General features: G+C 46.3%; 6 protein-coding genes across 15 annotated transcripts; 1 reads left to right on the top strand and 5 right to left on the bottom strand.

Moving 5' to 3' along the window:
• The first annotated feature begins 12349 nt into the window (after window positions 1-12349).
• sqstm1 (sequestosome 1) lies at window positions 12350-33156 on the top strand. Of its 3 annotated transcripts, none has more exons than XM_073067073.1 (8): window positions 12353-12648; window positions 17888-17983; window positions 19175-19389; window positions 20293-20488; window positions 21182-21271; window positions 26292-26536; window positions 28135-28312; window positions 31218-33156. In XM_073067073.1, exons 1-8 carry the CDS (start codon window positions 12480-12482, stop codon window positions 31373-31375), a joined length of 1347 nt encoding a protein of 448 aa, XP_072923174.1. In that variant the 5' UTR covers window positions 12353-12479; the 3' UTR covers window positions 31376-33156. The 3 variants fall into 3 exon arrangements, with proteins under 3 accessions (XP_072923176.1, XP_072923174.1, XP_072923175.1); XM_073067074.1 differs by having other exon boundaries at window positions 12358-12648; window positions 20341-20488; XM_073067075.1 differs by lacking the exon at window positions 21182-21271 and having other exon boundaries at window positions 12350-12648.
• Window positions 33157-36742: 3586 nt separating this feature from the next.
• Window positions 36743-106484, bottom strand: mrnip (MRN complex interacting protein). Of its 3 annotated transcripts, none has more exons than XM_073067079.1 (7): window positions 106384-106484; window positions 91330-91389; window positions 59462-59559; window positions 57474-57543; window positions 40226-40371; window positions 39513-39609; window positions 36743-37993 (listed from the first exon to the last, which is right to left on the bottom strand). In XM_073067079.1, the coding sequence occupies exons 1-7, from the start codon at window positions 106384-106386 to the stop codon at window positions 37268-37270; spliced, it is 1200 nt and encodes a 399-aa protein (XP_072923180.1). In that variant the 5' UTR covers window positions 106387-106484; the 3' UTR covers window positions 36743-37267. The 3 variants fall into 3 exon arrangements, with proteins under 3 accessions (XP_072923180.1, XP_072923177.1, XP_072923179.1); XM_073067076.1 differs by lacking the exon at window positions 106384-106484 and adding an exon at window positions 103202-103374; XM_073067078.1 differs by lacking the exon at window positions 106384-106484 and adding an exon at window positions 103202-103373 and having other exon boundaries at window positions 36743-37990.
• A 104-nt stretch (window positions 106485-106588) lies between these two features.
• On the bottom strand, window positions 106589-211971 carry tbc1d9b (TBC1 domain family member 9b). Its single transcript, XM_073067072.1, has 20 exons — window positions 211758-211971; window positions 201145-201255; window positions 198574-198692; window positions 197835-198063; window positions 194260-194518; window positions 180494-180701; window positions 171453-171644; window positions 170162-170332; window positions 166343-166493; window positions 164002-164216; window positions 163035-163152; window positions 157375-157660; window positions 155944-156073; window positions 152272-152370; window positions 150108-150176; window positions 144298-144538; window positions 123280-123345; window positions 119432-119509; window positions 113840-113943; window positions 106589-109042 (listed from the first exon to the last, which is right to left on the bottom strand). Exons 1-20 carry the CDS (start codon window positions 211873-211875, stop codon window positions 108371-108373), a joined length of 3636 nt encoding a protein of 1211 aa, XP_072923173.1. The 5' UTR covers window positions 211876-211971; the 3' UTR covers window positions 106589-108370.
• A 22648-nt stretch (window positions 211972-234619) lies between these two features.
• rnf130 (ring finger protein 130) lies at window positions 234620-469429 on the bottom strand. 6 transcript variants are annotated; one of them, XM_073067069.1, is made up of 9 exons: window positions 468686-469427; window positions 431828-432075; window positions 346699-346770; window positions 336494-336576; window positions 327942-328038; window positions 321439-321643; window positions 305855-305945; window positions 303171-303227; window positions 246386-246554 (listed from the first exon to the last, which is right to left on the bottom strand). In XM_073067069.1, the coding sequence occupies exons 1-8, from the start codon at window positions 469200-469202 to the stop codon at window positions 303206-303208; spliced, it is 1335 nt and encodes a 444-aa protein (XP_072923170.1). In that variant the 5' UTR covers window positions 469203-469427; the 3' UTR covers window positions 246386-246554; window positions 303171-303205. The 6 variants fall into 6 exon arrangements, 5 of the variants coding, with proteins under 5 accessions (XP_072923167.1, XP_072923170.1, XP_072923168.1 ...); XM_073067067.1 differs by having other exon boundaries at window positions 305855-305948; window positions 468686-469426; XR_012101564.1 differs by lacking the exon at window positions 321439-321643 and having other exon boundaries at window positions 305855-305948; window positions 468686-469429.
• A 6522-nt stretch (window positions 469430-475951) lies between these two features.
• flt4 (fms related receptor tyrosine kinase 4) lies at window positions 475952-757476 on the bottom strand. The gene is made up of 30 exons (XM_073067065.1): window positions 757347-757476; window positions 654980-655076; window positions 620603-620865; window positions 595313-595443; window positions 593233-593401; window positions 585742-585878; window positions 580356-580536; window positions 570772-570898; window positions 569464-569627; window positions 565490-565655; window positions 553454-553595; window positions 552413-552521; window positions 551593-551952; window positions 549413-549559; window positions 543889-544020; window positions 538897-539018; window positions 533993-534128; window positions 533811-533915; window positions 529864-529977; window positions 529079-529167; window positions 521453-521609; window positions 516874-516968; window positions 509498-509620; window positions 506592-506703; window positions 505751-505850; window positions 501788-501893; window positions 501089-501228; window positions 486576-486696; window positions 485446-485531; window positions 475952-484290 (listed from the first exon to the last, which is right to left on the bottom strand). The coding sequence occupies exons 1-30, from the start codon at window positions 757402-757404 to the stop codon at window positions 484101-484103; spliced, it is 4179 nt and encodes a 1392-aa protein (XP_072923166.1). The 5' UTR covers window positions 757405-757476; the 3' UTR covers window positions 475952-484100.
• Window positions 757477-763666: 6190 nt separating this feature from the next.
• trim105 (tripartite motif containing 105) lies at window positions 763667-799731 on the bottom strand. The gene is made up of 6 exons (XM_073067064.1): window positions 799432-799731; window positions 784065-784160; window positions 783226-783459; window positions 781755-781774; window positions 766448-766557; window positions 763667-764923 (listed from the first exon to the last, which is right to left on the bottom strand). Exons 1-6 carry the CDS (start codon window positions 799681-799683, stop codon window positions 764379-764381), a joined length of 1257 nt encoding a protein of 418 aa, XP_072923165.1. The 5' UTR covers window positions 799684-799731; the 3' UTR covers window positions 763667-764378.
• Between the last annotated feature and the right edge of the window lie 58023 nt (window positions 799732-857754).

Genomic DNA, 857754 nt, shown 5'->3' with positions numbered 1-857754 from the left:
CCACTGTATATGGCGGTCTTTTTTTAAACCTTTGGCGCACTACGTCACGCGCCTGCACAGTCTAGCTTCTTTGCCTCGATCAGTTAAGAAAAAATGGCTTCTCTCTGAGATGACTTTACTTCTTCACTCTCCGCCTCCTTGCTTCGATTTAGGATAGGATAAGGGAGAAGTCAGAAGTGCCTGCCTAAAGGTGATTACTATTTGCAATGAATGAGGATCGAGGCCCAGTGGTTGAAGTGCAAGCCCAGAAGTCAAGGACCTTTGGCCAGAACTGAGTCTGGAATCTCCATGAGTAAACTGAGGAGGTAGAAGCTGGGTCTGTGTCCACTAGAGGTCTGTCCTGGGATTAAAGAAGTGTGTGTGTGTGTGTGTGGGGGGGGGGGACCTGCTGTCTGCTGAACATCGTGGACATGCTATGTTGGCCTCCAACACATCCTTACATTGTGTTGGTTTTAATGCAAATGACACATTTCACTGTGTGCTTCGATGTACATGAAGAAACTAGGAAGTGGAATCTTCACAAGCTACAGAGAATAGAGGACTTAGCCCAATACATCACGGAAACATCCCTCCCCACCATCGGTAGCATCTGCAGGAGGAACTCCCTCAAGAAGGCAACATCTACCTTCAAAGATCCCCATCAACTTCTCGCTGCTCCCATCGGGCAGGAGGTACAGAAGCCCGAAGCCACACCAGTAGGTTCAGGGAGAGCTACTTCCCTTCCAACCATTTAGTTCTTGAACCAACCAGCATTCTCAGTGGCCACTGTAACCACTCTGATCACTGACTAAAATTGACATTATTTTGTGTGACATTATTAAGTGTGTTCTTTCATGTAAGAGTTGTGAATAGTTTGTTTTTTCTTGTGACGGCTGATGCTTTGTGCCTGGACTTGTGAAGATGATAATTGTCTCCACTTGAAATAGGGCCTACAGTGAATCAGCAGTAGTGTGTCAGCAGTGATTCAGAATGTACTGGGGACCTGAAACCCCCTAAAGGGCCCCCATCACATCATCTGTTTTCAAAGCAACACAGGCACACTGTTTGCAAAGACTCACCAAATCAGCTGACACTGAGTCACAAGGTCATGTGACTACAGTACTTTTTGAGTTAATTATTTTCACTTACATCATAAATGCAAACTCATCGAACTTTAGCTACCTTAAGAAAGTGATTCAGAAAAGTCTGGAAAACTGACTTAAGGAAAATTTGTCGCAACTGCCCATAAGCTACGTAGAAGGTTGTCGTAGGTTACAATGGGAGTGATAGGATGCAGAGCAGGGTTGATATGTGGCAGACAGAGTTCAATCTGGACAAGTCTGAAGTAATACGCTTTGGAAGGTCGAACTTGGAGGAAGTACAGAGTTAATGGCAGGATTCTGAGCAGTGTAGAGGAACAGTGGGATCTTGGGTGTCCAGGTCCATAAATCCCTCAAAATTGCTGGGCAAAGTTGTTAGGGTGTTTAAGGGGGTGTATGTTGTGTTGGCCTCATTAGTCAGGAAATTGAGTTCAAGAGCTGTGAGGTAACGTTACAGCTCTATAAAACCCTGGTTAGGCCACACTTGGAATATTATGTTCACCTCACTGTAGGAAGGATGTGGAAGCATTAGAGAGAGTGCAAAGGAGATTTACCATGATGCTGCCTGGATTAGAGAGCATGTCTTATGAGGAAAGGTTGAGTGAGCTAGGGATTTTCTTTCTGGAGTGAAGAAGGATGAGAATTGTACAAGATAATATGAGATGCAAATAGAGTGGACAGCCAGAGACTTTTTCCCAGGGTGGAACTGGCTAGTACGACGGGGCATAATTTTATGGTGTTTGGAGGAAAGTATAGGGGGATGTCTGAGGTAGATGTTTTACACAGAGAGTGGTGGGTATGTGCAACTCCCTGCCAGGGATGGTGGTAGAGGCAGGTACGTTACGGACATTTAAGAGACTGATAGGCACGAGGATGATAGAAAAATGGAGGGCTATGTGGGAGAGAAGGGTTAGGATGATTTTAGAAAAGGTTAAAATTTCAGCACAACATCATGCTGGTGGGCTTTTATTATGCTGTAATGGTCTAATTTTTGACTCTTCCACAAATGGGAACAGATTTCCTCTATTTTCCCTTCAGAACCCATTGGAATATCTCTTTCCTTTCTCTGTTGATAAAAGTCCAGCTTTTGCTATCCAAACCTTACAGATGCAACCACTCACTATTCCAGTGAAGAGAACAATTTCTGATTTTTTTGGACATTTTCCTCTCCTATTTCTGATGTCTCTCTCATCGATAGCAAGACCGACTGCATCTCACTCTGTTTTGTTGTTCAATTTGGAACACTCACTGTGAACATGCTCAAACAGACACCTTCATACTGGTAAAATATTACATGATGCTGCTGTAGGTGGGGTTTCATTGCACCAGTGCATAAGACGATAAAGCGACTTTGTCTTCAACAACACTGAACTACACGAACAAAGTTCAAAGTAAATTTATTATCAAAGTACATATATATAACCATACACTACCCTGAGATTCATTTTTTTGCGAGCATTCACAGTAAAACAGAAAAATACAATAGAATCAATGAAAAGCTATAAAGACTGACAAAAAAACCGGTAATATGCACATACAAAAAAGTAAATAAATAATGCTGAGAACATGAGTTAGACAATAAGATATAAGAGCAGACTTAGGCCATTTGGCCCGTTGAGTTGGCTCTACCATTCCATCATGGCTAATCCAATTTTCCTCTCAGCCCCAATCTCCTGTCTTCTCCCCATTTCCCTTGATGCCTTGACTAATCAACAATATATCAACCTTCCGCTTCTACCTCCTACCAAAGAGATCTCCCATCTGCTGCCACCAACTTCACAGTTTCCTCATCCACGGCTTCCATTTCTACCTCCTACACAAGATCCACAAACCTGCCTGTCCAGGTAGACCCATTGTTACTGTTTGCTCCTGACCCACTGAGCTCATATCTATTAACCTCGACTCAATTTTATTCCTCCGGTTCAGTCCCTTCCTACCTATATCTGTGACACTTCACACGCTCTTGATCTTTTCAACGTTTTCAAGTTCCCTGGCCCCGAGCATCTTATTTTCACCATGTCCAGTCCCTATACAACTCCACCTCCATCAGGAAGGCCTCAAGGCTCCCAGGACACCGGACCTTAAGCTCTATCTGCCAGAAGAAGCAGGATCTCCCAGTGGCCACCCATTTTAATTCCACTTCCCATTCCAACATGTCAGTCCATGGCCTCCTCTACTGTCACAATGAGGCCACACTCAGGTTGGAGGAGCAGCACCTTATATTCCATCTGGGTAGCCTCCAACCTGATATCATGAACACCTATTTCTCAAACTTCCAGTAATGCCCCCTCTTTCACCATTCCCCATTCCCTTTTCCCTCTCTCATCTTATCTCCTTATCTTTCCACCACCTCCTTCTGGTGCTCCTCCCCCTTTTCCTTCTCCCATGGCCTCTCCAATCAAATTCCCCCTTCTCCAGGCCTGTATCTCTTCCACCAATCAACTTCCCAGCTCTTTACTTCATACCTCCCATCCTCCTGGTTTCACCCATCACCTTGTGTTTCTTCTTCCCCTCCCCCCACCTTCTGACTCCTCATCTTTTTTTCTCCGATCTGGATGAAAGGTCTCGGCCCAAAACATCGGCTGTACTCTTTTCAATAGACAATAGACAATAGGTGCAGAAGTAGACCATTCAGCCCTTCGAGCCTGCACCACCATTTTGAGATCATGGCTGATCAATTCCTATCAATACCCAGTTCCTGCCTTGTCCCCATATCCTTTGATTCCCCTATCCATAAGATACCTATCTAGCTCTTTCTTGAAAGCATCCAGAGAATTGGCCTCCACTACCTTCCGAGGCAGTGCATTCCAGACCCCCACAACTCTCTGGGAGAAGAAGTTTTTCCTTAACTCTGTCCTAAATGACCTACCCCTTATTCTCAAACCATGCCCTCTGGTACTGGACTCTCCCAGCATCTGGAACATATTTCCTGCCTCTATCTTGTCCAATCCCTTAATAATCTTATATGTTTCAATCAGATCCCCTCTCAATCTCCTTAATTCCAGCGTGTACAAGCCCAGTCTCTCTAACCTCTCTGCGTAAGACAGTCCAGACATCCCAGGAATTAACCTCGTGAATCTACGCTGCACTTCCTCTACAGCCAGGATGTCCTTCCTTAACCCTGGAGACCAAAACTGTACACAATACTCCAGGTGTGGTCTCACCAGGGCTCTGTACAAATGCAAGAGGATTTCCTTGCTCTTGTACTCAATTCCCTTTGTAATAAAGGCCAACATTCCATTAGCCTTCTTCACTGCCTGCTGCACTTGCTCATTCACCTTCAGTGACTGATGAACAAGGACTCCGAGATCTCTTTGTATTAATCCCTTACCCAACTCTATACCGTTCAGATAATAATCTGCCTTCCTGTTCTTACTCCCAAAGTGGATAACCTCACACTTATTCACATTAAACGCCATCTGCCAAGTATCTGCCCACTCACCCATAGATGTTGCCTGGCCTGCTGAGTTCCTGCAGCATTTTGTGTGTGTTGCTCGGATTTCCAGCATCTGCAGATTTTCTTGTGTTTGTGATCTATCAACCACTGACTTAAATACACATAAAGACTTGGCCTTCACAGCTGCCTGTAGCAAAGAATTGCAGAGATTCTCCACTCTCTGGCTAAAGAAATCCCTCCTCATTTCCATTCTAAAACAACACCCCTCTTTTCTGTGTCCTATAGTCTTACACTCTCCTACCATAAGAAACATCCTCTCCACATCCACTGTATCAAGGGCTTTCACCATTTGATGGGTTTCAAAGAGGTCACCCCCTCATTCTTCTGAATTCCAGTGAATACAGGGCTAGAGCCATTAAACGTTCCTCATATGACAAGCCATTCAATCCTGCAATCATCTTCATGAACCTCCTTTGAACCTTCTCCAGTTTCAGCACATCCTTTCTAAGATAAGGGGCAGAAACTTCCAAGTGAGGCCTCACCAGTGCTTTATAAGTTTCAACATTATATGCTTGCTTTTATATTATAGTCCTCTTGAAATGAGTGCTAACATTGCATTTTCCTTCCTCACCAGTCTCAACCTGCAAATGAACATTTAGGGACTCCTGCACAAGGTCTCCCAGTTTTTTTGTATTTTCTCTCCATTTAGAAAATAATCAACCCTTTCAACTCTTTTACCTAAGTGCATGACCATACACTTCCCGACACTGTATTCCATCTGCCATTTCTTTGCCAATTCTCTTTATCTAAGTCCTTCGATGGCTTCTCTACTTCTGCCGAACTACCTGCCCTTCCACCTTCTTCATATCATCTTCAAACTTTGCAATGAATTCATCAATTTCATCTTCCAAATTATTGACATATAACGCAAAAAGAATTGGTCCAAATAAAGACCCCTGTGGTCATGGGCAGCCAACCAGAAAAGGTTCCCTTTATTCTTACTCTTTGCCTCCTGCCAATCAGTCACTGCTTTACCCATGCTAGAATCTTTCCCGTTATACCATGGGCTCATAGCTTGTTAAGCAGCCTCATGTGTGGCACCTTGTCAAAGGCCTTCTGAAAATCCAAGTACACAACATCAACTGATTATCCTTTGTCTATCCTGCTTGTTATTTCTTCAAAGAATTACAATAGATTAGTCAGTCAAGATATTCCCTTGGGGAAACCATGCTGACTACGGCCTATTTTATCATCTGCCTCCAAGTACCTTGAGACCTCGTCCTTAATTTTCCAACCACTGAGATCAGGCTAACTGGCCTGTAGTTTCTTTTCTACTGCCTCTCTCCCTTCTTGAAGAGTGGAGTGCCATTTGCAATTTTCCAGTCTTCCAAAACCATTCCAGAATCCAGTGATTCTTGAAGGATCATTACTAATGCTTCCACAATCTCTTCAGCCACCTCTTTCAGAACTCTGGGGTGCACACTATCTGGTCCAGGTGACTTATCCACCTTCAGAACTTTCAGTTTCCCAAGAACCTTCTCTCTACTTATGATAACTTCACACACTTCATGACCTGACACCTGGAACATTCACTATCCTGCTAGGGTCTTCCATAGTGAAGACTGATGCAAAATACTTATTCAGTTTGTCTGCCATTTCATTGTCCCCCATTACTACCTCTCCAACATCGTTTTAGCTTCTCCTTTTCAAATTCTAGGATGAATTTGATCATATTATGATCACTTTCCCCTAAGGGTTCTTTTACCTTAAGGTCTCTAATCAAGTCTGGTTTATTGCACAACATCCAATCCAGAATAGCTGATCTCCTGGTGGGCTCAACCATAAACTGCTCTAAAAAGCCATTTTGTAGGCATTCTAGAAATTCACTCTCCTGGAATCCAGCACCAACCTGATTTTCCCAATCTACCTGCATATTGAAATCCCCCATGACTATTGTAACATTGCCCTTTTGGCATGCATTTTCTATCTCCCGTTGTAATTTGTAGTCCACATCCTTACTACTCTTTGGGGGTCTGTGTTCAATTTTCATCAGGGTCTTTTTGTCCTTGCAGTTCCTTAGCTCTCTCCACAATGATTCAACATCTTCAGACCCTATGTCACCTCTTTCTCATGATTTGATTTCATTTTTTACCAACAGAGCAATGCCACCCCCTCTGTCTTCCTGCCTGTCCTTTCAATTCAATGCGTATCCTTGGACATTAAGCTCCCAGCTATAATCTTCTTTCACCCATGATTCAGTGATGCTCACAACATCATACCTGCCAATCTGAAACTGTGCTGCAAGTTCATCTACCTTATTCCGTATACTGCGCACATTCAAATATAATGTGATAGGGTAGTTAAGAAAGCTTATGGGGTGTTAGCTTTCATAAGTCGAGGGATAGAGTTTAAGAGATGCGATGTAATGATGCAGCTCTATAAAACTCTGGTTAGGCCACACTTGTAGTACTGTGTCCAGTTGTGGTCACCTCACTATAGGAAGGATGTGGAAGCATTGGAAAGGGTACAGAGGAGATTTACCAGGATGGTGCCTGGTTTAGAGAGTATGGATTATGATCAGAGATTAAGGGAGCTAGGGATTTACTCTTTGGAGAGAAGGAGGATGAGAGGAGACATGATAGAGGTATACAAGCTATTAAGAGGAATAGACAGAGTGGACAGCCAGCGCCTCTTCCCCAGGGCACCACTGCTCAGTACAAGAGGACATGGCTTTAAGGTAAGGGGAGGGAAGTTCAAGGGGGATATTAGAGGAAGGTTTTTCACTCAGAGAGTGGTTGGTGCGTGGAATGCACTGCCTGAGTCAGTGGTGGAGGGAGATACACCAGTGAAATTTAAGAGACTACTAGACAGGTATATGGAGGAATTTAAGGTGGGGGGTTATATGGGAGGCAGGTTTTGAGGGTCGGCACAACATTGTGGGCCGAAGGGCCTGTAATGTGCTGTACTATTCTATGTTCTATAACACCTTCAGTCCTGTATTCACCCTTTTTGATTTTGTCTGCCTTTTACGTTGCAACTCATCCTGTTAACTAAAATTTTGCCCGATCAATAGCCTCTCCTCACTACACATTGCCTCTGTTTGTAAACCTGGCTGGGAGACAGGAGTCAGAGTGGTGACAATGGGTAGTGAGTTCAATTGGGAAGATGTGATTAGGGAGTACCACAGGAAACTCAGTAATGTGCAACCACTCCCCATACCTTATAAAGCAAGATGATGAGATATAAAGACATGTAACCCTGTTTGTCAATAACACAAAAGTAGCCAGTTCAACACATACAACAAGCTGGAGGAACTCAGCAGGTCGGGCAGCATCCGTGGAAACGAACAGTCAACGTTTCGGGCCGAGACCCTTCATCAGCACTGAAGAGGGAGGGGGCAAGGGCCCTATAAAGATGGTGGGGGGAGGGTGGGAAGGAGAAGGCTGGTGGGTGTCAGGTTAAAAACCAATCAGAGGAAAGATCAAGGGGTGGGGGAGGGGAAGCAGGGAGGGGATAGGCAGGAAAGGTGAAGAAGGAATGTAAGGGGAAAGCACTATGGGTAGTAGAAGAAGGCAGAATCATGAGAGAGGTGATAGGCAGCTGGAGGAGGAAGCAGAGTGAAAGTGGGATGGGGGAAGGGAGAGGGAGGGAATTACCGGAAGTTGGAGAATTCGATGTTCATGCCAAGGGGCTGGAGACTACCCAGATGGTATATGAGGTGTTGCTCCTCCAACCTGAGTTTGGCCTCATCATGGCAGTAGAAGAGGCCATGTATGGACATATCCGAATGGGAATGTGAAGCAGAGTTGAAGTGGGTGGCAACCGGGAGATCCTGTCTGTTGTGGCGGACAGAGCGGAGGTGCTCGACGAAGCGGTCCCTCAATCTGCGTCAGGTCTCGCCGATGTAGAGGAGGCTGCACCAGGAGCACCGGATGCAACAGACAACCCCAACAGACTCACAAGTGAAGTGTTGCCTCACCTGGAAAGAGTGTTTGGGGCCCTGGATGGTGCTAAGAGAGGAGGTGTAGGGACAGGTGTAGCAATTATGTTTGCAGGGATAAGTGCCAGGTGGAAGATCCGTGGGGAGGGATGTGTGGACCAGGGAGTCGCGGAGGGAATGATCCCTGCGGAAAGCAGAGAGGGGTAGAGAGGGAAAGTAGCCAGTAAGTGTTGGATTGCAAAAAGATATTAATAGACTAATGAAGAAGCAGAATTAGTGCCAGCTGGATTTTCTTTGTGGGTAAATCTGAGGTCATGCACTTAGGACCTCTTCAGGATGGAACAGAATACCTTTTAACCTGTGAAAAGATAAAAGATACCCAGGGTTTTGGTGACTGGGTTCGAAAGGAAATCATATGTACCTTGATTCTATCACAGGCACAGCACTGAGACGATGGAATGACTTGGTCCTTCATGGTGAGTTCTACCTTACTGAGGTCCTTCGCAACATCCAGGATTAGGGTGATGGCTAGAGGTAATGCCTTAAGAAGGCGGCATCTATCACGTAGGACCCTCACCACCTAGGATATGTAATCTTCTCATTGCTACCCTCAGGGAGGAGGTACAGGAGCCTGAAGCCCCACGCTCAACATTTAGGAACAGCTTCCAATGCCATCAGATTTCTGAATGGCCCATGAACCGATGAACACTACCTCCTACGTACTGTTTAGTTTTAATAACCTATGGTTTAAATTATGTATTGCACTGTACTGTTGCAACAAAATGATACATTTCACAACATACAATAATTCAGCCATAATAAACCTGATTCTGATTCTAACCTTTAAAATAGTTAGGCTGGTTTTGGGAAAAGAGCGCTGATGAAGGATCTCGACCCAAAATGTCGACTCTTTACTCCCCTCCATATTTGCTACCCGACCTGCTGAGTACCTCCAACACTGTGAGTGTTACGAATGGAGTTATGGGTCAGGTTGGGGATTATAGACATGGACGTGGGGGAAGAATCTAAGCTTCCACTCCGCATTCAAAGGCTAGCAACATGGACGGGGTTGTCCATGGGGGAGGGGATAGATGGAAGTAGTAAAGGGCTAAAGAAGAAGGAAAAGAAGGAATCTGGTAGGACAGGAGAGTGGACCACCACTCTCTTTCCCAGAGTAGAAAGGTCAAGTACCAGAGGACATATTTTAAGGACAGCTTCTTTCCCCCCGCCATCAGATTTCTGAACAGACAATGAACCCATGTACTCTACCTCACTACTTTTGTTTTCTTTTTGCACCGTTTATCTTTTATTATAATTTTATATTACATATTACATTCTATAGTATTTTTATGTATTGCATTGTACTGCTGCTGCAAAACAACAAATTTCATGACATACGATTCTGATTCTGACATATAGTTCAGGTGAGAGGAGAAAAGTTTAAAGGAGATGTGAGGGGCAAGGTTTTTTTTACACAGAGAGCGGTGGGTGTCTGGAATGTGCTACCCAGGTGGTGGTAGGGGCAGATATGATAGAGGTCATTAAAAGACACATGATAAGGCAGGGAATGGAGTGATATGGACTGTGTGGCGGCAGAAGAAATTTAGTTTAATTTCAAGTATCAAGTTCAAGTTATTGTCATTTCCAGGATTCTTAGACAAGGGAGCTGATTATTGATTTCATGAGGAGAAAACCTGAGGTCCATGAGTCAGTTCTCATCAGGGGAGTCAGAGGTGGAAAGGGTCATTAACTATAATTTCCTCAGTGTTGTTGTTTCAAAGGATCTGTCCTGGGTTTAGTATGGGACATAACAAAGAAAACACAGCTGCTTTACTTTCTTAGAAGTTAGCAAAGAAGCAGGAAGTCATCTAAAGCTTTGACAAACTTCTATAGATGTGTGGTGGAGAATATACTGACTGGCTACATTACAGCCTGGTATGGAAACACCAGAAACAGCAGCCCTGTAACAGAAAATCCAACACAGTCCATCAAAGCCCTCCTCACTATTGAGCACACCTACATGGAGCACGGTCGCAGGAAAGCAGCATCCATCATCGGGGTCACCCATCATCCAGCTATTACCCTTCAACCATCAGGCTCCCGAGCCAAAGAGGATAACTTAACTTAGCTTCACTCACCCCAACACTGATCCAACAATCTATGTTCAAATTTTAAAGTGCAAAGTAAATTTATTACCGAAGTACATATAGTCACCACATACAACCCTGAGATTCATTTGCATAATAGAATAATAACCAAAACAGAATCAATGAAAGACCGCACCAACTTGGGCGTTCAACCAGTGTGCAAAAGACAACAAACTGTGCAGATACAAAAAGAAAGAAATAATAATAATAAATAAATATCAAGAACATGAGATGAAGAGTCCTTGAAAGTGAGTCCATCAGTCAGCGAACAGTTCTGCGTTAGGTGAGTGAAATTGAGTGAAGTTAGCCCCTTTTGTTCAGGAGCTTGATGACTGAGGGGTAATAACTGTTCCTGAACCTGATGGTGTGGGTTCTGAAGCTCCTGTACCACCTTCTGACAGCGAGAAGAAAGCATGATGTAGATGTCAGTCTAGACTCTGAGTATTGAGGAGTCTGATGGCTTGGGGGAAGAAATTGTCAGATTCCCCCTCATTCTTCTAAATTCCAGTAAGTACAGGTCCAGAACCTCAAATGCTCCACATACGTTAACCCTTTCATTCATTGAATCATTCTCATGAACCTCCTCTTAACTATCTCCAGTGCCAGCTGATCAACTGGCTGGAGTGTTCACCAATATCTTTAATCTCTCACTTTGGCAGTCGAGGTACCCACAGCTTCAATTATACCAGTGCCTGAGAAGAACGTAGTAATCTGCCTCGATGACAATCATCCAGTAGCATTTACATCAATCCCCTGAGCCATCAGACTCCTCATTACCCAGTCTAGACTGACATCTACATCATTTATTATATTGAAATTGTCCTCTACTGTGCCTATTGTCTTGTTTATTAATTATTGCACTGCCCTGCACTGTTTTGTGCACTTTATGTAGTCCTGTGCAGGTCTGTAGTCTAGTGCCGTTTATATGTTTTTTACATAGTCTAGTGTAGCCTTGTGCTGTCTCACATAGTCTAGTGTAGTTTTGTGCTGTTTCATGTAGCACCATGGTCCTGGAGGAAAGTTGTTTCGTTTTTACTGTGTACTGTACCAGCAGTTCATGGTCGAAATGACAATAAACTTGACTTGACTGAAACCTATCAAATGTTGAAAGGCCTAGACAGAGTGAATGTGGAGAGGGTGTTTCCTGTAGTGGGGAAGTCTAGGACCAGAGGGTGCAGCTTCAGAATAGAGGGATATCCATTTATAACAGAGACTAGGAGGAAATACTTTAGCCAGAGGGTAGTGAATCTGTGGAGGCCAAGTTATTGAGTATATTTAAAGCAGAGGTTGATCGGTTCTTGATCAGTAAGGGTGTCAAAGGTTGCAGGGAGAAAGCAGGAGAAATCAGGATGAGAGGGATAATAAACCAGCCATGATGGAATGGCAGAGCATAGTCGATGGGCTGAACGGTCTAATTTTGCTCCTACGTTTTATATATGTACTCTGAACATTGAATAATCTACCTCGTTATGACCCTGCACTGCACTTTCTCTGTAACTGTGACACTTTATTCTGCATTCTGTTAGTGTTTTACCTTGCTCTAAAATACACTGTGTAATGATGTAACAGTGGGCAAGACAAGCTTTTCAGTGCAGTCAGTATAAAGAGACTCATCGCAGGTCGTGGGGCCGAGGTGAAGCGACGGTCGTTACTCGGGTTACCCCCGGCTGGTTCCCGGCGGGCGGGGACCGGGTCGGGCCCTCGGCACACGGAAGCCGCGGCTCCAGAGGGGCGGGGGAGGTGGAGGTTGGAGGTTGGAAGTTGGGAGTTGAGGGAAGGACGGACGGAGGGAGGGAGGGGCGAGAGGATATAAGGACACCACCCGGCCCTGCCTCTCCATTACGCTCCGGAGCGGTCGCGCAGTTTCACAATCGTTGTCTGAGTCTCTGCAATCTCTCACTGCGTCAGCGGGCCCGATGGCTCTCACCGTCAAGGCCTATCTGCTCGGCAAGGAAGAGAACAACCGTGAGATCCGGCGCTTCGCCGTCGACCATGGTGTCTCGGCCAGCTTCGCGCACCTTTACCAAAAGGTGGGCAGCGTCTTCCAGACTCTCCGCTCCGACACCTTCCAGATGTATTACAAAGGTAATGGAGGCTCCCCTCTCCACTTTCTCTATCGGTCCCCTCATAACCCGCACTCCTTTCCTGTTTTGCCCCCTCTCTCCATCCCGTTACTTTTCTCGCTCAACAATTACCTCTATCATAAAGCAAGCGTCCCTAGCAAAGAGCGAGAACGCAGCACCCGCTAGTGTTCCGCCCCAGAAGGGAGAGCACAGGTCACAAGAAGCAGGCCATTCGGCCCCTCGAGCCTGCTGTACCAGTTAACAAACCCGATGGATTTCCGGAGTGTAGACCAGTGTGAGTCGATCTTGCTTAAACGTTTAAGGTTCTGGCAGGTCGGATGTTTTCCCCCCTGGCTGCGGTGTCTAGGACTGGTAAACGGTCCTGCCGAGGGTTTTCGGTCCGAAACGTCAACTACTTTTTTCCATTGATGCTGCTGAGTTTCTCCAGCATTTTATGTGTTGTTTGGATTTCCAGCATCTGCAGATCTTCTCTTGTTTCAGGTTTAATATCACTCTTGTTTTGTGGCAACAGTGCCGTGCAGTACATAACGAACTATAATTAACAACACGAAATGTTTGTGACGTAATAAGTAGTATAAAAAGAAAGCAAAAAAACTGAGTTATTTTGGATGTGGGTTCATTGTCTATTCAGTAACCTGACAGCGGTCGTGGTACAGCACAGAAACTGGACCCCTTGTGTTGAAGTGAGCTAATCTCAAATGCATTGTTTGTGTTAACGACCAGCACAGTTTGTGGGATGTGCTGGGGGCAACTGGCAGGTATCACTGTGCTTCCAGCACCAACGTAGCATGCCTGCAACCTATTAACCAGAACCTGAATGTCTTTGTAATGGGGGAGGAAACCCACTGGGAGAATGTACAGACAGCGGTGGGAATCGAACCGGGTCATTGGCACTGTAAAGTGTTAAGCGCTCTGCCTAGCTTCTGCCCACTAAGCATTGAAACTAAGGCTTAAATTTTAAAATCACTGCTGGTGATGGTAACTGTGATCAAAATTGAACCCTGTACTGCCAGCATGATGTTCCACTCTTGCTGGACTTCAGAAAAATTGAATACCTGCCAATATTTTCATGGTTAAACAATGTGTATGTGTTCTAGAGTACACCTTGTGGGCTAGACTTGATGGGCCAAATGGCCTAATTCTGCTACTATGTCTAAGGATCTAAGGTACATAGGACTGTGCACTCGCCATTGTAAGCTGATTTCGGAATCCAAATCAGGTTTATTATCACTGACATATGTCATGAAATTTTTTGGTTGCGCAGCAGCAGTACAAGAGATTGTTTGCTCTTAAGACCTATGGAGGGCCATCTTATCTGGATTTCTTATACAGCACTGGTCTTGTATCTAGCCTTCAGCAAACTGAATCTCATGGTTCATACATGACTTCTGGTTTGGGTATGTCGGATGTGTTGTGGATATATTATCAACATAGGTCTTCGAACACACCAGACATTCCCAAAGCAGAAGCTTTAGATCAATTTGAGGTTTTTCCACTGTTCCAGGTGGAGTGAAGGAGGATGAGAGGTGAGTTTATATGTACAAGAGGTATAGATCAGGTGGATGGCCAGAGAGATTTTTATTCCCGGGGGGAAATGGCTAATACGAGGGGGCATAACTTTAAGGTAGTCGGAGGAAAGTATAGTGGAGTTGGATATCAGAGGCAGGTATTTTGCACAGAGTGGTGGATGCGTAGAACACCCTGCCAGGGTGGCAGTAGAGGCAGATATATTGGGACATTTAAGAGACTCTTACTCACGTGGATGATAGAAAAATGAAGGGCTGTGTGTGTTTGTTTTTGCAGCTATTAATGACCTTTGTAATGTCCAGCCCTTTGGATTGAGAATGGTTCCTTGTGGCGAGGGAGAGGACCACACTTCCACCCTTGTTGATAAATCACTTTCTGATTTGCTACATACTCTTGAGTTTCATTTCTCTTCTTGAGGGAATGTTTTTTTTGGTGCTACTGTGCTGCATTTGAGGGTGGCATCTGGGGGAAAATTACAATCATAGTGTAACAAAGTTCACTTGCTTTCAAAATTTGTACTTTGCCAGCCGAAGTGACATCTGTTTTGGGTTGGGACATAAAAGGGAATTTCCGCATTGTTCTGTAAATAAATGTCTAGTCTTGGCTCCCATCCAGATGGCTTTCTGTTTAAATTTCTAGCTCAACAGGACAAATAATGCAGAATGGTTTGAGGAATTGGCAACTTGTTTTTTTACTTTCTAGTCTTTTACGTTAAATATGGCGATATTCCCCACGTTCCCATTACTCTCCTCAAGACAAGGGCCATACAGCTCAGAAAACTTACCCATGTTATTTTTTCTCTTGTATTTGCATAGTTGGTCTTAATTTGCATATTGGTTGTTTGTGCGGTTTTCCATTGATTCCTTTGTGTTTCTTTGTTCTACTGTGGATGCCTACACGAGAGTGATCCTCAGGGTTGTATATGGTGACATACATCATTTGATAATCAGTTTACTTTGAAACAGGCTATTCTACCCAACTTATCAGTGCTGACCAAGATGGCCACTAATCTAGTCCTGTTTACCTGTATTTGACCTGTTCCCAACCTGGGGTCCACATCCACTCAGTTAAGGCTGAATATTGTCAATATTAAACTGGTCCGTGGTGCAAAAAAGGTTGGTGACCCCTGGTTTAAGTAAATAAATTTGTTGCCCAACTGGTTTGTGAACTGGGTTCACAAACAACTGGGTTCCAGAGATTTACAGCCAACCATATCAGTAAATTTCTTCACATCTTGGTATGAGCCAATCCCTGAAACCAAGTTCAAGGTTATTTTCTTGGTGTAATGAAAATATCTTAGAATTCTTTCTATGTTCAGTAGGGGAGATGTCCACAGACAAAGGAAACACTGTATATGTGTTAATGGTTAAACCCCATCACCACTACTCTTATAATTTCTTGTCAATTACCTTGTGTAAGGGCATTCCTGTGTCGAGGTATATAAGCTATCTCGTGCATTTATATTTATTGAGGATTTGTTTATTGTTGTGTTCTTTTTTGTGCTGCATCGGATCTGGAGTAACAATTATTTTGTCCTCCTTTACACTTGTGTACTGGAAATGAAATTAAACAATCTTAACTCTTGAAGAAATTACTTTTGGAGTTGTATAAAGAATAAAACTTAGAGAAATAGGTTTAATAAAGTAGTATAAGAAAGAAAACATACTTGTCAACAAACACTAAATCTTGCTCCTTTGCCCAAGGGAATCGCAAGTACCAACAGCCCGCTATCCACCCCCCATCTCTCTCTCTCTCTCTCTCTCCAGATCTTACCACCAGTTATGACCCAGCCATGAGAAAGTTTCCACTCTCAAAAAGAATTGCCCTTTCTTTTATGTCCTTCAAGATCTTTCTGCCAGTGACTAGTGTAGTGTTCATCGGGTCAGTATAGTGACCACTACTTTTCAAATTATTTGTCAGTGATTTGGATAATGGAATTGATGGCTTTGTGGCAAATTTTATGGATGATACGAAGGTAGGTGGAGAGTTAGGTAGTGTTAAGGAAGCAATGTGATTGCAGCAGGACTTTAACAAATTGGAAGAATGGACAAAAAAGTGGCAGATGGAATACAATGTTGGGAAATGTATGAGAACAATAGTGCAGACTGTTAGCTAAATGGAAATGAGGTTCAAACATCAGATGTGCAGAGGGACTTGGGAGTCCTCATACAAGACTCCCAGAAGGTTAATTTACAGCTGGAGTCTGTGGTAAAGAAGGCAAATGTAATGTTGGCATTTATTTCAAGGAGAATAGAGCATAAAAACAAGGAGATGATGCTGAGCCTTTAAGACACAAGTCAGGCTGCACTTGGAGGATTATCAACAGTCTTGGGCCCCATATCTCAGAAAGGATGTGTTCTCAATGGAGAGAGTCCAGAGGAGGTTCACAAGCATGATTCTGGGAATATAAGGGGTTAACAAATGAGTATTTGGCAGCTATGTTCCTGTACTCACTGGAATTTAGAAGAATGTATGGGGATCACATTGAAACCTACTGAATGTTGAAAGGACTAGATAGTGTGGACGTGGAGAGGATGTTTCCTCTGGTGGGGGTCTCCAGAACTAGAGAGCACGGCCTCAGAATTGAGGGGCAATCTTTTAGAACAGAGGTAAGGAGGATTTTTTTTTTAGATAGTGGTGAATCTATGGAATGCTGTGCCACAGACTGCAGTAGAGGCAAAGTCTGTGGGTATATTCAAAGTGGAAGTTGATTGATTACTGGTTGGTTAGGGTATCAAAGGATAGGGTGTTGGGGCAGTTGTATGAGGTTGAATGGGATCCAAGATCAGCCATGGTGAAATGGCAGAGTGGACTCGATGGGCTGAATGGCCTCATTCTGCTCCTGTCTTGTCTTTCCTCTAATACTTCTCCAGATGTTTTTCACCATTATCTACTCTTGAGGCTGTAGACTAGAACTTGAAGTTGTTGAAACATGGCAGTGGATTGATCCCTTGTACATTCCCACATCCCACACTAACACCATTCTGCCTTACAAACTTCCATTTTGTATTGCAAGGAATCAAATATAACACACACACACAATGCTGGAGGGACTCAGCAGATTGGGCGGTATCTAAGGGGGGGGGGATTAAATAGTCAACAATTCAGGCAGAGGCCCTTCATCAGATTTAACCTTTTCTTGCACATGGGCACACATACACAGGGCATTTTTTTTAAAGCATCATGAAAATTTAGGTTTTTCCAGCTGTTCAAGATGAAGACAAACAAATTAACATAAATGAATGTCGGTTACTCTGCATGAATGTGTGTCCAGTGTAAACAGTAGAAGAAAGAATGGCACAGGGAGGGGGAAACCAGTCTGAGTGCATTCACAGTACATGGACAGGTTTGTCAGATAATCACACACAAAGTGCTGGAGAAACTCAGCAAGTCAGCTCACGTCTATGGAGGGTTATATGCAGTCAGCGTTTTGGGCCAAGACTCTTGATGTGCTGGTTCTCAGGACTGAGGAGAGGAGATAGCTGCCTCCCTGTTAAGACCTCAAAGGAGCCTGTTGGTTGAGTGGTAATAACTATTCCTGAACCTGGTGGGGTGGGACCTGAGGCTTCTGTACTTCCAAGTTCAGTTTAATCAAGCCTAATTTAGCAAGACTTCTAGTCCTCTCATTCAATCCCTTTCATTTTAAAGAGCAGTGTACTACAAAATGAATCTGCAAGGTGATTTTTAAATTCTTCTCCTCTATTTTCCCTCAGATGAGGAAGGGGACATGATTGCTTTCTCCAGTGACGAAGAGCTGTCCATGGCCCTGTCCTACCTGCAGGATACAACTTTTCGCATCTACATTAAAGGTAAGAACACCCAGCTCTTACATTGGATACATTTCTGGTTGTCCCATTATAGGAGGTTTGTAGAACCTTCAGAGAGGGTACAGAAGGGTGGACAAACTTGGGCTTCTCTGGAGCAGAGGAGAGTTTGTTTTTACAGCATGGTGGCTGCCTGGGATGGTGGTAGAGGCAGATACATTTTAAGAGACATTTCAATAGGCACATGAATGTGAGGAAAATGGAAGGATATGGACATTGTGCAGATAGGAGGGATTAGTTTAGTTATAGCCAATTCATTTCTAATTTAACTGGTTTAGCACAATATTGAGGCCAAAGGACCTGTTCTTGTGTTGTACTGTTATGTTCCATTAAGCTTCCTGAGCACCTTCTCAGTTATAATTTTCACAGCACAAACTTCACTTCCCTGACACTCTTGAATGTCTAGTATACTGCAGATGTCTTCCACTGTGAACACTGATGCAAAATACGCATTCAGTTCCTCTGCCATCCTTGCATCTCTCATTACAATATCTCCAGCGGCATTTTGTATTAGATAGATAGATAGATAGATAGATACTTTATTCATCCCCATGGGGAAATTCAACTTTTTTTCCAATGTCCCATACGTATATCTACACTCATCTCTTTTACCCTCTATAAACTTAAAGCTTTTAGTACCTTCATTGATATTAGTCGCCAGCTTCCTTTCATATTTCATCTTCTCCTTCCGAATGAGCTTCCTTCTGCAAGTTTTTAAAAGCTTCCCAATCCTCTATCTTCCCACTCACTCTGGTTTCTGTGTATGCTCTCTTTTTTGCTTTTACTTTGGCTCTAACTTCGTTTGTCAGCCACGGTAGTGTCCTTCTTCCCTTGTCATCTTCTTATTTGGAATATATCTGTCTTGCACTTCTCTCATTTTTCGCAGCAACTCCAGCCATTGCTGCTCTGCTGTCCTTCCTGCTAGTGTCCCTTTCCAGTAAACACTGGCCAGTTCCCCTCTCATGCCATTGTAATTTCCTTTATTCCACTGAAATACTGACACATTGGAAGTTAGTTTCTCCTTCTCAAATTTCAGTGTGAACTTGATCATATTGTGATCACTGTTCCCTAAGGGTTTCTTAACCTTAAGCTCTCTTATCACTTCCAGATTTATTTTATGAACATTAGTAAATCAACTGGAAAGTTTGCAATCCCTTTGCTCTTTTCCCAATGTAGAAAAGAAGGAGTACAAACACGGACAGGACAAGTCCGCTGGTGTAGTCCATCCAAACATCATCTGTAATGCCTGCAATGGCCCCGTGATTGGCCCTCGTTACAAGTGCTCCGTCTGCTCCGACTACGATCTGTGTGGCAGCTGCAAGGGCAAGGGCTTCCACAAGGAACATGAGATGATTCTCTTGCAGACTCCGCAGTGCTTCCATCCATTTGAGGTGAGAGTACCAACTTGGTCAGGCCACTTCTTGAACTGTGAGTCTTTTACTTAATGTTGTGTTAAATTCTAGACACAAACAGAAAATCTAGAGATGCTGAAAATCCAAGCAATGCGCATAAAATGCTGAGTAACTCAGCAGGTCAGGCAGCATCAATGGAAAAGAGTACAGTCGACATTTCAGGCCTGATGAAGGGTTTTGGCCCAAAACGTCAGTTGTACTCTTTTTTTTTTCTCATAGATTTTGCCTGGCCTGGTGAATTTCTCCAGCATTTTATATGTGTTGGCAAATTCCAGAGCGAGGTTGTAATGGGAGTGAATTCGAGTACTAAACAGCCCCACCTTGGAAAGTAGCAGGCATGGATAATGGGTCAACCTCACCTGGATTATTAGATCATAAAGGCAGAATCAGGCTGTTAGGCCCATCGAGTCTGTTCCAGCATTCAATCATCACTAACCTGGCACAGCTTGAGTAAAATTTGCAAGAAGGAATGGACAAATCTTGTTCTGTCATGTTGTGCAAAGCTAATGGAGACTTATCCAGAAAGACTACTGGCGATTAAAAGCTTGGTGGTTCAACTAAGTACTGGGCAAAGGGGGATCATACATTTCAGTTTCTGAATTTTTAGTTTTTCATGGTTTACAATTCTCCCTTTTGGTTGTACTGTGAAAAAAGGAGCATGTGATCCACAAATAGAAATTCTCGGTCAAGTTGATCAAAATCCCTGGTTGTAATACTCATTTATGTGAACAAATGTTCCTGAGTACCTTTACAAGGCACTTGAAGGAATGGCAGAGCAGACTCAATGGCTTGATTTGGCTCCTATGTCATGGTTTGTGTAATATATGGCATCTTAAACCAGTTGGTCTGAGAGCCTCCTTGCACTGAATGATTTCCTTTTAGACTCTGGATTTTAAAAATTGTTCAATGTGTACCTGTGGCTTTGGACAGCGGATTCCCAGGGGAATGTGGTTTCACAAGAGGAGGAATGGAGGTCCATGTCGCTGGGCTATGGCACAACAAGATCCCTTTGCCCAGGTTGCATCGTGCATCAGCAAACAGCAGTCAGCAGCAGCGGAGCCAACCCCAGCTGAGCAAGGTACGTTAGTTAATGTGGAGAGAATGACTCTTCCTACCCCAGGCACCTGCTGTAACAGAGAAAGGGCTCTGTTTTAAACCAGAGATGCAAGGGACGGCAGGTTGGGCAGTGTCTGCGGAGGGGAATGTATAATTGATGTTTCAGATTGAGACTGTAAGGAGTGTGGAGAGAGCAGCATGGTAGCATAGCAGTTAGCAGAATGCTATTACAGTGTCAGCAACCTGAGTTCAATTCTAGCCACTGTTTGCAAGGGATCTATGTGTTCTCCCTGTGACCATGCTCTGGCTTCCTCCCACAGTCCAAAGATGTACGGATTAGTAGGTTAATTGGACCAGAAGAGCCTGTTACTGTGCTGTCTCTTAATAAATAAAATAGCTGGTGAAAAAGGTTGGGGAGTGGGTAGGGATGGAGCAAGTGCTGGGGGGGGGGGGGTGGTGAGTGGGAATAATGTGAATTGGCAGGTGACAGGTGAAATTGACAAAGGGTTGAAGAAGATGGAATCTGACAGAAGACTGGGATCCATGGAATAACAGGAGGGAGGTGGGAGGGGAATTGGTCCGAGGAATATATGGGTGATGGGCAGATGGAGGGGGTGGAGAAGAAGAAAGAGTTGGGAGTGATAACAGGAGAAATTGTAGCAGGCTGTGTGTGAGGAATGTCCCCATTGCATGTTCTCTCTCCTCTATATATAAGGTGCAGCTACTGAGTCCATGAACCAGGACAGGCATGTCAGTTATCTGCAGGGTGTGGGCCGAAACGTGGCTGCAATGTTGAACCCCCTGGGTAAGTTTGGCAACTTTTGAACCTCTGTCACCTGATAATAGCCCTGGTTCCCACTTAGCCCTGAGGCAGCTTTAAGTACCTGAGCAACCATTGAAATGGCGAGGGGGTGGAGAAGGAAGGAGCATCTTAGATGTGCACCAGTGACTAGTGTGACCCTTCCACACACCTCCCCCACCCCCAAAGCCTCAATTCACTGCTTGGATTAGAAGTGCTAACTAGAACATAGAGCATTACAGCATAGTACAGGCCCTTCAGCCCATTATGAGGTGCTGACCTTTTAATTGACTAAGATCAATCTAAACTTTCCCTCTCACATAACACTCAATTTTTCTATCATCCTTTTGCCAATCTAAGTCTCTTATATGTCAGTAATGTATCTGTCTCTACCACCATCCTTAGGATGTTCCATACACCCACCACTTTAATAAAATAGAACAACTTGCCCCTGACATCTCCCTTATACTTTAACTCCAATCACCTTAAAACATCCTCTTGTATTAGCCATTTTTGCTCTAGCTGTCCACTGTATCTATGCCTCTTGACTTGTACATTTCTATCAAGTCAATTCTCAACCTCCTTCACTGTAAAGAAAAAAAGTCCTAGCTCTCTGTTGGAATCTGATGTTTTAATCCAAGGTTCTTTCAGATGTCAGGAAAGAGGCACAAAATTTGTTGCTTCACGATTGTTTTATTAATCAAATTGAATTTATTCATCATTCAAACCATACATGAATATAGCCGAACAAGATGGGGCTAAGGTGCAGAAACATGTATGCACATTCAAAATGGGGAGGGGGGTAAAAGAACATAGTCACATAAGAAAACACATTTTTAGTCCAAGACCCTGAGCAACAAATCCTGCAAGTTGATGGTTCCTGGAAGTCCAGCCTGAAATTCCACTATTCCAACCCTAGAGGGCGACCCGATGGGGAGAGGCCACTTGCCAACTGGGCACTGATGCCACGCTACACTGCCTCTCTAATAGAGCAAAGAGAAACTGAAATGGACTGTGATAGAAGTCTAGTAGTTGAAGAAGATAGAGAAAAACTAAAGATAACACCTAGCATAAAACAGCTTTTTAGATTTGTTTTTACAAGACTGTTCAATGTCTTTTTCACAGTTGATGGATAAATATGATATCCCCAATACACATTTTTTCAGATATTTACAGGTTAGGAATTTTTTACGTGATTTTTTACCGAATTACCCCTCGGCCTGCTCCTCAAATTTGGCTTGTGCTATTTTTCAGTTTAAACCTTTTCAAAAACGATTAATAGCTATCATTTATAAACAGTTAATGAATGCTCGCATGTCGCCTAATGATAGGGTTCAACGCATCTGGGAAGTAAACTTCAACATTCACTTTCAGACAATCAATGGAGTAAAATTTATTATTTAGTCAATAATTCATCTATCTGTGCACGCCATATCTTAATTCAGTTTAACATGGTACACAGGGCCCATATGTCCAAAGATAAATTGGTGCATATTTTTCCTAATATAAGACCTATTTGTGACAGATGTAATGCAGAAGTGGCTACTCTAACTCATATGTTTTGGTCATGCGTAAGTTTAATTTTTGGAGGGATGTGTTTGGAATATTATCTAAAGTTATAGATGTGGATGTTCAACCTAATCCACTTACAGCAATTTTTGGGATTATTCCAGAGGGAGCAAGCAAAGTGTCTGCTTCCGCCCAACATGTGATAGCCTTTTCAACTTTACTGGCTAGGAGAGCTATTTTGCTACACTGGAAAGAATCTAATCTGCCTACTGTTTTTTATTGGCTCTCCTCCATTATGTCATGTCTAAGCTTGGAGAAAATTAGAAGCCGGACATTTGATACATCTTTTAATTTTGAACAAGTCTGGCGACCCTTTATTCAATATTTTCACATGATTTAATTTTAAATTTTTCTTTGGGGAAAATCCTTATCCATGAAGGTTCGGAGATGACTGGAAGGATGTTTCTTCTCTCTTTTTAAAATTTTATCCTCAATTGGACTGCCCAATCTTTCTTTTTTTTCCTTTCTCTCTTTTTTTTCCTTTCTCTCTTTTTTTTCCTTTCTCTCTTTTTTTTACTATAGGTTAGTTAGTGTTTTTTTCTTTTATCAATATAATTTCCAATTTTTTTATGATTCCTATGAGGAGTTGTAGTTTTTTTTTACCATTGTATATATAACAGCGTAATATTTTACCTATTTGATTTTGACATTATATACCATTATTGCTGTTTATATGTCTTTTATATTATCTGTTTGTTAAACTCCTCTGATTTGTATATTCTTTATTTGAAAATCAATAAAAAGATTGAAAAATGAAATGAAATTAAACAGCTATTTTTATACTACTGAGATTAGGCAAAATTCCATACAAATCTACAGATAAAAACTAACCAATTAGAAAACACTCAATACTGCAATACCACTTTAACCAATGAGAAAACATTTTCACTTAATGCAGAGCAAAGATTCCAGAGCTTTCCGGAATTATACTTTGCATAGCTACTACTAGTCAATTTAAACTGCTATCTGCTTGTAAGAACTACTTTAAAATGCAGTACAAGCAGATATTTGTTAGACTAGACTGTTTTACTTTTTTTGCAGTTTAACAATTAAACAGTCAGATCCAATATTGCTTAACCTATCTTCATAGACATGCTCACTAATACAGGCCCCAACTAACAGGCTAGCTCAGTATAAGTACAGTAGGTGAAAACTCCATTTCAAGTAAACAGATCAGTCTTATTACACTGCTACTCTTCCCCCCCCACCCCGTATTTATCTGTTTCCTGTGCAAATGCATTCCATGTCCCCTCTGCCAACTCTTTTGCATTCCCTATTAAATCTATTAGCGATCATCTTGTGAAGGAACAAACTTTACAACATATTGATGGCTCCCTTGTTCTCCTGCTCTTCACACTGTCTGTCCATTCTCCATATCTATGTAAAGACCACCATTCAGTTTACCTCATCCTTTGGCTACTGTGGAAACCTGGACTGGCCATTCATAGAGACAGAAAGTTCAGTAGGGCAGGAGCAGACACAAACCACGAGGCTACTGGGAGGACAGTTTGATTAGTCAACCTTGCATAGGAGGTAGGATTGGGCATTGTGAGGTGGGGGGGGGGATTTTTTTTTCAGTGGTGTTTATACCATCTTCCTTTCTGTTCAGTGCTGATGAACCCATCACTCACCCCTCCATAGCTGCCTGACCCACTGGGTATTGGAATATTGTCACAGGTACCAAGATAGAGTGAAAAGCTGTATTATGGCCATGTGGTTTTAAAAGCTTCCCTTGCAAACTGTTCATACAGATCAGGTAATTACACAGTGCATTGAGCTAGGATGAGTTAAACAATAACTATGTTGAACAGTGTAACAGTTACCAAGAAAGTTCAGTGCAGGTAGACAATAAGGTGCAAGCTCATGCTCAAGTAGAATGTGAGGTCAAGAGTCTATTTAATTGTACTTGGGAACCATTTATTAGTCTGAGGACAGCAGGGTAGAAGCTGTCCTTGAGCCTGATGGTATGTACTTTTAGGCTTTTGTATCTTCTACCCAAGGGGAGAGGAGAGAATGTCTGGGGTGGGTGGGGTCTTTGATTATGCTAGCTGCTTCACTGAGGAGGCAGGAAATATAAAAAAAACCTCCAGTTTTTCCTGCACTGGTCAATACTGTTGTTGCCGTTTGATTTCACTGTAACTCTGATTTGTTAAGGATGAGGTTATGGAGTACTTGGTGACACGGCAAGATGGGACAAAGGTTTCCTTAAGGAAAAATTTTGCCTGACAAACCTGTTGGAATTCTTTGAGGAGATAAAGGGGATGTAGTGGATGTTGTATATTTGGACTTTCAGAAGTCCTTTGACAAGGTGCCACACAAGGCTGTTTACCAAATTAAGAGTCCAGATATTACAGGAAAGTTACTAGCATGGTTAAAGCATTGGCTGATTGGTAGGAGGCAGCAAGTGATCCTTTTCTGGTTGGCTGCCAGTGACTCGTGGTGTTCTGCAGGGGTCAGTATTGGGACCGCTTCTTTATGCTGTATGTCAATATTTTATAGATGGATTGGATGGCTTTGTTGCCAAGTTTGCAGATGATAATGAAGATTGGAGGGGCAGGAAATGTTGAGGAAACAGGTAAGATGCAGAAGGAATTAAGACGGATTAGGAGAATGGGCAAGAGAGTGACAAATGAAATACAATGTTGGAAAATACATGGTTATACACTTTGGTGGTAGAAATAAATAGACTATTTTCTAAACAGAGAGAAAATTCAAAAAACTGAGATGCGTAGAGACTTGGAAGTCCTTGTGCAGAACACCCTAAAGATTAACTTGCAGGTAGAGTCAGTGGTGAAGAAGGCAAAAGTAATGTTGGCTTTCATTTCAAGAGGTCTAGAATATAAGACCAGGGAGATGCGATGCTAAGGCTTTATAAGGCACTGGTAAGGCCTCACCTTGAGTATTGTGAATAGTTTTGGGCTTCTCATCTAAGAAAGATGTGCTGGCATTGGAGAGGGTTCAGAGGACGTTCACAAGGATGATTCCAGGAAGGAAAGTGTTATCACATAAGGAATGTTTGATGGCTCTGAGTCTGTATTCACTGGAATTTGGAAAGATGATGGGGAATCTCATTGAAACTTTTCAAATGTTGAAAGTCCTAGACAGAGTAGACGTGGAAAGGATGTTTCCCATGGTGGGGGAGTCTAGGACAAGAGGGCATAGCCTCAGGATAGAGGGGCATCCATTTAAAACAGGTGTGGAGAAATTTCTTTAGGCAGAGGGTGGTGAATTTGTGGAATTTATTACCACAGGCAACTATGGAGGCCAGGTCATTGGGTATGTTTAAGGCGGATGGGTTCTTGATTGGACACGGCATCAAAGGTTACGAGAAGGCCGGGGAGTGGGGCTGAGGAGGGGACTAAAGGATCAGCTGTGATTGAATGGCAGAGAAGACTCAATGGACAAATGGCCTGATTCTGCGCCTGTGTTCTAAGAGGAGAATGTGTTTGGTTTGCAGGTATTGATGTCGACATTGATGTGGAACACGGGGGCCAGCGGTTTAAAGCTACTGGATACTCCATTAACAGCCAGGCTGAGCCTGCAGACAGTGGCTCCTGCCCTGATCTACTGACTGCCAACCAGGGCAAGGCAAGGGGGACCTCCAGCCTGGAGCAGAGTGAAGCAGCTCTAATGGACATAGAACAGTCTGCCCTAAATCCACATTCCCCGGTGGATCTTAACTCAATACAGGGGGAGTCCAAGGTAAAGGGAATGGCTGAGCAGACAATTTACTGTAGTGCAGCTGTGAAACTTTGGATATCTGCTGACCATGAGCTCACTTGGAGTATTGTGTTCAGTTCTGGTTGCCTCGTTATAGGAAGGATACAGAAGCTTTAGAGAGGGTGCAGAGGAGATTGACCAGGATGCTGCCTGGATTAGAGAGGATGCAGAGGAGATTGACCAGGATGCTGCCTGGATTAGAGAGGGTGCAGAGGAGATTGACCAGGATGCTGCCTGGATTAGAGAGGATGCAGAGGAGATTGACCAGGATGCTGCCTGGATTAGAGAGGGTGCAGAGGAGATTTACCAGGATGCTGCCTGGATTAGAGAGGGTGCAGAGATTTACCAGGATGCTGCCTGGATTAGAGAGGGAGCAGAGATTTACCAGGATGCTGCCTGGATTAGAGAGGGTGCAGAGGAGATTCACCAGGATGCTGCCTGGATTAGAGAGGGTGCAGAGGAGATTCACCAGGATGCTGCCTGGATTAGAGAGTGTGCAGAGGAGATTCACCAGGATGCTGCCTGGATTAGAGAGGGGGCAGAGGAGATTTACCAGGATGCTGCCTGGATTAGAGAGGGTGCAGAGGAGATCTACCAGGAAGCTGCCTGGATTAGAGAGGGTGCAGAGGAGATCTACCAGGATGCTGCCTGGATTAGAGAGGGTGCAGAGGAGATTTACCAGGATGCTGCCTGGATTAGAGAGGGTGCAGAGGAGATTCACCAGGATGCTGCCTGGATTAGAGAGGGTGCAGAGGAGATTTACCAGGATGCTGCCTGGATTAGAGAGCATTTTATGAAGAAAGGTTGAGCAAGCTGGAGCTTTTCTCTTTGGCATGAAGGAGGACGAGAGGTGACTTACAAGAGATAAAGGACAGATTGGACAGTCAAAGACTTAATACCAGGTTTGAAATGGCTAATATGAGGGGACAGATTTAAAGTGTTGGGAGGATGTCAGGGGTAGGATTTTTACACGGAATGGTGTAAAATTGAACACCCTGCCAGGGGTGGTGGTAGAGGCAGGTATATTAGGGACATTAAGACACTCTTAGGCGCACATGGATTAAAGAATAGGATGAAGGATCAATTTTATTCACTATAGTTTTGCATGTGATAGGAATTTGTTGTGTGTTGGTCAGGGCATGACATGCAAAAAATAAGGCAACATTTGAGGTATAAAGAATTACATAAAAACATAGGGATTAAAGTATGGGTATGGAGTGTGTATAAATACCAGCACGGATTTACAATGTAAACGTCATTACAAACAGTGGTTTAAAGTGTTGGGGGTGATAGAGGGGATGGGCGTGGGAGGGGCCAACTAGAATGTTGATTAGGTTAACTGTGGAGAAGACGACTTAATGTCATCTTAGAAATTCTATTTTAATAGCCCTGTAGTGCTTTCCAGAAGGAGCTTTTGGAAAATTGAGGGCTCTGTAGGAGGGAAGGGTTGGATTGATCATAGAGTAAGTTAGCGGTGTTGTAAAGAAACAAAATAGTGGAATAGTTTTGCTGGTTACTGCTAATCAGTGTAATTTTTAAATACTGTGTATAAAACCAGTTGAACTTCTTCTTCGTGACAGTCTGCCAGTGTCGACAGCAACAGTGAAGAGGAATGGACTCATCTGTCACCCAAAGGGGTTGATCCATCTACTGGAGAGTTGCTGTCCATGCAGCATCTTCATCTGAAGGAAGTGGAGTCCTGTGAGCAGGTATCCATTGGACTGAGGGAGGCAGCTGAGTACCCTCACCTTCCACAGGGTAAGTATGGTCTGTGTACCAATTGTATCAGTCTCTCTGAGATTCCACTGACCAAATAGAAATGGCTAATACCAGGGGGCGTAATTTTAATGTGATTGGAGCAAAGTATGGGGGGGGGAGATGTCAGAGAGAGGTAGTTTTTAAAGACTGAGTGGTGGGTACGTAGAATGGGCTGTCTGGGCTGGAGATAGAGGCAGATCATTAGGGACATTTAAGAGACTCAGATATGTTTTGCCTGCTGGATTCACTTAGTTTTTCTTCAATATTGGACTGTATCTTTCCCTACCCTAACAGTACATCTACACTTGACCTCAGGTGAATCAAGGTCAAGGTGTAAAAGGTCAGCACAGCATTGTGGACTGAAGGGCCTGTACTGTGTACACCTTGTGGCTGGCGAACATTCAGCCTATTGGTGGGATTAGTCATACAGCACTACACCACAGAAACAGGCTCTTCAGCCCATCTAGTTCATACTGACACATTATTCTGCCTAATCCATCTACCTGCACCTGGGCCTTGGCCCTCTATATCCCCTCCCATCCATATACCTATCCAAAATTGAATGTTGAATCCGTATCTACCACTTCTGTAGGTATCTTGTTCCACACCCGCACCACCCTCTGAGTGAAGAAGTTTGCCCTTGGGTTTCTCTTAAACATTTCACCTCTCACCCTTGACCTATGACTTCTAGTTCTATCCTCATCCAACCTCAGTGGAAAAAGCCTTTCACCTTATCTGTATGAAACCCCTACCTCTAGAGACATGGCTGGTTAGTCTCTCACTAACAAGCCAATGGACTCAGCAATGAGAAAACCACCTTTCTCAAACTTTGTATGTTTAGGGTCGATATGACTTGGGTCCCACCAGACGGGGGGAGCTGAGATGTTTCAGCCACTTGCACCCCAATCTGAGTGAATACTGTGTAAATGCTGCCCACTTGCAGTTACCCATTGGAAGAAATGACATATTGTAACTACATAGAATTATAAAGAAATATTTGCAAATTTCAGCTTTATCAAACAGTAGGAAAAAGAAAAGAAAGGCCCATTAAAGTTAACCCAGTCCAAATGTGCATATATGTTGGAACTCATCTTGAGATTCTCTTTGAGGTTCGACCCACGGTCCGTGGGAAAGCACACACCTCCTTCTGAAAGTTGCTCAAAATCCATCTCGAACAAACAGGCTCCTCTCTGGAGTATTGGTTCTTCCTCCATAAAGCTGCTCATCTGAACAGAGCACCTTGTGCAACAGGGACAGCAACCTCAACCATCTTCCCTCCTGTCTTCTAGTTCCTGCCAAAAAGACCTTGACCCAGAACAGTGTCCAAAACTTAGATTTCTCTGCCCAGCATTCTCTAGAACATTCTCCCAATTCCACCATCCTCTTTGGCTGACACAACATTCCTAAGTTGAACAACATAGTCCCTTATCTTTAGCTCAAACTCAAACATGCTAAAAGCAAAATAGACTGCTCTTGCATAACTGCTAAAATGAAATATCTACAGCATAGCAGTAAAAATCTTAACCAGGAGGACATTACATGTACCCCTCATTTCTTATACTTTTATAAGATCTCCCCTCTTTCTACTCTGCAGGGAATAAAGTTTAAACCTAGTCAACCTTTCCCTATAAACTTGGTTTCTCAAGTCCTGGTAACAACCTTGTAAATGTTCTCTGTACTCTTTCAACATTATTGATATCTTTCACGCAGGTAGTTGACCAGAACAGCACACAATTGTGCCATATGAAAGACATGCATTCCAGTATAGACCACTCAGAATAAATGCCCTCACGTACCTTTTCCCAGCCCTCCTATCTCCTCAAGAACATAAGAATATTCGTAGGAGTCATCTGGCCCATCAAGCCTGCTCCACCATTCAATAAGAATCGAGTTATTATAACTGGCATGTGATGTGAAATTTGTTTCAGCAGTTCAATGCAATACATAATCTAGCAGAGAAAAAAATTAAAATAAAAATAATAAACAAGTAAATCAATTACAGTATATGTATATTGAATAATTTTTAAAAAGTGCAAAAACAGAAATACTGTCTATTTTAAAAAGTGAGGTAGTGTCCAAGGGTTCAATGTCCATTTAGGAATTGGATGGCAGAGGGGAAGAAGCTGTTCCTGAATCGCTGAGTGTGCGCCTTCAGGCTCCTGTACCTCCTGCCTGATGGTAACAGTGAGAAGAGGGCATGCTCTGGGTGCTGGAGGTCTTTTATAATGGATGCTGCCTTTCTGAGACACCGCTCCCTGAAGATGTCCATGGACTCAGCTCCCTGCCTGATCCCCATAACTCTTAATTGCCTTGCTATGCAATAAAATGTTGAACTGTGTCTTAAATGTATTTAATGAGGTCACCTCATATATAATGCAAAATAGTGAGGACAGTTCATGGACAGTTCAGAAATCTGATAGTGGAGGGGAAGAAGCTGTCCCTAAATTGTTGAGTGTGTGTCTAGACTCCTGTAATGCCACTTTTTTGAGCATCGCCTTTTGAAGATGTCCTTGATGGTGGGGAGGCCAGTGCTAAGATGGAACTGGCTGAGATAACAACTTCCTGCAGCTTTTAATCTGATGCTGTACAGTAGCCTGCCCATACCAGATGATGTGCTGTGGAAAGCATTCTAATCAGTTACATCTGTAGAAATTTGCTAATCTCAAACTCTCAATGAAATATAGCCTCTGACATGCATTCTTTGAGTATGTTTGGCCCAGGACAGACCTTCAGAGATGTTGACACTCATGAATTTGAAGCTGCTCACCCTTTCCACTCAATGAGGACTAGTGGGATTTTCCAACTTCCTCTTCCTGAAGTTCACAACTGCCTCCTTGGTTTTACTAATGGTGAGTATGAGGTGAGATGAGCTTGGAATCTCATAGCAATACGTTTTCTCTTTCAGACGCTGAACCTCGGCTGATAGAAGCCCTTTCTCAGATGTTGTCCATGGGTTTCCATGATGACGAAGGCTGGTTGACCCGGCTTCTGCAAGCCAAGCAGTGTGACATCGGTGCAGCTCTCGATGCAATGCAGCCCGCAAAGGGATCGGCTCACCAGTGAGGCAGAAAAGATGCACGCGCAGCAACATTAAATCCTTGTGCTGCTGCTGCAATATTATTCAGGCTGTTGCACTTTCTTTTATGGATTGTAATACTCATGCTTAAACCATTCTGCTTTGGGGAATCTCTTGGCAGGGCTGAGCAGGGACTTAGTCAACATTTAATTAGGTGCCTGGAACTTTACCACTTTCAGATACCTTCTTGGATTTTTTTTTAGTTATACAACTTAAGGTCACCCAAACCGTCTGTACTGTGGATAATAATAATAAAAAAAATCTCCTTGTATGGGAGAAATTCAAATGGTTGGTTTTATATCTTTATAACTTCACCCTACTATTCCCAATAGTGTGTTCTGTCCACTCTCCTCTCCCATCAGATTCCTTCTTCAGCCCTCCAACCCCTCCCAGCTTCCCTTTCACCTATCACCCCCAGCTTGTACTCCTTCCCTTCCCCTCATCTTATTGTCTTCCTCCACTGACTGTTTATTTCCCCTCCTGACCCGTTCCGAGTTGCTCCAGCATTTTGTTTGTGTTTGTTCTGTACTGTGGGGCCAGTTGCTTTGTTGTGTATTAGGGGACATATACACAACAAAGTAACTGATTCCTCCATTACTGAAAGCAACTATTCACAATTCAGTAGCTGCTATGGTTAACGGCTGTGATGCAGATTCCATGGAAACAGTTGCTTACTGGTAAACGGTAGCACTGATGTACAGGAATTTTTTTGATTTGTTTCTTTGATTGATTGTCAGCACCACAATCTCAAAATAAGAGGGACCAGTCTCCAAGGGAAGAGAGAAACATGTTTGGATAGCATTCAAGCTTGAAGCAAGGTGTATTAGGGGAACAATGTGAATTGAATCACTGCTGTGTAATTGCAGGCAGGTTCAATACAGCAGTGTCGCTGTCCTGTCACGGCTACAAACCAGAGGAGGGAGAGAGCTTGATAAACAATGGCTGGAACAGTTAAATAGTACTTTCCCTCTGCAACAATCAGAGTCAGGTTATCACTGTGATGTGTTGTGATATTTATTGTCTTGTGGCAGTAGTACAGTGTAATACATAGACTATAAATTACAATAAGAATTATACATTTTGCAAGACTACCCAAAGTGCTTCCCAATACAAACATCAAACAATAGTTGACAATAAACCACATGGAGACATTAAGGAATTAACTGGAGCTCAGAGCTGGGCTGTCAAGAACAAGGTAGATGGGATAATTTCAGAGTTTGGAATTTTAGCAACTCAAGTCGCAGCTACAATTTAAAACCAGGAGAGTAAGAAGCCAGAAAGGAGTGAATCCTCAAAATTGGAATGGCTAAGGAGCATGAAAGGGTGTGAAACAAGGACCATAAGTTTAAAACATTTTTTGGTGAAATGAGCTGTGGCCACCAAAGGAGTAAGCACGAGAGAGAAAAATGGAGGACTATGGGAAAGAAAGGGGTAGACTGATCTTGCAGTAGGTTAAAATATCAATCTAACATTGTGGGACAAAGTGTACTGTTCTAGGTTCCACAGTCTTGATGTGAGGCAGATCCATGTATAACCTCCAGAAATGTCAGGGCAGGTACCTGCAAGCTACAGAGAAGAGGTTAACTACAGTGTGGGCACTATTGATGGTCTTCTCACTCAATGTGGTCTAAAACAACTGGTGTACGCCCTCTCTTTCCCTTTACATTTCCTGCATCTTTCTTAAGCCCTGCTCAGCCTAATTCAGCATCAGAAACTCTGTATTTGTTTTCTTGTTCCTAGCAATAAAATGCATTTTAAAAAGCAAAAAGGAGAGTTAAAGTTTGTAAATTGGTTTATTATTGTTAAACGTGTACTGAGATAGTGGAAAAACTTGCATGCAGACAATAAGGTAGATTGCGAGATTAAAAGTTCCTGATTGTACTATACAACTGTTCAATAGTCTTAACAGAATAGAAGCTGTTCTTGAGCCTGGTGGTATGTGCTTTCAGGCTAAAGTGACTGAAAGACACACAGGCCATCTCTAGGTCCCCAGTCCTTGGCCCCAGACACTCACAATCACAGGAAAGGTTGCCTCTGGCCCTCTAGTCCTTGGCCCTGAACTCTTAAGTGGCAAACATTGGGCATCCAACTTCAGACTTTGTCCCAGGCCTCACCAATTATAGGTTTGACCTTTGAGATGAGACCTCTTGTCTATCACATGTTTAACCTTCGGCATCAGCTTTCAGACTTGTGTACCTTTGACCCCAGTGACCTGGGGAGGAAGGGTCACTGGCCCTCGTGACTCGTGCACTTATCCAAAATGGATCTCCGTTCTGGGGCAGGAGAATGGCAGGTTTCCTTAGTGGTTACCGACTTGATTTCTGCAATGACTGATGTTTGGCCATGGAGCAGAGTGACCAGAACAAACTCATGTACACTCTTCATTTACTGCCCTGACCTCTAACTTGGTCTTGTCTCTGAGTGCTAACCATCCCTATGAATCTAAAATAAACCAAATCTGAGCCACAACATCAACATATTTCCGTTAAAAGAATATAATGAAAGTTAAAATCTGTTATCCATACACACAACCTCATTGAGCTTCAAACCATCTGTTACAGCAGCTGAATCCTTTTAAAACCAGTCAGGAACCTCTGTTATGTCTGCTACACTAATTACCTCTGATGAACTGTCATTATTCACTCAGTCGTGGTTTTGCTTGGCAATATTTACCTCCTGATAATACACACCCCAGCTAATGAACAGGTTCAGCCTTTGCAGATGTCTATTGGTCAGAACATGCACATTAATTGCACGAAAAGGTAGTGTGTGGCATAATAACTAACTTTATGCTTAATCATGCCAGCAATTATGGGTTCAAATTCTGCTGCTGTGCATAAAATGTTGGTCCTTTCTCCCCATGACCACGTGAGGTTCCTCCCACATTCCAAAGGCATATGGATGAGGGTTAGTGAGTTGTGGACATGCTATGCTTCCAGTGCTAACATAGCATCACTTGTAGGCTGTCCTCAGACTTAGTTATTGATGCAAATGATGCAGTTCCCTGTATGTTTTGATGGACAAATAACTATATAACCATATAACAATTACAGCACGGAAACAAGCCATCTCGGCCCTTCTAGTCCGTGCCAAATGCTTACTCTCACCTAGTCCCACCGACCTGCACTCAGCCCATAACCGTCCATTCCTTTCCTGTCCATATACCTATCCAATTTTTTTAAAATGACTATCAAACCTGCCTGTACCACTTCTCGTTCCACACAGCTACCACTCTCTGAGTAAAGAAGTTTCCCCTAAACTTTTGCCCCCTCTCAACTCATGTCCTCGTTTGAATCTCCCCTACTCTCAATGGAAAAAGCCTATCCACGTCAACTCGATCTATCCCCCTCATAATTCTAAATACCTCTTACCAAGTCCCCCCTCAACCTTCTACGCTCCAAAGAATAAAGACCTAACTCATTCAACCTTTCTCTGTAACTTAGGTGCTGAAACCCAGGTAACATTCTAGTAAATCTCCTCTGTACTCTATTTTGTTGATATCTTTCCTATAATTCATTGACCAGAACTGTACACAATACTCCAAATTTGGCCTCACCAATGCCTTGTACAATTTTAACACTACATCCCAACTCCTGTACTCAATGCTCTGATTTATAAAGGCCAACATACCAAAAGCTTTCTTCACCAGCCTATCCACATGAGATTCCATCTTCAGGGAACTATGCACCATTATTCCTAAATCACTCTGTTCTACTGCATTCTTCAATGCCCTACCATTTACCATGTATGTCCTACTTTGATTAGTCCTACCAAAATGTAGCACCTCACACTTATCAGCATTAAAACTCCATCTGCCATCTTTCAGCCCAGTCTTCTAACTGGCCCAAATCTCTCTGCAAGCTTTGAAATCCTACTTCATTATCCACAACGCCACCTATCTATCATCTGCATACTTACTAATCCAATTTACCACCCCATCATCCAGATAATTAATGTATATGACAAACAACATTAGACCCAATACAGATCCCTGAGGCACACCACTAGTCACCGGCCTCCAACCTGACAAACAGTTATCCACCACTACTCTCTGGCATCTCCCATCCAGCCACTGTTGAATCCATTTTACTACTACTTCCACGGCGCCACCCAACTCAGCCTCACAGACGCAGCACACACCGAAAGCAACCTGACCACAGTGGACTCCGAGTCCGTCGAACCTCTGAGCCGACGACCATCCCCTCCGGCACAAATTCTCCGAGCACTATCCTCTGCTGAGCGTATTAAGACGGCCCCGCCAACGGCCATCGGCAACGCGACCCTGAGGACTGGGGGCCTGTTCTTCCCAGCAGAGTCCTGGACCTCACAGCAGCAGCAGCAACGAAGAAGGTCTTCCTGGAGATTTCCCAATGTTCCTCCGTGCTCCCAGATCCGTTTTCAATTGATTATGATTGCGCACGGCACCCCACTTCACAAATAACAGATAATCAGCTCCGGGGTGGCCACTGCAAGCTGCGCCACGCCACCATCTTGGATCAGAATTAGGTTATTCCATCCATCGAGTCTGCTCCACCATTCCATCATGGCTGGTTTATTGTCCCACTCAACCCTATTCTCCTGCTTTTCCCACATAACCGTTTGAAGCCTCTGGTGGTTGGGATTGACCACAAAAGTTGCATCCTAACTCTCTATGTATATGTAAGCCAGGGAGATACAATATGGAGAGCATGCTGTTGCCCATGCAGAAGGCTCCCCCCTCATCACAGCTGATGAATCCAAAGAAACTGCAGCAACCTTAACCTTTGAAGCCATTACCTATCAATCTCTGCTTCAAATATACCCAATGACTTGGCTACCTGTGACAACGAATATCACAGATTCATCACTCTGGCTAAAGAAATTCCTCATCTGTTCTAAAAGGATGTCCTTGTATTCTTAGGTTGTGCCCTCTGGTCCGACACTCTCCCACTATTAGAAACATTCTCTCCATGTGCACACAATGTAGGCCTTTCAATATTCGGTAGGTTTATGTGAGTAACTGGAGAGGTAGGGAACATGATCCCTGGACAAGACTACATTACCAGGAGATTGGCAATATCCCATCAGCCATATCCGGAGTGAATAGGCTCTCATGGCATTTCAGCTTAGCTCATGAGGGCTTGGGCCACACGGTTCCAGATGCCCTACTGCCATGATGAGGCTCTTCTCACATTGGATCAATACCTCAACTTCTGTCTGGAGAGCCTCCAAACTGATGGCATGAACCTCTATTTCTTTAACTTGCTGTAATCCCCCCCCCCCCATTCCCTCCTGTTCCATTCTCCATTCTGGTTCCTTTCTTCTCATCACCAGCCTCTGGTCCCCCCCCTCCTTCCCCTTCAGCTCTACTTTTTCCACCTATCCCCACCCAGACCCACCTTTCCCCCTCACCTGGTCCAGTCTATCATCTGCCAGCTTGTACTCTTCCCCCCCCTCCATCTTCTTATTCTGGTCTCTACTTTCTTCGTTGTCAGTCCTGATGAATGATCTGGACCTGAAACATTGACTGTTTATTTCCATTTTTATGAAATCAGAAATGCAAATATGGATGTTTTTATATATTTTGCATATAATACAATAAAAGTGACAAACAGAGCAGAATATATTAGAATCAGACAATCTGTAAGATGGTATAGGTTTGACACCAGCATTTCAAGAGATTCACTTCAAGGGATTATCAAAAGGGATTTTTAGTGGCTTCACATAAACTATCCACTTACCTTGTGAAAAATAGCTTCAGGTCAACCTCAGTACTTAAAACACACAGTGGCTTCAGACAGAGTGCGTGAAACTTGTGTAGCAACACAAAAGTGCCGGCCCTAAAGGTGTATTACTAAATGACATAATTCTAAAAATGTCCTTAACAACAAAAATAAAAATCACAGATCATCAAAGTCCTCACCCGTCTGAAAGAGTGATGTAAAAGAATAGGGCTGCTTGGTGGTTAGCCCAGGGGCTACTCCTGGTGATCGTCTGACTGATGGTGGATGCGGAGTTAAAGCCGGCAAGGACAAGGAAGTCACTGGTTTAAGGTTGCATGAGTCTTCAGTAGTGCAGTGTAGAAATTCAAGGAAAGATTCTTGTGGCTGGCTGTCTTTCCCAACTCCACATGCATTATTGCTCACTCCTGCAGAGTCACTAAGTTCAGGTGAATCCACCAATCCACTAGCTTCCTCAAAAAGTTCCATGGAGGCAGCGTTGAGTGGTCTAGTCATTACCTTCTCCATAGCTGTTTCTGTCCCAAGTGAACCATGCGGCCAAGTGTTGCTAGACAGCACCAAACTGGTAGAAAGCACAGAACGATCCACATCATCATCTTGATCTTCGAGGACTGAACATTCCAAGGGAAAGCGAGTGGAAGAAGAATCCTGCAGCCACATGTGCTGTGTGGGACAGACAGGGTGCTCACTACCTGTTGTGTGGCTGTGAGGCAGGAATCTATCCCACTTCGAAGGCTGTTTGGGTAGGAAAGCTTCATCACTTCGGCTTTTCTCACCCTGTTGAACTGGAGAGCTGTATTCCAATTTGGACTTGTTTAAGATATCACTCCCTTCTCCAAGTTCTGGGTTCCAGTTTTTGCCCCTATTTATTTTGGAAATCAGCTGCTTTTGAAACAAAAATTAATATCTGCATTAAGATTATTCAAGATTCAAGCTTGTTCAATGTCCTTTCCAGTACACAAGGACATTTTCCAACAAAGGAAAACAAAGTAATTGCTATTCTAGATCCAAAGGAGCACAAAAAACACAATAATACAGTAATAACAATAAATACAAATATGTAAGATACCTTATATACATAGATTGATTGTCCATAAAGTGATGTTAAAGTGACTGTACATAAGCTGACTGACAGTAAGTGATAAAAGTAATGGCAGGTGGGGGTGTGGAGGGGTGGATTAATGGGTGGTGGTATCAGCTTTACTGCTTGAGAAAATTAACTGTTTTTGAGACTGGTGATCCTGGTGTAGATGCTATGTTGTCTCCTCCCTAATGGGCAGAACCACAGGCAATAGTAAGAAAGTCCCATTCAGTCAACTGTAGCCAATTCCTTTGGAGAAGCATTCCCATCAAAGCCCATTCCTGTGGCATCCTGATCCAACAAATCAGGTCCCTTGATCACGTGAACACTGAAATGACTGGTACAAAATTGGCTCCCACAAACAGGAAGGTACCAAATTTAAGCAAACTGGTAAAGAAAGGAGAAAAAAGAAAATGAGAATGTGCCCTAAAAGCCCACATAATAGTCTTTACAGATTAAACAAAGATTGGTGGAGTTGTGGTTAATGTAGAGGTGTGGTAGAGTTATACTGTAGGACGTTGGCAAAATGCCGAGCTGGGCTGAGACGTGGCAGATAAAGTTCAATCCAGAAAAGTGTGAGGAAATTCTCTTTGGAAAGTGGAATTTAAAGGCAGAATACAGGGTTAATGGCCGGATTCTTAGCAGTGTGAAGGAACAGAGAGATCTTGGGGTCCAAAGTTGTCATGTAAGTTAATATGGTAAGAAAGCATGGAGCGTGCTGGCCTTCATCAGTCTGAGGATGGGAGTTCAGCGTCAGGTAATATTACAGTTCTATAAAACCCTGGTTAGACCTCAATAACTGGTGTTCAGTTCTGATCACCTCATTATAGGAAGGATTTGGAAATGTTAGAGAGGGTGCAGAGGAGATTTACCAGGATGGTACCTGGATTAGAAAGTGTGTCTTATGTAGATAGGTTGAGTATGCTAGGGCTTTTTTCTTTGGAGCAAAAGAGGATGAGAGGCAACTTGAGTGGATAGCCAGAGACCTATTAGAGCAGAAATGGCTAATACAAGGGAGCATAACTTTAAGGCGATTGGAGGTACAGGTGGGCTATCAGTGGTAAGTTCTTTATACAGAGCGATGGGTGCATGAAATGCCCTATCAGGGGTAGTAGTAGAGGCAGTTATATTAGGGGCATTTAAGAAATTCTTTGATAGCCATATAGATGATAAAAAAATCAAGGGCTATGCAGGAAGGAAGGGTTAGATTAATCTTAGGGTATATTAAAAGGTTGGCACAACAGCGTGGGCCGAAGGGCCGATACTGTGCTGTACTGTTATGTTCCATCTGGTAACCTGTTATGTTCTTATCAGATAACGCACCATTTTCTTTTTAGCAGTCTCCTTCCAATTGCTATGAGTGCAATGTCCACGTGTATCCAGCTTCTCAGAGTCAAGATGTGATCCTCTTTTACGTTTACTGTGAATAAAAATATTTAAAAAGTCCAATACAGATGGGTTTCATATTCTGCCCGAGTCATGAAACTGAACAATTCTTCAGTAACTCCAACTCCTCTGCCCAGGGACCCAGTGTCTTAGCCTGAATCTGTCTTTTCCTGATGTTAATAAACTCTCAGCAATAGGGTTTTCCTCATTGGTCTTAGCAAATTACTTTCCCTAGGGCCTCAAAAAGGCAGCATTCATCATTAAGGACCCTGACACCTAGGATATGCTCCCTTCTCATGGCTAGTATCAAGCTGGTGGTACAGGAGCCTGAAGGCACACACTCAACGTTTCAGGAAAGCTTCTTCCCCTCCACCAACAGATTTCTGAATGGATGATGAATCTATTTTTCTTCCCTCTTTTTGCACTACTGATTTATTTTTAAATATATCTTATTGTAATTTATAGGCTTTTAAAATTATATATTGCCAAGTACTGCTGCCACAACAGTGATATTTAACCTAATTCTGGTTGGGCTGTGTGACAATACCCCCAGCATCTCCATCACACTAGGAAGAACGCGTGACCCACAGGGTAAATAATGCCCTCTGAAACACCACCACTAATTTGATGTTGCATCCTGCAACTCTGACCTTCGTTTACTGATGGCATTCTTCATATCTGTCTGGAACTGCTGTCTGTCTGTGTACACAATCTTGTCATCTCCTCCTTCCTGCTCGACTGGTTCTTCCACGTGCTTCTGGTCCAAATAAACACACCAGCGACTGGTTGCTTGATTCTGAACTCATCAGAAAGCAATTTGTAAGGGACACATTTCAAAAAAATTATACATGAGGTTACAAATACTTTCATTTTAAAGTAAAATTTTATACCCCCTCAGTTTAACAAAGTTTACTTTAAAAAGCAAGATCTTTCAGGATATTGGAGAAGGTCCAGAGGAGGTTCACGAGAATGATCCTGGGAATGAAAGGGTTAGCACAGTGTTTCCCAACCTTTTTAAGCCGAATGCCTCCCTAAAGCACTTGCATTCTTGCCAATGTCTCCTGATGCACCTTCATACTTCTGAACGCCCCTCTTCGGCACAATATACTTTCCGGCACACCCATAGTGTAAAAACATGACTGTCATAATGCTAACATGAGAAAAATGATTCTGCTTTAATTTTTTATTTGTCTTTAAACCTAGCTTACACAGTACTTGTGCACTGTACAGCAGTTTCAATATCAATGTGATCCTTGAGCTTGATGGTTTTTAGCAAGAGTTGAAATATCTGGTTTAAGCTGTGATAGCAAAAGCCTTCCCCCGTGAGTAACAATGTCCAAGCGAATTCTGTTTTTTGTGCATATGTGCTTCACTGCACTGAAGGTAGGAGGATGGAAATACAATGAAGAGCAGTTTGAGCAAAGACCAGGAAACTTCGTATGACAGTGTAGACACATACCACAAAAGCCGATATTTTTGAAAAGTATTTTTGCTTCTTCATATTCTGAATTTTGATAATTTCTTCTTGCAAGTTCTCTTCCTGTTCTTCCACCTAGCAAGGAAATGTGTTAATTACCCAATATAGAATTTCCACATTGTTCAAATTCTTGAATCGATTCTGGAAATCTTTCTTCAGTGATTACAGGTGTAAGCAGTACTCTTGCAAATCACTGTCTGTGAAAGAGAGTGCCATTCTTTCCATGCAGGGAATCTGTGAGAACATTCTTCTCCCAATGTTTTGTTTATACATTTCCAATCCGAAAAAGGGTTTTTTGTACCTCTGTGCATAATTGATACTCTGACTTCACTCATTTTGTCAACACGCCAAGCTACAGAGTTATTACTCAGAGGAATTGATTTTAAAATACTGGGATCCAATTTGAGAATAGTGGTGAGCATTTCTGATAACAGCAGACATTATTAATCTTTAACCAATTGCATGAGATTTTCCACACTTTGTTATCATTTTGGAAATGTTATAAGCAGCAATGAGAACATTATCATGTCACTTTTAGCTTTCTTGGCAAATTACTCGAGTGTGCAAATGATTCTTCCATCGTTTGGAACTGAGTAATACCATAAGTAGCTTTCTCAGGGTGCTCCTGCAATCTTGATGTTTTCTTGGCTTCATTAGACAGTTTCTTAGCAGGATTAGAATTCAAGGTTTCAATGCCTTCAGACTCGAAGACTGCATCTCATATGTATTTATCCATCGTTAACAGAGCTAAATTAAAATGAAAAATTAACACAAACTGGGATGCCTATCAGATGTTGACAACGGCAGCTAGTTAACACAGGTGGAACAATGGTGGCCCGCAAATGAACAGTGAAGCGTGGATAAAGACTTTAAGACCTGGCAGCAGAATTAGGCATTAGGCTATTGAGTCTGCTCCACCTTTTAATAATGGCTGATCCTTTTTGCTCCTCCTCAGCCCCACTCCCAGCCTTCTCTTGTAACCTTTGATGCCCTGTCCAATCAAGAACCTATCAATCTCCACCTTAAATACAAGCAATGTATTTAATGACCTGGCCTCCACAGCTGCCTGTCTTAACAAATTCCACAAATTCATCACCTTCCAGCTAAAGAAATTTCTCTGCACCTCTGTTTTAAATGGACACCCCTCCAACCTGAGGTTGTGCCCTCTTGTCTTAGACTTCCCCAACATAGGAAATATCCTTTCCACATCTACTCTGTACAAGTCTTTCAACATTCGAAAGGTTTCAATGAGATCCCCCCATCCTTCTAAATTCCAGCGAGTACAGGCCGAGAGCTACCAAATGTTCCTCATATGATAATGCCTTTATTCCCAGGATCATCATTGTGAACCTCCTCTGAACTCTCTCCAATGCCAGCACATCTTTTCTTAGGAGCCCAAAACTGTTCATAATACTCAATGTGAGACCGCACCAAAGCCTTATAAGGCCTCAGCACCACATCCCTGCTCTTATATTCTAGACCTCTTGAAATATAATGCCAACATTGCATTTGCCTTTCTCATCGGTGACTCTACATGCAAGTTAACCTTTAGTGTTCTACACAAGGATTCGCAAATACCTTTGCATCTAAGGTTTTTGGAATTTCTCCCCGTTTAGAAAATAGTCCGCACATTTATTTCTTTTTTTTAAAAACATTTTTTAAAATTAGTTTTTCAAAACATTTTACAAATTAAAAACCCCAAATCCCAATGAGGAGCATTAATACAGTGCAAAATTAAGTGTACAATAACAATATGCTACAAAGGAAGAGAATTTAACAAAAAAGCACCTAAATTAAAGACAGGTAAGCTTAGTGTCCTCCCCAAGCCCCAAAACACAAGATAAAAAACAACAACTCCAGACCGACCACAACACAGTATAAAGAGTATAGGTCAGGACAGTCAAACTCCCAGACTGTGAATACACTTAGCAGCAGAGGATAATAATGCCTACTACCAGAAAAAAAAGGGAGCTGAAAGCAAGGGACCGAAAAGAAGAAAAAAAAACCCTAGTCAGGAGGAAGGTTATGAAAGTACTCGATAAAAGGTCCCCAGACCTTATGGAACTTTAGATCCGAATTACGAACTGAATAATGAATTTTTTCGAGGTCCAAGCAGGCCATAATGTCATTAAGCCATTGCGCATGAGTGGGCGGGGCAACATCTCTCCATCTAAGGAGGATCAAGCATCTAGCCAGGAGAGAGGCAAAGGATAGTATTCGGCATTTGGTCGGACCCAGACATAAATCTGTCTCGCCCCAAAAACCGAATAGAGCAATTAAGGGGTTAGGTTCTAGGTGCTGATTCAGAATACCCGATAATGTAGTGAAGACATCTTTCCAGAATTTCTCCAAGCTAGGACAGAGCCAGTACATATGGATGAGAGAGGCAACGCCCCTCTTGCATTTATCACAGAGTGGGCTACTGCCAGGGTAGAATCGAGATAGTTTAGATTTAGACATATGGGCTCTGTGAACAATCTTAAACTGTAAAAGGCAATGGCGAGCACAAAGAGAGGTTGAGTTAACCGATTTGAGAACTGAGTCCCAGCTCTCCTCGGATAAGGAGATATTTAAATCCTGCTCCCAGGCCATTTAAATTTTATCCACAGGGGCCCGTCGTAAGGCTGCTAGTTTATCTCGGATAATTGATATTAAACCTTTACCTAGTGGATTAATGGAAAGAAATAGGTCCATAGCATTTTTCGCAGGCATTTCAGGAAAGTTAGGAATTAAAGGAGCAATAAAGTGTCGGATTTGGAGATATCTGAAAAAGTGAGCGTTAAGCAGGTTGAACTTTATAGAGAGCTGCTGAAAAGAAGCGAAGCGATTATCGATGAAAAGATCTTCAAAATGTCTAATGCCCTTCCTATACCAAACATGGAATGCTGAATCGTACGTAGTAGGTAAAAAAAGGTGATTGTGTGCGACAGGGCTAGAAACGGAAAACCCCTGGAAACCATAGCATTTCCTAAACTAAGCCCATATACGCAAAGTGTGTCTAACCAGAGGATTAGCTATTGATCTGGGCAGACTGCTAGGGAGTGCAGAGCCAAGAAGTGCAGATATAGATAATTCTTTAGTGGAGCTCAACTCCATTGCCACCCAGTTAGGGCACTCGGGTTGGCCGTGGAAGAAAGACCAGAAGGTAGCACAACATATATTAGCTGCCCAATAATATAAGCGAAAGTTAGGTAAAGCCATGCCACCCTCTTTTTTAGATTTTTGGAGGTGGATTTTATTAATTCTAGAGCGCTTATTCTGCCACAGATATGGCAAAATAATAGAGTCTAAGGAATCAAAAAAAGATTTAGGAATAAAAATTGGGATAGATTGAAATAGGTATAAAAATTGGGGGAGAACATACATTTTAACAACATTAATACGACCTACCAAAGACATAGATAGAGGTGACCATTGTACCAGACTCTGTTTTATAGCATATGAAAGGTTGACAAAGTTTTCACGAAAGAGATCTTTAAGCTTCCTTGAGACTGTAATTCCAAGATAAGTAAATTGATTATGGACTACTTTAAAAGGGAGATCACAAAATATTAGTTCTTGTGCTTCTTTATTTATTGGGAAAAGTTCACTCTTATGTAAATTAAGTTTATAGCCAGAGATCTGGCTAAACTGGTCAAGAAGTGAAAACATTAGAGGTAAGGATGTAGACGGATTTGAGAGAAAGAGTAATAAGTCATCAGCATAGAGAGAAACTTTATGCTCAACACCCCCTCTCCAAATCCCGGTCAATTCAGGACAGTTTCGAAATGCTATCGCCAGAGGTTCTATAGCCAAATCAAAGAGAAAGGGACTTAAGGGGCATCCCTGACGGGTGCCACGTTTGAGATTAAATACTTGGGATTTCTGAAAATTAGTTAAAACAGAAGCAGTAGGACACAGGTACAGCAATTGGATCCAAGAGATGAAACTTTGGCCGAGGTCAAATTTTTCTAAGACTGCAAAGAGGTAGTTCCACTCTATACGATCAAATGCTTTCTCCGCATCGAGGGAAATAACACATTCAGGAGTCCCAGTTGGAGCTGAGTATAAAATATTAAATAGACGCCGAATGTTAAAAAAAGGTAGACGGTTTTTAATAAAGCTTGTTTGGTCATCAGAGATAATGGAGGGAATAACAGTTTCTAATCTATGAGCCAACACTTTAGCTAAGATCTTTACATCAACATTGAGCAGAGAGATCGGCCTGTACGAGGAACACTCTGTTGGGTCTTTGCCCTTTTTTAAAAGAAGAATAATAGATGCCTCATTGAAAGAGGGTGGCAATTTGCCATAATTAAACAAGTCAGATAATACTGAAAGTAACTGAGGAGAAAGAAGTGAGGAAAATGATTTATAAAATTCTACAGGGAACCCATCAGGTCCAGGAGATTTCCCTGAGGACAGTGCAGAAATTGCAAAAGATAATTCTTCTGATGATATAGGCGCATTGAGTTTGGCTTTGAAATCAGATGAGAGTGAGGGGATATTCAGATTATGTAAAAATTGATCAACAAAGATATTGTCATTCAGAGATTCAGAGGAATAAAGCCGAGAATAAAAATTTTTAAATGCGTCATTAATTTCTAAATGATCCGATGTAAAGTCTCCGTTCTCCTTCCGGATCTTTGTAATATGTTGTTTGGCTTTGGAGCGCCTCAGCTGATTGGCTAGGAATTTACCAGACTTATCCCCATGAATGTAAAAGCGACTCTTGCTTTCGAGAAGTTGGCGTTCGACAGGTTGAGTGGACAGAAGGTTAAATTTAGTTTGGAGTTCACCGCGCTTCTTGTATAATTCAGGGTTCTTAGTTTGGGCATATATTTGATCCAAATCTTTAATCTGGTTAATGAGGTCTGATCGATCTGCACGGGATCTTCTGTTGAGATTTGCTGTGTAAGAGATTATTTGACCCCTCAGATATGCTTTCATGGCATCCCAGACAATCTGGGATGGCACTTCAGGTGATGTATTAGTGTTAAAATAAAAGGTTATCTGATCCTTAATAAATTTTACAAAATCATCATCCGATAATAAAGTTGAATCAAACCACCAGTGTTTATTCCTCTGAGGGAGACCAGGAAAGTTCAGAGAGAGGGTAATTGGGACATGGTCAGAAATCAGTTTACTCTGATAGTCACAAGAGTGGGCAAATGGGATAAGTTGGTTATCGAGTAAGAAATAGTCAATACTAGTGAAGGTATGGTGAACATGTGAGAAAAAAGAATAATCTCTCTCCGTAGGATGGAGGAAACGCCATATATCAGAGATGCCAAAATTAGAGAGAAACAATTGGATAGCTAAGGCAGATTTAGTAGGTGATCTGGTAACAGAGGACGATCGATCCAGTTTAGGATCCAACCAACAGTTGAAGTCACCACCCAGTATAAGAGAGTATGAGTTTAAGTCTGGTAGTGAGGAAAAAAACCGTTCAAAAAAGTTAACATCGTCAAAGTTGGGAGCATACAAGTTTGCTAGTGCAACTTTAGTGTTATATAGTTTACCAGAAACAATAATAAAACGGCCATTTGTATCAGATATTTTATTATGGAGTTCAAAAGGAATACTTGAGTTAATAAGAATGGAGACTCCCCTAGCTTTAGCGGCAAAGGATGAATGAAAATGCTGACCCACCCACTTTGACAAAAGCCGGGAGTTATCAAAACAACGAATATGAGTTTCTTGGAGGAAAGCAATGTCAGCTTTGAGTTGTTTGATATGTGAGAATACCTTCCTCCTTTTAACAGGGTGATTCAATCCCTTTACATTCCAGCTCACGAATTTAAGTGCACTAGCCATTATCAATTACTAATGCATAAAAGGCAGCAGGCATATAAAAAGTCAAGCAGTACACTACCAGTCTGGGAGCAGAGATGTAAACATAGATTCGTAAAATCAAAACATATACATGTCCTGAGCAATAAAGAGAAACAATAAATACAGTGAGTGATGTTGGAACTGGAAAACCCATCCCACCCACACAACCCAAAACTAGACGGCTACCAAAACAAGTAGCTAGCTCTACCAAAAAAATTAACCCAAATACAACTTCCAGATCTGTGTCATTGACAACAGTTCCGTATAAATACTATAGCAAATAGTGACTAGTTTATGCACTGGAAAACATAACTACAGATTAGAACACCTTCTGCAGAAATATAAAACTTAATACAGAGAAAATCGGAAGAAAACCAAAACTAACCTACCCGCGAAAAATTATAGAAGAATAAAGTAAGAGAAAGGGGGAAAAAAGGTAAAAAAAGGAGAGGAAGGGGAAAATTATAAATTCAAGACGAGTATTTAACCATTTACAGAGGAGAAAAAAATTCAGAGATTAGAAAAAAAGGGATGAAGAAAGGAAAAAAAATAAAATAAGTAAATATTAAAAAAAGGGGAAAAATAAATCAGCAATTAAACTGTCAACCAACAAACAGGGAGGCCTTCACTAAAAACTTCGAACCTCCAAAACAAGTTAGAGTCAGTTGTAAAACTGTAGATAAGGTTATACAAGAGTAAAAATAGATTACACACACACCAAATCCCGGGAGAGATTGTCAACAGCCCTTAGAGTTTCAATGAATAGTGTCTGAGTGATTCAAGTGAAATCTGAGTCCAGAAAAAGTAATTTTGCTACGAGGAGTACTTATCCACCATTTTAGGAGGTCCGATCAGATTCCGATAGCCGGAAGACTTGCCACAAATGCCTCAGCTTCCTTCACCGACCTGAGCCATTTGTATTTTCCAGTATTAAGCTTGATTCGTAGATCAGCAGGGTTGCGAAGGGAAGGTTTAAAACCACGATCAAACAGCACTTTCATTACGCCTTTAAACTCAGCGCGCATCTTTAAGGTCTGGGGTGCAAAATCTTCCACAAAGCGAATGGTTGTATCCTTGAAAGGAAGAGACCCCCTGCGACGCACCTCTACAATCAGACTGTGTTTTACCTGGTATTGATGGAAACACAAGATTACTGGTCGTGGACAGGAGCCCAGAATTTCGGGGGGAACGTAAACTCTGTGTGCTCGTTCGAGCTCGGGCGGGTTCGGAAGCAAATCTTTCCCGAATATCTCACAGAGAAACTCGGCGAAAAACTTCATGGTTGATCCCTGTTCAGTCGCCTCTGGCAATCCAAGAATTCTAAGATTGCAGCGTCTGCTGCGATTTTCGAGATCCACCATTTTGGAAAGGAGTTTGTTAGATTTTTCCTCTAGGCTGGAACAGAGAGTCTCCAAGTATCGAACACGACTTTCTAAATCTTCAGAAGTCGAATCGATGCGAGATAAGTGTTCAGCATGCTTGTTCACTTTATCGTTGATCCGATCCAATTTGTCTTCCAAATGTTTGAAAGCGGTTTTAAATTCCTTTAAAATTTCGCCTCTGAGTTTTCAGAGCGCAGCCAAAGTCTCGTCCGAAGGAGCGATAGCCTCCTTTCTCCCGGATTTAGAACTCTTGCTAGACATTGTAAGTTAGATATGTTCACAGGCAAGTAAGAGATACCAAAAAAATTCCTAAGGTTTAAAAAATGGAGACATTTAGTGCAAAGATAGCGACATTAGTGGAACAAAAGTTCGGAGCAGCTAAACAATCGCCATCTCACCGGAAGTTCCGCACATTTATTTCTTCCGCCAAAGTACATGACCATGTATTTTCTAACATTGTATTTCATTTGCCACTTTCTTGCCTATTCTCCTAATCTGCCTAAGCACATTCTGCAGCCTTCCTGTTTCCTTAACACCACCTGCCTCTTCACCAATCTTTGCATCATCTGCAAACTTGGCAGTAAAGTTATCTATTCCATCATCTAAATCATTGGTAAAGTATACAGCATCAAAAGAAGTGGTACCAACACCAACCCCTGCGGAACTCCACTAGTCACTGGCAGCCAACCAGACAAGGGCCCTTTTGTTCCTACTCATTGCCTCCTACCAATCAGCCAATGCTCTAATCATGCTAGTAACTTTCCTGTAATACCGTGGGTTCTCAATTTGGTGAGCAGCCTCATGTATGGCACCTTATCAAAGGCCTTCTGAAAATCCAAATATACAACATCCACTACATCCCCTTTATCTATCCTACTTGTAATCTCAAAGAATTACTACAGGTTCATTTAAGGAAACCATACCAACTTTGTTCTATCTTGTCCTATGTCACCAAGTACTCCATAACTTCATTCTTAACAATTGACTCCAACATCTTTCCAAACACTGAGGTCAGGCTAATCAGTCTATAATTTCCTTTCTGCTGCCTCCCTCCTTTCTTAAAGAGTGGAGTGACATTTGCAATTTTCCAATCCTCTGGCGCCTTGCCAGAGTCCAATAGTTCTTCAAAGATCATTATCAATGCCTCCACAATCTCTACCGCTACCTCTTTCAGAACCCTAGGGTGCAGTTCATCTGGTCCAGGTGACTTACGCATTTTTAGGTCTTTCAGCTTTTTGAGCACCTTCTCCCTTTTAGTAATAACTGCACTCCTCTTTCCTCACACCCTTCAACACCTGGCATACTGCTAGTGTCTTCTACAGTGAAGACAGATGCAAAACACACATTTAGTTCATCTGCCACCTCCTCCTCCCTCTTTATTATTTCTCCAGCCTCTTTCTAGTGGTCCTATATCCTCTCCAATCTCTCTTTTTTTTTATATACTAGTAAAAGTTTTTTCTATCCACCTTGATATTGCTTGCTAGCTTGCTTTCATATTTCGTCTTTTCCTTCCTAATGATTTAGTTGCTTTCTGTAGGTTTTTTAAAAGCTTCCCAATGCTTTATCTTCCTGCTAATTTTTGCTAAGCATATCTTCTCTTTTGCTTTTACATTACCCTTGACTTCCCTTGCAGCCACAGTTGTACTAGTTTGCCATTTGAGTTTCCTGTTTCTGGAATTCATCTATCCTGCACCGTCCTAATTTTTCTCAGAAAAACACACCATTGCTGCTCTGCTGTCATCCCTGCCAATTAACTCTCATACCACAGTAGTTTCCTTTACTGCACTGAAAGACTGCTACGTCTGACTTTACTTTCTCCCTGTTAAATTTAAAGTTGAACTCAATCATATTGTAATCATTAGCTCCCAAGGGCTCTTTTACCTTAAGCTCCCGAATTACCTCCGGTTCATTACTTAACACCCAATCCACTATATCTGGTCCCCTAGTAGGCTCAATGCCAAGCAGCTCTAAAAAGCCAGCTCATGGGCATTGAACAAACTAAACCCACTCTCGAGATCCATTACCAACCTGATTTTCCCAATTTACCTGCATGTTAAAATCTGCCATATCATAACATTGCCCTTTTGACACGCCTTTTCTAATTCCCATTGCAATCTGTGGTCCACATCCCACCTACTGTTGGGAGGCCTGTATATAACTGCCATCAAGGTTCTTTCACCCTTGCAGTTCCTTAACCCAACCACAAGGATTCAAACCTTCCGATCCTATGTCACATATTTCTACTGATTTGATGCCATTTTTCACCAGCAGAGCTTATTGGAGTATAAAAGTTGCAACTTGCTATTTGCTAGAGAATGAAATCTTAGGAATGTAGAAGACAATGGTGTGTTAATAAGAGGAAGCTAAGAGATGTAGATTATGTAGTCTGTTTGCTATTTGCTATGCATGTACCCAATTTAGTAGGAGAATGAAATCTTAAGAATGTAGAAGACAATGGTGTGTTAATGAGAGGTAGCTAAGAGATGTAGCTTACAACATGATTAAGTCAATGGGTAGAAACAATAGTGGCGGATGTACTTGTGATACGCAACTATAGACCGATTGGATATGCTAATGCAACTAAATCAGGAGATTGCTATAAAAAATGCTATGTCCAAGGATCGGTGGGCAATGCAACTAGCTCAATGACTGTCTCAGCCTTGATTTGCAAATTAAAGTTTAACCCTTCTTGAAGAATCTTCTGCGTCTCCTGGTTTGATGCCATTTTTCACCAGCAGAGCTATGCCACCTCTTCTGCGTACCTTCTTATCTCTCCTATACAAAGTGTAACCTTGGACATTCAGCTCCCAACTCCAACCATCATTCAGTGATGGCCACAACATCATGCCTGACAATCTCTAATAGTGCAACAAGATCATCCACCTTATTTCTTATACTCCATACATTGAGATATCACACTTTGAGTACTGTATTTGCTACCATTTTTGATTCTGCATCTCTAATGCACTGATACACCCTGCTGGCTGCAATTTTGTCCTGCCTGCTCTTCCTGACAGTCTGACTGCACACTATCTTTGTTATTTTTTAACCATCCATCCTGAGACCCGTCACTCTGGTTCCCACCCCAAGGCCAAATTAATTTAAACGCTCCCCAACAGCACAAACAAACCTGCCCATGAGAATATTGGTCCCCCTCGGGTTCAGGTGCAGCCCATCCTTTTTATACAGGCCAGATCTCCCCCAGATAGTATGATCTGTGATCCCAATGATCCAAGAGCTTGAGGACCTGCCCCTGCACCAGCTTCTAGGTCACACATTTATCTGCCAAATCATCCTGTTTCTACCCTCATAGCACATGGCACAGGTAGCAATCCAAAAATTACTGCCCTGGAGGTCCTGCTTCTGATGGTTAGTCAAGTCTCAAGTTAGGGTGCTGCTTATTGCCGACCACCTCCCCACCCCCCAGAATCTTGAATGCCCCGCAACGACTTCTATTTCCCCTAACACCCTCTTAGGACACGTAATCACCCCCATTGGATATCAATGGATTAATGTATGAGGAGCATTTGGTGGTTCTGGGCCTGTACTCACTAGTATTTAGAAGAATGAGGGGGGATTTCATTGAAGCCTACTGAATATTCAAAGGCCTAAATTGAGTGGATGAGGAGAGGATGTTTCCCATACTGGGTGAGTCTAGGACTAGAGACCACAGCCTCAGAATGGAAGGACATCCCTTTAGAATGGAGATGAGCAGGACGAGAAAATCTGCAGATGCTGTAAATCCAAGCAACACACAAAAAATGCTGGAGGAACTCAGCAGGCCAGGCAGCATCTGTGAAAAAGAGTAAAGAGTTAACATTTCTGGCCAAGATGTTTTTTTTCCAGTCCTGATGAAATGTCTCAGCCCAAAATGTCAACTGTTTACTCTTTTCCATAGATGTTGTCTGACCTACTTGAGAGATGTGGAGGAATTTCTTTAGCCAGGTGGTGACAAATCTGTGGAATTCAATGCCACAGACAGCTGTGAAGGCCAAGTCATTGGGTATATTTAAAGCAGAGGCTGATAGGTACTTGATCAGTCAAGGTGTCAAAGGTTACAGGGAGAGTGAGTTTGAAAGAGATAATAAATCAGCCATGATGGAAAGGTGGAGCAGACTTGATGGGCTGAATGGCCATGGGTAGATGGGTTGTTGGCTAATAGCAGTCTCTCTGCGTTCAGAATTCCAACAACAGCCAGGATGAAGGGACAGTAACCTCGTCACTATTGAAGGGACCATCGGCTGGTTCCGATAAGTCCAATGCATCCAAGCATGTCACCATTTTACCAGAATCATTTTCTATTGCATAGAACATACAACAGTACAGCACAGGCACAGGCTACTCAGCCCACAATTTTGTGCTGAACCAGCTGAAAGCTGTTAGGTACCCCGTAACTGGGTGTCTTACCAGCAAAAATAGAAGTATCCGTTGAAGTCTGGTGGTAATATTTTCAAGTGTTTATTAGTAAAATATACAAATCAATATCAATGCAAATACACAGATAATACACGTTAGCAATGCTAAACCTAAAAGTGTGGGTATAATAATAATCAATAATAAACAAGCTCTATCGTTGTCTAGGGGATAATGAATTATTATGGGAAAGTATAAAGTTCAGTTCAGTTCATGCAGGCTGAGGTAGTTGCTGGTCGATGTGTTGTAATTGTTGGAGAGAGAGAGGGAGGGCGATCAAACAGCGACAGCTATTGTCTTGCAAACCTTCCTTTACGATCTTGATCCGTCGATGTGTTGTTGTGGCCATTCAAGCATGACCCCTCTGTCCTTTAGCTAGACCGTTCTTCCGTGGCAGACTCGTCACCCACGCAAGGGTGGACACACACACAAGCCCCCACCAGCCTTGCTATAACCACTGATAGATAGATAGATAGATAGATAGATTCTTTATTCATCCCCATGGGGAAATTCAACTTTTTTCCAATGTCCCATACACTTGTTGTAGCAAAACTAATTACATACAATACTTAACTCAGTAAAAAAAAATATGATATGCATCTAAATCACTATCTCAAAAAGCATTAATAATAGCTTTTAAAAAGTTCTTAAGTCCTGGTGGTAGAATTGTAAAGCCTAATGGCATTGGGGAGTATTGACCTCTTCATCCTGTCTGAGGAGCATTGCATCGATAGTAACCTGTCGCTGAAACTGCTTCTCTGTCTCTGGATGGTGCTATGTAGAGGATGTTCAGAGTTATCCATAATTGACCGTAGCCTACTCAGCGCCCTTCGCTCAGCTACCGATGTTAAACTCTCCAGTACTTTGTCCACGACAGAGCCCGCCTTCCTTACCAGCCTATTAAGACATGAGGCGTCCCTCTTCTTAATGCTTCCTCCCCAACACGCCACCACAAAGAAGAGGGCGCTCTCCACAACTGACCTATAGAACATCTTCAGCATCTCACTACAGACATTGAATGACGCCAACCTTCTTAGGAAGTACAGTCGACTCTGTGCCTTCCTGCACAAGGCATCTGTGTTGGCAGTCCAGTCTAGCTTCTCGTCTAACTGTACTCCCAGATACTTGTAGGTCTTAACCTGCTCCACACATTCTCCATTAATGATCACTGGCTCCATATGAGGCCTAGATCTCCTAAAGTCCACCACCATCTCCTTGGTCTTGGTGATATTGAGACGCAGGTAGTTTGAGTTGCACCATATCACAAAGTCCTGTATCAGTTTCCTATACTCCTCCTCCTGTCCATTTCTGACACACCCCACTATGGCCGTGTCATCAGCGAACTTCTGCACATGGCAGGACTCCGAGTTATATTGGAAGTCTGATGTGTACAGGGTGAACAGGACCGGAGAGAGTACGGTTCCCTGCGGCGCCCCTGTGCTGCTGACCACCGTGTCAGACCTACAGTCTCCCAACCGCACATACTGAGGTCTATCTGTCAAGTAGTCCACTATCCAATCCACCATGTGAGAGTCTACTCCCATCTCCGTTAGTTTGTGCCTTAAGATCTTGGGCTGGATGGTGTTAAAGGCACTAGAGAAGTCAAGGAATGTAATCCTCACAGCACAACTGACCCCCTCTAGGTGAGAGAGTGATTTGTGCAGCAAATACGTGATAGCATCCTCCACTCCCACCTTCTCCTTATACGCAAACTGAAGAGGATCCTGGGCGTGCCTGGTTTGTGGCCTCAGATTCTGTATTATCAGCCGCTCCATGGTCTTCATAACGTGCGACGTCAAGGCAACAGGTCTGAAGTCATTCAACTCCTTTGGTTGTGGTTTCTTCGGTACCGGGACAATACAGGATGTTTTCCACTGTCTGGGTACTCTTCTCTGCTCCAGGCTCATGTTGAAGATGCGCTGTAGTGGTTCTCCCAGCTCAGTCGCACAGGCCCTCAGTAATCGTGGGGAAACTCCATCCGGTCCAGCCGCCTTGCTGGTACAGATCTTCCTCAGTTGACCTTCCACCTGTGCAGCCGTAATCCTGGGCGTGGGCAAGGTCTCCTGTGAGTGGCTATTTTCCTGTGAGGGAAGTAAGCCTGGTGTGGATTTCTGCGGTGAGGATGAGATTGAGCTGTCGAACCTGTTGAAGAAGTTGTTCAGCTGGTTCGCTTTCTCCACATCTCCACTTATGTTCGCCCCCCGCTTTGCACCGCATCCGGTGATGATCTTCATCCCATCCCACACCTCCTTCATGCTTTTTTTCTGCAGCTTTTGTTCTAGCTTCCTCCTATACTGCTCCTTTGCCCCCCTTATCTGTACTCTGAGTTCCTTCTGAACTCTTTTAAGCTCCAACCGATCACCATCTTTAAAGGCCCTCTTCTTCTGGTTTAGGAGGCCTTTGATGTGACTAGTGATCCAGGGCTTATTATTGGGATAGCAGCGAACAGTTCTAACAGGGACAACTGCATCCACACAAAAGTTAATATAGTCCGTTGTGCATTCAGTGACCTCCTCAACGCCCCCACAGAGCCCCCCTTGCAGTACATCCCAGTTAGTAGTACCGAAGCAGTCTCTCAGGGCCTGTTCAGCTTCAGGAGTCCACTTCCTAAAAGAGCGTGTGGTCGTGGGATGCCTCATCACAATTGATTTATATCTGGGCTGTAACAAAACCAGGTTGTGATCAGCTTTCCCCAATGAAGCAGTGGGGATGCACTATATGCCTCCTCTACGTTTGCATACAGTAGGTCAATAGTCCTATTACCCCTGGTGTAGCAATCCACGTACTGGGAGAAAGCAGGTAGTGTCTTGTCCAAAGTCACATGGTTGAAGTCCCCTGTAATTATCACCAGTGCCTCAGGGTGCTGTGTCTGCAGCCTAGCAACAGCGGAGCTGATGACGTCACACGCTACCGTTGCGTCGGCACGCGGCGGGACATACACATTCACCACAATGACGCTTGCGTCATTCACCACAATGACTGTGAGTGAAATTGACCGATCCGTTCGGTCCCCGATGCCCCACACTTTCTCGTGGGTTTCTGATGCTCACTAGTGTGTCTCCTGGTGCGTCTGAGGGGTGTCACCCCAGACCTCACTTTTATCCCCACTCACGGGGTCTCAGGTGTCAATCAGGTTTGAATGACTTAACCCATCAAACCAGCCCACTCTGGCTGTCCACTGAGGAATTTTAATGAGCAGGATGGTACCACGTAAACAGCCCTCTCCGCAGCCATAAGCCTTTCGGGAGTCATAACATGGTGGATAAACATAACTCTCTCTCAGGCTGTTATCTCGCCCTTGTCTGAAGCAAATGTTCCAGTCCCAATATGTTTTTGTTCCATCTCTTTCTCTCTCATTAACAGCCTGGCAACAGTAACAGTTTGTGATTCTCCCAGGGGAGGGACATGGGCAACTCTGCACCCTTCTGCCCATCAGAGTTGTTCATCCTTCGTAACAAAGCAAATCAAAAACTCCCAAACACTAATCCTTCCTACCTACACCATGTCCATATCTTTCCATTTTCTTTACATTCATGTGCCTATCCAAACATCACTTAAAAGCCCCCCATTCCCCCTCTGAACCAGTTCTGAATCCAAACGGTCAATTTGCCATGGTCTCCATGCATCTTAATCATCTGGATTAGCCTCCCATAAGGGACTTTGCCAAATGCCTTACTAAAATCCATATGGACAATATCCACTACCCTACCCTCATCAATCTCTCTTGTCACCTTATCAAAAACTCAATCAATTTGGTAAGACACGACCTGCCACACACAAAGCCATGCTGGTTCTCGCTAATCAGTCCTTGGGTTTCCAAATGCTCATATATTCTATCCCTGAGCATTTTCTCCAGCAATTTCCCTACAACTGACACAAAACTCGCCAGTCTATAGTTCCCAGGATTTCCCCTTGTTCCTTTCTTAAATAGTTAACACTGCTATCTTTCACAAAATGCTGGTCCTGCTGAAGGATCTTGGCCGAAAACATCAACTGTACTCTTTTCCATAGATGCTGCCTGGCTTGCTGAGTTCCTCCAGCATTTTGTGTGTTACTTGGATTGCCAGCATTTGATTTGTTAACTTTATTCTTTTTGAAATATATAGAAACATTTTATTTTTATAATTCAGATTATATTCTAATTTGTTTCCTTATTAATCTTTTAGTAAAGTGGTGCTGTTAATAAATTCAGTCCAATTTTCTGACCTATCACCCACCCTTGTGCAACGTTATGCTTTAAACTCAATACTATCTTTAACTTCTCTAAATAGCCAGAGGTACTCAGTCTTTCCCTTAGAACTTTTCTCTCTCATTGGAATTCTAATATTCTGCTTATTCAAAAGACTGGCATCTGTGGCATTTTCCTTTCGCATCATGTATGGATAACAATCTACCCACCATCAGACAGAAGGCACAGGAGGCCTTAGGTTCTAAACACTATGGTCAGGGACAGTTATTACCCCTCAACCGTCAGGCTCCTGAAGCAGTGTGGATAACTTCACTCGCTCCATCACTGAACTGATTCTACAGCCTGTGGAATAACTTTCAAAGACTTTACAACTCACATTTGCAGTTTCTTTCTATCCTTTTGTTTGTTTATTTATCTATCTATCTACGCACACACTGGTTGCCTTCTTTTACACACTGGTTGTTTGTCAGTCTTTGTGTGTAGTTTTTCATCAATTCTATTGTATTTCTTTGTTCTACTGTAAATGCTTGAAAGGAAATGAATCGCAGGGTAGTATATGGCGGCACATATGTACTTTGATAATAAATTTACTTTGAACTTTGAATAATTTTGATTTTTCTCACCGGTTCATTCACCACACAATATTTCTCGGGTCGGCAGTCATTGCCGGAATATCCTGGCTCCTCAGTCGGCCTTATTGAAAGAAAAGAAATCACATGTATTATAATGAAAAAATACACACAAAGTATATGAACAAGTCTAGTCTAAACCCCAAAGTTCAAAGGGGGGGGGGGGGGCGGCAAGAGATGGAGATCTATATATTTATATCTCTCTCTATGTATGTATATAATTTCCCTACCACATAGCCCTCTACTTTTCTAAGCTCCATTTATTGAAGTCTCTTAAAAGACCCCATTGTATCCACTTTCACCACCATCATTGGCAGTGCATTCCACGCATCCACTGCTCTGTGTGAAAAACTTACTTCTGACATCCCCCTTGTACCTACTTCCAAGCACCTTAAAACTATGCCCCGCCGTGTTAACCATTTCAGCCCTGGGGAAAAAACCTCTGGCGATCCACAAGCTCAATACCTGTCATCATCTTGAACACCTCTATCAGGTCACCTCTTATCCTCCATTGCTTCAAGGAGAAAGAGCCAAGTTCACTCAACTTATTCTCATAAGGCATGCTCCCCAATCCAGGCAATATCCTTGTAAATCTCCTCTACTCCCTCTCTATAGTATCCACATCCTTCCTGTAGTGAGGTGACCAGAACTGAACACAGTACTCCAAGTGGGGTCTAAGGTCTTATATAGCCATAAGGTTACCTCGCGGCTCTTGAACTCAGTCCCATGGTTGATGAAGGCCAACACACCATACACTTTCTTAACAACACTGCCAACTTGTGCAGCAGCTTTGAGTGTCCTATGGACATGGTCACCAAGATCTCGCTGATCCACCACACTGCCAAGAGTCTTACCATTAATATTATATTCTGTCTTCAAATTTGACTTACCAAAATGAAGCACTCCACTCTTATCTGGGTTGAACTGCTTCTTCTCAGCCCAGTTCTGCATCCTATCAATATCGCGCTGTAACCCGACAACCCTCCAGACTATCCACAACACCCCCAACTTTTCTGTCATCAGCAAACTTAATAACCCACCCTTCTACTTCCTTCTCCAGGTCATTTATAAAAATCCACAAACAGGAGAGGTCCCAGAACAGATCCCTGTGGAACACCACTGGTCACCGACCTCCATGCAGAATGCGAACCATCTACAACCACCCTTTGCCTTCTGTGGGCAAGCCAATTCTGGCTCCACAAAGCAAAGTCTCCCTGGATCCCAGGCCTCATTACTTTCTGAATAAGCCTCGCATGGGGAACCTTATCAGATGTCTTACTGAAATTGATAAACACCACCATCACTTTTCTACCTTCAATGTGTTTTGTTGCATTCTCAAAGAAATCAATCAGGTTCGTAAGACATGACCTGCCCTTGACAAAGCCATACTGACAATCCTTAATCAGATTATGTCTCTCCAAATGCTCATAATTCCCACCTCATAGGATCTTCTCCAAAAATTTGCCCACCACTGAAGTAAGACTCACTGGTCTATAATTTCCTGGGCTATCTTTACTCTCTTTCTTGAACAAAGGAACAATATCTGCAACCTTCCAATCCTCTGGTACTTCTCCCATCCCTATTGATGATGCAAAGATCATCACCCAAGGCTCAGCAACCTCCTCCTTCGCTTCCCAGAGTAGCCTAGGGTATACCTTGCCCGATCCCAGTGACTTATCTAATTTAATACCTTTCAAAAGCTCCAGCACATCCTCTTTTTTTACTGTCTATAAACTCCAGCATTTCAGTCTGCTGTAAGTCATCCCCACAACTGCCAAGGTCCTTTCCACTAGTGAATATGGAAGCAAAGTATTCATTAAGTGTCTGTCTCTGTCTCTCTCTATATATCTGTATCTAGATACATACATACACACACCCCTAAGATTTTTGCATAGTGCTGTGTACGTTGATAACAAATTTACTTTGAACTTTGCACCTCTACAGATAACATAATTATCCCCACACAAAAAGATATACATTACCAAGTAGTGGCTTCCATTGCCTGCATCTTCATCCCTCTCAGCAGGTTTAGCTTCTGCACGTGCTTTCGGCAATCAGACCCTGAGCCCTGGCCGTATACCTGACAAGATTGTTACATGAAATTATTAAGCACGAGGAAAAAGAATTAGAGAAACAAAACCTGCACTTTTTAAGGCAGGCTCCTGTTAAATTCAGATGTTTAAATCCAAGATTCTTTCAGAAATCAGGAAAGAGGCACAAAACTTGTTGCTTCATGATCATTTTATTAAGCATTGATAGAACAAAGCACAGTAAAAGAAGCAGAAGGCTTAAAGACATAGACACTAAGATATTAAGTTCAATTCAAATTTGTAGCTAACAGTCAATGAGATAGTTCTTATTCAATTAATACAGCACCAGGAGAAGCTTCCAGAATCATACTAAGCAGTTACTTGTATATAAGTAATCACATAAAATACAGGCAGACCGATTAGGGATAGTCAGCATGGCTTTGTGTGTAATAAGTTATGTCTAACCAATCTTATAAAGTTTTTCAAGGAAGTTACCAGGAAAGTTGATGAAGGCAAGATATTGTCTATATTGACTTTAGCAAGGCATTTGACAAGGTCCCGCATAGAAGGTTGGTCAAGAAGGTTCAGTCGTTAAGCATTCAAGATGAGGCAGCAAATTGGATTAGACATTGGCTTTGAGAGAGAAGTCAGATAGCGGTTGTAATCTCTGACTGGAGACCTGTGACTAGTGGAAGCCATTTGGCCCATCAAGTATGCTGTGCCATTTCATCATGGCTGATCCAATTTTCCTTTTAACCCCAATCTCCTGCCTTCTCCCCATATCCTTTCATGCCCTGACAAATCAAGAATCTACCAAGCTCTGTATTAAATATACATAAAGATTAGGCCTCCACAGCTGGCCGGTGGCAAAGAATTCCAGATTCACCACTCTCTGGCTAAAGAAATTTTTCCTTATTTCCATTCTAAAAGGATGCCCCTCTATTCTGAGGCTGTATCCTCTGGTTTTAAAACTCTCCCACCATAGGAAACATCCACTCATTCTTGGAATCATTTTCCTGAAACTCGTTTGAACCCTCTCCAGTTTCAGCAAACCCTTTCTAAGATAAAGGGCCCAAAACTGCTCACAATACTCCAAGTGAGGCCTCACTAGTTCTTTATAAAGTCTCAACATTATATTCTTACTTTTATATTCTAGTCTTCTTGAAATGAATGCTACCATTGCATTTGCCTTCCTCACCACAGATTCAACCTGCAAATTAACCTTTAGGGAATCCTGCACAAGGATTCCAAAGCCCCTTTGCACCTCAGATTTTTGTGTTTTTTTTTCTCCATCTAGGAAATAGTCAACCTTTTCATTCTTCCACCAAAGTGCACAACCGTACATTTTCCTACACTGTTCCATCTACCATTTCTTTGCCCATTACCTAATCTACGTATTTCCACAGCTTCTTCGAAACTCCCTGCCCCCCCCCCACCTTCATATCACCTGCAAACTTGGCAATAACATCATTAATTCCATCACCCAAATCAATGATGTGCAACATAAAAAGAATCAATCCCAACACAGAGCCCTGTGGAACACTACTAGTCACCGGCAACCAACCAGAAAAGGCTTTTATTCACACTCTTTGCCTCCTGCCAATCAGCCATTGCTTAATCTGTGAGAACCATAGAATCATTCCTCTCATACCTTGCACTCATAGCTTGTTAAGCAACCTCAAGTGTGGCAACTTGTCAAAGGCCTTCTGAAAAAATCCAAGTACACAACATCCACCGATTCTCTTTTGTCTATCCTGCTTATTATTTCTTCAAAGAATTCCAACAGAATTGTCAGGTAAGATTTTCCCTTGAGGAAAACATGTGACCTATTTTGACATGTGACCTGTGACCTATTTTATCATGTGCTTCTGTACTGTGAGGCCTCATCTTAATAGTAGCCTCCAACATCTTCCCAACCACTGATAATAGACAATAGACAGTAGGTGCAGGAGTAGGCCATTCGGCCCTTCTAGCCAGCACTGCCATTCACTGTGATAATGGCTGATCATACACAATCAGTACCCCGTTCCTGCCCTCTCCCCATATCCCTTGACCCCGCTATCTATAAGAACTCTATCTAACTCTCCCTTGAATGCATCCAGAGACTTGGCCTCCACTGCCTTCTGGGGCAGAGCATTCCACATATCCACCACTCTCTGGGTGAAAAAGTTTTTCCGTCTCTCTGTTCTAAATGACCTACCCCTTATTCTTAAACTGTGGCCTCTAGTTCTGGACTCACCCATCAGCGGGAACATGCTTCCTGCCTCCAGTGTGTCCAATCCCTTAATAATCTTATATGTTTCAATCAGATCCCCTCTCATCCTTCTAAATTCCAGTGTATACAAGCCCAGTTGCTCCAATCTTTCAACATATAACAGTCCCATCATTCTGGGAATTAACCTTGTGAACTTACGCTGCACTCCTTCAATAGCAAGAATGTCCTTCCTCAAATTTGGAGACCAAAACTACACACAATACCCCAGGTGGGTCTCACCAGGGCCCTGTACAGCTGCAGAAGGACCTCTTTACTCCTATACTCAATTCCTCTTGTTATAAAGGCCAGCATGCCATTAGCTTTCTTCACTGCCTGCTGTACCTGCATGCTTGCTTTCATTGACTGACGTACAAGAACACCTAGATCTTGTTGTACTTCCCCTTTTCCTAACTTGACTCCATTTAGATAGTAATCTGCCTTCCTGTTCTTGCCACCAAAGTGGATAACCTCACGCTTATCCACATTAAACTGCATCTGCCATACATTTGCCCACTCACTCAACCTGTCCAAGTCACCCTGCATTCTCATAACATCCTCCTGACATTTCACACTGCCACCCAGCTTTGTGTCATCAGCAAATTTGCTAATGTTACTTTTAATCCCTTCATCTAAATCATTAATGTATATTGTAAACAGCTGCGGTCCCAACACCAAACCTTGCGGTACCCCACTGGTCACAGCCTGCCATTCCGAAAGGGACCCGTTAATCGCTACTCTGTTTCCTGTCAGCCAGCCAATTTTCAATCCATGTCAGTACTTTGCCCCCAATACCATGTGCCCTAATTTTGCCCACTAATCTCCTATGTGGGACTTTATCAAAAGCTTTCTGGAAGTCCAGGTACACTACATCCACTGGCTCTCCCTTATCCATTTTCATAGTTACATCCTCAAAAAACTCCAGAAGATTAGTCAAGCATGATTTTCCCTTCATAAATCCATGCTGACTCAGACTGATCCTTCTACTGCTATCCAAATGTGTCATAATTTCCTCTTTTATAATTGACTCCAGCATCTTTCCCACCACTGACGTCAGGCTGACTGGTCTATAATTCCGTTTTCTCTCTCCCTCCTTTCTTGAAAAGTGGGACAACATTAGCTACCCTCCAATCAGCAGGAACTGTTCCTGAATCTATAGAACATTGGAAAATGATTACCAATGCATCCACGATTTCTAGAGCCACCTCTTTAAGTACCCTGGGATGCAGACCATCAGGTCCCGGGGACTTATCAGCCTTCAGACTCAACAGTCTATCCAACACAGTTTCTTGCCTAAAATAAATTTCCTTCAGTTCATCCTTTACCCTAGTTCCTTTGGCCACTATTACATCTGAGAGATTGTTTGTGTCTTCCCTAGTGAAGATAGACCCAAAGTACCTGTTCAACTCGTTTGCCATTTCCTTGTTCCCCATAATAAATTCACCCGTCTCTGTCTTCAATGGCCCTATTTTGGTCTTAACTATTTTTTTGCTACTCACATACCTAAAGCTTTTACTATCCTCCTTTAATATTCTTGGCTAGTTTACCTTCGTACCTCATTTTTTCTTGGCGTATTGCCTTTTTTGTTATCTTCTGTTGCTCTTTAAAAGCTTCCCAGTTTTCCGGTTTCCCGCTCATCTTTGCTATGTTACACTTCTTCTCTTTTATTTTTATACTGCCCTTTACTTCCCTCGTCAGCCAAGGCCGCCTTACTCCCCTTAGGATCTTTCTTCCTCTTTGAAATGAACCGATCCTGCACCTTTTGCATTATTCCCAGAAATACCTGCCATTGTTGTTCCACTGTCTTCCCTGCTAGGGTATTGTTCCATTGAACTCTGGCCAGCTCCTCCCTCATAGCTCCATAGTTCCCTTTGTTCAACTGTAATACTGACACATCTGATTTTCCCTTCCCCTTCTCTAATTGTAGGTCAAAACATATCATATTATGGTCACTACCTCCTAATGGTTCCTTTACCTCGAGGTCCCTGATCAAATCCGGTTCATTGCACAACACTAAATCTAGAATTGCCTTCTCCCTTGTAGGCTCCAGTACAAGCTGTTCTAAGAATACATCTCAGAGGTACTCCACAAACTCCCTTTCTTGGGGTCCAGTACCATTCTGATTCTCCCAGTCTACCTGCATGTTTAAATCCCCCATGACAACTGTATCATTACCTTTGCGATATGCCAATTTTAACTCTTCATTCAACTTACACCCTACATCCAGACTGCTGTTTAGGGGCCTGTAGATAACTCACATTAGGGTCTTTCTACCCTTAGAATTTCTCAGTTCTATCCATACTGACTCTACATCCCCTGATTCTATGTCCCCCCTCGCAACGGACTGAGTATCTATTCCTCACCAACAGAGCCACCCCACCCCCTCTGCCAGTCAGTCTGTCCTTTCGATAAGATGAATATCCTTGAATATTCATTTCCCAGGCCCTGTCCGCTTGAAGCCATGTCTCTGTTATTCCCACAACATTGTACTTGCCAATTTCCAACTGAGCCTCAAGCTCATCTACTTTATTCCTTATACTTGGTGCATTTGTATATACTTTTAATTCGTTACTCCCCTCTCCTTTCATATCAATTCCTACTTCACTTGGCCATATTGTATGATCTCTTCTTGAGCTTTCTACTCCAATGATTCTGTTGTCCTTTTTAACTTTTCTTGTTTTCACTTTCCCTTTAACTTCATCCTTATATTTCCAGTTCATCCCCTCCCCCCCACTACTTAGTTTAAACACATCCGTGTTGCAGTGGCAAACCTGTCTGCCAGAATGCTGGTTCCCTGCCTATTAAGGTGCAACCCGTCCCTTTTCTACAATTCATCCTTACCCCAAAACAGATCCCAGTGGTCCAAGAATGTAAATCCTTGCTTCCTGCACCAGTTCCTCGGCCACACATTCAGATCCATTATCTCCCTGTTCCTGCCCTCTCCAGCATGAAGAACTGGAAGCAAACCAGAGGTAACCACCCTGGAAGTCCTGCTTTTCAGCCTTCTTCCAAGTTCTCTGAAGTCCCGCTGCAGAATGTCCTTCCTCTTCTTCCCGATGTCATTTGTGCCGACGTGCACTACAACTTCCAGCTGTTCACCTTTACCCTTGAGGATTCCCTGCAATCGGTCCATGATGTCCTGGATCCTAGCACCAGGGAGGCAACACACCATCCTTAAATCTCGCCTGTTGCCACAGAAACCCCTTTCCGTACCTCTTACTATTATTGGAGTATAATTGTTTGCTGTGTAACCAAAACTATGTAGTCAGCTTTGAGTTTGCTATTTGCTATGCATGTATCCAATTTAGTAGGAGAATGAAATCTTAAGAATGTAGAAGATAATGGGGTGTTAATGAGAGGTAGCTAAGAGATGTAGATTAGAACATGATTAAGTCAATGGGTAGAAACAATAGTGGCGGGTGTACTTGCGATACGCAACTGTAGACCGATTGGATATGCTAATGCAACTAAACCAGGAGATTGCTATGTACAAGGATCAGTGGGCAATCAGCGACTAGCTCAATGACTGTCTCAGCTTTGATGTGCAAATTAAAGTTTAATACTTCTTGAAGAATCTTCTGCGTCTCCTGGTCGTTTGTGGGGCATGAGAAACCACGACAAAATTGGCGACCGCAGCAGGACCGGAAAGAGACCCACAGAAAGGAAACGGCAGATTGGGGACGCTTCCCAGTCCTCTAGGGACCCCCACAAGGCTAACAGAGTTAAGGGTGCACCCAAATAAAAGATAAGCGCTTTTTACGACAATTTGGACTAAGAATTCTGTTGGTTTTGGGGAGGTCTTGGAGTCTCAGAAGTGTGGAACCACTGCCGAAGGGTCTCTCCAGTCCAAAGAATCTGGCAGAATTGGGGGTTAACAGGAGGCTCAGAGGATTGATCAAGAACACTGCAGTGAGGGTAAGTACAAATAAGCTAATAAGAAGTTAAGTGAAGAAAAATTCCACGTGGTGGTGTTAAGTCCCTGTGGACACCGCTTTGTATGAAACGAAGGTCTGAACGGGCAGGGAAAGGAAAATAGAGAAAATCCTCGAGGATACCGCCTTAAGAGATAAGGGTCTGAATAGACGAGGTGCAAAGAGAAAGTTCTGTGGATACCACTCCGAGTAGAGGTCTGTACAGGCAGAACAGAATAGGAAACAAGGACAGTCCAATATATAGTTTAAAGCGCTGGTAGATAGATGATAGACTAGGCATAGAATTAGAGTAAATAATATCATCCAGTAAACGAACTGTGAATCTCTGAAATCCCTTAAAAAGAGAGAACAACATGACAGGTAAAGGAACGGCAGTAGAGATTCTGAGCAAAAAAATCCCGGTAAAAAAATATGAGATCACAAAAACTTCAGAAAAATGGGAAAAAAGAACCAAAAACCTGGTCACAAAATGGCCAAGAGAAGGAACGCTTGATGTAAGCTTGTGCGAAGAAATGCAGGCACTAATTAAAAATTACAAACCAAAAGATAAATCTAAGAAGAGGGCAAAAAAGAGAACGAGAAATGGAAGTGCTAAAACTCTTCAGAACAGAGGGAGAAAGGCTGAGAAGAACAGGTAGAATATTGATTACAAGCGAGGAAGACACTAAGGTGCTGGAGAAACAGCCTGTTAGAGAGAGAGAGAGAGAGAGAGAGGTACAGTGAGAAGCTGGCTTCAGCTCCGACCCGGATGTGAAAGAAACAGAAAAGCCCCTTCCCTATAATGAGGAAGGAATCCCTAAGCAGTGGCCCCTGCTGACGGGAACAGTAAACATGCAGAGAGAAGTACAAGTTTAGGATAATGAGGAGGAAAAAAGACAATACGAGAAGGAAAAAGCGGCGATATGGAAGGAGATACAGGCAGAAAGGATAAAGGTGGAACAGGCAAAGAGAGAAATGAAAGAAGAGATTGAACGGATGAAATACTTGAGCGAGGAAAAGGAGTTTGAGGAGTATCGGTTACACCATAGAAATAAACAGACTAGAAAAGAAAGTGGCTCATCAGGGCAGGAAGAGATGAGGCATTCAAGAGGAAGTGGAAAAAAGATAGGAGATGAGAGTCTTGGAGAAACACAAGAGAGAAGGGAATCAAGCACGAGTAAGGATTATGAGGAGTCCCTGCCACAGGTGTACAGACACGGACAGGAAGAAAGAGAAGCTGACTCATTGGAGGAGCAAGAGTTGTGGAGAGAGAGAGGATGCGAGAATTTGTGGGGAAGAGGTAGGAGGCAGAAGCCTAGAAGAGTAGAAGGAGGCGGTAGGGAAGCGACTTGCGGAAGTAGAGAGAGAGCTAGATAAGTTACTGAGAGGGGATTGCCAGAGGAGATGTGAAAAATACTCCAGGGGCCAACCAAGTATTGAATCAGGACAGAAAGGAAGGACTCCACAGGGAGACCGAGGGAAGAAGAGGACCCCGGAGAAATTTGTGTGGGAGGCAGTAAAGACATACCCTGAGACAGATGGGGAGTCAGGCGAGGAGGAGAGCCAGGGCAGGTGGGAAGAAGGAGGAAGAATGATGCCGTTGTTAGTTAAAGGATCAGGACAAGTGCAATATATCCCTTGGGGATCCCAGGACCTAGAAGGGCTGAAAAACACTCTGCCCAATCTACATGAAGGAGCAGGGAAATGGATTAGAGCCTTTGAAGAAGAAACGGCAGGACGATTATTGGCTATGGGAGATTTGAAGGCACTATTGATAAGGTTAATGGGAACCTCCAAATTTAACGAACTAATGTAAATGGCTGGCATAGTAAACTCGAACGACCCGAGAACTGATGGAGACGGGTTTGACAGAGTGAGGCAGAGGGTTTGGCAGGCCCTCAGGAAGCTTTATCCACCCAAAGTGGACCCCAAAGCCTTAAAGGGGGATCCACTGGGAGACACGGAAAACCCAGCAGCCTACGTAGAAAACCAGTTGAAAAGGTGGAGACTGGAGATTGAGCAAGAGGTGGAAAATAGCTTATTTATCACCACACTGTTCCGACATAGCATTTTGGATGCAATGCCTCCACAAGTAAAATCCAAACTGGAGGAAGTGGTTGGGCTGACGTCAATGACCCCACAAGAATTTAGAGACCACGTAGTCCATGCGGTTGAGAAATACCGGAAAGACAAACGAAGGTTGGCTGAGCAGCAGGAAGAGGTGCAAAGAAAGTTAATACAAATGCAGCTCGAAGAACTCAAAAAGAAGGAAAAAGAGAAAAGCAAAAAGATGCTGCCAGCAGCCACCGGTCCGAGTACAGCCATCGAACTGGATGAAGCACCACTATATGGAGGAACCGATCATACTGTAAGACAAGGGCCGGAAAACCCCATGCCAATTATCAACGTCTTTGGAGGAGCATTCCCACAAATGCCCTATCAGGAACAGACTAAATTCAAACAGCCCAGACAGGACTGGAAGTCCCAAGGAGGGGGACAGAGGAGCTATGGGCAGAGGGGACCAGTGAGGAAACAGGGGGAAAGAGAGGTAGAGAGATTGTGCTGGGGATGTAATCAGCCAAGTCACATGAGAAGAGATTGTCCGTTTACACCATGGCCTGTCACACACCAGCTGGAACCGATAAGAAAGGAACTAAAGTTTAGCCAAGGACCAGCCCCCACAGGCCCAAGCAGACCTGTGAACCCCTATGCGAGGTATTAGGGGTGCCCCGAGAACTCGAGTGGGAAGGGACATTACCCAATGATAACAAGGGAGGCAGACGAGGAACCTATTGTTCAGGTTATGTTAGAAGGGCAACTGACACCAATGATGATAGATACTGGAGCCAGGTACACTTGCGAACAGCCACAGTATGCCCTTCACCTTCCCATGTCAGGAAAGTTTATTAAGACGGTAAGGTTCTCGGGGAAAACACAGTTGACACAGTGCACGGCTCCAGTGCAGTTGAGAATGGGAAATAAAGGAATTGTTTTGCCGGTGCTAGAATTTAAAGGAACTCCGATTAATTTGTTAGGCAGAGATGCCTTATTGAAACTGGAATTAAAATTAGAATGCACCAGAAATGGGCTGAGTGTGGAAAGAGCAGGGGCTCAACTGATAGTGCGAGAAGACGACAAGAAGGCTAATGTCTTTTGGATAGGAGACATCGCAGATCAGATTCAGGAAACCTGGGAAAAATGGAAAAAGGGCGTGCAGGCTATATTACCCAGGGCTGTAATGCCCAAATCTGAGCTACATTGTACAGTGATTTTTGATGAGACTCAGAACAGGGAGTTAGAGGAGAGATGGCACTTGGAGGCATGTACCCAACAGCACCTGGAAGGGGAGGCTGTGATAATTGGAAAGCAAGGGGCAGCTTTACAAGTTAAATGGAACACCTTTTTAGAAAAATGGTACAGGATACCGGAGGCTGCGCCCCACGTAACGTTGTTGGTAAACAAAGGATATCAGTCTAAAGACTTTGGACCCTTAGTTAAGAGTGCTGAAACCGTAACAGTGTGGAGGAAAATCACGGCAGAGGTGTGGATATCAGAAGACAACAATTGCATTAAAATAATGGTAAGTGTAGATATGGTAGGGACAGTGAGAGAGGTCGAAATAACTCCCCAACCACACATGCCATTGCTGGGAAAGGAAAGAGGCCAGCAGAAAGATAGAAGGTTAGATGAGTTGCCAACTATTCTGTGGTCACAGCATGACACGGACGTAGGGAAAATAAAAACAGCTAGTCCGGTGGAAATAAGGCTGAAAAGGGGAGCAATTCCAGCCAGGAGACCACAATACCCTCTAAGACCAGAAGCAGAAGAGGGAATAGCATCGGCAGTGCAGGGGTTGCTTGAAATAGGAGTGCTTAAAAGAACAAACAGTCCATGCAATACCCCGTTGCTGCCGGTCTTAAAAGCAGATAAATCTAAGTGGAGATTGGTGCATGATTTGCGAGCGGTAAATGATGTGGTAGAGGACTGGCCAGCGGTAGTCCCCAACCCACACACGCTTTTGACTAATGTTCCACCAGAAGCAAGTTACTTTTCAGTGATTGATTTGTGTTCGGCTTTCTTCAGCATTCCTCTGGCCGACCAGTGTCAGTATCTGTTTGCATTTACTTACAGAGGTGCTCAGTATACCTAAACCAGAATGCCGCAAGGGTTTAAACATTCACCACATGTTTTCAATCAGGTGTTGAAGGCAGACCTAGAGGGCATACCATTGGAAAGTACATTGTTACAGTATGTGGATGACCTGTTGATTTGCTCCCACAGCAAGGAACAGTGTGAGCAGGACACTATAACTCTGTTAGAGAAGCTGGCGCACGGAGGACATAAAGTATTCAAAAAGAAACTGCAATTTTGCACGCAGCAAGTGGAATACTTAGGCAGGGTAATATCCAAGGGAGTGAAGGCCATAGATCAGATCAGATTGAGGCAATAACTAAGGCCCCAAAACCCCAGACTGTAGGGCAGATGATGACGTTTTTGGGAATGGCAGGGTACAGCTCAGATTGGATAGGAGAATATGCTGAGATTGTGGCACCTTTGAGAAAGATAATGAAAGAAGCAGGACATACCAATTTGAAGAACGGCTTACAGTGGAATGGAGAGGCGGAGATAGCTTTCAATACTATTAAGCAGGAATTGCAGTCAGCACCAGCATTAGCTTTGCCTGACTACGAGAAGGTTTTTCATTTGTATGTATCCAACCGACAGGAGGGTTATGTCACAGCGGTTTTAACACAAGAGAAAGGCACAGGAAAAGCAAAGCAGCCAATAGCATACTATAGTACGAGACTAGATGAGGTGGCTCAGGGGTATCCACCCTGTTATCAGGGATTGGCGGCGCTGTACTATGCATATGAAAAGGCATCATCTGTAACCCTGGGCTATCCTGTGACTCTGTACACACACCACAAAGTAGCAGAATTGCTGGAAAGAGGGAAATTTGTGCTGACGCCAGCCAGGATAGCAGCGTATCAGATGCTATTGACATTTCCATACATAACTATACAGAGATGCACTACCAGTAATATAGCCGATTTTGTCCCTTTGGGCTATGAAGGGGAACCCTATGATTGTGTAGGGAAGACGATGGCATTTGCCAAATTGAGAGCAGATTTACGGTCAGAACCCTAGAGGATGCAGATAAAAAGGTTCTGTTCGTAGATGGCTCTTGTTATAGGGATCATGATGGAAATCATGCAGGGTTCTCAGTAGTGCAGCAGGATCAGTCGAGCTATAAGATTATTAGGATGGAGTCCTGTCCCTAACCGTGTTCCGCCCAACTAGCGGAAATCAAAGCCCTGACAGCTGTGTGTGAAATGATGGAAGGTGAGAAAGTAGACATCTATACTGATTCAGCATATGCTCATGGAGTATGCCATTTGTTCGGGGCAGTGTGGAAACAGAGAGGTTTTTAAAAAAGTAGTGGAGATCCCATACAACATTGTCAGCAAATTCTAGACTTAATAAAAGCCATAATGAAACCTAAAGCATTGGCTATAGTAAAATGCCAGGCACATAAAAAGGGAAATGATGTAATAAAGGGAAATCAAGCTGCGGACGAGGCAGCCAGAAAAGCGTCTGGATGTACATCAGCTGTCTTACATTGCCCCCCAGGTAAGCCTAGCTCCAGAACCTGTGGTAGGAGGACCTAACTGAAATACAAGGTCAGGCAACTTTGGCAGAACAGACAATGTGGAGACGAAGGGGGGCCAAGCAGAACCCGGAAGGCTTGTGGAGCATGGAAGACGGTTTGTTAGTAGCACCCACCCCTCTACTGACGATTCTGATTTCAGAAGCGCATGGGATTGACCATTGTGCAAGGGGGGAAGTGATAAAGAAAATAAAGGAGGATGGTTTTAGGTCGCCTTATTTACAGGCTTCAGTGGACTTTGTCTTGTCACAGTGCGAGGTATGCGCACAGAATAATGTTCGGAAGGGAATTACAACCCCAATAGATCACATTCCTGTACCTGAAGGACCATTTAAACATCTAGTGATCGATTACGTAGACATGATAAAGACAGTGAGAGGGAAAAGATACATGCTGGTAGTAATTGATCGATTTAGTAGCGGTACCTTCAAGAGATCAAGGGGTAAAGACAGTGGTAAAATTTCTGACAAATGAAGTGATCCCAAGGTTTGGAATACCTACAGAAGTTAGCTCAGACAATGGTTCAGCTTTTATCCAGAAAGCGGTCAAATTGGTACTACAAGCGCTGAGGATAAAGCAAAGATTTGGATGTGTATACCACCCTCAGTCGCAGGGCATGGTAGAGAGAATTAATGGAACCCCGAAAGCCAAACTGAACAAAATTTGTGCAGACACTAAACTTAATTGGGTCGATGCTTTACCGTTAGCATTGATGAGTTACCGCATGCAAACTAATCGAATGACATGCCTGACACCACATGAGATGCTCACTGGGAGGCCCATGCCCCAGTGGAGAGGGCCGTATAAAGGACCTAGTTTGGAACAATTGGAAATAGAATTGAAACAATACATGCAGCAGCTAACTATGATACATAGGTCTATTTATGCACAGGAAAAACAGAAAGAGCCGGAGACCGTACAAGGGGAAGGACCGATCAAACCAGGAGACCAGGTTTACGTGCGAGTTTTTCGGAGAAAGTGGAACGAGCCAAGAAGGGAAGGACCCTTTACGGTGACCAAGGCATCACCCACCGCAGTTCAGGTAGAAGGACGCTCCACCTGGTACCATCTGAACCACTGCACGAGGGCGGTCCCGCAAGGACAATCAGGTGAGGTGTCCGAGGTAAGTGATGCAGAAGAGCAGTTAGCAGGAGACTGACAGGAGGAACAAGAAGCTGACACTGCACCGCAGGAGTTTGATCAATTAGTAAGGGAAACTTTTGATTCTGAGGACAGGCCTGAAGACCCTCAGGATGTGGTGGTGGATAGTAGGGCTTCTTCAGATAATGGGGATGAGCTGGGAATGACCAGTCGTGCCCCTGGGGACAAAGCACCCACATACTCCAGCGCAGACTTGGAAACCATTAGTGTGGCAGATATGGAAATGGGACTGTTAAGTCCCCACAGAACCTACTGAAAAGAAGTAAGAGGAGCACAACACTTACCTCCTCGCCATGGTTACAGACACGTACTAATCAGTGGTATCAATGGGCAACTTACACAGCAGGAATGATGAAGAGACAGAATTGTTACCTGTGCTCAAGGGAAAGCCCCATTCAGCATGTAGTTCCCATGCCTTATAACTCCTCCACTTGCACGCGGTGGCAAAGAGAGTATAGGGAGCAATGTGAACGACAGTGCTCAGGTCCGATTAAGGCTTGCTTCCTGAAGCTTTGTGTTATAACAGATCCCTGCTATCAAAGCTGTATGAGAAACGCACCAATGTGCCCATATTGGTGTATGTTATATCAGGCTTCCTCGCAGTTTGATCAACGCAAGCTTGCCTCTGACTGCAACTACAACAGACCATGGGCTGTAAACAAAAGGAGCAAGACACCTACACTGGAACAGCTTATAATGCAGTATCAGTTGAGCTATGAATGTTTTACGAGGAAAGATGCTCATCCAGTGGGTCATTTCAGAGGTAGCTGCACTCAGATGTGGGATGTAACCCCAGGCGAAAGACACATAGTAGGTTCCCCTCCACCCGAAGGTGCATTGGACGCACAGACCATCCCCTTAGCGGACACCTGGTGGCTGTGTGGTAAGGAAGGTATGCTACTTCAAGAAGTTATAGTATCCCCTGAAGTACACTTCAACACTGATATCTCTGAACAGCAGACACTATTGCGGAAAAGGAGAAAATATGAACCCGACTCGACGATCTGGATAGATAGTATAGGACAGCCGAGAGGTATACCTAACGAATTTAATAGTATAGGACAGCTGAGAGGTATACCTAACGAATTTAAGGCGAGAAATGAGATTGCTGCAGGCTTCGAAACATTTCTACCCTTGATAAGAACTATTAAGAATGTTGAATGGATAAATTCTATATATTACAATCAGCAAAGATTCATCAACTACACCAATGATGCACTGGAGGCCTTGGGAGAACAGTTAGATGCAACTAGCAAAATGGCGTGGCAGAACAGACAAACATTGGACTGGCTGTTGGCAGAAAAAGGAGGAGTTTGTGTGATGTTTGGAGAGAAGTGCTGTACTTTTATACCAAATAACACTAGTCCAGAAGGATCGTTTACTAAGGCAATGTATAAGTTGAAAAGTCTAAGAAAGGAAGGTAAACAGAATGCAGGGTCCGGACATCAGTTATTTGACTGGTTAGAAAGTAGACTCGGAGGATGGAGAGCATGGCTGACTAAAATGGCAATAACTGTCAGTATTGTATTGTTGAGCTGTGCGCTTGTGCTGTGCTGTTTTTCTTCCTTGTCTCAAGTCTCTTGTAGTGTGTGCTGCAACCAAACAATTTCCGATGCTCATGGCAATGACTGAAGCAAGCTTAGTGGAGAAACACCGAAAATGTATCGTTACAGCCTACAACACCTGCAGGATGAACAAGAGCAAAATAACAGTGTGGAAGTAGATTGTAAGGGCTTCTGAGTTTTTTTTTCCCTGTCTCAGGTACAAAGGGACAGGGTTTTGGCTCAGTGGCCCAGGGAGAGAATACTTTGAGGTCTTGGCACAGAAAATTATAGTTTAACCCAAGATTTGGGAATAAGTGCTTGAGTTTACTGGGGCTTTTGTGAGCGGACTCAGTCTTCTTTCTCTGTGTGAGACCCTATGGGTCTCAAAAGGGGGGATATATTGGAGTATAAAAGTTGCATTGTTTGCTGTGTAACCAAAACTATGTAGTCAGCTTTGAGTTTGCTATTTGCTATGCATGTATCCAATTTAGTAGGAGAATGAAATCTTAAGAATGTAGAAGATAATGGGGTGTTAATGAGAGGTAGCTAAGAGATGTAGATTAGAACATGATTAAGTCAATAGGTAGAAACAATAGTGGCGGATGTACTTGTGATACGCAACTGTAGACCGATTGGATATGCTAATGCAACTAAACCAGGAGATTGCTATAAAAAAATGCTATGTACAAGGATCGGTGGGCAATCGGCGACTAGCTCAATGACTGTCTCAGCTTTGATTTGCAAATTAAAGTTTAATACTTCTTGAAGAATCTTCTGCGTCTCCTGGTCATTTGTGGGGCATGAGAAACCACGACACTATGGAGTCCCCTACTACTACGGCTCTTCCTGATGTCTGACTCCTCGGTTCTGCTTCTGCACCAACTTTTGGCTCGCAGACCTGTCCGCCTCTCAGACTGGCAGTATCTTCTGTCCTGACAGCTTCCAAGAAGGTGAACCTGTTTACGAGAGGTACATCCCCTGGGGTCTCCTGTACTTCAAGCATCTTTGCCTTCCTCATCATCGCCCCCTTTCTCTCTTCTGGTATCCTTGGTGTAACGACCTCACTGTAGGTCCTGTCCAGAAAACTCTCATTTTCGCGGATAAACCTGAGGTCATCCAGTTCGTTCTTCAGTGCTGCAACATGCTCCTTCAGAAGCTGAATCTGGACACACTTTCCACAGCTGTAGCAGCCAGGGGCACAATCAGTGTCCCTGACCTCCCACATCATGCACATAGCACACTGAATCAGCTTAGCAGTCATGTCTTCACCCTCTCCAATTGTGGCGTATTCTCCTCCCTCAGCCTCCTCGCCGAAGACTCTCGAGCCAAAGACTAGCTCTTTTCACACCAGGCACTTTCCTCGACCAGGCCGCTTCCCGACAGGCTAATGCTGATGTCAGACTAACTGGCCTATAGTTTCCTTTCTTCTGCCTCTCTCCCTTCTTGAAGTGACATTTGCAAATTTCCAGTCTTTCAGAACCATCCAATGATTCTTGTAAGATCATTACTATTGCCTCCATGATCTCTTCATCGACCTCTTTCGGAACCCAAGGATGTACACCATCTAGTCCAGGTGACCAGTCTACCACTTCCCAAGAACCTCCTATCTAGTAATGGTAACTTCACATGACCCCCAACACCTAGAACTTCCATCAAAAACACTAGTGTCTTCCACAGTGAAGACTGACGAAAAATATTTCAGTTTGTCCGCCATTTTGTTGTACCTCATTCCTACCTCTCCAGCATTGGTTTCCAGTAGTCCAATACAGGTAGTCCCCGAGTTACAAACATCCGACTTATGGACAACTCATAGTTACGAACCAAGGAAGGAGTATACCATCTGCCATTTTAAGTCAGAACGCAACGCTGTCCGCCATTTTAAGTCAGATCGCAATTTTAAGTCGTTGCCGTTGACACTGTGTTGAGTGTTTAACTTTGTATTTGGCTTAAATTTTTCTTAGTAAGATTCACCCTGACCCCGCCCTCTCCCCGATCTGGTCGGCTGGTGGCGCAGTGAGATCAGCGCCGTGCTCGAGTTCAATCCAGTGACAGACCACTCCCGTGCCGGGTTGATGTCAATCCAGTGACTCCCGTACCATCCGTGCCGGGTTGATGTCGAGGTCGCAACTCAACCTCATAAAAAAAAAACACTGTCACCTCCGGTTTAAATTCCCATGCGGAATATTGTGGAGGATCAAATACCCAAACCCAGCACAGCCCCCACTTGTCCCATTTAGCCTGTATCAGTGCGGTGGAGTTTAGGACCCGGGGAATTCAGTGCGGTGGTCCTTAGGACCCAACAGACCTCGGGAGCCGGCGCAGCTCGGGACCCGCCGCCCGCAGTGTTTCTGTTCCATTGACGGGAAGTGATCGCAATTGAAAATAAAGTGGAAATAATAAAGCGTTTGGAAAGAGGTGAAACACCACTGGTCATTGGAAAATCGTTAGGCTACAGTCAGTCAACGATTGGAACAATTTTAAAGGGTAACGGATACAGTGAGAATAATGGAGCATGTGAAAGGCCCTGCCCCGATGAAAGCTACAATTATTACTAAGGAACGCAGTGGTTTAATTATTGGAATACATACATTTCTTAAGTGTTTTATATGCATAGAAAGATAAAATATATATTATATACTAAGACAAACATTTGACTAACTGACGCTAAATAATACCAGATGTACTTGTTCCGACTTACGTATAAATCCGACTTAAAGATGGACTCAGGTACGGAACTTGTACTTAACCCGGGGACTACCTGTATCCACTCTTGTCTCTCTTTTACACTTTATGGTATCTGAAGAAACTTTTGTTATCTTCTTTAATATTATTAGCTAGCTACTTTTGTATTCCATCTTGGGGTACAAATGCAGACAGAACAAAGAGTCAAATTATGCCATAGGCAAAATTCAAAAGGATGAAAAGTGCAGGACTGAAGGTGCTGTATTTAAATGCACGCAAGCATTCGGAATAAGGTGGACAAACTCATGGCGCAATTAGAGACTGGTTGGTGTGACGTTGTGGGCATCATTGAGTATTGGCTGAAATAAGATACAGGATATTAAGTGGAATAGACAGAGTGGACAGCCAGCGCCTCTTCCCCCGGGCACCACTGCTCTGTACAAGAGGACATGGCTTTAATGTAAGGGGAGGGAAGTTCAAGGGGGATATTAGAGTGTACAATGTCCTGTGTATGTTACTAAAAAGGGCTTCTTTGGTTTGTTATGAGTAGGAATGCTTCTTTGTCTGTTAAAAGTTTCTCTTGCCGTTGTTTCGCTTTAGAATGGCTGATATGGTAATTGTATTCATTTGTTAATCAATGGGGAATGTTATTGTGTTTTGTGAGGCTGGGAACTTGGGGGAGGGGTTGCGCGGGCTTGGGGTGTGAGGGAGTCGGGAGGAAGACGCCGAGGAAGGAGGACGTGCGCTCGGACGACCACCGGGAAGTCCGAAGTGGGAGTTTCGGGAGGACGACCACCGAGGAGTCGAATGGTTCGCTGGATGAGCTCCACCGATGTGCACTAAACTGACTGAACTTTGATAAGCTGGCGCCTTTTGTTTTTTACTTGTATATATATATTGTATTGCCTAATACTCTTTTAATTTTAGTAAACTCTTTAAAGTGTATTTCATACCGGTATTTGTTGTGGGTTTGATACAGTTGGCGGGCGCGAGGCATAAACGCGATTCTCACAGCACCTGCGTGTACGGGAGGTGGGTTGGTGTGTGGCTGGATCTCTTTTTCCCCTAGACATATACCAGCCTGTTGGGTAAGTGTTACATTTGTGGGGGCTCCACCCCTTCTCCGAGGATGAGGCTGAGGAGACATCGGAGGAGGAGCTAGAGCTAGAGGAAAACCCCGGAGAGGTGGCCGGCACTAGCAAAGGGAGGAGGGAGGAGGGAGTCGTGACTAGGCCCCGCCCCCCAGGTAGGGTGGAAGCCTCCGAGCTGGCAGCCGCACTTAACTCCCTGGTGGGAGTGGCCGAGAGGCCACGGCCGAAGCTGGGGGTGTTCTCCGGAGCCAAGCCTACTCCGGACGGGGAGGTGGACTATGAGACCTGGATCGAGCATACGTCCTTGATGTTAGAGGAGTGGCCAGGCTCGGAGGAGGAGAAGCGGCAGCGATTGGTGGGAAGTTTGAGGGGTTTAGCAGCCAAAACAGTTCCGGAGTGGAAAGCTGAAAAGTCTGGGGCCTCAGTGGAGGAATGTATAGAAGTTTTGGAGGGAGCGTTTGGGTTGTCAGGGGAACCCTGGCTGCTTTTAGCAGAGTTCCAACGCCTGGAACAATGGAGAGGGGAAAAGCTCTCCGATTACGTATTTAGGATGGAGGGGATGCTCTCGGGGCTGCGGCGCCGGAGGGTAGTGAAGGCGCCGGACGTGGCTAGCGTGAGGATGAGTCAGTTATTCAGTGGCTCTCTGGAGGAGGACAAGGTGGCGTGGACTATTAGGCAGGCTTATAGGAAAGGCCCCCCTCCATCATTCTGGCAACTGATTAGAGAGGTGCGGGAGGAAGAGAGAGCGTTGGGGCGGAAAAGGGGCGCAGGCCTACGGGAGCGATCCTCAGCATACAGGAAGTGGTGGCTGGGTGGAGGAATGACAACCCACCGAGGGGTAGAGAATCCCCTCTGGAGGGGAGGGACGGGGGAGGTACCCACTCTCAGGGGCGACCAGTGCCGTGGGTTGGGAGTGGGAGTCGTCCTGGGAGAGGAGGGGCAGCAGGCAGCGTGTGCTTTAACTGTGGGAAAGAGGGGCATTTCAGGCGGGACTGTGGGCGGCCGAGGGTGTGCTATAGCTGTGGAGAGGAGGGACACTTTAGGTGGGATTGTGAGAGACAAGGAGTTCCGCGGAGGACAAGTCCCCCTGCGACTAAGAAGGGGGAGGTGTCGGGAAACTTAGGAGAGGCTCAGTGAGGGAACGGACTGGAGCCTCTGGAGGAACACGTTCCCAGAGATCAGCCAGGGGACCACCGGGTGCCCACCCCTCTATTCCAGATGGGCTGGTAGGACCCCGTGCCAGTGTGGGTCTACGGATAGAGGGAGTTTACGCAAAAGCCGTTCTGGATACGGGATCGCAGGTGACCTTATTGTACCGGTCTTTCTACAACCAATATCTAAAGCATTTGCCCGTAACCCCATTTGACGCCCTGCAGATTTGGGGTGTGAGCGAGGGTGACTACCCGTACGATGGGTACCTATCGGTGAGATTGGAGTTCTCGGAGGGCGATGTGGGAGTGTCCGAAGCTATTGAGACGTTGGTGTTGGTGTGTCCTGACCCGGTGGAAACTGGTGGTGCTGCCCTCCTGGTGGGGACTAATTCCCCCGTTGTGCGACGGCTCCTGGGAGCTTGTAAGGAGAAAGCGGGGGAAGACTTTCTGGAGACCCTCTCGGTGCATCCAGTGTTTCGAGCAGTGTTTGAAGAAGGGGTTGCCTCACTAGGACTGGACCCGGAGTGTAAACGAGGGACGGTGTGGTGTACGCAGGCGAGGCCCAAGGTGATCCAACCCGGGGAGGTAGCACTAGTGATGGGGACCCCCAGATTCCCAGGAGTGCCGACGGGCAAAGCCCTGTTAGTAGATGCCCCGGACGATCTTGAAGGGGAGACACGATTTCCGGCGGGGGCGCTGGTGAGGCCCGAAGTGCAGAGACCAGGGGTGGTACATGCGAGGCGTATAACTATAAGTGTCAGGAACACCACGGCAAGAGAAATCACCTTTAAGAGGGGAATGCCGCTGGCACATCTGTTCCCGGTGACGGTAATGTCTAGCGCACCAGTGAGGACCCCTAACGGGGAGGGATTGGAGCATCGAAGGGAGCTGACCGCTGAAGTCTTTAACTTCGGGGATTCCCCTGTGTCGCCAGAGTGGAAACACAGGCTAGTGGAGAAGATGCTGAAGATGGAAGCTGTTTTTTCTCGGGGCGAGTTTGATGTTGGCTGCTCCAAAAGCACTCGCCACACCATCCGGGTGACGGAGGACACCCCGTTCCGAGAGAGATCCCGGCGGCTGGCTCCGGCAGATGTTGAGGACGTGCGGCAGCACTTGTGCAAGTTGAAGGAGGCCGGAATCATAGCTGAGTCCCGAAGTCCTTATGCATCCCCAATAGTGGTGGCACGGAAGAAGAATGGGCGAGTGCGCATGTGTGTTGACTACAGGACGTTGAATCGGCGAACTGTCCCTGATCAGTATACAGTCCTAAGAGTCGAGGATGAGCTGGCCTGCCTGAGCGGTGCAAAGTGGTTCAGTGTGCTGGATTTAAGAAGTGGGTATTACCAGATCCCAATGAGTGCGGGCGATAAAGAGAAGACCGCTTTTATCTGCCCGCTGGGGTTCTTTCAGTTCGAACGAATGCCCCAAGGCATATCGGGAGCCCCAGCCACCTTCCAGAGGCTCATGGAGAGAACTGTGGGGGATATGAATCTGTTAGAGGTGCTGGTGTACCTGGACGATTTGATAGTGTTTGGATCGACTTTGGAGGAACATGAGGAGAGGCTGTTGAAGGTGTTGGGCCAGCTTAATGAAGAAGGGTTGAAGCTTTCCCTGGACAAATGCCAGTTCTGCAAGTCGTTGGTTAGCTACGTTGGTCATATCATTTCGCGTGAGGGAGTGGCTACTGATCCAACCAAGATAGAGGCCGTGACCACCTGGCCGAGACCCCAGAAAGTGGGCGCTCTGCGCTCATTTTTGGGGTTCTGTGGGTATTACTGGCGATTTGTGAAAGGATACGCCAAAGTGTGTCACCCGTTGACTCAGCTGACCCGTTGACTCAGCTGTTGTGTGGCTACCCCCCGGTGGGAAAGAAAAGGACGGGGGACCAGAGGCAGGACGCTGGAGGATACTGGAACCCGGCGGAACCTTTTGGCTCGAGATGGGATGATCAATGTGAAGAGGCGTTCCGATCTTTGAAAAGGGCGCTGACCCAGGCCCCGGTGTTGGCTTTTGCCGATCCCCAGAAGCCGTATGTGCTGCACACGGATGCCAGTCGAGAGGGTCTCGGGGCTGTTCTGTACCAGGAGCATGGCAAAGCATTGAGGCCGGTAGCCTTTGTCAGCCGAAGCTTGTCGCCATCGGAGAGAAACTATCCCACTCACAAGTTGGAGTTCCTGGCGCTGAAGTGGGCGTTGGTGGACAAGTTGGGCGATTACCTGTACGGAGCCAAGTTTGAGGTGCGAACGGATAACAATCCGCTCACTTATATTTTGACTTCGGCAAAGCTGGATGCCACAGGACATCGGTGGCTGGTGGCCTTGTCGGTATATGATTTCAGCCTGAGGTACCGGCCCGGAAGCAAGAATGTCGATGCGGATGCTTTGTCTCGTCGGGAGCCGGGGGAACAGGAGAGGGATGAGGAGTGGGAGAGTGTCCCTGCCCCTGGAGTGAAGGCGATGTGCCAGTTTGCTATCACCGTGAAGGCCGAGGGAAGAGGGAGGCTGGAACGCGCCGTGGACCATTTGGGGGGTTTTGACGACGCCATACCCCTAGCTTACTGTGACCTGACCGCACTACGGACTAAACAGTTGCCGGAACTGAGTCCGGGGGAAGTGGCAGCTGCTCAGCAAAATGACCCAGGCATTGGCACAGTGTGGAGAGCGGTCGAGAGGGGGGGATGGGGCATTGGCTGAGAAGGCGAAACATCCATTCGTGCCCCTGTTGTTGAAGGAGTGGTCTCGGTTGAGGTTAAAGAACAAAATCTTGTACCGGGTAACGGCGCCTCCGGACCAACCCCACTGTTGGCAACTGGTCCTGCCGGAGGAGTATCGGCAGGCTGTACTCCAGGCCCTACATGATGATTCTGGACACTTGGGGGTGGAAAAGACCTATGGATTACTCAAAGACCGGTCCTACTGGCCCCGGATGAGGGGGGAAGTCGAAGCAGACTGTAGGGGCTACAGTCGTTGCATCCGGAGGAAGACCCTGCCCGCGTTGGAGGCTCCACTGTCGCACTTGCAGAGTGTGGGACCTCTGGACCTGGTATGTATGGATTTTCTGTCGATTGAACCTGACACCAGCAACACCGCGAATGTCTTAGTCATCACCGATCATTACACTCGCTATGCTCAGGCATTTCCCACTAAGGATCAGAAGGCGATGACCGTGGCGAAGGTGTTATGGGAGAAGTATTTTGTTCATTACGGCCTTCCCAGGCGAATCCATAGCGATCAGGGGCAGGACTTTGAGAGCCGCCTTATCCATGAATTACTGACTATGCTTGGGGTTGAGAAATCCAGGACTATCCCGTATCACCCACAGGGAGATCCGCAGCCAGAGAGGTTCAACCGGACCCTGTTGGATATGCTCGGGACGCTGGAGATTGGGCAGAAAAGCAGGTGGAGTCGTCATATTGGACAATTGGTTCACTGTTACAATTGTACTCGCAATGATGCTACAGGATATTCGCCCTATTATCTGATGTTCGGGCGGGAAGCGAGGTTGCCCATTGACTTGTGTTTTGGGGGTGAAGTGGGTGAATTACCCGGGAAGTCCCATCTAAAGTATGTGTCCGACATGAAGAGGGAGTTACAGCAGGCGTACGAGTTGGCCGAGGCGGCGGCTACCAAACAAAATCGGTGGAATGAGATGCGGTATGATCGAAAGGTGAAGTTTGTTCAATTATTGCCGGGCGACCGGGTCCTTTTACGGAATTTGGGACTCCCTGGTAAGCACAAGTTGGCAGACCGATGGGCGGCCAGCCCCTATGTAATAGAGAGCCAGATGCCGAACCTGCCAGTTTACCGGGTGAAACCTGAGGATGGGAAAGGGCCTATCAAGGTACTCCATCGGAATCACCTGCTGCCGCTGGGTCAAGCTGTGCAGGTGGATACGGAGCCAGAGTGGGAGGTTACGCCCAGTACAAGGACTCTGCGAAGGTGCAGAGAAAGGGAAGAGACCGCTGCTGAAGAGCGGGGACGGGTCCCTCGCCCGGAAATGGCTACTGATTCGGAAGAGGACGACTCAGATGAGTGGCCCCTGTTCCCATTCGCTGGTGCTCCAGTACTCGGAGAGGAGGCTCCTGGCCCTTCCCGTAGTGAATTGGGTGAGAGAAGGGAAGGTCTTGAGGGTCAGATGGAGAGGCAGCCAACAGTGGTGGGAGAGAGGGTGGAGCCCGAGCGTGAGCCGGAGAGATCTCAGGTGAGGGAGGACCCCCGTGAGGAAGGGGGTGAGGGCCTGTCAGGAAGACCTGGGGTGTCCGAGACAGTGGGTTCGCAGGTGGAGAGGGAGCCCAGGGGGGCAGAAGGGGTATGGAGATCTCAGAGGATTAGGCGCCCCCCAGAGCGGTTGACATATGTGGTACCAGGAGAACCGAGTGTGATTTCTACTGCTCTGGGTAGTTATGTCACTGCTTTCTGCACCTGGGTTGGGTTTTGTGTATTGCAAGAAGCTTTGGGGAACTCTAGTAATGCCATGAGGGCATGACATTTGCTGGTGGGGAGAGAATGTACAATGTCCTGTGGATGTTACTAAAAAGGGCTTCTTTGGTTTGTTACGAGTAGGAATGCTTCTTTGTCTGTTAAAAGTTTCTCTTGCTGTTGTTTCGCTTTAGAATGGCTGATATGGTAATTGTATTCATTTGTTAATCAATGGGGAATGTTATTGTGTTTTGTGAGGCTGGGAACTTGGGGGAGGGGTTGCGCGGGCTTGGGGTGTGAGGGAGTCGGGAGGAAGGCGCCGAGGAAGGAGGACGTGCGCTCGGATGACCACCGGGAAGTCCGAAGTGGGAGTTTCGGGAGGACGACCACCGAGGAGTCGAATGGTTCGCTGGATGAGCTCCACCGATGTGCACTAAACTGACTGAACTTTGATAAGTTGGCGCCTTTTGTTTTTTTCTTGTATATATATATTGTATTGCCTAATACTCTTTTAATTTTAGTAAACTCTTTAAAGTGTATTTCATACCGGTATTTGTTGTGGGTTTGATACTGTTGGCGGGCGCGAGGCATAAACGCGATTCTCACAGCACCTGCGTGTACGGGAGGTGGGTTGGTGTGTGGCTGGATCTCTTTTTCCCCTAGACATATACCAGCCTGTTGGGTAAGTGTTACAAGAGGAAGGTTTTTCACTCAGAGAGTGGTTGGTGCGTGGAATGCACTGCCTGAGTCAGTGGTGGAGGCAGACACACTAGTGAAGTTTAAGAGACTACTAGACAAGTATATGGAGGAATTTAAGGTGAGGAGTTATATGTGAGGCAGGGTTTGAGGGTCAGCACAACATTGTGCGCCGAAGGGCCTGTAATGTGTTGTACTGTTCTATGTTCTGTATAAGACCATAGCTGGGAGCTCAACATCAAAGGATATACTTCATATCAAAAGGACAGGCAGGAAGGCATAGGCAGTGGTGTGGCTCTGTTGGTAAGAGAAGAAATTACGTCTTTAGAAAGAGGTGACAGGGACAAAGAATGTTGAATCTTTGTGGATGGAGTTAAGAAAAACATTATGGGAATCATATATAGGCCTCCAAATAGTGGCCAAGATGTGGGTTTAAGATTGAAAAGGAAGCTGGAAAAGGCAAGTAATAATGGAGGTCACACAACTGCACTGGGAGACTTCAATATGAAAGGGGATTGGGAAAATCTGGCCAGTGTCAGATTGTAAGAGAGGGAATTTGTTGAATGACTACGAGCTGGCTTTTTAAAGCAACTTGTGCATGAGCCTACTTGGGGAAAGGCTATCTTAGATCGGGTATTGTGTAATAACCCAGATCTTATTAGGGTGCTTAAAATAAAGGAACCCTTAGGAGGCAGTGATCATAATATGATTGAATTCATCATGCACTTTGAGAAGGAGAAGCACAACACACATGTATCAGTATCACAATGGAGTAAAGGTCATGGACCCTATTCAGTGGAATAAAGGGAATTACAGAGGCATGAGAGAGGAACTTGCCCGAGTGGATTGGAGAGGGATATTTGTGGGAATGACAGCAGAGCAGAGATGCTTGAAGTTTCTGGGAATAGTTCACAAGGTGCAGGATAGATATGTCCCACAGAGGAAGAAGTTCTCAAATGGCCAGGGTAGGTAACCGTGGCTGACAAGGGAAGTTAAGGAATGCATAAAAGCCAAGGAAAGGGCATATAAGGTAGCAAAAGTGAGTGGGAAGTTGAATGATTGGGAAGCTTTTAAAATCCAACAAAAGGCAACTAAAAAAGCAATAAGGGAAAAGATGAAATATGAGGGCAGACTAGCCAATAATATGAGGGTAAGTTGATGGAGAAGATCCTGAGAGGCAGGATTTATGAACATTTGGAGAGGCATAATATGATTAGGAATAGTCAGCATGGCTTTGTCAAAGGCAGGTCACGCCTTATAAGCCTGATTGAATTTTTTGAGGATGTGACTAAACACATTGATGAAGGAAGAGCAGTAGATGTAGTGTATATGGATTTCAGCAAGGCATTTGACAAGGTACCCCATGCAGGCTTATTGAGAAAGTAAGGAGGCATGGGATCCATGGGACATTGCTTTGTGGAATTAGAAAAGGCTTGCCCACAGATGGCAAAGAGTGGTTGTAAATGGGTCATATTCTGCATGGAGGTCGGTCACCAGTGGTGTGCCTCAGGGATCTGTTTTGGAACCCCTGCTCTTCGTGATTTTTATAAATGACCTGGATGAAGAAATGGAGGACTGGGTTAGTAAATTTTCTGAGGACACAAAGGCTGGGGGTGTTGTGTATAGTGTGGAGGGCTGTCAGAGGTTACAGCAGGACATTGATATGATGCAACACTGGGCTGAGGGCTGAGAAGTGGCAGATGGAGTTCAACCCAGATAAGTGTGAGGTGGTTCATTTTGGTAGGTCAAATATGATGGCAGAATGGTAAGACTCTTGGCAGTCTGGAGGATGAGAGGGATCTTGGGGTCCGAGTCCATAGGACACTCAAAGCTGCTGCGCAGGTTGACTGTGTAGTTAAGAAAGCATACAGTGCATTGGCCTTCATTAATCTTTGGATTGAGTTTAGGAGCCGAAAGGTAATGTTGCAGCTATATAGGACCATGGTCAGACCCCACTTGGAGTACTGTGCTCAGTTCTGGTCGCCTCACTATAGGAAGGATGTGGAAACCATAGAAAGGGTGCAGAGGAGATTTACAAGGATGTTGTCTGGATTGGGGAGCATGCCTTATAAGAATAGGTTGAGTGAACTCGGCCTTTTTTCCTTGCAGCGACAGAGGATGAAAGGTGACCTGATAGAGGTGTATAAAATGATGAGAGACATTGATTGTGTGGATAGTCAGAGGCTTTTTCCCAGGGCTGAAGTGGCTAACTCGGAAGGGCACAGTTTTAAGGTGCTTGGAAGTAGGTACAGAGGAAATGTCAGGGGTAAGTGTTTTTTTTAAAAACGCAGAGAACAGTGAGTGTGTGAAAAGGGCTGCCAGCGACGGAGGTGGAGGCCGATGCAATAGGGTCTTTTAAGAGACTCCTGGACAGGTGCATGGAGCTCAGAAAAATAGAAGGCTATGGGTAGCCCTAGGTAATTTCTAAGGTAAGGACATGTTTGGCACAGCTTTGTGGGCCAAAGGGCCTGAATTGTGCTGTATATTCTAATAATGTAAAGCAGGATACCAAATGTTTTTTCGGTTATATAAAGAGTAAAAGCGAGGTGAAAGTTGATATTAGACCATTGGAAAATAACATTGGTGAGGTAGTAATGGGGGACAAAGAATTGGCAGATAAATCTATCTTCACTGTGGAAGACACTAGCAGTATGCCTGAGGTCCATGAGCATCAGGGAGCAGGAGTGAGCGCCATTGCTATTACAAAGGAAAAAGTGCTGGGCAGACTCAAAGGTCTTAAGGTGGATAAGTCAGATGGACTACGTCCCAGAGGTTGCTGAAGAGATAATGGATGCATTGGTCATAATCTTTGAATCAATTGATTTGTCGTGTCCTGGAGGACTGGAAGATTGCAGATGTCACTCCTCTCTAAGGGAAGAAGTCAAAAGAAAGGAAATTATAGGCCAGTTAGCCTAACCTCAGTGGTTGGGAAAGTGCAGTTTATTATTAAGGATCAGGTTTTGAGGTACTTGGAGACGATTGATGAAATAAGTCAAAGTCAGCATGGTTTCTGTAAAGGGAAATCTTGCCTGACAAATCTGTTAAGAGTTCTTCGAGGAAGTAACAAGCAGGGTGGACAAAGGAGAGGCAGCGGATATCATCTAATTGGATTTTCAGAAGGCATTTGATAAGGTGCCACACGAGGCTGCTTAACAAGATAAAATCTTATGTCATTACAGGAAAGATACAAGCAGAATGGATGACAGGCAAGAGGCAGCGAGTGGGAATAAAGGGGGCCTTTTCTGGTTGGCTGCTGGTGATTAAAGAGTCACTGTTCGAACCACTGCTTCTCAAATTGTTTGTCAATGATTTAGATAATGGAATTGATGACTTTGTGGCAAAGTTTGCGGATGATATGAAGATAGGTGGAGGGGTCGGTAGTGCTGAGGAAGCAATACGATTGCAGCAGGTCTTAGACAAATTGGAAAATGGGCAAAATGAGTCCTCGTGAAAAGCTCCCAGAAGGTTAATTTACAGGTTGAGTCTGTGGTAAAGAAGGCAAATGCAATGTTGGCATTTATTTCAAGGGGAATAGAATACAAAAGCAAGAAGATAATGTCGACCCTTTATAAGACACAAGTCAGGCTGCACTTGGAGTATTGTCAACAGTTTTGAGCCCCTTATCTCAGAAAGGATGTGTTGTCATTGGAGAGAGTCCAGAGGAGCTTCATGAGGATGATTCTGGGAATAAAGGGGTTAACACATGAGGAACATTTGGTAGCTTTGGGCCTGAACTCACTGGAACCTAAATTGCATTGAAACCTACCAAATATCAATAGGACTAAATAGGGTGGATGTGGAGAGGATGTTTCCTATGGTGGGGGTATCCAGAACTAGATGGCACAGCCTCAAAATTGAGAGGTAACCCTTTTGAACAGAGATAAGGAGGAAGTTTTTTTAGCCAGAGAGTAGTAAATCTATGGAATTCTCTGCCACAGACTGCAATGGCAGCCAAGACCGTGGGTATATTTAAGGCAGAAGTTGATTGTTTCCTGATTGGTCAGGGCATCAAAGGATATGGCGAGAAGATAGAGATATGGGGTTGAGTGGGATCCGTGATCAGCCACGATGGAATGGTGGAGCAGACTCGATGGACTGAATGACCCACTTGTAAAGGTCATACCTTTTCCAGATCTCAATGACCCATAAATGTGAACCCTTGCTTCATACATCTGTTCATCAGCCACACATTCACCTGCAAATCATCCGATTCTTGCCATGGCTGTGGCCTGTAGCCATCGGGCTCCTGAACTGGCTGCAGTGCTGAACTGGGTCCATGACTGTGGCCATCGGGCTCCTGAACTGGGTCCGTGGCTGTGGCCTGTAGCTATTGGGCTCCTGAACTGGGTCCGTGACTGTGCCCTGTAGCCATCGGGCTCCTGAACTGGGTCCGTGACTGTGCCCTGTAGACATCGGGCTCCTGAACTGGTTGCAGTGCTGAACTGGGTCCGTGGCTGTGGCCTGTAGCCATCGGGCTCCTGAACCCGCTGCAGTGCTGAACTGGGTCCATGGCTGTGCCCTGTAGCCATCGGGCTCCTGAACCCGCTGCAGTGCTGAAATGGGTCCGTGGCTGTGGCCTGTAGCCATCGGGCTCCTGAACTGGGTCCGTGACTGTGGCCTGTAGCCATCGGGCTCCTGAACCCGCTGCAGTGCTGAACTGGGTCCGTGGCTGTGCCCTGTAGCCATTGGGCTCCTGAACCCGCTGCAGTGCTGAACTGGGTCCGTGGCTGTGGCCTGTAGCCATCGGGCTCCTGAACTGGGTCCGTGGCTGTGGCCTGTAGCCATCGGGCTCCTGAACTGGGTCCGTGGCTGTGGCCTGTAGCCATCGGGCTCCTGAACCAGCTGCAGTGCTGAACTGGGTCCCTGGCTGTGCCCTGTAGCCATCGGGCTCCTGAACTGGGTCCGTGGCTGTGGCCTGTAGCCATCGGGCTCCTGAACCCGCTGCAGTGCTGAACTGGGTCCCTGGCTGTGCTGTAGCCATCGGGCTCCTGAACTGGGTCCGTGACTGTGGCCTGTAGCCATCGGGCTCCTGAACTGGGTCCGTGACTGTGGCCATCGGGCTCCTGAACTGGGTCCGTGGCTGTGGCCTGTAGCTATTGGGCTCCTGAACTGGGTCCGTGACTGTGCCCTGTAGCCATCGGGCTCCTGAACTGGGTCCGTGACTGTGCCCTGTAGCCATCGGGCTCCTGAACTGGGTCCGTGGCTGTGGCCTGTAGCCATCGGGCTCCTGAACTGGGTCCGTGACTGTGGCCTGTAGCCATCGGGCTCCTGAACCAGCTGCAGTGCTGAACTGGGTCCGTGGCTGTGCCCTGTAGCCATCGGGCTCCTGAACTGGGTCCGTGACTGTGGCCTGTAGCCATCGGGCTCCTGAACTGGGTCCGTGACTGTGGCCATCGGGCTCCTGAACTGGGTCCGTGGCTGTGGCCTGTAGCTATTGGGCTCCTGAACTGGGTCCGTGACTGTGCCCTGTAGCCATCGGGCTCCTGAACTGGGTCCGTGACTGTGCCCTGTAGCCATCGGGCTCCTGAACTGGGTCCGTGGCTGTGGCCTGTAGCCATCGGGCTCCTGAACTGGGTCCGTGACTGTGGCCTGTAGCCATCGGGCTCCTGAACCAGCTGCAGTGCTGAACTGGGTCCGTGGCTGTGCCCTGTAGCCATCGGGCTCCTGAACCCGCTGCAGTGCTGAACTGGGTCCGTGGCTGTGGCCTGTAGCCATCGGGCTCCTGAACCCGCTGCAGTGCTGAACTGGGTCCGTGGCTGTGGCCTGTAGCCATCGGGCTCCTGAACCGGCTGCAGTGCTGAACTGGGTCCGTGGCTGTGGCCTGTAGCCATCGGGCTCCTGAACCCGCTGCAGTGCTGAACTGGGTCCGTGACTGTGCCCTGTAGCCATCGGGCTCCTGAACTGGGTCCGTGGCTGTGGCCTGTAGCCATCGGGCTCCTGAACTGGGTCCGTGGCTGTGGCCTGTAGCCATCGGGCTCCTGAACTGGGTCCGTGGCTGTGGCCTGTAGCCATCGGGCTCCTGAACCAGCTGCAGTGCTGAACTGGGTCCCTGGCTGTGCCCTGTAGCCATCGGGCTCCTGAACTGGGTCCGTGGCTGTGGCCTGTAGCCATCGGGCTCCTGAACCCGCTGCAGTGCTGAATTGGGTCCCTGGCTGTGCTGTAGCCATCGGGCTCCTGAACTGGGTCCGTGACTGTGGCCTGTAGCCATCGGGCTCCTGAACTGGGTCCGTGACTGTGGCCATCGGGCTCCTGAACTGGGTCCGTGGCTGTGGCCTGTAGCTATTGGGCTCCTGAACTGGGTCCGTGACTGTGCCCTGTAGCCATCGGGCTCCTGAACTGGGTCCGTGACTGTGCCCTGTAGCCATCGGGCTCCTGAACTGGGTCCGTGACTGTGGCCTGTAGCCATCGGGCTCCTGAACCCGCTGCAGTGCTGAACTGGGTCCGTGGCTGTGGCCTGTAGCCATCGGGCTCCTGAACTGGGTCCGTGACTGTGGCCTGTAGCCATCGGGCTCCTGAACCCGCTGCAGTGCTGAACTGGGTCCGTGGCTGTGGCCTGTAGCCATCGGGCTCCTGAACCCGCTGCAGTGCTGAACTGGGTCCGTGGCTGTGCCCTGTAGCCATCGGGCTCCTGAACCCGCTGCAGTGCTGAACTGGGTCCGTGGCTGTGGCCTGTAGCCATCGGGCTCCTGAACTGGGTCCGTGGCTGTGGCCTGTAGCCATCGGGCTCCTGAACTGGGTCCGTGGCTGTGGCCTGTAGCCATCGGGCTCCTGAACTGGGTCCGTGGCTGTGGCCTGTAGCCATCGGGCTCCTGAACCCGCTGCAGTGCTGAACTGGGTCCGTGGCTGTGGCCTGTAGCCATCGGGCTCCTGAACCCGCTGCAGTGCTGAACTGGGTCCGTGGCTGTGGCCTGTAGCCATCGGGCTCCTGAACCAGCTGCAGTGCTGAACTGGGTCCATGGCTGTGGCCTGTAGCCATCGGGCTCCTGAACTGGGTCCGTGGCTGTACCCTGTAGCCATCGGGCTCCTGAACTGGGTCCGTGGCTGTGGACTCACTTTTGAAGGCTCTGCAGTTTATGTTATGTGTATTATTTACTTTTTTATTCTTTGTAAGATTTGGGTTTTTTTGCACATATTAGATGTTTGTCAGTCTTTGAGGTGTATCTTTGTTTTGTGGCTGCCTGCAAGAAACAATCTCAAGGTTGTATATGGTATACATACTTTGAGAATAATCATACTTTGAAGCTTACCTTCAGCACTGACTGTTTCTCTCCACATAATTTGCAGTTCCATTTCTTGCTCTTTTTAACCTAAAATGGAAAAAAAACTTAATTAAATGTCATTAAAATTGTATAAGTTTCTTACAAAAATATGATAGAGACATAGAGTGGATAGCTGGGGGGTTTTCCCCCAGGGCAGAAATGGCTAATACAAGGTGGCATAATTTTCAGGTGATTAGAGGAATGTATGGGGGGGGGGGGGGAGGAGAAATGTCTGCGGTTAGTTGTGTTTTGTCTTTACAGAGTGGTGGGTGCCTTAAACACCCTGCCAGGGGTGGTGGCAGAGGCAGATACATTAGAGACATTTAAGAACCTGTCAGAAAGGCACATGATAGAAAACATGGAGGATTATGTGGGAGGGAATGGTTAGATTGATCTTAAGAGTTGGTTAAAAGATCGGCACAATATCGTGGGCATAATAGCCTGTGATACTTTATGTTCGAATGACAGTTACTTGAACAAAATAGTGGAATAGATTTCCTGGTTACTGCTAATCAGTGTAATTTTTTAAAACTGGAGCTAATGAATCTGAGATAATCTGCGGAACAGATTATCCTACAAAAAGTAGTGAAAATGGCCCAGTCCATCACAGGTAAAGCCCTCTCCACCACTGAGCACACCTACACAGAGCACTGTCACAGGAAAGCAGCATCCATCATCAGGGACCCCCACCACCCGGGCCATGTTTTCTTCTCACTGCTGCCATCAGGAAGGAGCCTCAGGACCCACATCATCAGGTTCAGGAACACTCATTACCCCCCCCCCCCCCCCCAAAACATCAGGCTCTTGAACCAGAACGGATAACTTCGCTCAACTTCTACTGCACTCTGGTTGAACACCCAGTCCGTGCAGTCTTTCAAATGTAAGGAGACTGTACACTGTTAAAGACAAGACCCTTAACAGTGTTGCTGAGCAGAGATCCTGGGGTCCAAGTTCATAGCTCCTTGAAAGTGGCTACAGCAATCGATTGTGTGGTTCAGTAGGCTTACGGATTGCTTGCTTTAATTAGTCACGGCACTGAGTTCAAAATCAGGAAGTTGTGTTGCAGCTTCATAAAACTCTGGTTTATTGAGTACAATTCTGGTCACCCCATTAGAGAAGGACGTCAAGGCTTTGGAGAAGGTGCTGACATTTTTTCCCAAGATGCTGCCTGGTTTGGAGGGCATGTGCTATCACAACAGACTGGATAAACTTGGGTTGTTTTCTCTGGAGTGCTGGAGGGTGAGGGGAGATCTGAGAGAGGGTTTCAAGGCCATAAGACATAGGAGCAGAATTAGGCCATTTGGCCCGTTGAGCCTGCTCCACCATTCAATCATGGCTGATCCTTTTTTCCCCTCCTCAGCTCCACTCCCTGGCCTTCTCCCCATAACCTTTGATACCGTGGCCAATCAAGAACCTATTCAGCTCTGCCTTAAATAAACCAATGTCCTGGCCTCCAGAGCTGCCTGTGATAATAAATTCCACAAATTCACCACCCTCTGGTTAAAAAAATTTCTCCGCAGCTGTTTTAAATGGACGCCCCTCTATCCTGAGGCTGTGCCCTCTTGTCCTAGACCATGGGAAAACATCTTTTCCACATCTACTCTGTCTAGGCCTTTCAACATTAGAAAGGTTTCACTGAGATCCACCCCCCACCCATCCATCCAAATTCCACGACTCAGAGCCGTGAAGCATTCCTTGTATGATAAACACATAAAGAAGTGGTCCCATCATCGTCCCCTGTGGAACACCACCGATCACCGGCAGCCAACCAGAAAAGGATCATTTTATTCCTAGAGCAAACACGAGGAAATCTGCAGATGCTGGAAATTAAAACAACAACACACACAAAATGTTGGTGGAACACAGCAAGCCAGGCAGCATCTATAGGGAGAAGTGCTGTCGACGTTTCGGGCCGAGACCCTTCGTCAGGACTAACCGAAAGGAAAGATAGTAAGAGATTTGAAAGTAGTGGGAAATGCGAAATGATAGGAGAAGACCGGAGGGGGGTGGGATGAAGCTAAGAGCTGGAAAGGTGATTGGCGAAAGTGATACAGAGCTGGAGAAGGGAAAGGATCATGGGACGGGAGGCCTCGGGAGAAAGAAAGGGGGGGAAGCACCAGAGGGAGATGGAGAACAGGCAGGGTGATGGGCAGAGAGAGAGAAAAAAAACTAACAACTAAATATGTCAGGGATGGGGTAAGAAGGGGAGGAGGGGCTTAAACAGAAGTTAGAGGTCAATGTTCATGCCATCAGGTTGGAGGCTACCCAGTCGGTATATAAGGTGTTGTTCCTCCAACCTGAGTTTGGATTCATTTTGACAATAGAGGAGGCCATGGATAGACATATCAGAATGGGAATGGGACGTGGAATTGAAATGTGTGGCCACTGGGAGATCCAGCTTTTTCTGGCGGACCAAGCATAGGTGTTCAGCGAAACGGTCTCTCAGTCTGCGTCGGGTCTCACCAATATATAAAAGGCCACACCGGGAGCACCGGACACAGTATACCACATCAGCCGACTCACAGGTGAAGTGTCGCCTCACCTGGAAGGACTGTCTGGGGCCCTGAATGGTGGTGAGGGAGGAAGTGTAAGGGCAGGTGTGGCACTTGTTCCGTTTACAAGGATAAGTGCCAGGAGGGAGATCGGTGGGAAGGGATGGAGGGGACAAGTGGACAAGGGAGTGATCCCTGTGAAAAGCAGAAGGGGGGGGAGGGAAAAATGTGTTTGGTAGTGGGATCCTGTTGGAGGTGGCGGAAGATACAGAGAATTATACGTTGGACCTGGAGGCTGGTGGGGTGGTAGGTAAGGACAAGGGGAACCCTATTCCGAGTGGGGTGGCGGGTGGATGGGGTGAGGGCAGATGTGCGGGAAATGGGAGAGATGTGTTTGAGAGCAGAGTTGATGGTGGACGAAGGGAAGCCCCTTTGTTTAAAAAAGGAAGACATCTCCTTCATCCTGGAATGAAAAGCCTCATCCTGAGAGCAGATGCAGCAGAGACGGAGGAATTGTGAGAAGGGGATAGCCTTTTTGCAAGAGACAGGGTGGGAAGAGGAATAGTCCAGGTAGCTGTGAGAGTCTGTAGGTTTATAGTAGATATCAGTAGATAGGCCATCTCCAGAGATGGAGACAGAAAGATCAAGAAAGGGGAGGGAGGTGTCGGAAATGGACCAGGTAAATTTGAGGGCAGGGTGAAAGTTGGAGGCAAAGTTAATGAAGTCGACGAGCTCAGCATGCGTGCAAGAGGCAGCGCTAATGCAGTCGTTGATGTAGCGAAGGAAAAGAGGGGGATGGATACCGGTATAGACTTGGAACATGGACTGTTCCACAAAGCCAACAAAAAGGCAGGCATAACTGGGACCCATACGGGTGCCCATGGCTACACCCTTGGTTTGGAGAAAGTGGGAGGAGCCAAAGGAGAAATTATTGAGAGTAAGAACTAATTCCACTAAACGGAGGAGAGTGGTGGTAGAGGGGAATTGATTAGGTCTGGAATCCAAAAAAAAGCGAAGAGCTTCGAGACCATCTCGGTGGGGGATGGAGGTATATAGGGACTGGACATCCATGGTGAAAATAAGACGGTGGGGGCCAGGGAACTTAAAATCATTCAAAAAATTCAAAGCTTGAGAAGTGTCACGAACATAGGTGGGAAGAGATTGAACAAGTGGGGGATAAGACAGTGTCAAGGTATGCAGAAATGAGTTCAGTGGGGCAGGAGCAAGCTGAGACAATAGGTCTACTTGGACAGGCAGGTTTGTGGATCTTGGGTAGGAGGTAGAAACAGGAAGTGCGGGGTGTGGGAACTATGAGGTTGGTGGCAGTGGATGGGAGATCCCCAGAGCTGATAAGGTTGGTGATGGTATAGGAGACAATGGCCTGGTGCTCCTTAGCTCCATTTTATTCCTAGTAACTGCCTCCTACCAATCCAGTCAATGCTCTAACCATGTTAGTAGCTTTACTGTAATACCATGGGCTCTTAACTTGGTAAACAGCCTCATGTGGCACCTTGTTAAAGGCCTTCTGAAAGTCCAAAATTACAACATCCACTGCATCTCCTTTATTTATCCTACTTGTAATATCCTCAAAGAATTCCAACACGCTTGTCAGGCAGGAGTTTCCCTGAAGGAAACCACGCTTACTTTGTCCTAGCTTGTCCTATGTCACCAAGTACTCCATAACCACAACTCACTCCAACATCTTCCCAACCACTGAGGTCAGGCTAACAGGTCTTTAAATTTCCTTTCACTGCTGCCTTCCTCCTTTCTTAAAGGGTGAAGTGACAATTGCAATTTCCAGTCCTCTGGTACCATGACAGGGTTCAATGATTTTTGAAAGATCATTACTAATGCCTCCACAATCTCTCACGCTACCTCTTTCAGAATCCTAGGGCACAGTTCCTCTTGTCTGGGTGACTTATGTACCCTATGTATTATGTACACTTATGTCTTCCAGTTTTTTGAGCACCTTCTCTCTTGTAATAGTAACCTCACTCACTTCTCTTCCTTCACGCACTACAACATCAGGTATACTGCGAGTGTCTTCCACTAGCAAAATACTCATTAGTTCATCAGCCATTTCCTTGTCCCCCATTATTACTTCTCCGGCCTCATTTTCTAACAGTCCTATATCCATTCGCATCTCTCCTTTATTTTTTACATACTTGAAAACGCTTTTATGATCCACATTGCCATTGTTTACTAGCTTGCTTTCATTTTTCATCTTTTCCCTTCTGATAATTCTTTTAGTTGCGCTCTGTAGGTTTTTAAAAGCTTCCCAATCTCCAATCTTCCTGTTAATTTTTGCTTTATTGTACGCTCTCTCCTTTGTTTTTACATTAGCTTCGGCTTCCCTTGTCAGCCACAGTTCAACTATTTTGCCATTTGAGTATTTCTCAATTTTTGGAATACAGCAGTCCTGCACCTTCCTCACTTTTCCCAGAAACTCACGTCATTGCTGCTCTGCCGACATCCCTGCCAGCATCTCCTTCCAATTTACTTTGGCAACTCCGCTCTCATACCACTGTAATTTCCCTTACTCCACTGAAGTACTGCTACATCAGACTTTAGTTTCTCTCCATCAAATTTCAAGTTGAACACAATCATATTGTGATCATTGGCTCCCAAGGGCTCTTTTATCTGAAGCTCCTTAATAGTCTGTTTATTTCATAACACCCAATCCAGTACAGCTGATGCCCTAGTAAGTTCATTGACAAGTTGCTCTAAAAAGCCACCTCACAAGCATTCAATAAACTAACTCTCTTGAGATCCAATACCAGTCTGATTTTCCCCAATTGATGTGAAAGTAAAAATCTCGCAACACTATCGTAACTTGGCCCTTCTGACTTATTTTCTATATCTTGCTGTAATCTGCGGCTGGATTGCTCGACGAATGTCCTGTCCCCGGGCTGGACTGTTCTACGAACGGCCCGTCCCCGGGCTGGACTGTTCTATGAACGGCCCGTCCCCGGGCTGGACTGTTCTATGTTCTACGAACGGCCCGTCCCCGGGCTGGACCGTTCTATGATCTACGAACGGCCTGTCCCCGGGCTGGACTGTTCTATGTTCTACGAACGGCCTGTCCCCGGGCTGGACTGTTCTACGAACGGCCCGTCCCCGGGCTGGACTGTCCTACGAACGGCCCGTCCCCGGGCTGGACTGTTCTATGTTCTACGAACGGCCCGTCCCCGGGCTGGACTGTTCTATGTTCTACGAACGGCCCGTCCCCGGGCTGGACTGTTCTATGTTCTAAGAACGGCCTGTCCCCGGGCTGGACTGTTCTATGTTCTACGAACGGCCCGTTCCCGGGCTGGACTGTTCTATGTTCTACGAACGGCCCGTCCCCGGGCTGGACTGTTCTATGTTCTACGAACGGCCCGTCCCCGGGCTGGACTGTTCTATGTTCTACGAACGGCCTGTCCCCGGGCTGGACTGTTCTATGTTCTACGAACGGCCCGTCCCCGGGCTGGACTGTTCTATGTTCTACGAACGGCCCGTTCCCGGGCTGGACTGTTCTATGTTCTACGAACGGCCTGTCCCCGGGCTGGACTGTTCTATGTTCTACGAACGGCCCGTCCCCGGGCTGGACTGTTCTATGTTCTACGAACGGCCCGTCCCCGGGCTGGACTGTTCTATGTTCTAAGAACGGCCTGTCCCCGGGCTGGACTGTTCTATGTTCTACGAACGGCCCGTTCCCGGGCTGGACTGTTCTATGTTCTACGAACGGCCCGTCCCCGGGCTGGACTGTTCTATGTTCTACGAACGGCCCGTCCCCGGGCTGGACTGTTCTATGTTCTACGAACGGCCCGTCCCCGGGCTGGACTGTTCTATGTTCTACGAACGGCCTGTCCCCGGGCTGGACTGTTCTATGTTCTACGAACGGCCCGTCCCCGGGCTGGACTGTTCTATGTTCTACGAACGGCCTGTCCCCGGGCTGGACTGTTCTACGAACGGCCCGTCCCCGGGCTGGACTGTTCTACGAACGGCCCGTCCCCGGGCTGGACTGTTCTATGAACGGCCCGTCCCCGGGCTGGACTGTTCTATGTTCTACGAACGGCCTGTCCCCGGGCTGGACTGTTCTATGTTCTACGAACGGCCCGTCCCTGGGCTGGACCGTTCTATGATCTACGAACGGCCTGTCCCCGGGCTGGACTGTTCTACGAACAGCCTGTCCCCGGGCTGGACTGTTCTATGTTCTACGAACGGCCCGTCCCCGGGCTGGACTGTTCTATGTTCTACGAACGGCCTGTCCCCGGGCTGGACTGTTCTATGTTCTAAGAACGGCCTGTCCCCGGGCTGGACTGTTCTATGTTCTACGAACGGCCCGTTCCCGGGCTGGACTGTTCTATGTTCTACGAACGGCCCGTCCCCGGGCTGGACTGTTCTATGTTCTACGAACGGCCCGTCCCCGGGCTGGACTGTTCTATGTTCTACGAACGGCCCGTCCCCGGGCTGGACTGTTCTATGTTCTACGAACGGCCCGTCCCCGGGCTGGACTGTTCTATGTTATACGAACGGCCTGTCCCCGGGCTGGACTGTTCTATGTTCTACGAACGGCCCGTCCCCGGGCTGGACTGTTCTATGTTCTACGAACGGCCTGTCCCCGGGCTGGACTGTTCTACGAACGGCCCGTCCCCGGGCTGGACTGTTCTACGAACGGCCCGTCCCCGGGCTGGACTGTTCTATGAACGGCCCGTCCCCGGGCTGGACTGTTCTATGTTCTACGAACGGCCTGTCCCCGGGCTGGACTGTTCTATGTTCTATGAACGGCCCGTCCCCGGGCTGGACTGTTCTATGTTCTACGAACGGCCTGTCCCCGGGCTGGACTGTTCTATGTTCTACGAACGGCCTGTCCCCGGGCTGGACTGTTCTATGTTCTACGAACGGCCCGTCCCTGGGCTGGACCGTTCTATGATCTACGAACGGCCTGTCCCCGGGCTGGACTGTTCTACGAACAGCCTGTCCCCGGGCTGGACTGTTCTATGTTCTACGAACGGCCCGTCCCCGGGCTGGACTGTTCTATGTTCTACGAACGGCCTGTCCCCGGGCTGGACTGTTCTATGTTCTACGAACGGCCTGTCCCCGGGCTGGACTGTTCTATGTTCTACGAAAGGCCCGTCCCCGGGCTGGACTGTTCTATGTTCTACGAACGGCCTGTCCCCGGGCTGGACTGTTCTATGTTCTACGAACGGCCCGTCCCCGGGCTGGACTGTTCTACGAACGGCCCGTCCCCGGGCTGGACTGTTCTACGAACGGCCCGTCCCCGGGCTGGACTGTTCTATGTTCTACGAACGGCCTGTCCCCGGGCTGGACTGTTCTACGAACGGCCCGTCCCCGGGCTGGACTGTTCTATGTTATACGAACGGCCTGTCCCCGGGCTGGACTGTTCTATGTTCTACGAACGGCCTGTCCCCGGGCTGGACTGTTCTACGAATGGCCCGTCCCCGGGCTGGACTGTTCTACGAACGGCCCGTCCCCGGGCTGGACTGTTCTACGAACGGCCCGTCCCCGGGCTGGACTGTTCTACGAACGGCCCGTCCCCGGGCTGGACTGTTCTACGAACGGCCCGTCCCCGGGCTGGACTGTTCTATGTTCTACGAACGGCCTGTCCCCGGGCTGGACTGTTCTACGAACGGCCCGTCCCCGGGCTGGACTGTTCTATGTTCTACGAACGGCCCGTCCCCGGGCTGGACTGTTCTACGAACGGCCCGTCCCCGGGCTGGACTGTTCTACGAACGGCCCGTCCCCGGGCTGGACTGTTCTACGAACGGCCCGTCCCCAGGCTGGACTGTTCTATGTTCTACGAACGGCCCGTCCCCGGGCTGGACTGTTCTATGTTCTACGAACGGCCCGTCCCCGGGCTGGACTGTTCTATGTTCTACGAACGGCCCGTCCCCGGGCTGGACTGTTCTATGTTCTACGAACGGCCCGTCCCCGGGCTGGACTGTTCTACGAACGGCCCGTCCCCGGGCTGGACTGTTCTATGTTCTACGAACGGCCCGTCCCCGGGCTGGACTGTTCTACGAACGGCCCGTCCCCGGGCTGGACTGTTCTACGAACGGCCCGTCCCCGGGCTGGACTGTTCTATGTTCTACGAACGGCCCGTCCCCGGGCTGGACTGTTCTATGTTCTACGAACGGCCCGTCCCCGGGCTGGACTGTTCTATGTTCTACGAACGGCCCGTCCCCGGGCTGGACTGTTCTATGTTCTACGAACGGCCCGTCCCCGGGCTGGACTGTTCTATGTTCTACGAACGGCCCGTCCCCGGGCTGGACTGTTCTATGTTCTACGAACGGCCCGTCCCCGGGCTGGACTGTTCTACGAACGGCCCGTCCCCGGGCTGGACTGTTCTACGAACGGCCCGTCCCCGGGCTGGACTGTTCTACGAACGGCCCGTCCCCGGGCTGGACTGTTCTATGTTCTACGAACGGCCCGTCCCCGGGCTGGACTGTTCTATGTTCTACGAACGGCCTGTCCCCGGGCTGGACTGTTCTATGTTCTACGAACGGCCCGTCCCCGGGCTGGACTGTTCTATGTTCTACGAACGGCCTGTCCCCGGGCTGGACTGTTCTATGTTCTACGAACGGCCCGTCCCCGGGCTGGACTGTTCTATGTTCTACGAACGGCCCGTCCCCGGGCTGGACTGTTATACGAACGGCCCGTCCCCGGGCTGGACTGTTATACGAACGGCCCGTCCCCGGGCTGGACTGTTCTACGAACGGCCCGTCCCCGGGCTGGACTGTTCTATGTTCTACGAACGGCCTGTCCCCGGGCTGGACTGTTCTATGTTCTACGAACGGCCCGTTCCCGGGCTGGACTGTTCTATGTTCTACGAACGGCCTGTCCCCGGGCTGGACTGTTCTATGTTCTACGAACGGCCCGTCCCCGGGCTGGACTGTTCTATGTTCTACGAACGGCCCGTCCCCGGGCTGGACTGTTCTATGTTCTACGAACGGCCCGTCCCCGGGCTGGACTGTTCTATGTTCTACGAACGGCCCGTCCCCGGGCTGGACTGTTCTATGTTCTACGAACGGCCCGTCCCCGGGCTGGACTGTTCTATGTTCTACGAACGGCCCGTCCCCGGGCTGGACTGTTCTATGTTCTACGAACGGCCCGTCCCCGGGCTGGACTGTTCTATGTTCTACGAACGGCCCGTCCCCGGGCTGGACTGTTCTATGTTCTACGAACGGCCTGTCCCCGGGCTGGACTGTTCTATGTTCTACGAACGGCCCGTCCCCGGGCTGGACTGTTCTATGTTCTACGAACGGCCCGTCCCCGGGCTGGACTGTTCTATGTTCTACGAACGGCCTGTCCCCGGGCTGGACTGTTCTATGTTCTACGAACGGCCTGTCCCCGGGCTGGACTGTTCTATGTTCTACGAACGGCCTGTCCCCGGGCTGGACTGTTCTATGTTCTACGAACGGCCCGTCCCCGGGCTGGACTGTTCTATGTTCTACGAACGGCCTGTCCCCGGGCTGGACTGTTCTATGTTCTACGAACGGCCTGTCCCCGGGCTGGACTGTTCTATGTTCTACGAACGGCCCGTCCCCGGGCTGGACTGTTCTATGTTATACGAACGGCCTGGACTGTTCTATGTTATACGAACGGCCTGTCCCCTGGCTGGACTGTTCTATGTTCTACGAACGGCCTGTCCCCGGGCTGGACTGTTCTATGTTATACGAACGGCCTGTCCCCTGGCTGGACTGTTCTATGTTCTACGAACGGCCTGTCCCCGGGCTGGACTGTTCTATGTTATACGAACGGCCTGTCCCCGGGCTGGACTGTTCTATGTTATACGAACGGCCTGTCCCCGGGCTGGACTGTTCTATGTTCTACGAACGGCCTGTCCCCGGGCTGGACTGTTCTATGTTATACGAACGGCCTGTCCCCTGGCTGGACTGTTCTATGTTCTACGAACGGCCTGTCCCCGGGCTGGACTGTTCTATGTTCTACGAACGGCCTGTCCCCTGGCTGGACTGTTCTATGTTCTACGAACGGCCTGTCCCCGGGCTGGACTGTTCTATGTTCTACGAACGGCCTGTCCCCGGGCTGGACTGTTCTATGTTATACGAACGGCCTGTCCCCTGGCTGGACTGTTCTATGTTCTACGAACGGCCTGTCCCCGGGCTGGACTGTTCTATGTTCTACGAACGGCCCGTCCCCGGGCTGGACTGTTCTATGTTCTACGAACGGCCTGTCCCCGGGCTGGACTGTTCTATGTTATACGAACGGCCTGTCCCCTGGCTGGACTGTTCTATGTTATACGAACGGCCTGTCCCCGGGCTGGACTGTTCTATGTTCTACGAACGGCCCGTCCCCGGGCTGGACTGTTCTATGTTATACGAACGGCCTGGACTGTTCTATGTTATACGAACGGCCTGTCCCCTGGCTGGACTGTTCTATGTTCTACGAACGGCCTGTCCCCGGGCTGGACTGTTCTATGTTATACGAACGGCCTGTCCCCTGGCTGGACTGTTCTATGTTCTACGAACGGCCTGTCCCCGGGCTGGACTGTTCTACGAACGGCCCGTCCCCGGGCTGGACTGTTCTATGTTCTACGAACGGCCCGTCCCCGGGCTGGACTGTTCTATGTTATACGAACGGCCTGTCCCCGGGCTGGACTGTTCTATGTTCTACGAACGGCCTGTCCCCGGGCTGGACTGTTCTATGTTATACGAACGGCCTGTCCCCGGGCTGGACTGTTCTATGTTATACGAACGGCCTGTCCCCGGGCTGGACTGTTATACGAACGGCCTGTCCCCGGGCTGGACTGTTCTATGTTCTACGAACGGCCTGTCCCCGGGCTGGACTGTTCTATGTTATACGAACGGCCTGTCCCCGGGCTGGACTGTTCTATGTTATACGAACGGCCTGTCCCCGGGCTGGACTGTTATACGAACGGCCTGTCCCCGGGCTGGACTGTTATACGAACGGCCTGTCCCCGGGCTGGACTGTTATACGAACGGCCTGTCCCCGGGCTGGACTGTTCTATGTTCTACGAACGGCCTGTCCCCGGGCTGGACTGTTCTATGTTCTACGAACGGCCTGTCCCCGGGCTGGACTGTTATACGAACGGCCTGTCCCCTGGCTGGACTGTTCTATGTTCTACGAACGGCCTGTCCCCGGGCTGGACTGTTCTACGAACGGCCCGTCCCCGGGCTGGACTGTTCTACGAACGGCCCGTCCCCGGACTGGACTGTTCTACGAACGGCCCGTCCCCGGACTGGACTGTTCTAATCCTAACCCTAATTGTCCAGAATGTCAATTCTTTATTCGCCTATTCTTGCATACCCATTTAACCAGTCCATACCGCTTTGCAGAGCTCTGATTGCCGTCCTGACGGCCACTGAACCCCGATGGCTCCCTACCTGCTGCACCTGGTACGTCTGGCAAGAACAACACCTCAGCGCCTGGAACCGCTGCGCCATCGCCGCTGCCTCAGGCCTCCCGCCCTAAGCCATTTCCATGGAAACCGCAGCTGCCGCCAATCGACGACGTCTTCCAGCCCCGCCAGAAACCAATCGCAACACGCACGCGTAAAACCTCCCTTTCCGCGTGCGGCGTTCCTCCCTCCCCGATCAAAGAACCACAACACACATGCGCCTCCTTCCTCCCAATGGCAGCACAAGACGCATGCGCGGTACCTGCTGCCGGTCGGCGTGGAGCGCCACCTATCGGTGGGAGTCCGCGCACCAGCAGCCGCAGAAAAACCATCGAGTTGCATTACGGCCTTTGGGCTGCAGGTTCTGAAATGGTTGATAATAGTTTGTAATTTATAGTAATCCTGTCTTTGCACTGTACTGCGACGCAAAACAACAAATTTCACGTCACTGATTTATAAATCTGATTGAAATAAATCATCTACCCCAATTTAATTGATTCTACGAGAGTCAACATAAAAGCCAGTCTCACTGCTATGGACAGTGACCTGGAGACATAGGGTTAAGGCAAAAGGGGTACCTACAGCCTGAGGTGGGTGTAGGCAGCAGGTGACAATGGCGACCAGACAGTGGGTATGGAAAGAAAAGGTCGAGGGACTGCTTGGATAGCTGGAGCAGAACGTGGTGGTAGAGGTAGCTGAGATTGAAATAGGTACCAAATAACACCATAAACCTTGGGAGCAGGATTAGGCAATTCAACCCATCGAGTCTACTCCACCAATTCATCATGGCTGATCCATTTCCCTCTCAACCCTTTTTCCTGTAACCATTGGCACACTAACCAACCAACCTCCAGGTTAAATACACCCAATAACTTGGCCTCTGTAGCTGTCTGTGGCAATAAATTCCACAGATTCACTACCCTCTGGCTGAAGAAATTCCTTATCTCTGTTCTAAATGGATGTACCTCAGTCCTAAGGCTGTGCCCTCTGGTCCTAAACTCCCTCACCAGCCAAGATCCTCTCTACATCCACTCTATCCGAACCTTTCAAACAGAATTCTTAAGAACAGACCCAGAGCCATCAACTACTCCTCATGTCACCTTTCATTCCTGCAATCATTCTTGCTAACCTCCTCTGGACTCTCTCAAATGTCAGCACATCGTTTCGTCAATAAGGGGCATTAAACTACTCACAATACCCACCAGTGCCTTATATAGCCTCAGCATTCGATCCTGGGTTTCAGAATTTTACATCAAATGGAAGGAATGGTTTAGATCTATTTTCGAGTAAGTTAAAGGGACAGAACAATCATAATATGTTGAAGTTATATAAGACATTGGTGAGGCCTAATTTGGAGTATTGTGTTCAGTTTTGCAAAGATGTACGTGGGGTTGAAAAAATGCAGAGAACATTTACAAGGATGTTGCTGGGACTGGAGGACCTGAGTTGTAACAAATTATTGAATAGATTCAGACTTGTAAGGTGGGAGATTGAGAGGAGATTTGATAGAGGTATGCAAAATTATGAGGGGTATAGATAGGGTAAATGCAAGCATGCTTTTCCCCCTGTGGTTAGTTGGGTGGAACTACAACCAGAAACCATGGGTTAAGGGCAAAAGGCAAAATATTTAAGGGCGACTTCAGACAGCAGTGAAGGTGCGTAACAAGCTGCCAGCACAAGTGGTGCGTGAGAACTTGATTTTAGATACGTTTGTATAGGAACATGGATATTCGGGATATGGTCCCAGTGCAGGTTTATGTTAGTAGGCAGTTCAGCACAGACTAGATAAGCCAGCGTGCTTGTTTCTGTGCTGTCACTTTACGACGACTGATCAATCGATGTATATAAGCTATCTATCTATACTTTATAATTGTGTTCCTGGTTTTATCGTGTTTTTTTGTGCTGCATCAAATCCGGAGTAACAATTATTGTCATCTCCTTTACACTGGTGTACTGGGATTAAAGTCTTGAATCTTGCTTCCATCAAAGTGCAGAACGTCTCCCTCTACCGGTGGTGAGCATGAACTCCCATCAAAGTGCAGAATGTCTCCCTCTAGCGGTGGTGAGCATCAACTCCCATCAAAGTGCAGAACGTCTCCCTCTACCGGTGGCGACAAGGTTCCGGCTCTTTTGAGGATTGCAAAAGGTTAAAGGTTGAATAATAACTGCACTAAATTAATAGGACTGAAGCAGGAATCTGAAGGAGAGGAGATTGGACCATGAGAGAAACGGAGGAGGAGAACCAGAGGGAGGTGATGGGCAGGTGAGGACAAGGGTTGAGTGGGGAGCCAGAATGGGGAATAGAAAAAGCGAGGGGGGGGGGGTGAGAAATTACCACAAGTTGGATAAATCGAAGTTCATGCCATCAGGTTGGAGGTTACCCAGACAGAAAATGAGGTGTTACTCCTCCAACCTGAGAGTGGCCCTACCCGGCAGTAGGAAGGGCAATGGAGAGACATGACATTATGGGAATGGAGAGTGAAATTGAACTAGCTCGCCACCAGGAATTCCTGCCTTTTGTGGCAGGTGCAACAAAGGTGCTCGACAAAGCGATCCCCAATCGACATTAGGCCTTACCGATGTAGAGAAGGTCTCACCAGGAGCCCTGGTGTCTGAACTCAAACCTGGAGAAGGAAACCTGATCTAATTGTTGTTCATGGTGAGGGGGTCTCTTCAGTCCCGAATCGGAATCCGAATCAAGTTTAATATCACCTGCCATATGTCGTGAAATGTGTTTTGTGGCAGCAGTACATTGCAATATATAATTTTTAAATAACTATAAATTACAATAAGAAATATATATAAAATTAATAAAGCAACACAAAAGCAGAGCAAAAAGTTAATGGTGAGGAAGTGTTCATGGATGGGTTCACTGTCCAGCAGAAATCTGATGGTGGAGAAGCTGTCCCTAAAATGTTGAGTGTACCACAGCAATCAGAAGAGGGTATTTCCTGGTGATGGGGGGGGGGGGGGTCCCCCCATGATGGGTGTCACTTTCTTGAGGCATCACCATTTCAAGGTGTCCTGGATGCTGGGGAGGCTGGTGTCCATGAAGGAGCTGGGGGAGTTCACAATTTCTGCAGCTTTTTGCAGTGGCCCCTCCACACCAGACAGTGGTGCAGCCAGTTACAATGATCTGTAGAAACCTGCGAGTCTTCAGTGACTTACCATGTCTTCTCAAACTCCTGATGAAATATAGCTGCCGTCATGACTCAATACACTGGGTGCAGGATCGATCTTCAGAGATGTTGACACTCATGAACTTCCACATCGCTGCACTGTCTGACCCAGTTTTCCAGTCCAACGGCCTTGGGAATGAAATGGCTCAAACTAATCAGACACTACGGTAAAATAACGGCACAAAGCCTCTGAATTTGATTAGCCAAGGATTATAATTTATGAATATATTTACAAATCAGAAGGAATCAATTTCTCAATCATTCTCTCCACGAGGCACAGGTAAGGTGGGCCATGCAGTCCCCTGGGTTGTGTCATATTACGAGAACTGAGGCAGTAAGTGTGGAGTCTATGAATGAGATGGACACAGCAGGGCAAAACAGGCATGGGTGAGTAGTAAAAGGGAGAGGAAGAGAGAAAGACGGGGGGAAGAGAGACAGAGGTGGTGGCAGAGAGAGAAAGAGAGAGAGAGAGAGAGAAGGGGAAAGAAAGGGGAGAAAGTGAGAGAGAGATGAGGTGAGAGAATGTGTGTAGGGTGAAGGGGGAAGATACAAAGGGTTGGGATGTGTGCATGTCTGTGGGGGGGGTGCATATGGGTGGGTGTGTGTATATGGGTGGGTTTGTGTGGGATGTGTGTGTGTATAGTGTGTATATGGGTGGGTTTGTGTGGGATGTGTGTGTGTATAGTGTGTATATGGGTGGGTTTGTGTGGGATGTGTGTGTGTATAGTGTGTATATGGGTGGGTTTGTGTGGGATGTGTGTGTGTATAGTGTGTATATGGGTGGGTTTGTGTGGGATGTGTGTGTGTATAGTGTGTATATGGGTGGGTTTGTGTGGGGGGTGTGTATGTGTGTTGAGGGGTGTGCATATGGGTGGGTGTGTATGTATATGGGTGGGTTTGTGTGGGGGGTGTGTATGTGTTGAGGGGTGTGCATATGGGTGGGTGTGTATGTATATGGGTGGGTTTGTGTGGGGGTGTGTGTGTGTTGAGGGGTGTGCATATGGGTGGGTGTGTATGTATATGGGTGGGTTTGTGTGGGGGGTGTGTATGTATTGGTGGGTGTGTGGAGATCTTTTTGGGTGGGTGTGGGGGAGTTGCTCATGAAATCTTGAACCTAATTACAATGTTGGATGTGTGTCATCCCCACAGTTAATTGTCTTCACTCATTACTGGGCACGGGTCACTCAAAGGTCACAGACACACAGCCCGCATTAATCCTTCGCTCACCCACAATCACCATGATTACATCTAAAGGGTTATAACTGCAGAAATGTTCTGGTCACAATTGTTCCCTGAAGACACAGTTTGCCTCTCTCTGAGGCACACCTCACTAACTTGAGCCTGTTTAACACTGACAAGTTAATACCGATCCCCAACTCAACTCCCACAATACTGAGACGGTCCTTCCTTCACTGGTTTCTGGATCTGTGGACGTCTGGTTAATCCAGAGCTGGCTCTCCTCTGGAGTAATTCGGCCGTGTGTCGTGTCCCTGCTTCGTAGCTCACTGAGTTGTCTGAGATTTAACAGTCCCTGCCGACGCACGTTGGTACATTCAAAAGCTGTACTAGTTATAGTCAGAAGGAATCTTCCAGAACACTGCTATAACAGAGGGATTAATATAAACAGATATAAATTGCTTTCTTTCATTGCATTCAACTTTGAGAGATAGAATACTGTCTTGAAGCTCCAAAATCAGATCTCCAGGTGATTTTGTTGAGGAGTAAGGGTGCATTTTAAGTTCAGATGGATGTGGAGGGAATTCACCAACCAAGGTGAGATCAGTACTTTGCTAAGGATCATTACATTCGCGCCTTTGACCCAAGCGGAAACAGCCACAACTAACTGGCTGATGGATTCTGATGAAGACCCGAGGAGGGAACCTCGAGGATGACAATGATCCCAGGAAACGGGGCTCCGGTGCAGATTTGGGTCTCAGGATGGCAGGCAGATCCTCCTGGATGGGAGAGGGGCTGATTCAGCTAGCCGACAGCCCCAGCTCCTGCTCACTGGACGAGCTAACCTGCCGCTCCACCGCCCTTTGGCTTTTGCAGGCCGCGATCTTTGGCCCAATGTCCACCCGCTTCTCAAAGAACTGGACCAGGCCCGGCTCCGTTAGCACCGAGGCCAGGATCTGCTCGAAGGAAATGGACCAGTCGGCCTCCGCCACACCCTGTGGTGGCCCCGGTAGCCCAGCCGGCCGCTCGCAGCTAACCAGCACGGTGTCATCAGAGAGTTCCTCGCAGGGCAGGGAGCCCGAGCTCACCACAGAGTAGGAGGACATGGACGTGTCATCCCTCGCCTCCTCCTCGGACGGCAGTGGCGCGAAACTGGCCTCCTTCGCGTTAGCTGCGACTTCAGTAAGTTCCACCTGCTCCCTCAGGGCATCACTCAAGATGTCCGCCTGGACGTCCATCCTGGGCCCCGCCCGTTCAGGGGTGCAGATCCGCTCCTTGCCCTGGGCTACGCACGGAGTGTTGCCCCCATTTCCAGGAGTTCTCCTGGGCACAGGGTTGCTGAACTGCTTGCCGACCTCTCCAATCTGCAGCAGCAGCGTAGCAACAGTTGCGATGGCATGGTAGAGCTCACTCTCGGCCGGGTCCTCGCTGAACATGTTGTAAAGAGTTTTGCACATCTCTATGAACTGCTCCTGAGCGAAAACCAACACAAATCAAACATTAGCTTTATTTGTCACAAGTTCAGCAAAACACACAATCAAACGTACCATCTGCATCACAACACAGCACGTCCACAGCTATCTAACCCTAACCCAAACCCTAAACCACAACACAGCACGTCCACAGCTATCTAACCCTAACCCAAACCCTAAACCACAACACAGCACGTCCACAGCTATCTAACCCTAACCCAAACCCTAAACCACAAAACAGCATGTCCACAACTCTCTAACCCAAACCCTAAACCACAACACAGCACGTCCACAGCTATCTAACCCTAACCCAAACCCTAACCCAAACCCTAAACCACAACTCACTAACACAAACCCTAAACCACAACACAGCACGTCCACAGCTATCTAACCCTAACCCAAACCCTAACCCAAACCCTAAACCACAACTCACTAACCCAAACCCTAAACCACAACACAGCACGTCCACAGCTATCTAACCCTAACCCAAACCCTAAACCACAAAACAGCATGTCCACAACTCTCTAACCCAAACCCTAAACCACAACACAGCACGTCCACAGCTATCTAACCCTAACCCAAACCCTAACCCAAACCCTAAACCACAACTCACTAACACAAACCCTAAACCACAACTCTCTAACCCAAACCCTAAACCACAACACAGCACGTCCACAGCTATCTAACCCTAACCCAAACCCTAAACCACAACTCACTAACACAAACCCTAAACCACAACACAGCATGCCCACAACTCTCTAACCCAAACCCTAAACCACAACACAGCATGCCCATAACTCTCTAACCCAAACCCTAAACCACAACACAGCATGCTCACAACTCTCTAACCCAAACCCTAAACCACAGCTCACTAACACAAACCCTAAACCACAGCTCATTAACCCAAACCCTAAACCACAACACAGCATGCCCACAACTCTCTAACCCAAACCCTAAACCACAACACAGCATGCCCACAACTCTCTAACCCAAACCCTAAACCACAACACAGCAAGTCCACAACTCTCTAACCCAAACCCTAAACCACAACACAGCACGCCCACAACTCTCTAACCCAAACCCTAAACCACAACACAGCACGCCCACAACTCTCTAACCCAAACCCTAAACCACAACACAGCACGCCCACAGCTATCTAACCCTAACCCTAATGCGAGCGAAAACCAACACAAATCAAACATTAGCTTTATTTGTCACAAGTTCAGTAAAACACACAATCAAACGTACCATCTGCATCACAACTCAGCACGTCCACAGCTATCTAACCCTAAGCCTAACTCAAACCCTAAACCACAACTCTCTAACCCAAACCCTAAACCACAACTCACTAACACAAACCCTAAACCACAACACAGCAGGCCCACAACTCTCTAACCCAAACCCACAACTCATTAACCCTAAACCACAACTCACTAACCATAAACCACAAATCACTACCCCTAAACCACAACTCACTAACCTAAACCCACAACTCACTACCCCTAAACCACAACTCACTAACCCAAACCCACAACTCACTACCCCTAAACCACAACTCACTAACCCAAACCCACAACTCACTAACCCAAACCCACAACTCACTAACCCTAAACCACAACTCACTAACCCAAACCCACAACTTACTAACCCTAACCCACAACTCACTAACCCAAACCCTAAACCACAACTCACTAACCCAAACCCACAACTCACTAACCCAAACCCACAACTCACTAACCCTAACCCACAACTCACTAACCCAAACCCTAACCCACAACTCACTAACCCAAACCCACAACTCACTAACCCTAAACCACAACTCACTAACCCAAATCCACAACTCACTAACCCTGAAGCACAACTCACTGACCCAAACCCGCAACTCAAACCCTAACCAACAACTCACTAACCCAAACCCACAACTCACTAACCCTAAACCACAACTCACTAACCCAAACCTTAAACCACAACTCACTAACCCAAACCTTAAACCACAACTCACTAACTCAAACCAACAACTCACTAACCCTAACCCACAACTCACTAACCCTAACCCACAACTCACTAACCCTAAACCACAACTCACTAACCCAAATCCACAACTCACTAACCCTAAACCACAACTCACTAACCCAAACCTTAAACCACAACTCACTAACCCAAACCTTAAACCACAACTCACTAACTCAAACCAACAACTCACTAACCCTAACCCACAACTCACTAACCCTAAACCACAACTCACTAACCCTAACCCACAACTCACTAACCCTGAACCACAACTCACTAACCCAAACCCACAACTCACTAACCCTAACCCACAACTCACTAACCGAAACCCACAACTCACTAACCCTAAACCACAACTCACTAACCCTGAACCACAACTCACTAACCCAAACCCACAACTCACTAACCCAAACCCACAACTCACTAACCCTAAACCACAACTCACTAACCCAAACCCACAACTCACTAACCCAAACCCACAACTCACTAACCCTGAACCACAACTCACTAACCCAAACCCACAACTCACTAACCCTGAACCACAACTCACTAACCCAAACCTTTTTGGAGAGTGGAAGGAAACGTTATCATCCAAAGGAAGGCTGTGAAATCACAGTGAGATTTACAGACAGTGGTATGAATGGAAGATCGATTACTGACACTGTGAAGTGTTACGCTAACCACTACATTGCTGGGATGCCCCATTTTAAGACTAGGAGGAAGAGATACCCTCCTGTTGTAACACTGAACGGCTGCCTGGTATGATAAGATGGACATCTCAAACAGGATACCGGAGGAGCTCAGTAGGCCAGGCAGCATCTATGGAAGGGAATAAACAGTCGACTTTTCCGGCCGAGACCCTTCATCAGGACTGGAAAGTAAGGGAGCAGATATCAGAATCAGAAGGTAGGAGAGGGGGAGGAGTATGAGCAGGCAGGTGTTAGGTGAGACCAGATGAGGGGGAAGCAGAATGATTTATTTCCAGGTGAGGGTAACTAGCAGGCCTTGTACCCCGGTGAGATATGGATATGCCTGTCCCAGCTCTGCCAGACTGGGTAGATGAGATCTACAGTGAGATCCAACGGCCAGGAAGGTGGTTCTGCAGTGCCTCATGAAAAGCAAAGGGCACGACTGGGCACAGGCGAAGTCATGGCCATCCACGGCAACCGAGGAAGATCCCAGTTGTGACAACTCCTCCTACCACTGGACCCGGACTTCTGAGGCTCGGAGAGTGGAACTGCCCACCACTTTAAAAACTCTCCTGCACAGGTTTCCTGTCATCATTGAATTTGGCAGACAACCAATCAGTTATTTCCCTCCATGGGTGCTGCTCGACCCGCTGAATTCCTTCAACACATTGTGTGTGTTGCTTAAGATTTCCAGCATCTGTCGAAAGAATCTCATGTGTAGGGAAACATGGACCCTCGACCTCACAGTGACCTTGCACCTCATTGTCTACCACGCTGTACTTTCTCTGCGTTCGGCAATTGTTTTACCTAATGAATTAATCCGTACGAACACAAGTTTTGCAAGGTAGCACGGTGTGGTGGTTGCCTGTTGATGACAGGGAAGCTGTGTGGGAGAGTTTTTAAAGTGAACAAGCTTTTGCACTGGGGCGGTTCCACTCTATCTCGGAAGTCTCGGCCCGGTGGTGTGAGTAATCTTTCTCGGTTGCAGTGGACGGCCATGACCACCTGTGCCTGGACCTGCCCTTCGCTCTCCATGAAGCATTGCAGAACTGCCTTCCTAACCTGTTGGATCTCATCCGCCCAGTCCACCAGAGCAGGCTAGAACAGGCATGTCCCTATCCCACCGGGGTACCAGCCCCACTGGCAACCCTCACCTGGTCTAGCCCGGCTGTCGAAGTGCTGTACCGGGGTGTGGCCGCTGTCACATGCAGACAGCTACCTGGAGCCACAGGTGAGAGCTGAGCGTCTGGTGGGGCCCAAAGGTGAGTGAGCTGCCCCAGAATGGACACGATAAGCCCCTTCACCAGAGGGGCTACCCCTCCCTGGAAACCCCAAACACCCCATTCCTGATGAAGGGTCTCGGCCCGAAACATTGGCTACTCTTTTCTCACGGATGCTGCCTGACCTGCTGAGTTCTTCCAGCGTTGTGTACATATTCTTTGATCCACAGCATCTGCAGTTGTATTTTTGTGTTTTGACCCCATAGCTCAGTACATGCAACAATAACAAATTAATTCCAATTCTGGATGTTTTATATTAAGGAACTGAGTGAATACAGGGTATCTGTGAGATCTTACAATGTGAAGTTCCCAGCTGCACGTCTGTACTGACAGCTGGTGCTTCACTCACAAGCAGCCTTTTCCTTTGGCAGGAACACAAGAGATTCTGTAGCTGTTGGACATTCAGAGCAACACCCACAAAATGGTGGAGGAACTCTGCAGGTCAGGCAGCATCTACGGAGGGAATTAAACAATCGCAATTTCGAGCTGAGATCTTCCATTATCAAACAGCCTTTGGCAGAGTCTTGGCCCTAAGCCTCCATAATTTCCCTTTCTTCTGCCTCCTTCCCTTCTTAGAAGTGGAATAAGAACGTGGGGGGAGGGGAAGGAGTACGTCGTCAGGTGCTGGGTGGAAGAACGGCTGCAGAAGAGAGGGCAGTAGAGAAAGGAGGGAGGGGGTACCCACCTTCCCCCTCACTTGGTCTCACCTCTCCCCCCACCTTATTCTGGCTTCCGCCCCCTTCCTTCCCAGTCCTGATGCAGTGTCTCGATCCAGCATTTTGTGTGCGCTCCACAGGCACGCTGTCTGGTCTGTTTACCTGGTTCATCTTGGTTAAGTCTTTCACGTTTTCCTTGGGCTTCTCCCTCTCTTGTGCCCACAGATTCAGGTGGTATCGGTAATCCTGAGGACCGCTCTTCTCATCTACACACAGAGAAGAGAAGGGACCATGGCTGTCAGCACGAGCACTGAGCTCTCCCCGAGGCATGTCCAGGAACATGGCTCAGAGGGACTTATAGGAGCACCAAGTTTCTGGGAGTGTGCATAATGGATGATCTCACCTGGTCCCTCAACACCATCTCTTTAGTCAAGAAAACAGAGCAGCATCTGCACTTCCTGAGGAGACTGAGGTGTGTGAGGGACACGAGGCTCCCCGCCTCCTCCCTCCACCATTCTAACAAATGTTTACAAGTGTCCTGGCCAGATACATCACCGTCGGAACAGGAAAATCAAGGCACCGAGTCCCAATGAAGAATTGTGAGAATTGGGTCTCTCTTCCACCCAGAGACATTTATCAGAAAGAGTGCTGCATATACCAGGACCTTAGCATTGTCAGTGATCCCTCCCATCTGTCCAACAATCTCCTTGACCCCCTAACGTCAGGCAGGAGGCACTGAAGCATGAGGACCAGGACTGTTCGGATGGGGAACAGTGTGAGAGTACTGAACTCCCAGCCACCACCCAGCTCTTCCACACAAGGAGTGTCATTAACATTATACTGTTTAATCTGTATCGTATATGTACCTTATTATTTATCAATTAATTTATTTATGGTAACATTACTTCATGTATTGTGCACCTCGGTCCGGAGGAACTTGCTTCGTTTGGTGATATACACGTGTACAGTTGTATGACAATAAACTAAACTTGAACGTGAACCCTCACCGAGGCACGTCCAGGAACCACGGAGAGGTTGTGAACTAGGCAGTTTGGCAGACAGGCTGCTCATAGAGAGGGCTGCTTTGTTCTGGATGGTGTTAATTTTTGGAGTGGTAGTGGCTGTAGTATATTGAGGCAGCATGGTAGCGTATAGCGTGACGCTATTAAAGCTTGGGGCGTTGGATTTCAGAGTTCAATTCCAACACCATCTTTAAGAAGTTTGTGTGTTCTCCCCTTAAGCATGTGGGTGGCCTCCAGGTGCTCCAGTTTCCTCCCACAGTGTAAAGAAGTCCTGTTTAGTAGGTTAGTTGGTCATTGTAAATTGTTTTGTGTTTAGGTTAGGATTAAAATAGGTGGGTTACTGGGTGGCGTAGATCTTCAGACCGGAAAGGCCTGTTCTGTGCTGTATATCTAACCAACTAATCAAATTCATTCATTCATTGGTTCTGCCTGGAGATCGGTGACCAGTAGTGTCACCAGGGATCTGTTCTGGGACCTCTGCTCTTTGTCCTTATAAATAATTAGGATGAGGAAGTGGAAGGGTGGGTTAGTAAATTTGCAGATCAGACAAAGGTTGGTGGAGTTGTAGATCATGTCGAGGTGATTGTAGGTTACAACAGAACATTGAGAGGATGTGGAGCTGGGCTGAGATGTGGCAGATGGAGTTTAATTCAGAAAAGTGTGAAGTGAATCACTCTGGAAGGTCAACTTTACAGGGTTTAAATGCAAAGTTCTTAGCAGCATGGAGGAAAACAGGAATCTTGGGGTCCCTGTCCATAGATTCCTCAAAGTTGCTGCGCAAGTTGACAAGGTGGTTAGGAAAGTGTATGGGTATGTTGGCCCTCATTAGTCCGGCTGTGAGGTAACGTTACAGCTCCATAAAATCCTGGTTAGACCACACTTGGAATTTTGTGTTCAGTTCTGGTCACCCCATTTTAGGAAGGATCTGGAAGTTTTAGAGAGGGTGCAGAGGAGATTCACCAGGATGCTGCCTGGATTAGAGAGGGTGCAGAGGGAAAGTTCAGCAAGGGAAAGGGGAGACTGCCTTTTGATCACTGGGGGATCACTCTGCTATTGGAGAGGGGAGACTGCCTTTTGATCACTGGTGGGATCACTCTGCGATTGGAGAGGGGAGACTGCCTTTTGATCACTGGTGGGATCACTCTGCTATTGGAGAGGGCAGACTGCCTTTTGATCACTGGTGGGATCACTCTGCGATTGGAGAGGGGAGACTGCCTTTTGATCACTGGGGGGGATCACTCTGCTATTGGAGAGGGGAGACTGCCTTTTGATCACTGGTGGGATCACTCTGTTACTGGAGAGGGGAGACTGCCTTTTGATCACTGGTGGGATCACTCTGCTACAGAGAGGGGATTCTGCCTTTTGATCACTGGTGGGATCACTCTGCTATTGGAGAGGGGAGACTGCCTTTTGATCACTGGTGGGATCACTCTGTTACTGGAGAGGGGAGACTGCCTTTTGATCACTGGTGGGATCACTCTGTTACTGGAGAGGGGAGACTGCCTTTTGATCACTGGTGGGATCACTCTGCTACAGAGAGGGGAGACTGCCTTTTGATCACTGGTGGGATCACTCTGCTATTGGACAGGGGAGACTGCCTTTTGATCACTGGTGGGATCACTCTGCTATTGGAGAGGGGAGACTGCCTTTTGATCACTGGTGGGATCACTCTGCTACAGAGAGGGGAGACTGCCTTTTGATCACTGGTGGGATCACTCTGCTATTGGACAGGGGAGACTGCCTTTTGATCACTGGTGGGATCACTCTGCGATTGGAGAGGGGAGACTGCCTTTTGATCACTGGTGGGATCACTCTGCTACAGAGAGGGGAGACTTCCTTTTGATCACTGGTGGGATCACTCTGCTATTGGAGAGGGGAGACTGCCTTTTGATCACTGGTGGGATCACTCTGCTATTGGAGAGGGCAGACTGCCTTTTGATCACTGGTGGGATCACTCTGCGATTGGAGAGGGGAGACTGCCTTTTGATCACTGGGGGGGATCACTCTGCTATTGGAGAGGGGAGACTTCCTTTTGATCACTGGTGGGATCACTCTGCTATTGGAGAGGGGAGACTGCCTTTTGATCACTGGTGGGATCACTCTGCTATTGGAGAGGGGAGACTTCCTTTTGATCACTGGTGGGATCACTCTGCTATTGGAGAGGGGAGACTGCCTTTTGATCACTGGTGGGATCACTCTGCTATTGGAGAGGGGAGACTGCCTTTTGATCACTGGTGGGATCACTCTGTTACTGGAGAGGGGAGACTGCCTTTTGATCACTGGTGGGATCACTCTGTTACTGGAGAGGGGAGACTGCCTTTTGATCACTGGTGGGATCACTCTGCTACAGAGAGGGGATTCTGCCTTTTGATCACTGGTGGGATCACTCTGCGATTGGAGAGAGGAGACTGCCTTTTGATCACTGGTGGGATCACTCTGCTACGGAGAGGGGAGACTGCCTTTTGATCACTGGTGGGATCACTCTGCTATTGGACAGGGGAGACTGCCTTTTGATCACTGGTGGGATCACTCTGCGATTGGAGAGGGGAGACTGCCTTTTGATCACTGGTGGGATCACTCTGCGATTGGAGAGGGGAGACTGCCTTTTGATCACTGGTGGGATCACTCTGCTATTGGAGAGGGGAGACTGCCTTTTGATCGCTGGGGGATCACTCTGCTATTGGAGAGGGGAGACTGCCTTTTGATCACTGGTGGGATCACTCTGTTACTGGAGAGGGGAGACTGCCTTTTGATCACTGGTGGGATCACTCTGTTACTGGAGAGGGGAGACTGCCTTTTGATCACTGGTGGGATCACTCTGCTACGGAGAGGGGAGACTGCCTTTTGATCACTGGTGGGATCACTCTGCGATTGGAGAGGGGAGACTGCCTTTTGATCACTGGGGGATCACTCTGTTACTGGAGAGGGGAGACTGCCTTTTGATCGCTGGGGGATCACTCTGCGATTGGAGAGGGGAGACTGCCTTTTGATCGTCGGTGGGATCACTCTGCGATTGGAGAGGGGAGACTGCCTTTTGATCACTGGGGGGATCACTCTGCGATTGGAGAGGGGAGACTGCCTTTTGATCGTTGGTGGGATCACTCTGCGATTGGAGAGGGGAGACTGCCTTTTGATCACTGGGGGGATCACTCTGCGATTGGAGAGGGGAGACTGCCTTTTGATCACTGGTGGGATCACTCTGCGATTGGAGAGGGGAGACTGCCTTTTGATCACTGGTGGGATCACTCTGCTATTGGAGAGGGGAGACTGCCTTTTGATCACTGGTGGGATCACTCTGCTACAGAGAGGGGAGACTGCCTTTTGATCACTGGTGGGATCACTCTAGTGCCACAAGCAGGGGAGGCTGCCACTGTGCCCAGAGAATGTTACCCAGGTTTTCTAAATTTTGTGTTGGGATATGAATATGGACTTGGACTACGGATATGGATTTTTTCTCATTCTTATAGAATTTTTTAATAATCTGTTTTTATCCAAATTTTCTCTTTTTTTGTGAGAAGAGGGGGATTTGGGGGAGGGGTTTAATGTGCTGGTTCCATTTTTGTGCAGGGAGGTGGGGATTTGGGATTCTTTCTTGGTCTTGTGGCTAACTGGAGAAGAAGAATTTCAGAGTTCTATACTTCGGTAATAAATGAGCCTTTGACCTTGAAACTAGGCCTTTTTTCTTCAGAGCGAAGGAGGATGTGAGGTGACTTCATACGATGATGAAGTAGTACAGTACAGGCCCTTCAGCCCATGATGTATTCACCTTTTAATGTACTCCAAGATCAAAATAACCCTTCCCGCCCACATAACCCTGCATTTTTCATTCATCCATTGTGCCTAACCAAGAGTCTTTTAAATGTCCTACTGTATATGTCTCCAACATAACCCCTGGCATTGTGTTCCATGACCCAACACACTCGGTGTAAAAAAAACTATCACTGACATCTCCCCTATGCCTTCTTCCCATCGTTCTTAAAATTATGCCCCCGATTAGTTATTTCTGCCCTGGGAAAAAGTCACTGGCTCAACCTATGTCTTTTATCATCTTGTAAACCTCTATCAAGTCACTTCTCATCCTCATAAAACAGGAGGTTGGAACTAATCAGAGTCACTTTTCCTGGTGAGGAAGATCTAACCATTTGGTTCTTGAAGCAACTGACCAGCACAGTTCAGCCACACTGGAACCACACTCCACTCCAATGGACTGCCTTTTTTAATGTTCTACAACATGGAACATTACAGGCCCTTCGGCCCACAATATCGTGCCGACCTTTTAACCTACTCTAAGATCAATCTAGCCCTTCCCTCTCACAGAGCCCTCCAGTTTTCTATCATCCACGTGCCTGTCTGAGAGTCTCTTAAATGTCCCTAATGTACCTGCCTCTATCAGCACCCCTGGCAGGGTGTTCCACACACCCACCACTCTCTGTTGATATCCCTCCTATACTTTCCTCCACCAGCTTGGTATTAGCCACTGGGAAAAATGTCTCTGTCTGTCCACTCAACCAATGCCTTTTATCTTATACACCTCTATCACCTCCAAAGAGAAAAGCCTTAGCTCAGGCAGTCTATCCTCATAAGACATAATTCTACACCAGCTGATAAATCTCTGCAGCTTCTCTGAAGTTTCCGTGTCCTTCCTGTAATGAACTGAACTCAATTCTCCAGGTGTGCTGTGACTGGCGTTTTACACGGAGATGGGAGCAACGGAGAGGGTGGGTACACGTACCGTATGGTCTATTGCTCTGTGCCTCCTCGGTGAAGAACCGTGTGGCCTCCAGCGCCGACTCCTCTTCCGGCCAAATAGCTGCCAAAACACAAGAGGGGCTTGTAACATGGAGGGGCACACAGCGAGTGGCAGAGAGGGAGTCTGGAGGGAACACAAGAGGGGATTGTAACATGGAGGGGCACACAGCGAGTGGCAGAGGGGGAGTCTGGAGGGAACACAAGAGGGGATTGTAACATGGAGGGGCACACAGCGAGTGGCAGAGAGGGAGTCTGGAGGGAACACAAGAGGGGATTTTAACATGGAGGGGCACACAGCGAGTGGCAGAGAGGGAGTCTGGAGGGAACACAAGAGGGGATTGTAACATGGAGGGGCACACAGCGAGTGGCAGAGAGGGAGTCTGGAGGGAACACAAGAGGGGATTTTAACATGGAGGGGCACACAGCGAGTGGCAGAGAGGGAGTCTGAAGGGAACACAAGAGGGGATTGTAACATGGAGGGGCACACAGCGAGTGGCAGAGAGGGAGTCTGGAGGGAACACAAGAGGGGATTTTAACATGGAGGGGCACACAGCGAGTGGCAGAGAGGGAGTCTGGAGGGAACACAAGAGGGGATTTTAACATGGAGGGGCACACAGCGAGTGGCAGAGGGGGAGTCTGGAGGGAACACAAGAGGGGATTTTAACATGGAGGGGCACACAGGGAGTGGCAGAGAGGGAGTCTGGAGGGAACACAAGAGGGGCTTGTAACATGGAGGAGCACACAGCGAGTGGCAGAGGGGGAGTCTGGAGGGAACACAAGAGGGGATTGTAATATGGAGGGGCACACAGCGAGTGGCAGAGAGGGAGTCTGGAGGGAACACAAGAGGGGCTTGTAACATGGAGGAGCACACAGCGAGTGGCAGAGGGGGAGTCTGGAGGGAACACAAGAGGGGCTTGTAACATGGAGGGGCACACAGCGAGTGGCAGAGAGGGAGTCTGGAGGGAACACAAGAGGGGCTTGTAACATGGAGGGGCACACAGCGAGTGGCAGAGAGGGAGTCTGGAGGGAACACAAGAGGGGATTGTAACATGGAGGGGCACACAGCGAGTGGCAGAGGGGGAGTCTGGAGGGAACACAAGAGGGGATTGTAACATGGAGGGGCACACAGCGAGTGGCAGAGGGGGAGTCTGGAGGGAACACAAGAGGGGATTGTAACATGGAGGGGCACACAGCGAGTGGCAGAGAGGGAGTCTGGAGGGAACACAAGAGGGGATTGTAACATGGAGGGGCACACAGCGAGTGGCAGAGGGGGAGTCTGGAGGGAACACAAGAGGGGATTGTAACATGGAGGGGCACACAGCGAGTGGCAGAGAGGGAGTCTGGAGGGAACACAAGAGGGGATTGTAACATGGAGGGGCACACAGCGAGTGGCAGAGAGGGAGTCTGGAGGGAACACAAGAGGGGATTGTAACATGGAGGGGCACACAGCGAGTGGCAGAGGGGGAGTCTGGAGGGAACACAAGAGGGGATTGTAACATGGAGGGGCACACAGCGAGTGGCAGAGAGGGAGTCTGGAGGGAACACAAGAGGGGATTGTAACATGGAGGGGCACACAGCGAGTGGCAGAGAGGGAGTCTGGAGGGAATGCAGTGTCCTGGGGGGGGAGGGGGGGGGAGTTGGATGATCCTGGGATTAAACATTTATCCTCTCTCCTGATTAGTGCAACTAAAGGCATTTCCATTAGTAGTTCACAAATTGTTTGCAAACCTTTGTGCAATAAGATCCTAACATCTATGTTAGGGAGTGTTATTCAACCCCTACACCCTGGTGCAAAGCATTGAAACCTACTGAATATCAAAAGGCCCAGATATAATGGAGTGGAGAGGATATTTCCTACACTGGGGAGTCTAGGACCAGAGGGTGCAGCCTCAGAATAGAGGGATGTCCATTTAGAATGGAGATGAGGGGGAATTTCTTTAGCCAGAGAGTGGTGAATCAGTGGAATTATTTGCCCCAGTCATCGGGTATATTTGACACAGAAGTGGATAGGCTCTTGATTAGTCAAAATGACCAAGGTTACAGGGAGGAGGCAGGAGTATGGGGTTGAGAGGGATAATAAATCAGCTGTGATTGAATGATTTAGCCCGATGGGCTAAATGGTCTAATTCTGCTTAGTCTTGATCTTAATCTCCCCCTCCCCTGTTCATGGCCTTGCAGTTTGTCCTCTCTCCACCAATCTAACTCCAGCAGGAAACTGATGCATCTGACCCGGTTGACACTGGTCAAAAGTCAAAAATTCCAAGTAAACATTATTAAAGTATGTATATGTCACCGTTTACAACCCTGAGATTCATTTTCTTGCAGGCATTCGCAGGAAAATAGAGAAATACCGGAGAATGGATGAAAAATTATAAATAACAAAGACTGATAAATTGAGCACATAATAAATATATATAAATAACACTGAGAACATGAGTTGTAAAGGGTTAGTCCACAGGTTGTGTTCAGGATCAGTTCAGTGTTGTGGTGAGTGAAGTGAATCACCCAGGACATTCCCTCTTCCCGGTGTTACTGTCGGCAAGGAGTTACAGAGCTTGAAGGCACACTCCGTGATTCAGGAATAACTTCTCCCCCCTGCCATCTGATTTCTAAATGGACATTGAACCAGTGAACACTACCGCACCATTTCTTTATTTCTGTTATTTTGAACTACTTATTTTAACTTCAAGACAAATATGTCTTTACTGTAATTCAGTTTTTTTTCTCTTTATCATTGTACTGTCATTACGTTAACACATTTCATGATATATGCCGGTGATATGAAGCCTGATTCTGATTCAGGAGCCTGACGGTTATTGGGTTAATAGCTGTTCCTGAACCTGCTGGTGTGGGTCCTGCCCGATGGTAGTAGTGAAAAGATATTAGATATTCGATAGAGAAGGTCAGACAATTTTGGGAGCTGATCAGACTCAGCAAGCTGTGAATGAACATCAGCCTATTCATTCAAATAAATTGGTCTAAAGTCTGTTTTAGGCTCCTCTTTTAAAATGTCTTTGCATTCAGTAGAAAGTCTTGCTTGATCAAAGGCAATTTTGTTCTAATAGTGTTCCTTCTTGTGGGACTTGTGGCTGTCTGTGGATTTATGTGGGTTTCCTCCGGGTGCTCTGGTTTCCTCCCAGAGTCCAAAAATACACAGCTGAGGGTTAGCAAGTTTTGGACATACTACATTGCTACATTGTGACCCTTGTGGGCTGCGGCCTTGAACCAAATGTGTCATTTGGACTTTGACGCAAATGACACATTTCACTGTGTGTTTCAACGTGACAATTAAAACTAATTTTAACCTCTATGTAGTGCACAATCTGTGTGTAGAATGTGTACTTTATGTTTTGAGTTATATACTTGTGAATGCTGATCATCCTGCTGTATGTAAGTTTTTCAATGTACCTGGGCACACGTGGACCTGTGTGTATGAAAATAAAAAGCACACACATGAAATGCTGCAGGGACTCAGCAGGTCAGGTAGCATCCATGGAGAGGAATAAACAGTTGACATTTTGGGCCACGAGCCTTCTTCGGTCCTGAAAGTTTAACCCTTCCACAGATACTGCCTCACCTGATGAGTTCCTCCAGCATTGTGTGTGTGTGTGTGTGTGTGTGTGTGTGTGTGTGTGTGTGTGTGTGTGTGTGTGTGTGTGTGTGTGTGTGTGTGTGTGTGTGTGTGTGTGTGTGTGTGTGTGTGTGTGTGTGTGTGTGTGTGTGTGTGTGTGTGAGAGAGAGAGTGAGTGTGCATGTGTGTGTGTACGCGCGTGCCAGTGAGAGAGAGAAATAAACTGCGGCATGTCGTGGGATACACTTTGTTTGTCCTACCTGGTGGCTGGTGTAGTCTGTACAACACTCTCAGTTTCTCCACCAGGTCACCGTGGTACATTCCACCTGTCAGAAAGACATGTTATCGATGCAGGGCTCACAGACGTCCGTCGCCAACCCTCTCCCATAAAGAACACCATGACAGGCAAGGAATCCCAACTGATACGCGTGGAACCATGTTGGAACGCACTGCCTGTCCAAGGGCAGTGCTGAGGGAGTGGCCTGTCCAAGAACCATGGGTAAGGGTCAGTGTCCTGTGCAAGAACCATGGGTAAGGGTCAGTGTCCTGTCCAAGGGTCATGGGTAAGGGTCAGTGTCCTGTCCAAGGGTCATGGGTAAGGGTCAGTGTCCTGTCCAAGGGTCATGGGTAAGGGTCAGTGTCCTGTCCAAGAACCATGGGTAAGGGTCAGTGTCCTGTCCAAGGGTCATGGGTAAGGGTCAGTGTCCTGTGCAAGGGCCATGGGTAAGGGTCAGTGTCCTGTCCAAGGGTCATGGGTAAGGGTCAGTGTCCTGTCCAAGGGTCATGGGTAAGGGTCAGTGTCCTGTCCAAGGGTCATGGGTAAGGGTCAGTGTCCTGTCCAAGGGTCATGGGTAAGGGTCAGTGTCCTGTCCAAGAACCATGGGTAAGGGTCAGTGTCCTGTGCAAGGGTCATGGGTAAGGGTCAGTGTCCTGTCCAAGGGTCATGGGTAAGGGTCAGTGTCCTGTCCAAGAGTCATGGGTAAGGGTCAGTGTCCTGTCCAAGGGCCATGGGTAAGGGTCAGTGTCCTGTCCAAGGGCCATGGGTAAGGGTCAGTGTCCTGTGCAAGAGTCATGGGTAAGGGTCAGTGTCCTGTGCAAGGGTCATGGGTAAGGGTCAGTGTCCTGTGCAAGGGCCATGGGTAAGGGTCAGTGTCCTGTCCAAGGGTCATGGGTAAGGGTCAGTGTCCTGTCCAAGGGTCATGGGTAAGGGTCAGTGTCCTGTCCAAGGGTCATGGGTAAGGGTCAGTGTCCTGTCCAAGGGCCATGGGTAAGGGTCAGTGTCCTGTGCAAGAGTCATGGGTAAGGGTCAGTGTCCTGTGCAAGGGTCATGGGTAAGGGTCAGTGTCCTGTGCAAGGGCCATGGGTAAGGGTCAGTGTCCTGTCCAAGGGTCATGGGTAAGGGTCAGTGTCCTGTCCAAGGGTCATGGGTAAGGGTCAGTGTCCTGTCCAAGGGTCATGGGTAAGGGTCAGTGTCCTGTGCAAGGGTCATGGGTAAGGGTCAGTGTCCTGTCCAAGGGTCATGGGTAAGGGTCAGTGTCCTGTCCAAGGGTCATGGGTAAGGGTCAGTGTCCTGTCCAAGGGCCATGGGTAAGGGTCAGTGTCCTGTCCAAGGGTCATGGGTAAGGGTCAGTGTCCTGTCCAAGGGTCATGGGTAAGGGTCAGTGTCCTGTCCAAGGGTCATGGGTAAGGGTCAGTGTCCTGTCCAAGGGTCATGGGTAAGGGTCAGTGTCCTGTCCAAGAGTCATGGGTAAGGGTCAGTGTCCTGTCCAAGGGCCATGGGTAAGGGTCAGTGTCCTGTGCAAGAGTCATGGGTAAGGGTCAGTGTCCTGTGCAAGGGTCATGGGTAAGGGTCAGTGTCCTGTGCAAGGGCCATGGGTAAGGGTCAGTGTCCTGTCCAAGGGTCATGGGTAAGGGTCAGTGTCCTGTCCAAGGGTCATGGGTAAGGGTCAGTGTCCTGTCCAAGGGTCATGGGTAAGGGTCAGTGTCCTGTCCAAGGGTCATGGGTAAGGGTCAGTGTCCTGTCCAAGGGTCATGGGTAAGGGTCAGTGTCCTGTCCAAGGGCCATGGGTAAGGGTCAGTGTCCTGTCCAAGGGTCAAGGGTAAGGGTCAGTGTCCTGTCCAAGGGTCATGGGTAAGGGTCAGTGTCCTGTCCAAGGGTCATGGGTAAGGGTCAGTGTCCTGTCCAAGAACCATGGGTAAGGGTCAGTGTCCTGTGCAAGGGTCATGGGTAAGGGTCAGTGTCCTGTCCAAGGGTCATGGGTAAGGGTCAGTGTCCTGTCCAAGAGTCATGGGTAAGGGTCAGTGTCCTGTGCAAGGGTCATGGGTAAGGGTCAGTGTCCTGTGCAAGAACCATGGGTAAGGGTCAGTGTCCTGTCCAAGGGTCATGGGTAAGGGTCAGTGTCCTGTCCAAGGGTCATGGGTAAGGGTCAGTGTCCTGTCCAAGGGTCATGGGTAAGGGTCAGTGTCCTGTCCAAGGGCCATGGGTAAGGGTCAGTGTCCTGTCCAAGGGCCATGGGTAAGGGTCAGTGTCCTGTCCAAGAACCATGGGTAAGGGTCAGTGTCCTGTGCAAGGGTCATGGGTAAGGGTCAGTGTCCTGTCCAAGGGTCATGGGTAAGGGTCAGTGTCCTGTCCAAGAGTCATGGGTAAGGGTCAGTGTCCTGTGCAAGGGTCATGGGTAAGGGTCAGTGTCCTGTGCAAGGGCCATGGGTAAGGGTCAGTGTCCTGTCCACGGGTCATGGGTAAGGGTCAGTGTCCTGTCCACGGGTCATGGGTAAGGGTCAGTGTCCTGTCCACGGGTCATGGGTAAGGGTCAGTGTCCTGTCCAAGGGCCATGGGTAAGGGTCAGTGTCCTGTCCAAGGGCCATGGGTAAGGGTCAGTGTCCTGTGCAAGAGTCATGGGTAAGGGTCAGTGTCCTGTGCAAGGGCCATGGGTAAGGGTCAGTGTCCTGTCCAAGGGTCATGGGTAAGGGTCAGTGTCCTGTCCACGGGTCATGGGTAAGGGTCAGTGTCCTGTCCACGGGTCATGGGTAAGGGTCAGTGTCCTGTCCACGGGTCATGGGTAAGGGTCAGTGTCCTGTCCAAGGGTCATGGGTAAGGGTCAGTGTCCTGTCCAAGAGTCATGGGTAAGGGTCAGTGTCCTGTCCAAGGGCCATGGGTAAGGGTCAGTGTCCTGTGCAAGAGTCATGGGTAAGGGTCAGTGTCCTGTCCAAGGGTCATGGGTAAGGGTCAGTGTCCTGTCCAAGGGCCATGGGTAAGGGTCAGTGTCCTGTCCAAGAGTCATGGGTAAGGGTCAGTGTCCTGTGCAAGGGTCATGGGTAAGGGTCAGTGTCCTGTCCACGGGTCATGGGTAAGGGTCAGTGTCCTGTGCAAGAGTCATGGGTAAGGGTCAGTGTCCTGTGCAAGGGTCATGGGTAAGGGTCAGTGTCCTGTGCAAGGGTCATGGGTAAGGGTCAGTGTCCTGTGCAAGAGTCATGGGTAAGGGTCAGTGTCCTGTCCAAGAGTCATGGGTAAGGGTCAGTGTCCTGTCCACGGGTCATGGGTAAGGGTCAGTGTCCTGTCCAAGAGTCATGGGTAAGGGTCAGTGTCCTGTCCACGGGTCATGGGTAAGGGTCAGTGTCCTGTCCAAGAACCATGGGTAAGGGTCAGTGTCCTGTCCAAGAGTCATGGGTAAGGGTCAGTGTCCTGTCCACGGGTCATGGGTAAGGGTCAGTGTCCTGTGCAAGAGTCATGGGTAAGGGTCAGTGTCCTGTGCAAGGGTCATGGGTAAGGGTCAGTGTCCTGTGCAAGGGTCATTGGTAAGGGTCAGTGTCCTGTGCAAGAGTCATGGGTAAGGGTCAGTGTCCTGTGCAAGAGTCATGGGTAAGGGTCAGTGTCCTGTCCAAGAGTCATGGGTAAGGGTCAGTGTCCTGTCCAAGAGCCATGGGTAAGGGTCAGTGTCCTGTCCAAGAGTCATGGGTAAGGGTCAGTGTCCTGTCCAAGGGCCATGGGTAAGGGTCAGTGTCCTGTCCACGGGTCATGGGTAAGGGTCAGTGTCCTGTGCAAGAGTCATGGGTAAGGGTCAGTGTCCTGTGCAAGAGTCATGGGTAAGGGTCAGTGTCCTGTCCAAGAGTCATGGGTAAGGGTCAGTGTCCTGTCCAAGAGCCATGGGTAAGGGTCAGTGTCCTGTCCAAGAGTCATGGGTAAGGGTCAGTGTCCTGTCCAAGGGTCATGGGTAAGGGTCAGTGTCCTGTCCAAGAGTCATGGGTAAGGGTCAGTGTCCTGTCCAAGAGCCATGGGTAAGGGTCAGTGTCCTGTCCAAGGGTCATGGGTAAGGGTCAGTGTCCTGTGCAAGGGCCATGGGTAAGGGTCAGTGTCCTGTGCAAGGGTCATGGGTAAGGGTCAGTGTCCTGTCCACGGGTCATGGGTAAGGGTCAGTGTCCTGTCCAAGAGTCATGGGTAAGGGTCAGTGTCCTGTCCACGGGTCATGGGTAAGGGTCAGTGTCCTGTGCAAGGGTCATGGGTAAGGGTCAGTGTCCTGTGCAAGAGTCATGGGTAAGGGTCAGTGTCCTGTGCAAGAGTCATGGGTAAGGGTCAGTGTCCTGTCCAAGAGTCATGGGTAAGGGTCAGTGTCCTGTCCAAGAGCCATGGGTAAGGGTCAGTGTCCTGTCCAAGAGTCATGGGTAAGGGTCAGTGTCCTGTCCAAGGGTCATGGGTAAGGGTCAGTGTCCTGTCCAAGAGTCATGGGTAAGGGTCAGTGTCCTGTCCAAGAGCCATGGGTAAGGGTCAGTGTCCTGTCCAAGGGTCATGGGTAAGGGTCAGTGTCCTGTGCAAGGGCCATGGGTAAGGGTCAGTGTCCTGTGCAAGGGTCATGGGTAAGGGTCAGTGTCCTGTCCACGGGTCATGGGTAAGGGTCAGTGTCCTGTCCAAGAGTCATGGGTAAGGGTCAGTGTCCTGTCCACGGGTCATGGGTAAGGGTCAGTGTCCTGTGCAAGGGTCATGGGTAAGGGTCAGTGTCCTGTGCAAGAGTCATGGGTAAGGGTCAGTGTCCTGTCCAAGAGTCATGGGTAAGGGTCAGTGTCCTGTGCAAGAGTCATGGGTAAGGGTCAGTGTCCTGTGCAAGGGTCATGGGTAAGGGTCAGTGTCCTGTCCAAGGGCCATGGGTAAGGGTCAGTGTCCTGTCCAAGAGTCATGGGTAAGGGTCAGTGTCCTGTGCAAGGGTCATGGGTAAGGGTCAGTGTCCTGTCCAAGGGTCATGGGTAAGGGTCAGTGTCCTGTCCAAGAGTCATGGGTAAGGGTCGGTGTCCTGTCCAAGAGTCATGGGTAAGGGTCAGTGTCCTGTCCAAGAGTCATGGGTAAGGGTCAGTGTCCTGTCCAAGAGTCATGGGTAAGGGTCAGTGTCCTGTGCAAGAGTCATGGGTAAGGGTCAGTGTCCTGTCCAAGAGTCATGGGTAAGGGTCAGTGTCCTGTCCAAGAGTCATGGGTAAGGGTCAGTGTCCTGTCCAAGGGTCATGGGTAAGGGTCAGTGTCCTGTGCAAGAGTCATGGGTAAGGGTCAGTGTCCTGTCCAAGGGCCATGGGTAAGGGTCAGTGTCCTGTGCAAGAGTCATGGGTAAGGGTCAGTGTCCTGTCCAAGAGTCATGGGTAAGGGTCAGTGTCCTGTCCAAGAGTCATGGGTAAGGGTCAGTGTCCTGTCCACGGGTCATGGGTAAGGGTCAGTGTCCTGTGCAAGAGTCATGGGTAAGGGTCAGTGTCCTGTCCAAGAGTCATGGGTAAGGGTCAGTGTCCTGTCCAAGAGTCATGGGTAAGGGTCAGTGTCCTGTCCAAGGGCCATGGGTAAGGGTCAGTGTCCTGTCCACGGGTCATGGGTAAGGGTCAGTGTCCTGTGCAAGAGTCATGGGTAAGGGTCAGTGTCCTGTCCAAGGGTCGTGGGTAAGGGTCAGTGTCCTGTCCAAGAGTCATGGGTAAGGGTCAGTGTCCTGTCCAAGAGTCATGGGTAAGGGTCAGTGTCCTGTCCAAGGGCCATGGGTAAGGGTCAGTGTCCTGTCCACGGGTCATGGGTAAGGGTCAGTGTCCTGTGCAAGAGTCATGGGTAAGGGTCAGTGTCCTGTCCAAGGGTCATGGGTAAGGGTCAGTGTCCTGTGCAAGAGTCATGGGTAAGGGTCAGTGTCCTGTCCACGGGTCATGGGTAAGGGTCAGTGTCCTGTCCAAGGGCCATGGGTAAGGGTCAGTGTCCTGTGCAAGAGTCATGGGTAAGGGTCAGTGTCCTGTCCACGGGTCATGGGTAAGGGTCAGTGTCCTGTCCACGGGTCATGGGTAAGGGTCAGTGTCCTGTCCAAGGGTCATGGGTAAGGGTCAGTGTCCTGTGCAAGGGTCATGGGTAAGGGTCAGTGTCCTGTGCAAGAGTCATGGGTAAGGGTCAGTGTCCTGTGCAAGGGTCATGGGTAAGGGTCAGTGTCCTGTCCAAGAGTCATGGGTAAGGGTCAGTGTCCTGTGCAAGGGTCATGGGTAAGGGTCAGTGTCCTGTGCAAGGGTCATGGGTAAGGGTCAGTGTCCTGTCCACGGGTCATGGGTAAGGGTCAGTGTCCTGTGCAAGAGTCATGGGTAAGGGTCAGTGTCCTGTGCAAGAGTCATGGGTAAGGGTCAGTGTCCTGTCCAAGAGTCATGGGTAAGGGTCAGTGTCCTGTCCAAGAGTCATGGGTAAGGGTCAGTGTCCTGTCCAAGGGCCATGGGTAAGGGTCAGTGTCCTGTGCAAGGGCCATGGGTAAGGGTCAGTGTCCTGTCCAAGGGCCATGGGTAAGGGTCAGTGTCCTGTCCACGGGTCATGGGTAAGGGTCAGTGTCCTGTGCAAGAGTCATGGGTAAGGGTCAGTGTCCTGTGCAAGAGTCATGGGTAAGGGTCAGTGTCCTGTCCAAGGGTCATGGGTAAGGGTCAGTGTCCTGTGCAAGGGCCATGGGTAAGGGTCAGTGTCCTGTCCAAGAGTCATGGGTAAGGGTCAGTGTCCTGTGCAAGAGTCATGGGTAAGGGTCAGTGTCCTGTCCAAGGGCCATGGGTAAGGGTCAGTGTCCTGTGCAAGGGCCATGGGTAAGGGTCAGTGTCCTGTGCAAGGGCCATGGGTAAGGGTCAGTGTCCTGTCCACGGGTCATGGGTAAGGGTCAGTGTCCTGTGCAAGAGTCATGGGTAAGGGTCAGTGTCCTGTCCAAGGGTCATGGGTAAGGGTCAGTGTCCTGTCCACGGGTCATGGGTAAGGGTCAGTGTCCTGTCCAAGAACCATGGGTAAGGGTCAGTGTCCTGTCCAAGAGTCATGGGTAAGGGTCAGTGTCCTGTCCAAGGGTCATGGGTAAGGGTCAGTGTCCTGTGCAAGGGTCATGGGTAAGGGTCAGTGTCCTGTCCAAGGGTCATGGGTAAGGGTCAGTGTCCTGTGCAAGGGTCATGGGTAAGGGTCAGTGTCCTGTCCACGGGTCATGGGTAAGGGTCAGTGTCCTGTCCAAGGGCCATGGGTAAGGGTCAGTGTCCTGTCCAAGGGCCATGGGTAAGGGTCAGTGTCCTGTCCAAGGGCCATGGGTAAGGGTCAGTGTCCTGTGCAAGAGTCATGGGTAAGGGTCAGTGTCCTGTCCAAGGGCCATGGGTAAGGGTCAGTGTCCTGTCCAAGAGTCATGGGTAAGGGTCAGTGTCCTGTCCAAGGGCCATGGGTAAGGGTCAGTGTCCTGTGCAAGAGTCATGGGTAAGGGTCAGTGTCCTGTCCAAGGGCCATGGGTAAGGGTCAGTGTCCTGTGCAAGAGTCATGGGTAAGGGTCAGTGTCCTGTCCAAGGGCCATGGGTAAGGGTCAGTGTCCTGTCCAAGAGTCATGGGTAAGGGTCAGTGTCCTGTGCAAGAGTCATGGGTAAGGGTCAGTGTCCTGTCCAAGGGTCATGGGTAAGGGTCAGTGTCCTGTCCAAGAGTCATGGGTAAGGGTCAGTGTCCTGTCCAAGGGTCATGGGTAAGGGTCAGTGTCCTGTCCAAGGGCCATGGGTAAGGGTCAGTGTCCTGTCCAAGGGCCATGGGTAAGGGTCAGTGTCCTGTCCAAGGGCCATGGGTAAGGGTCAGTGTCCTGTCCAAGGGTCATGGGTAAGGGTCAGTGTCCTGTCCAAGGGTCATGGGTAAGGGTCAGTGTCCTGTCCACGGGTCATGGGTAAGGGTCAGTGTCCTGTCCAAGAACCATGGGTAAGGGTCAGTGTCCTGTCCAAGAGTCATGGGTAAGGGTCAGTGTCCTGTGCAAGAGTCATGGGTAAGGGTCAGTGTCCTGTGCAAGAGTCATGGGTAAGGGTCAGTGTCCTGTCCACGGGTCATGGGTAAGGGTCAGTGTCCTGTCCAAGAGTCATGGGTAAGGGTCAGTGTCCTGTCCAAGAGTCATGGGTAAGGGTCAGTGTCCTGTGCAAGAGTCATGGGTAAGGGTCAGTGTCCTGTCCACGGGTCATGGGTAAGGGTCAGTGTCCTGTCCAAGAGTCATGGGTAAGGGTCAGTGTCCTGTCCAAGAGTCATGGGTAAGGGTCAGTGTCCTGTCCAAGAGTCATGGGTAAGGGTCAGTGTCCTGTCCAAGAGTCATGGGTAAGGGTCAGTGTCCTGTCCAAGGGTCATGGGTAAGGGTCAGTGTCCTGTCCAAGAACCATGGGTAAGGGTCAGTGTCCTGTCCAAGAGTCATGGGTAAGGGTCAGTGTCCTGTCCAAGAGTCATGGGTAAGGGTCAGTGTCCTGTCCAAGGGTCATGGGTAAGGGTCAGTGTCCTGTCCAAGAACCATGGGTAAGGGTCAGTGTCCTGTCCAAGAGTCATGGGTAAGGGTCAGTGTCCTGTCCAAGAGTCATGGGTAAGGGTCAGTGTCCTGTCCAAGGGTCATGGGTAAGGGTCAGTGTCCTGTCCAAGAGTCATGGGTAAGGGTCAGTGTCCTGTCCAAGAGTCATGGGTAAGGGTCAGTGTCCTGTCCAAGAGTCATGGGTAAGGGTCAGTGTCCTGTCCAAGGGCCATGGGTAAGGGTCAGTGTCCTGTCCAAGGGCCATGGGTAAGGGTCAGTGTCCTGTCCAAGGGTCATGGGTAAGGGTCAGTGTCCTGTCCAAGGGCCATGGGTAAGGGTCAGTGTCCTGTCCAAGGGCCATGGGTAAGGGTCAGTGTCCTGTCCAAGAGTCATGGGTAAGGGTCAGTGTCCTGTCCAAGGGCCATGGGTAAGGGTCAGTGTCCTGTGCAAGGGCCATGGGTAAGGGTCAGTGTCCTGTCCACGGGTCATGGGTAAGGGTCAGTGTCCTGTCCAAGGGCCATGGGTAAGGGTCAGTGTCCTGTCCAAGGGTCATGGGTAAGGGTCAGTGTCCTGTGCAAGGGCCATGGGTAAGGGTCAGTGTCCTGTCCAAGGGCCATGGGTAAGGGTCAGTGTCCTGTCCAAGAGTCATGGGTAAGGGTCAGTGTCCTGTGCAAGGGTCATGGGTAAGGGTCAGTGTCCTGTCCAAGGGTCATGGGTAAGGGTCAGTGTCCTGTCCAAGAGTCATGGGTAAGGGTCAGTGTCCTGTCCAAGGGTCATGGGTAAGGGTCAGTGTCCTGTCCAAGAGTCATGGGTAAGGGTCAGTGTCCTGTGCAAGGGTCATGGGTAAGGGTCAGTGTCCTGTCCAAGGGTCATGGGTAAGGGTCAGTGTCCTGTCCAAGAGTCATGGGTAAGGGTCAGTGTCCTGTGCAAGAGTCATGGGTAAGGGTCAGTGTCCTGTGCAAGGGTCATGGGTAAGGGTCAGTGTCCTGTCCAAGGGTCATGGGTAAGGGTCAGTGTCCTGTCCAAGGGTCATGGGTAAGGGTCAGTGTCCTGTCCAAGGGCCATGGGTAAGGGTCAGTGTCCTGTCCAAGGGCCATGGGTAAGGGTCAGTGTCCTGTCCAAGGGCCATGGGTAAGGGTCAGTGTCCTGTCCAAGGGTCATGGGTAAGGGTCAGTGTCCTGTGCAAGGGCCATGGGTAAGGGTCAGTGTCCTGTCCAAGGGCCATGGGTAAGGGTCAGTGTCCTGTCCAAGAGTCATGGGTAAGGGTCAGTGTCCTGTGCAAGGGTCATGGGTAAGGGTCAGTGTCCTGTCCAAGGGTCATGGGTAAGGGTCAGTGTCCTGTCCAAGGGTCATGGGTAAGGGTCAGTGTCCTGTCCAAGGGTCATGGGTAAGGGTCAGTGTCCTGTCCAAGAGTCATGGGTAAGGGTCAGTGTCCTGTGCAAGGGTCATGGGTAAGGGTCAGTGTCCTGTCCAAGGGTCATGGGTAAGGGTCAGTGTCCTGTCCAAGAGTCATGGGTAAGGGTCAGTGTCCTGTGCAAGGGCCATGGGTAAGGGTCAGTGTCCTGTGCAAGAGTCATGGGTAAGGGTCAGTGTCCTGTGCAAGGGTCATGGGTAAGGGTCAGTGTCCTGTCCAAGGGTCATGGGTAAGGGTCAGTGTCCTGTGCAAGGGCCATGGGTAAGGGTCAGTGTCCTGTCCAAGGGTCATGGGTAAGGGTCAGTGTCCTGTCCAAGAGTCATGGGTAAGGGTCAGTGTCCTGTCCAAGGGTCATGGGTAAGGGTCAGTGTCCTGTCCAAGGGTCATGGGTAAGGGTCAGTGTCCTGTCCAAGGGTCATGGGTAAGGGTCAGTGTCCTGTCCAAGAGTCATGGGTAAGGGTCAGTGTCCTGTCCAAGGGCCATGGGTAAGGGTCAGTGTCCTGTCCAAGAGTCATGGGTAAGGGTCAGTGTCCTGTCCAAGAGTCATGGGTAAGGGTCAGTGTCCTGTCCAAGAGTCATGGGTAAGGGTCAGTGTCCTGTGCAAGAGTCATGGGTAAGGGTCAGTGTCCTGTCCAAGGGTCATGGGTAAGGGTCAGTGTCCTGTGCAAGAGTCATGGGTAAGGGTCAGTGTCCTGTGCAAGAGTCATGGGTAAGGGTCAGTGTCCTGTGCAAGGGCCATGGGTAAGGGTCAGTGTCCTGTCCAAGAACCATGGGTAAGGGTCAGTGTCCTGTGCAAGAGTCATGGGTAAGGGTCAGTGTCCTGTGCAAGAGTCATGGGTAAGGGTCAGTGTCCTGTCCAAGGGCCATGGGTAAGGGTCAGTGTCCTGTGCAAGGGTCATGGGTAAGGGTCAGTGTCCTGTCCAAGGGTCATGGGTAAGGGTCAGTGTCCTGTGCAAGAGTCATGGGTAAGGGTCAGTGTCCTGTGCAAGGGCCATGGGTAAGGGTCAGTGTCCTGTCCAAGGGCCATGGGTAAGGGTCAGTGTCCTGTGCAAGAGTCATGGGTAAGGGTCAGTGTCCTGTCCAAGGGTCATGGGTAAGGGTCAGTGTCCTGTCCAAGGGTCATGGGTAAGGGTCAGTGTCCTGTGCAAGGGCCATGGGTAAGGGTCAGTGTCCTGTCCAAGGGTCATGGGTAAGGGTCAGTGTCCTGTCCAAGGGTCATGGGTAAGGGTCAGTGTCCTGTGCAAGAGTCATGGGAAAGGGTCAGTGTCCTGTGCAAGGGCCATGGGTAAGGGTCAGTGTCCTGTCCACGGGTCATGGGTAAGGGTCAGTGTCCTGTGCAAGAGTCATGGGTAAGGGTCAGTGTCCTGTGCAAGGGCCATGGGTAAGGGTCAGTGTCCTGTCCACGGGTCATGGGTAAGGGTCAGTGTCCTGTGCAAGAGTCATGGGTAAGGGTCAGTGTCCTGTGCAAGGGCCATGGGTAAGGGTCAGTGTCCTGTCCACGGGTCATGGGTAAGGGTCAGTGTCCTGTGCAAGGGCCATGGGTAAGGGTCAGTGTCCTGTCCAAGGGTCATGGGTAAGGGTCAGTGTCCTGTCCAAGGGTCATGGGTAAGGGTCAGTGTCCTGTGCAAGAGTCATGGGTAAGGGTCAGTGTCCTGTGCAAGGGCCATGGGTAAGGGTCAGTGTCCTGTCCACGGGTCATGGGTAAGGGTCAGTGTCCTGTGCAAGGGTCATGGGTAAGGGTCAGTGTCCTGTCCAAGAGTCATGGGTAAGGGTCAGTGTCCTGTGCAAGAGTCATGGGTAAGGGTCAGTGTCCTGTGCAAGGGCCATGGGTAAGGGTCAGTGTCCTGTCCAAGGGCCATGGGTAAGGGTCAGTGTCCTGTGCAAGGGCCATGGGTAAGGGTCAGTGTCCTGTGCAAGAGTCATGGGTAAGGGTCAGTGTCCTGTGCAAGGGCCATGGGTAAGGGTCAGTGTCCTGTCCAAGGGCCATGGGTAAGGGTCAGTGTCCTGTCCAAGGGCCATGGGTAAGGGTCAGTGTCCTGTCCAAGGGCCATGGGTAAGGGTCAGTGTCCTGTCCAAGGGCCATGGGTAAGGGTCAGTGTCCTGTGCAAGGGCCATGGGTAAGGGTCAGTGTCCTGTCCAAGGGCCATGGGTAAGGGTCAGTGTCCTGTGCAAGGGCCATGGGTAAGGGTCAGTGTCCTGTGCAAGGGCCATGGGTAAGGGTCAGTGTCCTGTCCAAGGGCCATGGGTAAGGGTCAGTGTCCTGTGCAAGGGCCATGGGTAAGGGTCAGTGTCCTGTCCACGGGTCATGGGTAAGGGTCAGTGTCCTGTGCAAGAGTCATGGGTAAGGGTCAGTGTCCTGTGCAAGGGTCATGGGTAAGGGTCAGTGTCCTGTCCACGGGTCATGGGTAAGGGTCAGTGTCCTGTCCACGGGTCATGGGTAAGGGTCAGTGTCCTGTCCACGGGTCATGGGTAAGGGTCAGTGTCCTGTGCAAGGGTCATGGGTAAGGGTCAGTGTCCTGTGCAAGAGTCATGGGTAAGGGTCAGTGTCCTGTCCACGGGTCATGGGTAAGGGTCAGTGTCCTGTCCACGGGTCATGGGTAAGGGTCAGTGTCCTGTGCAAGGGTCATGGGTAAGGGTCAGTGTCCTGTGCAAGGGTCATGGGTAAGGGTCAGTGTCCTGTGCAAGAGTCATGGGTAAGGGTCAGTGTCCTGTGCAAGAGTCATGGGTAAGGGTCAGTGTCCTGTCCACGGGTCATGGGTAAGGGTCAGTGTCCTGTCCACGGGTCATGGGTAAGGGTCAGTGTCCTGTGCAAGGGTCAGTGTCCTGTGCAAGGGTCATGGGTAAGGGTCAGTGTCCTGTGCAAGAGTCATGGGTAAGGGTCAGTGTCCTGTCCACGGGTCATGGGTAAGGGTCAGTGTCCTGTCCACGGGTCATGGGTAAGGGTCAGTGTCCTGTCCACGGGTCATGGGTAAGGGTCAGTGTCCTGTCCACGGGTCATGGGTAAGGGTCAGTGTGCTGTGCAAGAGTCATGGGTAAGGGTCAGTGTCCTGTCCACGGGTCATGGGTAAGGGTCAGTGTCCTGTCCACGGGTCATGGGTAAGGGTCAGTGTCCTGTCCAAGGGTCATGGGTAAGGGTCAGTGTCCTGTCCACGGGTCATGGGTAAGGGTCAGTGTCCTGTCCACGGGTCATGGGTAAGGGTCAGTGTCCTGTCCACGGGTCATGGGTAAGGGTCAGTGTCCTGTCCACGGGTCATGGGTAAGGGTCAGTGTCCTGTCCACGGGTCATGGGTAAGGGTCAGTGTCCTGTCCAAGGGCCATGGGTAAGGGTCAGTGTCCTGTCCAAGAGTCATGGGTAAGGGTCAGTGTCCTGTGCAAGGGTCATGGGTAAGGGTCAGTGTCCTGTCCAAGGGCCATGGGTAAGGGTCAGTGTCCTGTCCAAGGGCCATGGGTAAGGGTCAGTGTCCTGTCCAAGGGCCATGGGTAAGGGTCAGTGTCCTGTCCACGGGTCATGGGTAAGGGTCAGTGTCCTGTCCAAGGGCCATGGGTAAGGGTCAGTGTCCTGTCCACGGGTCATGGGTAAGGGTCAGTGTCCTGTCCAAGGGCCATGGGTAAGGGTCAGTGTCCTGTCCAAGGGCCATGGGTAAGGGTCAGTGTCCTGTCCACGGGTCATGGGTAAGGGTCAGTGTCCTGTCCAAGGGCCATGGGTAAGGGTCAGTGTCCTGTCCACGGGTCATGGGTAAGGGTCAGTGTCCTGTCCAAGGGTCATGGGTAAGGGTCAGTGTCCTGTGCAAGGGTCATGGGTAAGGGTCAGTGTCCTGTGCAAGAGTCATGGGTAAGGGTCAGTGTCCTGTGCAAGAGTCATGGGTAAGGGTCAGTGTCCTGTGCAAGGGTCATGGGTAAGGGTCAGTGTCCTGTCCAAGGGTCATGGGTAAGGGTCAGTGTCCTGTGCAAGGGTCATGGGTAAGGGTCAGTGTCCTGTGCAAGAGTCATGGGTAAGGGTCAGTGTCCTGTGCAAGGGTCATGGGTAAGGGTCAGTGTCCTGTGCAAGAGTCATGGGTAAGGGTCAGTGTCCTGTCCAAGGGTCATGGGTAAGGGTCAGTGTCCTGTGCAAGAGTCATGGGTAAGGGTCAGTGTCCTGTCCACGGGTCATGGGTAAGGGTCAGTGTCCTGTCCAAGAACCATGGGTAAGGGTCAGTGTCCTGTCCAAGAGTCATGGGTAAGGGTCAGTGTCCTGTCCAAGGGCCATGGGTAAGGGTCAGTGTCCTGTCCAAGGGCCATGGGTAAGGGTCAGTGTCCTGTCCAAGGGTCATGGGTAAGGGTCAGTGTCCTGTCCAAGGGCCATGGGTAAGGGTCAGTGTCCTGTCCAAGGGCCATGGGTAAGGGTCAGTGTCCTGTCCAAGAGTCATGGGTAAGGGTCAGTGTCCTGTGCAAGAGTCATGGGTAAGGGTCAGTGTCCTGTCCAAGGGTCATGGGTAAGGGTCAGTGTCCTGTGCAAGAGTCATGGGTAAGGGTCAGTGTCCTGTCCAAGGGCCATGGGTAAGGGTCAGTGTCCTGTCCAAGGGCCATGGGTAAGGGTCAGTGTCCTGTCCAAGGGCCATGGGTAAGGGTCAGTGTCCTGTCCACGGGTCATGGGTAAGGGTCAGTGTCCTGTCCACGGGTCATGGGTAAGGGTCAGTGTCCTGTCCAAGGGCCATGGGTAAGGGTCAGTGTCCTGTCCACGGGTCATGGTTAAGGGTCAGTGTCCTGTCCAAGAACCATGGGTAAGGGTCAGTGTCCTGTCCAAGGGCCATGGGTAAGGGTCAGTGTCCTGTCCAAGGGTCATGGGTAAGGGTCAGTGTCCTGTCCAAGGGCCATGGGTAAGGGTCAGTGTCCTGTCCAAGGGCCATGGGTAAGGGTCAGTGTCCTGTCCAAGAGTCATGGGTAAGGGTCAGTGTCCTGTGCAAGAGTCATGGGTAAGGGTCAGTGTCCTGTCCACGGGTCATGGGTAAGGGTCAGTGTCCTGTCCAAGAGTCATGGGTAAGGGTCAGTGTCCTGTGCAAGGGTCATGGGTAAGGGTCAGTGTCCTGTGCAAGGGCCATGGGTAAGGGTCAGTGTCCTGTGCAAGGGTCATGGGTAAGGGTCAGTGTCCTGTCCAAGAGTCATGGGTAAGGGTCAGTGTCCTGTCCAAGAGTCATGGGTAAGGGTCAGTGTCCTGTGCAAGGGCCATGGGTAAGGGTCAGTGTCCTGTGCAAGGGTCATGGGTAAGGGTCAGTGTCCTGTCCAAGGGCCATGGGTAAGGGTCAGTGTCCTGTGCAAGAGTCATGGGTAAGGGTCAGTGTCCTGTCCAAGGGCCATGGGTAAGGGTCAGTGTCCTGTCCACGGGTCATGGGTAAGGGTCAGTGTCCTGTCCACGGGTCATGGGTAAGGGTCAGTGTCCTGTGCAAGAGTCATGGGTAAGGGTCAGTGTCCTGTCCACGGGTCATGGGTAAGGGTCAGTGTCCTGTCCAAGAACCATGGGTAAGGGTCAGTGTCCTGTCCAAGAGTCATGGGTAAGGGTCAGTGTCCTGTCCAAGGGTCATGGGTAAGGGTCAGTGTCCTGTCCAAGAGTCATGGGTAAGGGTCAGTGTCCTGTCCAAGGGCCATGGGTAAGGGTCAGTGTCCTGTGCAAGGGTCATGGGTAAGGGTCAGTGTCCTGTCCAAGAGTCATGGGTAAGGGTCAGTGTCCTGTCCAAGAGTCATGGGTAAGGGTCAGTGTCCTGTCCAAGGGCCATGGGTAAGGGTCAGTGTCCTGTCCAAGGGTCATGGGTAAGGGTCAGTGTCCTGTCCAAGGGTCATGGGTAAGGGTCAGTGTCCTGTGCAAGGGTCATGGGTAAGGGTCAGTGTCCTGTGCAAGGGTCATGGGTAAGGGTCAGTGTCCTGTGCAAGAGTCATGGGTAAGGGTCAGTGTCCTGTGCAAGGGTCATGGGTAAGGGTCAGTGTCCTGTCCAAGGGTCATGGGTAAGGGTCAGTGTCCTGTCCAAGAGTCATGGGTAAGGGTCAGTGTCCTGTCCAAGAACCATGGGTAAGGGTCAGTGTCCTGTCCAAGAACCATGAGTAAGGGTCAGTGTCCTGTCCAAGAGTCATGGGTAAGGGTCAGTGTCCTGTCCAAGGGTCATGGGTAAGGGTCAGTGTCCTGTCCAAGAGTCATGGGTAAGGGTCAGTGTCCTGTCCAAGGGTCATGGGTAAGGGTCAGTGTCCTGTCCAAGGGTCATGGGTAAGGGTCAGTGTCCTGTCCAAGAGTCATGGGTAAGGGTCAGTGTCCTGTCCAAGAGTCATGGGTAAGGGTCAGTGTCCTGTCCAAGGGTCATGGGTAAGGGTCAGTGTCCTGTCCAAGGGTCATGGGTAAGGGTCAGTGTCCTGTCCAAGAGTCATGGGTAAGGGTCAGTGTCCTGTCCAAGAGTCATGGGTAAGGGTCAGTGTCCTGTCCAAGAACCATGGGTAAGGGTCAGTGTCCTGTCCAAGGGTCATGGGTAAGGGTCAGTGTCCTGTCCAAGGGTCATGGGTAAGGGTCAGTGTCCTGTCCAAGGGTCATGGGTAAGGGTCAGTGTCCTGTCCAAGAGTCATGGGTAAGGGTCAGTGTCCTGTCCAAGGGTCATGGGTAAGGGTCAGTGTCCTGTCCAAGAACCATGGGTAAGGGTCAGTGTCCTGTCCAAGGGTCATGGGTAAGGGTCAGTGTCCTGTCCAAGAGTCATGGGTAAGGGTCAGTGTCCTGTGCAAGAGTCATGGGTAAGGGTCAGTGTCCTGTCCAAGGGTCATGGGTAAGGGTCAGTGTCCTGTCCAAGGGTCATGGGTAAGGGTCAGTGTCCTGTGCAAGGGCCATGGGTAAGGGTCAGTGTCCTGTCCAAGGGTCATGGGTAAGGGTCAGTGTCCTGTGCAAGAGTCATGGGTAAGGGTCAGTGTCCTGTCCAAGGGCCATGGGTAAGGGTCAGTGTCCTGTCCAAGGGTCATGGGTAAGGGTCAGTGTCCTGTCCACGGGTCATGGGTAAGGGTCAGTGTCCTGTCCAAGGGTCATGGGTAAGGGTCAGTGTCCTGTGCAAGGGCCATGGGTAAGGGTCAGTGTCCTGTCCAAGGGTCATGGGTAAGGGTCAGTGTCCTGTGCAAGGGCCATGGGTAAGGGTCAGTGTCCTGTGCAAGGGTCATGGGTAAGGGTCAGTGTCCTGTGCAAGGGTCATGGGTAAGGGTCAGTGTCCTGTCCAAGGGTCATGGGTAAGGGTCAGTGTCCTGTCCAAGGGTCATGGGTAAGGGTCAGTGTCCTGTCCAAGGGTCATGGGTAAGGGTCAGTGTCCTGTGCAAGGGCCATGGGTAAGGGTCAGTGTCCTGTCCAAGGGTCATGGGTAAGGGTCAGTGTCCTGTCCAAGAGTCATGGGTAAGGGTCAGTGTCCTGTGCAAGAGTCATGGGTAAGGGTCAGTGTCCTGTCCAAGGGCCATGGGTAAGGGTCAGTGTCCTGTGCAAGGGTCATGGGTAAGGGTCAGTGTCCTGTCCAAGGGCCATGGGTAAGGGTCAGTGTCCTGTGCAAGGGCCATGGGTAAGGGTCAGTGTCCTGTGCAAGGGCCATGGGTAAGGGTCAGTGTCCTGTCCAAGGGCCATGGGTAAGGGTCAGTGTCCTGTGCAAGGGTCATGGGTAAGGGTCAGTGTCCTGTGCAAGGGTCATGGGTAAGGGTCAGTGTCCTGTCCAAGGGCCATGGGTAAGGGTCAGTGTCCTGTGCAAGGGCCATGGGTAACGGTCAGTGTCCTGTGCAAGGGCCATGGGTAAGGGTCAGTGTCCTGTCCAAGGGCCATGGGTAAGGGTCAGTGTCCTGTGCAAGAGTCATGGGTAAGGGTCAGTGTCCTGTCCAAGGGCCATGGGTAAGGGTCAGTGTCCTGTGCAAGGGTCATGGGTAAGGGTCAGTGTCCTGTCCAAGGGCCATGGGTAAGGGTCAGTGTCCTGTCCAAGAGTCATGGGTAAGGGTCAGTGTCCTGTCCACGGGTCATGGGTAAGGGTCAGTGTCCTGTGCAAGGGCCATGGGTAAGGGTCAGTGTCCTGTCCACGGGTCATGGGTAAGGGTCAGTGTCCTGTCCACGGGTCATGGGTAAGGGTCAGTGTCCTGTCCAAGGGTCATGGGTAAGGGTCAGTGTCCTGTCCAAGAACCATGGGTAAGGGTCAGTGTCCTGTCCAAGAGTCATGGGTAAGGGTCAGTGTCCTGTCCAAGGGTCATGGGTAAGGGTCAGTGTCCTGTCCAAGAGTCATGGGTAAGGGTCAGTGTCCTGTCCAAGAGTCATGGGTAAGGGTCAGTGTCCTGTCCAAGGGCCATGGGTAAGGGTCAGTGTCCTGTCCAAGGGTCATGGGTAAGGGTCAGTGTCCTGTCCAAGGGCCATGGGTAAGGGTCAGTGTCCTGTGCAAGAGTCATGGGTAAGGGTCAGTGTCCTGTGCAAGGGTCATGGGTAAGGGTCAGTGTCCTGTCCAAGGGCCATGGGTAAGGGTCAGTGTCCTGTGCAAGAGTCATGGGTAAGGGTCAGTGTCCTGTGCAAGGGTCATGGGTAAGGGTCAGTGTCCTGTCCAAGAGTCATGGGTAAGGGTCAGTGTCCTGTCCAAGGGTCATGGGTAAGGGTCAGTGTCCTGTCCAAGGGTCATGGGTAAGGGTCAGTGTCCTGTGCAAGAGTCATGGGTAAGGGTCAGTGTCCTGTGCAAGAGTCATGGGTAAGGGTCAGTGTCCTGTGCAAGGGCCATGGGTAAGGGTCAGTGTCCTGTGCAAGGGTCATGGGTAAGGGTCAGTGTCCTGTCCAAGAACCATGGGTAAGGGTCAGTGTCCTGTGCAAGAGTCATGGGTAAGGGTCAGTGTCCTGTCCAAGGGTCATGGGTAAGGGTCAGTGTCCTGTGCAAGGGTCATGGGTAAGGGTCAGTGTCCTGTGCAAGGGCCATGGGTAAGGGTCAGTGTCCTGTCCAAGGGTCATGGGTAAGGGTCAGTGTCCTGTCCAAGGGTCATGGGTAAGGGTCAGTGTCCTGTCCAAGGGTCATGGGTAAGGGTCAGTGTCCTGTGCAAGGGTCATGGGTAAGGGTCAGTGTCCTGTGCAAGGGCCATGGGTAAGGGTCAGTGTCCTGTCCAAGGGTCATGGGTAAGGGTCAGTGTCCTGTGCAAGGGTCATGGGTAAGGGTCAGTGTCCTGTCCAAGGGCCATGGGTAAGGGTCAGTGTCCTGTCCAAGGGCCATGGGTAAGGGTCAGTGTCCTGTGCAAGAGTCATGGGTAAGGGTCAGTGTCCTGTGCAAGGGCCATGGGTAAGGGTCAGTGTCCTGTCCACGGGTCATGGGTAAGGGTCAGTGTCCTGTCCAAGAGTCATGGGTAAGGGTCAGTGTCCTGTCCAAGAACCATGGGTAAGGGTCAGTGTCCTGTGCAAGGGTCATGGGTAAGGGTCAGTGTCCTGTCCACGGGTCATGGGTAAGGGTCAGTGTCCTGTGCAAGAGTCATGGGTAAGGGTCAGTGTCCTGTGCAAGGGTCATGGGTAAGGGTCAGTGTCCTGTGCAAGAGTCATGGGTAAGGGTCAGTGTCCTGTGCAAGGGTCATGGGTAAGGGTCAGTGTCCTGTCCACGGGTCATGGGTAAGGGTCAGTGTCCTGTGCAAGAGTCATGGGTAAGGGTCAGTGTCCTGTGCAAGGGTCATGGGTAAGGGTCAGTGTCCTGTCCACGGGTCATGGGTAACGGTCAGTGTCCTGTGCAAGGGCCATGGGTAAGGGTCAGTGTCCTGTCCAAGGGCCATGGGTAAGGGTCAGTGTCCTGTGCAAGGGTCATGGGTAAGGGTCAGTGTCCTGTCCACGGGTCATGGGTAAGGGTCAGTGTCCTGTCCAAGGGTCATGGGTAAGGGTCAGTGTCCTGTGCAAGAGTCATGGGTAAGGGTCAGTGTCCTGTCCAAGGGTCATGGGTAAGGGTCAGTGTCCTGTGCAAGGGTCATGGGTAAGGGTCAGTGTCCTGTCCAAGGGTCATGGGTAAGGGTCAGTGTCCTGTGCAAGGGCCATGGGTAAGGGTCAGTGTCCTGTCCAAGGGTCATGGGTAAGGGTCAGTGTCCTGTCCAAGGGTCATGGGTAAGGGTCAGTGTCCTGTCCAAGGGTCATGGGTAAGGGTCAGTGTCCTGTGCAAGGGTCATGGGTAAGGGTCAGTGTCCTGTGCAAGGGCCATGGGTAAGGGTCAGTGTCCTGTGCAAGGGTCATGGGTAAGGGTCAGTGTCCTGTCCAAGGGCCATGGGTAAGGGTCAGTGTCCTGTGCAAGGGTCATGGGTAAGGGTCAGTGTCCTGTCCAAGGGTCATGGGTAAGGGTCAGTGTCCTGTCCAAGAGTCATGGGTAAGGGTCAGTGTCCTGTCCAAGGGTCATGGGTAAGGGTCAGTGTCCTGTGCAAGGGCCATGGGTAAGGGTCAGTGTCCTGTCCAAGAGTCATGGGTAAGGGTCAGTGTCCTGTCCAAGGGTCATGGGTAAGGGTCAGTGTCCTGTCCAAGGGTCATGGGTAAGGGTCAGTGTCCTGTCCAAGGGTCATGGGTAAGGGTCAGTGTCCTGTCCAAGAGTCATGGGTAAGGGTCAGTGTCCTGTCCAAGGGTCATGGGTAAGGGTCAGTGTCCTGTGCAAGGGCCATGGGTAAGGGTCAGTGTCCTGTCCAAGGGTCATGGGTAAGGGTCAGTGTCCTGTGCAAGGGCCATGGGTAAGGGTCAGTGTCCTGTCCAAGGGTCATGGGTAAGGGTCAGTGTCCTGTCCAAGAGTCATGGGTAAGGGTCAGTGTCCTGTCCAAGAGTCATGGGTAAGGGTCAGTGTCCTGTCCAAGGGTCATGGGTAAGGGTCAGTGTCCTGTCCAAGGGTCATGGGTAAGGGTCAGTGTCCTGTGCAAGGGCCATGGGTAAGGGTCAGTGTCCTGTCCAAGGGTCATGGGTAAGGGTCAGTGTCCTGTGCAAGGGTCATGGGTAAGGGTCAGTGTCCTGTGCAAGGGTCATGGGTAAGGGTCAGTGTCCTGTCCAAGGGCCATGGGTAAGGGTCAGTGTCCTGTGCAAGGGTCTGCAGTGAGAGAAGGTTTCTCAGCTGGAAGGGCCACCCTGACCATGCCACCTGGAGCAAGCTTTGACACAGACACACACACAAAACACCTACTCAGGCCCGTGACAAACTCCTTGAAGCTGATGAGCGAATCCCTGTTTCGGTCCAGGAGACGAAACATGCGAGCGGCTAGCACCTGGGAGTGTTGGCCACAGGCCCAGGGGGAGACGGCCAGGAAGAGGTCAGTGAACTGCTCGCAGTCGAGGCGGTACTGCTCCAGGTACGGCTGGCTAAGGTCGTGCCTCTCGGCCGCAGTGCTGCTGCCACCCCAGTAACAACTCGCCATGTGCTTGGCCTAAGGAAGAGCAGGAGAAACAAAACTCCATCAGCTAAAGGGCCAGTAAGGATCCCACCCACCTGCTTGTCCCACTCCCATCCAGGAAGAGGCTACGTAACACCCACGCCAGGAATGACTATAATCAAACTTAAATCCTGAAGCTAAAAAATCTTGAAACATAGCAGGTCTCTGCTGCCTTGAAAGTGGGAAAATGTCAGAATCAGAATGTCAGATGTTCTGAAATTTGTTGTTTCTTACAATACATAATAACAAGAAAACAAAATATTCAATCAGAAATATATTTAAAAATTAAACAAGTCGTACAAAAAGAGAGCATAAATAGGGGAAAAATTGTGAGGAGGGGTACATTCCTCCAAGAGGACCACAACCTTGTCGTAGGGTTTGCAGGCTTGTGTGCCTCGATGACCCGAGAGTTATATTGGCTGGAGTCAAGGCTTTATGTTTGGCTCTCGATAGGGTCACCCATGCCAAACAGGTCAAAGGGTAGAGGCCAAACTATGAGTGGTCTACCCGATCCTCCCGGTTCAAGGTTCAAGCTTAGGGCTAACAATCCTGACTAGTGGGGGGACGTCACGTGATGACGTAGGATCGAGACGTTGGGAATCCAGCTCCCTCGTAAAAAGTAATGAAATAGGGTTTAAATGAAGAAGAGTTAACAAATACCTACTAGAAACTATTTATAAGCAACTCAGGATTATCTTTTGATATGGCTCCTAAACCGTAACAGAAGAAAGCTACTACTTCGAAGACTGCGCAAATCGGCGGGAAAAAGGCCTAACCGTCTCGGCGAAGCCTGGGACTCAAGTTGGATCTCCTCCCGGCGAAGTGCATGGCACTTCTGATGATGCGGGACAGGAAGTTGCAGTAATGTCGGCGGTCTCTAAGAAGAAACGGCAAGAACAACGCATGCGCGAAGGTATGCATGAACAGATATTACCAAATCTACAAATCCCAACTACGGCTGGAAGTGAAATTGGAAGTGAATCGGAAGTAGAACCAGACTCTTTGGGAAGTTCAGAGGAAGAAGAAAAAGAAAAGAAGGAAGAGATTAAAGGAGACATAAAAGATATCCTGATATATATGATGAATGAATTAAAAGCTATAAGAACAGATATAAGAAGGATGCAGAATACACTCAATAATGTGGTGGAAAAACAAAAGAAGATGGATAATAAAGTTAAAGAGATGGAAGTAAAAGTGGAAGAAAACACTGAAAGAATAGATAAGATAGAAGACAATAATCTTGCCTGGACAATAGAAAGAAAACGGATGTTGGAAAAAATGGATGCGCTTGAGAACTCTAGTAGACGAAATAATATTAAAATTGTTGGTCTTATGGAAGGTACAGAGGGAGAAAATCCAATAAAATTCTTTCAAGAATGGATTCCAAAAATTTTGGAAATGAAAGAAGGAAGTCAAGTAATTGAAATTGAAAGAGCACACAGAGCTTTAAGACCAAGACCTCAACAAGATCAAAATCCAAGATCAATTTTGATAAAATGCTTAAGGTACCAAGATAAAGAAATGATCTTGAAGGCGGCTACTCAAGGTGCTAAAATGAGAAATGGACCATTGATAATAGAAGGGAAAAGAGTTTTTTTTAATCCAGACATAAGTTACGATCTTCTGAAGAGGCGGAAGGAATTTAATCCAGTGAAAAAATCTTTATGGGAAAAGGGCTATAAATTTTTATTGAGCTACCCAGCAAAATTGATAATTTTCCTGGATAACGAAGCAAGAAGTTTTTTCGTTGACTATCGGAAAGCGGAGAAATTTGTACAAGAATTACCTGATGTGCATGAAGAGGAGTAAAGAATTAGAGAATTGAAATGGACTAATGATGAAGATTGAAACAAGGTTGGACTTGATGGACATTTATAAGGGAAAAAATAGTCGAGGAGTATTAATTGGGAGTAGAGACATTAATTATTTTCTTTTTTTTTCTTCATTAATATATTTTCTTTTTTTTTGCGGGGGAGCTGGAGGAGCTCCTGATCGATGGCTGCGAGTTTCATGTGTACAATCATGGCGATTGCCATGACCCGTAAAATGGGGGGGGGGGGGGGGTAATGTTGTGTTCTTTTTAATCGCAACATTAGTGGGGGGTATTTTGTTTTTTTTTATATATTAGCTATCTTTCTTCTATTTTTCTTCTTTTTTTGCCTGGATGGTTGGGGAGAGACTCATAGCAACATGGAGAATTTTAAAGAGTTCCCAAGGTATTATGAATGATTAATTTAATTATTTTTTTGAGTTTTGATGTTAATGGAATTAATGGACCTGTGAAAAGAAAGAGTTTTAACATATATTAAGAAAATGAAAGGAGATATAGCTTTTTTACAAGAAACACATTTAACAGAAACAGAACATAAGAAATTAAAGAGAGATTGGGTTGGAAATGTCATTGCAGCTTCATTTAATTCAAAATCGAGAGGAGTTGCAATTTTGGTTAATAAATCTTTACCAATTAAAATACAAAATGTAATAATTGATTCTGTGGGGAGATATGTGATTATACATTGTCAAATTTTTTCAGAATTATGGACTTTTATGAACATTTATGCACCAAATGAAAATGATGCAAAATTCATACAAGAAGTTTTTTTTTTAACTTGGCTGACGCACATGATAAAATATTAATAGGTGGAGATTTTAATTTTTGTTTAGATCCAGTTTTGGATAGGTCAACTAAAGTTTTTACAAAATCAAAAGTAACAAAACTAACTTTATCATTAATGAAAGATTTAAACCTGATTGATATATGGAGAAAAATTAATCCGAAAGAGATTATTCATTTTATTCAAATAGACATAAAACTTACTCAAGGATTGATTTTTTTTTATTATCAAAAAATATTCAAGGTAGAGTGAAAAGTGTGGAATATAAAGCAATTACGTACAATCTAAGAAATGAATATGATATATTTTTGAAAATATGGTTCCCATACTTACAAAAGATAGGATTAAATACATAGGTCCTTTGAAGATAAAATTATAAAGTAATGGGGGAAAGTAAAAATAAATATTAAAATTATTTTGAACTCCATGGAGCATGTGGGGATCCTCCGATATCCAGGCAATCTTTCTCTTCTTTCCTTTTTTTTTCTTTCTTTAGGTAAGAGTTAAGGGGGGGGAGGGTTAAGGGGAGGGGGGAGGGTTAATATTATTTTTCTTACTATTTTATATCACATTTATTCTTTGTAATTTCTAAAATTTAATAAATAAATAAATAAATAGATAGATAGATAGATAGATAGATAGATAGATAAAAAAATTTTAAAAAAACAATCCTGACTAGTGAAACAAAATTGTTCTGGAAACAGCAATGAAGAATCCTTCTACATTGGAGTGTGACGGTATTCCTGAGTCTCCACCCGGGACTTGCATGGCTGACAGTAGTGAAAACCGAGACGAAGCTACAGACATGATGAAGGAAGCCCTGAACACCGGCAGAGATGGAGAACCTTCATTGCTGCCTTAAACACCAGCGGCGTAACAGGCAGTAACTAAGTGTCAACGGGTTCAGCGTCTATTCAGAAATCTGATGGTGGAGGGGAAAGAAATTGTTCCTAAAATGTTGAGTGTGTGTCTTTGGCTCCTGTACCTCCTCCTCAATGGTAGCAATGAGAAGAGGCCATTTCCTGGGTAAGGGGGGTCCTTAATGATAGATGCTGCCTTTTTGAGGCATTGCTCCTGGAAGATGTCCTCGATGGTGGAGAGTCTGGTGGAGCTGGCCAAGTCCACGACCCTCTGTAGTGCTGTTGTGCCTTCTTTGTAGTTGCGTCAATGTGTTGGGCCCAGGACAGGTCCTCAGATGCTGACATCCAGAAAGGGTGCTGACCCCTCGATGAGGACTCGGCTGCCCCTCCCTGAACTCCAGAGTGAGCCAGTGAGAAGAGGTTGCTGCCTACGCTCCGTCCACAAGAAAAAGCGGGATCACCCAATTCCCATTCTGACGTGTCCATCCATGGCCTCCTCTACTGTCGCAATGAGGCCACACAGGTGGAGGAGCAAACCTTATATTCCATCTGGCTGAACTTCTGGTAATGTTCCTCTCCCACCCTTCTCTATTCCCCATTCCCTTTCCCTCTCTCACCTTATCTGCTTCCCCCTTTTCTTTCTTCCATGGCCTTCTGTCCTCTCCTATCAGACTCCCCCTTCTCCAGCCCTCTATTTCCTTCGCCAATCAACTGCCCAGCTCTTTACTCACCCCTCCCCTCCCTCCCGGTTTCACCCATCACCTTATGCTTCTTCCTCCCTTCTATATCTGACTCCTCACCTCTTCTCTCCAGTTTGGCCGAAGGGTTTCCAGCCAAAACGTTGACTGTACTTTTTTCTCAGATGCTGCCTGGCCTGCTGAGATCCTCCAGCTTCGATTTCCAGAATTTCTCTCATTTCTGAAAGCTGGAAATGTTTGACACTGCAATCTGAGCCCACCACAGGAAGGGCTGGGTGAGGAGGGGCAGTTTTTCCAAAGCATTTGGAGACTATGCCATACTTGCTGGTGACACCATGTTTGTCGGCAGAACTTCAGATGGTGATGAGGAGGCATACAGGAGTGAGATCGATCCGCTGATTGCATTCAACATCAATAAGACCAAGGGATTGATTGTGGACTTCAGGAACAGGACGTGAAGAAAACACATGCCAGTTCTCATCAAGGGGTCTGCAGTGGAAAGGGTAAGCAGTTTCAAATTACTGGGTGTCACCATCTCTGAGGATCTATCCTGGACCCAACATATCGATGCAACTACAAAGAAGGCATGACAGCGGCTATATTTCATTAGCGGTTTGAGGAGAATCTTGCAGGTTTCTAGATGTACCGTGGAGAGCATTCTAACAGATTGCATCCCTGTCTGGTGTGGAGAGCTCACTGCACAGGATCGGAAAAAGCTGAAGAGGGTTGTAAACTCAGTCAGTTCCATCGTGGGTGCTATCCTCCCCACCATCGTTGACATCTTCAAAAGGCAGCACTCGTCATTAAAGCCCCTTTCCAACTGGGACATTCCCTCGTCTTATTACTACTATCAGGGAGGAGGCGCAGGTGGCTGAAAAGTTCAAAGTAAATATATGTCACCATATACAACCCTGAGATTCATTTTCTTGTGGGCATATTCAATGAATCTATAGAATAGTAACCACAACACACTCAATGTTTTAGGAACAGCTTCTGCTCCATCATCAGATTTCCAAATAGACAGTGAACCCATGAACACTACCTCGTTCCTCCAGCATTTTGAGTGTGTTGCTTGCTGCAGATAATCTGCTTGTAATTGGCTCACTATTTCGCTGTTTTTGCACTACTTGCTTATGTCTTGTATTTCTTATTGTAACTTAGTTTTCCTTATGTACTGTACTGCTGCAGCAAAACAACAAATTTCACAACATACATCAGAGATAATAAACCTGACTCTGATTCTGAGTAGTCTTGACTTTAGCCACCTCTTCTCATGCCAGGATCTCCTCTGTACCATCTGGAGACTTTTCCTGATCCATCCACATCAGCTGCTGCTTCCGGGTGACCCGACTGGACTGACCATTAATGTGTAATTCACGACAGCTCTAACCTTGAAAAGCACGTAGAGTTCCTCCAGTTCCTCGATGCTGAAGGCAGTGTCCGTCAGAATGGCACGCACCTGAAACAGACGGCGCAAATTCAGGAAGCAGAAATCAACAGAGGTGATGATGTGACCCGCGATGATGACCATCACGTTGGGGCACTTTAAAAACTCTTTTATGTTGTAAACTGAGCCAGCTCCATCACAGGATCAACCCTCCACACCATCGAGGGCATCTTCAAAAGGCAACGCCTCAAGAAGGACCCCCATCACCCAGGACATGCCCTCTTCTCAATGCTACCAACCGGGAGGAGGAGGTGTGAAGTCTGAAGACACACAATCGGAATGTTTCAGGAACAGTTTCTTCCCCTCCATCATCAGATTTCTGAACAGTCTATGAACATCACATCACTATTCCTTTATTTTTGCACTATTTATTTTGTAATTCATAGTAATTTTATTTCACTACACCGTACTGCTGCCACAAAGCAACTCACTTCTCACCGCCTAAGAGAGTGGTGAAGGACCTCAGGCTGTAACCTTGACCATTTATTCCTCTCCATAGACGCCGCCTGACCTGCTGAGTGTCACCAGCATTTTGTTTGTGTTACTCTGGATTTCTAGCATCTGCAGGATCTCTCATGTCTGATAATAAAAGTGATTCAGATTTTTTTTAAATCTGTATCAGAACTGTCAAATTCCACTGCAGGTCACCCACGGGTACCATTACCCTCCGTAAAGATGCTACCTGGGCTATCCAGAATCTGCTCTGAGTTTCCGGGCCTGGCCCAACATTTGCTGCATTTCCGAACTCCTACAAGGGTCTTTTGCCCGTCTCCACCTTCCTCTATCAACACATTAACACCAAAACCATCTCAGCAACCCATGTCTCACCTAAGAGACATTCCCACGCCTACTGACCCTCACATACTTGCCCTTCCAACTTACTCCCCAACTCGCCCTCTCCCACTCGCCCCCTCCCCAACCTTCTCTATGGCTCTCGGCTGTTGATGATTCAGGCAGAAGATACAAATGCCTGAAAGCACATACCACCAGGCTGAAAGACCACCTCTACCCCACTGTTATAAAAGTTCCTTAGTACGATAAAATGGACTTTGACCTCACAATCTACCTTGTTATGATCTTGCCCCTGATTGTCTGCCTGCACTGCACTTTCTCTGTAACTGTGACACTTTATTCTGCATTCTGTTATTGTTTTACCTTGCTCTACCTCAATGTACTGTGTAATGATCTGATCTGTGCAAGACAAGCTTTCCACTGTATCTCAGTACGTGTGACAGTAATAACCAATTCCAATGCAGAATTTGTTATCTGAAATGTTAACTCTTGGTCCCAGACACTGCCTGAACTGCCAAGTGTTACCACAATTTTATAAAGGAACATAGATGATAAAAAGTGAGGGTTATGTAGGAGGGACCTCCAAAAGGACCACAACCTTGTCACGGTTTGAAGGTCTGTGTGCCTCAGTGAATTAGAGAGCTATGCTGGCTGGGGACAGGGCTTTGTGCTTTGGGTCTTGGTGGGGTCACCCATGCCACACAGGTCAAAGGGTAGAGGGCAGACTAAGAGTGGTACACTGGTCCTCCAGGTTCAAGGGGAGAGGTTTCATCTCAGGGTAACAACCCAGACTGGTCAAACAAAACTGCTGGAAACAACAATGAAGAACCCTTCTCCATTTGTGTGCTACGGTATTCCCGAGTTTCCACACAAGACTTGCATGGTTGACAGCAGTGAAATCTGAGAGGACGCATCTGGCACGATGAAGGAAGCCAAGACCGAGACACAAAGTGATTTTGGACAAGGACAGACAGAGATGGAGGACCTTTACTGCTGTCAGCAGGCATAACGGGCAGAAAGTAAGTAGGTAAGTATGTGTGAGAGAAGGGCTAGAATGATCTTAAAGCATGTTACAAGGACAGCACAACACTGTGGGCCGAAGGGCCTGTACTGTGCTGTAATGTTCTAAGTAAATAAAGTGCTTTCCCTGCTTCAATCAAGAGTGTACCTTCCCTGCACTGCCAGATTTCCGCCCTTCCCAACTCCAGAGTACAGGAGTCCATCTCTTCCGAACGTTGTCGTTCCTGTCCCATGCGCCACCCCCTTTCTTCTACGTCCATGGAGACTGCTAGCCATCCCCGTGCGTGTCCCTTACCACACTCCGCTTGGCCGAGTCCTCCAGGGTTTGAATCACCTTCAGTCTCTGCTTGAAACGCATCTGCTCAATCGCCTCTGCTCGGATCGAGCCGAACTTCTAAAGAGAGAAGAACGAAGCAGTCCTTAGGGAGGAGATCTCAGCCCACGGTTCCCACCCTTTCAGCTCCAACCTCAATGGCTCTCCAGACCAGCATTACACACCAATGTCCCTCAAACGTCAGAGAAGGACGGTGCTACTGAGGGGCAGCAAGTCAGAGCGTGGTGGGGGTGTGGAAGTTGCAACAAGACTAGAGTTAGTGCACTTTCTCCTTGCAGCTGCCAATCCTGCCACTACAGTGGCAAGGTATTCTACCAGCCTACTGGTGTGAGAGAGTGTGAGCGAGAAAGTGTGTGTGAAAGGATAAGTGAGTGAGTGAGTGGTGTGTGTGTGTGTGTGTGTGTGTGTGTGTGTGTGTGTGTGTGTGTGTGTGTGTGTGTGTGTGTGTGTGTGTGTGTGTGTGTGTGTGTGTGTGTGTGTGTGTGTGTGAGAGAGAGAGAGAGAGAAATGGATAGACAGACATTCAGACAGACTCGATGAGTGTTCGTGCATGTGTGACTGTGTGTGTAACTTGGGTCCCACAGGCTTGAATATGTTGAAGGTGGCGATAATCGTGTTTTACTTTGATACTGTCCTGTGCTTGGAGCCATATTTGTGTGCGTGAGTGGGGTGGATATCTGGGAGGACGGGATGCTGGGAAAGGGGTTTGTTTCGCACCATCTTTTATTCTTGTGTTGCTCTGTAGAACGCTCTGGACATGTTGCGTTGATGCTGGAATGTGTGGTGAAATTTGTGGGCTGCCCCCAGCACATCCTTAGGTTGTTGATTAAAGGAAACGATGCATTTCACTGTATGTTTCAATATACATGTGCTAAATAAATCTGAATTTGAAATAGTTTATTTTTGAGCAGCACAGCAGTGTAGAGGTTAATGTAACACTATTGCAGCATCAGCAAGCTGGCTGTAATCCCCATCACTGTCTGCCCATTCTCCCCATGACTGTGTGTATTTTCTCCAGGTGCTCCAGCTTCCTCCCAAATTCCAAAGATGCTGGTTACTGCTGGATTCTAGGAGGGGAATTTCTATTGTGTCTATGAGATGACTTTTTAGAAAAGCTCGTGGTTGAGCCCACTAGGGGATCAGCTATTCTGGATTGGGTGTTGTGCAATGAACCAGAATTGATTAGAGAGCTTAAGGTAAAAGAACCTTTAGGGAAAGTGATTATAATATGATTGAACTCACCCTGAAATCTGAGAAGGAGAAGCTGAAGTCAGATGTATCAGTATTACAGAGGAGTAAAGGAAATTATAGGGGAATGAGAGAGGAGTTGGCCAGAATTGATTGGAAAAGAACACTGGCAGGGATGACAGCAGAACAGCAATGGCTGGAATTTCTAGAAGCAATTCAGAAGGATAAATACATCCCAAAGAGGAAGGAATGTTCTAAAGGAAAGATGATGGCACAACTGTGGCTAACAAGAGAAGTCAAAACCAACATAAAAGTCAAAGGGAGGGCATATAACAGAGCAAAAATTAGCGGATGGTTAGAGGATTGGGAAGCTTTTAAAAATTAAACTAAAAAGGTCATTAAAAAGGTAAAGAAAGCTAGGCAATGATGTTAAAGAGGATGACAGATACATAAAGTGTAAAAGAGAGGTGAGAGTGGATATCGGACTGCTGGAAGACGATGCTGGGAGGTCGTAATGGGAGACAATGAAATGCGGGACAAATTGAAGTATTTTGCATCAGTCTTCATGGTGGAAGACACGAGCAGTATGGTGGGAGTGTCAGAGGGCATGAAGTGTGTGAAGTTACCAACACTAGAGAGAAGGTTCTTGGGAAACTGAAAGGTCTGAAGGTAGATAAGTCACCTGGACCAGATGGTGTACATCCCAGAGTACTGAAAGAGGGGGCTGAAGGGATTGTGGAGGCATTAGCAATGATCTTTCAAGAAACACTAAATTCTGGGATGATTCTGTAAGACTGAAAGATTGCAAATGTCACTCCACTCTTCAAAAAGGGAGAGAGGCAGAAGAAAGGAAACTGTAGGCCAGTTAGTCTGACATCAGTGGTTAAGAAGATGTTGGAGTTGATTATTAAGGATGAGGTTTCAGGGTACTTGGAGGCACATGATAAAATAGGCCGTAGTCGGCATGGTTTCCTCAAGGGAATATCTTGCATGACATATCTGTTGGAATTCTTTGAAGAAACAATTAGCATGACAGACAATGGAAACCGGTTGATGTTGTGTACTTGGATTTTCAGAAGGCCTCTGACAAGGTGCCACACATGAGGCTGTTTAACAAGCTACAAGCCCATGGTGTTACAGGAAACATTCTAGCAGATAAAGCAGTGGCTGATTGGCAGGATGCAAAGAGTGGGAATAAAGGGAGCCTTTTCTGGCTGGCTGCCGGTGACCAGTGGTGTTCCACAAGGGTCTTTGTTGGGATTGATTCTATTTATGTTTTATGTCAATGATTTGGTGATAGAATTGATGGCTTTATTGCAAAGTTTGCCGATGATATGAAGATCGGTGGAGAGGCAGGTAGCTTTGAGGAAGTAGAGAGGCCACAGAAGGACTTTGACAAATTAGCAGAATGGGCACAGAAATGGCAGCTGGAGTACAGTGTCGGGAAGTGTACGGTCACGCACTTTGACAGCAGAAATGAAAGGGTTGACTATCTTCTAAGTTACAAAAATCTAAGGTGCAAACGGACTTGGGAGTCCTTGTGCAGGATTCTCTAAAGGTGAATTTGCAGGTTGAGTCGGTGGTGAGGAAGGTAAACGTGATGTCAGCATTCATTTCCCGAGGACTAGAATACAAAAGCAAGAATGTTCAGCGGAGGCTTTATACAGCATTGGTCAGACCGCACTTGGGAGTACTGTGAGCAGTTTTGGGGCCCTTACCTAAGAAAAGACATGCTGGCATTGGAGAGGATCCAGAGGAGATTCACTGGAATTATTCCAGGAATGAAGGGTTAACGTATAAGGAGCGTTTGGCAGCTTTGGGGCTGTACTTGTTGGAGTTTAGAAGAATGAGAGGGGATCTCATACTGAAAGGCCTGGATAGAGTTGGTGTGGAGAGGATGTTTCCTATCGAGTGAGTCTAGGACCAACCAGAGGGCACAGCCTCAGAACAGAGGGATGTCCATTTAGAATGGAGATGAGGAGGAGTTCTTTCTCTGGTAGAAGGTAGTGAATCTGAGAAATTCATTGTCACAGGCGACTGTGGAGGCCAAGACACTGGGTATATTTCAGTGGAGGTTGATAGATTCTTGATTACTAAAAGTGTCAAAGGTTACAGGGAGAAGACAGGAGAATGAGGTTAAAAGGGATAATAAATCAGCCATGCTAGAATGGTGCAGCAGGTTCAATGGGCCAAATGGACTACATCTACTCCTATGACCTATGGTCTTAGGGTCTAAAAATAAATAAGATGATTGTGTAGTGTTTTGCTGGTGAATAGACTTGTAAATAGAACAAAAAGTAGGGGTAGCCTCCTTCTCTATAGGCACACAGACAGAACAATTGCCACACTTCTGCAGAACCCCTGTCTGTAAGCAGAAGAGCGCTGGGTTGGGTTGGGTTGAGTTGGGGAAGGGCAAGAGAGGTGCTGATGCCCGCCCATGCTTACCTCGTATGATGCCTTAATCAGTTCAAAGATGTCAACCTGTGATGGCAGGTCATCGCCACCGGTGAGTATCGCGTGCAGGTGTGGGATAGGAGGGGAAGCAGACTGCGCGTTGCAGACATTGTCCAAGTATCTGAGGAAAAGGCAGAGTCAGTTTATTCCGCATAGCCGCCAGAGCAAACACTCGGGGAAATGATAATCGAACAATCACATTAACTTAAGTTCACACTGAGGAAAGTTCACATCGGGCAGAAGATGCAAATACCTGAAAGCACGTCCCACCAGGCTCAATGACAGCTCCTAACCCACTAATGACCAGTCCCGGAGAATAAGAGAGACCTCATTATCCACTGCCTTATGACCCCTCACCTTATTGTCGGCCTGCATTGCACTTTCCTCTGGGAGCTCCGGTTTCCTCCCACATTCTAAAGTGAGCTGTGGGCATGCTACGTTGGCACGCTACGTTGGCACGCTACGCTACGTTGGCGCCGGAAACATGGCGACACTTGCGGGCTGCCCAGCACAATCTTTGCTGATTTGATACGACTTCACACAAACCCCATTTCACTGTTACTTTTGACGTGCATGTGACTATTGACACAAACCTCTCTCCTCTGTAGCTGTTACACTTTATCCTACATTCTGTTATTGTTGGACCATAAGACATAGGAGAAGAATTAGGCCATTCGGTCCATCGAGTCTGCTCTACCATTCCATCGTGGCTGATTTATTATCTCTCAACCCCGTTCTCCTACCTTCTCCCCGTAACCTTTGAAGCCCTTAGTAATCAAGAACCCATCAACCTCTGCTTGAAGTATACCCAATGACTTGGCCGTTTGATCTATACTGGGCCCAACATATTGATGCAGTTATGAAGAAGACACACTAAAGGCTTAAATTCATTAGGAGTCTGGGGAGATTTGGTGAGTCACCGAAATGTATGCAGAGCATTCTATCTATTTGCATCACTGGGCAGGATTTAAAAAGCCACAGACGACTGTAAACTCAGCCAGCTCCATCCTTGGGCACTCACCTCCCCACCATCAAAGACACCTTCAAAAGGAGATGTTTCAAAAAGGCAGCAATCATTAACTACACCCACCATCCAGGACATGGCTTCCTCTTCTTACAACCATCAGGGAGGAGGCACAGAAGCCCGAGGAAGCACACACAACGTTTCAGGAACAGCCTCTTCCCCTCCATCGTCAGATTCCTGAATGGTCCATGAAGCCATTCACACTACCCCACTGTTTCTGCACTAATTATTTAATGTTTTTATATATATATATATCTATTTCTTAATGCAATTTATAGTACATTTTACACTGTACTGCTGCCATAAAACAAAAGATTTCACGACATCAATGAAATAAACTGGAGTCTGAATTCTCCTAACCCCAGCGAGTACAGGTCCTGAATGAGACTGCCAATCACCTGCCAAGTATGGTCATGGCTTCCCCCTCGTCCGAGCAGTTCAACAGCCTCTCCATGTTGGCCTCCAGCACCGCCAGGGACACCTGGAAAATGACCTTGATGCCGTCATAGAAGAAGCAGTCGACGACGACGACGGCGCTCTCGAAGGGCATGACGCTGAGGAAGAGGGTGAGGAACCAGGAGAGAGAGATGGTGCTGATGACGCCCAGTTCCTGCATCCAATCGTACAGGTGGGGGAGATGATCCCGCGTGAGGTCCTCAAACACGCCCTGATCCACCAGAGCACCTGAAACAGCAGTCACAGAAAGGCATACAACCAACGGCTGAAATCACAAGGTCGTTAGCATGTCAGGCTTAGGAGAGAGTGGAGAAGAGGTTTACCAGGATGTTACCTGGATTAGAGGACATGTGATATAACGAGAGCTTGGACAGGCTTGGTTGTCTCTGGAGGCTGAGGAGAGAGCTGACAGAGGTTTATAAGATCATGAGGGGCATAGGTAAAGTAGACAGACAGTATTTTTTCCCCCTTGGGTTGAAATGTCTAATACCAGAGGGCATGCATTTAAGGAGGGGGGAGGTAATTTCAAAGGGGATGTGAGGGGAAAGCCTTTTTTTTTTTTTACACAGAGTGTGGTGGATGTCTGGAATGGCGTTAGAGGCAGACACATCAGAGACTTTTAAGAGATGTATAGCTAGGCACATGAATGGGAGGAAAATGGAAGGGTATGGACTTGTGTAGGCATAAGGGATTGGGTTTAGTTAGGCATTTGATTGCTAATTTAATTCGTTTGGGACAACATCAAGGGCCGAAAGGACAGTTCACATTCTACGTTAGTGATTACACATTAAGACCAGCAGGCTCAGGGCAGCCTCTGCCCCACTGTTACAAAACTCTTGAGTGGACATCCGGTATGAAAAGGAGCTTCTGGTCTCTCAACGTACACTGTCATGGCTCCTACACTTTTGATGTTATTGATGCTCTGTGCCTGTGAGGCTGCAAGTCAGCTTTTTATTGCACCTGTGCACATAAAGTCATAGAATACAGCCCATCTAGACTGTGCCAAACCATTTAAATTGCCTACTCCCATCGACCTGCACCAGGACCCTAGCCCTCCATACCCCTACCATCCATGTACCTAACCAGACTTCTCTTGAACGTTGAAATCGAGCTCGCCTGCACCACTTGGCGCTGGCAAGCTCTTCCACGCGCCCATGACCCTTTGAGTGAAGACTTTTCACCTTTCACCCTTAACCCCATGACCTCTAGTCGTAGTTCCACCCAACCTCAGTGGAAAAAACCTATTTGCATTTACCATAACTATATCTCTCATAATTTTGTATACCTCTATCAAATCTCCTCTCAATCTTCTACATTGCAGGGAATAAAGTCCTAACCTATTCAACCTTTCCCTATAACTCAGGTGTCCCAGACCTGGCAACATCCTTGTAAATTTTCTCTGTACTCTTTCAACCTTATTTACATCTTTCCTGTCGGTAGGTGACCAAAACTGCACACAATACTCCAAATCAGGCCTCACTAATGTCTTATACAATTTCAGAATAACTTGTACATGGCCTTGTGCAGATGACAATGAACCCGACTTTGACCACCTTTGCACTTTCTCTATGACTGTGGCACTACATCCGTCTATCCATTTCCTTGTACTGCCTCGATGTATATGTATGGAATGATCCGTGTGGATATTTTCTGTAATTCGGTACCTGTGACAGTAATAATCCGGTTCACTGGAACCTCAATTGCAAAATGTCACAGCAAACCTCTCCCTTCAGTTTCCATGGATACAACTGAGATCATTTAATCAATCAATACACTGGACTGGAATTGCAAGAATCTCTCTTTGCAGCCATTTTCTGTTTCCAGATCGTACTTTCACAGCTTGATAGATGCAATATACTTAAAACATAGAACACAACTGCACGACACAGACCCTTCAGCCCACAATGTTGTGCTGACCCTTTAATCTGCTGTAAGATCAACCTAACCCTTCCCTCCCACATAACCCTCCATTCTTCTATCATCCATGTGCCTATCTAAGCCTCGTCAATGTCCCTAATATACCTGCCTCTACCACTACCCCTGGTGTTTCACACACCCACCACTCTGTGTAAATAAAACCCTAACCACTACAGTTTAGCAGCACTATGATCATTTTGATCTAAAATGGGTGTTTCTAAATCTGCTCTTTCTTGTAAAAATAGTGTTTAATTGTGTGTATATGGAGAGCATTGTCACAGGCAAGCAGCATCCAGCGACAATGAACCCCAACACCCAGGACATGCTCTCCACTCACTGCTGCCAATAGGAAGAGGGTACAGGAGCCTCACCACCAGGTTCAGAATCAGTTATTCCCCTCGATCATCGGACTACTGAACCAGTGCAGATAATTTCACTCAACTTCACTTGTCCCATCATTGAAATGTTCCCACAACCTATGGACTCACTTTCAAGGACTCTTCATATCATGTTCTCAATATTTATAGCTTATTTAGTATTATTATTATTTTCTTTTTGCAATTGCACAGCTTGTCTTTTGCACATTGGTTGTTTATCTGTCTTGCTTGTGTGCACTGATCCTACTGTGTTCTTTGTATTTACAGTGGCTGGGTAGTGTATGGTGAGATAAGTGTTCTTTGATAATTCATTTCCTCCGAACTTTTCACTTATGATTAATGAGTGATTGCTGTTTATCTGATGCTCTGTATCCGTGATGTTGCTGCACGCAAGTTTTTAATTGCAAATGACAATAAACTCCACTTTGACTACTCAGAATATCGTGGTAAATCTCTAAGAGATTACAAAAAAACAGGAGGGCAGAAATGTAAGGTGAGAGGAAGGTGGTTTAAAGAGGATCTGAGGGGTGAGTCTTTCACACACACAGTGGATGAAATGTGAAACTCACTGCCAGAGCAGGTGGTGGAATCAGAAACGGTTATTAGGTTTACAAGGAATTTAGACAAACATTGAAGTAGGCGAGGTGTAGAAGGATATGGCCCAAATGCAGGCAAATAGCATTGGCACAGATGGACAAAACAGGAGCTAGCATTGAAATGATGGACCAAATGGCCTGATTCTGTGCTGTCCCACTCTGTGAGTTCGTATCCACCTCTAATAGGGCCCAATGAGGGGAGGCAGGCAGCAAGTCAAACTTGGTATGTCACCAAAGACTCACAGGTGTACCATGGAGAGCATTCTAACTGCTTGCATCACCATCTGATATGGAGGGGCCACTGCACAGGATCGGAAAAAACTGCAAAAAGCTGTAAACGCAGCCAGCTCCACCATGGGGACTCGTCTCCCCAGCATCGAGGTCACCTTTAAAAGACAATGGCTAAAAAGGTGGCATCCATCATTAAAAACCCTGACCCACCCTCTTCTCATTACTACCATCGTGGAGGAGCTCAACATTTTAGGAACACTTCCCCTCCACCATCAGATTTCTGAATAGTCCATAAACCCATGAACACCAGTGCTGATGAAGGGTCTCGGCCTGAAAAGGCGACTGTTTATTCCTCTCCATAGATGCTGCCTGAGCCGCTGAGTTCCTTCAGCATCTTGTGTGTTGCTCAATATTTCCAGTATCTGCAAAATCTCGAGTATAAAAACCCATTAACAGTAAATACTTTCCTCTCTTTTTGCCCTTTTTAAAATATATTTTAATAATAATTTATAGTACTGTAAATTCCGGTGTATAAGCCGAGAATTTGGCCCTAAATTTTGGTCCTAAAATTAGGGGGTCGGCTTATACAGAGGGTGCCAACTTTGGAAAACGAATACACAGAAGACAGGTCGTATTTATTGGCTGTTTTTTGAGTCAAATACAAAAGAAAATATAAACACTTATGAAATCTACACAAAAGATCTACAAAACACATTGTTTCTCTATCTACTTGTACACGCTGTTGTCGTCAAACGTTCAGAGTTTGTTTAAACTCACATCTAGTGGTTGGAGCACGGCCATCAAACCACCGGTGTTGACTGCAAAGTCCGTAGTTTCAGCTTTCAGTGCTGCTTTTGTCTCACCTGACAGTGCGCTTTGAACATGTCCCAGACAAGTAGCGACTTTCCCTTCCTGAAACCTTTGGGATGTCGACGCCACACCTCTTTAACCCACTTCAAGCAACCCACTTCGTCCATCCAGCAGCGTTCTTGAACGTAAACAACACCCCGTGGGAATTTTTCTTTCTGTGGGAATGTTTCCCTTTTAAAAATCACCATCGGTGCTAGTTTGGTCCCATCAGCCATACACGTTAACACGACAGTAAAATGTTGCTTCTCGTGTCTAGTTGTTTTGACAAGGATTGCTTTCTCCCCCTTCTGATTGACAGTGCAGTTGCCAGCAAAATCAAAGAACATTGGTGTCTCATCCAGTGAGAGCGGGTAGGAATGTGCCTTTCATTGCTTGATTACAAACGATTGGAAGGCCATAACCTTATTCTCAAGGTCGCTCAGCAACTTCTGAGCAATCTTTGCATTTTTTTGTCTCAGCACAAGATCACGTCTATTCATAAATCGGGTGCACCAACTTCACGTAGCTTTGAAATTTTCACTGACCTCACGGTGTTTTCCGGCCCATTTCAACGCTTGAACTCGAATCATTTCTCTGGTAACAATGTATCCGGACGATCGCTGGTGATTCACCCACTCTAAAACTTTTTCTTCCAGTTCTGGCCACTGGCATGTTTTCCTGCAGTTTGCACCTTTCGTCTTTGGCATTTCCCTCAGCGTGTCCTCTGCCTTTCTCCACTCTCTCACTTGTTTCTCGTTTTACACTAAACTTCTTAGCAGCTGCAGAATTATTCATTCATTTAGCAAAATCAACAACCTTAAGCTTGAAGCCAGCATCATATCGTATTCGTTTTAATCTTTTGTACCTGGTGGCCGCAAACTCGATATTGAGTAGACGTACTGATCCCACCACCCTGTGTTATGTTTTAACGAGATTGCAATGGGCGCTAAATGGTTTCACGGGGTTATATTTCAGAGGATTCTTTACCATTTGGAACTCAATCCAAAACTTCCCTCCCTGATTTATTTATTAAGAATTCGCTTTATAACGCTCTACAATGTGTAGGCCTGTTTTCTTAGCAGGTACCAGTTCACAAAATTTCCCGGTTCCGGATCTGGCACAGCTGAGTACCGGCATGTGAGATCTTGTGATCTTTTCTGGTTAAATCAAAAACCTCTACAAAAGGGGTCGGCTTATACAAAGGTAACATGAAAAAGTCACTTTTTTAACCTTGAAAATGAGGGGTCGGCTTATACACTGGAATTTACGGTAATTTTTATGGATTGCACTGTACAACAACTGATCAGCCCCTCCACACCCACACTTCATCATTTCCTGCCAGCCACCCCTAAGCCCAGTGTCACTTTGTGGACATAAAATCAATATTGTGCCTGCTTATCTTTATTTATATTTATACTTATGCATTTATATTTATTGTGGCTTTTTTTGTGCTGCGTTGGATATACAGTAGCAATTATTTTGTTCTCCTTCATGGAAATGACATGAAACTATCTTTAATCTTCAATCTTGTACTACAGTCACAAAACAACAAATTTCATGGCATGTCAGTGACTCTATGGTCAGCTCGAACCAGGAACTGCTGAGGGGAAGTAGGCAGCTAGTCAAACTCACCGACCACCCTGGTGTTGTAGTAATCCGGAAGCATTCGCTCGCAAAGCGCGACCAAGAGCCAGAACGCTTCTTCTTCATTGCAGTACAGGAGGAGAACCGACGTGACGATGTTCATGGCCTGTGCGCAGGAAGTCAAGAGATCTGAGCCAGGTCAGAGAAAGCTGCACCCAGGAGCAATACCCCAACAGTGCACGCAGGTCCCACAGAGAGGTAAAAACTAAACAACATCATTAAAACCATACAACATAGGAGCCGAATTAGGCCATTCAGTCCATCTGGTTTACTCCACCATTCTGTCACCTTCCCTCTCAACCTCACTCCTGCCTTCTCCCTGTAACCTCGGATGCCCTGACTAATCAAGAACCTATCAACCTCTGCTTTAAGTAGACATCCCCTCCGCAGCCGTCCATTACAATGAATTCCACAGATTCACCACAATCTGGCTAAAGAAATTCCTCATCTCTGTTCTAAATGGATGCCCCTCTACACTGAGGCTGAATAATCTGCTCTTAGACTCTCCATGTCCACTCTATCAAGGCCTTTCAATATCCGGTTTCGCTGAAAACTGCCTTCTTGAACTGAAGGGCGGGAGGATGAGAGTGGGGTGAGAAGGGGGGAGGGGGGGGGCAGAAGGGGCAGCTGGGGAGGGGGAAGGGGAGAAGGGGCAGCTGGGGGAGGGGGAAGGTGGAGAAGGGGGAGCTGGGGAGGGGAGAAGGGGGAGCTGGGAAGGGGAAGGGGAGCTGGGGAGGGGGGAGGGGGGAAGCTGGGGAGGGGGGAAGGTGGAGAAGGGGGAGCTGGGAAGGGGAGGGGTAAGGAGAGAGTGGGAGGTGGGGGAGGGAGGCTCAGAGGGAGAGGTTAGGGAGGGAGTGGGGGTGGTAAGGTGAGTAGGGGAGAGGGGATGGGGAAGGGGTTTTTAATGGAGAGACGAGGGTGTGTTGGTGTGGTTGGAGAGAGTAGAAGGTCTCACCTGGCAGTAGCCGATGTTGGGGTTACGGAAGGCGTAGGCTGTCAGGACCCTGCGTAGGGCTGCGATGCCCAGCTCATTCTGAAAGGCCGGGTGTTCAGGCATTGAGCGGTGCAGGTCTCTCTCAATCTCCTCAGTAGCCAGGGTGTTCCTGCCCATGGACTCAGTCACCAGCCTGGTGTAATACCCAGGATGTGTTAGCATCTCGTTCAGGGCCCCTACGAGAGACCAACAAACACTGGCTGTAATCTGCTAACGTGGATTTTTAGTGTCTCATGCAGAGGAACGGCATGGTAGTGCAACCCTTTCCAAAGCCAGCGAGCCGTTCCCATTCCCATTCCCATGCCTGTCTGTACGTTCTCCCTATGACTGTGTGGGTTTCCTCCAGCAGTCCGGATTCAGGTTAGTAAGTTGTGGGCATGCTGTGTTGGCACCCCAAGTGTGGTGTTTCAGTCACTGACATTAAAAGATGTGTTTCACTACTTTGATGTACATATGACAAATGAAGCCAATGTTGAAGATGTTTGGATAGGCGCTGTGCATGGACAGGAAAGGGTCAGAGGGACATGGGCCAAATAGAACAGCTTATCACCACGTCCAGCATGGATGAATAGAACTGAAGGGTCTGTCTGCACGCTGTGTGACTCTGTGGAAGAAAGGCGATAGAAAGGAGGTGGGTGGCAGGCCACTACGATCAGACCAAATGGCAGAACATCTTTCAATGGTTCAGCAGTCTCTCACTGCTCTTCCCTGCCACTGCACCGGGTATCTAATTGTAAAGGGTGTTTCCCAGCCAAGCGTCACAGCAGAGCAAGTGAGACCATAAGACATATATGTCAAACTCAAGGCCCGCGGGCCAAATCCGGCCCGCGGTGGAATTATCTTTGGCCCGCGAGATAATATCTAATTACTATTAAAGCTGGCCCCAGTAATCGAAGCGCCTATGGCGTATGATATGGCTAATGCTGAGTTTATTCAGGTACCAGGTTTTCAGGGTTTTTAGTGTTTATTCGGCAGTCTTGCTCGGCAGTCTTCTTCATAAGAAACGGAATTTGTAAAGTGAAACACTTTGTCGTTATAGCAGAGACTGAGACACATGAGAGCAGGCTGAAAAAACGGAGGCCACGAAAGCTGCGTTCGCACGCGTCCAACTGATCCGGCCCGCATGAAGCTGCATTTTGCTCAATCCGGCCCGTGACCTAAAATGAGTTTGACACCCCTGCCATAAGACATCGGAGAGTGAGGCCAATTGGCCCAGCGTGTCTGCTCCACCATTCTACCATGGGTGATTTTTTTTTCTTTTCAACCCCATTAGGTTACACAATCATAAGGATGTCCAAATAGTGACAATGAACAAAGACCACAGGAGCAGAATTAGGCCATTCAGCCCATAAGTCTGCTCCGCCATTCTATCATGGCTGATTTATTATCTCTCTCAATCCCATTTTTCTGCCTCCTCCCCCCCCCCGGAACCTTTGACACCCTGACTAATCAAGAACCTATCAATCTCCACTTTAAACATACCCAGTGACTTGGCTTCCACCAGCCATCTGTAGCAATGAATTCCCCAGATTCACCACCCTCTGGCTAAAGAAATTCTTCCTCATCTCTGCTCGGAGACTGTGCCCACTATAGGAAGCATCTTCTCCACATCCAATCCGACTAGGCCTTTCAATATTCGATAGGTTTCAATGGAATCCCTGCTCATTCTTCTAAACTCCAGGAGATTCAGGCCCAGAGACATCAAACTCTCCTCACATGTTAACCTTTTCATTCCTGAGATAATGCTCATGAACTTTCTCTGGAGCCTCTCCAATGCCAGCTCATTGTTTCTTAGATAAGGGGCCCAAAACTGCTCACAATACTCCAAATGCAGTCTGACCAGTGCCTGTAAAGTCTCAACATTATGCCCTTGCTCCTCGTGGGTTAACTCTTTTGGTGCTTGTGACATGCAACGGACAAGGCTGGAGGAGGTCACCTGAATCTCTGCCCCACCTGGGAGAGCTGATATTCAGTAGGCTTCAGCGTCGTTCAAGCTTGTGTTGGATCTTGCTGTAACAGTGGAGGAAGTCACAGGCAAATAGCTTAGTGTAAGAGTGGGATGGGAACATCCTCCTCAGCCCTGTTCAAAAGGGACATCCCTGTACGCTGAGGCTGTTTCCCTCTTGTCCTGGACTCCCCCACTATACAAAACATTCTCCTACATCCACTCTACCCAGGCCTTTCAGTATCTGGTAGGAGGTCCACCTTCATTCTTCTGCACTCCACAGACTACATCAAACGACATGGCTCCCACCCCGAGTGCACCCTCTCAGTCGGTTCTCTGGTTTCAGCAGTGCAGTACCTGAGAACTGGAGCCAGAGTTCTCCCCTCAGGGACTCGGGCAGCCCTTTCAGCACCAGGTCCTGTGTCTTGCTCGTACGATACATGCACACCCCTCGGCCAAATTCGAAGAAGTGTATGTTCCAGGATTCCTCCTTCATCTTCTCCTTGGCCTGTGCAGGCAAACGGGGACATCAGTACAAACGACAAGGTGCACTGCCACATCTTCGCTGCATCAATCCAAGGAGGCTAACAGAATCATTTGGTATGGTTAGACATCCCCGTAATAGCTGTCTAACACCCTGGCCATTTTCTTTTCCCTCTTCCACCTTCTAGGAGCAGATACAGATAATGTCTACTACAAGGAATATATACAAGGAAATGTTGGACCAACTTGGGTTGTTTTATCTGGAGCGGCAGAGGGTGAAGAGATCTGATAGTCTTATCATTCAGATTGAATGGACAGCCAGAGACTTTTTCCCAGAGCTAACACCAAAGGGCATAATTTTAAGGTGTTTGGAGGAAAGCTTAAGGGATATCAGAGGTGGTTGTTGTGGTTTTTTATATGGAGAGTGGGGAGTGGGTGGAACTCGCTGCCAGCGTGGTGATAGAGGCAGATACATTAGAGACATGGGCCTTAGGTAGGCACATGGATGATAGAAACATGGAGGGTTTCGTAGGAGTGAAGGGTTAGATTGATATTGGAGTAGGTTAAAAGGCCTGTACTGTGCTGTAATGTTCTATGTCCTACAAGAGGTACACACAGATAGCATCTTTTTCCCAGTACTAAAATGTCTAACAACACCAGCAGATACAGGAGCAGAATTAGGACATTCGGCCCATCGACTCTGCTCCTCCATTCGATCTTGGCTGATCCATTTTCCCTCTCCAAAGGGACTACATTTAATGTCAGACGGGGTACGTTTGAAGATTTGCGGAATAAGCTTTTTTCACTCAGAGAGTGGTGGGTGCCTGGAATTCACTGCCTGAGGTGGGGGTGGAGGCAGATACACTGGAGACTGTTAAGAGACATTTAGATGAGCACATGATTGTGAGGAAAATGGAAGAATGAGGCCATTATTTAGAGCAGAAGAGATTAGTTTAGTCAGATATTTGATTAGTTCAGCACGACATTGTGGACTGAAGGGCATAAGAACAAAAGATGGAAGGTTAGAGCAGACTCGATGGGCCAAACTGCCATATTCTGTTTTTATGCCTTATGATCTAACTGGTCTGTAAACTGCTCCCATTTGGGAGAATCTGGGTGGGGCACTAAGAAGGGGGAGGTTGACAGGAATGAGAGCGGATCATAGAACACTACAGCACAGAAAACAGGCCATTCAGCCCTTCTAGTCTGTGCCGAAACTTTATTCTGCTAGTCCCATCGACCTGCACTCAGTCCATAACCCTCCAGACCTCTCCCATCCATGTATCTGTCCAATTTATTCTTTAAACTTGAGAGAGCCCACATTTACCACGTCAGATGGCAGCTCGTTCCACACTCCCACCACTCTCTGAGTGAAGAAGTTCCCCCTAATGTTCCCCCAAACCTTTCCCCTTTCACCCTAAAGCCATTGTCCTCTCGTATTTATCTCTCCTAATCTAAGTGGAAAGAGCCTACTCGCATTTACTCTGTCTATACCTCAATTTTGTAAACCTCTGTCAAATCCCCCCTCATTCTTCTACGCTCCAAGTAATAAAGTCCTAACCTGTTCAATCTTTCCCTGTAACTCAACTTCTGAAGACCCGGCAACATCCTAGTAAATCTTCTCTGCACTCTTTCAATCTTACTGATATCCTTCCTACAGGTAGGTGACCAGAACTGCACACGATACTCCAGATATGGCCTCACCAATGTCTTAGACAACCTCACCACAACATCCCAACTCCTATACTCAATACTTTGATTTATGAATGCCAGGATGCCAAAAGCCGTCTTTACAACCCCGTCTACCTGTGACACCACTTTCAAGGAATTACGTATCTGAACTCACAGATCCCTTTGTTTCTCCGCACTCCTCAGTGTCCTACCATTTACTGTGTATGTCCTACCTTGATTTGTCCTTCCAAAATGCAACACCTCACACTTGTCTGCCATTTTCTGGCCCATTTTTCCAGTTGGTCCAGATCCCTCTGCAGGCTTTGAAGGCCTTCCTCACAGTCCACAACGTCTCCAATCTTAGTGTCATCAGCAAACTTGCTGATCCAATTTACCACATTATCATCTAGATCATTGATTTAGACAACAAATAACGATGGTCTCAGCACAGATCCCTGAGCACACCACTAGTCACAGGCCTCCAGTCTGAGAAGCAACCATCCACTACCACTCTCTGTCTTCTCCCATACAACCAATTTTGAATCCAGTTTACAACCTCTCCATGGACACCTAGTGTCTGAACCTTCTGAACTAACCTCCCATGTTGGACCTTGTCAAATACCTTACTAAAGTCCATGTAGACAACGTCCACAGCTTTTCCTTCATCTTTCTTGGTAACCTCCTCGAAAAGCTCTACAAGATTCGTTAAACACGATCTGCCATGCACAAAGCCATGCTGACTATCCTTAATCAGCCCTTGGCTGTCCAAATACTTGCATATCTGATCTTTCAGAACACCTTCCAATAATTTACCTACTACTGATGTCAGGCTCACGAGCCTGTAATTACCTGGTTTACTTTTGGAGCCTTTCTTAAACAACAGAACAACATGAGCTACCCTCCAATCCTCCGGCACCACACCCACGGCTAAGGCCATTTTAAATATTTCTGTCAGGGCCCCTGCAATTTCTACATTAGTCTCTCTCAAGATCCAAGGAAATATCATGTCAGGCCCGGGGGATTTATCTACCTTTATTCGCTGTAAGGCAGCAAGCACCTCCTCCTCTTTAATCTCTATATGTTCCATGACACTACTGCTTATTTCCCTTCCTTCCATATACACTCTGCCAGTTTCCTGAGTAAATCCTGATGCAAACAAAAACTGTTTAAGATCTCCCCCCTCGTGCGGCTCCACACATAGACGACCACTCCGATCTTCTAGGGGAGTAATTTTGTCCCTTACTATCCTTTTAATATACCTGTAGAAACCCTTTGGGTTTACCTTCACATTATCTGCCAAAGCAACCTCATGTCTTCTTTTTGCCTTCCTAATTTCCTTCTTTAGAATTTTCTTACATTTTCTATACTCTTAAAGTACCTCATGGGAGAAACATGATGGGGAATGGGACTGCTCTGTGAGCTGGCACAGATCCAATGGGCCAAAAGGCCTCCTCAGTGGCCACTTTATTAGATACACCCTTATGTTAATGCAAGTATCTAATCAGCCAATTATGTGACAGCAACTCAATGCATAAAAGCATGGTTAAGAGGTTCAGCTGTTGTTCAGAATGGGGAAGAGGTATAATCAAAGTGACTTTGAGCATGGAATGATTGTTGGTGAGCGGCAGTTCTGTGGGCAAGAACACCTCGTTAATGAGAGAAGTCGGAGGAGAATTCAAGCTGGCAGGAAGCAACAGCAACTCTAATTTCCATGTGTTACAACAGTGTTGTGCAGAAGAGCACAGCACATCGAAGACTGAAGTGGACGAACATCCACTCATTACGTTATCGGGTACAGGAGATAGCTAATAAAGTGGCCACTGAGCATACAATTCCCAAGGAAACTGCGCCTGTGAGACCAAGGATCTCTTCAAGATCTCCTGACCACAGCCGAACAAACTACCCCTGGTTTACAACCCTGTCACTGTCAAAATTCACCCCTATGATTGGCTGCTTTGGTCACCGATCTTCCCCCCCCCCCCCCAGGTGATTCTCCTGACAGAAGGTCCAGAAGCACCATACCATCTTGGAATTAAACTCCTCTGGGGACTCCTGGCGGAAGATCGACATCAGTGGCCGGCTGGCGGTGGGAGTATCCCCGTCACCGAAAGGAATCTGCTTGATGCCCAGTGCCAACCCTGGACTCGACGTCAGGGAACAAGGGGAAGAAGCCTCCTCCAGCCCCGGAGAAACCTAAAACAAGGGAACAGATTCAAAAAAAGATTAGCTTTGTCACACACATCAGAAAATATGCAGTGAAAGCATTGTTTACATCAAATCAAATCAGTGAGGATGTGCTGGGGCTGGCCACAAATGTCACCATGCTTCTGACAGCTACATTACATGACCACATCTTACTTGTACTAACTGGTGTGCCTTTGGACTGGGGAGGAAACCCGAATACCCGGAGGGAATCTACACACATACAGGAAGGAACAGAATTGAAGACAGAACTCCAACCTCCTGAGCTTTGCACTAATTGTTCAGCGGATTTTCCAGTCGTCACACTTGCCTCCGTATTCCTCTTCTTTCAGCGGCAGGGTGTCACATTACTTGAATCCGGCTTTCTTATTGGTCAACTGTTATCAATGGAAGGATATGGATATTGTGTAGACAGGAACGATTAGTTTAGTTAACCATTTGACTAATTTTAATTGATTCAGCACAACATTGTGGGCCAAGGGTCTGTTCACGTGCTGTACTGTGTTCTGGGCTCTGATCGGATTTTCTGTTATCAGTAGACTGGTATGAGGAGTTGATGGCTACTTGAAATCCATCTCCTTCCTTTGCTGTCTCTCCTCACGCCTCTTCTCCTTTGCTCTTATAACTCTTCATAAAATGATCATAAGCCACAAAAACCTACAAAAAGTCATGGATGTGGCCCAGTCCATCATGGGTAAAGACCTCCACACCATTGAGTATACCTACACGGGGCGTTTTCGCAGAAAAGCAGCGTCCATCATCAGGGACCCCACCACCACATTACCCCTCAACCATCAGGCTCTTGAACCAGAGGGAATAACTTCACTGACCCCTCACTGAACTGTTCCCACATCCTTCAAGAACTCTACAACTCATGTCTTGATCTTTTTTGCTATTTACTTATTAGTATTATTTTGCTTTTTTTGTTGTTTACTTGTATTTGAGAATGCCCGGAAGAAAATGAATCTCAGGGTTGTAGCTGGTGACATATGTGTACTTTAATCATAAGTTTACTTTGAACTTCTGAAGTTTATTATCTCAATCTTGACTTCTAAAGAACCTTTGAATCACAAACGCGTTGGGATCCACAGGGGGTCGGAAAGCTGGTTACCTGAGCCCCTGGGCTACTGGGGCTGCGGGCTAGCTTCCCGGACGGGGTTCGCTGCAGGAAGTCGGAGATTCTCTGCACGAGGAAATCCCGGTCCCTCAGGTTGGCAAAGAGGAAGGTCATTTTGCTTTTGGTGCTGATGGAGAGAGGGCTGGGAAGGACACTGGAACTGTCGGCTTTCTCAACAACGGTCACCTGCAAACACAGAACACCAGGGGTCAGGAGCCAAGGGAGTCACCACCTCTTATTCTCCTATCCCACAAAGCTGACAACCAAGAAGTCTGTACACACACACAGTACCATCAATCGCTTCACACTCAAGCTGAAGTTTATTGTCATCTGACTGTACGGAACAATGCTCCTCCAGACCACAGTGCCCCCACAAAACTTACATCACACACAGCACATAAAACACAATATTACCATAAATAAGTTAACAAATAAAATTCAAAATGTTTGTAGTGAGCAGCACAGCTCGCTCTCCTAGTGATGAGACCCCGGTGGTGGCAGGGTATTCATCAGTCACACAGCCCGGGGGAAGAAGCTGTTACCCAGTCTGGCAGTCCTAGTCCTGATGCTCCTGTACCTCCTTCCTGACGGTTTTGGGTCAAAGAGACTGTGGAACGGGTGGAGAGGATCCTCAACAATGCTTTGGGCCCTTCATCTGCAACGCTCCAGTAAAAACACACAAATGGGGGTAGGGAGAGCCCGATGATCCTCTGGGCAATTTTTACGATCTGGATGAAATTGATAAATTGGTTTATTATTCTCACATGTATAGCGTGACAAATTCATACTTGGGGACCTTTCAACAGTCTGATAACAGTGGGGTAGAAGCTGTCCTTGAGCCTGGTGGGACGTGCTTTCACTGATAACAGTGGGGTAGAAGCTGTCCTTGGGCCTGGTGCCCATGTTTTCACTGATAACAGTGGGATAGAAACTGTCCTTGGGCCTGGTGCCCATGTTTTCACTGATAACAGTGGGGTAGAAGCTGTCCTTGAGCCTGGTGGGACGTGCTTTCACTGATAACAGTGGGGTAGAAGCTGTCCTTGGGCCTGGTGCCCATGTTTTCACTGATAACAGTGGGATAGAAGCTGACCTTGGGCCTGGTGCCCATGTTTTCACTGATAACAGTGGGATAGAAGCTGTCCTTGGGCCTGGTGCCCATGTTTTCACTGATAACAGTGGGATAGAAGCTGTCCTTGGGCCTGGTGCCCATGTTTTCACTGATAACAGTGGGGTAGAAGCTGTCCTTGGGCCTGGTGCCCATGTTTTCACTGATAACAGTGGGGTAGAAGCTGTCCTTGGGCCTGGTGCCCATGTTTTCACTGATAACAGTGGGGTAGAAGCTGTCCTTGGGCCTGTGCCCATGGTTTCACTGATAACAGTGGGGTAGAAGCTGTCCTTGGGCCTGGTGCCCATGTTTTCACTGATAACAGTGGGGTAGAAGCTGTCCTTGGGCCTGGTGCCCATGGTTTCACTGATAACAGTGGGGTAGAAGCTGTCCTTGGGCCTGGTGCCCATGTTTTCACTGATAACAGTGGGGTAGAAGCTGTCCTTGGGCCTGGTGCCCATGTTTTCACTGATAACAGTGGGGTAGAAGCTGTCCTTGGGCCTGGTGCCCATGGTTTCACTGATAACAGTGGGATAGAAGCTGTCCTTGGGCCTGGTGGGACGTGCTTTCACTGATAACAGTGGGGTAGAAGCTGTCCTTGGGCCTGGTGCCCATGTTTTCACTGATAACAGTGGGATAGTAACTGTCCTTGGGCCTGGTGCCCATGTTTTCACTGATAACAGTGGTGTAGAAGCTGTCCTTGAGCCTGGTGGGACGTGCTTTCACTGATAACAGTGGGGTAGAAGCTGTCCTTGGGCCTGGTGCCCATGTTTTCACTGATAACAGTGGGATAGAAGCTGTCCTTGGGCCTGGTGTCCATGTTTTCACTGATAACAGTGGGAAAGAAGCTGTCCTTGGGCCTGGTGTCCATGTTTTCACTGATAACAGTGGGGTAGAAGCTGTCCTTGTGCCTGGTGCCCATGTTTTCACTGATAACAGTGGGATAGAAACTGTCCTTGGGCTTGGTGCCCATGTTTTCACTGATAACAGTGGGGTAGAAGCTGTCCTTGTGCCTGGTTCCCATGTTTTCACTGATAACAGTGGGATAGAAACTGTCCTTGGGCCTGGTGCCCATGTTTTCACTGATAACAGTGCGGTAGAAGCTGTCCTTGGGCCTGGTGCCCATGTTTTCACTGATAACAGTGGGATAGAAGCTGTCCTTGGGCCTGGTGCCCATGTTTTCACTGATAACAGTGGGATAGAAGCTGTCCTTGGGCCTGGTGCCCATGTTTTCACTGATAACAGTGGGGTAGAAGCTGTCCTTGGGCCTGGTGCCCATGTTTTCACTGATAACAGTGGGGTAGAAGCTGTCCTTAGGCCTGTGCCCATGGTTTCACTGATAGCAGTGGGGTAGAAGCTGTCCTTGGGCCTGGTGCCCATGTTTTCACTGATAACAGTGGGGTAGAAGCTGTCCTTGGGCCTGGTGCCCATGGTTTCACTGATAACAGTGGGGTAGAAGCTGTCCTTGGGCCTGGTGCCCATGTTTTCACTGATAACAGTGGGGTAGAAGCTGTCCTTGGGCCTGGTGCCCATGTTTTCACTGATAACAGTGGGGTAGAAGCTGTCCTTGGGCCTGGTGCCCATGGTTTCACTGATAACAGTGGGATAGAAGCTGTCCTTGGGCCTGGTGCCCATGGTTTCACTGATAACAGTGGGATAGAAGCTGTCCTTGGGCCTGGTGCCCATGTTTTCACTGATAACAGTGCGGTAGAAGCTGTCCTTGGGCCTGTTGCCCATGTTTTCACTGATAACAGTGGGGGTAGAAGCTGTCCTTGGGCCTGGTGCCCATGTTTTCACTGATAACAGTGGGGTAGAAGCTGTCCTTGGGCCTGGTGCCCATGTTTTCACCAATAACTGGGGTAGAAGCTGTCCTTGGGCCTGGTGCCCATGTTTTCACTGATAACAGTGGGATAGAAGCTGTCCTTGTGCCTGGTGCCCATGTTTTCACTGATAACAGTGGAGTAGAAACTGTCCTTGGGCCTGGTGGGACGTGCTTTCACTGATAACAGTGGGGTAGAAGCTGTCCTTGGGTCTGGTGGGACGTGCTTTCACTGATAGCAGTGGGGTAGAAGCTGTCCTTGGGCCTGGTGGGACGTGCTTTCACTGATAGCAGTGGGGTAGAAGCTATCCTTGGGCCTGGTGGGACGTGCTTTCACTGATAGCAGTGGGGGTAGAAGCTGTCCTTGGGCCTGGTGGGACGTGCTTTCACTGATAACAGTGGGGTAGAAGCTGTCCTTGGGCCTGGTGCCCATGTTTTCACTGATAACAGTGGGGTAGAAGCTGTCCTTGGGCCTGGTGCCCATGGTTTCACTGATAACAGTGGGATAGAAGCTGTCCTTGGGCCTGGTGCCCATGGTTTCACTGATAACAGTGGGGTAGAAGCTGTCCTTGGGCCTGGTGCCCATGTTTTCACTGATAACAGTGGGGTAGAAGCTGTCCTTGGGCCTGGTGCCCATGGTTTCACTGATAACAGTGGGATAGAAGCTGTCCTTGGGCCTGGTGCCCATGGTTTCACTGATAACAGTGGGATAGAAGCTGTCCTTGGGCCTGGTGCCCATGTTTTCACTGATAACAGTGGGATAGAAGCTGTCCTTGTGCCTGGTGCCCATGTTTTCACTGATAACAGTGGGGTAGAAACTGTCCTTGGGCCTGGTGTCCATGCTTTCACTGATAACAGTGGGGTAGAAGCTGTCCTTGGGCCTGGTGGGACGTGCTTTCACTGATAACAGTGGGGTAGAAGCTGTCCTTGGGTCTGGTGGGACGTGCTTTCACTGATAGCAGTGGGGTAGAAGCTGTCCTTGGGCCTGGTGGGACGTGCTTTCACTGATAGCAGTGGGGTAGAAGCTATCCTTGGGCCTGGTGGGACGTGCTTTCACTGATAGCAGTGGGGTAGAAGCTGTCCTTGGGCCTGGTGGGACGTGCTTTCACTGATAACAGTGGGGTAGAAGCTGTCCTTGGGCCTGGTGGGACGTGCTTTCACTGATAACAGTGGGGTAGAAGCTGTCCTTGGTCCTGGTGGGACGTGTTTTCACTGATAACAGTGGGGTAGAAGCTGTCCTTGAGCCTGGTGGTATGAGCTTTCAGGCTTTTGTATCTTCTGCCTGATGGGAGAGGGGGAGAGAGATTTCAGGGGTGGATGGGGTCTTTGATTCTGCTGGCTGTTTTACTGAGGCAGTGAGTTGTGTAGAGAGAGTCCGGGAGGGGAGGCTGGTTTCTGTGATGTGTCTACACTTCTCTGCAGTTTTTTGCAGTCACGGACATAGCCCTTGTCGTTGAGTCCACATTTCAGCCAGTTTTCGGAAAAACGGGTGTCAAGTTCTCCATGCCAAAGATGAAAACGATCATCCTGATTGTTATCAGCGAAAGGTGCAAAAGCCAGCTTCTGTGATGGTATGGGTGTGCATCAGTGCCCACGGCATGGGTGAGTTGCATGTATATGAAGGTACCATTGACTCTGAGGTGTATATTAGGATTTTAGAGAGACATATGTTGCCATCAAGGCGATGTCTTTTCCCGGGACGTCCATGCTTATTTCAGCAGGACAATGCCAGACCACATTCTGCACGGGATACAACAGCTTGGCTTTGTAGACACAGAGTGCGTGCGCTTGACTGGCCTGTTGCCAGTTCAGATCTATCTCCTATTGAAAATGTATGGCGCATCATGAAGAGGAGAATCAGACAACGGAGACCACGGACTGTTGAGCAGCTGAAGTCTTATATCAAGCAAGAATGGACAAAATTTCCAATTGCAAATCTACTATAATTAGTATCCTCAGTTCCAAAACGATTAAAAAGTGTTATTAAAAGGAAAGGTGATGTAACACAATGGTATACATGCCTCTGTCCCAACTTTTGTTTAGTGTGTTGCAGCCATCAAATTCTAAATTTGTGTATATTTACAAAATACAATTAAGTTGGTCAGTAAAACTATTGAAAATCTTTTCTTTGTACTTTTGTCAGTTAAATAAAGGTTCACGTGAATTAACATATCACAGATTTTTGTTTTTATTGCATTTTGGAAAATATCCCAACTTTTCTGGAAATGGGGTTTGTAGATTATGGAGGCATTAGTAATGATCTTTGAAAAATCACTGGACTCTGGCATGGTGCCAGAGGACTAGAAAATTGCAAATGTCACTGTAGATGTTGAAAGACCTAAATTCTCTGCAATCTTGCGTTAGGAAATGTTCCTTTTGAACTGACTAACAATTCAATAACTATAAAGTTATTGACCATCAATACTGACTATCAATTCAATAAAGTAACTATACCGCTACATCCTTCGGAACCCTAGGGTGCAGTTCATCTGGTCCGGGTGACTGATGTACCTTTAGGTCTTTCAGCTTTTTGATCACCTTCTCCACTGTAACAGTAACTGCACTCACTTCTCTTCCCTCGCACCCTTCAACATCTGGCACACTGCCAGTGTCTTCCACAGTGAAGACTGACGTAAAATACTCATTTAGTTCATCTGCCATCTCCTTGTCCCCCGTTGTTATTTCTCCAGCCTCATTTTCTGGTGGTCCTATATTCACTCTCATCTCTCTTTAATTTTTTTATATACTTGAAAAAGGTTTTTCTATCCACCTTAATATTGTTTTGAAGCTTGCTTTCATATTTCATCTTTTCCCTCCTAATAATTATTTTAGTTGCTCTCTGTAGGTTTTTAAAAACTTTCCAATCCTCTACCTTCCTGCTAATTTTTGCTTTATTGTATGCCCTCTCTTTTGCTTTTACATTAGCTTTGACTTCCCTTGCCAGCCACGGTTGTACCATTTTGCCAGTTCAGCATTTTTTTTTTGTTTTGGAAAAAAACTATCCTGTACCTTCCTTACTTCTCCCAGAAACTCACACCACTGTTGCTCTGCTGAAATCCCTGCCAGCATCTCCTTCCAATTTACTTTGGCCAACTCCTCTCTCATTCCACTGTAATTTCCTTCACTCCACTGAAATACTGTTAAGTTAGACTTTACTTTCTCCTTGTCAAATTTCACATTGAACTCATTCATATTACGATCACTGCCTCCTCCTAAGGGTTCCTTTACCTTAAGCTCCTTATTTACTTCCGGTTCATTACGTAACACCCAATTCTGCTGTAATCTGTGGTCCACATCGCAGCTACTGTTTGGAGATCTGTTTATAACTGCCAGCAGGGTCCTTTTACCCTTGCACATCTCCCGATCCTATGTCACATCTTTCTACTGATTTGATGGCATTCTTTACGAGCACAGCCATGCCACCCCCTCTGCCTACCTTCCTATCCCTCCCCAAAAGCTCTAACAAACCTGCCCGTAAGAATATTGGTCCCCCTTGGCTTCAGGTGCAACCCGTCACTGTTGAACAGGTCATACCTCCTCCAGAAGAGATCCCAATGATCCAAGACAGAAGATACTCTGCAGATGCTGGGGTCAAAGCAGGACTGACGAAGGGTCTTGGCCCAAAATGTTGACTGCTCGTTTCCACAGATGCTGCCCAAACTGCTGAGTTCCTCCAGCTTGTTTGAACTGGGAGATCCCATCTGTTGTTGCAGACGGAGCAGAGATGTTCAACGAAGCAATCCCCAATCTGCGTCGGGTCTCGCCAATGTAGAGGAGGCCACACCGAGAGCACCGGATGCAACAGACAACCCCAACAGACTCAGAAGTGAAGCGTTGTCCATCCTCCCATCACCACAACAGGGACCGAGCTCCCCCTGTCCTCACCTACCACCTCACCAGCCTCCGGATCCAGCACATTATCCTCTGCAACTTCCGCTACCATCAACAGGACCCCACCACTAAGCACATCTTTCCCTCTCTACTTTCCGCAGGGATCGTTCCCTCCGCGACTCCCTGGTCCACACGTCCCTCCCCACGGATCTCCCACCTGGCACTTATCCCTGCAAGTGTAAGTGCTATACCTGTCCCTACACCTCCTCTCTTAGCACCATTCAGGGCCCCAGACAGTCCTTCCAGGTGAGGCAACACTTCACTTGTGGGTCTGCTGGGGTCATCTATTGCATCCAGTGCTCCCTCATCTACATTGGTGAGACCAACGCAGATTGGAGGACTGATTTGTCGAGCACCTCCACTCTGTCTGCCACAACAGACAGGATCTCCCGGTTGCCACCCACTTCAACTCTGCTTCACATTCCCATCTAGATATGTCCATACACGGTCTCCTCTACTGCCATGATGAGGCCAAAGTCAGGTTGGAGGAGCAACACCTCATCTACCGTCTGGGTAGTCTCCAGCCCCTTGGCATGAACATTGAATTCTCCAACTTCCGGTAATTCCCTCCCTCTCCCTTCTCCCATCCCACTTTCCCTCTGCCTCCTCCTCCAGCTGCCTATCACCTCTCTCATGGTTCCATCTCCATCTACTACCCATAGTGCTTTCCCCTTACATTCCTTCTTCACCTCTCCTGCCTATCCCCTCCCTGCTTCCCCTGCCCCACCCCTTGATCTTTCCCCTCACTGGTTTTTCACCTGGCACCTACCAGCCTTCTCCTTCCCACCCTCCCCCCACCTTCTTTATAGGGCCCTTGCCCCCTCCCTCTTCAGTCCTGATGAAGGGTCTCGGCCCGAAACATTGACTGTTCATTTCCACGGATGCTGCCCGACCTGCTGAGTTCCTCCAGTTCCAATGATCCAAGAACCTGAAGCCCTGCCCCCTGCATCAGCTTCTCAGCCACACATTTATCTGTCGAATAATCCTGTTTCTACCCTCATTGGCACGTGGCACAGGCAGCAATCCAGAAATTACAACTCTAGTTGTCTTGCTTCTCAGCTTTCAGCCTAGCTCTCTAAATTCTCTCTTCAGAACCTCTTTGCTTTTCCTTCTTATGTCACTGGTACCAATACATCTGGCTGCTCTCCCTCCCCCTCCAAAACGCTGTGTCCCTGACCCTGGCTGGATCAAAGTGAGGTGACGGAGGAGGAGTGGGGATGATACAAGAAGATGGGAGGTGATAGGTGGAAGCAGTAAAGGGCTGAAGAAGAAGGAATCTGATTGGAGAGGAGACTGGACCATGTGAGAAAGCAAGGGAGGAGGAGAACCAGAGGGAGTGATGGGCAGGTGAGTAGAAGGGGTAAGAGGAGAACTAGAATGGGGAATGGAAAAAGACAGAAGGGAGGGGGGCGAAATTACAGGAAGTTAGAGAATTGATCTTCATGCCATCAGATTGGAGGCTACCCAGATGGAGAATGTGTGGGTGATGGGCAGATGGGGGGAGGGTAGAGAGTAAAGGTAATGCGGGGGGTGGATGCTGAAAGGGTAACACGATTGCATTAATCCGTTTTTCCCATTGTCATTTAGCTCTATAATTTATAATTTTATGTCACTGCATTGCAGATGGAAAGCAGCATCAGTGACGACAAAACCTGGCCCTGCGAACAAGAAAGGATAGTCGTTTCTAAAAAATGAATTACAATTCTGAACATAAACACGCGATTCTGTAGATTCTGGGTATCCAGAGCAACACACACAAAATGATGGAGGAACTCAGCATCTATGGAGAGCAATAAACAGTCGACGTTTCAAGCCGACACCCTTCGCCAACATGATAATTATGAAATTACATGGGACACAATTTGAGCTCTAATTTCTAGCCTGCGAACACAGTTATCACATTGTTAGAGACCCATCACAGTGATGGTAACAGGCCCTCCCGGCCCAACAAGACACACCACCCAACTGCATCCACATAACCAATTAACCCACTGATGCACACGTCTTTGAAATGAGGGAGGAACCGGACCACCTGGACAAAACCCACAGGGCCACAAGGAGAATGTACAAACTCTTTACAGACAGCAGCAGAACTGAAAAGCATTACGCAAACCTCCACTTTACAGTTCCACTCAGTGCAAAGACATTGAGAAATAAAGATAATATTCAAATATTTAAGGCTTGCGTGCATAGCTCCGGGTGGCAGAATGATAGATTTACCTCCCGCAGGGGAATGATCAAGTTACAGGCATCCTCCTCCTTACTAGCAAAGCAGATGTAGTTATTGGAGACGAACATCTGTCCCATGATGTGCATCTTATCGAAGGGGGTCCAGAGGGTGCACTCGGTGTGGCCGTCCAACCGCTCGTCCCGTGGCAGGCGGAACGTGGATCGGTAACGCTCGTTCTTCGCCCGTGCATCCAGGTCCCTACACACAGACAGGAGTCAGTGTTCACAATTAACTAATTTATCAAAATACATATATGTCACCAAATACCACTGAGATGCACCTTCTTGCAGGCGTTCACAGCAAATACACAGAAACACGACAGAATCAATGAAAGACCGCATACAAGATGGACAAACGACCAATAGACAAATGAAGACAAAGTGTGCAAATACAGAAAGAAAAAACATTATATATAAATAATTAATAAATAGGACTAAGACCATGAGTTGTAGCGTCCTTGAAAGTGAATCTATAGGTTAAGGAATCAATTCAGTGATGGGACAAATTAAGTTATCCCCTCTGGTTCAGGTTCCTGATGGTTGAGGGGTAATAATTGTTCCTGAAGCTGGTGGTGAGAGTCCTAAGGGCCCTGTACCTCCTTCCTGACGGGAGCAGCAAGTAGAGAGAATGGCCTGGGTGGTGGGGTTCCTGAAGGGAGCAGCAAGTAGAGAGAATGGCCTGGGTGGTGGGGTTCCTGATGGGAGCAGCAAGTGGAGAGAATGGCCTGGGTGGTGGGGTTCCTGATGGGAGCAGCAAGTGGAGAGAATGGCCTGGGTGGTGGGGTCCCTGACGGGAGCAGTGAGTAGAAGAGAATGGCCTGGGTGGTGGGGTCCCTGACGGGAGCAGCAAGTGGAGAGAATGGCCTGGGTGGTGGGGTTCATGACAGGAGCAGCGAGTAGAGAGAATGGCCTGGGTGGTGGGGTCCCTGACGGGAGCAGCGAGTAGAGAGAATGGCCTGGGTGGTGGGGTCCCTGACGGGAGCAGGGAGTAGAGAGAATGGCCTGGATGGTGGGGTCCCTGACGGGAGCAGCAAGTGGAGAGAATGGCCTGGGTGGTGGGGTCCCTGATGGGAGCAGCAAGTAGAGAGAATGGCCTGGGTGGTGGGGTCCCTGACGGGAGCAGCAAGTAGAGAGAATGGCCTGGGTGGTGGGGTCCCTGACGGGAGCAGCGAGTAGAGAGAATGGCCTGGGTGGTGGGGTCCCTGACGGGAGCAGCGAGTAGAGAGAATGGCCTGGGTGGTGGGGTCCCTGAAGGGAGCAGCGAGTAGAGAGAATGGCCTGGGTGGTGGGGTCCCTGACGGGAGCAGTGAGTAGAGAGAATGGCCTGGGTGGTGGGGTCCCTGACGGGAGCAGTGAGTAGAGAGAATGGCCTGGGTGGTGGGGTCCCTGAAGGGAGCAGCAAGTAGAGAGAATGGCCTGGGTGGTGGGGTCCCTGACGGGAGCAGCGAGTGGAGAGAATGGCCTGGGTGATGGGGGGTCCCTGACGGGAGCAGCAAGTAGAGAGAATGGCCTGGGTGGTGGGGTTCCTGACGGGAGCAGTGAGTAGAGAGAATGGCCTGGGTGGTGGGGTCCCTGACGGGAACAGCAAGTAGAGAGAATGGCCTGGGTGGTGGGGTCCCTGACGGGAGCAGCAAGTACAGAGAATGGCCTGGGTGGTGGGGTCACTGACGGGAGCAGTGAGTGGAGAGAATGGCCTGGGTGGTGGGGTCCCTGACGGGAGCAGCAAGTAGAGAGAATGGCCTGGGTGGTTGGGGTCCCTGACGGGAACAGCATGTAGAGAGAATGGCCTGTGTGGTGGGGTTCCTGACGGGAGCAGCAAGTAGAGAGAATGGCCTGGGTGGTGGGGTCCCTGACGGGAGCAGCAAGTAGAGAGAATGGCCTGGGTGGTGGGGTCCCTGACGGAAGCAGTGAGAAGAGAGAATGGCCTGGGTGGTGGGGGTCCTGACGGGAGCAGTGAGAAGAGAGAATGGCCTGGTGGTGGGGGAGCAGCAAGTGGAGAGAATGACCTGGGTGGTGGGGTTCCTGACGGGAGCAGTGAGTAGAGAGAATGGCCTGGGTGGTGGGGTCCCTGACGGGAGCAGTGAGAAGAAAGAATGGCCTGGGTGGTGGGGTTCCTGACGGGAGCAGTGAGTAGAGAGAATGGCCTGGGTGGTGGGGTCCCTGACGGGAGCAGTGAGTAGAAAGAATGGCCTGGGTGGTGGGGTTCCTGACGGGAGCAGCAAATAGAGAGAATGGCCTGGGTGGTGGGGTTCCTGACGGGAGCAGCAAGTAAAGAGAATGGCCTGGGTGGTGGGGTTCCTGACAGGAGCAGCAAGTAGAGAGAATGGCCTGGGTGGTGGGGTCCCTGACGGGAGCAGCAAGTAGAGAGAATGGCCTGGGTGGTGGGGTTCCTGACGGGAGCAGCAAGTAGAGAGAATGGCCTGGGTGGTGGGGTTCCTGACGGGAGCAGCAAGTAGAGAGAATGGCCTGGGTGGTGGGGTCCCTGACGGGAGCAGCAAGTAAAGAGAATGGCCTGGGTGGTGGGGTTCCTGATGGGAGCAGTGAGTAGAGAAAATGGCCTGGGTGGTGGGGTTCCTGACGGGAGCAGCAAGTAGAGAGAATGGCCTGGGTGGTGGGGTCCCTGACGGGAGCAGCAAGTAAAGAGAATGGCCTGGGTGGTGGGGTTCCTGATGGGAGCAGTGAGTAGAGAGAATGGCCTGGGTGGTGGGGTTCCTGACGGGAGCAGTGAGAAGAGAGAATGGCCTGGGTGGTGGGGTTCCTGAAGGGAGCAGCAAGTAGAGAGAATGGCCTGGGTGGTGGGGTCCCTGACGGGAGCAGTGAGTAGAGAGAATGGCCTGGGTGGTGGGGTTCCTGACGGGAGCAGCAAGTAGAGAGAATGGCCTGGGTGGTGGGGTCCCTGACGGGAGCAGCAAGTAGAGAGAATGGCCTGGGTGGTGGGGTCCCTGACGGGAGCAGCAAGTAAAGAGAATGGCCTGGGTGGTGGGTTTCCTGATGGGAGCAGTGAGTAGAGAGAATGGCCTGGGTGGTGGGGTTCCTGACGGGAGCAGCAAGTAGAGAGAATGGCCTGGGTGGTGGGGTCCCTGACGGGAGCAGCAAGTAGAGAGAATGGCCTGGGTGGTGGGGTCCCTGACGGGAACAGCAAGTAGAGAGAATGGCCTGGGTGGTGGGGTCCCTGACGGGAACAGCAAGTAGAGAGAATGGCCTGGGTGGTGGGGTCCCTGACGGGAGCAGCAAGTAGAGAGAATGGCCTGGGTGGTGGGGGAGCAGCAAGTAGAGAGAATGGCCTGGGTGGTGGGGGAGCAGCAAGTAGAGAGAATGGCCTGGGTGGTGGGGTCCCTGACGGGAGCAGTGAGAAGAGGGAATGGTCTGGGTGGTGGGGTCACTGACGGGAGCAGCAAGTAGAGAGAATGGCCTGGGTGGTGGGGTTCCTGACGGGAGCAGCAAGTGGAGAGAATGGCCTGGGTGGTGGGGTTCCTGACGGGAGCAGCAAGTAGAGAGAATAGCCTGGGTGGTGGGGTCCCTGACGGGAGCAGTGAGAAGAGAGAATGGTCTGGGTGGTGGGGTCACTGACGGGAGCAGCAAGTAGAGAGAATGGCCTGGGTGGTGGGGTTCCTGACGGGAGCAGCAAGTGGAGAGAATGGCCTGGGTGGTGGGGTCCCTGACGGGAGCAGCAAGTGGAGAGAATGGCCTGGGTGGTGGGGTTCATGATGGGAGCAGCAAGTAGAGAGAATAGCCTGGGTGGTGGGGTCCCTGACGGGAGCAGTGAGAAGAGAGAATGGTCTGGGTGGTGGGGTCCCTGACGGGAGCAGCAAGTAGAGAGAATGGCCTGGGTGGTGGGGTTCCTGAAGGGAGCAGCAAGTAGAGAGAATGGCCTGGGTGGTGGGGTTCCTGATGGGAGCAGCAAGTGGAGAGAATGGCCTGGGTGGTGGGGTTCCTGATGGGAGCAGCAAGTGGAGAGAATGGCCTGGGTGGTGGGGTCCCTGACGGGAGCAGTGAGTAGAAGAGAATGGCCTGGGTGGTGGGGTCCCTGACGGGAGCAGCAAGTGGAGAGAATGGCCTGGGTGGTGGGGTTCATGACAGGAGCAGCGAGTAGAGAGAATGGCCTGGGTGGTGGGGTCCCTGACGGGAGCAGCGAGTAGAGAGAATGGCCTGGGTGGTGGGGTCCCTGACGGGAGCAGGGAGTAGAGAGAATGGCCTGGATGGTGGGGTCCCTGACGGGAGCAGCAAGTGGAGAGAATGGCCTGGGTGGTGGGGTCCCTGATGGGAGCAGCAAGTAGAGAGAATGGCCTGGGTGGTGGGGTCCCTGACGGGAGCAGCAAGTAGAGAGAATGGCCTGGGTGGTGGGGTCCCTGACGGGAGCAGCGAGTAGAGAGAATGGCCTGGGTGGTGGGGTCCCTGACGGGAGCAGCGAGTAGAGAGAATGGCCTGGGTGGTGGGGTCCCTGAAGGGAGCAGCGAGTAGAGAGAATGGCCTGGGTGGTGGGGTCCCTGACGGGAGCAGTGAGTAGAGAGAATGGCCTGGGTGGTGGGGTCCCTGACGGGAGCAGTGAGTAGAGAGAATGGCCTGGGTGGTGGGGTCCCTGAAGGGAGCAGCAAGTAGAGAGAATGGCCTGGGTGGTGGGGTCCCTGACGGGAGCAGCGAGTGGAGAGAATGGCCTGGGTGATGGGGGGTCCCTGACGGGAGCAGCAAGTAGAGAGAATGGCCTGGGTGGTGGGGTTCCTGACGGGAGCAGTGAGTAGAGAGAATGGCCTGGGTGGTGGGGTCCCTGACGGGAACAGCAAGTAGAGAGAATGGCCTGGGTGGTGGGGTCCCTGACGGGAGCAGCAAGTACAGAGAATGGCCTGGGTGGTGGGGTCACTGACGGGAGCAGTGAGTGGAGAGAATGGCCTGGGTGGTGGGGTCCCTGACGGGAGCAGCAAGTAGAGAGAATGGCCTGGGTGGTTGGGGTCCCTGACGGGAACAGCATGTAGAGAGAATGGCCTGTGTGGTGGGGTTCCTGACGGGAGCAGCAAGTAGAGAGAATGGCCTGGGTGGTGGGGTCCCTGACGGGAGCAGCAAGTAGAGAGAATGGCCTGGGTGGTGGGGTCCCTGACGGAAGCAGTGAGAAGAGAGAATGGCCTGGGTGGTGGGGGTCCTGACGGGAGCAGTGAGAAGAGAGAATGGCCTGGTGGTGGGGGAGCAGCAAGTGGAGAGAATGACCTGGGTGGTGGGGTTCCTGACGGGAGCAGTGAGTAGAGAGAATGGCCTGGGTGGTGGGGTCCCTGACGGGAGCAGTGAGAAGAAAGAATGGCCTGGGTGGTGGGGTTCCTGACGGGAGCAGTGAGTAGAGAGAATGGCCTGGGTGGTGGGGTCCCTGACGGGAGCAGTGAGTAGAAAGAATGGCCTGGGTGGTGGGGTTCCTGACGGGAGCAGCAAATAGAGAGAATGGCCTGGGTGGTGGGGTTCCTGACGGGAGCAGCAAGTAAAGAGAATGGCCTGGGTGGTGGGGTTCCTGACAGGAGCAGCAAGTAGAGAGAATGGCCTGGGTGGTGGGGTCCCTGACGGGAGCAGCAAGTAGAGAGAATGGCCTGGGTGGTGGGGTTCCTGACGGGAGCAGCAAGTAGAGAGAATGGCCTGGGTGGTGGGGTTCCTGACGGGAGCAGCAAGTAGAGAGAATGGCCTGGGTGGTGGGGTCCCTGACGGGAGCAGCAAGTAAAGAGAATGGCCTGGGTGGTGGGGTTCCTGATGGGAGCAGTGAGTAGAGAAAATGGCCTGGGTGGTGGGGTTCCTGACGGGAGCAGCAAGTAGAGAGAATGGCCTGGGTGGTGGGGTCCCTGACGGGAGCAGCAAGTAAAGAGAATGGCCTGGGTGGTGGGGTTCCTGATGGGAGCAGTGAGTAGAGAGAATGGCCTGGGTGGTGGGGTTCCTGACGGGAGCAGTGAGAAGAGAGAATGGCCTGGGTGGTGGGGTTCCTGAAGGGAGCAGCAAGTAGAGAGAATGGCCTGGGTGGTGGGGTCCCTGACGGGAGCAGTGAGTAGAGAGAATGGCCTGGGTGGTGGGGTTCCTGACGGGAGCAGCAAGTAGAGAGAATGGCCTGGGTGGTGGGGTCCCTGACGGGAGCAGCAAGTAGAGAGAATGGCCTGGGTGGTGGGGTCCCTGACGGGAGCAGCAAGTAAAGAGAATGGCCTGGGTGGTGGGTTTCCTGATGGGAGCAGTGAGTAGAGAGAATGGCCTGGGTGGTGGGGTTCCTGACGGGAGCAGCAAGTAGAGAGAATGGCCTGGGTGGTGGGGTCCCTGACGGGAGCAGCAAGTAGAGAGAATGGCCTGGGTGGTGGGGTCCCTGACGGGAACAGCAAGTAGAGAGAATGGCCTGGGTGGTGGGGTCCCTGACGGGAACAGCAAGTAGAGAGAATGGCCTGGGTGGTGGGGTCCCTGACGGGAGCAGCAAGTAGAGAGAATGGCCTGGGTGGTGGGGGAGCAGCAAGTAGAGAGAATGGCCTGGGTGGTGGGGGAGCAGCAAGTAGAGAGAATGGCCTGGGTGGTGGGGTCCCTGACGGGAGCAGTGAGAAGAGGGAATGGTCTGGGTGGTGGGGTCACTGACGGGAGCAGCAAGTAGAGAGAATGGCCTGGGTGGTGGGGTTCCTGACGGGAGCAGCAAGTGGAGAGAATGGCCTGGGTGGTGGGGTTCCTGACGGGAGCAGCAAGTAGAGAGAATAGCCTGGGTGGTGGGGTCCCTGACGGGAGCAGTGAGAAGAGAGAATGGTCTGGGTGGTGGGGTCACTGACGGGAGCAGCAAGTAGAGAGAATGGCCTGGGTGGTGGGGTTCCTGACGGGAGCAGCAAGTGGAGAGAATGGCCTGGGTGGTGGGGTCCCTGACGGGAGCAGCAAGTGGAGAGAATGGCCTGGGTGGTGGGGTTCATGATGGGAGCAGCAAGTAGAGAGAATAGCCTGGGTGGTGGGGTCCCTGACGGGAGCAGTGAGAAGAGAGAATGGTCTGGGTGGTGGGGTCCCTGACGGGAGCAGCAAGTAGAGAGAATGGCCTGGGTGGTGGGGTCCCTGACGGGAGCAGTGAGTAGAGAGAATGGCCTGGGTGGTGGGGTCCCTGACAGGAGCAGCAAGGAGAGAGAATGGCCTGTGTGGTGGGGTTCCTGACGGGAACAGCAAGTGGAGAGAATGGCCTGTGTGGTGGGGTTCCTGACGGGAACAGCAAGTGGAGAGAATGGCCTGGGTGGTGGGGTTCCTGACGGGAGCAGCAAGTAGAGAGAATGGCCTGTGTGGTGGGGTTCCTGACGGGAGCAGCAAGTAGAGAGAATGGCCTGGGTGTTGGGGTCCCTGATGGGAGCAGCAAGTAGAGAGAATGGCCTGGGTGGTGAGGGTCCCTGACGGGAGCAGTGAGTAGAGAGAATGGCCTGGGTGGTGGGGTCACTGACGGGAGCAGCAAGTAGAGAGAATGGCCTGTGTGGTGGGGTCCCTGACGGGAGCAGTGAGAAGAGAGAATGGTCTGGGTGGTGGGGTCACTGATGGGAGCAGCAAGTAGAGAGAATGGCCTGAGTGGTGGGGTCCCTGACGGGAACAGCAAGTAGAGAGAATGGCCTGGGTGGTGGGGGTCCCTGATGGGAGCAGCAAGTAGAGAGAATGGCCTGGGTGGTGGGGGTCCCTGACGGGAGCAGCAAGTAGAGAGAATGGCCTGAGTGGTGGGGACCCTGACGGGAGCAGCAAGTAGAGAGAATGGCCTGAGTGGTGGGGTCCCTGACGGGAGCAGCAAGTAGAGAGAATGGTCTGGGTGGTGGGGTCCCTGACGGGAGCAGTGAGTAGAGAGAATGGCCTGAGTGGTGGGGTCCCTGATGGGAGCAGCGAGTAGAGAGAATGGCCTGAGTGGTGGGGTCCCTGACGGGAGCAGTGAGAAGAGAGAATGGTCTGGGTGGTGGGGTCCCTGACGGGAGCAGCAAGTAGAGAGAATGGCCTGGGTGGTGGGGTCCCTGACGGGAGCAGCAAGTAGAGAGAATGGCCTGGGTGGTGGGGGTCCCTGACGGGAGCAGCAAGTAGAGAGAATGGCCTGGGTGGTGGGGTCCCTGACGGGAGCAGCAAGTAGAGAGAATGGCCTGGGTGGTGGGGGTCCCTGACGGGAGCAGCAAGTAGAGAGAATGGCCTGAGTGGTGGGGTCCCTGACGGGAGCAGCAAGTAGAGAGAATGGCCTGAGTGGTGGGGTCCCTGACGGGAGCAGCAAGTAGAGAGAATGGCCTGGGTGGTGGGGTCCCTGACGGGAGCAGTGAGAAGAGAGAATGGCCTGAGTGGTGGGGTCCCTAACGGGAGCAGTGAGTAGAGAGAATGGCCTGGGTGGTGGGGTCCCTGACGGGAGCAGCAAGTGGAGAGAATGGCCTGAGTGGTGGGGTCCCTGACGGGAGCAGTGAGTAGAGAGAATGGCCTGGGTGGTGGGGTCCCTGACGGGAGCAGTGAGTAGAGAGAATGGCCTGGGTGGTGGGGTCCCTGACGGGAGCAGCAAGTAGAGAGAATGGCCTGAGTGTTGGGGTCCCTGACGGGAGCAGTGAGTAGAGAGAATGGCCTGGGTGGTGGTGTCCCTGACGGGAGCAGTGAGTAGAGAGAATGGCCTGGGTGGTGGGGTCCCTGACGGGAGCAGTGAGAAGAGAGAATGGCCTGGGTGGTGGGGTCCCTGATGGGAGCAGCAAGTGGAGAGAATGGCCTGGGTGGTGGGGTCCCTGACGGGAGCAGCAAGTGGAGAGAATGGCCTGGGTGGTTGGGGTCCCTGACGGGAGCAGCAAGTAGAGAGAATGGCCTGGGTGGTGGGGTTCCTGATGGGAGCAGCAAGTGGAGAGAATGGCCTGAGTGGTGGGGTCCCTGACGGGAGCAGCAAGTAGAGAGAATGGCCTGAGTGGTGGGGTCCCTGATGGGAGCAGTGAGTAGAGAGAATGGCCTGGGTGGTGGGGTTCCTGACGGGAGCAGCAAGTGGAGAGAATGGCCTGGGTGGTGGGGTTCCTGACGGGAGCAGCAAGTAGAGAGAATGGCCTGGGTGGTGGGGTCCCTGACGGGAGCAGTGAGAAGAGAGAATGGTCTGGGTGGTGGGGTCACTGACGGGAGCAGCAAGTAGAGAGAATGGCCTGGGTGGTGGGGTTCCTGACGGGAGCAGCAAGTAGAGAGAATGGCCTGGGTGGTGGGGTCCCTGACGGGAGCAGTGAGAAGAGAGAATGGTCTGGGTGGTGGGGTCACTGACGGGAGCAGCAAGTAGAGAGAATGGCCTGGGTGGTGGGGTTCCTGACGGGAGCAGCAAGTAGAGAGAATGGCCTGAGTGGTGGGGTCCCTGACGGGAGCAGCAAGTAGAGAGAATGGCCTGGGTGGTGGGGTCCCTGACGGGAGCAGTGAGTAGAGAGAATGGCCTGGGTGGTGGGGTCCCTGACAGAAGCAGCAAGTAGAGAGAATGGCCTGTGTGGTGGGGTTCCTGACGGGAACAGCAAGTGGAGAGAATGGCCTGGGTGGTGGGGTTCCTGACGGGAGCAGCAAGTAGAGAGAATGGCCTGTGTGGTGGGGTTCCTGACGGGAACAGCAAGTGGAGAGAATGGCCTGGGTGGTGGGGTTCCTGACGGGAGCAGCAAGTAGAGAGAATGGCCTGGGTGTTGGGGTCCCTGATGGGAGCAGCAAGTAGAGAGAATGGCCTGGGTGGTGAGGGTCCCTGACGGGAGCAGTGAGTAGAGAGAATGGCCTGGGTGGTGGGGTCACTGATGGGAGCAGCAAGTAGAGAGAATGGCCTGGGTGGTGGGGTCCCTGATGGGAGCAGTGAGAAGAGAGAATGGTCTGGGTGGTGGGGTCACTGACGGGAGCAGCAAGTGGAGAGAATGGCCTGGGTTGTGGGGTTCCTGATGGGAGCAGTGAGAAGAGAGAATGGCCTGGGTGGTGGGGTTCCTGACGGGAGCAGCAAGTAGAGAGAATGGCCTGTGTGGTGGGGTTCCTGACGGGAACAGCAAGTGGAGAGAATGGCCTGGGTGGTGGGATCCCTGACGGGAGCAGCAAGTGGAGAGAATGGCCTGGGTGGTTGAGGTCCCTGACGGGAGCAGCAAGTGGAGAGAATGGCCTGGGTGGTGGGGTTCCTGATGGGAGCAGCAAGTGGAGAGAATGGCCTGGGTGGTGGGGTCCCTGATGATGGACAATATTTTCCAGTTACAGTGCTCCATGGTGAGCACCTCTGACCAGACCCAGTGCTAACAGCGGAGTGGAACAGATTCTGGGGAAAACGGCAGCTGACCAAGATATTCACGGGTTTGGACAAAGATCTGATAGCTGTACAAACTGTGCTCTGGGAGACAAAATGAAGTCCCTTGTTGAGTCAGCATCTGATCTTGTTAACAATTCTGGATAATCCTGAGCTCTGTACAACAGTGAGATCTTTCTGAAGTACAGATTCTACTGAAAGAGACCTATACACAAGTACAGCACAGAAACAGGCCCATCTAGTCCATACCAACTTGTTTTTCTGTCTAGTCCCATCAACCCACACCAAGACCATAGCCCTCCATTCCCCTCCCATCCATGTACCGATCCAAACTTCTCTTAAATGTTGAAATAGACAATAGACAATAGGTGCAGAAGTAGACCATTCTGCCCTTCGAGCCTGCACCGCCATTTTGAGATCATGGCTGATCAATTACTATCAATACCCGGTTCCTGCCTTGTCCCCATATCCCTTGATTCCCCTATCCATAAGATACCTATCTAGCTCCTTCTTGAAAGCATCCAGAGAATTGGCCTCCACTACCTTCCGAGGCAGTGCATTCCAGACCCCCACAACTCTCTGGGAGAAGAAGTTTTTCCTTAACTCTGTCCTAAATGACCTACCCCTTATTCTCAAACCATGCCCTCTGGTACTGGACTCTCCCAGCATCTGGAACATATTTCCTGCCTCTATCTTGTCCAATCCCTTAATAATCTTATATGTTTCAATCAGATCCCCTCTCAATCTCCTTAATTCCAGCGTGTACAAGCCCAGTCTCTCTAACCTCTCTGCGTAAGACAGTCCAGACATCCCAGGAATTAACCTCGTGAATCTACGCTGCACTTCCTCTACAGCCAGGATGTCCTTCCTTAACCCTGGAGACCAAAACTGTTCACAATACTCCAGGTGTGGTCTCACCAGGGCCCTGTACAAATGCAAGAGGATTTCCTTGCTCTTGTACTCAATTCCCTTTGTAATAAAGGCCAACATTCCATTAGCCTTCTTCACTGCCTGCTGCACTTGCTCATTCACCTTCAGTGACTGATGAACAAGGACTCCGAGATCTCTTTGTATTACTCCCTTACCTAACTCTATACCGTTCAGATAATAATCTGCCTTCCTGTTCTTACTCCCAAAGTGGATAACCTCACAGTTATTCACATTAAACGCCATCTGCCAAGTATCTGCCCACTCACCCAGCCTATCCAAGTCACCCTGAATTCTCCTAACATCCTCATCACATGTCACACTGCCACCCAGCTTAGTATCATCAGCAAACTTGCTGATGTTATTCTCAATGCCTTCATCTGAATCGTTAACGTAAATGGTAAACAGCTGTGGTCCCAATACCGAGCCCTGTGGCACCCCACTAGTCACCACCTGCCATTCCGAGAAACACCCATTCACCGCTACCCTTTGCTTTCTATCTGCCAACCAGTTTTCTATCCATGTCAATGCCTTCCCCCCGATGCCCTGAGCTTTGATTTTACCCACCAATCTTCTATGTGGGACCTTATCAAATGCCTTCTGAAAATCGAGGTACACTACATCCACTGGATCTCCCCCATCTAACTTCCTGGTTACATCCTCGAAAAACTCCAACAGATTAGTCAAGCATGATTTGCCCTTGGTAAATCCATGCTGGCTCGGCCCAATCCTATCACTGCTATCTAGATATGCCACTATTTCATCCTTAATAATGGACTCTAGCATCTTTCCCACCACCGATGTCAGGCTGACAGGTCGATAGTTCTGTTTTCTCCCTCCCTCCTTTCTTAAAAAGTGGGATAACATTAGCCATTCTCCAATCCTCAGGAACTGATCCTGAATCTAAGGAACATCGGAAAATGATTACCAATGCATCCACAATTTCCAGGGCCACCTCCTTTAGTACCCTAGGGTGCAGACCATCTGGACCTGGGGATTTGTCAGCCTTCAGTCCCATCAGTCTTCTCATCACCGTTTCCTTCCGAATGTCAATCTGTTTCATTTCCTCTGATACCCTATGTCCTTGGCCCATCCATACATCTGGGAGATTGCTTGTGTCTTCCAAATCAAACCCACTTCCACTGACAGCTCATTCCACGCTCTCAACCGAACGGCTCACGATCCTGTTCGGGCTGACAAAGGCCTCAGAAAGTCCCAACTACATAAAGAGGAGAGCATTACACTTTTGCTTTGCATTCTCCTCGAGAATGTATTTGCCTTTCCTTCCTTCCATTGTTACAGGGACAATTGAACAGTCCCCTACTATGATAAGATGGACTCTTGACCTCTCAATCTATCTCGTTCAGACCTTGCACCTTACCGTCTGCCTACACTGCACTTTCTCTGTAACTGTGACACCTTATTCTGCATTCTCTTATTGTTCTACCTTGTTCTACCTCAATGCACTGTGTAATGATCTGATCTGTATGTACAGTGTACAAGACTCTGTACATCAGTACACTTGGGAGTACAGTGTTCAGTTTCGGTCACCTCATTATAGGAAGGATGTGGAAATTTTAGAGCACCCCCCACTTCCTGAGCAGATTGAGACAAGCAAGGCTCCCCATTCCCATTCGAACCACGTTGTAGTGCAGCTCCATTCAGGGTGGTCTGACAGTATTAAACGGGAATTGCCAGGCATCTGACCACAAGATCGTGCAACGGATCATGACGACTACTGAAAGAATCATCAGGGTCTCCCTCCAACCCATACAGAAGCTCTGCATTTGGATCCCACTATCACTTGACCTCCTACTGCCAGACAGAAGCACCTGTGTATAAGAACAAGGATTGTTAGGCTGGGAGGCTGGTGAACACACAGCGCCAGCTGCAGTAATACTCCTGAATATTTAACTATGTGATGTATATGCACTTTACGTCAACTTGTGTATCTACAGAATATTCTCATTATCTGTTAATATTATTTGACGTGCTATATGTGAGATATGCAGTGTTTTACACCTTGGTCCCAGAGGAGTGATGTTTCATTTAGCTGTAAACACATATATGGTTAAATGACAATAAACGAGAGATTTACCAGGGTGCTACCTCAATTGGAGAGGATGTCTTATCAAAATAGATTGAGCGAGCTAGGCCTTTTCTCTTTAGAGTGAAGGAGGATGAGAGGTGATGGAGGTGTACAAGATGGTTTACCAGGCAGGAGATAGCTAAACACAAGAAGCATAGCTGGAAGGTGATTGGAGGAAAGTATAGATGGGGATGTCAGAGAAAGGTTTTTTTTAAACAACAAATTTCACCACATATGCTGGTGATATTAAACCTGATTCTGATTCTACCGTAGGGAGAGGAAGGTTTTAGAGAACTGAAGAACAGTACAGCACAGTACAGGCCCTTCAGCCCACTATGTTGTGCCGACCTTTTAACTCCATCAACTCCAGCCTGAAAATCTGCTCCCATCTTCCCGTCAAATTTTTGAATGAACAATGAACCCACATACATAACCTCAATTTTTTTTTGCTCTTTATGTATGAGTTGTTCAATTTAACTTTTTAAAAATACATTTCCTGAAGCTGATTCTGGTGCTGAACCTCGTGGGGATGGAACGAACCTCTTGAGCACAGAGACGTGCTTGAGCGCGCTCTTGGGCTTGGGTAGGCACTTGTCCTCGGAGAAGCCCTCATTGTCCAGCAGCTGCCGCATGGCAATGTTGGCCAGCTGCTCCATCAGCTTGAAGGTCTCACTGACGTTCAGGAACATGGAGAGATAATGCTCCTGGTCTCTGGTGCTGACCTTAATGCACTCGGGGAAGAGCAGCGTGGCGTTCCGCTCTAGCTGCGTGACGTCCACCCACCTGATCACCAGCTTCACTGAAACCAGAAGAGACGCGTTAAACCTCCACCCTCTGTCATTCCCTCAGCCTTTACCTCCCCAAATGATCCAACTGAGCACCTGGAAAGAAGACATTTTCCATACGATGTCCCAAGTGGTGTTCCTCAGGGATCCAGCCTTCCGCTGGTTAGGGTCAGAGCAGCAGAACTAGGCCCTTGGAGTCTGTCCTGCCATTCCATCATGGCTGACCAACTCCATTGTCCCTCTAACCTTTGACGCCCTGGTCAATGAGATGTGGGAACGCTACGTTGGCGTTGGAAGCACAACAACACTTGCGTGCTGACCCCAGCACTACATGAGGAGCACTTGATGGCTCTGGGTACTCACTGGAGTTTAGAAGAATTGGGGGGGGGGGGGCACCTCACTAAAACCTACTGAATATTGAATGGACTGGATAGAGTGGATGTGGAGAGGATGTTTCCTATAGTGGGGGAGTCTAGGACCAGAGGGGACAGATAGAGTGGCTGTGGAGAGGATGTTTCCTATAATGGGGAGTCTAGGACCAGAGGACACAGATAGAGTGGATGTGGAGAGGATGTTTCCTATAGTGGGGGAGTCTATGACCAGAGGACACAGATGGAATGGATGTGGAGAGGATGTTTCCTATAGTGGGGGAGTCTAGGACCAGAGGACACAGATGGAATGGATGTGGAGAGGATGTTTCCTATAGTGGGGGAGTCTAGGACCAGAGGACACAGATAGAGTGGCTGTGGAGAGGATGTTTCCTATAATGGGGAGTCTAGGACCAGAGGACACAGAGTGGATTTGGAGAGGATGTTTCCTATAGTGGGGGAGTCTAGGACCAGAGGACACAGATAGAGTGGATGTGCAGAGGATGTTTCCTATAATGGGGAGTATAGGACCAGAGGGCACAGATAGAGTGGATGTGGAGAGGATGTTTCCTATAATGGGGAGTCTAGGACCAGAGGGCACAAATAGAGTGGATGTGGAGAGGATGTTTCCTATAATGGGGAGTCTAGGACCAGAGGGCACAGATAGAGTGGATATGGAGAGGATGTTTCCTATAGTGGGGGAGTCTAGGACCAGAGGGCACAGATAGAGTGGATGTGGAGAGGATGTTTCCTATAGTGGGGGAGTCTAGGATCAGAGGACACAGATAGAGTGGATGTGGAGAGGATGTTTCCTATGGTGGGGGAGTCTAGGACCAGAGGGCACAGGCTCAGAATAGAGGGAGATCACTTAGAACAGAGATGAAGAGGAATTTCTTTAGCCAGAGGGTGCTGAATCTGTGGAACTCATTGCCAGTTGGCTGTGGAGGTCAAGTCACTGGGCATATTTCAGGCAGAGCTCAACAAGTTCTTGATTATCCGGGACGTCAAAGGTTATGGGGAGAAGGCAGGAGAATGGGGTTGAGAGGGACAATAAATCAGCCATGATGCAGACTCAGTGGGCCGAATGGTGCTCCTATGTTGTATGGTCTGTGGCCCTTGAGCCTGCTGATACGTGCTTTCAGGCTTCTGCCCAAGTGGGGGGGTGGGAGGGGCAGAGAAGCAGGAATGTCTGAGGGAGGTGAGGTCTGTGATTATGCTGTTTGATTTAACGAGGTAGCGAGAAGTATAGACAAGTCCATAGAGGGATTGAAAGAGTGTGGAGGAAATTTACAAGTATGTTGGTGGTACTTGAGGACCTGAGTTATAGAAAAAGTTTGAATAGTTTAGGAGTTGATTCCCTGGAGTGTAGGATAATGAGAGCAGATTTGACAGAGGTATACAAAATTATGAGGGGCATAGATAGGATATATTCAAGCAGGCTTTTATGCCTGTGATTGGATGAGGCCAGAGGTCATGGGTTAAGGGAAAAAGGTGAAATGTTTAAGGAGAACATGTGGGGAAATTTCTTCACCCAGTGGGTGTTGGAAGTGTGGAATGAGCTGCCGGTCGAAGTGGGTTTGATTTCAACATTTAAGTTTGGATAGGTACATGGATGGGAGGGGTATGTAGGGCTATGGTCCAGGTGTGGGTTGATGGGACTAGGCAGAATAACAGGTTGGCATGGACTAGATGGGCCAAACATCCTGTTTCTGTGCTGTACCTCTCTCACATCCTTACTGGGTTGGTGTGACGGAAACAGCATATTTCACTGTATGACCTGGTGTACACACGACAAAGTTCATTTTGCCTGTACAACACAACAGCACAACAGTTCCACAGGGTCCGTCCTGGGGCCCCTGCCTTTGTAATGAGTGACTTGGATGAGGCAGTGGAAGGGCAGATGACATGAAGGTTGGTGGCGTTGTGGACAGTGTGGAGAGTTGTAGGTTACAACCACCCACTTTCAAGAACTGTTCCTCTCATGTTCTCGATATTTATTGCTTATTTATTACTTTTTCTCTTTCTTTTTGTATTTGTAGTTTGTTAGTTTTTTGCACACTGGTTGTTTGTCCGTCCTGTCGTGTGAGGTCTTTCATTGACTCTGTCGTGTTTCTTGTGTTTACTGTGAATGCCCACAGGAAAATGAACCTCAGGGTTGTTTATCACTTTGGTAATAAATTTACTTTGAACAACGAGACGTTGACCAGATGCAGAAGTGGGCGGAGAAGTGGCAGATGAAGTTCAACCAAGAAAAGTGTTAAGTGATTTACTTTGTAAGTGTAAGGTTGAATCTGAGGCAGAATACAGGGTTAATGGCAGAATTCTTAACGGCATGGTGGAAGACAAGATCTTGGGGTGCATAGATCCCTCAAATTGCCGGACAAGTTGACAGGGTGGTTAACAATCTGTATCAAGTGTTGACCTTCATTTGTCAGGGGATTGTGTTGAAGAGCAGCGAGGTAATGTTGCAGCTCTATAAAACCCTGTTTAGACCACACTGGAAATATTGTGTCCAGTTCTGGTCACCTCGTTATAGGAAGGATGTGGAAGATTTAGAGAGGGTGCAGAGGAGATTTACCAGGATGTTGCCTGGATTAGAAGCACCCCCTCTATCCCAGTAGCAGGGAGGACCAATGGAACCAGGCAGAATAGTTCAGCATTGTCTAGATGGGCCAAAGGGCCTGTTTCTGAGCCGTTGTGCTCCATGACACTATGTCCACACCAGCAACACAGAGACCAACACGGTCCCCAGAGACCAGAGTGGCTCTGGCAATGTTTGACAGGAAGTTAGGACAGTCCCCGGTGCCCAGTCACAGTCTCTGATGGTCAAATCCCCAGTGATCAGTGAGGAGCTGGTAACCTTAGGCACAAGGTTAAGACGCAGCATATTCTCATGCTTGCTTTCACCGTCCGGTTGAGCACACTACGACGCGGTGAGCCCGCCAGCAAGCTGTATTCTCACCTTCCTTCCCCAGCAGGAAAGAGTAGAAACAGAGGTGGTTCACGCTGAGGTACAGCCAGCCCTGCCAGGGGACCCTGCCCTTCCAGTAACTGCACGAGTAATAATTCACCAACTTCTCCACCTCCGGCATTCCAAAGAGCTTCTGCATTTTCAACTCCGCTTCCTTGAACTTTCCAGAATCTTCCTCCTCTTTGGCCTCCTTGTTTTTGTTTTCCTCTGCAAGGATTCCCTGGAACAGAAAATGGGCCGTGGGTATCACAGCCAGGAATATGACTGTGTGTTTAAGATGCAGGTATTTTTTAGTCAGGGCATGAAGGGATAGGGGGAGAAGGCAGGAGATTGGGGCTGAGAGGGAAATGGATCAGCCATGATGAAATAGCAGAGCAGATGATGGGCCAAATGGCCTAATTCTGCTCCTATATCTTATGGTCTAATCCACTTTATCCTAAAACACAGAGCAGAGGTAGGCCATTCAGCCCATTGAGCCTGCTCTGCCATTGCTTCAAGGCTGGTTCTGCTGTCTTTTCCCTGTACCCTTTGATGCTTTCACTACACCTCTGCTTTAAATATACCCCAATGATGTCCCTTTACCCTGAGGCTGGGCCCTCTGCTCCCAGACTCTCTCACTCACTCTGGGACTTCCAATATTCGACTGGATTCTGTATTCCACCTGCAGCAGCACAGTTCCCTGTGAGAGTCGCTACTCTAGTTCACGTCTGCTCACGGTTCTGTCACTGACCTGGACTTTGCCTTTGACGAACGTGGTCACATCCTCCTCGTTCTCGAAGATGGATAGCGTCTGCAGGAGATTGGCCTCCAGCCATTCCCAGTGCTGCGTGATCTCCTTCCTGGAGCTGCCTGCAGCGGAGAGGATTCAGATGAATTACCGGGTCAGCTCAGTGAAGCAGCGGGTGCTACTGCTGCCTCGCCAGCACAGTGTTCAATCCCACCCTCAGATGTGGCCGTCTAGAATTCCCACAGGAATCCCCATCCACATCATAAAGCTGAAGTTCCATAAGGTACAGGCCAGACCACACTTAAAATACTGTGAGAAGTTTTGGGCCCCTTTATCTCAGAAAAGATGTGGTGGCATGACGGAGGGTCCAGTGGAGGCTTGGAGGAGTGATCCCAGAAATGAAGAGGAAAAGTGTTTGACAGCCCCAGACCTGTACTTACTGGAGACTGTGCTGGAGGGGGATCTCATTGAAACCTACCAAATATTAAAAGGCTAAGATAGAGTGGACATGGAGAGGATGTTTCCTGTAGTGGGGAGTCTAAGATCAGAGGCACAGCCTCAGAATAGAGGAACGTCCATTTAGAATAGAGATGAGGAGGGATTTCTTTACCCAGAGGGTGGTGAATCTGTGGAATTCATTGCCACAGATGGCTGTGGAGACCAAGTCATTGGGTACATTTAAAGCAGAAGTTGATAGGTTCTTGATTATTCAGGGCATCACAGGTTATGGGGAGAAGGCAGGAGAATGGGGTTGAGAGGGATAATAAATCAGCCATGATGGAATGGCAGAGTAGACACGATGGGCTGAATGGCCTCATTCTGCTCCTATGTCTTGGATGTGGAGATGACACTATAAGACACAGGAGCAGAATTAGGCCATTCAGCCCATCGAGTCTGCTCTACCATTCCATCATAACTGATCCTGGATCACACTCAATCGCATACACTTGCCTTACTGAGTGATCAGGAAATGATCAACTTCTGCCTTAAATACACCCACACACTTGACCTCAACCGCAGTCAGTGGCAGAGCATTCCAGAGATTCCCACTGTCTGGTGAAGAACGTTCCTCCCTACCTCTGTTCTAAAAGGTTGCCGCTCAATGTTGAGGCTGTGCCCTCTAGTTCTGAATACCCCCACCAGAGGGAACATCCTCTCCACATCCACCCATCTTCTGGGAGAACTCAGTGGGTCAAACTGGGGAGGTGATAGGCAAGTGAGGTAAAGAGGTAAGAGGAGAGGGTGGGGAATAGAAGGAGGGGGGATATAAAATTGCTGGAAGTTGGAGAAATCCATGTTAATTGACACTCCCACAGAAGCTGCTCCATCCACTGATCAGGTAGTAGATCCAGGATCCGGATTATTGCAGCATCTCTGATCTCCTGTGGCTCCATGTCCTCAGCCTCCACTGCCAGTTTATAATAGACAACAGTGGATAAGCTGTCTCTGGAGATAGAGACAGTGAGATCAAGAAAGTGTTGGAAATGAATTCATTACTGTAGGTGTTGGAAATGGACCAGGTGAATTTGAGGAGAGGGTGGGAGTTGGAGGCAGAGTGGGTGAAGTCGACGAGTTCAGCATGGGTGCAGGAAGGAACACCAATGTAGCCATCAGTGTAGCGAAGGAAAAGTGCGGGACGGTCATCAGTGTAGACTTGGTTCCACGTAGTCGGCAAAACGGCAGGCATAGCTGGGACCCACGCAAGTGCCCATGGCTACACCTTTTGTTTGAAGGTAGTGGGAGGACCCAAAGGAGTGATTTTTTTTAGAGCTCACTTAGATTGATTATTTAGTGTGAGGACAAGTTGAAGGAGAGTGGTGGTAGAAGGAACAGGTAGTGTCTAGTGTCCACAAAGAAACAGAACTTTGAGGCCTTCCTGGTGGGCAATGGAGGTGTTCAGGGACTGGACATCCATAGTAAAAATAAGGTGATGGGGTCTAGCGAACTTGAAATCATTGAAAAGATCAAGAGCGTGTGAAGTGTTGTGGATGAAGGTCGGAAGGGACTGAACCGGGGGGATAAAACTCCGTTGAGGTATGCAGATATGAATTCAGTGAGGCAGGAACATTGGGTCTACCTGGATAAGCGGCAGGAAGTAGAAACAGGAGGTGCGGGGTGTGGGAACTATGAGGTTGGTGGCAGTGGATGGGAGATCCCCAGTCAATAAGGTTGGTGATGGTGTGGGAGAGAATGGCCTGGTGCTCCTTAGTGGAGTCCTGTTCGAGGGGTAAGTAAGAGGAGCTGTCTGAGAGCTGGCACTGGGCCTCAGCAAGGTACAGGTCAGACTACTACACCTCCCTTATCTGCGGGTTAGAACGCTAGTAAGTTGTGGGTATGTTATGTTGGTTTCAGAAATATGGTAACACTGGTGGGCTGTCGTCAGCACGTGCTCGGACTGTGTTGGTCATGAACACAAATGACATATTTCTCTGTACGTTTCAATGTACACGTGACAGATAAAGCTAAACACAATCCAAAGCTTACTTCCCAGATAATGTGCATCTCCATGGTTACAGAACCTTTCTTTGCTTTCGTTCAGACCCTGGGGAGAGATGTGTTTCACTCTGTACCTACCACACGCTATGTTCCAGTACACCTGGGACTCCTGGGTCTGATGCAGGATCCGATACGGAGCAACGCGCGCACTCGAGTCCAACACCACATCCAGCGTCCCCACCAGAAGCCCTGTCGGAAAAAATGAACATGATCAGTGACCTGCGAAGATACAGATCAGCTTTTTTTTGTCATGTGTACATTGAAATATACAGTAAAAGGCATCAATGACAACATGGCCCGAGGATGTGCTGCTGGGGGCAGTCTGTAAGTGTCACCACACTTCCAGTACCAACAAAGCATGCTCACAACTCACTAACCCTGACCCGTACGTCTTTGGACTGTGGGAGGAAAGCAGAGCCCACGGGGAACAGACAACTTCCTTAGGGACAGCAGTGGGAATGGAACCCCGATCGCTGGCACAGTAAAGCCCACGGGGAACAGACAACTTCCTTAGGGACAGCAGTGGGAATGGAACCCCGATCGCTGGCACAGTAAAGCCCACGGGGAACAGACAACCTCCTTAGGGACAGCAGTGGGAATGGAACCCCGATCGCTGGCACAGTAAAGCCCACGGGGAACAGGCAACTTCCTTAGGGACAGCAGTGAGAATGGAACCCCGATCGCTGGCACAGTAAAGCCCACGGGGAACAGACAACTTCCTTAGGGACAGCAGTGGGAATGGAACCCCGATCGCTGGCACAGTAAAGCCCACGGGGAACAGACAACTTCCTTAGGGACAGCAGTGGGAATGGAACCCCGATCGCTGGCACAGTAAAACATTGCACTAATCACTACACTACCATTTTGACCCGACAACTGACAGAGTGCAGGTGGCTTATTACTGTCACATGTACTGAGAAACAGTGAAAATCTTGTCTTGCACGCTGTTCGTACAGATTGGATCATTACACCGTGCATTGAGGTAGAACAATAACAGAATGCAGAATAAAGTGTCACAGTTACAGAGAAAGTACAGTGCAGGCAGACAATAAGGTGCATCAAACAATCCTCATACGTTAACCCTTTCATTCCTACAATAATTCTCGTGAACCTCCTCTGCACCCTATCCAATGCCAGCTCATCTTTACTTGGATAAGGGGCCCAAAGCAGCGCAGACACTCAGTGTCTTACAAAGCCTCACCAATACATCCTTGTTCTTGTACTCCAGACCCCTCGAAACGAAAGCTAACATTGCATTTGCCTTCCTTACTGCCAACTCAACCTGCAAGTTAACTCTTTAGCTCCTCAGTTACACCAGTCTGTGGGAGCTTACTGTGCAGAGATGCGTCAGCCATGTTCCCTACGATTTCCACACCTCATAAATCATCGGCTGTGTTGTGCACAGCTGCTCAGCAGTCACAGACTGTGTGGTCAAATTCAGTCTCCTTTCTTGAGTCAGCAATCTTCAGCATAGCCACACTAACGACTGGTAGGTCTCATTTCTCGTCGAGTCCATTTCCTTCCATGAGTTAACATCCCAACTGTCAGCACAGACACGCTAATGGACTGCCAGGTCTTGTGACTGTTTCCACAGCAATACTGCAGAAGGAACCCATTGTAGGGCGGACTGCCACACGGGCAGCTTTCCTCATCGCCTGGCTCCGTGAAGGATGGCGATTCAGTTCAACAGAAACTCCTTCCCATCTCCAAGTAACAAAGATACTGATACTGGAAGAGACCAGCCTAGGGAACATGATTAGGAGAGTCTTGCTAGAGAGCCCTGACATCATGAAAGGTGTTGGGAAGATCTTTGGATTCTGGCTGGGTCCTGAAATCGGCCCATTAACATCAGTCATCAATAAATCTATTCAGGAACCCGAGACCAAAAGGCACAGCCTCAGAATAGAGGGACGTCCATTTAGAACAGAGATAAGCAAGGAATTTCTTTAGCCAGAGGGTGGTGAATCTGTGGAATTCACTGCCACAGACGGCTGTGGAACTCACTGGATATAGTTAAAGCAGAGTTTGATAGGTTCTTGATTAGTCAGGGTGTCAAAGGTTACAGGGAGAAGGCAGGAGAATGGGGTTAAGCAGGTTAAAGGGTCAGCACAACGTTATATTCCGCACTGCAGATGTGTTCTATACAGGGAAAGTAGATCAGCCATGATCAAATGGGGCTGAATGGACTTGCTCTGCTCCTACGTCTTGTGGTCAGCGGGGTGGATAGGGAAGCAGAGCCAAGATAAATTCCAAATCGAAAGAAAGCCCCACCGACACTAGAAAGCTGAAATCAAAACCAGTAATTGTTGGAAGCATTCGACAGGTCAGGCAGCATCTGAAAGAAAAAACAAGCAGCTCTTCTCAACAGAGCTGAGAAACGATTCCACTCTCCACAGTGGCCGCCTGCCCTGCTGAGCAAACCTGACATTTCTTGAGCAACACACACAAACTCCACAGTAGTTTGCAGATCAGGGTTAGCGACATCGGTTAAATCCCAATATCCCCTGTAAGGAGGTTGCACGTTCTCCCATAAACACTCGGCTTTCTGCTGGGGCTCCGTTTTCCAAAAAAGTACCAGGTAGGGCAATTGGTCATTGTAAACTGACCCATGATGAGGTTAGGGTCAAAGTGGGGGTTGTCAGGGGTTGCTCGGAGGCCCAGTTCGAAGGCCAGGAAGAGCCTGCTCCACACTGGGCACATTCACTAAATTAAACATTCTAAATGCTGGAGGACTCAGCAGGTCAGGCAGCATCTACAGACGGGAACGAACAGTTGACGTTTCATCAGGACTCAAAATGGGGCAGAAGCAGGATATGAAAATGGGGGAGGGGAAGGATGACCAACCAGTAACTGATAGGTGAGACCAGGTGAGGGGGAAGGTGGGTGGGAGGTGGAGAGGGATGAAGTGAGACACTGGGAGGTGATAGGTGAGACCAGGTGAGGGGGAAGGTGGGTGGGGAGGGGAATGAAGTGAGACACTGGGAGGTGATAGGTGAGACCAGGTGAGGGGGAAGGTGGGTGGGGAGGGGGATGAAGTGAGACACTGGGAGGTGATAGGTGAGACCAGGTGAGAGGGAAGGTGGGTGGGGGTGAGGGGGGATGAAGTGAGACACTGGGAGGTGATAGGTGAGACCAGGTGAGGGGGAAGGTGGGTGTGTGGGGAGGGGATGAAGTGAGACACTGGGAGGTGATAGGTGAGACCAGGTGAGGGGGAAGGTGGGTGAGTGGGGGAAGGTGATGAAGTGAGACACTGGGAGGTGATAGGTGAGACCAGGTGAGGGGGAAGGTGGGTGTGTGGGGAGGGGATGAAGTGAGACACTGGGAAGTGATAGGTGAGACCAGTTGAGGGGGACGGTGGGTGATGAAGTGAGACACTGGGAGGTGACAGGTGAGACCAGGTAAAGGGGAGGGTGGGTGATGAAGTGAGACACTGGGAGGTGACAGGTGAGGGGGAAGGTGGGTGGGTGGGGGAGGAGGATGAAGTGAGACACTGGGAGGTGATAGGTGAGACCAGGTGAGAGGGAAGGTGGGTGGGTGGGGGAGAGGGTGGATGAAGTGAGACACTGAGAGGTGATAGGTGCGACCAGGTGAGGGGGAGGAGGAGGAGGAGGAGGAACTTGAGGAGGTTCAATGGGAGGAATGTGGACAGTGTAAGGGGAAGAGGTGATAAGTCAGAGTTGTACAGGAGGAAAACAAGCCCATCAGCCCGAGTCCACACATCATGAATCTTCGCATTTATACTGAACTCATTATATTCTCCTCACATTCCCCTTACCTGCCCTTATATCTGACCCTTCACCCTCTGTGAGGAAGAATTCACCCAAACAACCCGAATGTCATTGAGATGTAGGACAGAACTGGAGCACCCAGAGGAAGAAAAAGTTCCTGATTATTCAGAGTGCCAAGGGTTACAGGGAAAAGGCAGGGGAATGGGATAATAAATCAGCCATGATGGAATGGTGCAGCAGACTCAGTGAGCCAATGTCCAATGGTTATGGTCTGACCCACGTGATCACATGCAAACTGCACACCGACAACACTGGAGCTCAGTTTCGAACCCAGGTCTCCAGTGCAGGAAGGCAGCAGCTCTCCCCACCGTGCTACTGTGGCTCTGCCTTCTGATTGGCCCCAGTTATGTCTCCCAAACAGATCAGGCTGGTGGAGGCAGACAATCCCACTTGCATCAGGCTGAGAGTTCCACAGACACACCACTCCAACTCGGACTCTTGCCTCCACTGTAACTGTTTCCGGAGAAACTGGACACCAGCATTTATCGCCCATCCCTAATTGCCCCTAGAGAAGGTACAGAGGGAGAGTCACCCTTCTTCTTTGACAACATGCTACATGTGAGGCTGCTTAACAAGCCCATGGTATTACAGGAAAGATTCTAGCATGGATAAAGCAGTGGCTGATTGGCAGGAGGCAAGGAGCGGGAATAAAGGGAACTTTTTCTGACAGGCTGCGGTTACTATGGTGTTCCACAGGGGTCAATGTTGGGACCAAATCTTTTTACATGTTAATAATTTGGATGATGGAATTGATGGCTTTGTTGCAAAGTTTGCAGCTGATATGAAGATAGGTGGAGGGGCAGGTAGTGTTGAAGAAGTAGAGAGGCTACACAAAGACAGACAGATTAGGAGAATGGGAAAGAAATAGATGGAATACAGTGTTGGGAAGTGTACGGTTATGCACTTTAGCAGAAGAAATGAAAGGACTATTTTCTAAATGGAGAGAAAATACAAAACTCTGAGTTGCACAAGAACTTGGGAGTCCTTGGCAGGATCCTAAAGGTTAATTTGCAGGTTGAGGCTGTGATGAGGAAGGCAAATGCAATGTTAGCATTCATTTCAAGGGGTCTAGAATATAAAAGCAAGGATATAATGTTGAGACTTTATAAAGCACTGGTGAACAGTTTTGGGACGCTTATCTTTGAAACTAGAGAGGATTCAAAGGAGATTCATGAAAATTATTCCAGGAATGAATGGCTTGTCATACAAAGAGCGTTTTAAAGCTCTGGGCCTGTACTCACAAGAATTCAGAAGAATGAGGTGAAATCTCATTTTACACCTATTGAACGGTGAAAGGCCTTGATAGAGTGGATGTGGAGAGGATGTTTCCTATGGTAAGAGAGTCTAAAACCAGAGGACACAGCCTCAGAATAGAGTGGTGTCCTTTTAGAGCGGAGATGAAGAATTTCTTTAGCCAGAGAGTGCTGAATCTGTGAAATTCTTTGCTACAGGCAACTGTGGAGGCCAAGTCTTTCTGTATGTTTAAGGCAGAGCTTGATAAGATTCTTGATTGATCGGGGCATGAAGGGATATGGGGAGGAGGCAGGAGATTGGGACTGAGAGGAAACACTGAGGGACCATGATAAAATAGTGGAGTAGACTCAAAGGGCCAAATGGCCTAATTCTGTTTGTATATCTCATCCATCTTCTTAAACCCCTACCCACTAGTGGAAAGGAGTCTCTTTATCCAGAGGGTGGTGAATCTGTGGAAGCCAAGTCATTGGGTATATTTAAAGTTCTTGATTAGTCAGGGTGTCAAATGTTACAGGGAGAAGGCAGGGGAATGGGGTTGAGAGGAACAAAAACTACAGCCATGATGAAATAGCAGAGCAGACTTGATGGGCTGAATGGTCTAATTCTGCTCCTATGTCTTATGGATTTAGATTGAGGGTCAGAGATAGTTTCCAAGCCAGGATAGTGCACAACTCGGAGGGGAATCTGCAAGTGACGGTGCTGCCTTCAGTCATCTGACAGAACAGGACAGTACGCAACTTGCCCAGGGATTTACCACGCAGGGGCAAAAACCATTAGGCCAACTTAAATAAAAATTCTCCACTCAGAGAAACTTCCTTCAGATGCTGCCTGGATTAAAGGACAAGAGGATGGACAAACTTGGGTTGTTTTCTCCAGAGCAGTGGAGGCTGAGGGGAGATCTGATAGAGGTTTATAGATGGAGTAGAAAGACCAGGGGAAGAAATGTCCAATAGCAGAGGGCGTGCATTTCTGGTGAGAGGGGGCAATTTCAACTGGGAATGTGAAGGGCAAGATTTTTTACAGTGGTGGGTGCCTGGAATGGGCTGCTAGGGGTGGTGATAAAGGCTGATATATTAGGGATTTCTAAAATATGTTTAGATAGGCAGATGGATGTGAGAAAATGGAAGGGTTTGGACATTTTGCAGGCAGAAGGGATTAAGTCAGATGGCTGTCTGAATACTAATTTAATTGGCTTGGAACAACACTGTGGGCTGAAGCGTCTGTTCCTGTGTTGTACTGTTCGATGTTCTATTTCTGATGTAAACTGTCAGCATTGTCAACTGTTTTTAAACATACATGTTACCAAACATTGTTCTGAAAATGTCCATCACTTACACCCCTCCACTGATTGTGAAAATGTCCATCGTTCACACCCCTCCACAGTCGATTGTGAAAATGTCTATCGCTCACACCCCTCCACAGTCGATTGTGAAAATGTCTATCGCTTACACCCCTCCACAGTCGATTGTGAAAATGTCTATCGCTTACACCCCTCCACAGTCGATTGTGAAAATGTCTATCGCTCACACCCCTCCACAGTCGATTGTGAAAATGTCTATCGCTCACACCCCTCCACTGATTGTGAAAATGTCCATCGCTCACACCCCTCCAGTCAACGATTGTGAAAATGTCCATCGCTCACACCCCTCCACTATCAACGATTGTGAAAATGACCATCACTCACACCCCTCCACTGTCAATGATTGTGAAAATGACCATCACTCACACCCGTCCACTATCAACGATTGTGAAAATATCCATCGCTCACACCCGTCCACTATCAACGACTGTGAAAATGTCCATCGCTCACACCCGTCCACTATCAACGATTGTGAAAATGTCCATCGCTCACACCCCTCCACTGTCAACGACTGTGAAAATGTCCATTGCTAACACCCCTCCACTGTCAACGATTGTGAAAATGACCATCACTTACACCCCTCCACTGTCAACGATAGTGAAAATGTCCATCGCTCACACCCCTCCACTGACGATTGTGAAAATGTCCATCGCTCACACCCCTCCACTGTCAACAATAGTGAAAATGTTCATCGCTCACACCCCTCCACTGACGATTGTGAAAATGTCCATCGCTCACACCCCTCCACAGTCAACGATAGTGAAAATGTCCATCGCTCACACCCCTCCACTGACGATTGTGAAAATGTCCATCGCTCACACCCCTCCACTGTCAACAATAGTGAAAATGTTCATCGCTCACACCCCTCCACTGACGATTGTGAAAATGTCCATCGCTCACACCCCTCCACTGTCAACAATAGTGAAAATGTCCATCACTTACACCCCTCCACTGACGATTGTGAAAATGTCCATCGTTCACACCCCTCCACTGTCAAGGGCCTCAGAAGCACCTCTCTGGAGTTGTTGCACTTTAATTCTGGTTATAAATTCCTGCTATCATTCTGGCTCAATACAGTGTTTGTATTGAATTGAGCTGTACAGTTGGCTGGCAGTTTTTCACTGGGTTACCCTGTGTCTCCTACGAACATTGGAAACTTTTCTTGTGCAAAATTACGGAAATAAGTCTCATCCCCTGGACCTTGCCTACATTTCTCGCTACCTTGGAGAAGCAGACAACAGCTCCCTCATCTTGACATGTACTACCGAACTCACAGACAGCCTCTACCCCACTGTTATCAGACCCCTAGAACGACAAGATGGACTAACTACCTCTCAATCTACCTCATTATGACCTTGCACCTTATTGTCTGCCTGCACTGCACTTTCACTGTAACTGTGACACTTTATTCTGCATTCTGTTATTGTTTTCCCTTGTTCTACCTCAATGCATGGTGTAATGATCTGATCTGTAGGAACTGTGTGCAAGACAAACTTTTCACTGTACTCAGTACTGTCAATAGAAAAACAATTCCAATTCCCTCCATGAGAGAGCTCTGCTCCTTCAGCGGACATGACACACAGACATGCTCCCACACAAACTGAGACAGTCACACGCACCCTCACATGTTCAACTCCATTTTGCCGTGGAAAGCATCGAGGAAGATTGAGACAATTGCAGAGGGTGAGCAGGAGTTTCAGTGCCGACTACTTTCCTCTGATTGCTGCTAGAGAAGGATCCTGTGAATGGCCTTTCGCTGTGTGGCTTGCTATGGTAGGCAGATACAGTGCCTATATAAAGTACTCATCCCAACATGGAAATTTTCATGTTTCATTGTTTTAAAACATCAAATTACAGTAGGCCGTGTTTTTTGACACTGATCAACAGAGAAAGATTATTTCATGTCAAAGTGAAAACAGATCTCTACAAAGTGATCTAAATTAATTAAAAATATAAAACACAAAATAATTGATTGCATATTCACCTTCTTTAATGTGACACACCAAATCATCACGGATGCAGCCAATTGGTTTTAGAATTTACATAATTATTTAAATGGAGATCACCATGTGCAGTCTAGGTGTTTCAACTGATTGTAGTAAAAACACTCCTGTATCTGGAAAGTCCAACTGCTGGTGAGTCAGTATCCTGGCAAAAACTACACCATGAAGACAAAAGAACACTCCAAGCAACTCCATGAAAAGGTTACAAGAACATTTCCAAGTCACTGAATATCCCTTGTAGTAGTTAATTCAATTATCAAGAAATGGAAAGAATATAGCACAGCTGTAAATCTGCCATCCTCAAATACTGAGTGACCGTGCAAGAAGGGGACTAGTGAGGGAGGCCACCAAGAGACCTGTGACAACTCTGGAGGAGTTTCCAGCTTCAGTGGCTGAGATGGGAGAGACTGCACATACAACAACTGTTACCCAGGTGCTTCACCAGTCGCAGCTTTATGGGAGAGTGGCAAAGAGAAAGCCACTGTTGGAAAAAACTCTCAGACTCTTGGCTGGAATTTGCCAGAAGGCAAGTGGGAGACTCTGAAGTCAGCTGGAAAAAGGTTCCACGGCCTGATGAAACCAAAATTGAGCTTCTTGGCCATCAGACTAAACCTATGTTTGGTGTAAGCCAAGCACCACACAACATCAAAAACACACCATCCCGACCGTGAAGCATGGTGTGGAGATGCTTCACTGCAGCATGCCCTAGAAGGCTTGAGAAGGCAGAGGATAAAATGAATGCAGCAAAATACGGGGAAATTCTGAAGGAAAACCTAATGCAGTCTGCAACAGAACTGCAACTTGGGTGATTTTTTCCCCCCCACAAGGCAATGAAGCTGAAGCTGCACAGGAATGGCTTAAAAACAACAAAGTTAATGTCCTGTCGTGGCCAAGTCAGAGTCCAGACCTCAATCCAATTTAGAATTTGTGTTGTGGCTGGACTTGAAAAGGGCTGTTCACTCACGATCCCCATGCAATCTGACAGAGCTTGAGCAGTTTTGTAAAGAATGGGGAAAAATTGCAGAGTCCAGATGTGCAAAGCTGATAGAGACCTATCCACACAGACTCAAGGCTGTAATTGCTGCCAAAGGTGCATCTACTAAATACTGACTTGAAGGGGGTGAGTAATTATGCAATCAATTATTGTTTAATAATCAATTAATTTCAATCACTTTGTAGAGATCGGTTTTCACTTTGACACGAAAAAGTATTTTTCTGTTCATCAGTATAAAAAAAGCCAAATTAAATCCAGTGTGATTCAATGTTGTAAAACATATAAACTTTCAAAAGGGCTGAAAACTTTATTTACAGGCACTGTAGGCCTCTCTGCCTCATGTGGTAACCCTCTCTTTTGATGAATGTCAGTGATATCATAGAATGGTGTGATGGTTCTGGTTTACAGATTAGACTATGGACCATAGGCTTTTTCACACATTTTTATATTGTGTTTATTGTCAATAGCTCATTCCTTTTCCATTTTGTTGTGCAACGGGAGGGTGTTCAGTTGTGTTAGGTTTTTTGTGCAGGGGAGCGGTTGGACTGTATTTTGGGGTCAATGTTCCTTTGTGGGGGGAAGAGACGGAGTTTTGGGAGCATTGATGATTGGGATGTCATTTTTTTTCTTGTGCAGTGGGTTTGATGTTTATCTATGAATTTTCCTTTGATACGTGGCTATCCGGAGAAGACAAATTTCAGGGTTGTACATGGATACATGTTTTGATAATAAATGAACCTTTGAACACTGCCACATTGACACCCGCTCTCTCACACCCACGTTGCCACACACTGACACATAATGACGCAGACACATACAAAGCTTTTAAATTGATAATGAACAGGGTGCTGAATGCAGATCGATATGAAAACATGGACAAACCGTCCAATACCAGGACAAGTGCAAGAACAGGCAAAAACTGCCAATGCGGAGACCGGGAGCAACTCGTGGACTCTCGGAAAGTCAGAAAACATCCCAACACCTTTACTGATGGGAAAGAACATTAAAGCCTGCAGACAATGGTTAAATTAATTAGTTAGCAATTAACCTGCAAAAGAGTCATATGCAGAGGACAGCAGAATTTGCAATGACTCCGCAATTCCGTGCAAAAACACCCGAAGACGCGAAAACACTAGGACGAAATGTTTTCCGAGGAAAACGTATCAAAACTGAATGTGGGTCCCGCCCCACGCACAAAGCCATTCGCCAGCTGTGGCGATCCTTGAAAGGGGATTGGCGAGCCGCGGCTGTCAATCAGGCGCGACGCGAAACCTCGGGATGCAGTTGCTCACCGGCGAGTCCGCCGCCGCGGCCGTGGCCCTTCCGCCGCTGCAGGACGAAGAACGGGTTGGCCCGCTCGGTCACCCACAGCGCGTTCGCCAGCAGCACCTCCTCGGGGCTCAGCCACATCCTGCCGGGGAGCCGGGAGCCGGGAGCCGGGCGAGACGAGGGCGGCAGGGCGGGACGGCAGCTCGGCGCCTGACTGCTCGCTCCCCGGGCCGCCCGCAGTCTGCGGGGCGGAGACAGTGCGCTGCGCATGTCCGGGAGTGGACGGAGGGCGAGTGACGTCGGGGAGGGGGCAAGGGAGGAAAGGGGGTTGTAGTTGGTTTGTGACTTGGAAGCTGCTCATACAGATCAAATCGTTACACAGCGCATTCACGGTTGTTTAGTATAATTTCTAAGTACGGATATATCACCATTTATAACGGACATTCAATTTCTTGGGGGCATTGATAGTAAATAGAAGGAAAAATAATAAAATCAATGGAAAACCAATGTGCAAAAGGCAAACTCTGCAAATTCAAAAAAGAACAATAAATAAATAAGCAATATATAAAGAATGTGAGATGAAGAGTCATTGATAGTGAGTGCACAGGTTGTGGGAACAGTTCAGTGATGGGCGAGTGGGTTATTCCCTCTGGTTCAGGAGCCTGATGGTTGAGGGGTAATAACTGTTCGCAAACCTGGTGGTGAAAGTCCTGAGGCTCCTGAATCTTCTCCCTGATGGCAGCAGTGAGAAGAGAGCATGGCCTGGGTGGTGGGGTTCCTTATGAACTCTTGGTGCACAAATATATCAGTGCTGTCCCAATTCAGCTCACCAGACCTGGAATATGTGGCAGTGAAGTGCCTTCCATTTTACTTACCACGGGAGTTCTCCGGGGTCATTCTGGTAGTGGTGTACATTCCACAGGCCAATGTCAATCAGGCTTTAGATTATCTGAGCAATGGGATCAACACGCACAAAACAGCGCACCCTAATGCCTTCACCATCGTTTTGGGGATTTTAACCAGGCCAGTCTGTAAACAATCACGAAGCAACTACCATCACTGGCAATACCAGAGGAAACAACACACTGGACCATTGTTACACCACCATCAAGAATGCCTACCGTGCTATTCCACACCCTCACTTCGGGAAGTCTGATCACCTGGCTGTACTTATACTCCCTGAGTATAGGCAGAGACTGAAGACTGCAGCACCAGCAGTGAGGACCAAGAAGGTATGGACAAGGGAAGCACAGGAGCACCTACAGCATTGCTCTGAATCGGTGGACTGGATTGTATTCAGGGATTCATCTTCGAACCTGGATGAGTATGCTGCAGTTGTTACCGACTTCATTAAAACCTGTGTGGATGAGTGTGTGTCCACAAAGACTTACTGTACATTCCCAAACCAAAAGCCATGGATGAACCAGGAGGTACGTCGTCTGCTGAAGGCTAGATCTGTGGCTTTCAAATCTGGCTACCAGACCTGTACCAGAGAACCAGGTATGATTTGCAGAGGGCTATTTCGAGGGTGAAGAGACAATTTCAAATGAGGTTGGAGGCAACATTGGATGTACCACAACTCTGGCAGTGTCTGCAAGACATTACTTCCTATGAAGCGAAACCCAATAGCATGAATGACAGCGATGCTTCACTACCAGATTAGCTCAACGCCTTCTATGCACACTTTGAAAGGGAGAACACAACTACAGCTGTGAAGATCCCTGCTGCACCTGATGACCCTGTGATCTCTGTCTCAGAGGCCGATATTAGGCTGTCTTTAAAGAGAGTGAAGGCAGAAGGTCCCGATGGAGTATCTGGTAAGGCTCTGAAAACCTGTGCCAACCAACTAGCAGGAGTATTCAAGGACATTTTCAACCTCTCACTGCTATGGGCAGAAGTTCCCACTTGCTTCAAAAAGGCAACAGTCATACCAGTGCCTAAGAAGAATAATGTGGGCTGCCTTAATGACGATCGCCCGGTAGCACTCACATCGACAGTGATGAAATGCTTTGAGAGGTTGGTCATGACTAGACTGAACTCCTGCCTCAGCAAGGACCTGGACCCATTGCAAGTTGCCTATCGCCACAATAGGTCAATGGTGGATGCAATCTCAATGGGTCTCCACACGGCTTTAGACCACCTGGACAGCACAAACACCTACGTCAGGATGCTGTTCATCAACTATAGCTCAACATTTAATACCATCATTCCCACAATCCCGATTGAGAAGTTGCAGAAGCTGGGCCTCTGTACCTCCCTCTGCAATTGGATCCTCGACCTCCTAACCGGAAGACCACAATCTGTGTGGATTGGTGATAACAATTCCTCCTTGCTGGCGATCAACACTGGTGCACCTCAGGGGTGTGTGCTTAGCCCACTGCTCTAGTCTCTGTATACCCATGTGTGGCTGGGCATAGTTCAAATATTGTGTGGCCTCCACTGGTCGTGGTCGACCACGGGTACTGCACCCCTGGTAGTCACTGGGGAGAGGCCTCTCCAGGGCACAAGCCAGGGCAGAGTTGATATGGAGATCCATCTGTTGCCCATGCAGTGGGACGCTGTTATGAGTGATGAACAGACCTGATGGACAATGGGGTACAGAGTTAACCATTCCCCCCCTGAGAAACACAAACTATTACTGTTGTTATGTTGACCATGAGAAAGAGACGAAAACCAGGCAAGAACATCTGCAACAGATAAGAGAGAGGGAAATTGCTGATTAACCGTATTGTGACTCCTTTTTTTGAATTATTTACTGTTTCGCTGCAAGGACAATAGTTTGCTCATAAACATTCCTCAGTGGACTGAAGGAGTGGCCTTATTTGATGGACACAGTCATTCAGGAGTGATGGATAGCTGAGTCCCCATTAATAGGGATAAAAAGACAGGTCTGGAGAGACACCCTTCAGACACACCAGTGGACACTGATTGAGTGTTGGGAACCCACAGAAAGGTGAGGGCTTCGGAGACCGAACCAGGAGATCGGTCAGTAAAGCTCACATTGTTACAGCAGGGCCGGTGGGGACTTGTGTGTGTGTGTCCACTCATGCCAGAGTGACGAGTCCACCACAGAAGAACGGTCTAGCTGAAGACCAGAGGGGTCATGACTGAATGGCCACAACGACACAACGGATTAAGAAAGCCACAAAAGGTTGGCCTGCTGTAGCTGTTACCTCTCGCTCGCTCTCGCTCTCTCTAATGATTTCAATACAACAACCATAACCACCTGAGCATTTATGAACTGAACTCTATACTTTCCTATGACAATTCATTTAACCCTAGACATCAATAGAGCTTGTTTATTATTGATTATTATTATTCCTACACTTTTAGGTTTATTACTGCTAACTTGTTTTATATGTATATTTGCATTTTTGATATTGTATTGTGTAGTTTACTAATAAACACCTTTAGTTTGGTACCACTAGACTCCAACGGATTCTTCTTTCTCTGCTGGTCAGACATCCAGTTACGGGGTATGTAACACTTCTATATTATGTATTGCATTGGACTGCTACTACTAAGTTTACAAATTTCATGACACATGCTAGTGATAGTATATCTGATTATGATGGATGCTTTTTTAGTCCTGTGACGACACTCTGTGCAGATGATGACAAGGGATTTACCAGTGATGAACACGGTGCATTGAAGTCTCAAGATAGTTTGATATTGTTTCTAGCACATAAGTGTACAGGAGAACAAAGGAATTGTTACTCCGGACCTGATGCAGCAGCAAACACATTGAATTAAAGACTAACTTTGAGTTAGAATAAGGGAAAACATTAACAAAGCAGAATAAAGTGTAACACCTACGGGGTCCAGGTAGACAAGAAGGTACAAGGTCAAAATTTTAAGGTGATTGGACGAAAGTATGGGGGGGGGGGGGAATGTCAAAGGTAGGTTTTTTTACACAGACTGGAGGGCGTGTGGAACATACTGCCAGGGGTGGTGGTAGAGGCAGGCACACTAGGAACATTTAAAAGACTCTTAGATGGGCTTATAGATGATAGAAGAAGAAAGGGCTTTTCGTGAGGGAAGGGATAGATTGATCTTGGAGTAGATTAACAGGTCAGCACAAAGCAATGGATCAAAGGGCCTTTACTGTGCTGTAATGTTCCATGTTCTTACAGAGCGAGTTACGTTGTGGAGTCCATCTTATTTACTCAGGGACCGTTCAATACTAAGGAACTGTTCAATAGTCTGACTGAAGGGAAGTAGCTATTCTTGACCAACACACAGAAAAAGCTGGAGGAACTCAGCTTCTATGGAGAAGCAGAATCTATGGAGGGGAATAAACAGTTGATGTTTCATCAGGACTAGAAAGGAAAGGGATGAAGCCAGGGAGGATGAGCACAGACTGGCAGGGGACGAGTGAGACTAGGTGAGGGTGGGGGGATGAAGTGAGAAGCTGGCAGGTGATTGGGGGGGGGGGGGAGGAAGGGAAGGAGGAGTATCACCAGACAGGTGACAGGCAGGCGAGGAGAAGAGAAGAGGTGAGAGGAGACCCAGAATGGGGAATGGAAAGAGAGAAAGGGAGAGGAGAGTACCAGTTTGTACTCCTTCCTCATCCCCCACCTTTTTACTCTGGCTTCTGTCCCCTTCCTTTCCAGTCCTAATGAAACATTGATTCTTCAGTCCTGTCCGTAGATGCTGCCTGACCTACTGTGTTCCTCCAGCACTTTGTGTGCATTGGTCAAGAACAACTACTTCCCTTCAGTAAGGACTATTGAACCGACTCCTCATTATGACCTTGCACCTTATTATCTACCTACACTAACGTGAAAATTTGCGGACGCTGGAAATCCAAGCAACACACACAGAATGCTAGAGGAACTCCACCCCACCCCACCCCTCTCCATTTCCCACCCCTTTTTTCTCTGTCACCTAGTGCTCCTCTCCTCCCCTCTCTTCTTTCCTCCAGGGTCTTCTGTCTCTTTCACTAATTAACTTCCCAGTTCACCTTGTGTTTCTCTCTCTCCACTCCCCACCTTTTAAATCTACTCCAGCTTTTTTTCTCTGGTCCTGCCAAAGGGTCTCGGCCCGAAACGTCGACTGTACTCTTTTCCATAGATGCTGCCTGGCCTGCTGAGTTCCTCCAGCATTTTGTGTGTTGCTCGTCTGCCTGCACTTCACTTTCTCTGTAACTGTGACACTTTATTCTGCATTCTGTTACTGTTTTCCCTAGTCCTACCTCAATGCACTGAGTAATGATCCGATCTGTACGACAGTGTGAAAAGCCAGTTTTTCATTGTACTCAGTACATGTGACAGTGATAAACCAGATCTGAGTTTCAACCAACTTGCACAACCCTGATCCATATCTCAGTGTAGCAAGGCTGTGACCACTTTAATCACTGAGCATTAAGTAGATTTTTGTTCTAATTCTGTTCTTTCTTTTAAAACAAAGTGTAAAATTCATGTTTTTCTTGTGACTGCTGTTCCAGAGCGCTTATGAGGATGTTCCTACCCTCGGCCATTAGGTTCTGTAATGAGTCAATCTATAGCCGGAAAAGTGATGACCCCTCCTGTTAGACTGGTGGTAACTTATTTTTTATTTTTGCTACTTCTCTTCTATTATTTATATCTGTGCACTTGTAATGGTACAGTGACACTGTAATTTCCTTTGGGATCAATGAAGTATCTGTCTGTCTAATGGTCTGTTTCCATGCTGCTGCTACAAGGAGGGTTTTCATTGCACCTGTGCACACGTGGACTTGTGCAGATGACAATACACGCCACTTTAACTTTGGCCTCAGGTGTCACAGGAAGATCCGCATAGACTCTATGCTGGAAACTCAAAATGTTCTGCTCTGGTTCCTAGCCAGTGGGTCACAGCAAATCCTCCGATATTGAAGAGTTCACAATGATATACTTTAAAGAGAGCACCACGAGTGCACACAGCAAGTGCGGTATCGTAGAATCATAGGATACTGCAGCAAAGATCAGGCCTTTCAGCCCATCTAATCCATGTTGAACTGCTACTCTGCTTAGTCCCATTTAACTACTGCTGGACCGCACCAAGCCCTTATGTTCCCCTGCCATCCACATAACTACTTCAACTTCTCCCAGATGTTGAAATCAAACCCACATCCACCACTTTTGCAGCTCATCTCACACACTCAACACCCTCTGAGTGAGGAAGTTCCTCCTAACATTTCACCTTTCACCCTTAACCCATGACCTCTAATCTAGTCTCACCCAACAGAAGAAGCTTGCTTGCATTTACCCTAAATATACCTCTCATAATCTTTACAGTTCTATCAACTCTCCCTTCAATCTTCTACATTCCAAGGAATAAAGTCCTAACCTATTCTTGCAGTATCTTCTTGATTGGTCAGGGCATGAAGGGATACAGGGAGAAGGCAGGAGTTTAGAGCTGAGGAGGAAAATGGATCAAACATGATGAAATGGTGGAGCAGACTCGATGGGCCAAATAGCCTAATGCTTCTGTATATAATGGTCTAACCTGGGTACTCAGTCCCTTGCAACAGCCTTGTAAATTTTCTCTGTGTTCTTTCAATCTTATTTATAGCTTTCCTGTAGGTAGGCGAACAAAACAGCACACCGTACTCCAAGTTAGGGCTCACTGACGTATTATACAACTTCAACATAACATCCCAGCTCCTGTACTCAGTACTTTGATCTATGAAGTTAAATGTGCCATAAGCCCTCTTTACTACCCTATCTACCTGTGACGCCACTTTCAAGGAATTATAATCCTTTATCCACTATGATGACTCTATTCACTATGCACTAAAATTGATTTTTTTCATTCTTGACAGAATTGTGTATAGTGTATTGTGTATATTTGAAACTCAAACTTTATGACTCTATTCCTGCCCAGTGGGTCACAACTAACACACAGGTGTTTAAGAATCACTTAATCTGCTTTAAAGGGATCACAGCCCTCAGCATCACCTGTGTAATTTTTCTCAAGATCTTCCTCAGTAGCCACTGCTTTCATTGTTCGCTGTGTACAGATGTGGGGCATATTTCAGTGAGTCTGGAGCCCCCAAAAGACTTTTTTTTTTCCTGAGGCCATTCACAGCTGTGCAACATTCTCATTTTCACCTCAGCTGTCTGGCATGCTCCCAGCTGGGCAATGGGACGCCACCATTCGCACTTCACTTCTCCATCACACTAGCTCAAATTTATTTCTAAATACAAGAGATTCTGCAGATGCTGGAAATTCAGAACTGCATACAAAATGCTGCAGGAACTCAGCAGGCCAGGCATATTCTATGGAAATGAATAAACAGTCTATGTTTCAGGCCGAGTACCTTCGCTAGGTGAGGTGAAGGGGTGAGAAGGGATCCAGAATGGAGAATAGAAAGGGGGGGGAGGGGACAATCAGTTTGTACTCCTCCACCATCTCATCCTGGCTCCTGCCCACTTGCTTTCCAGTCCCGTGTTACCTTTTAAAGCAATGAGCTGGGTGATGGGGATCTTTAATAATGTATGCCATCTTCTTAAGGCATCGCCGTCTGATGTGTTCTTGATGCTGGTGAGGCCAGTGCCCATGACGAAGCTGGCTGAGTTTACAACTTTCTGCAGCCTTTTCTGATCCTGTGCAGTGGCCCCTCCACACCAGACGGGGATGCAACCGGTTAGAATGCTCTCCATGGGACATCTGTAGAAACTCGCCAGTGTCTATGCGATGTACCAACTCTCCCAAATTCCTAATGAAATATAATCACTGTCATGCCGCCTTTGTAGTTGCATCGATATGTTGGGTTCAGGATAGATCCTGAGAGATGTTGACACCCAGGAACTTAAAACCGCTCACCCGTTCCACTTCTCATCTCTCAATGAAGACTGGTGTGTGTTGCCTCAACTTCCCGTTTCTGAACACCACAATCAACGCCTTGGTCTTGCTGACAAGTTTGTCACTGAAACACCTCTCAACCAGCTGATCTACCTCACTCATCAGCATCTGAAATTCTGTGAACAATAGTTGTGTCATCAGCAAACTTGTAGATGGTATTTGAGCTGTGCTGAGCCACACTGTTGTGGGTGTAGAGAGAGAGTAGAGCAGTGGGCTAGGCTCACAGCCCTGAGGTGCAGCAGCGTTCATCGTCAGGATGTGTCACCATATTCGGACATGGCCCAAGTGTGGAGTGGGAGACACTGAAGCAGGTTGATAGTTCACAGACTTTAATGAGAACGGTGCTAAAGGGAAATGAAAACAATAAACGCTCGGCCAAACAGGGCAGTTAACTAAAACTCTCAAATGGAAAATGAAGCCTACACTGCAGCTGAAAAGAAATACCAAGATTAAAATGAATACCACTAGTCTTCAGATGACTTGATAGTCCAATTTCTCAGGCAAGACTGAATGCAAAACAGACAGCGAAGCATTGCCGTGTCTGAGTCTCGATAAATACCATGACAGAATGAATAGAGTTAAATACTATCACAATGAAATGATAATTAGCTGACGTGTGCATGTTCACCAGCGCAATTGCCGAATCTGCTGCACTACTGAATGCGTGGTTGTGACAGGAGGAGATGTTATTTTCAAACTGCACAGACTGTGGTCTCCCTGTGAGGATCCAGTTGCAGAGGGAGGTATAGAGGCCCAGGCTTTGGAGCTGTTTGATTAGAACTGAGGGTGTGATTATGTTGAACACTGAGCTGTAATCAATAAACAGCTGCCTGACATGAGTATTGATATCAGTATTGGGCTCTCACGACCAGACTATGTAACAGTTTCTTCCCCCAAGCTATCAGACTCCTCAATACCCAGAGCCTGGACAGACACCAATTTACTGCCTTCTACTGTGCCTATTGTCTTGTTTATTATTTATTGTAATGCCTGCACTGTTTTGTGCACTTTATGCAGTCCTGGGTAGGTCTGTAGTCTAGTGTAGTTTTTTTCTGTGTTGTTTTCACGTAGTTTCAGTGTAGTTTCTGTACTGTTTCATGTAGCACCATGGTCCTGAAAAATGTTGTCTCGTTTTTACTATGTACTGTACCAGTGGTTATGGTTGAAATGACAATAAAAAGTGACTTGACTTGTATTGCTGTTGTCCAGGCCAAATAGAGAGCCAGTGAGATTGCATCCAATGTAGAGGTGGATAGGTTCTTCAAAGTTCAAAGTAAATTTAATATGAAAATGCATTCATGTCTCTATATACAAACCTGGGATTCATTTTCTTGCAGGAAAGACTGCACCAACTTGGTATTCAACCAGTTTGCAAAAGACAAAAAACTGTGTAAACAGAAATAAACAAATAAATAATAAACATTGAGAACATTGAGATGAAGAGTCCTTGAAAGTGAGTCCATGGATTGTGAGAACATTTCAACGCTGGCAGCAAACAAAACAAGCAAAACCTATCGATTACTGTATTAATCACACGTTTTTGTCAGATACGATCCCTGTAATCAATAGCCTGTAACTTCCCTTTCGGAGCTGAGCTTCTGAATCACCCGAACGACCTGGCATATTCGCCGTGTGAACTGAAGTTTCGAAGGTGCAGGGCGGTTATGCCGTGGTGTTTACAGGATAAGTTGAGGTAGTGGGGCCATTGCTGGAGCAGACTTGGAGGCAGAACCGAAGCAAGGTCACGGGGCTCAGGCCCTGGCCCGGGAGCAGGGGAAGTGGTGAGAATGGGAGTGTCAAGCTTTGGTTCAAAGGATGATTCAAAAGATAGCTGGATGATTGTCAGGAGAAATGGAAATGTGAATAGGCAGTTAGCGCAGAGCACCCCTGCGGCCATTCCCCTCAATAACAAGTATACCATTTTGGATACTGTTGTGGGGGATGACCTCCCGGGGGAATGCCATGGAGACCAGGTTACTGGCACTGAGTGTGAGTTGGTGGTGGAGAAGGGAAAGAGGGAGAAAGGGGAGCGGTCATGATAGGGGACTCAATAGTCAAGGGAATAGACAGGAAATTCTGTGGACATAAATGGGGCACCCAGATGGTTTGTTGCCTCCCAGGTGCCAAGATCAGGGATGTCTCAGATTGTATCCACTGCATTTTGGAGGGGTGAGGGGAGGGGGAGCAGCCAGATGTCTTGGTACATATGGATACCAATGACATAGGAAGGAAAAGCAAAGAGGTCCTGAAAAGAGAATTTGGAGAGCTAGGTAGAAAGCTGAGAAGCGGAACCTCCAGGGTAGTAATTTCTGGATTGCTGCCTGTGCCACATGCCAGTGAGGGTAAAAACAGGATGATTTGGAAGATTAATACGTGGCTGGGAAGCTGGAGCAAGGGGCAGGGCTTCTAGTTCTTGGATCATTGGCATCTCTTCTGGAGGAGGTATGGCCCGTCCAAAAGTGACAAGTTGCATCTGAACATGAGGGAAACCAATATTCTTGCGGGTGAGTTTGTTAGAGCTGTTGGCGAGGGTTTAAACGAATTTGGCAGGGAGTGAAAACTGGAGTGAAGGGACTCAGGATAGGATGGATGGTAAAAAAGCAGAGATCGTGTGCATTCAGACTATCAGGAAGGGCAGGCAGATGAAAGGACATAGTTGCAGCCAGCAGGGCATTAAGGACACAGAATCAAAACGGATAGCAAATACAGTACTCAAAGAGTTATATCTCAATGCATGGAGTACACGAAATAAGGTGGGTGATCTTGTTACACTATTAGAGTTTGTCAGGTATGATGTTGTGGCCATCACTGAATTGTGGCTGAAGGATGGTTGTTGCTGGGAGCTGAATGTCCAAGCTCACACTTGTATTAGAGGGATAAGAAGGTTGGCAGAGGTGGTGATGTGGCTCTGCTGGTAAAGAATGGTGGCATCAAATCAGTAGAAAGATGTGACATAGGATCAGAAGATGTTGAATCCTTGTGGGTTGAGTTGAGTAACTGCAAGGTGAAAGGATCCTGATGGGTGTTATATACAGGCCTCCCAACAGAAGCTGGGATGTGGACCACAGATTACAAAGGGAACTAGAAAAGGTGCGTCAAAAGGGCAATGTTATGGTGGTCACAGGAAATTTCAACATGCAGGTCCATTGGGAAAATCAGGTTGGTAATGGATCTCGAGAGTGAATTTGTTGAATATCTACAAGATGGCTTTTTTGAGCAGTTTGTTGTTGAGCCTACTAGGGTTGCCAGCTATACTGGAATGGGTGTTATGTCATGAACCAGAGGAGATTACGGAGCTTAAGGTAAAAGAACCCTTAGGAGGCTGTGATCACCATATGATTGAGTTCAACTTGAAATTTGATAGGGAGAAAATAAAGTCTGACATAGCAGTATTTCAGTGGATTAGGGAAATTACAGTGGTATGAGAGAGGAGTTGGTGAAAGTAAATTGGAAGGAGATGCTGGCAGGGATGACAGCAGAGCAGCAATGGTGTGAGTTTCTGGGGAAGATGAGGAAGGTGCAAGATAGATGTATTCCAATAATGAAGAAATATTCAAATAGCAAAAATAGTTCAACTGTGGTTGACAAGGGAAGTCAAAGCTGATGTAAAAACAAAAGAGAGGGCATAGAACAAAGCAAAAATTAATGAGAAGATAGAGGATTGGAAAGCTTTAAAAACCTTACAGACAGTAACTAAAATAATTATTGGGAGGAAAAAGATGAAATAGAACACAAGCTAGTAAATAATATCAAGGTGGATAGAAAAAGCTTTTTCAAAGAAATAAAAAATAAAAGAGAGATGAGACCAGATATAGGACCACTAGAAAATGAGGCTGGAGAAATAATAATGAGGGACAAGGAGATGACAGACGAACAAAATGAATATTTTGCATCAGTCTTCTCTGTGCACGACACTAAAAGTGTGCCAGGCATTGAAGGGTGTGTGGAAAGAGAAGTGAGTACAGTTGCTATTACAGGGAAGAAAGTGCTTGAAAAGCTGAAAGACTTAAGGGTACACAAATCACCAAGACCAGATGAACTGAACCTTAGGGTTCTGAAAGAGGCAGCAGTAGAGATTGTAGAGGCAATAATGATCTTTCAAGAATTATTGAACTCTGGCATGGTGCCAGAGGACTGGAAACTCTGCTCTTTAAGAAAGGAGGGAGGCAACAGAAAGGAAATTATAGACCAGTTAGCCTGACTTCAGTGGTTGGGGAGATGTTAGAGTCAATTGTTAAGGACGAGGTTATGGAGTACTTGGTGATCCAGAACAGGATAGGACAAAGTCAGCATGGTTTCCTTCAGGGAAAATCCTGCCTGGTGAACCTGTTGGAATTCTTTGAGAAGATTACAAGTAGGATAGATAAAGGAGATGCAGTGGATGTTGTACTGGATTTTCGGAAGGGCTTTGACACACATGATGCTGCTTACCAAGTTAAGAGACTCTGGTATTACAGGAAAGTTACTGGCATGGTTAAAGCATTGGCTGATTGGTAGGTGACAGCGAGTGGGAATAAAAGGATCCTTGTCTCGTTGGCTGCCCCTGACTAGTGGTGTTCCACAAAGGTCGGTGTTGGAACCACTTCTTTTTATGCTGTATATCAATGATTTAGATGATGGAATAGATGGCTTTGTTGCCAAGCTTGTAGATGATATGAAGATTGGTGGAGGGGCAGGTAGTGTTGAGGAAACGGGTGGGCTGCAAAAGGACTTGGACAGATTAGGAAAATGGGCAAGAAAATGGCAAATGAAATATGATGATGGAAAATGTATGGTCATGCACTTTTGATAGAAGGAATCAATACTATTTTCTAAACGGAGAAAATCTAAAAATCTGAGATGTAGAGGGAGTTGGGAGTCCTTGTGCAGAACACTCTGAAGGTTAACTTGCAGGTAGAGTCTGTGGTGAGGAAGACAAAAGCCATGTTAGTATTCATTTCAAGAGGTCTAGAATACAAGTGGAGGGATGTGATGCTGAGGGCTTTATAAGGCACTGGTGAGACCTCACCTTGAGTATTGTGAACAATTTTGGGCCCCTCATCTTAGAAGAGATGTGCTGGCATTGGAGAGGGTCCAGAGGAGGTTCACAAGGATGATTCCAGGAAAGAAAGAGTTATCATATGAGGAACTTTTGATAGCTCTGGGTCTGTACTCGCTGATATTTAGGATGGGGGGAGGGCGTCTCATTGAAACCTTTTGAATGTTGAAAGGCCTAGATAGAGTAGATGTAGAAAGGATGTTTCCCATGGTGGGAGAGTCTAAGACAGCCTCAGGATAGAGGGATGTCTATTTAAAACAGATGCAGAGAAATTTCTTTAGCCAAAGGGTGGTGAATTTGTTGCCACATGTAGCTGTGGAGGCCAGGTCATTGGGTGTATTTAAGGCAGAGATTGATATGTTCTTGATTTGACATAGTATCAAAGGTTATGGAGAGAAGGCTGGGGAGTGGAGCTGTGGAGGGGAAAAAAGGATCAGCTGTGATTGAATGGCGGAGGAGACTCAAGGGGCCAAATGGTCTAGTTCTGCTCCTATGTCTTAAAGTCTAGATTTAACACCAAACCAAATTGGAAAGTCAGGATAAGGCTGATTCGAGGTGATGGAGACTAGGCCGGAAAGCATATCGAAGCAGCAGGACCTGGGTCTGAGAATGACTCAAGATCTGGCTGATTTGAGTGCCAGGCCTGATTGAAAAGGTCAGGATATCAGAGCCGGAGGTGAGGGACTTGTTGGCATTCAGCTCGCTGCTCTCTGGGGTCTGGTTTACGTTTCTCTGAGCTGAACTGAGGCAGTGACCTGCAACCAATGGGCTCCTGAATGGCTATAGTGGTGACCGACTTCGTGGCTGTGGAATCGCTTTTGTGAACTTCAGTCTGAATGTTATTAGGTTACATTTTGTTGTTTATATGATTTGTGCTTTTTTCCTGCACATCTGGTGTTTGACTGTCATCTTTTTTTAATAGATTCTATTGGGTTTCTTGTTCTGTGTCTGTCTGTAAGGAGAAGAATCTCAAGGTTGTATATGGTATTCATACTTGAATAATAAATGTACTTTGAAACTACATAGAGAAGTACATGTACTTTGAAACACACAGTTCTGGGCAGATCTATTATTAAATGGAGCCATTTCTCAACACTCTAACAGAAGAGGTGTATTTTGGAACAGACATGTATTAAAAGTATTAAAAGCTCCTTTTGAAAAACTTAGAAAATTTCTTCCCCCCGTCAGATAATCTAGTCAATCGTTCTGGTTAACCCCTCCTCTTATTGCCCCGTCACTTCACTTACTGTTTATAATACTGTTTACATTGTAAATGTACACTGGTGTTTATGTATTTTTGTACATTTTATTCTATATCTGGTTCTTTAATGTTCTCAAAGCTGGGGGTGGTAATGGGGCAAGTTCCCACTACCTATTAAATGTGCCCAGTGGCGTGCACCTCAAATACCCTCTGACAACCAAGTGCAGCGCCTGGTTTTCACGTGTGGCTTAGCTACAAAGATCGGCAGAACTGTTTCTACTGATGCCTTAAAACCAGTCACTTCAGGCAGATGGGCTCGTCAGCCACGGCTGGCAGCTCTGATCTCAAACCCATTACCTTGCGGCTATATGCGCTCATGGGGAAGGCTTTGGGAGTAAACCCTGGGGGTAAAATCCGGAGCTGCAGTCCTACACTGAGTTCAATGCTGACTGGCAACTCCTGCGACGTCACTGGTGCCAAACTGTATCGGTCTCTGCAGTTCCTTTAGGTTCATCAACTGTATGGAGAGGGGGAGCTAGCTGTCCATATTGTTCTGCCCTAGCTTGTTGGGATGCAACATCCATGGTTGACCCCAGAAAATGGAGGGCCTTATTACATCCGTACTTCAACCTCTGACTTTTTAAATGAATAATCCTTTATAATTTCTCTTTGGAGCGAAGGAGGATGAGAGGTGACCTGATAGAGGTGTTTAAGATGATGAGAGGCATTGATCGTGTGGATATTCAGAGGCTTTTTCCCAGGGCTGAAATGGTTGTCACAAGAGGACACAGGTTTAAGGTGCTGGGGAGTAGGTACAGAGGAGATGTCAGGGCTAAGTTTTTTTACTCAGAGTGGTGACTGCGTGGAATGGGCTGCCAGCAATGGTGGTGGAGGCGGATACGATAGGGTCTTTTAAGAGACTTTAGATAGGTATGTGGAGCTCAGAAAAATAGAGGGCTATGGGTAAGTCTAGTAATTTCTAAGGTAGGGACATGCTTGGCACAACTTTGTGGGCCTGAGGGCCTGTATTGGGCTGTAGGTTTTCTATGTTTCTAATTGTTGAATGTTGTATTTTGTTGAATGTCACCCTGACCAGCGCACCACAGCAAATTCCTAATACATGGAAATGTATATGGTAAATAAAGTTGATTCTTGATTATTCAAAGCAGTTCTGCTAGTTGCAATGTGCTACCATGATAAATATAATTCTGTAAAGTTACCTGACTACCTGCAAATGTTGAAGTTGTGATTATAGCAATTGAGACTGTAGTTCATAATTTATTATCTTTGTGTTGAAGAAAATGTCAACTTTTGCATCTACAGAATTTTATTTTATTATTTGTTAATATTTGATGTGCTGTATGTGATACATGTACTATGTTTTACACCTTAGTCCTTCATTTTGTTGTGTACATGTTGAATACAATAAACTCGAATGTGAATGAGTACAATTCTCCTGGACTCACTCTCTCCTGGAGGTTCGCTGTGTGAATAAAGACTTTTATATTTCCCAGTTACAGCTTCCACACAACTCTGTCAGTCACAACATTACTAAACAAAACAAATGATGGATACACATCACATGAGGAGATACTGGCTGGGATCAAAAAGCTTGCTCAAGTTGAGGGCAGGTCTAAAGTTTCACTGGGATCATCCCTGCATGAGATCATTGAGTGCATTTGATCTATATTCTTTGGAGTTTAGTGGTGACCAAGATGTCTATCTAACATAATTCCTTTTGCCAGTGTTTGGCTCTTACCCCTCCAAAATTTTTCATGAACCTGTCCAAATATTTTTTAACCATTGTAATGTAGCCACCTCTGGCAGCTCATTCCATATACCCTCCACCTTCTGTGTGAACTTACCCATCAGGTCTCCTCTCAGCTTAAACTTATCCCCTGTAGTTTTAGAATCCCCTACTCTGTGGGAAAAGACCATGACTGCCCACCTTATCTGTGCCACTCATGATTTTATAAAGCTCTATGGTCACCATTCATTCTCCTTCAGCCTGTCCAATCTCTCCTTATAACTCAAACCTTCCAGTCTCAGTAATGTTCCAGTGAATCTTTTCTGCACCCTCTCCAGTTTAATCATATTGATGCAATTTAGTTCTGTTGCCACAGTAAAAGATCGGCTTTATTCATCACATGTACATCAAAACATACAGTGAAATGTGTCATTTGTGTCAATGACCAAGATTGTCCAAGGATGTGCGGGGGGCAGCCTGCAAGTCTTGCCATGCTTCCGGCCCACAATTTACTAACCATAACTCAGACATCTTTGGACTGTGGGAGAAAATTGGAGAACACGAAGGAAATCCACATGGTCACTGGGAGAACATACAGATCCCTTACAGACAGCAGCAGGAATTGAATTGATTGCTGCCGCTGTAAAGCATTATGCTAGCCACTATGTTACTGTGCTGTTGAAAGATAAATTAGGATTTGTGGAGCTTAGAGATCAAAAGCATTGAACTTCTGTGGAAGTCAGTGAGTGAGAGGATGATCGACAAGTAGCCGGAATCTGAAGAAGTGCGTTCAGAGATGCTCTTCTGCACATCATGTATAGCAAGTACGTAATTAGTGTGGTCATTGAGAGTAAGTACATGATAATAAATGTGGTTGTATAACTTGTTCATACTTTAATCCTTTAAGAGTGATAGAATACAATGTTTATATTGTCTCCTTCTCTGCACTTTCTCTGTGGCTGTTAAACTGCTTTCTGTTACTGTTTTCCCTTGTTCCCTAGCCCTGTGTCATCACCTGATCTGTATGAACAGTTTTCTGCACCTCAGGAATCTGATAATAATAAACTGATATACTAATTTAAGAATTAGTATACTAATTTGTTGCTGAGGATGGACAATTGAAATGTGTTCTAGATTCCAGATTGTTTAATGTCATTACCAGTACACTTTTGTAAAGGAGAACAAAATAACTGTTACTGCAGATCTGATGCAGAGCATCTGTTTGTAAGGTGACTCTGGCAGGAAATGATAATGTAGTGAAGATTCTGCAGATGCTGGAAATCCAGAGCAACACACATACAATACTGGAGGGGCTCATTAGGTCAGCAGTTTCTATGGAGGACAATAAAGAGTTGACAATTTGGGCCAAGAATTGAGCCATCATGTTTGATGAAGCATTTCAGCCCAAAACATTGATTGTTTATTTCCCTCCATAGATGCTGCTTGACCTACTGAGTTCCTCCAGCATTTTGAGTGTGTTATTTTTCATTTTTCCTTAACCTGATGAAAATCATCATCAAAGATCGATAGTCACAGATGCATTGCATAAACAACCCCTTCACTGACCATAAACTGCCCGTTTACAGAAATTGTACATTAACCCTGGACATTCTCTCTCTCCCCCCTCTCCCATTGAGTGGAAGATACAAAAGGCTGAAAACACGTAACACCAGGCTCAAGGTCAGCTTCTGCCCCACTGTTATTAGACTATTGAATGGTTCGCTAGTACAATGATATGGACTCTTGATCTCACAGTCTAACTTGTTCTGACCTTGCAGCTCATTGTCTACCTGCATTGTGCTTTTTCTGTACCTAACACTTTATTCTGCATTCTGTTACAAAGGTGCCAGAAAAGGGCCAGTAACATTAGACTGTAAGGCCATAAGACATAGAATCAAAATTAGGTCTTTTGATCCATTGAGTCTGCTCCGCCATTTCTTCAGGGCTGTTCCATTTTCCCTCTCAGCCCCAATCTCCAGCCTTCTCCCTGTATCTCTTCATGCCCTGACTAATCAAGAATCTATCAACTTCTGTCTTACATATGCCCAATGAATATACCCAGTATACTCAATAAATATACCCACAGCTGTATGTGGCAATGAACTCCACAGATTTACCACTCTCTAGCCAAAGAAATTCCTCCTCATCTCCGTTCTAAAAGGACATCCCTCTATTATGAGGCTGCATCCTATGATCTTAGACTCCTCCACTTTAGGAAATATCCTCTCCACATCCACTCTATTGAGATCTTTCAACATTCGATCAGTTTCGATGAGGTCACCCTTCATTCCACTGAAATCCAGTGGGTACTACAGCCAGAGCCATCAAACGCTCTTCATATGACAAGCCATTCAATTCTGGAACCATTTTCGTGAGCCTCCTTTGAATCCTCTCCAGTGACAGCTCATCCTTCTTTAAGGGGCACAAAACTGCTCGCAATACTCCAAGTGAGGCCTCACCAGTGCTTTATACAGCCTCAGCATTACATCCTTGCTTTTATATTCTAGTCCTCTTGAAATGAATGCAAATATCGCATTTGCCTTCCTCACCACAGACTCAACCTGCAAATTAACCTTTAGGAAATCCTGCACAAGGGCTACCAAGTCCCCTTTGCAACTCAGATTTTTGAATTTGCTCTCCATTTATAGTCTACCCTTGTATTTCTTTACCAAAATGCATGACCGTACACTTCCTGACACTGTATTCCATCTGCCACTTCTTTGCTCATTCTCCTAAGTTCTTCTGTAGCCTCACTAGTTCTTCAAAACTACCCGTCCCTCCAGCTATCTTTGTTTTATCTGCAAACTTTGTCACAGAGCTATCAATTCCATCATTCATGCTATTGACATATAACATAAAAAGAAGTGGTCCCAGCACAGACCCCTGTGGAACATCACTGGTTACTGGTAGCCAAACAGAAACAGCTCCTTTTATTCCCACTCTTTGCTTCCTGCCAATCAACTAATGCTTTATCCATTCTAGAACCTTTCCTATGGCTCCAAAGGTAGTGGGGACGAGCTCCCACTGCTAAACAAATGCTCTTCATGGCGTGCATCTCAAACAGCCATGTCCAGCTCCTGGCCTTCACATGTGGCATAGTTCTTATGCCCGGCAGAGCTGTTCTCACAGACAGGAGAAGGGGCAAAGGCGAGCCACTGGCGCCTTAAAACCAGTTGCTCCAGGCAGATGAGGCTCATTAACCACAGATGGTAGCTCATCTAGGAGGGAAAACTCCGATTTCAAACCTCCACTGTCTTGCGACTATACCCGCTCATGGGAAAGGCTTTGGGAGTAAACCCCAAGGAAAAATCCGGAGTTGGAGTCCCAAAGGCGGTTGACTGCTGTACCCAGCACCGGCACGGCAACTCCTGCGATGCTGCTGGCACCAAACTGTATCGACTTTCATCGTTCCTTTGGACCTGTCATCAGCATGGAGAGGGGGGTCCCACTGCATGGGCAACAGACGGATCTCCATATCAACTCTGCCCTGGCTTGGGCCCCGGAGAAGCCACTCCCAGTGACTACCAGAGGTGCAGTACCCATGGTCGACCATGAACAACGGAGGCTACACACACTCACACCTTTCCTATAATACCATGGGCTCTTAACTTGTTAAGCACCTTGTCAAAGGCCTTCTGAGAATCCAAGTACACAACATCTACCAATTCTCCTTTGTCTATCTTGCTTGTTATTTCTTCAAATAATTCCAACAGATTTGTCAGGCAAGATTTCCCCTAGAGGAAACCATGCTGTCTTTGGCCCATTTTATCATATGGCAAGTACCCTAAAACCACATCCTTAACAATTGACTCCAACATCTTCCCAACTATTGAGGTCGGAATAACTGGTCTCTAGTATCCTTTCTTCCACCTCTCTCCATTCTTGAAGAATGCAGTGACATTATGTAATGAACAGGATTTGATAAGCGATCTCGCAGTAAAGGAGCCATTAGGAGGTAGTGATCACAATATGATAAGCTTTTATCTGCAATTTGAGAAGGATAAGGGCAGCTCGGAGGTGTCAGTGTTGCAGATGAACAGGGGAAACTATGGAGCCATGAGGGAGGAGTTGGCCAAAGTAGTTGACTGGACGGATAGCCTAGCAGAAAAGACAGTGGAACAGCAATGGCAGGTATTCTTGGGAATAATGCACAAGGTGCAAAATCAGTTCATCCCCCAGAGAAGGAAGGATTCAAAGGGGGGAAAGGGGCCACAGTGGTTGACAAAGGAAGTCAGAGTTTGCATAGCATTAAAAAAAAGGAAATATGACAGAGCTAAGGTGAGTGGGAGGTCAGATGATTGGGAAGTGTTTAAGGAACAACAGAACTTAACTAAAAAGACAATACGGGGAGAAAAAATGAGGTACAAACGCAAGCTAGCCAGGAATATAAAGGAAGATAGCAAAAGCTTTTTTAGGTATGTGAAGAGAAAGAAGATAGTTAAGAACAATGTTGGGCCCTTGAAGAATGAATTGGGTGAAATTGTTATGGGAAACAGAGAAATGGCAGAAGAATTTAATGAGTACTTTAGATCTGTTTTCACTAAGGAAGACACAAGCAATCTCCCAGATGTATGGATGGGCCAAGGACATAGGGTAACAGAGGAAATGAAACAGATTGACATTCGGAAGGAAACGGTGATGAGAAGACTGATGGGACTGAAGGCTGACAAATCCCCAGGTCCAGATGGTCTGCACCCTAGGGTACTAAAGGAGGTGGCCCTGGAAATTGTGGATGCATTGGTAATCATTTTCCGATGTTCCTTAGATTCAGGATCAGTTCCTGAGGATTGGAGAATGGCTAATGTTATCCCACTTTTTAAGAAAGGAGGGAGGGAGAAAACAGAACTATCGACCTGTCAGCCTGACATCGGTGGTGGGAAAGATGCTAGAGTCCATTATTAAGGATGAAATAGTGGCATATCTAGATAGCAGTGATAGGATTGGGCCGAGCCAGCATGGATTTACCAAGGGCAAATCATGCTTGACTAATCTGTTGGAGTTTTTCGAGGATGTAACCAGGAAGTTAGATGGGGGAGATCCAGTGGATGTAGTGTACCTCGATTTTCAGAAGGCATTTGATAAGGTCCCACATAGAAGATTGGTGGGTAAAATCAAAGCTCAGGGCATCAGGGGGAAGGCATTGACATGGATAGAAAACTGGTTGGCAGATAGAAAGCAAAGGGTAGCGGTGAATGGGTGTTTCTCGGAATGGCAGGTGATGACTAGTGGGGTGCCACAGGGCTCGGTATTGGGACCACAGCTGTTTACCATTTACATTAACGATTTGGATGAAGGCATAGAAAATAACATCAGCAAATTTGCTGATGATACTAAGCTGGGTGGCAGTGTGACATGTGATGAGGATGTTAGGAGAATTCAGGGTGACTTGGATAGCTTGGGTGAGTGGGCAGATACTTGGCAGATGGCGTTTAATGTGAATAACTGTGAGGTTATCCACTTTGGGAGTAAGAACAGGAAGGCAGATTATTATCTGAACGGTGTAGAGTTAGGTAAGGGAGAAATACAAAGAGATCTCGGAGTCCTTGTTCATCAGTCACTGAAGGTGAATGAGCAAGTGCAGCAGGCAGTGAAGAAGGCTAATGGAATGTTGGCCTTTATTACAAAGGGAATTGAGTACAAGAGCAAGGAAATCCTCTTGCATTTGTACAGAGCCCTGGTGAGACCACATCTGGAGTATTGTGTACAGTTTTGGTCTCCAGGGTTAAAGAAGGACATCCTGGCTGTAGAGGAAGTGCAGCGTAGATTCACGAGGTTAATTCCTGGGATGTCTGGACTGTCTTACGCAGAGAGGTTAGAGAGACTGGGCTTGTACACGCTGGAATTAAGGAGATTGAGAGGGGATCTGATTGAAACATATAAGATTATTAGGGATTGGACAAGATAGAGGCAGGAAATATGTTCCAGATGCTGGGAGAGTCCAGTACCAGAGGGCATGGTTTGAGAATAAGGGGTAGGTCATTTAGGACAGAGTTAAGGAAAAACTTCTTCTCCCAGAGAGTTGTGGGGGTCTGGAATGCACTGCCTCGGAAGGTAGTGGAGGCCAATTCTCTGGATTCTTTCAAGAAGGAGCTAGATAGGTATCTTATGGATAGGGTAATCAAGGGATATGGGAACAAGGCAGGAACCGGGTATTGATAGTAATTGATCAGCCATGATCTCAAAATGGCGGTGCAGGCTTGAAGGGCTGAATGGTCTACTTCTGCACCTATTGTCTATTTGCAATTTTCCATTCCTCCAGAACAATGCCAGAATCAATTGATTCTTAAAAGTTCATAATTATTGCCTCCACAATCTCTTCAACCACCTCTTTCAGAACCCTGAGATGTACACCATCTGGTCCAGGTGACTTATCTACCTTCAGACCTTTCAGTTTCCCATGAACCGACTCTCTAGTAACGGTAACTTCACACACTTCATGCCTTCTGACTGCTGGAACTTCCCCCAAACTGCTAGTGGCTTCCACAGTGAAGAATAATGCAAAATACTTACTATCTCTCCAGCATTGTTTACCAATGGTCTGATATCCACTCTCACCTCTCTTTTACATTTTATGTATCTGAAGAAACTTTTGGTATCCTCTTTAATCATCATGAAGGATCTCATCAACTCTGTTCATGGACTGTTTGTCCCACTCCCATTGGGGAGGAGGCTATGTAGCATCTACACCAGGACCACCAGACTCAAAAACAGTGACCCTCCCCAAGAAGGAAAGCTGATCAACATCTGCACCCACTAACCCACCCCTCCACACCCCCAACCACCACTACTTTATCATTTCCTGCCAGTCACCTTATGTACAGACACTCCTGTGCCTAGTGTCACTTTATGGACATGCAATCAATCTATGTATATAAGCTATATTATGTATTTATATTTATTGTGTTTTAATTATTATTATTGGTTCTTTATTGTATTGTGCTTTGGATCCAGAGTAACAATTATTTTGTTCTCCTTTACACTTGTGTACTGGAAATCATGTTAAACAATCTTGAATCTTTTACCTCGTGCTACCTCAATGCACAGTGTAATGATCTTATCCGTAGAAACAATATGCAAGATAGGTTTTTTACTGTATCTCGGTACATTTGACAATAATAAGCCAATTCCAACTCCATGTCTCTTGCTGAAAATGTTAGTTCTGTCTAATGTCAGTACAGCATCAGCTGCAAAATAAAATCCTTCCAACGCAGAGAGAAGTACAACTAGGTAATGAAACTTGTCCTGATTTAACCATCTATCTCCTACTATCATTCTGGTTTGCTAAATCCAAATGCATGATAAAGACTAAACATAAGAGATTCTGCAAATGCTGGAAATCCAGAGCAACACACACAAAATGCTGGAGGAACTCAGCAGGTTGGGCAGCATCTATGGAGGGAAATAAAAAAGTTTACCATAAGATCATAAGTTTAAGACCAATGTGGAATCCAAGAGCAGCGAGGCTAACTTTGTCCTGCTCGGGGTGGAGCAGAATTAGGTCATTAGCCTATTGAGTCTGTTCCGCTATTTCATCATGGCTGATTTATTATCCCTCTCATCCCCATTCTCCTGCCTTCTCTCCATAATGTTTAATGCCCTGACCAATCAAGAACCTCCACTTCAAACATACCCAATGACTTGTACCTTCTGGGTAAAAAAAACCCTTCTCATCTCTTCTAGACGGATGTCCCTCTATTCTGCGACTGTGTCCTCTGGTCCTAGACTCTCCCACTATTGGAAACATCCTCTCCACATCCACTCTATCTAGTCCTTTCAATATTCAATAGGTTTCAATGAGATCCCACCTCATCTAAACTCCTTTGAGTACTGGTCCAGAGCCATCAAACACTCCTCATATATTAACCCTTACATTTCTGGAATCATTCTTGTGAACATCCTTGAGACCCTCTCCAATGCCAGCATATATATTCATAGTCGTAATGAATGCTCTTGGCCTGAAACATTGATTACTTATTCGTCTCCATAGCTACTGCCTGACCTGCTGAATTCCTCCAGTATTTTGCGTGTGTTGCTCTGGATTTCCAGCACCTGCAGATCTCATGTTTACATCTTAGGTAAATATATATTTGGAGAAAAGGTCAGACAGTCACTTGGTGTCGATAGAAGGAGTCTGAGAGCATGAAGGTGCGTTTTGCTCTGGTGTTCATGTTGACAGCTGAGCTCTGTAGTCCTAATGTCTCCTGTTCACAACAAAAAATAAACAGAAGCTGGTCAGGAAACTAGGTGGATCTCTCGACCGGAATTTTCTTCTTGTCAGCTGATTAAAGACAATGATGCTTGTAACAGTAATCTTTGCAGGATGGGGTCAATTTAATCCTTCCAACCCTGCGTATTAATTTTGTTTGGTGACATCACGAGGAAGAGTAACAAGAAGAAAGCTGATGCGAGGACAGGCAGTGTGTGGTACCTCTGCGCTTTGCTACATTAGATTACAACCCACAAGACAAGATAAAGGTTTGCAGCTTTAGATTTTGTGCGCAGTACATTTAAGACCAGTGTGGAATCCAAGCAGTGAGGCTAGTTTTGCCCTGTTCGGGCTGGTCACGGGAAGGCTGGATTTCTGTCAGCTTGATCTCGTATGTGGTCTGTTGAGGACTTACATCAGAGGTCTCAGTCCAGCCATCTGGAAAAGACAGAGAAAAACGTGGTGGGTTGGGGTTTGTTTTTGTACCTCAGACAAAGAGCAAGAGTGTAAAACAAAGGACCTAAAAGCTTTCTGAAGAATAAGTAATAAGTACTTTATTGATCCTGAGTGGGAAATTCTTTCGTTACAGCAGCAACATTTAAAAACACACTTAGCAGTGTGCAAAATTAACTAATGATAATGCACACAATAATAATGTATCGGAGTGTAATAATAATGTACAAAATAATGAAACAGAGACTATTGTACTATGATGTGTGCCTGCCTGTTGCACAGAGATGAACTGTTGTGTATGCTTATTGCATTTGTTAGGAACAATTTTCTGTAACGACCCTTGTGACAGTGGAGTTGAATGAGCCTGTTTGAAATGGTGCTCCGCTGCTTATTCAGTAGGTCATGGAGAGGATGTGCCTGTTTGTCCATATGGATAACAGGTTTAGTGATCTCCTCTCCACTATCTCAAAAGACTGTGTTGTGGCCAAGGACGTATCCAGCCTTTTTGATGAGTCTATTTAGTCTTTTTGCATCACCAGCACCGACACTGCTCCCCAACATAAAGTCGCAAAGAAGACTGCACTTGCTACAACAGACTGGCCTAAGATTTCCAACATCCTGCTGTGCACATTGAAGGATCTCAGCTTCCTTAGAAAATAGAGTCTGCTCATCCCCTTCTTGTAAACAGCCTTGGTGTTGGTTTTTCAGTCAAGTCTGTTGTCAGGTGAACACTCAAGTATTTGTACTCTTCCACTGCCTCAACTTCTCCCAGAATGTATGCAGGACTCGTCACAGTCCTCTTCCTCCTAAAATCAATCACCATCTCCCTATTTTTTTTTGCTATTTTGATTAATTTTTGTACCAGAAAAAAGCTAATTATTAAGGACTAATGAAGGGTCTTGGCCTGAAGCGCTAGCTGATTAATCATTTCCATAGATGCTGCCTGACCTGCTGAGTTCCTCCAGCATTCTGTGTGTGTTGCTCTGGAATTCCGGCATCTACAGAATCTCTTGTGGTTACTACTTTAGCCAAGTTTTCTGTAGCCAAAGGGTGATGAATCTGTGGAATTCATTCCCATGGACGACTGTGGAGGCCAAGTCATTGGGTATGCTTAAAATGAAGGTTGATAGGTTCCTGATTAGTCAGGGTTTAAAGGTTTCAGAAGGCAGGAGGATGGAGTTGAGATGGAAAACAAATCAGCCATGATGGAATGGCGGCCTAATTCAGCTCCTATGCCTGATGTTCTTATGGTCTATACTAATAAATACTTGAATACATGTGAGGGGTTAGATTTACAACACATTATGTCTGTACTGCTCAGAGGTAATTAAGGAAAGTTGATAGAAACTGATTCAGATTCCGTTTAATTTATTGTCATGATGTAATGAAATTTCTTGGTGGCATGAAATTCACAGAGTAAACAGTGTACACAGTGATAATAAATATAACAATAAATACAGTGATGAGCACAAACTATGTATATATAACTTACAGTAATTTTTATGTCTTGTCAAAGTAAATTTATTATCAAAGTACGTATATGTACCTACCCAAATTTCTCTTAAATGTTGAAATCGAACCTGCATCCACCACTTGTGCTGGTAGCTTGTTCCACACTCTCACCACCCTCTGAGTGAAGAAGCTTCAACTCAGGTTCCCCTTAAACATTTCGCCTTTCACCCTTAACCCATGACCTCTGGTTGTAGTCCCACCCAACCCCAGTGGAAAATGCCTGTTTGCTTTTACCTTATCAATATCCCTCATAATTTTGTATACCTCTATCAAAACTCCTCTTTGGCTTTAATTGAAAACTGTATTTTTTCTAGTGTGATTAGAACCCTTTCAAGGTCACTTTGCTTCATTTAGACACTTCCTGACACAGAATCAGCATTGTACAACTGCTGAGCCAGCTACACCTGGGATAATAACATGAATCTCTCCACCATACTTATCCTTCTGGAGAATCGCTGGCAACTGAGTTGCCCTGGGAGCTGTCACAGTCAGTTATTCCCAATGCAGTCAAGCTCTGGAAATACAATGGATTCCAGTTAATTGGGATACATTGGGATCAGTATATTTGGCTCAATTAAGCAGCTGCTCCAATTTGCCGAAGTTTCATGGAAATAGCTAAAAAATATAAAAAAAGATAAACTACTATTTAATTGACTACCAAATGATGTATTTAAATAAAACACAGAACAAATTGGAACACTATCAATACTACTACAGAACTATAAAACTGTGCCACAATTTTCAAGGTGGCAACCATCATTCCAGTACCAAAGAAGGCAACAGAAACCTGCCTAAATGACTATCGTCTGGTGGCATTATCATCAACTATTATGAAATGCTTTGAGCAACTGGTCATGGAGCATATTAAAGCCTTTCTCCTGGCTACACTGGATCCTTTCCAGTTCACTTATCACTCAAATTGATCTGTTGATGATGCAATTGCCTCTGCTCTCCACTCTGTCCTGTCCCACCTGGAAAATGGGGTCTCATATGTTAGACTGCTGTTTATAGACTTCAGTTCAGCACTTAACACTATCATACCCCAGAAACTGGTGGGGAAACTATCCTCAGTGGGTCTGAACATCTGCAATTGGATACTGGATTTCTTAACAGTAAGGCCACAGTCAGTTCATGTGGGCAGTAATGTCTCTCGTCCCATTACGCTGAGCACTGGCGTTCCCCGAGGCTGTGTGCTCAGCCCGCTGCGGTTCACACAGCTGACGCATGATTGTGTCGCAGGATCCAGCTCAAACCAGGTCATCAAGTTTGCAGATGACACAACAGTCAAGAACGATGAGACAGAGTATAGAGAGGGAGTGGAGCGACTGGTGGATTGGTGTGAGAAGAACAACCCAAGCCTGAACATGGCGAAGACAAAGGAAATCATTGTGGACTTCAGGAAGGTGCAAAGCAAACCACCCCCCTTTGCGAATACATGGCTCCTCTGTAGAGAGAGTTAAGTGCGCCAGGTTCCTGGGAGTTCACATCACGATGGCTTCACCTGGTCCCTTAATATCACCTCCCTGAACAAGACACAGCACTGCCTCTACTTCCTAAGAAGACTGAGGCAAGAAAAGCTCCCCTGCCCCCATCTTCACATCATTTTACAGGAACACCATTGACAGCATCTCCATCTGGTATGGGAGCAGTCAGGCATCAGACTAAAGTCCCTACAAAGGACTGTGAGAACAGCGGAGAAGATCATAGGGTCTCCCTACCACCCACTGGGGACATTTGTCAGCAGCGCTGCATATGCAGGGTCCTTAGTATTATTAAGAATCCCACCCATCCATCCAGCATCCTCTTTGACTTTCTACCATCAGGCGGGAGACTATGATGATAAAAACAAGAATGTTCAGGATTAGAAAGTTTCTTCCCCCAGGCCATTAGGCTTCTGAACACTTGGCCACATCATATTCAAAGTGTCACTGGTTAATTTGTTCCGTATCTTTTTTTTTAAACAAAATATACTTTATTCAAAAATAAATTTAGGTACAATAAACCATTCAATAACTCTCAGTCCTTTACAAATGTTTCCATTACAGTCTTTACATTCCCACTTTTGCAACCCAGGTGGCACTCTGTTATTCCATATTTACATACAGTGGTTTCGGGGTATACACCCCGCCACCCACCCCTCAACTCCCACGGGAGAAGGACCCTAGACTGTGGTCCTTCCCCACCGGGCCTTTGCGGTGGCTGCACCGAGTTTGAGTGCGTCCCTCAGCACGTACTCCTGCAGCCGAGAATGTGCCAGTCGGCAGCATTCCCTCACGGACATCTCCGTGTGCTGGTAGACCATCAAGTTTCGGGCCGACCAAAGAGTGTCCTTGACCGAGTTGATGATCTGCCAGCTGCACCGGATGTTGGTCTCGGTGTGCGTCCCCAGGAACAGCCCATAGATCAGAGAGTCCTCTGTTATGCAGCTGCTGGGGTTGAACCTCGACACAGCCCCTTCCATCCCCCTCCACACCTTCCTCGCGAACCCACAGTTCCGTATCTTACAATATTTAATATTAATGCACTTCAGTTTGTTATTTATGTGTGATTCATCTGTAGATTTTATCCTTACCTTCATAAGTTACCACTTATTATGTATGGTATGTGTATACTGTGCTTTACAATCTGGCTCGAAGAAACGCCTTATTTCTTTATGCATTATACACTTATATATATTATATGCATGCATATAGTTAAATAACAATAAGTTTGACTTGATTAGCTCCTAATGGTTATCAATGGAGGAACTCATCCAGTGTGTACTGCCATGTTCTTTTGACTGACTGTAAATGAACAAAATCAGCAGACCCACCTAGTGCAGATGGTGGTCTGCCTTCATACAATGCTTCGGATGAATGCATCCTCCAAATCTTCATTTTCATTGTAACATTCAAGACGATTGTTGATATACCTTCAAATTCTTCATAGTTCCTAACTTTATGAAGTACTGAAATTGTTTCATTTTCACTCCCGCCCATTTCAGGATCTCTAACCCTGAACGTTTGAAACCGCAGTTAGCAAAACAATTCTGAATTATTTTACTGCTTATTTGTCACCAACTATCAGTGACAAAAGTTACTGCTGTTTGAACAGAAGTATATGCAACTAATGTTATTTTAAAACTGTTCGCTGTAAGCACAACGCAGTGTCTATCAGCCACACGTGCGTGTGACTGACGCTAGTTAGAAACTGTTTGATTAGTACCTGCCCCAATTGAGCGCCATAGTGTCTCAAATATATGAAGGGAATCCTGGCTATTTTCTTGATTAGTTTTTGCTCCTTAACAGTTGTTCCATGTAAGTGCTGCCCCGATAAACCAATGGCCTAATTAACCGCAATCCACTCTATACAGAACTGAGACTCGAGTAACCCAATTTGTTTCATTAGCATCTGAGTTTGTTTTATTTCCTCTGACCAGCCACATGAACTTTGCTCACAGCCTCCCTTCAAATTCAAGGCACCAACTCTCTGACCTCAGGATGCTCCCAATCCTCTTTCTTCACTTTCCAATTGGTTTAGTTGTTGCATGGCCAAACCGTTTCTACTCGATGGGCTAAATGGCCTAATTCTGCTCCTATATCTTATGTTCTTACTGACAGGAGAAGTGGCAAAGGTGTGTTACTGGTGCCACTTCGGGCCAATAGGGCTCATCAACTGTGGTTGGCAACTCATCTAGGAGAAGGAAAACTCTGATCTCAAACCCTATACCCACTCATGGGGAAGGCTTCGGGAGTAAACCCTGGGAATAATTCCAGAGCTGGAATCCCTAAGGCAACACTTACTGGCAACTCCTGCAACACTGCTGTTGCCAAACTGTATTGGTCTCGGCTGTTCCTTTGGATTCAGTTGCATGGAGAAGGGGAGCCAGCGACATGGGCAACAGCTTGCTCTCCATGTTGTACTGCCCTGGCTTGTGTATCACATAGACAGCTGGGACACAACATCCATGGTCAACCCCGAGAAATGGAGGGCCTTCAATGGTAATATACATACAATACAGACAATAAAACAACAGTAACAAAACAAGCTCCTCCCTTCCACTCACCCACCCATACATATGGACAGTTCTCTAACCCCAGCATTCCAGTCTCCTGTCTCCAGGCTTTGGCCAAGGGCCTTCAACTTCTAGACTTCCAATTGATCTATAGGCTTCAGTCTTTGGTATCAACCCCCAGACTAGCTGATGGTGGGAGCCCGAAGTGCAAGCTTGAATTCTGGGCTCACAGACAGATTGCCCCTCATGTGTTCTGCTCATAGATACATTTGATGATCTTCATGAGAATCAGAATCAGGTTTAATATCACTGATATATGTTGTGAAATTTGTTAACTTTGTGGCAGCAGTACAATGCAATATATATATATAATAGTTGAATTAAAATAAATAGTCCAAAGACAGAAATAAAAAAAGAAGTGAGGTAGTGTTCATGGGTTCAATGTCCATATCATCCACATCGCAGGCCTTTGAGTGCAGAGTGGAGGCCAAGACTCTGGATGTCCTTCATCACCTTGCCATGTCATTAGTCTTCAAATTCTAATCCGGCCTGACCTCGAACCCTCCACATCCCAGTCCTCACACCCTTACCTAACCTTTAACTCCCCCATATCCCTGTTTCCAAGACCGAATGCTTAAACACAGTGAGATTGAACACGGCTATCTCACTGTTGGTTTAAGCTCAGTGGGGTTGAACAAGTATGCGCATGATGAGCTGGGTAGTTTTGACTACCCGTAGTCAGGCCTTCCGGTTCCAAGGTTGTCAAGCCGAGGAGTGGTAGTGGGGACAAGCTCCCACTACCTATAAGTGCTCCTCACGGCATGCCCCTCAAATAGCCTCTGACAACCAAGTCCAACTCCTGGCCTTCTCATGTGGCTTAGCCTCTAAGCCCAGCGAAATTGTTTTTACTGACAGGAGAAGGGGTGAAGGCAGGTCAACCTGGGAAGGCAGTCCATCTAAGAGAGGGAAAACTCTGATTTCAAACCTCCGTTGCCTTATGCTTATGGGAAAGGCTTCAGGAGTAAACCCTGAGGACAAATCCGGAGCTGGAGTCCCTAAGGCAGTCAGACGTTGCCTTCAACCTCGCTCTGGCAACTCCTGCAACGTCACTGGTGCCAAGCTGTATCAACCTTGCCCTTCCCTTGGACAACATTGGTGGTGTGGAGAGGGGAGGCTTGCTGCTTGGGCAACTGCCGGTCTCCATACAGCCTTGCTCAGGCCTGCACCCTGGTTCCAGGCGCAGATCCATGGTCTTGCGAGACTAACAGATGCCATCACAGGTCAGGCCTTCCAGTTCGCTGTAGTTTCCATACCATGCAGTGATGCTCTCTACTGCACATCAGTAGAATGATGTCAATATAGATGTGTAAAGTCCAGCTTTCTTCAGCCTCCTCAGAAAATACAGGAGTTGACTGTGTCAAGATTGTTGTGGCAGCATGCAAGGTTGTGCATGATGTGCAGTCCCAGGAGTTTGAAACTACTTGCAGTTCCCCTGCTGTGCTGCTGATGGAAAGTGGGGTGGGAGTGGTGCGAATTTTCCTGAAGTTGATTATCATCTCCTTTGTCTTGTTGACATCAAGGAAGAGGTTATTTGCTTGGCACCAGGCCTTGAGCTCTTCCACCTCCTTTCTGTAGGCGGTCTCATTGTTGTTGCTGATGAGCCCCAGCACTGTCGTGTCATCAGTGAACTTGATGATATGACCATTTGGGTGTTTGGCCGTACAGTCATAAGTGAGCAGAGTGTACAGCATTGGGCTCAGCACACAGCTCTGGGGGGCAAATGTGTTGAGGATGATGGGAGAGAGGAGCAGTTGTGCATCCTGACTATCTGAGGTCTGTTGGTTCGGAACTTTCCTGTGTTCTGTGTTGTTTTGTTGAACATTGTGGGCATGCTATGTTGGTCCTGGAATGTGCAGCAACAGTTCTGGGCTATATCCTTAGGTTGTGTTGGTTGTTATCACAAACAATGCACTTCACTGAATGTTTCAATGTTTAGTTGATAAATAAATCCATCAGCGGTCGGTCTTGTTTCCTATTTGACGGCGCATTGTATCTAAGCTTATGTCATAGCACATGGATGAAATTAAGCCCAGGTGGGTTGTTGGTAAGCTGGCTGTGGACACAGAGATCTCACCTATGCCTTACTACCATGGTCAGATACAGATGCAGAAGAATCCCCAGGCTATGATCATTGAAAAGGAAAGTCAGTGGTAAAGCTCTCCCATGGCAATATATACAGATGTCTGAAAGGAGTTTGTATGTTCTCTCCGTGACTGCTTGGGTTTCCTCCCACGTCCCAAAGATGTACTGGTTAGAATTAGTGAGTTGGAGATATGCTATGTTGGTGCCAGAAGCATGACGACACTTGCGAGCTGCCCTCAGCATATCCTCTGACTCTTGGTCGTTAGCAAAAATGTTGCCTTTCACCATATGCTTCGATATAAATATGACACATAAAGTTAAATCTCTTATTAATACAACTTAACTGAATTACACAATTAAAGATAATTTGAAAGATACAAATTTACTCCTTGCACTTGCATTTACATTCCTGTTTGTGAACCTTCTGTGGCTCATCTCAAAGTACAAAGTTCAAAGGAAATTTATTATCAAAGTACAGTCTGAACTGACTGGGTTCTACAAGTGAGGAAATAGAGGATCCAATTGCACAAGGAGCTATTCAGGCTAAAGTGTTGAAAATTATTGATTGAGGGGATGAAAGTATTGAACTTCAAGCTATATTTGATAATCAGCATCCTAAGGTATCGACCTTTGCTGTCCAGATGTCCTAGGTTGAGTGAAGAGCTAATGATATGGCATTTGCTGTGGACCTGTTGTGCCAGCAGGCAAATTGTTATTGATGCAAGTCACTTCTCAGGCAGGAGTTGGTAAGTCTAATCACCAGCCTCTCAAAACACTTCATCACAGTAGATAAGTACTACTGGATGATAGTCATTGAGTTAGGAAACCACGTTCTTCTTGGTCATCGGTACCTCAGCTGGTACCTTAGGCGGTACCCCAGACTGCCAAAGTGAGAGATTAGAGATCTCAATGAACACTCCTGCCAGTTGGTCAGTTACTCCATCTGGGCCAGATGAGTTCTGTGGGTTCACCCTCCTGAAGAATGCTGTCATGCTGATCTCAGAGAATGAAATCATCGGATCACTGGAGGACTGTGGGAATTTGTGGTTTCCTCCATGGTTTGATGGTCAAAATGAGCATATAAAGCATTGAGCTCACCTGGGAGTGAAGCCCTGTTGTCACCAATGTCGCCTGGTTTCTCTTTGTAAGATGTAATTACATTCAAGCCCTGCCATAGCTATTGAGCATCCTTCAGTGATTCGTTTGGTCTGGAATTGTCACTTTCATGTGAGATGGCTTTCCAGAGATTGTACCTGAACCTCTTGTAACTTTGCTTGCCAAATCTGAAAGCCACTGAGCCATCCCTCAGCAGGTTGTAGATCTCATAGTTCATCTAGAGCTTTTGGCTGGGAAGACTCTGAATGATTTTGTCGGGACAAACTCGACTATGACTGTTTTTATAAAGTGACAACCATTCTGTCTGATCCCCTGATGAATTATTGAACATGGCCTAGTCCACCAACTTGGAGCAATCCTGTATCCATCGTACAGGGGTTCATACAATTTACTGGACCAAGTGATAATAAAATATCAGGGATCTGTAGAAACACACTGGCTATTAGTGTCACTGTGGGAAATAAAACAGTTCTTCCTGATGAGTTGACACAGTATCTGTATAAATCCTAATTAAAATTTTAAAATGATCATTGTCCAGGAATATGCACATATAATATTTCCTGAAGATTAATAAACTTGGTCAGATTGCGCTCAGTTAGAACCAATGGATGCTTAATCCAATGTGTCATATTTAATCATTTAATATACTCCATTGATTGGCCTCATCTCTCTGACACAGTGGTGTCAAGAAAACAACCTCTCCCTCAATGTTGCAAAAACAAAGGAGCTGGTTGTGGACTACAGGAGGAATGAAGACGGGCTAACCCTTATTGACGTCAATGGATCTGGGGTTGAGAGGGTGAACAGCTTCAAGTTCTTCAGCACCACATCACCGAAGGCCTCACGTGGTTGTACACACCAGCTGTGTGGTGAAAAAGGCACAACAGCACCTCTTTCATCTCAGACGGTTGAGGAAGTTTGGTATGGGCCTCCAAATCCCAAGAACTTTCTACAGGGGCACAATTGAGCGCATCCTCACTGGTTGTATCACTGCCTGGTATGGGAACTGTACCTCCCTTAATCGCAGGACTCTGCAGAGAGTGGTGCGGACAGCCCAGTGCATTTGTAGTTGTAAACTTCCCATGATTCAGGACATTTACAAGGACAGGTGTGTAAAAAGGGCCCATAGAATCATTGGGACCCAAGGCATCCAAACCACAATCTATTCCAGCTGCTACCACCCGAGAAGCTGTACCGCAGCATAAAAGCCAAGACCAACAGGCTCTGGGACAGCTTCTTCCACCAGCCCATCAGACTGCTGAACTCATGCTGATTTGAGTGTACTCTATATTACACTGACTATTCTATTTGTTATAAATTACTATGATTGTACATGGCACATTTAGATGGAGCCATAACATAAAAGATTTTACTCTTCATGTATGTGAAGGATGTAAGAAATAAAGTCAATTCAATTCAGTTCAATTTGGTTTTATTGAAAGATGATTCTAACAAAGCTTTGGCGCAGAATGTGGAAAAATAACATAAAAAAATAGACTTAGGTTCAGCAGAACTTCTAGTAACAGAAAATCAGATCCAGGTGCTCTGTTGTTACAGCAGGACTGAATTCAGCACCATTGAAGCCTGTGAATAGAAGGGAAGTTTTATTAATTTGAGCAATAAAAGTATTTATTCTTATGTTTTGTGGTGCTTTAAAATATATTCAGGTTTGGTTTAGATGAACTGATTATAAAACAGTGAAATTGTACATTCAGTTGTAAGTGAAAAGTATTCACAGTGCTCATAATATTCACAACCATTATTCCTTTCTACTGCATGGTAGTTTTAATAAAGAATCACACACCATTTTACAAGACTTGGTAGTGTCACCTCTGTAAGGGAAGCGAGCCTGGAATTTAGGTTAAGGGGTAACTTGTGTATATTGTGGAGGACTTTAGTAGACAGGGAGAATTCATTTCCACTGGGGCAAAATTTAACTTTAGGTTAACTTAAACACCACCCATTAACCCATCTCTCCACAACCCCAACCACCACTATTTTATCATTTCCTGTCAGAGTCATCTTATGTACAGACACTCCTGTGTCTAGTGTCACTTTATGGACATACAAACAACCTCTCTATATAAGCTATCTTATGTATTTATATTTATTATGTTGTTATTATTTTTATTATTGTCTCCTTTGTGTTTTTTTGTTGCCTCGGTGTAACAATTATTTTGTTCTCCTTTACACTTGTGCACTAGAAATTACATTAAACAATCTTGAGATGTTTAAAAGGTTAGAGTCAAGCCTTTCAACCATAGTGCCAGTAAACAATTGAACAAAGAGATGATGATATGAGTTTGAAATGTGCTTTACAAATGTTCACTGATGCATGGGTCACCAGCTTTATCGCCACTGGTGCTAGGTTCTTAATCTGACTGGAAAAGTTCTAACGCTACCTGAGACTACACTTGTGTTTCTCTCTCTCAACTTGCACTAGTGTCTTTCTGGTGTAAGCTATGTGATTTACTCTATCTTAACTTAAATTGATGCTAACTTATGCTTGTCATGCTTCTAATGTACCATACCTTGGGCTTGTGTGCCCAACGTCAATAAACCTTAACTTTAAAATTCAAGACTGGGAAAATTTTGTGAATCAAAGATATTAAAGGTGTACAGTGCAAATGAAGGTGCATGGAGCGAGGTCACATCTCAGCCTTAATCTTACTGAATGATAAAAACAGGCTCAGATGACTGAATATTACTTCCAGTTTTTCTGTTCAACATAATCTAAACTGATACTTATACAACTGAGTCTTGACATTTAACAGTCCAGCTTTCAATTCACATAGGGCAAAGCTTTACAGCACCAGTGAACCAGGTTCAATTCTGCCACTGCCTGTAAGGAGATTGTATGTTCTCCCCATGACCATGTGGGTTTCCTGAGGGAGTATCAGTTTTTACCCAGAGTCCAAAGGTTAATTGGTCACATGGGTGTAATTGAGCTGTGTGCGTTTGCTGGCACAGAAGGGTCCGCTCCATGCTGTATCTCTAAAAAAAATAAGAACATAAGAACTAGGAGCAGAGTTGGCCATTTGGCCCATCCAGCTGATCTGGTCATGACTCAGGTCTACCTACCTGCCTTTTTCCCACAACCCTTAGTTCAATTTTCTACTGCGGAGCTCTGGATCTCAAAGTTGCACCATTTATTTCCCCTCTTTCTGCTCATTCATTACCTTGTGTCATCTGAGAGAGGAAAATCATAGACAACTGAGGGAAGGGAGCTATGGACAACCAAGAGACGGGAGCTATGGACAACCGAGAGAGGGAAGTTGTGGACATCAGAGAGAAGGAAGTTGTGGACCACAGAGGGAAGGAAGTTGTGGACAACAGAGGGAAGGAAGTTGTGGACAACAGAGAGAGGAAGTTGTGGACATCAGAGAGAAGGAAGTTGTGGACCACAGAGGGAAGGAAGTTGTGGACTACAGAAAGAGGGAAGTTGTGGACAACAGAGAGAGGAAGTTGTGGACCACAGAAAGAGGGAAGTTGTGGACAACAGAGAGAGGAAGTTGTGGACCACAGAAAGAGGGAAGTTGTGGACCACAGAAAGAGGAAAGTTGTGGACCACAGAAAGAGGGAAGTTGTGGACCACAGAAAGAGGGAAGTTGTGGACAACAGAGAGAAGTTGTGGACATTAGAGATAAGGAAGTTGTGGACCACAGAGAGAAAGAAGTTGTGGACAACAGAGAAAAGGAAGTTGTGGACAACAGAAAGAGGGAAGTTGTGGACAACAGAAAGAGGGAAGTTGTGGACAACAGAAAGAGGGAAGTTGTGGACAACAGTGAGAAGGAAGTTGTGGAGAACAGAGAGAGGAAGTGGTGGACAACAGTGAGAAAGAAGTTGTAGACAACAGAGAGAAGTTGAGGACAACAGAAAGAGGGAAGTTGTGGACATCAGAGAGAAGGAAGTTGTGGACCACAGAGAGAAGGAAGTTGTGGACAACAGTGAGAAGGAAGTTGTGGACAACAGAGAGAAGTTGTGGACATCAGAGAGAAGGAAGTTGTGGACAACAGAAAGAGGGAAGTTGAGGACAACAGAGGGAAGTTGTGGAGAACAGAGAGAGGAAGTTGTGGACAACAGTGAGAAGGAAGTTGTGGACAACAGAGAGAAGGAAGTTGTGGACAACAGAGAGAAGGAAGTTGTGGACCACAGAAAGAGGGAAGTTGTGGACAACAGAGAGAAGGAAGTTGTGGATAACAGTGAGAAGGAAGTGGAGAACAGAGAGTGGAAGTTGTGGACAACAGTGAGAAGGAAGTTGTGGAGAACAGAGAGAGGAAGTTGTGGACAACAGTGAGAAGGAAGTGGAGAACAGAGAGTGGAAGTTGTGGACAACAGTGAGAAGGAAGTTGTGGACAACAGTGAGAAGGAAGTTGTGGACAACAGAGAGAAGGAAGTTGTGGACAACAGTGAGAAGGAAGTTGTGGACAACAGTGAGAAGGCAGTGCTGGACAACAGAGAGAAGTTGTGGACAACAGAGGGGAGGAAGTTGTGGACCACAGAAAGAAGGAAGTTGTGGACAACAGAAAGAGGGAAGTTGTGGACAACAGAGGGAAGGAAGTTGTGGACCACAGAAAGAGGGAAGTTTCTGGACAACAGAGAGAGGAAGTTATGGACAACAGAGGGAAGTTGTGGACAACAGGGAAGTTGTGGACAACAGAGGGAAGTTGTGGACAATAGAGGGAAGTTGTGGACAACAGAAAGAGGGAAGTTGTGGACAACAGTGAGAAGGAAGTTGTGGACAACAGAGAGAAGGAAGTTGTGGACAACAGTGAGAAGGAAGTTGTGGACAACAGAGAGAAGGAAGTTGTGGACCACAGAACGAGGGAAGTTGTGGACCACAGAGAGAAGGAAGTTGTGGACATCAGAGATAAGGAAGTTGTGGACCACAGAGAGAAGGAAGTTGTGGACAACAGAGGGAAGTTGTGGACAACAGAGAGAGGAAGTTGTGGACCACAGAAAGAGGGAAGTTGTGGACCACAGAGAGAAGGAAGTTGTGGACATCAGAGAGAAGGAAGTTGTGGACATCAGAGAGAAGGAAGTTGTGGACAATGGAGAGAAGTTGTGGACAACAGAGAGAGGAAGTTGTGGACAACAGAAAGAGGGAAGTCGTGGACAACAGAGTGAAGGAAGTTGTGGACAACAGAAAGAGGGAAGTTGTGGACAACAGAGGGAAGTTGTGGACAACAGAGAGAGGAAGTTGTGGACAACAGTGAGAAGGAAGTTGTGGACAACAGAGAGAAGTTGTGGACATCAGAGAGAAGGAAGTTGTGGAGAACAGAGGGAAGTTGTGGACAACAGTGAGAAGGAAGTTGTGGACAACAGAGAGAAGGAAGTTGTGGACAACAGTGAGAAGGAAGTTGTGGACAACAGAGAGAAGTTGTGGAGAACAGAGGGAAGGAAGTTGTGGAGAACAGAGGGAAGTTGTGGACAACAGAGAGAGGAAGTTGTGGACAACAGAGAGAGGAAGTTGTGGACAACAGAGGGAGGAAGTTGTGGAGAACAGTGAGAAGGAAGTTGTGGACAGCAGAGGGAAGTTGTGGAGAACAGAGAGAGGAAGTTGTGGACAACAGAGGGAAGTTGTAGACAACAGAGAGAGGAAGTTGTGGACAACAGAGAGAGGAAGTTGTGGACAACAGAGGGAAGGAAGTTGTGGACCACAGAAAGAGGGAAGTTGTGGACAACAGTGAGAAGGAAGTTGTGGATAACAGTGAGAAGGAAGTTGTGGACAACAGAGAGAAGGAAGTGGAGAACAGAGAGTGGAAGTTGTGGACAACAGTGAGAAGGAAGTTGTGGACAACAGTGAGAAGGAAGTTGTGGACAACAGAGAGAAGGATGTTGTGGACAACAGTGAGAAGGAAGTTGTGGACACCAGTGAGAAGGAAGTTGTGGACAACAGAGAGAAGTTGTGGACAACAGAGAGAGGAAGTTGTGGACAACAGAGAGAGGAAGTTGTGGACAACAGAGAGAAGGAAGTTGTGGACCACAGAAAGAGGGAAGTTGTGGACAACAGAGAGAGGAAGTTATGGACAACAGAGGGAAGGAAGTTGTGGACAACAGAGGGAAGTTGTGGACAACAGAAAGAGGGAAGTTGTGGACAACAGTGAGAAGGAAGTTGTGGACAACAGAGAGAAGGAAGTTGTGGACAACAGTGTGAAGGAAGTTGTGGACAACAGAGAGAAGGAAGTTGTGGACCACAGAACGAGGGAAGTTGTGGACCACAGAGAGAAGGAAGTTGTGGACATCAGAGATAAGGAAGTTGTGGACCACAGAGAGAAGGAAGTTGTGGACAACAGAGGGAAGTTGTGGACAACAGAGAGAGGAAGTTGTGGACCACAGAAAGAGGGAAGTTGTGGACAACAGAGAGAGGAAGTTGTAAACCACAGAAAGAGGGAAGTAGGGGACAACAGAGGGAAGGAAGTTGTGGACAACAGAAAGAGGGAAGTTGTGGACAACAGAGGGAAGGAAGTTGTGGACCACAGAGAGAAGTTGTGGACATCAGAGAGAGGGAAGTTGTGGACAACAGAGGGAAGGAAGTTGTGGACCACAGAGGGAAGTTGTGGAGAACAGAGAGAGGAAGTTGTGGACAACAGTGAGAAGGAAGTTGTGGACAACAGAGAGAGGAAGTTGTGGACAACAGAAAGAGGGAAGTTGTGGACAACAGAGGGAAGTTGTGGACAACAGTGAGAAGGAAGTTGTGGACAACAGTGAGAAGGAAGTTGTGGACAATGGAGAGAAGTTGTGGACAACAGAGAGAGGAAGTTGTGGACAACAGAAAGAGGGAAGTCGTGGACAACAGTGAGAAGGAAGTTGTGGACAACAGAGAGAAGTTGTGGACATCAGAGAGAAGGAAGTTGTGGACAACAGAAAGAGGGAAGTTGTGGACAACAGAGGGAAGTTGTGGAGAACAGAGAGAGGAAGTTGTGGACAACAGTGAGAAGGAAGTTGTGGACAACAGAAAGAGGGAAGTTGTGGAGAACAGAGAGAGGAAGTTGTGGACAACAGTGAGAAGGAAGTTGTGGACAGCAGAGGGAAGTTGTGGACAACAGAGAGAGGAAGTTGTGGACAACAGAAAGAGGGAAGTCGTGGACAACAGTGAGAAGGAAGTTGTGGACAACAGAGAGAAGTTGTGGACATCAGAGAGAAGGAAGTTGTGGACAACAGAAAGATGGAAGTTGTGGACAACAGAGGGAAGTTGTGGAGAACAGAGAGAGGAAGTTGTGGACAACAGTGAGAAGGAAGTTGTGGACAACCGAAAGAGAGAAGTTGTGGAGAACAGAGAGAGGAAGTTGTGGACAACAGTGAGAAGGAAGTTGTGGACAGCAGAGGGAAGTTGTGGACAACAGAGAGAGGAAGTTGTGGACAACAGAGAGAGGAAGTTGTGGACAACAGAGGGAAAAAGTTGTGGACAACAGAGAGAAGGAAGTTGTGGACAACAGAGAGAAGGAAGTTGTGGACAACAGAGAGAAGTTGTGGAGAACAGAGAGAAGGAAGTTGTGGACCACAGAAAGAGGGAAGTTGTGGACAACAGAGAGAGGAAGTTGTGGACAACAGAAAGAGGAAGTTGTGGACAACAGAGGGAAGGAAGTTGTGGACCACAGAAAGAGGGAAGTTGTGGACAACAGTGAGAAGGAAGTTGTGGATAAAAGTGAGAAGGAAGTTGTGGACAACAGAGAGAAGGAAGTGGAGAACAGAGAGTGGAAGTTGTGGACAACAGTGAGAAGGAAGTTGTGGACAACAGAGAGAAGGATGTTGTGAACAACAGTGAGAAGGAAGTTGTGGACACCAGTGAGAAGGAAGTTGTGGACAACAGAGAGAAGTTGTGGACAACAGAGAGAGGAAGTTGTGGACAACAGAGAGAGGAAGTTGTGGACAACAGAGGGAAGGAAGTTGTGGACCACAGAAAGAAGGAAGTTGTGGACCACAGAAAGAGGGAAGTTGTGGACAAGAGAGAGAGGAAGTTATGGACAACAGAGGGAAGGAAGTTGTGGACAACAGTGTGAAGGAAGTTGTGGACAACAGAGAGAAGGAAGTTGTGGACCACAGAACGAGGGAAGTTGTGGACCACAGCGAGAAGGAAGTTGTGGACATCAGAGATAAGGAAGTTGTGGACCACAGAGAGAAGGAAGTTGTGGACAACAGAGGGAAGTTGTGGAGAACAGAGAGAGGAAGTTGTGGACAACAGTGAGAAGGAAGTTGTGGACAACAGAAAGAGGGAAGTTGTGGAGAACAGAGAGAGGAAGTTGTGGACAACAGTGAGAAGGAAGTTGTGGACAGCAGAGGGAAGTTGTGGACAACAGAGAGAGGAAGTTGTGGACAACACAGAGAGGAAGTTGTGGACAACAGAGGGAAAAAGTTGTGAACAACAGAGAGAAGGAAGTTGTGGACAACAGAGAGAAGTTGTGGAGAACAGAGAGAAGGAAGTTGTGGACCACAGAAAGAGGGAAGTTGTGGACAACAGAGAGAGGAAGTTGTGGACAACAGAGAGAGGAAGTTGTGGACAACAGAGGGAAGGAAGTTGTGGACCACAGAAAGAGGGAAGTTGTGGACAACAGTGAGAAGGAAGTTGTGGATAACAGTGAGAAGGAAGTTGTGGACAACAGAGAGAAGGAAGTGGAGAACAGAGAGTGGAAGTTGTGGACAACAGTGAGAAGGAAGTTGTGGACAACAGAGAGAGGAAGTTGTGGACCACAGAAAGAGGGAAGTAGGGGACAACAGAGGGAAGGAGGTTGTGGACAACAGAGGGAAGGAAGTTGTGGACCACAGAGAGAAGTTGTGGACATCAGAGAGAGGGAAGTTGTGGACAACAGAGGGAAGGAAGTTGTGGACCACAGAGAGAAGTTGTGGACATCAGAGAGAAGTTGTGGACATCAGAGAGAAGGAAGTTGTGGACAACAGAAAGAGGGAAGTTGTGGACAACAGAAGGAAGGAAGTTGTGGACCACAGAGAGAAGTTGTGGACATCAGAGAGAAAGAAGTTGTGGACAACAGAAAGAGGGAAGTTGTGGACAACAGAGGGAAGTTGTGGAGAACAGAGAGAGGAAGTTGTGGACAACAGTGAGAAGGAGGTTGTGGACAACAGAGAGAGGAAGTTGTGGACAACAGAAAGAGGGAAGTTGTGGACAACACAGGGAAGTTGTGGACAACAGTGAGAAGGAAGTTGTGGACAACAGTGAGAAGGAAGTTGTGGACAATGGAGAGAAGTTGTGGACAACAGAGAGAGGAAGTTGTGGACAACAGAAAGAGGGAAGTCGTGGACAACAGTGAGAAGGAAGTTGTGGACATCAGAGAGAAGGAAGTTGTGGACAACAGAAAGAGGGAAGTTGTGGACAACAGAGGGAAGTTGTGGACAACAGAGGGAAGTTGTGGAGAACAGAGAGAGGAAGTTGTGGACAACAGTGAGAAGGAAGTTGTGGACAACAGAAAGAGGGAAGTTGTGGAGAACAGTGAGAAGGAAGTTGTGGACAGCAGAGGGAAGTTGTGGAGAACAGAGAGAGGAAGTTGTGGAGAACAGAGGGAAGGAAGTTGTGGACCACAGAGGGAAGTTGTGGAGAACAGAGAGAGGAAGTTGTGGACAACAGTGAGAAGGAAGTTGTGGACAACAGAGAGAGGAAGTTGTGGACAACAGAAAGAGGGAAGTTGTGGACAACAGAGGGAAGTTGTGGACAACAGTGAGAAGGAAGTTGTGGACAACAGTGAGAAGGAAGTTGTGGACAATGGAGAGAAGTTGTGGACAACAGAGAGAGGAAGTTGTGGACAACAGAAAGAGGGAAGTCGTGGACAACAGTGAGAAGGAAGTTGTGGACAACAGAGAGAAGTTGTGGACATCAGAGAGAAGGAAGTTGTGGACAACAGAGGGAAGTTGTGGAGAACAGAGAGAGGAAGTTGTGGACAACAGTGAGAAGGAAGTTGTGGACAACAGAAAGAGGGAAGTTGTGGAGAACAGAGAGAGGAAGTTGTGGACAACAGTGAGAAGGAAGTTGTGGACAGCAGAGGGAAGTTGTGGACCACAGAAAGAGGGAAGTTGTGGACAACAGTGAGAAGGAAGTTGTGGATAAAAGTGAGAAGGGAGTGGTGGACAACAGAGAGAAGGAAGTGGAGAACAGAGAGTGGAAGTTGTGGACAACAGTGAGAAGGAAGTTGTGGACAACAGAGAGAAGGATGTTGTGGACAACAGTGAGAAGGAAGTTGTGGACACCAGTGAGAAGGAAGTTGTGGACAACAGAGAGAAGTTGTGGACAACAGAGAGAGGAAGTTGTGGACAACAGAGAGAGGAAGTTGTGGACAACAGAGGGAAGGAAGTTGTGGACCACAGAAAGAAGGAAGTTGTGGACCACAGAAAGAGGGAAGTTGTGGACAAGAGAGAGAGGAAGTTATGGACAACAGAGGGAAGGAAGTTGTGGACAACAGTGTGAAGGAAGTTGTGGACAACAGAGAGAAGGAAGTTGTGGACCACAGAACGAGGGAAGTTGTGGACCACAGAGAGAAGGAAGTTGTGGACATCAGAGATAAGGAAGTTGTGGACCACAGAGAGAAGGAAGTTGTGGACAACAGAGGGAAGTTGTGGACAACAGAGAGAGGAAGTTGTGGACCACAGAAAGAGGGAAGTTGTGGACAACAGAGAGAGGAAGTTGTGGACCACAGAAAGAGGGAAGTAGGGGACAACAGAGGGAAGGAAGTTGTGGACAACAGAGGGAAGGAAGTTGTGGACCACAGAGAGAAGTTGTGGACATCAGAGAGAGGGAAGTTGTGGACAACAGAGGGAAGGAAGTTGTGGACCACAGAGAGAAGTTGTGGACATCAGAGAGAAAGAAGTTGTGGACAACAGAAAGAGGGAAGTTGTGGACAACAGAGGGAAGTTGTGGAGAACAGAGGGAAGTTGTGGAGAACAGAGAGAGGAAGTTGTGGACAACAGTGAGAAGGAGGTTGTGGACAACAGAGAGAGGAAGTTGTGGACAACAGAAAGAGGGAAGTTGTGGAGAACAGAGGGAAGTTGTGGACAACAGTGAGAAGGAAGTTGTGGACAATGGAGAGAAGTTGTGGACAACAGAGAGAGGAAGTTGTGGACAACAGAAAGAGGGAAGTCGTGGACAACAGTGAGAAGGAAGTTGTGGACATCAGAGAGAAGGAAGTTGTGGACAACAGAAAGAGGGAAGTTGTGGACAACAGAGGGAAGTTGTGGACAACAGAGGGAAGTTGTGGAGAACAGAGAGAGGAATTTGTGGACAACAGTGAGAAGGAAGTTGTGGACAACAGAAAGAGGGAAGTTGTGGAGAACAGTGAGAAGGAAGTTGTGGACAGCAGAGGGAAGTTGTGGAGAACAGAGAGAGGAAGTTGTGGAGAACAGAGGGAAGTTGTGGACAACAGAGAGAGGAAGTTGTGGACAACAGAGAGAGCAAGTTGTGGACAACAGAGGGAAGGAAGTTGTGGACCACAGAAAGAGGGAAGTTGTGGACAACAGTGAGAAGGAAGTTGTGGATAACAGTGAGAAGGAAGTTGTGGACAACAGAGAGTGGAAGTTGTGGACAACAGTGAGAAGGAAGTTGTGGACAACAGTGAGAAGGAAGTTGTGGACAACAGAGAGAAGGATGTTGTGGACAACAGAGAGAAGTTGTGGACAACAGAGAGAGGAAGTTGTGGACAACAGAGAGAGGAAGTTGTGGACAACAGAGAGAAGGAAGTTGTGGACCACAGAAAGAAGGAAGTTGTGGACAACAGAGGGAAGGAAGTTGTGGACCACAGAAAGAGGGAAGTTGTGGACAACAGTGAGAAGGAAGTTGTGGACAACAGAGAGAAGGAAGTTGTGGACAACAGTGTGAAGGAAGTTGTGGACAACAGAGAGAGGAAGTTGTGGACAACAGAGAGAAGGAAGTTGTGGACCACAGAAAGAAGGAAGTTGTGGACAACAGAGGGAAGGAAGTTGTGGACCACAGAAAGAGGGAAGTTGTGGACAACAGTGAGAAGGAAGTTGTGGACATCAGAGATAAGGAAGTTGTGGACCACAGAGAGAAGGAAGTTGTGGACAACAGAGGGAAGTTGTGGACAACAGAGAGAGGAAGTTGTGGACCACAGAAAGAGGGAAGTTGTGGACAACAGAGAGAGGAAGTTGTGGACCACAGAAAGAGGGAAGTAGGGGACAACAGAGGGAAGGAAGTTGTGGACAACAGAAAGAGGGAAGTTGTGGACAACAGAGGGAAGGAAGTAGTGGACCACAGAGAGAAGTTGTGGACATCAGAGAGAGGGAAGTTGTGGACAACAGAGGGAAGGAAGTTGTGGACCACAGAGGGAAGTTGTGGAGAACAGAGAGAGGAAGTTGTGGACAACAGTGAGAAGGAAGTTGTGGACAACAGAGAGAGGAAGTTGTGGACAACAGAAAGAGGGAAGTTGTGGACAACAGAGGGAAGTTGTGGACAACAGTGAGAAGGAAGTTGTGGACAACAGTGAGAAGGAAGTTGTGGACAATGGAGAGAAGTTGTGGACAACAGAGAGAGGAAGTTGTGGACAACAGAAAGAGGGAAGTCGTGGACAACAGTGAGAAGGAAGTTGTGGACAACAGAGAGAAGTTGTGGACATCAGAGAGAAGGAAGTTGTGGACAACAGAAAGAGGGAAGTTGTGGACAACAGAGGGAAGTTGTGGAGAACAGAGAGAGGAAGTTGTGGACAACAGTGAGAAGGAAGTTGTGGACAACAGAAAGAGGGAAGTTGTGGAGAACAGAGAGAGGAAGTTGTGGACAACAGTGAGAAGGAAGTTGTGGACAGCAGAGGGAAGTTGTGGACAACAGAGAGAGGAAGTTGTGGACAACACAGAGAGGAAGTTGTGGACAACAGAGGGAAAAAGTTGTGAACAACAGAGAGAAGGAAGTTGTGGACAACAGCGAGAAGTTGTGGAGAACAGAGAGAAGGAAGTTGTGGACCACAGAAAGAGGGAAGTTGTGGACAACAGAGAGAGGAAGTTGTGGACAACAGAGAGAGGAAGTTGTGGACAACAGAGGGAAAGAAGTTGTGGACCACAGAAAGAGGGAAGTTGTGGACAACAGTGAGAAGGAAGTTGTGGATAACAGTGAGAAGGAAGTTGTGGACAACAGAGAGAAGGAAGTGGAGAACAGAGAGTGGAAGTTGTGGACAACAGTGAGAAGGAAGTTGTGGACAACAGAGAGAGGAAGTTGTGGACCACAGAAAGAGGGAAGTAGGGGACAACAGAGGGAAGGAGGTTGTGGACAACAGAGGGAAGGAAGTTGTGGACCACAGAGAGAAGTTGTGGACATCAGAGAGAGGGAAGTTGTGGACAACAGAGGGAAGGAAGTTGTGGACCACAGAGAGAAGTTGTGGACATCAGAGAGAAGTTGTGGACATCAGAGAGAAGGAAGTTGTGGACAACAGAAAGAGGGAAGTTGTGGACAACAGAAGGAAGGAAGTTGTGGACCACAGAGAGAAGTTGTGGACATCAGAGAGAAAGAAGTTGTGGACAACAGAAAGAGGGAAGTTGTGGACAACAGAGGGAAGTTGTGGAGAACAGAGAGAGGAAGTTGTGGACAACAGTGAGAAGGAGGTTGTGGACAACAGAGAGAGGAAGTTGTGGACAACAGAAAGAGGGAAGTTGTGGACAACACAGGGAAGTTGTGGACAACAGTGAGAAGGAAGTTGTGGACAACAGTGAGAAGGAAGTTGTGGACAATGGAGAGAAGTTGTGGACAACAGAGAGAGGAAGTTGTGGACAACAGAAAGAGGGAAGTCGTGGACAACAGTGAGAAGGAAGTTGTGGACATCAGAGAGAAGGAAGTTGTGGACAACAGAAAGAGGGAAGTTGTGGACAACAGAGGGAAGTTGTGGACAACAGAGGGAAGTTGTGGAGAACAGAGAGAGGAAGTTGTGGACAACAGTGAGAAGGAAGTTGTGGACAACAGAAAGAGGGAAGTTGTGGACAACAGTGAGAAGGAAGTTGTGGACAGCAGAGGGAAGTTGTGGAGAACAGAGAGAGGAAGTTGTGGAGAACAGAGGGAAGGAAGTTGTGGACCACAGAGGGAAGTTGTGGAGAACAGAGAGAGGAAGTTGTGGACAACAGTGAGAAGGAAGTTGTGGACAACAGAGAGAGGAAGTTGTGGACAACAGAAAGAGGGAAGTTGTGGACAACAGAGGGAAGTTGTGGACAACAGTGAGAAGGAAGTTGTGGACAACAGTGAGAAGGAAGTTGTGGACAATGGAGAGAAGTTGTGGACAACAGAGAGAGGAAGTTGTGGACAACAGAAAGAGGGAAGTCGTGGACAACAGTGAGAAGGAAGTTGTGGACAACAGAGAGAAGTTGTGGACATCAGAGAGAAGGAAGTTGTGGACAACAGAAAGAGGGAAGTTGTGGACAACAGAGGGAAGTTGTGGAGAACAGAGAGAGGAAGTTGTGGACAACAGTGAGAAGGAAGTTGTGGACAACAGAAAGAGGGAAGTTGTGGAGAACAGAGAGAGGAAGTTGTGGACAACAGTGAGAAGGAAGTTGTGGACAGCAGAGGGAAGTTGTGGACCACAGAAAGAGGGAAGTTGTGGACAACAGTGAGAAGGAAGTTGTGGATAAAAGTGAGAAGGGAGTTGTGGACAACAGAGAGAAGGAAGTGGAGAACAGAGAGTGGAAGTTGTGGACAACAGTGAGAAGGAAGTTGTGGACAACAGAGAGAAGGATGTTGTGGACAACAGTGAGAAGGAAGTTGTGGACAGCAGTGAGAAGGAAGTTGTGGACAACAGAGAGAAGTTGTGGACAACAGAGAGAGGAAGTTGTGGACAACAGAGAGAGGAAGTTGTGGACAACAGAGGGAAGGAAGTTGTGGACCACAGAAAGAAGGAAGTTGTGGACCACAGAAAGAGGGAAGTTGTGGACAAGAGAGAGAGGAAGTTATGGACAACAGAGGGAAGGAAGTTGTGGACAACAGTGTGAAGGAAGTTGTGGACAACAGAGAGAAGGAAGTTGTGGACCACAGAACGAGGGAAGTTGTGGACCACAGAGAGAAGGAAGTTGTGGACATCAGAGATAAGGAAGTTGTGGACCACAGAGAGAAGGAAGTTGTGGACAACAGAGGGAAGTTGTGGACAACAGAGAGAGGAAGTTGTGGACCACAGAAAGAGGGAAGTTGTGGACAACAGAGAGAGGAAGTTGTGGACCACAGAAAGAGGGAAGTAGGGGACAACAGAGGGAAGGAAGTTGTGGACAACAGAGGGAAGGAAGTTGTGGACCACAGAGAGAAGTTGTGGACATCAGAGAGAGGGAAGTTGTGGACAACAGAGGGAAGGAAGTTGTGGACCACAGAGAGAAGTTGTGGACATCAGAGAGAAAGAAGTTGTGGACAACAGAAAGAGGGAAGTTGTGGACAACAGAGGGAAGTTGTGGAGAACAGAGAGAGGAAGTTGTGGACAACAGTGAGAAGGAGGTTGTGGACAACAGAGAGAGGAAGTTGTGGACAACAGAAAGAGGGAAGTTGTGGACAACAGAGGGAAGTTGTGGACAACAGTGAGAAGGAAGTTGTGGACAATGGAGAGAAGTTGTGGACAACAGAGAGAGGAAGTTGTGGACAACAGAAAGAGGGAAGTCGTGGACAACAGTGAGAAGGAAGTTGTGGACATCAGAGAGAAGGAAGTTGTGGACAACAGAAACAGGGAAGTTGTGGACAACAGAGGGAAGTTGTGGACAACAGAGGGAAGTTGTGGAGAACAGAGAGAGGAAGTTGTGGACAGCAGAGGGAAGTTGTGGAGAACAGTGAGAAGGAAGTTGTGGACAGCAGAGGGAAGTTGTGGAGAACAGAGAGAGGAAGTTGTGGAGAACAGAGGGAAGTTGTGGACAACAGAGAGAGGAAGTTGTGGACAACAGAGAGAGCAAGTTGTGGACAACAGTGAGAAGGAAGTTGTGGATAACAGTGAGAAGGAAGTTGTGGACAACAGAGAGAAGGAAGTGGAGAACAGAGAGTGGAAGTTGTGGACAACAGTGAGAAGGAAGTTGTGGACAACAGTGAGAAGGAAGTTGTGGACAACAGAGAGAAGGATGTTGTGGACAACAGAGAGAAGTTGTGGACAACAGAGAGAGGAAGTTGTGGACAACAGAGAGAGGAAGTTGTGGACAACAGAGAGAAGGAAGTTGTGGACCACAGAAAGAAGGAAGTTGTGGACAACAGAGGGAAGGAAGTTGTGGACCACAGAAAGAGGGAAGTTGTGGACAACAGTGAGAAGGAAGTTGTGGACAACAGAGAGAAGGAAGTTGTGGACAACAGTGTGAAGGAAGTTGTGGACAACAGAGAGAGGAAGTTGTGGACAACAGAGAGAAGGAAGTTGTGGACCACAGAAAGAAGGAAGTTGTGGACAACAGAGGGAAGGAAGTTGTGGACCACAGAAAGAGGGAAGTTGTGGACAACAGTGAGAAGGAAGTTGTGGACATCAGAGATAAGGAAGTTGTGGACCACAGAGAGAAGGAAGTTGTGGACAACAGAGGGAAGTTGCGGACAACAGAGAGAGGAAGTTGTGGACCACAGAAAGAGGGAAGTTGTGGACAACAGAGAGAGGAAGTTGTGGACCACAGAAAGAGGGAAGTAGGGGACAACAGAGGGAAGGAAGTTGTGGACAACAGAAAGAGGGAAGTTGTGGACAACAGAGGGAAGGAAGTTGTGGACCACAGAGAGAAGTTGTGGACATCAGAGAGAGGGAAGTTGTGGACAACAGAGGGAAGGAAGTTGTGGACCACAGAGGGAAGTTGTGGAGAACAGAGAGAGGAAGTTGTGGACAACAGTGAGAAGGAAGTTGTGGACAACAGAGAGAGGAAGTTGTGGACAACAGAAAGAGGGAAGTTGTGGACAACAGAGGGAAGTTGTGGACAACAGTGAGAAGGAAGTTGTGGACAACAGTGAGAAGGAAGTTGTGGACAATGGAGAGAAGTTGTGGACAACAGAGAGAGGAAGTTGTGGACAACAGAAAGAGGGAAGTCGTGGACAACAGTGAGAAGGAAGTTGTGGACAACAGAGAGAAGTTGTGGACATCAGAGAGAAGGAAGTTGTGGACAACAGAAAGAGGGAAGTTGTGGACAACAGAGGGAAGTTGTGGAGAACAGAGAGAGGAAGTTGTGGACAACAGTGAGAAGGAAGTTGTGGACAACAGAAAGAGGGAAGTTGTGGAGAACAGAGAGAGGAAGTTGTGGACAACAGTGAGAAGGAAGTTGTGGACAGCAGAGGGAAGTTGTGGACAACAGAGAGAGGAAGTTGTGGACAACACAGAGAGGAAGTTGTGGACAACAGAGGGAAAAAGTTGTGAACAACAGAGAGAAGGAAGTTGTGGACAACAGAGAGAAGTTGTCGAGAACAGAGAGAAGGAAGTTGTGGACCACAGAAAGAGGGAAGTTGTGGACAACAGAGAGAGGAAGTTGTGGACAACAGAGAGAGGAAGTTGTGGACAACAGAGGGAAGGAAGTTGTGGACCACAGAAAGAGGGAAGTTGTGGACAACAGTGAGAAGGAAGTTGTGGATAACAGTGAGAAGGAAGTTGTGGACAACAGAGAGAAGGAAGTGGAGAACAGAGAGTGGAAGTTGTGGACAACAGTGAGAAGGAAGTTGTGGACAACAGAGAGAGGAAGTTGTGGACCACAGAAAGAGGGAAGTAGGGGACAACAGAGGGAAGGAGGTTGTGGACAACAGAGGGAAGGAAGTTGTGGACCACAGAGAGAAGTTGTGGACATCAGAGAGAGGGAAGTTGTGGACAACAGAGGGAAGGAAGTTGTGGACCACAGAGAGAAGTTGTGGACATCAGAGAGAAGTTGTGGACATCAGAGAGAAGGAAGTTGTGGACAACAGAAAGAGGGAAGTTGTGGACAACAGAAGGAAGGAAGTTGTGGACCACAGAGAGAAGTTGTGGACATCAGAGAGAAAGAAGTTGTGGACAACAGAAAGAGGGAAGTTGTGGACAACAGAGGGAAGTTGTGGAGAACAGAGAGAGGAAGTTGTGGACAACAGTGAGAAGGAGGTTGTGGACAACAGAGAGAGGAAGTTGTGGACAACAGAAAGAGGGAAGTTGTGGACAACAGAGGGAAGTTGTGGACAACAGTGAGAAGGAAGTTGTGGACAACAGTGAGAAGGAAGTTGTGGACAATGGAGAGAAGTTGTGGACAACAGAGAGAGGAAGTTGTGGACAACAGAAAGAGGGAAGTCGTGGACAACAGTGAGAAGGAAGTTGTGGACATCAGAGAGAAGGAAGTTGTGGACAACAGAAAGAGGGAAGTTGTGGACAACAGAGGGAAGTTGTGGACAACAGAGGGAAGTTGTGGAGAACAGAGAGAGGAAGTTGTGGACAACAGTGAGAAGGAAGTTGTGGACAACAGAAAGAGGGAAGTTGTGGAGAACAGTGAGAAGGAAGTTGTGGACAGCAGAGGGAAGTTGTGGAGAACAGAGAGAGGAAGTTGTGGAGAACAGAGGGAAGGAAGTTGTGGACCACAGAGGGAAGTTGTGGAGAACAGAGAGAGGAAGTTGTGGACAACAGTGAGAAGGAAGTTGTGGACAACAGAGAGAGGAAGTTGTGGACAACAGAAAGAGGGAAGTTGTGGACAACAGAGGGAAGTTGTGGACAACAGTGAGAAGGAAGTTGTGGACAACAGTGAGAAGGAAGTTGTGGACAATGGAGAGAAGTTGTGGACAACAGAGAGAGGAAGTTGTGGACAACAGAAAGAGGGAAGTCGTGGACAACAGTGAGAAGGAAGTTGTGGACAACAGAGAGAAGTTGTGGATATCAGAGAGAAGGAAGTTGTGGACAACAGAAAGAGGGAAGTTGTGGACAACAGAGGGAAGTTGTGGAGAACAGAGAGAGGAAGTTGTGGACAACAGAGAGAAGGAAGTTGTGGACCACAGAAAGAAGGAAGTTGTGGACAACAGAGGGAAGGAAGTTGTGGACCACAGAAAGAGGGAAGTTGTGGACAACAGTGAGAAGGAAGTTGTGGACAACAGAGAGAAGGAAGTTGTGGACAACAGTGTGAAGGAAGTTGTGGACAACAGAGAGAGGAAGTTGTGGACAACAGAGAGAAGGAAGTTGTGGACCACAGAAAGAAGGAAGTTGTGGACAACAGAGGGAAGGAAGTTGTGGACCACAGAAAGAGGGAAGTTGTGGACAACAGTGAGAAGGAAGTTGTGGACATCAGAGATAAGGAAGTTGTGGACCACAGAGAGAAGGAAGTTGTGGACAACAGAGGGAAGTTGTGGACAACAGAGAGAGGAAGTTGTGGACCACAGAAAGAGGGAAGTTGTGGACAACAGAGAGAGGAAGTTGTGGACCACAGAAAGAGGGAAGTAGGGGACAACAGAGGGAAGGAAGTTGTGGACAACAGAAAGAGGGAAGTTGTGGACAACAGAGGGAAGGAAGTTGTGGACCACAGAGAGAAGTTGTGGACATCAGAGAGAGGGAAGTTGTGGACAACAGAGGGAAGGAAGTTGTGGACCACAGAGGGAAGTTGTGGAGAATAGAGAGAGGAAGTTGTGAACAACAGTGAGAAGGAAGTTGTGGACAACAGAGAGAGGAAGTTGTGGACAACAGAAAGAGGGAAGTTGTGGACAACAGAGGGAAGTTGTGGACAACAGTGAGAAGGAAGTTGTGGACAACAGTGAGAAGGAAGTTGTGGACAATGGAGAGAAGTTGTGGACAACAGAGAGAGGAAGTTGTGGACAACAGAAAGAGGGAAGTCGTGGACAACAGTGAGAAGGAAGTTGTGGACAACAGAGAGAAGTTGTGGACATCAGAGAGAAGGAAGTTGTGGACAACAGAAAGAGGGAAGTTGTGGACAACAGAGGGAAGTTGTGGAGAACAGAGAGAGGAAGTTGTGGACAACAGTGAGAAGGAAGTTGTGGACAACAGAAAGAGGGAAGTTGTGGAGAACAGAGAGAGGAAGTTGTGGACAACAGTGAGAAGGAAGTTGTGGACAGCAGAGGGAAGTTGTGGACAACAGAGAGAGGAAGTTGTGGACAACACAGAGAGGAAGTTGTGGACAACAGAGGGAAAAAGTTGTGAACAACAGAGAGAAGGAAGTTGTGGACAACAGAGAGAAGTTGTCGAGAACAGAGAGAAGGAAGTTGTGGACCACAGAAAGAGGGAAGTTGTGGACAACAGAGAGAGGAAGTTGTGGACAACAGAGAGAGGAAGTTGTGGACAACAGAGGGAAGGAAGTTGTGGACCACAGAAAGAGGGAAGTTGTGGACAACAGTGAGAAGGAAGTTGTGGATAACAGTGAGAAGGAAGTTGTGGACAACAGAGAGAAGGAAGTGGAGAACAGAGAGTGGAAGTTGTGGACAACAGTGAGAAGGAAGTTGTGGACAACAGAGAGAGGAAGTTGTGGACCACAGAAAGAGGGAAGTAGGGGACAACAGAGGGAAGGAGGTTGTGGACAACAGAGGGAAGGAAGTTGTGGACCACAGAGAGAAGTTGTGGACATCAGAGAGAGGGAAGTTGTGGACAACAGAGGGAAGGAAGTTGTGGACCACAGAGAGAAGTTGTGGACATCAGAGAGAAGTTGTGGACATCAGAGAGAAGGAAGTTGTGGACAACAGAAAGAGGGAAGTTGTGGACAACAGAAGGAAGGAAGTTGTGGACCACAGAGAGAAGTTGTGGACATCAGAGAGAAAGAAGTTGTGGACAACAGAAAGAGGGAAGTTGTGGACAACAGAGGGAAGTTGTGGAGAACAGAGAGAGGAAGTTGTGGACAACAGTGAGAAGGAGGTTGTGGACAACAGAGAGAGGAAGTTGTGGACAACAGAAAGAGGGAAGTTGTGGACAACAGAGGGAAGTTGTGGACAACAGTGAGAAGGAAGTTGTGGACAACAGTGAGAAGGAAGTTGTGGACAATGGAGAGAAGTTGTGGACAACAGAGAGAGGAAGTTGTGGACAACAGAAAGAGGGAAGTCGTGGACAACAGTGAGAAGGAAGTTGTGGACATCAGAGAGAAGGAAGTTGTGGACAACAGAAAGAGGGAAGTTGTGGACAACAGAGGGAAGTTGTGGACAACAGAGGGAAGTTGTGGAGAACAGAGAGAGGAAGTTGTGGACAACAGTGAGAAGGAAGTTGTGGACAACAGAAAGAGGGAAGTTGTGGAGAACAGTGAGAAGGAAGTTGTGGACAGCAGAGGGAAGTTGTGGAGAACAGAGAGAGGAAGTTGTGGAGAACAGAGGGAAGGAAGTTGTGGACCACAGAGGGAAGTTGTGGAGAACAGAGAGAGGAAGTTGTGGACAACAGTGAGAAGGAAGTTGTGGACAACAGAGAGAGGAAGTTGTGGACAACAGAAAGAGGGAAGTTGTGGACAACAGAGGGAAGTTGTGGACAACAGTGAGAAGGAAGTTGTGGACAACAGTGAGAAGGAAGTTGTGGACAATGGAGAGAAGTTGTGGACAACAGAGAGAGGAAGTTGTGGACAACAGAAAGAGGGAAGTCGTGGACAACAGTGAGAAGGAAGTTGTGGACAACAGAGAGAAGTTGTGGATATCAGAGAGAAGGAAGTTGTGGACAACAGAAAGAGGGAAGTTGTGGACAACAGAGGGAAGTTGTGGAGAACAGAGAGAGGAAGTTGTGGACAACAGTGAGAAGGAAGTTGTGGACAACAGAAAGAGGGAAGTTGTGGAGAACAGAGAGAGGAAGTTGTGGACAACAGTGAGAAGGAAGTTGTGGACAGCAGAGGGAAGTTGTGGACAACAGAGAGAGGAAGTTGTGGACAACACAGAGAGGAAGTTGTGGACAACAGAGGGAAAAAGTTGTGAACAACAGAGAGAAGGAAGTTGTGGACAACAGAGAGAAGTTGTGGAGAACAGAGAGAAGGAAGTTGTGGACCACAGAAAGAGGGAAGTTGTGGACAACAGAGAGAGGAAGTTGTGGACAACAGAGAGAGGAAGTTGTGGACAACAGAGGGAAGGAAGTTGTGGACCACAGAAAGAGGGAAGTTGTGGACAACAGTGAGAAGGAAGTTGTGGATAACAGTGAGAAGGAAGTTGTGGACAACAGTGAGAAGGAAGTTGTGGACAACAGAGAGAGGAAGTTGTGGACCACAGAAAGAGGGAAGTAGGGGACAACAGAGGGAAGGAGGTTGTGGACAACAGAGGGAAGGAAGTTGTGGACCACAGAGAGAAGTTGTGGACAACAGAGGGAAGGAAGTTGTGGACCACAGAGAGAAGTTGTGGACATCAGAGAGAAGTTGTGGACATCAGAGAGAAGGAAGTTGTGGACAACAGAAAGAGGGAAGTTGTGGACAACAGAAGGAAGGAAGTTGTGGACCACAGAGAGAAGTTGTGGACATCAGAGAGAAAGAAGTTGTGGACAACAGAAAGAGGGAAGTTGTGGACAACAGAGGGAAGTTGTGGAGAACAGAGAGAGGAAGTTGTGGACAACAGTGAGAAGGAGGTTGTGGACAACAGAGAGAGGAAGTTGTGGACAACAGAAAGAGGGAAGTTGTGGACAACAGAGGGAAGTTGTGGACAACAGTGAGAAGGAAGTTGTGGACAACAGTGAGAAGGAAGTTGTGGACAATGGAGAGAAGTTGTGGACAACAGAGAGAGGAAGTTGTGGACAACAGAAAGAGGGAAGTCGTGGACAACAGTGAGAAGGAAGTTGTGGACATCAGAGAGAAGGAAGTTGTGGACAACAGAAAGAGGGAAGTTGTGGACAACAGAGGGAAGTTGTGGACAACAGAGGGAAGTTGTGGAGAACAGAGAGAGGAAGTTGTGGACAACAGTGAGAAGGAAGTTGTGGACAACAGAAAGAGGGAAGTTGTGGAGAACAGTGAGAAGGAAGTTGTGGACAGCAGAGGGAAGTTGTGGAGAACAGAGAGAGGAAGTTGTGGAGAACAGAGGGAAGTTGTGGACAACAGAGAGAGGAAGTTGTGGACAACAGAGAGAGCAAGTTGTGGACAACAGAGGGAAGGAAGTTGTGGACCACAGAAAGAGGGAAGTTGTGGACAACAGTGAGAAGGAAGTTGTGGATAACAGTGAGAAGGAAGTTGTGGACAACAGAGAGAAGGAAGTGGAGAACAGAGAGTGGAAGTTGTGGACAACAGTGAGAAGGAAGTTGTGGACAACAGTGAGAAGGAAGTTGTGGACAACAGAGAGAAGGATGTTGTGGACAACAGAGAGAAGTTGTGGACAACAGAGAGAGGAAGTTGTGGACAACAGAGAGAGGAAGTTGTGGACAACAGAGAGAAGGAAGTTGTGGACCACAGAAAGAAGGAAGTTGTGGACAACAGAGGGAAGGAAGTTGTGGACCACAGAAAGAGGGAAGTTGTGGACAACAGTGAGAAGGAAGTTGTGGACAACAGAGAGAAGGAAGTTGTGGACAACAGTGTGAAGGAAGTTGTGGACAACAGAGAGAGGAAGTTGTGGACAACAGAGAGAAGGAAGTTGTGGACCACAGAAAGAAGGAAGTTGTGGACAACAGAGGGAAGGAAGTTGTGGACCACAGAAAGAGGGAAGTTGTGGACAACAGTGAGAAGGAAGTTGTGGACATCAGAGATAAGGAAGTTGTGGACCACAGAGAGAAGGAAGTTGTGGACAACAGAGGGAAGTTGTGGACAACAGAGAGAGGAAGTTGTGGACCACAGAAAGAGGGAAGTTGTGGACAACAGAGAGAGGAAGTTGTGGACCACAGAAAGAGCGAAGTAGGGGACAACAGAGGGAAGGAAGTTGTGGACAACAGAAAGAGGGAAGTTGTGGACAACAGAGGGAAGGAAGTTGTGGACCACAGAGAGAAGTTGTGGACATCAGAGAGAGGGAAGTTGTGGACAACAGAGGGAAGGAAGTTGTGGACCACAGAGGGAAGTTGTGGAGAACAGAGAGAGGAAGTTGTGGACAACAGTGAGAAGGAAGTTGTGGACAACAGAGAGAGGAAGTTGTGGACAACAGAAAGAGGGAAGTTGTGGACAACAGAGGGAAGTTGTGGACAACAGTGAGAAGGAAGTTGTGGACCACAGAAAGAAGGAAGTTGTGGACAACAGAGGGAAGGAAGTTGTGGACCACAGAAAGAGGGAAGTTGTGGACAACAGTGAGAAGGAAGTTGTGGACATCAGAGATAAGGAAGTTGTGGACCACAGAGAGAAGGAAGTTGTGGACAACAGAGGGAAGTTGTGGACAACAGAGAGAGGAAGTTGTGGACCACAGAAAGAGGGAAGTTGTGGACAACAGAGAGAGGAAGTTGTGGACCACAGAAAGAGGGAAGTAGGGGACAACAGAGGGAAGGAAGTTGTGGACAACAGAAAGAGGGAAGTTGTGGACAACAGAGGGAAGGAAGTTGTGGACCACAGAGAGAAGTTGTGGACATCAGAGAGAGGGAAGTTGTGGACAACAGAGGGAAGGAAGTTGTGGACCACAGAGGGAAGTTGTGGAGAACAGAGAGAGGAAGTTGTGGACAACAGTGAGAAGGAAGTTGTGGACAACAGAGAGAGGAAGTTGTGGACAACAGAAAGAGGGAAGTTGTGGACAACAGAGGGAAGTTGTGGACAACAGTGAGAAGGAAGTTGTGGACAACAGTGAGAAGGAAGTTGTGGACAATGGAGAGAAGTTGTGGACAACAGAGAGAGGAAGTTGTGGACAACAGAAAGAGGGAAGTCGTGGACAACAGTGAGAAGGAAGTTGTGGACAACAGAGAGAAGTTGTGGACATCAGAGAGAAGGAAGTTGTGGACAACAGAAAGAGGGAAGTTGTGGACAACAGAGGGAAGTTGTGGAGAACAGAGAGAGGAAGTTGTGGACAACAGTGAGAAGGAAGTTGTGGACAACAGAAAGAGGGAAGTTGTGGAGAACAGAGAGAGGAAGTTGTGGACAACAGTGAGAAGGAAGTTGTGGACAGCAGAGGGAAGTTGTGGACAACAGAGAGAGGAAGTTGTGGACAACACAGAGAGGAAGTTGTGGACAACAGAGGGAAAAAGTTGTGAACAACAGAGAGAAGGAAGTTGTGGACAACAGAGAGAAGTTGTGGAGAACAGAGGGAAGGAAGTTGTGGACCACAGAAAGAGGGAAGTTGTGGACAACAGAGAGAGGAAGTTGTGGACAACAGAGAGAGGAAGTTGTGGACAACAGAGGGAAGGAAGTTGTGGACCACAGAAAGAGGGAAGTTGTGGACAACAGTGAGAAGGAAGTTGTGGATAACAGTGAGAAGGAAGTTGTGGACAACAGAGAGAAGGAAGTGGAGAACAGAGAGTGGAAGTTGTGGACAACAGTGAGAAGGAAGTTGTGGACAACAGAGAGAGGAAGTTGTGGACCACAGAAAGAGGGAAGTAGGGGACAACAGAGAGAGGAAGTTGTGGACAACACAGAGAGGAAGTTGTGGACAACAGAGGGAAAAAGTTGTGAACAACAGAGAGAAGGAAGTTGTGGACAACAGAGAGAAGTTGTGGAGAACAGAGAGAAGGAAGTTGTGGACCACAGAAAGAGGGAAGTTGTGGACAACAGAGAGAGGAAGTTGTGGACAACAGAGAGAGGAAGTTGTGGACAACAGAGGGAAGGAAGTTGTGGACCACAGAAAGAGGGAAGTTGTGGACAACAGTGAGAAGGAAGTTGTGGATAACAGTGAGAAGGAAGTTGTGGACAACAGAGAGAAGGAAGTGGAGAACAGAGAGTGGAAGTTGTGGACAACAGTGAGAAGGAAGTTGTGGACAACAGAGAGAGGAAGTTGTGGACCACAGAAAGAGGGAAGTAGGGGACAACAGAGGGAAGGAGGTTGTGGACAACAGAGGGAAGGAAGTTGTGGACCACAGAGAGAAGTTGTGGACATCAGAGAGAGGGAAGTTGTGGACAACAGAGGGAAGGAAGTTGTGGACCACAGAGAGAAGTTGTGGACATCAGAGAGAAGTTGTGGACATCAGAGAGAAGGAAGTTGTGGACAACAGAAAGAGGGAAGTAGGGGACAACAGAGGGAAGGAAGTTGTGGACAACAGAAAGAGGGAAGTTGTGGACAACAGAGGGAAGGAAGTTGTGGACCACAGAGAGAAGTTGTGGACATCAGAGAGAGGGAAGTTGTGGACAACAGAGGGAAGGAAGTTGTGGACCACAGAGGGAAGTTGTGGAGAACAGAGAGAGGAAGTTGTGGACAACAGTGAGAAGGAAGTTGTGGACAACAGAGAGAGGAAGTTGTGGACAACAGAAAGAGGGAAGTTGTGGACAACAGAGGGAAGTTGTGGACAACAGTGAGAAGGAAGTTGTGGACAACAGTGAGAAGGAAGTTGTGGACAATGGAGAGAAGTTGTGGACAACAGAGAGAGGAAGTTGTGGACAACAGAAAGAGGGAAGTCGTGGACAACAGTGAGAAGGAAGTTGTGGACAACAGAGAGAAGTTGTGGACATCAGAGAGAAGGAAGTTGTGGACAACAGAAAGAGGGAAGTTGTGGACAACAGAGGGAAGTTGTGGAGAACAGAGAGAGGAAGTTGTGGACAACAGTGAGAAGGAAGTTGTGGACAACAGAAAGAGGGAAGTTGTGGAGAACAGAGAGAGGAAGTTGTGGACAACAGTGAGAAGGAAGTTGTGGACAGCAGAGGGAAGTTGTGGACAACAGAGAGAGGAAGTTGTGGACAACACAGAGAGGAAGTTGTGGACAACAGAGGGAAAAAGTTGTGAACAACAGAGAGAAGGAAGTTGTGGACAACAGAGAGAAGTTGTGGAGAACAGAGGGAAGGAAGTTGTGGACCACAGAAAGAGGGAAGTTGTGGACAACAGAGAGAGGAAGTTGTGGACAACAGAGAGAGGAAGTTGTGGACAACAGAGGGAAGGAAGTTGTGGACCACAGAAAGAGGGAAGTTGTGGACAACAGTGAGAAGGAAGTTGTGGATAACAGTGAGAAGGAAGTTGTGGACAACAGAGAGAAGGAAGTGGAGAACAGAGAGTGGAAGTTGTGGACAACAGTGAGAAGGAAGTTGTGGACAACAGAGAGAGGAAGTTGTGGACCACAGAAAGAGGGAAGTAGGGGACAACAGAGAGAGGAAGTTGTGGACAACACAGAGAGGAAGTTGTGGACAACAGAGGGAAAAAGTTGTGAACAACAGAGAGAAGGAAGTTGTGGACAACAGAGAGAAGTTGTGGAGAACAGAGAGAAGGAAGTTGTGGACCACAGAAAGAGGGAAGTTGTGGACAACAGAGAGAGGAAGTTGTGGACAACAGAGAGAGGAAGTTGTGGACAACAGAGGGAAGGAAGTTGTGGACCACAGAAAGAGGGAAGTTGTGGACAACAGTGAGAAGGAAGTTGTGGATAACAGTGAGAAGGAAGTTGTGGACAACAGAGAGAAGGAAGTGGAGAACAGAGAGTGGAAGTTGTGGACAACAGTGAGAAGGAAGTTGTGGACAACAGAGAGAGGAAGTTGTGGACCACAGAAAGAGGGAAGTAGGGGACAACAGAGGGAAGGAGGTTGTGGACAACAGAGGGAAGGAAGTTGTGGACCACAGAGAGAAGTTGTGGACATCAGAGAGAGGGAAGTTGTGGACAACAGAGGGAAGGAAGTTGTGGACCACAGAGAGAAGTTGTGGACATCAGAGAGAAGTTGTGGACATCAGAGAGAAGGAAGTTGTGGACAACAGAAAGAGGGAAGTTGTGGACAACAGAAGGAAGGAAGTTGTGGACCACAGAGAGAAGTTGTGGACATCAGAGAGAAAGAAGTTGTGGACAACAGAAAGAGGGAAGTTGTGGACAACAGAGGGAAGTTGTGGAGAACAGAGAGAGGAAGTTGTGGACAACAGTGAGAAGGAGGTTGTGGACAACAGAGAGAGGAAGTTGTGGACAACAGAAAGAGGGAAGTTGTGGACAACAGAGGGAAGTTGTGGACAACAGTGAGAAGGAAGTTGTGGACAACAGTGAGAAGGAAGTTGTGGACAATGGAGAGAAGTTGTGGACAACAGAGGGAGGAAGTTGTGGACAACAGAAAGAGGGAAGTCGTGGACAACAGTGAGAAGGAAGTTGTGGACATCAGAGAGAAGGAAGTTGTGGACAACAGAAAGAGGGAAGTTGTGGACAACAGAGGGAAGTTGTGGACAACAGAGGGAAGTTGTGGAGAACAGAGAGAGGAAGTTGTGGACAACAGTGAGAAGGAAGTTGTGGACAACAGAAAGAGGGAAGTTGTGGAGAACAGTGGGAAGGAAGTTGTGGACAGCAGAGGGAAGTTGTGGAGAACAGAGAGAGGAAGTTGTGGAGAACAGAGGGAAGTTGTGGACAACAGAGAGAGGAAGTTGTGGACAACAGAGAGAGCAAGTTGTGGACAACAGAGGGAAGGAAGTTGTGGACCACAGAAAGAGGGAAGTTGTGGACAACAGTGAGAAGGAAGTTGTGGATAACAGTGAGAAGGAAGTTGTGGACAACAGAGAGAAGGAAGTGGAGAACAGAGAGTGGAAGTTGTGGACAACAGTGAGAAGGAAGTTGTGGACAACAGTGAGAAGGAAGTTGTGGACAACAGAGAGAAGGATGTTGTGGACAACAGAGAGAAGTTGTGGACAACAGAGAGAGGAAGTTGTGGACAACAGAGAGAGGAAGTTGTGGACAACAGAGAGAAGGAAGTTGTGGACCACAGAAAGAAGGAAGTTGTGGACAACAGAGGGAAGGAAGTTGTGGACCACAGAAAGAGGGAAGTTGTGGACAACAGTGAGAAGGAAGTTGTGGACAACAGAGAGAAGGAAGTTGTGGACAACAGTGTGAAGGAAGTTGTGGACAACAGAGAGAGGAAGTTGTGGACAACAGAGAGAAGGAAGTTGTGGACCACAGAAAGAAGGAAGTTGTGGACAACAGAGGGAAGGAAGTTGTGGACCACAGAAAGAGGGAAGTTGTGGACAACAGTGAGAAGGAAGTTGTGGACATCAGAGATAAGGAAGTTGTGGACCACAGAGAGAAGGAAGTTGTGGACAACAGAGGGAAGTTGTGGACAACAGAGAGAGGAAGTTGTGGACCACAGAAAGAGGGAAGTTGTGGACAACAGAGAGAGGAAGTTGTGGACCACAGAAAGAGCGAAGTAGGGGACAACAGAGGGAAGGAAGTTGTGGACAACAGAAAGAGGGAAGTTGTGGACAACAGAGGGAAGGAAGTTGTGGACCACAGAGAGAAGTTGTGGACATCAGAGAGAGGGAAGTTGTGGACAACAGAGGGAAGGAAGTTGTGGACCACAGAGGGAAGTTGTGGAGAACAGAGAGAGGAAGTTGTGGACAACAGTGAGAAGGAAGTTGTGGACAACAGAGAGAGGAAGTTGTGGACAACAGAAAGAGGGAAGTTGTGGACAACAGAGGGAAGTTGTGGACAACAGTGAGAAGGAAGTTGTGGACAACAGTGAGAAGGAAGTTGTGGACAATGGAGAGAAGTTGTGGACAACAGAGAGAGGAAGTTGTGGACAACAGAAAGAGGGAAGTCGTGGACAACAGTGAGAAGGAAGTTGTGGACAACAGAGAGAAGTTGTGGACATCAGAGAGAAGGAAGTTGTGGACAACAGAAAGAGGGAAGTTGTGGACAGCAGAGGGACGTTGTGGAGAACAGAGAGAGGAAGTTGTGGACAACAGAGGGAAGTTGTGGACAACAGAGAGAGGAAGTTGTGGACAACAGAAAGAGGGAAGTTGTGGACAACAGAAAGAGGGAAGTTGTGGACAACAGAGGGAAGGAAGTTGTGGACCACAGAAAGAGGGAAGTTGTGGACAACAGAGGGAAGTTGTGGACAACAGAGGGAAGGAAGTTGTGGACCACAGAGAGAAGTTGTGGACATCAGAGAGAAGTTGTGGACATCAGAGAGAAGGAACTAGTGGACAACAGAGGGAAGTTGTGGACAACAGTGAGAGGAAGTTGTGGACAACAGTGAGAAGGAAGTTTTGGACAACAGAGAGAGGAAGTTCTGGACAACAGAAAGAGGGAAGTTGTGGACAACAGAGGAAACTTGTGGACAACAGTGAGAAGGAAGTTGTGGACAACAGTGAGAAGGAAGTTGTGGACAACAGAGAGAAGTTGTGGACAACAGAGAGAGGAAGTTGTGGACAACAGAAAGAGGGAAGTTGTGGACAACAGAGGGAAGATGTGGACAACAGTGAGAGGAAGTTGTGGACAACAGTGAGAAGGAAGTTGTGGACAACAGAGAGAGGAAGTTCTGGACAACAGTGAGAAGGAAGTTGTGGACAACAGAAAGAGGGATGTTGTGGAGAACAGTGAGAAGGAAGTTGTGGACAGCAGAGGGAAGTTGTGGAGAACAGAGAGAGGAAGTTGTGGACAACAGAGGGAAGTTGTGGACAACAGAGAGAGGAAGTTGTGGACAACAGAAAGAGGTAAGTTGTGGACAACAGAAAGAGGGAAGTAGGGGACAACAGAGGGAAGGAAGTTGTGGACCACAGAAAGAGGGAAGTTGTGGACAACAGAGTGAAGGAAGTTGTGGACAACAGAGAGAAGTTGTGGAGAACAGAGAGAGGAAGTTGAGGACAACAGAGAGAGGAAGTTGTGGACAACAGTGAGAAGGAAGTTGTGGACAACAGAAAGAGGGAAGTTGTGGACAGCAGAGGGAAGTTGTGGAGAACAGAGAGAGGAAGTTGTGGACAACAGAGGGAAGTTGTGGACAACAGAGAGAGGAAGTTGTGGACAACAGAAAGAGGGAAGTTGTGGACAACAGAAAGAGGGAAGTTGTGGACAACAGAGGGAAGGAAGTTGTGGACCACAGAAAGAGGGAAGTTGTGGACAACAGAGTGAAGTTGTGGACAACAGAGGGAAGGAAGTTGTGGACCACAGAGAGAAGTTGTGGACATCAGAGAGAAGTTGTGGACATCAGAGAGAAGGAAGTTGTGGACAACAGAAAGAGGGAAGTTGTGGACAACAGAAAGAAGGAAGTTGTGGACAACAGAAAGAGGGAAGTTGTGGACCACAGAAAGAGGGAAGTTGTGGACCACAGAAAGAGGGAAGTTGTGGACAACAGAGTGAAGGAAGTTGTGGACAACAGAGAGAAGTTGTGGAGAACAGTGAGAAGGAAGTTGTGGACAGCAGAGGGAGGTTGTGGAGAACAGAGAGAGGAAGTTGTGGACAACAGAGGGAAGTTGTGGACAACAGAGAGAGGAAGTTGTGGACAACAGAATGAGGGAAGTTGTGGACCACAGAAAGAGGGAAGTTGTGGACCACAGAAAGAGGGAAGTTGTGGACAACAGAGTGAAGGAAGTTGTGGACAACAGAGAGAAGTTGTGGAGAACAGAGAGAGGAAGTTGTGGACAACAGTGAGAAGGAAGTTGTGGACAACAGAAAGAGGGAAGTTGTGGAGAACAGAGAGAGGAAGTTGTGGACAACAGTGAGAAGGAAGTTGTGGACAACAGAGAGAAGTTGTGGACATCAGAGAGAAGGAAGTTGTGGACAACAGAAAGAGGGAAGTTGTGGACAACAGAGGGAAGTTGTGGAGAACAGAGAGAGGAAGTTGTGGACAACAGTGAGAAGGAAGTTGTGGACAACAGTGAGAAGGAAGTTGTGGACAACAGAAAGAGGGAAGTTGTGGACAGCAGAGGGAAGTTGTGGAGAACAGAGAGAGGAAGTTGTGGACAACAGAGGGAAGTTGTGGACAACAGAGAGAGGAAGTTGTGGACAACAGAAAGAGGGAAGTTGTGGACAACAGAAAGAGGGAAGTTGTGGACAACAGAAGGAGGGAAGTTGTGGACAACAGAGGGAAGTTGTGGACAACAGAAAGAGGGAAGTTGTGGACAACAGAAAGAGGGAAGTTGTGGACAACAGTGAGAAGGAAGTTGTGGATAACAGTGAGAAGGAAGTTGTGGACAACAGAGAGAGGAAGTTGTGGACAACAGAGAGAGGAAGTTGTGGACAACAGAAAGAGGGAAGTTGTGGACAAAAGAAAGAGGGAAGTAGGGGACAACAGAGGGAAGGAAGTTGTGGACCACAGAAAGAGGGAAGTTGTGGACAACAGAGTGAAGGAAGTTGTGGACAACAGAGAGAAGTTGTGGAGAACAGAGAGAGGAAGTTGTGGACAACAGTGAGAAGGAAGTTGTGGACAACAGAAAGAGGGAAGTTGTGGACAGCAGAGGGAAGTTGTGGAGAACAGAGAGAGGAAGTTGTGGACAACAGAGGGAAGTTGTGGACAACAGAGAGAGGAAGTTGTGGACAACAGAAAGAGGGAAGTTGTGGACAACAGAAAGAGGGAAGTTGTGGACAACAGAGGGAAGGAAGTTGTGGACCACAGAAAGAGGGAAGTTGTGGACAACAGAGGGAAGTTGTGGACAACAGAGGGAAGGAAGTTGTGGACCACAGAGAGAAGTTGTGGACATCAGAGAGAAGTTGTGGACATCAGAGAGAAGGAAGTTGTGGACAACAGAAAGAGGGAAGTTGTGGACAACAGAGGGAAGTTGTGGACAACAGAGAGAAGGAAGTTGTGGACAACAGAAAGAGGGAAGTTGTGGAGAACAGTGAGAAGGAAGTTGTGGACAGCAGAGGGAAGTTGTGGAGAACAGAGAGAGGAAGTTGTGGACAACAGAGGGAAGTTGTGGACAACAGAGAGAGGAAGTTGTGGACAACAGAATGAGGGAAGTTGTGGACCACAGAAAGAGGGAAGTTGTGGACAACAGAGTGAAGGAAGTTGTGGACAACAGAGAGAAGTTGTGGAGAACAGAGAGAGGAAGTTGTGGACAACAGTGAGAAGGAAGTTGTGGACAACAGAAAGAGGGAAGTTGTGGAGAACAGAGAGAGGAAGTTGTGGACAACAGTGAGAAGGAAGTTGTGGACAACTGAAAGAGGGAAGTTGTGGACAGCAGAGGGAAGTTGTGGAGAACAGAGAGAGGAAGTTGTGGACAACAGAGGGAAGTTGTGGTCAACAGAGAGAGGAAGTTGTGGACAACAGAAAGAGGGAAGTTGTGGACAACAGAAAGAGGGAAGTTGTGGACAACAGAGGGAAGGAAGTTGTGGACCACAGAGAGAAGTTGTGGACATCAGAGAGAAGGAAGTTGTGGACAACAGAAAGAGGGAAGTTGTGGACAACAGAGGGAAGTTGTGGACAACAGAGGGAAGTTGTGGACAACAGAGAGAAGGAAGTTGTGGACCACAGAAAGAGGGAAGTTGTGGACAACAGAGGGAAGTTGTGGAGAACAGAGAGAGGAAGTTGTGGACAACAGTGAGAAGGAAGTTGTGGACAACAGAGAGAAGTTGTGGACAACAGAGAGAGGAAGTTGTGGACAACAGAAAGAGGGAAATTGTGGACAACAGAGGGAAGTTGTGGACAACAGTGAGAAGGAAGTTGTGGACAACAGTGAGAAGGAAGTTGTGGACAACGGAGAGAAGTTGTGGACAACAGAGAGAGGAAGTTGTGGACAACAGAAAGAGGGAAGTCGTGGACAACAAAGTGAAGGAAGTTGTGGACAACAGAAAGAGGGAAGTTGTGGACAACAGAGGGAAGGAAGTTGTGGACCACAGAGAGAAGTTGTGGACATCAGAGAGAAGTTGTGGACATCAGAGAGAAGGAACTTGTGGACAACAGAAAGAGGGAAGTTGTGGACAACAGAGGGAAGGAAGTTGTGGACCACAGAGAGAAGTTGTGGACATCAGAGAGAAGGAAGTTGTGGACAACAGGAAGAGGGAAGTTGTGGAGAACAGAGAGAGGAAGTTGTGGACAACAGTGAGAAGGAAGTTGTGGACAACAGAGAGAAGTTGTGGACAACAGAGAGAGGAAGTTGTGGACAACAGAAAGAGGGAAGTTGTGGACAACAGAGGGAAGTTGTGGACAACAGTGAGAAGGAAGTTGTGGACAACGGAGAGAAGTTGTGGACAACAGAGGGAAGTTGTGGACAACAGTGAGAAGGAAGTTGTGGACAACGGAGAGAAGTTGTGGACAACAGAGGGAAGGAAGTTGTGGACCACAGAAAGAGGGAAGTTGTGGACAACAGAGGGAAGTTGTGGACAACAGAGGGAAGGAAGTTGTGGACCACAGAGAGAAGTTGTGGACATCAGAGAGAAGTTGTGGACATCAGAGAGAAGGAAGTTGTGGACAACAGAAAGAGGGAAGTTGTGGACAACAGAGGGAAGGAAGTTGTGGACCACAGAGAGAAGTTGTGGACATCAGAGAGAAGGAAGTTGTGGACAACAGAAAGAGGGAAGTTGTGGAGAACAGAGAGAGGAAGTTGTGGACAACAGTGAGAAGGAAGTTGTGGACAACAGAGAGAAGTTGTGGACAACAGAGAGAGGAAGTTGCGGACAACAGAAAGAGGGAAGTTGTGGACAACAGAAAGAGGGAAGTTGTGGACAACAGAGGGAAGTTGTGCACAACAGTGAGAAGGAAGTTGTGGACAACAGTGAGAAGGAAGTTGTGGACAACGGAGAGAAGTTGTGGACAACAGAGAGAGGAAGTTGTGGACAACAGAAAGAGGGAAGTCGTGGACAACAAAGTGAAGGAAGTTGTGGACAACAGAAAGAGGGAAGTTGTGGACAACAGAGGGAAGTTGTGGACAACAGAGGGAAGGAAGTTGTGGACCACAGAGAGAGGAAGTTGTGGACAACAGAGAGAGGAAGTTGTGGACAACAGAAAGAGGGAAGTTGTGGACAAAAGAAAGAGGGAAGTAGGGGACAACAGAGGGAAGGAAGTTGTGGACCACAGAAAGAGGGAAGTTGTGGACAACAGAGTGAAGGAAGTTGTGGACAACAGAGAGAAGTTGTGGAGAACAGAGAGAGGAAGTTGTGGACAACAGTGAGAAGGAAGTTGTGGACAACAGAAAGAGGGAAGTTGTGGACAGCAGAGGGAAGTTGTGGAGAACAGAGAGAGGAAGTTGTGGACAACAGAGGGAAGTTGTGGACAACAGAGAGAGGAAGTTGTGGACAACAGAAAGAGGGAAGTTGTGGACAACAGAAAGAGGGAAGTTGTGGACAACAGAGGGAAGGAAGTTGTGGACCACAGAAAGAGGGAAGTTGTGGACAACAGAGGGAAGTTGTGGACAACAGAGGGAAGGAAGTTGTGGACCACAGAGAGAAGTTGTGGACATCAGAGAGAAGTTGTGGACATCAGAGAGAAGGAAGTTGTGGACAACAGAAAGAGGGAAGTTGTGGACAACAGAGGGAAGTTGTGGACAACAGAGAGAAGGAAGTTGTGGACAACAGAAAGAGGGAAGTTGTGGAGAACAGTGAGAAGGAAGTTGTGGACAGCAGAGGGAAGTTGTGGAGAACAGAGAGAGGAAGTTGTGGACAACAGAGGGAAGTTGTGGACAACAGAGAGAGGAAGTTGTGGACAACAGAATGAGGGAAGTTGTGGACCACAGAAAGAGGGAAGTTGTGGACAACAGAGTGAAGGAAGTTGTGGACAACAGAGAGAAGTTGTGGAGAACAGAGAGAGGAAGTTGTGGACAACAGTGAGAAGGAAGTTGTGGACAACAGAAAGAGGGAAGTTGTGGAGAACAGAGAGAGGAAGTTGTGGACAACAGTGAGAAGGAAGTTGTGGACAACAGAAAGAGGGAAGTTGTGGACAGCAGAGGGAAGTTGTGGAGAACAGAGAGAGGAAGTTGTGGACAACAGAGGGAAGTTGTGGTCAACAGAGAGAGGAAGTTGTGGACAACAGAAAGAGGGAAGTTGTGGACAACAGAGGGAAGGAAGTTGTGGACCACAGAGAGAAGTTGTGGACATCAGAGAGAAGGAAGTTGTGGACAACAGAAAGAGGGAAGTTGTGGACAACAGAGGGAAGTTGTGGACAACAGAGGGAAGTTGTGGACAACAGAGAGAAGGAAGTTGTGGACCACAGAAAGAGGGAAGTTGTGGACAACAGAGGGAAGTTGTGGAGAACAGAGAGAGGAAGTTGTGGACAACAGTGAGAAGGAAGTTGTGGACAACAGAGAGAAGTTGTGGACAACAGAGAGAGGAAGTTGTGGACAACAGAAAGAGGGAAATTGTGGACAACAGAGGGAAGTTGTGGACAACAGTGAGAAGGAAGTTGTGGACAACAGTGAGAAGGAAGTTGTGGACAACGGAGAGAAGTTGTGGACAACAGAGAGAGGAAGTTGTGGACAACAGAAAGAGGGAAGTCGTGGACAACAAAGTGAAGGAAGTTGTGGACAACAGAAAGAGGGAAGTTGTGGACAACAGAGGGAAGGAAGTTGTGGACCACAGAGAGAAGTTGTGGACATCAGAGAGAAGTTGTGGACATCAGAGAGAAGGAACTTGTGGACAACAGAAAGAGGGAAGTTGTGGACAACAGAGGGAAGGAAGTTGTGGACCACAGAGAGAAGTTGTGGACATCAGAGAGAAGTAAGTTGTGGACAACAGAAAGAGGGAAGTTGTGGAGAACAGAGAGAGGAAGTTGTGGACAACAGTGAGAAGGAAGTTGTGGACAACAGAGAGAAGTTGTGGACAACAGAGAGAGGAAGTTGTGGACAACAGAAAGAGGGAAGTTGTGGACAACAGAGGGAAGTTGTGGACAACAGTGAGAAGGAAGTTGTGGACAACGGAGAGAAGTTGTGGACAACAGAGGGAAGTTGTGGACAACAGTGAGAAGGAAGTTGTGGACAACGGAGAGAAGTTGTGGACAACAGAGGGAAGGAAGTTGTGGACCACAGAAAGAGGGAAGTTGTGGACAACAGAGGGAAGTTGTGGACAACAGAGGGAAGGAAGTTGTGGACCACAGAGAGAAGTTGTGGACATCAGAGAGAAGTTGTGGACATCAGAGAGAAGGAAGTTGTGGACAACAGAAAGAGGGAAGTTGTGGACAACAGAGGGAAGGAAGTTGTGGACCACAGAGAGAAGTTGTGGACATCAGAGAGAAGGAAGTTGTGGACAACAGAAAGAGGGAAGTTGTGGAGAACAGAGAGAGGAAGTTGTGGACAACAGTGAGAAGGAAGTTGTGGACAACAGAGAGAAGTTGTGGACAACAGAGAGAGGAAGTTGCGGACAACAGAAAGAGGGAAGTTGTGGACAACAGAAAGAGGGAAGTTGTGGACAACAGAGGGAAGTTGTGCATAACAGTGAGAAGGAAGTTGTGGACAACAGTGAGAAGGAAGTTGTGGACAACGAAGAGAAGTTGTGGACAACAGAGAGAGGAAGTTGTGGACAACAGAAAGAGGGAAGTCGTGGACAACAAAGTGAAGGAAGTTGTGGACAACAGAAAGAGGGAAGTTGTGGACAACAGAGGGAAGTTGTGGACAACAGAGAGAGGAAGTTGTGGACAACAGTGAGAAGGAAGTTGTGGACAACAGAGAGAAGTTGTGGACATCAGAGAGAAGGAAGTTGTGGACAACAGAAAGAGGGAAGTTGTGGACAACAGAGGGAAGTTGTGGATAACAGAGAGAGGAAGTTGTGGACAACAGTGAGAAGGAAGTTGTGGACAACAGAAAGAGGGAAGTTGTGGAGAACAGAGAGAGGAAGTTGTGGACAACAGTGAGAAGGAAGTTGTGGACAACAGAAAGAGGGAAGTTGTGGACAGCAGAGGGAAGTTGTGGAGAACAGAGAGAGGAAGTTGTGGACAACAGAGGGAAGTTGTGGACAACAGAGAGAGGAAGTTGTGGACAACAGACAGAGGGAAGTTGTGGACAACAGAAAGAGGGAAGTTGTGGACAACAGAAGGAGGGAAGTTGTGGAGAACAGAGGGAAGTTGTGGACAACAGAAAGAGGGAAGTTGTGGACAACAGAAAGAGGGAAGTTGTGCACAACAGTGAGAAGGAAGTTGTGGATAACAGTGAGAAGGAAGTTCTGGACAACAGAGAGAAGTTGTGGAGAATAGAGGGAAGGAAGTTGTGGACCACAGAAAGAGGGAAGTTGTGGACAACAGAAAGAGGGAAGTTGTGGAGAACAGAGAAGGAAGTTGTGGACAACAGTGAGAAGGAAGTTCTGGACAACAGAGAGAAGTTGTGGACAACAGAGAGAGGAAGTTGTGGACAACAGAAAGAGGGAAGTTGTGGACAACAGAGGGAAGTTGTGGACAACAGTGAGAAGGAAGTTGTGGACAACGGAGAGAAGTTGTGGACAACAGAGGGAAGTTGTGGACAACAGTGAGAAGGAAGTTGTGGACAACGGAGAGAAGTTGTGGACAACAGAGGGAAGGAAGTTGTGGACCACAGAAAGAGGGAAGTTGTGGACAACAGAGGGAAGTTGTGGACAACAGAGGGAAGGAAGTTGTGGACCACAGAGAGAAGTTGTGGCCATCAGAGAGAAGTTGTGGACATCAGAGAGAAGGAAGTTGTGGACAACAGAAAGAGGGAAGTTGTGGACAACAGAGGGAAGGAAGTTGTGGACCACAGAGAGAAGTTGTGGACATCAGAGAGAAGGAAGTTGTGGACAACAGAAAGAGGGAAGTTGTGGAGAACAGAGAGAGGAAGTTGTGGACAACAGTGAGAAGGAAGTTGTGGACAACAGAGGGAAGTTGTGGACAACAGAAAGAGGGAAGTTGTGGACAACAGAAAGAGGGAAGTTGTGGACAACAGAGAGAGGAAGTTGTGGACAACAGAAAGAGGGAAGTTGTGGACAACAGAAAGAGGGAAGTTGTGGACAACAGAGGGAAGGAAGTTGTGGACCACAGAGAGAAGTTGTGGACATCAGAGAGAAGGAAGTTGTGGACAACAGAGAGAAGTTGTGGAGAACAGAGAGAGGAAGTTGTGGACAACAGTGAGAAGGAAGTTGTGGACAACAGAAAGAGGGAAGTTGTGGACAGCAGAGGGAAGTTGTGGAGAACAGAGAGAGGAAGTTGTGGACAACAGAGGGAAGTTGTGGACAACAGAGAGAGGAAGTTGTGGACAACAGAAAGAGGGAAGTTGTGGACAACAGAAAGAGGGAAGTTGTGGACAACAGAGGGAAGGAAGTTGTGGACCACAGAAAGAGGGAAGTTGTGGACAACAGAGGGAAGTTGTGGACAACAGAGGGAAGGAAGTTGTGGACCACAGAGAGAAGTTGTGGACATCAGAGAGAAGTTGTGGACATCAGAGAGAAGGAAGTTGTGGACAACAGAAAGAGGGAAGTTGTGGACAACAGAGGGAAGTTGTGGACAACAGAGGGAAGTTGTGGACAACAGAGAGAAGGAAGTTGTGGACAACAGAAAGAGGGAAGTTGTGGAGAACAGTGAGAAGGAAGTTGTGGACAGCAGAGGGAAGTTGTGGAGAACAGAGAGAGGAAGTTGTGGACAACAGAGGGAAGTTGTGGACAACAGAGAGAGGAAGTTGTGGACAACAGAATGAGGGAAGTTGTGGACCACAGAAAGAGGGAAGTTGTGGACAACAGAGTGAAGGAAGTTGTGGACAACAGAGGGAAGTTGTGGAGAACAGAGAGAGGAAGTTGTGGACAACAGTGAGAAGGAAGTTGTGGACAACAGAAAGAGGGAAGTTGTGGAGAACAGAGAGAGGAAGTTGTGGACAACAGTGAGAAGGAAGTTGTGGACAACAGAAAGAGGGAAGTTGTGGACAGCAGAGGGAAGTTGTGGAGAACAGAGAGAGGAAGTTGAGGACAACAGAGGGAAGTTGTGGTCAACAGAGAGAGGAAGTTGTGGACAACAGAAAGAGGGAAGTTGTGGACAACAGAAAGAGGGAAGTTGTGGACAACAGAGGGAAGGAAGTTGTGGACCACAGAGAGAAGTTGTGGACATCAGAGAGAAGGAAGTTGTGGACAACAGAAAGAGGGAAGTTGTGGACAACAGAGGGAAGTTGTGGACAACAGAGAGAAGGAAGTTGTGGACCACAGAAAGAGGGAAGTTGTGGACAACAGAGGGAAGTTGTGGAGAACAGAGAGAGGAAGTTGTGGACAACAGTGAGAAGGAAGTTGTGGACAACAGAGAGAAGTTGTGGACAACAGAGAGAGGAAGTTGTGGACAACAGAAAGAGGGAAATTGTGGACAACAGAGGGAAGTTGTGGACAACAGTGAGAAGGAAGTTGTGGACAACAGTGAGAAGGAAGTTGTGGACAACGGAGAGAAGTTGTGGACAACAGAGAGAGGAAGTTGTGGACAACAGAAAGAGGGAAGTCGTGGACAACAAAGTGAAGGAAGTTGTGGACAACAGAAAGAGGGAAGTTGTGGACAACAGAGGGAAGGAAGTTGTGGACCACAGAGAGAAGTTGTGGACATCAGAGAGAAGTTGTGGACATCAGAGAGAAGGAACTTGTGGACAACAGAAAGAGGGAAGTTGTGGACAACAGAGGGAAGGAAGTTGTGGACCACAGAGAGAAGTTGTGGACATCAGAGAGAAGGAAGTTGTGGACAACAGAAAGAGGGAAGTTGTGGAGAACAGAGAGAGGAAGTTGTGGACAACAGTGAGAAGGAAGTTGTGGACAACAGAGAGAAGTTGTGGACAACAGAGAGAGGAAGTTGTGGACAACAGAAAGAGGGAAGTTGTGGACAACAGAGGGAAGTTGTGGACAACAGTGAGAAGGAAGTTGTGGACAACGGAGAGAAGTTGTGGACAACAGAGGGAAGTTGTGGACAACAGTGAGAAGGAAGTTGTGGACAACGGAGAGAAGTTGTGGACAACAGAGGGAAGGAAGTTGTGGACCACAGAAAGAGGGAAGTTGTGGACAACAGAGGGAAGTTGTGGACAACAGAGGGAAGGAAGTTGTGGACCACAGAGAGAAGTTGTGGACATCAGAGAGAAGTTGTGGACATCAGAGAGAAGGAAGTTGTGGACAACAGAAAGAGGGAAGTTGTGGACAACAGAGGGAAGGAAGTTGTGGACCACAGAGAGAAGTTGTGGACATCAGAGAGAAGGAAGTTGTGGACAACAGAAAGAGGGAAGTTGTGGAGAACAGAGAGAGGAAGTTGTGGACAACAGTGAGAAGGAAGTTGTGGACAACAGAGAGAAGTTGTGGACAACAGAGAGAGGAAGTTGCGGACAACAGAAAGAGGGAAGTTGTGGACAACAGAAAGAGGGAAGTTGTGGACAACAGAGGGAAGTTGTGCACAACAGTGAGAAGGAAGTTGTGGACAACAGTGAGAAGGAAGTTGTGGACAACGGAGAGAAGTTGTGGACAACAGAGAGAGGAAGTTGTGGACAACAGAAAGAGGGAAGTCGTGGACAACAAAGTGAAGGAAGTTGTGGACAACAGAAAGAGGGAAGTTGTGGACAACAGAGGGAAGTTGTGGACAACAGAGAGAGGAAGTTGTGGACAACAGTGAGAAGGAAGTTGTGGACAACAGAGAGAAGTTGTGGACATCAGAGAGAAGGAAGTTGTGGACAACAGAAAGAGGGAAGTTGTGGACAACAGAGGGAAGTTGTGGATAACAGAGAGAGGAAGTTGTGGACAACAGTGAGAAGGAAGTTGTGGACAACAGAAAGAGGGAAGTTGTGGAGAACAGAGAGAGGAAGTTGTGGACAACAGTGAGAAGGAAGTTGTGGACAACAGAAAGAGGGAAGTTGTGGACAGCAGAGGGAAGTTGTGGAGAACAGAGAGAGGAAGTTGTGGACAACAGAGGGAAGTTGTGGACAACAGAGAGAGGAAGTTGTGGACAACAGAAAGAGGGAAGTTGTGGACAACAGAAAGAGGGAAGTTGTGGAGAACAGAGAAGGAAGTTGTGGACAACAGTGAGAAGGAAGTTGTGGACAACAGAGAGAAGTTGTGGACAACAGAGAGAGGAAGTTGTGGACAACAGAAAGAGGGAAGTTGTGGACAACAGAGGGAAGTTGTGGACAACAGTGAGAAGGAAGTTGTGGACAACGGAGAGAAGTTGTGGACAACAGAGGGAAGTTGTGGACAACAGTGAGAAGGAAGTTGTGGACAACGGAGAGAAGTTGTGGACAACAGAGGGAAGGAAGTTGTGGACCACAGAAAGAGGGAAGTTGTGGACAACAGAGGGAAGTTGTGGACAACAGAGGGAAGGAAGTTGTGGACCACAGAGAGAAGTTGTGGCCATCAGAGAGAAGTTGTGGACATCAGAGAGAAGGAAGTTGTGGACAACAGAAAGAGGGAAGTTGTGGACAACAGAGGGAAGGAAGTTGTGGACCACAGAGAGAAGTTGTGGACATCAGAGAGAAGGAAGTTGTGGACAACAGAAAGAGGGAAGTTGTGGAGAACAGAGAGAGGAAGTTGTGGACAACAGTGAGAAGGAAGTTGTGGACAACAGAGGGAAGTTGTGGACAACAGAAAGAGGGAAGTTGTGGACAACAGAAAGAGGGAAGTTGTGGACAACAGAGAGAGGAAGTTGTGGACAACAGAAAGAGGGAAGTTGTGGACAACAGAAAGAGGGAAGTTGTGGACAACAGAGGGAAGGAAGTTGTGGACCACAGAGAGAAGTTGTGGACATCAGAGAGAAGGAAGTTGTGGACAACAGAAAGAGGGAAGTTGTGGACAACAGAGGGAAGTTGTGGACAACAGAGAGAAGGAAGTTGTGGACCACAGAAAGAGGGAAGTTGTGGACAACAGAGGGAAGTTGTGGAGAACAGAGAGAGGAAGTTGTGGACAACAGTGAGAAGGAAGTTGTGGACAACAGAGAGAAGTTGTGGACAACAGAGAGAGGAAGTTGTGGACAACAGAAAGAGGGAAATTGTGGACAACAGAGGGAAGTTGTGGACAACAGTGAGAAGGAAGTTGTGGACAACAGTGAGAAGGAAGTTGTGGACAACGGAGAGAAGTTGTGGACAACAGAGAGAGGAAGTTGTGGACAACAGAAAGAGGGAAGTCGTGGACAACAAAGTGAAGGAAGTTGTGGACAACAGAAAGAGGGAAGTTGTGGACAACAGAGGGAAGGAAGTTGTGGACCACAGAGAGAAGTTGTGGACATCAGAGAGAAGTTGTGGACATCAGAGAGAAGGAACTTGTGGACAACAGAAAGAGGGAAGTTGTGGACAACAGAGGGAAGGAAGTTGTGGACCACAGAGAGAAGTTGTGGACATCAGAGAGAAGGAAGTTGTGGACAACAGAAAGAGGGAAGTTGTGGAGAACAGAGAGAGGAAGTTGTGGACAACAGTGAGAAGGAAGTTGTGGACAACAGAGAGAAGTTGTGGACAACAGAGAGAGGAAGTTGTGGACAACAGAAAGAGGGAAGTTGTGGACAACAGAGGGAAGTTGTGGACAACAGTGAGAAGGAAGTTGTGGACAACGGAGAGAAGTTGTGGACAACAGAGGGAAGTTGTGGACAACAGTGAGAAGGAAGTTGTGGACAACAGAGGGAAGGAAGTTGTGGACCACAGAAAGAGGGAAGTTGTGGACAACAGAGGGAAGTTGTGGACAACAGAGGGAAGGAAGTTGTGGACCACAGAGAGAAGTTGTGGACATCAGAGAGAAGTTGTGGACATCAGAGAGAAGGAAGTTGTGGACAACAGAAAGAGGGAAGTTGTGGACAACAGAGGGAAGGAAGTTGTGGACCACAGAGAGAAGTTGTGGACATCAGAGAGAAGGAAGTTGTGGACAACAGAAAGAGGGAAGTTGTGGAGAACAGAGAGAGGAAGTTGTGGACAACAGTGAGAAGGAAGTTGTGGACAACAGAGAGAAGTTGTGGACAACAGAGAGAGGAAGTTGCGGACAACAGAAAGAGGGAAGTTGTGGACAACAGAAAGAGGGAAGTTGTGGACAACAGAGGGAAGTTGTGCACAACAGTGAGAAGGAAGTTGTGGACAACAGTGAGAAGGAAGTTGTGGACAACGGAGAGAAGTTGTGGACAACAGAGAGAGGAAGTTGTGGACAACAGAAAGAGGGAAGTCGTGGACAACAAAGTGAAGGAAGTTGTGGACAACAGAAAGAGGGAAGTTGTGGACAACAGAGGGAAGTTGTGGACAACAGAGAGAGGAAGTTGTGGACAACAGTGAGAAGGAAGTTGTGGACAACAGAGAGAAGTTGTGGACATCAGAGAGAAGGAAGTTGTGGACAACAGAAAGAGGGAAGTTGTGGACAACAGAGGGAAGTTGTGGATAACAGAGAGAGGAAGTTGTGGACAACAGTGAGAAGGAAGTTGTGGACAACAGAAAGAGGGAAGTTGTGGAGAACAGAGAGAGGAAGTTGTGGACAACAGTGAGAAGGAAGTTGTGGACAACAGAAAGAGGGAAGTTGTGGACAGCAGAGGGAAGTTGTGGAGAACAGAGAGAGGAAGTTGTGGACAACAGAGGGAAGTTGTGGACAACAGAGAGAGGAAGTTGTGGACAACAGAAAGAGGGAAGTTGTGGACAACAGAAAGAGGGAAGTTGTGGACAACAGAAGGAGGGAAGTTGTGGACAACAGAGGGAAGTTGTGGACAACAGAAAGAGGGAAGTTGTGGACAACAGAAAGAGGGAAGTTGTGCACAACAAAGTGAAGGAAGTTGTGGACAACAGAAAGAGGGAAGTTGTGGACAACAGAGGGAAGGAAGTTGTGGACCACAGAGAGAAGTTGTGGACATCAGAGAGAAGTTGTGGACATCAGAGAGAAGGAACTTGTGGACAACAGAAAGAGGGAAGTTGTGGACAACAGAGGGAAGGAAGTTGTGGACCACAGAGAGAAGTTGTGGACATCAGAGAGAAGGAAGTTGTGGACAACAGAAAGAGGGAAGTTGTGGAGAACAGAGAGAGGAAGTTGTGGACAACAGTGAGAAGGAAGTTGTGGACAACAGAGAGAAGTTGTGGACAACAGAGAGAGGAAGTTGTGGACAACAGAAAGAGGGAAGTTGTGGACAACAGAGGGAAGTTGTGGACAACAGTGAGAAGGAAGTTGTGGACAACGGAGAGAAGTTGTGGACAACAGAGGGAAGTTGTGGACAACAGTGAGAAGGAAGTTGTGGACAACGGAGAGAAGTTGTGGACAACAGAGGGAAGGAAGTTGTGGACCACAGAAAGAGGGAAGTTGTGGACAACAGAGGGAAGTTGTGGACAACAGAGGGAAGGAAGTTGTGGACCACAGAGAGAAGTTGTGGACATCAGAGAGAAGTTGTGGACATCAGAGAGAAGGAAGTTGTGGACAACAGAAAGAGGGAAGTTGTGGACAACAGAGGGAAGGAAGTTGTGGACCACAGAGAGAAGTTGTGGACATCAGAGAGAAGGAAGTTGTGGACAGCAGAGGGAAGTTGTGGAGAACAGAGAGAGGAAGTTGTGGACAACAGAGGGAAGTTGTGGACAACAGAGAGAGGAAGTTGTGGACAACAGAAAGAGGGAAGTTGTGGACAACAGAAAGAGGGAAGTTGTGGACAACAGAAGGAGGGAAGTTGTGGACAACAGAGGGAAGTTGTGGACAACAGAAAGAGGGAAGTTGTGGACAACAGAAAGAGGGAAGTTGTGGACAACAGAAGGAGGGAAGTTGTGGACAACAGAGGGAAGTTGTGGACAACAGAAAGAGGGAAGTTGTGGACAACAGAAAGAGGGAAGTTGTGCACAACAAAGTGAAGGAAGTTGTGGACAACAGAAAGAGGGAAGTTGTGGACAACAGAGGGAAGGAAGTTGTGGACCACAGAGAGAAGTTGTGGACATCAGAGAGAAGGAAGTTGTGGACAACAGAAAGAGGGAAGTTGTGGAGAACAGAGAGAGGAAGTTGTGGACAACAGTGAGAAGGAAGTTGTGGACAACAGAGAGAAGTTGTGGACAACAGAGAGAGGAAGTTGCGGACAACAGAAAGAGGGAAGTTGTGGACAACAGAAAGAGGGAAGTTGTGGACAACAGAGGGAAGTTGTGCACAACAGTGAGAAGGAAGTTGTGGACAACAGTGAGAAGGAAGTTGTGGACAACGGAGAGAAGTTGTGGACAACAGAGAGAGGAAGTTGTGGACAACAGAAAGAGGGAAGTCGTGGACAACAAAGTGAAGGAAGTTGTGGACAACAGAAAGAGGGAAGTTGTGGACAACAGAGGGAAGTTGTGGACAACAGAGAGAGGAAGTTGTGGACAACAGTGAGAAGGAAGTTGTGGACAACAGAGAGAAGTTGTGGACATCAGAGAGAAGGAAGTTGTGGACAACAGAAAGAGGGAAGTTGTGGACAACAGAGGGAAGTTGTGGATAACAGAGAGAGGAAGTTGTGGACAACAGTGAGAAGGAAGTTGTGGACAACAGAAAGAGGGAAGTTGTGGAGAACAGAGAGAGGAAGTTGTGGACAACAGTGAGAAGGAAGTTGTGGACAACAGAAAGAGGGAAGTTGTGGACAGCAGAGGGAAGTTGTGGAGAACAGAGAGAGGAAGTTGTGGACAACAGAGGGAAGTTGTGGACAACAGAGAGAGGAAGTTGTGGACAACAGAAAGAGGGAAGTTGTGGACAACAGAAAGAGGGAAGTTGTGGAGAACAGAAGGAAGTTGTGGACAACAGAAAGAGGGAAGTTGTGGACAACAGAAAGAGGGAAGTTGTGCACAACAGTGAGAAGGAAGTTGTGGATAACAGTGAGAAGGAAGTTGTGGACAACAGAGAGAAGTTGTGGAGAATAGAGGGAAGGAAGTTGTGGACCACAGAAAGAGGGAAGTTGTGGACAACAGAAAGAGGGAAGTTGTGGAGAACAGAGAAGGAAGTTGTGGACAACAGTGAGAAGGAAGTTGTGGACAACAGAGAGAAGTTGTGGACAACAGAGAGAGGAAGTTGTGGACAACAGAAAGAGGGAAGTTGTGGACAACAGAGGGAAGTTGTGGACAACAGTGAGAAGGAAGTTGTGGACAACGGAGAGAAGTTGTGGACAACAGAGGGAAGTTGTGGACAACAGTGAGAAGGAAGTTGTGGACAACGGAGAGAAGTTGTGGACAACAGAGGGAAGGAAGTTGTGGACCACAGAAAGAGGGAAGTTGTGGACAACAGAGGGAAGTTGTGGACAACAGAGGGAAGGAAGTTGTGGACCACAGAGAGAAGTTGTGGCCATCAGAGAGAAGTTGTGGACATCAGAGAGAAGGAAGTTGTGGACAACAGAAAGAGGGAAGTTGTGGACAACAGAGGGAAGGAAGTTGTGGACCACAGAGAGAAGTTGTGGACATCAGAGAGAAGGAAGTTGTGGACAACAGAAAGAGGGAAGTTGTGGAGAACAGAGAGAGGAAGTTGTGGACAACAGTGAGAAGGAAGTTGTGGACAACAGAGGGAAGTTGTGGACAACAGAAAGAGGGAAGTTGTGGACAACAGAAAGAGGGAAGTTGTGGACAACAGAGAGAGGAAGTTGTGGACAACAGAAAGAGGGAAGTTGTGGACAACAGAAAGAGGGAAGTTGTGGACAACAGAGGGAAGGAAGTTGTGGACCACAGAGAGAAGTTGTGGACATCAGAGAGAAGGAAGTTGTGGACAACAGAAAGAGGGAAGTTGTGGACAACAGAGGGAAGTTGTGGACAACAGAGAGAAGGAAGTTGTGGACCACAGAAAGAGGGAAGTTGTGGACAACAGAGGGAAGTTGTGGAGAACAGAGAGAGGAAGTTGTGGACAACAGTGAGAAGGAAGTTGTGGACAACAGAGAGAAGTTGTGGACAACAGAGAGAGGAAGTTGTGGACAACAGAAAGAGGGAAATTGTGGACAACAGAGGGAAGTTGTGGACAACAGTGAGAAGGAAGTTGTGGACAACAGTGAGAAGGAAGTTGTGGACAACGGAGAGAAGTTGTGGACAACAGAGAGAGGAAGTTGTGGACAACAGAAAGAGGGAAGTCGTGGACAACAAAGTGAAGGAAGTTGTGGACAACAGAAAGAGGGAAGTTGTGGACAACAGAGGGAAGGAAGTTGTGGACCACAGAGAGAAGTTGTGGACATCAGAGAGAAGTTGTGGACATCAGAGAGAAGGAACTTGTGGACAACAGAAAGAGGGAAGTTGTGGACAACAGAGGGAAGGAAGTTGTGGACCACAGAGAGAAGTTGTGGACATCAGAGAGAAGGAAGTTGTGGACAACAGAAAGAGGGAAGTTGTGGAGAACAGAGAGAGGAAGTTGTGGACAACAGTGAGAAGGAAGTTGTGGACAACAGAGAGAAGTTGTGGACAACAGAGAGAGGAAGTTGTGGACAACAGAAAGAGGGAAGTTGTGGACAACAGAGGGAAGTTGTGGACAACAGTGAGAAGGAAGTTGTGGACAACGGAGAGAAGTTGTGGACAACAGAGGGAAGTTGTGGACAACAGTGAGAAGGAAGTTGTGGACAACAGAGGGAAGGAAGTTGTGGACCACAGAAAGAGGGAAGTTGTGGACAACAGAGGGAAGTTGTGGACAACAGAGGGAAGGAAGTTGTGGACCACAGAGAGAAGTTGTGGACATCAGAGAGAAGTTGTGGACATCAGAGAGAAGGAAGTTGTGGACAACAGAAAGAGGGAAGTTGTGGACAACAGAGGGAAGGAAGTTGTGGACCACAGAGAGAAGTTGTGGACATCAGAGAGAAGGAAGTTGTGGACAACAGAAAGAGGGAAGTTGTGGAGAACAGAGAGAGGAAGTTGTGGACAACAGTGAGAAGGAAGTTGTGGACAACAGAGAGAAGTTGTGGACAACAGAGAGAGGAAGTTGCGGACAACAGAAAGAGGGAAGTTGTGGACAACAGAAAGAGGGAAGTTGTGGACAACAGAGGGAAGTTGTGCACAACAGTGAGAAGGAAGTTGTGGACAACAGTGAGAAGGAAGTTGTGGACAACGGAGAGAAGTTGTGGACAACAGAGAGAGGAAGTTGTGGACAACAGAAAGAGGGAAGTCGTGGACAACAAAGTGAAGGAAGTTGTGGACAACAGAAAGAGGGAAGTTGTGGACAACAGAGGGAAGTTGTGGACAACAGAGAGAGGAAGTTGTGGACAACAGTGAGAAGGAAGTTGTGGACAACAGAGAGAAGTTGTGGACATCAGAGAGAAGGAAGTTGTGGACAACAGAAAGAGGGAAGTTGTGGACAACAGAGGGAAGTTGTGGATAACAGAGAGAGGAAGTTGTGGACAACAGTGAGAAGGAAGTTGTGGACAACAGAAAGAGGGAAGTTGTGGAGAACAGAGAGAGGAAGTTGTGGACAACAGTGAGAAGGAAGTTGTGGACAACAGAAAGAGGGAAGTTGTGGACAGCAGAGGGAAGTTGTGGAGAACAGAGAGAGGAAGTTGTGGACAACAGAGGGAAGTTGTGGACAACAGAGAGAGGAAGTTGTGGACAACAGAAAGAGGGAAGTTGTGGACAACAGAAAGAGGGAAGTTGTGGACAACAGAAGGAGGGAAGTTGTGGACAACAGAGGGAAGTTGTGGACAACAGAAAGAGGGAAGTTGTGGACAACAGAAAGAGGGAAGTTGTGCACAACAGTGAGAAGGAAGTTGTGGATAACAGTGAGAAGGAAGTTGTGGACAACAGAGAGAAGTTGTGGAGAATAGAGGGAAGGAAGTTGTGGACCACAGAAAGAGGGAAGTTGTGGACAACAGAAAGAGGGAAGTTGTGGAGAACAGAGAAGGAAGTTGTGGACAACAGTGAGAAGGAAGTTGTGGACAACAGAGAGAAGTTGTGGACAACAGAGAGAGGAAGTTGTGGACAACAGAAAGAGGGAAGTTGTGGACAACAGAGGGAAGTTGTGGAGAACAGTGAGAAGGAAGTTGTGGACAACGGAGAGAAGTTGTGGACAACAGAGGGAAGTTGTGGACAACAGTGAGAAGGAAGTTGTGGACAACGGAGAGAAGTTGTGGACAACAGAGGGAAGGAAGTTGTGGACCACAGAAAGAGGGAAGTTGTGGACAACAGAGGGAAGTTGTGGACAACAGAGGGAAGGAAGTTGTGGACCACAGAGAGAAGTTGTGGCCATCAGAGAGAAGTTGTGGACATCAGAGAGAAGGAAGTTGTGGACAACAGAAAGAGGGAAGTTGTGGACAACAGAGGGAAGGAAGTTGTGGACCACAGAGAGAAGTTGTGGACATCAGAGAGAAGGAAGTTGTGGACAACAGAAAGAGGGAAGTTGTGGAGAACAGAGAGAGGAAGTTGTGGACAACAGTGAGAAGGAAGTTGTGGACAACAGAGGGAAGTTGTGGACAACAGAAAGAGGGAAGTTGTGGACAACAGAAAGAGGGAAGTTGTGGACAACAGAGAGAGGAAGTTGTGGACAACAGAAAGAGGGAAGTTGTGGACAACAGAAAGAGGGAAGTTGTGGACAACAGAGGGAAGGAAGTTGTGGACCACAGAGAGAAGTTGTGGACATCAGAGAGAAGGAAGTTGTGGACAACAGAAAGAGGGAAGTTGTGGACAACAGAGGGAAGTTGTGGACAACAGAGAGAAGGAAGTTGTGGACCACAGAAAGAGGGAAGTTGTGGACAACAGAGGGAAGTTGTGGAGAACAGAGAGAGGAAGTTGTGGACAACAGTGAGAAGGAAGTTGTGGACAACAGAGAGAAGTTGTGGACAACAGAGAGAGGAAGTTGTGGACAACAGAAAGAGGGAAATTGTGGACAACAGAGGGAAGTTGTGGACAACAGTGAGAAGGAAGTTGTGGACAACAGTGAGAAGGAAGTTGTGGACAACGGAGAGAAGTTGTGGACAACAGAGAGAGGAAGTTGTGGACAACAGAAAGAGGGAAGTCGTGGACAACAAAGTGAAGGAAGTTGTGGACAACAGAAAGAGGGAAGTTGTGGACAACAGAGGGAAGGAAGTTGTGGACCACAGAGAGAAGTTGTGGACATCAGAGAGAAGTTGTGGACATCAGAGAGAAGGAACTTGTGGACAACAGAAAGAGGGAAGTTGTGGACAACAGAGGGAAGGAAGTTGTGGACCACAGAGAGAAGTTGTGGACATCAGAGAGAAGGAAGTTGTGTACAACAGAAAGAGGGAAGTTGTGGAGAACAGAGAGAGGAAGTTGTGGACAACAGTGAGAAGGAAGTTGTGGACAACAGAGAGAAGTTGTGGACAACAGAGAGAGGAAGTTGTGGACAACAGAAAGAGGGAAGTTGTGGACAACAGAGGGAAGTTGTGGACAACAGTGAGAAGGAAGTTGTGGACAACGGAGAGTTGTGGACAACAGAGGGAAGTTGTGGACAACAGTGAGAAGGAAGTTGTGGACAACGGAGAGAAGTTGTGGACAACAGAGGGAAGGAAGTTGTGGACCACAGAAAGAGGGAAGTTGTGGACAACAGAGGGAAGTTGTGGACAACAGAGGGAAGGAAGTTGTGGACCACAGAGAGAAGTTGTGGACATCAGAGAGAAGTTGTGGACATCAGAGAGAAGGAAGTTGTGGACAACAGAAAGAGGGAAGTTGTGGACAACAGAGGGAAGGAAGTTGTGGACCACAGAGAGAAGTTGTGGACATCAGAGAGAAGGAAGTTGTGGACAACAGAAAGAGGGAAGTTGTGGAGAACAGAGAGAGGAAGTTGTGGACAACAGTGAGAAGGAAGTTGTGGACAACAGAGAGAAGTTGTGGACAACAGAGAGAGAAAGTTGCGGACAACAGAAAGAGGGAAGTTGTGGACAACAGAAAGAGGGAAGTTGTGGACAACAGAGGGAAGTTGTGCACAACAGTGAGAAGGACGTTGTGGACAACAGTGAGAAGGAAGTTGTGGACAACAGTGAGAAGGAAGTTGTGGACAACGGAGAGAAGTTGTGGACAACAGAGAGAGGAAGTTGTGGACAACAGAAAGAGGGAAGTCGTGGACAACAAAGTGAAGGAAGTTGTGGACAACAGAAAGAGGGAAGTTGTGGACAACAGAGGGAAGTTGTGGACAACAGAGAGAGGAAGTTGTGGACAACAGTGAGAAGGAAGTTGTGGACAACAGAGAGAAGTTGTGGACATCAGAGAGAAGGAAGTTGTGGACAACAGAAAGAGGGAAGTTGTGGACAACAGAGGGAAGTTGTGGAGAACAGAGAGAGGAAGTTGTGGACAACAGTGAGAAGGAAGTTGTGGACAACAGAAAGAGGGAAGTTGTGGAGAACAGAGAGAGGAAGTTGTGGACAACAGTGAGAAGGAAGTTGTGGACAACAGAAAGAGGGAAGTTGTGGAGAACAGAGAGAGGAAGTTGTGGACAACAGAGGGAAGTTGTGGACAACAGAGAGAGGAAGTTGTGGACAACAGAAAGAGGGAAGTTGTGGACAACAGAAAGAGGGAAGTTGTGGACAACAGAAGGAGGGAAGTTGTGGACAACAGAGGGAAGTTGTGGACAACAGAAAGAGGGAAGTTGTGGACAACAGAAAGAGGGAAGTTGTGGACAACAGTGAGAAGGAAGTTGTGGATAACAGTGAGAAGGAAGTTGTGGACAACAGAGAGAAGTTGTGGAGAATAGAGGGAAGGAAGTTGTGGACCACAGAAAGAGGGAAGTTGTGGACAACAGAAAGTGGGAAGTTGTGGAGAACAGAGAGAGGAAGTTGTGGACAACAGTGAGAAGGAAGTTGTGGACAACAGAGAGAAGTTGTGGACAACAGAGAGAGGAAGTTGTGGACAACAGAAAGAGGGAAGTTGTGGACAACAGAGGGAAGTTGTGGACAACAGTGAGAAGGAAGTTGTGGACAACGGAGAGAAGTTGTGGACAACAGAGGGAAGTTGTGGACAACAGTGAGAAGGAAGTTGTGGACAACGGAGAGAAGTTGTGGACAACAGAGGGAAGGAGGTTGTGGACCACAGAAAGAGGGAAGTTGTGGACAACAGAGGGAAGTTGTGGACAACAGAGGGAAGGAAGTTGTGGACCACAGAGAGAAGTTGTGGACATCAGAGAGAAGTTGTGGACATCAGAGAGAAGGAAGTTGTGGACAACAGAAAGAGGGAAGTTGTGGACAACAGAGGGAAGGAAGTTGTGGACCACAGAGAGAAGTTGTGGACATCAGAGAGAAGGAAGTTGTGGACAACAGAAAGAGGGAAGTTGTGGAGAACAGAGAGAGGAAGTTGTGGACAACAGTGAGAAGGAAGTTGTGGACAACAGAGAGAAGTTGTGGACAACAGAGAGAGGAAGTTGCGGACAACAGAAAGAGGGAAGTTGTGGACAACAGAAAGAGGGAAGTTGTGGACAACAGAGGGAAGTTGTGCACAACAGTGAGAAGGAAGTTGTGGACAACAGTGAGAAGGAAGTTGTGGACAACGGAGAGAAGTTGTGGACAACAGAGAGAGGAAGTTGTGGACAACAGAAAGAGGGAAGTCGTGGACAACAAAGTGAAGGAAGTTGTGGACAACAGAAAGAGGGAAGTTGTGGACAACAGAGGGAAGTTGTGGACAACAGAGAGAGGAAGTTGTGGACAACAGTGAGAAGGAAGTTGTGGACAACAGAGAGAAGTTGTGGACATCAGAGAGAAGGAAGTTGTGGACAACAGAAAGAGGGAAGTTGTGGACAACAGAGGGAAGTTGTGGAGAACAGAGAGAGGAAGTTGTGGACAACAGTGAGAAGGAAGTTGTGGACAACAGAAAGAGGGAAGTTGTGGACAGCAGAGGGAAGTTGTGGACAACAGTGAGAAGGAAGTTGTGGACAACGGAGAGAAGTTGTGGACAACAGAGGGAAGGAAGTTGTGGACCACAGAAAGAGGGAAGTTGTGGACAACAGAGGGAAGTTGTGGACAACAGAGGGAAGGAAGTTGTGGACCACAGAGAGAAGTTGTGGACATCAGAGAGAAGTTGTGGACATCAGAGAGAAGGAAGTTGTGGACAACAGAGAGAAGTTGTGGACATCAGAGAGAAGGAAGTTGTGGACAACAGAAAGAGGGAAGTTGTGGAGAACAGAGAGAGGAAGTTGTGGACAACAGTGAGAAGGAAGTTGTGGACAACAGAGAGAAGTTGTGGAGAACAGAGAGAGGAAGTTGTGGACAACAGTGAGAAGGAAGTTGTGGACAACAGAAAGAGGGAAGTTGTGGACAGCAGAGGGAAGTTGTGGACAACAGTGAGAAGGAAGTTGTGGACAACGGAGAGAAGTTGTGGACAACAGAGGGAAGGAAGTTGTGGACCACAGAAAGAGGGAAGTTGTGGACAACAGAGGGAAGTTGTGGACAACAGAGGGAAGGAAGTTGTGGACCACAGAGAGAAGTTGTGGACATCAGAGAGAAGTTGTGGACATCAGAGAGAAGGAAGTTGTGGACAACAGAAAGAGGGAAGTTGTGGACAACAGAGGGAAGGAAGTTGTGGACCACAGAGAGAAGTTGTGGACATCAGAGAGAAGGAAGTTGTGGACAACAGAAAGAGGGAAGTTGTGGAGAACAGAGAGAGGAAGTTGTGGACAACAGTGAGAAGGAAGTTGTGGACAACAGAGAGAAGTTGTGGACAACAGAGAGAGGAAGTTGCGGACAACAGAAAGAGGGAAGTTGTGGACAACAGAAAGAGGGAAGTTGTGGACAACAGAGGGAAGTTGTGCACAACAGTGAGAAGGAAGTTGTGGACAACAGTGAGAAGAAGTTGTGGACAACGGAGAGAAGTTGTGGACAACAGAGAGAGGAAGTTGTGGACAACAGAAAGAGGGAAGTCGTGGACAACAAAGTGAAGGAAGTTGTGGACAACAGAAAGAGGGAAGTTGTGGACAACAGAGGGAAGTTGTGGACAACAGAGAGAGGAAGTTGTGGACAACAGTGAGAAGGAAGTTGTGGACAACAGAGAGAAGTTGTGGACATCAGAGAGAAGGAAGTTGTGGACAACAGAAAGAGGGAAGTTGTGGACAACAGAGGGAAGTTGTGGAGAACAGAGAGAGGAAGTTGTGGACAACAGTGAGAAGGAAGTTGTGGACAACAGAAAGAGGGAAGTTGTGGACAGCAGAGGGAAGTTGTGGACAACAGTGAGAAGGAAGTTGTGGACAACGGAGAGAAGTTGTGGACAACAGAGGGAAGGAAGTTGTGGACCACAGAAAGAGGGAAGTTGTGGACAACAGAGGGAAGTTGTGGACAACAGAGGGAAGGAAGTTGTGGACAACAGAAAGAGGGAAGTTGTGGACAACAGAAAGAGGGAAGTTGTGGACAACAGAGGGAAGTTGTGCACAACAGTGAGAAGGAAGTTGTGGACAGCAGAGAGAAGTTGTGGACATCAGAGAGAAGGAAGTTGTGGACAACAGAAAGAGGGAAGTTGTGGACAACAGAGGGAAGTTGTGGAGAACAGAGAGAGGAAGTTGTGGACAACAGTGAGAAGGAAGTTGTGGACAACAGAAAGAGGGAAGTTGTGGAGAACAGAGAGAGGAAGTTGTGGACAACAGTGAGAAGGAAGTTGTGGACAACAGAAAGAGGGAAGTTGTGGACAGCAGAGGGAAGTTGTGGACAACAGTGAGAAGGAAGTTGTGGACAACGGAGAGAAGTTGTGGACAACAGAGGGAAGGAAGTTGTGGACCACAGAAAGAGGGAAGTTGTGGACAACAGAGGGAAGTTGTGGACAACAGAGGGAAGGAAGTTGTGGACCACAGAGAGAAGTTGTGGACATCAGAGAGAAGTTGTGGACATCAGAGAGAAGGAAGTTGTGGACAACAGAAAGAGGGAAGTTGTGGACAACAGAGGGAAGGAAGTTGTGGACCACAGAGAGAAGTTGTGGACATCAGAGAGAAGGAAGTTGTGGACAACAGAAAGAGGGAAGTTGTGGAGAACAGAGAGAGGAAGTTGTGGACAACAGTGAGAAGGAAGTTGTGGACAACAGAGAGAAGTTGTGGACAACAGAGAGAGGAAGTTGCGGACAACAGAAAGAGGGAAGTTGTGGACAACAGAAAGAGGGAAGTTGTGGACAACAGAGGGAAGTTGTGCACAACAGTGAGAAGGAAGTTGTGGACAACAGTGAGAAGGAAGTTGTGGACAACGGAGAGAAGTTGTGGACAACAGAGAGAGGAAGTTGTGGACAACAGAAAGAGGGAAGTCGTGGACAACAAAGTGAAGGAAGTTGTGGACAACAGAAAGAGGGAAGTTGTGGACAACAGAGGGAAGTTGTGGACAACAGAGAGAGGAAGTTGTGGACAACAGTGAGAAGGAAGTTGTGGACAACAGAGAGAAGTTGTGGACATCAGAGAGAAGGAAGTTGTGGACAACAGAAAGAGGGAAGTTGTGGACAACAGAGGGAAGTTGTGGAGAACAGACAGAGGAAGTTGTGGACAACAGTGAGAAGGAAGTTGTGGACAACAGAAAGAGGGAAGTTGTGGAGAACAGAGAGAGGAAGTTGTGGACAACAGTGAGAAGGAAGTTGTGGACAACAGAAAGAGGGAAGTTGTGGACAGCAGAGGGAAGTTGTGGAGAACAGAGAGAGGAAGTTGTGGACAACAGAGGGAAGTTGTGGACAACAGAGAGAGGAAGTTGTGGACAACAGAAAGAGGGAAGTTGTGGACAACAGAAAGAGGGAAGTTGTGGACAACAGAAGGAGGGAAGTTGTGGACAACAGAGGGAAGTTGTGGACAACAGAAAGAGGGAAGTTGTGGACAACAGAAAGAGGGAAGTTGTGCACAACAGTGAGAAGGAAGTTGTGGATAACAGTGAGAAGGAAGTTGTGGACAACAGAGAGAAGTTGTGGAGAATAGAGGGAAGGAAGTTGTGGACCACAGAAAGAGGGAAGTTGTGGACAACAGAAAGAGGGAAGTTGTGGAGAACAGAGAGAGGAAGTTGTGGACAACAGTGAGAAGGAAGTTGTGGACAACAGAGAGAAGTTGTGGACAACAGAGAGAGGAAGTTGTGGACAACAGAAAGAGGGAAGTTGTGGACAACAGAGGGAAGTTGTGGACAACAGTGAGAAGGAAGTTGTGGACAACGGAGAGAAGTTGTGGACAACAGAGGGAAGTTGTGGACAACAGTGAGAAGGAAGTTGTGGACAATGGAGAGAAGTTGTGGACAACAGAGGGAAGGAAGTTGTGGACCACAGAAAGAGGGAAGTTGTGGACAACAGAGGGAAGTTGTGGACAACAGAGGGAAGGAAGTTGTGGACCACAGAGAGAAGTTGTGGCCATCAGAGAGAAGTTGTGGACATCAGAGAGAAGGAAGTTGTGGACAACAGAAAGAGGGAAGTTGTGGACAACAGAGGGAAGGAAGTTGTGGACCACAGAGAGAAGTTGTGGACATCAGAGAGAAGGAAGTTGTGGACAACAGAAAGAGGGAAGTTGTGGAGAACAGAGAGAGGAAGTTGTGGACAACAGTGAGAAGGAAGTTGTGGACAACAGAGAGAAGTTGTGGACAACAGAGAGAGGAAGTTGCGGACAACAGAAAGAGGGAAGTTGTGGACAACAGAAAGAGGGAAGTTGTGGACAACAGAGGGAAGTTGTGCACAACAGTGAGAAGGAAGTTGTGGACAACGGAGAGAAGTTGTGGACAACAGAGAGAGGAAGTTGTGGACAACAGAAAGAGGGAAGTCGTGGACAACAAAGTGAAGGAAGTTGTGGACAACAGAAAGAGGGAAGTTGTGGACAACAGAGGGAAGTTGTGGACAATAGAGAGAGGAAGTTGTGGACAACAGTGAGAAGGAAGTTGTGGACAACAGAGAGAAGTTGTGGACATCAGAGAGAAGGAAGTTGTGGACAACAGAAAGAGGGAAGTTGTGGACAACAGAGGGAAGTTGTGGAGAACAGAGAGAGGAAGTTGTGGACAACAGTGAGAAGGAAGTTGTGGACAACAGAAAGAGGGAAGTTGTGGAGAACAGAGAGAGGAAGTTGTGGACAACTGTGAGAAGGAAGTTGTGGACAACAGAAAGAGGGAAGTTGTGGACAGCAGAGGGAAGTTGTGGAGAACAGAGAGAGGAAGTTGTGGACAACAGAGGGAAGTTGTGGACAACAGAGAGAGGAAGTTGTGGACAACAGAGGGAAGTTGTGGACAACAGAGAGAGGAAGTTGTGGACAACAGAAAGAGGGAAGTTGTGGACAACAGAAAGAGGGAAGTTGTGGACAACAGAGGGAAGTTGTGGAGAACAGAAAGAGGGAAGTTGTGGACAACAGAAAGAGGGAAGTTGTGGACAACAGTGAGAAGGAAGTTGTGGATAACAGTGAGAAGGAAGTTGTGGACAACAGAGAGAAGTTGTGGAGAATAGAGGGAAGGAAGTTGTGGACCACAGAAAGAGGGAAGTTGTGGACAACAGAAAGAGGGAAGTTGTGGAGAACAGAAAGAGGAAGTTGTGGACAACAGAGGGAAGGAAGTTGTGGACCACAGAAAGAGGGAAGTTGTGGACAACAGTGAGAAGGAAGTTGTGGATAACAGTGAGAAGGAAGTTGTGGACAACAGAGAGAAGGAAGTTGTGGAGAACAGAGAGGAAGTTGTGGATAACAGTGAGAAGAAAGTTGAGGACAACTAAGAGACAGAAATCATTGAAAACTGAGAGAGGGAAATCGTGGACAACAGAAAGAAGGAAGTCATGGACGACCGAGAGAGGGAAGCCATGGACAACCTGCCTAATCACAGTGACTCTTTTGTTTGCTTCACCAATTTCCCTTGCTGCAAAATAATACATGTTTTGTTCTCAGTTTTTCAGTGTGGATGAAAGATCAGCAGAATGACACATTAGCTCTGATTCCTCCTCTAAAGATGCTTCTGAGGATTCAGATATAGATTCATTTATTTATCACATGTACATCGAAACATACAGTGAAATGCATCATTTGTGTTATGATGGAAATTTCTTGTTAAAGTACTTACATGTACAATTATCTTCTTTCATATCCGTTCTTTCACTACTGTGTTTGAGTTTCAGCTCTAAAATGGGAATCATACTGTTTGTTTAACAAAACATTCTTAACTTTGTTAAATATAGTTTAGAATGTTAATCAGATTGTTGTGTTAGTACATGATATAAGTCCATATTCCCTGCAGTGAACTCTGTAATGATCAAAATTGCATAAACACATGAGCTTCTGCAGATGCTGGAAATCCAGAGCAACACACACAAAATGCTGGAGGAACTCAGCAGGTTAGACTGAATCTATGGAAAGGAATAAACAGTCGAATTTTTGGGGCTGAGATCCTTCATCAGGACTGGAAAGAAAGGAGGAAGATGAGAAAATAAGAAGGTAGTGGGAGGGGAAGGAGTACAAGTTAGAAGGTGATGGGTGAGACCAGGTGGATGAGGGAGGAGGGTAAAGTCAGAAGCTGGGAGGTGATAGATCAAAAAGGTAAAGGTTTGGAGAAGAAGGAAGTTTATAGGAGTGGACCACAGGGGATAAAGAGGGCCACCAGGCCTGAAACATTTACTGATTATTAATTTCCATTAATGCTGCCTGACCTACTGAGTTCCTCTAGCATTTTGTGTGTGTAATTTTATATCATCACTTATAAACATGTAACTGTTCAGTAATTTTTCTATTTTTCTAGCAACATAGTAGCAGGTGTCATCCCTTGTGAGGCTCTTTGGATTAAAGATATTATTCCGTTAGCTTGTTACCTATCTTTGTATGATGGAACAACTGTTGTCTAAGTTCTCATACAGCACAGAGAAATCTGATAATGTACCCACTATGAAGTCCGAATTATAAGCCGTGATGATTTGATTAAAAATGTTTCAGGATTAAATATGAAAGCACTGTGTTAGCTTCACTGATCCAAGATCAGTTTGGCTTGACTGCATCCTCACAAGCTGTATCACTGATTGTATGGAAACTGCACTATGGTGGACAGAAAGGCTCTACAACGGGCAGTCAGAACTGCCCAATGCACCACTAGCACCAGTCTACCTGCCATCAACAACATATATACAGAAAGGTGCCAGGAAAGGGCCAGTAACATAAGACTATAAGATATAGGAGCAGAAGTAGGCCATTTGGCTCATTGAGTCTGCTCCGCCATTTAATCATGGGCTGATCCAATTCTTCCAATCATCCCCACTCTCCTGCCTTCTCCCCATACCCTTTGATGCCTTGGCTAATCAAGAACCTATCTACCTCTACCTTAAATGCACCCAAAGACTTGGCGCCCATAGTTGCTCGTGGCAACAAATTCCACAGATTTACCACCCTCTGACTAAAGTAATTTCTCCACATCTCTGCTCTAAATGGACGTCCTTCAATCCTGAAGTCGTGCCCTCCTGTCCTAGACCCCCTACTATGGGAAATAACTTTGCCATATCTAATCTGTTCAGGCCTTTTAAAATTCGGAATGTTTCAATGAGATCCCCCCTCATTTTCCTGAACTCTAGGGAATACAGCCCAAAAGCAGCCAGACGTTCCTCAAAAGGTAACCCTTTTATTCTTGGAATCATTCTTGTGAATCTTATCTGAACCCTCTCCAATGTCAGTATATCCTTTCTAAAATAAGGAGCCCAAGTGTGGTTTCACAAGTACCTTATAGAGCCTCAACATCACATCTCTGCTTTTATATTCGATACCTCCAGAAATGAATGCCAACATCATGAAGTATCCCACCCACCCTGCTCATGGACTGTTTTGTCCCACTCCCATCAGGGATGAGGCTACACTGCTCTAAAATTGTTAATTTTCCCATGCAGTAAGGCTAATCAACACTTCCATCCACTAACACACCCCTCCACACCCCCAACCACTACTTTATCATTTCCTGTCAGTCACCTTATGTACATACACTCCTGTGCCAAGTGTCACTTTTTGGACATACAATTAATCCATAAGCTATATTATGTATTTATATTTATTGCATCTTTTATTATTGAGTTCTTTATCTTATTGTGTTTATTGTGCTGCACTGGATCTGGAGTAACAGTTATTTCATTCTTCTTTACACTTGTGTATTGGAAATGAGATGAAACAATCCGGAATAAACAACTTCATCACTGTGTATATTTGGTCATTGCAAAAGGTAAAAATGTGATTCATCCTTAATTAATTTACATTTTCCCTGGTGAGATTTGAACACTGAAATCTGGTTGGGTTCAGTAGACATGTAGTTAAAGTAGTGAAATTCTTTCTCATATAACTCATGTCACTGGTTATCTTCTTAGAGCAGTACAGTACAGGAACATGTCCCTTGGCCAAATAAACTAATCTGCCTGCATAATGTCCATATCCTTCCATTTTCCTCCCATTCGTGGGTCTATCTCAACATCACTTAAAAGTCCCTAATGCATTGGCCTCTGCCGCCACCCTTGGCAGTGCATTCCAGGTACCCACCACTCTGTGTAAAAAAACTTGTCCCTTACATCTCCTTTGAAATTACCCCCTCTCACCTTAAATGCATGCCCACTGGCATTAGACATTTCAACCCTGGGAAAAAGATACTGTCTGCCTACTCTCTCTATGTTTCTTATTGTCTTGTAAACCTCTATCAGATCTTCAAATAGTAACTATTTGAAATGATGGCTAGAAAGTAGAATAATTTATGAAACAGAACAAAATGGAAAAGTTCGATGTACTTACTCATCCGCTGTGGAAGCTGCTGTTGCTTTGATTACCATGTAGAACAGAGTGAGGGCACTAAGCACTCCAAAACTTGCAATAATAAGCCATTCTTCTGTTAACAAAGGAAAGGTCAATCATTCCGGGAACAGCAAGTAAAAAATGAGGAGATTCGTCTACACAGAAGCAGTGGCTGCAGCACAAGAAAGTGATTGATTGAAGAGAAAGAAAGAGAAAGCATCTGGAAACAAGTGCTGAAGCAGAATCAACAAGAATGCAGTGTGAGGATGCAGACAGAGGGTCATTAGGCAAATTTCTACAGATGTACTATGGAGACCATTCTAACTGGTTGCGCCACTGTCTGGTATGGAGGGGCCACTGCACAGGATCAGAAAAAGCTGCAGGAAGTTGTAAGCTCCACCAGCTCCATCATGGGCACTAGCCTCCCCAGCATCCAGTACACCTTCAAAATGCAATGCCCCAAAAAGGTGGCATCCATCACTATGGACCTTCATCACCCAGGGTATGTCCTCTTCTCATTGCTACCATCAAGAAAGTGGTACAGGAACTTGAAGACACACATTCAGTGTTTCAGGAACAGCTTCCACCATCAGATTTCTGAATGGACAATGAATCCATGAACACTATCTCAGCATAGAGTTAGAGTTGACCGACTGCACAACTCTAAATAACATATTATAATAGGAATAGTTATGTAATCCTTTCAAGGGAAGTGTGGATAAGTACATGAGGTATGCAGGGCTATCGTCCAGGTATGAGTCAATGGAATTATACGGAATAGCAGTCAGCACTGACTAGATGGGCCCAAGGGCCTGAATCTGTGCTGTAGAGTCAGCTCTATATTTTCTTCCACAGAAATCCATGGCAACTCAGCCCAGCCTGATATTCCTAGGTGTCCTGTTTTAGATATAGTCAAAGAACAAGGATGGGACTAGGCAGAATAATTGTTTGGCATGGACTAGATAGGCCGAAGGGTCTATTTCTGCACCAAAGTGCTCTATGACTCTAAAACCATTTAAAATTATTCCCAAGTCTACACATTTCCCAAAGTGTGATAAATTTTAAAAAGATAGTAAAATCCAGCATTACTAGTTAACTCCTCTGATACACAATATAATTCTGTTCTGCTAGCATTAATCAACAAATCGTCATTTGATTTTCTCAGAAAGAGATCAACTGGGATTTCTTCATGTCCTTGTTGGTAACAGTATCTTTGGTTCCTTTTTCCACTGGTGCCAAAGGAGATGATCACAGTCAGGATGGTCTTACTGCCAATATAAATGTAGGTGCATAAGGGATGGAAAAAAGATTACTAATCCTGAACATTAATGAATCCCACTGGAAAGCTACAACACGTGTCTACATCGACATGAGATTAGTTACCATTCCACATGTTAGTTGATATTCATTTTCTATGTTCAAATGTGAAGAACATTGGAAGATTGTCATAGCTTGTAAATGCTCTAAGTAATACTACTTGCCACCAAGCAACTTGGTCAAAGCTTTCTTTTAAAAATTAAAAAGAAAAGTTTGTCAGAGAATACAGGATGTTTCATATTGAACAATCATATGTATTTAATCATTGTCAAAGACTGACTTAGACCACAGGATATAGGAGCAGAATTAAACCATTCAGCCCATCAAGTCTGTTCTGCCATTCCATCACAGCTGATTTATTATCCCTCTTGACCCCATTCTCCTGCCTTTTCCCATAACCTTTGATGCCCTGATTATCAAGAACCTAAATATACCCAATGTCTTGGGCTCCACAGCTGTCTGTGGCAATGAATTCCACAGATTCACCACTCTCTGGCTAAAGAAGTTCCTCCTTGTTTCTTTTCTAAATGGACATCCCTCGATTCTGAGGCTGTGCCCTCTGATCCTAGACTTCTCCACTATAGGAAGCATCCTCTCCACACCCACTCTATCTACGCCTTTCAAAATTTGATAGATTTCAATGAGATCTCCCCTGATTCTTCTAAGCTACAGTGAGTGAGCTATATATGTTATATGTTAACCCTTTTACTCCCAGAATAAAAATTTAAATATTAGCTTTATTTGTCACATATACATCAAAATACACAGTGAAATGTGTTACTTGCATCAAATCAAATCAGCGAGGATTGTGCTGGGCACAAGTTGAAGGGAAATTAAATTAAGAGGTGTAAAATTAGGAGGTTTAAGCAGGGTTGTAGGAAGAACTGCTGCAGAAAGGTAATTAACTAGGGGCACGAATTTATGATAATTTGGAAGAAGTTGGGTATGAGATCAAAGAAAAGTCTTTTCATCTCCAACATTTTTTCAAGTTTGGAATTCAATGCCTGAGAATGTGTTGGGCGCAGAGACTCTAAACGCTAATATGACAGGTATAACAATAATACAAATACAAAGGGGTGCAATTCTAATACAAGAGGTCCGAACTGCTTGTCATATGAAGAGCATTTGATGGCTCTGCCTCTGTATTTGCTAGAATTCAGATAATGAGAGGTGACCTCATTTGAACCTATCGAATGATGAAAGGCCTTGATAGAGTGTATGTGGAAAAGATGTGGAGGAGTCTAGGATCAGAGGGAACAGCCTCAGAATAGAGTAACATCCATTTCGACAACAGATGAGGAGGAATTTCTTTAGTCAGAGGGTACTGAATCTGTGGAATTCATTGCCACAGACCATAAGACCATTACATATAGGAGCAGAATTAGGCCAATTGGCTTATCAAGTCTGTTCCACCATTTAATCATGGCTGATCCATTTTCCCTCTCAGCCCCAATCTCCTGTCTTCCCCCCATATACCTTCATGCCCTGACAAACCAAGAATCTATCAATTGCTGACTTAAATATACAAAAAGACGGCCTCTACCACTGCCTGTGGCAATTAATTCCACAGATTCACCACTCTCTGGCTAAAGAAATTCCTCCTCAACTCTGTTCTAAAAGGATGCTTCTTTATTCTGAGGCTGTGTACTCTAGTATACTCTCCCACCACAGGAACTACTCTCTCTCCACATCCACTTTATTAAGGCCTTTCACCGTTCGATAGATTTCAATGAGGTTACCCTTAATTCTTCTGAAATCTAGTGAATACAGGTCCAGAGACTTCAAACACTCTTCACATGACAAGCTGTTCAGGAGGATGTAGAAGTTAAGGTATTAGATATATTTAAGGCGGAGGTAGATTGGTTCTTGATTAGTGAGGATGTACAGAGAGTCCCTACAGAGGACACTGGCATTGAACAAAATGAAAACTTTTGTCAGGATGTTGTTTATTGACTACAGCTCAGTGTTTAACACCATCATTCCTACAGCCTTGATTGAAAAGTTGCAGAACCTGGGCCTTTGTACCTCCCTCTGCAACTGGAAGACCACAATCTGTGTGGATTGGAAATAACATCTTCACCTTGCTGGCAATCAACACTGGTGCATCTCAGGGAGGTGTGCTTAGCCCACTGTTCTACTCCCTACACCCATGATTCTGTGGCTAGGCACAGCTCAAATGCCATCTATAAAACTGCTGATGAAACAATCATTGTTGGAAGAATCTCAGATGGTGATGAGAGGACATACAGGAGCAAGATATACCAGCTAGTTGAGTGGTGTTGCAGTAACAATTTTACACTCTATGTCTGTAACATCAAAGAACTGGTTGTGAGTTTCAGAAAAGGTAAGAAGAGGGAACACACACCAGTCCTTATCGAGGGATCAGAAGTGGAGAGAATGAGCAATTTCAAGTTCTTGGGTGTCGATATCTCTGAAGATCTAACCTGGTCCCAACGTATCAATGAAGCTATGAAGAAAGCAAGACAGCTGCTATATTTCATTAGGAATTTGAGGAGATTTGGTATGTCACCTAAAACACTTGCAAATTTCTACAGATGTACCTTGGAGGGCATTCTAACTAGTTGCATCACCAACTGGTATGCAGGGGAGGGAGTGCTACTAAACTGAACAGAGTTGTAAAATTAACTCCATCATGGGCACTAGCCTCTGTAGTATCCAAGACATCTTCAAGGAGCAGACCCTCAAAAAGGCGGCGTCCATCATTAAGGACTGCACAACTCTGGACGCACCCTCTTCTTATTGTTACCATCAGGAAGGAGGTACAGAAACCTGAAGGCACACACTCAATGATTCAGGAACAGTTTCTTCCCCTCTGCCATCCAATTTCTGAATGGACATTGAACCCATGAACACTACCTCACTCCTTTTATTTTTTTTTTGTACTACCTATTTAACATGTATGGTGATGATAATGCTGGCTGGTTCCTCTCTTGTGAAGATCAGAAGGAAATATCTCCATTGTTGTAGGACTTTACTCCTCCCCTGCGCTGCGTAGGTTTATAGTGAGGTTTGGTGCACATAGACTGACTCCACTCTTTAGGGTGGGAGACTTTCCACAATGGCACAGCGAGCTGCAACAGCTGTGGCGACCACAAGGCTGTAGGTTGAGTTGTCCTTCCCACAGACCGACTGCCTGGCAGGGCTAATGAGTCCCATCTACCTGGGTTTGGAATTGGAGTTGTCCTTCTCCTTGGCTGGCTGCCAACCAAGGCTAGTGAGCCCAACCTGCCCGCACAGTTATACCGCTGAGCACTCAGTCATGACATGACATAGCAAACTTAGTAATTCTAGGGACGCCATGTGAAGGTATTGCTGTGGGCACAATAGTGTAGGAGAGGCCAAATGCGAGAGATTTTCTGCATGGCAAGCAAAACAGTGGTCCTACAGTGATCACTACACCTGGAAAGAAGAGACTTCACCTTCCTTAAGTGAGCAGAATGTTCATCCCAGGAACCAGCCATCCCCTTAAATATATATACTTACTGTAATTCACAGTTTTTTTCTATATTATTATGGACTGTATTGTACATGCTGATAACAAATTTCACGATATATGTTGGTGATATTCAACCTGATTCTGATACTGAACTCTGATACCAAGCTGCAAAAGCGTCGTGCTATCTGTTATGCTATTGTGGTGCCCAAATATCAGAGGTCAGCTGCTTCTAGTAATGAGAAATACTTAAAAATACCAGAGGTAGAAAATGAACAAAAAAATTAAAAACAGAATTATGTCTTCTAAAGGAAATTAGAAGCAATTATTCAAAATCTGTTGATATTGTGGTTGAATTGTAGATTATCCCAATGAGAGAGTGTGTGATACTTGGTCTGCTATTAGGGAATGAGACAGGGCAAGTGAAAGAAGTTTGCAGCACATAGATGAGAAAATCTGTAGATGCTGTAGATCCAAGCCACATAAAATGCTGGAGGAACTCAGTAGACCAGGCAGCATCTATGGATCATCATTGGTGAAGAGTCTTGGCCATAAAAGTCACCTATTTACTCTCCTCCATAGATGCTGCCTGGCCTGCTAAGTTCCTCCAGCATTTTGTGTGTGTTAACAGAAGTTTGTGTAGGGGAACACTTTGCATCTAGCAATCACAATGCCATTAGTTTCAAAGTAAATATGTAGTAAGATAGGTCTGGTCTGCGGGTTGAGATTCTAAACTTCTAAACTGGAGAAAGGCCAATTTTGATGGCATCAAAAAGGATTTGGCAAGTGTGGTTTGGGACAGGCTGTTTTATGGCAAAGGTGTAAGTGGTAAGTGAGAAGGGCTTCAGAAGTGAAAATTTGAGAGTACAAAGCTTGTACGTGCTTGTCAGAATAAAAAGTAAAGATAACAAGTGCAGGGAACCTTGGTTTTCAAGAGGTATTGAAACCCTGGTTAAGAAAAACAGGGGTGGCACAGTAGCATAGTAGTTAGCACAACGCTTTACAGTATCAGCAACCAGAGTTTAATTCCCGCTACTGCCTGTCAGGAGTTTATATGTTCTGCTATGACATTCTTTTTGGGTGCTCCAGTTTCCTCCACATTCCAAAGACATACCAGTTGGTAGGTTAATTGGTCATTGTAACTTGTCCCATCATTAGGCTAGGATTAAACTGGGAGACTGCTTGGTGGCGTGGCTCAAAGGACCATAATGGCCTACTCGGCATTGTATGACAATAAATAAATAAGGGAGTACATAGCAGGTATAGACAGGTAGGAACAAATGAGGTGCTTATGGAATACAAGAAATGCAAGAGAACACTTAAGAAGGAAGTCAGGATGGCTAAAAGATGGCATGAGATTTCCCTAGCAGACAAGATGAAGGAAGATTCTACAGATATGTTAAGAGCAAAAAGATTTCAAGGGACAAAATTGATCTTCTGGAAGTTAAGAATCATAATGCATATGTTGAGCCAAAATAGATGAGGGAGATGTCTGGTCATGGTGCAGGTTAATGGGAGTAGGCAGTTTAAATGGTTTCAGCACAGACTAGATGGGTTAAAGTGCTTGCTTTTGTGCTGTACTTTTCTATGAATCACAGTTGGAGTCTGGAGATATCAGCACAGCAAACCTTTATTTGAATAATTTGAAACAAGCACATCCTTGGACAGTATTGTAAGATAAAGATTAGCTTCATAAAGTAAAGGACAGAGATTAGCTTTATTTGTCACATGTACATCATTACAGCGAAATGTGTCATTTACATCAAATGAAATCAGCAAGGATTGGGCTGGGCAGCTACATAAGTTGCCATCAGAATCAAAATCAGGTTTATCATCACTGTAATATGTTATGAAATCTGTTGTTTTGTTGCAGTAGTACCATGCAATACATAAAAAAACATTATAAATTACAGTAAGAAATGATGAGCCATGCTTCTGGCACCAACACTGCATGACCACAACTCACTATCTCGAACCAGTATGTCTTTGGAATGTGGGAGGAAACTAGAGCACCCAGAGGAAGCCCACGCTATCACTTGGAGAATGTACTGTAAAACTTAATGGAGATCTGAGGGTAGGTTTATTTCACTAGAGGAATGAACTGCCAGGAAATGGAAGAGGTAGTTACAATGACAATTATTTATGTAGTGGAATACAGGTCCAATGCATGTTTTAGTGTATATAGGCATCAGAGTCAGTATGGATGAGTTGGGCCAGAAGGCCCATTTCTGTACTCTACAGCTCTATGACTCTTTGGAAAAAATAAAAGAAGATTTGAGAAACAGATACAAACTTGAAGAAGTTGAAAAGATAAAGGGAAATAGGATTCAGATTCACATTCATTTATTTATCATATGCACATGAGCCTTAACAGCGTTGATGAACAGAGGGATCTTAGGGTCCAAGTTCCCTGAAAGTGGCTACACAGGTTGATAGGGCGATTAAGAAGGCATATGTCATGCTTGCCTCGAGACATTGAGTTCAAAAGTCAGGAAGTTTTGTTGCAACTTTATAAAACTCCAGTTAGACAGCATCTGGAGCATTGCATACAATTCTAGAAACGTAGAAAACCTTCAGCACAATACAGGCCCTTCGGCCCACATGCCTTTACCCGAGAAATTACGTAGAGTTACCCATAGCCCTCTATTTTTCTAAGCTCCATATACCTGTCCAAGAGTCTCTTAAAAGACCCTATCATACCAGCCTCCACCACTGTCACTGGCAGCCCATTCCATGCACTCACCACTTTCTGCATAAAAAACTTACCCCTGATATGTCCTCTGTACCTACTTCCAAGCACCTTAAAACTGTGCCCTCTTGTGCTAGCCATTGCAGCCCTGGGAAAAAGCCTCTGACTCTCCTGATCAATGCCTCTCATCATCTTGTACACCTCTATCAGGTCACCTTTCATCCTCTGTCACTCAAAGGGAAAAACCTATTCTTAACCTATTCTCATGCCATGCTCCCCAATCCAGGTAATATCCTTGTAACTCTCCTCTGCACCTTTTCTATGGTTTCCACATCCTTCTTATAGTGAGGCAACCAGAACTGAGCACAGTACTCCAAGTGGGGTCTGACCAGGGTCCTATATAGCTACAACATTACCTCTCGGCTCCTAAACTCATCTCACAATTGATGAAGGCCAATGCACCGTATGCTTTCTTAACCAGAGTCAACCTGCGCAGCAGCCTTGAGTGTCCTATGGACTCTGACCTCAAGATCCCTATGATCCTCCACACTGCCAAGAGTCTTACCATTAATACTATATTCTGTCATCATATTTGACCTACCAAAATGAACCACCTCACACTTATCTGGGTTGAACTCCATCTGACACTTCTCAGCCCAGTTTTTCATCCTATCAATGTCCCACTGTAATCTCTGACAGCTCTCCACACTATCCACAACATCTCCAACCTTTGTGTTATCAGCAAATTTACTAATCCATCCCTCCACTTCTTCATCCAGGTCATTTATAAAAATCATGAACAGTAGGGGTCCCAGGACAGATCCCTGAGGCACACACTGGTGACCGACCTCCATGCAGAATATGACCCGTCTACAACCACTCTTTGCCTTCTGTGGGCAAGCCAGTTTTGAATCCACAAAGCAATGTCCCCTTGGATCCCACGCCTCCTTACTTTCTCAGTAAGCCTTGCATGGGTTACCTTCTCAAATGCCTTGCTGAAATCCATATACACCACATCTACTGCTCTACCATCATCAACGTGTTTAGTCACATCCTCAAAAAATTCAATCAGGCTCGTAAGGCATGACCTGCCTTTGACAAAGCCATGCTGACTATTCCTAATCATATTATGTCTCTCCAAATGTTCATATATCCTGCCTCTCAGGATCTTCTCCATCAAAGTGCCAACCACTGAAGTAAGACTCACTGGTCTATAATTTCCTGGGCTATCTCTACTCCCTTTCTTAAGTAAGGGAACAACACCTGCAACCCTCCAATCTTCCAGAACCTCTCCCGTCCCCATTGATGATGCAAAGATCATTGCCAGAGGTTCAACAATCTCTTCCCTCGCCTCTCACAGTAGCTTGGGGGTATATCTTGTCCAGTCCCAATGACTTATCCAACTTGATGCTTTCCAAAAGCTCCAGCATATCCTCTTTCTTAATGTTTATATGCTCAAGCTTTTCAGTCCACTGTAAGTCATCCCCACAATCGCCAAATTCCTATTCCTTAGTGAATACTGAAGCAAAGTATTCATTAAATATCTCTGCTATCTCCTCCAGTTCCATACACACTTTTCCACTGTCACACTTGATTGGTCCTATTCTCTCACATCTTATCCTCTTGCTCTTCACATACTTGTAGAATGCCTTGGGGTTTTCCTTAATCCTGCTAGCCAAGGCCTTCTCATGGCGCCTTCTGGTTCTTCTAATTTCATTCTTCAGCTCCTACTGCTGGCCTAATAATTTTCTAGATTTCTTTCACCACCTAGTTTTTTGAACCTTTAGTAAGCTTTTCTTTTCTTCTTGGCTAGATTTTCAACAGCCTTTGTACACCACGGTTCATGTACCTTACCATTCTTTCCCTGTCTCATTGGAACTTAACTATGCAGAACGCCACACAAATATCCCTTGAACATTTGCCACATTTCTGCCATGCATTTCCCTGAGAACATCTGTTCCTAATTTATGCTTCGAAGTTCCTGCCTGATATCTTCATATTTCCCCTTACCACAATTAAACACTTTTCTAACTTGTCTTTTTCTATTCCAATGCTACAGTAAAGGAGATAGAATTGTGATCACTATCTCCAAAATACTTTCCCACTGAGAGATCTGACACCTGACCAGGTTCATTTCCCAATAACAGATCATATACAGCCTCTCCTCTTGTAGGCTTATCTACATATTGTGTCAGAAAATCTTCCTGAACACACCTAACAAACTCCACACCATCTAAACCCCTTGCTCTAGGGAGATGCCAATCAATATTTGGGAAATTAAAATCTCCCACCATGACAACTCTGTTATTATTACACCTTTCCAGAATCTGTCTCCCTATCTGCTCCTCGATATCCCTGTTACTATTGGGTGGTCTATAAAAAAAAACACCCAGTAGAGTTTTTGATCCCCTTCTGTTTCTAATTTCCACCCACAGGGACTCCGTAGACAATCCCTCCATGTCTTCCTCCTTTCTGCATCCGTGACACTATCTCTGATCAGCAGTGCCATGCCCCCACCTCTTTTGCCTCCCCTCCCTGTCCTTTCTGAAACATCTAAAGCCTGGCACTCGAAGTAACCATTCCTGCCCCTGCACCATCCAAGTCTCTATAATGGCAATGACATCATAGCTCCAAGTACTGATCCATGCTCCAAGCTCATCCGCTTTGTTCACAATACTCCTTGCATTAAAATAGACACATCTCAAACCATCGGCCTGAGTGCACTTTTCAATCACCTGCCTATCCTATCATCGCAGTCTCTCTAAGCTTTCTCTATTTGTGAGCCAACAACATCTCCTCTGACTCTTTAGTTTGTTTCTCACCCACCAGCAATTCTAGTTTAAACTCTCCCCAATAGCCTTAGCAAACATCCCCACCAGGATATTGGCCCCCTGGGATTCAAGTACAACCCATTCTTTTTGTACAGGTCACTCCTGCCCCCAAAAAGGTCCCAATGATCCAGAAATCTGAATCCCTGCCCCCTGCTTCAATCCCTCAGCCACGCATTTATCCTCCACCTCACTCTATTCCTGTACTCACTGTCGCGTGGCACAGGCAGTAATCCCAAGATGATTACCTTGGTGGTCCTACTTCTCAACTTCCTCCTTAATCCCCAGTAGTCTGCTTTCAGGACCTCCTCCCTTTTCCTGCCTGTGTCATTGGTACCAAGATGTACCACAACTTCTGACTGTTCTTCCCACCTCAGGATATCTTGGACGTGATTATAGCTGTGAGTCTCCTGGCACCTGGGAGGCAAATTATCATCCGTGCTTCTTTCCTGCATCCACACAATCACCTGTCTGACCCCCTAACTATAAAGTCCTCTATCACTGCTGCCATCCTCTTCCTTTCTCTACCCTTCTGAGCAACAGGGCCAGACGCTGTGCCAGAGGCGCAGCCACAGTTGCTTCCCCCAAGTAGGCTGTCCCCCCCCAAACAGTATTCAAGCAGGAATACTTATTGTCAAGGGGTACAGCCACAGGGGTGCTCTCTAGCCTCTGTCTCCTGCTCTTCCCCCTCCTGACTCTTACCCACTTATCTGTATCCCCAGACCCCGGTGTGACTACCTGCTTATAGCTCCGATCTATCACCTCTTCACTCTCCCTAACCAGACGGAGGTTATTGAGCTGCATCTCCAGTTCATTAACACGGTCCCTAAGGAGCTGCAGCTTGACGCAGATATGGACGTCCGGGAGGCTAGGAGTCTCCCGGACCTCCCACATCTGACACTGAGCACAGAAAAACGGCTTCACTCATGTACTTCCTATCTGTATTCTACACAGGCAACTTACCTCGCCTCGACCTGTTAACGCCGAAGCCCCATTGAGCCAAAGCCTTCCTACTCTGGAAGTTCTGGTTTCCCCATTATAGGAAGGATGTTAAGGCTTTGGAGAGAGAGAAAAAAAGAGGTTTGCTGGGATGTTGCCTGGATTAGAGGGCATGTATCTTAACGAGAGGTTGGACAGACTTGGGTTGTTTTCTGTGGAATGGTGGAGGCTAAGGGGAGATATGACAGAGGTTTATAAGATTATGAGAGGCATAGATAGAGTAGACAGCCAGTATCTTTTTCCCGGGTTGAAATGTCTGATACCAGAAGGCAAGCATCTACAGCGAGAGGGGATAATTTCAAAGGAGATGTGAAGGACAAGCTTTTTTTTCTACAGAGAGTGGTGGGTGCCTGGAATGTGCTGCCTGGGGTGGCGGTAGAGGCAGATACATTAGTCATTTTTAAGTGGTGTTTAGATAGGCACATAAATGTAAAGAAAATTGAAGGATATGGACATTGTGTAGGCAAAAAAGGTTAGTTTATTCAGCCAGTTAATTGGTTTGGCACGACGTTGTGGGCTGAAGGGCCTGTTCCTATGTTGTACTGTTCTATGTACATTAAAATGTGTCACTTGTGTTAACACACCTAAATATGTGCTGGTGTCTGCCCACAAGTATGATTAACAGAATTGCTTCATGGGGTTGGCATGGATTCAATGGACCACATGGCCTCCTCCAGCTTTGCTGTAAGCATAACATGTATGAATGAAAACGTTAAAGGACGGATTTGGAGAAGTAGAGAAACTTAAAACTAGGGATATCATATGCAACTAGAGCACTTCCACTCGTGGGAGTTGATCATAGATATTGCATCCTAGCTGTGTATATTGTATACGCAAGCCACCAGGGCAGTATGATATGGAGAGCAAGCTGTTGCCCATGCAGCAGGCTTCCACTCTCCATGCCGTCAATGAATTTAAAGAATTGGCGGAGTTTGGCACAAGCCGGAGTTGCCAGTCAGCAATGAACAACTTAGGACTGCCTTAGGGACTCCAGCTCCTGATTTTTCCTCAGGGTTTATTCCCAAAGCCTTCCCCACGAATGGGTATAGTTGCAAGGCAGCGGAGGTTTCAGATTGGAGTTTTCCTTCTCCAAGACGAGCTGCAAACTATGGCTGATGAGTCCCACCTGCCTGGAGCGAATGGTTTTAAGGTACCAGATACCAGCCTTTGCCCCTTCTCCTGTCAGCAGAAATGGTTATGCAATGTTTAGTAGCTAAGCCACATGTGAAGGCCAGGAGCGAGACTTGGTTGTCAGAGTCTATTTGAGACCCATGCCATTGGGAGCATTTAATAGGTAGTGGTAGCTTATCCCAACTACCACCCCTGGCAATGACAACCTTAAGGAACACAGATGTAACTACTAAGGCTGGAAGAGTGCATTTTCACAGACTGCATAAAATAGATGCCTCTTACTGAAACTGCTTCATGGAAAAACACCTAGACAGAAGTTGGAAAATGTTTTATAAATATAATGTCCTGGTTCATATTTTTTTTACAGTTATGCTGCTCTGTATTTGATTTTTGTGCTGTTCCCTGCAAGCTGCTTGTTTGGGTTACTGTTTCAAAATAACAGATAGGAGAACTGTGTGCCATTCAATTAGGATGGCTTGATTAAGTGAGGGACGCTAAGGTTGGGCTTGGGGCTTTTGTTAAAGAAATGAAGAGAGAAGATGCTGGAGAGAACAGGTCGTAGGATATGACCTGGAGCGGGATTGTGATATCTCAAAGGCTGGGGTGAGATCGAAGGAGGATCAGCGAAGGAGAAACCAGGAGCTCCAATTTGTGCACATTAGACTGTTTCATTTAAATGGGTGCTTTTCTATTTTTGTTCTTTCCTTACTAACCATTTAGTCAAATTAAGAATTATAAAGCTAAATTTTAAAATTGTATGAGGTGTACTGTCTGTTATTTCGTGGCACTTATTTGTAATAGGGTAACGAATCACACAGCGGTGGGCTTGTGCCTCAATCTCCCAGGTTTAGCAGGGCTGGAGATGGTCTTCCCTAGACTTACGCAGCCGATGGAACCAGAGTGCTTCATAAACATCATGTGTTTTATGTTTATGCCTGCTCTTTGAATTACCCGCATGGTCTCTGCTGCTTGCTGATATCCAACTTAAAAGATCAAAGATCAACTTAACTCAGAATGTGCATTTGCTGTGGTGTGTTGGTCAGTGCTCGACATGCAACAAAATACAACATTCAACAATTAGAAAAAATGGAGAATTTTATAAACAATAATAAATACACCATATATAAAATGAATAAAATTAGAGGTTAAAGCATGGATTTGAAATAAAATGTACATAAATACAGAGATACCTGCATGTATTTAGAACGCAAACCGTTGTATAAAAAGTGGTTTATAGTGTTTACACTACAGTGCAGTAACAGGGGTAATAGATAGAGGGGGGTTGGTGGGGGGAGCTAACTAGAATTGTTGATCAGGTTAACTGCCTGGAAGAAGAAATTTTTAAGATATGTGAAGTTTTATTCTAATAGCCCTATAGTCTTTTCCAGAAGGGGATCGTTGGAAAAGGTAATCTGCAGGATTAGTAGCGTGAACAATGATTTTTCCTGCCTGCTTCTTTGTCCTAGTGATGGTAGACTTTTCTGCTGACCTGACAGTTCACCGTAGTTTTCGAATATTGTGAGAGGTCACTGCATCAAACCAGACAGTAATAGTTAATGGTAATCATATTTTTAGAGATCTGCTTTTGCCGTCTTTTCAGGCAATATATTTCAAATAATAATAAATCACTTTATTTTAAAAAGTCTCTTCATTAATTTATGATTACTTTTTGTAAACTATCATCTTAAATCTGCCCTCTGAATGTAATGTGAGGACATTAAGCAATTCAGTGACTTACAGGAGCCAGACATTAATTTATTTTAGAAGAAAAACCTAGTCAGTCACATGAATGGCAATATTTCTCACATTCTGTATTGATATTTGACCAATGAAACAAGCAAGATATTATTCAGCAAAACAGGCATTATGTTAGAGCAGCAAGAAGATTGTTGAGTAAGTCTTGTGACATAAAAGCTCAGAAGTACACCGACGTTATTACAAATTGCTTTCAGTGATTGATAATACATCAGAAAGTGTTGCACAATTATCAGATCAATACACCTCAGTCTTATTGAAGATGTATGCTTCAAAGAAAACCATGCAACAATCCATAACTCCATCCGCTAGTCCAGTCATTTAAAAAAGTTTCACGGAAAGCAGCAGAAAGATTTTAATATGACATGACAAGAATAAAGAAGACATTGGAATTATTGGAATCTTATGTTTTTTAATGTTTCAAATGAAACAATTTTTTTTGAAAAATACTTACATTTTCATTAAAAGCTCATAGAATGAACAATTTTGGGAGGGGAGGATGGGGAGGGAGAGGGTTGGGGGGGAATGAGAGAAGCTGAAGTACACTAAGACAAATGAAAAGCAGATAAGGTTGAATGTGGACTAGCACCAAATCCTGACCTCCCAGGACCAAGCAACTGTAAGTATGAAGTGAGAAATATTTTCTGCCACTTGGTGGCACCAATCTTCAAAGCAACCAGCATTTTAAAAGAGGGAAGTAGCTTTTTAGTCAGCGAGTCTCACACCAGCAGTCTACGGATGGCTGGACAGGGCTCCCTCGCAATTAGGCCGATGAAACCTGTTAGCCTAAAACAATAGGTGGTAAAGTAATTTTTTCTATAAAGCATATCATAAATGAAGTTCATGTTACTTATAAAGAGATTGTTGCACAGTACAGAATGGGGATAGCTATAATATAAACACAAGAGATTCTGCAGATGCCGGAAACCTGGAGCACCACACAGAAAAGGCTGGAGAAACTCAACAGGTCAGGCAGCATCTATGGAAATTAATAGTTGATGTTTGAGGCCAAAACCGTTCATCAGGATTAGAATGGAATGGGGAAGAAGCTAGAATAAGAAGGTTGGGGGAGGGGAGCATTACAAACTGTCAGGTGACAGTTGAAACCAGGTGAGGGGTTTTATTCTGGCTTTTGTCCCCTTAGTTTCGAGTCCTAGTGAAGGGTCTCGGCCCAAAATGTTAACTGTTTATTCCCCTCCATTGACCCACCGACCTGCCTGACCCACTGAGTTCCTCCAGCAATTTGTGTAGCTATAATATAATTCTGGCATATCGTACATGTATTCAAAGTTTAAGAATAAGAAATAATTTAAAGATATAATTTGGGGATAGTTAGTTAGATTGCAAGAGGTAAAGAAAATGTGAAGCAGGTGTTTCTTGTCTTAACAACACTGGCTACAGAGCATCTTACTGGTTATGGTGATATTCATTTCCCTGGTTCGTGGTACAAATTCTTCTTCCTGACCCATCTGCGAACTCCCCAAGAATCGTAGTGGCTCGAGACTGATGGAACCATCACTAGTGACATCAGTAGGCATAAATCTCTGGTTGGCAAGTGATCCCCTAGCCGTTCTATCGATGTCAAATGCTGAATTCTCTGCACATTGCAATTCCGGCTGTAAGAGATCAAACAGCCACTGAATTATGTGAGTATGTCATTAACCGAAACCACTTCAACAAACGTTATCAACTGAGGTAAGGGCATCAGATTAATTCAAACAAGACCATAAGACATAAGAGCACAATTAGACTATTCAGCCCATCAAGTCTGCTCTGCCATTCCATCACGGCTGATTTATTATCCCTCTCAACCCCACTCTCCTGTCTTCTCCCTGTGACCTTGGAAGTCCTCAATAATCAAGAACCTATCAAGCTCTTGATTATTTGTGCTTTTTGGCTGTGAGATTTTGACAATGAATTGCACAATGGATTGCAAACAGACTTGGAATTTGTTTTATCGCAAATGCCACTAAACCAGCATGGCGACCTATCATATATGGTGCTCAAACCAAAAACAAGAGAAAATCTGCAGAAGCCGGAAATCCGAGCAACACAATCAAAATGCTGGAGGAACTCAACAGGCCAGGCAGCACCTATGGAAAAATGTACAGCTGACGTTTCAGGCTGAAACCCTTCAGCAGGACTCATATGGCGCTCCATCTGTTGCACAAAAAATTGACTGGAACTAAATTGATTAATGGCTTGTTAGGGAAAATGGCTACAGGAGACACATAAATGGGTGAATGTCAGGAAAAGGTAAGTAGAGTGTCAGATGGTGGAGAGCACCCCTGTGACCGTTCCCTTCAATAATAAGAACTCTGTTTTGAGTACTGTTGAGGGGGTGGTCGATCTGCATAGGGAAGCACCAGCAGCTGTGCCTCTGGTACTGAGTCTGGCCCTGTAGCTCAGAAGGGTAGGGAACTGAAGAAGATAGCAGCAGTAATAGGGGACTCTATAGTCAGGGGGACAGACAGGCAATTCTGTAGACACAAAAAGAACACACGATGGTAGTTTGCCTCCCAGGTGGTTGGGTCCACCATGTTTCTGAACGCATCCACAATATCTTGAACAGGGAAGGTGAGCAGCCAGAAGTCGTGGTACATATCGGTACCAATGACAGAGGTAGAAAAAGGGAGGAGGTCCTGAGAAAGAATACAGGGAGTTAGGAAGGAAGCTGAGAAGCAGGACCTCAAGGATAATAATCCCAGGATTGCTGCCTGTGCCACGTGACAGTGAGGATAGGAACAGAATGAGGCGGCAGATAAATATGTAACTGAAGAATTGGAGCAGGGGGCAAGAATTCAGATTTCTGAATAATTGGAACCTCTTAAGAGGCAGGTGAGGCCTGTACGAAAGGGATGAACGGGTTTACTAGAACTGTTGGGAGTGGTTTAAACTAATATGGCAAGGGGATGGGAACCAGAATGATAGAGCTGAAGATGAACCAGCAGGTTTACAAGTAGATGATGGATGTAACATGAAAGTAAGGAAGGACAAGTCCACCTTGGGTACAAATGCAGACAGAGCAAAGAGTTAAATTACCACAATTCAAAAGGCACAAGGCGGCAGGTCCTGACCTGAGCTCCGCTGGGTCCTAAAGTCCACCCACACTGAGACAGGTTAAATGGGACAAGTGGGGATGGTGCTGACTGGGAAAAGGGGGGTGTCAGGGTGAATCTTGCTAACAAAAATTTAAGTCAAATACAAAGTTACACACTCAACACAGCGTTAATGGCAATGACTTAAAATGGCGGACGGCGTTCTCCTTCCTCCATTCGTAAGTACGAGTTGTTCGTAAGTCAGACGTTTGTAACTCGGGGACTGCCTGTACTTTGTATCGAAAAGACAGGCAGGAGGGCACAGGCGGTGGTGTGGCTCTGTTGGTAGGAGATGGAATTACATCTTTAGAAACAGCTGACATAGGGAATGCTGAATCTTTGTAGGTGGATGTTAGAGTGATTTTGGGTTTAGGTCATTTACATTTAGTAAATGGCTTTGGCTACCAGTCTTCTGTTCCTTGAAAATCTATTGTGGATTTAATCTGGAACAATAGATTCCTAAAAGCTGTGAATCCCAGTCCACAGATGCTGCTGGTGTCTGTGGGATGGATACGAATCAGAAGGTGTAAAGTTTGTATGTAGCTTCAAAAGAAAGCATTGTCCATACTTTGTAATTATGGAATTGTCCTTTGTGTTTAGCAAATAAATATCGAGCCCTACATTGGGCCAGCAGACCTTTCCACTGAAAGCATTTCCATATGATGCCTGCTGTACCTTGTTTTGTCGAATAAAGAAGCTGCTTTGTATCTACCAGTAACTCTCTCCAGCAATTTCATTCACGCAACAGTGGAGCTAAGAAACTAAAAGGGTAAAAAAACATAATTGGGATCATATATAGGCCTCCAAATAGTAGCCAAGATGTGGGGTTGAGATTGCAAAGGGAGCTGGAAAATACATGTAATAAGGGTAATGACAAGATTGTAATGTGGGACTTCAATATACAAGGGGATTGGAAAAATCAGGTTGGTGTTGGATTGCAAGAGAGGGAATTGGTTGAATGCCAACAAGATGGCATTTTAGAGTAGCTTGTACTTGAGTCTACTCAGGGGAAGGCCATCTTATACTGGGTGTTGTGTAATAACAGATCTTATTAGGGAGCTTAATGTACAGGGATCCTTAGGAGACAGTGATCATAATATGATTGAATTCATACTGCGATTGGAGAGGGAGAAGCACAATTCACATGTATCAGTATCGCAATGGAATAAAGTACTGTAAAGGAATTACAGAGGCACGAGAGAGGAGCTTGCCCACGTGGATTGGAGGAGGATACTGGCAGGGATGACGGCAGAGTAGAGATGGCTGAAGTTTCTGGGTATAGTTCACAAGGCGCGTTAGATACTGTATGTCCCACAGAAGAAGCTGTTTTCAAATGCTGGGACAGACAACTGTGGCTGACAAGGAAAATTGAGGACTGCATAAAAGCCAAGGAAAGGGCATATAAGGCAGCAACAGTGAGTGGGAAGTTAGATGATTAGGAAGCTTTTAAAGCCCGACAAAAGGCAACTAAAAAAGCTATAAGAAGGGAAAAGATTAAATATGAGGGCAAACTAGCCAATAATATAAAGCAGAATACTACACATTTTTTCAGTTATATAAAGAGAAAAAGGAAGATAAGGATTGATATAGGACCACTGGAAAATGATGCTGGTGAGGTAGTAATGGGGGACAAAGAAATGGCAGATGAACTTCATGGGCACTTTGCATCTATCTTCACTGTGGAAGACATTAGCAGTCTGCCTGGGGTCTGTGAGTGTCAGGGAGCAGGAGTGAGTGCCATTGCTATTACAAAGGAAAAAATGCTAGGCAAACTCAAAGGTCTTAAGGTGGATAAGTCACCTGGACTAGATGGACAACGTCCTTTGAGAGAGATTGCTGAAGAGATAACAGATGCATTGGTCATGATCTTTCAAAATTGCTTGATTCTGGCATGATCCTAGAGGACAAAAAATGTCAGTCCACTCTTTAAGAAGGGAGGAAGGGAAAAGTTCTAGGCCAGTCAGCCTAACCTCAGTGGTTGGGAAAGTGTTGGAGTCTATTAAGGATGAAGTTTTGGGTTACTTGGAGACTAATGATAGAATAAATCAGCATGGATTTTGTAAAGGGAAATCTTCTTTGATAAGTCTGTTAGAGTTCTTTGAGGAAGTAACAAGCAAGGTGGACAAAGGAGATGCAGTAGATATCATTTACTTGGATTTTCAGAAGGCATTTGATAAGGTGCCACACATGAGGCTGCTTAACAAGACAAAATCCTATGGCATTACAGGAAAGGTACTGACATGGATAGAGGAATGGCTGACAGGCAGGGGGCAGCGATTGGGAATAAAAGGCGCCTTTTCTGGTTTGCTGCCAGTGACCAGTGGTGTTCCTCAGGGGTCAGTATTGAGACCACTACTTTTCACATTGTTTGTCAATGATTTGGATAATGGAATTTATAGCTTTGTAGGAAAGATTGTGGATGATATGAAGAAAGGTGGAAGGGCAGGTACTGCTGAGGAAGCTATGTGATTGCAGCAGGACTTGGACAAATTGGAAGAAAGGCAAAAAAGTAGCAGATGGAATACAGTGTTGGGAATTGTATGATACTGAATTTTGGTAAAAGGAACTATAGTGCAGACTTAAATCTAAATGAGGAGAAGCTTCAAACGTCAGAGGTGCAGAGGGACTTAGGAGTCCTTGTGCAAGATTCTCAGAAGGTTAATTTACAGGTTGAGTCTGTGATAAAGAAGGCAAATGCACTCTTGGCATTTATTTCAAGGAGAATAGAATATACAAGCAAAGTGATAATGTTGAGGCTTTATATGACACTAGTCAGGCAGCATTTGGAGTATTGTAAACAGTTTCGGGCCCTATATCTCAGAAAGGATGTGTTGTCATTGAAGAGTGTCCAGAGGAGGTTGACGAGGATGATACCAGGAATGAAAGGGTTAACGTATGGGCCTGTGCTCACTGGAATTTAGAAGAATGCAGGGGGATCACATTGAAACCTACCAAAGGTTGAAAGGACTTGATAAGGTGGTTGTGGAAAGGATGTTTCCTTCAGTGGGGGTATCCAGAACTAGAGAGCACAGCCTTAAAGTTGAGGGGAGACCTTTTAGAACAAAGGTAAGGAGCAATTTTTTAAGCCAGAGAGTAGTGAATCTGTGGAATACTCTGACACAGACTGGTGGAGGTGAAGTTTATGGGTATATTTATGGCAGAAGTTGATCATTTCCTGATTGGTCAAGGCATCAAAGGATATAGAGAGAAGGCAGGTGTATGGATTTGAGTGGGATCCAGGATCAGCCATGGAATGGTGGAGCAGACTCAATGGGCTGAATCGCCTAATTCTGTTCCTATGTTTTATGGTCTTATGGTCCATAACCCTTCATACCCCTCCCATCCATTCACATCCAAACTTTTAGCATCCTCACCTTCTGATGGCAGCTCATTCCACCCTCGCCTCACCCTTCCCCATAAATACTTCACCCTTCACCTATAACCTTTAGTTGTAGAAGAAGAATAGCTCTTAACTTGGCAGTGGAGTTATCGGGGCACCGTCATGACTGTGTTTCTGTAGCAAGCTATCCTTGTTTTTACAAGGCCGAGTTGCTAGCTCGACACTCAATCCGACCTGGATTTGAACTCGGGAACCTTTGCTCCGGAGTCCGGCATTGATGTTATTGCGCCAGCGAGCGGGACTACCTCTAGTTGTAGTCTCACCCAACCGCAGTGGAAAAGCCTGCTTGCATTTACCCTATCTATACCCCTCATGATTTTGTATACCTCTAGAAATCTCCCCTCATTCTCCTTTGTGCCAAGGAATAAAGTGCAAACCAATTCAATCTTTCTCTGTAGCTCAGGTCCTCAAGTCCAGGCAACATCCTTGTTAATTTTCTCTGCACCATTTCAAGCTACACAAACTGTAGCTTCAAGACAAAGGAAGTTCTATAAGTTCTTGAAATCCAAACTAGAGTGGAGTGTGGAGTGTTGAATATATTTCTGAAGACAGAGACTGGGTGAGGAAGGGAACGAGGCTAAGGATCAGCCACAACTTTAACTGCGTTCCATTTTCTTTCAGTACTCCACGATGCCAACTAGAACTGGCAGTCAGCATCCTGTTTACCTGGATTTGAGGACATGTACTTTAACAAGAGGTTAGACTAACTGGAAAGTGGGGGCTGGGGGGAGATCTGATAGAGATTTGTAAGATTATAAGAGGCATTGATAGAGTCGACAGACAATATCTTTTTTCCATGAGTTGAAATGTCTAATACCAGAGGATATTTATGCAAGGTGAGAGGGAATAATTTCAAAGGAGACGTGAGGGGCAAGTTTTTCTACACAGAGAGTGGTGGGTGCCTGGAATGCACTGCCTTGGGTGCTGGTAGAGGTGCTACATTAGGAACTTTTAAGGGACATTTAGGTGGGCACATGAATATGAGGAAAATGGGGGGATGTGGACATTGTGTTGGCAAAGGGAATTAGTTTAGTTGGCTACTTGATTACTAATTTAATTGAGAGGGGCTGTTCCTGCACTGTATTGTTCTATTTCCTATCAAATTCCACAAGTCATGGAATTTTGAAATAATTTTCTTTCCAAATTAACTAACAGAAGAGCTTTAACCAACTGCAAAAGTAGTGAAGTTTTTTTGTCAACTGTATTCAACAGACTGTTCAACATCAACAGAGAGTAGAAAAAATCCCCAAAAGAATTACATTTAGAGAATACTAATATTTTTAAGATTGCTGTTTCAGTTGTATCTTGCAATGTGGCAGTTTGCACTTAAGCTGTTGAAAGCAACATAGCATAAGGCCATCCACTTGAACAGAAAATGCAAACAGATGATTTATTCAAATAGCAGTTTGATCTTACCAGAATTCCCAGTGCCTTCAGTATGTTTAGTTTGCAGATGGGGCAAGTACAGTGTTCATTTAGCCAGGGATCAACACACTGTTTGTGGAAGACATGCCTGAAACAGTTCACAATACAAACTGGTTTAAAATGCATGAACCATTTTAGTAGAAGTACTAGAACGTAGTTGTACAACAAGTTTATCAGGACTGGAAGGAATAATGAATCAGCCCTGATGGAATGGCAGAGCAGATTCAATCGGCTGAATGGCCTAATTCTGCTCATATGTCTTTTGACTTATGTATTATTTATGTAACAATAATAAACCAATTCCCAATCTGATGGGGCATTGACCATTGTCAGGTTGTGACACTGTATCAGATATTTCTTACATTTACAAAACCTCTTCGAACTCGAATTATTGGTTCTTGGTACAGCAAGGATATTCCAGCAACCTTTCATGAATGTACCATTTTCCTCATATACACAAAGATTCCAAAACAGACTAACAATCAACATAGAACATAAAACAGGACAGCATAAGAAGAGGCCCTTTGTCTCAGTCTATGCTAAACAAATTCAAACTAATCCCATCTGCCTGCATACAATCCATGTCCTTCCATATCCTGTACTTTTGAAAGGTGCCTGTCTAAGTATCTCGCAACATCACTATAACTGCTTACTTCACTAGCACCAACACCCAGTTTGTTAACCCTTGCACATTCCATTAACCTAACACTCTTGTGTGTAAAAAGACTTGCCTCGCACATCTCCTCTTAACTTTCCCCACCCTCACTTTACTTTCCACAAGTGGCAAGGCTGATCAACACCTCCACCCACTAATCCACCCCACCACACTACAGTTTCATTTCCTGTCAGTTACCTTAAGTACAACCTAGTGTCACTATATGCATATATATCGTATGTATTTATATTTATTGCAATAGTGGTAGAGGTGGATAAAATAGGGTCTTTTAAAAGCCTCTTAGATAGGTACATGGAGCTTATAAAAACAGAGGGTTATGGGTAATTCAGCAGGTCAGGCAGCATCAGTAGAAACCAACAGACAACATTTCGAGCCAAGACCCTTCATCAGGACTGAAGAGGAAGGGGGAAGGGGCCCTATAAAGAAGGTGGGGGGAGGGTGGGAAGGAGAAGGCTGGTAGGTGCCAGGTGAAAAACCAGTGAGGGGAAAGATCAAGGGGTGGGGGAGGGGAAGCAGGGAGGGGATAGGCAGAAAAGGTGAAGAAGGAATGTAAGGGGAAAGCACTATGGGTAGTAGACGGAGGCGGAATCATGAGGGAGGTGATAGGCAGCTGGAGGAGCAGGCAGAGTGAAATTGGGATGAGGGAAGGGTGGGGGGAGAGAATTCAATGTTCATGCCAAGGGGCTGGAGACTACCCAGACTCCTCCAGCCTGAGTTGGGCCTCATCATGGCAGTAGAGGAGGCCATGTATGGACATATTCGAATGGGAATGTGAAGCAGAGTTGAAGTGGGTGGCAACAGGGAGATCCTGTCTGTTGTGGCGGATGGAGCGTAGGTGCTCGACGAAGCAGTCCCTCAATCTGTGTTGGGTCTCGCCGATGTAGAGGAGGCCGCACCGGGAGCACCGGATGCAGTAGATGACCCCAACAGCTCACAAGTGAAGTGTTGCCTCATCTGGAAGGACTGTTTGAGGCCCTGAATGGTGTAAGAGAGGAGGTGTAGGGACAGGTGTCTGCCACAACAGAAGGGATACCGCTTCGTCGAGCACCTCTGCTCCGTCCGCCACAACAGACAGGATGTGAGACCTGACGCAGATTGGGGGACCACTTTGTCAGGCACCTTCGCTCCATCTGCCACAACAGACAGGATCCCCAATCAGTCCTTCCAGGTGAGGCAACACTTCACTTGTGAGTCTGTTGGGGTAATCTAATGCATCCGGTGCTCCTGGTGTGGCCTCCTCTACATTGGTGAGACCTGACATAGATTGGGGGACCGCTTCATCGAGCACCTCCGCTCCATCTGTCACAACAGACAGGATCTCCCGGTTGCCACCCACTTCAAGTCTGCTTCACATTCCCATTCAGATATGTCCATACATGGCCTCCTCTACTGCTACGATGAGGCCAAACTCAGGGTGGAGGAGCAACATCTCATATATCGTCTGGGTAGTCTCCAGCCCCTTGGCCTGAACATTGAATTCTCCAACTTCCGGTAATTCCCTCCTTCTCCCTTTCCCCATCCCAGTTTCACTCTGCCTCCTCCTCCAGCTGCCTATCACCTCTCTCATGGTTCCGCCTCCGTCTACTACCCATAGTGCTTTCCCCTTACATTCCTTCACCTTTCCTGCCTAACCCCTCCCTGCTTCCCCTCCCTACCCCTTGATCTTTCCCCTCACTGGTTTTTCACCTGGCACCTACCAGCCTTCTTCTTCCCCCATCCCCACCTTCTTTATAGGGCCCCTTCCCCCTCCCTCTTCAGTCCTGATGAAGGGTCTCGGCCCGAAACATTGACTGTTCGTTTCCACGGATGCTGCCCGACCTGCTGAGTTCCTCCAGCGTGTTGCTTTGACCCCAGCATCTGCAGAGTATTTTGTGTTTACGAGGGCTAGGGTAACCCTAGGTAATTTCTAAAGTAAGTACATATTCGGCACAGCATTGAGGGTCAAAAAGTCTGTATTGTGCTGTAGGTTTTCTATGTTTCTTCTATGCTAACATTGTGGGCTGAAGGGCCTGTAATGTACTGTAGTCTTCTAAGTTCTATAACTAAAGCCCTCAAATCCAGGCAATATCATGATAAGTCTGCTCTGCATTCTCACCATTGCAATCTCATCCTTCCTGTAGTGTTATAGACAGAAATTTCAGGGAGATAGTCACTCCACAGGTTGAGTCAGACAGATGGGTGACTGCCAGGAGGGGAAGTCAGGTGTCCTCTGTGGCTATTGACCTCTTAAGAATAATATTGTGTTGGAATAGTCTGTTTGATTGTTATTTTCTTTGCATCTTAATAATTAATTGTTTGCTTGGATTTTAAGTGGCTCTTACATACATATATTTGTTTAGTATGCTTCTTAGTGGTATATGCAAATCGTCTGTATGTCTCTAGTGGTTACATTTGTATGATTCTGGAAAGTTCTGGAAGCTTCTCTTGGTATTGCATTATTTCTGATTGATTTCTTTAGGCTTTCTGATTGATTTATCTGTAATCTGAATGGAATGTTTCTTATCTATGGGTCTAAAAAGAGTTGACCATGCAGTGGTGTCATCTTTTTCTTTCTGTTTTTATCTTTCTTCACTTAATAGATCTCTATCACTGTCCGTTTTCAGCTTTCTCTGTTCTATTAACACTGAATAAAACAACTGGCAAGCAACAGGTTTTGTGCCTCTTTCCTGACTTCTGAAAGAAACCTATATTCAAACATTAGAATCTAACAATTGTATGAATACCTTTGTGGACTGTAAGACCATAAGAGGTTGAAGCAGAATTAAGGCATTCAGCCCATTGCTGAGTAAGGTTGTGCAGAGAAAAACACCAGACTGATCAGCCAATGAGATGTATGTATAGATGGACTCATTGAAATATATAGGATATTGAGAGGTCTTGACAGGATAGAGGATATATCTGATAGTGGGTGAGTCTAGGAACAGAGGACACAGCCTCAGAATTGAGGGATGTCCATTTAGATCAGAGATGAGGAGGAGTTTCTTTAGCCATAGGGTAGTGAATCTGTGGAATTCATTACCACAGACAGCTGTGTAGATCAAGAAATTAGGTTTATTTAAAACAGAGATTGATAGGTTCTTAGAGCAAACACGAGGAAATCTGCAGATGCTGGAAATTCAAACCACAACACACACAAAATGCTGGTGGAACACAGCAGGCCAGGCAGCATCTATAGGGAGAAGTGCTGTCGACGTTTCGGGCCGAGATCCTTCGTCAGGAGTCCTGGCCTAGATGTTGTCCTAGGAGTCCTAGATGCTGCTTGGCCTGCTGTGTTCCACCAGCATTTTGTGTGTGTTGTTGATAGGTTCTTAGTCAGGGCGTCAGGGGTTATGGGGAGAAGGCAGAAGAATGGTGTTGAGATGGATAATAAATCAGCCATGAAGGAATGGCGGAGCAGACTCATGGGTAGAGGGGCTAAATTCTGCTTCTATGTCTTATGGACTCTTGACCTCACAACCTACTTCACAGCCTTCTCATGTTACTGATATTCATTATCTATCTATCCTTTGTGTTTGCACAGTTTGTTGTCTTTGCAGATTGGTTGTTTGCCTGTCCTGCTGGGTGTGGTCTTTCATTTATTCTATGGTGTTTCTTGGATTTACTGTGTATGCCCACAAGAAAATGAAACTCAGGGTAGTACTTAAATAATAAATGTACTTTGAACTTTGTTTACCTGCACTGCATTTTCTGTCACTGTTACATTTTATTCTGCATTGCTATGATTTTATCTTGTAATACCTCAACGTACTGTGTACTGATCTGATCTGTATGAACAATATGAAAGACAAGCTTTTCACTGTATCTCAGTTCATGTGACAATAATAAACCAATTCCAACCTAAGACATAGGAAGCTGAAATCTTAAAAGCAGAGTCAAAATTCAAAGTAAATTTATTATCAGAGTACGTATATTTCACCATATACAACTCTTGAGATTCATTTTCTTCTAGGTATTTACAGGGAAATAAAGAAATACAATAGAATTTAAGAAAAGCTATACATAATCAAAGACAGACAAGCAACCAATGCAAAATTGTGCAAATAAAATAACACTGAGAGCATGAGTTGTAGAGGATTTGAATGTGAGTCTGTAGATTGTGGAATCAGTTCAGACTTGAGGTTAGTGATGTTATCCACACTGTTTCAGGAACCTGCTGGTTGTGGGGAACTAGAGGAATGGAATTGAGAAAGTACTTACATTTTCAAGGTATTACAGCTTAAAGAGGCCATAGAATGTCCTTGAGATGTAGGATTAAGGAAAGACCAAAAGTATTTTATACATAAAGTTGAGAGGGTATGTAGAGAGAAGGTAGGATTCTTGAGTAGTAATTCAAGGAACACCACTGGACACACTCCTGAGTACAAGCAATTCATAGGCAAAGGAAGGGGTTAAGCTTGGAGCCAGTGGCAGTGAATGGGCACTTTATATTGGTTTTCACCAAAGAGGATACGGATATGTAACAAAATGATGATAAATAAGACTGTAATAATAGGAGCACAATTAGGACATTTGGCCTATTGAGTCTGCTCCAGCATTCCATCATGCCAATTTATTAACCCCATTCAGCCCCATTCTCTTGCCTTCTCCCAGTAACTATTGATGCCCTGATAAATCAGGAACCAATCAACTCAGCATTAAATACACCCAATGACCTGGCCTCCACAACCACCTGTGGCAATGAATTCCACAATTCACCATCCACTGGCTAAACAAATTCCTTTCATCTGTTTTAAATGGGCATCCCTCTGTTCCTAGACTCCCTGACTATAGGAAACATTCTCTCCACATCCACTATCCAGGCCTTTCAAAATTTGATATAATTATGCACATTTTATTTCATATCTGTATTTAACTTCTAATTTTATTTTTAAATTATTATTCTTTGTAATTGTTGAATGTTGTATTTTGTTGCATGTCAGGCCCTGACCAACACACCACAGTAAATTCCTAATACATGTAAATATATATAGTGAATAAAGTTGATTTCTGATCCTGATTTGTGCTACTCTAATTGATGGTTCATAAATTGACTGGATATAATTGATGGTTCACACCCCACTCTGAAACTGACACAATCATTTCACTGTCACCAAAGTTAAACTCATTTGCTTCTAACTGCCTTATTCATCCTCCTTTTCTTTTTAAAGGATACATCATCTCCAGTATTCCAAAGTTCTATTCAGGGAAGATTGAGAAATTGTAATTGGAGCATATGCCATTGGCTCCTTGCTTTTTTTAGCAAGCTGGAGTGTGAGTGAGTGAGTGAGTGTGAGTGTGTGTATGTGTGTTTGTGTGAGAGAGAGAAGGGCAATGAATATTTTTCTCACATGCCTTACAATTACTCTTTTTTGGCCTTTTGTATATATTAAGTATTACTTCATTGGTATTTCAGATATAGGAATTCTGCAGGTTAGGCAACATCTAGGGAAATGAATAAACAGTCAATGTTTTGGGCCAAGATACTTCAGGAGATAAGTCCTGATGAAGAGTTTCATCCCAAAACATTGACTATTTATTCCTTTCCATAGATGCTGCTTGACCTGCTGAGTTCTTCTAGCATTTTGTGTGTGCTACTCTGGATTTCCAGCATCTGCAGAATCTCTTAAGCTTAAGATCTTTGATAAAGTGTCCAAAAAGCATATAAAACTGTAAACAACTTTTCAGTTCCAACTGAAAGGTCTGTGTAACTTGATAGTGGAGAGGGATGTATTCTAAATGAGATCACTTCCATCAATAAAACATAAATGTATCTGAATGTGTAATACAATAAGATCTTGAAAAAAGGTCATTATGCTGATAGAATTACTAAAACACAAAACGGATGCACATAAACATATTCATTCCCTGGAGGGAGAATGCAACCTAGTATTGATTTTTTTAAACATTTATTTCTAAAATTAAATTTCAGGAATTTGCTCATTTTTAATCAGGGCAATTAAAAACAGTAAACCATACTGCGAAAAAAATTTCAAATTTGATGAATTCCCTTCAGCCTTACCACACAAGTACAAATATTTTGTATCTTCATGCACCAAGCTCCAGGCAATCTATACATTTTGTCTTCACCAGTACAGCCTCCTTCACCTTAATGATACAATGCATAACTATCCTGCTTTGGCCTCAGTTTCATCATCTCCATCATCTAAAATTCTGACCAAACCACACTTCCGGGGGCTTCTAACTACAGTTACACTTTGATATTTCTATTGCATTGGGACACTTTTCACAAAGCTGTTTCAAGATTTATCTGGATCTACCTGGATTAGAGAGCATGTGCTGTAATGTTCTATGTTTTAAAACATACACATACACTGTAGCAGGAATGTCACAAAATTATTAATGTACTAGTTATTATTAAAATTTCCAGCATATACATGTACAGTGTCTATAAGAAGTATTTAACCCCTTGGAAGTTTTCATGTTTTATCGTTTACAACATTGAATCACAGTGGATTTAATTTGGCTTTTTTGACACTGATCAACAGTGTCAAAAGACTCTTTCATGTCAAAGTGAAAACAAATTTCTACAAAGTGATCTAACTTAATTACAAACATAAGGCACAAAATAATTGATTGCCTCAAGTACTTACCCCTATAATATGACACAACAAATAATTACTGGGGCAGCCAATTGGTTTTAGAAGTCACATAATTAGTTAAATAGAGATCACCGTGTGCAGTCAAGGTGTTTCAATAGATTGTAGTAAAAATACACCTGTATCTGGAAGGTTCATATGTTGGTGAGTCAGTATCCTGGCAAAGACTACACCATTAAGACAAAAGAACACTCCAAGCAACTTCACAAAAAAGGTTATTGAAAAACACAAGTCAGGAGATAGATCCAAGAAAACTTCCAAGTCACTGAAATCATCAAGAAATGGAAAGAATATAGCACAACTGTAAATCTGCCTACAGCAGGCAGTCCCCAAAAACTGAGTGTCTGTACAGACAGGGACTAGCAAGGGACGCTACCAAGTGACCTATGACAGCTCTGGAGGAGTTACAAGCTTCAGTGGCTGAGATGGGAGAGTGGCAAAGAGAAAGCCATTGTTGGAAAAAAAGTCATATGAAATCTTGGCTAGAGTTTGCCAAAAGGCATGTGGGAGACTCTGAAGTCAGCTAGAAGAAAGGAGGATACAACTTTTTGACCATCAGACTAAATACTATGTCACCATCCCTACTGTGAAGCACACTGGTAGTTACATCATGCTGTGGAAGGCTTGTGAAGGTAGAGGGTAAAATGAATGCAGCAAAATACAGGGAAATCCTGGAGGAAAACCTGATGCAGTCTGCAAGGGAACTGTGACTTGGGAGAAGATTTGTTTTCCAGCAAGACAATGACCCCAGGCATAAAGCCAAAGCTACACAGGAATGTCTTAAAAAATAACAAAGTTAATGTCCTGGAGTGGCCAAGCCAGAGTCCAGACTTCAATCCAATTAAGAATTTGTAGCCGGACTTGAAAAGGGCTGTTCATTCATGATCCCTGTACAATCTGACAGAGCTTGAGCAGTTTTGTAAAGAAAAATGGGGAAACATTGCAGTGTCCATATGTGCAAAGCTGATAGAGACCTATCCACGCAGACTCGAGGCTGTAATTGCTGCCAAAGGTGCATCTGCTAAATACTGACTTGAAGGGGGTGAGTAATAATGCAATCACTTGTTTTGTGTTTAATAATTGTAATAAATTTAGACCAATTTGTAGAAATTTGTTTTCACTTTGACACTAAAGACTGTTGATCAGTGTCAAAAAAGCCAAATTAAATCCACTGTGATTCAAATTTGTAAAACAATAAAACATGAAAACTTCCAAAGTGGGTGAATACTTTTTATAGGCACTATATATTAAAACAAGGTAAAGAGGCTTACTTGCATGGCAGAATTCTGACCACATCGTTAGATTTGTATCCCTCGATACAGACTGCACAGTGATCGAATTCTGGATCTGTTTCCTGAAAAATGCAGTAAGATATAATTCAGTTAACACATATTTAGAAAGGAGGATTCTAACAGAATTTTTTCTTGCAATAATTTTCATCTACATAATGATACACCACAATAAAACATTAAAATTCCTGCCAGAACCCCTGTCAGTAAGCCCAGCTTGCACATTTATCGGTGTGAGTGATGACAATTGTAAATTAATAGTTTGTGCTTTATTGTTATGGCTTAAAAGATATTGTACAGCACAGGAAAAGGCCTTTTGGTCCATCTTTTCTATGCTGGCTCTGATGCCTAATCTCATTTGCCCTCATTATGTGCCATCAGTGCAGAGATGAGTAAACCTCGTGGAGCAGCGAGCTAAATCAGCCTGTCCCTCTCCTCCGGCCTTGACACCCTGACCTTTTCAATCTGGCCGAATGCTTAAAACATCCAAACCTCAGGTTGTTCCTTGCTCTTGGTCCCAGGCCCTGCCACTTCAATAAACTCTTGGGTCCAAGCCCTGCAGCCTCAATTTTGGCTTGTGCTCTAATTTTGCAATTCAGTTGGGCCATTAAATCAATGAAATCTTGGGTCTTTCCTTGCTCTCGGGCCCGAGCTCTGTCTCATTGAACTTCCTCCAAGTCTGCTGCAGCAATGGCCAAACATTGGCTCATTCCTCACACTCTGACCTGGACCCTACTACCTAGATTTGGCCCATAGATGCATCTGTCCTGCACCTTCCAGACTTCAGTTCAAACTGCAAAAATGCCAGTGCCCTATATGTTACTACATATAGGACACAATGGCTTGCATCTCAAAGTCCCACTGTACATCAATGCTTCGAAAGTCTCTGCCATTTACAGTACATGCTTCAGCAGAACTTGACTTCTCAATTGATTGTGGACTTCATTAAGGACATTCACCAACCAGCATATGCCCTCTTCTCATTACTACCATCAGGGAAGAGGTACAAGAGCCTGAAGACATACACTCCACATTCAGGAACAGCTTCTTCCCCTCCGCCATCAGTTTTCTGCATGGTATGTAGCTCACTATTTTGCTCTCCTTTTGTACTATTTATTTATGTTATTGTAATTTTAATTTTTGTGTATTGCACTGTACTAAAACAGCAAAACAACAAATTTCACAACATACGTCAGTGATGATAAACCTGATTCCTACAAAAAGTAGTGGATATGGCCCAGACCATCAGTGGTAAAGCTTCCTACAATTGAGCAGGATCGATCATCACATCCCTCCACCATCTAGGTCATGCTCTCTTCCTGATGCTGCCATCAGGAAAAAGGTACAGGAGCCTCAGGACCCAAACCACCAGGTCCAGGAACAGTTATTACCCCTCAACTATCAGGCCCTTGAACCAAAGAGGATAATTTCATTCACCCCAACCCTGAAATTTTCCCACAATCTATGGACTCGTTTTCAAGGACTCTTCATCTTATTTTCTTGATATTGATTACTTTTTTATTTATTACTACTATTTCTTTTTTTCTTTTGTATTTGCACAATTTGTTGTGTCTTGCACATTGGTTGTTTGTCCATCCTGTTGTGTGCAGACTTTTATTTATTATTATTATTTCTTTCTGTATTTGCAGTTGGATGTCTTGCACACTGACTGAATGTCCAAGCTGATGCGGTCTTTCATTGATTCTATTATGGTTATTCTATTATGAAATTGTGTAGACCCACAAGAAAATGAATCTTGGAGTCGTAAATGACATGTATGTACTTTGATAATAAATTTGCCTTGAAATTTGGACTTTGAAACATTGGCTGTTTTTTTCCCTTCCATATGAAGAGAGCCACTGAAGAAAGATTAGCTTTATTTGTCACATGTACATCAAAATATTGTAACAGCCAGTTACAGTTACAGTCAAACAAGAGAAAATCTGCAGATTCTGGAAATCTGAGTAACACACACAAAATGCTGGAGGAACTCAGCAGGCCAGGCAACATCAATGGAAAAACGTACAGTTGATGTTTTAGGCCGAAACCCTTTCTAAAACGCTGACCGCACTTTTTTTCCATAGATGCTGCCTGGCCTGCTGAGTTCTCCAGCATTTTGTGTGTGTTGCCCAGTAAAAATGCATTGCTTTGTGTCAACAAACAGCTTAAGGATGTGTTTTGTGCAGCCTGCAAGCGTCGCCACACTTCTGGTGTCAACACAGCATGACTTACTAACCCTAAACTGTACATCTTTGAGATGTGGGAGGAAACTGGAGCACCAGAGGAAACCAATATGGTTGTGGGGAAGAATGTATAAACTCTTTAAAGATAGTGGTGGGAATTGAATCCCGGTTGCTGGCACTGTACCGTGTCACAGTGAATGTAGAAAGGAGAATTAACATGACAGTCAACTGAAAGCTCAGGGATGCCTTTGTGAAGAGGTTACTCAATCTGAATTTGATTTGTAGAGGAGACCATACAGTGAGAAGTGAACTGAGACTGAAGTTGCCTTGGTGGATGGAGGCAAATGGTTGTATTGGAATGGTGCTGATCAGACTGGAAGCTTGTAACAAGTGTTGTACCCCAGGGAGCATTTCTCTCACCTTTGTTGTTTGTAGTGCATGTCTTGGATGAGAATGTAGGTGGTTTGATGAGTAAGTTTGCTGAGATGAAGATTGATGGAGTCATAAATAGCGAGGAAGGTTATGCGGGACAGATAGCTGGGTGCAGCAGTAGCAGATGGAATTTAATCTGGACAAGAGTGAGGTAATGCACGATCAGGATTAAAGTTCAAAGTAAACTTATTATCGAAGTACATAAATGTCACCATATATAATCCTGAGATTCATTTTCTTGCAGCCATACTCAGTAAATCCATGAAACATAATACAATTAGCATCAGCATATAACCTGTAGCATCAGAGGTCCCAAAACACTAGACCAATGTTGTACTAATATATGGAATGCTACCATTCCATGCCCAGACTGCATTTCAGTAAATTGGGCAGGGTTCACTTCAACCAAGCCTGGTTGAAGTCCCCAACTATGCTTTTCAATGCGTCAAAATGGACTTGTTTATTGTTTAGGGCTGGAACCCTACCTCTTCTCAAATCATCAACAGTTCCAATACAAACAAAAGAGAATTATTTCCACTGATATACGGCCTGCTACCAGAAATTTGTAGCTATTTTGTTGTGAGATAGATCAAGGGCTTGAAAAACAAACCAGGAGAACACAAGTGAATATAAAGGAAAATCGTAGTTGGTTATTCATCTTGCACTGATTCCTTATCAATTTATGATTTCACTGGATAAGTGAATCACTCTCATTCAAAGGATTCAAACACTCACCATGCACAAATTATAAACATTTTGTAAGCTGTAATGATAACTATTGATAGAGCACTTTTCATACAGATAATGCAACTCAAAGTGTTTTACAATGGGATACAGTGCAAATGTGAAAATAAAAAAATGAAAAACAAGATTAAATAGGTTTTGAGCTGGTGTTTAAAGTGTGTATCCCTTTTAGTTTTGGATATTGAATTCCACAGTTTTGGAGTGTAGTTCAAAAAAGCTGACCGGACCATCTTTTGAGGGAGATTTAAGAAACAAGCAGAAGGAGACCTAAGAGCTCAAGTAGGATTATAAAATGAAAACATTCTGTAATGTACTCCGGTCCCAGACCATAAGGAGCTTTAAAATCAAGTAAGAGAACTTCTAAAAGATAAAGGAAGCCAATGCAGGGTAGCTAGTATGGGACTGATATCTTCCCTCATCCTGGTTTTGGTTAAAAGATTAGCAGTGGTGTTCTGAATAAACTGAAGTTTGTAAATACTGTTTTGTAAGGCCAGTAAAAAGTACATTGTAGTAATCTAGTCTATTGGATTTAAAGGTGTGAATTAGTCTTTCAGCATCATTATGTGAAAGAAACAAATGTACCTTTGCAATATTTCGAGTGTAGAAATGCTGTTCTGGTCACTTTCTAGCACTTAACCACAGTTCCAAGTTCCAACAAAATGTTGTGAAGTGCAATGATGTTTGCAAACAGATGAAGAATACCACAAATTACGTTAGCCTTGTGTCGCAGCATAAACACAAGTCAGAAAGTCATGGGTTATGTACTACTCCAGAAAGAAGCACAGAATACAGGTGACACAACACTGTATAATCTGCAGATGAAATGTGAAACTAGGCTCTGTCATGGAAGACAAGACATTGGGTATATTTATAGTGGAGGTTGATGGGTTCTTGATTAGTCAGGGCATTAAAGGTTATGGGGAGAAGGCAGGAGAATGGGGTTGAGAGAGATAATAAATCACCTGTGATGGAATGGTAGAACAGACTTGATGGTCTGAATGGCCTAATTCTGCTCCTCTGTCTAATGGTCTCTTAAGTCTGACAAACTTTGAAGGGACGAGGAAGGAACTAGCGAGAGTAAATTGGAAACAGATGTTCAAAGGGGAAAGCACAGAAGTAATATGGGAGAAGTTTAGGGACCACTTGGGCTGAGTTCAGGATAGGTTTGTCCCACTGAGGCAAGGGAAAAACTGGTAGGAAAAGGGAGCCGTGGCTAACAAAACATGTGAGGCAACTTGTCAAGAGGAAAAAGGAAGCAGATGTTAGATATAAGAAGCAGGAAGTAGAAGGGGCTTATGAGAAATATAGGGTAGCCAGGAAGGAGCTAAAGAAAGGACTTGGGAGAACTCAAAGGGGGTATGAGAAGGCCTTGGCATGTAGGATTAAGGAGAACCCCAAGGCATTCTATGCGTACTTGAAGAATAGGAGGATGACGAGAACGAAGGTGGGACCGCTATCGGATAAAGAGGGCAACATGTGCCTGGAAGCGGAGGAGGATGGAGAGGTCCTAACTGAATACTTTGCTTCAGTATTCACAAGTGAAAAGGATCTTGATCAGGATGAGGTTGAAGTAGAGCAGGCCTGTGTGCTGGACAATGTGGAGATAAAGGAAGAAGTGCTGGATCTTCTTAAAAACATTAAGATTGATAAATCCCCAGGGCCGGATATGATACACCCCAGGTTGTTGTGGGAATTGAGAGAAGAGATCGCTGGAGCATTAGCTATGATCTTTGAATCCTCTTTGGCTGCAGGGGAAGTGCCGGAGGACTGGAAAATGGCAAATGTAGTTCCCTTGTTTAAAAAAGGTAATAGGGAAAAACCTGGGAACTATAGACCGGTGAGTTTTACGTCAGTGGTATGCAAACTACTGGAAAGGATTCTTAAGGATAGGATCTACGAGATTTTGGAGAAGTACAGTCTACTCATGGATAGTCAACATAGCTTTGTGAAGGGAAGATCGTGCCTCACGAGCCTGATTGAGTTTTTTGAAGAGGTAACAAAAGAAATTGATGAGGGTAGGGCAGTGGATATGGTCTACATGGACTTTAGCATAGCATTTGACAAGGTCCCTCATGAGACTCATCCAGAAAGTCATGATAAGTGGAACCTTGGCTGTTTGGATAAAAAATTGGCTTAAAGGAAGAAAGCAGAGGGTAGTTGTGGAAGGCAAGTATTCTGCCTGGAGGTTGGTGACTAGTGGAGTGCCACAGGGCTCTGTCCTGGGACCCCTGCCTTTGTGATTTTTATAAATGACCTGGATGCAGAGGTGGAAGGATGGGTGAGTAAGTTTGCGGATGACACAAAGATTGGAGGAGTTGTGGATGGAGCTGTAGGTTGTCGAAGGTTACAAGAGGATATAGACAGGCTGCAGAATTGGGCAGAAAAATGGCAGTTCAATCTGGACAAGTGTGAGGTGATGTGTTTTGGAAGGACAAACCAGAAGTCTGAGTACAGGATTAATGGTCAGTTACTTAAGAGTGTGGATGAACAAAGGGACCTTGGGGTTCAAATCCATACATCCCTCAAGGTCGCTGCAAAGGTTGATAGGGTAGTTAAGAAGGCCTATGGGATGCTAGGCTTCATTAACAGGGGGATTGAGTTCAAGAGTAGAGAGGTCATGTTGCAACTCTACAAATCTCTGGTGAGACCACACTTAAAGAGTATTGTGTTCAATTCTGGTCACCTCAATATAGGAAGGATGTGGAAGCTATGGAGAGGGTGTAGAGGAGATTTACCAGGATGTTGCCTGGTTTGGAGAACAAGTCATATGAAGCAAGGTTAGCAGAGCTGGGACTTTTCTCTTTAGAGCATAGAAGAATGAGAGGGGACTTGATAGAGGTCTACAAGATTACAAGAGGCATAGATAGGGTGGATAGTCAGTACCTGTTTCCCAGGGCATCAATAGCAAACATCAGAGGGCATATGTACAAAATTAAGGGAGGGAAGTTTAGGGGAGACATCAGGGGTAAGTTTTTTACACAGAGGGTTGTGAGTGCCTGGAATGACTTGCCAGGGATGGTGGTGGAGGCTAAAACATTAGAGGTATTTGAGAGCCTCTTGGACAGGCACATGGATAAAAGGAAAATGGAGGATTATGGGGTAGTGTTGGTTTAGTACTTTTTTTAAAGGATTATATGGGTCGGCACAACATGGAGGGCTGGAGGGCTGAAGGGCCTGTACTGTGCTGTAGTGTTCTATGGTTCTAAGTCAGCAATAATAAACTTGATTATGGAAACCATAGAAGCATGAGGGTGGGGCAACGAGGGAGAGGATGAGGAAGGGGGTAAAAGGGAGGAGACAGACCAGGACCAGAGGGCACAGCCTCAGAACAGAGGGACATCCATTTAGAACAGATGAGAAGGAATTTCTTTAGCCAGAAGGTGGTGAATCTGTGGAATTGTTTGCCATAGATGGCTGTGGAGGCCAAGTTGTTTGGTATATATAAAGTGGAGGCTGACAGGTTCTTGATTTGAGAGAGTGTTAAATGTTATGGGGAAAAGGCAGGTGAATGGTGTTGAGAGAGATATTAAATCAGCCATGATGGAATGGTGCAACAGATTTGATGGGCTGAATAGCCCAATTCTGCTCCAATGTCTTTATGGTCCGACCTTGCAGAGGGGTATGAAAGTTTGAATGACACTATTTGAAATAGAGTTAGTATCTACAGTACCATTTTCTTCTACTCAGTCAATGCCTGAAATATATTATTTGGAGATTTATTACTATTTAAGTGGTCTAGCTCTGCAAACTGCCTACCACGTTTCCTCCATTAAAACACTTCAGAAGTACTTTATTGCTTCAAAGTTCAAAGTAAATTTATTATTAAAGTATGTATGTTACCACATACAACCTTAAGATTCATTTTTTTACAGGCATTCACTGTAGAATATAAAATACAATAGAATTAATGAAAAGCTACACACAAACATGGACTGATAAGCAACTAATGTGCAAAAGAAAACAAACTGTGCAAATATACAAATAAACAAATAATAAATGAATAAAATAAAACTGTGAATATAAGCTGTAGAGTACTAGACAGTCAGACCAAAGGTTGTGTTCAATGATCTGTTCAAAGTTGAGGTGGGTGAAGTTATCCCTTCTGGTCCAGAAGCTTGATTGTTGAGGGGTAATAACTGTTCCTGAACCTGGTGGTGTAAGTCCTGAGGCTCCTGTACCTCCTGTCTGATGGCAGAAGCGAAATGAGAGGATGGCCTGGGTGATGGGGGTCCATGATGACGGATGGGTAAGATCTACAGTGAGATTCAAAGGCCAGGAAGGCAGTTCTGCAATGCTTTGTGGAGAGCAAAGGGGATGATGAAGCACAGGAGGAGTCATGGTCATCCATTGAAACCAAAAGAAACCCCATTTCTGATGACTACTACTAGACCCAGACCTCCTGAGGTCAAGAGAGTGGAAATACCCCAGTGCAACAGCTTTTCTACTTTTTAAAAACTCTCCTGCACAGACTCCCTGTCATTGTCAGATGTGGCAGAAAACCACCATTCTGCATTACCAAAGTGTGGTGTGTTTTCTCAGGGACAGACTGAGCTGGCATTTACTCACATTTACACACAGCTTCATCACATCTCTTTAAAGTTACAAAGCATTGACTTAATTGATTCTTCTGAAGTGCAATGAGTTTGAGGCAAACAGTAATGAGGTAATTTCAATAGCGCTGGTTTGGGAAAGTTGGCCATTCATTACAGGAATCTCCCTTCTCTGTGCGATAGGGTTGCTACCATCCAACCAAACTAACATCTGGAGTCCTGATTTAAGACCACATCTGGTAATGCAGTACTTAAGTACTGCAATGCAGATTGTAACACTTTTTACACCAACAAAATGTGACTATAAATGAGGCTGTTCTAGAATGCTCCTTATTAGTAGCAGAAGTGCCTATTCTGTGGATACTAAGACCTCTATGCTAAATTTAAACTTGTAACACTGACGTAAGTTTCAAACTCCTGGGATTGCACCTCTGGCACAACCTCTCGTGATCCCAGAAAATATCCTATACAATGCGGAAAGCTCACCAATGCCTCTACTTTCTGAGGAGGTTGAAGAGAGCTGGACTATTTGCATCTATACTTGTGTAATTCAACAGCTGCACAGTAGAGAGCATTCTGACAAGTTGCATCACTGCTTGGTATGGAAACTGTACCGCAGTGGATAGGAAGGCTCTATAATGGGTAGTTGAAACTGCGCAATGCATTACTGGCACCAGCCTACCCACCATCAAGAACATGTAGCTACACAGCATCCACGTCAGGACCACCAGACTCAAAAACAGTTACTTTCCCCAAGCAGTATGGCTGAACAACACCTTCATCCACAACCCCACACCCCCAACCACCACCATTTTATCATTTCCTGTCAGAGTCACCTTATGTACAGACACTCCTGTGTCTAGCATCACTTTATGAATATACAATCAATGTGTCTAAGTTATCTTATGTAATTATATTTCCTGTTTATTATTATTATTGTGTTCTTATTGTGTATGTTCTTTATTGTGCTGCATCGGATCCGGAATAACAATTATTTTGTTCTTCTTTACACATGTATACAGGAAATTACATTAAACAATCTGGACTCTTGAAAGAACAGCTGAAGTGCCTTTTAACAATGCTTGACTGTTTCCAGTAGAACAAATACCATCTGGACAAAACAATATTATTTTTTCCTTTGCAATGCCAAGAAACAAAACGTCTGCACAAGTATGACAGTTTAAAGTTTTCATAATTCAGTTTTAATAAATGGGGTTGTTCACGGAAGTATGTTGTAAGTCCCCAACACAGAACATTACAGCACAGTGTAGGCTCTTCGGCCTATCATGTTTTAAAGAATCTTAGATAAGACCATAAGATAAGACATAGGAGCAGAATTAGTCCATTCAGCCCATCAAGTCTTATTTATTATCCCTCTCAATCCCATTCTCCTGACTTCTCCCTGTAACCTTTGATACCCTATCTAATCACAAAACTATCATTCCACTTTAAATATACCCAATGACTTGGTCTCCTCAGCCATCTGAGGTAAGTAATTCCAAAGACTCACTGCACTCTGGCTAATGAAATTGCTCCTAATCTCTGTTCTGACTGGACATCCCTCTATTCTAAGAGTGTGGTTACTGGTCCTAGACTCTCCCATTACAGGAAACATCCTCTCCACATCCACTTTATCTAGACCTTTCAATATTCGATAGGTTTCAATGAGACACCCCACCCCTCCCCCACTTCTAAACTGCAAAGCTATCAAATGCTCCTCATACTTTAACCCTTTCATTCCCCAAGTGGCTCATGTATGAAGGAAAAATGGAGGGTTATGTAGGAGGGAAGGGTTTGATTGATATTCGAGTAGGTTAAAAGGTTGACACAACATCATCGGCTGAAGGGCCTGTACCATGCTGTAATGTTTTAATTTAAATGCTTCTTCCCAAATTTTATCTTATGCAATCATTAGCACTCGGTTTCCTCTTGTATGAACCAGAATTGCAGATATACCCGTACATAGCAAACCCAAGTACCAAGCACGAGGAAATCTGCAGATGCTGGAAATTCAAACAACAGACACAAAATGCTGGTGGAACACAGCAGGCCAGGCAGCACCTATAAGGAGAAGCACTGTCGACGTTTCGGGCCGAGACTGATGAAGGGTCTTAGCCTGAAACGTCGACAGTGCTTCTCCTTATAGATGCTGCTTAGCCTGCTGTGTTCCACCAGCATTTTGTGTGTGTTGTTCCAAGTACCAAGCCTTGGTTTACTTCAGCAGAACTGATAAACACAATTCAGCCATGGATATCGAGTATCAATTATCATCACTTACCTTATCTCCCCTTTTAACTGTCCTTGTGGTTAACTTCTTGATGGCTTTGTTGGCAACATCTCCCAAATGACGCTAGATTTGTGAAAGAAAGAAAATTAACATTAATACCATGTTTAATTTGAAAATAAAACTGCAAGGCTAAAAACATATAACAGATTTTTGATAAATATATCTGATTTTATCTTAAAAGAAAATGATTAATTTAATCATTCAATTGGGGCAGCAGAATCAACACTCAATTCCAAGGATCTACATTTTAGACAGTGCTAAGCTAAATTAGAGAATCTTAATCAGGATGGTGCTACAGGTCCTCCAACCTACCAGCCTCTGGTTTAGGCAGCCAGAAACTGTCAAGGACATCTGTGACCCTCTGCTAGAAGCAGATGACTACTTAGTTGAGAAATGCTTCACTAGTTAAAGACTTGTAGAGGTATAGAATCTTAGAAACAGGCCATTTGGCCCATCTAGTCTGTACTGAACTTGCTCCATCAACCTGCACCTGGACCATAGCCATCCATACCCCTCTCATCCATGTACTTATCAAAATTTCTCTTAAATATCACAATCAAATCCCCATCACTTCCGCTGGCAGCTCATTCCACACTCTCACCACCCTCTGAGTGAAGAGGTTCCGGCTCAGGTTCACCTTAAACATTTCACCTTTCACTCTTAATCCATACCTTCTAGTTCTAGTCTCACCCAACCTCAGTGGAGAAAGCCTGCTTGCATTTACACTATCTATACTCCTCCTTTCTGAACTAAAAGGGAACCCATATTCTACTTTTTTAATACTCTGTAAATATTTTGCTATCTTAAATGCCACTAAGGTCACAGACACTCCTGTGCCTAGTGTCACTTTATGGACATACAATTGTGGTATATAAGCTACCTTGTCTATTTATATTTATTGTATTTTTTTATTGAGTTCTTTATCTTTTTGTGTTTTTTGTGCTGCATTGGATCCGGAGTAACAACTATTTTGTTCTCCTTTACACTTGTGTGCTGGAAATGACATCAACGATTTAAAATCTTACCAAATTTCAATGCAATTCCCTGATGGGAACATAATTCAAATGTTCCTTAAAATAATACAATAATATTCAGAATGGTGTTTCCAAATTCACTGTTGAGAGAACAAAGTGTTGAAGGCAGGGGACTGAGGGCGAGAGTGATAATAAATCAGCCGTGATGAAATGGCAGAGCAGACTCGATGGGCTGAATGGCTAAATTCTGCCCCTATGTCTTATGGACATACAGCATCCTGTAACTGCACATGCAGAGATAACAAACAGCCTAGTTACACCAGAGATTTTATGCAGGAATTTATTCTAACCTGAAAAATCTTAACTCTTTGCTTTACTCTTCATAACACACCGTGCAGTTTTGCTCAGTATGATTATCCAACAATGAATCATTCTCTGATATCAGGTGTAAAGTTACAAACAAATAACCTCTGAAATCTTATATTAGAACATTCACAGTTAATGTGCTCAAATACTTGATAAAGTACCATGTATTTCAGCACTCTACATTACTTTGCTGGACGTTTACACAAATATGATGATACCTCTTTTCCCCACACAATTATCTGTCCAAGTTGCAATGTAAATACTATATTAACATGAGATTCTGCAGATGCTGGAAATTCAGAGCAACACACAAAATGCTGGAGGAACTCAGCAGGTCAGGCAGCATCATTTAAGGGGAATTAATGATCGACGTTTTGGGCTGAGACTCTTCATCGGTACTCTCCAAAGATGCTGCATGACCTGCTGAGTTCCTCCAGTATTGTGTGTGATACTTTAAGCACTAAATTCATTTTGGTTAGTTTTCAGAATAATCAAGACATTTTACCAGTTCAAATCCAGTTTATGAGGAAAGATTAGAGAAACTTGGGACATGTTATCTTAAATGTTTGAGAGTTTAGAGAGCTCTCTACAAATAATTTTTAAAACAGGAATACAAAGTGAGAAGCTGAGTTGTTGATAAGAACTCGGGGGGGGGGGATAGGATTGGGTGTAATTGAACAATAGATAATTTTCAAGTTCAAGTTTAATTGTCATTCAACAAAACAGCATTCCTCCACAAATTTCTGGCATCAGAAATTTTTCATTTAGTTTGATGAATGTGTGGAATAAACAGATGATGAATTCTGAGAAATGCAGATATAAATTTCGGAATCAATCACAATATAATAAGATGTAATGAGAAGACTGGATGAAGCAAGAAGGATCAAATACCCTTCCTCAGTTACAATTATCCTGTGAATGTGTACAGCATTTAGACAAGATATAATGACACAGGAACATGATAGGATTTACAACACAGAATGCAAGTATGCTTTTTTTGTTCTTTGACTTTGTACTGGGAAAATTACAGCCCATAACGTTCATTGACTCTTCTTTTAAAAAGAGTGATAACAATTTAACCCAATGGGGTGATTCTTTTCCATCAAAATTACATATCTTTCTAAAACTATACTTCGTTAGGAGCCTGAAGAGATTTGGCATGTCAACAAATACACTCAAAAACTTCTATAAATGTACCGAGGAGAGCATTCTGACAGGTTGCATCATTGTATGGTTGGGGGAGGGGTGTTGCTGCACAGGACCAAAAGAAGCTGCAGAGGGTTGTAAATCTAGTCAGCTCCATCTTGGGAACTAGCCTACAAAAAACCCAGGACATCTTCAAGGAGTGGTGTCTCAGAAAGACAGGATCCCTTATAAGGACCTCCAGCACCCAGGGCATGCCCTCTTCTCACTGTTATCATCAGGTAGGAGGTACAGAAGCCTGAAGGCACACACTCAGCAATTCAGGAACAGCTTCTTCCCCTCCTAAATGGACATTGAACCCTTGAGCACTACCTCACTTTTTTAATATATATTAACCATATAACCATATAACAATCACAGCACGGAAACAGGCCATTCCGGCCCTCCTAGTCCGTGCCGAACTCTTAATCTCACCTAGTCCCACCTACCCGCACTCAGCCCATAACCCTCCACTCCTTTCCTGTCCATATACCTATCCAATTTTACCTTAAATGACACAACTGAACTGGCCTCTACTACTTCTACAGGAAGCTCATTCCACACAGCTATCACTCTCTGAGTAAAGAAATACCCCCTCGTGTTTCCCTTAAACTTTTGCCCCCTAACTCTCAAATCATGTCCTCTCGTTTGAATCTCCCCTACTCTCAATGGAAACAGCCTATTCACGTCAACTCTATCTATCCCTCTCAACATTTTAAATACCTCGATCAAATCCCCCCTCAACCTTCTATGCTCCAATGAATAGAGACCTAACTTGTTCAACCTTTCTCTGTAACTTAAGTGCTGAAACCCAGGTAACATCCTAGTAAATCGTCTCTGCACTCTCTCTAATTTATTGATATCTTTCCTATAATTCGGTGACCAGAACTGTACACAATATTCCAAATTTGGCCTTACCAATGCCTTGTACAATTTTAACATTACATCCCAACTTCTGTACTCAATGCTCTGATTTATAAAGGCCAGCGTTCCAAAAGCCTTCTTCACCACCCTATCTACATGAGACTCCACCTTCAGGGAACTATGCACTGTTATTCCTAGATCTCTCTGTTCCACTGCATTCCTCAATGCCCTACCATTTATCCTGTATGTTCTATTTGGATTATTCCTGCCAAAATGTAGAACCTCACACTTCTCAGCATTAAACTCCATCTGCCAACGTTCAGCCCATTCTTCTAACCGGCATAAATCTCCCTGCAAGCTTTGAAAACCCACCTCATTATCCACAACACCTCCTACCTTAGTATCATCGGCATACTTACTAATCCAATTTACCACCCCATCATCCAGATCATTTATGTATATTACAAACAACATTGGGCCCAAAACAGATCCCTGAGGCACCCCGCTAGTCACCGGCCTCCATCCCGATAAACAATTATCCACCACTACTCTCTGGCATCTCCCATCTAGCCACTGTTGAATCCATTTTATTACTCCAGCATTAATACCTAACGACTGAACCTTCTTAACTAACCTTCCATGTGGAACTTTGTCAAAGGCCTTGCTGAAGTCCATATAGACTACATCCACTGCCTTACCCTCGTCAACATTCCTCATAACTACTTCAAAAAATTCAATAAGGTTTGTCAAACATGACCTTCCATGCACAAATCCATGCTGGCTACTCCTAATCAGATCCTGTCTATCCAGATAATTATAAATACTATCTCTAAGAATACTTTCCATTAATTTACCCACCACTGATGTCAAACTGACAGGTCTATAATTGCCAGGCTTACTTCTAGAACCCTTTTTAAACAATGGAACCACATGAGCAATACGCCAATCCTCCGGCACAATCCCCGTTTCTAATGACATCTGAAAGATCTCCGTCAGAGCTCCTGCTATCTCTACACAAACTTCCCTCAAGGTCCTGGGGAATATCCGGTCAGGACCCGGAGATTTATCCACTTTTAAATTTCTTAAAAGCGCCAGTACTTCCACCTCTTTAATTGTCATAGGTTCCATAACTTCCTTACTTGTTTCCCACACCTTACACCATTCAATATCCTTCTCCTTAGTGAATACCGAAGAGAAGAAATCGTTCAAAATCTCTCCCATCTCCCTCGGCTCCACACATAGCTGACCACCCTGATTCTCTAAGGGACCAATTTTATCCCTCACTATCCTCTTGCTTTTAATATAACTGTAGAAGCCTTTCGGATTTACTTCCACCTTATTTGCCAAACCAAACTCGTAACTTCTTTTAGCTTTTCTAATCTCTTTCTTAAGTTTCCTTTTACATTCTTTATATTCCTCGAGCAATTCCTTTACTCCATGCTGCCTATATCTATTGTAGACATCCCTCTTTTTTCGAACCAAGTTTCTAATATCCCTTGAAAACCATGGCGCTTTCAAACCTTTAACCTTTCCTTTCAACCGAACAGGAACATAAAGATTCTGTACCCTCATAATTTCACCCTTAAATGACCTCCATTTCTCTATTTCATCCTTCCCATAAAACAACTTGACCCAATCCACTCTCTCTAAATCCCTGCGCATCTCCTCAAAGTTAGCCTTTCTCCAATCAAAAATCTCAACTCTAGGTCCAGTCCTGTCCTTCTCCATAATTATATTGAAGCTAATGCTATTGTGATCACTGGACCTGAAGTGCTCCACAACACATACATCTGTCAGCTGACCTATCGCATTCCCTAACAGGAGATCCAATACTGCCCCATCTCTAGTCGGTACTTCTATGTATTGTTGCAAAAAACTATCCTGCACACATTTCACAAACTCTAAACCATCCAGCCCTTTTACAGAATGAGCTTCCCAATCTATGTGTGGAAAATTAAAATCTCCCACAATCACCACCTTGTGTTTACTACAAATATCTGCTATCTCCTTACACATTTGCTCTTCCAACTCACGCTCCCCATTAGGTGGCCTATAATACACTCCTATCAGTGTTACTACACCTTTCCCATTCCTCAATTCCACCCAAATAGCCTCCCTAGAGGAGCTCTCTAATCTATCCTTCCAAAGCACTGCCATTTTCTCGGACAAGCAATGCAACACCTCCTCCTCTGGCCCCTCCTACTCTATCACACCTGAAGCAACTAAATCCAGGAATATTTAGTTGCCAATCACACCCTTCCTGCAACCATGTTTCACTAATAGCTACAACATCATAATTCCAGGTATCAATCCACACTTTAAGCTCATCCACCTTTCTTACAATGCTCCTAGCATTAAAATAGATACATTTAAGATACTCTCCACCTCCTCCTCTCTTTTCATCCCTAGCAATGCATTCAAATTTATTATCCTTTTCTTTCTTCTCCCCTACAACTTCGGGCTGAGCGCATCCCTTCTCCATCACCTGCCTTTCCTCCCCCACACACTGTCTACTTACTTGCTCTACTGGTGAACTAACCTCCTCTCTCATAGTTTCCTCAAATTGATTTCCGCCCCCCCCATCTTACTAGTTTAAAGTCTGCCCTGTAGCCCTAGCAAACCTCCCCGCTAGGATATTGGTCCCCCCAGGATTCAAGTGTAACCCGTCCTTCTTGAACAGGTCACGCCTGCCCCAGAAGAGGTCCCAATGATCCAGAAACTTGAATCCCTGCCCCCTGCTCCAATCCCTCAACCACGCATTCATCCTCCACCTAATTCCATTCCTACTCTCAATGTCGCGTGGCACAGGCAGTAATCCCGAGATTACTACCTTTGCGGTCCTTCTTCTTAACTGCCTTCCTAACTCCCTATACTCTCGTTTCAGGACCTCTTCCCCTTTCCTACCTATGTCATTGGTACCTACATGTACCACAACCTCTGGCTCCTCACCCTCCCACTTCAGGATATCTTGGACGCGATCAGAAACATCCTGGACCCTGGCACCAGGGAGGCAAACTACCATCCGGGACTCCCAATCACCTCCACAGAATCGCCTGTCTGAACCCCTGACTATCGAGTCCCCTATTACTATGTTATTTCTATATTATTTCTGTTTTTGTATGATTTTTAATCTATTCAATACAAGTAATTGATCTACTCATTCATTTATTTATTTTTTTCTTTTATATTACGTATTGCATAGAGCTGTTGTTGCTACATTACAAATTTCATGACACATGCAGGTGATAGTAAACCTGATTCTGAATCTGAATTACAAAATTCTGTTGTGACAATTTGTCAGTTAGAATGTTATGCTTTTAAGACAGAAAAGTTGGTCTTTAGGTACAATTGAACTTCTTAAAATTCTCTTTAAAAACATGCTGGGAAATATGTTATTGTTTATCAGGGAAGATTTCTTGGATCATAAGCAGTTACAGACTGCTGAGTTGCTTTTCAGCTTTCTGTGGGGGAAAATCCTCCCCCGCCCCTTCCTACCTCTGCATTGCCAGATAAGATTTAAAGGCTAAATAGGGCTTGGAGAAAATCTCTTGCAGCTGTTGAAATTTATGTGAATAAAGGATTACAGTGAACGTGACAAACTTTCAAAGATCAAACTTAAAGGTGGAGCACAAGGTCAATGGCAGTATTCTTAGCAGTCTAGAGGAAGAAGAGTCCAAGTTCATAGATTCCTTAAAGTCACCACGCAAGTTGACAGGATGGTTAACAGGTGTATGGTGTGTTGGAGGATTGAGTTCAAGAGCCATGAGGTAATGTTGCAATTCTATAAAACCCTGGTTAGACCACACCTGGAATATTGTGTTAATTTCTGATCACCTCCCTTATAGGATGTGGAAGCATTAGGGAGGGTGCAGAGGAGATTTACCAGGATTTTGCCTGGATTAGAGAGTATGTCTTATGAGAATAGGTTGAGTGAGCTCCGGCTTTTCTCTGTGCATTGAATGAGGATAAGAAGTGACTTGATGATAAGAGACATAGATTGAGTGGACAGCCAGGGTCTTTTATCCAGGGCAAAAATGACCAATACAGGGGCATAGCTGTAAGATGATTGGAAGAAAGCATAGGGCGGATGTCAGATATTTTTTTAAATTTACTGTATACAGAGAATGGTGGTTTCTTATAGTTATTATAGCCAGGGGTGGTAAAGGGATTAAATGCTCCCAATGGTGTGCATCTCAAATAGCCTCTGACAACCAAGTCCAGCTCCTGGCCTTCATACGTGCCTTAAATACTAAACCCCGCATAATAGTTCCTACTGATGGGAGAAAGGGCAAAGGTGGATTACTGGCACCTTAAAACCAGTCGCTTTGGGCAGAAGGGACTCATCAACCATAGTTGACGGTTCATGACGGAGAAGGGCTGTATTTTATATTGGTCTCCTTCAGGTTTTTCAGCATTTTCTTTCTTGTGGCAGGTGGATGATCTGTTAGTTCTTTATGTGTGAGTGGGGAAGGGGGCAGAAGGGGGAGCATTTTTCTGATGCTACTGTTGGTGATGTTTTTTGCAAGTCAGTTTTATTTCTGCGGGAAGGGGTTAGAGGTGTGTTGCTATTGTTGCTGTCTTTTTTCTGCAGGTGAGGAGGTCAGGGACTGTTATTGTCACTTTTTCTGCAGGAGAGGGTTTGGGAAATACTAGGTTCTGCAAATTTTGTTTCTTTTTCTTTTTGTGTGTATTTCATAGCTATCTACAGTTGTATCGTACATGCATACTTTGACAATAAAATGAACCTTTGAAAATCCTAATCTCAAACCTCCATTGGCTTGCTGCTGTGCTCATTTATGGGGAAGGCTTCAGGTGTAAATCCCGAGGGGAAATTTCCAGAGCTGGAGTCCCTAAGGCAGTCCTATGTTGAGTTCAATGCTGACTGGCAACTCCTGCGATGTTTTAGTGCCAAACTGTATCAGCCTCTGCCATTCCTTTGGGTTCATCAGATGTGTGGAGAGGGGGAGCTTTTGCTACAAGGGCAACAGCTTGTTCTGCATATTGTACTACTCAGGCTTGTGTATCTAGACAGCTAGGCTGCAACATCCATGGTCAACCCTGACCAATGGAGGTCTCACAGCTCCCAGAGAACGGTGAGTGCCTGGAATTACTGCCAGGGGTGGATGGCAGAGGCAGACATATAAGGGCCATTTAAGAATATCTTAGGTAAGTATGAGGAAGAGTTAGATTGTGGAGTATGTTTACTTAGGCCAAACAGTGCTTAATGTGCTTTACTGTTCGATGTTTAACTGCACTATTTCCAGATCTCCATGTTACCTCTGTATGTACCAAAGAGGCAAGAGCAAATGAAATCAAAGAGTAATTCTGTATCCTTTGTTTCTCTTTTTCTCCCATAAGGTCGTTGGTGCTGTGTATTTAATATTTCAGTAAGGTTTGAGTAATATTGTAAATATATTGCTTGATTAAGTATTCTTTGTTATTTACATAATGCATTGTGGGTTATATTGAATGTAAATAGCATAGGTTATAGGTTTGCTTCCTCATTTAAAGTAAAAACAAAACTAAGAACCATTCTGTCGGGCTCCTCTCTTTTCTTGCAATTACTTTAATGTTTTGCAGTTACAAAACAATACAGATGCAACTGTCCCTCCACTCTTTAAGAAGAGAGGAAGACAAAAGAGGGGAAATTATAGGCCAGTCAGCCTAACCTTAGTGGTTGGGAAAATGTTGGAATCCATTACTAAGGACAAGGTTTCAGGGTACTTGGTGACTAATGATAAAGTAAGTCAAAGTCAGCATGGTTCTGTAGAGGGAAATCTTGCCTGACAAATCTGTTAAATTCTTTGAAGAAGTAACAAGCAGGGTGGACAAAGGAGAGACAGTGGATGTCACTTACTTAGACTTTCAGAAAGCATTTGATAAGGTGCCTGACATGAGACTGCATAACAAGAAATATACTGGCATGGACAGAGAGATGGCTGACAGGCAGGAGGCAGTGAGTCGGAATAAAGGGGGCCTTTTCTGGTAGGCTGCCGGTGAATAGTAGTGTTCCATAGGGGTCAGTATTGGGACCGCTACTTTTCACTTTGTTTCTCAGTGATTTAGATAGTGGAATTGATGGCTTTGTATCAAAGTTTGTGAATGATATGAAGATAGGTGGAGGGGTAGGTAGTGCTGACGAAGCAATGGGATTGCAGCAGGACTTGGACAAATGACTGAAGAATGGTCATAGTTGGGAGCTGAATGTCCAAGGTTACATGTTGTATGAGAGGGATAGGAAGGTTGGCAGAGGGGGTAGTGTGGCTCTGCTGTAAAGAATGGCATCCAATTCGGAGCAAGAAGGCTGCGAGTGAACGGCTAAGGATTTCTGGAGTGAAGGCAGTTTTAACTACTCGGTAAAAGAGAGGCAAGACTGCGCAGGCGTGTGATGTCAGCCAGTAGAGTGGGAAAAGTTTAAAAAGACAGCCATATCCAGCAGGCAGTGTTTGGAGTGGCCAGCAGAGCAAGAGGTGGCAGAGTGATAGGGCTTTGGCTCAATGGGCTTAGGCGGTAACGAGGCGAGGTAGGTTTACCTGTGTTAATTGCGGAAAGGAAGTAGTATGTGCGCGAGGCCGGTTTTCTGTGCTCGGTGTCAGATGTGGGAGGTCTTGGAGTCTCCCAGCCTCCTGGACAGCCATATCTGCACCCAGTGTGCCAAGCTGCAGCTCCTGAGGGACTGTGTTAGGGAACTGGAGATGCAGCTCGATGACCTTCATCTGGTCAGGGAGAGCGAGGGGGAGATAAGAGTTATAGGCAGGTGGTCACACCGGGGCCACGGGAGACAGACAAGTGGGTAACAGTCAGGAGAGGGAAGGGGAAGAGTCAGGCACTGGAGAGTACCCCTGTGGCTGTGCCCCTTGACAATAAGTACTCTTGTTTGAGTACTGCTGGGGGGGGGGGGGGGGGGGCAAATGGGAGAAGCAACAGAGGCCACGTCTCTGGCACAGAGTCCGGCCCTGTGGCTCAGAAGGGTAGGGAAAGGAAGAGGAAGGCAGTAGTGATAGGGGACTCCATAGTTAGGGGGTCAGACATGTGATTCTGTGGACGCAGGAAAGAAACTCGGATGGTAGTTTGCCTCCCAGGTGCCAAGGTCTGGGATGTTTCAGATCATGTCCAAGATATCCTGCAGTGGAAGGGAGAACAGCTAGAGGTCATTGCACATATTGCTACCAACGACATAGATAGGAAAAGGAAAGAGGTCCTGAAAAAAAGACTAGAGGGTTAGGAAGGAAGTTGAGAAGCAGGACCACAAAGGTAGTAATCTCAGGATTACTGCTTGTGCCACGCGACAGTGAGAATAGGAATAGAATGAGGTGGAGGATAAATGCGTGGCTGAGGGATTGGTGCAGGGGGCAGGGATTCAGATTTCTGGATCATTGGGACCTCTTTTGGGGCAGGTGTGACCGATACAAAAAGGACGGGTTGCACTTGAATCCCATGGGAACCAATATCCTGGCGGAGAGGTTTGCTAAGGCTACGGGGGAGAGTTTAAACTAGAATTGTTGGGGTGTGGGAACCGAACTGAAGAGACAGGGGAAGAGGCGGTTGGCTCACAAATAGAGAAAGCTAGGAGACAGTGTGTGAGGGAGGATAGTCAGGTGATAGAGAAGGGACGTGCTCAGATGGACAGTATTTTAACTCGAGGAGTATTGTGAACAAAGCAGATGAGCTTAGTGCATGGATCAGTACTTGGAGCTAAGATGTGGTGGCCATTACAGAGACTTGGATGGCTCAGGGACAGGAATGGTTACCTCAAGTGCCGGGTTTTAGATGTTTCAGAAAGGACAGGGAGGGAGGCAAAAGAGGTGGGGGCATGGCACTGTTGATCAGAGATAGTGTCACGGCTGCACAAAAGGTGGACGTCATGGAGGGATTGTCTACGGAGTCTCTGTGGTGGAGGTTAGGAACAGGAAGGGGTCAATAACTTTACTGGGTGTTTTTTATAGGCTGCCCAATAGTAACAGGGATATCGAGGAGCAGATAGGGAAACAGATCCTGGAAAGGTGTAATAATAACAGAGTTGTCGCAATAATTTCCCAAATATCGACTGACATCTCCCTAGAGCAAGGGGTTTAGATGGGGTGGAGTTTGTTAGATGTGTTCAGGAAGGTTTCTTGACACAATGTGTAGATAAGCCTACATGAGGAGAGACTGTACTTGATTTGGTATTGGGAAATGAACCTGGTCAGGTGTCAGATCTCACAGTGGGAGAGTATTTTGGAGATAGTGATCATAATTCTATCTCCTTTACAATAGAATTGGAGAAAGATAGGAACAGACAAGTTAGAAAAGCGTTTAATTGGAGTAAGGGGAATTATGAGGTTATTAGACAGGAAATTGGAAGCTTAAATTGGGAACAGATATTCTCAGGGAAAGTTATGGAAGAAATGTGGCAAATGTTCAGGGGATATTTGTGTGGAGTTCTGCATAGGTACGTTCCAATGAGACAGGGAAGTTATGGTAGGGTATAGGAACTGTGGTGAACAAAGGCTGTAATAAATCTAGTCAAGATGAAAAGAAAAGCTTACAAAAGGTTCAGAGAGCTAGGTAATGTTAGGGATCTAGATGATTATAAGGCTAACAGGAAGGAGCTTAAAAAGGAAATTAGGAGAGCCAGAAGGGGCCATGAGAAGGCCTTGGCGGGCAGGATTAAGGAAAACTCCAAGGCATTCTACAAGTATGTGAAGAGCAACAGGATAAGACATTAAAGAATAGGACCTATCAAGTGTGACAGTGCGAAATTGTGTATGGAACCGGAGGAAATAGCAGGGGTACTTAATGAATACTTTACTTCAGTATTCACTATGGAAAAGGTTCTTGGTGATTGTAGTGATGACTTGCAGCAGACTGAAAAGCTTGAGCACGTAGATATTAAGAAAGAGGATGTGCTGGAGCTTTTGGAAAGCATCAAATTGGATAAGTCACTGGGACCGATTGATATGTACTCCAGGCTACTGTGGGAGGTGAGGAAGGAGATTGCTGAGCCTCTGGCGATACTCTTTGAAACATCAATGCAGATGTGAAAGGTTCCAGGGGATTGGAGGGTTGCGGATGTTGATCCTTTATTCAAGAAAGGGAGTAGAGATAGCCCAGGAAATTATAGACCAGTGAGTCTTACTTCAGTGGTTGGTAAGTTGATGGAGAAGATCCTGAGAGACAGGATTTATGAACATTTGGAGAGGTACAGTATGATTAGGAATAGTCAGCATGGCTTTGTAAAGGGCAGGACGTGCATTATGAGCCTGACTGAAATTTTTGAGGATTTGACTAAACACATTGATGAAGGAAGAGCAATAGATGTAGTGTATATGGATTTCAGCAAGGTATTTGATAAGGTACCTCATGCAAGGCTTATTGAGAAAGTAAGGAGGCATGAGATCTAAGGGGACATTGCTTTGTGGATCCAGAACTCGCTTGCTCACAGAAGGCAAAGAGTGGTTGTAAATGGGTCATGTTCTGCATAGAGGTCAGTGACCAGTGGAGTGCCTCAGGGATCTGTTCTGGGACCCTTACTCTTCATGATTTTTATAAATGACCTGGATGAGGAAGTGGAGGGGTGGGTTAGTAAGTTTGCTGAATACACAAAGGTTGGAAGTGTTGTGGATAGTGTGGAGGGCTGTCAGAGGTTACAGCGGGACATTGATAGGATACAAAACTGGGCTGAGAAATGGCAGATGGAGTTCAACCCAGATAAGTGTGAAATGGTTAATTTTGGTAGGTCAAATATGATGGCAGAATATAGTATTAATGGTAAGACTTTTGGCAATGTGGAGGATCAGAGGGATCTTGGGGTCTGGGTCCATAGGACGCACACAGCAGCTGCGCAGGTTGACGCTGTGGTTAAGAAGGCATACGGTGTACTGGCCTTCATTAATCGTGGAATTGAATTTAAGAGCCAAGAGGTAATGTTGCAGCTATATAGGACCCTGGTCAGACTCCATTCGGAGTACTGTGCTTGGTTCTGATCACCTCACTACAGGAAGGATGTGGAAGCCATACAAAGGGTGCAGAGGTGATTTTCAAGGATGTTGCCTGGATTGGGGAGCATGCCTTAAGAAAACAGGTTGAGTGAACTCAGCCTTTTCTCCTTGGAGCGATGGAGGATGAGAGGTGACCTGATAGAGGTATCAAAGATGATGAGAGGCATTGATCATGTGGATAGTCAGAGGTCTTTTCCCAGGGCTGAAATGGTTGCCACTAGAGGACACAGGTTTAAGGTGCTGGGGAGTAGGTACAGAGGAGATGTCAGGGGTAAATCTTTTTACTCAGAGAGTGGTGAGTGCGAGGAATGGGCTGCCAGCAACGGTGGTGAAGGCAGATACGATAGGGTCTTTTAAGAGACTTTTAGATAGGTACATAGAGCTTAGTAAAATAGAGGGCTATGGGTAAGCCTAGTAATTTCTAAGGTAGGTACATGTTCAGCACAACTTTGTGGGCCGAAGGGGCTTTATTGTGCTGTAGGTTTTCAATGTTTCTTCTATATTTCTAAGTTCATGTTACTGAATCCTCTCTCACACTCAGCAGTACTAATAGGAATAACTTGTGAACAGCTCAGTAATGGGCGTAAATGTTGGGGGATGCAGCATCCACGATCCTCCACATAATCTCTGAAGGCACTTATTACTGAGGAAGAAGAAAGCTTAAACCTCTTTCAGAGATGATATTGCAGCTTCTCCATAATTAGCTGGTATTTCAGCATCTTTATCAAGGACACACATTTCATATAGCAGGGATTTATACATACTTTGATGTTTAGAAGTTTGAGAACATTTCAAGGATGTTGCCATGAACATACAGTGCTGCTAATTGTTTATAAGTCTAGTAAGAAACTGTATATAATTAATGGAGACAATTTTGTTGTTGCTTATTAAGGTCATTTCTCCAAACTTCCGCTTTTCAACTGCCTCTTGAGCTTCTAGAGTTTTTGTACCAGGTTCCTCTTTCAGTCCATGCAGTGATCTTATGCTCCATTGGATCAGTTTGTCTGCATAAACAATCGTAGTAGCGCGTTTCTGTAAACACCCTGACAGTAAACCAAGTTCATGCAATATGTCATACATTAGAGCTAAGTCCAACAGAAACTGTTCTGAAGAGAGTCTGTTGAACAGTTGTTCTGTCACTCCCAGATCTTGTTTCATCCTTCATTGCTTTTTCAAAATGAAAACACAGTGCTTCATCATTTTGCCGCACTGCTGAAACTGTTCAAAGCGAGCTAGGTTTTCTATTTTTCTATGTTTCAAATCAATAGGAAGATGTGACATAGGAGCTAAAGTGTTGAATTTTTATGGATTGAGTTTAGAAACTGTAAGTGTAAAAGGACACTGATGGCAGTTATATACAGGCCTCCCAACAGTGACTGGGATGTGGACCACAGATTACAGCAGGAAACAGAAAAGGCATGTCAAAAGGGAAATGTTATGATAGTCATGGGAGCTTTCAACATGCAGGTCAATTGGGAAAATCAGGCTGGAAATAGACCTCAAGAGAATGAGTTTGTTGAATGCCTATGAGATGGGTTTTTAGAGCAGTTGTGTACTATGGGGTCAGATATACTGGACTGGATAATATACAATAAACAGAGGCAGTTAGGGAGCTTAAGGTAAAGGAGTCCTTAGGAGGCAGTTATCACAATATAATTGAGTTCAGTTTGAAATTTGATAAGAGAGAAAGTAAAGCCTGATGTAGCAGTATTTCAGTGAAGTAAAGGAAATTATGGTGATATGAGAGGAGTTAGCAAAAGTAAATTGGAAGGAGATGCTGGCAAGGATGACATCAGAGCAGCAATGGTGTCAGTTTTTGGCGAAAATAAGGAAGATATATTCCAAAAGCAAAGAAATACTCAAATGGCAAAATAGTACAACTGTAGCTGACAAGGGAAGTCAAAGCTAATGTAAAAGCAAAAGAGAGGGTATACAACTAAGCAAATATTAGTGGAAGACAGAGAATTGGGAAGCTTTTAAAACCCTACAGAGGGCAAATAAAAGAATCATTAGGAGGGAAAAGATGAAATATGAAAGCAAACTAGCAAACAATATCTAAGTGGGTAGTAAAAGCTTTTACAAGTATGTGGAAAAAAATTGAGAGATGAGAATGGATTTTCGGCCAGTAGGAAATGAGGCTGGTGAAATAAGAATGGGGGACAAGGAGATGGCAGATGAACTAAATGAGTATTTTGCAGCAGAGTTCACCATGGAAGTCACTAGCAGTGTGTCAGATGTTGAAGGGTGTGAGGGAAGAGAAGTGAGTATGGTTACTATTACAAAAGAGAAGGTGCTCAAAAAGCTGAAAGACTTAAGGGTAAATAAGTTACACAGACCAGATGAATTGCACCCTAGGGTTCTGAATGAGGCAGTAGCAGAGATTGTGGGGGCATTAGAAATTATCTATCAAAAATCATTAGACTCTGACATGGTGCCAAAAGACTGGAACATTGCAAGTGTCACTCCATTCTTTAAGAAAGGAGGGAGGCAGCAGGAAGGAAATTATAGACCAGTCAGCCTGATCTCAGAGGTTTGGGAAGATGTTGGAGTCAATAGTTAAGGATGAGGTTATGGAGTACTTGGTGACAGGATAAGATAGGACAAAGTCAGCATGGTTTCCTTAAGGGAAAATCTTGCCTGATGAACCTGTTGTAATTCTTTGAGATTACACGTAGGATAAAGGGGATGCAGTAGATGTTGTATATTTGGACTTTCAGAAAGGGTGCCACACTTTGAATTGAATTTCAGTTTATTGTCATTTAGAAACCACAACTGCAATGCGGTTAAAAGATAAAACAACGTTCCTCCAGAATGATATCATAAAAGCACACGACGAAGCAGACTACACCAGAAAATCCACATAACGTTTGGCAATCCCCAAATCCACAGTCTGGAGAGGCTGCTGCATATTAATATCGCGCTACCATCTTAGCACATTCCCCGGAAAGGAGCTCCAAACCCACCAGACAAATCAAGACTACCCAGACACACCAAGTCAAGAGACCAACTCTACCACCCAACAAACCAAAAACTAAAGCTACAAGACCTACACAAAACCACATAGTTACAACAGTGCAAACAATACCATAATTGATAAAAAAAAAAACAGAGCATGGGCACAGTAAAAATAGTCCAAAGATGTTAAAAGACTATAAGTTCGAAAGAAACCACCACACAGTTTCCACAAGTCCTCAGGGTCCCGATAGACTCGTCATCCCACGCAGGCGGCAGAAGGGAATACCCCCACTATGGACTTCCACGGCGCTGCCAGACTCAGCCTCACAGACGCAGCACACAATGAAAGCGCCCCGACCACAGTGGACCGGACTCGTTGAACCTCCGAGCCTCTCTGAGCACCATCCTCTGCTGAGTGCACTATGACACCCCCACCACTGGCTACCGGCAATGTGACCTCGAGGATTGGGGGCCTGTTCTTCCCAACAGAGACCCGGACCTCACAACAGCAGCAGCAACGAAGAAGGCCTTCCTGGAGATTTCCAGATGCTCCCATGTCCGTTTTTCATCAGATTAGGATTGTGCATGGCACCCCGCTTGACAAATAACAGATATCAACTCCGGAGAGGCCGCCGCAAACTATGTCGCACTGCCATCTTAACCAACATCATCAGGCAGTGGGCGATTCAGCCCTCTTGTGCTTTTTGATCTCATCACTTGAGATTCAGTTTCACGCAACCCTGCCACTTTGATCTGGCCCACGCCTTCATTAACCAGGTCCAACACTTGCCTTTGTTGGATCTTGCCCTTCCTGACACAGGACATTGGGTTTGTGGGGGTTTGGCCAGGGTTAATCGGGGTGTGCTTAGGGTTTGTGGGGCTGTAGCTAGAGTTAATCAGGATGTGCCTAGGGTTTGTGGGGATGTGTCCCCTTTGGACCGTGGGCCGCTGGATGTATATGTTTGGCTGGGAGAGGTAAGGCTGCGGAGTTTTGAGTGGTGAGGTATAAGGTGCTATGGCAGTTTGGATCATATGGTGAAGCCAGGTTAATCTGGCCCATGCCTTTCATTATCGTGGTCCGACACCACTTGGTTCAACGAACCGGGTGTGCACTGGGTCACATCATCAGTAATGCATCCTCGGATCGTCAGGTGTTTCAGGCCTTTAATTATTAGATACCCTCCCTGAGGTGGCCCAACCACGGCTGATCAGACCCAGCTTGTGTTTTTCCCATGGACCAGGATAATGTAATTCTGAGGGTAATAATATTCTTAAACATCATTACCTGGCATTTGTATGCCTGGGATTGCATGGGTTAAATTGACCGTGTTTACTGGGCATTCAGTATCACTGCACCTGAGTATAGTAGTGATTTGTTTTCTGGGTTTAACTGACTGGCTCCCTCTCGCCTTTTGGGTGTCTGGGCTTTTTTATTGGCATTTCATGGGCCAGGAGAATGAAGAGCGTGTCACTGTAAGGTTAGGTTGAGAGTATTCGGGCAATGGCCGAATCAGCCCTCTTGTGCTTTTTGATCTCGTCACTTGAGATTCAGTTTCACACAACCCTGCCACTTTGATCTGGCCCACACCTTCATTAACGACCTGACATGACATGAGGCTGCTTACCAAGTTAAGAGCCCATGGTATTACAGGAAAATTATTAACATGGTAATAACTTCGGTAGGAGGCAGCAAGTGGGAATAAAAAGATCCTTTTCTGGTTGGCTGCCAGTGACTAGTGGTGTTCTGCAGGGGTCAATGTTGGGACCACTTCTTTTTGTTCTGTATATCAATGATTTAGATGATGGAATAAATAGATGGCTTTGTTGTCAAGTATGCAGATGATGCAAAGATCGGTGGAGGGGCAGATGGTGTTGAGGAAACAGGTAGGCTACAGAAGGTAAACAGATTGGAAGAATGGGCAAGAAAGTGGCAAATGAAATACATTGTTGGAAAATGCATGGTTGTAGAAATAGATGTTCAGACTATTTTCTTGATAGGGAGAAAATCTAAAAATCTGAGATGCAAAGGGACTTGGAAGTCCTTGTGCAGCACACCATAAAGATTAACATAGGTAGAGTTGGTAGTGAGGAAGGCAAATGCAATGTTAGCATTCATTTCAAGAGGTCGAGAATGCAAGAGCAGGGATGTTTTGTTGAGGCTTTATAAGGCACTGGTGAGGCCTCACCTTGTGTATTGTGAACAGTTTTGGGCTCCTCATCTAAGAAAAGGTGTGCTGGCATTTGGAATGGGTTCAGAGGAGGTTTACAAGGATGTTTCCAGGAATGAAAGGGTTATCATACGAAGTATGTTTGATAGCTCTGGGTCTGTACTAGCTGGATTTCAGAAGGATAAAGGGGGGGGGGCGGGTCTCGCTGAAAGGCCTAGACAGAGTAGATGTGGACAGAATATTTCCCATGGCGGGATGTCTAGGACAAGAGGGCACTGCCTCAAAATAGAGGGGCATCCATTTAAAACAGGTGTGGAGAATTTTTTTTTCAGCCAGAGGGTGGTGAATTTGTGGAATTTATTACCACAATCAGCTGTTGGAGGCCAAGTCGTTGGGTGTATTTAAGGCAGAGCTTTATTCTTTGGAGTGTAGAAGGTTGAGAGGGGGACTTGATAGAGGTATTTAAAATAATGAGGGGGATAGATAGAGTTGACGTGGATAGGGTTTTTCCATTCGAACAGAGGAGATTCGAACAAGAGGACATGATTTGAGAGTTAGGGGGCAAAAGTTTAAGGGTATCACGAGGGGGAATTTCTTTACTCAGAGTGGTAGCTATGTGGAACGAGCTTCCAGTAGAAGTAGTAGAGGCAGGTTTGGTATTGTCATTTAAAGTAAAATTGGCTAGGTATATGGATAGGAAAGGAATGGAGGGTTATGGGCTGAGTGCAGGCCAGTGGGACTAGGTGAGTGTAAGCGTCGGCAAGGACTAGAAGGGCCGAGATGGCCTGTTTCCGTGCTGTAATTGTTATATGGTTATAACTGCAGCAGACAGCATCTATGGAGGGGAATAAAGAGTTGATGTTTCAGACCAAGACCCTTCTGCAGGAACCTAAAACCTTGACTGTTTATTCCTCTCCATAGATTATGCCTGACCCCCCTAATTTCCTCAACATTTTCTCTGTTGCACTCTGAATTCCAACATCTGCAAAATCTCTTGTGTCTACCCTTGATTTTGAGCTCTCAATCGAGACAGCCACAGATTCTGGTGCCTTGCCCATAGGCTCTGCACTTTCCAGCTTAAAATTCATTCATTCTCCCTCTCCTTCACATCTGAAACTTCAGTAATGTTATATTTTTGTAATGCAGATATGGTCAAGAGGTTCCGTGGTTGTTTGGACCAACATCATAATCGAGAATAAATGTGATCTAAGCGACTTTGATCGTGGAATAATTATTGATGCCAGATGGGGTGATTTGAGTATCTCCAAAACCATGATGATCTGGGAATTTTGCATTACCAGTCTCTGGAATTTAAAGAGAATGGTGCAAAAAACAAGAAGTGTCAGAGAGATGCCTTCTTCCTTGTAGGCCACCTCATTATTGTTTGAGATAAGGCCAATCAATGTAGTGTCATTGGCAAATTTAATTAGCAGATTGGAGTTGTGGGTGACGATACAGTCATGGGTATACAGGGAGTAAAGGAGGGGACTCAATACGCAGCCCTGAGAGGCTCCTGTATTGAGAGTCAGAAGGTTGGAGGTGAGGGAGCCCACTCTTACAACCTGCTGGCAATCTGACAGGAAGTCCAGGATCCAGCTGCACAAGGCAGGGACAAGGTCAAGGTCTCTGAGCTTCTTGTTGGGCCTGGTTGGAACTATGGTGTTGAATGCTGAACTTTAGAATGTTTAATCAAGCAATATATTTACAATATTACTGAAATATTAAATGCACAACATCATCCCTGCTTAACTATAAACTCCCAACTCAATTTAGAATGCAACTCTGAAACAATCTCAGGTTCTGGGGCCTCCTCTATGGTGATTGTAAGCATTGATTCTGGAACTGCAAAAAGTGATTCTGACAGCTCTTCACATCTTTCTTCTCTAACACTTGGTTCTGTTCTCCTCAACTGATCAATGTGTCGTATTCTCCCTAATGCAAATCAAAAGACTCCCTATCACAGTAGAGATGATCCAAAAAGAAACCAGAAAACACCTCACACTGTCTCAGGTCTACATGGCCATTTAAAATGGTTGGAATATGCAGCAGAAGCTCCAGTTCCCCCATTTTTACCAGTGCTGAGATGAACTTGACAGGGTTTGCCTTCTGTGGGGATTGAGAATTATTGTAGCTTCCAAGCTAAGAGTTAAAGTGTTGGAGGAGCTACATACCAGTCTTTGTCTGGTGGCCTGGGATAGATCAACAGATCCAGCGGCTTGCCATGCACTGTTCGGGTTGCCAAAGTGTCCAGAAGATGCCAAGAGCAGTGCCTTTCCATCCATGGGAATGGTCTGCATTGCTCTGGCAGCAGATTAATGTGGATTTTGCCAGACCATTCATGGACACAAATTTCTTGTTAGTAGTGGATACAGCTACAAAGTGGCCAGCAGTTTTCCCAATAGCCTCCACGACAGCCTCTCACACTGATGTGTTGAGAGTCCTCTTCTCGAGGACTGGTGTTCCAGAACACTTAGTCAGTGTTCTCTTCTGTAAATTTTTTTTAGTTATTTCCTTTTCCAATGGTATCACAGGACAATCCATCAGTATTTTCACGATTAGTTGTCCCCTTAAATTCAATCATGTAATTCTGTCCTTCAAGAAACAGAGCGCATCTCTGCATTCATGCTACTGCTGTTGGTGGAATACCCTTCTGTGGATTGAAAATGGACACTAGTGGTTGATGATCTGTGATGAGAGTCAGGTCCCTCTTATACAAGTACTGGTTAAGATGTTTTGTACCCCAAACTAGACTCAAGGCCTCCCTGTCAATCTGTGTGTAATTTTTCTCTGTAGAGGTAAGGGAATGTGATACAAAGGCGCTAACTTCCATAACTCAGAACACGTGACATGACTGCATCTATACCATAAGGCGAGGCATCACAGGAAAGCTTCACTGAACAATGTGGATCATGATGTGAGTACAGTGTCTGACATCACTGTTTCTTTCATCTTTTGGAAAGCCACCTCACACTGCTTTGTCCATTCCCATTTCTTCCCAATCTGTAGTAATGAATCCAAGGGGTGGAGCGCAGATGCTTGGTTTAAAGATTTCACACTTGTTATGGCATGCGCCGAGCCCATAATCTTCTAATCTTTTTAACACTATCTTGAGATTTTGGAGATGTTCCTTGTCATCCTTACTGGTAATAATTATGTCATTCAGGTAACATTTAAGTGCCTGGTCAGCCTTGCAGCATCTGGTCCATTGCTTTCTGTCAGAGTGCAGGTGCAGATACTACTCCATAGTGATAAGGCCCTCTCTGTGTGTTTATGTTGAGAAACACTTTGGACTCTTCTTTATCTGTAGGTAGGCCTCAGCTAAGTCCACTAGCGTTTTCCTCCAGAAAGGTTTGCAAAGATATTCTCTATCCCAGGTATTTATTTTCAGTGCTGGGTTGATGGTGACCTTAAAATCACCACAGATCCTGATAGACACATTATTCTTAGCTACTAGGAGCACTAGCACTGCCCATGGGCTCCGTTCAACCTTGGAAAGAATTCCTTCAGCCTCCATGCAATCGAGCTCATTGGCTACTTTATCACGGATGGTATAAGGAACTGGAGGGGCTTTGTAAAAGTTGGGTGTAGCCTTTTCATTTAACACTATTTTACCCTTCATATGTTTGAGTTTTCCAGTACCATCCTTGAACACTGCTGAGGCATTATCCAGTACCTTTCTTAATTCACTTTCAGTTGACTCCATTACTGGGGATGTAGCATGGAAGTAATAGATGGCTCTCCAATAAAGTTGTTGTTTTCTCAGCCAATCTTAACCCCACAATGCTGGTCCTCTGGTTTTTACCATATTCAAGCCAAATGTGACTTGTTGGTTGCTGTATTTAACTATTATGAATGTTATTCCCACAAAGTGATCTTTCCTCCAGTATAAACTCTTAGTTGGATATTGGCACGCTTCAGTTCAGTATCTTTGAAATGGCATTCAAATTCATTATGTGGAATAACTGAAACGATGTCCAATCCCACTTTAGTTAATTTGCCATTCACTTCTGGTGTAAACCATATTGCTTGTCTCCAGGCTTGTGCCTGGCCTGCTGCGTTCCACCAGCATTTTATGTGTGTTGCTTGTCTCCTATTATTTTTCACATTGTAAATTTCAAGGCTATTCAGTCCTGTGTCACTCTCATCACTATCAGATTTTTCATCAACAGCATGTAGATTAGTGCTCTTTTTGAAACTGTAAATAGACTTTTTAAATCTCTCTTCCCTGTGCAGTCCACTTAGTTTTGTCTGCCCAACGTGCCCTTTGTATAAGGCCTACTTTGTTGCATTTTCTGCAAGTTTCACCTTTAAACTTACATTGGTCAGGTGAATGTGAGCACCTACCACAACGGTAACACAATTTGTTCTACCTGGCAGGTTTCTGCTTAGGTGTTGCAATTTTGTTCACACTCACTTCCATTCTTGATTGCAACTCAATTGCGCCTCTGTCTACTGCTTCCATCGGTACAGCGATTTCAACTGCTCTTTCAAATGTGAGTTGTGCTTCAGTTAGGAGCCATTATTGAATGCTTTCTTGTATGATTCTACAAACTCTCAATGCATCATTAAGCCTATCACTGAACCGACAATGTTTAGCCAACTTCTTCATTTCAGCCACATACTGCATGCTGAAATGGACTCCCCTTCCTTTTGATTCCGCTTACGAAACCTAAAGAATTCTGCAATCAACAACAGTTTTGGTTCTAAATCTTCCTGCATTACTTTTAAGATAACACAAAGTTCATCTTGGCTGTTTAGTTGGAGCAGTTAAACTTCTCAGCAAACTATATGCCTCTCTACCTATTACACTTAATAAAACTGGCTTTTCATTTGCTTCAAAATACTGCTCACTATATATATTCCATTTATCTCTTGTGCAATCGAACATATCTATCCTTCCGATGTAGCCAGTAATTACTGCTTTTCTTTTGTATTTAAGATTATCACCCACTACTCACTGTTTATGAACCCATTAATTTGTCCGTTTCGTGGCTTTTTATAAAAACTCAAACATCTTTCCCCCCTTGTAAAGAAAGCACACTAAGCTTTTAAAAAAAACCTCAAACGTCTCACTGTACTTCAACAGGTATGCTCATTTTATGTCTTACTCATCACTACTGTTACGTTTTGTAACTTTAGAACTTAAAACTAACTGAAAGAAAAACACAGATCTGGAAGATGCATGCCCTAGTTTCATTTTTACTTTAGCGAGGCACATATTTATGACGTGGTGGTGTGATAACGTAGGCCATTCATGTACATTTACATATATACTGCAATGCCATATGTAAACTACAAAGAATGCTTAAACAATATATTTATATATTGGAGGGGAGGGTTTAAACTAGATTTGCAGGGGGGTGGGAACCAAAGTGAAGTGGCAGAGGATGGGGAGGTTGGAGCGCAGGTATAGACAGCTTGCAGAGAGCTTGTGAGGAAGGATAGGCACCAGATGTTAGTGCAAAGATGCACTCAGCCTGATGGTTTGAGAGGTGTCTATTTTAATGCAAGGAGTATCATAAACAAGGCAGGTGAAACTGTGACGTTGTGGCCATTACAGAGACTTGGTTGTCTCAGGAGCAGGAATGGCTGCTAAGAGTGCACCGGCTTTAGATGTTTCAAAAAGAACAGAGAGGAAGGCAAAAGAGGTGGGAGAATGGTGTTGCTAATCAGAGATAGTATCATGGCTGCAGAAAAGGAGGAAGTCATGGAGGGATGGTCTACGGAGTCAGTGTGGGTGGAAGTCAGAAACAGGAAAGGGGCAATAATTCTACTGAGTGTTTTTTATAGACCCCCAATAGTAACAGGGATATTGAGGAGCAGATAGGGAGGTAGATTCTGGAACAATGCAATAATAATACGGTTGTTGTGATGGGAGATTTTAACTTTCCTAATATTACTTGGCATCTCCTTAGAGCAAGTGGTTTAGATGGGGTGGAGTTTGTTAGGTGTGTTCAGGAAGGTTTTCTGATGCAATATATAGATAAGCCAACCAGAGGAGAAGCTGTACTTGATCTGGTATTGGGAAATGAACATGGTCAGGTGTCAGATCTCTCAGTGGGAGAGTATTTTGGAGGTATTGATCACAACTCTATCTCCTTTACCATAGTGCTAGAGAGGGATAGGAGCAGACAATTCGGAAAACATTTAATTGGGGTAGGGGGAAATATGTATGATACCATTAGGCAAGAACTTAGGAACATAAATTGGGAGCAGATGTTCTCAGGGAAATGCATGGAAATGCAATGTTCTCAGGGAACATTTGCACAGAGTTCTGCATAGGTTATGTTCCATTCAGGCAGGGAAAGGATAGTAGAGTTAAAGAACCATGATGTACAAGGTATGTAGTTACGAAGAAAAGAAAAGCTTACAAAAAGTTCAAGAAACCAAGTACCATTAGAGCTCTAGAAAATTACAAGATTGCTAGGAAGGAGCTTAAGAATTAGGAATTCTGGAATTAGGAAGCCAGAAGGGGTCATCAGAAGGCCTTGGTAAGCAGGATTAGGAAAACCCCAAGGCATTTTACAAGTTGTGAAGAGCAAGAGGATGAGTCATGTGAGAATAGGGCCAATCGGTTCAAAAATGGAAACGTGTGCATGGAGTTGGAGGAAGTAGCAGAGGTACTTGATGAATACTTCATTTCAGTATTCACCGGGGAAAAGACTTTCGTAATTGTGGGAATGACTTACAGCGGACTGAAATGTTTGCACATATAGACATTAAAAAAGATGTGCTGGAGCTTTTGAAAAAGATAGATAAGTTACCGGGACCAGATGAGATATACCCCAGGTTACTGTAGGAAGTGAGGGAGGAGATTGCTGAGCCTCTTGTGAAGATCTTTGCATCATTAATAGGGACAGGAGAAGTACCAGAGGATTGGATGGTTGCAAATATTGTTCCCTTGTTCAAGAAAGGTTGTAGAGATAACCCAGGAAATTTATAGACCAGTGAGTCTGAATTCAGTGGTGGGCAAGGTGTTGGAGAAGATCCTGAGAAGCAGGATTTATGAGCATTTGGAGAGACATAATCTGATTAGGGATAGTCAGCATGGTTTTGTCAAGGGCAAGTCATGCCTTACGAGCTTCATTGAATTGTTTGAGGATATAGCAAAACACACAGATGAAAGTAGAACGATGAATGTAATGTATATGGATTTCAGTAAGGCATTTGATAAGGATCCCCATGCAAAGGTCCTTCAGAAAGTAAGGAGGTATGGGATCCAAGGAGGCCTTGCTTTGTGGATCCAGAATTGGCTTGCCCACAAAAGGTGGATGTAGATGGTTCATATTCTGCATAGAGGATGGTGACCAGTGGTGTTCCGCAGGGATCTGTTCTGGGACCCCTCCTCTTTGTGATTTTTATAAATGACCTGGATGAAGAAGTAGAAGGATGGGTTTATTAAGTTTGCTGAAGACACAAAGGTTGGGGGTGTTGTGGATAGTCTGGAGGGGTGTCAGTAGTTACAGCAGGACATTGATAGGATGCAGAACTGGGCTGAGAAGTGGCAGATGGACTTCAACCCAGATAAGTGTACAGTGGTTCATTTTGGTAGGTCCAATTTGAGAACAGAATATAATATAAATGGTAAGACTCCTGGCAGTGTGGAGGACTTGGGATCCATGTCGATAGGACACTCAAATCTGCTGCACAGGTTGACGATGCTGTTAAGGCATATGGTGTGTTGGCCTTTATCAACCATGGGATTGAGTTCAAGTGCCATGAGGTAAGGTTACAGCTATATAACACCTCGATCAGACCCTACTTGGAGTACTGTGTTCAGTGCTGGTCACATCACTACAGGAAGGATATGGATACTATAGAGAGAGTGCAGAGGAGATTTACAAGGATGTTGTCTGGATTGGAGGGCATACTTTATGAGAGTAAGTTGAGTGTACTCAGCCTTTTCTCCTTGGAGTGATGGAAGATGAGCGGTGACCTGATAGAGGTGTACAAGATGATGAGGGGCATTGATCGCGTGAATAGCCAGAGGCTTTTTCCCAGGGTTGAAATGGCTAACACAAGGGGCATGGTTTTAAGGTGCTTGGAAATAGATACTGATGGGATGTCAGGGGTATGTTTTTCCACACAGAGTGGTGGGTGCGTGGAATGTACTGCCAGTGGTGGTGGTGGAAGTGGATACAACAGGGTCTATTAAGAGACTTAGATAGGTACATGGAGCTTAGAAAAAATAGATGGCTATGCACTAGGGAAATTCTATTCAGTCTCAAGAGTAGTTACATGGTTGGCACAACATTGAAGGGCCTGTAAACACAAAGTACACTGCAGATGCTGTGGTCAAATCAACATGTACAAACAAGCTGGATGAACTCAGCAGGTCGGGCCGCATCCGTTGAAATGAGCAGTCAATGTTTCGGGCCAAGACCCTTCATCAGGACTGTAATATGCTGTAATTTCTATGTTCTATGTTTTACAATATTACTGAAATACTAAATACACAGCATGAATACCCACACTTTACAACAATGGTGTGTAGAACAGCATCTTGATCGCACAGCATGTTGAACCTTTAAGTAGGTGGGTGATAGCAGCAAAAGACCACGAACACACTGTAAATGTAAATCGTTACTATACAAACATCACCACCACAGGGCTTGTTCCTGCACTGTACTTTTCTGTGATATAAGACTCACTTCAAGCAAATCTTTTGTTTTCTTTTATCATTGTTCACCTTTAGCTGAGGAGTAAGTGATTGAAAATTGCTTTTTGATGGAAAATGTATTCTGTCCACCCAGCAGAAATATCATTTAGTGGAGGGAAAGAAGATAGAATCAGCACATTTTCACTTCCTCTAACTCAAGATAATTCAAGTTCACAAGCAATACACTTTTATAGTTAGACCAAAAGTTAACAATAAATGGCATGCACTGGAACTATCTACCAGTCAGCCATTTAATCCAAACAGTTATCAAACGGTACTTTAAAATATTAGATCACATCCACCTCCACAGAGAACATAAACATGAGATTCTGCAGATTCTGGAAATCCAGATTAACATTACAAAATACTGGAGGAACTCAGCAGGGTAGGCAGCATCTATGGACAGAATACACAGTCGACGTTCCTCTGCCATACTTCTCTACATCTACAAATATAATTTTCATTAAAAAGCTTTAAATTGAAGTGCTTGCAATTTTCTTCTGTTTAAAAATGTTTATTCAATACTTTCAAACTTATCTTTTGCAAAGATTATTGTCAAACCAGTTCATCTTCACGCATCTGAGGACTTCCATGCAACTGTTAGATTCATTGAGATTGTTTAGAATAAAAAAGGGAGAAAGACTGATCACCTTCACTAGAATATTTGAATTACTGAGTTTATAACGGTGTTCTCATGGCATGCATGTATATTCATTGAACAGCTGCAAACATTGCCTACAAGAAAAAAAAAGGGAAAATCTGCAGATGCTGGAAATCCAAATCCAGGTCCTGATGAAGGGTCTCAGCCCGAAATGTCAACTATACTCTTTTCATAGATACTGCCTGGCCTGCTGAGTTCCTCCAGCATTTTGTGTGTGTTGTCAACAGGAAAATTTTTATTTACCATCTATTTTCGGTTAATCAGATCAAATGTCACTGTAATAAACCAAAAAGGACCGTCTATTTTAGACAGAAATATTTAAATTGTTAGCTTCAAAAGAACCGCTTGCTAATATGCAGAAATAATATTAATATACCTTATTACTTATGCAACTGTATTGTAAACAATCTGTATAATAGCTGACGAAGGAAGCACTAACAAAGGAGAAAATGAAGAACTGCTTTTGTGATTTTGTATGCTGCTTAAAAGAATGGAAAAATTGAAGTCAGATTAAAAAGGTAACATTTAATGGATTTCCCCAAGCAGAACTGATACGTAAAATAGTAACTGCTGACACATTACTAATATAAAGCAATAAGTAGTCAAGGAAATGTACATACTTTTTGGTACAAAAGACAGCGGTTGCAGAATATTCTTGAAGGGGAGGGTGAGCAGCTGAAGATCATGGTACATGTTAGTACCAATGACATAGGCAGGAGTGGGGTAGAGGTCCTGCGCAGTAAGTTTAGGGCATTATAAGGAGGCTTAAGAGCAGGACCTCCAAGGTGGTAATCTCTGGATTACTCCTGGGGCCACAAGCTAGGGGAAGTCAGAACAGGGAGATAGCACAGATGAATAAGAGGCTGAGGAAATGGTGGAAGGGGCAAGGTTTCAAGTTCTTGGATCACTGGAACCTTTTCTGGGGAAGGTGTGACATGAACAAATGGGACAGGTTGCACCTGAATTGGAGGGGAACCAACATCCTGGGAGGGAGGTTTGCAAATGCCATTGGGGAGGGTTTAAACTAGATTTGCAGGGGGGTTGGAACCTAAGTGAAGAGGCCTTCTTCACAAAGTGGATTTTCAGAAGGCCTTTGACAATGTGCCACATATGAGGCTGCTTAGCGAGGTAACAGCCTATGGAATTACAGTAAAGTTACTTGCACAGGTGGCGCATTGGCTGGTCAGCAGAAAACAGAGTGGGAATAAAAGAATCCTAGTCTGGCTGGCTGCTGGTTACCGGTGGAGTTCCACAGGGACTACTACTGATTTGGACTACGGTATTAATGGATTTGTGGCTAAATTTGCTGATGATACGAAGATAGGTAGAGCAGGTAGTGTTGAGGAAACAGAAAGCCTGCAGAAAGACTTAGATAGTTCAGGGGAATGGGCAAAGAAGTGGCAAATAAAATACAATGTTGGAAAGTGTATGGTCATGCACTTTGGTGGAAGAAATAAACAGGCAGACAATTATTTAGATGGGGAGAGAATTCAAAATGCAAAGATGCAAAGGGACTTGGGAGTCCTTGTGCAAGATACTCCAGGTTGAATCGGTTGTGAAGAAGGCGACTGCAATGTTGGCATTCATTTCTAGAGGTATAGAATATAAGAGCAGGGATGTGATGTTGAGGCTCTATAAGGCACTCGTGAAACCACACTTGGAGTATTGTGTGCAGTTTTAGGCTCCTTATTTTAGAAAGGATATACTGACATTGGAGAGGGTTCAGAGAAGATTCATGAGAATGATTCCAGGAATGAGGGGGGATCTCATAGAAATATTCCGAATGTTAAAAGACCTGAACAGTTTAGATATGGCATTTATTTATTTCCCATGGTAGGGGATTCTAGGACAAGAGGGCACGACTTCAGGATTGAAGGACATGCACTTAGAACTGAGATGGGGAGAAATTACTTTAGTCAGAGGGTGGTAAATCTGTGGAATTTATTGTCATGAGTGGCTCAGGAGACCAAGTCAGTGGGTGTATTTAAGGCAGAGATAGATAGGTTCTTGATAGCCAGGGCATCAAAGGGTATGGGGTGAAGGCAGGGGAGTGGGGATTGAATGGCAGGGCATACTCGATGGGCTGAATGGCCCACTTCTGCTCCTATATCTTATGGTCTTATGGCAAAGGTTGGGGTGTTTAGCGCACAATTAGAGACAGCTTGGAGGGAGTTTGTGATGAAGGATTAGCAGATGATAGAGCAAAGATGAACTCAGCAAGGTGGTTTGAGATGTGTCTATTTTAATGCAAGGAGTATCATAAACGAAGTGGATGAACTTAAGAGTGTGGATTGATACACTGGAACTGTGACGTTGTGGCCATTACAGAGACCTGGATGTCTCAGGAGCAGGAATGGCTGTTAAGAGTGCCAGCTTTAGATGTTTCAAAAAGAACAGAGAGGAAGGCAAAAGAGGTGGGAGCATGGTGTTGCTAATCAGGGATAGTATCATGGTTGCAGAAAACGAGGAAGTCATGGAGGGATGGTCTACGGAGTCAGTGTGGGTGGAAGTCAGAAACAGGAAAGGGGCAATAATTCTACTGAGAGTTTTTTATAGACCCCCAATAGTGACAGTGATATCGAGGAGCAGATAGGGAGGCAGATTCTGGAACAGTGCAATAATAGGGTTGTTGTGATGGGCGATTTTAACTTTCCTAATATTGACTGGCATCCTTAGAGCAAGTGGTTTAGATGGGGTGGAGTTTGTTAGGTGTGTTCAGCAAGGTTTTCTGATGCAATATGTAGATAAGCCAACCAGAGGAGAAGCTGTACTTGGTCTGGTATTGGGAAATGTACATGGTCAGGTGTCAGATCTCTCAGTGGGAGAGTATTTTGGAGGTAGTGATCACAACTCTATCTCCTTTACAATAGCGCTGGAGAGGGATAGGAGCAGACAATTTGGAAAACATTTAATTGGGGTGGGGGAAATACGTATGATACTATTAGGCAGGAACTTAGGAACATAAATTGGGAGGAGATGTTCCAGGGAAATGCATGGCAGAAATATGGCAAATTTTCAGGGAACATCTGCATGGCGTTCTACATAGGTATGTTCCATTGTGGCAGGGAAAGATGGTAGGGTAAAAGAACCATGGTGTACAAAGCACGTAGAAAATCTAGTCAAGACAAGCTTATGAAAGGTTCAAGAAACTTGGTACTGTTAGAACTTTAGAAAATTACAAGGGTGCCAGGAAAGAGCTCAAGAATGAAATTAGGAGAGCTAGAAGGGGCTATGAGAAGGCTTTGGTGAGCAGGATTAAGGAAAACCCCAAGGCATTCTACAGGTATGTGAAGAGCAAGAGGATGAGCCATGTGAGTATAGGACCAATCAGGAGTGAGAGTAGAAACATGTGCATGGTGTCAGAGGAGGTAGTGGAGGTACTTAGTGAATACTTTACTTCAGTATTCACCAGTTTGAAGGACCTTGGCAACTATGGGGATGACTTACAGTGGACTGAAATGCTGGAGCATATAGACATTAAGAAAGCGGGTATGCTAGAGTTTTTGAAAGGTATTAAGTTAGTTAAGTTGCCAGGACTGGACGAGATGTACCCCAGGCTACTGTGGGAAGTGAGAAAGGAGATTGCTGAGCCTCTAGCTATGATCTTTGCATCATCAACATAAATGGGACAAGTACCAGAGGACTGGTTGGTTGCAAAAGTTGTTCCCTTGTTAAAGAAAGGGAGTAAAGATAACCTAGGAAATTATAGACCAGCGAGTCTTATTTCAGTGGTGAGCAATTTAGAAACATAGAAAACCTACAGCACAATACAGGCCCTTCAGCCCACAATGATGTGCCGAACATGTACTTACTTTGGAAATTACCTAGGGTTACCCATAGCCCTTTACTTTTCTAAGCTGCAGGTACCATGTTGTTGGAGAGGATCTTGAGAGGCAGGATTTATGAGCATTTGGAGAGACATAAACTGTTTAGGAAGTCAGCATAGCTTTGTCAAGGGCAGGTGATGTCTTACAAGCCTGATTGAATTCTTTGAGGATGTAACAAAACACATTGATGAAGATAGAGCAGTAGATGTAGTGTATATGGATTTCAGTAAGGCATTTGATAAGGTTCTCATTGTAAGGCTCATTCAGAAAGCAAGGAGGCATGGGATCCAAGGAGACCTGGCTTTGTGGATCCAGAACTGGTTTGCCCACAGAAGGCAAACGGTGGTTGCAGATGGTTTGTAACCTGCATAGAGGATGGTAATCAGTGGTGTTCCACAGGGATCTGTTCTGGCATCCCTCCTCTTTGTGATTTTTATAAATGATCTGGATGAGGAAGTAGAAAGGTGGGTTAGTAAGTTTGCTGATGACAGAAAAGTTAGGGGTGTCATGGATTGACTGGAGGGTTGTCAGGTTACAGCGGGACATCGAACCACTTCAACCCAGGTAAGTGTGAAGTGGTTCATTTCGGTAGGTCATATTTGAAGATAGAATATAATATTAATGGTAAGACTCTTGGCACTGTGGAAGGTCAGAGATAGCTTGGAGTCCATGTCCCTAGGACACTCAAAGCTGCTGCGCAGGTTGACAGTGTTAAGGTGTAAGGTGTGATGGCCTTCATCAACAGTGGGACTGAGTTCCAGAGCCATGAGGTAATGTTACCGCTGTATAAAACCTTGATCAGACCCCACTTGGAGTACTCTGTTCAGTTCTAGTCACCTCACTACAGGAAGGATGTGGATACTATAGAGAGTGCAGAGGAGATTTACAAGGATATAGCCTGGATTGGAGAGCATGCCTTATAAGAATAGGTTGAGTGAATTTGGCCTTTTCTCCTTGGAGCGCTGGAGGATGAGAGGTGATCTGATAGAGGTGTATAAGATGATGAGAGGCATTGATTGTGTGGATAGTCAGAGGCTTTTTCCCAAGGCTAAAATGGCTAGCACGAGAGGACACAGTTTTAAGGTGCTTGGAAATAGGTACGGAGGAGATTCAGGGGTGTTTTTTTTTTACTCAGAGGGTGGTGAGTGCGTGGAATGGGTTGGAGGCAGATACATTCGGGTCTTTCAAGAGACTCCTGGATAGGTACTTAGAAAAATAGAGTGCTATGGGTAACCCTAGGTAATTTCTAAGGTAGGGACATGTTCGGCACAGCTTTGTGGGCCAAAAGGCCTGTATTTTGCTGTTTCTATTACATAAAATGCAGTATAGCTGATCCCCTGGTAGGCTGAATGACAAACTGCTCTAAAAAGTCATCTCTTAGGGATTCAACAAACTCACTCTCTTGAGATCTGTTACCAACCCAATTTTCCCAATCAACCTGCATGTTAAAATCTCCCATGATTATCATAACACTGCCCTTTTAACACACCTTTTCTATTTTCTGTCCATCTATATATAACTGCCAACAGGGTCCTTTTACCCTTGCAGTTTCTTTACTCAACCCAGAAGGATTCAATATCTTACGATGCTATGTCACATCTTTCTACTGATTTGATGCCATTCTTTACCAGTAGAGCCACGCCACCCCTCTGCCTATCTTCCTATCCCTCTGTTACAATGTGTAACCTTGGACATTCAGCTCCCAACTACAGTCATCCTTCAGCCATGATTCAGTAATGGCCACAACATCATAACTGGCAATCTGTAATAGTTCAACAAGATCATCCACCTTATTTTTTATACTCTGCGCACTGAGATACAACACCTTGAGTACCGTATTTGCTACCCGTTTTGATTTTTGCATCCCTCATGCACTGATACTCACCCTGTTGGCTGTGATTATGTCCCATCACCTGCCAGCCTTCCTGACAGTCTGACTGCATACCATCTTTACTTTTTTACCATCCGTCCTATCCTGAGTCCCATCACTCTGGTTCCCACCCCCTTGTCAAATTAGTTTAAACCCTCCCCAATAGCTCCAACAAACCTGCCCGTGAGAATATCGGTCCTCCTTGGGTTCACTTTTGAACAGGTCATAGCTCCCCCAGAAGAGATCCCAATGATCCAAGAACCTGAAGCCCTGAGCCCTGCAGCAGATTCTCAGCCATGTATTTATCTGCCTAATCATCCTGTTTCTACCCTCACTGGCACATGGCACAGGCAGCAATCCAGAAATTACTACTCTTGGACATCCTGCTGCTCAGCTTTCTACCTAGCTCTCTAAAATCTCATTAGCCACATGGAATGTGAGAGCACTTGCCCAAGCAGGAAACTGCAGGAGCTTGCTATGAGCTAGAGAGGTATACCTGGCACATTGTGGGACTTTGTGAAGTCAGGTAGAAAAACCTCAGATGTTGGAATGCTCCTCTTGCAGGATATGGTAAGTCAGGGAGACCTCTGGTGTCCCTGACAACAACACCTGCAAGAAATGCATCCAGCTGCAGCTCCTAACAAACCGTGTTAGGGAACTGGAGCAGGAGCCGGATAACCTCCAGATCATTCGGGAGAATGAGGAGTTTATAGATAATAGTTTCAGGGAGGTAGCTATGCCAAGGAGCAGGGTACAGGTAATTGGGTTACTGTCAGGCAAGGGAAGGGGAAAGGGCAGGCAGAGCAGGGATCCCCTGTGGCCATTTCCCTCAACAACAAATATACCGATTTGGATACTGTTGGGGGGTGGGGTGGGGGATGACTTACCTGGGACAAGCTGCAGCAGCCAGATCTCTGGCACTGAGTCTGGTTCTGCAGTGCAGAAGGGAGGGTGGAAGAAGAGAAGAGCGGTCGTGATAGGGGACTCGATAGTTAGAGGTAGAGACAGGAGGTTCTGTGGTTGCGACAGAGACTCCCGGATGGTTTGTTGCCTCCTGGGTGCCAGGGTCAGGGATGTCTCTGATCGCGTGCACAGCATTCTGAAGTGGGAGGGTGAGCAGCTAGATGTCATGGTACACAACGGTACCAATGACGTAGGAAGAAAGAGTGAGGAGGTCCTGAAGAATGAGCGTGGTAGGAAGTTAAAAAGCAGGACCTCGAAGGTGGTAATCTCAGGATTGCTACCTGTGCCACATGCCAGTGAGGGTAAGTATAGGATGCTCTGGAGGATGAACATGTGGCTGAGGAACTGGTGTATGGGGAAGGGTTTCAGATTTCAGGATCACTGGGACCTCTTCTGGGGCAGGTGGGACCTGTACAAGAGAGGCGGGTTACGCCTGAACGACAGGGGGACCAATATCCTTGCAGGGAGGTTTGCTAGTGCTGTTGGGGAGGGTTTAAACTAGATTTGCAGGGGGATGGGAACCAGAGTGCCAGAGTAGATAGTGGAGTGGGAGTGAAAATAAATTATGCTATAAGTTCATGTAAAGTCAGAAAGAGAAGGGTTGTGGGTGGTGGTAATAATCTTCTGAGGTGTGTCTATTTCAATGCCAGGAGTATTGTGGGGAAGGCAGACGAGCTGAGGGCGTGGATTGAAACATGGAATTACGACATTATTAGCCATTAGTGAAACTTGGCTACAGGAGGGGCAGGACTGGCAGCTTAATGTTCCAGGGTTCTGATGTTTCAGACATGATAGAGGAAGAGGGATGAAGAGTGGGGGGGGGGGGGTGGCATTGCTAGTCAGGGAAAATGTTACAGCAGTGCTCAGGCAGACAGATTAGAGGGTGTGTTTACTGAGGCCATATGGGTAGAGCTGAGAAACAGGAAAGGTATGACCACATTAATGGGGTTGTATTATAGACCACCCAATAGTCAGCGAGAATTGGAGGAGCAAATCTGCAGAGAGATAGGATAGCAGACAACTGCAGGAAACATAAAGTTGTGATAGTAGGGGATTTTAATTTTCCACATATTGATTGGGACTCCCATACTGTTAAAGGTCTAGACGGGTTAGAGATTGTAAAATGTGTTCAGGAAAGTTTTCTAAATCAATATATAGAGATACCAACTAGAGAGGATGCAATATTAGATGTCCTATTAGGAAATGAGTTATGACATGTGACGGAAGAGTGTGTAGGGAACACTTTGGTTCCAGTGATCGTAACACCATTAGTTTCAACTTGATCATGGATAAAGATAGATCTGGTCCTCGGGTTGAGGTTCTAAACTGGAAAAAGGCCAAATTTGAAGAAATGAGGAAGTATCTAAAAAGCGTGGATTGGGACAGGTTGTTCTCTGCCAAGGATGTGATTGGTAAATGGGAGACCTTCAAAGGAGAAATTTTGAGAGTGCAGAATTTGTACGTTCCTGTCAGGATTAAAGGCAAAGTGAATAAGAATAAGGACCCTTGGTTTTCGAGGGATATTGGAAATCTGATAAAGAAGAAGAGAGAGATGTATGACAGGTATAGGCAACAAGGAGCAAATAAGATGCCTGAGGAGTATAAGAAGTGCAAGAAATACTTAAATAAATCAGGAGGACTAAAAGGAGACATGAGGTTGCTTTGGCAGTCAAGGTGAAGGATAATCCAAAGAGCTTCTACAGGTATATTAAAAGCAAAAGGATAGTAAGGGATAAAATTGGTCCTCTTGAAGATCAGAGTGGTTGGCTATGTATGGAACCAAAAGAAATGGAGAAGATCTTAAATCAGTTTTTTGCATCTGTATTTACTAAGGAAACTGGCAAGGAGTCTATGGAAATAAGGTAAACAAGTAGTGAGGTCATGGAATCTATACAGATTGAAGAAGAGGAGGTGCTTGCTGTCTTGAGGCAAATCAGAGTAGATAAATCCCAGGACCTGATAGGGTATTCCCTCGGACCTTGAAGGAGACTAGTGTTGAAATTGCAGGGGCCCTGGCAGATATATTAAAAATGTCGGTATCCACAAGTAAGGTGCCAGAGGATTGGAGGATAGCTCATGTTGTTCCGTTGTTTAAAAAAGGCTCTAAAAGTAATCCGGGAAATTATAGGCCGGTATGTTTGACATCAGTAGTAGGTAAATTATTGGAAGGAGTACTAGAAGATAGGGTCTACAAGTATTTGGATAAACAGGGACTTATTAGAGAGAGTCAACATGGCGTTGTGCGTGGTAGGTCATGTTTAACCAATCTATTAGAGTTTTTCGAGGAAGTTACCAGGAAAGTGGATGAAAGGAAGGTAGTGGATGTTGTCTACATGGACTTCAGTAAGGCCTTTGACAAGGTCCCGCATGGGAGGTTAGTTAGGAAGACTCAGTTGCTAGGTATACATGGTGAGGTGGTAAATTGGATTAGACATTGGCTCAATGGGAGAAGCCAGAGAGTGGTAGTGGAGGATTGCTTCTCTGGCCATCAAACTTTACAACTCCTCCCTCGGAGTGTCAGACACCCTGAGCCAATAGGCTGGTCCTGGACTAATTTCCACTTGGCATAATTTACTTATTATTATTTAATTATTTATGGTTTTTATATTGCTATATTTCTACCTATTCTTGGTTGGTGCGACTGTAACAAAACCCAATTTCCCTTGGGCTCAATAAAGTATGTCTGTCTGTCTGAGTGGAGGCCTGTGATTAGTGGTGTGCCACAGAGATCAGTGCTGGGTCCATTGTTATTTGTCATCTATATCAATGATCTGGATGATAATGTGGTAAACTGGATTTGCTAAATTTGCTGATGATACAAAGATTGGAGGTGTAGTGGACAGTGAGGAAGGTTTTCAAAGCTTGCAGAGGGATTTGGACCAGCTGGAAAAATGGGCTGACAAATGGCAGATGGAGTTTAATGCGGACAAGTGTGAGGTATTGCACTTTGGAAGGTCAAACCAAGGTAAGTGGTAGGACACTGAGCAATGCAGTAGAACAGAGGGATCTGGGAATACAGGTACATAATTCCGTAAAAGTGGTGTCACAGGTAGATAGGATCATAAAGAGAGCTATTGGCACATTGGCCTTTATAAATCAAAGCACTGAGTATGAGAGTTGGAATGTTATGGTGAGGTTGTATAAGACATTGGTGAGGCTGAATTTGGAGTATTATGTGCAGTTTTGGTCACCTAATTACAGGAAAGATATTAATAAGGTTAAAAGAGTGCAGAGAAGGTTTACAAGGATGTTGCTGGAAACTGAGTTACAGAGAAAGGTTGAATAGGTTAGGAATTTATTCCCTCGAGCGTAGAAGAATGAGGGGAGATTTGATAGAGGTGTAGAAAATTATGATGGGTATAGATAGAACGCAAGCAAGCTTTTTCCACTGAGGCTATGAGAGAAAAAAACCAGAGGACATGAGTTAAGGGTGAAAAGGGAAAAGTTTAAAGGGAACATTAGGGGAAACCTCTTCACACAGAGTAGAGGGAGTGTGGAATGAGCTGCCAGTTGAAGTGGTGAACGCAGGCTCACTTTTAACATTTAATTAGAACTTGGACAGGTACATGGATGAGAGGTGTATGGAGGGATATGGTCTGGGTGCAAATCAGTGGGACTAGGCAGAAAAATGGCTTGGCACAGCCAAGAAGGGCCAAAAGGCCTTTTTCTGTGCTGTAATGTTCTATGGTTCTGTGGTTCTAATTGGTCTATGGCAGATGCAATCTCATTGGCTCTTCATGTGGCCTTTGATCTCCTGTACAATTAAACAGGATTACAGCTCAGTGTTTAACACAATCATTCCTACAGTTCTGAACAAAAAGCTCCAGAACCTGGGCCTCTGTACCTCCCTCTGCAACTGGATCCTTGATTTCCTAACTGGAAGACCACAATCTGTGCGGATCAAAAATAACATCTCCACCTCGCTGACAATCAACACTGGTGCACCTCAGGAATGTGTGCTTAGCCCACTGCTCTACTCTCTCTGTACCTATGACTGTGTGGCTAGGCACCACTCAAATACTGTCTATAAATTGCTGATGCTATAACTATTGTTGGCAGATTTCAGACGGTGACTAGAGGGCATACAGGAACGAGATATATCAGCTAGTTGAATGGTGTCACAACAACAACATTACACTTAACGTCAGTAAGACCTTACAAGCACCAGTCCTTACAAAGGGATCTGAACTGGAAAGAGTGAGCTATTTCAAGTTCCTGGGTGTCAATATCTAGCAGTTTAAGGAGATGTGGTATGTCATCAAAGATACTCACAAATTTCTACAGATGTACTGTGGAGAGCTTACTGACCGGCTGCATCACCGTCTGGTATTGGGGGGGGGGGGGGGGGGGCGGGGTTGTGTGGGGAGCTACTGCACAGGATCGAAGTAAGCTGCAGAGAGTTGTAAACTTAGTCAGCTCCATCATGGGCACTAACCTCCATAGTATCCAGGACATCATCAAGAATCAATGCATCAAAAAAGGTGATATCCATGATTAAGGATCCCCATCACCCAAGTCATGCCTTGTTCTCATTGCTACCATCAAGGAGGTACAGAAGCCTGAAGGCACACACTGAACGATTTGGGGTCAGCTTCTTCCCCTCTGCTGTCTGGTTTCTGAATGGACATTGAACCTGTGAACACTACCTCAATATTTCTATTTTTGCACTACTTATTTAACTATCTTCTATATAACACATATATATTTACTATAATTCATGTTTTTTCTATTGTAAGTTGCATTGTACTGCTACTGCAAAAACAACAAATTTTAGGACATGTGCCAGTGATATTAAATCTGATTCTGATGTATCTACTGTATATCTATCTATATCTATAGTACTGTGCAAAGCCTTAGGCACATATTTAGTTAGGGTACCTAAGATTTTTTCACAGTACTGTAGTAATTTTATGTATTGCACTGTACTGCTGTTGAAAAAAACAAATTTAATTACATATGTGAGTGATAATAAACCTGATTCTGAAATGGGTCTCTATTGTGGACTGAGGCTGGGAAGGCGACAAGGAGAAGGGAATCTTGGTTGGGAAAAGACAAAGGGTAAAGGGAGGGAGTGGGAAACACCAGCAAGACATTCTGTAATGATCAATAAACCAATTGTTTGGAATCAAATGGCCTTGCCTGGGTTTCTCAGGGCTGGGTGTGTCTGCACTAATGCCACCCCTCACCCCGGCATTCCTTTTCTGCCATCTGTCCCATGCCCCTCCTGTGGCACTCCACCCTTACGATTCCCAACATCCTATACTCCTGTAAGATTTACAAGCTAGCTTTCCACTCTACACTGATAAGTACAGTACTGTATAAAAGTCTTAGGTCATCCTCAGGGTGGAGGAGCAACACTCTATATTTCACCTGAAAGCTTCCAACCTGATCGTATGAAAATCAATTTCTCCTTCCAGTAAAAAAAATCCCTCCCTTTACCTCTTCTATTCCCCATTCTGGCCTCTTATGTCTTCTTACCTGCCACTGGGATGACGACTCCTTCCCTTTCTCCTAGGTTCCACTCTCCTATCAGATTCATAGAAACATAGAAAAAATACAGCACAATACAGGCCCTTCTGCCTGCAAAGCTGTGCCTAACATGTCCCTACCTTAGAACTACCTAGGCTTTACCCATAGCCCTCTATTTTTCTAAGCTCCATGTAGCCATCCTGGAGTCTCTTAAAAGACCCTATCGTTTCCACCTCCACCACCGCTGCCAGCAGCCCTTTCCACGCACTCACCACTGTCTGCGTAAAAAACCCACCCCTGACATCTCCTCTGTACCTACTTCCAGGCACCTTAAAACTATGCCCTCTTGTGCTAGCCAATTCAACCCTGGGGAAAAGTCTCTGACTATCCACACAGTCAATGCCTCTCATTATCTTGTACACCTCTATCAAGTTACCTCTCATCCTCTGTCACTCCAAGGAAATAAAGGCTGAGTTCACTCAACCTATTCTCATAAGGCATGCTCCCCAATCCAGGCAACATCCTTGTAAATCTCCTCTGCACCCTTTCTATGGTTTCCACGTCCTTCCTACAGAGAGGCAACCAGAATTGAGCACAGTTCTCCAAGTGGGGTCTGACCAGGGTCCTATATAACTGCAACATTACCTCTTGGCTCTTAAACAATCCCACGATTGATGAAGGCCAGTCTTACGCCTACTTAACCAGAGTCAACCTGCGTAGCAGTTTTGAGTGTCCTATGGACTCAGACCCCAAGATCCCTCTGACCCTTCACACTGCCAAGAGTCTTATCATTAATAATATATTCTGCCATCATATTTGACCTACCAAAATGAACCACCTCACACTTCTCTGGGTTGAACTCCATCTGCCACTTCTCAGCCCAGTTTTGCATCCTATCAATGTCCCACTGTAACCTCTGACAGCCCTCCACACTATCCACAACACACACCACCTTTGTGTCATCAGCAAATTTACTAACACATCCCTCCACTTTCTCATCTAGGTCATTTATAAAAATCATAAAGAGTAGGGGTCCCAGAACAAATCCCTGAGGCACACCCCTTCTTCAGCCCTTTACCTTTCCTATTCACCGGGCTTCACCTATACCTTTTAGCTATTCTCTTTCCCCTCCCCCAACAGCATTTTGTGTGTGTTACTTAGGTACCCTAGTTATATATACATGCTTGTCCTAAGACTTTTGCACAGTACTGTATCTATATCTCAAAGCAGTTAGCAAAGTCCATCATAATAGGCTGATCCAGAATGTAGGGAAAGGAACTGTGAAAGCTAATAACTGGTAAATAGGATACGGTTCATGTGCAAACAGGGAACCACAGGTAAAGCGGAATGCTGCAGTGACGTCATTCAAGTTTCAACAACTTCAGTAGATATGTTACAGTGTGCACCTTTTGTAGGGCACAGCCTGCCTAAGTCAGCTGCATGTTGGAGATGGTGCTCATCATTTATGGTAGGATTGCAGAAGTATGTGGCCACAGTACCACCACCCATTCCACACTTTACAGCTGACTGGAAAAAGATCATCAGGGAAGTTACGGCAGTCATCAGGCAATGGGATGCAGAGTCGAAAAGGACAATGGATCGTGAGAATGGGGTTGACATGGCTCAGGAGAACCCCCTCCTTTTGGGACGATATTTGGAACTGAAGTTTAGATGTACAAATCCATCCCTGGATTCGACCTCTTTTTCATGTTATTGTTGCTGTACAGCCGATAGTTTTAATGACTGTTATTATATAAGTGTGTGTACTGTGGCAACAGATAAACCGTTAGCATTAGAGGTACGGATACTTAGAAGGCAGTGGAACAAAATTTTAATTCTGCTTACGAGCAGCAGTGTAGTAAATGAGGCTGGGAAAATTGACAGAATATCACCTTAAGGAACTTTAATATAGTAGAAATATCAAAGATTTAGCTCAAACAAGGTTCATGGCTTCAGCACATTCTGGGAAGATTGGGAGGAGGGGTGAATGCAGAAAAGAGAAGTGTGCAGTGACGATATTGACTGAATAAACTACTATGGCACTGAGAATGGTTATTAACTCAATTATTTTGAGTGAAAGGCAAATAAAAGAACTATTATGCTTCTAAGTATTCATTAATGCCACTAAATAGTGAAAAGGAGATGGCAAGAGTAAGTCTGCAGCTGTATTACAGAAAGATGCAGAATAACCAATGAGTTCAATTATATAAATACAGATTGGAATAGCAGCCTTGTAATTAGCATTTTAAAAACAAAATCCTGAAACATATCTGAACAGTGCCAGAGTTGAAGACATAGTCTGGCTACAGACTGTAAGCATTCCCATGACAAGGAAAGACAAGACATGGAAAGTTGGAGCAGAGCTTCCTGCATGACTTGAGATATAAATAGAAACATAACGAATGCAAAATTCATAAATGCAGGAAACCACCAAGTATAGAAGCTGTAACAAAAAGGGTGAATAATCAGAATTAGGTTTCATATCACTGACACATGTTGTGTAATTTGTTATTTTCTGGCGGTAGTATAGTGCAATACATAATAATTACAAAAATGTAAATTACATTAAGAAATATATAGTAAAAATTTAAGTAGTGCAAAAAAAAAGTGACGTGGTGTTCATGGGTTCATTGTCTATTCAGATATCTGTTGGTGGAGGGGAAGAAGCTGTTCCTGAAACACTGAGTGTGCATAAACAGGCTCCTGTACCTCATTCCTAATAGTAGTAATGAGCAGAGGGTATGTCCTGGGAGATGAATATAGTATTTATGGTAAGACTCTTGGCAGTCTGGAGGATCAGAGGGATCTTGGGGTCCGAGTCCATAGGACGCTCAAAGCAGCTGCGCAGGTTGACTCTGTGGTTAAGAAGGCATATGGTGTATTGGCCTTCATTAATTGTGGAATTGAATTTAGGAGCTGAGCAGTAATGTTGCAGCTATATAGGACCCTGGTCAGACCCCACTTGGAGTACTGAGCACAGTTCTGGTCACCTCACTACAGGAAGGATTGGAAGCCATAGAAAGAGTGCAGAGGAGATTGACAAGGATGTTGCCTGGATCGGGGAGCATGTCTTATGAGAACAGGTTGAGTGAACTCGGCCTTTTCTCCTTGGAGCAAAGGAGGATGAGAGGTAACTTGATAGAGGTGTACAAGATGATGAGAGGCATTGATTGTGTGGATAGTCAGAGGCTTTTCCCAGGGCTGAAATGGTTGCCACAAAAGGACACAGGTTTAAGGTGCTGGGGAGTAGGTACAGAGGAGATGTCAGGGGTATTTTTTTTTTTAATTTTTAAAAATCTATTTATTTATTTATTTATTTACACAGAGAGTGGTGAGTGTGTGGAATGGGCTGCCAGCAACGGTGGTGCAGGCAGATACAATAGGGTCTTTTAAGAGACTTTTAGATAGGTATATGGAGCTTAGAAAAGTATAACAAAACATATCGTGGCTGTTGCAACATTGGCGCAACAATTTGCTATCACAAATACTCCTGAAAATACAATTACTTTATTACAATGAGTATAAACAATAGGCAATGCACGTAGAGCATGCTCATCAACGTGATTGCAAACTGAAATGCATGTAAACGCAATGCATAGAGCTGTGTGCATGATTCTTTTATAGCCTTTCTAAAACCTGTCCTGCCATGCAGCATCGCCCTGCCTAAGTGGGCCCAGGCATGCCTGGACAAGATAGAAACACTTTCAGCTCACATTGTGGGCAACTTTTTTATTTATTTGTTTACTTACTTCTTTATTGAGATACAGCATGGAATAGGCTGTACTGGTCCTTTGAGCCACGCCGCCCAACAATGCCCTAAATAAACCTTAGGACAATTTACAATGACCTATTAACCTACCAAGTGGTATGTCTTTGAACTGTGGGAGGAAACCTTACAAGAAACTCCTTACAGATAGTGGCCTGGATCATCTGTACTGCGCTATTATGCTGTGACTTCTAGGAACTGAAATAACAAATATAGGTGATTTCAAAAAATCACAGAAGGAAATTTTATGATAAGGTAGTTAATATTCACTCATTGAAAATATGTATCTTTGTTGGATTGCATCACAACAGCAAGCTGGGCTATTGTGAAGTGTCCTATATTCTTGGCTGGTTACACAGATTCAAGAATTCCTTGCCTAGTTCTGAATCAGTTGATATGCCCTACTGACGTAGAAGATTGAAGCCTGGTAAGATGTTAATTCTGCCTGCATTGGATGGGTTGCAGACTGTTTCCATAGTCTCCTCAGTCATTTTATGATTAGCAGTCTCAAGCATTACGAGTGTTTTGAGAAAAGATGTGCAGCTGCTGTGTTGATATAGGATATATAAAGACTAAAAAGGCCATTTGGCTTAATGCTAGTTTAAAAGGGCTTCAAATAGGAATAAATATGCATTGATATGCACAGTCTCATGCAGACGGACAGAAGGAATCTTTTTCCTAATCAAGGGGAGAGCAGGTTGACTCAAAACTGAGAGCCTAGAAAGAGGAGTTGATAGAAGAGTTCCGAGCATGAACACTGTTGTTGAGCTAAGTTGCACATTTACAAAGTCAGTATAGACTGACCAGCTCCACAGTGAGACTCAGTACTCTGTTGCCCAGTGCAAGAGAGCAAAGGGCTGAGGAATCTGATTCCTGTGTATACTTCTCAGCAGGCTGAGGTGCATCAAATTATATATGTATTTGTTCAGTTACAGTGTGGAACAGGCCCTTTCGGCCCATCAAGCTGCTCCTATGTCTTATGGTCTTATTTTTATGCTCAGCAGCCCAAAATCCATAAGACACACTGAAAAGTATTCAAGAAGTAAAGCCTTTGTTGTCTTGTGTAGTTGATTAACCCAGCTCCTAGTGAGGTAGCTGTTGTTGAGCATCCTGTCACAGCCTTCTAGTCTTCCTTGGGGGGAAAATCCCAGATGATCAAACTTGGGGAGGGAGACAAACTTAGCAGTTATAGTTAGCTGAACATTTATGGGGAAATAATATCTATGACTTGGATAAGACTTGGGGGAATCTCATTGACACCTATCAAATATTGAAAGGCCAAGATAGAGTGGACGTGGAGAGGATGTTTCCTATAGTCTGGGAGTACAGGACCAGAGGGCACAGCTTCAGAAAAGAAGGCTGTGCCTTTAGAACAGAGCTGTGGAGGCCAATTTTTGGGTATATTCAAAGCAGAGGCTGATAGGTTCTTGTTTAGACAGGGAGTCAAAGTTTACAGGGAGATGGGAGAATGGGATTGAGGGGGATAATAAATCACCTATGATGGAATGGCTTAATTCTGCTCCTATGTTCTATGGTCTCAATACAAGGAGTATTACATTCAGAAAATATATATTAGCCTATTAATTTAACAAATTCCTTTATTTGACTATACAAAAAAGGGCAGGAAAGAGGGATTAAGAATTCTTTCAAAAACTGGCACATGGACTTAATGGTTTCTTATGTGCTATAGCAATCTATAATGTTCAGGGCATTTCTGCTCAGTGGACATCAGAGAGTCAGAGTACAGTGTAGTCAATTGATGCTTAAGATAAGTAAAAAAATTGCAGCGCTCCATTCACTAAGCACTGACATCAATTTTGTTATCAAACCCTCCAAAAAAATGTTGGTGTTCCTGTGGATCAACAAACTGACTTCCATTCTCATACCTTCTCTGAACCACAACCCTATCATCAAACATCCATGGTCTCCAGTTGTAGAAGCCCAGCCCAGCACAGATCATTTCTGGCCAAAAGGAGTCACAGAGCAGACGCAATGTTTCAGCCTCTCTCCATTTTGACTGCATTTCTGTTTTTATTACAAGAAGAATATTTTTCCTAAACCAGTTCCTACCAGTAAATTCTTAATGCCTCCAGTAACAACTCCATTCCCCTTGACAGGTAACATACAAAATGTTGGAGGAACTTAGCAGGTCAGGTAGCATCAATGGAAAGGAATAAAGCATCAATATTTCAGGCTGAACCCCTTTATCAGGGCTGGAAAGAAAGGGGAAGGAAGTCAGATAAGAAGGTGGTGGGGGGGGGGTGGAGGGAAGGAAGGAGTACAAGTTAGATGGTAAGATGGCAGTACACTTGGTGGCAGCAGCCTCTCCAGGTCCAAAAAAAAAGTGCAAATGTTAGTCTTAGATGTTTTTCTTGTGATCGTAAGACTCTGTTGGACATTGGTAATACAAAATACAGCCGGTTCATTGGCAAGACTGACAGCATGGCCCTGGTTGTTGTTGGGACTAGGCTCTCACGCTGTGATATCACCTGCTACAACACCCAGGGGAGGAGGTGCTCGAGGCAGTGTGGGAGAGAACAGAGGTTTGGTGGGTGCATTGGAATCTGTGCTGGGTTGAGGGCTGGCTCTCCTGTTGGAGTTGATCTCCAGTGTTCGCTCCCTGGAAGACAAGCTAGATTGCCTTCGTCTGCGACTAACCCAGCACGAGATGAGGAACGGCCGCATGCTTCTTCTTGCAAAAACATGGCTACAGATCAACATCCCATGCATCATCAATCTTCAGGCAATGCCACGCAGGGATCTGAGCTAATATTATGTTGTGACTGTATGTACTATCACAACTATATTTGCTGTGTGCTACGTGTGACTGTATTCACTGTGTTTTGCACCTAGGCCCCAGAGGAACGCTGCTTCATTTAGGTGTACACATGTGTATGGCTGAATGATAATTAAAGCTGAACTTGAGGTGGCAGTTGAAGCCATGTAAGTTGGGGAGCAAGTGAAGTGAGTAGCTGGGAGATGATAGGTGGAACACACACAAAATGCTGGAGGAACTCAGCAGGCTAGACCGCATCTTGTGAACTACGATTTAGCGCCCCAAACAATTCTTCCAGGTGAGATGACACTTCACCTATGAGTCTGTTGGGATCATATACTGTGTTCAATGTGGCCTCCTGTATATCAATGTAGACTGGGAGACCGCTCTGCCAAGCAACCCAATGGCATAAACATCAATTTCTCAAAAGTCCAGTAATGCCCCCCCCCACCTTCACCATTTCCCAGCCCCTTTTCCTCCCCCTCATGTTATCCCCTTGCCTGTTCATCGCCTCCCTCTAGTGCTCCCCCCCACACCCCCCTTCTTTCTTCCTTGGCCTTTTGTCTCTTTCACCAACCAATTTCCTAGCTCTTTGCTTCATATACCTAATTACAACTGTCTATGTAAATAGATACCACAGTTTCACTATCCTCTGGCTAAAGAAATGTTTTCTTATCTCTGTTCTAAATGGATGTCCCTCTATTCTGAGGCTGTGCCCGCTGGTCCTGGACTTCCCCACTATCTCTCCGCATCCAGTCTATCTAGGCCTTCAGATATTTGATAGGCTTTAATGAGTGGTATATTCCCTCATCCAGGTTTTGGTTAAAAGTCTAGAAGCAGTGTTCTGAATGAGTTGAATTTTGTCAATAGATTGCTTTGTAAAAAGTGCATTACAGTAATCTACTCTTTTGCATACAAGACCAAGAAGAACAAAGACTGGTTTGATGAAAATGACAATGAAACAGAAGAGCCAATTAACAACAAAAGAAATACTTTCTGTGCCTGGCAGAAGGACATCAATTGCAAGGCGAAAAGAGAAACCCACTCCAAGTCATGGGCATATTTAAAGCTGAAGTTGATAGATTTCCGATTGGTTGGGGCATTAAGGGATATGGTGAGAGAGCAGGTAAGGTGGCTGAATGGGATCAGGGATCAGCCATGATGAAATGGTGAAGTGGACTCAATGGGCTGAATGGCCTAATTATGCTCCTAAGTCTTATGGTCTAATATCAAGACCCAACTGAGGAGGTGCCACCTCAACCTGAATGGATGAGAGAAATTTCCCGATAGGAAAAATTAGAGAAGGACTGTCTATGCAGGGACTGCACAGCTCAAACAATACCTTCAGTGAGCCACTGACACTAAGCGGCTTCAACATAAAGAGAGACTGGAAAAGACCCAAACAGCTACATCCACCACCACTTCAATGACCTACACCTGCTAACACTGCAATGGATTATGGATCGCACTCTTAGATCATTTGAAGACCTACAAGTGACCAGATCAACCACTGGAGAAGAATCATACTCGACAGCGAGTGATCACTGATGAAGATGATGAATTTCTTGTTTAATTTTATTTTATTTTTATGTTTGCACTTTTTTTCCATTGGAAAACGCTTTGAACCACATCATCTGTGTGAAAAGTGCTTTATAAATAAGTTACTTTATTTTCAAAAAGTGAATATTCCTCCAGCATTTTGTGTGTTGCAAAGATTGTTTGTTATTCTGTCTTCAGTCTTGCCTTGATAACAGACTGAAAGTGACCCAAGGTGCAGGACAAACCTCAGATAATGAGCTGCACCCTTCTGTGAAATCACCTCTACAATCATTATGATCTAAAAAAGAATCAAACAGAGTCATTTAGAAAAGCATCTGCATGAGGCCATATACTAGTCTTGACTCAGTGCTTAAAATATTTATGAATTATGTACTTTGCCACATAAAATTTTCATGGTTTTTAAAAACTGAAATGACAACAACCAGGCACTAGAAGAGACATTAAAGCCTACATTCTAATCAATGTTTCAGCTTTTAAAATGTGTTCTTTTAGAACAGATAGATGGAATTCTTTCAGATGTATTCATGTAGAAATGTGTTAAGGTGTTTGTCCCACTCCCATCAATTAGAGGCTACGTAGCACCACACCAGGACCAGAAGACACAAAACCAGTTACTTTCCCCAATCTGTAAGGCTGATCAACATCTCCACCCACTAACCCATCCCTCCACTGCCTCTACCACCACTACTTCATCATTTCCTGTCAGTCACCATATGTGCAGAGACTCCTGTGCCTAGCATCACTTTATGGACATACAATCAATGTACATAAGATAGCTTATGTATTTGTATTTATTGTGTATATTTCATGTTCTTTATGTATTGTCTTTTATTGTGCTGCATCAAATCTGGAGTAACAATTATTTCATTCTCCCTTACACTCGTATACTGGAAATAACATTATGTAATCTTGAATCTTGAAAATGCACCAGTTTGATTAAAGTTTTAACTAGACATCATAGATTCAAATAGCAGTTAACATTGATTTTTACTGCCAATCATTTTAAATTGTAAAACACATTCAGGAAACCAAATCAATCAAAATAGAATACTGAATTTAATTTGTCAGTTAGAGAACTTTAGACCATAAGACATAGGAGCAGAATTAGACCATTCAGCCATTCAAGTCTGTTCCACCATTCCATCATGGCTGATTTATTATCCTTCTTCACATGTGGTACTTCGTTTTTTATAGGGTCAGAGTTACAAAGCACAGGACAGGCTCTTCAATCATCATGTTGATACTGACCATCAAGTACTTATCTCTATGAATTCCATCACCATTTTGTTTGTAGTTCTCTACACACTGCGGATTCAAGTGTTTATTTAAGTACCTTTTAAATATTCAAGTTGAAGTTGACTGTACACACACGCATTGCCAAATGAAAGTTTCCTCCAAATCCAAGTGCACAACGCAGTACATACAGGTCACAAAGTAATATTACCACAATAAATTAACAAATAATAAAATATATTCCAGAAGATTGACCTTAGCATAAAGTGCATTTACAGCACAAGTTAAAAAGTGAGCAGTATAATGCTACTGGCACTTTGGTAAAACCTGGGTGGTGGCAGGGAGTTCAGTAGGTTTAAGAGCACCAGCCTTAACCACTCACAAATGCTTTCCAGATTCCAAATAGGAGACAAAGTCTTCCTCAGAATACTTCATAGTCTCTTACTCCTTTCAACCTCCCACTATGTGCGGAAGTTCCCACTTGCTTCAAAAAGGCAACAATTATACCAGTGCCCAAGAAGAATAATGTGAGTTACCTTAATGACTATCGCCCGATAGCATTCACATCTACAATGATGAAATGCTTTGAGAGGTTGGTCATGACTAGACTGAACTCCTGCCTCAGCAAGGACCTGGACTCATTGTAATTTGCCTATCACCACAATAGGTCATCAGCAGATGCAATCTCAATAGCTCCCCACACAGCCTTAGACCACCTGGACAACACAAACACCCATGTCAGGATGCTTTTCATCGATTATAACTCAGCATTTAATACCATCATTCCCACAATCCTGACCAAGAAGTTACAGAACGTGGGCCTCTGTACCTCCCACTGCAATTGGATCCTCAACTTCCTAACCGAAAGATCACAATCTGTGAGGATTGGTGATATCTTCTCCTTGCTTACGATCAACACTGGTGCACCTCAGGGGTGTATGCTCAGCCCACTGCTCTACTCTCTCTACACCCATGACTATGTAGCTGGGCATAGCTCAAATACCATCAAAAAAATCTGCTGATGATACAACCACTGTTGGTAGATTTCAGATGGAGAGAGGGTGTATAGGAGCAAGATATGCTAACTGGTGGAGTGGGGTTGCAGCAACAACTTTGCACAACATCAGTAAGGGAAAGTGCTGACTGTGGACTTCAGGAAGGGTAAAAAGGAGGAACACCTACCAATCCTCAGAGGGATCAGCAGTGGAGAGAGTGAGCAGCTTCAAGTTCTTGGGTGTCAAAATCTCTGAGGATCTAAGCTGGTCCCAACATATTAATGCAGTTATAAATGCAGGACAGCGACTATACTTCATTAGGAGTTTGAAGAGATTTGGTATGTTACCAAATACACTCAAAAACTTCTATAGATGCACCGTGGAGAGCATTCTGATGGGCTGCATCACTGTCTGGTATGGGAGGGCTGCTGCACAGGACCGAAAGAAGCTGCAGGGGGTTGTAAATCTAGTCAGCTCCTTCTTGGATACTGGCCTACAAAGTACCCAGGACATCTTCAAGGATTGGTGTCTCGGAAAGGCAGCATCCATTATTAAGGACCTCCAGCACCCAGGGCATGCCCTCTATTCACTGTTACCATCAAGTAAGAGGTATAGATGCCTAAAGGCACACACCCAGTGATTCAGGAACAGCTTTTTCCCCTCCACCATCCGATTCCTAAATGGACATTGAACCCATATATTTTTTAAAATATATATTATTTCTGTTTTTGCAAGATTTTTATCTATTCAATATACATATACTGTAATTGATTTACTTATTATTTTATTTTGTTTTTCTTCTTCTATATTATGTATTACATTGAACTGCTGCTGCTAAGTTAACAAATTTCATGAGACATGCCGAGGATAATAAACCTGATTTTGATTCTGATTCCTAAACCTATGCCCTCTAGCTTTAGACATCTCTGCTGTTGGAGTGGGGGGGGGGGGGGGCAGAAGTTTCCTTCTACTTATCCCTACTTCTCTCACTCATTAGTTTGTGTATCCTTTGCCTGCGCTACATCAAGGAAAACAAATCCAACTTTTTGAGTCTCTCCTCATAACTGAAATAATGTTCAAAGTAAATTTACTATCAAACTACATATATGTCACTATTTACAATCCTGAGATTCATTTTCTTATGGGTATTCACAGTAAATACAAAGAATCACAATAGAATTAATAACAACCCACACAGGACTGGGATGGACAACCAACTGCAAAAGATAACAAACTGCAAATACAAATAAAAAAAACAAATAAATAAGCAACAAATATTGATAACAGAGATGAAGAGTCCTTGAAAGCTAGTCCATAAGTAGTCAGAACATTTCAGAGATAGTTTGAGTGAAGTTATTATCTCTGGTTCAAGACCCTGATGGTTAAATGGTAATAACATTCCTGAACTGCTGGTGTGGGTCCTGAGGATCCTGTACCACTATTCACAGTGCAGACTCTTTTTATTAAACACTTTGTCAAACATGTTCTCAATCTTTACTCAAGAAAGAACAATTCTACCTATCTGCACTGCAATACTTTATTCTGCATTCTGTTATTGTTTTCCCTTGTTCTACCTTAAAGCATGATGTAATGATCTGATCTGTGTGAACAGTATGCAAGAGAAGTTTTTCACAATAGTCAGTACATGTGGCAATAAAAAAACAATTTACCAGATTCCTGTGCCACCATGTGTTACTCCGACAGAATCTTGCTAAAAGGTCCACAAAAACACCAACAACTGCAGCTCCCCAAGTCACATGCTGAACTAACATGAAAATGCACTCGGTGGCCACTTTATTAGGTACACCTGCTTGTTAATGCAAATATCTAATCAGCCAATCACATGGCAGCAACTTAATATATAAAAACATGCAGACATGATCAAGCAGTTCAGTTGTTCAGACTAAACATCAGAAAAGGGGGATGAAATGTGATCTAAGTGACTTTGACTGTGGAATGACTGTTTATGCTGGACAGGTGGTTTGAGTATCTCAGAAACAGCTGATTTCCTGGCATTTTCACATACAACAGTCTCTTAGAGTTCACAGAGAGTGGTGTGAGAACTAAAAAGCATCCAATGAGAGACAGTTCTGTGGCAAAAACACCTTGGTTATGAAAGATATCAGACGAGAATGGCCAGACTGGTTCAAGCTGTCATGAAGGTGACAGTAATTCAATTACAACAGTGGTTTTCCGCCCACAATGTTGTGCTGACCATGTAACCTACTCTAGAAACTGCCTAGAATTTCCCAAGCGCATAGCCCTCTATTTTTCTAATCAACATTTACCTATCTAAGAGGCACTTAAAAGACCCTGCTGTGTACGCCTCCACCACAGTTGCCACCTTTTCCATGTAACCCAAATGGATACACCTCCTGTGCTCTTTGATGCGGGTTTCCAACGTGCGTCCCAACTGGCTGATATATACTGCTCCGCTTTCACAAGGAATCCAGTAAACGCCAGCCGACCTGAGTCCCAGGTCATCTTTGACCCACACAAGCTGTGACTTGAGCTTCCTTATGTGTGTAACACACTGAGAAAGGTTTCACTGCTAATGTAATGGTCTTTCTGTAGAAGCAGTGTTTGGGTTATGGTTAGAGATAATGGGCGCTTTGGAATGTATGCCATCCAATGACAGGAGGGTGTTTTAATGCCGTGTGCCTGAAACCAGGGTGATCTGGGTCTTTTGTTCAGTGGGAGAGGAAGAGAGAAGATGGCGGAGCACAGCCATGATCCAAAGCCAGGGTGACCGAAGGAGGATTAGCAAAGGGGAAACCGTGAGCTCCAACTTGTGCATATTAGACTGTTTCATTAAAATGGGCCCCTTTTTTTTTGTTATTTCTTCACTAACCCTGTAGTCAAATTATAAAGCTAAGTCATTTAACTGTATGCAGTGTACTGTCTGTAATTTCATGGTACTGATTTGTAACGGTAACAAATCACGCAGCATCCACACAAACGGGGGTTTCAGGGTGGACTCGCATTTAGTCTCACCTGTTTGGCAGGCTAGAGGTAGTCTTCCCTAGACTTACGCAGCTGACAGAATCTGAAGGTTACACGTGTTTGTAGATGGTATTCATCCGGCATTTCGTCAGGATCTGGGCAATTCTTCCAGCTTCCATGAAAATATAAGTAATAAAGGTGGTAGCGACTCGTTCCTCCTCGTTGTTTGAATTCCTTTTAAGGGACTGATTATTTCCTTCACTTTGTAGCCATTCTGTAGGAATGTTGTGCATAATTATTTTATTTCCTCAGGGAGACTCTTGGGGTCCGAAACAGTTTTCACACAGTTAATCAAAGAAAGAACTGCTCTATGTTGAGAGATGTGATAGTGGCTGTTATTGTTGAGGTACAATAATGATGGAGCGGGCGACAGAGTAGAGGGAGACAGAGTAGGAAGGCTTTGTCTCGAGAGGCTTTGGCGAGCAGACGCTGAGGACAAGTTTAACTCCAAGTGAGGTACAGCCAGGTAAGTTCCTTTAAAAGGAGAAAGTTACAAAAGTTGAGGCAATGTATTGTGTAGGTCATGACAGCTTAAATCGGCCCCGTGGTTTGCTCATCCTGCAGCATGTGGGAAATCAGGGATACTTCCCGTGTCCCTGACGACTATGTGTGCAGGAAGTGTGTCCAGCTGCAGCTTCTGGCAGACCGCATTGAGCGGCTGGAGCTGCGATTGGATTCATACTGGAGCATCCGCGATGCTGAGAAAGTCATGAATAGCACGTTCAGTGAGTTGGCCACACCGCAGGTAAAGGCTACACAGGCAGAAAGGGAATGGGTGGCCACTAGACAGCGTCGCAGTAGGCAGGTGGTGCAGGAGTCCCCTGAGGTCATCTCCCTCCTAAACAGATATACTGTTTTGGATACTGTTGGGGGAGATGTCTCATCAGGGGAAGGCAGCAGCAGCCAAGTTCATGGCACCACGGGTGGCTCTGCGGTACAGGAGGGAAGGAAACGGAGTGGGGGAGCTATAGTGATGGGGGTTCGATTGTGAGGGGAATAGACAGGTGTTTCTGCGGCCATAAACGAGACTCCAGGATGGTATGTTGCCTCCCTGGTGCAATGGTCAAGGATGTCTCTGAGCGGCTGCAGGACATTCTGGAGTGGGAGGGTGAACAGCCAGTGGTCGTGGTGCACATAGGTACCAACGATATAGGTAAAAAAATGGGATGAGGTCTTACAAGGTGAATTTAGGGAGTTAGGAGATAAACTAAAATGTAGGACCACAAAGGTAATAATCTCTGGATTACTACCAGTGCCACGTGCTAGTCAGAGTAGAAATAGGAGGATATTTCAGATGAATACGTGGCTTGAAAAATGGTGCAAAGGGGAGGGATTCAAATTTCTGGGACACTGGAACCAGTTCTGGGGGAGATGGGACCGGTACAAATAGGAAAGTCTGCACCTGGGCTGGACTGGGACCAATGTCCTAGGGGGAGCATTTGCTACTGCTGTTCAAGAGGATTTAAACTAATGTGGCAGGGGGATGGGAACAAGTGCCGAGAGACAGAGGGGTATAAAATGAGGGTAGAAACAAAAAGTGGTAATGTGAAAAGTAAAAGTGGCAGGCAGGCAAATCCAGGGCAAAAAGCAAGAAGGGCCACTTTTCAACATAATTGTATAAGGGCTAAGAGTGTTGTAAAAACAAACCTGAAGGTTTTGTATGTCAATGCGAGGAGCATTCGTAACAAGGTGAATGAATTGAATGTGCAGATAGTTATTAATGAATATGATATAGTTGGGATCACAGAGACATGGCTCCAGGGTGACCAAGGATGGGAGCTCAACATCCAGGGATATTCAATATTCAGGAGGGATAGACAGGAAAGAAAAGGAGGTGGGGTAGCATTGCTGGTTAGAGAGGAGATTAACGCAATAGAAAGGAAGGACATTAGCCTGGAGGATGTGGAATCGATATGGGTAGAGCTGCATAACACTAAGGGGCAGAAAACGCTGGTGGGAGTTGTGTACAGGCCACCTAACAGTAGTAGTGAGGTTGGAGATGGCATTAAACAGGAAATAGTAGTCATAATGGGTGACTTCAATCTACATATAGATTGGGTGAACCAAATTGGTAAGGGTGCTGAGGAAGAGGATTTCTTGGAATGTATGCGGGATGGTTTTCTGAACCAACATGTTGAGGAACCAACTAGAGAAACATACAAATTAGCCAGAAAAAGCGGCACACCCGAGGACTGGGAGAAATTCAGAGTCCAGTAGAGGAGGACAAAGGGCTTAATTAGGAAAAGGAAAAAAGATTATGAGAGAAAGCTGGCAGGGAACATAAAAACTGACTGTTAAAGCTTTTATAGATATGTGAAAAGAAAAGTTTGGTTAAGACAAATGTAGGTCCCTTATAGTCAGAAACAGGTGAATTGATCATGGGGAACAAGGACATGGCAGACCAATTGAATAACTACTTTGGTTCTGTCTTTACTAAGGAGGACATAAATAATCTTCCGGAAATAGTAGGAGACTGAGGGTCTATTGAGATGGAGGAACTGCGGGAAATACATGTTAGTGGAGAAGTGGTGTTAGGTAAATTGAAGGGATTAAAGGCAGATAAATCCCCAGGGCCAGATGGTCTGCATCCCAGAGTGCTTAAGGAAGTAGCCCAAGAAATAGTGGATGTATTAGTGATAATTTTTCAAAACTCATTAGATTCTGGATTAGGTCCTGAGGATTGGAGGGTGGCTAATGTAATCCCACTTTTTAAAAAAGGAGGGAGAGAAAAACCGGGGAATTATAGACCAGTTAGTCTGACATCGGTGGTGGGGAAAATGCTAGAGTCAGTTATCAAAGATGTGATAACAGCACATTCGGAAAGCGGTGAAATCATCGGACAAAGTCAGCATGAATTTGTGAAAGGAAAATCATGTCTGACGAATCTTAAAGAATTTTTTGAAGATGTAACTAGTAGAGTGGATAGGGGAGAACCAGTGGATGTGGTATATTTGGATTTACAAAAGGCTTTTGACAAGGTCCCACACAGGAGATTAGTGTGCAAACTTAAAGCACACGGTATTGAGGCTATGGTATTGATGTGGATAGAGAACTGGTTGGCAGACAGGAAGCAAAGAGTGGGAATAAACGGGACCTTTTCAGAATGGCAGGCAGCGACTAGTGGGGTACCGCAAGGCTCAGTGCTGGGACCCCAGTTGTTTACAATATATATTAATGATTTAGACGAGGGAATTAAATGCAGCATCTCCAAATTTGCGGATGACACGAAGCTGGGCGGCAGTGTTAGCTGTGAGGAGGATGCTAAGAGGATACAGGGTGACTTGGATAGGTTAGGTGAGTGGGCAAATTCATGGCAGATGCAATTTAATGCGGATAAATGTGAGGTTATCCACTTTGGTTGCAAGAACAGGAAAACTGATTACTATCTGAATGGTGGCCGATTAGGAAAAAGGGAGGTGCAACGAGACCTGGGTGTCATTGTACACCAGTCATTGAAAGTGGGCATGCAGGTACAACAGGCGGTGAAAAAGGCAAATGGTATGTTGGCATTCATAGCAAAAGGATTTGAGTACAGGAGCAGAGAGGTTCTACTGCAGTTGTACAAGGCCTTGGTGAGACCACACCTGGAGTATTGTGTGTAGTTTTGGTCCCCTAATCTGAGGAAAGACATTCTTGCCATAGAGGGAGTACAAAGAAGGTTCACCAGATTGATTCCTGGGATGGCAGGACTTTCATATTAAGAAAGACTGGATCGACTAGGCTTATACTCACTGGAACTTAGAAGATTGAGGGGAGATTTTATTGAAACGTATAAAATTCCAAAGGGATTGGACAGGCTAGATGCAGGAAGATTGTTTCCGATGTTGAGGGAGTCCAGAACGAGGGGTCACAGTTTAAGCATAAAGGGGAAGCCTTTTAGGACCGAGATGAGGAAAAACTTCTTCACACAGAGAGTGGTGAATCTGTGGAATTCTCTGCCACAGGAAACAGTTGAGGCCAGTTCATTGGCTATATTTAAGAGGGAGTTAGATATGGCCCTTGTAGCTAAAGGGATCGGGGGTATGGAGAGAAAGCAGGTACAGGGTTCTGAGTTGGATGATCAGCCATGATCATACTGAATGGTGGTGCAGGCTTGAAAGGCCGAATGGCCTACTCCTGCACCTATTTTCTATGTTTTTATGTTTCTACAAGTCCATAAGACCATAAGATATAGGAGCAGAAGTAGGCCATTCGGCTTATCGAGTCTGCTCCACCATTCAATCATGGGCTGATCTAATTGTTCCAATCATCCTCACTCCCCTGCTTTCACCCCATACCCTTTGATGTCCCAGCTAATCAAGAACATATCTATCTCTGCCTTAAATACACACAATGACTTAGCCTCCACAGCCCCTCGTGGCAACAAATTCCACAGATTTACCACCCTCTGACTAAGGTAATTTCTCCGCATCTCTGTTCTAAATTGACATAATTCAATCATGAAGTTGTACCCTCTTGTCCTCTGGGTACTCCAGTTTCCCCTCCCGTTCTAAAGACATAATAGTTAATAGGTTAATTGGTTATTGTTAATTGTCCTACGATTAGGCTAGGGTTAAATTGTTGGGTTGCTGGGTGGAGCAGCTTGATGGGCCGGAAGGGCCTGTTCCACACTGTAACTGAACAAATACATATATAATTTGATGCACCTCAGCCTGCTGAGAAGTATACACAGGAATCAGATTCCTCAGCCCTTTGCTCTCTTGCACTGGGCAACAGAGTACTGAGTCTCACTGTGGAGCTGGTCAGTCTATACTGACTTTGTAAATGTGCAACTTAGCTCAACAACAGTGTTCATGCTCGGAACTCTTCTATCAACTCCTCTTTCTAGGCTCTCAGTTTTGAGTCAACCTGCTCTCCCCTTGATTAGGAAAAAGATTGCTACTGACCGTCTGCATGAGACTGTGCATATCAATGCATATTTATTCCTATTTGAAGCCCTTTTAAACCAGCATTGAGCCAAATGGCCTTTTTAGTCTTTATACATCCTGTATCAACACAGCAACTGCACATCTTTCCTCAAAACTATTGTAATACTTGAGTCTGCTAATCAAAAAATGACTGAGGAGACCCTATGGAAACAGTTTGCAACCCATTCCAATGCAGGCAGAACTAACATCCTCAATCTTCTACATCAGTAGGGCATATCAACTGTTTCAGAACTGGGCAAGGAATTCTTGAATCTGTGTGACCAGCCAAGAATAAAGGACACTTGACAATAGCCCAGCCTGCTGTTGTGATGTGATCCAACAAAGATATATATTTTCAATGAGCAAATATTGACTACCTGTAGGTTTAGTGATGGCCTCTAAGAGCATTGTGGACAAACCTGGGGTAGGAGCACATTGGTAGTGTAGCAGTGAGCATGACACTATTACAGATTGAGGTGTTGGAATTTGGAGTTCAATCCCAGTGCCGTCTGCAAGCAAGGTTGTATGTTCTTTCCAGTGTACATGTGGGTTTCCTCCAGGTGCTCCAGTTTCCTCCCACAGTCCAAAGATGTACCAGTTAGTAGGTTAACTGGTCATTGTAAATTGTCCTGTGATTTGACTAAGATTAAATATTGATGGGTTGCTGGACAGCATGGCTCATTGGGTTGAAAGGGGCTGGCTTTGGACTTGGTGAGGTATCTTTGCAGTCATCCATGACTACAGGACACTGCAATAACCATCCTGCTGTTGTGGTGTGATCCAATAATGGTGCACATTGTCAAGAAGTAAATATTGACTAAATTCAGTGATGGGCTCCATGACCTCTACTTGGCCTCTAAGAGTATTATGACCTGGCCTAGCAAATACTAAATAATAGATGCTTAGTATTTTATGGAGCAAGGCCAGAGAATATTCAGCAATACATTCTCCTGCAATCACAATTTCCCCCCAAATTTCTTTAATGACCAATACTTGATCCCTACCATTTTAATATTGCTTGGCAACATTACCTGCTGATGTGGCTTTTGCTTCTGTATTCATAGTACTAATTCCTAATCTAACTCAAAATAAACACAGAGAAGGCTTAGGCCGCAGGAGGGAAGTTGCAAAGCATTTGACTGCAAGAACCTATGGAGGATAGTAAAAATAGCTGAGAGGATCACTGGGGTCTCTCACCCCCCTCCCATCCCATTTATGACCTTTACTGGGAGCATTGTAGACAAAGGGCCCAAAACATTGTTGAGAATCCCTATCACCCAACCCACGATCTCTTTGACCCACTACCGTCAGGAAGGAGATACAGAAGCATCAGGGCCAGGTCTGCCAGACTAGGTAGAAGCTTCTTCCTTTAAGCTGTGAGACTAATGAATACCCTGCCATCACTGAGGTCTCGTCACTAGGACAACGAGCTGTTTACTGTATTGTTTACCTGTGCTGTGCACTATATACATTTTCAATTATATTTTATTAACTTTCTTATGGTAATATTTTGTTTTATGTGCTGTATGTGATATGTTTTGTGGGTGCACTATGGTCCGGAGGAACATTGTTTCATTTGGTCATATATGTGTACAGTCAGATGGCAATAAATCTGAAAATGAACTTGGAAGGAAAACAGAATTAACATTTCAGGTCTGAGAATTTGCAGCACTTTAGATTTACAGTATCTGCAGTTTTTGGGAAAAAAAATTCACAGCTCAAACTCTCCTGACCCCTCTACTGCAACAATACTCTTACACAGCATGTATGTTGGTTCCAAACGAGCTAGAATTGCCACTAGTTACACACCTAAAAGACATTTTCAACATCTGAAGCCACTGCCTTCAGGCCCAACTAAAAATTCCATGAAATGCTGTTGCAGGAAAGTAGCACCCATTATCAACGGCCCACACCATCCAGGCCATGCTCTCTTCTTGCCACTGCTATCAGGAAGGAGGTACAGGAGCCTCAGAACCCACATCACCAGATTCAGGAATACTTGTTACCCTTCAACTATCAGGGTCTTGAGCCAGAAGGGGTAACTTCACTCACCTCAGTATTAGACTGACTTCAAAAGCTACAGACTAAATTTCAACCATAGGACAACTCATATTCTTAGTATTATTTATTTTTTAATTTCACAATTTGTCTTCTTTGGCACATTGGTTGTTTTTCAGTCTTACTGTGTAGCTTTTTATAAATTCCACTGTACTTCCTGTAAATGCCTACAAAATTAAATCTAAGGTCAAATATAGTGACATATACATACTTTGATGATAAATTTACTTCGACTTCTCCCACCGTTCAAAATTTCATCATATACTGGCAAACTTAGCTTTTCTATTTAACCACACTGACCCAATTACTTTATTGAAATATTTTTCACTTTGCTGGTATGAGTCACTTCCATCTCAGCTCAGCCAATTTGCAGCTGCAAATTTTATTCAAGCCTTGAGTTGATTATTTCGAAGCTTGATACTCATCTTCCACTAGATTTCAATGCAAATTAACCCTGCTACTGTACATACTCAGCAGTGATGCTGCTAACCGACTGACAATCCAAAGCCTGTAGAAGCTGGAAATCGGAAATAAAAACAGCAGATCCATGAAAACATAGAAACATAGAAAATAGGTGCAGGAGTAGGCCATTCGGCCCTTCGAGCCTGCACCACCATTCAGTATGATCATGGCTGATCATCCAACTCAGAATCCTGTACCTGCTTTCCCTCCATACCCCCTGATCCCTTTAGCTACAAGGGCCATATCTAACTCCCTCTTAAATATAGCCAATGTACTGGCCTCAACTGTTTCCTGTGGCAGAGAATTCCACAGATTCACCACTCTCTGTGTGAAGAAGTTTTTCCTCATCTTGGTACTAAAAGACTTCCCCTTTATCCTTAAACTGTGACCCCTCGTTCTGGACTTCCCCAACATCGGAAACAATCTTCCTGCATCTAGCCTGTCCAATCCCTTTAGAATTTTATATGTTTCAATAGGATCCCCCCTCAATCTTCTAAATTCCAGTCAGTATAAGCCTAGTCGATCCAGTCTTTCTTCATATGAAAGTCCTGCCATCCCAGGAATCAATCTGGTGAACCTTCTTTATACTCCCTCTATGGCAAGAACGTCTTTCCTCAGATTAGGGGACCAAAACTGCACACAATATTCTAGGTGCGGTCTCACCAAGGCCTTGTACAACTGCAGTAGAACCTCCCTGCTCCTGTACTCAAATCCTTTTGCTATGAATGCCAACATACCATTTGCCTTTTTCACTGCCTGCTGTACCTGTGTGCCCACGTTCAATGACTGGTGTACAATGACACCCAGGTCTCGTTGCACATCCCCTTTTCCTAATCGGCCACCGTTCAGATAATAATCTGTTTCCCTGTTCTTGCAACCAAAGTGGATAACCTCACATTTATCCACATTAAATTGCATCTGCCATGAATTTGCCCACTCACCTAACCTATCCAAGTCACCCTGCATCCTCCTCACAGCGAACAACGCTGCCCAGCTTCGTATCATCCGCAAACTTGGAGATGCTGCATTTAATTCCCTCGTCTAAATCATTAATATATATTGTAAATAACTGGGGTCCCAGCACTGAGCCTTGCAGTACCCCACTAGTCACTGCCTGCCATTCTGAAAAGGTCCCGTTTACTCCCACTCTTTGCTTCCTGTCTGCCAACCAATTCTCTATCCACATCAATACCATACCCCCAATACAGTGTGCTTTAAGTTTGCACACTAATCTCTTGTGTGGGACCTTGTCAAAAGCCTTTTGAAAATCTAATTAGACCACATCCACTGGCTCTCCCCATCCACTCTACTAGTTACATCTTCAAAAAATTCTATAAGATTCGTCAGACATGATTTTCCTTTCACAAATCCATGCTGACTTTGTCCGATGATTTCACCTCTTTCCAAATGTGCTGTTATCACATCTTTGATAACTGACTCTAGCATTTTCCCCACCACTGATGTCAGACTAACCGGTCTATAATTCCCCGGTTTCTCTCTCCCTCCTTTTTTAAAAAGTGGGGTTACATTAGCCACCCTCCAATCCTCAGGAACTAATCCAGAATCTAAGGAGTTTTGAAAAATTATCACTAATGCATCCACTATTTCTTGGGCTACTTCCTTAAGCACTCTGGGATGCAGACCATCTGGCCCTGGGGATTTATCTGCCTTTAATCCCTTCAATTTACCTAACACCACTTCCCTACTAACATGTATTTCCCTCAGTTCCTCCATCTCACTAGACCCTCAGTTCCTTACTATTTCTGGAAGATTATTTATGTTCTCCTTAGTGAAGACAGAACCAAAGTAGTTATTCAATTGGTCTGCCATGTCTTTGTTCCCTATGATCAATTCACCTGTTTCTGACTGTAAGGGACCTATATTTGTCTTGACCAATCTTTTTCTTTTCATATATCTATAAAAGTTTTTACAGTCAGTTTTTATGTTCCCTGCCAGCTTTCTCTCAATCTTTTTTCCCTTTCCTAATTAAGCCCTTTGTCCTCCTCTGCTGGACTCTGAATTTCTCCCAGTCGTCAGGTGTGCTGCTTTTTTTTTGCTAATTTATATGTTTCTTCTTTGGACTTGATACTATTCCTAATTTCCCTTATCAGCCACAGGTGCACTACCTTCCCTGGTTTATTCTTTTGCCAAACTGGGATGAACAATTGTTGTAGTTCCTCCATGCGATCTTTAAATGCTTGCCATTGCATATCCACCGTCAACCCTTTAAGTATCATTTGCCAGTCTATATTAGCTAATTCACGTCTCATACCTTCAAAGTTCCCCTTCTTTAAGTTCAGAATCTTTGTTTCTGAATTATCTATGTCACTCTCCATCTTAATGAAGAATTCCACCATATTATGGTCACTCTTACCCAAGGGGCCTCACACGACAAGATTGCTAACTAACCCTTCCTCATTGCTCAATACCCAATCTAGAATGGCCAGCTCTCTAGTTGGTTCCTCGACATGTTGGTTCAGAAAACCATCCTGCATACATGCCAAGAAATCCTCTTCCTCAGCACCCTTACCAATTTGGTTCACCCAATCTATATGTAGATTGCAGTCACCCATTATAACTACTGTTCCTTTATTGCACGCATTTCTAATTTCCTGTTTAATGCCATCCCCAACCTCACTACTACTGTTAGGTGGCCTGTACACAACTCCCACCAGCGTTTTCTGCCCCTTACTGTTATGCAACTCTACCCATATCGATTCCACATCCTCCAGGCTAATGTCCTTCCTTTCTATTGCGTTAATCTTCTCTCTAACCAGCAATGCTACCCTACCTCCTTTTCTTTCCTGTCTATCTCTCCTGAATATTGAATAACCCTGGATGTTGAGCTCCCATCCTTGGTCACCCTGGAGCCATGTCTCTGTGATCCCAACTATATCATATTCATTAATAACTATCTGCACATTCAATTCATTCACCTTGTTACGAATGCTCCTCGCATTGACACACAAAGCCTTCAGGCTTGTTTTTACAACACTCTTAGCCCTTATACAATTATGCTGAAAAGTGGCCCGTTTTGTTTTTTGCCCTGGATTTGCCTGCCTGCCACTTTTACTTTTCACCTTACTACTTTTTGCTTCTACCCTCATTTTACACCCCTCTGTCTCTCTGCACTTGTTCCCATCCCCCTGCCACATTACTTTAAATCCTCCTGAACAGCAGTAGCAAACCCTCCCCCTAGGACATTGGTTCCAGTCCAGCCCAGGTGCAGACCGTCCTGTTTATAACGGTCCCACCTCCCCCAGAACTGGTTCCAATGCCCCAGAAATTTGAATCCCTCCCCCTTGCACCATTTTTCAAGCCACATATTCATCTGAAATATCCTCCTATTTCTACTCTGACTAGCACGTGGCACTGGTAGTAATCCAGAGATTATTACCTTTGTGGTCCTACATTTTAGTTTATCTCCTAACTCCCTAAATTCACCTTGTAGGACCTCATCCCATTTTTTACCTATATCGTTGGTACCTATGTGCACCACGACTACTGGCTGTTCACCCTCCTATTCCAGAATGTCCTGCAGCTGCTCAGAGACATCCTTGACCCTTGCACCAGGGAGGCAACATACCATCCTGGAGTCTCGTTTGCGGCCGCAGAAACACCTATCTATTCCCCTTACAATCGAATCCCCTATCACTATAGCTCTCCCACTCCTTTTCCTTCCCTCCTGTGCCACAGAGCCACCCATAGTGCAATGAATTCGGCTGCTGCTGCCTTCCCCTGTTGAGACATCTCCCCAACAGTATCCAAAACAGTATATCTGTTTAGGAGGGAGATGACCTCAGGGGACTCCTGCACTACCTGCCTACTGCGACGCTGTCTAGTGGCCACCCCTTCCCTTTCTGCCTGTGTAGCCTTTACCTGCGCTGTGGCAACTCACTGAACGTGCTATTCACGACTTTCTCAGCATCGCGGATGCTCCAGTATGAATCCAATCGCAGCTCCAGACGCTCAATGCGGTCTGCCAGAAGCTGCAGTTGGATACACTTCCTGCACACATAGTCGTCAGGGACACGGGAAGTATCCCTGATTTCCCACATGCTGCAGGATGAACAAACCATGGGGCCGATCTCAGCTGCCATGACCTACCCAATACTTGCCTCAACTTTTGAAACTTTCTCCTTTGAAAGGAACTTACCCGGCCTTACCTCACTTGGAGTGAAGCTCCTCCTCAGCCTCTGCTCGCCGAAACCTCTCGAGTCAAAGCCTCAAATCTCCACTCCTTCACTGCCCACTCACTCACTGGCCACTTTCCACAGGCCACTCCGCTTGAGGTAACCCTCTATTTATTTGTTTGAGCTTTTCAAACTGCTTGGTCACCTGACCTTGATTGCCCAATCAGCTGCTTTCTGCTGAGTCTGAGCTATTCAAATCTTGATTGTCTAATCAATGGCTTTCTGCTGAGCTTTTCAAATCTTGATTGACTTGATTGCACAGTCCAACTGCCAAAACTGCCAGAATCTCTCGAGTCAAAGCCTCAAATCTCCACTCCTTCACTGGCCCACTCACTCACTGGCCACTTTCCACATTCAGCAGATCAGGCAGCAACTGAGTAGAGAAGGAGAATTACTTTTTCAAATCCATGATACTTTATCAGAATGTGGTTCTGGTCAGGAGAAAAAGAGGTAAAAATCAGATTTATGCAACTGGGATCAAAGTGACACCTTGAAAAGGATAAGGAAAGTAGGAGTATCTTAAGGTGCCAAAAGGAAAATGTGAAATATCACTGGTGGATAATGTGAAGGAGAGAATCCCAAAGGATTCTACAAGTAGATTACGAACTAAAGGGTAACTAAGGAGTGAGTGGAAGAGTTCTAGGACCAGAGGGCACAGCCTCAGAACAGAGGGATGTCCATTTAGAACAGAGATGAGGAGGAATTTCTTTAGCCAGACGGTGCTGAATTTGGGTACATTCAAAGCAGCGGTTGATAGGTTCTTGATTAGTTAGGGTGTCAAAGGTTATGGAGAGAAAGCAAGAAAATGGGGTTGAGGGAATAATAAATCAGCCATAATGGAATGGTGGAGCAGAATTGATGGGTCAAATGGCTTAATTCTGCCAATATGTTTTATGGTCCTTGAGAATGTGGAGCTTGAGAATGTGGAGCACAGGAGAATGAAAAGTCTTAAATAAATACTTTCCATTAACTGTAGAGAACAGCACAGAAGAGAATGAGTTCAGGAAGAGAATGCTATTATATTGAAACACATTGATGGTGGTGATCTAAAGGTGGATAAATCCCCAGGTCCTAATCAGGACATTATAGGGACCAAAGAAAGAAACTAATGGGGCCCTGACAGAGATTTCTGTATCTTCATTGGCTACAGGTGAGGTCCCAGGAAACTGAGGATGGCTGATGTAAGGCCTTTATTTTGGAAGGGCTGCAAGAACAAGAGTGATACAAGTGCATAGCCTAGCAAAGACGGCCTTTAGCCTGTTTGGCTTCATTTGCTATGGAACTAAATACAAGAGTTGGTACATCATATTACAGTTATACAAAGTACTCATTTGACTCCACTTGACAATTGTGAGCATTTCTGGTTTTGGCATGAATGGGAGGATGTGATTAAGTTAGAAAGGGTAAAATAGAAGACTTAAGAGGATGTTGCTGGAACTGGTGGGCTTGAGTAAGGAGGAGAGATTGGATACGCTGGAACTTATTTCCTTGGAGTGAAAGAGACTGAGCGGTGACCTTGTGAAGGTTTGTAAATTGATGCTAGACATAAAATCTAACAATAAATGGCCAAGGTTTAAGGTGAGAAGGGAAAGATTTAAAACGTGGAATTCCATCTAGGTAGCCTCCAACCTGATGGTATGAACACCGATTTTTCTAACTTCCAGTAATTTTTCCTTCCCCTCCCCTTTCTTCAGTTCCCCTGTCTGGACATTTACCTCTTCCCCTTACCTGCCTATTATCTCCCTCTGGTGTCCCTCCTCCTTCCCTTTCTCCCATGGTCCAGTCTATTCTCCTATCAGATTCCTTTTCCTTTAGCCCTTTACTTCTTCCACCTTTCACCTCTAAGTTTCTCACTTCTTCATCCCTCTACCACTCACCCGCTTCTTCTATAAGCTTCTAGCTTGTACTCTTTCTGCTCCTCCCACCTTCTTATTCTGGCATCTTTCCAGTCCTGAATAACAGCCCGAAACATTGACTGTTTATTCCTCTCCATAGAGGGGAACAAACTTCCACAGACCTGGTGAGTTCCTCCAGCATTTTGTGTGTATTGCCCTGGATTTCCTGCATCTGCAGAATACCTTGTGTTGAAAAAGAGGAGCTGGGGGGCAATCTTTTTCACACGGAGGATGGTGTGAAACAAGCTGCCACAGGCTGTGTAGAGGCAGAACAGTCACAAGATTTAAAAGACATTTGGACAGGAATATGGATAAGACGGGTTTAAAAGCAACTGGTGAAAATGCAGGCAAATTGCTTTGGTAAGCATCTTGGTCAGCATGCTCTGGTTGGGCCAAAGGGGCCAGTTACTTGCCATAAAGATGAAGGCATTGAGAATAACATCAGCAAGTTTGCTGATGATACTAAGCTGGGTGGCAGTGTGACATGTGATGAGGATGTTAGGAGAATTCAGGGTGACTTGGATAGGCTGAGTGAGTGGGCATATACTTGGCAGATGACGTTTAATGTGAATAAGTGTGAGGTTATCCACTTTGGGAGTAAGAACAGGAAGGCAGATTATTATCTGAACGATGTAGAGTTAGGTAAGGGAGAAATACAAAGAGATCTAGGAGTCCTTATTCATCAGTCACTGAAGGTGAATGAGCAAGTGCAGCAGGCAGTGAAGAAGGCTAATGGAATGTTAGCCTTTATTACAAAGGGAATTGAGTACAAGAGCAAGGAAATCCTTTTGCATTTGTACAGGGCCCTGGTGAGAGCACACCTGGAGTATTGTGTACAGTTTTGGTCTCCAAGGTTAAGGAAAGACATCTTGGCTGTAGAGGAAGTGCAGCGTAGATTCACGAGGTTAATTCCTGGGATGTCTGGACTGTCTTATGCAGAGAGGAGAGACTGGGCTTGTACATGCTGGAATTAAGGAGATTGAGAGGGGATCTGATTGCAACATATAAGATTATTAAGGGATTGGACAAGATAGAGGCAGGAAATATGTTCCAGATGCTGGGAGAGTCCAGTACCAGAGGGCATGGTTTGAGAATAAGGGGTAGGTCATTTAGGACAGAGTTAAGGAAAAACTTCTCCCAGAGAGTTGTGGGGGTCTGGAATGCACTGCCTCGGAAGGTAGTGGAGGCCAATTCTCTGGATGCTTTCAAGAAGGAGCTAGATAGGTATCTTATGGATAGGGGAATCAAGGGATATGGGGACAAGGCAGGAACCGGGTATTGATAGTAGATGATCAGCCATGATCTCAGAATGGCGGTGCAGGCTCGAAGGGCCGAATGGTCTACTTCTGCGTCTATTGTCTATTGTCTATAAAACTCTACGAAGCTAATATCCCAATTCTTACCACAAACAAGAGAAAATCTGCAGATGCTGGAAATTCAAGCAACACACACAAAATGCCGGAGGAACTCAGCAGGCCAGGCATCTATGGAAAAAGTACACTCTCAGATTGAGGAACAACCTCCAACCTTTTGACAAGAATATCGATTTCTCAAACTTCAGATAATGCCTCCACCTCTCCTTCACCATTCCCCACCCCCTTTTCCATCTGTCATCTCATCTCCTTGCCTGCCCATCGCCTCCCTCTGGTGCTCCTTCCCCTTTTTCCTTCTTCCATGGCCTTCAGTTCTCTCCTATCAGACTCCCCCTTCTCCAGCCCCATAACCTCTTTCACCAATCAACCTCTCAGCTCTTTACTTCATCCCTCCCCCTCACAGTTTCACTTATCACCTTGTGTTTCTCTCTCCCCTCCCCTACCTTTTAATTTCTCCTCATCTTTTTTTCTCCAGTCTTGCTGAAGGGTCTTGGTCTGAAACGTCAACTGTACTTTTTTCCATATAGATGCTGCCTGGCCTGCTGAGATCCTCCAGCATTTTTCTGTCCCACTTTTACTCAGTGGCTTGGATTATCAAGGTAAACAGTTTACATGCTTTCTTCACTACCCTATCTATGTCAATATTTTTAGGGAACTATGAACTTGCACTCTTAGTTCCCTGCCATATAATCGCATTTTACCAGTATTTCAACCGAAATGCATTACCTCACACTTGACAAAATTCATCTGCCACCACGTTGCCCAACTTTCCAGCTATCCATGCTTCTCTGTACTCTTAAACAACTTTCTTCACCATCTACAACTCCACCACTTCAGTATTGTCTGAATACTTACAAATACAATCATCCACATTTTTACCGAGGCCAATTATAATGAACAGGAGTTGCAGCACCAATCCCTGTGGTACTCAAATGGTTATAGACTTCCAGTCAGATAAAGACCCTTCCACCATTACTCTTTGCTTCCTATCAACAAGTCAAATTCGGACCCAGTTTGCCAACATCTCAGATCACTTCAGATTTACTTGGGAGGCAGACACTCTGAGGCAATGCAGTAGAGAAGTCATGGACCCTATACAGATCATAGAGGAGGTGTTTGCTGTCTTGAGGCAAATCAGGATGAACATTATCCTTCAGACCCTGTGGGAAGCTAGTGCAGAAACTGCAGGGGCCGTAACAGAGATATTTAAATCAACAAGAAGTGAGATATCAGAGGACTGGAGGATAGCTAATGTTGTTCTGCTGTTTAAGAAAGGCTCTAAGAATAAACCAGGAACCAAGAGAGGGAATAAATGGAGCCTTTTCTGGTTGGCTAATGGAGGCTAGTGGTGCTCCACACGGGTCTGTATAGGGACAGATTCTATTTTATCCACTAATAATTTGGTTGATGGAAAGTTGTTGTAAAGTTTGCAAACGATATTGAATCGAAGCAACACACACAAAATGCTGGTGGAACGCAGCAGGCCAGGCAGCATCTACAAGGAGAAGCACTGTCGACGTTTCAGGCCGAGGTAGATGCTGCCTGGCCTGCTGCGTTCCACCAGCATTTTGTGTGTGTTGCTTGAATTTCCAGCATCTGCAGATTTTCTCTTGTTTGTGGTAAGAATTGGGATATTAGATTCATAGAGTTTTATGGCAAGTAACTGGCCCAACCAGCATCTTGACTGGTTGCATCACTGTCTGGTACGAGAACTATAATGCCTTGGTGCGGACAGCCCAGCCCATCTGTAGTTGTGATCTTCTCATGATTCAGGACATTTACAAAGACAGGTGTGTAAAAAGGGCCCGTAGGATCATAGGGGGCCCGAGTTACCCCAACCACGATCTATTCCAGCTGCTATCATCCGGGAAACGGCACTGCAGCATAAAAGCCAGGACCAACAAGATACAGACATCTTCTTCTACCAGGCCATCAGACTGATTAACTCATGCTGATGAGTGTCCTCTATAGAAACATAAAAAATAGGTGCAGGAGTAGGCCATTCAGCTCTTCGAGCCTGCACCACCATTCAGTATGATCATGGCTGATCATCCAACTCAAAACCCTGTACCTGCTTTCTCTCCATACCCCCTGATCCCTTTAGTCACAAGGGCCATATCTAACTTCCTCTTAAATATAGCCAATGTACTGGCCTCAACTGTTTCCTGTGACAGAGAATTCCACAGATTCACCATTCTCTGTGTGAAGAAGTTTTTCCTCACCTCGGTCTTAAAAGGCTTCCCCTTTATCCTTAAACTGTGACCCTTCGTTCTGGACTCCCCCAACATTGGAAACAATCTTCCTGCATCTAGCCTGTCCAATCCCTTTAGAATTTTATACGTTTCAATAAGATCCCCCCTCAATCTTCTAAATTCCAGTGAGTATAAACCTAGTCGATCCAGTCTTTCATCATATGAAAGTCCTGCCATCCCAGGAATCAATCTGGTGAACCTTCTTTGTACTCCCTCTATGGCAAGAATGTCTTTCCTCAGATTAGGGGACCAAAACTGCACACAATACTCTAGGTGTGGTCTCACCAAGGCCTTGTACAACTGCAGTAAAACCTCCCTGCTCCTGTACTCAAATCCCTTTGCTATGAATGCCAACATACCATTTGCCTTTTTCACCGCCTGCTGTACCTGCATGCCCACCTTCAATGACTGGTGTACAATGACACCCAGGTCTCGTTGCACCTCCCCTTTTCCTAATTGGTCACCATTCAGATAATAATCTGTTTTCCTGTTCTTGCAACCAAAGTTAACACATTAAGTTGCATCTGCCATGAATTTGCCCACTCACCTAACCTATCCAAGTCACCCTGCATCCTCTTAGCATCCTCCTCACAGCTAACACCGCCACCCAGCTTCGTGTCATCCGCAAACTTGGAGATGCTGCATTTAATTCCCTCGTCTAAATCATTAATATATATTGTAAACAACTGGGGTCCCAGCACTGAGCCTTGCGGTACCCCACTAGTCACTGCCTGCCATTCTGAAAAGGTCCCGTTTACTCCCACTCTTTGATTCCTGTCTGCCAACCAATTCTCTATCCACATCAATACCATACCCTCAATACCGTGTGCTTTAAGTTTGCACACTACCATCTCCTGTGTGGGACCTTGTCAAAAGCCTTTTGAAAATCTAAATATACCACATCCACTGGCTCTCCCCATCCACTCTACTAGTTACATCTTCAAAAAATTCTGTAAGATTCGTCAGACATGATTTTCCTTTCACAAATCCATGCTGACTTTGTCCGATGATTTCACCTCTTTCCAAATGTGCTGTTATCACATCTTTGATAACCGACTCCAGCATTTTCCCCACTACCGATGACAGACTAACCGGTCTATAATTCCCCGGTTTCTCTCTCCCTCCTTTTTTAAAAAGTGGGGTTACATTAGCCACCCTCCAATCCTCAGGAACTAATCCAGAATCTAAGGAGTTTTGAAAAATTATCACTAATGCATCCACTATTTCTTGGGCTACTTCCTTAAGCACTCTGGGATGCAGACCATCTGGCCCTGGGGATTTATCTGCCTTTAATCCCTTCAATTTACCTAACACCACTTCCCTACTAACATGCATTTCCCTCAGTTCCTCCATCTCACTAGACCCTCGGTCCCTTACTATTTCCAGAAGATTATTTATGTCCTCCTTAGTGAAGACAGAACCAAAGTAGTTATTCAATTGGTTTGCCATGTCTTTGTTCCCTATGATCAATTCACCTGTTTCTGACTGTAAAGGACCTACATTTGTCTTGACCAATCTTTTTCTTTTCACGTATCTATAAAAGCTTTTACAGTCAGTTTTTATGTTCCCCGCCAGTTTTCTCTCATAATCTTTTTTCCCCTTTCCTAATTAAGCTCTTTGTCCTCCTCTGCTGACTGTTCAATTTATTATAAATTAATAAATTATAAAATTATAATTAATAAATTATAAAATTATAATTAATAAATTATAAACATTGACCATTCAATTTATTATAAATTACTATGATTGCACATGGTATACTTAGACAGAGGTGTAACATAAAGCTTTTTACTCCTCATGCATGTGAAGGATGTAATTAATAAAGTCATTAAAGTCAATTCATATCCAATGGCTTCCCACAGAGATTTCCCTGCTGATCCTTGATGTAACCTAGTCTTTCCCTTGCTAAGCTCTGCTTCTAATACGTATTTCGAGCACTTTCTGTTCTTAATCCAGCTAACCAATATTTCCTTCATAGAATCAGAGCTGTACAATACAGAAACAGGCTATTCAGCCCATCCAGTCTGTGCCAAATCATTACTCTGCCTAGTCTCATCGACCTGCACCCAGACACCAGCCCTCCATACACTTCCCATCTATGTACCTATCCAAATTTCTGTTAAATATAGAAATTGAACCCACGTCCACCACTTTCCTCAATAATCTTTTAAACTGGTTTGCTAAACTGGTTTGCTGCATATCCACCAATTCCACTCGCTTCACCATTAGCACCTGTGCTTTCAACCACATTGCTCATAAATTCCAGAGCACGGAATCTAAATAATTCAAGAATTTCTGACCTTCCTATTTCCACCTTGCTTTTAAGATAACACATCAAATCTATCTCAGAATTAGCTCCAGTTTTGATACAGTCAATGTTACATAAATGTAAGATGTGATTATGTAAACCAAGCCTGGCATTATTGTTAATTCTTCCTGTGGCCCCATTATCTTCCACTGCATCAAGTATTTCAACACTTTAATGGGTTTCTCTGATAAGGAGCTACAGCCCATGCCTAAACCATTCTCTACAACTGTTTGGGAAGAAATTCTCCTCAACCTACTCCTCATTCTCCACAGGGATAATAAATTGGTAATTTTACAATATTGTTCCTCATGAAAGAAAATAGCCACTCAGCCTATCAAACAAGGTCATAACTTTTTAAATTGAATGTTTTAATGTAAATAGTCCCAGACTCACAGCTCTTCCAAAGAAAGCACCAACTAAACTTGGAAGTAGGTACAGAGATGTCAGGGTTAAGTTTTTTTATGCACAGAGTGGTGAGTGCATGGCATGGGCTGCTGGTGGCGGTGGTGGAAGCGGAAACGATTGGTCTTTTAAGAGACTCCTGGATGGATACATGGAGCTTAGAAAAATAGAGAGCTATGGGTTAGCCTAGGTATTTCTAAGTTAAGGACATGTTTGGCACAGCTTTGTGGGCTGAAGGGCCTGTATTGTGCTGTTGGTTTTCTATGTTTCTATGTTAACAGTTTGCCTCTAGATCCTGCCTGACGCAATGAGTTCATTTAGCAACTTACTTCTTGCTTTTCTTTGGCACTTCCAGTTGCTATATGCATTACTCAAGTTAACCAATCTTTTTGCACAATGTATTTTATTTTTCAATGTATTCTTATTGTAATTTATAGTTTTTAATGTGTGGCACTGTACTACTGCCATAAAAATCACGAACTTAACAACATAGAGTATAATATTAAATCTAATTCTATCATAAACATAAGCAATACTGGAAATCCATAGCAGCACACACAAAAGGAACTTAGCAGATCACGCAGTATCTATGGAGAGGAAAACAGGCATCATTTTGGGCCTGGAAAGGAAGTATGGAAGAAGCCAGAATAAGAAGGTGAGGGAAAGGAAGGAGTACAAACTAGTAGGTGACAGGTGAGAACAGGTGAGGGGGAAGATGGGTGGATGTGGTAGCAGGAATGATGTAAGAAGCTGGGAGGTGGCATGTAGAAAAGGTATAAAATGCTGAAGGAGGAATCTGATAGAAGAGGAAAGTGACCATGAGAGAAAGGGAAATGTCTGATTCGATCCTACATGCTTTCTATAGACTTTTTGTTCTTTCTATGATGGGATACACAAAACAGAATATATTGCTTCATCAACATCCAAAGGACTTTCTACAGTGGCACGATTGAGAGCATCCTAATTGGCTGCATCACTGCCTGGTATGGGAACTGTACTTCCCTCAATCGCAGGACTCTGCAGAGAGTGGAGTGAACAGTCCAGCACAATTGTAGATGTGAACTTCCCACTATTCAAGACATTCATAAAGACAGGTGTGTAAAAAGAGTGGGAAGGATCATTGGGGACCCGAGTCACCCAACCCCAAACTGTTCCAGCTGCTACCATCCAGGAAACGGTGAGGAAGAAGAAGAAAGCCTGTAACTCCAAGTGGAGTCATCAGGATGCCGTCGTGATGGATTTTTTAAGCAGGCTTTCTTGTTTTTACGAGGTTGAGCTGCTAGCTCAACGCTCAACCCCGCACAGATGGAAAGCGTGCAAGGGAGCCGGGTGGATCGAGCTTGGGAGCCTTCGCTCTGAAGTCTGGCACTGATGCCACTATGCCACCAGCCAGCAATCCAGAAAATGGCACCGCAGCATAAAAGTCAGGACCAACAGGCTCCTGGACAGCTTCTTCCATCAGGCCATCAGACTGATTAATTCACTATGACACAATTGTATTTCTAAGTTATATTGACTATTTTGTTGTATATTTTATTGTACATACTATTTATTACAAATTACTATAATTTATGCAATGCACATTCAGACGTAAACTTACATAACAAAAGGATTTTTACTCCTCATGTACGTAAAGGATGTAAGAAATAAAGTCAATTCAAACCGCGATTTAGGTGGGTGAGACATCCCAATCTCACAGATTTGGCAGGACAAAAATTGTATACACTCTCAACGTATGAAGTCGGAGAAAGGTGAATTTCTCACCAGAGTCCGAGGCTGTTAGCAAGGGACTAACGAGCTGATTCTGGAGAGACTCAGTAATAAGGGGTTTCACTGTGGGGGTATCGTCCTGGGATTGATTTCATTGGATGCTGTGTGATTGCCCTAAGAATTAATAAGTGGTTTTGTGTTTAAGCCTGTGTTAAGTTATTGTCTAGGAAAGTGTTTAAGATAAGTGGTTATGGATGCTGCAGGGATTAAGCGTTGGTGCGATTCAAAGAGATTACCTGTAGCTAATGCTTGTGTTCTGAGTTGGGTGGATATCTGAAGCCCAGATGAGTTGTTGATTAGGCTTTTAAGTACCATTCAAGCATTACGAAAGGATAAAGTTTGTCCAAAGGGCAGGCAAAGATTTCATTTTAGCTCAGACTAGTGCTGGCGTAATGGGGGTTGGTCTGCCAGGTACCATTGGAGTACCTGGAGAGGATGGGCCATGGGCTGTCCATAGTTTCCAAGAAGAGTGGAGTGTAGGCGAAGGTGCCGAATTGGAAGCCGTGTTTCCTGTAACTGAGGCCGGAGACTTTAAAGACAAGCTACTCTTGTTTCTGCTGAGTGAGAGGAAGGAGTGGTCTGATGCGGAAGGTCTAATGAGTCTTCCAGTGAAGGGTGAAAGTTCTGGGTCGATATCGGCCCTTACGTCTCTGGCCAATAGATGGCAAAGTGCACTGGCGGACTGTCAAAGTTATCGTAGGCCGAGAATGTTCTCAGGAGTGCAGCGCACCCCCATGGGGGAGGATGAATATGAGACTTGGGCAGAGCAGACCTCTCAGATGCTGGATGAGTGACAGTGCTCTGATAATGTGAAAAGACAGTGGCTAGAGGAGAGTTTAAAAAGGTCCGGCTGCTGAAGTAGTGAGATCCTGAAAGGCAGAGAACCACTTAGCTACTTCCGCAGGCTACGTGCAAGCACGAGAAAGCATTTTTGACAAAACGGGAAGCCCAATGGAGCTTATGACGGGGTTTTAGATGCATGTTTCAGGAGAAAGGAGAGAAACTTTCTACCTATATTTTTCAGCTAGAGAAAACTGCGTTGCTTGTGGTGTAAAGCAGCTATTGAACTAGCTGAGGAGAATCAATTAAGAATGGACCAATTGCACACAGTGTGCAATCTGCTATTTCATGCTGACAGGCTATTGCAGAAGCAGGAAATCACACAGCATTCACACAAACCGCGGGTTGGGTGGGCGACTGAGGGGCGAACATGTCATATTTAGAGACACCCTGTAAAACAGAGTTTTACAAATCTCACCCAACCTCAGTGCTTGCATTTATCCTATCTATACATAGAACATAGAAATCTATAGCACATTACAGGCCATTTGGCCCATAATGTTATGCTGACCATGTAACCCACTCTAGAAACAGCCTAGAATTTCCCTACAGCATAAGGAATAAAGTAGATGAGCTTGAGGCTCAGTTGGAAATTGGCAAGTACGATGTTGTGGGAATAACAGAGACATGGCTTCAAGCGGACAGGGCCTGGGAAATGAATATTCAAGGATATACATCTTATCGAAAGGACTGACTGACTGGCAGAGGGGGTGGGGTGGCTCTGTTGGTGAGGAATGATATTCAGTCCCTTGTGAGGGGGGACACAGAATCTGGGGATGTAGAGTCAGTATGGATAGAACTGAGAAATTCTAAGGGTAGAAAGACCCTAATGGGAGTTATCTACAGGCCCCCAAATAGCAGTCTGGATGTAGGGTGTAAGTTGAATGAAGAGTTAAAATTGGCATGTCACAAAGGTAATGATACAGTTGTCATGGGGGATTTCAACATGCAGGTAGACTGGGAGAATCAGAATGGTACTGGACCCAAGAAAGGGAGTTTGTGGAGTGCCTCCGAGATGGATTCTTAGAACAGCTTGTAATGGAGCCTACCAGGGAGAAGGCAATTCTAGATTTAGTGTTGTGCAATGAACCGGATTTAATCAGGGACCTCGAGGTAAAGGAACCATTAGGAGGTTTAGGGGTCATTAGGAGTGACCATAATATGATATGTTTTAACCTACAATTTGAGAGGGAGAAGGGAAAATTGGATGTGTCAGTATTACAGTTGAACAAAGGGAACTATGGAGCTATGAGGGAGGAGCTGGCCAAAGTTCAATGGAACAATACCCTAGCAGGGAAGACAGTGGAACAAAAATGGCAGGTATTTCTGGGAATAATGCAGAAGGTGCAGGATCAGTTCATTCCAAAGAGGAAGAAAGATCCTAAGGGGAGTAAGGGGCGGCCGTGGCTGATGAGGGAAGTAAAGGGCAGTATAAAAATAAAAGAGAAGTATAACATAGCAAAGGATGAGCGGGAAACCGGAGGACTAGGAAGCTTTTAAAGAGCAACAGAAGATAACAAAAAAGGCAACACGCCAAGAAAAAAATGAGGTACAAAGGTAAACTAGCCAAGAATATAAAGGAGGATAGTAAAAGCTTCTTTAGGTATGTGAATAGCAAAAAAATAGTTAAGACCAAAATTGGGCCATTGAAGACAGAAAAGGGTGAATTTATTATGGGGAACAAGGAAATGGCAGACGAGTTGAACAGGTACTTTGGATCTGTCTTCACTAGAGAAGACACAAACAATCTCCCAGATGTAATAGTGGCCAAAGGAACTAGGGTAAAGGATGAACTGAAGGAAATTTATATTAGGCAAGAAACGGTGTTGGATAGACTGTTGAGTCTGAAGGCTGATAAGTCCCCGGGACCTGATGGTCTGCATCCCAGGGTACTTGAAGAGGTGGCTCTAGAAATTATGGACGCATTGGTAATCATTTTCCAATGTTCTATAGATTCAGGAACAGTTCCTGCTGATTGGAGGGTGGCTAATGTTGTCCCACTTTTCAAGAAAGGAGGGAGAGAGAAAACAGGGAATTATAGACCGGTTAGCCTGACGTCAGTGGTGGGAAAGATGCTGGAGTCAATTATAAAAGAGGAAATTACGACACATTTGGATAGCAGTAGAAGGATCGGTCTGAGTCAGCATGGATTTATGAAGGGAAAATCACACTTGACTAATCTTCTGGAGTTTTTTGAGGATGTAACTATGAAAATGGACAAGGGAGAGCCAGTGGATGTAGTGTACCTGGACTTCCAGAAAGCTTTTGATAAAGTCCCACATAGGAGATTAGTGGGCAAAATTAGGGCACATGGTATTGGGGGCAAAGTACTGACATGGATTGAAAATTGACTGGCTGACAGGAAACAAAGAGTAGCGATTAACGGGTCCCTTTCAGAATGGCAGGCTGTGACCAGTGGGGTACCGCAAGATTTGGTGCTGGGACCGCAGCTGTTTACAATATACACTAATGATTTAGATGAAGGGATTAAAAGTAACATTAGCAAATTTGCTGATGACACAAAGCTGGGTGGCAGTGTGAAATGTCAGGAGGATGTTATGAGAATGCAGGGTGACTTGGACAGGTTGAGTGAGTGGGCAAATGTATGGCAGATGCAGTTTAATGTGGATGAATGTGAGGTTATCCACTTTGGTGGCAAGAACAGGAAGGCAGATTACTATCTAAATGGAGTCAAGTTAGGAAAAGGGGAAGTACAACGAGATCTAGGTGTTCTTGTACATCAGTCAATGAAAGCAAGCATGCAGGTACAGCAGGCAGTGACGAAAACTAATGGCATGCTGGCTTTTATAACAAGAGGAATTGAGTATAGGAGTAAAGAGGTCCTTCTGCAGCTGCGCAGGGCCCTGGTGAGACCACACCTGGAGTATTGTGTGCAGTTTTGGTCTCCAAATTTGAGGAAGGACATTCTTGCTATTGAGGGAGTGCAGCGTAGGTTCACAAGGTTAATTCCCGGAATGGCAGGACTGTCATATGTTGAAAGATTGGAGCGACTGGGCTTGTATACACTGGAATTTAGAAGGATGAGAGGGGATCTGATTGAAACATATAAGATTATTAAGGGATTGGACACAGTGGAGGCAGGAAGCATGTTCCTGCTGATGGGTGAGTCCAGAACTAGAGGCCACAGTTTAAGAATAAGGGGTAGACCATTTAGAAAAGAGATGCGGAAAAACTTTTTCACTCAGAGAGTGGTGGATATGTGGAATGCTCTGCCTCAGAAGGCAGTGGAGGCCAAGTCTCTGGATGCATTCGAGAGAGTTAGATAGAGCTCTTATAGATAGCAGGGTCAAGGGATATGGGGAGAGGGCAGGAATGGGGTACTGATTGTGTATGATCAGCCATGATCACAGTGAATGGCGGTGCTGGTTAGAAGGGCCGAATGGCCTACTCCTGCACCTATTGTCTATTATAACCCTCTATTTTTCTAAGTTCCATGTACCTATCTAAGAGGCTCTTAAAAGACTCTGTTGCATCCGCTTCCACCACCGCCACCAGCAGTGCATTCCAGTCTCTGTGTGGAAAAACTTACCCCTGACATCCCCTCAGTACATAGTTCCAAGCACATGTCCCCTTATGTTAGCCATTTCAGCCCTGGGAAAAAGCCTCAGGCTATCCACACGATCACTGCCCCTCATCATCTTATACACCTCTATCAGGTCATCTGTTATCCTCTGTCACTCCAAGGGAGAAAAGGCTAAGTTCACTCAACCCATTCTCATAAGGTACACCCTCCAATCCAGGCAACATCCTTGTAAATCTCCTCTGCACCCTCACTATAGAATCCACATCCTTCTTGTAGTGAGGTTACTAGAACTGAACACAGTACTCCAAGTGGGGTCTGACCAAGGTCTTATATAGCTGTAACATTATCTCACGGCTCTTGAACTTAATCTCACGGTTGATGAAGGCCAACACATCACACGCCTTCTTAACAGCACAGTCAACCTGTGTAGCAGTTTTGAATGTCCTAAGCACATGAACCCCAAAATCTCTCAGATCCTTCACACTGCCAAGAGCCTGGCGGTGCAGGCTCAAAGGGCCGAATGGTCTACTTCTACACCTATTGTCTATTGTCTTACCATTAATATTATATTCTGTCTTCGAATTTGAACCACTTCACACTTATCTGGGTTGAACGCCATCTGCCACTTCTCAGCCCAGTTCTACATCCTATCAATATCCCACTGTAACCTGTGCCAACTCTCCAGACTATCCACAACACCCCCAACCTCTGTGTCATCAGCAAACTTATTAGCCCACCCTTTTACTTCTTCACCCAAGTCATTTATAAAAATCACAAAGAGGAGGGGTCCCAGAACAGATCTCTGTGGAACATCACTGGTCACCGACCTGCATGCAGATTCTGGATCCACAAAGCAATGTCTCCTTGGATCCCATGCCTTCCTGAAGGAGTCGTGCATGGGGAACCTTATCAAATGTCATACTGAAATCCATATACAGTACATCCACCGTTCTAGCTTTATCAACGTGCTTTGTTATATCCTCAAATAATTCAATTAGGCTCATAAGGCATGACCTGCCCTTGACAAAGCCATACTGACTAGCCCTAATCAGATTATGTCTCTCCAAATGCTCATGAATCTGTCTCTCAAGATCTTCTCCAAAAACTTGCCCACCACTGAAGTCAGACTCACTGGTCTATAATTTCCTGCGTTATCTCTACTCCCTTTCTTGAACAAGGGGACAATGTTTGTAACCCTCCAATCCTCCGGTACTTTCCCTTCCCTACTGATGATGCAAAGGTCATCGCCAGAGGCTCAGCAATCTCCTCCCTCACTTCCCACTGTTGTATATCTCATCCGGTCCTGGTGACTTATCTAACTTAATGCTTTTCAAAAGCTCCAGCACATCCTCTTTCTTAATGTCTATATACCACTACAGCGCATCTTCAACATGAGCCTGGAGCAGAGAAGAGTACCCAGACAGTGGAAAACATCCTGTATTGTCCCGGTACCGAAGAAACCACAACCAAAGGAGTTGAATGACTTCAGACCTGTTGCCTTGACGTCGCACGTGATGAAGACCATGGAGCGGCTGATAATACAGAATCTGAGGCCACAAACCAGGCACGCCCAGGATCCTCTTCAGTTTGCGTATAAGGAGAAGGTGGGAGTGGAGGATGCTATCACGTATTTGCTGCACAAATCACTCTCTCACCTAGATGGGGTCAGTTGTGCTGTGAGGATTACATTCCTTGACTTCTCTAGTGCCTTTAACACCATCCAGCCCAAGATCTTAAGGCACAAACTAACGGAGATGGGAGTAGACTCTCACATGGTGGATTGGATAGTGGACTACTTGACAGATAGACCTCAGTATGTGCGGTTGGGAGACTGTAGGTCTGACACGGTGGTCAGCAGCACAGGAGCGCCGCAGGGAACCGTACTCTCTCCGGTCCTGTTCACCCTGTACACATCAGACTTCCAATATAACTCGGAGTCCTGCCATGTGCAGAAGTTCGCTGATGACACGGCCATAGTGGGGTGTGTCAGGAATGGACAGGAGGAGGAGTATAGGAAACTGATACAGGACTTTGTGATATGGTGCAACTCAAACTACCTGCGTCTCAATATCACCAAGACCAAGGAGATGGTGGTGGACTTTAGGAGATCTAGGCCTCATATGGAGCCAGTGATCATTAATGGAGAATGTGTGGAGCAGGTTAAGACCTACAAGTATCTGGGAGTACAGTTAGACGAGAAGCTAGACTGGACTGCCAACACAGATGCCTTGTGCAGGAAGGCACAGAGTCAACTGTACTTCCTTAGAAGGTTGGCGTCATTCAATGTCTGTAGTGAGATGCTGAAGATGTTCTATAGGTCAGTTGTGGAGAGCGCCCTCTTCTTTGTGGTGGCGTGTTGGGGAGGAAGCATTAAGAAGAGGGACGCCTCACGTCTTAATAAGCTGGTAAGGAAGGCGGGCTTTGTCGTGGGCAAAGTACTGGAGAGTTTAACATCGGTAGCTGAGCGAAGGGCGCTGAGTAGGCTACGGTCAATTATGGAAAACTCTGAACATCCTCTACATAGCACCATCCAGAGACAGAGAAGCAATTTCAGCGACAGGTTACTATCGATGCAATGCTCCTCAGACAGGATGAAGAGGTCAATACTCCCCAATGCCATTAGGCTTTACAATTCAACCGCCAGGATTTAAGAACTTTTTAAAAGCTATTATTAATGCTTTTTGAGATAGTGATTTAGATGCATATCATATTTTTTACTGAGTTAAGTATTGTATGTAATTAGTTTTGCTACAACAAGTGTATGGGACATTGGAAAAAAAGTTGAATTTCCCCATGGGGATGAATAAAGTATCTATCTATCTATCTATCTATCAAGTGTTTCAGTCTGCTGTGAGTCATCCCCACAATTGCCAAGGTCTTTTTCCCTGGTGAATGTTGAAACAAAGTACTCATTAAGTACCTTTGCTACCTCATCCGACTCCATGCACACATTTCCACTATTGCACTATCTAGAGCTCTAATGATACCTAGTTTCTTGAATCTTTTATTTTCTTCTTAAATAGATTTTCTACATCCTTTGTACACCATGGTTCTCTAACCATACCATTCTTTCCCCGCCTCGATGGAACATACCTATGCAGAACTCCATGCAAATGTTCTTTGAACATTTGCCACATTTCTGCCGTGCATTTCCCTGAGAACATCTGCTCTCAATTTATGCTCCCAAGTTTCTGCCAATAGCCTATTTCCCCCTACCCCAACTAAATGTTTTCCCAAATTGTCTGCTCCTATCCCTCTCCAGCGCTATGGTGAAGGAGATAGAATTGCAGTCACTACTTCTAAAATGTTCTCCACTGAGAGATCCGACACCTGACCAGGTTCATTTCCCAATACCAGATCAAGTACAGCCTCTCCTCTAGTTGGCCTATCTACATATTTTGTCAGGAAACGTTGCTGAACACACCTAACAAACTCCACCCCATTTAAACCCCTTTGCTAAGGAGATTCCAGTCAATATTAGGAAAGTTAAAATCTCCCATCACAGCAACCTTATTATTATTGCATTCTATCTACTCCTCAATATCCCTGTTACTATTGGAGGGTCTATAAAAAACACCCAGTAGAGTTATTGCCTCCTTCATGTTTCTGACTTCCACCCATACTGACTGTGTAGACCATCCCTCCATGACTTCCTCCTTTTCTGCAGCCATGATACTATCCCTGATTAGCAACATCATGCCCCCACCTCTTTTACCTCCCTCCCTGTCCTTTTTGAAACATCTAAAGCCTGGCACACTCAGCAGCCATTCCTGTTCCTGAGACATCCAAGTCTCTGTAATGGCCACAACATCATTGTTCCATGTTTTGATCCATGCTCTGTTCATCCACCTTGTTTGTGAAACATATAAAATTAAAACAGACACATCTCAAACCATCAGGTTGAGTGCATCTTTGCTCTAACATTTGCCTATTCTTCCTCACAAACTCTCTACAAGCTGTCTCTACTTGTGCTCCAACCTCCCTATCCTCTTGCCTCTTCACTTCGGTTCCCACCCCCTGTAAATCTAGTTTAAACCCTTCCCACCAGGATATTGGTCTCCCTTCAGATTCAAGTGCAATCCACCCTTTTTGTATAGATCACATCTGCCCCAGAAGAGGTCACAATGATCCAAAAAGCAGGGGAATCCCTGCCCCCTTCTCTAATCCTTTGGCCAGACATTTATCCTCCACCTCATTCTATTCCTATCCTCACTGTTGCATGGCACCGGCAGCAATCCCAAGGTGACTACCTTTGAGGTACTGCTTCTCAGCTTTCTTCCCAACTCCCTATATTCTGCTTTCAGGACCTCCATCCTTTTTCTACCAATGTCATTGGTACCAATATGTACCACGACCTCTGGCTGCTCACCCACCCATTTCAGGATATTGTGCACATGCTCAGAAACATCACAAACCTTGGCACTTGGGAGGCAAACTACCATCCTTGTTTCTTTTTCACACCCACAGAATCGCCTAGCTGTACCCCTAACTATAGAGTACCCTTTTACCGCTGCCATCCTCTTCCATTCTTTACCCTTCTGAGCCACAGGGCCAGACTCAGTGCCAAAGGCTTCACCCAGTTAGGTTATTCCCCCCCCCCCCCCGCAAACAGCACTCAAAATGGAGTACTTAATTGTTAAGGGGGACAGCCACAGGGGTACTCTCCACTACCTGACGCCCTCCCTTCCCTCTCCTGACGGTCACCCCTCATAATTTTGTATACCTCTATAGGTAGGGATCTTAGTTGGTTAGTTGTAAATTATTTCTCTTGCTACTCAAAGCACCAGAGAACTTATACTCAGGAACTAAAGCAATTAATCTCCAAAGTTAATTCATAATATCTGAGAAAAAGTCCTAGATTCAAAATGCCACCTTGTTCATTAAAGCTCTTTGTCAGTGTCCTTCTACGTATCAAATTTTCACCTAAAATGTCAAAAGCCCTTCTGCTTTGCACACCTTGGAAATAAATTATTCTTTAATATCAGATTATTTCAAATATTTATAATTGACTGAACATTTATTGAAAATTTACACTTTCTGATTTAACCTATGTTCTGTTCTTTGTTTTTACATTTCTCAGTTACTGAGAAATTAGATTCACATTTTACTTAATTCATATTTATTACTTAACAAGCCAACATTAAATCATTGAAATATATAAAGTGTCAACAAGATTATTTTTTTTTTAAATAACTGGAAGATTGAGACAGACTTGCAAACAATATCAGGAATTTGGTCCCTGGAGTTACAGAATGATCAGAAATTCAATAACATTTTGGAGAACTAAACTGAGCAGTTTGCAATTTTCAACTTTCATAAATACATGAAATGTTCCCCAATGCTATATTCTTCTGAGGAAAAAGGTTGATGGGCTCTTGATTAGTCGAGATGTCAAAGGTTACGGGGAGAAGGCAGGAGAATGGGGTTGAGAGGGATCAGCCACGATGAAATGGCAAAGCAGACTCGATAGGCTGAGTGGCCTAATTCTGCTCCTATGTTTTATGGTCTTCCTCAAATGTCAACTCTATTTTTCTCTGTTTTCCTGCATTCAACTTCAAGCAAGCAACTTTTTTCATGTGCCTATCAAAGTTCTTTTTACTTTGAACAAACTTCACTCAAGAACTTAATGTACCCAATGGCTTGGCCATCACAGATGTCTGTGGCAATGAATTCCACAGATTCAACACCCTGTAGCTAAAGAAATTCCTCCTCATCTGTGTTCTAAATGGATGTCCCTCTATTTTGAGTCTCAACAGACATTTGACAAAATTATTTTCAGTTTGCATTCTACAATCACAATGAGCATTGAATGTAAAACAAGTATTTACAATATCAAGCTACTGACCTGATTGCGCCCACGTAGGTTTGCATATCTGAATTTCTGGATGAAATAAAAGATCAGCCAAGCCAGTGATGTGATCATCAGTACAATAAAAGATATGGAGACGAAGACCAGAGAGCCACGGCTATACTTCGAAGAATGTGATGATCCAACTGCGATGGACATCAACACAGTGAAGTTTTTTTCCACATAGTGCAGAATCTCACGACCCCTCTGCTCAGAAATCATGATGGCCACTATGTTACCAGTTCCTGAAAGAAACAAAAATATTGCACTTAATCTCGAGAGAGACCTACTGGATTTAAAGTTCCAAACTGTCTGAAAGTTGAAGGATGTGGAGGGTGGAGAGTTAGGAAGGGGTAAACTGGTAATTGTGAAACATGTTTATATCTGGAAGAAAGCAGTGTTAAAGATTTGGTATTTCCATTTTATCCTGCAACTGTCCTCACATCCTCAGATACCAGATGTTTAAATAACTAATCAGGCACAGGGTCCAGTAACATTTCAGATATTGTTTAACCTTCAATCACAGCATGCCTAGCATTCCCAACATTTCCTCTAGCCCAACAAAAATAGATATCCAGTTTTCTACACAATTCAGAAGTCTGAGTTATTGAACCAGAGACACACATTTAAAGATTAGCTTTGTCACATGAACATCAAAACATATAGTTTCTTAATATCCCCAATGCACCTGCCTCTACCAGTACCCCTAGCACCAACCATGCTGTATATTAAAAAAACTATCTCCGACATCCCTCCTATATTTTCCTCCAATTACCTTAAAATTATGCCACCCGCTCCCACCCCACCCCATATTAGCCAGTTCTGCCCTGGGAAAAAGTCTCTGGCTATCCTCTGGATCTATGCCTCTTATCATCTTACACACCTCAATTAATTCACCTCTCATCCTCTTCCACTCTAAACAGAAAAGCCCTAGCTTACTCAACCTATCCTCATAAGACATGCTCTCTAATCCAGGCAGCATCCTGGTAAATCTTTTGGTGCACTCTCTGAAGTTTCCACATCCTTCCTATAATGAGATGATCAGAACTGAACACAATACTCCAAGTGTGGTTTAACCAAAGTTTTATAGAGCTGTAATATTACCTCATGGCTCTTGAACTTAATCCCCAACAAACCATGGTTAATTATGGTTTAACCACCATATCAAGCTGTGCAGCAACTTTGAGGGATGTATGGTCGCAAATCCCAAGATCTCCATGTTCCCTGTTTCAGAGTGAATCATCAAATTCAATCTAAGGGGTCCCATGGTTTAGTGCGATGCTATTATAGCTCCGAGCGTTGGAGTTCAGAGCTCAATTCTAGGGTTCTCTGTAAGAAAGGTTGTACGTTCTTCCCGTTTGCTTGGGGTTTTCTGATAGTCCAAAGATGTACTGGTTAGTAGATTCGGCTGTGATTAGGCTCAGGTTTAATATGGTGAGTTGCTGGGCTGGAAGGGCCTGTCCTACACGGTCTCAGTAAGTAAGTAAATAAATAAATTCCACATGCCAACAATCTTTTTTTCACATACTTATTATCCTTCAAATCATAATCGGAACATTAAGTAGGTATCTCATCAGTAGCAATAGCATCCTCTTTGCTCAAAATAATTATTTTTCAGCTCTTTAATGACAAATTACTATATTTATGTTTGATTTTATTTGCTCCTAAATAAAGCAGCTTTTATCAACATATAGGAGGCAGAATGAAAATCTGGCTGAGTGGTGCCATAAGAACAACCCCCTAACTCAAGGTCAGCAAGGCCAAGGAGCTGATTATTAACTTCAGGAGGAGGAAACCAGAGGTCCACAAGCCAGTCTTCATCAGAGGATCAGAGCTGGAGAGGGTCAACAACTTTAAATTCCTCGGTGTTAACATTTCAGAGGACTTTTCCTGGGCCCAGCATGCAAGTGCCATTATGAAGAAAGCACAGCAGCATCTCAACTTCTTTAGCAGCTTGAGAAGATTCAGCATGACATCTAAAATTTTGACAAACTTCTAGATATGTGCGGTAGAAAATCTATTGACTGGTTGCATCATGGCTTGGTATGGAAACACCAATGCCCTTGAATGGAAAATCCATTAAAAATTAATGGATATGGCCTGGTCCATCATGGGTAAATCCCTCTCCACCACTGAGCACATCTACACAGAACAATGTCACAGGAATGCAGCATCCATCGTCAAGGACCGCCACCATCCAGGCCACGCTCTCTTCTGACTGCTGCCAACAGGAAGATAGAACATAGAACAATACAACACAGTACAGGCCCTTCAACCCTGCCTCCCATATAACCCTCCACCTTAAATTCCTCCATATAACTGTCTAGTAGTCTCTTAAATTTCATTAGTGTATCTGCCTCCACCACTGACTCAGGCAGTGCATTCCACGCACCAACCACACTCTGAGTAAAAATATCTTCCTCTAATATCCCCCTTGAACTTTTCTCCCCTTACCTTAAAGCCATGTCCTCTTGCAATGAGCAGTGGTGCCCTGGGGAAGAGGAGCTGGCTGTCCACTCTGTCTATTCCTCTTAATATCTTGTATACCTCTATCATGTCTCCCCTCATCCTCCTTCTCTCCAGAGAGTAAAGACCTAGCTCCCTTAATCTCTGATCATAATCCATACTCTCTAAACCAGGCAGCATCCTGGTAAATCTCCTCTGTACCCTTTCCAATGCTTCCACATCCTTCCTATAGTGAGGCGACCAGAACTGGACACAGTACTCCAAGTGTGGCCTAACCAGAGTTTTATAGAGCTGCATCATTACCCCGCAACTCTTAAAACTCTTTCCCTCGACTTATGAAAGCTAACACTCTATAAGCTTTCTTAACTACCCTATCTACCTGTGAGACAACTTTCAGGGATCTGTGGACATGTACCCACCAGATCCCTCTGCTCCTCCACACTCTCAAGTATCCTACCATTTACTTTGTACTCTGCCTTGGAGTTTGTCCTTCCAAAGTGTACCACCTCACACTTCTTTGGGTTGAACTCCATCTGCCACTTCTCAGCCCACTTCTGCATCCTATCAATGTCTCTCTGCAATCTTAGACAATCCTCAACACTATTCACAACACCACCAACCTTTGTGTCATCTGCAAACTTGCCAACCCACCCTTCTACCCCCAAGTCCAGGTCATTAATAAAAATCATGAAAAGCAGAGGTCCCAGAACCGATCCTTGTGGGACACCACTAGTCACAACCCTCCAATCTGAATGTACTCCATCCACCACGACCCTCTGCTTTCTGCAGGCAAGCCAATTCTGAATCCACCTGGCCAAACTTCCCTGGATCCTATGCCTTCTGACTTTCTGAATAAGCCTACCGTGTGGTACCTTGTCAAATGGTACAGAAGCCTCAGGATTCACACCACCAGATTCAGGAAAGTTATTACCCTTTAACCATTAGGCTCTTGAACCAGTGGGGATAACTTCACTCCCCCCATCACTGAACTGTTCCCACAATCTATGGACTCATTTTCAAGGACTCTTCATCTCATGTTTTTGATATTTATTGCTTATTTATTTATTACTTTTTTTTGTATTTGTTGTCAGTTTTTTGACTTTTGCACATTGATTGGATGCACAGTTGGTGTGGTCTTTCATTGATTCTATTATAATTACCATGCCATTATAGAGTTATTGAGTTTGCCCAGGTTATATGTGGTGACATAAATGTACTTTGATAATAAATTTACTTTGAACTTTGATTTACCAGACAACAATGATTCCCACTCTCTAGTCTGCTTCAGAGAGGACAACTCTCAGTTCGCATGACAAAGTGTTAGAGAAGTCCTGTCACAACACTTTCTGTAGATTCCTCCAAATCTTTGTCAGGACGATGATGATGATAATAATAATAATAATAACAACAACAACAATAACTATTACTTTAATCATAACGCCATTCTCATACAGATGATATAGTTAAAGAGCTTTACAATGGGATAAAAGCTCAAGTATGAAAATAAAACAAAAATATGGTGGTGTGGGGCCTGAAGCTGCCATAAGTTCCTTCCTAATGACAGCAATCAGAAGAGGGCATGGCCTGTGTGGTTGGGGATGCTGATGATGGATGTTACTTTCCTGTGACAGCGCTCTGTGTAGATGTGCTCAATGGTGGGGATGACTTCACCCCAATGAAATAGACTTTACCCACAACTTTTTGTAGGATTTTCTATTCAAGGACATTGCTGTTCAAGAGCTTAATATTAGACCTGACTCCTTGATCTTTATGTATTCTTTTCTTCAGATGACCAAAGACTATGGTGACCCATGATGGAGTGTATTAACTATCAGCGGTACAATGGAAACTGTGAGCAGTTTCAAACTCCTGGGAGTGCACATAACACACAACATCTCACGGTCCCAGAACACATCCTATGCAATCAGGAAACCTCACCAATGCTCACTTTCTGAGGAGACTTAAGACAGCTGGATTCTGTACATCTATACTACCCAACATGGCAGGAGGCAAAGAGTGGGAATAAAGGGAGCCTTTTCTGGTTGACCGACAGTGACCAGAGATGTTCCATAGGTGTTGGGACGATTTCTTTTTATGTTATATGTCAATTAATTGGATGATGACATTGATGGCTTTGTGGCTAAGTTTACAGATGACAGGAGAATAGATGGGGGGCAGGCGGTGTTGAGGAAGCAGGGACTTAGACATTAGGAGAATGGGCAAAGAAATGGCAGATGGAATACAGTGTCAGGAAGTGTATGGTCATGTACTTTGGTAGAAAGAACAAAAGCGTAGACTATTTTCTAACCAGGGAGAAAATTCAAAAATTAGAGATGGAAAGGGAATTGGGAGTCCTCATGCAGAATTTCCTAAAGGTTAACTTGCATGTTGAGTCGATGGTGAGGAAGGTAAATGCAATGTTAGTATTCATTTCGAGAAGACTAGAATATAAAAGCAAGAATGTAATGCTGAGGCTTCACAAGGCACTGGTGAGGTCTCACTTGCAATATCGTGAGCAGCTTTGACTCCAACATCTTCCCAACCACTGAAGTCAGGTTAACTGGTCTATAATTTCCTTCCTGCAGTCTACCTCCATTCTTAAAGAGTGGAGTGACAATTCCAATTTTTCAGTCCTCTGGAACCATGCCAGAGCCCAATGATTCTTGAAAGATCATTATTAATGCCTCCACAATCTCGACTGCTACCTGTATCAGAAGCCTAAGGTGCAGTTCATCTGATCTGGATGATTTATGTACCTTTAGGTCTCAGTTTTTTTGAGTACCTTCTCCCTTGTAATAGTAACTGCACTCATTTCTCTTCCCTCACACCCTTCAACACCTGGTACACTGCTAATGTCTTCCACAGTGAAGATTGATGCAAAATACTCATTTAGTTCATCTGCCACCTCCTTGACCCCTGTTATTATTTCTCTGGTCTCATTTTCCGGCAGTCCTACATCCACTCCCAACTCTCTTTTTACATACCTGAAAAATCTTTTTCTATCCACCTTGATATCATTTGCTAGCTTGCTTTCAGATTTCATCTTTTCCCTCCTAATGATTCTTTTAGTTCTTTCTGTAGGTTTTTAAAAACTTCCCAATTCTCTATGTTACTACTAATTTTTGCTTGGTTGTATGCCCTCTCTTTTGCTTTTATATTAGTTTTGACTTCCTTTGTCAGCCATGGTTGTACTATTTTGCCATTTAAGTATTTCTTTGTTTTTGGAATACATCTACCCTGCACCTTCCTCATTTTCTCCCCAGAAACTCAAGCCATTGCTGCTCTGCTGTCATCTCTGTCAGCATCTCTTTCCAGTTTATTTTGGCCATCTCCTCTCTCATACCGCTGTAATTTCCTTTACTCCACTGAAATACTGCTACATCAGACTTTACTATCTCCCTCTCAAATTTCAAATTGAACTCAATCATATTGTGATTACTGCCTCCTAAAGGTTCCTTAACCTTGAACACCCTAATCGCCTACAGTTCATTACATAACACCCAATCCAGTATAGCTGATCCCATAGTAGGCTCAATGACAAATTGCTCTAAACACGCACCTCACAGGCATTCAAAAAACTCTCTCTCTTGAGATCCATTACCAAGCTGACTTTTCCAATCTACCTGCATGCTAAAATCTCCCATCTATTATAACCTGTGGTCCACATCCCAGCTACTACTTGGAGGCCAGTATATAACTGCCATCAGGGTCTTTTTACCCTTGCAGTTCTTAACCCAACCCACAACATCTTCCAATCCTATGTCATATCTTTCTAATGATTTGATGCCATTCTTTACCACTAGTGCCATGCCACCCCTTGTGCCTACTTCTTATTCCTTCGATACAATGTGTAACCTTGGACATTCAGCTCCCAACTACAACCATTTTTCAGTTACGATTCACTGTTGGGCACAACATCGTACTGGGCAAACTGTAAAAGTGCAACAAGATAATCCACCTTATTTCTTATATTCTGTGCATTGAGATATAACACATTGAATAATGTATGTGCTACCATTTTTGATTCTGCATCCCTAATGCACAGATGGCTGCAACTATGTCCTATCACCTGCCTGCCCTTCCTGATAGTCTGACTGCACACTACCTTTGCTTTTTTACCATCCATCCTATCCCGAGACCTTACACTCTGGTTCCCATCCCTCTGCCCAATTAACTTAAACCCTCCCCAACATCTCTAACAAACCTGCCTGCGAGAATATTGGTCCCCCTTAGGTTCAGGTGCAACCAGTCCCTTTTGAACAGGTCATACTTCCCCCAGCAGAGAGCTCAATGATCCAAGAACCTTAAGTCCTACCACCTGCACCAGCTTCTCCGCCACGCATTTATCTGCCAAAACATGCTGTTCCTATCTTCACTGCGCATGGCATAGATAGCAATCCAGAAATTACTTAACGTGGAAGTTGGGTTGTTGATTAGCCAGAGTGTTAAAGGTTAAGGGGAGAAAGCAGGAAAATGGGGTTGAGAGGGAAAATTGATCAGCCACGATGAAATGGCAGAGCAGATTCAATGGCCCGAATAGCCCAATTCTGATCCCATCTCTAGTGTACAGATCACAATGTAACACAAACAAAATGGAAACCAAGTTTTGATGGGAACCAAATTTGAGAAAGCTCTCCATTTTTTTAAGCTTTTATGAGATGGTTGATGCCGTTATCTTAACTTTTGTTGAAATTGTCTTGTGAAGTTCATTTGTATTTTGACAAACAGAATCCATGCAGTGACTCGGAAATCAGAAGAGATGGCCAAGAAGGACTCTAGTGATTATTCAAGTTCAGTTTATTGTCAAATGTACACATCTATGCCACCAAACAAAACAACATTCCTCTAGACTGAGTTGTACAACACAGTACAGGTAACTCATAACATAAAGTAATATTACCACAACTAAATTAACAAATAATAAAATGCATATATGACACAAGCTAAAAAGTAAAGAACAGAACACTACTGGTGCTTCATGTCTAATGAGACATAGGTGGTGGCCTGTGGAAAGAAGCCGTTTCCCATCCTAAAAGTTCTTGTCCTAATGCTATTATACTTCCTGCATTATATACGATGCCACACATTGGTTCAGAAACATCTCAAGACTTTACCTCTGGAATTGTTTTGGTTAGTCTTTCCAAAACAACAGTCAATTCTGTTTGCTAGATGAAGGTTCATGGATGATGTACATGGCTTTAACTTGGAGGCACGATTATTCTGAGGCAGAACAAAAAAGACTTGCAATCCAAGAATATCTATGCCTTACATTTCTATACAAGCCATCTTCTCAGTTGGTTCCTTGTTGCCCTTAATCTTTTCATAAGAATCCAATCTAACAGTATTCAGCATGAGGAAAATGCAAAGAGAAATTCTGCTTAATCTAAAACTTTTTCAAATAAACAAAACATGCATACTACTGGGACTCTTACTATTCCATGAAATATTTTCAAGCCAGGATTTGCATACACAGATCCTGGTGAAATGTAATCTTTACAATTTTCTTCTATGGCTATTGAAGCACTGAACCCAAAGGAATTTCCCAATATTTAACATTCTAGATTTTTCAGATTTCCACACTTGCCTGTGGCCTCTGTACTTTAATCAGTTTTATAAAACTCTGGTTAGGCTACATCTGGAGTATTGCATTCAATTCTGGTCGCCCCATTATAGGAAGGATATAGAGGCTTTGGAGAGGCTGCAGAAGTATTTCATCAAAGTGCTGCCTGGATTAGAGGGCACATGCTCAAAGGAGAGGTTGGACAAACTTGAGTTGTTGTCTCTGGAGCGATGTAGGCTGAGGTCTATAGGATGAGAGACAGAGTAGACAGCCAGCATCTTTCTCTCCGTGTTGAATGTCTAATGCCATAGGGCACATATTTAAGGTGAGGGCCAGGGTAAGTTTAAAAGAGATGTATGGGGCAAGTTTTTTTAAAGTAATGGGTGCCTGGACTGTGCTGTCAGGGATGGTGAAGAAGGCAGATATGAGACAGGTGTTCAAAAACCCCTTAGGTAGTCAGAAAGCATTGGTTTAGTTAGGCATTTGATAACTAAAGTAGTTTGGCACAACAATGTTCTTTGTTATTGCTGAAGAATCTGGGAAAAGACAATTGCAGCATTTTGTTTGTTTGCTTGTTAATTAATTGATTGATTAGGGTGTGAACAACCTAACATTCAATGACCAAGGAATTGATTGTGGACTTCAGGAGATAAAAGTCGAGAGAATAAACACCAGTCCTCATTGAGGGATCAGAAGTGAAAAGGGTGCACAGTTTCAGGTTCCTGGGTCTCAACATCTCTGAAGATCTGATCTGGTCCCAACATATTGATATAATTATAAAGAAGGCATGACAGCAGCTATATTGCATTAAGAGTTTTGAGGAAATTTGGTACATTACCAAAGGCACTCGCATATTTCTACAGATGTACAATGGAGAGCATTCTGATTGATTGCATTACCATCTGGTCTGGAGGCTTCAAAGCACAGGATCATAAAAAAAATGCATTAAGTTGTAAACTCAATCAGTTCTGTCATGGGCATTAGCCTCCCCAGCATCAAGGCCATCTTCAAAAGACAATGCTTTAAAAAGACAGCATTCAACATAAAGGACCCCCAATCACCCATGACATGCCCTCTTCTCATTGCTACCATCAAGGTGGCAGTACAGGAACTCAATGACACACACTCAACACTTCAGGAAGAACTTCATCCCCACCACCATCAGATTTCCAAATGGACAATGAACCCATGAACACTTCCTCAGTATTTTTCCCCTTTTGTTTGCACTACTTATTTAACACATGTTAAATATATACTGTACTTCTTACTGTAATTTATTGTTTTTGTTACTGTGATTTGCAATGTACTGCTGCTGCAAAACAAATTTCACAACAAATGCTGGCAATATTAAACCTGATGTTGATTATTGCCCAGGTTAACTATGCTGGACCTGTACACCAATATATAGTACAGAACCATCACTACACAAGTCAACATTGGAGGTTGCTAGTTTTGAGTTTATAGTCATTTCTTAAGGTACAGCACCTTTCTAATGGCCGCTTACACCAGTCATTTTTAGTTTAACCTCAGGGCATGAATAACAATGAACTGTGACATTTATATCTACAAATCAGTGTCAGATTTAGCCCATGACTTATTTACTGTGTTACACCTGCTGGTGTTTGAGGCAGCAATGAAGGTTCTCCATCGCTGTCTGTCCATACTGCCGCACACAGATGCAGAGGGATTAATTATTTCTGTTTTATTTGACCAGTCACAGTTGCTAGCCCTAAACTGAAGCCCGGAACCTGGAGAGCCACTCTTAGTCCGGTCTCTATACCCTTTAACTTTTATTTGACCAGTCACAATTGCTAGCCCTGAACTGAAGCCCAGAACCAGGAGAGCCACTCTTAGTCCAGTCTCTACCCTTTCACTTTTTTGGCATGGGTGATCCTACCAAAAGCCAAAGCACAAAACCCTGACTTCAGCCAGCATAGCTCTCTGGGTCATTGAGGCACGCAAGCCTCAAAACCCTAGAAGGTTGTGATCTTTTTGGATGATTTAGCTCATGACTAATCCAGAAATCATCAAAATAGAGTAGCACAAACACAAGAAAATCTGCAGATACTGGAAATCCAGACCAACACACACAAAATGCTGGAGGAATTCAGCAGGCCAGGCAACATCAATGGAGAAGAGTAAACAGTCGACGTTTCAGGCCTTCGTCATCCTGTTTACTCTTTTCCATAGATGTTACCTGGCCTCCTGAGTTCCTCCAGCATTTTGTGTGCTGCTTTGGAGTGGCACAAACAATGTTTAGTTACACTATTGAAGCTATTGCTGTTCAACCAGAGAAATACAATACAGGGAGATAAAAATTTACCCTAAACCCTGGGTTGGATTATCAAGTTGCAGAGTCCCTTTTATACTTCCATTAGTGGAAAGTGGAAAAAAAAAGTAGCAGTTGGAAATTAGCAGTGAATCAAACTGATGAAAATACTTGGCCAGTAAAGAACAGAGGAAGAAACAGTTAACATTTTAGGCCATTAACCTTGCATCAAAACAAGGGAAAGTCAGAAATAAAAGATATTCCAAGCTGCACAGAGAGGGAAAGGGGTGAAGAGGATGTCTGCCAACACCAAGAGACAGTGGATGATATAAATAGTGATAATAACAACACAGAGCAGATGGGACTTGTTCCCAGCAGATCTGTCTGGTGGAGGAATAAACAAAGATGAATGAAAACAGAGGAGAGAACAACACAGCGTTGAGATGGTAATAACTCACTGCAGATATGGGAAATCTGAAGTCAAAGAGTATGCTGGTAAAACTCAGCTCTTTATGCGGCATCTACAGATACAAAATAAACCCAGTTATAGGGTGATGACCCTTCATCAGAAATGGCCTCAATCACAAACAACAGAAAAATTGGCAGATGCTAGAAATCCAAGCAACACACACAAAATGCTGGAGGAACTCAGCAGGCCAGGTAGTATCTACGGAAAAGAGTACAGTTGATGTTTCAGACCAAGACATTTTGGCAAGACAGGAGAAAAAAAAAGATGAGGAGTAGATTTAAACGGTAGAGGAGGGGGAGAGAGAAACACAAGGTGATAGGTGAAACTGGGAGGGGGAAGGGATGAAATAAAGAGCTGAGAAGTTGATTGGTGAAAGGTACAGGGCTGGAGAAGGGGGAGTCTGAAAGGAGAGAACAGAAGGCCATGGAATAAAGAAAAGGGGGGAGGAACACCAGAGGGAGGCGATGGGCAGGCAAGGAGATGAGATGACAGATGGAAAAGGGGGTGGGGAATGGTGAAGGAGAGGTGGGGGCAATACCGGAATTTCGAGAAATCGATGTTCGTGTCAAAAGGTTGGAGGTTGTTCCTCAACCTGAGAGTGTACTTTTTTTCCATAGATGCTGCCTGGCCTGCTGAGTTCCTTTGGCCCAACCTGAGCATGCTGACCAAGATGCCTACCAAAGCAATTTGTCTGCATTTTCACCAATTGCTTTTAAACCTGCCTTATCCATATTCCTGTCCAAATGTCATATAAATCTGCAACTGTATACAGCCTGTGGCAGCTTGTTTCGGCCAACTTTGACTTTACTCTGTTCCCTAGATGAGTTCCTCCAGCATTTTGTATGTGTTGATTAGAAGTGGCCTGTTCTAACACAAACTGCAAGGACTGATTTTCTGAAAATATTGTGTTCCTGAGCATTAGAAATGCAGTTCATTCCAATGTTAGGCTTGGTTAGAGTAGTATACAAGGTCAAAAACAGATTTGAAGGGGAAAGTAACAGAAAGGTATATTAGGCAACCTGAGATTAAGATTAACAAAGGGAAATAAACATTGATCTCCCTCCTACCACTCATTCCGGCGACCATGACAAGTGCTACACCTGCCCTACACCTTTTCCCTCACCTCAATTCACAGCCCCGAACTGTCCTCCCAGGTGAGGTGAAATTTTACCTGTGAGTCTGTCAGAGTCTTTTATTGTATCCAATGCTCCTGGTGCTGCCTCCTCTATAATTGGTGAGACCCAGTTCAGAGTGGGGTACTGCTTCGCCACACAGGCAGGATCTTCTGGTGGTTACCCATCTCAATTTGACTTCCCACTGTTCCTCTACTGTCACATTGAGGCCAAACTCAGGTTGGAGAAGCAACACCTCATATTCTGACTGGATAGTCTCCAACCTGATGGTATAAACATCAATTTCTTTTAACTTCTAATCATCATTCCCCTCAGTTCTTCATCACTCCCTCACTTCTCCTTTTCCATTCCCCATTCTGGCTTCCCTCTTACTCCTTCTCACCTGTTCATCACTTCCCTCTGGTTCCCCCACCCCCTTCCCTTTATTGCATGGCCCACTCCTTTCTAACTAAATTCCTCCTTCTTCAGCACTTTACCTCTTCCAACTATCCACTCCCAGCTTCTTACTTCATCCCATCTCACCCACCTTCCCCCCACCATGTCTCACCTATCACCTGCCAAATGTACTCCTCCCACTCCCTGCCTTCTTATTCTGACCTCTTCCCCCTTCCTTTCCAGTCCTGATGAAGGGTCTCAGCTTGAAGTGTAAACTGTTTATTCCTCTCATAGATGCTGCCTGGCTTGCTGATTTCCTCCAGCATTTTGTGTGTGTTCTCAAGATTTCCAGTATCCACAGAATCTCTTGTGGTTATGCTTTACTTTGGGCATGTTCTCTGTTTTATGAAGACTTATAATTTCCTAAAATAATGTAACTTGCATTATGGGTCACGTATTTTAAGTCAATTTGAGGTAGAGTTAAATATTTTCTCATGGACTGATTTCACTATTTTGAGTAGTTTGACAACAGTGAAATCTAATACTTGGCACAGCAATGTTAGATCAGCACAGTGGCAGAGACCAGAGCTGTGATTGTTTTCTGGTTGATGGAGATAAGAGTATAACATCATTCACAGGCATGGTATCCAGAGAAAAGGGAAGTTAAGTAAAGAGATGAATAATCAATAGGTCTGACATTATCTGTTGAAAAGGAAGCTGTTACGTGGATCAGATTATCTGATCATCTCCAATGGTACCTCTCTCCTTCCTGTGAAAGTGTAGGAGTTACAACACTTACTCATGTATCTCTTTCTTTCCCCACCATCCAGTGACCCCAAATATTTTTGCAGATGAATCACTTGAACTTTTTCCAATGTAATATCCATTCATTGCTCACAATGTAGTGTGAAACTAAGCACTTTCATTCAATTTAAAAGGTTAACTTTAGGGACACAGGACTTTCTGCAGATGACGGAAACCCAAAGAAATTTGTGCAAAACTACAGTTTAGGGCATTGGAATTCAGAGTTTAATCCCACCATCCTCTGAAGGAGTCTCTGTATATTCTCCCTGTGGAATGCATGGGGTTTCTTCCAGTCCTCTGGTTTCCTCCCATAGTCCAAAAGACATACCGGGTAGGTTAACTGGTCAGTGTAATTGTCCCATGATTGGACTAGGGTTAAATCAGGGTTGTCAGCGGTTGCTGGGCAGTGAGTCTCAAAGGGTTGCAAGAGTGTATTCCATGCCGTATCTCTAAATACTTGGAGGAACTCAGCAAATCAGGCAGCATCTATGGACAGGAGTAAACAATTGATGTTTCGGGCTGAGATCCTTTATCAAGACTGGAAAGGAAGCAGGAAAAAGCCAGAATAGGGTGGTGGGGAAGGAGCACAAGCTGGCAGGTGACAGGTATCAAGAATGGGGAATGGAGCCCCTCTTCCTTCCCTTTACTGCATGGTGCACTGTCCCTTTTTTAGATTCCTTCTTCTTCAGCCCTTTACCTCTTCCACCTATCCCCTTCTGGGTTCTCACTCATCTTCCTCTCTCTCAGCCACCCACACTTCCCCCTCACCTGATCTCACCTATCACCTTGTTCTCCTACTTCTCCCCCCATCTTATTCTGTTTTCCCCTTCCTTTCCCGTCTTGATGAAAGGTTTCAGACCGAAACATTGACTGTTTATTCCCCTCCATATATGCTGCTGAGTTCCTCCAGTATTTTGTGTGTTGGCCAAGGTAAAACACGCCATTGAATAAATATCCTGCATGCCAGTAAGGCATAACAGTCAGCAGCAAAGTGAATAAGCTTCATGCTGACCAGGAACTATACTTCTATAAAAACTTAGTGACCTCTGTAGCAAGAATTTCCCTTTTAAAATGTCTGCCTGCAGCTTTTAGCTAAGTATTCAAAGGTATGCCTATATTATAACAGCTGCAATGGCAGTAACATCATGAAGGATCCCATTCTCTCTGCTCACAAACTTTCTGTCCTACTCCCATCAGGGAGGGGGCTACGTAGTATCCACGCCAGGGCCATCTGACTCAAAAACAGTTACTTTCCCCAAGCAGTAATACTGATCAACACCTCCACCTACTAACCTACCCTTCCACACCCCCAACCACCACTACTTTATCATTTCCTGTCAGTCACCTTATGTACAGACACTCCTGTGCCTAGTGTCACTTTATGGATATACAATCAATGCATACAAGCTATCATATATATTTATATTTATTGTGTATTTTATCCTGTGTTCTTTATCTTATTGTGTTTTTTGTGCTGCATCAGATCTGGAGTAACAATTATTTTGTTCTCCTTTAAATGTTTACTGGAAATATCATTAAACAATCTTACAGTCATAGAATCATAGAAAAGTACAGCACAGAAACAGGCCCTTCCACCCTATCTAGTCCCTAACCATTTGAACTGCCTACTCTATTCTCCTGCACCGGGACAAAGAGCCTCTATACCCCTACCATCCATGTACCTATCCAAACTTATCTTAAACATTGATTCAAGATTCATGCAAGCTTGCTTTCAGATACATGAAAATCCAATGATTAAAAGGATGTTAAGTAACATTTTAAACATTGCACGGAGACTAGAACATTCGTAAGTGTGTGTTGGAAACATTTTGACAAGATTTTGTATCGGTATTGCACTAGATATTAAGGCTTGATCTTTGAGTCTCTGTCTGCTTTTGAGGAGAGAATGCTGCCGAGGTAGGGAAAGTGGTCTACATTTTCAAGGAAAATGGCAGGTTGGATAGTGGCTGATTTTGACCTGTGTTTTTTTTTCAAGACAGGACTCAGGTCCTATGTGGCTTTTCAAAGGCATTCAGGATATATTGGAGCTTCAAAGATTCATTTATTATCGAAGTATATAACTCTGAAATTCTTCTCCAGTTAGCTATGAAACCAAGAAAAGAACAGCAGCATGATTATCAACCCAACCCCCAAAGCTCTCCTTCCAGCACAAAAAAGGAACAAGCACATTGACCCCCAAATCCACCCCCCCGCTACAAAAAAAAATTAGAACGATTGGGTGAAAAAGACAGAATATAAAACAATATGACTGAAAAAAAGACTGTAGTCCTAGTGCATATCCAAAACATAGAAAACGTGGGTAACATTATCCAGGCACAGCAGTAGTCCTTTCCCTCTGCAGCAGTACAGCACTCCTACCAGCAATCAAAAGCTAGTCTCTCTCCTCTCCGGCAGCAAATCCATCTCACCAGCAATCAAAAAGTAGTCTTCCCTCTCTGGCAGCAGAGCTATCGCACCCGGAATCAAAAGGCAGGCAGCTGGCGCTCACCTTCCACATTTGCCTTGATGTTTCAATCTCCCTCATCGCCTTTACAGGCGAACAATGGAATCGAACAGCAGCTTGTGCCTTGTCCTGCAGCCTTCTCCCCGCGAGGTTCGCGCATACTGCCTCTGCCTCCCGGAATCCTCTCAGGGACTACAGAGCATTGGAACATCCAAATGATCTCCAAATTCTAAATCACAGACTCCAATAATTCCAGAATCACATTCAATACGAAAAATAAACATAAAAGATGTGAAATATATGGTTTCATGACCTATCAAGAAGATGTCAACCAAAGGAGCATTGTGCACAGGTGGCAACTGGACCAGAAGGTCTTCTTCAGAGTGTGCTGCGATGGCATTGTCACCCACATACTGACACTCCATGATAGTGGTGGTACTGACCTCGTTCTTGGCCTTGAACCGGTTAAGGTTGAAAAGCCTGTTGGCCATTCTATACACGATTGGGATTCCCTGTGGCAGCCCTTGGTCATTGAGGTGAAAGATGTCAGCAATCAAGATGGCAAATATGCTGAGTGCAATGATACAGCCCTGTTTGACTCCTGTCCTGACAGTGAAGGATTCTGATTCAGCGCCACTGTTGCTGAGCACTGTGGCTGACATGCCACCATACAGCAGCCTCAGTATTCGTAAGTTCTTGTCAGGGCATCAATGCCTTGATAGTATACGCCTTAGATTATCTCTTTTTGGGGGGTTATCATTGTGCACAGCAGTTGTTTAGCACAAGTGTTACTTACAATGTAACAGCCTAGACCTGAATTCTGTCTATACCCATGTCTGAGCTGCTGCTTATTTGAAGAACAAAAATGTTCGGCAAACTACTTACTCTTCTGAAAGCCCTTATTTACACAGACACTGTTTACAACATCTTTTGGAATGAGATTACAGTGTTTTAAAGAAAAATCTTTCTGGATTCTGGTGGATTCTTCTAGTTATGGCCTAAGCAGTGCTTAAAATTAATGAGTATATGAGGGAGTTTCTAGGGAGGTGGAGATTGGGATTAATGGAATAGCTCTGAGAACTGACATAGATTCAGTGAGTCAACTAAAACTTCCAAAAGAGTAAATGATTTGCTGAGTACTACGTTACCTCAAATAAGGAGCAATTGATGCTTGCATGCAACAAGACCTGAGCATGGACAGCTTTCAGGCAGAGACTGAGAAGCAGCAAATAACACCTGTGCTAAACAAGTGCTGTGCTATAACATTCCCTGAGAAACAACCTGGGCGCCTCAGCCCTTGCCACACCATCAGGCACCTCCCAATCTTTAATTATGCACGAACTATTATAACAGAAAATATAGGAGATACTGAATGGGTCAGGCAGCATCTATGGAGAGGTGAACAGAGGTAATGAACCACCAAACATGTCAAGACCCATGTTGTACTGTCTCAGTACTTTTATATTTGTATGCTGTATCACTTTTTAATTTGCAGTTGTTTTGTAAGTAACACTATTCTTTGCATTTCTGGTTAGATGCTATCTGCATTTCATTGGCTTTGTATTTGTACTTGGCACAATGACAATAAAGTTGAATCTAATCTAATCTAATCTTTCTGAACATTTCAATTCATTATTTAAATAACCTTTGCCAAAAAGATTTAACAATAGAGTCTATATTGGAAATTACTCAGATGTTTTAGACAATAGACAGTAGGTGCAGGAGTAGGCCATTCTGCCCTTTTAGCCAGCACCGCCATTCACTGTGATCATGGCTGATCATACACAATCAATTTTATTCACTTCCCTTTGGCGCCCCAATATTTTCACAACTGAGATTACTCACCAACACAACAGCACGTGTTCAAGAGTCAGTACTTCAGGAAGGAAGCATTCATCACGAAGGAGCCTCACCATCCGAGACATCCCTTCTTCTCATTGCTACCATCAAGGAAGAGATACAGGAGCCTGAAGACCCGCTTTGGAGCCTGAACCCAAAGTGATTCATGAATAGCTTTTTCTCTGCTATCAGATTTCTGAACAGTCCGTGAACCCATGACCACAATTATTCCATTTTTTTGCACTATTTTGTAACTTACAGTAATTTACGTCTTTACATTGTACTGTTGCTGCATAACAAAAGTCACGTCATTCAAGTCAGTGATTATAAACACACTCCCAATGTGCACAGGCAATATGTGAAATAGAATCAAACATAAGTGATGCTATTTCATATATTGGACATGAAAATAAACAAAATACCTCAAAGGCCAGATACATGGAACTAAACTGGAAGACGCAAACACGAGGAAATCTGCAGATGCTGGAAATTCAAGCAACACACACAAAATGCTGGTGGAACGCAGCAGGCCAGGCAACATCTATAGGAAAAAGTACAGTCGAAATTTCGGGCCGAGACCCTTCGTTAGGACTAACGGAAAGAAGAGATAGTAAGAGATTTGAAAGTGGGAGGGGGAAGGGGAGATCTGAAATGATAGAAGACAGGAGGGGGAGGGGTGAAGCTAAGAGCTCAAAAGTAGATTGGCAAAAGGGATACAGAGCTGTTTGTATGTTTCAAGCTATTCTCATCTTTTCTCTTCTCAATTTAGCTCACATAGGATCCACAGTGACTTGTGAAATTGGGTTCAAAATTGTCTTGATCACAGAAGACAAAGGGTGGTGATAGAGGGGTACTTTTCTTACTGGAGGTCTGTGACTAGTGTTTTCTGTGGGGAACACTGTTGGATCTTCTGTTCGTTATATTAATGGTTTGGTTGAAAACTTAGGTTTAAGGTGGTGCTACTGAAGATGGTCGACAGCTTACTGGTGGTTCATAAAGGAAAAATACAACTAAATACCTTATTAATAACAGTTTTCTGTGGAAAATTGTGGCAAACTATCATTGCACACAATAAAGAGGCAAGTGAAGGCAAAGCTGACTCAAGAGTTAAGGCGAGAGAATGTGATACAAAATCGGAGCGTGGTTGGGGGAAGTGGCCAAAGCAAGGCAAGTTTGAGACAGAGTCAGAGTCGAAGACCAGAATTGGAGTGAGTTAAGTGGAGAAAAATTGGAGCAAAGAAGTTTTGGAGCTCATCCACCTAACCGGTTGTGAGGTTGGATTGATCTAAGCACCGGGCTAATTTGGAAAGGGCAGGTATGGCCCGGAACTGGGCAGCAGGGTCCAGGCCCAAAGTGTATCAATGCAGCCAGGTCCTAGTGCGGGGGATGACTTGGTATTTGGACAATTTAAATGCTGGGCCAGATGGACTGAAAAGGGAGGGTGCCGGGACCAGAGACGAGGGTCTCTTCATGGCGCAGAGGCTGAGTCCTACTCTGGCTTTACGACAATTTGCCCCACTCTGTGATAAACTGAGGCTGAGGTTACGGGCCTGCACCAGGACGAAATCACCTGTGGACTCACTTTAATTCTGAATGCTGTTGCTTGCTTTTATTGTTCATTTTATTTTTTTTCTCCTCTCTCTGCACGTTGGGCATTGGTCTTCTTTTAATTGGGTTCTTTTGGGTTTTTTGCTTTGTAGTTGCCTGTAAGCAGAAAATCTCAAGGTTGTATAATTTATACATACTTTGATAGTAAATGTACTTTGAATCTTTGAATTTGAGGTGGGCTGATTAATAACTTTGTAGACAAAATGAAGGTAGATCACATAGTGAGAAAGGTTATCAGCAGGACCAGCTAGAGGTACGAGTGAAAAAAATAGCAGATGGAGTTTAAACCAGACAAGTGCAAGGTGTCGCATTTTGGGAAGTGAAGTAAAAGGAATTTTGTTTTTTTGAGATACAGCACAGTAACTGGCCCTTCTGGTCCAACAAGCCTGTCAATGTGTATATCTTTGGAATACGGGAGGATACAAGAGCAGCTGGAAGAAACCCACATGGTACATGCAACAAATGTCAGGACCCTTAAGGACACCGATGTACAGGGGGATTTGGGGGTGCAAAAGGCCTAAGCTCCCCAAAAGTGGCAACACAATTAAGTAGGGCGGTAAAGAAACCACATGACATCAGGGCATTAGGAATAAAAGTTGCAGCGGCACAAGATTTGTTCGGCCACATTTAGAGTGCGTATTATGTGCAGTTCTGGTTGTTGCATTATAGGAAGGATGTGGGAGGCTTTGGAGAGTGTGTAGGAGAAGCTTCAGGACGTTGCCTGGGTTGGAGTGTGTTAGCTATAAGGAGAGATTGGACAAACCTTGATTGTTTTCTCTGGAGCGTAAAGCGTAATCCGATATAGGTATATAAACTGATCAAAAGGTACAGAAAAGGTCAATAGAACACAGAACATACAGCACATGAACAGGCCCTCAGCCCACCATGTCTATGTTGCAAATCAGCCATCACATAGTCATATCCCTCCATTCTCTGCTTTTTCTGGTGTCTATCTAAAACGCAATATTGAGCCTGTTTTCAGCACCTCCAATGGCAGTGCCTTCCAGGAATCCATCACTCACTAATTTCTTTAAACTTTTTACCCTTCATGTACACTCTAGTATTTAATATTTCCACCCTGAAAACAGGACATCGACTATCTACCCCATCTATGCCGCTCATAATCTTACATACTTCTATCAGGTCGCCCCTCGAGCAAGGAGGGTTGAACCCATTATTGGAAAGAACTCTAAACGTTGATATTGGTTACAAAATTCAACCTCTGCTCAATTATATGTTCTATTGATGTACACATCTCTAATTTCATTCCATTTAGAATGAACGTTAATAGGTTAGAAAGTTATTTCCCTCTTGATTCTCTAGATTCATGAAAGGGGAACACACACAAAATGCTGGAGGATTTCAGTGGGTCAGGCAGCATGTATGGAAAGGAATAAATGTGACATATCGGACTGAGACCCTTCACCAGTACTCGTCTATCTGTCCTGTCTATGCTCTCATCATTTCATTGGTGGGGGAGCCTTTGGCAGTTTCATCTGTACTCTTGATAAGTTGCACATCTTCCAGATCTTTGATAATACACAAGGTTCCATAACCAGTATATCCTGTGTGTGATTCATCAAGTCTCAGGCTTCTAAGGACATTGTTAAATAACCATGACAAATTTCCATTCTGACATCCCAATTAGTGACTAATTCAGGTAGAGTTCATTTTCATCTGCACAAGTACATGGATGCATAGGTTCAATGAAAAACAGGCATAGAGCAATCTTTTACAGTAAAAGCTTGATCACTTATCTGCTTTGGTTCTATGCTGATAGATTTATCTCAGATGCTCATCTTTATTTGGTCTCAGAAACTCCTGCAGCTGTGATTGTATAGTCATCTGCTAACTATAAAGTAAAAATAGTGTGTTCTATACAAGCAGTGATCCGAATACAGAAACAGCCTGAACAGTAAACACATTTCTGTAATCACCACACTATTATTGGCAAGACCCTGAACAGTTTTGATGTGCAGAGGGATCTTGGGACCCAAGGATGAGCACCATGGGAGCATTGTGGTTAGTGGGACACTATTACAGCTCAGGATGTTGGTGTTTGGAGTTCAATTCCAACATCCTCTGTAAGAAGTTTGTCCATCCTTCCTGTCAGCATGTGGATGTTCACTGGGTGCTGCGATTTCCTCCCACAGTCCAACGACGTACCAGTTAGTAGGTCAATTGGTCGCTGTAAATGCACCACAGTGCAGCTTGTTGGGCTGGAAGGGCCTGTTCTGCACTGAATCTCTAAATAAATACATAAAATCAAAAATAAAGTCCATAGCTTTCTGACCAGTATTAAACACTGGTCACCCGATTGTGGAGAGGATGTGAAGACTTTGGATAGGTGCAGAGAGATTTACCAGGATGTACTATGTGGAGCGATTGGATTCAAGTTTTCTTTGGAGGCTGACGACAGATCCAATAGAGGCTTAAGCTGAGGAGAGTTAAAAGATAGACGGTAAGCATCTTTTTCAAAATGTCTGATGCCAGAGAGGAGAAGTTCAAAGAAGGATAAGTTCAATCGAGTAATTTTATTTTTATAGAGAGTGGTGGATGCCTGGAATGCATACCTGATGATGGTAGGAGTAAATATGATAGAGCATACAAGAGGCTCTTGGATAAGCACATGAATGTGCAGAAAATAGACATTTTGTATGTCTAAGAAATTAGTCTATTTGGGTATTTGATTACTAACGTTGTAGATCAAAAGGCCTGTTCCTATGCTGTACTGTAGTATGTTCTAATCAGCCTCTGGTTTCCTTGCTGAATCTGAGTGTAGTAATGTTAATTGTTTTATGCAGTCTGCTCTGACTGTTGATCCTCCAAGAGGACCACAATCTTCTCATAATTTGGAGGTTTGCGTGCCTCAATGACCCAGAGAGCTATGTTGGATAGACAGGGCCTTGTGCTTTGACTCTGATAGGGTCACCCATTCCAAACAGGTCAAAGGGTAAAGGCCAGACTAAGGGTCATCTACCAGTCCTCCAGGTTCAGGGGTTCAGCTCAGGGCCAACAATTTTGACTGATGAAACAAAATTGTTATGGAAACAGCAATGAAGAATCCTTCTATATCTGTGTGTGGAGAAGATGGCCAAAGCCAGGCAGAGATGAAGAACTTTTATTGCTGCCCTACATGCCAGCAGGTGTATGGGCAGCAAATCTAGGCCTGAAATATCTAGCAGTTAAGTGCCATCCTTTTTACCTACCACGGGAGTTCTCTGGGATCATTTTGGTAACAGTACACATTCCACCTCAGGCCAATGTCAGTCAGGCTTTAGATAATCTGAGCAATAGAATCAACATGCATGAAACAATGCACCCCAATGCCTTCTCCATCGTTTTGGGAGATCTTAACCAGGCCAGTCTGAAAATAAAATCACTAAGCAATTACCATCAACAGATCACGTGCAACACTAAAGGAAACAACACACTGGACCCTTGTTACACCACTATCAAGAATGCCTACTGTGCTATTCCACACCCTCCCTTCGGGAAGACTGATCAGCTGTCTTTACTTCTACTCCCTGAATACAGGCAGAGACTGAAGACTGCAACACCAGTAGGGAGGACCAAAAAGGTATGGGTAAGGGAAGTACCTACAGTACTGCTTTGAATTGGTGGACTGGTCTGTATTCAAGGATTCATCTTTGAACCTGGATGAGTATGCTGCAGTTGCTACTGACTTCATTGAAACCTGTGTGGATGAGTGTGTGCCTACAAAGACTGACTGTACATTCCCAAACCAAAATCAGTGGATGAACCAGGAGGTACGTAGTCTGCTGAAGGCTAGATCTGTGCCATTCAAGTCTGGCGACCCATGCCTGTACCAGAAAGCCAGGTATGATTTGCGGAGGGCTATTTCAAGGGCAAAGAGACAATTTCGAACAAGATTGGAGGTAATATCAGATGCATGGTAACTCTGGCAGGGTTTGTAAGTCATTACTTCCTACAGAGTGAAGCACAATAGCATGAATGGCAGCAATGCTTCACTACCAGATGAACTCAATGCCTTCTATGCCCACTTTGAAAGGGAGAATATAACTACAGCTGTGAAGATCTCTGTCTCAGAGGCTGATGTTAGGTTGTCTTTAAAGAGAGTGAACCCTTGCAAGGCATAAGGTTCCGATGGAGTACCTGGTAAGGCTCTGAAAACCTGTGCCAACCAACTAGCGAGAGTATTCAAGGACATTTTCAACCTCGCACTGCTTCAAAAAGGCAACAATTGTACCAGTGCCCGAGAAGAATACTGTAACGTGAACTGCCTTAATGACTATCGCCCGGTAGCACTCATATCGACAGTGATGAAATGCTTTGAGAGGTTGGTCCTGACTAGATTGAAGTTCTGCCTCAGCAATGACCTGGACCCATTGTAATTTGCCTATTGCCACAATAGATCAACAGCAGACGTAATCTCAATGGCTCTTCACACGGTTTTAGACCAACTGGACAACACAAACACCGACACACACAAAATGTTGGTGGAACACAGCAGGCCAGGCAGCATCTATAGGGGAAGCACTGTCGATGTTTCGGGCCGAGACCCTTCATCAGGACTAACCGAAAGGAAAGATAGTAACACAAACACCTATGTCAGGATGCTGCTCATCATCTATAGTTCAGCATTTAATACCATCATTCCCACAATCCTGATTGAGAAGTTGCAAAACCTGGGCCTCTGTACCTCCCTCTGTAATTAGATCCTCGACTTCCTAACCAAAAGACCATAGTCTGTGCAAATTGGTGACAATAGACAATAGGTGCAGGAGTAGGCAATTCGGCCCTTCAAGCCAGCACCGTCATTCACTGTGATCATGACTGATCATCCACAATCAGTACCCCGTCCCTGCCTTCTCCCCATATCCCTTAACTCTGCTATCTTTATCTAACTCTTTCTTGAAAGCATCCAGAGAATTGGCCTCCATTGCCTTCTGCGGCAAAGCATTCCACAGATCCACAACTCTCTGGGTGAAAAAGTTTTTCCTCAACTCCATTCTAAATGACCTACCCCTTATTCTTAAACTGTGGCCTCTGGTTCTGGAGTCTCCCAACATCGGGAACATTTTTCCTGCCTCTAGCGTGTCCAATCCCTTAATAATCTTATAGGTTTCAATCAGATCCCCTCTCATCCTTCTAAATTCCAGTGTATACAAGCCCAGTCGCTCCAACCTTTCAACATATGACATCCACCATCCCGGGAATTAAGTTCACGAACCTACGCTGCACTCCCTCAATAGCAAAAATGTCCTTCCTCAAATTTGGAGACCAAAACTGCACACAATACTCCAGGTGTGGTCTCACCAGGGCCCTGTACACCTGCAGAAGGACCTCTTTGCTTCTATACTCAACTCCCCTTGTTAATGGCAAACATGGTACTGCCTGCTGTACCTGCATGCTTACTTTCAGTGACTGATGAACAAGGACACCTAGATCTCGTTGTACTTCCCCTTTTCCTAACTTGACACCACCTCCTCCTCACTGACAATCAACACTGGTACAGCTCAGGGATGTGTGTCTAGTCTAGTCCACTACTCTACTCTCTATATACCCATGACTGTGTGGCTAGGCACAGCTCAAATACCATCTATAAATTTGATGATGACACAAAAATTGTTGGTAGAATCTCAGATGGTGATGAGAGGGCATACAGGAGCAAGATAAATGCCAACTGATGGAGTGGTGTTGCAGCAATAACCTGGCATTCAATGTCAGTTGGATGAAAGAGCTGATCGCGGACTTCAGGAAGGGTAAGACGAAAGAACACATACCAATCCTCATAGAGGGATCAGAAGTGGAGAGAGTGAGCAGTTTCACGTTCCTGGGTGTCAAGATTTCTGAGGATCTAACCTGGTCCCAACATATCGATGTAGTTATAAAGAAGGCAAGTCTGCGACTATACTTCATTAGGAGTTTGAGGAGATTTGGTGTGTCAACAAATACACTCAAAAATTTCTATAGATGTACCATGGAGAGCATTCTAACAGGCTGCATCACTGTCAGGTATGTGTCTGTCATACTGTCTGGTATGATGGGGCTATTGTACAGGACTGAAAGAAGCTGCAGAGGGTTGTAAATGTAGTCGGCTCCATCTTGGATACTAGCCTACAGAGTACCCAGGACATCTTTAAGAAGCGGTGTCTCAAAAAGGCAGCGTCCATTATTAAGGACCTCCTGCATGCAGGGCATGCCCTTTTCTCACTGGTACCATCAGGTAGGAGATACAGAAGCCTGAAGGCACACACTCAGCAATTCAGGAACAGTTTCTTCCCCTCTGCCATCCAATTCCCAATTGGACATTGAATCTTTGGACACTACCTCACTTTTTAAAATATATATTATTTGCTTTTTTACATGATTTTTAATCTATTCAATATACACATAATATAATTGATTTATTATTATTATTTGAGTTTGTTTTTTGTTCTAGATTATGTATTGCATTGAACTGCTGTAAGTAAACAAATTTCATGACACATGCAGGTGATAATAAACCTGATTCTGATTGTGAAGTCTGATTGTTGGTAGAAACATAAAAGTCACAATTGTACAGCATAGAAACAGCCCTTCACCCCATCTTGATTCTGCTAATCATAAAGTTGATCCGTACTAATCCTATTCGCTTGCATTAATTCCATATCCTTCTACGCCCTGTTCATTCAAATGCCTATTCAGAAACCTCTTAAATTTACTGTTCCTGCCTCTGCCCTCTCCTGTCACTTATTCTAGACACCATCTAACTCTGTGTGAAAGGTTTATCCCTCAGATGGCTTTTTAAACACCTGCCTCTCAACTGTCACCATAATACAACCCTGAGATCCAAAAAAAATCTATGTTTCTAGTTTTCAACACTCCTATCATAGGAAACAGATTCTGTCACTAAAAATTTTATATAGATTTATCACATTACCTCTTGGCTTTCTTCACTCCAGGGAAAACAGACACAGCCTATCCAATCACTCCTTATAACTCAAGCTCTTCAATCCAGGCATCACCCTTGTTAGTCTTTTCAACACCCTCTCCAACTTAATCACATTCCTTCTATAGAGAAGTGACCAGAACTGAACAGAATACTCCAAGAGCGGATTAATAAATATTTTGTATAACTGTAACATGACATCCCAAGTGTTATACCTTAGCCAGTGAAGGTAAGCATGTCATGTGCCTTCCTCACCACAGTCCAGTTTGACAGCTTCAAGGAACTTGTACCTGTAACTTCTCTCCATTCAACACCAACTCCCAGAGCCTCGTCATTCACTGTGCAAGTCCTCAGCTGGTTTAACAACCCAAACTGCATCATTTTGCATTTGTCAGAATTAAATTAGGGGCAGCACAGTAGCGTAGTGGTTAGTGTACTACTATTACAGTGCCAGCAAACAGGTTCAATTCCTGCTGCTGTCTGCAAGGAGTTTGTATGTTCTCCCTGTGACCACGTGGTTTCCCACGGGGTGCTCCGGTTTCCTCCCACTGCCCAAAGACGTACGGGTCAGTAGGTTAACTGGTCATATGGATGTAATTGGGTGGCAAGGGTTCATTGGGCAAGAAATATATGTTACCATGCTGTGTATAATATATATATATAAATAAACATTCCACCTGCCATTCCCTTGCCCACTTTCCCAGTTGATCTACACCCATTGTAATCTAGAAAATCTTCATTATCCACAAGATCTTCAACATTGGTGTCATCCACAAATTTACTTAACATGACACCCACATTCCCATCCAAATCATCAACATAGATGATAAAGAAAAAAAGACCCTGCGACAATCCCAAAAGCATACCAATGCTCACAGGCCTGTCAGATGGCGCAAGTTCTATCACTACTTCTCTTTAGTTACGCTATGCAGACAGCCAAGCACATTTCCCATGATAGTCATGCAGAAGTTAACAAGTTTAACTCGCCCAAGATATTTACATTTAGATTAAAAGATTTGCATCTATGTAACATGTTTACAGGAACAACTTTCTAGTGGTTGGTATCTTTGTCATTTGGCATCAATTTAAAAAAATACAAATTCTCAAGAAAATAGATCTTGAAGCTTCATTTCTGTTTCATTTACTTACTTAAAAATACAGCACAAAGCAGGCCTTTCCTGTCCACCAATTTAACCCCGGCCTAATCACAGGGCAATTTACAACGCCCTACTAACCGGGACATCTTTGGACTGTGGAGGAAACTGCAGCACCCAGAGGAAACCCATACACACTCAGGAAGGAACATACAAACTTGATTCCAGGGGATGCCGGAATTAAATTCCAAAATCCAATGGCTCAAGCTGCAATAGCATCGCGTTAATGGCAATACTACCATCATGCCATTTTGAAGCTGATACACCCTAACAGAAGTTACTTAGTGCTTTTTAATTAAATTGAACTCTCTAGAAACAACGGCGGCCAGGAAGCACACATTAATAACGTTTTTTAAAATTTTACCATTAAGTGTTGGCATCCTACCAGCCTGCCAATTAACTTTGGCTCACCAAATGATGCAGTGTAACATGATACTTTGCCAATCAGCTCCTACAGAACATAGAATAGTACAGCAGAGGAACAGGCTCTATGGTCCACGATGTTATGCCAAGTCAACTAAATTAGTAATCAAACTAATCCCTTCTTCATCCACAGAACCCATACCTTTACATTTTCTGCACATTCACATGCTTGTCTAAAAGCCTCTTGAATGCCCCTATCATAATTGCCTTCACCACCATCCCAGACAGGCACCCACCACACACACTGTAAAAAAACTAACCCCCTCTTATCTTAAATGCATGCTGTCTTCTATTATACATTCCAACTTTGCGAAAATTATATTGGTTGTCTACTCTAACTTGTCTTTCAACCTTATAAACCTCTATCAGCTCTCCTCTTGGCCGCTACCACTCCAGAGAAAATAACACAAGTTTGTCTAACATTTCCTTAATATTGCATGTCCTCTAATCCAGGTAGCATCCTCAACATCCTTTCTACAATAGGGCAACCAGAACTGAATGCAATACTCCAGATGTGGCCGAACTAGAGTTAGAGTTTTATAAAGCTGCAACATAACAACCAAACTCTTGAACTCAATTCCTCAACTAATAAAAGAAAGCATGCCATGTGGCTTCTTTACCATATTAACCCATGTAGCCACTTTCTGGGAGGAATGGACTTGGAGAACAAGATCCCCTTTCTTATCAGCCCTGTCAAGGGTCTCTTCACATTTGATCTTCCTAAGTGCAACTTCACATTTGGCTGAGGGCTAAATTCCATCAGCATTTCTCTGCTCATGTCTACAACTTATCTACATCCTGCTGCTTTCTTTGTCAGTCTTCTGTGGTATCCACCATACAACCAGTACAGATCCCTGTGGAACACCACTAATCACAGACTCCAGCCAGAATAGATCCCAATGACCACTAGAACAGTACAACACAGAAACAGGCGCTTCAACCCACAATGTTGCACCAAACCAATTAAACCAATCTTTTCTGCCAACACAATGTCCATATCCTTCCATTTTCCTTATTTACCTATCCAAACATCTCTCATGTACCTTCCTCTACCACCACCTCAAGCAGCACATTCCAGGTACTCACAATTCCATGTAAAAAACTTGCCCCTTGCATCTCCTTTGAAATTATTCCCCTCACCCTTTAAATAATGCATGCCCTCTGGTATTAGACATTTCAACCCTGGGGAAAAGATATTGTCTGTTTACTCTATTGATATCTCTCATAATCTTATAAGCCTCAGCCTTTACCACTCCAGAGAAAACAACCCAAGTTTGTCCAGTCTCTTGTTATAGCAAATGCCCTCTAATCCAGTCAACACTCTGGTGAACCACTTCTGCACCCTCTCCAAAGCCTTGACATCATATAATGGGGCAACCAGAACTGTATGCAATACTCCAGATGTGGTCTAACTAGAGTTTTATAAAGCTGCAAAGTAACTTCCTGACTCTTAAGCTCAATGCCTTGACTGGTAAAGGCAAGCACATCATACACCTGCATAACCACACTATCAACCTGTGTAGCCACTTTCAGGGAGCTATGAACGTGGACCCCAAGATCCCTCAGCTCATCAACACTGTTATGGGCGACTATAACAAGATCTAACGGCAAGTGCATTGTCTCTTTACATTTAATCTTCCAACGTGCAATACCACATACGGCTGCGTTAACTCCACTTGTTATTTCTTTGCCCATATTTACAACTGATCTATATCTTGTTGTATCCTTTATGGTATCTACAATACAGTCTTCATGTCATTTGCAAAAGTACTAACCACCCACCTATGTTTTCATCCAGGTTATTTACATATATCAATCAGCAGAGGCCCTAGTACAGATTCCTGTGAACACCAACAGTCACAGACCACCAGGCAGAATGTCCCTTTGACCACAACTTTCTGCATTATTATTTTACTTAGAGATATATAGTGCAGAATGGACCCTTCCAGTCCAACGAGCCAAATCACCCAGCAACCCACCTATTTAACCCTAGCCTAATCATGGGGCAATTTACAATGACCAATTAACCTACTAACCTGTATGTCTTTGGACCGTTGGAGGCAACTGGAGTACCCAGAGGAAACCCCATATTGTTCCTGGGAAGAACATACAAACACCTTACAGACAGTGCTGGAATTGAACTCTGAACTCTGGAACACCCCATGCTAACCACTATTGCCGTTCATGACTAGATTCTAAAAATACAGTGAATTAGAATGTGCCTATCATACAAAAACTGCATGCAATCCCTCGTTCAATCAGACACTAGCTGCAATGATACCATCTACCAATATCTGTTAAAGGGACTTTTGCACGAGCAAACCGACAGGAACTTCATCACATTTTCCTCCGCCTGTTCTGGATAAGAGTTAGTGTAAATAATTTCCAAAAGCTACACACTACTGGATATGACTCAAACATTACTATCACTGTTTGAAATATAATCACAATTTAGGGGATTATATTTCCCAATGATACGGCTGGTATCTGATAGTAGAAATGATCTCATCTGTCATTTCCCCCTTGGCTCACATACTACTACAGCTGTCATTTAGACGAGCTGATCAAATGGAACATTGTAAGCTTTCTGTGATGATACAATAGCAGGTGGGAATCCAAGTTGTGATAAGATGCAAAGAGCCTTCAAAAGGATAGAAATAGTCAAAAGGAGCAGATTAACTGTATGGCCGAGGGATAGAATGTAGAAAGAAAATGTGAGTCACTATGAGAGTTCAATTGGTAAAAGATTTGGGAGGTGTTGATGTTTAAGGGGACTTTGATGTCAAACAATCATTTGACCTGTTCCACAACCTTGGAACATAGAAGATTAAGGGGAGATTTGATAGAAGTATACAAAATTATGAGGGGTATAAATAGAGTAAATGCAAGCAGGCTTTTTTCTTTTTCTTTTATGTAGTTTGCTGTCTTTAGCATGTTGGTTTTTAGTCTGTCTTTGTTGTATGCATGTTTGCATTGATTTTATTGGGTGTCTTTGTATTTATTGTGAATGCCCACAAGAAAATGAATCTCATATATGGTTACATACTGTATATGTACTTTGATAATAAATTTACTTTGAACTTTATGCATGTTAACTTTTGGAAACTTGCAGGAGCAGCAGGTGGAAAAAAGGCAAACAGCCCTATTATTTATAGAGTTATAAAACCCTGCAGCACAAAAACAGGTCCTTCAGCCCATCTAGTCAATACTGAACCATTTAAACTGCCTATTCCCATTGACCTGCATCTGGACCATATCCCTCCACACCCCTCCCATCCATGTACTGATCCAAACTTCTCTTCAATGTTGAAATCAAACCCCATCCAACACTTCCACCAGCAGCTCATTCCACACTCTCACCCTCAGATTCCCCTTAAATGTTTCACTGTTCACCCTTAAGCCATTACCTCTAGTTGTAGTCCCACCTAACCACTGTTGGAAAAGCCTGCTTGCATTTACCCTTTCTATACCCCTCATAATTTTGTATACCTCTATCAAATCTCCCCCCAATCTTCTACACTCCAGTTACAATTTATGCAACTGCTACAATTTAAGTTGGTAAAAATATCTTACCATAATTTGACCGAGATGTTGCAGTGTTGGGATGGACTGTAGTTTTTGATGGACTCTAGATCATGGTCCCTAGGGAGCTTGCAAGCCCACTGATCTCCCTCTTGGCACTTATTCATGCAAGTGGAACAAGTGCTACAACTGCCCCTACACCTCCTCCCTCACTACTCAAACAGTCCTGACATTTCACCTGTGAGTCTGTCTGTTGGAGTCATTTATTGTATCCGGTGCTCCCAGTGTGGCCTCCTGTATATCAGTGAGACCTGACATAGATTGGGAGATCACTTCGATGAGCACCTACACTCCATCTGCCAGAAAAAGCAGTATCTCCCAGCAGCCACCCGTTTCAATTCCACTTCCCATTCCTGTTCTGACATGTCAGATAATGGCCTCTTTTACTGCTGTGATGAGGCCACGCTCAGGTTGGAGGAACAACACCTTATATTTCATCTAGGTAGCCACCAACCTGATGGCTTGAACTCCATTTCTCAAACTTCTGGTAATGACCCCCACCCTTTATCATTCCCCATTCCCATTTCCCTCTCTTATCACTTCCCTCTGGTGCTCCTCCACCTTTTCTTTCTTCCATGGCCTTCTGTCCTCTCCTAACAGATACCCACTTCTCTAGCCCTGTATCTCTTTTGCCAATCAACTTCACAGCTCTTTACTTTACCAACCCCCTTTCCTGATTTCATCTATCACCTTACGCTTCTTCTTCCCCTCCCCTCCCCTTACCTTCTAACTCTGACTCCTCATCTTTTTGCTCCAGTCCAGATGAAGGGTCTTGGCTGAAATGTCAACCGTACTCTTTTCCATAAATGCCTGGCCTGCTGAGTTCCTCCAGCATTTTGTATATGTTGCTTGGATATCCAACATCTGTAGATTTTCTTTTTTGGTATGGAGGGGAGGGTTGATAATTTTGCATGGGAGGAGGGAGAAAGGCTTTGAGGTTCTAATGTTTTCTGTCATTCATTCTTTGTTTTTTCCTGTTTCATGGATGTCTGTGAAGAGTAAGGATTTCAAGTTGTATACTGTACACATGCTCGCTTATTAAATTAAACTATTGTAGGGTTTGGCAAGAACACATGGGATATTGTTAATAAGTCTGATCTCCATATCTAAAATAGAGACGACAGTAAAACTGACCAGATGAGTTCAGGCAGAATCAGTGGAGAGGGGCCAAGACCTTCATCAGGATTGGAAAGAAAGACAGCAGAGATCAGAATTCCTGCTTCTGAATTTGAATCTGGCTTCTTCCTCCTTCCTTTCCAGTACTGATGAGGGGTCTCAGCCCAAAACATCAACTGTTTCTTCCTCTCTATACATTGTGATCATTGGTATTAGTAATATTATTAGTAGTTAGTATTGGAGATACGAAGGGCTGAATACTCTAATTCTGCTTGTATTGCTTATGGCTTATTTACAAGGATCCCAAAGAAGATTGGAATGGTTGGAGGTAGAGGCAGAGACTCTCAGAACATGTAGAGGAGCAATTGAATCATTAAGCAGAGAATGCTTCAGGCTGGGAAATTGAATTGGCAACTTTATAGTAAGCATAAATATGGTGAACCTAAGGGGCTATTTCTTGCTGTATGGTTAAAAATCTATGGTACATCATACACACAAGATGAGATTTAAGCACGTTAGGCCTTAATTCTCCAGATTTCTGGAGAACCAAAGACAAACTCCATCGAAATGTAAAAAATTCTTGGAGGGAGACATTACAGTAGATGAGAGAAAATTGTTTCCCCAACTGAGGGCTTTGTCACCAGAGGTCAGAGTCTTGAAATAAGAAGTAGGCCATCTAGGATTAACATTAAGAAGTTCAGAGGTGGATTCTTCTCCGAGGATCATTGCCTTGTGATGGCAAGGCTTGTGAATTCCTGAAATTCTGAATGCGTTGCCATCAGGAGGTGAGCTCCTGGTAATGATCACCCATGGTGTTTGGGTCAAGAGGGAGGTTCCAGATAAAGAGCAATCCAACCAAGACCTCAATAGTGGAACTAACAGAAGATGGTCACAACAGCAGTGAAGATGGAGGAAGGCTGCAGCAGTGAAGGATCCCCAGGTGTCAAAGACCTTCTGGCGGATGCCTGTACATCAGCTTTCTCTAAACATAGTCACATACAGGCACTCTTCATCGAAAGAATCACCCCTTGGGAAAACATCATACTTAACTTGAGTGATCGCACTACTCATGGATTTTTATTAGAATTGTGATGGATTAATGTCCAGGATAGGAGAGGCAATCTATGGGCACCATGGTAGCATAACAGTTAGCGCAATGCTAATACAGCTCAGGACATCAGAGTTCAGAGTTCAATTCTGTTGCTGGCTGTAAGGAGCTCGTACTGTTTGAACATGGGTGGGTTCCTCCCACATTCCAAACACATCCTGGTTAATAGGTCTTTGTAAATTGTTTTCTGACTAGACTAGAGTTAAATCGGTGGGTTGCTGGGTGGTGAGGCTTGTTGGGCTGGAAGGGCCTGTTCCACATTGTATCTCTAAATAACACAAATAGCATTTCAGTAGAGGATCAGCTATGATCTTGTTGACAGGTAAAGGAGCACAGGGGGCTAAATGACTCACTCCTGTTTCAATTTCTTATGTTAGTTATAGTGAGAGAGCATGGAAGTAGGCTCTTCAGCCCACTAAGTCGACACTGCCCAGCAATACCCATCTTTACATGAATCTGATCCATTTATCCTCTCCACATTCTCACCCATACTCTCCACACTGCCACTCACTAACAAATTCGGCCCAAACGATAGTGGCCAATTAACCCACAACCCACACACCTTTGACTGAGGGAGAAGGGTGGCGCAGGGGTGTGGTTCTACTGGCTGCACCTGTGTGCCACCCTAAGCAGCTGCACAAAAACATGTCATACAAGTCTTCCTTATTACCATTAAGCGCTGCAAGTAATTTGGTTATCTGATTGTCTTTTTCTAAAATGTATTTATTTATTTAGTGATACAGTATGGAGTATGCCCTTCTGCCTTTCAAGCTACGCAGCCCCAACAACCCCACAGCCCCGATTAATCCTAACCTAATCACGGGACAATTTACAATGACCAATTAACCTACCCAGTGCATCTTTGGATTGTGGGAGGAAATTGGAGCACCGAGAGAAAACCCATGCATTCCACGGAGAGGCCTTACAGAACACTGTCAAAATTGAGCTCTAGAACACACTGAGCTGTAATAGCATCGTGCTAACTGCTACACTGCTGTGGTGCGCAAGTCTTTGGAACCTTCAATCTACCGGCAGAACAAACAAGGCCACCTTTTACCATATAGACAATTCCATGAACATGGCATCACTATTTATGCTCTCTTCTTTACATATATTATACATAAATATACAATTACATTAATATATGCATTTGTATGCAAAGGGACCAAAGCATCGTTGAGGGTCTCTACCACCATCCCACAAGTTCTTTGACCCACTACCATCAGAAAGGAGGTACAGGAGCATCAGGACTAGTACTGCCAGACTGAGTAACAGTTTCTTCCCTCAGGCTGTGAGACTGATGAATACCCGGTCACCACCTAGGTCTCATCACTCGGACAGCGAGCTGTTCACTGTTTACCTGTGCTATGCACTGCATGCATTTTGAAATATATTTTATTAACTTATTTTATGTTTTTAATGTTTTGTGGGTGTACTGTGTTCCAGTTGGGTTGTATACATGTACAATCAAATGTCAATAACTCAATACATGTTATTGTAATTTGTAGTACAATTTATGTTTTGCATTGTACTGTTGCCATAAAACAACAAATTTCACATTCATGATAATAAACCTGATTCTGATGCAGCACAGACTGATCATAGTAATCCAACCTCTCAATTAAACTCCAGACTAAGAAAATACAAGTGGAAAGGCCATTAGGGAACCAGACCCAAATTCCCCCTGCTCTCAGACTCCAAAATAATTTGCAGTATTTATTGGAAAAGAGACTTTTAGAAAGCAAAATATGTAGTTAATTTTAAGATACAGACATACTGCACACTTAGAGGTGAATGCCAGCAGTCTGGAAGGACTTGCGCCTTCTCCAACAGATGGGCTCAATATTGTACTGTTACTTATTGTGCCAGTGAATCTACTAACCGTGGGCAAACCAAACTGACAGTAAACCTTGCAGCTGAAACAAGTAAATAACCATAATGTCAACGATCCTTTTGCAAAACTACACACTTCAATAGCACAGCTGTACAGTCACCCATTGCTACAAAGTGCTTTCATCTTTGCAATATTCGGTAATTTAACACAAAAATTGCTAAACGCAAAGTGAAATCTTGCGCAAGCTAACCATTACTTAATTTATTTCAATTTTTCAATCTGCTGGTGTTCTGCTTATAACTGTTGGAATTTTCATTTTAAGTTTCTCTATTTAAAAGAGCAACTAATATTCCTGTGGCATTTAAAATTGAAAACAAGTTACCCAATGAATATAGAAAACAGCTAACCTTAAAGGCCCTTGTTGGTTACCAAATGACTACAAGAGTTATTTTGTAGCTAATATTAGGAGTTTCACAATGATCTATATGAATTTACTGTATGTTTCTTTGCAATCGTAATGATATGGGCTACGTGGTGTGCCTTCGGTAATGTAATTTGCACTTTGGTCCTGGAGGAACATTGTATCATTTGGCTATATTCATGTATGATTGAATGATAATTAAACTTGAACTTGGGCATTAAGGAAAAATTGCATAAATGTCACTTTTATCCAAACAACATGGAGCAAATTTGGTTTGGAAAACTACACACATTAAAAGAAATGGCACAAGAAATGCAGAATTAGACAAAATCATAAGCAGCTGGTACACATGGCCAGTTTATTGTGCAGTGGAAAAGCAATGAGGAGACTGACATGAGATGTAAGGAATGATCTCTGTCTAAAATGTTGACTTATTTTTTGTTATTCATTTCAACCTATTTTTAAAAAAATTTCCATATTTGAAACATCTCAAATGTTATGAAGAATAATCTCATAGTTTATGTTGTGATGCGAAACATTTCTAAATGTAGTGGACAGTCCCTTCACTTGACATTTTAAATTCCCAGGGATTAATCATCCTATTTTTCCCTTGCTAGTTTACAAGTTCATCTTTCACAGGGCCTCCAGTGCCTTAACCTCACCTCAAATAGATTCATAAAGCATTACAGCACAGAGACAGCCCCCTTCGGCCCATCTAGACAATGCCAAACTGTTGGATATTCTTCCAGCTTGTTTCCAGATCACTCACTAGTGTGGACTCAAGAACCTCCTGGTAATGTTCACCCAACGCCTCCATTTATTTCATCTATTTAGAGATATAGCTTGGACCAGGCCCTTATGACCCATCGATTTAACCCTCATCTATCACAGGTACAATTTGCTATGACCAATTAATTGGTACGTCTTTGGACTGCGGGAGGAAACCGGAGATCCCAAAGAAAACCCGGTTCTTGATGCTCCACTCCTCCCCACAGCACTCTCCACCACTTCACACACCATGGTCTACCATGAACCCCTCCTAGCAGCGTGTTCCACCATTTCACGCAGTTCACAAGCTACACCCTCCATTAATAACCCTTCCCACCCCCTCCCCCAACACACACACGCCTCCTTCTCTACCAATGCTCCCCTGGCCATTTCCATCTCCTAATCCCCATTTCTGTGCGATCTTCCCCACACACAATCAACAGAATGTCCCTCCTCCATCAGTTCGTCACCGTCTCATTGTCACAGCGTGGTCCACCCTGCTCCCAAGCCCACCACTCCAGGCCCGGCCCCCGGGTCTCCGCTCACCTTTGTGTGCCATGGTGACGAGGTTCTCTTCGCTCGAGTTGTTGTAGATGACCACGGCGGTGGCCTTGTGCGCCGCCGCCCGCAGGATCTTCTCCTTGAAGGTGCAGTTTCCGCGGCGGAGCAGCGCGATCCAGCGCCGGGTGTTGGGCGGCACGACGAAGCGAGTGTGCGGCTCGCAGCCCTGGCGATCGCGGGCCGGGGCGAGCACCATGCCGCCCGGCACGTCCTCCTTGGGCGAGTCGCGTCCGTAGCGGCCGCCGTCAGCTCGGCCCAGCACCGGCTGCAGCTGCCCGCTCTCCGGCTCCACGTACGACACGTTCACCGCCGCCTCCACCGGCTCCTCCACGTTCATCTGCTCCGAGATCACGGCGGCCGCCTGGCCCGCCAGCAGCAGCAGCAAGTAGGCGGCCGAGAAGGCGACGGGCGGCGTCGGCACCCGCCTCATCAAGTAGGCGGCGGTCGGTGGCGGCACCCGCCTCATCAAGTAGGCGGCGGTCGGTGGCGGCACCCGCCTCATCTTCGCTTCAAGGGTTAATAGGGTTTTCCCCTTCCCCTAGTTTGGTCGTTGCCGCTCCCCCGGATTGAAACCGGACCCACTTCACTTCAACTTTCCCATTTCCCGCGACCCGCACCGACTGCTCGCCCTCCCGTGCCCGCCGCGTGTCCGTTAAAAACATCCACCTCGCAGCGTTTGACAGCTGAACCCAGGCGGGCGGGCGGGCCGGCCGGCCGAGCATGCGCAGCACCTATTCTTCACCCGCACCCCCGCCCTGGCATGTGCGCGGCGACGGCAACACACACGCGCAGTCCAGTCACCTGCACGGCACCGTGAAACAAGGCGACGACTGCGCATGCGAAGTGAGTGACCGAAGGAGAGACTGGTCTCCCCCTCTCTTTCTCGCTGTAAACGTTGCAGCGGTTTGTATTGAACTAGAAACTACATTTATTGCCGCACTTCTAATGCCATGCTTGGTCCCCAACATAAACCAATCAGATTCTGCAGTTGCTGGAAATCCCAAGCAGCACACAATGCTGAAAGAACTCAGCAAGTCAGGGAACATCTATAGAGAGCAATAAACAGTCAACGATACGACCTGAGGAAGGGTCTCAGGTTTATTGACTTGTTTATGCCCCTCCATATATGTTGTTTGACCTGCTGAGTTCCCCCAGCATTTTGTGTGTATTATTGAATTTGTCATTGGCTCAAGTGACTCCAGATGATGGGTAAATTAGGTTTCAGTTTCTTATTGTCACATGTAATGAGATACAACGGAAAGCTCTTCTTCCATACTGTTTATACAGATCAGATCATTACACAGTGCATTAAGGAATAACAAGGGAAAATAATAACAGAATGCAGAATAAAGTGTTACAGGTACAGTGAAAGTGCAGTACAGGCAGACAATAAGGTGCAAGGTCATAACGAAGTAGATTGTGAGGTCTTATCGTACTAGGGAAATATTCAGTAGTCTTAGAATGGGATAGAAGCTGTCCTTGAGCCTGGGTGTAGGTGCTTTCAGGATTTTATATCTTCAGATCTTGGAGTAGGTTAAAGGATCGTCACAACATCATGAGCTGAAAGGCCTGTTGTACTGTGTTTTGATGTTTGATGTTCTGACGGATGGGAGGGCGGGGAAGAGAATGTCCGGGGTGGGTGGGGTCTGAGGAAGTGCTGTACTGACTGAGCAGCAGTTCTGAGGGAGTGCTGTGCTGTAGAAGGGGTAGTACTGAGATGGGTGTTTTGGGGGTCTATCTCACCTCTCGAAAGAACATAAAACATAGCAACACACACAAAATGCTGGCGGAACGCAGCAGGCCAGGCAGCATCTATAGGAACGATAAAACATATGGTTGCTCTAGGGCCTGGTCTCCTCCTTATGTAGCATCTCCCTCTGGTGGTAGCCGGTGCAACAGCAGAGCCCATGACGATATCACAGATAACAGGAACAGACACACCACCACTCAATGCCCCCATGTGGGGGAAAGGAATTGTCAACGTTTCGTGCCTCAAATATTGGTTCCTTTGCCCAGGTTCGTGTCTTTTACAAAGCAGTTGTCAGAAACACGATAAAATCTGCAGATGCTGATATCACACAGAAACACACTTGGAGAAATACAGCAGGTCAGGCAGCATCCGTGGGGAAAAAAGTAAACAGTCGACGTTTCGGACTTAGACCCTTCTTCAAGACTGGGACGGAAGGGCCGAGATGCCGGAATTAAAAGTTGGGGGAGGGGAAAGAAGATAGCCGGAAGGTGATCGGCGGAGGCAAGTGGGTGGGAAAGGTCATGGGCTGAAAAGGAAAGAATCTGATAAGAGAGGAGAATGAACCATAGGAGAACGGGAAGCAGGAGTGAACTCGAGGAATGTAATAGGCAAGTGAGAAGAAGGAAAAGGTCAGTGTGGGGAATAGAAGAAGATGGGAGGTGGGTGTTGTTCACTGGAAGGAGAAATTAGAATCAGAATCAGGTTTATTATCACCGGCATGTGACGTGAAATTTGTTAACTTAGCAGCAGCAGTTCAATGTAATACATAATCTAACAGAGAAAAAACAATAAATAAAATAAAAATAATAATAAACGAGTAAATCAATTACGTATATTTAATAGATTTTAAAAACGCGCAAAAACAGAAATACTGTATACTGTACTAAAAAAAAAGTGAGGTAGTGTCAAAAGATTCAATGTCCATCTAGGAATCGGATGGCAGAGGGGAAGAAGCTGTTCCTGAGTTGCTGAGTGTGTGCCTGTACCTCCTACCTGATGGTAACAGTGAGAAAAGGGCATGCCCTGGGTGCTGGAGGTCCTTAATAATGGACGCTGTCTTTCTGAGACACCACTCCCCAAAGATGTCCTGGGTACTTTGTAGGCTAGTGCCCAAGATGGAGCTGACTAGATTTACAACCTTCTGCAACTTCTTTCGGTCCTGTGCAGTAGCCCCTCCATACCAGACAGCAATGTAGCCTGTCAGAATGCTCTCCGCGGTATAACTCTAGAAGTTTTTGAGTGTATTTGTTGACATGCCAAATCTCTTCAAACTCCTAATGAAGTATAGCCACTCTCTTGCCTTCTTTATAACTACATTGATATGTTGGCACCAGGTTAGATCCTCAGAGATCTTGAAACCTGGGAACTTGACACTGCCCACTGTCTCCGCTTCTGATCCCTCTATGAGGATTGGTATGAGTTCCTTTGTCTTACCCTGCCTGAAGTCCACAATCAGCTCTTTCGTCTTACTGATGTTGAGTGCCAGGTTGTTGCTGTGATACCACTCCACTAGTTGGCATATCTCACTCCTGTATGTCCTCTCGTCACCAGGTTGTATCGTCAGCAAATTTATAGATGACAATTGAGCTATGCCATAGAGTAGAGCAGTGGGCTAAGCTCACACCCCTGAGGTGCACACACCAGTGTTGATCGTCAGTGAGGAGAATATGTTATCAGAAATCTGCAGATTGTGGTCTTCTGGTTAGGAAGTTGAGGGAATCGATATTCATACCGTCAGATTAGGGGATACCTGGACAGAATATAAGGGTTGCTACTCCACCCTGAGGGTGACCTCATCTTACCACAAGTGTCAGTGAGCCATGGATTGACACGTCGGAACAGGAATGGGAATTAAAATGTTTGGCCACCAGGAAGTCCCCCTTTTGGTGGATGGAGTGGAGGGGCTCAGCAAAGCGGTCCTCCAACTTATGACAGATCTCACCAGCGTAGAGGAGGCTGCATTGGACACAATAAGCAGATCCGCGGGTGAAGTGTAAGGATTGTTTGGTGCCCTGAGTGGAGGTGAGGGAGGCAATAAATGGGTGGATGTAGCACTTAGGTCACTGGCAGGGATCAGTGCCTGGAGGAAGATTAGTGGGGATGAACAAATGGACAAGGGAATTGTGGAGGTAGTGATCCCTCACTGAAAGCGGAGGAAGAAAGGTAAAGATATGTTTAGTGGTAGGGTCTCTTTGGAGATGGTGGAAGTTGCGGAGGATAATGTGTTGGATGCGGAGGCAGAACCTGGTTCCTACCTGCTTCAAAAAGGCAACAATTATACCAGTGCCCAAGAAGAGTTGTGAGCTGCCTTAATGACTATCACCCATCAGCAGTCATATCTATGGTGATGAAATGCTTTAAGAGGTTGGTCATGGCTAGAATGAACTCCTTCCTCAGCAAGGACCTGGACCCACTGCAACTTGCTTAATGCCACAATAGGTCAATGGCAGACGCAATCTCAATGGTTTTTCACGTGGCCTTAGACCACCTGGACTATACAAACACCTATGTCAGGATGCTGTTAGTTGACTGTAGCTCAATGTTTAACATCATCATTCCCACAATCCTGATTGAGAAGTTACTGGACCTGGGACTAGGTACCTCCCTCTGCAATTGGATCCTTGACTTCCTAAACGGAACTTTGCAATTTTCTGTGGTCATGAGCCGTGATATGTCTGAACAGGATGCATATGGGACATTGTACATGGGACATTACCACACAGTACAGGCTCTTCAGCAACCATGTTGTGCCAACCCTTTAAACCACTCTAAGATTAATCTAACCCTTCCCTCCCACAACATAGCCCTCCAGTTTTCTATTATCCATGTGCCTATCTAAGAGTGTTTTAAATGGTCCTAATGTATCTACCCAATGTGGAGGTGGGTGGTGGAATCTGGGGGAAGTTGATGGCATAAAGATAAAGCACAGTGAAATGTATTGTTTGCGTCAATGACCGACACACACCGAGGATGTGCTGGGGGAATTCCGCAAGTGTCACCTCACTTCCCACAACCCACTAACCCAAACCAGTATGTCTTTGGAACAAAGCACCGAGCACCCAGAGGAAACTTATGCGGGCATGGGGAGAATATACAGACTCCTTACAGACAGCAGCGGCAATTGAAATATTGCCATGCCACCTATTGTGCATTGGGCGGGAGGTGGAAGCAGTGGGTTTAAGGTAAATGGGTCATGGTTGATAAGGATCTGTCAGGCAACATGTTCTTTAATTGTTTTTCAACCAGTCCGAGCAATTGATGTGCTTTGAGGTATCTGTTGGTTTACAATGATAAAAAGTGTACCTATGAGCTGTATCAACGTGATACAGTTAACAAGGAGCATTGTCCCAGGAAAACAGCATCCATTAGGACGAAAGTACAGGAGCCTCAGGACTCACACCACCAGGTTCAGGAACAGTTATTACCCCTCAGCCATCAGGCTCTTGAACCAGAGGGGATAACTTCACTCACACCATCAATGAACTGTTCCCACAACCTATGGATTCATTTTCAAGTACTCTACAACTCATGTTCTCCACATTATTTATTTATTTATTTATTTATTATATTTGCAGATTGTCTTCTTTTGCACCGATTGTTTGTTAGTCTTTTTGTATAGTTTTTCATTGATTCTATTGCATTTCCTTGTTCTACTGTGAATTCCTGCAAAAAAAATGGAGGCCAGGGAGTGACACACTTAGTGCGATGCTATTACAGGTCGGGGCATCGGAGTTTGGTGTTTAATTCTGGCATCATCTGTAAGGTGTTTGTATGTTCTCCCTGGAGAATATTTGGGTTTCCTCCCATAATCCAAAGGCATAACAGATAGGTTAATTGGTGGCTGCAAATTGTTAAGTGATTAGGTTAGGGTTATAAATGGGGGTAGTCGGCCGTTGCTGGGACAGTGTGGTTTGAAGGGCTGCAAAGGCCTATTCTGTGCTGTATCTCTAAATAAAATTTTAAAAAGTGAACCTCAGGGTTGTTTATAGTGACATATATGTATTTTGATAATAAATTTACTTTGAATTTTGTAGGGTTGTTCTAGAAGTATCTGTTTAATGAATTTTATTTAAATCTCTTGTTATGTGAGAGAACAGACCATGAACAACAGTCATCCACTCCCTTCTCTAGATCAAAAGTTCAGAAAATAGAGACCCACTCATCGATTTTCAGCTTGCGTTACCGTATGATGTTGCAATCAATAACAGAATGTGTGCTGTTCTTTGGAGAGGCCTTCACAATGAACTGTAAGTAAAGATTGAAGAAAACCTTGTTATTCACTTCATTAAGCAGATATCGATTGGAGATGACCATTTGAAAGACATAGTAAATCTTCCAAGAAAATGACACAGTAACAAATACCAATTTGAGAAATGTAAAATAATTAATAGATGAGGTAACTTACCATCCACACAGCTGAAGCGACACCAATATTCATCAGAGAGATGATCAATACAGAGTAAACATGAGGAATTTGAGATGTGACAATATATCATGACAATCCTATTTCCATTCCCCCATCGATTCTCCTCCCACAGCCCACACACACTCTCCCCCTCACTGACTCTCCCTACCCACCAATTCCCCTCCCACAGGCCATAGACACTCTCCCCATCACTGATTCTTCCCACCCACTGAATCCCCTCCCACAGGCCACACACACACTCCCCTCACTGACTCTTCCCACCCACTGAATCCCCTCCCACAGGCCACACACACACTCCCCTCACTGACTCTCCCCACCCACTGAATCCCCTCCCACAGGCCACACACACACTCCCCTCACTGACTCTCCCCACCCACAGGCCATAGACACTCTCCCCATCACTGACTCTCCCCACCGAATCCCCTCCCACAGGCCATAGACACTCTCCCCATCACTGACTCTCCCCACCCACTGAATCCCCTCCCACAGGCCATAGACACTCTCCCCATCACTGATTCTTCCCACCCACCAAAACCCTTCTCACAGCCAATAGACACTCTCCCCCGTCACCGACTTTCCCCAGCTCCAAATCTCCTCCCAGCATTCCTGTTCATGTAGAAACTGCCTCCAGCTTAAGCACAGAACAGTACAGGCCCTTCAGCCCAAAATATTGTTACAACATTTTAACCTACTCTAAGACCAATCTAACCCTTTCCTCCCATATAGCCCTCCACTTTTCCATCACCCATGTGCCTATCTAAGATACTTAAGTGTCCCTAATGTATCTGCCTCTCCCATCACCCCTGTTCCACTCTGTGTAAAAAACCCACCTCCCTACAAACACCTTAAAATTATGCCGCCTCTTATTAGCCATTTCCACCCTGGGAAAAAGTCTCTGGCTGTGGACTTGATCTATACCTCTTATCATCTTGTATACCTCTATCAAGAGATATGGCATCTTGGCTCTAAGATCATTCAGAACAATCAGACAGAGATGTAAGAGGTAATACAGGAATGCAGAGCTTTTAATTTCTCCCTGCAGGAATTAAATGAGGGGAGCTATTTCCTTAGAGCGTTGCAATCCAAAGTTGTGTTTTATTTGTGTTATACATGCCTCGGAAATATTCCGTATCCTGTTGCCCACAATATGCTATGTACAATATACATCAGACATACAGAGAATGTTTATTATGTTGCATATCGTTAAATGTAGATAAAAACTTAGTGTAGTTTTAGCAATTCCTTCTATAAGTGAGATATTGTCCCCTCCCACCCCACATACAATGATCTGTGATTATTTAATCCCCATTATTATTAATGGAACTGTAAACAATTGCCAACAGCTATTCTCAAACACAATAAATGTGCGTGGCTTCACACCACGTAACATGTTGAGGATGGAGGTAACATACACAGCTCTGCTGCAGTGACTTCAGACAAGGCATCAGTGGGTCCAGCCGCTGGCTTCTCCCAACTAACAGCTCCTCTGGTTTAAGAGAGTGAGGGTGGAGTAGCACCTCAGTTTGGCCAGGACAGAGTGTTGGGGGTACATGTTTCTGAATTGAAGAAGAATAGTCCCTCAGACTGAGGGGAGTGTGAAGGCAATTTGAATTTGGAGGGACCTAGGAAGGGGAAGATTTCCATGGGTAAGAAGTCCACGTCCCTGGGATGTCTATAAGAAAAATAGTACAGAAGCAGAATTAGTCCTTTCGGACCATTGGGTTTACTCTGCCATTCCATCATGGCTGATTTTTTTTTCCATGTCAGCCCCTTTCTCCTGCTTCACCATCCAGAACATGGCAAGTCTAGAGGTTGAAGCCTGAAGGGCAAAGGCTGAAGTTGGCAAGACAGGAGGTAGTCACCTCAAGGTCAAAGACCGAAGTTGGTGAGTCCAGACATAGACACCCAAAGCTCAAAGTCTAAAGATAGTCTTGTCTGTAGATTCACAGCCATTGGGTCAGGAAATTGGGACTGGAGGTAGGAAGCCTAGTGTTTGAGAATTGGGCCAAGGAATGGAGGCCCAGATATAGCCCATCCTAGGGTTAGAGGCCTTTCTGTTTGTGAGTGAGGGGATGGGTAAAGGACTTGTTTTGCTGTTGTTGTTGTTGTGTTGTTCTGTCAAACACTGTGGACACGCTTTGTTGGTGCTGGAATGTGTGGAGACTCTTGCGGGCTGCCCCCAGCACATCCATATGTTGCCATAAACACAGGAGATTCTGAAGATGCTGGAAATCCAGAGCAATGCACACAAAATGCTGGAGGAATTCAGCAGGTAGGGCAGCATCTATGGAAATGAATAAACAGTTGACCTTTCAGGCTGAGGTCCAACATGTCAGCTGTTTTCATGCCTGACCTTCTGAGTACATCCTTAGGTCATGTTGAGTGTTAATGCAAACAACACATTTCACTGTATGTTTTGATAAATAAATCTGAATGTGAATCTGGCATCAGGAATGACAGACGCTGGACATCCAGAGCAGGTGTGGTCTCAGGAGTTTGGAGAGGGGTATTAACGAGTGGGAGGGGCAAGATGGCGTCCACTGGATGTGTAAAGCTGGAGTTGGGCTTAGTACTTTGGTGAGGGGAAGGAGGGAAAAATATTGGTAAGGAGTTGTTGGGGGGCGGGGGGAGAGATGAGTCAAACTTTAGCTGTGGCTGTGAATGTTACCTCCATAGCCTCTTTACACCGTCACATCTTTACAAAATACAGAATACTCATTGAGAGCAGGCCCCTCCCAGGAAGGATTTCCAGTTTCTATGTGAGGCTGTATGATAGCAACCAAGAGATATCATTAAATAGGTCAGCAGCAACTCAACAGTCAAGACGGGCAAAAGGATCTGCTCAACTATTGGAAAGCCAGTCATTAAAACAATTGAGGTGCCCAAAAGTAGGAAGGTCTCAGTGGAACCCAGAGCAGTGAGTGGAGAGTGAAGTGAAAGATAAACACAGGAGAATCTGCAGATGCTGGAAAGCCATGCAACACACACAAAATGCTGGAGGAACTCAGCAGGCCAGGCACCATCTATGGAGAGGAATAAAGAGTTGACATTTTGGGTCAAGACCCTTCAGGGAAGGTTAAGCCCTGACTGACACCAAAACACCACTCACTCTGGGAGATCTGGGCAAAGGTGGGATGAATGGAGCTTAGGGGATAGGCATTTTGGGATAATTTGGGAGTTAAAAGTGTTGGGATGGGGAGTTTGATTTTCTTGGAGCATTGACATGGGACAGTATTTTGGACAACAGTGTCATGGATTACAGGGTCATTGAGTCACACAGAACAGAAACGGGCCCTTCAGCCCAGTCCCATCTGTCTGTGTTTGGCCCATAGCACGCTACACTTCTTCTGTCCATGTACAGTACATTCCTAGACAGCTTTTAAACATTGCTAATATGTTCACTTCAACCACTTTTCTGGAAGCTCATACCAAGTACACACCACCCTTTGTGTGAAGAAGCTGCCCCTGATATCCTTTTAAATCTTTCACCCTCTGATGCTAAACCCCTTTGGCTTCAGCATGCTCATCCCTCCCCACCTTCAAGGATCTCCTTGAAGGCCACTTTCTCCCCAGCCAGCATCTTGTCCCTTGGCCTAGTGGCTCCACCAACTGAGTGTAACATTGCTGTGGACTGGCTTGGTTCCCTTCACCGAGCTAGAAGTGGTGTTGGTTCATAACAGTGAATAATTTGTGATATCTCAGAGTATCACATACCTCCACAGTGCAGACACCTGCCTGGTCAATGACAACACAATCAACTTCAAAGTGTTACAGTCACTCAATCTTAGTCAGTAGCATTTCTCAGAATCTAAAAAGCCATCAAAAGCTGAAAATACAGATTGTAAAAAAAAAAGTGCCAGAAATGTAGTATCCCCTTGAGGGTCAATCTGCCCACTGTGCCTGAGAGGAGTCCTGATCCGAGTCCCTCAGGGTGGGAAGGCAGGGCAGAGGCAGAAAGTGAAGGCAGGTCACTTGCTGAGTGTCTCTGATCACGGCCTCAACAGAGGTTCCGTGTGGTGATATTTAAAGTGGAGGTTGATAGGATCTTGATTAGTAAGGATGTCAAACATTATGGGAACAAGGCAGAATGGTGTTGAGAGGGATAATAAATCAGCCATGATGAAATGGTGGAAGAGACTTGATGGGCTGAATGGTCTAATTCTGCTCCTATTTCTTATGGTCTTATTTATGAACTACCACTATGCTTCCAAATTACTGCCTGGGTCTAATGTTCCAGTATATCCAGATCTCTTACGGTCACCTACCTACTGTAAAGATATAAATAAGACTGAAAGTGTGCAGTGGAAGTTTACAAGGATGCCAGGACTTGAGAACCTGAGTTACAGGGAAAAGTTGAATAGGTTAAGCTTTATTCCCTAGAGCATATATGTCAAACTCAAGGCCGGCGGGCCAAATCCGGCCCGCGGTGGAATTATCTTATGGCCCGCGAGATAATAACTAATTACTATTAAAGTGGCCCCAGTAATCGAAGCGCCTATGGCGTATGATATGGCTAATGCTGAGTTTATTCAGGTACCAGGTTTTCAGGGTTTTTAGTGTTTATTCGGCAGTCTTCTTCATAAGAAACGGAATTTGTAAAGTGAAACATTTTGTAGTTATAGCAGAGACTGAGACACATGACAGCAGGCTGAAAAAACAGAGGCAACGAAAGCTGCGTTCGCACGCGTCCGACTGATCCGGCCCGCATGAAGCTGCATTTTGCTCAATCTGGCCCGTGACCTAAAATGAGTTTGACACCCCTGCCCTAGAGCGTAGGAGAATGAGGAGAAATTTGACAGAGGCATACAAAATTATGAGGAGTATAAATAGGGTAAATGCAAGCAGGCTGTATTGGGTGAGGTGGCAGGTGATAGGGTGGGACCACTGAGGTTAGGTAAGATTACAACTAGAGGTCATGCATTAAGGGTGAAAAGTGAAATATTTAAGGGGAACTTGAGGGGGATGTCTTCACTCAGAGAGTGGTGAGCGTGTGGAAGAGCTGCCAGAGGAAGTGGAGAATGTGGGTTTGATTTCAACATTTAAGAGATGTTTTGATAGGTAAATGGATGGGAGAGTATGTAGGGCTATGGTGTGGGTGCGAATCAATGGAACTAGGCAGAACAGCAGTTCTGCATGGGTAAGATGGGCTGAAGGGCCTGGTTTTGTGCTGTAGTGCTCTATAACTCTAGGTCACTGGGCAACACAGATCCAAGGAGTGAGGTAGAATGGGGAATTATGAAAGAGTTAGTGGAGAAGACAGCAATATTTCCAAACAGATCTGACCTCTAGAGTGCTTCAGAAAGGAAACCCCTTCAACCTTCTCAGAGGGTATGTGACATATGTATTGTAAGTGCACTGTGGTCTGGTAGAATATTTTGTTTGGTTGTATATGTGTACAGTCAGACAGATGCCAATAAACTTGATCTGGAAGCTTAAAGGGAGGGGAGCTGATCAGTATTGAGGTAGGATGGACATTCCTGGTCAAGCCATGATCTCTTCAATATATAGAGAGGTAGTTACACCCAAGGTGCAGGACACAGGATACTGGGTGACAGCCAGGAAGGGGAAAGGGGTTAAGGAGCCTGTGCAAGAGTACCCCTGTGGCCACCCCCCTCAACAACAGGTATACCATTTTGGATAATATTGGGGTGAGGGAAGGGGTGGAGGCCTAGAAGAGGAAAGTCACAGTGGTCAGGTCTCTGGCACTGAGCCTGCCCCTGTGACTCAGAAGGAAAGCGGGAAGAAGAGGCACTCTATGCTGATAGGGGATTTGTTAGTTAGGGGAACTAACTAGAAGTCATGGTTCGTGTAGGTACCAATGACAGGATAGGACAAATGGCAAGGTTTTGCATAGGGAGTTCAGGAAAATAGGTGCGAAGTTAAATGGAAGGACCTCCAGGGTTGTGATCTCAGGATCGCTACCCGAGCTAGTGAGGCCAGAACTAGGAAGATTATACAGTTTAATACATGGCTAAGGAGCTGGTGTAGGAGGGACAGCATAAGATTTTTGGATCATTGGGCTCTCTTCCTGGAAAGGTGGGATCTGTACAGAAGGGACGGTTGCACCTGAACTGGAGGACTAAAATCCTAGCGGGAAGGTTTGTTAATGCAGGACAGCAAGGTTTAAACTAAGAGTTGCAGGGGAATGGGAACCAGAGTAAGGAGCAAGGAGTAAGGGTGTGGCCTACAAATTAGTAAGGGAAATAGAAAATGCATGCCAAAAGGGCAATGTTAGCCATGGTGGACTTCAATATGCAGGTAGATTGGAAAAATCATGTTGGTGTTGGATTGCAGGAGGGAGAATTTGTAGAATGCCTACAAGATGGCCTTTTAGAGCAGCTCGTGGTTGAGATCACAGGAGGATCAGCTATTCTGGATTGGATGCTGCACAATGAACCAGAATTGTTTATTGAGCTTAAGGTAAAATGACCCTAAGGGGCAAGTGATCATAATTTGATCAAATTCAGCCTGAAATTTGAGAGGAGAAGCTAAAGTTAGATGTATCAGTATTACAGAGGGAATTACAGAGGTTCAAGAGAGGAGTTGGCCAGAAATGATTGGAAAAAAACACTGGCAGGTATGACAGCAGAGCAGCAATGGCTGGAATTTCTGGCAGCAATTCGGAAGGCACAGGATATATATGTTCCACAGAGAAAGAAGTTTTCTAAAGGAAAGATGACTTCAAGAGAAGTCAAAGCCAACAAAAAAGCCAAAGAGAGGGCATACAATAGAGCTAAAATTAGTGAACAGTTAGAGGATTAGAAAGTTTTAAAAAACCAACAGAAGGCAATTAAATAAGACATTAGGACGGCAAAGATTGAATACCAAAGTAAACTACCCAATATACCCAAAAGAAGGGAGAGAGGCAGAAGAAAGGAAACTATAGGCCAGTTAGTCTGACTTCTGTGGTTGGGAAGATGATGTAGTCGATTATTAAGGATGAGAACTCAGGGTACTTGGAGACTTCTGATAAAATAGGCATTATCAGCATGGTGTCCTCAAGAAATAAGAAGCAGAACAGACAAAGGAGAATTAGTTGATGTTGCGTACTTGGACTTCAAGAAGGCCTTTAACACATGAGGCTGCTTAACAAGCTAGAAGCCATGGTATCACAGGAAAGATTCTAGCATGGATAAAGCAGTGGCCGATTGGCAGGAGGCAATAGTGAGAATAAAGGGAGCCTTTTCTGACTGGCTGCCAGTGACTAGTGGTGTTCCACAGGGTTCTATGTTGGGATTGATTCTTTTTACGTTATATATCAATGATTTGGATGACAGAATTGATGGCTTTGTTGCAAAGTTTGCAGACAATATGAAGATAGGTGGAGGGGCAGGTAGTTTTGAGTAGTAGACAGACTACAGAAGGATTTAGACAGATTAGGAGAATTTGCAAAGAAATGGCAGATGGAATACAGTGTTAGGAAGTGTATGGTTATGCACTTTGGTAGAAGAAATGAAACGGTCGACTATTTTCTAAATGGAGAGAAGAGCAGAGGTGCAAAGGGACTTGGGAATCCTTATGCAGGATTCCCTAAAGGTTAATTTGAGGGTTGAGTCTGTGATGAGGAAGGCAAATGCAATGTTAGCATTCATTTCAAGAGGACTAGGATATTAAAGCAAGGATATAACGTTGAGACTTCATAAAGTTCTGGTGAGGTCTCAGTTGGAGTATAGTGAGCAGGTTTGGGCCCATTATCTTAGAAAAGATGTGCTTACATTGGATAGTGTTCAAAGGAGGTTCACGAAAATGATTCCAGGATAGAATGGCTTGTCATATGAAGAACATTTCATGGCTCTGGGCCTGTATTCACTAGAATTCAGAAGAATGAGGGATGATCTCATTGAAACCTATCGAATGGTGAAAGGCCTTGATAGAGAAAATGAGGAGAGGATCTTTCCTATGGTGGGAGAGTCTAAGACCAAAGGACACAACCTCAGAATATAGGGGCGTTCTTTTAGAATGGAGATGAGGAGGAATTTCTTTTGCCAGAGAGTTCTGAATCTGTGAAGGCCAAGTTTTTACAAATATTTAAGGCAGAGGTTGACAGATTCTTGATTTATCAGGGCACGAAGGGATATGGGGAGAAGGGAGGAGATTGGGGCCGAGAGGAAAATTGAATCAGTCATGATGAAATGGTGGAGATGATGTGATGGGCCAAATGGCCTAATTCTGCTCCTATAACGAACAATCGCACTCCTCATCCCAGAATGGAGGACCACCTAGAAGGAACTCCAACAGTTCAAAGTTTAAAACTTCTTAAAAACTCCTATGATCTGAGTTTAAGAATACTGGTACTATGAAAAAATATAAACCAAAACAAAAGCAAAAGGGATTCAGCAGATGCTGAAACTCCTGAGCATCACACCACAAAATGCTGAAGGAACTCAGCAAGGCAGGCAGCATCTACAGAGATAAATAAGCAGTCAACATGTTGGGATGAGACCCTTCACTGGGGCTGGAAAAGAAGTTTGGAAGAAGCCAGACAAAGAAGGTGGGGGCAAGCATGACCACAGGAGTGACTTCCCTCATCCCTGGGAACTCTCCCCATCCCTTTCCTCTCCGAACTATGATACCTTTCGGCAGAGGGTCATAAACAAAACCGAAAACACAAGTGATTTCTGCACATACTGGAAAGCCAGAGCACGACACCACAAACAGCTGGGAGAACGCAGAAGGGTAGGCAGCATCTATGGACAGTCGTTTTTCTGGCTGTCAGGTCTGGAATGCAAGGGGGCAGAACCTAGAATAAGAAGGTGGGGAAGGGGAAGGAGTACAAGCTGGCAGGTGATAGGGTGAGACCAGGTGAGCGGGAAAGTGGGTGGGTGGTTGAGGGAATGAAGAGAGAAGCTGGGAGGGGATAGGTGGAAGAGGTAAAAGGCTGAAAAAGAAGGAATCAGATAGGAGAGGAGAGTGGACAATGGGAGAAATGGAAGGAGAAAAGAAGGACTTTTTGCTTGAGAGTTACTGACTAACTTGTTGTTTGGGGAAGCGAATATTTGTCAGCAGAGATTATAGTCCAGTTACAGATACCAGCCGATGGAATAATTGGAACAGTATCCGGGTGGTTTGCAGAGTTCAGAACCTTAGAAGATACTGGAATTCCATTCTGCAGTTGCCATGGCGAGTGTCCGCGACCAATTCAGAGGCAGAGTGCTGAGAGCGAGCAGGGAATCCTCTGAGTGCTGAGACAGGTTCCTGCGGTGAACACCCGTGGCAGACGAGTCCTAGAAGGGGGAACTGGTGTCCAGAACAACAGGTTCCAGGGACAGGTCCCCCCGAATGTCGCACTCCCATCCCACCTGTGACAGGTGCCCACAGTCACTGCCGTGAATGGTCGGCCCCCCAACTCCAGAATACCAGACTGATCCACATCGACACCGGTCAGGTTGTCTGCACACTCGATTCGAGGCTTTACTGTTGAGAGAGAAGAGGGGAAACAGGAGTTAGCAGCAAGGAAGTTGGAAACGAGACAGAAGCTCTGTTTAGATATGGAGACAATTAACACAGAGCATAGAGCAGGCTTAAGTTAAATTCCTGGACTGCCCCTTCCCTAAGTGTGTGGTGGAACAGTGTAGAGGAAGCTTCACTGTGTCCGACCCCAGGTGTGCATTATGGGACAGTATGCAGGGAGCTTCACTCTGTGTCTGACCCTGTTGGTATATGAATAGGTGTTGCTGAAAGACCTTCACTCTGTGTCTGATCCTGGGAGTGTGTGTTGGGACGGTGCAAAGGGAGCTTCACTCTGTGTCTGACCCCGGGAGTGTATGACGGGATGGTGTGGAGGGAGCTTCATTCTGTGTCTGTCCCCGGGAGTGTGTGACGGGATGGTGTGGAGGGAGCTTCATTCTGTGTCTGTCCCCGGGAGTGTGTGACGGGATGGTGTGGAGGGAGCTTCATTCTGTGTCTGTCCCCGGGAGTGTGTGATGGGACGGTGTGGAGGGAGCTTCATTCTGTGTCTGTCCCCGGGAGTGTGTGAGGGGACGGTGTGGAGGGAGCTTCATTCTGTGTCTGACCCCGGGAGTGTGTGATGGGATGGTATGGAGGGAGATTCATTCTGTGTCTGACCCCGGGAGTGTGTGGTGAGATGGTGTGGAGGGAGCTTCAATGTCTGACCCCGGGAGTGTGTGATGGGACGGTGTGGAGGGAGCTTCACTCTGTGTCTGACCCCGGGAGTGTGGAGGGAGCTTCACTCTGTGTCTGACCCCGGGAGTGTGTGATGGGACAGTGTGGAATGAGCTTCACTCTGTGTCTGACCCCAGGAGAGTGTGACAGGTCGGTGTGGAGGGAGCTTCACTCTGTGTCTGACCCCGGGAGAGTGTGACAGGTCAGTGTGGAGGGAACTTCACTCTGTGTCTGACACTGGGTGTGTGTGATAGGACATGTTACAGGGATCTTTATGACGTATGATCTGCCCTGACCCCCTGAATTCTGTAATTGGAACTGTTCTGTTTGTCTGGAGTGTGCATTTCTTAATTTCATCAGCAGCTGAATGAGGAGGACTGACATTTTATGAAGTAACTAACCACTACAGTAGCAGCTGTTGTCTCCGAGAGATTAGACCCCTCTCACCTGAAGACTACCTGATGCTGGTGTGAGCCCTGCAACTTCTCCAGTTCCTCAGGTGCCAGCACCATCCCACTGTCCGTCTGGTTGTCCTGAAGGGAAGACCAGCACAGATTAGAAATCGATAAGGAAGTTAGATTGCAAAAATAACCCTAGGGACGGCAAACACTTTCCAAATCATAGAATCAACAGTGTTAATGGATGAAAACAGGAATTTAGCCCAACAATTTCTCTGGAATATTCATCATGTCCCACGATTCACCATGTTATTCACGATGGGTTGGTAAATTTCAATGTCACGAGTTCATGACTATTTTTGATGGGAAGAGAGTAAAGCACTGGTTGAGATTTTACTGCTAATGTATAGGGTAATTCATTTAATGGCTTTCTGTAGAAGCAGTGTGTTCTGCTGGTAGCGTTTGAGTTACCATTAAAAATAAGGGATTGTGATGTTCAGCTGAGGAATGTTGAGTTAGCCAATTAGGATGATGAAATTGGCTAAAGATCCTCGAGAAAACTGCACAGAGAGGTTTTGTGATGGACATTGGGGTGGGTTGAGGTCTTTTTGGAGGGAGATGGAGAGAGAAGAAGCATGAGAGAACTGGCTGTGGGACTTGATCCAACTGGAATGTGTGATTCAATGGAGGCCAAGATGGGAAATTCTACCGGTGATCGGTGAATAGGAGTTGGCGATGTGAGTAAAACGGACCCATCCAGCTTTTGGAAGATCTGTACTCCAAACTTGTGCACATTTGACTGTTTTAGTTATAACAGGACCTTTTTGGCTTTTTTTCTTTCTTCTTTAGTAACGGTTTGGTTAAGCTGATATTCATAAATATACTTTCTTTATAATTGTATACATTGACATGATCGTTATTTCTTGCCGACAGCTAATTGAATGGTGGCAGTATTTACAACATTCGCACAATCAGGGTTCAGATGGTCAAGACATCCCAACTTCCCAGTTTTGTGGGACCCATTTCATAATATCCATAAATGTATGGAGTTTGAAAAAGATTATATCCTCAGCTGAGTTCAGTGGCTGTTAGCGAGGGGCTAATGAGCCACCTTTCCAGAGACACACAGCAAAAAGGGGTTTCATGTTTATCTGGACATGGAAGATAAGGATTACTTACACTTTGCATGGGGTTCCCAGCCTCCTCCATTGCGATATCTTCAAATGTTTTCACCCTTGTTGCAAACCTCATCCGATTCCCCTCATTTACAAGACTCGGCAAAGATACACAGTTATAATATCTAAGAAGAAATAAGTTCCATTCAGACAGAGACAGACATTGATGATCAAAGCCCACATCCCAACACCAACCCAACACAACCCACATTCCAACACCAACCCAGAACAACCCATATCCCAACACCAACCCAATACAACCCACATCCCATCACCAACCCAACACAGCCCACGTCCCAACACCAACCCAACACAACCCACATCCGAACACCAACCCAACACAACCCAATACAGTCCACATCCCAACACCAACCCAATACAGCCCACATTCCATCACCAACCCAACACAACCCACATCCCATCACCAACCTAACACAGCCCACGTCCCAACACCAACCCAACACAACCCACATCCCATCACCAACCCAATACAACCCACATCCCATCACCAACCCAACACAACCCACATCCCAACACCAACCGAATACAGCCCACATCCCATCACCAACCCAATACAACCCACATCCCATCACCAACCCAACACAACCCACATTCCAACACCAACCGAATACAGCCCACATCCCAACACCATCCCAACACAACCCACATCCCAACAGCAAACCCAACACAACCCACATCCCAACACCAACCCAATACAGCCCACATCCCATCACCAACCCAACACAACCCACATCCCATCACCAACCCAACACAACCCACATCCCAACACCAACCGAATACAGCCCACATCCCATCACCAATCCAATACAACCCACATCCCATCACCAACCCAACACAACCCACATCCCAACACCAACCGAATACAGCCCACATCCCAACACCATCCCAACACAACCCACATCCCAACACCATCCCAACAAAACCCACATCCCAACAGCAAACCCAACACAACCCACATCCCTACACCAACCCACACCCCAACAGCAAACCCAACACAACCCACATCCCAACACCAACCCAATACAGTCCACATCCCAACACCAACCCAATACAGCCCACATCCCATCACCAACCCAACACAACCCACATCCCATCACCAACCCAACACAGCCCACGTCCCAACACCAACCCAACACAACCCACATCCCAACACCAACCCAACACAACCCACATCCCAACACCAACCCAACACAACCCACATCCCTACACCAACCCACATCCCAACAGAAAACCCAACACAACACACATCCCAACACCATCCCAACAAAACCCACATCCCTACACCAACCCACATCCCAACAGCAAACCCAACACAACCCACATCCCATCACCAACCCAATACAACCCACATCCCATCACCAACCCAACACAACCCACATCCCAACACCAACCCAACACAGCCCACGTCCCATCACCAACCCACATCCCAACAGCAAACCCAACACAACCCACATCCCATCACCAACCCAACACAACCCACATCCCATCACCAACCCAACACAGCCCATGTCCCAACACCAACCCAACACAGCCCACATCCCAACACCATCCCACATCCCAACAGCAAACCCAACACAACCCACATCCCAACAGCAAACCCAACACAACCCACATCCCAATACAACCCACATCCCATCACCAACCCAACAAAACCCACATCCCAACACCAACCGAATATAGCCCACATCCCAACACCATCCCAACACAACCCACATCCCAACACCATCCCACATCCCAACAGCAAACCCAACACAACCCACATCCCTACACCAACCCACATCCCAACAGCAAACCCAACACAACCCACATCCCATCACCAACCCAACACAACCCACATCCCATCACCAACCCAACACAACCCACATCCCATCACCAACCCAACACAATCCACATCCCATCACCAACCCAACACAGCCCACGTCCCAACACCAACCCAACACAACCCACATCCCATCACCAACCCAATACAACCCACATCCCATCATTAACCCAACACAACCCACATCCCATCACCAACCCAACACAACCCACATCCCAACAGCAAACCCAACACAACCCACATCCCAACACCATCCCAACAAAACCCACATCCCATCACCAACCCAATACAACCCACATCCCAACAGCAAACCCAACACAAGCCACATCCCAACACCATCCCAACAAAACCCCCATCCCTACACCAACCCACATCCCAACAGCAAACCCAACACAACCCACATCCCAACACCATCCCAATACAACCCACATCCCAATACCAACCCAACACAGTCCACGTCCCAATACCAACCCAACTTAGCCCACGTCCCATCACCAACCCAACGCAGCCCACGTCCCATCACCAACCCAACACAAACCACATCCCAACACAAACCCAACACAACCCACATCCCAACACCAACCCAACACAGCCCACGTCCCATCACCAACCCAACACAGCCCACATCCCATCACCAACCCAACACAACCCACGTCCCTACACCAACCCACATCCCAACACCAACCCAAAACAACCCACATCCCAATACCAACCCAACACAGTCCACGTCCCAATACCAACCCAACACAACCCACGTCCCAACACCAACCCACATCCCAAAACCATCCCAACACAACCCTCAATACAGCCCACATCCCAATACCAACAAAACACAACCCACATCCCAACACCAACCCAACACAGTCCATATCCCAATACCAACCCAACACAACACACATCCCAACACCAACCCACATCACAACACAACCCACATCCCAACACCAACTCAGCACAACCCACATCCCAACACCAACCCAACACAGCCCACATCCTAATACCAACAAAACACAACCCACATCCCAACACCAACCCACATCCCAACAGCAACCCAACACAATCAATATCCCAACATCAAGCCAACACAACCCACATCCCAACACCAACCCAACACAACCCACATCCCAACACCAAGCCAACACAGCCCACATCCGAACACCAACCCAACACAACCCACATCCCAACACCAACCCAACACAACCCACATCCCAACACCAAGCCAACACAGCCCACATCCGAACACCAACCCAGCACAACCCATATCCCAACACCAACCCACATCCCAACACCAACCCAACACAGTCCATATCCCAATACCAACCCATCACAACACACATCCCAACACCAACCCACATCACAACAGAACCCACATCCCAACAGCAACCCAACACAATCCACATCCCAACACCAAGCCAACACAGCCCACATCCGAACACCAACTCAACACAACCCATATCCCAACACCAACCCAACACAGCCCACATCCCAACACCAACCCAACACAACCCACATCCCAACATCAACCCACATCTGAACACCAACCTAACACAACACACATCCCAACACCACCCCAACACAGCCCACATCCCAATACCAACAAAACACAACCCACATCCCAACAGCAACCCAACACAATCAACATCCCAACATCAAGCCAACACAACCCACATCCCAACACCAACCCAGCACAACCCACATCCCAACACCAACCCAACACAACCCACATCCCAACACCAAGCCAACACAGCCCACATCCGAACACCAACCCAACACAACCCATATCCCAACACCAACCCACATCCCAACACCACCCCAACACAACCCACATCCCAACACCAACCCAACACAACCCACATCCCAACACCAAGCCAATGCAGCCCACATCCCAACACCAACCCAACACAGCCCACATCCCAACACCAACCCAACACAACACACATCCCAATACCAACCCAGCATAGACCACATCCACTTCCTGTGTAATACAAACAACTCCTAAGACCAATTCTCAACATTCTGTGATACAGCTGCCAACCCAGCAATCGCAGAGAATGCCAACTCAACATAAACTGCAAATCACTCCAGCTCTCCCCCCCAAATAAGTTAATTATCAACACTCAAATACCCAACATGCATTGAGGTGACTTGAATGAGGAGTACAAGAGGAGGTGTAGATAGAGTGAACAGCCAAGTACTTCCTCCCAGCGTAGAAATAGCTAATATCAGAGGGCATAAGGAGAGTATAGGGTGGGGGGGATGTCACAGGTAGGTTTTTTTTTGCAGAGCGCTGTGGTGTGTGCAGTGCAACACTCTGCCAGGGGTAGTGGTAGGGACATTTAAGAAACTCCTAGGCATGTGGATGACAGAAAACTCACATCCCCCTGGGAACTTGATGACGCTGAGGACAATATGAGTGAAGTTCTGGAGCATGTTGATATTAAGGAGAGGAGGTGTTGGAGTTGTTAAAATACATTAGGATGGACAAGTCCCCGGGGCCTCACGGAATATTCTCCAGGCTGCTCCACGAGGCAAGGGAAGAGATTGCTGAGCTTCTGGCTAGGATCTTTATGTCCTTGTTGTCCATGGGAATGGTTCTGGAGGATTGGAAGGACACGAATGTTGTCCCCTTGTTCAAAAAAGGTAGTAGGGATAGTCCGGGTAATTATAGACCAGTGAGCCTTACGTCTGTGGTGGGAAAGCTGTTGGAAAAGATTCTTAGAGATAGGATCTATGGGCATTTAGAGAATCATGGTCTGATCAGAGACGGTCAGCATGGCTTTGTGAAGGGCAGATCATGCCTAACACGCCTGATAGAGTACTTTGAGGAGGTGACCAGGCATATAGATGAGGGTAGTGTAGTGGATGTGATCTATATGGATTTTAGTAAGGCATTTGACAAGTTTCCACACGGTAGGCTTATTCAGAAAGTCAGAAGGCATGGGATCCAGGGAAGTTTGGCCAGGTGGATTCAGAATTGGCTTGCCTGCAGAAGGCAGAGGGTCGTGGTGGAGGGAGTACATTCAGATTGGAGGGTTGTGACTAGTGGTGTCCCACAAGGATCTGTTCTGGGACCTCTACTTTGTGTGATTTTTATTAACGACCTGGATGTTGGGGTAGAAGGGTGGGTTGGCAAGTTTGCAGACGACACAAAGGTTGGTGGTGTTGTAGATAGTGTAGAGGATTGTCGAACATTGCAGAGAGACATTGATAGGATGCAGAAGTGGGCTGAGAAGTGGCAGATGGAGTTCAACCCAGAGAAGTGTGAGGTGGTACACTTTGGAAGGACAAACTCCAAGGCAGAGTACAAAGTAAATGGCAGGATACTTGGTAGTGTGGAGGAGCAGAGGGATCTGGAGGTACATATCCACAGATCCCTGAAAGTTGCTTCACAGGTAGATAGGGTAGTTAAGAAAGCTTATGAGATGGTAGCTTTCATAAGTCAAGGGATAGAGTTTAAGAGTCGCGAGGTAATGATGCAGCTCTATAAAATTCTAGTTAGGCCACACTTGGAGTACTGTGTCCAGTTCTGGTCGCCTCACTATAGGAAGGATGTGGAAGCATTGGAAAAGGTACAGAGGAGACTTACCAGGATGCTGCCTGGTTTAGAGAGTATGGATTATGATTAGAGATTAAGGGAGCTAGGGCTTTACTCTTTAGAGAGAAGTTGGATGAGTGGAGACATGATAGGGGTATACAAGATATTAAGAGGAATACATAGAGTGGACAGCAAGCGCCTCTTCCCCAGGGCACCACTGCTCAGTACAAGAGGACATGGCTTTAAGGTAAGGGGTGGGAAGTTCAAGGGGGATATTAGAGGAAGGTTTTTCACTCAGAGAGTGGTTGGTGCGTGGAATGCACTGCCTGAGTCTGTGGTGGAGGCAGATACACTAGTGAAATTTAAGAGACAACTAGACAGGTATATGGAGGAATTTAAGGTGGGGGGGATATATGGGAGGCAGGGTTTAAGGGTCGGCACAACATTGTGGGCCGAAGGGCCTGTAATGTGCTGTACTATTCTATGTTCTATACCAACATAAGAAATAGGAGCAGAAGTCAGCCATCTGGCCCATCGAGCCTGCTCTGCCATTCAATAAGATCACGGCTGATCTAGCTATGGACTCATCTCCACCTACCTGTCTTTTCCCCATAACCCTTAATTCCCCTACTATGCAAATATCTATCCAACCTTGTCTTAAATATATTTACTGAGGTAGCCTCTATTGTTTCATTGGGCAGAGAATTCTATAGATTCACTACTCCCTGGGAAAAGCAATTCCTCTTCATCTTCATCCTAAATCTACTTCCCCAAATCTTGAATCTATGTCCCCTAGTTCTAGTCTCACCTACCAGTGGAAACAACTTTCCTGCCTCTATCTTACCTATCCCTTTCATAATTTTATGTTTCTCTCATTCTTCTGAATTCTTGTGAGTACAATCCCAGGTGATCCAATCTCTCCTCATATTCTAACCCTCTGATCTCTGGAATCAACCTGGTGAATCTCCTCTGCACAGCCTCCGAAGCCAGTATATCCTTGCTCAAGTAAGGAGACCAGAACTGCACACAGTACTCCAGATGCAGCCTCACCAGTACCCTGTACAGTTGCAGCATAACCTCCCTGCTCTTAAATTCAATCCCTCTAACAATGAAGGCCAACATTCCATTTGCCTTCTTGATAGCCTGCTGCACCTGCAAACCAACCTTTTGTGATTCATGCACGAGCACTCCCAAGTCCTTCTGCTCAGCAGCATGCTGCAATAATTTTACCATTTAAATAATAATCTGCTCTTTAATTTTTCCTTCCAAAGTGGATGACCTCGTATTTACCAACATTGTACTCCATCTGCCAGACCCATGTCCACTCTCTTAACCTATCTATATCTCTCCGTATCTTCTGCACAATTTGCTTTTCCACTCAATTTAGTAACAGAGCAAACTTAGATACACTACGCTCAGTCCCCTCTTCCTGATCGTCACTGTATATCGTGAATAGTTGCAGGCCCAGCACCGACCCCTGCGGCACCCCACTCACCACTGATTGCCAGCCAGAGTAAGGCCCGTGTATCCCAACTCTCTGCTTTCTATTAGTTAACCAATCCTCTATCCATGCTAATACATCACCCCCAACTCTATGCATCCTTATCCTGTGGCACCTTATCAAATACCTCCTGGAAATGAACTAGCATTCATTTCGAGAGGACTGGAAAATAAAAAACAAAGATATAACGCTGAGGCTTTGTAAGGCATGGGTTACACCACATGTATTCTGGGCAGTAGTGAGCCCCATATCTAAGAAAGGATGTGCAGGCATTGGAGAAGATCCAGATGTGGTTCATTAGAATGATTCTGGGAATGAAACATAGATAGACAGATAGATAGATACTTTATTGGAGCCAAAAGAGATTACAGTGTCACAGTAGCATTACGAGTGCAGATACATAAATATAAAAATATTAGAAAGGAAGTAAGAAAGAATAAAAAGTAAGTTACTTCAATCAGTCTAAGAGGAAGGGGTCATCAATACTAATAGTGCTCCTCTGTTCAGCCAAGGTGGCACGCAGAGGGTGAGAAACGTTGTCCAGAATTGCTTGGATTTTCCTTAAGTTCCTTTGTTCTACCACAGCCTCCAGTGTGTCCAGTTTGACTCCGATAACAGAGCCATCGTTTCTAATCAGTTTACTGAGCGTGCTGACATCTGCCATCTCCAGTGCTGATGCCATTACCCCAACACACAAGATTGTACTGGTGACAAGACTGGTAGAACATGTGAAGGAGAGGCCTGCATATTCCAAAGGACCTCAGTCTCCTCTGGAAGTGGAGGTGACTCTGACTCTTCTTGCACACAGCCTCTGTGTTGGTGCTACACTCAAGCCTGTCATTCAGGTGCCCCTCCTATTCTATGCCACATCCACATCCTCACCATCAATAGTAACAGGGAGCAATACAGGCTTAGTCTTCCTAAAGTCCATCACCATTCTCCATTGTCTTACTGATGTTGAGCTGCAGATGTTTCAGCTTGCACCAACTGACAAAGTCCTCCCTGTATTCATCCTCCTGTCCTCCCTTTATGCACCCAACTATTGCTGAGTCATCAGAGAATGTCCACAGATGACATGACTCAGTGATAGACAATAGACAGTAGGTGCAGGAGTAGGCCATTCGGCCCTTCTAGCCAGCACCACCATTCACTGTGATCATGGCTGATCATACACAATCAGTACCCTGTTCCTGTCCTCTCCCCATATCCCTTGACCCCACTATCTATAAGAGCTCTATCTAACTCTCTCTTGAAAGCATCCAGACACTTGGCCTCCACTGCCTTCTGGGGCAGAGCATTCCACATATCCACCACTCTCTGGGTGAAAAAGTTTTTCCGCATCTCTGTTCTGAAAGGCCTACCCCTTATTCTTAAACTGTGGCCTCTAGTTCTGGACTCACCCATCAGCGGGAACATGCTTCCTGCCTCCAGCGTGTCCAATCCCTTAATAATCTTATATGTTTCAATCAGATCCCCTCTCATCCTTCTAAATTCCAGTGTATACAAACTCAGTCGCTCCAATCTTTCAACATATGACAGTCCAGCCATTCCGGGAATTAACCTTGTGAACCTACGCTGCACTCCCTCAATAGCAAGAATGTCCTTCCTCAAATTTGGAGAACAAAACTGCACACAATACTCCAGGTGGGGTCTCACCAGGGCCCTGTACAGCTGCAGAAGGACCTCTTTACTCCTATACTCAATTCCTCTTGTTATAAAGGCCAGCATGCCATTAGCTTTCTTCACTGCCTGTTTGCTTTCATTGACTGATGTACAAGAACACCTAGATCTCGTTATACTTCCCCTTTTCCTAACTTGACTCCATTTAGATAGTAATCTGCCTTCTTGTTCTTGCGCCAAAGTGGATAACCTCACATTTATCCACATTAAACTGCATCTGCTATACATTTGCCCACTCACAGACAGACAGACATTCTTTATTGATCCCAAGGGAAATTGGGTTTCATTACAGTCGCACCAACCAAGAATAGTGTAGAAATATAGCAATATAAAACCATAAATAATTAAATAATAATAAGTAAATTATTCCAAGTGGAAATAAGTCCAGGACCAGCCTATTGGCTCAGGGTGTCTGACACTCCGAGGGAGGAGTTGTAAAGTTTGATGGCCACAGGCAGGAATGACTTCCTATGATACTCAGTGTTGCATCTCGGTGGAATGAGTCTCTGGCTGAACATACTCCTGTGCCTAACCAGTACATTATGAAGTGGATGGGAGACATTGTCCAAGATGGCATGCAACTTGGACAGCATCCTCTTTTCATACACCACCGTCAGAGAGTCCAGTTCCACCCCCACAACATCACTGGCCTTACGAATGAGTTTGTTGATTCTGTTGGTGTCTGCTACCCTCAGCCTGCTGCCCCAGCACACAACAGCAAACATGATAGCACTGGCCACCAGACTCGTAGAACATACTCAGCTTCGTCCGGCAGATGTTAAAGGACCTCAGTCTCCTCAGGAAATAGAGACGGCTCTGACCCTTCTTGTAGACAGCCTCAGTGTTCTTTGACCAGTCCAGTTTATTGTCCATTCATATCCCCAGGTATTTGTTATCCTCCACCATGTCCACACTGACACCTTGGATGGAAACAGGGGTCACCGTTGCCTTAGCCCTCCTCAGGTCCACCACCAGCTCCTTAGTCTTTTTCACATTAAGCTGCAGATGATTCTGCTCGCATCATGTGACAAAGTTTCCCACCGTCGCCCTGTACTCAGCCTCATCTCCCTTGCTGATGCATCCAACTATGGCAGAGTCATCAGAAAACTTCTGAAGATGGCAAGACTCTGTGTTGTAGCTGAAGTCCGAGGTGTAGATGGTGAAGAGAAAGGGAGACAGGACAGTCCCCTGTGGAGCCCCAGTGCTGCTGACCACTCTGTCTGACACACAGTGTTGCAAGCGAATGTACTGTGGTCTGCCAGTCAGGTAATCAATAATCCATGACACCAGGGAAGCATCCACCTGCATCACTGTCAGCTTCTCACCCAGCAGAGCAAGGCGGATGGTGTTGAACGCACTAGAGAAGTCAAAAAACATGACCCTCACCTAGCCTGTCCAAGTCACCCTGCATTCTCATAACATCCTCCTGACATTTCACACTGCCACCCAGCTTTGTGTTATCGGCAAATTTGCTAATGTTACTTTTAATCCCTTCATCTAAATCATTAATGTATATTGTAAACAGCTGCGGTCCCAGCACCGAACCTTGTGGTATCCCACTGGTGGAATCTTGTGGTACACTACATCCACTGGCTCTCCCTTGTCCATTTTCATAGTTACATTTTTAAAAAACACCAGAAGATTAGTCAAGCATGATTTTCCCTTCGTAGATCCATGCTGACTCAGACTGATCCTTCTATTGCTATCCAAATGTGTCATAATTTCCTCTTTTATAATTGACTCCAGCATCTTTCCCACCACTGACGTTAGGCTGAACGGTCTATAATTCCCTGTTTTCTCTCTTCCTCCTTTCTTGAAAAGTGGGACAACATTAGCCATCCTCCAATCAGCAGGAACTGATCCTGAATCTATAGAACATTGGAAAATGATTACCAATGCGTCCATGATTTCTAGAGCCACCTCCTTAAGTACCCTGGGATGCAGACCATCAGGTCCTGGAGACCTACCAGCCTTCAGACTCAACAGTCTATCCAACACCGTTTCTTGCCTAATATAAATTTCCTTCAGTTCCTCTGTTACCCTAGTTCCTTTGACTACTATTACATCTGGGAGATTATTTGTGTCTTCCTAGTGAAGACAGATCCAAAGTACCTGTTCAACTCATCTGCCATTTCTTTGTTCCCCATAGTAAATTCACCCGTTTCTGTCTTCAATGGCCCAATTTTGGTCTTAACTTTTTTTTTGCTATTCACATACCTAAAGAAGCTTTTACTATCCTCCTTTATATTCTTGGCTAGTTTACCTTTGTACCTCATTTTTTCTTGGCGTATTGCCTTTTTTGTTATCTTCTGTTGCTCTTTAAAAGCTTCCCAGTACTCCGGCTTCCCGCTCATCTTTGCTATGTTATACTTCTCTTTTATTTTTATACTGTCCTTTACTTCCCTCGTCAGCCACGGCCACCCCTTACTCCCCTTAGTATCTTTCTTCCTCTTTGGAATGAACCGATCCTGCACCTTCTGCATTATTCCCAGAAATACCTGCCATTGTTGTTCCACTGTCTTCCCTGCTAGGGTATTGTTCCATTGAACTCTGGCCAGCTCCTCCCTCATAGCTCCATAGTTCCCTTTGTTCAACTGTAATACTGACACATCTGATTTTCCCTTCTCCTTCTCAAATTGTAGGTTAAAACATATCATATTATGGTCACTAGCTCCTAATGGTTCCTTTACCTCGAGGTCCCTGATCATATCTGGTTCATTGCACAACACTAAATCTAGAATTGCCTCCTCCCTGGTAGGCTCCAGTACAAGCTGTTCAAAGAATACATCTTGGAGGCACTCCACAAACTCCCTTTCTTGGGGTCCAGTACCATCCTGATTCTCCCAGTCTACCTGCATGTTGAAATCCCCCATGACAACTGTATCATTACCTTTGCAACATGCCAATTTTAACTCTTCATTCAACTTACACCCTACATCCAGACTGCTGTTTGAGGGCCTGTAGATAACTCCCATTAGGGTCTTTCTACCCTTAGAATTTCTCAGTTCTATCCATACTGACTCTACATCCCCTGATTCTATGTCCCCCCTTGCAAGGGACTGAATATCATTCCTCACCAGCAGAGCCACCCCACTCCCTCTGCCAGTCAGTTTGTCCTTTCGATAAGATGTATATCTTTGAATATTCATTTCCCAGGCCCTGTCCGCTTGAAGCCATGTCTCTGTTATTCCCACAACATCGTACTTGCCAATTTCCAACTGAGCCTCAAGCTCATCTACTTTATTCCTTATACTTCGTGCATTGATATATAATACTTTTAATTCGGTACTCCCCTCTCCTTTCATATCAATTCCTATTTCACTTGGCCATACTGTACGATCTCTTCTTGAGCTTTCTGCTCCATTGATTCTGTTGTCCTTTTTAACTTTTCTTATTTTCACTTTCCCTTTAACTCCATCTTTATATTTCCAGTTCATCCCCTCCCCCCCACTACTTAGTTTAACACATTTGTGTTGCAGTGGCAAACCTGTCTGCCAGAATGCTGGTCCCCCGCCTATTAATGTGCAACCTGTCCCTTTTGTACAATTCATCCCTACCCCAAAACAGATCCCAGTGGTCCAAGAATGTAAATCCTTGCTTCCTGCACCGGTTCCTCAGCCACACATTCAGATCCATTATCTCCCTGTTCCTGCCCTCTCCAGCACGAGGAACTGGAAGCAAACCAGAGATAACCACCCTGGAAGTCCTGCTTTTCAGCCTTCTTCCGAGTTCTCTGAAGTCCCGCTGCAGAATGTCCTTCCTCTTCTTCCCGATGTCATTTGTGCCGACATGCACTACCACTTCCAGCTGTTCACCTTCACCCTTGAGGATTCCCTGCAATCGGTCCGTGATGTCCTGGATCCTAGCACCAGGGAGGCAACACACCATCCTTAAATCTCGCCTGTTGCCGCAGAAATCCTTTCCCGTACCTCTTAATATGGAGTCCCCTACTACCACGGCTCTTCCTGATGTCTGACTCCTCAGCTCTGCTTCTGCATCAATTTTTGACTCGCAGACCTGTCCGCCTCTCAGACTGGCAGTATCTTCTGTTCTGACAGCTTCCAAGAGGGTGAATCTGTTTACGAGAGGTACATCCCTTGGGGTCTCCTGTACTTCAAGCATCCTTTCCTTCCTCATCGTCGCCCCCCCTTCTCTCTTCCGGTATCCTCGGTGTAACGACCTCACTGAAGGTCCTGTCCAGAAAACCCTCGTTTTCGCGGATAAACCTGAGGTCATCCAGTTCTTTCTTCAGTGCTGCAACATGCTCCTTCAGAAGCTGAATCTGGACACACGTTCCACAGCTGTAGCAGCCGGGGTCACCGTCAGTGTCCCTGACCTCCCACATCATGCACGTAGCACACTGAATCAGCTTAGCGGTCATGTCTTCACCCTCTCCAATTGTGGCGTAGTCTCCTTGCCGAAGACTCTCGAGCCAAAGACTAGCACTTTTCACACCAGGCACTTCCCTCGACCAGGCTGCTTCCCTGGTGATGTATCAAAGTCCAAGGATTAACATATCCGGAGCATTCGATGGATTTGGCCTGTACTCATTGGAGTTTAGAAGAATCAGAGGGGATCTCATGAAACCTAAGGAATATTGAAAGGCCTAGATAGAGTGGATGTGGAGAGGGTGTTTCCTATAGTGGGGGAGTCTAGCACTAGACAGCACAAGCTCAGAATAGAGGGATGAACATTTAGAACAGAGATGAGGAGGTATTTCTTTAGCTGAATGTAGTGAATTTGTGGAATTCATAGAACACAGAAAACCTACAGCACAATACAGGCCCTTCAGCCCCCAAAGCTTTGTCGAACATGGACTGTACTTACCTTAGAACTACCTAGGCTTAACCATAGCCATCTAATTTTCTAAGATAATTCATTGCCGCAGATGGCTGTAGAAGCCAAATCATTGGGTATACTTGAAAGTTGTTAGGTTTTTGGTTAGTCAGGGCATCAAATGTTACAGGGAGGAGGCAAGAGAATGGGGTTGAGAGGGAAAATAAATAAGCCATGATGGAATGGCAGAGCAGACTCAGTAAGACTCGGACTCTTATAACCATATTTTGATATGAAACTGTAAACAGTGTGTTTTATGAAGTCCTGTATACTGTCTAATAGTGTATCACTGTGATATTACACAGAACAGTACAGCACAGTACAAACCCTTTGGCCACAATTATATTGATATTGTCATTATCTGAATACATTTTTGTATACAGTAGTGTGATGGCTCGAATTGAGTACGCTGTTCTCACAAGGGGTTATTCCCTCAATGAAGAACGCCTGTGCGTAACTTTGTTTAACATGGGGAGGCTGATGCACAAGTCCTTAACTGAGAATGGTGAACCTGTGGAATTCTTTGCCACAGGCAACTGTGGAGGATAAGTCTTTATGTATACTTAAGGCAGAGGTTGGTAGATTCTTGATTGGTCAGGGCATGAAGGGATACAAGAAGGCAGGAGATTGGGGCTGAGAGGAAAATTGGACGAGCCATGATGAAATGGTGACACAGACTCGATGGGCCAAATGGTCTAGTTCTGCTGCTATATCTTATGGCCTTATGGATAGATCAAGGTCAGGGTCCAGTGGCATGGAACGTAAGATGACAAGGGACCCTTCACTACTACAGGCTTCCTCCACCTGCACTGTAGTTGTGATGTGTCATCATCTTCCACCAGCTCCACTGATGATGTCTTGGTTTGATTGATCTTTGTATGGAACCTCCCTTTGACCTTATCACTATGGGTGACCCTATCAGGAGCTAAGCTCCAGATGGCATCACATTTAGGATCTCAGGAACTCACAAGCCTCTCCACCATGACAAGTGACGACACTTGGAAAAGTTTTGCATATAAAAAAAATGTGGGAATGGCTGAGACTGCTCTGGGAGAGGAACTGAGTGGACTGACGGTGGACAGGGAGATGTCCGAAACAGAAGAAAGTGCAAACTTCACGATTGCTTACCGTGGTCTTATACTGTCACATCGTATCCTGGATTCAGACACCTCGGCAGCCCCTCGAGCCAGGGATGAATGGAAATGGGAGAAGGCCAGATCTCCTTCGGTGGCCTGCAGCACACTGAGGGGAATGTAATCCTTACCATCCTGGAGAAACAGACACCCTTGAGTACACATGGCACCCCTCACAGTCACAGAACCCTTTCAGTATAAGGTGCAGGATGCAGTGAAAAGCTAGTCTTGCATGCTGTTCATACAGATCAGATCATTCAAGATCCAAGATTAATTATTGCCATTCTTCAGTACACAAGTGTAAAGGAGAACAATTGTTATTCTGGATCTAATTCAGCACACAAAAACGCAATAAGATAAAGAACACAATGAATATAATACATTAGATAACTTATATGTCCATAAAATGACACTAGGTACTGGAGTGTCTGTACATAAAGTTGATGATAGGAAATTATAAAATAGTGGTGGTGAGAGTGGGGGGAGGTTTTGATCAGGTGGTCCTGGTGTGGACGCTACGTAGCCTCCTTCCTGATGGGGGTGGAGCAAACAGTCCATCAGCAGGGTGGGTGAGATCCTTCATGATGTCACTAGCCCTTTTCAGGCACCTTTCTGTATATATGACTTGCAATTACTTCAGGAGCTGATGGTGCAGTGTATGTTGGGCTGAGCTCGTACAAGCCCAGGGTCTCACCTGTTGCACGTTAGCTTGCAGCAGGTCCCCAAGTATCTCCACCAGGTCAGAGAAGGTTGGTCTGTCCTTTGGATCTCCTTGCCAGCTGTTCAGCATGATGCGATAGCTAGGGGACAAGAAGATTATCATCAGTTGGTCATCTGCTGATTAAAGAGTTTCGAGAAAGTTAAACTTTCTGGTCAGTGAACTAACAGGTGATGGTTTACAGTTAATGTATGCAGTAATAGTTATAGGGAAAGGCTAGAAAGAGTGGATGTGGAGAGGATCTTTCCTGAAGTAGGGGAGTCTAGGACCAGAGGGCACAGCTTCAAAATAGAGGGATGTCCATTTAAAACAGAGATGAGGAGTAATTTATTTCGCCAGATGGTGGTGAATCTGTGGAATTCATTGCCACAGATGCCTGTGTAGGCCAAGTCATTGGGTATATTTAATCGAGGAGGTTAACAGGTTCTTGATTAGTCAGGGTGTCAAAGGTTACTGGGAGAAGGCACGAGAATGACGTTGAAAGGGATAATAAATCAGCCATGATAGAATAGCAGAGCAGATTCGACAGGCCAAATGGCTTAACTCTGCTCCTATGTCTTATATCTTATGGACTAAGGTTCTGAGTACAGGAGTTGTGATGTTCTGTTGAAATTGTATAAGACATTAGTGAGACCAAATTTGGAGTATTATGTGCAGCTGTAATCACCTACCTACAAGAAAGATATCAATAAGATTGACAGGGTATGGAGAAAATTACAAGGATGTTTTGGGGACTTGAGGACCTGATTATAGGAAAAGGTTGAATAAATTAGAACTTTATTCCCTAGAGTGTAAGAGAATGAGAGGAGATCTAGTAGAGATCTAATTTATATCAATAAATTAGAGAGAGTGCAGAGACGATTTACTAGGATGTTACCAGGGTTTCAGCACTTAAGTTACAGAGAAAGGTTGAACAAGTTAGGTCTCTATTCATTGGAGCGTAGAAGGTTGAGGGGGGATTTGATCGAGGTATTTAAAATGTTGAGAGGGATAGATAGAGTTGACGTGAATAGGCTGTTTCCATTGAGAGTAGGGGAGATTCAAACGAGAGGACATGATTTGAGAGTTAGGGGGCAAAAGTTTAAGGGAAACACGAGGGGGTATTTCTTTACTCAGAGAGTGATAGCTGTGTGGAATGAGCTTCCTGTAGAAGTAGTAGAGGCCAGTTCAGTTGTGTCATTTAAGGTTAAATTGGATAGGTATATGGATAGGAAAGGAGTGGAGGGTTATGGGCTGAGTGCGGGTAGGTGGGACTAGGTGAGATTAAGAGTTCGGCACGGACTAGGAGGGCCGGAATGGCCTGTTTCCGTGCTGTGATTGTTATATGGTTATATGGTTAGAGGTACACAATATTATGAAGGGTATAGACAGGGTAAATGCAAGGTTTTTTTCCCCACTGAGGTTGGGTGAACTAGAGGCCTTAGGTTAAGTGTTGTCAGAGAGGAGGATGCTGTGGGCAGCTTGGTCCCTGTGATTACACTGCACACGCCGGCCGTCAATCATCACTCAGTGCAGAATAGAACTAGAGGTGATTGGTGAAGTATGAAAGGTGAAATGTTGAAGGGGAACCTGAGGGGGTGCTTCTTCACTCAGAGGGTGGTGAGAGTGTGGTACGAGTGAGCTCGATTTCAACAGCCAAGAGAAGTTTGGATAGGTACATGGATGGCAGGGGTGTGGATCAGGTGCAAATTGATGGGAGTAGACAGATTAAATGGTTTGGCACAGATCAGATGGGCCAAATGGCCTGTTTCTGTGCAGTACCTTTTTATGACTCTATGCTGGATTTTACATAGTACTCAATGTTATTCCTATAAATAACACTACACACATCAAATTCCCCTTTAATAATCTGGCAGTCGCGACTGATGGATTTTACACAGTACTCAACGTTATTCCTATTAATAGCACAACACACTTCCACCTTTGCCACATGACCTGCTGGGTTCCTCCACTGTTCTCAAGGTTTTCAGCATCCACAAAATCTCATGTTCTATTTGTATGTCAGCAAAGACTCTCGGGTGGACAGCATTCTAACTGGTTGCATATGTACAGGATTGGAAAAAGCTGCAACTCAGCTAGCTCCATCTTGGGCATTAGGCTCCCCAGCATCTTCAAAAGGTGATGACTCAAAAAAGTGATAACTGTCATTAAGGAATCCCATCACCCAGGGCAAGCCCTCTTTTCATTGCTACCATCAGAGAAAGGTACAGGAGCCCGAAGACCCACACTCAATGACCTAGAACAACTTCCCGTCTGCTGTCAGATTTCTGAACAGACAATAAACCCTGAACACTACCTCACTTTTTTGTTCCCTTGTCACACTCCCTCTTTTCTTCTTTTTTTTCATTCATTCATCAGGGAATGAGATAGGCAGGTGATTGAAGTTTGTGTAGTGAAACACTTTGCATCTGATGATTAAAATCCCATTAGTTTCAAGGTAATTGTGGAAAAGGATAGGTCTGGTCTGTGGGTTGAAATTCTAAATTGGAGAAAGGACAATTTTGATGGTATCAGAAAAGATCTGACAAGTGTTGATTGGGACAAACACAAAACACTCTACAGATGCTGGAAATCCAAAGCAACAGTCACAAACTATTTTGTGTGTGTTAATTAGATCAGCATATTTGCAGATGACACTAAGATTGGGGGTGTAGTGGACAGCGAAGAAGACCATCAAAGCGGTATCTAGACCAACTGCTGAAATGGGTTAAAATGGCAGATGGAATTTAATGCAGACAGGTGTGAGGTGTTGCATTTTGGGAGGGCCACCAGGGTAGGTCTTACAAGGTGTGCGGTAGGGTTTTGAGGACTGCGGTTGAACAGAGGGATCTGGGAATACAGGTCCATAATTCCTTAAAAGTTGGTAACACAGATAGATTGGGTCGTAAAGAAAGCCTTCTTACAGTGGCCTTCAGAAATCAATGTACAGGAGCCGGGATGTTATGTTGAAATTGTGTAAGACACTGGTGTGGCCTAATTTGGAGTTCAGCAGTTTTACCATCAGAAAAGATATCAATAAGATTGAAAGAATACAGAGAAAATTTACAAGGATGTTACTGGGACTTGAGGACCTGAGTTATAGCAAAAGGCTGAATAGGTTAGGACTTTATTCCCTGGAGCATAACAGACTGAGAGGAGATTTGATAAGAGGTATACAAAATTATGAGGGGTATAGATAGAGTAGATGTAAGCAGACTTTTTCCACTGAGATTGGGTGAATCTACAACTAGAGTCATGGGTCAAGGGTGAAAGGTGAAATATTTAAGGGAAACATGAGCGGGAACTTCTTCACTCAGAGGGTGGTGGGAGTGTGGAACGAGCTGCTCGCACAAATGATGGATGCAAGGTTGATTTCAACATAAGAGAAATCTGGATAGGTATGGTCGACTATGGGTTGATGGGACTAGACAGAGTAATGTATTTGCACAGACCAGATGGGCTAAAGAGCCTGTTTCTGTGCTGGAGTTTCTATGACTCAATCTATTTGATGTTGATGAAAATATATAATATATTCTTATTGCAATTTATAGTAGTCTTTCAGCAAAACAGTGACATACATCAGTAAAATAAACCTGATTCTGTGAGGTGTTAAACAATTGCTGTCTGTACGGAGTTTGTACTTTCATTCCGTGACTTCCATGTGCTCCGGTTTCCTCCCACATCCCAAGATGTGCAGGTTAGGGTTAGTAAGTTGTGGCATACTGTGTTGGCACCACAAACATGGCAACACTTATGGCTGCCCCAGCACATCCTCAGATGCAACAACACATTTCACTTTATGTTTCAATGTGACAAATAAAACTAACATTTAATCACCTCAGTAAATGTCACATTAAACCACTAAACCCCTGAGAGTGTTCATGGGTAAACCTGGACAAAACACCATTGGAATTTAACTCTTGGCTGCAGGATCACGGGGGTGGGGAAGAGACATCTTACATTTCTTCTGTTGCATATTCTGGAGCCCTCATCCTAGTTCCTTCCCTCAGCCGCTGGCAGAACTCCTCATTGATCTGGACTCCAGGATAGGGAGAGACACCTGCAATGAGAGGGGTGATCAGTCTGGTACTAACAAGGTAAACAGGAGGGGAAGATTCAAGTTCAAGTTTAATTATCATTGAACCATACATGAATATCTTTCATGAGGACCACAATCCTGTTGTAGTTTGGAGGCTCACGTGCCTCAATGACCTGGAGAGGCTTGCGTGCCTCAATGCTGGCTGGTTTTATGCTTTGGCTCTTGATAGGGTTACCCATGCTAAACAGGTCAGAGGGTAGAGCCCTGATGAAGAGTGGTCCACTGGTCCTCCAGGTTCGGGGGTTCAGCTCCAGGCTAACAATCCTGACTAGTAAGACAAAACTGTTATGGAAACAGCAATATGTGATGGTATTACTGAGTCTCTATCCAGAACTTGCATGGCTGACATTAGTGAAAACTGAGAGGAAGCTACTGACACAATAAAGGAAGCCATGAACACCGCCAGAGATGGAGGACCTTCATTGCTGCTCTAAGCACCTACGGCGTAATGACCAAAAGCAAGTTGCATGAATATAGTCAAACAAAACAGCATTCCTCTGGGACCAAGGTGCAACATACATTACCAACAGCACAATGCACATATGGTTAAGATTTCAGCAAAAAATACAGTCACAAAGGAAAAAATAGATAAAAATAATACAGCCCAAGTCCCTGAGTGGCATGACTGTTCCAGCTTATTCCTCCACCGAGCAAACATTGGAGAGCAGCACCGAGAGCAGAGCGGCAGGACGGCCCCCTCACCTAAAGAGAAGATTTCCCACAGGAGCACGCCAAACGACCATACGTCGCTCTGGGTGGTATAGACTTTATCAAAGATGCTTTCCGGAGCCATCCACTTTAGCGGGAGACGAGCCTTGAGCAAAGGAGGGAAAGTGGGAGTTACAACCAGCCATTCACTCTTGAGCACATCCCAAACTAACGAAAAAGCCAAAAAGAATTTGAGCTGAACTTGACTTTGAGAATTTGAAACTGAAATTGATTTATATCATTATGAGAGGCAGAAATAGGATCAGGATCTTTTCCCCATGGTAGAAATGTCACAAACTAGAGGATATGCTTTTTAAGGTTAGAGAAGGTAAGCTTAAAGATGAAATGAGGCATAAATGTTTTTTTTACACAGAGAGCGGTAGGTGCCTGGAATGGTTACCGGGACTAGTAGTGGAAGCAAACAGTTTGATTGAGATGATGTGACATTTAGATAAACAGCTGAAAATGAAAGGAATTCACTTAATCTCCAGATTCCCTTAAACACCATGGAACGTTCAATACAAAGCACAGAATAAAAGGACAGAGATGAGGAGGAATATCTTTTGCCAGAGAGTGCTGAATCTGTGGAATTAATTGCCATGGATGGCTTGTGGCCATACTATTGAGTACATTTAAAGCAGAGATTGATAGATTCTTCATTCGTCAGGGCATTAAAGATTACAGGGAGAAGGCAGGAGAATGGGGTTGATAGGGATAATAAATCAGGCATGATGAAATGATGGAGAAGACTCGATGGGCCAAATGGCATAATTCTGCTGCTGTGTCTTATGGTCTTAGACCATAAGATATAGGAGTAGAACTGGACCATTTGCCCCATTGAGTCTGCTCCGCCATCTCATCGTGGTTGATCCAATTTTCCTCTCAGCCCTAATCTCCTACCTATATCCTTTTATTCTTATGGAATGGAGGTATGTGAATGATACACAGGAGGTATAAATTTATAGACAAAAGGTTTGTACATTCTCCCAATGACAGTGTGGGTTTCCTTAGGTGCTCCAGTTTCATCCACATTCCATACATGTTCAGGTTCGGGTCAGTGGGTTGTGGGCATGTTATGTTGGCGCCAGAATCCTGGTGACACTTGCGGGCTGCCCCCAGCACAACCACAGACTGCAATGGTTTTTGACACAAATGATACATTTCACTGTATGTTTTGATGTACATGTGACAAATAAAGATAAGCTTTTAAAAATGTTTGAATAACCGTTACTCAGAATTGGGAACTTCACTGCTCTGTATACATTTTAGAACTATTTTTATTAATACAGTATACTTAGAAATTAAAAAAAATGAGTTCAATAGTTTCTTCTTATCTATGCCGTTGAATGTTTACATCTTGAACTTCTCAGTTAGAGTTATACAGAGTAAAGCCCATCCTGCTCTCTCCCACCACACAGGAATCACAGGTAAACTCTCCTCAGTTAACGTTATAGAGTAAAGCCCACCCTGCTCTCTCCAACCATACAAAATAGCTCAGGTAAAACTTAAACATTGTACATAAGGAAAGAAGCAGGACAAGGCCATTCGGCTGTTTTGTGCCTGCTCTCCCATTCAGTAATCTGGGGTAGCATGGTCACATAGTGGTAAGCGTAATGCTATTACAGTGACAGCAACCCAGATTCAATTCCCAGTGCTGTCCGTAAGGAGTTTGTACAAGGTAGAGTTTGCAACCGCGAGTGAGGATCTGAGGTGTTCTGGTTATACTGAACCCTGTCATTTTTTTAATGACCAGAGAGGGGTTTTTTACATCAGTATGTGGTGTGAGTTACTTGTTACCCAAGCAAGGGCTGACCTGTGACATCAATAGAGGGAAACCCGGAAAATTGGTTTACAGTTATAACAAAGGATCGGAAAGATTACGAGAGGCATGGAGAACATAGATAGTGAATTATTTTTTTCCATGCTACAGATTTGAAAAACATGAGGGTAGGAGATTGTAAGGGGAACTTGGGGGTAACTGAGAAGGTGATAGCTGGAACTTGCTGCCAGAGGAGACCATGAAGTCAGATACTGTCACTGTGTTTTAGCATTTAGAGACTGACGTACAGAGGGATGCGGCCCTAATATGGGCCAATGGCACAGAGTCATAGAACGCTGCAGCAGAGAAACAGGCTTTGGCTCATCTGGTCCTTGCCAAACTGTTAATGTGCCCACAGACCTGCTCCTGGACTACAGCCTTCCATACCCTTCCCATCCATGTACCTATCCAAATTTCCCTTAAATGTTGAAATTGATCCCACGTCCACAACTTAGATGAGAAAAAAATGTCAGTATGAAGGTGATAGTCCAAAGGGCCTGTTTCTGTGCTGTACCCCCATCCGGCTCTGTCTATTAGGCCAAGGTCAGTGGGGTGGGCTGGTCACCAGTGCAACTGGATGTGAGCTGTGGGCTAAAAATCATGGATTGACCTTCATGGGATTCTCCTGTGTAAGGTGACCTCCGACATCTGGCTAAAGAAATTCTAAATGGATGTCCCTCTATTCTGAGGTTGTGCCCACTGGTCCTAGATTTCCTCACTTTAGGAAACATCCTATAACATAAACCTTAACCCCTCACCAAGGTTTAAGAGACACTTAGACACAGAAATTGACAAGGTTTCCGACCTGGGGCTCACAGACCCTCGGTTCATGGTAAGGTTCACTGCCATAAGGTAGGGACATGTTCAGCACAGCTTTGTGGGTCGAAGGGCCTGTAATGTGCTGTATGTTTTCTATGTTTCTATAAAAAAGATTGGGGTAGAGGAATACAACTCCAATGTGGGCAGAGGGATTGGTATAGATGGGAAAAAGGCCAGATGGATGTGTTGGACTATTTCTGCTGTCTCCACTCTGTGGCCCCATCGGAAGGAGCAGCTGGCTATGTCAGGTTTGAGAACTCACATTGCCCTTCCTCACGTAGTCAGGGTCCTTGTAGATGTCTCTCGCGAGGCCAAAGTCACAGATCTTCACCACGTTGTTGTCAGAGAGGAGGATGTTGCGAGCAGCTAGGTCCCTGTGAATACACTGCACACACCGGCCATCGATCAGCACCCAGCACCCACCTAAAACCATTACCCACCCAATCCCCATCACCCAGCACTCAACCACCCAGGTACCTGTGAATACAGTTCACACACCAGCCATCACCCAGCACCCACCCAGTCCCCATCACCCAGCCCCCCAGCACCCAGCACTCAACCACCCAGGTCCCTGTGAATACAGTTCACACACCAGCCATCACCCAGCACCCACCCAGTCCCCATCACCCACCCAGCACCCATCACCCAGCCATCCAGGTCCCTGTGAATACACTGCAAACAATGGCTGTCACTCAGCCCAGTCTTCACGGCCACTGGGAATTCTGATCATGGAACCCCACCCCTGACCTAGTGCCAGCACACATCACCAACGCAGACTCTGTCACTCACCCACGTAGCACCCTCCTACCACCTAACCAGCACTCATGATCACCTACTTATCACCCCAGCCACTCAGTCCCCATCATTACTCACCCAGCATCTATCACCCACACCCCACCCATCCCAACAATGACAGGTATGCCACCCATGGATCCACCTTCACCTCCAGTAACCCTGGGAAGTCGTATGTTAGGAACAGGAAGTCAGCTGGGCTGAAAGGGTCACCAGACTAGAGACTGTCTTCCCACAGATGCTGCCTGTGCTCTCCGCTCCACTGTGCAAAAGTCTTAGGCTCCCCAGCTATACCTATGTGCCTAAGACTTCTGCACTGTACTATAATTCTTCTCCCATGTCTTATGGCTCATGGTCTGCAGCAGCAGTCCAGTCAAATACATAATAATTACTATAAATTACAATAAGAATATAGTTAGATATTAAATATTGCAAAACGAGAACAAAAATAGTGAGGTGGTCTTCATGGTTTTGGTATCTGTTTCGAAATCTGATGGATATTTTATTTAGAGATCCAGCATGGAACAGACTCATCTGACCTAACGAGCGCTCCGTCAGCAACCAAATCATGGGGCTATTTACAATTAACCTACTAACGGGCACATCTGTAGACTGTTGGAGGAAACCAGGGCACCCGGCAGAAACCCATGCAATCACGGGGAGATGAACAGATTCCTTACAGAGTACGCCGGGACTGACACCCCAAGCTGCAACAGTGTCACACTATGGTACCGTGGCGCCCATGTCACTGCTGCTACCAAACCACAGATTTCACAATGCAAGTCAGTGATAATAAACCTGATTCTGATTTTGATTCTGGGCAGTTGGGATCTGATGCACCAATGCTGCTGCCCACCACTCTCTCTGTCCCTGTCCCTCTCTGTCCGTCAGCCTGCCTGGATCCCAGTGTCCAGACTCCACTGCAGCGCAGTGCAACCAGCAGCAGGGGGCAGTGCAGAGCCAATGTGGGGCGGGCGCAGCCCTGAGACTAAGGAACACACAGAGCTCAGGATCCCTCCCAGAACAACAGGAAAGAAGAGGAAAGGAAGAAGAGGTTGAAAGGAAGATTATCTTTAGCACCTTTCATGGCCTCAGGACATCCCAAAGCACTTTTTGAAGTGTTGTCGCAGCGGTGGAGTGGGAAACACATTTCATATTCCCTTCCTGTGTTAGGAACACTCTTTCCCGCTGCCAATGGATTCTGCGTGTCTGTGAGATCACACGGACAGAATGAAATCATTCCATATCCAGAATGAGACTGTTCAGCCCAGTATCTGTGCCAACCCATTGAAAGGCTCTGATTTATTACAGAAAACTTCAGCAGCGCAAAGGGAGTAACTTCACTCAACCTATCACTGAACTGTTCCCACAACCCCTTTTCAAGGACACTTCATCTCATGTTCGCGATATTTATTGATAATTTATTTACTATTATTTTGCTTGCTTTTTTTGTTTCTTAGTATTTACTGTGAATGCCTGCAAGAAAATGAATCTCAGGGTTGGACATAAATGCACAATAAATTTACCTTGAACCTTGAACACAAAACACTGGAGGAACTCAGAGCAGGAGCATCTCTGGGGGAACAACACACGCAAAATTCTGGAGGAACTCAGCAGATCAGGCAGCACCTACAGGAAAGCAATAAACAGCCGACATTTCGGGCCTTCCTTTCCAGTCTTGATGAAGGGTTTCAGCCCCAAACATTGACTGTTTATTCCTCTCCATAGATGCTGCTTGACCTGCTGAGTTCCTCCAGCATTTTGTGTGTGTCGCTCTGGATTTCCAGCATCTGCAGACCCTCGTGTGTTACAGTCTGTGGGGGTGGGGGAAATGGCCAGCTGATGTTTCAGATTGAGATGGGTTCTCTGGACTGAAGAAGGAAGAGCAGATTGGCGTTATGAAGAGGGAGGGAGAGAAGCAAGATCAAGCAGGATCCAGATTGAGAAAGGGTGATAGGCAGATGGAGGAGAGAGTGGAAATGCTGATGGGTGGAAGAGGCAAAGGGCTGAGAAGGATGGAATCTGATAGGAGAAGACAGTGGACCACGAAATAAGGGGAAGAAGATGGGAGGGGAATTGGAGGGAGGAATATGTGGGTGATGGGTGTGAGTGGGAAAGAGGTTTGGCAGCATGGCAGCGTAACAGTTAATGTAATGCTTTTCGGCACCAGCGGCCCGGGTTCAATTCCTGCCTCTGTAAGGAGCTTGTTCAGATCTCTGAATGGACAATGACCCACAATCACCACACTCAGTATTTTTTCCACTCTTCTTGCAATACTTACTTAATTCAATTTTCCTTTTTTATTTATATTTTTGTTGTAATTTCAAGTTTTTTTATTGTCAAAAACAGCCAAACACTAATCCTTTCTACCTACACCATGTCCATACCCCTCCATCTTCCTTACAGACCTCTAGCTCATTATATCCTATTCCTAAGAATTTCCCTACAACTGACGTGAGACTCACCAGTCTATAGCTCTCAGGAGCTCTCTTCCTTTGTTCCCCTCTTAAATTAGCCACTTGCCAGTCCCCGTGGCTAGAGAGGACACAAAGATACTGGTCAAGGGCCCAGCAATCTCGTCCCTTGCCTCCTGTAATAACCTCTCTTTACATTCAAGGTTTCTCCCTATTCCTGTCCTTCCTTCCTTCTAACAAGAACATAACTTTCAGTGTAATTGTCTCTAAACATCTTCCACACGTCTGATGTGGACTTGCCAATGAAAAGGTGTTCCCAATTAACGCTTCTTAGATCCTGCCTATTGCCCTTGTAATTTGCCCTACTCCAATTTAAATTCTCCCACAAGGACCACACCTATCCTTCTCGATAGCTATCTTGAAAGTTGAGGAGTTGTGGTCACTGTTCCCTAACTGTCCACCCACTGAAAGGTCAGTCACCTGGCCAGACTCATCACCCAACACCAGGTCCAGTACAGACTCTCCTCTCATTGCTCAGTCCACATATTGACTTAAGAAACCTTCCTGGATACACTTAACAAATTCAGCCCCATCTAAATCCCTTACACTAAGAAGGTCCCAGTTTATGTTAGGGAAGTTGAAATCCGCCATGACAACAACCCTGTTATTTTTACACATTTCCTGAATCTGATTAAATATCTGTTCCTCAATGTCCCAGTGGCTATTAGGGGGTCTGTAGTACCACCCATCAGTGTGATTGTACCCTCCCCATTCCTGAGATCCACCCAAATGGACTCAGTGTCTGACCCCTCCACTACGTCTCCCCTGAGTGCAGCTGTGATATTGTCCCTGAGTAGTAGTGAAACTCCACCCCCTCTTTTACCTCCTCTATCGTTTCTAAAACTGTGAAAGCCTGATACATTAATCACTTGTTCCTGCCCCTCTCTCAACCAAGTTTCAGTAATGGCTACAACATTGTAATTCCATGTACTGATCCATGCTCTAAATTCATCACCCTTACCCATAATACTCCTAGCATTAAAATACACACCCTTCAAACTATCTGACCCATCATAACTGTTAATTTGATTTTGCTGTCAATACCTTCCCTGCCATCTACCTTCTGGTCCAATCCTTCCCTTCCTGACCTGGTGCTCTGGTTCCCAGCCCCCTAGTTTAAACTCTCCTGAGCAGCATCAGCAAACTTTCCAGCCAGGATACTGGTTCCCCTTCAGTTCACGTGCAACCCATCCTTCCTCAGAAAAGGTTCCAATGATCAAAGAACTTGAAACCCTGCCCCCTGCACCATCTCCTCAGCCACTCATTCATCCATGCTATCAGCCCATTTCTACCTGCTCGGGCCCGTGGCAGTGGGAGTAATCTGGAGATTACTACCTAGGAGGTCTTTCTCTTCAGCCTCTTTCCTAACTCCATATACTCACTATGCAGGACCTCTTCCCATTTTCTGCCAAAGTCATTGGTGCCAATATGCACCACAACCCCTGGCTGATCCCCTCCCCCTTGAGAATATCCTGCAGCCCCTCTGATACATCGTGGGCCCTAGCACCCAGGAGGCAACACACCATCCTGGTGTCTCCTTTATGACCAGAGAATCTCCTTTGTATCCCCCTAACCATCAAGTCTGCTATAACTACTGCACTCTCTCAAGTTACCCTTCCCTGTCGGGCCACCAGCCTGGCACTGCTGCTGTGATTTGATGGGTCATCCCCTCAGCAGTATCCAAAGGGGTAAACGTTGTGTAGAATGGCCACAGGGGAACCCTGCCCTAACCTTTTAATTCCCTTACCTCTCCCGGTGGTCACACATCTACTGTACAAAGCCTGTACTCTGGCTGTGAACACCTCTTCAAAAGTCTCCTCTATAATATCTTCAGCGTCCCAAATGGTCTTGAGTATATCCAACACCAGCTCTAACTCCTTGACCTGGTCAGTCAGGTGCAGAAGTAGGATGCATTTCCACAGATGTAGTCATCAGGGAAACCATCAGGTATCCTGAATTCCCACATCTGACAGGAGGAACATTCCACCCCAACAACTCTATCAAAAAAAAGGGTTGCCCCTTCTTAACTGTTCCTTCAGTAGTTCATGCTGAAGCCTGATACGTCAAAGCCTTCACACTCTATCACTGGCACACTCAAACAATGGCTGCTCCGCCCGTGCCTACCCTCGTTTGATTTGCAGCTGAGGTTAGGCCTCTGATGCTGACATTTGATGTGTCTGCACAGTCGAAAAAGATCAGACTTGTCCAAATCTATTCCTTTCATCTTCTCTCTCCTGGCTTCTATAGGGCTCTGACACTGACAAACACTCCTCTCACCTGAGGCTTTAAACAAGTCTTATACTCACACTCCCAGCTTCAGAAGACCTCTAACACAGGTACTCCGTTTTCTAAATATGTACGGATTAGGTTTGGCAAGTTGTGGGAATGCTATTTGGCACCAGAAGCCTTGGTCTCCTAATGAGTATAAAGGTGGATAAATCACCAGGTCCTGATGGGATTTACCCCAGGTTATTGAAAAAGGGAAGAGATGAGATTGCTGGGCCCTTGACCAGTATCTTCATGTCCTCTGAGGTCCCAGAGGACGGATGAGTAGCTAAGGTATACTTAAAAAGGGAACAAGGGAAAATCCAAGGACTATAGGCTGGTGAGTATCAGATCAGTGTAGGGAAATTGCTGGAGAACATTCTTCGGGATAGGATATACGAACATTTGGAAACCCATGGCCTAATTAGAGAGAGCCAGCATGGCTTTGTGCGTGGCAGGTCGTGCCTTACCAACTTGATTCGAGTATTTTGAGAAGGTGACGAGAGAGATTGATGACGGTAAGGCAGTGGATAATTCCTACTTGGATTTTAAGGCAATTGACAAAGTCCCTCATGGTAGACTAATCCAGAAGATTAATATGCATGGGATCTGTGGCAAATTGGCTGTTTGGATTCAGAACTGGCTTGCAGGTAGAAGACAGAGATAATGGTTGAAGGGACTTATTTGAGCTGGAAGTCTGTAGTTAGTGGAGTTCCGCAGGAATCTGTGCTGAAACCTCTGCTGTTTGTAATGTTTATAAATGACCTGGATGATGTAGAAGATGGGTTGGTAAGTTTGTGGGTGATACCAAGACTGATGGAGTTGTGAATGGTGAAGAAGCCTGGCAAAGAATTCAACACGATATAGATCAGTTGCAGATATGACCTGAGAAATGGCAGATGGAGTTTAACCCAGATAAACGTGAGGTGTTGCACCTCGATAGGGAAATGCAGGGAGACAGTACACTGATAAGGGTAAATCCTTAACAGTGTTGCTGAGCTGAGAGATCTTGGGATCCAAGTTCATAACTCCTTGAAAGTGGCGACACAGGTCAACAAGGTGCTTAAGAAGGCTTATGGAATGCTTGCTCTTATTAGTTGAAGCACTGAGTTCAAAAGTCAGGAGGTTCTGTTGCAACTTTATAAAACTCTGGTTAGGCCACGTATGCAGTATTGTGTAGAGTTCTGGTTGCCCCACTATCAGAAGGATGTTGAGGTTTTGGTAAGGGTGAAGAAGAGTTTACCAGGATGCTGTCTGGGTTAGAGGGCATGTGCTATCGTGAGAGGCTGGATAAACTTGGGTTGTTTTCTCTGGAGCATCAGAGGCTGAGGGGAGGTCAGATAGAGGTTTACAAAATTATGAGGGGCATGGATATAGATGGCGTACAGAGAGTATCTGTTTCCTAGGGGTGAAATGTCTTTTACCAGAGAGTATGCATTGAACGTGAGGGGGGATGTGAGGGGTAAGTTCTTTACTCAGAGAGTGGTGGATGCCTGGAATGTGCTGCCTGGTATGGTGGTAAGGGCAAATACATTTGAGGCTTTTAAGAGACGTTTGGATAGGCACATGGATGTGAGGAAGATGGAGGGATATGGACATGGTGCAGGTAGGAGGGAGTAGTATTTCGGAGTTTTCGATTTACTTTTTAGCTGCTTCAGCACAACGCTGTGGACTGAGTGGCCTGTTCCTGTACTGTACTGTTCTACCTTCTAACACTTGCGGGCTGTGCCCGCACATCCTCGGACTGTGTTGGTTGTTGACGCAAACAACACATTTCACTGTATTGATGTACATGTGAGAAATAAAGCTAATCTTTAAAATCTTCTCATTACTACCATTGAGTAGGAGGTACAGGATCCTGAAGACATACACTCAATAATTCAGGAACAGCATCTTCCCCTCTGCCATTAGATTGCTGAACAGCCCATGGACACTACCTCTTTATTCCTCCTTTTTTGGCACTATTTATTTATTTTCCCATGCCTCCGGGGAGAGGAAGGATCTCCTACACCATTTCCTTTTACCCTGGCCACCAGTGCTCACTAGAGGGAGGGGGTTACAAACCCTTCCAAGCTCCCAGCTTCCCGCCACCCTGCAGAGGACTCACCTTCCTGGAGGCAAGGAACTCCATCCCACGAGCAACTTGGAAGCTGAAGCAGATCAGATCAACGAGGGTCAGGGGGCACTGCCACAGGTCATCAACTGTCAGGAGGGAATGGAATGGTAGGTTCAGGTGGGAGTGGTGTGCTCGTGATGCTGAGCCTCTACTTCCTGAAACATCCCACATAGGACACACCCTTGCTTTGGGCAGCTAATGACTCCACCCCATGCTCCATCTCAGCTGACCCTACCTGAACCGACAACCACCCACCCACCCCAAACCACCTCCCCATCTCCTCCCCCAACCAACTCTTACGCACCCAATCCAAAACCATGACTACACAACCCGTCATCTCTAACATCCACTCACCCCAAACTCATGGCATCCAGCTTCCCATCCCTTCCCCCAACCACTTCACAGAACACAGAACATTACGGCACAGTACAGGCCCTTCGGCCAGCAATGCTGTGCTAACTTTTTAACCTACTCTAAAATCAATCTAACCCTTCCCTCCTTGTTTCTATCATCCGTGTGCCTGAGTTGCATAGATCTCCCTAATGTCTCTACCTCTACCACCCCCCGCCATAAAAAAAACTACCTCTAACATTCCCCTATGCTTTCCTCCAGTCACCTTAAATTGATGCCATCCTGTATTAGTCATTTTCACCTTGGGAATAAGTCCCTGGCTGTCCACTTAATCCACTTCAACAACAACCCTCACCCAACACCTACCAATCACTCCAAATCTCTATCCACTTGACCTGCCCTACATTTCCATCACTGAAACTCAGACAAAGAGTACAGAAGTAGGGAGATTATGTCGCAGTTGTACAGGACACCATTAATGATGCTATGAAGCTGGGAAGAGTGCAGAGCAGATTTACAACAATGTTGCTGGGACTCAAGAGACTGAGTTATGGAGCAACATTAGACAGGTTGAACCTTTCTTCATTGGAGTGCAGGAGAATGTGGGGCAAAATTCTAGAGGTGTGACACCTCGTAGTGCCAATGGCCAGATTCCCGGCAGTGCAGAGGAACAGAGGGATCTTAGGATTGAAGTCCATAGACAGTGATTAAAGTTACCATGCAAGTTGATAAGGTGGTTAAGAAGTCTTATGGTGATTTCAAACGCTTATGAGGAAATGCGTCTTATGGTAATGTTGCAGCTCTATAAAACACTTGCAATATTATGTTCAGTTCTGGTCACTTCATTGTAGGAAGGATGTGGAATCTTTAGAGAGAATGCAGAGGAGATTTACCAGGATGCTGCTGGATTCGAGTGCATGTCTTATGAAGACAGACTGAGTGAGCTATGGCTTTTCTCTTTGGAGTGAAGGAGGATGATAGATGTATTGATAGAGGTGTAAAGATGATAAGAGGCAGAGATGAGTGGATAGCCAGCACCTTTCCCAGGGTAAAAATGGTTAATGTGACAGGGCCATAATTTTAAGGTGACTGGATAAAATACTGGGATATTTTCCACACAGAGATTGGTGGATGTGTGGAACGCACAAATGGGGTGGTGGTAGAGGAAGATACATAGAACATAGAATAGTACAGCACAGTACTAGCCCTTCGGCCCACAATGTTGTGCCAAGCCTTAAACCCTGCCTCCCATATAACCCCCCACCTTAAATTCCTCCATATACCTGTCTAGTAGTCACTAGTTACTTAATACTTTGTACTTTGCTTTGTACTCTGCCTTGGAGTTTGTCCTTCCAAAGTGTACCACCTCACACTTCTCTGGGTTGAACTCCATCTGCCACTTGTCAGCCCACTTCTGCATCCTATCAATCTTCGACAATCCTCTACACTATCCACAAAACCACCAACCTTTGTGTCATCTGCAAACTTGCCAACCCACCCTTCTACCCCCATATCCAGGTGGTTAATAAAAATCACAAAAAGTAGAGGTCCTAGAACTGATCCTTGTGGGACACCACTAGTCACAACCCTCCAATCCGAATGTACTCCCTCCAACACGACCCTCTGCTTTCCGCAGGCAAGCCAATTCTGAATCCATCTGGCCAAACTTCCCTGGATCCCATGCCTTCTGACTTTCTGAATAAGCCTACTGTGTAGAACCTTGTCAAATATCTTACTGAAATCCATGTAGATCAATTCCACTGCACTACCCTCATCTATATGCAGGTAGTATATAGATATATACTATCTATATACTATATAGATATACTATATATAACATATAGTATACTACTGTATATGTGTGTGTGTGTGTGTAATATAGGCCTTTTCCAACAGCTTTCCCACCACAGACGTAAGGCTCACTGGTCTATAATTACCCAGACTATCCCTACTACCTTTATTGAACAAGGGGACAACATTTGCCTCCCTCCAATCCTCCGGTACCATTCCTGTGGACAACGAGGACATAAAGATCCTAGCCAGAGGCTCAGCAATCTCTTCCCTCACCTCGTGGAGCAGCCTGGGGAATATTCCGTCAGGCCCCGGGGACTTAACCATCCTAATGTATTTTAACAACTCCAACACCTCCTCTCCCTTAATATCAACATGCTCCAGAACATCAACCTCACTCATATTGTCCTCACCGTCTTCAAGTTCCCTCTCATTGGTCAATACCGAAGAGAAGTATCCATTGAGGACCTCGCTCACTTCCACAGCCTCCAGGCACATCTTCCCACTTTTATCTCTAATCGGTCCGACCTTCACTCCTGTCATCCTTTTGCTTCACATAACTGAAGAATGCCTTGGGGTTTTCCTTTACCCTACTCGCCAAGGCCTTCTCATGCCCCCTTCTTGCTCTTCTCAGCCCCCTCTTAAGCTCCTTTCTTGCTACCCTATATTCCTCAATAGACCCATCTGATCCTTGCTTCCTAAACCCCATGTATGCTGCCTTCTTCCATCTGACTAGATTCTCCACTTCACTTGTCACCCATGGTTCCTTCACTCTACCATTCTTTATATTCCTCACCGGGACAAATTTATCCCTAACATCCCGCAAGAGATCCGTAAACGTCGACCACATGTCCATAGTAGATTTCCCTGCAAAAACATCTTCCAATTCACACCTGCAAGTTCTAGCCTTATAGCTTCATAATTTGCCCTTCCCCAATTAAAAATTTTCCTGTCCTCTCTGATTCTATCCTTTTCCATGATAATGTTAAAGGCCAGGGAGCGGTGATCACTGTCCCCCAGATGCTCACCCACTGACAGATCTGTGACCTGACCTGGTTCGTTACCAAATACTAGATCTAATTATAATTATAGTATTATACCTAATACTAATAATAGTATGGCACTCCCACTAGTTGGCCCATCAACATACTGTGACAGGAATCCTTCCTGGACACATTTAACAAGCTCTGCCCCATCTAAACCATTGGAACTAATCAAGTGCCAATCAATATTAGGGAAGTCAAAGTCACCCATGATAACAACCCTATTATTTTTGCACCTTTCCAAAATCTGCCTCCCAATCTGCTCCTCGGTATCTCTGCTGCTTCCAGGGGGCCGAAAGAATGCCCCCAGTAGAGTAACTGCTCCCTTCCTGTTCCTGACTTCCACCCATACTGACTCAAAAGAGGATCCTGCTACATTACCCACCCTTTCTGTAGCTGTAATAGTATCCCTGACCAGTAATGCCACCCCTCCTCCCCTTTTCACCCTTCCCCCCCCCCCCCCCCCATCCCTTTTAAAGCATTGAAATCCAGGAATATTGAGGATCCATTCCTGCCCTGGTGCCAGCCAAGTCTCTGTAATGGCCACTACATCATAATTTCATGTATGTATCCAAGCTCTCAGTTCATCACCTTTGTTCCTGATGCTTCTTGCATGAAGTACACACACTTTAGCCCTTCTACCTTACTTCCTTTACACACTTTATTCTGCTTCTCTTTCCTCAAAGCCTCTTTATATGTTAGATCTGGCTTTACTCCATGCACTATACTTGCAGTTCTCGCATGACCTTTATCCTCCTCCACCTCACTATCTGCTCTAACACTCTGGTTCCCCTCCTCCTGCATATCTAGTTTAAACCCCCCGGAGCAGCACTAGCAAACCTTCCCGCAAGGATGTTAGTCTCCCTCCAGTTCAGGTGCAACCCATCCTGTTCGAACAGGTCCCACCTTCCCTGGAACAAGGCCCAATTGTCCAGAAACATGAAGCCCACCCTCCTGCACCAACTCCTTAGCCACGTATTTAGCTGCATTATCTTCCTATTTCCAGCCTCAGTAGCTCGTGGCACAGGGAGCAATCCTGATACATTAGGAACATTTAAGAAACTCTTAGACAGGCACATGGATAACAGAGAAAAGGAGGGCTATGTGGGAGTGAAGGGTTAAAATGATCTTGAAGTAGATTGAAATATCGGCACATCATGGGCTGAATAGCCTCCATTGTTCTATGTTCTATGACTCTAAACTCATGAACCCCACCTCAAAATCACACCAGCCTCTACATCAGTCAACCACACAGCATCTACACAACTCCCTCCCACAGAACCCTCCTGCCCACGATCCCACCACTTGCCCTCCGCACAGCTCGTTTCCCGATCGGGGTGGGCTGTATTTGAAGCACTAACACAGGGATCAAGGGTAGTCCTCACCTTCCACCAGGGCCTTGGGGTGACCGAGCATCCTGTCCATGGCGGTGCGGACACAGATTGGGTGTTCGGCTATGCTGCCTCGATTCCTGTCCTCCAGCCCTTTCACCACCTCCACCATGGAAATCACATGGCTGCTTACCTTCAGTGCCCGTTCCTGCTGAACAACACGCACAACACAGAGTCAGCGTACAGCATTAGGATCCCTCCGCCCTGTCCCATCACACACCTTCAAGTCAGACACAGAGTGAGCTCCCTCCACACCATCCCATCACAAATTCCCGGGGCCAGATACAGAGTGAAACTCCCTCCACACTGTCTGATCACACACTCTCACAGTTAGACAGCGTGAAGCCCCCTCCACACCATCCCATCACACACTCCCGGGGTCAGACACAGAGTGAAGCTCCACACTGTCCCATCACACACACTCAGGAAAGATGACACAACCATGGCTAACAAGAGAAGTCAAAGCCAACATAAAAGCCAGAGAGAGTATATAATAGAGCAAAAATGAGTGGGAACTTAGAGTATTGTGAAGCGTTTAAAAACCAACAGAATCCAACTAAAAAAAACATTAAGAAGGTAAAGATGGAATACGAAGGTAAGCAAGCCAATAATATTAAAGAGGAAAACAAAAGTTTCTTAAAATATAAAAGTGTAAAAGAGAGGCGGTGGAAAGAGTACGGTGGAAGTTGCTGGTGCTAGAGGGCATGAAGTGTGTGAAGTTACCATAACTAGAGAGAAGGTTCTTGAGAAACTAAAAGGTCTGAAAGTAGGTAAGTAACTTGGACCAGATGGTGTACATCCCAGAGTTCTGAAAGAGGAGGTTGAAGAGATTGTGGAGACATTAGTCATACTCTTTCAAGAATCACTAGATTCTACAGTGGTCCTGGAAACTGGGAAAATTGCAAATGTCTCTCGATTTTCAAGAAGGGAGTGAGGCAGATAAAAAGAAACTATAGGCCACTTAGCCTGACCTCAGTGGTTGGGAAGATGCTGGAGTCAATTATTAAAGATGAGGTCTCAGTGTACTTGGAAGCACATGATAAAATAGGTCATAGTCAGCATGGTTTCCTCAAGGGAATATCTTGCCTGACAAATCTGTTGGAATTCTTTGAAGAAGTAACAATCAGGATAAATAAAAGAGAATGGGTTGATGATTTTCAGAAGGCCTTTGACAAGGTGCCACACACAAGGCTGCTTAACAAGCTATGAGCCCATGGAAAGATTCTAACATGGATAAAGTATTGGCTGATTGGCAGGATGCAAAGAGTGGGAATAAAGGGAACCTTTTCTGGCTGGCTGTCAGTGACTAGTGGTGTCCCACAGGTGTCTGTTTTGTGATCAATTCTTTTTACATTATATGTCAAGTATTTGGATGATGGAATTAATTGCTTTATTGCAAAGTTTCCAGACGTTATGAAGATAGGTGAAGGGACAGGTAGTTTTAAACAGAGAGGCTACAGAATGACTTAGATTAGTTGAATGGCAAAGAAATGGCAGATGGAGTACAATGTCAGGAAGTGTAGGTTCATGCACTTTAGTAGAAGAAATGAAAGGATAGACTATTTTCTAAATGGAGAAAAAATACAAAAAACAGAGACGTAAAGGGACTTGGGAGGCCTTGTGCAGGATTTCCTAAAGGCTAATTTGCAGGTCGAGTTTGTGGTGAGAAAGGTAAATGCAATGTTAGCATTCATTTTAAAAGGACTAGAATGTAAAAGCAAGGATGTAATGTTGAGACTTTATAAAACACTGGTGAGGCCTCACTTGGAGTACCGTGAACATGATTGGGTCCCTTATCTTAGAAAGGGTGCTCTGAAACTGGACAGGGTTCAAAGGAGGTTCATAAACTTGATTCCAGGATTGAATGGCTTGTCATATGAAGAGCGTTTGATGGCTCTGGGCCTGTATTCACTAGTATTCAGAAGAATGAGGGGTGTCCTCATTGAAACCAGTCGAATGGTGAAAGGCCTTGATAAAGTGGATGTGGAGAGGATGTTTCCTATGGTGAAAGAGTCCAAGGCAGAGGACACAGTCTCAGAATAGAGGGGCATCCTTTTAGAACAGAGATGAAGGGGCATTTCTTTCACCAGAGAGTGGTGAATCTGTGGAATTCTTTGCCACAGGCAGCTGTGGAGGCCAAGTCTTTATGTATATTTAAAGCAGAGGTTGATAGATTCTTGATTGGTCAGGGCAGGAGGCAGGAGACTGGGGCTGAGAGGAAAATTGGATCAGCCATGATGAAATGGCAGAGCAGACTCAATGGGTTCAATGGCCTAATTCTGCTCCAATGTCTTATGACACTATTTTCTCAGAGAAGGAGGTGAGTCTTTGCAACTCTCTCTCAAAGGCCACTGGGGGAATGGGAGTGTAATGTTGAGGCCTAATCAGATCAGACGCCGTAGTGAGTTGGGCTGAAGAGGTTGAGCGGTTCCTCCTGCTAATGGTTTGTGTATAACTGGTTTTACCATTACACAATAGGTCAATGAACTTCCAGCTCATGTCCCTGCTGTCCCTCTGCATCCCTCCCTTCTTCTTGTGAGGGGGTCCCGTCAGTGGGGCTGGGGGGGGGGGGGTCAGCAAGATGTTCCATCAGGTGGAGCTAAGATCACATATACACTGCCTGTCACATGATCAGCAAGTCCCCAGCTGAAAGCCTAAAGGTCGAAGAGCCTGAGTTGGCATGTTTGGAGGTGAGAAGCTTGTAGTCTGTGAGTCTGCAAAGTCTAGAGCCAAAGACTGGAGGCTGGAGGCTTGGTGATTGCCTGTTCTGAGGTTGGAGGCCCGTCTATGTGTATGAGTGTGGCAAAGGAGCTTGTTTTGTTGTTGTTGTTGTGTTGTTCTGTCAAACATTGTGGACATGTTATGTTGGTGCTGGAATGTGTGCTGACACTTGTGGGCTTCCCTCAGCACACCTTTAAGCTGTGTTGGTGGTTAAGGCAAACGACATGTTTCATTGTACACGTGATAAATAAATGAATCTGAATCTGGACGTGAGAGATGATTGTGTCCTGGGCTAGTAACTGTTGAACTGGTCACTGTTTACAGCTGCAAAACTGCACACAACTCACTTTAGAATCATAGAGAGAGGCAGAACAGAAACAGGCTCTTCAACCCAACTGGTCCATTCTAACCACAATGCCTATCTACTGTAAGTCAGTCCACAGCAGTTAGTGCAGCATTCCAGGGTTTGGAGTTCAATTCCAGTGCCACCTGTAAGGGGTCTCTCTGTGTCCTCCCCATGGAAGACGTGGGTTTTCCCTTGGTGCTCCGGTTCCCTCCCACGTTCCAAAACAGCAGGTAGGTTAAGAGGTCATTGTAAATTGTCCTGTGATTAGTTTAGGGATAATGGGGTTATGGGTTGCTGATGCACCATCAATAACTCTCGAAGACGTGAGGCAAGATATAGGCTTTTATTGGCTGGAAGAAAGAACAAGCAGCAATTGACCACCACACAGCATCCTGGAGACTGAGGCCGGGGCGGTGTCTCCAATCGCCTTTATACCGGGGTCCTTGGGAGGAGCCACGGTCAGTGGGAGGAGCTACAGGAGCAGTCAGCGGGTGGGGCGTGTCCAGACAGGTATATGTAGTTCACCACAGTTGCTACAGTGGCATGTCTCAAGGGGCAGGAAGGCCTATTCCGTGCTGTACCCCTAAATAAATAAAGAGATTTGCCTGCATTTTGGCACATATCCTTCTAAACCTTACCTATCCAAGCACTTGTCTAAGTGCCATTTAAATTTTGTTAATGTACCTGCCTCAAGCACTTTCTCTGGCATCTCCTTCCATAGACAGATCACTCATTGGGTGATAAAATTGCCCCAGGTTCCTGTTAAATCTTTTCCCTCTCACTTTAAATCTGTGCCCTCTAGTTTTTGATTCCACAACCCTAGGTAAAAGATTATATGCATTCACAGTCTGCCCCTGACGATTTTACACACTCTGTAAGGTCACCCCTCAATCTCCTATACTCCATGGAATAAAGTCCCAACCTGCTCAACCTTGCTCCATAACTCAGTACCCCAACACCCAGCAACATCCTCATTAATCTCCTCTGCACTTTACTGCTTAATTACATCCTCCCGGTAGCAGGGTGACCAAAACGGAACATAATCTTCCAAGTGCAGCCTCACCAATATCTTGTACAACTGCAACACGACATCCCATCTTCAGCATTCACTGACTCTGACTGATGAAGGCCAGTGTGCCAAACACCTCTCACCACCGTCTGCCATGACACCAGTTTCAGATTCAGATGTATTACATGTACATCGAAACATACCGTGAAATGAACACAGAACACAACAAAACAAACCCCTTCCCTGCCTCCACCCACATACATAGTTCTCTAGCCCCAGAACAGTCTGTGCTTGGCATCATGGAAATCAGACAGGGTTCCTTTGACATTCCCAATGGACTGGTAGAGACTTGCAGATTCAGGGCTCCAGCCATCAGCTGTTGATTTCTAGACTTTGATCCGGTCTTCTGCCTGACCACTTTCGGCGAATCATGCATTTGTACTTACAAATATTTCCTTACAGTATTTGTCAGGGTTTGGGAGTATTTTGTTAGCTGTGAAGCTCTCTGCCTGTCCCAAGATTGCGAAAGGAGACAAAGGAAATGTTAATGGATTGTTTTGAATCTCTGAGTTGGTGCTGGGGACAGTTACTCGAGAACGGTGTCTGCAATCCCTTGGCACGTTTCTGCAGCGTTGTTAGGACCACTGTTCCCCTTCCAAACACTCAGAAAGCCTTTTATTCTCTGCAGGGTTTCTCCTACAGAGGAGGATATCATTTCAGAAGCCAGGCCACCCCCAGGAAAATGAAGGAAGGGGAAACAAGCCAATTTAGCCAGCCAAACCTTGTGTTTCTTCATTTACATCCACATGTAAAGGCTTCATAAATAATAATGAGGGCCCTGGGAGGGAGTCAATCAGGAGAAATTGTTTCTAGTGGCAGGAGGGGTCACTGGCCAAAGGACATGGAGTGAAGGGGGGCCCGGAGAAGAATTTTAATGATAAAAGTGGCTGGAATCTGTGTTGTGGGAAAAGATTTAACTGGAATTTGAGAAGAGAATTAAATATACTTTATTTTATCATGTGTAGATCGAAGCATACAGAAAAGTGTGCTGTTTGCATCAAATCAAATCAGCAATTTGTGCTTGGTAGCCTGAAAATGTCACTATGCTCTCAGCGCCAACATAACACAAACCTAACAAAGTTAACCTATTTACTAACTACTACTGCTACTAACCCTACTTATTATCCTAACCCGTGAACATCGGAGAAACTGGAACACTCGGAGGATACCCACGTGTTCATAGGGAGAATGTACAAACTCCTTACAGACAGCTTTGGGAATTGAACCCCAATCTTACAGATGGCATTGTAAAGCGTTATGTTAACCGTAATATTACTCACAATTCCAATTATTATTCATGGAACTGGAAACTGTGGGGCTGTGAGGTAAAAAAGCACAGGAGGGGACTGATTGGGCAGCTTTTTGGAACAGACCACAATGGCTAGTTGGATTTCTGATGTCCTACAAGATAGAGTCATATAACACCACAGCAAAGTAACAGGACCTTCAGCCCAACTAGACTGTGCCAAACTCTCATTCTGCTTTGTTCCATCAACCCACACATGGACCACAGTCCTTCATATGCCTCCCATCCATGTAGTTATCGAATCCTCTTTAAACGGTGTGCATCCACCACCTCAGCTGGCAGCTCGTTCCACACTCTCACCATCTTCGGAGTGAAGAAGTTCACTCTCATGATCCCCTAAACATTTCACCTTTCATTCTTAACCTATGACCTCTAGTTCTAGTCTCACCTAACTTCAATAGAAAAGCTGCTTGCATTTACCCTATCTATACCCCTCATAATTTTGTATACCTCCATCAAATCTCCCCTCAATCTCCTATGCTCCACAGAATAAAGGCCCAACCTATTCAAACTTTCCCTGTAACTCAGGTCCTCAAGTCCTGGCAACATCCTTGTAAACTTTCTCTGCACTCTTTCAATTTTATTGACATCTTGCCTGTCGGTAGATGACCAGAACTGCACACAATACTCCAAATCAGGCTTCACCGATGTCTTATAGAACTTCAATATAACATCCCAATTCCTGTACTCAACACTTTGATTTACCAAGGCCAATGTGCTCTCTTTATGACCCTCTTTACGATCTGATGTTCCAGATGCGTTCTCCTCCATTTTTAGAGGGTGGCAATGCATCAGGGAGGGCAAATGGAGGACGTACATTTTCAGATGCTGTACAGCCACGCCATCCTGTACAGTTCCAGGATCTGATGGCTGTGAAACTTGGGATTCTCTGGGTAGGATGGAGGCCTGAAGTTTGTGAGGAGTCTGAAGCCAAGGGGAGGTCTGGAGCAGCCTGCCTTGGAGTCAGAGTTAGAGAGAGAGAGGTGTGTGTGTGTGTGTGTGTGTGTGTGTGTTTTTTTTGTGTGTGTGTGTGTGTGTGTGTGTGTGAGAGAGAGAGAGAGATGGGGAGAGAGAGAAAGGGGAGAGGGAGAGAGAGAAAGGGGAGAGGGAGAGAGAGAGAGAAAGTGGCAGGGAGAGAGAGAGAAGGTGAGAGGGAGAGGGAGGGAGAGAGAGAGAGATAGGGAGGGAGAGAGATAGGGAGGGGGAGAGAGATAGGGAGGGGGAGAGAGAGAGATGGGGAGAGAGAGGGGAGAGAGGGAGATGGAGAGAGAGAGAAAGGGGAAGAGAGGGAGAGGGAGAGAGAGAGAGAGGGAGAGAGAGAGAAAGAGGCAGGGAGAGAGAGAGAAGGTGAGAGGGAGAGAGAGAGATAGGGAGGGAGGGAGAGAGATAGGGAGGGGGAGAGAGAGATAGGGAGGGGGAGAGAGAGGGGGAGAGAGAAAGAGGCAGGGAGAGAGAGAGGGTGAGAGGGAGAGAGAGAGGGAGGGCAGGGAGGGAGGAACAGGGCTCGGTGTGTGTGTGTTAAAGAAGGTGGGAAAGTGGCTTGTTTTATTGTTTATTGTGGCTGTTTCTGTTGTCCTGCTGAACACAGAACATCGAACACTGCAGCACAGTAAAGGCCCTTCAGCTCAGAATGCTGTATCAACCTTTTAACCTGCTCTAAGATCAATCTAACCCTTCTCTCCCACATAGCCCTCCATTTTTCTATCATCCACGTGCCTATCTAACAGTCTTTTAAATATCTCTAATGTATCTGCCTCTACCAGCACCCCTGGCAGGGTGTTCCACACACCCACCACTCTCCAAGTAAAAAAACTGAGCTCTGACATCCCCTTTTATACTTTCCTCCACTCACCTAAAAAATTATGCGTTCTTATATTAGCTGTTGTGGGAGTGAATGGTGCAATGGCTCTGGAATGTGTGGAGATACTTGCAGACCGTCCTTGGGTTGTGTAGGTGGTTTACACACGTCTTGAATTTCACTGCGTGTTTCAATGTATACGTGATCAGTAAATGTAAATCTGAATCCCGTATGGTTCCAGCATTTGGAATCTCGCCAGGGCTGGTGGTAGAGGCAGTGAGGGTTGGGATTCTGTGGGAAAGGTGGGAGGGCTGGATAAACTGAACATATTCAACATCTGGCAACACAGCGAAAAGACAAAGTGTAAAGGCAGGTGTTACCCGGCAGGGGATGAAGTCTTCCCGCTTGTTCCTCAGGTAGTTGGAGAGGTTTCCGTATTTGCAGTATTCCACGATTACCATCAGGGGCCCTGCAGCGGATAAGGACAGGCTGGTTACAAGAGAAACATCACCCACAATTACAACTCTTATGAAGGAGCCTCACTTGTTCAGAAAACACACGGTTCAGGAAGACAGCTCACCACCTTCTTCTCTAGGGCATTTAAATGTGAAGATCACATCTCTTTAAAAATCATGCCATTTGGCACCTATCAATCTGTGAGGTTCACTGGGAACTGTCAGGTGTAATAAGATGGGTCAAGGAGCTGAGGGAGATGGACAAAAGGTGCGGAGGGGGAAGGGGAGAGCCTAACTAAATACTTTGAGGATATGATGAAACAAATTGGCGAAGGCAGAGCAGTGGATGAGGAGAATTTGGGTGTTAAACAAGGTGCCCCATGGTAGGCTCATTCAGACATGGGAACCTATAGTGTAGGACCAGAGGGCACAGCCATGGATGTCCATTCAAAACAAAGATGAGGAGGAAATTCTTTATCAAGAGGGTGATGAATCTGTGGAATTCACTGCTACAGACGGCTGTGGACGTCAAGTCATTAAGAATATTTAAAGCAGAGGTTGACAGGTTCTTCATTAGCCAGGGCGTCAAAGGTTATGGGGAGAAGGCAGGAGAATGGGGTTGAGAGGGATAATACATCGGCCGTGATGGAATAATAGAGTGGACTCGATGTGCTGAATGGCCTAAATCTACTCCTGTGGTGTTACTATACCATTTGCTTTGGTGCAGGCTCCCAGCAGGTTAACAACATTGAGGTGGTTTCCAATGTGGATGAGGATCTTCAGTTCAGACATCAGGGCTTTGTGCTCATTGGCTGTGGCTCCATCTAAACAACAAAGAATCACAGCACATTAACCCTTGTTAGTATTGTCACTGCTCTCCACGGATACCAGTCCTCACATTTCCACCAATGGCAGCATGGCGTCAGTCTCAAATTTACGCGTGATTGGGAGGGGAGTTGGGGGACTTTGGGGTTCTAACATTTAACTGTCATTCATTCTTTATGGGCACTCCTCTGTTTTAGTGGATGGTTGCAAAGAAAAAGCATTTTAGGATGTACATTGTACACATTTCTCTAGTATTAAATGTACCTTTGATTTTGCCCCCCTCATGTTAGCTATTTCCCACCTGGGGAAAAGACTCTAGCTGTCAACTCACCTAAGCCTCTTATCATCTTGTACACCTATATCAAGTCATCTCTCATTCTCCTTCGCTCCAAAGAGAAAAGCCCTAGCTTGTTGAATCGTTCCTCATAAGACATGGTCTCTAATCCAGGCAGCATCCTGGTAAATCTCCTCTGCATCCTCTCTAATCCAGGCAGCATCCTGGTAAATCTCCTCTGCACCCTATCTAATCCAGGCAGCATCCTGGTAAATCTCCTCTGCACCCTCTCTAATCCAGGCAGCATCCTGGTAAATCTCCTCTGCATCCTCTCTAAAACTTCTCCAATTTTAATGTTTTAATGGGATTCACAACCCACTGAACCCACCAGCCTCTGCACAAGTGCCACGGGTAGGATTGGTATTCAATGGGTATCCTTGTAACCATAAACACAGGAGATTCTGCAGGTGCTGGAACTCCAGAGCAACACAAGATGCTGGAGGAATTCAGCAGATCAGGCAGCATCCAAGGAAATGGTCAACATTTCAGGTTGAGGCCTTTCATCAGGACTGGAAAAGAAGGGGCATGCTGAACTTCCCTTCTAGTCCTGATGAAGGGTCTTGGCCCAAAATGTCGACTGCTTATTCCTCTTCATAGATGCTACCTGACCTGCTGACTTCCCCCAGCATTTTGTGTGAGGTTATTGGTTCCTCAAGGTTGTTATAGCTAGGGGTGGTGATGGGGACAAGCTCCTACTACCTATTAAATGCTCCTGTAAGCAACTCAAACAGCCTCTGACAACCAAGTTCAGCTCCTGGCCTTCACGTGTGCCTTAGCTACTAAGCCCAGTGAAACCATTTCTTCTAACAGAAGAAGGGGCAAAGGCAGGCTACTGGCACCTTAAAACCCTGATCTCAAACCTACACTACCTTGTGGCTATGCCCACACATGGGGAAGGCATCAGAAGTAAATCCCAGAGGAAATCTCTGGAGCTGGAGACCCCACGGTAGACCCGAACCGACGGAAGCCTCAATGATGTTGTAGCCACATAGCCTTTTACGTCAGGATAACACTGTGGGAAGTGACTGGCAGCAGACATTTATGGTGTCATAGATTACTGGATGTAGGTCTGACGTCAACTGAGGATCTGACTGGATCACTTGGTCAGTGTCGACCACATCAGTACGAGGTTGTGCAAGTGCAGCAAGGGAGGGGTTAAAATGGTGTGCTGACATGGTAGCACTGTGAGGTGTCACAGCATGAAGTGACTATCGTAATGCTTAACAGAACCAGTGATCGGGGTTCAATTCCTGCTGCTGTCTGTAAAGAGCTAGTACTTTATCCCCATGACCATGTGGATTTCCTCCAAGTGCTCTGGTCTCCCCCCATATTCCACAGATGTACAGGTTAGGGTGAGTAAGTTGTGGATATACTATGTTAGCGCCAGGAGCACTGCAACACTTGCGGGCTGCACCCAGCACATCCTCCGACTGCATTGGTCGCAGAAACAACGCGTTTCACTGTCTGTTTTGATGTGCGTGTGACAAATAAAGCTAATCTTTACTTGAACGTTGAGATGGGGAGAGGGAGAGGGTGTGTAGGTGGTGGGGGGAGCACAGGAAAAGCTGTGGTGGTTGAGCAGAAGGATTAGGAAGGGATGATTCAAGATTTAAGATTGTCATACTTCAGTACACCAGTGTGAAGGAGAACAAAATGATCATTTCACTGGATGCTGCATAAAAAACAATAAGCATAAAGAATATTAAAAAATTAAAAACAACACAATAAATATAACTCCATAAAAGCATCCTATAAAACACAGGTAACACAGACTGATTGTGTTACAGGTGATGTGTACTTGATGGTGACTGGGGGTGTGCATGGTGGGTGGGATCCTTCATGATGTTACAGCCCTTTCCCGACACCTCTCTGTATGGATGCTCTTGACGGCGGGCAGGCTCAAGTGGTGTTGTAGAGGCTTCCTGTTCACCACAGCGCAGTGTCTGTAACCAATGCTGAATATGGTGATGAGGAAAGAGGTCAGGGAAGGGTAGATGAGGTAGGGAGGGGGGTGAAAGCTTGGCTGATGGGTGTTCGGCACTGAGAGTGTGCGTACACACACCCACACACACCACCCCCCTGGTGAGGGTGTGAACTGCTGACGGGTGTTCGGCACTGAGAGAGTGTGTACACACACACACACACACACACACACACACACACACACACACACACACACACACACACACACACACACACACACACACACACACACACACACACACACACACACACACACACACACACACCGTGAGGGGGTGAATGGCTGACGGGTGTTCGGCACTGAGAGAGTGTGTACACACACACACACCCTGGTGAGGAAGTGAAAGCTTGTCTGACGGGTGTTCGGCACTGAGAGAGTGTGTACACACACACACACACCCCCTGGTGAGGAAGTGAAAGCTTGTCTGATGGGTGTTTGGCACTGAGAGAGTGTGTACACACACACACACACACACACACACACCCTGGTGAGGAAGTGAAAGCTTGTCTGACGGGTGTTCGGCACTGAGAGAGTGTGTACACACACACACACACACACACACACACACACCCCCTGGTGAGGAAGTGAAAGCTTGTCTGATGGGTGTTTGGCACTGAGAGAGTGTGTACACACACACACACACACACACACACACCCTGGTGAGGAAGTGAAAGCTTGTCTGACGGGTGTTCGGCACTGAGAGAGTGTGTACACACACACACACACACACCCCCTGGTGAGGAAGTGAAAGCTTGTCTGATGGGTGTTCGGCACTGACAGAGTGTGTACACACACACACACCCCCCCTGGTGAGGGGGTGAACTGCTGACGGGTGTTCGGCACTGACAGAGTGTGTACACACACACACACACACCCCCCCGGTGAGGAAGTGAAAGCTTGTCTGACGGGTGTTCGGCACTGAGAGAGTGTGTACACACACACACACACCCCCCCTGGTGAGGAAGTGAAAGCTTGTCTGATGGGTGTTTGGCACTGAGAGAGTGTGTACACACACACACACACCCCCTGGTGAGGAAGTGAAAGCTTGTCTGACGGGTGTTCGGCACTGAGAGAGTGTGTACACACACACACACACACCCTGGTGAGGAAGTGAAAGCTTGTCTGAAGGGTGTTCGGCACTGACAGTGTACACACACACACACACACACACACACACACACACACACACACACACACACACACACACACACACACACACACACACACACACACACACACACACACACACACACACACACACACACACACACACACACACAGAGCCTGGTGAGGAAGTGAAAGCTTGTCTGACAGGTGTTTGGCACTGACAGAGTGTGTACACACACACACACACACACACCCCCTGGTGAGGAAGTGAAAGCTTGTCTGACGGGTGTTTGGCACTGAGAGAGTGTGTACACACACACACACACACACACACACACACACACCCTGGTGAGGAAGTGAAAGCTTGTCTGACGGGTGTTCGGCACTGAGAATTCACTCAGACTCACCTTTCAGCATCTTCACAGCTACAGTCCTGCAGCTGCTGCTCTTGTCGATTCCGAAGGCCGAAGCCTCTACCACCTTCCCGAAGGCTCCATGACCCAGCGTCTTTCCTGAGGGAACACATGCGTGAGCAGTGAAGAAACAGGCCGAACAAGTTGTGCTGACAACCAGAGGGAAGGACACTCACCTAACCGAAGTCGGTCCCGAGGAAACTCCCACTTGCTGGAGTCGTAGGGCAGGTACTCACTCTGTTCATCCAGAGGTACCTCACCTGGATCCATGATAATGGACAGGTATCCGGTTTTGATGTCGGCTGGATTGGTCTGCAACAAGAAACATTGTCAGGCTCAGCTGCTATCTGAACAAATACTGTATGTTTGATGATATCTCTCCCCAGAAGGGTTTGACAATTGTCTAAGAGAAGAGTAGCTTTGTCACATCTACAATGAAACATCAAAGCATAGTGAGGGTGTCATTTGCATCATATACAAAGAGTGTTGTCACAGGAAAGCAGCATCCATCGTCAGGGACCCCCACCACCCAGGCCACGCTCTCTTCTCACTGCTGCCATCCATCGTCAGGGACCCCCACCACCCGGGCCACACTCTCTTCTCACTGCTGCCATCAGGGACCCCCACCACCCGGGCCACGCTCTCTTCTCACTGCTGCCATCAGGGACCCCCACCACCCGGGCCACGCTCTCTTCTCACTGCTGCCATCAGGGACCCCCACCACCCGGGCCACGCTCTCTTCTCACTGCTGACATCCATCGTCAGGGACCCCCACCACCCGGGCCACGCTCTCTTCTCACTGCTGCCATCCATCGTCAGGGACCCCCACCACCCAGGCCATGCTCTCTTCTCACTGCTGCCATCAGGAAGAAGGTACAAGAGCCTCACATCAGAAGGTTCAGAAACAGTTATTACCCCTCAACCATCAGACTCCTGAACCAGAGGGGATAACTTCACTCACCCCAACATTGCACTGTTCCCACAACCTATGGACTCACTTTCAAGGACTCTTCATCTCATATTATTTATTTATTTAATGAGATTCGGCATGGGGTCAGCCCTTCCAGCTTTCGAGCTGTGCCACCCAGTAACCCCGTTCTCGACACTTATTGTTTTTTTCTGTATTTGCAGTTTGCTGTCTTTTGGTTGTTTTCCCATCTTTGTTGTGCGCGGCTTTTCATTGAGTCTATTGTGTTTCTTTATATTTACTGTGAAAGCCCGCAAGAAAATGAATTTCAGGGTTGTACACGGTGACGTATACAATATGCAGTTTTATAATAAACTTATTTTGAACTTTGAACACAGCCCAAGGATGTCCTGGGGGCAGACTACAAAAGTCACTATGCTTTTGGCTCCAACACAGCTTGCCCCAAACCTACTACTGAAGGGCACAAAGCCCTTCATACCCCTCCCATCCATATGGTTATCCAAACTTCTCTAAAATGCTGCAATCAAACCGGCATCCACCACTTGTGCTGGCAGCCCATTCCACACTCACACCACCCTCTGAGTGAAAAAGTTCCCCATCAAGCTCCTCTTAAGCATTTCACCTTTCACCCTTAACCCATGACCTCTATTTCTAGTCTCACCCAACCTCAGTGCAAAAAGCCTGCTTGCACAGACCCCATCAACACTCCTCATAGTTTTGTACATTCTATCAAATCTCCCCTAATTCGCCTATGCTCCAGGGAATAAAGTGCTAAGCCATTCAACCTTTCCCTGAAACTCAGGAGGGTGGAATTACACACTGCACAGGGAGATGGAACTGGAACTGGCTTATTAACGTCACATGCACTGAGATAACAGAGAAAAGATTCTGCACGTGATCCAAGCAGATAATTCCATACATAAGTGTATCAAGGAGGTAAACTGGAAAACAGAATGAAGAACCTACACTCCGTGGCTACGTAATTAGGTACACCAGCTCATTAATGCAAATATCTAATCAGCCAATCATGTGACCATTAGACATAGAAGCAGAATTCGGCTATTCAGCCCATTGAGTCTGTTCTGCCATTCCATCATGGCTGATCCTGGATCCCACTAACCTCCATACGCCTGCTTTCTCACCATGTACTTTGATGCCCTGACCGATCAGTAAACTATCAACTTCTGCCTTAAATATACCCATGGACTTGGCCTCCACTGCAGTCTGTGGCAGAGCATTCTACAGGTTCACTGCTCTCTGACTAAAAAAATTAATTCCTCTGTTCTAAAAGGTCACTGCTCAATTTTGAGTTCTGGATAGCTCCACCTTAAGAAGCCTCCTCTCCACATCCACCTCTGCACTCATCCTTTCTGAGATATGGGCCCAAAACTATTGACAATACTCCAAGTGTCTTATAAAGGCTCAGCATTATCTCCTTGCTTTTATATTCCATTCCCCTTCAAATGAATGCCAACGTTGCATTTGGCTTCTCTACCACAGACTCAATCTGTAAATTAACCTTCTGGAAGTCTTGCACACATACTCCTAAGTCCCTCTGCTCCTCTGATGTTTGAACCGTCTCCCCATTTAGATAACATTTCGCAATATTGTTCCTTCTATCAAAATCATACATTTCCCAACACTCTATTCAATTGCCACTTTTTTGCCCATTTTTCCAATTTGTCTAAGTCCTTCTGCAATTGCATTGCTTCCTCAGCACTACCTCCCCCTCAACCTATCTTCATATCATCTGCAAACTTTGCCACAAACCCATCAATTCCATTATCTAAATCATTGATAAACAATGTGAAAAGTAGCAGTCCCAGTATTGACCCTTGAGGAACACCACTAGTCACTGGCAGCCAACCAGAAAAGGCCCCCTTTATTCTGACTTGCTGCCTCTTGCCTGTCAGCCACCCCGCTATCATGTCAGTATCTTTCCTATAATGGCATAGGATTTTATCTTGTTAAATAGACTTGTGTGTAGCATCTTATCAAACGCCTTCTGAAAATCCATGTAAATGACATCCACTGCCTCTCCTTTGTCCATCCTGCTTGTTACTTCCTTGAAGAACTCTAACAGATTTGTCAGGCAAGATTTCTCTTCACAGAAACCATGACGACTTTGACTTATGTTATTATTAGTCTCCAAGTACCCTGAAACCACAACCTTAATAACAGACTCCAACACTTTCCCAACCACTGAGGTTCGGCTAACTGGCCTCTAATTTCCTTCCTTTTGCCTTCCTCCCTTCTTAAAGAGTGGAGTGACATGTGCCAGCAACCCAGTGCATAAAAGCATCTAGACATGGTCAAGAGGTTCAGTTGTAGTTCAGACTAAACATCAGAATAGAGAAGAAATGTGATCTAAGTGATTTTGACCGTGGAATGATTGTTGGTGCCAGACGGGGTGGTTTGAGTATCCCAGAAACTGCTGATCACCTGAGATTTTCAAACTCAACAGTCTAGATTTTTCAGAGTATGGTGAGAAAAAACAAAAAAATACCCAGTGAGCAGCAGTTCTGTGGGCAAAGACACCTTGTTAATGAGAGGGGTCAGAGGGGAATGGCCAGACGGGTTCAAACTGACAGGAAGGTGACAGCAACTCAACTAATCATGCGTTACAACAGTGGTGTGCAGAAGAGCATCTCAGAATGCACAACACATCAAATCTTGAAGTGGATGGGCTGCAGCAGTAGAATACCATAAACTTTCACTCAGTAGCAACTTTATTATTTACAGGAGGTACCTAATAAAGTGGTCATTGGGTGTAATGTCACAGTTTCAGAGAAAGTGCAGTGAGGGTAGAGAAAGTGCAAAGGTCACTACAAGCTAGACAGTGAAATCAGGAGTCTATCTTTTTGTTTTTGGGAGGTCCATTCAAGAGACACTGGAGCCCCTGAGGGCACTTCTGGAGTTGGAGGACTGTTCATGTGAATGGGTGGGATGGAGGAAAGGGACCTGTTTTTCTGTTGTTGTTTTGATGTTTGTGTTCTGTGTTGTTCTGCTGAGCATTGTGGGTATGCTATGTTGGCAAAGGATTGTATGGCAACACTTGCAAGCTGCCCCCGGCACATCGTTGGATTGGCTGTAAATGCAAATGACGTATGTTTTGATGTACATGTGATCAATAAATCTGAATCCCAACAGCGGCATAGAAGCTGACTTGAGCCTGGCAGTAGGTACCTTCTACCAGATGGTATTGGTTGGTATTGATTTATTATTTAATACACGTACTGAGGTTCAGTGACAAGCTTGTCTCGCATACTGTTCACACAGATCAGATCATTACACCGTGCATTGAGGTAGAACAAGGGAAAACAATAACAGAATGAAGAATGAAGTGTCACAGTTACAGAGAAAGTGCAGTGCAGGCAGACAATAAGGTGCAAGGTCATAAGAGGCAGATTGTGAGGACAAGAGCCCATCCGTCATCATATAGAGGCCTTGATCGTGTGAATAGTCAGAGGCTTTTCCCCAGGGCTGAAATGGCTAGCATGAGAGGGCACAGTTTTAAGGTGCTGGGGAGTAGGTACAGAGGAGATGTCAGGGCTAAGTTTTTTTACACAGAGAGTGGTGAGTGTGTGGAATGGGCTGCCGGTGACGGTGGTGGAGGTGGAAACGATAGGGTCTTTTAAGGGACTCCTGGATGGCTACATGGAGCTTAGAAAAATAGAGGGCTATGGGTAAAGCCTAGGTAGTTCTAAGGTAGGGACATGTTCGGCACAGCTTTGTGGGCCGAAGGGCCTGTATTGTGCGAAGGTTTTCTATGTTTCTAACACTGGGATAGAAGCTTCTTTGAGCCTGATGGTATGAGCTTTCAGGCTTTTGTATGTTCTGTCTGATGGGAGAAGGAAGAATGTCTGGGGTGCTGGGGTCTTTGATTCTGCTGGCTGCTTTACCGAGGCAGCAAGGTGTAGACAGAGTCCATGGAGGAGAGGCTGGTTTGCTTATTTTGAAGGGAGGGATTAGATTTGGAGGTCCTTCATATTGTCATTTTGGAGGTCCCACATTTTAGAAGGGGACTGAGGCCGGTAGAAAGCAATGGGGAGGAAGTTTCACAAACCTGAGGTTTTATAACGTATTAACAGTGTGGAAGCATGCAGAAGTTCTGAGATTTGAATAAATTAAGTGCCAGTCTGAGCTACTTACCCCCAGGAATCTTACCCGCTTGACGTTACAGAAGATGAGGATGAGCAGAATCCAGAAGAAAACGGCGATGACTCCTGTCCCAACTAAGATCACAATCTCGATGTTTGATTTGTCACCACCACCTGTTGTAAGACCATAATATATGGAAGCAGAATTAGGCTATTTGACCCATCGAGTCTACTCCACCATTTCATCATGGTTGATCCAATTTACCTCTCAGCCCCAATCTCCTGCCTTCTCCCTGTATCCCTTCATGCCCTGACAAATCAAGAATCCATCAACATCTGCCTTAACTATACATAAAGACTTGGCCTCCACAGCTGCCTGTGGCAAAGAATTCCTCAGATTCACCACTCTCTGGCTAAAGAAATTCATCCTCATCTCAGTTCAAAATGAACACCCTTCTTTTCTGAGGCTGTGTCCTTTGGTCCTAGACACTCCCACCATAGGAAACATCCTCTTCACATTCACTCTTTCAAGGCCTTTCACCATTCATAGGGTCACCCCTCAGTCTTCTGAATTTCAGCGAGTACAGGCCATCAAACACTCTACATATGACAAGCCGTTCAATCCTGGAATCATTTTCGTGAATCTCCTTTGAACCCTCTCCAGTTTCATCACATCCTTTCTAAGATAAGGAGCACAAAACTGCTCACAATACTCCAAGTGAAGCCTCACCAGTGCTTTATAAAGTCTCAACATAACATCCTTGCTTTTATATTCTAGACCTCTTGAAGTGAACGCTAACATCGCATTTGCCTTCCTCACCACAGACTCAACCTGCAAATGAACCTTTAGGGAATCCTGCACAAAGACTCCCAAGTCTCTTTGTAATTCAGTTTTTAAAATTTTAGAAACATAGAAAACCTACAACACAATACAGGCCCTTCGGCCAACAAAGTTGCGCCGAACATTCACTACCTCAGAAATTACTAGGCTTACCTATAGCCCTCTATTTTACTAAGCTCCATGTACTTATCTAAAAGCCTCTTAAAAGACCCTATCATATCCGCCTCCACCACTGTTGCCGGCAGCCCATTCCACGCACTCACCACTCTCTGAGTAAAAAACTTACCCCTGACATCTCCTCTGTACCTACTCCCCAGCACCTTAAACTTATGTCCTCTTGTGGCAACCATTTCAGCCCTGGGAAAAAGCCTCTATCCACACGATCAATGCCTCTCATCATCATTTTCTTTCCATTTTAAAAATAGTCAACCCTTTCATTTCTTCTACCTAAGTGCATGACCATACACTTCCTGACACTGTATTCCATCTGCCATTTCTTTGCCTATTTTCCTAATCTGTCTAAGTCCTTCTGCGTTCTCTCCACTTCCTCAAAACTACCTGCCCCTCCACCTATCTTCATATTGTCTGCAAACTTTGCAACAAAGCCATCAATTCCATCATCCAAATCATTGACATATAACGTAAAAAGAATCGGTCCCAACCCTGTGGAACACCACTAGTCACCGGCAGCCAATCAAAACAGGCTCCCTGTAATCCCATTCTTTGCCTCCTGCCAAACTGCCACTGCTTTATCCATGCTAGAACCTTTCCTGTAATACTATGGACTCGTAGCTTGTTAAACAGCCTCATGTGTGGCACCTTGTCAAAGGCCTTCTGAAAATTGAAGTACACAACATCAACTGATTCTCCCATGTCCACCCTGCTTGTTATTTCTTCAAAAAATTCCAACAGATTTGTCAGGCAAAGATTTCCCTTGGGGAAACCATGCTGACTACGGCCTATTTTACCTTGTGCCTCCAAGTACCCTGAGACCTCATCCTTAATAATTGACTCCAACATCTCTCAACCATTGAAGTCAGACTAACTGGCCTATAGTTTCCTTTCTTCTGCCTCTCTCCCTTCTTGAAGAGTGGAGGGATATTGGCAATATTCCAGTCTTGCGAAACCACTCCAGAATCTAGTGATTCTTTAAAGATAATTTCTAATGCCTCCACTATCTCTTCAGCCACCTCTTTCAGAACTCTGGGGTGTACATCATCTGGTCCAGGTGACGGATCTACCTTCAGACCTTTCAGTTTCCCAAAAATCTTCTGTCTAATGGTAACCACACACTCATTTCATGCATCCTGACACCTAGAATTTTCACCATACTGCAAGTATCTGCCACAGTGAAGACTGATGCAAAATACTTCTTCAGTTCGTCCACCATTTAATTGCCCCCTTTATGACCTCTCCAGCATCGTCTTCCAGCAGTCCGAAATCCAGTCTCGCCTCTCTTCTACACTTCATGCATCTGAAGAAACTTTTGGTATCCTCTTTAATATTATTGGCTAGCTTACTTTCGTATTCCATCTTTACCATCTTAATGTTGACTTTTAAAAGCCTCACAATGCTCTAAGTTCCCACTAATTTTTACTCTATTAAATGCCCTCTCTCTGGCTTTTATGTTGGCTTTGACTTCTCTTGTCAGCCATGGTTGTGTCATCTTTCCTTTAAACTACATCTTTCTCTTTGTGGGGAAGGGTAGGGAGGGGGCAAATCTTCATCACTTCTTATGTCCAGTCCATGATCACACCAGAAACTGTAATTCATTGGAGCAGCATTCCGTCCATCGAGTCTGCATTCAATAATCTACATACATGTGTTTTTTTGAAGAGATTTTGAGGAGCCTTGGTATGTTACCAATGACTTTAGCAAATTTCTACACATGTACCATGGAGAGCATTCTAACTGGTTGCATCAGTCTGGTATGGAAGCTCCAGTGCACGGGACTAGAAGCGGCAGAAAATTGTAAACTCAGCCTGCTCCATCATGGCCTCACTAGCATCAAGGGCATCTTCAAAAGGCGAGGCCTCAAAAAGGTGGCCTCATTAAGAACCTCCATCACCCTCTTCTCATTGCCACCATCACAGAGAGATACAGCAGCCAAAAGACATACACTATACGTTTTAATAACGGCTTCTTGACCAGCACTATCATATCTCTCAATGGACGATTAATCCATGTACACTACCTCTAGACGCTTTTTTTCTTTATTTTGCTCTTTTTTCATTCCTTATAAAGTTATATCTATATAATTTAATAATTATATTAGTTTTAATTTATAGTTTTATATATATAAATAAATAAATAGGCCCTTTTACCCACGATGTTGTACTGACCTTTTAACCTACTCTTAAGATCAATCTAACCCTTTCCTCCTATATAGAGAACTCCTTTTCCTTTTAATTCAAAAAGAATTAGTCAGTGATAGTTTGGGGAGAGAAGGTGAATTGCAATCACTCCAAAGGGTGCTGGGTCCAGGAATAGTGACCTGGGAATGGTGGTGGGAAACCATTTCACCTGTCAGGGGAGGGGCTTGACAGAACTGGAGGACATGATGGTCATGACAGGCCCAGATCCACAGCTCACCCATATCCAGTCCAGGTGCAGGAACACAAATGGGGACACCATTTGGGATTTAGAGGTTGTACTGCACTGTGGGAGGGGTGGTACCGAGGGTGGGGGGGGGGGGGTCACATTGTGGGAGGAGTGTTGCATCGGCCAGTACCATACAACAAGTTCTTGAGCAGGTTCACTGACACCCCGTCCACCTGTCCATTCTGTGGGCAGGAGGAGTCAATGCACCATGCTTTCATGGAATGTGAGAGGTTGCAGACCCTCCTTCTCAAGAGGCTGCTTCTGAGTTTCTGGCTGCACCCTGGTCCTGAGCTCCTCATATGCGGACACCCAGTTCTGAAGGGGGTGGGTCATGAGGACGATCTCCTAGGCCTGGCCAAGATGGCCATTCACGGGTCTAGGTGGCAGAAAATGGAGTGTGCTGCCCAGGCCGACTACCTGCTCCTTTTCCGCGGGTATGTTCATACCCGGTTGTCCTTGAAGAGGGAGCGTGCAGTTGCAGCGGGCGCACTGGGGGAATTCTGGGAGCGGTGCCCCCCCCAAGGGTATTGATTGTTATATAGACGGTAGTAACCATATTTTGAGTATACTTACTGTCTTGTAAATATTGACTATCTGTGCCTTGTGTATATGTGATGTAAATAAACTTTTATAGTTTTGTTAAAAAAAGGAATGGTACTAAGGGAGGGTCACACTGAAGGAGGGGCGGTACTGAGGGAGGGTCACACTGAGGGAGGGGCGGTGCTGAGGGAGGGTCACACTGAGGGGGGGGAAGTACTGAGGGAGAGTCACACTGAGGGAGGGGTGCTACTGAGGGAGGGTCACACTGTATTGGGGGTTACTGAAGGAGGGTCACACTGTGGGAGGGGCGGTACTGAGGGAGGGTCACACTTTGAGAGGGGAAACACTGAGGGAGAATTACAGTTAATATGGATAGAAATACTTGCAATATGCTCAGCTCTGGTTGCCTCATTATAGGAAGGATGTGGACATTTTAGAGATGGTGCAGAGGAGATTCACCAGGATGCTGCCTGGTTTAGAGAGCCTGTCTTATGAGGATAGGTTGAGTGCGGTAGGGATTTTCTCTCTGGAGTGAAGGAGGATGAAAGCTGACTTGATAGAGGTGTACAAGACAATAAGAGGCATAGATCGAGTGGATAGCCAGAGACTTTTTCCAGGGGTAGAAATGGCTCAGACGAAGGGGCACAATTTTTAGAGTAACTGGAGGAAAGTCTAGTGGGGTTATCAGGGGTAGGTCTTTTACACAGAGTGTGTTGGGTGTGTGGAAAGCCCTGCCAGGGTGGTGGTCTGTAATTTTATATGTTCTCTGAAATGGCATGAAGAGCAGGGAGACTTCTATCGCAACTTCTGCAGAAGACTGAGGTATTTTATCGCTTCTCTCACATGGACGTTGACCAGACCTTGACAGACCCTCTTCCGCCCGCAGGTCAGCTCACTGCCCACTCTCCTGGAAACATTCATTGGGTGGGGTGGTGAACAGCAAGCCCTGGGGTGAGGGAAGGTGCTACAGAAATGCAGTGAATTCTTGCTGAGGCAGGTCTGGACCTGGCTCTCCATGGAGAGGCTCTATGTGATCGTTGGTGTGTGCGGACGTTCACTGACCTTGCACAGAGACGAATGCGCTGGAGTTGACACAGCCTTTGGAGTTGCAAGCGACGCAGCGGTACAGTCCAGAATCGTCTTCCTGTGCCCGTGGGATGGTGAGGGTCTGGTTGTGCTCACTGAGGACCACCCCTGTGTTCAAGCACACACTCTGTTAGGTGGGTTGTTCTGAGTGGGTCACAGACCAAAAGAACATATGATACAGGAGCAGAATTATACTACTCAGCCAGCATGGCTGATTTGTCATCTCTCTCAACCCATCCTCCTGCCTTCTCCCTGTAACACTGACACACTGACTAACATATTAACCTCCACTTTAAATATTGCCAATGACATGGCCTCCACAGCCATCTGTGGCAATGAATTCCACAGATCCGTCACCCTCTGGCTAAAGAAATTCTTCATCATAGAGTCATAGAAGAGCACAGCACAGAAATAGGCCCATAGGCCCTTCTAGTCCATGCTTACTCTTATCGACCTGTACCAGAAGTATAGCCCTCCATATGCCTACCATCCATGTACCTATCCAAACTTCTCATAAGCATTGAAATCGAGCTTGCCTGCACTACATGCGCTTGCAGCTTGTTCCACACTCACAACCGAGTGAAGAAATTTCCCCTCATGTTCCCCTTAAACTTTTCACCTTTCACCCTTAACCCATGGCCTCTGGTTGTAGTCCCACCCAACCTCAATGGAAATAACTTGTTTGCATTTACCCTATCTATATCCTTTATAATTTTGTACACCTCTATCAAATCTCCCCTCAATTTTCTATGTTCTATAAAGTCCTAATGTATTCAGTCTTTCCTTATAACTCAGGTCCTCCAGTCCTTGCAATATTCTTGTAAATTTTCTCTGTACTCTTTCAAACTTGTTTAAATCTTTCCTGTAGGTAGGTGACCAAAACTGAACACAACACTCCAAATTAGGCCTCATCAATGTCTTATACAACTTGAACACAAAATCCCAACTCCTGTACTCAATGGTTTGATGTATGAATGCCAATGTGCCAAAAGCCTTCTTTGTGATCCTCCCTAACTGTAATGTCATTTTCAATGAATCTTGGACCTGTATTCCCAGATCCCTTTGTTCTACTGCACTTCTTAGCACCCGACCGTTCACTGTGTCAGACCTACCCTGGTTGGTCCTCTAGAAGTGCAAAACCCCGCACTTGTCTGCGTTAAATTCTATCTGCCATTTTTCAGCTGTTCAGATCCCGCTGCAAGATCTAATTCCTCGCTGTCCACCAACCTTGATGTTAACCTCATTATCATCCAGATCGTTGATATAAATGACAAACGGACCCAGCACTGATCTCTGTGGCACTGGACTAGTCACAGGTCTCCAGTCAGAGAGGCAACCATCTACTACCACTCTCTGGCTTCTCCCACAAAGCCAAAGTCTAATCCAATTTACTACCTCATCTTGAATGCCGAGTGGCTAAAACTTCTTGACCAACCTCTCATGCAGGACCTTATCAAATGCCTTCCTAAAATCCATGTCAACAACATCCACTGCCTTGCCTTCTTCAAATTTCCTGGTAACTTCCTTGAAAAACTCTTTAAGATTGGTTCATACCACATATGAAGCCATGCTGACTGTCCTGAAATCAGTCCAAGTCTATCCAAATACTCATATATCCAGTTGTTTAGAATACCTTCCAGTAACTTTCCCACTACTGACGTCAGACTCACCGGCCTATAATTTCCTGGTTTATTCTTAGAGCCTTTCTTAAACAGTGGAACAACATTGGCTATCCTCCAATCTTCCGGTACCTCACCTTCATTAAGGATGATTTAAATATCTCTGCTAGGGCCCCTGCAATTTCTGCACTTGCCTTCTACAGGTCCGAGGGACCATATTGTCAGGCCCTGGGGATTTACCAAACCTGCTTCACCTTAAGTCAGCAAACACTTCCTCTGTAATCTGTACAGGCTCCATGAAGTCAATACCACTTTCATCTCTGTTTTAAAGGGACACCTTTGTATTCTGAGGCTGGGCCCCCAATATAAGAAACACCCTCTCCACATTCACTCTGTCAATGCCTTTCAAAATTTGATAGGTTTCAATGAGATCTCCCTCCACCCTCATTCTTCTAAACTCCAGTGAGTACAGGCCCAGAGGCCGGCAACATGTCCACAGCCCTGAATGCATCCCAACCTGTATATCTTCAGAATGTGTGAGGGAACTGGAGGTAACCCATGCAGCAACGGGGATTGAACCAGAATCCTACAGCCACCACTGTAAAGTATTATGCTAACTGCTCTGCTAATGTGGTGCCCAATACCTACTTCATTCACAGGAAGGTTCCCATTTGTATCACCGTCTGGTACGGCAATTCAAATGCACAGGAATGCAAGAAGCTGCAGAGAGTAGTGGACATCCCTGCCATTGACTGTATCTACAGGAGATACTACCCACCGTCCATCCCGTGCCATCTCCTCACAGCTACTACTGGGCAGGAGGTACACCACAATGTTCAGGAAGAGCTCCTTTCCTTTGACCATTCGGTTCTTGAGCCACCTGGCAACACGAAGACCACTTGGACTACAATGGATTTAAATCCTTTTTTTTTTGCTCTACTTGTGTATTATGTTTGATTTAGATTTATCTTGTAATTGTTGTTTATATGATGTATGTGCCTGTGATGGTGCTACAACTTAATTTTTATTGCACCTGTGCAGATATGTACCAGCGTAATTGCGGATAAACTCCACTTTGCCTAAAGAACATTACAGCACAGTACAGAGCCTTCAGCACATGATTTTGAGCCGGCTTTTTAAGCTACCCTATGATCAATCCAAGCCTTCCCTCCTACGTAGGCCTCCATTTTTCCATCAGCCATGTGCCAAGAGTTTCTTAAATATCCCTAACGTATCTGTCTCTGCCACCACCCGTGGCAGTGTGTACCACATACCTACCAGTCTCTGTGTAAATAAACATCCGACATCCCCCCTATAGTTTCCTCAAATCACCTTAAAATAATGCCCTCTCATATTAATCATATCTCCCCTGGGAAAAAGTCTTATTCTGCTCACTCGGTCTATGCCTCTAATCATCTTGTACACCTTTATTGTCACTTCTCATTTTCTTTCATTCCAGAGAGAAAAGCTCTAGTTTGCTCAACCTTTCCTCAAAAGACATGTTCTCTAATTCATGCAGCATCCTGGTAAATCTCATCCAAACCCTCTCCAAAGCCACCACAATCCTTCCTATAATGAGATGACCAGAACTGAACACAATTCTCCAAGTGTGGTGTAACCAGAGTTTTATAGTGCTGCAATATTACCTTGCGGCTCTTTAATTCAATTCCCCCAACCTATGAAGGCAAATGTGCCATACACCTTGTTAACTACCCTATCAACTTCAAATATTTGTAAAGTTCCTGTTGAACTTGGCCCCAGTATCAGGCCAGTTCTCTCCATTCCCCTGTGCTACATCTGCCTGTTCCCTTCCCTTCATGTTTTACACTCACCAATCCCTTGCATCAAACATTTTCATGGTTAAACGTCCCCTTTAAATATCCTCTCACCCCTTTTGATACCAAACAGAGCAGTCTCAGCTTCCCCAGTCTCCCAAGCTTACACAAGAGAGTCAGTGATGGGGGGGGGGGGAGCACTGTGGGAGGGGATTCAGTGGGTGGGGAGAGTTGATGATGAGGGGAAGAGTATCCTTGGGCTGTGGGATGGGTTGATGTTGGACTGCTGAAAAATGATGCTGATGTGGTAGTATTGGGAGACAAAGAAATGGCAGATGAACTTAATCAGTATCTTGCATTAGTCTTAACTGTGCAAGACACTCGCGGTGTGCCAGAGGTCCGTGGTGTCAGGGAGAGGAGTGAGTGCCATTGCTATTACATAGGAAAAGGTGCTAGGCAAACTCAAAGGTCTTAAGGTGAATATGTCACCTGGACTAGATGAACTACATCCCAGAGTCTTAAGAGAGGGTCCCAAAGAGATAACAGATGCATTTGTCATGATCTTTCAAGGATCACTTCATTTTGGTATGGTCCCAGAGGACTGGAAAATTTTTAAATGTCACTCCACTCTTTAAGAAGAGAGGAAGGCAAAAGAAAGGAAATTATAGGCCAGTTAGCCTAACCTTAGGGCATGGGAAAGTGATGGAGTCCATTATTAAGGATGTGGTTTCGGGGTACTTGGAGACTAATGATAAAAAAAGTTAAAGTCAGCATGGTTTCTGTAAAGGGAAATCTTCCCTGACAAATCTATTAAGAGTTCTTAGAGAAAATAACAAGCAGGTAAACAAAGGAGAGGCAACAGATATCATTTACTTGGATTTTCAGAAGTCATTTCATAAGGTGCCACTCAAAAGTCTGCTTAACAAGATCAAATCCTATGGCTTTACAGGAAAGATACTGGCATGAATAGAGGAATGGCTGACAGGTAGAAGGCAGTGAGTGGAATAAAGGGGGCTTTTCTGTTTGGCTGCCAGTGACTAGTGGTGTTCCTTAGTATTGAGACTGCTACTTTTTGCATTGTTTGTCAATGACATTTTTGGCAAAGCTTGTGGATGATACAAAGATAGGTGGAGGGGTCGGTAGTGCTGAGGAAGCAATGTGATTGCAGCAGGAATTAGACAAATTGGAAAAATGGGCAAAATAGTGTCAGATGGAACACAATGTTGGGAAATGTATGATAATGCATTTTGATAAAAGGAACAATAGTGCAGACTATTATCTGAATGGGTGCAGAGGTGCAGAGGGACTTGGGAGTCCTCATGCAAGACTCCCAGAAGGTTAATTTACAGGTTGAGTCTGTAGTGTAAAAAAAAGCAAATGTAATGTTGGCATTTATTTCAAGGGGAATAGAATATAAAAGCAAGGAGATAATGATGAACCTTTATAAGACACTGGTCAGGCCACAGTTAGAGTATTGTCGAGCGTTTTCAGCCCTATATCTCAGAAAGGATGTGTTGTCATTGGAGAGAGTCCTGAAGAGGTTCACAAGGAATGAAGGGGTTAACAAATGAGGATTGTTTGGCAGCTTTGGGGCTGTACTCACTGGAATTTAGAAGTATGTGTGGGGATCTGATTGAAATCTACCAAATATTGAAAGGATTAGATAGGATGGATATGGAAAGGATGTTTCCTATGGTGGGGGTATCTAGAACTAGAAGCTACAGCCTCTAAATTGAGGGCAGCCCTTTAGAGCAAAGGTAAGGAGGATTTTTTTTTTAACCAGAGTAGTGTATCTGTGGAATGCTCTGCCAGACTGCAGTGGAGGCCAAGTCCGTGCAGGTATTTAAAGTGGAAGCTGACAGGTTTCTGATTGGTCAGGACATCAAAAGATGTGGCGAGAAGCCAGGTATATGGGGTTGAGTGGGATCTGGGATCAGCCCTGATGGAATGGTGGAGTGGACTCAATGGACTGAATGGCCCAATTCTGCTCCTATGCCTTATGGTCTTATGGATTCTGTGGGTGGGGAGAGTGTCCGTGGGCTGTGGGAGCGGTTTCATTGGGTGGTGGGGGGGGAGGTTGGAGACAATGATAAGTAAATGCCTTACCTGAGAGTTGGTGGAACATTTTCTCATCCTTGAACCAGGTGATGGTGGGTTGAGGGGTTCCGCTAACAGCACACCTCATCTGGATGGAGTCACTGACATTGACTGACAGGTCAGTCAGGTTCCCGAACAGACCTGGGCTCTCCTGAGCTGCAAGAGGATCAGAAATCTGTTAGCTGCATGTGCTCCTCTGAGCTCACAACAGGACTGTATGGGACAGGGTTCCTCCCCGAAGCACATGGGTGAACAAAGATGAGGAGTTTAGTCACAGGGTGGTGAATCTGTGCAATTCATTGTCGCAGACTGCTGTAGAGGCCAAGTCATTGAGTATATATAAGTGAATGCTGATAGGTTCTTGATCAATCAGGGGATCAAAGGTTAAGGGGAGAAGGCAGGAGAGTGGGGTTAAGAGAGATAATAAATCAGCCATGATGGATGGGCAGAGCAGAATTGATGGGTCAAATGGCCTCATTCTGCTCCTATATCTTATAGTCTTTTAGAACCAGGTGGGTTTTCACAGTCGCCGTGGTGATGTTAGCTTTTTATTCCAGATTTATTCCATGGCTTGAACTGAGTTTCCCAGCTGTCTTGGTGGCATTTGTAGTGTTCAGGATTCTAGGTTCTATCATCACTGTTCCAATTGCCCTACAGTCCGAACCCCAATCACTGGCATTGTGAAGCCGTACACTAACCGCAAGCTGCTACCCTACGGACTAGTCTGTGTCGATCTGTTATTCTGCCCAGCCTCACCGACCTGCACCCGGACCACAGCCCTTCATACCCCTCCCGTCCATATGGTTATCCAAACTTCTCTAAAATGCTGCAATCAAACCGGCATCCACACTCACATCTCCCTCTGAGTGAAAAAATTCCCCATCAATTTCCTCTTAAGCATTTCACCTATCATCCTTAACCCATGACCTCTATTTCTAGTCTCACCCAACCTCAGTGGAAAAAATCCTGCTTGCATTTATCTATCTAAATCCCTCATACTTTTGCATACCTCTATGAAATCTCCCCTCAATTCTCCTACACTCTGGGAAATAAAGTGCTAACCAATAGGGGTGGAACAGTAACACAGTGGTTACCACAATAGTACAAGCGACCCAGATTCAACTCCCACCGCTGTCTTTAAGGAGGTTGAGCGTGAGACTGTGTAGGCTTCCTCCCACAGTTCAACAGTGCATTGTCTGGTACTGTAAGCTGATGTCACTGTAAACTGTGTCGTGATTAGGCTAGGGTTAAGTCAGGGATTGCTGGGTGTCGCAGCTCGAAGGGCCAAAAGGGCCTTTTCTGTGCTGCATCTCAAAAACAGTTTATAGTTAATAAATATATAAATAATCAACTGGTCCCTATAACGCAGGTCTTCATGTTCCAGCAACATTCTTGTAAATTTTCTCTGGATTCTTTTAGCCTCATTGACATCTTTCCTGTCGATAGGTGACCAAAACTGCCCACAATACTCCAAAATAGGCCTCACCAATGTCTTATACAACCTCAATATAACACTTCAATTCCTGTACTCAGTGTTCCAATTTATGAAACTAATGTGCCAAAAGTTCTTTTATGCCCACATCACCTGTGACGTCACTTCAAGGATCAAAGATCAACTTTATTCACTATATATATTAGGAAATTGCTGCGGTGTGTTGGAGCAACGGATAACAAAAGACAATTATAAAGAATAAAAAATTGTAGTATATAAAAATAAAGTTAAAGTAGAGGTTTGGAATAAAATGTGCCTAACTACAGAAAACATATTCCACCATGACTGATTTACTATCCCTCTCAACCCCATTCACCTGCCTTCTCCCTGTAACCTTTGACACCTGACTAATCAGGAACCTATCAAACTCTGCTTTAAATATACACAATGACTCGGCCTCCACAGCTGTCTGTAGCAATAAATTCCACAGATTCACCTCCCTCTGGCTAAAGAAATTCCTCCTCATCTCTGTTCGAGATTCCCCTATCCACACCCACAAGAGTTTGCATTGAATTTCAAGGAAAGGGATCTGCACTCCCAGATCCTTCTGTTCTACTGCATTCCTCAGAGCCTTACCCCTCCCAACAGGACAAGCACAGACGGACATCTTTGTGAGCATGGATCAGTCAGGCTGTGTTCTTTGAGACATGGCTCTACCCGCTATACCCTGTTGTACCACCTGACGGTGGGCACTCACCTCTCACCAGGACGTACTTCCTGTGGCAATGTTTCTCGCCAGTTTTCTTGTTCTGAACTTCACACACATAATCACCCTCGTCCTTCAGTGTGACACTGGCAATCTGAAGCTCCAGAGCCAGTCCCTTGTGCTGGGGGTCTGCCGTCTCCACCCCTGCCAGCCTCTTGCCGTACATGTGCATGTTCCTGCACTCAAGCACAGGAGGGTCTCCCAGCTCACCCTCCAGGGCGCTAGGCAGAAGCCGGTACCACTGCAGGTTCTCATAGGTGTAATTATCCGCGCTACACCGCAGACGCACTCTCTGACCCTCCACCGGGCTCTCCGAAGGCTGCAGATCGATACCGAATCCCTCCGGGATACCTTGAGGTACAAAGACAGGGAACTCAGTTTCTGCAGGCCAGCATGGATTTGCTAATGAAGCAATTGCTGTACAGAAAGTGGTGGATCCACCTCAGTTCATCACGGATAGAACACTTCCCATCATGAGCACATTCACAAGAAAGCAGCATCCATCATCAAAGACCCCATCACCCAGGTCATGCTCTCTTCTCACTGCTGCCATCAGGAAGAAGGCACAGGAGCATCAGAACTCACACCACCAGGTTCAGGAACAGTTCCCCTCAACCATCAGCTCCTGAACCAGTGGGGATAACTTCATTCACCTCAACACTGAACCTATGGATTCACTTTTAAGGACACTACAACTCACATTCTCAATATTATTTATTTACTTTTTTACTATTTGTCTGTCTGTCTGTCTCTCTCTCTCTCTCACACACACACACACACACACCCCCACCCCCCACCCCGAGGTACTCACTTGTCACGTAGAAGTAGATGACACGGTCATCGTGCCCGACTTTATTGAAAGCGGAACACTTATACATGACGGAGATGTTGGCTGCCACAATGCTCAGCTTGCTGACTGTCTGTCGGGGGAGAGGAAACAGTGACTGAAGCAGGGAGAGGGAAGAAACAGGTAGCTTTTCAGCCCTTCGAGCAGGTACCACTAATTAACAGGATTGTGGCTAATCTGTGCCATCTCCTGCCCACTGCCATCCCCGGCAACTGATGCCTGTTTATCAAAAACCCAGCAATCTCTGATTTAAAATCAACCCCAGGCTGGTAGTTTATCTCTGTTTAACCACCAAATGCCCTTAAATACAGAGCTCAGAATAAAGGGACATCCCTTTAGAACAGAGATGAGGAGAATTTCCTATGGCTGTAGCCAGAGGGTAGTCCTTTCCTTTGGGGTTCATGGGGTCCAGGAAGGGGTAGCACCTCTGGTGAAGGACCTGGTTGTGTCCATTACTCAACTTTGGTCTCTCAGCTCTCACCTGTGGCTCCAAGGAGTTGTTTGCATGTGACAGCAGCCACACCCCGGTACACCGCTTCAACAACCAGGCTAAGCTAAGTGAGTGTAGCTGGGTGTGGGAGGGGGGTCCCCTCATGCCCCGGTCATATAGGGACATGCCTGACCTATCATACAAAGTTAGCTCTGGTAGACTGGGCAGATGAGATCCAACGGCCAGGAAGGCAGCTTTGCAACACTTCAAGGCAAACAAAGGGCTTGACAAGGCACAGAAGTCATGGTCAACACCCCAACCAAGGATGACCCCAGTTTGTGGTGATTACTCGTACCAATTGAGTTGGACTTCTGTGGTCGAGAGAGCTGAACAGCTTTACCATTTTAAAAACTCCACCCCACAGGTCTCCTGTCATTGTTGGATATGACAAACAACCAACATCCCTTTCCAGTATCTTAAATTTTCCTTGATAATGGCCCCATAAAGAGTTCTTGGCATGTTCTACTGCATTGCAGATGTTATGGAAAAGTGTTAGGAGAGTGGAAAGGACCCACCTTGTTCCGCCCCTCCAGGACCTCAGAGCTGGTCTCAATGCTCTCAATCTTGTTGGTCAGGGGCCCAGCTGAGATGTTCCTCCAGTCTTCACAGTCAGGGGTTCGGTCTTGAGTATGGCGCCCCAAGATGGCTTGAGGACCTCTGCACCCGTGTGAGAAAGAAAGGCAGAGGTTACAACTCAAAGGAAGAATTGAGCAGGCTGGGTATTCACTGCAAGAACATTTCATATTCACGCTTATATCAATGGTGCTGAGGTCAAAGCTCCCAGGTCCCAGGAGTAAGCATTACTGGATTAAACACAAAGACGTCACAGGCAAGAAGCTCACCAACACCTCTACTTCCTCAGGGAGCCTGTCCCTGTCAACCCTCACCAATTTTTTTCAAAGCACCTTAGAAAGCATCCAGTCCAGATGCATCACAGCTTGGTACAGCAATTGCTCTGCCCGTGACCACAGGAAACTGCAGAGAGTTGTGGACACATCACAGGAACTAACCTCCCCTCCATGGACTCTGTCTACATTTCTTGCTGCCTTGGTAAAGCAGCCAGCATAACCAAAGATCCCAACCATGAACAGTCTCTCTTCTCCCCACCCCATCAGAAAGTAGATATGAGAGTCTAATAGCATGCACCACCATTCAAAGGCAGCTTCTATTCCCCTGTTATCAGACTACTGAACAGACCCCAGGTACAATAAGATGGTTTCTTGACCTCAAAATCTACATCATGGATCTTGCACCTTATTGTCTACCTGTACTGCACTTTCTCTGTAACTGTGACACTTTATTCTGCATTCTGTTATTGTTTTGCTTTGTTCTACCTCAATACACCGTGTAATGATCTGATCTGTATGAACAGTGGGCACAATAAGCTTTTCACTGTATCTCAGGTCATGTGACAATAATAAATCAATCTACCAATTTATTCCGGATGGGTACAGACAGGGCAAGTCTGCAAGACCCTGAACACATGTTCTCAACCTTTTTTTAATACCATGGGCAATACCATTAAGCAAGGTATCCATGGGCCCCTGGTTAGCACTTGACCTCGAAGGAACCAGCATGAAATTGATGAGCTAAATAACCTCTTCTAAAGGTCCTTGCTTCAATGAAAGCAAAACATACAGCATAGAACATTACAGTATAGTGCAGGCTCTTTGGTCCATGATGTTGTGCTGAACATTTAACCTACACTGTAAGGGTATATACTGTATAGCAAATTGGTTATGTTACCAAAACTAGAATTCAAACTCCTGGATCTCATCTGGGTATACACTTTTGAATCTATGATGCTGGCGAGGGAATATTATGTATATTACTTAAATAACATTTGTATAATCTTGATTAAGCATTCTTATTCATAATTCATTGTGGGTTGCATGTATAAATATGTGAATTGCTACCACGTGATACATGCACAGCTCGCTTAAAGTAAACACGAGGTAGGACTCACATTTTGGACCACCGTGTGTGTCTTTTTTTGAATTAGTTTAAAGTTTAGAAATCACAAAACATAACTCTGGCATGTTAAAACGAACCCGAGACAGCTACTAACCTGTTGAAGTGCAGAGACACATTCAAACTGAAAAAAGAGCACAGCGAGGAATGGCAAGTGAGAAAAACTCAGCCCGGCACTTGCAGAGACTCGGCCCGCACAGCGTGTTAAAAAAAACAGCAGTACGTGTTTTTCGGAAGGGAACACAGGAACGAGTATTAGAAACAAGTCAAAACCTGGAAGAATTCACAGGTTCATAAAAACTGAGTACCAGATGATAATGATCATAAAAAAAGAGCAGAAATGGCTGGCTGTGTTGTCAAAATTGATATATTTGATCACACAAAGGATAACTGGAATATGTACACTGAGCTAATTAAACAGTATTTTGAAGCAAATTAAATAGCCAATGAGAATCTGGCTAACATGAGAGGGCACAGTTTTAAAGTGCTTGGAAGTAGGTACAGAGGAGATGTCAGGGGTAAGTTTTTTTTTCACACAGAAAGTGGTCAGTGCATGGAATGGGCTGCTAGCAACTGTGGTGGAAGCAGATACAACAGGGTCTTTTAAGAGACTCCTGAATAGATAAATGGAGCTTAGAAAAATAGAGGGCTATGGGTAACCTTAGGTAATTTCTAAAATACACGTTCAGCACAGCTTGAGGGCCGAAGGGCCTGTATTGTGCTGTAGGTTTTCTATGTTATCGTCTATCTGCTGAACCGTGTCTACGCCCACCTGGACAAGCCGGCGAGCACTGTGAGGGTCATGTTTTTTGACTTCTCCAGTGCGTTCAACACCATCCGCCCTGCTCTGCGGGGTGAGAAGCTGACAGTGATGCAGGTGGATGCTTCCCTGGTGTCATGGATTATTGATTACCTGACTGGCAGACCACAGTACATTCGCTTGCAAAACTGTGTGTCAGACAGAGTGGTCAGCAGCACTGGGGCTCCACAGGGGACTGTCCTGTCTCCCTTTCTCTTCACCATCTACACCTCAGACTTCAGCTACAACACAGAGTCTTGCCACCTTCAGAAGTTTTCTGATGACTCTGCCATAGTTGGATGCATCAGCAAGGGAGATGAGGCGGAGTACAGGGCGACGGTGGGAAACTTTGTCATATGGTGTGAGCAGAATCATCTGCAGCTTAATGTGAAAAAGACTAAGGAGCTGGTGGTGGACCTGTGACCCCGGTGACCCCTGTTTCCATCCAAGGGGTCAGTGTGGACATGGTGGAGGATAACAAATACCTGGGGATATGAATGGACAATAAACTGGACTGGTCAAAGAACAGAGGCTGTCTACAAGAAGGGTCAGAGCCGTCTCTATTTCCTGAGGAGACTGAGGTTCTTTAACATCTGCCGGACGATGCTGAGGATGTTCTACGAGGCTGTGGTGGCCAGTGCTATCATGTTTGCTGTTGTGTGCTGGGGCAGCAGGCTGAGGGTAGCAGACACCAACAGAATCAACAAACTCATTCGTAAGGCCAGTGATGTTGTGGGGGTGGAACTGGACTCTCTGACGGTGGTGTCTGAAAAGAGGATGCTGTCCAAGTTGCATGTCATCTTGGACAATGTCTCCCATCCACTCCATAATGTACAGGTTAGGCACAGGAGTACATTCAGCCAGAGACTCATTCCACCGAGATGTAACACTGTGCATTATAGGAAGTCATTCCTACCTGTGGCCATCAAACTTTACAACTCCTCCCTCAGAGTATCAGACACCCTGTGCCAATAGGCTGATCCTGGACTTATTTCCACTTGGCATGATTAACTTATTATTTAATTATTTATGGTTTTATATTGCTATATTTCTACACTATTCTTGGTTGGTGCGGCTGTAACAAAACCCAATTTCCCTCGGGATCAATAAAGTATGTCTGCCTGTCTGTTCTACTCTAAATCAATCTGACCCTTCCCTCGCACATAACCCTCCATTCTTGTGGCTATCCGAGTCTCTGAAATGTCCCTAAGTTATCTGCTTCTACTAGCATCCCTGGCAGTGTGTTCCACACACCCACCACTCTCTGTGTCAGAAAACCTTCTTTCCTCTGTACTTTCCTCCAATCACCTTAAAATTATCACCCTCATATTAGCCATGTCCGCCCTGGAAAAAAGTCTCTGGCTATCAGAATCAGATGAATTTTATTATTGCTGATAAATATTGTGAAAGTTGTTGTTTTGCAATACATAAAAGGTTACTATAGGTTACAAACTTGATTTACATAGGTACCTCGCCTCATACTAAAGACCTGTACAGAAAAACTGGCTGGTGTGTTTACTGATATCTTTAACTGCTCACTTCTGCAGGCTTCAATTATATCGGTGCCTAAGACCAGTGTGTGGTGACCTGCCTCAATTACATTGCCCAGTTGCACTAACGTCCACAGTGATGAAGTGTTTTAAGAGGCTGGTGATGAAACATATTAGCTGCTGCCTGAATGGTTATTGTAAATAATTTTATTTTTGAGTAAAGTATATGTATATTTTGTTTAATTTAAAAAAAAGCTGCTGCCTGAGAGGCAACTTTGAGCTACTCCAATTTGCCGACCAGAGCAACAGGTCCACATCAGATAACACTTCATTGGTCCTTAACACAACCGTGGAGCATGTGGACATCAAATATGTATACATCAGCATGCACTTTATCAATTACAGCTCAGCATTTGATATCAGCATCTCCTCAACTCAAAATTAATCAATAAGCTGCAAGACCCTGGCCTCAATACCTCCTCATGCAACTGGATCCTGGATTTCCTCGCTTGTAGATCGCAGTCAGTTCAGAGCAGCAACACCTCCTCCATGATCTCCATCAGCACCGGTACACCACAGGGCTGTGTGCTTAGCCCCATGTTCTACTCACTTTACACCTATGATTGGCTGGCTACACACACATCCAATACCATATTCAAGTTCGCTGACGATACCACTGTTGTGGGCTGAATCAGCATACAGGAGAGAGACTGAAAATTTAACCGAGTAGTGCCATACCAACAACCCTCTCTCAATGTCAGCAAGACCAAGGCACTGATTGTAGACTTCAGGAGAGGGAAACCAGAGGTCCATGACCTAGTCCCCAGTGGAGGATCAGAGATGGAAAGGGTCAGCAACTTTAAATTCCTTGGTGTTACTATTTCAGAAAACTTGTCCTGGACCCAGCACATAAAGGCAATTGCGAAGAAAGCACAGCAGCATTTTGTTTCCTTAGTAGATTCAGGATGACATCAAAAACTGACAAACTTCTATAGAGGTACAGTGGAGAGTGTATTGACTGGCTGTATCACAGCCTGGTATGGAAACACCAATGCTTTTGAATGGAAACCCTACGAAAGGTAGTGGATTTAGTCAGTACATCATGGGTACACTCCAAATCAGTGAGCACACCTACATGAACGGCATCGAAGGAAAGCAGCATCCATCATCAGAGATCCTCACCACCCAGGCCATGCTTTTCTCTCGCTGCTGTCATCAGGTAGCAGGTGCAAGAGCCTCAGGACTCATCCCACCAGCTTCAAGAACAGTTACCTCAATCATTAGGCTCTTGAACAAAAGGGGATAACTACACTCACTTGCATCCATCGAGATGTTCCCACAACCAATGATATCACTTAAGCTTGCTTTATCTTGTTACTTCATGTTCTTGTTATTTATTGCTATTTATTTACATTTTTATTTGCACAATTCTTTGCCTTCTGCACACTAGTTGATCTTTCTTTGATCCTGTTATAGTTACTATTCTACAGATTTACTGAGCATGCCTGTAGGAAAATGTACTCTGATAATAAAGTTTACTTTGAACTTTGTATTTGGTGACATATACATACTTTCTTCTACCATTCTAACTGGTTGCATCATTGTCTGGTATGGAGGGGCCACAGCACAAGATCAGAAAGCTGCAGAAAGTTGTTAAACTCAGTCAGTTCCATCAGGGGCTGTAGCCTCCCCGAAAAGGCAGCATCTATCATTAAGGGCCCCCATTACTCAGGATGTACCCTCTTCTCATTGCTAACATCATGGAGATGGTACAAGAGCCTGGGGGGGGGGGGGGGGGGGGGGTGTGTGTGTGTGTGTGTGTGTGTGTGTGTGTGTGTGTGTGTGTGTGTGTGTGTGTGTGTGTGTGTGTGTGTGTGTGTGTGTGTGTGTGTGTGTGTGTGTGTGTGTGTGTGTGTGTGGCCTCCGCCGTTCATGGCCGACCATGGGTACTGGGCCTCTGGTAGTCACTAGGGAGTGGCCTCTCCAGGGCGCAAGTCAGGGCAGAGTTGATATGGAGATCCGTCTGTTGCCCATGCAGTGGGACCCCCCCTCTCCATGCTGATGACAGGTCCAAAGGAACATCGAAAGTCGATACAGTTTGGTGCCAGCAGCATCGCAGGAGTTGCCGTGCCGGTGCTGGGTACAGCAGTCAGCCGTCTTCGGGACTCCGACTCCGGATTTTTCATTGGGACTTACTTCCAAAGCCTTTCCCGTGAGCGGGTATAGCCACAAGGCAGCGGAGGTTTGAAATCGGAGTTTTCCCTCTCCTAGATGAGCTACCATCTGTGGTTAATGAGCCCCATCTGCCCAGAGCAACTGGTTTTAAGGTGCCAGTGGCCCACCCTTGCCCCTTCTCCTGTCAGTGAGAACAGCTCCGCTGAGCATAAGAACTGGGCCACATGTGAAGGCCAGGAGTTGGACTAAATCTTATTGTAATTAATCGTTTTTATTATTGAGTATTGCACTGAACTGCTGCCACAAAACAAATTTTACAACATATGCCAGTGATATTAAACATGATTCTGATTCTTTGATAATAAATTTATTATGAACTTTGAAATATGCTTCTTACGGTTCACTAGGCAGACTGACCTGCAGCTGGTTCTAAAATTCAATGTCAGCCCATCACTGAGCTACAGAGAGATTTCAATGAGGAACTGACATGCTGCAGATTCTGCTTTATTCATTGAAGGAGGTGTGAGCTGCCTCTTTGGGTGAAACCTTGTTTTGTCTGCATCTGCTGACAACACAGGACGCGGCCGAGACAGGAGCTGTGCAGTCAACCAGAGCTGCTGTCCTAGGGCACACTCTAGGTGAAATGCACAAGCAGCTACTGAAAAACAGGAAGGTATCAGAGAGGACAGATCACTCCAGCATCCTCCTGATTGGAAACAAACAGCGCTATACTGGCAGGACACAGGGTGTGAAGAACTCAATGCTGCGTCTGTTTCCTGAAGTTATTGGCGTTTGACAAAATGTCTTCATTATTCCAAGATACACAGTGCATTATCCTTGTGTTCGACACATAACTTAATGACACCTTCATGAAATACTCCATAATATATCACCCAAAATAGACCACAGCTCCAATTGTTTGAAATCTCCTGCCAGTGCTAGGGTTCAGTCGTTTCTGATGTTTGTGCTCAGTCTGTGGACGTCGTCAGAATTTAACACTTTCCTTGGCCCTGTCTTCAGTTGCTGTTTGATCAGAAATTTGAGCCCACAATCAAGACCAATATGTGGGAGGGGTGGTATGAGGGAGGGTCACACTGTGGGAGGGGTGGTACGGAGGGAGAGTCACACTGTGGGAGGGGAGGTACTGAGGAAGAGTCACACTGTGGGAGGGGCGGTACTGAGGGAGGGTCACACTGTGGGAGGGGTGGTACTGAGGGAGAGTCACTGTGGGAAAAGCACTGCTAGGGATGGTCACACAATGGGAGGGGCGGTACTGAGGGAGAGTCACACTGTGGGAGGGGTGGTACTGAGGGAGGGTCACACTGTGGGAGGGGTGGTATGAGGGAGGGTCACACTGTAGGAGGGGTGGTACTGAGGGAGGGTCACACTGTGGGAGGGGTGGTGCCATAAGACACAAGAACAGTATCAGGCCATTCAGCCCATTGAGTTTTCTCTATCATTCATTCATGGCTGATTTATTTTCCCTCTTAACCCCATTTTTCCGTCTTCTCCCCATATCCTTTAACATCCTTACTAAACATTCTCTGGTTTAAATATATACAATGATAGCTGTAAACTACTTTGGGATGTCCTGAGGTCGTTAAGGTTGCTGTATAAATGCATATTGGTTTTGCAACTAAAAGCTAGGACAGAGGTTGGCTTTACTGAGGTAGTATATGAGAAGGAGGACAGAGAGCAGGGCAGGGCCAGTCCAGAGAGCTGAGCTCACAATGGGGACCACAGGTATACACAGGCTTCAAAGACCCCAGACATCCTTTCTTCTCTCTCCCCCTCCCCAGGGCAGAAGATACAAAAGCCTGAAAGCACAAACCACCAGGCATAAGGACAACTTCTACCTCACTGTTTCCTGACTCTGGGCCTCACAATTTACTTTATGAGCTTGCATCTTATAGTTTACCTGTAATGCACTTTCATAGCTGTTACACTTTATGAGAATCAGAATGAGATTTACTTTCACTATTTATTTATTCATAGATACCGTGAGAAACAGGACGTTTCGGTCCAATGGGCCCAGCTGCTCAGCAACCCACTTATTTTACCCTAGCCTAATCACAGGATGATTTACAATGTTCAATTTACCTAATAACCGTTTTGTCTTTAGACTGTGTGAGGAAGCTCATGTGGTTACAATTAGAATATACAAACTCCTTATAGATGGCATCAGAATTGAATTCCTAACTTCGATGCCTGGGCTAAAACAGTGTCACGCTAACTGCTATACTACCATCATGGAATTTGTTATTTTGTGGCAGCAGATACATAAACATTACAAGAAATACAGTACATAGTAAAAAATAAGTGAGTGGTACAAAAAGAGCAAACTTGGTGAGGAAGTGTTCATGGGTTCATGGACCATTCAGAAATCTGATGGTGGAGGGGAAGAAGTTGTTCCTAAAATATTGAGTGTGTGTCTTCAGGCTCCTGTACCTCCTGCCTGATGGTAGCAATGACCAGAGGGCTTGCCAAGATGGTGCCGCGTACCACAGCCATGTCGCAAGCTCTGTACCTATTTCACAGTGTACTGCTAATTTCTGCAATTTCCTTTTCATTTCTTGTTCAAGAAGCTGACAGTCACATCAGATATGATTGACTGACAACTGAACATTGGGAAGATGACATTTACCCACACTACACTGCCAACCCTTGCTTACACGATCCATGGATGGGTCATTTACTAAACCATTGCTACCTCGAAAGTGGCGGCAGAGGTGAGGGAGAAGGGTCGGTGTCCTGGTCAGGTTGAGGTGATGTGTTAATCAGCCGTCGTTCCCTAGCATACTCCTGGCTAACGTTCTGTCCCTGGACAACAAGCTGTGTGAACTACCTCAACCCACCAAACTTGTATCTGCCTACCTCGACTCCATTTTGTCACCCATAGTTCAGTCCCTCCCTACCTACATCCGGGATACATCCCATGCCCTCCACCTCTTCAATAACTTCCAGTTCCCCGGTCCCGACCGCTTCATTTTCACCATGGATGTCCAATCCGTATACACTTCAATTCCCCATCAAGAAGGCCTCAAAGCCCTCGGCTACTTTCTTGCCAATAGACCTCACCAGTTCCCCAACACCACCACACTCCTCCGGTTGGCGGAACTGGTACTCACACTTAATAACTTCTCTTTCAGCTCTTCCCACTTTCTTCAGACCAAGGGTGTAGCTATGGGCACTCGCATGGGCCCTAGCTATGCCTGCCTCTTCGTGGGTTATGTGGAACAGTCTATGCTCCAAATCTATACTGGTACTGCTCCCCAACTTTTCCTTCGATACATTGACGACTACATTGGTGCTGCTTCCTGCACCCATGCTGAGCTCGTCAATTTCATCGACTTTGCCTCTAACTTTCACCCAGCCTTAAATTCACTTGGTCCATCTCGGACACTTCCCTCCCCTTTCTCGATCTCTCAGTCTCCATCTCTGGAGATAGCGTGTCCACTGACATCTTTTATAAACCCACTGACTCCCATAACTACCTTGATTATACCTCTTCCCACCCTGCCAAATGTAAAAATGCTGTTCCCTATTCCCAGTTCCTCCGTCTCCACTGCATCTGCTCCCAGGATGAGGCTTTCCGTTCCAGGACATCCCAAAGTCCTCTTTCTTTAAGAATTGTGGTTTCCCTTCTGCCATCATCAATGATGCCCTCACCCGCATCTCCTCCATTTCCCGCACTTCGGCCCTCACCCCATCCTCCCGTCACCACAACAGGGATCGTGTTCCCCTTGTCCTCACCTACCACCCCACCAGCCTCTGGATCTCGCGTATTATCCTCCAAAACTTCTGCCACCTTCAACAGAACCCCACTACTAAGGACATCTTTCCCTCTCTACCCCTCTCTGCTTTTCGCAGGGATCGTTCCCTTCACGACTGCCTGGTCCACACGTCCCTCCCCACAGATCTCCCACCTGGCACTTATCCCTGCAAGTGTAAGTGCTACACCTGTCCCTACACCTCCTCTCTTACCACCATTCAGGGCCCCAAAAAGTCCTTCCAGGTGAGGCAACACTTCACTTGTGAGTCTGTTGGGGTAATCTATTGCATCCGGTGCTCCCGGTGCGGCCTCCTCTACATCAGCGAGACCCGACGCAGATTGGGGGACCGCTTCATCGAGCACCTATGCTCCATCCGCCACAACAGACAGGATCTCCCGGTTGCCATCCACTTCAACTCTGCTTCACATTCCCATTCTGATATGTCCATACATGGCCTCCTCTACTGCCATGATGAGGCCAAACTCAGGTTGGAGGAGCAACACCTCATATACCGTCTGGGTAGTCTCCAGCCCCTTGGTATGAACATCAACTTCTCCAACTTCCGGTAATTCCCTCCCTCTCCCCTTTCCCCATCCCACTTTCACTCTGTCTCCTCTTCTAGCTGCCTATCACCTTTCTCATGACTCTGCCTTCTTCTACTACCCATAGTGCTTTCCCCTTACATTCCTTCTTCACCTCTCCTGCCTATCCCCTCCCTGCTTCCCCTCCACCACCCCTTGAACTTTCCTCTGATTGGTATTTCACCTGGCACATTCCACCCTCCCCCCACCTTCTTTATAGGGCCCCGCCCCCTCCTTCTTTAGTCCTGATGAAGGGTCTCGGCCCGAAACATTGATTGCTCCTTTCAACGGATGCTGCCCGACCTGCTGAGTTCATCCAGCCTTTTTGTAATTCTTAAGCTGTGTGAACTGAGCCATAATTTCCTACCAGCAAGAAAGAAAGAAATGTAACGTTTGTGCTTTGTGCAGACCTGGCTGACGGAAGAGATACCGGATCACACCGTCGAGCCCTCTGGTTTCTCACTGTTCCACTGACAGGTCAAAGAACCTCTCTGGGAAGAGTAAAGGAGGTGGGATATACTTCATGGTCAATAATGCTTGGTGTGACCCCTGGAGCATGCCCTCAAATCCTTTTGTTCCCCAGATCTGGAGTATCTTGTGCTTCTGTGTAGACCTTTCTGGCTGCTGAGGGAGCTCACAGCTGTTATTATCACAGCTGTGTATATTCCGCTGCCAGGCTGATACCGACCTGGCTCTCAAGGAACTGTATGAGACCATCAGCAATGATTACGAAAGATCACTGGGGACTCGAATCACCCCAGCCACAAACTGTCCCAGCTGCTACCATCCGTGAAACGGTACCGCAGCATAAAAGCCAGGACCAACAGGTTCCAGGACAGCTTCTTCCAGCAGGCCATCAGACTGAAGAACTCACGCTGACACAACTGTATTTCCAAGCTATACTGACTGTTCTGTTGTAGTTCTCACTGTGCATACTATTCATCACAAATTACTATAATTTGCACATTCAAACGGAGACGTACCGTAAAGATTTTTACTCCTCATTTATGTGAAGGATGTGAGAAATAAAGTCAATTGAATTGAATTGAATTCATGTCCCGAGTCCTTACAGATGGATGCCACCATCTCGAGGCATCGCCTTTCTGCATTCTGATACCTTGTTCTACCTCAGCACACTGTGTGATGATCTGATCTGTGTGAACAGTGTGCCAGAAGTATGTTCTGGTAAGGTGGAGGTGCACTCAGACTCAGCGGCTTCTATGATGTTATTGTCTTTTCTAAACATTTTTTTACAATTGCAGGACCCTACTTACATTCAGAACTTAGAGTTCTGCAGGTATTGCATCAGCAAGTTGCTGGTTGGTGGAGAAGCTGAAAGAGCTGGACATCATGCTGCTGCCTGCATTAGAAAGGTGTCACAGCAGCTGGTATGCGAAGGAAGTGTGCAGTCGAACAGCAAGTGGTCATCTCAGTCACTTCTCCTGTGATCGCAAAGCCCTTTTGGACGATGGTAATGTGGAACGCTGCAAGTCCAATTCATTGATTTATTGGCAGATGGCGGGGAAGTGCCGTGGCCTCGGCTATAGCCATGGTGTAGCCTGTTTGTAGCCGCCCAGGAGAGATGCCCCAGAGTCGGTGCACAACATGGCACGGCGTACATGGCGGATTCGGTGCTGTCCTCCAGCATTCACTCGAACTTGAACGTGACAATTTTTTTTACTGTACCTCAGTACACGTGAAAATAATAAACATTACAGGAGTGGGGAGATGAGAACTCAGGGTGGAAACCACAGCTACTCACAGATTAGGGTACAACTTCACTCCACATGGACCCCAGGGTCTCCAATACCAGAACACATGTGACGGCGTGGGAATGCCATACACGGTACACGTCAGCGTCTGTCTGCTCCCACGTGGGTAAATGTTGGTCGGAGAAGCCACCTCCTTCTCGTGGATCTGAGGTGGAACTGTTGCAAAAAGAAAAACAAAGCAAGCTGAGGGGCGGCCAGAGGAGGGGCCGGAGAAAATACTGAAAAACACGAACAATGAATCGCCACCACCACCAACAGACTCTGATCTTCACAGGGCAAAGTCATCTGTCACATCTGGTGGTCAAGCATCTTTCTTCACCACTGGGTTATGGTGGGAGAGCAGAGCTATGAGGCCAATAAATGCCCAAGTCTGGCCTCCACTGAGGGTCTGTGTGTGGGACTGATCCCATTGAGGGTCAGTGTGTGTGTGTGGGTGGGACTGATCCCAGTGAGGGTCAGTGTGTGTGTGGGACCGTCCCCCAGTGGGGGTCAGTGTGTGGGTGGGTCTGTTCTCCAGTGAGGGTCAGTGTGTGTGTGGGACCGTCCCCCAGTGAGGGTCAGTGTGTGTGTGGGTCCGTTCCCCAGTGAGGGTCAGTGTGTGTGTGGGACCGTTCCCCAGTGAGGGTCAGTGTGTGCGTGGGACCGTCCCCCAGTGAGGGTCAGTGTGTGTGGGACCGTCCCCCAGTGAGGGTCAGTGTGTGTGGGATCATTCCCCAGTGAGGGTCAGTGTGTGTGTGGGTCCGTTCCCCAGTGAGGGTCAGTGTGTGTGGGACCGTCCCCCAGTGAGGGTCAGTGTGTGTGGGACTGTCCCCCAGTGAGGGTTAGTATGTGTGTGGGACTGATCCCAGTGAGGGTTAGTGTGTGTGTGGGTCCGTCACCCAATGAGGGTCAGTGTGTGCGTGTGGGTCCGTTCCCCAGTGACGGTCAGTGTGTGTGTGGGACCATCCCCCAGTGAGGGTCAGTGTGTGTGTGGGTCCGTCCCCCAGTGAGGGTCAGTGTGTGTGTGTGGGTGGGACTGATCCCAGTGAGGGTCAGTGTGTGTGTGGGTCCGTCACCCAGTGAGGGTCAGTGTGTGGGTGTGTGTGTGGGTCTGTTCTCCAGTGAGGGTCAGTGTGTGTGTGGGACCGTCCCCCAGTGAGGGTCAGTGTGTGTGTGGGTCTGTTCTCCAGTGAGGGTCAGTGTGTGTGTGGGACCATCCCCCAGTGAGGGTCAGTGTGTGGGTGGGTCCATTCCCCAGTGAGGGTCAGTGTGTGTGTGGGTCCGTCCCCCAGTGAGGGTCAGTGTGTGGGTGGGTCTGTTCTCCAGTGAGGGTCAGTGTGTGTGTGGGTCCGTCCCCCAGTGAGGGTCAGTGTGTGGGTGGGTCCGTTCCCCAGTGACGGTCAGTGTGTGGGTGGGTCTGTTCTCCAGTGAGGGTCAGTGTGTGTGTGGGACCATCCCCCAGTGAGGGTCAGTGTGTGTGTGGGATCATCCCCCAGTGAGGGTCAGTGTGTGTGGGACCGTTCCCCAGTGACGGTCAGTGTGTGTGTGGGTCTGTCCCCCAGTGAGGGTCAGTGTGTGTGTGGGACTGTCCCCCAGTGAGGGTCAGTGTGTGGGTGGGTCCGTCCCCCAGTGAGGGTCAGTGTGTGTGTGGGTCTGTCCCCCAGTGAGGGTCAGTATGTGTGGGACCGTCCCCCAGTGAGGGTCAGTGTGTGTGTGGGTCTGTCCCCCAGTGAGGGTCAGTGTGTGTGTGGGTCTGTCCCCCAGTGAGGATCAGTGTGTGTGTGGGACTGTCCCCCAGTGAGGGTCAGTGTGTGTGTGTGGGTCTGTTCTCCAGTGAGGGTCAGTGTGTGTGTGGGACCGCCCCCCAGTGAGGGTCAGTGTGTGTGGGACCATCCCCCAGTGAGGGTCAGTGTGTGTGGGACCGTCCCCCAGTGAGGGTCAGAGTGTATGAGACCGTCCCCCAGTGAGGGTCAGTGTGTGTGTGGGTCCGTCACCCAATGAGGGTCAGTGTGTGCGTGTGGGTCCGTTCCCCAGTGACGGTCAGTGTGTGTGTGGGACCATCCCCCAGTGAGGGTCAGTGTGTGTGTGGGTCCGTCCCCCAGTGAGGGTCAGTGTGTGTGTGTGGGTGGGACTGATCCCAGTGAGGGTCAGTGTGTGTGTGGGTCCGTCACCCAGTGAGGGTCAGTGTGTGGGTGTGTGTGTGGGTCTGTGCTCCAGTGAGGGTCAGTGTGTGTGTGGGACCGTCCCCCAGTGAGGGTCAGTGTGTGTGTGGGTCTGTTCTCCAGTGAGGGTCAGTGTGTGTGTGGGACCATCCCCCAGTGAGGGTCAGTGTGTGGGTGGGTCCATTCCCCAGTGAGGGTCAGTGTGTGGGTAGGTCCGTTCCCCAGTGACGGTCAGTGTGTGTGTGGGACCGTCCCCCAGTGAGGGTCAGTGTGTGGGTGGGTCTGTTCTCCAGTGAGGGTCAGTGTGTGTGTGGGACCGTCCCCCAGTGAGGGTCAGTGTGTGGGTGGGTCTGTTCTCCAGTGAGGGTCAGTGTGTGTGTGGGACCGTCCCCCAGTGAGGGTCAGTGTGTGGGTGGGTCCGTTCCCCAGTGAGGGTCAGTGTGTGTGTGGGTCCGTCCCCCAGTGAGGGTCAGTGTGTGGGTGGGTCTGTTCTCCAGTGAGGGTCAGTGTGTGTGTGGGTCCGTCCCCCAGTGAGGGTCAGTGTGTGGGTGGGTCCGTTCCCCAGTGACGGTCAGTGTGTGGGTGGGTCTGTTCTCCAGTGAGGGTCAGTGTGTGTGTGGGACCATCCCCCAGTGAGGGTCAGTGTGTGTGTGGGATCATCCCCCAGTGAGGGTCAGTGTGTGTGGGACCGTTCCCCAGTGACGGTCAGTGTGTGTGTGGGTCTGTCCCCCAGTGAGGGTCAGTGTGTGTGTGGGACTGTCCCCCAGTGAGGGTCAGTGTGTGGGTGGGTCCGTCCCCCAGTGAGGGTCAGTGTGTGTGTGGGTCTGTCCCCCAGTGAGGGTCAGTATGTGTGGGACCGTCCCCCAGTGAGGGTCAGTGTGTGTGTGGGTCTGTCCCCCAGTGAGGGTCAGTGTGTGTGTGGGTCTGTCCCCCAGTGAGGATCAGTGTGTGTGTGGGACTGTCCCCCAGTGAGGGTCAGTGTGTGTGTGTGGGTCTGTTCTCCAGTGAGGGTCAGTGTGTGTGTGGGACCGCCCCCCAGTGAGGGTCAGTGTGTGTGGGACCATCCCCCAGTGAGGGTCAGTGTGTGTGGGACCGTCCCCCAGTGAGGGTCAGAGTGTATGAGACCGTCCCCCAGTGAGGGTCAGTGTGTGTGTGGGATCATCCCCCAGTGAGGGTCAGTGTGTGTGTGGGTCCATCCCCCAGTGAGGGTCAGTGTGTGTGGGACCATCCCCCTGTGAGGGTCAGTGTGTATGTGTGATTGTGTGTATGTGAGTGTGGACTGTTCCGTGTGCGTGTGTGTGTGGGGGGGGGGGGGGGAAGACTGTCCCCCAGTGAGGGTCTGTGTGTGTGTGTGTGTGTCTGTGGGGGGGGGGGGGGAGACTGTCCCCCAGTGTGTGTGTGTGTGTGTATGTGTGCGTGCGTGCGTGCGTGCGTGCGTGTGTGTGTGTGTGGACTGTTCCCCTGTGAGGGTCAGAGTGTTTGTTTGTGAGTGAATTCTCCACACAGGGTCAAGGGCACAGCTGTGTGGGTTATAGGCAGTGTGGTAGAGACCAAACCCCAGATACAGGCCTATTCCCAAGCCTCTGTGTTTGGACGTGTCCACTGCCAGGACTCAGCTAAGCTGCAGTTGTGATTTGTGTTGTTCTCCAGAACACTGTGGACATGATATATTGGCAATGTAATGTGTGGCTGCCCTCGCACATCTCTAGGTTGTGTTGGTTGTTAAAGGAAAAAAACACATTTCTCTGTATGTTTCGATGTACACAAGGTAAATAAATGCAAATCCGAATTGAATCTGTGTGTTGGGACATGGTCATGCTCACCATTGACAATGAGCCGTATCTGTAACCGCTTCTCCAGACCCGCCTTGGGATTCCGGGCAAGGACAGTGTAGACACCAGCATCCTGTTCTGTCACCTCTCCAATCCTCAGGCTCGATTCAGTTGGCTGGATCGCCAGGCTCCTGACTGGCCTCCCATCTTTTAACCTGTAGCAGAACGTGGCATGGTGTTAGTGGAGAGGGAGGGTGATGGGAGCTGAGAGGGGAGAGCCTCAAGGAAAGTGGAAGAGCGTGGCAAGGTGGAGGGATAAGGAGAGGAGGACAGCAAGGATAGGAGAACGGGGAGATTTGATGGAAAGGAGCAAAAGAAGGGTGGATAGTGTTCTTGATCCAGGGCTTCGAGAGGTGGAAGAAAGATTGAAGGGTACAGGAGGAAGAATGATAGAGAGATAGCGTAGGGGAAGGGTTAACAAGGTAGGTAGGCAGGGAATTTAGAGGAAAGGGAGTGGAGGGGGAGGGGAAGCAGAGGGAGAGGGAGGTCAGGGAATGGTGAGTAGGTGGAAAATGGGGGGGAGACGGGTGGAGATGATGGGGAAGAGAGGAGAGGGGTTGGGGAGAGACAGACGGGATAAAGTAGACTGGAGAGGGTAGAGGGGGAAAATAAAGAGGGTGGAGAAGGGAACTGATGAAAGGGAGGGATGGAGGAGTAGGGGAAGAGGGGAGGAGGGAGAGGGGACAGAGGACTGATGAGAGAAGAGGAATGGAGAGGAGGGGAATGGGAACAGACTGGTGTGGTGATTACAGGGAGTTAGCAAGGGAGAAAGAGAGGGTGGGTGAGGAGATGAGAGGGGGAGAGAGGGAGGGAGGGAGGGAGAGGGTAGAGTTCGGGGAGGGAGGAAGAGGGAGGGGGAGAGAGAGGGAGAAAGAGTGAAAGGGAGGAGGGGAGAGGCAGAGGGAGAGTGGGAGAGTGAGATGGAAAGGGGAGAAAGAGAGGGAGAGCGGTGAGAGTGGGAGGGAGAGAGAGAGGAAGGGGAGAGTGAGGGAGAGAGGGAGTGAGGGGGAAGAGGGTGAAGGAGAGTGGGAGAGGGAGAGGGAAAGGAGGAGAGAGGGAGTGAGGGGGAGGGAGGGGTGGTGAGAGAGAAGGAGATAGAGGAGGGAGCGAGAGAGAGGGGAGAGGGAGGGGAGAGAGGGAGGGGGAGAGAGGGAGGGGGAGAGAGGGAGGGGGAGAGTGGGAGGGGGAGAAAGGGAGGGGGAGAAAGGGAGGGGGAGAAAGGGAGGGGGAGAGAGAGAGGGGAGTGAGGGAGGGGAGGGGGGGAGAGAGGGAGAAAAAAAGATTGCTGGCCTGACTCACCAGTGGATGTTGGGCCAGGGGTGGGCGTGGATCTGCACAGTCAGATACACGTTCTTCTGTCCAAGTTTGGCCTCAGTCACTGCAATTACTGAACTCCCCTTGAATGTCATCTGGATGAATGGGTTCGCTGGGAAGGAGAGGAAAACAGGAGTCAGGAGTGGTGGGGAACAGTTCCCAGTGTCAGTACTCCAGAGCCTGCCACTCTCTGATGACTCAGAATACATCAATGTAAGGGTAGGAAGCTAATCGGCCCTCAAGCCTGTCCTGTTCAATTACTCAATCACACGCAGCCCACATTCATCATCATTCCATGAGCTTCTCATTCAACCACTCAAAGCAGACTTGTAAGTGGTTCTCTGCCTCCCCTGACCATATCTTCTTGATCTTCACCAATGGCGTTGCAGTCTTTAGTCTCAGTAAGGTTCTGGCAAATTTATACAATGTACTGTGAAGAGTATTCATGCCACTGTCTGGCATGGAAGGGTCACTGCACAGGATTAGGAAAAGCTGCAGAGAGTTGTATATTCAGCCAGCTTCATCACGGGCACTAGCCTCACCAGTATCCAGGCAATGCCTCCAAAAAGCAAAGACCCCCATCACCCAGGACGTGCCCTCTTCTCATTGCTACCATCAAGGAGGCGGTACAGGAGCCTGAAGACACACAGTCCACATTTCAGGAACAACCTCTTGCCCTCTGCCATCAGACTTCAAAATTGCAATGAACTTATGAACACTTCAACAGTATATTTTTCTCTTTTTGAACTACTTACTTAATTAACTAGTTAATTAATTAGTTTTAATAAAATATATTATGTATTACACTGTACTGCTGCTACAAAACAACAAATTTCACAACACATGCCGATTATATTAAATATAATTCTGATTCTGAACTTCACATACAGGCAGATCTAGACTCTCTCTGACACTTCCAAAAGTCTCTGTTGCCCCTGCCTCTCAGGAATATGGTCCTGAAGTTGGACAGGTGCTCAAAGTTAAAGTTTATTGTCACAAGTACATGTGTGCACAGGTGCAATGAAAATTTTACATGCAGAGTATCGGAGGCACAAAGCATCAGATAAAACACAGTAACAAGAAAATCATACATCTTATACTTTTTTTAACAAGAAAACACAATAAGAATGATAAATGCAAACACGAGGAAATCTGCAGATTCTGGAAATTCAAGCAAAACACACAAAATGCTGGTGGAACACAGCAGGCCAGGCAGCATCTATAGGAAGAAGCACTGTCGACGCTTCGGGCTGAGACCCTTCGTCAGGACTAACTGAAAGGAAAGATAGTAAGAGATTTGAAACTGGGAAGGGGAGGGGAGATCTGAAATGATAGGGGGGTGGGGTGAAGCTGAGAGCCGGAAAGGCGATTAGCAAAAGGGATACAGAGCTGGAGAAGGGAAAGGATCATGGGACGGGAGGCTTCGGGAGAAAGAAAGGGGGAGGGGAGCACCAGAGGGAGATGGAGAACAGGCAAGGAGTGATTGTGAGAGGGACAGAGAGAGAGAAAAAAGGAGGGGGGGAGTAAATAAATAAATAATGGATGGGGTAAGAAGGGGAGGAGGGGCATTAATGGAAGTTAGAGAAGTCAATGTTCATGCCATCAGGTTGGAGGCTACTCAGACGGAATATAAGGTGTTGTTCCTCCAACCTGAGTATGGCTTCATCTTGACAGTAGAGGAAGCCATGGATAGACATATCAGAATGGGAATGGGAATTAAAATGTGTGGCCACTGGGAGATCCTGCTTTCTCTGGCGGACAGAACGTAGGTGTTCAGTGAAACGGTCTCCCAGTCTGCGTCGGGTCTCACCAATATATAAAAGGCTGCACCGGGAGCACCAGACACAGTATATCACACCAGCCGACTCACAGGTGAAGTGTTGCCTCACCTGGAAGGACTGTCTGGGGCCCTGAATGGTGGTGAGGGAGGAAGTGTACGGGCAGGTGTAGCACTTGTTCCATTTACAAGGATAAGTGCCGGGAGGGAGATCGGAGGGAAGGGATGGGGGGTACGAATGGACAAGGGAGTCGCGTAGGGAGCGATCCCTGCGGAAACGAGAAGGGAGGGAGGGAAAGATGCGCTTGGTAGTGAGATCCCACTGGAGGTTGCGGAAGTTACGGAGAATTATATGTTGGACCCGAGGCAGGTGGGATGGTAGGTGAGGACAAGGGGAACCCTATCCCGAGTGGGGTGGCGGGCGGATGGGGTGAGGGCAGATGTGCGTGAAATGGGAGGGATGCATTTGAGAGCAGAGTTGATGGTGGAGGAAGCCCTTTTGTTTAAAAAAGGAAGACATCTCCTTTGTCCTGGAATGAAAAGCCTCAGCCTGAGAGCAGATGCGGTGGAGACGGAAGAATTGTGAGAAAGGGATGGCATTTTTGCAAGAGACAGGGTGGGAAGAGAAATAGTCCAGGTAGCTGTGAGAGTCTGTAGGCTTATAGTAGATATCAGTAAATAAGCCGTCTCCAGAGATGGAGACAGAAAGATCAAGAAAGGGGAGGGAGGTGTCGGAAATGGACCAAGTAAATCTGAGGACAGGGTGAAAGTTGGAGGCAAAGTTAATGAAGTCGACAAGCTCAGCATGCGTGCAGGAGGCAGCGTCAATGCAGTCGTTGATGTAGCGAAGGAAAAGAGGGGGATGGATACCGGTATAGACTTGGAACATGGACTGTTCCACAAAGCCAGCAAAAAGGCAGGCATTGCTGGGACCCATACAGGTGCCCATGGCAACACCTTGGTTTGGTTTGGAGGAAGTGGGAAGAGCCAAAGGAGAAACTATTAAGAGTAAGGACAAATTCCACTAGACTGAGGAGAGTGGTGGTAGAGGGGAACTGGTTAGGTCTGGAATCCAAAAAGAAGCAGAGAGCTTTGAGACCTTCCTGGTGGGGGATGGAGGTATATAGGGACTGGACGTCCACGGTGAAAATAAGGCGGTGGGGGCCAGGGAACTTAAAATCTTTGAAAAAATTCAGTGCGAGAAGTGTCACGAACATAGGTGGGATAAAACAGTGTCAAGGTATGCAGAAATGAGTTTGGTGGTGCAGGTGCAAGCTGAGACAGGCAGGTTTGTGGATGTTGGGTAGGAGGTAGAAACGGGAATTGCGGGGTGTGGGAACTATGAGGTTGGTGGCAGTGGATGGGAGATCCCCAGAGCTGATAAGGTTGGTGATGGAGTGGGAGACAGTGGCCTGGTGCTCCTTAGTGCGGTCATGATTGAGGCGTCAATAAGAGGAGGAATAAATCAGCAAGTTGTCGCTGTGCCTCGGCAAGGTAGAGGTCAGTACACCGGACTACAACAGCGCCCCCCACCCCCATCAGCTGGTTTTATAGTGAGGTTGGGATTGGTGCAGAGGGAGTGGAGAGCAGAGCGTTCGGAAGGAGTGAGGTTGGAATTGGAACAAGGTGTGGTGAAGTCGAGATGGTTGATGTCCCGTTGGCAGTTAGCAATAAAGAAATCCAGAGCAGGCAGAAGACCAGAGCGGGGTGTCCATGAAGAGCAGGAAGGTTGAAGACGGGAGAAGGGGGCCATCGGTGGGAGTGGGAGAGTTCTTGTCAAGAAGTAGGCTTGAAGACGGAACTGGCGGAAGAAGGGTTCAGCGTCATGGTGTACGCAGAACTCGCCGAAGTGTGGGCGAAGGGGGACAAAGGTAAGAATGATAAATGTCTATTTTAGTGCAAAGTGGTTGAAGTGGCCATGGTGATGCTCTATCGCAGTGGTCCCCAACCACTGGGCTGCAAAGCATGTGCTACCGGGCCACAAGGAAACAATATGATTTGGCGGTATGAAACAATATGAGTCAGCTGCACCTTTCCTCATTCCCTGTCACGCCCACTGTTGAACTTGAACGCATGGGAGGTCATTACCCACGCGAGGTCATCAGTCGGTCATTAACCTACAACTATTCGATGAGTGAAAAACAAACATTGCTTGAGAGTTTCTTCGGAAGAGATGGTAGGGGACAGCTGAGGCAGAGACTGCAAAAAAATAGAAAGCTTCCTTCAACGGAAAATACATAAAATATGGCTTTAGTGCGACCGGTGATTCGTAAGCTCCAAGCCCCCTGTGTGTGATATGTGGAGACAAGCTGTCTAATGAGGCAATGAAGCCCTGAAAACTGCTTCGGCACCTTGAGACCAAGCACCCTGCACTTAAAGACAAACCCGTTGAGTTTTTTGAGCGGAAAAAACGTGAGCAAGCGGGACAGAAGCAAGTGCTGACAGTCACCATCTCCACAAATGCTGCTGCTCTGAGAGCGTCGTACTTAGCAGCTAGCCATATTGCTAAGGCTAAGAAGTCTTTCACTATTGGTGAAGAATTGATTCTGCCTGCTGCCAAGGATATGTGCCGTGAACTGTTGGGAGAAGCTGCATCTAACAAGATGGCACAGGTTTCTCTTTCAGCTACCACAGTTTCAAGGGGAATCGATGACACAGCGGAGGATATCGAAGCACAGCTGTTGGAACAGCTTAACGAGTCACCATGGTATGCCATCCAGGTCGATGAGTCTACCAATGTCAACAAGGCAATACTGCTGGTTTATGTGCAATATATATTTCAAGACGATGTGCATGAGGATATGTTGTGTGCACTGCCGCTGCCAAATACAACTGGGGCAGAACTATTCAAGTCTTTGAATGACTACATGTCAGGGAAACTGGACTAGTCATTCTGTGTTGGAATATGCACAGACGGGGCTGCAGCTATGACTGGACAGCTCTCTGGTTTCACTATCCGAGTCAAAGAGGTTGCTCCTGAATGCCAGTCTACACACCGTGTTATACACAGGGAAATGCTGGCTAGCTGAAAAAATGTCACCTGATCTTAACAGCGTATTGAGTGACGTTGTTGAAGTTATCAGTCACATCAAAACAAAAGCCCTTAACTCCCACTGATTCAGCAATATTGGTGTGTTGCAATTACTTTATACGTTCATATGAGGAAAACATGCGCTATGTGTTTAATATTCAAATGTTACTTAAAATGTTATGATGCTATTGACTTATAACTGACTTATCACTATAGGAGTATAGAGAGTTATGGTCCTGGTGCAGATCAATGCGACTAGGAATTTTCAATGATTTGGCATGGACTAGATGAGCCAAAGAGCCTGTTTCTGCGCTGTACTTTTCTATGACTCTATCTATGAAAGAGAATAAACAGTCGATGTTTCCGGCTTCATCAGGACTGTACTTAAATGCATGCAGCATTCTGAATAAGGTGAACAAACTCGTGGTGCAATTGGAGATTGGTCTGTATGATGTTGTGAGCATCACTGAGTCGTGGCTGGAAGAAGGCCATAACTGGGAGCTTAACATCAAAGGATATACTTTGTATTGAAAGGACAGGCAGGAAGGCATAGGCAGTGGTGTGGCTCTGTTGGTAAGAGATGGAATTACATCTTTAGAAAGAGGTGACATAGGGTCAGATAATGTTGAATCTTTGAATTGAATTGAATTGACTTTATTACTTACATCCTTCATACACATGAGGAGTAAAAATCTTTACGTCTCTGTCTAAATGTGCAACGTACAATCATAGTAATTTATAATAATTCTGGTATAGTCTGTTTTGTCATGTGTTTTTATGATATCATTCTGGAGGAGTGTTGTCTCATTTTTAACTGCATTGCATTTGTGGTTTCTAAATGACAATAAACTGAATCTGAATCTGAATTTAAAAAAATAGAACAGTCAATGTAATATAGAGTACACTCAAATCAGTGTGAGTTCATCATTCTGATGGTCTGGTGCAAGAAGCTATCATGGAGCTTGTTGGTCCTGGCTTTTATGCTGTGGTACTGTTTCCCAGATGGTAGCAGCTAGAAAAGACTGTGATTGGAATGGTCAACACGTACAAACAAGCTGGAAGAACTCAGCAGGTCAGGCAGCATCCGTTGAAATGAGTTGGGATAGCTCGGGTCCCCAGTGATCCTATGGGCCCTTTTCTCACGCCTGTCCTTGTAAATGTCCTGAATCATGGGAAGTTCACAACTACAGATGCACTGGGCTGTCCACACCACTCTCTACAGAGTCCTGCGATTAACGGAGGTACAGTTCCCATACCAGGCAGTGATGCAGCCAGTCAGGATGCTCTCAATTGTGCCCCTGTAGGAAGTTCTTAGGATTTGGAGGCCCATACCAAACTTCCTCAACCGTCTGAGGTGAAAGAGGCAGTGTACAGACCACGTGAGGTCCTCGGTGATGTGGATGCTTAAAGCTGTTTACCCTCTCAGATCCATTGATGCAGGTGGAGTTAAGAAATTGCAAGGATTAGAAAAAGCATTATGCGAATCATATTTAGGCCTCCAAATAGTAGCCAAGACGTGGGGTTCAGATTGCAAAGTGAGCTGGAAAAGGCATGTAATAAGGGTAATAACACAATTGTAATGGGGGACTTCAATATGCAAGGGATTGGGAAAATCAGGCTGGTATTGGATCGCAAGAGAGGGAATTTGTCGAATGCCTATGAGATGGGTTTTTAGAGCAGCTTGTGCTTGAGCCTATTCGGGAAAGCCTATCTTGGACTGGGTGTTGTGTAATAACCTAGATCTTATTATGGAGCTTAATGTAAAGAAACCCTTAGGAGACAGTGGTCATAATATGATTGAATTTATACAGCAATATGAGAGGGAGAAGCACAACTCACACGTATCAGTATCACAATGGAATAAAGGGAATTACAGAGGCATGAGAGAGGAGCTTGCCCAGGTGGATTGGATCATGAGGTCACGGGGTACTTGGAGACTAATGATAAAATAAGTCGAAGTCAGCATAGATTCTGTGAAGGGAAATCTTGCCTGACAAATCTGGAAGTAACAAGCAGGGTGGACAAAGGAGAGGCAGTGGATGTCATTTACTTAGATTTGCAGAAAGCATTTGACAAGATGTCTCACATGAGGCTGCTTAACAAGATAAAATCCTTTGGCTTTACAAGAAAGATACTGGCATGGATAGGAGAATGGCTGACAGGGATCAGGCAGTGAGTGGAAATAAAAGGGGCTTTTTCTAGTTGGCCACCAGTCACTAGTGATGTTCCTCAGGGGTCAGTGTTAGGACCGCTGCTTTTCACATTGTTTGTCAATGGTTTATATAGTAGAATTGATGGCCTTGTGGCAAAGATTGAAGATTATACGAAGATAGGTTGAGGGGTAGGTAGTGCTGAGGAAGCAATGTAATTGCAACAGGACTTTGACAAATTGAAAGAATGAGCAAAAGAAGTGGCAGATGGAATACAGAGTTGGGAAATGTATGATAATGCATTTTGGTAAAAGGAACAATAGTGTGGACTATTATCTGAATGGGGAAAAGGTTCAAACATCAGAAGTGCAGAGGGACTTGGGAGTTCTCGTGCAAGACCCCCAGAAGGTTAATTTATAGGTTGAGTGTGGTAAAGAAGGCAAATGTAATGTTACCATTTATTTCAAGGGGAGTAGAATATAAAAACAAGGAGATAAAGCTGAGCCTTTATAAGACACTACTTGTGGAGTACTGTCAACAGTTTTGGGCCCCATTTCTCAGAAAGGATGTGTTGTCATTGGAGAGAGTACAGAGGAAGTTCACGAGGATGATTCTGGGAATGAAGGGGTTAACATTTGAGGCGTGTTTGGCAGCTTTTGTGCCTGTACTTACTGGAATTTAGAAGAATGCGGGGGATCTCATTGAAACATACCAAATGTTGAAAGGACTAGATAACTAGAAGGCACAGCCTCAAAATTGAGGGGCGACCCTTCAGAACAGAGGTAAGAAGGAATTTTCTTTTTAAGGTAGATAGCAGTAAATCTGTGGAATGCTCTACCACAGACTGTGGTGGAAGCCAAGCCCATGTATATACTTAAGAGGGAAGTTAATTGTTTCCTGATTAGTTAGGGCAAGGATATGGCAAGAAGGTGTATGAGATCGAATGGGATTCAGGACCAGCCATGATGGAATGGCAGAGCAGAGTGATGGGCTGAATGGCCTAATTCTGATCCGATGTCTTATGGACTGCAAAGGAAGGAGGAAAATTGCCAGAATAAGAAGGTGGGGGGGGGGGGGGGAGGGGAAGAAGGGCAAGCTAAAAGTGATAGGTGAAGCCAGGTGGGTGATGGAGAGAGGATGAAGTAAGAATCTGGGAGGTGATAAGAGGAAAAGGTAAAGGGCTGGAGAAGAAGGAGTCTTCTTTGTCTTATTTTGTCTCTTGGACAAAAATGCTTCACTAATGTCTCAGTTATAAGACTGTTGAATGATCCCCTAGTGCAATAAAATAGACTGTTGACCCAACAATTTACTTGATAATGGTTTTGCACCTTATAGTCTGCCTGCACTGCCCTCTCTGAGTAACTAACACTTCATTCTGTTTTACCTTGTTCTCCCTCAGTGCAGTGTGTAATGATTTGGTCTGTATGGACAGTGTACAAGGCAGATTTTCTACTGTAACTTGGTACACAGGACAATAAACTAATTCCAAATTGGAGGACATAGCTTTAAAATGAGAAGGTAAGTATTTAAATAGGAATTGAGGGGCAGGTTTTTCACACAGAGGGTACTTAACGAACACTGGAGACATGCATGAGTGAACACTGGAGGGCAGCACCAGAGAGCAGCACCGAGCGAACATCACAGAGCGGCACCAAGCGAGTACCAGAGAGCGGCACCGAGCGAGTACCGGAGAGCGGCACCGAGCGAGTACCGGAGAGCGGCACCGAGCGAACACCGGAGAGCGGCACCGAGCGAACACCGGAGAGCGGCACCGAGCGAGTACCGGAGAGCGGCACCGAGCGAGCACCGGAGAGCGGCACCGAGCGAGCACCGGAGAGCAGCACCGAGCGAACACCGGAGGACAGGACTGAGCGAGCACCAGAAAGCAGCACTGAGCAAAGGGACCTCCACACCCACACAGGCATCTCCCCACCACCCCAGCTCTGGCATCTCCTCTTCTGGGTGACTGCAATAGGTGATAGTGTGCAAAGAGTCTAGTCCTTGCCAGAACCAAGGCAATGCAGCTATCCTGCCATCAGTCTCTCAATAAACCATTTAACCAAATTTGCAGTATTCTATGTTACCAATGTTCAACGAGGTCCTGCAAGAAAACCATCTAAGACAACTACTCACACCTGTTTTTTCGATCACACACAACGATAGTACTCAACAACAATATGAAGTAAATCCAGCTCCACCAGTGATTTGTGATCATAAAAAAGATGTAATAGACAAACAAATACACCTCTGATTAGACCCGGAGTGGCCTGCCTCCATCAAACCTATACCTCTATACTATAAGTCTGAACCTATTCAACCTTTTCCTCCAACTCAGGTCCTCATGCCCCAGCAACATCCTTGTAATTTTTTATCTGTTTTCTTTCAATCTTATTGACATCTTTCCTGTAGGTAGAAGACCAGAACTTTACACAATACTCCAAATTAGACCTCATCAATGTCTTATATAAATTTTAACAGAACATCCCATCTCCTATAGTCAATACTTTGATTTATGAAGGCCACTGTGCCGAAAGTTTTCTTTATGACCCTTTCCACATTTTCTGGGGGTGGAGGGGGGAGTGGGAAGTAGATAGGGAAGAAATCACCTTACCATGCACAACAACCTCAGCCTTCTTCTCCCTGATGTTGAAGCTATTATCGGCCTTGCAGACATAGATTCCTTGATCAATGGTGGACACGTTGCTGATGACTAGACGGCTGCTCAGTTCCGAGCCGGTGTCCAGTGGCCGTTTATGGTAGGTGATCTTGACTGCCGGATCAGTCCTGTACAGCTAAAGAGCAGAAAGGAGTTCAATATAACCAGACCTGGAGAGGTAACTTGGACAAAACTCACACATACTAGGGCTTTCCAGAAGCAAAGGGTGATGAGTGCATATAACGCAGCCCCCAGCTATTCAGCCTGCATCACATTCAATTGAATTCAATTATTTTCAAATTAATGCACCCAACTTTTTTCTGTAGCCACTAACACCCACTGAAACCCCTCCCATAGCTCACAGAAACTCTCCACGCCCACTGAATCATCCCCTACAGCCCACAGACACTTTCTCCCATCACCAACTCTCCCCACCCTCCCAATGTCCATGGACACTCTACCCATCACCGACTCACCCCACCCTCTGAATCTCCTAACACAACCCATGGATCACAAACTCTCCCCACTGAATCCCCTTCCAGAAACTGTAAGCAATAAATTATAGATAAGCCATAGCCTTCTATGGAAACACTAACTCCTTTGAATGGAAATTCCTACAATTATGGCCCAGTCCATCATGGGTAAAGCTCTCCCCACCATTGAGCACATCTACATGGAGCGTTGCACAGGAAAGCAGCATCCACCATCAGGGACACCCACCATCCAGGTCATGCTCTCTTCTCGCTGCTGCTACCAGGATGAAGGTACAGGAGCCTTAGGGCCTTCACCACCAGGTTCAGGAACAGTTATTACCTGTCAATCATCAGGCTCTTGAACTAGAAAGGATAATTTCACTCAACTTCACTCACCAAATTGTTCCCACAACCTATGGACTCACTTCCAAGGACTCTTCATCTCATGTTCTCGAGAGTTATTGCTTATTTATTTATTATTATTCTGATTTTCTCCTTTGTATTTGCTCAGTTTGTCTTTTGCACAATAGTTGTTTGTTCGCCCTGTGCACAGTCTTTCATTGATTCTATTATGGTTCTTGGGTTTACTGTGAATGCCCACAAGAAAACGAACCTCAGGGTTGTATGTGACATACATACAATGAACTTTGAACTTAGAGTCATATAGCATGGATACAAATCCTTTGGTTCATTAAGTCCATGCTGACCAGGGCGTCTGGCCAGTAAGTCGCAATTTCCTGAGTACAGTTCATATCCCTTTAAGCCCCGCCTCTCCATGTATCTATCCAAGGGCCTCTTAAAAGATACTATTAAACCTACCTCAACCACTTCCTCTGGCAACTCATTTCCCTCCCACCCTTAACCTGTGCCCCCTAGTTTTCTTCTCCACTACCCCGGGGAAATGACTGTTACCACATCTATGGCTCTCAAAACTTTAAACATTTGTATAAGGTCAGCCCTAATTCTCTGTTCAAGAGGCTGATAACAGTGAGATAGCAGCTGTCCTTGAGGGGTGGCCTTCTTGCTCTATTGCTTACTGTGTCTGTTTTGTTGTGATTGTGCTGCTCTGCTGAGCATTGTGGACAAGCTAAGTGGTGCTGGAACGTGTGGTGACACTTGTGGGTATAACCCCAATACAATATCCCTGGTTATCTTTTAATCCTCTTACTCATCAAGACAGGAAAGTTATGGTAGGGTATAGGAACCATGGTGTACAAAGGCTGTAATAAATCTAGTCAAGAAGAAAAGCTTACAAAAGGTTCAGAGAGCTAGGTAATGTTAGAGATCTAGAAGATTATAAGGCTAACAGGAAGGAGCTTAAGAAGGAAATTAGGAGAGCCAGAAGTGGCCATGACAAGGCCTCGGCGGACAGGATTAAGGAAAACCCCAAGGCATTCTACAAATATGTGAAGAGCAAGAGGATAAGACGTGAAAGAATAGGACCTATCAAGTGTGACAGCAGGAAAGTGTGTATGGAACCGGAGGAAACAGCAGAGGTACTTAATCAATACTTTACTTCAGTATTCACTATGGAAAAGGATCTCAGTGATTGTAGTGATGACTTGCAGCAGATTGAAAAGCTTGAGCATGTAGATATTAAGAAAGAGGACGTGCTGGAGCTTTTGGAGAGCATCAAGTTGGTTAAGTCACTGGGACCGGATGAAATGTACCCCAGGCTACTGTGGGAGGCAAGAAAGGAGGAGATTGCTGATCCTCTGGCGATGATCTTTGCATCATCAACGCGAATGGGAGAGGTTCCTGAGGATTGGAGGGTTGCGGATGTTGTTCCTTTATTCAAGAAAGGGAGTAGAGATAGCCCAGGAAATTATAGGCCAATGAGTCTTACCTCATAAATGATCTGGATGATGGGGTGGTAAATTGGATTAGTAAGTATGCTGATGATACTAAGGTAGGAGGTGTTGTGGATAATGAGGTGGGTTTTCAAAGCTTGCAGGGAGATTTATGCCGGTTAGAAGAATGGGCTGAACGTTGGCAGATGGAGTTTAATGCTGAGAAGTGTGAGGTTCTACATTTTGGCAGGAATAATCCAAATAGAACATACAGGGTAAATGGTAGGGCATTGAGGAATGCAGTGGAACAGAGAGATCTAGGAATAACAGTGCATAGTTCCCTGAAGGTGGAGTCTCATGTAGATAGGGTGGTGAAGAAGGCTTTTGGAACGCTGGCCTTTATAAATCAGAGCATTGAGTACAGAAGTTGGGATGTAATGTTAAAATTGTACAAGGCATTGGTAAGGCCAAATTTGGAATATTGTGTACAGTTCTGGTCACCGAATTATAGGAAAGATATCAATAAATTAGAGAGAGTGCAGAGACGATTTACTAGGATGTTACCTGGGTTTCAGCACTTAAGTTACAGAGAAAGGTTGAACAAGTTAGGTCTCTATTCATTGGAGCGTAGAAGGTTGAGGGGGGATTTGATCGAGGTATTTAAAATGTTGAGAGGGATAGATAGAGTTGACGTGAATAGGCTGTTTCCATTGAGAGTAGGGGAGATTCAAACGAGAGGACATGATTTGAGAGTTAGGGGGCAAAAGTTTAAGGGAAACACGAGGGGGTATTTCTTTACTCAGAGAGTGATAGCTGTGTGGAATGAGCTTCCTGTAGAAGTAGTAGAGGCCAGTTCAGTTGTGTCATTTAAGGTAAAATTGGATAGGTATATGGATAGGAAAGGAGTGGAGGGTTATGGGCTGAGTGCGGGTAGGTGGGACTAGGTGAGATTAAGAGTTCGGCGCGGACTAGGAGGGCCGGAATGGCCTGTTTCCGTGCTGTGATTGTTATATGTTATTATTAAACCTCAGTGGTTGGTAAGTTGATGGAGAAGATCCTGACAGGCAGGGTTTATGAACATTTGGACAGATATAATATGATTAGGAGTAGTCAGCATGGCTTTGTCAAGGGCAGGTCATGCCTTACAAGCCTGATTGAACTTTCTGAGGATGTGACTAAACACATTGATGAAGGAAGAGCAGTAGATGTAGTGCATATGGATTTCAGCAAGGCATTTGATAAGGTACCCCATGCAAGGCTTATTGAGAAAGCAAGGAGGCATGGGATCCAAGGGGGCATTGCTTTGTGGATCCAGAACTGGCTTGCTCACAGAAGGCAAAGAGTGGTTGTAGACGGGTCAAATTCTACATGGAGGTTGGTCACCAGTGGAGTGCCTCAAGGATCTGTTCCAGGACCCTTACTCTTTGTGATTTTTATAAATGATCTGGATGAGGAAGTGGAGGGATGGGTTAGTAGGTTTGCTGATGACACAAAGGTTGGGAGTGCTGTGGATAGTGTGGAGGGCTGTCAGAGGTTACAGCAGGATATTGATAGGACACAAAACTGGGCTGAGAAGTGGCAGATGGAGTTCAACCCAGATAAGTGTGAAGTGGTTCACTTTGGTAGGTCAAATATGATGGCAGAATATAGTATTAATGGTAAGACTCTTGGCAGTGTGGAGGATCAGAGGGAGTCCGAGTCCACAGGATGCTCAAAGTAGTTGCGCAGGTTGATTCTGTGGTTAAGAAGGCATACGATGTATTGGCTTTCATCAATTGTGCATTGAATTTAGGAGCCGAGAGGTAATGTTGCAGCTATATAGGACCCTGGTCAGACCCCACTTGGAGTACTGTGCTCAGTTCTGGTTGCATCACGACAGAAAGGATGTGGAAGCCATAGAAAGAGTGCTGGGGAGATTTACAAAGACGTTGCCTGGATTAGGGAGCGTGCCTTTTGAGAATAGGTTGAATGAACTCAGCCTTTTCTCCTTGGAGCGACAGAGGATGAGAGGTGACCTGATAGAGGTGTATAAGATGTTGAGAGGCATTGATTGTGTGGATAGTCAGAGGCTTTTTCCCAGGGCTGAAATGGTTGCCACAACAGGACACAGGTTTAAGGTGCTGGGGAGTAGGTACAGAGGAGATATCAGGGGTAAGTTTTTTACTCAGAGAGTGGTGAGTGCGTGGAATGGGCTGCCGGCGACGGTGGTGGAGGCGGAGGCAGATGCGATAGGATCTTTTAAGAGACTTTTAGATAGGTATATGGAGCTTAGAAAAATAGAGGGCTATGGGTAAGCCTAGTAATTTCTAAGGTAGGGACATGTTCGGCACAACTTTATGGGCCGAAAGGCCTGTATTGTGCTGTAGGTTTTCTACGTTTCTAAGTTTCTATTCATCTGTCTCAGGCTTAAAAATAGTCAAGCACCCTGCTCTGGCCACCCTCTGAGGTACAGAGTTCCAGACGCCCAGCCCATAACTGGGTGTGTCTGTTGTGAACGCAAGCATCACATTTCAATGTATGTTTCAATATACACGTGAGAGATAAATCAGAATTTTATAGAACCGTTTAAAATCATGAGGGGCATAGTGAAGGTGGATGATTTCAGTCTTTATTCCAGGGTATGGAAGTCCAAAACTAAAGGGTAGTTCAAGTTCAATTTAATTATCATTCACCCACATGTGAAAATAGTCAAGCAAAACAAAACAGTTTCACAACGTAAGTCAGAGATATTAAACCTGTTTCTGAATCATTCCTGTGGGGCCAAGGGGCAAAACATATTACCAAAGCACACTGCACATAGCACATGTGGTTCAGATTTCACAAAACGTACAGTAACAAATAAGAGAAGAACAATATGGCCACAAGTCCCTGTCGATGGTGAGTTGCCCTGGTCCAGCTTGTTCTTCCACTGAGCGAACACTGAAAAGCAGCACAAAGCAAATACTGGAGGGCAGCCCAAAAATCATGGAAACATTTAAAGGGGACCCGAGGGTCATAAGTATAGAATAACGACCTAGCTTGGCCTCTGATATTTGTACATTTTCCCTGCCTGCTACAAGGGACATCCCGCTGACTCACCTCTTTCCTTGGGTATTCCCATTGAAAGTCGACAGCCACGTTAAACTCTGCCTCGACAATGCAGTCAAGAATGAGCTCCTCTCCAACAACCATCTTCGGCCGATCCGGGCTCAGTGTGATGTTGTAAATCCGCCGTCCTTCAGGAAAGACCATAAGACATAGGAGCAGAATTAGGCCCTTTGAGTCTGCTCTCCATTTCATCATGGCTGATTTATTATCCATCTCAACCCCATTCTCCTGCCTTCTCCCCATAATCTTTGATGTCCTGATTAATCAAGAACCTATCAATCTCCACTTTAAATATACTCATTGACTTGGCCTCCACAGCCATCTGTGACAATGGATTCCATAGATTCACCTCACTCTGGCTAAAGAAATTCCTCCTAATCTCTATTCTAAATGGGTGTCCCTTTACACAGAGCTGTACCCTCTGGTGCTAGACTCCCCCATAATTGGGAACATCCTTTCCACATCCACACTATCTAGGTCTTTCAATATTCGATAGGTTTCAATGAAATCTCCTATCATTCTTCTAAACTCCAGCGAGTACAGGCCCAGAGCTATCAAATACTGCTCATACGTTAAAGATGCAGATTAGAAATGCCGCACATGCAGAGAGTGAAGCAAGAGCCATGCTCCAGCACACCAAATAAGGATGTGTGAATCACCAGCAAGAGTGGTCACTTGGGCCCTTGAACCTACTCCTCCATTAAATGAGCTCACATCCGAAGTGAATATATCCCCTATACAGTATCCCTCTTACTCCTGGTCATCCCCTCAGTATCTATTTCCAAGCACCTTAAAACTATGCTCCTTCATGTTAGCCATTTCAGCCCTGGGAAAAAGTCTCTGGCTATCCACACGATCATTGCCTCTCATCATCCTATACACCTCTATCAGGTCACCCCTCATCGTCCGTCACTCCAAGGAGAAAAGGCCAAGTTCATTCAATCTATTCTCATAAGGCATGCTCTCCAATCTAGGCAACATCCTTGTAAATCTCCTCTGCATTCTCTTTATAGTATCCACATCCTTCCTGTAGTGAGGTGACCAGAACTGAACACAGTACTCCAAGTGGGGCCTAACTGTCTTATATAGAAGTAACATTACAAAGAATATTACAAAAAGGCAAAAAGAGATTTAGATTCAGATTTATTTATCAAACATACATCAAACACAGTGAAATGTGTAATTTGGGTTAACAACCAACACACCTGGGAATGTGCTGGAGTCAGCTTGCAATATAGTGAGGTGCTGTTGTGTACATGGGTTCATTGCCAATTCAGAAATCTGATGGTGAAGTCGAGGAACCTGTTCCTAAAATGTTGACTGTGTGTCTTCAGGCTCCTGTATCTCCTCCCAGGTGGCAGTAACGAGAAGACGGCATGTCCTATATGGTGGGGATCCTTAATGATGGATGCTGCCTTCTTGAGGCATCACCTTTGAAGATGTCCTCATGGGTGGGGAGGCTGGCTGAGTTTACAATCCTCTGCAGCTTTTTCCAGTCTTGTGCATTGTCTCCCCGTACCATTCAGTGATGTAACCAGTTAAAATACCCTCTCTGGTACATCTGTAGAAATCTCCTTAAACCCCTAATGAAATACAGCCATAGGTGTGCCTTCTCAGATTCTCTTCCACCCTGTCAGGATGACTCAGAACTTTATGGTCAATTCCATGCTGTCTTAGTCTTCTGCAGTCCAGCAGATACAAGTCTAACTTGCCCAACACATTGATGCAAATATGAAGAAGTCTACTTTCCTGGAAGTTTAATGAGATTTGGTATGCCAAGAACACAGGACATAGAACACAACTGCACATTCAGGCTCTTCACTCTACAACGTTGCGCCGGCCTTTTAACCTACTCCAAGATCAATTTAACCCTGTGGTTCCCAAAGTCGGCAATATTGCCTCCTCTCAGGGACACTGGAATTTCTATATAAAATAAAGGGAGCAGTGGGTGAGCTCAGTACCAAGGGGGCAGCTGGGGGATTAAAGGCTTAATTTAAGAAATTAATTACTTATTATAAACAATTAATCCTCAGCAACACACACACGAAGCTGGAGGAGCTCAGCAGGTCAGGCAGCATTTATGGAAATGAATGAACAGTCGATGTTTATCAGGACTGGAAAGAAAGGGGGAAGACACCAGAATGAAATGTTGGAGGACAGCTAAAAGGTGTAGGTGAAGCCAGCTGGGTAGAAAAGGTAAAGGGCTCAAGGGGAAGGAATCTGATAGAAGAGGAGAGTGGACCATAGGAGAAAGGGAAGGAGGGGGGACCCGGGGCAGAGGTGACTGGCACATGAGAAGAGGTAAGAGGCCAGAGTGGGGAACAGAAGAAGTGGGTGGGGGGAATTTTTTACTGTAAGGAAATATTGATATTCAATCAATGTGACAGTTCTGTATTTGGCATATGATGACAAATCTGGACTGAGGAAATTATGTTATTTCCAGGCCCGGCCCACTCATTATTGCTGTTCACTTCTATAGTACGGTGTTAGCTACTACGATCATGCAGAGACACAATTCCTGTGAATTAGGGTATGGTGTTCAGTGGGGTAAATTTCAGATTCTGCCCTTTCAAATGCTCTTGACTGCATTTCTCTAGCCCACAGCCCAACCGATACACTGCCCCACTTTATGTACCTTCAGGGAGAGAGAGAGGTTTTGCCTGAGCTATAATGACATCATAACTTTCCCCTTTATTGATCGCAGCATTTTGAGGTTGGACTTTAACTGTAGGCAATTGACCATAGTCGTTGATCCATTACGAAAATAGCAGAAGCAGGCCAAACGAAAAAGAAGTGTAGACAGTAGAGTGTTGAGTATCTGAAATACGGATTTATACCAGCACCAAGCAGCTAATGTGTGTTGTGTGAAAAACGCTTTTTTCAAATGAAGCAATTAAACACTCCAGGCTCCTTGAACATTTGAGGAGATAAGAACTTGCTTATTTTCAGTCACTTCACAAAAACTTTCAGAAATAGAAAACAGTTCAAAACACTTTGCCAGCAACAAAACAGCAATGGTTTGTGTGCTTCTTGCAACATATTGTTTCTCATTGCCTAATCTGGAAAGCCCCACACAAGTAGATAAGAACTGATTCTACCAGCAGAAAGGGAGGTTCTGAGTACAGTTTTACTTAAGTCACCAGAACAAATAATTAACATGATTCTGCTCACTCTCAGGAAGGCTAAAAGAAAACATAGCATAAAAGGTGAAGAAGAATCCTAAGGAATTATACAGATATACAAACATGGACACACAGGCATTAACTGCTTGGACCCTGTACAGATTACAGATGAGGAGGTGTTTGCTATCCTGAGGCAAAACAAGATAAATCCCCACAGCCTGACAAGGTGTTCCCTTGGAACCTATGGGAAGCAAGTGTATAAACTACTGGGGCCCTAACAGAGATATTTATATCATCCTTAGTGACTGGAATGGTAAAAGAGGATTGGAGGGTAGCCAATATTGTTCCACTGTTTGAAAAACACTCTAAACATAAACTAGGAAATTATAGGCCGGTGAGTCTGACACCAGTTGTGGGAAAATTATTGTAAGGTATACTAAGGAACTGGACATATAAGTATTCGGATAGACATGAACTGATTAAGGATAGCCAGCATGGCTTCGGGAGTGGTAAGTCATGTCTAACCAATCTTATAGAGATTTTCAAGGAAGTTACCAGGAAAAGTGGATGAAGGCAAAGCAGTGGATGTTTTCTACATGGACTTCAGTAAAGCATTTGGCAAGATCCCACATGGGAGGTTGGCTATGAAGGTTCAGTCAATCGGCATTCAGGTAGTAAATGGGATTAAACATAGACTAAGTGGTTCTAGAAGGTCACCTCTCTGACTGGAAGCCTGTGACAGAGATCAGTGCTGGGCCTGTTGTTGTTTATCATTTATATCAATGATCTGGATGATAACATGATCAACTGGATCAGCAAATTTGCAGATGACACCCAAGATAGAGGTGTAGTGAACAGTGAGGAAACTATACACACAAAATGCTGGTGGAACACAGCAGGCCAGGCAGCATCTATAGGGAGAAACGCTGTCGGCGTTTCGGGCCGAGACCCTTCGTCCCGAAACGTCGACAGTGCTTCTCCCTATAGATGCTGCCTGGCCTGCTGTGTTCCACCAGCATTTTGTGTGTGTTGTTTGAATTTCCAGCATCTGCAGATTTCCTAGTGAGGAAACTATCATGTCTTGCAGAGAGATCTGCATCAGCTGGAAAAATGAACTGGAAAATGGTAGAGGGAATTTAATGTAGTAAAGTGTGAGGTTTAGCACTTTGTTAGGACCAGCCAGGGTAGGCCTTACACAGTGAATGGTAGGGCGCTGAGAAGTGTGGTAGAACAAAGAGATCTGGGAATACAGGTCTGAAATTAATTGAAAGTGGTGCCACAGGTAGATAGGGAGGTAAAGAACGCTTTAAAGAGAGTAAAGAAACCAACATGTTGAGTACATGGGATGGGATGTTACAGTATGCTGAAGATGTGTAAGACATTGGTGAGGCCTGATTTGAAGTATTGTGTGCAGTTCTGGTCACCTACCTACAGGAAAGATGTAAATAAGGTTGAAAGAGTACAGAGAAAATTTACAAGGATGTTGCTGGGTCTAGAGGACCTGAGCTATGAGGAAAGATTGAATAGGTTAGGACTGTATTCTTTAGAACGTAGATTGAGAGGAGATTTGATAGAGGTTAACAAAATTATGTGTGGTATAGATAGGGTAAATGCAAGCAGGCTTTTTCCACTGAAATTGAGTGGGGCTACAACCAGAGGTCATGGGTTAAAGATGAAAGGTGAGAAATTTAAGAGAAAGCTTCTTCACTCAGAGGGTCGTGAGGGTCGTGTGGAATAAGCTGCCAGCACGTGGTGCATACAAGCTCAATTTCAACGTTTTAAGAGAAGTTTGGATAGGTACATGGATAGTAAGGGTATGGAGGGCTATGGTCCCGGTGTGTGTCAATGCAAGTAGGCAGTTTAAATAGCTTGGGCACAGACTAGATGTGCCGAAGAGCCTGTTTCTGTGCTGTACTTCTCTATGACTCTACAAACAGTTTGAATGCTTGCTGTCGTACACAGAAGTCAGATGGCTCTTGAAAGGAACTGCACTTCTTGAAACTGTGAAAAAATTCTTTGACAACTCAAAAGCTTCATTCAATAATCAACCCAGGAAATCTGCCATTACATTGCTTATTTGTCAGCAGAATTATTGCAAAGTTTAATGACGTCAATCTTCAATTGCAAGAAAATTATACGAATCTTATCAAAATCAAAAATGCTCCTTGTATTTGCAGAGTTTGCTGTTTTTATGCACATTGGTTGTTGTCCGTCCTGTTTTGTGTGGTCTTTCATTGATTCCATTGTGGTTCTTGTATTTACTGTGAATGCCCATTATCCCTGAGAAAATGAATCTCAGGGTTGCATACGATGACATACAGTATATGCACTTTGATAACAAAGTTACTTTGAACCGTACAGCCTTGAGATGCACATCCCTTGTGTACATCGCCATCACAACCTTTGCAAAGAAAAAGCTGCACATAATTGGATGAGACTGATTCAGGAGCTAGACCAGAACATCTAAATAGGAGCAGATGTTCTGAGGCCAGGTTCCACCAATTACTGTGTCATTATCACCTATGGGCACCACAGTAGGGTAGCGGTTAGCACAACACTGTATCACATTGGGGCATCAGAGTTCAAAGTTCAATTCCAGCATCCTCTGTAAGAAGTTGGTGCATTCTTCTTATGAACTCTTGGATTTCTTCTGGGTGCTCTGGTTTCCTCCCATATCCAAGGATGTACCAGTTAACAGGTTAATTGGTCATTGTAAATTGTCCTGTGATTAGGCTCGGGTTAAATAGGTGGGTTGCTGGGCGGTGTAGTAATAAATAAATAATTTCTGAGATGACACCCAAATCTCTAATGACACCCCACTGTATAGCTAGACCTGACAGTCCATCACAGCATCTCTGCTCACAGGTACGTTCCCAAACAGAAATGGCAATACTTTAGTTACTCTGGCTAATGACTCCATAGCCACAGCTCAAAGAGAAGACAACTAAATAATATAGGGGCAGACCAGTGCCAATGTACTTACGAAGTCTGTTAACTGGCAGGAAATTGTGAGTGATGCTTTCACATAGGCCATCTTTTACAAATGAAAGTAGTTGGAGTCCAGTTAATCAGTAATAACAACTGTGCTCCCATGAGGAGTATGGCTTTCAAACAGAGCGGAGTAGTAAAACTACAGTTGTGATTATTTGATTCTGTTGAAGATGTAGCCACCCCAACATTAAGGACATCTTCAAAAGGTGGTGCCTCAGACAGGCAGCATCCAAAATGAAGGACCCTCACCAACCAGGGCATGCCATCTTCTCATCGCTAAGATCAGAGAAGAGGTACTGGAGCCTGAAGACATACACTCAGTATTTCAAGAACAGCTTCTTCCCCTCTGCTATCAGATTTCTGAAGGTCCATGGACCCATAAACACTACCTCATTATTATTTGCTCTCTTTTTGCACCACTTATTTAATTTGTTAATATATATTTCTTATTGCAATTTATAGTACTGCTTATGGGTTGCACTGTATTGATGTCACAAAACAGCAAATTTGATGACATAATGAATGTAAGTGACAATAAAACTGATCTGAGCTACATAGGAAAACATCGGCATCTCACCGCCCCACAACCTGAGAGGGACCTGCTTCTTCCTTGTCCTCTGTCTCTCATTCTTACACCTGTCACAGCTGTGAGACTGACCAGTGGTTCTTTCCCCTTGCTTTCAGAGCAGAGGAGAATGAATGTAGCCAGTGCTCAGAGGCAAGTCAAAGCCCTCTACTAAGACCACCACCAGGCTCTCGCCCAGCAAGTGAGTCACCAAGGAAAGATGCACAAGGCCAGAGTATTTTATAAACACAGGCGATCTTGTAGATTCTAGAAAACCAGACTAACCCACACAAAATGCTAGACGAACTCAGCAGGTCAGGCAGCATCTGCAAACACGAGATATTCTGTAGATGCTAGAAATCTAGAACAACACACAAAATGCTGAAAAAACTCAGCAGGTCAGGTAGCATCTATGGAAATGAATAAACAGTCAATGTTTCAGGCTGAGACCCTTCTTCAGGACTGGAAAGGAAGGGAGGAGATACCAGAATAAGGTGAGGGGAGGGGAAGAAGGATTAACTAGAAGGTGATACCTGAGACTAGGTGGGAGGGCAAGGGGGATAAGTAAGAAGCTGGGAGGTGTTAAGTGAAAAAGGCAAAGGGCTGAAGAAAAAGGAATCTGATGGGAGTGGAAACTGGGCCATGTGAGGAACGGAAGGAGAAGGAGCACTAGGGGGAGATGAGGAGAAGAGGTGAGAGGCCATGTGAGGAAATGAAGAAGAGGGAAGGGGAAGGGAAAATTGCCAGAAGTTGGAGAAATTATTTTATACCTGGTGAGAAGCAGGTAAGTAAGAAGAGTTTTACCTATGACGTAGATGAGGTAACTTGCAGACGAAAAGACTCGGTCACCGATGACACATTCACAAGTTATGTAAAGCAAGTTTTCAAGCCTCTTCCTGGGAACAATCATTCCTCGTTTATTGTCCCATATCACGTTGGGTTCATTGGGATAAATGACAGATTTGGTGAATCCCTAGGAGTGAGCAAAAACAGAACTGATTAGAAGGATGGCCACATAGATTGTCTGGATTACTGGAGATACAATAATCCAGCAGATTTGAACAATCATTCCTCGTTTATTGTCCCATATCACGTTGGGTTCATTGGGATAAATGACAGATTTGGCGAATCCCTAGGAGTGAGCAAAAACAGAACTGATTAGAAGGATGGCCACATAGATTGCCTGGTTTACTGGAGATACAATAATCCAGCATGTCATCTAAAACTACTTGAGTTCAAGATGGTGGTACACATGGGGTCACAGTAGCCTCTCTGGCTCCAATCAATGGTGAAATTTCTTGTCCTGGTCGTCTTTTCTATAACTGAAAAACACTGCTGATCATGATGAAACCTGTGTTGAGCAATGCATGCATTTTGAATTATTTTTATTAACTTATTGATGCTAATATTTTGGTTTACAGCTATATGTGATATATGTTTTGTGGGTACACAGTGTTCCAGAGGAACATTGTTACATTTGGTTGCATATATGTACAGTCAGATGACAATAAACTTGAACTTAAAAACATTCATAAACTCCTACAGATGTAGTGGAGAATATACTGACTGGTTGCATCATGTGGCCTGATAGGAAAACACCAGTCCATCACAGGTAAAGCCCTCCCCACTACTGAACATATCTACAAGGAGTGCTGCCACAAGAAAGAAGCAACCATCATCAAGTACCGCTACCATCCAGGCCACGCTCTCGTCTCACTACTGCCATCAGGCAGGAGGTACAGGAGCCCACACCATCAGGTTCAAGAACAGTTATTATCCTTCAACCATCAGGCTCCTGAACCAGCATGGACAAATTCACTCACCTCAACTCTGAATCCAGAAGCTACAGGCTCACTTTCAAGGACTCTGTAACTCTTGTTCTCAGTATTATATATTCACTTTTAAAAAAAATTAAAGACTACTTGTCTTCTTTTGCATATTGATCAGTCTTTGATATATATAGTTTTACGTGAATTTTATTGTATCTCTTTATTTCCCTGTATATACCTGCAAGAAAACGAAGTTCAAGGTTGTATATGGTAACATACCATATAAATTTACTTCGAATTTTGAACCAGAGGTTGCAGATGTTGGAATCTAGAGCAACACACAATCTGCCATAGCGACTCACTGAGTCTGTGGAGGGGAAAAGAATGGTCAACATTTCAGGTCAAAATGCTGCATCATGACTCCTGATCAGTTGACGGACAGCCCCTTTCTGCTGCTTGGCCCACTGTTCCTACAGCAAGTTTCCTGTTGTTATGGATATTGTAGATCTTCTTTTTATTTAGAAATACAGCACAGTAACAGGCCCAATGACCACACCGCCCGAATACAATCATGTGGCCAATTAACTTACCGACACACATATTTTGCAATGTGGGAGGAAACAGGAGCACCCAGAGGAAACTCACACAGTCAGGGAGAGTGTACAAACTCAGCGACAGGAATAAAACCCAGGTCTCTGGCACTAATAGTGTTACATTAACTGCTACGTCACTGTTCCACCTCTTGCAGGGAGTAAACTGGAAAAGATCTGATAGTGAACACAGATCATCGAAGACAGCTTCAAAAGCCGATGCCTGAGAAAGGCAGAATCCATCATGAAGGACGCTCAGCACCCAGGACACGCCCTCTTCTCACTGGTACAGGAGCCTAAAGACCCACACTCAGTGTTTCAGGGACAGCTTCTTCCCTTCCACCATCAGATTTCTGAATGGGAAATGAACCCATGGGCACTACCTAACCACCGTGTTCTCTTTTTGCATTTAAAAAACTCTTTATTTTTACTTATGGTAATGGTTGTTATGTTTTGCACTTTACTGCTGCCACAAGACAACTAATTTCTCGACGTGTTAGTGATTAGTGATTAGTGATGACTCACCTCCCGCAGAGTGACTTTGAGGGTTGGGATAGACACGAGGCACGGAACAGTGACCAGTGAGCTGTTCACAGTCAACACCTGAGCTTGCTGGGTCCCGTTGGGTGACGAGCTAAGGAAAGGGTTCTGCGGATCTGGAAATACAGTTAAAGATCTAAAGATGAGGTTTATTTGTCACATGTACATCAAAATAACAAAACATACAGTAAAACGTATTGTTTGCATTGAAGATGTGCTGGGGCTGCTTCTGGCACTGACATAGCATGCCCACGACTAACTAATCCTGTCTTTGGAATGTGGGAGGAAACCCATGCAGTCATGGGGAGAACATACTAATTCCTTACAGCATTACTGGCTCTGTGAAGTTTGACACTAACCACTACGCTACTATGCTGCCCTATAACAGAAATAACACGAGTCCATAAGCGTTCGGCATGGACTAGAAGGGCCGAGATGGCCTGTTTCCTTCTGTAATTGTTATATGGTTATATAAGACCACAAGACACAGGAGCAGAATTAGGCCACTCGGTTCACCGAGTCTGCTCCGCCATTCCATTGTGGCTGATTTATTATCCCTTTCAACACCATTCTTCTGCCTTCTCCCCTGTAACCTTTGATGTCCTAATTAATCAAGAGCTTATCAACCTTTGCTTTAAAAATACCCAATAACTTGGCTTCCACAGATCATTCACTTCAGCAGAACCCATCTTCAGATTGAGCACTGATACCCTCCACTCCTCCACTCCAAAGACGCAGTGTTAGCCAACAATGCTTACCTTACATCGTCAGATGGATGAACTCATCAGCACTGCCAGGAGACCACCCCAAACTGACCCAGGACAGGCAGTTGCATGTCTGGGCAGTACTGAGCAACACAACAACGTCCAGCCATTAAGAAGGCATATGGTATGTTGGCCTTCATTAGTTGGGGAATTGGGTTCAAAATTCATAAGAAGCATAGATATGGTGGACAGTAACAATCTTTTACCTAGGGCAGGGAAGTCTAAAACTAGCTTAAGCTCAAGCTTATTGTTATCAGTTTGTGTGTGTGTATACATATGCGTGAGAGAGGGAAGATGTAATAGAGACCTGAGGGGCAACTGTTTCACACAGTGACTGGTGAGTTTATGGAATGAGCTGCCAGATGAAGTGGTTCAGCCAGGTACAACAGAATCAATTAAGAAGCACATAGAAATGTACATGGAGGGATGGTGCAAATGCTGGAAATTGGGACTAGCTGGGTGGGTTGGCATGGACTGGTTGGGCCGAAAGGGCTGTGTCTGTTAGATATTGCTCTATGACTGTATTGATTCATTGAACACTACAGCAAAGAAACAGACTAGATGGGCCAAAGGGCCTATGTCAAACTATTAATCTACCTAGTCCCATCAACACAAACCAAAGCCCTACATGCACTTCCTGTACATGGACCCATCCAATTTATCTTAAATGCTGAAATGGAAACCACATCCATCACTTCCACTGACACTCTCCCACCTTCTGAGTGAAGAAATTCCCCCCCCCCCAGGTTCCCCTTAAAACAATTCAGCTTTCACCCTTAACCTATGACCTGTAGTTCTAGTCTCACCCAACCTCAGAGGAAACGTCAGCTTGCACTTACCCTATGAATACCCCTCACAATTTTGTAAACCTCTACTCCTGAAAGCATAGGAGAATAAGGGGAAATTTAATGCAGTCTCACCCTATTCAACCTTTCCCTATAATTCAAGCACTAAAGTTCTGGCAACATCCTTGTAAATTTTCTCTGCATTCTTTCAATCTTATTAACATCTATGTGGACTATACGTGACTCCAGTACATGTCTTTGAGGCACCAGATCATTCCAACCCTGTTAGAGGAGGTGATCAAGTCAATTCCTTTTCTCAGACTGATGTGAGATTTGAAACCTCTGCTTCAGGATGACTGTGGTAAACAACAAGAAGGAACTCGGTGTGAAGAGAAACAGAAAAAACCTACAGCACAATACAGGCCCTTCAACCCACAAAGCTGTGCCGAACATGTCCTTACTTAGAAATTACCTAGGGTTACCCATAGCCCTCTATTTTTCTGAGCTCCATGTCCCAGTCCAGAAGTCTCTTAAAAGACCCTATCGTATTCGCCTCCATCACCGCCGCTGTCACGCTCTGCGTAAAAAACTTATCCCTGACATCTCCTCTGTACCTACTTCCAAGCACCTTAAAACTGTGCCCTCTTGTGCTAGCCATTTCAGCCTTGGGCAAAAGCCTCTGACTATCCACACGATCAATGCCTCTTAACATCTTATACACCTCTATCAGGTCACCTCTCATCCTCCGTTGCGCCAAGTTCACTCAATCTATTCTCATAAGGCATGCTCCCCAATCCAGGCAACATCCTTATAAATCTCCTCTGCACCCTTTCTATGGCTTCCACATCCTTCCTGTAATGAGGTGACCAGAACTGATCACAGTACTCCAAATGGGATCTGACCAGGGTCCTATATAGCTGCAACATTACCTCTCGGCTCCTAAACTCAATCCCACGATTGATGAAGGCCAATGTACCGTATGCCTCCTTAATCACAGAGTCAATATGCACAGCAGCTTTGAGTGTCCTATGGACCCCAAGATCCCTCTGATTCGCCACACTGCCAAGAGTCTTACCATTAATACTATATTCTGCCATCATATTTGACCTACCAAAGTGAACCACTTCACACTTATCTGGGTTGAACTCCATCTGCCACTTCTCAGCCCCATTTTGCACCCTATCGATGTCCAGCTGTAACCTGACAGCCCTCCACATTATCCACAACACACCTAACCTTTGTGTCATCAGCAAATTTACTATCTCATCCCTCCACTTTCTGATCCAGATCATTTATAAAAATCACAAAGAGTAAGGGTCCCAGAACAGATCCCTGAGGCACTCCACTGGTGACCGACCTCTATGCAGAATATGACCTGTCTACAACCACTCTTTGCCTTCTGTGGGCAAGCCAGTTCTGGATCCACAAAGCAATGTCCCCTTGGATCCCATGCCTCCTTACTTTCTCAATAAGCCTTGCATGGGGTACCTTATCAAATGCTTTGCTGAAATCCATATACACTACATCTACTGCTCTTCCTTCATCAATGTGTTTAGTCACATCCTCAAAAAATTCAGTCAGGTTTGTAAGGCACAACTTGCCCTTGACAAAGCCATGCTGACTACTCCTAATCATATTATATCTGTCCAAATGTACTAAATCCTGCCTGTCAGGATCTTCTCCACCAACTTACCAACCACTGAGGTAAGACTCAGTGGTCTATAATTTCTTGGGCTATCTCTACTCCCTTTCTTGAATAAAGGAACAACATCTACAATCCTTCAATCCTCCAGAACCTCTCCCGTCCCCCTTGATGATGCAAAGATCATCGCCAGAGGCTCAGCAATCTCCTCCCTTGCCTCCCGCAGTAGCCTGGGGTACATCTCGTCTGCTCCCAGTGACTTATCCAACTTGATGCTTTCCAAAAGTTCCAGCACATCCTCTTTCTTAATATCTATATGCTCAAGCTTTTCAGTCCACTGTAAGTCATCCCTACAATCGCCAAGATCCTTTTCCTTAGTGAATACTGAATCAAAGTACTCATTAAGTACCTCTCCTATCTCCTCTGGTTCCATACACACTTTTCCACTGTCACACTTGACAGGTCCTATCCTCTCACATCTTATCCTCTTACTCTTAACATACTTGTAGAATGCCTTGGGGTTTTCCTTAATCCTGCCCACCAAGGCCTTCTCATGGCCCCTTCTGGCTCTCCTAATTTCTTTCTTAAGCTCTTTCCTGCTAGCCTTATAATTTTCTAGATCTCTATCATTACCTAGTTTATTGAACCTTTCATAAGCTCTTCTTTTCTTCTTGACTAGATTTATAACAGCCTTTGTACACCAAGATTTCTGTACCCTACCATCCTTTCCGTCTCATTGGAACGTACCTATGCAGAACTCCACACAAATATCCCTAAAACATTGGCCACATTTCTTCCATACATTTCTGTTTCCCAAGTTCCTGCCTGATAGCTTCATATTTCCTCTTACTCCAATTAAACACTTTCCTAACTTGTCTGTTCCTATCCCTCTCCAACGCTATGGTAAAGAAGATAGAATTGTGATCACTATCTCCAAAATGCTCTCCCACTGACACCTGACAAGGTTCATTTCCCAATACCAAATCAAGTACAGCTTCTCCTCTTGTAGGCTTATCAACATATTGTATCACGAAACCTTCTTGAACACACCTAACAAACTCCACTCCATCTAAACCCCTCACTCTAGGGACATGCCAATCGATATTTGGGAAATTAAAATCACTCACCATGACAACCCTGTTATTATTACACCTTTCCATAATCTGTCTCTTTATCTGCTCCTCGATAACCCTGTTACTATTGGGTGGTCTATAAAAAACACCCAGTAGAGTTATTGACCCTTTCCTGTTTCTAACTTCCACCCACTGAGACTCCATAGACAATCCCTCCACGACTTCCTCCTTTTCTGCAGCCGTGACACTATCTCTGATCAACGGTGCCTCACCCCCACCTCTTTTGCCTCCCTCCCTGTTTTTTCTGAAACATCTAAAGCCTGGCATTCAAAGTAACCATTCCTGCCCCTGGCCACCACACCATAGCTCCAAGTATAGATCCACGCTCTAAGCTCATCCACTTTGTTCATGATACTCCTTGTGTTAAAATAGACACATCTCAAACCATCAGTCTGAGCGCATCCCTTCTCTGTCACCTGCCTACCTCCCTGAAGAGTACATCTTGACTGCACCAAGCAACATCAAAAATGCCTTCCTGACGATTCTCAGAAACGTCTTGTAGGGCCATTCTTGGGGTGGAAAGGCACCTCTTCATCCCAACAGAGGACCCCAGTCTGCTTCCTGATCCTTCTTTCCTTACAAGATCCAAGCAGCAGCTCTGTAAACAAAGTGGAGAAGAAAAACTTCCTGTCTAATGTGCTCTGGCACACCCACCAGGACAAGGTTCTGGGCTCTGCGCAAACACACAGCCATGACTTCCTGCCACTGACCCTCAGTGTTCCAGCCCCACTCAGGAAAGCAACCTTCAACTTGACCCTGTCCGATCCATCATCACATTCCTCTCCAGAACCCCTCCAGATCTCCTTGGCTGCATGAGGTTTCAAACTCTGACAGGAAGCGTACATCAGTGGATGAGTTTGTAAATAGATGACCGAGAAGCAGTAAACCATTCTAAATTATCTGTGTGTAATCCCTCCCTTCCTCTGGAATACCTCTCCATCTCCTTCACATCCTTCCATGCATAGTCATAGAACTGAAGCAGGCCCTTCAGCCCAACTCATCCATGCTGACCAAAGTACCCACCTAAACCAGCTCCACTTGGTCCTTATCATACCTACACCTACTCACTTTCAAAGACTCTTTGCAAATCAAGTATTCAGTATCATTATTATTTTTTATTTGCAGTTTGTCTTTTTTTGTACATTGGTTGTTTGTCAGTCTTTATTTAATATTCAAGATTGAAATCAAATCATTAGGAAGAGGTGGCGCAGCATTGGAAGGTGTTGAATCTTTGTGGATAGATCTAAGGAACTGCAAGGGTAAAAAGACCCTGATGGGAATTATATACAGACCCCCAAACAGTTGTAAGGATGTGGTAGACAAATTACAATGACAGATAGAAAATGCATGCCAAAAGGCATTGTTACAATAGTCATGAGGGATTTCAATATGCAGGTAGATTGGAAAAATCAGGTTGGTGCTGGATTACAGGAGGGGGAGTTTCTAGAGTGCCTATGAGATGGCTTTTTAGAGCAACTCGTGGTTGAGCCCACTAGAGGATCAGCGATTCTGGATTGACAAGGTCCCTCCCGAGAGATTCATCCAGAAAGTCATGAGGCATGGGATAAGTGGAACATTGGCTGTTTGGATAAAAAATTGGCTTAAAGGAAGAAAGCAGAGGGTAGCTGTGGAAGGAAAGTATTCTGCCTGGAGGTCAGTGACTAGTGGAGTGCCGCAGGGATCTGTTCTGGGACCCCTGCTATTTGTGATTTTTATAAATGACCTGGATGTAGAAGCAGAAGGATGGGTAAGTTTGCAGATGACACGAAGATTGGAGGAGTTGTGGATGGAGCTGTAGGTTGTCGAAGGTTACAAGAGGATATAGACAGGCTGCAGAGTTGGGCAGAAAAATGGCAGATGGAGTTCAATCCAGATAAGTGTGAGGCAATGCATTTTGGAAGGACAAACCAGAAAACTGAGTACAGGATTACTGAGTACAAGAGAGTGGATGAACAAAGGGACGTTGGGGTTCAAATCCCTCAAGGTTGCTGAGCAGGTTGATAGGGAAGTTAAGGATGCTAGGCTTCATTAACAGGGGGATTGAGTTCAAGAGTAGAGGGGTCATGTTGCAACTCTACATATCTCTGGTGAGACCGCACTTAGAGTATTGTGTTCAATTCTGGTCACCTCATTATAGGAAGGATGTGGAAGCTATGGAGAGGATGCAGAGGAGATTTACCAGGATGCTGCCTGGTTTGGAGAACAAGTCATATGAAGCAAGGTTAGCAGAGCTGGGACTTTTCTCTTTGGAGCGTAGAAGAATGAGAGGGAACTTGATAGAGGTCTACAATATTATGAGAGGCATAGATAGGGTGGATAGTCAGTACCTGTTTTCCAGGGCACCAATAGCAAACATCAGAGGGCATATGTACAAAATTAAGGGAGGGAAGTTTAGGAGAGACATCAGGGGTAAGTTTTTTACATGGAGGGTTCTGAGTGCCTGGAATGACTCGCCAGGGATGGTGGTGGAGGCTAAAACATTAGAGGTATTTAAGAGCCTCCTGGACAGGCACATGGATGAAAGAAAAATAGAGGGTTATGGGGTAGTGTGGGTTTAGTACTTTTTTTTAAAAAACGGATTATATGAGAGAGTACAGAGAAGATTTACTAGAATGTTACCTGGGTTTCAGCACCTAAGTTACAGGGAAAGGTTGAACAAGTTAGGTCTTTATTCTTTGGAGCGTAGAAGGTTGAGGGGGGACTTGATAGAGGTATTTAAAATTATGAGGGGGATAGATAGAGTTGACATGGATAGGCTTTTTTCTATTGAGAGTAGGGGAGATTCAAACAAGAGGACATGAGTTGAGAGTTAGGGGGCAAAAGTTTAGGGGTAACACGAGGAGGAATTTCTTTACTCAGAGAGTGGTAGCTGTGTGGAATGAGCTTCCAGTAGAAGTGGTAGAGACAGGTTTGGTATTGTCATTTAAAGCAAAATTGGATAGGTATATGGACAGGGAAGGAATGGAGGGTTATGGGCTGACTGCGGGTCAGTGGGATTAGGTGAGAGTAAGCGTTCGGCACGGACTAGAAGGGCCGTGATGGCCTGTTTCTGTGCTGTAATTGTTATATGGTTATATGGGTCAGCACAACATGGAGGGCTGAAGGGCCTGTACTGTGCTGTAGTGTTCTATGGTTCTATGGGTGTTGTGCAATCAACCAGAATTGATTAGAGAGCTTAAGGTAAAAGAACCCTTAGGGGAAAGTGATCATAATATGATCGAATTCACCCTGAAATTTGAGAAGGAAAATCTAAAGTCAGATGTATCAGTATTACAGTGGAGTAAAGGGAATTACAGAGGATTGAGAGAGGAGTTGGCCAGAATTGATTGGAAAAGAATGTTGGTAGGGGTAACAGCAGAGCAGCAATGGCTGCAATTTCTGGGAGAAATTCGGAAGGCACGTGATATGTGTATCCCAAAGAGGAGGAAGTACTCTATAGAAACGATGACATAACCGTGGCCAACAAGAGAAGTCAAAGCCAACATAAAAGCCAAAGAAAGGGCATATAATAGAGCAAATATTAGTGGGGAGTTAGAGGATTGGGAAGCTTTAAAATCCAACAGAAGGCAACTAAAAAAAAGTTATTAAGAAGGTAAAGATGGAATACGAAAGGAAGCTAGCCAGTATTATTAAAGAGGATATCAAATGTTTCTTCAGATACCTGAAGTGTAAAACAGAGGCAAGAGTCGATATTGGACTGCTGGAAAATAATCCTGGAGAGGTAGTAACGGGGGACAAGAAAATGGTGGACAAATTGAGTAAGCATTTTGCATCAATATTCACTGTGTAAGATACTTACAACAGTATGTTGTAAGTCACAGGTGTCAATAGTCATGAAATGTGTGAAGTTACCACTACGAGAGAGAAGGTTCTTAGGAAACTGAAAGGTCTGAAGGTGGAAAGGTCTGAAAGGGGTGGCTGAAGAGTTGTGGGGGCATTAATGGTGATCTTTCAATAATAACTAAATACTAGAATGGTTCTGGAAGACTGGAAAATTGCAAATGTCACTCCACTCTTCAAGAGGGGTGAGAGAGGCAGAAGAAAGGAAATAATAGGCCAGGTGGTATGAGCTCAGTGGTTGGGAAGATGTTGGAGTCAATTGTTAAGGATGAGGTCTCAGGTACTTCTAGACACATGATAAAATAAGCCATAGTCAGTATAGTTTCCTCAAGGGAAAATCTTGCCTAACAAATCTGTTGGAATTCTTTGAAGAAATAACATGCAGGATAGACAAAAGAGAATTGGTTGATGTTGGATACTTGGATTTTCAGAAGGTCTTTGACAAGGTGCCACACATGAGGCTGCTTAACAAGCTACGAGCCCATGATATTACAATAAAGATTCTAGCATAGATAAAGCAGTGGTTGATTGCCAGGAGGCAAAGAGTGGGAATAAGGGGAGCCTTTCTGCTTGGCTGCCAGTGACTAGTGGTGCACCCCAGAGATCTGTGTTGGAACCAATTGTTTTTTGCTTTATATGTCAATGATTTGGATGATGGAATTGATGGCTTTGTTGCAAAGTTTACCAACAAAACGAAGGTAGGTGGAGATGCATGTAGCTTTGAGGAAGTAGAGAGGCCACAGAAGGACTTAAAACAGATTAGGAGAATAGGCAAAAAATGGCAGATAGAATAGTGTTGAGGAGTGTATGGTCATGCACTTAGGTAGAAGAAATGAAATAATTGACTATTTTCTAAATGTAGAGAAAATACAAAAAAAACAAGGCACAAAGGGATTTAGGAGTCCTTGTGCAGGATTCCCTAAAGGTTAATTTGCAGGTTGAGCCTGTGGTGAGGAAGACAAATGCAATATTAGCATTCATTTCAAGAGAACTAGACTACAAAAGCAAGGATGTAATGTTGAGACTTTATAAAGCACTGGTGAGGCCTCACTGGAACTATTGTGAGCAGTTATGGGCCCCTGATCTTAGAAAAGATGTGCTGAAATTGCAGAGGGTTCAAAGAAAGTTCAAGAAAATGATTCTATGATTGAATGGCTTGTCATATGAAGAGCGTTTGATGGTTCTGGGCCTGTATTCACTGGAATTCAGAGAATGAGGGGTGACCTCATTGAAACCAATCAAATGGTGAAAGGCCTTGATAGGTGGATGTGAAGAGGATGTTTCTATGATGGAGGAGTCTAAGACCTGAGAACACAGTCTCAGAATAGAAGGGTGTCAAAATGGTTGTTGTGATGTGTCTAGTGTGGGAGTGTAGTGGGTAGTGCTTGTTGCTCTCACTTTCAGCTTCCACCGCTGGCTAGCCGTCTTGTGAAAAGGAGAGCTGAATGTGAAAGTCTCTCCCTGCCAGTACACAGCCTCTCCAAAAGCAAGTCCCCTGTAGTGCCTCCTCACTGGCGACACACAGAAACTGAATTTCTTTCTGACTCAGTCTGAACTACAGAGGACAGGGAGGAGGTCTGGCCCCTGAACACTTAGCATGCAGGCCCACTAGTGTGTGGATAGATCCTGATGCTTGTGAACCAGATCCCTAGCTAACAGCCTTGTGGGCAACCTTGGGAGTAAACTCAGACAGCAAATCCAGAGTGGAGCCCCTAAGGCGGCTGGATGTCATTGAACATCCTTCAGGCAGCTCCTGCAGCCAAGCTGCCAAACGTATTGCTTCATAAGCTTTTCTTAAAACACAACAAAAGTATTCCTGCACAAGTCCAACAAAGAGCTTTAAAAAGTAGGAATTATTTCAATGGGAGTCATTGATTGGAGTACTGTACAGATGCAACATAAGTGTTCTCATGACAGTAAGGCAAAGAGCTTTAAAAACCCAGTCTCTATAAGAGAGAGGTACCTCCTAGTGGAGCGGTCACCATCGGAGTAGACTGAGATAGAGTAGTAAGGCTTTGTCTCAACAGGGCTTCAGCAAGAACAGGTGCAGGCAAGTAAGTAGGTGAGCTCATTCCTTATTTCTTAGTTAATTCTAGAGGCAATAGTGGGTATGTCTACAGGGCCAGTGTTCTGTTCTGGGTATCAGATATGGGTTTTCCGGGAGACTTCCAGCCTCCCCGATGGCCACACCTGCACCAAGTACATCGAGATGCAGCTCCTTAGAGACCGTGTTCGGGAACTGGAGCTGCAGCTCGATGACCTTCAGCCTGTTAGGAGAAGTGAAGCAGTGACGGACAGGAGCTACAGTCACCCCAAGACTACAGAAGACAGATAAATGGGTGACTGTCAGGAGAGGGAAGAAGAAAGTCAGATAGTGGAGAGCACCCCTATGCCTGTCCCCTCAAAAATAAGTACTCCGTTTTGAGTGCTGTTGTGGGGGACGATCTACCTGGGGGAAGCAACCAGAGTCTGGCATTGTTGCTCAGAAAGGTAGAGAACTGAAGAGGATAGCAGCAGTTATAGGGAACTCTATAGTCAAGGGTACAGCTAAGTAATTCCGTGGATGTGAAAAGGAAACACAGATGGTCCTTTGCCTGCCAGGAACCAGGGTCCACAATGTTTCCGGACATGTCCACAATATCCTGAAAAGGGAGAGTCAGCAGACAGAAGTCGTGGTACATATTGGTACCAATGACATAGGTAGAAAAATGGAGGAGGTCCTGAAAAAGAATACAGGGAATTACAAAGGAAGCTGAGAAGCAAGACCTCAAGGGTAGTAATCTCAGGATTGCTGTCTATGTCATGCAGTGAGGATAGGAATAGAATGAGTTGGCAGATAAATATATGGCTGAAGAATTAGAACAAGAGATAGGGATTTTGATTTCCAGATAACTAGGACCTCATCTGGGGCAGGGAGATCTGTACAAAAGGGATGGGTTGCACTTAAATCCAAGGGGGACCAATATTCTTGCAGGCAGGTTTACTGGAGCTATTGGAAGTGGTTTAAACTAATATGGCAGGGGAATGGGAACCAGTATGATACAGCTGAGAATGACCCAACAGGTTTACAAGAAGATGCTGGGTGTAACATTAACGTAAGGAAAAAATAGCCAATAATCTGGGTACAAATGCAGACAGAACAAAGAGTTAAATTGTACCACAGAGGCAAAATTCAAAAGCACAGAGAATGCAGAAATGAAGGTACTGCTTTTAAGTGTGCATAGCATTCAGAATTAGGCGGATGAACTCATGGCACAATTCGAGACTGGTCGGTACGACATTGTGGACATCACTGAGTCATGGCTGAAAGAAAGTAAGGGAAAAAAAAACTTTATGGGAATCATATATAGGCCTCCAAATAGTAGCCAAGATGTGGGGTTGAGATTGTAAACGGAGTTGGAATAAGGGTAATGGCACAATTGCGATTGGAGGACTTCAATATGCAAGGAGTTTGGGAAAATCAGGTTGGTGTCAGATTGCAAGAGAGGCAATTTGTTGAATGCCTACAAGATGGCTTTATAGACCAGCTTGAGCTCGAGCCTACTCAGGGAAAGATTCCTGGATTAGGTATTGTGTAATAACCCAGGTCTTATTATGTAGCTCAGAAGGCAGTGATCATAATATGGTTGAATTCATACTCCAATTTGAGAGAAAGCCTTTGTCACATGTATTAGTATCACAATGGAATAAAGGGAATTACAGAGGAGCTTGCCCAGATGGATTGGAGAGGGATACTGGCGGGGATTACAGTACAGCAGAGATGGCTGAAGTTTCTGAGAATAGTTCACAAAGAACAGGATAGATATGTCCCACAGAAAAAGAAATGGCAGAGGTAGGCAACCATGGCTGACAAAGGAAGTTAAGTACTGCATAAAAGCCAAGAAAAGGTCATACAAGGTAGCAAAAGTGAATGAGAATTTGGATGATTGGGAGCTTTTAAAATCCAACAAAAGGCAACTAAAAAAGCTATAAGAAGGGAAAAGATGAAATACGAGAGCAGACTAGGCAATAATATAAAGCAGGATACCAAACGTTTTCAACCCCATACACCTGCCTTCTTACCATATCCTTTGATGCCCTGACTGATCAGGAAACTATCAACTTCTGCCTTAAATATACCCACAGACTTGGCCCCCACCACATTCTGGGGCAGAGTATTCTACAAATTCACTATCCTCTAAAGGTTTAATATCAATTATTCGAGATAAATTAGCAGCCTTACCCTGTGGATAAAATTAAAATGGCCTGGGAGCAGGATTTAAATACCTCCTTATCCGATGAGAGCTGGGACTCGATTCTCAAATCGGTTAACTCAACCTCTCTTTGTGCTCGCCATTGCCTTTTACAATTTAAGATTGTTCATAGAACCCATATGTCTAAATCTAAACTATCTCAATTCTACCCTAACATTAGTCCGCTCTGTGATAAATGCAAGAGGGGCGTGGCCTCTCTCATCCATATGTACTGGTTCTGTCCTAGCTTGGAGAAATTTTGGAAAGATGTCTTCACTACGTTATCGTGTATTCTGAATCAGCACCTAGAACCAAACCCCTTAATTGCTTTGTTCGGTTTCTGGGGCGAGACAGATCTATGTCTGAGTCCGACCAAATGCCGAATATTATCCTTTGCCTCTCTCCTGGCTAGACGCTTGATCCTCCTTAGATGGAGAGATGTTGCCCCGCCCACTCATGCTCAATGGCTTAACGACATTATGGCCTGTTTGGACCTCGAAAAAATTCATTATTCAGTTCTTAATTCGGATCTAAAGTTCCATAAGGTCTGGGGACCTTTTATCGAGTACTTTCATAACCTTCCTCTTGACTAGGGTTTTTTTTTCTTTTCGGTCCCTTGCTTTCAGCTCCCTTTTTTTTCTGGTAGTAGGCATTATTATCCTCTGTTGTTAAGTGTATTCACAGTCTGGGAGTTTGATTGTCCTGATTTATACTCTCTATATTGTGTTGTGGTTGGTCTGGAGTGTTGTTTTTTTTTGTGTTGTGGGGCTTGGGGAGGATACTAAGTTTACTTGTCTTCAATTTAGGTGCTTTTTTGTCAAATTCTCTTCCTTTGTAGCATATTGTCATTGTATGCTTAATTTTGCACTGTATTAATGTTCCTCATTGGGATTTGGGGTTTTTAATTTGTAAAATGTATAGAAAAACTAATTTAAAAAAAATCAAAAATAAATAAATAAATAAACAAACAAACAAATAAATAAATAAATAAATAAATAGATCGCTATCCTCTTGCAAAAAATTCCTCCTTACCTCTGCTCTAAAAAAAAAATCACCTCTCAATGTGGAGGCTGTGCCCTCTGGTTCTGGATACCCCCACCTGAGAAAGCATCCTCTCCACATCCACCTTATCTCGTCCTTTCAACAAACTGGAGAGTTTAACATCGGTAGCTGAGCGAAGGGCGCTGAGTAGGCTACGGTCAATTATGGATAACTCTGAACATCCTCTACATAGCACCATCCAGAGACAGAGAAGCAGTTTCAGCGACAGGTTACTATCGATGCAATGCTCCTCAGACAGGATGAAGAGGTCAATACTCCCCAATGCCATTAGGCTTTACAATTCTACCGCCAGGACTTAAGAACTTTTTAAAAGCTATTATTAATGCTTTTTGAGATAGTGATTTAGATGCATATCATATTTTTTTTTACTGAGTTGAGGAATTGTATGTAATTAGTTTTGCTACAACAAGTGTATGGGACATTGGAAAAAAGTTGAATTTCCCCATGGGGATGAATAAAGTATCTATCTATTCGGTAGGTTTCAATGAGATCCCTCCAAATTCTTCTGAATTCCAGTGAGTACAGGCCCAAAGCTGCCAAATATTCCTCATATGTTAACCCTTTCATTCCAGAATCATCCTCATGAACCTCCTCTGGACTCTCTCCAAAGACAACACATCCTTTCTGAGATATGGGCCCAAACCTGCCTAGAAACTCCAAGTGCGGCCTGATTGACTAGTATCTTATAAAGTCTCGGTGTTATCTCACAAAATGTTGGAGGAACTCAGCAGGCCAGGCTGCATCTAAAGAGAGTACAGCTGACATTTCAGGCCAAGACCCTTCAGCAGGACTGCAGAAAAACAAAGATGAGGAGTAGATTTCAAAGGTGGGGGGAGGGGAGGGAGAAACACAAGGTGATCAGCATTTTGTATGTGTCGCTTGGATTCCCAGCATCTGCAGATTTTCTTTTCTGTTCTGCATTATTTCCTTGCTTTTATATTCTATTCCCCTTGAAATAAATGCCAACATTGCATTTGCCTTCTTTACCACAGACTCAGCTTGTAAATTCATCTTCTGGAAGTCTTGCACGAGGACTCCTAAATCCCTCTGCAACTCTGATGTTTGAACCTTTTCGCCATTTAGATAATAGTCCGCACTATTGCTCCTTTTACCAAAATGCATTTCCCAACACTGTATAGCGAAGGGTCTCGGCCCGAAACGTCGACAGCGTTTCTCCCTATAGATGCTGCCTGGCCTGCTGTGTTCTACCAGCATTTTGTGTGTGTTGTTGACTGTATACCATCTGCCACTTTTTTGCCGATTCTTCCAATTTGTCTAAGTCCTGCTGCAATCACATTGCTTCCTCAGCACTACCTACCCCTCCAAACTATCTTCATATTATCCACAAACTTTGCCACAAAGTCATCAGTTCTCTTTTTTTTAAATTATTTTTTTAATTTCCCAGTGCCCCCCACCTCATCATCAATTCTATTATCCAAATCATTGACAAACAATGTAAAAAGTAGCGGTCCCAATACTGACTCCTGAGGAACACCACTAGTCACTGGCAGTCAACCAGAAAAGGCCCGCTTTATTCCCACTCACTGCCTCCTGCCTGTCAGCCATTCCTCTATCCATGCCAGTATCTTTCCTGTAATGCCAGTGAATTTCAACTTGTTAAGCAGCCTCATGTGTGGCACCTTATCAAATGCCTTCTGAAAATCCAAGTAAATGACATCCACTTCCTCTCCACCAGGTTCAGGAACAGCTACTTTCTTTCAATCATTTGGTTTTTGAACCAATTGGCACAACCCCAAGCTGTACCTCAGTACAGCACACTTTCATAGATACTGCTTGACCATCTGAGTTGCTCCAGTATTTTACGTGTGTTGCGTTAAAATGGCCTTTATTTTTGTTCTAATTGTGTTTTATTGTAAAAAGTGTAAAATTTATATTTTTCTTCTGACTGCTGTTTATCTTGCTCTGTGCCTGTGATGTTACTGCAAGTTTTCATTGCATCTGTGCACACTTGGACTTGTGCAGATGATAATAAACTGTACTTCAACTTTATCATAGAACATTACAGCATAGTACAGATTCTATGGCCAACAATGTTGTGCCTACTCTAAAATCAATCTAATCCTTCCCTCCCATATTTTTCTATCATCCAAGTGCCTATCTAAGAGTCTCTAAGTGTCCCTAATGTGGCTACCTTTCCCACCACCCCAGGCAGGGTGTTCCACAAACTCACCATGCACTTATACAAATGTCTTTTATATGATGTTATTGCACTTGACTCAACTCCTTTCTCTGACAGCTCATTCCACCAGCAATCCAGGCCTCTGCACTATCCCTGAATTATAAGGACTCCTCACTAATGGTTCCTCACTGTCAGGGCCCTGACCTCCTCACCCTATCCTCCCACTGCAATAGCGGGGATTGGGTTCCTCTTGTCCTCACATACCACTCTATTAGCCTCCACATGCAGTACATAATTCTCCACAACTTCCACCATCTTCAACAGCATCCCACCACCAAGCACAACTTTCCTGCCTCCCCCACTTTCCGCATAGGTTGCTCCCTGTGCAACTCTCTTGTTCACTTCTCCCTCCCCACTCATCTCCCTCTTGGAACTTATCCTTGCAAGTGCCACACCTGCCCCTGCAACTCCTCCATCACTAGCATTCAGAGACCCAAACAATCATTCCAGGTGAGGCAACATTTCATCTGTTAGTCTATTGGGGTCATCTAATGTATCCGGTGCTCCTGTGAGAACCAACACACATGGGGAGACCACTTCGCCAAGCATCTACGCTCTGTCCGCCAGAAAGAGCACAATCTACCGGAAGCCACCTATTCCAATTGTACTTCCCATCCCGATCTGTCATTCCATGGCCTCCTCTACTGTTGGGATAGGGTCACAACATCTTATATTCTGTGTCGCCAATCTGTGGCATTAACATTAATTTCTCTATCTTCTGGTATTTGCAGCCCCACCCCCCTCGCTTCACCATTCCCCATTTCTGTTTCCCTCTCTCACCTTTTCCCTCACCTGCCCATCAGTCCCACCTGGTGCTCTTCCTCCTTCCCTTTCTTCTACGGTCTTCTACCTTCTATCCAATTCCCTATTGTCCAGCCCTTTATCTTTTATCAATCAACTTCCTAGCACTTTACTCACCCCTCCCCATTTCACCTCTCACCTAACATCTTGTATTTCTTCCTCCCCTCCCCCATCTTCTTACTCTGACTTCTCATCTTTTTCCCCAGCCCTCATTCAGAGTTTCAGCCCAAAAGGTTGGCTGTTTATTATTTTCCACAGATGCTGCCTGACCTGCTGAGTTCTTCTAGCATTTTGTGTATGTTGTCTTGTATCTCCAGCACTTGCAGATTTTCTCATGTTTGAGGCTGTTATAGTAGGTGATTTTAACTTTCCACATATTGACTGGGACCCCATAATAAGGATTAGCTGGGATAGAGTTTATCAAATGTGTTCAACAAAGTTTCCTTAATCAGTACATAAAAGTCCCAGTGAGAGTGTGTGATATTTGATCTGCTATTAGGGGATGAGACAGAGCAGGTGACAGAAGTTTGTGCAGGGGAACACTTTGCATTCAGTGATCACAATGCCATTAGTTTCAAAGAAAGTCTGCAAAAATATAAGTCTGGACCTCGGTTGAAATTCTAAATTGGAGAAAGGCCAATTTTGATGGTATCAGAAAGGATGTGGCAAGTGTGGATTGGCACAGGCTGTTTTCGGGCAAAGGTGTACTTGGTAAATGGGAGGCTTTCAAAAGTGAAACTCTGAGAGTACAAAGCTTGGATGTCCCTGTCAGAATAAAAGGTAAAGAAAACAAGTGTAGGGAACCTTGGTTATCAAAAAATGTTTAGGGCTTGGTATAGAAAAAAAGGAGGTGCATAGCAGGATTAGGCACACAGGAACCAAAGAGGTGCTTTGGAGTATCAGAAATGCAAGAGAACAATGCAGAAAGAATTCAGGAGGGCTAAAAGGCATCCAGTTGCCCTAGCAGAGAAGCTGAAGGAGAATCCTAAGGAATTCTACACATATTTTAAAAGCAAAGGAGGTGCAAGGGACAAAATTGGTCCTCTGGTAGACCAGAATGGTAATCCATGTGTGGAGCCAAAACAGATGAGGGAAGGTCTTAAATAATTTTTTTGCATCTGTATTTACTCAGAAGACAGACACAGAATCTATAGAAGTGAGGCTAAACAGCATCAACTTCATGAACCCTACAGATAAGAAAAGGAGATGGTGTTAGCTGTCCTAAGGCAAACCAAAGTGGATAAATCGCCAGGGCCTGACAAGGTGTTCCCTCAGACCTCATGGGAGGTCTGTGCAGAAATTGCTGGGACCCCAGCAGAAATATTTAAATCAACCTTAGTGACAACGGAGGTAGCAGAGGATTGGAGGATTGCTAATTTTGTTCCGCTATTTAAGAAAGGCTCTAAATATAAACCATGAAATTATAGGCTGGTGAGTATGAAATCAATAGCGGGAAAGTTATTGGAAGGTATCCTAATGGAACAGGTTTTTGAATATTTGAATAGAAATGGACTGATTAAGGATAGTCAGCATGGCTTTGTGCATGGTAGGTTGTGTCTAACCAATCTTGTAGAGTTTTTCAAGGAAGTTATCAGGAATGTAGATGAAGATGAGGCAGTGGATGCTGTCTGCTTGGATTTTAGCAAGGCATTTGACAAGGTCCCGCATGGGAGGATGGTCAGGAAGGTACAGTCGCTTGACATTGAAGATAAGGTAGTATATTGGATTAGACTTTGGCTTTGTGGGAGAAGTCAGAGAGTGGAAGTAGATGGTTGCCTCTCTGACTGTAGGGCTGTGACTAGTAGAGTGCCAGAGGGAACAGTGCTGGGTCAGTTGTTCTTTGTCATCTATATCAACGATCCGTATGATAAAATGGTTAACTGCATCAGCAAATTTGCGGATGACACCAAGATTGGGTGTGTAGTGGACAGTGAGGAAGGCCATCGTGACTTGCAAAGAGATCTGCATCAGCTGGAAAAAATGGACTGAGAAACAGCAGATGGGATTTAATGCAGACAAGTGTGAAGTGTTGCATTTCCATAGGACTAACCAGGTAGCTCTTACATAGTGAACAGCCGGGCACTGAGGAGTGTGGTAGAACAGAGGGATCTGATAGTACAGGTCACTAATTCATTGAAAGTGGCATCACAGGTAGACAGGATCATAAAGAAAGCTGTGGGCACATTGGCCTTCATAAATTAAAGTATTGAGTCCAGGAGTTGTATAAGACATTGGTTAGGCCTAATTTGGAGTACTGTGTGCAGTTTTGGTCACCACCTACAGGAAAGATGTAAATAAGGTTGAAAGAGTACAGAGAAAATTTACAACAATGTTGCCATGTCTGGAGGACCTGAGTAACAAGGAAAGACTGAATAGGTTAGGACTTTATTCCTTGGAATATATAACATTGAGAGGAGATTTGATAGAGGCATACAAAATTATGAGGGATATAGATATGGTAAATGAAAACAAGCTTTTTCCATTGAGGTTGGGTGGGACTACAACCAGATGGGTGGGTTAAGGGTAAAAGGAGAAAAGTTTAAGGGGCACATGAGTGGAAGCCTCTTCACTCAAAGGGTCACGAGAGTGTGGAGTAAGCTTTCAGCACAAGTGGTCCATGCAAGCTCAACTTTTACGTTTAAGAGAAGTTGGGATAGGTACGTGGATGGTAGGAGTATGGAGATCTATGGTCCGGATGTAGGTCGATAGGAGCAGGCTATTTAAATGGTTCGGTACAGGTTAGATGAACCAAAGGGCTTGTTTCTGAGCTGTACTTCTCTATGACTTTATTGAGCGCAATTTCTTCCCAGTTTTAAAATGTAATGTTGATTTCTTCAGGATGAATTTAATGTTAGAGTCATAGAAAAGTACAGCACAGAAACAGGCCTTTCAGCCTATCTAAGTCATGTCGATCCATTTAAACTGCCTTCTTCAATCGACCTACACTGGGGCATAGCCACCCATACCCTACCATCCACGTACCTCTCCAAACTTCTCTTAAACATTGAATTTGAGTGTGCATGCAACACTTGCGCTGGCAGCTCATTCCATAGTCCTATGACCCTCTGAGTGAAGAAGTCTCCCTTCAGGTTCCTCTTAAACTTTTCATCCTTCACCCTTAACCCATAACCTCTGGTTATAATGCCATGCAACCCCAATGGAAAAAGCCTGCCTGCGTTTACCATATCTATATCCCTCATAATTTTGCATACCTCTATCAAATCTCCTCTCAATCTTCTATGATCTAAGGAATAAAGTCCTAACCTATTCAATCTTTCCTTATAACTCAGGTCTATAGATGCAGCTGGAGGAAATCTGTTCAAGAAAGAGCTGTGCTACATGAAAACAAGTGTCAGCTGTGAAAGGAGACTGAACAACCAAAAGACCCAACCACTAACCACAGCCAGCTCTTACTCTTGCACACACTGCACTAGAATAAATGGATCCCAGTTCGGCCTCTATAGCTACCAGGAGACCCACCAATAGACAACCCCTCAGAAGAACCACTCAAGTGATTGCACTACTGTTGTCTTTCTTTGTTTTCCTGTAATTGCCTGCAAGAAAATGCATCAGTGTAGTATATGGCAATATATACATACTTTGGTAACATACTTACTGTGAACTCAGAACTTTTTTGAACTTTGAAATTCTTCACACAAAGAGAATCAGAATCAGATTTAATATCACCAGCATATGACGCAAAATTTATTAACTTTGTGATAGCAAAACAATGCAATACACAATAGAGGACAAAACGGAATTATAGTAAACACAGAAAAACTACAGCACAATACAGGCCCTTCAGCCCACAAAATTGTGCCGAACATGCCCCTACCTTAGAAATTACTAGGCTTACTCATAGCCCTCTATTTTTCTAAGCTCTATGTACCAATCCAAAAGTCTCTTAAAAGACTCTATTGTATCCACCTCCACCACCGTTGCCGGCAGCCCATGCACTCACCACTCTCTGAGTAAAAAACTTACCCCTGACATCTCCTCTGTACCTACTCCCCAGCACCTTAAACCTGTGTCCTCTTGTGGCAACCATTTCAGCCCTGGGAAAAAGCCTCTGACTATCCACACGATCAATGCCTGTCGTCATCTTATACACCTCTATCAACACCTCTCATCCTCCTTTGCTCCAAGGAGAAAAGGCCGAGTTCACTTAACCTATTCCCATAAGACATGCTCCCCAATCCAGGCAACATATATATATATATATATATAAGTAAAATTAAATAAGTATTGTAAAGAAAACAGGAAATAAAAAGTAGTGAGATAGTGTTCATGGGTTCAATGTCTATTCTGAAATTGGAAGGCAGAAGGGAAGAAGCTATTGCTGAGTCATTGAATATGTGTCTTCAGGCTTCTGTATCTCTTTCCTGATAGTCGTAACGAGAGCATGTCGTGGGTGATGGAGGTCCTTAATGATGGACACCGCCTTTTTTGAGGCACCGCTCCTTGAAGGTATCCCGGATACTATGGAGGCTTGTACCCATGATGGAGCTGACTAATTTTACAACTCCCTGCAGCTTATTTTGGTCCTGCGCAGTAGCCTTCCCCATACCAGACTATGATGTAACCAGTCAGAATGCTCTCCACGATACATCTGTAGAAATTTGTGAGTGTTTTAGTTAACATACCAAATCTCCTCGGGCTCCTGATGAAATACTGCCACTGTTGTGCCTCCTTTGTAGCTGTATTGTTATGCTGGGTCCAGGTTTGGTCCTCAGAGATATTTATACCCAGGGACTTGAAATTGTTCACTCTCTTCACTTCTGATCCCTCTATGAGGACTGATGTGTGTTCTCTCATCTTACCCTTCCTGAAGTCCACAATCAGTTCAATCGTCTTACTGACTTTGAGTGCAAGGTTGTTGCTGCGACACCACTCCACTAGTTGGAATATCTCGCTCTTGTCACCGTCTGAGATTTTGCCAGCAATCGCCAGTAAATTTATAGATGGCATTTGAACTGCACCTAGCCACACAGTCGTGGGTGTAGAGAGATTACAACAGCAGGCTAAGCACACCTCCCTGAGGTGTGCCTGTGTTGACTGTCTTATTGATTGCCAGTGTTGGGAAGTTGCAGAGGGAGGTACAGAGGCACAAATTCTGGAGCTTTTCCAATCAGAACTGCAGGAATTATAGTGCTAAATATTGAGCTGTAGTCAATAAACAGCATTCTGACATGGGTATTTGTATTGTCCAGGTGATCCAAGGCCACATGGAGAGCCAGTGAGATCATGTCTGCCTTGGATCTATTGTGGCGATAGGCAAATTGCAGTGAGTCCAGATCCTTGCTGAGGCACAAGCTGATTCTAGCCATAACCAACCTCTCAAAGCATTTCATCACTGCAGAGGTGAGTGCTGCTAATCAATAGTTGTTAAAATAGCTTACCCTACTCTTCTTGGGAACTGGTATAATTGGTGCCCTTTTGAAGCAAATGGGAACTTCCTACTGTAGCAATGGGAGATTGAAAATGTTTTTGAACAGCCCTGCCAGTTGTTTTGCACAAGTTTTAAGAGCCTTACTAGGTACCCCATTGGGGCCTGTTGCCTTATGAGGTTTCACTCTCTAAAAAGACAGCCTGACATCGGCCTCCAAGACAGAGATCACAGAGTCACCGGGTGCTGCAAGGATCCTCATAGGTGTGGTTTTATTCTCCCTTTCAAAGTGAGCATAAAAGGCATTGAGCTTGTCTGGGAGTGAAGCATCGCTACCATTCATGATGTTGGGTTTTGCTTTGTAGGAAATGATGGCCTGCAAACCCTGCCAGAGTTGATGTGCCCCCGATGTCGCCTCCAACCTCCGCATGTCATACCTGGTTTTCTTGTACAGGTCACTAGACTTGAATGCCACAGCTCTAGCCCTCAGCTGACTACAAACTTTCTGGCTCATCCACGATTTTTGATTTGGGTATGTACAGCAACCTCATCCACACAGATTTTAATGAAGTCAGTGACAGCTACAGCTTACTCATTCAGACTCGAAGATGAATCCCTGAATACAATCTAGACCACCAACCCAAACCAGATCTGTAAGTGCTCCTGCGCTTCCCTTGTCTATAACCTGTGGGTCCTCACAACTGGTACTGCAGTCTTCAGTCTCTGCTGAGACTCAGGGAGAAGAAGCACAGCTAGGTGATCAGACTTCCCAAAGTGTGGAGCTGGGATGGCACGGTAAGCTCTCCTGATGGTAGTGTAACAGTAGTCCTGTGTGTTGGTTCCTATGTGATTTGCTGGTAATAATTATTTCAAGAGTTTTTCAAGCTGGCCTGGTTGAAATCCCCCAAAATGATGGGGAAGCCATCAGAATGTGCTGTTTCATGCCTCCTGATCACATTACTCAGTTCATCTAGAGCCTGCTTAACATTTGCCTGTGGTGGGGTCTACACCGTTACAAAATAATTGCTGAAATCTGAAGAGCTGTTGGTTTCTGGATTGAGCTGCCAGAGCAGGTGGTGGTAGCAGGAACAGTAACAACTTTTAAAAGGCATCTAGATAGGTGGAGGGATCTGGTATTAATGCAGGCAAGTGGGGCTGATATAGATAGGCACAGACATGGTGGGTTTAAGGTGGTGTGCAGTAACAGCCAGTGATTATGTTGGATGTGTTTATTATGATCACAAGACCCCGTTGAACATTGGTAATGTAGAATATTGCATGTCTGGTTCACTGGTTCTGTGATGAGACCAACAGTGGGGGAGCTGTGTGGCTTCGGTCGGGGCAAGGACTAGGCCTCACACCGTGGTGTCAGTTACTGCAGCCATCTAAGAGAAGAGGTGCCAGAGGCAGTAAGGCACAGCACCCTTGCTGGTTTGGGAGCTGGCCATTCCCATTGGTGCTGTCCTCCAGTTCTCACTCAGGAATGACAAGCTGGACTGCGTTCATCAGCAGACTGCTGCAGGCTCGTTCTTGCCGACAACATTCATGCACCATCAAACTTCAGGACTTGACTCTCAGGGACTTGGGCTATATTATATTTTTGCGTAACTGCATGTTTACTATTATCGCATATGTGCATTAAGCTGAGTATGACTGTTGCTACTGTGTTTTGCATCTTGGCCCTGAAGTGATGCTGTTTCACTTGGCAGTATTCAAGGGAATGGATGGTTGGATGACAATTAGACTTGAACTTGTGCTGTTTCACTCTATTGCCTGACTAGCTGAGGTCAGCCAGAATCTCTGCTTTCGTTTCAGATTCCAGGGTCTGTGGATTTATTTACTTCTTAGATTTCAGTTGAAGGTGGGATCTGGTGTCCAGGATGGAACATAGCACCTTTTAAACTCCCTTCTGCAGTGTTCCTCCAGCATTTTGTATGTATTACTCAAGATTTCCAGCATCTACAGAATGCCCTGTGTTTATCCCTTTAAACCATTAGATCTCACCAGTAAATATCACAGGCCCAGGAATGGGGAATGATAATCCCTGCCACAGAACAACAACAGGATATTGTCTGGGCTAAAATCCAACGAGTGATCCTGGACAAAATTCTACCTCCACACGCCTGCCCTCAGCTGTGTTAGAATTCCCAAATCCCACCACTTCAATATCCAGTTATCCAGTAAAAAATCCAAGTATTTCTCATGCAGTTACTCCTCCGTTCAGTAATCTCAGTGGGAATCATTCACAGATCTGGGCAACAAGGCATGGAATCAAGTTCACTCATACATAGGACATAGAACACTACCACACGGAACCGGCCCTTTGGCCCACGATGTTGTGCCAACCTCTTAACCCACTCGAAAATCAATCTAACCCTTCCCTCCCAAGTAGCCTTCCATTTTCTATCATCCATGTGCCCATATAAGAGTCTCTTAAATGTCCCTAATATATTTGTCTCTCCCACCACTCGGGGCAGGGCATTCCACGCACCCACCACTCTCTGTGTAAAAGAAACTTGCCTCTGACATCCCCCTATACTTTCCTTTAATCACCTTCAAATTATGCCCTTTGGATCAATTATTTCCGCTCTGGTAAAAAGTCTCTGGCTATCCATTTGATCTATGCCTCTATCAAGTCCCCTCTCATCCTCCTTTACATCACAGTGAAAAGCCCCAGTTTGCTGAACCTATCCTCATCGCATGCTCTTTCCTTCCTATAATGAAGCAACCAGAACTGAACACAGTACTCCAAGTGTGGCATAACCAGAGTTTTATAAAGCTGCAACATTACCTCACAGCTCTTGAGTTCAATCTCCCAAATAATAAAAGCTAATACTACATACACCTCCTTAACAACGGCAACTTTGAGCAATCTATGGATGTGGATGCTAAGATCCCTGTTCCTCCACACTGCAAAGAATCATTAACCATGTATTCTGTCTTCAAATTTGGCCTCTGAACTGAATCACTTCACATTTCTTGGGTTGAACTTCATCTGCATCTTATTCTGCCCAGCTCTGTATCCTGTCAATGTCCTGTTGCAACCTACAACAACCTTCTACAATATCCACAACTCCACCAACCTTCAAACTTACTAACCTACCCTACCACTTCCACGTACATACAAATCAGAATGAACAAGGGTCCCAGAACAGATCCCTGCAGAACACCACTGGGTACTGAGTCACGGGTCATAGCTGTGGAAGGACAAGAGATTTTGAACTTCTACACCAAGTCTGTCAGTTCTTCAGTTCTCTCTAGAGCCCTCCATTTCATAGTGAGAGCCTTTTATTAGTCCCCTAAACTGTGTTACTTTGCACTTATGAAGATTAAATAATAATTACTGAATATTACACTTGAATAAATGTTCATCACCTTGCAGAGACAACTGACCATCCCCCTCCCCTAGCAAGGACTGAGAGCACGTTACCTTTCACGAAGACATATATGCTGGCAGCTGAAACCTTGTCAACGATGGGCTCAAAGTGATAGTAGCAGCGGTAATACCCTGTGTCATTAGCTCGGGCTCTTGTTAATGTCAACGTCTTGCAGTACTGATGTGTGGCTACTCCTTCACACTCCACAATACTGACTGTCCGTCCTCCAGGTTCCTCCAGCCACTGGGACGGTGACTTCGTCTCTTCTGTGGTTGCGACCTTTCCTGGCCAATTCCAGCTCAGGGGCATCTGGCCTCTGAAACAGAGAGAGCAGCAGGTGCTATCAGCATCCAGGCAACACAGGTAGGGAAAGGCATTGTCAGTCCTGGGAGGATGATGGCAGCTGTAAACAATGACACCACTGGGCTCACGGAGCCCGTCATAGCAAAAAGGTGAATAGGCCACAGTGCTGGGTCTATTGTTGCTTGTGATCTCCATCAATAATATGGTTATAATATGGTAAATTGGATCAACAAGTTTTCAGATGACATCAAGATTGGGGATGCAGTGAACAGCGAGGAAGACTATCAAAACTTGCAGCAGGATCTGGACCAGCAGTAAAAATGGGCTGAAAAATGGCAGATGAAAAATAATGCAGGCAAGTGCAAGGTGTTGCACTTTGGGAGGACCAACCAGGGTAGGACTTGCATGGTGAGTGGTAGGGCACTGAGGAGTGCGGTAGAACAGACGGATTTGGGAATACAGATCCATAATTCATTGGAAGTGATGCTACAGGTAGGGAGGGTCATAAAGAGAGTTTTTGGCACATTGGCCTTCATAAATCAAAGTACTGAGTACAGGAGTTGGGATGTTATGTTGAAGTTGTATAAGACGTTGGTGAGGCTTAATTTGGAGTATGGTGTGCAGTTTTGATCACCTACCTGCAAGAAAGTTGTAAATAAGATTGAAAGAGTACAGAGAAAATTTACAAGCATGTTGCCAGGACTGGAGGACCTGAGTTATAAAGGAAAGACTGAATAGGTTAGGACTTTTCTCCCCGAAGCATAGGAGAATGATAAAGAGTTGATGGAGGTAGACACAATTAAGAGGGGTATAGATAGGGTAAATGCAAGCAATATTTTCCACTGAGACTGGGTGAGACTACAACTAGAGGTCATGGGTTAAAGGTGAAAGGTGAAATATTTAAGGAGAGCCTGAGGGGGAACTTCTTCACTCAGAGGCTGGTGAGAGTGTGGAACAAACCGCCAGCGGAAGTGGTGAATGTGGATTTGACTGCAACATTTAAGAGAATCTTGGATAAGTACATCTTATTGTTTGCACTTACATGGAAGGGGCATGGGAGGCTATGGTCCAGCTCCGGGTCAATAGGACTTGGTAGAAGCACAATCCAGTACAGACTAGCTGGGCCGAAGGGCTGTTTCTGTGCTGTAGTGTTCTATAACTCTGTAGAAGGAGACCTTCTATCCTGCTGTTATCAGACTCTTCAACAGAACCTGGGCGGCACGGTTGAGTAGCAGTTAGCGTAACTGGTGACCCGGGTTCACTTCTCGCCACAGTCTGTAAGGAGTTTGTATGTTCTCGGTGACCACATGGATTTTCTCCAGCTGCTCCGGTTTCTTCCTGCATCCCAAAGATGCATGGATTGGTCACATGTATGTAATGGGCGCCATGAGCTTATTGGGCCAGAAGGACATGCTACTATGCTGTATCTCTATCTCTAATTATAATATCTCGTGTTACGATGGAGATGGACTCTTGATCTATCAATATACCTCATCAAGTAGGTCCCTTGTACTATATTATCTACCTGTACTGCTGATGCACCATCAATAACTCTCGGAGACTGGAAGTGAACGATAGGCTTCTATTAGCAGCAAAAAGGGAGCACGACATCTCGGAGACTGAGGGAGAAGCAGTGCCCCAACCGCCTTTATAGAGGGGTCTGTTGGAGGAGCCACAGGAGCAGTCAGCAGAGGGGCATGTCCAGACAGGTATACATAGTTTACCACAACTGCACTGTCCCTGTAACTGCAAAACTTTGCTCTGCATTCCATTATTGTTTTTCCTTCTGTACTGCCTCTCCATGGTAGAAAGCCTGTGTATCACAGGACTTCAGGGATGCAAACATTATCCACCTGTATAAGAACAAGGGGGAGAGGGCATCCTGTGACAACCACAGAGGCAAATCTCTCCTGAGCATAGCCGGGAAGATCATGGCTCATATCATACTGAACAGGATTACCTCTCACTTCCCTGATGACATTGTCTCAGAGAGCCAGTGTGGTTTCAGATCTAACAGAGGGACCATGGACACAATCTTTGCTATCAGACAAATCCAGGAGAGGTGCCAGGAACAGAACCAGAATCTCTACATACTCTTTGTGGACCTGACGAAGGCATCTGATACCGTCAGTCACAGAGGCCTTTGGATGCATCCTTACCAAGTTAGGCTGGTCAGCAAAGTCAAGTCATTCCACAACGGCAAGATGGCCAGGGTAATTGAAAACGGCTGCATCTCTGACCCCTTCCTTGTAACTAACGGTGTCAAGCAGGGTTGTGTCCTCACACCGACTTTATTCAGCTTGCTACTTGCCAAGATGCTGTTCTCTACTCTCTCACAGACCGATGCAGGAATAACAATTCGCTACATGTCTAATGGGTGCCTCTTTGATCTGCGATGCCTCAAGGCCAAGACCAAAGTACTGGAAGCAATAATACAAGACTTCCTCTTTGCAGATGACTGTGCTCTTGCAGCGCCCAGTGAAAGGGACAGAAGTTCTACTTCAGCCCACACCCTATACCAACCCTACAGAACAACGAATTGAGATTGAAGGCACACAGCTTAACAATGTTGATGCCTTCACCTACCTGGGAAGCTGCCTCACCTCTTCCTGCAGTCTAGATCAAGAGGTCTCAAACTGACTTGCAAAATCTGGGCCATCCTTTGTCAGGCTATGGACACATGTGTAGGGATAATGTAGCATCGGCTGAAGACCAAGATGACAGAGTACAGAACAGTCGTCCTGACTTCTCCGCTATATGGCTGTGAAACATGGACCCCATACTGCAGGCACATCAAGATGCTTGATCAGTTCCACCTGCGATGCCTTCGCAAGATTATGGGCATCTCGTGGCAAGACAGAGTCCCCACCACAGAAGTGTTACGAAGGCCCGAAGCTCTGGAATAGAGACACTGATCATGAAGGCTCAACTTCCATGGGTTGGACATGCGGTCTGGATGGAAGGCAACCATCTTCCAAAGATATTATTCTTTTCCGAGCTGGCACATGGCACCAGAAAGCAGGGAGCCCCCACTGTGTGAATGCATCCTCGAAGGCACGCAATATCTCTGTGACTGGTTGGGAGGCCTTGGCAACAACGCCTGGCGCCCAGCAGTCTACTTTAACAACAACCCACATGGAAGAGGATACGTCAGGCACATTTGAGGACTCCGGCAACAATGAAGACCATCGTCCACGTTCACAGAGAAACAACTGGTGACCCAGCAATAAAACATTGTCAACAGAGGATTGCTATCACATCTTGCATTGGAAGATATACAATCACGACGCACCACAGCAAATCATTGCAGAACCAAACTGATTGGGAAATACAAGTTCAAACCCCACCTCCACAACTCATCGATGGTGCAAAGGTAATAGTATCACCTTGTACACGGGAAACGCAAGTCCGATCCTCACCTCGGGGCACATCAACGCTGGCTGCTGCAATCAGACAGAGAGTCACAGCTAAACTGGCGACTGCCAGTCAATGAACTGAGCTCCCCAGAAAGTGATAAATTCCAACAGACAGCTTATTTGAAGCAGCCAATGAAGCACAACTCACAATTGCAACCTCCAACATAACTGTGACCGACAACCTGATACATGCATTGGCAGCAGCAGTCCTAGAAATGCAGGGCTACAAAATGAGCTACAGTGGAGAGCAAACACGAGGAAATCTGGAGATGCTGGAAATTGAAACAACAACACACACAAAATGCTGGTGGAACACAGCAGGCCAGGCAGCATCTATAGGGAGAAGCACTGTCGACGTTTCGGGCCGAGACCCTTCGTCAGGACTACAGTGGAGAGTACTGTTATAACCCCCACTGGAGACAATGACTGGAAGCCAAGATGAAAACCACAAGGACATCGGTCAGCAGACTAACTGAGCTGCAGAAGAGTGGGAAGACCGAAGATTCATATTGGCTGCTAAGGAAGTACAGAGGTATGTGCATAGCCGAAGCCCTGAAAACTGCCAAACGACAGTGAACAGCTCTGGCTACCAGCCTACAGAGGTACACTAAGGACACAGAGGTCAAGCAGATAAATGCACTCTTCTCCAAAGAACCAGGAAAAGCATTCACACAATTCCAAAACCACAACACGCCAGTACCTGAACCAACCAAAACAGCAACTGAGGAGTACGGGAAGAGTATTTGGGAGAGAGAAGCATCACAAAACACCAGTGCCCAATGGCTGAAAGACCTACAAGCAAGCCTCTGGGATCTCTGAGGAAGAGCCAGACACCATCACAGCAGGAAATGTCCAGCAACAGGCAGCAAGTATGAAGAACTGGACATCACCAGGGTCAAGCAACACATACAAAATGCTGGTGGAACGCAGCAGGCCAGGCAGCATCTATAGGGAGAAGTACAGTCGACGTTTCGGGCCAAGACCCTTCGTCAGGACCAGGGTCAGACACGATCCACACCCACTGGCTGGAAAAACTAATGGTATTACATCCACAGCTGGCAGCTACTTGAAGCAGGCTCACAGAGTGACTGGCTAGCTCAAGGAAGGACAGTCCTCATAATGAAAGATTCTCACAAAGGAGCAACACCATCAAACTACCAGCCTATAACCTGCCTGTCATATCGTGGAAGCTCCTATCAGGCATCATAGCCACCAAGCTGAAGGAACATGTCTGTAAATCCCTGAGTCCACTCAGAGAGGAACTGGTAATGGAACCACAGATTACAAGCACCAACTACCGGTAGACAAAACAGTCACGCGAGACTCCGAGACCAGGCAAACCAACCTAAGCACAGCCTGGATCGACGACAGAAAGCACACCACTCAATGCCCCACACATGGATCCTGGAATACCCATCTCTGTAAGGGTCAATAAGACACTAAGGATCTTCATCGAGAATTCAATGAGCCGTTGGAGGACACTGCTAGAAGTTAACTTAAAGCCGATAGCACAAGTGACCATTAGATGTGGAATATACCAGGGTGTTGCACAATCCCCATTGCTGTTCTGCATAGGCTTTAAGCCCCTCAGCCAGATATGGATATGGGTAGAGATACAGAGTGGATATGAGTAGAGGTAGAGTGGATATGGGTACAGGTACAGAGTGGATATGGGTACAGAATGGATATGGGTAGAGGTAGAGTGGATATGGGTACAGAGTGGATATGGGTATGGGTACAGAGTGGATATGGGTATGGGTACAGAGCGGATATGGGTACAGGTACAGAGCGGATATGGGTACAGGTACAGAGCGGATATGGGTACAGGTACAAGAGTGGTGCGATCATCAGCCACGTCCTGTACATGGATGATATTAAGCTGTATGCCAGAAACAGAAGAGACAATGACTCACTGATCCACCTGACAATGGTGTATAACAGAGACATCGGGGTGTCATTTGCACTGGAAAAGTGCAGCCAGATGGTAGTGAAAAGAGACAAACCCATAAAGGCTGATGGAGTCGAGGTACCTGAAAGCCTCATACCACCTGTACAGGAAGCTACAAATAGTAGGGATCCTCAGGGACATGGAAGCCATGATGAGGACACAAGGAGGCTGTAACATCCAAGTACCTCCAAAGAGTGAGACAACTTGCAAAAAAAACAGCTGAATGGGAAGAACCAGATCAGAGCCATCAACACATTCACCCTACCAGTCATCAGATACCCAGTCGCAATAGTGTGCCGGCCAAGGAATGAACTGGTAGCCACTGACATCAAGAGTCGGAAACTACCAACAATACATGGAGGATTCCATCCAAAGTCCAACGTTGGGCAACTGTACATATGTCGGAATAGAGAAGGACAGGAACTTGGAAGTGTCAAGGACTCAATCCTGGAAGAAATATGAAATATCCATGAGTATATCAGGAAGATGGCCCCTAAGGACAGCCTGCTAGGAGAATACCTCAGACAGCAGGCAGGAGAAGTGGGTGAAACAGAGTCAGAGGACCAGAGGCCATGGCAGGACAAGCCACTGCATGAGATGTACCATTGCTAGACATCAGAGATGGCTGTCATAGGAAATTCCTACCAATGGCTGGAAATGGCAGGGCGGTGGGACAGCACAGAGGTGATGCTCCTGGCTGCAGAAGAACAGGTGCTGAGCACAAGGACAATAGAAGCAGGGGTCTATCACACCAGACAAGACCCACGATGCAGGCTGTACAGGGAATCCACTGAAACCATCCAGCACGTAGTAACAGGGTGTGAGATGCAGGCAGGGACAGCATGCACTGAACGGCATACACTGAAGTTGCAGGAATTGTGTACAGGAACATCTGTGCTGAGTGTGGATCTTACACTCCCAAGTCCAAATGGGAAACACCCGAGAAGGTAGTGGAGAATAACAGAGCTGAGATCCTGTGGGACTTCCCAATACAGACTGATAAGCAGGTACTGGCCAACCACCCAGACACAGTAATACTGGACAAGGAACAGAAGAAAGCAATAGGAAAAGATGTGGCAATCCCGAATGTCAGGAGCATCAGGAAGAAAGAATATGAGAAGCTGGAGAAATACCAGCAGATAGAAAGGATGTGGAAGGTTAAAGCCAGAGTGATCCCAGTTGGTGATAGGAGCACTTGGAGCTGTGACAGCTGGACTGGGTGTCCCAGGAACAACATCTGAGATCACTGTCCAAAAGAGCACACCACTAGGAACAGCAAAGATACTGAACCGAACCCTCAGGCTCCCAGGTCTCTGGGAGAGGATCCAAGAATGAGGGATATACGCTACCCATAAGGGGTGAGGGGGAAAAATTTCACTCCTTCTCATCTCACTCTCAGATGCAACTTTTTTTCCATACTGATGATACTCTAGCACTAACTTCTCTTTGTCTGAACATCATTAACCACAGTTTGTATTGATCTCTGATTATTCCCAGCCATCACAGGTCGGCACAATATTGCGGGCCGAAGGGTCTGTACTGTGCTGTAGTTCTAAGTTCTATCACCTGTCCCTCTCATTCCTTGGGTTCTCTGAGAGGACGGGCTAGAGTATCAGTCACCTCAGCTGCCATCCTTACCCCAGGCTAGCCAAGGCCCATGTTGGACACCAGAATCAGAATCAAATTTAAAATCAATGGCATACGTTGCGAAATATGTTCTTTGGTGGCAGCAGTGCATTGCTAGGGGAGCAAACCAGAGCACCCAGAGGAACCCCACGCAGTCATGTACCACAAACAGCTACGGGAATTGAACTCTCAACTCCAACGCACTAAGATGCAATAACGTTACACTAATTGCTATGCTGCCTTCTCTATCCCTTTGACCTTCGAGGAAACGCACTTCTGGAGTAATTCCACAATATCTGCAGCCCAGTACTGTAGAGGGATGACCACATTTCTCGTGGTAAGAGGGATGTTCCTCAGTGAATTCAGGGTGTTACCTCTCTACCCTCTGCTCTGTAGGACTGCTGGACAAGGATCAGCAGGGAGGTGCTGGGAACAGGAAGAGCTCTGCAGGAATGTAGGAGGGGGATCAGGACGGAGGTGCTGGGAACAGGAGGGGCTCTGCTGGATGGGGTTCAGGAGGGAGGTGCTGGGAACAGGAAGGGCTCTGCTGGACGGGGATCAGGAGGGAGGTGCTGGGAACAGGAGGGGCTCTGCTGGAAGGGGTTCAGGAGGGAGGTGCTGGGAACAGGAGGGAGGTGCTGGACGGGGTTCAGGAGAGAGGTGCTGGGTATAGGAGAGGCTCTGAAGGACTGCTGGACGGAGACTGGGAGACTGCTGGGAACAGGAGGAGCTCTGCTGGGCGGGATTCGGGAGGGAGGTGCTGGGAACAGGAGGAAGGTACTGGACAGGGTTCAGGAGGGAGGTGCTGGACAGGGTTCAGGAGGGAGGTGCTGGACAGGGTTCAGGAGGGAGGTGCTGGGTATAGGAGGGGCTCTGCTGGGCGGGGTTCGGGAGGGAGGTGCTGGGAACAGGAGGAAGGTACTGGACAGGGTTCAGGAGGGAGGTGCTGGACGGGGTTCAGGAGGGAGGTGCTGGGAACAGGAGGGAGGTGCTAGGAACAAGAGGGAGGTGCTGGGAACAGGAGGGAGGTGCTGGGAACAGGAGGGAGGTGCAGGGAACAGGAGGGGCTCTGCTGGGCGGGGTTCAGGAGGGAGGTGCTAGGAACAAGAGGAAGGTGCTGGGAACAAGAGGGAGGTGCTGGGAACAGGAGGGGCTCTGCTGGACGGGGTTCAGGAGGGAGGTGCTGGGAACAGGAGGGGCTCTGCTGGACGGGGTTCAGGACGGAGGTGCTGGGAACAGGGGGGGCTCTGCTGGACGGGGTTCAGGAGGGAGGTGCTGGGAACAGGGGGGGCTCTGCTGGACGGGGTTCAGGAGGGAGGTGCTGGGAACAGGGGGGGCTCTGCTGGACGGGGTTCAGGAGGGAGGTGCTGGGAACAGGGGGGGCTCTGCAGGATGGGGTTCAGGAGGGAGGTGCTGGGAACAGGGGGGGCTCTGCTGGACGGGGTTCAGGAGGGAGGTGCTGGGAATGGGGGGGCTCTGCTGGACAGGGAACAGGAGGGAGGTGCTGGGAACAGGGGGGGCTCTGCTGGATGGGGTTCAGGAGGGAGGTTCTGGGAACAGGGGGGGCTCTGCTGGACGGGCTTCAGGAGGGAGGTGCTGGGAACAGGAGGGGCTCTGCTGGACGGGGTTCAGGAGGGAGGTGCTGGGAACAGGAGGGGCTCTGCTGGACGGGGTTCAGGACGGAGGTGCTGGGAACAGGAGGGGCTCTGCTGGACGGGGTTCAGGAGGGAGGTGCTAGGAACAAGAGGGAGGTGCTGGGAACAAGAGGGAGGTGTTGGGAACAGGAGGGGCTCTGCTGGACGGGGTTCAGGAGGGAGGTGCTGGGAACAGGAGGGGCTCTGCTGGACGGGGTTCAGGAGGGAGGTGCTGGGAACAGTAGGGGCTCTGCTGGACGGGGTTCAGGAGGGAGGTGCTGGGAACAGGAGGGGCTCTGCTGGACGGGGTTCAGGAGGGAGGTGCTGGGAACAGGAGGGGCTCTGCTGGACGGGGTTCAGGAGGGAGGTGCTGGGAACAGGAGGGGCTCCGCTGGACGGGGTTCAGGAGGGAGGTGCTGGGAACAGGAGGGGCTCTGCTGGACGGGGTTCAGGAGGGAGGTGCTGGGAACAGGGGGCTCTGCTGGACGGGGTTCAGGAGGGAGGTGCTGGGAACAGGAGGGGCTCTGCTGGATGGGGTTCAGGAGGGAGGTGCTGGGAAAAGGAGGGGCTCTGCTGGATGGGGTTCAGGAGGGAGGTGCTGGGAACAGGAGGGGCTCTGCTGGACGGGGTTCAGGAGGGAGGTGCTAGGAACAGGAGGGGCTCTGCTGGACGGGGTTCAGGAGGGAGGTGCTGGGAACGTGGGGGCTCTGCTGGACAGGGTTCAGGAGGGAGGTGCTGGGAACAGGAGGAAGGTGCTGGACGGGGTTCAGGACGGAGGTGCTGGGAACAGGAGGGGCTCTGCTGGACGGGGTTCAGGAGGGATGTGCTGGGAACGTGGGGGCTCTGCTGGACAGGGTTCAGGAGGGAGGTGCTGGGAACAGGGGGGGCTCTGCTGGACGGGGTTCAGGAGGGAGGTGCTGGGAACAGGAGGGAGGTGCTAGGAACAGGAGGGGCTCTGCTGGACGGGGTTCATGAGGGAGGTGCTGGGAACAGGAGGGGTTCTGCTGGACAGGGTTCAGGAGGGATGTGCTGGGAACAGGAGGAAGGTGCTGGACGGGGTTCAGGAGGGAGGTGCTGGGAACAGGAGGGGCTCTGCTGGACGGGGATCGGGAGGAAGGTGCTGGGAACAGGAGGGGTTCTGCTGGACAGGGTTCAGGAGGGATGTGCTGGGAACAGGAGGAAGGTGCTGGACGGGGTTCAGGAGGGAGGTGCTGGGTATAGGAGGGGCTCTGCTGGGCGGGGTTCAGGAGGGAGGTGCTGGGAACAGGAGGGGCTCTGCTGGACGGGGATCAGGAGGGAGGTGCTGGGAACAGGAGGAAGGTGCTGGATGGGGTTCAGGAGGGAGGTGCTGGGTATAGGAGGGGCTCTGCCTGACGGGGTTCAGGAGGGAGTTGCTGGGAACAGGGGGGGCTCTGCTGGATGGGGTTCAGGAGGGAGGTGCTGGGAACAGGGGGGGCTCTGCTGGACGGGGTTCAGGAGGGAGGTGCTGGGAACAGGGGGGGCTCTGCTGGATGGGGTTCAGGACGGAGGTGCTGGGTATAGGAGGGGCTCTGCTGGACGGGGTTCAGGAGGGAGGTGCTGGGAACAGGGGGGGCTCTGCTGGACGGGGTTCAGGAGGGAGGTGCTGGGAACAGGGGGGGCTCTGCTGGACGGGGTTCAGGAGGGAGGTGCTGGGAACAGGGGGGGCTCTGCTGGACGGGGTACAGGAGGGAGGTGCTGGGAACAGGAGGGGCTCTGCTGGACGGGGTTCAGGAGGGAGGTGCTAGGAACAAGAGGGAGGTGCTGGGAACAAGAGGGAGGTGCTGGGAACAGGAGGGGCTCTGCTGGACGGGGTTCAGGAGGGAGGTGCTGGGAACAGGAGGGGCTCTGCTGGACGGGGTTCAGGAGGGAGGTGCTGGGAACAAGAGGGAGGTGCTGGGAACAGGAGGGGCTCTGCTGGACGGGGTTCAGGAGGGAGGTGCTAGGAAAAAGAGGGAGGTGCTGGGAACAAGAGGGAGGTGCTGGGTATAGGAGGGGCTCTGCTGGACGGGGTTCAGGAGGGAGGTGCTGGGAACAGGAGGGGCTCTGCTGGACGGGGTTCAGGAGGGAGGTGCTGGGAACAGGAGGGGCTCTGCTGGACGGGGTTCAGGAGGGAGGTGCTGGGAACAGGGGGGGCTCTGCTGGACGGGTTTCAGGAGGGAGGTGCTGGGAACAGGGGGGGGCTCTGCTGGACGGGGTTCAGGACGGAGGTGCTGGGAACAGGGGGGGCTCTGCTGGATGGGGTTCAGGACGGAGGTGCTGGGAACAGGGGGGAGGTGCTGGGAACAGGGGGGGCTCTGCTGGATGGGGTTCAGGAGGGAGGTGCTGGGAACGGGGGGGGGCTCTGCTGGACGGGGTTCAGGAGGGAGGTGCTGGGAACAGGAGGGGCTCTGCTGGATGGGGTTCAGGAGGGAGGTGCTGGGAACAGGGGGGAGGTGCTGGGAACAGGGGGGGCTCTGCTGGATGGGGTTCAGGAGGGAGGTTCTGGGAACAGGGGGGGCTCTGCTGGATGGGGTTCAGGACGGAGGTGCTGGGAACAGGGGGGAGGTGCTGGGAACAGGGGGGGCTCTGCTGGATGGGGTTCAGGACGGAGGTGCTGGGAACAGGGGGGGCTCTGCTGGACGGGGTTCAGGAGGGAGGTGCTGGGAATGGGGGGGCTCTGCTGGACGGGGTTCAGGAGGGAGGTGCTGGGAACAGGAGGGGGCTCTGCTGGACGGGGTTCAGGACGGAGGTGCTGGGAACAGGGGGGGCTCTGCTGGATGGGGTTCAGGACGGAGGTGCTGGGAACAGGGGGGAGGTGCTGGGAACAGGGGGGGCTCTGCTGGATGGGGTTCAGGAGGGAGGTGCTGGGAACAGGGGGGGCTCTGCTGGACGGGGTTCAGGAGGGAGGTGCTGGGAATGGGGGGGCTCTGCTGGACGGGGTTCAGGAGGGAGGTGCTGGGAACAGGAGGGGCTCTGCTGGATGGGGTTCAGGAGGGAGGTGCTGGGAACAGGAGGGGCTCTACTGGATGGGGTTCAGGAGGGAGGTGCTGGGAACAGGAGGGGCTCTGCTGGACAGGGTTCAGGAGGGAGGTGCTGGGAACAGGAGGGGCTCTGCTGGGCAGGGTTCAGGAGGGATGTGCTGGGAACAGGGGGGGCTCTGCTGGACAGGGTTCAGGAGGGATGTGCTGGGAACAGGAGGAAGGTGCTGGACGGGGTTCAGGAGGGAGGTGCTGGGTATAGGAGGGGCTCTGCTGGACGGGGATCAGGAGGGAGGTGCTGGGAACAGGAGGAAGGTGCTGGATGGGGTTCAGGAGGGAGGTGCTGGGTATAGGAGGGGCTCTGCTGGACGGGGTTCAGGAGGGAGGTGCTGGGAACAGGGGGGGCTCTGCTGGATGGGGTTCAGGACGGAGGTGCTGGGAACAGGGGGGAGGTGCTGGGAACAGGGGGGGCTCTGCTGGATGGGGTTCAGGACGGAGGTGCTGGGAACAGGAGGAAGGTGCTGGATGGGGTTCAGGAGGGAGGTGCTGGGTATAGGAGGGGCTCTGCTGGACGGGGTTCAGGAGGGAGGTGCTGGGAACAGGGGGGGCTCTGCTGGATGGGGTTCAGGAGGGAGGTGCTGGGAACAGGGGGGGCTCTGCTGGACGGGGTTCAGGAGGGAGGTGCTGGGAACAGGGGGGGCTCTGCTGGATGGGGTTCAGGACGGAGGTGCTGGGTATAGGAGGGGCTCTGCTGGACGGGGTTCAGGAGGGAGGTGCTGGGAACAGGGGGGGCTCTGCTGGATGTGGTTCAGGAAGGAGGTGCTGGGAACAGGAGGGAGGTGCTGGGAACAGGGGGGGCTCTGCTGGACGGGGTTCAGGAGGGAGGTGCTGGGAACAGGGGGGGCTCTGCTGGACGGGGTTCAGGAGGGAGGTGCTGGGAACAGGAGGGGCTCTGCTGGACGGGGTTCAGGAGGGAGGTGCTGGGAACAAGAGGGAGGTGCTGGGAACAAGAGGGAGGTGCTGGGAACAGGAGGGGCTCTGCTGGACGGGGTTCAGGAGGGAGGTGCTGGGAACAGGAGGGGCTCTGCTGGACGGGGTTCAGGAGGGAGGTGCTGGGAACAAGAGGGAGGTGCTGGGAACAAGAGGGAGGTGCTGGGAACAGGAGGGGCTCTGCTGGACGGGGTTCAGGAGGGAGGTGCTAGGAAAAAGAGGGAGGTGCTGGGAACAAGAGGGAGGTGCTGGGTATAGGAGGGGCTCTGCTGGACGGGGTTCAGGAGGGAGGTGCTGGGAACAGGAGGGGCTCTGCTGGACGGGGTTCAGGAGGGAGGTGCTGGAAACAGGGGGGGGCTCTGCTGGACGGGGTTCAGGACGGAGGTGCTGGGAACAGGGGGGGCTCTGCTGGATGGGGTTCAGGACGGAGGTGCTGGGAACAGGGGGGGCTCTGCTGGATGGGGTTCAGGAGGGAGGTGCTGGGAACAGGCGGGGCTCTGCTGGACGGGGTTCAGGAGGGAGGTGCTGGGAATGGGGGGGCTCTGCTGGACGGGGTTCAGGAGGGAGGTGCTGGGAACAGGAGGGGCTCTGCTGGATGGGGTTCAGGAGGGAGGTGCTGGGAACAGGAGGGGCTCTACTGGATGGGGTTCAGGAGGGAGGTGCTGGGAATGGGGGGGCTCTGCTGGACGGGGTTCAGGAGGGAGGTGCTGGGAACAGGAGGGGCTCTGCTGGATGGGGTTCAGGAGGGAGGTGCTGGGAACAGGAGGGGCTCTACTGGATGGGGTTCAGGAGGGAGGTGCTGGGAACAGGAGGGGCTCTGCTGGACAGGGTTCAGGAGGGAGGTGCTGGGAACAGGAGGGGCTCTGCTGGGCAGGGTTCAGGAGGGATGTGCTGGGAACAGGGGGGGCTCTGCTGGACAGGGTTCAGGAGGGATGTGCTGGGAACAGGAGGAAGGTGCTGGACGGGGTTCAGGAGGGAGGTGCTGGGTATAGGAGGGGCTCTGCTGGACGGGGATCAGGAGGGAGGTGCTGGGAACAGGAGGAAGGTGCTGGATGGGGTTCAGGACGGAGGTGCTGGGAACAGGGGGGGCTCTGCTGGATGGGGTTCAGGACGGAGGTGCTGGGAACAGGGGGGGCTCTGCTGGATGGGGTTCAGGAGGGAGGTGCTGGGAACAGGCGGGGCTCTGCTGGACGGGGTTCAGGAGGGAGGTGCTGGGAATGGGGGGGCTCTGCTGGACGGGGTTCAGGAGGGAGGTGCTGGGAACAGGAGGGGCTCTGCTGGATGGGGTTCAGGAGGGAGGTGCTGGGAACAGGAGGGGCTCTACTGGACGGGGTTCAGGAGGGAGGTGCTGGGAATGGGGGGGCTCTGCTGGACGGGGTTCAGGAGGGAGGTGCTGGGAACAGGAGGGGCTCTGCTGGATGGGGTTCAGGAGGGAGGTGCTGGGAACAGGAGGGGCTCTACTGGATGGGGTTCAGGAGGGAGGTGCTGGGAACAGGAGGGGCTCTGCTGGACAGGGTTCAGGAGGGAGGTGCTGGGAACAGGAGGGGCTCTGCTGGGCAGGGTTCAGGAGGGATGTGCTGGGAACAGGGGGGGCTCTGCTGGACAGGGTTCAGGAGGGATGTGCTGGGAACAGGAGGAAGGTGCTGGACGGGGTTCAGGAGGGAGGTGCTGGGTATAGGAGGGGCTCTGCTGGACGGGGATCAGGAGGGAGGTGCTGGGAACAGGAGGAAGGTGCTGGATGGGGTTCAGGAGGGAGGTGCTGGGTATAGGAGGGGCTCTGCTGGACGGGGTTCAGGAGGGAGGTGCTGGGAACAGGGGGGGCTCTGCTGGATGGGGTTCAGGACGGAGGTGCTGGGAACAGGGGGGAGGTGCTGGGAACAGGGGGGGCTCTGCTGGATGGGGTTCAGGACGGAGGTGCTGGGAACAGGAGGAAGGTGCTGGATGGGGTTCAGGAGGGAGGTGCTGGGTATAGGAGGGGCTCTGCTGGATGGGGTTCAGGAGGGAGGTGCTGGGAACAGGCGGGGCTCTGCTGGACGGGGTTCAGGAGGGAGGTGCTGGGAATGGGGGGGCTCTGCTGGATGGGGTTCAGGAGGGAGGTGCTGGGAACAGGCGGGGCTCTGCTGGATGGGGTTCAGGACGGAGGTGCTGGGAACAGGGGGGGCTCTGCTGGATGGGGTTCAGGACGGAGGTGCTGGGAACAGGGGGGGCTCTGCTGGATGGGGTTCAGGAGGGAGGTGCTGGGAACAGGCGGGGCTCTGCTGGACGGGGTTCAGGAGGGAGGTGCTGGGAACAGGAGGGGCTCTGCTGGATGGGGTTCAGGAGGGAGGTGCTGGGAACAGGAGGGGCTCTACTGGATGGGGTTCAGGAGGGAGGTGCTGGGAACAGGAGGGGCTCTGCTGGACAGGGTTCAGGAGGGAGGTGCTGGGAACAGGAGGGGCTCTGCTGGGCAGGGTTCAGGAGGGATGTGCTGGGAACAGGGGGGGCTCTGCTGGACAGGGTTCAGGAGGGATGTGCTGGGAACAGGAGGAAGGTGCTGGACGGGGTTCAGGAGGGAGGTGCTGGGTATAGGAGGGGCTCTGCTGGACGGGGATCAGGAGGGAGGTGCTGGGAACAGGAGGAAGGTGCTGGATGGGGTTCAGGAGGGAGGTGCTGGGTATAGGAGGGGCTCTGCTGGACGGGGTTCAGGAGGGAGGTGCTGGGAACAGGGGGGGCTCTGCTGGATGGGGTTCAGGACGGAGGTGCTGGGAACAGGGGGGAGGTGCTGGGAACAGGGGGGGCTCTGCTGGATGGGGTTCAGGACGGAGGTGCTGGGAACAGGAGGAAGGTGCTGGATGGGGTTCAGGAGGGAGGTGCTGGGTATAGGAGGGGCTCTGCTGGACGGGGTTCAGGAGGGAGGTGCTGGGAACAGGGGGGGCTCTGCTGGATGGGGTTCAGGAGGGAGGTGCTGGGAACAGGGGGGGCTCTGCTGGACGGGGTTCAGGAGGGAGGTGCTGGGAACAGGGGGGGCTCTGCTGGATGGGGTTCAGGACGGAGGTGCTGGGTATAGGAGGGGCTCTGCTGGACGGGGTTCAGGAGGGAGGTGCTGGGAACAGGGGGGGCTCTGCTGGATGGGGTTCAGGAAGGAGGTGCTGGGAACAGGAGGGAGGTGCTGGGAACAGGGGGGGCTCTGCTGGACGGGGTTCAGGAGGGAGGTGCTGGGAACAGGGGGAGCTCTGCTGGACGGGGTTCAGGAGGGAGGTGCTGGGAACAGGGGGGGCTCTGCTGGACGGGGTTCAGGAGGGAGGTGCTGGGAACAGGAGGGGCTCTGCTGGACGGGGTTCAGGAGGGAGGTGCTAGGAACAAGAGGGAGGTGCTGGGAACAAGAGGGAGGTGCTGGGAACAGGAGGGGCTCTGCTGGACGGGGTTCAGGAGGGAGGTGCTGGGAACAGGAGGGGCTCTGCTGGACGGGGTTCAGGAGGGAGGTGCTGGGAACAAGAGGGAGGTGCTGGGAACAAGAGGGAGGTGCTGGGAACAGGAGGGGCTCTGCTGGACGGGGTTCAGGAGGGAGGTGCTAGGAAAAAGAGGGAGGTGCTGGGAACAGGGGGGGGCTCTGCTGGACGGGGTTCAGGACGGAGGTGCTGGGAACAGGGGGGGCTCTGCTGGATGGGGTTCAGGACGGAGGTGCTGGGAACAGGGGGGAGGTGCTGGGAACAGGGGGGGCTCTGCTGGATGGGGTTCAGGAGGGAGGTGCTGGGAACAGGGGGGGCTCTGCTGGACGGGGTTCAGGAGGGAGGTGCTGGGAATGGGGGGGCTCTGCTGGACGGGGTTCAGGAGGGAGGTGCTGGGAACAGGAGGGGGCTCTGCTGGACGGGGTTCAGGACGGAGGTGCTGGGAACAGGGGGGGCTCTGCTGGATGGGGTTCAGGACGGAGGTGCTGGGAACAGGGGGGAGGTGCTGGGAACAGGGGGGGCTCTGCTGGATGGGGTTCAGGAGGGAGGTGCTGGGAACAGGGGGGGCTCTGCTGGACGGGGTTCAGGAGGGAGGTGCTGGGAATGGGGGGGCTCTGCTGGACGGGGTTCAGGAGGGAGGTGCTGGGAACAGGAGGGGCTCTGCTGGACGGGGTTCAGGAGGGAGGTGCTGGGAACAGGAGGGGCTCTACTGGATGGGGTTCAGGAGGGAGGTGCTGGGAACAGGAGGGGCTCTGCTGGACAGGGTTCAGGAGGGAGGTGCTGGGAACAGGAGGGGCTCTGCTGGGCAGGGTTCAGGAGGGATGTGCTGGGAACAGGGGGGGCTCTGCTGGACAGGGTTCAGCAGGGATGTGCTGGGAACAGGAGGAAGGTGCTGGACGGGGTTCAGGAGGGAGGTGCTGGGTATAGGAGGGGCTCTGCTGGGCGGGGTTCAGGAGGGAGGTGCTGGGAACAGGAGGGGCTCTGCTGGACGGGGATCAGGAGGGAGGTGCTGGGAACAGGAGGAAGGTGCTGGATGGGGTTCAGGAGGGAGGTGCTGGGTATAGGAGGGGCTCTGCCTGACGGGGTTCAGGAGGGAGGTGCTGGGAACAGGGGGGGCTCTGCTGGATGGGGTTCAGGAGGGAGGTGCTGGGAACAGGGGGGGCTCTGCTGGACGGGGTTCAGGAGGGAGGTGCTGGGAACAGGGGGGGCTCTGCTGGATGGGGTTCAGGACGGAGGTGCTGGGTATAGGAGGGGCTCTGCTGGACGGGGTTCAGGAGGGAGGTGCTGGGAACAGGGGTGGCTCTGCTGGATGGGGTTCAGGAGGGAGGTGCTGGGAACAGGAGGGAGGTGCTGCGAACAGGGGGGGCTCTGCTGGACGGGGTTCAGGAGGGAGGTGCTGGGAACAGGGGGGGCTCTGCTGGACGGGGTTCAGGAGGGAGGTGCTGGGAACAGGGGGGGCTCTGCTGGACGGGGTTCAGGAGGGAGGTGCTGGGAACAGGAGGGGCTCTGCTGGACGGGGTTCAGGAGGGAGGTGCTAGGAACAAGAGGGAGGTGCTGGGAACAAGAGGGAGGTGCTGGGAACAGGAGGGGCTCTGCTGGACGGGGTTCAGGAGGGAGGTGCTGGGAACAGGAGGGGCTCTGCTGGACGGGGTTCAGGAGGGAGGTGCTGGGAACAAGAGGGAGGTGCTGGGAACAAGAGGGAGGTGCTGGGAACAGGAGGGGCTCTGCTGGACGGGGTTCAGGAGGGAGGTGCTAGGAAAAAGAGGGAGGTGCTGGGAACAAGAGGGAGGTGCTGGGAACAGGAGGGGCTCTGCTGGACGGGGTTCAGGAGGGAGGTGCTGGGAACAGGAGGGGCTCTGCTGGACGGGGTTCAGGAGGGAGGTGCTGGGAAGAGGGGGGCTCTGCTGGACGGGGTTCAGGAGGGAGGTGCTGGGAACAGGGGGGGCTCTGCTGGACGGGTTTCAGGAGGGAGGTGCTGGGAACAGGGGGGGGCTCTGCTGGACGGGGTTCAGGACGGAGGTGCTAGGAACAGGGGGGGCTCTGCTGGATGGGGTTCAGGACGGAGGTGCTGGGAACAGGGGGGAGGTGCTGGGAACAGGGGGGGCTCTGCTGGATGGGGTTCAGGAGGGAGGTGCTGGGAACGGGGGGGGCTCTGCTGGACGGGGTTCAGGAGGGAGGTGCTGGGAACAGGAGGGGCTCTGCTGGATGGGGTTCAGGAGGGAGGTGCTGGGAACAGGGGGGAGGTGCTGGGAACAGGGGGGGCTCTGCTGGATGGGGTTCAGGAGGGAGGTGCTGGGAACAGGGGGGGCTCTGCTGGATGGGGTTCAGGACGGAGGTGCTGGGAACAGGGGGGAGGTGCTGGGAACAGGGGGGGCTCTGCTGGATGGGGTTCAGGACGGAGGTGCTGGGAACAGGGGGGGCTCTGCTGGACGGGGTTCAGGAGGGAGGTGCTGGGAATGGGGGGGCTCTGCTGGACGGGGTTCAGGAGGGAGGTGCTGGGAACAGGAGGGGGCTCTGCTGGACGGGGTTCAGGACGGAGGTGCTGGGAACAGGGGGGGCTCTGCTGGATGGGGTTCAGGACGGAGGTGCTGGGAACAGGGGGGAGGTGCTGGGAACAGGGGGGGCTCTGCTGGATGGGGTTCAGGACGGAGGTGCTGGGAACAGGAGGAAGGTGCTGGATGGGGTTCAGGAGGGAGGTGCTGGGTATAGGAGGGGCTCTGCTGGACGGGGTTCAGGAGGGAGGTGCTGGGAACAGGGGGGGCTCTGCTGGATGGGGTTCAGGAGGGAGGTGCTGGGAACAGGGGGGGCTCTGCTGGACGGGGTTCAGGAGGGAGGTGCTGGGAACAGGGGGGGCTCTGCTGGATGGGGTTCAGGAGGGAGGTGCTGGGTATAGGAGGGGCTCTGCTGGACGGGGTTCAGGAGGGAGGTGCTGGGAACAGGGGGGGCTCTGCTGGATGGGGTTCAGGAAGGAGGTGCTGGGAACAGGAGGGAGGTGCTGGGAACAGGGGGGGCTCTGCTGGACGGGGTTCAGGAGGGAGGTGCTGGGAACAGGGGGGGCTCTGCTGGACGGGGTTCAGGAGGGAGGTGCTGGGAACAGGGGGGGCTCTGCTGGACGGGGTTCAGGAGGGAGGTGCTGGGAACAGGAGGGGCTCTGCTGGACGGGGTTCAGGAGGGAGGTGCTAGGAACAAGAGGGAGGTGCTGGGAACAAGAGGGAGGTGCTGGGAACAGGAGGGGCTCTGCTGGACGGGGTTCAGGAGGGAGGTGCTGGGAACAGGAGGGGCTCTGCTGGACGGGGTTCAGGAGGGAGGTGCTGGGAACAGGGGGGGCTCTGCTGGACGGGGTTCAGGACGGAGGTGCTGGGAACAGGGGGGGCTCTGCTGGATGGGGTTCAGGACGGAGGTGCTGGGAACAGGGGGGAGGTGCTGGGAACAGGAGGGGCTCTACTGGATGGGGTTCAGGAGGGAGGTGCTGGGAACAGGAGGGGCTCTGCTGGACAGGGTTCAGGAGGGAGGTGCTGGGAACAGGAGGGGCTCTGCTGGGCAGGGTTCAGGAGGGATGTGCTGGGAACAGGGGGGGCTCTGCTGGACAGGGTTCAGGAGGTATGTGCTGGGAACAGGAGGAAGGTGCTGGACGGGGTTCAGGAGGGAGGTGCTGGGAACAGGAGGGGCTCTGCTGGGCTGGGTTCAGGAGGGATGTGCTGGGAACAGGAGGAAGGTGCTGGACGGGGTTCAGGAGGGAGGTGCTGGGTATAGGAGGGGCTCTGCTGGACAGGGTTCAGGAGGGAGGTGCTGGGAACAGGGGGGGCTCTGCTGGATGGGGTTCAGGACGGAGGTGCTGGGAACAGGGGGGAGGTGCTGGGAACAGGGGGGGCTCTGCTGGATGGGGTTCAGGACGGAGGTGCTGGATGGGGTTCAGGAGGGAGGTGCTGGGTATAGGAGGGGCTCTGCTGGACGGGGTTCAGGAGGGAGGTGCTGGGAACAGGGGGGGCTCTGCTGGATGGGGTTCAGGAGGGAGGTGCTGGGAACAGGGGGGGCTCTGCTGGACGGGGTTCAGGAGGGAGGTGCTGGGAACAGGGGGGGCTCTGCTGGATGGGGTTCAGGACGGAGGTGCTGGGTATAGGAGGGGCTCTGCTGGACGGGGTTCAGGAGGGAGGTGCTGGGAACAGGGGGGGCTCTGCTGGATGGGGTTCAGGAAGGAGGTGCTGGGAACAGGAGGGAGGTGCTGGGAACAGGGGGGGCTCTGCTGGACGGGGTTCAGGAGGGAGGTGCTGGGAACAGGGGGGGCTCTGCTGGACGGGGTTCAGGAGGGAGGTGCTGGGAACAGGGGGGGCTGCTGGACGGGGTTCAGGAGGGAGGTGCTGGGAACAGGAGGGGCTCTGCTGGACGGGGTTCAGGAGGGAGGTGCTAGGAACAAGAGGGAGGTGCTGGGAACAAGAGGGAGGTGCTGGGAACAGGAGGGGCTCTGCTGGACGGGGTTCAGGAGGGAGGTGCTGGGAACAGGAGGGGCTCTGCTGGACGGGGTTCAGGAGGGAGGTGCTGGGAACACGGGGGGCTCTGCTGGATGGGGTTCAGGAGGGAGGTGCTGGGAACAGGAGGGGCTCTGCTGGATGGGGTTCAGGAGGGAGGTGCTGGGAACAGGAGGGGCTCTGCTGGACGGGGTTCAGGACGGAGGTGCTGGGAACAGGGGGGAGGTGCTGGGAACAGGGGGGGCTCTGCTGGATGGGGTTCAGGAGGGAGGTGCTGGGAACGGGGGGGGCTCTGCTGGACGGGGTTCAGGAGGGAGGTGCTGGGAACAGGAGGGGCTCTGCTGGATGGGGTTCAGGAGGGAGGTGCTGGGAACAGGGGGGAGGTGCTGGGAACAGGGGGGCTCTGCTGGATGGGGTTCAGGAGGGAGGTGCTGGGAACAGGGGGGGCTCTGCTGGATGGGGTTCAGGACGGAGGTGCTGGGAACAGGGGGGAGGTGCTGGGAACAGGGGGGGCTCTGCTGGATGGGGTTCAGGACGGAGGTGCTGGGAACAGGGGGGGCTCTGCTGGACGGGGTTCAGGAGGGAGGTGCTGGGAATGGGGGGGCTCTGCTGGACGGGGTTCAGGAGGGAGGTGCTGGGAACAGGAGGGGGCTCTGCTGGACGGGGTTCAGGACGGAGGTGCTGGGAACAGGGGGGGCTCTGCTGGATGGGGTTCAGGACGGAGGTGCTGGGAACAGGGGGGAGGTGCTAGGAACAGGGGGGGCTCTGCTGGATGGGGTTCAGGAGGGAGGTGCTGGGAACAGGGGGGGCTCTGCTGGACGGGGTTCAGGAGGGAGGTGCTGGGAATGGGGGGGCTCTGCTGGACGGGGTTCAGGAGGGAGGTGCTGGGAACAGGAGGGGCTCTGCTGGATGGGGTTCAGGAGGGAGGTGCTGGGAACAGGAGGGGCTCTACTGGATGGGGTTCAGGAGGGAGGTGCTGGGAACAGGAGGGGCTCTGCTGGACAGGGTTCAGGAGGGAGGTGCTGGGAACAGGAGGGGCTCTGCTGGGCAGGGTTCAGGAGGGATGTGCTGGGAACAGGGGGGGCTCTGCTGGACAGGGTTCAGGAGGGATGTGCTGGGAACAGGAGGAAGGTGCTGGACGGGGTTCAGGAGGGAGGTGCTGGGTATAGGAGGGGCTCTGCTGGACGGGGATCAGGAGGGAGGTGCTGGGAACAGGAGGAAGGTGCTGGATGGGGTTCAGGAGGGAGGTGCTGGGTATAGGAGGGGCTCTGCTGGACGGGGTTCAGGAGGGAGTTGCTGGGAACAGGGGGGCTCTGCTGGATGGGGTTCAGGACGGAGGTGCTGGGAACAGGGGGGAGGTGCTGGGAACAGGGGGGGCTCTGCTGGATGGGGTTCAGGACGGAGGTGCTGGGAACAGGAGGAAGGTGCTGGATGGGGTTCAGGAGGGAGGTGCTGGGTATAGGAGGGGCTCTGCTGGACGGGGTTCAGGAGGGAGGTGCTGGGAACAGGGGGGGCTCTGCTGGATGGGGTTCAGGAGGGAGGTGCTGGGAACAGGGGGGGCTCTGCTGGACGGGGTTCAGGAGGGAGGTGCTGGGAACAGGGGGGGCTCTGCTGGATGGGGTTCAGGACGGAGGTGCTGGGTATAGGAGGGGCTCTGCTGGACGGGGTTCAGGAGGGAGGTGCTGGGAACAGGGGGGGCTCTGCTGGATGGGGTTCAGGAAGGAGGTGCTGGGAACAGGAGGGAGCTGCTGGGAACAGGGGGGGCTCTGCTGGGCAGGGTTCAGGAGGGATGTGCTGGGAACAGGGGGGGCTCTGCTGGACAGGGTTCAGGAGGGATGTGCTGGGAACAGGAGGAAGGTGCTGGACGGGGTTCAGGAGGGAGGTGCTGGGTATAGGAGGGGCTCTGCTGGACGGGGATCAGGAGGGAGGTGCTGGGAACAGGAGGAAGGTGCTGGATGGGGTTCAGGAGGGAGGTGCTGGGTATAGGAGGGGCTCTGCTGGACGGGGTTCAGGAGGGAGTTGCTGGGAACAGGGGGGCTCTGCTGGATGGGGTTCAGGACGGAGGTGCTGGGAACAGGGGGGAGGTGCTGGGAACAGGGGGGGCTCTGCTGGATGGGGTTCAGGACGGAGGTGCTGGGAACAGGAGGAAGGTGCTGGATGGGGTTCAGGAGGGAGGTGCTGGGTATAGGAGGGGCTCTGCTGGACGGGGTTCAGGAGGGAGGTGCTGGGAACAGGGCGGGCTCTGCTGGATGGGGTTCAGGAGGGAGGTGCTGGGAACAGGGGGGGCTCTGCTGGACGGGGTTCAGGAGGGAGGTGCTGGGAACAGGGGGGGCTCTGCTGGATGGGGTTCAGGAGGGAGGTGCTGGGTATAGGAGGGGCTCTGCTGGACGGGGTTCAGGAGGGAGGTGCTGGGAACAGGGGGGGCTCTGCTGGATGGGGTTCAGGAAGGAGGTGCTGGGAACAGGAGGGAGGTGCTGGGAACAGGGGGGGCTCTGCTGGACGGGGTTCAGGAGGGAGGTGCTGGGAACAGGGGGGGCTCTGCTGGACGGGGTTCAGGAGGGAGGTGCTGGGAACAGGGGGGGCTCTGCTGGACGGGGTTCAGGAGGGAGGTGCTGGGAACAGGAGGGGCTCTGCTGGACGGGGTTCAGGAGGGAGGTGCTAGGAACAAGAGGGAGGTGCTGGGAACAAGAGGGAGGTGCTGGGAACAGGAGGGGCTCTGCTGGACGGGGTTCAGGAGGGAGGTGCTGGGAACAGGAGGGGCTCTGCTGGACGGGGTTCAGGAGGGAGGTGCTGGGAACAAGAGGGAGGTGCTGGGAACAAGAGGGAGGTGCTGGGAACAGGAGGGGCTCTGCTGGACGGGGTTCAGGAGGGAGGTGCTAGGAAAAAGAGGGAGGAGCTGGGAACAAGAGGGAGGTGCTGGGTATAGGAGGGGCTCTGCTGGACGGGGTTCAGGAGGGAGGTGCTGGGAACAGGAGGGGCTCTGCTGGACGGGGTTCAGGAGGGAGGTGCTGGGAACAGGGGGGGCTCTGCTGGACGGGGTTCAGGACGGAGGTGCTGGGAACAGGGGGGGCTCTGCTGGATGGGGTTCAGGACGGAGGTGCTGGGAACAGGGGGGAGGTGCTGGGAACAGGAGGGGCTCTACTGGATGGGGTTCAGGAGGGAGGTGCTGGGAACAGGAGGGGCTCTGCTGGACAGGGTTCAGGAGGGAGGTGCTGGGAACAGGAGGGGCTCTGCTGGGCAGGGTTCAGGAGGGATGTGCTGGGAACAGGGGGGGCTCTGCTGGACAGGGTTCAGGAGGGATGTGCTGGGAACAGGAGGAAGGTGCTGGACGGGGTTCAGGAGGGAGGTGCTGGGAACAGGAGGGGCTCTGCTGGGCTGGGTTCAGGAGGGATGTGCTGGGAACAGGAGGAAGGTGCTGGACGGGGTTCAGGAGGGAGGTGCTGGGTATAGGAGGGGCTCTGCTGGACAGGGTTCAGGAGGGAGGTGCTGGGAACAGGGGGGGCTCTGCTGGATGGGGTTCAGGACGGAGGTGCTGGGAACAGGGGGGAGGTGCTGGGAACAGGGGGGGCTCTGCTGGATGGGGTTCAGGACGGAGGTGCTGGGAACAGGAGGAAGGTGCTGGATGGGGTTCAGGAGGGAGGTGCTGGGTATAGGAGGGGCTCTGCTGGACGGGGTTCAGGAGGGAGGTGCTGGGAACAGGGGGGGCTCTGCTGGATGGGGTTCAGGAGGGAGGTGCTGGGAACAGGGGGGGCTCTGCTGGACGGGGTTCAGGAGGGAGGTGCTGGGAACAGTGGGGGCTCTGCTGGATGGGGTTCAGGACGGAGGTGCTGGGTATAGGAGGGGCTCTGCTGGACGGGGTTCAGGAGGGAGGTGCTGGGAACAGGGGGGGCTCTGCTGGATGGGGTTCAGGAAGGAGGTGCTGGGAACAGGAGGGAGGTGCTGGGAACAGGGGGGGCTCTGCTGGACGGGGTTCAGGAGGGAGGTGCTGGGAACAGGGGGGGCTCTGCTGGACGGGGTTCAGGAGGGAGGTGCTGGGAACAGGGGGGGCTGCTGGACGGGGTTCAGGAGGGAGGTGCTGGGAACAGGAGGGGCTCTGCTGGACGGGGTTCAGGAGGGAGGTGCTAGGAACAAGAGGGAGGTGCTGGGAACAAGAGGGAGGTGCTGGGAACAGGAGGGGCTCTGCTGGACGGGGTTCAGGAGGGAGGTGCTGGGAACAGGAGGGGCTCTGCTGGACGGGGTTCAGGAGGGAGGTGCTGGGAACAGGGGGGGCTCTGCTGGATGGGGTTCAGGAGGGAGGTGCTGGGAACAGGAGGGGCTCTGCTGGATGGGGTTCAGGAGGGAGGTGCTGGGAACAGGAGGGGCTCTGCTGGACGGGGTTCAGGACGGAGTTGCTGGGAACAGGGGGGAGGTGCTGGGAACAGGGGGGGCTCTGCTGGATGGGGTTCAGGAGGGAGGTGCTGGGAACGGGGGGGGCTCTGCTGGACGGGGTTCAGGAGGGAGGTGCTGGGAACAGGAGGGGCTCTGCTGGATGGGGTTCAGGAGGGAGGTGCTGGGAACAGGGGGGAGGTGCTGGGAACAGGGGGGCTCTGCTGGATGGGGTTCAGGAGGGAGGTGCTGGGAACAGGGGGGGCTCTGCTGGATGGGGTTCAGGACGGAGGTGCTGGGAACAGGGGGGAGGTGCTGGGAACAGGGGGGGCTCTGCTGGATGGGGTTCAGGACGGAGGTGCTGGGAACAGGGGGGGCTCTGCTGGACGGGGTTCAGGAGGGAGGTGCTGGGAATGGGGGGGCTCTGCTGGACGGGGTTCAGGAGGGAGGTGCTGGGAACAGGAGGGGGCTCTGCTGGACGGGGTTCAGGACGGAGGTGCTGGGAACAGGGGGGGCTCTGCTGGATGGGGTTCAGGACGGAGGTGCTGGGAACAGGGGGGAGGTGCTAGGAACAGGGGGGGCTCTGCTGGATGGGGTTCAGGAGGGAGGTGCTGGGAACAGGGGGGGCTCTGCTGGACGGGGTTCAGGAGGGAGGTGCTGGGAATGGGGGGGCTCTGCTGGACGGGGTTCAGGAGGGAGGTGCTGGGAACAGGAGGGGCTCTGCTGGATGGGGTTCAGGAGGGAGGTGCTGGGAACAGGAGGGGCTCTACTGGATGGGGTTCAGGAGGGAGGTGCTGGGAACAGGAGGGGCTCTGCTGGACAGGGTTCAGGAGGGAGGTGCTGGGAACAGGAGGGGCTCTGCTGGGCAGGGTTCAGGAGGGATGTGCTGGGAACAGGGGGGGCTCTGCTGGACAGGGTTCAGGAGGGATGTGCTGGGAACAGGAGGAAGGTGCTGGACGGGGTTCAGGAGGGAGGTGCTGGGTATAGGAGGGGCTCTGCTGGACGGGGATCAGGAGGGAGGTGCTGGGAACAGGAGGAAGGTGCTGGATGGGGTTCAGGAGGGAGGTGCTGGGTATAGGAGGGGCTCTGCTGGATGGGGTTCAGGACGGAGGTGCTGGGAACAGGGGGGAGGTGCTGGGAACAGGGGGGGCTCTGCTGGATGGGGTTCAGGACGGAGGTGCTGGGAACAGGAGGAAGGTGCTGGATGGGGTTCAGGAGGGAGGTGCTGGGTATAGGAGGGGCTCTGCTGGACGGGGTTCAGGAGGGAGGTGCTGGGAACAGGGGGGGCTCTGCTGGATGGGGTTCAGGAGGGAGGTGCTGGGAACAGGGGGGGCTCTGCTGGACGGGGTTCAGGAGGGAGGTGCTGGGAACAGGGGGGGCTCTGCTGGATGGGGTTCAGGACGGAGGTGCTGGGTATAGGAGGGGCTCTGCTGGACGGGGTTCAGGAGGGAGGTGCTGGGAACAGGGGGGGCTCTGCTGGATGGGGTTCAGGAAGGAGGTGCTGGGAACAGGAGGGAGGTGCTGGGAACAGGGGGGGCTCTGCTGGACGGGGTTCAGGAGGGAGGTGCTGGGAACAGGGGGGGCTCTGCTGGACGGGGTTCAGGAGGGAGGTGCTGGGAACAGGGGGGGCTCTGCTGGACGGGGTTCAGGAGGGAGGTGCTGGGAACAGGAGGGGCTCTGCTGGACGGGGTTCAGGAGGGAGGTGCTAGGAACAAGAGGGAGGTGCTGGGAACAAGAGGGAGGTGCTGGGAACAGGAGGGGCTCTGCTGGACGGGGTTCAGGAGGGAGGTGCTGGGAACAGGAGGGGCTCTGCTGGACGGGGTTCAGGAGGGAGGTGCTGGGAACAAGAGGGAGGTGCTGGGAACAAGAGGGAGGTGCTGGGAACAGGAGGGGCTCTGCTGGACGGGGTTCAGGAGGGAGGTGCTAGGAAAAAGAGGGAGGAGCTGGGAACAAGAGGGAGGTGCTGGGTATAGGAGGGGCTCTGCTGGACGGGGTTCAGGAGGGAGGTGCTGGGAACAGGAGGGGCTCTGCTGGACGGGGTTCAGGAGGGAGGTGCTGGGAACAGGGGGGGCTCTGCTGGACGGGGTTCAGGACGGAGGTGCTGGGAACAGGGGGGGCTCTGCTGGATGGGGTTCAGGACGGAGGTGCTGGGAACAGGGGGGAGGTGCTGGGAACAGGGGGGGCTCTGCTGGATGGGTTCAGGAGGGAGGTGCTGGGAACAGGAGGGGCTCTGCTGGGCAGGGTTCAGGAGGGATGTGCTGGGAACAGGGGGGGCTCTGCTGGACAGGGTTCAGGAGGGATGTGCTGGGAACAGGAGGAAGGTGCTGGACGGGGTTCAGGAGGGAGGTGCTGGGAACAGGAGGGGCTCTGCTGGGCAGGGTTCAGGAGGGATGTGCTGGGAACAGGAGGAAGGTGCTGGACGGGGTTCAGGAGGGAGGTGCTGGGTATAGGAGGGGCTCTGCTGGACGGGGATCAGGAGGGAGGTGCTGGGAACAGGAGGAAGGTGCTGGATGGGGTTCAGGAGGGAGGTGCTGGGTATAGGAGGGGCTCTGCTGGACAGGGTTCAGGAGGGAGGTGCTGGGAACAGGGGGGGCTCTGCTGGATGGGGTTCAGGACGGAGGTGCTGGGAACAGGGGGGTGGTGCTGGGAACAGGGGGGGCTCTGCTGGATGGGGTTCAGGACGGAGGTGCTGGGAACAGGAGGAAGGTGCTGGATGGGGTTCAGGAGGGAGGTGCTGGGTATAGGAGGGGCTCTGCTGGACGGGGTTCAGGAGGGAGGTGCTGGGAACAGGGGGGGCTCTGCTGGATGGGGTTCAGGAGGGAGGTGCTGGGAACAGGGGGGGCTCTGCTGGACGGGGTTCAGGAGGGAGGTGCTGGGAACAGGGGGGGCTCTGCTGGATGGGGTTCAGGACGGAGGTGCTGGGTATAGGAGGGGCTCTGCTGGACGGGGTTCAGGAGGGAGGTGCTGGGAACAGGGGGGGCTCTGCTGGATGGGGTTCAGGAAGGAGGTGCTGGGAACAGGAGGGAGGTGCTGGGAACAGGGGGGGCTCTGCTGGACGGGGTTCAGGAGGGAGGTGCTGGGAACAGGGGGGGCTCTGCTGGATGGGGTTCAGGAGGGAGGTGCTGGGAACAGGGGGGGCTCTGCTGGACGGGGTTCAGGAGGGAGGTGCTGGGAACAGGAGGGGCTCTGCTGGGCGGGGTTCAGGAGGGAGGTGCTAGGAACAAGAGGGAGGTGCTGGGAACAAGAGGGAGGTGCTGGGAACAGGAGGGGCTCTGCTGGACGGGGTTCAGGAGGGAGGTGCTGGGAACAGGAGGGGCTCTGCTGGACGGGGTTCAGGAGGGAGGTGCTGGGAACAGGGGGGGCTCTGCTGGATGGGGTTCAGGAGGGAGGTGCTGGGAACAGGGGGGGCTCTGATGGACGGGGTTCAGGAGGGAGGTGCTGGGAACAGGGGGGGCTCTGCTGGATGGGGTTCAGGACGGAGGTGCTGGGTATAGGAGGGGCTCTGCTGGACGGGGTTCAGGAGGGAGGTGCTGGGAACAGGGGGGGCTCTGCTGGATGGGGTTCAGGAAGGAGGTGCTGGGAACAGGAGGGAGGTGCTGGGAACAGGGGGGGCTCTGCTGGACGGGGTTCAGGAGGGAGGTGCTGGGAACAGGGGGGGCTCTGCTGGACGGGGTTCAGGAGGGAGGTGCTGGGAACAGGGGGGGCTCGGCTGGACGGTGTTCAGGAGGGAGGTGCTGGGAACAGGAGGGGCTCTGCTGGACGGGGTTCAGGAGGGAGGTGCTAGGAACAAGAGGGAGGTGCTGGGAACAAGAGGGAGGTGCTGGGAACAGGAGGGGCTCTGCTGGACGGGGTTCAGGAGGGAGGTGCTGGGAACAGGAGGGGCTCTGCTGGACGGGGTTCAGGAGGGAGGTGCTGGGAACAAGAGGGAGGTGCTGGGAACAAGAGGGAGGTGCTGGGAACAGGAGGGGCTCTGCTGGACGGGGTTCAGGAGGGAGGTGCTAGGAAAAAGAGGGAGGTGCTGGGAACAAGAGGGAGGTGCTGGGTATAGGAGGGGCTCTGCTGGACGGGGTTCAGGAGGGAGGTGCTGGGAACAGGAGGGGCTCTGCTGGACGGGGTTCAGGAGGGTGGTGCTGGGAACAGGGGGGGGCTCTGCTGGACGGGGTTCAGGACGGAGGTGCTGGGAACAGGGGGGGCTCTGCTGGATGGGGTTCAGGACGGAGGTGCTGGGAACAGGGGGGAGGTGCTGGGAACAGGGGGGGCTCTGCTGGATGGGGTTCAGGAGGGAGGTGCTGGGAACAGGGGGGGCTCTGCTGGATGGGGTTCAGGACGGAGGTGCTGGGTATAGGAGGGGCTCTGCTGGACGGGGTTCAGGAGGGAGGTGCTGGGAATGGGGGGGCTCTGCTGGACGGGGTTCAGGAGGGAGGTGCTGGGAACAGGAGGGGGCTCTGCTGGACGGGGTTCAGGACGGAGGTGCTGGGAACAGGGGGGGCTCTGCTGGATGGGGTTCAGGACGGAGGTGCTGGGAACAGGGGGGAGGTGCTGGGAACAGGGGGGGCTCTGCTGGATGGGGTTCAGGAGGGAGGTGCTGGGAACAGGGGGGGCTCTGCTGGACGGGGTTCAGGAGGGAGGTGCTGGGAATGGGGGGGCTCTGCTGGACGGGGTTCAGGAGGGAGGTGCTGGGAACAGGAGGGGCTCTGCTGGACGGGGTTCAGGAGGGAGGTGCTGGGAACAGGAGGGGCTCTACTGGATGGGGTTCAGGAGGGAGGTGCTGGGAACAGGAGGGGCTCTGCTGGACAGGGTTCAGGAGGGAGGTGCTGGGAACAGGAGGGGCTCTGCTGGGCAGGGTTCAGGAGGGATGTGCTGGGAACGGGGGGGCTCTGCTGGACAGGGTTCAGCAGGGATGTGCTGGGAACAGGAGGAAGGTGCTGGACGGGGTTCAGGAGGGAGGTGCTGGGTATAGGAGGGGCTCTGCTGGGCGGGGTTCAGGAGGGAGGTGCTGGGAACAGGAGGGGCTCTGCTGGACGGGGATCAGGAGGGAGGTGCTGGGAACAGGAGGAAGGTGCTGGATGGGGTTCAGGAGGGAGGTGCTGGGTATAGGAGGGGCTCTGCTGGACGGGGTTCAGGAGGGAGGTGCTGGGAACAGGGGGGGCTCTGCTGGATGGGGTTCAGGAGGGAGGTGCTGGGAACAGGGGGGGCTCTGCTGGACGGGGTTCAGGAGGGAGGTGCTGGGAACAGGGGGGGCTCTGCTGGATGGGGTTCAGGACGGAGGTGCTGGGTATAGGAGGGGCTCTGCTGGACGGGGTTCAGGAGGGAGGTGCTGGGAACAGGGGGGGCTCTGCTGGATGGGGTTCAGGAGGGAGGTGCTGGGAACAGGAGGGAGGTGCTGGGAACAGGGGGGGCTCTGCTGGACGGGGTTCAGGAGGGAGGTGCTGGGAACAGGGGGGGCTCTGCTGGACGGGGTTCAGGAGGGAGGTGCTGGGAACAGGGGGGGCTCTGCTGGACGGGGTTCAGGAGGGAGGTGCTGGGAACAGGAGGGGCTCTGCTGGACGGGGTTCAGGAGGGAGGTGCTAGGAACAAGAGGGAGGTGCTGGGAACAAGAGGGAGGTGCTGGGAACAGGAGGGGCTCTGCTGGACGGGGTTCAGGAGGGAGGTGCTGGGAACAAGAGGGAGGTGCTGGGAACAGGAGGGGCTCTGCTGGACGGGGTTCAGGAGGGAGGTGCTAGGAAAAAGAGGGAGGTGCTGGGAACAAGAGGGAGGTGCTGGGTATAGGAGGGGCTCTGCTGGACGGGGTTCAGGAGGGAGGTGCTGGGAACAGGAGGGGCTCTGCTGGACGGGGTTCAGGAGGGAGGTGCTGGGAACAGGAGGGGCTCAGCTGGACGGGGTTCAGGAGGGAGGTGCTGGGAAGAGGGGGGCTCTGCTGGACGGGGTTCAGGAGGGAGGTGCTGGGAACAGGGGGGGCTCTGCTGGACGGGGTTCAGGAGGGAGGTGCTGGGAACAGGGGGGGGCTCTGCTGGACGGGGTTCAGGACGGAGGTGCTGGGAACAGGGGGGGCTCTGCTGGATGGGGTTCAGGACGGAGGTGCTGGGAACAGGGGGGAGGTGCTGGACGGGGTTCAGGAGGGAGGTGCTGGGAATGGGGGGGCTCTGCTGGACGGGGTTCAGGAGGGAGGTGCTGGGAACAGGGGGGGCTCTGCTGGACGGGGTTCAGGAGGGAGGTGCTGGGAACAGGGGGGGGCTCTGCTGGACGGGGTTCAGGACGGAGGTGCTGGGAACAGGGGGGGCTCTGCTGGATGGGGTTCAGGAGGGAGGTGCTGGGAACAGGGGGGGCTCTGCTGGACGGGGTTCAGGAGGGAGGTGCTGGGAATGGGGGGGCTCTGCTGGACGGGGTTCAGGAGGGAGGTGCTGGGAACAGGAGGGGGCTCTGCTGGACGGGGTTCAGGACGGAGGTGCTGGGAACAGGGGGGGCTCTGCTGGATGGGGTTCAGGACGGAGGTGCTGGGAACAGGGGGGAGGTGCTGGGAACAGGGGGGGCTCTGCTGGATGGGGTTCAGGAGGGAGGTGCTGGGAACAGGGGGGGCTCTGCTGGACGGGGTTCAGGAGGGAGGTGCTGGGAATGGGGGGGCTCTGCTGGACGGGGTTCAGGAGGGAGGTGCTGGGAACAGGAGGGGCTCTGCTGGACGGGGTTCAGGAGGGAGGTGCTGGGAACAGGAGGGGCTCTACTGGATGGGGTTCAGGAGGGAGGTGCTGGGAACAGGAGGGGCTCTGCTGGACAGGGTTCAGGAGGGAGGTGCTGGGAACAGGAGGGGCTCTGCTGGGCGGGGTTCAGGAGGGAGGTGCTGGGAACAGGGGGGGCTCTGCTGGATGGGGTTCAGGAGGGAGGTGCTGGGAACAGGGGGGGCTCTGCTGGACGGGGTTCAGGAGGGAGGTGCTGGGAACAGGAGGGGCTCTGCTGGACGGGGTTCAGGACGGAGGTGCTGGGAACAGGAGGGGCTCTGCTGGAAGGGGTTCAGTTGGGAGGTGCTGGGAACAGGGGGGGCTCTGCTGGACAGGGTTCAGGAGGGAGGTGCTGGGAACAGGAGGGAGGTGCTAGGAACAGGAGGGGCTCTGCTGGACGGGGTTCATGAGGGAGGTGCTGGGAACAGGAGGGGTTCTGCTGGACAGGGTTCAGGAGGGATGTGCTGGGAACAGGAGGAAGGTGCTGGACGGGGTTCAGGAGGGAGTTGCTGGGAACAGGAGGGGCTCTGCTGGACGGGGATCGGGAGGGAGGTGCTGGGAACAGGAGGAAGGTGCTGGACGTGGTTCAGGAGGGAGGTGCTGGGTATAGGAGGGGCTCTGCTGGGCGGGGTTCAGGAGGGAGGTGCTGGACGGGGTTCAGGAGGAAGATGCTGGGTATAGGAGGGGCTCTGCTGGGCGGGGTTCAGGAGGGAGGTCCTGGGAACAGGTGGGGCTCTGCTGGACGGGGATCAGGAGGGAGGTGCTGGGAACAGGAGGAAGGTGCTGGATGGGGTTCAGGAGGGAGGTGCTGGGTATAGGAGGGGCTCTGCTGGACGGGGTTCAGGAGGGAGGTGCTGGGAACAGGAGGGGCTCTGCTGGACGGGGCTCAGGAGGGAGGTGCTGGGAACAGGAGGGGCTCTGCTGGACGGGGTTCAGGAGGGAGGTGCTGGGAACAGGAGGGGCTCTGCTGGACGGGGTTCAGGAGGGAGGTGCTGGGAACAGGAGGGAGGTGCTGGATGGGGTTCAGGAGGAAGATGCTGGGTATAGGAGGGGCTCTGCTGGGCGGGGTTCAGGAGGGAGGTGCTGGGAACAGGAGGCAGGTGCTAGGAACAGGAAGGGCTCTGCTGGACGGGGCTCAGGAGGGAGGAGCTGGGTATAGGAGAGGCTCTGAAGGATTGCTGGACGGAGATTGGGAGACTGCTGGGAACAGGAGAAGCTCTGCTGGACGGGGTTCGGGACGGTGTTTGTCTTTGATCTGTCACATTCATCGTGTGAGAGTTGGACAGATCTAAAACATAAATCAATTTGTTCCCAATACAGTCACTGAGCACTACAGCACCTATCCCTTTCACCTTGTATTTCACCCCACCTTCTTCCTCTAACTTCTCATCTTTTTTCCCAATCCTGATGAGGATTCTCGGCCTGAAATGTCGACTATTTACTCTTTTCCATAGATGCTGTCTGGCCTGCTGAGTTCCTCCAGCATTTTGTGTGTAGATCTTCAGAGATGTTGATATCCAGCAGCTTGAAGCTGCTCATCCTTTCCACTGCTGATCCCTCAATGAGGGCTGGTGTGTGTTACTTTGACTTCCCCTTTCTGAAGACCACAATCAATTTCTCGGTCCTACTGACACTGCGTGCAAGGTTGCTCTTGTGATACCACCCAAACAGCTGATCCACCTGGCCCCTGTACACCTCCTCCACTACCTGAAACTTTGCCTAAAATAGTTATGTCATCAGCAAATGTACAGATGACATTTGAGCTGTGGCCAGACACAGTCATGGGTGTAGAGGGAGTAGAGCAGTGGGTAAGTACACAGCCCTAAGGTGCACCAGTGTTGACTGTCATTGAGGAGGAGAGGTTAGCTTCAATCTGCACAGACAGTGGTCTCCAGTGAGGAAGTCGAGGATCAAGTTGCAGAGGAGGTAGAGACCCAGGCTTTGGAGCTTGTTAACTAGAACTGATGGTATGATTGTGTTGAATGCTGAGCTGTAATCAATAAACAGCTGCCTGAAGTGGTAATTACTATTGTCCAGGTGACCCAAGGTGAGTGGGGAGCCAGTGAGATTGCATCCACTGTAGACTTATTGTGGTGATAAGACAAATTGCAGTGGGTCCAGGTCCTTGTTGAGACAGGAGTTGATTCTAGCCGCAACCAACCTCTCAAAGCTCATAGTTACAATAGGGGAGTGTCACTGGGCGATTGTCGTGAGGCAGCTCGTCCTGTTCTTCTTGGGCACAGATATGATTGCCGCCCTTTTGAAGGAAACAGAACTCTATACTTTGATCAAGATCTATACAAGATCCCTCCATTCTACAACACTCCCCAGGACGCTGCTGTTCACCCTCACACATTAATCTCTATCTGCCTTTCCTTAGCCCACTCACCCAGCTGATCAAGATCCCTTTGCAAATCCTGATAATCATATCACTGTTGATGACAACCTACTGATACAGCACATTCTCAATCAAATAATAGATATAAATGAAAAATAGGCTTGGGTTCACATCTGGAGACAGGTAACTCTAGAGATATCATATCCTGGCAACTTCTGTACTCACCTGCACGTAATGGAGAGAGTGCCACTCGCAGTGATGGAGTACTCCATTCCTGTGATGTTGAGTGTGGGTGCTGTGTTGGATAAACCTTGTATCAAACCTGCGGAAAGTGAAGAGATTCTGGTCACTCCAAATGCTCAACAGTTAACAGAACAAGCTCAGCAGATCAGGCAGCATCGATGGAGAAGAATAAACTGATGAAAGGACTCCGCACGAAACATCAACTGTTAATTCATCTCCATTGTTGCTACTTGACTTGCTGAGTTCCTCCAGTATTTTGTGCGTTTCTCTGGATTTCCAGCATCTGCAGAATCTCGTGTTTATGGTCAACAGAAGGACTTCCTTCCCCGAGACACCTGGGCTGACGAAAAGCAATATTATTCATTTCTGCACCGGAACGCCCACACCAGAAACATTGAATCACTTGGCAGAGAGGGACTGTCCCCAGGGTTGGTTTCAATGTTTGGTGAAACAGTAGTGCAGTGGGTAGTGCTACTGTGTTACGGCTCCAGCGAATGGACCCAGTCCAACTTAAGTATGACTCTCTCAGCATGGTACGTTCGTGGTGAGCCCAGCATCCCAGACCCTTGTTTCTTTGCTGCTATAGGACATAAAACACTTCAGCATAGTACAGGCCCTACCTCAAACAATTGAACCCTTCCCTCCTACATAGTCCTTCATTTTTCTATCACCAATGTGCTTCTCAAATGTCCCTAATGTATCTGCCTCTACCACCACCCCTGGCAGCTTGTCCAACACACTTACCACTCTCTGTGTGAAAAAACTACTTCTGACATACTCCAATACTTTCCTCCAATCACCTTAAAATTATGCCCCTGTCATATTAACCATTTTTACCCTGGGAAAAGATGCTGGCTATCCACTTGATCTATGCCTCTTATCATCTTGTACACCTCCAACAAGTCACATCTCATCCTCCTGCAGAGAGAAATGTCTCAACTCACACAACCTACCCTCATGCTCTCTAATCTGATAAAACTAGAAAATTACCATTTCAGAAATACAGTGGATTCCAGTTAACTGCAACACATTGGGACCAGTACATTTTGGCCCAATTAAGCGGCTGCCCCAATTAGATGAAGTTTCATGAAAACAAAATACAAAAAAGACAAGCCACCATTTAACTAAGTAACAAATTAAGTATTTAAATGAAATGCAGAACAAATTAGACTGATATCAATACTACTACAGTACTATTAAACTATTTTTTAGTTCCTAATAATTATCGATGGAAAGATTGTGCATTGCCGTGCTTTTTTTATTGACTGGAAATAAAGAAACTCAGCTCAGATACATAGTGCAGATAATGGGGCTGCCTTCATGATTAATGCCATAATCCAACAAATGACTAATTAAAATACAAAATGATTAAAAATCATTGCTTTTTGAATCAGCGTCCATCGGCCAAAACGGATAACATCACACAAGCACATGAATATTAAGCTATTTAAAAGCTGTTTGCTCTGAGCACGGTGTAGTGTCCAATGGCACACAAGTGTATATAACTAGCACTGGTTAGAAACTGGTCAGCAAGAATCCTGTCCCAATTAAGAGGCATAGTGTCCCAAATAAATACCATAAGACATACAAGCAGAATTAGGCCACTTGGTCCATCAGAAATTCTTTAGCCAGAGGATGGTGAATCTGTGGAATTCTTTGCCACGGGTAGCTGTGGAGGCCAAGTCTTTATGTGTATTTAAGGCAGAGGTAGATAGATTCTGCCTAGTGTAGCTGGATCCTGGACTTCCTGTCAGACTGCCGGCAGGTGGTAAGAGTGGGCTCCCTCACCTCTGCCCCTCAACACAGGAGCCCTTAGGGCTGTGTCCTAAGCCCCCTCCTTTACTCTCCGTATACCCATGACTATTTCACCATTCACAGCTTCAATCTGTTAATTAAGACAGACAGACATACTTTATTGATCCCGAGGGAAATTGGGTTTTGTTACAGTCGCATCAACCAAGAATAGTGAAGAAATATAGCAATATAAAACCATAAATAATTAAATAATAATAAGTAAATTATGCCAAGTGGAAATAAGTCCAGGACCAGCCTACGGTCTCAGGGTGTCTGACACTCCGAGGGAGGAGTTGTAAAGTTTGATGGCCACAGGTAGGAATGACTTCCTATGACGCTCAGTGTTACATCTCGGTGGAATGAGTCTCTGGCTGAATGTACTCCTGTGCCTAACCAGTACATTATGGAGTGGATGGGAAACATTGTCCAAGATGGCATGCAACTTAGACAGCATCCTCTTTTCAGACACCACCATCAGAGAGTCCAGTTCCACCCCCACAACATCACTGGCCTTACGAATGAGTTTGTTGATTCTGTTAGTGTCTGCTACCCTCAGCCTGCTGCCCCAGGACACAACAGCAAACATGATAGCACTGGCCACCACAGACTCGTAGAACATCCTCAGCATTGTCCGGCAGATGTTAAAGGACCTCAGTCTCCTCAGGAAATAGAGACAGCTCTGACCCTTCTTGTAGACAGCCTCAGTGTTCTTTGACCAGTCCAGTTTATTGTCAATTCATATCCCCAGGTGTTTGTAATCCTCCACCATATCCACACTGACACCTTGGATGGAAACAGGGGTCACCAGTGCCTTAGCCCTCCTCAGGTCCACCACCAGCTCCTTAGTCTTTTTCACATTAAGCTGCAGATGATTCTGCTCACACCATATGACAAAGTTTCCCACCGTAGCCCTGTACTCCGCCTCATCTCCCTTGCTGATGCATCCAACTATGGCAGAGTCATCAGAAAACTTCTGAAGATGGCAAGACTCTGTGCAGTTGTTGAAATCCGAGGTGTAGATGGTGAAGAGAAAGGGAGACAGGACAGTCCCCTGTGCAGCCCCAGTGCTGCTGACCACTCTGTCTGACACAGTGTTGCAAGCACACGTACTGTGGTCTGCCAGTCAGGTAATCAAGTCAAGTCAACTTTTATTGTCATTTCGACCATAACTGCTGGTACAGTGCATAGTAAAAATGAAACATTTTTCAGGACCATGGTTTACATGACACAGTGCAAAAAACTAGACTGAACTACGTAATAAAAAAACACAGAGAAAGCTATACTAGACTACAGACCTACATTAGACTGCATAAAGTGCACAAAAACAGTGCAGCTATTACAATAAACAGGACAGTAGGGCAAGGTGTCAGTCCAGGCTTTGGGTATTGAGGAGTCTGATAGCTTGGGGGAAGAAACTGTTATATAGTCTGGTCGTGAGAGCTCGAATGCTTCGGAGCCTTTTCCCAGATGGCAGGAGGGAGAACAGATTGTATGAGGGATGCATGGGATCCTTCATAATGCTGTTTCCTTTGCGGATGCAGCGTGTAGTATAAATGTCCGTGATGGCGGGAAGAGAGACCCCAATGATCTTCTCAGCTGACCTCACTATCCGCTGCAGGGTCTTGCGATCCGAGATGGTGCAATTTCCAAACCAGGCAGTGATGCAGCTGCTCAGGATGATCTCAATACAACCCCTGTAGAATGTGATGAGAATGGGGGGTGAGAGATGGACTTTCCTCGGCCTTTGCAAAAAGTAGAGATGCTGCTGGGCTTTCTTTGCTATGGAGCTGGTGTTGAGGGACCAGGTGAGATTCTCCGTCAGGTGAACACCAAGAAATTTGGTGCTCTTTACGATCTGTACCGAGGAGGTGTCGATGTTCAGTGGGGAGTGGTCACTCCGTGCCCTCCTGAAGTCAACAACCATCTCTTTTGTTTTTGTCACATTAAGAGACAGGTTGTTGACTCTGCACCAGTTCATTAGCCGCTGCACCTCCTCTCTGTAAGCTGACTCGTCGTTCTTGCTGATGAGACCCACCACGGTCGTTTCATCAGCGAACTTGATGATGTGGTTCGAGCTGTGTGTTACAGCACAGTCATGGGTCAGCAGAGTGAACAGCAGTGGACTGAGCATGCAACCCTGGAGAGCCCCCCGTACTCAGTGTGATGGTGTTGAAGATGCTGCTCCCGATCTGGACTGACTGAGGTCTCCCAGTCAGGAAGTCTAGGATCCAGTTGCAGAGGGAGGCGTTCAGGCCCAATAGGCTCAGCTTTCCAATCAGTTTCTGAGGGATGATTGTGTTGAATGCTGAACTAAAGTCTATGAACAGCATCCGAACGTATGTGTCTTTTTTGTCCAGGTGGGTTAGGGCCAGGTGGAGGGTGGTGGCAATGGCGTCATCTGTTGAGCGGTTAGGACGGTACGCAAACTGCAGGGGGTCCAGTGAGGGGGGCAGCAGGGTCTTGATATGCCTCATGACAAGCCATTCAAAACACTTCATGATGATGAATGTAAGTGCAAAGGGATGGTAGTCATTTAGGCAGGACACTGAAGACTTCTTCGGCGCGGGGACAATGGTGGCGGCCTTGAAGCACATTGGAATGGTGGCGCTGCTCAGGGAGATGTTGAAGATGTCAGTGAGAACATCTGCTAGCTGGTCTGCACATCCTCTGAGCACTCTACCAGGAATGTTGTCTGGTCCAAAAGCCTTCCGTGGGTTGACCCTGCACAGGGTTCTTCTCACATCGGCCATGGAGAGACACAGCACCTGGTCATTTGTAGGAGGGATGGACTTCCTCGCCGCCACGTCATTTTCCGCCTCAAACCGGGCGTAGAAGTTATTCCGTGCATTTGGGAGGGAGGCATCACCTGCACAGTCAGTGATATTGTCTTGTAATTGGTGGTGTCCTGGATGCCCTTCCACATGCACTGCGTGTCGCCACTGTCCTGGAAGTAACTGTGGATTAGCTGGGCATGTGCATAATCAATAACCCATGACACCAGGGAAGCATCCACCCGCATCACTGTCAGCTTCTCACCTAGCAGAGCAGGGCAGATGGTGTTGAATGCACTGGAGAAGTCAAAACACATGACCCTCACAGTGCTTGCCGGCTTGTCCAGGTGGGCGTAGACACAGTTCAGCAGGTAGACGATGGCATCCTCAACTCCTATTTCAGGCTGGTAGGCAACCTGGAGGGGGTCTAAGTGTGGTCTAACCACAGGCCGGAGCTGCTCTAGAACAATTCTCTCCAGGGTCTTCATGAATTGGGAGGTCAATGCCACCAGTCTGTAGTCATTGGAGCCACTGAGGCACGGCGTCTTCGGAACAGGGACGAGGCAGGACCTCTTTCACAGCACAGGAACCCTCTGGAGACTCAGGCTCAGGTTGAAGACATGGTGAAGTACTCCACATAGCTGACGATACTACAGTACATTGATTGGCCTTATCTCAAATAATAATGAGGCAACCTACAGAGAAGAAGTCGTCACCCTGACACGGTGGTGTCAAGGAAACAACCTCTCCCTCAATGTCGCAAAAACAAAGCAGGAGGAATGGAGACAGCCTAACCCCTATTGACATCAATTGATCTGGGGTTGAGAGGGTGAACAACTTTATGTTCCTGAGCATAAACATCATGGAGGATCTCACGTGGCCTGTACACACCAGCTGGTGGTGAAAAAAGGACCACAGCACCTCTTTCACCTCAGAGGGTTGAAGAAGTTTGGCATGAGTCCTCAAATCCTAAGAACTTTCTACAGGGGTAAAATTGAGAGTATCCTGACCGGCTGCATCACTGCCTGGTATGGGAACTGTACTTCCCTCAGTCGCAGGACTCTGCAGAGTGTGGTGCGGACAGATCAGTGCATCTCTAGATGTGAACTTCCCACTATTCACCACATTTATAGAGACAGATGTGTAAAAAAGGTGCAAAGGATCATTGGGGACCCAAGTCACCCCAACCACAAACTGTTCCAGCTGCTACCATCCAGGAAACTGGCACCACAGCATTAAAGTCAGGACCAACAGGCTCCGGGACAGCTTCTTCCACCAGGCCATCAGACTGATTAACTCATGCTGATACAATTGTATTTCTATGTTATATTGACTGTACATACTATTGTACATACTATTTATCATAAGTTACTATAAATTGCACATTCAGATGGAGAAGTAACGTAAGGATTTTTACTCCTCATGTATGTGAAGGATATAAGAAATAAAGTCAATTTAATTCAGTTCAATTCTTGATTGGTCAGGGCATGAAGGGACGTGGGGAGAAGGCAGGAGATTGGGGCTGAGAGGAAAGTTCATAATGGCTGAACCAATTTTCCTCTCAGCCCCAGTCTTTGCCTTCTCCCCATATCCATTCATGCCTTGACCAATCAAGAATATATCAACCTCTACCTCAAATGTACATAAAGATTTGACCTCCATAGCTGCCCATGGCAAAGAATTCCACAGATTCGCCACTCTCTGGCTAAAGAAATTCCTCTTCATCTCTGTTCTAAAAGGACGCCCCTCTATTCTGAGGCTGTGTCCTCTACTGTTAAACTTTCCCATAATAGAAAACATCCCCGCCACATCCACTCTATCAAGGCTTTTTACCATTCAATAGGTTTCAATGAGGTCACCCCTCATTCTTCTGAATTCTACTGAATACAGGCATCAAACACTCTTCATATGACAAGCCATTCAATCCTGGATTAATTTTCATGAATCTCCTTTGAACCCTCTCCAGTCCAGCACATTCTTTATAAGATAAGGGGCCCAAACCTGCTCACAATACTCCAAGTGAAGCCTCACAGTGCTTTATAAAGTCTCAACATTACGTCCTTAATTTTTGTATTCTACTCCCCTTGGAATGAATAATAACATTGCATTTGCCTTCCTCACCAGACTCAACCTTCAAATTAACCTTTATGGACTACTGCACAAGGGCTCCCAAGTCGCTTTGTGCCTCAGTATTTTGTATTTTCTCTCTGTTTAGAAAATAGTCAATCTTTTCATTTCTTCTACCAAAGTGCACGGCCAAACACTTCCCAACACTGTATTCTATCTGCCATTTCTTTGCCCATTCTCCTAATCTGTCTGCCCTTCTGTAGGTACTTTCTCAAAACTACCTGCCCCTCCACCTATCATTATATCGTCCACAAACTTTGCAACAAAGCCATCAATCCCATCATCAAAATCATTGACAGATAACATAAAAAGAATCAGTCCAAACACAAGCCCCTGTGAACCACCACTAGTCACTAGCAGCCAAACAGAAAAGGCTCCCTTTATTCCCACTGTTTGCCTCCTGCCAATCAGCCACTGCTTTATCCACGCTGGAATCTTTCCTGTAATACCATGGGCTCATAGCCTCATATGTGGAGCCTCATCAAAGACCTTCTGAAAATCCAAGTACACAACATCAACGGATTCTCCTTTGTCTATCCTGCTTGTTATTTCTTCAAAGAATTCCAACAGATCTGTCAGGCAAGATTTGTAGCATATTTTATCATCCTTAATACTCGACTCCAACATCTCCTCAACCACTGAGGTCAGACTAACTGGCAGATAGTTTCCTTTCTTCTACCTCTCTCCCCACTTGAAGAGCGGAATGACAATTGCAATTTTCCAGTCTTCCGGAACCATTCCAGAATCCAGTGCTTCTTGAAAGATCATTATTAATGCCTCCACAATTTCTTCAGCCACCTCTTTCAGAACCCTGGGGTAAACAAAGGGAATCCTGGCTATTTTCTCAATTAGTTTTTGTACCAAGTAACTGACAGCTCAATTAACCAATATCCCAATTAACCAGAATCCACTGAGCTTCCTTTTTGGCAAGAGATGGTTGCTTTCAACAGCAAAATAAGACCATAAAATTTAGGAGCAGAAGTAGGCCATTTGGCCCATTGAGTCTGCTCCACCATTCAGTCATGGGCTGATCCAATTCTTCAAGTCATCTCTACTCCCCCGCCTTCTCACCATACCATTTGATGTCCTGGCTAATCCAGAACCTATCTATCTCTGCCTTAAATGCACCCAGTGACTTGGCCTCCACAGCTGCTTGTGGCAACAAATTCCACAATTTTACCACCCTCTGACTAAAGTAATTTTTCCGTATCTCTGTTCTAAATGGATGTCCTTCAATCCTGAAGTCGTGCCCTCTTGTCGTAGACTCTCCTACCATGCGAAATAACTTTGCCATATTTAATCTGTTCCGGCCTTTAACCATTTGGAATGTTTCTATGAGATCCCCCCTCATTCCCCTGAACTCCAGGGAATACAGCTCAAGAGCCGTCAGACGTTCCTCATAAAGTTACCCTTTCATTCCTGGAATCATTCTTGTGAATCTTCTCTGAACCCTCTCCAATGTCAGTAAGGACAAATAAGGAGCCCAAAACTGCACACAATACTTGTGTAGACTCACGAGTGCCTTATAGAGCCTCAACATCACATCCCTGCTCTTATATTCTATAGCTCTAGAAATGAATGCCAACATTGCATTCGCCTTCTGCACCACTGACTCAACCTGGAGGTTAACCTTTAGGGTATCCTGAGCAAGGACTGCCAAGTCCCTTTGCACCTCTGCATTTTGAATTCTCTCCCTATCTAAATAAAAGTTTACCTGTTTATTTCTTCTACCAAATTGCATGACCATACACTTTCCAACATTGTATTTCATTTGCCACTTCTTTGCCCATTCCCCTAAACTACCTAAATCTCTCTGCAAGCTCTCTGTTTCCTCAACACTACCTGCTCCTCCAGCTATCTTTGTATCATTGGCAAATTTAGCCACAAATCCATTAAGTCCTACAGTCCAAATCACTGACATACATTGTAAAAAGCAGCAGTCCCAACACCAACCTCTGTGGAATTCCACTGGTAACCAGTGGCCAGCCAGAATAGGATCTCTTTATTCCCACCCTCTGTTCTCTGCCAACCAGCCAAAGCTCCACCCATGCTATTAACTTCCCTGTAATTCCATGGGCTCTTATTTTGCTAAGCAGCCTCATGTGTGGCACCTTGTCAAAGGCCTTCTGAAAATCTAAGTACACCACATCTACTGCATCTCCTTTGTCTACCCTGCTTGTAATTTCCTCAAAAAATTGCAATAGGCGTGGCCTCTCTCATCCATATGTACTGGTTCTGTCCTAGCTTGGAGAAATTCTGGAAAGATGTCTTCACTACATTATCGGGTATTCTGAATCAGCACCTAGAACCAAACCCCTTAATTGCTCTGTTCGGTTTTTGGGGCGAGACAGATTTATGTCTGGGTCCGACCAAATGCCGAATACTATCCTTTGCCTCTCTCCTGGCTAGACGCTTGATCCTCCTTAGATGGAGAGATGTTGCCCCGCCCACTCATGCGCAATGGCTTAACGACATTATGGCCTGCTTGGACCTCGAAAAAATTCATTATTCAGTTCTTAATTCGGATCTAAAGTTCCATAAGGTCTGGGGACCTTTTATCGAGTACTTTCATAACCTTCCTCTTGACTAGGGTTTTTTTTTCTTTTTTTTCTTCTTTTCGGTCCCTTGCTTTCAGCTCCCCTTTTTTTTCTGGTAGTAGGCATTATTATCCTCTGTTGCTAAGTGTATTCACAGTCTGGGAGTTTGGTTGTCCTGACTTATACTCTTTATATTGTGTTGTGGTCGGTCTGGAGTTGTTGTTTTTTTTCTTGTGTTGTGGGGCTTGGGGAGGACACTAAGCTCACTTGTCTTTAACTTAGGTGCTTTTTTGTTAAATTCTCTTCCTTTGTAGCATATTGTTATTGTATGCTTAATTTTGCACTGTATTAATGCTCCTCATTGGGATTTGGGGTTTTTAATTTGTAAAATGTTTTGAAAAACTAATTTTAAAAAATTAAAAAAAAAATTGCAGTAGGTTAGTCAGACAGTATTTTCCTTTCAGGAAACCATGCTGGCTTTGCCCTATCTTGTCACGTGCTTCCAGGTACTCTGTAATCTCATCCCTAACAATCGATTCCAACAATTTTCCAACCACTGGTGTCAGGCTAATAGGTCTCTAACAAGCTAAAGTGTTAAAGACATTTTAAAACTAGAGACATTGAGCTCGACCAAAGGGTGTACGAATGTTGGAACATAAGTAGCCAGAGCTGTCAGCTCAGCTTGCTGGCACATTTCCATAAATTCTCTGCCGACTGGATCTGGGTCCAGACTGACCTCTATTTCTGCCCTGAATTTATAGCATCACGCAGCGCAGAAACAGACCTTTTGGCCCAAAAGCTCCATGCCAACTAAGATTCCTCTCTAAGCTAGTCCCATTTGCCTGCGTTTGGAGTTTGACACCATCGGTAGTACCTACAGGAGATGCTGCCTCAAGAAGGCCTCCATCATTAAAATCTCCACCCTTCAGGCCACGCTATCTTCTCACAGCTCACATCAGGAAGAAGGTACAGAAGACTGAAGTTCCACATCACCAAGTCAGGGACAGCTACTTTCCTTCAACCATTCAGTTCTTGGACCAATCAACACAACCTTAATCACTAACTCAGTATAGCACACAGCCAGGCCATGCTCTCATCCCCATGCTGCCATCAGGAAGGAGCCTCAGGTCCCACACCACCAGGTTCAAGAACAGTTGTTACCCATTAACCATCAGGCTCTTGAACCAGTGGGGATAACTTCATTTGCCTCATCACAGAACTGTTCCCACAATCACTTTCAAGGACTCTTTATCTTATATTCTTGATATTTATTGCTTATTTGATATTTTTTCTTTCTTCAATTTTGTATTTGGACTGGGGTTGTTTGTCCATCTTATCGTGTGTGGTTTATCATTGATTCTATCATGTTTCTTGTATTTATTGCACATGCCCACAAGAAAATGAATCTCAGGGTTGTACGTATATGGTGACCTATATGACTTAAATATCTTATGACCTAAGACCTAAATTGACTTTTTGCATTCTAATTGTGCTCTTTCTAATTTATGCTTATTTTTTGTTTTTCTTGTGAATGCTGTGTGCCTGTGATGCTGTTGCGAGTTTTTCATTGCATCTGTGCACACATTGACTTGTGCATGTGACAGTCAACTCAAGTGTGACTTTATCCTGCTAAGCCTTTCCTATCCATGTAGCTGTCAAAGTGTCTTCTACATGTTGTTGATATAATTGCCTCAACCACTTCCTCTGGCAACTCATTCCATATACTGACCACCAGGCAGGCAAAAAAACTTGTCCTTCGGATCCCCTGTAAACCTCTCTAGGTTCACCCTAAACCTATGCCCTCTAACGTCAACGTAAATAAGTCAAAGTCTATTATCAATGTTTGTTTATATTACCATACACTACCTTGAGATTTATTTCCTTGCAGGCAAATAAAGAAATACAAGAAAATTCTAGTTCCTGATTCCCCAGCCCTGGGAAAAAGAGGTGTATAAAATCTTGAGAGGCAAGATATTATACACCTTTTTACATATTTAGAGATAAAGCATGGAACAGGCCCTTCCAGCCCAATGAGCCTCACTGCCCAGCAACCCATCAAGTTAACTCTAGCCTAATCACAGGACAATTTACAATGACCAATTAACCTACTAACTGGTATGCCTTTGGACTGTGGGTGGAAACTGGTGCACCCAGAGGAAACCCACATGGTTTACAAAGAACACACAAAATGCTGGTGGAACGCAGCAGGCCAGGCAGCATCTATAGGGAGAAACACTGTCGACATTTCAGGCCAAGACCCTTCATCAGGACTAACTGAAAGTTAGGACTGAGAGCCTTTCCGGTGCTCAGCTCCACCCCACCCCCTCCGGTTTTCTCCTATCATTTTGCATTTTCCCCTCCCCCTCCTACTTTCAAATCTCTTACTATCTTTCCTTTCAGTTAGTCCTGACAAAGGGTCTCGGCCCAAAACGTCAACAGTGTTTCCCTCTATAGATGCTGCCTGGCCTGCTGCGTTCCACCAGCATTTTGTGCATGTTGCTTGAATTTCCAGCATCTGCAGATTTCCTCGTGTTTGGTTTACAGAGAGACCATACAAACTCCTATAGAACAGCACCAGAACTGAATTCTGACCCCCCCCCCCCCCAAGCTGTAATAGCATTGTGTTAACCACTACTTTACCAGGGTGCCACTCAATAAAAACATTTCCTCATTCTCCTATGTTCCAATGAACAAAGCTCCAACCTGACCAAGCTCTCTGCATAACCTGGTCCTTCGAGTCCTGGCAATGTCCTTGTCAATGTCTTTTGCACTTTCTCCAGCTTCCTACAGAAAGCTGGCTAAATTGAACACAATATTGCAAATGTGGCTTAACCAACATCTGGTAAACTGCAATATAATATCCCAACCATGAAACCATAAGACGTAGGAGCAGAATTAGGCCATCCAGCTCATCGAGTCTGCTCCATCATGGCTGATACCGGATCCCACTAACCCTGCCTTCTCGCCGTATCCTTTGATGCCCAGACCAGGAAACAATCAACTTCTGCCTTAAATATACCCATGGACTTGGCCTCCACCACAGTCTGTGGCAGAGCATTCCACAGATTTACTACTCTCTGCCTAAAAAAATCCCTCCTTATCTCTGGTTTAAAAGGTCACCGCTCCATTTTAAAGTTGTGCCCTTTAGTTCTGGATACCCCCAACAGAGGAAACATTCTCTCCACATCCACCCTATCTAGTCCTTTCAACATTCGGTAGGTTTCAATGAGATTCCCCCGCTTTCTTCTAAATTCTAGTGAGCGCAGGCTCAAAGCTGCCAAACGCTCCTCATATGTCAAACCCCTTCATTCCCTGAATCATCCTCGTGATCCTCCTCTGGACTCTCTCCGATGACAACACATTCTTCCTGAGATATGGGGCCTGTGCAGCCTGACAAGAGTCTCAAAATGCGTCAGCATTACCTCTTTGTTTTTATATTCTATTCCCTATGAAATAAATGCCAACATTGCATTTGCCTTCTTTACTAGACTCAACCTGTAAATTAACCTTCTGAGATTCTTGCATGAAGACTCCCAAGACCGTCTGCACCTCTGATGTCACTAGTCACTGGCAGCCAACCAGAAAAGGCCCCTTTTATTCCCAGTCACTGTCTCCTGCCTGTCAGCCATTCCTCTATCTATGCCAGTATCTTTCCTGTAACACCATAGGATTTAAGCAGCCTCATATTTAGCACATTATCAAATGTCTTCTGGAAACCTAAATAAGTGACATCCACTGCCTCTCCTTTGTCCACCCTGCTTGTTACTTCCTTGAAGAACTCTTAACAGATTCGTCAGGCAAGATTTCCCTTTACAGAAACCATGCTGACTTTGACTTGTTTTATTATTAGTCTCCAAGTACCCTGAAATCTCATCCTTAATAACAGACTCCAACACTTTCCCAACCACTGAGGTTAGGTAACTGGCCTCTAATTTCCTTTCTTTTGTCTTCCTCCCTTCTTAAAGAATGGAGTAACATTTTCAATCTTCCAGTCCTTCAGGATCACACCAGAATCACTGCATCTGTTATCTCTTCAGCAATCTCTCTCGGGTCTCTGAAATATAGTCCATCTGGTCTAGGCGACTTAACCACCTGAAGACATTTCAGTCTGTCTAGCGTATTTACCTTTATAATAGCAAAGGCACTCACTCCTGCTCCCTGACACTCACAGACCTCTGGCGCACTGCTAGTGTCTTCCACAGTGAAGACTGATGCAAAGTACCCATTAAGTTCACCTGCCAGTTCTTTGTCCCCCATTACTACCTCACCAGCAGCATTTTCCAGTGGTTCAATATCTCACCTCCCTTTTATTCTTACATACTTGAAAAAACTTTTAGTATCCTGCTTTATATTATTGGCTAGTTTGCCCTTATATTTAATCTTTTCCCTTCTTATAGCTTTTTTAGTTGTCTTTTGTTGGATTTTAAAAGCTTCCCAATCATCCAACTTCCCACTCACTTTTGCTACCTTATATGCCCTTTCCTTGGCTTTTATGCAGTTCCTCAATTTTCCTTGTCAGCCATGGTTGTCTACCCTTGCCATTGCAAACTTCTTCTGTGGGACTTATCTATCCTGCGCCTTGTAAACTATTCCCAGAAAATTCAGCCATTTCCATTCTGCCTTCAACCCCACCAGTATTCCCCTCCAATCCACCTGGGCAAGCTCCTCTCTCATGCTTCTGCAATTCCCTTTATTCCACTGGGGTACTGATACATGGACTGAGGCTTCTTCCTCTCAAATTTCAGTATGAATCCAATCCAAGATGGCCTTTCCCGAAGTAGGCTCAAGCACACTTGCTCTAAAAAGTAATCTCATTGGCATTCAAAACATTCCCTCTCTTGCGATCCGCCACCAACCTAGTTTTCCCAATCCAATTTATAGATTCAGATTTATAGATAATTGGGCAGTTTTCCAGGGAATGTGGGACCTGTTCCGGCGGGACAGTTTGCATCTGAACTGGAGAGGGACAAATATTCTTGCAGGTAGGTTTGCTAGAGAGGCTCCAGTGGATTTAAACTAGATATGAGGGGGGAGGGGAACCAGAGTGTAGGAACAGATGTATGGGAGAAGGAAGAAAAAGAACACAGTGAAGTTCTTTGTACTGTTAGAGATAAACAGAGAGAAAGAGGTGGAGAATTTCTTAAATGCATTTATTTTAATGCTAGGAGCATTGTCAGAAAGGTGAATGAGCTTAGAGCATGGATTGATACCTGGAAATATGATGTTGTAGCTATTAGTGAAACATGGTTGCAGGAGGGGTGTGATTGGCAACTAAATATTCCTGGATTTCGTTGCTTCAGGTGTGATAGAATCGGAGGGACAAGAGGGGGAGGTGTTGTGTTGCTTGTCAGAGAAAATATTACGGCAGTGCTCTGGCAGGATAGATTAGAGGGCTCGTCTAGGGAGACTATTTGGGTGGAATTGAGGAATGGGAAAGGTGTAGTAACACTTATAGGGGTGTATTATAGACCACCTAATGGGAAGCAAGAATTGGAGGAGCAAATTTGCAAGGAGATAGCAGATGTTTGTAGTAAGCACAAGGTTGTGATTGTGGGAGATTTTAATTTTCCACACATAGACTGGGAAGCACATTCTGTAAAAGGGATGGATGGTTTGGAGTTTGTAAAATGTGTGCAGGATAGTCTTTTTGCAGCAATACATAGAGGTACTAACTAGAGAAGGGACAGTGTTGGATCTTCTGTTAGGGAATGAAATAGGTCAGGTGACAGAGGTATGTGTTGGGGAGCACTTCGGGTCCAGTGATCACAATACCATTAGTTTCAATAGAATTATGGAGAAGGATCGGACTGGACCCAGGGTTGAGATTTTTGATTGCAGAAAGGCTAACTTTGAGGAGATGTGAAAGGATTTAGAAGGAGTGGATTGGGACAATTTGTTTTATGGGAAGGATGTAATAGAGAAATGGCGGTCATTTAAAGGTGAAATTTTGAGGATACAGAATCTTTATGTTCCTGTTAGGTTGAAAGGAAAGGTTAAAAGTTTGAGAGAGCCATGGTTTTCAAGGGATATTGGAAACTTGGTTCGGAAGAAGAGGGAGATCTACAATAAACATAGGCAGCATGGAGTAAATGAGCTGCTCAAGGAATATAAAGAATGTAAGAAGAATCTTAAGAAAGAAATTAGAAAAGCTAAAAGAAGATACAAGGTTGCTTTGGCAAGTAAGGTGAAAATAAATCCGAAGGATTTCTACAGTTACTATTAATAGCAAAAGGATAGTGAGGGATAAAATTGGTCCCTTAGAGAATCAGAGTGGACAGCTAAATCCCATGAGGCAGTGCAGCACGGCAGCAGTGGCTTTTCAGACCTGGTGTTACTTTTATTTAATTTTCTATTTTAAGTTTGATACACAATTTTCAATTAGAGCACATGGATAACAGAGCGGCTATCTACCATCGCCAGATACTACTACCTCAGACAGGATGAAGAGGTCAATACTCCCCAATGCCATTAGGCTTTACAATTCTACCGCCAGGACTTAGGAACTTTTTAAAAGCTATTATTAATGCTTTTTGAGATGTTGATTTAGATGCATATCATATTTTTTTTTACTGAGTTAAGTATTGTATGTAATTAGTTTTGCTACAACAAGTGTATGGGACATTGGAAAAAAAAAGTTGAATTTCCCCATGGGGATGAATAAAGTATCTATCTATCTATCTATCTATCTATCTAATACAGAGATCATCCAAAAACAAACCTTCACAAAGATCTGCTGGCTGAATTACGCGACGTCGGCTTGCTGAGGGGAATGGGCCTACATTCCTCGGACTCACCTGATGCTGGTAGCCGGAGACGGAGACGTCGAAAGCGATGTGCGAGGAAGCAAAAGCGAGGCAAACGGGCATTCTGCTTTCCAATATCCGCTCCCTGGATAATAAAATGGACTACATCCGACTCCAATGTAATACTTGGCGGGAGTACAGAGTTTGCTCCGCGTTTGTCTTCACAGAGATGTGGCTCACTGATGGGATTTCGGATGCTGCCATCCAGCTAGACGGGTTAGCTTTGTTTCGTTTGGACAGAGATGCAGCTGTCTCCAGTAAAACTCGCGGTGGTGGCTTGTGCGTTTACATCAACACGGAATGGTGTAAGAACTCTGTGCTGGCTTCCAGACACTGCTCATCGCTAGTGGAGTTTGTGGCTGTTATATGCAGACCATTTTATTTACCACAGGAATTCACCTCTGTCCTTATACCCAGTGTCTACATCCCCCCCAGCGCTAATGCTAAGGAGGCGCTCTGTGAACTGTACGGGGCTATTAGCGAACTGCAGAACGCACATCCTGATGGTCTGTTTATTTTCACCGGTGATTTTAACCACACGAACCTTAAGTCAGTGCTCCGCAAATTCCATCAGTATGTGGACTTTGCAGCGAGGGGGGAGAACGTGTTGGACCTGGTTTACACAAACATCCCTGGCACGTACCGGGCAGAGCCCCACCCCCGCCTCAGATACTCAAGACCACATCTCTGTTATGCTAATCCCAGCAGACAGACCGCTCATCAGGCGCTCCAGACCAGTTCAGAAGCAGGTGAAAACCTGGCCAGCAGGAGCCATCTCTGCTCTTCAAGACTGCTTTGAGCACACTGACTGGCACATGTTCAGGGAGGCTGCAACTGATGGCGACTCTACAAACTTAGAGGAGTACACGGCATCAGTGACCAACTACATCAGCAAGTGCATTGATGATGTTACTCTGTCCAAGACCATCACTATACGCGCTAACCAGAAGCCATGGATGACCACAGAGGTGCGTTCGCTGCTGAGGTCCCGCAACTCCACCTTCAGAGCAGGCAACAAGGCAGATCTAACAACAGCAAGGGCCAAATGTCCCGAGCCATCAGAGGGGCAAAGCGTGCATATGCCCAGCTAATCCACAGTCATTTCCAGGACAGCAGCGACACGCGGCGCATGTGGAAGGGCATCCAGGACATCACCAATTACAAGACAACATCACCTGACTTTGCAGGTGATGCCTCCCTCCCAGATGCGCTGAAAACTTCTACACCCGGTTTGAGGCGGAAAATGACGTGGCGGCGAGGAAGTCCACCCCTCCTACAAATGACCAGGTGCTGTGTCTCACCATGGCTGACGTGAGAAGAACCCTGTGCAGGGTCAACCCACGGAAGGCTTTTGGACCAGACAACATCCCTGGTAGAGTGCTCAGAGGATGTGCAGACCAGCTAGCAGACGTTCTCACTGACATCTTCAACATCTCCCTGAGCAGCGCCACCGTTCCAATGTGCTTCAAGGCCGCCACCATTGTCCCCGTGCCGAAGAAGTCTTCAGTGTCCTGCCTAAATGACTACCGTCCCGTTGCACTCACATCCATCATCATGAAGAGTTTTGAATGGCTCGTCATGAGGCATATGCCTTTGGCAGTTTAACGGGGGCATGACTGTGCAAGCGCGTGTAAGTCGGACCGTGAGGCCACGGGAATATTTAAAGAGAACAGCAGACAGAGCGGGCGACGCAGTAGAGGGAGACAGAGTAGGAAGGCTTTGTCTCGAGAGGCTTCGGCGAGCAGAGGCTGAGGACGAGCTTCACTCCAAGTGAGGTAAGGCCGGGTAAGTTCCTCCCAAAGGAGAAAGTTTCAAAAGTTGAGGCAAGTATTGGGTAGGTCATGGCAGCTGAGATCGGCCCGTGGTTTGTTCATCCTGCAGCATGTGGAAAATCAGGGATACTTCCAGTGTCCCTGACGACTATGTGTGCAGGAAGTGTGTCCGGCTGCAGCTTCTGGCAGACCGCATTGAGCGTCTGGAGCTGCGACTGGATTCATACTGGAGCATCCGCGATGCTGAGAAAGTCGTGAATAGCACGTTCAGTGAGTTGGCCACACCACAGGTAAAGGCTACACAGGCAGAAAGGGAAGGGGTGGCCACTAGACAGCGTAGCAGTAGGCAGGTAGTGCAGGAGTCCCCTGAGGTCATCTCCCTCCTAAACAGATATACTGTTTTGGATACTGTTGGGGGAGATGTCTCATCAGGGGAAGGCAGCAGCAGCCGAGTTCATTGCACTATGGGTGGCTCTGTGGCACAGGAGGGAAGGAAAAGGAGTGGGAGAGCTATAGTGATGGGGGATTCGATTGTAAGGGGAATAGATAGGCGTTTCTGCGGCCGCAAACGTGACTCCAGGATGGTATGTTGCCTCCCTGGTGCAAGGGTCAAGGATGTCTCTGAGCGGCTGCAGGACATTCTGGAGTGGGAGGGTGAACAGCCAGTGGTCGTGGTGCATATAGGTACCAACGATATAGGTAAAAAATGGGATGAGGTCCTACAAGGTGAATTTAGGGAGTTAGGAGATAAACTAAAAAGTAGGACCACAAAGGTAATAATCTCTGGATTACTACCAGTACCATGTGTTAGTCAGAGTAGAAATAGGAGGATATTTCAGATGAATACGTGGCTTAAAAAATGGTGCAAGGGGGAGGGATTCAAATTTCTGGGGCATTGGAACCAGTTCTGGGGGAGGTGGGACCGGTATAAACAGGACGGTCTACACCTGGGCTGGACTGGAACCAATGTCCTAGGGGGAGCGTTTGCTGCTGCTGTTCAGGAGGATTTAAACTAATGTGGCAGGGGGATGGGAACAAGTGCAGAGAGACAGAGGGGTGTAAAATGAGGGTAGAAAAAAAAGTAGTAAGGTAAAAAGTAAAAGAGGCAGGCAGGCAAATCCAGGGCAAAAAGCAAAAAGAGCCACTTTTCAACATAATTGTATAAGGGCTAAGAGTGTTGTAAAAACAAGCCTGAAGGCTTTGTGTGTCAATGCGAGGAGCATTCGTAACAAGGTGGATGAATTGAATGTGCAGATAGTTATTAATGAATGTGATATAGTTGGGATCACAGAGACATGGCTCCAGGGTGACCAAGGATGGGAGCTCAACATCCAGGGATAATCAATATTCAGGAGGGATAGACAGGAAAGAAAAGGAGGTGGGGTAGCATTGCTGGTTAGAGAGGAGATTAACGCAATAGAAAGGAAGGACATTAGCCTGGAGGATGTGGAATCGATATGGGTAGAGCTGCATAACACTAAGGGGCAGAAAACGCTGGTGGGAGTTGTGTACAGGCCACCTAACAGCAGTAGTGAGGTTGGGGATGGCATTAAATGCGTGCAATAAAGGAACAGTAGTTATAATGGGTGACTTCAATCTACATATAGATTGGGTGAACCAAATTGGTAAGGGTGCTGAGGAAGAGGATTTCTTGGTATGTATGCGGGATGGTTTTCTGAACAAACATGTCGAGGAACCAACTAGAGAGCAGGCCATTCTAGATTGGGTATTGAGCAATGAGGAAGGGTTAGTTAGCAATCTTGTCATGCGAGGCCCCTTGGGTAAGAGTGACCATAATATGGTGGAATTCTTCATTAAGATGGAGAGTGCCATAGTTAATTCAGAAACAAAGGTTCTGAACTTAAAGAAGGGTAACTTTGAAGGTATTGGACGTGAACTAGCTAAGATAGACTGGCAAATGATACTTAACGGGTTGACGGTGGATATGCAATGGCAAGCATTTAAAGATCGCATGGATGAACTACAACAATTGTTCGTCCCAGTTTGGCAAAAGAATAAACCAGGGAAGGTAGTGCACCAGTGGCTGACAAGGGAAATTAGGGATGGTATGAAGTCCAAAGAACAAACATATAAACTAGCAAAAAAAAAGTGGCACACCTGAGGACTGGGAGAAATTCAGACACCAGCAGAGAAGGACAAAGGGCTTAATTAGGAAAGGGAAAAAAGATTATGAGAGAAAGCTGGCAGGGAACATAAAAACTGACTGTAAAAGCTTTTATAGATACGTGAAAAGAAAAAGATTGGTCAAGACAAATGTAGGTCCTTTACAGTCAGAAACAGGTGAATTGATCATTGGGAACAAAGACATGGCAGACCAATTGAATAACTACTTTGGTTCTGTCTTCACTAAGGAGGACATAAATAATCTTCCGGAAATAGTAAGGGACCGAGGGTCTAGTGAGATGGAGGAACTGAGGGAAATACATGTTAGTAGGGAAGTGGTGTTAGGTAAATTGAAGGGATTAAAGTCAGATAAATCCCCAGGGCCAGATGGTCTGCATCCCAGAGTGCTGAAGGAAGTAGCTCAAGAAATAGTGGATGCATTAGTGATCATTTTTCAAAACTCCTTAGATTCTGGATTAGTTCCTGAGGATTGGAGGGTGGCTAATGTAACCCCACTTTTTAAAAAAAGGAGGGAGAGAGAAACCGGGGAATTATAGACCGGTTAGTCTGACATCGGTGGTGGGGAAAATGCTAGAGCCGGTTATCAAAGATGTGATAACAGCACATTTGGAAAGAGGTGAAATCATTGGACAAAGTCAACATGGATTTGTGAAAGGAAAATTATGTCTGACGAATCTTATAGAATTTTTTGAAGATGTAACTAGTAGAATGGATAGGGGAGAGCCAGTGGATGTGGTATATTTAGATTTTCAAAAGGCTTTTGACAAGGTCCCACACAAGAGATTAGTGTGCAACCTTAAAGCACACGGTATTGGGGGTATGGTATTGATGTGGATAGAGAATTGGTTGGCAGACAGGAAGCAAAGGGTGGGAGTAAACGGGACCTTTTCAGAATGGCAGGCAGTGACTAGTGGGGTACCACAAGGCTCAGTGCTGGGACCCCAGCTGTTTACAATATATATTAATGATTTAGCCGAGGGAATTAAATGCAGCATCTCCAAGTTTGCGGATGCTACGAAGCTGGGCGGCGGTGTTAGCTGTGAGGAGGATGCTAAGAGGATGCAGTGTGACTTGGATAGGTTAGGTGAGTAGGAAAATTCATGGCAGATGCAATTTAATGTGGATAAATGTGAGGTTATCCACTTTGGTTGCAAGAACAGGAAAACAGATTATTATCTGAACGGTGGCTGATTAGGAAAAAGGGAGATGCAACGAGACCTGGGTGTCATTGTACACCAGCCATTGAAGGTGGGCATGCAGGTACAGCAGGCGGTGAAAAAGGCAAATGGTATGTTGGCATTCATAGCAAAAGGATTTGAGTAAAGGAGCAGGGAGGTTCTACTGCAGCTGTACAAGGCCTTGGTGAGACCGCACCTAGAATATTGTGTGCAGTTTTGGTCCCCTAATCTGAGGAAAGACATTCTTGCCATACAGAGAAGGTTCACCAGATTGATTCCTGGGATGGCAGGACTTTCATATGAAGAAAGACTGGATCGACTAGGCTTATACTCACTGGAATTTAGAAGATTGAGGGGGGAATCTTATTGAAACGTATAAAATTCTAAAGGGATTGGACAGGCTAGATGCAGGAAGATTGTTTCCGATGTTGGGGGAGTCCAGAATGAGGGGTCACAGTACCAAGATGAGGAAAAACGTCTTCACACAGAGAGTGGTGAATCTATGGAATTCTCTGCCAGAGGAAACAGTTGAGGCCGGTTCATTGGCTATATTTAAGAGGGAGTTAGATATGGCCCTTGTGGCTAAAGGGATCAAGGGGTATGGAGAGAAAACAGGTATAGGGTTCTGAGTTGGATGATCAGCCATGATCATACTGAATGGCGGTGTAGGCTCGAGGGGCCGAATGGCCTACTCCTGCACCTATTTTCTATGTTTCTGTTTCTATATCAAGACCCTGCTGCCCCCCTCACTGGACCCCCTGCAGTTTGCGTACCATCCCAACCACTCAACAGATGACGCCATTGCCACCACCCTCCACCTGGCCCTAACGCACCTGGACAAAAAAGACACATACGTTCGGATGCTGTTCATAGACTTTAGTTCAGCATTCAACACAATCATCCCTCAGAAACTGATTGGAAAGCTGAGCCTACTGGGCCTGAACACCTCCCTCTGCAACTGGATCCTAGACTTCCTGACTGGGAGACCTCAGTCAGTCCAGATCAGGAGCAGCATCTCCAACACCATCACACTGAGCACAGGGGCCCCCCAGGGCTGAGTGCTCAGTCCACTGCTGTTCACTCTGCTGACCCACGACTGTGCTGCAACACACAGCTCGAAATACATCATCAAGTTCGCCGATGACACGACCGTGGTGGGTCTCATCAGCAAGAACGATGAGTCAGCTTACAGAGAGGAGGTGCAGCAGCTAACGGACTGGTGCAGAGCAAACAACCTGTCTCTTAATGTGAACAAAACAAAAGAGATGGTTGTTGACTTCAGGAGGGCACAGAACTTTATAATATAATTATGAAGATACGTTCAGTGCCCTTTGATAAGACCAAAAATGATTGGGAAAGAGAGCTTAATCTTATTATTCCTATTGAGAATTGGGATAGAATTCTTCAATTAGTTAATACATCATCTATATGTGCCAAACATTCATTAATACAATTTAAGGTTGTGCATAGGGCCCATATGTCCAAGGATAAATTAGCTCATTTTTATTCTCATATAAACCCTATTTGTGATAGATGTCAATCAGAAATCGCGTCTTTAACTCATATGTTTTGGTCATGTCCGATTTTGGAAAAATATTGGAAAGATATTTTTGATATTATTTCGGCGGTACTGAACATTGATTTACAACCCCATCCTATTACCGCAATTTTTGGTTTACCGATGATGGGCTCACTTCACTTATCTCCTTCCGCCTGTCGAATGATTGCTTTCTCACTTTGATGGCTAGAAGAACTATTTTGTTGAATTGGAAGGAAATTAATCCTCCCACGGTATTTCATTGGCTTTCTCAAACTATGTTATGTCTAAATTTAGAAAAAATTAGAAGTGCTGTATTTGATACTTCTATTAAATTTGAAAAGATATGGAGACCATTTATTCAATATTTTCATATGATGTAATGGCCCTGTGCCAGGCTTATTGGTTTTTTCAGCTTTAATCGTATGTATGTTGAGAGGATCGGAGTTGACGACATTGATGTTTATGTATGCTTGTGAGATATTATGAACAGCCCTTTTTTTTTTAGTTTTTTTTTAGTTTTTTCTTCCTTTTTTGTTTTTTTTTCTTAGATATTAGATTAGTAGATTAGTTAACTTTCATATATAGATTTATAATTTTTTTTCTCTTTTATTATATTATATATTATGGAATATCTAGACTTACCTTGTTCATATATACACTATATGGTTTATGTTTGGGAAAGCTTACTTATACTGTATTCATTGTTTATGTATTCCTTCATGTGTAATGGGAGTTTATATGTTTGTAATCCATTATTAATATTTTAATTGTATTTTGTTCATAATATTTTTAATACTAATAAAAAGATTAAAAGAAGGAGGGCACAGAGCGACCACTCCCTGCTGAACATCGACACCTCCTCGGTACAGATCGTAAAGAGCACCAAATTTCTTGGTGTTCAACTGACGGAGAATCTCACCCGGTCCCTCAACACCAGCTCCATAGCAAAGAAAGCCCAGCAGCGTCTCTACTTTCTGCAAAGGCTGAGGAAAGTCCATCTCCCAACCCCCCCATCCTCATCACATTCTACAGGGGTTGTATTGAGAGCATCCCGAGCAGCTGCGTCACTGCTTGGTTCGGAAATTGCACCATCTCGGATCGCAAGACCCTGCAGAGGATAGTGAGATCAGCTGAGAAGATCATCGGGGTCTCTCTTCCTGCCATCATGGACATTTACACTACACGCTGCATCCGCAAAGGAAACAGCATTATGAAGGACCCCACGCACCCCTCATACAATCTCTTCTCCCTCCTGCCATTTGGGAAAAGGCTCCGAAGCATTCGGGGTCTCACGACCAGACTATGTAATAGTTTCTTCCCCCAAGCTATCAGACTCCTCAATACCCAAAGCCTGGACTGACACCTTGCCCTATTGTCCTGTTTATTATTTATTGTAATGGCTGCACTGTTTTGTGCACTTTATGCAGCCCTGTGTAGGTCTGTAGTCTAGTGTAGCTTTCTCTGTGTTGTTTTTTTTTTACGTAGTTCAGTCTAGTTTTTTACTGTGTCATGTAACACCATGGTCTTGAAAAATGTTGTGTCATTTTTACTATGTACTGTACCAGCAGTTATGGTCGAAATGACAATAAAAGTGACTTGACTTGGAGCCGAAAGAGATGGGGGAGATTTTGAACAATTTATTTTCTTCGGTATTCACTAAGGAGAAGGATATTGAATTGTGTAAGGTAAGGGAAACAAGTAGGGAAGTTATGGAAACTATGACGATTAAAGAGGAGGAAGTACTGGCGCTTTTAAGGAATATAATGGTGGATAAATCTCCTGGTCCTGACAGGATATTCCCTAGAACCTTGAGGGAGGTTAGTGTAGAAATAGCAGGGGCTCTGACAGAAATATTTCAAATGTCATTAGAAACGGGGATGGCGCCGGAGGACTGGCGTATTGCTTATGTGGTTCCATTGTTTAAAAAGGGTTCTAAGAGTAAACCTAGCAATTATAGGCCTGTCAGTTTGACATCAGTGGTGGGTAAATTAATGGAAAGTATTCTTAGAGATGGTATATATAATTATCTGGATAGACAGGGTCTGATTAGGAACAGTCAGCATGGATTTGTGTATGGAAGGTCATGTTTGACAAATCTTATTGAATTTTTTGAAGAGGTTACAAGGAAAGTTGACGAGGGTAAAGCAGTGGATGTTGTCCATATGGACTTCAGTGAGGCCTTTGACAAGGTTCCGCACGGAAGGTTAGTTAGAAAGGTTCAATCGTTAGGTATTAATATTGAAGTAGTAAAATGGATTCAACAGTGGCTGGATGGGAGATGCCAGAGAGTAGTGGTGGATAACTGTCAGGTTGGAGGCCGGTGACTAGTGGTGTGCCTCAGGGATCTGTACTGGGTCCAATGTTGTTTGTCATATACATTAATGATCTGGATGATGGGGTGGTAATTTGGATTAGTAAGTATGCAGATGATACTAAGGTAGGTGGTGTTGTGGATAATGAATTAGGTTTTCAAAGTTTGCAGAGATTTAGGCCAGTTAGAAGAGTGGGCTAAACGATGGCAGATGGAATTTAATGCTGATAAGTGTGAGGTGCTACATTTTGGTAGGAATAATCCAAATAGGACATACATGGTAAATGGTAGGGCATTGAAGAATGCAGTAGAACAGAGTGATCTAGGAATAATGGTGCATAGTTCCCTGAAGGTGGAATCTCATGTGGATAGGGTGGTGAAGAAAGCCTTTGGTATGTTGGCCTCGCATTAGGAAAGATGTCAACAAAATTGAGAGAGTACAGAGAAGATTTACTAGAATGTTACCTGGGTTTCAGCACCTAAGTTACAGGGAAAGGTTGAACAAGTTAGGTCTTCACTCTTTGGAGTGTAGAAGGTTGAGTGGGGACTTGATAGAGGTATTTAAAATTATGAGGGGGGTAGATAGAGTTGATGTGGATAGGCTTTTTCCATTGAGAGTAGGGGAGATTCAAACAAGAGGACATGAGTTGAGAGTTAGGGGGCAAAAGTATAGGGGTAACACGAGGGGGAATTTCTTTACTCAGAGAGTCGTAGCTGTGTGGAATGAGCTTCCAGTAGAAGTGGCAGAGGCAGGTTTGATATTATCATTTAAAGTAAAATTGGATAGGTATATGGATAGGAAAGGAATGGAGGGTTATGGGCTGAGTGCGGTTCAGTGGGACTAGGTGAGAGCAAGCGTTCGGCACGGACTAGAAGGGCCGAAATGGCCTGTTTCCGTGCTGTAATTGTTATATGGTTATATATGGTTATACTGGTTCCCATCACCTTGCCGTATTACCTTAAACCACTCCCATCAGCTCTACTAAATCTGCCTGCTAGAATACCGGCTGCCCTTGAATTCGAGTGCAACCCGTCCCTTTTGTACAAGTCACACCTGCTCCAGAAGAAGTCCCTATGATCCAGAAATCTGAATCCGTGCCCCCTGTCCCAATTCTTCAGCCACACATTTATCTGCCATCTCATTCTATTCCTACCCTGTCATGTGTTATTAAATTATGTTGGATATTGACAGGGTAAGTGTAAGCAGGCTCTTTGCACTGAGGTTGGGTGAGACTAGAACAAGAGGTTATGGGTTAAGGATGAAACATTGACTCTTTATTCCTCTCCATAGATGCTGCCTGACCTACTCAGTTCCTCCAGCTTTTTACATGTGTTGCTCAAGATTTTTCAGCATCTGAAGAATCTCTTCTGTTTTTGATTTCCAACTCTTATACCATCTCCTTTGCCCTGGTTGCCCCAGTATGAGAAGGATGTTGAGACTTTGGAGAGAGTGCAGAAGATTTTACTAGCACACTGCCTGGATTAGAGGGAGTGTGCTATGGAAAAGTTGGACAAAATCAGCAGCTGAGGAGAGGTCTGATAGAGGATCTTTATATCATGAGAGGAAGAGGGAGGGCAGGACAGTCATCCTTTTCCCAGGCTAGAGGGGAGAAATTTAAAGGTAAGTGAGAGACAAACTGTTTTACGCAGAGAGTTGTAGATGTCTGGAATGGGTTACCGGGGGTGGTCGTGGAAGCATGCAGTCTTAAGAGGTGTTTAGATAGACATAAATATTAAGGGAATGGGGGGTATGGATATACACAGGAGGAGGACATTTAGTATACATTGGCACAGAATATGCACAATATCATGAGCTGAATGGCCTGTCCATTGCTGTACTGTTCTACTTTCTAAGAGGCACAGAACATAAAACGTTACTGCACAGTACAGGGCCTTCAGCTCATGATGTTGTGCCGACCTTCTAACCTACTCTAAAAATCAATCTAACCCTTCCCTTCCACATCGCCCTCCATATGGCCCCTTGTATTAACATGATGGGCCAAAGGGCCTGTACTGGTCTATGTTCTATAACACTCATCTGCAAATCTGCTGGAATCGTCTAGTGTCTGGTATTCACAATGTGGCCTCCTCTACTTTGGTGAGATCCATTGTATCTTCGTCGAGCTCCTCTGCTCCATCCACCAAAAGCGGAACATCCAGTGGCCAAGTATTTTAGCTCCTTTTCCTATTCCCGTTCCAATGTATCGGTCCATGGCCTCCTCTTGTGCCAAGATGAGGACACCCTCAGGGTGGAGGAACAACACCTTGTATTCTGTCTAGGTAGCCTTCAATCTGATGACATGAATATCGATTTCTCCTCCTGGTAAAAAATAATTTCCTTCCACCTCCTCCTTCCTCTATTCCGCATTCTGGCCTTTTACCTCCGCGCCTGCTTATCACTATCCCCTTGGTCCTCATCTCCTTCCCTTTCTCCTATCATCCAATCTCCTCTCCTATCAGATTCCTTCTTGTCCGGCCCTTGACCCTCTCACCCACCTGGCTTCACCTATCACCTTCTAACTAGCCTCTCCCCATCTTTTTATTCTGGTATGTTTCCCCTTCCTTTTCAGTCCTGAAGAGAAGTCTCATCCGGAAACGTTGACTGTTTATTCATTTCCGTGGATGTTGCCTTGCCTGCTGAGTTCCTCCAGAATCTGTGTGTTGCTTCTCTAACACTTTCCTCTCTGATACTTCACCAGCTTTTCCCATGTTCTACAGCTGAACCCCTCTTCAGAAAGCTGTTAGTCTGTTTCTAGCTCCACTCACTGAGTGATGCTGACTCTCACCCTCACCCACAATGGCCTGTTACCATGCTGCATCTCTAAATAAAATCTTTCAACAATGCCTTTGTTCCATGTTCCTCTGGTTCTTGGCTCTTCCACCCATCAGAACAGTTTCTGCCTTTCCTCATGGAATGGGACAGCACAACAAGCCCTTCAGACCACCATGTCTTGCTGGCATTTTATCCCACCCACTCTATTTGCCCACTTTATAACTATATTCCTCTACACCTTGCCTATTTCAGTGTCTGTCTAAATACCTCTTAATCACAGCAACTGCATCTAATTCCATAAAACCACAAGATCATAAGACATTGTAGCAGAATTAGGCCATTCAGCCCATTGAATCTGCTCCACCATTCCATCATGGCTGATCCTGGATCCCACTCAACCGCATATACCTGCCTTCTCACCATATATGATGGATATGATGCTGAGGCTTTATAAGGCACTGCTAAGACCTCACCTTGGAAACATAGAAAACATACAGCACAATTCAGGCCCTTTGGCCCACAAAGCTGTGTCGAACATGTCTCTAACTTAGAACTACCTAGGCTTTACCCATAGTCCTCTATTTTTCTAAGCTCCATGTAGCCATCCAGGAGTCTCTTAAAAGACCCTATCATTTCCACCTCCACCAGCCCATTCCACGCACTCATCACTCTCTGTGTAAAAAAGTTACCCCTGACATCTCCTCTGTACCTACTTCTAAGCATCTTAAAACTATGCCATCTCGTGCTAGCCATTTCAGCCCTGGGGAAAAGCCTTTGACTATCCACACAGTCAATGCCTCTCATTATCTTGTACACCTCTATCACGTCACCTCTCATCCTCTGTTGCTCCAAGGAGAAAAGGTCGAGTTCACTCAACCTATTCTCATAAGGCATGCTCCCCAATCCAGGCAACATCCTTGTAAATCTCCTCTGCACCCTTTCTATGGTTTCCACATCCTTCCTGTAACGAGGTGACCAGAATTGAGCACAGTACTCCAAATGGGGTCTGACCAGGTCCTATATAGCTACAACATTACCTCTCGGCTCTTAACCTCAATCCCATGATTGATGAAGGCCAATGCACTGTATGCTTTCTTAACCAGAGTCAACCTGCGTAGCAGCCTTGAGTGTCCTATGGACTTGGACCCCAAGATCCCTCTGATCCTCCACACTGCCAAGAGTCTTACCATTAATGATATATTCTGCCATCATATTTGACCTACCAAAATGAACCACCTCACACCTTGAGTATTATGAACAGTTTTGAGCCCCTCATCTTAGAAAAAGACGTGCTGGCGCTGGAGAGGGTCTAGAGGAGGTTCACAAGGATGATTCCAGGAATGAAAGGGTTATCATATGAGGAAAGTTTCATGGCTCTGGGTCTGTACTCACTGGAATTCAGAAGAATGAGGTGGGGTCTCATTGAAACCTTTCAAATGTTGAAAGGCCTAGACAGAGTAGATGTAGAAAGGATGTCTCCCATGGTGGGAGAGTCCAGGACAAGAGGGCACAGCCTCTAGACAGAGGGGTGCCCTTTCTAAACAGAGATGCAGAGGAATTTCTTTAGCCAAAAGGTAGTGAATTTGTGGCATTTGTTGCCACATGCAGCTGTGGAGGCCAGGTCATTGGGTGTACTTAAGGCAGAGATTGATGGGTTCTTGATTGGACATGGCAAGAAAGGTTACGGGGAAAAGGCTGGAAACTGGGGTTCAGGAGGAGATAGAGAAAAAGGATCAGCCATGATGGAATGGTGGAGCAGATTCAATGGGCCAGATGGCATCATTCAGCTCCTATGTCTTATGGTTTCATGGTCATATCCTTTGATGCCCTGACTAATCAGGAAATGATCAACTTCCGCCTTAAATTTATCACAGACTTGGCCCCTACTGCAGTCTGTGGCAGAACATTCCACAGATTCACTACACACTGGCTAAAATCAATTCCTCCTTACCTCTGTTCTAAAGGGTCCCCCCTCAATTTTCAGGCTGAGCCCTCTAGTTCTGGATACCCCCACCAGAGGAAACATCCTCTCCACATCCACTATGTCTAGTCCTTTCAACATTCTGTAGGTTTCAATGAGATCCCCCACCCCCATTCTGCTAATTGCAGTGAGTACAAGCCCAAAGCTGCCAAAAACTCCTCATGTTAACCCCTTCATTCCCAGAATAATCCTCGTGAACCTCCTCTGGACTCTTTCCAATGACAACACATCCTTTCCATCGGCTCCTCTGTAAAGTTCCAGATATCACCCACTCTGTGTGAAAACTTACTCCTCAGATCCTCTTTAAACCTCTTTCCTCTCACTTTAAACCTGCCCCCTTGCTTTTGATATCTCTACTATAGGCCAAAGATTTTAATTATAAATCCTTTCCATGGCAATATCCTGTCTATTCCTGTCATGGTTTTCATTTTCTCCAACAAATCACACACCATCCCCTGTCCCATCAGAAACAACTCCAGCTTCTGCTCAAGTATTCCCACCCCTTGAATTGCTCCGGGAAATCTCTCCTGGAATCACAAGAATGGTTAATGTATGAGGAGTGTTTGAGGACTCTGGGCCTGTACTTACTAGGGTTTAGAAGAATGAGGGGGATCTCATTGAAGCTTATCGAATATTGAAAGGCCTAGACAGAGTGAACATGGAGAGGATGCTTCCTATAGTGGGGAAGTCTAGGATCAGAGGGCACAGCATCAGAATAGAGGGATGTCCATTTAGAACAGAAATGAGGAGGAGGAATGTATTTAGCCAGAGGGTGGTGAATTTGTGGAATTCTGTGTCACCAATGGTTGTGGAGGCCAAGTCACTGGGTATATTTAAAGCAGAGTTTGATAGGTTCTTGCTTAGTAAGGGTGCCAAAGGTTACAGGGAGAAGACAGGAGAATGAGATTGAGTGGGAAAGTCAATCAGCCATGATGGAATGGTGGGCAGACTTGATGCTCCAAATGGTTAATTCTGCTCCTATGTTTTATGGTCCATGCTCACCTATGCTGTCATGTCTTCTCACAAGGATGTTACCAGGATTTGAAAGCCTCATTTATAAAGAAAAACTGAACAGGTTGGGACTGTTTTCTTTGGAGTGAAGGAGGCAGAGGGGGGACCATTTGGAGTTTTATAAAACCATGAGAGACATAGATAAGGTAGATATATCAAACTCCACTTGGGGTGGCATGGTAGTGTAGTGCTTAGTGTAATGCTTTAATGCACCAGCAATTAAAGTGTTACACTTGGGCAGTATCCATTATTAAGGACCCACACAACCCAGGACAGGTTGGCGCAGGTCCTGAATGTTGGATGCCGTCCAAATCTAACATTTCTCATTTCTTTCATTATATTTCATCTTTCCCCTGCCTGCCATTACACCGATCTGTCTATATCTCCATCACATATTGCAGTTTAAAATAACTCAAAATCCAAAGATCACTCTGCAAGGTAAAGCTATGTAACAGTGGCCCCTGGGGCACATTACCATCTCCTTTCAGGTCCAATAAAGCAGCTGTCATCACAACCATTAGTCTATCGACAAAGAGACATTATCTGTGATGTTATAATCTCTCTTACTGAATGGTTGAGTGGTGTAGCAGCAACAACCTTGCACTCAATGTTAGCAAGACCCAAGGAATTGACTGTGGACTTCAGGAAGGGGAATTCAAGGTTACACACACAAGTCCTCATCGAAGGATCAGCAATGGAAAAGGTGAGCTCCAAGATCAGCTCCTGCTTAAGCAAGGACCCGAACCCACTGCTATTTGACTATTGTCACAATAGGTCTACAGTGGATGCAGTCTCATTGGCTCCCCACTCAGCCTTGGATCAGCTGGACAATAGTAATACCTACTTCAGACTGCTGTTTGTTGATTACAACTCAGCATTCAACACCATGATAACTTTAGTACTAACAAACAGCTCCAAAACCCGGGCCTCAGTTTGTCCCTATGCCATTTTGCCCATTGCCAAATTTGTAAACTTGCTAAACTACTCTTGACAGAATTTTAGATTTTGAATGAAGTAGCATACTGAAGTGAGATAGACCAGTTGGTTGAGTGGTGTCATAACAACAGCCTTGCACTCAATGTCAGTAAGACCAAAGAAATGATTGTTGGCGTCAAGAAGGGGAAGTCAAGGGAACACACATCAGTCCTCATCAAGGGATCAGCGGTGGAAAGGAAGAACAGCTTCAAGTTCTTAGGTGTAAATATCTCTGAAGATCTATCCTGGGTCCAACATATTGATGCAGTTACAAAAAAGGCACACCAGCCGCTATATTTCATTAAGAGTTTGAGGTGACTTGGTATGTCACCAAAGACACGCACAAATTTCAAAAGATTTACCATGAAAAGCATTAGAACTGGTCGCATTGCTGTCTGATATGCAAGGGCCACTGCACAGGATCAGAAAAAGCTGCAGAGGGTCGTAGACTCAGCCAGTTCCATCATGGGCGCTAGTCTCCCCAACATCAAGGACGTCTTCACATGCAGTGCCTCAAGAAGGTGGTATCCATCATGAAGGACCCTCATCTAGGACAGACCTTCTTCTCATTACTAACATAAAGGAGGAGGTACAGGAACCTGGAGATCAATATCATCAACATTTCTTCCTCTCCACTATCAGACGTCTGAATGGTCCCTGAACCCATGAACACTACATAACTATTTTGCTCTTCTTTTGTGCTATATTTCTTATTGAAACATATAGAATTGTTTAATGTATCGCACTGTACTGCTGCTGCAAAACAAATTTCACAATGTACTGTACATCAGTAAAAATAAACCTGGTTCTGATTCAGGTTCCATCGCTTTAAACCCTGATGTCTATTAGCAGAAGCTCTTTGGAAAACCATATATAATCACATTAACTGCAATAGCCTCATTAAGCCTCTTTGTTACATCTTCAGAAAAGCTTTAGTGTAAGATACGATTTCCCTCTCTATACTCAGAAATCTCACACAAAATGCTGGAGGCATTCAGCAGGTCAGGCAGCATTTATAGAAGGAAATAAACAGTTGACATTTCGGACCAACACCTGGGATCCTGATGAAGGGTCTCGGCTCAAAACATTGACTGTTTATTCCCCACCATAGACGCTGCCTGACTTGTTGAGCTCCTCCAGCTTCATTGTGTGTGTTGAGGCAGATTTCCAGCATCTGTAGAATCTCTTGTGTCTTAGGAATCTCAAACACTTTAAAAGCTCTCAGATTTGCTGCTTATGTTCGACAGTCACCAGTTCCTCATTCTCAATCTCCTCTCTCTACTTTTGGTGAATTCTACTTCTGATTATGACTGATGTCCTACTTCCTAACCCCGCTGAGTGAACTCCTACACTTCATTTACAGCCTCCTCTCATTCAGACTGGGTTATTTCACTCTCTATGCACAACGACTCAGGCACCGAACACACAGCACCGTACAGGCCCTTTGGCCCACAATGTTGTGTAGACATTTTAGCCTACTCTAAGATCAATCTAACCCTTCCCTCCCACATAGCCCTCCATTTCTCTTTCAATGTTGTTGTGGAGTCATGGAGTAATACAGCATGGAAACAGGCTCTTTGACCCAACTGATCCATGCTGCCAATAGCTAGCCTCTGCTAGTCTCAGATGCCCATGCTGACCCATAACCCTTCAAGCCATTCCCTTTCATGTACCATTTACCCAAATGCCTCTTAAGTATTGCAATTATATCTACCTTTATCACTTCCTGTGGCAGTTCATTCCAGGTACTCACTATCCTCTGTGTAAAGAAGTTAACTCTTTGGTCTCTTTCAAATCTTTCTCCTTAATCTTGTTCACTCTAGACTTGGACTCCCCAGTCTTGGGGAAACAAAGACAATCCACCTTAACCATACCCCGCTTCACTTTATAAACTCCTCATTCTCCTGCACTCCAGGATAAAGATACAGCATGGCCAACCTCTCCTTTTAGTCCAGGTAGCATCCTCATACACCTCTTCTGTACCACCTCTAGACTGGCAATGTCTTTCTTATAACAAGGTGACCAAATCATATATGATGCTCCAAATGCGGCCTAATGATGTATGCAACTGCAGCATAACGTGGCTACTGCTAAACTCCATGTCCGACTGAAGACCAGCATGCTAAATGCCCTCTTCGCCACCGTCTACTTGCATAGCCACTTTCAGCAAACTATGCACTTGTACTCCCTCTGTTCCACAACACTTGCCAGTGTTCTGCCATTCACTGTATAAGGGTAAAGTCTCTTAAATGTCCCTCATGCCTCTACTACCATCCCTGACAGTGTGTTCCAAGCATCCACCACACTGTGTAAAAAAACATCTCTGACATCCTCCTCCTATACTTTCCTCCAGTCAGCACCTTGTATTAGCTATTTCTGCCCTGGGGAAAGATGCCTCTTGTACACCTCTATCAAGTCACCTGTCATCTTCTTTCGCTCCAAAGATAAAAGCCCTCACTTGTTTAACCTAACCTCATAAGACATGCTCTCTAATCAAGGCAACATCCTGGTGAACCTCTACCTCTGGGATCCTCTAGTCTTTGAGGTCAGTCGTCTATCACTCTTTATACTCACCATTCTCTCGCTGTTTATAATCACAGATCTCTTGCTCTTTATAAAAAACAGAAAATGCCGGAAATACTCAGCAGGTCAGGCAGCGTCTGTGGAGAGAGAAACAGAGTTAATGTTTCAGGTCGTTGGCCTTTGCTCAGAACTGAGGAAAGTTGGAACTCAAACATCTTTTGGAGTTGCAGAGAAGGGGACAGTACTGGAGAGAACACAGAGTGCCTGTGACAGGGTGGAGACCAGGAGAGACAGACTGCGGTGGTACCAGCTGGCAGGAGGTGAAGATCAGTAATTGCATCTGCTCTCTGAAGAAGGTGTAGCTAGAAGGATATGAATGAAACTAGATGGTGGGAGAAACAGAACTAAGCATCTCTGGAACTGTGAGACAAACTGAGCAGATCTCAGAAACCTGTACTAAAGCAGAAAATATTGTCAATTCTCAGCAGGTCAGTTCCTATCTATGAAGAGAGGAAATCCAGAGTTAATATCACAGGCCAATAACCTTCAACTAGAGCTGGTCAGTTTGGACACAAACTGGAATGGCATACAATCTGAAATTGTTGACTTCAATGTCACCTTAGAAGGGTGCAACACACCCAGGCGGAAGGTGAGCATCTCCAACTGACGTTGGGCTTTGTTGGAACAATTTCAAAGACCCAAGTTAGAGAGCTTATAGCGGGAGGGGAGAGGCAGAGCTCTGAAACAACAGGAAACTGGATCCTCCAGATCATCCTGAATGACGGAATGAAGGTGTTCAGCTTAAGTAGTCATACTTTCTGTGTTTGTTTTTTTTCAGCTAAAGACAATCACACTGTGAACAGCATATGCAGCACACTGATGCTGTGACTGAATTGTGGTTTCACCTGTCTTAGCCCTTGGATACAGCGGGGGGGGGGGGGGGGGGGAGAGGAGGTCAAAGGGCAGGTATTGAAACTTCCATGGTTGCATGGGAACGTGATGAGCAGGAATGGGTGAATGGGTGTTAGCAGGATGGCAGAGGGAACCAGGCAGACCCTAACGGAGTGATCCTCAGGAAGACAAGATTGGTCTGATGGTCTGATTGGTCATGGAGGAAATCAAGTGAATATGGAGGCTAGTGGAGCAGAAGATTGAGGGGGGGATGCAACCCTCGCTCTGGGAAGGAGGAGAGGAATTGGAAACAGAACAGCAGCAAGTGGAAGACAAGTAGCTGAGAGTCACATCAACTTTGACAGAGAGAATGAACCAGTTAAAGAGAAAGGAAGCCATCTTGGAACTATTGATGTAGAAGGTGAGGTCTTCAGAACAGATATGATGGAACTGGAGTGACTGAAAGGGGAGGCTGGAGGAGGTGTGGTGGTCACCATGGGAGGAGCTATCGGCTGAGAATGGACAATGGTTACTAGCATATTCCTTGAGGTGGAGATAGAGAGGCCGAGAAAGTGAAGGGTCAATCGTCATGGAAAACGGAGAACAGGGGCAGAAACTGGTAGCTAAAGTAATGAAATGATCAGGGTTTGAATGAAAGTGGGAAGCCACAGTGATAAACACAGGGCAGTTCCAAATAATTCTGGTTGGGATGATGCAGGAGGACTCGGGTTGAGTAAGCTGGTAAGTGCATCTGTGGAGAGCAGCAGGTGGGAAGACTGACACCAGGGCAAAGAGTCAAGGTAAGAAGGAACAAGTTCTGTGGGGCAAGGAAGCTCTTGATCAGTAATGAAGTTTGGGGGGTTGGGGGAGAGGGAGGTTTAAAGGTTCCAGGGAGAAGGTGAGAGAATGAGGTTGAAAGCAAATTAACTATGATTGAATGGCAGAATAGATTCAATAGACCAAATGGCCTAATTCTGCTCCATTATCTTATGGTCTTAGAACAGGACAGTATGGGTCTACCAGGATGGACCTGTTCATGGATTCTGGAAGAGATGGAAGTGGGCTGAGTGGAGTTGGAGTGAGGAGAATGGCAAGGCATGAGACTGGAGGCTCCATTGCAGTGGTTCTGTTTCTGACACCTTCCACACTGGAGTGACAGAGGTGGCTTCCATTTTCCTTAGCCATGTCATCCCCTCCACCCTCGTGACAGGGTTTTCCACTCTGTTTCCCACCCTTCTGTTCTCGACCCCTTCTGCTCCCACCCAGAACCACAGTAGAGTCCTCACCTTCTATTCCACCCTGACCCACATCCCATGGATCATTCTCTTTAATTTTCTCTGTGGTTTTGACACCAAACCTATCTTTCCCTTCCCTTATCCCTCTCAGCATATCAAAGGGACCTGGTTCACATCTCCATCTTCACCAGTGCCTACTCCCCTTCCCACTGCACCCTCCCATGCAACCTCAGGGGTATGCAGCACCCACCCTTTCAACAACCCCCTCCCCTTCCCGCCTTCCAGTTCCTACACTCACAGGTGACGTGCTTTTTCAGATTTAATGCACTGCATGTGGTGTTCATGGTGTGGTGTTCTGCTGGAGAAACACAAACACAGACCAGCAGCTGCTTTACCAAAACACTTCCATTCCACTGGCAAGCACGACAGCTGACTTTTTGGTCTCGTGCCACTTTCATTCTCTGCCACACTTCCTCTCTCAGCTCTCCATATTGGCCTCTTCCAATGAAGCCCAAAGAAAGCTGGAGGAAGAGCTTTTTATCTTCTGTCTGAGAAAGTTGAGCAATCAATGAATCAACGATTTCAGGATAGCCAGCCATTCCAGTTTGTGTCAGAACTGATCAGTTCTGAAGAGCGGTTATCAATCTGTGATAGTAACTTAACTTCTCTCTTCACAGATGCTACCTGACCTGCAGAGTATTTCCAGCATTCCCTGCTTTATCTCAGATTTCTAACATCTGTATTAATGTTTGTTTCTCACCCTTCCACCATTGTTGCTTTTGTTTCTGTTCCCCTTCCACTTCCATTCATCTCCATTTAGCTACACCCTCTCTGGACAGGCCAGCACAACCTGCAACATGTCTCCAAGCTCCCCAGCCAGTTGGAGCTCTCTCTCGGTCACTGACACACCTCTTGTTCTCTTGATTCTCCTCCTTCTCTTTGGTTTGAAAGAAGTTTGATTTGCATCGCTCCTCAGTTTACATGCAAAGTCATCGACCTGAAACGTTACCGCCGTTCCTCTCTCCGTAGAAGCTGCCTGTCCTTCCCAGTGTTTCCTGCATTTTCTGTTTTTACTTTGCTTTTTTTCTTATTCCTCACTCCTTGCAATCACCAGCCTCCCACTTTGCACTCAGCAACTTCACTGATTCTTTTGGATCTCTAACCAACCTCATGAGCACTCTTCCGCTCCTGTACACAGAGATCTCCAGCTCCTCTTAAAGCATGAGCTTCCCGTTCCCTGTCACTTTATCTCCTGTACAGTCCAATGCAAGCTTGAAGAATTTCACCTCATTTTGCACTGATACTGAATACTCCAACTCCGGTCTGAAGGGACTATACTGTGCTGTGATATTCTATGTTCTACGTTTTCAAAACATAACCCCATTCTCAGCATTAAACCTCATCTGCCACCTACCTACCCACTCCACCAGCCTCTCTGCACCTCCGTGAAGTCTATTGCTGTCTTCCTCTCACTGCTTCAAGAATTCATGTTGTGCCATTGACAGATCTAGAACTTGATCATGTCTACCCAAATACTCACTGTGAAGCTTGTACAAGAAATTGTCCACAAACACACAAGACCATAAAACTTGGGAGCAGAATTAGGCCATTCGGCCTGTCGGGTCTGCTCTGCCATTCTATCACGGCTGATTTATTTTCCCTCATTCTCTTGCCTTCTCCCTGTAGCCTCTGATGCCCTGACCAATCAAGAATCTATCAACATCCATTTTAAATATACCCACTGACTTGGTATCCACAACCATCTGTGGCAATGAATTCCCCTCTGGCTAAAGAAATTCCTCTTCATCTCTGTTCTAAATGGATGCTCCTCTACTCTAAGGCTGTAGCTCTGTTCCCAGACTCTCCCACTATTGGAAGCATCCTCTCCATGTCAACTTTGTTACTGGACGCCTTCTCGCAATCAAAATAACCATTGCCTGTTACCATGGCAACTTTTGATCTGTGGTACTATAGTCCGTTGACCTGGTGGCTTGAACATCAATTTCTCTAACTTCCGGTAATTTCTATTCCCTCCCATCTCCTCTGTTTATTTTTTCAATCCCTGTCTAGTTACCTCTCAACCCTTCTCTTCTCCTCACTTGCTCATCACTCTGGTTCCCCTCCTCCTTCCCTTTCTTCCATGGTCCACTGTCTCTCCTGTCAGGATTCTTCTTCAGCCCTTTACCTTCTCCACCTATCACCTCCCGCTTCTTACTTCACCCCACTCCTCCACCCACCCACCTTCCCCCTCACCTGGTCTCACCCATCACCCGCCAGCTTGTATTCCTTCCCCTCCCTACCTTCTTATTCTGGCTTCTTCCCTCTTCCTTTCCAATCCTGGTGAAGGATTTCGGCCCTAAATGTCGACTGTATATACCCCTTCATTGACGCTGCCTGACTTGTTGAACTCATCCAGCATTTTGCGTGTGTTGGTCAAAATTTCTAGCATCTGTAGAATCTCAAATGTTTTCTATCACCGCTTCACCTTCCAGCTCCAGTTTTGATGGCAAGTACGCAGGTTGTATTTATCAGATGCCTTTTAGAACCGTATATATACCACATCGACCGTATTGAGCATTGCCCTCCACTACTACATCAACTAAAATAACTCAATTAAGTTAACTGCACAAATTTGTCTCTAGTCTAGACAATGATCTCCCATTCCTAATGCTTACTATTCTTACATTTTTTAAGCTCCATGATCCCCCACATATTAGAGCAGGGGTTCCCATCCTGGGATCTACAGACCCTTCTGCTAATGTTTGAGGACCATAGCACCAAAAAGGTTGGGAATCCCTAAATTCAGAGGGAGCTACTGTTGAGAGTGTCAAGGCATCAGGTTCCTACAAGGAAACATTACCAATAGCCTGTCCTCATTCAACTATTTTGACATCACAGCTAAGAAAAATCACCATGCTTCTACTTCCTTGGGAGGCAAAAGGAAATTTGACATGTTCCTTTCGCCCCTCACTGATTTTAATCAAAGCACCATAGGAAGCATCCTATTCAGATGCTTTCTCTGCCCATGCCTGCAAGCAAGTGCAGAGAGTTATGGCCGCAGCTCAGCAAATCATGGAAACCAGCCTCCCCTCCATGGACTGTCTCCATTTCTCACTGCCTCCATGAAGCAGCCAGTATAATCAAAGACACAATCCACCCTGGTCATTCTCTCTCCTCCCCTCTCCCATTGAGCAGAAGATATAAAAGGCTGAGAGCATGAAGCACCAGAGTCAAGGGCAGTTTCTATTATAAGACTAGTACAATATACGTCTGCCATGGACGGTCCAAAGCCAAGCTGTGAAAGAAGGAGAATTGGGCATGGGGCTAGTAACCCCATCCCGTAAAAACTCAGAGCTACAGGAATGCCGACAGAAGCTCCAAAGACCTCAGACTCTAGCAAATTGCCATCGGTGGCCATTGCCCCAATAGAGGTAATGGGCTTAAGTAAATGGTAGCACAGTAAGTTGTACACTTGACCATACGATTTACCTGTCTATGAGCTTGTGCCTTATCGTCTGCCTGCATGGCACTTCCTCTGCAACTGTTACACATTACTCTGCATTCTGTGATTGTTTTACCATGTTCTACCTCAATGTACAGTTGTAATGAATTGTTCCGTATGAACAGTATGTAATACTGCAACTTGCTACATGTGACAATAATAAATCAAGTTACCAATGGAGTGATCTTCTCTTCTTAATGGGCAGCACTCTCTCATGACCTCAGTTCCTCAGCTACTACCCACTCATACTCACCAAACTGTTGTTCCTTACAAAAAAACAGAAAATGCTGGAAATACTCAGCAGGTCAGGCGGTGTCTGTGGAGAGAGACACACAGAGTTAATGCTTCAAGTCAATGACCTGCCATCATAGTTCAGATGAGTTAGAATCGAACCACGTTCCAAGTTGCAGAGTGGGTGCTGGGGCGGGAGAAGTAGAGAAAATGCAGTGGAAGTCCATGACAGGGCAGAAACCATGAGATACTGAATAACACAAGTGGTGATGCTTCTTGTGTAGAGCTGATCTGTTTTGAGGAATGGTGACTGAAAATGGATGAGGAACAAACAAAAACCATCAATGCAGGAACTGAGAGTCACAAAACATTGCAGTTGCTGGAAATCTGAAATAAAACAGGACTGCACTCTCGAAGTCTGCAGGTCAAGGCACGTCAGTGGAGAGAGGTAACTGAGTCAACACTGAAATTTGATGATTTTTTATCAGACCTTATACAACTGGTTCTTATACAAGTTGGTCATTGGGAAACATTGAATTTGGTGTTAGTTCTGACTGCTGAGTCGTGCCTGGTTGGGTGATGAGGTTCTGCTCCTTAACTTTGATGGAACAGTATAAGGCGCCAAATGTAACCTTAGAATAGAGTGAAGCCCATTTAGAGCAGAGATATGGAGGAATTTCTTTAGCTAGTGGGTGGTGAATCTGTGGAATTCATGGATGGCTAATGGACGACTGTGGGTACATTTAAAGCAGTTGATAGGTTCTTGATTAGTAAGGGCATCACAGGTTACAGGAAGAAGGCAGGAGAATGGGGTTGAGGGGATAATAAATCAGTCATAATGGAATGCTGGAGCAGGCTCAATGGGCTGAATGGTCTAATTCTGCTCCTACAGTCACATGGTCTTAATGCTTCATTGGGAAGAAATCTTTTGGTCCATTTTTCCGGGGAGAAATGGAAAATGGTAGGCTTTGTGTCCCCTGTAGAGACGTGGGAAAACACCTTTGGATGGAGAGCTGTTGGTGATGATAGATGAATGGACCAGGGAGTCATGGACAGAGAGGTCCTTTGAGATACTGAAATGGGAAGGGGAACACAATGTGTCCGGTGTCACGTTGGTGTTGGTGGGAATTATGGAGGATGGTTTGTTCAATGTCAAGGTGGAAGGTATGGTGGGGGGTGGGGCATACCTTATCTTTTCTCCAGGTGGGGTGAGAGGTGGGTGAGAGCAAGAGTGTGGTCAACAGGACAGTTGAAGTTGACAATCGAAGGTCATGGTTAAATGAGAATGAAGATCTCTCAGAAGCACTGTGTGGAGGTGTCATCAGAACAGATATAATAGAGCTAGTGCAAGGTTCCCAAATCTTTTTATGCCATTAGTCTCCACCACTAACCAAGTGGTCTGTGGACTTCAAGTTGGCAACCACTGTTAGAGGAACTCAAAGAGTGAAATAGAGTACTCATGGGAAACAGGCCAGGGGTAAGTCTGATCTGGGGGGGTGGGGGGCCTCCATAAACTGAGAATAGTTGCTAATCTAGCCTCTCAGGTGGAAATGGAGGTTGGGTGGTTGAAGGACAGAGCCAGAGGTAGACAACTTGGAGTAACAGCTGGGTAGAAATTGGCTGACGGGGCGAGCTCCCTACGAGTGGTGGACACAGCATCCAGTAGAAAAGAGATGAGGGAAGGGGTGCACGCAGAGATGAATCAAGGGCTATTGTAGCCACCCCACAATAGGACTGGCTGAGTGGAGGCCCATGTGGACTCTCATTGCTACCTCTCCATAACATTCTCACATGTTGTTCAGTGTGAGAAGGGGTTCCATCAGGCGGGGGGGGGGGGGGGGGGGGGCAGCTTTGTCATCTGCTCTAGGTGAAGATTGCCTGGGCTGGAGGAGATGGTGAATATGAATCTGTGGGGAGCAGGAGTCTAGAAATTGTCAGAGAGGCGTCACTGACATATGTACGGAAACAGGGAGAAAGGGTGGAGCCAACATGCTGAGAAGTAAAGTCAGGCAGGCTGAAGAGATGGTGTGCCTGACTGTGGGTGTTGGGAAGGTGGATTTGAGCTGGACATGGTGAGGGTTTCTGCTGGGAAGGAGGTGGACGTGGACTGAACATGGTGAGGGTTTCTGCTGGGAAGAAGGTGGAGACGTGGACTGGACATGGTGAGTGTCTTTGCTGTGAAGGAGATGGACATGGTGAGGAAGTAGATGTGAGCTGGTAATTGTGAGGAGGTGGACTAGCTGGACATAGTGAGGGCCTCTGCTGGGAATGAGATGGACATGATCTGAACATGGTGGGGGTCACTGCTGGGAATGAGGTAGACGTGGGCTGGACATAGAGAGGGTCTCTTCTGGGAAGGGTGTGGATTTGGCTTGACATAGTGAGGGTCCCTCCTAGTGAGGAGGTGGATGCGGGCTGGACATGGTGAGGGTCACTCCTAGTGAGGAGGTGGATGCAGGCTGGACATGGTGAGGGTCACTCCTAGTGAGGAAGTGGATGTGGGCTGGACATGGTGAGGGTCACTCCTAGTGAGGAAGTGGATGCGGGCTGGACATGGTGAGGGTCACTCCTAGTGAGGAAGTGGATGTGGGCTGGTCATGGTGAGGGTCACTCCTAGTGAGGAAGTGGATGTGGGCTGGACATGGTGAGGGTCACTCCTAGTGAGGAAGTGGATGTGGGCTGGACATGGTGAGGGTCACTCCTAGTGAGGAGGTGGATGTGGGCTGGACATGGTGAGGGTTACTCCACGAGGGTGCTGCTGGGGAGCCTGACATGTGGGTGATGAGGAGGAAGAAACATGGCTTGTATGTGGTTACAGACTTGCTGGGGAATTCCACTCTACTCATTCTGAGAACAATACTTGCACATCGGTGCCTCTGAGACTTCTTATCTTTCTCTAAAGGCCTTCCCTCCATCAACCATTCTTGGTCCTATTTCCCACCCTCCTGCTCTCACCTCCACCACTCTTCTTGAAGGATATGGCCCCACTTCCCCTCACCTTCTGTCCCACCTTATTCAATCCATTTCCTTCCCCAACTGCACTCCAGAAAGTACACTTGCTCCAAAGTCGACACCAATCTCTCCATCTCTGGACTCTTACAATATTCTGAAGAAGCCCAATGCAATCTCAGAACAGCTTCTCATCCTCCAACCATGCGGAGTACAAATTCAGGATTTAACACCAAATTCAACAATTTCAGATAACCTGCTGATCCAGTTTGTGATAGAACTGACCAGTTCTAATGAAAGGTCACCAACCTGCAATGTTGTGCTCAGGAGTCCTTCAACAACTGTGTTTCTGATTTCTAGGGTCTGTAACTCACAATTCTAGCACTATCTGCTTACTTTCGTTCCCCTCGCTGTCCATGATCAGTCACTTATTCACGCCTCCTCAGACAGATTACTTCACCCTCTCCCAGCTAGCTCCACTTGTGTCATTTAGTCTCGCTCAATCTCAATCCCATACGGATCGCCGCTTCATTCTCACGGCTGCTCCCCCCCCCCCCCCCACCACTTGCAACATCCAACAAGTTTGATTTCTAACTTCTCCCAGTTCGGATGAAAGGTCGTCAACCTGAGAAGTTAGTTCTTCTTTTCTGACTAGTTGAGTATTTCCAGTATTTCAAAAATACAGCATGGCCAGCTTCTCAATGATGTCCCAATCCAAATAGTCAGTGACTTCCCATCCCACACTCAGTGACCACAGACAACCCACACCGTATGGACACACCACCCACACCTTATACTCCTCCATGGCTGGCTCTTCACATTCCCTCTGCTATTTCCTGCTCCTCTTGCACACTCAGCAATCTCCAGATTTTTATCTTCTACAACCTATACTCATTTCTGTACCTCACGGCCTTAAAAGCCAGTGACAGTCACTCCTTACAGGAGCCCACTATTTGTTAGACAGCAGCTCTCACCTAATACCTCCCAAGACCTTTTGATCTGTTTCAAACTTCAATGTCACAAAAACAAAGGAGCTGGTTGTGGATTACAGAAGGAATGGAGGCAGGCTAACCCCTATTGACATCAATGGATCTGGGGTTGAGAGGGAAAACAGCTTCAAATTCCTCAGCATCCACATCACCGAGGACCTCACATGGTCTGTGCACACCAGCTGTGAGGTGAAAAAGGCACAACAGCGCCTCTTTCACCTCAGATGGTTGAGGAAATTTGGTGTGGGCCCCCAAATCCTAAGAACTTTCTACAGGGGCACAATTAAGAGCATCCTGACTGGCTGCATCACTGCCTGGTATGGGAACTGTACCTCCCTTAATCACAGGACTCTGCAAAGAGTGGTGCGGACAGCCCAGCACATCAGTAGTTGTGAACTTCCCATGATTCAGGATATTTACAAGGACAATCTATTCCAGCTGCTAACATCCAGGAAGTGGTACCACAGCATAAAAGCCAGGACCAACAAGCTCCATGATAGCTTCTTCCACCAGACCATCAGACTGATGAACTCAAGCTGATTTGAGTGTACTCTATATTACATTGACTGTTCTATTTATTATAAATTATTATAAATTACTGTGATTGCACACTGCACATTTAGATGAAAACGTAACATAACGATTTTTACTCTTCATGTATGTGAAGGATGTAAGAAATAAAGTCAATTCAATTCAGTTCAATACTCACTGGCGCATAGTCTTTGTCCATTCTTTATACCTAGTGATCTCCTGCATCCTGTCACACCTTATACCCAACATCTCCTGTTCTTCAGATGTTGATGACTTATAGTCATAGAGCACACCAGGACAGAAACAGGCTTTTTGGTCCAACCAACCCATGCCAAACTATTAGTCTGCCCAGTCCCACAACCTGCACGCAGACCATAGCCCTCCATACCACTCACATCCATATACTTCCCTAGAAAATTGAAATCGAACCTGCTAGCTGCTCACACCTCACTGGGGCACCACAGTAGTGTAGTGGTTAGCGCTACATTATTACAGCCCAGGTGTAGGAGTTTGGAGTTCAATTCCAACATCCTCTGTAAGAAAGTTTTTATATTCTCCACATGAATGCATGGGTTTCCTCCAGGTGCTCTGGTTTCTCACCACAGTCCAAAGACTTATTGGTTAATAAGTTTATTATCATTAGAAACAGTCCTGTGATCATGCCAGGATTAAATTGGTGGGTTGCTGGCCAGCTCGACTTGTTGGGCTGGAAGGGCCTGTTCCGTACTGTATCAATAATTAAAATAAAGCCATCCCCATCATTGAGCACATTTATAAGGAGAGCTTTCACAAGAAAGCAGCATCCATCATCAAGGACTCTCATCATCCAGGCCATGCTCTCTTCCCATTACCACTGCTGGGCAGGAGGTACAGAAGCCTCAGGACACACAACACCAGGTTCAAGAACAGTTCTTACCCCTCAACCATCAGGCTCCTGAACCAGTATGGATAACTTCACTCACCTCAGCTGAAATGATTCCACAAACTACAGACTAACTTTCAAGGACTCTTTACGATTCATGTTCTCTGCATTATTTATTTATATTTGCAGAGTTCGTCTTCTATTGCACATTGGGTCAATCTCCGCTGAACTCCTTTCATATTTAGCTCATGTCATTAAAAATATCCACAATCCTGCAGGTACAACCTCACCATGGTCTCTCCAAGTCAATTCAGACTTCTTTAACCATTGTGCTTTACACATGTGGGTTTGAATGTGGTTACTGAGACATGTCAGTGACGATACACACTGGGCAAAGTACAGTGAGGGAGCGACCAGCGGTGCCCACCAAAGCAAAAACACATGGTACTCTTCTTCTGACTTTTAATGGTGGTTGGCAGTCCAACTTAAAGATGGATTACTGTCACCAACTGGACTGGAATGTAGTGTAGAGGGTTGGGAAATAAAACCCTGAGTAGTTCTTTATCAAGTGAGAATTAAATTAGCTCAAAAAAGCCCTGAAGATTGTAAATATTGAAAGACAATATTGTGGATTAAAGTCACTTCCATAACTAGTAAAGTTTTTAAATGAAAACTGTCAGCCCCCAAAGCTAGTAATACAGCCTGCATTTGCTTTCTTTCAACCATTTATGCTTCACATTGTAAAAGAATGTGTTCAACTATTTCCTTCCCTTCTTGTCTTACCCTTCTCCCATCAATCCAGCAGCTTTATGTATTCTGTAAAAGTTCTCCCCTTATGTCCATTATCTCACAAGTCTTGCCATAATCCTCCAATTCCCCACCAACCCCTTAGCTTCTGATTTGCTCAGTGGAAGGTTTATATCCACAGATGAACAGCCTTTTTTGGCCAAACAATCAACCCACTCATTTCCCTCAACACCTTTATGTGCAGGAACCCGTAAGAAGCAAACATGAAGACCAATACTTTGATTAGGAAATAAAGTTTGAAGAGCTTCCAGCATTAAATCCAACCTACTGCTGGAATGACCTGTTTTAAGATCAATCAAAACAGAAAAAGAATCTCAACAAATTATAACTTTGCAAGGACAGATTTCCTCCACCCAAAATGATGGCAACCAGCTCTGCAGTATATACCGATAAACAGTTAGTAAGAAGTTTCTTAATTGTTACCTGTAATACAGGCAGAAAAACAGCCAAACCAACATTCCCTGTTAAATTATCTTTTGATCCATCAGTAAAAATTGTTAACATTTTATAATAATTCTCCTTGACATACAGATGAATCAACAGACTCTTGGGCATATCATGATCCTTGGATTTCATTAAATCATGCAACCTAAAATCAACTAAAGCCATTGAAAATAATAAAAATGGGGTTACTGAAAAAGCTACAGTGGGACATATTGCATAATGCAGCAAACCCATATTCCTAGTGTGATGAGAACCCGGCCACCCAAAACTAAATACACTCTTCTTGTGATGTTCGCAACAGTCTTCCAACACACTTTTAACAGGATGATCATTTATTTGCCCCACAAATTAATCCAGTATGTTAACAACTTCACCCTCCGCACCTGTAAGGGTAACTGTCCCAGTTCAACCAGTAAAGCTGAAACAGGCAACAACCTTACTGCACCACAACACAGTCTTAAAGCCTGTGCTTGTATCACATCCAAACATTTTAAATTTGAAGATGAAGCTGATCCATAAGTGACACAACCATAATCAAGTGCAGATCTAAGTAAAGAAATATAAAATGGTCAACAGAGACTTTCATGTAGCATCCCAACAATTCCCACATAGACACCCAAGGATATTTAATGCACCTTTACATTTGCCAATTATCTTACTGATATGCTGCTTCCACGTCAGCTTATTATCCAGCCTCATGCCAAGAAATCTTACCACTGACACTTCTTCCAAGAGTTTGACTATGCAATTTCAAATTGAGTGCAGGTCTATCGATCCTCTTTGTAAATCATATAACTTGGGTTTTATCTACAGAAAGCTTAAAACCCCACCTACTTGCCACTGTTCAACCTTATTAATCGCCAATTGCATCCTACATACAATTAAAATGAATTTTTTACCTCTGATCCATAAAACTCCATCAACTGCAGAAAGTGATTTACCCACCCCAGTACCCATCTCAGAGAAAATCATAATATTAAATAATAAAAGATTACAAACACTGCCTTGTGGAGTCCCATTCTCTATCTTATAGAAGCCCGGATATACCTTACCTACCTTTACCTGCATCGACCGTTCAAATAAAACACCAAGAAAAACAATTATATAGCCTTCCTCTCACTTCTAACTTCCATAATTTAATCGAAATCCATAGCACATAATATGCTTTTCCTATATCAAAAAATAACTGATATTGCAACTTATTTGTTTACCTGTGCTTTTCTAATATCATCTTCCAAACATAAAACCGAATCCAATCCTAGTCCTGACGAAGGGTCTCGGCCCGAGACGTCGACAGCGCTTCTTCTTGTAGATGCTGCCTGGCCTGCTGTGTTCCACCAGCATTTTGTGTGTGTTGTTGACCGAATCCAATGTCATTCTATCCTTCCGAAATCCGCTCTGATAAAACACTAGATCACCTCTTTTTTCCAAAATATAATTCAACCGCTCCATTACCATACGTTGTATAAGTTTACAGAAATGGGACGTCAGTGATGTTGGTCTATAACTAGCAGGATCTGACAGGTTTTCGAATCGACACTATGCTGACATTTTCCACGAGGACAGCCAAACATGATACGCATGCGCACTCGAAAACCGAACGCAGAAAGGTCCTACCGCGCTAGGAGGCCCAATCGATACACCGCACGATCGATCAATCGACCGCATGCGCACTCGAAAACCTAACACAGAAAGGTCCTACCGCGCTAGGAGGCCCAATCGATTCACCGCACGATCGATCAATCATCCGCATGCGCAATTAACCCCTCCGTAATTTAGGTGCGTCTCAAGCAGCACGCACAAAATGCTGGTGAAACTCAGCAATCCTCTTCAATTCATAGAACACGACGCCACAGAAACAAACCATTCAGCCCATCTAGACCATGCTAAACTGATCCCATCGACCCACCCTCCATGCATCCAAACTTCTCTTAAATGACAAAATTGAACCCTCATCCACCGTTTTCACTGGCAACTTGTTCCACACTCTCACCACCCTCTGAAAAAAATTTCCCTCATATTCCCCTTAAGTATTTTCCCTTTCACCCTCAAACCAGTGGTCCCCAACCACTAGGCCACAAAGCATGTGATATCGGGCCGCGCGGAAACGATATGAGTCCGCTGCACCTTTCCTCATTCCCTCTCACGCCCACTGTTGAACTTGAACGCACGTGAGGTCATCAGTCGCCTAAACGCAGTGACACCCTCGTGCCAGGGGTCACTGGTAACCGGCCGCCTCGTGCCAGGGGTCACTGGTTGACGTCAGGTAACCGGCCGCCTCGTGCCAGGGGTCACTGGTAACCAGCCGCCTCGTGCCAGGGGTCACTGGTAACCGGCCGCCTCGTGCCAGGGGTCACTGGTAACCGGCCGCCTCGTGCCAGGGGTCACTGGTAACTGGCCGCCTCGTGCCAGGGGTCACTGGTTGACGTCAGGTAACCGGCCGCCTCGTGCCAGGGGTCACTGGTAACCAGCCGCCTCGTGCCAGGGGTCACTGGTAACCGGCCGCCTCGTGCCAGGGGTCACTGGTAACCGGCCGCCTCGTGCCAGGGGTCACTGGTAACTGGCCGCCTCGTGCCAGGGGTCACTGGTTGACGTCAGGTAACCGGCCGCCTCGTGCCGCCGGCGGGAAGATCCGTTACCACCGGCCCGGAGCACGGACAGATGGGCGCCGCCTCTGAACTTGCTTAGCACACCGAATGTTCGTGGGGAACCCGGTGCTAAAATATTCGGGCTCAGGGTTTCATAAGCAGCTACCTCGCTGCGATCTACTGAAAGTCATCCCTCAAGCCAGACTTTTGTCGGCCGATAGGTCCTGTCGCACTTCTCGCTCAGTCGGTCATTATCTCGGGACTGCGACCGCCGCGGACCTCCGGCCCTTTCCTTGTCCTCTCACTGGTGTGTTGCAATGATTTTATATGTTCGTACGAGGAAATATGCGCTGTGTTTAATATTAAGTTCGTTAGATAAACCCCTTTAGAAACGAAATTGAGAGTATTAGCCATTTATAAGTGATTTATAGTTGACTTATCACCTATATTCTGGTCGATATTAACATCCACACCGCTCCCCCCACCCCCCCCCCCCCCAACGGGCCGGTCCGGTCCACAAGAATATTGTCAATATTAAACCAGCCCGCTGTGCAAAAAAGGTTGGTGACCCCTGCCTTAAACACCCCCATGTTAATTCCTCAGCCATCAGTGTATAGATGCTATCTGTTGTCACAAATATAAGACAAATGAACAGGATTAGACTGTTTGACCCATCGAGTCTGCTCTGCCATCTTAATCATGGCTGATTTTCTTTTCTCAATCTCATTCTCCTGCCTTCTCTCCATAACCTTTGACACCCTGACTAATCAAGAACCTATACACTTACACTTTAATGACTTAGCCTCTGTAGGAATGAATTCCACAGATTAACCACCACCCTCCCCCCCGCCCCCAAAGAAATTCTTCCCCATCTCTACTCCAAAGGGACATCCTTGTATTATGAGGCTGTGCCCTCTGGTCCTAGACCCCCACTATAGGAAGCATCCTTTCTATATCCAATCTTTCTGGGCCTTTCAAAATTCAATAGATTTCAACGAGATTCCTCCTCATCCTTCTAAACCCCAGGAAGTTCAGTCCCAGAGCCATCAAGAACTCCTCTTACATTAACCCTTTCATTTGCAGGATTATTCTCATGAACCTCCTCTGGATCCTCTTCTTAGATAAAGGGCCCAAAATACTCCAAGTGCAGTCTGATCAATGTCTTTTAACGCCTCAGCATTACATCCTTGGTTTTATATTCCAGTCCTTTTGAAAGTAATGCTAAAATTGCATTTGCCTTCCTCTGATGATGGAGGAGGTAACAGAGGCAGGGAGGGACATGTGGCCAACTGTACACTGTCTGCTTCAGTTGGAATATATGATGTTCACCTCTCTGTGGTATTGAAAGGTTTCACAAACAAATTTGAACTTGTACTCTCTGATGGTGTGTTGTTAATTTCCCGCCAATCACAATTCATATTGAATAACCATTGGCCGGCGAGTATCATGTTTCCTCCTTGCAGTGCATCACTGTCCGATACAGAAATTGTCAAACGTCAGATTGCAAGTCCCTACGAAGGATGGTGAGGACTCCTGAGAGGATCATTGGGGTCCCTCTTCCACCCATCAGAGGTATTTATTAAGGTAAGGTATGCAGGACCCTTAGCATTGTCAGTGATCCCTCCCATCCATCCAACAATCTCTTTGACCACCCCCACCCCCCCAACCGCCATCAGCAGGAGGTACCGTAGCATCAGGAAAAGGACTGTTAGGATGGAAAACAGCTTCTTCCCCTGGGCCATGAGACTACTGAACTCCCTCCCACCCCCCAGGTCTCATCATGTATGAAGCAGCAGTAGCATTATACTGTTTACTGTTTAACTTGTGTCATAAATGCCCCTTATTATTTGTTCCTTTAATTCTAGTAATATTACTTTATGTGCTGTATATGTGAGTTATATGTACTGTGTTGTGCACCCTGGTCCAGAGGAACATTGTTTCGTTTGGGGTTTAAATGTGTATGGTTGAATGACAATAAACTAAACTTGAACTTGATTAGTGATGGGTTAGGGGCACAGTCTTGAAAGTTCCATTCTGCATTAAATTTAACTGCTCCCCTCAGGAAGGAGGTACAGGAGCCTGAAGACACACTCAATGTGTCTGAGACTGAGAGGGAAATTGGATCGCCCATGATGAAATGGCAGAGCAGACTCAATGGGCCAAATGGCCTAATTCTGCTCCTATATCTTATGGTCTTACAGTATGGAGAGGCCACTGCACAGGATCAGAAGAAGCAGCAGGAAGTTGAAAGCTCAACCAGCTCTGTCGTGGGCACCAGCCTCTGCAGCATCGAGGACAACTTCAAAAAGCAATGCCTAAAGCAGGTGTCATCCATCATTGAGGACCACCATCACCCGGGACGTGCCACCATCACCCGGGACGTGCCACCATCACCCGGGACGTGCCACCATCACCCGGGACATGCCACCATCACCCGGGACGTGCCACCATCACCCGGGACGTGCTACCATCAGGGGGGAGGTACAGGAGCCGGAGAATCCACACTCAACACTTCTGCAATGGCTTCGTCCCCTCCACTGTCAGATTAATGAATGGACAATCAACACTGCCTCACTACATTTTTTTCTCTTTTTTCACTATTTATTTAATTTAACTTTTTCAATAATATACTTACTGTAATTTACAGTTTTTAGTATTAGTATTGCAATCTACCACTGCCACACAACAACAGATTTCAAGACATTTGCCACTGATTCTGATTTTCTGTAACCCATTCCACTGTGGTTGGTCCCTGAATAATCATAGAAACATAGAAAATAGGTGCAGGAGTAGGCCATTCAGCCCTTCAAGCCTGCACCACCATTCAGTATGATCATGGCTGATCATCCAACTCAGAACCCTGTACCTGCTTTATCTCCATACCCCCTGATCCCTTTAGCCACAAGCGCCATATCTAACTTCCTCTTAAGTATAGCCAATGAACCGGGCTCAACTGTTTCCTGTGGCAGAGAATTCCACAGATTCATCACTCTCTGTGTGAAGAAGTTTTTCCTCATCTCGGTCCTAAAAGGCTTCCCCTTTATCCTTAAACTGTGACCCCTTGTTCTGGACTTCCCCAACCCAGTGACTCTCTGTACTTTCTCTCTTCTCTCTTGCCAAAGCCCCTTTCACTCACTGTCAGTTCGGTTTGTCACCTTTCCAATCAAACAATGATCATACTATGAATGGTAGGGAAGTAGAGGAACTGGGGAACCAAGGAGTACATGGAAAATTGAACACTACAGCTCAATACCATATATAATGATTAACAGGTTTTAATGCATTAAACATTCTAAAACAATATTATAGAATATAGATTATAGAACATTACAGCAGAGTACAGGCCCTTTGGCCCATGATGTTGTGTTGACTTTTAACATATTCTAAGATCAATCTAACCCTTCCCTTCTACATAGCCCTCTATTTTTCAATCATCCATATGCCTAACTGAGAGTTTCTTAAATGCCCCTAATGTATCTGCCTCTACCACCGCCCCTGGCAGGGTGTTCCACACACCCACCACTCTCTGTGTAAAAAAACACACGTCTATCTCCCCTATACTTTACTCGAATCACCTTAAAATTATGGCCTTGAGTATTATCCATCAGTATGAGTGCACAGTTCATTGAAAGTGGTGGTGGACAGGGTGCTGAAGAAGGTGCTTAGCGCACTAGCCCTCAGCAGCAGGGAACTGAGTACATTATATTGTTGTTAGTGAGTTCACACTTGGATTACTGTGTAGTTTTGGTCACCCTGTTATAGCTAAATGTGGTTAAATTGAAAAAGAAACTGCAGAAAAGGTTTTCAAGAATATATGCCAGTGCTAGAGGGCCTGAGTTATGGGGAGAAGTTGGCCAGACTGGATCTTTATTCCTTGGTACGTAGGAGAATGAGAAGTGACTTTATAGAAACATTTAAAATTATCAGAGGCACAGATAATGTGGATAGTAACAGTCTTTTCCCCAGAGTAGAGGAGTACAAAACTAGGAGACATAGATAAAAGGTACAGTAAATAAAAAGATTATCTTTATTCATCACATGTACATTGAAACACACAGTGAAATGTTTGCATCAAAGACCAACATTGTCCCTCCCCAATGATCTCCCTCCTGGCACTTACCCTTGCATGTGGAACAAGTGCCACACCTGCCCCTACACCTCCCAGCTCAGTAGCATTCGGGGCCACAAACAGTCCTTCTAGGTGAGGCAACACTTCACCTGTGAGTCTCCTGGGGTCATCTACTATATCTGGTGCTCCCAGTGTGGCCTCCTGCATATCAGTGAGACCCGATGTAGACTGGGAAACCACTTCACTAAGCACCTATACTCCATCTGCCAGAAAAAGCAGGATCTCCTTCCAATGGCTTCCTCTACTGCCGCAACGAGGCCACACTCAGGTTGGAGGAGCAACACCTTATATTCCATCTGGGTAGCTTCCAACCTGATGGCACGAACATCGATTTCTGGAACTTTCAGTAATCGCCCCCGCTCCACCATTCCCCATTCCTGATTCCCTCTCTCACCTTATCTCCTTACCTACCCATCATCTCCCTCTGGTGCTCCCTTCCTTTTCTTCCCTGGTCCTCTCCTATCAGATTCCCTCTCCTCCAGTCCTTTATCTCTTTCACCAATCAACTTCCCAGCTCTTTACTTCACCCCTCCCCCTCCTAATTTCACTTATCACCAGCACCTTGTACTTCTTCCTCCCCTCCCTCCCCCCAACTTCTTACTCTGACTTCTCTTTTTTTTTCTAGTCCTGATGAAGAGTCTTAGAATGAAACATTGACTGCACTCTTTTCTATTGATGCTGCCTGGCGTTCTGAGTTCTTTCAGCATTTTGTGGGTTTTGCTTTGGATTTCCAGCATCTGCAGATATTCTCATGTTTGTCAGTCCAAGTATGTGCAGAGGGTAGTCCACGAGTGTCAGTATGCCTCCAGTGCCAACATAGCATGCCCACCATCTAAGTGTGTGCATGCATACACATCTTTTGCTACTAGCTGGACAAAGGAATTTAAACTGTGCACAAAAGATTGTCATCCTCTACCTTGTTGACATGCTAAGTATATTTCACAATCATACACAATCACATTTCCTTTTCTGGTTTCTGATGCAGACGGTGTTGACAACGTAGTTTGCAAAGATTTGTCTGCAGATTTTAGAACTAGCTTATTTATAGTGTTTTTATTGAAATTACTGATTCACTATATCGATTTACAAAGAAGCAAAGGGCATTAAGTGCTAAAGAACTACTAGTTTATTTAAAGCAGAATGACTTGATGAAACTATAGAAATTGCTACACCGAAAGCTCATGAGGTCAGAAACATACAGCTACGAGAAATATTTATGTACAATATAGAAACTGGTGTTATCTGCATGTATTGTCACAATGCAAATGTGGCTGGAGAATTTGCAAGTGGGAAAAAGTAGAGTGGTATTTAGAAATCACATAGAAGAGAAAATGCTGGAAATCCGAACAACAAACATAAAATGCTGGAGGAAGTTCTATAGATGCTGCCTGGCCTGCTGAGTTCCTCCAACATTTTGTGTGATATTTGGAAACTTGACTTTTTAAAGCGCCATTTACCAAGCAAATCACATAAGGATGGTGTGCAAAAGATCTGGTGAGAAAATCTTGCATTACTCGCTGCAGGCCTGCTAGATGTGTTTTGAGAGAGTATAGATGAACGAGAGCAAAAATTATCAAACCCAGAGGAGATCAAAGTTCTTATTGATGGTTATTTTATTTCTTTTAAACAACAAACTGGACTTGGTAGTTTATTATCCATAGAATTCACTGGGCAAAAAAAATGCACAGTACAAGATTTTTGCACACTCTGGTCATTAAAAATCATAAGAAATATTAATGCCCACACTTACTAACCCTAACCAGTATATCTTTGGAATGGAGCATCCAGAAGAAGCCCATGCAATCATGGTGAGAACTGACGTACAAACTCCTTACAGTCTGAGGTGGGAATCGAACCCTTGTCAGAGATTGCTGGTGCTGTAAAACATTGTGCTAACCACTATGCTACCTTGCCACCCACAGTACTTATGATGGTGTTTTTCAGAACATAGGATGGTCCTGCACTGGACTGTACCAAAGTAATTCAGCTAAACACACCTATTTAAACTAATCCCATGGTCCATATATAGAATTAGAATTAGGTTTCATATCACTGACATATGTTGTGAAATTTATTTTGCAGCAGCAGTACATTGCAATACATAAAATATACTATAAATTACAAGTATAATAATTAAATATAGATAGATAGAATGTGTAAAAAGAGAGCAAAATAGTGAGGTAGTATTCATGGACCATTGAGAAATCTGTTGGCAGAGGGGAAGAAGCTGTGAGCCTCAGGCATATGTGTTCACTATCTGTGCTGATTGGTGATTGCTGATGACCAACACTGGTGCACCTCAGGGGGGTGTGCTTATCCCACTGCTCTACTCTCTCTATACACATGACTGTGTGGCTAGGCATAGCTCAAATACCATCTGTAAATTTGCTGACGATACATCCATTGTTGATAGAATCTCAGATGGTGACAAGAGGGCGTACAGGAGTGAGATATGCCAACTAGTGGAGCGGTGCCACAGCAACAACCTGGCACTCAACGTCAGTAAGACGAAAGAGATGATTGTGGACTTCAGGAAGGGTAAGACGAAGGAACACATACCAATCCTCACAGAGGGATCAGAAGTGGAGAGAGTGAGCAGCTTTAAGTTCCTGGGTGTCAAGATCTCTGAGGATCTAATCTGGTCCCAACATAGCAATGTAGTTATAAAGAAGGCAAGAAAGCGGCTATACTTTATTAGGAGTTTGAAGAGATTTGGTATGTCAACAAATACATTCTAAAACTTATATAGATGTACCGTGGAGAGCATTCTCACAGGCTGCATCACTGTCTGGTATGGAGGGGCTACTGCACAGGACCAAAAGAAGTTCCAGAGGGTTGTAAATTTAGTCACATCCATCTTGGATATTAGCCTACAAAGTACCCAGGACATCTTTAGGGAGCGGTGTCTCAGAAAGGCAGCGTCCATTATTAAGGACCTCCAGCACCCAGAGCATGCCCTTTTCTCACTGTTACCATCAGGTAGGAGGTACAGAAGCCTGAAGGCACACACTCAGCGATTCAGGAACAGCTTCTTCCCCTCTGACATCCAATTCCTCAATAGACATTGAACCCTTGGACACTATCTCACTTTTTTGATATATATTATTTGTTTTTTGCATGATTTTAATCTATTCAATATACATATACTGTAATTGATTTACTTATTTATTATTTTTTCTATATTATGTATTGCATTGAACTGCTGCTGCTAAGTTAACAAAGCTGGTGATAAAAACCTGATTCTGAACCTCCTCCCTGATAGTAGCAATAAGAAGAGGGCGTGTCCTGGGCGATGCGGATCTTTAATGATGGATGCCGTCTTTCTGAGTGTGACACACACACACAAATTGCTGGAGGGCATTAAATGTGTAAATTCCTGTGGGATAACATTGGTGATTGTACACTTGTTTAATGTCACTGCGACACAGACGTCAGGGTGGGGGGGCAGAGCTGTGAACAGCGGGGAAGAACCAGGGAGGGGCTGAGGAAACGTTCCTTCGCTGCGAGTTTTTGGGATTTGGAACGCTCTACCTTGATACGGTGGGACCAGCTTCGCGCAAAATGCTGGAGGAACTCAACAGGTCAGGCAGCATCGATGGAGTGGAGTAACAGGTCGACATTTCGGGGTGCCTGTTGCCTGACCTGCTGAGTTCCTGCAGTATTCTGTGTGTGTTACAGTTTGTCGTGCTGAGAGGGTTTTAGAACCGTCCCGGATTCTGGCCACACTCCGCGGTTCATTCCGTGCGCTCCGCTTCCAGCTCTTGCGGAGAGCCGTGTGCGGCTCGCCAGTTCTCGCAGGTCCTGCGGCGCTGCTTTGACGGGGTTGTTTTCACTCTCATTATCCGACCCCGTCCCTGTCGCGCTCTCTGCAGCTGCCCCGTGCCAACAGCTTGCTGATGTTTGAAGTATTGGATGTCCGGCTCACGGTGCAGGTCACCGGGCCACGGAACAGACCTCCTGTCTGAACGCTGCCCCTCCCGAGGCTCGGGCTGGGGGAGACGGGAGGGAGAGGGTGAGGGGATGGGGGCAAAGGAGAGGGACAGCGGGGAGGAGGGGGCTGGGAGTGGAGACCAAGGCGGGGGAGGGAAACAGCAGAAGTGGGGGGGGGGCGGAAGAGAGACTCTCGTGACACTTCCCTGCTACTGTCCTGCATCCTGCCACCCGCCTGTGTAACCTGTCTTTCACACTCTGCCCCCCTGACCCCCCCCCCGTCTCTGCCTAACACCACTCCCTGCCCTCTTCCCCTCTGAGCAGAACCTCACCTCCCTCCCTGCTTAGCCTTAAGACCATGAGACATAGGAGCAGAATTTGGCCATTCAGCCCATCAAGTCTGCTCTGCCATTCCATCCTGGCTGATCCCAGATCCCACTCAACCCCATACACCTGCCTTCTCACCATATCCTTTGATGCCCTGACCGATCAGGAAACGATCAACTTCCGCCTTAAATATACCCACGGACTCGGCCTCCACCGCCGTCTGTGACAGAGCATTCTACAGATTCACTATTCTCTGGCTAAAAAAATTCCTCCTTATCTCTGTTCTGAAAGGTTGCCCCTCAATTTTGAGGCTGTGCCCTCTGGTTCTGGATACCCCCACCAGAGGCAACATCTTCTCCACGTCCACCTTATCTTGTCCTTTCAACATTTGGTTGGTTTCAGTGACATTCCCTTGCATTTTCTAAATTCCAGTGAGTACAGGCCCAAAGCCCACTTCCCTCACCTCCCTACTTAACCCCACTCCCCTCCCCTCCCCTCCTCTCTCTGCTTAAATCCACTGCCCGCCCCACACTCCACTCATTTCACATTTCACTGTTTTGATATTTCGATGACTGGTATGGAGGGGCCATTGCACAGGATCGGAAAAAGCTGCAGAATGTTGTAAGTTCAGCCAGCTCCATCGTGGACACTAGCCTCCTGAGCGTCAAGGACAGCTTCAAAAAGTGATGCCTCCAAAAGGTGGCATCCATCGTTAAGGACGTCCATCACACAGGATATGTCCTCTTCTCATAGCTACTGTCCGGGAAGAGGTACAGGACCCTGAAGACTCACACTCAGTGTTTCACAAACAGCTTCTTCCCTCCGCCATCAGATTTCTGGATGGATAATGAACCTATGAATAGTACCTCACTATTTTTCTCTCTCTTGCACTGTTTATTCTTTTATATATAGTTATTGTAATTATAGTTTTTATTATGTATTGCAATGTCCTGCTGCCTCAAGTCAACAAATTTCATGACATATGTCAGAGAGAGTAAACTTGATTCTGTTTATATGATCGTGAGTGTGTGTGTGAGTGAGTGAGTGATGTTGGTGGGTGTGTACATATGTGATGACTGTGTCCCTAAATCTGTGTGTGTTTTGCGCTTTGCATTTCCCTTTTCCTGTTCTGGGGATAAATACAGGGAGAATCTTCCCGACCATCTGTGCTGTTTTCCGAACTGGAAAACGAACAGTGGCGGATTGCTTCCTCTTGTGCTGCAGCCGGTAGTGATTCCAAGGAGACCGGGAGCGACTCAGTTGAACCTGCTCCGATCTGAGGCAAGCCTTGATCCACCAGGGCAGCTCTCCACTGTAAACAGGGTCACGCCACTCAAGGATCTCCAAGCCCAATGTGGAAGGAAGTGTTGCTGAAGGAACCAATGAACCTTATACAGTGATCTTAATCACCATCCGATGTCGTCGTTGCCTCTAAACTTCGTGAACACATCTATTGTAGGTTAATTTGATTGAAATTTATTATTCAGTTCTTGAGGCTCTCCCTTGGTCGAAGTTGACTGTGAATGTTGCTTCCTACCTGCCAGGACAGTTTGATCTGGAGAGCAAGCTGCTGCCCATGCAGCTGTCTCCCCCTCTCCACGCAGCTGACGTAGTCCAAAAGGAACAGCAGAGACCGATAACAAGAGTTGTTGGTCAGTGTTGAACTCAACCTAGGGCTGCCTTAGGGCCTCCGGCTCCAAATTTTTCCTCGAAGTTTACTCCTGAAGCCTTCTCCATGAGTGGGTATGGCCGCAACACAATGGAGTTTGATCAGAGTTTTCCTTATAGATGAGCTTGTTGAGGGGAGTATCCTATCCCCTTTGCCCCTCCTGACGGTCACCCAGTTAACTGTGTCCTGCACCTTGGGTGTAATTACCTCCATGTATGCCCTGTCTATCAACCCCTTAACCTCCGAATGATCCAAAATTCATCCAGTTCCAGCTCCAGCTCCTTAACACGGTCTGTTAGAAGCTGCAGCTAGATGCACTGCTTGCAAGTGTAGTCATTAGGGACACTGGAAATCTCCCTACCTTCCCACATTCTGTAAGAGGAGCATTCCAGTATCCTGCCTGTATCCTTCACTGCTCTAAATATGCAATAAGAAATTAAGCAAAAGAATAATGAAAATAATCTACATCCCTCCTAGCCTCAATTTTCCACTCCAACTTTGGCCCACTCCCACAGTGACTGCTCTGCTTAAACCCAACTTCTCTTTATTGGTCCCTGCCAAGTGCCTAATTCTGCACAATCGAGTATCTCCTTGGGACTGTGGCATGCCAACTGACCCTGCTCACTTCTTTTAAACTCTCTCCCCCTCTACACAATCTGGTGTCTCCTTGGGACTGTGGAAAGTTTTTGTGCACAGGGAGTGGTGGGTATGCAGAATGCACTGCCGGGGTGGTGGTGATTACAGACAGGCAGATACACTGAGGATATTTTACAGATTCTTAGATAGGCACATGGATAATAGAAAAATGGAGAGCTACATAGGACCACCCAATTTAACCCCCAATTTAACCCTAGCCTGATCAAGGAACAATTTACAATGACCAATTAACCTACCAACCAGTACATCTTTGGACTGTGGGGGGGAAAGCAGAGCACCCAGAGGAAACCTATGCAGTCACAGAAAGAACATACAAACTCCCTATAGAAAGCGGTGGGAATTGACCCCGGATCACTGGTACTGTGGTAACCGGGGCAGCGCAGTAGTATAGTGGTTAGCGCAATTAATCAAGGCATTAAGTTCAAAAGTCAGGAAGCTATGTTGCAGCTTTATAAAACTCTAGGTAGGTTACATCTGGAGTGTTGTATACAGTTCTGGTTGCCCCATTATCGGAGGATGTCGGGGCTTTGAAGAGGGTGCAGAAGAGGTTCACCAGGATGCTGCCTGGATTAGGGGCCATGTGCTATCATGAGAGGCTGGGCAAACTTGGGTTGTTTTCTCTGTAATGGTGGAGGCTGAGGGAAGATCTGATAGAGGTTTATAAGATTATGAGAGGCATAGACAGTATCTTTTTCCGTGGGTTGATATGCTTAATACCTAATACTAGACAGCATGGACTTAAGGTGAGAGGGGGTAATTTCAAAGGAGATGGGAATTTTTTTTCACACAGAGAGTGGGGTGGTGGTAGAGACTTTTGAGAAATGTCTAGAGAGGCACAGGAATGTGAGGGAAATGGAAGGATATGGACATTATGTAAGTAGAAGAGATTAGTTTTGTTGGCCATTTGATGATTAATTTAATTGGTTCAGCATAACATTGTGGGCCGAAGGGCCTGCTCCTGTTCTATGTATCTGCCTCTACCACCAGCCCTGGCAGTGTGCTTAACGCACCCATCACTCTCTGTAAAATATCTATCTCTGACATTCCCCTCGTACTTTCCTCCAGTTACCTTCAAATTATGCCCCCTCCTATTAGCCATTTCCACCCTGGGAGAAAGTCTCTGGCTATCCACTCTATCAAAGATTCAAAAGCTCATTTGTTTTCAATGTACACAACTTGAAATTCTTCTTCTCTGGATAGCCATGAAAGAAAAGAAAAGTAGCACGATTATCAACAAATCCTCCCTCCATCATCTTGTACACCTCTCATCCTCCTTTGCTCCAAAGGAAAAAACCCTAGCTTGCTCAACCTATCCTCATAAGACATGCTGTCTAATCCAGGCAACAACCATCTTTCACCTCAGACAGTTGAAGAAGTTTGGTATGGGTCCCCAAATTCTAAGGACTTTCTACAGGGGCACAATTGAGAGCATCCTGACTGGCCGCATCACTGCCTGGTATGGGAACTGTACTTCCCTCAATCGCAGGACTCTGCAGAGAGTGGTACGGACAGCACAGCGCATCTGTAGATGTGAACTTCTATTTACGACACTTACAGAGACAGGTGTTTAAAAAGGACCTGAGGGATCATTGGGGACCCAAGTCACCCCAACCACAAACTGTTCCAGCTGCTACCATCCGGGAAATGGTACCACAGCATAAAAGCCAGGACAGCTTCTTCCACCAGGCCATCAGACTGATTAATTCATGCTGATACAACTGTATTTCTATACAAAATTCACTGTCCTGTTGTACATACTATTCATTTCAAGTTAGCCTAAGTTGAGCATTGCATATTTAGACAGAGACATAACATAAAAATTTTTACTCCTCATAGAAACATAGAAAACCTACAGCACAATACAGGCTCTTCAGCCCACAATGCTGTGCCAAACATGTCCTTACTTTAGAAATGACCTAGGTATACTCGTAGCCATCTATTTTTCTAAGCTCCACCGCTGTCACCAGAAGCCCATTCCACACACTGACCAATCTCTACATAAAAAACTTACCCCTGACATCTCCTCTGTACCTACTTCCAAGCACCTTAAAACTGTGCCCTCTCATGTTAGCCATTTCAGCCCTGGTGAAAAGCCCTGACTATCCACATATTCAATGCCTCTCATCATCTTGTACACCTCTATGAGGTCACCTCTCATCCTCTGTCGCTCCAAGGAAAAAAGGCCAAGTTCACTCAACCTATTCTCATAACGCATGATCTTCAATCCAGACAACATCCTTGTAGATCTCTTCTGCACCCTTTCTATGGTTTCCACATCCTTCCTGTAGCAAGGTGACCAGAATTGAGCACAGTACTCCAAGAGGGGTCTGACCAGGGTCCTATATAGCTGCAACATTACCTCTCAGCTCTTAAACTCAATCCCATGTTTGATGAAGGCCAATGCACCATATGTCCTCTTAACCACAAAGTCAACCTGCATAGTAGCTTTGAGTGTCCTATGGACTTGGACCCCAAGATCCCTCTGATCCTCCACACTACCAAGAGTCTTACCATTAATGCTATATTCTGCCATCATATTTGACCTACCAAAATGAACCACCTCACACTTATCTGTGTTGAACTCCATCTGCCACTTCTTAGCCCAGTTTTGAAACCTATCGATGTCCCGCTATAACCTCTGACAGCCCTCCACACTATCCACAACACCTCCAATCTTTGTGTCATCAGCAAATTTACTAACCCATCCTTCCACTTCCTCATCTAGGTCATTTATAAAAATCACGAAGAATAAGGGTCCCAGAACAGATCCCTGAAGCACACTGTTGGTGACCGACCTCCATGTAGAAATGACCCTTTTACAACCATTGTTTGCCTTCTGTGGGCAAGCCAATTCTGGATCCACAAAGCAATGTCCCCTTGGATCCCATGCCACCTTACTTTCTCAATAAGCCTTGCATGGGGTACCTTATCAAATGCCTTGCTGAAATCCATATACACTACATCTACTGCTCTTCCTTCATCAATGTGTTGATGGAAAGGATGTAAGTAATAAAGTCAATTCAATTCATCCTGGTAAATTTTCTCTGCATCCCCCCCCACCCCAGCATATGTTGTGAAATTTGTTGTTGTTTTTTGGCAGCAGTACATAGCAATACATAATAAAAACTATAAATTAGTGTGTGTGTGTGTGTGGTGGAAAAAGGGAGGGGGAAATAGTGAGGAAATGTTCAAGGGTTCATTGTCCATTCAGAAATCTGATGGTGGAGGGGAAGAAGCTTTCCAAAAACACTGAGTGTGGGTCTTCAGACTCCTTATCTCCTCCTTGATAGTAGCAATTAGGAGAGGGCATGTCCTGAGTGATGGGCGTCCTTAATGATGGATGCCGTCTTTTTAAGGCACCACTTTTTGAGGATGTCCTCAGTGCTGGGGAAGCTGGTGCCCATGCTGGAACAGTCTGAGTTTACAACTCTCTGCAGCTTTATCTGTTCCTGTGCAGAATAGACAGAGGTGCAACCAGTTAGAATGTCCTCTTTGCACCGCTGCAGTTACTATTCAAAGGCTCCATGAGCAACAGAGAAGTCTGACCATGAAGAGTTAAACTGATTGGGAATTTTTCACTCCCTCAGGAAACACCCTTTGATATTCTGGCAATGTTTGTTGCTTGCCAGAACGCTGTGCCAAGATCCTCATAAAAGCCATCTGTGCCTTGAGGTCAGGCTGTTTAATTGCTTGTGCCATTGAGTGGCCACAGAGGACATGGCTCTTTGATAAGGTGCTAAGAGATCTTGGCACGATCATGGAAACAGTACCCTTCCGCAGGTATGAAGGCACCTCGTGTTTGCAGACTGTGCAAAAAATCTCCTATGGAGAGTTTCTGGTATGAGGCTGTGCCCTCTAGTTCTAGACTCCCTCATCATACAAAACATCCTCTCCATATCCACTCTATCCAGACCTTTCAATACTTAATAGGTTTCAATGAGATTCCCCCCCTCCATTCTTCTAAACCAGCAAGTACAGTCTCACAGCCATCAAACGCTCTCACACCTTAACCCTTCCATTTCTGAATCATTCTCGTGGCCCTCCTCTGGACCTTCTCCAATGTCAGCACATCCTTTCTAAGATAAGAGGTCCAAAACTGCTCACAATACTCCAAGTGAAGCCTCACCAGTGTCTTATAAAACTTCAGCATTACGTCCTTGCTTTTATATTCTAGTTCTCTTGAAATGATTGATAATGTTGTATTTGTCTTCCTCACCACAGACTTAACCTGCAAATTAACATTTAGGGAATCCTACACAAGGACTTCCAAGACCCTCCAGAGCTCTGAGTTTTGAATTTTCTCCATGCTTAGAAAATATTCTATGCTATTATTCCTTCTGCCAGAGTGCACGACAATACACATCCCAACACTGTATTCCATCTGCCACTTCTTTGCCCATTCTCCTAATCTAAGTCCTTCTGTAGCCTCTCTGCTTCCTCAAAGCTCCCTGCTCCTCCACCTATCTTAATATCATCTGCAGTCTTTGCAACAAAGCCATCAATCCCATCATTCAAATCATTGACGTATAACATTAAAAGGATTGGTCCCAACACAGACCTCTGTGAAACACCACTAGTCACCAACAGCCAACCAGAAAAGGCTCTCTTTATTCCTACTCTTTTCCTCCAGCCAATCAGCTACTGCTTTATCCGTGCTAGTTTATTTCCTGTACTGCCTTGGGCTCATAGCTTGTCAAAGGCCTTCTGAAAAATCCATGTACACATCAACCGATTCTCCTTTGTCTATCCTGCTTGCTACTTCTTCAAAGAATTCCAACAGATTTGTCAGTCAAGATTTTCCCTTGAGGAAACCATGCTGACTATTTTATCATATGCCTCTAAGTATCCTGAAACCACATGTTTAACAATCAACTCCAACATCTTCTCAAACACTGAGGTCAGACTAACTGGCCTATAATTTCCGTTCTTTTGCCTCTCTGCTTTCTTGAAGAGTGGAGTGACATTTTCAATGTTCACTAGTCCCCCAGAACCATTCCAGGATCTAGTGATTCTTGAAAGATCATTGCTTATGCCTCTACAATCTCTTTAGCTACCTCTTTCAGAACCCTGGGGTGTAGTCCAGCTGGTCCAGATGACTTATTTACCTTCAGGTTTTTCAGCTTCCCAGGCAACTTCTCCTTATTAATAGCAATTACACTTCTGCACCCTGACACTCTAGAATTTCAGGCATAGTGCTAGTGTCTTCCACAGTGAAGACTGATGCAAAATACTCATTCAGTTTGTCCACCATTTCTTTGTTCCCCCCCCCCATACTATCTCTCTAGCATCATTATCCAAAAGTCCAATATCCACTCTCATCTCTCTTTATATATTTGAAAAACTTTTGGTATCCTCTTTTATATTATAGGCTAGCTTACCTTCATATTTAATCTTTTCTCTCCTTATGGCTTTTAGTTGCCTTCTGTTGGTTTTTAAAAGTTTCCCAATCCTCTAACTTCCCATTAATTTTTGTTATAGTATATGTCCTCTTTTTCTTATATGCTGTCCTTGTCAGCCATGGTTGCCTCATCCTCCCTTTAGAATACGTCTTTATCTTTGGGGTGTCTCTATCCTGTGACTTCCAAATTGCCCACAGAAACTCTAGCCATTGCTGTTCTGCTGTCATCCCTGCAAGTGTTCCCTTTCAATCAATGTAGCCAAGCTCTTCTCTCATGGCTCTGTAATTCCCTTCACTCCACTGTAATACTGATATATCTGACTTGAGTTTCTCTCTCTCAAATTGCAAGATGAAGTCTATCATATGATCACTGCCTCCTAACACGCAATCTAGAATTGTCTTTCCCTTGGTGTGCTCAACTACAAGCTGCTCTAAAAAGTCATTTCATAGACATTCTGCATATTCCCTCTCTTTGCCAATCTAACTGTATTTTGAAATTCCTAATGACTATCATAACATTGACCTTTTAGCATGCATTTTCTATCTCCCATTGTAATTTGTAGCCCACATCTTTGCTACTGTTTGGAGGTCTGTAAATAACTCATCGGCGTCTTTTTGCCCTTGCAATTCCTTAGCTCTGCCCACTTTCCAACTCTATGCCACTTTTTAAGGATTTGATTTCATTCTTCACCAATAGAGCCACACCACCCCCTCTGCCTACCTGCCTGTCCTTTCAATACAAGGTGCATCCTTGGATGTTAAGCTCCCTGCTGTGATCTTCTTTCATCTGTGACTCATTGGTACCCACAATGTCATACCTGCCAATCTCTACCTACTGCACGATCATCTACCTTATTCCATATACTGGATGTGTTCAAACGTAACACCTTTAAACCTGTATTCAACACCCTTTTCGATTTTTCCCCATGTTACACTCCGACTTCTCCCACTGACTGTATTTTTGCCCTGTCATCTGCTGTCCTTCCTTACAGCCTCACTACATACTGCATCTACTTGTATACCAAATGCCCCATCCTCAGTCCTTCAGTCTGGCTGTCACCCGCACCCTCCCCCCGCCAAATTAGTTTAAAGTCTCCACAACAGCTCTTGCAAACCTGCTCACAAAGATATTGGTCCCCTTCAGGTTCAGGCGTAACCCATCCTTTCTATATAAGGTCATATCTTCCCCAGAAGAGATCTCAACGTTCCAGAAATCTGAGCAGCTTCCCCCAGCACCAATTACTCAGCCATACATTCATCTGCCAAATCATCCTATTCTTACCTCATCGACACAGGCAGCAGTCCAGATATTACTGCCTTGGAGGTCCTTCTTTACTGCTTTCTACCTAACTCCCTATATTCTCTTCCTATTTCAGTGATATGAAACCTTATTCTGATTGTATTAGCCATTTCCAACCTGGAAAAAAGTCTCTCTCTGTCCATTCTATCTATGCCTCCTATCATCTTGTACACCTCTGTCAAGTCACCTCACATCATCCTTCAGTTCAATGAGAAAAGCCCTAGGTTGCTCAACCTTTCATAAGATGTGCTCCCTAATCCTAGCAGCTTCCTGGTAAATTTCCTTTTCAACCCATCTATAACAGTTCCACACCATTTTTATTCTTGAACTCAGTCCCCTGAATAATGAAGGCCAACACTCCTTCTTAACTACACTATCAACTTGTGCTGCAGTAACTCTGAGGGATCTATGGACCCCAAAATCTCTCTGTTCCTCCACAAAGAACCTAGTAGTTGGCAAGCTTCCTGCAAAACGTCACAATATATCACCAGTGTCATCTTGACATTAATCTATCATTAACCCTGTATTCTGCCTTCAAGTTCGACTTTCTAAAGTGAATCATTCACACTTCTCCAAAATGAACTCCATCGGCCACTTCTCATCCAAGCTCTGTATCTTTTCAATGTCCCATTGTAACCTACAACCTTCTACACTGTCCACAACACCACATTAACAACATTGAAAATCACTGGGACAGATACATGGATAGGAAAAGTTTAGATCAGGGGTTCCCAATCTGACATCCATGGACCCCTTGGTTAATAGTAGGGGTCCATGGCATAAAAGAGGTTAGGAACTCCTGGTTTAGAGGAATCTAGGCCAAAAGCAGCAAATGGGACTGGCATCTTTGCTGGCATAGACCAATTGGTCTGAAGGGTCTGTTTCCATCACTCTATGACAGTAATGGAAGGGTCCAAGAATGTGGCAACCCCTCTGAGAAGGGGATGTGAGCAAGGTGACTAGTTCAGTAGTCTAACAGTGGTGGGGAAGAAGCTGTTCTTGAGCCTTGTCGTCTGGGCTTTTGTATCTTTTCCCAGAAGGCAGAAGAGAGAAGAGGGAATTGCCAGGGTGGCAGGTATTCCTGACGATACTGTCAGCCTCCCTGAAGCAACATACAGTGAAGATTCAGACTCAAATCCAGAATTATGATTCAGAAGATTGACAGCATGGAAAGAAGTGATGAACCTGTGACAGACCATACTGAAGTATTCTCAGATATCTCTGACTGATGGAGTTTAGAAGAACAAGGAATGATCCCAGGGAAATAATTAAGCATTCCTTTCTGCACAGGATCGGAAAAAGTTGCAGTAAGTTCTAAACTCAGCCAGCTCCATCATGGGCGCAAGCCTCCCCAACATTGAGAACACTTTCACAATGTGATGCCTCAAAAAGATGACATCCATCTTTAAGGACCCCATCATTTAGGACATGCCCTTTTCTCTTTGCTAGCATTAAGGAGAAGGTACAGGAGCCTGAAGACACACACTCAATGTTTCAGGAACAGCTTCTTCCCCTGTCATCAGGTTTCTGAATGGACGATGACCCAGGAACACCAACTCAATATTTTTTTAGCTCTCTTTTTGCTCTTAAGTTTTTCTTATTTTTCTTGCTTAATTTTTAATTATTTCTTGTGGCTATTTATAGATTTTTTATGATGAATGGTAGTGCTGCAAGACAACAAATTTCACAACATATGCCAGTGATAGTAAGCCTGATTCTGATTCCCAAAAGCAGGGGTTTGTCTTCCCAGGACACTGTCAATGGACACAGCCTTGAATGTCAGGACTGGAGATGAGGGACGTTACTCAGATAGTTGTACACCTTGGGGATTTTCCAGCCCAATGTGCAGTATATAAAAAGATAAGGCATTAATGCAGACAAGTGGATTAGTATAGGTGTTATATCTACAAGCAGCTTAAGTGCTACCCCTGCCTATACACCTCCTCCCTCATCTCCATTCAGTGCCCCAAACAGTCCTTTCAGGTGAGGCAGCACCACCTGTGAATCTGCTGGGGTTGAGTACTGTGTCCAGTGCTCCTGATGTGGCCTCGTCTACATTAGTGAGACACGTCACTAATTGCGGGACTGCCTCGGCAAACACCTCCACACCATCTGCCACAAGTCTGACTTCCTGGTGGCCAAACATTTTAATTCCCATTCTGACATGTCAATCCATGGTCTCCTCTTGTGACAAGATGAGGCAACCCTCAGGGTGGACGAGCAACACCTTATATTCCATCTGGGTAGCCTCCAACCTGATGACATGAGTATCGGTTTCACCTTCGGATGAACAAATTGCACCCCCTCCCCCTTCATCTGTTTTCCACTCTGACCTTTCACTTCTTCTCACCTGCCTATTACTTTACCCTGGGTCCCCTCCTCGTTCTGTTTCTCCTATTGTTCACTCTACTACCTTATCGTATTCTTTCTTCTCCAGCCCTTGACATTTCCCACCCACCTGAATTCATCATCACCTTCCAGCCAGCCTCTACCCCTCCCCCACCTTTTTATTCTGGCATCTTCTCCCTTCCTTTCCAGTCCTGAAGAAGGGTCTCAGCCTGAAATATCGACTGTTTATTCTTTTCTACGGATGCTTCCTGACCTGCTGAGTTCCGCCAGCATTTTATGTGTGTCGCTTAGTATAGGTGTGATGGTACAACTCAATGACCCTCAACAGCTGGTGACAGGACGTGTGGAGGTCCTGGGCTGGTTAACAGAGGAAACTAGCAGATAGATTGGGAGGCATGGGATAAGATCAGAGGCTTGAGTGTGAAGGAATGAGGAAACAGACATCTCTGGAGGCAGTGTGGGTGAAAGGGGCAGATCATAACACCTCCTGCCTAAACACTTGGTAGGTGTGGTTACCTGTCAAGTGAGATGTTGTTTAGGGCGGGGAAGTAGAACTGTGAACCCACGACCTTCTGGTTCCCTGTGTACTCAGTTTACTGAAAGATCACTGACCTGACATGTTCCACCGGTTTCCTTTCCCACAGATGTTCCCAAACTCATTAAGTTCATCCAAATCGCCCAGTGGCTCTGTCGTCTACCATCATGAGAGCTTTGAGAGGCTGGTCCTGGTACACATCAGCTCCAACCATCCAGGCAACCTTAACCCACTGCAGTTTGCCTCCCACCGAAACATGTCTATGGTGGGCACCACCTTCATGGCCCTCTAGAGCATCCGGTTCAGTAAAGACACCTATGTTAGACTATTGTTTATTGACTACAGTCCTGCCTTCAATACAATAACTCCAAATAAACTCATCACCTGCCATTCGATTCCTAAATGGACACTACCTCACTTTTCTTTTAATATGCAGTATTTCTGTTTTTGCACATTTTTGATCTATTCAATATATGTAATAGATTTACTTATTTATTATTATTATTGTTTATTTTTTCTGCTAGATTATGTATTGCATAGAACTGCTGCTGCTAAGTTAACAAATTTCATGTCACACGCTGGTGACAATATACCTGATTTTGATTCTGATTCAAACTTCAGATCCCGGGTGTCAACCTCTCCCTCTGAAAATGGATCATTGTATTCCCGACCAAGAGACCGACGTCGTTAAGAACAGGCAGCAACACCCCCACCACGACATCAGTAAGAACATCGGTAAAGACAATCTACTAGCCAACTTTTTATAAAACTGCATGATAGTGTGCCCAAGAGAATTGATGCAGTTTTAAAAGCAAAGGCTGGTCACATCAAATTTTGATTTGATTCAGTTGTTCACTGCTCTTTATAGTAATTTTTTTTGACATTTAGAAACTTTTCATTTCATTATTTTTTGAAAGCATCTTCGCTTTACAGATTTTTTTTACATGTGCTTCAACAGCATTGAGGTTGCGATGAGAGGGTTGAAAGTTTCAGGTTCCCAGGAGTGAAACCCCTGACAGCTTGTCCTGGTCCAACCAAGTGTTGCCATGGTCAGAAATGTTCACCAATGCCTCCACTTCCTCAGGAGGCTAAGGAACATTAGCACGACCCTGTAAACCTTCCCAATTTTTATCAATGCAGCATAGAAAACATTCTGTCTGGATGCTTGTGATGGCAACTGCTGCATGTGACCACAAGAAACCATAGACCACAAGGACTCAGCACTGCACAAAACAGGAGCCATGCTCTCTTTCACGGACTCTGTCAACACTTCTCTCTGCCTCCATAAAGCAGCTACCATAATCAATTATATTTTCTCAGTTAGAACTGAGAATTTTCTCAGTTCTCAGTAGAAGTGTCAGGCAGGATAGTTGAATGCTTCTCTTGTGGGATGTGGGAAGGCAGGGAGACCTCCAGTGTCCCTGGTCACTACAACTGCGAAAACTGCATCCAGCTGCAGCTTCTAACAATCCACATTGAGTCAGAGCTGAAACTGGATGAACTTTAGATCATTCAGGAGGCTAAGGGGGTGATAGATAGGACATATAGAGAGACACAGGAAAGGGGTCAAACAGCCAGGGCAGAGTGTCCAGTGGCCAACCCCGTCAGCAACAGCAATATTACTTTGGATACTGCTGACAGCAGAGGAAAGTCACAGTGCTCGGGTCTCTGGCACCGAGTCTGGCTCTGTGATTCAGAAGGGAAGGGGGCAGAAGAGGTATGCTGTGGTGATAGGGGATTTGTTAGTTAGGGAAACAGAAAGGAGTTTCTGTTAAGAACAAGATTTTCAGGTGGTTTTGAGTAGTGGGAGGGTGAAAGCCAGAGAGGTCTTGGTCCATGTACAGCAGGTGCTACTGAGAAAGGTAGGATGAGTGACGAGGTTCTGCAAAGGGAGTTCAGGGAGTTAGGTGCTAAGTTAAAGGGCAGGTTCTCCAGGGTTAGAAACACAGAAACATATCAAAACCTACAGCACAATACAGGCCCTTTGGCCCACAATGCTGTACTGAACATGTACTTACTTTAGAAATTACCTAGGGTTACCCATAGCTCTCGATTTTTCCAAGCTCCATGGACCTATCCAGGAGTTTCTTAAAAGACCCTATCGTATCTGCCTCCACCACTGTCACTGGCAGCCCATTCCACGCACTCACCACTCTCTGTGTAAAAAAAACTTACCCCTGACATCTCTGTACCTACTTCCAAGCACCTTTAAACTGTGCCCTCTTGTGCTAGCATTTCAGCCCTGGAAAAAAGCCTCTGACTGTTCACACAATCAATGCCTCTCATCATCTTATACACTGATCTCAGGATTGCTACCCCTGCCATATGCTAGTGAGGCCAGAAATAGGAAGATTATACAGTTTAATACGTGGCTAAGGAGTTGATGTGGAGGGAAGGCATAAGATTTTTGGATCACTGGGCTCTCTTCCAGGGAAGGTCGGACCTATACAGAAGGAACGGTTTGCACCTGAACTGGAGGGGGACCAATATCCTGATGGGATGATTTGTTAATGCTGCAATGTGCAGTTCAAACTAGAGATGCAGGGGGATGGGAAACAGAGTACCAGAACAGATAGTGGAGAGGTTGTGGAGACATGTTATTAACTTTACATACAAGGTCAGGAATCAAAAGTTTGAACATGGTGCAAATAATGTCCTCAGCTGCTTATATTTCAATGCAATATTCTGGCATTCTAGACATGACAGAGCAGGAGGGGTGGCATTACTAGTTGGGGAAAATGACATGGCTGTGCTCAGTCAGGACAGACTGGAGAACTCGTCTAGGCAGGTGTTATGAGTGAAACTGAGGAATAAGAAAGGGATGACCACGTTAGTGGGGCTATATTATAGACCTCCCAACAGTAGGAGGGATTTAGAGGAACAAATTTGTTGAGAGATTGCAGACTGCTGCAAGAAACACAAGGCTGTTGTTGTGAGTGATTTTAACTTTCCACATACTGACTGAGATCCCCATATTGTAAAAAGGACTAGATGGGATAGAATTTGTCAAATGTGTTCAGCAAAGTTTCCTTAATCAGCGTGTAGAAGTCTTAATGAGAGTGTGTGATACTGGATCTACTATTAGGGAATGAGACAAGGCAGGTGAACATGTTTGTGTAGGGGAACACATTGCATCCAGTAACCTCAATGTCATTAGTTTCAAAGTAAATATGCAAAAAGATGGGTCTGCTCTGCAGGTTGAGATTCTAAATTTGAGAAAGGGCAATTTTGATTAAAGAATCTGGCAAGTGTGGATTGGGACAGTCTGTTTTCTGGCAAAGGTGCACTTGGTAAGTGGGAGGCCTTCAAAAGTTAAATTTTGAGAGTACAAAGCTTGTATGTGCCTGTTAGAATAAAAAGTGAAGATAACAGTGTTGGGGAACCTTGGTTTTCAAGAGATACTGAGGCCCTGTTTAGAAAAAAGGAGGTTCATAGCAGGTATAGACAAGTAGAAAAAATAAGGCACTTGTGGAGTATAAGAAATGCAAGAGAACACTGAAGAAGGAAATCCGGAGGGCTAAAAGAAGGCACGGGGTTGCCCTAGTAGACAAGATGAAGGGATTCTACAGATATGTTAAGAGCATGGACAAAATTGGTCCTCTGAAAGATTGCAATGATAATCTATGTGTGGAGACAAAAATAATGGAAGAAATCTTAAATGGATTGTTTGCATCTGTATTTACTCAGGAAGTGGACACAGAGTCTATAGAAATGAGACAAGGGACATCAGCTTCATGGGCTCTGTACAGATTACAGAGGAGGAGCTGTTTGTTGCATAGAGGCGAACTACAACGGACAAATTCCCAGGGCCTGACAAGATGTTCCCTCACACCCTGTAGGAGGCATGTGCAGAAATTGCTGGGTCCCTAGCAGAGATATTTAAGTCACCCAGGTGACAGGTAAAATACCGAAGGATTGGAGGACAGCTGACATTGTCCTGCTGTTTAAGAAAGACTCTAAAAATAAACCAGGAAATTATTGGCCATTTTTCTAGGGGACTGGATATGAATATTGACGTAGACATGGACAGATTAGGAATAATCAGTATAGCTTTGTGTGTGGTAGATAGTGTCTTACCAATCTTACAGGGTTTTTTGAGGAATTTACCAGGAAAGTTGATGAAGGCAAGGTAGTGGATGTTGTCCACATGGATTTTAGCAAGGCACTTGACAAGGACCTGCATGGGAGGATGGTCAAAAAGTATCAGTCGCTCAGTATTCAAGATGAGATAGTAAATTGGATTAGATATTAGCTTTGTGGGAGAAGTGAAAGAGTTATAATAGATGGTTGTCTCTCTGACTGGAGACCTGTGACTAGTGGAGTGCCGCAGGGATTGGTGCTGGGTCTGTTATCATTTGTCATCAATATCAATGATATCAATGAAACAGGGACACCTCTTTCTCCGTTATTAGGGAGAGAGAGAGAGAGCCTGTGGTATGTCGAACACTGGGTGAACGAGTAGTCTTTGGGCTACTGCAAGTCTGTGTCTTTATTGATGCTTTGCTGCATGCTTCAGTGCTCGGTGGGGGGTGGGCACCGATGATTTTTTTGCTGGTGGGGGAGGGGGAATTATTGCTTTGCTGTGAGGGGGAGAACTTTGGGGTTCTAACATTTAACTGTCATTCATTCTATGGGCATTCCTCTGTTTTCATGGATGTTTGCGAAGAAAAGGCATTTCAGGATGTACATTGTATACCTTTCTCTGACATTAAATGAACCTTTGAAGCTTTGATATGGATGATAATATGGGAAACTGGATCAACAAATTTGTGGGTGACACCGAGATTTGGGGTGTAGTGAATGGAGAGGAAGGCTATCAGAGCTTGCAGCAGGTTCTGGACCAGCTGGAAAAACGGGTTGGAAAATGGCAGATGGAATTTAATGCAAGGTGTTGTACTTCAGTGGGACCAACCAAGGTGGGTTTGACGCAGTGAACAGTAGGGCATTGAGAAGTGCTGTAGAACAAAGGGATCTGGGAATACAGGTCCATAATTCATTGGAAGTGGTGTCACAGGTAGATAGGGTCGTAAAGAAAGCTTTTGGCACATAGCCCTTCATAAATTAATGTATTGAGTACAGGAGATGGGGTGTTACAACAGGCTATTAAGAAGGCAAACGGAATGTTGGCCATTGCTCGAGGGATTGAATTCAAGAGCAGGGAGGTCACGCTGCAACTATACAGGGTACTGGTGAGGCTGCACCAGAGTACTGTATGCAGTTCTGGTCTCCATGCTTGAGCAAGGATATACTGGCTTTGGAGGCAGTGCAGAGGAGGTTCACCAGGTTGATTCCAGGGATGAAGGGGTTAACCTGTGAGGAGAGATTGAGTCGCCTGGGACTCTCTGGAATTCAGAAGAATGAGAGGGGGTCTTATAGAAATATACAAAATTTTGAAAGGGATAGATAGGATAGAAGTAGGAAAGTTGTTTCCATTGGTAGGTGAGACTAGAACTAGAGGACATCGCCTCAAGATTCAGGGGAGAAGATTTAGGACGGAGATGAGGAGAAACTGTTTTTCCCAGATAGTGGTGAATCTTTGGAATTCTCTGCCCAGGGAAGCAGTTGAGGCTTCTTCACTTAATATACTTAAGGTACAGTTAGACAGATTTTTACATATTAGGGGAATTAAGGGTTATGGGGAAAAGGCAGGTAGATGGAGCTGAGTTTATGGATAGATCAGCCATGATCTTATTGAATGGTGCGGCAGGCTCGATGGGCTGGATGGCCTACTCCTGCTCCTATTTCTTATGTTCTTATGTCCCACCAGGCCCAAGGACAGCTTCTACCCCACTGTTATCAGTGAAAGCATGTCCCACCAGGCCCAAGGACAGCTTCTACCCCACTGTTATCAGTGAAAGCACGTCCCACCAGGCCCAAGGACAGCTTCTACCCCACTGTTATCAATGAAAGCACGTCCCACCAGGCCCAAGGACAGCTTCTACCCCACTGTTATCAGTGAAAGCACATCCCACCAGGCCCAAGGACAGTTTCTACCCCACTGTTATCAGTGAAAGCACGTCCCACCAGGCCCAAGGACAGCTTCTACCCCACTGTTATCAGTGAAAGCATGTCCCACCAGGCCCAAGGACAGCTTCTACCCCACTGTTATCAGTGACAGCACGTCCCACCAGGCCCAAGGACAGCTTCTACCCCACTGTTATCAGTGACAGCACGTCCCACCAGGCCCAAGGACAGCTTCTACCCCACTGTTATCAGTGAAAGCACGTCCCACCAGGCCCAAGGACAGCTTCTACTCCACTGTTATTAGACTATTGAACGTTCCATAGTATAACAAGATGGACTCTTGACCTCACAATCTACCTCGTTATGATCTTGCACCTTATTGTCTGCCTGCACTGCACTTTCTCTGTAACTGTGACACTTTATTCTGCATTCTGTTATTGTTTTAACTTGTGTAACCTCAATACGTTGTGTAATGATTCAAACTGTATGGGTGGCGTGCAAAAGAAGTTTTTCACAGTATAAAATGTAGAACAGGCCGTTTAACCTACTCTAAGATCGATCTAACCCTTCCCTCCCACAGAGCCCTCCCTTTTTCTATCATCCTATCTGAGAGTCTCTTAAATGTCCATAACGTGCCTGCCTCTACCACCACTCCGGCAGTGTGTTCCACACACCCACCACTCTGTGTAAAAAACCTACATCTGACCGCTCCCCAAACTTTCCTGCAAACAAAATTATGCCCCTTTATATTAGCCATTTACACCCTGGGAAAAAGTCTCTGGTTAATCACTCGATCTATACCAATAATATAAAGCACAATACTAAAAATTTTACAGTTATATAAAGTTATATTCAGTTATATCCTTTGTGGCTGAAGGATGTTTGTAGTTGGGAGCTGAATGTCCAAGGTTACATGTTGTATCGGAGGGATAGGAAGGTAGGCAGAGGAGGTGGCATGGATCTGTTAGTAAAGAATGGCATCAAATCAGTAGAAAGATGTGACAAAGGATTGGTAGATGGAAACATAGAAAACCTACAGCACAGTACAGGCCATTTCAACCCTTTGAAAAAGCCTCTGACTACCCACATGATCACTGCCTCTCATTATCTTGTACACCTTGAATCCTTGTGGGCTGAATTAAGGAACTGCAAGGGTAGAAGGACCCTGTTGGCAGTTGTATACAGGCCTCCCAACAGAAGTTGGGATGTGGACTACAGATATCAACAGGAAATAGAAAAAGTATGTCCAAAGGGCAATGTTATGATAGTCACAGGAGATTTTAACATGCAGGTCAACTGGGAAAACCAGGTTGGAAGTGGATCTCAAGGGAGTGAGTTTGTTGAATGCCTACGAGATGGCTTTTTAGAGCAGTTTGTTGTTGAGCCAACTAGGGGATCAGCTATACTGGATTGGGTGTTATGGAATGAACCAGAGGTGATTAGGGAGCTTAAGTTAAAAGAACCCTGAGGAGGCAGTGATCACCATTTGATTGAGTTCAACTTGAAATTTGATAGGGAGAAAGTAAAGTCTGATGTGGCAATATTTCAGTGGAGTAAAGGAAATTACAGTGATATGAGAGAGAGGAGTCGGCCAAAGTAAATTGGAAGGAGCTGCTGGCAGGGATGTCAGCAGAGCAGCAATGGCTTGAGTTTGAGGAAGAACAAGGAAGGTTCAGGACATGTGTATTCCAAAAATGAAAAAATATTCAAATGGTAAAATAGTTCAACTGTGGCTGACAAGGAATGTCAAAGCTATTGTAAAAGCTAAAGAGAGAGCATACAACAAAGCAAAAATTAGTGGGAAGACAGAGGATTGGGAAGTTTTTAAAACTCTACAGAGAGCAACTAAAAGAATCATTAGGAGGGAAAAGATGAAATATGAAAGCAAGCTAGCAAACAATATCAAAATGGATAGTAAAAGCTATTCAAGTAAATAAAAAATAAAAGAGAGGAGAGTGGATAAAGGACTGCTAGGAAATGAGGCTGGAGAAATAGTAACAGGAGACAAGGAGATGGCGGGTGAACTAAATGAGTATTTTACTTCAGTCTTCACTATAGAAGACACTGGCAGTGTGTCAGGTGTTGAAGAGAATAAGGGAAGAGAAGTGGGTGCAATTACTATTATAAGGGAGAAGGTGCTCCAAAAGCTGAAAGACCTAAGGGTACATAAGACATCCAGACCAGATGAACTGCACCCTAGGGTTCTGAAAGAGGTAGCAGTAGAGTTTGTGGATGCATTAACAATGACCTTCCAAAAACCATTGGACTCTGGAATGGTGAAAATATCACTCCACTCTTTAAGAAAGAAGGAGGGCAGCAGAAAGGAAGTTATAGACCGTAGCCTGACCTCTGTGGTTGGGAAGATGTTCAAGTCAATTGTTAAGGATGAGGTTATGGAGTACCTGGTGACACAGGACAAGATAGCACAAAGTCAGCATGGTTTCCATAAGGGAAAATCCTGCCTGAGAAACCTAACAGAATTCTTTGAGGAGATTACATGTAGGATAACTAAAGGGAATGCAGTGGATGTTGTATATTTGGACTTTCAGAAGGCCTTTGACAAGGTGCCACACATGAGGCTGCTTACCAAGTTAAGAGCCCATGGTATTACAGGAAAGTTCATGGCATGGTTAGAGCATTGGCTGATTGGTAGGAGGCAGTGAGTGGGAATAAAAGGATCCTTTTCTGGTTGGCTGCCAGTGACTAGTGGTGTTCCACAGGGGTCGGTGTTGGGACTGCTTTTTTTATGCTGTAAATCAATGATTTAGATAATGGAATAGATGGCTTTGTTGCCAAGTTTGCAGATGATACGAAGATTGGTGGAGGGGCAGGTAGTGTTGAGGAAACAGGCTGCAGAAGAACTTAGACAGATTAGCAGAATGGGCAAGAAAGTGGCAAATGAAATACAACGTTGGAAAATGCATGGTCGTGCACTTTGGTAGTAGAAATAAATGTGCAGACTATTTTCTAAATGGGGAGAAAATCCAGAAATCTGAGATGCAAAGGGTCTTGGGAGTCCTTGTGCAGAACACCCTGAAGGTTAACTTGTAGGTTGAGTCAGTGGTGAGGAAGGCAAGTGCCATGTTAGCATTCATTTCATGAGGTCTAGAAGACCCTTTTGTATCCGCCTCCATCACCATCACTGGCAGCCAATTCCACACACTCACCACTCTGCGTAAAAAACTTACCCAACATCTGATAATGCATTTTGGTAAAGACAGACAGACAGACATACTGTATTGATCCCGAGGGAAATTGGGTTTCGTTACAGCCGCACCAACCAAGAATAGTGAAGAAATATAGCAATATAAAACCATAAATAATTAAATAATAAGTTAATCATGCCAAGTGGAAATAAGTTCAGGACCAGCCTATTGGCACAGGGTGTCTGACACTCCGAGGGAGGAGTTATAAAGTTTGATGGCCACAGGTAGGAATGACTTCCTATGATGCTCAGTGTTACATCTCGGTGGAATGAGTCTCTGGCTGAACGTACTCCTGTGCCTAACCAGTACATTATGGAGTGGATGGGAGTCATTGTCCAAGATGGCATGCAACTTGGACAGCATCCTCTTTTCAGAACAATAGTGTGGTCTATTATCTAAAATGGGAGAAAATTCAAACATCAGAGGTGCAGAGGCACTTAGGAGTCCTTGTGCAAGACTCCCAGAAGGTTCATTCACAGGTTGAGTCTGTGGTAAAGATGGCAAATGCAATGTTGGCACTCATTCCAAGGGGAATAGAGTACAAAAACAAGGAAATAATGCTGATGCTTGAAAAGACCCTAGTCTGGCCCATATCTCAGAAAGGATGTGTTGTCATCGGAGAGAGTCCAGAGGAAGTTCATGAGGATAATTTTGGGAATGAAGGGGTTAACATATGAGGAGTGTTTGGCAGCTTTGTGCCTGCACTCACTGGAACTTAGAAGAATGCAGGGGGTTCTCATTGAAACCTACCAAATGTTGAAAGGACTAGATAGGGTGGATGTGGAGACGATGTTTCCTTTGGTAGGGCTATCCAGAACTAGAGAACACAGCCTCAAATTTGAGGGGTGACCTTTTAGAAAAGAGGTAAGAAGGAATTTTTTTTTAGCTAGAGAGTGGTGAATCTGTGGAAAGCTCTGCCACAGACAGCTGTGGAGGCCAAGTACAGGGCATCAAAGGATATGGTGAGAAGGCAGGTATATGGGCTTGAATGGGATCCAGGATCAGCCATGCTGGAATAGTGGAGCAGACTCGATGGACTGAATGGCATAGTTCTGCTCTTATGTCTTATGGTCTTGTGGTCTTATGTCTCTTATCATCTTGTACACCGCTATCAAGTCACCTCTCATCCACCTTCACCCCAAAGGAAAAAACCCTAGCTCATAGAAGGTGTATGGTGTATTGGCCTTCATCAATCGTAGAATTGAACTTAGGAGCCAAGAGGAAATGTTGCAGCTATAAGAACACCTTCTCGGCCACTAGGTATCACGAGGTCAGGTACGAACACCCTCTCACTCATCAGATGTCGCAAGGTCAGGTATAAACACCTTCTTGCCCACCAGGTGATATGAGGGCAGGTACGAACATCCTCTCACTCATCAGATGTCGCAAGGTCAGGTATAAACACCTTCTTGCCCACCAGGTGATATGAGGGCAGGTACGAACACCCTCCCACTCATCAGATGTCGCAAGGTCAGGTACAAACACCTTCTTGCCCACCAGGTGATATGAGGTCAGGTACGAGCACCCTCTTGCCCACCAGGTGACACAAGGTCAGGCTCCTGGAAGTACATGCACCAGCTTCTCGTAAACCCAGGCACTTCCTTCCCATGGAGGGCAAGGATGGAACAGTAGACAGGAAGTTCCTGTTGGAACCACGTCCTGTGCTAAAGATAGACACAGTAGCTAACTTTTGTGTCATTATTGTCAGTTCTGAAGACTGGTGGAAGAAATCACCTCAGAAAGACGAAGAGCATGCGTATGACTACCAAAAGTTTCTTCATCTTAAGTTTTCCCAAAGAAATGAGCTACACAAGTTATGATTTCTTTTAAGTTACAATCAGGTAACCAATTGAACTATTAATATATTAAGTCCTGAAGAAGGGTTTCGGCCTGAAGTGTTGACTGTTTATTCACTTCTATAGATGCTGCCTGACCTGCTGAGTTCCTTTAGCATTTGTGCATGTTCTTCAAGATTTCCAGCATCTGCAGAACCTCTTGTGTTCATAATATTGAAATGGGTAGGAATTGTTCAAAATTCACATCATGATTGGGACTTGGGAACTCATTTGTGGAGAGATGCTGGTCAGGATGAGACTTCTTCCATCGGAGTGTAGGGAAAAGGCCAAAAGACAGAGGAGCAGATTTAAACCATTCAGCCAATTGAGTCTGCTCCATAATTCCATCATGGCTGATTTATTATCCCTGTCAACCCCACTCTCCTGCCTTCTTCACATAACCTTTGACACCCTGACTAATCAAGAACCTATCAACCTCCACTTTAAATATACCCAATGACTTGGGCTCCACAGCCGTCTGTGCTAATGAATTCCACAGATTCACCACTCTTTGGCTAAGGAAATTCCTCCTCAACTCTTAAATACTTAAAGAAGGACCTGAAAGCAAGGCTGAAGTAGTTTTACACTGATGTCTTGGTCACACTGTACCTGCTGAAAGTTAGCACAACGGAGTAGAGAACGGAGGATCTTTGGGCTGAAGCATTAGCTGAGTTTGGGTTTGTTGTGAGAGGGCACTGAACTGGAGTTGGATTTCAGGGTTCAGACTTCAGATTCTGATTCATGGATTTATCATGTTGGCATGAAAACATGCCATGATTTTGCGTTAGCAACCAACACAACTCAAGGATGTGCTGGGGACAGTCCATAACAATCACCTCACCTTCTGGCGAGAATATAGCAAGCCCACAATGCTTGGCAGAACAACATCGACCACAACAAGCAACAAAACAACAACAGCAAAACAGCCCCCCCCCCCACACAAACTGTCCGCCAACTCCAGGATAGGTCCCTAGCCACCAGCCCCCAGTCCTCAGTCCCCAGTTCCCACTCCCCAGTCCCCACTCCCTCAGAGTTGGTCATTAAATGTTGGAAGGTTCAGATTATTTATCATGTGTACGTCAACATTTTGTGAAATGTGTTGCTTGTGCTAACAACTAACACAATCCAAGGATGTGCTGGGGGCAGCCCACAAGGGTTGGCACACATTCCAATACCAGCATAGCTCAGCAGGACAACACAGAACACAAGAAGCAACAAAACAACAACAGTAAAACAAACCACACACACACACACACACACACACACACACACACACACACACACACACACACACACACACACACACACACACACACACACACACACACACACACACACACACACACACACACACACACACACACACACACACACACACACACACACACACACACACACACACACCCCCAAACCCCGGACATTTTCAGGTGTGAGCCAGGCACAACATCAGGGAAATTACCAGCTTCTGCTTGAGTGTCTTGGAGACCTGGAATTTCTAACCCCTGCCTCTGAGATGCCTCCAGTGGAGGAGATGTCTGACTGAGGTCAGTTCAGGATGTAGCCGCAGTCACAGAGTTATGCAGGATGGAATCAGGCTCTTTGGCCCAATGCACACATGCTTACCATGATGCCTATCTGAGCTGGTCCCATTTATCCTGAACATAGAACGGTACAGCACAGGAACAGGCCCTTCGGCCCACAATCTTGTGCTGAACCAATTCAATTAGTAATCAAATGAACATCCTAACTAATCCCCTCTGCCTACACAATGCCCAACTCCTTCCATTTTCCTGACATTCCTGTGCCTATCTAAATATCAAATCTATCTCCCCACATTTGGCCCATCAGTATGGGGTCCATGGACCCCTCAGTTAATGGTGGGGCTCCATGGCATAGAAAGGGTTGGGAATCCCTGTTCTAAACATTTCCTGTCCATGTACCTGTCCAAATGTTGTCTTTAAATGGATCAAAGACATCTTCGAAGGGCGATGCCTCATCTGTCATTATGGACCCCATCACCCAGGATATGCCCTCTTCTCATTGCTACCATCAGGGAGGAAGCACAGGAGTCTGAAGACTTACACCCAACATTTCAGGAACAGTTTCTTCCCCTCCGTCATCAGATTTCTGAATGGTTTATGGACACTACCTCACTATTTTACACTCTTTTTACATTATTTATTAATTTTATATATATTTCTCAGATAATGTATCATATTTTTGTCTTGATCTGTACTGCTGTTGCAAAAAACAAATTTCACAACATATGTGATAATAAACCTGATTCTGATTATAATTGTGCCCACCTCCATCAAATCCATTTACCCACCAAATTGTGACCCCATCACTTCTATTTACCTACCAAATTGTGCCCCCGTCACTTCTATTTACCCACTAGATTGTGCCCCCGTCACTTCCATTTACCCACTAGGCTTTAGTGTGAATAACTGCCCTTCTCACCTTCAAGCTGTGCCTTCTAGTTTCAGACTCCCTGATGCTGGGGCAAAGACTGTGACCTCCCACCTTATGGTGCTGTAAACCTCCATCAGTCACTCCAGATCAATACTCCACCCCACCGCCACAATCGTAACCCTTCCCGACAGTTTCCGATTCTGAAACATCATCCACATTACAGATTCCAACTCCCTTTGAATTCAAAATGACAAGTAAGTGTGTGTGTGTGTGTGTCTCTGTGTTGAAAGTGGTACATTCACTAAGCTTTGTCCTGGAATTGTATCAGACTAAATGGCTGTTTTTTTACAGAAACTTTAATAGCCTGAGTGGCCTTGCCCCACGATAAACTGCTGGGGGTCATTCCATGCCAAGTTTTATTTTTAAGGGGAGGTTTTAAAAATCTTCGTTTTTTTAAAAACACAACACCCATCATTAAACAGCTTGACTTTACTCATCTGCTGTTGACAGATTGGACAAAACGATTCTTTTTAGCTGTCAGGCGAGCTATATAAAGCCATGCGGCCTGACAGGATAGGAAGAGAGGAAGCCGAGGAAATCCGCAGCATCGAGCAGCCTTTCCTTTCCCATGCACTGTTGACCTGAGGGAGAAGCCTGGAACCAAGACCTGGCATCAGAGGGGGGAGCAGATACCCGGAGAGGACGTGAGCACGCTGCGTGTCTCCGCACACAGCTCGCTGCTCCGGCCTTGACACTGCATCCTCCACACTGTGTGGACCGCAGCCTCCCCCTCTCACAGCCAGGAGCCAGCAAAGGTACGGTTCTGAGACAATACATTCAGCCACGGCCGTAAGACCATACAACATTGGAGCAGAATTAGGCCATTCAGCCCATCAGGTCTGCTCCACTATTCCATCATGGCTAGTTTACTATCCCTCTCAACCTACTCTCCTGCCTTCCCCTGTAACCTTTGACACCCTGACTAATCAAGAAACTATCAACCACCTCTTTAATTATACCCAGTGTTTTGGTCTCCACACCCATCTGCGGCAACGAATTTGCCACCCTCTGGCTGAATAAATTCCTTCTCACCTCTATTCCGAGGCTGTGTCCTCTGGTTTTTGACATCCTCTCCACATCCACTCTGTCTAGGCCTTTCAATATTCAATGGGTTTCAATGAGATTCCCTCCATATTCTTTAAACATCAGTGGGTACAGACCCAGAGACATCAAACACTCCTCATATGTTCACCCTCTTATTCCCAGAATCATTCTCGTGAACCTCCTCTGGATCCTCCAGCCCACAGATCCTCCCACCAAGTCCGTTAGATGTGCCCTCTTGGAACATGGAACGTAACAGCACAGTATAGGCCCTTCGGCCCAGAGTATTGTGCTGGCCCATTAACCTGCTGTAAGATCGATCTAACCCTTCCCTCCTACATAACCCTCCATTTCTCTTTCATCTAAGAGTCTCTTAAATGTCCCTATTGTATCTGCCTTTAATATCACCCCTGGCAGTGTATTCCATGCACTCGCCACTCTCTGAGTAAAAATCTTACCTCTGACATCCCCCTATCCAAGCACCTTAAAATGATGTCCCCTCATGTCAGCCATTTCTGCCCTGGGAATAGGTCTCTAGCTGTCAAAGTATACATTATTATCAGAGTACCTACAGACACAGTCAGCAAACCTATAGAACAGGACTGGAAACAGGATCAATGAAAGATCCAGCAGAGCACAGAAGACAACAAACTGTGCAAATGCAAATATAAATAAGTAGCAATAAATAACAAGAGCATGAGTTAACAAGATAAAGTGGGACCATCTCAGTAGATGAGTGTAGTTATCCTCTTTTATTCAAGAGCCTGATGGTTGAAGGGTCGTGACTGTTCTTGGTGCGAGTGCTGAGGCTCCTGTACCTTCTATCTGATGGCAGCAGTGAGAAAAGGGCATGGCCTGGGTGGTGGGGATCTCTGATGATGGATGTTGTTTTCTTACAACAGTGTTTCAGGTAGATGGGATCAGTGGTTGGGAGGGCTTTACTGGGCCAAATCCATTACCTTTTGTAGGATTTTGCATTCAAAGGCACTGGTATTCCCATATCAGGTCAATAAACTTTCCACTACACATCTATTGAAGGTTGTCAAAGTTTTTGATGATATGCCAGATCTCTGCAGACTCCTAAGGAAGCAGAGACGCTGTCATCCTTTCTTTCCAATTATATTTATATGATGGGTCCAGGACAGGACCTTTCAAGATAGTGGCACACAGGAATTTAGAGTTGCTGACCCTCTCCACCTCTGATCCTCCAATGATTACTGGCTCACAGACCTCTGGTTTCCCTCTCCTGAAGTCTACAATCTCTGGATCCATGCCTCTTATCATCGTGTATACCTCTAACAAGTCACCTCTTATCCTCCTCTACTCCAAAGAGAAAAGCCCAAGCTCACTCAAACTACTTGCAAACATCAGACTGCACAGGAATAATTCTTTGTACCCACCATGACCAAAGTTCAAAATAAATTTATTCTGAAAGAACCTCTCTATTACCATATACTAGCTTGCTATTCATTTTCTTGCAGGCATTTACAGGTAAAATAAAGAAATGCAATGGAATTTATGAAGTGGGCAAGAAAATTCATTATGGACACTACCCACCCCACTGACGGCCTTTTCCAAAAGTGGGAGAAAAAGAGAAAAGCAAAGAGGGAGATTGGGAAAAAGAGAAATAGATAGAGGAGGTGCGTGAAGAGGGTGGGGTGGAGGAGAGGAGGGTGAGGAGGAGAGGAGAGTGAGGTGGTGAGCAGGGTGAGTTGAATATAAAGCCTTCTGGCTGCAGCTCTGATAAATGGTTTAGTTTTAAAAGTAAAGGATAAAACTGCTTCAGAAAGTCTCATTCAGGCCTTCAGCCTGAAATGATAACTCTTCTCCTCCCGACATATGCTGCCTGGCCTGTGGTGTGGGTGCAGCTTGGTCGGTTTTTAGTTCAGATTTTCAGCATCTGCGGGTTATCCAAGGAATAACTAGGGAAACACTGAGGATTCATTGGCTGTGAAACAATTTGGAGCACCAGGCAGTGGTGGAAGGAGCGACGGAAATGCTTGTTTTTTTCCTCTTACAGCAGAAATGAACTGCCTCTCCCTGACTGACAGAGGAGAAACCATTCTCCCATCCTCAGGTGGACTGTCCACTGCCCAGTGGAGTCTTCTGCAAACTGCAAGCACTCTAACATCAGCTCTGCCCAGCATTTTCTCTGAAGTGTAAACACCGGGCTGGAGTTTGCAATCACCCATGGCGTTAAACATACTTGTGATACCCGTGGTCACACACACACACTTGCTCACATATCCCCTCTTCTCATTGCTACCATCAGGGAGGAAATACAGGAGCCAGAAGACACACACTCAATGATTCAGGAACAGCTTCTTCCCCTCTGCCATCAAATTTCTGAATGGACAATGAACCCATGAACATTTCCTCAATTTTTTTCCCTCCCTTTTTGCACTACTTACTTAATTCTTTTTTAGAATATTTGCATGGGTGAATACGAATGTAAAGAAAGACAAGCCAATGATTGGGTACAAATGCAAACAGTATAAAGGATTAAATTATACCGCAGAGGCAAAATTCAAAAGGGTGAAGAATGCAGGACTGAAGGTGCTGTATTTAAATGCACCTAGTATTCGGAATAAGATGGCGCAATTAGAGATTGGTCAGTGTGACGTTGCAGGCATCACTGAGTCATGGCTGAAAGGCGGCCATAGTTGGGAGCTTAACATCAAAGGATATACTTTGTATTGAAAGGACAGTCAGAAAGGCATAGGCAGTGGTGTGGCTCTGTTGGTAAGAGATGGAATTACATCTTTAAAAAGAGATGACATAGGGTCAGAGAATGTTGAATCTTCGTGGGTGGAGTTAAGTGATTGCAAGGGTAAAAAAAAACACTATGGGAGTCATATATAGGCCTCCAAATAGTAGCTGTGGGGTTTAGATTGCAAAGAGAGCCTAAAAATACATGCAGTAAGGATACTGACACAATTGTAATGGGGGACTTCAATGTGCAAGAGGATTGAGAAAATCGGGTAGGTGTTGGATCACAAGAGAGGAAATCTGTTGAATGCCTATGAGTTGGCTTTTTAGAGCAGCTTGTACTTGAGACTACTCAAGGAAAGCTATTTTAGATTGGATGTTGTGTAATAATCCAGATTTTTTAGGGAGCTTAAGGTAAAGGAACCCTTAGGAGGCAGTGATCATAATATTGAATTCATACTACAATTTGAGAGGGAGAAGCATAAGTCACATGTATCAGTATCACAATGGAATAAAGGGAATTACAGAGGCATGAGAGAGGAGGATTGACGGGGATACTGGTGTGGCTGACAGCAGAGCAGAGGTAGATGAAATTTCTGAGAAGAGTTCACAAAGTGCAGGGTAGATATGTGCCACAGAAAAAAAAGTTCTCAAATGGGAGGAGTAGACAACTGGGGCTGACAAGAGAAGTTAAGGAGATCAAGGAATGGGCATACAAGGGAGCAACAATGAGTGGGAAGTTGGGTGCTTCAGAAGTGTTTTAAAATCCAACAAAAGGCAACTAAAACACTATAAGATGGGAAAAGAAATATCAGGACATACTAGCCAGTAATATAAAGCAGGATACCAGAAGTTTTTTTCAATTATATGAAAAGTGAAAGGGAGGGGAGAGTTGATATTGGATCACTGGAAAATGATGTTGGTGAGGAAGTAATGGGGGATGAAGAAATGGCAGATTAACTTAATGGGTACTTTGATTCAGTCTTCACTTTGGAAGTCACAAACAGTGTGCTAGAGGTCTATGAGTGTCAGGGAGCAGGAGTGAGTGCCATTGCTACTACAAAGGAAAAAGTGCTAGACAAACTCAAAGATGGATAAGTCACCTGGACCAGATGGACTACATCCCAGATTTCTGAAAGAGGTTACTGAAGAGATGACAGATGCAGTGGTTTTGATATTTCAATCGCTTGATTCTAGAATGGTCCCAGAGGACTGGAAAATTGCAAATGTCACTCCATTCTTTAAGAAGGGAGGAAGGCAAAAGAAAGGAAATTATAGGCCAGTTTGCCGAACCTCAGTGGTTGGAGCGTTTTGGACTCCATCATTAAGGATGAGGTTTCAAGGTACTTGGAGACTAATGATAAAATAAGTCAAAGTCAGCATGGTTTCTGTGAAGGGAAATCTTGCCTGATAAATCTGTTGGAGTTTTTTTGAGGAAGTAACAAGCAAGGTGGACAAAGGAGAGGCAGTGGATATCATTTACTTGGATTTTCAGAAGGCATTTGATAAGGTGCCACACATGAGACTGCTTTACAAGATGAAATCCCATGGCATTACAGGAAAGATACTGGCATGGGTAGAGGAACGGCTGACAGGCAGGAGGCAGTGAGTGGGAATAAAGGGGGCCTTTTCTGGGTTGGTTGCCAGTGACTAGTGGTGTTTCTTGGGGTCAGTATTAGAACCACTGCTTTTCACATTGTTTGTCAATGATTTAGATAATGGAATTGATGGCTTTGTGGCAAAGATTCTGGATGATACAAAGATAGGTGGAGGGGTCGGTAGTGCTGAGGAAGCAATGTGATTGCAGCAGGACTTAGACAAATTGGAAGAATAGGTGAAAAAGTGTCAGATGGAATACAGTGTTGGGAAATGTATGATAATTTACAGGTTGAGTCTGTGGGAAAGAAGACTATGCAATGTTAGCACTATTTCAAGGGAATAGAATATAAAAGCAAGGAGATAATGCTGAGCGTTTATAAGACACTAGTCAGGCCACACTTGGAGTATCGTCAACAGTTTTGGGCCCCATATCTCAGAAAGGATGTGCTGTCATTGGAAAGAGTCCAGAGGAGGTTCTTGAAGTTGAAGGGGTGAACATATGAGGAGCATTTGGCAGCTTTGGGCCTGTACTCTCAGGAATTTAGAAGTTTGCGGGGGAATCTCATTGAAACCTACCGAATATTGAAAGGACTAGATATGGTGGACGTGGAGAGGATGTTTTTATAGTGGGGGTATCCAGAACTAGAGGGCACAGCCTCAAAATTGAGGGGTGACCCTTTAGAACAGAGGTAAGGGGGGATTTTTTTAGCCAGAGAGTAGTGAATCTGTGGAATGCTCTGCCACAGACTGTGGTGGAGGCCAAGACTGTGGGTATATTTAAAGCTGAAATTTATAGTTCCTGATCAGTCAGGGCATCAAGGAATATAGTGAGAGAGCAGGTGTATGGGGTTGAGTGGGATCCGGGATCAGCCATGATGAAACGGTGGAGCAGACTCAATGGGCTGAATGGCCTAATTCTGCTCCTAAGTTTTGTGGTCTTATGGTCTAACATTTACTGAATATTTGTATTTTATAGTTTAATTTTTTATATTTGCATATTTCCTGTTGTAATATATAGTGTATTTTATGTACTGTCCAGTACTGGTGCTGTAAAACAAGCTTCATGACATATATGAGTGATCATGAACTTGATTCTGGTCACTGGGGATGAACTCTCTGTGGAATTGGGTACTTGTGTGTATAGTCAGAGCACTCGAGAACTCTGCACTCATTCCTGGCAGGGGACGTAAATAGGAAAAATTGGGTTGAATCAGCAAGTTTCCATTGCCATTCTAATAATTGTGATTCATTCGAACTGAAAGTTCCTGTACACAGTGCAACCTCGTCATAGTTATTCACAGAACAGGAATATCTGCTTCCTTGCTCACTCCCCTCATCTTGGGTGCCACATTCGCGTTCAGCGTGACACTAGTACAGCCCGGGCTGTTGGAGTTCAGAGTGAACTCCGTGGTGTTCTGTAAGGAGTCTGTATGTCCTCCCCGTGGAATGCGTGAGTTTCCTCCGGGTGCTCCAGTTTCCTCCCACAGTTCGCAGACGTACTGGTTAATTGGTCATTGTAAATTGTCCCGTGGTTAAGCTAGGGTTAAATCGGGGGATAAATGAGGGGCAGATCTTTGAGCCTGAAGGACCTGTTCCATGTTGTATCTGTAAATAAATAAACAAACAATCTATGGCCTCCCTCCCCCCCACCACTCTCACTGACCCTGATACCACCTGGGGCAGTGGATCTGCCGAACAAAGAGAGACTAGGGGGACTCAGCTTGTGTTCATTCATTCAGGTAATGGTGGCGGGGAACAACATGGAAATGGACAAAGGACAGCACAGCACAGTATAGGACTAGACCCGAGTTCAATCCCTGCCTCTGTCTGTAAGGAGTTTGCACGCTCCCCTGTGGCCACGTGCCTTTCTCCCAGGAGCTCCTGTTTCATCCCAGACTCCAAAGACATCCAGGTTAGGGTTAGTAGGTTGTGGACGTGCTTTGTGGCACCAGAAGCAAGCAACACTTGTGGGCGGCCCCCAGCTCTTCCTTGGACTGTGTTGGTAGTTGACACAAATGACACATTTCACTCTGTGTTTTGATGAACATGTGACAAATGAAGCTAATCTTTTATCATTGTACCTTTACCTCATACAGGTTCATAAGACTTAAAGAAGCAGAGTCAAAGTCAAACTAAATTTGTTATAAGACCATAAGACACAGGAGCAGAGTGAGGCCATCGTCTGCTGCACCAATCCATCATGGCTGATCCATTTCCCTCTCAACCCCATTCTCCTGTATTCTCCCAGTAACCTTTGATGCCCTGACTAATCAGGAACCTATCAAGTTCCATTTCTCAAAGTGTATATACCTACTACCCCATGATTCATTTACCAGCAAGAAAATAGTCAAAATCAGCTCCTCTGGTAGGGGTATCACAAACAAGAGGACAGATATTACTGTACATGTGACAAATAAAGCCAATCTTGAAACCCTCTTACCTCTTCTCCTTACCTGCCTGTCATCTCCCCCTGATGTCCCTCTGCCTTCCCTTTCTTCCATTGTCCTCTCTATCAGATTCCTTCTTCTTCAGCCCTTTACCCCTCCCACCTAGCACTTCCCAGCTTCTCACTTCTTACCCCCCCCCCACCCATCTGGTTTCACCTATCAGCTGCTAGCTTCTCCTCATTCCCCTCCTGATGAAGGGCTCAGCCTGAAACATCAGCTGTACTTTTTCCCCTAGATGCTGACTGACCTGCTGAGTTCCTCCTGCACTTTGTGTGTGCTGCTCTGCATTCCCCCTGCCCCAACCCCTCCAGCTGGGATCACTTTCAGGATATGGGGCAGAACATTGAGGACCAAGCAGAGAGGAAACCTCTGCACTCAGAAGGTCGAGGGCCTGTGGAAGTCTCCCACAGTGAGTCTGTGGAGGCTGGGTCATTGGGTATAGAGATGGAAATGGAAAGACTTTCAGGTATGACAGAGAAAATTTACGAGGATGTTGCCGTGACTTGAGGACCTGAGTTGTCGGGAAGGGTTGAATAGGTTCGGACTGTATTCCCTGGAGTGTGGGAGACTGCAAGGAGATTTGATAGAAGTAGACAAAATTATGACGGGTATAGATAGGGTAAACACAAGCAGGTTGGGTGAGACTAGAACTAGAGATTATGGATTAAGGGTGAAAGATGAAATGTTTAAGGAGAACCTGAGGGGAAACTTCTTCACACAGAGGGTGGTGAGAGTTTTGAACCCAAAGGGGTCCAATATCCTAGCGGGCACATTTAATAGAGTTAGAGAGGGTTTAAACTAATTTGGCAGGGGGATAGGAACCGGAGTGATAGGGCTGAGGAAGGGGGAAAACAGAAATAAATCAAAGATAGCGTGCAACAGAGATGATAGAAAGGACAGGCAGGAGATGAGGCATAATCACAGCCAGTGGGATGAGTTACAGGGCAATAGAGGCATGGTGCAGTTAAAACTGAAAGCAACAAATACTGGACTGTAAGTGTTATATTTGAATGCACGCAGCATGAGAAATAAAATGGACAATCTTGAAATTCAGCTACAGATTGGCAGGTATGACGTTGTGGCCATCTCTGAAACTTGGCTAAAGGATGGCTGCCATTGGGAGCTGAACACATACAGTGTATTGGAAAGATAGGTTAGTAGGCAAAGTGGGTGGTGTGGCACTGTGTATAAGAAATAATATTCTATCATTAGAAAGAGATGACATAGGATTGGAAGGTGTAGAGTCACTATGGGTTGAGTTAAGAAATGGCAAGGGTAAAAGGACCCTAATAACAGTTGTACACAGGCCTCCAAACAGCAGTTGGGATGTGGGTTACAAATCACAGCAGGAGATAGAAAAGGCATGTCAGAAAGACAATGTCATGATAATCATTGGGGATTTTAACATGAAAGTGGATTGGGAAAACCAGGTTAGTACTGGACCTCAAGAGAGAGAATTTGTAGAATGTCTAAGGGATGGCTTTTTAGAACAGCTTGTTGTTGAGCTCATGGAATTACAGGGGAGTTACTAGCATGGGTGGAACATTGGCTGGTTGGCAGAAAACAGAGAGTGGGAATAAAGGGATCCTATTCTGGCTGGCTGCTGGTTACCAGTGGAGTTCCACAGGGGTCAGTGTTGGGACCATTGCTCTTTATGATATATATCAATGATTTGTGGTATTAATGGATTTGTGGCTAAATTTGTCGATGAGACAAAGATAGATGCAGGAGCGGGTAGTGCTGAGGAAACAGAGAGCCTTAGATAGTTTAGGGGAATGGACAAAGAAGTGGCAAATGAAATACAATGTTGTAAAGTGTATGGTCATGCACTTAGGTGGAAGAAATAAACGAGCAGATGATTATTTAGATGGGGAGAGAATTCAAAATGCAGAGATGCAAAGGGACTTGGGAGTCCTTGTGCAGGATACCCTACAGGTTAACCTCCAGGTTGAGTCAGTGGTAAAGAAGGCAAATGCAATGTTGGCTTTCATTTCAAGAGGTATAGAATATAAGAGTAGGGATGTGATGTTGAGACTCTATAAGGCACTCGTGAGACCACACTTGGAGTATTGTGTGCAGTTTGGGGCTCCTTATTTTAGAAAGGATGTACTGTCATTGGAGAGGGTTCAGAGAAGATTCACGAGAATGATTCCAGGAATTAAAGTGTTACCATATGAGGAACATCTGACAGCTCTTGGGCTATATTTCCTGGAGTTCAGGAGAATGAAGGGGGATCTCATAAAACCATTCCAAATGTTAAAAGGCCTGAACAGATTAGATATGGCAAAGTTATTTCCCATGGTAGGAGAGTCCAGGACAAGAGGACATGACTTCAGGATTGAAAGACGTCCTTTTAGAACTGAGATCTGGAGAAATTACTTTAGTCAGAGGGTGGTAAATCTGTGGAATTTGTTGCCACGAGTGGCTGTGGAGGCCAAGTCATTGGGTGTATTTAAGGCAGAGATAGATAGGTTCTTGATAGCCAGGGCATCAAAGGATTTGGGGAGAAGGCAGGGGAGTGGGGATGACTGGAAGAATCGTTATGGAATGAGCTACCAGTGTAAGTGGTGGATAAAACATTTAAAACAAGTTTGGATAGGTACTGCTGGGAGCGGTATAGAGGGCTATGGTCTGGATGCAGATCAATGTGACTACATAGAATAACTAGATGGGCTGTTGTAGTGCTCTGTGAATATGAATCAGTGGGGATAGGGAGAGAATAGGAATATGCTATTAACATAAAAGGATTGGTTCTGATGGCACTGAGTGTTGGAACAGGATTGAAGAACCGAATGGCCTGCCTCTATAGAGTTACTGGGAGTCTATTTTCTTGGTCGATGTAACTCCTCTCCCTTTAGCTCCTGGGGACCTCTCACCATACCTTATCTGCCTCTCTTGTCGAATCCCCTCCCTCGCCTCCTTGATGCTCACCCCTTCACCCAAGGTCAACGCTCAGACTTCCCCACCCACCCTGGTTAAATCCCTTCATCCATCTCCTCTAAGTGAATGATTGTTGGTGCCAGATGGGGTGGTTTGAGTATCTCAGAAACTTGCTGATCTCCTGGAATTTTCATGCACAACAGTCTCCGGAGTTTACAGAGAATGGAGCGAGAAACAAAAAAATACATCCTGTGGGTAGCAGTTCTGTGGGTGAAAGTGCCTTGTTCATGAGAGAGGTCAGAGGAGAATGGCCAGACTGGTTCAAACCATCAGACAGGTGACAGTAACTCAAATATCCATACAGTGATGTGCAGAAGAGCATCTCTGAATACACAACACATCGAACCTTGAAGTGGATGGGTCACAAACATACACTGTGTCCACTTTATTCGTAGCAAGAGGTGCCACTGAATATACATCACAAGCAATCATTAAAGAGTTTGAAGCTTTACCTTTGCTGTTGGTTTAGACAGAGACCAACATTAATCATAACCTGTTGTGTCATCTGTTCCAATACATACTTCTCAAAAGCTTTCTTGAAATGTTCGTGCAGAGCATCACTCACTCAGATCACACCCCCTCCCAGGACAGTTTCACACAAAAAGAAACACAAATTAAAGGCTGTTCACTGGCTGTAGAGGAATCGGACACTACAGCACAGAAACAGGCCTTTCGGCCCATCTAGTCCATGCTGAACCATTAGTCTGCCTAGTCCCATTGACCTGCACCCGCACCATAGCCTTCCATACCCCTCCCATCCATGTACCAATCCAAATTTCTCTTCAATGGTGAAATCATACCCACATCCACCACTTCCACTGGCAGCTCATTTCACACTCTCACCACCCTCTGATTAAAGGATCTCACCTCCCAGGTTCCCTTTAAACATTTCACCTTTCACCCTTAACACAAGACCTCTGGTTCTAGTCTCACCCAACCTCAGTGGAAAAAGCCTGCTTTCACTTACCTGATCTATACCCCTCATAATTTTGTATACCTCTATCAAATCTTCCCAAGGGTGCAGTTCCCCTGAGGAGAGGCCCCACACACTAATACTTCCTGACTTCCTGATTCTGAAACTCCTGGATCTGACAGGAGTTATTTGAAAATCACTTAAATTCATAATGCTGCATTTAATTTCTGTACATAAAAATCACAAATCCATTTTCACCAGATTACCCAAGGTTCAGAAATCATTTCCTTATTTGTACGTTATTCAGCTTCTAAATAAAGTGATCACTGTTCTATCAAATCCAACTGCTCTTCATTGAATACATTCCCACTGATGGAAGGAACTGGAAAAGTGTGTAGCTCTGGCGGTGACAGTTGGGTTGAGCTGTTCTCCGACCTTGCCAATCCATTAGCAAATGTTTCGTCACCAGACAAGGAGACATCACCAGTGCACTGTTCACTTGTGATGTGCTCTCCAAGTGCTTGGTTTTTAACTACTTACCAATCGGTTGATAGCCAAGCACTAGGAGGACACTCTGCAAGTGAACAGCACACTGATGATGTTTCCTTGTGTGGTGGTGAAATGTTTGCCAATGGATTGCCAAGGTCAGAGGCAATTCAGCCCAACCATTCCCACCGATTTTCCAGACACTTGCTAAGATACAGACCATGAAGTCTGGTTTAAGTACTGATGAAGGGTCTCAGCTCAAAACTTCAACATTTATCCCTTTCCACAGATGCTGCCTGACCTGCTGAGTTCCTCCAGCATTTTGTGTGTGTTGCTCTGGATTTCCAGCATCTGCAGAATGTTTTGTGTTTATGAAATCTGATTGCAAATTTCCCTGGTCCATTTTCATTACTGTGGAATCTCAAAGAGACTTAAGCTATTTAGCCCATTAAGTCTACTCTGCCATTTGATTGGGGTTGCTTTATTATCCCTCTCAACCCCAATGTCCTGCTTTCTCCTCATAACCTTTGTCACCCTGACTAGTCAAGAGCCTTTTGAATCCCCGTTTAAATATACCCAATGATTTGGCTTCCACAGCCGTCTATGGCAATGTATTCCACAGATCTCCCACCCTGTGGCTAAAGAAATTCCTCCTCATCTCCATTCTAAATGGACATCCCTCTACTCTGAGGCTGTGCCCTCTGGTCCTAGACTCTCCCACCATAGGAAACTTCCACTGTGTCTAGGCCTTTCAATATTTGATAGGTTTCACTGTGATCCCCTCTCCAGTGAGTACAGGCCTAGAGCTATCAAACGCTTCTCATACATTAACTCCTGTGCAGTATGACCAGTGATCTTCTGCCATAATGATGACTCATCCACCACACCTAGAGAGGGAGATGGAGAACCTATGCCCCCATGGACATGTTCCTGAGAGCTCAGTGAGTTGTAGAGTTGGGACACACAACCCTGTATCTTGTTCAGCTATTACCAGGATATTCAACACTCTCTGATATGTTGAAGTTGTAGGAATGTTCAAAAAGGAAGGCACCCTGCTCATCAGGTCAATGTTAACTCTTTCAGCAAGCAGTTAGAACATAGAACAGTACAGGCCCTTCAGTCCAAGATATTGGGCAGACTTCAGGCAGTGAAGCATATCCAGGTCCTGAATTGTCCCACACCACCGGGTTCAAAGTTCGAAGTAACTTTTATTATCTAAGTACATATATGAAATTTATTTTCTTGTGGGAATACTCAGCAAATCTATGGAATAGTAACTCTAGGATCAATGAGAGATCAACCAGAGTTCAGAAGACAATAAACTGTCCAAATGAAAATATAAATAAATAGTAATTAATAATGAGAACATGAGATAACAAGGAACCCCACTTGGCCCTAACCCACCTGGACAAAAAAGACACGTACGTTCGGATGCTGTTCATAGACTTCAGTTCAGCATTCAACATAATCATCCCTCAGAAACTGATTGGAAAGCTGAGCCTACTGGGCCTGAACACCTCCCTCTGCAACTGGATCCTAGAGTTCCTGACTGGGAAACCTCAGTCAGTCCGGATCAGGAGCAGCAACTCCAACACCATCACACTGAGCACGGGGGCTCCCCAGGGCTGCATGCTCAGTCTACTGCTGTTCACTCTGCTGACCCATGACTGTGTTGCAACACACAGCTCGAACCACATCATCAAGTTCACCGATGACATGACCGTGGTGGGTCTCATCAGCAAGAAAGACGAGTCAGCTTACAGAGAGGAGGTGCAGCAGCTAACGGACTAGTGCAGAGCCAACAACCTGTCTCTGAATGTGAACAAAACAAAAGAGATGGTTGTTGACTTCAGGAGGGCATGGAGCGACCACTCCCTGCTGAACATCGACAGCTCTTCAGTAGAGATCGTTAAGAGCACCAAATTTCTTGGAGTTCACCTGGCGGAGAATCTCACCTGGTCCCTCAACACCAGCTCCATAGCAAAGAAAGTCCAGCAGCGTCTCTACTTTCTGCGAAGGCTGAGGAAAGTCCATCTCCCACCCCCCCCATCCTCATCACATTCTACAGGGGTTGTATTGAGAGCATCCTGAGCAGCTGCATCACTGCCTGGTTCGGAAATTGCACCATCTCGGATCGCAAGACCCTGCAGCGGATAGTGAGGTCAGCTGAGAAGATCATCGGGGTCTCTCTTCCCACCATTATGGACATTTACATTACACGCTGCATCCGCAAAGGAAACAGCATTATGAAGGACCCCACGCACCCCTCATACAATCTCTTCTCCCTCCTGCCGTCTGGGAAAAGGCACCGAAGCATTTGGGCTCTCATGACCAGACTATGTAACAGTTTCTTCCCCCAAGCTATCAGACTCCTCAATACCCAGAGTCTGGACTGACACCTTACTGCCCTATTGTCCTGTTTATTATTTATTGTAATGCCTGCACTGTTTTGTGCACTTTATGCAGTCCTGGGTAGGTCTGTAGTCTAGTGTAGCATTCTCTGTGTTGTTTTTTTACGTAGTTCAGTCTAGTTTTTGTAGTGTGTGATGTAACGCCATGGTCCTGAAAAACATTGTCTCATTTTGACTGTGTACTGTACCAGCAGTTATGGTCGAAATGACAGTAAAAGTGACGACTTGACTTGACTTAAAGTGAGATCATTGATTGTGGAAACATCTCAATGGATGGGCAAGTGAGTGTAGTTAACCCCTTTGTTGAAGAGCCCTGATGGTTGTGGGGTAGTAACTGTTCTTGAACCTGATGATGTGAGTCTCCACCATCAGGAATAGCTTCTTCCCATCAGGTTCTGGAATCAGCCAGCACAAACCTGGTCACTACACTGTGGCCGCTTTTATCAAAAGGATTTGGTTCTAATGGTATTCTTTCTTATGAAATGATGCACAATTGTATGTTTATGTTTGTCTTGTATCTGACACTCCATACCTACGAGGCTGCTGCAAGTATTTCATTGCACCTCTGCACACATGGACTTGTGCAGATGCCAATCAGCCTGACTTTGATTTTATCCTTGTTAAGTTTTGTCCCTTTTGGAGATTTTGATGGGTTTCCAGCTGACCAGGCAGTCCAATCCAAATTCCAGCTATTTGTTACAAATGTCCACATTACAGTGCAAGCTCTTCAGCCTATGATGTTGTTCCAGCTTTTTAACCAGCTCTCAAATTAATCTAACTCTTCCCTCCTACATAACCCCTAATTTTCTATCATCCCCGTGCCTATCTAAGAGTCTCTTAAATGTCCCTAATGTATCTGCCTCTACCACCACTCCCTGTGTAAAAAGATACCTTTGACATCCCCCCTGTAGTTTACTCCAATCACCTTAAAGTTATAACTCCTCCTATTAGCCATTTTCCACCCTGGGAAACAGTTTCTGGCTGTCCACTCGATCTATGCCTCATTATCTTGTCACCTCTAATGAGTCACCTCTCATCCTCCTTCACTCCAAAGAAAAAAACCCTAGCTCACTCAACCTATGCTCTCTGGTCCAGGAATCATCCTGGTAAATCTCTGCATTCCACATCCACGACCAGACTGAACATTATATTCCCAGTGTGGTCTGATCAGCTGTGTTTTATAAGACGCGCTCTCTAGTCCAGGCAGCATCCTGGTGATTCTTTGATCGGATTCTGAATCTGACATACTCTGCATCCTCTTCAAGTCCTGCACGCCCTTTCCAAAATGAGGCCCTGCATCAAACACAGTCCTTCAGCAGAGACCATCCTGGTGCTTAATGACGGTTGAACTTCCTGCCGTCTGTCCTTTGTGCCTCTGGTGACGGGGCCCGGATGCCCTATGATTGATGACAACTTCAGTAACCAGCCGTGTCACTTCCAGAGAGTTGAAAGAAATCGTACTAAGATTTGCATTCCTTTTACCCACCTTTGACAGCAGATACATCAGCTCACATGTCATTTGCCTCAGGTCCAACCTTCTCAGCAGCCTGGCTCTTTCCTCCAAACTTTCACTCAACCCTTACTGCTCATCCCACTTGCAAAAAAACATACTGGTCATGTTAGTGACTTGTTGGCACACCATGTTGATGGTGTCACTTGTGGGCGGCCCCCAGCACATCCTCAGGCTGTGTTGGCCGTTGACGCCAACTGTGCATTTCACTGTGTGTTTCAACGTACATGTGACAAATAAAGCTCATCTTTAACTTCTGTCTCATCTACAAATTCCTAACTTATTCCCTGTAACACCAGCTCTACAAAATACATTAAAGACTTTGTGTACAGAGTTACAGACACCAGCCTCCCTCCCCTCCACGGACTCTGTCTACACTTCCCACTGTCTCAGTAAAGCAGCCAGCAGAATCAAAGACCCCACCCTCCCCGGACATTCTCTCTTCTCCCCTCTCCCGTCGGGCAGAAGATACAAAAGCCTGAAAGCACGTCCCACCAGGCCCAAGGACAGCTTCTACCCCACTGTTATCAGTGAAAGCACGTTCCACCAGGCCCAAGGACAGCTTCTACCCCACTGTTATCAGTGAGAGCCCATCCCACCAGGCCCAAGGACAGCTTCTACCCCACTGTTACCAGTGAAAGCACGTCCCACCAGGCCCAAGGACAGCTTCTACCCCACTGTTATCAGTGAAAGCACATCCCACCAGGCCCAAGGACAGCTTCTACCCCACTGTTATCAGTGAAAGCACGTCCCACCAGGCCCAAGGACAGCTTCTACCCCACTGTTATCAGTGAAAACACGTCCCACCAGGCCCAAGGACAGCTTCTACCCCACTGTTATCAGTGAAAACACGTCCCACCAAGCCCAAGGACAGCTTCTACCCCACTGTTATCAGTGAAATCATGTCCCACCAGGCCCAAGGACAGTTTCTACCCCAGTGAAAGCACGTCCCACCAGGCCCAAGGACAGCTTCTACCCCACTGTTATCAGAGTACAGAACAAGCCCCTAGTACGATAAGATGGACTCTTGACCTCACAATCTACCTCGTTGTGATCTTGCACCTTATTGACTTTCTCTGTAACTGTGACATTTTATTCTGCATTCTGTTTTACCTTGACCAACCTTGATGTTTCGAGATGATCTGTACATGTGACAATATAAACCATTTCAATTTATCTCACCACTGGGCAACGGCCCGCATGCTGAGAAAAAGATGACATTTTAATGCCAATATTTGGAAACAAATCATGGCAACATCTTGCAGCTGTGAAACATCAACGAAAAACAATCAAATCGAGATCAATTTGTCCATCAGAACCCTCTCCCACATCGACCATACTCACTGTTAATTATCCCTCAAAGCCTTGTCAGCAGATTAATCCTTGTGTAACATTAGCTCTTCCTTGCCCACTTTAAGCCCCTCTGGTGGGCACTAGCAGTGGCCAACTCTTTGAGCCCATGGTTCTGGTGCTGGACCGAGACACACCAACACAGAGGTCACTGATTGCAAAAGACACACACAGCAAGAATTGCCATTCAGTGATTACATTGCACTGAAGGATTTAATAAAAGGAGTTTGAAATGAAATCAGGCCAAAGGTGGGGAGAACAGAGAGGGCAAAATTGTTTATGTAGATCAGGGGGATTACCCACCACTTAATGTTCCCTGCTCCAGGGGACATCAACTTTCAATCCCCAGACCACCACAATCACAATTCCTACCAAAATCACACTCTTCATACGTGGCTGGGTTACCAAAGGCCAGTGTTACTCCTGTATTACAGTGTCACTCCTGTATTTCCTACACACCTGAGCGGCCCGACCTTTGCTCTGACTCTGAGCAGGAAATCTTTACGTGGCCAGAAAACTGCGCGGCACTTTAGTAAAACTTTAGATCAAAGAAAGTTGCAGCTGCTTGACAACAAAGGCTATGTGCACGGGAGCATTTCTGTCACTGTGTGGCCGCGCAGATTAGAGGGCCAACAGCAAAACCCAACCAACTCTCCAAGGTAGCATTTGGAGGGTGGAGCAGAAAGAAGATGTTGAGGGGAGGGACAGGGCTAGGAAGAAGGGGGTGAGAAGGAGGGAGTGGATGGACTGGAGTGTCAGGGAATGGGAGGGGGAAGGTGTGAAAGAGGAAGAAGGATCAAAGTAGAGAACAAGGGAAAGGTGGCGGGTAGGTAGAGGGAGGAGAGGTGGAGAGAGAGGTTGAGGAGGGGAGGGAGAGAGATCTGAGGGGAGAGAGAGGTTGAGGAGGGGAGGGAGAGATCTGAGGGGAGAGGAAAGAAGGGAATAGAGAGGAAAGGGGAAGAGTGGAAAGAGAGTTGGGAGGAGGTGGGAAGGACAGGGGTAGAGATGTTGAGAGAGAGGGAGAGAGAGGGGGAGGAGAGGCAGAGAGTGGGGGAGGGAGAAGCAGAAGGGAAAGGGGAAGAAGGAGAGGGAGAGGAGGAGAAGGGGTGGGAGGGGGAGAGGGAGAGGAGAAGGGAGGGGGAGAGAGAGGGAGAGGGGAGCTGGAGAAGGGGAGAAGAGGTGTAGGAGAGAGGGGAGTGGAGGGGTAGGGGAAGGGGAGTGGGTAGGGGAAGGGGAGTGGAGGGGTAATGGAGGGGGAGAGGAGGGGTAGCGGAGAGGAGGGGAAAGGGTGAGGGAGGGAGAGAAGGGGAGAGGGGGTTGAGGGGGGTGAAGGGAAGAGTGGGAATGGGCAGATGGAAGGATTAGAAGGTGTAGATAGGGGCAGGTGAACGGAGGGGGGAGGAGCGAAAGTCACACCCTAACTGACTCCCCACAACTCCATTCCCTACCCCCGAAGAGTGTGACCCTCCGCTAAGGCTCCGGACAGTCCGATAAGGGACGGTCCGGGACAGGGACACAGACCCCGGACTGACTGCGGCCGCACGGATCTCCGGCCGTCCCAGCGGACACCTGAAGCCAGGCGCCGCAGCTCCCCCAAACCAAGGGGAAAGGCGGGTCCCAGCTCACCCCGCACCCGAATCGGCCTCGGACCGTCCCGTCAGCCGCCCTCACTCACTCCGCCCGGAGCAGGGGCGTCCGGAGGGCTCGCCCCTCTGGACGGGGCGAGAGGCAGCCAGCTCAGGAGATGTCCCGGGAGAGGACCAGACCCCCACCTCTCGTCCTCCGGGCGCGGGTGAGGAGCGATGTCCAAAATGTGCACCAATTTCCAAAAACACCTCCCGGCGGAGCCAGCTGGAACTGGAAGTCCGGAGGGACCCCCTACTACAGAAACCTTTCCCTCACCTGGTCCGCTCAGGGCGCCGAGCCAGATCCACAGCGGGAACCCCGGGGGTCTCTTCATTTCTGGGCGCCTGGTCGCTCGGGTTGACCACGGGTCTCGGCCGGAGAGTCCTGCGAATCGTCCGCTGTTGGCTTCAGGTGTCCGCTGTGACAACGAGAGGCCGAGTGCAGGAAACGTGCGTATAACCACTGGCCCCCGAATGGGATGAGCTTCCTTCCCCTTCTCCTCTCTCTCTCTCTCTCTCTCCCTCTCTCGCCACTTCCCACCCAGAACAGGAACAGAACTCTGTTCCTGGCTTCAAGATAGTTTAATATCATTTCCACAAAGGAGAACGAAATAATTGTTACTCTGTGTCCGATGCAAAACAAACAAAAACACAAACATAAAGAACAGAATCGTAATAAAAACACCGTAAGTATAAATACGCGGTGGTTGCCCGCCGATGACAGGAAACCTGTGCAGGAGTTTGTTGTGGGGAAGCCGTTTGCCCTGGGGCAGTTCCAGTCTCTCAACCTCCAGGAGTCCGGGTCCAGTGGCACGAACAAGCGTCACAAGCTGGGCTATCTTACAGGCATTTTACATGCAGAGACTGATCGTCGCCAGACTGACGGTCGCGGTGGTGTTGGTCAGTCTTACGGTTTTGTTGGCCGTACCTCCGGAGATAACCTCTGTAAGTTCCATCAAATCAACCGCGCCCTGCCAATGAAGTATCCCAAATAATATCGATTGTGTGTTTTTATTATTGTGTTCATTATCGTATAGTGTGTGTTTGTGCTGTATCGGATCCGGAGTAACTCCTGTACTGGAAATGACAGTAGACAATCCGGAATCTCAAATCTAGGTTTTAAACTTAACAGTGTTTAACGAGATGTGACGGCGCTGAATTCCACCCAGTAATATATCTTCTTGCGATATATATTATGGTCATAAGACACAGGAGCAGAATAAGGCCATTCGGCCCATCGGGTCTGCCCCACCATTCCATCCCAGCTGCTCTCAACCCCATTCTCCTGCCCTCTCCTCATAACCTTTGACACCCTGACTAATCAGGAACCTACCAACCTCTGCTTTAAATATACTCAATGACTCGGCCTCCACAGGTGTCTGTGGCAATGAATTCCACAGATTCACCATCCCCGCTGAAGAAATTCCTCCTCATCTCTGCTCCGTGGATGTCCCTCTATTCTGAGTCTGTGTTTTCTGGCCCTGGACTCCCCCACTATTGGAGACATCCTCTCCACATCCACCCTAGTGAGGCCTTTCAATATTCGGTAGGTTTCAATGAGATCCCCCCCTCTTTCTTTAAGTTCCAGTGACCCAGTGCATTAAGGCAGAGTCCCACGATGTTGTGCTGACTTTATAACATAGTCCAGGATCAATCTTGTCTGTCTGAACATCCTGATAACTAATTCTCTGGCAAGTTCTCCTATGAAAGTCCAAACTGAAAATGTGCCCCCGTTACAAACCCAAACGCACAGGATGAGCGGCCGAGGTGTGGTGTGAAAAGTGGCATCCATCATCAAGGGCCCTCACTGCCCAGGACATGCCCTCTTTTCACTATGACCATCGGGGGGGAGGCACAGGAGCCTGAAGGATCACACTCAGTGTTTCAGGAACAGCTTCTTCCCCTCCGCCATCAGATTTCTGAATGGACAGCGAACCCCCGTGACAGCATGGGTTTCCTCCCACAGTCCAAAGACATATCATTTAGTAAGGTCATTGGTCATTGTAAATTGTCTTGTGATTATGCTAGGGTTAAATTGGTGGGTGCTGGGCGGTGTGACTCGTTGGGCTGGAGGGGACTGTTTCACACTGTATCTCTAAACAAAATCAAGAGATACAAGTTACCAGCCCAAAGAGCCTGTGTCATGACCAATTAATCTCCATCGAGCCCGTGTCACATCGTATTGAAAAGAAAAACGAGCCCTTGAAATACACCATAGGATCCCACAGACAATGTGAGCAGTTCTGGTCACCTACCTACAGGAAAGATAGCAGTAAGATTGAAAGAGTGCAGAGAAAATGTTCAAGGACGTTACCAGGCCTTGGGGACCTGAGTTACAGGGGACGGTTGAACAGGATGGGACTTTCTTCACGACATCGTAGATTTGATAGGGGGGGTACAGATAGGGTGAATGCAGGCAGGCTAGACTAGAACTAGAGGTTATAGGTTAGGGGTGAAAGGTGAATTGTTTGAGGACGTGAGGGGGGTGAGAGTGAGGAACCAGCTACCAGTGGAAGTGGTAGATGCGGGCTCAACTTCAACATTGAAGAGAAATTTGGATAGGCACATGGATGGGAGGGGTGTGGTCCTGGTGTTGGTCAATGGGACTGGGCAGATTAATAGCCCAGTCCAGACTAGGTGAGCTGAGGGTTTGTTTCTGTTACTATGAATCCTCGAATTGGTAGATTGGGTTATCATTATCACATTTACTGAGGTCGTGAAAACATACCATCCACATTTTACACCTTGTATTGAGGTAGAACAAGGGAAAACAGTGACAGAATGCAGAAGAAAGCATCACAGTTACAGAGAAAGTGCAGCGCAGGTGGACAGTAAGGTGCAAAATCATAACGAGGTAATATTGGTAGATTGATAGTTTGGCATGGACCAGTTAGGTCGAAGGGCTCGGTTTCTGTGCTGTATGACTAAAGTAGTTTGTGAGGTCAAGGGTCCGATTACTTGTGCCCGAGAGCTGGTACAATAGTTTCATTACTATTGAGTGGGGTAGACGAGGGAATGTCCGAGGTGGGTGGGGTCTTTGTCATGTTGGCTACTTTAGTGAGGCAGTGAGGGTCCATGGAGGGGAGGCTGGTTTCCGTGAAGTACTGAGCTCTGTCCACAACTCTTCAAGATTCCAGATTGTTTAATGTCATTTCCAGTACATGGTGTAACAGAGTACAAAATGATTGTTACTCCGGATCCGATGCAGCACAAAAAACAAACACACACACTCAACACATAAATATCTACAAAAGCTACATACACACACACATCTACATGGACATTGATTGCATATCCAAATGACACTAGACGCAGGAGTATCTGTACATAAGGTGACTGAAACGAAATGATAAAGTAGTGGTGGTGGGGTGGGTTAGTGTGCAGAGCATTACTGCTTGAGGTAAGTAACTGTTTTTCAGTCTGGTGGTCCTGGCATGGATGCTATGTAGCCTCCTCTCCGTTAGGAGCGGGGAAAAAGCAATTTCCCTGTAGTCCCTTGCAATCATGGGCAGAGCTTTTGCGTATGAAGCCATGATGAATCTGGATAAACTGGTTTGCTTTAGTACCATTGGCTGAGGGATAAAGACAACCCAAGGGTGAGTGATGAAGGCATTGCTTGAGGGAAGAAAATTACCCCAGGATGAGGGACGAAGATGTTGATTAAGGGATGAAGAGCACCCCAGGATGAGAACCAAAGGCATTGATTGAGGGAGGAAGTCAACCCGAGGGTGAGTGATGAAGACTACCCCAGGGTGAGGGATGAAGACGTTGATTGAGGGACAAAGACTATCCCAGAGTAATGAAGGCATTGATTGAGGGATGAAGATTATCCCAGGATGAAGGTGCTGACTGAGTGATGAAGACTATCTCAGGGTGAGGGATGAAGGCATTGATTGAGGGATGAAGATTATCCCAGGATGAAGGTGCTGACTGAGTGATGAAGACTATCTCAGGGTGAGGGATGAAGGTGTTGATTGAGGGATGAAGATTATCCCAGGATGAAGGATGAAGGTGCTGATTGAGTGATAAAGACTATCTCAGGGTGAGGGATGAAGGTGTTGATTGAGGGATGAAGATTATAGGTGCTGAATGAGTAATGAAGACTATCTCGGTGAGGGATGAAGGTGTTGATTGAGGGATGAAGTCAACCCCAGGGTGAGGGATGAAGACTACCCCAGAGTGAGGGACAAAGGTGTTGACAGAGGGATGAAGACTATCTCAGGGTGAGGGACAAAGGCGTTGATTGAGAGATGAAGACTACCTAGGTTGCAGAGAGGTAATCTCCACACATCGTTGAGTTAGCGATATTTTACTATCATTGAAGCTGACCCAGAACCTGTAGATACACACCACCACCAGATGCAGACTTGCTCCCCTTGGTGACAACAGTCAGGGAGCTGGGATTCCAGTCAGCAGCACTGGAGACTATCTGAGCTCCTCTCGCCTGAAAGGTGAACTTGCTCCACAGCCACTGCCTAACTTGCTGAATATTCCCAGCATTCTCTGATTCCTTTAAACTCTCAGATTTTCAACAGCCGCAGTTTCTGGTGTCAATATCTATTCCAGTGCAAGTTGATGCAGTCACAAAGGGGACAGGCCAGTGGCTCTACTTCATTAACAGTTTGAGGGGATTTGGTACATTTCTACAAATGTACCGCGGAGAGCATGCTAAAGTAAATTTATTATCAAAGTACATATATATCACCACATGCAACCCTGAGATCTATTTTCTTGCCAGTGTTCACAGTAAACACCAAGACATTTTTTAAAAAACAAGTAAAATAATAAAAATTAAATAAACATTGAGAACACAAGCTGAAGGGTCATGGAGAGTGAATCCAGAGGTTATGGGAACAGTTCAGTTTTGGGGTGAGTGAAGTTGTCCCCTCTGGTTCAAAAACTTGATGGTTGAGGGGTAGTAACTCTTCCTGAACCTGGCGATGTAGGTCCTGAGGCCCCTGAACCTCCTTCCTGATGTAGCAGCAAGACGAGAGCATGGCCTGGATGGTGGGGGTCCCTGATGGGTGCTGCTTTCCTATGACAATGCTCCTTGTAGACGTACTCAATGGCGGGGAGGGCTTTACCTGTGATGAATCCAGCACATTTTGTTGGTTTCTCCACTCGAGAGCATTGGTGTTTCCATACTGGCTGGCTGCATCACCATCTGGTACGGTGGCTCCAGGGCACCAGATTGAAAAAAGCTGCAAACCCAGCCAGCTCCATCGCGGGCACTCGCCTCCCCACCATTGAGGCCATCTTCAAGAGGCGATGCCTCAAGAAGGCAGTATCCTCACCTTCCAGGCTCGATACGGCAACTGCTATGCCTGGGGCCACAAGAACCTGCAGAGCTCAGCAATCATGGTGCACCGATAAAAAAAATGGCCAGGGACAACCCCTTTCCTCAGGCTCCTGGGGAAGTAGAGGCGTTAGTGGACTATCTTGGCCACGGACTGGTGTTAACACCAAGGAACCTGAAGCTCTGAACTTCAATACTGTCGATGCAGACAGCAGCGTGTGCTTTCATTTTGCTAACATGGGGGCAAAGGTCATTGTCACGGCAACTTATCACTATGCTTTCTGCCTCCTTCCTGTACTCACTGTTATTAAAGATACACCCCACTACAGTGTGTCATCTGCAAACTCATAGCTGGAGTTGGAGCAGTCGTGAGTGTACAGGGAGTGGAGCTGGCACCTGTGTCACCACCTGCCCTTACCCATATGGGGGGGGGTGTCACCACCTGTCCTTACCCATATGGGGGGGGGGGGTGTCACCACCTGCCCTTACCCATATGGGGGGGGGGGTGTCACCACCTGCCCTTACCCATATGGGGGGGGGGTGTCACCACCTGCCCTTACCCATATGGGGGGGGGTGTCACCACCTGCCCTTACCCATATGGGGGGGGGGGGTGTCACCACCTGTCCTTACTGACGTCAGGCAGTAGGTCAGGAAGTGAAGGATCCAGTTGCAGAGGGAGGTGTTAATTCTCACGGTCCCAAGGTTAGTGATGAGTTCACTTGGAAATACAGTATAGAAGGCAGAGCTGTGTCAGTAAACAACAATATAATGTAGATGTCTTTTACTGTCTAGATGGCCAGGGACCTGCTTTGGCCAAAGGTCAATTTGCAGTGCGTTGAAGTTGTCTGCGAGACTGGAGTTAATATGAGACGGCCAGCCTCTCAAAGCACTTCAGGATGGTAGATGATAGAACCACAATGCACTTTACCCTGCTTTTTTCAAGTGCTGAGGACTGTACTGCTCTTCTTAAAGTTGGTCAAAGCAGGGAGGGGGTCATGAATATCAGCAAATATCCCACTAGCTGATCCACACAGGATCTAAGGACACAGCCAGGGACACCATCTGGGCTCGATGCTTTACAGATTCCCTACCCGCTGGTTAAAGAAATTACTCTTCTGTTCGAAATGGGCATCCTTCAATGGTTGTGCCCTCTGGTCCTAGACTCCCCCACTAAGAAACATCCTCTCTACATCTGTTACCCAGGCCATCTAACGTTCAATAGGTTTCAATGAGATCCCCCCCCCCCCATTCTTCTAAAAGCCAAAGGAAGTCAAACTATTGAAAAATAAATTAGTCACAGTTGTATTGGATTAATTTGTTTTTAATAATATATTTTGAGCTTGAAGCAACAATCAGTTTTTCCTTCATTTGAAATTCTTGCCTTCAGTGGGCACTGCTGCCCTCTGCTGGCGTCACAGACACAGTGCAGACCGAGTCACAGTAACACCACCAGCCAATAGGCAGTACTACACACATCGGGCTGATTGGCAAATAGGCAAGAGATTTCTACTACTTAAAGTGCAAGGTAATCAAAAATCCATTTGCTTCATTACAGATTAGAGCAAAAAATATATAATTTTAAATGTAAGAATTCTGATAAACTGAAGAATGTGGTCTCTGGTTTCCCCCATCTGGCTGCTGCCCCCCGTCCAGGCTCATTGGCCTGGTCACTGTACGTGTGCCCTGTTCACCACATCCCCTCAGTACTGGGACGTGAGCACTGAGGAGTGGGGCCATCCATAGGGAGGGGGAGTTGGCACCAGTGGTATTGGGGAGGGAGAGAGGGAGGTACGGGTGGGGGGGGCGGCTGAAGAGAGTTGGAGGTGTGGGAGTGGGGTGGTGAGTTAGCAGCGCTGGTAGGGGCCAGAGACGGAGGTATGGGGGAGCTGAGGAAAGTTGGAAGTGAGGGATGGTGAGTGGGGGTAGGGAAAGGGGAGATGAGAGTGGTGTAAATGAAGAACGGGTTTGTCCCACCACCCCATCAGGCCAGAGTGTGGGTTACTCTTCTGCCACTAGGGGCTGAAATGGATGAGTTGGAGAGGCTCGGAGTTGAGCCCCCCCTCACTGAAGCAGGTGCTGAAGAACGGGATGAGCTTTTGCGTGAAGCTCTGGCGGAAAGTCAGCATGTGGGACATGTCATCAGCGTTGTAGAAAGAAAGGCAGCCATCTTCGTAGTCCAGGAACAGCCCGATCCTCCTGGGCTTCTTCGGGATGGGCAATTGCTTCCAGGGCAAGGTGCCCGCCCAGAACTGGTCACCGTCCCTCAGGCGGAGCGTCCAATAGCCATTGGAGGGATTTGCCTTGACCACCGACTTGCGGTCGACGGACTCCTTGGCCACCCCCAGGTCCCACTTGGTCTTTCCGCCAACACCCACCTCCCAGTAATGTCTCCCCGAGGTGAAGCCCTGGGCCGCCAGCACGTTGACGCACTTATCAAAGCGCTCGGGATTGTTGGGCACCTCGCGTTGCTTGCCCACCTCCCACACGCTGGTCAGGTCATCTGAGAGTGCCAGGCTCGGGTGTGCGGTGGCAGGGTCGAAGGTCAGCTGAACAGGGGCTGAAATTAAACAAGGGAGGGAGAGAGAGGAGGATTGAGGAGTGAAGAGAAGGTTAGATCCATCTATACACATCCAGGTGGTGGGACAGAGCAGAGAGGCCTACCTAACGGCAACAGGAGACCATAAGACAGACCACCTAAGGGAGCTATGAACACAACCCCCGCCCCTCACATGCACCCCATTATGGAGGGAGCTTCACTCCGTGTCTGTCCCCGGGAGTGTGTGATGGGACGGTGAGGAGGGAGATTCACTCTGTGTCTGACCCTGGGAGTGTGTGATGGGACGGTGTGGAGGGAGCTTCACTCCGTGTCTGACCCCGGGAGTGCATGATGGGACGGTGTGGAGGGAGCTTCACTCCGTGTCTGTCCCCGGGAGTGCGTGATGGGACAGTGTGGAGGGAGCTTCACTCCGTGTCTGACCCTGGGAGTGTGTGATGGGACGGTGTGGAGGGAGTTTCACTCTGTGCCTGACCCCGGGAGTGTGTGATGGGGCAGTGTGCAGGAGGTTTCACTCCGTGTCTGACCCCGGGAGTGCGTGATGGGACGGTGTGGAGGGAGCTTCACTCTGTGTCTGACCCTGGGAGTGTGTGATGGGACGGTGTGGAGGGAGTTTCACTCTGTGCCTGACCCCGGGAGTGTGTGATGGGGCAGTGTGCAGGAGGTTTCACTCAGTGTCTGACCCTGGGAGTGTGTAATGGGACAGTGTGGAGGGAGCTTCACTCTGTGTCTGACTTCAGGAGTATGTGATGGGACGGTGTGGAGGGAGCCTCACACTGTGTCTGACCCTGGGAGTATGTGATGGGACGATGTGTAGGGAGCTTCACTCTGTGTCTGACCCCGGGAGTGTGTGATGGGACGGTTTGGAGGGAGATTCACTCCGTGTCTGACCCCGGGAGTGTGTGATGGGACGGTGTGTAGGGAGCTTCACTCAGTGTCTGACCCCGGGAGTGTGTGATGGGACGGTGTGTAGGGAGCTTCACTCTGTGTTTGACCCCGGGAGTGTGTGATGGGACGGTGTGTAGGGAGATTCACTCAGTCTGATGCTGGAGTGTGTGTTGGGACGGTTTGGAGGGAGATTCACTCAGTCTGTCCCCGGGAATGTGATGGGACGGTGTGGAGGGAGTATCACTCAGTGTCTGACCCCGGGAGTGTGTGATGGGACGGTTTGGAGGGAGATTCACTCAGTCTGACCCCGGGAATGTGATGGGACGGTGTGGAGGGAGTATCACTCTGTGTCTGACCCCGGGAGTATGTGATGGGACGGTTTGGAGGGAGCTTCACTCAGTGTCTGACCCCGGGAGTGTGTGATGGGACGGTTTGGAGGGAGATTCACTCAGTCTGACCCCGGGAATGTGATGGGATGCTGCAATTCCCTACTCCAGCACTTGGAGGTGAGGAACAGTCCAGTGAGGGAACGACCAGCATCAAAGTTTGGGAGAAAGTTCTACAAGCTACTGGCTTCACTGAAACAGAAGCAAAAGTGCCCCCCTCACCCTCACCCCCCACCACCAACCCACAACTTACCCGGCTCCAGGGTCCGGTATAGCTTCTTCCAAATGATGTGCTGCAGGGGTCCGGTGTAGCGGGTGGTGCACAAACTGTCACTCACGTCAGGCTCACTCCCAACCTGCACACTGCCAGAGCAGACAGTGTTAGAGGGGCAGGGAGGGTTGGAAAGGGGTAGATGTGAATCACTGAACTGGTAACTGTTTATTACTGTCACACGTATGGTGATGCAGTGAAAGCTTGTCTCGCATACTGTTCAAACAGATCAGATCATTACACCGTGCACTGAGGTAGAACGAGGGAAAACAAGAACAGAATGCAGAATAAAGTGTCACAGTTACAGAGAGAGTGCAGTGTAGGCAGACAATAAGGTGCAAGGTCATAACGAGGTAGATGGTGAGGTCAAGAGTCCATCTTGTTATACTACGGAACGTTCAATAGTCTGATAACAGTGGGGTAGAAGCTGTCCTTGGGCCTGGTGGGACGTGCTTTCACTGATAACAGTGGGGTAGAAGCTGTCCTTGGGCCTGGTGGGACGTGCTTTCACTGATAACAGTGGGGTAGAAGCTGTCCTTGGGCCTGGTGGGACGTGTTTTCACTGATAACAGTGGGGTAGAAGCTGTCCTTGGGCCTGGTGGGACGTGCTTTCACTGATAACAGTGGGGTAGAAGCTGTCCTTGGGCCTGGTGGGACGTGCTTTCACTGATAACAGTGGGGTAGAAGCTGTCCTTGGGCCTGGTGGGACGTGCTTTCACTGATAACAGTGGGGTAGAAGCTGTCCTTGGGCCTGGTGGGACTTGCTTTCACTGATAACAGTGGGGTAGAAGCTGTCCTTGGGCCTGGTGGGATGGGCTCTCACTGATAACAGTGGGGTAGAAGCTGTCCTTGGGCCTGGTGGGACGTGCTTTCACTGATAACAGTGGGGTAGAAGCTGTCCTTGGGCCTGGTGGGACGTGCTTTCACTGATAACAGTGGGGTAGAAGCTGTCCTTGGGCCTGGTGGGACGTGCTTTCACTGATAACAGTGGGGTAGAAGCTGTCCTTGGACCTGGTGGGACGTGCTTTCACTGATAACAGTGGGGTAGAAGCTGTCCTTGGGCCTGGTGGGACGTGCTTTCACTGATAACAGTGGGGTAGAAGCTGTCCTTGGGCCTGGTGGGACGTGCTTTCACTGATAACAGTGGGGTAGAAGCTGTCCTTGGGCCTGGTGGAATCTGCTTTCACTGATAACAGTGGGGTAGAAGCTGTCCTTGGGCCTGGTGGGACGTGCTTTCACTGATAACAGTGGGGTAGAAGCTGTCCTTGGGCCTGGTGGAATCTGCTTTCACTGATAACAGTGGGGTAGAAGCTGTCCTTGGACCTGGTGGGACGTGCTTTCACTGATAACAGTGGGGTAGAAGCTGTCCTTGGGCCTGGTGGGACTTGCTTTCACTGATAACAGTGGGGTAGAAGCTGTCCTTGGGCCTGGTGGGATGGGCTCTCACTGATAACAGTGGGGTAGAAGCTGTCCTTGGGCCTGGTGGGACGTGCTTTCACTGATAACAGTGGGGTAGAAGCTGTCCTTGGGCCTGGTGGGACGTGCTTTCACTGATAACAGTGGGGTAGAAGCTGTCCTTGGGCCTGGTGGGACGTGCTTTCACTGATAACAGTGGGGTAGAAGCTGTCCTTGGGCCTGGTGGGACGTGCTTTCACTGATAACAGTGGGGTAGAAGCTGTCCTTGGGCCTGGTGGGACGTGCTTTCACTGATAACAGTGGGGTAGAAGCTGTCCTTGGACCTGGTGGGACGTGCTTTCACTGATAACAGTGGGGTAGAAGCTGTCCTTGGGCCTGGTGGGACGTGCTCTCACTGATAACAGTGGGGTAGAAGCTGTCCTTGGGCCTGGTGGGACGTGCTTTCACTGATAACAGTGGGGTAGAAGCTGTCCTTGGGCCTGGTGGAATCTGCTTTCACTGATAACAGTGGGGTAGAAGCTGTCCTTGGGCTTGGTGGGACGTGCTTTCACTGATAACAGTGGGGTAGAAGCTGTCCTTGGGCCTGGTGGAATCTGCTTTCACTGATAACAGTGGGGTAGAAGCTGTCCTTGGACCTGGTGGGACGTGCTTTCACTGATAACAGTGGGGTAGAAGCAGTCCTTGAGCCTGGTGGGTCGTGCTTTCACTGATAACAATGGGGTAGAAGCTGTCCTTGGGCCTGGTGGGACGTGCTTTCACTGATAACAGTGGGGTAGAAGCTGTCCTTGGGCCTGGTGGGACGTGCTTTCACTGGTAACAGTGGGGTAGAAGCTGTCCTTGGGCCTGGTGGGACGTGCTTTCACTGATAACAGTGGGGTAGAAGCTGTCCTTGGGCCTGGTGGGACGTGCTTTCAGGCTTTTGTATTTTCTGCCCGATGGGAGAGGGGAGGAGAGAGAATGTCTGGGGTGGGTGGGGTCTTTGATTCTGCCGACTGCTTCACTGAGACAGTGAGAAATGTAGACAGAGTCCATGGAGGGGAGGGAGGCTGGTGTCTGTAAGTCCATAGATTTCCAGACTCTGCTCAAAGCTGCTAGAGGAAGTACTTGAGGCAGATACATTTACAACATTTAAAATTATTTGGACCAGCACACGGGCAGCAAAGGGTTAACCAGGAGTTGTCACCCTGCGGTCCACGGAGCCCTCGATTAATGGTATTGGTCCATGGCATAAAGAAGGTCGGGAAGCCCTGGTTTAGAGGACGTGCCAAATGCTGGCAAGTGGGACTGGCTTGGATGAGAATCGTGCTCAAAGCAGACCAGGCCTGTTTCTGTGCTATCTCACTCCAACATAATGGCTTTGGGAAGTAGCTATTCTTGAGCCTGCTGGTGTGGGACTTCAGGTTGTAGAATTCGAAACTTTTTGCTGAGATTTCCAATATTTTTTGTTTGGTGTGATGGTGAATCTGCTAGTGAGAGACAGAGATATGGAAAAATCTAAACACATAGACATCCGTGGCAAATTTGACAGATCATGGACTGATGCCTGAAACACAATGCTTCATGGGGGTATGGTCTGACATCTCCTCGTTTCAGTGCTACCATCTGGGAAGAGGTACAGGAGCCTGAAGATACGCACTCAATAATTCATGAACAGCTTCTTCCCCTCCACCATCAGATTTCTGAATGGAAAATTCATTCATGAACACTACTACCTCAGTATTCCTTTCTTTTGCAACATTTGTTCTTTTAATTTACAATAAGTTCATACCTCTGCACTGTACTTTACTGCAAAATAACAAATTTCACTTCAAACAAGTCAATGATCAGAAACACCAAAGATTCTAAAGAGAGCACAGCCTCAGAATCGAGGGTGTCCTTTTACAACAGAGATGAGGTGGTATTTCTGTAGGCAGAGTGGTGATTCTGTGGAATCTTGCCACAGGGAGCTGTGGGGGCCAAATCTTCATGTATATTTAAGGCAGAGGTTGATAGGTACTCGATTGGTCAGGGCATGCATGGATATGGGGAGAAGACAGGAGACTGGGACTGAGAAAAGAACAAATCATTCACAATGAAATGGTGGTGCAAGGGACTTCCGGTAAGATGGCGATTGTTTAGCTGCTCCGAACTTTTGTTCCGTTACTGTCGCTACCTTTGCACTAAATGTCTCCATTTTTTTAAACCTTAGTTAGGAATTATTTTGGTATCTCTTACTTGCCTGTGAATATATCTAACTTACAATGTCTAGCAAGAGTTCTAAATCCGGGAGAAAAGAAGCTATGACCCCGTCGGACGAGACGATGGTTGCGCTTGGAAAGCTCCGAGACGAAATCTTAAAGGAATTTAAAACCGCTGGGGACTTCCGCAAGAGTTCTAAACCCGGGAGAAAAGAAGCTATGACCCCGTCGGACGAGACGATGGTTGTGCTGGGAAAGCTCCAAGACGAAATCTTAAAGGAATTTAAAACCGCTTTCAAACAGTTAGAAGACAAACTGGATCGGATCAACGATAAAGTGGACAAACATGCCTAACACTTATCTCGCATCGATTCGACTTCTGAAGATTTAGAAAGTAGTATTCGATACTTGGAGACTATCTGTTCCAGCTTAGAGGACAAATATAACAAACTTCTTTCCAAAATGGTGGATCTCGAAAATCGCAGCAGACGCTGCAATATCAGAATTCTGGGATTGCCAGAGGCGACCGAAAAGGGATCAACCGTGAAGTTTTTCGCCGAGTTTCTCTGTGAGTTATTCGGGAAAGATTTGCTTCCGAAGCCACCCGAGCTCGAACGGGCACACAGAGTTTACGTTCCCCCCGGAATTCTGGGCTCCCGCCCGCGACCAGTAATCTTGTGTTTCCATCAATACCAGGTAAAACACAGTCTGATCGTAGAGGCGCGTCGCAGGGGGTCGCTTCCTTTCAAGGATACAACCATTCGCTTTGTGGAAGATTTTGCACCCCAGACCTTAAAGATGCGCGCTGAGTTTAAAGGTGCAATGAAAGTGCTTTTTGATCGTGGTTTCAAACCTTCCCTTCGTAACCCTGCCGATCTACGAATCAAGCTTAATACCGGGAAATACAAGTGGTTCAAATCAGCGAAGGAAGCTGAAGCGTTTGTGGCAAGTCTTCCGGCTATCGGAATCTGATCGGACCTCCTAAAATGGTGGATAAGTACTCCTCATAGTAAAATTACTTTCTCTGGACTCGGAATTCACTTGAATCACTCAGACATTATTCATTGAAACTTTATGGGCTGTTGACAATCTCTCCCGGGATTTGGTGTGTCTGTAATCTATTTTTATTCTTGTATAACTTTACCTAGAGTTCTACAACTAACTCTAACTTGTTTTGGAGGTTCAAAGTCTTTAGTGAAGGCCTCCCTGTTTGTCGGTTCACAGTTCAACTGCTGATTTATTTTTCCTTTGTTTTAAATATTTATTTATTTTATCTTTTTCTTTTCTTCACCCCTTTTTTCTAATCTCTGAATTTTTTTCTCCCTTCTCTGTAAATGGTTGATAAATACTCGTCTTGAATTTATAATTTTCCCCTTCCTCTTCTTTTTTCTTTTTCCTTCTTACCTTTTTTTTTCCCTTTCTTTTACTTCATTCTTCTATAATTTTTAGCGGGTAGGTTAGTTTTGGTTTTCTTCCGATTTTCTCTGCATTAAGTTTTATATTTCTGCAGAAGGTGTTCTAATCTGTAGTTATGTTTTCTAGTGCATAAACTAGTTATTATTTGCTATAGTATTTATACAGAACTGTTGTTAATGACACAGATCTGGAAGTTGTATTTGGGTTAATTTTTTTGGTAGAGCTAGCTACTTGTTTTGGTAGCCGTCTAGTTTTGGGTTGTGCGAGTGGGGTGGATTTTCCAGTTCCAACATCTCTTTATTGCTTAGGACATGTTTATGTTTTGATTTTACGAATCTATGTTTACATCTCTGCTCCCAGACTGCTATTGTACTGCTTGACTTTTTATATGCCTGCTGCCTTTTATGCATTAGTAATTGATAATGGCTAGTGCACTTAAATTCGTGAGCTGGAATGTAAAGGGATTGAACCACCCTGTTAAAAGGAGGAAGGTATCCTCACATATTAAACAACTCAAAGTTGACATTGCTTTCCTTCAAGAAACTCATATTCGGTGTGTTGATAACTCCCGGCTTCTGTCAAAGTGGGCGGGCCAGCATTTTCATTCATCCTTTGCCGCTAAAGCTAGGGGAGTTTCCATTCTTATTAACTCAAATATTCCTTTTGAACTCCATAATAAAATATCTGATACAAATGGCCGTTTTATTATTGTTTCTGGTAAACTATATAACACTAAAGTTGCACTAGCAAACCTGTATGCCCCCAACTTCGATGATGTTAACTTTTTTGAACGTTTTTTTTCCTCACTACCAGACTTAAACTCATACTCTCTTATACTGGGTGGTGACTTCAACTGTTGGTTGGATCCTAAACTGGACCGATCGTCCTCTGTTACCAGATCACCTACTAAATCTGCCTTAGCTATCCAATCGTTTCTCTCTAATTTTGGTATCTCTGATATATGGCGTTTCCTCCATCCTACGGAGAGAGATTATTCTTTTTTCTCACATGTTCACCATACCTTCACTAGAATTGACTATTTCTTACTCGATAACCAACTTATCCCATTTGCCCACACTTGTGACTATCAGAGTATACTGATTTCTGACCATGCCCCAATTACCCTTTCTCTGAACTTTCCTGGTCTCCCTCAGAGGAATAAACACTGGCGGTTTGATTCAACTTTATTATCGGATGATGATTTCGTAAAATTTATTAAGGATCAGATAACCTTTTATTTTAACACTAATACATCACCTGAAGTGCCATCCCAGATTGTCTGGGATGCCATGAAAGCATATCTGAGGGGTCAAATAATCTCTTACACAGCAAATCTCAATAGAAGATCCCGTGCAGATTGAGCAGACCTCATTAACCAGATTAAAGATTTGGATCAAATATATGCCCAAACTAAGAACCCTGAATTATACAAGAAGCGCGTTGAACTCCAAACTAAATTTAACCTTCTGTCCACTCAACCTGTCGAACGCTAACTTCTCGAAAGCAAGAGCCGCTTTTACATTCATGGGGATAAGTCTGGTAAATTCCTAGCCAATCAGCTGAGGTGTTCCAAAGCCAAACAACATATTACAAAGATCCGGAAGGAAAACGGAGACTCTACATCGGATCATTTAGAAATTAATGACGCATTTAAAAATTTTTATTCTCGGCTTTATTCCTCTGAATCTCTGAATGACAATATCTCTGTGGATCAATTTTTACAGAATCTGAATATCCCCTCACTCTCATCTGATTTCAAAGCCAAACTCAATGCGCCTATATCACCAGAAGAAATATCTTTTGCAATTTCTGCACTGTCCTCAGGGAAATCTCCTGGACCTGATGGGTTCCCTGTGGAATTTTATAAATCATTCTCTTCACTTCTTTCTCCTCAGTTACTTTCAGTATTAACTGACTCGTTTAATTACGGCAAATTGCCACCCTCTTTCAATAAGGCATCTATTATTCTTCTTTTAAAAAAGGGCAAAGACCCAACAAAGTGTTCCTCGTACAGGCCAATCTCTCTGCTCAATGTTGATGTAAATATCTTAGCTAAAGTGTTGGCTCATAGATTAGAAACCGTTATTCCCTCCATTATCTCTGATGACCAAACAGGCTTTATTAAAAACCGTCTCCCTTTTTTTAACATTCGGCGTCTATTTAATATTTTATACTCAGTTCCAACTGGGACTCCTGAATGTGTTATCTCCCTTGATGCGGAGAAAGCATTTGATCGTATAGAGTGGAACTACCTTTTTGCAGTCTTAGAAAAATTTGACCTTGGCCAAAGTTTCATCTCTTGGATCCAATTGCTGTACCTGTGTCCTACTGCTTCTGTTCTAACTAATTTTCAGAAATCCCAAGTATTTAATCTCAAACGTGGCACCCGTCAGGGATGCCCCTTAAGTCCCTTTCTCTTTGATTTGGCTATAGAACCTCTGGCGATAGCATTTCAAAATTGTCCTGAATTGACCGGGATTTGGAGAGGGGGTGTTGAGCATAAAGTTTCTCTCTATGCTGATGACTTATTACTCTTTCTCTCAAATCCGTCTACATCCTTACCTCTAATGTTTTCACTTCTTGACCAGTTTAGCCAGATCTCTGGCTATAAACTCAACTTACATAAGAGTGAACTCTTCCCAATTAATAAAGAAGCACAAGAACTAATATTTCGTGATCTCCCTTTTAAAGTAGTCCATAATCAATTTACTTATCTTGGAATTACAGTCACAAGGAAGTTTAAAGATCTCTTTCGTGAAAACTTTGTCAATCTTTCATATGCTATAAAACGGAGTCTGGTACAATGGTCACCTCTATCTATGTCCTTGGTAGGTCGTATTAATGTTGTTAAAATGTATGTTCTCCCCAAATTTTTATACTTATTTCAATCTATCCCAATGTTTATTCCTAAATCTTTGATTCCTTAGACTCTATTATTTTGCCATATCTGTGGCAGAATAAGCGCTCTAGAATTAATAAAATCCACCTCCAAAAATCTAAAAAAGAGGGTGGCATGGCTTTACATAACTTTCGCTTATATTACTGGGCAGCTAATATACGTTGTGCTGCCTTCTGGTCTTTCTTCCACGGTCAACCTGAGTGCCCTAACTGGGTGGCAATGGAGCTGAGCTCCACTAAAGAATTATCTATATCTGCACTTCTTGGCTCTGCACTCCCTAGCAGTCTGCCCAGATCAATAGCTAATCCTCTGGTTAGACACACTTTGCGTGTATGGGCTCAGTTCAGGAAATGCTATGGTTTCCAGGGGTTTTCCGTTTCTAGCCCTGTCGCACATAATCACTTTTTTTTACCTACTACGTACGATTCAGTATTCCATGTTTGGTACAGGAAGGGCATTAGACATTTTGAAGATCTCTTCATTGATAATTGCTTCGCTTCTTTTCAGCAGCTCTCTGTTAAGTTCAACCTGCCTAACGCTCACTTTTTCAGATATCTCCAAATCCGACACTTTACTGCTCCTTTAATTCCTAACTTTCCTGAAATGCCTGTGAAAAATGCTATGGACCTATTTCTTTCCATTAATCCACTAGGTAAAGGTTTAATTTCAATTATCCGAGATAAACTAGCAGCCTTACGACGGGCCCCTGTGGATAAAATTAAAATGGCCCGGGAGCAGGATTTAAATATCTCCTTATCAGAGGAGAGCTGGGACTCAGTTCTCAAATCGGTTAACTCAACCTCCCTTTGTGCTCGCCATTGCCTCTTACAGTTTAAGATTGTTCATAGAGCCCATATGTCTAAATCTAAACTATCTCGATTCTACCCTGGCATTAGTCCGCTCTGTGATAAATGCAAGAGGGGCGTGGCCTCTCTCATCCATATGTACTGGCTCTGTCCTAGCTTGGAGAAATTCTGGAAAGATGTCTTCACTACACTATCGGGTATTCTGAATCAGCACCTAGAACCTAACCCCTTAATTGCTCTGTTCGGTTTTTGGGGCGAGACAGATTTATGTCTGGGTCCGACCAAATGCCGAATACTATCCTTTGCCTCTCTCCTGGCGAGACGCTTGATCCTCCTTAGATGGAGAGATGTTGCCCCGCCCACTCATGCGCAATGGCTTAACGACATTATGGCCTGCTTGGACCTCGAAAAAATTCATTATTCAGTTCTGAATTCGGATCTAAAGTTCCATAAGGTCTGGGGACCTTTCATCGAGTACTTTCATAACCTTCCTCTTGACTAGGGTTTTTTTTTCTTTTTTTTTCTCTTCTTTTTGGTCCCTTGCTTTCAGCTCCCTTTTTTATTATCCTCTGTTGCTAAGTGTATTCACAGTCTGGGAGTTTGACTGTCTGGACTTATACTCTTTATACTGTGTGGTGGTTGGTCTGGAGTTGTTTTTTTCTTGTGTTGTGGGGCTTGGGGAGGACACTAAGCTCACTTGTCTTTAATTTAGGTGCTTTTTTGTTAAATTCTCTTCCTTTGTAGCATATTGTTATTGTATGCTTAATCTTGCACTGTATTAATGCTCCTCATTGGGATTTGGGGTTTTTAATTTTGTAAAATGTTTTGAAAAACTAATTAAAAAATTTAAAAAAGAGAGAAATGGTGGTGCAAGCTCGATGGGCCAAATGGCCTAATTCATGCTGGTAATCCAGAGCAGCACATACAAAATACCGGATGAACTCAGCAGGTCAGGCAGCATCTGTGGAAAGGAATAAACAGCTGACACTTCATCATGACACGGCCCAAGATGCTGTCTGTTTATATGCCTCCATAGATGCTGTCCGATCTGCAGAGCTCCTCCGCATTTTGTGTGTGCAGTGAAAGCAAGTTCAAAGTAATTTTATCATCAAAGTACATATATGTCACCATATACAGTACGCACATCCCTGAGATTAATTTCCCTGTCAGTACAAAGAAACACAATGGAATCAATGAAACAGTGCACTTAACAGAACGGACAAATAACCAATGTGTAAAAGAAAATAAATAGTGAACACAATAATAAATAAGCAATAAACTTCGAGAACACGAGATGAAGATTCCTTGAAAGTGAGTCCATAGGTTGTGGGAACAGTTCAGTGATGGGGCGAGTGAAGTTATCCCCTCTGGTTCAAGAACCTGATTGGTGAGGGGCAATAACTGTTCCAGAACCTGGAGGTGCGAGTCCTGAGGCTTCTGAATCCCTTCCCTGATGGCAGCAGTGAGATGAGAGCTTGGCCTGGATGGAAGGTGATCCTGAGAGAGATGGCAGGTGAAGACCAGGAGCAGGTTTACAAACAAGGAAAGTGCTTTACAGGCAGTCCCCGGGTTACGTACGAGTTCCGTTCCTGAGTCCCTCTTTAAGTTGGATTTGTTCGTAAGTCGGAATAGGTGCATCCGGTATTATTTAGCGTCAGTTAGTCAAACGTTTGTCTTGGTATATAGTATATATTTTACCTTTCTATGCATATAAAACACATGTTATGATACCAGCCCCCTCCTTTGTGAGAATCGCAAGAGCCCTAGTGAAGGGGGGGGGGGTCAATGACCCAAGAGAGAGAGAGAGAGAGACGTGCTGAATAGTCACAGGAAATGGGAGAGAGAGAGAGAGACGTGCTGAATAGACACAGGAAATGGGAGAGAGAGAGAGACGTGCTGAATAGTCACAGGAAATGGGAGAGAGAGAGAGACGTGCTGAATAGACACAGGAAATGGGAGAGAGAGAGAGAGACGTGCTGAATAGACACAGGAAATGGGAGAGAGAGAGAGACGTGCTGAATAGTCACAGGAAATGGGAGAGAGAGAGAGACGTGCTGAATAGACACAGGAAATGGGAGAGAGAGAGAGACATGCTGAATAGACACAGGAAATGGGAGAGAGAGAGAGAGACGTGCTGAATAGACACAGGAAATGGGAGAGAGAGAGACATGCTGAATACCACGTTCCACCGGGATGCAGAATAAGGCAACCTTGACTATTGTCTCATGAAGACCACGTGTAAAGCCCTCGGGCAAAATGGGCTGGTTGAGAGAGAGATTGACACCTGCGATCCCGTGAGGAAGTATAAAGGAGGGTCTGGGGGGGACGACCCCTTTAGACGCACCAAGGAGACACGATAGCGATCCCGTCGTAGCGGGAAGCCATTTTGAAGGAAGCCACGTGCGTTAAGATTCCGAATCGGGAGCCTGTGGCTGGAATCACGGAAAATCGCTTTTAACTAACAGGGAAGCCTGCTCCCGATTCCACGGCTTTGCTTCGTAAGGACCCGGGCAAGTGTTCCTTTTCTCACAAACTAACGGAGATGGGAGTAGACTCTCACATGGTGGATTGGATAGTGGACTACTTGACAGATAGACCTCAGTATGTGCGGTTGGGAGACTGTAGGTCTGACACGGTGGTCAGCAGCACAGGAGCGCCGCAGGGAACCGTACTCTCTCCGGTCCTGTTCACCCTGTACACATCAGACTTCCAATATAACTTGGAGTCCTGCCATGTGCAGAAGTTCGCTGATGACACAGCCATAGTGGGGTGTGTCAGGAATGGACAGGAGGAGGAGTATAGGAAACTGATACAGGACTTTGTGATATGGTGCAACTCAAATTACCTGCGTCTCAATATCACCAAGACCAAGGAGATGGTGGTGGACTTTAGGAGATCTAGGCCTCATATGGAGCCAGTGATCATTAATGGAGAATGTGTGGAGCAGGTTAAGACCTACAAGTATCTGGGCGTACAGTTAGACGAGAAGCTAGACTGGACTGCCAACACAGATGCCTTGTGCAGGAAGGCACAGAGTCGACTGTACTTCCTTAGAAGGTTGGCGTCATTCAATGTTTGTAGTGAGATGCTGAAGATGTTCTATAGGTCAGTTGTGGAGAGCGCCCTCTTCTTTGTGGTGGCGTGTTGGGGAGGCAGCATTAAGAAGAGGGACGCCTCACGTCTTAATAAGCTGGTAAGGAAGGCGTGCTCTGTCGTGGGCAAAGTACTGGAGAGTATAACATCGGTAGCAGAGCGAAGGGCGCTTAGTAGGCTACGGTCAATTATGGAAAACCCTGAACATCCTCTACATAGCACCATCCAGAGACAGAGAAGCAGTTTCAGCGACAGGTTGCTATCGATGCAATGCTCCTCAGACAGGATGAAGAGATCAATACTCCCCAATGCCATTCGGCTTTACAATTCAACCGCCAGGAGTAAGATATGTTAAAGTGCCGGGGTTAGGACTCAATGTATTTAAGTAAACTACTTAAGAACTTTTTAAAAGCTATTATTAATGCTTTTTGAGAGGGTGATTTTAGATGCAAATCATATTTTTACTGAGTTAAGTATTGTATGTAATTAGTTTTGTTACAATAAGTGTATGGGACATTGGAAAAAATGTTGAATTTCCCCATGGGGATGAATAAAGTATCTATCTATCTATCTCTCTCTCTCCAACACGGGAAACCCAGCGGTTCCCAAAAGGCTGAAGCCTGCCGACTTTTGAATGACTGTTATATTTCCAAATGGACAAGATATTATCCCCTAGACAACGATAGAGCTTATTTCTGATTGATCATTACTATACCTGCGCTTTAGATTGAGTATTGACGACGTATGTTATCTGAATGTTTGTATTAACCTTACGTTTGTGCCCTCTTTATAAATAAAAACGTTTGAAAATGGTACCATCAGACTTCAGCGGACCTCTATCTTTGCTAGTAAGTGATCCAGTTACGGGATACGTAACACACATAAGAAATGTACAGTATGTATTTCAATAATTAAACCACTGCGTTGCTTAGTAATAATTGCAGCTTTCATCCGGGCAGGGCCTTTCACATACTCCATTACTCTCACTTTATCCTTTAAAACTGTTCCGATCGGTGACCGACTGCAGCCTAACACTTTTCCAATGACCGAATGCCTCTCACCTCTTTCCAGTCGCTTTATTATTTCCACCTTACAGTATTTTCAACCGTGATCGTTTTCCGTCAATGGAACAGATACAGAACAGTATGTACTGTACTGTACACCGCGGGTGACGTGACTTGAGCTGCCCCAGGTCCTAAAATCCACCGTACTGCGACAGGTTAAATGGGACAAGTGGGGGCAGTGCTGACCCAAATACGTACAGTAAAACATCATAAACATCATAATACAGTACTGTACATAATAATACCGTAATAATAAAAGTAACTACATATGGTTGCATCGATGTCTTGCATACCGGAAGGGGCATTCGTGAGTAACATTATGATGGACCAGGTGCTGGAGAGGGCAGGTTTACTACTGGAGTCAATTTCTTGAAATAGGCATCAAGGGAGGCTTGTACAGAGCTTTTCTTTTTCTTGTCATAAATGGCCTTGTAGCAGCTGAGGTTCTTGGTAACTGCACGGTAAACTTTGGTGAACCTCTCTGTATTAGGGTCTTGCTCCTCTAACTTTGCCATCCCTGCTTCAATGAGACGAAAGGCTTCAGCTAACTTTTTCGGTCCCTGTGTTCCTAGGTCACAGTCTTTTTTTCTCAAACGCTCTCATCTGCTGCTCTAGTTCCATAAGGTCTTCATTGGTCAGTTCTTCAGCAAGGGAGTCGAGCATCATTGTCACTGATGTCGAACTGCAGTTCATTACCAACATCAACCACAGCTTACTGGCTTCAGCGATATCGTCAGCCGTAAATCCCTGAGAAGCACAATTTAAACCACACTCCTTTCATATTTGACTGCTTCACTTCATCCCAAGAATCAGCAATATTTTTAATGGCATTATAGATGTTATAATCCCTCCAGAACTCCCCTGAGCTCATCACATCATCTTGGGTAGGCCTGACTGCTTGTGAGAAGGTCCGCCGTAAATAATAGGCCTTCAAGGAGGCTGTGACTCCCTGATCCATGGGCTGAAGTAGCAATGTGGTGTTGGGGGGTAAAAATATGACTTTTACATTGGGGTGAAGGTCATCTAAAAGTGCTTGGATGTCCAGGTGCATTGTCAAGCACAAGGAGAATCTTGAAAGGAATTTTCTTGGCCAAGCAATAACGTTCAACAGCAGAAACAAAATGGTTCAAGAACCAATCTTCAAAGATGGCAACTGTAACCCAAGCCTTTGGATTTCCCTTCCAAATAACAGGAAGAGATGCCTTAATGATATGGCGAAGTGCCCTCGGATTTAGGGAGCGATACACAAGCAAAAGCTTGAGCTTGAAATCCCCGGATGTGTTACCCCCAAGCAACAACGTTAGCCTATTCTTCGATGCCTTATGCCCTGGTGCACTTTTTTCCTCTTTCAAAATGTAGGTCCTTTCAGGCATTTTTTTCCAAAATAAGCCAGTCTTATCTACATTAAAATATTTGGTCTGGCAAATAACCTTCCTCCTCAATTTTTTTTAAACATTTCAGGAAAATTACTCACAGCACTTACATTGGCACTCTCTGCTTCACCCTGCACTTGAATATTATGTAAATCTGCCCTCACTTTGAAACGATTGAACCAACCCCTACTCGCAACAAATTCTTCATCACAGGCAACTTCACATGCTGTACGTGCAGCTTTTAAATCACTGAAAAGGCTTTGAACCTCTTCTTGCAGTAAAGTAAGGCTAATAGGAATATTACGCTGATTTTGATCGTCTAACCAAATTAACAATAGCCAATCCATTTCAATAATCAAACCACTGCGTTGCTTAGTAATAACTGTAGCTTTCATCCAGGCAGGCCCTGTCACATGCTCCATTATCCTCACTTTATCCTTTAAAATTGTTCCGATAGTTGACTGACTGTAGTCTAACGCTCTTCCAATGGCGTCTCACCTCTTTCCAATCGCTTTATTATTTCCATCGCGATCGTTTTCCTTTTCTTTGATGCATCACCAACACTTGCATCGGATTTACGCTTTGGGGACATGGTTACAAGGGTAATTACGAGAAAAATTTAAGCCAAATACAAAGTCACACACTCAGCACAGTGTCAACGGCAACATGATCCGAATTAAAATGGCGGGACAGCTTTCCACAAGGCGACGAACTGCTGAAGCCTCGCAATGTTTTCATGAGCGTCACAACGTAGTGCGTGTGTTCGTTACTACGAACCATTGTACTGTATTTACAGTAACTCGGATTTTCAATATAATAGGCTTTATGGCAAGCCATTCGTAAGTACGAGTTGTCCGTAAGTCGGACGTTCGTAACTTGGGGACTGCCTGTATAGAATTGAGTTGTTGTTTAGCCAGGTGCTGCGGGTGGGGGTCTCGAGCACTGGGTGGTTGGACACTGACCGTAGAGCTTTGGGGGACACGGTTGTCACAAACACAGCACACAGCTAGCTGGTGGAGGTGAACTGAAAGATTAGGTTACATACCTGGCGACCAGACCCCGGGTCTGAAAAAGAAGAAAGAGGCAGCGTTAGGGACTTTTTTTGTGGCTCCCATCTGCTCTAGATCCCCGCGCTTCTGATGAACACCCCCCATCACTGCCCTGCTACAGTGACCTCTTGGCAGGAGTGATGTTCAAGGGGCTTACTGACCGTCGTGTGAAGAGAGAGGAGATCAGCTTTATTCAAATCATAAGATATAGGAGCAGAATTGGGCCATCGAGTCTGCTCCACCATTATCCCTTTCAACTCTGTTCTCCTGCCTTCTCCTGTAATCTTTGACTCCCTGACTAATCAAGAACCTATCAACCTCACTTTAAACATACCCAACGACTTGGTCTCCACAGCCGTCTGTGGCAATGAATTCCTCAGATTCATTACCCTCTGGCTAAAGGAATTCCTCCTCAGCTCTGTCCTAAATGACTGTCCCTCTATTCTGAGGCTGTGCCCTCTGGGCCTTATTGTGTTCAATTCTGGTCACCTCATTATAGGAAGGATGGAGAGAGTGCAGAGGAGATTTACCAGGATGTTGCCTGGTTTGGAGAACAAGTCATATGAAGCAAGGTTAGCAGAGCTGGGACTTTTCTCTTTGGAGCGTAGAAGAATGAGAGGGAACTTGATAGAGGTCTACAAGATTATGAGAGGCATAGATAGGGTGGATAGCGAGTACCTGTTTCCCAGGGCAACAATAGCAAACACCAGAGGGCAGATGTATAAAGTTAAGGGAGGGAAGTTTAGGGGAGACATCGGGGTAAGTTTTTTTTTAAAAGCACAAAGAGTTGTGAGTGCCTGGAATGGCTTGCCAGGGATGGTGGTGGAGGCTAAAACATTAGGGGTATTTAAAAACCTCTTGGACAGGCACATGGATGAAAGGAAAATGGAAGGTTATGGGGTAGTGTGGGTTTAGTACTTTTTTTAAGGATTATATGGGTTGGCACAACATGGAGGGCTGAAGGGCCTGTACTGTTCTATGGTTCTATTCCCCCACTATAGGAAACATCCTCTCCACATCCACTTTAACTAGTTTTCAATATTCAGGTTTCAATGAGATTCCCCCTCATTCTTCTAAACTCCAGTGGATACAGGCCCAAAGTCATTGCTCATCATACATTAACCCTTTCATTCCCCAAATAATCCTCGTGAATCTCCCCTAGACCCTCTCCAATGTCAGCACATCCTTTCCTAGATAAGGGGCCCAAAACTGCTGACAATGCAAGTGTGGTCCGAGCGATGCCTCATAAAGCCTCAGCATTACATCCTTGCTTTTATATTCTAGTCCTCTCGAAATGAATGCTAACATTGCATTTGCCTTCCTTACACTGACTCAACCTGCACGTTCACCGTTAGGGAATCCTGTACTTCGGAAATCCACAAAGGACCTGAACCTCTGGAGGAAGATGGTCTTCTGACCACTCGGACTTCCAAACAGATCTACATTTGGCCCCAGACGAATCCATACCTCAACCAGCACGGTGGTCTTCAGCTGCTCCAGGCGCCCAAGGGTGCTGCTGATGAGATGCTGCAACTCGTCCACTGCCGTCTGCAGCTGCTGGATGTGGGTGCCCACCTTGTCCAGGGCAGCATCCGTGTCCCGCTGCAGCTGCGCCAACAATGTCTCCTCCTCCCGTCGCAACGACTGGTGCATCTTCTCAAAGTCGGCCTTCACCCTGCGCTCCAGATCTGCCGATTGTGTCTGCGCACGGAGAGAAAGAGTTATCCCCACCACAGACACCTCCTTCCCCACAGCTAAAGACTCACACCCCCCAACTAAAATCGGTAAACTCAGGGTCTCCACGAAAGCATAACGGTTAGCGTGAAGCTATTACAGCTGAGTGCGCCAGAGCTTAGCGATAAATACTAGTGTCCTTTGCAAGTTTATACCTTCCTTCCCGTGTGTGTGTGGGTTTCCTCCCACAGCCCAAAGACGTACCGGTTACTCAGTTAAATGGTCTTTGTAAACTGTCCTGTGATTAGGCTAGGGGTAAATAAATGTGTTGCTGGGCAGCGTGACTTGTTGGACTGAAGGACCTATTCTACGCCTCCGCCCTGCCGCGCTCCGTATCGCCCTCCGCCCTGTCGCGCTCCGTATCGCCCCTCCGCCCTGTCGCGCTCCGTATCGCCCCTCCGCCCTGTCGCGCTCCGTATCTCGCCTCCGCCCTGTCGCGCTCCGTATCGCCCTCCGCCCTGTCGCGCTCCGTATCGCCCCTCCGCCCTGTCGCGCTCCGCACCGCTGCTGTCGAAGGTGAATTTCTAGGCACAGGGTACAACACCAAACCTGAAGCTGGACCCACTTCATACCTTAATCCCTGAAATCTGATCCTTGTCCCTTTTCAGCATCTTCACAAACTTGTTGGCCTGCTCTCGGTGATTCTTCAACACCTCGTTCAGCTGTTTCTGAAACAGAAACAGACGCTGGATTTTGGTGTAGAACTGTTTTTTCAAGTTTGTCATCTGACTACATACCAACAACCAAATGATACACTCTTCTGGACCACGATGCATTCACTAAACATACAACACAGCACAAAAAATATTACCACAAATATGTTCATAAAATGTAATTCAAAATGCATGCAGTGGGCAGCCCAGGTAAACAGTGAACAGCTCGCTGTCCTGGAGACAAGACCTCAGTGGTGGCAGGGTATTCATCAGTCTCACAGCCCGGGGGAAGAAGCTGTTACCCAGTCGGGCAGCCCTAGCCCTGATGCTCCTGTACCTCCTTCCTGACGGTGGTGGGTCAGAGAGATTGTGGGATGGGTGGTAGAGACCCTCAACAATGCTTCAGCCCTTCGTCTACAGGGTCCATCACAATGCGGGGAGGGAGATGCTGCTGATCTTCTCGGGGATTTTGACTGAATGAAATCTGTGTTTTTAAAAAAAAACCTACCTCTGACATTTCCCTGATACTTTCCTGCAATCACCTTAAAATTGTGCCCCCTATCAACCATTTCTCCCTGGGGAGAAAGTCTGGATGTCCAGACTTTCGGGGGCTTAACTGGGGCACGACTGAAGTCGGACCGTGCGGCCGCGGGAGTATTTAAAGAGAACAGTAGATGGAACGGGCGACGGAGTAGAGGGGGACAGAGTAGGAAGGCTTTAACTTGAGAGGCTTCGGCGAGCAGAGGCTGAGGACGAGCTTCACTCCAAGTGAGGTAAGGCCGGGTAAGTTCCTTTAAAATGAGAAAGTTTCAAAAGTTGAGGCAAGTATTGGGTAGGTCATGGCAGCTGAGATCGGCCCCGTGGTTTGTTCATCCTGCAGCATGTGCGAAATCAGGGATACTTCCAGTGTTCCTGACGACTATGTGTGCAGGAAGTGTGTCCAGCTGCAGCTTCTGGCAGACCACATTGAGCGTCTGGAGCTGCGATTGGATTCATACTGGAGCATCCGCGATGCTGAGAAAGTCATGAATAGCACGTTCAGTGAGTTGGCCACACCGCAGGTAAAGGCTACACAGGCAGAAAGGGAAGGGGTGGCCACTAGACAGCGTAGCAGTAGGCAGGTAGTGCAGGAGTCCCCTGAGGTCATCTCCCTCCTAAACATATATACTGTTTTGGATACTGTTGGGGGAGATGTCTCATCAGGGGAAGGCAGCAGCAGCCGAGTTCATTGCACCATGAGTGGCTCTGCGGCACAGGAGGGAAGGAAACGGAGTGGGAGAGCTATAGTGATAGGGGGTTCAATTGTAAGGAGAATAGATAGGCGTTTCTGCGGCCACAAACGAGACTCCAGGATGGTATGTTGCCTCCCTGGTGCAAGGGTCAAGGATGTCTCTGAGCGGCTGCAGGACATTCTGGAATGGGAGGGTGAACAGCCAGTGGTCGTGGTGCACATAGGTACCAATGATATAGGTAAAAAACGGGATGAGGTCCTACAAGGTGAATTTAGGGAGTTAGGAGATAAACTAAAAAGTAGGACCACAAAGGTAATAATCTCTGGATTACTACCAGTGCCACGTGCTAGTCAGAGTAGAAATAGGAGGATATTTCAGATGAATACGTGGCTTGAAAAATGGTGCAAGGGGGAGAAATTCAAATTTCTGGGGCATTGGAGCCAGTTCTGGGGGAGGTAGGACCGTTATAAACAGGACGGTCTGCACCTGGGCTGGACTGGAACCAATGTCCTAGGGGGAGCGTTTGCTACTGCTGTTCAGGAGGCTTTAAACTAATGTGGCAGGGGGATGGGAACAAGTGCAGAGAGACAGAGGGATGTAAAATGAGGGTAGAAGCAAAAAGTAGAAAGGTGAAAAGTAAAAGTGGCAGGCAGGCAAATCCAGGGCAAAAAACAAAACGGGCCACTTTTCAACATAATTGTATAAGGGCTAAGAGTGTTGTGAAAACAAGCCTGAAGGCTTTGTGTGTCAATGTGAGGAGCATTCGTAACAAGGTGGATGAATTGAATGTGCAGATAGTTATTAATGAATATGATATAGTTGGGATCACAGAGACATGGCTCCAGGGTGACCAAGGATGGGAGCTCAACATCCAGGGATATTCAATATTCAGGAGGGATAGACAGGAAAGAAAAGGAGGTGGGGTAGCATTGCTGGTTAGAGAGGAGATTAACGCAATAGAAAGGAAGGACATTAGCCTGGAGGATGTGGAATCAATATGGGTAGAGCTGCATAACACTAAGGGGCAGAAAACGCTGGTGGGAGTTGTGTACAGGCCACCTAACAGTAGTAGTGAGGTTGGGGATGGCATTAAACAGGAAATTAGAAATGCGTGCAATAAAGGAACAGTAGTTACAATGGGTGACTCCAATCTACATATAGATTGGATGAACCAAATTGTTAAGAGTGCTGAGGAAGAGGATTTCTTGGAATGTATGCGGGATGGTTTTCTGAACCAACATGTCGAGGAATCAACTAGAGAGCAGGCCATTCTAGATTGGGTATTGAGCAATGAGGAAGGGTTAGTTAGCAATCTTGTCGTGCAAGGCCCCTAGGGTAAGAGTGACCATAATATGGTGGAATTCTTCATTAAGATGGAGAGTGACATAGTTAATTCAGAAACAAAGGTTCTGAACTTAAAGAAGGGTAACTTTGAAGGTATGAGACGTGAATTAGCTAAGATAGACTAGCAAATGATACTTAAAGGGTTGACGGTGGATATGCAATGACAAGCATTTAAAGATCGCATGGATGAACTACAACAATTGTTCATATCAGTTTGGCAAAAGAATACACCAGGGAAGGTAGTGCACCCGTGGCTGACAAGGGAAATAAGGGATAGTATCAAGTCCAAAGAAGAAACATATAAATTAGCAAAAAAAAAGCAGCACACCTGAGGACTGGGAGAAATTCAGAGACCAGCAGAGGAGGACAAAGGGCTTAATTAGGAACGGGAAAAAAGATTATGAGAGAAAGCTGGCAGGGAACATAAAAACTGACTGTAAAAGCTTTTATAGATATGTGAAAAGAAAAAGATTGGTCAAGACAAATGTAGGTCCCTTACAGTCAGAAACAGATGAATTGATCATAGGGAACAAAGACATGGCAGACCAATTGAATAACTACTTTGGTTCTGTCTTCACTAAGGAGGACATAAATAATCTTCCGGAAATAGTAAGGGACCGAGGGTCTAGTGAGATGGAGGAACTGAGGAAAATACATGTTAGTAGGGAAGTGGTGTTAGGTAAATTGAAGGGATTAAAGGCAGATAAATCCCCAGGGCCAGATGGTCTGCATCCCAGAGTGCTTAAGGAAGTAGCTCAAGAAATAGTGGATGCACTAGTAATAATTTTTCAAAACTCCTTAGATTCTGGATTAGTTCCTGAGGATTGGAGGGTGGCTAATGTAACCCTACTTTTTAAAAAAGGAGAGAAAAACCGGGGAATTATAGACCAGTTAGTCTGACATTGGTGGTGGGGAAAATGCTAGAGTCGGTTATCAAAGATGTGATAACAGCACATTTGGAAAGAGGTGAAATCATCGGACAAAGTCAGCATGGATTTGTGAAAGGAAAATCATGTCTGACGAATCTTAGAATTTTTTGAAGATGTAACTAGTAGAGTGGATAGGGGAGAGCCAGTGGATGTGGTCTATTTAGATTTTCAAAAGGCTTTTGACAAGGTCCCACACAGGAGATTAATGCGCAAACTTAAAGCACACGGTATTGGGGGTATGGTATTGATGTGGATAGAGAATTGGTTGGCAGACAGGAAGCAAAGAGTGGGAGTAAACGGGACCTTTTCAGAATGGCAGGCAGTGACAAGTGGGGTACCGCAAGGCTCAGTGCTGGGACCCCAGTTGTTTACAATATATATTAATGATTTAGACGAGGGAATTAAATGCAGCATCTCCAAGTTTGCGGATGCTACGAAGCTGGGCGGCGGTGTTAGCTGTGAGGAGGATGCTAAGAGGATGCAGGGTGACTTGGATAGGTTAGGTGAGTGGGCAAATTCATGGCAGATGCAATTTAATGTGGATAAATGTGAGGTTATCCACTTTGGTTGCAAGAACAGGGAAACAGATTTTTATCTGAACGGTGGCTGATTAGGAAAAGGGGAGATGCAACGAGACCTGGGTGTCATTGTACACCAGTCATTGAAGGTGGGCATGTAGGTACAGCAGGCAGTGAAAAAGGCAAATGGTATGTTGGCATTCATAGCAAAAGGATTTGAGTACAGGAGCAGGGAGGTTTTACTGCAGTTGTACAAGTCCTTGGTGAGACCACACCTAGAGTATTGTGTGCAGTTTTGGTCCCCTAATCTGAGGAAAGACATTCTTGCCATAGAAGGAGTACAAAGAAGGTTCACCAGATTGATTCCTGGGATGGCAGGACTTTCATATGAAGAAAGACTGGATCGACTAGGCTTATACTCACTGGAATTTAGAAGATTGAGGGGGGATCTTATTGAAACGTATAAAATTCTAAAGGGATTGGACAGGCTAGATGCAGGAAGATTGTTTCGGATGTTGGGGAAGTCCAGAATGAGGGGTCACAGTTTAAGGATAAAGAGGAAGCCTTTTAGGACCGAGATGAGGAAAAACTTCTTCACACAGAGAGTGGTGAATCTGTGGAATTCTCTGCCACAGGAAACAGTTGAGGCCGGTTCATTGGCTATATTTAAGAGGAAGTTAGATATGGCCCTTGTGGCTAAAGGGATCGGGGGTATGGAGAGAAAACAGGTACAGGGTTCTGAGTTGGATGATCAGCCATGATCACACTGAATGGCGGTGCAGGCTCGAAGGGCCAAATGGCCTACTCCTGCACTTATTTTCTATGTCCACTAGATCTATGTCTCTCATCATCTTGTACACCTGTCATGAACAGAGAATGCATTCAGATGAGGAGGACTTTCTTTAGACAGAGGGTGGTTAATCTGTGGAACTCATTGCCACAGACGACTGTGGAGGCCAAATCAATGGGTATATTTAAAGCAAGCATGAGGAAATCTGCAGATGCTGGAAATTCAAGCAACACACACACAAAATGCTGGTGGAAGGGTCTCGGCCCGAAATGTCGACAGGGCTTCTCCTTATAGATGCTGCCTGGCCTGCTGCATTCCACCAGCATTTTGTGTCTGCGGGGTATATTTAAAGTGGAGGTTGATAGGTTCTTGATTAGTCAGGGTGTCAAAGTTTACGGGGAGAAGGCAGGAGAATGGTGTTGAGAGGGATAATAAATCAGCCATGATGGAATGGTGGAGGAGACTTGATGGGCCGAATGGCCTAATTCTGTTGCTTTGTCTTACAGTCAATGGGACAGTTAAGAGACTCTTAGACAGGCACGTGAATTATAAAAACATGGAGGGTTATGCAGGGGAGAATGGTTAGATTGAACTTGGAGTAGGTTAAAGGTTGGGATAGCATTGTGGGCTGAAGGGCCTATACTGCTCTAGGTTTCAGTACAGTGTAATTGTCCACCCCCAGGAGTTTCTCAGCACCATGTCCTGAATTCAAATCACCTTCCCAACTGGTTCAGTCTCCTGTCACACAAGACAGTGACAATAAACCCTATTTTATCATCCTGGCATCCTGAAAGCACATTGTTCAGTTCCACTCACACCCCGTGCACAAGACCGACACGTTCAGGGACAGGGCTGACTGGACAGCCATCACTCTCTGGTACGGAGAGGCCACTGCACAGCACTGGGGAAAGCTGCGGAGAGTTGTGAACTCAGCCAGCTCCACCAGAGACACCCGCATCAGGGACAGCTTCGTTTCAAGATGGTAAATTCAAATTTCAAGCTCAAAGTAGGTACATTAAAATCAAAGTACGTATGCAGTATAGAACCCGAGATTCACCGTCCCGCAGGCAAAAACACCATGGAACCCGATTTTAAAAAACCAACGCACGAACAATCACGCAAACAGCAAAAGATGAGCAAATAACACACAGATTATTAAACATCAAACTGTAGAGTTCCCAAAACGGTCCGAGAGCCAAAGCCACCGAGTCAGTTCAGTTTAGCACAGTGCCGATGACTGCCGGCCTCAGCTGTAGAGCCAGTTCCGTGCCAAAGCGCCTCGATCAAATCGCACAAATAGCAAAAAAAGAGTAACCAGATACACATGGAACATCAACCGCAGAGTGCTCCAAAATGAATCCACAAGCCTGGAGTCCCACAGCCACAAGGTGATCCATCTGCACCTTCCTAAGGCAGCAGCCACAGGGAGACTGTCTGAAACGTAGACAGATGGTGCTAAACACATGCCATCGTCATCCTCATTGATTTCAATCTCACCTGATGTTCTAATTGGCAAGAAGCAAGCGAGCCGACCGTGGACTGGTGTTCTACCGTCAGGAAACGATAGCCACACACTGCGCTCTCAACCTCACTGAATTCCCCAGCATCCACCACTAAGGACCCTTGGCATCCAGGACATGCCCTCTTCCCATCGCTACCATCAGGGAGGAGGGACAGGAGCCTGAAGACCCCTCTTCCCATTGTTACCACCAGGGAGGGGGTACAGGAGCCTGAAGACCCCTCTTCCCATCGCTACCACCAGGGAGGAGGGACAGGAGCCTGAAGACCCCTCTTCTCATTGCTACCATCAGGGAGGGGGTACAGGAGCCTGAAGACCCCTCTTCCCATCGCTACCATCAGGGAGGAGGGACAGGAGCCTGAAGACCCCTCTTCCCATCGCTACCATCAGGGAGGAGGGACAGGAGCCTGAAGACCCCTCTTCCCATTGTTACCACCAGAGAGGGAGTACAGGAGCCTGAAGACCCCTCTTCCCATTGTTACCACCAGTCAGGGAGTACAGGAGCCTGAAGACCTCTCTTACCACCAGGGAGGAGGTACAGGAGCCTGAAGACCCCTCTTCCCATTGCTACCATCAGGGAGGAGGTACAGGAGCCTGAAGACCCCTCTTCTCATTGCTACCACCAGGGAGGAGGTACAGGAGCCTGAAGACCCCTCTTCTCATTGCTAGCATCAGGGAGGAGGCACAGGAGCCTGAAGACCTCTCTTACCACCAGGGAGGAGGTACAGGAGCCTGAAGACCCCTCTTCCCATTGCTACCATCAGGGAGGAGGTACAGGAGCCTGAAGACCCCTCTTCTCATTGCTACCACCAGGGAGGAGGTACAGGAGCCTGAAGACCCCTCTTCTCATTGCTACCACCAGGGAGGAGGTACAGGAGCCTGAAGACCCCTCTTCTCATTGTTACCACCAGGGAGGAGGTACAGGAGCCTGAAGACCCCTGTTCCCACTGCTACCATCAGGAGGTACAGGAGCCTGAAGACCCCTCTTCCCATTGTTACCACCAGAGAGGGAGTACAGGAGCCTGAAGACCCCTCTTCCCATTGTTACCACCAGACAGGGAGTACAGGAGCCTGAAGACCCCTCTTCTCATTGCTACCATTAGGGAGGAGGGACAGGAGCCTGAAGACCCCTCTTCTCATTGTTACCACCAGGGAGGAGGTACAGGAGCCTGAAGACCCCTGTTCCCACTGCTACCATCAGGAGGTACAGGAGCCTGAAGACCCGTCTTCCCATTGTTACCACCAGAGAGGGAGTACAGGAGCCTGAAGACCCCTCTTCCCATTGTTACCACCAGACAGGGAGTACAGGAGCCTGAAGACCTCTCTTACCACCAGGGAGGAGGTACAGGAGCCTGAAGACCCCTCTTCCCATTGCTACCATCAGGGAGGAGGTACAGGAGCCTGAAGACCCCTCTTCTCATTGCTACCACCAGGGAGGAGGTACAGGAGCCTGAAGACCCCTCTTCTCATTGCTACCACCAGGGAGGAGGTACAGGAGCCTGAAGACCCCTCTTCTCATTGCTACCACCAGGGAGGAGGTACAGGAGCCTGAAGACCCCTCTTCTCATTGCTACCACCAGGGAGGTGGTACAGGAGCCTGAAGACCCCTCTTCTCATTGCTACCACCAGGGAGGAGGTACAGGAGCCTGAAGACCCCTCTTCTCATTGCTACCACCAGGGAGGAGGTACAGGAGCCTGAAGACTCACACTCAGTATTACAGGAACAGCTTCTTTCTGAACAATGCACTATTTTGCTCTCTTTGGACTTTTTTTAAAAAATGGTTTTGGTTTTCTAACCGATAGTATATTTTATGTACTGCTGAACGTTTTTACAAGAGGCAAGGTGTGGATGGGTATAGTCAAGGTAACTGGTTTATAAAAGATGTGAGTGGACAGTTTGTCTCCAGAGATGGAGACAGAGATCGAGAAAGGGGTCACAAATGGACCAAGTGAACTTCAGGCCAGGGTGGAAGTGGAGGCAAAGTTGATGAAACTGACCAGCTCAGCAAATCAACGTTGGAAGTGTTGGGGAGCCTTACCAGTGAAGACTTGGAGCGTAGACTGTTCTACATAGCCAATGATAGGCTACCCGTCGTTTGGAGAGAGTGGGAGGAGCCAAAGGAGAAAATGCTGAGGGTGAGGACAAGTTCTGCCAGAGGGTTGGGGGAGGGGGTGGTGGAGGGGAAAATGGATGGGTCTTCTGTTAAGGAAAAAAAAGGCAGAGAGCTTGAAGCCTTTTTGATGGGGAATAGAAGTGTATCGGGAGTAAGCACGTAATGCAAGAAGAGTAGCTGTACAACGCAATGCATGATAATATAGAAAATTGAAAAATCATTAAACTACATACATATTAAAAAGGTTAAAATAGTGCAAAAACAGAAATATATACTTAAAATAGTGAGGTCGTGCTTCATGGGTTCAATGCCCATTCAGAAATCTGATGGCAGAGGGGAAGAAGTTGTTCCTGAAACGTTGAGTGTTGTACCTTCAGGCTCCTGTACCTCCTCCCTGACGGTAACAATGAGAAGAGTGTAACGCCCTGGGTGATGGGTAACGCCCTGGGTCCTGGGTGATGGGGTCATACATAATGGATACTGCCTTTTTGAGGCATCCATTCCCTTTTGAAGATCTTCTCGATGGTAAGGAGGTGACAAGAGCTGTACCTCAGGACATCTTGGGACTTTCTGAATATGATCCAGCCAACACAGCAACAGAGAGAACTGAGAAACGATAGCAGATCAGGGTTCATGAGACAGTGGTGAAATCCGAATTTGAACCACAGCTCGGCCAAACAGCAGCAGGCCAGCAATCTAAACTCAGAGCAATGGTAGGATTAGTTTCATGTGAAACCCCTTTTTACTGGGCATCTCTAAAAACATGGTTGTTTAGACCCTCACTAACAAGCCAATGGACTCAGCGGTGAGAAAGCCTCCTTTCTCAAACTCCATGTGTCTGGGGTTGAAATGACTTGGGTCCCACCAGACTGGGAGAGCCGAGGTGTCTCGACCACCCGCACCCCAATCTGAGTGAATACTGTATAAATGCTGCCCGTCTGTCAGCAAGAAATAATGGATTGTGCATTGTACACAATTATAGAAAGGTGCATTTATGAATATTAATTTAAACAAATTGTTAAAGAACAAAAGGTGAAAAAAGAAAAAGGGGCCCATTAACAGTCAAATGTGCACCAAGTTGGAGCTCTGATCTTCCAAGAGCTGGAGGTGTCCTTGTACTCACGGCGCCAACTCCTATGCACCGACCACCGATAGAATTTCCCATCTTGGACTCCACTGAATCATGCGTTCCAGTTGGATTGAATCCCACCTCCAGTTCTCACAACCTTCTCTCTCCATTTCCTGGCGAGACGGCCCTCAACCCCTTTAGCATCCATCACAAATCCTCTCCCCACAGCTTTTGACAACCTTCTCCCAATCCACCATCCTGATTGGCTGACTGACATTCCCAAGCTGAACATCACAGCCCCTCATCTTTAAAGTAACCCAACCACCAGCAGAACACACTGCTTCAACAGAAAGCCATTAACTGAAATACCGAACAGTGTTAGCTTAACCAGGGCGTTACACACAAGAACATGAATAACATCAAGATTGTTAGCAGCCAGTCTCAAGAAACCCAGCATACACACCAACTCACTGAATTTAATCTCCAATTACTTTCATCACATCAGCAAAACCAAGAAACTGACTGTGGACTTCAGGAAAGGGGAAGCCAAAGGAAAACACCAGTCCTCACTGAGGGATCTGCAGTTTCACGTTCCTGTGTGTCAACATCTCTGAAGATCTATTCTAGGCCTGACACACTGAAGCAATCCCAAAGAAGCACAACAGCAGCTACACTACATTTCATTACTAGTTTGAGGAGAATTGGTATGTCACCAGAGATTCTCACAAATTTTTAGAGATGTAGCGTGGAGGGAATTATAACTCATCGTCAGATATGGAGGGGCCACTGCGCAGGATTGGAAAAGACTGCAGAAGGTTGTACAATCATGGGCACTAGTATCCCCAGCATTGAGGACAGTGTGACCCTCAAGAGCTAAACTCCAAACAGCGTCACCCTCAGGATCTCACAAGCCTCTCTACCACGGAGGTGTTGATCCTTGGTTAAGATTATCAAGTGGTAATGAGAATATTATCAGCCCCAGCTCTATTCCTGCTGTGCCTCCCTGTGACTGTATGGTTTTCTTCTAGGTGCTCCAGTTTTAAAAGACATACAGGTCAGGGTTAGTGAGTTGTGGGCATACTTTGTGGTGACACTCGCACGCTGCCCCCAGCACATCCTCGGACTGTGTTGGTTGTTGACACAAACGACGCATCGCACGTATGTCTCGATGTACGTGTGACAATTCAAGCTAATCTTTATCCCAATGACCAATCACAAAAACACATCCAGAGGCAATGAGTGTAACCACAGCCACACTGAGACAGACTCAGCAAAGCAGGGCTGGCCTGAGAGGAGTACTGACCCCAGGACCAGGAAGAATATTGCAGATGTTCAAATGCAGGACAAATAAACCACAAACTCCCACTCAACGTCCTCGCAAGAAATAATTTGAAACATTTATCCTGAACTTTTCACAACCCCAGTGAAAGACCCACGGTCACTGTGGATACCCAGTGCTAAACGTGCAAATTGATGCACCCCAAAGATCAAATTTCAAAGTAAACTTATTAAAGTACATTTATGCCACGATATACAATCCCGAGATTCATTTTCTTGTGGGCATTCACAGTAAATACAAGAAACACAGTGAAATCAATGGAAGACCACAGGACAGACAGACCATAAGACATAGGAGCCATTCAGCCTATCGAGTCTGCTCTGCCATTCCATCACGGCTGATCCCAGATACACCGGCCTTCTCACCAAATCCTTTGGTGCCCTGGACGTGGCCTCCATTGCACTCTGTGGCAGAGCTTTCCACAGATTCACCACTCCCTGGCTAAAAGAAATTCCTCCTTACCTCTGTTCTGAAAGGTCACCCCTCAATTGTGAGGCTGTGTCCTCTAGTTCTGGATACCCCCACCAGAGGAAACATTCTCTCCATATCCACCTTATCCAGTCCTTTCAACATTTGGTTGGTTTCAATGAGGTCCCCTTGTATTCTGCCAAGAACATCCTGCCAAGCACACTGATCCCCTTTGTCAGGAAAGATGTCATTCCACAAGAGTTAGAAATCCTCTTGGATCTGGGGGGGGGGGGGGGGGGGGGGTGCGTGTGTGCGCGCGCGTATATATATATACACACACACACAGACATAGGAGCAGAATTAGGCCATTCAGCCCATTGAGTCTGCTCCGACATTTCATCATGGCTGATCCCAGATCCAATTCAATCCCATACACCTGCCCTCTCACCATATCCTTTGATGCCCCACCCAATCAGGAATCTAGCAACCTCTGCATTAAATATACCCACAGACTTGGCCTCCACTGCACTCTGTGGCAGAGCATTCCACAGACTCACAACTCTCCGGCAAAAAAATTCTTCCTTACTCCTGTTCTAAATGGTCACCCCTCAATTTTGAGGCTGTGGCCCCTCATTCTGGATACCCACCCACCAAATGAAAAATCCTCTCTACACCCACTCCATCTAATTCTTTCAATATGCGATAGATTTCAATGATAATCCCCCCCCCCAGCATTCTTCTAAAATCCAATGAGTACTGTCCCAAAGATGCCAAACACTCCTCATGTTAACCCCTCCATTCCCAGAATCATCCTTGTGAACCTCCTCTGGACTCTCTCCATTGAGAAGACATCCTTTCTGAGATATGGAGCCCAAAACTGTTGACAATACTCCAAGTGTGGCCTGACTAGTGTCTTATAAAAGTTCAGGGTTTCGAAGGATTTCATATTGAAACTTCGAATGTACTTCTTTCCATAGATGCTGCCTGGCCTGCTGAGTTCCCCAGCATTTTGTGTGTGTTGCTTGGATTTCCAGCATCTGCAGATTTTCTCTTGTTTGTGGCCCAACGTTGTCTCCTTGTTTTTATCTTCTATTCCCCTTGAAATAAATCCCAACATTGCATTTGCCCTCTTTACCACACTCAACCTGTAAATTAACCTTCTGGGAGTCTTGCACAAGGACTCCTAAGTCCCTCTGCACTTCTGATGTTTGAACCTTTTCCCCATTTAGATAATAGTCTGCACTATTGTTCCTTTTAGTAAAATGCATTATCATACATTTCCCAACACTGTGTTCCATCTGACATATTTTTTGCCCATTCTTCCAATTTGTCTAAATCCTGCTGCAATCGCATCACTTCCTCAGCACTACCTACCCCTCCACCTATCTTCGTATCATCCCCAAACTTTGCCAGAATGCCATCAATTCCATTATCCAAATCACTGACAAACATTGTGAAAGTAGTGGTCCCGATAATCACCCCAGAGGAACACCACGTTACCGGCTAGAAAAGACCCCTTTTATCCCTACTCACTGCCTCCTGTCAGCCATTCCTCTAGCCACACCAGTATCTTTCCTGTAAAGCCATAGGATTTTGTTAACCACCCTCATGTGAGGCACCTTTATCAAACGCCTTCTGCAGATCCAGGTAAATTACATCCACTGCCTCTTTGTCCACCCTGCTTGTTACTTCCTTGAAGAACTCGAACAGATTTGTCAGACAAGATTTCCCTTCACAGAAATCATGCTGACTTCGACTTATTTTATCATTAGTCTCCAAGTACCCCAAAATCTCATCTTTAATAGATTTCAACACTTTCCCAACACTGAGGTTCAGCGAACTGGCCTATAATTTCCTTTCTTTTGCCTTCCTCCCTTCTTAAAGAGTGGAGAGACATTTGCAATTTTCCAGTCCTTGGGGACCATCCCAGAATCAAGTGATTCCTGAAAGATTATGACCAATGCATCCGTTATCTCTTCAGCAACCTCTCTCAGGACTCTGGAATGTAGTCCATCTGGTCCAGGTGACTTATCCACCTTAAAACCTTTGAGTTTGCCTAGCACTTTTCCCTTTGTAATAGCAATGGCACTCACTCCTGCTCCCTGACACTCACAGACCCCAGGCAGACTGCTAATGTCTTCCACAGTGAAGACTGATGCAAAGTACCCATGAAGTTCATCTGCCATTTCTTTGTCCCCCATTACTACCTCACCAGCATCATTTTCCAATATCAATTCTTATCTTCCTTTTTCTCTTTATATAACTGAAAAAAATGTGTAGTATTCTGCTTTATATTATTGGCTAGTTTGCCCTCATATTTAATCTTTTCCCTTCTTATAGCTTTTTTAGTTGCCTTTTGTCGGGCTTTAAAAGCTTCCTAATCATCTAACTTCCCACTCACTGTTGCTGCCTTATATGCCCTTTCCTTGGCTTTTATGCAGTCCTCAATTTTCCTTGTCAGCCACAGTTGTCTGTCCCAGCATTTGAAAACAGCTTCTTCTGTGGGACATACAGTATCTAACTTGCGCCTTGTGAACTATTCCCAGAAACTTCAGCCATCTCTACTCTGCCGTCATCCCTGCCAGTATCCTCCTCCAATCCACGTGGGCAAGCTCCTCTCTCGTGCCTCTGTAATTCCTTTACAGTACTTTATTCCATTGCGATACTGATACATGTGAATTGTGCTTCTCCCTCTCCAATCGCAGTATGAATTCAATCATATTATGATCACTGTCTCCTAAGGGTTCCTTTACATTAAGCTCCCTAATAAGATCTGGGTTATTACACAACACCCAATCTAAGATGGCCTTTCCCCGGGAAGGCTCAAGCACAAGCTGCTCTAAAAAGCCATCTCGTAGGCATTCAACAAATTCCCTCTCTTGCGATCAGACACCAACGCGCTTCCCAATCTCCTTGCATATTGAAGTCCCCCATTACAACTGTGTCATTACCTTTATTACATGCCTTTTCCAGCTCCCTTTGCAATCTCACCACCACATCTTGGGGGCCTATGTATGATTCCCAAAATGGCTATTTTTAACCTGGTAGTTTCTCCCACAAAGATTCAACATTCTCTGACCCTATGTCACCACTTTCTAAAGATGTAATCCCATCTTTTACCAACAGAGCCACACCACTGTCTATGCCTTCCTGTCTGTCCTTTTGATATGAAGTATATCATTTGATGTTAAGCTCCCAACTATGACCTTCTTTCACCACGACTCAATGATGCCCATAATATCATACCGACCAAACTCGAAATGCACCACGAGCTTGTCCACCTTATTCTGAAAGCTACACACAGCCCTAAATTCTTCACCTTTTTGAATTTTGCCTCTGGTACAATTTAACTCTTTGCTCTGTCTGCATTTGTACCCAATCATTGGCTTGTCCTTCCTTACATTCATGTTACACCCAGCATCTACTTGTTACTACCTCTCACCCCTCGCCCCCTCCACTCCCATCCTCCGTCCTTGACCCCTCCTCTCCCACTCGCCACCTTCCTCCCACCCCACCTCCACTCCCCTCATACCTCACCCTTCACCTTCTACACTCCTCCCCAAGCTCACAACCCACTCTTCCCTCCCCCGCTCCTCACGTCCTCATCCCCCTCCTCCCTCCCCACCAAGCTCTCCCTCTTACACACCACTCCACTGCCCCTCACAACACTCATCCTCACACCCTCCCCCTCCCTCCCTCATCACTACCCTCCCCTCCCTCCTCTCTCTCCCTCATCACTACCCTCCCCTCCCTCCCTCCCTCATCACTACCCTCCCTACCTACCTGCAGTCGGAGTCGGTAGTCCTGTGTACTCGCCCCCCCCACCCTCTCTCCCTCCTCACTACCCTCCCCTCCCTACCTACCTGCAGTCGGAGTCGGTAGTCCTGTGTACTCGCCCCCCCCCCACCCTCTCTCCCTCCTCACTACCCTCCCCTCCCTACCTACCTGCAGTCGGAGTCGGTAGTCCTGTGTACTCGCCCCCCCACCCTCTCTCCCTCCTCACTACCCTCCCCTCCCTACCTACCTGCAGTCGGAGTCGGTAGTCCTGTGTACTCGCCCCCCTCACCCTCTCCACTACCCCAGCCACCAGGTAGTTGGCTCGGAAGTTTTTGCCGCTGAACTGGCGGCGACACTGCGGACAAGAGACGGGCGGCCCCCCCTTCCAGCAGCGCACGATGCATTTCCTGCAAAAATGGTGCATGCAGTCGAGCATCACAGGCTCCTGGAACATCTCGCAGCAAATGCAACAGATCAGCTCGTCCGCCACCGCCTCCATCGCCCCGACCAAGAGATCCAGACGCCACTTCCGCCTTCTTCCCCTTGTCGTCCCGCCCCCACACGCCTTCACCAATCACCGCGCGAGCTCCCCAGATTTAGCCAAATCAGCTCAAACAGCAGCCAATAGAAAGCGGGATCCTGGAGGTAGCGAGACGATTGACAGGCTGGGATTGAATTGTTTATTGAGAAAGTTTGGTTCAACTTCAGCGATCAGAAGTTCAACTTTGTCAGCAAATGCATTTAAGTGGATTTGGAGTTTGCTGTGGTGTGTTGACGTCCAATCGTCAACTATTATACAGTAAAGAATTATATATAAAACAAATTTAGAGTTGTATTTGCACAGTTTGTTGGCTGGTTGGCCTATGGGTGTGGTTTTTCAATAATTCTATTGCGTTTCTTTGTATTTACTGTGAATGCCCGCGAGAAAAATAATCTCACTGTTGTATACGGTGACGTATATGTACTTGGTACGTGGTAATTAATACTAAATACCTGTGCTGATCAAACGTCTGGAACATTCACTGAAGTCTTTAACCCCTCACTCCAGCAGTCTGAGGTACCCACCTGATTATCCGGGAGCCTGAGAAGAACGTGGTAACCTGCCTCAATGACTATCGTCAGGTAGCACTTAGATCCATGGTGATGAAGTGTTTTGAGAGGTTGGTGATGAAACATCGACTCCTGCCTGTGAAGCAACTTGGATCTGCTCCAATTTGCCTACCTGAGCAACAGGTTCACAGCAGGTGCCATCTCATTGACTCTTCACTCAACCCTGGAACATCAGGTCAGCAAAGTTGCACACATCATGATGCTCTTTATCGACTACAGCTCAGTGCTCAATACCATCACTCCCTCAAAACTAATTAATAAACTCCAAGACCTTGGTCTCAATATCTCCTTAGGCAATTGGATCCTGGATTTCCTCACTTCAGTCAGTTCAGATTGGCAACAACATCTCCACGATAGCCACCAGCACGGGAGCATCACAAGACTGTGTGCTTAGCCCCTGCTCCAATCGCTTTACAACCTGTGACTGTGTGGCTAAGCAGAGCTCCAATGCCATATTCAAGTTTGCTGATGACACCACTGCCGTGGACCAAGTCGAAGGTGATGATGGAGGGAGGTTGAAAATCTGGCTGAGTGGTGGCACAACAACAACCTCTCACTCAATGTCAGCGAGACCGAGGAGCTGAGGAGCCAGTCCTCATCAGAGGTGGAGGGGGTCAGCAGCTTTAAGCTCCTCGGTGTTAGTATTTCAGAGACCTGTCCTGGGCCCAGCACATAAAAACAATTATGAAGAAAGCACTACTTCATTAGGAGTTTGTGAAGATTCAGCATGACATCTAAATCTTTGACAAACTTCTATAGATGTGTAGTGGGGAATATATTGACTGGCTGCATCAAAGCCTGGTATGGAAACACCAAACCCTTTGAGCAGAAAATCCAAAAAAAGTAATAGATACAGTCCAGTCCATCACGGGTAAAGCCCTCCCCGCCACTGAGGAGCGTTGTCGCAAGAAAGCAGCATCCATCATCAGGGACCCCCACCACCCAGGACATGCTCTCTTCTCACCCCTGCCATCAGGAAGAAGGTACAGAAGCCTCAGGACTCCACCACCAGGTTCAGGAACAGTTATTACCCCGTAACCATCAAGCTTTTGAACCAGAGAGATAACTTCTCTCAAATTCACTTGCTCATCATTGAACTGCTCCCACAGCTTATGGACTCACTTTCAAGGACTCTCCATCTCACGTTCTTGATATTTATTGTTTATTTATTATTACTTTCTTTTTGTATTTTCACAGTTTGTTGTCTTTTGCACACTGGTTGAACACCCAGGTTAGTGCAATCTTTCATTGATGAATCTGAGGATAGTATAAGGTAGTGTGTATGTACTGTACTTTGATAATAAATTTACTTTGAAAGTATGGTTATGTCAGGACGCTGGAGCAGGGATCCAATCGCAGACCCAGTACTGTGCACACAGTGATATTAATTGAGCAACAAATCCCGAGGTGCAAACAAAGTTGGTGTCAAAGTTCAGGCAGAGATCAAAACATCCAGAGAAATCCAAAAACCAGAATTGGGAAACAGGCAGAGTCGATATTCAGACAGACAGAGTGTAGGTACAGCTGGAAAGGCTCAGGAAATCTCACTGGCACAATCTGGCAACAAACAGGTGAAAACACAGGACTGAAATACACTGAGCAATAAACAGATGATAGGTGGAGCACAATGAGACACGGGGGCAGCAATACAGGTAATAATGAGAAACAGGTGAGAGACGGAGTACTCAGTGATACAGGGGCCGGAGTAGAGCGGGAGCGGGGACAGGAGCACATGGCAATACAAAACCACAGACTGACAGCTAGGGGAAACACACAAAAAGACAGAGTTCAACTGGAGGTACTGACAGGATATGGAATAAAATGTGCATAAATGCATAAATAACAGCATGTATTTACAATGTGAACATCATTATAAACAGTGTTTACAGTGCAGTGATGGTAATAGAGGGGATGGGGTGGGTACACTAACTAAAATGGTTGATCAGAGAATCTGCCGGGGGAAGAAACTTTCAAGAAGGTGTGAAGTTGTTGTTTTAATAGCTCTACAGTGCTTTCCTGAAGGGAGCTTTTAGAAAACTCATTTGGCAGGGTGGGTAGTGTCCACAATAATCTGGTCTGCCTACTTCTACGTCCAGGACACTCACAATTCAACACCAGATCAGAGTTTCTGAGATGCTCAAACCACCCCATCTGATGCCAAGAATCATTCTATGCTGAAAGTCACTTAGGTCACACATTCTGGTGTTTGGTCTGAACCTCTTGACCATGTCTGCATGCTTTATGCATTGAGTTGCTGCCACACTGAGTCGGTCCCTCTGAACCGCAGGGCATGTGGCCACATGGTAACTGAAATGTTCCTGCACTCATAGCCCTTGTAGCTGGAATAAAGTCAGATGAGAAAAAGTTTCTGAAACGTGGAAGATTTTCTCTGTGTACTGTATTTTCCTGTTCACCCTGTATACCTTGGACTTTAGATACAACACTGAGTCATGACATCTGCAGAAATTCTCTGATGACTCAGCAATAGTTGGATGTATAAAGGGAGGATGGGAGGATGAATACAGGGCCCTGGTGGAGGACTTTGTCAAATGGTGCAAGCTGAATCATCTGCAGCTCAACATCAGTAAGACAAAGGAGATGGTGATGGACTTTAGGAAGACTAAGCCTGCACTGCTCCCTGTTACTATTGCTGGTGAGGACCTACAAGTACCTGGGGTGCACCTGGATGACAGACTTGAGTGTAGCACCAACACAGAGGCTGTGTACAAGGAGGACCAGAGTCGCCTCTACCTCCTGAGGAGACTGAGGTCCTTCGGAGAATGCAGGCCTCTCCTTCACACGTTCTACTAATATGTTGTTGCCAGTACAATCTTCTATGTGGTGGTGTGCTGGGGCAATGGCATCAACACAAATGCCAACTGATTAGAAAGGCTGGCTCTGTTATAAGAGTCAAACTAGACACACTGGAGGCTGTGGTAGAATAAAGGACCTGACAGAAAACCCTGACCATTCTGGACAATGTTTCTCACCCTCTGCATGTCACCTTGGCTGAACGGAGGCTTGCCCTCAGGCATTAGGCACTAAAATGCACCAGCCTATGGCGGGGGAAGTGAAGGCCTCCTCCTGTCAGACTGCTTCTGGTAACTTGCTTTTTATTCTTTCTTACTTCTAATATCGTGTATCTCTATATCTGTGTACTTGTAATGCTACTGTGACACTGTACCCTCCTTTAGGATCGATAAAGTATCTACCTTTCATTACACCCTTCAATTAATAAGTAAAATCAAAACTGTGATTTTTTCAAATTTCATTCTAAATATTCATAATGTGTATATTACAAAAATACATTTAAGGTGCTGCGCAATTTTCAGGCTGTGTAAGAATTGTCGGCTTAGAGAGATGGTCGGTTCCCGCGGCTGTAAAACAATGAGGGAACATTGCTGTTGAGATATTTGTGTTAACGAACAGGTGCTCAAATGTACCGAATAAAGTGGCCACCAATCTCCCTCCCGGCACGTATCCTTGTAAGCGGAACAGGTGTTACACCTGCCCTTATACTTCCTCCCTCACCACCATTCAGGGCCCCAGACTGTCCTTCCAGGTGAGGCGACACTTCACCTGTGAGTCGGCTGATGTGGTATACTGTGTCCGGTGCTCCCAGTGTGGTCTTTTATATATTGGTGAGACCCGACGCAGACTGGGAGACCGTTTCGCTGAACACCTACACTTGGTCAGCCAGAGAAAGCAGGATCTCCCAGTGGCCACACATTTTAATTCCTCATCCCATTCCCATTCTGAAATGTCTATCCATGGCCTCCTCTATTGTCAAAATGAATCCAAACTCAGGTTGGAGGAACAACACCTTATATACCGGCTGGGTAGCCTCCAACCTGATGGCATGAACATTGACTTCTTTAACTGCCGTTAATGCCCCTCCTCCCCTTCTTACCCCATCCCTGATTTATTTATTTCCCCCCTCCCCTTTTTTCTCTCTCTGCCCATCACTCTTTGCCTGCTCTCCATCTCCCTCTAGTGCTCCCCTCCCCCTTTCTTTCTCCCGAGGCCTCCCGCCCCATGATCCTTTCCCTTCTCCAGCTCTGTATCCCTTTTGCCAATCACCTTTCCAGCTCTTAGCTTCACCCCACCTCCTCCGGTCTTCTATCATTTCAGATTTCCCCTCCCCCTCCCACTTTCAAATCTCTTACTGTCTTTTCTTTCAGTTAGTCCTGACAAAGGGTCTTGGCCCAAAATGTCGACAGTGTTTCTCCCTATAGATGCTGCCTGGCCTGCTGCGTTCCACCATCATTTTGTGTGTGTTGCAAAGATGTGCTGGTATTGGAGAGGGTCCAGACAATGATTCTGGGAATGAAACAGTTAATGTATCTATAGAGACGTTTAAGAAACTCTTATCTTAGATAGGCATGTGGCTGATAGAAAAATGGAGGCTACGTGGGAGGGAAGGGTCAGATTGATTTTGCAGTAGATTGAAAGGCCAGCACAATATTGTAGGCCAAAGGACCGGTATGTGTTGTTCCATGTTCTAAACGCCATGAAAATTAACTCACGGCAGCACAAATTGAAAACACGAGTTAACATAATGTTAACATCACTTGCAGGCAGGAGGTACCGGAACATGAAGCCCCATACCACCAGGTCCAAGTACTTGAAATGGAACTGGTTTATTACTGTCACATGTAGTGAGGTACAATGGACAGCTTGTCTTGCACAGTGATCATACAGATCGGATCATTACACAGTGTATTGAGGTAGAACGGGGAAAACAGTAACAGAATGCAGAATAATTGGTTGATTAAAATATAAAGAGTCATAGAGTCAGAAAACAGCACAGAACAGAAACAGGCCCTTTGGCCCATCTAGTCTGTGCCAAACTATTAATCTGCCCAGTCCGATTGAGCTGTACCCAGACAATATCCCTCCATAACCCTCTCATCCAAGTATCTATCCAAATTACTGTCAAATGTTGAAACTGAGGCTGTATTCTCCTCCTTTGCTGGCAGCTTGTTTCACACTCTCACCACCCTCTGAGTGAAGTTCCCTTCATATTGCCCTCAAACATTTAACCTTTCACCATTAGTTCTAGTCTCACCCAACCCGGAAAAACCTTGCTTGCATTTACTCTTTCTATATTCCTCATAATTTTGTATACGGTACCTCTATCAAATCTCCCCTCAATTTCTTATGCTCCCGGGAATAAATCCTAACCTATTCAACCTTTCAAACTTAGGACCTCACCATCCTTGTAAATCTTCTCAGAGATGAGCTTTATTTGTTACATGTACATTGAAACATCGAAGCATGCAGTGAAATGAGTCGTTTACGTCAAATAAAATCTGAGGATGTGCTGGGGGCAGCCCACGAGCTCCCCCATGCTTCCAGTGTCAACATAGCATGCAACCCTCTGGCTGAAGAATCTCCCCCTCGACATGTTCGAAATGGATGTCCTCTGGGCACAGCCTCAGAGAATGTTTGTAAGCATAGCAGCTTATCGAACCCTAAGCCGTACGACTTTGGAACATGGGAAGAAGCCAAAGTGATCACGAGGAGAACGTGTCAACTCCCTACAGACAGCAGCAGGAATTGAACCCTCGTCAGTGAGCACCAGCTGTTACACGACCGTGCCGCCCAAACCAACTCGAGAGAAAGCGCGGTGCAGATAGACAATGAGGTCCCAGATCACAATGAGGCAGGTTGTGAGGTCGTCCATTTTGCCTTCAATCATTTGGTTCTTGTATCAACCAATTTGACCCAACAGTGAAGATTTACAAGGATGTAGTCAGGACTAGAGGCGTTGAGTTATAGAGAGAGGTTGGCTAGGTTAGGTCTTTATTCCTTGGATGGTAGGAGACCTTATAAACCATAGGTCAGACCACACTTGGAATATTGTCAGCTGCCTTGGGCCCCTTATGGAAGTAAAGATTTGCTAGTATTGGAGGGGGTCCAGGCAATGATTCCAGGAATGAAACAGTTGATGTATGAGGACCGTTTGATGGCCCTGGGCCTATACTCACTGGAGTTTAGAAGAATGGGGGCGGGGGGAATCTCATTTAAACCTATCAAATATTGAAAGGCCTAGATAGAGTGGATGTGGAGAGGATGTATCCTATAGTGGGGGAGTTTAACACCAAACGGCACAACCTCAGAACAGAGGGATGTCCATTTAGAACAGAGGTGAGGAGGGGTTTCTTTAGCCAGAGTGAGGTGAATCTGTGGAATTCGTTGCCACAGACGGCTGTGGAGGCCAAGTCATTAGGTATATTTAAAGTGGAGATTGACAGGTTGTTGATTAGTCAGGGTGTCAAAGGTTATGGGGAAAAGGCAGGAAAATGGGATTGGGAGAGATAATAAATCAGCCCTGATGGAATGGCAGAGCCAAACCAATGGGTTGAATGGTTTAAATCTGCTGCTATTTCTTATGGTCTTATAGAAGTGTTTTGTGTTTGTGTGTCAATCATCAAACACTTTGAGAGGACTCAGTGACGTTCACACTGAACCTGAATCAGAATCAGGTTTATTATCACTGACATATCTGGTGAAGTTTGATGTTTTGTGGTAGCAGGACATAAAAATTACTGTAAATTACAATAAGAATATATCAATGAAACAAATATTTGCAAATAGAGAGCAATGCCGTAAGGGTATGTTTATTGGTTCATGGACCATGTGATTATACACTTGAGTTTAGACTTTGACTTCGATGTTATGCCACAATCTGTCATTGTATGTCCTCGATGGAATGCATCGTGTGGTTGGGTGGTAAAAGCAAGTTTTTCACTGGACATGACAGCAACAAACCAACTTACCAATTTACCCCACCCTCAGAGGTTGTATTCTTTAGGCAATCTGAACCCTGCAGATGAGTCTTGACGAAGGGTCTCGGCCCAAAACGTCGACAGTGCTTCTCCCTATAGATGCTGCCTGGCCTGCTGTGTTCCACCAGCATTGTGTGTGTGTTGCCTGCAGATGATGGATGTTATATTTTGTAACTCTGAAGCATAGAAACTAATTGAAAGGGAGCCCAGGATAATGTGTGTACTTCGTTTCACTTTAGTGAGGCATTCACGTGACATGGTGACGTAATGACGTATTCTGTTCACATATTTTCACATACAACCCATTATGAATTATGTAAAAGTACAAAGAATACTTAACCAAACAAGATTACTCAAATATTAAATACACAGCACTCCTAGATCTCAGAATCAGAATCAGGTTTATTATCTACAGGGAGAAGCACTGTCGACGTTTCGGGCCGAGACCCTTCGTCAGGACTAATTTCAAATCTCTTAGTATCTTTCCTTTCAGTTAGTCCTGAAGAAGGGTCTCGGCCTGAAATGTCGACAGTGCTTCTTCCTATAGACGCTGCCTGGCCTGCTGTGTTCCACCAGCATTTCGTGTGTTGTTGTTTGAATTCCCAGCATCTGCAGATTTCCTCGTGTTTGCAGGTTTATCATCACCGGCTTGTGACATGAAGTTTATTAACTGAACAGCAGCAGTTCAATGCAATACATAATCTAGAAGAGGAGAATAAATAAATAAATAAATAAATCGATCAATCAATTACAGTATATGTATATTGAATAGATTAAAAATCGTGCAAAAAGCATTAAAAAAGTGAGGTAGTGTTCATGGGTTCAATGTCCATTTAGGAATCAGACGGCAGAGGGGAAGAAGCTGTTCCTGAATCGCTGAGTGTGTGCCTTCAGGCTTCTGTACCTCCTACCCAAAGGTAACAGTGAGAAAATGTGTAGCAGGTATCTTCACAGCTGTAGTTGTGTTCTCCCCTTCAAAGTGGGCATAAAAGGCATTGAGTTCATCTAGTAGTGAAGCATCACTGCCATTCATACTATTGGGTTTTGCTTTGTAGGAAGTAATGTCTTGTAGGCCCTTCCAGAGTCGCCGTGTATCTGTTATTGCTCCAACCTCGTTCGAAATTGTCTCTTCACCCTTGAAATAGCCCTCAGCAAATCATACCTGGTTTTCTGGTACAGGCCTAGTTTGCCAGGCTTGAATGCCACAGATCTGGCCTTCAGCAGACTATGTACCTCCTGGTTCATCCACGGCTTTTGGTTTGGGAATGTACAGTAAGTCTTTGTAGGCACACACTCATCCACACAGGTTTTAATGAAGTCGGTAACAACTGCAACACTCATCCAGGTTCAAAGATGAATCCCTGAATACAATCCAGTCCACCGATTCAGAGCAATGCTGTAGGTGCTCCTGTGCTTCTCTTATCCAAACCTTCTTGGTCCTCACTACTGGTGCTGCAGTCTTCAGACTCTGCCTATACTCAGGGAGTAGAAGTACAGTCAGGTGATCAGATTTCCCGAAGTGAGGGCGTGGAATAGCACGGTAGGCATTCTTGATGGTGGTGTAACAATGGTCCAGTGTGTTGTTTCCTCTGGTATTGCAACTGATTTAAAAGTTATTCTAATGAATCCCATTGATTCTTACTAAAAAGAAATTTGGTTTTCATTTGATATCTGAGATTTGGAACCTAAGACAGAATGTTGGACTTTCGAATTATTCTTACTCATGTAAATAATTTGTATATAATGTTATTTTTTAATAAACAAATGTACTCCAGAAGCGTGTGTTTTCTATTCACTGCCTCCTTCTGGTGGCCCACTAGCACGAGGGAACACTATGTAATTAGGTTTTCTCACGGAGTGCGGGGACCTGTCACACAAGATGAGATGAGCACTACACAATGCGTGATAAATACGTATAGGGAAAAACTTGAATTACTGTAAATATATATGTATATTAAATTGTTATATTAAAATAAGTAGTTCAAAAACAGACATTTTAAAAAAGCAGAAAGAATTTGTGGATTCAATGTCCATTTAGGAATCGGATGGCAGAGGGGAAGAAGCTGTTCCTGAATCGCTGAGTGTGCGCCTTCAGGCTTCTGTACCTCCTCCCTGATGGTAACAGTGAGAAAAGGGCATGCTCTGGGTGATGGGGTTCTTAATGATGGGCGCTGCCTTTCTGAGGCACCACTGCTTGAAGATGTACAAGGTACATCTGTAGAAGTTTTCAAGTGTTTTAGGTGACAAGCCAAATCTCTTTAAACTCCTAATGAAACGTAGACACTGTCTTGCCTTCTTTATAGCTCTCTCTTTACTTCTGATTGCTCTATGAGGATTAGTTTGTGTTCCCTCATCTTACCCTTCCTGAAGTCCACAGTCAGCTCTTTGGTCTTATGTTGAGTGCAAGGTTATTGATGGCACGGAGCACTCAACTAGGAGGTATATCTCACTCCTGTAGGCCCTCTCATCTCCATCTGATTTGTATTTATATTTGTGTTGTCCAGGTGATCCAAGGCTATGTGAAGAGCCGTTGAGATTGCATCTGCCATTGACCTATTGTGGTGATAGGCAAATTGCAATGAGTCCAGGTCCTTGCTGAGGCAGGAGTTCAGTCTAGTCATGACCAAAGTATTTCATTGCTGTCGATGTGAGTGTTACTGGAGGATAGTTATTAAGATAGCACACCCTGCTCTTCTTGGGAACTGGTATAATTGTTGCTGTGTTGCCTTTAAGGCATTTGTTTAGTTTATTATATTTTCACTGCAGTAATTTGTTTGTTATCGTTTTCTAGTTAAAGTTAAGATTGTTTAAAGTAAATTCATTGTCTGTGATATATCGTGGCATGCGATGACGTCACACCGGGTTTTGCCGCGTCTTGTGGGAAAATACCGGTTTGGAGAAACGGGAAGGAGGGGGCTTAAGTGTGCAGGATCAGCGCGAGAAAAGTTTTCTTTTTACGCACTAGAAACATTAGTGAAGCAACGCCTTTTCACCATACGTTAATGTGGAAGAGTGAACAGTAAACGGTTAATCTTACTGGGACCGCCTCATTGATTGGTTTATGCTTGGTGTTTAGTTCAGCGTTCTCTTACACCTGAGCGAGAACACTACAGTGAAAAGGCGGCATTATCAGGTGTTTCAAGTGCTACAATGACAACTCGGTCCAGCATCAAGTCGTCACCATCCAGCGACAGGGGCAGTAGGGCATCAACAAGTAAGGCTGCCCAAGCAAGAGCTAAAGCAGAAGCCGCCAAGGTGCGAGCGTTGTACGCCGAACAAGAAGCAAAGTTGGAAAAAGGAAGCAGCTGCCAGAGAAGCCGAAAACCAAAAGGAAAAAGCTGCCAGAGAAGCCGAAAACCAAAAGGAAAAGGTAGGGATAGAGTCAGAGTTGGAAGTGCTGACGCTACACCGAGAAGCTGAAGCTGCCAGGGTGGAAGCAGAGATAATAGAAAATGCTGAAGAAATGCATGTTCTGGTTGATGTAAAATCTACTTCAGAAAGAATGCACAAGCGACTATGTCCGATCTCAAATGGACTTGAAGATTTGTTCTTCCTCTCCATACTTATATGCTAACATCCCACCTCTCGAGGAGTCTCAGAGAGGCCCGATTGCATCACATCCATCTGAGGAAGACAATTTACCCTTGCAACTCCGCGATGAATTCAAGAATGAAAGGGCTGATGACAAATACTTCTCGACACCAAACTTACCAGATTTGGCGAGAGAAGAGGCAAAGGCTGAATTCAGAACAGCAAATTCTATAACAAATGTACTACCTCAGTCATATACCCGCCGACATATTCCCCCAGCCAGCATGCCACTTGCAGCTGAACCCATGGCACAGTATTTAGCACGACGAGATCTCGTCACTTCAGGACTATACCAGTTTGACGACAAGCCTGAAAATTACCGTGCATGGTACTCCACATTCACCAACGCTATCCACGGAGGCCAGCTCGGAGCAACCAAAGAGTTGGATCTTATGACAAAATGGCTGGGAAAAGAATCATGCGAACAGGTGAGACGCATACGTTCAGTGTACATCAACAACCCCAAGCTAGCCTTACGCAAAGCATGGGAGAGACTTCGGGAGTGCTATGCGGCCCCTGAAATTATTGAAACAGCACTATTCCGACGTCTGGAAAATTTTCCTAAAGTGTCATCCAAGGACCACACTAAGTTAAGAGAGCTCGGAGATTTACTCATGGAGATTCAAGGCGCCAAAGAAGATGGCTACTTAACTGGTCTATCATACCTAGATACGTTTATTGAGTGTATTCGGGATGGGTTCCTTGAACAATACGTTACTGAGCCGACAAGGGGGCAAGCAGTCTTAGATCTGGTCCTGTGTAATGAGACAGGACTAATAAAAAATGTCCTAGTAAAGGATCCCCTTGGAATGAGTGACCATAACATGGTCGAATTCCATATTCAATTAGAGGATGAGAGGGTTGGATCTCAAACAAGCGTACTGAGCTTAAATAAAGGAGACTATGATGGTATGAGAGCGGAATTGCTTAAGATGGATTGGGAAAATAGATTAAAGGGTAGATCGGTACTTGATCAGTGGTATATATTTAAGGAGTTATTTTACAACTATCAAGAAAAATACATTCCACTGAAGAAAAAAGGGTGTAAAAGAAAAAATAGTTATCCGTGGCTAAGTAAAGAAATAAAGCAAAATATACGACTAAAAAGAAAGTTATATAAGGTAGCTAAATCTAGTGAGAAGATTGAAGATCGAGAAGCTTTTAAAGATCAGCAGCAAATAACAAAAAGATTGATTAAGAAGGGGAAGATAGATTATGAAAGTAAATTGGCGAAAAACATAAAAGCAGATAGTAAGAGTTTTTATAGTTACATAAAAAGAAAAAGGGTGGCTAAAGTAAATGTTGGTCCCCTAGAAGATGAGACCAGGAAATTAATGGTAGGGGACATGGAGATGGCGGAAACGCTGAACAAATATTTTGTATCAGTTTTTACAGTAGAAGACACTCAAAATATCCCAACACTGGATAAACAGGGGGCTCTAGGGGGAGGGAAGCTAACTACGATTCAAATCACCAAGGAAATGGTACTTGATAAATTAATGGGACTGAAGGTGGATAAATCCCCTGGACCGGATGGCTTGCATCCTAGGGTCTTAAGGGAAGTGGCGGTCGGGATTGTGGATGCATTAGTGATAATTTTTCAAAACTCGCTAGACTCGGCAATGGTCCCGGCAGATTGGAAAAATGCTAATGTAACTCCTTTATTTAAAAAGGGCAATAGACAGAAGGCTGGGAATTATAGGCCAGTTAGCCTAACATCTGTGGTTGGCAAAATGTTGGAATCGATAATTAAGGAAACAGTAACAGGGCATTTGGATAAACATAGCTTAATAGGACAAAGTCAGCATGGCTTTACAAAAGGGAAGTCATGTTTGACAAATTTGTTGGAGTTCTTTGAGGACATAACATATAGGATAGATAAAGGGGAACCAGTGGATGTGGTGTATTTGGACTTCCAAAAGGCATTTGACAAGGTGCCACACCAAAGATTATTACTTAAAGTAAAAAATCATGGGATTGGGGATAATATTCTGGCATGGGTGGAGGATTGGCTTTCTAACAGAAAACAGAGAGTTGGGATAAATGGTTTATTCTCAGACTGGCAGTTGGTGACTAGTGGTGTTCCGCAGGGGTCGGTGTTGGGACCCCAACTCTTTACAATCTATATTAATGATTTGGAGAAAGGGACTAAGTGCAACGTATCGAAGTTTGCTGATGACACAAAGATGGGAGGGAGTGTAATGAGTGCGGAGGACATTGAAACCCTGCAGGGGGACATAGATAGGCTGAGTGATTGGGCAGACATTTGGCAGATGAAATATAATACTGACAATTGTGAGGTCTTGCACTTTGGCAGGAAAAATAATAGAGCAAGTTATTATCTAAATGGAGAGAAACTGGAAAGTGCTTCTGTGCAAAGGGATCTGGGGGTCCTGGTGCAGGAAACACAAAAAGTTAGTATGCAAGTACAGCAGGTGGTCAAGAAGGCCAATGGAATGCTGGCTTTTATTGCTAGGGGGATGGAGTATAAGAACAGGGAGGTCTTACTGCAGTTGTACCGGGTATTGGTGAGACCACACCTGGAGTACTGCGTGCAGTTCTGGTGTCCATATTTAAGAAAGGCTATACTGGCTCTCGAGGCAGTTGCAGAGAAGGTTCACTAGGTTAATTCCGGGGATGGGTGGGTTGATGTATGATGAGAGGTTGAGTAGATTGGGACTCTACTCATTGGAGTTCCGAAGAATGAGAGGCGATCTTATTGAAACATATAAGATTGTGAAGGGGCTTGATCGGGTGGATGCGGGGAGAATGTTCCCAATGATGGGTGAAACTAGGACTAGGGGGCATAATCTTAAAATAAGGGGATGCCATTCCAGGACTGAGATGCGGAGAAATTTCTTCACTCAGAGGGTAGTGGGGCTGTGGAATTTACTGCCCCAGAGAGCTGTGGAAGCTACTACACTCAATAAATTCAAAACGGAGATAGACATTTTCCTGGATAAAAATGGCATTAGGGGATACGGTGAGCGAGCAGGTAAGTGGACATGAGGCTAGGTTTAGATCAGCCATGTGATCTCCTGGACCAGTTTTCGATAGCCTGGATGGGTCGGAGAGGAATTTTCCAGATTTTTTCCCCGGGTGATCACATGGGTTTGAGCGGGATGAATAATAAAATAAAATGGGTGGCATGGTGCCCTGTTGGTTGGCACTGTTGCCTTGTGGGATTCGGTGAAAACTAGAGTTAAGATTGGATCAGCCATGATCTTGTTGAATGGCGGAGCAGGCTTGAGGGGCCGATTGGCCTACTCCTGCTCCTATCTCTTATGTTCTTATGTTCTTATGTACGTCATACAGGATTAGACCAATCGTGGACAAACTTCCATTTGGGCTGCAGGAAAGGTGGGTGTCTGTTGGCTCAGAGTACAAGGAAGAGAACGATGGTCGATTTCCTCCCTTTGAGTATTTCACTAGGTTTGTGTGCAAGGAGGTGAAAAAGCAAAACGACCCTAGCTTCATGAGTCCAGGTAGCAGTACAATTTACACCAAGCCAGTTAAATCCACTTCGAATAATTTCAACATTAATAAACCTGTCTCAGTGTGTAAAACTGAAGTCTTTACAACTAACAATGACCCTAGCAAGAATTGTCCATTGCATAACAAACTCCACCCCCTCAAAAAATGCAGAACGTTTAGGAAAAAACCCCTTGAAGAGAGAATGGCCCTTCTCAAGGAGAAAAAAATGTTTTAAATGCTGTTCCTCGACCTCTCACCTTGCTAGAGAGTGTACGATCACCGTGAAGTGCCCGGAATGTAATAGCACTAATCACGATGGGGCCATGCATCCCGGCCCATTACCGCGAACCGACAACGCTCCTTCACCCCCACAACAGGACGGCGGGGAGGGAGAGGCTCACTCCAGGACAACTGTTGTCAGCTCGAGCTGTACAGAAGTTTGCGGTCAAGCTCAGTCAAGCCGTTCTTGTTCAAAGATCTGTCTCACTAAGGTGTACCCTAAGGGAGCCAAAGACAAGGCCATCAAAGCCTATGTAATTCTGGATGATCAGAGCAATCGCTCACTAGTCAGTCCAGAGTTCTTTAACTTGTTCAACATTGAGAGTGAGCAGTTCCCATACTACCTTAGAACTTGCTCAGGCAGCGTGGAAACTTATGGAAGGAAGGCAGAAGGCTTCCAGCTCGAGTCCCTGGATGGTAAAGTCGTCATCTGTCTCCCTCCACTCTTAGAGTGCAATGAAATCTTGAATAACCGCACTGAGATCCCGACGCCAAGTGCAGTGCTACACCAGCCACATCTCCACCACATTGCCAAACACATCCCAGAACTGGATCCAAAAGCAGAAATACTCCTGCTATTAGGGAGAGATGTTCTCCGGGTGCACAAGGTTAGGCAGCAGGTCAACGGACCACATGACGCCCCCTTGACGCCTGGATCTGGGCTGGGTGGTGATAGGAGAGGTGTGCCTTGGCAATGAACACAAACCGACAGTTAACACACTCAAGACCAACGTGCTAGAGAGTGGCCGCCATTCAATTTTTCGACCCTGCACAAGTTTCATGTGTATCAGGCAGTCAAGCGGTTCACGTCCTTGCAAAAAAACCTGAAAAGGAAACCTGAGATACAGCAACAATACGTAGCATTTATGGAGAAGATCTTCGCTAATGGACATGCTGAAGTAGCACCACCACTGAGAGAAGGTGAGGAGTGCTGGTACCTCCCAACGTTTGGGGTTTACCACCCACAAGAGCCCAATCAGATCAGGGTGGTCTTCGACTCCAGTGCTCAGTGCGCTGGTATCTCCCTTAATGATATGCTCCTCACAGGCCCCGACCTCAACAATACCCTTCTCGGGATCCTGCTGTGCTTCCGGAAGGAGAAGGTCGCAATCCTAGCGGACATCCAGCAGATGTTCCATTGCTTCTTAGTACAGGAAGACCATCACAATTTCCTCCGTTTCTTATGGTACAAGGACAATGACATTAACAAGGAAGTCATGGAGTACTGGATGAAAGTCCATGTTTTCAGCAATAGTCGATCACCCGCCGTGGCCATCTATGGGCTGCGAAGAGCCATCAGAGAGGGCGCACAGGAGCACGGCGATGACACCATTAAGTTTGTAGAAAGGCACTTCTATGTCAAACCTCCACTTGCACAAGTTCGCATCAAACTGTCAGGCAGTAATGGAGGCCTTTCCACACGATGACTGTGCTCCGGCAATCAAAGACCGAGATCTAGATGGAGAAACCATACCCACACAAAGGAGCTTGGGCCTCCTTTGGTAGATTACGACTGACACATTCACATTCTCCGTGCTGACCGTGATCAAGCCATTTACCCACCGTGGAGTTCTCTCCACTGTCAACAGTGTTTTCGATCCCTTGGGTCTACTGGCACCAGTTACGATCCAAGGAAGAGTCCTTCTCAGAGACCTTACCTCTGAGCTCTCTGACTGGGATACCACCCTACCAGAAGACAAGCTAAGCAAGTGGGAGGCTTGGAGAGATTCACTTCAAGATCTAAAACAGCTTCACATCCGACGTAGGTACACTGCGACCTCACCCACCGAGGCAGCGCACACAGAATTGTGCGTTTTTTCGGATGCGTCTACCAAGGCCATCGGTGCTGTGGCCTACTTGAAAGTAGTCAGGAAGGATGGTCAAGATGAAGTAGGATTTGTAACTGGTAAGGCGAAGCTCACTCCTCATTCCGAGCCGACAATTCCAAGGCTTGAACTGTGCGCAGCTGTCCTGGCTGCGGAAATGGCAGATCTTATCCAGGACGAGCTAGACCTAGAGCTGGACGATAACAAGTTCTACACAGATAGCAAAGTAGTGCTTGGTTATATTTATAACGAATCAAAACGCTTCTACGTGTACATTCATAATAGAGTTCAACGTATCCGCCTGTCATCAAAGCCCGAACAATGGCATTATGTACGTACCGAGGATAACCCTGCAGACCATGCATCGAGATCCTTACCTGCATCCCGCCTGGCTCAGATATCCTGGTTCACCGGACCCCCCTTCCTGTATCAGCCACCAACAGAAAAAACTCAAATGAGCGAGACATTTGAACTGATCAAACCCAAAAGAGACTCGGAAATTCGGCCGCAAATACAAACAGGAGTCACCTACCTTGAAGAATCGATACGTACTAACAAACGCTTTCAGCGGTTCTCCATTTTGAATTCTTTAGTGAGAGGACTTGCGTTCCTCATTCACATGGCCAGATCACACAAACACTCATCCCGAAATAGTAAATGTAAGGGATGGCACAAATGTAACTTACCTCGCACTGCAGACGAATTGGCCCAGGCAAAGGACGTTATCTTTAAAGCAACTCAAAGAGCAGCTTTTGCAAGGGAGTTTTCGGCTCTCCAAGCTAATAAACCAATACCAAAGGACAGCCCTTTGAGGAAATTCAACCCGATCCTGAAGAATGATTTCATCTGCATTGGAGGCCGGTTAATACACTCCCAACTTCCAGCTGCAGAAAAGAGTCCAGTAATCCTGCCCAAAGACAGCCATGTGTCCTTACTGCTCACTCACCATCACCATGAACAGGTAACGCATCAGGGCCGTCACCTGACGGAAGGAGCAATCAGGGCAGCGGGACTGTGGATCTTGGGAGGTAAAACACTGATCAATTCAGTACTCCACAAATGTGTAACCTGCAGGAAACTGCGAGGGAAGCTGGAAGCTCAACGTATGGCGGACCTCCCACCAGAACGCCTCGAAGCCTGCCCTCCTTTTACATATGTGGGGCTCGACGTATTTGGTCCCTGGACTATCACTACGAGACGCACCAGAGGAGGACAAGCAGAGAGCAAGCGGTGGGCCATCATGTTTAGCTGCATGAGTTCAAGAGCGGTACACATTGAGGTCATCGAATCTTTGGATACATCCAGCTGCACTAACGCTCTCAGGCGCTTCTTTGCGCTAAGAGGCCCTGCAAAACAGTTAAGGTCTGATTGCAGCACGAACTTTGTTGGAGAGTCAAAGGAGCTGGGGATGGACAAAATGGTGCAAAAGTACCTCAGTCAGCAGGGATGCAACTGGGAGTTTAACACACCACACGCCTCTCACATGGGAGCGGATGATTTGTATCGCCAGAAGAATTCTTGATTGAATGTTTCTGCAGCAACGCACCCGACTGACCCACGAGGTACTGTGCACACTAATGGCAGAGGTCACGGCCATTATAAATGCACGACCACTCCTACCTGTGTCTTCTGACCCGGAAAACCCCTTCATACTCTCGCCATCAATGCTCCTTACGCAGAAGGCAGGAGCTCCCCCTCCACCAGGGGACTTCTCTGATAAGGATTTGTACACAAAGCAATGGAGACAAGTCCAGGCTCTGGCAAATCGGTTCTGGTCTCGTTGGAGACATGAATATCTACCTTTGTTGCAACACAGACAAAAGTGGACAGAACCCCGCAGGAATCTTCAAGTTGGAGATTTAGTCCTGCTCAGGGACAAGCAAATCGCCCGCAACTGCAGGCCAATGGCCAGAATCACTGCCACATTCCCTAGTAGGGATGGACATGTCAGGAAAGTTGAGTTGAAAACTTCTGACCAAGGTGATGTGAAAACTTACCAAAGGCCAGTTACAGAAGTCATTCTACTTCTCCCTAAGGACTGATTTAGAGACTGAAGTTTTGTATTATGTTCATTGTGACCTTACGAAGGTCAGGCGGGGAGTGTGTTGCCTTTAAGGCATTTGTTTAGTTTATTATATTTTCGCTTTAGTAATTCATTTGTTATCATTTTCTAGTTAAAGTTAAGATTGTTTAAAGTAAATTCGTTGTCTGTGATATATCGCGGCATGCGATGACGTCACACCCGGTTTTGCCGCGTCTTGTGGGAAAATACCGGTTTGGAGAAACGGGAAGGAGGGGGCTTATGTGTGCAGGATCAGCGCGAGAAAAGTTTTCTTTCTACGCACTAGAAACATTTGTGAAGCAATGCCTTTTCACCATACGTTAATGTGGAAGAGTGAACAGTAAACAGTTAATCTTACTGGGACCGCCTCATTGATTGGTTTATGCTTGGTGTTTAGTTCAGAGTACTTTTACACCTGTGCGAGAACACTACAGTTGCCCTTTGAATCAGGTGGGAACTTCCTACTGTAGCAATGGGAGATTGAAAATGCTTTTGAACACCCCCCGCCAATTGGTTGGCACAGGTTTTAAGAGCCATTGGGGCCTGTTGTCTTACGAGGTTTCACTCTCTAAAAAGACAGCCTGACATCTTTGAGAGGTTGGTCATGACAAGACTGAACTCCTGCCTCAGCAAGGACCTGGACCCATTGCAATTTGCCTATCGCCACAATAGGTCAACAGCAGACACAATCTCAATGGCTCTCCACAGGGCTTTAGACCACCTGGACAACACAAACACCTACGTCAGAATGCTGTTCATCGACTATAGTTCAGCATTTAATACAGTACCATCATTCCCACAATCCTGATTGAAAAGTTGCAGAACCTGGGCTTCTGTACCTCCCTCTGCAATTAGATCCTCGACTTCCTAACCGGAAGACCACAGTCTGTGCCGACTGGTGTTAACACCTCCTCCTCGCTGATGATCAACACTGGCAACACCTCAGGGGGGTGTGCTTATCCCACTGCTCTACTCTCTCTATACACCTGACTGTGTGGCTAGGCATAGCTCAAATACCATCAAAAAAAATTGCTGATGATACAACCATTGTTGGTAGAATCTCAGATGGTGACGAGAGGGCGTACAGGAGTGAGATATGCCAACTAGTGGAATGGTGCCACAGCAACAACCTGGCACTCAACGTCAGTAAGACGAAAGAGCTGATTGTGGAGTTTATGAAGGGTAAGACGAAGGAACACATACCAATCCTCATAGAGGGATCAGAAGTGGAGAGAGTGAGCAGTTTCAAGTTCCTGGGTATCAAGATCTCTGAGGATCTAACCTGGTCCCAACATATCGATGTAGTTATAAAGAAGGCCAGACAGTGGCTATACTTCATTAGGAGTTTGAAGAGAATTGGTATGTCAACAAATACACTCAAAAACTTCTGTAGATGTACTGTGGAGAGCATTCTGACAGGCTGCATCACTGTCTGGTATGGAGGGGCTACTGCACAGGACCGAAAGAAGCTGCAGAAGGTTGTAAATCTAGTCAACTCCATCTTGGGTACTAGCCTACAAAGTACCCAGGACATCTTTGGAGAGCAGTGTCTCAGAAAGGTAGCGTCTATTATTAAGGACCTCCAGCACCCAGGACATGCCCTTTTCTCACTGTTACCATCAGGTAGGAGGTACAGAAGCCTGAAGGCACACACTCAGCGATTCAGGAACAGCTTCTTCCCCTCTGCCATCCAATTCCTAAATGGACATTGAATCTTTGGACACTACCTCACTTTTTTTAAATATACAACTTTTAACCAAAGTACGTCTCATTCAGTCACTTTTCAAAGTCTTTGCAATAAGAATCCAAACATGAGATTCTGCAGATGCTGGAAATCCGAGCAACACACACACAAAATGCTGGAAGAACTCAGCAGGCCAGGCAGCATCTATGGAAAAGAGTACAGTCGACATTTCAGGCCGAGACCCTTCATCCAGCAAATCAAATTCAGATTCTTCAAATGAAAAATAAACTTATATATAACCAGGTGACCTTTGAATATACCTTTTTATTATTAAAGTACACTAATGTATACAGCCTAGTAACGTTGCTGGTGCTTTAAAGAGAAACGGTGACGTCATTTTGCACGGGTGGGGTAGAAAGTAGAGTTACCATGTTCTAATGTTTGAGATGGATGTTTGAGTGCTTTTCCCAGGTTTGGTGAGGAAAGGTGAATAATATCTGATAATATCCATGTAAATTCGTTTACACTTGTTTGTAAATCTAGACTATCGGTAATTTGACTATTGTTTACGTAGTTCAGTGTAGTTTTTGTACTGTTTCATGTAACACCATGGTCCTGAAAAACATTGTCTCATTTTTACTGTGTACTGTACCAGCAGTTATGGTTGAAATGACAATAAAAAGTGACTTGACTTGACTTGACTTGACATGTTTTACAAGTGGATCCTTTAGATTTTCGCGAATAAGGTATGGGCACTGGATAGTGTGGTTGTGCGAAGTTCCTTATTAGCCCAAACACGAGGAAATCTGCAGATGCTGGAAATTCAAGCAACACACACAAAATGCTGGTGGAACACAGCAGGCCAGGCAGCATCTATAGGAGAAGCACTGTCGACGTTTCGGGCCGAGACCCTTCGTCAGGACTAACTGAAAGGAAAGATACTAAGAGATTTGAAATTAGTCCTGACGAAGGGTCTCGGCCCGAAACGTTGACAGTGCTTCTCCCCATAGATGCTGCCTGGCCTGCTGTGTTCCACCAGCATTTTTTGTGTGTTGTTCCCTATTAGCCCAGTAGGCTAGTCTCTCTAGTAATTTAACTACAAGGTAATATATTGTAAAATATATAAACTTTTTGTAGATGTTTATTTTTGTCTTTATTTATTGTTTCATGACTGAATGTGAAAGTAACAAGTAATGTGAATGTGTTAATCTCTGTTCATGTGGTGAGAGCGAGGAGAATTAATTTCAAGGTCTAGTCTATACGTGTTTGGAAGTTAAGCACGTGTGTGCCAAAGTGAGTGTATCTCTTAGTTAAGTATTTGTTCATATTTGTGATGTGTATAAGGTACAGAGTCGGTGGGGTTCTATTGTGTTTTAGAATTGCCATTACAGTATTAGTATATTTTATTTTAGTTATTTTCATACTGCATACATAACAAGGGTGTGGACTGAAATTAAGCTGAGATTGTAACAGCAGGAATATTTTTTTAAAATTTATTTTGTCGTTTTTATTTTGATACATGCTTTCTGCATTAAAATGTCTAAAATAGATAGAGGAACTTAAGATCTGGAAGAAGTATTTGTTGTCTTGCGTGTGTACTTTTCCCCAGGCCACAACATATACATCCAACCGATTTAAACCCTCTATCTCTTGAAACATTTCTTCATCTTGGGTGGCTCACCATCTTGGGTGAAATAGTGAGTCCTCCACAGAAAGTCAATTCACAATACTTACACGTAAAAACCTGATCTATATACAATAGGATTACAATCCGTAGTTTTTATGCACATTCTGTTTTCTATTTCAAAATAACTCAATATCACATTGTCATTTCCAAACATTTCTCAGTTACAACACTACTGAACGTGTTTCACACACAAATTATACACTCAGAACAATAAAAGTGTTTTAACTCACCAAATTCCTTGGTATGATTTAACAGAACAAATTCCCGGTTACACGGTAGAGATCTTGGACATTTATCTCTGCCGATATTGTTTCTGTAGCTGCTGCTTGTTATAGCTGTAGTTTCATTAAACCTTTAATTGATATCGTCTCTCCTCCAGGGCTTTCACCCTGAGGATTTCCAGTAAGTAGGGTAGAGATACTCACTACTAATTCCACTTTTAACAGTTTACATCGTTAGTTTCTGTTTGTTTCTCTCACTTGTCCGCGCCTGCATCAGCCTCTCCTCATTCTCACATAGCTTTTTAAAAAAAATCGGTAACCATCATTTTCATCCTTCCAGAGACTATGTTTCCTCCATTGGTAGGTAACGATCACAATATGATTGAACTTATACTGCATTTTGACAGGGAGAAGCCCAAGTCACATGTATCAGTATCACAGTGGAATGAGGGGAATACCAGAGGCAGGAGAGAGGAGCTTGCCCGGGTGGAATGGTGGGGATGGAATGAGGGGAATACCAGAGGCAGGAGAGAGGAGCTTGCCCGGGTGGGCTGGTGGGGATGGAATGAGGGGAATACCAGAGGCAGGAGAGAGGAGATGCCCGGGTGGACTGGTGGGGATGGAATGATGGGAATACCAGAGGCAGGAGAGAGGAGCTTGCCCGGGTGGGCTGGTGGGGGTGGAACGAGGGGAATACCAGAGGCAGGAGAGAGGAGCTTGCCCGGGTGGATTGGTGGGGATGGAATGAGGGGAATACCAGAGGCAGGAGAGAGGAGCTTGCCCGGGTGGATTGGTGGGGATGGAATGATGGGAATACCAGAGGCAGGAGAGAGGAGCTTGCCCGGGTGGATTGGTGGGGATGACAGCAGGGTTTTTGCAATCCAACAAAAGGCAATTAACTAAAGCTATGTAAAGGAAAAAGATGAAATTTGAGGGCAAACTAGCTGATAATATAAAGCAGGATACGAAAAAATCTTTTTCCAGTTATATAAAGAGTAAAAGGGAGCTGAGAGTTGATATTGGACCACTGGAAAATGATGCTGGTGAGGGAGAAATGGGAGACAAAGAAATGGCAGATTAACTGAATAAGTAGTTTGTTTAAGTCTTCACTGTGGAAGATACTAGCTGCATGCCAGAGTCCATGAGCGTCAGGGAGCAAGAGTGAGTGCCATTGCTATTACAAATGAAAAGGTGCCAGGCAAACTGTAAGGTTTTACGGTGGATGAGTCACCCGGACCAGATGGACGACATCCCAGAGTCCTGAGAGACGTTGCTGAAGAGATAATGGATGCATTGGCCATAATTTTCAAAGAATCACTTGACTCTGGCATGGTCCCGGAGGACTGGAAGATTGCAAATGTCTCTCCACTCTTTAAGAAGGGAGGAAGGCAAAAGAAAGGAAATTATAGGGCAGTTAGCCTGACCTCAGAGGCTGGGAAAGTGTTGGAGTCTAATATTAAGGATGAGGTTTTGAGGTACTTGGAGACGAATGATAAAATAAGTCAAAGTCAGCATGGTTTCTGTAAAGGGAAATCTTGCCTGACAGGTCTGTTGGAGTTCTTCGAGGAAGTAACCAGCAGGGTGGACAAAGGAGAGGCAGTGGATGTCATTAACTTGGATTTTCAGAAGACATTTGATAAGATGCCACACATGAGGCTCCTGAACAAGGTAAAATTCTATGGCGTTACAGGAAAGATACTGGCTTGGATAGAGGAATGGCTGACAGGCAGGAGGCAGTAAGTGGGAATAAAAGGGGCCTTTTCTGGTTGGTGTTCCTCAGGGGTCAGAATTGGGACCACTACTTTTCACATTGTTTGTCAATGATTTGAATAATGGAATTGATGGCTTTGTGGCAAAGTTAGTGAATGATACGAAGACAGGTGGAGGGGTAGGTGGTGCTGAGGAAGCAATGTGATTGCAGCAGGATTTGGACAAATTGGAAGAACAGGCGAAAAAGTGGCTGATGGAATACAGTGTTGGGAAACTGAATTGACTCTATTACTTACATCCTTCACATACATGAGGAGTAAAAATCTTTGTTATGTCTCTGTCTAAATGTGCAATTTATAGTAATTTGTAATAAATAGTATATACAACAGGGTAGTCAATATAACATAGAAATACTGTTGCATCAGCATGAGTTCATCAGTCTGACGGCCTGGTGGAAGAAGCTGTCCCAGAGCCTGTTGGTCCTGGCCTTTATGTTGTGGTTCCATTTCCTGGAAGGTAGCAGCTGGAACAGTTTGTAGTTGGAGTGACTCAGGTCCCCAATGATCCTGCAGGCCCTTTTCACACACCTGTCTCTGTAAATGTCCTGAATAGTGGGAAGTTCACATTTACAGATGTGCTGGGCTGTCCGCACCACTCTCTGCAGGGTCCTGCGATTGAGGGAAGTACAGTTCCCATACCAGGCAGTGATGCAGCCAGTCGGGATGCTCTCAATTGTGCCCCAAAGAAAGCTCTTAGGATCTGGGGGCCCATACCAAACTTCCTCAACTGTCTGAGGTGAAAGAGGCGCTGTTGTGCTTTTTTTAAACCACACAGCTGGTGTGCACAGACCACGCGAGGTCCTCGGTGATGTGGATGCCGAGGAAACATAGAACATAGAAACATAGAAATCCTACAGCACAATACAGGCCCTTCGGCCCACAATGCTGTGCCAAACATGTACTTACTTAGAGATTACCTAGGGTCATAGCCCTCTATTTTTCTAAGTTCCACGTACCTATCCAGGACTCTCTTAAAAGACCCTATTGTATCCACCTCCACCACCATCGCCAGCAGCCCATTCCACACACTCACCACTCTTTGCGTAAAAAAACTTACCCCTCACATCTCTTAAAGAACTTAGAGCTGTTTACCCTCTCAACCCCAGATCCATTGATGTCAAAGGGTTGAGCCTGTCTCCATTCCTCCTGTAGTCCACAACCAGCTCCTTTGTTTTTGAGACATTGAGGGAGAGATTGTTTTCTTGACACCACTGTGTCAGGGAGGTGACTTCTTCCCTGTAGGCTGCCTCGTTATTGTTTGAGATAAGGCCAATCAGTGTAGTGTCGTCAGCAAATTAGCGGATTGGAGCTGTGGGTGGCGACACAGTCAAGGGTATACAGAGAGTAAAGGAGGCTTAGTACACAGCCCTGAGGGGCTCCTGTGTTGAGGGGCAGAGGTGAGGGAGCCCACTCTTACCACTTGCCGGCGATCTAACAGGAAGTCCAGGATCCAGCTGCACAAGGCAGGGTGAAGGCCGAGGTCTCTGAGCTTCTTGTCGAGCCTGGATGGAACTATGGTGTTGAATGCCGAACTGTCGTCCAAGAACAGATTTCTCACATAAGCATCCTTCTTCTCCAGATGTGTAAGGACGGTGTGTAGAGCTGTGGCTATTGCGTCGTCTGTCGATTGGTTGTATCGGTAGGCGAACTGTAGGGGGTCCAGTGTGGGAGGCAGCATGCTGTAGATATGATAATGCAATTTAGTGAAAGGAACAATAGTGCAGACTAATATCTAAATGGGGAGAAAATTCAAACATCAGAGGTGCAGAGGGACTTAGGAGTTCTTGTGCAAATCTCCCAGAATGTTAATTCACTGGTATGGTCTGTGGTAAAGAAGGCAAATGTAATGTTGGCATTTATTTCAAGGAGAATAGAATATAAAAACAAGATAATGCTGAAGCTTTATACGACACTAGTCAGGCCGCATATTGTCAACAGTTTTGGGCCCTTATCTCAGAAAGGATGTGTTGTCATTGGAGAGAGTCCAGAGGAGGTTCACGAGGATGATTCTGGGATTGAAGGGGTTAACATATGAGGAGCATTTGGCAGCTTTGAGCCTTCTATTCACACTGAAACCTACCGAATGTCAATAGGACTAGATGGGGTGGATGTGGAGAGGATGTTCCCTCTGGTGGGCGTATCCAGAACTAGAGGGCACAGCCTCAAAATTAAGGGGCAACCTTTTAGAACAGAGATAAGGAGGAATTTTTTTAGCCAGAGAGTAGTGAATCTGTGGAATGTTCTGCCATAGACTGCCGAGGAGGCCAAGTCCATGGGTGTATTTAAAGCGGAAATTGATAGTTTCCTGATCGGTCAGGGCATCAAGGGATATGGTGAGAGTGCAGGTGTATGAGGTTGAGTGGGATGAAATGGTGGAGCGGGCTTGATGGGCTGAATGGCCTAATTCTGCTCCTATGTTCTTGTGTATATAGGTGTGTGTATAGTGGGAGAAGAGAGAATATACAAGAGGATTTCTAACTCTTGTGGAATAACATCTTTCCTGACAAAGGGGATCAATGTGCTTGGCAGGATATTCTTTCCCACTCTCCAGTTCTAATGAAGGAACTTTGACCTGAATCATCAGATGCTGACTGGCGGGCTGAGTGTTTCTGCCAACTTCTGGTTTTATTTCGGATTTCTGGGGTCTGCAATCTGCTGCTTTTGATTGAAAGGCCCGAGTTTGGTGTTGCTGTAACTCCACAATCCCACCAGGTGGAGCCCTGGGGCTGCTCTCCACAATCTGGGCTCAGAGGGCACTCTGTGCGTTTGCCCTGAACACCCCACCTACACTTCACCCCCTCGCCACAAACCCGTGCCCTCACGGGGGAAAAATCACCGATTTTCTCCCCTAACTCTGCCTCTCATAAACCTCTGCACCCCAGGTACAGGAGCCTCAGGTCCCACACCACCAGGTTTAGGAACAGTTATTACCCTACAACCAGCAGTCTCCTGAACCAGTGTGGATAACTTCACTCACAATTTCAGGGGAATTTGATTACAATGAAACAATTAGTGACAACACTTGAGAGTGAGGTGGGAATGTTCAATGCAGGGGAGGACACACAGACACTCTCTCACACACACACACACACACACACACACACACACACACACACACACACACACACACACACTCTCACACACACACACACTCACACACACACACACTCACACACACACACACACACACACACACTCACACACACACACACACACACTCTCACACACACACACACTCACACACACACACACACTCACACACACACACACACACACACACTCACACACACACACTCACACACACACACACTCACACACACACACACACACTCACACACACACACTCACACACACACACACACACTCACACACACACACAGACACACACACACACACACACTCACACACACACACACAGACACACACACACACACTCACACACACACACACTCACACACACACACACACTCACACACACACACACTCACACACACACACACACACACTCACACACACACACACACAGACACACTCACACACACACACACACACACACACACTCACACAGACACACACACACACTCACACACACACACACACTCACACACACACAGACACAGACACACACACACACTCACACACACACACACAGACACACACACACACACACACACACTCACACACACACACTCACACAGACACACACACACACACACTCACACACACACTCACACACACACACACACACACTCACACACACACACACAGACACACACACACACACTCACACACACACACACACACACCATAAGACACAGGAGCAGAAGTAGACCATTTGGCTGATCGAGTCTGTTCCGCCATTCAATCATGGCTGACCCTTTTTTAGTTGCCCTCTGTAGAGATTTTAAAAACTTCCCAATCCTCTATCTTCCCACTAATTTTTGCTTTGTTGTATGCCGTCTCTTTTGCTTTTACAATAGCTTTGACTTCCCTTGTCAACCACGGTTCACTATTTTACCATTTGAGTACATCTTCATGTTTGGAATACTCCAGTCCTGCACCTTCCTCATTTTTCCCAGGAACGCACACCATTGCTGTTCTGGTGGTATCCCTGCTTTGGCTAAATCCTCTCTCACACCACTGTAATTTTCCATACTCCACTGAAATACTGCAACATCAGACTTTACTCTCTCCCTATCAAATTTCAAGTTGAACTCAGTCAGTTGAAATCACTGGTTCCTAAGAGTTCCTTTACCTTAAGCTTCCTCATCGCCTCCGGTTCATTACATAACACCCGATCCAGCAGGCTCAATGACAAACTGCTCTAAAAAGTTAGCTCTTGAGCATTCAACAAACTCACTCTCTTGAGATCCATTACCAACCTGATTTTCCCAATTGACAATTAATTTCCCAATTAATACGCAGCAGCCTCTCCGGATTCTGGATTGGGGATTGCCAAATGTTATGTGGATTTTCTGGTGTAGTCTGTTTTGTCATGTGATTTTGTGATATCATTCTGGAGGAACGTTGTCTCATTTTGAACTGCATTGCATTTGTGGTTTCTAAATGACAATAAACTGAATCTGAATCTGACCTGCATGTTGAAATCTCCCATGACTACCATAACATTGCCCTTTCACTCACCTTTCATGTATTTATTTCTACTACCATGATCATGCCTTTTCCAACATTGTATTTCATTTGCCACTTTCTTGTCCATTCTCCTAATCTGTCTAAGTCCTTCTGCATCCTACCTGTTTCCTCAACACTACCTGCCCCTCCACCAATCTTCATATCATCTGCAAACTTGGCAACGAAGCCATCTATTCCATCATCTAAATCCTTGATAAACAGCATAAAAAGAAGTGGTCCCAACACTGACCCCTGTGGAACACCACTAGTCACTGGCAACCAACTGGAAAAGGATCTTTTTATTCCCACTCGCTGTCTCCTACCAATCAGCCGATGCTGTAATCATGTTAGTAACTTTCCTGTAATACCGTGGGCTTGTAACTTGGTGAGCAGCCTCATGTGTGGCACCTTGTCAAAGGCTTTCTGAAAATACAACATCCACTACATCCCCTTTATCTATCCTACTTGTCATCTCCTCAAAGAATCAGAATCAGGTTTATTATCACTGGCATGTTATGTGAAATTTGTTAACTTAGCAGCAGTTCAATGCAATACATAACATAAAAGAAGAAAAATAAACAAAATAAAATAATAATAAATTTTTAAATTACAGTATACATAAATATTGAATAGATTAAAAACTGCGCAAAAAACAGAAATACTATATATTAAAGAAGTGAGGTAGTGTTCATGGGTACAATGTCCATTTAGGAATTGGATGGCAGAGGGGAAGAAGCTGTTCCTGAATCGCTGAGTGTGTGCCTTCAGGCTTCTGTATCTCCTACCTAATGGTAACAGTGAGAAAAGGGCATGCCCTGGGTGCTGGAGGTCCTTAATAATGGACACTGCCTTTCTGACACACCGCTCCCTAAAGAGTCTCCGGGTACTTCTGCAGGCTAGTGCCCAAGATGGAGCTGACTAGATTTACAACATTCTACAGCTTCTTTCAGTCCTGTGCAGTAGCCCCTCCATACCAGACAGAGATGCAGCCTGTCAGAATGCTCTCCATGGTACAAATATAGAAGTTTTTGAGTGTATTTGTTGACATTCCAAATCTCTTCAAACTCCTAATGAAGTATAGCTGACTAAGTCCTGATGAAGGGTCTCGGCCCAAAACGTTGACTGTTCATTTCAACAGATGCTGCCCGACCTGCTGAGTTCATCCCTCTTGTTTGTTTGTACGTGTTGATTTAACCACAGCATTTGCAGTGTACTTTGTGAAGTATAGCTGCTGCCTTGCCTTCTTTATAACTACATCGATATGTTGGGACCAACTCGTTCATTGGGCAAGATTTTCCCTGAAGGAAACCATGCTGACTTTGTCCTATCTTGCCCTGTGTCACCAAGTACTCCATAACCTCATCCTTAACAATGGACTCTAACATCTTCCCAGCCACTGAGGTCAGGCTAACTGGTCTATAATTTCCTTTCTGCTGCCTTCCTCCTTTCTTAAAGAGTGGAGTGACATTTGTAATTTTCCAGTCCTCTGGCACCATGCCAGAGTCCAATGATTTTTGAAAGATCATTTCTAATGCCTCCACAGATGTTCACAGATAAGAACTGCCAAAGACAAGCAAAATAACAATGATACGTAGACATAAACTGCTCTACACACAGTGAAACACACACACACACACACACACACACACACACACACACACACACACACACACACACACACACACACACACACACACACACCACCACCACCACCACCTCCCCCCCAGGTGCAAGTGACACCAATGCTAACACACATGGCCACACTCACAACCTGCCTGTGTGTCACTCACACGTCCACCCTCTCACTCAGACACCCACTGTTCCCGTCACACTCGTATCCAGGGCACGGTCATGTTGTCCGATCAGGTTTTTTGCTGATTAGTTGATTTGTTTTGCTGGTGGAGATCTTTCAAAACAGGGGAAGGAAATGGAATTATTCTATTCTCAGTCACTCTAAAGCTGGGCACTCAATGTTCCTGCAGTTTCCGGTGGGATGTGGAAAGGAAGTGTCCTTAAATGGGCAAATGTGAGATTGTGAATGTGAAACTGCTGTCAATTGGAAATTCAACAGGTCAGGCCTGAAGGTTGCAGTCCCGAGTCTGCAGATCTCCTCGATTCCACTGGCGAAGTTAAGGCCGAATATCTGTGTGTCTACATCCAAATGCGGGTCCGCTGGAGGCTGGAGACAGCCAGTGCTGGGGCTAGAGGACTGTGTGGGAGGGAGGAACGGGGCTCAGTTCTGCTGAACATTGTGGACTTAGAGGGTCATTGAGTCAAAGAGAAGTACAGAGCAGAAACAGGCTGTTCGGCCCATCTAGTCCATTCTGAAGCCATTCAAACTGCCCACTCCCATCCACCTGCACTGGGACCATTAGCCCTTCATGTCCCTACCTTTTATTACCTCTCCAAACTTCTCAAATGTTGAAATCAAACTTGCATGCACCAGTTGTGTGGGCACTCATTCCACACTCTCACCACCCTCTGAGTGAAAAAGTTTCCCTACAAATGCCACTTAAACTATTCAACCTTGACCCATGACCTCTGGTTGTTGTCCCACCCAACCTCAGTGGAAAATGCCTGCTTGCATTTACCCTCTCTATACACCTCATAATTTTGCATACCGCTATCAAATCTCCCTCAGTCTTCTACATTCCAAGGAATACAGTTCCAACCCTATACAGCTCAGGGCGTCCAGACCTGGGAACCTCCCTGTAAGTTTTCACTGTACTCATTCAACCTTAGTAGGTAGATGACCAGAACTGTGCACTACAGAATACCCCAAATCAGGCTTCACCAATACAATAGACAATAGACAATAGGTGCAGAAGTAGACCATTCAGCCCTTCGAGCCTGCACCGCCATTTTGAGATCATGGCTGATCAATTACTATCAATACCCGGTTCCTGCCTTGTCCCCATATCCCTTGATTCCCCTATCCATAAGATACCTATCTAGCTCCTTCTTGAAAGCATCCAGAGAATTGGCCTCCACTACCTTCTGAGGCAGTGCATTCCAGACCCCCACAACTCTCTGGGAGAAGAAGTTTTTCCTTAACTCTGTCCTAAATGACCTACCCCTTATTCTCAAACCATGCCCTCTGGTACTGGACTCTCCCAGCATCTGGAACATATTTCCTGCCTCTATCTTGTCCAATCCCTTAATAATCTTATATGTTTCAATCAGATCCCCTCTCAATCTCCTTCTATACCAAATACCTTCTCAAATACCTTCTATGCAGTTGTCTTCTACAACTTCAACATAACATCCTGTCTCAAGTCAAGTCAAGTCGTCACTTTTATTGTCATTTCGACCATAACTGCTGGTACAGTACACAGTAAAAATGAGACAACGTTTTTCAGGACCATGGCGTTACATGATACAGTACAAAAACTAGACTGAACTACGTAAAAAACAACACAGAGAGAAAAAACAACAACTACACTAGACTACAGACCTACCCAGGACTGCATAAAGTGCACAAAACAGTGCAGGCATTACAATAAATAATAAACAGGACAACAGGGCAGTAAGATGTCAGTCCAAGCTCTGGGTATTGAGGAGTCTGATAGATTGGGGGAAAAACTGGTACAAAGTCTGGTCTCCTGGCAACACATACAAATTACACACAGCATGTATCGAAGAAAGTACAGTTGACATTTTGGGCTGAGATCCTTTGGCAGGACTGGAGGTAAAAAAACCCCATCGGCTTCCTCAGTGCATTGATTAATGAAGGCCAATGTGCCAAAAGCTTTCTTTACAACCCCGTCTACAAACGTTTGTACCTGTGATGCCTCTTTCATTGAATTATGGACCTGTATTCCCGGATCCCTCTGTTCTACCACACTCCTCAGTTCCATACTGTTCACTGTGTCAGACCTGCCCCAGCTGGTGCTACTGACGTGCAAAACCTCACACTTGTCTGCGATAAATTCCATCTGCCATTTCCAGCCCATTTTTCCAGCTGATGCAGGTCCCTCTGCAAACCATGCTAGTCTTCCTCGCTGTCCACTACACCCCCAATCCTGGTGTCATCTTCAAACTTGCTGATCCAGGTAACCACATTATCATCCAGGTCAGTGGTACAGGTGACAAGCAATGGACCCAGTTACAATCCCTGTGTCACTCCGCTCATCACAGACCTCCATTCAGAGAGGCAACCATCCACTCCCACTCTCCGGCAAAGCTAAAGTCTACCTCATCTTGAAAGCCAAGCAACTGAATCACTTTGACTGACGTCCCACACAGGACTTTGTCAAGTGCAAGTGCCTTGTTAAAGTCCATGTAGACAACATCCACTGCCTTGTCTTCATCCACCTTCCTGGTAACTTTCTCAAAAAATCCATTAGACATGAACAACCCTGCATGAAACCCTGCTGACTATCCTTAATCAGTCCACACCTATCCAAATGCTCATATATCCGGTCCCTTAGAATACCTTCCCACAACTGACGTCAGGGTCACCGGCCTATAATTTCCTGGTTTATGCTTAGAGACGTTTTTAAACAGTGCAACACTATTGGCTATCCTCCAATCCTCCGGTACCTCTCCTCTCTCTAAAGATAATTTACATATTATCCTTAGGGCCCCAGCAATTCCTGCACTTGCCTCCTGTAGGGTCCGAGGGAAGACTTTGTCAGGCCCTGGGGATTTATCCACCCTGATTTGTTTCAGGGTAGCAAACTCCTCCTCCTCTGTAATCTGTCCAGAGTCCATGAAGTTGATGCCACTTTGCCTCTGTCTGGGTCTGTCTGCTGAGTAAATACAGACGCAAACAAAAATTAACACCTCCCCCATCTGTTTTAGCTCCACACGTAGATCACCATTCTGCTCTTCCAGAGGGCCAATTTTGTCCCTCGAAATCTTTTTGCTCTTAATATATCTGTAGAATCCCTTAGGATTCTCCTCCACCTCGTCTGCTAGAACAGCTCCTCCTTTCAGCCTTCCTGATTTCTTTCGTAAGTGTTCTCTTGCATTTCTTGTATTCCATAAGCCCCTCATTTGATCCTACCTGCCTATACCTGCTATGTAGCTCTTCTTTTCTCTTAACTGGGGCACCAACCTCTCTCGAAAACCAAGCTTCCCTGCACTGGTTATCCTTACTATATTGTTATCATACCATATTGGCTCTGGGAATCTGTGCTAAGAATTTTGGGCTGCCCTCAACATCTCCTTAACACAAACAACCGATTTCACTGGATATTTTGATATTCACAGGGTAAATAAACTTGAATCTTGAATTGTCACTCAAAAACCAAATGAACTATAAATGTTGAAAGAGAACATACCGGAAAGACTCAGCAGGTCGAGCAGCATCTGTGACGGAAAAACCATGTTAATATTTCAGGTCAGATGTGCTGATCCTGGAGAGGGCCCAGAGGAGAATTAGCTTAGTAATGAAAGGGTTAATGTATTAGTTTCAGAGAATAAGGGAGGATCACATTGAAATCTATCGAATATTGAGTGAATGTGGAGAGGATGTTTCCTATAGTGGGGAGTCTAGGACCAGAGGACACAGATAGAGTGGATGTGGAGAGGATGTTTCCTATAGTGGGGGGGTCTAGGACCAAAGGACACAGATAGAGTGGATGTAGAGAGGATGTTTCCTATGGTGGGGGAGTCTAGGACCAGTGGACACAGATAGAGTGGATGTGGAGAGGATGTTTCCTATAGTGGGGGGGGGGTCTAGGACCAGAGGACACAGATAGAGTGGATATGGAGAGGATGTTTCCTCTAGTGGGGGAGTCTAGGACCAGAGGACACAGATAGAGTGGATGTGGAGAGGATGTTTCCTATAGTGGGGGAGTCTAGGACCAGAGGACACAGATAGAGTGGATGTGGAGAGGATGTTTCCTATAGTGGGGGAGTCTAGGACCGGAGGGCACAGACAGAGTGGATGTGGAGAGGATGTTTCCTATAGTGGGGAGTCTAGGACCAGAGGACACAGATAGAGTGGATGTGGAGAGGATGTTTCCTATAGTGGGGGAGTCTAGAACCAGAGGACACAGATAGAGTGGATGTGGGGAGGATGTTTCCTATAGTGGGGGAGTCTAGGACCAGAGGACACAGATAGAGTGGATGTTTCCTATAGTGGGGAGTCTAGGACCAGAGGGCACAGATAGAGTGGATATGGAGAGGATGTTTCCTATAGTGGGGGAGTCTAGGACCAGAGGACACAGATAGAGTGGATGTGGAGAGGATGTTTCCTATAGTGGGGAGTCTAGGACCAGAGGACACAGATAGAGTGGATGTGGAGAGGATGTTTCCTATAGTGGGGGAGTTTATGACCAGAGGACACAGATAGAGTGGATGTGGAGAGGATGTTTCCTATAGTGGGGGAGTCTAGGACCAGAGGACACAGATAGAGTGGATGTGGGGAGGATGTTTCCTATAGTGGGGGAGTCTAGGACCAGAGGACACAGATAGAGTGGATGTGGGGAGGATGTTTCCTATAGTGGGGGAGTCTAGGACCAGAGGACACAGATAGAGTGGATGTGGAGAGGATGTTTCCTATAGTGGGGAGTCTAGGACCAGAGGACACAGATAGAGTGGATGTGGAGAGGATGTTTCCTATAGTGGGGGAGTTTATGACCAGAGGACACAGATAGAGTGGATGTGGAGAGGATGTTTCCTATAGTGGGGGAGTCTAGGACCAGAGGACACAGATAGAGTGGATGTGGGGGAGTCTAGGACCAGAGGACACAGATAGAGTGGATGTGGGGAGGATGTTTCCTATAGTGGGGGAGTCTAGGACCAGAGGACACAGATAGAGTGGATGTGGAGAGGATGTTTCCTATAGTGGGGGAGTCTAGGACCAGAGGACACAGATAGAGTGGATGTGGAGAGGATGTTTCCTATAGTGGGGGAGTCTAGGACCAGAGGACACAGATAGAGTGGATGTAGAGAGGACATTTCCTATAGTGGGGGAGTCTATGACCAGAGGCACAGCCTCAGAGTGTAGAGACGTTCTTTTATAGTGAATGTAGAGAGGACGTTTCCTAATAGTGGGGGAGTCTATGACCAGAGACGCAGCTGCAGAGTAGAGAGATGTCCATTTAGGACGGAGATGAAGAGATGAATGGCCCTGAGCACATTTACAAGGAGCACAGCCACAAGACAGCAGCGTCCATTATCAAAGACGCCCCACCACCCAGGCCATGCTGCGAAAGGAAGGAGATGCAGAAGCCTCAGGACTCACACCTCCAGGTTCAGGAACAGTTAACACACCTCAGCCATCGGACTCCTGAGCCAGTGTGGATCACCTCACTCACCTCAGCTCTGAACTGACTCCTCAACCTACAACCCGCTCTCAGTGTTATTTTATTTGCACATCGGTTGATTTTCAGTCTTTGTCTTTTATGCCTAATTCTTTCTAAATTCTCTTTTTTTTTCTGTGAATGTCCACAAGAAAATGAATCTCAAGCTAGTATATGGAACCTACTTCAATAATAAAGTTACTTTGAAATCTCTCCATCAGACCTGGGATTGTTGGTGTCCGCACGTGATAGGCATCCGAAAGGCAGCGAGTTGCAATGGCCGGGGCCATGGGCTCATCGCCAGGCCCTCCCTCTGCCACCTTCAGAAAGAAACCAGGAGTCCATTGGGTTCCATCAGATTTATTTATCACATGTGCGTCGAAACCTACAGTGACCTGGCCCCAACATTTCAATGTAGCTATAAAGAAGGCAAGACAACAGATTATAGGAGTTTGAAGAGATTAGTTTGTCAACTGAAACACTTGAAAACTTCCATAGATGTACCATGGAGAGCATTCTGACAGGCTGCATCGCTGTCTGGTGTGGGGGAGGGGGGCTACTGCACAGGACCAAAAGAAGCTGCCGAAAGATGTAAAATTAGTCAGCTTCATCTTGGGTACTTGCCTCCATAGAATCCAAGACATCTTCAAAACGAGTGGTGTTTCAGGAAAGGACCCCAGCACCCAGGGCAAGCCCTTTTCTCAATGTTACCATCAGGGAGGAGGTACAGAAGCCTGAAGGCACACACTCAGCGATTCAGGAACAGCTTCTTCCCCTCTGCCGAATGATTCCTAAATGGACATTGAACTCTACCTCACTTTTCAAAAAAAATTTCATTTCTGTTTTTGCATTATTTTTATTCTATTCAATATACATGTGTATACTTACTGTAATTGATTTATTTATTTTCCTCTATTATTATGTATTGCATAGAACTGCTGCTGCTAAGTTAACAAATTTCACAACATATGCTGGTGATAATAAACCTGATTCTGATTCTGAAATGCATCATTTGGGTTAAGTCCATAAGACCATAAGTTACAGCAGTAGAGTTAGGCCATTTGGCCAATCGAGTCTGCTCTGTCATTTCATTATGGCTGATCCATTCTCCTCTTGGCCCCAATGTCCTGCCTTTTCCCTGTAACCTTTCATGCCCTGACCAATCAAGAACCTATCAACATCTGCCTTAAATACACCCAATGACTTGGCCTCCACAGCTGCCTGTGGTAACAAATTTCACAGATTCACCACCCTCTGGCAAAGAAATCCCTCCTCATCTCCATTCTAAAAGGACACCCCTATATCCTGAGGCTTCTGTCTTAGAACCCCCCCCCCCACCATACAGAACATCCTCTCCACATCCACTTTATCAAGGCCTTTCCCTATTTGATTGGTTTCAATGAATTTATCTTCATTCTTCTGAATTCCAGTGAGTACAGGCCCAGAGCCATTGAATGCTCCTCATATGACAAGCCTTTCAATCCCAGAATCATTTTTGTGAACCTCCTCTGAATCCTCTCCAATGTCAGCACATCCTTTCTTAGATGAGAAGCCCAAAACTGCTCACAATACTCCATGTGAGGCCTATCTGTGCCTTATGAAGCCTCAAAAATACATGCTTGCTTTCAACAACCAGCGCAAGCTGAGGATGCTTTGGGAGCAGCCCGCTGACGCCTGCTCACATTCCCAGTGCCATGGTAACGTAGCAGTTAGTGTGACACCTTTACAGCTCGGGGTGTTCCAGAGTTCAATTCCAGCGACGTTCCGCAAGGAGCCTCTGTACATTCTCCTGTGGAATACGTGAGGCTTCCTCCCACGCACCGGGTAGGTTAATTGGACATTGGGTTGTGAGGAAGGGCTGACTCCTCACTCTATCACTTTGTACACACACACACACACACACACACACACACACACACACACACACACACACACACACACACACACACACACACACACACACACACACACACACACACACACACACACACACACACACACACACACACACACACACACCCCACCGAGCCTCCAGTCTCTGGCCCAGACTGACAGACACGAGGGCTCTAATGTTCTTTAGCCTCCGGACATTGATCTTCAGCACTGACCCCAGAACTTGCCCATCACGGGACCCCAAGCGTCAGACATGCACTCCGGGTTCGCACAGACCTCTGACTCCAGGAGTTCCCGTCGGTGTTGGGGAGTAGTGGGGGCTCTTGGCCCAGAGCAGGGGTCAGTGTTTAACCATAAGATACAGGAGCAGAATTAGGCCATTTGGCCCATCATCTGCTCTGCTATTTCATCATGGCTGATCCATTTCCCTCTCAGCCCCAGTCTCCTGCCTTCACCCCGTATCCCTTCATGCCCTGACCGATCAAGCTTGGGGAAGGAGGTTGGAGGTGGAGTTATGAAGCAGGTATTGGGGGGGTGGGGTTGCGTGAATGACCTCTAACCTCCATAAAGCCACACCGATGAAGGAAGGCTGAGCGAGATCAGGCTTTTCACTTTGGAGTGATGGAGGACGAGAGGTGACTTGGTCGAGGTGTACAAGATGATAATAGGCATCAGTCGAGAGGACAGACAGAGACTTTTTCCCAGGGTGGAAATGGCTAACACAGGGTGTATAATTTTAAAGTCATTTGAGAGGAGTATGGGGAATGTCGGAGGTGAGTTCTTTTACACAGAGAGCGGTGGGTGTGGGGGAGAGGCAGATACATTAGGGACATTTAAGAAACTCTTGGATAGGCACATGAATGATAAAAAAAAGTGCGTTTTGTAGGAGGGAAGGGTTAGATTGGTCTTAGTGTAGGCTAAAGGATTGGCACAACATGGTGGGTTGAAGGACTGTGTTCTGTGATGGACACGGGCGAGGCCACATGTAAACGAGGTCTCGTTTCGAAAGATATTCCTGGGACTGACGTATTTTGTATCACTTCTCCTTTCCAGCTTTCACTTCCTCTCTGAGTCCATGTCAGCATTCCGTGTTTTACCCCTTTGTCCTGCTGTCATTCCGTGTTTTACCCCTCAGACCCCTGTCATTCCGTGTTTTACCCCTCAGACCCCTGTCATTCCGTGTTTTACCCCTTTGTCCTGCTGTCATTCCGTGTTTTACCCCTCAGACCCCTGTCATTCTGTGTTTTACCCCTTTGTCCTGCTGTCATTCCGTGTTTTACCCCTCAGACCCCTGTCATTCCGTGTTTTACCCCTCAGACCCCTGTCATTCCGTGTTTTACCCCTCAGACCCCTGTCATTCTGTGTTTTACCCCTTTTTCCTGCTGTCATTCCGTGTTTTACCCCTCAGACCCCTGTCATTCCGTGTTTTACCCTTCAGACCCCTGTCATTCTGTGTTTTACCCCTTTTTCCTGCTGTCATTCCGTGCTTTACCCTTCAGACCCCTGTCATTCCGTGTTTTACCCTTCAGACCCCTGTCATTCTGTGTTTTACCCTTCAGACCCCTGTCATTCCGTGTTTTACCCCTCAGACCCCTGTCATTCCGTGTTTTACCCCTCAGACCCCTGTCATTCTGTGTTTTAGCCTTTTTCCTGCTGTCATTCTGTGTTTTACCCCTTTTTCCTGCTGTCATTCCGTGTTTTACCCCTCAGACCCCTGTCATTCCGTGTTTTACCCTTCAGACCCCTGTCATTCTGTGTTTTACCCCTTTGTCCTGCTGTCATTCCGTGTTTTACCCTTCAGACCCCTGTCATTCCGTGTTTTACCCCTCAGACCCCTGTCATTCCGTGTTTTACCCCTCAGACCCCTGTCATTCTGTGTTTTACCCCTTTTTCCTGCTGTCATTCCGTGTTTTACCCCTCAGACCCCTGTCATTCTGTGTTTTACCCCTTTTTCCTGCTGTCATTCCGTGATTTACCCCTCAGCATTCCGTGTTTTAGACCATAAGACCATAAGATATAGGAGCAGAAGTAGGTCATTCAGCCCATCGAGTCTGCTCCACCATTCAATCATGAGCTGATCCAATTCTTCCAGTCATCCCAACTCCCCTGCCTTCTCTCCATACCCTTTGATGCCCTGGCTAATCAAGAACCTATCTATCTCTGCCTTAAATACACCTAACGACTTGGCCTCCAGAGATGCTCTTGGCAACCAATTCCACAGTTTTACCACCCTCTGACTAAAGTAATTTTGCTGCATCTCTATTCTAAATGGACGTCTTTCAATCCTGACGTTGTGCCCTCTTGTCCTAGACTCCCCTACCATGTGAAATAACTTTGCCATATCTAATCTGTTCAGGCCTTTTAACATTTGGAATGTTTCCATGAGATTCCCCCTTCATTCTCCTGAACTCCAGGGAATACAGCACAATAGCTGCCAGACGTTCCTCATACAGTAACCCTTTCATTCCTGGAATCATTCTCATTAATCTTCTCTGAACCCTCTCCAATGTCAGTATATCCTTTCTAAAATAAGGAGCCCAAAACTGCACACAATACTCCAAGTGTGGTCTCACAAGTGCCTTACAGAGCCTCAACATCACATCCCTGCTCTTATATTCTAAACCTCTAGAAATGAATGCCAACATTGCATTCGCCTTCTTCACCACCGACTCAACCTGAAGGTTAAACTTTAGGGTATCCTGCACAAGACTCTGAAGTCCCTTTGCATCTCTGCATTTTGAATTCTCTCCCCATCTAAATAATAGTCTGCCCGTTTATTTCTTCCACCAAGATAAGTGTGAGGTGGTTCATTTTGGTAGGTCAAATATGATGGCAGAATATAGTATTAATGGTAAGACTCTTGGCAGTGTGGAGGATCAGAGGGATCTTGGGGTCTGAGTCCATAGGACACTCAAAGCTGCTGCGCAGGTTGACTCTGGTTAAGAAAGCATACGGTGCATTGGCCTTCATCAATCGTGGGATTGAGTTTAGGAGCCGAGAGGTAATGTTGTAGCTATATAGGACCCTGGTCAGACCCCACTTGGAGTACTGTGCTCAGTTCTGGTTGCCTCATTACGGGAAAGACATGGAAACCATAGAAAGGGTGCAGAGGGGATTTACAACACCCCCGCCTTCTCCCCATACCCTTTGATGCCCTGGCTAATCAAGAACTTATCTATCTCTGCCTTAACTGCACCCAATGACTTGGCCTCCACAGACGTTTGTGGCAACAAATTCCACAGTTTTACCACCCTCTGACTAAAGGGGTGGAATAGGTTGAGTGAACTTGGCCTTTTCTCTTTGGAGTGACGGAGGATGAGAGGTGACCTGATAGAGGTGTACAAGATGATGAGAGGCATTGATCATGTGAATAGTCAGAGGCTTTTTCCCAGGGCTGAAATGGTTGCCACAAGAGGACACAGGTTTAAGGTGCTGGGGAGTAGGTACAGGGGTAAGTTTTTTACGCAGAGTGGTGAGTGCGTGGAATGGGCTGCCGGCGGTGGTAATGGAGGCAGATACGATAGGATCTTTTAAGAGACTCTTGGATGGACACATAGAGCTTAGAAAAATAGAGGGCTATGGGTAAGCCTAGGTAGTTCTAAGGTAAGGACATGTTTGGCACAGCTTTGTGGGCCAAAGGGCCTGAATTGTGCTGTAGGTTTTCTATGTTTCTATCTTTCAAGGTGCATGACCATACACTTTCCAACATTGTATTTCATTTGCCACTTCTTTGCCCATTCTCCTAAACTATCAAAGTCTCTCTGCAGGCTCTCTGTTTCCTTAGCACTACCCGCTCCTCCACCTATCTTTGTATCATCGGCAAATTTGGCCACAAATCCATTAATCCCATAGTCCAAATCATTGACAAGCATTGTAAAAAGCAGTGGTCCCAACACTGACCCCTGTGGATCTCCACTGGTAACCATCAGCCAGCCAGAATAGGATCCCTTTATTCCCACTCTCTGTTTTCTGCCAATCAGCCAATGTTCCACCCACGCTAGTAACTTCCCTGTAATTCCATGGGCACTTGTCTTCATGTTTGCCTCATTTCTGGCACTTTGTCAAAGGCCTTCTGAAAATCCAACTAAACCACATCTACTTTATCTCCTTTGTCTACCCTGCTTGTAATTTCCTCAAAGAATTGCAGTAGGTTAGTCAGGCAGGATTTTCCTTCCAGGAAACCATGCTGGTTTTGGCCTATCTTGTCACGTGCCTCCAGGTACTCCATAATCTCATCCTTAACAATCGATTCCAACAACTTCCCAACCACTGATGTCAGACTAACTGGTCTATAGTTTCATTTCTGCTGCCTCCCACCTTTCTTAAATAGTGGAGTAACATTTGCAATTTTCCGGTCATCCGGTACAATGCCAGACTCTATTGATTCTTTATTGATTATTGTTAATGCTTCTGCAATCTCTTCAGCTACTTCCTTCAGAACCCGAGGGTGCATTCCATCAGGTCCAGGAGAGTTATCCATCCTCAAACCATTAAGCTCCCTGAGCACCTTCTCAGTCATAATTTTCACTGCACAAACTTCACTTCCCTGACACTCTTGAATGACTGCTATACTGCAGATGTCTTCCACTGTGAAAACTGATGCAAAATATACATTCAGTTCCTCTGCCATCTCTGTATCTCTCATTACAATTTCTCCAGCATCATTTTGTGTTGGTCCTATTTCTACCCTCAATTCTCTTTTACCCTTTGGATACTTAAAAAAGCTTTTAGTATCTTCTTTGATGTTAGTCACCAGCTTCCTTTCATAATCCATCTTTTCCTTCCAAATGACCTTCTTAGTTTCCTTCTGCAAATTTTTAAAAGCTCCCCAATCCTTTATCTTCCGACTAGCTGTGGCTTCCCTATATGGCCTCTCTTTTGCTTTTATTTTGGCTCTGACTTCAATTGTCAACCACAGTAGTGTCCTTCCTCCATATGAAAATTTCTTCTTATTTGGAATACATCTGTCTTGCACTTCCCTCATTTTTTGCAGAAGCTCCAGCTATTGCTGCTCTGCTGTACTTCCTGCTAGTATCTCTCTCCAGTCAACATTGGCCAGTTCCCCTCTCATGCCACTGTAATTTCCTTTATTCCACTGAAATACCAACACATTGGAACTTAATTTCCCCTTCTCAGATTTCAAAGTAAACTTGATCATATTGTGATCACTGTTTTCTAAGGGTTCCTTAACCTTAAATACTCTGATCACCTCCGGATCATTGCACAACACCCAATCCCCCACAGCTGATCCCCTAAGTGGGCTCAACAACAAGCTGTTCTAAAAAGCCATCCCTTAGACATTCTACAAATTCTTTCTCTTGAGGTCCAGTACTGGCCTGGTTTTCCTAATCCACTTTCATGTTAAAATCCCCAACAATTATCATGATGTTGCCCTTTTGACACGCCTTTTCTAATTCCTGCTGTAATTTGTAATCTACATCCTAGCTGCTGTTTGGAGGCCTGTATACAACTGCCATTAGGGTCCTTTTACCCTTCCATTTCTTAACTCAACCCATAGAGACTCTACACCTTCCAATGCTATGTCATCTCTTTCTAATGATTTAATATTATTTCTTATACACAGGGCCACACCACCTCCTCTGCCAGCTAATCTATATTTCCAATACACTGTATGTGTTCAGCTCCCACTGGCAGCCATCTTTTAGCCAAGTTTCAGAGATGGACATGACGTCATGCCTGCCAATCTGTAGCTGAATTTCAAGATTGTCCATTTTATTTCTTATGCTGTGTGCATTCAAATATAACACTTACAGTCCAGTATTTGTTGCTTTCAATTTTAACTGCACCATACCTCTATTGCCCTGTAACTCATCCCACTGGCTGTGATTATGCCTCACCTCCTGCCTGTCCTTTCTATCATCTTTGTTGCACGCTATCTTTGATTTATTTCTGTTTGCCCTTTCCTCAGCCCTATCACTCCACTTCCCATCCCCCTGCCAATTAGTTTAAACCCTCCCTAATTCTCTATTAAACCTGCCTGCTAGGATATTGGACCCCTTTGGGTTCAGGTGTAACCCGTCCTTTTTGTACAGGTTGTCCCTCCCCCAGAAGTGGCCCCAATGATCCCGGAACCCGAAGCCCTGCCCCCTACACCAGTCTCTCAGCCACACATTAATATGCCTGATCATGCTATTCTTGCACTCATTAGCACGTGGCACAGGCAGCAATCCTGAGATTACTACCCTGGAGGTCCTGCTTTTCAGCTTCCTACCCAACTCCCTGAATTCTCTCTTCATGACATCCTCCATTTTCTACCTATGTCATTGATACCAACGTGTAATAAGACTTCTGGCTGTTCACCCTCTCCCTTCAGAATACTCTGCACCCAATCTGAGACATCCCGTACCCTGGTACCTGGGAGGCAACACACCATGAGGGTACCTCTATCAGGCTGACAGAACCTCCTGTCTGTTCTCCTCACTATGGAATCCCCTATGACTACCACATTCCTCATCTTCTTCTCTCCCTTCTACACCACAGAACCAGGCTCAGTGCTAGAGAGCCAATCACCGTGGTCATCTTCTGTCAGGTTACCCCTCTCAACAGCATCCAAAATGAGATAACAATTACTGAGGAAGATGGCCACAGGAGTGCTCTCTACTATCTGAGCTCTTCCTATTCCTTCCCTGACAATCACCCACTTAGCTAACTCCTGCAGCCTCGGAGTGACTAACTCCCTGTAGCTCCTCCCTATCTCCTGCTCACTTTCCCTAATAAGCTGTAGGACATCAAGCCCCAGCTACAGATCCCTAACACAGTCTCTCAGGAGCTGCATCTTGGTGCACCTGGCACGATGTGGCCATCTGGGAGACTGAAAGGTTCCCAGGATTCCCATATCTGACACCCAGAGCAAAGTACTAACCCTACAGACATGTGCTTCATTCCTCTAAAAAAAAGGAAAGAAAAAAAAACAAACTCCAATCACCCACTTACCTTGCCGAAGCCCTGTTGAGCCAAAGCCCTACCACTCTGCCTGAGACCACTCCATCGATGACCACTCTGCCTGAGACCACTCCATCGATGATCACTCCATCGATGACCACTCTGCCTGAGACCACTCCATCGATGACCACTCCATCAGTGATCACTCCATCGATGATCACTCCATCAATGATCACTCCATCGATGACCACTCCATCGATGATCACTCCATCAATGACCACTCTACCTGAGACCACTCCATCGATGACCACTCCATCGATGACCACTCTGCCTGAGACCACTCCATCGATGACCACTCTGCCTGAGACCACACCATCGATGACCACTCCATCAATGACCACTCCATCGATGACCACTCTGCCTGAGACCACTCCATCGATGATCACTCCATCGATGACCACTCTGCCTGAGACCACTCCATCGATGACCACTCCATCAGTGATCACTCCATCGATGATCACTCCATCAATAATTACTCCATCGATGATCACTCCATCAATGACCACTCTACCTGAGATCTCTCCATCGATGATCACTCCATCGATGACCACTCCATCAATAACCACTCCATCGATGACCACTCCATCAATGATCACTCCATCAATGACCACTCCATCAATGATCACTCCATCAATTACCACTCCATCGATGACCACTCCATCAATGATCACTTCATCGATGATCACTCCATCAATGACCACTCCATCGATGATCACTCCATCGATGACCACTCCATCGATGACCACTTCATCGATTACCACTCCATCGATGACCACTCCATCAATGACCACTCCATCGATGTCCACTCCATCGATGATCACTCCATCAATGATCACTCCATCAATGATCACTTCATCGATGATCACTCCATCAATGACCACTCCATCAATGATCACTCCATCAATGACAACTCCATCGATGACCACTCCATCGATGACCACTCCATCGACGATCACTCCATCAATGACAACTCCATCGATGACCACTCCATCAATGACCACTCCATCGACGATCACTCCATCGATGATCACTCCATCAATGATCACTCCATCAATGATCACTCCATCAATGACAACTCCATCGATGACCACTCCATCAATGATCACTCCATCAATGACAACTCCATCGATGATCACTCCATCAATGATCACTCCATCGATGATCACTTCATCGATGATCACTCCATCAATGACCACTCCATCAATGATCACTCCATCAATGACCATTCCATCGATGACCACTCCATCGATGATCACTCCATCAATGACCACTCCATCAATGATCACTCCATCAATGATCACTCCATCGATGACCACTCCATCGAAGATCACTCCATCAATGACCACTCCATCAATGACCACTCCATCGATGACCACTCCATCAATGACCACACCATCGATGATCACTCCATCAATGACCACTCCATCAATGACCACTCCATCGATGACCACTCCGCTAGTCAGTGTCCCCTTTTATGGCTGAACCTTCCCTACTCTCTAACTCATGATTGGTGTGCTGGTTATAGCTGCTAATAGGCCACGTACAATGGACAAATGTTCTCGAAGCTCCCTTTTTAAATAACCGCCACCAACCTGTGAGAAATCCCTCTTGGTAAAGCTCTGTTGATGCCGCTGATAGGCCACATACCCATATTTTACCCTTCAGCCTTCTGTGTTTCATCCCTCATCCCTGCAGTCATTCTGCGTTTTACTCCTTTGTCCTGTGTTCATTCCGTGTTTTACCCTCAGTCCTGCTGTCATTCTGTGTTTTCCCTTCAGCCCTTTGTCATTCCGTGTTTTCCCCCTCAGCCCTTTGTCATTCCGTGTTTTCCCCCTCAGCCCTTTGTCATTCCGTGTTTCACCCCTCAGCCCTTTGTCATTTCGTGTTTTACCCCTCAGTCCTGCTGTCATTCCGTGTTTTCCCCCTCAGCCCTTTGTCATTCCGTGTTTTCCCCCTCAGCCCTTTGTCATTCTGTGTTTTACCCCTCAGCCCTTTGTCATTCCGTGTTTTCCCCCTCAGCCCTTTGTCATTCCGTGTTTCACCCCTCAGCCCTTTGTCATTCCGTGTTTTCCCCCTCAGCCCTTTGTCATTCCGTGTTTTACCCTCAGCCCTTTGTCATTCCGTGTTTTCCCCCTCAGCCCTTTGTCATTCTGTGTTTCACCCCTCAGCCCTTTGTCATTCCGTGTTTTCCCCTCAGCCCTTTGTCATTCTGTGTTTTACCCCTCAGCCCTTTGTCATTCCGTGTTTCACCCCTCAGCCCTTTGTCATTCCGTGTTTTACCCCTCAGCCCTTTGTCATTCCGTGTTTCACCCCTCAGCCCTTTGTCATTCCGTGTTTTCCCCCTCAGCCCTTTGTCATTCCGTGTTTCCCCCTCAGCCCTTTGTCATTCCGTGTTTTCCCTTCAGCCCTTTGTCATTCCGTGTTTTCCCCCTCAGCCCTTTGTCATTCCGTGTTTTCCCCCTCAGCCCTTTGTCATTCTGTGTTTTACCCCTCAGCCCTTTGTCATTCCGTGTTTCACCCCTCAGCCCTTTGTCATTCCGTGTTTTACCCCTCAGCCCTTTGTCATTCCGTGTTTCACCCCTCAGCCCTTTGTCATTCCGTGTTTTCCCCCTCAGCCCTTTGTCATTCCGTGTTTTCCCCCTCAGCCCTTTGTCATTCCGTGTTTTCCCCCTCAGCCCTTTGTCATTCTGTGTTTTCCCCCTCAGCCCTTTGTCATTCTGTGTTTTCCCCCTCAGCCCTTTGTCATTCCGTGTTTTCCCCCTCAGCCCTTTGTCATTCCGTGTTTTCCCCCTCAGCCCTTTGTCATTCTGTGTTTTACTCCTCAGCCCTTTGTCATTCCGTGTTTTCCCCCTCAGCCCTTTGTCATTCTGTGTTTTACTCCTCAGCCCTTTGTCATTCCGTGTTTTCCCCCTCAGCCCTTTGTCATTCTGTGTTTTACTCCTCAGCCCTTTGTCATTCCGTGTTTTCCCCCTCAGCCCTTTGTCATTCCGTGTTTTCCCCCTCAGCCCTTTGTCATTCTGTGTTTCACCCCTCAGCCCTTTGTCATTCTGTGTTTTACCCCTCAGCCCTTTGTCATTCCGTGTTTTACCCTCAGCCCTTTGTCATTCCGTGTTTCCCCCTCAGCCCTTTGTCATTCCGTGTTTTCCCCCTCAGCCCTTTGTCATTCCGTGTTTCACCCCTCAGCCCTTTGTCATTCCGTGTTTTCCCCCTCAGCCCTTTGTCATTCCGTGTTTTCCCCCTCAGCCCTTTGTCATTCTGTGTTTTACCCCTCAGCCCTTTGTCATTCCGTGTTTTCCCCCTCAGCCCTTTGTCATTCCGTGTTTCACCCCTCAGCCCTTTGTCATTCCGTGTTTTCCCCCTCAGCCCTTTGTCATTCTGTGTTTCCCCCTCAGCCCTTTGTCATTCTGTGTTTTACCCCTCAGCCCTTTGTCATTCCGTGTTTTCCCCCTCAGCCCTTTGTCATTCCGTGTTTCACCCCTCAGCCCTTTGTCATTCCGTGTTTTCCCCTTCAGCCCTTTGTCATTCCGTGTTTCCCCCTCAGCCCTTTGTCATTCCGTGTTTTACCCTCAGCCCTTTGTCATTCCGTGTTTTCCCCCTCAGCCCTTTGTCATTCTGTGTTTTACCCCTCAGCCCTTTGTCATTCCGTGTTTTCCCCCTCAGCCCTTTGTCATTCTGTGTTTCACCCCTCAGCCCTTTGTCATTCAGTGTTTTCCCCCTCAGCCCTTTGTCATTCCGTGTTTTCCCCCTCAGCCCTTTGTCATTCTGTGTTTCACCCCTCAGCCCTTTGTCATTCAGTGTTTTCCCCCTCAGCCCTTTGTCATTCCGTGTTTTCCCCCTCAGCCCTTTGTCATTCTGTGTTTCCCCCTCAGCCCTTTGTCATTCCGTGTTTTCCCCCTCAGCCCTTTGTCATTCCGTGTTTTCCCCCTCAGCCCTTTGTCATTCTGTGTTTCACCCCTCAGCCCTTTGTCATTCCGTGTTTTCCCCCTCAGCCCTTTGTCATTCCGTGTTTTCCCCCTCAGCCCTTTGTCATTCTGTGTTTCCCCCTCAGCCCTTTGTCATTCCGTGTTTTCCCCCTCAGCCCTTTGTCATTCCGTGTTTTCCCCCTCAGCCCTTTGTCATTCCGTGTTTTCCCCCTCAGCCCTTTGTCATTCTGTGTTTCCCCCTCAGCCCTTTGTCATTCCGTGTTTTCCCCCTCAGCCCTTTGTCATTCCGTGTTTTCCCCCCAGCCCTTTGTCATTCTGTGTTTTCCCCCTCAGCCCTTTGTCATTCTGTTTTACCCCTCAGCCCTTTGTCATTCCGTGTTTTCCCCCTCAGCCCTTTGTCATTCCGTGTTTCCCCCCTCAGCCCTTTGTCATTCCGTGTTTTACCCCTCAGCCCTTTGTCATTCCGTGTTTTACCCTCAGCCCTTTGTCATTCCGTGTTTTCCCCCTCAGCCCTTTGTCATTCTGTGTTTTACCCCTCAGCCCTTTGTCATTCCGTGTTTTACCCTCAGCCCTTTGTCATTCCGTGTTTTCCCCTCAGCCCTTTGTCATTCCGTGTTTTCCCCCTCAGCCCTTTGTCATTCCGTGTTTTCCCCCTCAGCCCTTTGTCATTCTGTGTTTCACCCCTCAGCCCTTTGTCATTCCGTGTTTTCCCCCTCAGCCCTTTGTCATTCCGTGTTTTCCCTTCAGCCCTTTGTCATTCCGTGTTTTCCCCCTCAGCCCTTTGTCATTCCGTGTTTTGCCCCTCAGCCCTTTGTCATTCTGTGTTTTACCCTCAGCCCTTTGTCATTCTGTTTTACCCTCAGCCCTTTGTCATTCCGTGTTTTCCCCCTCAGCCCTTTGTCATTCCGTGTTTTACCCCTCAGCCCTTTGTCATTCTGTTTTACCCTCAGCCCTTTGTCATTCCGTGTTTTACCCCTCAGCCCTTTGTCATTCCGTGTTTTCCCCCTCAGCCCTTTGTCATTCTGTGTTTCACCCCTCAGCCCTTTGTCATTCCGTGTTTTCCCCCTCAGCCCTTTGTCATTCCGTGTTTCACCCCTCAGCCCTTTGTCATTCCGTGTTTCACCCCTCAGCCCTTTGTCATTCCGTGTTTTCCCCCTCAGTCCTGCTGTCATTCCGTGTTTTACCCTCAGCCCTTTGTCATTCCGTGTTTTCCCCTCAGTCCTTTGTCATTCCGTGTTTTCCCCCTCAGCCCTTTGTCATTCCGTGTTTTCCCCCTCAGCCCTTTGTCATTCTGTGTTTCACCCCTCAGCCCTTTGTCATTCCGTGTTTCACCCCTCAGCCCTTTGTCATTCCGTGTTTTCCCCCTCAGTCCTGCTGTCATTCCGTGTTTTACCCTCAGCCCTTTGTCATTCCGTGTTTTCCCCTCAGTCCTTTGTCATTCCGTGTTTTCCCCCTCAGCCCTTTGTCATTCCGTGTTTTACCCCTCAGTCCTGCTGTCATTCCGTGTTTTACCTCTCAGCCCTTTGTCATTCCATGTTTTACCCTCAGCCCTTTGTCATTCCATGTTTTACCCTCAGTCCTGCTGTCATTCCGTGTTTTACCCCTCAGCCCTTTGTCATTCCGTGTTTCCCCCTCAGCCCTTTGTCATTTCGTGTTTTAACCCTCAGCCCTTTGTCATTCCGTGTTTTACCCCTCAGCCCTTTGTCATTCTGTGTTTTACCCTCAGCCCTTTGTCATTCCATGTTTTACCCTCAGTCCTGCTGTCATTCTGTGTTTTACCCCTCAGCCCTTTGTCATTCCATGTTTTACCCTCAGTCCTGCTGTCATTCTGTGTTTTACCCCTCAGCCCTTTGTCATTCCGTGTTTTACCCTCAGTCCTGCTGTCATTCCGTGTTTTACCCCTCAGCCCTTTGTCATTCCATGTTTTACCCTCAGTCCTGCTGTCATTCTGTGTTTTACCCCTCAGCCCTTTGTCATTCCATGTTTTACCCTCAGTCCTGCTGTCATTCTGTGTTTTACCCCTCAGCCCTTTGTCATTCCATGTTTTACCCTCAGTCCTGCTGTCATTCTGTGTTTTACCCCTCAGCCCTTTGTCATTCCGTGTTTTACCCTCAGCCCTTTGTCATTCCATGTTTTACTCCTCAGTCCTGCTGTCATTCTGTGTTTCCCCCTCAGCCCTTTGTCATTCCGTGTTTTACCCCTCAGCCCTTTGTCATTCCGTGTTTTCCCCTTCAGCCCTTTGTCATTCCGTGTTTCACCCCTCAGCCCTTTGTCATTCCGTGTTTTCCCCTCAGCCCTTTGTCATTCCGTGTTTTCCCCTCAGCCCTTTGTCATTCCGTGTTTTACCCCTCAGCCCTTTGTCATTCTGTGTTTCCCCCTCAGCCCTTTGTCATTCCGTGTTTTACCCCTCAGCCCTTTGTCATTCTGTGTTTCCCCCTCAGTCCTTTGTCATTCCGTGTTTTACCCCTCAGCCCTTTGTCATTCCATGTTTTACCCCTCAGCCCTTTGTCATTCTGTGTTTTACTCCTCAGCCCTTTGTCATTCCATGTTTTACCCCTCAGCCCTTTGTCATTCTGTGTTTTACCCTCAGTCCTGCTGTTATTCCCACTCAAGCCTGCTGGGTTGCAGTGATGATCCCCTCAGGCTGCACAGAAAGATCTCAGTGTCACTGCACAGCTGGAGTGGGACTCAAACCTGTGTCACTGCGGCTGGGGAGGTGGGAAGACCCACACTCAGCTCTCTCTTCCCCTTTCACTCTCTCCACGCTGCCCACCTTTATCCATTGCATTTTCCACAATGGTTTGAGTGGAAGTGTGTGGAACAGTGTGGGAAGACCCTGAGTTCACACCCTCCATTCCAGCCTGGCAGTGACCCTCCACAAGCACCCGGTACCCAGAGGTAACCATGTCCCATTCCCATTCTGATATGTCTATCCATGGCCTCCTCTACTGTCAAGATGAAGCCACACTCAGGTTGGAGGAACAACACCTGATGGCATGAACTTCCGTTAATGTCCCTCCTCCCCTTCTTACCCCATTCCTTATGTATCTATCTATCTATCTATTTATTTTTCCCTGTTTCTCTCTCTTTTCTCTCTCTGCCCCTCTCGCAATCACTCCTTGCCTGTTCTCCATCTCCCATCCCCCTTTCTTTCTCCCTAGGCCTCCCGTCCCATGATCCTCTCCCTTCTCCAGCTCTGTATCCCTTTTGCCAATCACCTTTCCAGCTCTTAGCTTCATCCCTCACCCTCTGGTCTTCTCCCATCATTTCAGATCTCCCCCCCCCCCCCCCGACTCAAAAGGGCAGCATCCTTCATTAGGGACTCCCATCACCCAGGACATGCCCTCTTCTCATTGCTACTATCATGGAGGAGGTACTGAAGCCTGAAGACACTCACTCAACATATTATGAAAGGCTCCTTCCCCTCTGCCATCAGATTTCTAAATGGACAATGAAGTTATGAATCTCATTGAAACCTATTTAATATTGAAAAGTCTAGATAGGGTGGGTGTGGAGAGGATGTTTCCTATAGTGGGGGAGTCTAGGACCAGAGGGTACAGATAGAGTGGATGTGGAGAGGATGTTTCCTATAGTGGGGAGTCTAGGACCAGAGGGCACAGATAGAGTGGATGTGGAGAGGATGTTTCCTATAGTGGGGGAGTCTAGGACCAGAGGGTACAGATAGAGTGGATGTGGAAAGGATGTTTCCTATAGTGGGGGAGTCTAGGACCAGAGGGTACAGATAGAGTGGATGTGGAAAGGATGTTTCCTATAGTGGGGGAGTCTAGGACCAGAGGGTACAGATAGAGTGGATGTGGAAAGGATGTTTCCTATAGTGGGGGAGTCTAGGACCAGAGGGTACAGATAGAGTGGATGTGGAAAGGATGTTTCCTATAGTGGGGGAGTCTAGGACCAGAGGGTACAGATAGAGTGGATGTGGAAAGGATGTTTCCTATAGTGGGGGAGTCTAGGACCAGAGGGTACAGATAGAGTGGATGTGGAAAGGATGTTTCCTATAGTGGGGGAGTCTAGGACCAGAGGGTACAGATAGAGTGGATGTGGAGAGGATGTTTCCTATAGTGGGGAGTCTAGGACTAGAGGGCACAGATAGAGTGGATGTGGAGAGGATGTTTCCTGTAGTGGGGGAGTCTAGGACCAGAGGACACAGATAGAGTGGATGTGGAGAGGATGTTTCCTATAGTGGGGAGTCTAGGATCAGAGGGCACAGATAGAGTGGCTGTGGAGAGGATGTTTCCTATAGTGGGGGAGTCTAGGACCAGAGGACACAGATAGAGTGGATGTGGAGAGGATGTTTCCTATAGTGGGGGAGTCTAGGATCAGAGGGCACAGATAGAGTGGCTGTGGAGAGGATGTTTCCTATAGTGGGGGAGTCTAGGACCAGAGGACACAGATAGAGTGGATGTGGAGAGGATGTTTCCTATAGTGGGGGAGTCTAGGATCAGAGGGCACAGATAGAGTGGATGTGGAGAGAATGTTTCCTATAGTGGGGGAGTCTAGGATCAGAGGGCACAGATAGAGTGGCTGTGGAGAGGATGTTTCCTATAGTGGGGGAGTCTAGGACCAGAGGACACAGATAGAGTGGATGTGGAGAGGATGTTTCCTATAGTGGGGGGGTCTAGGACCAGAGGACACAGATAGAGTGGATGTGGAGAGTCTAGGACCAGAGGCCACAGATAGAGTCGATGTGGAGAGGATGTTTCCTCGATGTAGGGATGTCAGGGACCAGAGGGCAGAGCTTCAAATAGAAGGATATCCATTTCGAATAGAGATGAGGAGGAATTTCTTTAACCACTGAGAGGTGAACCCGTGGAATTCATTGCCACAGATGGTCTGTGGAGGCCAAGCCACTGGGTGTGTTTAAAGTGGTGGCTGATCGATGCTTGATTAGTCAGGACACTAAAGGTTACTGGGAGAAGGCAGGTGTATGGGGTTGAGTGGGATCTGGGATCAGCCCTGATGGAATGGCAGAATAGACATGATGGGCCGAATGGCCTAAGGTCCAACACTACTTCATTACTTTTCTCTCTTTTTCCACTATTTATTTATTATAAATTCTTAAATTTCTAGTAATTGCTATGTATATTACATATGTTAATTTTTATATTAATTTTATGTATTGCACTGTATTGCTGCAAAACAACACGTTTCAAACATATGTTAGTGATTATTAACCTATTTCTGATTATGGTCACTATTCCCAAAATGCTGCCCCATTGGAAACTCCCTTCACTCAGTTGGTACAGTTCCCAGGAGAAAGTCTAGTAATACTTCCCCTGTTGGTCTACTAACATTAAAAAACTCTCAACACAGCTCAAACTCATTAACATCTCTACTTACTGAGGAAAGCTGGACTCACAGCCCTGTCCAAATGTGTATTAGAGAGTATCTTAACATTCTTGGTAGGGAACTGCTCTGTGGTGGGCAGGAAGGGTCTACAACGGGTGGTCAGAACTGCCCAACGTATCGCCAGCACCAGCCCACCCACCATCAAGGACATGTATACAGAAAGGTGCTGGAAAAGGGCCAGTGACATCATGAAGGATGTGACCCACCCTGCTGATGGACTGTTTGTCCCACTCCCATCAGGGAAGAGGTTATGTAGCATCCACACCAGGACCAGCAGATTCAAAACAGTGACTTTCCCCAGGTGGCAAGGCTGGTCAACACCTCCACCCACTACCCCACCCCTCCACACCCCCAACCACCACATTTCCTGTCAGAGTCACCGATGTACAGACGCTCCTGTGCATACAATCAATCAAACTATGTATATAAGCTATCTTATGTATTCATACAATTTTTAATTATCTTTTTGTTTTTTGTGCTACCTCGGATCCAGAGTAACAATTATTTTGTTCTCCTTTACACTTGTATACTGGAAATGACATTAAATAATCTGGAATTCTGCTGCCCTGAAGTTTCTGTGCAAAGGCATTGCCAGTTTAATATTCAGGAAATTAAAGTTGACCAGAATCATAAGACTTTTTATTGCATCTCGGTGAGTGTTTCTGCTTCTCATCGTCCGGGTCTTGCTCACCAGCTCAAACGCACCCACGGTTACAAAGCAGCAACAATGGAGGTGTTTTCAAAGCCACTGTCTGCCCGCAGCACAGAGCTGGACATGAGGCAAGGGAGCCCCTCCCTGTGGGAACAGCTCCCTGATCCTTGCAGTAGCCCAACATGCTTCCAACATCATTGGTGAGGGCTGGCACTGACGGAGGGATTGCTTTGTCAAACACCTTTGCTCCGTCCACTGCAAAAGGCAAGGTTTCCCAGTGGCTGCACATTTCAATTGAACTTCCAATTGCCATTCCAACACGTCAATCCATGATGGGGCCACTCTCATGTTGGTGGAGGAACACCTGATATTCCATCTGGGGAGCCTCCAACCTGATGGCATCAACACCGATTTCTCAAACATCCAGTAATTACTTTTGCCTCCCTCCTTCTGTCTTTTTCCAATCCTCTCTCACCACTTCTCCTCATCTTCCCATCGCCTCCCTCTGGTTTCCCTCCTCTTTCCTTTCCTCCCGTGGTCCACTCCCCTCTCCTATCAGATTCCTTCTTCCACCTTCCCCCTCACCTGGTCTCACCCATCACCTCCCAGTGTCTCACTTCATCCCCCTCTCCCACCCACCCACCTTCCCCCTCACCTGGTCTCACCTATCACCTCCCAGTGTCTCACTTCATCCCCCTCCCCCACCCACCCACCTTCCCCCTCACCTGGTCTCACCTATCACCTCCCAGTGTCTCACTTTATCCCCCTCCCTACCTTCCCCCTCACCTGGTCTCACCTATCACCTCCCAGTGTCTCACTTCATCCCCTCCCCACCCACCCACCTTCCCCCTCACCTGGTCTCACCTATCACCTCCCAGTGTCTCACTTCATCCCCCTCCCCACCCACCCACCTTCCCCCTCACCTGGTCTCACCTATCACCTCCCAGTGTCTCACTTCATCCCCCTCTCCCACCCACCCACCTTCCCCCTCACCTGGTCTCACCTATCACCTCCCAGTGTCTCACTTTATCCCCCTCCCTACCTTCCCCCTCACCTGGTCTCACCTATCACCTCCCAGTGTCTCACTTCATCCCCTCCCCACCCACCCACCTTCCCCCTCACCTGGTCTCACCTATCACCTCCCAGTGTCTCACTTCATCCCCCTCCCCACCCACCCACCTTCCCCCTCACCTGGTCTCACCTATCACCTCCCAGTGTCTCACTTCATCCCCCCTCCCCACCCACCCACCTTCCCCCTCACCTGGTCTCACCTATCACCTCCCAGTGTCTCACTTCATCCACCTTCCCCCTCACCTGGTCTCACCTAGCACCTCCCAGTGTCTCACTTCATCCCCCTCCCCACCCACCCACCTTCCCCCTCACCTGGTCTCACCTATCACCTCCCAGTGTCTCACTTCATCCCCCTCCCCACCCACCCACCTTCCCCCTCACCTGGTCTCCCCCTCCCCAACCTTTTTATTCTGTCTTTCTGTGCCCTCCTCTGCTGGGTTTGGACCTGTGTGTGAGTGTGGGAGGGAGGTAAGGGGTTTGTTTTGCTGTTGTTTGAGAGGTGTCCTGCTCAGCATTGCGGGAGTGTATCGTATGATGGTGCTGGAATATGTGGGAACACCTGTGGGCTGTCCCCACCACATTTGACACATATCACTGTGTGTTTCGATGTACATGTCATAAATGAACTTTAATCTTCAGTCTTCCCTTTTAGTCCCGTTGAAGGGGCTTGGCCCGAAACACCAACGGTTCATTCCCTGCCTCAGATGCTGCCTGACCTGGCGAGTTTCTTCAGCATTTTGCCCTTTATTTTCATTTTCTGCTGAACAGAGGGACCAGGAACAGCCAGAGCCCCACCTGACGGCAACAGGAGACCATAACACATAGACCAGTGAGACCATTTGGCCTATTGAGTCTACTCTACCATTCCATCATGGCTGATTTATTATCCCTCTCAACCGCATTCTGCCCTCTCCCCTGACTAATCAAAAACCTATCAACCTCTGCTTTAAATTTACCCAGTGACTTGGCCCCCACCGTGTCTGTGGTGATGAATTGCACAGATTCACCACTCTCTGGCAAAAGAAACTCATCTCTATCCTAAATGAAAGTCCCTCTATTCTGAGGCTGTACCCTCTGGTCCTAGACTCCCCCACTATAGGAAACATCCTCTCCTCATCCACTCTATCTGTGTCCTCTGGTCCTAGACTCCCCCACTATAGGAAACATCCTCTCCACATCCACTCTATCTGTGTCCTCTGGTCCTAGACTCCCCCACTATAGGAAACATCCTCTCCACATCCACTCTATCTGTGTCCTCTGGTCCTAGACTCCCCCACTATAGGAAACATCCTCTCCACATCCACTCTATATGTGTCCTCTGGTCCTAGATTCCCCCACTATAGGAAACATCCTCTCCATATCCACTCTATCTGTGTCCTCTGGTCCTAGACTCTCCCACTATAGGAAACATCCTCTCTACATCCACTATCTAGGCCGTTCAACATTCAGTAAGTTTCAATGAGATCCCCTCACTCTTATAAATTCCAGTGAATACAGGCCAGAGCCATTAAAATCACCTCTTAAGTTAACCCTTTCATTCCTGTGATCATTCTCATGAACCTCCTCTTGACTCTCTCCAATGCCATCCTTTCTGAGATATGGAACCAAAACTGCTCACAGTACTCCAGATGCAGTCTGAGCAATGACGTATGGGTTAGAGGCAGGGTAACTGGTCTTTCAATAGTCCTGGTTCTCTGGCTGTTATTGTGGGATTGTGCTGTGTGCAGAATGCTTGCTGCTATCCCCACATTCCACCAGGTGACCCCAAAATAGGAACTCAGACAGTATCTGTGGAAGATTAACTCCGTCCTGCCTTAGTGCGCTGGAATCCATAATTGGTTGGGGGAGGGGGGTCCTTCCTGTTGGTGCTGCCATCCAGTGTTCACTCTGTGGAACAACAAGCTGGACCTGGACAACATTCACGTCCCATCATCGTTGAGCAGGGGAGGGTGCACAACAACCTGGGCTAGAGGACTTTTTTGGTGACTGTATGTATCGCTGCTGTTGTAAATATATATGCAGCGTGCTGTTGAAATTGTGCTTTGCCCCTTGGCCCTGGAGGAACCCTGTTTTGTTTGGCTGTATTCATGAACGGTTAAATAATAATTAGTCTTGGTAACCTCGTTACCCACAGAGTCTTGGCTTTTATTGAGAATTTCCAGCATCAATGGCATTTTAGCTTTCACCCTTTAACTTTGAGTCGGCTCTCTCAGCGCTACACTAATGCAGGAAAATTGGAAGAAAGGACCAGCCGCGATTGAATAATGGAGATGGGTTGGATGCCTTATTCTGCTCCTATATCTAACAGTCTAAAACCCCCAG

This window comes from Hemitrygon akajei, chromosome 15 (genome assembly GCF_048418815.1).
Source record: "Hemitrygon akajei chromosome 15, sHemAka1.3, whole genome shotgun sequence".
Taxonomy (NCBI): domain Eukaryota; kingdom Metazoa; phylum Chordata; class Chondrichthyes; order Myliobatiformes; family Dasyatidae; genus Hemitrygon; species Hemitrygon akajei.
Note: the sequence above shows the minus strand (reverse complement) of the source record. Positions and strands in the feature narration are given on the sequence as shown.

Excerpts from the sequence above, each read along its gene's own strand:
- sqstm1 (XM_073067073.1), top strand. The coding sequence starts at position 12,480 with ATGGCTCTCACCGTCAAGGCCTATCTGCTCGGCAAGGAAGAGAACAAC. Across the intron at positions 19,390-20,292 it reads AGTGCTTCCATCCATTTGAG|ACTCTGGATTTTAAAAATTG; the intron begins GTGAGAGTACCA and ends ATTTCCTTTTAG. Across the intron at positions 28,313-31,217 it reads GTACCCTCACCTTCCACAGG|ACGCTGAACCTCGGCTGATA; the intron begins GTAAGTATGGTC and ends TTTCTCTTTCAG.
- mrnip (XM_073067076.1), bottom strand. The coding sequence starts at position 103,261 with ATGGCGCAGCGGTTCCAGGCGCTGAGGTGTTGTTCTTGCCAGACGTAC. Across the intron at positions 91,390-103,201 it reads AGACGTACCAGGTGCAGCAG|GTTAAAAAGAGCAAGAAATG; the intron begins GTAGGGAGCCAT and ends TTTCCATTTTAG. Across the intron at positions 37,994-39,512 it reads AGACTGCTAAAAAGAAAATG|CAGCTGATTTCCAAAATAAA; the intron begins GTGCGTTATCTG and ends TTGTTTCAAAAG.
- tbc1d9b (XM_073067072.1), bottom strand. The coding sequence starts at position 211,875 with ATGTGGCTGAGCCCCGAGGAGGTGCTGCTGGCGAACGCGCTGTGGGTG. Across the intron at positions 157,661-163,034 it reads CTACAACACCAGGGTGGTCG|GTGCTCTGGTGGATCAGGGC; the intron begins GTGAGTTTGACT and ends CTGCTGTTTCAG. Across the intron at positions 152,371-155,943 it reads TGATTAAGGCATCATACGAG|AAGTTCGGCTCGATCCGAGC; the intron begins GTAAGCATGGGC and ends TTCTCTCTTTAG.
- rnf130 (XM_073067066.1), bottom strand. The coding sequence starts at position 469,202 with ATGAGGCGGGTGCCGCCACCGACCGCCGCCTACTTGATGAGGCGGGTG. Across the intron at positions 336,577-346,698 it reads CAGTTAAAAGGGGAGATAAG|GAAACAGATCCAGAATTCGA; the intron begins GTAAGTGATGAT and ends TGCATTTTTCAG. Across the intron at positions 321,644-327,941 it reads TGAAGGCACTGGGAATTCTG|CCGGAATTGCAATGTGCAGA; the intron begins GTAAGATCAAAC and ends GATCTCTTACAG.
- flt4 (XM_073067065.1), bottom strand. The coding sequence starts at position 757,404 with ATGAAGAGACCCCCGGGGTTCCCGCTGTGGATCTGGCTCGGCGCCCTG. Across the intron at positions 620,866-654,979 it reads ACTCTCTCCATTACGTGCAG|AGGCCAGATGCCCCTGAGCT; the intron begins GTGAGTACAGAA and ends TCTCTGTTTCAG. Across the intron at positions 585,879-593,232 it reads TTACCTCATCTACGTCATAG|GACGGCGGATTTACAACATC; the intron begins GTAAAACTCTTC and ends TCTTTCCTGAAG.
- trim105 (XM_073067064.1), bottom strand. The coding sequence starts at position 799,683 with ATGGAGGCGGTGGCGGACGAGCTGATCTGTTGCATTTGCTGCGAGATG. Across the intron at positions 783,460-784,064 it reads ATCAGATTTCAGGGATTAAG|ACACAATCGGCAGATCTGGA; the intron begins GTATGAAGTGGG and ends CTCCGTGCGCAG. Across the intron at positions 781,775-783,225 it reads AGACCACCGTGCTGGTTGAG|ACCCGGGGTCTGGTCGCCAG; the intron begins GTATGGATTCGT and ends CTTCTTTTTCAG.